This window comes from Pseudorca crassidens, chromosome 1 (genome assembly GCF_039906515.1).
Source record: "Pseudorca crassidens isolate mPseCra1 chromosome 1, mPseCra1.hap1, whole genome shotgun sequence".
In the NCBI taxonomy this organism is placed as follows: Eukaryota; Metazoa; Chordata; class Mammalia; order Artiodactyla; family Delphinidae; genus Pseudorca; species Pseudorca crassidens.
In genome coordinates this window covers 90139687-91199240 of record NC_090296.1, presented here as the reverse complement: position 1 = coordinate 91199240, position 1059554 = coordinate 90139687, and the positions used below count along the sequence as shown (strand labels likewise).

General features: G+C 38.7%; 1 protein-coding gene, 2 long non-coding RNA genes, 1 other non-coding gene and 2 pseudogenes across 14 annotated transcripts; 4 read left to right on the top strand and 2 right to left on the bottom strand.

The window, feature by feature from the left end:
• The first annotated feature begins 24973 nt into the window (after nt 1–24973).
• LOC137228906 (uncharacterized) lies at nt 24974–35710 on the top strand. Its single transcript, XR_010945402.1, has 5 exons — nt 24974–24988; nt 26474–26494; nt 31557–31620; nt 32481–33342; nt 33431–35710. It is a non-coding gene; the product is annotated as an uncharacterized lncRNA (long non-coding RNA).
• Nucleotides 35711–111666: 75956 nt separating this feature from the next.
• On the top strand, nt 111667–136876 carry LOC137228901 (uncharacterized). The gene is made up of 3 exons (XR_010945399.1): nt 111667–111705; nt 134433–134498; nt 136832–136876. It is a non-coding gene; the product is annotated as an uncharacterized lncRNA (long non-coding RNA).
• Nucleotides 134611–719201, bottom strand: SEMA6D (semaphorin 6D). Of its 11 annotated transcripts, none has more exons than XM_067745918.1 (22): nt 718948–719201; nt 518716–518796; nt 463320–463391; nt 318612–318643; nt 148947–149105; nt 148436–148547; nt 147824–147884; nt 147652–147714; nt 147442–147543; nt 147117–147207; nt 146350–146469; nt 145586–145674; nt 144665–144882; nt 144458–144589; nt 143987–144142; nt 143722–143895; nt 142799–142939; nt 142626–142703; nt 142110–142210; nt 141694–141750; nt 140040–140207; nt 134611–138313 (listed from the first exon to the last, which is right to left on the bottom strand). In XM_067745918.1, exons 5-22 carry the CDS (start codon nt 149053–149055, stop codon nt 137025–137027), a joined length of 3261 nt encoding a protein of 1086 aa, XP_067602019.1. In that variant the 5' UTR covers nt 149056–149105; nt 318612–318643; nt 463320–463391; nt 518716–518796; nt 718948–719201; the 3' UTR covers nt 134611–137024. The 11 variants fall into 11 exon arrangements, with proteins under 11 accessions (XP_067602019.1, XP_067602048.1, XP_067602057.1 ...); XM_067745947.1 differs by having other exon boundaries at nt 140052–140207; XM_067745956.1 differs by having other exon boundaries at nt 142110–142171; nt 718948–719199.
• Nucleotides 572502–572607, top strand: LOC137208210 (U6 spliceosomal RNA). The gene has a single exon (XR_010935539.1). It is a non-coding gene; the product is annotated as a U6 spliceosomal RNA (small nuclear RNA).
• LOC137218983 (rRNA 2'-O-methyltransferase fibrillarin pseudogene) lies at nt 693665–694263 on the bottom strand (annotated as a pseudogene).
• Nucleotides 719202–848531: 129330 nt separating the features above from the next.
• On the top strand, nt 848532–849498 carry LOC137230699 (voltage-dependent anion-selective channel protein 3 pseudogene; annotated as a pseudogene).
• Nucleotides 849499–1059554: the final 210056 nt, after the last annotated feature.

Genomic DNA, 1059554 nt, shown 5'->3' with positions numbered 1-1059554 from the left:
ACCTGTAACACTCTGCAATTCCCGCAACTCCCCGCATTCACGGGAGCCTTGAAGTTTCAGCTTTCTTAACCCCGTACTAAACCTACCACTAATTACAGTATGCAAATCCCAGACGACTGTGCAATAATGTTATGATAACACTCTGTGCCCTTGTTCTGGGTCTTCTGGAAACATTCTGTGGGAATGAAAAAAATCCCCCGGTGAACCACAGCGCGGCTGAGCTCCAGTGGCCTCTAACATACCACTGGTGCACATGAAAACACTCCAGCGACGGACAGGTGAACAGGTTTTACTTGGCTCCTGTTTGCTCTCCACATTTGTATTGTTTCCTCTGCCAGAGATACGCACTTATCTTATTTTCCCATCCTGAAGATTTATGACTCTCCCACCAAGAGGCCTCTCTCCCTCTTGCAGCATTCTTTTAAATAATAATAGTAATAATCCCCTACATTTATAATACTTTATATTTCCAATGCAGTTTCACATATATTAACCCACTTGCGGTATTGTTTTTGCCTCAGAAATGGCTATCAGCCTTCTATAGAATTTCTAATTTCATTCTGAAACCCTGCGATCCTTTCATTTTGCTCTTTTAGCAACGTTATATGTTGTTCAGTTCGCAAGGTTGAATCTTAATTAAACCAAGTTCAGGATCCAAGCGGAAGTGACTAGCAGTGAGGGGCAGATTACTAACACCCTACGGCACATTCACTCTAAATGTAGACGCTACCCTTAGAGTCTTCCAAATGGAATCACAACCTTATAATTAATATTTCCTGTCCTCCCTCCCTGTGTGAGATTGTCTGTCCCCGTGGCATTTCACAGTATTTGCAAGTATTTATTCTTTACAGAGTGTATGTTACCAAATGTGAACCGAGAATAGCAAGGCCACGCTTTTCATTTTTCCTGAAGAGACAATTAAAAACTAAAAGCCAAACTCTTACTGTATAATTGTATGTAAATATATGGATCCTCCCCCGCAAAGTCCCTAGTTTAAAGAACCGTATTTTTAAAGTTAAAATATGTTGATGTGTGTGAACCCGAATTCTAGTATAGCAATACCTGTGCATGGGAACACACTAGTGGGTGTAGAATGGAGTTTTAAAGCACCAGGAAATTTTGCAGATCAGTGTGCAAGGTAATGTCCATTTTGTTTGACAGCAGTATATCAATATGCGTGAAGACCTAATACGAGGATAAAATTTACTAACAATTTGTAGCTTTTCCAAGTTTTCTCCGACCAGATTTAAAGGCACAGAAGAAAAAAACCTCAGTTTCCAAACATTTAAGGTTCAATGTCAGGTGCCAGGAATTCCATATTCTGCTATGTAACAAATGTCTAATGTCTGAGAGGGAAGTGAGAGGAAGTAAAGGAGGGGGAGAGAAAAAGACAGCAACCACCTAGGCTGAAAGTGAGCAATGCTGCTTAAGGCTGGTGTACATGTTCTCATGTGTGACCCTAATAAAAGTGTGTTTTATAGCTGACTTCAGTGGGATAATTAAGTGCTCAGATGTGCCCATCCATATTTGCCAGTTGAAGGTATATTTGATAATTGGCTTTAATAATAAGTTTGCATAATAGTAACCGAGAGAAGAATTTGGCTAGCTGTGGATTTTTTCCTGTGAAAACCACGTTTTGGATGAACTAACAACAGCTGAAATTGTGATGAATCTAGAGCTCTAGCAGAAGCCCAAAGCTACTCAATCCATCTGTAGTTAAATTATCTAGTTCCTGGTCAATAGCAGGCGACATGAAGCCATCGTTAAATGAACCACGTACCCTAATATCATACTTGGAGAGGTTTATGGTCATTTGAGATGAGATAGCCATCTCTGTGACTGGCATGTCTCCAACTATCTATGCATCAAAGACTTATGCATATCTATCCCAGTCATTTGCTATCCTAGTGTGGCTATGCCTTACAGAATTATGAACACCTGTAGCCCTCTCATATTAGGTCAGTACACATCACCTGCTGGTTAATAGCTTCCCAAAGAGGTTCTTGATGTCCCAGGAGACTAGCAGTTCTCTCATCATTGGGAGGCTTGTTGGAAATGCAGTCTTGAACCCCATCTCAGACCTCCTGCATCAGAATGTGCATTTTAATGAGATTCCCAGGTGATTCAAATGCACTTTAACATTTGAAAACCATTGCTTTACACAGTGTTTCGCACCTCCCTTTGGTCATTATCTTTTAAATCTGTATCAGGGCAAAGGACGCTAAACAGATCCTCCTGTCACCGCTCTTACCCCACTTCATTAGTGCCTTCATGCAGCTGCCAAGGCACAACTCCAACGATACAGGAAGTGCACATCCAACCTCCCCAAGCCTTCCTGTGGCTTTCAGAATTAAGCCCGGACTACTCAGCCCTTTCTGGTCTATTCCCCATCTACATTTCCAGCTGCATTTCTTAACATTTCCAAGGGATGTGAGAGTGACTTGGGCAATCATAGAGGTGGCTACTCTAAATTAGAAGGTCCAAGAGGTCTTCTGGAGGAGGAGATGGTTGAACTGAGACCCAGATGACAAGAGCTCACTATGCCCAGAACCTGCCTCCTTCTTTTTGCACAATCCATTGCCTGCACCTGGAGGAAATGTGCTTACCTTACTCTGCTTCCTGCCTCAATTTTATATGCATTCTCCCAGATTCAACTGAAATGTCATTCCTTTCCGGAGAGTCTTTTCTGAGCAGCCCTGGTTCACATTTGGGTTAGTTCCCTTGCTTTGGACTTACATATATGTCAGGCTAAAATGGCACAGTGAGGGTTTGAGTCGCTGGAGGCAGAGTTTGGGTTACAAGATATTTATTCAGGGTCAACATTTGTGAATAGAGGATGAAGGAAGCAGGACTGGTCTATGGGCACAATCTGAGGAGTTATGTAATGAGTTATGTAATGGAAGAAATATGGACTGAAGTCATGCAGATTTGGGGCCAATCAAAATCTCATGCAAGCCGAAAGTCTGGGGAAGCAGAGAAACTTCTCAGTCTGCAAAGAGAAGAGTAGAGAAGTCAAAGTCCATGGGGTCCACTTAGAGACAAACAAGCAGCCTCAGTTCTTAACCTACACCTTTTCATCCCTGAGAGCGGCTACTGTAAATGAAATTGCCTACTTGGTTTAGCCTATCCTGAGTGGAGTTCTGTTTGGTGCAATGAAAGGGTCCCTGGCTAAGGTATTAGATGACATGAATGTACACCCACAGGAAAGTAGTTCTAGAGTGAATTTCTAAGCCTCTTCCATCCACAGCTGGCCACCCAGGTCCAGCTACAAGTGATCCAGATGTGGAATACCTCCAGAAGAGAAGGGTCAAAGTACTGTTAGCCTAGAAAATTCACTTGGGTCTGCTTCTTTTTTATAAAACTACCAGGGGATTGTGAAACTCTAAGCCTTAGTGTACACTTGCATATGGGAACATCCTGATTCATTTTGAACGTCTGGAGAGAGAATCAAGGTTGTAAGGTTGAAGCGTAACAAGAGAGTAGTAGACCAGTTGTCTTCTTCAAATTATGTTACAAGGCTTGTGAGTGCTTGCTGTGTATTGTATAAAAGAGGGATTTCCATGCCAGCAGATCTGGCCAAGGCTGATGTCATTGACTAGCAAGCATGACCAGTGCTGCTGCAAAAAAAGATGATGGGGCTTCCCTGGTGGTGCAGTGGTTGGGAGTCAGCCTGCCGATGCAGGGGACACGGGTTCGTGCCCCGGTCCGGGAAGATCCCACGTGCCGCGGAGTGGCTGGGCCCGTGAGCCATGGCTGCTGAGCCTGCACGTCCGGAGCCTGTGCTCCGCAACGGGAGAGGCCACAACAGTGAGAGGCCTGCGTATCGCCCCCCTGCAAAAAAAAAAGATGATGAAAATGTGACTGCTGGTATTAGCTGGGATTTTCCCAGCAAAAGTCGAGGTGAATCCACCTGGAATTGCCTTGATCAGGGAAACTGGGCTATTCTTTGGCATATCTACTCTACTTCTACAGTTTTTATAGACTTTTTGTTCACTGATAGAGCTCTGTTCACCTTGCCTTCACACATGTGGGTGTTCGGTGTTTGCTGGTGAGCATTTAAGATGATGTTTATATATTCTGGTTTTGCACAGATGTGTCTAGGGATTTAAAACTTGGGGATTTCATTATGCCTCTCTTAATGACTAGATATTTATTGACTAGATTAATTAACACATTGTATATTCTTAGGCAAAAACATCTCCATTGTCAATGATATAATAGTTTCATGGGAGACATTGGAGTCATTCATTAAGTTACACCTTTACCCTTCTGGAACACAAAAATGATTCTTAACTATTATCCCTGGAAAATCACACTAAATTACATACATCAAAAGACTTAGGGGGAGGGCTTCCCTGGTGGCGCAGTGGTTGAGAGTCTGCCTGCCGATGCAGGGGACACGGGTTCGTGCCCCGGTCCGGGAGGATCCCACGTGCCACAGAGCGGCTGGGCCCGTGAGCCATGGCCTCTGGGCCTGCGCGTCCGGAGCCTGTGCTCCGCAACAGGAGAGGCCACGGCAGTGAGAGGCCCGCGTACCGCAAAAAAAAAAAAAAAAAAAGACTTAGGGGGAAATCGTGAATAGTTCATTTCTGTGTAATTCCTAATATCTTAGCAGCATGCATGGAGGGTGATGATATTGGCTAACTCAAAGCCCTCACCTCTGACAGTAATGGAACACGTCAACAAAACTGTACTTTAGGAGATGGAAAGAAAACAGAAACCATTAGGACCATAATTATGGGCGTCAGCAAAAGAGAGATCCAGCTGGACTTTAACAGTAGATTTCAACTCATACCTGTTTAATTTCCATCTGGGTTCATTATACATCAAATAGCGTCTTCTCCGCATCTCATAAAATTCTCAAATCTTTCCCTTGGAGAGAGGGAGCCAATATCATTTCTGACCTATTGACTGACGGATATCCACCCCAGGCTGACCATAGTTCATTAAAAACAATACGTGTGTTTTTCTTTATGTCATCAATTTATTGAACCCCACATGTTCATTGCTAATTCTGAGGCTAAAAGGTTAAATTGCTGGTATTGCAGAAGTTATCTAACTTTTCTGAAAGTTATTCTTCATGACTTCAAGTTTGGCTCTTTGAGGTAAACCTCAGGCCTGGGCGTTTTTAGCACATTCCACTTCTGAGAAGCAGGCTGCTAAAACTGTTGCTCGCAAAACATCACACTCGGAGTGCTTATCGCCACTCCACCACTTCAGCTGTTGCCAGTAGGCAGGTTTTAATGTGTCAGCTCTCAGAGCTCTCAGGAAGCTGCTGTCGCTTTTCATTTTTGTCCCTGTGAAGTTAGTGGATGTGCTCAGCATTGTCTGCCCCCTGTGGTGTGGGCCGTGAACTTTAAGCTAGCATGATACATGTGGGCAAACTGTCTAAGCAATTTGGGGAATTAAAACTATACATTTATATACCGCGGATGGGCCTTTCCCAAGGGCTCCCATTCCCCTGATTCCATCCTAGATCAGGGACTTCAATCTTCTCCCCTCTGCCTCCTCCTTTAGGCTGAGATTGGTGCATGGGCACAATGAAACAGCATCCAAGAAAAAGGTGATGATTTCTGCTCAAAGATGTACTAAACATTTTTTAAACCTCATTATGTAAATGTATTACCCTAATACACTGATTCTTCTCTTGTTCAACAGAGCCCTTAGACACTAGACAGCCCACAACAAACTCAGAATATTAACAAGAATTCTTTTTCCTACTCTGTGACTGATGTACAAAGATCTAGCTAAGGCCATTTCAGAGATTCAGGTCCAAGGCAAATTATATTGTGTTTTCTTCCAAACACAATATAATTTGTGTTTTTCTTCCAAAAATTTTATTTAAGCAATATTAGGCTAAAATTAATTTCAAGCTTGAAATGTAAAAAGAGTTGCATAGAGACAACCTACAGACTCAAAGCAAGTGTGACAATGGGGCAGGACAGACTCAGGTCACTCAACATGTTGCTTTAGGTTTTATGGGGAGCAATGGAAGGGAGGTTCCAGGAGGACCGATAAAACTCAAGAGTATTTGGCATCAGCTCCACCTCTTCCCTCACCTGCACCCTCTCTAAGTCACTGCCAGGTACTCAGCAGTACTCCCCCAAAGAAGGGGCAGAGCAAGGAAGGTCAGAACATAATGTGTGTGGAGTCTCAGGTTGGCCTTGAAAGCAAGTGAAGTTCATCTTAGTGGAGAGGAATGGAGAGGCCATTCTTGTCCAGAGGGATCACAACACACGGGACTCACAGGGTCACAAGTGTGTGAGTGGAGACTAGAGGTCAGGTGGGCGCAGGTGACAAAGGAAGCTGGGCTAGTGGGGCTGCCACCATCTTGTTTTCTCTGCCTCTGGGTCCCTATTTTCTCACAGCTGAACCACTGATTCCCCCACTTGTAGTCTCCATCTTGGTCCTGTTCTCTGCCAGTCCTCATGGAGACTGAAAGGGTGTCCACAGCCATACCCTGTTTCTCTACCAGGAGTTGCACACTCCGACTTACGTCACCATTTACAGACCTGGCCCAGCCACACCTGCAGGACTGCCAGCATTGCTCTTCATCCACTAATCAGATGCAGACAAATTGGTGCCCCTGGAGTGATGCCTGGAATCAGATTTCCCCAGATGACAGGTTACTTCCTGCCAGCTCCCAGCCCTCCTAGGTCTAGAGTCCTGCTATTTCCAGGCCCCAGGGCTTGGGGCTTTCTGGCTCTGCCTTATTCTTGATGACCTTTTCTCCTATGTGGGATGGGAAGTTTTACCTCTGACCCCAGCCCAGTTGTTGGGATTTTGCTCCCCCAGGAAGAGCTTTTCAAGATGATTATCTGTCTCCCTCATGCTCTGCTTTCTGGAGTTTGGGCCAATGTCCCTTGCTGGCCTGATTGGGAGCCCCAGTTGGCAGCCAACTGTCATCTGAATCATGACTAAGATTGATGTTGATTTAAACACTGTTTCAAAGAGCTTAGCACTGTTCTTTACCTGTTCTTCCTGGTCCAGGAGTCAGCCTCTGCATCCCCATTATTTTCCCACCACTTATTATGACCTGGTAGCTTGTTATCCTGCTTCTTGGAAAAACACCGTGCATTGTACTTAAATACAGTTTAATCTATTATCAAGACATGCTGGGGACTTCCCTGGTGGCGCAGTGGTTAAGAATCCGCCTGCCAATACAGGGAACATGGGTTCGAGCCCTGGTCCAGGAAGATCCCGCATGCCACGGAGCAACTAAGCCCGTGCGCCACAACTACTGAGCCTGTGCTCAAGAGCCCGTGAGCCACAATTACTGAGCTCACGTGCCACAGCTACTGAAGCCTGTGCGCCTAGAGCCCCTTCTCCGTAACAAGAGAAGCCACTGCAGTGAGAAGCCCGCGCACCACAACAGAGTATCCCCTGCTAGCTGCAACTAGAGAAACCCCGTGAGCAGCAATGAAGACCCGATGCAGCCAAAAATAAATAAATAAACAAATAAATAAATAAATAAAACTGCCCCTGCCCAAGCTCCAGTCCAGTCTCATTAAATCCGAGTTTCTAGGGGTCGGGCTTGAGCATCAGTGTTAAAAAAAAAAAAAAGACATGCTGTGTACATAGGAACGACACTAGTGGACAACCTCAACTGATGGCCTGTGATGTTAAGATCTGATTTTTTATGTAATAATAATAACAGTAACAACAGTTAACACTAGTATAATACAATACTTTAGATATACACTCATTTGGTCCTCACAATAATCCCATGGCGAGTACTCCTGTAATCTCCATTTTATAAGAAGGGAAGCCAAGTCACAAAGAGGGTAATTGACTTGCTCAAGTTTACACAGCTGGTGAGCAGTATGACTGAGATTGAATCCCAGACATCCTGACCCCTGTGCCTGAATGCTTCACCATCATGCCATGCTACCTCTCTGAAGCAGGAGGCCACTTTAGGTTCACAATATAATCAGTGGTCAACTTTTGGGATACTTTTGGAACTGCTTACATAAAATATTTCTGCTAAAAGAGAATTACTGCTAACTAAAGCTAATTTAGGCTTGCACTCTGCCAACACAAATACATACACACAATCTGACACAGACAAGTACTTACCTCTCAGTGTGCAAATTGTCAACTTGGGCAAGAGTTTTAGAGTAAAAATGAAACATAAGATATATGAAGGGATTATCACAGTGCCTGGTATATTGTAAACATTTGATAATGTTATTTTGTAATTATTACATTAATAATGCATATGTCAATATTATGAATTAATATGCAGTCTCTATACTACTGTCATAGACACCGTAGCTTACTATGAAAAGAAACAGGAGAAATGTATGTAAAATGGTGCTTCTCCCACTGTGCTCCCTTGTCTTTGGATGTTCCTTTAAAATGCATTACTTGACAATTTCTCTATATGTAAAATGGATGCTAAAATTTTGTCTCTTTCAGCATCACAATAATGTTGGGAGGTAAGATAAAATAATTTGCAAAGTAAAGCCCTTGAAATAGACTATTTGAATGAAACACTCAGAGAGTTCCTTGAAAATCAGATTATATTTTATACTATTACCCCTATACACTCCCTAGAAATATACCATTTTGAAGTAGCTTTTATTAACAAGAAATAGCATGTCCAATAAAGGACATGAAATTATTTTCAAGTACATAAGAATGGGAACTTCTCCCTCTCTCTCTCTCTGGTCTATATATCTACCCAGCTTCATGATGGACTTGTACAACCACACAGGGTCTCACACTTGGAAAATCTCCGTGCTCGCTCTGCAGTCACTGTTTTGAAATTCTTAATAATTTATGAACCAGGGTGTGTGCATTTTTCACTATGCACTAGAAATTTGCCCTACAAATTACGCAGCACCAATCATCAGTCTGTAATGGCACCTCCTTACAAGGTAGAGTTGATTCACTTGGGGAGCAACTTCTCAGGGACTAGTAACTCCCCACAGGGGGTTAAGCTAAACTTAGAACAGAGGAGAATTAAGAGCATATTTCCAGTAAAGATTATTTCCTTTACTATTACCACATCAGACACATATCCTGGCAAAGTGACTTGGTGAAAAACTAAGTGAGGTTAGTGGGGGAAAAAAACAACTGATGAGTGTCGGAAATACCTGCCCCAACCAGGGAGGAGGGAGTTAATACTGAGATCACCCCCATTTCTAGGATCTTGGATACTAAGAAGCGTCTCCCATGCTCAGCTGCCCATGCTGTAAGATGAAAGCTGATCACCCTGGGGGCTGAGCTTCTCTGTGTCTCTTGTCCTGAGCGGGGGCTGCACACCCTCCTTCAGCCAACTTTCACCTCAAACGTGGAGCTGCTCTTGTTTCGGAGTCAGTCATTTCCTAAAACAACTTTATTACGATATAATTCATATACTGTAACATCTAATGTCGACAATGCAGTGCTTTTTTTTTCCGGTATATTCACAGAGTTGGGCGATCATCACCATAGTCACCTTTTCAACACGCCTGCGGGAAATCCCATACCCATCAGCAGTCATTCTCCGCTCCTCCCCCACCCCTCACTCAGCCCCTGGCAACTACTGATATACCTTCTGTCTCTATGAGTTTGTCTATTACGGGTATTTCACATAGATGGAACCATACAATATTTGTCCTTTAGTGTCTGGCTTATTTTACTTAGCATAATGTTTTTAAGGGTCATCCACTTCATAGTATGCATCAGGACTTCGTTCCTTTTTATGGCTAAATAACATTCCATTGTACGGACGTACCTCATTTATGTATCCATTCACCAGTTGATGGACATTTGGGTTGTGTTCGTTTGGGGGCTATTATGAATAACGCCACTATGAACGTTCGAGCGCGAGGTTTTGTGTGGCTCTGTGTTTTCATTTGTCTTGGATGTATACCTAGGAGTGGGATTGAGGGCTCGTGTGGTAAAGCCAGTCATTTTTCTACACACCTACAAAAAAGAAGACCCTGCTCTCAGCATCACTAAAACCAAACTAGGCATTGAATGTGAAAATCCCTAAGGCTCCAGATTAGATAGTAGTGACATCTTTTATATGTGGGTTCAAAACTTGGGGTCAGGTTTGCTGAAACAGCCATGGCATCAATGGCTCTCTAATTAAGTAAACAAGACCCAGAAAAGGTTAACATCCCTCTGCCCTCCAGCACAGAGTAGATAATCCAGGATTTTTGCTCTACTTCTGCCAAAAATTGCATTTGGCATCTGTTGAGCATCACACTCTCTCCGGAGGCACTTTGGGAGGTCTGGCCTGGGACATATTTGTAGAAAAACGGGCCAAAAATTAGCCGCCTCTCTGTGTGTGTACCTAGGACAGATTTGGGAGGGAGAGTTTTGGGAGATGCTGTGGTCTAAGTGTATCTCTACCCCCTATTCATGTGTTGAAATGCACTCAGGTGGCGGTATTAGTAGGTGGGGCCCTTGGGAGGTGACTAGATTGTGAAGACAGAGCCCTCATGAATGGAATTAGTGTTCTCATAAAAGATGCTCTAGAAAGCTGTCTGGCCCCTCTTTCACCACGTGGGGATACAAGGAGGTCTGTGACCTAGACCAGGACCCTCAGCCAACCCTGCAGCACCTGACTTAGATTTCCAGCCTCCAGAATTGTGAGAAATAAATGTCTGTTTTTTTATGAGCCACCCAGTCTATGGTATTTTGTGATAGTATCCTGCCTGAGCAGACTCAGACAGGAGGGGGTGTCAATTTGAGGGAAGAAGTTATAAAAAATAATGTGAATACTGCCACGGGAGTGTTGTCAGACTCTGAAGTGCACGTGAATTGCTCGAGTGTCTGATTCTGATTTAGTAGGTCTAAGAAAGAGGCTTTGAGGCTGCGCTTCTAACAGGTTCCTCGGTGCTGCCAGTACTGCCTGTCAGTTGACTCACACATTGAGTAACAAGGCTCTCCCGGACTCTGTGGCGGCAACAGGACGTGCTCGGTGACGTGGCTCCCTATAGAGTCTGAGCATCTCATGGACCCCAATTCGCTGCCCCAAATTTGACTCCTAGGTGAAAGCAAGCTTGTTAGGACCAAATATCCCACCCCTAATAACCTGAGGGGAGAGAGGGGAAGACAGGAGCACCACAAGCCCGGTTCTCCTCCTGGAGAATCAGGGAACCACATCTGATTTTTCAATTCAGTGAAGCTCAACAAGCTTGATTAAGAACCAACTTATTTGAAAGCCCAGCAGCTTCATGGTGCAGAGAAAGGCCAGGGTCAGACCAGAAATGAAGAATAATTGAACATGAAATTCGAAGTTGTACTGTATTCTCCTGAAAAACGTTAAAGGGGGAAATAATTTAAAAGCCACGTATAAAAGGAAACGTTAAAATGCTTCTTCCCCGACTGCCCTCTAGGTCTCCCTAGACACAACCCAAGGTCTTAAACATCTTTGTTCTCACATTTCTCACAACCCCGTCTTTCAGTCTTACCCATAGAGACTTTCTTTTTCCTCTCTCTTCCCTTCCTTCTGGGTCAGCTTTTAACTGGGTAGACACTGCCTCTCAGACTTTAAAGTACACCTGGGCTCTTGTTTAACAGATTCTGACACGTAGCTCAGGAGTGGTCCAAGAATCTGCATTTCTAACAAGGGTCTATGTGATATCCGTGTGTGCCACGCTCTGAGGAGCAAGGATGCAAACTCACTTAGCCTCTCTGCTTCTTTAATTTCTCCTCCTCCTTAAAGTTAATAGGTAATAAATGCTGCTTGGATAGACTGAATGATCCTTTCTGATTCTTAGTTTTATCATCTGTAATAGAGATGACAATGAAGGCTACTTTTCCAAGGTCAGGTTGAAAATTAAATTTAATAGTAATATATGGAAGACCTAGCACAGTGCCTGACACACAGTAGATGCCAAATAAATATTTGTTTAGTTCATTCCATCTTCCTAGATTCTCTATGGAGCTCTAGGCAGGCAACTTTTGTAAGTGCAAGGGGTAAACAAGCATTAATAATTGATATCACCAGGTATCCACAAACCAGACATTTCCCCATTAATAAATGTACTAGTTATTGAAATAGAAGTGAACTATACAATTAATTGCTGTGAAAAAGTGCAATCATACCGACTTAGAAACTATACGAATTGCAGGGTGACATCCTTTTGAGTCCAAGCCACCTAAAGTAAGATCAAGATTTCAGAGAAACCCAAAGGCAAAGGCCTCGCCAGTCTTTATTCCCCATCAAAGATTATGCTATCAAAGACTAAAGTAAGAAAAGTCAGATATCACCACACAGCTCCTAGCCTCTGCCTGAAGGTGGGTTCTTCATCAGAATGAGTCTGAGTCCCGGCTGACTTGGCTGTCTCTGTGGTGGGTGGAAAGGTGACAGGTGGGTGCCTGGCTCTCTAGTGGGGGGGAGGGGGGAGGGTCCTGCAGGCCTGAAGAACTTCCTTTCCAAAGGAAGAGACATTCTGACCCCTGTTTTATGCTTCCTCAAGACAGAAAACCTCGAGACCCTGGCGACCCCCGATCATGAGTTTAATTTCATCAGAGACACTGAGGATCAAGATTCTTATATTATCTAGTAGAACACAGAAAGTCAAGCTAGCATGACTTCCAAACAAAGAGGGACTTTTAACAAGAGAGTCACAGACATTACACATTCTCATTCCTTATTGCGCTCTGCTGTCCATCTTCTGGGAAAGAGGCGTACAGATCATGGAGCGACTTGCTTAGAACAATAGACAATTGTCACAGTTTATTAATTCCATCTGCTTCTGACGGGAAGGAAAAATGGTTACATGGTGAAGTCAGAGGCTCTCAGGCACAGATGGGGATTTTCCTGAGAGTCTCCCTACAAGAACTGATGTATAACTGGAAGCATGATGTAAGGAAGAGACCTCGAGACATTCTTGGCCTCTGGGTTATCAAGGTCTTGGTCCCACCACTGTTTCTGTGATCTGAGCCCACTCTTTTATTTAAAAAGATATTTTTTCCAGTGGAGAGCCGGGCTTGGAGCTGCAGTATTAATATGGATAGCGAGAAAGTGAAGAAAAGCAGGGAGGGGCTTTGGAGTGAGATTATATTACCTGTTGTAGAGTGGAGGATCTCTACCTGATTTGTCCTACCCGTATCCAGCTACTTCTAAACCAGAGAGAAGAGCAGTGCCTAAAGGTTTCTTGATAATTCCTAAATTACTCCATTTTTTATTATTTTAAGAATTCTTATAATTTGAGAGTATCATTTAGACCACCTTACCCTTAATTGGATCATCCCAGGAAGTAGGCCTGGTAGGGAGCCAGGATTCGTGACTCTTTAACTAAGTGCTTGTGTGATCCTGGGTAAATAGTTTAAACTTTCTAGGTCATTATTCATAAGAGATTAGTGTCTGTCAGTGTTTTCCCATGTGCATCGTGTAGAATAAGTGTTGGGCAAAAATAGGATTTATTGATCAAATGAATAGGGATAATGCTGAGTTAGGGTTAGTTTTCTTTGTCGTCGGACTTCTCAGTGTCCTTAATATGCTAATATACACTGGGACTCTCCAAAAACAGGCTAGAATATACTGTTTCCAGAAAAACTTTGATCACAGGACCCCTCTCCTTCAACCCTACCCCCACTTTAGTAACGTTTCCCGGGACTTGTATGAGATTGAACACATTTTAAGAAACAATGGTCCAAATAATATCTAAATTTTAACTAATAGTTATTTTGAAACCCTTTTGAAAGGATATTGGATTCCACTTATCAAGTTGCCAACCTGGAGCACATTGCCAGAAACTTCCTGTAGGCATTAAAAATTCCATTTCTCTCAGGATTTTTATGGACATAATATGAATTTGATGTCGATCATAAAAGCACGAATGAGTCCAATACCTTCATGTACTGCATCTGAAACGAATTATTCAGGCCTTTGGGACTGCTCTATTAATTCACTGAGCAGGGGAATGTTTATGTCATTTAAACATTAGCTCCAAATCTACTCAATCCGATGTTTTAGGCTGTTTTAAGAACACATCAGATTGATTTAATGGCCAAACAGATTGCTCAAAACTCCTTTTGAAAATGGTCCAGGAAACAAGAATCGACTTCATACTGTTTGATTCAAGGGACATATACAGAATATGCTAAAGTTCATTATAAACCACCACTTTGGTGGGTTACAGAGGTGTACAAGCGTCCACCAAGGGTAAATTCTGGTGAAAGAAATAATGAGTTATCAATGATCTTTAGAACTTGGGTATTCGTTCTCCAAGGGGATGTCATTGTACAGAAAGAAGTCCTAATCACAACCAGGTTATTGCAGTAGTCTAAGCAGTGATGACGAACCATTTATTCGTTTTATTTCTTGGGTAATTGGTTCCATCTATTAGCAGTCAGCCACATATTTAAAAGACTTTTCTCCATGAAAATCTTTCCTCTTGGGTGTGATGGTCAGCTAAGCCAGTAAGCATAGTGGATTTTGCCAGCATCTTAGATCTGTGATGTCAGACACACCAGGGATTGGCCATAAATACCTCCCCAAACAAGATCTACCCAGTGACTCCTACTATTTTCTGACAAAAATAATCCCAGGATGGTGTACATTTTGCAATTAGTTTTCTTTTATTGTACAGCACAGATTTATGTCATTTACTTTGCTGTGCTCGTGATATCCTTAGAACATTGTAGGTATCAGTTTAATATGCCATTTCAGAAGGACTAGAGTAGCTGAATCTATTTTACAATTTGCAATAAAAGAGGTCCTTTCTGAGATGAGAGCACAATACTGATTTTTATGTGCCTTTCATATTTCGAACTTGGATTTAGTTGAACTACAAAATATTTACATTTTTCACAACCAGCAAGTTCCCATTTTGACAGTCTGACTGTAAAGAGACCCCCAGCTCTTTTTCTGTTCTCAAAAATGTCCAAATTCCTGACTTTTCTCTTACCACCACCATTGCCATCTAATCTTCATTTTGGAAAAACGATGTGATCCATTTAGAAACTGAGGCTAAAATATGCTAACATGTTATCATGGCGGAAGAGTGATTTAATTCATATCCTTCCTGAAGGGATAACAAAAATCTGTTCTAGTTTGAATCTTGGACCAGAGGGGCTGAATGTGCTGTACCTAGAATAGTGAATCATATTACTGTTATATCTCCTGATTTTGATAATTATACTGAAAATAAATTAGTGAATATCTTTGTTCTTAGAAAAAATTGTTTTAAAAATCCGTCCTAAACTGACAAAGAGCACCACTTTGTAGTTCTCTGTTGCTGGAATTATACCACATTCATTTGAAAGGTGTGTGATTCATGCAAAACACACTTTATGGACTCAAATACCTATCACCTGAGACCATCCTCAGTAATTGTAAAACACAGTCAAAGGGAGAAAGAGAGGATGGCTTTATTGTCTACAAGATCGGAGCAAGGGAAAAAATTTTTATTTCCTCCCTTGAAGGTTAAATTTTCATTTCAATGAATTTAACAGACTATAAGAATTTTTTGTTTAAAATTAAAAAAATAATTTTGGAAGATTTCAAACCCAGGAAATAATACAACAGTATCTGTGCATGAATTATGAAGAGTAAACTTATGTTAACATTTTTCTATATTTCTTCGGATATGCCTTTTTAAAAGAGATACTATGTTATAGTACACTCAAGTGTTCTCCCATTTGTCCCCCTTCTTCCCTCTACAACAGCAATCTCTTTCTTGAATTCAGTGTGCATCACTGCAATGCCTATTTTGACACTTGACACATGTATGTATACATGTCCCCAAACAAAATCTACTTTTGTTTTCTTACTTACCTAAATGTTGTATTAGTCTACATTTTTTTTCAAACAAATTTATTGAGATACAGTTCACATAACATGCAATTCATCCATTTAAAGCAAGGGTCTGCCACCCTCGGGCCACGGACTGGTACGAGTTCATGGCCTGTTAGGTAATGGGGCTGTGCAGCAGGAGGTGAGCAGTGGGTGAGTGAGTGAAGCTTCATCTGTATTTACAGACGCTCCCCATCACTCGCATTACCGCCTGATCTCCGCCTTCTGTCAGATCAGCGGCGGCACTAGATTCTCACAGGACCGCGAACCCTACTGTGAACCATGTGTGTGAAGGATCTAGGTTGCATGCTCCTTATGAGAATCTAATGCCTGATGATCTGAGGTGGAACTGAGGTGGTGATGCTAGTGCTGGGGAGCGGCTGCAAATACAGATTATCATTAGCAGAGAGGTCTGACTGCACAGAGACCATAATAAATCAATTGCTTGCAGACTCATGTGGTCATTTTCTGTCGGTATATGCACGGACACAGTGGCTGCCCTGACTGGACAGCTTTCTGGTTTCACTACTCAGGTCAAAGAGGTCACTTCTGAATGTGAGTCTATGCCCTGTGTCATCAATAGAGAAATGCTGGCTAGCTGAAAAATGTCACCTGAACTTAACAGCGTTTTGCAGGATGTGATTAAAATTATCAATCACATTAAAGTACATGCCCTTAACTCACGTATGTTTGCGCAGCTCTGTGAGGTGATGGACACAGAGCACACGTCTTCTCTTATACACAGAAGTGAGATGGCTTTCTAAAGGTAGATCACTGGCCAGGGTTTTTGAGTTGTGAGAGCCACTCCAGAGATTTCTTTTAGAAAAACAGTCACCACTGGCAGCATATTTCAGTGACACAGAATGGGTCTCAAAACTTGCTTACTTGTGTGACATATTCAACCTGCTCAATGAACTCGATCTGTCACTTCAGGGGAGAACAACAACTGTGTTCAAGTCAGCAGATAAAGTGGTCGCATTCAAAGCCAAACTGGAATTATGGGGGCGACGAGTGAACATTGGGATTTCTGACACGTTTCAAACATTAGCAGAGATTTTGAAAGAGACTGAGCCAGGGCCTTCTTTCTCCCAGCTGGGGCATGATCACCTATCTCAGCTTTCAAAAGAGTTTGAGCATTACTTCCCAACCACAAAAGGCCCCTGAACCGGGAAGGAATGGATCTGTGACCCATTTGTGAATAAGCCAGGTGAATTGATTTTGTCCTTGCTAGAAGAGGATCAACTGCTTGAGATCGCAAATGACGGTGGCCTTAAAAGTATGTTTGAGACAACTTCAAACCTCCATATGTCTGGATGAAAGTCAAGGCGGAGTATCCTGAGATTGCCACAAAAGCACTGAAAGCCTGCTTCCGTTTCCAACATCCTATCTTTGTGAAGCAGGGTTTTCTGTAGGGACAGTGACCAAAACGAGATTATAGAATAGAAGTTTGCACCAGGGACATAAGCAACACACTTCGGGTGTCACTGTTTCCCATCACCCCCAGATGGGACCATCCAGTTGCAGGAAAACAAACTCAGGACTCCCACTGATTCTGCATTATGGTGAGCTGTACAATTATCTCATTATATATTACAATGTAAAAATATAGAACTAAAGGGCACAATAAATATATTTCTCTTGAATCATCCCGAAACCATTCCCCCCCAACCCCGTCCATGGAAAAATTGTCTTCCATGAAGCTGGTCCCTGGTGCCAAGGAGGTTGGTCACTGCTGATTTAAAGTGTACAATTTAATGGTTTTTATTATATTCATAGATATTGGCAACCATCATCACAGTGAGTTTTATAACATTTTAATCACCTCAAAAAGAAATCCTGTATCTTTAGCTATCATCCCCCATTCTTCTGTCAATCCTCCCCCAACCCCTGTTGTAAGCAGCCACTAATCTACTTTCTGTCTCTGTAGATTGCCTATCCTAGACATTTTATATTAATGGAAGCATATCATATGTGGTCTTTTGTGAATGGCTACTTTCACTTAGCGTAATGTTTTCAAGGTTTGTCCATGTTCTAATATTCCATTATATGGACATACAACAATTTGTTTATCTATTCATCAGTTGACAGACATATGGGTTGTTTCCACCTTTCGGCTATTGTGAACAATGCTGCTATAAACATTCGTGTACATGTTGTTGTGTGGACAGATGTTTTCATTTCTCTTGAGTAAATTCCCAGGACACAGCGTTGGTTTTTGATACACATAGATTTAATTCATTGTAACTGCCGTATGATACTGCATTGTGTTAATAAGCCTCGTTTTATTTCTCTCTCCTGCTAACGGACAAGTTGGTTTGTTTTTTTTGTCTTCTGCTCACAGTGCTGCAGTGATGTCCTTATATGTACCTCCTTATGTGTAAACAGGGACTTTCCAAAAGATGACCTTCACAAATGGAGGGTGAGCACATCTGGAACTTTCTACTTTTTGCCAAACTTCTTGCCAACATTGCTGCAAACATGTTCACATTTAGCATCAAGGTATAAACATTCTTATTTCTCTACATTTTCCCAAAACTCAGTGTTATCTGACAACTATTTTTTTTGCCAGTGTGATGGCTCTGACTTGGTGTTTCATTAGTTCACTTTTATATTCATTTCTCTGTTTAATAGTGAAGTTGAGCAAATTCTCATCTTTATTGATCATTTTCATTTCCTCTGCAGTTAATTTCTTTCTTAATTTTTGTCTGTTTTCCATTGAGTTATATAGTTTTTCTCTTATTAATTTGTAAGATGCCTTTTAGATATTCATTTTATGTCTATTAAAAAGAGATTGCAAAGATGCAAGGTCATCTTCTGGTCTAAAGTGTTTTCCCCAAATTCAAAAAAATTAAAAATTTTTTCCAGCTTTATTGAGATATAATTGACATATAAGGTTGTGTAAGTTTAAGGTGTACAATATGCTGATCTGATACACTAATACATCACAAAATAATTACCACAACAGGGTTAGTTAGTTAATACATCAATCACCTCACATAATTTTCTTTCTCTTTTTTTGTGGTGAGAACATTTAAGATCTACTCTCTTGGCAACTTTCAAGTATATTATACAATTTAACTCTAATCACCATGCTGTACATTAGATCCCCAGAACTTATTCATCTTATAACTGGAAGTTTGTATCCTCTGACTGACGTCTCTCCACTTCCTGCAACCCCCAACCCCTGATAACCACCATTCATCTCTGTTTCTATGAGTTAAGCTTTTTAGGTTCTCACATACAAGGGATAGAATACAATATTTGCCTTTTTCTGTCTGACTTATTTTATTTACCATAATGCCCTCAAGGTCCATCACTTTGTTGCAAGTGTTTCCCAAGTTTTAGAATGCTTTTTAATCATACGTTGGTTTTAGTTTTTAATATCAAATTTATCAGTGTTTTCCTTTATAACCTATGAATTTTGTGTTCTAGTTTTAAAATTCTCTCTTATCATAATCTTATGTTCTCTCTACTTTTTTCTGAAATGCTAGGTTTTGCTTTTTTCAAATTTAAGTCTGTAATTCATTCGGAATTCTGTGTGTGTGTTTTCATGGAATGAATGGAAAATCTAATTTCTCCTTTCTCTCTAAAATTCTCTAATAGTCTCCTTTAGATATCTAATTGTCTTAAGATCTTTTATTAAACAGACTATCCTTTCTTCATTGTCTTGAGATGCCACTTTTGTTATACACCCATATTATGTGTGTGTGTGTGTATGTGTGTGTGTGTGTGTGTGTGTGTGTGTGAGAGAGAGAGAGAAAGAGAGAGAGAACATGAAAGAATGAGCAAGTAGGGGAAAGGAGAGGGAGGGAGAGAAAAAGAAAGGAAGGAGGGAAGGGAGAGGTTATTTCTGGGCTCTCCATTCTGCTGTGTTTGTCTATCATGGTGCTAATTCCCCTTAATTTACTTTAGCTCTATAGAAAGTCTTGTTATCTGAGAAGGTGAATCCTTCCTCTTCCCCCTCCTCTTTCTTCTTCATCTTCAAAATTATCTAGGCTATTCATGATCTTTTGCTGTTCCATATATATTTTAGAATCATATCACAATTGTTAATGCACACTTGCTAAGTTCCAAAAAAAAAAACCTGCTGGTGTTTTTCTTGTAACTGTGTTGAATTTAAATTAATTTGGAAAAAGTTGATTAAGTTTAGACTCCGCTGAGATAAGTATACAATCTAAAATTCAAAGAGTAACCATTAAAAAATAGAAATGGAATATATAACTTCCAAATCAGTACAAAGAAAAAAGGAAATAAAAAATGGTCTAGTAAATTGACATCTTTGTCATATACTGTCTTTTTACGTGTCATTGTGTTTACTGTTTTACTAGCACCTTCATTTTACAGACCCTACAAATCATCATTAGAATGCAGTTAATGAGAAAAAAAGAGGCAAAGAAAAATATGGTAAATTAGAAGAACAAATGTTATAAGAGAAACAAAGTCAATTATATCAGTAACCGTAATTATTATCAATGAACTAAACTCACCAGTTACAAAATGTATACCCTCAGGCTGGACGTTTGAAAGTCCAGCTACAAACTGTTTACAACTGATACATTCCAAATTATATGAAAAAATAAAAGTAAAGGGATGATATAAAAAATACTAGTCTGATACTAACTGTGGCAGTCATGAGAACACACCTCTCAGATCTCTGATGAAGGGAGCATAGATGACCAAGAAAGCAAGCCACTGTGCCCTGGATCCAAGCTTCCCCAGGGCTATTCCCAGCCACTGGCTCCATGTGGCAGGTGTGCAGGTTCCTGGGAGACTTAGGACTCCTCTGACAGATGACTCTGGCTTGAGGACTCTCTAATGACCTCGTTGAACTTCTTTTAGGCTGGACTGCAATCTAAGATGCTTCCACCCAACCTTCTTTCCCTCCCTCCCTCCCTCCCTCCCTCTCTCCCTCCCTCCCTCCCTTCCTTCCTTCCTTCCTTCCTTCCTTCCTTCCTTCCTTCCTTCCTTCCTTCCTTCCATCCTTCCTTCCTCTCTCCTTCACTCAGGGCCAGGCTTGCAGTGCAGTCTGATGGCTCTCTCAGCCTCTCCCAGCTCCTTCAACATTTTCTCTGACAAAAATGAATTTCTTGCATGTTTAATGCCGTCTTGGAGGCACTGGGGGGCCTAGATTTGTACATTACCCACCCCCCAAAGCAAAAATTAAAAAATTGAATGAAAAAACCCCGACCTGTTATAGCTATATTAATATTAGCAAAAGACTGCAAGGTATAATGCCTTACTAAGAATAAGGAAAATCATAATTTAATGACAAAAGGAAATATTTACCAGGACACATTTACCAGGAGTAATATATATGTTACGTGTAACCAACTTGTAACCTCAAGGTGGCATCCAAATATACAAAAGAAATTGACAGAATTACAAGGAGAAAATGACAGACAACCGTATTTTTCCTTTTCAAATCTGCCTGTGCTTTTACTTAGTGCCTAGTGATTTTCTTAGGGTATGCACGCACAGGTCCATATATATATGTAGTATTTTTTTTTAACATTCTCACTGTATCATCCATGTCCCTGTCCTGTTTTTCCAGGTTCTGGAGCTTTAATCCCTCTTTCTCTGCTGACCCTTGCACCTGGTGGATTGACTCCTCTTGTATTTATGATCATTTTCATTGTAGGCTCATTTTAAATAAACACTTCTCCCCGGCTCTTAACCCATCCCAGGGCTGTGAGAACTGAGAGGATTTGCATTTGCTTCTGCCAATTACCTCACCAGTTTTTGTTTGTTTGTTTGTTTTCGTTTTTGTTTTTGTTTTTGTTTTGCGGTACGTGGGCCTCTCACTGTTGTGGCCTCTCCCGTTGCGGAGCACAGGTTCCGGATGCGCAGGCTCAGCGGCCATGGCTCACGGGTCCAGCTGCTCCGCGGCATGTGGGATCTTCCCGGACCGGCGAACGAACCTGTGTCCCCTGCATCGGCAGGCGGACTCTCAACCACTGCACCACCAGGGGAGCCCTCCTCACCAGTTTTGAGGCCATAATTGGTTCACTCGTTGGTGTGGGAGTTCCTAAAGGTAGGCTAGTGTGAATTTGGATGCCTGCACTACACAAGGTGCAGATAGGGTGACCAGCTGTCCTCATTTGCCTAAGCCTGAGGGGGTTCCCAGGATCCAGGACTCTCAGATTTAAAACCAGGACAGTCTTGGGCAAACTCTGACCACTGATCGCCTTAAGTACAGGCCTACTTTCAATTACTTTCACTCAGGGAAGAATTGTTTTCCCACGCAAATCTCAGGCAGAGATGGACAAGCTTCTATATCATGTCCCCGACAAGGATAATACTTTCAGCCAATGAGGCTGCCACCCTTGGGAGCTCCTCGCTTTATTCCAGAATCTTGGTTCCTACTCCCCTCTCACTCGGTTCAAAGGTCCTGTCTCCGGTACCCGCACAGAGTATTAGGATGCCCCTATGCCAGCCCCACTCTGAGACTCCTTATCCATTAGCTCATGTGCTTTCAACTTGTTTTAATTCCACCTTTGTCTCAGGCAACTGGGTGTTCCTCTTCTTGCTTGTGAGTTCATTGTGCATTTAAACATTTTATTTTATTTTTGCAGCATTTTCTAAGTCTTCATAGCTAGAGGATTGTCATGTTATCTCATCTGCCATCTTGCCAAGAGCAGAGCTCTTCCCATAACAAATTTTTACCAGCCTGCCTGGCCCCGCAGCAACATAGCCTATAAAATCCATAAAATACAGCAAGTTTTAAATGATTCCAGTTGATAGAACGCATGGGTTTGCCAAACAACAGACACTGGATAATTTTTGTGTATTAGTGAGGGTTCACCAGAGAAGCAGAACCAATAGGACATACAGAGATATATTCAAGAGGAGATTTATTATAGGAATTGGCTCACACAATTATGGAGGCCAATAAGTCCCATGATCTGATGTCTGTGAGCTGGAGATCCAGGAAAGCCCATGGTGTAATTCAGTCCAAGTCCAAAGGCCTGAGAATCAGGGACCAATGGTGTAAGTGCTGGTTAGAGTCCAAAGACCCAAGAACCTGTCTGAGCAGGAGAAGATAGATGGCCCAGCTCAAGCAAAGAGAGCAAACGTACCCTTTCTCTGCCTTTTTGTTCTATGCAGGCCCTCAAGAGATTGGATGCTGCCTAGCCACATTGGTGAGGGCAATCTTTTAAACTCAGTCTACCAAGTCAAAAGCTAATCTCTTCTGGAAACACCCCCACAGACACACCCAGAAATAATGTTTTACCAGTTATCTGGGCAACCCTTAGCCCAGTCAAGTTGACACAAAAAATTAACCATCATAATGTGATTCACTCTTTCTATAAATTATTTCTAAAACTGTGCTGTGCAGTAGAAAATATAATTATGGTTTAGTGAAACAGACACAAGAAATTCTTCTTCATGGCGTCTGTAGAAAAAAAAATTCCCAACAGTTTGACATGGGGTAGATAAACAAATGGGGATTTGTTTTTTAAAAACCCTGATATCGATCAGCTCTCCAGTACCGAATCTATTTCGTCTCCATCTCTGTGAGAACTGGCTGTGGCAGTGCCAATGCTGTGCCCCTTCCTGAATTGTTGGTTCAGGAGAAGGTGACCCCCTAGAAGAAAAGGTGGATGTGAAATCTGTGAACCGTAATGGTGTAGAAAAGCCCCTCTGCTGGGCCAGATCCACACATCCTAGGGGAGATTAAGTTGGAGGCTCCCATCCACACAGTAACTAGAGTTATTCAGTGAAAAAAGAGCATATTACTTTTCTAGAAATTTTGTAGAAAGGACAAACAAAATCTTGAAAATAAGATAAGCTCACTAAAATAATGTCTCTGAAACCCCAAGCTTTCAACATAAAAAAAATTAACCTAGAGAAGTAAATACTATGTATATATTTTTGTTCTAGTCTTAATGATCCTACATATTCTTATATCTTGAACTTCTGAGCACTATAGCACCAGAAAATGTGAATAAGTAAGCGTTTCTTACTTTTATCCCTACTGCTGGCAGAGGGGGCTTTACTCCTGAAAGATTTCATTGAATACTGGATAAATGGCATTCAGGAGGTTATTTGGCTTTTGAAACTGGGCCAGGTATGTTGGTTTCGTACCCAACAACCATTTATTCTTCTTTGCTCACAAATCCTGATTTCACTGGGGTTTCCCCCTTTGGCTCTGGTGTAACTCCTGATTCATCTTAGTCAATCACCGGAGTTCCAATTTTCTAGCCTATAATTGGGTATGGGGGTGGGCATGAGAACCAATGAGAATTAAGAGGAGATCTGGTGGGCATTTTCTAGCAAAGAAATTCTTCTTTAAAAAAGACAAATGATAAGCAATTTGTCTCTTATTTGACTGCACATCTACATTTGCCAATGATGTTTGCAGTTTGGGAAATCATCTCACGAATTTGAGGGGAGCTTGATAAGAACAAGGCCAACATGCTGAGGTTGGCATAGTGGAATGAAGAATAAACCAAGGTCCTGATGCCCTTGAGCTGTGTCATTGAGCCACGCTAGAGCCAACCTATGCCAGGAAATATTGTTACGTAAGTTGTAATTGCCCTTACTGTTTATGCAAGGTGAGGTAGCCTTTTCTGTTATTTACAGCCCAAGTCATCCTACTTGATACAATAGCAATCTTTAAGGGTCTTGGCTTAAAACCACTCAACTGGCCCTTGTAAGATTTGGAGGCCGGGGGCAGAAAGGATTTGAGAAATTCAACTTCCCAAACAGCCTAGTGGGAGGAGGGATGATAAATGTGAAACGAGGAGGCCGTGAGGTGTGACATCAAGGCTATTTCTAGAAATCTATCTGAGGTGCAAAATCGCCATTACCCATTTCAAGAGAACCTTCTAACACTGCTGGAGGTGCCTACTGGCTGATGATTCCAGGTTCCGGCTACTGTGGTTTAATTAGCAATGGGGCTCTTGCCTGCATCAAAAGTACAAAATTCACTGTTTTTTCTTTTCTCCTGAGGTACAAACACTGTCCAAGATGCGTGACACAGCACCACCCACCCTGCAGCAATATTGGACTCTCAGAGGTTGAGCTGCTTGTTTTGCAATTTAAAAAGGGTGGGAGACTTTCTACAGCTTTTCCTGAGTGAATACAACAGTCCCAAGCAGCTGATAACTGCCAAAGAACAAAAGAACCTGATCTTTTGTTTTGTTTTGTTTGCTTATTTGTTAGTTTCTCTTAACATTGGAAACAGCTGGTGGCTAAGGAAGGCTCTGAGGCTTCCAACTGCGAGGCTGTGCTGGACACACTGAGGTAGGTCTCGGGGCTGCCATGAATTCCAGTGCAGGAGGGGAGATGTCTACCCAAGACAGACAGAAGGACTTGCTCCAGAATTTCATTCCTAGGAAGGCCATGCTCTGCAAGGTCCTGCCAAACTAGGAAAATACCCAGAGCAACAGATACCCATCCCTGCACCCTGCTCCCCACTCCATCCAACCACGGAAGGCTGATGGCAAGTTGGATCCTGATGTGCACTGTTATCACCACTCTACTGCAGCTAGCTTTACAGAGACATGAAGACATGTCTTAATTTTGGGGGGAGGGGAAGGGTAGTGGGGAAGAAATATTCTAGCTCCTAGCAATATGTTTCAGACTGTGCCCAGGAATTATTAAAGGAGATTCAGAAAATGCAGTGCTCCCTTCCTAGCCCTGCTGTCTCTCACTTTCCTCTGGTGTTCACGTCTGCAGCTAGGCTTCCGAGTCTCCAAGACTCCCTGGGTCCCTGGACTAGAGCAAGGCAGGTGAGAGGGAGGCTAGCTTCTCACCTGTTATGATTTTCCTCTGTCGATAATTGAGATGGACTCTGATGGGGAGGAAAGTGTAAAAAAGGGTCTTGGACTCTTCCTGTTTCCAGCTTTCCTTTGTGTCTGCGTTAATCAACTGCCCGATGCTTTAGTCACAGCTTGCTGCAGTCCAGAGAAATACTTGAGATTTAGAAATCAAACAAAAGGAGAATCACCCAGAAATCAGATTTAAATCTGCAGTGACTAAAGTTGCTTTGTTAAGGAAATAAAAGTGGTAAGAAGCTTTTTCTTCTAAGGCTACTGAACAGTTGTAGCTGGCACAAACAGGTTTGGGGCTGTTTGCATTGAGTGATGTGAAACCCACCTTGCATGTGGAAACAGGCTGTATTTACTTTGATTTTAAAGTTCTTGCAATCGCTCAGAAAATGGGGCAACAACTCCTTGCTCTGATTTAGAAGAACTGATGCTTTCCCTGTTAACTGTCAAGGCTCAAAATAATACAAACTTGCTTTTGGTTGGATCCCAAATGCCACCCTCACATCAGGAAAATGAGAAGACAGATATGCCATGGGAGCCCAGTGTAGGCAAAAATTACAATGCGTGTCACACTGTCATTTTCCAAAGTGACTTTTTAAAATAGCAAATAAATAAATAAAGCCAGAAAAACCCCACAGAGACATGTTAATGCCTCAACCTGGAACAATAAAGCTCTGTTAAAAACACTTGCCATTAGCCACCATCTGCTGTCAGCAGTTGGGGGTAGTCTTTATGTCCTCTTGACAGCTTTGCCTCATTCCCCCTTGATGAAGCAAAAACACTACGGTGGACAAAGCATTCAGGGGTAAGGATCCCTCAGTACTGCAGCTTTTCAGAGCTCCGAGCTTGGTGGCCAAGAGTCAATAGTCTGTTCAGGGTGCTCAGGGGTGCATATTGAATTGGAAAAAAATTGCTAACTGTATTTCCTTCCCCACACATACTGCTCCGTTCCTGTCAGCATTTTCTGCGCAGATCAGAGGTAAGGTGGGTTCCCTGTCCTTGACATATTTGGGGATTTAGGAAAATAAGAAAATGGCTTTCTCGCTCGGCTCTGATAAATGAGGGAAGCTGTGTGCCGCAGCAAGATTCTCTTGATCGGAATTCCCCCAGTGCACCTGCATTTTTTTCCCCATTTGAACTTGTACTTTTAGACAATTTAGTAAATATAATTCTTGTTCACACCAAAAATAAAGTTATTTTCTCCTTGTAGGGCTGTAGGTTAAGAAATCTTAAAAAACATTAGCAAGATAGATGACAGAGTCCCGTGCTCCCTGACAATTTGGTGAAGAACGCTTGTGCAGAAAGAGGCCCAAAGATGCTATTAATATTCTGAGTGCATTGAGACCACTGTTTTCCATTTTTCAGATATAATCTTACTGCATATGAAGAATATGACTAGAGAAGGGAACGCAATGCAGGTAGAATGTCTGAATGACACTCACGTGTTGTCTTTTTTCCCCTGTCTGGCTCTCTGTGATGGCACAGAGCCATGAAATGCACTGGATGTTCTAGAATGGTCCTTCTTCAGTTTTTGGACTACGTGAACTTCTTTGGGACAAAGCTCCTGCATTCTTTTGTGAACCTGCTTGTCACAGTAGGGGAAATGGACTGAAGCCATAGACACAGTCACCAGGCAGGCGGTTTCTTCAGTCATCTTCAATCCCAAGGGTAGTGCCCTCTGATCCACTCCAATCATGGTTATTGAGGTCATGCCCTGTGACTTTGTTTTTGTGCCCTCAGGAAGTACACTGAGAGAGAAAGTGGGATGCAGGGGAGGAGCCCAGGCCGGCCGATCAGATATACTTTCTTTCACCGACAATTTCTCATTCTCCTTACAGCTATCCAAGGACAGTATTCCTTTGCATTAATCTCTAAAGATGGTGTACTTTCCATTTAAACGAGTAATAATAGGGACAACATCACTTTGAATCCATCCTGAGCACTCATGCTCTATTGGGAAAAGTTGCTCTAAGCACAAAACGTTCTCTCTTCTTTTCTTTTCCTCTTTTTTGGGTCACAGTTTTAAAATTTATTCTTTGCTCTTCTTTTTCCAACCTTAAACTGGCCATGGATTCACCCAGACCAAAAGTGCCACACTGTATACTGGTCTGCAGTCGTCTGGAAAACTCTAGGGAACCAGCAGACATTCTTCTTAAGGGCAAGAACCACCGCTCTAGGAATTGATGTTCTCTTGAAAGATTCCAATAATGAATATTTTGCATACATATATGATTCATGGGTCAAAAGTTTCCTTCATCTAGTTGTACCATGATGGTCTCTCAGGCAACATGAAGGACCTAAGCCTAGAATAACTTTAATAACGGGAGTTTATTGCAATCCCTGTGGTATATCACTTGCCCTCATGGAGAATAAGAATGCCCACTGTTTGGAATATTGCTCAGACTCAAAGAAGGAATTGTCTCAGTGCAAATCAGTAATCATAATTCCCAGGAGAGAGGATATGATCAGGTTAGTTTTCACCATTATGTACCAAACACCCGACATAATCAGAGGTTCACCTCATGGTCAGTTGGTCTTCCTCGTATCTAGACCAGTCATCATTTTCATCAACTTTATCACCATTATCATCCCCAACACTTACACAGGCCCTGTTCTAAGCATCTGACATACATAAACTCAATTTAATTGTGTCAACAACCCCACGAAGTAAACACTACCATTATCCTCATTTTACAGATAAGGAAGTTAGGCACAGCAAGGTTAAGCTACTTGCCCAAGGTCACCCAGTAACCTTGGAGGAGCCAGAATGCTGGCGTAGGCCCATGCTATTAATTGACAGCTCATTCAAACATGCATGCTGGCCAAGGCTTATTGGGGATCCCCGATTCAGTCAGGGAGGCTGATGAAGGTGAATAATGCTCCACTGGGTCCTAGAGGCCCCTTGCTCTGCTGGTTACATTTCTTTTATTGCTGGATCCTGGGGAAGTTCCAGGATCCTCAGGGAAGTGCTGGTGTAGCCGTTTTAGGGCTGGAGGGAGAGGCTGTTTTCCAATTGGTAAGGAGGAAGTATTTTGGTATTTTAATTATGGGCCGTCCCCAGCGGCACGTACAGCCCTCTGAACACGTATGCACACTTACAGGACTCAAATGCAGCTTAGTTCTCCTTGATTGAAAGTCCCTTTTCCTTTAGGCAAAAATAAAGGCACCGGTTATACCACCTTCCCTCCAACACATGCATTCTCCCATTTCAGTAACCAGTAATGAACAATTGGTAATGAACAATTTATTTCAGAATCAAACAATATCTACATGTGTAATTTTGGACTCTGTATCCAAAAGTAGTTCATATGTTAGTTCATATGAGATTAGTTCAGATAGCAAAGTTCACATGTATAACTCATTTCCTAAGATGATTATTATAAGGGAAAACTATGTTCTGAGGACCAGACGGCATCTCCTTTTGCATTTAAAAGGTACAGGTCTGGTTAACAATGCAGTAGTTCTAGCTAAGTTGAGCCCAAGTGAAATTAGGAAAGAGTCAAATATATTTAGAACTCATTTATAAAAAGACTTCATTTAATGAGATTAGCAAGCCTTGAAAGAATGAAGAAGGCATATACTGGTGTAAAGCTAAAATTACCACCCAGTACTTTAAACACGTGTGCTGACTTAAATATGTTACTGAATGCAAATAACACATTCTAAGAGAAAAACTGTTTTAGGAGTAACACCCATTGAAAACAAATTGTGATTTCAAGTCCAATGTTGTAATCATCTTTCACACACAAGGTCCGTATTATACTAGTGGAGGAATTGACTGACTTCATCAAATATAAGCCAAAAACAGCCTTTCCCCTCCCCCACCAAATTCTGAGTTTGCTATTGTAACCTGGACAAGGTAAAACACCTCCTTTTTATGCCTTGTAAGTTTCACTAGTAGGCAGTTCAAGAGTTAAAAAAAACAACCGTCACAACCATCCAGGGCAGTCAAAGTGGTTTTCAGTTGCTTCCCCTTCACCTATCAGAAAAGATGCATTAAGGAGATTCTGCAAGGTCCTGAAGCAGGCAGGATTCTGGGTTAGTTCCCAGGGTCTCAGAGGCAATTCTTCTGGAATTATTTCTAATTCAGAGAAGACAGCTTTAAGGAAGGAAGGAGGCAAATCTCTTGGATGTGCTATCACCTGGAGAAGCTTCAGAGCCTCACCCTCTCTTTTTTTAAAAAAAAACTGTAATAAACAGGCCTAATGGCATACCTTGAAATTGCCTTGGAGGATCAAACTCCAGCGTGATGAAAGTGTGAAAACTCCATTTTTCTCTTATTAAAATGGTCCCAAGCTTGGGGCATTTAATCTGGAAAGTCTGGTTTTGGTTGTCTCCAGTTCTCCATGAATAGGAGACCAGCATCTGCCAATTGTCAAAGTTGCGGGGCGGTGGGGGGGTGGGGGTGGGGGTGGGGGGGGGCGGGGGGGAGACAGGATTGAACACATCTGATGTGGCAGCTCTTCTCACATCCCAAGTCTTTACATTTTCCATGTTGTGCCTGAATTATATGCCCAGGAGAATTTAAGTCCTCTTCTCTGATAGCCTTGTAGCTTATATCAACTCTGAGTTTTAGAAGAAATAAGGAAAACTTACAGTGTTGAAAATGGTCCCTTTGTGACAACAGTATCCCTCAGTTTGATACCTACTCAGGTTGAGAGCATTCCCTTAACCTCAAACGTGCCAGTCCTTCATAAACCACTTCTCCTCTAGAGGATGGAAGTACGGCCCAGCTCAATACTCTAATCCCAGTTACAAGCCAATGGGGTGGATTCCTGAGCTTCAGGTTAAGACTTACTTCCTTGACTGTAAAGGACAAAGGGGGCTTCCCTGGTGGCGCAGTGGTTGAGAATCTGCCTGCCAATGCAGGGGACACGGGTTCGAGCCCTGGTCTGGGAATGATCCCACATGCCGCGGAGCAACTGGGCCCATGAGCAACAACTACTGAGCCTGCGCGTCTGGAGCCTGTGCTCCGCAGCAAGAGAGACCGCGACAGTGAGAGACCCGAGTAACGCGATGAAGAGTGGCCCCCGCTCGCCGCCCTCGCACAGAAATGAAGACCCAACACAGCCCTAAATAAATAAATTTAAAGGACAAAGGTCACTCTGGTTTGACATATTCCATTCGGGGGGGGGGGGGGCATTTTCTTCTCTATTAGAACTGCAGTGTTTTACGGTACACGGGCCTCTCACTGTTGTGGCCTCTCCCGTTGCGGAGCACAGGCTCCGCACGCACAGGCTCAGCGGCCACGGCTCACGGGCCCAGCCGCTCGGCAGTATGTGGGATCCTCTTGGACCCGGGCGCGAACCCGTGTCCCCTGCATCGGCAGGCGGACTGTCAACCACTGCGCCACCAGGGAAGCCAGAACTGTAGTGTTTTAAATGAGGACAACAATGAGTAAGGACCAAGGATAAAGGTAGAACTGAGGTCAAAGAAAAACCTAATCATAACTTCTGAACCTTCTACCACCATCTTAATGCAATCTGAAATATAATTTCTATTCTAGGACAGGTGAGAAAACTCTGCCGTAATCCAGTCAATCTTAGGGGTTTTTCTTCCCCTCACCTGCTAAAAATCACCCAGTGCAAGAAGCTGAGAAGCACTTCTGGTGGGATATTCATACTGTGGTATATCTAACATTGTCAGACTTTTGTCTATATATTTGTGTTGCTTCTCGACTCTTTCAGAGGTGGCCCAAGTCAACTGGTTCATTCTACAGAAGAAGAAACTGAGCTCTCTGAGAGAGGAAGTGACTTAGCTAAGATTCCAGTGTGAGAGAGAGGAAAACCTGAGATTAGATGTCAACATTCTCAATACTTATTTGAGTTCATTACCACCCCATGCCCAGTGATACAATTCACCACTTAAATAAAAATCAAGTTATAGTAGCAACTTCCAATCCACTGAATGGGAAAAAGGTTTGGTAGATGAATATCCATGCAAGAGGAAGGAGAAGAATCTAGGGGGAAAAAAGTTCAGTCTAACTTTGTTCCCCAAGCTCACAATATACTTTTCTCAAATAATTTATTTTTATATACCAGGTACAATTTTACATTCAGCATGAGACGGAAGTAGGGTGCGTTTCCAATTGAAGGTTAATCCAAGGTAGGTCATGGGTAGAATTTTATTGGGAAGGGAATGGAAAACATGTGTTTGAAGTAACCTAGAAGACACTCACTGCTTATTTCAGACGCCTCATGTCTCAAGTCCATTCATGATCCAGCTCTCTAAACCATAGACATAGCCATCACTCATCAAGAATAAAATCTGAAGCCTAATTTATTTTTCTACAGCAGTTCAGTAGATTGTCTTCCCAGTTTAAAAAATGTATAAATCAGGCCTTCTTTTAAGAACATCTATGTGCTAGGGGAATTTAATGTTTTCATTTTGAATTAAGGTAAAATCTACATGCAGAACAGTGCATATAAGTGTTTCTTTTGCTGAATCATCACAGACTGAACACATTCACATAAGCAACACCTAGATCAGGAAACAGCACATTACTAGTATGCCCTCTGGCCCTCTGTCAGTCACTAACAAACCCCCCCCAGTAATCACGCTGCTGCTTTCTAACCACACGCTAGTATCTCCTGTTTTGTACTTATAAATGGAATGATGTAGTATGTACTTTTTGGGGTGTGATTTCTTTTGCTTAGTCTTGTGTTTGTGGGAATCATCCGTATTGTTGCATGTATTTCTAATTGTTCATCCACGGTGCAACTATATTACAGCTTACTTAACCAATCGACTCTTGTTGGGTGTTTAGGTATTTATCGTAAAGATTTTTTATTGTGTTGAATTGTTTGTAGAAAACATTGTCTCAAAGGCAATACATTCACCTTTAAAAGAGTGGTATATTCCACTAAAGGAAAATACTAGCTCACACTACGGAATTATTTTCCAAAATCTAGTTTGTTTTTCTCTGCATGTGTGTGTACATTTTAACTTACTGTCTTCCCAACCAGCAGTTTCCATTGAGCCTTTCAGAGGCTAGAACCTCAGGCTGCGCTAAGGAGCCTGCTGCAGTCAAAATGAATGGCTAGATGACTGTGACATTAGTAAACAGGTAATTCATTTCCCATGTCATTGTTCCTCACCTCAAGCTGGTTAGCCAACTCTTTTCGAAAACCCCAACTTGTTTGACCTACTACAAGTTACAGTCCATTTCGAGTCATTCGGTGTAAAATACAATCTTGTCAAAGTGAAGACACCTGCTCCCGGCAGGAGGGTTACGCACCAACTGCCAAGTCCTTTGTTACGGTGTCTAGAAACAAAATGATCTTTCCATCTGGAATGTGTCTACAACTGTGACTGCTGGCCTTGGGTTGACTGCCAACCTCTGGTAGCAGGATGAGGCAGAGAAACATGGGAGGAGGGCACTGGGAAATGGATTCTGATGAGTTCTTGATATTGTGATTTTCAAGTTAATTTTCTCCAAGGGAAGAGTATTTACTTCCTGGGTGACCTCAGCAAAATGCACTATTTCTAAGTCTGGTTTCTTCTTCTGTGACTCCAGTCCTAGTGTATTTGCTTCTTCTGGGCTATTTTGAATTTTTGAAAAGTCTTTCATTAATTTTCATTTTTCTCTGAAATAATCTCCTTTATGGAAGACAAACTCTTGATTGGGTTCCTAGGCTTTCTTCAAGGCAGGAGAAGCCAGTGGGCCTCTGAGCTACTTCACTCCCTGACGTGACAGCATGGGACGCTGGAATCCTCCAATGGCCTCCATCAGGAAGACAGCTCTGTCACCATGACACACATGGATTAGCCCTTTGGCAGTCTGGGGCCATTGCAGGAGGTTCCTCTTTCTAGCTGTTATTTAACACTGTGAGTGGAGTCCATTTGATGTTTAACGGATGCATTTTCTAGTACCAATCCGCTTATTTCTGACTGAAAATTATCCATGTCCCCACAGTTTCCAACTGCCTGCGATTGGAAGTAGAGGACTTCTGAAAAGGCTGGCTTTATTTCTATCCCCACTGGGTTGTGCCCGGAACATAGCCAGATATAGTTTTCAGGTGGCAGATTTTTTTAAAAATCGCATAACGGAAAGTGTACACTAAAATAAAGAAAGCATTTTAAAAATTTTTAATATTTTTCAAGATTACCATTCTCTGTTGAAACTCATTTCAAAGAACTTTAAAGTTTCAACTAGGGACTATTATTTGATGTAATTGCTATGGATGGGAAAAAGGCCACCCAGTTTGATGCTTTAAGACAGAGTAAAGAGAAAGAAAAATTTAACTATCTCAAGGCGTCCTATAAATTGGAAAACCCAGCAAAAATGTATTGTTATTTTAATTGGCCCTGAGGAATTGTATGTTTAACAATTGTCTAAATGTCCTTGGTCTTCAGATTGAGTGAAATCTTGAAAAACAGCGATCACCAAACTGCAAAACAAAACGTGCTCCCATTGTAGAATTTAGAATTTAGAATCCCTAAATTTATCTCCACCAAAGGTAAATAACCTCCCATGGGCTCCATCTTTGTTTCCTATTTAATTAAAACAACACTAATCACCAACTAATCTAGCTCGCTCTTAACAAACTATTATATTCTAACAAGTCTGGTTTTGTTTATTTCTTTTTCCTTCTCCAGGGAGAAAAAAGGATGAAAAAATGTAGGTATTGTTTTGAGGTCACAAAGGAGATTCATGTAAGAAACTTAAACTACCAGGGGAATCAACTCCATTTAGCCATAAAGCATTTCTCCCTGCAAGCTCAGGAAGGATTTACAATTATTTACAAACAGATAACATTGTGTAGCTCCCTCAGTATTATAGATAAGTCACCAGAAAACAACTAGTTTGACAAAATTGCCCAGCAGCCCATTAAGTATACAGCTCTGCTAAAAATCCACCAGGAGCATCCCTCTGTGGAATTTGCTAAGGAAACAGAGAATGGAGTGAGTTTCCTACCAGACATCTGGAAATCATGAAAGAAGTAGCAGGAAATGGCTTATACCACTGATGTACTGTCATCAGTTGAAGTACTGGTTGTCATGTTTGGGTGTGTGGGGTGTGTGTGTGTGTGTGTGTGTGTGCGCGCGCGCGTGCGTGTGTGTGTTTGCACGCTTGTGATTGAGGGGGAGAGAGAGAGAAAGAGAGGGCATAAATAGATGGTAAACATGCAGTAAATGTTCTGGATCTTCTAACTGTGAATGAATGTTTTATTACAATCTGTCCAGGGATAGCTCAGCTTAGTAATGGCTAGAGAAAGGTTTTTTTTCTGGTTCAGTTTTTGGAAGTGAAAAGTTATTTTCTTCATCTGAAAGGCCTTTCTTCTGGTTCAGTTTTTGGGAGTGAAAAGTCATTTTCTTCATCTTAATGTAGATAACTTCCTATTGTACTATGGTACAATTGGAAAGGAATTCAGCCATGCAAAGCCTGAGACCCTAGTTTAGTGGTGCATATTTAAAATCCTAGCAAGCAACACTTTTTTTTTTTTTTTTGCGGTTCGCAGGCCTCTCACTGCTGTGGCCTCTCCCGTTGCGGAGCACAGGCTCCGGATGCGCGGGCTCAGCGGCCATGGCTCACGGGCCCAGCCGCTCCGCGACATGTGGGATCTAACCGGACGGGGCCACAAAGCCGTGTCCCCTGCATCGGCAGGCGGACTCTCAACCACTGCGCCACCAGGGAAGCCCACAAGCAACATTTCTGAAAGTTTATCTTTTATTTTCTGCTCTCCTAAGGTGCCTTCTCTACAGACATTGAGAGAGGTCCAGGTCACTTCTGTATTTGGGAGTAGGGTTGGAGTGAGATGGGGTGGGGCCCTTTGTACACTATAAAATAAAAACAAGTGCCAAAATAAAAATTACAGAAGCTTATACAAGTTCAATATTTGCATTTAAGATACTCTTACTTGGGACTTTCCTGTTGGTACAGTGGTTAAGAATCGCCTGCCAGTGCAGCGAACATGGGTTCGATCCCTGGTCCGGGAAGATCCCACATGCCGCAGAGCAACTAAGCCCGTGCGCCACAACTACTGAGCCTGCGCTCTAGAGCCCGCGAGCCACAACTACTGAGTCCCCACGCTGCAACTACTGAAGCCTGAGGGCCTGGAACCTGTGCTCCACAGCAAGGGAAACCACCACAATAAGAAGCACGCACACCACAACGAAGAATAACCCCTGCTCGCTGCAACTAGAGAAAATGCCCACGCGCAGCAATGAAGACCCAACGCAGCCAAAAAAAAAAAAAAAAGATATTTTTACCTTCAATTCAGAAAGTACAATTTAATAAAATTTTGCCATTCAAAATGTAATTGGAGGATTTATTTTAAAATTTAAATTATATCACCTATAAGTATCACCTATAGTATCACCTATAATCTGGTAATGGGACAAAGTTTAAAATTATTTGATGAACATCATCTTCTTCCAATCCTGTTGGTTCACTTCTGTAATTAAATATATTAATAACATTATTTGGATATAATGTCAGAAATCTAAAATTTAGGCAGTAATTGAATGGGAGACCCTGACCACAGGACCTTTGCGCCTTTCACACTCTTGATAGGCCATCACTTACTTCATTCTCCTCGTTCATGATGGTAAGTAAGTTATGGGAGTGGGAAGTGATTTGAGGAAATAAGTGATTCTTACCATTGGTTTTCAAAGGCAAGTCCATGGACTGTCACCTGCTTCAGAATCATCTGGGCTTTCCATTAGAAATTTACATTCTTGGTCCCCACTCTGAAACTTTTGAGTCAGTATTTTGGGGTGAATCTTAGGAATTTGCATTTATTACAATGCTTAGGTGGTCTGGGAGGGCAGAAATGTTTGAGAACCACTAAGCTATGGGGATTGAAGGTAATAAAGCCTGATTTTAGATGAGACTAAAGTTGCAACCCAGAAACACTACTCTGCTCACATTCTGGATGGAAGTGACACCTTATGGCAGCCCTATTTTTTTTGCTTACCTCCTATCATTGGGGCCACCTAAATCACTCCAGTGGATTGGGAACCACTGGGAATAGTTTGAGCTGGCCAGTCTTAAAATCCATTTTTTTTTTTTTACCAACCTAGTTCTGTTCTTGTGATGAAACACAAGCACCCTGGGCTCAAGGAGCTCCTGCAGTATTCTTACTAGTGTGGTCTTGCAGACAGCACCATGGAGGTTCTAGAGAACCATGAAAAATTCCTATGTACTACCATGCCTCACCCATTACCCTGGGGCAAGAGTCCACCAGGGAGGTGAAGGAGGGTTGGCCAGGTAGTACTTTACCATCCCATAGTGGCCCTACCCTGCACACTCTACCTCCTGCTCAAGTCAGAGAATCCATAGACTAAAATCCTTCCCCAGGAGTGACATGGAAGCTCAGAGATTCGTGGCCAATAAGAATACGTTTTTTCTAAGAACCTGAATGTGGGTCAGCCCTCCCCACTCCATCCCTACTTTCACACTATATTTTACTTGAACAGAGAATGATTATGTTCAATAGGTAAAAAAAAAATGCCTGAGCCCTCCCATGGAAAAGGACCTGGAGAGCGCCCAAAGAACAGAACCGAACTAGCACCGGGGACTGTTTACAAGGAGATGAGCCCTTGTCTGGCACTGCAACCTGCACCCTTCCCTGGAGCATAACCAGAGGACCAAGTACTCTGGCCACAGACAACTCTGGTAAGTTCTGAGGTAGCCGTCCTGGCTTGGGACAGTCTTGGCTAGATGGCAGCCTTCACTGAGAAAAAGTGAGTGAAAGCTATAGGAAAACTATAAAGCAGTACATGTGTTAGTTGTTACTCTTATCATTAACAGAAATCAGCAAATTACAAGGTGATGTCATTTGCTAATTAATCATCTCTTTCGTTGGAGGAACTCTTAGCATGTCAAAACAAAGCTTTTTTAACCCAGAAAAGTTATACGTTGTACTTGTTTGTTTGCATTTGTTTTGATTCTGAAAGTTACATTTCATATTCTAAAGGAAGATTTTAGGTACTGCTGAGAAGTATTGAATTCCTCCCATTTACTTCTTCCCCATTGCCATCCTTCAAATCCAGTGCAAATGTCACCTTTATAAAGTCTTCTGATGGCCCTCTCTCCAACCAAAATTAACAGCTCCTTCCTCTGCATTTTGGAACTTCGTAATTGTACCTCTTTTTAGCATTTCGTCCCTCTGCCTTACATGATAGCTGTTTCACGTCTCCTCACTAGTTAATGGCCTTTCAGGGAGCAGGGGCCATGTCATCTGTGCTTACCCATAAGCTTCTATCACAGTTTACAGATAGCAAGTGCTCATGAAACATCCCCTAAATTAAAGTTTGTAGTCCTACAACAGAAGTCACAAACTGGCAGGTCATAGGCTAGAAACATCTTTAAATTTTGACGTAATGGCCTATTGGCAGATTTCACATAAAACTTTGGATGTCTGGCATTTCCCACGGCTATAATCAGCTTGAACGAAGTGGCAGCTGCCCCTTTAAAGGGGGTATACTTCCTCTAGTTTTCTGCAGTTGCATTTCAATCACTTGATCATTTATATTATCTGCCTGTCCTCTGTGGACACCCTTCTCACAGAGACACCATTCCCTTATCTCCTTTGACATTAGTCAGAACTAGCTGCCTCCGTTGATGGATGCATGACTGTGCTTATGGTGGAGGCTGTTCAGAACCAAAGACGCTATGTTTGCCTGGATCGATCATTTATAGGCCAACTGCCAAGTAATCAATTGGTTTGCTGTGCTCTATGATCTAACTTAAGGTGGAAAAATGTGATCTGATCATATATCGGTTAATTGTTTAAGGCTTAATGGCCTTAATACTAAGTAAACTTCAACCTGAAGCCAGTACAAATAAAACTAATATATACATTAATGCCTAGTTTTCATTGGTCTGAGGCTCTACCAGCGTGACGCTTGTACAGTCTCCCTCCTTAATGATTTCTAGGAATCCACCCAGGGGCTACAAGTTGACAAGGCTTTTTCTACCCGAGATCTCTATTTCCCCATGTCCCACTTTCTCCTTGACCTGCTCCAGGCTGGTATCTGCTCCCATTGTGCTAGAGAACAGTTCAGATAATCCTTCCAGGTCACCAAATGCAATGGATATTTTTTCAGTGCTCTTTGTATCCAGTCTCTTGGCAATCCTTGCACTATTTACCATGCTCCCTTTTGCCTGAAGTTCTCTTATTCTTTAGTCAATGTGATACCACACTCTTCATATATTCCTACTGCCTACCTGGCTTCTCTCTGTCCAAAGCTTTCCCTTGCATATTTCTCTCCACCCGATCATTAATATTTGAGTTCTTCAAGGCTGAGTCCTGGTCTTCTTTTCTTCTTCTTCTATATGTTCTTCCTAAGAAACATATTCTTGTCCTCAACTTTAACTGCTACTCATAGGCCAGTGATATCAAAATATATATTTATAGTCCATATTTTTTCTTTGTGTTCTAGACCATGTAAGTCATTGTCTACATGACATCTTTACTTGGATGTCTCAAGGGTATCTCAAGTTTAATTTTTACAAATGCATATCTCCCACCAAGATTGGTCCTCTTCCAGGGTTATCTACCTAGTAAATATTACAGCCATTCAGTTGAGCAAGTGAAAAAACTGGAAATCATCTGCCTCACTCACCTCCTCACAAAATAAATAACCGTCACCAAACTTGGACATTCTGCCTCCCAAATGCCTTGAATCTGACTACTTGTTTCCATCTATGTCATCCCCTACTGGTCTCAGTTACCATTATTTATCACCTGGACAACTTAAGACAGTTTGTTAACTGGCTTCCTCCAGTTCATTCCTATGTTGAACCAGAAAAGTCCAGATGCAAATGTGAGCATGCTTAAAGGACCCTTTTAGTGCCTCCCCATTGCTCTTAAGGACCAGCATCCTTGAAAAGGCTGTGCCTGCGCTGGCTTCTCCTCACTTCTTTTACCCCAGTCATAAATACCCTCCCAGGACTCTGCAAGCCAACCAACTTCTTTAGATGTCAACACAAACATCACTACCCAGAAAGTCTTTCTTGACCCCCTTTAGTGTGTTCTCTCTGTAATGGCATTAATTATAGTTCGTAATAAATTCATTTTTGTGACTTTGATTAATGTGTTTCCACACTGTGTTTTTGCTCATCATTCCCCTAGGAGTCTCCCTAGCCCCTGTATAATTCAGGAAGTAAATATAATATGTACATTTTAGGGGGTAAAATTGTTATTTACCAAGTTATTGATCAGAAATATCTGAGTCCTAAGTCCAGCCTAGCTAAACACCCTGGTATACTTCATCAAGTCACTTCCCATTTCAAAGCAATACTGTCTATAAATTGTCTATAGAACAAAGTCAATAGAAATGCTTTAATTGAAAATAAGAACAGATTTCTATGTGTGTGGCTCCATACATCTCTACCCACACCCTAAATTTAGAATTCTTTCATAGTTTCAAAAAGGAAAGTGTCAAAGATGGATGGTAAGGACAGAATATTTAAATTGCTTCAGTAAAACCATTAAAGGGAAACTGGGAACAATATTTTGATTGACTCAGCACAACAAACAAATTGCACTGATATGCTTCTAAATTGCTACTATCATGATCTTTAGCAAGTGTATAGTGTAAGTGATTAGTCAATCGAGCACTCAGTATACTGTGTGAGCTCTAACAAAAATAGGCTAGATGTGATAATTAGGTGAGAGTGTGATCATTACATGAAAATGAACATAGGCTTCTATCAGTTTTGTGGTTTTGTGTGACCCTCTGCATCCTCGTGTACTGTACTAATAATTATTCCATTGCTTTAAGATTCCCTCTAAAGCATTAATACATGCTTGAATTCACATTGAATTCTACATCTGAGCCATCAAAAATACTCTGAGTTGGGTTTAGATTTAAAAAAAAAAAACATAGTCTTACTGGTTTCAATTTCCAATCACAACTTTTCTGCTGAAAATTTCCTGACGTGGTTGCAGAGAATCCTTTGCAGGATTCCTCTTAGGGTATTGGGAGGCAGACTGCAGGGAAAGATATACTATATAATTGAGAAGCAAGGAATTATAGCAAATATTTAAAAGTTGAAGAGTTGTATTCTCTTGACTCTGAAAAAATTTTTAAGGCAAACATATTAACAAAGACAAGTGTCTTTCAAGCACTGTTAACTGCAAGTTCCTCTAGGCCTTTCCATTTCGTTTCTGAAACACTGGTTTTCAGTGACACCAGCTCATCTGAATGTAAAGTGGAAAATGCCACATGTTCTGTACACTTGGCATTCCTCATCTGGCTAGTTCCCAAATCAGAACAGACTTCAGTGAACACAAAATAAGAGCTAGTGTTTGGTTAAAGGAGGACGTAATTTGAGTCACCTTTTCTGCAAATATTCTGATTAGACTCTAGAGTTTGTTTTTGCTCGAAAGCTGATCGATGGCTGATCCGAACTGTGACGCTGAATGGAGTTAGTGCTGTGCTGCACTTCTGAGTAGTGGGGATTATTTGGAAATCGAATCTCCTAACACAATCAATGACTGCCATTTATCTTCCCGAAGGAATTTGACTAATCAGCTTCTCTCATTTTCCTGTATTCTGACTTTCAACCATGCTTCCTATTAGAGGAGAAACATAGAACTCTTCTTTCAACTGCTTTCCATACAATTAACATCAAAGAGAAATAAGAGACTCACAGTCACAGATAAAAAATTAGCCAATTATATACTGAAACTGGGACAAACAATTTTGTCAATAAAATCAACTGGCACAAGACGCAAACCAGTAAAACCAGGACACTGAGCAGAACGTAAGGCTTCCAGTCCCTGAAAAACCTCACTCTCCTTCCAGTCTGTCACCCACTAGCACAACTGGACAAATGGACAATGGATAATGGAGACTTGGGGAAAAAAAAGGTCATGGCTCTGGAGGGGGTCATTTAGGGCCAGTTTCTTCAGCAGGGCTGTATGAGTCTGTGGAATGGACCCAAAGCACTTCCCTTTCTCTACCCTAAGCAAACCTTCACATAAAGGCATTAACTTAGCAGCGCTTGGGACAGATGAACATTATTTTTCAGACATAATTCTTTTTTTCTTGGGATATAATATAGAGGGGAAAAGAGCCATCGGTTTAAAAACTCAAATACTTAAATCTTGGAACACTGTTTGCCAGACATGAAGAATGAATGACTTGATTCAGGTCGTGCCTCTACGCAATAAAATGACCAGCCTGACGCATCACTGAGCCAGCTGCCATGCCATCTTAATAGGGCAGCACTCTCCGAGGGGTCAGGGCACACGTGGCACATCCATCCGGACTTAGGAGACAGGCCGTGGTGATCCACAGTGACGCGTTCTACTGCTCCATGGTCTTTTCGTTCCATCTGATTAGACACAGCTTCAGTTTTGACTAGTTTACAGATGGAGATGCTCGATGCATTCCAATTTGCAGTGAGGTTATTATGGGGCTAAAAAGCGAGCTCTCTTTGGTTATCTGAAGCTTGTGTGGTACAGCTAATAAGCAAAACCCCCATTATTCCATGTGTCTGAATCCCTCCTCAGTAGAAAGTTAGGTGCTTAGAGAGCTCTAGTATCTATTTAAGGTCAATTAGAATACCATTTACTGCATTATTGCTACAGCAATGCACTCTTACCTTTGCAAGGGAGCAAAATGGCCATTTCTGTAAGAGATGGAGAAATGCCACTTTGGCTTGACCTCTGACCTCCTCCTAACCACCATCAGTCATGCTATTTCTGAGGAGAGTGGACCCGTATATTTTTATCAGTTATAGGGCAGGGGAGGGGGACTTGAACTTAGCTAAGACATAAAGTTGGTCTCTTATAGTATTTATTTTTCTTTTCCTTTTTTTGACCGCGTTGGGTTTTCTTTGCTGTGTGCCGGCTTTCTCTAGTTGTGACGAGCGGGGACTACTCTTCGTTGCAGTGCACAGGCTTCTCATTGCGGTGGCTTCTCTTGTTGCGGAGCATGGGCTCTAGGCACGTGGGCTTCAGTAGTTGTGGCTGGTGGGCTCTAGAGCACAAGCTCAGTAGTTGTGGTGCACGGGCTTAGTTGCTCTGTGGTAATGTGGGATCTTCCCATACCAGGGATCAAACCCGTGTTCCCTGTGTTGGCAGGCGGATTCTTAACCACTGCGCCACCAGGGAAGTCCCTTTTATAGTATTTTTTAAAGGCCCAAATACTGACAGTAAATTTCTAATACCCCCAAAACAGTTTGGACATAGTATCTGAAAGCATCACTTGTTATGTTTGCTTGTCAATGGGTCTCTTTCTTTCCCTTTAAGACCAGAATTGCATTGGCAATCAAATACCCTTAATCTGTCTGAGGAAGAGAGATGTAGAAGTGGGACTCTGTCCCTTGTCCTGTGTCTTTTCAGATCAGACTAATAGTTTCCTTGCACAGTGTCTAGAGGACCATCCATAGAGCATGGGAGATGGGGTAGGTAACAGCCAGGGTCAGCCCAGTGCCCACTGCTGCCAACTGGACGTGAAGAATGAATCATGCATTGAAGTATCCATGGGAAGGTCTGGTGACCAGGCAGAGAGGCTGACGTTGGAAATGAATAGAAGATTCTTTGAAATTTTAATTTGTATTATGTAACAGATTCCTGACCCCATTCATAGAGCATCAAAGTTAAGACTCAGATTTCACTATTCTTAAAGACAACAGGCCTCTATAACATGAGTTGCACAAGAAAACCCCAAGATCAGCTAACCTGAAATCCTCAACAATTTCCTTTTCAATTTTTTTCCCCTTTTTACCACTAACCTCCAAGCTTAAGTCCACTGTGACTTGACAGAACTCTCCTGCCTGTAAGTGATTTCAAGAATAATCAAAAGATAACAGTAGGGAGGTGGGTCATCTTTTTCAAAGGTGTTTCCTGGGCTAACAGGGGTCTCATGGAGTCTTTTTATCAGTCCCGTACTGAACTTTGATAGCAGTAAACCTGGTAGCTGTGGCTGAAACTGTCCCACGTGTTTGACAAGTGTTATCATGGCAAGCACGCTGAGTCTAAGCAGTGCTGGACAGAATAGAAGGAAGAATAATCCCAGAGGGGCAGCTTGGGACAGGGTCCCAAATATTACATTAATCAGATTGTCAGCTTCTCAGCAGCCCTTTCAGTGAACACTGACTGAGGGTGTATGTGTGTAGGGAGGGGAGGGGAGGGAGTGGAGAAGAATGCTTTCTGCCTTTCTATTTTTTCCCTGTTTAAAAAATACATGAATAGAGTTTAGTTTCTTAGATGTGTTTTAGATTTACAGAAAAATAATGGAAAGAATGAAGAGTTCCCATATATGCCCTCACTTTCTCCCCCCATTTTTCTCTATTATTAACATCTCGCATTAGTGTAGTGTATTTGTTACAATTAATGAGCCAATACTGATGCATAATTATGCATGAAAGTCCATAGTTGACTTTAGGGTTTACTCTTGGAGATATGCATTCTTTGGGTTTGGACAAAGGTACAACAACTTGTATCCATCACCGTAGTATCACACAGGATAGTTCCACTGCCCTAAAAATTTCCTACACTATGTCTATTCACCCCTTCCAACCCCCAAGTCCTGGCAACCACTGATCTTTTCACTGTCTCCATAGTTTTGCCTTTCCAGAATGTGTTATACTTGAAATCATAGAATGTAGCCTATTCAGATCAGTTCTTTCATTTAATAACATGCATTTAAGGTTCCTCCATGTCTTTTCATAGTTTGATAGCTCATTTCTTTCTATTGCTAAATAATATTCCACTGCATGAATTTTCCAGTTTGTTTATCCATTCACCTAGTAAAGGACCTCTGGGTTGCTTCCAATTTTGGACCATTATGAACAAATTGCTATAAACATTTGTGTGCAGGTTTTTGTGTCGACACAATTTTCTGCCTTCCTATTTTTTAGTATGAGACTTTGAGAATTTGGGTTAGATACCACCTTAGCCCAAATTCATGTACTCCATAAGTCAAGGAAGAAAAGCAAGCATAATAACCACACATCCCAGATGCAGCACACTGATGGGCAATTGTAGTTGTTTGGTAAATATCGGTTAAATGAACAACCAGATGACCCAATAAACTGGTTCACTTGGGGGTGTCATAGACTGAATTTTGTCCTCCCCAAATTCATACATTGAAGCCTTAACCCCCAACATGATTGGGTCTTCAAGGGTGTAAAGTTAAGCGAGGTCATAAAGGTGGGTTCCTAATCTGATACGACTAGTGTCCTTCTAAGAAGAGGAAAGCTAGAGATCTCTCTCCTCTCTCTTTGCACTCACACACAGAGGAAATTTCATGGGAGGACATGGTAAGAAGGTTGCCCGCTGCAATCTAGGAAGAAAACTTTCACCAGAGACCAACTCTGGCACCTTGATCTTGGACTTCCAGCCTCTAGAACTATGAGAATATAAATTTTTGTTGTTTAAGTCATTCGGTCTATAGTATTTTGTCATGGCAGCCCGAGCAGACTCATACAGGGGGTCTCTCTTCAATGATATTCTTAGGGAGGTTACAGTAAGGAGATGAAGAAAAAAAATGCTTGTTTTTCTTGCCTATCCTGGGGACCCCTGTGGTTTTGCATAGGCGAGAACCCATTTATCCCCGCTCAGACGTGACTTCCCCCTGCAGTAGGTGCCAAAAGGGGCTCTAATAATGCATCCATATATTATATGTATACATGTGTATATACATATATATATACACACACACATATATAGTTGAGGTTTAGTTCTAAAACTCTAAATGCCAATATCATTAAGGACTCTTGGGAAATGTATGGTTTTTTTTTTATAAATTAATTAATTTAGTTTTGTCTGTGTTGGGTCTTCGTTACTGTGCACGGGTCTAGTTGTGGCGAGTGCGGGCTTCTCATTGCAGTGGCTTCTCTTGTTGGGAGCACGGGCTCTAGGCATGTGGGCTTCAGTCGTTGTGGCACGTGGGCTCAGTCGTTGTGGCTCGTGGGCTCTAGAGCACAGAAGAGCATATTCAGTTTTAAAGATTGTTATGTGTTGTCCGATTACCAGCTATACATTTACACTTCTACTAAGAGTTTTTAAAAATATTCATTTACCAATGCTGGCTGTTGTTACTATAAAAAACAAAAGTAAAGCAAAGTTTTTTAACTTCATAAGCAAAGCACATCTGATAGATTTTACAATTTGTATTTATTTGGAAATAATTATTGAGGTAAGGTTTTTTTTTTGCAGTACGCGGGCCTCTCACTGTTGTGGCCTCTCCCGTTGCGGAGCAGAGGCCCCGGACACGCAGGCCCAGCGGTCATGGCTCACGGGCCCAGCCGCTCCACGGCATGTGGGATCTTCCCGGACCGGGGCACGAACCCGTGTCCCCTGCATCGGCAGGCAGACTCTCAACCACTGCGCCACCAGGGAAGCCCGAGGTAGGGTATTTTTATATGTTTTAATGAGCATTCATATTTCTGGGACTTGCAATTCACACCTTTTTTCCCTTTTACTATCTGCTCATATTTTTCTTTTTAAATTGAAAGAAACCTTTATATATTGAGAAGACTAACTCTATGAGCCACATGAATTGCCCATTTCTTCCAGGACCTTCTTTTGACATTCAATTGTGTGTAGGTATTTTGGGTGTGCAATTCTTTTAGTTTTTATGCCACTACAATATATTGATCTATTCATTTTTGGTTTCCGCCTTTAGGATCACGTTCAGAAATTCTCACACATAGCAAGGTCAAATATATATATTTTTCTGTATTTTTATCTAGTACTTTGTTGTTTGGATTTTTGCAATTAAATCTTTAATCATTCCATAATTATTTGTGTATACAGTGTGCAATAGGAGTCTGGTTCTTTTTAAAGAAGTATGAACCAATTTCCTTCTCTCTCTGACTCTGTTCTATTTCTCACTGACTTCTTGAGAAAATCTGAACTGCATTAGAAGATCTTCCATCAACAGAGATCAGGAAAAGAGAGCTAGAAAGAGAGGGAAGAAAAAAAAAGGGAGATCGAGGGGGAAATTGTGGTTGAAAAAGCCAAGTAGAAAAGCCACTTTAGTTTCTCCATCTTCTAAATGAGCAGGTTGGACAGGATAATCTGTGGAGCTCTGTTCCAGCTCAACTTTATAGAATTTGAGGATCGAGGGCAAAACACCACTCTCATCCAGTTTTTCTAAAATGAGACTAGTGCACACTAAACTACTCTAAGCTGAAATGACTTTTAAGCTCAGGAAATACTGGAACCCACCTGAAAGGATCTTCGAGAACTTTTAACCTCAATCAAATCATTTTGCTGATAAGGACACTGAGTCCCAGGGAGGTTAATGGATCTACACAAGATCACACGACCGACGGGTCAGTAGCAGAGCCGGCCCAGGGCTCAGGCCCACAAATCCATATGCAGCTTCCCTCCCACCTAGGTCTCTACCGATCTCTTCATTTCCTCTTGTCTTCCTTTTCTTGTCACCTCTTCAGTACAGAATTCATTTCACTCTAATCGCGATTGCTCTGCTGGAGGTGACATTGTTGGCAATGAAAGCTGAGAAAGAAGGTAGCTTGCACCAGGAAAAATGTAACAGAGAGAGTCTCTCTCTTAGGAAATGAACCACTTAAGGCAGTGTGTATGTGCTTTAGGCCCTCTCAGGCACTTTAAAATATTTTCCTCTGGGAGCCCAGAGATCTTTTCGCTTCTCTTCCGAGAATCTGATTGCAGCCAAAGCAACAGACTCTCCCATTTTTGCCTAAAAGCAATGAAATGATTACCTATATCCTTAATTTAAATTCCCACTGACAGCTCAGACACTGTTGCAGCTGGAGGGGGCGAGCTGACCTTCACATCTATTGTCAGTGTGGAGACAGAGGGGAGTTTTATTGACCAGAGAGGAAAATATGCATTAGGCAAACCAAGCAAGGATGCTCTGACCTATTGGAATATAGTGCGGGGCAAAGGGCACAGGATTAGAGCTGCACATCATCTTAGCGTAAATGCCAATTGCGTCCCTTTGTGAGCTCTGCTGCAGCCCCTGCCTGTCTGTACCTTGGGGACTGCAAGAGAGTCTCTTTCAGTTGCTCTTTGCTTATCTATGGCATTGAGAAGAACTTTGCTGCTAGCTCCCTCGGGGCTGCCTCTTGAAAAAAAGGGAAAACAACTGATTGCAACATTGCGAATCCCAGAAATTCCATCTGCATATTTTCGGAGCCTCTGGTACACTGGGTCACTCCTTAGGGGGACAGTTTACTGTATTTGCCTTTAGAAATGAACCTTCAGAAATCACTTAAGGGAATGCCCAATGAGCAATTCGGCTTTCTTCTCCCCATTCCCCACCCCCATCCCCGCTAAGTGTCATTGGAAAAGCTCCTCTCTAGGGACACTTGTTTCTGGTAATGTTAAGCCCCAGTAATGCATGAGACTCCTGGATATTTTTGTTGTTTACTTCTTTCCTCACTTCCCATGTATAGGAGGAGAAGGGCAGGCTCCGAGGCCTGTTATGAGTTCACCAGAGTCCTGGGAACCAGCTGTCTTAGGGTCTGCCTTTCCCTACTGCAGGGATACAGCGCTGTTCTAAGTGGCAAGCACTGGCCTATGTGCTTGATATATATTTTCTCATTAGGCAGGTATTACTAGCATCCTCTTTTGACAAATGAAGAAACTGTGGCACAAAAAAGTTCAGTAACTCCCCAAGGTGATACAGCAAGTAAGTACGGGAGCTGTGATGTGAACCCAGGCATTTTGATTCTAAAGTCCATGCCCTTAATTACATTCCCTCTTCTCTCTTTCTCCTTCTCTCTCTGAAGCAGAGGCTTTTGGTGCCCCACCCAGATTCCCTTTAGCAGGCAGTGCCCTATCCCCTAATTGCTATTGCTGTTGACCCATACCAGTTCATGGCCTTCTCATCTGCCCAGCTGTTATAACCCCCTCTGGAACTCTTCGTTCCAGGAGTAGCTTCTTAGTTCTTATGCAGATGATAAGAGAGCACCCAGGACAGGGCAGCATTCATCTGATGAGCGAGCAGCGGCGGCAGGAACCCTGGAGGAGGTGGGGTACTTATCAGGCCCTGTGAATGCCCAGTGGACAAGATTGGTCATCAGCAGAGGCCGGGGGGTTGGGGGAGAGCTCAGCGAAAGGCACCTGAGACTCTTCTGGAGCCTCCAAGACAATTTGACAGGTGTTAGAGCGGCTGTGTGAACAGGTGGGTGTAAGGGGAACACAACTGGTTTATTAAAGTTAATTCGATTTCTTTCGAATCTGTAGCCGTTGAGGCCTGGGGTCACACTAGTTACTTTTGCTGGGTAACACATTATCCTAAAACTTAGGGACATAAAACGAGCGATTTATTTTTCTTATATATTCCGTGGGTCAGGAATTCAGGGAGGGTGCAGCAGAGACAGCTTGCCCCTGTTCCATTATGTCTGGGGCCTCAGCTGGGAAGAGTCAAAGGTTGATGGTGACTCTATGCTGGGGGCTGAAATCATCCGGAAGTGCCTTCACTCACAGATCTGGCTGTCCTAAAAGAGGACAAAAGAGACCCAGATGATCATCCATCTGTAGGACACGTAGACTGATGGCAGAGTGGACCAAGAGGGAGCTAAGGACCTCGTTCATGGAAAGCACCAAAGAGAGGGCAGGCTAGGAGGATGGATGATTGAATCCAGACTCCAAATGGCTTTGACATGCTGCATCCTTGTACCAAAACCTGACAGATGAACTTTCTTGTTTCCCTTCTGGGGTTCCCATCTTTTCTCAGGTCTACTTGGTAGCAGCCTCCGATTCAAGCAGGAAATGGTCTGAATGCTTTAGAAATAGTTATGAGAATGGATATGAAATTAGAGCCACTAGATCAAAGTATGTTATTGCTGGAAGGAATTTTGGAAACTATCTAAATCAGTAATTTTTAATAATTAAAAACAAAACATTTTTTCAAACACAACATAAGGTTCAAGCCCCATGTTCAGAGCAGATAAAAGCATAGCTGGGGCTTCCCTGGTGGCGCAGTGGTTGAGAGTCCGCCTGCCGATGCAGGGGACACGGGTTCATGCCCCGGTCTGGGAAGATCCCACATGCCGTGGAGCGGCTGGGCCCGTGGGCCATGGCCGCTGAGGCTGCGCGTCCGGAGCCTGTGCTCTGCAACGGGAGAGGCCACAACAGTGAGAGGCCCGTGTACCGCAAAAAAAAAAAAAAAAAAAAGCATAGCTGATTTGACTGAAGCAGGGGTAGGGGGTTCATGTGTCTACTCATTCATTGGGCACCTGTGTGCAGCCCTGGGGATCTTTTTGATGAGGAGGACATTGAGTCCCAGAGATTTGAAATGATTTACCCAAAGCCACCCAACCGGTTTTTGATGGAGGTGAGAATGGGACCCTGGATTCTGACTCTCAGATTAGGGCTATCCTACTTTTAAAATTAACATTTTTCATTTATATCACATGAATAGCACACTCACTGTAGAAAATCTAAAAAATACAGACATGTACAAGAAAATAAAGATCATCTTTAATTCCATGACCAAGGAATAACCATTGTTAACATTTTGATGTAGCTCTTTTCAATCTTTTATCTTTGTGTATATACGCATGGTAACCTAAAATAAACATTGTTTTATAGCCTGTTTTTTCTTCTACATAATTTCATGAGATTTCCCATGTCATTAATTTTTTATAACACCACTTAATGGTTGCATATCATGCAATCATAAAGAGGTACCATGATTTATTTAATGGATCTCCTGTTATCCTTTGTCTATTTCTTTTCATTTTTCCCTTTTACAGCTATAAACTAAATTGTGATAAACATCCTTGCAGATATATCTTCATGCACATCTGGGTTAATTTGATTATAAATTTTAAATTTATAGGCGTACAGTCCTAGGAGTACATTTTTGGGTGAAAATGTATATGTGTTTATTAAAGTCTTTTGATACCTTCTGCTAAATTGGCTAGGATTCCTCCTCTCTAGCACCACAGTGCCTCCTCCTAGAAGACCACTCTGCATTGCATGGTAGTGATATTCATGGTGTTCATCCTTGGGAAGAGTTATATTCACTGTTTTGAGTTCTCTTTACAAGATAAAACCATAGCAACATTGACCTGGAAAGAACTTCAGAAGCTGGATAGATCATCTCTCTCCCTATTATAACTAATACAATTTAACCTGGGAGTGAATGAAGTGAAGAGAAAAGTAGTGACAGGAAAATTTCAAGATTTAAAATAAATCAATTCCCTGCCATTCCAGGGTCATTTACAAAAGTGAATGACTAGGTTATGAAGAAATAAGTATCAGGATTTCTTGCTTTAGCCTAAGCTTGGATTTAGGCATATTTGGTTATGTTCAGAGGACTGGTAGGGTATGTGTGCCAAGGGTATCTTAATAAGAGGTACCTAAGGAAATGTAGGTGACTCAAGAACTTCAGAAGGAATGGAAGATTCTGAAGATAAGGATGATCATCTCTAGGCTTGTATTGGTTTTTGTTTGGTTTTTATTGTTTGTTTGTTTTTGTTTGCTTGTTTCTGTTCTTTTTTTGCTGTGGTAGCAAATTGCCACAAACTGTTCTGGAGGCCAGAAATCTGAAATTAGTCTTATGTGGCTAAAATCAAGATGTAGATAGGGCTGTTTCCTTCCAGAGATTCCAGGGAAAATTCATTTTTTGCCTCTTCCAGCTTCTGGTGGCTGCCAGCATTCCTTGGTTTGTGGCTACATCCCTCCAATGTCTGCTTCCATGGTCACATCACCTTATGCTCTCTTGACGTCAAATCTCCCTCTGCCCCACGCCATCTCCCCCTCCAACCCAATCTTACAAGGACACTTGTGATTACATTTAGGGTCTGCGAAAATAATCCAGAATAATTTCCCCATCTCAAATCCTTAACTTAATCATACCTGAAAGTCTCTTTTGCCACACATGGTAACTTCACAGGATCCAGGAATTAGGGTCTGGGGTTATCTTGGATGGGGGGGGAGGTCATTATTTGACCTACAATGAGGCCCCTCTGAAAGAGTGCATGCCTAAACCTGAGGTTAAGGAAGCTGTGATAAGACTGTCAAGGGGAAAGTACACTGAAAAAATCTACTTCATCCAAGTCTAGATGGCCACAGACTACCATAAGTGACCAGGAGCAAAGGCAGAACAGAAGCACTAGTGGGCCCTCAGGGTCATTCATTGGAGCCACTGACGCCCACAATATAAGCACTATTGGCTCAAATATCAGTGCCCTTGGCCTTGGACTCATTACCTGAGCTGAGAGGACAGTAGTAGAATCATGTGCCTTTGTGGTGGTCCTTTGGCTTGCTCTAGCTCTTGCCTTTGTTATTACCAAAGAAATCTGGAGCAGAAAAGACAAGAACTTTTGGAAATGTAGCACGAGGACAATATTCAGAGCTGACAAAGATTATAGCTATAAGAACCATTTGAGGATTTGAAGGGGGACAGATTTCCCACAGAGTAAGTGTGATATGAGGTCGAGCCAGAAGAATCCTGGGTTGAGTTCCTGTCAGCCATTCACATCTGGTGACTGGTGGGCCTGGGAAGGTGGGTTATACAAACATGCCAGAGCTCATGTGTCTATGGAGACGGCTCAAAGTAGACATCTGCAAGACTGCTGATGACCCAGATGCAGCCACAGCTTAACACTTTGGTCACTCCTTCTTGGGAGCGTCTTCAAGATCTTTGGCTCATCCTTTATAATATCTCCATTGATCACAAATGTTTATCACTCCTTAAGAGAGGAATTGATTTATTTTAAAACATCCAAAACTGTTTCAAAACAAGTTTACTGAATAAAGCATTTGATCAGATTCTTTTTCTTTTTTGTCAAAAGGAAGTGTGGCTTTAAAGCAGGGGTAGGAAAACTGTGGCCCATGGGCCAAATATGACCAGCTGCTTGCTTTTACAAATAAAGTTTTATTGGTACACAGCCAAGCTCATTCATTTACATATTATCTATGGCTGCTTTCAGCTAGTACAGCAGAGGTGAGTAGTTGCAACAGTAACTGTATGGCCTTTAGAGCCTAGGATATTTACTATCTGGTTGTTTGCAGAAAAGTCTTACAAATCCCTTCTTTGGAGCCACATACTATCCGCATGGCCGTTGTTCCTTTTCTTTCTTCCTTCTTTCTTTCTTTTCCTTCTTTCCATTCATCCTTCCTTTTACAATTCGTTAAAAAGGTAAACACCATTTTTTGCTGCAGAGCCATACAAAAACAGATTTCTGACTATAGTTTGCCAACCCCTGCTCTAACCTAAAGCATTGATTCTAACTGCATTACTTAAGACTATTTTAATTACAAGTAATAGAAAACCTAGACAAAAGTGCTTTAAGCAAAGGAAAAAAGGACTTTACTGGATCATATCATTGGAAACTCCAGGAAAATCTCTAATGTCAGAAAATCTCTAATGTCTCTAATCTCTAAACCTCTGTTGATGCAGAGGTTTGCAACTTCATCCGCAGGGACTCTATATCTCTGTGCTTCTCTCAGCTCTGACTTTTCAGTGGGTGGGCTTCGTTCCCAAGTGGCTCCACTCGTTGCAGCAGAAATGCACGATTCCAATCATCATATCCTTGTACCACACCATCCAAAGAAAACTGTTCCAGTAGCTTTCTTGGAGAGTGAGAAAGCTTCTTTATGAACAGCTCCCAGCAAATATCTCACATCTCATTGGCTCATATTGGGTGACATGCCCATCAATGAACCAATAACTGTAGTCCAGGAATAGACTTCTCTTGCTATCTCAAGCTAATTTCACCTAAACATTATAGCAAATGGGAGAGCATTTGGTTATGCCAATGGAAATATAGACCCTTGCTAAGTAAGGAGTGGTCCATGGAACAGCAAGCTCTGTACCACCAAGGAGAAATACAGGTCAGACAGAGTGTCAGGTCCCACCCTACACCTACAGAATCGAAATCTGTGTTTGCACAAGGCCCCCCAGATGGTTCATCTGCACATTCGAGTCTGAGGAGCACTGACTGCTCTACTAAGAAAGGAGAACGGATGCTGGGCAGTAGCAACAGTTGACTGCTACACAGATTTCCTTGTGATGGTGTTAAATTGATTCTGACAGCATTTTCCATCAAGGAGATTACAAAATGAGTCGAGCAGTTATCATTTATCAGTTTGAATGTTTTCAGTGACAAGTAAGAAATCTTCAACTCCACAGGCTTAAAGAATAAGGGAAAAAAATATTACCTTACATAACAAAATGTTACAAAGTAGCATAGCTCTTGGGCTTGTTGGTTCTTTTTAAAACCATTCCGTGAAAACTCCCAGTGGGCCTTCCCTCACATTTCATTGACAAGGACTAGTGTCCATGCCCACCTCTAAACCGGGAAAAATGGTATCTCCGTCACTGGCCTGGGCAATTCAGGATGTATCTGTGACTCATAACGGGAAGGAGTGAATGCTAAAACCCAATCAGGGCCTTGGCAGCAAGGAAGAAAGGTCACTGACACCCAGGGATTAGCTATAGCATCTTTGATGTATTTGTGGGACTTCCTAAGATTGCTAATCTTTATGCCAGTATTTATGTCTGTGTGCTCCATTTCTTTTGAATTAGTTGTTATTTTAAAGCTCTACCTTAAAATAATTAACTGTATTTGTTTATACGTACTTGTTTTTACAAATGAAGTGAAGAAAATTTTTAGTAAGATGAGGACCGAGAACAGCAAGAAAGAATTTTCATATACAGACTTCTGACTGAGTGTGACAAAAGGCAAAATAAATAAAAAAGACACTGGACAGAATCCTTTATATAAAAAACGGTCTTATTTGTTTTGTGTTTGGGCAGCACAGCTTGCTTTTCCAAGGACTGCAGCTGGAGGTCAGATGGTCTGTATCAACCAGGATCACTAGAATTTCTGGCACTGTGGGACTTAAGCCCTGGGGTACACATTTAAATTGTCATATTCGGCCTGTCTCACAATGACAGTCTTCAGCAAGGAAAGAAAAATAGAGTGTGTGGCTGGTGTGAAAGAGAAAAGCCAGATACCCTTGCCAGTCGCACAAGAAAGCTGGAGGTTTCTTTACACATAGGCTTGTTTTCCTTCATTAAGGCAAAATGCCAAGTTCATTCTCAGTCTCCTAAGAACAAGGACCAGCAGGGGAATGAATTAGAAGGCAGTTAATTACGCCCAGGGCTGTGTCAATCCTCTATTGACGACACCAGTGTTTGTTAGGAAAGGGCGGACAATCCTTAGCGTCCAGGGGGCTGCAGCCAGCGAATAGCGACCCTCTCTTCCGAGCTCCATGTACTAAGGGGGCTCTCCAGCCGCCCTGGGTCCCCTGCCTTGTGGCCAGCCAGTCTGTTGCGCTAAGGGGGCAGTGGCTGGTTTTGCACTGGCATTATTTGATTACCGAATGGATGGTTCCTGCATGATTTCTTTTGTTCCCATTTTATTAGCAATCTTCCCAGGCAGAGGAGTTTTGGACACGTGTGGGTGCTGGAAGGAGGTTATATTACAGATTTCACAGGCTTCAGAATGGCCGTGGTGGCACTTCACCAGTCTCCAGTAGATTTTACTCCTCAAGCCTGGCTGTTTTGGAGCATTCTTCTTGGATTTTACGACAGAAAGAGCGTTTACCACAATTCAGGGTCATATAGCCGCCAAGCCCTATAGCGGGCCCTTTAAATGCAATAGCTCATTTCATACTCTCAACCGCCCTTCACAATGTGTAGTGTTAGCTCCATTTAAAATATGAGCAAATGGGCTTCCCTGGTGGCGCGGTGGTTGAGAGTCCACCTGCCAATGCAGGGGACACGGGTTCGTGCCCCGGTCCGGGAAGATCCTACATGCCGCGGAGCGGCTGGGCCCGTGAGCCATGGCCGCTGAGCTTGCGCGTCCGGAGCCTGTGCTCCACAGCGGGGAGAGGCCACAACAGTGAGAGGCCCGCGTACCGCAAAAATAAATAAATAAATAAATAAAATATGAGCAACTGAGGCTCTGAAGGAGAGGTTGTGACTTGTTCCTGGTCACGCAGCAAGTAGGTGGGAAATCCAGAAATAAAACCCAGCTTTAATTTACACTGAAGTCTGTGCTCTTTACTGCCCAAGGCTCCACCCTGTTTTGGTTTTATTTATGACATGTTTGCGCCCTCCTAAGGAGAGAGAGGGAACCCAGGCACAGAGGCTAAAGGCATGGAAACCACAGGCTCACAGCCTGCCCATCGGGTGATTGTCCCAGCAGCAAACAAGGAAATAGACCTCACTCCTCTGCTGGAGTCCCCACATTACCACTTGGAGTGTGTTTCTGCTCTTCCAGGATGGAAACATTTATTTATCCATCACTGTATTCCCAGAACCTAACAGTGTCTAACTCAGACACAAAAAACACCAAATGCGTTGGAATGGATGGAGAGGAGGTGACGGGGGAGATGGGGGATCACAGCCAAGGAGCAGGCCCCACTTGTTTTTAAGTAGCCACAGCGTATTATTTTCAGCTGGAACCTCAAATTTTCAATTGTTGCTGTGTGACATTGGGCAAAATGCTAAATATCCCTGAGTTTTAAAAATAATAGTATCAACAGCTAGGTTTGTTTAGAGGATCAAATAAAACGAGACAAGGAATATGAAGACTTTAGCTTGGTCTCTGGATGGGACAGGCTTTTGAGAAACGGTGGTTCTCATCGTCATCAACATCATCATCATCATGGTATTTTGCCAGTGTTGGGTATGGTATTATCAGTATGGTCTGTTTCTAATCAAGGGAGGCTCTTGGCTGCCTGACTGCAGGAACCTTGGTCTGTTTCCTTTTTTGTTTGTTTGTATGTTTGTTTGTTTGTTTATTTAACAGTAGGTCCTTGTTGGTTATCTATTTTAAATATAGCAGTGTGTACATGTCAATCCCAAACTCCCAATTTATCCATCGTCCCCGCCCCCCCCCCCCCCCCCCCCCGCCCGCCCCAGTATTGGTCTGTTTTCTTAAGGCAAGAATACTTGTGTTTCATGACTCCCAAGAAAGGAGTTTCTTGTCCTTCAGCCACATTGCTCTTCAGGGAGCAGGTCCAGAATTCTGAACATGGCAGGCAGGGCTTCCATGGATTTCCATTTTGCATACCAATTGCCTCTTTCACAGCTCTGTCACCTGAAGATTGCTCTCCCATTCTTGACCTACCAAAGCACCATCATTTCAAGAAACAAACATCGGAATATTCACCTTCTAAGTAATATGGAGACCAACTAGTGTCTTCCTCAATGAGTGTTTTAAAACTAGAGATGTGTGGCTCGCTCAGAACCATTTCACCAGAGGAGGCAGCCGCAGGGAAGATGACTTAAAAGGACACGAGAAAGACGGACTCAGCCTGTCTTCATGGTAACAGAAATATTGCTGTTATTAATCTCATGCACTTAGAGAGTTCTGCTTTCCCAAGGAGCTCAAAACATTGCACATATATTATCTTATTTCTCCTTGCCACGTGCGAAGGAGGTAAAAGACAGGAGTAGGCAACCTTCAGGGAAAAAAACACTGTTTGTTGAAGTGCATTTGGGTAGAACAAGAACCAGACCAAATCATCCCCGTCTGGTGGGAAGAGAGCTAATGAGTCATATTCCCGGAAGCACCTGACTTCCTGTTATACCTTGCAGAATGTGGGGTGGGGAGATAAGAGTTCCCTCTGAGTGAGACATCTGAACCCACACCTCAGAAGAAAGACAGTGTGCTGAGTCTCTGGGCCACTCAGCAGCCTTCAGCACCCCCAGCTGACCTGGGGGTGCCACTTCCCTTGGAGCTATGCAGGCTCCTGGGTGAGCAGCTGGGTCCAGTACTCACTCCTTGGCGTCTTGATGATCCTAGCTGCTGACCTTCTCCAAGGGTGTTTGTGGAATTCTGTAGGTAGGGTCAGGAGTGTTCGCCATTACCCAGGACCTCTCCCTCTGAAGAATATCGGATACATTTAGGATTGGGCCATGGAAAATGCACTAGACTGAGGTCTCCCACTGTCCCCTGGCCATGGGAGATTCTGCGCAGAGTCATATACCGAAGAAGCTGTCCAGGAGTTCAGGCATTTATTTCATACTCTACACCCTCAGCCTTAGTGCTAATCAGAGCATGTCAGACTTCAGTTCATCCTAACTGAAATTTGACTCAATATAAAAAGTGGGAAGTTGCTGCATAGCACAGGGAGATCAGCTCAGTGCTTTGTGACCACCTGGAAGGGTGGGATAGGGAGGGTGGGAGGGAGGGAGATGCAAGAGGGAGGGGATATGGGGATATACGTGTATGTATAGCTGATTCACTTTGTTGTACAGCAGAAACTCACACAACATTGTAAAGCAATTATACTCCAATAAAAAATATATATTAAAAAAAAGGAAAAGCTAGCAGTAAAGGGCTACAGGCCCACATTTCAATCAGTGTCGTGCTGCATCTGAACTGGAGCTTAAGGGAGGCCTTATTCTCCTCTTTGTAGGTGATGCGAGCTTCAGATAAAGTTAGAGGCATTTGGTGACCAGAAGAACCACTCAAAGCTACCTCAGTGCTGTGGGATGGAGATATCTTTAGATATCAGGTTCTGACAGACTGGAATTTCAATCCCAGATCCCCATGTACTTATCCAGACGATCTTGGAAAGTTCTCTCATCTTTCTAAATCTCAGTTTCCCCTTCCGTAAAATAAAAATCACGACATGGATTTCAGAGGGGTGGTTATGAGACACAAAGATCATACCACACACTCGCCCACTTAGAGGGGAGCTCGGCGTAAGACCATGGGAATCTTTCTCTCTCTGTTTTGCTCGAGTACATGTAACTTGGAGCCCTTGGTGTTTCTAGGATACGGTAAAATTGGGTGTATCCCTTTAGGAAACTCCAGGAAAATGCTAGCATTTAGTAAACTTTGGGCACGGGGCTAAATACTACAGACACCATGATGGAAAAGGACAAAATCCCTGCCCTCGGGGAGTGGTGATGGTTGTGTTTGCTTGATTTCTTCCCCCCAGTTGGTGACATAAAAACCCCATCTGGGGCTTCCCTGGTGGCGCAGTGGTTGGGAGTCCGCCTGCCGATGCAGGGAACACGGGTTCGTACCCCGGTCTGGGAAGATCCCACATGCCACAGAGCAGCTGGGCCCGTGAACCATGGCCGCTGAGCCTGCACGTCCCGAGCCTGTGCTCCGCAGCGGGAGAGGCCACAACAGTGAGAGGCCCGCGTACCGCAAAAAAAACCAAAACAAAAACCAAAAAAACGTCCATGTGGCCTGAGTTGGGCTGCTGTCTGGAGAGCAGTGAAAGGAAACAGCAGACACTCCGCTGAGTTGTCATAGCCCAGGGATTCAGCAATTCCAGCTGCACCAATCACAGCGTTTTCTGTCGGGGTTGACCTTTGAGGAGATTGCTTCAATTATAAAAGGTCAGCATCTCCTGGTTCTGGCACAAGCAAGTTCTGAGCTAGGTGGTAAAACAGTCAAATAACCCCATGGAGGCTCTTTGTCTCCGACATGCAGCCGTGACTTGAGACTGTCAGACACCTTTGGAACATAGTGGTTAAGTAGCTCTGATATGCAAGGCGTGGGCTGGAAAATTAACACTTACGTCTTAATATAAGTAAGTTGTGTGGGCTTTTTCATTAACAATTCAAAATGGGTTTCCATAGCTAGTTAGTGGTTACTCTTAAATGAATCAATTCTGAGGGTCATGTATTTCTCCATGCAAAAGTTAAGGTATAGTAGGGCAATGTTAGGTAGCTGTTAGAGAACTCATTCCTCCAGTAGAAGGGAAAGTGGGTAAAGACGTTCTGTATCAAGTTCCTATTTTTCATCTTGCTGCCTTGACACAAACTCCAATAAGAGAAATTATATCTCCTGACATTACTGTAAGGATAATAATGACTCTGGACCTAGATGCAATTCCCTGTCATGAAGCTCCATCTTTGTGGACTGTAGGATTCCATCTCCCTGCACCCAAGGAGTAGAAGACAGACCAGGCTAAACATTCTCCTCGGACGGACAAGACAAGGGAGAAGAGTTCAGAGAGAACAGTAAGCAGGGTCAGGCCCACAGCGATTCTGTGGAATAGGCTTCCCACTGCATGGCTTCTTCTATGAGCCAGATCCAGCCCTGTATTCACCCAATTCCAGAGAGATGTCCTTTGTGTCACTGGACGGGATAACCGGTTTATTCTCAAGCCAGAAGCACAAGTTTCCAGAGGCTGGAAACTAATTTTTTTTTTTTTTTTTTTGCGGTATGCAGGCCTCTCACTGTTGTGGCCTCTCCCGTTGCGGAGCACAGGCTCCGCACGCGCAGGCTCAGCGGCCACGGCTCACGGGCCCAGCCGCTCCGCGGCACGTGGGATCTTCCCGGACCGGGACACGAACCCGTGTCCCCTGCATCGGCAGGCGGACTCTCAACCACTGCGCCACCAGGGAAGCCCTGGAAACTAATTTTGAAGCACATTTTCACGTAGCTTAGATTTACTTGTCAGGGAGGGGTCTGGAATTCCTAACTCTTGTGCCCTAGGCCTTTGGTTTGTTTTTAAAGTCAAGTTGTCAGCAGAAGATCTTTTGACAGAGTGCTATTATCAGAATTCTTTACACACTTTTCTCAGAGTAATGCTGGTAACAGTACCCTTTCTGACATAGTTAAATATTTGTATTGCTTGTTGCTTAGTCTTCCAGTTTATAAAACTTGGACTTTACAGGACCATAGAAAAGGGTGTTTAATTCTGGGTCACAAGGTCTATGAATGGGTTGAAATCCTTATAATTATACGCAAGCAATTTTGAATATGTACCTTTCTTCTCAGGGAAAGAGCTGTTATTCTTTACCAGATTCCCAAAGCAGCCAGTAACCTAGAGCATGTTAAAAACCGCCGATCTAGACAAAGTTTCCTTAACTCTGGTAGCTGATAGGTGACCGATAGACGTTAAAGGTCAATTGTAACTAGAGAGAGAAGCTAAGGGAAGATCTGTCAAGAGTAAGAGAAGGTGATTCTCAACCTTTCGGAAGTATGAACATTATAACCATGGGCCTGGTGCCTGGCCCAGATGGAATGTATTCTGGTTTTGTGCCTGTGTTCTGACTTTACAATAGGCTTCATATCACCATTCGGTGTTGAGTTTCTTATGAAAAAGATTTGTCCAGAGAGCATCTCACTTCGATCACACATAAATGGTCGTTTTAGAGGCTTCTCATAGCCAGCAAGTAGGAAAGCCTTGCAAATTTAAATTTGCAAAAAGAATACAACTGACATCAATCTTCTCAAAAGCAACTTACGATGCTAGAAGACAACGGAGCAAGCAATTTTAAAGTTGTGAGGAAAATAAAGTTCAACCTAGAATTTTTGCTCACTCAAGTGGGAGGTCAGAATAGAAACCTTTTTAGATATCAGAGACTCAGAAAATGTACATCTCATGACTGGCAAGGTTGAAGCATCAGTTTGAGAACATGGGAGAGAAGGCATGGCTGAACAGCAACCAGAGAGTTGCCAAAATTAGGTCACAACTGAGTTAACCATTCCCACTTCCATAGAATACTGACTGCATACCCTGTTTCACTGCTGAAGCTGGCCCTGGACGCTGGACCCTCACACCACTGTCTTGGGGTCACAGAAACTCAACACCCTGGCTGATGCCACCAACACCACCATCCCAACCAGAGCAAATACTCTATGGTCCTTGTTTCTTTGAGTCACTAGTTCTCAACTCAAAGTCCTGAGTAGGGAAATCTGATGGGCAAACCCTACGTAACTTGTTCATGGCCATGGATGCAAAAGAGATTAGGAAAGAGGATTGTAGATTCCAGTAGAGGAACTTGGGCTTTGACCCAAAATTCCCCACACAGAAAAAGAGAGTTTAGATTCTGAGGAGAAAAATTTTCAAATGTCTTCATAAGATAACTTGGGCATACTTGGCGATATCATAAAGGCCAAAATGCAAACTAAAATGAAAAATAAAATTAGAAACTCCAAGAAAAATAAACAAAAGAAAAGGAGCAGAATGGCCCCACTAAGAAGCAGAGTAAGATATTGTTTGATTTTATGTAATTGATTGAGTATAATGGTATAAAGGGTTTTTAAACTCTGATGCTAGAAATTTTCCTACCAATGACTGAGGGATCATGAGGCTAGACCTGCAAAGAAAGAAACACAGTCCTGGCATGCTGTTCAATAGAGCAATGAACACAATTTACACAGTCCTAATAATGTAAACAGGTTTTGTTGTTTTATTAGATGTTTACTATCAATCTGTGAACTAAGTGCATTTGCTTGTGGTTGCTGGAATGAATGTAAATGTAAAACACACTGGCAATGCCAACGTGGAGGAGACGGAAGGGGGGATGTAGGGAAGAGGAGAAAAAGCAGAGGAAAAAGTAGGACACTAATATCTTTATTTTACAAATAGGGTATCAAGAAATATATTGAAAGTCAATGGGACTTTCTATACAGCTGCAAAGAGAAACATTAGACATTTAAGTATCAAATGCTGGGAGCAGAAGAGGAGAAGGGGGGTAGTGTAAGTGACCCAGATCTTCATCTTTCATTTTTGAAAGTCAGTAGAAAATCTTCTAAATTAAAAAAATCAAGACATGGTGTTACAAGCATCTCTGAAGAGGCATAGCGATAACTTCAGAACAACTGAAAACTGACTAGCGTTGAGATTGCTTTTGAGGAGTGGGAATAGAGTAAAGGGATGAAAGATTTCCATGCTTATCTCTTGAGTTGTTATTATGCATATATATAACTTCGATAAACATTAAATTAAAGTAAACAAGCATCTTTGATTGAAAAATAACCAAAATGTACTTATTTATTTCCTTTCTTGTATGAATAGAAGAAAAAGTGGACTTGTGAAATTAAAAACAGATTAGGAGCCAGGATTATTTAAAAATTAGTTTGTGGGCTTCCCTGGTGGCGCAGTGGTTGAGAGTCTGCCTGCTGATGCAGGGGACGCGGGTTCGTGCCCCGGTCTGGGGGGATCCCACATGCCATGGAGCGGCTGGGCCCGTGAGCCATGGCCGCTGGGCCTGCGCGTCCGGAGCCTGTGCTCCGTGGCGGGAGAGGCCGCAGCGGTGAGAGGCCTGCGTACCGCAAAAAAAAAAAAAAAAAAAAAAAATTAGTTTGTTACAGATGAAAGGATGTTCAACAACATTAATCATTAGAGAAATGCAAATCAAAACTACAATGAGATATCATCTCACACCGGTCAGAATGGCCATCATCAAAAAATCTACAAACAATAAATGCTGGAGAGGGTGTGGAGAAAAGGGAACCCTCTTGCACTGTTGGTGGAAATGTAAATTGATACAACCACTATGGAGAACAGTATGGAGGTTCCTTACAAAACTAAAAATGGAACTACCATACGACCCAGCAATACCACTACTGGACATATACCCTGAGAAAACCATAATTCAAAAAGAGTCATGTACCACAATGTTCATTGCAGCTCTATTTACAATAGCCAGGACATGGAAGCCACCTAAGTGTCCATCAACAGTTGAATGGATAAAAAAGGTGTGACACATATATACAATGGAATATTACTCAGCCACAAAAATGAATGAAATTGAGTTATTTGTGTGAGGTGGATGGACCTAGAGTCTGTCATACAGAGTGAAGTAAGTCAGAAAGAGAAAAACAAATACCGTATGCTAACACATATATATGAAATCTAAGGAAAAAAAAAAAGCTCATGAAGAAACTAGGGGCAAGATGGGAACAAAGACACAGACCTACTAGAGAATGGACCTGAGGATACGGGGAGGGGGAAGGGTAAGCTGGGACACAGTGAGAGAGTGGCATGGCCATATATACACTACCAAATGTAAAATAGATAGCTAGTGGGAAGCAGCCACATAGCACAGGGAGATCAGCTCAGTGCTTTGTGACCACCTAGAGAGGTGGGATAGGGAGGGTGGGAGGGAGGGAGATGCAAGAGGGAAGAGATATGGGAACATACGTATATGTATAACTGATTCACTTTGTTATAAAGCAGAAACTAACACACCGTTGTAAAGCAGTTATACTCCAATAAAGATGTTAAAAAAAAAATTAGTGTGTTACATTTCCCGTCTTTATTTTTGTCATGTATACAACTATAAAGCAATGATTTATTTTAATTTTCCTGGAAATTATTCCAATAAAGATGTTTAAGAAACGTTTGAAATGTGTATTATATGTGAGCTCAATGTAGAATATACAACAGGTTTTCAAATTCCTTTTGGCAAGTCTCGATTCCATAGAGCTATTTTCTTTTTCTTTTTTTGGTGTTGTTACCTCCTGAATTTCAATTTTAGAAATAATCAACAGCAAAGATCTGCAACAGAAAACTATATTTTCAAACTAAGTCCCTTACTTTGACAGAAGTTGTTGAGTTCTGCAATTAATTCTCGTCTGTAACTCAATGGGTTGCATAAATGGCAGATCAACCTAGACAAGAGGGAACAAATACAATCATTAGTGAAATCCTAAAGATACAGAACAATTGACTGTGAATTTAGGTCAGTTTGTCTGCTTTGAAACACTTTTCCTCGGTACTATTTCGTACTTGACTAGTCCTTATTGTGTCTTGACACGTTTTGTAAATTGTTCATAGGCAATTTAGAATCTTAATGTATAAAAAAATATTTACTTAAGAGATGTGAATGTGCAGAGCATGGATAGCATCATTAACCTGAAGTGTTAAGACAGTGCAGGAAACACAACACCTTAAATATTCTGAGATTTTGGAATAATACCTACCGCCAGAATATGAGGTAGTTGGCAGGAGGAGGGTGTGGAAAGGAGGGCAGGTCTGCTGAAAGTATGGGGTGGAGCAGCGTTCTGTCTCCAGAAGACATGAAAATCAGGGTTTGGGGTTAGTATCTCACTTAAGAATTTGATGAAGGACAAAAGCAGAGAGGAACCAAAGTGATGTGTTGGGGCACCTTTGCAATAAGAACTTCCGACGTGGCAGGCAATGTAATAGGCTCACAAAGGGGGCCTCCTTATGCATGCTGGGTGAACTTGCCTTTTTAATCATCAAAGGTCCTCTGTGGAACACCATCTGATTGGGTTCTTGCGCTGCTTCCTTCTTCCCGCGGAACATTCTTTGTGGCTCTGAGAAAGACACAGCAGGCTTAGGTATTTTATTTCCTGGCAAGTCAGCAGGCGAGTTCTATTTACATGGAACCTCCTTTATGTACCACAGTGTGAGAGATTTAGGAAGGACTCTAAGTCTGTCTGGGGAGGGATTTACTCTTCTTACCAGCTAGAAAGCACGAAATAACCCAGTTTTTAGAAGCTTCCCAGGAGGTTCACACTTACGAGTAAGATGCATTCTAGTATTCTCACTTTTACCTAATGTTTCCTCTTCAATATTACGTTCAAAATTCTTAACCTTTTTTATAAACAGTCGAGAAGAAGCTCTGCAGGCAAATTCAAAGCTTGCTGGATGGTCTCAGAGCCTCCAGATTGAATCCTGTTGCACACAGGTGAGCACACATTCCCTTGGTCATAAAGGTAGGCAGACCTCCTCGGAATTGCAGGATTGGTGCAGAAGACTGTTCATTCTCATCTGTGCAGAGGGTCATGATGGTTACTAGCTACTCCTCACATTCCCTTGACCTCTACCCCATCCTCAACACTTTTTCATCATAGTGGGTGCAACTTGCCAAACACTTGCTGAATGTAGTTCTTGACTTTCTCCCCACTGCTCTTTCATCTGCCTTCTTCCACTCGGTGAGCAAATGTTCCTCCTTCCAAGCCCGAAACCATGAGCAATCCTCAATCCCTAGTTTCTTCACCATGCACTCTATCTAATCTAGTCCAAGTTCTACAGATTATTTTGAGTTCGTCTACTGTCTCCATTCCCATTCCCTCAAGTTTAAACATTCATATCTCTTTCCTGGACAACAACAGTCTCACTAGTCTTCCTGCTTCCTTTCTTGGTCCTTGGCAGTCCCTTTTTACACATGGCTGTTAGAATGATCTTAAAAAAACCAAAACCAATAGATTTCATCATGTCACTGGTGGTGGTCAGTATACTTAAAGTCCAGATTTCTTAAGACGAGTGACCCCTGACTCCTTCTCCAACCTCATCTTGGCCCATTCTCTTCCTGCTTCCCACAATTCGATTACATTGGCCTTTTTTCATTTAGTTGAATGTGGCCAAGCTCTTTCTCACCTTGAGGCTTTCACACAGCTGAAAAGTTCTTTCTTCCAGTCTTCACCTGGATGACTGTCTTCTACCTTCCGGATCTTTCCTTCAATATCACTTCCTTAAAGACGCTGTCTACAACTCTCTATAAACACATATGTGGCTAACACTGTATTTTTATAGGACAGCATTGCTCTAAGGGTAAGTAGGTACTTACAGATGTGACAAATGCAAGGCTAGCCTAGCCCATGCTTTATCTTTGCCTATTTCTGCCTTTCCCCAAATCTACCGGCCCATGTCCCTTGCCTTCTGCATTTTGTAGAATGTCTTGGCCCTGTCCTCACTAATGTCCGGCCAAATTGCCAACTTTTATATGACTCCTCATTTGAATATGCAGCGCTCAGAACCTCATGTTTGAGGACTCTCTCATGATGCAGAAATTGGTCCTTGATATAGTAAGCTCCATTCATTCAAACATTCAACAAAAATTTGTAGAGCTACTACATGCTAGATACTGTGCTAAGTACTGGGAATAGAAAGTGAGTGAGGTGAAATGTCCTCCTGCCTGGAGCTCATACTTGACTAGAGAGACAGGTATTAGGCAAATACACACACACACGCACACACACACACACACACACACACACACACCTCCTCCCCTGACACACATGTGCACATAAAATAACATTGGTACAAGTTGTGATCAATTCTATGGTGAAAATAGTATGACTGGAGGATCTATGATTTTAGAATTTCTAGTAACTATATTTAAAAAGGTTCAAATGGTGAAATTAATTTTAATAAAAATGTTTTTATTTATCCAGTATATCTAAAATATTACTTTTCAACCTGCGATCAGTATAGAAAATTAGTGAGATTTCTTTACATTCTTACAAGTCTTCAAACTCTGCTGTGTACTTTACACACAGAACATATCTCAGTTCAGACCAGCCGTATTTCTAGCACTCAGTAATCACATATGGCTAATGGTTACCATACTGGACGAGCGAGCCTTATAGGTTCCTAAAGGCTTATCGGTGCTGGCCATGAACTCGTCCTAACTTTCTCACCATGGGATATGATCACTCAAGTAGGATGCGACTCTTTGAGTGACACACTCCTGACAACTGTAATTCCACTCAAGGCTGAAGTTGGTGGGTAAAGCTGACATGTCAAAGAGGAAGCTTTTGTGTAGCTCCAGTATACAGAACTGGAACTGAATTTCAAGGAGGCAGATTGTATTCAGAACTTTAAACAATGAGAACTTTCAGGAAACAAATGAGATGCCCTGTCTTGTACTTCTTGTGATTAGAAGAGACAAGTAGAGGCTGATGCCCACTTGGGCTAGGATTCAATAATTCAGTGAAGGCGCCTATCAGATGATCTCTCAAGTTCCTTTGAATCATGAGATTCTGTAATTGAATTAAACTTGAAACATTCTTCCAACAAAATATAGTATTATTTTTGTCTTTCTTTTGGCTTTCATTTAGCCATTAGAAAATGCTTTTGAAAGCATTTTATTTTTAGAGAAAACAAGTTATCATCTATAGCTACACATACAAAGAGAATATGAGAATTTAGGCAACTACTTGAATAACTTTAGGGAAAAAATTATGAAAACCTTTTTGGAGGGGTAAAGAAGAGATAATCACTTTAACCCTTATTTATTGACCAGTTTTGTTAGTATAAATTAGGCCTAAATGAAGTTTTACCCTACACAGCATGTTGGACTCATCCACAATCTAATCTGACTGAATGTTGTATGTTAGTGATGGCAGCCCGTTTTATAAATGAAATTCTAAATACATATTTGTATGTGAAATTAAATAATATTTACAAATAGACAGATTTTCTAAACTATGGAACTCAGTAGGCCTGGGAAATGCTGACTGATTATAGTCACTTCTCTCAAAATTTAGATCAATACATCATGCTTCCTGAGGGTTGCCAGGAATAGCCTTAGTGACGCCTGGGTCAGGTCAGTGTCGAGCACCGGCCTCCCTAATGCTGGGAAGACAGAACTCAGCCCAGACTGGTAGGGATTCTCCCTGCTTTTAACCTGGAAGACAAAATAAAAAGTTAACTTTTTTCAATGGAAGAATATAAAGAAATAAAATTGATAATATAGAGAAAAATGATACAGTGTATTTTGCAATAACAAATGTTCATTTTTATTTGTTTTTTTAAATGACTACGGTTTGGATTGTTTCTGGAAATCTGCAATTTTTCTTTAATTTCGGTATTTTCATCATGGTTATTTCCAACGTGAAAGTGCTTTCTGTGTTTGTGGATGGTTTGTTATTAACTCTACTCAAATCCAGTGTCCGTGTGGTCCACACCCCCATCCCTGCCTCCCCCTCCTCCCCCAGACACTCACAGTGCCCTCACACATGCAAGTGTGGCCTTATGCGCGCACACACACACACACACACACACACACACACACACACACAGAGCAGCAGAGGAGTTCACTCTGTTAAGGCAGCCCGTTTGCCCTCTATGCTCCCAGGAGAGATAACTGTGCCTTTGGTTCTCTTAATTTCCTCCCAGCCTCTTTGTGTCCTGTCAGTTACCAGATTCCCTAAGACAAAGTTCAAAGCCTTTAGTTCTATGCTCCAAGAGTAGTTTAGGCTGCAGAAAAATCTACAGAGTGCTAGATGGTATCCTTGTCCTGTTTAGAAAGGACTTCACTCAGGTAAAAATGGAGAGCTCTTTCCTCCTTTAAGTTTACTGTTTAACTCACTTATCTATTCATTCACTCAGTCGTTCACTTAGTAAACATTATTTCTGAACACCTACTTCATGCCAACTACTGCATGAGGAGAGCAAACCCATTCCATACCCTTACTTAGATTGCAAGTAAGCAGGGGACACTTTCATCAACATACTACATTTACTACAACATCACAGATCACATAACGGGCAAGTGTGCAAAGTTTCATGTCATGGGGCTGCTGGGGAGGGAGTGACACGCTCCGCCCGCCTCTCTGAAGAGATGGGATTTGAACCAGGCTTGCAAGAATGCTGTGCACTTCTGGCACTTGGCAGAGGGTGGGAGCCTGCAGCCTGGGCAGCGTGACAAATCGAGAAAACACAGGGCATATGCAGGGAGCGACGGGTGGCGTGAAGTGACTGGGTCATTGGAGTCAAGGCTGCAAAAGCCAAGAGTGGGCAGGTTCTGAAGAGCATAGGCGCTGGATCTGCCCTGGGAACTTTCATTCTTCTCCCTTGACCTCCAGAATATTTTAAAATTCGAAGTCTGACAATGGAGACTAGAGAGTCTTCTAGAATGCTGGATTGGAAAATATGAGAAATAATCAGGTCACATTTTGGTGGCAGTGGCCTTGGGGGAGATTCTTCTCCTTCCTCCTTCTGCCCCTCTCCCTCCTCTTCCTTCTCTTTTCCCTACAAAATAGCAAGAAAGCATCTTTTTGTAATAATTTTGCCAACAAGAGTGCATAGAAGGCCTAGACATGGGGAAATTCGGGTGCCACTCTGTACTAGTTTTCTATTCAAAAACAAAATGCCGTTATCTCATAGGCATAAAATGTTAATGAGCTGAGCCTCTGTGCCCACTGGGAACCATCCATGGTCCAGCTCTGCCATAGAGAGCTCTGGAGATTGCTGAGTAGAATGTCAGAATTCAAGTGACCTCAAAGCCCTATTGTGACAAAGTGTCCCTTGGCATGAATGGGGAGGTTCACACTCAGGCCTGTGACCACAGGAAAAGGAGCTGACCCACCAACCTTAGATGATTATGGAGTCTTTGCAAACTAGCATGGTCTTGGGCCTGTTTTCTCCTGAACTGAGGCTATGATCCCATGGGAAAGTAGGAAAATCTAATGTGATGTCTGTGCCCTGCACCGGTTGCGATATCTGAAAAGCCACCGCAATGGAAAATGACCGATGAATCCTGTTGACCCTGAGGAGCTGGCACTCAGGTCTTAAGTGCCAAGACCACATTAGTACGCCAGTCAGGCTAGACTAATCAGAGTGGCCAAGCTATTTCGCGCATCCCGACACAGTCTGGATCCCCACAATAAGTAGACTCTGGGCCTGACTTTTGGTGAATCACTGCCTTGTACATAGGGTTTATTCTGAAACTTTGTTGCCAACCTAAGCACCTTACTCCTCCAGCTTTTTTTTTTTTTTTTTTTTTGCGGTATGTGGGCCTCTCACTGTTGTGGCCTCTCCCGTTACGGAGCACAGGCTCCGGACGCACAGGCTCAGCGGCCATGGCTCACGGGCCCAGCCGCTCCGTGGCATGTGGGATCTTCCCGGACCGGGGCACGAACCCGTGTCCCCTGCATCGGCAGGCGGACTCTCAACAACTGCGCCACCAGGGAAGCCCACTCCTCCAGCTTTTAAAAGACCAGGGTAGCAGGCATCCGGACTTTTGCAAGCTCACAGCCATAAACATTTTTCTGAGCTCACATAGGCCCATCCAGGACTCACCTTCATGCATTTCAGAAAGGGATGTAAGAGGTCAATGAATTGAGTTTTGGCAAACTTAAGCTTCTTACACTTAAAACTAATTTCTTCAAAATCTCCCAATCTGTCTCAGCTTTTCTCCACCTATGATCTATATCAGATCTCCTATTTTTGATCCCTACCCTGCCCCCACCAGTCACCCACAAAGTTTGTTACTTTCTATTTGCCCAGTCTGCTCTCCCTTTCTTAAAATGTCAAACTCTTCTTCTCTTACCTAAATCCTTATCCCTCTAGCTCTTGTGGCTTTGGCTTCTTTTTCATATTATCTAGAACTCTTTCCCTAACAATTTCTAGAAAATACAAATAACTCCTCTTCTCTTTCATTTTCATTTTTTCAAATATTTATCAAGAGCCTACTTTATGTCAGCATTATGCGTTGTGAAGAATATAAAGGTAGGTTGGGACCCCTGTCCTAAAGAATGTATAATTTAAAGAAGTTAGTGAAATAGACAAGTATACCAATAAGGCACGGTGAAATAAGTGCTGAATCAAAGTTGAAACCCTGTTTTTTGGGACCCTAAGGAAAATGGGGCTGACAGTGACTAAAGAGATGAGAGAGACTGAAGAGTTTGCCTTTGAATTAAGCCTTGGTGAATGTGAATGATATTTCATTTCTGATGGTTTTCAGCACTTGTTATTCTTGCACGGCAGCATTTAATTAAATACAATGTGACAGTCTTTCAAAATGTATGATTTGTTTCATGGCCAATTTTGCCAGCCATGGTAGAGTGGGGGGCGGGGGGGAAGTCTGGTCTCCCTGGCAGAGAATAAACTCCTTTAGTGCAAGCCCTGTCATCTTTTTCTCTTGTATTCCTCAGGTACACAGCATGTGCTCAATTAACCCTGGTTGGGTCATGGGTACATTATCATCATCATCATCATCATGAGTATCAACAGATTTGGTTCCTTCAAACAATCTCAAGTGGAAGAACCCAAGACTTCCTTTAAAATAGGGAGTGTTGTTGAGAATCATAATAGATAATGTGGTGCATTTCAAGATACTACCGGTTCTCTTTAAAGCTATTGAACCACTAGAGTCTGCCTAATGCCCCCAGAGGACTCTCTGCAGAAGCCTCTTTAGAGACATTGAGATCTTGGAACCTAAATCTAGAACCAGAGTAACCTGATGTTGGTGGCCTTAAATCAACCTCTTTCAGAGCCCAGCTAACTCTGCCCTGTGGTCTCGTGTAATCAAAGGGGAGGATCTTTTATAGCAAATGGGCAGAGCCCACGTGGGATCTACGAGCAGTCCCTGTTACCTCTAATTCCAGACTGAGGCTGTACATGATCACAGAAGCATTTTTCTCTATTCTATGTACTTGGTATTCAGTCGATGCTTGTTCTGTTACGTGGTAAGCTGTTTGTGGCCTCAGGAAACTCTGGCCTCTTGACTGATGATTTTTCCTAGGAGTTGTTATAGCCAATCTTCTAGCTTGATGAAATTGTTGGAAAGGATGGATGAACCATTCACGGGCAATCTCAGGCAGGAGGATGTCAGTACTGTAGTCACCTCACACTGGAGTGCCAAGGCCGTATTAATCTCCAGCTACATGAAGTTTTCTTCTCAGGAGGCTCCTTGCCTCTCTCAGTCTTTAGAAGTCAGCAGAGCCAGATCTTGGTTTATTAGATATCAGTAAATGATGATTCTTTCTGCTACTCGCCTTGCACAATGGGCCAGAATTGAGGGCTGGCCACTGCAACGTCTCCTCATTGGCTCCAAGATTCAGCTGTTATGTCATGCAGCAATGCCCTTTGGATCAGGAAAGCCTCACTGTCTAAGGACTTGATTTTCTGGACTGCTAGCTTGTATTCAAGGATATTCATTTCCTGAGAATGGCACTGAGCAGTTTTAGGAAATGCTGATACAACTGTAGCAATTTTTCCCAATTTGTTCTTGACAAAGAACTCTCTTCAAAATTGAGTTGGCTTCTTCTCTCCTTTTTTTTTTTTTGAAAATGCTGGTAAACACAATTAGCCTCATTAACCTCAGTTTCTGTTTCATAACTGAAAATTAGCCTACAATCACTGGTTTGCTGGAAAGCACAGTTATAATTAGTCTTTGACTGATACGAAAATTCTTCCTCTTCTTTAATTTCTCTGACATCTCAGTGCATGTGAAAACATGTCTGAACTCTCCCACACCGACCCTGGGAGGTGAGTAAAAAACAAATCCAGTATTTAAATCCAGGATCTCAAGCTGAAACATGAAAACCAATATTCTTGCACATGGGAACTGGAGATGAAGAGGCATTTGTTGAAGAGGCAATGATGAGAAGGTAGACTCTATGAAGTGTATTCCCAATGCTGCTTCTAGGTGTCTAAAGATGGTGCTAGTATGCTGATGAATCTGTCATTCATAGGCAAAGTAATATGATTACTTACAGAAAAAGGATCTGGGGCAAAGTAGTTGCTCCCTTGGCACAGGTGAAGAATCGCTATCTCAGCCCTTTAAATCCATTTGTTTACCAGCTTTTCCATACCTTTCTGTGGGCAAGAGAAGAAGTCACATTTCACAGTCAGTCTTGGCAGTCGTTCCTTTTCAGGCTAGCTCCTGAGGACTAGACCTTCAGGTCTTGTGATCGGACAGCTGGGATGATTAGTCTCCTGGAGAAACTCCATTGCCATCATTCCTGCAGTAGCTGGTAGCCTAAAAAGGGGTCCAGTTCAGGAAGGATGGGGATGTTCATTCCCTTTTTATCAACAGACAATCTGCTGAGATAAAGGGAAGGTAATCTGAAGTAGGTCAACATGGTCTTTGGGTCTGAGTTTAACAGAGTGTTGTCTGGGAAGCCAGACCATGACGGGCATCCGTTTGGTGGGGCCCATCCATCTGGATTCATCCCTGAGACACATCAAGCCCACATACTGATGTGTGCCCTTCTGGGTTGCTGTTGTCTGTGGGGACAGCATGATAGAGATGACTATCTCAGTGCTCAGAAGTCCTTCTGTGTGTATATGGGGGTGGGTGTGAAGGGCAGCAGGTCCTTAGGCTGCAGCACGTATGACTCCAGATAAGCTCATGGTGTAGTAGTACCCAGAATGGGGAGGTGGGGATCTATGTGTGGCAAACATCTTTTTTTTTTTTTATTGATCTCAGTTTCCTCTTGATGGAATGAGTAGTTTGGAGGTTATGATCCCTGACACCCATCTAGCTCTGGCGCTCATTGAGTAGATACTGAGCAAAGCCATAGTCTCCAGCCTGAACAAACAAGCACTGGACTTCTTAACACGGACATGATTCCTTCCTTTGTCCCCTTTACCTCCTCCCCGCACTACCTTGTTCTCTTAACTCTCACTAAAGATACTTAACTTCCAAGTTGTCTCTCTATAGACCTAAAAAATACCCCCCGACAAGCACGTGCTCAGGGACTCTGAGTTGCTTCCCTGCCAGTGTGGACTCTGGCTGGAGGCTGTGAAATGGAGTTGAGCCGTTCTGTCTCAGTGCCCAAACTGCAAATTAGAAATCTTACAATTCAAATTGAAGTTCTCCTGTGTTACTCCCTGCACCTCTTATTAAGCCCCATAATAGTGAAATAAAAGAGTCACTAAGTCAGGAAATAATCCAGGGCAGTAAAGTAGCTTTTATTAGGCACCTAAGGCATCAGATGCAAATACAGTGATGAGAGAGGAAATTAATATTATTTTCTCTGTGCTCGTTGGAGAAAGTGGCGTGTGACCCTTGACTGAGTAGCAATATCTCTGAAACATCTTCCTTATTCTCTTCAGCACTGTTTACGTGAGAGGCTCTGTCTATTCAATAGCCAGGTTGGAAATGACCAGGTCGGGCAAGATAACTGGATCTAATGACGGAAAGCTCCACGATAGAAGTGTCTGAGTTGACAACTCTGTTTGAAGAGTTCCCAAGAATGGGAAATTTAGGAGCCACTGATTCCCAAGAATGACACTGAGACGCTTCCTTGCAGAGACATGTTTTTATTTAGCTATTCCCCACCCGATGCTACCTTCTCTGGCCTCACAGCCATATGCTTCATCCATTTAATTTTCTGTTCATTTCGAAGAAGCATCGCATACCCCGCAGAAAGAGAAAAGAGCTTGAAGGTGGTTATTTTGACAAGACACTCAGGAATAGGGACCTCCCTCTTCCTCTGGCATTCATTTCTTGCATGCTTCTTTTGGGTAATTAAACACACAAAGGTCACCTAGCATCCTGGCAATTTCAGGAAGTGGGAGGGGGGAAAGTAAAGTAAAAGCAAACCATCAATATGAGGAAGTCAACACTGCGTTTCTGTTTTTCTTCCAGTTTCTCTAGAAAGGGATTAGTTATTTATTGATTATTCATATGCCACCTACTTCCCCAAAGATTTTTGAGGCAGTCCAATGTGATAGCATCTCAGTAACACCCGCGTGCTCCTAAATTGAGTTTCTCGGCAAAATAACAACAACAAGCCAATACAAATGTCTAACCTGAGTGCTTCTGAGTTCCAGTGAAATAAAAAATGTGTCTCAGCAACAATGTCTGTATTCACTTGTTCCAGCTCCCCGTTCCACCATCCAGTCATGCTGTCTTTATTTCAAGAAAGTATTTGCTTCCTTGCCCTGCTCAGATGCATGTGTTAAAACAGGTGAAACTACAAGGTTTGACTCTTTCCATGTCTTGCACCTCTTTGTCTCAGCCCAGTGAGGAGTGCAAACTGTATTCCACAGCCCCAATGTCTAAGGAGGCTTGTATCAGAATGAACCCTCTTTCAAGAGGGCTGCTTGTCTAGAGAACAACCACCCTTCCAAATCCATTCTTGTTGCTGATATCATGATAGGGGTCATTTTGAAACTCTGAGCCTTTTTTTATTGAACTGAGTTATTGCCATCCTGTGAACGTATCTTGGGCTTTCTGACTCCATGGTTTTATTCATGCTATTCCTTTGGCCTGAAATCCTCCATGTTTATACTGCCTGTCACAATTCTCCTCGTTCTTCATGGCTTTGTTGAAAGATGACTACCTCGTGAAGCCTTTGGTATCAGTTATGAATTGTCACAATGAAGCTGAGTAACAAATATCCAAACTGTGATAGCAAAGTGCAGTAAACATTTATTTGTCCTCACAAGTCTACAGGTCTCAGCTGGGTTCACCCACGTATCCGCAGACCGCTCTGTGATGGCAGAAAGTTCTGCTCTTCTTGGCTGGGCTCTCACGTGTAAGGGGGGTGGCTGGCTGTGAGGTAGTCTAGGATGGCCTTAGGCGAGACAACTGTGCTTTCCTCCACATGGTCTCTCATCCTCCAGCAGGTTAGCTTGGGCTTGGTCTCATGGTGGTGACAGGGTTCTGAGAGAAAGAGGCAGTGTGCAAGGCCGTTTGAGGCCTGGGCTTAGAACTGGCGTGCTATCCCTTCTGCTCCTTTCTACTGGCCAAAGAACATCACAAGGACAACTTGGTTTCAAGAGTGGGGAACTAGACTCAACCCCTTACTGAAGGAACTGCAAAATCACATTTTATCGGGCGTGCTTAGGAGGAATGAAGGGTTTGGGAAATTTTTGCAGTCCGTCGACCACAACCTTTTTGATTGCCTGGTTTGAAGTGGTTTTGCTTGTGGTTTAATTTTACTGTTTTGATAGAAATTTAAAAACAGAATATAATTTGGGCACCTGCTTTATCACCTTTTATGAGTCCCTTAAAGTCAGAGGCCATGTCTCCTTTATTCTTTAGGTCTCAAGTTGCTTAATTCAGTGACTTGCCCCTTTAAAGCATTAGGCATGTTTAAGAATAGAAACAGTGTACAAATAAGGCGAGATAGAAAGCATAAGCACCCAGAATTTAAAATGTGGACTGACCTCAAAAGTTAACTCCGTCATCCTGTCCTGTAGTAGTGTGTAAGCTGCTCTAAATGGAAAGCCAATTAACACAATTGTCTCAAAATGCAGAGAAGTTCCTCCCGCAATGAATGCCTGTTGCAAATAATGCACTGTCCATGCACCCTGACACTCCAGCTTTAATCTTCCAATTTCTTAGCAGACAGAGAACAGCCACTTCCCATTTTCACCTTAGCCTCCACTGTCTACCTTCCTCTTCTCACTGTGATTCAACCACACCTTTCCATTGGTGACAATGACTTTTGCTTAGCATCCCCAGTAGGGAACAGCGCCCGAGTGCCAAGAACAGTGCTCCGCACATAGTAGGTGCTCAGTTCTGCTTGTTGAACACATAGATGTAGGAGATTCCTTCCACCTGAGTGTCTCCTGGTCCTAGCGAATTGAGCGTTTTCTGGTTTCTCTGATGTCTTTCTTGTCTTCCTTCCTGAAACATTGCTCCCGAGGAAGTCAGACCACCTCAGATGGTCAGTGGAAATTGAGTTCCCATCCACTCAGCATCTTCCACTCAAGTTTTTGTCCAGAGTTGTATTTTAGGAAGATAAAGCCAATCTAGTGGGAGAAGAGGGGAGAGGAGTGAGTTCTGCTCTGAAGAGAAGGAGAAGATTGATTCTCTATTGATTCATCCTTTTCTTTTAACATATTTATTGGAGTATAATTGTTTTACAATGGTGCGTTTTTTCTACTTTATAACAAAGTGAATCAGCTATATGTATACATATATCCCCATATCTCCTCCCTCTTGCGTCTCCCCCCACCCTCCCTATCCTGCCCCTCTAGGTGGTCACAAAGCCCCAAACTGATCTCCCTGTGCTATGTGGCTGCTTCCCACTAGCTAGCTATTTTACATTCGGTAGTGTACATATGTCCATGCCACTCTCTCACTTCGTCCCAGCTTACCCTTCCCCCTCCACATGTCCTCAAGTCCATTCTCTACGTCTGTGTCTTTATTCCTGTCCTGCCCCTAGTTTCTTCAGAACTTTTTTTTTTAGATTCCACATATATGTGTTAGCATATGATATTGATTTTTCGTCCTTCTCCAAAGCTCTTCACTCTCCAGAATGGAATTCAATTAATATTTCAGGTTTTTAATGAAACTTCTTCTCATATGACTCTTCCTGTTGCCATTTATTTGAGCTCTAGGTTTGTGGAACTCAGTAGTAAAGAAGGTCTTTTATAATCAGTATATGTCCTCGTGGTTCTCCTGGTTTGGTTTAATTCCCCAGTCATATCACTGAGAAAGGGGAGACTGTTTTTCCTTTCGCCCAAAGAACAGTTTTAGAGAAGGCTTTTATATATATATATATATATATATATATATATATATATATATATATATATATATATTTTTTTTTTTTTTTTTTCTGTACGCAGGCCTCTCACTGTTGTGGCCTCTCCCGTTGCGGGGCACAGGCTCCGGACACGCAGGCTCAGCGGCCCAGCCACTCTGTGGCATGTGGGATCTTCCTGGACCGGGGCACGAACCCGTGTCCCCTGCATCGGCAGGCGGACTCTCAACCACTGCGCCACCAGGGAAGCCCCAGAGAGAAGGCTTTTTTAATCTATAATTCTGTGCCCTTTACTGTTAGTCATAGGTTAATACGTTTTTAGTCTCAGTGTACAACACAGATTCTCCCGGAATTATTTTTTTAAATTAGCCCCTGCAATGGTTAATTTTATGTGTCAATTTGGCTGGACCATTGGATGCCCAGATATTTGGCTAAGAATTATTTCTAGGTGTGTCTGTGAGAGTGTTTCCAGATGAGATTAGCATTGGATCTGTAGACTGAGTAAACTAGATTATCACGGTCAGTGTAGACCTCACCCAACCCTTGGAGGGCCTGAACAGAACAAAAAAGTGAAAGAAGGGAGAATTCTCTCCTCTCTTTCACTCTCTCTTGCTGTCTGACTGCTTGAGCTGCGCACTGGTCTTCTGTCATCAGATTAGGTCTTGCACCATTGCTGCTGTCTGGTCCCTTCTGGCTACTTATTCTCAACTGTCAGCACTTCTGCATCAGCAGCGGTCAACACAAATAATTAAATCCATAGCCCTGCCTGCCTTCTTACTTTTCAGGATGGTCTACTATTCTCTATGACTTTCAAGATTCTATCTTTCCTGAATTTGAGTTTTCCCTGAAATTTAGTCTTTCCTATCAGAAGAGGACAGTTTTCCACGTTGCCTTTTAAAATAGGAAAACATTTCTCCCTCTCCAAATCATTTCTTTGCTTTGCTTTTCCGTAGTCAGAGTCTATGTGAAATTTTATATAGTACTTTTAAGACCGGCGGACATGGTTACTAAACCCACTATTTAGAGTGATACATTACCGGCTAACATCTTTACAAGGGTTTGTTTCAGAATGTTTGGAAATGAAATGAAAGGTAGACTTAATGTAAAATTTTATCTATAATTATTTATTCCTAATAATTTCCCAGAGATTTTACCAAATTACACAGACCTCTCTGTTCTTCTCTACTTGTCCTTATCATTTGAGAGAAAGCTTTATTCTTCAGACAGTTAAAACAACATTCATTGAGCAACTGCTAGGCGACTGGTACTGAGGATCCAAAGATGAATGCCCTCAGGTTGTGCAAGGAACATTTGTGTGTCTTCCTGTCGCTCCCATCAGAAGCCTGGGGGTCCTGACTAGGAATGCTGGGTGAGCCTTTCCCACTTTTCTTCTGCCCCCTCTGATGGCACAATGGTGTTTTGAGCACTAGACGTTCATCTAGTTACTGAATAAGATATTGAACAGGTTCCTTTCTTGCTACGAGGAGATGATTTTAAAGAGAAGTATCACTGTTTTTTCCCCTGCCACTTTTGAATACTAGGCTGTGGTCATTCCCAACTTTATGCTTTAACACGATCCAGGTAGCATAATCTTTATACCATCACCTATGTATGCTCCCTTACTTTTTCTGACTGTGCTTTCTCCCCTCTTGAAATTTAGATTTTCTGTTCCCCGTCTGCCAGCCTTTCCCATGAACTCTCAGAATTTATTTCAATTTTCTGTAATCTCGCCTTCTAACACCAATAAAAAATCCACCTATCTCTGTGAGGCCCTGCTGACCTTTGCTACTTATCAACTTGACGTATTTTTATTTTTTGTCTTTAGTTTTTAACATATCTTTGCTTCATTTCTCTGGCCTGGCTTCCTTTTGACCAGCGTTGTACCCTGGCCACCTACTTTTGACTTCTCAGACCCACACCTTCCCCTTCTGTTCCTTTGCAGAGGCTCTTCCACCCCCAGGCTCATGTTCATGGCTCACGGCTCCTGACTTTGTCACCAGGGTCTGCTATCTGCCTAACTGCCTGGGTCCCATCTCCTCCGGGGCTTGTTCTACCTCTGGGCCCTCCCCCTCCTCCCCCTCTTGCCTGTGCTCCCCAAAGTACTCTTCCCCGACCTGACTGTGCAAAGCAGAATTTCCAGAAGCTGGAAAGCCTCTTTACCTGCCCCACCCCATCATCTGTCCCTGTGACCCCCTCATTGCAGTGAAGCACTGGAAGGGCTGATTTGCTGGACAGGACTGAGAAATATTTGTGATGCCTCTGGCCTCTGCCAGGCTCAGTGTTTCCTCTCCATTCCCTGCTCCCCACTTTCTCTTTTTTAGCTCCTGGGAAACTATTGTGCCATGCAAAGAGATTCGTGTAATATTTTATTTTGATACTTCCAACCTTACAGAAAAGTCATAAGAATAGTAGAAAAACCTCCTATAGAATCTTGACCCAGAACCCCATTCAAATTTTGCTCAATGTCTCTGCAACATCCCTTATAGCAGAAGGTCTACACAGGATCAACCATTAAGCCTGTTGTCAGCCTCTCTGTTCTTTCAACCAGCTAGTTCCTTAGTCTTCTCTAACCTCCGTGACCTTGACATTTTTGAAGATTGTCAACCAGTCATTTTGTGGAATGTTCCTCAGTCTGGGGTTTCCAGTGTTTCCTCATGATTAGGCCCCAGTTATGTATTTTGTGGAGGGAATATCACAGATGCTGGAGTTCTTTCCAATACTTCCTATCCAGTGGCACATGATGTCTATTTGTCTTGTAACTGGTGTGAATTTTGATAATGTGATTGAGATGGTGTCTGCCAGGTTTCTCTATTGCAAGGTAACTTTTTTTTTCTTTCTAATTAATCAATATACTGTGGGTGACATTTTGAGGCTATGTAAAATCTTATTCCTCATCCAGTTTTTACCCACAAGTTTTAGCACACTTCAGCACATTTCTTGCCTGAATTACTCACTACTATGATGGAAATGGTGTTTTTTCCAATATCTTGGTTCCTTCTACATTTATTAGTTGGTTTCCTATCCTCGGAAAGAAATTTCTCTTTCCATTCATTAATTTATTCATTTATTTATATCAGTGTGGTCTCATGGCTTCCTATGTTATTCAACGTGTTGTAATTCATTCTCAGATTATTATTTATTTTGATGCTCACATTGTCCAAGTTCAGCCAATGGGAGCCCCTATGTATATGAACTTTTGGCATGTCCCCATCATTCTTTGACCATTTCTTTACTTACTGTCACAAAAAGGTGTTCTAGACTCATCTTGTTTTTTGTTTGACCCAGTCCTGGGGAATCAATAATTTATATATATATTTATTTGTTTATTCTCTATCTTTCTAACTAGATAGAAAACCATGAGTGCTCACTGATACTTCCAATTCCACTCCAGCATTACAGGTTCATTCCACCTTCTCCCGTCCTATATGTGTACTTCCTGTCTCTGAATGTGAGAAACCTGGATCCCAGCATCTCCATTCTCCTCACCTGGCACTACCCCCCTGGTTACCCTTGCTTGGGCCTGCCTCCTTCAGATCACCTGCATATTTGGGTCCACCTTAATGGCTTTTTTTTTTTTTAAGATGTTGGGGGTAGGAGTTTATTAATTAATTTATTTATTTTTGCTGCGTTGGGTCTTCGTTTCTGTGTGAGGGCTTTCCCTAGTTGTGGCAAGCGGGGGCCACTCTTCATCGCGGTGCGCGGGCCTCTCACTATCGCGGCCTCTCTCTTTGTGGAGCACAGGCTCCGGACGCGCAGGCTCAGCGGCCATGGCTCACGGGCTCAGCCGCTCCGCGGCATGTGGGATCTTCCTGGACTGGGGCACGAACCCGTGTCCCCTGCATCGGCAGGCGGACTCTCAACCACTGCGCCATCAGGGAAGCCCGAGGCTTCATTTTTAAATGGATTCCCAGGATTTCGGTAGATTTCCCATTCTCTGGAAAAGACAATGACTAACTGCACCCTGCTTTGAAAGTTTCTACCGGGAAGTTAAACACATCATTTCTGCTCATTTTTCTTTAGCCATAGAAAATCACATGACCATGCTTCCAGGAGCTGGAGAAGGCATCGCTACCACGTGTCTTGAAAGAGGAACATATGAAGCAGTTGGATTGTCCCCCACAGTGTCGTTTGACAAGGGACATCAAGGCCAGTGCTCCGACTTTGGCTTTGCCTTTTGCTACCAGCCTGATCTTGTGTTGTTTCCATTTCTTTATCTGCAGGGCAGAAAAACCTAGCTCATGTGGTTATTATAAAAAAAATAATAAAAGCCCTTTACAAAATACAATACTATAAGAATGCATGAGAGCATCAAAACTACCATTTCTAATAGTAATGTCCACAAATGGCAGATAATCTCCCTGGGAGCTGTGTAACTCAGTGGATTCTATATTTCAGGGGATGATGAGAACATTCTTTTTTTTTTTATTATAAAAGTAACAGATGCTCAATATTTTCCTATATGTTTACTTAACCTTAACCTTTAAATATTTTCATATAGTTATAAATTCTTTTTAATATGTTTTTTCAAAGCCCACTTACTGTTTTCTAATTAATTAAACATTTATCTATGCCTGGGCATTTAGGTGGTTTTCACATTCACAATATTCGTGGTTATTTAACTCTGCTGAAGAGGAGAGAATTCCTTGCTTTCACTATACCAGTCCTGGGCCTCAAATTCACTCCTCATTCTTCCTCTGTTTTGCTCCGTATTACAGGTCTCAGGGTCAGTTGGCTGCTGGCTGAATTCACCTAGTGAAGGCGCTACTAACAGGAGATTGCAGGACCGGGGAAGGAAAAAGCCCAGCTGTTTCTCTCTTTCCACTCTCCCTTGGGTGCTTTCTCAGCAGCAGCCACGCCTTTTCCTCAGCTCCCCTCTCACCAGACAGGCTCCCTCTACATGATGCAAGCCCTTGGCTCCAGTAACACCCTCCTCCTCCTGTCTCTCTTGCCCAGGTATGACAGTGGCTTCCTGCTGTTGCTAATCTCTGGGTTACCACAGCATCTCCAGATTGGAGCTTGCATTACGGATTCCAGCATTAAATTCTCTGTATTGGAAATACTTGAAGAGGTTGGTGTTATCCTGTCTAGACTTTCATTTATTCCCACACTGGGACATTACAGTTACCGTCACATTTTCTTTCTGCCCAATCCCAGCTTGTGATTATGGACTATTTAAACTCAAGAAACAAACCTATTAAAACTAGTTCAAACAAACGCACATAAAAGAGGCAGCCATTGGAAGAACAAACGAGAAGCACACATTACCCATAAGCAAGAATTACAGCCGGGAATCACAAGGAAGTACAATTCAAAACTGCCCTCCTTCATCTTTTCTCTCTGCAGAACAGAGTAAACAGACACCACAGAACAGAATAAACAGAGTACCTCAGAGGAAGTGGTACCCACAGCCCCAGTTCTACCCATCTTCCCCAACCCAGTGGTCAACATGAGCTAAGTAGATCTCTGTTTCTCCATTTCTTATTATCAAGCCTTGCTTGTTTCAGGTGCCGAAACCTCATGCAATCATCTGTTAGCAGGAGTGGGGTGTGGACAAGGTCACACCCTCTGCTGCTTACTCAGCTGGGGTTAGGGGAGCACCGATTCTCTGAGAAAGGCCATGAGAGGGGCTGGCCCCTTGACTAGCATGTCCTCAAGCCTATTACTTAGTGATCCTAAAAGCCACATGGACTTTCTGTTTCTGGTGATGTGGCGTATCAGTGCTACAGAGAAACGTCTCCTAACACAGGACACCTAAAACTGCAGGATAAATTATAAAACAACAACAACATCTTTTTAGTTCATGGCTGAGCCGGCAGTAAAGTTAGGAAAACCACTGGGATATGAAATGAAGAAAAAAATTCCTCTATGAATGGGAGGAGTGAGGGAAATGGCTCAAGAGATGTATAGATATGGGCATTGGTGATCTTTTATTACATAAGCTTGGTGGTGAGTATAAGTGCATTCATTTTATTACTATTAATTAAACTAAATTAAATAGGTATGTTTATTTGCATGTATGATATGTTTAATGAAGTAAATAAAATTATATAGGTATAAACTGGAAATACTTCTAAATCTCAGTTCATAACTGGCCAAAGCTTAGTTTTGAAAGAATACGATTTTAAAATGTATTTCCCTTGTTCTATTTCTGTTATTGCTGCTACAGAAAACCATACACAGTTGCAAATCTCCAGGTTTTTTCTACTCTAATATGCAAATTCTTTGTAGAATGATTGCTATGAAATGCCTCCTTCTGCTTACTGCTGTGGTAGGAGGTTACTATAAATTTTCTTACCTTTTGATGAAAAGAAAGTCAAAGAAAGTCAACCTCCTTCCCTGGAGGTCCAGTGGTTAGGACTCTGCGCCTTCACTGTCAAGGGCGCAGGTTCAATCCCCAGCTGGGGACTACATCCCACAAGCCGCGCAGCGCGGCCAAAAAAAGGAAAAAAAAATAGAGAGTCGTCTGTGAGACTCTTTCTTATGCCTTGAAGGTCTTGGTTCCATGATCATTTGCTGGACCAAATCGTCACGCACACCACTTGGTCATAGCAGCTGTGGATGAAATATGTTCATTTACCATATCACTAGGCTTTTGCTGTTTAATAATTCCTATTCCAAGTGAACTCACTAGGCAAGATGTGTCCTGGGTCTCTCCATGAATCACTTCATCTTGGTTTCTATTCTGCTCCCTTTGTTTATAATCTAAATGTCCACCTCCCAGCCCTACAAGGTCATCCAGCCTCCCATCCAGTCCCCTTTTGTATTTTCAGGAGGCAGTTGCCTCTTGATCTCACCAATAACTGGAATATCACAGAACCTCTGCTTTTACACTAATTTGTCAGAACAGTGGGTTTCCCATTTTAAGTGTTTATTTTTTAACTCTCTCATCACTCATCTCTGCACTTCTGTTAATGTTAGCCACAGTAGGAAGTCAGGTCAGGCTCTGTTCTCAGTCATGGTCCCTGACTCTTCAATTTGGGTCTCCAAGTGTCCCTCAAAACATGGCATCTTGGGCTTCCCTGGTGGCGCAGTGGTTGAGAGTCCGCCTGCCAACGCAGGAGACGCGGGTTCGTGCCCCGGTCCGGGAGGATCCCACATGCCGCGGAGTGGCTGGGCCCGCGAGCCATGGCTGCTGGGCCTGCGCGTCCGGAGCCTGTGCTCCGCAACGGGAGAGGCCACAGCAGTGAGAGGCCCACGTACCGCAAAAAAAAAAAAACATGGCATCTTTATAATGTCCCTGGGATCAGCCTTCCCCAAGGGTTTACCTCTTGCCACTTGCTTTCATATGGCATTTGCAATCGTGTACTAGACAGAATCATAATAGCTAGTGAGAGTTGATTGTTAAATATTCAGGAATTTTGTCATCTAGTTGTTAAACTAGTTGCAGCTTGAAATTAGTCATGGTGGGAGCATTTATACCATGGAGATTGGCAAATACTATAAACCAGGGCTTCCCTCGCCTCCCAGAAAGCCAGTTTACCAGCACAACACTGCATTTGGGTAATTAAAATGAAAATAATGAAAATAAAGAAGTATTTTTGTGAACATGGATAATCAGGAAATTTTTATTCTTGAGAACACTTAGAAAATGTTCTTTAAAAGTTTCAGTCAAAAAGTCACCCAAACACGTAAAGATTTTCTAGAGGAAACAAAAAATGCTAAACGTAAAGGGAAAGAGTTGATAAACTAAACTACCAAAATTTAAAACTTCTTATTAAAAAATACTGTTAAGAAAATGAAAAGATATGCCACAGACTACAGAACATATTATCTAGAATATATAAAAGCTTCTACAAATAAATGAATTTAAAAAGACAAGCAATTCAATAATGAAATGGGGAAAATATTGGAATAGACATTTCTCAATAAAAGATCTGCAAATGGCCAATAATCACATGAAGAAAGGCTCGACATCATTATCATCAGGGAAATGAAAATTAAAACCACAATGAAATGCCATTTCACATTTACTAGAATAGCTGAAATCAAAGAATGTGTCCAGGATGTGGAACAACCAGAGCTCTCATACTCTGTTGGTGGAAATGAAAAATGTTGTAACCACTTTGGAAAACTAGTTGGCAGTTCTATATAATGTTAAACATACATCTACCTTTTGATCATGCCATTCTACTGCTATGCAAGAGAAATGATAACATACCCTCAAAAAGGCCTACACAAGAACTTTTATAGCAGCTTTATTCGCAATAGCCCCAACTGGAAACTACTCAAATGTCCATCAACAGGAGAAAGGGTACACAAATACGTTTATATAATGGAATACGACTCAGCAATAAAAATGAACAAGTCATTTGTGCACACAGTGACTTGTTGAGCAAAAGAATCAGACACCAAAAGGCTATGTACAGTATGCTTCTATTTATATGAAGTTCAAGAACAGACAAAGCTACCCTTTGAAAGAAGAACAGCGGTTACCTTTCAGGGGATAGAGGTAGTTGGGAGTCACTGGAAGAGGACAGAAGGCAACTTTCTGGAATAATGGAGGTGGTCTATGTCTTGTTTAGGGAAGTGATTACACAGGTGTATACATTTATAAAAACTCATTATCTGTGTGTAAATCAACTCAATAACAAGATATAAAAAGAACAGAAAAAAACCCTCTCCCCAAATAGTAACTCAAAGAAGGCAACCAAAATGAAGCAATCTCATCAAGTCTCAGGACAATGAAGAAGTAACATTTTACCTGGTTTAGTGATGGAAAATACATATCATCAGATGATATCACACAGAGCGTCAGACCTTAAGACAAAAAGAACAGAGAACAGAAAGCAATTTAACCTTATACCATTACACGTTTAGCATGATGGTACACTAAAGCTTTCCACCAATCATTTTATTTCAGCTTAATGGTAACTCAGGAGTAGTAGTTTAATTCCTGGCCTTAAAAAAAGAAAAGAAAAGAAAAGCAGTTTGGCCTGTTTACTCCTATTGGTGGAAATAATAAATCTAATCAATCATCGCAGCCTCCCACGCTCCTTGGCTGCCATTAGGCTGTTGACCGACGGTGTAGCCACCAGGCTTGGCAAGCCCTACACCACCAGGCCTGCTAATTGCTGCACAACCCAAGTAGCTTTGAAGAGAAGAGAGGAGAGGAGCCAGGGAGTTGAGGAAGTCTGCCTAGGAATCACAGGGATGGCAGAGGCAGCTAAATCAGCATTGCTTAAACTAGATGTGGTTAGTCCTCCCTGCCGTGCCCCCATCAGCAGAAGCAGGATTTAGTGGTCATGGGACGTGGTATCCTCCAGCCCTAGACTTCTGGGTTAGCTTTGATTTTACTATTCAAGTAAGATAGCTCCGGGCTCTTGGCTGCAGTCTGCCTGGTTCTGGACTCTCGCTTCAGAAACCACCTATAGCCGCTGCCTCGTTCTGATCCCACCCACATCCCAGCATCATGCAGGCTTCTGACCCACTCAAAGCTGAGGCTTGTCTCTCCCTTCAAACCCAGTCTCGTTTTTTAGGCTCAGACCTCCTACTTGAACAGGTGCACACAAGGGGATAGTTGCCTGCTCCGAAATGGAGTTGCCTGAAATAAGTATTACTCAACCTTTTCCTTGAGGATGTAGTTGAATAAACTCTGTTCAGTGAAAATAAAAAAAAAAAAGAAGTAAGAAAGCTCCAGCCCATCCCTCATTTTGACTGTCACACCCCTAGTACCTTCCTGGACATGTCTGAAAATGCCTGGATGGTCCCCATGTGTCCTTGAGTTACCTGTGAGCACCCTCTCCAAACCTGGCTCACCTTCTCAGTGCCCTCTGGCATCTGGGGTCCTGGGACCTGCAATGTGGGCACAGCCCACCCAAAGCAGGGTTGTCACCAGGTGCACCCTAAACTAAATGGTTCATCAAGCTGTCTTGAAGGTGGGGAAGCACGGAGAGGGATTGTAGCACATCCTGGACACAGAACCACACTGGCTGTGGAACAGCAGAGTCGCTGAACACCTGGCGTTGGCCTCCCCATCATCATGGAGCCCTTTCCTCAGACCTGGCTTCCTCATCTTATCCCTGGGACCTATGTTTACCTTATTGAATCCCTGCCCCGCCTCTGCTCTCCTCTCTCTGTGACAGAGGCTGCCACAGAGGAAATGAAAACCTCATTTCACATGAGAACAAGCTCTCAGTCTCAGAATTGCCTTACTGTGTACAGTACGTTAAGTCCCTTTGTCTTGACAACCCCATTCCAGACCACGTTCTTGCCTCCCTAACCGATACCCCTTTAAACAAAAGAGCGGCACCGGCCTGTCCTCACTCATGACTTCTGCACAAATAATCGCCCCTACCCGTTAGAGTGAAAAGCAGCCTTCAGTTTCATAAAATAGCATTATTTTCTTCTCTTTAATTCATTTATTATACACTTTGAGTTGATTTTCCTGGTGCCATTTGGGCTAGATATTTATGGAAGCCCAGCCTTCTCTGGGCCTGGGTTACACTGGAACACAGTGTAACCCGGGTTAAATGAACAGGTAGGAGAGGATACAGCTAATTCGTGCTCTGCCTGCGTGTCCTCTTGCCTGGCTCTGGAGCCATTCTTTGCCTTCTTATTTTTCAGGCCTGACTTTAATTTCTCTATTTTATGGACGCTGACAGTAGATGAGCTAGTGTCTGCTTCTGGCACTCAGGGCCTTTCCTCCAGGCCAGCGGGGCCCATGCATACGAACCAAGCAGAGGGGCATCAGCTCTGGGCCGCTGAGATGCCACCACTCAGCAGCCCACGAGCGGCCCACCCATTTGTATTAAATGCTTTTGAGCTGGTCTATCGTTTTCACACCAGCTCTCCTGTCCCATCCAAGGTGAGGGTCCCGGCGGAGGAATCAAGATTTTCCTTAACTCATCAAACGCTTCCTGTCCACTGTTTTCTGAACCCTGGTTTCCCAAAGCAGGTTTGGAATAAGCTTTGCCAATTTTTTTCATGTAAAATAGGAAAACGTCGAGGCCGGTTTCTCTTCGCTCCAGCTTCAACCGCCCTTGTTGACACTGCGGCATATTCATCCTCCACGAGGCTTGTGACGCGTAGGTGAAGCTGGGACAGGAAATGGGAATGGGCTTCCTCGTGGCTGTCTGGCTTGGCCAGCCTGCAAGCTTACAGGCTGAGGCCAACCATAAGCAAACCTGGATTAGCGGTTTCAAACAGGCTTAGCGAAAAGAATAAATGTTTGTGATAGAAGAAAATAGTACTGATTGGAGCATTTTGCCTTTAGCCATTCTCCCATGTCTTTGTCTTTCATTCCTGAGCCTTAGTACAATGGTTACAAAAATGCCAGGCATGAGCACGGGCCTGTGAATTTCCAAGTTTACTAGCCTACTGTCTTTCTTTCTTCCACTGTAAGGAATTAAGAAACTGGAGCTGAAAATAAAAATGTTCGCTAACATTTTCTACACCAGCGCATCAGCGATGACTTTTCCCCCACTTTTTTTCCCCCCAAGTAAATAGGGCTGAGAATTGCAGACATCCAGCTCAGCTTAAGGCAACTTTTAAAGCCTACCACCAGATCCCCACCAAGATAAGCAGGCCCCGTGCTGAGACGCTCCACAGTCAGATGCAAGATATGACTGGAACAGATGATAGGAATAGAGGAGAGATGCTTTCACAAAAATAACATAATTTGGCTCCCTGAGAAAAGGAAAGGTAAAATGCAGGCGCTGTTCCCTCTTCTCTCCCTTGCTTGGGGCCCTGGGTGGGAGCGTTAATAGGCTCAGTGCTTATTAAGGTGAAATCAAAAAGAGAGAAAGACAGAGGAACTGCCTGAACAAGATTACTAGAGACTCAAAGTTTGAGAGTTTCCAGCTGGCTCATTTATTTCAAGAAGGAAATTTAAGGAGTGCTGGAGCCCCTTTCTACCTTCATTCAGCTTTAAAAGGAAGAAGAAAAGCAAGAAATGTAGAAGGTGTGATCCAAAATGATGGAAACTGTTCCATTTTTCACTTCAACAAGCATTTATTTTACTTATTTTTTTGAATTTTATTTTATTTATTTTTTTAGACAGCACATTCTTATTAGTTATCCATTTTATACATCTTAGTGTATACATGTCAATTCCAATCTCCCAGTTCATCACACCACCACCACCACCCCCCTGCCACTTTCCCCCCTTGGTGTCCATACGTTTGTTCTCTACATCTGTGTCTCTATTTCTGCCCTGCAAACCGGTTCATCTGTACCATTTTTCTAGGTTCCACATATATGTGTTAATATATGATATGTGTTTTTCTCTTTCTGACTTACTTCTCTCTGTGTGACAGATGGATCTCTAGATCCATCCACATCTCTACAAATGACCCAATTTCATTCCTTTTTATGGCTGAGTAATATTCCATTGTATATATGTACCACATCTTCTTTATCCATTCGTCTGTCGATGGGCATTTAGGTTGCTTCCATGACCTGGCTATTGTAAATAGCGCTGCAATGAACATTGGGGTGCATGTGTCTTTTTGAATTATGGTTTTCTCTGGGTATATGCCCAGTAGTGGGATTCAACAAGCATTTATTGAATGCTTATTACATACCCAGCACCATGCTTGAAATGGGAACCATTAAAGACTTAATCAATGGAATATTACTCAGCCATAAAAAAGAATGAAATAATGCCATTCGCAGCAACATGGATAGATATAGAGATTATTATACGAAGTGAAGTAAGTCAGACAGAGAAGGAAACTATCATATGGTATCATTTATATGTGGAATCTAAAGAAATAATGATACAAATGGACTTATTTACAAAACAGAAATAGACTTACAGACATAGAAGACAAACTTATGGTTACCAAAGGGGAAAGGAGGGGTGAGGGATAAAGTAGGAGTTTGGGATTGAAATGTATACACTACTATATATACAATAGATAATCAACAAGGACCTACTGTATAGCCTGGGGAACTATACTCAATATCTTGTAATAACCTATAATGGAAAAGAATCTAAAAAAAGAACATATATATATATATATATATATAAAACTGAATCACTTTGCTGTACACCTGAAGCTAACAGACCGTTTGTAAATCAACTATATTTCACTAAAAATTTAAAAAAATAGACAATCATAGATTCTGCACTTAACGTCTTTATAACTTAATCTCTGTAAAGATGAACCAGAGCTCCTTGTCAAAGAAGGCTTTCCACTTTCTGGACTGCTGAGACAGTCTGGGACGATTCACATGCATCGGACCCTACCAACAGTTAAAAGGTCCTGTTGTGGGTCATTTCTGAGTCTCTGCAATGGGGTAGCAATGATTTTAGAATCCAGTTGACCCTGTCTAATTTTGGAGTTGTTTATCTTTGCCTTTTCTTCCCCGACATCCTACATCTGAATTGTTTACACCACACTGGCATCACTTACGTAGAACGCTAAGCAAATTTGTTTCCCACATTCGAGCTCCGTGTCTCCGTATGTGTTGTTATAGAATCATCTGGTTCTAAGTCACTCAGACTCTCTTGGCAGAGGCCCAGGGCAGTTGAAAGCTAGTACGTGCTTGTTTCAAGTCCTTCTGGTTCAGGACTCCCTGTCTGTCAGTCCAGGGTATCTGCTTAGTATCTCTATATGTTATATCTCTAAAGATGCCATGTTGAAAAAAAAAATCCCTGGGTATACTCACCAGCATAGTAGTCAGTCTCTTCCAGTTATTTGGCTTTGTTTTACGTTGAATGAATGCAAAGCTTTAAGAAATAGTGTGCATTTTAATTCAAGTTCAGAGCAGACTGACGTCAGAAAGATCTGCTAGAATTCTTCCCTTTGAAAAGGAATCTGGCTATGTGATACTACAAGCAGCTGTAGATGGCCATGGTATTCATGTTGTCTCTTTTAAGTGTGTGTGTGGGGGGGGTGGGTTGGAAAGTTGGAATGGAAATGAAACTAGACATTTCTGCAGAAATTAAGCAATTACTATTCACTGATATAATGTCAATTTATAAGTGACCCCTTAATAGCATCAAAGCACATCACTTGGAAATTAAAACATCAGCACCTCACTGAGCAAGCAGATGTATTTACTTAGGTGAAGTATCCGAGAGTCCTGTGACCCTTCCAGCTGACCCAGACCGCCAAAGACAGGGCTCCATGCGCCCATCAGCCCGAGGAAGGACTCAGGAACCTCCATCCCCTACAACCCATGGGTTCTGACAGCAAAGTGAATCACTCACTTCTGGGGGAGACAATGACTTGTTTACTTTTCACTGAATTGAAAATTGAAGATATTTCATAATAGGATCTGGGAAAATTTGACAGATGTTTCATTCTACTGTGTTCTTCTGGCAGGTCTACAAGATATAATGCTGAGAAAGGCTAATAAATCAAGATAGGTATGAAAAGCTTAGGGATAAAATTCATAAAAACTCGAACTGCAGGAGTTTCTCTAGCTGCTCAGATATGAAATGTCCTTATTTTTGATGCTTCCAGACGAGCTAATATAAACTGTCGATCTCACTTTTACTCATTTCTCCTCTCCTTTTCTTTTCCTCCTTCTCGCCTTCATTTCTGCTCTAATTTTTCCAGTCTAAGGATGTCTAAACCTAGAATAGGAAAATGTATTCTCTAAATGACTCCAAAAGGATGATCACATGAATACATAACCACAACTTTGAACGTAGCTTCCGCTTGAGGTCTTGTTCACTTGGCCCAAGGAAAGGTTCACAGGAACAAAGCTTGGGATGCTTTAAAATAACGAATTCATTTTGCCGGGACAAGCACTGAATGGAAAGCTTTTAGCTTATTTTCTTTTTCTTCCTCCCCAGATTTTTGAGGTGCTAATGAACGGTGGCACTGAGTAGAGGAACAGCGGTGCAGACTTTGTGTTAGTGATCTGTTACTTTGGACCACTGTCATTATCACGGTGACTATAATCCCAGTTGTCATAGTTATCTACCACTGCATAACATCACCCCAAAATGCAGTGGCTTAAAACAACAAACCCGTTATCTCACAATTTCTGCTGGTCAGGAATTTGGGAGTGGCTTAGCTGGGTGGTCTGGCTCAGGATCTCTTGTGAGGTGGCAGTCAGGATGTTGACTGTAGCTGCAGGGAGTGAAGGTTTGACTTGGGCTGGAGATTTTCTTCCAAGATGGCGCAGTCACGTGGTTGCTGGCAGGAGGCCTCGGTTCCTTACCCTGTGGAATTCTCCACAGGCTGCCTGAGAGTCCTCATGCCATGGCAGCTGGCTCTCCCCGGAATGAAAGCTTCAAGTGAGAGAGGGAAAGAGAACAAGCATGAAGCCACAGACTCTCTACAGTCTAGTCTCCAAAGTCACAGACTATGTGCTTTATTTTATTTGTTGGAAACAAATAGCAGAGTCCAGGCCACACCTAAGGGGAATTAGTCTCCATTTCTAAAAGGGTGGAGTAGCAAAGAATTTGTGGACTTCTCTTAAAATCACTTCACTGGTTGAGTAGAATTTCTAATTTGTGCAGTTGTTAGGGAGATATCAACAAACACCATGCATTAAAATGAAGAAGAAAAGGAAGAAAAAAAAAGAAAAGCATAACTCTATTCCTGTCACTCTTTATCCTGCCATTCACTTCCATCTGAAACCCCATCCCCATCCCTTAAGCCATTCTGACATTGCTCACGGCTTTAACTAACTTCTCCCTAACTCCAATTGTTGATCTTACAGTCGTTGAGATATTACAACATTCTTAACTTCTTAGGAAAAAGGGCCCAGCATAGGCAGAGCACCAGGTACCCTTGATGCCTAGAGTCATTGGAGAGCTGAAAATCTATGAATTCAGAGGACAAGGTAATGTGATACGTAAGGAGAGAAATTCTCCAGTTCTCCCACGTTTGTGATCTTCTCTTACCTGATGTCTCCTAGTGTTCTGCGAGGCTTCGCTAAGGCCTCCCAGAGGATTCCCTTCGTTCCTTCTAATGACAAGAGCAGGCAACCTCTGTGGGGTCAGCGTATCTGCTTTCTCACTCATCTCTCCTTCTGCAGCTCCTCTGAGCTTCCTGGGGGCAATGCTTCCAGCCTCTGTTGAGGAATAATCATGGTACCACATCACTCTTTGCCCATTATTATCCAGACTCTGCCCATGGACATCTTCACATCCCACCAGGAAATCTGTCCTGATCAGCCATTCACTGACTTCCTTTCATACTTACAACAGGCAAGCAAAGTGACTCCAGGGACCAGCAGCTCACACAGTGCAGTCAGTCGTAATGGCCTTATCACTCGGCTACCTGCTCTTCCTTCCCAACGGGAATACCAGTTAGTGTATGTGAGCCAGAGAGTCTGGCTGAACCATCCTATTACTGTTTTATGTAAAGCACTTACCGAATTCCTAGAGGGAAGAGGAGTCTCCAAGGGGGACTTGTCTCATTAAACTGCTGCTTGCTTGCCAAGCAGCCAGAGAGGATCTGAGAGGTGGTGAGCAGAGAGGCGAGACCTTTGTGGGGCTTGGTGATGCTAATGTGCTAAGCTTTGGGCACATGGGCCGCGTAAAGGGGAATAATCTCAGAGGGGAAAACGAGAAATGTGCTTTTCTCCTTTGTCCCCTTTAATGAGGTAGAAGAAGAAACAAAGACATTTTTATCGAGTGATAAAAATACACCCAGTATCAAAGTTTCTAGGTCCGTGTACCTAAAAACTCTTTATGATTTGTTCTTTCCTTTCTTTCTTTCTTTTTTTTTTAAATAAAGAAAATTCTTCTTCTGTCTCTGATCTATAGAATTCTCTACTTAGCCCCGGATAGATAAAGAAAATGGCTTCTGAAAATGTGGTCTTTTAAAAGGCTGGAGAAGAAAGAACAGAAATTTCTTTAAAAGGCTTCTGGCCGTGATGTCTTTCAACTCTGGTTTATAGGAACCATTCAAAGGAACCCTCTGGAAAATGGCTTTATGCTAAGACAGCACCACAGAAAACAAGCTAGCTCCCAGGTTGACAGGATGCCGTCTGCAGAGAACTTGGGGATTGCATTTGCAAAGCTCTCCAGAGCAGACTGTTGCATCTGGATGCAATGTACACCGGGTGTCAGATCATTAGGGACTCCACTCAATTGCCAAGGCTAAGTCTGCAGAAAGAGGAGAAGGAAGCCCTCGGCACTGTGGAGGACAGTTGGGGTAGGGTGATTTCTGAATCTCATTCTGCTCCAGAATGGGGCTGGCAAAATTCTACTCCCCCTACCCCCTACCCAGCTGCTTGACACAGGGGGAGTCCAATTCTCCCTTCTCTAATGTGGGAGGTTTAAGTAAACATTTACACTAGGCAGTCTGGGGAGGGGTGTGTGTGTGTGTGTGTGTGTGTGTGTGTGTGGTAGTATGTTGTGCCCGTATAGTAACACCACTTTCAAATATCTGAGAACTCCTGGATATCTACGACCTCAGAAAAATCAGGCTGTACTTGGAACAAAATGCTTTGTTGACTTTCCTTTCCCAGGATGTAATTTCTTCTTTTGGTGATGGTGCGTAGAAGCACAGTAATTAGGGCTGAAGAGCCATAGTCCTTAGGGCTGAAAGCAGATATTCACTTGCTTCTTTAGGGCATTTAGTAGAACTCTTTTGCCCCACCCACTTGGAAGCAAGCTGTGGCCCTCTGACTTGGAAATGGAAATGGAAATAATTGTACCATCTCCTGTTGAAGCTTTAAGAGTTACTACCTAATTCAGCACCTCTTATTTACCTGACAAGGTGACTGGCAATGGTCAGGTGATGGTGGCTTCGAAAATGGAGATGACTTGGAGCAGAGCCCCTGTCGGCCGTTGATGGACATATAAGGGGAGTGAGAAGCAAGTGTTTACTGTCATAAGCTACTAAGATAATTGCCTTGCTTGTTAATGCAGCACAGCCTGCGCTGTTCTGCTGGACTCTCACGATCCCTTCTGGGAAGAGGGGAGCTTCTAGCTGGAAAGAATCTGTGTTCATAGCTTATAGAAACACCTCTCTAGATGAGGGTTTGAAAAAGTCCTTCTCACTTCCAGTCCAGGGAAATATATATTATCGAGGATGTAGGAAAGAACCAAGTTTCCATAAAACTTTAGCTATATGTGATTTTATTGTGGGAGAATAGAGAATTAACCAATGTTTTCCAGTGCTTTATTAAAGTTTATGATGAAACTGATCTGCCTTTCTTCCTAGGCCTGTGGGCAACCTATAACCCCTATAATATATATACATATGCTATTCCCACTTTTTATCTGAATGTATTTTATCCCTTGAACAGGATTGGGTTGGAAGATCATTGCTTCAACAATGATGAAACCTGGCAGCACTCTTGTCTAGAGCATAATTATGTTCTTAATGAACTCTTACATCTGTCCTCTGCAGGAAATACTTTGGAAAAGATCTACTTTAGGACCCTTAAGACTAAACAAAGTGTTGCAGGAAGTGGCCTATCACAATTTTATTCTCATCCAATGAGAGGTAGGAAGTACAGTGTGTGTGGAGTCTGTATAATGAGGTTCCGTATACAAGATATGATTGCTTTAAAAATAGGCAAAACCCTTGGATATTCACGGAATTGTCAGCCTGAGTTTCCTAGAGCAGAGCTTAAGGCAGGGTTTAAATGCTAAGGCTTCACTGGGGGTATACAATTCTAGGGCACAGAGAGTAAGGCAAGGGGAGCAGACAAAGCCAGTCAAAGACAAAGACAGTGGTTTCTGAGGCAGCCACAGCTTCATGAGAAAGCACAGTTGGTTGTTCCAAGGGCTCTGGAGGTGCTGTGAGGAGCCCCTGGACCTCAGAACGTTCTGTTGAGGGGAGAACAGGAGTAGTGTTTTCCTGGTGGTTTCTTTCTGCCTCCTCTGCCACTTACTGGTCAGGTGTGGTCTCTCTGGGTATCACCCCATCCCTCACCCCCCAAACACACACTGCCAGGCTGTGTCACTCAGCCCTTCTGGGAGAGGGCCAATTCCTAGCCTCGTGCCCTGGAGTTTCGTTAGTGCCCCAGAATGGGGAGGACCTGAGCCTTTATGCCTCTAACAAGGTCTGTATAGGGCCTGAGCTGCTGCCAGTGGTGATAGGAAAGAGGGCGGCAGCAGCCAGGGCTCTCCACTGAGCAAAATCCAAGACCTGGGGACATTTATTCGAACTGGGGAGATGAATAAACTGAGTCCATCAGTGGTACTTCGTATCTAAGTAAAAGAAGTATATGTCTATGTGGAGACCATGATTAGAGTCCTTGAAATTTTCTTATATGTGGGCCGTTGAATCCTTGTAATTATAGGTGATTGTCAACTTGTTTTGGAGGGCTGTGGACCTTCTCAGCAGAAAGCAGCTTGGATAAGGTTTAAGATTAAGGTATTACAAGCTGTGTCAGAACTAGTATACCTCGAATGTCCGGATTGCTGGAAATCATGAGGCCCAGTTAGGCTACTGGAAACTTTGAGAAGGTGAGATCCGAGTCAGTTCTGCAAGAGTGGTCACTAAGTCCCCGGTGGCAAACTTTTCAAAGACAGAGGGCCAGAGAGGGCACTCATCATACTACAACCAAGTGGGGCTTGCTAGCACACACGCATGCACACACTCAAATTAACACACAAAACCAAGGCATTAGGTTACTGGGCACTGAAATAACTTGAGTAGTAGGTTATGCCTACTTGATACCAGAAATCTTCCAAATATCCAAACTGTGGGTATCATATACAGCAATGAGTATGACTTCTTAGAGTGCTTTCCAAGATGCAAGATGATCTGGGAGTAAAGGTCTGTACGGTCAAGTACGTTTGGAACTGCTACGTGCATTGCCTTGTCTTGGAACACTTAAGTAGCGTGAAGGCTCCAGGATGTCTTACGGTAAAGCAGCCTGTGTAACCTAGCCTTTCCCATACTTATTTCATCACACGCCACTCCTTTTTGCATTAACAATTATCCACCTTCCAAGAAACTTGAAATCCTTGGAGAACACTTTTTAAAACTCTTTTAAGAAAGGCAGTGTGGTTTGGTAGCAATTCAGGTGGCTGAGAGCCTGAGAACTGTGCCCTAGGACTGCTTTTGACATTAATGCACTGTGACAAGAAAATCGAGTCACATAACCACACCCTTCCTCAGTTTCCTTGCTTTTCAAATAGAGGTATGTTACAAGGTAATATGTAGTAACAAGGCAGGATGTTACAAGGTCAGCAGGGAGACCAGATGAAGGAATGGTTGTGTTTTGGAAAATCGAAAGGAAAGAGAAAACAAGGGAACGCTCTACTCCTGAACGTTGTTCTCCACGATGGATTCAGTAAGAACCCTCCTTTTTTTACAAATGACTCCTGTGCTGATCTGAGCAGATTTGGCCTTTGCCAACAGGCTCTCACAGAGCTGAGTGCAGAGCCAAGAAGAGCAGATGTTGAGTGGTTGCCAGAGTGAAATGAGGAAGGCCCGCTGCCAGCTTCCCCCCAAAAATGTAGGTGCTTAGACCATATTATCCAAAACCAGTTCTTTGAAGGCACTAAGTGCTGAATAAATATCACCAAAATACGTGTGTGGATTCCCTGCTTTGGAGCTAGGAAATGAATAATTGAGTTCAGGGTCCACCCCATCACATATCTCTTCCTGCATATGCATATCTTCCTGTATGTTCCTTCTGGGTAGAAATGGAAAGAAGAGAGTGTGAATCATAAACCCTAGAATGGCAGAACAGGAAGGAAATCTGGGGCTCATCTTTTCCTCTCTCCGCTTGACAGAACAGTAAATTGAGACCCAAGAACTACACCAGCCAATCCCGGTCAAGATGACGGTTGCGGGGCGGAGCTGGACAGTTCCCCTCATCCCAAGCCAGTCCTCTGCCACGACACCATGACACCACAATCCTCATTTCTTCCTCCCCAGTGATCTGAAAACATCACTACTGGAGACCCACTAGCGTTTAAATATAAATGAACCACAGGGCACATTTGTTAGGATTGCATAAAACCTCCAAAGAGTGGCCATGCAGCAAAGCAGTCTACCTACCATTTAAACTGGCTTTTCTAGAAGAGACTTATGTGGAAAGTCCTAGGAGAGATGGGCTGAATCATGCTGGGTTCCTGAGAAGCGGAGCCTGACACAGGGTAGGGCAGGCAGAGAAGCTTAGTGAGGGTGTGGTTTGGTAAGGCCCTGCCTTGGTCTGATCTATGGGAGAAAGGTTCTGGAGCACATGCCGCACAGAACAATTGTCCCCTTTTAGGCAAGGAGGTCGGCTTTCTCTATGCCCGTGTATATCAGGCACCGGCAGTGGGCCTCTAGGGAGGGTGCGTATCTTCCTGGGCAATGCAGCTCCTGTCCTCTGAGGGTGGTTTTCTGGAGATGAGGACAGCTATGGGTCATTAGCACAGTAAGTGGGATCGGGGCACCAGCTGGTTAAGGGGATCTCGGCCCAGGCCCCTGCCCCCCACTCCCACCCCATAGCATCTACTGCAGGAGCAGAGTGTGGATGCGGGAGAGAGAAGAAGGTTTAACAGGGCAGAGAGAAAAAGTCTGGTCTATTGTCATTCCCTTGGACATGGGCGTTTGCTCAGACCCTTCAAGGCTGGACAGAAGAGGCAATCAAGTGAAACTATCAGAGGAATGTGTTTTTCTTTGTTTCTTTCTGTGGTCATGGTCAGAGAGCTAGGTCCCTCTCAGCTTCACGTTTCCTTTAGGGTTTCTCCTGCGTTTCAATTGTAATGATCTAAGCAAAGTCAACAAGAAGAAGGACAGGTGTGATGATATCTCTTGATGGCTTGGCAGCCATCCTTGACCCTCATGCTCCTCAGAGAAGCCATCCAGAACTTTCCCATTCTGCAGAGTGACAGGACAACAATGGCTAGTACTCATGGAATAAACATGGGGAGTGGTACACTCCTACTTTGATAAATTGGAGGTGTTTTTCTCGTGCCCCATCTCCATTCTCTTTGGTATGTGAACTTGTGGTTCCAGGACAAATGATATGGCAGTGTTCATTTATTTGCACAAAGGTCTCTAAAATTTATTTGTCAGAAGGTCTCTAAAAAACAAACACATTCTTATCATACTGTGAAGAAAATATTAATTCTTTGTTTTGGAGAGCTTGAGCCATGATGCGGTGGTATAATGTTTTATTGATGGGAAAAGCTTTAGGGTAATTCTTGCCCAGCTTCTTCATTTTAAAGTGGAGGAAACTGAGGCCCAGAGAAATGGAAATGATTTAACCAAAAGCACAGGGTTAGTTCATGGCAGAAACTGTAAGCAGCATTTAAAAAAACAAACAGACAACAACGACGACAAACCAGTGAGGCTTCTATTGGGCACCAAAATGCCAAAGCTTGTGCTGGGAGCCAAACATACCAAGTTGACTAGGACTCAGTTGTTCCCTCCAGGAAGGCACAATGCACTAAGCACTTTACAGCATGTGCTCCATTTGAAGTACACAGAGGTTCCAGGGGGATCCTGGGAATCAGATACCGTAAGATCGACCTGGGGAATTTAGGGGAAGTCTTTTCAGAGGAGGGGATATTTATGTTGGAACTTAGAGGCTGAGTCAGATTTTGAAATTCATGAAAGGGACAACAAAGAAGGGTAAAGAAGACATCCCCCACCATATGCACAGCCTGAATGAAGGCAGAGAGAGGGGAAGGAATGGCACTTTTCAGCTGAAGGCACAAGTGAATCTGAGTAGCTGCATGGGAGCGCTGGAAGGGACTCCAGGCAAGAAATGGTGTGGGGGCCCCAGGTGTAGAAATTAAGCCCAGAAGGTGAGGTAGGAGAGAAGGGAATGAAGACTAAACTCCCAAAGCACACTTGCCCTATGAGCAGTGATTTGAAGAGCCAATATTAGGACCTCTTAACCACAAAATCTCTCTCTGATCCTATCCAGCACCCTTTTTAGTCACCGTGCTTAAAAGTCACTGTTAGGATGTATTCCTTTGGGTATTGAAGATGTCTTTGCCTTAAGTAAGCCCTATTAAAATGTCATGCCCCCGAACGAGATAAGAATAATCTGTCAGGTAATACCTCCAGAAATTTGTTGACAACTAAATGACAGCTAGCTGAAAACAAGACCTGGAGGAAAGAAAACAGAAGAGGCACATGCTGGGAGGGAGTTGGGTGATGAGAGAGGAGAAGGTGCTGAGAAAGGAGGATTCAAAATTGTGCCTGTGGCTGACCCTTCCTGAGAATGGTATATGCAGGCCAGATATGGGGACAAAGTGAACTTTATCTGAACTTGAGACTGACGGGTGGTGCCCAAAACCCCAGTTCTGAAGGGGAAGTAACCCGTGTAGACAGGAATGTGTCCCTTCAGCCAGTGGCTTAGGGAATGAGAGTGCAGCTTCTCAATACGCCCACCTGATTTGGTTTGCAGGAGGAAAGAGGGAATGCTGGCTCACGTAAGACTCTAGTTTCCCTTCTGCTTACAGGGAAACGTGATGAATGTAACTCCAAATTTGGATATTCTTAGACTCTGTTGGGAATCTGCAAACTGGTACAGCATTGACATTAAACTTGCTTCAGTCATCTCCATGATATGCAATTGCACTTATCTCCAAATTTGGATGATATTGTCTGCCCATTCGATAGTAACGAGAATGTCACATGACTATTAAGTGGCAGAGCAAAGCCCTGAAGCCATTTCTGTTATTAAACCATGAGTAATATCTACCAGTAGTAGCCAACCCCAAGATGGCACCAGTATTCATGTCTGTGTTAGGGACCCCTCCCACAAAGAATAGGGCTGACCTATGTCACCATTAGGATACTGCAGAAAGGATGGAGTGTGATTTCTGAGGCTGGGTCATAAAAGACAGTGTGGTTTCCAGCGTGTGTTCTTGGATCACTGGCACTGTGGGAAGCCAGCTGTTGTATCACAAGGATTCAGGCAGCCTAGGCTAGACCAGTGTGGTTAAGACCTAACATCTCCTGCCAACGCCCATGTGAGTAAATCATCTTGGTAGTGTATCCTCTGGCTCCATCAGGCCTTCAAATGACTGCACTCCCAGCAGATATCTTGACTGCCACCTCATGAGACACCCTCAGCCACTCTCAAATTCCTGACCCCAAAATACTATGGATGATAAATGTTTATTGTTTTAAGCCTCAAAGTTTGGGGGTAATTTGTTACACAGCAGCAGACATCTAATGTATTGCCTAATACAATGAAAGTTGGGATAAAACGTAGGAGGACCCTGAGAACCAATACATATTACTTTAGACTATAGGAAGGATATGGATTTCTTTAAGTTTGTCCCATTCCTAAAAGGTCTATCCAATGATCTAGTGGCCTGGATGGGCCAGCAAAATAACAGGGGAATGTCCTGTAGATTTATTCCTCATCAAAATGACAGGTAGATATAAAGGCAAACCTGTTCAGACAGGCACTGTAGGTCTGATATGCAAGGAAAACTATTGGAGTTACACTCAGATGAAAAATGAAGGGAAGCAATAGTCCCGTGGAGAGTCTAGAGACTTAAGTGGTATTGCTGTGAACCTGACTGACTTCTTGCTTTCCCAGAAAATGGGAAATGAAATGAAAGCTGGGGGGTGAATTACTCCTAGGGAGATGTAGCAGATTTAGTGAGAGCATGATTAAGAGAGCACACCCTTGGGGCTTCCCTGGTGGCGCAGTGGTTGAGGGTCCGCCTGCCGACGCGGGGGATACAAGTTCGTGCCCCGGTCCGGGAGGATCCCACATGCCGCGGAGCGGCTGGGCCCGTGAGCCTTGGCCGCTGAGCCTGCGCGTCCGGAGCCTGTGCTCCGCGGCGGGAGGGGCCACGACAGTGAGAGGCCTGCGTACCGAGGGGGGAAAAAAAAAAAAAAAGATAGCACACTCTCACCCTAACTAAAACCATGAATTTGGCTAATTCACTCCTCCTGCCCCTCTAGGTAATATTCCAGCTGACCGCAATAGAGACAGCTCCATTTAGAGTATCCTTAGAAGAGAAAGAGCATAGATCTCATGCGTTGATTCTCATGGTGCGAAAGGGAGGGAGGAACACAAACAAAGGCAGATGGTCAACATTCCTTCTAAATTTAATCAGAATACCCTTTTCATGTGCTCTGGTGTGATTACCAATCATTCTCTCTCACTTTTCCTGCCAGAGATATGTGATCCAAACCTGGCCAGTCAGAATAAATATTTATGAGACAGGACTGATAGCTTCAAGGATGGGCATGTGGTTGAATCTGGGCCAATCAGTCTTTCCTGGAACTTCTTTGCCAGTGCTCGGAAAAAAAAAAAGCTCTTTTCTTAGCTGTGTTGCTAAACAGTAGAATATGTCTTGAGTTGACAGCAGCTGTCAGGGCAATCACTTGTAGAGAGCTTAACCAATAGATGGAGACTTGAAGACACCAGGTGAGATCCTAGATGATCCTAAAACTGCATTGCCTTTGGACTTTTCAGTGATATGAACAAATAAATCCATTTTTACACTAAGCTAGTTTGAGTTGAGTGTCTATCATTTGCAACCAGTAAGTACAAATCAATTCATTACTACAGGAAACAGAGGAGTTCACAAGATAGTCTCTTAGAGTCTTAGAGAAATATAAGATGGCATATTTCTTCTGGAAGAAAAAGAAAACCTGCAAAAAAAAAGGAAGATCAAAGAAAAGATGGTAAGACAGCTGAAAAGTTGAAAAGTGACCTGGCCGAGCGCAGAAAAGAAATGGAAGAGAAAGTCAAACTATTGCAAAGAAGAAAGTCACATAAAGAAAATACAAACAGCGAAAGGAAATTGAATGCAAACATTGTTAGAGGCATGGATAACAAGCCTGAGGGAATTATCACTTTAGAATCACAATATAGTTTAAAAAGACAAAGTGTTATTAATAAAATGAAAAATACGAAATGCAAACAAAAGGTAATCATATATATATGTATATAGATATACATGCATATGTATAAGATAGCTGTTTATTATATATATTAATATATATGGCTGGTGTTCCTGAATAATAATAATAGCTAATATTTATATAGTACTTACTAAATGTCAGGCATTTTCTAAGGCTTTTATTACCTCATTTAATCTTTATAAAAGCTGTATAAAGTAGGTCTCCAGTTCATGGGTGTTATGGACTGAACACCTGTGCCCCCCTCACCAAATTTACATGTTGAAAGCCTACCCCCACCTGCACCTAGTGTGGCTGTATTTGGAGATGAAGCCTGTAAGGGATTAATTCAGGTTAAATGAGGTCATGAGGCTGAGGCCCTTAATGGATTACTATCCATTAAGGAGAGACCCCAGAGAGCTCTCTCTCTCTCTCCACCATGTGAGCACACAGTGAGAAGACAGCCATCTGAAAGCCAGAAAGAAGATGCTGATGAGAACCCAACCTCGCTGGCACTCTGATCTCAGACTTGCAGTCTCCAGAACTGTGAATTTCTGTTGTCCAAGCCGCCTAGTCTATGGTTTTTGTTATGGCAGCCCAAACAGACTAACACAATAGGTGAGGACGACAAGGCCCAAAGAGGTTCAGTAACTTATCCAAGGTCACTTAGAAGGTAGGCAGCAGAGCTGAGATTTGACACCTGAAGTCTCAAATGTTCTCAACTGCTATGCTATACAGCCTCTCATATGTGATACAAAACAAATGGAGTCTTAAAATATTCAGAGATATAATTTAAAAAATTTTATTGAAATGTTAGCAGTAATAGTAAAAGACGGCATTTACTGTGTGTCAGGCTGTACAAAATAGCACACTGTGTCAGCAGAAAAACTGATAGAAAGTGATCTACATCAAAGTAACTAGTGACAAACTTTAAAAAAAGAATCTTGTGGCATCCAAGCAAATCATAATCACAAGAAAAAAAAAATCTAAGTGACCTTAAACTTCTCCATAACAACATTTAATGATAAACTACAGTTGAGCACTCATGTGAAAAATCCACATGAAAAATAATTTTGATTATTTTATGTTTATGTTTACCTTAATTTACACTTTTGGTCCAAACATATTCACACATTATATGAAACTATATTTTATGTTTAATTCTTTGTCTCACTACAGTCAATATAATACAACTTATATGAAAATCTCAACTATATAAATATAATGTGATTTGGCTTAAGTACAAAAAATAAATACATAATACTTTGTAAGTTACGTATGTCTCTTATTACTCATTTATACATCAAAACACATCAGTAGGAGCAAAAATAATTATATTCACTTGTCTGTGATAGTTCCCAACTTTTAGCCATATAAAAAAACTATAGTTTTACATATTTTTCAGTTTGGTATTATGAAGGTATATTTATCAGGGTAGGAAGATAAAGAGAATTTCATTTAACAGTTAGCATTTATAACAAATATTTAGGCACAGGGTAAGTGAGTTTTTGTTTTACTGTCGCCACAGACCTCACCAGACTGAATAACATAATAATAATAATCATGAGATGAAGAGAAAGAGTAGGATGCTAATTTCCTTATAATTTATAATAAAACATCAATAAACACTGTTTAAAGTTAAGGGAGTTTTTTTTCCCTTTTAAATGATTTTGTCTCTTCATGTTATCCATAATCTTCACTTTCAAATTTTAGGCATCTTTTAGATGTTAAAATGTTAACAAATTTTTTTGTTAAATGTTAACAAAAATGTTAAAAAATTAAAAAAAATTTTAAATGTTAAAATTTTATCTTATGTTAAATGTTAAAAAAATTTAACATTTTTTAAATGTTAAAAAATTTTATCTAAAGATCAATGTTTTGTTGTATTATATTTGGTTCTATTCTGCTAACATTTATAAAAATTAAACTTAAAACATTTAATACATATATATTATAGTATAGTAATTTCATTTTTGTGAAACTTGTCTCCCAACCTCCTTCTATCTATATGTGAATCTCTGGAGTTATGGTCCCTAAAATTCCCTGCTGCCTCTGTTAGAGGCTATTTCTTACTTAGCTCTTTGTACACTGTATGCTTGCTTTTTCTTTTCCCCACCAGCAGCTATCATTCTCCCCCAAAATAAATAAATAAAACGGCATGTGTATATACGTGTTTAGAGAAAACAAAGACAATCAGATTAGCTTTGCCTACCATGGCACGGTAATTACTTGGTGATTTGTTGAATTGGGGTCCGCTGGCTTGATGAGATCAGCCTATGTCACCTCATTTAGATTCTGCTTGAGGTGATGTGCAACATCCTTGCTGATTTGCATAGCACCATATGCTGCTCAGACTGAATCTTTGCACGGTATGAAATAATTCCTTTTGACAGGAAAACCACTATTACAGCAGGTAGGCCAAACTGGGGGAAAACTGTAATCAAATTAAGGAAGCAGTAATTATACAATTAGGTTTACCCCACCACCAAATGCCGGCACTTATCTGTTCAGGATATCTAGAGAGCACTTGGTTGGGAATGGCTTGAGGGCCACTTAGAACATTACTGCAGTGTGAATGTGAGACCTCCTGAAGGTTCTTACTCATAATCTGTTTAGTCCTTATTGGTGGCATTAAGTCCTGAGTTTTGCCGTATTTTGAAAAATGAACATTTCGGTCCATGCCTCAAAACCCGAAAGTATAGCCCCAGGATGAAGGATGCAACTACGAATTGGCTTTTCTGTTTAGCCTGTTGGCCTCATGCATTAGTTTATTAGTCACATGTTTAAATTTTAGTGACACAGGTTAATGTTTAATTATCTGGCAGAAAGATACAGTTGCACACTCTGGAATATAATGTTCAGATGATTCTTCCTACCTTCCGACCCTGCCCCCTCCTCCATCTCCCTTCTGTGCTGTCAACCAGCAAGCCAGTTCAGTCAGCTGCACAGCAAGGATGTGATTAGTTATCTCATAGACATCCTGCTCAAGTGGGCTGGCCCCAAGACACTAGTAATCCCTTTACATTCAGAAACCTCACCTTTTCCTTGATCAGCAGGAAGCACTTGACTCCTACATTCCCTAGAAAATTGCTGCTTTTCCCCCTTCCCCGATGTGTGCTCCTGAACAGACCTGAGACCCCCAAGCCAAGCTGAATGCCTGAGATGAAGATTCACTCTGTAGATGACAGGATTCCAGAGGTCAGAGTTCCATGGGACAGCTCCTCTGAGAGTAAGGGAAACTTCTGTTCTTTTTTTCTTTTTAATTTATTTTATTGAAGTATAGTTGGTTTACAGTATTGTGTAAATTTCTGCTGTACAGTTTTTTATATATATATATATATATATATTCTTTGTCATATTCTTTTCCAGTATGGTTTATCATGGGATATTGAATATAGTTCCCTGTGCTATACAGTAGGACCTTGTTGTTTATCCATCTTATATACAAAAGTTTGCACCTGCTTCTGTTCTTCAGGATTCTGAACAATTCTGAAGGAGGCCATGTTGGCAGGAATGCTTTTTAATGTCTCCTGAAGTTAGAAGGAAAAAAAATCAGAGTGTAATTGTGGAGTCTGATGGCTTTTTTATAACCTGCGTCTTTAGGAACAGTCAATTAAGGTTTACCTGCTAGAGTATTTTGCAAAACAAATCAATATCTCATTTATTCAAAATTAAGAACCCATAAGCTTCTAATACAAGGGTCAAAAAGCAGGGGAGATAGGGGCTTCCCTGGTGGCGCAGTGGTTGAGAGTCCGCCTGCCAAGGCAGGGGACACAGGTTCATGCCCTGGTCCGGGAAGATCCCACATGCCGCGAAGCGGCTAGGCCTGTGAGCTATGGCCGCTGAGCCTGCACGTCTGGAGCCTGTGCTCCGCAATGGGAGAGGCCACAACAGTGAGAGGCCTGCGTACCGCAAAAAAAAAAAAAAAAAAAAGCAGGGAAACAGTGTAGCCATGAATGCTTGGGGGACTAGGAAAAAAAAACCCATACATTTATGATTCTAAATATACCACAAGGTTCAGGGTGTTGTCACACTGCACTGCGTGGCATCAGCATAATCAGATTAGCTTACTTTTATTTTAAGAGTTGTAGCCCGTAGTTAGGTTTGATTTGCATTCTGTTTCTTCTAAATCACAGGCTCTAGTCCTGAAAGCAGGAGAGCAAAGAAGGAACTCACAGAGGCTGGAGAGAATAAGCAGGCTACTGGTCTTCTCTGACATGGAATAGAAAACAGAAAACATGACAAGAGTGGAAACTTTCCTTATTGACCTTCCCATTTGTGGATGTTCAGTGGGTTTCTCCACCAAGGAGTTCCCCACCAATGCTGGGAAAAAACAAAACAGAACAAAAAACCAACAATCCAGTTCCTCTTCCCCTCCCTATCCTGTAACTGTAAGAACAGCAACCCACTGGCATTCCACAAATGCTCAGGGCTGCCCATGCCACAGCCACATCCCTGACTGGCTCATCATATCAGTACCTTTAGATACAAGCTCTCAAACTTGCCTGGGCATTTGAATCACCTGGAGGGTTTTTTTAAAAACACTGATGCCTTGGTCCCAACCCCCCATGCCCGAAATTCTGATGTAGTTGGTATGGGGTGCAGGTTGGGCACTGGGATTCTTAAACCCCCTAGGTGATTTTGACGTGCAGCTAAGTTTGAGAACCACTGCCGTAAGTCAGCAGTTCTCAAAGCGTGGTCCTCAGACCAGCAGCATCGGGATCCCTTGGGAGCTTGTTAGAAAGGCAAACTCTCTGGCCTCACCTCCGTCAGACTGATGCAGAAACTGGGTGTGAGCCCAGCAACTTGTGTTTTAATAAGATCTGTAGGAGATTCTGATGCCTGCTAAAGTTTGAGAACAATTGTCTTAAGTAAAGAAATCCTTTAGACAAACTGTGTTGACACCATTTGTGCAGTAACATTAACATCTCCCAAATTGTCTTTTTCAAGAAGTAGCGAGATCGGATGGAAAAACTATGGGCTTTGGAGTCTGGCCAGACCTGGGTTTGTGTCTCAACTCCATCCTTTGTGAGCTGTGTGAGCTTAGACAAACATGCAGTTTAACCTCTCTGAGCTTTAGTCTACTCAACTCTGAAACAGTGGAAATTTTATCTAACCCATAATGTTGTGAAAATTAAACAGGCTAACAACATCTAGAACTGACTCATAGAATACTTTTATTCAGATCTGAGTTCCCTGCCCTTCCTCCCTTCCATTCCAAAGTTTAATGAGCAATAGGAAAAAGTGATGAAATCTCTCTGAGCTGGGAGTCTTCACTTTCTCACCAGTTCCTAAATATTCTTTCCTATCCTCTTCTGACTGCATCATTTATTTTCACCTGAACCAGCAACACAGCATGGGACTTCACCATCAGGCAAGTTTCATGAACTGGGCTCCAGCTATTAGGCCAATGAAGGAGAGTCTGCCTGTGGCCTCATTGGTTGATGAGGGACAAAAAGCATGGCCATCACTCAAACCCAGGCAGACCCTTCCACAGAGCCCCAAGGGCATAGATATTTATTCTCAGAAGCACTCTGAGTCCTTAGAAGTAGTTCCCTCTTTGACTCAGGCAAATTGCTTAGTTTATTCCAATAATTCCCCTGTTCTGACTGGTTTGTAGCATTCATATTTTAACAGAAGGGATTTAATTTCCCATTGTTGCCCAAGGAAAAGGCACCTAAGCACACTCCAGGACAACTGGGTCCATGCAGTGTAATCGCTGATAAGAGCAGTATCGACAATTAACATCTGAATAGGTCATTATTCTTTAACTCATAATGTCTTTAACTCCAGTTCATTCTCACAAGTCAGTGAGAGAGGCATAATTATTATTGCCATTTTACAGATGAAAAAACTGAAGCTCAGAGAGGGTAAGAGACTTGTCCAAGGTCATGCAAATAGCAAACAGGGGAGTCATCTTTCTAAACTACCCTCCACATTCTCTTAATTACTGTGCTGCTATAATAATGATAATAAATAATAAGAACAATATAAACACAAAGAGCACCTGAGAGATGCATAGACTTGGCGACTAGAAACAGGTGCCCAAATATTTATGTACAAACTGCTGGATCTAGAGTAACTGTTTCTAAGTCTCTCCTCTCCACCTACCGCTCGCTCGACTATCAGCCCCCTCCCCTCATTGATTCCAATATTTTTAGTCCCTAGAATAACAAGATCGATTTCATGGGAATACCTAATCATATTTTCCAATTTTTAAAATTTATTTATTTATTTATTTTTGCGGTAAGCAGGCCTCTCACTGTTGTGGCCTCTCCCGTTGCGGAGCACAGGCTCCGGACGCGCAGGTTCCGCGTCCATGGCTCACGGGCCCAGCTACTCCGCGGCACGTGGGATCTTCCCGGACCGGGGCACGAACCCGTGTCCCCTGCATCAGCAGGCGGACTCTCAACCACTGTGTCACCAGGGAAGCCCATATATTTTCCAATTTTAAAAGCACTTGCTTGAAAACAGAGAGGAACTGCACTGAAATTACCAGGTGCCCCAGAACCACTCTTGTTGAAGGAGCAGCAGTATTAGTAGTGTCCCCGGGAGAAGTGCAGTATCTCAGGGCTCACCCCACACCTACCCAATCAGAGCTCATTTGAACCAGACCCCCAGGTGATTTGTCCTCAGTCTGCAGCTCTGAACCAACTCCCAGGTGATGCCAAACCCTCTGGTCTGTGGACTCTGCTTCCGTGGCTGGGTCCTAACACACGTGTCTTTCCCACTTCTCATTCCAGCACTCTCCCAGCCTCCAGTCTCAGTGCTGTGGCCGGGTAGATGACACTGATTTCTATCCTATGACCTTACACCCACTCCCCACTTCTCCTGCCAACGCCTTGCACTTGAGCCCAGGGGGAGCGCAGGGGAGGTTCATTAAGTCCCTCCAGGCAGCAGCCCTGCAGAGAGTTACCTGGGGTTTACAGCTGCAAAAGGGGTGCACTGTTTCACAGTGGGAGTCCCTCAGCCCACCTGCACGTGGCGGTGGAAGAACTTACCTATGAAGCTGATCTCGGTGTCTCGCTGTACCCGTGGCTGGGATAAGCTCCAGCTCCGGTGGATCTCATGTCATTCAGGAGGATGGATGGTTCTAAAGCCACATCAGGTGGATATGGCATATTTTATGGAAGGTTTTGTAGAATGTTCTCACCACACACACACAAAAATGGTAATTATGTGAGGTGATGGATGTGTTAACTAACCTTAATGTGGTAATCATTTCACAATATATACGTGTATCAAATCATCACATTGTAAACCTTAAACTTACACAATGTTGTATGTCAATTATATCTGGTAAAGGTGGTAAATTTATTTACTGATTTAGGGATGGTCTGTATGTTCAACTTCTATCTACACAATGACTCATGGTCTTTTATTTTCCTTAGTTTTTACTTTCTTTCCAAAAGATGGTTTAACTTTTCATCATGTTATCTGAGAGATTTAGTCTCATAAAAGAAGTGGTTAAATTGATTATTAATATTTTTCTTTCACATATAAAATATAGATACATATATTTACACACACATTGTATACAGATACACACAGCAACACATACTTGCAGTTTCTCAACGTGTCCTTTCTTACCGTGGAACATTTAATCAATAAGATCATTTTTTTAAGATCACTTTTAATTTAAACAATTTATTCTCTTCTCAGTGCTATAGTTGTTGTCCTTAAATAGTAGATCTAAATATTACAGATTATTTTTACATGTATGAAAAAAATCATTTTGAAAAGTAGAAATGAAAGAAAAGAAAAAATTAAACATAGCATTGCTTTAAACACACTGGAATCTATGACTGTTATTAAAAGTTTTCACCTCATTAAGGGATGCTGAGTTACACTACAATTCAAACTGGAGTTTAAGTAAGATCATCGAATAGCTTCTTTTGCTTTAATAATTTCTTCCCTTCTTAATAGTACCATTTATGGTGAAATGCGGTATTCACATTGCTGAGAAATAAGTTGAAGGAAGGAACTTGTACAAGATGATTACAAATGATGCTTCCACTAAGGATGTCCATGCCTCTCAAGATTCCGGTTTACAGTTTAAGCACTTATAACCCAAAGGGAAAAAAGATGGGGATGCTCAGTCTCAGCTTCCAGACTGAAACAGGACTATTTTGTGGATGCCTTGAGGACCTCTACAAAAGCCTGTAACTGGAGCTCGAGAGTACGTACTACTCACCTCTTCCCACTGGGACTGAAATACAAACTCTGTAAGTGCAGAAGTAAGGTAGATGGAGCAGAATAAAGAAGATTATTCTGCATCACTCTTCCATTGTTTTCACCTTTCCTTTTGCTAAGTCGGCTGTCAGTAGCTAACTGATGTTTTATTTTAACTGTTTCTTCATTAAAAAAGAAAAATCCTAGCTATATAATGTGCCCATCTCAGGCTTCACCAGCCAATAAGCACGAATTGAGTTTTAATACACGAATCGTAATGGCTCCAAGCCCCTTTCATATTTAACGGCACACCCCAAGCCACTCTACCCCCAAGGTAATTGGTCTTGTTATGGCTCATCACTGCTGCTTTCTAAACTTCTACTCTGTTGCATGGACACTCTGCAACCCTGCCTTGTTTCTGGGGAGGGACCATTCTGATTCTAGAATACAGCTGCTGTCTCTGTTGCTATTGCCTGAATCCTGCAGGAATTGAAAATCAACTGTTCTCCATGTCAGGGAAGGTGGAACTCCTGACCGGGTGCCAGAGATCCTTATCACTGCTCCTGCAAAGTCAGAAGCTGAGGGTGGGGCTGGGAAAGTTGAGGGTGGAAGACAGGATTTCCTGCAGAACTTCAGCTGGAGCCTCAAAATATCACAGCAATTAGTGATCCAGCTCTTTCCTCCTCCCAGCCTGGTGGGTGTGAGCCTAGATCAGGAGCCCCCCAGGCTAGCCATTCCTCAGAGACACGGCTCTGAAGGTGGAAATCTGCCTGCATCCCTACAGCAGTGAGTATTGCCTTCACCTGTCTGAGGTTGAAGTGGGTGCCAGACGTGCTTACTTTTGAAGTCAAAGGTAGAAAATGACTTCATTTTCCGTTTGAAAGGGAGTAAGGTTCCCAGAGGAGATTACACGAGCAGCCCTCAAGGACTTAGGGATATACTCTTTCAAAGTATAAACACACACACACACACACACACACACACACACACACACACTGCTAGTGTAACTGGATATGACTAAATTGAGATGGGGGCAAATTCTTTGACAGGCTTCCCAAGGAGAAGTGGGACCTATCTGTTCTCTCCCCATCCGTCCCCGTGACTCTGGCTGGCCCATGTGTGACTAGCAGAATGAGTACCATGGAAGTGAATCTACGCTGGATCTGCCCCTGGCTTTTACGAGGGCTGGCAGCCTCTGCCTTGACCTCTTGGAACCTGGCCCCAGCGTATAAGAAATCTGACTACCTTGCTTGAGAAACTATGTGCAGAGGCCCTAAGACTCCACGGAAAGGGAAAGGGTCCAGCCGAGTCCAGCCTTCCAGCCATGCCGGCCAAGGCCCCAGGCATGCAGCCGAAGCCTCTGGCCCCTCCAGGGGAAGCCAGTCACCAGCTGAATGCCATGAAGTGACCCCAGTCAACTCGACACATGGCAGAGGAACTGACCAGTTCCTGACCTATATAAAAATGGTCATTGTTTATTTTTAGAAATTTATTTATTTATGGCTGCCTTGGGTCTTCCTTCCTGCGCGTGGGCTTTCTCTAGTTGCGGCGAGCGGGGGCTACTCTTCGTTGTGATGTACGGGCTTCTCACTGCGGTGGCTTCTCTTGTTGCAGAGCTCGGGCTCTAGGAGCGCAGGCTTCAGTAGTTGTGGCACACGGGCTCAGTAGTTGTGGCGCACGGGCTTAGCTGCTCCGCGGCATGTGGGATCTTCCTGGACCAGATCAAACCCGTGTCCCCTGCATTGGCAGACAGATTCTTAACCACTGTGCCACCAGGGAAGCCCCTGGTGATTGTTTTTAAGATGGGGAATGTTCTGTTATGCAGCAATAGATTCCTGGATCCCTGGATAAGGACAAATTCTATAGGAGCATCTGAGCTGTGTTCAGAACTCCATTACCTTTCAAGACCTTGGCCCTGTCCCTTGTCTGTCCCTCCTCACTAGACTCCTTTCCACTGGCTGCAGACCCTCTGGGACCCTCAGATACATAGACATAATGGGACCAACCAGGGTCATTAGAAGAGTTTCGCCTTTTCTTCTACTAGTTACAACTACTATATGCAAAGAGAGATCCTCAAAGAATTGGAGACCCATCCTCTGTCCGAGGTGGACATGAAACGAGAAAAAAAGTAAATATTTTCAAAATTTTTCTTCTTAGTATTTGAGAGGAAAGAAAATGTTCAAGGGTGTCAAGTGCATGAATAATTAGGGTGCTTGAATCCTTCCTTATTTTTACTTTGTAATCATTATGTTTTCTCTTCACCAAACCTCAGGTCCTGAGGCCTGCACTGCATTTCATGATATAAATCCAAATGTTCCCAATTATTATTCTCCGTTAGAGCGATTTTCTCCTCATTTTCTCTTTCACTAAAGAGAAAATGCTAAAATTAGCATTCGTAGCTGGAATCCGTAGCTCACTCAGTATGTTGCTCTAGCTCTGAGTCACGTGCCAAGAACACCTTTGCAATCTGGTTCCCAGGGTGTCGGCATTGATGTGCTATGCCAGGGCATCAGTGTGATGCTCAGAGATGCATAGTTCTTTCTATTCTAAGAGGCTACGTTTGACTGTTTATAGAGCAGCAAGACACAGCCTAATCTTTACCTGCTGACAAATGAATGGGGGGGAGGTGCTTCTAGATTCATGTCACTGACCTCAGGATCAGTGATCAGCTGGGTTTGGGTGCAGCTTAGAGCAGCAGTAACTTACTGGATCCCCAAATGGCCTTTTCATTAGATTTGGGCCTGAAGAGGCCTTTTCTTAGCTGGCTAGAAGCAAGGAGGGTTCAGGAATTTAACGTGTCAAAATTACCATGTCCCATTTATCAGGGGATCTTTATTTTCTGATCCTCTCACATCAAGTTTTGGAGTATTTGTGAAACGTGTAGAAAGAAATCCAGTCTGAGGGAGAACCGAATGGGCTAGTTAGGACTTGTTGTTTCAAGTTATAGAAAAACTAGGGTGACCATATGATTTATTATCCAAATGAGGACACTTTGAGAGCGAAAGGAGGCACTGCCAATAATTAGTCCAGGGCAACGGGTATAAACCTGGACTGTCCTGGGCAAACGGGTCACCTTCCCACCCTTAAAATACCCCAATCGAAGTTGTCTTGAGCAATCTGGCCCGCAAAACAAGAACTCCAGAGGTCAGGTGGGCTTTGAAGCTGTCCATCCAGTTTCTTCTAATGTGTCCACTCTGCCTTCTAGATGATAGCTTTATCCTAAGGCTGGTTCTTCTGTGGTCATAGGGCGGGCGCCAGGAGGAAATGGAGCTCCACGCTGCTGCTTTCACATCTGGCAACGGGGAGAGCACTTCTATCCCGGCCTTACAAGCAAGGATTTTGAGGTTCAGACACTTAGGTCACGTGCCCACTGCTGACAAATGACATGGCTCAGGAAATGGAATGCCTTGATTGGTTTTCATCAACAAGGGTCCACCATTTGGAACTGTGAGTGGGTCAGTTTCTCACAAATACTGGGGTCCTTTGGGGATGAGTGGCTTTTTTGTTTTTCATTAAAATCTGGGGGGTATGAAGAAAGGAGAGGGGAGGCATACTGGAATATAGCAGTAAATGTCAGCCCTATTGGAAACAAACCTAAAATTTAATAATTTTAGGCTGTGGGTAGTTAAGAGGGAGATTTCCCAGGTGTAAACCCAGGTTTTACCACTTACTACCTGTGTGATCTTGGACAAGTTGTTTTACTTAAATCTCATTTTCCCAACTTGGAAAATAAGCTAATAATAGTATCTGACTTCTATGGTTGTTATGGGGTTAAATAAGATAATATAACCAAAGTGCTTACGACCTTGTCTGGCACACAGTAAGTGCTTAATAAAGGTTAGCGTCTATTGTAAAGGTCATTTAAGTGACTTCAGAGGAATGTTCATGGGAATTTGTAAAGAAATCCTAAGGCATCAGCAATAGAGAAATCCGTTCAGTTGGCCGAGGAAGAAATAATAAAGGCAGCAATAGGAGCCAGAGGAAGTAGCAGAGTGAGGGCTGCATATGGGAGAGGGAAGCAGGACCACAAATAAGCAGAGGAATAAAGTCGGGTTTCAGAAAATTTTAACTGGTTCCCATCCAAGGTGAGTCTGTCATCCTTAAACATTACAATAGACTCTTATAAAAGCCTTTTACAATGATTCATGGTCAAGAAATTCTCCCTTATATTCAAGATAAATCCTTCCGGTTGTCACATAAGCCCGTTTTACGTCTTTACACAGGATAAAACTTGGGTAAAGATTTAACAGACATGGAGAGCTAAGATGAAGTTAAGAGATGTTGTAGAGAAAAGTGACAAGGCTTAGTGACATCCATTTTTTAGTGACAGGGAGAAAAGGATAGTGTCAGAAGCAGGCCTGTAATGGTGAGCATGAAAGATGAGGGAGACAATGGTATCTGTGACAAAGAGGGAACAGGGAGACGTTGGTCTGCTAGATAAGGAGTTGGATTTATAAATAAAAGATTGTGGTATTACCAAGGCTTTGATAGTAAAAACAAAATGGTGCCAGAATAGTAAAGAAGACATTTTTTTTTCCTTTCTGTCCCTTGCTAGATAAATAGGTAGTTAAAACAGAGAGGAGAAGGGAAAATGTTGTCAACAGTGAGAACTTTTAGCAATCTGTACACATCCTGGCAAGGTTTATAAATTAGGAATCATCAAAAATGGATATTGTCAAATCCTACTTTTTGGCATAGGGGGAGTGGAGGGGGGATTGGTGGCTTTTCATTTTTTTAATTTATTTTTTAAAAATTTTATTGAAGTACAGTTGATTTAAAATGGTATGTTAATTTCTGCTGGACAGCAAAATGACTCAGTTATACATATATATATACTTTTCCATATTATTTTCCATTATGGTTTATCACAGTATATATATTTTTAACATCTTTATTGGAGTAAAATTGCTTTAAAATTGTGTGTTAGTTTCTGCTATATAACAAAGTGAATCAGCTATAAGTATACATATACCACATATCTCCTCCCTCTTGTGTCTCCCTCCCACCCTCCCTATCCCACCCACCTAGGGGGTCACAAAGCACTGAGCTGATCTTCCTGTGCTATGTGGCTGCTTCCCCCTAGCTATCTATTTTACATTTGGTAGTGTATATATGTCCATGCCACTCTCTCACTTCATCCCAGCTTACCCTTCCCCCTCCCCGTGTCCTCAAGTCCATTCTCTATATCTGCGTATTTATTACTGTCCTGCCCCTAGGTACTTCACAACCATTTTTTTAAAATTCATATATATGTGTTAATATATGGTATTATTTTTCTCTTTCTGACTTTCTTCACTCTGTATGACAGACTCTAGGTCCATCCACCTCACTACAAATAACTCAATTTCATTTCTTTTTATGGCTAATATTCCATTGTATATATGTGCCACATCTTCTTTATACATTCTTCTGTCGATGGACACATAGGTTGCTTCCATGTCCTGGCTATTGTAAATAGTGCTGCAGTGAACATTGTGGCACATGACTCTTTTTGAATTATGGTTTTCTCCGGGTATATGACTAGTAGTGGCATTGTTGGGCGATACTGTAGTTTTTTAAGGAACCTCCATACTGTTCTCAATAGTGGCTCTATCAATTTACATTCCCAGCAACAGTGCAAGAGCATTCCCTTTTCTCCACACCCTCTCCAGCATTTATTGTTTGTAGACTTTTTGATGATGGCCATTCTGACCAGTATGTGGTGATATTTCATTGTAGTTTTGATTTGCATTTCTCTCATGATTTGTAATATTGAGCATTCTTTCATGTGTTTGTTGGCAATCTGTATATCTTCTTTGGAGAAATGTCTATTTAGGTCTTCTGCCCATTTTTGGATTGGATTGTTTGTTTTTTTGATGTTGAGCTGCATGAGCGGCTTGTATACTTTGGAGATAAATCCTTTGTCAGTTGCTTCGTTTGCAAATATTTTCTCTCATTCTGAGGGTTGTCTTTTCGTCTTCTTTATGGTTTCCTTTGTTGTGCAAAAGCTTTTAAGTTTCATTAGGTCCCATTTGTTTTTGTTTTTATTTCCCTTTCTCTAGGAGGTGGGTCAAAAAGGACCTTGCTGTGATTTATGTCATACAGTGTTCTGCCTATGTTTTCCTCTAAGAGTTTTACAGTTTCTGGCCTTACATTTAGGTCTTTAATCCATTTTGAGTTTATTTTTGTGTATGGTGTTAAGGAGTTTTCCATGTAGTTTTACATGTAGCTATCCTGTTTTCCCAGCACTACTTATTGAAGAGGTTGTCTTTTCCCCATTGTATATTCTTGCCTCCTTTATCAAAGATAAGGTGACCGTATGTGTGTGGGTTTATCTCTGAGATTTCTGTCCTGTTCCATTGATCTATATTTCTGTTTTTGTGCCAGTACCATACTGTCTTGACTACTGTAGCTTTGTAGTATAGTCTGAAGTCCAGGAGCCTGATTCCTCCAGTTCCATTTTTCTCTCTCAAGCTTGCTTTGGCTATTCGGGGTCTTTGGTATTTCCATACATATTGTGAAATTTTTTGTTCTAGTTCCGTGAAAAATGCCATTGGTGGTTTGATAGGGATTGCATTGAATCTGTACATTGCTTGGGGTAATATAGTCATTTTGACAATGTTGATTCTTCCAGTCCAAGAACGTGGTATTTCTCTCCATCTGTCTGTATCATCTTTAATATATTTCATCAGTGTCTTACAGTTTTCTGCATGCAGGTCTTTTGTCACCTTAGATAGGTTTATTCCTAGGTATTTTATCTTTTTGTTGTAGTGGTAAATGGGAGTGTTTCCTTCATTTCTCTTTCAGATTTTTCATCATTACTGTATAGGAATGCAAGAGATTTCTGTGCATTAATTTTGTATCCTGCTACTTTATCCAAATCATTGATTGGCTCTAGTAGTTTCCTGGAAGCATCTTTAGGATTCTCTATGCAGCATGTCATCTGCAAACACTGACAGTTTTACTTCTTCTTTTCCAATCTGGATTCCTTTTATTTTGTTTTCTTCTCTGATTGCTGTGGCTAAAACTCTCCAAAACTATGTTGAATAATAGTGGCAAGAGTAAGCAACCTTGTCTTGTTCCTGATCTTAGTGGAAATGGTTTCAATTTTTCACCATTGAGAATGATGTTGGCTGTGGGTTTGTCATCTATGACCTTTTTTATGTTGAGGTAAGTTCCCTCTATGCCTACTTTCTGGAGGGTATTTATCATAAATGGGTGTTGAAAGCTTTTTCTGCATCTATTGAGATTATCATATGGTTTTTATTGTTCATTTGGTTAATATGGTGTATCACATTGATTGATTTGCATATATTGAAGAATACTTGCATTCCTGGGATAAACCCCACTCGATCATGGTGTATGATCCTTTTAATGTGCTGTTGGATTCTGTTTGCTAGTATTCTCTTGAGGATTTTTGCATCTATGTTCATCAGTGATATTGGTCTGTAGTTTTCTTTCTCTGTGACATCTTTGTCTGGTTTTGGTATCAGGGTGATGGTGGCCTCGTAGAATGAGTTTGGGAGTTTTCCTCCCTCTGCTAGTGAAGGGGCTTCCTGGTGTGTGGAAACTTTTCCTCCTTCATGGCTCCCTCCCAGAGGTGCAGGTCCCATTCCTATTCGTTTGTCTCTTTTCTTTTGCTCTACCCAGGTACGTGGGGAGTTTCTTGCCTTTTGGGAGATCTGAGGTCTTCTGCCAGCGTTCAGTATGTGTTCTGTAGGAGTTGTTCCACATGCAGATGTATTTTTGACATATTTGTGGGGAGGAAGGTGATCTCCACGTCTTACTCCTCCGCCATATTGAAGGTCCTCTGGGGTTGGTGGCTTTTCTTTGCTTCTCAGTGACTTTGGTAAAAAAAGTGATACATTTTTGCACCAGTCAACAGTCAAGCGAGCCTCCTGCCTTATAAATACGGTCTGAATTGTTCACGCATGTGCAGTCATTTTAGATTTTGTTTCCCTATAGATTTTCTGGGATATGAGTCTTTCTTATGAATGGTTTCAGTGAAAGATAAACTAGGTTATCCGAATTTTGGTTATTAATATAATTGCATTAAATGTAATTTCTCAAAAAATTAAATACATTTTCATTACAAGAAATTATCTGAGGTTTTTTTAAGTACTTAATTTAACTTGCTATACACATAGCATCTGGTCATGATTTTACATCAAAAATAATAAAGAATAAGGACTTGCCTCTGAAGTGTGTACTTTGATTTGTAAATAGAACTATCTAGTCATGTAATTGGTAGAAAATTGAAATCCCAAAGAGGATTGTGTTCCACGAAAAGGAGAGACTATGAAAAGAATTTTTTTTCTTCCTTTTTGGTTCTCCCAACATGCTTTGCTTGTGTCACAAACTATGGATTTTTCATATATAGTACTTACCTTATCTCCATTATCAAACTCTCCATTATCAAAAAAACATACTTTTTTACAAACAGTAGTTGCTCAAAAAATGATTGCAAATGAATGAATCTGTCATACTTCAGAAAATCAATTCATAGTCCTGAATATTTTAATGAGAAGCATTGCAATATTATGTGTATTGATGCAAACTTATGGACACAGTAAAGTTGCATTTTATATTTTAAAATAGATCTGGTCCTAATTTATACATTTAAGAATTTAATTCTTACTTAACCACTTGACCTACTACTGTCCACTATTCTCAATTATTTAACAACTTAAACTAACACTTAATAAGTATGTATATAGAAGCACCCTAACATAATGCAGGTGTCTTCCTAAGTGCCAATTATATGCCTCAACATTCCCTTCAATTTGAATGTGTTAGTAAGAATCTAATTACACTGGTTAATAGCTGATGGAATTATGGAAGGTTTCTCTCCTACATACTTATTAGACCTCAATAAGTGTTCCTTTACAATCTGTCGCTATTCAATTACCAAGTAATAACTGTCTTAATGAATCTAATTGAAATGCTTATTTCAGACTCCTGTCACACACAAAGAAGGAGGCTTCACTTGGAGTGCTTCCCCTGGATGGAACCTGACTTGTTTATCCAGAAAGAAGTGACTTCACTGGGAAGAGGGTCAAGGGGCAAAAGCTTTTGCAGTTTCAAGGGCATTCATTTCTCCATCATTCAAGTATCATAAAACTTAAGCCCCTCCCCCAAACCTTGCTACTCAAGCCCATGCCTACATGAATCTTCACTCAGTCTTCAGCTTGCATTTTCCCCTTACAGTGAGAAATGTTGGTTTAGCTTTCCTCAACGAAGACTGAATAATAATAAAAATGTAAATACCAATAGCTAATATGCATAGAGTACTTCCTAGTGCCAGAGCTGCCTAAACACTTTACATATAGAAACTCATTTAATCTCCACAAACTCCCTAAGAGGGATATATACTGTTATTGTACCCATTTGACAAATGAGGAGACAGAGGATAATTTATTTTTTGGAGAAGGACAAATTTGCACAGCTTACAGGCTAATAAATGGCAGAGATTGTGAAGCAACCCCAGGTCAACTGGTTCCACTGCATAAACTCACAAAAGCAAGACGTGAAATGAATGTTAGAGCTTAGTTGATGCAACCTCTTGTTACTCAGGAAATTGAGGGTTCAGCCTTACACAGCAGAGAAGGGTCTAGTTCCTGACCTCCAATCTTGTGCACTCTGACCTAAACTATGCTGCATTGTTTAAAAACAACAAAATAGTTACGAAACCAAAACAACAACAAAACCCCTTGAGTTAGATGTTCTATTTAACACTCCTTCCTGCCTCCCTTTCTGTAATTGTTGTTTGGATCAGCAACTGGGTTTTCAAACTCATTTATCTCAAGGTGATGATAGAATTTGTTTGGAAGAATGTATAAGAGGACAGCCCAAAACATACCACAGTGTTTATTTTTCTTAAGGAAGAAATTTAAATTGTATTAGTCCAAACAGGGATGTGAGGTTGATTCAGGGAATTGCAGATCACTGATAGTTTACAATTTCTATGCAGATTATGTGAGACTGTGCCATTGAAAACCACCCTTGGAGAACTGGCTTGGCCACAGAGCTGCAGACACACGTGTGCTAAGCCCAGAGACTCACTGAAAGTCAAGTTAACCTCAGCAGGATGTGGTCCTTCTCAGTTTGTGTCCTCATAGTCATGGTGATGGGCAGTTATCACATCAGCGTTCAGCTCTGGGACATACGCTGCATGGATTTTCTTCTCCAAAAATGATAGTGTGTTCAGGAGACACCACAGTGATTGCAAGGATTTCTGCTAGGAAAATGTCTCTATGGAATTTACAAGGATTTTAGACACACACACACACACACATACACACACACACACAAGAAAACCTATCTGACAAGAATAACAACACTTTATATAAATTAGCTAGGTTTGCTGAAGCAGCGCCTTATATATAGGTGCAGGTTTTCTTCTTTTCCCGTGGTCCATCTCAGTGGTGATTTGTGTCATTGCTCCAGTTATAAATGGCCAGAAATGGGAGTGCTCAGGCCTGTTCCTGACCCACGTTGTCATCTGTGCAGCATTCTTCTCATTTTAGTCTCTGATATTTTCCTCCAGTCATCTATGCTTGTCCATGCTGATTCTAGGGGCTTGCTTTAAGACTCCTTTTGCATTCACTCAGGAACAGTTTGTAAGGAGCAAAGCGTCCTCATATCTACCCAGTGAACATGGCAGCAAAATTACGGAGACTTTGGGCTTCCCTGGTGGCACAGTGGTTGGGAGTCCGCCTGCCGATGCAGGGGACACGGGTTCGTGCCCCGGTCCGGGAAGATCCCACATGCCGCGGAGCGGCTGGGCCCGTGAGCCATGGCCGCTGAGCCTGCGCGTCCGGAGCCTGTGCTCCGCAACAGGAGAGGCTGCAACAGTGAGAGGCCCGCGTACCAAAAAAAAAAAAAAATTACAGAGACTTCTAACAGAACAATAACTTCTTTTCTGTGGAAAGAAAGCAACACTACAGGAACACTGTGGAACCCCACTTAAATTGGGAAATTTAAGCTCAGTGCATTCCCACCAGTTTCTCTAGGTGTTTCCATACTGCTCAGCAGTAGACACTCACTAAATGTCCATTGAATGAATGAATGCATGTTTGCAAAAGGGTACCTGGGTTAGAGAACTATCATAATTATTACAATGTGTGCACTCTAATTGCCATTATTTGTTTATTTATTTATTTATTTTTGCCTGCATTGGTTCTTTGTTGCTGCATGCGGGCTTTCTCTGGTTGTGGTGTGTGGGCTTCTCATTGCAGTGGCTTCTCTTGTTGCAGAGCACAGGCTCTAGGCACGTGGGCCTCAGTAGTTGTGGCATGCGGGCTCAGTAGTTGTGGCACACGGGCTTAGCTGCTCCGCAGCATGTGAGATCTTCCTGGAGCAGGGATTGAACCCACGTCCCCTGCATTGGCAAGTGGATTCTTAATCACTGCGCCACCAGGGAAGTCCTCTAATTGCCATTTTAATTTTTATTCCTGGCCCTAAGTAAGCCTTGAATCCAATGGTGGGAAGTGGGGGAGGGGGGAAAATACTTCGTTCCTATTTGAATCTCCAACAGCTGGAAGACTGTATATGGTCCGTAATAGGCCCTCAATGAATTCTTATTTGAATGAATGAATAACTAGATTACTGAATGAACAGTATTGGCTTCTAAGTATGACTTAGGGAAATGATAGGAGATAATGAGGACCCATCACTGAAGCCATGTTGGGAAGGGCCTGGTATACAAATAAGGAAGTTGGGATTTATTACTTATTCTTTTTGTTATAGGAAATGACTGAAGCTTTTTAAGCAATCAGGGAGTAATTTAGTAACCAAAAGCTGTTTTAGAAAATCACGCTGATGGTCACATAGAAGATCAGTTGGGGGGTGAAAAGACAGACATGCACCTAAGCTTTTGTTGCTTTCAAAAAGTGATAATGAAAACTTTAATGACCAAAGGGCTTTTCAGACCAGACATAGATGTGGCTGCCTTAACTCTTTTTTGTATTAACTTTACCGACCTTACACAGTCTAAGAGTGCTGTATAGTTTTAGAAGACAAGTCCCTATGAAATTAGTGTAAACACATTTAATGTATTCAATTATCTATCATTTCAGTAAATATAAAGTAACAAGGAACTTCTAGATCCTTAATGGCCACCAAGAGTATCCTGAGACTAAGAGTAAGAAATGTGGGCTTCCTGGGTGGCGCAGTGGTTGAGAGTCTGCCTGCTGATGCAGGGGACACGGGTTCGTGCCCCGGTCCGGGAAGATCCCATATGCTGCGGAGCGGCTGGGTCCGTGAGCCATGGCCGCTGAGCCTGCGCGTCCGGAGCCTGTGCTCCGCAACGGGAGAGGCCACAACAGTGAGAGGCCCGCGTACCGCAAAAAAAAAAACAAAAACAAAAACAAACAAACAAAAAAAGAATAAGAAATGCTCCCCTTCTGAGTTTTTAACATCACTTTGGGAAAGAGAGTTCTTTGATTCCTACGGTCCTTTAAAGTGTTGGACATCCAATTGCTTGATTTTGTAGCCACTCTAAGATTCGAAGGGTTGGACTTACAGAAGCAGATTGTTTTGTTTCTTTCTGCCGTCTGTGTTGTGGGCCCCTGATGGTCACAACTTAACATACAGTTTCAGTCAACCACTTGGGATTTTCTCCATCAGAGTTAGCTGAAATGTGTTGGCCTATAGCTGAGGCTACTTCAGGTCCATCAACCTGTGCTTTTTGCACCTCTAAAACCTACAAACACCTCTTTGTTACATAGCATCATAAATATTGATTGCTCACTATGACAATATATGGCTGTGAAATTTTTACAGCTCCTTCCATCAAGCAGTGGAGGTCTTTTCTCCCCTCCCTGCTGGATCTGGGCTGGCCCTTTGACTTGCTCTGACCAAAGGATGTGACAGACATGATTCTGTGTGATTTCCACGCCTCTGCTTGAAGCGGCCTTGGAGCTTCCACTCTCACATTCTTGGGACTCTACACCTTGAAGCTAGCCTAAGATAGCCTCTTTGAGGGAGAGACAGGGAGAAAGACAGACAGAGATTCTGTTACAGTAGAGGTCCAGTCATCCCAGACGTCCCAGCTGAGGCCCAAGGTATGTGAGGCCATCAAAGACCAGCCAGCCTCACGGACAGCTCTACCAGCTGATGGATTGCAGGTGCATGAGAAACCCCAGCCAACACCATGTGGAGCAGAGGTGAGCTGTCCCAACTGAGCCCTCCCCAAATTGCCAACCTATAGAATTGTGGAAAATAATCGTTGTTGTCAGCCATTAAATTTGGGATGTTGTGGTAGACAGAATTTTAAAGAGGGCCCCCCTGCCCCGCCAAGATTCTCATTCCCTTCTTATTTAATCAAATACTAATATAGGTACTGCTGTGAAGGGATTTTTCAAATATAATTAAAGTCCCAAGTAGTTGACCTTGTGATAGGGTCCTGATGCAATCATTTAAAGTGCTGAAGCGAGCACTTTAAAAGCAGCGAGTTTTCTTTAGTTTTTCTTAAAGGTTTTCTTTCTTTCCTGACAAGGAATTACTGACAGCATTTCGAAGAGTGGCTCCAGCCAGCAAGGGAGCTGGGGCCTCAGTTGTATAATCAAAACTGAATTCTGCCAACGGTCTGAAAGAGTTGGAAGCAGATTCTTTCTTAGAGCCTCCAGGTAAGAGCCCAACTCAGCCGAGAACTTCTTACAGCCTTGTGAGACCCTGAGCAGAGAACCCAGTCCAGCATACCCACAACACTGACCTATAGAATCATGTGCTAATAAGCATCTAGTTTGTGCTAATTTGTTCTGCAGCAATAGAAAATTAATACAAGTAATTTATTTCAGATGATGAATACGCATACTAACATTTTCATGACACACAAGAAAGACATAACATAGAGCAGTGAATTTTAATTCTGGCTGAACATCAAAATCTTGTGGAGAGCACTTTGAACATACCAATGCCTGGGCCCACCCCAGAGATGCTGACTTAATTGATTTAATTGTTCTGGAATGTGGCCCAAGCATTGGTAAATTTGAAAAGCTCCCCAGGTGATTCTAATATGCAGCCAAAATTGAAAACCACTGATAGAAAACAAATTCTGTATGGGCAAATAGATAGATGAGAGAGATTTCCAGCTCATCACCCCTCCACTGTGAGATAACTACCTTCAGCCTGTTGGTGACTCTATCAGTTAGGGTGCTTTCAACTGGAAGAAACAATATCCCATCAGCCATGGGACAACAAGAATATTAATCTCTCCCTTCATAGGAAATTCAGGTATGAGGGGCTTCAAAGTTGGTGAGTTCAGAAGCTCTATATAACCATCTTTCCTCTGCCTCCTTCAGCATGTGGGCTTTTCTCCCAGTTTACTTCACGGTACCAAGAAGGTACCTGCTGATTCATGCACCATATATCACTTGCCACCATCCAAAGGAGGGGAGCTTCTCGTCATGTATTCCCTTCTATTAGGGAAGGAAAACTTTCTCAAAGCCTTCCCAGACTTCTGCTGGCCAGAAATGGGTTACATTTCCATGTCCTCACTGTCAAAGAGACTGGAAAAGAAGTACTTGGCATGTTAAGCCTCTGTAGTGGGAGGTGGGCTCTCCTAGCAAGTTCGCAGCAGGAGAAGAAGGGTGGAAGGTTACTGGGTAGACTACCAACCACCTTGATTCTTTCATGCACACCCTTATGCTCATATAAAGATACATGTTTATGTATCTCTATATACATGTACACACATGAATAGAATTACATCATAGATCGTCTTTACTGTGGTCATTCTCCCTCTCACATTCTAGTATTGTTATTATAATAGTTTTAACTTATTCTGTTTTAATCCAATAACAAATGTTCACACCTGGTGTTTATCCTTTAGTAATGTTCTCAATGCATACATAAATCATCAAAAATGCATATACTAGGACTTCCCTGGTGGCGCAGTGGTTAATAGTCCACCTGCCAGTGCAGAGGACACAGGTTCGATCCCTGGTCCCGGAAGATTCCACATGCTGCGGAGCAACTAAGCCCACGTGCCACAGCTACCAAACGTGCACTCTAGAGCCTATGCACCACAACTACTGAGCCTGTGCTCTAGAGCCCACGAGCCGCAACTACTGAAGCCTGCGTGCCACAACTACTGAAGCCTGTGAGCCTAGAGCCCGTGCTCCACAACAAGAGAAGCCACCGCAATGGGAAGCCCGCGCACCGCAACGAAGAGTAGCCCCTGCTCACTGCAACTAGAGAAGGCCTGCGCACAGCAACGAAGACCCAACACAGCCAAAAATAAATAAATAAAAAATAAAGTAAATTTTAAGAAAATGCATATACTTATGTGGTGGAGAGGGGGTGTCATGGTTTATTTACCAAAAGAGGATCATATTGTATATTACAGCAGTTCTTTCAAGCCAAATACATGCAAAACACAGGTATTTTTCTTACTAATCTCTAAATATTATCTATTACTGCCCAACTTTTCTCAGTTTTCCCTCTCATTCATCTCTCCTTTCCACTCCTTCAACTTTTATCAGAGTCCAATTAAAACAGTACAAAGTAGCTTACCTCATACTTTGTTGTTTGGGATGTGAGGGCAACATAGTTATGAAGCAAAATATTTTCTAACTACTCCTCTATCTTTCAACTAGTCGCTTGCACTTAGAAAAGTTTTCTGGATATTTGCAAACGAATCAATGGACAAAGGATTAATCTCCAAAATATATAAACAGTTCATGCAGCTCAATATCAAAAAAACCAAAAAACCCAATCAAAAAATGGGCAGAAGACCTAAATAGGCATTTCTCCAAAGAACACATACAGATGGCCAAGAAGCACATGAAAAGCTGCTCAACATCACTAATTATTAGAGAAATGCAAATCAAAATTACAATGAGGTATCACCTCACACTGGTTAGAACAGGCATCATCAGAAAATGCTGGAGAGGGTGTGGAGAAAAGGGAACCCTCTTGCACTGTTGGTGGGAATGTAAACTGATACAGCCACTATAGAGAACAGTATGGAGGTTCCTTAAAAAACTAAAAATAGAATTATCATATTTGGTAATTGACCCAGCAATCCCACTACTGGCCATATATCCAGAGAAAACCATAATTCAAAAAGACACATGCACCCCAATGTTCATTGCAGCACTATTTACAATAGCCAGGTCATGGAAGCAACCTAAATGCCCATCAACAGATGAATGGATAAAGAAGTTGTGTATATATGTGGTACATATATACAATGGAATATTACTCAGCCATAAAAAGGAATGAAATTGGGTCATTTGCAGAGACGTGGATGGACCTAGAGACTGTCATACAGAGTGAAGTAAGTCAGAAAGAGAAAAACAAATAATGTGTATTAATACATATATGTGGAGTCTAGAAAAATGGTACAGATGAACCAGTTTGCAAGGCAGAAATAGAGACACAGATGTAGAGAACAAATGTATGGACACCAAGGGGGGAAAATGGCAGGGTGTTGGTGGGATGAATTGGGAGATTGGGATTGACATGTATACACTGATGTGTATAAAATGGATAAGAACTAATAAGAACCTGCTGTATAGCACAGGGAACTCCACTGTACAGTAGAAATTAACACAGCATTGTAAAACAACTATACCCCAATTAAAAGTATATATATTTAAAAAAAGAAAGAAAAGTTTTCTGGGTCTCCCGATATTCCCATGTAGCTTTTAAGATCCTTTATTCTCTTTCTACTTTCCCAATGAAAGCCAGTAATTAATTTTGTCCCTCCTAAGCTGCTGGAAGATGCATTCTCTCCTAGGGGAATGTAAGACCTTGGGATGATGTTTTGCATTTCCAAAGATGCCATATTTCCCCATGACTTTTGCTACCCAAATGGTAGAAGTTCCCTAATGCAGGACAGAGAGGAATTCATTCTTTCCAGACTCTCTTCTTTTCCCATGTCTATTGCAACATGGAAAGGAGTTTCTTCACAAAGCTCTAAAATACAACCATTCTGCCAAAGAGTTTTGTTTTGCTTTGTTATGTTGTTGGTTGTTTTTAGTAGGTATGGCCTTTTCTGTTATCTTTTTTAAATTATTATTAATTAATTTATTTATTTTTGCTGTGTTGGGTCTTCGTTTCTGTGCGAGGGCTTTCTCTAGTTGCGGCGAGCGGGGGTCACTCTTCATCGTGGTGCACGGGCCTCTCACTGTCGCGGCCTCTCTTGTTGTGGAGCACAGGCTCCAGACGCGCAGGCTCAGTAGTTGTGGCTCACGGGCCTAGTTGCTCTGTAGCATGTGGGATCCTCCCAGACCAGGGCTCAAACCCGTGTCCCCTGCATTAGCAGGCAGATTCTCAACCACAGCGCCACCAGGGAAAGTTATCTTTTAATTAGATGTGAACAAAACCAAAGCGTTGTTAAACAAATTTATATACATAGTAAACCTGAGTCCTTTCTGTCTAAACAACTCCCTAAATATACTGATATCTGAGTAAAGGAGAGAAGAAAAGAAGCAAAAGATCTGATCATCGGAAAAGACACAAAACCATTCAAAAAAGATTACAACAGAATTGTGACTCCTGGTCACCTTCAATTCAGGCACAGGGCAACAACTTTGTCAGACCAGGGCCTGATCAGAGTCTAATAAAATGTGAATAACGCCTAGAGCAGCCAGGGTTTCAAAACGTTGTAACCAATGTGTTTTCAGTGTGCCCAGGCCACCCATTTTAGATTTAGAAATTAAAATGATTCAATTGAGGTGATTTCATATGTAAAGATGAGGAAAGTACTCTTCCTTTACAAATAGCTCTTCATCCCCTGGCATTAGGTGACCAATCTAAAACCAAAAGACGCAAGTCCAGTTATATGATTAATTTACATTTTTTCAACAATGGGGGTAATTTTCTCTTTAGTGGTTTCATTCTCCCTTTTGCATTGTAAGCTTATTATCAGAGAAAAAGAACTTCCCACTGAATTGTCTTGGCTATCAATACTCTATATAAGTTAGAACAGCAGAAATGCCAATAAAAAATATGACATACAGCTAAGACCTTAAATGCCATGTTAGAGATTGAATTCCATTTTAGTCTGGCTACACTGGTTAAGATTAACCAAAAAACTTCTTTAATCCCTTTAAGGTGGTCCATGCTACAATAGAGAGGAGGGGACAAAGTCACTTCTTCAAAGGGAGAACTTGTTCAATTCAGAAAATTCACTTTAAAAAAAGGGAGGGGGTCAGTGGGAGGGGCGAGGGGAGGAACAACAGGGAATTTTGGAAAGGGGTGTGGCTTTTCTGACAGCCTTAATTGGCATGCTGTCACAGAGGAGAGGATTTTGCTCTACTAATTATTTTGTGTTTTCACGAGTTGTCATTGCTGTAACAATCTCATTGTCCCCAGAGCTACCTGTTCTCTATTCACGCGCTTCCTAGCTTTCTGTTATTCTGGAATCCAGGGAAGAGAAGACAAAGGAGAAAATGGGACTTTACAGGTTTCTGTGTCTGTGCCCTTTGAGAATAAGACCAAGGCTGACGCAGCTTCTCCATTCTGAGGTCCTGCTCTGGACTTAGCATCTACTCATGCCCTGCTCAGCTGCTGCCCAGGCCGCTCTGCCTGAGTCTTAGTTCTTTCCTCGGAAACCTCTTTTCTGCCTTTTGGGATTTTCACAATTTTCATATTTCACCACGTCAGTCCTAGGATCTCCAGCTGAAAATGAAATACACTGTTTAAACACCTTGGAAACCAAAGGACACCAAGGTCAATAACCACTGGGACATCTCTCTCCCAGCTAAATCAAACCTTCCCGGAGTTTGTTTCCAGTGGTGGACCGATGTCACCTTTTCTTGAGACTAGAAAACTAATCAAAGTCAGGGGCTGTCTCCAGGAGGTTTTTTTTCTCCTTTTTTAAAACAAATTTAGAAGAATCTAAATTAAAGACATTTCTCCAAAATATATGTTTGAATGGGGCACATTTCAAAATGTTAGTTTTAATGGTTACAGCCAGTTTTTAGGATTTTGTGTGTTTCTTTCCAGACTCCCTTCTACATGTATACTTACATTTAAAATAATTTGAATTCCATTGTTTTCTTCAGTTAAATTTTTTACCATTTTCATTAAATAAATTTATGGTAAATATTTATGTAAATTATGCCAGCTTCAAGAGTTCAACTGTTTCTACCTCTCTGGAGATGGGTTGCATAGGTGATTGGAAATAATAGCTTAATAAGTCCCAGAATTCAGATGGGCTTATTCAGGGGGCAGCCTTCACTTGGTCAGTCTGAGAGGCTGTCATCAAGTCAGGTTGAATCTTAAGGTTTGACTTCAATTTTATGAGTTGCTGTAGGTATGTAACTGACCAACAAACAATCCAGATTGCTTAGATCAGCTAATGGTCCTGTCTCTCAACCTGAGATGTCCTTGAATTTTGAAGCCTAACTCAAATTCCAAATGCACACTAACGCCTGAGGCTTTCAAGTTTGCAAAAGTACCCCGTTTCCATTTCCTTCTTACACTTTCTAAAGCTCTCCCAAACCTACGGCATGCTCCATTCAGAATGTTAAAGAATTCTCTAATCCTCTTATTTGGGAACCTGATTTGCAAATGCTAAGTGGTATATGCTTCTGCTATGTTTAGCAGCATTAACGTTTGCAATTGTCTGGTCAGTCTCTGCCACTTGACTTAGAATAAAACCCTGAGGCAGTGATCACATTTGCTCCTTCAACAGACATTTTCTATGTTCTTATTCCAAACCTCACAGAAGGCTAGGCAGCTCAGATCATCAGAAAACATCTTCCGTGAAGATAAAGTGTGATTCCTATAGGTCTCCCAACCATAGGGAAAAGTGGAAAAATTATAACCGTGTTTAACTCCCCATATACAACCCCAGCTCAACATGAAGAAATTCCAAAATAAGAAATAAAGTGAATTCGCCCCCAAAGACTCTGACAGGCCACAGATGTAGATCTGGCAGAATGCCCAGAAACTTAGATGGGTACAATTTGGACACATCAGGTTAGTTTCTTTTAACATCTCTAAATTCATCCTCTCTGGTTGCTTTCAGCCTACAGTACTGCATCAGCTCCATCCAGGGATTTTTTGTTTTTCCGAATAATTGATTTGGCATGTTCTTTATGATAGCCAAGCATGTGACGGATTCACTAAATGTTTCATTTTTCACTTGGTATTTGGCACATACCCCTGGATACTGTAATTATTCTACCCTTTTTGTCTCTCCTCGTTATACGTGAAACACTGGAGAGAGGCCATCCTTTCTGATTGAACACTGATATTCTCTTTCAGCCCTTTCATGGAGAGGGTTGGTTTCTGCACAGGGCCTGAGTGTGAGAATATGTGAATTAGCCCTGATTTGTGAATTGGCTGTCATCTATATTTCCATAGCTGTCACAGCCCCGCTGATCTCAATTTCTGCACCTGGAAAATGGGAATGACAAATGTTATTCCTTTCCAACAAAAAGCATGTTGAGAATTAACTCACAGAGCTCAAAAGCACCAGGAAAATGTAAGAGGAAACCGTTCACCAAAGCCAAGTGCTGACCCTCTCTCAGGTCCCAATGGATGTGCCCATCATTGTTTCTAAACAAGAAAGAAAAAAACCCAAAGACCCTCAGACTAGAACTGTGATTGATCGGTTGATCAACTGTGAGCTCAGTGTTTATGAGACACAAGGGTAGATATACAAAATGTACAAGGCAGATCAAGTGTCCCTTGGAGTTGTTACATTCAGAGCAGCAGTTTGACCTCTGACGGTTGTGGCAGCAGCAGTGGTGGCTTTCCAGATCAGTGCTGTCCAATATAGTACTTCAGTGGCATTGGCTACTGAAGTACATTGGCTACATTCTAACTGCTCAGAAGCCATATATGCTAGTGGCTACCATATTGGACAGCACAGAGTCTCCACCAGCATAGAAACTTCCACTGGACAGGGCTGTCTGACACTGACAAATCTTCCCTCTCACAACTTCTCCAACTGGCCCTAAGTCAATCTTTACAGTAGCTTCAGGTGAGTCCATCTCACACAAATGAACAACAGTCTGAATTAACAGTGCATATGAAACAAATGCCATATTTTCATGCTTTCCTTCACCCGAACCCAGCACAAGAGGCTAAGATAAGCCAAAGTGTATGCTACACAGAGATTTATCAACCAATAATCAATACCTAATTCTAAAAAGAATTATATCACGGGACAGGGTCTAGAAATAGTCTATTTTCCTTAATATGTGAGTCCCAGTTGATTCATGGTCTGAATATCCAGGGTTTGACTGCCCTCCCCCAACCTCTCACCCCCCGATTCCTCTGTGAATTAAAGATTGATTTTATTATCCGTCCATTTCCTCCTTGTTTATGGTATCACATCTATTTGATAAAGAAGGCAACGTTAGCAGAGATTTAAGTGTTTTGCATGCTATATATGCAAAAAGGGTAAACATCAAATATAGACACAAGCTAAATGGCTTAAAATGCATTGTTTTCATGCCTTATCTTATTGCCAATCTCATATATACCTCACATCTAACAGGGAACAGGGCTCACACATCCATAAAAAGCTTACAGACCAAGCTATTGAAAGAGTAACATTTAAGCATAGCATTCATAAAATAGCTAATGGTGCTATAGAGTTGACAGATACCATAGAAGTGTCAGAGAAATGGATGTTGAACCATCTCCTTTCAAAAATGAGAAAACTGAAATCAAGAGAGGGAACCCTCTTACACTGTTGGTGGGAATGTAAATTGATACAGCCACTGTGGAGAACAGTATGGAGGTTCCTTAAAAAACTAAAAATAAAGGTACCATATGATCCTGCAATCCCACTACTGGACATATATCTAGAGAAAAACATGGTCCAAAAGGATACATGCACCCCAATGTTCATAAAAGCCAAGACATGGAAGCAACCTAAATGTTCATCAACAGAGGAATTAGTAAAGAAGATGTGGTACATATATACAATGGAATATTACTCAGCCGTTAAAAAGAATGAAATAATGCCATTTGTGGCAACATGGATGGACCTAGAGATCATCATACTGAATGAAGTAAGTCAGAAAGAGAAAGAGAAATATCACATGATATTCTAAAAAGAAATGATACAAATGAACTTATTTACAAAACAGAAACAGATTCACAGACTTAGAGAATGAACTTTTGGTTACAGTGGGGAGAGAAGGGTTGGGGGGGAGGAATAGTTAAGCAGTTTGGGATTGATGTACCCAATTGATGTACACATTGCTATATTTTAAATGGATAAACAACAAGGACCTACTGTATAGTACAGGGAACTCTGCTCAGTATTATGTAACAACTTAAATGGGACAAGAATTTGAAAAAGAATACATGTATATGTGTAACTGAATCCCTTTGCTGTACATCTGAAACTAATGCAACATTGTTAATCAACTATACTCCAATATGAAATAAAAGTTAAAAAAAAAAGAGAGGTATAGTGCTGCAGTTACTTGATGGGTAGTGGAGTCGGAATGTGAACCCAGGTCCCAGACCTGGACGCAGGGCTATTTTGGACCCCTTGTTCTTTGCCCTCCTCTGATAAGGAGGATGAAGGAGATGAGCTGGGAGGGGAGGAGAAGGGAGAAAGTTGGCTTCTCTCAGATGGCAGAAAGGCGAGTCCTCCTGGTACCTGGCCAGCACCTAGGCCACACAAGGCCCACTGCTTTGCATGTGAGACACCCTTTCTTCTTAGCCTGAACCAGCATCTCTTGTGTTGCCATTTCCCAGAGTAACCTAAATGCCAACCAATGGGATCTCTGGAACCAGAGTATGGGTGGTGTGTCTTGGTTAATTCATTTTCTTTACAATGCTTTCCTTATGAAAAGCTCCAAGTTCTCTAACTCCATTTCTCTCAAATGGCATCTAAGCATTTATCTCGAGGATTTGCAGATGTGGTTTTAGGGGTCTGTAAATCCCCTGAAAATGGAAAATGAAATTCAGCTCTCAGTCCGTACCATTCATTAAATTATCAAAGATGTCCATGATTGAAAAAGGCTAAAATTTGCTATAAAGGAAGAAGAGAAAGATGCGCTTTTTAGAAGAAAAAGAAAATCACTGAACCCAGGAAAATTTGTAAAATGGCCAGAAGGTATAATAAACAGCAACTTAATAGAAAGAGACCATAGAAATGAAAGAGAATACAATGCTCAAGAAGCCCAGGGAGAAGCAAGGCTGAAGATACATTTCCCTTAATTGTCTCTTCCTTCATTCATCTGTCTAAGCCCAATGCCAGCAGCCACTAACTCATGCCATGCTAAGGAAAGAACTAAGTGGAATCATTACTTTACCTCCCATTTCCATATTTGAGGAACGTTATCTCTTACTACGTTCTGATTCAATTGAAACAATGGAATTGAGAAATGCCCTATACCAAATAGCAAGAAATGTTCACAGGAACCTGATTTACCAGCTATAATTTTAAACTATTAAAAATTTCACACGAGAACACATATCATGAATTTTAAAAATGCCTGTTGAACTAGCGATACGTGGACAAGGTGAGCCACTGGGATGTTGGCCTGAAGCATTTGACTGTTGCTGTAGTACAGTTCATCTGGTTTTCTGAATTATACGTTTTTCAGGGGCTCTGCCCAGCCTTCCAAGATGAGAATGGTGGTGTAACCACGACCTGACGGCAAGTATTCCAGGTAAGAATATTTTGGTATATTTTAAAAGAAGCTCTCAAGGATGTTGACTGACTTAAAAATAGTTTAAAAACACGATACCTTCCAGACCTCTTCAACATCAAGAGGCAGGATATAATGATTTGTATATTTTATTTTGACTTTACATGCGGTGTTAAAAACCCAAAGTACATATTATTTACACATCCACAATACAAGTTTACAAGATATCTATACATGTTAAAGTACTCTATAAAACAGTATAGAGCCACTTCACTTTAGGGTTACTTTTTATGCCGTACCATTAAAAAAGATACAATCTGTGTTTACCTTTGCACAAATGGATAAAGCATTTTAAAATTAAATTAACAGGATACAGACTAGATTTTATGTTAGGAATTTCAACATAAATACTGATAGAACTCACATTACAAACTACAAGGCAGCACAATGTTACAAAATGTTATCCGGGTTCACATAGAGTTACTGTTCCACTTTCCGCACGCTGGGATTAATATTGGTAAGGTGAATTCAAACAGGTTTGTCAGCGATGGACTGAGTAGTGTTTATCGTTGGTTGGTTTAATTTATTATCAATCTGTAATACTTTAGTTTCAAAGCTGAAGTGTTTCAAGAACAGAAGTTTTAGCTTTTGAGCTTCCAGAGACCTCAGGGAATTGTGTTCTTTATTAAACAATATTCTCAAAGGAAAAGAATGACTGCATCCGTATTCTACATTCTGCATCAAAATGCTCTGGTCTTCTGCAACCCATCTCCCCCAAGTAATAGATAGCATCACAGGAAAACAGTTGAACTTATTTGTCTGACTAAGTCAGGAGCATTCCTCTGCCTTGATACTTTCTAGATGAGGTTCAATAAACCGTGGTGTGCAGCATACGAACCGAACTCGTCATCAGGGTTGCACATAATCAACTCTAAGTGGCTTCTGCAAAACTACAAATAAATGACTGTACGGTTTCCGCAGGTGTCACATTACCCAGGAAACCTCATTTGACTTCACATTATCACTGTTTCATCCTTAAGAAAGTAGGAGTGGAATGTTTATCGTGGCAAAGGATGTAATGCAGCTATTTGGATAGATTGTTTTACAATTAACTGTTCTAGATTGTTAGGATTTTTTAAAAGTCTTTTCAGGTGCTGGTTGAAAAACATTTACAACTGGCACTCAGTAAATGATGTGCTATACTGAAAACACTTGACATATTTGAGTACTTCTATCATTCTCATGAATAAGGCACAAAATGCACAGATTTAGGTAAACTCACATGTAATATGTACAGTATACTGTCATTACCTGCATGACTTAGGAGAAAATTCTCACATCACACAACATAGACAACGTGATTGCACCACTGTTAGGTTTTCACAGACTGTTTCTGCTAAGCCAATTACAACCCTCTCACATCCCCTTCTTTTGTCTTCTGTTTTGTGTGTGTGTGTGTGTTTGTTTTACCTTGGGGTTAGGGGGAATTAAAAGAAGAGGAATTTTACTACATGGGAGAAACCAAACACCATCAAAATAAAACCTCGTTAGTGTGTCCAAGGTTGAGGAGAGTGATTCCGGCTCGGATTCTCAGTGGACAGGTGAATTTTACTACTGAATACTGGTGGATGAATCAAGGATACCTCTTATCATCTCCATCTCCTTAAGCTGGCAAGACTGTTATAGAAGTTTTAGTGAATAGCAGCACAAAATTACTTAGAACTCTTACATTCTGGCACTGGGTAACACGTCAGTCAAGTTAATCATTTTGACCGTCAAAATCAGCCTCGGTTTTCTTTCTTTCTCAAAGCTGAACCCAATGGACTGCTGTGGGAAGAAGTTACTGTCTCTTGTTCAGTAATGTGCGATGTAAATAACTCCATAGCACTAAAAGATGCAATGGGCACCTAAACAAATCCTAGTGGGGACAGAACACACACACACACACACACACACACACACGCACACACACATGCACACGCAACACAGTTCCTTGGTGGCATGAAAAAAAATGCCACACGTAAAAAAATGCTACAGTTTGGGTCAAAGACTGAATTTTTAGCAAATTGTTTGGTAATCTACAACTTCTTTTCTTTGAGACATTACCATTGTTTTTTGACATTTGTGCAAGAGGCAAGGTGAATGCATACATATTAAAATGTTCACATTTAATGGGAAGACCACACAGAATGGCAGTCTAAGTTGAACCCATTTTCAAGTATTTGCTCACAGACAGATTCTTCTGAGCACTGTATCAGCTCCTTATACTGGTTACAGGTAGCCCCTCGGAGCCACATCTCTCTTTAGTTTCAAACAAAAGAAATGGAATGACCAGCACCTTCCTTTGTTTTCAGGCAAGTACACAGAAGCCTTGCTGCAGTAGCTACGTATGGCAAGTTCTGATGTTGCCAAAGTTAGGAAGCGTTTCTTTGGCCACTTGGTTCTCTTAAAATACAAGCGAGTCTCTTGTCTTAATGTACCCTTACAACATCATCCTCTCAACAACATGGACAGGATAAAGCCACATGGGAAGAGCACACTTGAGGCCTAGTAAGTATATTTGTTCAGTGGTCTGACAGATGGGGTTTGGGGAACAAATGAAGGCTTTGGTGGTACATCAGGTTTTAATGACGGTGTCCTCTTTAGTCCCGTCCTGGGAAGGGTGCCATTACTGGTGTAGCTGCTCTGTCTGGAGAGGGAAGGCTGCAGATGAACACTCACCGGCGTTCCCTGAATATAGTCCACCTTCGCCCCTGCGGGGGTGGGCATGTAGCCTCCACGGTTCATACTAGGCTGTCTAGATAACAAAACACCATTTGGTGAACTTAAGTTTTTAGGCATAGCAGATATAGAGTGCCTCTGGGAGGAATTTTTATGATAACCCCTTTGTCTTTCCAGAGAAGTCATTGGGACGCCAGGAGTGGTGGGGACGTCCACTCGCTTGGTTGGGCTATTTCTGGGGAGAGTCGAGGGAGGAGAGTAGAGTGATGCCTCGCGGTTAGGGACCTTGGGCGGGACCTCAGACATAGGTCCCACGGGATCCAGCATTAGGGTCTGGTGGGCCATTTGGATGTCTCCCATGATGGCTTTGGGGTTACTATTTGGGTCATTTAGATGCTTCAGGAGATCGTTGAGGGTGTTTCTGGAATCCACAGAACGCCGGTGATCCCTTTTACTGGATGACTTTGTAAGAGGGTGGTCAATGTTCTGAAGTTTCTTTTCAGCTTTGTGAGCGTTGGAGTTTGAGAAAGATGTGTTGTAGTCATGGGTAGCATTAGGAAGGACAATGGCACTGGGGATATGTCCATGACTTAGTGGGGAATGCGGTGGAGGACTAGAAGGAAAAAACTGGGGGGTTTCCTTCCTTGAAGCCCCATGGCCGTGGGCCTTGTCTGAGTGGCTCTTCATGGCCTGCAGGGTCTTCTGGTGAAGCACAGGTGTAGACTCAGGTGTCGGGAGAGCAGCCAGCTCGGGAGGTTGGCCTCGCTGGTCCATGACCATGGATTTCGTATCTCCACTGGGTGGCAGCTCTTTCCGACTGGTCAGCAGGTTACTATACAATTTGGGAGAATCTATATTCTGTTGATATTCCTTGACTGGGCTGTCAAAGAGACCATTCAGCTTGGCAAAACTTCCACTGGAGTCCGTGCACGACTGGGCAGATTCTGCATCTTTATGGATCTTTCTGTTTCTCCGAACAAACATGTCACGATAGCAGTACACTGCCACACCTGCAATGAATGCACCCAAGACAAAAGCCGCAAAGACACAGGTGATGAGGACATTCATGTGGACCATCTGGTTGGACTCTCCAGACTGGACTTCCCATCGTACACCTGCAACAGACACACAGGAGAAGAGTCTGAGTGAGGAGCTTCTTTAAAACAATATTAGCCAGCAAGTGGCTTCCACTGAACCAACACTACCTTCACATGGTCCGTATGCTTAGCTTGGAGGGTGAGGTGGACTCCAAAATTCCATATTTTTTCCTTTAATCCCAATAGGATCCCCAGAGACATTTATGATCGCTACAAATACCAGGACAACGCTAATCTTCCACTGATCTGTATTTGTCTTTTCCCCTCCAATCCCTCTTAAATAGTTGTTACATAACATTCAAAATTTTAAGGGTTTCTACCTAAAAATTAGAGCTAGAAGGTATATATTTTCTAAGTGGCCCATTTTAAACTCATAAAATGTTTTTTTCTCATGATTTTCTCTTAATTCATAAATCAGGATTAAAGGGCAGCTACTGGGATTAGGGAAATGTGTGATGGGTATAAATATATATTTTGCTAAAATAATTATGCTAATGCAATTATGTCATCTTAATTAGAATGAAAGTATATAGTTCGTTCACCAACTAAAAGCATCTGCTTGGTCACTGTTAGCTGCAAATATAGCCTCTCGTGTTTACTTTGATTTTTTTTTTTTTCATTCCATCTTGGAGTGAAGCACTCTTGAATTGCCTGCTATGAAAGAAATCCAGACAGTCTAAGGAAATATACTATGTTAAGTAATATTATCCAATTATCTTAAGATATTTAAGAAATATCTAAATTAGACTAGAAATAGAAGAGTGAATTAGTTTATAATTATTGGGATTTTTAATGCAACCACAGACATCTAGACATGTTAGTTTAAGAGGTATCCAAGTCTGTTACATGCTACAAGCACAGCTATCCCAGAGTAAGGTAAGTCAGAGTGATTTGAAGATGCTGTTGCTTTAGGTTAGTACTAAGGCCTTTGAACATTAGTTGTTTTTCACCAATGTCGAGGGCTATGGAATTCAGTGGCATTGTGAAAGACAAAGAAAGAAACGTAGAGAGAAATGGAATTACTAAAGAAAATAAAAGAGGAAGAATGATTATAAAATTGTTTACAATGAAAACAAATAAAACCAAAATCAATAGATGTAAATCATAAATGACAATGCACTGCTATAAAAACTGATTGGAAACCTGATACCACAGTTTGGGAAGCACTAAAGAATAGATTTTTTCCCAGAGTGATCTGTCTAACAAGGTAACTCAGCAGACAGCTCTCTGATAAATGCTTCTATTATGGGCTGAAAATGATAGTTACGGACGAGCACTCTGTTAGGTTTCAGTGCTTGTGGCATTCAAACAACTTCGCGCCTCCCGTACTTTTCAGATTGCATTGTAAATTGCAGCTAAACAAAAGTCTGAGAAAGGCTCCTCCACAAAACATCCGATATCAGGATATTTGCAATTAATGAGTTTTGCTTTTGGATATCGCTGGGGTGACCCTCGGAATTCTCTGATACCCAGCAGAGTGTAGCTTTTTCAGACAGAAGCCGACACGGATTCGATTGTCTGAGTGGCTGTTTAACCAACTCCTTCTTCAACAGCTTTCCACCTCTTTCATCGGCTAAGGAATGCACACTCCACGTAACCACAGAAAACCGGTGTGAGTGTGGCCAGCGGCGGCGATGGTAACAACAGAGGCAGCTCCGTCCGGCTTCACCTCCACACGTTCCTCAGAGATATTAGGAATCAGGTTTCCACTCAGTGAGAGATGAGTTCCCTGGTGAGGCCTTACCCTTTGGGATACCTGATAAAGGATCAGTAAAATCAGAAGTGTTTGGGTCATCTTGAACTACAAATTTCCGGGAGCTGGTCAGTTTAGGTCTCCAGGTATCAATCACTTTAGGTGTAATTTCTGGGATACTTGCCATTGTGGTAACAGAAGATGAAGATACCTCCATGTCTGTGGTGGCAAACAGATTTTTATTAACATGGGTAGTGACAGCGGATGGCTTCTGACTGGTCTGTTGTATTTTCAAGTAAAGTTTAAGCAAATTTTATGAGAAAGCCTGTTCTAGGATTTCATAAAAACACATCCAAGGAGATTATACCAAATCCTTTTCTTGCAAGGGAAAAATATAAGCTAAAAATGAACAATAAAGACATATTAAGCAGATTTCGAACTTGAAGACACTGAAAATACTCCTCTACGAAGCCTCTGCGGTGATTAATGACACTCATGGAAAAGGTACGATGAATCCCAAAGACTAATTGCTAGTTTCTCATCCTTTTGTGAGACAACATCACTTCTTTTGTGTATATTTATTTAAAGCATTTTCATAGATGGTTGGAAACTGTATTGCCTTCACTGGGGAACCTACAGTGTAACGTCATCAGAAAACACCTGATTAGGTCTGCATAAACACTTGATTTTAGACCTGACAAAGAGGCTGTCCTGCTTTACCACAGACATCTTGTCTATCTGTAGATTACTGACTGCACTGAGGGCTCGCCATCCACGGTAAAGCACTGAAGCAGGGATGAACCTTGTCCGTGCCTTCCGAAATGCCCGGGGAGTTTCTTCCAAAGAGTTAGCAGCAACTCATGCAAAAGAAATGGCATTCACAAGCTGAATAAGGATGTTCTGATACACAAGATCTTCCATCCTTTTCTCCCCTCTGAGGAATGAAACTGCTGGTAAGGTTTAGAACCAGCAACAGGATCGGGAGTAACTTAACCTCTTTGTGTGTCTATTACTGATTTCTGCCAAGCAGATTTTCCCTCAAAATGTAAGCATATGATCTTGGGTTAAACCCCTGGAGACCCCAATTCAGACTGGTGCAACGGTCACAGATGAAGACTCCAAAACGGATGCAGACAAGAGGGGCACAGGGAGCCCAGCGACCATCTTAACACATCAGAAACCAGCTTCATTCGATGGGAACCTTTTTCACACCACTGAGACCACAACATTCAAAGGTTTCTAGGATCACCACAAACCATTCAGAAAAGATCTCTCAAATTTATAAATACACATTTTGGGGAAATGTGTATTTGTTTACTAGGTCTTAGGACAGGTGAGGAGAGAAGGGGTAAATAATGAAATTCTGCCATCCATTGAATATAGATGACCAGAGGGAACATTCACAATGCACAGGGGTGAGAGAGAAGGAAGCTTGGGTGGACGGGCGTGCAGCTGGAATGCAGCCTATGTTAATCCATTGGATTTTTCTTAAAGGATGTGCCTTGGTCAATGATGGGCTGTTAACATGCTACACAGGGTGAAGTGCTGAATAAGAAAAAGTCTTTCGGACCATCAGGGGGGTTATGAGTCAAAGCAGAAAAATGAAGGGCTGCCAAACTGTGCAAAAGGAAGGGAGAAGGGGCTGAAAATGCTGAACTGAAGGAAAGAAAAGGTTGTTAATTCAAAAAAATGAAAAAAAACTAACCAGATGTTGGACCGCCAAATATTTTGTAATCTGGTGTAGTTGAAGTAGGCAAAATTTCTAAAAGAATTAAAGGAACAAGTAATCAGTAAAAAGTAACCAAAAGAAAGCAAAAATTTACGAATTCCAATTAACTCAAAAAGTCAAAAGAAAGGACTATAAATTAAAAGAGTAACCTACTGCTTAGACTACCTTTCTCTAGATTTCCTACAAGACTGTAAATGGTGAAGGAAAAAAAAAAAGTAAGATTCTTCTCTAATGTATCCCCATGACCAAACAGCTCAGCTTTTGTGACGTTTAAGTTAAATGCTAGGTGGCATGTGTCCTGAGTCATTATAAAAGGCTGATTGTAAAATAATGTTCACGTGCAAATGTGGTCAAAAAGAAGCACCAGGAGGGAAAGGAAGATTCGGTCTTACCATGGCAGTCCCCTAGATGGGCTGTGTTGCCATATTCCGTGTCCTGTTCAAATCCTCCAGCGCTGTGGTTATGGAAAGCAAAGAAGTCTTCAGTTAACAGCCTTCATAGGAACACAAGTGACAACCAGAGCAGAACCAAGAACACAGATGGATTAGTAAGAATGAGCAGACAGGACATTTCAACATAGCTTGCTAAAATGAGTATTTCTAGTAAACATTTGGCAACTAGAATGTTTAAGAGAGCAGAAGAGAATTGGTTCTTTCTCTCCATCCATTTCCCGTAGGTATTTCACTGTCTACAATCTCCTTTCCCTCTCACAGCTCCAGATTTTCTTTTTTTCCTTCTCCCATACAAAACAAACAAACAAAAAACAAAAAACAGAAAAAAGGAAAGAAAGAAAGAAAAGTAAAGCAAAAAAGAAAAGTAGTGCTATTGGAAGTTTTCTAAAATTTCTAGCTTTAGAGATAGAAGCACATCTGGAGAATATCTCAGCTAATGTGACAAAGTATACTTACAGCATCCCTGGGGTCACTTGACCACAGGCCCCTGGGCTTAACCAGCCACAGTACGGGTCTCGAGATGCAATACAAGACCTGTATAAAACCAAACAGAACGTAACTTGAATTTTCTCATCATCAAAGGTAATGATGCTGTAAGACCCGGGATAAGGAAAGAAACATCAGCCTACTTTTTACATGATGCGTAACGCTCACAGCGACTGAGGGGGATGCGGATAACACAGCTTGAGAACGCCACGTATAAAGCATGATGAACTTTATCCAACTGGAGTGAGATGACCCTTCTGTCCTCCTCATTCTCAGCATTGCACCTATATTGTGGGAGACATTTTGAAGATAGACGTTTAGTAAGTCAAAAGCTACAGGAACTACATGAGGCAAGTGAGCTTTGGTTTTTGCAATTATTGAGAGCCGGGGAGGCGTTAAGGAATATTCTCAGTAGCAAACCAGGCAAGCACGTAGTTTAGGAAGTAATAATGATGTGATTCATCTTCTACTGCTCTGCATGGCTGGTTTAATTTCAAGCTGGACAAAGGGTTTTTTAAAGATTGGCTTCCCGTTCTGATGATCGAAGGGAATTGCATTTGTGAACAGCATGTTAGACTATAGGGAAGAAAAAGGATAATGTTTTAATGCATTTAAATCTTCCTGTGCTAGATATTTCTGGATCTCTCCTTAGTCTTCTTTGCTCCATTTCTCTCATCTATTTCTTGTTTGTTTTAATGGTCCACATAATTTTTTATATCAGTGGTTAGAAGAATTATGGTGTACTGTGTGTGTGTGTTTGCAATCAGCTGTCTGCTCCACGTAGCGTCCTGAAATATATCTTCAAGGTAAGAGGGTGGTGATAAAATATTCTCATTTTCCATAGGTGACAAACAAGGGCTGAATTATTTTTAAACTCATCACTGTCTACCCTCCAAGCCCTAGCGGACTCAGGAAAACAACAAACCTGGGTTTTATTTCAGTGAGGAAAAAAACAAAACAAAACACTGATATGCCAAACCACTGCTAATTTAGAGGGCTGGAAGGAAATGACTAGATGAAACACACACTGGAAGTACTAGAAAGTGTTCTCGTATAATATACCTACTTTGCATGGTTGTACGCTTCAATCTCTTCCAGTAACACGCTGTCATTCAAAGAGAAAGGACTGGTTTTTGCCAAAACTTTAAGTACCATGCCAGCTTCCGAGCCAACAAAGATGACTGTGTAGTTTTGGTGGGGTCCCGCAGAATGGTCGACGGCGATGGCCGTCAGTCTGTACCTGCCGGAGGAGGGGAGCCAGGTCAGGGGGGCGGCCAACAGGAAGGGAAGCCACTGGATGGGAGAGGGCCCGTGTTTCTGCACAGTCTTACCTGATCCGAGTCTTTGTGAACCAGGGCTCGTCGGCAATGGGTGGGACGGCAGAGTCCATCAGGGGGTGGGATTTAATGAACGACAGGGTTTCATCCGGGAAATCGATGGAGGTTTTATAAGCTTCGGCAAGCCCGTGCTTTGCACAACAGCCGGGCCTGAAAGGAACATAGTGTGTTTGGTCCCCCCTCACAATCTGTATCTAGGGATTAAGTGTCCGTCGTGGAAGACGAGGTCAAGAGAGAAAGGAGAGTGAACCAAACCAGAGGAGCGATGCTATTTCCCTGAACTCTGGGCGCTCTCCATATTCATGCTCTCAGAGTCATATTCACTGATTTTCTGTCTGTAGCGCTGCACAGGGACCCTTCCTGGAGTGGGAGGTTGGCCCAGCTGCTCTCTGAGGACGGATGCTTCCCACGACCGGAGGGTTTTGTCAAAGACAAAAATCCTCTCCGTTTTTTTTTTTTTCTTACCTTGGCTTCGGTACTTTGTCTTCAGGGACTGCTGTCCAAACAGAATCTGGAGTTTTCTGTTCTTTAAACCGTCCTCTGAATACTTTTTCAATGTCATCCATGCTAAATGCACAGACAGCAGAACCAGGAATGCTGAAAAAGAGGAAGGGTGTCAGGAGACAATGGGCCTGTTCTCGGCCTTTTGAAGCGCCGGGGATCTGTTCTCACCTGTTGAGCTGTGTGGTAAACACCCCGACCACAGTGGGGACGCCATTGATTTGTATTATGTCTGTGACAGACTGCAGAACATCAAAGTAGAAAAAGGAATCTCCGGGGACAGAACAGTTAAGACGAGCCTTCAGAAATGAAGTCCAGTGTTTCTCCAGGACCCGCTGGGAGCCACCCATGTCGTTTTTACATATGCGGGCCACACGGGAATATACAGCCTGCCCACGGGACAAAAGCAAAGCAACAGGGTTATGAGCACGTTGGAAGAATGGGAAGAAAAAGCTGCCAGATGAGGGAGGGATGAAACATGCTAAAGATACATGTGGTTCAAAAGACTCCGGCAGCCTCCTCCCTAGGGATCTGTATAGTAAGAATGTCAACTAGATTTATCTGTGAGAAAAAAGGGCCATTTGCCTGCTCTGCCAAACAAGCTCCATAAGAAGTGAGCTATCAAACGGCCCGGCTGAATGGAAACCATTCCCATGCTCTGTTCTCATATTGTTAACAAAATGCACCATTCTTAAACCTGGCATAGAAGGGGCCGCAATATTTTAGAATCATATGGGCTTGTCCTGATGTATTCAACAGTGAACAGGGGCCCTTACTTTCCATCCTGCCTTCTGACGCTGAGAAAGAATAGCTATCGATAGATTCTAAAGAGTTAAAGAAGCATCTGTAGCTCAAGGGAGCCTGCAGAACATTCTCTGTAGTAACAGAAAAAGAAAAAAAAGAAATCTCAAGGCCCAAGGCTGCTGTTCCCACTCTGGCCATTGTGCAGGCATTCCACAGCAATTATTCTCAGGATAAGCAACTCACCTCTCTGCACTTGGCCCTAAATGCTTTGAGTGCTGGAAAATATGCAAAGACTTTACCAAAGCGGGCTCAATTCCATGCAGTATGAGTGCACAATCATATACTTGCCTTGCCTAAATTATTATGTTCGACAGCAATTTCTCGGAAGAAGAAATAGACATAGTTTCCATATTCTATGGCATGAAGAAAGTGTGGCTCTGAAAGAGAAATTGAAAACCAACTGGTTCCTAAAGGATAATTCAATTAGTATCAGACCCTGACTGCCAGGCATGACTGACAGATGTCACATTGCTACATTCAAGCCAAGGAGAACTCTGATATGCCAGCGAGTCTGTGGATCCCAGTGTGGGTGTGCTGAAGCTTCAGGGAACCCGGAGTCTTTAATGTTAGCTAATGGACTAGAAAAAGCCTACAGGGAAATGAACTACAACAAAGGTCTTTGTTTCAACAGATTTATTCATTAACTTGGAGTTAACTAGGGAAGGAAACTTCTTACGCTGAAAATAAAACATCTTGATTTCTAGACTCCAAAGATCAAAATAACTCTGCAGATACGAACTACTGATTCACTTTCCAGGGTAGGTAGATGGAAGCGGGCAAGGATTATTACATGCATTTAGAGTTAGGCAAATGGCACACAGAATTGAGATCTTTTTTCTGAGGTCACTTAGGATAAAAATCTACTTTCCTGACGTGGCTACTGGTCTCCTCATCCCCCATTAATGCTCCGTTCACAACCAAGGCAGCTTGTACTTGGCTCTAACTAAACAATATAAAGTCATGCACTGAATTTCCTGATGCCCAGGTCTCCTGTTCCCACTCGGCCATGGTACTTCCCTTGGTGATCTCCCAAAGCCGTTCTTCAAAGATACCTTTGATCCACTTGGAATCATATTTTATAGTACGAAGGGCAGATCCATCGCCCATGCTTCGGTAAATAACGGCATCACTGGCCAGGAAGTCAGCCACTGTGGCAGAATACAGCTTCCCATCTGAAACCAAAGTTATAAATTAGATAAAACAGCCATAATTATCCTAAGTGTGTTATCTTATATAGTGTATTATATCCTCTGGAGTGATTTCACCTACATCATTGCTACATATACAAATAAATCTAAACCTGATGCTCAGAATCAACCTGTGACAGGTTGACCCACAGTATTATCTAAGTTTACGGATGAGGGATTGAAGCACCAGAAAGTTAAGTGACTTATTCAGGGTCACTGGCCTAGTTAACAACAGAGCCAAGTGTCAGAATACTTATGCTCACTTTTAATTCCTCTTTTTTGAAAACTTGTTCATAGCTTTTAGTCTTTTTTTTTTTTTTTTGGCGGTACGCGGGCCTCTCACTGTTGTGGCCTCTCCCATTGCGGAGCACAGGCTCCGGACGTGCAGGTTCAGCGGCCATGGCTCACGGGCCCAGCCGCTCCACGGCATGTGGACCGGGGCACGAACCCGTGTCCCCTGCATCAGCAGGCGGACTCCCAACCACTGCGCCACCAGGGAAGCCCAGCTTTTAGTCTTTGAAACACCTGTGTCGAGGTAGCTATCCTAGTTATGAGTTTTTTTCTTCCTTTAAATTCCTTTTGCCCCTTCAATGTCATTAATCATTTATATTCATTACACTAAAGAATCTTACCGGCAAAAAGGGCAACATTGGTTTGTCTGGCATCAAATGGGCACCTTGCCAAGCCACTAATTTCTTCCCCATCATACTCTAAGGTATTCAACTACAAAAGAAAAATAAATAGCTAGTGTCACATCTGTTCAATGTACATGTTTGAAGGCAATACTGCTTTATTTGCACTGAAATTCTACGGGAAGAATTCTGTCTTTATTCCTCCATAGCATTAGAGATAAAACAAATTACTGGGTCTATAGGAGAAAGGATTTGACGCTAACGACATTCCCGTAAAGGAAGAAAAGTTGATTTAAAAAAAGCACATTGTATAAAATATACTTACCCTATAGTATCTACACATGGGATTAAAAGCATTGGTGCCACAAACAAAAACCATCTCGTCGTTTCTCGGAACAAACACTTTAATAAAGTTGTGGCATTCATCCTAAAGAAAGTAACAATTACATTAACATTAGACATTCCATATGCTTACACTGTGGGCTCAAGCCCCCACAGAGACTCAGTCTAGTAGGCACTTGTTTGTTTCACTTACTTTATGCTTGCCTTTCATAGCACAGTTTTCTCGATCCTGTTGTCTTGACCGCCATGTCAGTTTCTGTATCAATCAAGCAAACCAAAGTTCAATATTTTAAATATCGAGGGGAGAGGGACATTAACCAAGTTCTGAGAGAGTGCAAATAAATTTTCCAACTCCACTTGCTCACCTTGTTTGGTATTACTTCTGTTTTGGGGATTTCATTTAAGTTTACCGTATAAACTTGATCCCTGTTGGAAACAAGGCAGTAAGTCATATCATGTGAATACATAAAAACGTTAAGCTGATTCTTATTTTATTTTTACAGATCTGCTTTTATGGTGTTTTGGAGATCATTTGGATTTTCTCTGTCTCCAACAAAGTCAACAAAGAGTGCTTTTTCATTAGTGAGTCGCTTTTATATATCACTGTGGTTAGGGAGCAAAGAAAGCTCTTCAGGCATGGGTCAAACTGCTACTTGGTATTAGCACAGACATACTTCTAATATTTGCTTGAATAATTCCAAGTTAAAAAAAGAATAAAGAATGATTTTTTTCTCCTGCTGCTTTAGGAATAAAGAATGGTGCATGATTTCTTGATGGCAGTAATAAAATAAGACTGCGAAAGGTTTTTGCTATATTTTGTTCCTGGTACACAACACTGACTCTTCCGGGTGAATATTTTTGGCTACTTGCAATTTTTGATCACAATACATATTAGTTTTTCATGAACTAGACACATTAATGCAAGCACCACAAGAGAAAAGAATTTTAATCTAATAAACCAACGAGAGGAAAATTACCTGCCAGCAATATAAAGTGTGTCTCGAATTTTCAACATCAGCTGAAAGTCCAGCCTATGCTGTGATTCATTGCCTGAAGGGCGTCCTCTAAAAACCGGATATTGCCTTGAATCTGCAAGTAAAAATGGGCTAAACCATCAGTCAGGATTACGGAGCTGAAGAATTGATATACAGCATTGATTAGCTGTATATACTAGTTGTAAAAGGGTTTTAACTAAATTCCCCTCTTAAGGTCTTGAATATGAATGAATAAAGGACAGTGAATGTCAGCAAATGGTCTTTTTCTTTTAACTGAAAACATATAACCTATATATGGGCTGCTTTAGAAAAGCACCTAACTAAACTGTCCCATTTTCTCCAGACGCTAGGAAATGATTATGGATAAATTAGTATGTAAAACATTATAAAGACATAAAACTCTCTCTCTCTTTCTAAAGATGAATATGCTTAGAAAATCAAAACCAAAAAAGCTTCCTTCTTAGAAAAGGAGAATGTTCCTTAGATTACTTACAGTGGTAGTCAACAGTATTAAGGGGTTCATCGTCTTCAGGAAAGCTGACTGCTCTCAGCTGGGAAATCATCAGAAGCAGCATGTAGGCACAAAGCAGGAAGAACCTCATGGTGGGCCAAGATGAAATCAGAGCAGCCCCTCCTCAGAAATCCCACTTAGCTACGGGAAAACAGAAATAGTTTGGAAAGATCTCTCTGCTGCGATGAAACTGTTTTGTCATTTGCAATCAGCTCAATTTTCACCACCAGCTCTCCAATGCCCCCCCTCCCATCAGAAAGATGGCAGTGGTGGAGGAGGTATCTCTGAAAGCACAGGCCAAAGATGGAACCATGCCAAGTCTGATGAAAGCATCTGGTGAGCATATTGAAATTTGAGGCCAATTTGCAAGAGTTTTTGAGGTAACTACATATGTTATCACAGCAAAATCACCAGAACCACAAACAGAAATGTTGGTGGCTGATAAGAAGATGGGCAAAGTTGGGATTAGAATTTTAATTAAACTCCAATCTGCTTCCCTTCCCCCATCCCTGAAATAAATCCAGTACAGCTCGTCTCTGCCCCCTCCCCGCTAAGATGCCCAAGCTGCCTCGAGAGTATCCAAGGAGCTATCAGTCCTGTTGCCCCTCACAGCCCCTTGAGGCCTGCCAAATTCCCAGCATTATTTAAGCCCTACCCCTAAATTCTTAAGTAGAACAGTTCCCTAAGCTTAGAAAGAACAACATGAAAGTAATGACATGAATGACCTTGAATCAGGGTGAAAGAGAATTAAAAGAAATGAAATGAGTTCATGATCAATCAATCAGAGAGGGGCCGGGAAGCAGCAGCACAGCTGACCCCAGATTACTGGGGAAGCCTATATTTTTACATAAAACCATTTGGACACAAACCAATACCCTAAGTATGCCTGTCCTCTTAGCTTTATTAAGCTTTAGAGCCATACAGGGCCTTAGGGACCATCTAGTTCAACCCCCTCATTTTTTAGATAAGAAAACTAAGACCTGGAAAAATTAAGGGACTGGCTGAATTTCATGGAGCTATTTAGGGCAAGATCAGAGTCCAGACTCACATCACCTGAGTCCCCATCCAGGCCTTTTTCATCAAATTAGATAATGAAATTAAATGGCTGGGTTTTTTTTTTTCTTAGAAAATATAGCACTCCAAAAAAATCTTTGGGGGGGGGTAATGAATACACTCATTATCTTTACTGAAGGGATGTTTCATAGGTGTAGGCATATGTTAAATTTTAACAAGTTGTACAATTACATATGTGCAGATATATTGTATGTCAGTATCTCAACAAAGCTTATAGTGTTAATTGTACAATATTAGCTGCAAAAATCTTTAAGTGTTATTAATTTATTAGAAAAATAAATTAAGGCCCTACTGGGCCGATGGGTATTTTTGTGAAACTGTAAAATTTCTGCTTCGCAACAGTATCACTCCTTCTTCAACAGAAACTGTCACTTAGAGCTACTATACTGAACAGTAAAACATTTAGCTTTAGCCTCAATCTCATATATCTAAGAACTTTAGGTGTGATCATGAGAATCACTTCAAATTCTGGGGGAGTACAACCACTCAGCTAAGTACTTCCCATGCCTCTTTCATCTTAATGTCAAAAACACAGATGCACACACATGCATTCTATACAACACTCTCAGTATTTGTCTTTCTAACTAGAGTAGAAGCCAAGTATGTATACGTGGAATTTAGAATCCTAGTTTTTCAAGAAGAGAGAAAAATATGGCAATACGATTTTTCTCAATGGACAACTAAGCCAGCGGTAAGTTAACACACTTAAAATACTATATCGCTTATATGTGGAATCTAAAAAAATGGTACAAATGAACCTATTTACAAAACAGAAATAGAGTCACAGATATAGAAAACAAACTTATGGTTACCAAGGGGGAAGGGGGACTAAACTGGGAGATTGGGATTGACATATTCACACTACTATATATAAAATAGGTAACTAATAAGAACCTACTGTAGGGAAGACATATGGGAACATATGTATATGTATAACTGATTCACTTTGTTATAAAGCAGAAACTAACACACCATTGTAAAGCAATTATACTCCAATAAAGATGTTAAAAAAAAAAAAAAAGAACCTACTGTATAGGACAGGGAACTCTACTCAGTACTCTAATGACTTACATGGGAATAGAATCTAAAAAAGAGTGGCTATATGTTTGTATATGTATAACTGATTCACCTTGCTGTACAGCAGAAACTAACACAACATTGTAAATCAACTATACTCCAATAAAAATTAATTAAAAAATAAAAATAAAAATGCCCTGCAGAAAAGCCTGGAGGACTGGGCCCTGCGGCAGCATCATTCTATACTCTAGTTGAAAGAGTGTGGACTTTGGTGGCAATGGGACTGGGGCTTGAATGGAAATCCACCATTTACCAGCTAATCGACCTGGGAAAGGTTCTTCGATCTCTCTTAGCATTAATTTCTAAAAGAACTAAAGGCTTGGCACCTACAGCTTCTGAGCAAAGTTAATCTTCCTTGCCCACTTCCTACAGGACACCATGGATATGACCAAGTTGACCTTAACAATAGGAGCAAAGTCTGGAAAAAGATATCCTAAAATATTAAAGCTATTTGGCCAGTTTTTTTTCCCACAAGTGGATAGTTAGTTTAAAATACGAAACAACTGTTCTTAGAATAAATTTTACAACGTGAGCCTATTTATCAAACCTAGAAAAAAAGTAAAAAGCAATCACCAACAATCCTACCATCTCAACCCAACAACCGTAATGATTTCGTTCTAATCTTCTTGCCACACACACATATTTTCAATCATGACAAAATGACCTCTTTCAATCTACCATTTTTCCTGAAGCAGCACCTTCCTGTCTTGCTTTTCCACAGTGTTTTCCCATTTATAAAGACCCTAAAGAAGATGTGGTATATATACATATACCACATATATATGTATACAATGGAATATTACTCAGCCATAAAAAAGAATGAAATAATGCCATTTGCAGCAACATGGATGGACCTAGAGATTATCATTCAGACAGAGAAAAACAAATATCATATGATATTGCTTATATGCGAAAGCTATAAAAAAAAGATACAAATGAACTTATTTACAAAACAGAAATAGACCCACAGACATAGAAAACAAATTTATGGTTACCAAACGGGAAGGGGGGGGTAAATTAGGAGTTTGGGATTAACATATACACGCTACTATATATAAATAAACAACAAGGACCTACCATATAGCAGAGGGAAGTATACTCAATATTTTGTAATAATCTATAAAGGAAAAGAATCTGAAAAGGAATATATATGTATGTATAAGTGAATCACTTTGCTGTTCACCCGAAACTAACACAATATTTGTAAATCAACTATACTTCAATAATAATAATAAAAAAAGACCCTAGACATTGAAGCAGTGTAAAAATATGACATGTTGCCCTAGGAATTAAATTCTGCTATTACATCAATCCCAAACTGGATGTTTCTGCTGGGTATCAGAGGAAAAAACCAGAAACACCAATGAATCCTAAAGAAACACAGAAATATCTGCATGAACCCAAGAAGGTAGTTCTGTGAATCTTTCTCCACTAGGACAGGTAACTGAATGGCTCACATTATGTGGGCAGAGCTTCCATGCCCCCGACAGCAAGGCAGGGAGGGGCCCTCACCAGGAAGAGTGTCTTTCACAGCTGTGATTCCAGCATTGAGACTGAGGATGGAATCACTGCTGACTCACTGGCAAGCACCAAGCTGCTGGCTGAGCCATCATTTCCTGTAACTCATTCATCTGACACTGCAGAAAGCAATTTCTCCCTATACCCCACCCCTCACCAATCTCATCCTCCAAAAATAAAACCCCACCACTAATTACTTCCTGTCCCTGCATAAAGCTTTATTTAAAAAATTACTTTCAGATTTGCCACAGAACTTATAAATGGAAGCATTTAATGTGAAAACATATATCAAAGCGAAGCTGAGTAGGGGAGGTAAGAATCTGGAAATACCCAAGAAGAATGTACCAGGAAGGAGATTTATTTGCATGTAAACCCCTCAGACTACTTCGTTCTCACCTTATTTAAGGAAGTATCCCAGGATTCCAGGGCTCGGTGAAATCATCAAACCAGTTATGTGGAATGAAGGCAAGACATGAGGCAGGACAAAATGTTGGAAAAGAACCTAGACCTTGAGGTTAGAAAGATCTGAGTACAGACTTGCTTGTGCCATTTACTTCCTGGCTCTGGAACCTTGTTTAAGGTGAATTAACCCTTTAAACCTCAGTTTTCTCATGTGTAAAATAGGAATAATTACCTTTACTGCCTCATAGGTTCTTCTGGGGATTAAATGAGATAATCTATACAAAACGTCTAACACAGAACCTGGCCTATAATAAATCTCTAGTAAATCTTACTGAATATTATCATGACTATTATTGTTAGATCTTATTGTGCAAAAGGGCCAAAAAAAAAAAAAGAAATATGTTTACTCTTTTATTTTGTATAGCTATTTATTTACAACTGTTTATGTACATCATCATAACAATAATAGAGGTATTCTTAGAGGATAAGGTACAGCTTCATAGACATTGATGCCTCCAAGAAGGAGGAGGGAACCACCTTCCTTACGTGTAAGCTTATAGTAAAGAACATACCTATATGAGGTTATTCCTTTCAGTGAGAGAGCAGGGAATCTGAGTAAGTATATTTTGGATTTTTTTTTTGTATGGGCTTCCCCCTTACATTCTTGATTTTCAACCTAAATATAATGAAGATAGCTCTTAAAAGGAGTTCAGAGCTGCCGAGACAGCCAGGGCTTGAGTGACAGAGACTAAAATTTTTTACACAAAATGCTCAACATTCAAGCGGCAATTACTAGACATTCCAAGAACTAAGATTAAGAGAGAAAAAAGACAATAGAAAATAGGACCACAGGTAACCCAGGTATTAGAATTCTCAGATATAGTTTAAAAAAGTAACTGTGTTTATTTTGTCCAAGAAAAAAGGATGACAAGATGGAGAATTTCACCAGATACCTAGAATCTATTAAAAAAGAATTAAATATAAATTCTACATCTAAAAAGCACGGAACTAAAGCTTCTTAATAGATGTGTTTAGCAACGTATTTCTTACAGCTGAAGAAAAGATTAGTGAACTGAAAGATAGGTTAATAGAAAATACCACACAGAAACATGGACAGCAAAGAGGTTGGAAAAAACAGACCAGAGAGTAAGAGACACACAGGATCTTGTGAAAAGATGTCACATATGGGAGTTCCTGAGAGTGAGGAGAGAGAAAAATGGACAGAAACAATAACTGACAAGATAATGGCTGCAAAACTGATGAAGGACCATAAGGCACTCATTAAAGGAGCTCTAAGAACTTCTAAATACAAAGAGAAAACACACTTAAATATATCATAGTAAAGATGCTAAAAATAAAAATTTTTTAAATGTTAAAAGCTAAGATAGGTTACCTTCAAAGAAGCAAGAATACTGATGGACGACTTATCAATAGAAATGATGGAATTCAGTAGACCACAGAATGACATTTTTAAAGTGCTGAAAGAAATTACATTTCAAGCCTAGAATTCTATAATCAGTGAAAATATTCTTCAAAAATGAAGCAAGATAAGATGTTTAAGATAAGAAAAAATTGAGAGATTTATTGTTAGCAGGCCCAAACTAAAAGAAATACTGAAAGGAAGTTCTTTAAGCAAGAGAATTTATAGGGTTGGTTAATACAAGTTCTTTTTATGGTTACAGAATAGTGGCCAAATTTGAAATTAATGAATCCCAGATAGAGAAATTGATCTATAGTCTGTCTCTCTTAAAGCTATATTAGTTCAAAGGAAATGAGAATTCAGAAATGCAGTATGCCTACTTAATTTTCTCCCCAGTCCAAAGAACCCAGAAAGAACCATGCTGATTTTAAACCCCTGGCTCTCTTCTGGAAATGCTACTTCTCAAAGAGGAGCTGTTTAGACTCTCATACTCTCCCTACACCTCAGGATCTGACAGTGGAGCTGCTTCTGCCCAGTTTCCCAGTATTTCTTCTAGACTTTGGGCTTCCATCCTTTTACAATAAAATCCTGTGCTTACTTGAGGTTCTGCCCCTCCTCCTTCCTTTTAGCTGATAACTTCCCAGTCACTTTCTCTAAGAAAAACATTTCAAAGACTTTAGCTGTCCTGGTCCATGTGTCAGACTTTCTTGCAAAGTTTCTAGCTAGGATGAACACAGCCTTCTGCACCTTCCTTCCCCAGAGCAGCTGAGCTGCTGTAGGGAAGACAACCACAGTCTGCGGCAATTTGGTATGTACTAATGTCACAGAATTCTTGACCACCAACTACAACTCACACTATAAAACTGTGGGGATCCTATGTTTCTCTACTAGATTTGCCCACATCCCAAATCAGTAAGTTTAAACTTTCCCCATTCACCTCAAGGCCCTCATCTCTTCTCCCTCCTCACAGCTACTTCACATAGAAAATAAAGCCATAAGTTAGGAACTGCCTCAATCCTTCCCCCTTCCCATTACCAAGAACATCAACCTATATGCTTCGTCATGAAGTTTTTCCTCCCTCTCTCCTGTTTTAAGAGGATTTCACTCCCCAACTCCCCTCCATGTGCTTTAAACCCAACCCCTTCTGTTTTTCCTGGAACAGAAAAAAACATGGATTATATTCTGCTCTTCCGGCACGTTCTATAAATTTTTATTGCTTAAATATTATCCACCAGCACTTAAATTTGCCCACATCCCTCTCATCTCAAAAACAAAAAAGGTGAAAAAGCCCCTGTCACCCCAGATCCTCCTCTAGTCACCGCCTATCTCTTTCTTTCCGTTCGCAGACACTGACAAAAAGTTTTTCATTCTCACTGTTGTCATCTCCTCACCTCCCACTCAGTCTTCTACTGCCTCTGTTGTAGCTCCTCTCTCAATAACATCTTTTAGTAAAAACACTGATGACCTCCAGGTAGCTCAATGCAATGGATACTTTCCAGTCCCATCTCATGTAATCCCTCAGTAGCTTTAGACGCAGTTGACTGTCCACAGCTTTTTAAAGCCTTGCTTGCCTTTTACCACATTCTTCTGACCTTTTCCCTACTTTTCTGTCTGCCCCTTGTTTGTCTCCCGTTCATTCTGTAGATGCAACAAGAATGAGCTTTTCAGAATATAAACCCCATCATAGAACCTCATAATCCTCCAGGAACTTCCTATTACTCTTAGGAGAAAGTCCAGATCTTTGCAATGAGGCTTTAAGGCAGTTCCTGTTCTGAGTCCTGGCTCCCTCTCCAGCCTTATCTTGAGTCTCTCTCCCTCTTTATTCATGCTTCTACCACCCTGGCTATGGTTCTGGCCTTGGAATGTGTCATATGCTATCTACTTCCACCAAGCCTTTGCTCCTCCTTTCCCTCTGGATGACCCTTCTTGCCTCCCATCCTTGGCCTAGTTAAGTCCTCCTGTAGTTCTTCAGAGCCCCAAGAAGAGTCAGTCCCTTGGGACAAGCAGGTCTCAGAGCTGTCAATACTTGATACAACTGTGAATAAACTGTAAATGAAGGAAGAAACAAAAGAACTAGTCATGTGTCCTGAAAACTACCAGCTCTGCTAAATCTCTCAGGGCAAGATTAGCATTTTGGATTCCTGTCTGATTCAGCTTTACTTACTACTGTTAAACAAAACAACAACAATAACAACAGAGAGCAGCAGACCCAGGGAGGATGAGCACCCTAGGTTCTGCTCCCAAATAGCATTCATTCTTTTATTTGAGTGTGCTATGAACTACAGGAGAGAAGCGGGGTGGGCCTGGAGCTGCAGCAAAGGGCACCATTCACTCCACAGTCTATGAAATTCCACGGGGCACTGTTTACACTGCAGTGCATGAGAAGGACGGCCCATGGAGTTACAGGAGTTATAGGTCTACGGCCTGACAGCCCCACATGACAAAACGGAAATGGAGCAATGGGTTTAAGTGGATTGAAAAAGAACAAAGAGAAGGAAGTTAATTGCTATTCCTGGGAACCTTACCAACACACGGAGGGTTGTCATTGAAGGTCAACTACAAAAGAGAAGTTTATGTTTATAGAGCATTCACGTTTCTAGATACTAGGCAGTGCGTTCTGTGTAGGGCTATGGATTTCAATCTGTGCTCAACATCAGTGTTTAATGAGAATGGTGTGACAACCAGGCTGACAGCATAACCTCCGGAGCATAAGAATGTGAGAAGAAGAGATGATGATACAGGTTCCAGAAGACCTCTTAGCAGAGTTGGGGCAGGGTACTCTGGGCCCTTCTCAGCAGTGTGGGTAGCTACTTACATCCAGGCTCACCGAGTGATTCTTGACTGATGGAGTCTCTTGGGAGAGCATCAGCTCTCTCATTTAAGGAAGCTCTACCGTCACCCCCACTGCCACCGTCCCCCCCTTGGCCCGATCCTCTCCTGCACAAGGGCTTGGGGCACCATGTATGAACAAATATATCCTCCCTGACCCTGGGCCAGGAAGAGGTTTCTGAAAGGCCCTCGACTTTGAGACCCCTCCTCCCTCTGGGAACTTGGGTGCCCAGGTGAGAGGAAGAGGCTTCCTGCACTGTTCTGTTAATGACACTTTAACAACTTAAAACATTGCCCTCTGGCATGTTGAGGAAATGACAAAGCAGCTCTCTGACTCACCCCCCCCCCAACACAGCTGAAGCCCTGCTGACACAGCAGAATCTGTAAGGATGTACATTCTGATGGAGCAGGGAACAGTCAGTCTGGAGGATTGGGAACTTGGAAGCATAAGGAATGTCAGGGCTGCTTCTCCCACTGACACCGGCAGCAGGAGAGGAAGGGACCAGGCACCAGTAGATCTGGGGTCATGGACTTTCTATGTGACCATGGACAGGAAACCTCACATTTTGGGCTTGAGTTTCTTCATGTAATAAAAGGGAGATAAAAGGAAGATGTGGTACATATATACAATGGAATATTACTCAGCCATAATAAGAAACGAAATTGAGCTATTTGTAATGAGGTGGATGGACCTAGAGTCTGTCATACACAGTGAAGTAAGTCAGAAAGAGAAAGACAAATACCGTATGCTAACACATATATATGGAATTTAAGGAAAAAAAAAATGTCATGAAGAACCTAGGGGTAAAACAGGAATAAAGACACAGACCTACTAGAGAATGGACTTGAGGATATGGGGAGGGGGAAGGGTAAGCTGTGACAAAGCGAGAGAGAGGCATGGACATATATACACTACCAAACGTAAAATAGATAGCTAGTGGGAAGCAGCCGCATAGCACAGGGAGATCAGCTTGGTGCTTTGTGACCACCTAGAGGGGTGGGATAGGGAGGGTGGGAGGGAGGGAGACGCAAGAGGGAAGAGATATGGGAACATATATATATGTATAACTGATTCACTTTGTTATAAAGCAGAAACTAACACACCATTGTAAAGCAACTATACTCCAATAAAGATGTAAAAAAAAAAGAAATAAAGTCTATTAAAAAAATAAAATAAAAGGGAGATAAATTGAAAGTGTAGGAGCACTTTTTCTCAGAGTCCATGAGCTCCTTCTGAGGGCTGGAGGGCAGAATCCAACTTCCCTGCCTGCTCAGATAAACATCCTGGTGTAATACCCACCACTCCCACGTTCTTTCCCCTCCACATTACCAGCATCTCAAGTGGCTCTCATCACAAACAGTATCTCCCTGATTCTGAGGCTGCCTCCTTTATCTCCCTGTCTCTCACCCCTTCCCCAGCCAAACTGCTTTGAAGAGAAGTCTCAGCCTACTGTCTCCATTTTCTCACATTTTATTCAATTTTTAACTCACTTCAGTCTAACTTCAACTCTTGCCCGTCAATCACCTTACGGTCAAATCCAACTCAATCCTCTTTTTTTTTTTTTGGCCGCGCCTCGCAGCAGCACGCGGGATCTTAATTCCCCGACCAGGGATCGAACCCATGCCCCCGTGCAGTGGAAGTGTGGCGTCCTAACCACTGGACGGCCAGGGAATTCCCTCAATCCTCATTTTAAGTCTTCTTTCATCTCCCTGAAGTATTCAGTCATGGTGGTCCCTCCTTCAGATCTTGAAGCTCTACTTTTGGCTTTCATAGTTATCTCCTCACCTCTCCAGCTACTCCTTGTCAGCAACCTTCCCAAACTTGTCCGAACATGCCCACCCTTAGATGTGGTCCTTCATGGTTCTGTTCAGGCTCTTTGAAGATTCACCCACATTACACACACTTTCTTCACTACCACTGATTAATTGATGAATCCTCACTCCACATGCCCAGCAGAGATCATACGTCTCTGCTCCAGATCCAGCTTGCAACTCTCTTGCTAGCTATTTCGGCTCATAAAATACAGGCAACTTAAATTTGGAAGGTGCAAATCTGAACTTCAGATACTCTGTCTTGACTTGTACTCCTGCTAAATTCCCTACAGAGGGCAGGCTCTGAGCTCCAAGTGCTTGGGTTCCAATTCATGCACTATCACTTACCAGCCATGTGACCCTGAGCCTGTCACTTCACCTCTCAAAGTCTCAAGTTTTCATGCAAAAAATGAAGATAATTTAAGCACTAATATTACAATGATTTAATGAAATAATCTGTGTAAAGCACGTAGCCAAACCCTTTGCACCTGGTAAGGATCCAACAGTTACAATTATTATTATTATTGTTGTTAGTAATATTTTTAAGATCCTACTCAGTCACTGAAGACTTAAACCTGGGAGTCACCCTAGATCTCTTCCCGTCCATCATCCTGTTTCCAACCTGTCAGTACATCCTGTTGATTTCTCTTTTAATTGTTCTAGAATCTACGCTGAACTGGTTTCTGCCGTCCTAGACTTTTAGTTTATTCTCCACAAAGCCACCAGAATAATCTTTTCAAAGCACAAATAGCATCATGTTACTTCCTTGTCTAAAAACAATTTTATGGTTCCCGAAGGCCTCTATGATAAGGTCCAAATTTATTTCCAGGATTTACAAGGTCCTCCACAATTTGATTCTTGCCAGCTTCTCTGTTTCAGCTACTAATGCGTCCCAATCTTCATCCCAAAGCAGTGTCTTCTACACATACTATTCTCTCTCAAAAGCCCTTCCTGGAAATTGTCTATTTATCAGATCAAAATGTCCCTGGCCTTTGCCCCTTTCCCATTCTTCCAACTACCCCAAATCCTGCTCCCCTGGGCGCTCTGTTCCCCTCAGGATGACTAATCGTACTATGACACTGTGTAAAACTTCTATTACAGAACTCACCACCTCATCATAATGTTACTTATTTTCACATTTTCCCTACTAAACTGGGCTCTGCTCCAGATAGAGAGTACGTTGTATTTGTCCTCTTTATCCTTTGCGTGAGGCACGGGGCCTGGAATGTAGGAGGTCCTCAGTCATTATGTAAAGGACAGAGAAAAAAAGAAGTAGATGGAGGCTGTACACGTGGCTGACGCAGCTGTGGTGGCACAGGTGCCACGGCTTGAACACCTCGTCACCGTCGCCCCAAACACCTGGAGTCTTGGGTCTACCAGTTCCCTGCAATAGCAGTAGCACACAACCCTCATCAGCCCCAGGCGTTTCCAGGGGCTCCAAATCTAAGAGGTTCTTGCAAATGGCAACAGATGCCTCCTTTCACACCCTCCCATCATTAACAAACTGCTCTTTGATCGGAGGCATGGGCAACACAGGCCAAAAGAGTAAGTGATTTCCGTCACCCCCCACTGAAATTCCGCCTCATTCTGCAGCTTTCCCAGAACAAGGAAAACTGAGCTGTTCCTGAAATTAAAGAGTGGGGTATATGGAACTGACAGAGAAGGAAGTCTGTTGACTCCCCACTACCCAACAAGGAAAAATAAAATAAAAACCAACCTGCCTAATGGCTGACTGCTGCTGGAGATTCTGCAATGGGAAATTCTTTTCTTTGGCTGACGGACTTTTTTTCCAGTTATAAAAGTATGTAGTGCTGGAGCGTAACATAAGCCAGAACTCAGTATGAATACATTTGTAAGATCTTTCCTTGGGGCTAGATTCTGATAGAAGAGAAAAGAAAGAAAGGTGGCAGTAGACACCATGGAAGGCAGAAAAGGGCACACTGCAGGGTATGGAAGCCTGTTGTGTTCTTTATTAATGCCTTGCTTTTATAATCAATGTCTTCCTAAAGGTTGGGTCAGTTTTGTTTATTTTAATTATATTTTACGTGCATAAGGAAAGCTGGCTATTTAAAGAAGTTTTCTGAAAATTAAAGCAGCTCTCATGTCAGGTTTTCATTTTAAGTCTAGGTGTTCTTAAAGCAAAGCATACCAATATGTCCATCAGTAATGCTTCTGGTCAAATATTAATAATTCAGAAAGGAGCTGCACTGAAAAGGAACTGAGCAGGAAGGGACAGAAAACAGGATCTAACCTGTCTCTGCGAAATTCTAAGCAAATCTGAACAGGAACCCCAGAATTCCACCTCTGATCAGAACCATGGCTCTAGGGAGCATAATTCTAGTGACACCTTGCCTACCAGATTTTGCCTGTCCATCCTGACTCATGTCGGGTAACATTTTAAAGCTAAACTGACCTAGAAACAATCTTCATTTAAAGTGAAAATAACAAACGAAACTAATGAGAGGATGAGCCCCATATCTAAGCAGAGAGAATCTGCTACCCAGGCAGATGACAAAACACATCAACTTCTGAAGAGATCAAGATGAGCACTAGCTTTGCGAAAACATAAAATATATTTTATATTTTGCAATTGAAAAAAAAAAAGAGAGAGAGAGAGAAAGCAGAAGGTTGCTGTGGCAGAAATGAATACAATGGTGTCCTTTTTCCAGGGAGGACTGCAGGGCTTTCAAGGCTAACTAGTGACAAGAGACATTAAAAGCTTCTCCTGTGTTATCTCCTCCGCACGCGTGCTCCCCGCCAGGCTTGGCTGCTCTCCTTTGGCCTCCAGGAAAGGAACCGTTCTAGACAAAGGAAGGGCTCCTGGTTCCAAGGGATGATTGAGATGCCAAAGGACTCAGCCTGTCTTTGGAACATTGGCTTATTCTACTAGATCACCTGCTGGAGCTGCCATATGGCCTGCGCAGACATTCTGTTCAGGCTAATAGGGCCTGGGCCCATGCCTGGTTCTGCCCTCTGGGCTGGGATGACAGAAGTAGAGCAAGCTTATTCTGTTTCTACTGACTTGTCTGATGCCACCACTGTGGAGCCATAGCTTTCAATATCCCGTATGGTGCCCGTTTTAGGTTTTCAAAGAACATGAACAATACTCAGGCAAGGGAGGACTGAGGATGGGCTGTTGCTAGGAGAGAATGAGGAGATAAATTAAGGGACTCGAGGTCCAAGAGTGGTAAAGCTGGTGCAGAAGCCAGACGTCATGAGAGTCTGTTGATGTATGTTTCTCATCCCTGCCCATGACAGGAATTTGCTCTACATGAAGAAGCTAATGTTTTCCTGTTTCATCTTCTGCACATCACCTCACCAGAGGTTCCCAGGTGATGTCATGATTTCAAATAACTGCTGAAGGGTTTACAGAAGGGTTAAATTTAACAACCCAGAGAAAGCAAAGTAGGCTTTAAAAAAATGTGTAAAGCCAAAAACTCCTCGGCCAAGCACTATGGTTTCCAGGGCCTTTGTATTTGCCCTCTGTATTTGAAAACACAGTAACAGCTGCTCGTCTATGGCAAATGTGGAGAATGATTAGTAACTGTTCAGAAGGATCTCCGATAAAGCCCCACCATTATCCGCATTCCATTAGAGAATTCAGTTCTGACTTGTTTTTAAAAATCCACTTCCTGGGTGAAGAGTACATGGGACCCTACTATTGTTGCAACTTCCTGTTAGTTTATAACCATTTCGAAACAACTTCTAAATAGGTCATGTTGTTCTACTGATGGAAATGAGGTCCCCTGGTGAGGGTTCAGCCAGCAGACCTGGACTAATAAATAGGCCCAAGTGAATTTTTATGGCCAGAAAAAGCTCTGTGAGGGCCCAGCCTGGGCCTGAGTCAGCTCACCTGTGACTCACCTGTTGCCCTTTGTCTGGGCTCCGTTATGTATCATATCTATGAGCTTTTGAAACCTCTGGGTCCACAGAGGCAAAATGGGAGTCTAGGTAAATCGATGCCAACTGCTGAGTTTTACTGAATCTATTCAACACCGAGCGGGGATGAGAAAAGTTGGGCCCTTCCTCCTCTGGGGTGGAGCCCAAGTGAGTGCTGAGCAGTGCTGTACCATGATTGCGAACATGAACTCTTCAGCCAGAAGGCCTAGGGAGGAGACCAAGCTTGGTCCCTGAAGCAGCTTCAGGCAAGCTGCTTAACCGCTCTGCTCTGTACTTCAGTTCCCCGTGAAGTGGGGATAACTATCAGCTCCTCTCAGAGAGGTGCCGTGAGGCCTGAGTCAGTTACCTAAAGAGCAATCCCTGAGCTCCTGTGATCATGTTCTGTGATCAGGTGAGTGCCAGGAAGCCAGTGCAAGGCTGACGGCGGCACCACCTTGAGGAAGGGCTGCGTGCTCCATGCTACTGCTGGAGATAATTATGCCTCAAAGGTTATACTACCCTTATCTACGTTTATTCTCGCCTCTCCTTATGGGGATGCTAATTTCACCCCAGACGTCAAACATACCAAACACACCTAGCGATAACAGGGGACTGAGCAATCTAGATTCTACTCTAGCAGCCAAGAGGCCGCACCTGCTCTGGCTTCAGCTTCCTCATCTATAAATGAAGGGATGGGCTACAACATCGACCATTTCTAAGGCCCGTCTAAGTCATTAGCTTTTATTGATTCTGAGTTTGGTGCCTGGGTCGAAAAAGGCTCTTTACCGAAAGTAACAGAATTCCCAATTCACACTTCTAAATTTTTCCTATAGCTCTGGCGTTGCCTAGGATACAAAATGCATGTGCCCCCTCTGAACCCCGAGACAGGAGAGCTGTCATCGCTGCCGCTGATCTATAACACCAAACCACAAATGGGCTCTGTAGTACAAACCGACTGATGTGCTGAACATGGAATGTGTCTCCACTGGCGCTTATGAAAGTATTGTGGCATTCTGACTCTGTGCCAGATAGAATGGCAGAAGGTGCATTTTTTTCCCCTTCTCCCAATCACGTGGTCTTGGAAATACCGCCTTTAGGTGCTGCCCTCTAGCTTCCCTGGACCAGGGGTGAGGTGGTGCAGCCCCTCCCACTGGTCAACAGATCATTTCCAATTTCTTCTTTAAATTGTGTGATATGAACTTCCCTGGTGGTGCAGTGGTTGAGAGTCCGCCTGCCGATGCAGGGGACACTGGTTCGTGCCCCGGTCCAGGAAGATCCCACATGCCATGGAGCAGCTGGGCCCGTGAGCCATGGCTGCTGAGCCTGCGCGTCCGGAGCCTGTGCTCTGCAATGGGAGAGGCCACAACAGTGAGAGGCCCACGTACCAAAAAAAAAAAAAAAAAATCGTGTGATATGCTTGTGGGAAGCTCAGGTCACATACACCAGGAAGCTCTAGGTTTCTTAGCCTCTCTCTGTGTCCCCAAATGTACTTTGTAGCTGATCTGATGGAGGTATTTCACTAACTTCTGTGTGTGAGGGTGGGATCAGGAACTCCCAGCTCTCAGTGATAGTCATCCCAGACCAGAGAGTTGGGCAACGAGCTTTCACTTTTATAGCATCTTGCACTTTTTAAAGCAAATATACCTTATCTTTTTTTTTTTTTTTTTTTGCGGTACGCGGGCCCCTCACTGTTGTGGCCTCTCCCGGTGCGGAGCACAGGCTCCGGACGCGCAGGCTCAGCGGCCATGGCTCACGGGCCCAGCAGCTCCGCGGCTCGCGGAAACTTCCCAGACCGGGGCACGAACCCGTGTCTCCTGCATCGGCAGGCGGACTCTCAACCACTGCGCCACCAAGGAAGCCCTACCTTATCTATTTTGGTCCTTAAATGTTTAGGACAGAAATTATTATCTCCATTGAACTCCATGTCAGCTTCAAGAGAACAGAAATTAGGTCTGTTTCGTTCTCTGCTTTATCTTTATAACCCACCATGGTGTCTGGTACCCGGTCTCTACTTAGTGTTGGTTGAGTTAGTAAATGAATCTCCACTGTACAGATGAGGAGGTAAAGAACTGCTTGAGGCCAGGCTGTTAATAAAAGGCTTCTGGGTCATCTGTCTCGAGGTCCACTGCTCTTTCTATCACCTTAGTGGCTAATCTCAAGAGAGGCTCAAAGTGGATTTGGATAGAAAAAGAAAAACCAGGCTCCACAGTGACATTCAGCGGTGAGCTTACAAAGATGAGGCCCAAGAGGGACCAGAGGTCAGCATTTGGATGTCAGTTCTCCTAGATGACACCTCTTTTGGCACCCCAAACTGTGGGTATATGAATTCACTGAGTTCTAATAACAAACCTGCTTCTCCTATCTCTTGGCCTTTGCATGTGCTGTGCCCACCCCCTCGAGTGCCTCTCTTGTCCCTTCCTCCTCCTTTATGTGGCCAATTCCTAATCAGAAATCACTTCCCACTAGGCTTTTCCCTCTTTTCCTCCTCCTGTCGCCAAAATCTGGGCTCACCTTTATCGAAGCGCATAGCACACAATATTACATTTCCTTAGTTTCTCAACAGGTTCTCCCCTCCCCCAGCCCCACACTGTGAGTTCCTTCAGTGTAAGGACTGTGTCCTTTACGTCCGTAAATACATTCCTTAGAAAGTGGTTGGCATATAGGTTTTTAATAGTTGTTGATTCAATGAACTGATACATGCAACTCCGTTATCTTTTTTTTCATATAAATATATTTTTTTCTTTGCGGTACGCGGGCCTCTCACTGCCGCGGCCCCTCCCACCGCGGAGCACAGGTTCCGGAAGCGCAGGCCCAGCGGCCACGGCTCACGGGCCCAGCCGCTCCGCGGCAGGTGGGATCCTCCCGGACTGGGGCACGAACCTGCGGCCCCTGCATCGGCAGGCGGACTCTCAACCACCGCGCCACCAGGGAAGCCCTCCGTTACCTTTTGAAGAAAAAAGAAAACTTAAAAAATCTCCAAAGAGCACTTCTCCCACTCATTGTAGTCTGCTAGCAACAGGTCATCCCCCAGGCCACCAGTAACAAACAGACACACACCAGCATGGAATGATGCTGCGGTATGCAGGGAAGGTGTTCTCTCTTACAGCTGCTGATCTGACCACAGTAAGACTTGGGCCTCCACTGATTTTGCTATCGTTGGGATGAATATATAGGACTTAATGCACCAATGATATTCTCTGTCCCATTTCCTACAATGACCAGTGCCTTGGACCTGGGGCCCCAAATTCTAACCCTGTCACAGGCAGCATCCTGGGGATGTGCAGAAAAGAGTGTTGCTTTACACATGCAAACAGGCTGAACATGGTTGAAATGAGCCTGGTTACCTTTGGAGGGAAAAGTGTGGCTGCCTTTCTTTTTCACCTCCTACCCTTACTACAGACTCACAGCTCCTTGATAAAAAGGAAAGATGATAAAGCCAGGGGAGATGGAGGGGTTGAGGTCTTTTGTATAAAGGATACATGGACAAAAGTGAGGTTACAACCGGATTCAGTAGAGAACCCTAACCAGTACTTGGAGAAGAAAGATAGGAGGGACCTCTGGGTTTCCTCCAAAGTGGTTGTGTCTGTAGCAAGCTGGGGAGAGAGGGAGAGCTGCCTCTTTCACGTTGGATTATACATGCTGAGGTCCCAGAGAGCCCTCAGGGTGGTGGGAACTCGAGTAGCGGCAGCCACTAACAGGCACGATCTTCAACCCAATGGAGGTGGGGCTACTCCTTTTGAGGTGCTCTAATCAAAAGTTCCCAGGCCCTATGCTCTGTCTCGAGTGATCGTTTATACCTTCTCTGCTTCCTGTGTCTTTGGCAGCGTCCATCCTGCCAAAGTGAGAAGAAACGGAAGCCACTGTGAAGGAGCAGAGGGATCCCGCGGCAAGGGTACCACCCGCACGTGTGGGATGCAGCGGCCTCCCACGCTCCCAGGCCAGCCCTGTTGCCTCTTCAGAGGTGAGATAAGGGGGCATCGCTGCTGACGAACTCACCATGGTTTTTCAAAGAGACAAGTGAGAAAATGTGAGTAAAAATACTCTGTAAATTGCAAAGGTGCTATCCAAGTGTGAAGAAGTAGTAGTATTATCAGTGCTTTATTTAGTCGCAGGTTGCCACAGCACGGTACACTGACATCGCTTCTGCCTCTGCTCAGATAAATATTAACATGCCTGTTTCCCTGGATGCAGCTACTCTGCAAGGCGAGGGCCTTGCTGGGCCTCCTGCTGTGGGCTCCTGCTGTTCTCTGGACCAAGAACACCTTCCACGGCTTCTCCTCCGACTGGCAAGTTCCTATTCGTCCCTTAGGACCCTTCACCAGTTTGAGCCCTTTTCCATTTCTTCCCTTTCACAACACTCCATCCATTTTGACTCTGGTTTGACCGTGGTGGGGAGCACTGGCCGTCTACATGCTTCTTTCTGATTAGACTGAGTTCCTGGAAGGCGGGATCTATGACTTCTTAGTGCAAATAAGTTCACAGGCCACTACATGAAATATTTACCATGCCTGCTCCGCTAAGAGAGCAGGGTTTGCTGGGTAGCATACTCCTCTTGTGTTCATGGGACACACCTGGAGTTATGTGTAATATGCACATGCCAGAGACTGGAAAAGTAGAGATGATACTGGTCACAACAAGCCGTGGCTGAATGCTAAGGAAGCACTAGGCATTGTGCTAAGCACTCCCTAGGAGGCTGGTGCCATTTTCCCAAATTTTCAGATAAGGAAATAAAGAGATAATCTGTCTCCAGTCACAAAACTAAACATTGGGGCTTAAGTCAATTTGACTCCAATGTCTGCCGTCTTAATCACCACACCAGAAAAAGATAATGCAAAAGAGACAAAAAGGAGAGGAGAAAGAGGCCTTTGTAATTTATTAAGAAAAGAACACTGTCATGTTTTTAGCTTGATTTATTACTGTTATTTTAAGATATGAACAGCACTCATCTCTTCTTCTAGTCTAATGACCTAGCAGGTAACTGCAGCAGACAAAGAAAGAAAGATTCCATGAAACAAAAAACTAATAAGAGAGGAGTTTCATGCCGGAAGCAAGCGAAGACCCTGTCTCCCTAAGTCTTGGGAGTTGGTTTCCACCTCTTCTTCCTACCTCCACCTTTGAAGCGGTCAGGGGCCTTTTCCTTACTATCCCTGACCCAACAGCAGAGCCTTCAAGTTGTTTCTGGGGGTGACAGGGCAGGGATGCAATGGGGACCCACTCCCGAAGTCAGGGAACCTCCTCGTTCACGTGTTCCTGTGTGGACACACATTGAGGGTGGAAAGCCCACCAGGCCCCTCTCTGCTCCTCGGTCCCTCAGAGTTAAAGAAAGGCTCCCGTGGGAATCTCTTCCTTTAAATGTCCTGCAGGCCACGCAGAGTGGATGGGGGTGGGGGTGGGCACGTAAGAAGGCAAGTCTCCACCTCTGAAGGCTTGTCTACTTCTTTTAGTAGACAAGTGGAAACTCTTATCCGCAGCCCACCTCAACCCTGAGAAATGGCTGAAAAAGAGGGTCACTGTGGAAACCCGCAGAAGGAGCCATGAGAGGATGGCCCATTTTCTCACCACGCCTGAGAATAAACACCCTCATACAATCCAGTGAGGAAATGGACTTTAAGAATACTCTGGTTCCACCACCCATTAGTGGTGTGACCTTGGAAAAACTACTTCACCTTGCATCTGTAAAAAATAGAAAATAATTGGACTATCTTAAAGGATTGTTTTAAAGGTTACAGGCTTAATATTCAGAAAACCTTTAAAACTGTACCAGTCAAATAAGTGCAGTAAGTATTAGCTATTATTATGGTTATTGCTGCTAGTATCATTATTAGCATAACTCTGTTTCTGTGTCCCCTGCCCTGTGATAATTTAATCTTTTCTGAAGACCACCTCTGGTGATTTCAGTGTCTTCTTCTATGTTCCAAATTCTCTCTTGGAATGTTCTCTGGAAGACTAGACAAAGAAACTGCCTTTCCCTTTGCCTGGCACTAGGAATAGAAACACCTACATAAACCACTCAGCAATCAGGTGAGATCCTCATAAGTGCAACTGTCAGCACATTAGATGATAAACATTTTGCCACTATAAATGCAGCAAATATACTTAATGCCATTATTTTTTTTGAGATGCAGCACATACCCAGGCCCACCTCTAATATCTATCTTAAAAGAAAAGAGCCATGACACAGATGATTGAAAGCCCTGAGACCTGGCTTCCTGGGGAAGGCTGGGGAGTGGAAGGAATGCTGCTAGATTTCCACAGTGGAAAAGTCAGTCAAGAGACACCAAACTGAATGACTGAATTCCTTGTTGTGGGAAAGGTGAGTTAGGTAAATGGAGAACTCACTCCTGGAGTATTCTAGAAAGCAAGGGTAGAGGCCAGTGCTATAATATTATACCTCCCAGTCCATGGTGTTTCAAGTATCTAGATTCTTAGCCTTTCAAAGAGCTAGAATACTGTATGGCAATTGAAAAACATGGTCCCCAAATATTTTTATACTGTTCCCATTTAGAAGTGGGTGCATAGATCCTTCTTTTGAATCTGGGATATGACTGCCTGAATAACAGAATATGGTAGAAGTGATGTTATATCACCTTCTGGGCTGAGAACATAATGAATGGGCAGCTTCCACTTTCTGTTTCTTCAGACACTTTTTGAATCCAGCCACCATAGTATGAGGAAGCCCAAGCTGCCTACGAAGCATTCATGAAGAGGCCCGGGTAGAGAGGGACTAAGGCTGTGGCTCTCGGCCCTATAGTTGATCTCCCAGATGATAGGCAACACCCATGGGCTTCCCACATGAGTGGGCCAACTTGGAAATGGATCCTCCAGCCCCACAGCTGAGCCACCCAAGTTGATACAATGTGGAGCAGAAATGAGTCTCTCTGCTGAGCTCTGCCCAGATTGTAGATTCATGAGTCAAATGAATGATTGCTCTTATTTTAAACACTCGGTTTTGGGATGGATACTGCATGTTTTGGGGAGAATCCTTTCCTGGATCCTTTAAGGTACTCTCTGTGGCCTGAAATATTGCTGTTTTTTGCTTTCTCCTCTTAGTCGAGCTGAAGACTGAAATTAGCTGTCAGAGCTGGATATATTGCAGAGACACAGGAAGCTGTTGGTCAGAATGCAGATGCTATGACAACTCCCAGTCTTCAGATTGTCTTTCTGTGTGTCAAGCAGGACTAAACTTGTCCCTAAAATGTCTTATCTCAGTTTCTTAAAAAATCAGGCTTCTTGTTATTAATCAGAAATGCAAATTACATCAACAAGGTACAATTTTACAAACTGCAAATAACTTTTGTTTTTTTCTTAAGGATAAAATTTAATACTAGTAAATTGGGATGAAATCAATATATTGCACATGGCAGGGTAAATACAACCATTTAGAAAACAATTTGGCAATGTGTACACACACGCTGCCATCCATGCATGCTAACAATACTAACCCTAACTCAGTAATTTTTACTTCTATTACTTTATCCTAAGCAAATGATCTAAAGTAAGAAGAACAAAAAAAGAACCTGTTAGAGGAAGATGCTTATTTATGATGGTGAAAAAACTGGAAACAGGTGAATTTTCTAAACATGGAGTAGTTAAAATAAAAGTATATTACACCAGTCTCATGGAATATTATGCAACCATTCAGATGATAATAATGAAGACCAGTAATCCTCAGTTTATGATGTAATACCAAATGGGAAAAATCAGAATATAAAATTGTATATCCACTGATTACAACTCTATAAAAACAGAGATACATATAGACAAATATCAAAAGAGACTAAAGACAAAATAAGTGATTTTAGGACTTTTCCCCTTTAAAACAATACATTGTATTTTTTTTTTAACATTATAAGAGGAGAGATGGAGAGATGATCAATTAAAAATATAAAGTCGGGACTTCCCTGTGGTGCAGTGGTTAAGAATCCGCCTGCCAATGCAGGCGACATGGGTTCGAGCCCCGGTCTGGGAAGGTCCCACATGCTGCGGAGCAGCTAAGCCCATGCGCCACAACTACTGAGGCTGTGTGTCACAACTATTGAGCCTGCTCTCTGGAGCCCGCAGGCCACAACTACTGAGTCCACGAGCCACAACTACCGAAGCCCACGTGCCTAGAGCCCGTGCTCTGCAACAAGAGAAGCCACTGCAATGAGAAGCCCGCACACTGCAACGAAGAGTAGCCCCCCGTTCCCCTCAACTAGAGAAAGCCTGAGTGCAGCAACGAAGACCCAACGCAGCCAAAGATAAAATAAATTAATTAATTACTTAAAAAAAGCACAACACTTAAAAATATATATATAATATATATAAAGCCACCCTCCAACCCAAGTAAGCTGAGCATTTTCATGATGAAGGCACTTAATGCCCTTCTGTTGACCAAAGCCAAGAACTAATAGTTGGATCCTACGGAATATATCTCTTGGAATATTATTTTAGATGGTAACTTCCTAGGGAATAAGTCCTCTGTAATTCTAAATATCATATTTATACTCTGGGTGTTCAGTAAATGAACATGGAAGTAATTCAGAGATTTCAGTTAAATTGGCATGTCATCATTCTGGCTTTGCTCTTCTCCCCTTCTAACCTCCTACTTTTTCCTTCCTAGGGCTCCAAAATATAAAGTGCTAAAATAAAAGCAGCAACACCAGTTTCTATTTTTAAAGTGAACTTTAATCTGATTTTCACAAAGATCCACGCCAATTCAAAATCGCTGCTGTACTCTTGGTGCTGGTAATATGGTGATCGCCTTTTGCATTGAGAATTAAGAATTCTAGTCACACAGGAGAAAGAAAACCTGGCTTAGACTTCTCAGTGGTCAAGTGCAAAAGCAAAAGGAAAACTGATTGCAATTGTGTCCTTGGATATTTAAAGTCAAAACCATTTTTACCCCAGTTGTTTAAATATTGGCATCAAGGTCTCCTTTCTCTAGTCTAAAAACATGCACAGGAAAATGGAGAAGAAAGACCTGGCTCGCTCAAATTCCAGACTTCCTCTTAAAGCCCGGTGAGCGGAGTGGCAAGAAGTAAGGACGCTTTCATTGCCAGCCTTCCTGCTGGAGTCATCACCCTACTTCACTACCCGCCGTGTAAGTGACATTCTAAGCATTAAGTATACTTTTATTTGTATGTGTAGCACAACATTAAATACATGTTTTCCTAAACTAATTTCTAAGCAGAACTGTTTACAGTTTACCTTAAAGATAAATGGCTGCTGGAACACTGAATCCATTTCGGAATTTGGTCACTTTGAGCCATTTTTATTAGTCATAAAATAAATACCAGAGCAGATAAAGATAATGCTGTCATTCTGCCTCTAGGTGTTAAGAGTAACAAGAAGTCACACTTCAGCTCTTTCTGTGGCCCTTTTTGAATCAGCCCGCTCAATGCTAATACGAATGTAAACACATCAGTCAGCCAACCATTAGGGGCTGAAGAAATATCTCCTGAGCTAAAATATAAACTCCCATTTGGTTTCCAGGCTCCTAAGCTAATCATCTTATTGCACACAATAAAACAGGCAGAAATCAAGATGTTCTCTACCAAGATAAACTAGAAATAAATGAAGTTAAATTAAATGAAAATAAGTGAATAAATAAACAACCCCTAAACTGAGTAACTTTTAGGAGGCCCAAAGACATGATACTTCCAGCTCTTGAAAGTAGAAAAAATTACCATTCTCTCTCTCTCACACACACCCCCTAAACTGAGTTGTTTAAAAGAATCTACATTAACACCTCTTGATCAATGTCAAAGTAATTGCTTAATATTTAAGGGATGAAATTTGTAGCACCAAGGCTTTGATTTTAATTGGCTCCTGGTACTGTGACTTACACTGGAGTTGTCTGTGGGCTTTTAACATTACAGAACGGCTTCCCATCTCTGCTCAAACAGGCCAACAACATGCGTGCGAAGTGGAAAAACGTCCACTTAATGATGCAGGTTTAGGTGGGTGATTAGAGACACTTTGAGCATCAAGTTGTCTTGTGATCTAAAATTTGCTCAAGTGGAAGGCAGCTCCAGGCAGAACTGAAGGTCTGTCTAAAACTGATGACTGCTACATCTCAATTAACTTAAAGTTGTTTTTCTTTGATACGTCTTTATTTCAGTTTGCTGGCGACCTCAACTTGATAAAAAGCATGAGTATACCTGAAGTCTGTGCTTGCCATTAAACAGCTACGAGTTTTAATACAGAATTTGCAACAGTGCTCACGCAGGGTGACTGCAGATTCATTGGTGGTACCTCTTTCTTGCACCTTGGAGAGACTGGGTCTCCAGAGAACTAGATATTTGGACCACCATGAGTACAGTGGTATCTTCTCTACAAGTTAAAACTGAAGTTTAAGCCCATACAGTATAGGCCCAGAGCCAGCATTCCCCCTGCACCACACTGTGGGGTCTGTTTAAATTGGCCGGTTGCCCATGCCAGTGGGCTGCCTAAATAGTTTGATTATCACCTTGTAATATACAAAATGAGGACTGTAAATTAGAGAACTCTTAAGGATGCCAATATTTGTATATGAGAGTTTTAAAGTCTTGGATATAGATTTTTTTTAAGTGTGGCAAAAGTACAGGAGTGAGTTACGTCTCCTCTGGGATATTAGCATAAAATCTATAGAGAGGAATGGACAATACAAATGAAATGAGCAGAACAATGCCAGGGTTCAGTCAATTCGATTTTATGTTGTAAAATCACTAAACAGCATGTAGGCCTAGTCTAGAGGTCACAAGTTTCAGCTACACAGCTCAACTTCTCCAAAAGAGTCCTGACTGCAACTTCTTTTTCTTTTGGTCCCATCATCCCCATATCCTAATTTTGAATTTTGAGAGTGTGGTCACCCCCGTTACAATCCAAACCCAGGGCGGACATCATTTGACACTCGTGTCTTACTCTCCTGAAGTGTGCAGATTACCGGCAGTGACCCTGGAGACCATGTCTTTTCTGCCTCAGTTTACAACGGAGAGAACCAAGGCCCAGGGAGATCAGGCAGCTTGCCTGAGAGTGCGAGGCAATGGGAACTCAGGCCCTGTCAACTCAGATCCTACAGAATAAACAGCTTTGGTGAAAAGGAGCAATCAGGCCAGGCTACCTGATTCACAGGGGCCAGTGCAAAATGAAAATAGGGGGCTCCTTATTCAAAAATTATTAAGAATTTCACGATGGCAGCACATTCTAGGCATGGGGCCCAATGGGACTGCACAGGTAACACACCCACGAAACAGATCCTGGATGCAGTTATTTCATTATTTACTGAACTTTGACTCTTTGAAGGCCAAGGGGAAGAAAAGCTCTTTGAACACTGAATGTGTTCAAAAATGATCTATTGTGTGGATAAGTGAACGAATGTGTATATGAATGAGTGAGGGAATGCGCCTAGAAAATTACAACTCAGACCCAGGGTTACTTGGTCCCTTATTTAAGTGATGCAATTCATAATCTGAAAATACTTCACAACATAATAAAATTTCCCAGCCCCAACATAAATAAGTTGCCAGAACCACGTGCAAAATGTGAGCAGCAAGGTGTACAGGTGGTAGCATTACCATGCTTTTATGTGCTCAAGAAAGGCCACTTCTTAGCAGAATTGGTCTTGCTTTTTTTTTTTTTCTCTTTGTGTGTTTAGAAGTAGCCATCCAGATATATTTTATGGAACCTCTCCATGTGCAAAATCTACAAAATACTTCGGATATGAGTATTTCCTATTGCCAAGCATCCTTGATTTGAAAACAGTAGTAATAACAAAACTATAATTTATAGAGTTTTTTATTATGTCAGATACCATGCTCAGTGCTTTGCATATATTTCCTCCTGAAGAAAGACCTCACCACAACATCTCCATGAAGTAGATATATTATCCTGATTTTCCAGTGAGGAAAGCAAGGCTCCAAGAGGTTGAATGGCAGAATCAGAATCAGAATTTGACCTTAGGACCATTTGGACTCCTGGCGACTAACAGTTCTTCGCAAGGTTAGGTATACACAGAACAGCAGAGCAAGGGCTACTGCTTCCTTTAAGGAATGAGACTTTTATCTGATAAGGACTGAGTGAAGTTTCACTTTGGGGAACAAAATTGCAGCCATAAAACACTGAAAGCAGAACCTTCTGATACTGAAAATCTAGGTGGTTAGTTTTATAGCTTATTGCAAAGTCGTACAAAGGCAGGTAAAGGAGGAACCTCCTCGTCCAGATTTTAGGGGGCCTCAGGGTCTGATTTACTGCATTACTGTATCAGGAAAAGAGGTTGAACAGGACAGAGGGAAGGAAGACTTAGCCAGGCTAAGATTTCCACTCAGGTAGTCTGCAGTGTATTTCATTAAGGGACAAGAAAGACAAAAAATGTGGGTAACTTTCAGGATTATAAATTCACATTTATCTCAGAGTTGAAGAGAAGAGAGTTAGTGTTTCTGTCTCTACCTCTCAAGAGATAAACGTGGCTTCATAATTATGGCTTGTATTTATTATGATGTTTCAAAGTGTTAATCTATTAAGTATCTTACTTCTCATTTAAAACAAGTCACAGGTGGGGAAAAAGAAAAAAATATGGGAGCAAATTCATTTGATATATTCTGTCCACTTGTTCGTAGCACTGTCCTCCAATGTCATATCTTTTATATTTTTTAACTGCCTAATTAAATGAAAATGCTGTTCTAGGGACATAAAATTTTCAAATAATGGCAGAAAAATATTTCTGGCCAAACACTAAAGTTTTATAGCTTGAAAGCACTCATGAATACAAAGAGTTTGTATTTTGTTCATCTATCCACTGGTAAGCCAGTCTGATTTTGTTCATGCATCCACGGGTAAGCCAGTCTCCTCCATGTAAGTCGATTGTGGTGGTCCCGTTCTCCTGCCCAAGGCTGCTTTAGGTTACAGGTGTGAGCAGGTGCCATGATTCTATCAATGGGAGAGTCTGTACTAGTAAAGGTTTCTTAGGGACTCTTGGTCTCTTGATCTGCTGGATTCTCACCTGGAATGTGCCAGTTTTACTGGGAACATGAAAAGAGCTAGCCAAGGGGAGGTTGACAGGATGAGAATGGCAGAGAATATAGACAGCGCCTGAGTCTTTGATGATATTAAGCCAAAGAATTAATCAACACTGGAGCCACCTCATCTCAGGACTTATTATTATTGACTTAATGTTATATTTCCTCATTGTTCAGCAATTTTGAGTTGGGTTTTCTGTTATTTGTAGCCAAAACCAACATGACCGAGCACCTATTGTGTTCTAGGACCTAGCTGGCCAATTTCCATGCATTAGCTTTAATTTATTTCCCATCTCTTAAGGGACGTTTTCTCCATTTAACAGAAAAGTAAACTAAGACTTGGAGAAGCTAGTGATATGCCCAATTTCTCACATCTAGTCAGCAGATAGGGGGCAGGATTCCAACCTATGTCTGTCTGACTTTGAAAAGTTATTTAAAACCTCTGTATGTGTTTGTGTATATGTGTGGTGGTGTTCTATTTTTATATATGTCCACATTTATACATCTACGGTGAAGGTGTTATCTGTAGTAGCACAACCATTCATCGCATTTTTGAGTCTCTGATAAAACAGTTAAAAATGTTAAAAATATTCCCTCATAATTGAGGGAATAGCAACAAAATAAAGCAAATGGTAAGAACTGGCAAAAGTAATCATTATCAAGTTTCCTTCTCCATTAGGAGTTACTTATTTTCAAGCTCGGTTCTGAGACATCGTGCCAGATGACATCTGCATTAAATTACTCAGCAATCTGTATAGAGATCATTAATGAGTGTGAGTGCTTTAAGAGGGATATGTGTCTCCAAAGAAAATACTGAATCAAAGATGGCGAATTTGTTGTATAGAAGCTACCATGCCCTCTCCCTTTTTCACAGAAGACTTTGCAAATCAGTCAAGGCATCCTTTTTCTCCCTGACCTTAGATGTAGCCCCATAAGTTTCTACAACACAAGGTGCAACAGCTACTACCAATCAGGTTTGGCTCTCCACTTTGAAACTCATTTGCCCTGTCTGTCCTACACATTCCATGGGGAGTGGCTCTTCAGGGAAGTAACTGAAAATTACAGGGAAATTGTGCAATGGTAGCGTATCAACCCCTGAGAGCTGAATGAGGTGCAATTACTGCTAACTGAAAATATTATCTATGTATTTCTGAAAATTGAGTCTAAAAACTCAATATTAGCAGCAGTGAAGTTTAAGTGATCTTGAAAGAAAAGGGCAAAGTGTTGTCAAATGTAAATGGCAATAATAAATTTGAGAAGTTGGACTACTTGTGTGTCTGTCTCTTTGTACAGATAGCTCTATGCACATTCATGAAGTGGATTCGTATTTTTTTAAATCACTGTTAGATGTGCTACTATGAGGCAATTAAAATATGGAGATAAATATAACATTATGGAATCCTACTACTAGAAAGAAACTTGGAAATCGTTTAGACTGTCTCTGATGCCCATCCCGACCTCACTTTGTTCTAATGAGAGCACTAGGGCCAGCGAGGGCAGGGCCTTCTCCAGAGCTATCTGGTGGGCTAACAGAGGAGCCAGGCCAGATTTCCAGACTCCAGCTCTGTCCTCTCACAGCCTTTTCAGTGATGGGCGCACGTTTTGAATTTTAAAACGACATTAAGCCTCAGAAACCAGCAAAGTGTGCGGCAAAGAGAAGAAAGAGAGAGAGAAGAAAAGTAAGAGAGTGGGAAAGAGATCTCTGATAACTTTCTACAATTCTTAGCAAAACACATGCTCCCGATTTTCTGATTGACCTCTGAGGACATCAAGCCTCATAAGTTGGAGATGGTCTTGGCTATCTATCAGTGGATGGGCTGGGGTACGTGCTGCCTGAGGAACCACGTCCAATTGGCCAAGAGACACTGCCAGAGACAGCAAAGGATGGTCTGGTTATAGCCATCACCTTTTGTCAATCATCCTTTGCTGGACCAGGAGCTCCATTAAAATACCTTTGTATGGTCCTCCAGAATGGTCCCCTGGTCCCCCAAATGCTCTTTATTTAGTCAACCCCATGAAAGACAACCGGATTCAGGGACCCTGCCAATTCAGTTACCAGGTAAATAGTATTCAGCCTCACAAGAGAAAAGTGAATGACTATATATATAGAATGCTTAGTACAAAGTTGGACATGGAGATCAGTAAGGTTAACTTCTGTGTTGTTACTGCTAAAATGATATTTAAAAGCCCCCAATTGATTATTCTAAAAGTAACATGGCCCTCCTCACTACTTATGTTCTGCGATCTTATTGTTTCTTTCACTGACTGAATTGAGGAGATTTTATAGTGAGTGGTTGAGATCATGGGCTTTGAAGTCAGACAGGCTTGGCCTTGGATTCTGACACTGCCATTGTGTGCTCCTAGCAGGTACTTAACTGTGGTAGACAGAAGAATGTCCCCCTCCATCCCCAAAGATGTCCACACCCTATCCCTAGGACCTGTGAATATGCTATTATACACAGAAAGAGGGACTCTACGTATGTGATTAAATAAGAGATCTTAAAATAGGGGGGTTTTCCTGGATTACCTGGGTGGACTCCATGTAATCACAAGCGTCCTTAAAAGATGGAAGAGGAAGGCAGAAGAATCCAAGAAGGAGATGTGTCTATGCAAGCAGAAGACGGAGTTCTATGATGGCTGGCTTGGAATTTGGAGAAAGAGGCCACAAGCAAAGAAATGCAGGTGGCCTCTAGAATCTGGAAGAGGGAAGGAAACGAATTCTCCCATCAAGCCTCCAGAAGGAATACAACCCTGCTGACACATTGACTTTGGCCCAGCGAAACACATTTGGGACTTGCAACCTCTGGAATTGTCAGGTAATAAATGTGTGCTGTTTAGACATCTAAGTTTGTAGTAATTTATTACAATAGCAAAAGGAAACTCACTTACGCTCCTTGACTGTCTGTGCCCGCCGGAATTGTCAGGTAATAAATCTGTGCTGTTTAGACATCTAAGTTTGTAGTAATTTGTTACAACAGCAAAAGGAAACTCACTTATGCTCCTTGAGTATCTGTGCCCTCATCTATAAAATGGGAATAAAAAAAGGATGTGCCCCAAAGGGCTGACATGAGGATTAAATAAGAGAATGCAAATAAAACTCTTTAGTGCTTAGCAGAGATGAAGAACTCAATAAACGTTCACTGTCATTATGCATGATATCATTATCTAGAGAGGAGATTTATATATTGTGATTGTAATAAATGGTGATTCCATAAAGTATAATTCATTGTATCATAATAATCCCTTACATTTGAGCCGCACTTATCTGGTTTTTACGAAGCCCTTTTATCAACATCGTCTTACTTGATGCTCGGTATAATTGTGAGTCCACAGATGAGGAGACAGAGCCTCCGAGGAGACAGTGCTTTCCTTAGGTCACTCAGAGAGCCCACTATTGGCCAAAGTTGGAGTCTAGGTCATCTGATTCCAGATACAGTAGGCTGCCAATTTCATCATGTGGTTTATAGAAATATACACACAGGGTATGTAGAATCTTAACAAAAGACAAAAATGATTAAGGCCAAATGATGGGGTTGTTCATCCCACACAAGACCATTTCCCATGTGATCTCATCCAGCGGCGTTTTTTGCCAGGGCCTCCTGCCCCAGCTCCTGCAAGTGTAGCCGGAGGCCTCTCTGTAATGCATCTAGTCAGTTGTGCAAAGGACAAGGGAAAAGATTCCATCCTGACCGCAGCAGGCAATCACCTGATGCCCTGAAGCATGAAGTTTGATTACCCTTATCTCAGTTTATCATTAAATCAAAAACTGTTGCTATGAATACTGGCCCAGGACTCCATTTAGGAAATGATATAGACCAGTCAGCAGAAGTGAGTGAGTGTCCTTTTTCTTTCTTAATTTCTGCTCACCGTGAAGATCTTTTGCAAACTAGAAAAAAAAAAAACGGCAGCTTTGAGCAGATTTTATTACTTTCTTACTCTTTCATGAGCTGGCCAGGATGCCTTTGGCTCATAACCATTCACCCTGTGCTGTAGGCAAGAGGTTTGAGATCTACGACCTAGTGGCCTGCCAACACTAGCCTTGAAGTCTACCACTTTGATGGGAATCTGAATTTTAGCAAAATGCCAGGCAATTTGCAGGGGCACTGATGTTTGAGAAACTCTGGCTACACCAGAGCATTGTTTCTCAAATTGTGGCCAAGGGACCATAGCCTATGAATCACTTTAGGAGTTTGTTGAAAATGCTGACTCCAGGGCCCCATCCCAGACCCAGCAACACAGATCCATTGGTGCTGGGGCCCTGGGAATCTGCAGTTTAGCCCTATGTGATTCTGATAAATTTTAAAGTTTGAGGACCACCGGTAGAGATCAAAGATGTGGGTGATGACAGGAATTGTTAGGAGAGGGCCTGAATTTCCATGGTGTTATTCAGGTTTTAATCAGACTAGGGAGCAACCAGCATAGAACACATACCAGTCACCTATATTTTTGTCCTTCGGCCCAACCAACAGAGGAAGCCAGATTTCTGACATCATGAATCTGAAACGGCTGATATGTGGGTCAGAGCTAGGCAGCTAGGCGTCAAGGTCTGAGGTGACTCTCTAGGCCCCTGGAGCTCTCCTGCCAAATTCCCCTTTGCAGTCTGGCTGAATCTGTGGCACGTGTAGTGGGTGGTGGTAGAGAAGAGCTGGTTGTAAAACTGGCTTCAAGGTCTATATATCAGTCAAAGAGATACGATAAAAATCACATGTGAAGAGACTGCATAGTATAAGGGCTAAAAGCATGGGCCTTGGAGCCAGACTGCATTTACTTTTACTTAACAGACATTGAGATAAATACAGCACTCACTGCTAGCCAAGCACCATTCTAAGTGCTGTTCAAATCTTAATTCATTTATGTCTCACAGCGCCTACCAGGTGGGTACTACCCTCATCATCCACCTTTTAGGTCATGAAACTGAGGCTCAGAGAGGTTAAGTAATTTGCTCAAGATCACACAGCCAATCGATCACACAGCCAGGACGCACGCCCCAACAGGCTGGCTCGAGTTCATGTTCTTAACCACCCTACTAAGTTGCTTCCCATGGACCCGAGTCCCCTGGTTCCACTACTCATTAGCTGTTTGACCCTGGGAAAATTACTCCATCTCCCATCCCTTAGTTTTTCCCCTGTGTAAAATGAGGATATTATTAATAATAGTACCCACCTCAAAGAATTCTGATCAGACGATTTCATATATCCACTTAAAAGAGTATAAGGCACACGGTCAGCACTTAACAAATGCTAACTCTGAGGGAGCTATCAGTCCCACACTCTCAGGGGTAGCATGAGGATTAAATTAGGTAACATATTTAAAGTACTAGGCGCTGTGCCACGGCACCTGGTAAGCACACGGTGAGGGCTAGCTGTTATTATTAGTCGAGCTGAGCCACGCCAGTTTATTTTAGGTTTTGTCTGGAAAGCAACTGTGCTCTATGCAGGGAGGCAGCACGCCCTTCACTTCAGAAAGTAACTGGGTAGGAGCCAGACTAATTCCTAGATCCAGCAGGTTCTCTGCTTTACGTCACTGGAATATTCCTGAAAAGTCCCTAATATTGAATTTGTATATGCTTAACCCTTTTTCCCCATTGACCTATTTTATAATTTCTGATTGATCTTTCATTGGCAGTGTTTCCTCAGACTTAAGAGTCTTCTCTCAGACTGTCATGTAACCATTAACTTGTAAAAGACTTAAACATACCATACCAGGGAAAATTGAACCACTGGAGCGATTCTTGGCAAAGCAATTGTAATGTAATTGTTTTCATTTTATTTTTCCTTTGTTATGTATTCACGTGCTTACACTACAGAGAACTTCCGGTCTTTCCTCCCAGAAAGCTTATCACCTCCACTATTAAATTTAATCGTGGATTGATTACAATTTACGTTAACTCAAGGGGTTAATGATGGCTTGGAAACCCACATACCCAAACATCCTCGCTTGGAGTATGGCTGGGCACCGGGGTAGGGGAGAAAGGTGAATGAAGGTGTGGGAGTTGGGAAGGTAGGGTCGTGGAGAGGCATTGACGGGGGTGAGTTTATCCTGAAAGCTCAGACCCAAAAAGGGATGCTGGATCCCCAGGGCCTCTCAAGGATGGGGTTTTCTAAAAGGAAGTATTAGTAACTCCAAGTTGTTTCCTGCCACTTTTTCGCTCCTTCTATGAGGAAAAGGCTGCCATAGCTCTAACCCCATTGCTTGCGAACTTTCCCAGGCATGATAGGTTATAACCACAATCGAATGAATAGTTCAACTCAATTAACATGTTTACTAAAATATCTGCACCACGTCTACTATGTGTCACGCTCTCTGCTAAGTTACAGCCGTGAACAGGCAGTCTAACCTCATGGGGCCTGCGGGCTCCTCTCCCAAGCACCTAGAGTCCAACTCATGCCTCTCTCACGGTTTCAACAAGTTTCTGCTCTCTCTTCGGCTTCCTATCTCCACGTCCTCCCCAAATCCACATCTATGTATGCAGCTTATTCTTTGTTATAGAGTCTCTGTCCAGAACCTCTTGAAGTTAAAGCAAAAAATAAAGTCCATGAAGCATCAACCTTCTAGTGTGATTCTGCTAAACCCCTCTGCGGGGGGAGCCAGCTTGCTGGGTAATTCGAGGCAAGTCACGCGATCCCTTGCGATATTCCTGTGGAACACTGAACCCGTTGGCAGTTGATGTGGGGTTTTAGCTCTGATCACGGAGCAAACTCCGGAATCATCGCAAGATCGATCCCATTCATTCTGACGGCTTAAGCCTCAGGGCCATCTACTGATCGGCCAAGTACAGTAGGCCAGAGACACTCAAAACCTATTTGTAGGTTGCATGGCAAACTGCTTCTTCACACCTGAAACGCGAGTCTAGGTCAGGACCCAAACGTGGACAAGTGACCTAGACCCCTACCCGCACCCCAGGGCCTTTGCCTAAGCTGTTCTCTATGCTTGGAATGCCCTCCCTCTCATCACCTCCCCTCCTGGCCCTTGCTGTCCACCTGTCCAAATCCTACCTAGGTCAAGGGCCAGCTCGAATATCAGTGGCTCCACAAAGCCTCCCCTGCCCACCCTGGCCAGAAATAACTTCTCCCTCCTCTCAATCACCATAGGTCCGTGTGTGTTTTCTGGCACTTAAGACACTCACCATTTTACTTTGGCTCTGTGGTTACGTCGTTTTTTTCTACACCACTTAGTAAGAGCCTTGAGCTCTGGACCCATGTCAGTTCCTCTTTGAACCGTTTCCCCACCCTGGCACCTCCTTGTACAGAGCCAACACTTGGTAAAAGTTGGCTGAAGGAACAAATGGTTACCCTAGCAAGGACAAAAACAGAAGCAACTGCAACATGCTGTATCCCCCCTTTGGCTGCCTGTTCTCCTCCTTCTTCTATAGCTTTTAAAAATGTATTTACTTGATCCACCAATTACCCACGGGAGGTTTGGGGACTTACTGATAAATGGAGACAACTCTGCAGACCAAAAAGTTTCCAGAGACCCTTCTAATGACAAGAGAGGCCTAGGCCAATGTAGGCGCTGGGGGAGTCTGAGTCCCTGGTCTGCTGACAGCCGGCTCCTGGGAATGGAAGTGCTATTTTCTCAAAGAGCTTCATCTGCTCTCGTTCATATGTGCCAGTTCCTCAGCTGAGTAGAAACTCCTGACTTTATTTTTAAATACAGACTCCAATAATAGGCTAAGTAATTGCAGATCTTCCTGAGGCCTTATTATACATGTACCAACATATTGGACTTTTTAAAACCCATCCTTCTTTTCCAAAAATGTATGTTGAAAACCTTACATTTCAGCATTCTATGTAGTGGTAATGTGTATTTGTTTTTTTCCCTCCCATAGGAATCCTGAGTAAAAAAGAACAACAAAAAATGCGGATGCGTGGGTGACGATTTCTCAACAACGTATCTGATGACTCACAGAGGTAAAAGGATTCTCTCTCAACCATAAGTAAGAAAAATGTATATTACAGTACAATACATAGTCAGATTTCAGTAAGACAATTTCCATCCTCGCGCCACTAATGCGTGAACAGCTGCAGCTCTCACTGTCTCTGCTGATGGGGCCCATGAATACTCCTGGGAAATGGGACCGAGACACATAACGGATCTTCACCTGCCAAGATCAGGGAAGTGAGTGTCAATCGCACCCTGACGCAGAAGCACTTTTCTGGTGGCGAGTGATGAATACTGCCATTTGTCCTATGCCACGCAACCTTGGACAGGAGAGTCTAACATGGGGAAAAATGGTGGGCGAAGATGCTGTTCTAGGACACTTGAAAAGAAGACAGTGTCATTAATTATTCGGCCAACAGGAATAAAAAAGAAAGAAGAGTACGCCCATATGACTTAGTTTAGAGAAATGTTAAAACTTAAGAGCATAGCGATTCTGTACATACCATTTCATTCAATACAAAGATTTCCCTCAAAGTATGACTCTTTTTTTGAAAAAACAACGTCAGAAATATCAGGGAGTCAAAAGATTGCAGGGTGATCTGTGTTCCTGGAAACAATTCAGTGCAGTGATGACGTGGTGGGCTGAGATGTCAGGGAGATCTGAATTCAAATCCTGACTCCACCACTTCCCTGCTCTAAGACCTCAGGAAAGTGACTTGACTTCTCAGGTGCTTGAGTTCTTTTCTTGATAAAGCAGTGATAATGACAGAATCTGCCTCACCCACCCCAGTTGTCTGTTACATGACATAGTTAAGATAAAGGTCTTAGTGTGTGCCTAGAAATTAGTAAGCGGACTAACAATAAGTATAGTTGTTGTGGGTGCCGCTTTCTCTTCTTCCTCTCCCATTATCATCAGCAGTAGGAGCATCCCATCATCTCAGCTGTTTTGTGGCTGATTTCATTAGTAAACATTAGGAAAAGAGGTGAGAAGACTATCTCCCACCAAAATATGAGGCAGTCTCCCCTTCCCACATCAAACTCCAAAAGCAGTACTTCTAATTATAAAAGTCTTTTTTGTTTTTAAAGCTTGGCAACATAACCTAATAAACATGTCCACCTAATTTATGCCATTCTTGCTTTAACAAGCAATGACTACTGTAACAGATATCTTAGTGAGTAAAAAGAAGAAAACAAACCAAAAAATGTGATAGAAAGCATTGGGTTCCGTTACTCACGGGTCCCAGATTTAGGTACATCACAGGTTCTTTGTGAAAAGAGATGAAGCAATGATACCTTCAGCTCTCCAAAGGACGAGACAGGGTCTTTTTCTGTTTTCAGTCATTTGGGATCACAGGCTAAAAGCTACTTCATTCTTTTCTTCCCCCTTTCAATAGACTGAGTTCTGAAGGTCTAGGATGAGTGGTGTGAATGACTCCTTCTAATTCTGTAATTCTGGTGGTTTAATCGTATCAAGTCTAAAGAGGCTTTTCTGTGGGTCACGTAAGGTGGAGGCAAGTCCGCTCTGAAGTGGAACATGCCACTGCAAGCCAGCAGGGCCTTTCTGCAGGTGTGCCCCCAGAAGTGGGTGAGGGGCCCAGCACAGGTTGGCAGACAATGGAAACGTCCTGTTCTGGGTGTTAACTTTAGCTACCACAGCCAGACAATGTTGCCAGTGGTGTGGAAGAAAAAAATTGCTGTAGCCAGCTGTGTTGTTCACAGTCGGATGGATTCTGTGTAGCTCTAAACGGTGACGGAGCCAGCAGCCTGTTGTAGCCAAGGACAGAATGATGGATGATCTACATACTGTGTCCAAGTAGAGAGAATGGCAGAAGTTCACTTCAGGGTTGTTAAAATGCTAATCTGGGTGAGTTAACAAAAGCTTGATAGAAGAGAAAAGTTTGAGAAAAGTATACCTTGTGAGGTATCTAGTGGACCACTGATTTGATCACTCTTGGTTACATAAATGGTTGCTTTTCAAAGTAAGCCTGTTTCCCTAGTTATCCTACTGGGAAGAGTGGAAGCAGCTTCCCTTATCAGCTGCACTGACACTTGTCAGGGTCTGAGGAGGAAAAGTTAGCCCAACAATCGCCACCTTCACTGAAAAGGGTTATGATATGCTTAAAATAGTTACATGATTTTCATTCTCTCTACAATGTCATGGGAATAGATCAAAACACATTTTTCCCCCCACAACTGGAAGCTGGCAGCTGTTCACAAAATAAGCTGCAACCTAAGACACTGGCTTTGGTAGATTTTAACTCTAAGTCTCCATTCACATGAGCCACTGAAAGCGAGATCCCCTGCTCCAATGAGTTTCAACATGTGAATTACACTAATAGTACATTGCATCATTAGTGTTAAAGGCAGGAAGATTGGCCCCCTGTAAATATGTGGTATGGATAATCTTCCCTTAAAATCTTTAGGATGAAATAACATCCTTCAAAAAAAGGTGCAGATTTACATTTCTTGCCAAATGATCCAGTTTTGCCACTCTCTGTTTCTTTGGATTCTTCTTTCTTACTTAAGTTGAACATAGAGAAACGTGTCTGCCTCACCTGATGTTGGAACATTGGCTAGCATAGCTCCTTGCAAACGACAGGGACTCAATAAATACTGACTGGCTGGCATACCTCAAGCACTTCTTGCTTCCTCTAGAAATGAATCTAGAATGGGCAGGCTTAAAGTCTATTAACTGAAATAAAAGGTAATATTTTATCTTGTAATATGCTAAGAAAGGAGTCCACCTCCTACGGTTACACCAATAACGGTTAGACATTCAGCCAGGCTCTTAACTCTGCATAAAATGCATCAGAAGGGTGAAAAATGACCCTATTTCAGATGCATTTTTCACTCTTTGTCTCTTAGTGGAACTCAAATGCAAGAACAATGACTAAGCTAATTACCAAGGCTTATTTTGATGGAGCAGCAAGAAGTGAAGAACTTCTCCAGTTTCAATAAGTCCTTAACAATTATGGGCATTTTTGTGAAACAAAGCTCCAATTCCTGCTTACTTTGTCTGTGTGCCTTTCATGCAATAGAAACCACCACACAGGATTCAGGGGCCTACGTACGCAGAGCACAAGTTACTGGACAGATCCTTCCTGTTTAGCAAGCAGCCAGTGAACTTAAGTCCACTGGATTTCTAAGGAAGTTACCCTCACTCTAAGGACTAATAGGTTTGCATCACAACCATCTTTCAAATCCATCCAAACGAGGGGAGACAAGAGCAGATGGTGCTATTAGAGGGCACCTAAATAAATAAATACGTAAATAAATAAATAAAGAGAAAGAGGGCGGACTGCCCACAGATCTAAATCAAATTCAGGTCAACTAGCTGTTTGGTGAAGGAGAAGCCACGACATTCCAGGCACACTGTCCTGCATCACAGAGATGTTCCTCAAAAAAGGTTACCTGTGTAGCATCCCTAACAGAAACAAGGACAGGTAACAACTAGAATCCAGTAAGAAACAGTAACTGGCTGTTAATTTCAGCAAATGTACCACTGGAAGAAAATGGTTTGCTAAACAACACCATTTGGAAATCTCAGGGTTATTTATTTGTCTTTCTGAGAGCACAGTCTAGGGACCTAAGTCAAAGCATGGACACTAACTTTAAAAACAAAACTCAGCTATGTTTATTTACCTCAAGATGTTCAACTTCACGGTAATATAGGCCCAAATCTCAGAGCTTACTTGGCAATTTCTATTCATCTAAGCCAGCGTAAATGTTTGTGTCATATTGGCCAGCCTGACAGAACATGCCTGTCACTCACTACATTGAATGTGACGACACACAACTTAATTTCCTGAGTTAGATATCAAAGAGAGCGAGGGGATTTTTTTTTAACAACATGGATAAACCAGCATCAAAACCTACTGTTAAACCACCAAAAGAATAGTAAAATCCTCACCTTGAGCTGTCTGGGATAAGCTTTCTCAATTCTACAAGGAAGAAACCTTGAAACATTTCTCCAAACAATTATTTCTCCAATTCTGAGGAACGGAGACCAAACCAGATTTAAAAATGTTAAACCTTTCCCCAGGACTTCAGCCTTGAAATAAAAGCACCCACTTTACGGCCCCAAATATCAAGTAGAGGGAAGGACAATCCTTAAAAAGCAACTAAACATTTTACTGCAGACTTAAATTCTTAGGCGCCAGAAGTTCTTGGGAAAATTGCCTTACACATTTCCTCTCCCAAGTAACTGGAAACACTACCGTTATTTTTAAGGGAAAGCCGTGGCCCATAGCGATGGACATAAGGTTCGATTATTGTTTGCAAAGTCTGTATATCTATAATAATGATCTACTGTTCCTTCTGTGTGAATATCCCAGCTGAACATAGTGAGGAGTGGGGATGCCGGAACCTGGGTTACTGACTGGTCACCTCGGAATGAGGAATACTACTCTGGGTTCCTGCAACTCCGCTACTTCACTCCTCTCTAGCTCCATGACCATTAGCTCTTTACAAGATCGGGATTTAGAGAATCACCTGACAGCAGTGGTCCCGAGAGCTGATTTAACAAAAAATTTTCAAACCCAGTTCTCATCCGCACCTTGAAGTCCCTTATGACCTTTAGTTTCAATCCAAGAGTTATACACGACAGAGGAAGCTTTAAGCCCTTCCAAATTACCCAAGGCGGCCGCTGTATCAGTTTCTGCAGACCAGGAACAAACATCATTGCTGTCAAGACGGGAGATAAAAGTTTCCCTACCTTTCGCCTCACCATCCCCCTGCCAGCGGCTGCCGACGCGAGCGGCGGCTCCCTCCCGGCTGCAGAATGCCTCTCGCCGCCGGAGAAGAGGCTCATGCAAAATTGACTCTTCCTTATTTGTTTCCATCCATAATTGATGGGTAGATGAGAACGTAACACATCTCAGCGCTGGGCTCTTGCCGCCTGGCGGAGACCCTGTCCAAGACGCTTCCGTAAATCATTTCCAGCCGGAGAACAAAGCACGGAAAGTTGCGGGGGAGAGCGGCCGGGAGGAGAAACGGGGCGCCGGGTGAGAGGCGGGCAGCTCTGGGCCCCGGAGTCCGCCCGCGGCGCGCTCGGCCAGCAGGGGGAGAGGGAGGGTTGGGAAGTGGCCGCCCTCCGGGCAGAAGCCGGTGCCGGAGCCTGGAGGGCTGGGGGAGGGCCGAGTCCCCCGAGCCCCCGCCCCTAGCCAACAGGCGCTACCGGTGGGCCGTCCGACCCGGGGGCGCACTGACAGGTAGCCGGCGTCCGCCGTGAGCCGCTCGTCCGTCGGCTGCTGAGCTGCGCCCCTTCTCCTGGCGCGGGCGGGTGCTCGCCCATCCACGGCTAGCCTGGCCCGGCGGTCCCAGAGTCGGCTCCCGTGCGGGCGGGCGGAAGGGGGCGGCGGAGCCAGCAGCCGGCTCCTTCAGCCTTGGCTCGGCGGTCGCGCGGGCTGGGGACGTGGTGCCCGGCACCGAAGCAGCTGGGTTCCCCCTGGTAAGGTGCGGGGGAGCGCGGAGCTGGCGCTGCCTGGCGAGAAACTTTTGCTGGCTCCCTCCTTCCGCTTTTTATTTTCCCCGAGGGGGGTGCACAGTGTTGGGGGGCCCACTCCCCTCAAGCCTCCAGCAATGCGAGTTTTGACGCGACCGCCAAACCTCTCCAGCCCTTTGCGCGTCCCTGGTACGGCAGGCGGAGAGAACAGCTTGGAAAAGAAATCAACTCTCCAGTGCCAACACACACACGCATACGCACACGTACACATACACCAGAAGCAATTCAGGCTCTAAGGATCAGGGTCCGATCCCCACCAGGCGCCTAGAGCATTAGCAAATTTTTATAGGGCTGTCTTACCTCATGGGGGGAGGAGGGGAGGCTGGTTTAAAAAAAAAAAAAGCTTGTCACGCTCAGAGAGAAGAGAAGATAAAAAATAAAGAAAAAATTAGAAAAAAAGAGATATATCCCTGTGTCTCTAGGTTTTGGCTTCTTCGATATAATCCTGAAACTCGCCACCACCAGTCCTTGCAGCAGCGGCAGCGACAACGACAGCAGCAGCGGGACGGAGCGTGAGCCAAACAAATCGAGGCACGGCAAATGGTGTAATTCGATCCATCTTCAAGTCAATCCATCAGGCGAGCCGGAGCCTCGTTCCCTCCCCGCACTCGGCAGCTCGCGGCGTGGGGCCCACCCCCGGGCGCGGAGGGCAAGAGGCGCGGGCGGCCCGGCGCACTCGCCCTCTCCCGAGCGCCGCGGCCAGCGCCGCCTGGAGGCCCCCAGCCCGGCGCCGCGGCCCGGCTGACCCCTCGGTGGCCTCCGCGTCCCTCCTCCCCGGAGCTCTGCTGCGCGCCCTCCCTCTCGCCACCTCTGAAGAGCTGCTCCTTCCAGCAACTCGCAGCGCCTCAGTCATCCAGCTCGCGGTGGCTGCTGCAGCCTGAGAAGCAGCCTTTTCGCTTTCCTACCTCTTTCCCTCTTTTTTTCGCTCCCTCACTTTTTTTGAGCTTTCCTCCAGACATTTAGAGGACAAGGCGTTGCAGCCCAGAGGAGCTGCAGGCGCAGTTGCTCCGTAAAGTTATGCCTTAGTTTCCTCATCTAAGATTTATTTTTTAAGCACATCCTTACAAGCCCGCCCCCGTATTACATTTGTCGTCCCCTCGCCCCAATTTCTCTTTACAACCACTAAGCAAAACAGCTAGGAAGAAGCAATCAAACATTGTTTTATCTTTATAAAATACAGAAATTGCCTACTAAAAATCCCATTTCTACTTTGAATGAAAGCCATTCAGTCCAGTATAATTTTGCAGGCTAATGAGCCGGTTTTACAGGCAAGTGTGTCGTGTAATATGTTCTGGGAGAAATGAAAATGTCCTTGAAGTGACATCATTTCAAATTGACTGTCACAAAGGAAAGGAAAAAAGTCACATACTTAAAAACAAGAGGATTTTAATCCAAACTTCATATCCAAGAACAGGCTGTGTTTTATTAAAATTTCCAGTTGAATTATGAATCACTGAGGGGTCTAAATGGCTGGAATGAACCGTGATGCCCTCATTTAAAGAAAAAGAAAGAAGGGAGCATTTCCGCCAAACTTTTAATTTTCATTTGAGTATGGTTAATTACCGTGAATGAGAGGAGAAGGGGGCAGAGAAAGGATTTTCCTTTCCTCAATGGTTCCTGCTTTCTCCTCAGCACAGTTACATGTTTACATTTAGGAAAAATACCCTGTACTGAGTTATTTCTAAAACTTCCACCGACAGCCTTGAAAAGGAACTCAAAAAAGACACCCCAAGGAACTGCTGCAGGACTCACCCAGAGAACTGTTTCCTCGCTAGTCAACACTTTGTTACCAAAAGGAAGAAGGAGGGAGGAAGAAGGGGAGTCTTTTAAAATATAACTCTCTTCCTGCTGTTCCTCCCATTCGAAGTAAGGGGTAGGGGGCGGAAAGAACAGCTTTGGCAACACAGCTTTGTGATTTTTCTGTTGTTGTTAAGGCTTTTGTTGGCTGGCTGGCTGGTGTTTTCAGGTTGTGCTGGGCTCTGACATCATTGCAAGTTACTTGGCAGTCCGGGCCCTTTCCCAGCCAACTTCTGACCCAGAAAGCTGTGCCTGTTTTACTGGTGTCCAGTCATTCCGTATTTTCTCCATCAAGGGAGCAAGCCCCGCTGCAGGCAAAGGGCTCTGTGCACTGAATGAAGATGCAAGGGGGTGACCAGTGGTTTGAGGAATCCTATCGCCACCCACCTGGAGGCAGAAAGCTTATGAACTGTCTTCTGTCTGCAGTAGCAGACAAGTAGCAGAGAAGAAAAAAAGTTCAGTTCTCCAGATTCTTGAATTCTTTGCTGAAATTCTGCGATGGCCAGCTTTACAGAGCGCCACCCCAGAGAGTACAGTTTACCTGAGATTAAGCTCTTAAATTCAGGAATAAAAAAACCTTTAGGTTGCAGAAGAATATGCTGATAGGTTATTTCGAGCCAAGGATTAGATATGTCACTTATCACAGGGAAGGGAAAATAACTGTTTAGGATGACTTCCTTACTAGGTGCTTCTTAACTGCTGGGATCTTGTCTTATTTACCTGGACAGCCCCAGTGCCTAGCACAGTGCCTGGCATTTAATAGACACTCAATAAATATTTGTTAAACAGATCTGGCAGGGAAACCCACAACTTTCTCACACTCTTTTATGTGCTGAATCAGGGAGTATAGTCATCTCTAGATTGTATGCTCCTCCAGAGCAGGGATTTATTCATTTGTGTCCCCAGGGCAAGCATAGTATCCGTGTAAGGATGTTCACTGAATGAGTGAAGAATGAATAAATGAAGAAAGGAAGAAGGACGGAAGGAAATAAAGAAGATTTTGGCTCTTTTCACACCTAGAAAGAATACTTAAAAGTGGTCAGTGCTTTAGATAATTAGTGGTTATGCTTTTGCCGTTATCGCATATCTCCCAGGAGTGATAAGTAGTAACTTTATTCACAGTCTATTTTTTGTTTCTCTGTTTACTTTAGGAAAAGCTCAAAATTTTATTTCTATGTTTCATTTCCAATCTAGTTTTAAGAATAAAATGTATCTGAAAATGATAGAAAATCTGTGTGTAATAGTCAATAAAATGTTATCAATCATTGGAGAGTACCACTCCTTAACTATTACAGTTATTAAAGAAAGCAATAGTGCTTACTATCTGCCAGCCTCTTTTAAACATTTTATAAGTATTACTGCTTACAACAATTCTTTCATTTAAGTACTATTATTATCTTCATTTTGTAGAAGAGGAAACTGAAGCTTAGAGGGTTTAAGGTACTTGCCTAAGGCCACACAGGTAGTAACTGCATAGGAGGTGAACCCTAACCTCTTACTTAGTTGTAGTAATGGTTAGTAGTGAGGTCACAGTTAGTAGCAGTGGTAAATAGTGAAGGCTTTGGAAACATTTGACAACCTGGATTCAAATCCAGACTCCCCCCCTCTCTTGGGATAATTTATTTAACTACACTGCGCATCAGTGTTCTCATCTGTGAAACAGGAGTCATAACAATACTTCAAATGGATTTTATGAAGACTGAATGTGATAATGCATGTAAAGTGTTTAGCATCTTCCTTGGAACATGGCAAGCACTGAATAAATATTAGCCAATGTTATTATATGTGCCCTGTAGGCAGAGCAATCTTGGAATCCTGCAGAACTGGATTAGAAATTTAATCCAACCTCACACTAAACGTGAGACTTCAGGGGAAAGCACATGGTACACAATAGGTTTACAAAACATTTTTGTTCCATTCCATCTCCTTCTTTCCCTCATCTATGTATATATGTCTATGAATTCAGCTACATACACTACTTAGTATCCGGTTGATATGAAATAACATTTTGTATGAATTTTAATGAATCATACAGTTTAGAATGTAGAATTTCATGTTTCAAAAAAAAAAAAAGATATCGGTATTGAAATTTCAAAGGTAGCTACAGCTTCTGTGATTAATTTGGAATGCACATACAGTATTCCTTGTGTTTGCACATTATAGAAAGTGCTTTCAAAACTCTCCACGACATGATAAATCATTAATAATGTAGACCCAAACCTGGGCATCTGCATGGGCACGGCTGGTCTCCTTATTTCAGCATTCTGCATAGGAAAGTGACTCTGTCAAGACACTTCACTTCAATGAAACATATTTATCATGGTAAAGCTTAAACCTCAGATTTTACTGACAAAATTCATTTCTATTATCATGCACCATGATAGTACACCACCACAGCTATGCTTATGTTTGGAATGGTAAAATGTGCTTTTGTAGTCATTGTGATTGCTCTATCTTAACATGAATAATTTTGCTGTGCACTCTGAGTAAGGGGAATGCACCGTGCATGTATGGAAATAATACATCAGTTACTTATCTAGTTTTGCTAATGACTCCTCAGGTGTCACTGTGTGGAAGGACACTGAGTGCTCAAGCCAAATAAAAAGAATCAGGCTTTTTTTTTTTTTTTCCCCATCCAAAAGATGAACAGCAAACAACCTTTAATAATACTAGCTCTTTTGAAAACAGACAAGAGGCAGGAATGCTATCAACGTTTTATCAAAGATCTTTTGAACAAACAGAAGCACAATAAACTTTTTGGATGAAGGGTGAGTTGCTTAATTTTACTTATATATACTTTGGGAAGGAATACTTAGGACACAGGGAGGTCAGCTTATATCCTGGCAGATGTAAGGAATCTGGGACTCTGTGTAAGTTCCTGACAGCCTTCTCTCCACAAATTTACAGTAACCAAGCCTCTGACCTTGAAGAATTGGGACCAAATAATATCTTTTAAATGTTAGAATGTCCAAGGAGAAAGATAATGAAAATGAAAATAATCAAAAGGGGCAGAGAATTAGAACATTTTATCTGTTTTAAAAAATATATAACTTTTTACTTTGTTTTTAAAAACAGATCTCCTTGCCTAACATTATTTTCTTTGCTTGAGCCAATGTTAAAATTCAAATCAACAAAGGGAGAAGAAACTGTGGCTAGCCAATATTTGGCTAGCCACAATAGTATCACTTAATTCTTACCACAGCTCTTGGAGACAGGCATCATTTAGGAACAAAGAAACCCATCCTTGCTTAAGTTAACCATCTTGTCAGGATTTTTAGCCCTTGTAGATGATAGAGTCTAGAGTCTAATACAGGTCTGTTTGGCTCTTGAGCCTAATTTTCTTTCTAGGACACAATGCTCTGAAAAATGGAAAGAGCATAAGTCTAAAAAAATATGTCTTGAATAATAAAGGAAACAAAAACATTAAAAAACCTTGTCACATATAAATGAGTGTCAGGAACTCTTCGATGGGGTTTATAGCATGGTTTAAACCTCTATACATTATATGCATACTATTACCCATGTAACTCCCTTGGATCGCTTGTAAATAAAGAGATAAGAGACCTGTTTAGCAGCATGTGAATTTATGTTAAAATCAACCTCACTGGTTAAGCCACAAGTATTTCAATGAATGGTTAGGGCTATATGATCATACCTTTGGCAAAATAATAATAATAGTAATAATAAGGGCCAAATATTATTATTGTTGAATGCTCTAAGTACGGGAACTTCTATATGTTAGAGCCAATTCTTTGCCAGAAACCACTAGGGCCATCTATTGGTTAAAAAAAAAAAAAAAAGACTAGGATTCTGGGTAATTCCTGTCTTTCCAAATAAAGGCACACAAAGGATACATTTTTTCTTTCCTTTTGCTTTCTCAGATAGGATGCTTACTATTATGGACATTTTATTAATATTGAATATATTAGAGTCGTTTAAAAAATTACACTGCTAGTATGAAAGGGAGTCAGGAAATTATGTGTACAGGTGACAGGAAGAAGCTGACATTCTGGGATAAAAATCAATAGCAAACACTGTTAGTGTTCCACTGTAATTATAGGAGTTGTCTAAAATCCCCAATGCCCTATTAAACTGTGATAAGTGACAAGGCCCAGTAGCACATGGGAGATACATCTGGCTAACAAGTGTTTAAATCTGGGTCTGGGATATGGTGTCACTGAGTCAGCAATGGCACAAACTAGGTGACAGGAGGTAATGCTTGCTCCACCAGCCCCAGTTACAGGGGTTTTATTTGTGTCCTAGAAGGAGGCTTGGGAGAAACCTACAACTTATCTAACCTTTGGCTGATTCCACAGAGTGGTCTGCACCCATGTTCTCCTCATCCCCAGATCTCTCTGGCCTTTGAACCTAGAACATATCACTTGTTGACAGTCTGTAAAGAAAAACAATAAGGCCTATTACATTTTTATAACAGACTTTCGTACCAGGGTGGCCCTAGTAACCCAGTTACATTTAAACATCATCTGATCCACTTGACTATGGGCCAGGATGGGCTCCTCCATGGCTGTCTTCTACAAGCTTGAATTGTGATGGCTGCTGAAAAATCACTTCAAACTTATATTATCAAGGAAAGCTTTAAAAAGGAGGCTCACAGAGTTTGCCATTGTCTGAATTTGTATTTCAATTACTAAGCTAAAAGAAGAAACTGTTGGCTAAGAGCCTTTCTGGAAAATCCAGAAACGTCCAGAAGGACTGTTTAGAAATTTTTAACAGTATCACACAGCCATTAAGTTAGAATATTTCCAGGTTATAGTATATTCAACAGTTGACTTTTCAAATATTACTGCATCTGGATACACACACACACACACACACACACACACACACACACACACACACACACAGACTGTGTAATTTTTCTCCAAGAGTCCCTATTGAAAGGCTTTGTGAGTTCTTTTACTATTTTAAAATTTGGGGAATTGTGCTCATATCCCAATATGTTCTGAATTTCTGGGTCATAATTACAGAATAAACAGATTCACTTCTCATCACAAATTTTAATTAAGAATTCCAGTTATGCAATTATTTGCTAATGAAAAATAGCTGCTCAGTACCAAAGCATACCATTAAGTATGTTTACTCAAAATTATGTTTTCTAAAGATAGTTTCCATAGGTCAGTTTCTCATTTTTATGTCATCAACCTAATGTTAAAATAAGAGGAAAAGTTATCTCTTATTTTATCGAGCTACATGGGGATTCAGGAGAAAAAGATAGTCTGTAATTGCTGGAAATAAATTAATTTAATGTTAAAGTCTAATTAGTCATGATCTCAGCTCTTCATAAATGTCAAGATACTGAATTCTGTGATTTACCTTTGTTTAGATCCCTTCGTGAAGATACCCAATTGTCCAGTCACTGGCTGGGCTTTTGCCTAGAAAAGGGGTCAGTCGAGGCAATTATTTGCCCCATATTTATTTATTGTGCTTTAGAAAAAACTACCCCAATCTGGGTTGCTGATTCCTTAAATATGCTCTTGGTTCCCATGTGATAGGAGAACACTCAATTTGTTTGCTTTTGACTTATTTGCCAGCTTTTATGTTGATGAACAAAAAGTATACATAAATGAACAAATAATCCATTTTGATATCAGGCAAGTGTGCAGCCTACTGAAGGGAGATATTTCTAGAAATTTCAAACAAAGTTAACCCTTCCAAGTTAAACTGCTAGAAACATACAAAGCCTGAGATAGACTATGTGCAGAAAGGTTTCCCCTAAGAGACAGTGAGTTTAAAGGGAACAGAAATCAAACCAGGGCATTACAAAATCCAGTCAAGGTGACGAGAAGATATCACCCAGAGAACATAAGTGAAGTGGAAAAGGGCAGGATCATTCACTCATTTATCCTTGCATGTATTCATTTTACCATTATGAATAGCTGCAATCTGCTTTGTGTAAAGCAACGTGCAGAGATAAATGAGAAATATCTCGCATTTAGACAGCAACTTCAAGTTTGAAAAGCAGTTTTATCAGAGTCCTGGCAGGAAACAGACGGCACATTCGACTTGGGTAATTTGAGGAGCCTTTAATAAAGAGATTATTTGTAAAGGTGTGGGTAGAGTGCAGGGAACCCACAAGGGAGAGTTATCCTGGGGCCTAACTTCCCCTAGGACCTAAGCAGCCAGAGGAGGGAGCAATTAGCAGAACCTGGAGACATAGTGGCGATGTGGAGAGGACCTCCTTGCTTAGAGGTCAACTTCTAGAGGCAGAGAGTAGAGAAAAAGGACAGAGAGTGAATCTGGTGGAGCAAGTGGAAATTCACTATTTAATTTTATTTTGAGTCTTAGAGAACACTAAGTGGTAGGGATCTTAATTTTGCGAATGAGAAAACTGAAACAAGGAGATTTGTTCATCATAACTTAGTTACATTAGCAGAGCCAGACCCTGAACCTGAGTCTTCTGAATCTCAGGCCGGCGCTTATCACACTGTCTCCCTATTTCCTGCCCTTGGGACTTCCTTATTATACTTATCTCACCATATCACATTATTTACATGTTTTATCACATACTAGACTGACCTATTGAGAGAGAGAAGTAGGACTTTGTATTATTATTGTCTAGAATAGTGGCTGGGACTGGAATCCTGCAGACATTTGATGGATGCAATAATGAGTGAGAGGGTGCGCATCCTAACTGGAGAGACAGAACGTGCAGAAGCTAACATCATATGTGGCAGTAGATGCTGAATCCAGAAGTAGAGAAAGAGTGCTGTAGACAGATGGGAAAAGGGAGTGGGAATAATAGTGAGGTTGTAAAAGACTTCATGATGCGGGGTCATATGAGCTGAGCCAAGCACTCTGAAAGACGAGTGTCAAAGGTAGAGGACTATAGCCAATGTGGACTGTGGAACAGCGAAGGTGGGAGGGGGTGGCAGGGGTGTGGTGGACTTGGGGCGTGCCTGCCGTTCCTGGAGGCAAAGAGTAAGAGATGTGACCGGAAGGACGGGCTAGGGTTCTGTATGGGATTTCTGAATTGGCACTTCCTGGAGTTCAAAAGTTTTTCTCAGGGTGTTTAGAAGCCATCTTTTTTTTCTTTTTTAACATCTTTATTGAAGTATAATTGCTTTACAATGCTGTGTTAGTTTCTGCTTTATAACAAAATGAATCAGCTATATGTATACCTATATCCCCATATCCCTTCCCTCTTGTATCTCCCTCCCACCCTCCCTATTCCAACCCTCTAGGTGGACACAAAGCACCAAGCTGATCTCCCTGTGCTATGCGGCTGCTTCCCACTAGCTACCCATTTTACATTTGGTAGTGTATATATGTCCATGCCACTCTCTCACTTCATCCCAGCTTACCCTTCCCCCTCCCTGTGTCCTCAAGTCCATTCTCTACGTCTGCGTCTTTATTCCTGTCCTGCCCCTAGGTTCTTCAGAACCGTTAGAAGCCATAGATTTTTGAGGAAAATATCATGCTAATCTAGGTTGTTCTTTTGAGAGACAGCACTTAACCAGAGAGAAGCACAGCTTAGAGAAACAGGAGGCTTCTGAAGAAAGGATGCTAATATAGGGGTCATGACAGAAGATGACTTTAGTGGTGGAATCAATGGAAAAGTAGGGTTATATACCAGTGACGCACCAGAGTGGGCTGATCTTTGAATGTCAGAGGTAGAGGTGTGGGAGATTTTTCCAAGTTTCTCTGTCTGGCTGAATTTAAGAAAAGTTGAATTATTGTAAGAGATGGAGACACAGGAAGTGGAGCAGGTTTGCAGGGGGGATAACTGAGTTTGGTTTTGGCTAAGTGGAGCTTAAAGTGCTGGTATGGTGTCCCTGTGGGGATACCCAGCAACAAATTGGAAATTCTTATTAAAATTACAGCTAGTGGACAGAAGAACTTTCTATCTTCCAGAGAAACACCAAAATCTAAATAAGCCAAATGCTTACAAGAAAGTAAGAGGAAATCATCGAACGACTAGTTTAGCCCAGATATCCTCTGAAGTTGCACGTGCTCGGAAACATTGAGGTGAGAAACTTTTACCCTTCCCGTTTTCTGGACTGTTTCTTCCAACATGGAAACCATACAGTGTACAATGATGGAGTAATTCCCATTCCTCAATCATGTCTTACAAACACAGAAAAAGTAGACCCAGCAATTCATCATATTTTATCTAATACTTTTCTGAGCTGACTGTTCACTGCTATCTTTTCAGCCTGACACTTTTACTGAAAATGCTGATAGATACTTTTAAAATTTTTTGTGAAGTTATCCAAAATCATCATGTTAGATTTGCTAAGGGAAATTTTGTCTTTCTTAGTGTGGTGTAGATGAGAAAAATGTCCAAAAATTAGGTTACTTAAACCATTATCACTCCAGGTAAAATTAAGCACCCTTAGGCTCTGATTATCAATACTTGCTGCTTAAGTCTAAATGAACTTAGAGAAATACAATGCAGACAAATCTCTATGACTATAACCTGGGGAGCATCACGGAAAACTTGCTTTGGAGTCGTGTGGCTGACAGGGTCTTGGTGCTCTGGCCGGGTGTCAGGCCTGAGCCTCTAAGGTGGGGGAGCCGAGTTCAGGACATTGGACCACCAGAGACCTCCCAGCCCCATGTAATATCAAATGGCAAGAGCTCTCCCAGAGATCCTCATCTCAACACTAAGACCCAGCTCCACCCAACAGCTAGCAAGCTCCAGTGCTGGATGCCCCATGCCAAACAACTAGCAAGACGGGAACACCACCCATTAGCAGAGAGGCTGCCTAAAATCATACTAAGTTCACAGACATCCCAAAACACACCACAAGATGCAGCCCTGCCCACCAGAAAGACAACATCCAGCCCCACCCACCAGAACACAGGCATCAGTTCCTTCTACCAGGAAGCCTACACAACTGAATGACCCAACCTCACCCACTGGGGGCAGAAACCAAAAACATTGGGAACTACAAACCTGCAGCCTGCAAAAAGGAGACCTCAAACACAGTAAGATAAGCAAAATGAGAAGTCAGAGAAATATGCAGCAGATGAAGCAGCAAGGTAAAAACCAACCAGACCAAACACCTGAAGAGGAAATAGGCAGTCTACTTGAAAAAGAATTCAGAGTAATGATAGTAAACATGATCCAAAATCTTGGAAATAGAATGGACAAAATACAAGAAATGTTTAACAAGGAACTAGAAAAACTGAAGAGCAAACAAACAATGATGAACAACACAATAAATGAAATTAAAAATTCTCTAGAAGGAATCAATAGCAGAATAACTGAGGCAGAAGAATGGATAAGTGACCTGGAAGATAAAATAGGGGAAATAACCACTGCAGAGCAGACTAAAGAAAAAAGAACGAAAAGAAAGGAGGACAGTCTCAGAGACCTCTGGGACAACATTAAATGCACCAGCATTTGAATTATAGGGGTCCCAGAATAAAAAGAGAAAAAGAAAGGGACTGAGAAAATATTTGAAGAGATTATAGTTGAAAACTTCCCTAATATAGGAAAGGAAATAGTCAGTCAAGTCCTGGAAGCACAGAATCCCATACAGGATAAATCCAAGGAGAAACACATCAAAACACATATTAATCAAACTGTCAAAAATTAAATACAAAGAAAAAATATTAAAAGCAGCAAGGGAAAAGCAACAAATAACATACAAAGGAATCCCCATAACGTTAACAGTTGATCTTTCAGCAGAAACTCTGCAAGCCGGAAGGGAGTGGCAGGACGTATTTAAAGTGATGAAAGGGAAAAACCTACAACCAAGATTACTCTACCCAGCAAGGATCTCATTCAGATTTGACGGACAAATTAAAACCTTCACAGACAAGCAAAAGCCGAAAGAATTCAGCACCACCAAACCAGCTTTACAACAAATGCTAAAGGAACTTCTCTAGGCAGGAAATACAAGAGAAGGAAAAAACCTACAAAACGACTCCAAACAATTAATAAAATGGTAATAGGAACACACATATTGACAATTACCTTAAATTTAAATGGATTAAATGCTCCAAGCAAAAGACACAGATGGGCTGAATGGATACAAAAACAAGACCTATATGTACGCTGTCTACAAGAGACCCACTTCAGATCTAGGGACACATACAGACTGAAAGTGAGGGGATGGAAAAAGATATTTCATGCATATGGAAATCAAAAGAAAGCTGGAGTAGCAATTCTCATATCAGACAAAGTAGACTTCAAAACAAAGACTATTACAAGAGACAAAGGAGGACACTACATAATGATCAAGGGATCGAACCAAGAAGAAGATACAATTGCAAATATTTATCCACCCAACATAGGATCACCTCAATACATAAGGCAAATGCTAACAGCCATAAAGGGGAAATCGACAGTAACACAATCATAGTAGGGGACTTTAATACCCCACTTTCACCAATGGACAGATTATCTAAAATGAAAATAAATAAGGAAACACAAGCTTTAAATGACAAATTAGACAAGATGGACTTAATTGATATTTATAGGACATTCCATCCAAAAACAACAGAAAACGCTTTCTTCTCTACTGCACTTGGAACATTCTCCAGGATAGATCATATCTTGGGTCACAAATCAAGCCGTGGTAAATTTAAGAAAATTGAAATTGTACCAAGTATATTTTCCAACCACAATGCTATAAGACCAGATATCAATTACAGGCAAAAATCTGTAAAAAATACAAACACATGGAGGCTAAACAATATGCTACTAAAAAACCAAGAGATCACTAAAGAAATCAAAGAGGAAATCAAAAAATACCTAGAAACAAATGACAATGAAAACATGATGACCCAAAACCGATGGGATACAGCAAAAGCAGTTCTAACAGGGAAGTTTATAGCAATACAATCCTACTTTAAGAAACAAGCAACATCTCAAATAACCTAACCTTACACCTAAAGCAACTAGAGAAAGAACAAAAACCCCACAAAGTTAGCAGAAGGAAAGAAATCATAAAGATCAGATCAGAAATAAATGACAAAGAAATGAAGGAAACAATAGCAAAATCAGTAAACCTAAAAGCTGGTTCTTTGAGCAGGTAAACAAAGTTGATAAACCATTAGCCAGACTCAGCAAGAAAAAAAGGAGAAGACTCAAATCAACAGAATTAGAAATGAAAAAGGAGATGTAACAACTGACACTGCAGAAATACAAAGGATCATCAGAGATTACTACAAGCGACTGTATGTCAATCAAATGGACAACCTGGAAGAAATGGCAAAATTCGGAGAAAAGTACAACCTTCCGAGACTGAACCAGGAAGAAATAGAAAATATAAACAGACCAATCACAAGTACTGACATTGAAACTGTGATTAGAAATCTTCCAACAAACAAAAGCCCAACACCAGATGGCTTCACAGGACAATTCTATCAAACATTTAGAGAAGAACTAACACCTATCCTTCTCAAACTCTTCCAAAATATAGCAGAGGGAGGAAAACTCCCAAACTCATTCTACGAGGCCACCATTACCCTGATACCAAAACCAGACAAAGATGTCACAGAGAAAGAAAACTACAGACCAATATCACTGATGAACATAGATGCAAAAATCCTCAACAAAATACTAGCAAACAGAATCCAACAGCATATTAAAAGGATCATACACCATGATCAAGTGGGGTTTATCCCAGGAACGCAAGGATTCTTCAAGATACAGAATCAATCTATGTGATACACCGTATTAACCAATTGAAGGAGAAAAACCATATGATGATCTCAGTAGATGCAGAAAAAGCTTTCAACAAAATTCAACACCCATTTCTGATAAAAACTCTCCAGAAGGTAGGAATAGAGGGAAACTACCTCAACATAATAAAGGCCATATATGACAAACCCACAGCCAACATCATTCTCAATGGTGAAATACTGAAACCATTTCTTCTAAGATCAGCAACAAGACAAAGTTGCCCACTCTCACTGCTATTATTCAACATAGTTCTGGAAGTTCTAGCCACAGCAATCAGAGAAGAAAAAGAAATAAAAGGAATCCAAATTGGAAAAGAAGTAAAACTGTCACTGTTTGCAGATGACATGATATTCTACATAGAGAATCCTAAAGATGCTACCAGAAAACTACTAGAGCTAATCAATGAATTTGGTAAAGCAGCCAGATAAAAAATTAATGCACAGAAATCTCTGCCATTCCTAAACACTAATGATGAAAAATCTCAAAGAGAAATGAAGGAAACGCTCCCATTTACCACTGCAACAAAAAGAATAAAATGCCTAGGAATAAACCTACCTAAGGAGATAAAAGACCTCTATGCAGAAAACTATAAGACACTGATGAAAGAAATTAAAGACGATACAAACAGATGGAGAGATATATCATGTTCTTGGATTGGAAGAATCAACATTGTGAAATGACTATACTACCCAAAGCAATCTACAGATTCAATGAAATCCCTATAAAACTACCAATGGCATTTTTCACAGAACTAGAACAAAAAATTTCACAGTTTGTATGGAAACACAAAATATCTTGAATAGCCAAAGCAATCTTGAGAAAGAAAAATGGAGCTGGAGGAATCAGGCTCCCTGACATCAGACTATACTACAAAGCTACAGTAATCAAGACAGTATGGTACTGGCACAAAAACAGAAAGATAGATCAATGGAACAGGATAGAAAGCCCAGAGATAAACCCATGCACATATGGTCAACTTATCTTTGATAATGGAGGCAAGAATATACAACGGAGCAAAGACAGCCTCTTCAATAAGTGGTGCTGGGAAAACTGCACAGGTACATGTAAAATAATGAAATTAGAATGCTCCCTTACACCACACACAAAAATAAACTCAAAATGGATTAAAGGCCAAAATGTAAGGCCAGACACTATAAAACTCTTAGAGGAAGACATAGAACACTATGACATACATCACAGCAAGATCCTTTTTGACCCACCTCCTAGACAAAGGGAAATAAAACCAAAATTAAACAAATGGTACATAATGAAACTTAAAAGCTTTTGCACAGCAAAGAAAACCATAAGAAAACCAAGGTGAAAAGACAACCCTCAGAATGGGAGAAGATATTTGCAAATGAAGCAACTGACAAAGGATTAATCTCCAAAATATACAAGCAGCTCATGTAGCTCAATATCAAAAAATCAAACAACCCAATCCAAAAATGGGCAGAAGACCTAAATAGACATTTCTCCAAAGAAGATATACAGATTGCCAACAAACACATGAAAGGATGCTCAACATCACTAATCATGAGAGGAATGCAAATCAAAAGTACAATGAGGTATCACCTCACACTGGTCAGAATGACCATCATGAAAAACTCTACAAACAATAAGTGCTGGTGAGGGTGTGGAGAAAAGGGAACCCTCTTGCACTGTTTGTGGGAATGTAAATTGAGATAGCCACTATGGAGAACAGTATGGATGTTCCTTAAAAAACTAAAAATAGAACTACCATATGACCCAGCAATCCCACTACTGGCATATACCTTGAGAAAATGATAATTCAAAGAGAGACATGTACCACAGTGTTCATTGTTGCACTATTTACAATAGCCAGGACGTGGAAGCAACCTAAGTGTCTATCAACAAATGAATGGATAAAGAAGATGTGGCACATATATACAATGGAATATTACTCAGCCATAAAAAGAAACAAAATTGAGTTATTTGTAGTGATGTGGATGGACCTAGAGTCTGTCATACAGAGTGAAGTAAGTCAGAAAGAGAAAAACACATACCATATGTTAACACATATATTTGAAATCTAAAAAAAAAAAGGTTCTGATGAACATAGGGGCAGGACCTGATAAAGACGCAGACTTAGGAATGGACTTGAGGACATGGGGAGGGGGTAGCTTAAGCTGGGGCAAAGTGAGAGAGTAGCATTGACATATACACAGTAGCAAATGTAAAATATATAGCTAGTGTAAAGCAGCCGCATAGCACAGGGAGATCAGCTCTGTGCTTTGTGACCACCTAGAGGGGTGGGATAGGGAGCGTGGGAGCAAGAAGCAAGTGGGGAGGGGATATGGGGATATATGTATAAAAATGGCTGATTCACTTCATTATACAGCAGAAACTAACACAACATTGTAAAGTAATTATACCCCAGTAAAGATGTTAAAAAAAATAAAAGAAATACAGTTCAGTGGCTTCTCCTCTCAGTTATCTTGGACAACATGAACATCACCATTTTACTTGATTTGAAATGTTAACATGAAATATAATAGAGAGTGGATCATTTCAGAGTAAGAAATCACATCTTGACAGCCAGCTGATGAAATTCTATAACAATAAAGATTAGATCACTTCCAATTCTCTTTACGAAAAGTTCTAGAAAAAATTGAATATGACTTTAATACTTCAAGGACAGTTTTCCTTTTTCTTTAGAAAAAGAAAGGTTATGAAAAGTGAGTGTGGGGGGCCACGATCATTATGATATTATGTAATGGTCAGGGTGAGCTTTGAAGTAACAGTATTTTCAAGAAAATTTATAATGTCATAGAGGAGTAGAAAAATGGCCACTTTATTTTCTCTTATAGTGATTAGTTTTCATTTATATTATGTGTGTCATTTGAAAATGTATAGTGTTTTCATAGTGTTTAGCGGGGAGAGAGAGGAGGGCAAATGGGGAGGGGGGCAGAAAAGAAAAAGTAGAGCAAAAAAGTGAAAGAAAAGGAAGACAAATAAGAAATCTAATTAAATTTAATGACACATTTCCAAGAAAAAGATACAGCCTTTAGCAACATCTGCAGTTTCAATTTCTAAACTGCAGGTGCTTACATACGTAGGTACTTACTTTTTTTTCTTTTTATTATTTGCCATTAATAGAAGAAGAAATAAAACAGATATAAGTATTTGTTAATTTCATGCAAACCATTTCAAATTACACAGAATGTTATAGAATGTATGCTTAATTACATAAGCAACCTTTCTATTAAAAACATCACTTTATTGCCCTCTATGAACATTTTATGAATCCATTTAGTTTATGGTTAAATTAAGAGGAAATGAAAGGCAGGGATAAACTACAAAGGATTCTTTCCTTATCTTTTAATCCGACTTCATTAAAACTGTAATTTAGTGCGATGTATATCTGAGCAATCCAAGAGTAGAGATGGGACAAAGCTACACTTGTATTAGTCAATCAAATGTTGACAAAGTAGTGTTTGGCTTTTGATGAATATTTAATATGCCAGAGAGCTCTCAAGATTCCACTTTAGCAGTGAGATCTGGAGCAGTTTTCAGCAGGGACTGAATTGCTGATCTGGCCTCCTGAGCTCCCTCTACCACTTTTCTCCCTCTGATACTCCTTAAGTTGCAGAGAGGTAAAGAAATACAACATCCTGTTGCCCAAACAGTCTCTTATGTGTGCTCAGTAAATGGAGACAATTAAGAAAAGGACTTGGGTACTGAGGCAATCCCCACTCTGGGGAAGGAGCAGGTTCCCCTTGGTTTGAGGAGTATGGCTACCCAGCAAAGGTTTCTGACTCCCTGGTAATGGCCTGAAGCCTTGAGGGCTTGATGGAAAGCCAGCATTTTTTCATGCTGCAGCAGAGAATTTGGCCCTGATTGGAACATCCCCTCCCTTGCCTCTTGATCAGCCCAAGTCAAGACAGTACTTGTGGGACAAGAACACAGGACTTTCACAGAGGTCTGGCCTTAGGGATTCCTACAATTCAGAGGGATTGGGAAAAGCAATGATTGGGAAGGCCTGGTGTGATTAACAAGTGACTGTCTGGTTAAAGTGGGAAATGGGGTAAAAAATCTTGGGGGTAAAAAATCAGGGAAGAATGAATTCTAAAACCCTCTGCCAAAGATGATGGAAATTATTAAACCATATATTGTTTTATTCAATTATTTTCTTAGGGTGAGTGCAAAGAGCACAGGTTTTGGTGTTTTGCTTACCTTTGGTATCCCAACAATGCCAAGTTTCAGTTTCCTCTTCTGTAATGTTGATAATATGTGTAACATGAGGTTATCATTAGGAGTAAAGTAATTAATTTTGTGAGAACATATGTAAGTTTTATAGAGTAAAACTGTAAAAGACTACATTAAGGTTAGATATTACTAAAGTTCAGAGACCAACATGGTGGCCATACAGCACCATGGGGTGCTTTGTTAAATGTTACGCACCACACCTGCCTCTCTTCCTTCTCCAGTGCTGATCTGTCCCTCTAGTGTCCTTCTCTCCTCTCTCATGAGCACCACTGCTCTAGTGACCCACTGTTATACTGTGTCTCATAAGTTTCTCAGAGTAGTAAAGAGGGTAAAAGAAATTACCTCCGGCAGTGAGAGCTAGAAAGCAGGGGCCGTATTTGTATCCCTAGTGCTTAGGTCGGTGTTTGGCTAAATACATATTTATTGAAAGGACGATTTGAGTGATAACACAGAAATTATTACCAGAAAGGTGAATTACTTCTACCACTACCGTACATCTGTTAAAAACTTGAAATACATCTTGAGTACAGCTCTGAAACAAAACTACAATAGGATAATGCTTTAACATGATCAAATGTCAACTGCTCAAATCGAAATCCAACTCAGTTCTTAGTGGTAAAATCCAAGAATTCCTCTTAAAGGAAAAAAAAAAGGCCATGGACATCAGTCATCAATTGCTACTATTATCTACTATGATTTTGAATGTGCTGCCCAAAGCAATAAATCAAGAAAGTGAAATATAATCATCAATATATTAGAAAGAAGGAGGAGAACATGGAAATTTTAGAAGAACAAGAGAGTTTAGCAAGATTAATAGTTCATAAAATAATGAAAAAATCACGAGCTTTCCTATAAGCCAAATACCACACAGATATTGCAATGTTTATTGGGAAAATATTCCATTCACAAAGGCTAGTTACACATAGGTTACCTGAGGATAAACTTGGAAAGAAATGTGCTGAATGTATATGAAGAAAACTGTAATGTTTTTCTGAGGAACATGAAAGGAGATGGGTAAGTGAAGAAGATTTAATTCCTACATAAGAAGTCTCAGTGTGATAACTATGTCTATGATCTCTAAATTAATCTCTAAATACAGTGTAATTGGAATTAAATTCCCAATGCTGTTTTTTTGGTGTTGGGTTACTGAAGACGACTTTAAAAAACACTTAGAATTATAGTATATGGCTAGTTTGGATGGTTCTGGACAAAGAAAATAACCCTTGCCTACTCATGTAATAACATGTATTTTAAAGCTACAACGATTTTACATTTGGTAGTGTATATATGTCCATGCTAAGATAGGGAAGATGGGAGGGAGAGGCAAGAGGGAGGAGATATGGGGATATATGTATATGTATAGCTGATTCACATTGTTATAAAGCAGAAACTAACACACCATTGTAAAGTAATTATACTCCAATAAAGATGTTAAAAAAAAAAAAAAGCTACAAGTAAAACAGTGCTACAGTGATGCAGGAAGAAGCACCCAAGTCAGTGGACCAGAGCAGAGGATATGGATAGACACACATTTTAATGTACAAATTAAATTCATTCTAATATGCCAATTAAACATAAATATGGTAGCATTTCAAGCAACAGCAAAAGGATAAATTATTAAATACCCAACCCAAAACAACTGGCTATCCATTTTGGAAAAAAAAGCTGGAATTCTCTTTCACATTTGATTGCCTACCCAAAAAATAAATTTCTAATGGATCAAATATCTAAATTTTAAAAAGAGATTATAACGAAGTGTGATTATTTCCACAAACCTAAAGTAGGGATAGAGTTTCTAAATATGACACAAAACCAAAAATCATAGAGAAAAAGACTGATATTTTTACTATAAAAATACGGAAGATTATATATAGTGAAAAATACAATAAAACTTGAAAATACTAACTAGAAATTGTTTGCAAGAACAAAAGTATTATTATTTTTTAAAATAACAGCTGTATTGGGCTTCCCTGGTGGCGCAGTGGTTGAGAGTCCGCCTGCTGATGCAGGGGACACGGGTTCGTGCCCCGGTCCGGGAAGATCCCACATGCCGTGGAGCGGCTGGGCCCGTGAGCCATGGCCGCTGAGCCTGCGCGTCCGGAGCCTGTGCTCCGCAACGGGAGAGGCCACAACAGTGAGAGGCCCGCATACCGCAAAAAAAAACCAAACCAAACCGAACCAAACAAAAAGCTGTATTGAGATATAATTCACATGCTAAAAAATTTATTCTTTTAAATTATATAATTCAGTGGTTTTTAGCATATTGATAGAGTCATGTACCCATCACTACAATCTAATTCCATCTCATCACCCCTAAAATAAACCCTGTACCCCTAAGCAGTCACTCCACATCCCTCCTTCCCCTGTCCCTGGTAATCATGAATCTACTTTCTGTCTCTAGATTTGCCTATTCTAGACATTTCTTACAAATGGAATCATACAGTATGTGGCCTTTTATGTCTGGCTCCTTTCACTTAGCACAAAATTTTCAAGGTTCATGGTTCATCCATGTCGTATCACATATCAGTACTTTATTACTTTTATGGCTGAATCATATTCTTTTGTATGGATAGACCATATTTTGTTTATCCATTCATCAGTTGATGGATGTTTGGGTTATTTCTACTTTTTGGCTATTATGAATAATAGTGCTGTGAACATTTATGTACAAGATTTTGCATGGATATATGCTTTCATTTCTCTTGGGTATATACCTAAGAGTCGAATTGCTAAGATAACCCTACATTTCATTTTTTGAGGAACTGCCAAACTGTTTTCCACATTGGCTTCATAATATTCTATTCCTACCAGCAATGTATGAGGGTTCTAATTTCTCTTTGTGCTCACCAACATGTGTTATTGTCTGTCTTTTTGATCATAGCATCTTAGTGGGTGTGAAATAGAATCTCACTGTGGTATTGCTTTGCATTTTTTAATGACTAAAGATGTGGAATATCTTTTCATGTGTTCATTGGCCATTTGTATATTTTCTTTGGAGAAATTATTCAAGTTCTTTTGCCCATTAATAAATTGGGTTATTAGGCTTTTTAATTAATGAGTCATAAAAGGTTTTTATATATTATGGATGAAAGCCCCTTATAAGGTATATGATTTGCAGATGTTTTCTCTCATTCCATGGGTTGTCTTTTCACTTTCTTGATGGTGTCCTTTGAAGCACAAATGTTCAAAATTTCAGTGAAGTCCGACTTACCTATTTTGTATTTTGTTGTTTGTGCTTTAGTGTCGTGTCTAAGAAACCATTGCCTAATCCAAGGCGACAAGGCATTATGTCTTCTTCTAAGAGTTATAATAGTTTTAGCTTTTACATGTAGGGCTATGATTCATTTTTGAGTTAATTTTATACGGTGTGATGTAGGGGGTCCACGTTCATTCTTTTACAAATGAAAGGACTAATATTCTTAATATATTAAGTGCACTTCAATAATAAAAAATGCAAATATGCCAATAATAAAAAGGCAAATGGGGCTTCCTGGTGGCGCAGAGGTTGAGAGTCCGCCTGCCAATGCAGGGGATGCGCGTTCGTGCCCCGGTCCGGGAAGATCCCACATGCCGCGGAGCGGCTGGGCCCGTGAGCCATGGCCACTGAGCCTGCGCGTCCAGAGCCTGTGCTCCACAACGGGAGAGGCCACAACAGTGAGAGGCTCGCGTACTGGAGGGAAAAAAAAAAAAAAAAAAAAAGGCAAATGATATTGAGCAGGTAATTTCGGCCAATTGACCTATAAAAAGGTAACAGTTTCATTAGTAATCAAAATGCAAATTAAAACAATGAGTTATTTATATTCAATAATGTTGGCATTAATTATAAAGAATGATAAAATCAAAAGTTGAATATGTATGGGCACATGAGCGTTCTTGTGTATATTGGTGGGAACAATTTGACACTATGTATTTGAATGTAAGATGTGCTTATCCTTTCAACCAGAAGGCCCACCTCTGTGAATTACTTCTTTTAAAAAGAATTAGGCAACTGCCCATAAATGTATGTATACTTAAGTCTATTTATGATAGCAATAAATTTCAAACAGCCTAAAATATCTATTAACAGGAGAATATTTAAATTATGGTGCATTCAGTCACTGGAATACCATACAACTATTTAAAGTGATGAGATGTTAACATTTTGTACATAGAAATACATCTACTATATACTAATATAAAAAGATAAGCTGTAGAACCTCTTATTTCATACGTTTTCATTTTTGAAAAACAAAACCAAAACGAGGAGGGTGTGCGTCTGTGTATAAATCAAAATGTTAAAATCCCTAAGTTTTTAAAACAGGTAATTGTCTTTCTTCTACACACTTCCATGTACTATCAGAAGTATTCTTCTTTCATTGAGTAGGGATTAATTTTATTTGCAGCCAAAACTTAATCTTAAGAAAATCTAAAACCTTGTAAAACTTTTCAATATGTTCCCACATAATGATGCACACATAAACCTACCCCATCTTCCCTCCTCTCCAAAAAAGAGAGAAAGAAAACTGGGCCATTACTTTTGTTTGTTTGTTTTTTGCGGTACGCGGGCCTCTCACTGTTGTGGCCTCTCCCGTTGCGGAGCACAGGCTCCGGACGCGCAGGCTCAGCGGCCATGGCTCACGGGCCCAGCCGCTCCGCGACATGTGGGATCTTCCCGGACCGGGGCACGAACCCGTGTGCCCTGCATCGGCAGGCAGACTCTCAACCACTGCGCCACCAGGGAAGCCCAAACTGGGCCATTATTTAGCGTTGGACTGAAATGTTATTCTTATCTCTACTAATTGATTTGGCTATTTCAGGGAGGGTTTTTTATTTTGCCAGATTTATCTAGATTATTGTATTAATTTTCTACTTTCCTTTATGAAAATATAAGTTCAAAGAGTAAGAGCCATCTTACAGGCATCATTTTTCCCTCCATGAAGTTTCTGGAAGTTGTCAGAAAGTGAGTTGTTTAATGGTGGGTTCTTTTCTCTTTTTCCATAAAAATAGTGACATATATGAACCTTTACATAGAGGACCAAAAATGTGTTATGTTATTGATTATGACATAAATAACAGCTCTAGCCAATGTCATAAATTAAAATATGTAAATATGCATCTTTATATTTACTTTAAATAGCAAAATTATATTTCAGCTCCTATAAAAATAGCATGCAAATATTTTTATTGATTACACAAAAGGCCCTGAAGTGCTATAAAATGAATGTATAGCTTATAAAAATACAATCCATCAGGACATAAATTACAGTTAGCTAAAGCTAATGGGCTAGCTACAGTAAACATTAAACTCTTGATTAACAATTGTACACCTGCTTTAGAATTCAGAAGTTCTTCTGGAGGATTATTTCAACAGACTGTGTCTTCTTTTAAAAAGGTGTACATGAAAAAAAAAAAAAAGGTGTACATGGAAATATGAAATAAGAACTTTTTACTCTTAATAATAAATTCATGGAGCTATATTCAAAAATGTTCCATCCGTCCTTTTCTTTAAACATACACACACATTGCATCACAGTCATTTTGGGGAAGCACTGACAAACACTGTGCTGTAAGTGGGGGATTAGAAAGTAGGAATATCTCGCATTAGGTTTTCTGGCTTTTCCTCTGTTTTCTTTTCTCCCCTAGATGTTTCCTTTCCTTTCCTACTGGACTGATGTTAAATGTAAGAGGGCAACTTAAGCTACATGTGTAGGTATGGCTTGGACAGACAGCCACTGCTCTCTGTTTCTGGTAACTTATGTTTCCAGGATTCAGTTTTCTGATATGTTAATAAAAAGAGTGCCAAATAGCTAAGGTCTTTTTAGAGGTAATTTGGTATAGTGGAAAGAGCACTGTATAGAGACAAATGAAGCTGGGTTTATATCCCAATTTCTTGGAAACATTACCTCGATGAGTTTTAATGTTCTTATGTATAAAATAAGAACAATGCCAATCCTAATAGGGTTGTTAAAGACTTAATGATATATCACTGGCCAAGCACTACCATAGTGCTTGGCACATAGCAGGCTTGCAATAATTATTAGGTCTCATGTTCTTTTACCTAAATCCTATTGAGGTAGGAGATAGATAGGCTCCAGGACTGGACAGCTGGTATCTGTCAAGTGGAGTAAAATTGAAGCTCTGCTTCCCCCAGACACTCCAAAGACAAAGCTAGTGGCAGAAGCTGAGCTCTGCTGAAGTAAAGAGATAAGATGACCACTCCTGAGGTCAAGGAAAACGTCCCTGTCTGCACATGCACAGGAAGGTTCCTTGAAGGTCAAAAAGGGAGGGGGTGCCACCCCATAATAAGTGTGTAATACCCCCAAAGGTCTCTGCAGTGGGATCCATCTTAGCAAAAAGTTGCGCACACATGTTTGGGAGGGTCCTAGAATAGGTCAGGTGTGGGAAAAGAAACGAGATAATTGGTCAAAGGTAAACGAAGACCCAGAAGGACTGTCCTATATAAGGCATTTAAATCACCTCTTTACTGGCTCCCCCTCGTTAGGAAGGATGCCCACACCCTTTCTCTCTGGGTGTGTATTTCTGCCTTGCTTCAGTCTTAAATAACTGTTTCTCTGTGTGCTCTCCCATATGTTGTGCGGGGTCTCTAATAAATAATAAACTTTGTACCTGTGTTTACAGTTTTTGCCTCCTTGAAACATTTTTGCTTTCAAACAAGGTAAGAACCAGGGAACTTTGCTTCTAGCCTCTAGCCCCTGGTGGACTAGCCGCTAGGTACAATTCCTGGACAGGGAACTAAGATCTTTCTTCAGGACCACTCACTTCTGTCTCTCTGAGATCATTATGATTACATAGGGATTAGTTTCAGAGATGAACTATAAGTGCTCATTGAATAGTAGTGAATAAAAGGAGAAGTGAAATAAAGGCCTTTCAAAGGCTGGCATAGGCTTACCCTACTCATCATCTCTGGTCTGGGTACAGAGTAGATGTTCAATAAATTATATAGATAATTAGCAAAAAAAGCAATTTAGTAATTACTCTTTTTTCAGATTCTCCCTCTTTCATAATCATAGTCACTTCCCTTGTGCCTGCCTTTGCTCTCACAGCCATTTTTAAACTTCATTGAATGATACAGTGGACAATGTCACAGCTACTACTCTGGGGGTAGTGGTAGGCCTGGAAAACCATATATTAGGGACCCAGTTAGTCTCTAGTTCATGGGAGGCAAGTAAGTATTATGTATTATGCCAACTCTGATAGTGACTACGTGGGATGCTGCACTGGCAAAGATGCTATGGCTACAGAAAGAAGCATGGGGAAAGAGTACTATGATTGATTAGTTATGCCTGCCATGGGTGCAGCAAGAAGGACTAGATGCTTGTGTTCCATGTATTTCTATTTCACATGTGTGAAACAGCTAAACCAGAGGGAAAAATGGAGGAAGGGAAAAAGTAACAGGTGATTTACAGACAGGAAGGGAATAATCAAGTTTATAAATGTTTCTCATTTAGTAGATTCACATTTTTAGGTCCCATCCACATCAAAAAAAAATTCATTTCCCTCTTGAGAAGTTTTCCTTGGTAGGAAGATTTTAATAGCCATGCCTTAAAGAAGTCTTAAGAAAGTTTTATTTTTTATTGCTAGAGGTTTTATAGTAGAAGCAAAAAGCATTTATAAAATTTTGTTCTTGCCATTGGAGAGTTCGATTATTTTGTCTGTTAAAAAATACCTTAGTTTACACTGGCCCTCTTTTTCTCATTTTCTCATCTCTTCCATTGGTTACATAAAGATAGAGGCAGAACATCTTAAATAGTTTGCATTTAAATGTTTATTGATCATCCCCTCGACTTCATCATGAGCACTGTCCAAATATTAAATTTCGTGGATTATGCAAAAAATGTGTAATCCCAAAGGGATCTCACCAAACCCATAGTTTAATAATAAAAAGTAGTTATTTTGAGGGGAAATGAAAAAGTGCACATAGTTTCTACATGCATATGTTAAAGGTCAAGTGATTTTTGATAGAACAGATTGAAACCTGAATGGATTCTAAAGATCATCTATGACCAAGTCTTCTAATTTACTAATGGGAAAACTGAGGCTCAGGGAAGTGAATGATCCTTTGGCCTTAGTGAGTGAGGTAAGCATCATATTGAAATGGAATCCAAGTTTCTTGGCACTAAGTCATAACATTTGCTACCAAATGTTACTGCCCCTGAAAAGAGCTGTGTCAGAAATAAGATGGTAAGTATATGCAGTAAGATGCTAGGAGGCTTATCTAAGGGAAAGGGGTAGGTAGGTTAAGGTGGAAAAATGAAGAAGGTTTAATCACTGTTACACATAAAATTAGATTAATTAGAATTAATCTCAAGTCAGCAGAGCTTCTCAATATAGGAAGAAAGATTTTGAAAGAGACTGAGGGACATTTGAAAAACAATGGGCTAAAGGGATTTTGGAGTCTGAATTCTAACAAATGTAGTTTATTGGATTATTATCTGAAAATAAGTAAAACTAGGATCAACCTTGGAATCCAATGAGTGTTAGCCAATAATCAGCCAATGGGAAAACCTCTCCCACTAGCAAATGCCACAACCTTTGCTAGTGGGAGACGAGAAAAGGCAAGAGGTTAACTAGGGCAGCAACCCATCACTGTGGGCACTCTGGGTGTCCTGAGAAGTTCACAGAGGAAGGCAAGGCAGGATTTGCTCTTTTTAGGAGAGTAGGGTAACTGCTAACCCTCAGAGTACATATCAGGATACCTCTGCGAACAGTCATGGCCTTCCTGTGCTTCTCTGCTATGGCAGCGAGGAGAGATACTCAGGTCCCTACACCCTGTTCTCTCGTCTCCAGCAAATTCACAGACTTGCATTGCCCTTGCCTTTCCTGCACAAGGGGAGTGCTGCTGACACACCGTAGCATGTTCTTTAAAACCTGGGCCTGGTGTGAGAGTGAAGAGAAGCAGTAAATACATCCTCTTCCTATTTGGTAACTGGATAATTTTATAAAATTTATTAGACACTTATGAAGTGACAAGCACATTATCACATAGTAATAGGGGCCTGGGTAGGACTAACAAGGTGATAATGATTGATTATTATGATAATGATAATAATAGCAGTTTCCATGTATTGAGTCCCTATTGTGTCAAGTACTTAAACAGATACTTCACAAATGTTAGTCTTTATAACAAATCCATGAGAGAGGCATTATTATCACCAGCATTGTATATACATCCATGAGATGTGTAGGCTGTCCCTAGAGCAGTGGTTCTAATGCCATGTCTGTCACTACCTGTGTGACTTAGAGAAAATAACTGAACCCTTGGAGTCTCAGATCCTTATGTGCAAAATGGGAGTATCAATTCCCACGTGGTAAGGTTGTGGGTGAAGTGCCTTTCACAGCACTTGGCCTCCAATAAGCTGCAGAGCAGATGTCAGATCTTTACCATGGCTCCATCCTTTCTCTTCATCTTGGCAGCAAGAGAAGTCACTAGGAGCTTCTGCCAAGTTTTCTCACCACAGAGAACCCCTCTTGCTTCCCCCTCCCTCCCCTACTTCTAAAAATAGCTGCTGAGAGTTGCAGTCCCTGAAAGCAAGGTCTACAGTGTGTTGTTGAGGCTGAGAGAAACCCCTGAAAGTCCCGCCTCCATCCTGAACTTAGCAAGTGGTCTCGTCGCTCAGGAGACGTTCAGAATTTCAGTGTCAGGTCACGTAACTTTGACTCTGGGGATGGGTGGAGACTGCAGAACGTCCAACCAACACCTGGAGGAGATAATATAACCTGGTGGATTTGAAGGCTGAGTTATCTGAAGAGAGTTTGGCTTGAAAGCACGTTTTTAAGTCCCTAGTAAAAGCCTGGGAAAAGTGGAGTTCAGATCACCCTCTTAATCCAGCATCAGCTGATATCAAGGAAGCACACTGGAGGTGAGTGAAGAGAAGGCTTCTCTTGTGCTAAGGAAAAATATATTTCCTAGTGGGTAAAGGACAGAATTAAACATTGTAGATATGCACGCACACTTGTAAATATATTTATGTTCTCTTTTGCAACAAATGTTTGCAAATGTTTACTAAAACTACCAGTGACGTGATCCTAACAATATATTTCTGAAACTTATGCTTACTGGATATACTGATCGCATACTGGTTGCAAAAATGTCAGCTTAGTTTATCACAGATCAATAACTCATTACATGTTCCAGAATATACAAAAATCCAGTATGAATCAACTTACTGTCACATCCAGGCATTCAAATCCCACACCGATATGAACCTTCACTCATGTGACTTCATTTTATCTTCCTGTACTAGCTTTGGGGATTAAAATACATTTTATCTTTTGTTAGATAGAAAAATAATAAATGTTATGTTTAGATTTCATGTGGAAATTTTGACAGTTGAAGGGAAGGCATCAGATGATGATAAGAATTAAGAACTTCATTTAACAAGACCTATAAATGTGTGTGTGTGTGTGTGTGTGTGCGTGCGTGCATATGTGTGCACACAACTCCTCTCTTCCTAGTTAGAAGTTATCAGGGCTTCATAATTCATATTAGCAAATCTCTTCCAGCTGATTTTAGCTGAGACCATTCATGGCACCTTGCAAGGGAATGAAGGTTCCCAAACTGTCCCTACATTGTTAAACCACATAACCTGTTAGGGCCTGAAAGAGAACTTCACTGAAGGGAATATAATTTACATGGCTATGCTAGCAAGATTCTTAAAGGCAAACAGGAAGAGGAATACGTACTTCTTTTTCCTTTTCTTGATTTGAAAAAGTAGGTTTGGCATTGGTATTACAAATCAGCTTGAGTCCACAGAAGTTTGATTTACATTTGGACTCAGATGAGGGACTTCACTGAGAAGAGGCACCAAACATGTATGGACCACCAGTGGCTAGGCAATTTGCTTGTCTGCTAGGCAATTTACTCGTCTGCGTAACTTAGGTTTTAAGCCCTGGGGGCATGTGTCAGGCACAGTGTTGCCATTTAATGAATAAATCATCTCCATCAACATTAACAATTTTTGCCTAAGGCAATGCCCGACTCAAAAGCCTATCCTGTTGGGGGCTTTGGATCCTCTTCCTGTAACTGGCATACATCACTATCTCAGTAACTGCAACACAGACTCTAATTGGACACAGATGTATTTTAATTTCCAACCTTCTCTGCCATGACCTTTCATCTTTGTCACTTTCTTATAAAAATGATTCTGATTGGAGAAAAGCCGTCATACTCTTCCTATGCCCTGCTGCAAACAATAACTTGCAGCTGACTGGCCACAACAGACACATGCGTTGATCTTTTCACAGCTGGGTTATTTGTACTCATGTGAGCCTAGGAAAAATATTGCCATTGGTATCAGGTGAGTGAATGCACAGCTCAACCACAGGCCTGGAAACCTCAGTATGGATGGCCAGAAGAAGGAGGCTTGGGTTTCTTCTAAGCAGCCCTTGAGTTAGCTGGAGACGGGCATGTGAGGGGGGGCAGGGGAGAAGACTTTTTCTTGGAAGTTTGCTTATTTTGCAATTAAGAAAGGGGCTAAAAACTCTCTTCTAAATTTATGGTTTGGTGAGTTGGAGGTAGAGAGGAGAAGTCTCAAGTTTTTAAACTGGGATCTTTTGACCCGGAGATGTCCATGGAACAGAAAGGTAGACCATGCACTCTCTGATATTAAACACAAAATTTTGTGCACATATACATTTTTGTTGGTGGAAAAGGTCCGTAATTTTTCAGATTCTCATGAGCTGTCATCATGTAAAACAGCAGTCGCTAACCTTTTTGGCACCAGGGACTGGTTTCGTGGAAGACAATTTTTCCATGGACAGTGGAGGGTGGGGGAATGGTTTCGGGATGATTCCAGTGCGTTACATTTCCTGTGCACTTTATTTCTATTATTATTACATTGTAATATACAATGAAATAATTATACAACTCACCATAATGCTGACAGGAGGCAGAGCTCAATTCTATTGCAATTGGTCTGGAGTGCCCGGGCAGTCAGATTTTCTTACAAAACTCTCCAGGTGATTGTAGTAATGTGCAGGCATAGCTGAGTAACTGTGGTGGAGCAACAGGAGGGTCACGGTGATAGTGGGGGTAGGGAATGTATTGAGATAGAAGACCCCTTTCACTTTCAATGATTTATCCATCTCATTTTTTCTTCTATCCCAGGTGATGAACAACTGCATTAGTTTGCTAGGTCTGCTATAACAAAGTACTACAGAGTGGGAGGCTTAAACAACAGCAATTTGTTGTCTCACAGTTCTGGAGGCCAGAAGTCCAAAATCAAGGTGTCAGCCGGGTTGGTTCCTTCCAAGGGCTGTGAGAGAAGGATCTGTTCCGGATCTCTCTCCTTGGCTTGTAGGTGGTGGTATTCTCCTCATGTCTAATCACATTGTCTTCCCTCTGTGCACACCTCTGTGTTCAAATTCCCCTTTTTATAAGGATGCCAGTCATATTGGATTAGGGCCCACCCGAAATGGGCCCTCATTTTAACTTGATTACCTCTGTAAAGGTTCTACCTCTTTATAGGTCACATTCTGAGGTACTGGGGGTTAGGACTTCAACATATTAATTTGGCAGGAGTTGGGGTTTGAACACAATTCAATCCATAACACTAATACTGTTCTTTATAAGGCAGCAAATATCCTTGGGAGGAAGACTCTTTCAGCAGATTTTCCATTCAAACCAAAGCCTTTTATAATTGTAGAAAACCAATCTTTTGTAAATATTGTCTTCTTTGCCTATGATTGCAGATTGCACTTTTCATAAGATGCTTTTGAGGCAGAGCAGTGAGATACAGAATGAGGTCCCAGGGTCACTGCTACACGACTAGAAAATAGATGGTCATTGTTATGCATTGTGATGGTCACATCTGAAACTGGACCCCAAGAAAACTTGAACACCCTTTCCAGTTCAGCCAGCCAAGAATCTTTCTGACAGGTTTACATGACTCTACTTTCCTCTGAGCATTGGAGAGTCAGGTATAATGTGTTTTTAATGTAACGTGACAATATTTAAGGTGCTAGACAACCTTGTTTTCACAGCTTAACTCTCTGTGCTCAAGGAATGCTGTGTTTGCAGCATGCCTAGGGATTTTTCTAAGCAGAGAAATTTGTGTAATCACAAGTGGACCTTAGCAAGATCATTACCAGGGCAGCAGAGTGGTGGCTGGCATGGAAGATGTGGGAAAGCAAAGGTGGTAAGTGAGTGTACATCCAATATTCTGATATGTTCACGGTGGAGGAGGGAAAACTCCGTGGAAATAACACTTTCAACTATGAGCAGAATTAAGTTAAGGGCTGGGGTGGGGTGCATTTCTAACACCACCCGTGACTTAGATGAATGGCTAAAGCTGAGCAGAAATCTAGATGGTCATTAATTAAGAGGAAAAAAAATCTGTGAATAAGCTTTCTGAAGAGTTTTGGCTATTCAGTACAGGTAGCTCTTAAATTCTTCACTGTGTTCCAGTCACTCTGGCCATCTTTTTTTTTTCTCAAACATCTCAAGCATCTTAAGGTTTTTGCCATTTCTGTTCCTTCTGCTAGAAATGCTTTTCCTCTGGCTCTTTGCACAAAACAATCCTTGTCATCCTTTGTGTTTCATGGTAAATGTCAACTCTTGAATGAAGTTTTCTTTTACCATTCCATCAACATATGCTCCCTCTCCCACTTTTCTTTTATAAGAGTTTCACATTTTATATGTTTCCATTTGTTTACTGGTTTTTCTTTCACTAGAGAGTAAGTTCCACGAAGGCAAGGACTATATGCCCAGCACCTGGCCTCTGGTTGGCACTCAATATAGACGTTTTGAATGAATAAATGAGTGAATGAATGAACCAACCAGTCTAATAAAGGTTTCATGAATATGGACAGCTGACCAATGTTGGACTGGAACAGAGACATCTACTCAGTCTCCCATCAGACATGGTTAATACTTTTTATTAAGTACCTATTATGGGCCCAGCCCTACATGGGAACCCTATATTTATAATGTCTAATATTCAACTCAATCTGCAAGATATATACTACTATCACTATGTTGTCGAAGAGAAGGTTAATAACTTCTCCAAGACCACATACCTATGATTCAAACCAAGGATGATCTGACACATCATTCTCATTTTATCATGAGAGTAACTATTGTTCCTTAATTCAATGTATTCCCCTGCGACTGCAGACTAAAGCACCAAGTGACAATGACAAAGGTGCAAGAAGTGTTTACACTTCCTATCACCTTCAGTAAATATAGATACAAATGAGAAAGAGCATGGTTCAGCTTCTCTGCCTTCCCTTTGTTTCAAACACCCTGAGGTGCACAGTGGTTACTATGATGGGTTACATAGGCTTTTGAGTATCATCCTGGAACTCTAGCTTTTAAAAAATAATGGTTCAAAGGGAGAAACAGTAACTTTTACAGTGGAGAAACCTGGGAGACACCACTTTAACCAAGGGATCAAGGTTAACATCATCAGTAATAAGACTTTTTTTTTTTTTTTTTTTTTTTTTTTTGCGGTACACGGGTCTCTCACCGTTGTGGCCTCTCCCGTTGCAGAGCACAGGCTCCGGACGCGCAGGCTCAGCGGCCATGGCTCACGGGCCCAGCCGCTCCGCGGCATGTGGGATCTTCCCGGACCGGGGTACGAACCCGTGTCCCCTGCATCGGCAGGCAGACTCTCAACCACTGCACCACCAGGGAAGCCCAGGAATAAGACATATTGACATCAAGTACTGTATCTTCTGATATGATGCTCTGAGATGGACTCAATATTGCTTCTTTGGTATTTTTGAAAAAAATGCATAACCTCATTTTAATCATGAGACAACATAGATAACTCCAAACAGGTGCATTCTAACAAATAATTAGCCAGTACTCTTCAAAAGTGTCATGTGGTCAGTAGGAACCGTCTGAGATTACAGGAGTCTAAGGAGGATCAAGGCAGACCCTGGATTGCCTCCTGAACCAGAAGAAGGTTAGTGGGACAGCTGGTGAAATTCCAATAACAGAGCAGTTACTAGTACTATTGTATCAATGTTGATTTCGGGGTTTGGATTATTGTTCTATGGTTATGTAACATGAGGAGGGAAGTTGGGTGAAAGGTATAATAGAAGTCTGAGTATTTTTGTAACTTTTTAAAGTTCAAAATTATTACAGATGTAATGTTAAGAAACAGCATAGTTTCTACAAAAAACAAAAACAAAAAAAGATCTTCCAATTTCTAAAAACTAACACTGAAAGAAAAACCTACAGAGGGAATTTAGAATGAAATTTGCTTGTAATTTGGGAACTCTAAGTTTGGTGCCACTGGGACCCAAAGTCTGTTTAGTGGATTCTGAAGGTACAGTTTGGTAGTGCTTTGTTATTATTGTGTTTCTTAGACGAGGAATGAAGAAAAATAACTTGTGGAGTCTACAGGATATCTCTACACATATGAATGGAAATGGAGAGTCTTCGATCCCTCACCCTCACCCCTGCTATTCTTGGGAAAATGAATTCCTTGTGGAGAATGTGGATAAAGTCTGGAATCAAGCTAGGAAGTGGATACTAATTGTCTATGTGACAACTATAACATCTCTAAGATTTGTGGTTCCTCTTTTCTCCATCTATCCTGAAAGACTAATTCAAATGCTACCCCTTCCCTATCTTTACCATACACAGCACACTTGAAATACCCCAGGAAAAGGTTCACAATCATTTAACTATGAGCCAGACTCTGGAAACAGTGACTTCTCAAAGCCACGAGGGAGAATCACCTAGGTTCTGAGGCTTCTGAGCTTTACCATAGACACAAGTTGTTCCATATTGTAGCCAGCCTATACCTCATAAATGGGCAAAGCGCCATGCATGCAGATGGGTAGCACAGAGTGTAACTGATGGAGGGAGCCAGCACCTCTGTATGACAGTAACACTCCACTTAATAAGGAATGGAGGCATATGGCCATGGAGGAGCTTTTAACAGCAGAACCAGCCCCCCCAGGCAGTATGTTTCAGGGAAACACTTTGCTCTAAAGCCCTGCTTTCCCTGCCCCCTAGCAAATCTCCTGCTGCCCAGGAAACCCCTGAGGACTGTGAATAGAAAAGAGATGATGATGAACAGGATTTATGCATATAGAAAAGCTGTGTGCTCCAGGAAGCTCATTTCATCAGACTATTGTGGAGGCTGAGACTTTGAGTAGAGGCATGCCAACGAGAAGGGGCAGGAATGGAGTCAGGACCTTGCTCTGAAATATGCAGTCAGCTCATTTCCCGAATAAGTTGGCAGTGCGGCGGCAGGTTGGTGGCGGGGCCAGAGAAAATTAGGCATCTTAGAGGCCAAATCTCCCCTTTTGCTAGAGCTTTTAGGTTGATGGGGGTTCTTCGTTGAAGGCTCTTCATTTTATCCAATGCCCAGGGCAAGCCCTTACACTGTGATATTAGGAAAAAGATACTGCGGAAAGCAATCCAGGCGTCTGCTTATCTTCTAATGTTCTTCCCAATCACCTCAATGAACTGGAAGCTGACCTTACAAGGCCAGGACCCCTACTCTAAGATATAACCAGTTGGCTAAGCCTGACAAAATTCTCTGGGAGTTGCCATCTGATTGGTATAATTTTATATGTGCTCATTTGGGAAGGAACCAAACCAATTTTTACTATGGAATTCAGTTACATGCTGTCTGAGACTGTCTTCCTAGAGCAACGTTCAGGATTTCAGCCTTTTTTGAACACGTCAGCAGGGCCTAGAGATGTTCCAACTATCCACATAAAAATGAAATTCAAAGGGGTGACTAAAATTAGAAGCATACATTTGAAAAATCTGAATATAAGTGTAACTGTTGAGCATGATGAATGTGAACAAATATCACCGATACACTTTGCAATGTAAAGTCTAAGCTGATATCACCCACCAATTTGGAGCCCCTCCTCTTCCTGGGTGGGTCTTCGAGCAATATTAAATCCATTAAAATATTTGAATCATTGTCATGATTCAAAATGGCTTATCTATGACTCAACTGGTGTACACCTTTTTTGCCATCGTGCACAATTAGTCAAGACTCATTTCCTTTGCCTCCCCAGAAGTCCTCTTTGTTTTTTAAAGTCCTTTCATCCAACCAAAACATGTGTGTGATAAATCTGCATAACTGAAGTGTATTCGTTATATATGAATAGAAAGTGTAGCCAGGAATATTAGCAAAACCTTCACAGAATTTAAGGACCTTAGCAAACATTTTGTCAACCTCTCATATTTCAGTGAGGAAACTGAAGCACAGTCTGGTGAGGTTACACTATTAAATGGTGATTTATAAAATAAGTCTTCTTCTGGTTGCCCACTAAAATTATGTTGCCTCATATATGTCTCTCTGTCATCCCCAGTCAGTGTAAATCATCTCAAGGTTGGAAATACATTAAAGGTTTGTTAACCTACCCATCCATCTGATCCATCTAACCTACCACAAAATTCTTACCAGGTCTTCACCGAGCCGATGCTTAAATGCCCCCAGTGACAAGGAATGTACTACCTCCATGACTTTAACGAATAATTGTGAAATAAATGAATACTTTTATTATTTTTCATCATAATCATTAAAATAATTTTAATCCAGCTTCTATCTGATTATATTTTTAATATTTGAAGAAGAGTCATCTTTTATTTACACTGGACATTCATGCTTGCTTCAGTAACTCTTAGGTTTTATCTTGGTTTTCAGTCTCTTCATCACCACCCTCTCTTCTGAATCTGCTTCTAGTGTGGTACCCAACAGTTAGCATGATGCTCAGCATGGTCTGATCAGCCTCAAGAAGAACAGAACTCTCCACTGTCTTAATTTGGAAGCAAATACTGTATTCATGCATCCTATCATTACTTCATGTTTGGTAGCCACATTGTGTTGTTGACTCTGTGAACTTAGTGTGTGTATATTCAAGCTCTATTTCCTATATATTCTACCTCTAATACTCTGGCCTCCTTTAATCCCATGGCTTTAGTCATCATGTACATGTTGACTCTCAAATACATAGCTCAGTCAATGAGCTTAGATCTCCCTCATGAGTTCCTGATTCTTATGTCCAACTGTACTTTCGTCATCTGTACTTCGATGGCCCATAAGAACATCAAATTCCATATGACTCAAATTTCAGTCATTATTTTCTCTCCTTAAACTGTTGTCCCCCAATATTTTCATCTCACTGAATGACATAATCATATATACTCAAGCTGGAAATGTCGGAATCATCAATGAGTTTCCCCATCTCCTTACATCTCATATTCAGTAACTCAGCAAGCACATCCAATTGCTTCAACCTCATGCATGTCTTCTCTCCATTCTTACTGGTTATCAGACTCTTCAGCCTGGATTTCTCCTACACATGCCTACTTTCCACAAGCTTCCAGGTTGATACTTTTAAGACTCATATCTGACCATATTACTTTCTTGCTTAAAACTGTTCAGTGTGCTCCCATTGCTTTTATAGTAAAACCGAATCACTTAATGTGGCTTAAGAGGACTTTCATGGTCTGACTTTTGCTACACTTTCCAGTTCTTTGAATAATCATGCCACAAGCTATTCTGAAACACTCTACAGCTCTGCCTTACCTACTAATTCCCAATCTTTCTTTAGATTCCAGCTTAAATGTCCCTTCTGGGGGTTTGGAAGATATCCACCAGATAAGTTAGGTATCCCAACACTGTTTCTACTATTTTAGCACTTAGCCACATATTTTAATTCTGCTAGCTAAATGAATCTTCCTTCCCTGCTTAGAATCCCTGCTGGACTGTAAGAGCTTTGAGGCAGGATAGCATTCAGTGCTGCCCGTCACTGTATCTACAGGCCCAGACAGTGGCAGACATATAGCAGATAGTCAAAATTATTTGTAGAAGTTTCCATTCTATCTCTGTAAAAACTTCATATTTCTAGATCTGTTCCATTGCTTAAGTCTTTCAAATTATTTTTGGGTATTTTGTCTGTCATAATTAACATTACTTTAGTTTTAAGTCATCTACGGTTAAGACTATCTTCTGTGTGTTCATTCAAGAAATTTGACACACATATTGAAGTAATGATGAGATCATATGCTGAAAAACAGCTGTTTTTGGAGAGTTGGAGGGCCTGGGAGGGTGGCTGACCAAGAGGATGAAAAGAATAACCGTGGAGCTACCCTGAGGCCTCACCACATTTGGCAACAGTGAATTTGTGTGACGCTTTTTCACTGTTTTATATGTCCATAATGTTAGCAACCTAGGTAAATGCATTATTATTGAGAATGTCCTAAACCTCTTTGAGATAGCTTTTCTTGCAGAATCTCATACCATGTAATCATGTGTATCTTTCCTCTAAACATTTTTTGCACTTGGTCTAACTATGCTTAGATACCTAACCCTTCATGTCTAGGTATGAAACTGTCATTGAAGCACTTTTAGAAAGTTTCAGAAGGTTGGAACTTAGTTAAAAGACTCTTCTAAAACCTGTAAACACTGAAAGTATTTTTCTATTTGCCCCCAATTCATTACTTAATTTTTACTGTGAACCATTGCAAAGGATTTTATAATATGACTTCTCCTGGGAACAAGGTAGATTATAAATGACTGAAGTCTTCTTAATAATATACCTGTACAGGAATGCATCATCCACTTGTTACATCTGGACAATAGCTGAGAGTGAATATCCACATTTTCATTTAAATATACAATATCCAATATTTTCATTTCTATTCCTCTCTGCAAATCCAGACCCTTCTGCTCTCCACTGGGCTCTGTGGCAGTAATTATATACTTCTCCACTGGCCCATTCTCAGATATGCTTCTCTTAATCAGGTTGTGTTTTCTCTCTGGTTACTAGTTCTCCCAAAGGTGTTGAATGGAGTTTAAAGGATATGCAAAGCCATAGAGGAATGTGGCACATCTCCCTGAGGTCATTACTCACGAGTTGTATTAGATTCCTCATATGACAACCTCAGATCCTCTGGGCTTCACCTGTCTCCAGGATCCTAAGTCACATGCCCTACCTTAGCTGTTTTGGTTTGGGGCTCCCACTAGGGATCTCAGGTCTCTCCCCCTACTTCTGGACTCAGATAAAGAACTACCTCACCTATGGGAGATATGGGTTGCTCCATGGCTTCTTGAAGGGGCTATGTGGTCCAATCCTGAATGCAGGGGAGTTAACTCCTGTGGGACAAATTTTCATAATATGGAAAGGAACCACTAGACAAATTCCTCCCTGTCCCCTCCCCCACCCCCTCCAGTGAACTTTCTCCAGCACAATTGTCCCCATATTGCCTTTATCAAGACTTCTGGTCAGACCAGGAAATCAGTTCTGTTTGCTACAAGTGATGGCTAACTTGGTAATGTCCCCTCATCTTTACTCTCTCTTCTTCTCCGCTTCATCCCCTTTCTCCTTCCCTCCTGCCTCCCTGGGATTGCACTCACCAATGAAGTGTTAGCATGAGAGAATCTGCCTCAGGCTCTGTTTTCTAGGAATTCTGAGAAAACTCACTGGATGATATTTCACAAAAATGTCATAAATTTTATGATTAAACGTGAGTCGCCAAAAATAGTTAATGCTTTCAATGGGCCCTTCATGATGTACAACTAGACCCCTTGGAGAGACAGTTTCCTTCTCTCTGCTCCTAGGGATTCTTCAGTAGAAACATTTGAGACAGACTGGAATAAGGTTGTGAGTCTTTCAAAACATTATTTGATCTTAATTAATATCATGGGAATTAATAATTATAGGAATTGATAATTGAAACTGATTATAATTGTGATAAATCTGCCAATATAAATTTTTAAAAATAGAATTCTCATATTAGTCTTACAAGTTGCTAAACATTCAACTTTTAATTGTAACTGGTAAATTATTGGCATACTAACCTTTAGACAAGCTATATTAATCCATTCATTTATTCAACAAATAACTACTGAAGACAGACCTTCAGGATGGCGGAGGAGTAAGACATGGAGATCACCTTCCTCCCCACAAATACACCAGAAATACAACTACATGTGGAACAACTACAGAACACCTACTGATCACTGGCAGAAGACCTTAGACTTCCCGAAAGGCAAGAAACTCCCCACATACCTGGGTAGGGTAAAAGAAAAAAGAAAAAAAAAGACAAAAGAATAGGGACAGGACCTGCACCTCTGGGAGGGAGCTGTGAAGGAGGAAAAGTTTCCACACACCAGGAAGTCCCTTCACTGGCGGAGATGGGGGGTGGTGGGGTGGAAGCTTCAGAGCCATGGAGGAGAGTGCAGCAACAGGGGTGCAAAGGGCAAAGCGGAGAGATTCCTGCACAGAGGATCAGCGTCGACCAGCACTCACCAGCCCGAGAGGCTTGTCTGCTCACTGCCGGGACGGATGTGGGCTGGGAGCTGAGTCTCGGGTTTCGGAGGTCAGATCCCAGGGAGAGGACTGGGGTTGGCTGTGTGAACACAGCCTGAAGGGGGCTGTGCGCTACAGCGAGCCAGGAGGGAGTCCGGGGAAAAGTCTGGAACTGCCTAAGAAGCAAGAGACCATTGTTTCAGGTTGCGCGAGGAGAGGGGATTCACAGCACCGCCTAAACGAGCTCCAGAGACGGGCGCGAGCCGCGGCTATCAGCAGGGACACCAGAGATGTGCATGAGACGCTAAGGCTGCTGCTGCAGCCACCAAGAAGCCTGTGTGCGAGCACAGGTCACTGTCCCCACCTCCCCTCCTGGGAGCCTGTGCAGCCTGCCACTGCCAGGGTCCCGTGATCCAGGGACAACTTCCCCGGGGAGAACACACGGTATGCCTCAGGCTGTTGCAACATCATGCTGGCCTCTGCCGCCGCAGGCTCGCCCCACATTCTGTACCCCTCCCTCGCCCGGCCTGAGTGAGCCAGGGCCCCCGAATCAGCTGCTACTTTAACCCCGTCCTGTCTGAGTGAAGAACAGATGACAGAGGGTGACCTACACGCAGAGGCAGGGCCAAATTCAAAGCTGAACCCCAGGAGCTGTGCGAACAAAGAAGAGAAAGGGAAATCTCTCCCAGCAGCCTCAGGAGCAGCGGATTAAATCTCCACAATCAACCTGATGTACCCTGCATCTGTGGAATACCTGAATAGACAAGGAATCATCCCAAAATTGAGGTGGTGGAATTTGGGAGCAACTGTAGACTTGGGGTTGGCTTTCTGAATCTAATTTGTGTCTGGTTTATGTTTATCTTAGTTTAGTATTTAGAGTTTATTATCATTGGTAGATTTGTTTATTGATTTGGTTGCTCTCTTCCTTTTTTGTCATTTTAGATATATATATTTTTTCCTTTTTTTCTTTTTGTGAGTGTGTACGTGTATGCTTCTTTGTGTGATGTTGTTTGCATAGCTAAACATTTGTCCTAGGGTCCTGTCTGGCCATTTTCTTTGGTTTTTTTTTAGTATAGTTTTAGTGCTTGTTATCATTGGTGGATATGTTTTTTGGTTTGGTTGCTTCTTCTTTCCTTCTTTCTTTTGTTTTTCTTTTTAATTTTTTAAAATTTTTAATAATTTTTATTTTAGTAACTATATTTTATTTTATTTTTTTCTTTCTTTCTTTATTTTTTCTCCCTTTTCTTCTGAGCCATGTGGCTGACAGGGTCTTGGTGCTCTGTCCGGGTGTCAGGTCCGTGCCTCTGAGGTGGGAGAGCCGAGTTCAGGACAGTGGTCCACCAGAGACCTCCGGGCTCCCTGTGATAGCAAACGGTGAAAGTTCTCCCAGAGATCTCTATCTCAATGCTAAGACCCAGCTAGAGTCAACAACCAGCAAGCTACAGTGCTGGACACCCTAAGCCAAACAACTAGCAAGACAGGAACAAAACCCCACCCATTAGCAGAGAGGCTGCCTAAAATCATAATAAGGTCACAGACACCCCAAAACACACTACTGGATGCACTCCTGCCCACCAGAAATACAAGATCCAGGCTCATCCACCAGAGCACAGGCACCAGTCCCCTCCACCAGGAAGCCTACACAAGCCACTGAACCAACCTTAGCCACTGGGGGCAGACACCAAAATCAACAGAAAGTATCAACAAGCAGCCTGCAAAAAGGAGACCCAAACACAGTAAGTTAAGCAAAATAAGAAGACAGAGAAACACACAGCAGATGAAAGAGGAAGGTAAAAACCCACCAGACCAAACATATGAAGAGGAAATAGGCAGTCTACCTGAAAAAGAATTCAGAGTAATGATAGTAAACATGATCCAAAATCTGGGAAGTAGAATGGAGAAAATACAAGAAACGTTTAACAAGGACCTAGAAGAACTAAAGAGCAAACAAACAATGATGAACAACACAATAAAAGAAATTAAACTTCTCTAGAAGGAATCAATAGCAGAATAACTGAGGAGGAAGAACAGATAAGTGACCTGGAAGATAAAATAGTGGAAATAATTACCACAGAGCAGAATAAAGAAAAAAGAATGAAAAGGATTGAGGACAGTCTCAGAGACCTCTGAGACAACATTAAACACACCAACATTCGAATTACAGAGGTCCCAGAAGAAGAAGAGAAAAAAAAAGGACTGAGAAAATATTTGAAGAGATTATAGTTGAAAATTTCCCTAATATGGGAAAGGAAATAGTTAATGAAGTCCAGGAAGCACAGAGAGTCCTATACAGGACAAATCCAAGGAGAAACATGCCAAGACACATATTAATCAAACTATCAAAAATTAAATACAAAGAGAAAATATTAAAAGTAGCAGGGAAAAACAACAAATAACATACAAGGAATACCCATAAGGTTAACAGCTGATCTTTCAGCAGAAACTCTGCAAGCCAGAAGGGAGTGACAGGACATATTTAAAGTGATGAAAGGGAAAAACCTACAACCAAGATTACTCTCTCCAGCAAGGATCTCATTCAGATTCAACAGAGAAACTAAAACATTTACAGACAAGCAAAAGTTAAGAGAATTCAGCACCACCAAACCAGCTTTACAACAAATGCTAAAGGAACTTCTCTAGGCCAGAAACACAAGAGAGAAGGAAAAGACCTACAAAAGCAAACCTCAAACAATTAAGAAAATGGTAATAGGAACACACATATAAATAATTACCTTAAATATAAATGGATTAAATGCTCCATCCAAAAGACATAGACTGGCTGAATGGATACAAAAACAAGACCCGTATTATGCTGTCTACAAGAGACCCACTTCAGACCTAGGGACACATACAAACTGAAAGTGAGGGGATGGAAAATGATATTCCATTCAAATGGAAATCAAAACAAAGCTGGAGTAGCAATTCTCATATCAGACAAAACAGACTTTAAAATAAAGACTATTACAAGAGACAAAGCAGGACACTACATAATGATCAAGGGATCAATCCAAGAAGAAGATACAACAATTGTAAATATTTATGCACCCAAAATAGGAGCACCTTAATATATAAGGCAAATGCTAACAGCCATAAAAGGGGAAATCGACAGTAACACAATCATGGTAGGGGACTTTAACAGCCCACTTCCACCAATGGACAGATCATCCAAAATGAAAATAAAAAAGGACACAAGCTTTAAATGATACATTAAACAAAATGGACTTAATTGATATTTATAGGACATTCCCTCCAAAAACAAAAAAATACACTTTCTTCTCAGTGCTCATGGAACATTCTCCAGGATAGATCATATCTTGGGTCACCAATCAAGACTTGGTAAGATTAAGAATATTGAAATCATATCAAGTATCTTTTCTAACCACAATGCTACGAGACTAGATATCAATTACAGGAGAAAATTTGTAAAAAATACAAACACATGGAGGCTAAACAATACACTACTTAATAACCAAGAGCACTGAAGAAATCAAAGAGGAAATAAAAAAATACCTAGTAACAACTGACAATGAAAACACAACAACCCCAAACCTATGGGATGCAGCAAAAGCAATTCTAAGAGGGAAGTTTACAGCAATACAATCCTACCTCAAGAAACAATACCCCAAGTAAACAACCTAACCTTACACCTAAAGCAATTAGAGAAAGAAGAACAAAAAACCCCTAAAGTCACCAGAAGGAAAGAAATCATAAAGATAAGATCAGAAAGAAATGAAAAAGAAAGAAGGAAATAATAACAAACATCAATAAATCAAAAAGCTGGTTCTTTAAAAAACAAACAAAACAAAACAAAAAAAGCTGGTTCTTTGAGAAGATAAACAAAATTGATAAATCATTAGCCAGACTCAGCAAGAAAAAAAGGGAGAAGACTCAAATCAAAAGAATTAGAAATGAAAAAGAAGTAACAACTGACCCTGCAGAAATACAAAGGATCATGAGAGATTACCACAAGAAAATGTATGCCAATAAAATGGAGAACCTGGAAGAAATGGACAAATTCTTAGAAAAGCACAACCTTCCGAGACTGAACCAGAAAGAAATAGAAAATATAAATAGACCAAGCACAAGCACTGAAATTGAGACTGTGACTAAATATGTTCCAATAAACAAAAGCCCAGGACCAGATGGCTTCACAGGTGAATTCTATCAAACATTTTGAGAAGAGCTAACACGTATCCTTCTCAAACTCTTCCAAAATATAGCAGAGGGAGGAACACTCCCAAACGCATTCTATGAGGCCACCATCACCCTCATACCAAAACCAGACAAATATGTCACAAAGAAAGAAAACTACAGGCCAATATCACTGATGAACATAGATGCAAAAATCCTCAACAAAATACTAGCAAATAGAATCCAACAGCACATCAAAAGGATCATACACCATGATCAAGTGGGGTTTATCCCAGGAATGAAAGGACTCTTCAATATATGCAAATCAATCAATGGGATAAACCATATTAACTAATTGAAGGAGAAGAACCATATGATCATCTCAATAGATGCAGGGATAGCTTTTGACAAAATTCAGCACATATTTATGATAAAAACCCAACAGAAAGTAGGCATAGAGGAATATTACCTCAACATAAAAAAGGCTATATATGACAAACCAGAGTCAACATCGTTCTCAATGATGAAAAACTGAAACCATTTCCTCCAAGATCAGGAACAAGACAAGGTTGTCAACTCTCACCACTATTATTCAACATACATTTTGGAAGTTTTAGCCACAGCAATCAGAAAATAAAAAGAAATAAAAGGAATCCAAATCAGAAAAGAAGAAGTAAAGCTGTTTGCAAATGACATGATACTATACATAGAGTATCCTAAAGATGCTACCAGAAAACTACTAGAGCTAATCAATGAATTTGGTAAAGTAGCATTATACAAAATTAATGCACAGAAATCTCTGCCATTCCTATACACTAATGATGAAAAATCTGAAAGAGAAATGAAGGAAACACTCCCATTTACCACTGCAACAAAAAAAATAAAATACCCAGGAATAAACCTACCTAAGGAGACAAAAGACCTGTATGCAGAAAAGTATAAGACACTGATGAACGAAATTAAAGATGATACAATCAGATGGAGAGATATACCATGTTCTAGGATTGGAAGAATCAACATTGTGAAAATGACTATACTACCCAAAGCAATCTACAGATTCAATGCAATCCCTATCAAACTACCAATGGCATTTTTCACAGAACTAGAACAAAAAATTTCACAATTTGTATGGAAACACAAAAGACCCCAAATAGCCAAAGCAATCTTGAGAAAGAAAAACGGAGGTATCAGGCTCCCAGACTTCAGACTATACTACAAAGCTACAAAGCTATAGTAATCAAGACAGTATGGTACTGGCACAAAAACAGAAATAGATCAATGGAACAGGATAGAAAGCCCACAGATAAACCCACACACATATGGTCACCTTATGTTTGATAAAGGAGGTGAGAATATACAATGGAGAATAGACAGCCTCTTCAATAAGTGGTGCCAGGAAAACTGGACAGCTTCATGTAAAAGAATGAAATTAGAACACTCCCTAACACCATACACAAAAATAAATTCAAAATGGATTAAAGACCTAAATGGAAGTCCAGACACTATAAAACTCTTAGAGGAAAACATAGGCAGAACACTCTGAGATAAATCACAGCAAGATCCTTTTTGACCCACCTCCTAGAGAAATGGAAATAAAAAATTAACAAATGGGACCTAATGAAACTTAAATGCTTTTGCACAGCAAAGGAAACCATAAACAAGAGGAGGAGACAACCCGCACAGTGGGAGAAAATATTTGCAGATGAAGAAACTGACAAAGGATTAATCTCCAAAATCTCCAAAATTTACAAGCAGCTCGTGCAGCTCAGTATCAAAAAAAAAACAAACAACCCAATCCTAAAATGGGCAGAAGACCTAAATAGACATTTCTCCAAAGAAGATATACAGATTGTCAACAAACACACGAGAGGATGCTCAACATCACTAATCATTAGAGAAATGCAAATCAAAACTACAATGAGGTATCACCTCACACCAGTCAGAATGGCCATCATCAAATAATCTACAAACAGTAAATTCTGGAGAGGGTGTGGAGAAAAGGGAACCCTCCTGCTCTGTTTATGAGAATGTAAATTGATACAGCCACTGTGGAGAACAGTATGGAGGTTCCTTAGAAAACTGAAAATAGAACTACCATACGACCCAGCAATGCCACTACTGGGCATATACCCTGAGAAAACCATAATTCAAAAAGACTCATGTGCCACAATGTTCACTGCAGCTTTATTTGCAATAGCCAGGACATGGAAGCAACCTAAGTGTCCATTGTCAGGTGAATGGATAAAGAAGATGTGGCACGTATATACAATGGAATATTACTCAGCCATAAAAAGAAACGAAATTGAGTTATTTTTGTAGTGAGGTGGATGGATCTAGAGTCTGTCATACAGAGTGAAGCAACTCAGAAAGAGACAAACAAATAACATATGCTAACACAAATATTTGGAATCTTAAAAAAAAAAAAAGTGGTTCTGAAGAACCTAGGGGCAGAAGAGGAATAAAGATACAGACGTAGAGAATGGACTTGAGGACATGGGTAGGGGGAAGGGTAAGCTGGGACGAAGTGAGAGAGTGGCATGGACTTATATATACTACCATATGTAAAATAGATAGCTAGTGGGAAGCATCCACGTAGCACAGGGAGATCAGCTCAGTGTTTTGTGTCCACCTAGAGGGGTGGGATAGGGAGGGTGGGAGGGAGGGAGACGCAAGAGGGAAGAGATATGGGGATATATGTATATGTACAGCTGATTCACTTTGTTATAAAGCAGAAACTAACACACCATTGTAAAGCAATTATACTGCAATAAAGATGTTAAAAAAAATTACTGAAACCTTGGTATGTGGCAGACATCAGACTCTAGGAAACAGCAAACTAGTCAAAAACACCTGCATTCATGGAGCTTACATTCTATTTCATGTCTATGTGCTTCAATACTGGTTGTTAAATGGGTATAGTCCTTAGCTCACATTTTTTAAATGAAAAAAATGGGAATATATGGTCATAAATATATATATATATATGGTCTCTCTCTCTCTCTCTCTCTATATATATATATATGTACACATACACACACACACATACCCATAATTTTAAAGAAAGTTACAAACATATAGTCAACACTGAATAAATGCTAGTAGCTGTTATTATTGCTGTTGTTTTTATTATTAGTCTGGGAATACTCCATAAAATTGCATAGCCCACATGAAGCTAATGCAAGCATGACTATCCCCTTAGTGCAGGCAGTATTTGATGTGGCAGTAGGAAGGTATCAGCATCTTTTAGGGAGAGCGGAATGGGGCCTATAATGCATTTCTTTCTGCTAAAACTGCTTTGGTGTGAAGAACATGGAGTCTCTCTTCCTGAAGTTGACTCCATATGAATTAATACAAAACATATCCATTCCTTTAAGGAATTCTGCCTCTTTGTCATCTGTCCTCAGCATCTCTTGGGTTTTGCTATCATTAGGTATTAATAGGAGGGTCACTAAAGGCATGTTGCTAGAAAAAAGCGAGATTAGTTACACATTATCAGAACTGAACTCAGTGAAGACACAATGCCTTTCTTCTGTGCCGTCAATATTTCACTCAGCCATGGCCCCAGTGCCTCTACTCACAGAGAAGAATGAATCGTTCATGTGCTAGTACAGCCATACTAATACTGGTGTGTGATGCTAACACTAGTATACTTCAGATGTACGATGTCTGTTTATAAAAACAAAGCAAATATCAATACAAACCAAATAAAATGTTCAAAGTTGGTTTTTTCTGAAAAGAATGAAGAGAAGATATACAACTAATATCGCCTTCCAGTAGGTACTAAACACCAAAGCGCTGTGCTTTCCAAATGTAGAGTTTATAATACAATGCAAATTTGAGAATTTTGAAATTTTTGTAAACTACTAGCTTTCTACTTTCAGAAGTTAGACATCACCGCTTTTAGGTGGAGATCTTCTCATAAAAGTATGTGCACAGACTAATCATTTCTCTTTGTGGTCTGCTGTTTGGAGTCTCAATGCAGCCGTGGGAATTAAACCTGAGTGTGTTCACGGTGCTCAGGAAAACAATCAACAGCATTTATATGCTTAGCATTAGTGTTGAGCATGATCTTTTGCTGGGGAAATCTCCCCTCCTCCTCTCAAATAGTATTTGTGTCGTGTCTGGGGTTTTCATCTTCATTTCTCTCAGTGGACATTCATGAGGAGAGTTTTATGTACCGCTCAGGCCATGTGAACTCATATCAAAAATGATTTAATTTTCAGTTTAACTAGGATATTATTACTGGTAGCACTGCATTATTCTTAGAGTACAATACCAATTGATCTGCAATAGTTTTATTGGTCTTTTGTTTGCACAGGATGATACGGCTAAGCCATGCGGGATAAGTAAACCAAGTCCTGGAAATGGGGGAATGAAGAGGGAATCAAGTCACTGAGGTCACCAGTTCTTCACATATTTTCTTTTCTGATTCAAAGATATGATTGAAAGTGATGTGAGCGCTACAGACATAACTGACACAAAAATGGCACCTTTGGGGATGGGCTGTGGCACCTTTGCCTCCTGACATATTAACTGGTTGAGAAGAAACCTAAGAGCTAACTTTACCTTTTCAGGGTTTATATATGTCCCCTAAATCACACCTTACTTAGTGACATTTAGTAAGACTAATGTTATGGAGCTGAAATTTGGCTTCTATAAAAACGGAATATTATTTGAAACAAGTAGGCCATTAGACCTAAAAGCTTTTTCTTATAGAGTATTTTTTATGATAAATACTTTTATGACCCAATTACGTTTGAAAACCTTTGCTAACATCAACCACACCCCCATGACAATCTCTTCTTCAGGTGGAGAAATACTAATATAATTTATGATAACCGACCTTTCATTTTATAATCCTTTACAATTAATAATCATTTCATTTGAATCTCACATCACTTTTTAAAATTTACTTTTATTTTTTAATTGAAGTATAGTTGATTTACAATTTGTGCTAATTTCTGCTGTACAGCAAAGTGACTCAGTTTTACACATATAGACATTCGTTTTTTAATACTCTTTTCCATTACGGTTTATCCCAGGAGACTGGATGCAGTTCCCTGTGCTATATACAGTAGGACCCTGTTGTTTATCCATTCTAAATGTAATAGCTTGCATCTACCAACCCCAAATTCCCAGTCCATCCCTCTCCCTCCCCACTCCCCCTTGGCAACCACAAGTCTGATCTCTATCTATCACCACTTTTTAAAAGATATTACTATCTAAGGATTGGAGGGGTGAAATATCATGTCCAATGACAGACAGTGATCGAGTGACAAAGGCTGGTCTGAAGCAGGCATTCATTTATCCATTCATTCATTCATTGAAATGTTTTTCTTCTTTATCGTGATAAATAACATAGCATGAGATCTACCCTCTCAACAAATCTTTAAGTACAGTACTGTTAAGTATAAGCACAACGTTGTATGGTAGATCTTTAGAACTTTTTCATCTTGCATGACTGAAACTCTACCCATTGATCAACAGCTGCCTGTTTTCATCTCCCCCCAGCCCCTGACAACCACCATTCTACTTTCTGTTTCTATGAGTTTGGTTGCTTTAGATACTTCATATAAGTGGAATCATGCAGTATTTATCCTTCTGTGACTGGCTTATGTCACTTAGTTTAATGTCCTCAAGGTTCATCAATGTTGTAGCATGTGTCAGATTGTCCTTCCTTTTTTAAAAAATAGATATTTATTGGAGTATAATTGCTTCACAATACTGTGTTTGTTTCTGTTGTAAAACAAAGTGAATACATATATCCCCATATCCCCTCCCTCTTGTGTGTCCCTCCCACCCTCCCTATCCCACCCCTCTAGGTGGTCACAAAGCACCGAGCTGATCTCCCTGTGCTATGCGGCTGCTTCCCACTAGCTATTTTACATTTGGTAGTGTATATATGTCCATGCCACTCTCACTTTGCCCCAGCTTCCCCCTCCCCACCCCGTGTCCTCAAGTCCATTCTCTATGTCTACGTCTTTATTCCTGCCCCTCCACTAGGTTCATCAGTACCATTTTTTTTTTTAGATTCCATATATATGCATTAGCATACGGTATTTGTTTTTCTCTTTCTGACTTACTTCACTCTGTATGACAGACTCTAGGTCCATCCACCTCACTACAAATAACTCAATTTCCTTTCTTTTTATGGCTGAGTAATATAAGGTTGAATAATATTTCATTGTATGTATATACCACATTTTTTTAGCCATTCATCTCTCAATGGGCACTTAGGTTGTTTTCACCTCTTAGCTAGGTAAATAATGCTGCAATAGAGATGGGAATGCAAAAATCTCTATTACCTGACTTCAATTCTTTTAGATAAATACCCAGAAGTGGGATTGCTGGATCGTATGATTGCTCTATTTTAAATTTTTTCGGCAACTTCCATACTATTTTCCATAGATAACATGCCATTTAACATTCCCACCAACAGTATACAAGGGCTCTAGTTTTCCATATTCTTGCCCCCACTTGTTTTCTGTTTTTGCTTTGTTTTCTTTTTGTTTTGATAATGGCCATCCTAACAGATGTGAGGTAATATCTCCTTGTGGTTTTGATTTGCATTTCCCTGATGATCAGTGATGCTGAGAAATTTTTTTTCATGTATCTGTTGGCCATTTGTATATCTTCTTTGGAGAAATGTCTATTCAAGTTCTTTGCCCATTTTAAAATCAGGTTATTTGCTTTTTGCTACTGAGTCCTAGGAGTTCCTTATATACTTTAGATATTAAACCTTTGTCAGATGTAGGTTTTGCATATATTTTCTCTTTCTATTATACCATCTAGCAACTGTCTATACTGATTCGTTTGAGCAGTGGGCAAGGCTCCACCTTGCCAATAACCATGTAACTTTTTTTTTTTTTTTTTGCGGTACGCGGGCCTCTCACTGTTGTGGCCTCTCCCGTTGCGGAGCACAGGCTCCGGACGCGCAGGCTCAGCGGCCGTGGCTCACGGGCCCAGCCGCTCCGTGGCATGTGGGATCCTCCTGGACTGGGGCACGAACCCGTGTCCCCTGCATCGGCAGGCGGACTCTCAACCACTGCGCCACCAGGGAAGCCCACCACGTAACTTTTGATGTGTCCAGGTAACTATATTTATGCCATTGACCTCATTTCTTTGAGGGTAAGGACAGAAAGTCCTATACAAGATATACAATTAGGTGTAGGATTAAATAAAATATTAAAAATAAAGTATCTAATACAGTGCCCAATACATAGAAAAGACTTAGTAAACCTTAGCCATTAAAACAATAATTATGACTAAAGGGAAAGAGAAAGTGGGCTGGGATAGAAATCAGTACTTCACCACTCCCATCCTCAACGCTTCTAGGTTACTAGCTATGTGGTTTTGGCAAGTCTCTTCACTTAACAAAGGCTCCATTTTCCTCGGATGTAAAATGTGGACAATAGTATTTAGCAGTATTATAGCTCGTGTAAGGATCAAATGAAATAATTTAGATAGCACTTTCTGATATATAACATATCCCTAAGAAAGGATTGAGAAAGACAGGAAGGATGGGAAGGAGGAAGGAAGGAAGGAAGAAAGAAGGGAGGGAGGGACAGAATGAAAACATCTGAAAACCATAAAGCACTTTTTGAATGTCAGGGGTTAAGAAAGGGAACTGTGCTCATCTGTGGCTGGAAAGCTGGGAACTTTACCTTCTTGCCGCAGCTCAGCCACTGACTCTGTTTGATGCTGAGAAAATCATTTAATCTCTAGATTACGATCTCAGTGGGTGTATATAATTTGTACTCTTCTGCCCTTTATCACTGCACTGGATAAGATGACCTTGAGGTCCCCTTCAGCTCTAATTTTCTATGATAAAACTACATTCTTTGTGCCAGTGGTGCCTCTCCAATAAAAAGAAAATAGTAAAACCTTAGGCTGGTGAATGTGTCAAATGCTTTGAGATTTGCAGGAGAAAATTAATGTTCACAGGGCGGTCCTCGCTGAGAAAGGATCCTCCCCATTTTCACACTCCTTTTTTCTACTGAAGCTTTTAATTTAGAATTGTAATGCTTCTTCGCTGCTCTACAGCTTTCAAACATGGTGTGCTTTTGTGAAAAGTCTTTAATCATCTAATTTCTTACATTCTCTGTCTAAAAGCTACATTATGAGAATTGCTGGCAATTTAAGCTTCTCCTTTTATACTATTTCTTGGTTTTCAGAGAGATACAGATGTCGTTTTTCACAAGGAGCCAAACGCTGGATGTCTTTAGTGTGAATAAACTGTAAAAAGTATCTTGTTCAGTTCTCTCGTTTAAGAATTGAAGCTCCTGGGGCTCAGAGAGGGAAGGCATCTAAACCAAAGTCACAGAGTAATGGACCCCAAACTCCTGGTTCTTAGTAACTACGACAAATTGCATTTTCTAAAGGTGGTCATAACATTATTACCCATTCCCACGTGTCTGTCTCTAGTGTGATTTTTGTCACTTTCCCATTAAGATATGGAGGTTAATTCTTCTCCCCTTGAATCTGCTTGACCAACTGAATGTAGCAGTGATGTGGGAAAATGGCAAGGCTAGGTTATGAGGGACCTTAGCACCTTCTGCCTGGGCCTCTAGGGATGCTTTAGTGGGCCTCTAGGACCCAGCTTTAGTGTTGTGAGAAGCCCAAGCCACACGGAGAGGCTATGCCTAGACAATATAGTCAACAGCTCCAGCTCAGCTCCCAGCCTATAACCAGCACCTACTCCTACCCGAGAGTGTGAGTTGGATGTCCAGCTGAGCAAAACCTCACACGTCTGAAGCCCCAGCCACCATCTGTGACTCAGTGAGTCACACCCTAAGAGAGAAACTCCCCATCTGGGTCCAGCCTACCTGCAAATGAATATTTGTTTCAAGATAAAAGTTTGGGGGTGGTTTGTAATAGAGCAATTGAAAGTGTAATGCTGCAAAATGTGATTCAGTAATCTGAATAGTACTCTACCCTTCATTGGTTCTCAGATTCCACACTAATAGCTTGTTTGAGAACGGCTATTTGGGATTAGCAGGGTAATAGAATTAGCCCTCCACTGTTGCACAGAATTGAAAGTGAGAGCCAATCTGAGTTTGACTGGAGGAACAACCTAATGTCAGAATTTCTGAAGTTGCACAAATTGTAACTTCCCACCTTTTGCTTGTATGGAAAACTTGCCAATATTGGGCTATCTGTCCCTAAAAGTATCAGACCTCATAGAATTTAATAAGAAAGGAATCAAGTACGGAGATGCAGAAGTACTTTTTAAAGATGCAGTGGCAGAAACAGCTATTTGCCCCCCAATATCCACTTTCCCCATTTTCTTTGGTGACAGAACCCTAATTTACTCAGAGTGTAAGTAAAATCAGCTAATAGTACATTTCTCAGCTTCTTCGGCTGCTAGAAGTAGTCATGTGACTAAATTTTGGCCAAAATTTAGGTGTAATGGAAGTACTGCATTACTTCTCCCACAGAGACCTTTATATGCTATGCCTGCCAGTTTTCCTACGTGGGTAGAAGGGCATTTCTGTAATTTTCAGAAAGGTTGCTTAAAAGAGCTGCCTTGGACGAGAGGTAAGATGTTTTCATTCTTCCTCAATTTCCCTCTTCTTCTGTCCTAGAACTAGACAGGATGGGTGGAGCTCCAGCAACTAGCTTGGACAATGAGGTGATATGATGGACAAAAGTTGCTTTAGGCAGGGTCTAACCAGGAAAACAAAACCACACTCTGCATTTAACACTGATTGAATTCAAAGCACGGAATCGCTTGAACAGGTATTGCAAAAGCTCAGAAGCTAAACTGAATGGTGAGAAGACCTAGAGATTAGCAAGAGCAGGTAGTCACTACCAGTGCCACAATAGAAGGCAAAGGAAGGAGGCAGTGTTGCTGGAGCACAGAGTGCAGAGTCACCCCACACAAACTGTAACACAGTGGACCTCTCCTGCTGGAGCTGGAGCCCCAGAGAGACACAGCTGCTCCAGAGGGGCAGACAAAGGCAGAAAAGTTTCTTCCTTCCTCCCGTGCCCCAAACTCTAGCCAATGCCTTCCATTGGTTAAATGCAGTCAGAAGCCAATGATTCCAGGAACCAAGCAATAGAAGCTGCAGGGGCCAGCTTCCCTACAGCACAGGGAAGATTAGGGAAAGGGGTAGGTATGGCTCTAACAGCAAATGAGCCCGGAACCACCATAGAAGCCAGTGCTGGGATCAGGCAAAGAAAGATAGAAGGAGGCTGAGCCCCTGATGACCATGGAACTGCCACACAAGATACATATTGATTGCCTGTAAGTTGTTACTTTGGAATTTTTCTTATATACAGCAAAACACAATGCTAATTGATGTTAATTCCTCTTAGGGAGGGGAGTGTATTAGTTTTCTATGGCTACCATAATAAAATACCACAAACTGGGGGGCTTAAACGACAGAAATTTATTTTTCCACAGTTCTGGAGGCTGGAGTCCAAGATCAAGGTGTTGGCAGGTTTGGTTTCTTCTGAGGCCTCTCTCCTTGGCTTGCAAATGGCCACCTACCTACCATGTTCTCATGTGGTCTTTTCTCTGTGTCTGCATGCCCTGGTGTCTATATGCCCAAATTTTCTCTTCTTCTAAGAACACCAATTAGATTGGATTAGGGCCCACACGAATGACCTCATTTTAACTTAATTACCCCTTTAAAGGCCCTGTCTCCAAATACAGTCACATTGTGAGGTACTGGAGGTTAGGGCTTCAATGAATGAATTTTCAGGGGGACACAATTCAGCCAGTAACAGGGGGTAAGGAGATTAAGTCAATTAAATTATATATGCTAGCTAGGAAATAATAGTGTTGATAACACCAAAAAGCAAATAATCTAAGAAACATTTTTACATGGCTTTATAACACTGTGGTCACTCCTTGATTAGACATCTCTTAATCCTGCTCTGTATTTTGCATTGTTGATATGCTGTTATGTGCTCAGCCTGTTTTATTTGCTTACATGCAGGCCCACCATTAGTTTTTCACTTAGATCTCTGAGCCCAGAGATCTTCCAAGAGACCTAAAATTTGGCAGGTACTAATTATTCGTTAACCCCTCAACTAATAGGAATTCCCGCTTCTCCTGGGGAAGGGATACAGAGGCCCAGTGAATCCTTAATAAAGGGGCAGCTGCAAAACAGTGTTGCCTCCATAGTTTGCTCCTATAATTAGCTCCACCTTAATCCTTAACATACACAGTTCCTTCTGAGACTACGAAAGCCCCAGCCTTGTCCAGCTGCCATCCCTCCCGTTTAAGCTTGCTTTTGGCTGGACTGTGCTACTTCTGAAGATGTAATTTAGTGTTCTGGTTTAAAAGGCAAAGTCTAGTAAGTGATCTTGAGTGGTGATAAACAGAATGCTCATCCTTCCAACCACCATGGCTACAAACAGGGTGAGAGAAAGCTGAGGCAATCAGAGCATCAGTGAAGGGGGCAAAAGCGACCCACTGGGTGGGAATTTCAAGTTATGCTCTTAATCAAACAATAGTTAATTGATGATGTTTTCATCATGAATCAAGCTTTCTCAAAACCGTGCTGTATGCAAGTAGGATCACAAGGGTTTAACGTGGTCCCAGGGATTTCTGGTGACATGATGATGATGGCCGAGGAATCAGATGTGCTTTCTACAACCTACTTCTTTCCTACCAACCCTTCCTTGTCACTCTCCCTTCTACCAGGAGAAAAGGCCCGGCTTGAGGATATTTCAGAGATTTGAACATTACCCTAAAACTGATTTTTGAAATAGACACTGAGTTCTTATTTGGAAATGATTCTGCTAGCAACAGCATATTTCACTTTATAGGGGTTCAAGCCAATGGGTCTCGGGGACATTCTGCCCAGGATGGGGACCCGGGAGCCAGAGCTGGTTTGGTGTGGAGGGGGGGTATGTCCCATAGGCTGCACAGGATGATGGGAGAGCTACAGAGTGTCCGGGGACAAAGGTAGGTGACACTGCCAAAAGGAGAGTATGCAAAGACTGAACCAGGTGAAAGACAGAGGTGTTGCAGAAAAACTAGCTTGAGAAAGCACCTCACACAGGGCACCGCCTGAAGACGTATCCAAAGGGATGGGATCACTGCCTTACTTCTCCCACAGAGACCTTTATATGCTATGCCTGCCAGTTTTCCTACGTGGGCAGAAGGGCATTTCTGCAGGCATCAGGCTAGTTGGGAAATTAGAAATTAACTCCTTGGTTTCCTTTCATTATCTTTCTTCTCCCAATTTTCCTGGTGCTAATCCCCCCTGCCCCCAACATGCCCACGTGATAGCTTTCCTTCTTCCTTTTCCTATCTCACTGCAAGTTCCTGAGCAGAGTTGCCTTTGCCCCACAGACTGGGCTGGTTTTCAGCTGATGGTGAAGCTTACAGTGTTGCCACTGCATCAAAACAACAAACTTTCCTGCAAACCTTATCCCTGGATTGAATGTGACAACTCCTGCTGAATGCTTTCTGGACCGGCCCAGTCGTCCTGTGACAGGAGTGTAGGCAGCATTTGCAGATGTGGATTCTGGTAGACAGCCGTTTGAAAGCAGGGGTTAAGTGGCAGAGGGAAAAGGGGAGGGGGAGTGTTCTCAGCTCATGTTGATTTCTGTCAGATTTCAGTTAAGGTCTGTGAAGAGATAATTGTGTTATATTTTCTCATCCTTCCTAGCCTAGTGGTTCCTGTATAATTATATATGCCCAAGCTTAATATTATTTCAGAAAGAAGAAAAGTATACAGCAGATTTTTAGCTTCGGGCTTCTTATGATTGGGTACAGATTTTACTCTTGTAAATAATTTAGTTCTTTTTTCCCTTCGCAAAGAGTAATTGTGGGGATGTGGCTCAGACGGATATCTGGCCACTGGGGGATTTTCTAGGGGTAGGGAAGATTGCCAGGTTAGGGGCATATGCTGTTCAGGACCCAGTGAAACATGCAGAAGTGGCCCTCCCCTGTTCTCAACAGCAACCAGGGAGAGAGCGGATCTTTCTGTCTCTGGCATCAGAAGCTAAAGGAGTTGGCTTGCAATACAAATCCCATTTGAAAAAGTTCCCTGTCTTTCTGATAACCCAACTGATTTGTTAAAATTGTAGGCACATTTCTGAATGTCATTTAATTTTTGCCACTTACATTATTAATGTGATTAAATATTATTAGGTCATATTTATTATGTTGCACTGAATTATTCTGATAATTATTCATACATTGCCTAGAGTGGAAAAATAAAAAGAAGCAACTCAGGTTGAGTGAAATTTTCATACTGATGTTATATAATTATCATTATTTAGCCAGAAAGAGAAGCTGATGCAATTAGGAAAATAAAATCTAGTCCAAACGTTTTTATTGATATCATTAATACATGTACTCAGGATTGCCAATAAACATTTTAATAAAACTTGGTGATAGAATAAATTACATCAGTAATTTAACTACTTCAAGTTAACTAAAATATTATTGGCATATATTTTTCTTAAAGCTCAGGATTCAACCCTATTCCTCACTATTTCCACTACTTTCAGGGTTTCAATTTCCATGCAGTTGACTTTTACATATATCTTAGGGTTTGCCTTCTCTCATAATTGTTTGCGGTCTATACACAATAGAGTAGTGGCATTCCCCCCCCAATACTTCACTTTGTAAGAGCTTTTGATGTATAAAATGGGAATGATCAGGAAAGCCATTTCTCACTGTTGTTGGGCTCTGTCCAGTGTGATTAGTTAAGGCATGTGAATTGCTTAGCAGCATAGCAGAGAGGTTAAGAGTTCAGGCTCTGGAGCCAGGCTACCTGGTTTTGAGTCCTGGTTTTGTGTGTGACCTTTAGCGAGTCACTTAACCTCCCTGTGCTTCAGTTCCTTTCTTCGTAAAAGGGAGATAAAAATATCATGTAGAAATAGTATAAGGATTACATGTGATAATAATATCACACAGGGATTTGAAGGTCTTCTATGAATCCATACAGGTCGTGTTTTTAGAACAGTGTCTGGCACATAGGACTCCAGTGTAAATGTTTGCTATTATTAGTAGCAGACTACCTGGCATGCAGTAAATGCTCAAATAATAGTAGTATTTTTACAAACATAATCACATATGCTCGTCCTCAAATCAGGATGTTTCAACTCCCTATTCCACTGTAAGCACTGGTACCATATTCCTCTCTGCCACTCAAGTTCTTTCTCTCTTGCTTGCCCTTATATCGACCCAGTTATCAAGCTGTATAGCTTCTTCCTTCACATCTCTTTGATCCCATTTTATTGCTACCACCACCAGGTTTTCAAACTTAAAATACTGTAATAGCCTGTGAACTGCTACTCCTGCTTGCAATGTTCTCCCTTTCCAATCCATCCTTTATGGTAGTAAAAGACACGTTTTTCCTGCTCACTTACCACTTGGATCCTTACTTTGTCAACCCAAGCTTTCCATCTCTGAGCCTCAAATATGTTATTCCTTCCATTACCCAGTACTCCAGCAGGCCTGATTTATTCCTTGTGCTCCCCAAAGCTATGATCTTTTCTTTTGTCCGAAGTCTCCCTACCTACCTATTCAAACCCTACCTGCTTTTCTGTTTAAGTTTCTCTTTCTAGTTCTCAAATGTTTTTCATTATGCCATTTCCTGTGGATTTCATCTATATCTTTTATACACTTGCCATAGTTACAGATACTGTACTGCATTATTTTATAATTTGACCTATGTCCACATTTGTATATACCCTTGAGAGCATGGGTCACTACTGACGGTTCTCTTGTATAACCTACATCACCTAGTATACTGACAAGCCAAATGATAGGTATTTTTAAAATTCTTGGAACAGCTATCATATCTAGCCAAAACTACTCAGTTTCATTTTTCAACTCAATTCAGCAGCACTTTCTAGTTCTTATGCACTGCATATAATGAGATTTGCTTTGAGTTATCAACACTGCAGGGAAATGTTTAAATTAGTAGAGAAAAACCCACCACCAATTTCTTTGAAAATGGAATAAAAACACAAAGATATTTTTCCATATTCTGTTATCAAAATATAATCTAAATCCAAAGCTATCATTTGACAATACCATTGTTTTCTCAGGAATGCTAACTTGGTTTACAAAATGTACTTATTGTAAGTAATTAAATGGAAAGCAAAATCCTTATAAAATACTACTGTGTAATATTTCTCACTACAAAAATTAGGTTGGCTAATGCTGGGTAACTAACACAACAGGAGGAAAAAGCAGATACCCACAAGAAAAGCACTGGACATGGGAATTTAATAGCAGCCCTTTAAAAGTGAGGGAGAAAAGGAGGAGGTGAGTGGTTTCCTAAGTGCTGAAGTGTGTGTGTACATACAGGAAGGACGCACTGGAGATTCCTTTTGTTCTTCAAACCTCAATTCCTTAACTATTTTCATCCCTTAGAAATTTTTCTTGTGCTCATTATGGGAATAGGAAACTTCCTAAGCATTATTTCAAGGGAGTCTACAGTGGTAGGAAGATATTATTGAAGAATGGCTTCCCCATTTCTCACCAGCTTTCTGCTGTGCACTGGCCAAGACTCCCCGGGAGTTTTCACCTTGGGTCTCCAGTCAAGTACACCGCTAACCAAGCAAGGACAGACACCCAGGAACCATACCCTTCTCACTCAAGACACTTAGCAAAATATAATTGTTTCTCAGGTAACATATCATGTTCCTGGTGGTGGCGTTAGCACGTGTGTGTGTAAGACAAACGAAGACACTACAGCTCACAGAGCAGTGAGTATGACAGACCCTCCACAGGTGTTCACAATGCAACATGAGAATATTTTGTAAAGGTGTCTATGGAAGGTTAAGAGAGCATAGAGAAGGGATTGACTCATTCTGGTTTTTGTTCCTGAGTGTTCAAGGGGAGGGCGTCATAATCCAGGAATGCTTCATGGCAAGCGTGCCACTTGCACGAGATCTTGAAAGATGGCAGAATTTCTCCAGGTGGAGAAGTGCTAAGGACATTTCAGGCAGGGGTGACATGCTCAAAGGTGCAGAATGAGGGAAGTAACTCCATGTGCTTTGGGGAAGGACGGGGACTAGTGCAAACTGACTGGCAAGCGAGTGAATGCCAGGTCGTTGTTTCACAAAAGTTACTGAAACTTACAGTTACCTACGGTAACAACATAATTCCCATATTCTAGAAGAAGAGAGGCTGGAAACAGCTGCAACGCGTTAGAGCTGGGATTCAAGTCCAGGTCAGACCCTGAGGCGGTTTGTTCTACACACATAGAACAGGATGTGATGAAGCACAGATGCAAGTGTTGTACAGCAAAGGAAGAAAGATGTTTCTTTCTCTGAAATAACTTAGAAGGAAAGGACAGATACAGGCATGGAGGAGAAGGAACTGACAGAGGAATTGACAGATATGTGTGAAGTGACGTGCTGGGTCATCTTTTGATAGTAAAAGAAATGAGGCTGGGGTGAGAGGGTGATAAGAGTTCTGAATAGTAGCCCTGGAGAATCAGAAAGCAGCCTTCAGATTGTCAAGGCAGGCATGGCTGATATCCAAGGGGATGAATGGCTTTGGAATTCTGGGACAGGAAACCAAGAGAGGACTGTCCTCCTTCAGCCATTCATTTATTTGGCTGACAGTTAATAAGCATGTCCCATATGCCAGGCATTGGGCCGGGCACTGACGATACTGAGAATAATAAGAAAAGGAGCCCTGCTCTTACGAGTTTACAGCTGATTAAGAAGATACAGTCTTATAAACAACTCTATCAGGTACGAGTTACAGATGCTGAAATCAAGGTGTATGTGTGAGAATGGGGAGGGGGAGGCTCAAAAGCTGAGGTAAGGGTTCCATTTGTGAGGAGGTGTCAGGAAGGACTTCAAAAGGTGGTGCTTTAAGAATGACCTTGTTCTGAGGAGCTCTGTGCCCAAATAGTCAGGGATAAAATGGCCTGACTGCTCTGCCCAACTTGCTTTTAAACCATTCAGAAAAGGAAAACAAAAGTCAGATAGAAAGAGGCAGATGAAATCAACACAACATTATAAATCAACAATTCTTGGGCTTTCCTTGGTGACACAGTGGTTGAGAGTCCGCCTGCCGATGCAAGGGACACAGGTTCGTGCCCCGGTCCGGGAAGATCCCACATGCCGCGGAGCGGCTGGGCCCGTGAGCCATGGCCGCTGAGCCTGTGCTCCGCAACGGGAGAGGCCACAACAGTGAGAGGCCCGCGTACCAAAATAAATAAATAAATAAATAAATCAACAGTTCTTTAATGAAATTAAAAAAAAAAAGAAAGATGAAGATGAGGCCAAAGGCAGTAAAATAACGGTTGGTGAGTCTACATGGATGTCCACTGTAATATATTCTAACTTCTCTGTATGTTTGAATTTTTTAAAAACTCAAAAGGAGTTACCTTACAATGAGAACAGAACTGTAATACATTTACTGCGGAGCAGGCAAGGGCTGAGGGTGGAGGGACGGCTGGAAGACGGGAGGGTACTCCAGCAGAGGAAGAGCACGGCGGCAAGACTCAGCCTGGGTGGGAACTGAAGGAACAGCATTCAGAAAGGATAGCACCTCAATGCAACATGGGGAAGAGGGGAGAGATGAAGCTGCAGTGGCAGAAAGAGGCCAGCTGTGGTAAGGACAAAGAAACTATTCATTAGGTCAAGGAACAATGACATTAAGGTATTGGAAGAGACTGTTGCTTCCCAATCTGCAGAGGGTCTCACTCTACAGGTTCAAATAAGCTTTTGGTTTCTGGAAGTGGAGCATGCAGAGAGAGGTAGATGGAAGGCAGGGAGGCATTCATCTCATTGATTTTGTAATTTCTGAGATGTACGAAACCAGAGCAAGCAGCTGGGAGCAGAATAGAGCCCATATATTACCCAGCTCTTTATACATAAGCTGTTGGAATAGTGTACATGTTATAAACAGCAGAGTGGGAATAAGTTAGCCAAGACCAGGCTGGGATAGGTCTGACTTCATTTGAGTCTAACACTTTCCAGTGTTAGATCAACAAGATGTTTATAGTATGACACAGAACAAACTGACCCAAGTTATTTCAGAGCCATTAATACTGTGCATCTGTTTTTACAGAGTATATTCCAGGCTACAAGGTATATCAAAGAGGAAACAAAGTCAGTGGAATTAATTATCAATGACGCTCTGGAGTAAGCTTGGAGATGAAGAAATATTCCACAGTAGTAATACTAAGGCTTTAGTTTTTCCAAAACAAATTTCATGAACATTTTAATTAATTGTATTTGTTTAAGAAGATTTTTAAGCAGAGAGAGAATTAAAATTTTTTTAAATGTCAGAACAGAAACAGAGAATACGTATATGGGAATAAAAAGAGAAGGAAAAACTTTCCTATCTTGGAGCCTGCCCAACTGGGTCCCCAGAACCCCGGACACCTCCCTCAGTGTCACAGTTTATGGAACTATCTGGATTCTCATGGGGATCACCCAATCCAATCTTCATGTAGCTTTCTATGAAGCATGATGTTCTAGAGAATGCTTGTAGCTCCACACAAAATTTGATTATGTCGTGCTTGAAACGTGTTTTTAAATACCCCCAGCGTTCTGTACGACCATTTAGGGCTTCAGAAAATTAAAACTTCAGAATGACAAGTTCATTAATGATGATGGCAGTGATTGTTCCAGTTATTCTTGGTTTTAACAAGCCACCCCAAGATGTAGTGGCACAATACGACTCTTTGGTTATGCTCACAGATTCTGGGGTTCAGGATTTCGGAGAGGGTGCAGTGGGGGTGGCTTGGCTCCGCTCCATGATTTTTTGGGCTTCAGTTGGAAAGACCTGAAGGCTGGGGGTGACTGAACAGCTGGTGCTGAAATCATCTGAAGGCTTCTTCACTCCCATGTTGGACAATCAGGCTGCAATGACTCCAGGGTTGAACTCAGTTGGAACTGCTGATTGGAGTGCCTAGGAGTGGCCTCTCCACGTGGCTTGGGCTCTCTCCCAGCCTCGGGGTAGCTGAACATCCTACATGGCAGCTTATTTAGGGCCATTTAAGATCATGTAAGGGCCATGATGATGATGGTAATCATGTAGAAAGTACTTTTCAAACACTTAAAATACATTCACATTGTAAAGCTTCATTTGCTGTTCATGTGATGAACACACATTCCCGAATTACAGAGACTAGGGAGCAAGAACAAAAAGATCAGGGGATTCTTACAAGTGGGTCATAGTGGGAGGAATTTACCTGCATTTTGATAACTGTAAGAAAAGAAAATTCTATTAGAGCAGAAAAAATTCACCCCTGTACTCTGCACACTGAGGGGTGTAAATACCTATGATCCTTGTCTCTGTCTTGCTCCCCCTACACAGTTCTGGTTTTGGAAAGATGCCACAAATCCATAGTATTTGCCTTTTTGAAAACATTCTCTCAGGTGCAGCCTCCCCAGTTCTCCTAAATGAAAATAAAGGAGTTGGTGACTAAGCAAGGGATTATCCGTTAAATGTCATAAATTTACCCAAGCCAGGCTGGTGTTAAATATAATTGCTAGTACAATTACTCAACAGGGGTAAAATAGGGAATTTTCGTAGGGCACTGGCCTTGCCTTTATATATAGAGACATGTCTGGGCTCAACTTCTTGAAACAGGATGACAGTTCTATTTCTTGTTTTCCTTCACAGAACTCTCATGGCACAGTGAAGATGTAAATAAACACTGTTAGAGCAGAACATTCGGGTAGGAACTGGTAAACAAAAGCATTTTTGTAAGTTCAGAAAAAGGTGTCATGTAAAATTTCTTTCAACTGCTGGCTGAAAATTTGACTATAAATGTTTTGGAAATCTGAATTCTCATGCTACTGGGACCATCCAAGTATTAGTGACAACCACCTAATTTTAGGACAGCAATATTTTACACTCTAAGAATTGGGACACATGATCCAACAATAGGAAGAGCCCCGGAACTCTGAATTTATTCTGGATACTCTTGGCTATATTGTTGCCAAACTTAATTCCCTAAGGCTGTTTCTTCATCTGTAAAAATGTGAGTGCTAAAACTGATCTAATGCTGACTAGTTCTTCTAGCCTAGTCACTAAGGGTAAACGTTTCTTAAAAAAGGGACTGAACATATTTACCCAAGGCAAAGTCTGCCTACACCCTGTCTCTGACATGATCGTACTCTTTGCCCACCTGCTGTTCTGTCTTCCTAAAAAGTTGAGAGGATGGGAGAAAGACTGGGCAGGAAATGCAGAAAATAAAAGACAAAACATGAATAAGATAGGAATGGGAAGAAAAGGCAGAAAGGATGGAAAGGGAAGATGGAAAACAGCAGCTTATAACACAAGAGTAGAGGAGATGGTCTAAAGCCGCATAGAGAGTGGAGAACAGTTTTCCTTTGACCCTCCCTTCTTCCTACCCAAGGGCTAAGAATACCAAGAATCATTCATAAACACAAGTTAAATTAAAAAGTTAAATGACAAACCCTACCAAGTCAATGTACATTTGCTATGGCTAGGGGGGTATTTGACAGAGAAAGACATTAACTTACGAAGCATAAAGTGCTTCTTAGAGGAGATAGGATCTTTTGGTGACAGCTCAGCCTGGGAAGTTTTACCTACTTCTCCGACTCCCCATTAAAGCTAGGGAGGTGCGTACAATCCTTCCGTGGCAATAGCAGTTCTGTAGCAGCCATGGTTGCTGAAGCTGTTCACAGAGCCTGCCCAGAATTTGCATCTATCTGTCCAATTCGTACAAATGCTGTGAATAGCATAAGGAGTTGATTGGTAAAACCCAACTCTAGAGATGAGCTTTGAACAACCTCAAAGAAAATGCTTGGAAAATTTGCAATTAGATGTTCAGTTCTGATCCTAGGAAGTGGCTAATCGCTACAGATGGGTGAGGTTCAAGTGAAGAGGACAGGAGAGGTGTACACTGGACACAGGAAACGGAAAATGAAAAGCAGGACCAAGAAAGGGAACTCATTCCTCCTGAGGAAGTGACTTCACAGAGATGTTAACAGATCTGCCTAGGTTCACCTCCTGTTGAGGAGGGATTGCTAGACACCTGGTACCAATTATAGTTACACTGGTCTTTTATTTGTTTTTGAATATTTTATGGCTGTAACACATAATAAATGGTTCAGTTCATGTCATAGTACAGATATGGGTCTAAATAACTATTTTACTGCCTTTTTTAAGAAGACTTAAGAAGATTTCTTAATTGGAATCACCGCTCCCTAGAATTTTGCCTGGCACATGTAGTAGGAGCTCACTAGATATTCTATAAACAGAACTCAGCTATATATATAGGAATCTTCAAAAAGAACCCAATCGGAGCAAATTCCTCTGTAGTTGTGCCTGCATTTGTAAAGCATAAGGTAGGCACTTTATAAATGTAAAACGAGTGTCACCATTTTATGTGTATATGTGGGTATAAATGTATGTAAGTTGAGCAGGACTAACTATAAATATTGGGTTGGCCAAAAAGTGCCTTCATGTTTTAAGTAAAAATAAAAGACACATTTTTCATTTTCACCAAAAACTTTATTGAACAACGTATTCACCATTTTGTTCCACTACCTTCTGCCATTTTTCAGGCAACTTCATAATTCCATCTTCCCAAAACTTTTTATCTTTTTGAGCAAAGAACTGGTCCAGGTGCCTTTTACAGTCTAACAAGGACTTGGCAATTTTTCCATTAAGAGAACTTTGTAAAGACCTAAATAAATGGAAATTCGAGGTGCAATATCTGGTGAATACGGCAGATGAATCAGAACTTCCCAGCCAAGCTGTAACAGTGTTTGCCTGGTCATCAAAGAAACGTGTGGTCTTGCATTATCCTGATGGAAGATTATGCGTTTTCTGTTGACTAATTCTGGACACTTTTCGTCGGGTGCTGCTTTCAGTTGGTCTAATTGGGAATTAATCGTTTGGTTTTCTGGGAAGAGCTCATAATAGAGAACTCCCTTCCAATCCCACCATATACACAACATCACCTTCTTTGGATGAAGACTGGCCTTTGGTGTGGCTGGTGGTTTATTTCACTTGCCCCACGGTCTCTTCCATTCCACATTATTGTACAGTATCCACTTTTCACCACCCCTCACAATTTGTTTTAGAAACGGAACGTTTTTGGTACCTTTCAGTAGAGAATTGCATGAGGAAATACAGCCAGGAAGGTTTTTTTCGCTTAACTTATGTAGAACCCAAACATCAAAGCGATTAACATAACCAAGCTGGTGCAAATGATTTTCAACGCTTGATTTGGACATTTTGAGTATGTCGGCTATCTCCCGCATGGTATAACGTTTATTGTTCTCAGTTAGTGTCTCGATTTGATCGCTATCAACTTCAACTGGTCTACCACAGCCGTGGCGCATCGTCTAGTGAGAAATCGCCAGCACGAAACTTTGCCAGCCACTTTTGACATGTTTGATCAGTCACAGCACCTTCTCCATACGCTGCACAAATCGTTTTTTTTGCGTTTCAGATGTGTTTTTACCTTTCTTGAAACAATAAAGCATAATATGCCGAAAATGTTGCTTTTTCAAATGAAGTTAAAGACAACTAAGTGCTATTAAAGCCATCTTATGGAAAAAAAAAAAAACGAATGAAAGTTTTGGCCAACCCAATAAGTAATATCTGCTGTAGACATAATACCTTGGGTTGAAAACTGTTTTGCTCTGAGGCTCTATTAATGTATCCGGTGTCATTTGTCTTCAGATTTGTTTTAACACTGATTTCTAGATTTTTTTATTCATAAGAAAAATACCTACTCAGCCAAGATGAAGAAATCTGACACAGTAAAATATGAACAGACCGGGCTTCCCTGGTGGTGCAGTGGTTGGGAGTCCGCCTGCTGATGCAGGGGACACGGGTTCGTGCCCCGGTCTGGCAGGATCCCACATGCCGCGGAGCGGCTGGGCCCGTGAGCCATGGACGCTGAGCCTGCGCGTCCGGAGCCTGTGCTCTGCAATGGGAGAGGCCACAACAGTGAGAGGCCTGTGTACCACAAAAAAAAAAAAAAGAACAGACCCAGAAGTCTAAAGACTCAGGTTCTGATCCCATGAGTGCTCCTTATGGTCTGGGAGCCCATGGACAAACACTATGCATTTGTGGAGCTGCATTTCTGCATCTCCAAACAAGAGAGCTGGGTTAGATGAGTTTCAGTATCATGTCCATATGCCTAGATTTTTTGAAGGACAGCTGCATTTTCAAACTTCTTTTCTCTTCTCCCATCTACCGCTAGAATATCTGGGAAAATCCAGCAGTTCAGTTTTCAAATTACAGTTCACAGGCTGCCTTCAATTCAAAGAAGCACTGAGATCTTTTGATGAATTTTGTTTCAGAATTTTGGTGAAGAACTATAATCACTGTATTCCAGGTGCTTCCTTCCTGTGACACTAAATTTCACTGATTTTTATTTCTGGACACCGGAAGCTCCAGCACCAGTTTACATTTAAAGGTTTCTTTTCAAAGCTCCCAACCCAATTACTACCGTGGAAACAAAACAGAGCAAAATCCTGACTCAGGTGTTTCAGACATCAATCCCGGATTAATTCAGGATCAGGAAATAAGGTAACTCAGTTTTAGTGACACTGCATTGAGTCAGAATAAACAGTTTAGTGGCCAGAGGAGTGAAAGATTTCAAGTACCTTACTAGTTGGAATGAAGTACTTTCCCCTTGTTGAACACGCTTGGCCTTTTTCACAATGAACAATGTTCTTGCAGCATTCCTTCTGAAAATTATTAGTGTCTGTGTAATCTGTAAGGGCTCCAACTACTCACAAAATTAAAGGAGTTGATGTTTGTTCGGCACCCATGTTGTATCAGGCACTATTAAATGCCTTATGTATGTTACTTCATTTGATTATCAGAATTGCTTTAAAATATATTATGAGTACTTTATGCTGATCTTTGAGGACTTCTGGAGTATGGTCTTAACTTACTTTTTGAGCCTACTTCTCCCCAACATGTAGCATAGGGCTGTTTCATCCCAACTGAACTATTTGCCATTCCCAAAATACACACTCTTGACTTACCATATCTATAACTGTCATCATTCTACATGAGGCAATGTATCTCTTTGTGTGAACAATAACCACTTACTTTGATCTCCTTCTTGTCTCCTGCAATCTAACCTCTCAATCTAGGTGAAATGCCATCTGCTTAAAAGAAACTTTTTTGTGTTCTACTAGACTCAAGGTTGTGTTCTATTCAACTCAAAATACATGTATTGAGTTGAACTGAATTCATATATTGTTCGTTTAAAATACAAGTTTAAAAGAAATTAACTCCTAAGAAGTTATGTAAATATATAAACAAAGAGAATGCCTATTGGGGCAGGCTATCGCTGAATCTTTTGGTATTTGTCCAATTAAATGTATTTGGACACGTTTAGGGTTCATATAGAGACCGAGGAAGGTAAATTCTAAGAAGAATCCACAAAGAGTGATGAGCTAATAACAGAATTTTCTGGCTTTTATCATTTTACAACACTGTCATTAGCAGTTAAAACAGAGATGAATGCTATTTCATCAAGACTTGGCTAATTTTAGGTTTCAGTGGTTCATTCAAAGAGAATGGCAGAATCACAGAGATGATTTGAACTGTCGTTCTGCTGATAGTAGTTTTGCTGCTCTCGTAGATGGTACGTAAGGACTGCGAGGACACAACACAATCAAACTATATTACTCTGATTGCCTGTTTGTGGGGGAGACAGTGGGAGGGGCTGATACTGCTGCTCCAACACTGCATCTCTTTTGAATGCACAGCATTGGAAACACCGCAACCTGTCACCTTCCCAAACACCTAGACACACACTGGTACACTCTAACATACAACCCCACCAGCTCTTCTTGTGCTTCCAAGGTGAGGCAAATCAGGTACATATCTGGGATTTGCATACCACAATTAAAGTCTGTAGTGACCAGCTAGGAAGGGGCCTCAGGTCAATTCATTGCTAGTGTTAGGAATATCAAATAATGAAATGAAGAAGCAACTGAGCACTTTTAACCATGATTTGTGCAAGACTCCTGGGATGATTGTCCAGCTGGGACAAGAAATGTGTCTGAATAACAAAGTTTTGTATTAACATCATTAAAAATTTTTTTTTTGCTTTGTTTTAGGGATGTGGGTTCTAATTCTACTCCTGCCTAAACTTCTGACACTTAGAGCAAAATCTCTCTGTAATTAGGCAACGTGGTTTTGCTTTGAACAAAAGGACTCCAGCATCACCTTCTCAGGACACAAGCTGGTCATTATTCTTCTTGGACGCACAAGCATTACCTTCAAAGTCTCCATTTTCCCACAGAGCCAGAGCTTCAGTTCTTCTGTTCACTTCCTGGAATGAGCTTTTCACTAATACTGCTTTTCTCTCTGAGTTCCTCCCTTCAGGAGAGAGTGTAAGAAGCCAGCTTTTCATGCAGTTTCCATAGCTTCACCCCTCACCCAGAAAATCTTAAGGATTGTAGATTTAGCAGGGCAGTGCCAAGGTGTTGACGCCAAAATGGATTTAGAAAATCTTAAATTTAGTCTGGTAGACCGAGATTACATCATCAGTATTTTCATTATCATCAATTTTGATTTCATTTTTGTTTAAGTAGAAAAAAAAAGATGTATAAGAATCTAAAAAGAAGGCATTTAAAATAGGCCACCTCAAAAACAAATAGAGTCAAGTTCAGTCTTCATATGCATCTCTTATGAAACAGTTTCCCAGGGGAAGAGCATATTGGAAATTTCACGGAGGAGGGAGGAGGGAAGGGGGCCTGTCAGGTAAATGTTCCTTCAAGAAATGTGCAAGGATGAAAGTGGTACTCTAAGTTGATTAAGAAAGAAAATCTACTTTTCTTTTACTTGGCTTCCTAAGAAAATTAAGTAAATACGAAAAAGAACTGATATCGATCACTAAGAGTCCAAAACTGACTGGCTCTCTTTTGCTCTAAGAAGACATCTGGCAAATGTTATTGTGTTTCTTTATCCAAAACCTAACTTTATTAACAGATGAAAGCAGCAGATTATGATTGCTTTTCAAATTATTTAAATTTGTGTTTGAAAACATGAGTTCCTGTAAACTGTCCAAACAAGTGTAAAGAAATATAGCAAAAAATCAACTCTTTAAGATCTTCAGGAAACTTGTGAGATGCTGGATACAGAAAAATGTCACTTGTAACATCAAAATTAGTTTTTAAATAAACTAAATATTTTAATTGAAAAAGCAATACATGTATATGGCAAAAATTCAAATATTACAAAAAACTATCCCCCAAAAGTAATTTTTCTTCATTCCCTGATCACTGGGTCCACTTTCTCAGAGCAAGTCCTGTTATTAGTTACTTGTATATCTGTCCAGAACCAGGCAAACAGATCCTATGCAAGCATGTAAGGCTACATACCTCTACATGTTATTTTGGCCCACATTTCATACACAGTTTTCTGTATCTTGATACTCTTATTTTTTAAGCTTAGAACATATAATAAGTCTCTTTATACATTTACATATAGATCTATCCCATGTAAAAAAACTGTTACACATTATCATAGTGCGCCAATCTCCATAATTTATTTAATTTGGCCTCCTATTCATACAATTTAGATCATTTCCAGGCATTTACTACAACTTTTCAAGAAATATCTTATGTCCCTCACAAGTTGCGTGACCTCAGGCAAGTCATTTACTCTATGTCTCAGTTTCCTTATTTGTTTACTGGGGACAACAGTAGCACTTATCTATCACAGATACTTTCATTTGCCTACCCAACAGCTATTTCCTCCTTCTTTTTTAAGATTTAGAACACTGACTTTGTCTTGGTGGCCACACAATATACTTGGGTAAGTTGAGTCCCTCCCCTAGTTCTAGAGGATAAACAATGATTGGTTTTAGCAAGATTGGCAATCACAAAGCCCTTTGTCAGTGATCTGTTTAAGCAGAGGCACACGATCTGGCAGTATGGTTTGGTTCATTGTTTAAAGTGTGACTGTGGCTTCCCTGGTGGCACAGTGGTTGGGAGTCCGCCTGCTGATGCAGGGGACACGGGTTCGTGCCCCGGTCCGGGAAGATCCCACATGCCGCGGAGCGGCTGGGCCCGTGAGCCATGGCCGCTGAGCCTGCGCATCCGGAGCCTGTGCTCCGCAACAGGAGAGGCCACAACAGTGAGAGGCCTGCGTACCGCAAAAAAAAAAAAAAAAAAAAAAAAAAAAAAACCAATTTTGTATATATAAAGGAAATCATCCCTTTGTTATGGCATACAAATATAAATTTGTCATCTAAAAATATTTTAGTCATGTGAGGACTTTTAATTTTGTAATCAAATTTATCAGTCATCTTTTTGTGCTTACAAAAACCTTTCTCACTCCCAAGTTTTTAAACAACAACAACAAAACAACAACACAAAAATTATGATTCCGTATGTTCTTCTAACGCTTTCATTTTTTAAAAACATTTGACTAGTGGATCCATTTGTATTTGGTAACAATGTAGCTTTATTCTTTTGCAGATGGCTGGCCACTTTCCCATTACCATTTTATTGAACAACTCCTGTTTCTCCACTGATTTTAACATTATATTTATCATATACCAAGTTTTCTAAATATATTTGGAACTGGACTCTATCCTATTTTATTGTTCTGTTTGTACATAATGTGCTAGTACCAAATTATTTAATGTGGAAATACATTTATACAGCAATTGAGTTACAGCTCACTTATTATTTTTCTGAACTTTTCTAACTGTTCCCATGTGTTCGTTTTGCCATGAGGACTTTAGAATCTGTTTTTCTAATTTAAAATATTCCATCGGTATTTTAATTTAGATTCTAGAAAATTCACTAATTTGAAAATTGACATCTTAATAATACTAAGACCTCCTGTTTAAGGATAAGGTATGCTCCTTTTGTTCCTCAATAGTTTTCTTTGACAAATCATGCTGATTTCTTGTTAAGCTTATTCCTAATAATTTTTGTTGTTATTTAAAATGATATCATTTCTTCTTTTTATATTCTAAACAGTTTTATATTCTAAACTGCTGTGTGTCTGTGTGCTCTTGTGTGTGTGTATATGTGTATCTATGGAAGTTGAATGATAGTCTCCTATGCTTTCTTAAACAGAATGTGCCTAATATAATTTAACTTTTTCTTTTAACAAAAATTGCTACTATTGTATAACTATTGTGACTAATGTGATAACCTATGATTACATAAGATATCATAATAGATTCTAGAAGATGACGGACCAAATCTTTAGAAGTGTTGCGGGGGCAAAGACTGCATAATCCAATACCAAAATTGGACAAAGATAGCTTTGTTCATTGCCATTTATGAATTTTGTTGCTAAAATAAAAATTAATCTTTGAAATTTAAATTCAGAAGTCTCCTATTTTATTTCTTTAATTCTAAGTTATACAGTTTTTCACATTTTAATGTTTTTGAAATTGAGAAGCACCTTATAAACCATATACATATCTTACATAGTAATGTTTCTTTTTCTCTTTGAAAGGTTCTTTAACATAATTATTGATGGCATTTAAGAATTGAGAAAATATTGATACTATAATACATTACAACTGTGAAGGCTCTCCCCTTTCCCTCCAGGAAAGCAAGGATGGGTTAGTATATTTATTAATATGATTAACTACATTTGTTGTTCAAATGATAAAATGTATGAATTTATTGAAAGATGTTGAAAATTTGGGGTAAAATTTAATGTCTTCTAATTTTTTAAAGAGGTCAATAACGTATTAGGTAAAGAATAATACTTCATTAGCATCATAAAGATATCTATCTCAAACCAACCACCACCATATTTCTTAGAAAAGACAAATGTTACATCCACGTCAGAATGAAGAAATTAAACACTTCTGTCACTGTATGGAATAAATTTTTCTGTAAATTCTAGCTTAAGTTTTGTTGGATCAAGAAAAAAAAGGTATAAATGTTGCAAAGGAGGAGAACATGCATTGTTTTTAGATATATTCTTTCTCTTTCTCAATTAAATTTTAAAGTAAATTTAATAAAAAATAGGAAATGCAAAAATCATTAACTTCCTTGTATACTTTTAACCTCTAGTTCAAAATTAAAGTGGAAAAAGTACTGTTCATGACAATAGTAACAATGTTAAAAACCTAGGAAAAAACTAAGAATGAGTAGGATTGCATTGAAGAAAACCGTAAAACTCTGCTAAAGGACATAAAAGCAACTTCAACACATAGGGAATCATATCGCTTCTTTATATAGAAATCCTAAATGTGTCACTACGTACAGTTTTAAGGCACTCAGAACCTACAAATATTTAATAGCTTTTCATTCTTAATTCTGATACTAGGGCTTAAAAGCTTACTACTCAGTTGACTTGCTATCATTCATTTATGCTCACCCATTTTTGTCTATAAATGTTATCAGCATTACTGTTTTGCTTCCATCTTTTCACTAGAGGAAGACAAATCAAACTGCCCATTTTTTTCCAATGTTCTGATCTACTGCAGAGATTGCACACATTCTATTTTTCAGAGTATTTAGAGTAGTTCTGTCATTCGGTATAATGGGCGAACAAGAGAGTACTTTGTTGGATGACGTGTTTTCAACATGGCAGCTTGATATTCTCTAGGGTTATAGGCATTACATAGGGCATTCTTTGCGCCCTAATAGTTGTAGCTGTTCTCTTTTTTTCTCTTTTGTCACTCATTGTTTTCCACTGTCAGAGTGTCTACTGGTTTGCATGCCTGTCTGTGCTTCTAATTGATGTCACCATCCACTGATCATCATCCTTCTCTGCATGTTTTATAGCTGTTTGCAGGCTTAATATTTCAGCAAGGGGCTCTTCCCATCCATATGGCAGCTTTTATCAGCTGCATTTGGTGCTGGGATGCTTCTTCGCTGCTAAAAAGGTTCTTTTATTTTTCTAGCTATTTTTGAGTTTGAAGACTTTCTTGAAGTCTCACTATTATAGAAGGCTCAATTCTAGACAGCAGAAGCTCACATGGAATTGTCGTTAACAGATAAGGATTCTATTACAAATAGAATTAATGTGTCCATTGATATCTGGGCTTAATTCTAAAATAATTTAAAGATGACAACTCCTAGTAATGCATGAGAAGAGCACAGAAACTAATATTTTCTAGCAAGAATTATGTTCCAGACACTTTATACAGTCAATTCCTGTTATTCATAGTAGTTATACTCTATAAAGTCACCACAAACATTGAAGTAGAGAATATTGAACAATTGCTCCTTGGGGAGACACAGGGTTAAGTTCCTGTGAGCCTGTCACAACATTTATGTCAACGGATCAATATATAACCTTGTTTCATATGTGTGTTTTTGTTTAAAGGCTCCTATTTACTATATATCGTTCATCGTTCATGGATTCATTAACATTGAACTCATGGCCAACAGCATAACTCATGCCTGAGTGAAGCTTATCTAACACACGCATTTTCTCCATAATGCACATCACAGACTTCTTGCACTTGGGAACGCTAAACAGTACTTCAGCACTGTACTTGGGGACCATTTTGTGAGACAGTGAAATTACCTAAAAAAAGCAAAAAAATGTAAAAAAAAAAAAAAAGGCAATAAATAGGCCATGAAAGGACAACTGTTTCCAGTATGAAGGCTGAAACAAAAAGGCAAAGCGTAGCCTTGTCTGACTTCAGCTGGGAGTGTTAAGCAACTCAAAATTTTCATCACTCCACATGTCCATAAATAACCAGGAAAGTGCCACAACTTTGATTCTGGAGTTACAAATAAATTTTGGCAAGTAGGCTAATTCACAATTACTGAATCTGTGAACAGTAAGGATCAATTGTATTTGAGTATTCATCTAACATTTAAAGTAGCTCTCAAAGATAAACTTTGGTATCCCTAACATATAGATGAGAAAGCTGAGGTATAGAGAAGCTCTGAAATAGAGAATTTGAAGAACACATTAATAATTTGTAGGGCTTTGTTTGTTTAATCCTATGACCTCTGTTCCCCCTACGATGGTTTTCCAAATATTTGCAATATTTAAAATAATGTGCATGGTCATTTAAAAACAATATGATATTGATCCATGTAAATTTCCTGTACTTCTTATAATCTTATTTAAGATACTTGTATTTATAGAAACAATACATGTGCACATACTATTCCCTGTTAGGTTCCTGACTTTCTATTCAGAAAGATATAAGAATATCATTATGAACAGACAGGAATTATGACAGTAGTTCTCAACCCTGGCTTCACGTCAGAATCACCTAGGAAGTTAAATAAGAAAATATGAATGCCCAAATCCCAACCTGGGGCAATTAATTCGAATCTCTGTGGGTGAGGACAAGGCATCTGTAATTTATTTAAAAGCATCCCAAGTTATTTGAATGTGGAGCCAGGTTGAGACCCATTGAATTCCAAGGGTTGTGTAACCATTGAAGCCCATTTACTCCACCCTTCTTGATAAGGGGTCATGCAAGTTATGGAGAGAAGGGTAAAGACCCATCATATAATTAAAAACTGGCTGAACAGTGGCGTAAGTGGTAATCTACCACCACTGACTTAAACTGAAAGAGGACGAGTCTCCCAGTTTGGAGTGGAATGGAAAGGTTATCATCATCCCTTCTTTCTTCCTCATCTTAGCTTATGACTTTGGTAGAAGATTTATAGTCACATCAATATGGGAGATAAGATTCCAAGTCATTATGAATGCCCAAGGGCAGGTACCCTACTTTGTTCACCCCTGACTTTCCAGAACCTGGTTACTGTGCCTGGAACAATGTAAGTAAGTCTCATGTGTTGAATGTATCAATGATGCCTTACAGTGATTTAGGAACGGATGAGGCATTATTTAATCCTTGATTAATTCTTCATTTATTCATGGATAAGCATACCTTCAGCACACATGCATGCCTTCTGTGTGGCTGTTTCCTATGCAGCATACAAAAGAATTTTTCTTTCTTTTTTTTTTTACCACCAAGGAACTTTCAATATTGTTGCGTAGACAAGGCATACCAATTACTAGTAATCCACATTAAATGATTATTTTAAGTGCACCTCACTGAATCACAAAGATAATAATTACTGCTGTTGGGGGTGTTTAGGCAAAGCTTTGCAGAGGCACTGGGTCTCTAAGTGGCTGCTGGAGAACCTTCAGGCTCTGTATAGAAAAGAGCAAGTCAGTCAAAGGAACATTCAGCAGATGAAGGAGACACTGGTGGTATCAGCTCTATTCTAGTCAGGCTTTGCTGTGAAGGAGCTGGCATTTTCTCCGAATTAGGGAAGAGCGCACGGGTTCTAGGGAATAAGCGCTAGCAGTCGATTTTCTCTGCTTTGTGTGATTTTTTATTTTCATCACATATTTGAAGAGTCTCTATTATTTCCTGCAGAGTCAAGTTTCTTTTTATGTGAAGATTCCATCGCACATTAAGAATGCTTACATGTGAATAGCTTCAGGTTACAGTTCTATTTAAAGTTTTTCTATGTAAAGCCTTGGTTTAAGAAAATTTCTCATTATCTTGCATTTTCCTTGTAAACTGATCTTCCCTCAATTATACCTTGCCAGGTGTATGGGCATGTTTATCTGTTAAGAAGACAAATATTTTTATCATGCCCTTTCCTAGCAAAGGAGAATTGGGAGTATTAAGTATACGCAGAGGTTAAGTCTATCGGGGTTCTTGAGTTCTGGGCACCACAAACTCTGTGTACAAGGAGTAATAGGCTCCTGTATGTTTCAATACTTAGATAATTTTGGTTGCTGTCACTGACCGATGATTTGATTTAAAAATCAGCTTTATTATAGCTGGACCGAAGGCCCCTTAAAAATACTTCCACTCACAGATGGTGAACAGCATTATGGTGAATATCTAAGTCTGAGGCAAATCAGAGACTAAAATGATCACTTTCTTTAATAAATGAGACACCAATGAGCCAATTATAGCACCGAGCCAGTCTTTGAATCTTTGTTTGGACCTTGCTTTGAATCTTTGTTTGGACCTTGCTTTTTTTTGAGATGTGTGGGACACAAGCAACATGTAAAATTGTTTATCATCATCATCATCATCATCACGATTATTTTAATAGTTCATGCCACAGGAGCACAGCCTACACTTGGGGTGGACCAAAGAATGCCCAGCAAGGACTTCTTGCTGTAAATATGACCCCAAAAGTACTCAGCATTATCTAGCTACATAATTCCACAGGTGCGTTTTGAATACTCCCTGGGAATTGGAGAGGGGTGGGGATTTTGAAGAAGAGAAGCGGGTAGCTGGGGGTGGAGAGGGGGACTGGGGAATTCCAGCGACTAGCACAGACTTCAAAGTCTTATTCCTGCTAATCTCATAATGTCCTTGAGCTCCCCCACAAACAGCTGCCGTTGTTAGTAAAACTCTTCTTAACTCTTCACATACTAGTCCCCTGCAAGCTCAAAAAACCACACAAAGAAAGATCTGGTGGCATAGCTTCTGAAAACAATAGATTTTGGTTTTTGTTTTTCTCTCTCATCTTTTTTGTATCTTAGAAGCATTCATTCACTCAACATTAACTGAGTGGACCTCCTATATGCAAAGTACTGTTTAAAAAGAGTAGGGAATTCCAAATAAAAGAATTATTTCCTGACCACCAGGAGTTACAGTTTCCTGGTGAAGGTAGAGCAGAATATGATGTGCGGGGGGCCTAAAAAGGATTCAGAAGACAAAGTTATGAATAGTAAGAGTAGGAGGGGATCACCACCAACTTGGGAAATTAGGGAAGTGCTCCAGTATTTAAGCAGGCCATTCCTGAATGGCACACAGACTTCTCATCATCCAAGGTGTGCTCAGGCAGAGGCAAGATGCAGTGGCTGCAAAGCACAAGGGAGTGATTGGTACCGCTGGGCTGAAGGAAGATTCACACAGGGTGGCAGTGGTTGATAAAGCTGGGCAGGGAGGTGAGGTTGGGGCCTAACTGTATAGCCTGATGAAGTCTTTCTCATTAAGAAGTGCATAATCGGGCTTCCCTGGTGGCGCAGTGGTTGAGAGTCCGCCTGCCGATGCAGGGGACACGAGTTCGTGCCCCGGTCTGGGAAGATCTCACATGCCGCGGAGCGGCTGGGCCCGTGAGCCACGGCCGCTGAGCCTGCGCGTCCGGAGCCTGTGCTCCGCAACGGGAGAGGCCACAACAGTGAGAGGCCCGCGTAAGAAGTGCATAATCAAGGGGACGCTTGAGGAAAATGATTGCCTTGCTGGTGTGAGGTATTGTCTGGAGACAGGAAAATAGGGGCACACAGGGCAGACTAAGGGTTAAGAACAATAAACCTATACGTTTCTATAGAAATTGACCTTTTACGAAGTGCTTCCATGTTTATCTCATTTAATACAAGTGGGGGAAACTGGGACCCAGAGAATTTCACACCTCTCTTGGCAAAACCAGAACTCAAATACTACTCTGTGATACCAAGTCAGGGTCCAGGGATTTCTCCCAAGTCACCACAGTCCCAATGGTTCCATTAGGGCTCAAATCCTTGAACTGAGATGGTGGCAGTGGGAAAAAGAAGGAGGGGATGGATAGAAAAGAGACTGTAAGGAACAGACCCCCAGGTCTTGGTGACTAATCTGCAGAGCCTGGCGCCTGGGGCAAGAGAACAATCTAGACTCAATTCAACTCCTGACTTCCATTAAATTTTTATTGATGATCTGTCACTTTTCTGAATTCCTAGAACACATTGTCCAAAGCATGTAACCAGTCAGTTTATTCCTTACCAATATGTTCTCTAATTGTTTCTTGAGTGTTTGTTAGTTTTTAGTTCCAAGTCTTTAAGTGCCTAAACAGGAGACGTTAATTTGTTTATTTTCATTGTATTCCTCATATCGACTAGACCAGTAGTAGGAAAGTACAAATAGATTTGTTAGAGAATCCTCTACTATGTACTTGAAATGTAACTTCTTTAGCTAACAGTTTAGCAAAACGTGTATATCTTGGAAGAGAGGAGGAGAATACAAAATAATAACACTGATTAATAGATTAGTAAAATGTTGACATATGATTTTTTCAGATCTAAAAGGAACTAATGTTTGGATGTCACAGTTTCCTTTCCTGGAGGTATTCATGGTGAAGATTAGCTTTTCTTTTTATTATACAAAACTTGTGTTGTAATGTATTTTGGATTATGGTCATTTATTCATTTAACAAACATGAATGGGTGTCTCCTACGATATAGGTATTGTCCTATGGAAATGAACCAGCACTTTGAAACCCTAGCCCTTCTTGGGGGTAGATGGGTGGGTTTCCTTGGGACCAGATAGCAAGGCAAGGAGTCAACAGCATATCAGAGGCACTGCCAATTACATATCAGAAACTGTGTAGTTGTTTTTCTGTTTGTTTGTTTTTTTGGTCAGATCTTTCCAAGTAACTATTTTTCTGCACTCAATACATTTGGGGAAGGCTGCTACATAGCTAAGGTCACTGTGACCACAGAACAACAGATGAAAAGGATAAAGCACTGAACAACAAGAAAAATGCATCTCACCCTCATAAGAATGTAAATGAAAAACTGAAGATAAATAGATACAGCCTTCATCTTTTACAAATATGATTCTTCCTCAATATCTCCCCAGTATAAACTCTTTGGAGTGTTCATATATTCAGGAAGGCACAGTATCATCAGTAAATATATAACACCTCTGAAGAAAGAATAAAGCTAAAAACAACCTCCGATTATGAATACACTTCAGTGTGGTGTAATAATGATATTACATTATAGTGATGGTAGAGAGGCTCTGATAGCACCCATCGGCATACTGCGTGAGAAAACAAACCCAAGTTCACTTTTAAAAATATCTACAAGCCACGTACTAAAGAAGTTTTTCTTTTTAACAGGACTACTTTATAGTACAATTTAACACAACTGTTATACGAACTGCAAATGAAGATTTCAAAGACTTAGCTGCTACTAAACACTCAGTACTGTTAATAGTATATCAGAAAATGTGTAGGACACAGAAGTTGCAAAACTGCTGAGATGAACATCAGAAAGGGTGCAAAATCCAGTAGGTAACATGGGAAGAATATATAGTAGAATCAGGAGGTCAGACCTAGAAGATCTACTGAGAATAAATTAGGATTGAAAATAGGGGCAGGGCACGGGAAGATCCTGGGTGACCGCCTTACTCTAGAATATTCCTGACCTGTCAAGATTTATAATGTGAGGGTGGATTAACTCTGGTTTAAAGACCTCAGCCAGATCAGTCATGCGTTGATTGGGAATCAGACAGACTGAATTCCACTGGTAGAAGCTCTTTGATGGCAGGATTTGTGTATTTCGTGTTTGTGTTTGTGCCCCATTCATTGAAGCTTACTAACTTTTTGATGGCTTATAGGTGACAGACACTAAAGGAAAAGGAAAATGGACCTTGACCCCTTCATGTCATTAAGGTAAAGCTTTTTCTGAAAGTTATTAATAAGATGAGAAATAAGAAAACAGCATATAGGTGATTACAAACACTCACTCGCAAGCAATAAACAAAGAACAGATACAAACATTGACTGTTCTAATGACACAGAATGATCGGCGTTAACTTCCAGATACTTAAATTTCCTTCTTAGAACATGTCAGCAAATGTGAATGCCATTTTCCTGTTTCCCAGGAAATCTGAACAGACTTGAGATGCAGCAGAGTAGAGAAATACCACTCTGGACTCAGGCCCCAGGGTAGGTGTGGTACCAGCCTTGTGGTTTTTGGTGAATTACCTAACCCTTTTGAGCCTCATTTTCCTGATCTGTAGAGTGGAAACAAAAATGATTGATTTGCCTATATTTCAGTGTTATTGTAAAGATAAAATGAGTTAATAAATGTGAGTTTTGAAATGAAAGCTACCTGTGATACAAACTACTATACAAATGCATGATACCTTGATCTATTGAGAGGGAAATCAGCAATCAATAGCAATTAATTACTGAGTTGGGTCAGCTGTATGTCTATATATATATATATATATATACACACACACACACACATATGTGCACATACATATCACAATATATATTAGTATTTATATTATTTCTTATGTGCTAGGCAGCATATCTTCAAATTTGAATTAAGCAAAAATCACTCGGCTGTGAGTTCCCAAGCAGCCAGAGTGGTTTCTTGGATGAGATGTTGCCATGCTTTTTGTATCATGAACCCCCCTTCAGGTGACTTTGGCATCGTCTATGGTACATGGACACATTGGATGAGGTTGTGTAGCACAGCAGTTCTGGGCTAGGTCTCTCAAGTAAGGCAAACCTGGGTCTACTCCTGACCCTGCACTTAACTAGCAATGTAACTTTGTGCAAGTCAGTTAATTTGATGCTAGAATCTCCTTCCCAAGATTGCTGGGAGGACGTGCCTCCACGGGCTTAGCACGTTACTGGCACATCACTGGTGCTCAGTATATGTTATCTGTGTTGGCGATAGTGGTTGAGAAGGAACACCAGGGACCAGTAATCTGGCTCCAGCCTCTGTTTTATTCCCTGGGGATGGTAAGCAGCTTTATTAACAAGAAATACTTTCAGCGTAGCCTATACTTTTGCCTGTAATGTTTCTTTAGCCGAGACTCTGAGCTGGTGGAGAAGGAAGTTTTTCTTTTTTTCTTAAAGAGAGGTTGCAATTTTAATTAATTTATTATTTATTATGGCTGTGTTGGGTCTTCGTTTCTGTGTGAGGGCTTTCTCTAGTTGTGGCAAGTGGGGGCCACTCTTCATTGCAGTGCGCGGGCCTCTCACTATCGCGGCCTCTCTTGTTGTGGAGCACAGGCTCCAGACGCGCAGGCTCAGTAGCTGTGGTACGCGGGCTCAGCAGATGTGGCTCGTGGGCTCTAGAGCGCAGACTCAGTAGTTGTGGTGCATGGGTTTAGTTGCTCCACGGCACGTGGGATCTTCCCAGACCAGGGCTCGAACCCATGTCCCCTGCATTGGCAGGCAGATTCTCAACCACTGTGCCACCAGGGAAGCCCAAGAAGGAAGTTTTAAGAGTACACTATCAGCCCTCACTCTTTCATTATGGACACTGCCTACAGGAGCTATTTTGTGGCAATATCTTTGAAAAGTTGTAGGGATTTGGCTTCTATGAAAGTGAACTGCCATCTGTTGGTCCTGCAGGCATTTACACAAGGAAGAGTAGTAGCCCTTTCTTTTGATGACTTGTGGCTGGTGCCGTTTTTCCCCTCTATTTTTGTGAAAGTCTCTGAGGGAAGCCCCTTCCTGTGCAGGCCGTTTTGATTGGTGTTGGATAGTTGTTCTCCCGTCAGCTGATAATGGTCTGATAGCTCAGTGCAGTTCAGCTTTGAATGAGTCAGTGTCATCTGTGTCAGGCATTTATTTTTAGTACATTTTGCCCCACAGACACATCTCTGAGATGTGTCTCTTCCATCTGTCTGACTCTATGCTTCTGTTTAAGTGACACATAAAGCCTTGTATCCAATTCTTTATACCTAAAGCCTTTCTCTTCCTTATACCATTGAGACAGCCACACAGAGCTACAGGGATGCCCGTTTATTCCCACTGTTAAATGGGTTTCTCATGGTAATGATGTCAGTATTATAAATATATGTTAAAATAGGCCTATTCGAAGTACATACACATGTATACACATTTATATGCAGATATACATACATGGTCATACATACCCATGTGGATGTATTTTATATATATATATTTTGTATCATTGATACTATATTGACATGTTAAAACAGGCTGCTAGAAAGACATATATATATTTACACATAAATATACAGGTGGATGTATATTACTCATAGCTATATCATATGTTTTGTATCATCAAGTAGGTTTACAGTCTTCTTTTGTTATCTGTTGGGTTTTATATCCCCCAATTGTCCAGAATATGAGCATGTGAGTGTATGGAGAGGAATATTTCAGCTACCATCCCTCTGTTCCGCTTTGGGATGGAATGTGAAGTCTCCATTCCAGTATTAGGGAGTGTCCCACTGCTTCTGAGCTGTGGGAGGTTATAAACTATCACCACCTTACAATCTACAGAATACATTCAGGCTATTTAGATTCGCTGCATAATTTGCCTTCATGAAGGCTGTCGGTGCCGACTTCCTTTGTCCACTGTTGGATTGGGTGTGCTCAGGGTGAATTCTGATCTAGGAAAGCTCCAGTAGAACTTTAAAGATTCACAATGTGTGAAATTAATCTCATCTGCGCTTGAGCAGACTGATTTAAGAATGAATGTGTTCCGATTTTCTCCTCTTTTTTTTATGTATATGTGTCTTGTCATGAAAACATCCGTATGTTTGTGTTAATGTGGAAAAATATATGCACATGCACATCTGCACTAGCAAAAAATACTCAATATTTCTTAAGTGTACCCCCCCATAACTTATCAGGTATTGCATTTGTCAGCCTGAAAAATAAAGGTTTTCAATTAATACAATTCCAATAATGTAATCTTGTTAGCTCAAAGTGAGCTTCAATAGCCCTTGACAGACGCCAGCAGCACTAGCTCTCTGCATGAAAACAAACCACACAATTCCATTTTTATGTACATGTTGGTACTTGTTGACATACTATTAACTTGTTTTAATACGGCCTACTTAGAAAGGTGTATATCTTGGTAGTTAAAGCCCACTACATTGTAAAGTACACTTTATATCCAAAATATTGCTCTCATAGGAAAACTGCAATTACAACGTTTAGACTATGTAGCCAAACTATGTTGCTTTGTCTTGTCTTTGGAAAACCCACAGTGAGCTAAAATTGTACCTGTCATTGAATCAGCAGTGACGAGAGAAAACAAAGTGACCACCCGCCGGGGACTTAGCGGAATCCGGAGGGTGTAGGTAGCTGCACCATTAACCACGGTTCTGCCTGATTATTATTGGTCACAGCTTCAGTCTGGACGGAACCTAAATGCCGAAATTTCAGTCTCCTCTCCGAAAATCCTGTTCTTTCATGAAATTTGTTTACCACGGTTTTCTCTCAGAGAAGACGATGGATAGTGACACATTTTTCACCTAGTGACATATTTTGCCAAAGGGGACATGTTTGCCTGGCGAATAAGTAAATCCAGTCCTCCTCACACAAGCAGTCATTTCCTTTCCCTCTTATCCTGAAGTTGAACAACTTCCTGCTGCTTTTGTCACCACACCTGAGAGAGGGAGTGCAGAGTCCTAAGCGTGAATATGGGTCAGTATATACTTAGCCCTGCAGGCTTCGAGAGAATACAGTGGTTCACAATCACTCTGCTCACAGAACATTGTCAGCTTAGCTACAGCAATTTCATTTTCTGCTTTCTACTCTAAAAATCTTGAAAATACCATTAGGAGATTTTTTTTCTTCCCCTCAAATGATTCCACTAATGTAACCTTCTTTAGAAGTGTCTGTTTCTTGTTTTAAAACGGAGAGACCTCCAAACGTTTTCAGTCAGTTCTCATGTCTACATAGGCTTCATGATCTCAAATATCCTGCTTCAGTCTGCCTGGCACGCACCTCACACCCATTCTGTGACCACCTACAAGTAAGTTAGTCTATGTAAAGAGAAGACTGGGAAAGAAGGCCAGGGAGTGGGCTGGACGAGAAGCAAATGTGGAAGGATTCACTGTTTCCTGGATGTTTTGGGAAACACATGTGACGGCACACGCTGGTGCCTTCAGAGAGGGAGAAGTGGCGCCTTCAGTTGGAAATTGTTACAGTGATGACGACAGCAATAACACAACAGATGAGAAGAGGAGGAAGGAGATGAAAGGAAGATGCTCATTATGTACAACTTGACTGTTTTCTTAAAGATGTTTCCAATAAGGGGCTAAAGCATCCCAATTTGGCCAAGCTTCCTTTTCCCTTCTTCTCTGGATTATCAAAGCTGCCAGCAACGAAACAGGTTTGGAACCCAACCAGATCTCAGATAGAGTCCCAGCACCCACACGCCTAGTTCATGTGAGAGGCTGATCTCAACGTCTTCACCAGAGTGGATATTCTTTTGTCATCTTGGAAACAGATGTGTTTGCCCTTTTAGAGACACACAGATCAGCACGTTGTGTCCCTGAAAAATCTCCAGTAAGCTAATTTTAGTCCTTCTCCTAATGTTGGTAAGCTTCACTTAGTCCTTTGAGACTAAATCAGGCCTCCAAAAGGAAACACCTACAGTTGGTAAGAACAGGACAGGCCCAAGGAAACACTTCAGTTGTTTCCGTGACCCACCTGTACCAACTATTTGACACAGAAAAGCCCTCCTTATTATAAGTGAGAGGAGAGCTAGAATTAATTCCATCCAAGTGTATAGTTGATGTAATCCAATTTTATCATAATTAGTTTTACTTAAATGATATGACATTATCCATGACACAATGATTTTAATGCTGTGTAACTGCATATGCACTTAACATCTGTATGTCATTTTCACTCATTTATCAACCATGCATGCATTCAGAAACCAAACATGCCAAAAACTGATTGTTTAAAAGTATAAGATATTTGAAGGAGTTAAATATTAACTAGGAGAACAAAGAATGGTACAAGTATTTTCATCTTTGAATGATTTTCAATACTTCACATCAAATAAAACAGAAAGGCTGGGATGAGACCTGGCATAGGTATTTTTTAAAAGTCCCCCAAGTGGACCCGGGGATGGGGGTCACTAATCTAGACCACGGGGGATCAACTGACTGTCCTAAAAGACATGCTTTACAATCTTGCCTATGACCAGTGTCAGCATCCCTTGGAGGTTTGTTATGAAGGCAGAATCCCCAGCCCTAGGAGAGATCCACTCAATCATAATCTGCATTTTAATAACGTCCCCGGGTGAGCAGCACGTACATATATATATATATATAAGTTTGAGAAGACCTGCTCTACCGTGACAGACACGGCAGCAGGGTTATATATTTGAAACCGGTTGCTAAGCCTTGCCCCTGTCTCCTTCAAACCTGCATACGAAGCCTTGCTGGAGGCGCTGAGAGGTTGCACTGTGCAAGCAGTTTGTCAGATCTTCCAAAGCAATGAGCATGCAGGCCCTGGAAGCTCTAGGTGGCACAGAGAGCCAAGTCCATTCATGGTAATTAGTCCCAAATACGTTCTTCATCAGAGAAGCAGAGGTCGTGTGGGCAAAGTACTAGATTTAAGCCTCTGGACTCACTGTGTGTGGTGTATCCATCACGAATTGTCTTCCTGTCAATACAAGTTGTGGCGACCACAGAAAAAGACATCTGACATATATGACTGAGTAGAGATTTGCACACCTGTAACCTCTTTTTTCTTGTGTACTTGGGGAATCCTTCCTAGGAGTGGGACTTTGGAATAATCCCTATCTCTAGCACTATTTCTGCCTCTTTTGCTCTATTTCTATCTCCATCTCGACCTCTGTCTCACTCTCCATCTCTATTCCTATCCCTGAATCCATCGCCATCTCCACCGCTCATTATCCCTAGTCACTCTGCCATTTTCTAAAACAGTATCCAAAGTGGTTCACAGGAAAAGCACAGGATAAAGTCATACATCACCCCAACCCCTCCTGCCTTATTTGCTCTGTCCTTGCTTCTCCACCATCATTGCATATTCAGCCTCATCGCCCTGGAGGTCACGGTCCACTCTCTTTCTGCTCACTACATTGTCTCCTTCGCTCTCTTTCACAGATTCTGGTTGGACCACTCCAGGTCTTCTGACTCCTTGTGGCTCCCCTTGGATTGCTGTATTGCTTGTATCTAGATGTGTGCATGCCCTGCCTGTCCAGCTAGATGGAGAAGCCTTCGAGGGTAAGGCCTGTGGCTTTGGGTGCCCTAAAAGCCATGTTCCCTGCTGTCCTCATAGTGGGTGCTCAGCAGGTATTTAATGAGTGTGTGTGTGCTTATCTGTTTCTATCACAGGGTGAAGAAGAGTAGAAAGAACACGGATCTGAGTCCAAAAAATCACACCATTCTCTGAATGACTTTTGCAAGACATTTAAGCTCTGTACCTCAGTTTACCCATCTGTAAAAAGAGAGGGTTGAACTAGTTATCTCTGTTTCTTCCAGCTCAGACTTACTCTATTTCTGTTGGTCCTCACAGCTAAAGCCTCTACTGGCACTGGCTGCTTTAGAATCTACCTTAATAGGCATATGACATATCTTTGTACAGAACTATAATGTTCATCAATTGAGTTCTAAAATACAGAAAGATCTGATCCTGTTATCATCACCAAGTTAGGTAGGCCGCCTCCATTAAGAAGGCTGGGAAACAGATCATGATTCACTCAGCAAACACTTGCTGAGTAGCTATCATGTGTCAGACACTGTGCTGAGCTCTGGCGATACAGCCCTCAAGGCTAGAAGGGAGGCAGACAAAGAAACCAACTGTAGTACTGCAGGCTCTGTCCTACCTTAGCGGTACACACTGAGTGCTATCCGACAGTCTGAGTGCTAGGGATTATCAGACAGGTGCTCGTTCAGGTGCATTTCCTAGAGTGAGCAGTACCAGTGGGCAGGGTTGGGGAGCATAGTGTTTCATGGTAGGGGAGCGGTGGGTACAGACATGAGATTTATGGGAACTGAGAACAGTTCAGTGTGCCTGAAGAGCTCAAAGGTGTGAAGGCAGGTAGGACTTGAGAGGAGCAGGGAGCAATGGTCCTGTCAAACCGGATGCCTGGCTAAGGAACGGGAGTTTAGATGCCACAAGCCAGGGGACTTGTGGCACAAGAAGGAGCCATATTTCCCACCAACTCCTGGCCAAAGAGCCCAGCCAGCCTGGATCCAAACCTCACCAAGATGCAGATTCTCTAAACTTCACTGAGCTCCAGGCACTACCCCAGGTACTTTCAGCAGCATGAGGCAGGAAGGAATTAGGAATCAGAAATTTTGGAAATGGCAGGGAGAGACAGACAGACAAAGAGACAGAGAAACAAAGAGACAGAGAGACAAAGAGAGGCAGAAATAGAGAAACGGAGAGACAGACATTCCTAAGGCTACACACACACAACAAATAATAGACCCAGGATTCACAGCTAGACCCTCTGCCAACAAACCCAATTCTCACTCTCTCTTAGTCCTACATCTTGAAGAGTTCCCACGTGTTTTGAAAACCTGCTTAAGGCCATGATATTTCTGTAAACGATTTTTGTTTCCTGCTGTCCTTGCCCCTCACCACGGCCACTCATTATTCCACCCTGGTCCCCAAGCTGCATAAACATGTGGGAAGGGATAAAGGAGGGACCCGCAGGGCCAGAAGAAGCTGCGGGGATCCGGAGCAATGCCTCCCTCCTCCCACTCTGCTCCATTTAACTTGGCTTTGAAAAGGCAGGCCATTGGAGGCTGGGTTTTTATCACTAGTGACTTCCTTTCCCAAGAAATGTGAGCCCTGTGGATTTGAAGAATAATTGGTGAAGTGCTTTGAGGTTTCTTGAATACAAAGGACTGTGTAGGTGTGTAATATTATTATTACCACTTTCTGTTCAAGAAATGATCTTTAAAAAAAAAAGAAAAAGAAAAAGGTAGGTAATTTTCAGCTTTTCTCCCAGACTCGCTACGGTCATATTAATATCATATTATCATTAATATTATATTCCTTTGGGTGCACATAATTAGATGTTTTTTTGTGACTAGTTAACTCTTGACTTGAGAAGTGTATTATGTAACATCATCTTTGCTCCATTCCTAAGTAGTGAGGAGTCAGGCAGCCAACCCTGACGGCACTCAGTTCATAAAAGAGAAAAGGAAATAGCTCCACTGTATCATCTGAGGCTGTTAAGACAGAATATTTTAAAAGATCTCATAGATGTATAAAATTCATTGTAATTAATTAATAAGCAACTTCCTTTATGGTGATCCCTTAAGTGCACCGGAAGCTTGATTTTCAGGGGTGCTGATCTCCTACTTGTGAGAGAACCACCAATTTCACTAGAGTATGAGACATTACCTTGAGCTCCCTCCAGGCTCAGATGACTTCACAAGTTCTCTCTAAGGTGAAGTTAGGCAGGATTTCAAGGGTGGCTCTAGAACCACAGCAAGCTTCTTAAGATAACAGACACATATTTGTATCTTAAAAGGCGGGTCCAATTCTTTATAATTCCCTTCCTGAGACACCTTGATTCATCCATCTGCAGGGAAAGCCCTGCAGATGGTGAGATGACTCATACATGGGAATCTCGCCTCGGTTCCAGCCTGTTTTTTCCTCACACTATGAATTATCCCTGGTGTCCAATATTTCTTGAAAAAGAATTACACATGCTTTTTAAAAAGTAGACTTTATTTTTAGAACAGTTTTAGATATGCAGAAAAATGTAAAAGACAGCTACAGAGACGTCCCACACATCCTCACACCCAGTTTTCCCTATTATTAACAGCTCACCTTAGTATGATGCGTTTGTTATATTAATGAACCAATTTTGATACATTATATTAACTAAGGTCCATAGTTTATTTAGAGGTCCTTGGTTTTTACCGAATGTCCCTTTTCTGTTTCAAGACCCCATCCAGGACAACACATTACATTTAGTTAGGGCTCCGAAGGCTTCTCTTCGCTGTGGCAGTTTCTCAGAGTGTTTTTGATGATGTTGACAGTTTTGGGGAGTGCTCATCGGGTATTTTGAAGAATGTCTCACTACTTGGGATTTATATGATGTTTTTCTCATAATAAAGATTGGAGCTATGGGTTTTACTGGGAAGAAGACCACACAGGTAAAGTGTCATTTTCATCACATCATATCAAAGGTACAAACTGTCAACATGATTTATAACCGCTGATGTTCGTGTGGATCACCTAGCTGAGGTAGGATTTCTCAGGTTTCTCCACTGTAAATTTACTTACTCTTTTCCCCCCCTTTCCATTCTGTCCTCTTTGGAAGGAAGTCACTACGTGCAGCCTACACCTTAAGGAATGGGGAGTTACGTTCTCCTCCCTGAGGGTGGGGTACCTCCATAAATTACTTGGAATCTTCTGCATGGGAGGTTTGACTCTTACTCTCCGTTTGTTAGCACAGTTAATCATTTATTTATAATGGCATATATTCATGGATATTTCTTTTATACTTTGAATTATAAGTCAACACTATTTTACTTCTTTGTTCCTCCAGTTGTTCCAGCTTTGGCCATTGGGAGCTTTCTGTTGGCTTCTGTGCCCCTTTCCCATATCCCTATCAATATATTGGCTTAATTTTTTTTTTTATTGTTTTAAAAGCAGGTCCTTACTTTCTGGCACTACAAGATGCTCCAGGCTCATCTTACACACATGCTTTTCCTTGGTGAAAAACATCTGGTCAACAGTGATTGTCCCTTTAAAGAGATTTGTCCCCAGCCTTTGAATGAGCCTGAGAATGGATGTAGTTTAAAGCCCCACACTGATTGGTACCTGGTGGGAGCAGAGTCGTATCCTCCTGACAGAGAAAGTGGCCAGGCTCCAGTGGCCTCTGTGCGTGGATGTGAGGGAGGACGCCACAGACATGCAGGTGACAGGACAGAAAAAGGCCAGAAGGTTGTAGCTGAGGGCCAGCCCTCTTCTTGAGACCAAGTCCTACTTTCTTAGGCTGGGAGAACTGATCCTTTGCTGCTGAGAACAACCAGCCAGCCAACTTGATCCATCTGCTGACAGAATGTTTGAGTTGAGGCAACCCGTTTTTAAAGACACTGGGGGGAATCTTTGGTTCGGACAGGAGAGAGAAGTAGGGAGGGATGGCAGAGAGAGAAGCATCTCCTTGGTGTCATGTGCCAACCCAAATTAACAACTAATGAAAGCAGATTGTATTTAGCAGATTTTAATTTAAATTAGGTTAATGGTGACACATCTGAAATAGTACACTGAAAAATCAGTCTGTAATAACAAGCTAACAGATGTTGGCATTTTTATTATTAATTATACATTTCATTATCATCTGATTATTGTCAAACATCGTTTGACAGAAAATAATCGTATAAATGATTCATACACACTTCTTACATTGTTATGGGGTGCTAATGTCTGTTTTGTTAACGCAGTGACTTGAGTAGCCTGATATCGTTCTAAAAATTTCAAGTTTAATCGAGACTATTGAGCTACACACAATGTCTAACAATAATCCTTAATTTAACTGTGCTTATCATTGCAGGATCTCAAAGAATCTCACATCCTGACTTGTCTTACTCCCCTTTTATCCTCTTTAGTGCAAGGCCTCAGAGAGGAGGTTCACTTTCTCAGGGAATATTACTTAAATATAGTGGCATCATCACACATCATGTCATCATTTCTCAAAAGGATTCCCAGAGAGAAACTGTTACGAATGTGTTGCTTTAGAGTCTGGGGAACTGAGAAATTAGGGTTTTCTCTTATATAAGCAAAATGAAATTAAGAAACGAGCAGCACAGATAGCCAGTCACCAGACCAATGCAGGGGTTTTTTGTTAATCTTTTATTGGAGTATAGTTGATTTACAATGTTGGGTTAGTTTCAGGTGTACAGCAAAGTGAATCAGTTATGCATATATGTATGTCCATGCTTTTTTAGATTCTTTTCCCATATATGTTATTACAGAATATTGAGTAGAGTTCCCTGTGCTATACAGTAGGTCCTTATTAGTTATCTATTTTATATATAGTAGTGTGTGTATGTTAATCCCAACCTAATTTATCCCTTCCCCCTTTTACCAATGGTAATCATAAGTTTGTCTTCTACGTCTGTGACCCTTTCTGTTTTGTAAATAAGTTCGTTTGTACCTCCAGACACTTTATTTATTTATTTTCAGAGCTGTAGTGGCTTTTTTTTTTGATGAGAATTTTTTCTTTTTCGCGGTACGCGGGCTTCTCACTGCTGCGGCCCCTCCCTCTGCGGAGCACAGGCTCCGGACGCGCAGGATCAGCGGCCATGGCTCATGGGCCCAGCCGCTCCACGGTATGTGGGATCTTCCCGGACCAGGGCACGAACCCGTGTCCCCTGCATTGGCAGGCGGACCCTCAACCACCGCGCCACCAGGAAGGCCAACGGCTTTTTTTTTAATTGGAGAAAAATTGCTTTACAATGTTGTGTTAGTTTCTGCTGTACAATGAAGTGGGGCAGCTATATGTATACATATATCCCCTCGCTCTTGGACCTCCCCCTGCCCCCCATCTAGGTCATCACAGAGCCCTGAGCTGAGCTCCCTGTGCTATACAGCACGTTCCCACTAGCTATCTATTTTACACATGGTAGTGTATTTATGTCAAACCTAATCTCCCAATTCATCCCACCCTCCCCTTCCCCCCACTGTGTCCACATGTCCGTTCTCTATGTCTACATCTCTATTCCTGCCCTACAAATAGGTTCATCTGTACCATTCTTCTAGATTCCACATATATGCGTTAATATACAATATTTGTATATTAGGTCCATCCACCTCTCTACAAATGACCCAATTTTGTTCCTTTTTATGGCTGAGTAATATTCCATTTTATATATGTACCATATCTTCTATATCCATTCATCTGTCATTGGACATTTAGGCTGTTTCCATGTCCTGGCTATTGTAAATAGTGCTGCAGTGAACACTGGGGTACATGTGTCCTTTTGAATTATAGTCTTATCAGGGTATATGCCCAGTAGTGGGATTGCTGGGTCATATGGTAGTTCTATTTTTAGTTTTTTAAGGAACCTCCATACTGTCCTCCACAGTGGCTGTATCAATTTACATTCCCACCAACAGTGCAAGAGGGTTCCCTTTTCTCCACACCCTCTCCAGCATACAGTTTTGAATGAGTTTTTTCCCCTCATATTCTTGGTCAAATCTGCTAATACAATACATACCCTACAGATAATCTGTTTGTGCCAGCAGCATAACCTTTCTAGTCAGATATTCTCCTGGTTATGGTCTGTTGAATACTCCAGGTCTTTCATCAAGTTGAACCTGCCCTCTTTGGCTGGAGTACACTCTCAGGGGTCCGCCATTACCCAGATCCCACATGATGCCTTCTGGCCAGTCCTCTTCTACTATTTCCTTATATGATTCCATGACTCCTAATAGCAAGAACATCTCATGGCCAAGACAAGATGCTCTTTTTGACCCCAGTGTAGTTTTACTGGTTCTCCTAGACAGCACTGTACCAGGGTCAAAGGGAATAAGCCAGTATACTGGATTCTGTCCTGCTGAAAAGGAGCGAGAGGGAGAGGGAGAAGAGGGAGAGAGAGAATCTTGTAAACAGCCTGCACTTCTCTCACAACTCTGCCCATGCTTGGTTTTAACAAGAGCTGTACCAGGGACAAAGAGGTGCGTTCTTGGTTCTTGTTCCCTTTGGGTGTTATGCTGGTTCATCCATGATCAACATTAATTTTTAAGAATATAATTCAAGTTTGAAAAACTGCTCTTAATTCAGGAAAGAGTAAATTCTATCTGTAGTGCTTTTAAAATTCATCTTATGACTCTTTTATTTTTTATAATTGAATGATTTTTAATAAATGTATAAAGGTGCGTATCCATCACCACAATCCAGTTTTAGCACATTTCCATCATCCCTGAAAGGTTTCTTGTGCCTGTGTCTGCAGTCAGTCCTGCTCCCCATCTGCATCAGTTTTTTTTGGTTTTGTTTTTTTGCGGTACACGGGCCTCTCACCATAGTGGCCTCTCCCACCGCAGAGCACAGGCTCCGGATGCGCAGGCTCAGCGGCCATGGCTCACGGGCCCGGCCGCTCCGCGGCATGTGGGATCTTCCCGGACTGAGGCACGAACCCGTCCCCTGCATCGGCAGGCGGACTCTCAACCACTACGCGCCACCAGGGAAGCCCCATCTGCATCAGTTTTGAGAGCAAAAGCAATATACACGTGTTGAATATTCAAGATTACTGCTGTGAAGACAATGTGTGCTTGAGGCCCCTGAATAAAATGATCCTCTTTAGTCATGAGATCTGTTTAGTATTTAAGTTTTGTAAATTGTAATTGTTTGGTCAAGGGCAGTCTTTATTGATACTGACAACCAGGACAGAATTTCTGACTGTCACTCTGTATTTAGTTAAAACAGGCATAACATCTGTTATGTGTACCTGCTGACATGGCTGTCTGCCTGCCAAAAAGAAGAGCCTCAGTTTTGGCTGCACGTTTTGATGCCCTGGTGTGGGGTGTTTTCTTACACCAACAACAAATTCTCTGATTTCCTGGACACCAACTGTGTGTTCAACAATTCAATTCAATTTTGACATCAACTACCCAGAGTTCAAAGCTTAAGGACTCAGTCCCACAAGGCTGCTCCCCTACCCCCGCCCCTTCAGATGCTAGTCACAAGTCCTGGAACTCCTGTATTTTTGACTGACTGGCTATAAATCAAGTGTTCCCACAAGCCTCTCCTCAGGTTTGATAATTTGCCAGAACAGCTCAGAGGACTCAGGAACACACTTCAGTTACTTTTACTAGTTCATTATAAAGGATATTGTAAAGGATACAAATCAACAACCAGATGTAGAGGTACATAGGATGAGGTCCAAAAGGGTCCCAAGTGCAGGAGCTTCTGTCCCATGGAGTTGGGATACACCACCCTCCCAGCACATGGATACATTTACCAACCTGGAAGCTCTCTGAACCTCATCATTTAGGGTTTTTTTATGAAGATCTCATTACATAGACAAGGTTAATTAAATCACTTGCCACTGGTGATTAATCCAGTCTCCAGCCCCTCCTCTCTCTCTGGAGGTTGGGGGTGAGGCTGAAAGGTCCAAGCTTCTAACGATGGCTTGATTTTTCTGGTGACCAGCTTCCATCCTGAAGCTGTATAGGGACTACTAAGAGCTGCCTCATTAGAACAAAAGATGCGCCTATCAACTTTATCGCTCAGGGAATTCCAAGAGTTTTAGAAGCTCTGTGCCAGGAACTGGGGACAAAGATCATACCTGGGGACCATTTTAAAAAGTCCCAGTTCCTGGGCTCTATCTCTAGTTTTTTTTTTTTTTTTTTTTTGCAGTATGCAAGCCTCTCACTGTTGTGGCCTCTCCCGTTGCGGGGCACAGGATCCGGATGCGCAGGCTCAGTGGCCATGGCTCACGGGCCCAGCCACTCCGCGGCACATGGGATCTTCCCGGACCGGGGCACGAACCCGTGTCCCCTGCATTGGCAGGCGGACTCTCAACCACTGCGCCACCAGGGAAGCCCTATATCTAGTTTTTGATCTAGTTGATCTTGGTAGGGTCTTGGTATGGATAATTTACAAAGTGCTCTAAGCAAGTCTAAAGTGCAGCTGAAGTTGATAATCACTGTAAAATATCTGTTGATCACCTTTTATACACTTAGCAGGGGCTATACTGGACTTTATGGCAATTACAAAGGAAAAAAAAAACTTACTCCAATTCCTCAAGGGATTTATAATAGGGTCTAGGATCAGACAAATGGGTGCATACATTATAAAACTAAGAAATATGATAAGAAGATTTATTATTCTACTAAGATATAATAAAGAATCAATTGCTTTTGGCTGGAGGGATTGAAGAAGGCTCTACAAACGTGGGGGCCTGTGGGCTAGGTTTTGAAAAATGAGTCAAACTGTTGTAGGTAGAGACTGTGAAATAGGCATTGCAGTGCCAGTATATTACTTATCCTCAAATTTCACAGACAAATCTGCTCTCTTGTAATGTTAACCTGGAAAGAAAAATAACTGTTTCATTGAAAAATCCAGTTATACATGTATGTTTAGCAAAGATTCTTTATTCCTCACTTATTCTACAAAGAATTTGAGGTAGGCAAGTAATTCAAGGAATTTATTCAAAAATCACTGAGGACCAAAATAAATATATCTCATGATCTGGTATTCACCACTCTGGTTTATGACATGTGTACTTAGTATACATTTGTACAACAAAGCTTGACCCGTTTCATATGAACTTCCAACCCAAGGTCTGGGAAAGAGAGTGTGATAAGATAGATTTGTGGAATAACACCTATCCTGATCTCAGTGGAGAGTGTTTGGATCTCAAGCCAAGTCTGTGCCTTCTAAATCTGCCATGAAATGGTATAATTATATCCTAAAGGAGAGTTAAAGTTTTATAACATCTGGTCTCCATTAGAGAGTCATAGAGAAAACACAGTCCATGTGGTGCTTGTCATGGAGGTGTGAATTTCCACGCTCAAGGGTCATGGCACTGAGATGACCAGTGAGGCAGCTCAAGGTAGCTCCATGCTATCAACAGTTCTGGTGTTCATCGTCCCATTTAAAGAGTCAGTGTGGTTCCGTCCATTCATTTGTTGTTTATTTCTGTGATTCTAATGACTAGTATATGTCATCCTCACTGATAAGAACTTATGTAAAGTGAGAAGTGACAATTACATATGAAAATACATCCCTCTAATGGAATCTTCCAGTTGAAGATTGGAAGATTGGACCACTTAAAATATGTTTCGCTTAATATATGTATGTCTTTGAAGTCCTACCTTCTTGTGAGAATTGCACTCTAAATTTGGCAATTACTTTAGAGATTTTTGTTCTAAAAAAGTCACATAGAGAATATTAAAATCAAATGGGAATTTCTGGTTCAGCCAAGATGGAGTAGCCCTGTTATTCCAAGATCCTCCTTACAACTAAAATCCTTGGGCATCACACAACAAAAAGCATAGGAAGGCTCTGAAAGATGAAGAAAGCAGACTGCATATGGATGTTGGGTCTTGAGGAATGACAAAGTGGTGAGTTCCCTGAAGTTCTTTATTGTCTCCCATATATCCTTTACAGGGGGCTTCAGAAGCCAATAGAGATTGACTAAAAAAGCTCCAAAAAAGGCATCCTGTCCTAGCCAAAAAAACAGGAAATGAGTGGCCAAAAACAGAAAAGCTTTTTGGCAATACATGCCATACTCCTATCAAACACCAAGGGAAAAATCTGCACCATCACCCCCTATGAGGTTTCAGTAGACCTTCCACCCTATACCCCAGCTCTGGAGAAGCAGGCAGTGCTCTGATTCCTCTGCCTGGTGGTGTTGATGGGTAGGAAGTTGCACTTCTATTCCCCACCTGGAAAATACAGGCAGTGCTCCAATTTCCCCTACCAGTAGTGTCAGCAGTGAGCTAGGCCTCCATACCTGCCCAGTAACAATGGGATTGAACAAGGCTAGTTGATACTCCTGTTTCCCCTACCTGTGGTGTCTCATGGAGTGCAGTAGGTAACCGAGCCCCCACCTCTACCCAGATTTCATGAGGGTTTGAGGAAGGACTAGTGGCACTCTGTGTCCTCCCCTCCTCTCCCATGGTGGCAGTGGGCCCATGGGGGTGGTAATCTTCCATCCAACTCAAGACAATGAGGCAGTGCAGGTTGGTGCCCAACCTTTGCCAGCACCTAGGGGAGAGCTGAATACACACCCCACCCATCTGCAACTAGGCATTATGAGTAAATGCCCCGCTTTTGCTGGTATTGTGTTGGTGGGGCCCAGCAGGAAGCTTAACATACACACCTACCTGGCCTTCACTATATACTACAATGGGGGCACTCATGAAAACGAAGATTAAATAGGATCCAGAATCTGGATAATATAATGTCTCAAATATTTCAGAGACTATAGAAAATCACTAATCATATCAAGAACCATGAAGATCATAACATGAATGAGAAAAGACACTCTAAATACACCAAAACCAAGAAGAATGAGATATTGGAATTATCTGACAAGGACTTTAAAGGAGCCATCATAAACATGTTTTGACAAGTAATTATGAGTTATCTTGGAACAAATGAAAACAAGAAAATAACCAAAGAAACAGAAATTGTAAAAAAAGAACCAAATGATAACTACAAAACTGAAAAGTGTTAAGAACTAAAATAAAAGCTTGCTGGTTGGGTTCAGTAGTAGGGTGGAGATGACAGAGGACAGAAGCAATGAGCCTGAGAACAGGTTAATAGAATTTATCTATTCTGAACAACAGAAAGAAAATAAAATGAAAAAATTAACTGAATCTTGGGGGACCTGTGGGACAATAACAAAGGAGGTAACATTTTATCTTCAGATCTCAGAAAGAAAGGAGAAAGAGCATGCTACTGAAAAAGTATTCAATTAAATAGTAACTGAAAATTCCATAGATTTGACAAATGACATAAACTACAGATTTAAGAAGTTGAGTGAACCCTGAATAGGATAAATCTAATGAAATCCATGCCAAGAAACATAATTCAAGTTTCAAAAACTAAAGACAAGGAAAAAATTGTGAAAGCAGCCACAGAAGAAGTGGTACAACATTTTCAAGTACTAAAAGGACTGTCAACTATGATTTCTATATCCAGTGAAACTATCCTTTAACTTGAAGGGGAAATAAAGCATTCTCAGACAAAAGAAAACTAGGAGAATCTGTTGCTAGGAAACCTACCCTTAAAGAATGGCTAAGGAGGAAATATGGATAAAGAAAGGAAATAAGAACAGAAGGTTTTGCAAATTCAGAAAGAAGAGAACACTGAAATGGATAAAAATACGGGTAAATATAATTGAATATCTTCTCACGAGTTTCTTAACTCATATTTCATTGCAGAAAGAAAAGGTATAACACCATATGGTGTGGTGCTCAATATAGATAAAGGATATACATAAAACAATTATGCTTTAAAAGTGAGGAGGGTAAAGGAACCTAAATTGAAGTAGGGTTCCTATTCTTCACTTGAAGTTGTAAAACAATGATACTAACAGATTGTGATAACTATGTCTCTATACTGTAATAATTAAAGCAACCATTAAGAAAACTATAGAAAGTGATGTTACTTACAAGCACTATAAATAAATCAATATGGAATCCTAAAAATATTCAAATAACCCACAATAAGATACAAAAAAACAAAAAAGAGACAGAGAAATGAGAAACACAGGAAGCAGGAAACAAATAATAAAATGATAGACTTAAACCCTAATATACCAATAATTATCTTAAATGTAAATGGTCTAAATATACCTGCCAGGAGGTAAAGATTGGCAGAGTGGGTAAAGGAAAAAAAACATGACAACTATATGCTGTCTACAAGAAATTCACTTCAAATTCAACGATATAGAAAGGTTAAAAATAAAGTGATAGAAAAGATATACCATGTAAACAGTTACCAAAAAAATCCCCCCAAAACCCAAAAGTGGCTATATAAATATTAAATAAAATATAATTCACAGTAAAGAAAAACTAGTAGAGACAAAGAGGGATCAATCCACTGCGAAGACATAATGATCCTAAATGTGTACATATCAAACAAAAGATCTTCAAACTATATGAACCCCAAACTGGTAGAGCTGAAAGGAGAAACAGACAAATGCACAATTATAGCTGGAGACTTCAACACCCCTTTCTCTGCAACTGATAGGACTACTAGACAGAATATCAGCAAAGCTATACAAAATCTGAACAACAGTATCAGTCAACAGGATCTAATCAAAACATGTGTAGAACATTCTACCACAAAATAACAGAACACACTTTTAAAAACAGAGCCAATGGTACTCTCCCCAAGATAGACCATATCCTGTGCCATAAAACAAGGCTCAACAAATTTAAAAAAATTGAAATCACATAGAGCATGCTCTTTGACCACAATGGAATCAAACTAGAAATCAAAAACAAAGAGAATAACAACAAAAAAACTTCAAACATTTGAAAATTAAACATTGCACTTCTAAAGAACTCATGGTCAAAGAACAAGTCTTATTCTTATTATTCTGATGCCAAAACCAGATAAAGACAGTACAAAAAAAGAAAATTACAGACCAATATTTCTTATGAATTTATATGCAAAATCTTCAAAAAATTTAGCAAATCAAATCCAACAATATATAAAGTGTATTATATGTGCTATGACCAAGTGGGATTTAATCCAAGTACGGAAGTCTGGTTAAAAATTCAAAAATCAATCAATGTAAATAATATACTACACCAAGAGGCTAAAGAAGGAAAAAAATCACATGATCATATCCATTAATATAGAAAAAGCACTTGCCAAAGTCTAACACCCATTTATGATTAAAAAATCTTAGCAGAGTAGGAATAGAGGGAAACTTGCTCAAGAACATCTACAAAAAATACAATACCTAATATCATACACAATGGTGAAAGATGGAATGTTGTCCTAAGATTGGGAACAAAGCAAGCATGTCCACTCTTACTACTCTTATTTAACATAGTACTGAGAGTCCTACTCACTGCAATAGTCAAGGAAAATAAGTAAAGGGCAAATCAACTGTAAAGGAAGAAATAAAACTGTTCCTATTTGCAGATGATACAATTATGAAAATAGAAAATTTCAAAACGTCTGCCTTAAAAACTCATAGTACTAATGAGTTCAGCAAGGTCACAGTATACAAAATCAATATCTCATTTCTACATAACTAACAATGAACATGTGGAAACTGAAATTAAGAACACAGTATCATTAAAATCATTCCTAAGAAAATAAAATACTTAGATAAACTTAACAAAATATGTAGAGGATCTGTTCAATGAAAATTTTAAATGCTGATAAAAGAAATTAAAGTAACCTAAATAAATCAAGAGATACACCATGTTCATGAATTGGAAGATTCAACATAGTTAGAATATAAATTGTCTCCAAACTCATCTACTGGTTTATTGCAATTCGTATCCGGTTCCCATCAATGTTTTTATAATAAGACAAGCTTATTATAAAATTTGTATGGAATAGTGAAGGTTTAAGACTAGCTAAAACAATCTTGAAAAAAAATAATAAAGTGGGAGGAACCATTCTTTCCAAAATTAGAGCCTAGTATATAGTGGGAAAAATAGCCAATACAATTGTATGATATATTATATAGCTACAATAACCAAGAGTGTGTGGTATTAGTGGAGGAATAAACATATAGGTCAGTGGCACAGAAGAGAGAACCTAGAAACAGAACTAAACAAATATGGCCAATAGATTTTTTTCCCCAGTTTATTTTTGACAAATGTGCAAAAACAATTCAATAGAGGAAGGACAGCCTTTTCAACAAATGGTGCTGGAGCAAAAAAAAATCTTGATCTAAATCTCAAAACCTATTAAAAATTGGCTCAAAAAATGAATCACAGACTTAAATATAAAATGTAAAACTATAAACTTTTTAGAAAAAAATGGAGAATGTCTTCAGGATCTAGGACTATGCAAAGAATTCACAGACTTGACACTAAAAGTACAATCCATAAAAGAAAAAAAAAATCAGTCCTCTTCAAAATTAAAAATGTTTGCTCTGGGGCTTCCCTGGTGGCGCAGTGGTTGAGAGTCCGCCTGCCGATGCAGGGGACACGGGTTCATGCCCCGGTCTGGGAAGATCCCACATGCCGCGGAGCGATTGGGCCCGTGAGCCATGGCCGCTGAGCCTGCGCTCCGCAACGGGAGAGGCCACAACAGTGAGAGGCCCGCGTACCGCAAAAAAAAAAAAAAAAAGTTTGCTCTGCAAAAGACCACATTAAGAAGATGAAAAGACAAGATATGGACTGGAAGAAAATATTTACAAACCACATATTTGATGAAAAATAGGATCTAGAATATATTAAAACCTGTCAAAACTAAATATTAAAAATCAAATAACCCAATTAGAAAATGAGAATTCACTGAAGAGGATACGTAAATGACAAATAAGCACACACAAAAATACTCAACATCATTAATCTTTATGGAAATGCAAGTTAAAATCACAAGGAGATACCACTACACATTTATCAAAATGGCTAAAATAAAAAATAGTGACAACACCAAATGCTGATGAGGATGCAAAGAAACTGGATCACACACTTTGTTGGTGGAAATGTAAAATGTTACAGCTACTCTGGAAAATAGTTTGGTAGTTTCTTAAAAAACGAAATGTGCAACTACCATATAACCTGGCAACTGCAATCTTGGGGATTTAACTCTGAGAGATGAAAGCTTATGTTCACACTAAACACCTGTGTACAAATATTCATAATAGTTTTATTTGTAATAGCGCCAAACTGGAAACAACCCAGATGTCTTTCAGTTGGTGAGTGGTTAAACAAACTGGTACATCCATTGCATGTAGTTAATAGTGTGTGGTATTAGTGGAGGGGTAGATTAATAGGACAGGATAGCATGTGATACTATGCAGTAAAAAAAAGGGGGAACAAATTATTGATACAAGCAACAATGTAGATGAACCTTTAGGTAGTTATTCTGGATGAAAAAAAAGCCAATCCCTATAGGTTCCATACTGTATAATTCCATTTATATAACATTCTTGAAATGACAAAATTATGGAAATGGAGAACAGGTGAGTGATTGCTGGGCATCAGGGGCCAAGGGAGATGGAGAGGGTTGGGTGTGGCTATAAAAGGGCAAGAAGAGGGATCCTTGTGGTGATAGAGCTGTACTCTATCCTGGCTGTACCAATGTTGATATCCTGGTTGTGACAATGTATCATAGTTTTGTAAGATAATACCGTCGGACGAAACTGCTAATAGAGAATTACTGGTATAGAAAATCTGGTATAGAGAATTTCTCTGTATTATTTCTTACAACTGTGAATCTACAATTATCTCAAATTAAAATATTTAATTAAAAATAATCAAATGGAAGTGAGAGAAGGATTAGCATTTATTGAGCACCTACTATGTGGCAGCCATTTAACTGAATGCTTTTCACATATTATAGCATAGATCCCCACAATATCTCTTTGAGCTATGTATGATTATCCTAATTTATAGATGGGAAATACCAACGGTTTAGAGATGAGAATCAAATTGAATGAGGAAACATAATTGATAGAGGCAGAGCTAGAATTTCAACTCTGATAAACTGAAAAAAGCTGGAAGACAGATGAATGTGATCAATTATTTCATTTACTTGATTCCACATCGCCCTGATTTTTGCTTATTGGGTATTTTAAATACTCTCAGTGGTGTTCCTTTAAGATCTAGACTTATCTCAAAGCAGAATTTGCTATAAATGGATCTGAGAATAACCATGTCAAAGACAAAGATGAATTTATTTTTGTTTCTTTATACCTTCTCTCCCTCTCCCCAACTCCAACCGACATCACCAGGGTGGGAGGAGGTTGGCAGTAATCGCTAAGCAAGTCAGTGCCACCACCTGAGAAAGCTGTTCACTCATCTTTCTAAACAAGGAGAGCTTGCTGTGGTGAGAAGTTGAGTTCTCTTTCTGCTACCAGCGTGCTTTTGTAGAATTAAACGTTTTTGGTAAGAAATTCTTCCTCTTTTCTTGTTTCATATGATGTCCCGACTGTTAGAGTTCCTTTGTGGCACCTGTTCTGTCAAATGATTTTAAATATCAGGAAATTAAATTCTGAACATCCCTTAAACAGAAAACTGCATGCATTTTGGAACATCTCCATCAGCCAAAGCATTGAATTGTTTTGGTAGATAATTCAAGGCTGACTCCCATTTACTTGTTTAACACTCAGCCCTCTTGAAGAAGAGGACTTGTTATGCATTTCCAAAATTAACAGAGTACAAAAGGGACAAGGAAAAGCCCAGGAAAGGTGTGTGTAGAAGGGCAATTCAGGAAAACATAACAACGATAGCAGCAGCCACAGCAACAACAAACCTATTGTTTCAGGGCCCTTCTTTAATTCAACTTTCTTGGTTTCTCGGTCAAGTAAAAATATTGAGATTCTCACTTTTTTTTTTTTTTTTTAAAGATGACAAATGTAGGGTTTTATTGAATCACCTCAGTTTCTCCAAGGCTTTGGGAAGCTGATGACAATAGTCATGCAGAAAGTCCACACAGTTTACTGGCCACTTTTATTAAGAAGAGCACTTCGTAGTTGGAGTATCAGTGACATGCGCCTTGGAGGGCGGCCACACACTCAGAGAGCTCACACTGTTTTATGTCATAGACCACAGCATCAGTACACCCAGGGAACTCCATGCCTACTCTTCTGTCCCTGAGTTTGTTAGGGAAGTAGCCTTCCACAGAACCCTGATTTCAGATAGAGCCAGTACTTTCTGCTGTCCCCTCACAACTCCTCAGGTGAGCAATGCATATGCATTCCCAGGGGCCAATTCTTATCAGACAGCTTGACTGGAGAAGTCTTCTGGCTTAGGAACTCTATGTCTGGAAAGTTGATGATCTAGGCACAAGTTATATCTTTAAAAAGTCTGCTAATGCTCAATCTCTCTCCTCTCTGTCTCTGTCTCTCTCTCCCTTCCCTCCTTCTCTTTCTTTCCCCTCTCACCCACCTCCTGGCTTTTCATAACTCCTTGCCTTTTCAAGCCCTGAAAAATCTTCAGCTAGTGGACACTTAAATTAGTGGTCTCCAAGGTGAGACGTGGTTACTTCAGGGCTATGAAAGTCATTATATTGGGGGATAGGAAGAAAATACATGAAGGTATATTTGTCTGTAGTACATCACATCCTTTTATGTTCCTTTTTTGTAAATGTTGTATAAAGTTTAGTAGTTCATAATCAGGCATATAATTTATAAATAAATGTTCATATTTTTGTATGTATTCTCAATAGATATTTTATTAATCAAGAAGCAAACACGAAAAATGTGGAGCCCACCCACCTAAACCATGCTTGGCATATGACTGCCTATCTTTTTAAGGAAAAAGATTTTTACAACTTTTAGCATTGACTCATCTAAACATTTTATCACTGTCGGTGACAATGCATTCATTCACTTCAATCACTTAAAAATTATTGTAGCACATAACCATTAGGCTAGAAGCTAGGTAAATGGCTTTGGCTTGGAATTATTTTTCTTCCCCATGAGAAAGCTTTTTCCCTGAAAGAATCTTTGGGAGCAAAATGATTTGTCTACCAGAACCTTGAGCTCATTTGTCCTTTCCTGAACACAAAAGAACAATTCAACCTTCTCATGAAAAAAAAAAATCTGTGAAATGGTGACCATAATATTTAACCTGCAAGGCTGCATAAGATAATGCTCGTTAATGTAGCATGTTGTTAACTGGAACAGTTTTTAAAACTCCAGACATTGTTTGATTCTCAGGAGCAGTAATTCCCTTCTCCAGTCTATGCTAACTATTTTCATGTCCTTCAATATTTCCTCAAAATACATTTGATTCGTTTATGATTCGGTGACTGAAAATGGATGCCCCACTTTGCTGAAGCCACGGTGGAGGTAAAATCCCTTCCCAGCCAAATACCTCAAACCTCAGTTAATGCATCTGGGAAATCTGAATGTGTCCTGCATTTTCTTTCTGTAGCAGCATTTCATTGCTGACTCACATTTATCTCATGGTCAGTTATGCATCCTAAGTGTTTCCCCACTATATTTGTGCTTAGCCATCCTATATTTGTGCTACTGGATTTGTGTTCTTTGGAAGATGACCTGGCGTTTGCCATATTGCATTTCAGCTTTGTTGATGAAATCATTTTCTAATCTTTCAAGAACACTTTCTATTTTCCTCACCCTAGAATTCTGGTAACCCCATCTTATTTAATATTATGTACAAATTTGATGAATATATTTGTCAGTTTTTCATAGAGGTGATAAAAAATGACATGTTCCCTACCAGAAAGTGTTTGCTAGAGCTTCCAAGGTCAATATCACTAATAACTCCTTTTATCTTCTTTTCTTAGGCTAAAAGAAATGTGCAAAGCAGTGAATAAGTGCAATAATATTGGTAAATACCTGGAACTATGGAAGCATGCAGGTATGGTTCCTAACACAGTCTTGGGAGATCAAGGAAGTCTTCCAAGAACATGTAACGTCTACACTGAGACAGGTAAAAAGGGACAAGACAATAGGTAGAAAGATCTGAAGATGAGAGACAGATCATATTTCTTCCAGGTACTGAAAGCAGTTCTGTATGACACAGGGGATTCAGGGTACTGGTGAGAGTTGAGGTTGGAGAGATTGGCAGGTCTATTTCATGAGAGGCCTTGTCAGCCAGAGTAAGGAGTCTGGACTTTGAGGTCACTGGAGAGACACTAAAAGACTTTTTTTTTTTTTTTTTTTTTTGCAGTACGCGGGCCTCTCACTGCTGTGGCCTCTCCCGCTTCGGAGCACAGGCTCGGGACGTGCAGGCTCAGCGGCCATGGCTCACGGGCCCAGCCGCTCCGCGGCATGTGGGATCTTCCCGGACTGGGGCACGAACCCATGTCCCCTGCATCGGCAGGCGGACTCTCAACCACTGCACCACCAGGGAAGCCCTGAAGGACTATTAAAGCAGGATCCTGACACCCACAGATTGTTTTATAGAAAAATTAAAAATGAATCTCCTTTCAGTGTGAAGAATGGGTTATAGAGATGGCAAGATGTGAAGCAGGGGAATATTACAGCTATCTATATGGATGTCTTCTCTTCCCTTCTGGGCTACAAGTACTCTGAAACGGGACATAGTTCTGTTTCCCTTTCATCACCTGGCATAAGCCCTTGAAAATATTTTATTGAGCACATGAAAGAAGATACATCACATCTGTACCTTCTCCCTTGTTGATCATGGCTACCAGTCTATTATAAGAGAAAATTAAACTACATGCTCTTCACAAGATACTGCTGGTATCAAAGCAGCTTTCATTTTCTAAGCCATTGCTAATTATTCACTTGATGATACACCCTAGTATATTCCTAAGAATGACTGTTCTATTGGCTGGAATATCAGTTAGGGTATGCTGGTTATCAGAAAACATTATTTTGCTTTGGGTGCTTTATCTGTAAAATAAGGATGATAATTTTACCTATATAATGGAATAATTGTGAGGATTAAATTAGTTAATGTGAGGAAAGTGCATAAACTAGTGCCTAGCAGAAAGAAGCACTCAGTAAATGCTGAGTATTGTGTTGTGATTATTATAATTATTTTAGCTACAGAAAACAGAAGATTCAACCAATACATAAGACTGAGCCTGGGCAGGGCAACAGATGAGCCTTGAGAGGTTGACCCGGCCATGTCAGGGAGCGCTCATATACTATGATATGGAGCTTGGATGAGACCCTACAAGTAAACCTACTGATGCCATTCAAGCAGACAGAAACATGACGTGACATAACTCTCCTTTTGACTTAAAAACATCTGTCAGAAAGGGGAGAACGCAAGAGAAGGGTAGTTTTGGAGCAAAGAGCTGACACTAGAGTGGGTAGAGGACTTTAACTGAGCCCTGTCCAGATCCCCTTGTGTCCCTTTCTACTGTTTCCATGTACCCTTTCCCCAGCTTCTATGTTCTTTAACTTCTAAAAGTCTGCAGCTCTCTTCGAAGGGCTGTCCAAGGGCTACTGGAGGCCCTGGGTCTGCAGTTGCAGAGCACCAGAAGCGCCTGAGAGTTCACGACCTCCATGGGACTTTCCCAATGGCCGACTGTAGACTGTACAGGCCTAAGGAAGCTTAGCTTCAGAGCCTTCCGTGGAACAAACCCTAAGGTGTCATTTATGCTCAGAGCTCCCCATGGGGTCAGGCTGGGGCTGGGACTTTGCCTGAACTCATACACTTGATTGACTTCTCCTTCCCTTTCCTGCTTTCCTTCTCCCTACTGGTTTCTCCTGGAACTCTTCCATAGTAAATCACCCACACTCAAGTTCTTGTTTCAGGGTCCACTTCTGCAGAACCTCCTAGATGGGTGCTGGGAGCAAGGAGATGGAGAGTTGGAGAGAGATGTTCAAAGGCCAAGGGCACTAAAGACAACCTCAGTTCCTCTAGTCCTGGACTGAGTCTCTAGCAGTTTCTGGGATGGTTGCTTTGGATAGGTTGAGTTTCCCAGCTCTAGTATGTTCCTCTTTCATGTTGAGGACAGAAGCAACATAGAATGAACCTCATGGAAAGCAAGCAGAAATTCAGCCTTGTTTGGAGACAAGGAAGTTGAACTTCAGTTACTCTTATTCTCAAGTTTTGAGATTCCTCGTGAATGAGGGTAGCTGAATCAGCAATCCCTCCCATATTTTCAGTGGCTGGGTTTGACCTGCACAGATCCAAGAGGCTCACTGGTTAAACCACAAAAGGTTTTGATCAGGAAGTCATTTATAAGCTCAACCACCAGTAATCTACTCTGATGACTCCTGGGTGAGTTTTTGGTCCTGTTGAATCATCACTCTCAGTGGTGCCACTAGGAACTTCTACCTCATTAACAGAACCTTCCATGTTACTACCCCACCTGTCAAGGAGCAGCAGCTCCAGCTTTCCTAGTCTGGAAATCAGAGGTGGGGTTAAAGTGTCATGCTTGAAGACTAATAATTTCTTAGTTTTCATAAGCTTTTCATGATGCAGTGTGCTTCCATATGGCGAATAGATTGAATTGTGTCCATTTAACAAGTGAGAAAACTGAGGCAAAGAAAGGTCAAGTGAGGTCCTGAGAGCCACAGAAAGGGAAGATGTGGAGCTCAGAGTTGAATCGAACCAGGGTCTCCATATTGTATGCTCTGTGCAGAGGGGGTGGGGCTGGAGAGTGTGGAAGAGACCTTAACCACTTCTCCATTCTCCAGGACCCTGAGCATCCAGGAGCAGCATGTGGAAGTGAGATAAATTATGGCTGTGAGCTCAGACACTCCTGGGTTTCCAGAAATTGCCCAAAGCCCCAAACTGGCTCTATCCGACCCAAATGCTCTCTTTGCATACGTCTAGACTTCCTTGTCAAGGAAGATTTAAAGTGAGTCATGACTGTTGATTCATGGGCTTAGGTATTTATCTAATTCAGCTAAAATAAAGATTCTGTTCTGGGAGAAGAGTTTGGACATGTAGAGCTTATAATTCCCACCTTTCTATTTCTGGGTGTGGCTGTGCTTTATGACATTTGGCCATCGTCTGTGATGACCTAGATGGGTGGGATGGGGTGGGGGGGGGTGGGAGGAAGGTCCAAGAGGGAGGGGACATATGTGTACATAGAGCTGATTCACTTCATCGTACAGCAGAAACTAACACAACATTGTAAAGCAATTTTACTCCAATAAAAAAAAGTTAGGGGCAAGTGTCCATGATGCCAGTGAGCAGTGCAGATTTTAGCTGGTGGGGTCCTCACCTGTTGGTGTAGTGGTTGCACCCAGGGGAGGTTTGAGAAAGTGCTGACAATCTAGACTGGAACAGGCTAGGTTAGTTCCAGGATATTTTCTCACCACTGACTGTAAACTAACAAGGGTATAAGATCCCATCTATGTGAGTTTATACCCCATCGTGTGTACCACACAAGTGTCTTTTCATACAACCCTGTGTTGCCTAGTGTCCTTCTGCGCCTTCCATTAGGTCTCTCCTATTATACACACTCGGGATCTATGCTGTCAAGAGCTGGCACACAGGATGGCATAGAGCAGGACACTCAGGCTGGGTAGCTCTTTCCAGCAATGGTCACTAGTCAGACAGCCGGGGGTCAGGTTAGAGTTTGGTCTGCCCTAGCTTCCCCTTGCCACGTTGGAGAGTGGGTAGCTAAGATATATTCCCCTGAACCCCTCCACTCCCAAGGTTAAAAACACACCCACAATGAAACAGTATTTGCACAAACATAAGATAATTTTAAAAAAGAGGTAAGCACAGCCACTCAACCACAACCCCCCCCCCCCCCGAATTTATTGCTTTTAGTTTCCACTAGATCATGGCGTGCTGACAGTATGATCAAGTAGGGAAGATGAACACACTGAGTGTCAGCACAGCTGGCTGATTTGCTTTTTAAAAATAACCCAGGGGGCTTCCCTGGTGGTGCAGTGGTTGAGAGTCCGCCTGCCGATGCAGGGGACACGGGTTCGTGCCCCGGTCCGGGAAGATCCCACATGCCGCGGAGCAGCTGGGCCCGCGAGCCGTGGCCGCTGAGCCTGCGGGTCCGGAGCCTGTGCTCCGCAACGGGAGAGGCCACAGCAGTGAGAGGCCCGCATACCACAAAACAACAACAACAACAACAAAAAACCCCCAGGAGTGGATCAATAAGTGACCAGAGGCTGCATGTTCACCTTAGTTTCTAAACTTTAAATATTGGTTATTCTTTCCCCTGTGTCCTGAAATTATAAGGGGTCTCCATTACCTCGATATGGAGAACAAAATGAGCTCAGTGCTGACACGCTGAAGTGGATGCTGTCTCTCCCCAGCCTGCCCCCGCCCATCACGGACCCTCCCTCCCCGGCACACCACACAAGGTGGTCAGAAGCCTTGCAAAAGAACATGCCCATTTAAAGAGTTCAAAAACACCCGCTGCACGGGCCCAGGGTGGGTGCACACTAGGCACCAACCTTGTGAGACTGCTCACTGGGAAGTGAGTGCAGTCTTAGGTTGCATTCATAGATGCTTAGGGTCCAGGTGAAGGAGATGAGAGTGTCATTCAGCTGTGACCTGCTAGAACTATGTCTCAAGAGCTGAGTTCAGATCTGGGTGCCGTATTTTAACCCCGTAGTTTCACTGTCACCCCTTTTCTAAGACATGTTGTTCCCTCACATCCTGTATCGATCGACAGTTGTAGCATGAACTGGGAGGCAAAATAAATTAAAATAATAAAATCTGAGCACTGGAAGTTCTTTGACCTTTAGATTTCCCAGGCCAACAAAAGTGATGTAGGGTTGCTAATCTTATATATTTCCTAGTAAGGATGCTATAATAAACACAGACAAAACTCCACTTACTTCTATCATCATTTCATTTTAAAGAAAGGCCTTTGAATGCCCTGAATTCAGCCTAAAGAGCAGTCCTTCAACCCAGAGTTTCTCAGATTTTAGAGAGCATCTGAATCACCAGGACAAGAGATGCTGATTTATAGCTTTGGGGGCCTGAATTCTACATTTCTAACAAGTTCCCAGGTCATGCTGATTCTGCTGGTCTGTGGGAACATTGCTGTAAAGAAAGTAGAATTAGCTTGGTTGGAACTCACCACCTTGTACTTATACTTATTTTGTCCAGAGCCAAGAAACACTTTCTCAAACATGGGTTCAGGTCTGCAGACCCACTGACCAAGTGTAACTTTTCACCAGATGCCACATCCTTTCTACTTGCACATCAAAGCATATGCCATCCATGGGTTTGAACAATCCCATCCTCTGTTGCATGGCTTTAATTAAAGGTTTGAAGGTGGATATAATGGTCTCCTTCACTACCCACCTGACATACTCGTTGTTAGTAGCTTAATTCCCTCCAAAGAGGAGAAGTGAATATAAGGAGGGAAGGCTCTAGAGAGAGGGTAGCAGTGTTTGTCTAGACTAAATGGTGACTAATATAGGTCTTCCTTTAGTGGTTTGCCTGTTTCTGCCGGAGTTTTATTGCCTTGGAAACCACCTAGTCTGCAGAACTGCCTGTGGCTGAGTCCTGCAGCAAGTGCAGTTATCAGCTGAGTTCTCCCTTGATCCACCTTTATTCAGAAGGACACCAGCTCACAGCTCTTCTGGCCCAGGTCCAACTCTAGAAACGCCACCTTTACTTCCATCCAGGAAGTGACCCAGATGAACAGAGAGAGTTATTTATATTCTATCAGACTACCTTATTTGTGAAGCATGCTTACACACATCTTCAAACCTATCCTAGGAAAAAGTTCTTATTAGCTCCATTTTTCAGATGAAGAAACAAATATTTGCACCCAGCAAACTTCTTCAATGTTATCCAGAAAGTTTTCTGTGTCACAGCAGTCATTCTACCGTGGCTGCACCATACACTTATTTTTGAGATTATTCTCATTCAGTTATGTTTCTCTTTCTACCCTTTCCAACACAGAGAGGTGGCAAAGGTCAAACGTGAAGCTAAATAAAGAGAGGAGATTATCTCCACTATTTCTATAATAGGAAAAACACCCTAAATCCCTATAGCGACATCACAGAAAAGCGACCAAATTAATTCAGTGAGGAGATCAGCCACATTGATCGGCTGAAGAGTCAAGTGGACAATACAACTCATTGATTGAATGTTTTACTTTTCAGAGGGTTGTGTAGACATAGCCACAGGCAAGTCTCATCTGAAAGGGTTACCATGGCAACAGCCAATTGGTTTGCTAGTCCAGAGTCCTCTGGTTCCCCAGGCAGTCCTTTTAGAGACTCGGTCAGAGGTCTGCTTGCCTAGGTCAGGATCTGAGCACCTCTCCTTGGAATGGATCACTTTTCTAACAAGTGGGCTTGTCTTTCAGGACAGTCATTTCAAATATTACGTACCTATTGATTCTTTACGTTTACAAATCACTATGCTCCTTTTTTTGGTTAGCAATCCAAGCACTGAAAGAGGACCAATAGAGTTATCACTACCTTACAGGATGTTAAATCCCAGAGAGGGTTAGGTCAGCAAGCTAGACTGGGGCCAAATTGTTTCTCCCAGTTTGAATATTCTCTGAACTGTCTTCCGCATTTACAGGGATAAATCAATGAAGATGCATTAACCTTGAGAATCAACTCAATTAAGAAAGAACAGAGAGGAATTGGAAGAGACATCTTATCAGGACCACACCAAATGGATACCTAGTGAAATCTCAACTGGAGGAAATGAACTCAAAGGAGAGGGAGATGTTAAGAGTACCTAATAGTTACATTGCACCTAGCCTTTACTTTGTTCCAGGCACCATTCTAAGTGTTCACACAGACTAACTCAGTTAATCCCTAGTTCAGCCCTAAGAGTCAGGTACCATCCCATTTCACTCAGGTGAAAAACTGAGTCTTGCCCAGGCTAATTTTACCCTAGGGCAACAGGTCTGGGCTCTAAACCAAGTAATTTAACCCTGCAGGATATGTTTAGGTGCTGTGCTAAATGCTTCTCAAAGAAAGAATGTTCTAAAATATTTCTTTATGTTTTAAAGTGGAATAAAAAATACAGAAAAACCAAACCAAAACAAATGTATAAACCTGGCTATTTTCTCTTTTCCCTGAAGCTTTTTTCTGTTACAGCGTCACAGTCAAAGCAAATAAAAACTTGTCTACAGCAGCTCTGAAAAATAATATAAAAATTAACTGACTCCTAAAGAGATAACAAAGAGGGTGACTTTCATCATACAATACACAGCAAAACTTGTTCCATTAGTGACTGTTTTTCATGGTCCCATTAGAGCCTTTAGTTTTCATTGTCCCATAATCAACTACTAACAACAGTGATTTTCTCAGTCAGTTTCTTATAAGCTTTCAAGCAACAGACTGGAGTCTGAAAGATGATGAATTCTTCTTATCCTCTGCCACAGACTCTAGGTAACCTTGGAGGAGACACTGGAGAAACAGTAATGAGGCTCCAGCTTCTGAGAGAAACCCTGAACTCAACTAACAAAGAGATCAAGGTGGAGTGATGGCTTTGGCAGGCAACTCACTGCTGAGCTCATTGAAGGCAATAGTTCACGCTTACCAATGTTCACACCTGGGAGCTAAGTTTGCTGCTGCAAGTCTTCGCCCTGGGCTAATGTGACTAGAAATTAAGGTGTAAAAAAGCACGCGTGCCAAAATCAGCTGTTTCTTAGCTGTTGAGCTGAAGCAGCTGAGGGAATCTAAAATACTTCTCAACAGATGTGTAGCGCTGTCTAAAAGTCATAGAATGGTTGAGAGAAGATGGGAAGGCTGGGGCTTGAATTCCGTAAAGGGGGGAAGGGAGCTAAGGAAGGAGTTAAGGAAGAAAAGTGTACAGTCTTTCATTTTTGACATCTATTTTTCCATCTCGGATACCAGGAGTTCCAGCACAAAGAAAGCATACATCCAAGCCATCTTACCCAAACCTCTCATGCATGCATCATTTAACCACATACCTATGTATACAATTAAATAACTCACTGTCCAGGCTCATCTACAGTTTTGTCTTCAGGCTTAGCTCTTTGGAGAGCAATGGCATGCAGTCCACAGTTCACATACTCTCTCTTTTTTTTTTTAAAGCATCCACATTGTGCCACAGCCAGGTGGAGCGTTGGAAATAGATGTTTTTGTCAAAAAGGAGATCACACTTGAAAGAGAGGGAGAGATCAGTAATTGACTAATTCAAATATGAAATACTCATATTTGAGTGTGCGCAGAGGAATAAAGGTGCCTGCAAATGGATACTGCTAATCTATGGGAAGGCTTCAGGAAGGAGGTGATATACGTGAATATCTGAATTGGGCCTTCAAACGTGTTAGGACATTACTAGACAATCAGAAGAGAAATGCACTCGTTAGTAATTGGCTATTGCATGACATTGTATATATTTTGATTTAAAATGCAAAACTTGTGTATATCTCAGATTTTTAACATCCCATCTGAAATGGTTTTCATCTTTTTGCTTTATTAATGCAAATGCTTTCACAAGAGAAATTTTCTGTCCAGGCCTTGCTGAGTGTTAAATAAAAATAGGATTCCCTTCTTTTGTATGTATGACACACTTCCCTTTCCTTTTATTATCATCGTTTGGATTGATGTGGTCATAAAAGATTTTGAAACCAAGTACTCAAATATATTAGAATTCATACCCCTTCGATCTTCCTTATTTGTTTTCTTTGATAAGGATATTTTTCTGAATAGGTGGAAAAAAGCTAAAATGTCCCCATTTTGCAAGCTAAACACATGAGAACTTTTTTTTTAGACACTCAGTTTGTGTGTGTGTAAATGAAGTTTAATTTTTACAGTTATAACTATGAGGAAGCTGTCCTATGGTAGAGTCATGAAAGTTGGCATGTTTTGGATTCAAGGGAACGTCCTCAGAATGATCCTGAGATTCACCCGGAGTTCAAATCGTTTCAGGTTTATTCTTTAATAAGTTGTGGTTGGCATATACCAGGGCCTTGAATAAAGTATCTCTTGAATGGATTGAGAAAATACTAATTAAAAACAGTGGCCAAATACTGGCAAACATGGTGATAGTACCTCATTTTATCATTAACTCAAACCCATAAGCAAGATACTATTATTAATCCCATTTGATACATGAGAAGACCAAGGCTCTAAGGATTCAGTAAAGTGTTAAGGTCACACATCCTAAACAGCAGAGTCTGAATTCAAACCCAGGTGGTCTGATTCCTAAACCTTGTATTTCAGTTACCGTATGTCCTGCCCTGTTCTAGATTCTGGATCCACACAGACTGTAGGGTGGGAACTCTTGGGAGCTCGCATCGTACTGGGGAGTTGATATGCGTACAAAGGTACTTAGCACCATCAGGACGGCTATGAAGACAGGTGTGTAGGAGACAGTGGGGCAGGGTGGAGCGACTTGTTGGTGGGCTACTTAGGTCTTCTGGCTCATGCAGTATCCAAGTAACTCGACATAGGAAGCTCTGCTCTCTCAGAGGAAACCCAGAGGCTGGAGGGGAAAAGGGATTTGAGCTGCAAAGAATTAAACCAGGTTGTCCACTTAAGGAATGGGTTTGGCACTTGGTAGGACAAACCATAGCAATGCTGACCCACTTGACCCATCTGAATTGTTACCTATTGCCTGCCATGACTGGAACGTGGTGAAAACTTACAACTCTGCTGCATGAGGTGCTCACAAAGAAAGATGCACCGCTTCTTGATCATCCAGAAGGGTACCAATGAAGTGGTTTGGAACACACTCTGTAGTCATGTCATGATGCAGGATTTTTTGTTTGTTTCTTTCCCCAATTCAATCTTCGTGTGTTTGTTTACACTTCTACAAAGGGGTCTTTCAGGTCTCTACCTGCAAACTAGCTGAAGTTTTTAAAGGAATTAAAACTAGATATAAAAAGCCTTAATTGCTGTAGAGTACTAACTGTACTAAGTTGTACTAATTTCAGATATTCCCCCAAATAATAACATTCATTTAAAAAAAGAGGGGACTCTTAATGGTCCAGATATATTGCATTCATAGCATCTTCTTTCATACAACATATCCTGTAAGCACCACAATGGTAAAGGCCAGGTGTTACCCATCCAAACTGAGCACTACCTAGCATTTTTGTATTATGAATGTATTTTTGTTTTGCTGTCTTCCCCCAATAGATTTAAGCTCCTGAGAGAAAATACCTTGTCTGTCTTGTTCACTGCTGTATGCCCAGCACCTGGAGAGGTGCCTGACACATAGAAGAGCTCAATAAATATTTGATGATGAATGAATGACATATTAATTAAAACAGTGATAAAATATAGTAGAAACTTAAAACATTTCCTAATGAATGAATAAATGAGGCTCAAAGACCTCCTTCCACCCCCAACAACGGAAGGAGTAGGCCAGAGCTAGATGGGATGCAATCTGCTTATTATGCCAAGTGTGTGTGCTGGTGGTGGTGTGAGGTGGGGTGAGGGTGAGGGGTGGAGTGGTGGGGTAGAGCTTCCTCAGTGCTATGCTTATAGCCAGTTATCTAGCTCTGTTTTACATAGATGTACATTTTCTATGTTCCTTAGATTTTAGAATAGTCGGTGGCATTCTTTCTCCCTAAAATAATGGAAAAAGAAATAATCTGTAGTTTTAGACTCCATATAGCTTACAATTCACTGCCATGAAACAACATTATCTATGTGTCTCATAAACACACTTGCATCAGCTCTACAATGTGTTTTGCATTGTACACTCTCTGTTAGCATTTTGAGGTTTTTATAACTCCAAGTTCCAGAAAAGAAGTTGTAGAAGTTCCAGATTTGTAGCAAGTTGCTGAGAGAACAATGGTTTGAGCATCCCTTCACTTACAAGAAGCCACATATTTGTCAATCTCAATTCTGCACAACAAAAGAGAAAAGTAAAAAATAAGCAAAAAGGAGGGCTTCCCTGGTGGCGCAGTGGTTGAGAGTCCGCCTGCCGATGCAGGGGACGCAGGTTCATGCCCCGGTCTGGGAAGATGCCACATGCCGCGGAGCGGCTGGGCCCGTGAGCCATGGCCGCTGAGCCTGCGCGTCCGGAGCCTGTGCTCCGCAACGGGAGAGGCCACAACAGTGAGAGGCCCGCATACCGCAAAAAAAAAAAAAAAAAAAAGCAAAAAGCCTCTGTGTTGTCAAAACAGTCTTTATAAAAGTCTGAGTGCTAAAGCCCATGCCTTTTACCCGCAACAGCTCCAGGGCCCATGTTCTGTGACACAGTGCTGACCAGCAGTTTCCAAACCAGGCACAATGCAAAGGGCAAATGAGGAGGGCTTGGGGGCTTGGAGACAGTGAGAAAGGGCAGCAGAGAGCCAGGAAATTAAAGAAAAGAAGTAATAGCCATGGAAAGGAATACAAGGTGTCCACAAGCGTAGCCCTCCTGGAATCATTCTGGACAAGAGCTTTTCATACCGCACCAATGTTTAAGGGCATTACTCTCCAACGTGAACGTTTATTGTGTTAACTTTGCCCCAAAGGAAGAAATACATTGAATTTCTTCTGTTTAGGTAGGCAAGACCTGATGATCGCATTGTTTATGTATTTTATTTTCAAAAATGCTTATTTTCTCAGTAGAAAGGTCTGTCTTAGTCACTGTGAGCCTTGAGGTTTGGTCACCATAATTCAATTCGCTTTCAGTTCTTTAGAGGAGTCTATTACCAATCCAAACATGCAAAGGGACAATGATACGGCCACAAGGACAGCATAAAGGGAAGTGTTTTGTTATAAAATTGGTACTCGGTGTAACATTCTCTCAAGAACATTGCATTCCAATGCTTAACAATCAGCTTCAACTCTCAGCCAGCTAATTCCAGGTCCACAGACAAGATTACCTAAACCGAGGACAAGGCTAAGGGCAGAAACTCCCATCCCTGCTTCCAATTCCCCCTCGTTTCCTCTTTGCTCGCTCACGCTCTGCTTTCATCCTACGTCTTTATTCTTGCCCCCTTTCCTCACGCCACTAGCAAGCAGCTCTTACATATATGCCCCTTCTTGCTCTGGCTCCCCTGAAAGGTGGTTACTTTACCTGAGCTTAATCCACACCACAGCCTCTTCTGAAAACATAACATTTTGACTATTGATTTCTGAACTTTCACCTTAGTGGCTCTTATTGGATGAACTTTCCTTCCTCAGAAACTATTTAATGCGTTTCGTAGCACTCCAGGACTGTGGCTTTTGCAATAACCTATGCATCTTAACTATCTGTAAACACTGTTCTATTATAAGAGTTAGTTTCCTATATAGCGTCCCATTTTTCTTTTATCTAATATATGCTCACTACAGAAAATACAGACCATACAGGAAAAATACACTTTAAAAATCTCCTGTAATGACATCAGCCTAATGATAAGCATGTCATGTATTTCATATGTATAAACATGCATGCACACACACACGTTCATTGTATTGTATATAAAGTTTTGTAATTTGGTTTTTCAATGTTTGAGCTTGAATATTTTCCCATGTCATTAAAAACTTATTGAAATAATTTAACACATATAATTTTGCCATAAAAACATACCATTGTCATTGCGGAATCATTTTTTTACTGTTAGATATTTAGGATGTAAAAAAGGGAAGTTATCTTGCAGCTGAAATGTAGAGTAGTGCAAAGACTGTGGTATCTTAAATTCTGAAGCAAAGTTCTGTACTCTTCTCTGTGTGTATGTGTGTGCGTGCATTTGTGTGTGTGTGTGTGTAGGAAGGCTGTGGTGGGTAGGTGAATCAATCATATGCAACCTTGACACAGGTGCCTTTGCTGTTGCTTCCATTATGATGGGGTTTATATGCTTTCACTCAGGTACCGCATACATAAGGAATGACGACAGAACCTCAGTCATCTGTGTGCCATTTGCCATATAAAGACATATGTTCTGAACACATCTAGCTGTTTTAAGATCTTTGTAGCTGCCATATAACATAAAGTCATTCCTTAAATAACTTAATCCACTTTGAAGTGAGCTATATGTGTATCTGTTTCCTTTCCCCATCCTGCTTTCTTTCATTCTGCGCCCTACATTGGAAACAATCATATCAGGCATTTCTGTAGTTTATTAACTATATTCTTTAGCCGTAGAAAAATAAGTAAATGCTGAAAAACTTTCCTTTTTAATATTTCAGCACAGGGAATTGCTATTAAGATTCAAAGAAAAATTGTACCAAGAATAAATTATTGTACTATGAATAAGATAATAAATCTAGGAAGGAAGCAGATTATGGAAATTTTTCAAAACAGTAAAAACTGTAAGTGTACATTGTGGAGGGGATGTAGCTTGAGCCCCAGCCTGTTACTCCCCACTGCTAAGGTTCAGACATGTCTGCAAATCTTTATCACGCTGTAAGTGAAGATACAAGAAACATTAGTTCATGTGGAACCCAAAGTTTTTCTTGGGATGGGGGATGTGGTTAAAGGTGAACCCACTGTCGGAATGGGTGCTGAACTTACATGGTGACCCGGTATAAGTCTAGTAGGGGTAGGCTGGCAGTGACACTAAATTTTTTCCTGGAAAGAACCCATCCTAATGGAGGAGGGACTCAGTTGAGATGCTCTTACTCATGTAAAAGTCTTGGGTATTGGTGAGAAGCAGGGAGTCTGCCCACGGTGTGGGGTCTCTGACTCCAATCAGTCTCTGACCCAGAATCCTGGAAACATAGCCAGGTCCTGGGGAAAGTGGGGACTGGAAGCTAAAATGGAAAGAATCTAAACTAAGTCACTGGGGTTCAAGCCGCACTTCTTTAGGACCTCTCTTAACTACAGAGGAAATCCATTCTTCTTACTGAACGGTGAGCTATGGGACAGTCTGGATATTTTCAAAGTAGCCACCAGGACACAATGATCAGGTCAGACAGGGCAGCAAGAAAGACAAGGCCATTAGGCAGAACACAACATATGTACAATGTCTATTGTAAAAGGCAGTTGGGACCATGAGAACAGTAGGGGCAGCAGCAGGTAGTGGGAGGTGGGGTCATCCCTGGTGGAGCTTCAAGTAAATACATGTGCTGTGAAAGGTGTTCCTGAGCACACGTGAGGTACTGCCTGGGAACTCCCAGCAGGACTGGGGAAGGCGGAAATTTACAGCATACCAGAGTTCCTGTAGGGGGCTGAGCCAGGTTAATGGGGCTATGGGTGTTAAGATTTAGTTAAGTCCTATGATTTACATATCACATACCTATGCCATTTTAGTGCAGAAAGACTTCAATTTTAAATACATTTTAGAAGCAGTGAACTTCAAAGACCTCCTTTGGGGTCAATTAAGACCTGCATATTTACCTTCAAGTATTTAAGAGAGTCATTAGTCAACAGAGGGGCAGCTATGCTAATGCATACTCAAATAGGAAGAGACTGATAAAATGGGCTCTGAAAAGGGCTTCTGCGTTTTGTTTTTAAGCTGGTATTTGTACTTTAGATCAAGCTCTGTATACACAGGAATATGATGGTAACAATAAACTAGTGAATTATGCCCCAAATATGTATCTCAACATGGTTTTTCCTGCTGCAGTATGGTATACGCTCACCCTCCCTCCCTCTATGCCTTTTTATTTTGTTTATTTAAAGTTTTACTTTTTAAGCTCTATGTGATGGATTGTGCAGATAACATAGATGCATAAGGGACAGTCACTAATCTTATGGCTACTCTGTTCTTCTCTGTGTTACACAATCCAAATCAGCAGAACAACTAGTGCAGGCACTTAAACACTTCAAGTCTAACGTCAGTGAAAATTCACAATACAATTTTAAACTGTTGCATTTAGTGTTTATGGGCCTTTACTGACGATAGGAAGAACACATCAAATCCTTCACTATTTGCCTAATTTTCTTTTGAAAGCGTGAACCACAATAAACTATATGAATACAGGCTAAACAAAAGCAGAGTGTTTGTAATAATTCTAGGAGTAAATGTGTTTATCATTATTTTCATCAATTTATAGTTTTTCCTTTAGGAAATTATTAGAGATTACCATGGATTTCAAAGGGAAAACAATTCAACATATGAATGTTCATTTAATTGTACCAGAAACACACAAGGTGCTGAAAGTATGGTTTAAATATACATACGTCAGGTAAGTGAAATATTGATTTTTGCAGGATATATTTTGTTGAGTGTGGATCCAAAGAAAATCTGACATAAGAGTTATACATCTCTACTTTGTAAATAATATACATTTATAGGTAATAATAATATGGATGTTCATACCAAAATATAGGAAGTTATTTGATGCTTATAAGTTCTTGACACACTGTTATTTAACTATGGGAAAATACATTATTAAGAGAATAATGGAGAGAAAACAAAAAAGTGGCCTCCTTCCTTCTAGACAATAGTTGGTAACTCTGCAATTTTAATAGAAATCTAGCAAATCAGGTATTGTAGAACTGTTTTCTCTTTCCAAAAGCGGTAAGGGGGAAGTTCGTATTCTATTGCTAAAATTTACAGCTGAAAATTCCTCTACAAGTAAAACCAGCCCTAATATATATAGTTAGTCTAGTTCTTGGTCATTATCAGGTAATTAGATTAATCTAGGAAAGATAATGGCTAGTGACAGAGCATCAGGAAGAGAAGTTTATGAATCAATAATCTATGGAATGAAGAGTTTGACATCCTTTAAATCATCTAAGTAAATTGCCATAATGCCCGTTTAAGGAAATGGCCGAGAATCCAAGTCTACGCCCATCTGGCACCCAAATGAGCCATTCCAGAATAATATTATCTTGACTGCAAAAAGAGAAGAATTTTTGTTTATATGTAAGCTGGAAACTTTTTTTTTTCTTTTGCGGTACGGGGGCCTCTCACTGTTGGGGCCTCTCCCGTTGCGGAGCACAGGCTCTGGACGCGCAGGCTCAGCGGCCATGGCTCACGGGCCCAGCCGCTCCGCGGCATGTGGGATCTTCCCGGACCGGGGCACGAACCCGCGTCCCCCGCGTCGGCAGGCGTACTCTCAACCACTGCACCACCAGGGAAGCCCAGCTGGAAACTTTTAAATAATAATCTTGAGAACTGAGAGTATACTACACTCTGAGGCCAAATTATGACCTCAGTTATAACAAAGACAGTACAGAGTCCTGAAAAGGGATAAGAAAGGAACAAAGAGAAGAGACAGGAAAACAAAGTGACCAGAGGAATGCTTCGTAGAAGCCCAGCATAAGCCTGGCCTCTCCCCCAGGCCTTCTGCCTGACTGCGTTCACTCCTCATCCAGCACCAGCTCCTCTCTCCTCTAAGAAATGCCAGAGAACCCCTGCCAGTGCTTCATCAACACCAAACACAACAAGATAAATAGACTATAAGGCCATATTGCATGATTCTCCAAAGAAACTGCTTCTCATAAGAACAAGAGTTCTCATTTGCAAGATTTACAAAATCCGGAACTACTTCTTAATTAAGTCTGTACTGTTCAATGAAAATATGTTTTTAAACACATTGGCACTTTCCCTTTGAAACCAATAATGCTCTACTTCTTGACATGTGTGTTTGTTTTAAATAAAAGATAAACAGATATTTACTTCTGGTAATAGAGGAAAAATACGCCAACTGCTCAGTATAGTTAATATGTAGAAAGAGACAAGGATTTAGGTGTTCTCTAACGCAATCTGCTGCGGTCAATATCTTGCTTTGCAGCCCCACGGCAGTGTCTTAACCTTTCTGGGCCTCAGTTCCTAGAGCTTTAAGTTGAGAGTGTAGGAAAGGTTGTGACAAATGTATAAGGTTGTTTGATGATCTGTGATCCATCCACACCAGCCAATTCCAAAATGTCATGCTAGAGATACCATTTGGAGGGTCAGTTAGAGGATGTGATTGACTGACAGGGGGAGTCATATATGATTTTAATATACTTTTAGAAAAAGAAATGTAAGATCTTATTCCCCTCAAATCAACAAAACATATTCCAATGCCCTTGACCTCATCTGATGCAATCCTTATCACTTGATTTAAGCAATTTTCTTCGAGCCTTCTTAGAAATGCACACATTTTAGCACTAGGTGGTGCAATGTAGGCCATCCCTTGACTCTTAGATTTTAGAGATGGAAAAACTGAGGTCAAGGCACAACCAGAGCCCAGATCCCAAGTTTTGTGCCTAGTGACCTTTCCATTGCCAGATGCGACCCTCAGAAGCTTGAGCTGGACACACGGACCATTGTTAGGCCTTGAGAATTCTAGTGAGGATCACAAGAAGACTTATTTCAACAGCTCGCATGTTCAAGGGCCACCAAGAGGTTAGTAAAATGAATGGATACTATATCATCTCTAGGTAAGAAATCACATTATCGATCGAATTCAAACCACAGTCAAGGGGACACCATATTTCCTTGACACATCTGTAGCTAAAGGAAGAAAAATCGCAGCAGATGTGATGTTAGACTCCAGCAAGTTTTCCGAATCCCTGCCTCTTGGTACCCAGGCCCCTGTGTCGTTCCCCGCATGCTCTGTCAGTGGGTGTGTGTGACCAACAGAAAACAGCACACGTGATGGTATGTTACTTCTGAAACTAGATCATAAAAGGTATTTGGTTTTTGTCCCTGGTTCCTGGCACAAAGCTTCTAAAACCCTTAGAATTTCCTGAGTGATATGGGTGACTGAAGTGTCTTTTGTTCCAGGGAGATGACTCTTTGGCAGACCCTAGATAGCTTCAGGATGGGGGCTGGTCATGAGAAGGAACAAGGCTTCATTAGAAGCTTAGAACTTTCAGCCCCAAGCCCCAACCTCCAGGAGAGAGGGAATGGAGATTAAGTTAATTGCTGATGATTAAGTTAAGTTAACCAATCATGCCGACTAAATGAAATCTCCCTAAAAACCCATAAACAATGGGGTTTGTGAGTATACTGGTGTGCTTCAAGGGTGGTGTGCCTGGAAAGGGTGTGGAAGTTCCATACCCTGCCACTCCCTCCCAGGGTATTTTCTCCTAATGCGTCTCTTCCACTAGGCTATTCCTGAGTTGTATCCTTTCTAATAAATGAGTAATAGTAAGTAAAGCACCTTCTTGAGTTCTGTGAGTCATTCTAGCAAATGACTGAACCTGAGGGGGGGATCATGGGAACCGCTGAATTTACAGCTGGATGGGCAGAAATATGGATAGCCAGACATCTGAAGTGGAGACAGTCTTGTGGGACTGAGTCCTATAACTATGAAGCTTTCACTAACTCCAGGAGTTGCTGTCGGAATTGAATTGAATTGCTGGATACCCAATTGGATGGTACGAGAAAAAATACCTCTCGGGCTTCTTTCGTTCTTTTTCTCTCACTTTCTCTTTATCTCAGATCACTCACTCTGGGGGAAGTCAGCTGCAAAGTCTCGAGGATACTCAAGTAATCTATGGACCGTCCTAGTAATGAGGGATTGAGGCCCCGGGGCCAGCAGCCATGTTAATGAGCCACTGTGGAAGTGACTGCAGGACTCACACCTTGACTGCAGCCTTGTGAGACCTTGATCCAAGCTGCTTCTAGACTCCCAGCCCTCAGAAACTATGTGAGATAATATGTGCATGTTGCTGTAAGCTGCTAAGTGTCTGGGTAATTTGTTACACAGCAATAGATGATTATTACAGTCCATGTTTCCTTATATCTACTCCATTTTAAGGTCCCTGTCATAAAATCCACCAAGGGTGGATCCTAGAGTCTGAAAAAAAGAAAGAATCCAACAAATTACCCTCAGATTTTCAAATAAAACAAACATACATTCTAAGTTTAATGTATATTATTTGTCAGCAGAAATCACAAATACTCATAACAGCTAATTCACTACCACCAAATTTCAAGTTTCAGTAGCTCTCCAAGACTATTTTCTTCTATTGTTTTCATTGAAATTATTAGCGTTCTTGTTTAGTTATCTTTAAACAAACAGTGGAAAGGGTATCCACCTCTATGCCTAAGAAATTAAGTAGATCAAGAGTTTCTAGGCTCTATTTTTTTCTCAATGCTTTACTTTTTTCCCCAACCAGATGGGTTCTAGAATCTTTTTAGAAATTATGTTCTTTTTTTTTTTTTTTTTTTTTTTTGCGGTACGCGGGCCTCTCACTGTTGTGGCCTCTCCCATTGCGGGGCTCACAGGCCCAGCCGCTCCGCAGCATGTGGGATCTTCCCAGATCGGGGCATGAACCCGTGTCCCCTGCATCGGCAGGCGGACTCTCAACCACTGCACCACCAGGGAAGCCCCAGAAATTATGTTCTTTAATAATAATTATATGTTGAGCAGTTCTTTATGTAAAGCTTTAGTCCACAAGCTCAGATGGGCAAGAAATATCCTATTTCTTCATTTAAAAAGAATCAAGTTAATTTGGTTCCTGATTTCCATTTTACCAGACAGATAAGAAATCCAATCTCAGTTGGTATTGAGGCTTCCTCCTCCCTCATCTCCCAGCATCTGGCCATGGTCTTAATCATTGCCAAAGCATCAGGGAGGGCCTCTGGCCCTCCGTTCCGACACTGGTCCTTTATGTGCTTATTTTGTTACTGCAGCATGTTTTCTTCCAGACCAAGCTGGGTGATATGCTTGCAGTGGTGGGAGAAAAACTAAGGAGAGAACAAACACTACACAATCCCTCAACAGATCATCCTGTGGCAGGGAGTCAGAGAACAAATTAAACGAAAGAAAAGAAGCAAGCAACAAGGTGGCAGCCTTCAGGCTTCTTAAACACTCAATAGGAAACAGAAATGCAGAAACAACATACTAAGGGATAAAAGCAGGTTACTGTAAGAAGTACCATTTAAATTGCAAGAGCTGGGGGAATCCACAGAAGGGAATGGACTGGGTTTAATAACAGCAAATCTATGCATATACAATCCCTCATATATGTGTGGAATTTTATATATTATGAAGAGCTTTTTCCACATTTATAATTTTGTTTGAGATACTCTTTACAGTGAGGTCAGTAGGATACAAGTTAACAACTTCATTTTACAGATGAGGAAACTGGGCCTCAGCTAGCTTTGGTGACTTGTTCAGTATCACAGGGCTGGTTGGGAGTGGAATATAAAACTAGGCCCAGCTCCCCTTCTACCAAGTCCTTTCTCTGCCCCCTCTTCCTCTTCTAGGTGAATTGGTTCTCTGAAAAAGGTTAAGTTCTAAAGTAGGATTGGAAGCACCTACATGGACAAAGAGAAGAGGCATCCAAGTGTGATAAGGAGTGTGGGTAGCTGAGGGAGAACATGAAAAACACATGAGAAGGAAATAATCAAGGCAGGTGGAAGGTTCCACATATAGAAGAGAAAAGCCAGGGTGTGGAAAAGAATGCTGAGTGGTGACTAAGCGGGCCACTGATATTAGACAGCAAATGTTCCCCTTCCACCCCTGACTCAGAAGTTTATCTCCTACGTCCTCTTCATACATAAATAACCACCAAGAAAGCACCAGTATCTTGACCTAGTAGTACATCATCCAATTCAGGCATATACAATCCCTCTTTGGGCCCTTTCTCAATCTTAGACACAGTGAGTGACATCATTCTCATTTCCGGTTCTCTAAATCCTATACCCAAGGCTCACACAGGCATACCATGGAGATGTTGCCAGTTCAGATCGAGACCACTGCAATCAAGTAGATACTGCAACAGAGTGAGTCACATGAATTTTTGGGTTTCTCAGTGATGTAAAAGTTGTGTTTATATTATACTGTAGTCTCTTAAGTGTGCAATAGTATTATGTATAAAAAAACAATGTACGTACCTTCATTTAAAAATACTTTATTGATAAAAAATTCTATCACCTGAGCCTTTAGCAAGCCATATCTTTTTGCTGGTGAGGGTCTTGCCTTGGTGTTGATGGCTACTGGCCTATCAGGGAGGTGGTGGCTGAAGGCTGGGGGGGGGGGACGCTGCAGCAATTTCTTGAAATAAGACAATGAAGTTTGTAGTATCAATTGATTCTTCTTTTCATGAGCAATTTCTCTGTTGCATGCAATGTTGTCTGATAGCATTTTATCCACCACAGAACTTTTTCCAACATTGGAGTCAATCCTCTCAAACCCTGTCATTGCTTTATCAACTAAGTTTATGTAATATTCTAAATCCTTTGTTGTCATTTCAACAGTCTTCACAGAATCTTCTCTAGGGGTAGATTCCATCTCAAGAAGCCACTTTATTTCTTCATCCATAGGAAGCAAATCCTCATCTGTTGAAGTTTTATCACGAGATTGCAACAATTCATTTACAGCTTCAGGCTCCACTTCTAATGCTTGTTCTCTTGATATTTCCACCACATTTGTAGTTACTTCCTCCACTGAAGTCTTGAACCCTTCAAAGTCATCCATGTGGGTTGGAATCAATTTCTTCCAAACTCCTGTTAATGTGCGTATTTTGACCTCTTCCCATGAATCATGAATGTTCTTAATGGAATTTAGAATAGTGAATCCTTTCCAGGAGGTTTTCAATTTACTTTGCCCAGATTCATCAGAGGAATCACTATCTCTTGCAGTTATAGCCTTACAAAATGTTTTTATTAAAGAATAAGACTTGAAAGTCAGAATTACTCCTTGATCCATGGGCTGCAGAATGAATGTTGTGTTAGCAGGCATAAGAACAACATGAATCTCGTGGTACATCTCCGTTAGAGCTCTGGGTGACTGGATGCGTTGTCAATGAGCAGTAATATTTTGAAAGGAATCTTTTCTGCTGAGCAGTAGCCTCAACAGTGGGCCTAAAATATTCAGTAAACCATGTTGTAAACAAATGTGTTTTTACCTAGGCTTTGTTCCATTTACACAGCACAGGCAGAGCAGATTTAGCATAATTCTTAAGGGCCCTAGGATTTTCAGAATGGTAAACGAGCACCGACTTCAACTAAAGTCACCAGCCACATATTAGCCCTAACAAGAGAGTCAGCCTGTCTTTTGAAGCTTTGAAGCCAAGCGCTGACTTCTCCTCTCTAGCCATGAAAGTCCCAGATCGCACCTTCTTCCGATATAAGGATGTTTATCTACATTGAAAGTTGGTTGCTTAGTGTACCACCTTCATTAATGATCTCAATTAGATCTTCTGGATTAACTTGCTGCAGCTTTTACATCAGCACTTGCTGCGTCACCTTGTTTGAATGTTATGAAGATGGCCTCTTACCTTAAGCCTCATGAACCAACCTCTGCTAGCTTCAAACTTTCCTGCTGCACCTTCTTCACCTCTCAGTCTTCATAGAATTGAAGAGAGTTAGGGCCTTGCTCTAGATTAGGCTTCGGCTTAAGGGAATGTTGTGGCTGGTTTGATCTTCTACCGAGACCACTAAAACTTTCTCCATATCAGCAGTGAGGCTGTTTTACTTTCTTATCATTCACTGGAGTAGCACTTTTAATTTCCTTCAAGAACTTTTCCTTTGCATTAATAACTTGGCTAACTGTTAGGCATCAGAGGCCTCGCTTTTGGCCTAGCTCTGCTTTTGACACGCTTTCTTCACTAAGCTTAATCATTTCTAGCTTTTGATTTAAAGGGAAAGATGTGCAACTCTTCCTTTCACTTGAACACTTAGAGGCCATTGTAGGGTTATCAACTGGCCTAATTTCAACAATGTGTGTCTCAGGGAATAGGGAGGCTGGAGGAAAGGGAGAGAGACTGGGGTAAGCCAGTCAGTGGGGCAGTCAGAACACACACAACATTTATCGATTAAGTTTGCTCTCTTATATGGGCGCAGTTCTTGGTGCCCTGAAACAATTTCAATAATAACATCCAAGATCACTGATCACAGATCTCTATAACAAATATAATAAGAATGAAAAAGTTTGAAATATTGTGAGAGTTACCAAAACGTGACACAGAGATATGAAGTGAGCAAATGCTGTTGGAAAAATGACAGTGATAGACTTGCTGGACATGGGGTTGCCATAAATCTTCAATCTGTAAAAAATGCAATATCTGTGAAGTGCAATAAAGCAAAGTACGATAAAATGAGGTATGCCTGTATTCTGGTCTGGACCATACAGACAGGTGAAGTCTTTTAGATGTGCATCATCTTCACGTGCCATTATGCCTCTGTAATTCTTACTGATACACCATATTGGCACTCACACTGACCCCACATAAACCAGTGCAAGAGCTTCCAGGGAGGTGCTACTCAAGCTCACTTCCTTCCATGGAGTGCAAAGACAGGAAATAGTGCACTGTATCTTTAAGGGGAACAACACAGAAGGTCTCTGAAGAAATAATGGGATGGAGGGCCAATTTAGAAGGAGATGCCAGATGGGTACAGTGGACCATTATGATGCTGTAATGCTTTGTTAACCTTTCCATAAAGATTTTATGTGGCCTAAAGCTCTGAAGTTGAGAATCTACACTGATTTATGTGTTTAGAAATAAGAAGTTTATTAGCAAACGGAAAAAAATTCTACCAATATTCAACCTCTCCTGACTATACCCCTCTCTCAACATTGTTAGCTATTTTCATAAGCAACAGTTTTTCACAAATAAAAATTTTCAAAATCCTCAATCACACCCATATCCCAGAGCCTGGCCTTAGTTAGAAAGCTTTGTGGCTCTGACTCAGTAGAGCTGGTTATCCTCTTTAATTGGATTGATGGCGACAACTGCAATGACCTTAGATGAGATTGCCTGTAATGTAATTATGCTTCCTTCATCAGTGTGTGAGCTGGACTTGTGGAATACATACAGAAGATGCCTCCAGTTACTGAGAGGTTAAGGAGTGTAACGTATTGCCTCACAAATCATGTTTGTTACTGTATAGGATTTTAAAAATTATGTATGAAGCTGAAGGCATTATACCTCTAAAGCAGCTTTTCTGGTCCAAAAACATTCCTATATAGAGCTATACTCTATTAGTGAGATGGCTACAGTCCAGAGCTCTAGTTTTTATTTAAATAAAAAAAATATTTTAAGGACTCAACAGAGAGTACCAATAGCAAATCTGTATTTTCTTGTCTAGTTACTGCTTATTGTTTATTAACAGTGATTACATACAAAAAACCATTTTTTAAAAGCATTCAATACACAGTACAGTTTAACTTGATTTTTCGCTATGATTTGAAAACTTACCGTTTCTGAAAGTAACATAATAAATAATGGAGATACATTTAAAATAGACTTTAGGATAGAACCATAATTAATACCTAAGAAGCCAGCTGCTTTGCTACAATGTTGCCTCTTTCTATTTTTCAATTAACACATGGAGAACTTAAAATGTTTCAATTGGAAGCCCATCCTCTAAACAGGACAAGTCTGCCAAACATACTACAAACACATGTAGTAGTTTAGGAGAAATGGCACATACTGGAAATCCACCTCAATCTTATTAGCTTTAGCATTGCTCTCATTAAAAATAGAGCTGCTTATGAGTTTTTCCTTCCCAAGCATATGAAACATAGAACTTGGAAATGTGCCTTTTTGAAAAACTTATTCCTGTATTCATAAACCAGATGGTGCACATCAAATGCATCCTGATTTTCTAATGAAATAAAAAAGGGTTCCTATGGCGTTCTTTCACAAGATGAATGCATCTTCAATTGCTGGTTTTGATAGATACTCCTGGAAAGTTGAACAACTTGGCAAATGCTGTCCTGCTGGACCTGCTCCCCTGAGCGTGGTCCCAGCTCTTTACTTGGGTGAGGCCAAGTAAAGAGCTGGGACCATGCTCAGGGGAGCTCTGCTTTTGAATTCTTCCAAAGTAGGTTCTAGGAGCAGTGCAGGCTCTTCCACAGTCACTCACAAAGAAACCTTCTGTCTTTGAACATCAGAGACAGATATGAAGAATCTGCTGTCTCATAAAAGGTCTGACCAAGCAAGAAAAAGACTCTCTCTCTCTCTCTCTCTCTCTCTCTCTCTCTCTGTGTGTGGTTCACTGCTTAGTCAAGCCATCAAGCCATTTTCGTAGGATGCTTTCATTACTAACACCACCAATAAAAACCTAATTCTGGGCACCATTTGAATGTCACACTCATGACTTTGAGACACCAAACAGTAAAAATGTATTCAAAGCCAATAAAATTATGCTGGATTTTCCCAACAAATTACAGAAAAATATAATGTCGTTTACCTTGGGGAAGGTTGGTTTGTATGGCCAAAAACCTGAAAAAAGAAAAAAGGATTAATTTCTTGTTACTTCTGACCTTGCCACCATGATACTGCATTAAACACAGCTGTGGTATGCTTATTACTTTAGTAAATCCACATGTCATTTTTCTCTTGCTGGAAGTAACAGAATGGTTTAAGCCAAGCTGGATTTTAACCTGAATCCAGTTTCTCTATTTAATTCCACTCTTAAGTCTGGAATACGTTCAGCTGAGGAAAAACATCCATCGGCATACTTGAAGAAAACTGTGGCAGGATACACATTGTAGTTTGAAACTCTTTTTAAACTTCTGACAACTTGAAGACCTCTGGTCTGCTATGTCTTATTTTATCTCACTCCACAGATGCGAAAAAATTTTCTTTGTGCTGAGACATCCTATTTCATGAAATTCAACATCGTATGTCATTTTTCTTCATGAACTGCTCTAATTTAACGGTTACGCTAGAAAAGAACACACTACCAACAGGTTCAGCCATATAACACCCCAAACCTGGAAATAACAAGTTGGATGCTTCACAGCCTACACAATAAATCAGTTACTCCATCAATTCTACAAGCCTAAGAGTCTGAAAATGGAAGGAAGGTATTTTGAACAGCATCGTACAAAAGCTGTCACTGGGTTAGGTGTTCAGTTAAGCTGAACAACACGTCTTTTTCTCAGTTTGCTTTGCAGAAACATTTATTTTACATTTTAAATACGTGTATCTTCCAACTTGGGCTAGAAAGACCTAATTAAAAATAACACCCCTACCACCAAGTTACGTTAAGGTTAATCAATACTCCAGGATCTGAAAAATTTTCCCCAAATGTCACACAGTTCCCTGGGGCCTGGGAGTTTTCCTCTCCTTAAGGTAGGAGACTGCTTCTCCTCTTGGTGTTGTACCACTAAAAAAAAAAGTATTTAGCAAACAGGTACCAAATCAATCAAAAGGTTAGCATTCTTTTTATTTTAGTGCTCTTTCTTAATGGGCAAAAATTGATTAGTTCACCTAGAACATTCTTAGCCTTAGGGCAGAAACAGCACTTTGTACACAGTAGTGGACTGGATTTAAACAAGAAAAGAAAATCAACATTCAAGAATACAGTGAACTTCAAAAATGGAAGAAAAGAGAAAAAGCAAGGTCTGAAAGCATATTGAAATTCCTATCTATTTAAAATCTTATGTATATGTTTTAAGTTGTACTGGATTGTCAAGTGTGTACTGGTGCTTTATCTTCATTGGAAATGTACTTACATGATGACATCTAAATTCATCTGTATAGTTTATACTATCACCTTAGTTTCCCTAAGTTTCCCTTAGTTTCCTTCAATTTTTTTTTGAGAAAAAAAAAAATCAAGGTACTTCCCCAATAAATCCACAACCTCTGCTGCTTCCCTCCACCCTCACTTCCATACTGACTTCAAAGCTACTTTCAGGAAGAGGCTTCTTCCAGTGGAAAATCTGTTGACCTTTCAGATAAGACAGGGGGTGAAACAGAGCAGCAGCTAATTCCTTGCCACTGGCTAGAATAAAGTAAGAAGAACTCTCAGGACTTAGTCACATGAATCCCCTTTTACTCTGACCCTGTTCTACTATTTATTGTTTGGGCATCTGGAAGTATCATGTCCCTGGCACAATAAGTTATATTGTAGGGAAAGTGGTTTTTAAATTTAAGTGTGCATGAGCGTCCCTTAGCGGAGCTTATTAAAAATGCAGATTCCTGAGCTCTAACCCAGCTCTACTAAATCTGAATCTCTAAAGGGTTAGTGCCCAGGAATGTTTATTTTCAGTAACTTTCCAGGTGACTTTGATCAGATGGTCATTTGGAGAAACACAGACTTAGGAAGATAGGAAAAGTCATCTCAGTCTGTGCCAAGTGCCAAGCTTTGGGTGGGTAAGTCTATTATATGGATACCCCATCTCAGAATACATAATAAATGTTTTAAGTTTGAAAACTAGTATACAATATATAAGTACAATGTGTTCTTTACTTGCAAACGTTTTTCCTTCTCCTTTATGATTTCAAAATAGATAACTGACCTGCCTTAAGCATTATTTTCCTGTGGTAACCTATAAATCACTGAAAAAGGAGGAAGTTTAGGTAATATAGACTCTAATTAACATGGCCCTTATTTATTGTTTAACTCCAGTTAAATCATAGAATCCTTGAAATTTATAGCTGGAAGGATTTCAGAAGAAAAATTAGTCCAATCCTTTCATTTTTCTAGGTAAAGAAGCTTTCATGCAGAGATTAACTTTAGGATTATTTTATAAATGGGGGTGATCTGAAAGATTAATGGAAAATTTTAGCTATGATCTTGAATAATCGCCAGGTATCTGCTTAATTTTTACCCCTTCTCAGTGCAGATGGAAATATACACAAAAAGAACTATGTAAGTAAATACAATTAATCATAATCAATCATGTGTCTCGGATTTGCCTAGAACTAAAATACTGCAATGGACACATGGCATCCTGCTGGTTCTAATTTTCCAACAATTCATTAAACATTTCATGCTTTGCTTGTGACAGCACAAACCTTTCAACTTCCTATTATAATTAATGTTATGAAAGGTATCAAAATGCCCAAATACGTGCCATGAAGTCCTTGAGGGTGGGATGGCCATTTCCAATACACACAGCGTTTGCATAAATTATAATAAACATATTATCATTTTCTTTGTATCAGCCTCAGGACTTCACTTTCTTCATCTGTAAATGTTGGGCTTGGATTAGATGATATCTAAGAATCGAACAGTATGATACAATCAAGCTAAAACAAAAGGTCTGGTATAAAGATGCCAATTTTAATTTCAAACATATAAAAATATTTTAGAAGAGATCATCTCTCCCACCACCATCATTTCACTGAACAGGAAAATTTTAACCCCCAAAGCATAGGAAGCACATAGTTTCAAAATAAAGATAACTTTTAATTTGAAAAAAACATTAACTTTGTAAAGTGCGACATTGTCCTTATGTTTTCCATATTGCTACAGATTCACAAATAACTCTGTCACGGACCCAGTGCCAATCAATGACCTACTCTTTGGGAGCCACTGCTGTAAAGTTCTTCTACAAAGAACTCAGAGGCAGCATTTCCCTACGTTTATCTGACACAACACTCATCCCCTGAGATGCTTCTAAATAAAGGGTTTCCTGGTTTTAGAACCAAAGGGCGAGGCGGTGGTGGGTGCTTCACAGCACAATCCCCTTTTAGAGATTCTTGGAGAATAATATATACAGAGTTCTCTTGAAATAAATGAAATGTTAACTTTATTTCATCTATGATTTTAAAACTATTATTTACCCCAGGAAACATTTTTTGCACATCGTACCTATTCACATTCTGCAAAACTAGTATTCTGCATAGCACACTGTCAGAGAGCGTCTGTAATCTTCCCTAATCGGCTCCACACCCTGACCTGCCAATTATAGTTAACAGGCCCACCCTTCCCCCACTTCCCAATGGTAACTCTAGGGGAAGCTTTGACATACACTCAAGAAATATTAGTTAAGTGGACTGAAAGTGAGCTCAAGACTTGCAGGCCAGTTCAGAATAAAGCCCTGGGGAGAGGAAGGCTTGGTCTTCATGAGGGAGATGGTGTCCTCCCATGACCGTCAGAGAAACTCATGTCTCCTAGGCCCTCTCTCTTCCGGGTCACTTTGGCAGGTTCGGCTGGTATAACAGCCGAATAACAATGGCATAAACAAGATAACTTTGATTTTTCTCTCATATACATAATGACTAACATAATACATAATAGTCCTGAGCAGTGGTTCTCAAAGTGCACCTCCAGGGCAGCAGTATCCGCACCACCTGGGACCTTGTCAGGAATGCAAATTCTTTTTTGTTGTAGTTTTTTTTTTTCATTTTTTAAATTAATTTTTATTGGAGTATAGATTTACAATGTTGCATTAGTTTCTGCTGAACAGCAAAGAGGGTCAGTTATACATATACCTATATCCACTCTTTTTTAGATTCTTTGCCCATATAAGTCATTACAGAGTATTGAGTAGAGTTCCCTGTGCTGTACAGTAGGTCCTTCTTAGTTATCTATTTTATATATAGTGGTGTGTATATGTCAATCCAACCTCCCAATTTATCCCTCCCATCCCCTTTCCCCCTGGTAACCATGTTTGTTTTCTGCATCTATTGACTCTATTTCTGTTTTGTAAATAAGTTCATTTGTACCATTTTTTAGATTCCACATATAAGCGATATCATATATTTGTCTTTCTCTAACTTACTTCACACAGTATTACAATCTCTAGATCCATCCATGTCACTGCAAATGGCATTATTTTGTTTTTTTTTTTTTTTAAAGAAATGCAAATTCTTGAGAATATCCTCACATCTACTGAGTCAGAGGCTCACCCAGCCCTCCAGGTGCTGTCAGAACTTCCAGTTTCTAAACTTTCAGAAACACTGCTCAGAGGGAGCTGGTCGAAGGCTGGAATGGGGACTCTGCTCCAAGGGGTCTTTTAGGAACCCAGGCTCCTTCTCTCTTGATGCTTCACTCACTACACCTTAGGATGTTTCTCTTACACTCGTGATCCCAAATGACTTGCTACCACATGTGTTCAGTCCCAACTCCTGTGCTCTGTTCCTCAGGAAACGTTTTCTAAACCAGGTTCCTGCTCTGAGCTCTTCAGCCATCATCAACTCCACCCAGACGGCGGTAACTGTCTTCTAAAGAACTCTGTCATGCCCACTGATTCTCTTCAACTTAGTCCATCCCATCTAACTAGCAGAGCTATCTTTTGAAAAATGTGATTTGTTGTCTCTTTCTTACTAGACCATCATCTGATTCCCCTGCAAAGCCAAAATGAAGGTCACAGAGTCTTTCAATATCTTGCACCTATCTTTCTTCTTAATTATCCCTCAACCCCTCACCTGGACATCTTCGGGATCCCAGCTGCAGTAAACACCATTTCCAGAATTTACCACACCACTTCCACCCGCACGTTTTTACACATGCTGTTCCCCTTGCTTGAAATGTCTGTGTTCACCCTCCTCTACACACACACACTCACACTCACACACATGCCCTCAGACACAACCTTCTTTTTCACCTGATAAACACCTGCTCATCTTTCAAAATCTAATCTACACATCACTTCTGCGGGGCCTTTCTCCACTTCCCCATGCTTGGTTACTCGCTCCCTTCTGCTCCCATTGTAGCTATTCCTACTTATTCTAGAATACTCATCATATTGTATTTTAATTTTCTGTGTACAAATCTGCCTCCCAGATTAGATGGGGAGTTTCTTGGAAGCAGGCACTGCTACTTATTCAGTAAACATTAAATGCCCACTTTGTGCCCAGAAGTTCATATCCTGAGGCCTAGGGCCTAGCACAGTGTCCGTGTTCGATTGGTACCCAATAATGGCTAATTTAAAGCATGAATGCATTAATGTTTTCTGTGAATTCTCTCAAGGACGTTATGATTGTAATATACCTGTGGGTGTCCCTGAGAAACACACATGGAAGCATCTTAGTTGTTAGTGATATATTGAATCTGCTAAATTCAGAAATGGGATAGTGTTTTCAGAATAAGTATTGGCCTTTAAAGAGCAAAAGAAGAGGGAGGAGGGAAATGAGAAAAACCCTGAGATCAGGGCAAAAGATGTGAAATTTCTACACTCAAAGCAAGGAATGTGTTTGCATGTGGGGAAATTGGGCAGAACAAGTCCTGTAACAGTGATTGCAGCTCTACAGAGAAACAAATATTATTCTTCCAAGTTTGTAAGACTTAATGGCACCTGTCCCTCTTGCTGAGCTTGAGATGGTGAATTATGTTGTCTGTACACTGACAAATTTAAATTCCCGCAGGCATAGTTGACTATGACGCCACTGCACCCTGAAATCTTTCCCTTCGATTTTTAAAAGAAGGGAGAATGTCCTGATGTGTGAAGCTTTTCCTCTGATTATTTAAAAAATAAAATCTTTCCAGGCAATTGCCTACACACAAGAGCTTAAATTAAAATGCTCATTTTGAGAATTTCTCATGGAATTCCCTGTTTGGATTAAAGGCAGAGATCTTTTCTTGCCTAATGATGGGACAAAGAGTAATGAATGCTTCTGAAATTCCAAACCAAGTTAGAATCAAGGACATTCAGCAGAGAGAAGTGGTATGGTTATGGCTCTCAGGAAGAGGCAGAAGGGCAAGCCAATCGTTTCATGGTCTGTCCTGTGCCAAGACCTAGCTTTGTTTATTCGATCAGTGAATCCATTCTGGAAGGTTATGCTCATTATGGTACTTTGTCACTAATAAGATAAGGGAAACAATGTGATTGCCAAGATTGTTACTTTTCAGAATGAATCAAGCGATATAGATGCAGTTATGATGAATAATTGTTGGATGTAAAATATTATGGACTATAGTTACAATTTGTCAGTGATGGAGCCACTATACAATGCAAATAAAAAATTCCACAATCTTTTCATAATTTTTATGAAGAGCCCTATTCTAGATGCAAATTTTTATTTATGTCGTTTTCATAGGTTGTAATTTGACATAGTCTCTGTCTCCTAAGCAAGAGGTTTGTTGTAAACACTCTATTTAGCTTGCAATTATCATACAGTTAAATGACTAATCACAGAAACTCACTCCATGGTCATTGACAAAAATGGTCACACTTACAGCTGAAATTAACACAAAGAAAAATGGATCTGCCTCTCTCCCACACCCAGGAAGTCAATCACAGAAAAATGTCCCAAACGTGACCACAATTTTGAGATGAGATACAGTTAACCTGTGCTGTCTGAGCCAGAAAATTTCATACCGTAGGTCTTGATTTCCCACTCCAAGTACAGCTGAGTAAAATGAAGAAAGATGGGGAGAATTCATCCACAGCAACAGGGTAAGACATTCTGGAAGTATGTCTGGATGAGATGCTTGAACTCTATTTCAAAACATTTTTCTTCCCCACTAACCCTTCTCTTATGGCCTACCAAATAAAAAGATACTGATTTTTTTTTGGAGGAGGGAAGTGACTTTTTATTTTATTTTATTATTTTATTATTTTTTCTTGTGGTACGCAGGCCTCTCACTGTTGTGGCCTCTCCCGTTGCGGAGCACAGGCTCCGGACACGCAGACTCAGTGGCCATGGCTCACGGGCCCAGCTGCTCCGCGGCATGTGAGATCTTCCTGGACCGGGGCGCGAACCTGTGTCCCCTGCATCGGTAGGCGGACTCTCAACCACTGCACCACCAGGGAAGCCCAAGATACTGATTTTTAATGAAATGTACTTATGAAACAATGACCATATCTTTCTAGCTCCCATTACCTTGATTTCAGAAATAATATCTAGTTCATGTTAGAGACTTCTGTTAGGGCTGGAAAACTCAGAAAATGTCGCCAAGAATGCCATGGACAGCAGGAGACAACTGCTCCCCCCTGGATTTCACTCCTACCGCTGCAGAGTTTATCTGAAAAGGTGTTGGGGTCTTTTGGAGTGTGTTGATCGTATGCAGCTTTCTTTCCTGTTCTCCACTGTGGCTCTTTCAAAATGTCATTCTCCCAAAGTTCTCTCTCCTATCATATTTCTTATCAGTGTCAGCAGATAATCTTGCTTCTCCAGACTGAGAGACACTAGAAGCCAATACATGGGAACTCTCCCAACAGGCTGAAACTTCTATACTGACCTCCTCCTCCCTTTCTTCACCTAGGCATTTGCTGTGTCTTCACCCATCCTCACCTGCTTCTCTCCTGATATAATGAAAGAGGTGTTTCTCCCACAGTCTAAAGCTGAACCCTCTAACTAAATCTTGAATCCTATCCTCTCATAGCTCTTCTCTCCTATATTTTCAACTTTTAGAATAGCTTTCCCATCGATATCTCAAATCACAAAGCAAATGAAAACTTTCCATAAACCTTTCTACTCCTTAGAAATCAAACGTCCTTAAAGAACTTTTTCCAACTCGTGTGCTGTGTTGGTCAGTTCTCAAAAATGACCCTACAACGAACCATTCCTCCTGGTCTTCAGGTCCTTGCTGGGCTGGACTTGTGACTCACTTTTTGGGCAAAGGGACGCAGCAAAGGGACACTGTGTAACTTCTGAGGTTAGGTCAAAAGAAGTCTTGCCCTTTCTACCCGGGTCTCCTGGAACACTCGCTTGCAGGGAAGCTAGTAGCCACGTAAAAAGTCCAACTAGCCTGAGATTGCTGTGCTGGTAGGAAACCCAAACTGGCTATATGGAGAGGTGGTGTGGAGAGAGAGAGAACAATGCCCGTCCAGCCCCCAGAAGTTCCCATCAACCCAGGTGAGTACCTGCCATGTGGGTGAGGAGCCCTCTTGGACATTCAGCCCAAGAGAACCTTCAGTTGGTTCCAGCCCCAGTCAAGACGTGACTTCAACCATATGAGAGATACTGTATTAGTTTCTGAGGGCTGCTGTAACAAAGTACCACAAACTGAGTAGCTTAAAACACCAGAAGTTTACTGTCTCATAGTTCTGGAGGCTGGAAGTCTGAAATGAAGGTGTTGGCAGGTCCATGCTCCCTCTGAGACTCTGGGAAGAATCCTTGTTTGCCTTGTCCTAGCTTCTGGTGGGGGCTGCATGGGCCTTGATCAATCCTTGTCACTCCTTGAATTGCAGCTGCACCACTCCAGTCCCTGCCTCTGTCATCACATGGTGTTCTCCCTGTGTGTTTTCTAAGGACACCAGTCATTTTGAATGAGCAGCTCACTCTACCCCAGGATGACCTCATCTTAACTAGTTATATCTATAAAGTTCCTATCTCTAAGTAAGGTCACATTCTAGGTACTGGGGGTTAGGACTTCAACGTATGTTTTTAAGGGACAAAATTCAGCTCATAACAGACCCCAGTCTAGAACCACTCAGCTGAACATAGTCAACCTGCAAAATGTGAGAATAGTAACACCCTTAAAAAATGCAGGATCTGGGCTTCCCTGGTGGCGCAGTGGTTGAGAGTCCGCCTGCCAATGCAGGGGACACGGGTTCGTTCCCAGGTCCGGGAAGATCCCACATGCCGCGGAGTGGCTGGGCCTGTGAGCCACGGCCGCTGAGACTGCGCGTCCAGAGCCTGTGCTCCTCAACGGGAGAGGCCACAGCAGTGAGAGGCTCGCGTACCGCAAAAAGGAAGGAAAAAAGAAAAAAAAAAAGCAGGATCTGCAAAGTGCAATAAAACAAGGTATACCTGTACATCTACCTCCCTTCCTCAGTGAAGTCTATCAAAATGACCAAAGAAATTTGTATGCAAGAATAAATTCATCAAACCCCCGAAAAACAAAGGGTGACCTCGGCAGACCAGAATCTTGAAGCATTTCTTAAAGATGCAAAGCAGGTGGAATTAGATTGAAAGAGGAAGCAAAAACACCAGCAGAGAACCCGGGAGGAGGCTGAGGAGAGAACCACTGAAATAGTGACACCTGCTGCCTCTACAGAGCCCAGGGAAGAGTCCACGCTCGGAGTTGGTAGGATCAGGAGACTCTGACAGGGCCAGAGCCAGCCTCTCCTCCCTGCAGCTCCCTCTTCACGCAGAATAGCCGGGCAAGGTATGCTCCCTCACCTACGGGTGTTACAGAAATAAAGTGGGGCCCTTGCACGGGGGCTCCTACCTTGGGTATTGAGGCCAGAGGGTCAAAGCGTAAAGCCTTGATAAAGGCAAGGCTCCGCAGATAGAAGGAAACAAAGCAGGGAGGGACACCCAGCTCAGCGTGGGGGCAGGAGCCATGAAACTGCCTCCCGCCCATCTGCCCGCTTCTACTGCACAACCCAGGTGGGCGCGGGGTCCTCGTCTGTCTGGCCACCCTCACACCCTGCGGGAAGCCTGCCCACAGGGACCCTCATATGACTATCCAGCCCATCCACTCACGAGGTCATTTCACCACGGACAGTGCAGAGCTGTTCTGAACAAGAGACACCTCTAATTCAGCACTTCTCAACATTGGCATTACTGACATTTGGGGCCAGGCAGATCTTTGCTATGGGAGTCTGTCCTGTGCACTGGAGGATGTAGGACAAGTCACCCTGTCCTCTACCCACAAGATGCTATAAGTACGGCCCCCTGCCCAGGGTTGTGACAGCCAAAACAATGTCTCCAGACATTGCCAAATCACCCCCTATTGAGAACCATCATTTTTCTTTTTAACATCTTTATTGGAGTATAATTGCTTTAAAATGGTGTGTTAGTTTCTGCTGCATAACAAAGTGAATCAGCTATACATACACATATATCCCCATATCCCCTCCCTCTTGCGTCTCCCTCCCACCCTCCCTATCCCACCCCTCTAGGTGGTCACAGAACACTGAGCTGATCTCCCTGTGCTATGCGGCTGCTTCCCACTAGCTATCGATTTAACTCACCGCTAACAAGTCCCTTCTTCTGCTCTTTGCTTGCTATTAGGAGGCTATAAGTCTCTGCTGTCTGGGAAATACTGGTCGTGTCTAATTGTACCGGCCTGCTTAGCCCCTACCCCACTCTCTAAATTCCTCCAGGGACCCGACTCTCCTTCCCAGGCAGAGCTACCTCGGAGGCGCAGGCTCTCAGACAGCATCCAGATGTGGGTCTTCACACCACGCTGGCAGATGCCGGCAGGGGAGGCTCTCTGCCATCTCTAATGTGTGATCTGGGACTGCAGAAACGTGCAGTTCCTGTGCTAACTCAAAACTGCTCGCCAGAGATGACTGTTTGTGTACCAAGCCAGAGGAGAGTGGCTTACAAGAGAGGAAAAGCAGGGGTGGAGCAGGCGGTGGACAGGTGGATTCGACTCCCCTGAAGTTAGTGGAGGGAGCAAACTCTTCCGTGAAGGACTGGGGTAGAAAAGAGAACAGGCAGAAATTCTGCCCCCTCGACAGCTGGCTCTGCTGGAGTTTCACTGGAGTTCATTGCTCCTCTCGGAAAAGGAAATATCCCCAGGAAAGACAAGCCTCGCCTGCTTCTGGGAGGAAGCCTCATCTCCTCAGATGCCCTGGAGATGAAAGGTCGGGTGGAAGGAAACCTTGGAGAGTGAAAAGAGACACTTAATTGGGGTTACGGCTGGGGTCCTTTGGGGGATCCTTCCAGCAGGCTGACCCCCACCCAAAGGACTGGGAGTGTGTGTTAGAGGAGGGGAGGAAGAGGGGAGAAGGGGCCTCTTTAGCTCAGTCTTTCCATAGGCGGCGGGAGAATGTCTTCATCAGCCAGGCGTCCAGTTAGCCTTCTTCAGGGCTTTCCTATGGAAGCAGATGCACATGTGCAACTTCCCAACCACTGTTTTCAGAGGGAACATATCTGCCTGAGTAAATCAACCTTGCCAACTCAGCTCTCACTGAGCTACTAACAGCAAGCTCACTCCAGTGGCAATGGAGAAGGGTGGGGAGCTCCAGGCATTCTATAATTCACCAAGATGCCAAAGTGCCACCTCATTTAAAAAAAGAAGTTGTCAGAGCAGTGGGCAGCAAACTCGGAGCCCACCAACTATTGTAAACAAAGTGTTATCAGAACACAGCCTCACTCACATTGTCTATGACTGCTTACAGTGACAGAATAGATTAGCTGTGACAGAGACCATATGACCTGCAAAGTCTAAAATATTTACTACCTTGCATTTTGCATGAAAAGTTTGCCAACCCAGCTCCAGGGCACTGAAGGCAGAATTTTTTTTTATATGCCATTCAGTAGCCTGCTTTCTTCTCTGTGCTTAAACAAAGTGTGAGGCTCACAATATTGAAGACTGACATTTTTTGTAGAAGATATATTTAGGTCTCTTCATTTTCCAACAAATGGTGCTTTTCAGAGAGGTCTGGAATGCTGCCAGCAGGGTCTAGTGTGTGGATCCTCAAGTCTGCAAGGGTGTAAGGTGGAGAGAGGAAAGAGAAGACCAGAAATGTTTGGATGGAAGGAGTGAAGACCAGGTGATGAGTCTACTTTAAAAACACAGGACAGGGTTTCCCTGGTGGTCCAGTGGTTAGGACTCTGCGTTTCCACTGCAGTGGATACAGGGGCCCAGGTTCAATCCCTGGTCGGGGAACTAAGATCCCAAAAGCCAAGTGGTGAGGCAAAAACAAAACAAAACAAAACAAAAAATAACCCAGGATGGAGCCAGGTGAGTGGTGGGGTGAGGCAGGACAGACAGAGTCCTGTATCCAGGGCCCTTCCCCACTCCCAGCCATCCTGCCTTCTCGTCTCTGCTCCTCCACCTGTAGTGAGGAGCTTCCTCCCATGGTCGCCCATCCAGAAGTGCCAAAGCCCCTTCTCCCTGTCTGTTGCCCCTGTATTGCCATCGCCTTCTTTTTTTTTCTTTTTTTGCGGTACGTGGGCCTCTCACTGTTGTGGCCTCTCCCGTTGTGGAGCACAGGCTCCCGGCGCGCAGGCTCAGCGGTCATGGCTCACGGGCCCAGCCGCTCCGCGGCATGTGGGATCTTCCTGGACCAGGGCACGAACCCGCGTCCCCTGCATCGGCAGGTGGACTCTCAACCACTGCGCCACCAGGGAAGCCCCTGCCATCGTCTTCTGCTCTTCCTCACCCTCAAACCCAGATCACCCAGAGATTTCCATCTCCAGCCCATCCCTCCTGCAGCTTTTCCAACCCCCTGGAAGCACCCTGGGGAGAAGAGAGTAAACACACACACACGGGCAGCGCTTGTAAAAAACCTGTCAAGTATCATTTTGAGAATCTTAACCTCTGAAATACAGTCCTAGCACAAAACAAGTAGCAGAACAGAGTTTTCTTTACCAATTGATGGCTGCAGAGTTGGGGGGCTTGTGAATGCATCTGTTCTGTAGGATTTTTCATTGAAGAAAATACATTTCATTTGGCAAAGGACTGTTACTGTGAGCCAGCTGCTGGGGCATACAGGAAGCTTTGCTCACAGAACTCCAACTTAAGATGGTGTTGGTTTAAAAGTGGTTTTATCTTCCCAAAGTAAAACTTGTTTATACAATGACTGGACATCAGAACATTTGGATAATGCAACCCCCTTGTATTTACTGCATTTGTGTAATACTTTACAACGAATAAAAGCACTTTCACAGAGATGGCTATAATTGGTTTTCCCGGCCAATCTGGGAGGTAGGTAAAATGCTATTCTTTTGGAAAAATAAGTAAATTAGGCTCATTGAGGTTAACTGCCTTGTTAACCTTGGCTGCACTGGGTTAGTACACTAACCAAGTCTTTGATTTCTGTGTTCTTGGAATTTTCCCTAGCATTCTTATTGTATTTTCTAAATTAGAGTGCTAGTTTTATCTTGTAATGAACCCCTATCATTTCTTGCAAGAGGCACCTGAATTCTTAAATTATTTTTTTTAATTAATTAATTTATTTATTTTTGTGGTACGTGGGCCTCTCACTGTTGTGGCCTCTCCCGTTGCAGAGCACAGGCTCCCGGCACGCAGGCTCAGCGGCCATGGCTCACGGGCCCAGCCGCTCCACGGCATGTGGGATCTTCCCTGACCGGGGCTCAAACCCGCGTCCCCTGCATCGGCAGGCGGACTCTCAACCACTGCGCCACCAGGGAAGCCCCAAGGCACCTGAATTCTTATGCTCACTAAGCATTGTCTATATACTAAATAAAGGCTATATCGCAAATACATCCGAAGAAGCCATGATGAATAGAATATAATTAACTCATTTACAAGATGCCTTTTGTTATTTTTATAATCAACAAATGTTAAGAGTAAGGTCCTTTTAAAAAGCCTGAGAAATGTAAAATAATAGGCTAACTAAGTAGGCATTACAAGATTTGGGGAACCATAGGAATATAATCCTGAACAAAGGGTCCCCTCTTGGCCCCATCTTTCCTTCAAAAGTCAATCAATCGGGCTTCCCTGGCAAAACAACAACAACAACAACAACAACAACAACAACAAAAGTCAATCAATCATAATAACTCCACATAGAGAGGTTGTGTGCCTAGTGGTTAGGGCTGCAGGCTGGAGCCAGTTAGGTCCTGAGCAAGTTTCTCAACTTAAGCTTCTGCAAGTATAAAACAATACTTACTTTACTTGGTTGCTGTAGGGATTGAATAGGATAATTCATTTTTATAAACTACTTAGAACAGTGCATAGCACATGGCAACTGATGGATAATTTTTTGTTACTGTTATCAATAGGATTATTGGTATAAACAATACATTTTTGGTCTCTCCCCTACCTCAGTCAGAAGTCTCTCAATTTCTGTGAAAAGATGCTGCATGGCTGAGGTGTTGGATGCTTGCAGAAACCTGTTATAGGAAAGGCGGTCTGTCTTTCTCTGATTTCTTGCTACACAATGTTCTTGCCTCTATTAAGCTAGCAAAAAGCCCCGGGCAATATTACCTTTTCAAGATGAGGACAGGCTCCCACATTGGGGCTGTCAGAGAGAATTTGGGGTGTGTGAGCCATTTAAATGAATCAGACCTGACAAATCCAATTTACAGATTAAAACAATGTTGTGATATTTACCAAAAGTATATACAGCAAGTTAAGACACCTCCGACAGGCAGCATTGATTGCCTATTTTAATCAGCTGGTATAATTTAGCTACCACCAGAAGCAAAATGCTTAGGAAAGGGAAATCTGATCATAAATAATTCCCATTTTGATGCCTTTAAAAATCAAGTAAGACCTTTGTTCAGGGTTTGCTACAAGGTGACACATCGACTACATTATGCGAGGTCACATCAGGTTTCATTTGGGTGTTAGGAGAAGATCTGATCTGACATAAACAGACGCCAAACAAAGCGTTTAAAGCAATTTTACCAGATGCTGGTATATTAAGACAGACAGAGAAATGACAGAAACCCACTGCCTGCATATATTCACTAAATCTCCGGTGCTTGTGGGACTTTATCAATATTACTTAATATCCCCACCGATTCTGAGCAGAATCAAGGATCATAGCCTTGAAAGAGACCTCAAGGAGTTCCTCTGTCTAGAAACACTGGAGCAAGGTTACTGCTTAGGAGAAGCATGGTATGGCTTTCAAAACTCATTTGTTGAATGAACAGAAATAATTCTCTTCACCTCCCATCCCCAGAAGGCTGCTTTGTTCTGGAGGTATGAGAGGGACTGAAAAGTATGGGGCAGCCTCAGGGGTTTAAAGCCCTATCCACTTACTTATTTATTATTTATACCCTGCCTTTTTCTATAAAAGATTTGAGGCAGCTTACAACAAAAGACACAAACAGGGACTTCCTGGTGGCGCAGTGGTTAAGAATCCACCTGCCAGTGCAGGGGACATGGGTTTGAGCCCTGGTCCAGGAAGATCCCACATGCCACGGAGCAACTAAGTCCGTGCACCACAACTACTGAGCCTGCGCTCTAAAGCCCGTGAGCCACAACTACTGAGCCCGCGTGCCACAACTACTGAAGCCCCTGTGCCTAGAGTCCTGCTCTGCAACAAGAGAAGCCACCAGAATGAGAAGCCCGCGCACCACAACGAAGAGTAGGCCCCGCTCACCGCAACTCGAGAAAGCCTGCGCACAGCAACAAAGACCCAATGCAGCCAAAAATAAATAAATTTACTAATTAAAAGAAAAGACACAAACAATAATGAGCCTTATCCTCAGTCATCCCTTGAAGGGTTTCATTATCACTTTCATGATCATCAAAAACGAGTACGAAGTGGCTATTTGCATGGCGTGCTATGCCGGGGCTGAATAAATCAGGCAGAGCCAGCGCTGGCCTCTGTAAATTTCCACCCCTTCAGTTTGCGTTCATTCATTCCTTTGACAAATATTTACTCAGCACATCCCACATGCAAGTGCTGTTAGGTGGTGTGGGGGGTGGTAAAGTGAGTAACGTGTGGACACTGCCCTGCCTGCAAGAGGTTTACAGACAAGGGTAGGGGGTCTAGGACAAGTGTACGTGATACTCATGCGTGTGGGTGCAGATAAGACACAAACCTAAATTCCCCCAAGCCAGGCAGAAGGGATCAGTGCTATGGGTGAGTCGCAGAGAACCACAGCGGAAGAATGTCGAGGGGGAGTGCATCTGCTTGTTGTGTGTCCTAAAGAAAAACGGAGCTGAAGCAGATCAGGCTGCAGGCAAAGCTGTGAAGGAGAACTCAGCCTTCCCGGGCACCTCTCTGCCCTCCTGACACTTTCTGCCTCCTCGTTCCCCTCCTCCCCTTCTCATCTGGACACCCTAAGCCCTCATGCTGTCACAGCTGCCTCGTTTCACCTTTCCCAGAAGACTGGCATGCCACTTGCTGACATGTCCTGGGACAAATGCCCGTTTGGACATGCTCCCTGCTGGCTATCATCAACAACAGGGATATGGAACGTTTATCTACACCAAGGTAGAAATAACTAGCCATTATCTGTCACCATGCCATGCCTAGGAGTATCTGATTTTATAGGAGGACCATGCCTGGGCACAAAGGAAGCAATCTTGACCAAATCCATGATTCTTGGAGGCCTATGGTTGGTATGAGAGCTTCCTGGGCACCCTCCAATCCAGGACCCAAATAACTTCTAGCCCTATGTACCTAGAAGGCAAGGAGTCACCAGAGAGAACATTCTTGAAGGGTCTCAATAGAAGATCTGCTCTCCAGCCAGACTGTAAGGATGAGAAAGAACCTCTTCCAGCTACAGTCCTTCATTCGTTGGAGCAGTAGTTCTTAAATTTGAGTTTATAGAAGAATCTCAGGGGAAGCCTGAAAAAGTACAGATTCCAAGGCTCCATTCCTGGAAACTCCGTCTTCCTGAAGGAAGTCTGGAGGGGGTCTTGGAATTCACATTTTAACAAGTATCAAGGCAGCCTCTGAGGAGGTGGTCTTAGGCTCACCCTTGAGATATATTGCCAAAGGGACTCACATTCTAGCAGAAGGTCCAGAAGCGCAGGACAGATGTCTGCTCTTCACAGGTGAACTTCTAGCACCTAGAACAGTGCATAGCTCAGATTAAGCACTCAGTAAATATGTTGATTTAATTAGTGCCTGGGGACTTGCCCTGCCTCCTGGCACCCTGGGAGTGGGGGCCTTGGTAATATTTTTTGGTGAATGAAACCTTGGGGAAAGTATAAAGGTATAGCAGTGTCTGCAGAAAGGACTCTGGATTATGTCGATGTGGAATGAGGTGGTGGAGAACTAGTCTAGTTGAGAGCAGGTATCCCAGGTGTATCCTGCCCTGCCCTCAAGAAGCTGACAGGCTGAGGGTCAGGGTGGGAAGAAATGCTTTGAAGTTTAGCCCGAGGGTCACAGATCTGCTTAGCATCTCATCATTCACCACCCTCCCCTCCCTAGACTTCTAGAGGAAAGAAGATCTGAAAGAGCAGCGGAGACTGGAGAGGGAAGGCGGGACTGCAGGAAGCAGGCAGGGCAGGGAGCTCAAGGCCCCGGGCGACACACACCGGGGCTACCTGCTCTGACCCGCAAGGGAGACTGAGCAGCTCTTGCCAGAGCTCTTGCTCTTCTGCTTGGCAGAGAGCAAAACCCCAAATGGGCTGCTTTGGGCGAAGGCATTTACCCTGTGGCATTTAGCCTATTGTCAGGTTAAATTTATTCTTCGGTCTTCTGACTGGCTTTGATAACAAACGTGTCCCTCCATCTAGGAAGAGAAATCCTACAGCTTCTTCCAGTGACTCGTTGCTGTGCCTTGTAATCTGCTGTCAGGAAATTCTCATGCCTCACGTCTGATGTCAGTTAGCAGGAGAACAGAGCAGTCCCGACGTGCACTAACTGCGTCGTTAGGTTTCGTAAGAGTGTGGGTAGATCTGGGCTCTGGCAGTTGCGCTGAGCGAGACTGGCTGCCTTACAAATCTTGCTGTCATCTAGGATGGCTTAGTTGACATTTTGTCTGATCTATTTTCCTTTCACCAGTGGCGTGAAACAGGACACTGGATATAACCTGGTTAAACTGGACTTCTTCCCAATATCATCGTGCTTGAGAAAGCAGTCAATGGATCCAGAATCTGTTTGGGGGCGCTCTGGGAAAATTTCCCAACCAATATCTTCTTCCGCAGAGTTCAAATGAAGGACTCATCTAGGGATAGCTCCATATGTACGTCTATTCCCATGCCAAAAGATGTGAGACCTAGGTTTTAGCTGTTATGGTAACTTTGCATAAGAAGTGTAAACTCTCCAGACCTCATCTTCATCTGTAAATGGAGTGGGTTCTTCCATCAGTAGTGAAAAATCCCCTAATGAAAATTCCAATGATTTACAATATCCTATTATGTCTAGGTGATTTGGGGTCCAGCTACTTTCCCCACCTCTCCATTTCTTGCTCTGGTTCTCTTTGTTCCTCTAACACACGAAACTTATTCCTGCTTTGCACAAACCCCCTCCCCAAAACTCTCTGCCCTCCATGACCCCCATCCTCACACCTCTTCACAAGGAATGCTGTTACCCCAGGTTTTCTTTTTTGTGCATGAACTGACTTCTTCATGTTATTCAAGTGTCAGTTCGAATGTGACCTTCCCAGAGAGGTTTCCATGGTCATCAATCTAACGAAGTGCCTCCCCATTTCATCCCAACACTCTCAACCACATTCCTTGACTGAATTTTTTCAAAGCACTTACCATTACCTGGAATTATCTTCTTTGACAGTTTGCTTGTTTACAAATAGTTCTGCTACAGTGTGACATATGCATTCCTAAGAATCACCGTGTTGTATGAAATTACATACTATAAACCATGGAGCTACGGAGGAAATGGGATTGGGAGCCCAACACTCGAAAACTTCATCAGTGACATATTTTAAAAACATGGAAACAATAAACATGGCAGCACAGTTTTATATATGTTTACTTGTCGAGATATACATAAATACTACAATAAATGCCTCTTTATCTTGAAAAAGACCTGCAGTTTGCTTGTAGAAGTGGGGATGGAGTGGACTGCAGATTGTGAGTTATTGTGAAGTGGTGGTAGGAGGGTTATGGACAGCTGTTAACACCAGATGTAGCTCATAGCGCACTCAGAGAGTTGAGGTAGCTGGTAGATGTTTGAGTTGCATGCACATGTCCATTTTACGTATTCCTATGTGACTTGGTTCACCTTGGTGCCCCTTTCTGCATTCTAGTGTTTCTCCCAGGTGAAATCAGGCGTAAGCAAACATGAAATTCGAATTGTGCTTAAGTTATTCCCTAACATATCAATCAGGTTGGAACATATTCTCGTTTTCAAAATAAGCATTATAGGAGATCTGATAGTATTTGTTTGCTCCACTCACTAGAATTTAAGCTCCGTAAGATCAGGGAACTTGTCTGTTTGATTCATTGTTATATTTCCATCATCTAAACAGCGTGGAATATAGCAGGCTTTCAATTAATATTTGTTGAATGAATCTTTCTTCAATTTTCTTCTCTCCCCACATACTAGTGATACCCTTTCAAGGGTTACAGCGGTCCACATTGGTATGGTGGTGAGGAGGTAACAGTACGACCAGAGGGGTTTCAAAATTGCTGTGTTGCGGGTAGGGGGCCTGTGTTCTCTGAAGACAAACACAAACATGGAAACAAAAAAACCCCTAAAGCCTAAATTACTACAAATGGTTATGATATCCACATAGGTCCCTCCACCTTTGTAGTCATGAAAGATCTCTAAGGCTCCTTCTATCCATTACAAATACACGATTCTAATGATGAATTATTTTGAAGAGTCAGTGCAGAACTATGGACCTAGAAACACTACACAGAGCCCTATGTTATGTGGAAAGGTTCCTGGAATTCACTCCATTAGGAATGAAAGAAGCTTCAAGTCTAGCAGGCAAATTTGCTGGGAAACACTAACTTCTGTCCCTCCTCTCCATATGTGTGTCTCAGACCTAAAATTTAATCACTCTTCTACTAAGTCAGAGAACAGAATTAGAAGTGGCTTTGAAAGGTCATCCTAGACAGGTAGGTTATGTCATATTCCTAAAGGGTTTGAAAATTGTTCGAATTTCAGGGAAACTGTCTAGCGCTACCAAGTAAAAGGTCAAATCAGAAAGCCCCCAAAGAGCTAAGGAATGATCTTTCTTCTGAATTTTTCTGATTTAAATTCTGAACCTAAGAAAATGTGCCTGCAAATGCAAATGCTGTGGTTGAGCTACTGTAGTTTATCAGGCAAAACAGGGAATATTCTGTTATGATTCTTTACTTCCTCAGTAACTGCTCAATCTTATGGAGAGTTGAGTGGAGTGGCAAAGTAATTACATGGTGAGTACCATATATTTACGATTATTTACGTTTTCTAGATTGGAGTACAGGGTAATTATTTTTGGTCTTATTAAGTGCAAATTACCAAGTAGTCTTCAGGAACATGTAATTACTATGTACTGTAGTCACATGCCACTTACCAAGCAAAATGAATGCAGTGAAAATTTTATTTAATACCAGCAGAATGACACATGTGGTTTTATGAAGCAAAGTACAGGGACTTGCCTTCCTGTCTTGGGAGAGGAAACAGAGCAGCCCTTCTTAACTTAGGGCATTTCCTCAGTGAACAAGATCCATATTTCTCAAGGGTTGGTGCTCATTAAGAATGCAGATGTCTGGAGCCCCATGCCAGACCTAGAGAGTCCCACTCTCGGAGGTGAGGCCGTGGAGTCTGTGTCTTCAGCAAGTCCCTGAGGAGCTTCATGTGTGCACTACAGTGAGCAAACATCTTCCCAAGAGTCACAAAATACTCTGACCAGCAGGGTTACCTCTAAACACAGAGGTGGGAAAAAAATGGGGCCTAGGTGGCATACATTTTTCTGTTTTTCACTGACTAGTTTCTGTTCTTTTTAGATTTTACATTGACAAGTATCCTTGAACCCATGGTTGCAAAGATATAGAAGTCTTATTATATGTTGAGTATTCCCTGTGAGTTGATTTTCTATTATACATAGATCATGTACATGTAATTTAGTTTAGATCTTTTAGATTTTACTGAATACACACACACACACACACACACACACACACACACACACACACACACAATCTGAGGGACAGAAGTATGAGGAAGAGCCAGAGGCCAAGAAGTGATTTGCCTCATGGTCGGAACAAGGGCAGATTTTACTCAACAGATATTTCCTGTGCAGTTACTCCATGCAATGTAAGCTCACTTTCTATACCCATTCCTTCAATAGGTCTCATTTCCTTAATTGAGATAGATCACTAGAGTGGTTAAAGGGCATAGGATCTGGAGTAAGGAGACTCCAGTCCCACCATTTACTAGTTAGGAAACCATGGATGCTATATCAATATTTGTGTCCCCCCACAATTCTTAAGTTGAAATCCTACACCCCAAAGGTGATGGTGTTAGTAGGTGGAGCCTTTGGGAGGTGACACGGTCATGAGGGCGGTATCTTCATGAATGAGATTAATGCTCTTACAAAAGAGACCCCAGAGAGCTCCCTCACTCTTTCCACTATGTGAGGATACAACTAGAAGTCTGTGACCCACCAGAGGACCCTCACCTGACCATGCTGGTACCCTGGTCTCAGACATCCAGCCTCTAGAACAGTGCCAAATAACTTTCTACTGTATGCAAGACACCTAGTCTGTGGAGTTTCGTTACAGCAGCCCAAACTGACTAAGACAATGGGCAAGTCACCCCCGTGCTCACTTTCTTCATTATAAATTAGGGATATAATGCTCCTCTCAGAGGGTTACGTTCAGGAAAAAAATTACATAAATGCTTGCAAAGTGCTTAAAACACTGCTATCATCTATAAAAGTCTCAAGAAATTTGGCTATTATCGACGTATTAAACATGAAAATACCATATTCATATATTTGGCAGTTGGATTTTCTTCCTCACACCCATTCTGAAAGGAAAAATCAATAAGACAGTTTTTACACATATCTTTCCTCTCACATTTTAAAAACTCAAACCGCATTGACAGGCAAGAGTAGAACATGCTTTGTCCTTGCCAAGGCAGATAAAAGGTTAACTTTTTGACTTCAAGAGAAGCCAGCTGGAGAAGCAGACAGTCTGCTAACGGTGAGGGAGGGGAAGCAAGAACTAATTTTAGCCATCATTCTTCAATCACTGTCCAGTTCCCTCTCACACTCCTCCCTGCCTACCCCCATCCTCTCTGAACTGTGAGGCATAAGACTGCTTCCCCAGGGCACCTTCAATCCCGGAAGGGAGGGACATAATTCTACGACAACCCACTGCCTCTTCCAGTGAATTAGAGATGCTTATGCCCCAGCTTCAAAAATATCCTGAACACCATAAATACCAGCTTTCTATCACTTGCAAATTATCTTTGTCTTTTTCTCAGAAACACTCATGCAACCATGTTCCTTTCCTACCATTTTTGCTGAAAGTGACTTTTTCAGAAATGTGAAGCATTGCTGTAGAAAAATTTGAGAAAGTCCAGATACACTTTAACTCCGTCTTATAGTAAACAAAGATGAGGAAAGCAAAGATTAATGATGATTGCTAGGGTGAACCCATATGCTTGTATAACTTTCTTCACCCTGGCTGTTGAAGTGAAAATATCTGGGGAAAGGAGAAAAAAAAATATTCAGGGAAATATATTTCATGAGCCTGATGTTCTGCTATAAAGATTGTGAAACAGAATATATATTTGTGAAATGCAAACATTTTTCACCTACTAATGTTTATAATTAAGGCACAAATTCTTACTCAAACAAAAACCCTAGCTTGGGGAAGAGAAGCATAAACAGAAACACAATTAATGCTTTTGCTGACAGCGGGTTTCTTCTGTGGAGAACAGCAAGCATTCCACGTGTGGAGAAATACCGAGATGTACTTCTGTAAGTACACAAATGTACGTGCACATAAAATACGATCACAGGCAATGAGAGCTCAGAAACCAAAGGGGACATCTAACCTCAGATCTGAGAACCACATGAGCTCGTTTTGCTCTGGATTGATAAGCAATGCAGAAAAGGCTTGGATGACTTAGTCTGAACGCAGAGAGAATTAAAGAGTATTAGTTCTTTCTACCAAGCCAGAGAAAGCCCTGCCTGAAAGTATTCTGCTGGTGCTAGCCCAGGCCCAGGGAGTAAGAATTTGAAAAGAGAAGTCTTAGAATCACAGGACTGTAAGAGGCCTTAAGGGTCCTCTAATTCAATCCTAGATGTGCCAGCAGAAAGAACGCCCCAGTGACCGCTGGCCCAGGAACAGGGTGATTCAATGCAGTCACATAGCCTCTCAGCCTAGTAACGAGTGAGACTCAGACAAAGGGAGTCTCTACCTGGGGCCATCTATGGATGTCAGCAGGCCCAAGATCTGAGAGAAATTCATCAAAAGTGGGGAGATGATTAGACCGTCTTGCCCTACCTCTTAACTGCACTCATCATCATCATCTTCACTTTTTGTCTGAAGCTACACTTGGGGGCTTGCCTTGGAGCCTGGGCCTGCATTAGTCCCCGTTCGCAGGTATTTATCCCTTGGCCTCCTATACCTGTGATGGGAAGATGAGCTGAATTCAGCAGCATTTGGACCATGGTCTTAACAACTCATTTTAGTTTCTCTTTATTTCAGATCTATATCTCCATTACTCTGCCTTTTAAAGGGTAAATTCTAAACTAGACTCTAAACATTACAAAGGGTGGGTTTCAGTCAAAATTAAAATAAATACAGACAATCCATTGGTTACTGATAGGTTTTTTTCTTTTTTAATAAATCATGGTCAATTAGTAATGCTGGTAGAAACTTGTAGTTTAAAGGAATAGCATTGTGTACCATTTTGTCATTTAAAAAATTTGTCTCCTTTGGGTAAATCCAGAATTTCCTCTATCATGGCTCCTTACGAAGCCAGACTGGAAAAACTGGAAGACAGAAAAGACAGTATGCATTTATTTAAATAATATATAGAAAGTATCTACAACATGTTTCCTTCTGTTAATCTTTGAATCTGCATATCCCTCGTCCAGCTTCTACACCTACAAAGGTGAGATACCACAATGTTTACTGATGTCTTTATGACACCTCCTGGATGTCACCTCAAATCCCTTAGTGCAAGAGTGCCCACATCTTATACTAGCCAGCCTCCATCTTCCTGCACCTTCCCATGCCCTCTAGCCTGGGTTCCTTTAGCCCACTCCACATCTGGGCTTTGCTGAAACTTCAGCTAAGACGGTCTTGAATCTCTTAATGACCTTATTTCCACCCCCTGCCTGCCCAGCAGCTTTATAATCTTCTCTATTTAAGAAAGGCTGCGTGTTGGAAGAAAGCTATGCATACTCTGATCCTCTTTCAGCACCCTCAAAAGAATTACAGAATTAAGAGATAGAGTGAAGTACATTACTACATAATTGATATGATTAATTTCTTTCAATGAATATAATGACAATTGTTTCTGCAGCGCCCTTGTTTCCATCAGCTCAGTGATCTGATCATCAGATCTGGTTTCACTTCATAGATACAGCTTAGCAAACACCATTTGAAAGTCCTTTCATTCAAGAAGCAACCTGGCATCATATTTTTAATGTCATGTTTGCTTGTCAAGAAGCTAAGAATTCTTTGGATTTTACAATTTGAACCAGGATTTAGCCAAACTAAATTATGATCTGTCATTTCCTGGGTAGATTAAAGTATTCAGATCCAAAATAACACCAAACCAAAGCTACTTTTTGAATATCGATCATTCTTAACATTGTGGGGCAACCGGGAGACATCAGGGCCCTGAGGATGAGATTAGTCTCTATCCAAAAGAACTTAGATGTTGTTCAATAATTGTTTTATTGTACATCAACCTGCAAGGTCCATCGATTCTTGCTTAATAATTCAGATAATTAGCAGCTACAGAGCTCTAATGCACCACACTACAGGCCTCAGGCTCATCATTTCACCAATTCACAGCAGCCCCACTGGGATACACACTATCACTCTTCCCAGCTTTACAGATGATAAAAGTCAAGTGACCTCCCTAGAGTCAAACAATGTCATTGGTGGAACCAGAATTTAAGCCCAGTTTGCTTGACACCAGAGCCGAGTTCTTGAGCGCTGGGTGTAGAAATCTAAGATGACAATGCCTCTTGAGAATGGTATAGTTTATGTGAAACAAAACTCTAGTGAAAAGGAGAGCCCAGTGCATACAGGCTTTGTCACAGAAGACTGGCTGGATTTGTGCTGGGTCACAGTAGAGTACAGATGGCATCATTGATGAGGGATACTGTGAAATCAAAAGCATGGGGTAGGAAATGGATAAAGTGGTTTGGGTGTCACTTAGATGTCAACGTTAAAAGATTGAGGGTTTATAGTTGGAAGGGGTGGAAAATAAAGTTGGATATGTAGGGCTCATACCCAAGGAAATGTAAAGCCAGGCTGCATTCAGACTTGGTTTGTCAGGTGTAAAGAGTACAGCTAATGGTGAGCCAGGAACATATTTTAATAGTTGTGTTTTAGGAAGATTCAGTGCCATGTTAGCTACGAGAGATGGCAGAAGAGAAAACCAGCAATGATATACACAGTAATCTCAATGAGAATCAAGATGAGAGATTGAGCAAGGGTGGGGGCAGAGGTAATGGACAACTTGGGGTGTTTTCATGATACCTCAAAAGGAAAAATTATAGAACTTGACTGATTGATGTAAGGGTCCCATTTAGGAATTACAAGAATAGTATGTATTTAATTCAAAGAAAGTCTGTCATGTTAAAATAATTTCTATGTACTGGAAGTTTCCAATAATTTCTTTAACATGCATTTTGTGACTAAAGCTTGCCAGTTTTATAAAGTATATTTTTCGTATTTTAGCTTATTTTCCTAACTTTGTAGAATAAAAACTTTGTGAGTTGTCAGTTGTTTAAAAAGAATCCTCTTCTTAATGTGTAATATTTTCTTTTGAATTAAGTGGTTTGTACAGTTCAGCTATTGATTTTTTGTTACATTAAAATATTTTAATGGGGGAGACCTTAAAGATGGCAGAGGAGTAAGATGTGGAGATCACCTTCCTCCCCAAAAATACATCAGAAATACATCTACATGTGGAATAACTCTGACAGAACATCTACTGAACACTGGAAGAAGACCTCAGACTTTCCAAAAGGCGTGTGGCTGACAGGGTCTTGGTGCTCTGGCCGGGTGTCAGGCCTGTGCCTCTGAGGAGGGAGAGCTGAGTTCAGGACATTGGTCCACCAGACACCCCCCAGCTCCATGTAATATCAAACAGGGAAGGATCTCCCAGAGATCTCCATCTTAACGCTAAGACCCAGCTCCACTCAACGACCAGCAAGCTACAGTGCAGGACACCCTACGCCAAACAACTAGCAAGAGAGGAACACAACCCCACCCATTAGCAGAGAGGTTGCTTAAAATCATAATAAGGTCACAGATACCCCAAAACACACCACCGGATGTGGTCCTGCCCACCAGAAAGACAAGATCCAACCTCATCCACCAGAACACAGGCACTAGTCCCCTCCACCAGGAAGCCTACACAACCCACTGAACCAACCTTAGCCACTGGGGGCGAAGACCAAAAACAATGGGAATTACGAATGTGCAGGCTGCGAATAGGAGACCCCAAACACGGTAAGTTAAGCAAAATGAGAAGACAGAGAAACACACAGCAGATGAAGGAGGAAGGTAAAAATCCACCAGACCAAACAAATGAAGAGGAAATAGGCAGTGTACCGGAAAAAGAATTCAGAGTAATGACAGTAAAGATGATACAAAATCTTGGAAATAGAATGGAGAAAATGCAAGAAACGTTTAACAAGGACCTAGAAGAACTAAAGAGCAAACAAACAGTGATGAACAACACAATAAATGAAATTTAAAATTCTCTAGAAGGGAGCAATAGCAGAATAACTGAGGCAGAAGAATGGGTAAGTGACCTGGAATACAAAAGAGTGGAAATAACTACTGCAGAGCAGAATAAAGAAAAAAGAATGAGAAGAATTGAGGACAGGCTCAGAGATCTCTGGGACAACATTAAAGGCACCAACATTCGAATTATAGGGGTCCCAGAAAAAAAAGAGAAAAAGAAAGGGACTGAGAAAATATTTGAAGAGATTATAGTTGAACACTTCCCTAATATGGGAAAAGAAATAGTCAATCAAATCCAGGAAGGGCAGAGAGTCCCATACAGGATAAATACAAGGAGAAACACTCCAAGACACATATTAATCAAACTATCAAAAATTAAATACAAAAAACAAATATTAAAAGCAGCAAGGGAAAAACAACAAACAACATACAAGGGAATCCCCATAAGGTTAACAGCTGATCTTTCAGCAGAAACTCTGCAAGCCAGAAGGGAGTGGCAAGACATATATAAGTGATGAAAGAGAAAAACCAAGATTACTCTACCCAGCAAGCATCTCATTCAGACCTGATGGAGAAATTAAAACCTTCATAGACAAGAAAAAGGTGAGAGAGTTCAGCACCACCAAACCAGTTTTACAACAAATGCTAAAGGAACTTCTCTAGGCAGGAAACACAAGAGAAAGAAAAGACCAATAATAACAAACCCAAAACAATTAAGACAATGGTAATAGGAACATACATATCTACAATTACCTTAAATGTAAATGGATTAAATACTCCCACCAGAAGACATAGACTGGCTGAATGGATACAAAAACAAGACCCATATATATGCTGTCTACAAGAGACCCACTTCAGACCTAGGGACACATACAAACTGAAAGTGAGGGGATGGAAAAAGATATTTTATTCAAATGGAAATCAAAAGAAAGCTGGAGTAGCAATTCTCATATCAGACAAAATAGACTTTAAAATAAAGACTATTACAAGAGACAAAGAAGGACACTACATAATGATTAACGGATCAATCCAAGAAGAAGATATAACAATTGTAAATGTTTATGCACCCAACATAGGAGCACCTTAATACATAAGGCAAGTGATAACAGCCATAAAAGGGGAACTCGACAGTAACACAATCATAGTAGAGGACGTTAACACCCCACTTTCACCATTGGACAGATCATCCAAAGTGAAAATAAAAAAGGACACAAGCTTTAAATGATACATTAAACAAGATGGACTTAATTGATATTTATAGGACATTCCCTCCAAAAACAACAGAATACACTTTCTTCTCAAGTGCTCATGGAACATTCTCCAGGATAGATCATATCTTGGATCACAAATCAAGCCTTATTAAATTTAAGAAAATTGAAATCGTATCAAGTATCTTTTCTGACCACAATGCTATGAGACTAGATATCAATTACAGGAAAAATTCTGTAGAAAATACAAACACATGGAGGCTAAACAATACACTACTTAATAACCAAGAGATCACTGAAGAAATCAAAGAGGAAATCAAAAAATACCTGGAAAGAAATAAGAATGAAAGCCCGATGACCCAAAACCTATGGGATGCAGCAAAAGCAATTCTAAGAGGGAAGTTTATAGCAATACAATCCCACCTCAGGGAACAAGAAACATCTCAAATAAATAACCTAACCTCACACATAAAGCAATTAGAGAAAGAAGAACAAACCCCCCCCTAAAGTTAGCAGAGGAAAGAAATCATAAAGATCAGATCAGAAATAAATAAAAAAGAAATGAAGGAAACAAGAGCAAAGATCAATAAAACTAAAAGCTGATGCTTTGAGAAGATAAACAAAACTGATAAATCATTAGCCAGACTCATCAAGAAAAAAAGGGAGAAGACTCAAATCAATAGAATTAGAAATGAAAAAGGAGAGGTAAAAACTAACACTGCAGAAATACAAAGGATCATGAGAGATTACTACAATCAACTCTATGCCAATAAAATGGACAACCTGGAGGAAACAGACAAATTCTTAGAAAAGCACAACCTTCTGAGACTAAAGCAGGAAGAAATAGAACATATAAACAGACCAATCACAAGCACTGAAATTGAGACTGTGATAAAAATCTTCCAACAAACAAAAGCCCAGGACCAGATGGCTTCAGAGGCGAATTCTATCAAACATTTAGAGAAGAGCTAACACCTATCCTTTCGAAATCTTCCAAAATATAGCAGAGGGAGGAACACTCCCAAACTCATTTTACAAGGCCACCATCACTCTGATACCAAAACCAGACAAAGATGTCACAAAGAGGGCTTCCCTGGTGGCGCAGTGGTTGAGAGTCTGCCTGCCGATGCAGGGGACATGGGTTCGTGCCCCGGTCCGGGAAGATCCTGCATGCTGCGGAGCAGATGGGCCCGTGAGCCGTGGCCACTGAGCCTGTGCGTCCGGAGCCTGTGCTCCACAGCAGGAGAGGCCACAGTAGTGAGAGGCTCGCGTACCGCAAAAAAAAAGATGTCACAAAGAAAGAAAACTACAGGCCAATATCACTGATGAACATAAATGCAAAAATCCTCAACAAAATACCAGCATATAGAATCCAACAGCACATTAAAAGGATCATACACCATGAGCAAGTGGGGTTTATCCTAGGAATGCAAGCATTCATCAATATACGCAAATCAATCAATGTGATAAACCATATTAAAAAACTGAAGGATAAAAACCATATGATGATCTCAATAGATGGAGAAAAAGCTTTTGACAAAATTCAACACCATTTATGATAACAACCTTCCAAAAAGTAGGCATAGAGGGAACTTACCTCAACATAATAAAAGCCATATATGACAAACCCACAGCCAACATCATTCTCAATGGTGAAAAACTGAAACCATTTCCTCTAAGATCAGGAACAAGATAAGGTTGTCCACTCTCACCACCATTATTCAACATAGTTTTGGAAATTTTATCCAGAGCAATCAGAGAAGGAAAGAAATAAAAAGAATCCAAATCAGAGAAGAAGTAAAGCTGTCACTGTTTGCAGATGATATGATACTATAAATAGAGAATCCTAAAGATGCTACCAGAAAACTACTAGAGCAAACCAATGAAGTTGCTAAACTAGCAGGATACAAAATTAATGCACAGAAATCTCTGGCATTCCTATACACCAACGATGAAAAATCTGAAAGAGAAATGAAGGAAACACTCCCATTTACCATTGCAACACAAAGAATAAAATACCCAGGAATAAACCTAGTTAAGGAGACCAAAGACCTGTATGCAGAAAACTGTAAGACTCGATGAAAGAAAATAAAGATGATACATACAGATGGAGGGATATATCATGTTCTTGGATTGGAAGACTCAACACTGTGAAAATGATTATACTACCCAAAGCAATCTACAGATTCAATGCAATCCCTATCAAACTACCACTGGTGTTTTTCACAGAACTAGAACAAAAAATTTTACAATTTGTATGGAAATACAAAGACCACGAATAGCCAAAGCAATCTTGAGAAAGAAAAACGGAGCTGGAGGAATCAGTCTCCCAGACTTCAGACTATACTACAAAACTACAGTAATCAAGACAGTATGGTACTGGCACAAAAACAAAAATGTAGATCAATGGAACAAGATAGAAAGCCCAGAGATAAACCCACGCACATATGGTCACCTTATCTTTGATAAAGGAGGCAAGAATATAAAATGGAGAAAAGACAGCCTCTTCAATAAGTGGTGCTGGGAAAACTGGACAGCTACATGTAAAAGAATGAAATTAGAACACTCCCTAACACCATACACAAAAATAAACTCAAAATGGATTAAAGACCTAAATATAAGGCCAGACACTATCAAACTCTTAGAGGAAAACATAGGCAGAACACTCTATGACATCAATCACAGCAAGATCCTTTTTGACCCACCTCCTAGAGAAATGGAAATAAAAACAAAATTAAACAAATGGGACCTAATGAAACTTAAAGACTTTTGGACAGCGAGGAAACCATAAACAAGATGAAGAGACAACCCTCAGAATGGGAGAAAATATTTGCAAATGAAGCAACTGACAAAGGATTAATCTCCAAAATTTACAAGCAGCTCATGCAGCTCAATATCAAAAAAACAAACAACCCAATCCAAATATGGGCAGAAGATCTAAATAGATAATTTCCAAATAAAATATACAGATTGACCACAAACACATGAAAGAATGCTCAACATCACTAATTAGAGATATGCAAATCAAAACTACAATGAGGTATCACCTCACACCAGTCAGAATGGCCATCATCAAAAAAGCTACAAACAATAAGTGCTGGAGCGGGTGTGGAGAAAAGGGAACCCTCCTGCACCATTGGTGGGAATGTAAATTAATACAGCCACTATGAGGAACAGTATGGAGGTTCCTGAAAAAATTAAAAATAGAACTACAATACAAACCAGCAATCCCACTACTGGGCACTTACCCTGAGAAAACCATAATTCAAAAAGAGTCATATACCACAATGTTCACTGCAGCTCTGTTTACAATAGCCAGGACATGGAAGCAACCTAAGTGTCTATTGACAGATGAGTGGATAAAGAAGATGTGGCACATATATACAATGGAATATTACTCTGCCATAAAAAGAAACAAAATTGAGTTATTTTTGTAGTGAGGTGGATGGACCTAGAGACTGTCATACAGAGTGAAGTAAGTCAGAAACAGAAAAACAAATAACGTACGCTAACATATATATATGGAATCTCAAAAAAAAAAAAAAAAAAAACTCGTTCTGAAGAGCCTAGGGGCAGGGCAGGAGTAAAGACGCAGACATAGAGAATGGACTTGAGGACACGGGGAGGGGGAAGGGTAAGCTGGGACAAAGTGACAGAGTGGCATGGACTTATATATACTACCAAATATCAAATAGATAGCTAGTGGGAAGCAGCTTCATAGCACAGGGAGATCAGCTTGGTGCTTTGTGACCACCTAGAGGGGTGGGATAGGGAGGGTGGGAGGGAGATGCAAGAGGGAAGAGATAAGCGGATATATGTATATGTATATCTGATTCACTTTGTTTTAAACCAGAGACTAGCACAGTATTGTTTGATTCACTTTGTTTTAAACCAGAGACTAACACACCATTGTAAAGCAATTATACCCCAATAAAGATGTTAAAAAAATATTTTAATGTTTCCTTGTTCCTTTAACTTACAAATTCACTTGTCCCCACTATTTTGTGATGGTTGTTTCTTCCTGAGTTTAAGAGACTTTACATCTTATACTTTTTTATTTCTTTTTATCACATACCATGCTTATCATACTGTTGGGCACATAGAACATTTATTGATTCAGTGATTAACTTCATTTAAAAAACAAGGCTTTTTTCCCGTGTCAAGAATTTAAAAATATTAAATATTGCTTTTCTAATGTCCTGTTTCAACTTACTTTTAGAATGTAATTCCATAAGGACAGAGTCTGCTATACGTGACTTTGCTTCTCTCTTAAAACCTAGCACAGTGCCTGGCCAAGGTTGAGGAAACATTCATTGAACAAATGAATGGTTTATTTACTTGAGTAACTATATTCTATTCAAAATAATGAGTCCAGGTCTCTGACTATGTTAATACTTCCTGGAAAAGCAATATATAGAACATATTCTGTGTTTGTGTTTTTCTTGTATTGGAAGAAACTGCTACAGCTATGTGTGCTTCTGGGTTTGCATGCCAGTGTGCGTGAATGCATATGATTTGATTCTTAATGTGTCACTAGAGAAGTGCCTGTTTCTAAAAGTTGGTCCTAGTGCTCTAGGAAAGCAGGAGAGAGGGTGGTAGACATCTTCCACACAGATCGTGGCAGAGGCGGGCCCATAAAGGAAGAGCCAGGGTCTAGCAGAACCTCTGCTCAATACAGAAATTGCCATCTAAAATGAAATCTTTTGTTTCAAAACACTAACAATTTAAGTAAAACGATTTTAAAAGTAAAAAGTATTTGTGCACTTTACTGTATGTATATCACAATAATATATTTAAAAAGTGACAGATAGTGGTACACAAATAATTTATTGCTAAAAATAACTGAAGCTTAAAAAGTCTTTTAAAAATTAAAAATGACCTATAAAGTCCATTTGATACACCTTTGGTCAGAGGAAACTAGCCACTATCACAGACACATTTTAGGAAATATTTTGGATCTAGCTGTTCCCTGGAGATAGCATCTAATCCTGAGATGACTGTACTAACCCGATGGCCTTTACTTTTGGAAACATGTACTGCCACGTGATCAAGGAGGTGTTTCTTAAGCTGAAATTTTCAAGTTCATCTAGAATGAAGGTGATGCTGTTCTAAATCTATGATGATGTGTAATCTGCCTTCTGTTTCTGTAATACTTTGAACTTAATATTGGCTAGGAAGCTCAGCTCCAAGCAAAAAATAATAGGTTTTGGTTTTCAAGGACTTTTTGCTAGAAGAACAAATCATCTTTTCCAGGTAAGGATGAACTAAAGGGGACACACACACACACACACACACACACACACACAGACACACACACAGACATACACATTTGTATAATCTCAGATATCCAATTTTCAAAACCCATATTTTTATAATTTAACCAACATTTGAGCAATTTCCTATTACTTACCCAAAAATGATCTTACAAAACTTTAATATTTTTGGTTCCTGTGAACATTACCCACTGAGGTCTATGAAACTCTAAATATGCCTAAACCACAGCTGTTAAGTAAAACTATTTAACAGAATATTTTCTGAAGTGCTTTTTCAGGAAACCATCCCAGCCACAAAGTAGTTCTCAGCACCAGATATTCAGCTTCCTTAAACCCAGATTAAAGACCAGTGATGATGCTGGGATGTTTTTAAATCACTCTGTAATTGCAAATGGTTAATCAAATTCATTAATTAGAATTTAAAGACTTTCACTTTGACTTAATGTACAGCTCTGAACTCAGGAGTTCTCTGGTCAGAGAGCAGAGCATCTGTAATTGGCACTCTCAAGGTCAGTGGCAGTGGTGACCACTTGTATAAATTCCAGGGGCCTTAGCCTCTGAAAATATCCTTTGTTTTATTTTCAAATGCTTTCTTCCAAGTTGGGCTTTGAAATTTTAAGAGCTCTATTCCAGCTGGGCTCTTAATATTCGCCTCAAATATATTTTAAATAAGTGGGCTGAAGAATGATTCTCCATGAGAAATGAACTCATGACCCTGTAAAGAAAAAGTCATGGTTAATGTGCAGATAAAGATTGAAGCAAAGCTTGCAGACAAGCAAGAGGGGAGCAGGGATGGGAGGGAATTCAGATGAAGTTTGTTTTTTTGTACCATTTTGGATTGTTTGTGGTCTAAAATTTACGTCAGCTTTTGGATCTGTTCATAGAGTCTGAAACTCCCCAGTCCTAGATGTATATTTAGCCGAGCACAAAAGAGTCTACACCTCAGTGACTTTTCAGAGTAGCTGAAACATATGGAGCCTTTCTCACAGCATCAGGCCACTACATCACTGTGACTCCCTGGCTTCTTCCCACTGTCTAAAGCATTAGGTTGGACCTTGCTGTGTCTTTTGGCCACACCTTAATCATGTGGGAGGGAATAGTTTGGGAAGAGCTATAAAGTACCCCAATTTGTCCTGCATCAAGGGACAGCATCCTGGACTCAGAACTGAATAGAATGAGCCTTTGATAGTGGAGGGAGGATGTCACTGACCAGATGAGGCCAGGGCTACGGCCACAGTGGGGGTGAGGCGCTGGGGCTGACTAGCAAGGGAGGAGATGATTGAATTACAGGTCCAATCCTTTATGATGCAGGGAGCCTTAGGGAAATCTCAGGAGTCAAGTGGTAACCTTCTTATTTTTTTCAGCCTAAGATATATTAAAAATAGAAAAAAGGCAAAAGTGAGATTTCACCAATTATGGTGTATTTATTTATTTATTTATTAACAACTTTATTGGAGTATAATTGTTTTACAATGGTGTGTTAGTTTCTGCTTTATAACAAAGTGAATCAGTTATACATATACATATGTTCCCATATCTCTTCCCTCTTACGTCTCCCTCCCTCCCACCCTCCCTATCCCACCCCTCTAGGTGGTCACAAAGCAGCGAGCTGATCTCCCTGTGCTATGCGGCTGCTTCCCACTAGCTATCTATTTTATGTTTGGTAGTGTATATATGTCCATGCCACTCTCTCACTTTGTCCCAGCTTACCCTTCTCCCTCCCCGTGTCCTCAAGTCCATTCTCTAGTAGGTCTGCATCTTCATTTCCGTCTTGCCCCTAGGTTCTTCATGACCATATATATATATATATATATATATATATATATATATATATATATATATTTTTTTTTTTTTAGATTCCATATATATATGTTAGCATATGGTATTTGTTTTTCTCTTTCTGACTTACTTCACTCTGTATGACAGACTCTAGGTCCATCCACCTCACTACAAATAACTCAATTTCATTTCTTTTAATGGCTGAGTAATATTCCATTGTATATGTGTGCCACAATTCTTTATCCATTCATCTGGCGATGCACACTTAGGTTGCTTCCATGTCCTGGCTATTGTAAATACAGCTGCAATGAACATTTTGGTACATGACTCTTTTTGAATTATGGTTTTCTCCGGGTATATGCCCAGTAGTGGGATTGCTGGGTCGTATAGTAGTTCTATTTTCAGTTTTTTAAGGAACCTCCATACTGTTCTCCATAGTGGCTGTATCAATCCATTAAATTGTACTGTTCAGAAGGTAATTATAAGGTTTATGACAAATATATCATTGTAGAGTTCACTATAAGCAGTGTGATTGGTAATGGGTCACAATTTAAGTTGAAGTCTGGACTACTTATTTTAACCTGGCAGTACAACCCCTAACTGTATGCATCACCTCAGTTGAAGATGACATCAAAAGTCTTATCCAGATGGGCAATGGCCCTGTGGGCCAGCTGCATGGGGCAGGGCATGCAGCCTGGAGCCAGCAGAAAGGGCTTTATGAGTACACAGGTCTCTGTGTTTCTGAAGTTGAGAGACGCAAGTGACTGCTGGGGCAGTGGGGGAAGGTGGGTTGAGCAGCAAAGGGCTCTGAACTTTCTGATGTTAAAAAGAGATCTTGCACTAAACACAAGGAAACATTGCTCTGGGTTGGCAACTTTCAAGTCTTGTAAAAACATGTGCTTCAAGATAAATAATTAGATATTAATTTGTGTGTGTGTGTGTGTGTGTGTGTGTGTGTGTGTGTATTTTGCTCACTGCATTTCCTTCCTCCATTCCAAGAAGATGCTTCTGTGTTCCCACAGAAGTGGGAGCAGTTGCTTCTGGGGGAGTGAAGCTCCAAGGTTAGAAGGGGAACGTGCTTGGGGGTCCTTGAGTATCAAGGGCCTCTGCTTGGCATCTACAAGGCACCATACAGTGGTGTCTGGTCCTCTGAGGGGAATTGCTGTGTGCTCCCCTCAGGTGGCTAGACCAAAGCACATGGTCTCCAGCTGCTATAAATGTCCTGTGCTCCAGATCATTCAGGATCCCCTGAACCTCTTCAGGGCTCATATCAGCTTGTATGAAAAGTTTATCAGCAATGACCATGTGCACTGTAGGCCAAAGAGTCCTCTCAAAATGTTCTGCTTTGCATAAGACCTCTGGAACTTTGCATGATTCCAGGCAGTAGAGGGCAGGGCAGAAAGGGAGAGCCACTAATAACAGTTACTGAATTTCTTTTCAGCCAGGTAGAATGGAGTTGCAGCATCAGGATCAGAATCAGTTTTAATATATTTAAAAAAATAATGTGACACTTCTTGCGCCTTCATGTGATGCTTGAAAACGTATAGTTACTACAAAGCTATATATTGTTTCTTTAAAGGAAACCTTATTTGGAAGCCCAAAGTGAAAACAGGTAAAAATGGAAGCTTTTTAGATTGAAACAGGTCACAAGGCCTAAAATCCTGTCTCCTTGTTTCCCCCAAACAGTGCCTAAGACACCTTATAGATGCTTTGGGATTCCATAAAAATTTCTTGAGTTCCACTGAGCACAGCTTTAAAGCTGCTGTTCTACATCGTGACCGTTAGTGAAGAGTTTATAATGGTGATAATGATAATACTAACAATGAGAATAACATGTTGCTCTATAGTCTAAAAAGTGCTTTTATGTATGTTATGTCACTTATTCCCTATGATTACTTGAAGTAGATAAAGTAGATATCCTAATTCTTAGGATGACGCAACTTGTTCTGGACACAGTGCTAGTAAGTTTGGTGCCTAATTTTGTCGACATTTTTTAATTTGAGAAGACAAAATAGTAAAAGAGACACATAACGATCATTTATGTTCTTATCACCTGAAGAATAAATGTTAACATTTTGTCATATTTACTTGAGATTAAAAAATATAAAATTACAAATAAAAAATTCCCCTATGTTTTCTTCCCCAATCTCATTCCTTTTTTTTCATTCACAGGAACCAGTATAATTAATGTAATGTGGGCCAGGTTCTAGTTTTATTTATAAATGATGTAGAGAATTGTTTTGTAAATTTTAATTTATAAAGATATACTCCATGTCAAACTTTCATTGTCACTCAACTTTACATCACTTTTACTGCTATTTGATAGTACTGCATAATTTGATTATACTACAATTTATTTATCCTTTCTCCTACCCATGGGCATTTTGGTGGTTTCCTACTGTATGCTGTTACAAATATCACCTCAAAGATGAACATGACCATAACAGTTTTTCTAGAGGAAACAATGTTAGTTTACAGGGTCTGAGTCTAGTAAGTTTTATTAGATATGGCCACCTTTGGTCTCCAAGTTACATTCCTACCAGCAATGTATGAAAGTTTTGATACACCTATGTTCTTCTCAAAATTGGAATTGGCCCGTTTTTAAATTTTAAAAATCTAATGGGGTTTAAATAATATGTTATTATTTCAGTTAGCATTTTCTCTCACTGTTAGTGAAGTTGAGCATTTTTTCATATGATTATTGGCCATGTGAGTTTCCTCATCTAGAGGCAAGTTGATATTTTCACATCTTGCCCAAAAGAGGAAAAGATGAGGCCTGTTCCTTTTCCTTTCCCTGATGCACCATCTTGCTTTCTTCCCAAACAAACCAAAAACATCTTCTATCTTCCTTCAGAATGCCGATTTTTGTCAGGACTAAACAGCTAACCTTTACTGAACACTATCATGCGGCAGACACCATACGAAGCACCTTCCATGCATTAGCTCATTGAATTCTCCTAACAGTCTGGGAGAGGTATTACCACCAGTTGCCAGATGTGGAAGCTCGGGTTCAGGGAGCTTAAATGACTTGCTCACGCAGTTGTAAGTAGTACAGTCCAGATCTGAGCCAGGTGCTTCTGATCTCAGACAGGCACCCACTTAGTATGAAAGCAAAATGACCTGCCTGTGTAACCCTTGAGAATGCCTCTGTGTTTTCCCTTCAACTCAGAAAACCCTAGAGACACATTTCTTGTCCCTGCCCATGTGGGAGGTGTCTTGGGCTCTGAATCCTTGATGCACATACATTTTGTGATTAATTAACATGTAGATAGTACAAAGCACACTCAGTTCAAGTGAACACACTCCAGCTTCATCTTGTCTCTTCCTTTTCCCCATCATCTGCCTCATACTCTTTCCATTCATTACTGCTGGCAAGAAGGCCTCAATACCACCCTCTCTTTTTATTTCTGCCTCCAGTGAGGCCTGAGTTGGGCCCATTATGCGGTTGGTAGAGCAGGTGGAAGCCCAAACGCTAGGATCTAAAGACTTTGGGAAAGTCCTCTGTCCCTTGTGAACCCAGAAACTCACAGATTTTCGAGTTGGAAGTGACCTCAAGAGACCTCCCCATCCAGCCATCTGCCTTTGTCAGGTGTCAGACATTATCTCAATTTCGATGATGAGATAACTGGGACTCTTCGAGATCACATGACCCACCCAAGGTCATGAGCTAAGGGAGTGACTGTGAGGGGCTGAAGCCCTGGTATAATAAGCTTCTTTTATCACACTATTAGAGTACTTCTTTGGGGTTGTGAGATATTTTTCAAATATATAAACTTTTATAATTCAGTTGAAAACTAAGAAAAAAATATGTGTAGTGACAAAGTTGATAGCCAAGAGAGAAACACCAAAAGCGGAGAGAGAGTCTCAAAGGGAAATGGAGGGGTAATGAAGACAAATTTTGCTGACTTCCTGCTTTGCACTGCATAAAATACATTTTACATTTCCAATAGTACTTTTCTGGAATCTTAGAATGACAGAGGTAGGAAAAAGAGGAAGGAAGAGATCCGTACAAAATACACTACATATTTGTTATCTTATTTAATTTCCACCCACACCCCCAAAACCTAAGAAGTGGGAACAGGTCCCCAATTCTTTATCTGAAACCCTTATGGTTAGATGTCTCCCAGATTCAGAATTGTTCAGATTTTAGAAAAGCAATACAGTATATGTATCATAAATTACAAATCATTCTGAACAGCATCTGGGACAGCATCCTGTAATCAAACACATTTGTATTTACTCAGCCAAAAATATGAATATTCTCATTAAGTGGGATTAAATGAAGACTATAAATAGCCTCATATCAGTTCAAGTAAGGTTTTGCAGCCAACCAAGTTCAGATCAGGTCAAGTTTTGACATCAAATGAGTTATTTTAAAAAAGCTCTGTCTTGAGAGATTTCCGGAATTTGAAATTGCAGATAAAGGATTGGGGAATCTACATTAATATCCTGTATTATTATCATATAACAAATGAAGAAATAGAGGCTTAGAGCTTAAGTAATTTTTTAAGTTCCCACAGTTCCAAGCCAGAAATGGGAGTAGAAACTGAAGACCTAAACACCACCCTCTTTCCTCATTTCCGCCTCCAGTGAGGGGGTTACTTCTCTCAAGGAGATGGAGGGCAAACTTATATGGACAGGCTGACATTTGTGCTTTATGTTTTTAATATATTCCAGGAGGGCTTGCACAGCATACGTACATGGTACACAGACTAAAGGCCTATGAATGAGAGAATGCCAAGGCTTACCAAGAAGCACAAAGGAGATGGTTTGGAGATGCGGCAGAGGTAGGGCTGGGTTTCTCTGAGCTCATAATTAAGATGGTGGGCAGAACCTCTCAAAGAAAGTATTGCGAAGGAGAAGCTGATTGTGGATCTACACTTGCTCTTGTCTTTGTCGGGACGGTGAAGGCTAGTTGGCATTCTGCTTTTTAGGATCCCTGATTAGAAGAGGAGCTAAATGCCTATATTTGTAATCATCATGCAATCCCTATTTATTTCCCTAATTCTTCAATTTTTTTTCTTAAATTTTTAACAGATTTCAAGACTTTGTAAGTGATTCAGTGATTTTTAGTAAATTTATGAAGTTGTGCAACCATCATAATTCAGTTTTAGAATATTTCCATCACCCAATCATATTTCCCTGATTTTAGGGGGAAAGCATTCAGTCTTTCAGCATTAAGGATGCTAGCCATATGCTTCTGCAGAAGCCATTTATCATACTGAGGAAGTTTTCTTCTATTCCTAGTTTATTTAGCATTTTTATTATCAATGAATGTTGGATTTTGCCAACGCTATTTCTGTGTCTGTTGAAATCATCATGTGTTTTTTACCCTCTGGTTTCCTAATAACGCAGTATATTAATTTATTTTTGGATGTTAACTAAATGTACCTTCCTGGGATAAATTTAACCTGGTCATAATTTTTTAAATATTTTACAGAATTCAATTAATTTTGTTATGGAATTTTGCATCTATGTATGCCCCTCTTTGTCTCTAGTAACATTTCTGATCTTAGAGTCTATTTTATCTGCTATTAATATAGCCACTCCAGCTCTGCTATGGTTATTGTTTGCATGTTGTATATTCTCCCATCCTTCACTTTCAACCCATTTGTCTTTGAATCTAAAGTGTGTCCCTTATAGACAGCATAAACGTTCTTTTTTTTAAATCAAGTCTTACCATTTCTGACTTTTAAGTGTGGTGTCTAACCTATTCAGAATTATTGTGATTATGATTGTATTTACATTTATCATTTTGCTATCTGTTTTTATTTGTCTTATAGTTTTGTTCTTCTATTCTCCATTTACCTTCTTTTATGTTAACTAAATATATTTTCATTTACTATTTTAATTGCTCTGTTGCTCTTTCTTTCTTTCCTTCCTTCCTTCCTTTCTCTTTCTTTCTTTCTTTCTCTCTCTCTCTTTCTTTCTTTCTTTCTTTCCTTTCTCTCTCTCTCTCTTCCTTCCTTCCTATCATCTATCATGATTTTCTTACTTTCTTCCTATCGTCTATCATGATTTTCTTAGTGGTTGCTCCAGGGATTATACTATGCTTCTTAATTCATCACAGTATACTTCAGAAAAATACTAATCTAGTTCTGGTAAAATACAGGAACTTTGCTCCAATGTATCTCCCCCTCTTTTGTGCTATTTTGTCATATATATCACATCTACATATGTTATAAAACCAACAACACAATGTTTTAATTATTGCTTTTACAATCTTACCTATTTTAAAGAAATTAGAAAAGAGAAAAATACATTTATAGAATCTTTTATATATGCCCACATTTAACATTTCTTGTACAGTAACGTTCTTGTTACTGTCTAGTATCATTTCCTTTCAGCCTGTATGACTTCCTTTAGTTTTATTATAAGGCATGTCTTCTAGCAACAAATTCTTTTAGTCTTTGTTTATCTATAAATGTCTTTATTTCACCTTCACTTTTGAAGAATATTTTTTTGGAGACAGAATATACAGTTGAGAAGATTTATTTCTTTCAGTTGAAGGTGTCATTCCACTGACTTCTTAACTCAATTGTTTCTGTTGATAAATCAGTTGTTAATCATGTGCTGTATGTGATGAGGCATTTTTCTCTTGCTGCTTTCAAAATTTTTTCTTTTCCTTTAACTATAAACAGTTAGCCTATAATATGTCTAGATGTGGATCTCCTTGGGTTTTTCTAAATGAGATTCACTGAACTTCTTGGACCTGTAGATTAATATTTTTATTAAATTTGAGAAATGTTCAATCATTTCTTCAACTATTATTTTCTGCTCTGAATTAGTTTCCTGGGCTGCTGTAACAAAATGCCACTCTAACTAGGTGGCTTAAAAAACAGAAATTTATTGTCTCTCAGTTCTGGAGGCTAGAAGTCTGAAATCAAGGTGTTAGCAGGGTTGGTTCCTACTTAGGGATGTGAAGGAGAACTTCATATGCCTTTTTCCTAGCCTCTGGTAGCCTCAGGCATTCCTTGCCTTCTCTGCCTCATCAAATTTTCTTCCTTCTATGCAGGTCTTTCTCTGTGTCCAAATTTCCCCTTTGTATAAAGATATCAGTCTTATTGCACTAGAGCCCACCCTAATGACCTCATCTTAACTTGATCATCTTCAAATTCCCTAGTTCCAAATAAGATCACATTCATGGGTACTGAGAGTTAGAATTTCACCATCTTTTTGGAAGACAAAATTCAATGCATAACATGCTCCTTTGGCTCTCTCCTTTCCTCTGGAACACCAATTATACATATGATGGTATGCTTGATCTTGTTCAACAGGTTCCTGAGGCTTGTTCATTTTAATTCAATCTTTTTCAATCTGTTCTTCAGACTGGGTAATCTCTATTGCTTTATCTTCATGTTCACACTTTTTTTCCCCCTTCTTCCACTCAAATCTGCTCTTAAGCTCTCTAGTGAAATTTTTATATTTCAGTTATTGTAACTTCCAACTCTATAATCCCCTTTTGGTCTCATTTTATAATTTCTATATTTTTATTGAGATTATTTGTTCAATGTTTGTCATCATGCTTTCCTTTTGTTGTTTAAACATAGATTCCTTCAGTTTGTTGAACTTATTAATAAAAGCTGTTCTGAAGTCTTTGTCTGGTAAATCCAACATCTGGAGCTAATTAGGAACAGTTTTTATTGACTGCTTTTTATTCCCTATAAATGTTGGCCAAACTTCCTTGTTTCTCTATATGTTTTAGAAATTTCATCAAATATATTTTATGTAATATATTATAGTAATTCTGGATTTTAACTTTTGGGGATACTGTTTTTGCTGCTTTTTTATTCTTTTGTTTAGTAATTTGCATGGACTAAATCTGTGAACTCTGTCTTCTCTGCAAGTTACAAGTCCTGGTGACCTTACTCAGTGTTTTCATTTACTTTGGTTTTATTTTTAAGCCAGCTTCCTAGGTATCATCCCTGCGTCTGCTTAACTTGGTGTTCAGGCAAAGATTGGTCAGAAGCTATGCCCAAACACTTTGAGCCAGTAAGTCTTCCACTCATGCTAATGGATCTGGGTGTAGGCTAGGAAAGCATTCAAATTTCAGGTCATTCCCAAATTTTTCCTGAATTTTGCTTCCTTCCAGGTGCTCTTCCCCCCCCCCCCCCGAGAATGTCTATATGCTCCATCAACCAGGGATGTCTGAAAGGCTTGAGCCTGTCCCAGTCTTTCCTGAACATCTGCACAGTCCAGTCAATTTGGGACATGTGGAACACTTATCAATTCTCCTGTACCTATCTCAACTTGCAAACCTTCTTGTTAAATCTGTGGCTTTTATGACAGTCTAGTCCATTGCTTGTCTCACCTGGGACTGTAACCTTGGGCTAATGAAGTCCCTGGACCTCCCAACTCGCTTGCTACTAAGCTGACCACTTTCACTGCCAATGCTCCAATACAGGTGAGCATTCTCCAGCACGGGTAGCAGGGCTGCTCCTTTTCATGAGCTAATAGAGCTAGGAGAGGGGTGGGAGAAGTCACTGACAAGAACACCAGAGACTTACATTGTTTTTAGCTGAAATTCAGTATTTTTCAAGAATAAATGCTTCTTAATTTGTTGTATGCCTTTAGTTGATTTCCAGAGCACTGAATGGTTGTTTCTCAGGTTTTCATCTAGTTGTATAGTTGCTTTTGGGAGAGAGAGTTTGTTTACCTCCCCATTCTGTCAGGCTTGAAGAGAATGAGCTCTCATTTTAGTAGCTTTTTATCAGTCTTTTCTTTGATTTCTTTAGCATTGTGCATTGACTCTGCTGTGTCCTTCCAATGACTTTTTCTTTGATGCCTTTGGTTCTAGCAGCTTGGAGATAGACTAGACAAGTTCTGGGGGTGGCTGAGCCAAACAAAATGCATAGGACCTTCATTTCCAATCCCTTACTTTATCTCTAGAAAATAACAAGTTTAGTTAAGCACCCATGAGTTTTCTCATCCACTAGCATGCTCTGGAATGTATTAACTCCCCCTTTTCAAACCAGTTGCTGCTCTAAGACTCTGTTCAAGATCACCCTCTTTTATAAAGTCATTTCTAATTTCTTCAACCCACTCCAACTTCCCTTCTCTTTGAACTCTTTCGTTCTTATTTTTGCCATTATTTTTGGAGATTATACAGATTCTATAATATATTCTTCTCCCAACTATTCTTTTTATGCACTATTCTTTCTTATCTCCCCAGGGAGATCACATTTCTTGAAGGTAGAAGCAAAGCTATTATTATTTTGCATGTCTCATAGATTTCACTGAAATCCTAGATATAACTAGTGCACAATTTAGAGACGGTAGGTTGAATTGAATATGATCAAGTGAATGGTTACCTGATTGGTGATCATGTCCTATACTTTTAGAAAAGTTGGAATCATAAAAGATGTTTTATACTCCTCTTCACATGGTGCAAGTCCCTGCATGCTTAAACCACTCTACTTTTCAAAGTCTAGACAAAGGACCTCCTTCACGAAGCTTTCCTGGTCCCCTCCTTTCTGAATTTTCAGTGCATTCTGTACTTTGCCTATGGTGTTTATAACTTTCTGCTCTGCATCACAGCTTTATGTAAATGCCTTTTTCTGTTACATATGAGCATCAGCTTCAGGCAAGGACTTATCTCTGTAGCTTCATTGATAGAATGTTCTGGTATACAATGAACTTGGTACTTGTATACTAAATGAATGAATAAATGAGGCTCAGTCTTGGCTTTATAAGTTACGCTCAGTTTGTAGAATACAGTAGTTGAAAATAGTATGTCCTGTAAAGTCAAAGGAGGTCAGCATTGAAGAGGAACTTACAGGTGATCTAGAAGAGTTCCTTTTCAGATGGGATCACTGAGGTCTTACTAGGTAAAATGACTTGATCCAGTGAATGAGTAACAGAGTTCTTTGGATGGCTGATGAAGTTGCCTAGCATGTTTTTGCTCATTCTTCCCTCAGGGATGCAGACTAAAACTATGGCTTTGTATCTGTTACAAGCAACTATTGACTTCCTCAGGATTCCAAGTTTCATTTAGTGCTTCTCTTCATGTCCATGAATTTATATTCAAATCCTTTCACCACCAACAGTAAAGCTGACCTTGCATTCACTGTAGAGTAACAAATTAATGGGCCCACTGTAATAGCAGAGCTAGCAGGTCTAACAACCAAGGCTTTTTCTTTGATGAGAAGATGTTAATAGACTCCAATGTATTGACTGGCCCTTAACAAGGAAGTAAATTCAAACCAATAAGAAAATGTAAACCTGATGTGATTTCCCTAGCCAAAACAGAGAGCAAATAGACCCCACTGTCTGTGAAGTGTATAGCTACTAAACTTTAATGACAATATCAGTTCTGCTTGATGATGGCAATAGCAACTCCTTGGTTCATCTATTATAAAGATTGGAATTCAGGCTGATTTCACTTCGCTTGGCAGGTGGCCGAGCATTAGCGAGCTAATGCAGGCCATATTCTAGCTATACTTAATGAAGGCAGTGCCCAAGACAGCAAATTCAAGCAAAAAGCTTATCTACATATCTGGTTCAGACTTAAAGGCAGAACACTGTGTTTGCCACATTGTTGATGTTTAAGAAAATATTAACCTCAAATTAAAGAAACAGTAAAGTCACAATTGTAGGTTCTTCACATGGTTAGGTAGCTGACTGTCAAATCTGTACTTTCATTTTAATGAGGTGGGGTACTTTGGGAAAGGGCACTGATAAAGTGTGACAGGCACCCCCAGAGACAAACACTTCCCTCCTGTTCCTTTAAAACAACCCATGTTTACATCTTATAATAATAAGCTACTGTAAAATTTGTCCTAGGCCCCCTTTATCTTTACCCATTCTGCTCCTCTGCACCATCCCGACTCCTCCTGTATCTCTCTGCAACTAGAGATAACTGCTTTCACTAACTGAGAAGGTATTATACGCCAGGCTCTCTACTAGATGCCTTACATCATCTCATTTAATCATGACAAGTCGTTTAAGTTAGGCATTGCTACATGCATTTTAAAGATTAGGCACATAAGACTGAGAGAAATTAACTGACATGGTCAGGGTCCCAAAGTCAGAAAGGGGTAAGTAAAGACAGGTTTTGAACACCTGATGGCCTTTGCACTGACACCTTGGTTTTATATTTTCATATAAATATAAATTTATATGATTCTTGACTCTGGGCATCCCAAAGACATCACGCCCAGCTTTTATTCTCCGGATTCTGTGTCCTAAAGTCAGGGAGAAGAATTGCACAGCCTGAGCCCTGTTATAGTCATGAAGGTCTCTCCTTTTGGGGAAAGGGGTTCCACAATAGGGAAAAGCAATCTGGGAAAGGGGACTTTGCATAATTTTTCTCCCTTAGTTCTGTATGCCCAAATAACTTTGGAAAGCCACCCATGGCTTTACACTTCTATAGCATGGTCTATAGACAATAGCAATAAAAATACAGGGAAAACCAAGAAAACTTTTACTATTGTGTTATATACACAATGCTGGGTGTAGTGCCTCACACATTACAGGTGGGTAATGCATACGAATTTGACATTTTCAGTAAGGAAGTGTTCTCACAAAAATTCACTTCTTGGTTATTTCATATAATACTATTTTGTCTATTCATTACACACTGTTATAATGTTGAATGAAATAAACAGAGAATAAAATCTTATCCATGCTATGATAACAAGGAAAAATTATGAGTGCATATGGGAAATAGTTGGAAGGGAGTGTAAAAATGGACGTGTGGTAGGATTTGTGTGGTAGGATTGTGGGATGATTTACTTCTTTCATGTTGATTCCTATTTAACCTATTATGGTGTTGTTTTGCGCAATAAATAATTTTTAAAAGTGGAACAATGAATACCAATTAAAAATAAAACACGTAAGGTGTGTGCCAACACCATCAGGAAGCATAAATGTGGCATTTCTATTTCTGCTGGAATTCTGGCTTCTAGTAAAGTCTTTATTCTTACTATCACAAAGTACATTCTGTCCTCAACTGTGTTAACTGAGGGAAGCGCTGATGAGGGTAATTTCAACATGTGGATGCTGAGGGGCCCAGGGCATCCTACCAGCTACTCCACTGGAAACCTTTCTGTTGTCTGTGGGCCTGAGAGCCTAACAGGCATGGTTCTGTAGATCATTTCTAAATAATTTACATGGACTACCATGAAAGCATCTATACTTTGGCTTCCTTAACAGATTTTGACCCAAATTGCAGTCATCACCTATTATACCATGTGATTTGATAATAACCAAAGGGACTGCAAGGACTGAACTAGTGGCTTCCAAAGCGTGGTTCCCGAGTAGCAACTTTGGGGACTTGCTAGAAATGCAAATACTCCAGCCCTCCAGTTTTTCTGAATCAGAATTCTGGATGGGGGGGCCCACAAACCTAGGTTTCAACAGGCTCCTCCCAGGTGATTTTGATGATGAGTAAATTTTGAGAACCTCTGGACTGAACATAACCCCACCTTGTCCCCACTGTCCACTAGCCAAAGGGTCTAGTATTTTTCAGGATTAATCACTAAGTTCATATTACTCACTTTACTATTTCAGGTTAAAACAATGAAAGTTATGTAAACGTGAATGTGTTGCGTAGACAAGGTGGTGTTTTAGGACGTTATGTGCCATTAACATTTTAGATTGAATTAATTTATCAGTTTGCTTTGAAAGAACAGGTTCTTTAGGGTTTGAGAGTTGAGAGTTTTAATGACGGAGAGCAGTTATGAGAAGATGAAGCCTAACTATGGTGTGGGAGAGGCTATCGCAGACATAGTTGGGGGTAAGCAGCATTAGGGCACTCTTGAAAGGGGCAATCTGGGTCCTGCAAACAAAACTTACCTACCTCTTAAGACTTCCCAAACCAGCATGCTATGCATTCAAACCAGTTCAGTGTCCACCTTGGGAAATGGCTCCAGTCTACCTGCCCTTGTTGTAAATAAAAGGTGGCTGTATCCATTCTCTGAACATACATTAGGAATTTAGTACCTAAAAATGGATCTTCTTGGAAGTCTCAATTCTTGTCCAGAAAACACTGCCTTCTTATGAGATACAAAGCTATTTTCAGATCAAAAATAATGTGCAGCTCAAACCTTGTCTTCACGTATAATTATGAATCCTGGATTGAGCCCTACTGAGCATGGTTTCCTCCTAGGATCACCATAATCCCCCTGAGAACACAGACTTCCTTGTTTTAGCACTTCCCCACTGAGTGCTTATTAGAGAAAACACACAGAAGCTACATGACCAAAGCAAAACCTTTACCTGAGGCTATCAAAGATGTTACCTACAGTAGCGACATGCAGCAGAAGACCTCAGGGGCTGCACACCTCTCATGTAAGGCCACCATTCACTATCTAGGTGTCACTTTGGGTTTGGCTTTGCAGCCACACCTCTTGCTAAAAATGAGCAGGAGGATGATAAAAGAGTGAAAACATAAAGCTGCTTTCTTGGGCACTAAAAGAAAACTGAATGCTGAAATTTATTAACATTATTTCCTGTCTAGTAGGACCATGATCAACCCTAAGCAGATTTATCCTGCAACAAAGTTTGTTTTCTTCCATTGCTACACCCTTTTCTCCCCAAAGTGCATCTCCTTTTCCAAAGTGCCAACCATCTGTTCTGTAAAACTACACGGACTGACTGTACTCATTTCCTCATATAACTTGCATTCACACCTGTTCTTGTTTTTCTCTAGGCTAAATATCTGTAGTCTTCTGACTCTTTTCTCATGACTAAGTAGGCAAACTGGAGAGAATAATGATTATGAATATGGGCTCCTGAGTTGGAGTGTCTGAGTTCAAGTCCTGTCTCCACCACCCAGTAGCTGTGTGACCTTTGGCAAGTAATTCAGCCCTCAGGTTTGTCAGCTTTCTTGTCAATACTGCGGATACATGGATAGCTACCTCATGGTGTGGTCAGACACAGTTAAATGAAATAACAGGTAGAGACCCCCTGGCGCACAGTAGGTGCTTATACAGAAGTTTGGTTTCTTTCCCATGCTGCTCTATAGCCTGTCTCATCCTCGTCTTTCTCCTCTGATCACACTCATTTGTCACCCTTCCTCCAAAAATGGGTTGCTAAGAGCACAGTGTACCTGGAATGCATTGTCCCGGGATGGTTTTCTCCTGGACCTCATATTTCTCTAATAAGAAATATATCTTTATATTTAATCTACTTTTTATAAAAGAGTTTGGGAAAGCCCCTCAGATGCTATTTATTCGTTTACAAATATTTTACAATTCTTTTGTCTTGTCAAACAATACTGAAATGCCCTTCTTAAGATGGGAATAATATAGAAAAAAATGCTTTGGCCTTACACACAGCTGAATGAAGACTGGTTTGTACCCCAAATACAATTTCAACTTCATTTCTTTCTTTCTTTTTTTTTTTTTTTCGGTATGCGGGCCTCTCACTGTTGTGGCCTCTCCTGTTGCGGAGCACAGGATCCGGACGCGCAGGCTCAGCGGCCATGGCTCACGGGCCCAGCCGCTCCGTGGCATGTGGGATGCTCCCGGACCGGGGCACGAACCCGTGTCCCCTGCATCGGCAGGCGGACTCTCAACCACTGCGCCACCAGGGAAGCCCTCAACTTCATTTCTAATCATGATTTAAAGTCTTTTTAGCCCCCTGGTGCTCTCTCTTTCAAGTCCAATATTTGCGGGTACAATACATCAGTAGCTTTAAAATGTCTCTTTCAGGCAGGAAATGTGAGCTACTAGCAGGGCTATAATAGCGCCAGCTAAAAGAAAAGGGTGATAGGCGTGGGTGTGGGCGAAAGGTGTTTTATGCAACCCCAGCGGGATCTCATCACTTTAGAAAACAATTTTACAGCCACATAGTTAAATTCACTGGTACTTAGAGGCAATTATGTGATAAAGTAAAAATATTTATGTTCTTTAGAGCTCCAAAACTGTCATTTGAAGTGTGACAGTTTTTTAAGTAATTTCACCTGCAACTTTTGAAAGATTAGTTCTATGACTAAGGGCATAAAATTGAAACAGGTTGCCACTGTGAAATAAAATCAAATCTATCTCCTCGTAATTTCACTTGAATTTAGTGCTCATAAATGTCTCACTGTCATAGTTCTCATGCTCAAAATTTTTATTTTCTAAACAACCACAAGTTGGGATTTAAAATTTTAAAATGCCATCTTCCCCTGAGGAACTTGAAATAAGTGCATGTGCACATGAATTCATGTATACGTTCACTTCGTAGTGCCTTGCCCTATAATTTTTTTTTGCGATTTTTCTTGATGGTAAGCATAAGCTCATATTTTCCCCCTCATTCTTGTTAAAAAGTACATTAGAAGCCATAAGCCATAGAAAAGAAAGAAATCACCTACTATCATATGTTTTACGGAGCTATTTTATGGTTGTTCATTACCATTTTTGGCTCTGCTCATGTACATTTACATTTTTACATAATTGCAACTAGAGTGTATACAATTTTGTATTTTTCTTCCGTATTTTATGTAACGCGTTTTTAGTGTTGTTACATAGACTTCCCAACCATCATGTTAACAAGCTGCAGAATAGTCTTCTGAATGACTGCACCATCATTTTCTATACTATTCTTCTACTGTTGGGCACTTAGATGGCTTCCAGTATTTCACTATTGTACATAGTGCTGTGACGGACATTTCTACGCCTATGGCTTTCTCTTTCTTTTGCTCTATTTCCTTGGGCTAGAATCCCACAGGTGGGGTTACCAGGTTAAAACATATGCACCGCTTGCTTTGACAGCTCTTGATACCTAAGGTCAAATTGCTTTTCCAAGTGTTTTATCAATTTAAATGACCTCTAGCAATATATAATTTCATCTATACCTCTGTGTATTTCAATTTCAGAGCAACCTGTTTATTTATATGGTTTCAACAATATTATACCTAATTCTAAGGCATTTACTATGTCTCTGAATCTTGGGCCTGGGTTAAGGTATTTATTCCTGCAGTTTTAACAGGTATTAATATAACAGCATTCAAATGCAAGTGCGTGCATGGACACACATGCATACACACACACAGCCGCAGATGTTAGACTTTGCCTGGGGTGGGAGGTGGGGCAATCAGTCAAATATGTGTCCTTGTTTATTGGAAGCACTAAGATGCAAAGAAGAATGAAATATAGTATGTGGAGTTCAGACGCCACACTTTCTCACTTCATCCTTACCTCTTCTTTCCATCAACCCACTGCTTCAATCCTAAACTTCAGCTCCTGCAGAGGTTGTGTTCTCTTTTATCTGAGGCAGGACACCAGCCTTCGTGCATTACTGTTGACACACCTGGCCTTTTGCCATAGTCTAACTGCCTCTGAAAGTCACAGTGAAAATACGTGTATATTCAGTCCATCCATTTCCCCAGCCCTACAAACTGCTCCCAACCAAATAAACAAAGGATGGCCCATGGAGCTGTGCATGGAGCAGGCTGTGGACTGCTAGGGCAGCACAGGGGCTAAGTGTGCTCCTGGCTGGCCAAGCGATGGGTAACCTCACTGAGTTCCCACCAATATGGCTCATGAGTTGTGGTCATGTAATCATGAGAGACTGGGTCAGAGCTTGCAGCTCACTGCACATGGGTCACTCAGGAGCCTAGGACAGAAATAAGTTTGAATCAACACAATCAAAAGGTGAAAACCTCCTTACACCTTATAACTAGAGGTGTAAGGAGCAAAGCTTACTGATGTCTAGAGTTGTTCTAGCTCTCATAAAAAATCATAGCTTTAGGGCTTCCCTGGTGGCACAGTGGTTGAGAGTCTGCCTGCCAATGCTGGGGACACGGGTTCGTGCCCCGGTCCGGGAAGATCCCACATGCCGTGGGGCGGCTGGGCCCGTGAGCCGTGGCCGCTGAGCCTGCGCGTCTGGAGCCTGTGCTCCACAATGGGAGAGGCCACAACAGTGAGAGGCCCGCGTACCGCAAAAAAAAAAAAAAAAAAAACATAGCTTTAACCTTTCATATATGATGGTCCTAGTCTAATTTTTATTATAATATGAATAATGTATGTCTATTTTATAGCATATGTGCACTTTCAAAAATGCTAATGCTGTATTTACTTTTACATTTTCTTCCACATAGAATTTTGCTCCCATTTTGGGAAATATCTGCTTGGACAGCATCATAAGGGTCAGCTCCTTGGGGTTTATAGGACCTCAGTGTCTCAGCCACAAGTGTGGCTCAGCTCTGGAAGAATTCTTGCAAATGAGCTTTAGGGTTACTTGAGCTTGAAAAAGGAACTGCTCTATACGTTTGATGAATATAATGCTCACTTGTCTATTGCAGCTTGGAATGGGCCCTGCATGGGCCCATGGATGGGTGGTTTCCACTAAGCAGCTGGATCAGCCCATCAGTGGAGAATTCAGTCCCAGAGATTCTCATGAGCGCGCTACCAGATTCTTCTGCTAAGTAGTTTGGTTCTCACATTGGAGAACATATTTTGTATCCTATAAAAAAGAGGTTGTTTCTATCAAAGATCTACACACAAAATTAACTAAAAGCAGGAGAAATTATCATGCAGTTATTTGTCTTTTAATTGAAAGAAGTGAGGGAGAAAATATATCTGGTATGGTTTTCTTTTGCCCCTCTTCTGCAATAATTCTGCCTCTCCTACCTCCCCTGTGGTGTTAGAAGAGTATTTGAGGGTTTTTTTGTTTTGTTTTGTTTTACTTTACATCACAAATATTCAAAAGCAAACCCAGAAAAGTTGACTGGCCATTCTTCCCCTTGATCAAAACTTCAAAACTTGGAAGGGAGGGAAACTGTAGCTCAAAAATTTATTTTTTCAATCACTTGCTCACCCTCTTTCAATTTTAGCTTCCCATGATACAGTAAAACTAAAAGTCTCTTGAAAGGTTATAAAGTACTATAACAACATGCTCTATATTCTCTTAAACAGGACAGCATGTGGGCAGCAACACCTCTCTTCTCTCTCCTTAATGAGAACTTAGATTGCCCAGGGAGCACTTTTAGGAAGAAAGAAGGGAACACAAGTGGGAGATCCAGAATTCAATGACCTTTGTCATATCACCTGTGCAACTTTAGGCTAATATTGGCAACTTCAGGCAAGTTTAATAAAAAGAGTGAGACTCTCAAGGGTGAATGACACTTGCCTAGATCTACAGTGAAGAAGGGCCCACTTTCACACTTCTGGAATCCATTTCATTTTCTTAAAGTTAAGAAAGGCTAGGGTTAGGGTTAGGTTAAGATCTGGGGTGGAGGGGGAGGGTTATACAAATCAGTACTATAAATGTTTATAATCTTCATCTTCAACTCAACTCTAAAACTGACTTTGGTTATGGTTATGCTATTTGGTAGACACAAACTAATTTATTTCCTGTGCATTAAACCCACAGTGAAAAATCTGTTGATACTCTAGATTTTTAAAAAGTCATACTTAAAACATTTCTTCCATTTCCAATAAGATGGCATTGAGTTTTCCCTCAATAATAGCTCCATGACATAGAATAGCACTGTAGTCACGGAGAATCTGATACCACCACAGGCTCATCATAGAGTGCCTTCATGCCCTGACGGGAGCCTCACAGGAAATCAGCAGACTGTGTTGGGGAAAGAAGAGGACCCTCGAGGGTGCCAAGACTTTGTTGTCAGAATTTGAGAAGCTTCTCTTCACACACACAGTTGGTACAAAGTTCCCTAGGATTCCTCTAGCAAGGAAGCCTGGGTAGGGCCCCCATCCCCACTCCCAGAGCTGACTGTAGGCCCTCCTGCCACAAGCATTTCTTTGCCAGTTGTTGTGGGAAAGAAGCCCATGGTTGGCTCCATAGGGCTGGGGAATAATACCCTGTGATACACATAGTTAAGTGAATATGTATTTTTTCAGCCCCAAGGGTTGAATGAGTTGATTCAGATCAAAGTTTAATGATCTGTAGTAGTTATGTCCTTATAACTCATGAGGTAACTTGGAAAGCACGGATGCCACGCTTCATGCTCCATGGTTGGTGCTGTTAATAATATTAATGATAATAATAACATTCTCATTAATAACAATAATGATAGTAATAGATAGGAAGTTCTCCCAGGAAAGTCCATTATAATTTTATGGGATCACACTTTCCTGTATTTTTCTAAATGTTTACAATAGACACATGTTATTTTAGATTCAGAAAAAAATTATACATGTATGTGTGTATGTGATAATCTTCACATATATGTGTATATATATATATATGTATGTGTATGTGTGACATGTGTATCAATCATCATACTGAAGGGGATTCTCTTATTCTGTCAACCGTTTTTTGAGAGCACAATGGGCTGTCCTCAGAGTGTTGATGCTGCTTTGAAGAACGTCCAAATGGCAACTGGGATGCCTCAGAAGAGTTCTATGAAAACTACATTGAAAGGGCAATGGCTCTTTCCACATTTTTGAACACGTGCAAATTCCCTTACCTATACTTCGTATACTTCCTCATTTCTGTGTTTGCTTCCAGAAGGGAGAGGGCCAAGAAAGAGCTGAACTTGTTCCAAAGGGAGGTGTTTCTGGCAGGTGTGAGGATTTTAAGATAATAAAAACATGTAGCAACCAGCAGTCCCTTCAGCTGAGCGGCAGCTGCCTCCCCATGCTGTCTACTAAAGCCTGCTTTGGAAGCGTTCTTGGCTTCAGAAACTAAGCGACCCACTTCTGTGTTTCCAACCATTTGATCTTCTTACCACTTAGCCCATCGCTGGGGATTTCCAACTACAAAATTAAGAAAGTCTGAAAAGCTCTTCATTTCAACACTAGTTCCCATCAACTTTGGTAGGCAGAAAACATTGTTTTATGGTAAGCACATCATTTTCCTCAAATGGCCTGTGGCAAATCAAAGGACATAGGGATAAAATTGAATCGGAGGAAGAATGTGTCAGCAGTTACATATTTTGGGGGAAAACAAGTTTTCACTTCAGAGGCGGGAAATTCCAGAACCTTCTGTGTTTCTGGACTGAGCTTAGCACAAATGTAGGTGAGAAAAAATGGACTCTTTTCTTTTTTATCTGTTTAATGTGGGTGAGAGCCACGGCGAGCTGACTGTGAAAGTCACGGTGAAACTGACTTCATTTTGATTGCTTTCCTGAAGGTAAGAGATGGATGTTAATAATGTTTTGGACATTTATTTTTATAAGGGTTTTAGAAGCCTTAGGCAAACGTGGCTGCTTTTCTAAGATTTCCTTCATGCTGCTTGCACATTTTTGAGCTTCAAACGAAGATTCTATGAGTCTGTTATTTTCAAGTGCAGATAAGAACATGATTGAAACAAATCTCTATTAAAGAACAAAGATGGATGAACACACTTCTTCCATTTTACTGGGACTTACCAAATCTTGAAAGTAAAAAAAAAAAAAGTTGAAAAGCAATAAAGCAGAGAAACAGAAGCAGTGGCTAGAATATTTGATGTTTAAAACAAGAACAAAAGCAAAAATCCTAGTCAAGATATTCTACAAACACTAGTAGTAAAGTTTCAAAACAAGGCATTTGGGTCTGCTGTAAGGTCTTTCTCAAGTTTTGGACCTCATAAAACTAAGCAGTGAATATGAATTTAGCCCCCAAACAATTGTCCTGTGATTAGTGGTAATGGTGTTGTTGTTAATATTTCTGGAAGGAGTTCAGGGGCTTGTGTGGTATGAGGGTTTATAAACTGGTGGATTTTGATACAGGCAGTGTATTTTCCTCATTTCCCCTGTCACGTACATCAGGATCCCCCAGAAATAATAATCATCTCCCCAGATAGGTATAATTTGATTTACTTGTAAAAATAGTGTCATTTCACAAGTGCACATAAAGTCAGAGTTATTTGTGTGTGTGTATTTTTATAAGCAGTGATCCCACCATTGACTCTCCCCAGAGCAGGCTCAGCTGAGAACAGGCTATTTCTGTCAGCTAGAATGTCTGGCTCTTGATGCACAAATACTAGACAGAACTGGGTTGGAACACGGAGTGATGGGGCCAAGGTCACAGGCTGGATACCAGTTAGCTGTGCACAGAGTACACAACTGTGTCCTAGGGGCACAGATGCCCCCTGGTCATCTGACTGTGAGCTGCATGTGGTAGATCTCAAGGGAAATCCCAGTGTGAGTGGGCCAGCATGATCAGTCAAGTCCACTGGGACACACACCAAATGCTCAGGCCCCACCACAATGGGTTTCTCCTTCACGGCCACAAGGTGCTGGTCATGAGTTCTAAACGTAAAGGATTGGCTGGGGTTGGGAAGGAAGCTCTTCTGGGTTCCATGGCATTACTTTCTAGGTCATTCACAACGGAACTTTTGAGCCAAGGTCTGAGCCAAGGTCTGATTATAATCGGAAACCATGTTCTGCACTGAGGGAGAATCCTATTTCAAAATGCTTACAGATATACACCTACATATTATCCAATATGGGTTTATTAGCTAGATTTCATTTAGTTAGGAAGGCAAGATACTGCAGGAAAAAGAAACGCAACTCTGCAGTCAGCTTTAAAGTACAATCCCAACTCCACACTACTTTCTACTTGAATAAACTTGGGAAAGTTAAATAATTTACTGAGCCTCAGTTCCCCAAACCATAACATGGAAAATGGTTGATCCCTGTCTTTTTCCCATTTGGTGATACTCCAAACTCCTCTTTGTCCTCCCTCACACTATTTTCCAGCTCTTCTCACTTACATAGTTTTGGAGTTTTAAGTTTCCTTAAAGGAAAACTCCCTATGCCCATTAATAAGAACTTTGAAAACTCCCAGTAGGGTCAGTTCCAATCTCCCGACTCCTAACCTCTACACAAATGTAGTGAGTGTGTGTGCATGTGTGATGTGTTGGGAACGAGAGCTTCAGGCAGTACTTATTCCCATGCCCTTACACTTTTCCACCTTGAGTCACATGCAGCTTTCTGCCTTCCATCTGGAAGGGGCCTTTCACATGGCCCAGCACGGCTGCCACATTAGAAGGGAAGAAGAAAATGAGGGGAGAAGTGTTAGGAAAAGGTGGTGTCACAACTAAGGACAGAAGACCATATCTGAACTGGAACAGGATAGGATGTCCTCAGATGTTCATTCCAGGGCTCTTTAATTTGTTCTGTCCTCTGAATAGCAGAAGATATATATTTTTTCATCTCCTAGCTTGTTCATAAAATATGAGGGATAGTACGAATATATATTAAAAATTGATCACGTTTATTTAAATCTTAGAAGCTGGATTTAGAGTAACCTATTCATGGACATGCAAAGTAAAAGAAGACTCTATAATTCAATTCAGAAACTAACACATTGGGAATATATGTTGATACTCTGAGCTCATAGCTCTTAATATGAAGAAAATGTGACATCTTGCTACTGCCCTGTGGTAAGGCTAATGTAGCATGAGGCGAATTCTAATCTAATGACATATTATAGCCTAAGGAATGTGTCTTTCACAACAGACCACCCACAGCCTTAGTTATTGATCATGCAATCCAGTACAGGTATTGGCAGACAGAGTGCAAATCGATAAGTGTCCACTGTATTCACCCAGTGATGAATAACTTCACAGCCTATTTTAATTTACCTTAATTTGCAATTCAATTGGTTACACGCTTTCCTCCAAAGTGTTAATCAATTTTCAATCAAAGCAGATTGAAGTGTCACCCTGCACCCCTTACGAATCCCAAAGCATTATTTATTTTAGAAATAAAGTCAACTCTATGGTATATGTCTACATTTTCCTGGCAAGCTCTGAACTATAGATTTGTTGGTTTACTGACCCACTTGTACGAATAAAGGTCACCTCCTCTTCCCCATCCCATGCCATCTTGCAAAGAAACGAATTCACGTACAATAATTTCCTATTATGGCAGGTTTAGATAAATCTTCAGTTTTAATGACAACTTGCCCTCCTCCAGGTTTAGATTTTTCCATATAGTTATCTTTAAAAAGTGCCTGTCCACTTATTGATTGGCACAAACATTCAGGTCACTTAATGGATTGCTGCTCTAAGTTCTTAAAACAAAACATACTTCAGACTGTAGCTGTCCTGAAGGCTGTGCAAAAGAAATACAAATCCCCCTGGCCATTGTTTTTCTCTCTGTTGGTTCTTCTGGAGCCCTTAAAGCTGTTGTCTATGGAACCATCTATAGGAGCATCCTACACTGCTCTGGATTTCCAGGGTCCTTCACACTCTAGACAACTTCCTGGTTCCTTTTTTCATCAGACTTTAATCACCACGACTTCCATTTTCCCAGGACTTCTTGGATGAGAAGAACTAATGTGAATTATTTCATAGAAATAATGGGCTATGGTGACCTAAGGTACTAATACTTCAATATTTTAAAATATAACAATGAACCATAGTATTATTTTCACTTACTTTTGAGTCCTAAGTTCCCAGCACAGTGCCTGGCAATAGTTAAGTATTCAATTTTGGGCCCATAATAAGTATTCCACAGCTGTTGGTTGAATTAATAACTAAGGATACTTATTTGCATTCTAACAAGGATCTTCAAAGTTTTAACCCAAAGGGGTTTATGATGATGGTGTTATCAAAACTCAGAGCACACTTCTAAAGGGTATTGTGGGATTAGGCTACTCCAGAAGTTATGCTGAATTCTACAAGTTATTGGGTGCTTGATTTACCACAGGTAAGGTTAATAAAAGTAATTTCACAAAAACAGATTTTTATAAAATACCTTGATACATCCATTTACCAGGCATTAAAATGTTCCAATTGCTTTAAACCTAAACCCTTGAGCCCACATTCTTTTTTTTTTTCTTAACATCTTTATTGGAGTATAATTGCTTTACAATGGTGTGTTAGTTTCTGCTGTATAACAAAGTGAATCAGCTATACATATACATATATCCCCATATCTCCTCCCTCTTGTGTCTCCCTCCCACCCTCCCTATCCCACCCCTCTAGGTGGTCACAAAGCACCGAGCTGATCTCTCTGTGCTATGCAGCTGCTTCCCACTAGCTAACTATTTTACATTTGATAGTGTATATATGTCAATGTTACTCTCTCATTTCGTTCCAGCTTACCCTTCCCCCTCCCTGTGTCCTCAAGTCCATTCTCTATGTCTGCATCTTTATTCCTGTCTGCCACCCCCAGGTTCATCAGAACCTTTTTTATTTTTTAGATTCCACATATTATGTGTTAGCATACGGTATTTGTTTTTCTCCTTCTGACTTACTTCACTCTGTATGACAGTCTCTAGGTCCATCCACCTCACTACAAAAATAACTCAATTTCGTTTCTTTTTATGGCTGAGTAATACTCCATTGTATATACGTGCCACATCTTCTTTATCCTTTCATCTGTCGATGGACACTTAGGTTGTTTCCATCTCTGGGCTATTGTAAATAGAGCTGCAATGAACATTGTGGTACATGACTCTTTTTGAATTATGGTTTTCTCAGGGTATATGCCCAGTAGTGGGATTGCTGGGTCATATGGTAGTTCTACTGTTAGTTTTTTAAGGGACCTCCATACTGTTTTCCATAATGGTTGTATTAATTTACATTTCCACCAACATTATAGGAGGGTTGCCTTTTCACCACACCCTTTCCAGCATTTATTGTTTCTAGCTTTTTTGATAATGGCCATTCTGCCTGGTGTGAGGTGATACTCATTATAGTTTTGATTTGCATTTCTCTAATAATTAGTGATGTTGAGCATCTTTTCATGTGCCTCTTGGGCATCTGTATGTCTTCCCTGGTGAAATGTCTATTTAGGTCTTCTGCCCATTTTTTAACTGGGTAATTTGTTTTTATGATATTGAGCTCCATTAGCCGTTTGTATATTTTGGATATTAATCCTTTGTCTGTTGTTTCATTTGCAAATATTTTCTCCCATTCTGAGGGTTGTCTTTTCATGTTTATGGTTTCCTTTGCTGTGCAAAAGCTTTTAAGTTTAATTAGGTCCCATTTGTTTATTTTGTTTTTATCTTCATTACTTGAGGACATGGGTCAAAAAGGATCTTGCTGTGGTTTATGTCAAAGAGTGTTTTTCCTATGTTTTCTTCTAAGAGTTTTATAGTGTCTGGTCTTACATTTAGGTTTTTAATCCACTTGGAGTTTATTTCTGTGTATGGTGTTATGAAGTGTTTTAATTTCATTCTTTTACATGTAGCTGTCCCATTTTCCCAGCACCACTTACTGAAGAGTCTGTCTTTTCTCCATTGTATGTTCTTGCCTCCTTTGTCATAAATTAGGTGACCATATGTGCGTGGTTTATCTCGGGGCTTTCTATCCTGTACCATTGATCTATATTTCTGTTTTTGTGCCAGTACTATACTGTCTTGATTACTGTAGCTTTGCAGTATAGTTTGAAATCGGGGCAATTGATTCCTCCAGTTCTGGTTTTCATTCTCAAGATTGCTTTGGCTATTCAGGGTCTTTTGTATTTCCATACAAATTGTGAAATTTTTGTTCTAGTTTTGTGAAAAATGCCATTGGCAGTTTGATAGGGATTGCATTGAATGTGTAGATTGCTTTGGGTAGTATAGTCATTTTCATAATGATTCTTCCATTCCAAGAACATGGTATATCTCTCCATCTGTTTGTATCATCTTTAACTTCTTTCTTCAGTGTCTCATAGTTTTCTGCATACAGGTCTTTGGTCTCCTTAAGTAGGTTTCTTCCTAGGTATTTTATTCTATTTGTTGCAATGGTAAATGGGAGTGTTTCCTTCATTTCTATTTCAGATTTTTCATCATTAGTGTAGAGGAATGCCAGAGATTTCTGTGCATTAATATTGTATCCTGCTACTTTACCAAATTCATTGATTAGCTCTAGTAGTTTTCTGGTAGCCTCATTAGGCTTCTCTATGTATAGTATCATGTCATCTGCAAACAGTGACAGTTTTACTTCTTTTCTGATTTGGATTCCTTTGATTTCTCTTTCTTCTCTGATTTCTGTGAATAAAACTTCTAAAACTATGTTGAATAATACTGGTAAGAGTGGGCAACCTTGTCTTGTTCCTGATCTTAGTGGAAATGGTTTCAGTTTTTCACCATTGAGAACGACGTTGGCTGTGGGTTTGTCATATATGTCCTTTATTATGTTGAGGTAATGTCCCTCTATGCCTACTTTCTGTTGGGTTTTTATCATAAATCGGTGTTGAATTTTATCAAAAGCTTTTTCTGCATCTACTGAGATGATCATATATTTCTTATCTTTCAGTTTGTTAATATGGTGTATCACATTCTTTGATTTGTGTATATTGAAGAATACTTGCATTCCTGGGATAAACCCCACTTGCTCACGGTGTATGATCCTTTTAATGTGCTCTTGGTTTCTGTTTGCTAGTATTTTGTTGAGGATATGTGCATCTATGTTCATCAGTGATATTGGACTGTAGTTTTCTTTTTTTGTGACATCATTGTCTGCTTTTGCTATCAGGATGATAGTGGCCTCCTAGAATGAGTTTGGGAGTGTTCCTCCCTCTGCTATATTTTGGAAGAGTTGAAGAAGGATAGGTGTTAGCTCTTCTCTAAATGTTTGATAGAATTCACCTATGAAGACATCTGGTCCTGGGCTTTTGTTTGTTGGAAGATATTTAATCATAGATTCAATTTCAGTGCTTGTGATTGGTCTGTTTATATTTTCTATTTCTTCCTGGTTCAGTCTCGGAAGGTTGTGCATTTCTAAGAATTTGTCCATTTCTTCCAGGTAGTCCATTTTATTGGCATATAGTTGCTTGTAGTAATCTCTCATGATCCTTTGTATTTCTGCAGTGTCAGTTGTTACTTCTCCTTTTTCATTTTTAATTCTGTTGAGCTGAGTTTTCTCCTTTATTTTCTGGATGAGTCTGGCTAATGGTTTATCCATTTTGTTTATCTTCTCAAAGAACCAGCTTTTAGTTTCATTGATGTTTGCTATTGTTTCCTTCATTTCTTTTTCATTTATTTCAGATCTGATCTTTATGATTTCTTTCCTTCTGCTAAATTTGGGGTTTTTTTGTTCTTCTCTCTCTAATTGCTTTAGGTGTAAGGTTATGTTGTTTATTTGAGATGTTGCTTGTTTCTTAAGGTAGGATTGTATTGCTATAAACTTCCCTCTTTGAACTGCTTTTGCTGGAACCCATAGGTTTTGGGTCATCATGTTTTCATTGTCATTTGTTTCTAGGTGTTTTTTTTTTTTTTTTGTCGTACACGGGTCTCTCACTGTTGTGGCCTCTCCCATTGCGGAGCACAGGCTCCGGACGTGTGCGCTCAGCGGCCATGGCTCACTGGGCCTAGCCGCTCCGTGGCATATGGGATCTTCCTGGACTGGGGCATGAACCCGTGTCCCCTGCATTGGCAGGCGGACTCTCAACCACTGCGCCACCAGGGAAGCCCTCTAGGTATTTTTTGATTTCTTCAATGATCTCTTAATTATTCAGTAATGTATAGTTTAGCCTTCATGTGTTTGTATATTTTACAGTTTTTTTCCTGTAATTGATATCTCGTCTCATAGTGATGTGGTCAGAAAAGATACCTGATTCAATTTCAGTTTTCTTAAATTTAGCAAGGCTAGATTGGTGACCCAAGATATGATCTATCCTGGAGAATGTTCCATGAGCACTTGAGAAGAAAGTGTAATGTGTTATTTTGAATGGAATGTCCAGTAAATACTCATTAAGGCTATCTTGTTTAATGTGTCATTTAAAGCTTGTGTTTCCTTATTTATTTTCATTTTAGGTGATCTGTCCATTGGTGAAAGTGGGGTGTTTAAAGTCCCCTACTTCTATTGTGTTACTGTCGATTTCTCCTTTTAAGACTGTTAGAATTTGCCTTATGTATTGAGGTGCTCCTATGTTGCGTGCATAAATATAAGTGCTTAGATTAGCCAAGACCTTCTGTTGGGAATGAAAAAGGCCAAATCAAATTAAGGAATTTATTGGTTACATAACTGGGAGATCCAGAGATGGGCTGACCTTAAGGTATAAGCAGTCAGTAAACAACTAGATGCAAAGACTCAAATGATCAGCCTCTTTCCCTTTTCGTCTTTCCTGTCTTCTCTCATTTCCTCCTGGCTCAGGAAGGCAGAGATTGGGAACATGTCTTTAGCTAGCTGGAGGTTAATCGTGCTTATACTGGTAGTGGCCCTAGAAAAAAGAGAATGCTTTCCACTCGCACTGTCCACTTATAAAATTTCAGGGAAGGACGCTGATCGGGTCCTCTTAAGTCCTAAGACCATCTTTACCAATCCCTGTGCAAGAGAATCTGTACTGCAATTGGCATCCCCATAAGAACCTTAGAAGAGAGGGAGAAGAATAGTTCCCTAAAGGAAAGTTGAGGAAATGATTACTGATCAGGTAAAAGCTATAGATGCTCCTCCCTCCAAACCCCACTCCTCTAAAGAGGTCACTGCTGTAAAAATTAGTTTTTGTTTTTCTAGGCCTATGTCCACGCATTTCTAATACATGTAAATATATACATTTATAAACACATCTGTGCATAGACATGTGCATATTTGCATACGTGTATATATATATGTGTACATATGCACACATCTAGATATGTCTATACATGTATGTGTATGTTTACGACTTTCTTAAAAACATAAATTGGATTATAATATATGTATTGTTTTATAATATTCTTTACTTGGCATTATATATTGGAGACTTTTCCATTTCACAAAAAAAATCTTGTATATTTTTCTAATATTTCTCATAATTTTACTTTTTGTATTTAGCTTTTTCCTTCATCTGAGTTTTGGTGACTGGTTAGAGGCAGGAATCTCTTATCTGTCTCCCCCGAAAGCCACCACCACAAAATTACCAGTCACTTGCCTCAGTACCATTTATTGAAGAGCTCATCCTTTCATGGCTGATTTGAGAGCCTACGTATACTAAATGCTAAATCTCTGATATGTGTGCAACGGTTTCTAGACTTTCTATTCTGTTCTACTGATCTATTTGTACATTCCTCAATCAATCATACTACTTTTTTTTTACTTTTTTTGTTTCTGTCATTCCTATTCTTGTTATATAAGTAATACATAGTATTCTGTTTGCACATGGTTGAAGGAGTATAGAAGTATCTAGAGGAAACATGGAAGACCTTTTTTTCCCTCTCATTACTCCCCCTGCCTTCCTCCCAACTGTCAAAAACTGGGAGATATTATTCTGGTTTCCTTATGTGTTTCCATATAAACAAGAAGCTATATAGACATATCCAATTTTGTCCTTTTTATTAATATAAATGTGATCATGCTAGACATATGATTTCAACTTGCTTTTGTCATTTAACACTCTTGGAGATCTTTTCATATTAGTGTATAATCAGACCTTATTTTTTTTAAACAACTGCATTGGACTGTATAGTACTATGAGATATTTATCTACTCTTCTTTTGCTGAAGACACTGGTTTAATTAATGCAACTTTGCAGAACTTAATTGTATAGGGCAATAGTAGGATACTTTTTATTTGAGGATCAGAGAAGAAGGCCTGAGATCTGAGGAAGAGACAGAGTTAGATAAAGAGTAGAAGGAAGAGCAGCCACAGCAGAAGCACCAATGTGCAAAGAGCCTGAGCTTGAAAAGCAAGGCCTGGATGAAATTCTAGAAGGCCTCTGTGCGGAGCATAGTAAGTGAAGCCGGGGAGCGAATGGGGTAAAGACAGATATATAGACAGGGGTCCTATACGGTATCTAAAAGAAATAACATTTTACTCTAAAGCAGTAGTCACTGAAAGATTTTCAGAATGGAAGTGATATTCTGTAGTGGGTTAAACTGTGGACCCAAAAAAGATATGTCCGTGTGCTAAGCCCAGATACCTGTGAATATGACTTTATTTGAAAGAAAGGTCTGTACAGATGTAATTACATGAAGAATCTCAAGACGGGATCATCCTGGATTACTTGGGTGGGCCCTAAGTCCAATGACAAATGTTCTTCTAAGAAGAAGAGAACAGGGGAGAAAGGCCATATGAAGATGGAAGCAGAGGTTGAGGTTATGCTGCCACAAGTCAAGGAAGACCTGCAGCCACCAGGAGCTGGAAGAGATGAGAAATGATTCTCCCCTGGAGTCTAGTCTTTGGAGGGTGCACAGTCCTGCCAACATCTTGATTTTAGACTTCTAGTCTCGAGCAGTGAGAGAAAATACTCTTTTTTTAAGCCACCAAGTTTGTGTGGCAGCCCCAGACACTGACATGCGTTGCTTCCTTTATCTTTTCATTTATCTTTATCTTATCTTGAATATTACTCAGATATTCAACAAATGTCTATTGAAAGTTTTCATTATATATCAAGATTGTTCCAAGTCCCAGGGATACAACAGGGAGTAGGAAACACATAAAAATGTTCCTGCATTTGTAAGCTTATATTCCTTTATAACATTGTCTGTTAGTGTGGGACTTCGGGGAATTGCAGTCTTTAATGACTGTCTTTTCTTCACTCTTACCAACTGCCATATTGGGTTTGATCTTACTTGCAGTTTCTCATGATGGGTTCTTATGTCAGTGGGCCTTTGCATATGTCAATAAAAAATTTCTTTCCTACATCTGTTAAGTAGTAGCTTAAATATTTCCTCAGCTTCTATGAAACTTCCCTAATTGTCCTCAGTAAGTTTTTAATGTCTCTATTACAGCAGGTATCAACACTGTTTTGTAATCATTTACCTCTTTGTCTTTCTCACTAGACTTTGAGATACTTGAGGGAAAGGATTATTTTTGTTTTTATTTTTTTATCCCCAGGGCCTTTCATAACCCATGTTCACAGTGCGTGCTCAGTATGCATTTAATTTATAAAATTTATTCATAAGAGAAATGATTGATAAATACAACTTTGTTAAATTAAGAAGTTCTATTCTCTGAAAGACACTTAAAAAGTTGCAAAGCCACAGACTTGTGAGGTGATATTTGTAAAACATACAATTGACAAAGTATTAGTGTTCAGAGTTTATAAAATACTTCAAGAGGCAAATAAGGAAAGCAAATGAAACAATTAAAAAATGGATTTAAGAGAGGACCTTCAAGATGGCAGAGGAGTAAGATGTGAAAATCACTTTTCTCCCCACAAATACATCTACATGTGGAACAACTCCTACAGAACACCTACTGAATGCTGGTAGAAGACTTCACACTTCCAAAACGCAAGAAACTCCCCACGTACCTGGGTAGGGCGAAAGAAAAAAGAAAAAACAGAGACAAAAGAATAGGGACAGGACCTGCACCTCTGGGAGGGAGCTGTGAAGGAGGAAAAGTTTCCAGACACTAGGAAGCCCCTTCCCTGGTGGAAATGGTGGGTGGGCGGTGGGGAGGCTTCAGGGCCATGGGGGATAGTGCAATGGCAGGAGTGCAAAGGGCAGGCGGGGAGATTCCCACTTGGAGAATTGGTGTTGACCACCACTCACCAGCCTGAGAGATTGTCTGCTCACCTGACGGGGCGAGTGGAGGCTGGGAGAGGGGCTCTGGCTTCGGGGTTCAGATCATGGGGTGAGGACTGGGGTTGGCTGCGTGAGCGCAGCCTGAGGGGGGCTCGTGTGCCGTGGCTGACTGGGAGGGAGCCTGGGGGTGAGGTCTGGGACTGCCTGGGAGTTGGCAGTCTGTTGTTATGGGGTGTGCAAGGTCAGGAGATTCGGAGTGCCGCCTGAACGAGCTTCAGAGATGGGCACAGACACCAGAGACAGGCATGAAATGCTGGGGCTGCTGCTGCGGCCACCAGGAATCCTGTGTGCAAGCACGGGTCACAATCCACACCACCCCTGCCAGGAGCCTGTGCAGCCCGCCACTGCCAGAGTCCCGTGATCCAGGGACAACTTTCCTGGGAGAACACATGGAGCGCCTCAGGCTGTTGCAATGTCACACCAGCCTCTGCCACTGGAGACTCACCCCACATTCTGTACCCCTCCCTCCCCTCGGCCTCAGTGAGCCACAGCCCCCTAATCAGCTGCTCCTATAACCCGCTCCTGTCTGGGTGAAGAACAGATGCCCCCTGGCATCCTACATGTAGAGGCGGTGCCAAATCCAAAGCTGAACCCCGGGAGCTGTGCGAACAAAGAAGAGAAAGGGAAATCTCGCCCAGCAGCCTCAGGAGCAGCGGATTAAATCTCCACGATCAATCTGATGTACCCTGCATCTCTGGAATACCTGAATAGACAACGAATCATCACACAATTGAGGTGGTGGGCTTTGGGAACAACTGTAGACTTTGGGTTTGCTACATGCGACTGACTAGTTTCTGATTTTTATGTTTATCTTAGTATAGTTTTTAGTGCTTGTTATCATTGGTGGATTTGTTTATTGGTTTGGTTGCTCTCTTCTTTTTTTAAATTACTTTTTTCATTTTTTTATTTTAATAACTTAAAAAAAATTTTTAGTTTAATAATTTTGTTTTATTTTACTTTTTCTTTCTTATTTTTTTCTCCCTTTTCTCCTGAGCCATGTGGCTGACAGAGTCTTGGTGCTCTGGCAGGGTGTCAGGCCTGAGCCTCTGAGCGGGGAGAGCCAAGCAGGACATTAGAACACCAGAGACCTCCTGGCCCCACATAATATCAATCAGCGAGAGCTCTCCCAGAGACTTCCGTCTCAAGGCTAAGACCCAGACCACTCAACGACCAGCAAGCTCCAGTGCTGGACACCCCATGCCAAACAACCAGCAAGACAGGAACACAACCCCACCCATTAGCAGAGAGGCTGCCTAAAATCATAATAAGGTCACAGACACCCCAAAACACACCACCAGACACGGTCCTGCCCACCAGAAAGACAAGATCCAGCCTCATCCAACAGAATACAGGAACCAGTCCCCTCCACCAGGAAGCCTACACAACGCACTGAACCAACCTTACCCACTGCGGGCAGACACCAAAAACAATGGGAACTATGAACCTGTGGCCTGCGCACAGGAGACCCCAGACAGAGGAAGTTAAGCAAAATGAAAAGACAGAGAAATATGCAGGATATATATAAGCAAAGTTAAAACCCACCGGACCAAGCAAATGAAGAGGAAATAGGCAGCTATCTGAAAAAGATTTCAGAGTAATGATAGTAAAAGTGGTCAAAAATCTTAGTAATACAATGGAGAAAATACAAGAAACGTTTAAAAAGGACCTAGAAGAACTAAGAGCAAACGAACAATGATGAACAACACAATAAATTAAATTAAAAATTCTCTAGAAGGAATCAATAGACTACGGTTTCTTTATTTGAATAACTTACTTCATCTTCTTCCCTGGCAAATTCTACATTGTCTGATCTCTCATATCCATCATCATTTTTGTTTTATTTTTACTTGTATAGAAGAGAGCCCCACCCCCAATTTGACATGGCGAAAGTACCCAGAATCAATTTTATTAGGTTAACATCTTATAATAGACTAACAGGACTGAAATAACCCTCCAACAATCATAGAATTCCAGAGCTGGGAGGAAACACTAGAGATAATTTAGTCGAAACCCTTTAGTAGAAACAACAGATTTGACTTAATAATTTGCCCAGAGTGACACAGCAAGTTTAGACTACAATTTAGGCTCATTAATTCCTATTTCAGAATTTTTCTGTAGCACAATAGGTCATCTGTAGTCACACCGTCTTTAATTCATTCAAAACCCTTTTTTATTGTACATCTATAATGTGCCTTGGTGATGCAGGGACACGAGACAGTGCTAGGTTGATGCTGCCCTATTGCACTGCCCCTACCCTCAAGGTGCTCAGTCTAATATGTGTGAAAGATGTCTAAACAGATAACTCCCAGCAATATAAAAATACAAAGCATTGTGGAAACACCTAGCAGGGCACCTAACTCAACCTGAGGTCAGAGAAGACACCTGAGCTGGGGCTTCCCTTCAAAGCCCCAGGGCTAACCTAACAGACACATGGAATCATTGCTGACTTACTGGTCATGCTTCCCCCAAAGTCACACTAGTTCTCTTGTGACATTCTCGTGATCTACTCCATGTGGTATTGACTATAACCAGCAGAAAAGACTGACTTAAAGAAAACCCCAAACATCTCAGAAAAAAGGAGAATAGCACTGCTTTAAGCCAAATAGCATTCTACATTTTAGAACGGATAAGAAGGAAACATAGGAATGCCAGTGCCTCTAGCTTGGTAAGATGTGAAGTCAAAATAGGTCACATGTTCAATGTGTTGCTACTAGTGAATTTCACACAGGCTTGACCAATCGTTGTAAGTCACCAGGCAAAACAAGCAGTTTCACAAGGGCTAGAGTCCAAGAATTGCATGTGTAGGATCAGGTAAAAGATGCATTTCTGTGCTCAGCTGAAAAGAAGCACGGCTACAGCAGAAAGGAGATCCAAAGGGTGGTGACTTGTTGCCAAGTTCAGGAAGCCATATTAGCTCTCCCGGGTTTATATATTCCAGATGCCACAGGATTGCCTTTTGGTCTAATTAGTTCCTCAACAAAAATACTCTTGTCAGACCACTGGGCTATTTCACTTTGGAGAGGAATATTTCTTGAATGTTATGGTGGAAGTCAGAAGAAGACAGAAGATAATATTATTGGAATTTATGATTGGCTGATTATTATAGTATATCCATAAACTGAGGTGCACCTGCTGTTCAGTTGTGTGATTGGTCTTCATGAGGATTTGACTGACTGTCAACGTCTCCATTTTTCCTGTTATAACAGCAACCTCACTCTTATATATGCATATATAACAGTTTTTTAAGGGAATGTGAAACCGTTTCAAGGGGTCTTTTTAAAAATCAAATAAGCAGCTGCAAATGGGGAAATAACCATTCCGACTCTGTTTGGGAAACAGCTCTGATCACTCAGGGTATTCAGCAACTGCACAGGGAACTTATTTATAACAGCTCTGAATATACCATGAAAACCAGCCCTAAGCTAATTCATCTGATTGTACTCTTGGCAGCTCTTTTTGGATTGCTAACACTTTGCAGCTGTAAAAATAAAACAAAAACACCCTTGAGATAAGTTAGGTGCATATATGAAAAGCACAGCTGGGCTACTCCCACAGATCATCTGTAGATACAGGATTCTGTTTTTAAATGTTATTTTGTGAAAGGGAAAGACCATGGCCATCTCTGAAGAAAAGCCAAAATTGCAGAGAGAATTCATTTACTGTTCTTTTTTCCCTCTTTACCTTTTCTCTCCTATATCTCTGCCACCATTTTACTGAGCTCCATAGAAACTGCTGTTAGAAACATCAAATTTTGGCTAAGTCTACACAAAACCAAGTAGAGATCAAGCAATTTTTGGAGGCTCAGGATAACAGAGAATCTGGATAATTCTGTGCATGAAAGTTCTTTATTTGCTATAAGGATTCTTTCATCTCAAATTCTTTGGATAATTGTTTATGTTCACATGGTCTTCATAGGAACACTTTTAGAAGTTATGGGGGTCAAATTCCCTTGTTGACTTTTTAGTGTACTGGAGTTAACATATCTTTCTAGAAAACTTTCAGTCTATCTTTAGTCCACCTAATAACACTTAGAGAACCATACACCTGAATATTTCTTATTTGCAATCTTCTTTAGTACGTTGCACATGAATGCTTTATCATGTCCAAACTTCAGAAAGCTCCATGAGGGAAGGGTCTGCATCTCTTACACACAGTATCCTTGCCCATGGCTCATCACACATGTGATCGTGTCATTACAATTCTTTCGACGTTCCCCTTTATCTTTGTCATAAATCTTGTAATTTACATTTGATTTTTCTTCCTTTTCAGTCTTATCTCCTGCACTCTACTCCAGCAGTTTTCTTCTCGGCCAATAATGAACACTTGTTTTTTGCGACACTCCACATTTAGCTCACACTTCTCTGCTCTAAAAGCTTTTCCCTCTGTCTGGAATATGCTCTCCATTTCTGTCTGGGATCCTCCATTTGTCCTTCCCATTCACTGTGACCTTCGTTTTGAAGCCTTCTTTAACTTCCCCAGGGCAGCCCTACATGTCTTTTTCTCTGTTCTTCCTGAGGATAGTGTGAATTACTTCATTATAGGATTGATCATCTTGCCTTTCAATGAGATGGAACACTCCCTGGGGCCAGAGCCTTGCCTTTTTATGCTTGTATTCAGAAGTGATATAGGGGCATTGACCAGTTAGGACACCAGCCACACATGCCTAGTTCATCTGTGCTGGGGCATGATGGCTGAGGGCAGCCTGCTTCCATCACCAGCACCAGCAGCTACCGAACACTCACTTACCAGTTACTGAACAAATTGAGAGATTCAATGGATGAGAGAATAGATGGATGGACGGATGAATGAATGATTGTTTCTTTAATTCAAGTTCATCGAATAACTAACTTGTCTGTTAGTGGCAAAGGATGCTTTTCTAATTTTGAAATATTATCTCACATTTATCAGTCACTCACCACAGAAACCTGGAAATCAAGTTTCCAGATGTTTTATTCAGATCCTATTTAAAGTGGACCTTTCTAAGCTACAGGCAAATCTCACTTACATGTGTGTAGACTCTTCGAATTATGGTTTATTCACAAGAAACTATGTTTTAAAGTTCTTATTAAGAATTAGCACCTAGGGCTTCCCTGGTGGCGCAGTGGTTGAGAGTCTGCCTGCTGATGCAGGGGACACGGGTGCATGCCACGGACCGGGAGGATCCCACATGCCGCGGAGCGACTGGGCCCATAAGCCATGGCCGCTAAGCCTGCGCGTCCGGAGCCTGTGCTCCGCAACAGGAGAGGCCACAACAGTGAGAGGCCCGCGTACAAAAAAAAAAAAAAGAATTAGCACCTACTATAAATTAAGTAGGTATTCACAGTGTGGCTTCATTATATGGCTTGAAGTGTTGTGAATTCCCAGAGCACCAGACACATCCAGATAAAAAAAAAATTAAAAAAACACATTATACAGCTAATGTAAAAGCTTTTGGGATCATGCTCCTACTCATCTCTTACATCAGTAGAGCCCTTCAGACTCTCCAAAGTGCCTTCTCATGCATTTTATAAAACTAGGGAAGCTGGCATCACTCCTTCTTACAAATGAGAAAACAGGTACTAATAGGATCAGTGCATTGCCCGTGAAATGCAACTTGGTAACAACCCAGGTTGAAGGGCCCAGATCCACTGTCTCCTGGATCAGACCTGGACCCATGTTTTCTGTCCGTTACCTTTTTGGCTACACTTCTCTGTAGTTGTACCTGTGTTTTCAACAGTGCTAAGCACACATAATGAACAGATGTATTTCTTGTCTTGGCTCCTGTTTATGTATTTAATTCCTTGGTGTAAAACTGAGCCCAGCATTACATGGTGAATGGCCTTTGTCTCAGAGGTATTAAAAATTATATTATTATAATATTATTAATCTCTTGATTATGTGAGCCCATTTCTTTTGAGAATAAATTTACAATGTTTTAATTGTCACCATGGTATGTGGTAGCTAGTGACATAGTTGTAAGCAGATGTTAGTAGAAATTTCAGTGGCAGTACCAGGTGATGACAAGCATATCATAATATAGGAAACACTGAAATAAAACTTTTACATTCTAAATTATCTGGCTAGATCATAACATATAGCAAAGCAGGATATTTCTTGCAATATGCTTTCTAACGTCTTGTCCAAGAAAGACATGGTTATCAATTTCCCTGAAGCTTTAAGTCACAGCTTGAACATTTGCAGTAAGAAGAGGGTTTTTCAGGATTGTTAGCTCAATGTCCCTCTTCTTAATTTTATCCCATGAGCTCTAAGTAGATCTTCTTGATACCAGGGAAATTAGTTCTTTTCTTCCTTTGGGTTTACATTGTCTGCATGGTTGTTAAAGGTGTGCCTGTGGCTTTCTTTCTCTTTAAATGATTAAGTTTTCTAAATTTCTTTTTTTGCTAATATTTTGCCGTACATCAGTTCACTGACATCAAATAATAATTTTAGTAGATTTTATGACAATTAGAAAATCCTAAAAAGGTTATTTGTTATTAAGCTGAATAAAAAAGGACTTCTTTATTAGAATATTAAAGTTTGCCTGACTTAAGCTATTCATTGCTGTGTTTTTTTTGTTGTTTCTTTTTTCCCGTTGCGGAGCACAGGCTCCGGACGCACAGGCTCCGGACGCGCAGGCTCAGCATCCATGGCTCACGGGCCCAGCCGCTCCGCGGCATGTGGGATCTTCCCGGACCGGGGCACGAACCCGTGTGTCCCCTGCATCGGCAGGCAGACTCTCAACCACTGCGCCACCAGGGAAGCCCCATTGCTGTTTTAAACAATCAACCTCTTATATATTATGATGTGTCAATAGCTATTGTGCTTATTCCACACGCCAATCAACAGACCAGTGGATTCTGGCACAGATAATTAGTTTGACTCTAACAAGACATCTTTGCTAAGCTGTTGGCTTTCCTTTCTAAAGTTGATATAATTCAAGTTTACTACTAGGTCCTGGTTTGAATTTTTATCTTAAAGTGGTACAGAGTACCTGAGCTCTGCTAGCCCTCAACTTGCCTGATCTGCTTCTGGGTCTTATGGGAATTACAGTGGAAGGTGAGACACATGGCTAAAGCCTCCATCCCCATTGTGACAACTCCCAAGTTCCTCACACTTTTTTTCTGGTAAATATTTATAGGTCAGTCACTGTATTAGACGTGGGAGACACATTACGAGCCTACACATTCTCTGCCCCCAGGTAACTCAGGAACAGATGGAAGAAATCATGGTATTCAGATAATCATACTAAAAAATGTCATCTGTAGCAGGTGCTTCCAAGGAGAGAAATATGGTTGGATGAAAGTATACAACAGATTTGATCTAAACAGGAAGTAACTGATAACAAATTTCAGTTAATGTACTGTAGAAAGCCGAGGAGGGTTAAGAAGACTGGCATAAAGGGCTAAGGGCTCAGGACAAGTGGGAAAATAATAGGCAATAGAGAGAGAAACATGGAAGAACAGAAGAGGAAACAAAAGGAGAGGAAGAGGAAAGATGGGGTTAAGACACATAAAGTACGGTTGATAGAACTTCTCACAATGGACTTCAACATCTAGATCTCCAGACCATATGGGTTTTGTGGTGGTGAGGAGACAGGAGATGGTGATAGTAATAGGCTAGGATTCATAAAAGAGAAGGGACCGTAAAAGAGATGGATGTGTAGCAAAAAGAGAATCAGGAGGGGTCTGGATGGAAAGAGAAATCAGGAAGTAGAAGTTTAAACTACTGACTACATTCAGAATGTTCTAGGTCTTGAGTAATCAGAAAATATAAGGTTCTATCAAATTACTAGAATTTTTGAGAAAATATCTCATTATGCTTGTCTTTTTACCTCTCTGACCACATCTCCTCAGTCTCCCTACGTGGGCCCCAATTTTGTATGTGCTCTCAAGTTTTGGTCATTCATCCTGGCTTCTTCCTGAATCACCCCCACGAAGAGTACATTTCATGATCACATGAAATGTTGACTTTCAAACCTACTCCTCCAGCCCCGACTGCTTTCCTGCACTACTTACAGCCTCATGTTTTAAATCTGGGTAATCTGTTGTCAACTCTAACTCCCCACATCTAAATATAAACTACACATTCTCCCCTCTGTACAGAATCTCCAGCCCAGCAGCCTCACTTCTGTTAACAGCCATGCACTGTCCCAGACACAAAGGTAGAAACCCTTAAGGCACATTTAGGTCATCCTTGACTGCTTCCATCTTTGCACCTCCATAGCCAGTCTATCACCAAGTCCCATGACTTTGAGATGACTCTCAAGTTCACCCCATCTTCTCATTCTGACTGCCAACATCCTGGCCCAGGCCCACAAGGCTTCAAGAATGACACATGGTAGAGCCTTTAGTCTGTTCTCCCAGACTCCGGGGCTTTCTTCTCCTCAATACATTCTAAAAACATCTGTTTAATATTCCATAAATTAAATTTTGAACATGACTTTCTCCTTTTTAAGAACTTATAATGGCTCCCAATACCTTAAAGCATCTAGTCTAAATGCTTTGCCTAGCCTAGTTAATCTCCCCACTGCCTCCCTCTCATGCTAGACTAATTTCTACCTTCTACCTTGTACTTTGATTTGCCATGTTTCCCGACCCAAGAACATCCTTCCCTATCTTCTTAACCCATACAAACTGTATTTTTTCTTTAGGTATACTTTCTTGTTTTATAATCTGTTTAAACCCATCCCTACTAGCCAGCTATGATATATTTGTCAAGCTTTATTCTCTATTATTTGTGTTATGAAAACAAGAATGTTTGTTTTTGTCTCTTTCAAAATATATAATTAGTTCAACTTTATTGTGATTTTCTAAATTATATACCACCTCCATGCGATTGTGGTAACCAGCATTCCCTGTCACATGTTCTACTCTTATAAGATGCTTCTTATACAAATTGATCCTTTCTGACTTTTGTATCTAAATGCTTATAGATGCATCACTCTGATGTTTTCTTAATTAAATGCTTTCATGCGCTGTTATATAAATGTGTCATGAAGACTCCTTACCTCAGACAATTTGAATTACTTTTACTCTTTATAAGCAACGAAGATATTTGATAATGAAATCAAAATGGTTCCACAGAATTTCCTGTTTAGATCTGGGGCATACAAAATAGATATATAATTATTAGAAAAAGTAAATATTTTATAAAATAAAGCAACAGGAAGTATTTTTTTTAAGATTTTTTTTTGATGTGGACCATTTTTAAAGTCTATTGAATTTGTTACAATATTGCTTCTGTTTTATGGTTTGTTTTTTCTTTTGGCCACAAGGCATGTGGAATCTTAGCTCCCTGACCAGGGATTGAACGTGCACCCCCTGTATTGGAAGGCAAAGTCTTAACCACTGGACCGCTAGGGAAGTCCCCAATAGGAAGTTTTAAAAAGCATTCAGTGCTTGTAAATGGGGAGATTATTCCCTAAGTATTCAGAGATGGCTCATCTGAGTTGGGTAACTTTATTGGTTTTTCCATCTTGCCAGGTTTCTCCATGACTTGTGCTTTGTAGAATAATATAGTCATTGGAAATTGTGGATTTTATTGTTAGTGACCTAAATACATTCTGATTGGCCTAATTATAATGGATGTGGAATAGCTGTTTTGTTTTTGACTGCATTTTTCCTCAATATTCATAATCAATATTTATCTTGGAAAATACATCTTGGAACCAATAATGAGATGCACCCTCTGTGTGAAGGCATGGACATCATTACTGATTTGTTCACCCTTAGTAATTCTTCCAAATTGTCCCTCAGCGTTAGCATGTGATTTGATCTGAGCTGGGAGCCAACTGTACAATTTGACAATGGTGACTGAGCTTGCATTGGCTAAGAGAGACAGAACAGACTCCTCACAAGTTAATCCTGCACAAGCTTTCACTGTGCCCCCATCAGAATTAATATCTCTTTCCCCTTGGACTTTGCACAACCTGTAAGTAGCTCCTCAAAGTCAGGGATAATATCTTCTTTATTTCTGTTTTCCACAAACCCACCACAAACCCATGTTCCTAGGAGGTTCTAGATAAATGATTGTTCCATGGAACTGAACACAAATGAGCAGCTTTATCCACCCTAAACATCAACATTTTAAGTAACCATGCCATTCTGAATAATGGATTAATCTTCAATAATGGATTAATCTTCCTGAAGCATAGTTGAAATTTTTTTCATAGTCCCCAACCAAATAAAATCTAAATACTCTAGTAAGACATTCAAGGTTCCTCAAGGCCTGAACCTAATCTACCTTTCCTGCCTCACTGCCCACTTCTCCTCATGAAGACAACACAGGTTAACAAACTACCTTACAGGATTTTTTCTAGTATTACAGGATTCCCTGTATCCAACCCAATTTTTCTAACTGTGTTTTTCCATTACCTGAATATTCATTCAAACTTCACATTATCTAAATCTAATTTACCTTCTAAATGTCCTCTTCATGAGGTTTATCTTCACACCCTCTCCTCTCTGCCCACATCCCTTAACCCCTACTAACTAATTGCTCTCCTTTGAGAACTCCCATACCATTCATCAGTGTCTTCTTTTTTAAAATTTATGTCACATTCTACCTAGTATTCTAGGGGTGGCTATAGTTGTCTTAACTCCCTTTAGGGTAGCGGCCTCATTTATTGTTTACTCCCCCAAGGTACCTAGCATTTATGCATAGTAGGTACTTAAAAAGCATTTGTTGAATTTTAATAGAATGGTTTCCTAGAATCACTAGATCCTCTGCTCATTTTAGGAACAAGGATTAGGGGTTATAGAGTATAGTTGTTAATAGCATGAACTTGGAGGCAAACTGACTCAGTCCATATCCCATCTCTGCTTCTTCCTAGCCAGTGACCTTGAGCAAGTTCCTTGACCTCTGTCTGCCCCCATGTTCTTATCTGTGGAATGGGCTAACACTCATAACTACTGCATGGGGCTTAGAATTTAATAAGTAATATATATAAAAGAACCTAAAATAGTACCTGATACTATGTACATATCACATACACATTAGTTTAACCCCTCAGAGAAGTTATCTCAGGTTCTATTACTAATTTTCTGAAAGGTTGTTCCCTTTCATCTAGCTGGTTTCCCGTCACATTTTTTTTCTCTCATCCCTCTCAATTGCCTGACTCAATTATGTGGTGTTGAATGATTTTCTCCCTTAGCTGTTCTTTTCCTTAACAAGTTTATTTCTAGTTTTCCTTGAGTTTAATACTACATATAGCTACATTTACATTTATTATGCATAAGTCCACATACAGAACAAAGTGGTAGATCTGTAATATGCAAATGAAAAATGGGTTTTTTATTGGTACAGCCAGGGGAGATATGGAAGAAACAGTATTAGAAATAATATAAAAGGAATTGTGTATGTGTTTGCAGGTAAGTAGGAGTGTGATAGGGCAAAAATTCATGCTGGGTGAAAAACTAACCTTTCCACATGGGAATCTTCTTTAAGAATCAGAAATATTCAGAAACATTACATGGTTTCTTCAACAGTGGATATTGTCAGCCCAAACAACTTGTTTATGACAGTCAACACATTAATATATACTTAATATAATTATATTAGCTTAATAACTTTCTTTTTAATGAAAATTATATTATTAGGCTGCTTTAGTATTTAGCTCTAAGGAATAAATAGTTGTTGGCTTAGATGCATTTTTGCTAGTGATATCCTATAGGTGGGCACATGTTTAGCATATTTCCCCATTCTTCTCCCTGTCCTCCTCCCTTTCCAAGCAATAAGCACCCTGACAATCTCTGCCACAAATAACTATATAACTTTGGACTGATTTCATGTGTGATGATTTAATATCAAATTCATACCTCTATGTCTTTGCATTGCAGTAAAAGTTAACACCTCAGTAACATTTTCCAGTAAAACTTTTAAAAGCACTGACATTGCTTGCAAATCTGACACAGGTCTACCATTTTGAATTTTGAGTCTTTTATCAAATTAGAGCAGTCAAAGAACATTCAGTCTGAGTTCACAGGCCTATGTGACATACCAGTTTTGGCTTCTATGTTAAACCCAGTAAACAAGTTCCATCCATCCCCCATCTATTTAAAAAGCCAAAAAGTTTTTCTCTGCATATTCTTTTTCCAGTTGACTCCCTGTCCTCCCACAAATAGAATATAATGGTTGGGTGTGGGCAAAGTCAAGGGGTGCAGCTTTGGCAGAAGTAATAGTCCTCACCCCCTCAGGAAGCCATCCACCCCTTATAGCCCATCTCAGCTCAGTGAACTGTCAAATCTCTGTGTCGTTACTTCCTGTACTTCCTACACACTCTACAGAGAGCAAATTTACAGATTTTATTTTGAGCCTTAACGAAAACGACCGATTGAAAACTTTCCGCTGACTATTATACTCTCTATATTTCCAAAGATGAAATAGCCATAAATAGTAATTTAATAATGTCCATGACATGTTTTACAAATAAATCCTGTGTTCAATTTACTGTCACCCATGTTTTCAGGGTTTTTTAAAAAAAATATTTTAAAGGTCATTTTAACAATTTCTAGAAGAGAGTACAGGCTCTCTGCTGCCTTGCAATACTTTTTTGTTGGGTTTATTGGTTTATATTTATACCTCCTGAGGTAGACTCACATTTTCTTTTTGCAAATTTTCAACCAAGTGATCATTATAATCTCTTATCATCTACAGATGTATTAGGCAAATAGGGAAAGAAAATACATTATCTCAGGAATAAAAATTTTAGATACAAAGCGCTTCTCAATTTTATTACAGTCATTCTGTGGGTTACCAGTGGTAGCACATAAAATATTAGTGACATCTGAGGACATTTTTTTTCTATTTTACTAGTGAATGTGACATATAAGATGGGCCACTTCTTCCTCAGGCTTAGCAATCTCATCATTATCATCATCATCATCATCATCATCATCATCAGTATCGATTGTTATTAAATGATCAAATTGGAATGTCATTGTGCTGAATGATATACACTTCACTTTACACCCATGCCAACTGAAATGAGCAATGAGAACACTGAAACATATAGAGAGTAAATTTTCTGCTATCCAGTAGTGTTGAGATTTGAAATATTCGGCTTAATAGAAGATTAGAGTGAAATCAAGATACTGAGTCAATTTGTCAGGCATATTCAACGTCCCCTTCTTGATTAACCTGCCCTAGATAATAGCCTTGAAGGGCACTTCTCCACAGGATCTCTACCAACTCCTGCTGATTAGGCCAGGAGTACACAAGAGACCCAGGAAGACTCAATCCACTCACTGACCAGCCACCAATTAAACATTCCCTCTTAAGAATTTGAACTGAGAGATCCAGAATAACAAGGGAGGGTTAAACTGTGACATTTGATAAAGGTTTGGGGCTAGAATCAGTGCCATAACAATTCAGAGCTTCATGAAAGCCAAAGTGATGAAGAGCTGGAACTAAGAGCCTTAGTAAAAAGTCAGTGCGCAGTGAGAAGAACAGAGCAAATGTACAACACAGGTGAATGACAGTGCAGAGCCAGAGAGAGAGGGAGCAAGACAGTCAGACTTCATGAAGTTGGATTTTATGAGACTTTGCCTCTCACTGTTGTGGCCTCTCCCGTTGCGGAGCACAGGCTCCGGACGCGCAAGCTCAGCGGCCATGGCTCACGGGCCCAGCCGCTCTGCGGCATGTGGGATCTTCCCGGACCGGGGCACGAACCCGCGTCCCCTGCATCGGCAGGTGGACTCTCAACCACTGCACCACCAGGGAAGCCCTACCGTAGCCTCTTAATTAATGCCTTTATTCATTGACATTTTTTTTCCAGGGGTAGGTTTTCTAAAATGTTTTGCTTGAGAAAAACACTACTCAACTACGGCGGGTTAATTTTCAGAGGATTAAAATATATTAATGCCCAGTACAAGAAAACCTTTCTGGACCGTGATTTGATTTCACATTGATGCCTGAGAAAGTTCTCCAGGATCTTGCCGGAGGTGGTGGGGATGAAGCACTGGGAGTGAGGCTGGGGTGTACAGGGTGGAGAGGAGAGTATGGGTATCATTCTACCACAAGGAAGATTCTATTAGTCCACTGGGTGTTTCCAAGAACTGCCCTCCCCACCACCCCACGTGAACACACACACACACACACACACACACACACACACACAACAGTGCACAGCAACATGGCATCCAACTGGTAGCTCGTTTGGAATGTGAAAAAGTAATGACGGCTGGGGAGGCAGGCTGTAACCAGCCAGAGCCTTCCCTTCCATCGATTTCCAACACTCCGTTTTGTCCTGACACTGACCCCCTAGAGGGGATGAGTCTGGGTAAAGGCTAGTCCTGTTCCCATCTACCCTCATCAATTCTTATTCTAAAGAACATCCGGGGAGGAAGCACTGGCTCAACTGTTAGATTCATTTGGCAAAAAGGAGATCATCACAAATACATATGCACATATCCATAGTCCTTTTGCCTGAGAATATATGCAATGATATAAAATGCTAGTTAAAATAGCATCTTCCCAACGTGCAGCTCCTTTCTAATACGTGATAATTTTGGTCAAAACTATGTTACAGAGTTCAGTGTGTGCGGTCATGTAATGAAAGCCCAAATATAATGTATCTATGCATATGGAGGCAAGGAGCAGAAATGAGGTTATCATGAGGATTTCCTGCTGGAATCCTAGTTTTCTGTATGCTTCAAATCACAGTCAATGCCAAGTGTATATTTTGCACATATAATTTTAAAGTGTCTATTTGCTATATGGGTATTTATAGCAAATTGACCATACATAGATTTCTTCACCAGAGTCTAATTTGGTAGGAAACTTTTCATATACATATAAACAGTACACATCTTTGACCTATTTTTATTTTCACTTAGATTTTGTTTCAGTTGTATAAAGGCAAATTGGAGAGACTGTCATGATTCACTTTTGCTTATTTTTAATTTTTTGTATGTTTGTTGTTATATGTAAAATATATGAAGTAAAATAATTATACCAATTGTAATGTACAATTATTGAATACTTACCTTGGCCAGATAGTGTGCTAAGTTCCTAACTTGAATTATTTAACTCTGTTAATGATCGTATGGAGAAAGCATCATTCATTAACCCTATCTTATAGGTAAGGAAACCAAGGTTATGAGAGGTTTCATAACAGCCTCCAAAATCATCCAGCTAATGAGTAGCAGTGGCGGGACTCAACTCAAGCTGCCCTGTCTTCCAGCTTTACCATCATCACCACTGAGCCACACGACTTTCTCTTGATAGCTCCTGTAAACGCAGGTGATTTAAGCTCAAATTTATATTTTGGGAAAATGGGTCTTAAAAATATCACTTCTAACTTGTGACATTTAGAAATGCCCTTAAGTACACACAGTGGATTCAAAATCCAACTGAGGACTCTTTAAATGTCTTGTGATCTTAATTATATAAACTAACAATCTAACTGCATCAAAAATAATCCTAGGGCTTCCCTGGTGGCGCAGTGGTTGGGGGTCCGCCTGCCGATGCAGGGGATATGGGTTCGTGCCCCGGTCCGGGAGGATCCCACATGCCGCGGAGCAGCTGGGCCTGCGCGTCCGGAGCCTGTGCTCCGCAACGGGAGAGGCCACAACAGTGAGAGGCCCGCATAGTGGGGGGAAAAAAAAAAAAAAAAAAAAAATCCTAGACGCAGGCTCAGCGGCCATGGCTCACGGGCCCAGCCGCTCTGCGGCATGTGGGATCCTCCCGGTCCGGGGCACGAACCCGTGTCCCCTGCATCGGCAGGCGGACTCTCAACCACTGCACCACCAGGGAAGCCCCGAGAATCTTTTTAAAGGAGAAGAGTCTGAGTTTAGGTGTACACTGTATCTGACAACAGACTTTCATACAAATGGCCCAATTTAGGGGATCACTGGCTAATGATGAAGTGTCTAATTTTGTTGTTTTAAATTAGGGCATTTGGCATTCAGAATGAAACATGTTAATGCATTTGTTCAAGTCCCTTCGGATCACTCACAAGTTAGATGTTCTGTCTAAAGGAATTTGTCATGAAAGGGAAGAATGCAGGGAAGATTTTAAAAATATGAAGTCCACCTTTCCTAAAGGAGATTCTATTGAACTGGAATTGCCCTTCTTCTGCTCCTGGGGTGTGTGCTGTCTCGGCAGACAGCTTCTCCTATTTTGCCACGTGATTCAGGGCCTGAGAGGATCAACCAAGGGGCATCTTCTTGGTCCAAACGCATGGGAAAAAAATCAAGATATGTGCTCCCTTTGCTTCTGTGCTGACAGGCTAGCAGGGCTGTGGAAGCTCTCTTCTCCTCCCTACGGAGCTTTGTAAGCTTGCAATCAATTCACCACTTGTAGTGGAAGCTGCATTTCAGACTATCACCCAAAGAATGAAGACAAAATATGTGAAGCTTTAAAATATCTTCCCGGAACATGGTCTTCCAAACTCACAGCAAATCGATGGAGCAATCACCCCTTCACATAAAGTAAAATAAAGATTAAAAAAACATAGGCTTTGAAAAATAAATATGATATTCTTCCCCAAACCCTACCATTTCCAAAAGACTTATACCAATAAGTCTCACTTGCGGAACAAAAACCTCTTGCCAAATAAGGCTACTGAAGACATCATTAGTTAAAGATTGAGAAAATACGTTACGAAAAGGAAAAACTATGCCTCAAAGTAAGGCTGACCTTTTTTTTTTTTTTTTTTTTTTTAGTGCTAGAGAGACTTAGGGCTAAAATAGGGAAAGACCCAGGAGAATAGGAACCTCTTTTCTGAATGCAAATGAGTTAGTCTTAGGTAAGTAGATGACAGCCTATTTTGAAGCCTACCTTCTCCTACCCTCCCACCTCCAAGTCTCCCCTGCCAATTCAAGTCTTGTTGACCAACATCTCCTTTTCCTTATTGCATAAAATAGAATTATTAGCTAGGCACATAGACACCCAGTATATAGACTACATTTCCCAGCCTCCCTTGCAGCTAGATGTTGCCTAGGTCCAGCCAATGGGATAAGAGAGGAAATGGTACCTCAAATTCCTGCAGTACAACCTTAGAGGAGGAGTTTTTCCCGTCCTCCATCCTGCTACATGGTGGCTGGTCTTCTTAGATCATGCATGTAAGAGCTACACCCTAGAGAGCAAAATATTCCTTCATCCCACAGTTACAGATGAGGTTTAAAATCAAATGTCTCCTAAAATGCTGTCCAACTGAGAGGGATGGAGGGGAATTAAATGATAAAGGTAAGACACAGTTAAATGGTTCCACAGACAACCTTTTCGATTTTCCAGCATTCTCCAAGTTGCACTCCTTTTACTCAAGTTTGAGGACTGTACTCTAAGTTACCTTAAGAGAAGGAATGGACAACCTAAACTTATAAGGCATGGAGTGATGAGAAAGATCTAGATATGGGGGACTTTCTTCTTGGGAATTCTCTCCTTAGTTATTACCTAAGTAAAAACAAAACTAAAAATACATGGACATTGGTTACACGTCTAATCTTTAATATAGTGAAAGAGTGTGGGGAGAGCTGAAGATGTGTTGCCCTTACTCAGTTGAAAATGAATGCAGTGTCCACATTAAAGTTTAAAACAGAGACTCAGGATTACATCAACCAGATGCCTTCCACTTTTCTCGGCTTGGTTTTAGGGGCAGTCAAGCATGAGAGCTGAAGGGCTGATCCTCCCACCCAGAGTCTGGCTGGCAACAAAATGATGCTACCTTTGTCTACTAGGAAACAGTTACACAGCACAGGAACTTTTCCTGTTGAAGGGATACTGGAAATCTGGTCTTAAAGAAATCATAATAAAGAATTGTGCTTTACTACATTGACCTGCAATCTCCTGAAATCTTCAGGGGATTTTCCTACCTGCTGGGAGTTACAGGGTGTGAAAAAACAGCTGTTACCAGTTTCAACAGTGGATTATTTTACAGAAATTTTCATGAAATAAATCCACATGCACTTTCCAGTTTATTTTTTCCGTTTCTTTAGGAAGCATCTAAAGAGGAATATACATTTAGTTTCTTTCTTTTTTTTCTCTCACCGTTCAGAATGCCGTCGTGGGGAAGTAAAGTAAGGCTATGAATTTTATAAGATTGGCATACAAAACTGCCTCCCTCATTTTGTGCTGTGAACTCAATAAAACATTTTATTTTCTCTAGGAAAAGAAACCCAACACAAAACACACCTATACAAGAACACCTTTCATCAGTTACTTTCACAGAAAACCTTTGAGAGGTTGGTTTTCTTGTTCTCCTTTGGAACTAGATCTATAACAAACTCCAGAACAATCTACATGTGGTATCACAATTTTTTTTGGCATTTCCATACAATTATTGGTCAAAATACCCTTTTGCCAAAATATGTATCCAAGATACTCATACATTTTTTTTTTTTCCACACTGAGTGGCTTGTGGGATCTTAGTTCCTTGACCAGGGATTGAACCTGGGGCCACACCAGTGAAAGGGCCGAGTCCTAAGCACTGGACCACCAAGGAAATCCCATTCATACATCTTAAAAACACTTGTATAATATAAACAAAACATTTATTCTTCTCAAAATTTCTTCTCAGCAAATGCATATATTCAGTGTGTCACTTGCCAGTTTGAAAATTAGAGCATTATTTTTGGGGAGCAGACCATTTCGTCTGTTTCTGGTTTTTTATTGGAAAAGCCCAATCATCACAGTTCAGGCCCCGTTTGCACCCACTCAATCTGACAGGACTTTAAAGTACTTGGCAAATATTCCTCTCTTGGGGATAATTCCTGTCAGAAGCCAGCCTTAAGCAAAGTCCTGAGCGACACTGAGTAAATGAAGGACAGTCCACTTAAGAATCGCTAGCTCCATTTTGGTGCCAAACATCATGACCACCACCAAACCCAAACCCCAAACAAACAAACAAGAAACAATTGTAGCAGGCCAGGACAGCTGGTTGCCCACTACCATAATCATAATACTAGGTACTGATTATGGGTTCGAAATTAAAATGTTCATCACATTCTAATTCTATTCAGCAATATTCATTGCTGAATACTGGCCATGTCTCCAAAGGATTGGCTAGACACTTTCACGTGAATAAGGACGGTCCTTGAGGAGGATTATTAATAACAGTCAGGTCCCCAGCAGTGCTCCTCTAGCCACAGCCTACCTCAAAGCCAGTCTTTTATTAATAGATATTCGCTTACATGGAACATTTTTAGAGATGTTGCTCTGGACTTCTGGCCCTCAAAAAGTTCCCCCCTTCAGCATCCTTTCTCTCAATTATATTACATGATTGAAAGTTTTGAGGTCTTTTTCAAGTTCCCTAATAAAAGGCAAACAGTTTTAAGAAGGATGGTCATAGGCCCTCAGTAGTTCAGAATGAGGAAAATGTATGTGGCAGCTGGTTGAGGGCAAAGTCCTGTAGGAATGGGCTGCCAGCTGGTAGAAGAGAGGGAAGCAACAAGAATGGAAATAAAGAATTAAGGTACAAGATATTGGAGGTAAAAAGATGCCAAAGACTGACTTTGGTGAAGAGCCCAAACTGTAGTTTGAAAGCACAAAATTTCTCTTTCTTACTGCATTGCTTGCTGAAATTCTACAGCACAACAAAGAAAAGGTGGGTGTTTTATCTGAGAGGCTTTTCCCCCCATAAATGCAGAGAACTTCTATAGTAGGTGGTCTGCTTCCTCCCCTCTTCCACCTCACTGGACTGTTTTGTTGTTATTGATGTTTGTCTTTTAAAGACGTTTAAATGACTGTAAGAGTAAATGACAGAGGAAGCTGCCTATCTGATTTCAGAGACCCCTGTGAGGCTCTTTTGCTTCTACTACCCTGTTGGAAGCTGAAATTGTACAGGCAGAATTACAGGATTTTTCAGTGGGGTCAGAGGTCTGACAGTGTATTAAATCAGGCTCCAGCTAAGTCAAGGCCCTTTCTTAACCTCCTGTAGCAGAGGAGTAGTAGAAAGCAATTATTTTGGAAGTGAGCCTCCCTGTTAAAATGATAATACTTATTTTCAACTTCTGACCCCTCTTTTTGGATGAGTTTTTAAAATCCACTCTGAAAAGCAAGAATTGATAAAAGAGAAAGGGGAGAGCATGAAGACACTGATAAAGCAAGGAAATGGAAGGGTTACTTACTCAGGTGCCAGAAGAATTTGCAAAGTCCAAACAGCTCTGAAGACTTTCTTCAGGTAACCAGCTATGTAGCTGAGGTCCCTCCCTGGTTTGACCTGAAAGCTTTGTAGCACCTTTAAAAATCTCATTTATGAAGCAGTTGTTTGCAAAAACATGAGGACCACAGCTATGTTTGCATAAAAGACCCATGGTGACTTGAGGCTATGCTCAGACAAGTATAAATCTCTTATTTCTGCTATCTTAGAGGCAATCATTTTTTATCTTCTCTATCTCCTTAAATCAACCATTCTCACTAATCCTATCATCTAAGTGGGGAAGGGCAGAGAGAGAACTAGTGGCTGGAGGTAAAGCCACATGGAAAGATGACAGGTGAAGACACTGTAGTGAGCAGAGGGAGGGACGCTCTGTGACCATGAAAAGAGAGGAGCAAAAGGGAGCTCATTTCTTACACAGCCAGCCCCACTCTACAAAGAGCACAGCCTGGAGAGATGCTCAGGTTACCATGACTGTTACTAAATTTGGTCCATTAACATTGCCATGAGCAAATAACTGTCATCTCATTATCATGCTCATGTTCTACCTGGTTCTTGGTAGACATACTTGCCTTCTGTGATAGACTGCATGTTTATCTTCCCCAAAGGTCATCTTAGCAACCCTAACACCAATGGGATATAAGGAGGTGGGGCCTTAGGGAGGTAATTGGATTTGGATGAGATCATAAAGGGGGAGCCTCCATGATGGAATTAGAAGAGAAAGAGACTTGAGCTCGCTTTCTCTCCACTAGGTGAGGACACAAGAAGAAGACAGCCTCGAGCAAACCAGGAAGAGAGCTTTTACTGATAATCTGACCATGCTGGCATCCTGATCTTGGATTTCCAGCCTCCAGAACTGTGAAAAATACATGTCTGTTGTTTAAGCCACCCAGGCTATGGTATTCTCTTACAGTAGCCTGAAATGACTAAGACAGCTTCTGGTATCACTGGTCCCAGGAAAGGCCCTAACATTTGCCGCCTTGGCCTACTCCAAGAAAGCAATTATTAAGCAATACCTTTCAGTAGACTGAGCCCAATTCATCTACTCAGGAAGATAAATTTCCTTATTTGCCACGGGGGTAATGCTAGATATGAGTGGAGAAGAGACTTCCTTGCATTAATGAAAATCTTCATACTGTAGTACTGTCTCCCTCTAACTAATTAGGTTTCAGAATGATCACACCCCTGAATCTTTTGGGTCTGACTTGATATTAGTCATTTATAATTAGGCATAAACTACAGCCAGCTTTCTATTTGTCTATGATTTATCCATGGTTATCAGGCATCTTTAGGAAAGTCAGCCCTTTATATTTCTTTTATTGGCAGAAGCCTCATTCATTTGTTGTGTTTTTTTCCCCGATAAGGCTCAAATTATTACCAAGGTAATCTTCGAGTAAGTTTCCATCAGCAGCCTCACAAGGGGGAATGGTAGGTGGAAACACAGGCCCCAGCCACCTGCATGAAAACTCTGCCCGTCCTCCTGCACAATTTGCAGTCTCCCGGGGAGATGAAGGTTAGGCTGAGCATGTTAATTCAGGATGGAAGAAAATGGCTTAAATCTTTAGGCAGTTCCATCCATACCTCGATACGACAACATTTCACCGTGCAGCAGTCTTGTCAGCGAGGAGACATAATGCACAAAACTGTCACTAAATTATACGCTGAAGCCAGTTTGTATCAGTGGCAATAGATTTTATGATAGATCCTGCGCTGTGCAAAGCACATAATTTATATCTATCCCACATCTCTCGCCTCTCCTTGATAAAAGTCAGGAGGAAGGCATATTTGTATTCTGCTGTCCTCTGCTGAGGGTGTTTAACATGCTTATAGGCCAAACGAAGACGCTGTTTGTTATCTCCTGGCTTCCAGAAATAGTCGGCTCTGATGATGTGCCACTCGAGTTCTGAGTTACCACATCGTGATGTAATGGCTTGGGGAGTACAGTGAAACCACAAACGTCCAAATAAATTGACACAATTTCCTGCAGAGGAAGCAATCTGAAAATAACAGGCAGAAATCCTGGCTCCTTTTATACATAGAGGAGATGACAGTCATCACCAAAGGGGTCTCTGGGACCGTTCTGGTTGATCCACAAAAGGGAATGCTCACACAAATCAGGCTTTTCTAAACGTGTGGTGAACCCATCAAGTCTTCTTTACCTCCCTCCTAAGAGCAAATTGGGAGCAGGCTGTGGAGGAAATATCCAACACTGAGAATCATCAAGCCGTCCTGTTTAGGTCTGGGCATCACTTCAAGAGTTCCACAAAGGATCATGTTCTCTTTTACTTCCTGACTTTGCACCTTCCATTTCCTCCACCTGGAAAGCTGCCTTCCTTCCCAGCCACTCCTCCTGTCTTCTCCTGCTCCATCCTGACCCCTTCCCAGCCTTGAGTCACAGCTTCATGTTGGCCCCCACTGGGAAGTGCTCACTGAAGAAGCCTGGACTTGGGAGAGTCCTTTTTCAGCAAACTGATCACCTGGGTCCTCTTAAAGCACAGTTCTGTCCACTAGACTGGGAGCCCCCTGAAGGTAGGCACTGTGCTTTATCCATTCATTCCTCTGTCCACAGCTGCTCCCACACTCCTAGTATAGAGAAGATGCTCAATCAGTGTTTGCTGAAAGAGTACTGAAAGACAGAATCCAAACTATGGGGCTTTGCTTTGTTGTTGAAGTTCATTATTTTGAGTTTTCCTCTTTAAGCCCAGAAAGATAGTTACAAGTTCTCTCCAGAAGACCTGTGGTCTTTGCCATGGCCCTCTATGGGATATTCCATTTGCCCTTCAAGATCTACTCTCTACTTTTCTGCACCTTGTTCCATGTCCTAGGAAACTGACCTCTCTGGCTCCCAGGCACCTGTGCCCTCTGGCTTTCAGTTGGATTCAGCCAATGAAGGGCACCATTAGAAGATGGAAGATGGGAGTGAGATGGGGATACTCACCCCCCCCATACCAAATCCCCACTCCCTTTTGGTGGGTTTGCTCTTTCCCTCTATTGGAAGGCCATATCCTTTTTACAGCCTTTTCCTACAGCACTGTGGCTCCATGACTCCTCTCTTTGCTAGGCATAGATGGCCTCATCATCTCTTAGAGGTTTCTCTTAACTTGTGCATACCTTAATAAGGGTTCGTTACATTCTCCCTAATTCCCTGGTTTGAGAGCTGTCATCCGTCTCCTGCCGGGACCCTGATGGATGTGCTCTCCTTCCCTAATTCTGCCCGTGGTGAACAAAGGAGACCACACAAAGTCACTGGTGGGGGAGCTTCACCACCACTTGCTGGAGTCACTACTCATACCATATAAAGACCCCTTTTGCTTCCTCTCCAAGAGTGGATCCCTCCAGGCGCTGATCCACTTAACTTTTCATTTATTCATCATTTAACAAACACGCATTGAAGTTCCATGCTTGACCCTTGAGACAGAGTGTGAACAAGACAGGCAAGGCCCCTGACCACATGGAGCTTATAGACCGATAGGGGAAATCAGATAATGACAAGACATATAATTTACAATTGTGGAAAATGGTGCAAGGGAAAAATGCACAGTGTCAGGAGATTTCTGAGCATATCATAAAGTTCATAGATGAAACTATTTCCTGTATGGGCTTCTGTATTTTAAAAAATCTAATACCTTGATTTTGAAATATAATTATAAACATTTTGCATTGTTCTTCAAAAGCACACAATATTCTGAAACTCCCTCTAAATTCCAAGTGCACGGCTTTACCTGGTTTCACATCAGCTACATAGGACATGCTGTGTACAGTCTACCAGGTGCCCACAGAACTGTGCCAGCCACCTGTGGTTTGGAGCTGAGTTGGACAAATGTAGTCAGATTACTGGTAGATAAAGGGATATAGCCCCACTAAAGCACATTCCCGATAATGAATCTTTGTGATACATTTGTTTTCTAGGCCTGAGGAAGGATTTTTTTTCAAATCAAAATAATTTATTATTGCCCAGTGTTTTAAAGAGATTGTAATCTGGAGTGATGGTATATGCAAAGAAAAGGAGACTCTTCCTAAACTGGTATCAGGACTTCCCTGGTGGTGCAGTGGTTAAGAAACCGCCTGCCAACGCAGGGGACATGGGTTTGAGCCCTGGTCCAGGAAGATCCCACATGCCGTGGAGCAACTAAGCCCATGCGCCACAACTACTGAGCCCATTCGCCACAACTACTGAGCTTGTGCTCTAGAGCCCGCGAGCCACAACTACGGAAGCCTGTGTGCCTAGAGCCCATGATCTGCAACAACAAAAGCCACCGCAATGAGAAGCCCGTGCACCGCAACGAAGAGTAGCCCCCGCTCGCCACAACTAGAGAAAGCCCATGAGCAGCAATGAAGAGCCAACACAGACAAAGATAAATAAATAAACAAACTGGTATCAAGCAATGATTGTGGAAGGAGTCATCCACTGACTCAACCAACATTTGTTGGATGCTTGCTATGTGCCAGCTCTGCCACAGGCACTGGCGAGGTAAAGGTAGATACAAGGCAAGCAGGTCCTTGAAAATTTTACATTTTAGTTGAGGAGACTTCCTAGAATGTCAGGGCAGGAGAAGAATGAACCCTCAGAAAGGCAACTGCCCTGGGCCCTGAGCAATAGCAGGTGGGGGCAAAGGTCTCCTCTACAAGGATCTGGGGAAGCCTGAAGCTTCTGTAGAGCCCAGAGTAACCCCACCACAACTGCCCCCCAGCACCTCACTCCTGACATCTCTTCCTCTTCCAAGTGCCCTCAAAGCACTGCAACCTCTGTCCAGCCAGGCTACGTGCATTAATGCAAAACTGAATGAGCCCACGTTGACCCATGTACTCACAAGGTGGCCCTATGAATAGCACAAAGTTGCTCTTGTCGGTGGGGCACCTATGAGCCAAAACCTGCCAGAGGAGGTGGTTCTCTGCTGGTACGGTAACAGAAAAAAGGCAGCTTTTCCACTGTCCCAGCCCTGATTCTGACCTCACTCACCCCGCCTGAAGCAGGATAATTAAAGCTCAAGAAACACAAAATCCAAGTTTTCTCTTCAGTCCTTGGAGACGCTTTTCTGCCTCAAAACCACAGCCAGCATAGACAGCAAGCACATCTGCCTTTGCCAGATGCTGGCTTCTTTCTGGTACCTTCCATCTCCCTTTGTTTTAGTCCCCAAAGCAAAAAAAAAAAAAAAAAAAAAAAAAAAAAGCCTGGTACATGATACTAGATTCTCCACTGTAATATCCCATTATTTTACCTTTGAACCCCTCAACCTCAACTCCTCTATTTCACACCATCCCCTCAAGGCCCTGCCGTTTATGGTTGAGATCACAGGTGTTCATGGGATACGTCTCAGAAATAACTATCTTCAAGAATTGTCTGAAACCAACACAAAATGCATATCTCTTCTCCTGGCTATTTTTTGTACTGTATTCTGACAGGTGGAATTGGAGGGAAAATTTTTAGAGTCAGCCTTCTGGTAACTCAAATTCTATTGTATAGGTCTTGCCGAAGATGTGAGTAAAAAGGTGTTAAAGCACGTTATGTCCATCTTATGTCCTCTCAGGTTGAGAACATGTGATATAATGAGAAAGAAAGGAGCACTAGTTTGTGTCCCAGGAGACCTGGTTTCCAATCCTTACTCTACCCCTGGCCGAGGCCCCAGGGCTTTAGCTTCTTTGGGTCTCAATTTCCTTACAGCACTCTTTAACTATTAGGATTTGTTATGTGTGAAATAAATTCCCAGAGCATTATTCTCTAAAGTAAAATTTAAACTCTATTTTAAAACCCAAGGAAAACTGATTTTGTATCATCCACTCATTTCTCTATTGCCCTACCTAGTAAGAACTGCCCAGGTTTCATGGAGACACAGAATCACACATGAACAGGCACAGGAAGATGTGGCAATTCTGTTTACATTTTCCTAAAGCTCTTGTTTAATGAGGAAACTCTTCTCCCTCTTTTCTAAGCTCCTTTACGGAAGATCTTGGAAGGTAGGTAGCATGAAGAAGGATTAACACAGGCTGAGAATCCAGTACTGAAAACAGGGTCTGCCCTAGCATGAAGCACAGTGTGAAAACATTTGTGATGATGATAATAATGACAACTCTTGTATTTCTCCAAAGAAGCTCAAAGAATTTCACAGGCTTCGCATCGATCATCCTTGCCACTTCCCCATAAGGAAGGAAAAGAGCAGGCACTAATATGATATAAATGGCAGTAGCAGCCTGAGCCATCACAGTGAGCTAGAGCCTTATAAATTGTTGCCCCTTGTAACAAAACAGCAGCTACAGTGAAAGGCAGGGAGGGGGCTGGGTCCAGTCTCAGGACAGAAGCTACATCCCCTTGGAGGTCTCCAGACAAGTCAGTGCACCTGACTTTTAGAAATGGCACTTTGGACAACCATTTATCACTGATTAAGGCCTGTCTGGTCTCATATTTTGAAAGTCATTTTTGCCATCCTGATTTTTTGTTTGTTTGTTTGGTTGGTTGGTTTTTTGTTTTTTTTACTGCATAAAACCTGGTTTCCACAAACTAGTGATTATTGGATTTTCCCTTAACCCTCTGATTGTCATCTGTGTAAACAACTACTTATCATTCACTTCCTGATTGTCATCTGAGTTCTTGTTCTTGGGTTCTTTTTATCTAAAAAGATTGAGTGAAAGAGCTTCTTATGCTTAGTCATTACCTTTTCAAAAATAAGAAAACAAAGCCTTCTCCCAGGGCTGTTCTAGCCTAAATATCTCCTTCTCTATTTTGTCCTGTCACTCCCTCTGTCCCTCTAAGTCTTCATTATTTTCCCCTTATTATTAAACATTAAACTCCTCTTCTGTGCTCTAAATCATACCTTTCAAATGCACATGTAATTCCAGTTTAAAAGATAAATAAATAGCCATACCCCTGACCGTTGTAATTTTCTCCATCTCACTACCGTTATCAACATTTAATGGGCCCTCTGAAGTGCAGGAGAGAGCTGAAGCAAGCCAAAGTCCTTTCCTCAGGCAATTGCTTCTGGAAATGAGTTGGTATTGCCCAGCTTGGAAAACAAGCAGAAGGTCAGGGTGGGCTCAATGAGGAAAATAAGCAGGAAGCCTAAGGAAGAGAAGGCTTCAAGACATTTCTGGAAGATTGAGAAAAGACAGCTCCCCAACTTGTTGACGCTGAAAAAAGAAGTTTTATTAGTTGTTAGGGTAGAGGTCAGTCGATGAGGGGTTAAAGAAGGTTTGGGTGAGGCCCCAGAGGCATTGGATGTAGGTCACTCTTCTTTTAAAAAAAAAAAAGAAGTGACATGAAATACAAGGGCTAAGGGTCATTCCAAGGTCAGGAGAAGAATCTCCTCCCAGATAAAAATTTCCTGGTGAGAGTTTGTTGGGGACGGGGGAGAGAGAAGGAAACAAATACACAACAACAAGAGTAGCAGACACGTAAAACCTCTCCATCTTATGTTATTTTAGGCTATATTTTGCTCCTACTCTCAGTGTCCTGCGGTCCCTCTGAAAAAGAAAAAGGAAAGCTCGAAATAGAATTCACTGCATTCCTTGGACCACAATATAGGTGTGTAATGAAAGCATGGAAGGGAGCAAATAGGTTTTTCCTATAAAAAAAACAACTCAGCTGTCATGCCCAAGTCCTTCAAGTAGGTGGATTTCAGAGTGAGACTGTCTGACCTGGAAGACATCTGCCTTCCAATCTGAGAGTCTATAATCTAATTTCCAAAACACCCACTTTGAAAGCTCCTGGTAAGCAATAACAGACAATGTGATCACAATGGAAAAATCAGGCAGCCAGGGAATCAGGGGCAGCCATACAACTACCTAGGACAGTGTCTTTCCTCTGAATATGTATGGATAATAGACGATAGTTCACTCCTCATTCATTGTAAAGCTAAAGACCTGAAAACTCTATGGACCAAGATATTACTTTTCCCAGAAATGCAGCTGAAAGCTACAAAATTAGAGAGTAGCACTGGCTTTTGAGAAGACTGGTTTTCTAGAAAGCATTGCTGTACACCCAAGGAGACTGCTTCAGTCCAGCACGTCTCTCGACAAACCTTCATTCTTCTTGGGCACTTAAAGTTTATTTTAAAAAATTGTTTCTTCTTTAAAGAAATTAAACAAAATGCATTATTCAGAACAGCTACCTCTGCGTGTGGACTCCTTGCCTCACTGAAGACCCAATACTGGGGATCAGCTGCTAGCAGAATATTTTGGCACTTGGCAATTATTTTGCATGAGCAAGTATTATGACTCAACAATACTTACCACTTTAATGATATCTTCTTCTAATTTCTTTAAAGAAGTGAGGCGAGGCACCTCACTTGTTAGCTTGGTAGAGCTGTAGCCCAGGGCACACTTCTAGGACACATACTAATTCACAGCATCCCTATCAGGCAGATGGGACCTTCCTGTCCCTGATCTGTCTGTCCTTAAAAGAGCAGTGGGGAGGAGCTCTGAACAGTTAGTATTCTAGTCTTCCTCCTATTCCCTGGGAAGGTACAACAAATGGATGAGACAGTAAATTAGGTTTTTTGTTAAATCGACTCAGTTTGACAGTAATGGTTAAATTCAAAACGAGAACATCAATAGCATTTGAAAAGTAAGTTGACGGTCACTTTGATATGCCCGTGGCTGCTGTGATCATCTGAGAGCAAACAGACAATGCACACCATTTCATTCCAGAAGATCCTTTTGTAATTTCATTTCAGTTTGTTGTGAGGCCTGACTACTCATATTGTGGCATTGAACTGAAGTACCAGGTGGCTCAGCGTGATAATAAGCTAAGTTTACATGAAGGTAACTGGGTGCCAATACCACTTACAGCATTATGAAATGAATCTGGCACTCCCGAAATCGGGGTCTGTGAAGTCACTCTAAATGATGGTGCTGTTCCTGTACAAAAACCAACCATTCCACGTGGCTCAATGGAGGTCACTGTGCAAGTTGAATCCAATACTGTAGCTCACAAGTCTAAGGTTCCCTTCTGCAGCCAACCTGTTGCCCACAATTTGAGGTGTGGTTTTCTGCTTTCCAGAAGTAAATTTCTACCTCCCTTTTCCTTCTCAGAGCCACCCAAATTACAGCTCTGGCTGTGAAGAAGGGTTGGAAGAATGACTGCATAGTGAAAAAGGTATTTTTGATAGGTAATTGCACTGTTTGCTAGTTCTGCTCCAAGTCTAGTCCACAGAGTCAAAATACATCAAAATGACACAAGACAGCCTCATTGAAAACTTGTCCTATGCATGGCTCATGCCTTTCACTAACTGAAGACATATGCTCCCAATAGCCTATTGCAGACCATGTTCTAGGAAGATGATAGCCTTGCTCCAACTCCTCAGGGATTCTCCAGGAGGAAAGGAAAACTCTCTGGGCAAACTCTACTTCTGCTGGGGCTGCCTCTAGGAGGGATCCTATCTACTTCTTTCCACACTCAGACCTTTGTACTCTATCTGGGCATGAATCCCTACCATTACAGGAGGATTGTTGCAGAAATTTATATCCATCTCCAAATTGGCAAGCAGCAGAATATCTCTAGTACATCCATTAATTTATTAAGCAAGTATTTATTGAGAGCCTGCTACGAGTCAGGGATAATTTTAGGTCCTTGATATATCAGTGAAGCTGACATTCAGAGCAGAGGGCAGTGGGAAGACAGATAATAAAAACAGACATAATAAGTAAACTATGGCATATGTTAGTAGGTGATAAGGGTTAAGGAAATAGAAGACAGAAGCCAGATAAGGTGACTAAGAATTTTGGGAGAGGGGCAGTTATTGATTTTAGAATAGGTAGTCTGTAGGCCTCTTTGAGAAGGTAATGTTTGGGCAAAGGCTTGAAGGAGGTGAGGGAGTTAGTGATATTGATGTCTGGAGGAAGATCATTTCAGGCAGAGGGAATGCTCAGTGAGAAAGCCATTAAGTCAGGAGCACACTGCTATGTTTGAGAAAGTCTAAGAGAACGTGTGGACCCTTCTAGTATGATTGCAGAGGGATGAATGAGGGATAGGAGATGAGGCCAAAGAGTAATAGGAGTCCAGACCATGTGGGATCTCATAAAGCAGTGCTTATCAAACTTGCAAGTGCATATTAATCACCTAGGATCTTGTGAAAATGAAAAGCCATATCTACTTGATGTAGGGTAGGGCCTGAGATGCTGCATCTCACACAAGTTCCCAGTTGCCTCTGGTGCTGCTGCTGAATGGCCCACACTTCAAGTAGCAGAACTTTTTACCGTTGTCAAATGACTTTGAGTAAAATGGGGATCCACTGAAAGATTCTGAAACTATTGAGAAGAGACTGTGGTGGAAGAAAAGGAGAGAAGGGAGAACAGTTAGGAGGATATAACAGTAACACAGGCAAGAGATAATGATGATTGGATCAAGGAGGTCTCAGTGGAAGCAGTTAGATTCTGGACATGTTTTGAAGGTAGAGCTATAATAATTTTCTCATGGATTAGAAGTTGTGTGTGTATGTGAGAGAGGAACCAAGTTGATACTGAAGGGTTTGACCTGAGCAACTGGGAAATGGAGTGACCATCCACTTGAAATGGGGAATGCTGCAAATGGAACATGTTTTAGGAGTTGGGTTAGGAGTTCAGTTTGCACATAATTCATTTTGGCGATGTTCAAAATACAGAGTCTGGAACTTGGAAGAGAGGACTGGATTGCAGATGAATGTGGGAGTGGCTGACAGAAGCTATATAAAGCCATAACGCTAGATGAGATCACCCAGAGAGCGAGTGTAGATAGAAAAGAATAGACCAGTAACAGCTCTGTAGCACTCATCTCCTGGAGTTCTGTCAGGGATCTCCTGCCCCACAGGAGACAACACAGAGAAAGCCTGGAAAGACAATTCTCTCTCAGGGTTCCCAGGAAGTAGCCCCTGTGACCTGAGTGTCTGGAGTCTCCTCCCAAGGCTCCCACAGCTCAGTCATGCAGGTGATGAGGCCTTTAGGAATGACTCATGAACAAATGCAGAGAGGGTGAAAAAGTGTACTTTCCCACCCTCTACAATCTCAGTTTCTACGATGAAGCCACATCCATCAGCATGAACTACCGTTCGGACGGTCAACATCTTGGAGTCCCTAACACAGTGTGTCGAAACAGGTGAAGAACAAACAGCCATTTGAGGTAGCAGCACAAATATTTATTTATCCATTCAACAACAAAGAGTAAGCAACACAATGCGTGAGTACTGACCTAAACAAAATCAAAGCTACAGAGAACATCACCTATGGATTCCCTATCTAATTGTTTCAGTATCCTTAACAGCTGAGCTTGGCTTGAGATGCTTCAAGAACAAACTACACAAACTACACACACACACACACACACACACACACACACACACACACACACACGTGCGCGCGCGTCGCCCCTGGGAATCTATCTTGGATCTGCTTCTCAAACCTGCTCATTCCATCTGGCCAAGCTTCTGTTGCAGATTTATCCCTTCACTACGCTACTTTCCTTGACCTGCCACCTTGCTAATGGAATTTTAGGTTCATCTGTTTTCCTGGATTATGTATTTGGCTCAGTTCTACCCAGGCCTAAGGTCAGATGCAGTTCCCAAGACCCAGGGAAGGTGAAGCTGTAGGCCCTCTGCTCATTCAAGACTGGAGACAATTAGGTACTCTTAAGAAAATTATGGTGTACTAGTAATAGAGATTAGCACTATGACTGCTTGATAAAGGAGCCAGAGGTGTATATGTGCTTATATATTTTGATGTATACACAGAAGTGAACTATTCGTAGCAGACACTGTCATGTAACTTATGGCCATTTGGTACATTCTGCCTTGTGTTCCATCTCAGACTATGGTACCATTGTTTTTTCTTTTTCAGAGGGAGGAGATTGTCATTCCCTGATATCCACCCAAAGTTTAAGTGTATGCCTTAAAACTTCTTGGTTTCTATTGATAACCCACACTCTGGGTCTCTCATCCGTGAATTTATCTATACCTTTCCTGAAGCTATTGACATTTTAGAATGTACCACCTCCTGGGGGTAATGACATAGCATTTTATGCATCACTGGAAAATGACAATGGAGAAGAAATCTGTCAAGGCCTGCTTTGGTTCCTGCTCCCACAGCCTGCCTCCTCCTACTGCAGGGGACACATTCCTCCCACCTATAGACTTAGCCCTGTCTCAGGCCCTAGGACTAATCCTATCTTTAATCACAATGATTTAAAGAGTTCTCCTTCCACATTCAGGTGACTCAGAACCAAATCACCATAGCTGCTAGTTCTGTTAGGCCACATGACCCAGTTCTATAAATGAGCTTCTGTCTTGTTCCTGAGATCAGCTTCCCACATTTACCCCAGTTCTGGCAGCATTATCTTTGTGTTGCTCCTTTGTATCAAAGTCCCCAACTTGGTAACTTTCCCAGTACTCTCAGCCTTCTAGGAATATTTCCTGCCTTTTTATCCCAGTGCCTCTGCCTGAGTGATGGGAATCCTTCCACCTGAACCCTGGAATTGCCAGTGTCTCCCGATGCTGCCTGTTCACGTGTCTGCCTGACTCATGATCCCACATTTCTGTTCTCTGCTCACCTGTCAGGACTGCACAGTGTTTGGCATCTGACCTTCCACTCTCACTGCCTGCTGGATCCAACTGTCGTTGATGGTTTAACTGTGTGGACGTTGGGAGTGATGCACGGATGGTACTTGCTCTACCACGTGCACACGTGCAAGAGAAGCAAAGAATACTAACCTGAGCCACTGCTGACTGCTGTGCAGATTACACACTGCTCAACCGCAGAGGGCACCACGTGCAATGTCTGAAAGGTACAGCACATCACAGCGTCAATGGCGCCCCCTGGAGATGTGCTGTGCAGCGACCCCGATGCTAACCACTGCCTGACACCCAGGGGATACAACTAAGTGATTGCGCTTATAGCAGGTTAAGTGGTTATCAGCATATGCATCAGTATTTAACATATCATCAGCATTTAAGTTTGGGAATGCTGACTCAAAGCCACATAAATGTTAGTTATAGCCTAATAACAGGGTCAGATTCAAAGGAAAAAAGTGAGGCAGTATGCTTAGTCTCAAACATTTGGTAATGTTAAACAATTTAACAGAAGATAAGAATCAAAAATTTCAGGATTGAGGCTGCTTGCCCAGGAGAGGTGGCTTAATCCTAAATGATACAATACATATTTCAGATGCAATGGTCCTCAGAGCCCACGTGTGGCCTGAGGTGTGGCCTGAGGTGTGCCAAAGGCATTCTCGCTTTCAATCATCTCCTCCTCCCACCTGCCATAGAGCATACCTCCTCAACATCAACATCAGGTTTTTGGATTAGTTGAATTGCAGCCCTACTCAACTCTCTCATTGTCCCCTCTAACCTCCTCCAAAAAACTTTATCTTGGAAACCTAATTAGGTATTTATCTTAACACAAGTCAGCATTATTGACTTAATGGCTCATATGTAAGTCTCTGAAGCGAGATGTCACAGGCCAGGTGGGTGGAAGGAATGTCAAGATATAGGGGCAACCTAATGTATTTGGCGGGGGAGTGGAAATTGATCTGAGAGGCAGGAGATGTGGGATCCAGGAGAGGTTAGACTACTCACCAACTGTGCAGCTTTGGTGAAATCATGCTATATCTCTGGGCATCTGCCTTTTCAACTGTAAAGATGAAGGAGGTTGGTGTGATGACTTCTAAGGTATTTTCCGTCACTGAAATTGCAGACTATAAATCTGGAAGTTGAAGCGTTTTGGGCGTGTAGTCCCACAGTGGTGATCTTTGGACAGCACAGGACTAAACTGATGCTAAAGAAATTCCCAACAAGGGTGGAGAAATGCCCCAAACCAACGCCACCTCCCCCACCATTTGCCCCAGGACAGCTCTGAAGGAAGATGAATGCTTCATAACAAAACAGGCACTCACACAACAGCCACATACAATTGAAGAGGTGGTCTCATAGGCACCCTTTAAAACCTAAGGAAATTGGAAGCGGTACACGTTGGCATTCATTCAGAAGGTGGTATTGGGAATACTTATTATACACCCCGATTTTCCTCTCATAAATTAGATTGCAATGTACTTGGTTAAGTCTAGCAAGGTAATAATATCACATTAATCTGAGTCATAAAAATAAAGTATTTTTGGATCTGATTCCACCCTCTAAGAACCAAGTGCCATATGGAAAGTGGTGTCGGAGGACGGTGTGAGGTTAGTACACAATTCTCGCTGCTCCCATTCAAGGAAACGCATCCTTATTCATCTCGGTCCACTGACACCCTTTAGGCTGAGCTTGAGCTCCACTGCTCCGTGAACAGCCCCCATCAAGCCCGCACGCAGTCTCTCCTCTTCCTGGTTTTCTGCGGCTCTTCGCGCCTGCACCTCATGATGCAGCTCTGCATTCTGACCACCTTATGTTTCTCTCTAATCATTGCATATATGCAAGTCTTGACATTCCAATCAGATTATAAACTCCTTCAGACCAAGATCCCATGACGAATTGTTCTGTTATCTCTTCAAGGACCCGACACTGGAGGCTGACATATGTTTAATGCTCAAGAACATGATTTGAAAGGAATTAACTTCATAGACTTGTGAGAGTCTACTATGGGCCAGGTTGGGAGATACAACAATGGCTTAGAGAATCTCTGTCTTAAATATTTATCAAGGGAAAGAAAAGAGAGTTATGTCCACAAGTAATCACTAAGACATGAAGGTCACGAAAAGAAAAAAAGAACAAAATGTTTTGCAATCAAAGGAGAGCAATTCATTTCAAACGATAGGCCAAGTTGTGGATCTCAAACTTTAGCATGCACTGGCATCACCTGGAGGGCACATCTTGCTGGGCCCCACTTTACAGAGTTTCTTATTCAGTTTGGAAATGGCCTGAACATTTGCATTTCTCACTAGTCCCTGGGTGATGAACTAATCCCTAAGTCAGGGGCAACATTGAGAACCACTGGGCTAAAGGACAAATAGGCCCAAAATAATGAAAAGCATCTCAGCAGCATCTCAGCAGTGGGGGAGGACATTGCCAAGTAAACAGTATGACTAAAGGGGTAGAGATATGGAAGCACCTACAAAGTTTAGGGATGCCAAATAGCTGTATGAGGAGCTAAGGCAACCAAAATTCAGGGGCACTATTTTGGAGGCTGTCAATGCCATGCCAGGGAACTTGGATTACCTATTGGGCAATAGAGAATTCAAATTCCCCCCCAAAATTTCTTAAATGTAAATAAAACAAAGAAAGAGAATACAGATTCCTAGAAGAGGCTGACAACAGAGGCAACAGAAGAACGGACAAGAGGGCTTGATAATTAAGCCACTAAGCCCATCTGTCTTTATTAAGGGGGATAGAAATGAGACAGGTGTTCTTCCAAAAGCCACTCCATATGTTTCTGGAGCTCATCTGAGTAAGTGGGACAAAGGTGTCCATTTGGCCATTGCCCAGGGTTTGGCGATTCTGCTTTTTTTTTTATCTTCACACACACAGAAACACACGGGTACACCAGAATTTAGAACACTCTTCCTCACACGCCCACAAAAGGCTGTAGCTCTGAAGCTAGGATTTAGCCCGAATGCTAAATGCATGGGTGTCTAAGCATGACCAAATGCACAGGGTGAGACAGATCTATTACTCAAGTCAGGAGCTGTCCAGGATGAAAACGGGGTCTACCAAGTAAAGCTAAAAAGGAGGAAAATGGTATTGAACCCTCTAATCAGGTCTCTTTGAAAGAGAAAAAAAATAGGTTTGAGCTGTCTCCCAAAATAAAAATAACAGCCAACACATAATACCAAACAGCGTTCGAAACATAATACATATACTATGTTATTTAATCCTCACAAAAGAGATAACTATTATCTCTGTTTTACAGATGAGTAAACCAAGAGTCCAAAACGTCTAGAAATGTGACAACTAGTAAGAGGGGGAGTCAGGATGTGAGCTCAGAAAGGCCAAGTATCAGCATCTGTGTGTTTAACCACTGCATTAAGTTTGCACTCTCAGTTGGGTAAGATTCCTAAGATTACACCATATTTGAAACATAAAGTCTTGATTTGTCTCTCCTTTCCTCTTCCCTCCCTTCTGTCCTCCCTCCCTCCCTTTTTTCTTTCTTTTCAAATTATTGAACACCTATGGTTTGTCAAGCACTATGCAGGTAGATTGATGCTGCTTTTTAAAAGTTGAGCAAAGAAGTTACTCTAAGCAGAGAAATAATTCTAGCAGTGAATTACATACATGGCCAGTACACAGGGTCTTCCAAAAGATGAAACCACTCCATGGGGCAACTCTCTCAGAGTGCAGCTTTGGCGACACTTGCAACTTAATAAAATTCCAGGACGTCATCCCCAGCCTCATTTAGCTTCCTATCACAAACCATACTGAACTTTTTTGCAATGCCAAATAGGATTCAAAACCCCCTGGAAGAAGAGAGTGTAAAGAGGGCTTTTATACAGTTATGAGGAAGAAAAATCTTGAAACACATTCATCTGAAGGCTTCTTTCAATTCTCTCATGGAATGCTAACCTTTATTTGCAGTTTGTGAGATTCATGTAAAAAGCCTGCTATAGCCCGAGGTTTAAACCAGAGAGATTTTGACTTGGTCCTGAGGCAGGTACCTTTGTAGCTTTCTAATCTCTCTCTCTGAAGTTCAGGGCTTTTAAAAGAGGTTGGTGATGTTCCCTGCAGAGGATTTTCTGTCATTTCATGGCAGGAATGCATGGTTGCGATACTAAGAACTGAACTTTAAATCTCTTTACATTCTGCTTAATTGCCATTATTGGCCTAATAGCAGGTACAGGGCTCAAAGAGAACGCATGTCACTTGCCATCTGTGGTTGGAAGGTGCTTGAATCAGACCGAATCTCTTCAGGATGCAAAAGACACTTTAATATGTGCAGATGCTTGAAACGGCTTTACAGACCCAAATCCTTTTAATAAGCTTAAGACAGGCCTGAATTTATTTAAATGTCTAATTCTAAATGTACGTATGCCTGGTAGTAATGTTTACCATCTGTCTGACACTGCCTGTTGAGGTAACTGTCAAGCTACAGTATGACATATGGTGCACATGTTTGGACCTTAACTATAACAGCCTTGGCATGAAACAACTGGAAACCAAGATTTAATCTTTGGTATCGTTCAAGTTGGAGTTGAACAAACAGACAGGGTTATTACTGTTTTCTTCCTTTATGATAAATACTCCTCTATTAGATATACTTGAGAACAACATTGGAGGGTCAGGCCTGGCTTCAACGCACTGTCTTTTTCTTGCTCTGGCTCTGGCACTTAGAAACCCAGTTGGAATGGCAATTCTGCAGACCAGAAGCCAGTCTTGGGCCCAGGCAGCATCTGGTCGCAGCCAACAAATATAAGGAGGGTCCCACTTGAGCGCCCAGAAGAGCTAGTTGCCTGGGCCAAAGAGAAGAAGAATACAAGACAATGGCAATAACTGCAATTACTCTTTCTACTCTTTATTCTATTGCCTAACTTCTCTTTTCATCTCCATTCTATTTCCCTATTTAGTTTTCCCATCATCATTCTAATATGGTGGGGTCGGAGGAAAGAGGAAGAAAGGGTAGAGGCTGACAGCTCCAAGATCCCCCCTGACGCCCTGGGGAAATGCACATGGCTCCAGGAGATGAGAACAATACCCTTTTCAAGTTATTTTGGTTAAACGATAGAGACCCTAGAGTGACAAATATCTCAGGCACTGCTCCCTTTTTTCCTTAAATACTAGCAGCACTGTAGCATTATATACAGCTGTGTAGATGCCTAAAGCCTGAATTGAAAGACCTACTTTATGCCTGGATTAGAGGATGAGTGTAGCTATTGTGGTTGCAGTCGCTGTCTGGGTCTAAAGTGATGTAAATATGGCAACAAGAATAATGTAACTCTTGCAGTGATATAACTGAGAATGTGGTCAGTGCCTCTTCTCAATGGGAATGGCATGTCATTATACATGGCACTCCATACAATAATAGCTTCCAGTATAAAGTCAACATAGACACTCTTTCTCTAACCCTGCTCTCTCCCTGGGCTCCACTGCCTTTTCATTTAGAAACGGAGGCATGGGGAATTCTGGTTAGCAAGATAGTCAACAATGATCTGTGTGTGCGAGTATGTGTGTGTGTGCGGATGCCTGAACAGTTTAGGAGGCCTGGAAGATGAAAATGACAATATATGAGGTTAGCCACCACAGCCATTCAGCCTTGGATTTTCCCCCAGCCTGAAATCATGATTTGATTCCACATTCTGGTATCTTGCCAAGTTCTGTATTTAAGCCTGAAGCTTAACATGTCCTCTGTTCCTAATTAGCAACAAGGCTAAATTTAGCAAAGGTTTCTCGGGTGCCACCACAGTCACAAAACGATTCTAAAATCTAACATGAAGGCATGTTACTTGACGTATTTAGGAAAAGACAAAACAAATTCGAAAGTATGTCTCTGGGATCTGTTGGCCTGGGATGCTAAGAAATTCTGAGGCAAAGGGATAAAATTGGCCATTGTGTACATATTTAAACTTTGATACAGGAAACCCCCCGCCCCGAGGCTCAGAGTACACTGCATGGCTGCCCAGGATTGCACCCTCAGAGAGGCCTGTCCCCAGGAAACAGTGAGAAAAGGGAAACATTCATCTCTCATGCCTCCCAGTTCCCCACTGGAATCCTACTGACCCCCTATCTGACTCCTTTTCTCTGATGGTCCCCAACAGATCAAAGTCTCCCGTCCGTTGCCATCCCCACCCCCGACTTCTCTGCACCTTGAGACTTTGATCACCTGGCAATAATATCCCCACATCACCTTTCCTCCTGATTAGCCCCTCAGACTTCCTAGGGCTCCTTCCCCACTCTCCACAACTCTAAAAAAATTCAAATCCACAGAAAAGCTGCAAGAATAAGATGATGAACAATGAACAGGTGTAAAACCTATACCTCGAGTTACCAATTATTTGCATCTTGCCACATTTACTTTCTTTTTCCTTTTCTCCTTCCTTATATGTGTGTGTGTGTGTGTGTGTGTGTGTGTGCGTGTACATATAACATATGGAATATTTTTGCTTTTGTTGCTGAACTATTTGCAAGTTAGACATCCTGACTTTTTACTCCCAAGTGTTTCCACATGTATCTCCTGAGAACAAGGATACTACCTAGATAACCACAATTACGGTCATCACACTTGAGAAATGTAACCTTGATACTCTATGACTAGCTAATATACAGCCCACCTTCATATATCCCCAATAGTCCCACAGTGTCTGCTGTAGGTCTTTCATGTACGATATCGATGTTCATGGAAGGTCTGGGCCAGTGGTTTTGCAGAATGTGCCTACTGCCGTTAAGTCTCACCATTTTTTTTTTTTTTTTTTGCGGTACGCGGGCCTCTCACTCTTGTGGCCTCTCCCGTTGCGGAGCACAGGCTCCGGATGCGCAGGCCCAGCGGCCATGGCTCACGGGCCCAGCCGCTCCGCGGCACGTGGGATCTTCCCGGAACGGGGCACGAACCCGCGTCCCCTGCATCGGCAGGCAGAAGAGCACGCATATGGCCCTTTCTCTTCCCTTCATCTTAGCTCTCCCACAACCGTACCTCTAGCTTCTGCAAGCCCTGGTTTCTTTTCTCACTCCTGGCCGACACCCACTTCTCATGTAAACAGCCACTGTAATCCTGCACTCCATCCACATGCCTGCCTGGTTGCTGTGTCTTCCCAGGCTCAGATGACAGGAATGAGACAATTTCTCCTGATAGGAGTGAGCCCTTACTCCCCACTCCTCTTTTTTCCCATAGAGCACAGGGAATTTCCACTCCTCTCCGCAAAGAGAAAAGCTATGGGGAGACTCTCGCTGACCCCCTCCTCTGTGAAGTAACTAGTCAAACTGGAGGACAAAGCTGAGCACGCCCAGGCAGCCCCTTCCTCTTCTGTTCTAAGCTGCCTGTTTGAGGGATGCTCAGAGCAGAAGAGGAATGCTCCTAGGGAGATACGTTCAATTGAGAGGGCAGAGTAAGGTGCCTGTTGGGTGGCACATCAAAGCCCCATTACATTCTCTAAGTAGCTTCATCAAACATACCGCTGCTATTTTGATGTTTATCTGTCTGATGCCTGCAATTCCGTGTTGTTTTCCATCTCAGGAGGGCAAAAGGGTCTCATTTACTGGCTCTCTGAATCCCCAACTTTTCTATCAGAGCATTAACAAGAGAGCAACTCAGGTTTCCCACCACCCCCGCCATGGGGGGGAACAAACACAGTGCTTGCCCTCAGCTCTTCCCTCTTGGAGGAGACAGAGGGTGGCCTGGGCTGTGGGACACTGGGGACAACTCAGGGCCACTCCAACAGGGTTGGGGTAGTGGGGACAAAGCCTCAGGTTAGCCCCAGTCTGCTGGTCTGCTGGGAGACTCCAAGGAAGAATTCAGAAGGTGGGAGAAGAGGCCCATGATTCTGATAAGCAGGTGTGGAGAAGATGAAAGTGGACAGCAAAGTCTCCATTTTTAAGTCTCTGATGAAAGGGCAAATCTGGCTGATACTGCCAGCAAAGCACTCTCTCTGGTGCTGGGGCGGGAGAGGCTGCTGGACTCTGCAGCAGAAGAGGCAGTGGGCTTTGTGTCCAGCTGCCAAGGGCTAATGCGTTTGCTATGGGAACTGAGCCCTGCGGTTCCTACCAGGCTCTGTGGAGACACTCAGGCTTCTTCACCAGGAGGTGACTGGACCTGTCCTTTCTAGAACAAAGGCTGCCCCTCAGATACAAAGAAAAATGGCCTATTGTGAGTTGGGGCATGGGGGTGGGATGAAGGTGAAGTGGCAGTAAATATAAGGATTGGGGCCTTCTGCTTACATCACTAAGACTTTAAATGATGCTGAATGATATCTGGTTTGTCTCTGAGTCTAAGAAAAATGAAAGGGAAAGATGCCATATTCAAAACACAGGTGGAGCTGTGTAAACCTTGAGCTGTTACTCATAGGGGTCTGATGTATGAGTGTGTGTGTGTGCATGTGTGTGTGTGCGCCCACAGACACAAGCAAAGAAGTTGATGTTCCCCCCAAGGGATAGTGAAATCAATGTTCATGTCATCTCTACATGGCTGCCAATAGTTGAATAATTCAGTAGTTCCCAGCACCTCCACCTCCACCACCACACACACATATGCTTGTTTTCCTTCCCAGTGAGTATGAGCAAAATGGCCCAAGTCCCCTGGTCTGATCCCCCAGTCCTGCCTAGAGTCATTGCCAGCCTGGGTGTGCTGGACACGTCTGGATACATGGGTTGGTTTCTCAAGTTAAACTTTCGAGACCCTGTGATCTCAGGACTTAGCATAGTGCATGGCACAAGGCAAGCATCTAGTAAAAGGGTAGACACGCTATGGCCTTTCCTGTGAGTGTGAAACAGTAGGGTGTGGAGGTTAGTGGCATGAGGTTTCAGACCCGGTTCTGTCACCTATTAACTTCGTGACGTTGGATCAGTTCTTTGACTCCCTTAAGACTCATTTTCCTCACTTATAAAAGAACAGTAAGGATTACCTTGTGCTATTGTTTGAGGATGTCATAATTTGGACTGAAGTATGGAGCTGAATTCCTGGCAATAATAAAAGCTCAATACAGTGAGGGTTGGAGCTGAGGGTGGTGCTTTATCAAGAAACTGTTATATTCAAAAAGCTTTACTGGGCTTCTGCTCCTCATCTGCATAATTAACATGACTGGATTAGATTTTCAAATTAACCAGAAAGGATCTGCCATTGTTTGGTGTGTGAATGTTTGTGGGTTAGTGATGCCAGGGACATGGGTTGTCTTAGGAAGTCTTCATAGGAGGCTTCTGAGGCTCTAATAACTTGGGAAATTTTCCAACAGAAACTCTCAACTTTACATAATATCTGCATTAATCCAGAGTTAGAAAATTGCCTTTCTGGACATTTAAAACTATTAAGGTATGTTGAAAAATAATGAATCTGATACACGAACCCCTGACAGACATAATTCAACTTTGAGACATTATGCTCTTCCTCTGCTCATCAAATTTTCTGAATTATACAGAAAGGACCGAAATCTTGCATTTCTATCTTACTTGCGTACATGATAAACTACAAAGGAAGCACAGCAATTTTGTGGCAATTGACAGGATTGGAAACCTCAAATGTGTAGTCTGTGACTAAATTAATGCATTTTGCTGCCCAGTGGCATTACTTCAGTCGTGGTATTTCTCCTAAGGTTGGTTTCATAAGGAGAAGGGGGATTTCAGTTTGCCTTTATTTTTTTCTTTTCTTTTTGAATTGGAGTAAAATTGCTTTACAGTGTTGTGTTAGTTTCTCAGTTTGTCTTTAGAAGAAGCAAAACCCATACACAGGCTCCACAGACGTAGACTGTACATATGCTCAAGTGTGTAAACGTGTGTGTGTGTGTGTATGTGGACATGATGGAAATGCACAGACGCAGTTAAATGCTGAACAATTTCAATTTCTTTTGCGACTGCCATTTTGTGTATTTTTTTCCCTGTGATGCTCCCATCTCATTCTTTATTTTATGGTCCCTGAAGACCCAGGGTTCCTCTCTTCCACAGGCAGTTAGCAGGGGATGCAAGGAAACAAAATGAACCTATGCTTAAAGCCCAGACTTTCTAGCTAGGATGAGAGGGATCTGATTTCTGCAAGATCACGTGAAAGAAAGCAGAGCACAGCATCATGTCCCACAGCAACACTCACACTCCTCTGATCTGATGCTAGGAGTCAGAGCTAGAGTTATTTGGCTACAGCATATTCAAGAGCAGAATCAGGGCTACCACTTCCCTCAATATGTACAGCCATGCAGAGGAATGAGAGGACTCTTGGAGGTGACTCTCTCGTCCTGCCTGATCGTCTACTTCTCACTGGCCAACAGACTTCTCTAGGAGTCTGCCTGTTTCTTGGGAGGCTATTCTCTCAGGATCTCCCCAGACCAAAGCTCTCCTGAGGTGCTCCTTAAAGTACATAGTCGTGAGCCCATGGCTTTGAATATAGGCAAGTGATATGATATATGAAAAAAAATGTGTCTGAAATCTGTGGCTCCTCCTCTTGAACTTGGGCAAGTTACTTAAACTCTTTAGAACTTATTTTCCTCATCTGTAAAGTGCAACTACTGGTGTATATCCCTCAGCTTGCTATTAAGGTGAAGTGAAATACATTTTGCATAATACCTACTACTCAACTGATGCTCGAATGTGTAAGCCTCTTTCTCCTCGGTGACCATAATACTTACAAGAGGGAAGGACAATAACTCTATCTTTCAAAGCATGTCTGTCCACCAGTCAAGCTTTGCCACATGACAGCAGCAGCAACAACCATAGTTTGGAGAACGGCAGGGCCATGTATTGGAGAAACCAAAATACTCAGTGTCAGGAGACTTGGGTTCTCATCCTAGCTCCCTCCTTTACTAGCCCCATGACTGTGAACCAGTCTCCTGGCCTCTCTGGGTCTGTTTTTGTCCCTCTCTAAATGCTTTTTCTACCAAACTCACAAGGTGTTGTAAAGAGTAACAGAGATGCTAGTGTAACTGTGCCCCTTCAATGGCAATGCTCAGTATAAACACATTAGATCAACAAAATCAAACGCCGGTGGTCAGGTTTCATCTCCAGAGGCTCTTCGTTCAGGACTGCTACTCTGCAGGAGGCCTGTCCTTCTTATCCTATCCTGCGGACACTTGTAAAAAGATAGCACAGGGCTTCCCTGGTGGCGCAGTGGTTGAGAGTCCGCCTGCCGATGCAGGGGACACGGGTTCGTGCCCCGGTCTGGGAAGATCCCACGTGCCGCGGAGCAGCTAGGCCCGTGAGCCATGGCCACTGAGCCTGCGCGTCCGGAGCCTGTGCTCCGCAACGGGAGAGGCCACAACAGTGAGAGGCCCGCGTACCACAAAAAAAAAAAAAAAAAGTTAAAAGATAGCACACACGCCTCTGAAATAAAAAGCAGAACCAGGAGAGGTTCAAACTTACCATATATGGCCCAATGTCATCAGCTCCCAATGCAAAGGATATTCATATATCAGAACTTAGCTTGAGTCTGAAACACATCTGTAACACTGTTAGGATAGTTCTCGGTGTCCTGGCTTGGCCAGGGGCCCCTAAATAATGAACAGCTGGCTCTTTAGTAAGCAAGTCTTACATCCTAACATTAACTTATCAAACATTTACTACATTTATTAAGCATTTAGCAAGTGGCAGGAATCGAGCAAAGATGATTTATTTTATCTTAATAAAAAGTCTACAAATATTATTATCCCCACTTTAAAGAAATGGGAGCTCCAACTTGCCCAAGGCCATCTAGCTGGTGAGAGACAGATCAGCTGGAATAATCCAAAGCCCATCCTCTTTTGACTCACCAGACTGACAACCTCACAATCTCTATAAGCAACAGATTTATAGGATCTGGTGTGGTTCCACTTACTTTGTTTTTCATTCTTGCAAAAGAAGAGTTTACATTTGGAATGAAGATGCAGTATGATCAGGTATATATCATTTCAAAGGAAATCAACATACAAAAAAAGTTTTTCCCCTAAACAGATGTGTCAGCAGAAGGATATTAGAGTTTTATCTCAGAATTCATCACAAGATACCACTAAACATCAATTTCCCTAAGACATCTAACGTATAATTTGAATTCCAAATATATGGTTAGTGTAGATTTTTGTATTATATTACGTGAACAAAGCAAGTATAAGAAAGCGTATAGTCAATAAAATAGACACCATTCAAGGCAGAAAAAATTGTATCGGCTCTAAAGGCATATGAATACAGCCATAAATATAATTACTGATTTTACTGATATTTTGTATCATGTGTCAAGGCAAAAAACACAAAATAAGACCTGGTTTTAAACAAAAATGAGGTTAGGTGGAGGGGTAGGAGGAGATCACAGTGAAACCATCTTTTTCACTCTATTTAGCTCAGTTTTTATGGGGAAATCATGGTGAGAATACAGTTCGATGAAAATATTCCTCAAAATCAATGGACACATGTAGTGTCTTTGACCTAACAGTTGGGGTCACAGGACTCAGGAATGGCAGAAGGCGGGGACAGCATTTATACATGGAGGTAGTGTCAAGAGACATTTCATGAACCAGTGAACATTTTCATGGTCTGAATGAATTTGAAAACTTGCTGCAAAAGATATTCCATTCATTTGGGTAGAAGGGGACCATCTTTCAAAGATGATATGACATGGCCTTGTCATCTTCAAGTGGTATGGGTCACAGATTTTCACTAATTACTGCATAGCCTTTAGATTTTTTATCTCATATCAATTTTCTTCCAGTCACACCTCAGGCCAGAGGTGGGAGGGTAGCATTTTTCTTTCTTTCCACGTGGTCTTATCCCAGGAAGCCCTCTCAGCTGGGGGCAGGACAAAACAAAGGAGCAGAGGCCGTGCAGCTGAATGTGCCAGATTCCCAGAGAGGCCCACTTTCTGTAGCGTACTTTTAAATCAAAGAGTTTATTTATGTTGTCTCTCTCCTTTCTGTGGTCAATGACATGGGTCAAAGGCATTTAATCAAACCCTTCTAGAGAGATCGGTCCCATCACCATGCAGTGCGACGATCTAATTTGTCTTCTGTCAAAAAATGTATTTTGGGAACAGCGCTGAATATGATAAGTGTGATGTCTTTTTACAGTCACTGCTGAAATATGTGTTTGGCACAGATTTGCTAGGCTCATTATTTCATCTGTCTCTTGGTAAATATTGAAATTGTTGTTAGTGTGGATACTAAATACTGAGGAAAGAGGGGGACATGTTTTCCTTATTCCACTCTGAGTTCAGCTAGCTACAGCCAAAATTACCTTCTGATCTCTGAACCAGAGTAACTGATGGCCAAGAAGGTAATGCAATGACAGAAGCGTCTACTGCCAGATTGCTGTTGGAGAAATAATAATATAAACGAAGCTTATAGTAAGAAAAACAAAAACAAACACAGAAAAACAACTCCAGCCAGCAGGCGGTGCCATAACTTATAATGTTTGGCTATTTTGGGTTTTATGCACAGCTTGCTAATTGCTTTGTGAATTCATTTAAGTGATGTAATTTAATTTCTTCTGCTGCATACTGGCTTTTTAAGGAACTCATACCCAGCTCCTCGGCCCTGGGTAACCAGCTCATTTGTTAACGCTGTTAACAATTTCCAGGCACCCTCTGCTGACTACTCCAACTTCCTAACTCCCAGAGGAAGGGAAAAGCTTAATCCCATATATTAATCTAGTGCAGATACAGACCTAGTCTCTGAACCAGACCCTAATCTCAAACTTAAATCTGAACTTGTAAAGTAAGAAGACAGAATGATGTCCCATTCTCAAGATGTTGCAGAAAAATCTATATTTGGTCCCATGTAGGATCTTTTCCCCTAAGTCCATTCTAAGTTATTCCCCTGGTCAGTCCTCGTGTATTCTCCTACATATAATTTCTTACATTTTCTTTGCAAAAGAAGTGGAGGACAAAGTAACACATGAGCCAAGGAAGGGAAGTGAAAAACTAGCAAGAAACTTGACGGGAAGGGAAAATTCCACCTCTGAAAAGAACTCTAGCCAGTGATATATCTCCTAACACTTAGAGAGGTCCCTATTTAATTTCAAGCCTGCAATACTGAAAGCTAGATTTCTAATGCAAATTAAAGAAACGAGGAACTTGTCTGAACAGATAAGGAGGAAAAAAATTTTGTTGCTGTTGGGATTCCCATTTGCCCAGGTGCCAGAAGTTATTTCAATTTTCTGCATTGCCCTTTTCTGGAAATACCCAGGCCAATACTTCCCTCTACTGCTTGGAAGCAATTCTATAACATAAGCCAACCCGAATTATTTATACAAAATAGCATACCTGTTTCACAGGTGTAGAAACTGAGGCATAAGTGTTAAGCTGACTTTTGCAAAAGAAAGTTTAGTAATAGTTCAAGACTGTCTCACCTCTGTAGAACACCTATATGTAAATATAGGCAAATTTACCTTTTTGAATGTAAATCTTAACCAACTCTCTCTATTATGTGAAGATGTAGAGCTTGGCAAAAGGAAACCTTTGAATAGATTTAGAAGAAGAGAAGTGACAAGTTACTAAAATATGTATATACCTACGCCTGGGTTCTACTTCAGATTGATTACATCAGAACCTTTGTGGGTAGAACCTAGGCAATAAAATTCTCCAAGGAATTCTAATAACTACTAAAGTGTAATCCTAGCTAGTGGGATATTTGAAAGCAGTGAAGAAGGGAATTAGAATAATATCTGTTTTATTAAATTCATATAAAATTCTTTCAATTGCTTATTTGATATAAACATGGAATAAATTCATATGCACTGATTATACCATGGTCTTAATTATTTTAAATTATACAAATATATGGAATAATCATAATTATTAGGCATAGAAACACACAATTTAGGGATTTTTGGCAGATATTGGTGTTTTTATATTTTTACCACTTATAATTTAGCTGTCCGATTACATTTGGTTGCATTTGTTGAATAGCTACAGACAGAAGTTCAGCATGTGAGTATCATCAGGTTCTGCGTGACCCCCAAGTACTTATTAAGAGACCTTTCTCAAGGGCAGAGTGGTTTTTAACCACTCAAAATCTCGTCTTTCCATTAGAGGGGCCATTCTACTAGTGTTCCTTCTGACCAGTTATGAAAATGACTTCCCTGGTGGCGCAGTGGTTGAGAGTCCGCCTGCCGATGCAGGGGACACGGGTTCGTGACCCGGTCTGGGAAGATCCCACATGCTGCGGAGCAGCTGGGCCCGTGAGCCATGGCCGCTGAGCCTGCGCGTCCCAAGCCTGTGCTCCGTAACGGGAGAGGCCACAACAGTGAGAGGCCCGCGTACCGCAAACAAACAAAAAAAGAAACCAGAGACGGTGATAGTATTGCAGCACCCAAAGGAATTCTGGCTGGGGAGAAGGGTTTGGATTTATCATTGATGGGTTAAGAGCAGACCGTGAGCAACTGCCCTTCAAGTAGCCATGGTAATGTCAAAAACTTCTGTGGGTAGGATAGGTACTGCCTTTATTCACTGGAGAAAAAAGAAAGCTTGAACCATTGGGACAATCACTCATATCGCCACCTGTGAGCCTGCTGCTGTATGCAGGAAAAATAACAGGCTATAAACACATGATTTACCTGCAAAAGCTTTAGAACTGCAATTTAAAGCCTTACAGACATAGCTCTATCTTCTATTTAAACAGCCTTTTGTTTCCCTCCAATAAACTATAAGCAATTTATAGACACAGTTGAACCCCAAGTTTCATAAGGGATATAATCTTGAGAAATATGTGACTTAAAATCATGTAATTAAAAGCTTTGACATTATCTTAAATTAGTCTTGAAAGATAATCTATTCATCATATTTTATGAAGCAGAATATTTAAATACAAAATATCACAATAACATTAATAATCCTATTCAAATGTTTGCTATGAGTTATAATTTGGTAAAGCTACACATTAATAAACTGCTAATTAATTTTTTAATTTTACAAATGACACAAATGTTTTATCTTGTGGCTGGTCTTATCTGGCTTTGCAGGTAAGCAGTGGAAGATATGCAGAACCTGGAAGAGGGAGGAAGGGGAAGTCTGGAGTGAATGAGCCTGAGAAGGGTGCAAAGCTGGGATAGAAAGACCATTTCTGGGGACAGATGAGAGGCTTAGAGAGAGAAGAGATCTTTAGGCTTAGACCTTGGTCTTGGTGCCATCATCTCCTAACTGTGCAACCTTGAAGAAGTTTCTTAATCTTTATGACTGCTATGGTCTGAATGTTTGTGACCCCCCCACACCCCAAATTCAAATGTTGAAATTCTAATGTCCAATGTGCTGGCCATTCATGGGTGGGGCCTTTGGGAGATGCTTAAATTGTGAAGGTAAAGCCCTCATGAATGAGATTAGTGTTCTTATAAAAGAGGCTCCAGAGAGATCCCTCACCCCTCCCACCACGTGAGGACAAAGTAAGTTGGTAGGTGGCTATGAACCAGGAGGAGGGCCTCCACTAGAACCCGACCATGCTGGCACCTAGATCTTGGACTTGCCAGTCTCCAGAACTGAGAGCAAATTTCTGTTGTTTGTAAACCACCGAGTCTGAGGGTTTTGTTATAGCTGCCTGCACGGACTGAGACGATGATGACCTTCAGTCTCCTCATCTGAAAGTAGTAAAAGATGATAATCACATGAAATGGTTTTAAGGGCTAAATTGAAGTGCTGCATAGAAAGTGATGAGCAAAGTTCATAGCAAGTACATAGAAAATGGTAACTACAATAATTTATATAATTATATATACCTGGTCTTCACTGAGTTGATTGAGAGAATAATTAACCATCATTCAAGAAATAGTTTTCTGCTACAAACTATATTGCCTAGTACAAACAGGTGACAGTGTAAAGAGCAGTGCAACTACAAATCTACCTAGAATATCGACCCTACAACTTTTAATTGTCAGCTTATATCTGAGGTCACTGTATTCTCTGTCCATATCACGACTCTCCCAGTCTGCAGTCATGGGGGACTATTGTACATCAGGTTGCTTTTTAGAAATTTAACATAAACATTATTGAGGTGTTCCTCAGGTCCCCCCAAAGTAAATCTTTTACACAGTTTATAATACATACTTGATTCGGTCTTTGATAACAATATCTTCCAAATTTGGTGAAAATACATCTATCCATTTTCATAATTTGTGGTATTATGGAGGCAAAAATGTATTTTTATTGGCCTTAATTGACAGTATTTTTATCTTCTAAATAACTCTGGACACCTATAACCCAGAGGGACTCAAGCTCCTGGGATTCCTCATTCTAAAATAAGATCCCAGAAAGGGCCTCCTTTTCTTATTCAAAGATTTCCTATCTAGTAGCCTTTTTTAAGAGCTAGGGATTTGATACTTTGATGTAGTTATCAAGATTGGTGAGAGAAACAGGAAGGGGGGTAAGAGGTGCCAAATCAAATTTCCCTATTTTTCAATTTTTCTTCTGGTTGGTATGTAACTCTCAGTACTTATGATAGAGGGGGTTTTTCTTTGGTAAGCATAGGGTATATGTCTATGCCTCTCCACTGCTAAGTTTGGGAATCTGGAATGATAACCTCATGACAGAAATCCATGTAATGATTAGATCATTCTCTTGCTGTCAAAACACATGGTCTTAAAGTGCTATTGTGGGAGGTAAGGTTGTTAAAATAGGATGGACCAAAGTACGAAGACAATGATTGCCACATTGGAATATGGTCTTAGTTTGATAGGCAGTGGGGAATCGAGATGAAGGTTTTAGTGGTATTGGAGTCATGTTTTAATAAAATAATCTGACAGCACCACACAAAGAGATAGAAAATCAGAGAAGAGATTTATTGTACAATGGTTCCTATGGGAAGCCTTGAAGTTCTGATGCAGTACTTGCATCAGAAGGAGAGAGTTAACTTCTGCAGAAGTAAAACCTACTGGAAACTGACTAGAGGCCAAAGAGGGCCAAAGAAGGAAGCATGAGAAAGAGAGCAGGAAGATTAGGATGATTGCAAGGGTTCAACAGAAGTTGACCAGGAGTAAGGTGCTGCAGTAAATAGAATTAAAAGATAGTAGTAAAAAAAAAAAAAAAGATAGTAGTTATAGTGGAAAGTGGGCTTGATTTTACACATTTTACACAGTTGGTTGAGGTGCTGAAGGCTGTTACAGGATTGATCGAGAAGCACTGGGAATGGAGCTTTGGAGCTGTGTAAGGAGGTCGAGACTATACAAATATACTTAAGGGTCATCTATTAGGGAGATACCTGCTACCAGGAAAACAGATTAATTTGCTGAGGGAAAGAGTGTATATTTAAGGGAGAAAAGGAGTCAAAGAAGAGAATCAGAAAACAATAATGTCAGGAAAGTAGAAATTTCAGAAAGGAACCAAATAGCAGTGTCAAGGATGTGAGGTCAAAGAAAATGATCACTGAAATAAAAGAGGACCAGAGAAGAGGAGCCAAGGGTATAGATTTTATTTGACACTGAAGGGAAGGAGGAAAAAAATGAGGCATCAGCTTGGGGAAGTCATCAGTTTGAGAAAAGATTTTTTTCCTTTAAATGTTTTCTTTTTTTTAGTGTGGAGAAGACAGTATAAAATTATGTTGAAAATGCAAGAACAAGGGATGGTTTACGGAGCAAGAGATTAACAGAGGTAGAAAGAAACAGAATCAGACACAGAGAAGAAAGGATGAATTCTGGCAATGAAAGGGACCCTCTGTTTCACAGACAGACAGAAAAGATCACAAATGAGTGATTACTTGTGAAGCAGAGGACAGAAAATTAAGGGAATTGTATCAGATCTGAGTTTATCTATTGAAAGTGTAGAGAAAGAACTAAGACTGGGATTGTGAGACAATGGAGAGTGTTTAAACCATTGCCTAGACTTTGGTTGACGCCAACTAGTGGTGAATAAAGGGACTGCAATATAGACATAATGGTCCAAGTGAGGAGAGACAGCAAAAAGGCTTTCTCAGTAGTTTTCAGTGGCCCAGAAGTCAAAACAGCCAAAGATCTTCTGGATTGGAGACCAGCAAGGTGGGAGGGTAGAAGGTCAAGTAGGCTAGACACCCTTGAATCATTCTGACTAGGATGCTGAATTTTCTGAGAGGGAATTCACGCTAAGAAGAAAGTAGGAAAACATGGGAGAAACAACCAAACAAAAAACAGGAAAGTGAGGATTCAAGTACCAGAAAGGATGTGGAAGATAAACATCAGGTTTAGGTAAAGGGTAGGGACTTCTTATCAGAGGTAAACTAGGACCATTTCAAATATGATGAGATCTAAGGTGTTGACTGAGTCACTCTGGTGTCTGAGGTAGAATGAAAACATGAGTTTCTGGAGCTGAAAAACAGAGGAGTAAATACTAAATTTAGGGAGGATGATGGGCTCCAAGTAGAGAGAGTCACGAAGAGTTAGGTTCTGAAGTCACTGAGGACATTGGGAAAGTGCTGATGAATCTTCAATGAAATAATGGAGAAGATGTTATAAATACACAAAGAGCAAACATTTAAAAAAATGTTCCTACCTTCATTGAGTGAATCAGTGGTTGGATGGCCCCTAACAAGATAATACCAGCACTTTCAAATACTACAAAATATAGCTCAGGTCCAATCATGGAAATCATACACTTAAGTCTTTGACCACCTAGAGAAAATATTGAATATGAAAGTATAATAAATTAGCTCCAGTGTTCCATTAGGATACATTAGCATCTGTAATCAGAAATCTAAAAAAGAAATTTAATGGAAAAACGGAGGTGAGTCCCTAGTGTTTTCATAATACTCCATTTCCTAGTGAACATTGTTTCTCTCTCCTTTGGAGAATTTCCTTTTGGAGACCAAGTGAAAAATGTCTCTATAAAAGAATTATTGATTAGTTTAACAATCTCATTAAATTTGATTAACCTTTTAAGAGCATTAGGTAGATCTTTAAACTATACCAAGCTGAGTAATACTTTTATATTCAATGAAGGGCACCTTTTAAATACTTCAGAAATTTATGAGAATTGGGTACTTATAAGATTAAAGTTAACATTTAGAATTTTAAATATGCCATTCTTTCTGTACCTTATTTATTTTTTTAAAGATTACTCAGAATTTAAAATAACTTGATAACTGTTTAATTTTTTAAATTATTCATGAAGAGAATGACACACCACACTAGGCTAAAGGAGAGACCAATAGAAACAGAAAAGTTAAAAAGAGTCCTAGGACCTTCCTTCTCTTTGTTTTTTACCTTTTCCAAATTCTACATCCTCTCATTTATGATTCACAGATTCATAAACAAGACCTAGTAAGAAGGGTTCTAACATAAATAGTAATGGATCTAGTAGGGAAAGGACTAAAATCAACCCTTTAGATGCAATAGCTAACCCCTCCATCTCTATATCCTCAGTTAGGAAAATAAGTTCTTAGGCTTCAGTACAGAGTTTACTCAACTCTGTGAAGTCTCAATTTACAACCAAGGCGTTAACGTAGGCTTTGAGGGAGAACAGAACTCATCAGTAAATAGAAAATCAGGGACTTTTTCTTCCTTTTACTTTTCTTTCCTTTTCTAAAAAAATCATTTATAGTAAGGAACACTACCATCTCTCTGAATGGACAGTTGCAAGAATGGTTATTACTTGTACAATTCCTTTAATCATGCAGTCATAAGAATCACTTCCAGTTTTTCTATTTCCCATTTAGAGCATATTTTTAAAATAAAAATGGTAAAGCAGCGGAAACTTAGTCCCTTATGTAGCTGACCTTTTAAAAATTCAGTATTTTTGTTGACTGTCCATTGTATTTTCTTCCCCTGAGATTCTGGTATGATAATCAAAGCGTGGGAATAGTCAAACATTATTACAAAACCCCAAAGCCAAATGCTTTTTCCATAAGGAACTGTATTACTCTTCCAACAACTAACTGTGTTTATGGTCAAATGCAAATATAAATGCTAGCAATTAAACAATGGCCTGCTATCATGTGCAGAATGATTCATCGTTCAGTATAAAAATATAAAATCAGTCTATTATATATAACAGATTATATTTACATAATCTCCAGATTTCTTTATTGCACTTTGGGGATAAGAATAAAAATAAGGGAACAGAATCCAAGTATTTTTTTTTAATTATAGTAGAAGATATTGCCAAATCCTTCAGCAGCTATTTATCATGTAAAGTTAGTTAGAGTAACTATTCACTGGTCATATACATTGAAACTTCCTCTAATTATATATTAATAAATTATGTCCAAGATGCATAAAAACTCTTGAAAGCTGATTTTCAGGACACAAAGACTTCTGACATGTTCCCTATATGTGACTTTAACACTGCCTAGAAATTTCTTCAGGGCATTTAAAACTCCTTTTGTGACTCTTCATCAGCTGTTTTACAGACGGCAGTGATGTCTATAATACACATTTTCACTTTTTGCATGGTTGAAGGAGTTCATGTGCTATATCCAATTTTAAGGTAGAGTGTAAGATTACATTTCTAGAATACAGAAAGCCATAGCCAACGAAACTGCACCATTGCTATTTATAGTAATTCCTACTATTAGCTGTTTGATGGACATTTGTGAATTGTAGAGAAGATGGTGCCAAGGTGATTATCAGGCCACTGTAATAACTGGTGGTGCGTGTTGTCAGCTGTAGATAGGCCTGAACAAGCAGGCACTCAGGTACTCAATATACTTTGAAGTGAGCAGATTCTCTGCTTTTTGAAACGGAACTGACTTTGAAGAATATGTTACAGAAATAGATGAAATACCATTCTGGCTGACTTTGTTTGTCTTATTGAAGCCTTCACGTTGCATACGTTTGAGACTTGAATTTTCCATTGCAGATTTTATTCAAGTTGAAGTTTTGCAAACTACTCTCCATTTCCAACACCTTACCATGAATTTTACAAAGAACGCCAATGCACTTTCAAACAAAAAGTCTAGGACAAGCAGAATAGTGGGATGACTGAGGATGACCTTTAGAGGAGGGTGGTCTGAGATCGAATCTTAACTGCTCTAAGATAAATTACTTGGTTTCTCTGAGCACCATTTCCTGAGCTTCAGTTTCCTCACCTCTAAAGTGGGATCATTGTGTTTTCTACCTCCCACGGATACATTGAGGAATAAATGAAACAATACACACAAAGCAGGTAATAGAGTCTCTGGCAAATAGAAAACACTCAGAACTGTTATGTAGTATACTTATGAACTCACATACATATGCAGGCCATTTCTGTAAACTACTGTTTAGCTTGTTGACTGATTCCCTATCAAGGGTCTCTGTGAATGTTGGGGTATGTTTGGCTCCAATGCCCAGCATTGGTAACTGCTTGAGATATATTATAATGTAATTTTCTAGCTAAGATATTGTGCTAGTATGACTTTTCAATTCTAAAGAGAACCCTCCACATTTGACCCTGGTGATGCTTTCACTTGCCAGCAAAAAGACCACAAGATGAAAAGACCAAGAGGTTAGTGTTGCTAACAAGGTGTCACATAGCATGTTTCTCTGTGTTGCTAACAAAGTGTCACATAGCATGTTTCTCTGGCAGAGGAAGGTTTTCAGGAAGCATAGTTTTCCCCACATAAGAACCAAACTCTGAGAATGGGCCATTGTTCACCTGTGCCTTCTGTTGATGTGTCCACCACTCCCATTACAGAATGGCAAACATGAGGGATGGGAAACTCTTATGGAGAATTTGGCTTCCGTGGATGTTTCGAGAGTCTGATTGAGGTGGTTGATTCTTATATTAATTCAATTCCTGTTCTGCAGCCAGTTGTTTTTGATTTGAAATCCAAGTGTGTTTCTTTCCAAGCTCAGCCTTTATGGATGCAGGAGTAAGTTCTTAGCTTCTTTTCTTTTCTTTTTTTTTTTTTTTTTTTTGCGGTACGCGGGCCTCTCACTGTTGTGGCCTCTCCCGTTGTGGAGCACAGGCTCCGGACGCACAGGCTCAGCGGCCATGGCTCACAGGCCTAGCTGCTCCACGGCATGTGGGATCTTCCTGGACCGGGGCACGAAACCATGTCCCCTGCATCGGCAGGTGGACTCTCAACCACTGCGCCACCAGGGAAGCCCTTAGCTTCTTTTCTTGTTCCCCCTTCTCAAAGGACCTTGGTAATGGATATGGAAGAATTTAATACCCTGAGGACTCTTCAAAGAGCCTTACTTGGCAAATATCTAAACCAAAGTTGGGAACAGGACAACCATAAAAAATATATGTAAAACATTGATTCTTTTTTTCTTTTTAAATGTTCATTGTAAACTTTTTGTAACATTGTGTTTTCCCACTCAAGGGACACCAGTTAAAGTTATGCCAGTGTTTTCATCATAAAACCCCTAGTATCCAAGCATTGAACGCCACCTACAAAAATATACGTGGACATGGAGTATGATATTCCAAACTTAAGATCTGAGTATATTTTTAAAATGCAAGTAAGTATTTCCAGAGTTTTTTTAAAGCTTAAAAGAAACAAACACACATTCAGGTTCTCAAGTAGTTTTTCAAAGCATCTTTATATACTGCTTGGAAAGGTATAAAAATATAGGGAAAACAGTGTAATAAACACACACATTTTAAAGTCCTGGCTAAAGATCAAATGTTCAGAGAGTTGCAACAAGCGAGCACTTTGTACATTTGCCTCAGAAATGTATACTTCCTTCCCTCGTGGACTGGAAGTGGGAGAGAACTTTTTAAGTATTAATCACAGTTTTATTTTTGCTCCCTTTGCCAGGAATTATAGAGACAATCCTATATTTCGATACTGTGGCTCCCTGGGATCTTATAGAAAACACTTCTTTTTTTTTTTTTTTTTTCTTTTTTAACCTCTATCCTAATTTCAGTCAAATTTACTTTACCTAGTTTTCCGTCTAATTTGGATTTTTCTCTTTCGTTCTGGGTAACGTCATGTAACAGTATTTGAATTGGACATTTCTAATTAGGATCCTCTTATGCTTCTGTAGCCAAAGTTACTCATGTGTTTTCTTACATTAAGACGACCTGACTTGACTGCAATCATAGACACTAATTGGAAAGTTATCGTGTTCTTGAATTTCCACATCTTGCATATCATGACAGAATCTAAAACTCTGAAGCCTGATACTCAGTACTTATGATCAAGATCCATCCTTTTATAAAGGTAATAACTAACTCTAATAGAAAGCATTAGAACCCAAATGCATGAATTTATGAATTAATTCAACCAGTGGGTTTACTTTTTTATAACTGCTTTCTGCTCCAGGGAGGGACAAACCACTGCCACGTAAATGAGGAACAACTAGAGCACTGACCAAAGAGAAGATGAATTATACAGAATGAGATTCTTTGCCAGAAATTAGTAACTAAGGTCGTTTTGAAATGGAATCACACATACGCATGTATTTAGGTACGTATACACCCACACATATGAGTGTATATATACATACATATACATGTATATAAACCTCAAATGGACAGACTTAATTAGATTATTATAGTGTTTATTTATAAGATTATTGGTTTCTGCATGGCCCTCTTTTATCTTACTTCGGTTAAAAATATAATAAACTCACCACCAATTCAAGAACTAAAAACATTATCATTCACTTAGATCTATTAATGAGCACCTCTTTATTCCTTTCCTCTCCTAAGAAGTAAACAATATCTTGAATTTCGTGTTTATAGTTTCCTTACTTTTTAAAGAATATAGTTTTAAAATCACATATATGTCATAAATAATGTATTGCTTAGTCGTATTGTATTGTAGTTTTGCCTAATTTTGAGTTTTGTGATAAGGGTATCATATCATATAGACTTCTGGGACTTGCTTTTTTCATTCCATGTCATGTTACTAAGAGTCAGCTGTGTAATCTGCAACTCTAGTTTATATTTTGTTATTTCCATATAATATTCAATGGTGAGAATATATCACAAGTTATTTATCTAGTCTCTTGTCAGAGTCTCGTGTCCAAAGACATCTTGGATGTTTCTAATAGTGGGGTTATTTGAGAAAGGGGGGATGGTGGGAAGATTAAGGAAATTTTTATTATTTTACCGCTGAAAAATTATTGTATATGCCTCCTGAGGGTGCACATGTGTTACTCCTTCTATGTATGTATGTATGTATGCATGTATATATAATTGCTAGGTCATAGGGTATGTGAATGTTCAACTTTATGAGATAATGCCCAATTATTTCCAAAGTGGTTGCTTTGGTTTCCATTTCCACTAGCAATTTTAAAGAGACTTCACTGAACCATATCTTCTCCACCACTTGATTTTGTCAGATTTCTCAGATTTTTTTCAAGTTTGAAGGGTGTAAAATGGTATTGCAAGTTTGCATTTCTGATTACTAATTAGATTGAGCATATCTTCATATGTTTATTGACCAAATATATTTATTCTTCTCTAAAATGCCTATTGAGGTTCTTTTAAATCCATTTTTGGTTTCATTTGTTTTCCTTATTTGCCTCTTGAAGTATTTTATAAACTGAATACTAATACTTTGTCAATTGTATGTTTTACAAATATCACCTCACAAGTCTGTGGCTTTGCAATTTTTTAAGTGTCTTTTAGAGAACAGAAGTTTTTAATTTAACAAAGTTGTATTTATCGACATTTCTCTTATGAATAAATTTTATAAATTAAATGCATACTGAGCACGCACTGTGAACATGGGTTATGACAGGCCCTGGGGATAAAAAAATAAAAACAAAAATAATCCTTTCCCTCAAGCATCTCAAAGTCTAGTGAGAAAGACAAACAGGTAAATGATTACAAAACAGTGTTATACCTGCTGTAATAGAGACGTTAAAAACTTACTGAGGACAATTAAGGAAGTTTCATAGAAGCTGAGGAAATATCTAAGCTACTACTTAACAAATGTAGGAAAGAAATTTTTTATCAACATATGCAAAGGCCCACTGACATAAGAACCCATCATAAGAAACTGCAAGTAAGATCAAACCCAACATGGCAGTTGGTAAGAGTGAAGAAAAGACAGGCATTAAAGACTGCAATCCCCCGAGGTCCCACGCTAACAGCCAATGTGTTATAAAGGAATATAAGCTTACAAATGCAGGAAGATTTTTGTGTGTTTCCTATTCCCTGTTGTATGCCTGGGACTTCGAACAATTTTGATATACAATGAAGACTTTCAATAGACATTTGTTGAATATCTGAGGGAATAAATAAAAAGATAAAGGAAGCAATGCATGTCAGTGTCTGGGGCTGCCATAACAAAGCACCACAAATTTGGTGGCTTAAAAAAAGAGTTTTTTCTCTCACTGCTCGAGACTAGAAGTCTAAAATCAAGATGTTGGCAGGACTGTGCACCCTCCAAAGACTAGACTCCAGGGGAGAATCATTTCTCATCTCTTCCAGCTCCTGGTGGCTGCAGGTCTTCCTTGACTTGTGGCAGCATAACCTCAACCTCTGCTTCCATCTTCATATGGCCTTTCTCCCCTGTTCTCTTCTTCTTAGAAGAACATTTGTCATTGGACTTAGGGCCCACCCAAGTAATCCAGGATGATCCCGTCTTGAGATTCTTCATGTAATTACATCTGTACAGACCTTTCTTTCAAATAAAGTCATATTCACAGGTATCTGGGCTTAGCACACGGACATATCTTTTTTGGGTCCACAGTTTAACCCACTACAGAATATCACTTCCATGCTGAAAATCTTTCAGTGACTACTGCTTTAGAGTAAAATGTTATTTCTTTTAGATACCGTATAGGACCCCTGTCTATATATCTGTCTTTACCCCATTCGCTCCCCGGCTTCACTTACTATGCTCCGCACAGAGGCCTTCTAGAATTTCATCCAGGCTGTGCTTTTCAAGCTCAGGCTCTTTGCACATTGGTGCTTCTGCTGTGGCTGCTCTTCCTTCTACTCTTTCTCTGGTTACCTCCGTCTCTTCCTCAGATCTCAGGCCTTCTTCTCTGATCCTCAAATAAAAAGTATCCTACTATTGCCCTATACAATTAAGTTCTGCAAAGTTGCATTAATTAAAACAGTGTCTTCAGAAAAAGAAGAGTAGATAAATATCTCATAGTACTATACAGTCCGATGCAGTTGTTTAAAAAAATAATGTCTGATTATGCACTAATATGAAAAGATCTCCAAGAGTGTTAAGTGACAAAAGCAAGTTGAAATCATATGTATAGCATGATCACATTTATACTAATAAAAAGAACAAAATTGTCTATATAGCTTCTTGTTTATATGGAAACACATAAGGAAATGAGAATAATATCTCCCAGTTTTTGACAGTTGGGAGGAAGGCAGGGGGAGTAATGAGAGGGGAAAAAAAAGGTCTTCCATGTTTCCTCTAGATATTTCTATACTCCTTCAACCATGTGCAAACAGAATACTATGTATTACTTATATAACAAGAATAGTAATGACAGAAACAAAAAAAGTAAAAAAAAAAATAGTATGATTGATTGACGAATGTACAAATATATCAGCAGAACAGAATAGAAAGGCTAGAAACAGTTGCACACATATCAGAGATTTAGCATTTAGTATACATAGGCTCTCAAATCAGCCATGAAAGGATGAGCTCTTCAATAAATGGTACTGAGGCAAGTGACTGGTAATTTTGTGGTGGTGGCTTTCGGGGGAGGCAGATAGATTGCCTCTAACCAGTCACCAAAACTCAGATGAAGGAAAAAGCTAAATACAAAAAGTAAAATTATGAGAAATACTAGAAAAATATACAAGATTTTTTTGTGACATGGAAAGTCTCCAATATATAATGCCAAGTGAAGAAAATTATAAAACAATACATATATTATAATCCAATTTATGTTTTTAAGAAAGTCGTAAACATACACATACATGTATAGACATATCTATGTATGTGCATATGTACACATATATATATACACATAAGCAAATATGCACATGTCTATGCACAGATGTGTGTATAAATGTATATATTTACATGTATTAGAAATGCATGGACATAGGCCTAGTAAAACAAAAACTAATTTTTTTTTTTTTTTTTTTTTTGCGGTAAGCAGGTCTCTCTCACTGTTGTGGCCTCTCCCGTTGCGGAGCACAGGCTCCAGACGCGCAGGCCCAGCGGCCATGGCTCACGGGCCCAGCCGCTCCGCGGCATGTGGGATCTTCCCGGACCGGGGCACGAACCCATGTCCCCTGCATCGGCAGGCGGACGCTCAACCACTGCGCCATCAGGGAAACCCCAAAAACTAATTTTTACAGCAGTGACCTCTTTAGAGGAGTGGGGTTTGGAGGGAGGAGCATCTATAGCTTTTACCTGATCAGTAATCATTTCCTCAACTTTCCTTTAGGGAACTATTCTTCTCCGTCTCTTCTAAGGTTCTTATGGGGATGCCAATTGCAGTACAGATTCTCTTGCACAGGGATTGGTAAAGATGGTCTTAGGACTTAAGAGGACCCGATCAGGGTCCTTCCCTGAAATTTTATAAGTGGACAGTGCGAGTGGAAAGCATTCTCTTTTTTTCTAGGGCCACTACCAATATAAGCACGATTAACCTCCAGCTAGCTAAAGACATGTTCCCAATCTCTGCCTTCCTGAGCCAGGAGGAAATGAGAGAAGACAGGAAAGACGAAAAGGGAAAGAGGCTGATCATTTGAGTCTTTGTATCTAGTTTACTGACTGCTTATACCTTAAGGTCAGCCCATCTCTGGATCTCCCAGTTATGTAACCAATAAATTCCTTAATTTGATTTGGCATTTTTCACTCCCAACAGGTCTTGGCTAATCTAGGCACTTATCTTTTCACTCTATATATTTGTGTAGTTCGATTGTCTTTAAAAAGAGAAGGTATTAATGTGTTACTTGTATAAAAATGTCACACTTTGATTTAAATATCTATTTGTATATTTGTTTAATATTCTTTTGCCTATTAGATTTTAGGGCAAGGACCACTGTAAAAACAGGGTCCATGACTGCTATTTAGTAGTTGCTCAAAGAATATTTAATTGAAAATAATGGTGTGTTATGGGAATGTCAAATTGCATATATGAGTCGACTGCAGGATGCTTGCGAAATGGCAGGGCTAACAAAGGAGATAAACATATAGGGACAAATCATGAAGGGTGTTTTAAGCCGTTCATAGTCAACAGTAGTATAGGTTTAGCATTGGTGTCATCAATTAAATTCCTGGTCTAAATTCTTCTCCCTATAAAATATACAAACTCAGTTATAGTTTTGCAATGCCAAGAATTCATTATAATATAATTATACTCTCCCATGTCTTTGACCAGGTGGAGAAGCTGGTTTCAGCAGGGTGCATATGAGGCCAAGATAACAGATGTGAGTCTTTGGTAAGCCTGTTTTCTTCATTGTAATGCATTTCCTGCTGGCTGGCAAACTTGCACTGGAGCTCATGATGGGAATGTGTGAAGGGTGTTTCAGAGTGGATGCAGATCCACTATAAAGAGCTCAAAACGTTTTGGGTTGTTGGGACATATCAACACCTTCATCTTCCTTAATAGAACACAACTTTACATATAGGAGACCTTTTCCAACACTATTGTCTCGCCAGCAGAATCAACATCAAAAGTGCAATCTTCATAAAATCTACGCAAGTTCTTTCATTGTTGTTCTTGCCTGTGGTGCACATCTGTTTATTTTCTTGACTTCAGTTGCACATTACAAAATCACTCAGTACACGGATGGAAAATATTAGTGGGAACGTTGACTGCAGCTGTCCTTTGCATAGCCTGATATTGTTTGCAACTCTGCCTTGTATACTGCTTTTAATGCTTTAACTAAAAATGAGTTCTTAGCCCTGGTCATTAAGTATCAACAATCCCATTTTCTCACTAGCCGTAACGATGAACTTTAGCAGACTTTGGCTTTTATTAGATTCTTTGGATATTTAACCATTACTCTCTTACCTGGCCCTACTGCCCTATTTTAGTTCACTACAAAGCAGAGTTTTGGCTATCCTGTTCTTTCATTAGCTAAACAAACACAGTCCAATAATGTGGACTTGGAATAAACAGTGTTGTTGGCCCTGTGGACTGAATCTTTCTGGCTCCTTTTGGAAAACAATATTGCCTTCTCCTATTTTGTTAACTGTGGCTGATGAAAGAGCTCATCATTGGGTGCACAGCAGAGAGCAGTGCTACGTGTCTGGGCTGTATGAAATATGGACCTGACTGCGATGCTACTATGGCTCAGTGCTGTGCTCATCTGCCACTCTCAGGACAGATTTACAGGCTAGCCCACTTGGGTTTTCTGCTTTGCTTTTCTCCATGTGACACCAGTTCTGGACACTGGTCAAGCTAACCCAACTTAATGACATCGTTCTAGAAAGCTGGATAGATAATACAATTGAGCCTGACAAAACTCTCTTAGGGTTAAATATTGTATGACCCTCTTTGGTATAGGTTTAATTGTAATTAAGCCAGAGTATTTTACTCTCTGTACAAAATGTTTTACTATGTATTTGTTCCTGGTGACCTTCATTTTTTTTTTTTTTCTTGAGGGGTATGGTTATGTCTTTATCTAATTGTGTTCATTTTGTGTTTATTCCTTCTTCCAACGTATTAGTCACTTCTCCAAAATTAGACCATGCTGGATACCATAAGAAACATGGATGTGACCCAAAAAAATGCTGGTTGGTTTCACTCAACGTGACTCATTACCTTAACATGGATCTAGAAATATTGATCTCTCTTGTGCTTGTTTTGCAGGTCTGAGTGACTCAGATTTTGACCACATAGTTAATCTCATTCAGTTTAGTCATGGTGATAAGATATGGCATTCATCTAAGAGCACGATGAATTTCTATCTCCCATAACATAAAAGCCATATCCGTACAAATTCCAAGTTGGTGTGTTCTCTAGGCTGAATGTTCATAAGTATTCATAGATAATTACATTATCCTAAGATTTGTGTATCCAGTGTGATATACTACAACCATCCCTGTAGTCTTTGGGGAATAAATAGAAAAGGCTTAATAAATAAGTTTTCTAATCAGAGTCAGGATTTATCCCACAGGAAATCACATGACATTCTCTTCTCCCTTCCCCACAACTGTACAACTTGAAACTGCTCTTTGAATTGACTACTCTCTTGACAATGATAGGATTTAGATTGTATTTTTATTTATTGTTGACTGTCAGGAATGAGGAATAGAATGAAAAAATATAAATAGTATAAGATAGATATAAATGGTATAGGTTTTGCTTCCTTCTTGAATGCTATTATGAATTCATATGTTACATGGGGTCTTAAACCTGATTGGATTCCATCATTTCCATGCCTGAATATCCATGGCTTGAATGACTCTGACAAGGGAATAAAATATTAGATTCATCAACTAACTGGTAGTAGTATTTCATATGCTTCTGAAGAACTCTAATGATATCAGAAATGAAATAAACAATAAGGATCCTGAGTTGCTGTGTAGCCACTGCAACAAAATATTTAATTAAAACCAAAAGTATCCATGCATCACCCCTCTCGATGGAAGGGATGTAATGATGTGTCCCAAAAGTACCACAGAAGCATCCCTGCATTACTACTAATGGGGCAGGAATTTCAATAGTGTTACACACAGGAAATGTCCCTGAAGGGCGGTTGATGGGGAAGGGATATTTAATAGTGCTACACAGGAAGTACCTCTGCACTGCAACTGCTGAGACAATGTCAAAGCACTGCACGATGGGGAATGTTTTCAGCTTGGTGCCAGGCAAAAGAAGACTCTTACTGCCAAAAAGAGACTGAAAATACCCTTCCTGCTGCCAGAGTGCGCTTAGAGTGCTCCAAAATGCAGAGAAAATGCTGACTGTGGCAAAAAGAATGTAAAGAGGAGGGAGCCCTCCTACACGAGAAGAGTTGCAGGGCCAGGCAAATAAACCAAAGTCATTTATGAGGCTAACATGTAAAGCAGGCAGCCAGCATTTGGTGACCTAAACAAAAATCTCTGCAAAGGTTCAGTGTGAAGTGAACTTTAAGCTTCTGCGGATTAGAAGCCTAGAACTATCAATAAGGACCCTGAAATAGGAAACCCACATCTATGTATACGGAAACAAGGCAGGGCATTTGTAGCAAACCAAAGAAGCTCCAAAAATCAGGAACAACAAAAGAGGAGAAGAGTTCAAAGTAAGCCAGCATAGATATCATCCCTCTTTTATGAGAGTTGAGAGATTTTAACAAATCCTTACTGAGAAGGGCATGAAGATGGAAATCTCAACACCACTGTTCTTGATGGTCATTCCATAGTAAAGGTAGTCTCATGGTAACTGAATAGTAAAATACATTTAGTTCCCTTCCAAAGAGTAGATTTAATCCCTCAACAAATCCTTCCATGGTCCTCAAAAACTCCTGGGTTTAAAATCTCCTCCAGGTATTGCAATTGATAGAAATGTAAATAGACTCTATCTGACTATTACAGTTAAGACTCTGGTGGGCAAAATCAGGCAATCTGCCCTCACCATCCTTTGCAACATAAATTTATCCATGAAAGCAACACAGAAAATGCAACAGGCCAAATGTTCCACTCTATTCAGTCACTGGAGGTTACCTGGACTTTCTTTTCGTGGAAGGCAACAAGATTAGTATGAGTCAAGATATTGAATCTCTTGTCTCCTAAAAAGCCCTAGCACACGTTTCCATAGCCTGAAGGGTCTATGGCCAGTGAGTCTCTATGATCAGAGGTTAGAAAGTAATTGTTAACATTTCTTAAGTCGTATGGAGTTGACCTAACAAATATTCTGACAGTAGGACAAATGGTGAGGCTAAATGAATGACTCCTCATTCCCTCGGTACCCTCTGAATTCCTGATCATTCTTATGCTGCTACACATTTTTCTTTCTTTTACTAAATTTATCACCTTCTTATAAACTACATGATTATTTATTGTATCTATTATGTTTGTTTGTTCCCCCTTATTGTTGGAATTGATGCCCCAGGCTTGTTCACTGATGCATCTCTACACCCAAAAATGTACCTGGTACAGAGTAATTACTCAAAATATATTAAAAGTGTTGAATGAATAAATGTTATCAACCTCAATATTATATCTCATCCTCTTTGTAAGCCATTTTTATCTAGTTAATTACATTCACATAGACCTAAACCTAATGGATTAATGAATATCTCCTTTTCTTATCAAAATAAGAACTCTTCCCATATTTCTCTATTACATTCTTAGAACAACTCTTTGTAGTCCCTTAGGTTACTACACTTTCATTCATTTCCTGTTCCTCATTTTTCCTCATCCTCTATGTTCATGTCATCCTGTTAGCATATCCTACATATTCCTGTTAGCATTCCTACATAATGGCCCCAGTTATGTCATTTCCACATATTATACCATAGTCTAAAACAGGAATAGCATTTAGGCGTCATCTAGCTTGCCAACTTAAATTGCTTGGTAGAGGCTTCCCAGAGAGCTGTGTTGAGAAGGATTCTGATGCCATTCTGAAAGTGTTCTGCTTTGGAATATGGATGCCTGTCATGGAGCAGGTCATGATGGCATATAATCCCTGGTCTAAGCTCTCATCAGCTCATACACTTAATGCAGCAAACTCCTTCACAGTGCCCAAGTTTTAGGTCTTTCCTCTGTAATATATTTACTATAAAAGTTTTAAACCAATCTTCCTCAAAAATATTTTACCATGTTTCTTTCCCCTCACTCAATAATTTATAATGGTCCCCTGTTGTCATCAAGTCATATCTTTAAATTAAATTCTAGACTTATCATTTACTGAAACCCCCATTCTCAGAGATTTAATAATTTTCGATTTACCTACCCAGAATCCTTGCTCTAGCCATAGGATCTGCCTGTTTCCTTGCATGTCTTTCTTGGCACTGTCAAAGTCTACTTACACCATACTGCATGCTGCACCTAAAACGGCTGTTCCCCCTCATCTCTCAGAAAAATGACTTCTTCTAGGCAGTTTTCTATAATTAAACATACCTGACAGGTCACACCTCTACCCCTCCTTGGGACTCCTACATTGAGTTTTACTTTTTTTTTTTTGACATGATTTTGTACATAAACACATACCTATATCTTAAACAGGCAGGGCTGACCTATACATAGCATGTACCTGTGGTTCCTTCCTAGCACTAGGGTCAGGGTTTAGCGTTGAGGGAAATAGTCCACAGTGATTACAGACTAAGCCATACCACTTTCCCCTCTTGCTCGGAGCACTGCAGACATACTCAGCAATGGAGCTCAATGGATTTGCAAGTTGGAAGTAACTGGCGTTGCCAGTGGCCCAACTTCAGGGCCAGGTGTCTGGAAACTACAGTGGTTGTGGGTTAAAGGAGACTTGTACCCATCATTCTCAGATTCTTGGAAATAGTCATAGCCAGGCTGAGAAAAAGAACCATGGGAAATGTCCCAGTACAAATAGTTGGAGCTCAGGTGTCTAAAAAAGCTTGAGTTTAAAACACTTGCTCCTTTTTAGAATCCAACCAAACTCTTTTCAAATCTGCCAAAGGTACTTACCCTCTTCATGCACTTGAGCACAGAGTTACTCTGTAGCTGTAAGTGAGCCCGGCTGTGGAGTTCAAGATGACAAATCCCAAGCTGAACATAATTTTAGGACCTGAAAACTGGCAGTGTTTTGTGGCTGTTCACCTCAAAAAGGGCTCTCTACTCTTATCTAAAGTACCCTCATCTACTGTCTCCAGCCTTATCATGAAAGCTTCATGGATTTGAGCCCTGAAAGAGTCATTTGGAAAGTACTGAGCACCTACAATATAGTAGCTACGATGCTCAAGGCTCAGGTAATTTAATACTAGATAATTCCTTGGGGGGATTTCGAGTCTAATAGTGAAGACAGGCCTATAATTAGATAATTTCATTTTGATGATCTAGATCTAAGATGAAAATATGAATAAAAGACAAAGAAAAAACACAAAAGAGCACTTGAACAAGCCTTGAAGGTTTAAGAAGGTCTTTCTTCAAGAGGTGTATTCAAACTGGGTCTTCCTAATTAAGCAGAAATTCTCTAGGTAGAGGAAGGTAGCAGGGTTGGGGGAAGTGTGTTTATTTAGGTTATTAGGTTTTCATTATGAAGACAGAATCAGAAGTAGGACAAAGGTCTACTTTGTCCTCCACAAGAATGTTAGTGTTATTATGGAGATGGCTGTATCTAGAAATAAATAAATACAAGCTAAAATGCTACAAATAAGAACCTTGGGAGGTAGAAGGGGGTGGGAGATTATTAGGTAAGGGTGTGTCATTAGTGTGACATATGAGGTAGGTCTTGAAATAAAGACAGAATTGCAGGGTGGAAAAATATTTGGGGTAGCATAAGCCAGGGAATGGAGGTAAGAAAGCTCAAGGAATGTATAGGACACATGAAGAGTGCTATTTAAATTGAAATTTAGGATGTCTGAAGGAGAGTAATAGGGGATCAGTTACAAAAGGCAAGTTGGGCCCAGCTTGTGGGTAATTGTGACTGTCAGGATAAGGTGATTGGATTTTGTCATGTAGACCTCGGAGGACCACTGAAGGTGTTTGAGTGGGAGAACAACATGATCAGAATTACCCATTAGATAGGAGAAACCCATTACACAGGAGAAGTACATCAAATACATTGGAGATAGGAAGAGATAGAATTAAGGAATAGGCTTTGAAAGCACTGCTTTCCTCTAGGTGAGAAATAACAAAGAACATGGTCAGTGCAGTAACAATGATAAGAAAATAATGAATTTAAGAAATGTTGCAGTATTGCATTGGTCTCTAGATGGGTGTGTTAATTTAGGGAGGCAGGAGCCGTCTTCTTATCCCTGCACTCCTCTGACTGCGAATGGCCCCTAGATCTACTATATAGCAATTATTCAGTTAATAATAAAAGAGCTTCTGATTTACTCATCCCAAAGGTCGGTTTCCAAGTTGCTACTCTACAATTTCAACTTATTTTACACAGACATAATAGAAATCAGACTCCCCCCACCTCCTGTGAGACAACCTCACAGAGTTGTTCTGATGAGATAAGAATAAAGTGTGTAGTACATAAAAGATACCTGATACGTACGCACTTATTAGTATTGTTAGCGGAGTTCTTGTGTCAGTGGCTACATATAGGATTCATAAGCGGCCAGTCTCAATAACTGAGATAGGGTTCTCAGCATCATGCCTGCCCCTCACTTAACTTGGCATACAGAAAAAGGCCAGGGATGGAGATGATGGATGGGCAATTCAGGACCCTCCGACTCATCAAATGACACTCAGCTCTGTGCTCAGCATGGCAGAACACGAGGAAGCTTCCTAAAATAAGTTTGGTCCCCCAAGAGCTTATAACCCACTTGGCAATATAAAATTAATATATGCATGAAGTGACTTTTGACCAAGACCAATCAGGGCTGAAGGATGTGTTTCAGATTTTGAAGCACAAAGACTGATGGAGAAGGAAGTTCATCATTCTTTGTTTGCCATCTGCTGTAGTTAATCTTTGCCAAAGCTCTGATAAAGCCACGCTCATTCACAAAGCCTGTTTTGGTTCTACTTCCCTTCCTTCCATCCCACACTACCCCAGTATATTGCCCTTGGCCCTTGGCTTTTCCGTTACAGGCTCCATGGTGGCTTCACAGAGGTCTGGTATTAGTCCAATCCTCCTGGTTAGCATCACTCTTTCTTTATGATATTTGTGGGACTTAAAGATGAACCAGACAGACAAGAACTTTAAACTCTGTTATTGCCCTTCCTTGACACTTCCAACAAGTTAATTGTCTGTTTGCCTTCCTGTAATTACTTTAATTACATGCCATTACTGACCATTAATAAATGCAAGTGTGTTTGAGTTTTCACAAATCTCACTTTTCTTACTCTCTGCAGAACTGCATCAAAGCTTTCACATGTGGTCAAAATAGAAAGTGAGGCAACTAAGCACATTCACATTTAACCTTTGGGGCTAAAGTGAAAAATAAAGAATAATTCATGAATGGGCTAATTGTTTTTACCCCGCTTCTGACACTGGCCAGCTTTCTTTCTATAGCGGGTACGTATATATGCAGTGTGCTCATTTATAAGACAGCAAAAGTTAAAAGGGGTTGAGAAATAAAAGCTGCCTAATTGCTGCTATTATCTCAACTCAAGGAGAGAACTGCTGGGTGATATAATGAGGATCGAAAAACCACTGAAGATTTTATTGATGGAACACTTTTGCTCTAACTTCAAGCCACAGAAAATGAAGGTCATAATTTCAGTTTTATGAGCACCTGATTGGGCATTTACATCGAAAGAGCTGAACTAAGAGGAGACTAAGACAATGTTCTCTCTCCCACAGTTTACTAGATTACAACACGGTATCTAGTACAAAAACAGTTTCTCTGGTTTTATCTTTTGGTCAGCTTCATCAATGAAGCCAACGGCAAGCTTGAGAAAAATGAAATGTATAGAGAACAGTTAGTTAGATGCTCCTCGCTGCATCATTCCATCCACACACAAAAATCATTAGTAAAAATACTGAATTCTGTGACTGTTTACATCCTTCCAGCAGAATTCGCTTGCTTATTAAAGCATTAAATAGACTAAATTTTTTCATAATGATAGCAATATGCTCTTCTCCAAATATAAAATGATGATGTTAATCCCTAATTACTATAATTTGTGATTTGAGTGTTTTTCTCGTGGTGAAAATGGGTTATGCTAGGTCATTCGTGATCTTTCTCTGCTGTAGACTAATGGCAACACTTGAGACAGGCTGGCCAGGGCTGAGACTGTGGTCTCTCTGTAGCTATGGAAAAGCAATTTAAATGAGTTACCCATCCAGGTGAACTCAAAAAGGTGGTGTCATTAGCGCCCAGGTGTTCCTTATTGGATACTCTACCCAGGTTATTAGGACTGATAACATAATTTACCTGCTGCTTCCTGCAGGAGTTCATGTAGTATTTGAAAACATGCATCTTTTTGCAGAAATAAAAACCCAAACACTATAATTAATTCCAAAAAATGATATATTTTCCTGAAATTTGGGGCATATATAGTTTGTGAATCTAGTCAGTAAATTTTGGTTAAATGAATTAGGGAAAATAAAATATATTCCACTTTATGAAACGTCAGTTTTCTGATTCATCTACATTGTTCCCACACCATGAGCCTTTAATCATACAATATGATCTTTCTACAAGACTGCTTAGTAGTACTGTCTCCTCCTTCTTTGAGTGCCAACATCTTTTTGGATGAAAGATAGATTTGTACCTAAAGAAATCATCTGCCCAAGGCCTCTTGGTAAAGGAGGGAAGTGAGAGTGTGCTAGGAAAATAAATCGACTGGAGTTAGGGAAAAAATCTGAGAAATGGAGCAGGAGTTGTCTTAGGATGGGGTAAATGGGATGAGTTCATGGACAAAAAATTAAACAACTGACTGAATTAGGTCAGACAGTTTGCTTGAGCACGTTAGCTCTAGTCTATGTCCACACTTCCTCCATCCCTGTTCCCAGAGTTTGTTTCTAAAATGACTTCAGGTTTGGGGGATTTTTTGTTTTGTTTTGTTTTGTTTGTTTAGTTTTTGGGGGAGACAGGAGCATGGGAAAGGTTGTAGATAGGGTAATAGATAGGTGGAAGAAATAGTACCTAACTCAAACAGTTTCTAAGCTCCACCATTGATTTACGTTTAATTGAACTTGAAAATAATGTGTATTGGACTTCCCTGGTGGCAAAGTGGTTAAGACTCTGCCTGCCAATGCAGGGAACACAGGTTCGAGACCTGGTCTGGTAAGATCCCACATGCCGCGGAACAGCTAAGCCTGTGAGCCACAACTACTGAAGCCTGCGTGCCTAGAGCCGCCCTCTGCAACAAGAGAAGTCACTGCAACGAGAAGCCCACACACGGTAACGAAGAGTAGCCCCTGCTTGCAACTAGAGAAAGCCCACGCGCAGCAACAAAGACCCAATGGAGTCCCCCCAAAAATAAAATAAAAAATTAAAATTAAAAAAAAGAAAATAATGTGTATCAAATTCTCAGATTCTTCACATACATAAAATGAGTATAATAATTAAGTCCATCTCCTTTCATCAAATAAAAGCTTACATTTAAAGGTTGTAAACATCATTTAGAATTCTCCATAAATGGAATGAGATAAAGCCTCTCCCAACCTGATTTTAATAACTTTTATAGTTCATTTCTCTACCAATTCCTCTGTGAAATCTATGTTTAAACTAATCACCAGTCTTGAGAGTAGAGCCAAATGAATGAATGAATAAAGTGTCAAGATCTCAAATCTAGAACCTTTTTCTATCTGCCTTTGCTTAGAATGCCCTACCTATCTCCTCTGCTTGGAACATGCCCAGGTCTCCCTTCACGACCTAGGATAAATGTCACCGCTTCTGTGGTACAGGTCTTCCCCCCAACAATTCTCTTTGTTCTACCATACTCTGCACAAACTCTCACTAGACCACTAGAGCCCCATCATTTAGTAGCATCACTGTGAACAACTTGAGGGAAGTGCTCACTACTGGCTTGGTACTTGTATTAGTCAGGACAAGCTCCATTATGCAAGTCACAAACTGACCCCCAAATCTCAGTGACTTAAAATGACAAAATCCTATTTCTTGCTCATATTTTATGTCCAGTGTGGGGTCAGTAGAGACTCTATCACTCAGGGATCCTAGCTGATGGACACTCCATCATCCTGTAGCTATATCATCTAGAACACGTGTCTCCTTGATTGCCATAAAATCATACCATAAAATCATGAAAAACTGTATATGTGCTTTCATTTCCTCAGTCTGGAAGTGACACACTCATCACTTCCACTCATGGTCACAGCACCCTGACTAATTGCAAAAGGATCAAGAAATATAGGGGAACAAAGGGAATATTTGCTGAGCATTACTGTCTTTCCCTCAATACTCTATTAAAGTATTGTTAAAATGTCCACACTCCCCAAAGCAATCTACAGATTAAATGCTATTCCTATCAAAATCCCAATGGCACTTTTTACATAAATAAGAAAAAACAATCCTAAAATTCATATAGAACCACAAAAGACCCAGAATAGCCAAAGCAATTTTAATAGAAAGAATAAAGCTGGAGGTATCACGTCCTGATTTCAAAATATATTGCAAAGCTTTAGTAATTAAAACAGTATGGTACTTGTATAAATACAGATATAAAGATTCAACGGAACAGAACAGAGTTCAGAAAGAAACCACAAATATGTGGTCAACTGATTTTTGACAAGGGAAACAAGAAAACACAATGGGGAAAGAAAAGTCTCATCAATAAATTGTGTTGGAAAAACTGGATATCTGCATACAAAAGAATGAAATTGGACCCTTATATTACACCATACTTAAAAATAAACTCAAAATGGATTAAAGACTTAAATGTATGACCCGAAACTATAAAACTCTTAGAACAAACATAGGAAAAAAGCTTCATGGCACTGGTCTTGGCATTGATTTTTTGGATATGACCAGAAGCATAGGCAACAAAAGCAAAAATAAACAAACATAAACTACATCAAACTGAGAAACTTCTATGCAGCAAATGTAACAATCAACAGAGTGAAAAGTCACCTTATAGAACAGGAAAAAAATAATTGCAAGCCATATATCTGACAAAGATTAATTTCCAAAATACATAAGGAACTCCTACAACTCAATAGCAAACAAAAAAACAAAACAAACAAACAAGCAAAAAATCACCCAATTAGAAAATGGGCAAAGGATTTGCATAGACATTTCTCCAAAGAAGACATACAAATGGCCAACCGATATATGGAAAGGTGCTCAAGATTACTAATCATCAGGGAAATGCACATCAAAAACACAATGAGATATCGCTTCACACCTGTTAGAATGGGTGTCATCAAAAATAAATAAACAAACAAATAAATAAATAACAGGTGTTGGTGAGGTTTTGGAGAAATTGGAACCCTTGTTCACTTTTGGTGGGAATGTAAAATGGAGCAGCTGCTGTGAAAAACATTATGGAGTTTCCTCAAAAAATTAAAAATAGAACTATGATATGACCCAGCAATCCCACATCTAGGTATACAACCAAAAGAACTGAACTCAAGATCGCAAAAAGATTATTTCACTCCCTTGTTCACTGAAGCATTATTTACAATAGCCAAGATATGGGAGCAACCTAAATGTTCATCAACAGATGAATGGGTATAGAGAATGTGGTATATTCACACACTGGAATATTATTCAGCCCTTAAAAAGAAAGAAATCTTACCATTTGTAATACTGTGGATGGACCTGGAAGAGATTATGCTAAGTGGAATAAGCCAGTAACAGAATGACAGATACTGCATGATTCCACTTACATGAGGTAGTTATCATAGTCAAATTTATAGAAGAAGAAAATAGAATGGTGGCTGCCAGGGGATGGGGGGAGGAAATAGGCAATTGTTCAATGGGTATAAATTTATAGTCATACAAGGTGAATAAGTTCTACAGAGCTGCTGTACGACATAGTGGCTATTGCTAACAATACAGTATTGCACACTTAAAAATTTAAGAGGGTAGATTTCTTGTTAAGTGTTCTTACCACAAAACAAAAACAGAAAATAAAAAACAAAGTGACACAAGATAACTTTTGGACGTGACAGATATTTTTATTACTTTGGTTGTGGTGATAGTGTCACAGGTGCTTGAATATGTCCCAAATTATCAAACTGTATACATTAAAAATGTGCAGTTTTTGCCTATCAGTTATATTTCAATAAAGCTGTAAATACTCTATTAAGCACTAGGGAAACAAAAATTATTAAGACTTAGTGCCTTCTTGCTTGTAGCCCTTTGGCATAGATACTGAATGGTTTTAATAAAGCCAGTACCTACTAGAGTAATGTTGCATAAATGAGCATTTCATTGAGGTCACACAGTCCCTTTGAGAAGAATCATATTTTAAGATGACTCTTTGGAGTCATGTAACAGTTGCTGCAAAAATATACTCAAAAGTTTAAGACTTAATGCCATGTACCCTTTGATACATGCAATTAAGTTAGGGATGTTAGAAGTGAAAGTGTTTGTAATTTATGTTTATGGTAATTTCATGGGAAAATAGAAAAGATCCCCAATGTATTGAGCAAACATTCCACAACTAATTAGGCCATTTACTCCTCAATCTACTTCTCTAAACTGAAAGGAGAGAGGCTTCTGGCTAAGAGATTCTGACCCCGGTGGCGACAGGGAGGGTCTGCCTTCCTCTAGGCTCAGTTGTAAGCCTGTCTCAGGCAGCTCTCAGGCTTCTTCCAGACTCAGTTCACTCCACAAGCCCACAAACAAGGCAACAAGCTGACAGGAACTAAGCCAGGATTCTTGGCCTTCTATTCCCCCTCATGTGCCAAAGGGAAAGGAGGCCACCTTCCAATATCCAGCCAGCTAGGAATTAAGCCTCCTCCTCCCCTCTTCCTTTACCCTCGCCAGACAGCCTGTGGACAGCCTTCTCAGGCTTCCGGCTCTCCTAGCCAACTGGGAAAGGAACGGCCTTTCCAGACCCTGTGAGCTCGCCAATAAACCCTTTTTTTCTACTCAAGAGTCAGAACTGGGAGATTACAAAGCCACTGTCACAGAATGGTCACTAATAGGGGTTTTAAGAGACCAAGGGAAGGAAAGAATTTCTGGGTCAAAGAAAAAGAAAGACAGTCGTGAGTTTCTAGCAGTGCAGTCATGGTTTTCTATAGTTTGCTGATAAGCAGAGGAAACCTTTTCCTTCCAAGGGACCCCAGGCAGGCTGGAAGATGTATTTCTGAAATCTGTTCAAAGCCACATTTCATTAGTTTTATTTTATGAGAAGCTTTCTTTTTGCGCATTAACCCCAATTCTCTAACGCGTGAGAATTTTTGATACTTTATGAAGAGACATAAATGTTGGTACCAGATCTCTGTTTCAGAGGTAGACTTCCTGGGGGCTTGGTGAGAAAGCAGCTAGAGACACCCGTTCTTGCAGATTGCATTCCTGTGTGCCAACAGACTCAAGCATGACTACTGAACTGAACCTGTGGTGCAGATCTCCTCCAAGGTTAGCCTTAGTGTTTCCTGGCCCAGGAACTTCCCCAGCCCAGCCATAGACCTCTCTCAAGTGGTGCTGATTCTCTAACTTGGCCTGATATTATCAGGGATCCACTGGGCTCTACAAATCACAAATCTTCTCCAGAGCCGGTTTTAGATTGGCACCAAAGCTACCTTTGAGGCAGCCAAGGAGGAAGGCCTAGTGAGTAGCAGGTACTGCAGGGCTGTGTGGCCGGTGTGAGACCACCATACCTTTCTATGGAGGACTGACTGTCTGGCTCCTCTTCTAACCATTTTCCAGGCCACCAACAGTATTAGCAAAATATTTTTTTCTCAAGCTGACCCTAAAGAAGAGGTACTGCCTGAATCTGTACTTCCTAGGAAGTTCCCATGATTCTTATGGGAACAGAGCACTGTCTAACTCCATTTACTTACAGTTTCTAATGTAGGTCCTAGACAAGGCAAAAATGTACTCTTAAGCTCTTCCTCCAGAAAAATGGCTTTCTCAGCCCTCTATGTCTACATAACTATTAGCCACCAGGCAAGTAGCTCTTGACAGAACAAAAGCACATTCAACCCTAGAAGTGAATGACCTTCTAACTTAGACTGCAGAAACCAGTTCCAATCATCAAATCAACATTTTCCAGCATCAACAATTTAAAATCCATTCTTCGCCCAGCACTCCTTTGTATATATATGTCTCATTTAATCTTCAATACAACTTTATTATATTGATGTTACTCATACTTTTCAGATGAGGAAGATGAAGCTCAGGGGGAAATCAAGTAACAAGATCAGTGTCACACAGATTATAAAAGATGCAGGCAAGATTTGACTGCAAGTGTCTTTGGCCACAAAGCTCCTTTTCTTCTACTACATCTAGGCATTCATATTCCTCCAATACCGTCCTGGAGCCATTTTGGATGGAGTGGGATTGCATGATTGGGAAGCAGGTAACACTCTCTTCAAGCAGTCTCATTACCTCTTCCAAACTTACTTTATCTGCTTTGCATATTGGGTTTTTATAAAAGATTTTCTTTGAAGATAAGAAAAGTTGGACCACAGAAAAATACACCATCTGTCCTCCTATTTCAGGCTTTCTGCTTAGAAAAAAATAACAGCTAGAAGAGCAATATATGATTACTGAGGTAACTTCTAAGGATAAGATTTCTGAGAGATCCTGTGGCACATTTATCAATTACCATGTTAACTTACTAGACAATCAGATGATACCGCATACGCCCTTGTGGCCCAAATTTTGTCCCATAGACAAAAACTGTAATTAAGGAAAATGAAAATGACCGAATTTCAGACTCATTTAATGTGTTTTAAGTTTGGGAGAAAATATCAAATTTCCCCAGCTCTTCTGATTTGGAAAGGATAGGCTATTGACAATTAGGACAAATGAATTTCTAAACCTAATACTGCCACTAGTTAACTAAGTGACCTTGGTCAAGGCATGACACCTCCTGGGCTGCAGTTTTTGAAAATGCCAACCATCTTTAACATTTTCTGGTTTCTCTGTACAATAGGGGGTAAGAGAATGCACAGGATGTTAGAACCCACCCTAGTGTCTAGTATAGTGGCACTTTGGCCTCTTTAAAGAAGGAAGAGGCAATGCCAAGACATGTGGCCTCAGAGCTGAGCTGTCATAAGTGGCTCCCATCAGTCATAATTGCCTTCTGGCTTCTTGCTGATCTCAGTTAGCCTTGCTTTCCAATGATGAAACATGTTTATCTTCTTCTCTTTTCTTGTCTCTTCTCTACTCTTCTCTCCCCTTCTCTTTCTTCACGTGTGTGTGTGTGTGTGTGTGTGCGTGTGCATGTGTGTGTGTGTGTGTGTGGCAGTCCAGCAGAACTCTGATCACCTGAGGTTGGTATATTTCAGGAACTATCTCCCTTTCTCCTGATTTCTCAACCTCAGATGTTACTATCAGGACTTTACTTAACAGCTGTGCTGAGCACCTACTTCAGAGAGGCACTCCCAGATAGAAACAAAGAACAAAGTCAAAAGCCGATTACTTTGGTAGTCTAGCTCCTCCCACTAGGCCCAGCCCCCAACCTGGCCCCCAAACCAAGTAATCTGGGCCTGTGTGTCAGGCTGCTCTCTACTGCCATCTCATGGTAAGCCAGCCTTTTTCTGAGAATTAACCTTTCCATTGGAACAGGGCCTCATGGACAAAGCAGACATAAAAATTAGGAAAGGTCCTGTCCACAAGAGCAGCAGTCTTTATTACAGATTGCATAGGACATGAAGGTTGGAAATAACTAGAGAATGACTGAATGGGTTGTAGTTTAAGCAAGGAGTATATCAGCACTGATTCAAGAAATAAGAAAAAGTTACTTAGAAGAAAAGGGAATCCTGAATATTCTGAGTCCCATCTTTTTTTCATGGGAGTGGGAACTTCAAAAATACTAGAATCTTGGAGACCCATTTATAGGGATTAACAGACTTAAAACTGTACCAGGAGTCAACAATGGTTTCAACACCATCACTATTAACAGTCTATCAGTGTCTCCCAGGGTCTGTACAGATGTTCACAGTTACCGTGATACTCACTTAGTCACCCTATAACACTGTCACTGTTTGAATAGAATGGCTTACTGCCCTAATCCTGCTCCCTCAAATATTCAGGAGGCAAAATGGTCTCATTTCCCAGTCAATTAACAGTCTTTCTTTGGTACTTGATTGCTTCTTCTTGTGTCACTTGGTCATAATCAGGAGTATTTCCCTCTGTATACACCACACAACGTGCCCTGCTCCGTCAACTGCCTGTCCGACATGGCTGTTACAGTATATACATTTGGTTGTGAAAAGAAAATACCTGACATTGATTTAAATTTGGAAACACCCCTGTAAGGCATGTTTGGTGTATGGCATGCAGCAAACTGACCTAGATTATTATTCAAATGGTATGCTCTGAAGCAGTGCCTCTATTATTTATCTTTATTCTCCTCCTTTTGTGTCTTTCTAAATTGGCAATGCAGGTTTAAAAAATCATGGTAAAACTTGAATTTTGATCTATACTAAATCAAGAATCCAATCTGAAGAGCTAACCCAACCTGACAACTTAGCACTAGTCCAGTGCTAGTACTGAAGCACAAATCCATATTAGATGATAGATATTTCCTTAAGAAGAATAAATCTTCCAAGTTCAAACTTAAATCAAATAGCAGTATACACATGTGCAAGAGACATAATTGCAAAAGACCCATGTCTTACCGTTAGGAGTCTTGGTCTTCCTCAGGATTCCAGGTTGTCAATATGTGGCCAAGAGATCCAAGGCTCTGCATTCTATAGGAAATAGGAAAAAAAAAGAAAAGAAAAACAGACATTAAAATAGCTAAAAATGCAGTGAAAATGCATTGCCTGAAGTTTACTAAACGAAGAGAAAATAAATTGGAGTTAGGTTTATAATCCCAGTTTATCTAAGCAATTCAAGGCCTTCAACCAAAAAGATTTCTCCATACAGAACTAATATGTGAGCCAACAGCCTTGTACAGGGCCTTAGAAAGCATGTCATGTGGTTACTATAGGTAATAATACCGTGTTAAGTAGAATAAGGACACGGATGAAATAACACCAAGGCACATGTGACAATGTTCATTCCTTTTCAATTAATTCTGCTGAGTTCAAGGAAAGAGTCTTATTTTGATTAAAGTATGTCTCTCATTTTGCTAATCTCTCTTTTAACTAACATAGGTCTTGGCAGACCACAAGATTCAGCTAGTATTTATTAATCATGCTTGTTTGTATTGTGTTTATATTTTTCACAAGCCATAGGAGTTTTCATTTACCTACTTGTGGTAGAGATAAAGTGTTTCCTTTTAAGGTGGTTATAAGTTTAAGTGTGAGTCAACTTAAAAAAAAAACTTAAGAAAATAATAGTACTTCTGATATACCGATATGGCAAAAATCACGAAGGTAATAAGTAGGCGACTACATTTGTGTACTATTTGTATAAATAAGAGAGGTAAGCATACATGGGAGATCGGAAGCTACATTAAGACAGAGTCAAGTATTTCTTTGTTAACCTTATCTCCAATATATAGCACAGTACAAAGCATATAGTAGATACTTGATAAATGTTTTTAAAATAAATGAACAAATAGACAAATAGCTTTTGGAGAATCTGGAATATGTTTAGATATCTGAGCTGCTGATGGACATGGAACAGGGCTTGTCTATTAGTATCGTATTTCTAATATCTAGTACGGGTACTTGATCTAACAATACTCCGTGAACCCTTGTTGAATGCATAATTGAACAGGTTTAAGTGTCTTAAGAAAATTCTTCAGAAAGAAAAAAACAGTGAACACCATTTTGATGTCCCACTCCCCTCCCCCGCAAAAACAAACAAACAAAAACAACCTTAGAGCAATAGTTCCAAAAGTTCCTGGGTTTAGATGATGGCATTCCAAAGTTCAGGCAATAAGGGGTGCACGGCTATAAAGAATTTAAAAGCAGTAATACATCCACCTAAAAGCATATCTGGCTTTTATCATCACCGTCCACCGATAATCCTCAACCACATCAGTGATAAGATACCCCTCCTCACCAGGCAGATCGCTCCCATCGTCCCCCACTTGGTATACCACTGGCTTCAGAAAAGATAGGCTATTTACCTAAACTAAGTAAGAAATTATGCTAAGGAATCTGGCAGTGACAGATTTTCTGTATCCAGAGACCTCAGGAATTCAAGGGTCAATGGTAAGAGAAATCTAGGGAAAGTTTTCTATAGAGAAAATTCCAAGGGATCCTGGACAGGGTGGAGTAGAAGGACTTTGTCTTAGGAATCATCCTGAATGGTTTCCCAGTGTGTTGTGAAGGTAAGTGAATATAGCCCAGAGGCAGGACTACTTCTGGTTTGAGTATTACCGGTTGGGGACAATTTCATCTGTGCCATTCAAACCTGGATATCGGATATTGGCAATTGATCTGTGCTTTCTTGACTGCTGTAGAAGATAACCAAAGAAGAGTATTGCTTTAATATCTGGACAGCCTATCAACAGTGATAATATAAACTAAGGGGCTGTGATCAGCAGATGGTCTTATGGAAGGTCTTGAAACAGATGCTCTTGATACCTCTCTCTTTGCTCTGAAATGGCTTTCCATAATGCAGCTCACTTCATATCTAGTGTTACCTCTTTCAGGATTATCACCTTAGCTGACTGTGGGCCTTGCTGACTTGTCCTCCTTCTCAGATCCCAGCATTCATTCCCTTAAACTAAGGGTATGAGTCAGATGATTCTTGCTTGCTTCTCGTTGCCTGCCTCCTAGCTGAGCTAGTGCTCAGGGTTTAAGCCATTTGTCTCTAGACCATTTTATTCCCTGTTCAGTCACAATGGATGAAGCAGTCTCAATTTCTGCTAATGCTGTTAATTCAAGCCAAATCTGCTATCATGAGAGAACTCCAATGATAGAAATCACTGTCAGCTGCACCTGATTTTCAACAACGAAGAAACACAGATATTAATATATATATGTATATATATATATACACACACACACATACAAATACGTACGTGTGTCGGTATACATATATAACTGTATATAGTATCACATATTATTTAAATTAAAGGATGTTGAAATTGCTGATTGCCTTGATTGTATTCTATTTCCAACAAGAAGGCAGTGAGATATAATGCAGCAAGTGACAAACAGTGGCACAAGCCTGTTATTTATATAACATGTATACAGGTCTATGCTTCACCAAGCACTGTTACGTAAACTGCCTCATCTGAACCTCAAAACAACCCTGTTGATTTATTATTTCCCATACGGCAGATGAGAGAAAACGAAGGCACACAGAAACAGAGAAACTTTTTGCAGATCACGTCGCTAATAGAGGATGGGGTTCAAATTTGTCTTCTTTCTACTTGCTGCTCTAGCAGGCACATCTACTAAATGGCATCAATTCTGCTGGGTTAGGTCCTACAGAAACCCATGATGGTAAAGAACTATATCAATTTTCCCTTAGCACCCTGTTAGAGAAAGCATAGAGACAATACCCTCAGACCAAGCAAAATGCCATGATATGTAAAAGGAATGTGATAACGTACAGCAACAATCCCACCCATTTCCTACAAATCTAGATTGACTCTTACAAGTTTATCCCTAATTAAACAGCCTTCTACATTCCTCCACCCCTTCCTTTACTTCTAAATCTACCATTTAGCTAACTTTTTCAAGTTATTTTTTCCTACAAATTTGCTGGCCTTCTGGCATTGCCAGCTTCAAACGTTTAATGAGAACACACTGGTCATAAGGCCTTGAGTCAACTCACCTTCTCGAGGTTGTATTTTCTAGCAAGCATTAGCATAAATACCAGCATGTTTACATCATAATTACTTTAATTCCCTTGGCCCCAACAGACCTGGAGTACTGTCAATCCACGATGATTTCAGGGGTAAGGGATGATTACTGGTCCATGAAACATAAATTACAATAAATGCTTGGAAACTTGGCACACCACTTCTAAAAGGATCTCAGCATTGCATCAGGAGGACACAGGGCTTTCTCACTGACGTGAGCAAATCACGATTTTCTAGGTCTTCAGGTTTTCATTTATAAAACAAGGATCAAAATTCTCATCTTTACATTTTCTCCATGAAAATTAAAAATATGAACATTTTGGTATCTGAAAAGTATGTCAAAAGAAAGCATGTCAGAAAAGTATGTGTCTCCCTGGAGAAAACCACTAAGTAAATATTACTATAAAATTGGCAAGACCCTTTCCTTTCTCTTTTCATAAAAGAGTTTAGCACCACTAGCAATGGTGCAAAGCAAGTATCTAAGAATTTTAAATGGCATGTGGACAATTATTTACACACACATGAATGTACAGAGATCTATATTTAGGGGCTTATTATTAATAACCAGGCAATTAACAGTGGTAGAGGCTAAAGTTAAAAGCCCAGTTTAAGTGATTACAGCTTTATGAGGGATATTTCCATTTTTTTATACAATAAAGATCTATATATCATTAGTCAAAGCATATTTATTGATTATTTAACATGTGCAAAGCACTGGGGATACAGGACTGAAGAAGTTCTTGTGTTTATTGAGCACATATTCTACGTGCTGTGCAGGAGCATTTGCTTGTGTATTTGTGAGTAGTGAGGGTTGGGGGGTAGGGACGAAAAAGAAGTATGGGAGAGAGGAACGGAGAATTCTAGCTCGAGTCTCAGTTCTGTTCATCACTGGGATTCATACATATCTTGTGGAATTATTTTTCTATTTGCACAAGGGACTTAGGAACTTCTTAAGTGAGTGCAAATTCTGACAAAACCACTTGGTCCATGACAAGACCTCATTTATCAGTGAGATAAGGCAATCCATGGGACTGTCACTTTGTGTTCTGACCTAACTGTGCATATGGACCCATGTCTATGGCACTTGTCTATTAAAGAGGCATTTAAATTAAATGTGGGAGAGACAGAAGAGAGAGTTTCCATTTTGGCAAGGGTGCAGGTGGTTTGTACATATGGAGGACTGCAAAGTATCCATCACTGGATACCCTTAAAAAGATACGTCCGTGTCTTAACCCCTGGAGTCTCTGAATATTGCCTTATATAGCAACAGATGTGATAAAGTTTAGGATCTTGAGAGGAGGAGTTTATTCTGGATTATCTAGGTGGCTCTTAAATGCAATCACATGTACCCTTATAAGAGAGAGGCGGAGGGAGTTTTGGAACGGACACACAGAGAAGAAGACACACAGGAGAGAAGGAGGCAATGTGACCACAGAGGTGAAGACTGGAGTGATGCAGTCACAAGCCTGGAGCCACCAGAAGCCGGAAGAAGCAAGGAACAGATTGTCCCTAAAACCTCCAGAGGAGTCAGGCTTTGCTGACACCTTGATTTCAGACTTCCAGCTTCCACAACTGTGTGTGAGAGAATACATTTCTGTTTTAAGCCACCCAGTCTGTGAGAATTTGTTAACAACCGCTACAGGACTAAATACATAGTCACACAATTAACTAGCAAGAGGAAGCGAGATGTTTCGGATCTAAGTTTGTCTGACTTTAAAATCTGTCTTTAAAATCTGTCTCTTTGGGCCCCACTGGGATGCCTCCCTTATGCCATCAACATATGCTGTGGCCATACGGTTCTTGGGCCTTTCAAGATACTTACTTACCATCTACTTTAGTCAAAACCACTCTCTATCTGGAAATCACTAAAAACTGCTGTATATGTTACGAGTTAAACAAAATGTATAGGCAGTAAAGGCTGCAGCAGTTGAGACGAGAGAACTTGTCATGGGCAGAGATTATCAGGAAAAACTGTATGAAGGAGAAGGTTTTGAATTATAAGGAAAAGGACGCACATAATTGCATAATTGTGAAGGACCAGGTATAACATTGTGGGGTCTCTGAAGAACAGCCTGAGCAGTATTTCAAGGGGAAAATTACAAGCCCCATTCACAGTACACTGTGTAAGCCAGCTCGCAATTGAAAGTCTTGTGCTTAAATGAAAAACTAATTAGATATACATCCTGGTTGTTTCTGTTATTTCTATAGTGGATTGTTACTATCCTTTCTGGAATCTGAGGTATTCTTATTTACTTACTGAAGATCCTTCTCTTAAAAAATAATCCTTCCCACATCCAAGGTCATTATTGAATTGGTTTTATATCTACATCTCTTTATGGTCAGGCATTTTCTTTCTGTCCATGTGCCTCTTTCAATGCCATCTGTTTTGCTAAGGGATTTAGTGAATTACAAGACAGACCAGCAAAATACAGATCATAACTGCTGGGTTCTTGAAAAACAAGTTTTAGCTTTACTTCAGTCCTTCACCCCCTCCACCAATGGTGAATTAAGTCATCTTCATGGGAGATAAAATTACTTATATTCCTGCCTAACCTTAATAACCAAAAAAGGCCTTTTATCTATTAATTGTAAATGAGCAATTACAATTTGCTATGGCTCACAGAAACAGGAAAAAACAGTAACCACAAGCCACCACAACTAATGTGTTTTTCATTTTCTCTGTGAACCTAAACAACTTGGTAGTCTTAACTCTAGTTCATTACTGCCAATGATTTAATCTCTATGGCAGAGAAGCAAGAAATATGTTTATGTCCAGGGTAGTAACAGCGTCACTAAGATCAATACTCACAGGTACTGCAGGAAACAGGTTCAGTTTTTGCAAAAACACCTATATGCTTCCCACCTGAGAAGAACAAGGCTGAGATGGGGCGTTTGGGGTGTGGCTTTCACCCTCTAGAGCTATTGGTCAGGCAACATACAGTAGCACTTTCTTGCTACATAAGGCACAGAGCTAGGGAATGTGGGGAATAAAAAAGGTTTAAAGTGTCATCTCTGCCCTAAAATTCTAGTTGGGGAGATGAGAAACAATGTCTTATTATTTTAACAGTCCCAAACAATCAAAACCAAAAGAACCTCAAATAAGAGTTCAAGACAACAAAAATAGCACAAGATGGGACACATTTAATTATCAATAATTGCTACAGGATGTCAGAGAAATAGAGAGAACATATCATACTGGAGTGGTCTGGAAAAACTCCATGGCAGTACCAAGATTCAAAATGAATTATGCTAGATGGATATAAAAGGCCACAATCAATATCTAGAATCACCAAATGGTACCTTTATGAATATTCAATATACTCTGGTAATGCACGAGGAATGTGTTTCTCATGCGGCAGGATCAAATCTGCTGTGAACTCACTTGAACCGGTGCACATCTGTAGCCTTTTTCTTCTAACACAGTATAAATATGAGTATGCAAATAGACACATACATTTCCTTTACCTATTATACAAATGTGTCCTGCAAGTGGAAGTTCTAATCTTATGGATTTTATCCCTTTGGAGCTATTTGTGTGTTTGTATTGACCTTAGTTCATCCTTCTTAAATTAACATAGGAGGACCAGATTTTCCATTCCAAATAGAATGACTCATCTAAGTAGAGAAAGCAATAAAATTTCCAAGAAGGAGCCTCTTCCTAACATCCTGTACACCTCACTTTATCAATAAGAATTTACTTGGAGATATTAGGAGTGGTAGTTGTAGCACTATTACTACTAATTTTAATGATGGAAAGATTCTGGTCCCGTGTCATCTATTATATTTTCATACAATTATCAAGTCTGACAGACAAGCCTCAGATTCCTGTTCTACCAGATTCAACTTAACTATTTCTCTGACAAATATTACAGAATGCCTTCTTTATACTAAGTAATGTTTCAGGCACTGCAATTACAATGGTAGTGGCGGGGAAGGTAAAAGGTCTGCATGTTCATGGAGTTTACATTCAAGTGTGTGTGTGGGGGGGGTGTGGGTGTGTGTGGGTGTGTGTGTTGGGGGGTAGACAGACAATAAACAAGTGGTACAGTGACTAAAGGTAATTCAGATTGTGAGGTATCTGCTATGTGGAAATAACGGTGATGTGATGAGATGGTGAGTGACTGTTGGGGGTGGTGGAAGTGGGAGTGCAGTTACTTTAGATGGTGTGGTCACCAAAGGCCTCTCTGAGAAGGTCACATTCAAATTAATAACTGAATGAAGGGAAGAGTGGTCCAGGTAGGGAAAAGAGCAAGTACGAAGGCCCTAGGGTGGAAGTGAGCTTGTTCAAGGATAAGCAAGAGGATCAGCAGGGCTGAAGCAGGGTGAGAGAGGGGGAGTGCTGGGAAGAAGCAGGAAGAGGAAGTAGGCAGGAGTTAGACCAGGTGGGGCCTTGTGGACCATGGAAAGGATTCAATATGCCTTCTTAGGGCAAATACTAATAGCAATTTCATAAGATCAAGGCAAATTTAGTTGAATTCATTTCTAAGTTATTAAATCTGCTGTTGTATATTAAGATACTCCTTGGTAACAAACATTTTAGATACTTATTTGAACATTTACTAAAAATATAACATTTACCAAAACTGAGATTTGTTGTTTACATAGTTTGATGACCCTATTTCAGCTTAAATAAAAATAATGGGATTTTTACAATACATTTCAGTGCTCCCCATCCGCATCTCACAAAATTATCTCCATAAAAGGATCACGTAACATTAACAAATCACCTATTTTCAGTTGTCTTTGTTCCTTCTTATACTCTGTCTTCAAGCATACACCATCATGATGTAGTTTTTTTTGTTTGTTTGTATTTGCGGTACGCGGGTCTCTCACTGTTGCGGCCTCTCCCGTTGCGGAGCACAGGCTCCGGACGCGCAGGCTCAGTGGCCATGGCTCACGGGGCCAGCCGCTCCGCGGCATGTCGGATCTTCCCGGACCGGGGCACGAACCCGTGTCCCCTGCATCGGCAGGCGGACTCTCAACCACTGTGCCACCAGGGAAGTCCGTCATCATGATGTAGTTTTAATCACAACAGATATATGATTTTCCTCCAGTGCTTTCAAAGCACATTTAGATTAGGGTACTTATTATTTTGTAAGATTTGGTCATTGGCAAGAAGATTTCTCAGCAACTCTAAATAAGCTTGGTTAACTGGACTTCACTGATCACTCCTTGCAATGATTTTTCCCCTCTTTGATGCAAATCTTCACTTCTTATCAAAATTGCTATTTCAGGGTAAAAAAGGACTTCAGAGGAAAAGTAATTTCTGATAAGCAGTAATGAGTCTGACTTCCTCTTACTAGGCTTCCTGGGTATAAAAATTAGATTCTAAGTAATTTCTAAATAATTTCTGAGAATTCACAGGAGGAGAATTCCTCCTTTTAGCTGAGTGCCATTTGTTTGCAAATGAGAGAAGACACAGCTGTGGGATGGTTAATTAGAAGACTTTAACCTCACCTAACTATGTCTTAACAAAACCTAGAAAATAGAATTTTTTCTTAGTCTCTGTGTAAGATTTTTAAACTCTCTGACTTGGGGATTTGAATGTAGGGATCTAGAGAGCTTGAAAAGTCAACGGAGGAATTAGTGGAATTAATTTTTAGGAATGGATTTTATTTCGTAAATTCATGTGTTACCTAGAAAATTGAAGTAAAAGGACCAAATACAGTATATTCTATACTACTCCACATTTTCCCTCAGATAGTTATCTCTGGTATTGCCACAAAGGTGAAATCCTTTTCAATAGAATTTAAGAGTTTTCTCTATTGCTAATAAAATCTAGTATTGGTTTAAGTAAAAGGCTATAGGGAAAAATAAGAAAATTTCTCATTTGTTTTGTGGTTATTTTACAAGGTTTAATTTCCCTTTCAGGTATCACAGGTATCTCAAACTTAATACAGTCAATACAGAAATCTTGATTCCCACACTCACTATCCCATCTATTAGTCCATGGTATTTCCTACTAGTCACCATGCGCCCAGTGCCAAATCATTCTCTTCTTTCTCAGACCTTCCTTCAACTCCCTCCATGTCCAGTTCATCTGCAAGTTCTATTAACATAGTCCACAAAATATATCACAAGGCTGCAATCAAGGAATTGCTGGGCTGTGTTCTTATCTGGGGGCTCAACTGAAAAGAATCTGGTTTCAAGCTTATTCAGATTATTGGCAGGATTCATTTTCTTACAACTGTTTGACTGAGGGTACTGGCTTTTTGCTGGAGGTTGGCTAAGACTGCTTTCAGGTCACTGTGGTTCCTAAAGGCTGTCTATATGTCCTTTCCACATGGGTTTCTCCAACATAGCCACTTACTCCATCAAGCCTATGAGAAGAGTCTCTGGTTTGGGTAGGCTAAGACAGAGTTTTATATAATGTAACATTATGATGAGAGTTGTTCCCTATCATCTTTGCCATATAATATAACCTTATTACAGGAGTGATATACCATCACCTTTACCGTATTTAATGGGTTAGAAAGAAGTCACAGGTTCTACCTCTACTCAAGGGGAGGAGGGTACACAAAGGCTTGAACACAAGAAGGTGGGAATCACTGGGGCTTACCTTAAGATCTTCCTGCCAGATTATAACTGATATTATTTATTACAGTTTTAAAATTTTATTGTTCTTGGCTCATGTTCTTACTATTTCCTTTCTTTTGCTTACTTTGGTTTAAATTGCTTTTCAGTTCAAAATACACCCTGATTTCCTTTTTGATCTTTTCTTTGATACACAGGTTAATTAGCAGTGTGTTAGTTTCCAAATACTTGGGCATTTTCAAGATATCTTTCTGTTATTGATTTCTAACTTAACTCCCTTGTGGTCAGGGAATATACTTTAAATATCTAGAATCCTTTTTAAATTCACGAGACTTGTTTTATGGTCAGAATATTTTCTATCTTGGTAAATGTTCCATGGGCGCTTGAAAAACAATACATATCCTTTTATTATTGGGTAGAGTCTTCCATAAATTTCAATTAGGGCAAATTGGTTGATAGTGTTAAGTCTTTTATAGCTTTATTTAATGTACATTTTCTACTGCTATTGAAAGAAGGTTGTTGAAATCTCCAACTATGATTGTCAATTTATCTAATTCTCCTTTTACTATCAGTTTTTGCTTCATGCATTTGGAAGCTTTAAGTGCATAAATATTAAGAATTGTTATGTTCTCTTGATGAATTGACTTCTTTATCATTATGAAATGATGCTCTTTATCTCTGGTCATATTCTTTTTCTGTTAACAATATAGCTACTCAACTTTATTTTAAATAGTGTTATGGTATAATTTCTTGTATCATTTTACTTTTAACTAATTTTTATATTTCAAGTTAGTTTCTTGTGAGCAACATATCTTGGTTCTTAGTTTTTTATTGAGTCTGACAATCTCTCATTTTTAATTTGGTGTTTAAACCATTTACATTTAAAGTAATTATTGGCATCAGTCCCCAACCTTTTTGGCACCAGGGACCAGTTTCGTGGAAGACAATTTTTCCATGGATGGGGTGGGTGGGGGGAGGGATGGTTCAGGCAGTAATGTGAGTGATGGGGAGAGATGGGGAGGCAACAGATGAAGCTTTCCTTGGTAGCCCACAACTCACTTCTGGCTGTGCAGCCCGGTTCCTAACAGGCCACGGACTGCTAGCAGTCCGCGGCCTGGGGGGTTAGGAACCCCTGATTATTGGTATCATTGTATTTAAATCTACCAGGCTGTTCATTGTTTTATACGTGTCTCATCTCTTCTTTATTCCCTTTCTCCCTTTATTACAGATTGAATGTGCCCCCGCCCACCCCCAGTTCAGATGTTGAAGCCTTAACCTACAATGTGATGTATTTGTAGATGGGGCCTTCGAAAAGTAATTAGAGTTAGATTACATCATGAGGGTGGGGCTCTCATGATGGGATTGGTGGCCTTTTAAGATGAAGAAGAGTGACCTCCCTCCCTCTCTCCACATGTACACACCAAGGAAAGGATATTTGAAGATATAACATTAATGTGGCCATCTTCAAGTCAGGAAGAGAGCTCTCAACAGGAACTGAATCAATCAGCTGGCACTTTGGTTTTGAGTTTCCCAGCTTCCAGAACTGTGAGAAGTAAGTTTCTGTTGTTTAAGGCACCCAGTCTATGGTATTTTATTATGGCACCCTGAGCAGACCAAGACATCCTTTTATTCCTGTTTTCTTTTGAATTAGTGGAATGTGTTTTTAAATTATTCTACTTTATATCCTTTGTTAGCCTATTAGCTACGTCTCTTATATAGTGTTGCTTTAGAGTTTATAGTGCATACATCTTTAAAACAGATCAGTTACTTCAAGTAGTATTATGTCACTTCATGTAGAGTATGAGACCATTACAACATCCATTTCTCCTTTCCCATTTTTTTGCTATTCTTAATCATCATGCATTTTACTACTACATATATAATAAATCCCCTCAATATTATGTTTTAAATAATCAATTGTATTTTAAAAATAAGAAAAAGTATTTTAATATACACCACATGTTTATCATTTCCAGTGTTTTTGGTTCCTTTGTGTAAATTTAGATTTCAGATTTGTCTGTTTGAAAATATTTTTATTTTGGTTTTCATTTTTGAGAGATATTTCTGCTGAGTATAGATTCTAGGTTGACAATTTTGTTCTTTCAGTACTTTAAAGATGTTGCTTCTCTATCTTCTGGCTTGCATTGTTTTTAATGAGAAGTCTGCAATCGTTCTTATATTTCTTCCCCTGTATGTACTTTGTCTTTTCTTCTTTGGCTACTTTAAAAGTTTTCTTTTTATTACTGGTTTTGGCAATTTATGTTTATGATATGCCTTGATGAAGTTTTCTTCATGTTCTTAGCCTGGTATTCATTGATATAGTTTCTTGGATCTCTGGGTTTATATTTTTCATCAAATTTATAAAATTTTTACCCTTTATTTCCTCAAATTTTTTTTTCTATAACTCCCTCCCTTTTGAGGACTCCAATAACAAATATATTAGGCTGCTTGTAATTTTCCTATACCTCACTGATGCTCTCTTCATTTTTTAATTTTTCAGTCTTTTTTTCCTCTGTGTGTTTCATTATGATTATTTTTCTATTGCCGTGTCTTCAAATTCACTAATCTTTTCTTCTGTAGTGTCCAATCTCATTCTACGTATTTTTAAATCTCAGTTCTTTTTTCATCTCTGTGCTTTATTTGGATATTTTAAAATATCTTCCATGTCTCTCCTTAACATGCTCATGCTTTCTTTTACTTTTCTGAACATATGGAATATACTTATAATATTATTTTAATATCCTTGTGTGCTAATTCTTTCATTGGTGTCATTTCTGAGTCTTTTGTGTTGATTGATCTTTTCTCCTAATAATAGGTGTATTTTACTTTTTTGCAGTAAATTTTTATTGGATGCTTGACACACGAATTTTACTTTTTTGGATGGTGGATATTTTCATATTCTTTTAAATATGTTTGAGCTTTGTTCTGTGACTCAAATAAATTACCTAGTAAGCTTTTCCAGGCTTGCCTCCAAGCTTTTTTTTATGGGGGACTAGAGCAGCCTTTTTTTTTTTTTTTTTTTTTTTTTGGCGGTATGCGGGCCTCTCACTGTTGCGGCCTCTCCCGTTGCGGAGCACAGGCTCCGGACGCGCACAGAGCAGCCTTTTTTTAAGGCTAATTTTTCAGTGCTACTAAAGCAATACAATTCTGAGTACTCTACCCAAAGCCCTGTGTATTACAAGGGTTTTCCACTCAGGTTGTTAGGAACAAAAATTATTACAAGTGTTGTGTGATCTCTTGGGACTGTTTCACCTGTTCTTTATAAGTCCTTTCTCCACATATGGTGGTTTCATCACATCCTTGTGCTGAGCAGAATCAAGGAGAACACTTAAGGAGAAAGCTTCAGAGATCTCAGAAGTCCTCTCTGTTTACAGCTCTGTCCTCTCCAGTACTCTGTCCTACAAATTCTAACCTTTTTGGCTTCCCTGAATTCTCAACTCCATCTCTTCAGTTCAGGGAGATTACTGGGATCTGTTTGAGGTCCCCTTTCCTGGAAATTCTTGGGACAGTAAGCTGAAACAATCACAGGGCTTGCCTCTTTTTTTTCTTTACATAAGGTATCATTGTATTATACTGCCTATTATCCAACATCTGAAAACTGTTGTTTTGTATATGTTGCCCATTTCTTGTTGTTGAAGGGAGGTGAATAAATGTGGTCTCTGATCCTCATTCTTACCAGAAGTGGAAGTGATCAGGTATCCTCAATCTTGCCATTTTGTGCCATGACCTCTACTAGCAGTCCTGTGGAGTCGACTCACTCTTCTCAGAATATTGTTATTACATACATATATACAACTAAAGCATAGGATAAAAAAATAAATGAATTATGCTGAAACACATTTATAAAAATATTTTAAAAAATAATTGCATTAAACTAACACACCATTGTAAAGCAGTTATACTCCAATAAAGATGTTAAAAAAATAATTGCATTACTATAATATATGTGCTTCTACATTAAGACATTTAAAAATTCTAGCAGCTGGTCTAATAATTACCAAAATTTGAAGCAGTGTTGAGCATAAATAATATTTCCAGATATCTGCAACAGCTGTATGTCTTATGAAAATATCTTTAATTTCTATTGGTGACAAAATCACAAGAACTGCTAATACTACTGAGATTTGGATACTGCACCCATAATTGAAGGAATGTTAAATTTCACTTACAGGTTAGCAAAAATAAAGATGTATTTTTTTCTTAGCTAAGTTCATGGACTCCTATATTGTCCATGAATATCATGGAAATCTATGGACCCCGTGTTAAGAAATACTGTTGTAGAGAAACCTTCCTGAATCTTTGATCTTGGGGATTAAGTAATGGTTCATAGAATTTGCTCAAACTTGCTGCTACTTCTATACCCTCATTGTTAGTGAGAGCCTGAAGAACAGTAGGATTAAATTGGATAGTAGGGGAAGCATTTACCATTGTGTTTGGCACCCAGTAAGCCTACATAACATAGCTAGTAATCATCATCACCATCATTATCATGGGGGGACCATTTTTGTTGGGGGGCAGGCTGAAACATATAATATGAGGGCTCTCTTTTAAGGAAACTTAATTAAATATCTTCCTTTTGCCAATTTTATGAAACCTTATGACTATAAGAACCTATTATTAAGGTCTCTCCGAGGGCCTCAAACTCTCCTGGGCAAGTGAGGAATCTTGAAACTTAAATTTCATTAATTTCATGGTAAGTCTACTTCCAATTGACATTCTCCTTTTCCTCATCTTCATAATTCTTCAGTTATTCATGATGACAGAGTAATCTCTTTGTCCTTGTTAATGAAGAGGTAATGGTATGCGGAAATGTGGAGGGGTGGGGAAGATAGGAGAGAACCACTACCGGGCCTACCCTCAATCTTTGGAGCCCTAGCCTGAGTGTTTGACTCCGGGAAGAATTTATTTTCCATGTTCCCAACAACAGGTGTAGAGTGGACCAGTGACAGAGAACATACGGAAGGGAGGGCCCCAACTAATTTACTTCTTACTCCATTGCCATCACCTACCAAAGTAATAGCACGTAGTGGATGCTCCATGCAAATGTATCAAAACAATGAATGAACGCTGTTTTCTTTTCTAAGAATCTTTTGAAAATAAAAATGAAGTAAAAAGGAAGAAGGAAAGAAAATACTAAATCCAGATATTGCTACAAATTTTTAAATTTTAACCATTGAATCAAATATTTCTCATGCTGGGATGTAGGTAAGTGAAGTGTATTGGGGTGAAGAGGGAAAGTGATCTGTTTAGTTTTTCTTTAGTGCCTTTCCAACTGCCCTACCAACTGCTGTCACCCTTTCTCTAAGCATGCCTTCCTAACCCTCTCTACTTCTAGTGTGTTATTTCTACTAATCTCTGGTTCCAACTGAGATGCATATGGATAATTAATGATGATGATAATGATGATGATGATGATGATAATAATAATAATAACTAACAATAATGATAACATGTATTGAGTAGTACTATGTGTCAGGTTCTGGGCTGTTTTTTAACAGTATCATCTCAGTCAACCCTTACACAATCACAATACAAGTATTATCATCACCCCCATTTCACAAATTGGGAAATTGATGTTCACAGGTAATGTGTTCAGTGTCACACAATTAGTGAGTAGTGAAGCCAAGACTCAAACTTGGGCATTCTGACTTCAGAGCTTGGGCTTAAAACCATTTAGTCACCATACCACCCTCCTGTAGCAGGAATAAAATTCAGGGGTGATTCATTCAGCGATCATCTGCATTTTAGAAAGCGTCACTGTATAGTGAAAAGCCTTCAACAATCAAAGAAATATAAATAAAAGGGCATATTAAGTGGTTGAGGTAAACAAAAATCATATCATACAAACATTAGCATGTCCTGTATGTAAATAATAGAATAAAAAGCTGTGTGTGTGTGTGTGTGTGTGTGTGTGTGTGAAAGAGAGAGAGAGAGAGAGAGAGTATGCAGGCATGGTGAACTCTCTTAAGGCATAGCCCTCAAAGTCCCACCATTGTTTTCTTGCTGGTTAGTCTTCACAGCACAACAGGCAGTCTTCTGGGGCAGGGATCTATCTACTGCCCCCAAATTACTGGAATGAAGAAATTGTATTCTGGTACCAGAGAAATTGAACCAGAGAACATCAAATGACAAGTGCGAAATTACCTTAGAAATTAAGCTACATTCAGGGAAAAAAAGCTGCTTTACTCTAGGATCATTAATGGGCAAGAATTCAGTTACCAAAACTAGACCCTAAGTTCTTGAAGTATATTATAAAACTCTAAGAAGGCAGGGATTCATAGCCTGTGATTTATGTTTGAATCTTCCTAGCACAGCCTAGTATATAACCACCAGCCTCTCTATTTATGCTCACTAAGTGCATGAAAAAACTGCACTGTTTATATGTTCTCCACTTGACTGCAGCACAGGCCTTGTATTACTCAGAACAGTAGTTGGGTAGCAGCATGCTTTTGTCCACTTGTTGTTTAGTCTGATGAAGTCCTGGTTGTCACAGTTACTGGGATGTCAGATACTCATGGCCAAAGAGATTATCAATAGGTAATAAGCTTTATAAAGAGCATGGCTCTCTGGGCCTCATTCAGGAGGGCTCCTATTTCCAACAGGTGTTTGTTTGGGATCACTCTACCTTGCAGCTTCATCTGCAATAGCTTTCAAACTTGTGTGTGGCGTGTCAGGAATTCTGGCCACAGGATGGGACTTCCAGGAGTTCTTGATTCCCTTTCCTATGTCATCTTTTTGAAAAGAATTGTTAGAAGCAAGATGTTTTGAAATAGATCAAACCAGTGACATTTGATTCTGCCTCTTTGTGGAGCAGGGCTATTTGTTTTAGTTCACGGAATAAAACTGAAAACTTACAGATGTGCTGTTACTACTTAAAACTGAACTCTTCTCTGAACATGAAATACAGACAGACCCTAAGTACCATTCCCAGCTCTTTCCTCTCAGTAGGATACAAAGCTTTTGTATACATAATGAACTCAGACATTTTAATAGCCGATTTGTATCCTTCAGGCTGCTGTTGTCATAACCTCTACTGACTCACTGAGGATTATTATGTGGGGCTTATCATTGTTGATTTACTTTTTTTCGTATCTGTTCCTAAAGCAATAGATATTGTCACTTCCGTTTAAAACACATTTGTTGAAATGGTGCTTTTTTCTAAAGGGTGCTGAAGTCATTTTTATTTAAAATAAATTAATTAAATTTATCTTCCTCATTTGCCTCTACACAACCTTTTGGGAACTTGGAAATTAAATTTTCTCCTAATATTTTACTTTCCAACTTGGCAAACACTGGCGTTGTTTTAGTTTCTGAACAAAGTTGAAAAAACACAGATTTCTTTTCAAAAAACACTTCAACTTTGAAACAAGAAATGATAATGATTCTGGAAATTTATCAGCTATGGTATGAGTTTTACTTTTCCTTTTTAAATGAATTACAAAGGAGAGGGTAATGTTTAAGAAATAATGAGATCATTAAAAAATCAACTAAAACAAACAAAAAGCACCCAGGGGGGTGATTTCAACTGTAAATATTTTCATTTAAAAATATAAAAGAGTTCATGTTGCCATTTAATAAGTATTATTATTTGATGTTGATAAACATAGTAAGTCACTGACCAGAAACTGAAATACACATTTTTTGAGTAGGCCAAATTAAAACTGTACTAATGGTAATAACACTAAGATCTCCCAAATATGCCAAAATGAAGAAACAGATCAAACAGAAATTGCTATTTATAACTTAAAATACTTTTTCATGCTTAATTACATAACCATGTAATAAAAGTATTCCTGTAGCTTCAGGAAATATTAAAAAAAAAACTGCCCCGTTAAAGTTCAATAACAGATTCCTTTTCCTTAAATATATCAGTATTTTTAAATGAAAAAATAAAAGATTATTATTATTAGCTAATTACACACTAGAAAAACACGAATTGCTGGGCTTCCCTGGTGGCACAGTGGTTGAGAGTCCGCCTGTCGATGCAGGGGACACGGGTTCGTGCCCCGGTCCGGGAAGGTCCCACGTGCCACGGAGCGGCTGGGCCCGTGAGCCATGGCCGCTGAGCCTGCGCGTCCGAAGCCTGTGCTCCGCAACGGGAGACGCCACAGCGGTGAGAGGCCCGCGTACCGCCAAAAAAAATAAATAAATAAACACGAATTGCATACAGCCTTATAATTTGTGGAGGTATCTCCACATATATATCTTGAAGAGGTAGATAAGACAAGTATTTCTTATTCCTACATTTAAAGATAGATATGAAATAGAGCTCAGAGAAATTAAGTAATTTTCCCCAAAACACAGATTAAGTGTCAAAGCTGGGGCTTGACCACAAGTCATTTGCCTTTGAATCCACTTTTTGGTTAATCAAGAAACACACCCTTCTTTAATTTCTGCAAAAACAATGAAGACAGTTTTCTATGTGATTTAGTGACACTGAAGGACTCGCGTCTTTCATTTGCCTCATCATTATTATCAGATATGGGTATTTCTTTAGTGTAGTGCTTACAGCTAAGGAGAACCCAGAGAAGAAAGAGTGAGAAGGGCAAGCTGTAGGCCAGGCCCTAAGGAATTGAGAGGCTCATAGCGGAGCAAGCCAGGAAAGCAAGTAGTGACAGAAGATCTATGTGTGAACAAGACAAAGTACCAATTCTAAGCACCAGTGGCCTTCACAGAAAGAAGTGATCAGCTGGGGACTCAGGTGAACAAGAAACAGTTCAATTTTGGGTTTTTGTTGTAAGTCAACTACATTGAGGTATAATCTGCATATAATAAAATGTATCCATTTTCAGTGTGCTGTTCAGTGAACACCACAATCAAGTCCAAGAACATTTTAATCATCCTTAAAGTTCCCTCCAACCTTTCTGCAATCCCTCCTCCACCCTTGGCCTCATACAACCACTGATCTAGTAAGTTTTTTTAAAATTTGGAAAGAGAAGTAAGGGAAACAGTAAGGATAAAGGGAAGACTGAAATCCGATGAATTTCCCAATTGTTAGAATTCCCAGTTATACGTCTAAGTACAATTTCCAGGCAAGGAAAGAAAAATGAGTCAGGTTTGTCAGGGAGGGACAGCCACCTGCTCTCCTATGTAACCTTCCTCCTTTCCAACAGTCATTTCCTGGTTTCTCACTTCCTGTCCCATAACCAACCCCAGGCTCATCCATTGCTTATATTTATAGGATGAAAATGACACCTGCAGAACCCTGCTGTATTGGGAAGCTGCAAACTCCAATCACCATCCCAAATGTCCAAGAATCCTAACCAAGATTCTACTCATTAGTTCTTAAACTTCTGGGGGATCACAGATCTCTTTGAAGAAGGTTTTTTGTTTTTTTTTTTTTTGTTTTTTTTTGCGTTACGCGGGCCTCTCACTGTTGTGCCCTCTCCCATTTCGGAGCACAGGCTCTGGACGCGCAGGCTCAGCGGCCATGGCTCACGGGCCCAGCCGCTCTGCGGCATGTGGGATCCTCCCGGACCGGGGCACGAACCCGTGTCCCCTGCATCGGCAGGTGGACTTTCAACCACTGCGTCATCAGGGAAGCCCTGAAGAAGGTTTTGATCCTCTCCTCAATAACATGCACCTCAACAAACAATTTTGCATTCAATTTCAGGTGTTCCACAGGGCCCCCAGAATCCATCCCTGGTATCCAAAGAGTGTCCCTGGTGTTCAGGGTAAAAGCTTCCCATTATCTGGCGTTTTTCTGCATCTTCATGCACTGGGCATACCAGGGAGAGATATCTCCCACTGTGCAAAAGGAACCAGGAAAGCCTCTGCATCACCAAGTTTAAGTCCTACATTAGCACTTTCTCTGCAAAACATTTTAGGAACTTTTGTAATACCTTATGGTTCCTTGTGCTGGACTTGGAGATTTTCCACCACGTTACACATGGAAATAAGGTTCAGAAGAAAGACATGTGGGGAAGGGAGTGATGTGTGGTCTGTTGAGAAGCAATGCAGCAAACGGTGGAGAGAACACAAGACATTCTAGGGTTCCCCTTAGACCTGTTTCTGCCCCAGTAGCTATGGGTATAATGTTGAGAAAGTCACAAACCTCTCTGGGTAGTCCCAATATACCCATCTTTCAAATGAGAAGGGACTGGATTGGATAGTGCTTTAAGCTCTAGGATTTCATATCCCATACCTTCTTCCCTTAAGTCAAACTACCCTTTCCCTTTTATAACTGAAATTAAAAGATGCTGGACACTGAGGTCACCATATAAGATATCCAGCATACACGCGCCAAACATCCAGACATTTGAAAAGCCCATAAAACTGAGAAGTTATCTGGAATGGCCAGGAGGACCCAATTTCTGAGAAGAGAATCCACTACATTTAAGTCATTCCCTCACAGATGACCCCTTCCTCAGGGGCTCACAGAAAAGCAGTGCTCTGCTTTAGACCGTAAACACACTAACAAGGTGACAGTCACAAGCACAGTGACATCCATGACCATCATACTTAGGTGGGTGGTGGGGGCTATGCTGAGGAGCATCATAGCCAATATCATCTAGCGCATCCTAGGGAATCAGTAAATAGACACGGCTTGAATGAATACATGAAGAGAGGGAAATTCTGTTACATGAACTGGAAACAGAAGGCAGAACAGGGAGTGAATGAGTTAGATATTTTGGTTCATTTTAACTGGGATTATCTGATTTGCTAAACGTGTTTTTAAGGTAAGCTTGCCTTGGGAGGTTCTTACCCTGTGCAATGGGCACCAAATTTGTTTTATTTGCTTCATTTCTAATCCTATTTTTTAAAAGACAATTAAAATGGTGCCAAATAGTCCCTTAGGCACAAGAGGTCAGCCATTCTCAGAACAGCTTTCTCTGGCTTCATCGTTGTGGAGCCTGTGATATGTCTCTGGGAGTTTCCCTAATTCTTTGTAACATTTTAAAGTAAGTACTCTGGGACAGCTAAACATAGAACTTGTCATCTAAATATGCATTTAGAGACTTCTAATACATATTATAAATATGTATTTAGGGATTTTCTTACAAGGAATAAAGAGCTTTATAATAACTCCTTTGGAAGGACTGTGCTCAATTGCATTATATGTGTTCAGTCTCTTAAAAAATTCATGATATTTTCCTGATAGACCAGGATGTCTGATAAGAAATGGTAATGAGACACTGTCAGTGAGGCATGGAGAATCTCAAATTCCACATATGATGAGAAGCCTCATTCTTCATAAAGACAAGGTATGTGGTGAGGAGCTCAGGATACTTTGTTTTTTCTAATAAATAATGCAATACACTTCCTCACATGTCAGCCCATAAATGGGCAAACACAATCTACATGAACTGGGTCATCCAGGTTCAAGGCAATTTGTGAGAGAAAGGCTTCCCACAATTCTAAGTGGGAGATGGAACCTGCTTTTAGATGTAGACGGATGAATGCACCAAATTCCTACATAAGATCCTGCAGCCCCTTCCCCAGTCAGATCCTTTTGGCTCTGCACACATACACCTCACTATTGTCTAGAACAATGGACATTTTTGTTCTGTTTTTGATCATACACTCCATTAATAAAATATTTTTGTATTTTACTCCAGTATATGTATATTCATCAACTCATAAACTATATATCTTAAATATAAGTAAAGCTTAATTTATGTTTTATTTTTAAGTAAAACGTGAATATACGTGCTAATATTTTTCCCCACACCTCAATAAATCACCAGGTTCCTGGTTTTGGAGAAGCCAGCCCAGATTGGGAAGCATGCTCACTTACTATGTCCTGTCTAGGACCTTTCTTGCTTCACAACAGTCTCTTCAAAACATGCATAGGGCTTCCCTGGTGGTGCAGTGGTTGAGAGTACGCCTGCCGATGCAGGGGACACGGGCTCGTGCCCCGGTCTGGGAAGATCCCACATGCCGCGGAGCAGCTGGGCCCGTGAGCCATGGCCGCTGAGCCTGCGCGTCCGGAGCCTGTGCTCCGCAACGGGAGAGGCCACAACAGTGAGAGCCTGCATACCGCAGGAAAAAAAAAAAAAAAACATGCATAGAAGGGAGTCAAAGCCTGTAGCCATAGCAGCACACAGCAGCAATTGTCTTTGACTACAAGTGAAGGTATGAATGGGGCAGAGGGTGAGTTTTCGTCTGTTTGTTTGCTAGAATGAGATTCTGGATGGACAAAGCACCATGACTCCCAGAAAGATTTGGACAGAGTGGAAGGATGAAGAGGATTTGTCACGCCCTCCCTGCTTGAGTCACTGGCAGGGGCTGTTTCAGAACAAAGGTGAAGACTCCAGTCCTCTCACTGGAGGAAGGTGTCAACCTCGGTTGCTTCTGCAGGCAGAACAGGTCCTTTTACCGCAAGCAGCCTCTTGTGAACAGAACATAACGCTAAAGCAGGGCTCTTCCTTCAGCCCTATTTGCTTCTTTCTCTTCCCCTCTCTGTTCACCAAATTGAGTCCCCCTGGCCCTCTTTCTCCAGTGAGGCCCTGCTACCAGGAAAATACAGTGATAAATAGATTCATCCATCCTTTCACGTGACAAATGTTATTGAGCTCCATCAATGTGCCAGGTTGAGAAACAAGTGACTGATCAGGCATTACTCCTTGGAGGGCTATCTGCTTAAACAGTGTGCCCTGCTGCTAACGGTTCAGGTGCCAGTAACCAGACCTCCAAGCACTGCCAAGGCCATGCCACAGGCCACTGAGGCCTCCCAGCACAGCCTCCATCCACAGCCTGGCCCATCAGCTGAGTCCAGATCATACTCAGGTTATTTTCCTGGAAAATAGCCAGCCCTTCTCCATTCAGTTGTCACAAGGACATGAACAAAGATCCTGGCCCAAGGTTCATGATACACTGGGATTTCTTCCTGGGTTGAGGATATGTAGAAAGGAGTGCAGAGTCACAGGAGGGGGCAGGTGCGTGCAGAGCAGCACAGCAAGACCATATCAGCAAGGCAGGCTTCATGAAGCTAATGTTAATACCTCTACAACAAGGATAGCTTCTGTGCCCCTCAAAAGCACAGTGTAGTTGGGCTGATTTCTTGGTTTCTCTGAAAGTGTCTTATAGTTTTACCCCCACCTCGAGAGGACATTGGTCACATTCTTTTGGAGAAGGAAGTGTTCCATGTAGCTTGGAAAGGGTGGGTGTGGGGGTCATTCTACCTAAGTGGCCATTGGCTTTAAGATCCAGCTAAGTTGCCAGGTCATTCATTCATTCATCAAACATTCATTAGGGGATTCTATGAACCATGAACAGCACCGGAGGCCTGCAGCAAATAAGGTACAGGTTCTGCCTACAAGAAGTTTGCAAGAATTGAAGGATGATAGAAGTTTAAATTCATAATAATAGAGAAGTGCAAAAGCAGATGTATGCCATGTTCAGTAGAGGTACATGTGAAAAAGGGGTCAATCCTGCTGGATGAGAAGGCTTCAAAAAGGAAATGCTGACAGAGCTGAGAGGGCCTTGAAGGATGAACGGCAGTGCCAGCACACGAAAGGAGGTGTGATACTCCAGTAGAGGAAACAACATGTCAAATCTCATGGCAGAAATGGAGACCTGGGTGTTGTTCAGTATGGTTGTAGCAAGGGGTGTCTGTGGGGATACAGCTGGAGAAAGAGGTCGGGCACGTAGGCAAGGAAAAGACCATGGAAGGCCTTGTGCGTCACGCTGAGATTTCTGGGCTTTATCCTGTATGCGAGTGGAAATTTCTGAAAGTTTTCAAGAAGTGAAATGTATTTTAGAAGGGACTAGGCCTGTTGAACTCCTTATCACTTTGCTTAGTATTTCAAAACAGGAGTTCTCAAAATCTCTACAACACACGTGACATATGATATTCCCACTTGCAGCACGCTTCCATGGAACATGGTTATAAGTAAGGTAGGGATGTTATGTTTAATTCGGCACACCGGCTGCAACTCCATTGCTTTCTCTCTCTTTCAGGAGGAAGCTTGTTGGATTTCAAGCAAAGGAGAGTGGATTTATTTATAAAGATAATATTGAAAAGAAAAATGAACCGTGTGTGAAGTTCATTACTAACTTACTTATGAGTAGCTAAACACCCGTTCTACAACAGATTGGGGCTTGTCAGTGAGTTACGACAATGAGTGACCACCACTGTTTCAAACAGATATGTGCATTAGTAATTCCTATCTTAAAAAAGCCTAAACACCCATTTTGTTAACTGAAGAATTGAAGTGTATGCGTAATGTATCTATATAGCGTATACATACAACTTAGCAATGCAATTACAGACCATAAGAATATGTATCCTAACACAAATACACTCATGTTCATCCCTGGGACCCACAAAGAACATATCACCCCATGGACACCCCCAGTGGTACAGGCTGGCATCCCCTGAGGCCAGTGAGCTCTTTGTCTCAGATCACCCTCACAGGGGCCAAGGAGGAGTCCTTCCTCTCCTGGAAATGATCAGCGCCTCCCTGTTCCACTTAGCAGGGATTAGGGAGGACAGGCTGTCAGGGAGAAGGAGACCATTAAGGCTGATCACCCAGGGGCACGTGGAGAGTATGGGTAGCAGAGGATGGGTGAGGAATGGAGAAAATTTTCATGTAGGAAAGAAAACATTTGTGCACAGATATTTATTTTCTCTTGCACAAGGATTACCTATTTTCCTTTAGGGGGAGGGAAGAGGGAGGTGATCGCTGTGCATTCTTTGTGAATCTAAACTACTTTTATGTTTAATGCTCATCTCCCAAGTCTGTATCGTGTTGCCAGATATTCTTGATGTAACGTGTGTCAGAGGTGAGCCGCCTCCCCTTTGAACATAACCTTTTGAAACTGATATTTGTCAAGTATACGGAGCTTGAATGGGGGACATGAACATATGCCAAAGGGGAGGAGGACATTCCTTGGCTTCTGAAATGCCATCTGTTTTTTTTTTTTTTAAGTTGTAAATTTGAATCAGAATAGTAAAAATTAAAAAGTGAAAAAAATAATAACCCTCTGACTAAACTGGAAACAATGTAAACATCCTACAAAAGAGAAATGGCTCAATAATAGGTAACACAGAGAAAGAAGGAATATTATGCAGCTACTAAATTAGTACTAAAGAAATTAGTACTAAGAGACTAAGTACTATGCTAAATTAACGAGTATGGAAGACAAATGGGTATATACCATAATTACCAACATGTAAAACAGAGCCAAGAATGGGTATGCCCTGAGCAGAGAGGGACATGAAAGAGTTGACATATAACTGTGGTGGAAGATGAGTGAGTTTTACTTACTTTCTCTTTTTCCTATTTTCCACAAGTTTTCTTTGATGACAGTATTGAAACATAATGATAATATGACCATAGCACAACATAAAAATTTAAATATTTTAAAAATCTGAGATACAAATAAGAATTTTGTCTTACTCTGGTAATTTTGTACTTCTCCCAACAAATAAACTAGTCCAGCTCATTCTGGAGGCAACTGAGCATCTACCCCATTGTCTCTGTGATGACATGTACTTCTGACACTTAAAGGACAGAGATTGGAGAAGCAGCCTTCCAAACTTGACAGCTTATCCTGGAGTCATGGGAATTAGTTTAGTTAAAGGAAATCAGCTAACCCTACACTCTCAGCTGTTCTTCACTCGCCAGCACTTTATTGAAGGCTTATATATTCCACCTCCACTGACAAGCCATCCTTACTCATTCTAACTAACATGAACCTTCTCCTTTTTGAGCATCCACAGCCTAACTATCAAGACTACTTATTTGGGGGTCATACTGTGTATTGCTGGTAACTCTGTGTGTGTGTGTGTGTGTGTGTGTGTGTGTGTGTGCGTGTGTGTGTGTGTGTTGATTATAAATTCCATGAGAGTTTGTTATTCTCCTGCACGTAGTAAGTAGGCATGGGGGAAAGTTCCAAGATACAGTCACTGGTGAGCAAGACAACAGCATACTCAGTCACATCTCAGCCAGGTGCAGAGCACATGCAGAATGGGGGTTGTAGATGACTCTAAAAGGTAAGTGAGCCTCTACTCTGTTCTCTGTATCTATGTGTTAGTTTGCATTTGGTTTGAGGCGGTGGGGAGGGTGTAATGGGTAAAGGGGATCAAAGGTATGGTGGCAGATGGAAACAAAATTTTTGGTGGTGAGTACACTGTAGGGTATACAGAAGTAGAAATATAATATTGTATACATAAAACCTATATACTTTATAAACCAATGCCACCTCAATAAAAAAATAAATTAAAATAAAGGTAAGTGAGACTTCAAAACTGGGATTCCGCCACATCCCAAAGACACTGTGATTTTCTAGATCATCCTTTTGTTTGTCATCCTTATTTACTGTTTGTACTAACTGTGGTCTAGAAACAGTGGGCTATTAATAAAGATAACGTTCTTAGATATCCTGAGAAGACAAATTTCCATGGTAGGTAGCCATACTAATTAATTTCCTAAAACCACCAGATGTGTGAATGTACCCCTTTACCTTAAAAAAACTGCAGGACTTCCAAAGTTACTAATGAAGTTTCCTTTAAGGTTATAACCAAAAAATTAGCATAAATGTTAATATTTTCCCAGTGTCTTCTAGTTATTTATTACTGCAAAAAATCACCCCAAAATTTAGAGGTTTAAAACAATATTATGATCTCCCATGGATTTGGAAAGGGCTCAGCTGGTTGGTTTGTCTGGGTCTCTTGTGAGGTTGCAGTCAGATGGTGACTGGAGCTGGGACAGCTGGTGGGGCATCTTTCTGTTCATGGAGTCTCAGGACCTCTCCATGTGGTCACTCCACGTGGGCTAGTTTGGGCTTCCTCGCAGCATGGCAGCTTTAGAGCCAGACTGTTCGAATGGTAGCCAAAGGCTCTAAAAGAATTACTTCCACGGAGCTAAGTGGAAGCTACATTGCCTTTTACAACTTGGCTTCAAAGGTCATTTTAACTGTTCTCTCTTGGCCAACACAGTCATGACAGCTTGCCAAGTTTCAAGGGGAGGGGGTACAACGTAGACCCCACCTCTCAATGGGAGGACGGTTGGGATGGGAGATATGGTTGTGACCATTTCTGGAAATGCCATCTGCCACAAGGTGACATATCTGTCATTGCATTCCATGCAATTAGAAATCACTTTAATTTGCTGAATTGGAATGCAGTTTTCTACCATCACTGGCAGAAGAAAGCTAATTTTCTAGTCATTGAACTCTTGTAAAAATCAGAAACTACACTTAGTTAGAGTAGGATTAGCCTATCTGTTTCAGTTTTGGAGAATGCTATTCTATCTGGTACACTCACAAAAGGCTTAGAGGAAAGGGACGATAAATAATAACTCTAGTCCATTTGGAATTCTTAAGAGATTTATAGGTTTCAGGGTTCTGCTGTATAAAAGCAGTGTTTTCCCTATTTCACAGCAAAGCTTTTTCTATACAAAGAATCAACATCCAGAAAACGTGGCTCTGTCACGTTGCAGCAGAGGACCAAGGCAAATGCACCGCTAGTCCTGGCATTTCTGATCTAGCTGATAACAGTAATGTAGACTTATATAGCACTTTCCTCCCTGGAAGGTGGCTAAAACAATGTCAACTTTTAACATTTAAAACTTTAAACTTTTTGTAGCACTTTCACAGATTTTTTTTATAATCTGTGGGCAGATTTACTCTCATTTGAATGATGAGAAAACAGAGAGGCACACGGAGATCAAGCGGCATAGGTCACACGGCTAACTGGTGGCAGACAGCAGAAATATGAATTCAGGACCACCAAATACAGGTTAGGGTTTCTTCCTGCTCAGGGTTGTGGGTAGGACAGGTATAAAATTTTCTGTGGCTAAAGAGACATAGAGGAAGTCACTGAGTCTCCCTTTTCTGTACATCATAAAGGGTATCCTTTGAAAGTGTAGCTATAGCCCACTCCTCTGATAGGAAGAGGAAGGGAAGGGGAAATCTTGGGGTTCTAAGTGTTTCAAAGAATGTCAGGAAGGTCACAAACCTTGGAAACATTGTTGATTCTCAGAATTTGATGTGTACTATATACAAAATGCTATTAATTGGTTATAACCAAACTTCAGTGGAAATATTGTCAATGAATTGTGAATACAAGGTTTGCTAGTCATTCAGGATCTCTTTCCAAGCTATTTACTCTAATTATAATATACTGTATGAAATTAGGAAGAATTTTAGCTGCTTTCATAATGCTAGAAATTGTACATGAGAGAGGTGTGTAAACTTGCTAGAAAGTGCTCATAATGTATGAGTTAAAAACTTGGTTAGTTATCTTATTTAGTTATACTAATACCAATAATAAACTAAGGAATTTGTGGTCGTAAGTGATCTCTCAGTGTAGAGATGTAGCAGTCCCACTCCTGTATTCCATCCCTCCCAACCAAAAGAACCATACAGAAATCAGCCTTACACAGGCTGCAAATGCTTTCTCTGCTCCATTCTTTGAATTGAAAAGTTTTGTATTAACAGATATTCATAATATGTCATGGTTTGGAATACATTCAAGTCAATTTAATAAAATATAGCGTGTATTGGCTGTGCTTCCATAAAACATTTCAGCATATGTACTCTTCTAAGGCCAGTTTTGTTCAGTCAACTGGAATCTGCTGTTGCCAAAAACCATGCAACATCTAAGGTTGAAAAGGCAGCTGTGTATTTTGAAACTCCTGCCCCTAAACATTTAAAAGACAAATGGTATATCAAGCTATTAAGCAAATGACATTGTGTCTACATTCTTTTACAGTAATAAACATATCATTTATCTTGCTTGTTGCAACAAGAACATTCCATTTTATCTTTGCATTGGTCATTTCTCACTATACCTTGCTCCCATCCTCCCCATCTGCATATTACATTTTTTTTTTTTTTTTTTTACTTCTGACTTTTGTCCACTCTAGTTTATTTCCAGCATTATTTGCTCGGTATTTCCCTTCTCTGTTTAACTTGTCTTTCACTTTCCAGATTATTATTGTTTCATTACATGTTAATTACAAGGTAAAAAACGTATTTGGGGGATTAGGAATGATTGCCCAGAAAATAGAGACATTTGTCTTGAAGAGCATGTGATCTACTTAGGCGACATCACTCATTTATATATAAGAAGGACCAAAAGAGACTTGTAAAAAAATACAAAATAGTGTTACGTAAAGTGAATGTCTAAAAGCTAACAGGAGATTATTTATGATTAACCGCACAAGGCTGTCATGAAAAGGTAAGTGTCAAGCAGAGTGTCAGAGGATGGTGGCATTTCAACGGCAAAAGGAAGAAGGAACAAGTAACATACAAGATGATGACAAATAGATAGCCTGGTTGTCATGTCTGGTCTCCTAAAGGTCAACAAAAGAATTATAAATGGGAGTGCCAACAATAGGTTCTCCTGAAGTTTCCATAAAAATTTGTCACAGTTCTCACTTTCTTTTTCTTTTTATATGTTAAGCTATCCGAATGCATATATTCTAAATTGGCTTCATGTCCTCACCACTAATGTCTTTCATCCCAGACAATCTGGCTGCATTTCAGTTTGATTAACAAAAAGTTCACAGAGGTCCCTGATGACCTGACCTGTTTGCCTGTTCTGTTTTTGAGCTAAGCCCCTCTTATCTTAGACATCATTCAACACCATCTCCTTGACTTTATCATTGTACAATTGCTTTCCTTTCCAATTTGATGCCTGCCAAAGTCATTCTTACAAAGTGGTCCTTCCATCTCCCTCATGCACGAATGGCTGTTCTCTTCTGAAGTTTAGTTTCGGTCTTGTACTTTTTCCTCAGTGCTCTGTTCCTTTCCAGCCAACAATTCCCACAATCCCACCCAATATATGTTTGCATCTGACTCTCCCAATGAAATCCTCAGCCCAGTATTTCTTATTGGCTATAGTCTGTCGTCACACAGATTTCTTGCCAATAACAAGTGAGATGTAACCACAGCCAAGTTCGTTATAAAATCCCTATTCCCTACAGCAAAAACCCACTTTCACGTCTTTGGCTTTATTGATGATGAGGATAATCTCTTGCCTTTCTGTGTCCTTACTCATGGGAGGCCATCTTTAAGTTCCCATTTTCATTTCTCCATTCTGCCAAGTCTCTATATTTTTATCTCCCTCTTAGGTCTTAGACATGTTCCTTTCTCTATTTCTGAAACCACTGTCTTCATCCAATCTCTAACAAACTCACAACTATTCTACCATATCGACCACCGCCCTGGTTTCCACCCCTCCTTTTGTTCTCCCAAGTTCAGCTTACTCACATCTCAGCAACTTGCTTTTATGTAACTCTCCAAACTGGTCATAAAGTGTGTGCTCAATAAAGGTTGGAGGCTGACATTTCCTGTCACTTGAGACTACATCTTGGATGCACCGTATCTTTTCCCTCTTTTTCATTAGTGCCTGGAATGCTTTTTTTCAAATGAAACTACCATCCTCTTTGTATTGAAATTCCTCTTGGCAACTGTGATCTTTTGGGAAAAAAAAATTTTAGTAGTGTCTTGGTAAAGAAATTTTAGAGATTTAAGTGAGTCTGGTTTTTTTGAGACCTCACAGTTACTTTTTATCTGATTTTTATTGTCTGTTTAACTTGGCCTCTAAACCCACAGGGCAGAAATTAGGTATAAAGTGTTCAGTTGTGTGAACAGCACTGGCGCTTAGTCAATAATGCACTGTCTACTTTTAGCTCTGCCTTTGCAAAGTGAATGAGAAAAGCCTGTAATGAAAAGATACACCATGGCCAAGAGGATATTGTGCAGATTGTATCATCACTTAGGTCACATGATAAATTCTCTCTGCAAAGGAGAGTTCACACATTCAGAGAAGAAAGTACGGCCAAAATTGTAGTGTTGGCACAGCTCAGGCCCAATTCTATTGGTTGTTTCTAGTAACTATATAAACAGAAGCACAGAATCTTGAGCAGCTTATAATTAAAGACTTCTAAAGAACTGATCTGTATAAATACAGAGACTGTAAGTGTTCAGTTTATATAGATTTTTAAAATAGAAGTGAGCTGACTCACAAACATCATTAAATGTGTACACAAACTACTCACTTCTTGATACGTAGCTATTATTTGATTACAAAAATAAAACACTGCTAATGCAATACTTTCCAGAGTATATGCTCAAATTAATTGGCACAGTGCTTTAACTATACCATGCAAAGAATACAAGGTGATTCCCCTCTTTCACTGCAAAAAAATCAGAAATTAAAAATTTGCAAAAGCTCTAGCTTTCAGGTGACTTTTCAGCTTCTCTCTTCAAATTGGTAGACTAAAATGTTTTTATTCTCTCCCCTTCCACTCTTCCCTAAAATGTCACCCTACTGCTCTAACTGCTTACCTACTGCAAGGTACTGCTGGGCAACAGTCCCATATCAAATGCATTCACTAAATATTACTGCACATCTACTGTGTAACAGGTAATGTACTAGGCATTTGAGATACAGCAGTGAGACAAATCAACAAAAATCCTCTCCCACGTGGAGTTTACACTCTAGAGGAGGAAAGCTAACAAAAAATGAAAAGAAGGAGAAAATTAAGTGGATAAGCAGAATTAGGGACTCTCAGGGTGAGGACAATGGCAAATGATCACGGTAGGCCTCATGAAGGCGATATTTGAGCAGACTTGAAGAAGGTGAGGGACTTAGCCCTCTGTAGAAAGAACATACCTGGTAGAAGAACAGCAAGTACAAAGGACTGGGGGCAGGAGCATGTAAAGAGGGTTTCAGGAACAGGAAGGAGCCCAGTGTGGCTGGAGCACCATGAGCAAGGACATAGGAGATTTTATGAGAGGAGAGGAGAGACGTAAGGAAGAGTCAAATTCCATAGGCACTCACAGGCTATTATAAGGATTTTGGCTTTGACTGTGTGTGAGACGAAAATCTATTATGGCATTTTGAGCAGAGGAGTGACAGGATCTTAACTACATTTTAAAAGATCACTCTCGCTGCTGTGTTGACATAGGATCTAAGAAATCAAGAGAGGAAGCAGAGAGACCAGTCAGGAGGCTACTGCAGTCAACAGATGATGATGGACGCTTGTACCACAGTGGTAGCAATGAAGGTAGTGAGAAGGGTAGGGTTAAGGATATATTCTGAATATAGAGTCAACAGGATTTTCTGAAAGATTATATGTAGAAGAGAGAAGGACAGGATAACCCCAAGATGCTTTGGTCTGAGCAAATGACATGGGGAAGACTGCAAGTTGAATGCATTTGGGGGTAAAGATTGGAAATTCACTTTAGGATATGTGATGTCAGACAATTCATTCACACTATCCAAATCTGGTAGCAGTCATACATTAGAAGTCCCAAGAGTGAGACAGCTTTTACAAGTCACCCCCTAACTCATCCCAGATTTCGGCAGGAGCTTAAGTCACAACAAGGGCACAGAGAGAGAAAGAGAACTACAGTAGGCTCGTGAGTCAAAGAGATTTTTAGGGTGTTATTTTTGGTGCCTTCAAGGCAAACAGCAGAAAGGTGGAAATGTTGGGGAAAAAAAAAAAACAGGCCCAAGGTTTTTATTTTGTCTCACCTCTAAGAACAAAGAAAATTTGTAATTATAGCAAAGTGGCGGGATCATTTGCATTGGACTCTGACTCAGACAGATCAGTGCTGTGCAGGCCTCTTGAAGATAGCTCTCCTTTAGTCAGAGGCAATGAAAGTGATTGAGAGGCAGCCTGTCAGCGAGGTTGGTATCCAACGTGGGAGATCACTTCTTTTTCCACTTAAACTACTAGACACGGCTTAGTTCCTTTGTTAATTTCAGACTGTGTGGGTGGGGAATAATTTAGAATGAAGGAATAGAATTTATATTATGTAGGCAAATGTGCAAAGGGAAGCTTGTACAATTTATTTTCAGTTAGGCTGGAAGTGATTATTCAACAACTTTTCTGACATGCTTGTAGATAACTAATAATTTGGACACGTTGATTCATTCAACAGTAAACATTTAATATTGCTCCCTAGGATCATGGATTGTATTAGTGGTGGGGGTAAAAGCATAGTAAGGCATGACCTTGCCCGCAAGATCACTGTAGGCCTTCCAAGCCTATAAGAAGGCTAGATGTTCCTTACAATAATCTGAATGAGCACAGGACACAATTTGGAATGGCCACGAGGCAGCAGTTGGCTAACTAGGTGTTTGACTAAAGGAACCACTGAAAATCCCTCTTTTAGGGTGAGGAAAGGAATACCCTTTTAAGTGTTAGTGAGGGACAGACAACCAAACCAACCATTTTTAATGCTGGTTCCAAGCAATCATTTTTCCACAGCATTTTTCTACATCATAGGATTAAATTTCCACTTTAGATAAATGTTTAAAAAATATATTAATCATTTAGAGTCTATTAAAGCATCACAAATGGTTATTATCTGTATTAGTCAGGTCAGGCTAACAATGATATGGTAACAAACAGCCCCCAAACTCAGTGCCTTAACATAGGAAATGAAGTTTTTATTTGCACCACTACTATCTAACATGGTGGAGGCTGTACTCTCTAGAGTTAATCAGAGACCAAAGTGCTGGAATACTCAGCCTAGGCCCTCAGGGGATGAAAGACTTTTTAATTGAGCATGGGTTTCTCAATGACTCATGCCATTCCCTTCACAGCCCTTAGGCCAAAGCTAATCATATCATTCCTACTAAATTGCAAGGATACATACTGGGAAATATAAAGAATATTTGGTGAGTTCTTTTCTTTTTCATCCCTCCTTTTTTTTTAAGTTGTTTGTTATTATTATTATTATTATTATCATTGGCCATGCCACATGGCTTGTGGGATCTTAGTTTCCCGACCACGGATTGAACCTGGGCCTTTGGCAGTGAGAGCGCAGAGTTCTAATCAGTAGACCACCAGGGAATTCCCCCATGCCATCTTTCTGTTTATTTGAAAAACCCAGAGCATGATCCTTCTCTAAGATGTACATAGAAGTTGGTTGAAAACTATTTTTAAAAACCTTTCAAACTTCTTAACAAAAATCAGATGAAAGGATCAGTTTATTCCAGTCAGTAGTGCTTCTATCCAGAAAGAGCTCAGTATGAATCTTGCCTCTCTCAAGCGGCAGATCAGAACAAGGCAAACCGAGCCAGAGCATTCTGAGGGTCCAGCAGGCACCAGCCTCAGCACCTCCCTCAGCTAAAGCGCCCAGAAGGAATGAATCTGGCCCAACTAAAGAGGGAGCCCCACATCTTCATATTTGCCATAGGCAGTTCATTGTTTCTCATCAGGGCCTTTGAGTGTGTATATTACAGGACTCAGGTACGTGTGGAAAACAGAGCTTCTACCATGCAGACAAATTTTATGAAAGATGGAGACAGAGTAGAGGGAGAAAATCTATGTTACTAATGGTTTGAAGGGTTATGGAATCAAAGACAGGGACTGATTCTTTTATAAACCAGGCTGCCTCTACTGTAGGAACCTCACAGAAATTTCAGACTGCTGTTTGGAATATCTTCTTCCTCATTCAGGAAAACAGTCTTTTCAAGTATATCCTTCTAAGAAGCCCCGCTTCCTTACCACCTACAGCTAACCACAAAATCTGCAAAGAATAAGGCGAAGTATAAAAAGGGGCTGAAACTTGAACGTGGTGTTTCCAAAATAGTTAAGTTTAAAATCTGGCCATTCTCCACTAACTTGCAAGCCGGTGGTTTATTTTTAACATTTATTATCTTTCTTTGGAATCAAGATAAAGCTGTCGAAGAACTGTAGTCTATGTGTGTATCTGGGTGTGTGTGTTGTTTCTGATGACCAGCTGTGTTTAGTCCCTCTTAAAGGTCAAAGGAAGGCTCCTTTTTCTTCCCATCTGGCATATTTCTTACAAAGAACACACTGATATAAACACACATACTCCTCTTGCGCGCTAGGTCCTGCCCTTGGATTGATTCCGGGTTAGTCAATGGGCCCTCACATATGATTCAGAGGGAGTCATGCCATGTGGGACCACACTATCCATTTTGTAGAATGAATTCTATAGGCCAGGCACTATTTATGTGCTGTGTAGGACACAAAGTTGGATCAAACAGAGATTTGACTCATGAATTAGCTTCAATCCAACAGTCTGTCACCTGCCTTTAGTTAATCTTTCTGAAGACTGAGGAAAACGAAGTTGTATTTCTATATCACTTGCTCATGGAGGCAGTCAAAATAAGAAAAACAGCAGAAAATTATCAGGATGGCATGTAGCAAGAAGAGACAGAGGGACAGAAGACAGAAAAAGAAAAACTATCTGCTTTCATTCAGATAGTTTACCTTTAGAGCCCAAACCGTTCTCCTTCGGCTTCAGTGCCTCGTCACATCAGCCTGTGGGGCACGTCAACCTGGGCGATCCAGAACACACGCATTTCAACAGGATTAAACCCCTATTCTCAAACTGCTTCCTCCAAACTTTCTTATTTTTGTCAGTCCTTTCAATATTCATTACCAGACTTGAAATAACAGAGTTATCTTGTTTCTCCTCTTCTCTTTCAGCCCCCAAACCTAATTACTCTGCCCAAGATTATCGCACAACATTTCTCCCTTTCCCTTAACAATGCAGCATCTTAACTGAGGCCTCATCCTTGCAAACCTAGATGGCTGTCATTGTTTCATACTTGGTTATCTCACATTTAGTCTGCCGCCTCCACACCATCATTTATGATTTTAGGTGACATTTTGGCAATGTTGGAATTTATTGAGATGATAATAACTTATATCCTTGCTAAAAATCTTAACGTTCAGAATTTTGATGTAATTACTGAATGCCCATCTCATAGTTTACATTTTCAAAAGCATAAGGGAGCTCTGGACAGAATGTGACTATCACAGTACCAATGATTTCTTTCTCTTAATCTTTTCCACATCTTATAACTGAATTAATTTTGACATCTAAGCCATATTTTATACTTATTCCATTATGCTTTGGAGAGAGACTAAGAGTTATCCATGGATTCCAAGGTTATGAAGGTGTACCTCTATCTCTGTAAATCAGGCTCTACCATGCTCCAAAACTTCAGTGAGTTCTTTTTCTAATTAATCATTAATCTCAACTAAAACTGAGTCCCAGAATGTGTAATCCACGAAATATTGAATTGCAGTGTTTGACAGAAAACAATTCTGGCAAAATTAAGCAAAAGATTCATTAAGTTCAGTAATCACACAAATATCTATACAATGGGTCCATTTTTATTAAAATCTAAACCCTGATATCATGAGGCAAAAAACATCATTTTAGCTGGAGAAACTGACTGGTTAATAAAAAGCCGCTAAAGTCTCCATTTTGCTTTTATTGCTGTTATTCTGTATGACAAGCTGTTGTTTAGAAGGCACACTTTACGATGGTTAAGATACTTGGACATATATCTAAAAATCAAGAAATGTACTACCTTTCATTAGTAGTCCAGCCATGTATATAACTCAAGGGCCTGACTCAAACTTATATTTGCACTGTCCTTGAAAAGAGCTTAGCAAAAGAAATTAAGAGTATATTTAAGACGGAAGTGATAATATCTAAAATAGTAAAGAACAGACAGCGTTTATCACAACTGATAATTATAGATTCGAGTTTGTTTATAGCTTATAAATAGTGCTTTGCCACTATATCTCAGCACGCAGCCCACTGTCTGGTACAAAGACTCAGAAAATTTTTGTGGAATGAATGAATTTTTTTGAGTACCCTACAAACACTGGAAGGATCCATTCACAAGGAATAAATTAATCATTTTACCCACTCTTTAAAAATAGCTCATTAAGTTTTTGACAAATCACTGATGGCCTAGTTTACTTCATGGTTTTAAAAATAATTTTTCACATCTTAAAAATTCACACTTCTCACCAAAGCAAAATGGTGAGATTTTACATTTGATCATTCAGATTTTTAGTTTTTCTAAGCTGAACTGTTTCAATTTGGAAAACACCAGTAGTTCTCACAAGGGATGCACAGACCAACTCATAATTTGGAGTGGTTAGTTTTAGAGCTGCTTTTTCATCTCAAGTGTGGTCACATGATCTCTTCAGCACAGTTGCCTATTATGTTTCCTCTTGGACAAAGCCAAGTCACTTGGCCTCTTTTATTCTTTTTTTTTTTGGCTGATTACTTACTAATTCTGTGTGTGGATATGTACACATATTTGCACATATGTATATGTACAGATATATGTATACATGTACATTACATATATATGTGTGTATATGTTTGTGTGTGGGTGTGTGTGTATAAAAAGAGGGGGAATGAGAGAATGAATCAGAAAACTGTCAGCTTTTAATAAGAAAAGATTCTTCCCCCCTTCCGAAATTCACCACCCTAAACATAAATTGCTCTTTATTAGTTTCTATTGATCTATATTTATAAGCCATATTTATTCAAGGATATATGTCCCTACCCTCTCTTTCTTTTTTTTTTTTTGGCCGTGCTACGCGGCTCCCAACCAAGTATCGAACTCGTGCCCCCCTATGGTGGAAGCACGGAGTCCTAACCACTGGACTGCCCGGGAATTCCCCTTTCTTTTCTTATCTCTATGCTATAAAGATAGAGGATGTAAGAATCAAACCTATATAGTTTCATAGAGTAGACACTGGCTCTTCCGCCAGTTGTTTTCAGTTAAGGCATTACTCTTGGCTCTTCTGGATTCATTAATGATTTTGTGAACACACAGCTCTCCTCTGAAAGGAGAAAACATCTTTTAGAGCTCAACAGTCTCAGGCATTGCTCAACACACTGGAAACTCACCCCAGTAGAGCCATGTCTCATTGATGATGGTTGGGGTGAATATTTAAAAGAATAAAAAGGAGCCATGGATACTCTTAACAGATTTCAAGGGTGTCTCAATGAATACAAAGTCTTGTGCATACACGGATTTATGCAATAAATAAGAGGCTTATCTATAATTATTATCCTTGTTTCAACAGGAACACTAAGATATCTTTTAGTCACGTAAGACATGTCTTGATGTCAGACACATTTTCAACTGCACTGTATCTGAAGTCTAAACTGTTCAGTTCTTTTGTGCATGTGAGTCAACAGGCGGTATTGAAAACATCACACAAGAAGCATTTTTGTGGGTGCCCTTGGAATTGAGGTCAGCATGATTCATTTACATGCTGGACCTTGAGGCACAATGACAAAACTATCCCTGCTGTCCATAGTGGTAATGCTGCCAGCCAGCCCTATGTCCAGCCCACGGCTCCATCCAGCCAACCAAGGAGCTGTGCCTAGTGGGCAATCTGGGATCACCATGGGAGGATACAGGTTTGCTGAACAGTGGGAAGAGGAGCAGAGAGAGAATTGTGCTCATACTGAGGATAAAGAACAAGGAGTGGAGATGTGGACTTGGAACCATTTAGGTGGTAAGCAATGTTAGAAGGGGAGGAGGATCGTGTTTCAACTGGTGTTATGCTCAAATTGTGCTTTTAAATGTTAGTTTGAAGGGTATGCTTCTAAATAAAATTTTAGTTTATTATTTATTTTATTAAGTTAATATAATAAAGTAAATACTTATTTTATTTATTAAATATAATAAAGTAAATAAAATAATATAATAAAGTAAATATAATAAATAAAATTTTAGTTTATTTTTTATTAATTTAACACAATAAAATAAAGTATCATCATCATAATAATGATGATGATAATAATACCCAACTATATGGTAAAACCCTCAGAAATCAAAGATTTTAAAGAGAAGGCTTAAGACTCACATCACAAAATGTCTTACACATTAAGTAATAGCCATCCATCCTCACAAGAGAGGCCTAGAATGAGGCAGTGGAAAAAGTGATGCCCAAACCTCACAGCCATGGGTACCTCTTCAGACGAGAAAGTTACTACTGCCAGGTGTTCACATCATGAACCTAGTATGTTTCATCTGTGTTCTTCAAGGAAAAAAAAAAAAAAGGTAAAAACTTATTTCAACCAAGATGAAGAAAAATCACATCTTGAGCCCTAAACAGAATCTAATCTCTCTAGAGGTCACTGGTTCTTTAATAGCTACAGAAATGACCATCATCTATGATCTGCAGGACTTGCCCGTGTAACTTGCTTCGCAAGAAGACTCATTGGCTGGGGCTCCCAACCAGGAGAGCTTTGCCTGGCCTGACTTAGGCTTCCCAGGCAAGAGCGCTCAGTCCTGCAATTCAGCACCCCTGCCTCCACCCCACCCATGAGGCCACAGTGCTGAAATGGCAGAGGGATGGTGAAGACTGAGGAAGGGTGGTAGCATTTGACAAGGTCTTGGTAGTCTTCTCAAGAGACTGGCATTTACTACTTTTCTATGCTTTTCTTTCTTTCTTAAAAAAACAAAAAACAAAAAAACTTGCATGTTTATAGACAGCAAACAAACAGAATGTGTATGTAGCTGTCTTCATATCTTATCAATGTTCATCTGGACTCTGAGACATTATCTTGGGCTGTGGGAGGCTGGGGTGGGAACAGAGGCAGAAGAAGCAAATTATGACCTTGAAAGGACACGTAGGTTCTTTCTTTTCCAGCATTTTACATGTTTTCTCCTTGTCTCTCTGCTCTGCTTTAGCATTTCCATGCACAGACACTGAACTCTGACCTGCCAAATGGGAGACCCAGCTCCCATTAGTCCGTCTCTGTCCCAAGCTTTCTACCCTTCCGTCTGCCTCATTAAAATTATACATATTTTATACTGAAGTAGGCACAATTAACTTGCTTTTCCCAGACCAGCCCCTGCCAAAGACAGAAAAGCGCTTCCTGGATGATCACAGACAACAAGCAAACACATACGAAGGAAGTGAAAGTTGGCAGTAATCGTGCAAGTAAAAACGGGCCTCCAGGCAAAGTGTTCCCCTCCTCCTTAGCCGTAGGCTTCTAAGCTAGCAAAACGAATTCTCTTTCTCTCTGTAGCAGGGGAAATGGTTTGGCATACCAAGGAGGAGATTCTTTGGAGAATGGGGTAAAGCGGGAACGAAGGAGGAGGAAGAATTTAATGCTAAAATCAGAGTAGCTGGTACAGGCACATTGTACCTTCGTTACTTTCCCTCCCTGATTAAAGTCTGGTCCCTCCAGGTACCCAGGAGAGTGGTTGTTGAATCAGGTCAGAAAGCATATGAGCTCACCATAGAAGCCTCTCACTGTCAGATTCAGCTGTATGAGTCCCTTATGGCGACTGGCTCCAAACCAACATACAAAACGCTTTGGCTGTTATATCATTTAAAGGTGCAAAAAAGTAAGCAAAACTTTCATGGATGTCTGCTCAGTTACCACTAGGTCCCCATACTGTAATTTTCTAATCACTGGGAAGGTCAAAGAGTTGGTCACAAAAATCTGAGAGCTTTAAAACCCCCAAGGACAAGAACAGACATCTGAAAGAAAAAAAAAATCCTCTTAAAGCCATTTTAGTTATTGATGGACTTTGACAAGACCAAGCATAGTGGTCTTGACCATAAAATACTCAGAAGAGTACCATCTGCCCTACTGTAGTCCTTCCCAGGCAGGTGTTTCTTGTAGAGCCAAGTATACAATTTTGTTAGTGTTCTATTGACTTACCAAGAAATATGAAGTAGAGTAACAGCACAACACTCCCATAGATATTGCAAATCTATGTCAAATAAAATCCCTCAGAAATTCACACCAGATTTTTGAAGGATTGGCTAGATTGGATATTTCATGACCTCTTGCAGTTTCATCTCACTTCCATACATAACAGCAATACTATCTCGCAGCTGTCTAACATTTTACTAATGAACTCCCCATACCTTTATTTAATTCTTACAAGAACCCTGACAAGAAAGCACATTATTGTGTAAGACAATGCAGAAGATTCAAGAGGCTTACCTGAGGTCACACAGGTAGGGAGTGGCAGAGGCAGGAACTGACCAGCTCACAGTTTCTAATGATAACTTGGGTACTGTCTACACTGTATCACAGCTACTTCCAGCTTGCCTGCTCCTAGGAGTTGGGCAGGCCTTGGGCTTACACAACCTCTACAGGAGGCCTCACATACACCAGTATGTGCTCTACATCTTAGAGAGCAGGAATGCCCTATTTTACTGGAACTGTTCTCCATCTGTCCCTCCCTCTTCCCTCCTTCCCTCCCTCTCTCCTTCCTTCTTCCCATCCTCTTGTCTATTCACCCAATTATGTAACACATCTGTATTGAGTATCTGAGTACCTACAATACACAATGTACACAGATACCAAAGTGATGGGGAGAGAAGAATCATGACACCCACCTTATCCATTTTAAGGGCCAACATAAGCTTAAATCTGTACCTGAAGACTTTTCTGCCTCTCTGTTCTTAAAACTCCTTTTGCTCTTGTAACCGCAGCATGCAGTTGTAACTGGAAATATTTTGGTTTTCTGCGAAGTTGGGATTGACTGATCTCTATTTACACCGTGTGTTCATAATAGCTCCACAGTGCAGTTGTAAGGTTTTTGATTAACATGCACACATCACACTATTCTTTTTACTCCCACAGTGCTGAGCATTTTATATGACATAATATGTGCTAAATAAATTCTCAGTGGTTAACTTATTGTTGTTCTCTTTAAGTCTGTTGCAATATGGGCAGGTAGATGAACCATTTTACATCTAAATTCACCTACATACTGTGGTTATTAATAACGCTCAACTGCTTCTCTCTTTTTCTGTATTTTTTTAGCTTAAGTCTCTTGTGCAACCTGATAAAAACAACTGAATCTTGTACTTCTGGGGAGCTAACGACTTCAAAGTAATTTATCTGAAAGCAATTTATTTGATTATCCTATTTCATATACCCCATTCCATTTCTCTTTTTCCCTAAGAAGAATATACAATTTCCCTTAGCCTCCTCAGAGAGGGCTGAAAGTTTAGGGAATCAGAAAGGGCTCTGGTAGGAAAGGTAATAATTTCTTGACTAGTTCTGAGGCATAGCTCTTATAGATAGTAACAGTAGCAGTAGTAGTGGTAGTAGTAGTGAGATGTAAGTAAGAGCACTAGTTCTTTCAGAATTTGGATCCAGTAGCCCCCTGTGAGTTAGAGATGAGAACATTATCCCCATTTCATAGCAAGCTTAAATAATATCCCTAAGGTCATATATTTAGCAAAGAGCAGGCAGGAATCTAACACAGATTTTCTAATATCACATCCAGTGTCCTTTCTCATGTGTATATTTCTTCTCTTTCTAAAATAAATTCATTTATAATACGAAAAAGATAGTATTACTGAGACCAATGTTTTCCATGGAACCAAAATTCCATGGGATATTTTAAGATGTGACAGAAACAAAAGAAGTCCAATAAGTTTGGGAAACAACAGGCTAAAAATGTTAAACTGCAATATTTCTTAGGGCATTTAACCGACCATTGTGCATTGTTGTGTGTTGTGATTCTCCATGAGTGTGCAGCATTTCCCAGACCTTTTGGACTGTGGAACACATAGTACATGGCAGGTGTGTGTACAGTGTTTCTCAAACTTATATAACCAAGGGATCATTATATTGCCCGACATCTCCTGAGATTTGTGTCCCAGAACATATGCTTTGGGCAATTCTGATCTCCATCAATGCCTCTTTTCTCCCTACCAAAGTGTTTCATATTGTGGATTCTTGCTATGTCATGTCTTTAAATTAAAGGAAATGATGCTATCACCAAAAAATGGATCTTACTTCAATAAGATCACAAAAGAAAATGCAAATATGTCTTATTACACCCTACTGCCATTTGAAATTGCATTTGGTCCCTCAGTTATTAATTTCTTTTTACAATAGTTTAACCTGTATAAAGAAGCACGTGATTTCTACCATTTAAACCCTATCAGTAAAATGATCGTTATGTCTTTTTAACAGAAAATATTCTCTTCAGATTTATGAGGTGCATCTGGCAGAGAAAAACTGTGTAATTTACACGGTTCATTACCACAGTGGTAACAAGAATAAGAATCACAGCAGCCCTTAGGATATTATAAAGCAAATCTGAAACTAGTCCTTGCTAGTGTTGGGCTCCTTTTGGGGAAAAATACTTGGTATTTTATAGGTGTGTGGAAGAGAGAATTTGAGTTTCTATACCCTGTAGGAAGCACACATCAGAGATGTGCTTTTATATGTTAAAGAAAATGTTAACAGAAGACCAAAATCTATCTTCAAATACTTCCTTCTGTATCTCCATGCCTTTTAACTTGGGAAAAAAGATTTTACAAGCAATGGCCCTACGGCCTTATCTTTCTCTATATACAGACCACATCCTCATGTGTCTCACATGACAGGGTCAGAATGGAGCTGGTTCAATTAATCCAAATACTTCCATGCAGGGTACTGATTATCAAAACTGAATCCACTGTGTTTTCCTCTGCATCAGAAGCTCTGTAAGTTCTTGTGAAAAATGGGGAATTGCTAGACAGCAAGATCAAATAAAACAGAAAAAAAAACCAATTAAAACTCTTGTACTAAGCTTAGGTCTTAGGTAATAGAAAATCAGTGTGTATATGTTTCTGGAATTTGGGAACATAGCAAAAAATTGCAGAAGGGCTTTCAAGAGATGAGACAAGTAGACAAAGTAGCATTTATTAGTACATAATAGCATAAACACAGAGTCTCTTATAGGTTTTTTTCCCCCAATTATTATGGAACACCTATCAATAGCCAATATACACACAAAAATCTCCAGCAGAGAATAAGAGTAATTAGAACAGGTGTTTATTGGGCTGGGAAATTAGAAGGGAGACTTCAGATTACACACTGAAGAGAAGCCCCAAAAGTGCCCTTGGGTTCTGTGAAAACTTGGAAGTGGAAGAAAAGGCCCCCTTACTATTTAAGTCCAGTGAAACAAATTCCTGTAGCATTCAAGAGGAAGGTGAGGGATACCAAACCACACCTGTACTATTACAAGGGGTAAAAGGGCTAAAGCACAGTACAAGGAATTAGCATTCCTTATTGGGAGGGGGACTCCATTAGCCCATTAGCCTTTTAGGCCAACATAGAAGTTAAAGATAGAATTCATCCATCTTATTCAGATTTACTCTGCCTATGTCATAGAGCAACAGTACCAATCTTACAAGGGATGAGAAAGTTTAACATTAGCTAATATTGTTGAAGGGCATCTCTCATATGCAAACACTTTTTTAAAACTGATGCCTGTGTTTAAGAAGTCAGGTTACAGCTTACAGTAATCTTTCTACTTAGAAATTGGTCCCAGTAAGAATAAAGGACTAACACTTCATCTTGACCTCTTCTTACAAGATTTATTCATTCATTGTTTAATGGTTTATAGTCTCCTCTCTCTCCCATTCAGATGAGAGCTGTGGGATCCATCTCTGATTTTTATTTCAGGTTTCTCAAGCTCTACCACTTGCCTTGTTCCAAAAAGTATACAGTACACAGTCAGTGGTCAGTGAATAAATGGATGAATATATAAATTTAAAAATAAATAAACTGAGGATATAGTATCTCAGACATTTATTCTGAACAAATGTTCTAAGTAATTATAAACTGATAGGCTCTGATTTAACCAAGATTTATGGTAGGCAAAAATTTTATTCCATTAAAAGTTGTTTCATTTCATCATGAATGAACTCTAGAAGCAACTGAAAGCACAGTGCATTTTTAAATTTTCAGAATGAGTTACTTTTTTTTATTACTTAGAATGTATGCAGTATTTTAAAGCTCCATATATATTCTAAATCCTTCTCTTTATATTTCCACGGGAGACATCTATTTTTAATTCCCAGCAGGAATTAGAGGTATCGGCAAATAGTCACTACACACTCTTCTATGTACACACGGGATGTATTAAGTGCACTTTCCTAGTTAGTAGAGTTACTCTCTAAACAAATACATTGTGTAACATAGCAGTTGAATAACACTCTATGTGCCATGTGCCATTTGCTGTTTCAGATGTTGGTTGTTCTCTAGGTCTTCATTGACCTTCTATTTAAAATTTAGTAAAGTTGCAAAAGTCTGTGAATAAGAATCGTTCTATGAGCTTGTTTTATTATATTAGAAACTAGTGGAGACTGTGAGTTTCTTGTTTGTCAATTATGGACAAACATGTTTTTCCTGCTCCCAATGATTGGTATTATTTTAAAATGGTTTTAGTCTTATTTAATACTGAAAGCAACAAGAGAAATTGGAAACGGTAAAGAGTAATGTCAAACACCGGTTAATTTTAGACAACTCCTACCCTCAATGCACAGACAAATACTTGTCCTGGCAAAGCAAGACTGTGAAAGAATAGAATTAGAGTTTGCTTGCTGAACCCCTTAAGTCTGGGGAAAAATCCATACTTAATTTGTTTATTGCAGTGGTGAGTATTTCATATACATCAAGACACACTATAGTATATCCAAAAAAATGGAGTATAATTTCTCTCTTGAGGAAAAAAATTGATTCCTTTATTCTGTGGATTTGTAGTTGTTGTTTTTCTTTAGTTGTCATCTAAGGGTTTGATTGTAGTCATATATGTTTCTTTGATGAGCACTAGAAATTTCATTAGAAAAGGTCCCAGGTGAGCTGTCAAGTATGTTATTAGATGTGTTTTGACTAAGAAAGCAAGAAGGGGCTTCCCTGGTGGCGCAGTGGTTGAGAGTCCGCCTGCCGATGCAGGGGACACGGGTTCGTGCCCTGGTCCGGGAAGATCCCACACGCTGCAGAGCAGCTGGGCCCGTACCTCAAAAAAAAAAAAAAAAGAAAGCAAGAAGGCAGATTCAGAATGAGCATAAGCATTCAAATAATTCTTGTAACAAGACAAGAAAGGTTAATTATGATTGATCTTTTTTGTTGTTTTAAGAATGCCTGAGAGGAGCTGGTGGTAAAGACCTTTTATCAATGGAGTAAGTCTGAGTTCTAGGCCCCACGGCAACTATATGTTCCTTAAATATATAAGCATATTTCTGAGAACTTCCATCTTTGGTCTCCTTCAAAGCAGATGCTGCTTGGGTGGTTCTCTTTTGTCTGAGTGTGTTCTATCACTGAAAGCCAGAGTTAAATGTTCCCCAAGGATAGAGGTGTGACCCATCATTCTATAATATATGCAGTACAACATACACATTACAGTGACTCAGAGTCAAACGGAAGGAACAGGAACTCAGCTTATAGCTCTTATTTCAGCAAAAGGCCAATCCTCACCTTTCATTTATATATCTCTGCTAAAGGCTCTTTTAGCCCAAGGGTTTTTCCTTCTCTCTCCTACCAGTTTCCTTTGAGAGTTGGCCTTCCATTTCAACCGACTTATTTTGTTGATAATGTTTCCTTTAAGATGATTATTTGCTTAAAGTTCAAGCTAATAAAAGTAACTTATCCTATTAAAAATATCCTAACATTTTAGGATGTTAATTGCTCATGTTACCAGTCATCCATGAAACATATGCCAAAAATGCTCTAAAAGGTTCCAAAATGTCTCCTGCAGCTATGTATCTTTTGCAGGTACAATTATGTGGGAACATAAATAAGAAAAAGTGCATCCAACACCTGGAGTCAGATGGTTTACTGAAGTAAAATTACACAATTAAATTTAAATGAACTTAATTAAAAAGGGGAGAGGGATCCAATTCAATACGGCCATTCATCACGTCCTCATTGAAGTTTCTTCTAGCACCAGAAAAATACAATAAAGTTGGAATACAAAAGTTGGATAAAGCCCCTAATGGAGTGTGAAAAGATGACCAAAGAGACACAGTCAGGCAGAATATATTCTCTTTTTCTCCCTGCTATTTTAACGACATGGAATACCCAATTGTTTTGAAAAGACAATATCAATCAAGAAAACTGAGCTTGGAAACTTATCTGTTCCAACTACCTCTTCTGTTTAGAGTTTCACTGTACATACTTCGTCACGTAAGGATGGTGATTACTAGGTTTGGTTTTTAATTCAATGATACATGGTGGAAGACTCTAACAATATGCAGCCAGAATTTTTTTAAAAAGGTCCAGATAGGAAAGCATTCATTTCAAATGACCTGCCCTTCCATTTTAATTCTCTAAAAAAAAGGAAGAATCAAAATACTGATCCCTTTAACACTGTAGTACTGAGTTCTGGCTGCTGTTTGATCAGTTTCTGTCTTCTTAGTTCTTAAACATTCTTAAAGCATCTTCTTAATTCTATGCTATGTCTATGTGCTGAGAAAGACATATTAAGACATGAAATTGCATGTCTTAAGTGACCTATCCATAATTATATGAAAACAACAGAATTTTATTTTATTAAATTAATTGACTGACAGATTCTAGAAAATATAGTCAATGTTATTCAGCAAATTTTCACTCCTAACTAGTTCCTACATACTATGGACATTGCTAGATGTTTGGTGTATGAAAACTTTATACCATCAGCTGACACTCAGATTCCCATTATGTCATCTTTCCTTCTTCCCCATAAATATTTAATTTTGTCATACATGTCATTAGTACCTCACCTTCACATCCTCCTTATCTAAAAGAGAGACTTTTAACCTCTCCCTTTGCAACCATAAAGCTAATCTAATACGGTACAAACTCACCAGTTAAGCAGAAAGCAAAAACAAAAAAATCCTTAAGCAGGGTTTCCCTGGTGGCGCAGTGGTTGAGAGTCCACCTGCCGATGCAGGGGACACGGGTTCGTGCCCCTGTCTGGGAAGATCCCACATGCCGTGGAGCGGCTGGGCCCATGAGCCATGGCCACTGAGCCTGCGCGTCCGGAGCCTGTGCTCCGCAATGGGAGAGGCCACAACAGTGAGAGGCCCACGTACCGCAAAAAAAAGAAAAAAAAGACCCTTAAGCAGAAAAAAGGAGTAAACAGTTGAGCAGGCCGGAAAAACATAAAACAGGAAAACTAATCAAGCATCTGAGACTGAAACCAAGGAGCAGATGATAAACGAAGCATTATCAATGCATATTTGTTGAGCACCTACTGTTTATCAGTAATGTACTGAGCACTTTCAAGTACGTTGCAGCCGTTAACATGGTAACCATGTGATAAGAAAGCAGAGGATAACAGCACTTATGTAACTTCCTCAACATTGGACAGCTGGTAAGTAACAAAGCCAGAATTCAAATACCACCCCTTTGATGCCACATCCCATGCTCCTACCTCTATCACACTGCCTCAGAAACTGCAGGTGGTAGGAACCATATTAAGGGCAATTGAGGAGTATAACAAGATTGAATTTTGGAGTGAGGATTGAGAAATAACCAGTGGTACAGGTGAGAATGAATAATGAATAATTTTAACTGTTAAGAAAAGTTCATTCATCTAAATCACGTGTTCTGTACTGACTCATAGCATTTGCTTCCCATAAAAAGTACAGAAATGTTACACTTTAAAATCCTTGCAATATCTATACATTGTAGGAAAAGAAGAGAAACAGCAATTTTATAATTCATAACAACCCCAATGGTACTGATCGTCTGTGTCACTAATTGTGATCCCATTCTATTTATATCTATTTCATATGTATATACTTTATTTTTTCAGAGAACTGAATAGCTGATCATAAGCAGAAAACAGCTTTGCTTTCAAAGTTATTAAGCCTAGGCTTTAGATTCCATTACAACTTGTATTTTAGTCCCATAGATTGGCTGAACATCTATAGTGCCTCCAAAAACTATTGCACTATTACCATCCTTCCCAAAACAATGTTGGTTTTAGAACAGTCTTAGATGGAAAGAGAAAATTTTGAGTCATTTATGATTCAGATGCAGTTCTCAAGTCACTTTTGCAAAGACAGAAGGTCAGGACGAAGGGGAGGGTCACTAGAATTTGCAAAGCACATACCTTCACTCAGTTCAGAATGCACGGCATCAAGGATGAGCAGAGGGTGAGGTGACCAGTATTTTAGAAAATGTACAGAATGAGAGAATGCTGTACTTCTAAGGAAGAGTGGAAGACAGACATGTGGGCAGTTTTTCATTCATTCACTGCATCAAGGAATGGAACAGGTTGGGGGAGAAAAATTGGGAGGTCAGGAAGGGTTTAAATAAGCTGGTGGGAAAAAGCTGGAGCAAAGATGACAAGAGGCCACTAAAGTGCAATAATGAGTTCCACAGCTGAGCCTGAATCTGATGGGCCAAACAGTAAAATATTCTTCTGATAAAAGGAATTAACAGGGTATTCTGATTAAAGATGATGAACGAACCACTGGGTTTGAGTTTCTGTGTGTTTGTTCTGAGTCATCCCACTCTTCTCAAGGACAACTGTCTCCTTAGCAACAGTAAAGTGGGAACCTCAGAACTCTTCATGTTCTTGGAAAGGTCTGTCTCACCATTCTTGAATTTTGTACTCAACACTCCCCTTAGTGAGATCTTAGTGCCCACACACGATCACTCTCTCTATTACTACTCCTATTCAATTTTTAGTCATTTCTGTATCCAATGGGATGATCCTTCTACTATCCTGTCCCCTCAGTTCCTGGACTTCCTCTCTTCCAAAGATTTCATCAGCCATCATTCCTAAGCCACTCACTTCCATAGTCACACCCTTCACTTTGCTGTTACCAATAACTGCAGCCCTTGCAAAACCTCAATTTCAAATATTCCTTTCCCTGATCATAACTTCTTATCTTTCCTGCTCACTCCCTCTAACACCCCAAATCCTACAATTCTACAACCCCACCAGGACCTAAAATCCACACTCTCAGTGTCCCCAAGATATCTCCCCCATGATATCCTCTCTTGCCTCCTCCTTTCCAGCTTAAGTTCCATAGATAATCATTAAAATTACATCTTAGCTCCTTCTCTGCTTTAGTGAACTTTTCTGATGAAATTTTAGGAAATCATTTTCTCGTTGAAGTCACTCTGGCAACCACTCAATGCCTTACACTCATGAAGTCTGCTGGGCCTGTTACCTGGTAGATAATCAAGAGAGAACTTGTTCTCTTGTCTCAGAGCCTTTGCACTTACTGTTCTCACTGCCTAGAAAACTCTTCCCCCAGATATCAGCGTGGTTTGCTACCTCATTTCCTTTGCCTTATTTCAAAAAGTCTACATAGAAAAGCTTTACTAGGTCTGTCTACCTACAATTCAAACCCTCACCACCACCTTGTGACATTTCATACCTCCTTCTCTACTTTACGTTCCCTCTTTAGCACTCATCTATATATAAAATACACATCAGAGAATAAAATACATAAACACCATATCTTTTAGATTTCTATCTTGCTTACTGCTCATCTCCTCTACTAGAAGGATATCCATGAAGACAAGGATTTTTATCTGTTGGGTTCACTTCAGTATCCCCAGTACACAAAACAATGCCTATTAAATATCTACTTGGTGATCAATAAATATCTGTTCAATGAATGAGTCCACAAATAAATGGATATATGAATGACTAGGGAAAGAGAAAACATAAAGTTATAAATGCTTTTCACATGGAAATTAATATTTAGAGGTGTCTATTTTGACTATGATATTTCCTGTTCATGAAATCAGGATTTGAGTAGGATCCTAGGATACAGTAGTTGTCATAGTGGTGCCATGACAATATAACAATATAGCTTATTGAACAATAGAAAAACACCAAGAATTAAAGCAAATCCTTGAACAATTCTAAAATTACCGTGTTCAACTTTAGCAGTAATTGTCAGTCCTTGAGGAAAGAGATATTTGGTAGATCTTGCCTTTTCAGGTAACCTATGGAAGTGTCACTTTTCTTTTTTGGAAGTTTCTCTTTTTGTTGTTTTTTTTGTTCTTTTGTGGTACGCGGGCCTCTCACCGTTGTGGCCCCTCCCGTTGCGGAGCACAGGCTCCGGACGCGCAGTCTCTGCGGCCATGGCTCACGGGCCCAGCTGCTCCGCGGCATGTGGGATCTTCCCGGACCGGGCACAAACCCGCGTCCCCTGCATCGGCAGGCGGACTCTCAACCACTGCGCCACTAGGGAAGCCCGAAGTTTCACTTTTGATGACATCTACTTTCTACTTGCTAAGACATTTCTCCCTCTTCCTCTCCCTCTTCCTTTCCCCCCAACCCTCACAGCACATAAGTAGATAGAGTCTAAAAGCTGATGTGCATGACCAAAGGACGGGATGTCAAAGCATGTCTTCTTGCCTGATATGAGGATGCAATCATAGTATGCTTATACACTTATGTTCTCAGCTCTCCTTGCCCTCTACATTCCCAAAGAAAATTTATAACGTTTTAAAACGTTTTCCAGGATCATATTTGTGCCTTTACAATGTATTTTTATAATGTATATTTAGATAATTAATTAGAATTTTTTACAGATGTTTGATAGGACATCAGAGAACATATTATTAAAAACGATTTCTCTCCTTCTCCCTCAATTCAGTGATACAAAGATTGCCTTTTATCAGAGGCTCTCAATCTATCCCAATTTTCCATAAGTCACTGTGCTGTAATGACACTCTGTCAGATGCAAAAGTTGAAAATAAAAGGAGAAAATTCACTTTCGACTTTATTACACCAAAAATGTCTGAATGATAGATGGGACCACTGCAGATATGGTGGTTGTCTGGTTCCTATTGTTAGTCATGGGTTATTTTGATCAGCTGCAAAGTTTTAGTGGGTGACTAGAATAGAAAATATTTGCTGTTTTCTGGAGCTTCAGTGAAATGCTAATGAAAGTAGCTGAGATTTTAGAAACTCTACTTGAATTTCTATCAGTTTCCATTGTTTCATGATCCCATTACTGAGAAGGGACCTTAGGATCCCTTTTTGCTGATTATATCTCACCTCCATTTTGACTTTGAGGAGAAGCAGAGGTCAATGATTGAAAAGAGAAATTACCTTTTAGTTGGAAACACTGGAAATAACAGTATCCAGATCAGCCAGGTCGCAAGGAAGTTAGTTCACTGAGTTGTCAGTAGTATGGTTTACTGTGATGAATAAAAACTATAATTTTCAGGCTAATTGGGTTAGCTATAAACACATGGAAATCTGGATAGAGTCTCTTGAGATAACTTTTCCCATACTTAACTTTATTCCTATCTTAATTCTCTTTGGTTACTTTCCCAGATTAGTCACAGAACTTTGTGACCCAAAGAAAGTTGAAACTAAGTTCTAACATGAGGACGGAATGGACCATACCCAGGCTTAATGTTTTGTTTTCTTTGGAGAATAAACTGGTATGAATGAGGGTGGATTTAATAGTCAGAGAAGGTAAAAATGATGCTTCCATGTAGTTGGGGGGTCTTGAGATGAGGGAAGAAAATGGTACCACACATAGGTGAACATCTCCATCTTGGTTAACTTTGGATGGTGTTCAAATTTTATCCATAAAAAAACTAAATGGGGGCTTCCCTGGTGGTGCAGTGGTTGAGAGTCCACCTGCCGATGCAGGGGACACGGGTTCGTGCCCCGGTCCGGGAGGATCCCACATGCCGCGGAGCGGCTGGGCCCGTGAGCCATGGCCGCTGAGCCTGCGCATCTGGAACCTGTGCTCCGCAACGGGAGAGGCCACAACGGTAAGAGGCCCGCATACCGCAAAAAAACCCAAAAAACAAAAAACTAAATGGATGATACTCTTGGTTGGTATTTCATATGTCAGCCAATTTCTCTGACCCACATTCATTACGTTAATGTTCTTTTCTAGCACTCTGGATAAAAAATTTGGACCACTATGTTTTTGGGGTTTTTTTTAACATCCTTATTGGAGTATAATTGCTTTACACTGGTGTGTTAGTTTCTGCTTTATAACAAAGTGAATCAGCTATACATATACATACATCCCCATATCTCCTCCCTCTTGCGTCTCCCTCCCATCCTCCCTATCCCACCCCACTAGGTGGTCACAAAGCACCGAGCTGATCTCCCTGTGCTATGCAGCTGCTTCCTACTAGCTATCTATTTTACATTTTGGACCACTATGTTTAACTTCATCCATTATTCATAGTCCTTGATTGCTTTTAACATTAGTACATGAACTGGGAGCTCTGGAAGATTTTCTATAACATGTGTAATTGTTGAAATTTCCTGTTTATTATCTAGGTGACATTTTCCAATAATTATGGTTTTATTCTTAAAGGACATGTGATCAACAGTTCTTTTCAGGGGCAAAGACTATGGTATGTTCAAGCAAATTGTGTTTTTTTTTTGACCCAAGACATTCCCACCCCCCACACCCAGTTCATATTGATTGTCTACAATGCTTGTAATGAAACAGAGTCAGAGAGTAAACTCAGGGCTATGGGGGTATATTTGTCTTAGAGATCAAACACTTAAAGCAGGATTTATGGAAGCAGAGGGCTGTGGGTCAATAGCTAAAAAAAACCCTGGACTGTAAACAAGTAAAGGACTTTCTGAGGTGTGAAGGAGAGGAGAAAGGAGACTGGAGGGGGTGGAAAGGAAGATAAGGGGAGGAAGATAAGCAGAGAATCTGGCTCAGTAAAAAGTATACATCTGAAAAGAATTAGAGGGAGGGAGGTCTAAGAAAGGCTGATTCACTTCATGGATCAACCCCAGAGACCCATTTCCCCCCATCTTGCTGACGGGGATCGTATTCTAAACATTTCTTCCATTCTCTCCCATGCTCTCTATCTGGAGGGATTCTAGGACACTGAAATTTAAGATCAGTGCAGCAAAATCACCAGAGAAAGGTTCAGACACAAGTCAGACACAATTTACACAGCTGACTCTTGTTGCTATCATAATTTAATACAAAAAAACCAAGTAGATTAGAACTCAGAACAACTGTTAGCCTTTGTTCAATGTGAAGACACTTATGAAAATCTATGCAGATGCTTTTTTAATATAACTTTCAAATCAGACAAGTGCTATAAATAAGGAATCAACTTTCTAGCAATATAAAATTCTGTGTAGTGATTTTAAGTTCCTCAAAATGTTTCCTATTTATTATTTTATCTTTGGATAAATCTACAGAGGAGTAAGTACAGTGAATATTAACCTCATTTTATAGATTAAAAATTAAAACCCAACAGTTAAGTGACTATTTAAGATCTCAGAGGCAAAAAAAGAAAAACACTTCTCTAGCTAAATCAGCTATGGTGTTAGGATTAGGATTTAGGTGCACCGATTGCTAAATCATGGCTCTTTTTACCGTACCACTTTGTGTCAATGTATCTTTTCTCAAACAAGCCTATCTGGTCAACAGAGTGTTCTCGTATTGCAGAAGTGGCACAGGATTCAGTATCACCTGGTTCCCTACGGAGATTAGGAGCTTCAAGGCTAGCTTCAAGAAAACCTTCCCACAACCCAAATGACACAAGTCATTTTAGCATGATCTATTGGGTTTCTTTGTTAGCCTTTCACTCTTGATAACAAGAAGCAGAATTTGATATACAGAACTCAGATGAAACGATGACTTCTGTGGTCCAGAAGTGAGTTATTAGAGGGACCACTTCCACAGAGGTTTATGGTTTCATTAAGGCCAATCACATGCATGTCTCTCTTACTTTTTTTCTTTCCTCAAATTGCTCAGCTTTGAGGATTTTAAAAAGCCCTGTCTGTTTAACTCTGGCCTTTCTGATATCTGAGATTTAATGACTCTCCAATTAAGATGCTATCTTGAATTCCATGTATATATGAGAAACCATGACTTATGTATGGGAATTTGGGTTTGGTGGCAGTTCCTCGAAAGCACATCTAAATCATGAAATAAAGCATTAAACTCAAGTGCAAAGTAATTTAACTTTTAAGAGGAATGTGCTATTCAGATAAAAGAAACCATAATGGTACGATCATTTACTTTTATATGTATAAACGTGTGAGGCTGTGCTGTCAGTTCCAGGTATCAGTTTAAGTAATGCATCTTCCAGACTGTTTCACAATCATTCTTCCATTGTTCCATAAATAGATTATGCAAATACAAGCTGTTAAACTAAAAGTTGTTGCAATAATATAACTGAATAAATCAGCAGGGCAATGTGAGAGGAATATACTTAGAAGACTAAGTATGAATGCTGACTTACCAAAATACATCCTTTGAAAATTCACAGATTTAAGATATCTAGTACTAAATAATGGACAAATAAGTTGGCTAAAAGTCAAATTTTGTTCAATGTACCATGGACCTGCTAAAAGGCCACATGAAAATGGAGACCTGAACATTTGTAGAAAATATACGAGAATGGAAGCCCTCAGAGAATTAAAGGTGCTGAATATAGTCTCACCTTATGATGATCTGACTCAACTTGAAGATGGTAATGAAATGAGTATTATTACTGAATTTAATCCATTAAATTCAACAAGTCAGGGTCCAAAGAATCTACCTGGGGCCTACATGATCTCGTTTAACTCCAGTAAACCACATCGTGGTACATTTTTTACTCTACTTTGGAAATGTGTCCAGAGACTGTTCTCTCCCATTAAAGATGGAATGCTTAATTACTACTTAAATCAATATTATATTTTGGCCTCAGATCTAAGACTCCTCTTTTCAAAACAATCTTCTAATAACACAATTTGCTATCCATCTGCCAATATCTTCACCATTATGCCTCTCTTTTTAAGAAACATCATATAGTTGTGCCTTTGATGCCAACAAGTGTCCAGTGCATACCACACCATCAGCACCAGGCAGTCTTCATTTTCAAGCAATCTCTTAATTGACTACAGATTTGGTTCCTTTAGAAATCCAATCTCTGGAACCATATTAAGGGTACGACTGCCCCCTGAGGTATTGAAAACTGAATTATTTACCTTTCTTTCTCCACATTGATCTTAAATGTTGTATCCCTTTGTGCTCTGAGAATCATATCTCTTCGGAATAGACATAGTTTCATTGTTCAAAACGGAGACCATTTACCTCACTTGGTCCAAGTGTACAGAAATAAAGAAATCTGATATTGCTTAGTTTCCCTATTTTTCACCAATACCAATAATACTAAGTTCAACGTTTATGGACTATAGATTTCCCCTGTTTTTACTGTGGTTTTGCAAGGTAATTGAATAGAGACCTGTATGGGTCAAAAAATTACACCTAAACAACTTTAGTTTCATATCTAGTGCAAACAGCCAGGTTCCAGTAATATTTAATATCCTTCATTGTTATATCTTTAAATCTTACCACGGCAAGGAAATGTGAAAATCCTTAAACTGCCGGCCTCAGTGTTCCCATGTCAACTGGCATATGCTCAGGTTGGAGATCCTGCCAAAAGTCAAAGGAAACATTTATGAGACAGAGCCTGATAGACGATTATTTTAATCCTGCATGTCCAGCACTGCCCGCAAGCTTGGTTTATGAATGCCTGCTGCTGCTTTAATGATAAGACCTCTTCAACACAGCTGAATGCAGTGAGTGCACGAATGGATTTTCTTTTTCTTTTTTTTTTTTCCCCTACCGTAACTAAGAGACTGATTATTGATCTCCACCTGGATGTTCCTATTGAGAACAGGCCATTCATGAATACAAGCAGGAAGAATAATGGTGCACTGCATGGGCAGTTTTAATAAACTGCAATAGGGACACAGTCTCTGTGGGAAAAAAAAGAACCAATCCAATCTTAATGTAGCATGTGCTTACATGACTAGAAATTCTGTGGGCATTCTATAGGCCAAGCATCAGAGAGTCCAGAGCTCCTGGGCTTTGACTCAGTGCCACGTCAGAGTGAGTATAAGACCCCAAGGACACCCTATATGCCTACTCGAGGGAAACTCCTAAGTCCTCTCTATTGCCCTTCGAACAGAAGCTCTGAAGGCTGGAATGGACGGATCTGACCACACAACTGGAACAGAGGGATCCGAACCCAGATGTGGCTATACAGAAACGCAAGGGATGTGAGCCCATTGGGAGACTCGAAAATCCAAAACCTGAAGTCAAGAGGGTGAAAAGTAGATGAAAAAAAGAACTAATTAGTACAGGCCACCTTCAGACCCAGCTAATGAGAAAACCTTTTCTGTTTTAGCCAGCCCCTTCTTGTGTTATCTGGCTACAGCTGACATAAGTCAAGCACTGAATTTAGCAGAAGTATATGCAAGAGGAACAACAGCTGTGATATTTAAAAGGGGAACTGGCTTTTTCAAGATCAGACACTGCCATCAACAAAGCAAGTGAGTAAGGCTTGTCTGGAGGGCAGATATAAACCCAAACTTGTTCCAGTCGTGTTGAGATGCTTTCTGCACAAATGAAGTTATTAAGCCAAAAAAGCCACAGGCGCGCTTTCCAACACATATAATTATGTTTCTTTTTAACATCTGATTCCAGCACCTACTTTGAGTACTAAAGTGTAGCATAAAGGCTTTAAACCTGAAATCCAAGGACCTCTCCCCTTAAAACAGTTTGCAAATTTTATGTGTTCTGTTTGTGAAGTATGTGCGCTCATCCCATCTCCCGCTCCCAGAAGGTCCACAGCTTTCATCGGATTTTTAAGGTGGACTCTGACGCATAAAAGGTGAAGAACTTTTGGATTGGCAGTCTGAGGATGGTGGTTCTAATCTTAGCTCAGCTTCTAACTGGTTTTGTGGCTTTCAGCAAATGGCTTCCCCTCGCTACACCTCAGTTTTCTTATCTGTGAAGTGAGAAAGCTGAACTAGAGAAATCCAAATACACTTCCAGGTCAACAAATCTAGGAAATGCCCCTAAAACTGGGAGGATTGAATTGGAAGATATCTTGCCCTGTCTGTTGGCCTAATCTCCTTATTTATGGGGGAGAAAATGAAGCCCAGAGAGGTTTTCATACAATACCTATGGTGAAGAGCAAGGATTGAACCCAGAATTTCCAACTCATACACCAATTCACTCTTCATTCTAACACACACGATGTTTGTAAAGCTCTATTCCCAGCTCACAGTTTTACTTATTGGCCGAGGGAGCGTTTCAGCCAGGCTTTCCCTGTCTTGGCTGGGATAGGGGTACAGTGTGTCCTTTGGGGTTCTCTCCCAGATTTTCTCAGGGAGAGCACATATGCTCGGGCCCCAGATAATTGTGCTTTCACACTCACAGCTGTAAGACAGACAAGAGAAAGCTGTCCACAAAAAAATAATCAGCATTTGCGAAAGTGCTCTGGGGTAGCTTCAGGAAGTGTTCCAGGAAAATTGCTATTATCAAAAGATCACTAGGTTCTCTCCTCCTGGATCCTATTCCACACTCAGACATTAATATTTTAGGTACATCGGTGATACTCATTTACACATCCAAAGTTCAATAATCAGCAAGTACGCCTGGCAACAACAGACTGAGTCCTTGCTTTCATGCAGATTACTGTCCAGCAAGGAACGATGGCCTCCTGGAATGTCTGCTGCAATCCTGCCTGTGTGCACCGAGAGCCAGGGGCAAGCACCGCCTCCCCAAGAGAGGGCACATGCTTCCTTTGAGTTGCCCTTTCTCGTTTATAAACACAGCTCAAGAGAATCTCTATTACTTTACTGTGAACCAGTTTATCCAAATACCTTTTGTTAAACCCAATAAAGCATGAGGCCCTGTATAGTCTTTCCTCATTCTGTCAATTCCTATTTGCTTATCAAAATCCTACATATTCAAAAACACCTAGATCAAATTCTTCCTTCTCAATCTACCAATATGACTTTATTACAGCTGCCTAAGAATGTACAGAGCAACTTCATTTATTCTCCTCTTACAGCACTTGAAGTACAGAAATGCTAAACCTTCACAAGTACACAGGAATTTTAAATCACTGAGTTCATTTTATCCATAAAGAAAGAGTGGTCTGGAAACACAAAGTCGCCAAGTTAATTGTTCATGAATTATTACAAATCAAAGGGAAATAACAGGAGAGTACATTTTTGTTTAGCATTTGCTCTGTGCTATGTTCTTTGTAAGATGTTTCAAATACATGATTTCATCTAATTCTCAGAAATGTCTTGCTCAGTGGATATATTATCATCCCCATCTACAGATGCAGTAAGCAAGTCTCAGAGGGAATAAATAACTTAAACCAGGTCAGACAGCTGCCAAGTGGTAGCTGGCAGGAGGTGGGTTCAAACTCAGCTCTGTCTGAGGATGCCAGACCACGCCAAAGGCAGTTCTTGTCCCCCCCACCCCCTCCGCCCTCTCCACTTCCACATGAGGGGATGAGAAGAGGAAGTGGTGGCATTTACTAAGAAAGGGGATTCGGGCAGCAGCCCCAGTGATAAACAGCAAGTCCCTGACAGCTTGGTCAAGGGCCCAATCTACTGACTACTTCTGAGATCCACCCTCCCTCCCCTACGAAGTGGCAGTGAGGATGGAGAAAGGCACGAGAGCACCATCTCTGTGGGAAGGAAAGCAATGAAGACTAGCAAAATCTGAAAGTACCCGAGCTTCTGGCTGCTTATCAATCAAATGGGCTCTGGCAATCCTGTTCAGTCTTTAAGCTCCAGGGATGATAGTAGCTCAGTAGTTGTAAAATATAAAAAACTGTAGGATTCCGCCTTGTACACATCACTTTCAAAGGGAAGAGAGAATCTCCCAGTCCTTATTTCCAAATACTATCTACCTTCTACGCACACGAGGTATTGTGCAGTTTTTCACACCAAATGGTGGACAAGAACGGGGCTCCATGGGTGAATGCAGCTATTCCTCTGTGGATCAGTACCTTGAAGTATATCTACTTCAGGCGGACTTTCCCCAAAGGTTCTTGTAACTGTGACAGCCTAAGTACCTCTAAAATAATGATAATAACCACACTTTCTGGATATTTGGAATTTTTCACTTTACAAAGTACTTTACATGCACTATCATTTAATTTCCACAGAAACTATATAAAGTGAATAGGACAGTCATTATTAGTCCAACTTTAGAAATAAGGAAGTTGAAGTTAAGTGAAGTAATGTATAATTACAGAATCAAGATAATGTGTTAACAATGTAAAAACAATACAATTTGTACTTATTGAGGGCCTGCTAGGTGTCACACACCACTGCAAAGATTGTATAAATCTGCTCACTTCATCTTCATAACCACTCCATGACATAGATATTACCATCTTCAGACAAAGGATAAAAGAGGGTAAAATGGTTTTCCTAAGGTCATACAGCAAGTTAATACCAGAGCTAGGATTCAAATCCATGTTTAAGTCAAAGCCCAGCGTCTCAACCCAAATCTGACTGAGTCTAAATAAGGCAATCTAATTTCCAGAAATGTCCTTATTGCCTGAGTATACAGATTGACTAGCCTGCCATGCCTTGCCTTTCTTGGACATTCTGTGTCCTCTTTGTCACACTTTAAGACACAGAAAAATTCAAGTCATTAGTAACTTGCAGTCAAAATTCTTTAGTATTACTCTCCATAATCCAGGTAGTTGGGACAAAATGATCTATTTCAGAGTAGTCTAGCGACCTCATTTTGTTTCCCTTGCTGTGTTCTTGAAGACTGAGCTCTGTTGCTCTTCTCACTTTCCCCTTTAGCTACTGATGGTTACCTGCCTACATATGTGCAAAGCTGTATATAGCACATAATGAGAACGCTCAGAAAACCTTTTCCTTACCCCTTTCAACGGTTCAGGAAAAAAAAAAAATTAAACTGACGAACTGTAGCAAGAAGATAGAAAAGAAAAGATATGTGAAAGCACTTTCCTTTCAAAGAGCGACCGGTTCTCAGGTCCCCTTGCATATGGCACCAGTGTGAGTGAAAATGTGGCAATACTTCAGGAATGCTGTAGGGCAGGTGTCTCTGCATACATATGCATAATGTCCTTTTCACACTGTGGAGCTACCAGATGCCTAGTTCTGCTTGGAAGGGGCCTGGTAACCCACTTGAAATCGTGAGGATTCATAATTCATTTACGCAAGCTGCAAAACCCCTCTAGATGACATCTCCTGCCCTGAAGAATGATTGAGAGAAAGATGTAATAGAGCCGAAAATGACAATGAAATATTAGCAGCGCCGGCAGAGTTTATATGAGGCCCCCAGCTAGATGAGAGAATTATGCAAGTCAAAAGAAGAGCCTTCAGGCAATGACAGGCAAAAACAAAGGAAGAACGTCTAGGTGTCAAAGACTAATTTTGTTGCTATGGGGAAGGCCCTGAGGCATTGATTCATTTTATAGGCAGGTATGCAGCCCTCTACCTTGAATTCTCCAAGGGCTGGGCAAAACCACTCCTCCATTTACATTTGACCTCTAAAATTACTTGGTGCTCTGAAGAAGTGTTTCAGGGTGAAGATGGGTAGTTAGGATGGACCCAGGCTCTGCCTGAGGTGGAACTTTAGGCTCTGATCCTGTTTTCTCCTGGCACCATCCACCTCCAATCAAATCCTTCCCCATTCGCTCTCAAAATTTTTTTCTGAAACACCAAGCTCTTTCCATCTCCCTCTACTCCCTTACCTGCCTCCCACTCAGGGGGGAGATCCCTGCTCCATAGAAGAGAATACAAAGCTCTTTAAAATCCTGCCCTGCTTTTTCACCTCTTGCCGCATGGAGCTTCTTGCATCTCCTAAAATGCTTTCAGTTTACTGTGCTTTTGCCCTGCTGTCCCCTCAACGCCTTCCTCACTTCTCCACTGGGCATACTGCCGACTCATTCTCTAAGGAACAGCTGCCACATAACTAGCTGGGTGAAGACTTTCTCAGCCTCTAGGAAGGAGCTAGTCATTCCCTCTGCTGTATTCTCATGATACCTGGCACTCATCTCTACTTGACCACTTTGCACCCTCCACTAGAATTATAGTTTACAAGGTTTAGGCTGCACAAAACTAGGGATTTCTGGAGGGCAAGAGCAATGCCTATAAATATACCTTTTTATCCTTTATACAGAGCAAAGTGCCTGAAATATATTTGCTTAAGAAATATGTGTTGATTGGAAAAAAAAAAAATGAATGAATGCCTCCCTCATTTCCCTCCCATGTGCTTTTAGTGATTCAGCATGTGATTCTTTTTTTTAAATAAAAAAATTATTTATTTATTTATTAACATCTTTATTGGAGTATAATTGCTTTACAATGGTGTGTTAGTTTCTGCTGTATAACAAAGTGAATAAGCTATACATATACATATATCCCCATATCTCCTCCCTCTTGCGTCTCCCTCCCACCCTCCTTATCCCACCCATCTAGGTGGTCACAAGGCACAGAGCTGATCTCCCTGTGCTATGTGGCTGCTTCCCACTAGCTATCTATTTTACATTTGGTAGTATATATATGTCCATGCCACTCACTTTTGAAACACTCCAGTGGTGATACTGGAGAATAAAGGCAACTACAGAAGGCAACAGATCAGAGTACTGCCTTGGCATCTTTGTTCTGAAATCTCTCTCTTTGGCCAATTTCTTCTTTCCTACAAGTGACACCCCTCTATTATGATGCTAGGGTTTTCTCAGGTCACAGTATTAAAGCTCCCAGACAGAGTTAGTACTGTATGCTGCAAAGAGCTGGAGCTTTGCGATCAGACAGTCCTTGGCTCAAATCCAGGTGTGGTCTTCAGTAGTAATGCGAGCTGGAGCAAGGTTCAGAATCTAGCTGAATTTCAGGTCCCCCCTTGGTAAACTGAGGATGAATTCCTACCCTATAAGGCTGTTGTGAAGATCAAATTAAACTGTAGCTGCCAAAAACATGGCTCACTGTACACTCTTAATAAATAGGAACATTTATTTTTACATCTTCGGCCTCTAGAATAGAGATTATCCTTTATGGGGCGGTTAGAAGGTGGTTTATATACTGGAATCATCTGGGATGACTTTCCAAACTACATCCCCACTTTCCTTTCTAGAAACACTCGTGTGGTATACTATCACAACTACAGATTGAAGTATGTTTTCTTTCTCAGGAGTTATCAGACAGGAAGGAGATTGAGAATCACTTCTCTAGAACACACCCTGGAAAGTTTTGCTCTTTACTTCACAGCTATAACTCTAACTGGGACCCTAAACCTCTCACCCTGAAACTGTTATAGTATCTTCCTAGCTGACCTTTTTATTTAGACATTTTCCTCTTGTCAATTCATCCTATATATAATAGCAAACATAATCTCTCAAACTCCAGAAAGGCAGAGCAATCTTTTGATGAAATGGACACCTCAGGAGTCCCCACTGGGAGAGGCAGGCACCTTTCCCCCAAACACCCCCTGCATGCTCTTTCATACCTTTGTGCCTTTGCCTATGCTCTTGCTTCCAGCTGAAGGGTCCTTCCCTGCCCTTCCTAGTCTCTGCTCCCCCAAGTTGTAGAGCTAAATAATTTCTACACGTTGTGTAAGACAAACTCAAGCAGAGCTAACAGTCCCCTCCTTTGTGCCACCACAGGACCTAGCACACCTCTCTTATTGCATTCATCACACTGTTACTAGTTATTAGTTCACAATTTTTTTTGCTGTACAAAATTGTGAATTCTTTAAAGGGAGAAACTGTGTCTTAATTATTCATGTATCTCCCCATAAAGTAGATACTCACTAAATTTTTACTGAACTGAATTAAATTGAACTGAGATGAATCCCTGTTCATGCTCCATTTAAGCATTTAACTTGCTACTGCCAACTGCTAAGCTCTACATATGTGTGCATGTATATCTGCATTTCTGGTGTTTTCTCATCACTTTCATGTTTTTCCCCAGGGGATTCTCAGACAAAGATTATGTAAAAAAGAAGAGTTGCACATTTACTGGTCAAGTTCATTTCAGAACCCAGGGAGGCTGGGCAAACTCTCCAGCCAACACGGGGATTGTGAAAAAAGGCTTTGTTAAAACATCCTGTTGCTTCCTCTTCACTAAATCCAAACTCCCTCAGGTAGACGGCAAGATGGCACTGCCAACTTGACTGAAACTCCACCCAATCTAACTGCCTGGACTGGCCTAGAATGCATAATTGTTTCTCTCTGTGACTGTCCTGCAAACAGGACAGGATTCTGTTCTCACATGTCTCCCTCTCTAGTGGGTGACACTGCTGCAGGCTGGTTTTCCTGTGTATTCACACTTCTGTGATGGATGTGTTAGGGCTCTTGGAGTCCGAGAATCAAGCTTATTCCTTGATTCAATGTTCATTCATTCATTCATCAAACATTTACTGACCCTCTTCCTTTTGTCACATGCAGTGGTAAGTCCTAGGGAAATAAAGACGCATAAGAAAAAGAGTTACCTAGGATGGGGAGAAGACAGAACATGAACAAATAATGACAGTAAAATAAGACAAATGGAAAATAGATACTTGTGCATAATGTCAAAGGGGCCCAGTGAAAGTAGATAAAGAGAGGCTGATGTCTTTTCCCACTTGTAAACTCTGCAAAGAACCTGAGTGCACTCAACACAGACATCTTACTCAGTCCCTGAATATTCCCCATGAACCCAAAGACTGTGGAGAAGAGTGCTAACCCTTTGACAGAAATTCCTGGGTGGCTCTAAGAGCCCAAATTTCCCCTCTGAAGAGCTATCATCCCATCCTCAGAGAGACCTGTATTGTGCTAACAGAAGAGTGGTGCTGTCACATTGCAGCATCTTAAAATCTCTGTTCTCCAATATATGTAACTTCATGACTTTGACCAAGTATAAGATGCAGAACGTAACTAAGAAGGAAATACGGTTAAGTCATATTCCAGAAGAACCTTCAATAAAATCCTACTCCAGGTCTAAATCTACAACTGTACTGTCCAGTACATTAGCCACTAGCCACATGTAGCTCTTTAAATTTAGATTATCTAAAACTAAATAAAGTTAAACTTACAGTTCTGCAATTGCATCAGTCACGTGCCATGATTTCAACAAGCACATGTGACTAGTGGCTACCATACCGGACAGGTATTGAACACTTTCATCATCACAATTATTTTCTAAAGGACAGTGCAGCTCTAGAAAATGATTTGAATTTTTTATTCATGGATTCATTTATTTTATAATTTTATGACTTGCTTACTTTCTAAAAGACTCAATTCTGAGTTCTGGAGCAGGCAAAGATAAAAAGCTAAAAGTTTTCTGTTGTTGAAGGGCTAACCATTTGGTGGTAAAGACAAATATTTAGTAGAAAGAAAAAAACTGGATATTGTGCAATGGGGGATATGAGGGCACGGAGACAAAACAGCCTAATCTTGCCTAAAGTAACAGGAGACCTCAAAGAGAGGGGACAGGATGTGATTCTCAGGGGATGAGTAGTTACCTTCCTAATTTAAAAAATGGAAAGGGCACTGGAGATGATGAGAACAGTATATGCAGTCACAAGGCATGGAAGAGCTTAGCATGCTGCAGGTGTTTAGTATTACTGAAGTAGAGTGTAAACTTTTGGAAAGTTGGGTGAGAACAGGCTGGCAAGGTAGATGCCACAGTGTGCTAAGAGGTTTTGGGTGAGCAGGTGGTGGGAGGATGGGAGGTCACAGACCATATACACGGTAACTAAGAACACTGAAGTTATATAAAGCCGGATTAGACTCAAAATTTGCCACTTGTAGCTTTATTTGGAAAGTTTTAAAGTCTCATTGAATCCCATCTTTCTGTAAAACGGTGTTACTAACACTGCCAACCTTTTATGATTATTGTGTGGATTAAATGAGACCACGTGCTTATCAGTGTGTGTGGCACATGTTAAATAATCAAAAATGAAAATAACTAATTTATTCTATAAGGAACATGGAATCAACAAAGCATCTGAGCAGAAGTATAAAATGATGATACTGTATAGAGAAATGACACAAGACAATCAGTGATATCAATAATAATTTTAAAATGGCTAAAATTTACAGAGTATCTTACTACATGTAAAAGTGTGATTCCAAGTGCTTTAAGTAAGTTAATTTATTTAAATCCTCTCAACAACCCTATGAGGTAGGCTACCATTACTTGCTCCCTTTTATAGATGAAAAAACAAAGGCACAAGGTTGTTAATTTGCCACACAACTACTAAGTGACAGGCCAGGATTCAAACCCAGATGTCAGGCTCTTGAATCTACACATTCAGCTTCTGGGTTCTGCTTCTGTTAGAAATTCTTTGACAAAAGTCTGCCTGATTTTATATCGAATTATTTCCCACCACAGCATGGCCTCAAAATAATTTTATTTAAGTACAGATCTTTAAAAAATTTCTCGGGCTTCCCTGGTGGTTGGGGGTTCGCCTGCCGATGCAGGGGACACGGGTTCGTGCCCCGGTCTGGGAGGATCCCACATGCCACGGAGCGGCTGGGCCCGTGAGCCATGGCTGCTGAGCCTGCGTGTCCGGAGCCCGTGCTCCTCAACGGGAGAGGCCACAACAGTGAGAGGCCCGCGTACCGCAAAAAACAACAACAACAAAAAAATTTCTTATACCATGAAAACCAGAAGACAGTATATGTGTTCTAGAAATATTCCTTAGATGATCATCTGGATAGAAATGGGCAAATGCTTGATAAAGTGTGTATCATTAGAAGGTAGGTTCAAAATCTCCTTGGATAATCGAGACTTGACTGTAATTCACAGCATCCTCATCAACAGTGAGCCTGTAACAACTTTTCATAAAAGTCAGCTTCCGTTTTAGAAAATGGGGCTAATGCGTGCCTCAGAGGTTTGTAAGAAATATTAAGTAAGATAATGTGTAGAAAGCATTTTGTACTGTGTGTGGCACACAGAAATAGTTCATTCAGAAGTAGCTTCTGCTGCTACAATTTTTGTTCTTTTAATTAAAGTGTCATCTTCTAATACAAGGTCTGCTGAGTCTTGAAAAGCCTTTCCTAAGATTCACTTGAACGCTCTTAAACATCTTAAGGATGGACAGAAGGGTATCATAGATATGAAATTCTTCAAAACAAACACATCCCAGTCTATGACCTAAATTCCAACTCTCCTTATATAAAACTTTCTCTGATTCAGTTTCAGCAACACTTTTCAAAACGTCCCTGTTTATACCCAAACTGAGCCCAGACGAGCCCAAAACAACATTTTCATTGACTGACCTCAGCAAAGGCCTCATCTCTCAGGGAAGTTCTTCCAAATGTCTTTTCTTCTGATATTCTGTCCTTTAGTTTGACGTTCATCCTCATATAATTCCACTTTAATGGGGGAGATGATATAATTATGCTTCAAATTTGTTTCACTCCTTTAGAGCCCAGCCTCTCCCCATGGGGCCTTGTCTAGCATGACCATGTTTCTCCCAGTGTAAGGCACTGGCCTGGGTCTCAGCATCGGTCAAGACGGCATGTTCTTCCCTGTTGGTGTTGGCAAGCAATAATTGTTGGAAGCACATATCCTCAAACCACCGAAAGCAAATTGTTCTTTTTTTGGTCTTACAAATTTGGTAGAATCAGAAAGCAGATGTAGGGCATCATCCAGGAAGCCAGAGGAGTTGAAATCCAGGAGGTCAGGATTTGGGAAGAGAAGAGGTTCAGGTGGTTGACTGATATATAGTTACCAAACCCTGAGTTGAGAGAAATTCTTGGAGAGATTCAGCAGAAGGGCTGGTAAGAGAACCAGGAAGTTGAATGTTGCTTTGGCACTTGATTAAAAGCAGATTGTTGGGAGCTGAGTTGTCATGGGAATCTCACTGGACTAGAAAGCTCACTGTGGGTTTGCAGCCTAGAATTATCAGCTATGTGACCTTGAGCAAATCACTCAACCTCTTTTATTCTCTGTTGTTTTTTCACCACTAAAATGCAGATAATAATTGAAAATAGAAACTGCAAAGAGATTTTCTTTTTTTAACTGAGAAAATGTATAACAGTTCATATTTTTTTAAGTGTCTATAAATGTATACACTATTCTCACATAAAGAATTTATGTGATTATTTTTGGCAAGACTAGTGGCTCAAAAATGTTGACTAAAACATTTTCACACCAATCTTTCAGTGGTATATAGCAATGGCCACTTTATTTATTTTTGCAGTACGTGGGCCTCTCACTGTTGTGGCCTCTCCCGTTGAGGAGCACAGGCTCCGGACGCGCAGGCTCAGCGGCTATGGCTCACAGGCCCAGCCGCTCCGCGGCATGTGGGATCTTCCCAGATTGGGGCACGAACCCGTGTCCCCTGCATTGGCAGGCGGACTCTCAACCACTGCGCCACCAGGGAAGCCCACACTGGCCATTTTTAAAGCACAAAGAGGTTCAGTATCTTTGTCAAGGTTATACAACTGGTAAGTTTAGCCATGGAGTGTGGCTCCTGAGCCAGTGCCCCTAATCATTAGAGTGTAGTTCCTCCCTAGATGAGGGCCCTTACAGTCACTGTGGTTTACCTGAGTTCCAAGGGCAAAGGTATCAGGTTGGCTCCTGAAAGGTTGATGATAACTACTCAGAGCCATCACCTGATGCCAGAACCCCTACAGCAGTGGCCACAGCATCACCCAACACCACTTCCTTGTTCTCACTTCTGAGTCTTCACACATGCCCTTCCCTGTGTCTAAAATTATGAAGTCTTCCCTCTTCTGTGCCAAGCTATATCTCTCCAATCCTTTAAAATTTAAAACCATAATTTGAAAAGATACATGTACCCCAATGTTCATTGCAGCACTATTTACAATAGCCAGGACACGGAAGCAACCTAAATGTCCATCAACAGAAGAATGGATAAAGAAGATGTGGTACATATATACATAATGGAATATTACTCAGCCATAAAAAAGAACAAAATAATGCCATCTGCAGCAACATGGATGTCCTAGAGATTGTCATACTGAGTGAAGTCAGACACAGAAAGAAAAATACCATATGGTACTGCTTACATGTGGAATCTAAAAAAGGGTACAAATGAACTTATTTACAAAACAGAAGTAGAGTCACAGATGTAGAAAACTAACTTATGGTTACCAGGGTATAAGGGGTGGGGATAAACTGGAGATTGGGACTGACATATACACACTACTATCTATAAAATAGATAACTAATAAGAACCTGCTGTATAGCACAGGGAACTCTACTCAATACTCTGTAATGGCCTATATGGGAAAAGAATCTAAAAAAGAGTGGATGTATATATATGTGAAACTGATTCTCTTTGCTGTACACCTGAAACTAATGTAACATTGTAAATCAACTATATTCTAATAATTTTTTTAAAAAAATGTTAAGATTTTATGAAGTCAAATCTGTCAATATCTTCTTTTTGTTTCTGCATTTCTGTGTCTTAATAAAGGCTTTCTCGTTTAGGGACAAAATAACATTTTTATTTTCTTTCAATGATTTTAGTATTTTGCTTGTTTACCTTGAGGACTTTGATCCATCTAGAATGTATTTTGAGTAAGTTAAGTGGACAGAATCTTTGTCTCTTTGGATAGTAATTTGATCCAACACCATTTCCTGAATTATTCAGCCTTTCCTCCCCAGATTTATACTCCCTTTACAATACACCAAAGAATGTTCCATTTTTGTAAAGGTTTTATATATATATATATATATATATATATATATATATATATATATATATGTTTTAAAATAAGGCACATTCTGTAAAATTTTAATTATAAATTTAAAAATTTGAGTATAGTATTTAAATAGTCCTTGTTCAAACAGTTGAGTGGATATTCAATAAATATGGCTATTGATCATAAAAAATAAAATAAAATGAAATAAAATTCTCAGCTGAAGCCTCATGGGAATGGGGAGTAGGAATTATAATGTTTTTCATCAGCATTTCATGATATTGAAAAGAAAACAACAATAACAAAAACCCTTGTTCATTTTATTGGCATAGACACAGACTCTAGGACTCTTGGTCCTACTCTGAAGATGTACAAAACACAAGCAGAAGTTCAGGGATTTATAGCATCAAAAGTGAGGCATCTGTGACTTTAGATGGTTTGAAAGTATATCTTATCTGATAGTAGCCAATAAAGCAGGTGACAGTGCCAGATCAGATAAGAATAAAGAACATCTCCAGCCAGAATTAAAAAGGCTATTTTGGGATATGTCAAAAGGAGTAAAGCTAGATTGGAAATGACTGCAAAGGTGATTAAATACGTGAGAACAAAGAGAACACTTCCTGAGTTCTAGCTAAGAAGGGGAAAATTCTTAATCATCTTTTAATGGTACCTCATAATTAGCCAAGTCACAAATGCCATGGTTGGGATTAAAAGATTTTTCATAAGGCAGAAACTGTTATGGATTTTTTGCTAGGGAAAGAGCTCATCGTTGGGGGATGGAGTGAGTGCTGAAGCCTTTCAATCTACGTAACGATTTGAGAAAGCAGGCCTTACAAGCATATTTGTCCATAACGCACATTTTGAAAGATACTGTTCTTCTATTTTTGCTTTTTCCCTTTTCCAAAGGAAATGAAAAACAGTGATGGAAATTTTTCCAGGGGAACAAAATCTCAACAAACAGTGAAGCAAATAGCCACTGGAAATTGCTTATGAAGCTCTTAGAGATAATGGCTATATGATATCATAGTTATGTTATAATATCTTCAATGACAAGCAGTAAAGAGTAAGAAAATGCTGAAGTTATATTTGAGTGAGTTACTCCAGACTCAATATTCTTAATTCGTATTACAGAAGGCATGGGAAACAGGTTAATTACTTACAGAAATGAAACAATAAAATCACCTCTAACAAGCATGCATATATCAATGTATAATTGGTACAGCCACTATGGAGAGTAGTATGGAGGTTCTGTAAAGAACTAAAAAATAGAGCTACCACATGATCCTGCAATCCCACGCCTGGACATATATTTGGAGAAAAACATGGGGCTTTCCCAAGTACGCTGAGTTTGTCACTGACATGTCCTTTGTGGAGACCGTAGAAATTATGCCTATATTGTTGTTATTACGAGAGATATTGGCTCTTGGGGGCACAAGACTTTGAAGCATCTGCCCAGTATAGACCTTGTCTCCTTACAGCTGACCTGTGCTGCACAGAATTCTGTGACGGCTCCCAATAGAAGATAAACGTCAGGGGCTGCCCCTGCTGGCATGCTAGGTTTCCCATCCAGATCCTTCTAAATGAATATGATGTTGAATATCTTCTATGGCAATCTTGTGGGTCTGAATGTTTAGCTGAGCCCAAGAAAACACTCTGAAGACACTGCTGGATATTTCAACTTAGTCTTTTGACCACCAAAGCATATGCTTGAAGGCTAAGAGTATGATAACATTAGAGTAACAAAGGTTCTGGATCAACTGTGACTGCTTATGGAATACCAGAATTCTCCCCTGCTTATATGTGTTTTCCCATTTCCTTGAGGGAGACATTTCTGCTGCTGCTGATTCTTCGGAACTGGTAAAGTCATTTGTGGAGGCCAGCCAAAGATTTCTTGATTAGAATCAATTCGTAAGTGTAGTCTTCTCAATCTGCCATATGCAGATGGCCAAACAGAACAGAAACACAGATCTGCCAGACAGGAGTTTCTCCCCAGAGACACACTTAGTGGTCGGCTGAATGGCAAAGGCAATCAGAGATGTTCCTCATTTTCATTAGAAACCTTTGCTTACCCTGGTGGCAACCTGTCTCAACTGGGGTTCTTGGAGAGAATTAAGCTCTAATGCACTTGAAGCATCTATGTTAGTTCCCTATTGTTGCTGTAACAAATTACCATGAAATTAGTAGCTTAAAACAACATAAAGTCAGAAATCTGAGATAGGAATCACTGAACTAAAATCAAGGTGTCTGTCGGCAGGGCTGTGTTCCTTCCAGTTGCTCCAGGGGGCATCCATTTCCTCGACTGTTCCAAATTCTAGAGGCTGCCTGCATTCCCTGGTTCATGTCCCCTCCTCCATCTTCAAAGACAGCAGCATAACATCTTCACATACATTTCTAACTCTGACCCTCCTACCTCCTGCTTTGACTTGAGGGGACCCTCGTGATTATATCAGCTCACCCAGGCAATGTGGGATAATCTCCCCATCTCAGGATCCTTAACATAATAACCTCTGCAAAGTTTCTTTTGCCATGTGTAATAACAGACTCACAGGTTCCAGAGATTAGGGAGTGGACATCTTTGTGTTGGGGTCATTACTCTGCAACCTTTGTTTATAATAAATTAATTTCTCTCTTATGCAACTAAAATGGCACTAGTTATGTATCATCCTCAGAAGAACTGAGAAAACTGTCACCCAAATCATTTTAGTGATTTAGATGAGGAACTTCCATTGTGAAAGAGTGCTTGGTAAGAATAATGCCTTAAATGAAGAGGCAGTGAGACATTTTTAGTGATAGTAGTTTTATAAATTCTTTGAAAATTTGGATAGAGAAGCAGGCAAAGGAGCTAGGCATTGAAAATTAAATGTGCGCCCAGAAAGCATATGGTAGTGATTTTAAGATGCATTGTTGGGTAAATACATCTACAAAAGAGAGGGATATTGGGGCAACAAGAGTGGAAGAAAACGTGAATATGAATGGTTGATGCCCCTAAATTCCATCTTTTCTAAAAATGTGCAAGTTATCAAAGTTGTCCTTAATTTTTAAAAATCTAGCCTTTATTCTAATGACCTCTGCATACTTCAGTGGATACTCCCACAAGAAACATTCAGCAAAACATGCATGTGTATAGAAACCACACAATAGCTGGTTTCACTCCTCCCCCCAAAAAAAAAAAAAAAAAAAAAATCAGTAGCTGTTTCTGTCCCCAGATTTCATCTTGGGTCTCTTTGTGAAATGTGCAGTTCAATTTAATGTTGACAGATCAATCCAGTGAGTGTGAGTTTATATACAATTCAGTATTAACTTCCAGCCAACTGTAAACCAAAGCACTCTAGTTAGACAAAGTCACCTCTTCCTAGTCGGCTCGACATTATCTTTTAACCAGTAATAGGAGCCAGTGTCTGTGGGATTGACCCTTATGATCATCACATAAGGTCCAGTAGGAAGACTGGAAGACTCATTACTGTAAGTTCTTATTTAGAGCTGAGTGAAGTTTTTGGTATAAACTTTAGGCTACCTAATCTAGCTGCTAGAATGTTTTCCATCATAAGAAAGAGTTCTGTAGTGGTAGACAGGAGGCCTGGCTGTAGTCGTGGCTCTGCCAGTACCCAGTGTGTATGTGCCTGGAGAGCAGTTCAGATAGCAGGGGAGAAGCCAGTTGGCTGAGTGGGGTTACTGATGCTTATTTGGGGGAAACTTTTATGAGTAGAAGCAGGAGCTGCTGTCCAGTAGAGGACTTAACAGTACCTCACAATTTAAGAGGAAATACTTTCAGAAGAGAAAGGAGAGCAAAAGGGGTTAACCTGTCAGACTGGTAAACTGAGAAAGCAAGGACCAAATTCAGGAAGAAAAGCTCATGACAGACCCAAGAGTCCTCCTGAGAAGGAGGAGAATAAGAAAAAGAATTGGTCCATAGTAAAATCTGAGCTGTGAATGCACTCTTTGAAACCCTAGACTGCTTCTGACTCATGTCCCCACCCCTACCTCTTGATTATTAATTACAAGGGGAAGCTAACACATCAGACAATATAGAAAATGGAGGAAAAATATCAGTTTAGTAGGGGAGACAGATCCCAAAACCAGTAAAAAGAAAACAAAAATAACAAATTTATATAAATGCTATCAAAGGAGAAGGATACTTAGAGAATCACAGGAGGTTACTTTCTACTACTGTCTCCAGAATAGACCTTTCTGAGGAATTGATATTTAAGCTAAAATTAGAAAGAACAGCCCTGTGAAGACTCACAGAGCTTGAGGGAACTGTATTTGCAAAGGTCCTGAGGCAGGAAAGAGCCTGTCCTGTTTGAAGAACTGGGGAAAAAACAGTGAGGCTAGTTCAAGATGAATAATTGAGGTGAAGTTAGAAAGGCATATGTGGTAGATCACTCTTAGGCAAATATTCACTTCCTCCCTCGTAACCACTTCCATGGATGAAGATAGTTGTCTACTTCACTGTTGTTGGACTTGGCCATGTGATTTGCTTTGGCTGCACAGTGGATGGGTGAACTCTGCTAACTTAACTTTGGCCTCAGCCACCATCACTTCTTTGGTCAAGGGATACTGCACATAGGATGCAAGAAGAGGTTTAAAATAAATGTGCCTGCTCAGTTGGGCTCACTCTGTTGCACTCTTGTCACTGTGATGCAAGAACATATCCTAGACAGTCCATTGATAGCAGGTGGATGAGAGACACGAGTGACTGACATGGATCTAACATGCAGCTTGGAGTCAAGAGCAGCTGAGCCAGCCCTACCTAGTTCAGCCAACCTCCAGCTGATCTGCAGATGCTTGAGTGAGATTAAAGCATAGTTGTTTTAAGGGTGCTTTGTTATTCAGCATTTTTTGGGAATAACTGACAGAGTATAGAAGGGTCATCTTACAGAGCTTATGGGAAAAAAACTGAAGAGTTTTAAATCGAGAATGATATAATATGAATTATATTTACTGCAGCTCACCTTGGCTTCTGTGAGAGGCCAGTGAGGAGGAAGCAGTTAGAATAGTCCATTTGGAAAGAATGGTAGCAATGCAGTAAAAGAGAAATGAATTATTTTAAATAAGTCTTGGGTGCAGAATCAACAGTACCGGCTAGTTATATTCCGAGAGAAAGGAAAGTGAAGAACTAAAGAGTGACTTCCAGGTTTCCAGCCTGGACAACTGGATAAAGAGTAAAACACTTTTGGTTTTCCATATTACTATTTTTTTCACAATAATAATGTAAATGGCTATACAGTCAGTTAGCATATCATAAATTACTTAATCATTATTTTGAACGTTGGTTTGTATCCAGTTTTATTCTTTCACCAAAAACTCAACACTTAACCTCTAAGTACAGGTAATTCTCATATATTTTAGATGTGGGAGGGGGTGTAGATTCCTAGAAATGGGATAACTGGGTCAAAGCATTCCAGTGGCGTCTTTTCTTTTTTCTCCAAAGAGTTCATTCCTTCCCATAGACAGGAAGTGAATGGGGAATGTGGAAGAAGCACATCCACAAACAGCAATGAATTTTGCTTTGGTGAAATGTCACAGCCTCCTTGAGGCTTCTAAGAATAGCAATAGCAAACCTTTATAAAATGTTCTGTATGCGCCAGACACTGTTCTAGGCACTTTATATATACATTAATGGATCTAACCCTCACAACAAGTCTATGATGTAGGTACTAATGTTATTCCCATTTTGCAAATAGGAAACCTGAGGCAGAGATGCTAAATAACTTGCCTCTAAGAGCATAAGCAACAATTCTGCAGAAATCACTGTCTCTGTGGTAAGGATGATGCTGAAACATGTGTTACTTAACCACAGGTACCTTATTTGGACTTGTAGAAGAAATTGCTTCTCACTTTTGTACCAAATAATCCTTGTACTTATTCTAAAGAAATGCTAAATTTTTTTAAATTAATTTTTATTGGAGTATAGTTGATTTACAATGTTGTGTTAGCTTCTGCTGTAAAGCAAAGTAAATCAGTTATACATATACATATATCCATGCTTTCTTGTGGAATCTAAAAACATGGTACAGGACTTCCCTGGTGGCACAGTGGTTAAGAATTCACCTGTCAATGCAGGGGACATGGGTTCCAGCCCTGGTCCAGGAAGATCCCATATGCCGTGAAGCAGCTAAGCCTGTGCACCACAACTACTGAGACTGTGCTCTAGAGCCCGCAAGCCACAACTACTGAGCCCGTGTGCACAACTACTGAAGCCTGTGCACCTAGAGCCCGTGCTCTGCAACAAGAGAAGCCACTGCAATGAGAAGCCCGCACACTGCAATGAAGAGTAGCCCCCGCTCACCCAACTAGAGAAAGCCTGCACGCAGCAACAAAGACCCAACGCAGCCAAAAATAAATAAATAAATTTAAAAAATGGTACAAATGAACCTATTTACAAAACAGAAACAGAGTCACAGATGTAGAAAACAATCTTATGGTTACCAAGGGGAAGGGGGGGAGGGATAAATTGGGAGATTGGGATTGACATATACACACTACTATATATAAAATAAATAACTAATAAGAACCTACTGTATAATCAATAAAGTAGTGACCTATATGGGCATAGAATCTAAAAAAGGAAATGACAAATTTTTAACTCATGAGTTTTGTACCAAGTAATCATGTGTTTCTCTAAAGCAAATGGTAGGATTTTACTGGACAGACTTTGATTAGATTTTACCTGGAAAATCTGGAGCCAAATGTCTAGCCCAGTTGTGGCAACTGTCTAGAGCTTTATGCATGTTTATCCCCATTCCTATATCCCTGCTATGCCTCTGTCTATCATCTTTTCTCATTTACTTCTAATTTTAATTTATCCCATGATGGCTTTTATATATCTTGTAAGTTTCCTTAAATCCTTTTTGAAACAAAAAGAAATAGAAATAATAAGAGACAGATTCAGACAAGCTTTAAAAAAAGAATGCCAGTATAAAATCAGCTCAAACTACGTCTATAAATTCCACAGGGTCAATTTCACTGATATATGTTGTTTGTTTGTTTGTTTGCTTGCTTTTGACGTTCTTTGGCACTTCCAATTGTTTTAAGTGGTATCTTCAGTGAACTTGATCAGGAAACAAACGCTACCTGAAAGAGTCTTCCCTTTCCAACCCCTCTTCTGTTTGTTCCCTGAGAAACCTGGTGCAACCAAATAATAATAACAATCCTTAAAATACTAATGCAAATTTTTAAATAATCATAATGATATTTATTAAGTGTTTACTACTGTTCTAAGCAGTAAAACTTAGGCAGGCACTGTTCTAAGCACTTTACAACAAATTATGTTATTTACTCCTTACAACAATCCCATGAGAACCTCACTGCCATTATACACATACTACAGATGAAGACAAAGGTTTCAGGAGGTGAAGTAACTTGCCCAATGACACAGAGCTAGCAAATGGCAGATTTTCAGATTGAACCGAGGTTTGTTCAGCAACCAAGCCTGTATTATTAATTATGCAATATTTACATATATGCCTGGGATAATGAGCTCCCAATTTTCTTTAAAATTATTTCTATTTTTCTTTGTAACATTGTCGACCCTGATGTAACATTTATCTGAATCAATCTGTCAGAGGAAATAAATGAGCATTTTTTGAATCCCTCCTATATGCCAGGTACGGGACCAGGCACTTTAAACATTGTTCATTAATCCTCACAACAATTTCATGAGGTGGATATTATTGGTCATGTTTAAACTTGAACATACTGGGACTCAAAAAGGTTTAAGTTACTCATCCAAGATCACAAAATTAGTAAGGGTCAAAGCTAGGATAGAATCTGAATACCTTGAAATCCACGTTTTGTTTTGTTCTTTCCATGACTTTGGGAAAACTACAACTTTAATGCATCTCAACCTTCTCATCAGTAAAATGGAATAATAAGATTTGCCTTAAATTTCCTGGACAGTGTGCTCCAGGTTGACCATGTATAACAATTAGGTAGTAAAACGCTTTGAAAATTACTTCCCACTGCACTTTCTGGGTTACTATTAATGAAGGATTTCTGGTGTCCTAGGAGACTGCTTACCCCTGGGGATGTGGCCACAAGTCTAAGTGGCCTTGAATTAGTCTGATAAAGGGAAGCAATTGGGAGCAGGATGAACCACCCAAACAGCAGGGCCTGTGATCAGGCGCAGTAATGGATGGCCTCAAAGTGCACGTGTGCTCATAATGACCGCCTGCAGGGGCAGTGCCACTGCTACTGCTTCCTTACTTCCTTATTCCCACCTCTACTGCATTTGTAAGTAGGTAAAAGACAGAGATAAATGTTCCTGTCTCAATACCCAAGCCCAGCTGGCCTGTAAGATAGTTTGATTCCATGAATTTAATTTGACTCATGATTTCTAGCTTTTGTGCCATTGCTTATGAGGTGGCCATAAGAACAGACCTTACAGATCTCCAACTACCGGAAGAGTGATTGACCAGGGTCCCCAGCTGCTGTCCACTGACACCCAGCACAGGCCTGCAAAAGGTCATGCTTCCCACAGGCTACTGCAGGGCTACCGAGACAGGTCCCAGCCTGAGAGACACAGACTCCTCTAACGGTCAACTTTGGCTGTAGAACTCCCCGTCTGAAGGCCTTGTTGCACATTCATTAGACTACAAGACAATCTGGGACCTTCCTTCCCTCTCTCCTTCACTGGGGTCAGTCTTGGAAACTTCAAGGTCTGAAATTTCACCCAGACTCCCCTATATCTCTTCATTTTCACTCACAGGCATTTCCCCGAAAAAGAGCCTCATATGTTTAAATGCCCCGTGGGCGAATGTTTCTTGAAGGACTTGGACTAGCACGGTTTACAATGTTTCCCGCTGCTTAGTGTTCTCTTAATTCTACCCTTCCCACCATTCCCATGAGCATTCATTGATTTCCCCCAAGCCCCTATTCCCAGTTGGAAGCTTTTCCTGCTACCACTTATCTTTACCTCTTTTAGGGTGCATAAGTTATTTTACCATAAATTATGGTTATCTATGTAGATATTTTATCTCCTCCACCAGATGTTGAACCCCTGAAAGTAATAGCAGCAAAACTTACTGACATATTATATCACTCTATGCCAGGCATTGTAGTATGGGCTTTACATACGTATCTACTTAATCCTCATCAACACATGTCGAGGTATACATTATCAATTTCATTTTACAGAGAAGAAAATTGAAGCCCAGAGAAATTAAATGACTTGTTCAGTGCTGCACAACTAGTTGGTAGTAGACCTTATTTTAAATTTTGGCTTTTAAACTAAATCTTGTGCTCAAATTATTATTCAATCCCTGTCAAAAGCCCTTGCTGATATAAAAAGTGCTAGATAACTAATCCTATTTCTTATCTTAACTCCTAGGAAGCAGAGGGCTAAATTTTATGCCCTGTTGGAGCAGATGTACTTTGCTTTGGGGTTCAGGTATAGTTGTTGTTCCCTAGCCTCAATATTTATTTATTTATTTATTTACTCGTTTACTTATTTACTTATTTATTTAGCAGTACGCAGGCCTCTCACTGTTGTGGCCTCTATCGTTATAGAGCACAGGCTCCAGACGCGCAGGCTCAGCGGCCATGGCTCACGGACCCAGCCGCTCCGTGGCATGTGGGATCTTCCTGGACCGGGGCACGAACCCGTGTCCCCTGCATCGGCAGGCGGACTCTCAACCACTGCGCCACCAGGGAAGCCCTCAACCTTTATTGTTAGTCCTTTTTTTGTTGTTGTTAATTGCTGTATTTCTAACGTACATGAATCTTTTTCTTTGGAGGAGTGGCAGGTATAAAAAGCAAGCAAGAACCTCTGGATCTGTACGCTTTGGGTTCAGGTACATAGGAATATAGAGATACAATTCTCTGACAAAACCAAAACAGGCTATGAAAAGTGATCTCAGAGAAAGCAGAGGCCAGGTGATGCTTTTCTCTGTTAAAACAAAAAGGAATTAATTTTTATAAATTCACACAGCAATTTGCTTATGGAAATTAGAATGGAATTCAGTACTCCCAGTTCCCAGGGCAAAGACCATGTTCATTGCCTTCATAGCAGAAAGGAACAGCGTAATGTCTACTGTGACTATATTCATGTGTATTGAGACAAGGTATTGTAAATGGAAATCAGGTCTATGAAGCACCTTACTTGACTTAACGGCACTTATTAGCTCTTGAATTCTTTATTGCAATGTTCTGTTTGTAGTGCAAATTGCATTATTAAGTACTGATGAAAATTCCTAAAAATACTCCTCTATCTATCTAAAAGATAGATGCAATATTTATATGAGTTATGAAAACTGTTGTATATAATGACTCGGAGCACTGCCTCGTGAATTCTGTGGTAAAAAATTACAGTCCAGTTCGATGAATGTAATTATTCAGGCACCCAGTCTGATTTATCATCTTGATGAGAAACTGAGCCATGAAATATCCTCTGCTAGAAATCAGCCTTCACTCATTTTGCAAATACACCCAAGAGAAGCAGGAGGGGTGAGAAAAACAACAAATGATCTGCCAGGACTAGAAGAAACATATTTCTTTTTCTTTACTTAAACAAACAAAACAAAACAAAACAAAACAAAACTGTAGCAATCAAACGTTAATTTTGAAATAGATAAATGGGAAAAAACTACACACTCCTGTATATGATTTTGGCAGTGTGAGCCTGACTCAAGGCTAGAGATGTCTGCTTTCACACCACTTATTCAAGATCAAAACCCAGGGATGGTGAGACCCAGAGGGAGGAGCTTCTGAACAGGAGGCGTGGAGGCGTGTGAAGCTCTCCACACAGACATCCTCATGCCACAGTTGGTAGCTAATTAGTCCTTTGCAGGCAGCAGTGTCTCTGCTGGCCTCTGCTCACTGCTCAGTACACAAATTAGTGAAAATGAGTCACAGTGTGTGCAGGCGAATGGGTATGATGAAATCTGCAGAGGTCAGCTTGCTGAGAAATCACTGCAAAGGAAAACACGACCTCCTGACAGATGGAAGAGTGGGAAGCTGATAAGGATGTTTCAGAAAAAGGAAAAGGTGAAGTGGGAAAAGAACCACGCTTCCCAGCTGTGAACAAGAGAACTAAAATGCAAACTAAAAATGCAGCAAATATTTTAAATTTGCCCTTTATTCCAGATCTGTTAAAAAGCACCTCTTACACATTGCCAAACATGCATACAATGTTTTGGCTTTTCTCTTTTGACACAACTGCTGTCACTTGGAGGAGGTGGGGCGGGCATGTGGAAGCTGGTAGTTGCCTATTCTGATTTGTGGGAACACAGATCCTGCCATTTTGTCCTTAAACCAAAGGTCCCTGGAATTTCTAACATTTAAAAAGCATTTAAAGGCCCAGCCAAAAATGAAATGGGGTATAAGCAATAACTGAGCCTATTACAAATGAGACAGTGGAAACAGACTTTGTGTGTGTGAGTGTGTATATGTGTGAGAATGTGTGTGTTTCAGGGAGTAGGAGCTTGAACTTGGGTCATGAGATACACAGAGTTGCTTTTGAGAATAAAGGTAATATATTATGAGAAACTGAATGTGTGCTAAAATTCTGTGGCCTGCCAGAGACCATTCAGTATAGCTTGATGGTTAAGAGTTCTGCCTCTGGAATCAGAAAGAGCAGGGTTCAAGTACCAATTTTTCCCCTACATCTGTAAACCTGGTCAATTGGCTAATCTCTCTGAGCCTCAATTTTCATTATCTTATATATTTATAATATAAATACATAATATTTAACTCATAGGGTTCTTGTGAAGTAAAGCATTTAGCTCATTGTCTGACACAAGTACTCAACAAAATATTATTATAGTCTTGTGAGTTCCGAGCCTCTGCCAGTGCCAGATAATAATGGAAGCTTGAATTCTAAAAGGAAGAGTATGCTCCCTTGAGGAATATCAGTGCTGGCAGCTTTAAAAATCAGCTAGTAGCCAGGGGATAGGAGGAGTTAGAGACCCACTACAGTGCTGTTGTCCGTTCCACTCTGCATGGGAGGCACTGTTATCTGACATGCTCATACATTTTCCATGTGTGCTATCTGAGCTAATAAGTCACCAAGATGAATCAGTCCACAACTCTTCCCAAATGAGCTGAGGCATAAATGAAGACACTAGGATCTTGCCTATGTGACCCTAGCGAATAATGATCCTCCACAACCCTGGACGTAGGGGATTGGCTTAAGACCATTTAGTTGCATCAGAGCTGTGGAATACCAGAGGGCTGAGAAAAAATATTGTCCTCCTGAGGACAGGCACAGAGGGAAGTCCCTTGGATCTTTTTTTTTTTTTTTTTTTTTGCATTACGCAGGCCTCTCACTGTTTTGGCCTCTCCCGTTGCGGAGCACAGGCTCCGGACGCGCAGGCTCAGCGGCCATGGCTCACGGGCCCAGCCGCTCTGCGGCATGTGGGATCTTCCCGGACCAGGGCACGAACCCGTGTCCCCTGCATTGGCAGGCGGACTCCCAACCACTGCGCCACCAGGGAAGCCCCCTTGGATCATTCTGAGAGATAAAAATTAGAACCATGCAAATGTCACCTGTCTTCACCAAATAGTGCTATAAGATTAACAAGCAAGAATTAAGTACAGAGGGCTGTCCTTCTGATTTCATGTTTTTCTATAGTCCTACCTACTAGATGATGGGCTCTCTGAGAACAGAAACCATGTCTTAGCCATGTGTGTATTCAACCTGGGTACTTGAGCAGCTCTATAAACCTTTGTTGACTTGGCTCCATTAGCATAAAAATGCCTCAGTATCCCATTTTAAAAGGCTTGATTCATCATGTAATTGTTTATTTGTAAGAGAGCTTATATAATAATACCATTCCTGTGTTTCTTTTGCTGTGTTAATCTACTAATGTTCTACTGAAAACAAGTAGCAGTGATTCGCAACTCTTCTCTATTTCATCAAATATTTCCTTCTCAAGGAGAAAAGTAATGAAAAATATTCTCAGGGCATTTACAAGGTCTTATTCACCACTGTTGCCTCTAAACCCAAACACAGTCTCTGGCTCAGAGTAAATATTCAACACATCCTCATTGAATGAATGAATGAAAAAAGGGGGCCAGGTAGGACAAAGATCATTTGTAACCATGCGTAAGAGGAGTTAGCTCATATGTTCCCCACTGTTTCATTAGTCACCACTTAGAAAGTTTGTTCACGGTGCCTATAAATTCATTGTAAGATGATAAGGTTTACTACTCATTTTCCCCCTAATTTTACATTAATATCACATTACTTTGCCTTTGTATACAATTGTATACTTTTTCTTTTTAAGTGTGGTCACAACTATTATTTTGTCTTACCTCTGCTAAAAAACATTTTTATTTATGTATAATAAACTCCATGACACCCTCTTTGATAGGTTACTTTGAAATCTTCAAGAAAGCCCCCAAGTCAACTCTAGTAGACAAGGATCACCTTCCCAATGCCTTTTACTGGAGTATCCCCAAGGTCATAAGTGTGGCTAGTGTGCCCCTGAGTCTGGGGCATGGATCAGATTGGTTTCGGGAACTATCCTGTAGGTGTCACTCCAGAGAGTGATTTGGGTAAGAAAGACCCCCTACAGAATGAGGCCTTTTGGTCAGTCTACAAGGGTGATCAGTGGATGGGCTCTTGCTCAAAAATAGAATTTGCACCTATTGGCTATTTCCAGTAATAAGCTAAAGCCACGAACAGGATACTACCTGTTGGATTGTCCAAGTTTGTGGCGGAACCTATGGATTTGCTCTGAAATAGCATATTTTGGAGATTATAAATCCCCCATAATCCACTGTCATTTTCACCATGTTTTCTACTACAGTAATGTTGAACCAGATGTTCAAAGGGTAAAATCTACTAAAAGAATGTTTGGCGCTAAGCCCAGGAGGCCGGTAGCTTCAGCCTGTTATGTCTCCGAGCCACAGAGATGTTTAACTTGTTTTTTTATTGCAGCTGTTTTAATTTTCTCCTTCTAGCATTTTATTTATCATCACTAGGCGTTAAAGTCATGGGTGATGTATGATGACCTCTAGCTATTTTGACTTCATGTTCTAGAGTCACTTTTAATTGACTCCCAAATCTAGGCTCATCTTTGAGATTACTCTCATTATTGTATTACAATAGCTATTTCAACAGAATATCTCTTTGACTGACTTAACGTATCATTCATTTCTAAAATATAATGAGACCCTCTATATACTGAATTCTCTTGTTCAGCAGGTTATCATTACTAAGCCCACATACATGCTCATACTTCTACTCCCATAAAATGAGTTGACTACTTTTTTTTTTTCTTAATATGAAGAAAAGCCATTTTATTCTAAAATACAGCCTGGAGTCCTGTAAAAAGATTCTTGTTTTCTTATAGTATCTAAAACATGTCTTTCTGTAAATTGTTTTCTGGGTTTTTAAAAATTTTATTTATTTATTTTTCAAATTTTACTGAGGTATAGTTGATCTACTTTCTGAAAGTCACTTATACGTTCCTAAACCCACTAATATAGTTGTTCTTATTACAGCATTTATATAATTGAATTAAAATAAATTAACCAATTAAATATGATATTAAAATAAAAAGAATTGTTCTTATTACAGAAATTACATTGATGCTTTCAAAAGAATTTTGAAGGTGTGTCCCCAAAGAATCAGCTTTCAAAGTCTGTATAGATGGGATAACTATAAATGTTTTTTTGCGGGGGGAGCTGCAGCAGGAGACTGTATACTCATATTGGTTAGCAAATGTCTCAGATTTCCAATCTTGCTTCCAACTGAACTTGGAAATTGAGAATTATACATGTGGGTGTGGTTAATGCAAGAGAGTCATTAGAAAAAAGAAAGAATCAACAGAATCCAACTCAAAAGAAAATATCCTGGCATTACGCTGAAAAAAACTGTGGTTGAGTGTACATTTCTAGGCTCTACTTTAAAATAAAATGTTTAGAGTGTATGTGTTCCATATTTTGATTCCCTTTTTAATGTTCTTTTTTGATTAACCAACCAATATATGTCAGATGAAAGGGCTTCTACTACATTTCTATACATTTCTGGTATTTACTCAGGCTGAGGAGATTTCTTATTCTCTGCTCAGAACTTTCTATATCAAGTCTCTAGTTGTGAAGACTACTTATCTCACTTAAAATTTCTCTCCACTAATCTCTCATCAAAATCCTATTCAAAATTCACCTCTTCCACAAAAGCTTCTCTGATTAATTCCACCTGTGTTTTAATTACCTTTACTTTATATCTCCTTGTCACATATCTCAATCTACCCATCTCAATTGCTGCTTCTTTTTATACTGCCAAGTATTAAACACTTTTCTTATCTGTTAGGCTACTTTTCCTAAATAGATTATAAGTTTTTCCAAAACAAAGACTGCTTCTTCTCTGTTTTGAAATTTCCTTCAGTGTCTTTGACAGTACTCTCTATAGAGTGGGGTTACTCAATATGGCTTAATTGACCTATCATTTAGACATTTAATTGAATGGATTAAATAAATGATTTCATATACACAAATATTTTCTTCCTTACAAATCCCAGTTTTGAGGAAGGCATAAGCAGTTCCCCAAGAACATTATTTCTACCCCCAAAGCTGTAGAAATTTGGTGGGAGAAATGTAGAAATTTGGGGTTAATTTATCAGTGAGATAATATGAAAGACAGCTGACTACGTCAATGAAGGATTTACAAATTCAAATGTTCATAGCTGGGCTGAAAATTATATTTCAGGCTACAGCAGTTACAGAGCCAGAAGGAAGTTTCCAACATAATCCTACCCTTTCTACCTCTGTTTTAAGATAGTCTCTGGTTGTAGAAGGGAACAAATTACACGAGAAAATGCAGTATGTGTCTTCTGGTATACCCTTTGCCAAATGACTACAAACTGCTCACCTCGACTGTCAGAGTTAATGTTCTTTCCACAATGTCCAGAGTATGTCTGGAAGTAAGATATCTATATTCTGGAAATGGCCTAGTGAGTAGCTCATTAAATTTTGTGTTGTCAGAGCTGAGTATAATACTAATAGAGCTGTCTGCCACTTCTAGTAATCCCATTTTACAGATTATACAATTGATTCAGATAAGTCCGGATTCATTTAGCAGAATCTTATCTTTCCAAGCCACAGGAAGTACTTAATGGAGTAGATGGCAGCATCTAGTAGAAAATAATGTACTTAGGCCAGCTTTGTGCCTTTTGCAATACATTGCACTAACTAAAATAAGCAAGGCATTAAGAATTCTGTCTTGGAAGTAGGCACCAAGTTTGAGGCACAAAGACTATTCACTGATTTTTTTGATTATCATGAAAATTCTTAGATTGGGAGGAAAGACTGGATTCACCTAAACTTTAAAAGATGTGCAAAGCACATGTCCCAGTGATAATATACCAAATAATTGGCCTAACATTTCCTCATGAACATCCTTTGACCTTTAACATTGAGAACAGGAGTCTAATTTTAAAACAGGGAAGCAGAGGAAAAACAGCATTTCTTTCAGACACAGTATTTTTGGTAGTCACACTTGCTGGGGATATTCTGCTTCCAGAGAGGTGAGAATTGTGCTTCTATTATCAGCCTATCAAGATGCAGACCAAGTACGTGTTTTTAAGCATATCTCCCACTAAGGACATTTCCAGTTAATACATTTAATTGAAAGTGACCAGGCAGCATAAACTTTCATCTAAACACTTTAATATAAACATGTAGGAATCTCACTAAGCAGGTAGGTTTTCCAAATCTCAGTCTGAAAGGACAACACCCTCCCACCAAAAAGAAATTAAGAAGCAGTAGCATTGTAATTTGTCTCAACCCCTCTCACCAGCCATAAATACCTTAATAGTCCCCTTAGACTCTTGGGGAAGGGGTTATTAGAGGTCGCCTATAAGATTTCACTTAGTTCCTGTATTTCAGATAACTTTTTCAGTTCTATTCTCACTTTACCACTTCAGACTCAGTCACTCCTTCCCTGGCTTATTTTGGGATTGACTCCATACTACATACTGACAACTTCCAACCCTTCCACTATAGAGGAATGCTTTTTCATTTTATGAGAGCTTAATTTCCACATACCCTTTACTACTTCCCTGCAAGGACTCATAGGCTCTGATTCTTAGGTCTCCATAAAACAGCTTTTTTCCCCCTAAGCATTGCCCTCTACTTCTCAGCCCTGTAGCCCAGGAGGCACTCAGCAGCAGTGACAGACGTAAGTTACTATTTCCATCTGATTGCATTGCTAGAAATTACTGAATTCCCCCATGAGGCCCCTTGTACCTATTTCCTGATGGCTCCAAAGATGACAGCCAATCCCTGAAATCATTTCATGTTATTACGACACAAATTTATTATCACTGAATAAATTATATATTTGATTCAAAATTCAAGCTAAATGGAAGACTTAGATTATTACTATCATCACACACAGATTTTATTATTAATTTGTTCATTTGAAATTTAATAATTCTAGGCAGGTCAAATAAATTATTTAAAATTGTATTCTGCCCTCAGACACAAATCCAACATATCTTCAGGCATTCATATATAGCTCCTTTAGAAGTCAAGATGATGTCTGGCAAATACCTACGGGGGAAAATAGGGTCATTGATCATCAACTATCAGACGCCAATTATTGGTTATTTTAAGCCAAATTAGCTGTTTAAGTTATAATTATAGTATAAAAACAATAGATAACAATATCCAAATTAAGCTTCTGATGTTATCGTGGGAAAAATAAGGGGCTGATCAATTTCTCAGTAACAGATTCATACAAGGTCAACTCAGGGATCTGTGGAGACTGCTGATAGTTAACATATTTTACCCCACAAGAAGGCAATCGGCTTTAAAGCACACATCTCTGCCCATCTCCACAGTAATATGTAACCTAATAAAGAGCCACTGCTCCCCAGCTACCCATTGTCTGGGGAGAGTTGTTTATCTTTCTTTAGCAAGCTCTGCAGAAAGAAGAGCAGTTTTCCAAAACTTAGATGAACAGTCTGGGCTTACAAAATAGCATTTTGGTTTTCTCACAGTAGCAATTTTAGGCGACACTAGTGCTTGGCTAGAAAGCTGAACACGAGTTATAAACAACCATTCACATAACAACCGGGTGGACATTATGATGGAGCCAACTTTTATGTTCAACATCTCCATTGTAAAACCAGTTTGGCACTTGGTTTTGTAAAAGTAGAAGGCAGTTTGTGCAGGGGGTGCTGATGCGGATTTCTTGCTGTGCTCAGCATCAAGCAGCAGGCTGAATTCGTTATATTCAAATGCCGGTTGTGATAAAGAAAAGAAGTTAAAAGGAGTACCCCCAAAAGACAGATTTGTCAAAGGAAAAGCAGATGGAGATCCGAATAGGAGAACTGCAGCAAAGGGAGTGCAAATCAGCTAGGGCGGCACGACTCATCCCTTCCACTGTCTCCTGGAAGTTCTCTCCCTGGAAACAACCAGTCAGGTGTTCAAGAAATGTTTGCTTCTCAAAAGGATTTATAAAACGTTTAAGTTCATTTCAGTGATGTGCACTGTTTGAGGACACAGCGCTAGACCCATTTTAAATAATTTGCTTTCTCTACATGGGTTAAGCCCTGCAGTTATTAATATAAATAACATAGAACTGCAGGCTAAGAACAAGCAATATGAGTGGATTCAAACATGTAGAAATGCACTCAGTTTTAAAATTTTTTCTATATATAAAACACCAGCATTTGACTCATTCATATTTTTCCTATTAATAAAATAGAGCATAAATATAAATATATATGTAATGTCCATTATCCTTTAAATTGTCTTCAATGCATTATAAATCCTAATCCACACAATTTATTAGAAGAATAAAATTATATTTACTATGCACCCCTGGTCATTTAATTTTGAACAGACTTCTATAAGTAAATCCACACACTTTTCTTTGCCTTATAAGAATTAGAATTATAACTAGGTCAACAGACCAATTCTTTGCTGAAATGTTGGAAAACTGAATTTGACTTTTTTTTTTTTTTTTTTTGCGGTACGCAGGCCTCTCACTGTTATGGCCTCTCCCGTTGCGGAGCAACGCAGGCTCCGGACGCGCAGGCTCAGCGGCCATGGCTCACGGGCCCAGCCACTCCGTGGCATATGGGATCTTCCTGGACCGGGGCATGAACCCGTGTCCCCTGCATCGGCAGGCGGACCCTCAACCACTGCGCCACCAGGGAAGCCCCCCTGAATTTGACTTTTTATCTTCCCTAGCTTGGTGTGAAGTCATGCTCTCTGCTCTCCAGCCAGTTAAAAAGTCACTAAGATATGCATCAATATTATAATTCAATGGGTATGTGGAATAAAAAATTAAAACAAGTAATTTGCTTTGAAGAAAATAAGAATAAAAGGGGATGAGATGGAGACTTTGAGAAAACAGAGAGATGGAGGTGGAGGGGGAAGGTGAGGGAAGCGACAGGAGCAGAGGGAGGGAAAGGGGAAAGTCAACATGAGGCTCCGTGGTTGACAAACAGGCACCTGAAAAGCTCTCTACTCAAGGTTTTAGATGATTCCACACCAACACCATTCCTTCTTTTCTTCTACCCTCTGATTCATACTCCTGCTTCTCCTAGTGTCCTCCTGACCCAGCTTTTTGGAGCCAGGTAGTTTTTGCTTTTACAGCATCTACAACACCTGGAGACTTCTAGTCTATCAAATGTTAGACTGCTAGTATGGTTAGTCAGCTTTTTCAGACATCTCATAAGTAGCAATACTGACAAAATACGGTTAAGAAATGAGCAGAATGGCACAGACTGCAAATGGTATTTGAGTTCAGAGATGAAAAGTTATGAAGTGCCCTCTGGGGAACAGGAAAGAGGGTAGCAGTAAGCAGCTGCTGCTGCTTGGCCTCTGTGACAGGTCTACAGCAGAGCTGGAGAAACCAGACTTGAATCTGATCAGCAAGAGGGAAGACACTGCAGCATTTTTCTGTCTTTCCACTCAGCTTCAGGGGCTCAGATCTGGTCCCATATTCAGGTTCCTGAAGCACTGAGATGGCAGGATAAATAAGGCATCTAGCCCAAAGATGGAGACATTTGTACTTTGCTGCTCCTGCCCCTGATTTCTGCACAATAATCCTAAGCCTAGGACAGGTGCTAAGAGGTCTCGCTAATCAGTTGAGACAGGTGCTAAGAGGTCTCACTTGATAAAGTGTCCCTCATACGTAGTGAAAGCAGCCAAATCGAGGTTTAACCTCTACTGACAACCAGCCTTTGCAGGTGACTCCCAGACAGAGAAGAAAAGGAGAGCTCTGCCTCAGAAAGCCAAGGACAGGGGACGCGAAGGGTAGGAGACCAGTAGCGTTAAGGAGGCACTGATTCACCAGCTTGCATCTGGCTTGTCCACGGAAGATAGGCCCATTGCTATTCTTGCTTACTAAAAGGTTCCCCCAACAGAAGGGAGGAAATTCAGCCCTCACCCCAAGAATGAGCTCTGTCACCATTTTCTGCTTGGTTCTTTTCCCTCTCACAGCTGTGAGGAAGGGTAAGCTGAGACTAGAGGACTTCTTTCTAACACCTCTCCCTGACTCCTTCAGTGGGATTTCTTCCACGAGCCAATTTCCTAATTCTGATCCCATTTCCTCCCTCTCAAATGAATGTTCCAGCCCCTTACATTAATACCCTTCTCATTTATTCTAGAATACAGGGAAGTGGTTATCTATCCTTAACACTGGAAAACAGTGAATGTTTGGAGCTACAATGAATGTTTTCCTTTTTATTTGCTAGCATTCAGCATTTGTTGTCTTAGCACATTTCCAAAATAAGGTTGGTTTCTACCAGCTAATCTTCACATCTGCTGTGGTTCAGCCTGTAGCCATTACACGAACAAAAAGTTATTTACTGCTGAATGGATTCGTGCCACGACCCTGCTCATGGTTGTGCCTAAGAACCTCAATGAAATAAGAGAAACCAATTATTTGCCTTTATCCAATAAAAGATTAGCACTTCCATTTAGAGCTTTCGTTCAAAAGTCAGGGAAACTTTTACAGTATGGAAAACACAGATTTTGGTAAAAACATTTTTTAAAAACCACACCTGTATGAAACAGAACCTGGAACTTATTAGAAGGCATCAAGAATCATAGTAGTTCAATAACCAAGTGTTAAATTAAATAGTAATATTTAGTCACAAGGTTGGGAAATACCCAGTTTATGTATTATCATATATAGAAACCTCATAGTGTTCTTAGCAACTGTACCAAATACAGTTCAGTTTGCACATGGACGGCTCTGTCAGAGGAGTGAGGTAGGAGAATACTGTTTTACCCCTTCTTTCCCTTCTCATCCTCTGTGAGGGACATTTCTTTTTACTCCAGGACTCCAGTATCCAAAGCCATTGGGTTCTCTCTTCCCTCTTAAACAAGGAACTCTTTGAAAACATGGTGATCGTAGTCATGTGTGAGAGTTAATGTATGTCATTGTGTTATTTCAAATACGGAGCATATTTACATTTTAGGATATCTATAATTTCCAACCACGTTTCTTTTAAAAAACACACAAGCACTGGAAAACAAGTGAAGGAGGAGTGGGAGAGGAGGCTTCCTGGCCTATGAAAATCCCACTGTCCATGTGACAACCTGCTACAAACACAATAGCACCTAAAATGACATCTCAGAGACACTTGGATCTGATGGGCACCATGAAGTCAGTACAGCTGGTTGATTCAACCCTTCATTCTTGTCAGTGTCCTGGACAGTGAAATGCACAAATCTAGTTTTTAACACTGAGGTTGGAGGTGGCGATGAAGCGCTTTGAGGACTAGGCAGGGAAATAGAAACTGAGATAGATTTCATAGCTTATGTGCTTTTGGTAGAAGTACTGTTCCATGATCTAAGTTTGGCATTCCGTGACCTTGTCATCAAGGAACTGGAAGTTAGGAATTAAGTTATATTTCTTGTGACACACAATCTGGATTCTATTTCTTTCCTCAAGCCTGAAAATGACCCTGGCCAGTCCTATGATTATCGACTAGAATTAGCAGTGGAGGATGTTCTAGTGAAAACATAGCTCGGGTGGCAGGAGGATAACATTTATAAGTATCCTGGAGGGAGTTGCTAAAGTTTTAGGGGCAAAGTTTAATGTGCCTATTTCTTTCCCTTTTGAAACCTGAGGCCACAAAATAAACAATAATGTAGTTTTATTAAAACACTAAATACATGGTGATTTTCCACTGACATTTACCTAAACATGGGAAAGCGTATACCAAAGGGGCTCAGAGGCCCCTGCAGATTTGTGCTTTGTAAGCTGTAGCATCCGCAAACATTTGCAGCAGAAGTAAGGAGGTGAGCTAAATAGGGAGCTCTCAGGTCGTGTGTATTTTGAGGCTAGCTAAATATGGAGTGGGTTTCTGCTTTGCATCTATTTCTTCAAATCCAGCTCTACCTTTGCAAATAAAAAGGAAGAAGCAATTTCAATGTTTTTCCATCCATCTGTCCAAGCATGCAACATTTTAGAATTTCCTATTAGAGGGTATCCCAAGGCAGGTATGTCAGGTTTTCTGCTTGCCTGAGGATCAGGGGAGGCCTGGGAGTGGTGCCAACCCAATGACTTGGGGTCCTAGGCCTGACTTTGATCATAGAGTACAGTTATGAAGCCAGAGGCTGGATGCCAACTGAGCAAGAGTTCCAAAGTCAAAATCACTGAAGCCAGTGCTTTAAACAAGTCAAATCAATGAGTTAAGAGCTGAGGAATAGAGATATGGAATTGCTACAGGCAGATAAAGTATACTACAGTGGGTGCCAGCTTAGGGATCAGGACAATGTGGACTTGAATACTGACTCCAGCACTGAACAGCTGTGTGGCCTTGAGCACATTACAGGATCTCGCTAAGCTTCCATGTGTAACTGGGGGAAAGTATTACTGCCTACCTCACAGGACTGTTGTCACTATTGATAAAATGTTTGTAAAGCACTCAACACAGTTCCCGATAAGCAATTAAGTACTTAATAAATATTATCTACGATGATCATCATCCAACACAAAATAGAGGAAGAGGCAGCAAAGGACCTTGAAATGAGAGGGCTCGAGCATCAGCCTCCAAATGCTTAGGATGTCCAAATGTGTTTCTAACGGCTCACCAGTTATATGGTAATTAGTTTACCATGGTTGACAAGAATCACAGGTACAGAGAAACCGTGCCTCTGGGGTAGCATCACGGGTACCTAAGGCTCCCATACACGGAGAGTGTCTTCCTCCTACTCTTCCTGAAGGTCCTGGCATTCACATCACTTTCAGCAGGATTTTCTTCAAAAGGTATATGATTTCATTGATTTGGGGTAGGATCCTAATTAAAGGAAGAGAGTAGCAAATACATGCAAGAGATACATGGTGGGTAGCAGATATACTGGCTTGATTCATTTGTTTGGTTAATTTACAGTAGTTCATTTATTTTATTCAACAAACTTCTCTGCCTACGTGCAAAACATGGAGATAGGAGTTAAGCGTCTATCATCATCACTTGGCAGAAAGCTGCCCTTTGAGGGCATGTTTGCGACACATCAGCATTATGGTGAAAAGCAAAAGGTCTCCAGAATGTCATCCTAGGTTAAGAACTTGGTTTAAGGAAACATACAGATACTGGCTTTTCTTGAACTGTAGCCCTACAGGTGAAGTAAATGGGAGTCCATATTGATTAGGAGGATCCTGGGGCCACTGTGATATTTGGCCATCCATTTTTTCATTTGGTGCTGGACCCAGTGATCAGATCCTGCACAGCGGTGGGCACTAACCGGCATCAAGTTGTATCCAAAGTCTCACCTTCTGCATCAAAGCCCTTTACAAAGCTGCTCTAAGTTACATCATTCCCTTTGCTTCCTCCTGCACTATCCCCCATTCTTTCCTCTCCATGAACTCAACACTCTCTTTGTATAATCATCGCTACCCTTTAATTTATGAGATTGTCTCCCCATTTTTCTTAACTCAAGGCTGCCAAGCCCTCACCATTTTCCATTTCAACTATTTACGAAATACCAACAGACTTTTTCTAAGCATTAGAGGGTGAAGGAGTGAAACGTTGAGAATGAATTGCTTGCCCTTCACCAGAAGAAGACAGAGACAAACTGAGTAGGTTTATGTCCTAGCTCTGTCTCGAACTGGCTGTATAATAATCTGAGGATCTGAGGCAAGTTACATAACATATGTGTGCCTTATTTTCCTCATCTGTAAAATGGAGATAATAAGAGACCTCTCTCATAGGCTGATAAGTGAGTCATCCCAATGCAATATGCTGAAAACAGTGTCTGATATACAACAAGCATTCAATTAATGCAGGCTATTTTCATACTTATTTTGGAATAGGTGGCTCCTGAAATGATGTGAACATTTATTACACTGTATGTTGATTTTCTGGTCAGAATCATAGTGTCTCACTATTTCAAAATTTTCCTTTCGGTAGAAACTTCCTCTATTCTTAGGGCAATAACATATGCTTTAGCAGGGGCTGGTAATCCAACACAATTCTAATGTACTAACCTTTTATGTATATGGTAAAAGACATCAATGATTACTATAATGGTCAGTAAGGTTAAAGCATGAATCACATTTCATCATAATGGGTATCTTATAGCAGAAGGAAAAAAGCAGAACAGTTACTTTTGAATTTCAATGGGAGGCTTTAAACCATGATAACATATTGGGATTCAAATTTTCACACTAAGCCCAATGCAGTAGATGAAACATCAGCAATTTTGGAAAGATATGGAGGGCAATTTTCTAAGATGTTTTTTCTTTTATAAACTATTATTGTGTTTTTTCCCGAAAATTTCAACACATTGTAAAGGTGTCAGATAATTCAAAGAAGTTGCTTCAAAACTCTCTGAGCTCTATAAGCCTGACGCAATTTTTAGAAATGTTTTTACTGAATTAGAACATACATACAGAAAGGTGCACAAATCATAGGTAAATGATTTGATTCATTTTCACAAACTGAACACTCCCCTGTCCTCAGCTCCAGCTTATGAAACAGAACATGACTAGTACCTTAAAAGTCCCTGGGGCCCCTTTCATTTCCTGTACTCTGAAAATAATCACTACCTTGATTTCTGACACTGTCCATTAGTGTTGCCTACTTTTGAACTTTTATAAATGGAACCAGAGGGTATTTATCTGGCTTCTCTTGCTCCACATGGTTTATGATATTCACCCATATCGCTTAGCACCCAAGTTACTCACAGATTAAAGCAGTGATGTAGCTCTCCTGCCAAGAACACACAGATCATTTGGGATGTTTAGTGTGATCCCAGAGGGTCCACAGGGACCAAGAAGCATCTCTAAGGGAGACTGCATCTTTCTCCAGGGGCGATATAAAGAAATATTAAATGCTGAAAAGTTGCAGAAAGTAGAAGACTTTTTTTTTTTTTTTTTTTTTTGCATTACGCGGGCCTCTCACTGTTGTGGCCTCTCCCGTTGAGGAGCACAGGCTCCGGACTCACAGGCTCAGCGGCCATGGCTCACGGGTCCAGCCACTCCGTGGCATGTGGGATCTTCCCGGACCGGGGCACGAACCCGTGTCCCCTGCATCGGCAGGCGGACTCTCAACCACTGCGCCACCAGGGAAGCCCAGTGGAAGACTTTTGATCAGATGAATCTGGGCTCCAATTCTTACTCTGTTACTCTGGTATGAACTCTGAGCTTCAAGCTATGTAACTGTTAAAATGAAAATGGAAAGGTCTATCAATTAATGCAAGGATCAGGGCAGCATTTATGAAACTCCTACTAGTTGCCTAAAATATAGTGCAGAAAAGGCCAGTTTCCCCGTCTCCCCTGTTAAAAGGGAAAAGACACCCAAAACGGTAGCCTATGGGTGTGAAGTAGGTATGTGAGGGGTCAGACAAACCTACTTTTTTGCCTTAATGATGGTGTTGGAGAGTCAGACTTATGAATGATTTCATGGCTAGGAGACTCAAGGCTTTCTGATCACCAGCTAGTGGAGCTGCCTCCGTCACCTCCCCCAAGGGGCTTGCTGAGTCACTGTACGGTCAGCTGCTCAGGGCTTGCCAAGGTTGGGGAGCCTGGCACAATGCTGTTGGCTTGCCATATCTTAGAGGTCACTCTTGCAATGGTTTTAGGGTTATGAACACTGGTATCTAAAAAAGAAAGATGAAATTGTAAGTGCACCCTTGGAAAGAGATCTGAAAGGCTGGTAAAAGGCTTGTCCCTCTACCATTTTTTGTTGGGCGCAAACATTATGTTCTAGTCACACACCAAATGTTGTTATGAAAAGAAATAGGGAGCATTAAGCTACAGGGGGCCCTTGGTCTCTCAGAAGTGTCCTCATCTTGTCAAAGCTAAACTGAGAGCTTTTGACTATGAGCCAAGGTTTGTCATCAGCAAAACAGAAAGGCTTGCTCCAACATTATTTAATTAAAATGTTAAAGAGATGCCTGTGTTGTCAGCTTAAATACAGGGGTTGTAGTATTACTTAATAAAGAAGCCAATGGTATTAATCAATCCATCTCTCCTTCTCTCTCTCCCTTCCTCCCTCCCTCTCTTTCTCTGTAAGTGTGTGTAGAAGGGGAAAGGGAAAGTAGTCATAATGGCAAAATCCCAGACTAAGGATTCTCCTTTCCAGAAATTTCTTTTAAAATAATTTAAACTGATTTTTGCTATAGTTTAGGGGAAAAAAACTAAGGTAAAGCAATGAACTGTAAACAGTTCGTATGTCCCATAGTTGAGTATGCTAGAAGACAGTAGAGCTTTAAAATGTGTTATTTGATGTGAGAAGAAAAAAATACTGAAAATTTACCTGATTTTCTTCCATTTTTAGTGCTGTTAATAGTAAGCAGATATTCAGATGACCTGAGCTTTGCCGTCCACCCAAACTAAACTAGTTATTTATAATCTAGTCAGAGCAGGATTAAGGAGACAATCTGGACTGTAGGCTCTATGAAATTAGCAGTAATAATAATAGTTAATCATATAATTAGAAGAAGAGAAGGAGGGGGAGGGCAAGAGCAGGAAGAAAAGTAGCAGCAGTATAAGAAGATCCACCAACAGTTACTGTGAATTAGTAAATACCAGACATTCTGGCAAGTGAATTACATCATAGATTATCTCATGTAAAACCCACACCAACTCTATGAGGCAGATACTATTACGAATCCCCTTTAACAGCTAATGAAACTGATGTGTACAGACGTTAAAGAACTATGAGGGATGGCCCATGCATTCCCATTCCAGAGCCCATGCTCTTACTACTTTGCTGCCTCTACAGGCAAGACAGAGTTTTATTGGCTGTCATTTTTTTTCTGATTGGAGCTTAACTGGCCAAGCAGTCAGTACTGAATTCATTTATTGATAAAAGTTTATCTTAGATGACCAAACAGTTGAACAAGGGGCCTTTGTGATCTGGGCCTTTGTGAAAGGCCCAGCTTTCTAACTGTATCTTCCATTATACCCCTTCTTGCCTGTACCCACTGTCCCCATTGTTTCCTAGTACTAAAGAATTTCTTGCCTCTAAAAGCTGCACACTTTGGTATCTTATGTCTTTTCACACAAGGATTCCTCTGCCTGAAATTCTTTATTCACTCTATATCTACTCATCCCTCAAGACCACAGTCTAATGTCATCTCCTCTGTGAAGTCCCCCTTGATTCCTTCAAGTAGAGTTAATAACTCTCTTCTACGTTTCCCAACAGTACTCTGTACATACCAGAAATATAGTCTTAGGGCATTTTTTATTTCAGTATAATTTTTCTGTCTTTACATATTTGCCTTTGTCACAGTTCTTTTTGATAGGCAGGGACTGAACCATCATTTCTGTATTCTTACTCTATGTTATTGAATAGATTAATGCTTTTGTCCCCATAGAACAGATGTACACAGAGCTGTCACATATGACCATGCAGATTTTTAACTGCACAACGCCAGAGGGCACCATCCACAAAAATTACAAATATGAATGGCTCGTGAAATCATACAGTACATCCCCTGAACAACTGAACACAACTGCCTATTATTGATCATAAAATATTTATAAATATGAATGCATATGGTACAAATGCACTAAAAGCTGTAGCATATGGCTATATATGAATAACCGAGATCAGAGTGACAGGATTTTGACCTTAAGTCCAAACCTTCTTTACCATTTGTAATCAGTTATATCCCAGTTTGAATAAAACACTGATACTATAAAGAGGGTAGTCAGCTCCTAACTGATCCAGGTCATACTCTAAATATCTAAATGAAATATGCTCCAGAAAAATCTTGGTGGATTCTGTTTCTAATACTATGTCTGAATTTGTTCAAGCATGGGCAGGCTAGTTTTATCATAAATAAATGGACACCTGACCCAGTCAAGAGATTAGATGCTGATGTTGGACACAAATTCCTAGTAGAGGAAGAGATATTCACAGATGTTATATTGCCATGGTGTAGTTCTTTGGGCTTCAGTGGGGTTAGCTACCTGCAGGAGTCCCTGGGCACAGTTGCAGGTGCAGGAGGTGAAGATTAGCCATACTTCAACAGCAAAACATCAAACCCCAAGAAGAGGTAAGACTGAATATCCTAAGCAAGGGAGAAATCAGTTCTAACAGTGTGCAATGCATAAATGAAATTGGCTTTCCTGTTTTAACTTTGCTTAGCCAGGCTGTCATCTTGAGGCCTGATGATTAGCAGGTGGTCTATTTTGCTGGAGTCTGTTCCTAATAGAGGTTCTGTCTGTGGGATGCCCACTTGGAGCCTTTTAGGCCCTACCAGGCCAGCTGAAAGGCAAATGATTAGTGGCTGCTTTTAATTTCCCCTGGCTTCCCATTTGTTATCCTACTGCTTGCCATCTCTTAGATGCTTGTACTTGACGGATTCTGTGGAGATAAAGATAAGGATAATTTCTTGCCTATGATGCTTTTCTTTTGATCTTTTGTGGTTTCGTTTTTGCACTTTGGAGTGTGGCACTCCTACTGTGCAGCCAGATGTGCCCAGAGCCTATTTGAGATGCAGCCCCGAGCACACAGACCGAAGCAAGACTGTTCTGAGATGGCCAGGATCATAAATGTGTCCTGGACCCAGGTACAAGATGGGGAGGGCAGGAGGGGATGGAGGGGGACAGGAAGTAGGTGTGACGCTTCAGGTAGGGAAGGTACTGGAAGAGGAGCTATAAGGGAGGCCCTGGAGTGGAGAGGTGGCCTGCTGCCTGCTATATTTTGTGTTGGTTACATAGAAAACAAATTAAAGCCACTGTATAAAATTCCACATTTGCCATGTAGGGCTATAAATAATGATAATTATGCTGCTACTTCCCCAGCAACTTGCATGTTGACCCTGAGCATACCCCTGGAGCTAGCTTATTTGAACTAAAAGTCCCCTTTAGACCTTTTCTTCTCTGGTCTCTCGCATCTTTAGAATGACTGATTATGAGACAAGTTATGTAGGCTGTGGTCATTTTGAAGCTGAGATAATATAATACAGCTGGGCTCCTGTCACACACAGATTCAGCCACAGCTGGTTTTGACTTGCAGCTCCAAAGGTATGAAAATATTCCACACCTACCTGGCTAGGACTTAGGAACATTTTGGTTCAGAACAAGTGTAACTGAATGACACAGCTAAGGGGCGGGGGATTCAACGCGATGAGCCATCATGCTCACCCGAACCTGGCTCCTGACTCCTTACTGGGAAGTAATGTCTTAATTTTGTAGGTGTGCCCTCCACTTTTTGACCGCATGCTATCTTTCTCACAGATTTCACCTTAAGCACATTCACTCCATTTTCTTTTTACAAATACTCTGTTATTTGCTTTGTACTCTAGGTCTTGTTTTTTGTTTTTTTTTTTTTCTGGGAGGTGGGGACAGGGCCAGCTTCATAGGATGCCACTCGTTCCTCTTTCAGAAGGATCCCATGTTTGGTTTCATGCTCCATGACTTAACGTCAACATCTGGAACTTCTTCACAATTTTTTAAAAAGGGACCCAGCAAGTTATTTACCTGGTGCTGCATGGGGGCATGTATTCCTCCACCCTATCCTACCTCAGAAGTGAACTCAAGTTCATAGACCCCCATAAGGCATACTTTATGCTAGGCCCATAATAGGTATTTAACGGATGTTCAATTTTAGGGGCATGTTCTTAGTAGTGGCTGAGAATCCACACGCTGAAGCCAAACGCTTAGGTTCAAATTTCAGATACCACCATTACTGATATTTACTAGCTCTATGGTCTTGGACAGGTTACCTTCTTATGCCTTCGATTTTTCATCTGTAAAACAGAACAATAACAGTACCTATCTTATAAAGTTTTTGTGAGGATAAACGGAGTAAACACATATAAAAGTTCATACAACAGTTTTTGATGATGTAAGTGTTATGTATCAGCTGCTATTATGACTATTGTTGCTATTGCTTTGTTTGGAGATCTTTTTCTATTGCATTTGATCCAGGTTATTGAAGGGCAGCAATGTTCAGAAGGTTTCCTAAAGAAGTCACCCCGTGTCAGTAGGCTCCCAAGGATTTGGTCATTGACCTAAGAGAGCCTGCATATTTCCCCCAGAGCAAATGAGCAGCATGAGGTCATCACCTCTGGAAGTTCCCACTGGCCCTAATTCAAGAAACTTGGCCACTCTCTTGGCCAGCTCTCCAGTATGGAGGGGGCTCCTCTCCGAGTGGTGAAAATGTCTGTGTACTAGGAACAGCAACTCAGAGGCCTGCAGCTGCCTCCTCCCTCGCCCTTCCTCTGACCAGCCCCTGTGGGGAATTCATTATGGTTGGCCACAGCCACTGCTCTCCTCTCCAAACTGGTGGTTAGGAGGCTCCAGAGAGGGCCACTCTGCTTTCTCCACACTGATTACTATGATCTCCAAGAAGCTCAGAGCCTAAAGCAGATTTTTTGGGGGGCTGGTAAACCCACACAAGAGCCCAGCGAGGAGTGGGGTCAGCAAGCATCAGTGACTGTGTCAGATGGGGACATCCAGAGGTTAAAATCATGCTGGTAAGGGGGAGAAGTGAGACCCCAGGGCAGTTCTGCTGGTCAGTCTTTGTTAGGCCAAGGCCAGATTCCAATATCAAGAAGGAAGATTTTCCTGCCTGGGAAACAAGAATTCCTATTCTTGCTATGGAATCATGAGGCTCCACATTTATACGGACCCTTCAGCATACTATTTATCCACTCCTTTCCCAGACTAGTATTAATATTCCAACAGCTTCACCAAGGCAGGCGTGTATCTGTTTCCTCATGATGATTTCCACTTGACTATGTAGCCAGCTTTGTCCCCCATTCCTCTTTGTTTCTTCTTCATCCTGTGTATTTCCTCTTTGGTTTCCATGGTAGTTGCCTGCTGACATTTCTCCTTGCCAATTAAGACAGTCCACTCAGCTTTCAATGATTCAGAGAAGGTGACCACAGAAATCAATGTTTTGTAATAAAAGGGGAACACATTTATGAAGCCAAGTTTACTCTAACAAGCTCATTTTTGTTTTAACGTTTTTAAATCTTGGTAATTCTATTAAATTGGAAGTCTTCGAGGAGAGTGTTGCAAGGATAATTACACAGCACAGTTTGTTTTCTAGCCACAGCTATATGGAGAAATCAGAAATGATGGTGTAATGCAAGAGAGCTCCTGAGACTTTCTAAAAAGAAAAGGTACAGCAGTGATGATACCAGAAATAGAAGGGTGCAAGAGGCTGAGCAGAGTGAAGGTAGTGGATGATAGAGACACTGGATCCAGCAGAAAAGCACATACAAGGGAGGCAGGTTACCTCTGCCATCCACTCATCCCACAGATATGCCCTGGGCAGCTACTAAGTGACCGGCACTGTGCTGGACCCTGAGAGATACAGCCGGGAACAGGCAGCCCAAGTCCCTGCCCTCACAAAGTTGCCAGTCTAGCTGGGAGGCAGTTAGTGGTTCTTACTGAAGTTTGAATGGAAAGGAGCAACAAGAGACTTTCTAGTCCAATCTTTCCATTTTATAAATGAGGAATTTTACCATGAGATATAGGATTTGCAGAAATCATTGTCAGCACTGAGACTTACACCCAGATCTTCTGCTTTCTACTTTCATGCTCTTTACTCCTTTTGATCCAACTCAAGGAACTCAAGGAATAAAGCTGCCCCAAGTTTCTCCATCAGTGCCCTGCCAGGGGTTGTGAGCTTCTCACTGCTGCTGCTCCTTTCCAAGGGGAGATGCAGATTTTGACTGAATGAAAGCATGGTATTATCTGAAAGGGTGACTGGTCAGGGGGATGTCACAGAAAGAAAGAGGAGTTTATCTGGCCAGCACAGCTAGATCCTGAAACACAGAGTGGCTGGCGTGAAAGTACCAGGCTCCAGGCTCCAGGATGCAATGGAGAAAGAAGGCAAAAGAAGACCCTGAGGACGAGGTGAGGAAGAAGAGAGGAACTGGGAAAGGGCCTAGTAGTTACCAAGCTCCTATGTGGGGTGAGTTTTGCCTGTTTTTGCCCAAGGAGGCCACCATTTGGCAAGAGGCAAAGTTAAGACCCAAATCCAGGTTGGCTGGTTTCAAATATATATGTGGATATATATTTCAAATATCCACTCCACAAGCCTGATAAAATTTTCCAGCTTCATAGTTTCTTATGACTTTGTGCTTCATTAAAGCCTTACATTTTACTTTATTTTATATTAATTTATTTTTTAACTGCTGTCTAAATGTAATTAAGGATTCATAAACACTTCAAAATCAGTGACGGTAGCTGAATAGAACCTATTAGGAACTGCCATTTGAGGAGAATGAAATGTTCCTAAATTATTCTTTTTGTAAGCCTACACTTTCACAGGTTGGATTTTCTTCAAACAGGATATACGTGCTCTTTATTGGAAACTGGTAAATTTTCTTGCATTATACCTGTAGTCTTGTGCAGCACCATCCAATAGAACTTTCTGTAATAACAGATATGTTTCAAATTTGTGTTGTCCCAACATGGTAGCTGCTAGACACATATGACTATTGAGGACTTGAAATGTGGCTAGTATGACAAAGAAACAGCTTTAAATTTTCCTTAATTTTAATTTAAAATAGGCACATGATGGCTAATGGCTAACATATTGAACAGTGCAGGTCTAAAAAGTTCTGTAAATGTAAGTTGCGCACAGAGACTTATACTTATCTGCTAAGCAAGCTCAGAGTGTACTAGGGGAAACTGAAGAATGCTGGTACTCTGATATGAAGACGCAAATGTCAGAAGCAATCTAGGATTAACAGCTTCAGTAACATCCAGACATCATTAGTGGACTTAAGGATTCATTAAGTTTTAGAATCCCTTCACTGATGAGCAGGATGCACTTGCCTGATATGGGTAGTTGTGTCACATTATTTTACTGGCAGAATGAACATTCTGGAAAATTTATATCCTTGTTTAGGAGGCTAGGAAGGAAAAAAAGGAACCTCTCAGTCTGAAGGACCATGACCATGCCAAACACAGCACTTCTGAAATCCTCTTTGGGCCCAGGTCATACCAAGCATTGTCGGTGGGTGTGAGTGCAATCCAGCACTGCTCTGTGTCTTTTAGTCCAACCACATTAGAATCTGCTTAGAGCTTTTATTTTTTTCCTTCCCCAGCTCTATTTGATCGCCTCCAAACTGTGCTAAGTCTCACAATATACCTTGCAAATTTGTCATAAGACTGAAACAAATTGTAAAAAAGAATCTCTGAATGAAAAGCTATTATAACCTAACTAGAAATGTGATTATCATTTTTTTTCTTTTACTCTTTTTATATTTTCATTCTGTAAAGTAGGTACTAATCCCTAGGAAGATATTTCTTTTCAGTTGGCATAAACTAAGTATTTGAATTTTTATCATAATTTTCAGCTACATATATAATAAATATGTCTTCTAACTGCATAGCTTCTTCCTCTCAGAAGCTTAAGTTTTCACACTCATTTTGCTTCATTCCCAGAGAGGCGAGGAAAGAGGGAACCCCCCCCCCCCACCAACACACACTTTCCATATTCCAGGTAAATATCAATTGCCCACTATGTGCCAGGCATTATTCTAAGAAATACACGTGTATTAGGTCATTTGATTCTCACGACAACCCTTATGAAATCACTATTATAGATGAGGAAACTGAGGTATGGAGAGGTTAAGGAGCTTGATGATTCAATAAATATCAATCAGATGTCAGATATACACACATCTAGCACTGTGCTAGGTGCCATAGGAAATATAGCTCTTACTCTCAAGAATGTCCAGTCCAGGGAGGAGAGAAGATATGCATCTGAGTTTCTAAGATCCAAAGAGATGACATGATAAATTCTATAAAATGTATTATGGCAATCGGTATGTGTATGGCTGATTCATTTTGTTGTGCAGTGGAGGCTAACACAACATTGTAAAGCAATCATACTCCAATAAAAATTAATAAAAAAATTTTAAAAAGTTATTATGGCAGACCAAGTATAATCAGAACTAAAACTGTTCTTAAATACAAGAGTGAAGTCTTTCTTGTCTTCTGTCTTCCCAGAGCGGTACAGGTCAGAAGAGTTAACTCTCTACTCCCAGGCAATGGGCACCCGAAATTTATATTTAAAACATTAAAATAATCTCATAAAATACTTTACTGCTCCTATGCATAAAGCAGCGATAGCCGTGATTCCCATTGAGGGCCCTGACTCATGCAGTACACAGCTGTCCTGTGAGACTGATGAAATCCAGACCTCCACCCATGTGGGTGTTGAAAGAGCCTCATTCACACATTACCACTTCTGCCCAGGAAATCAGTTACAGCCAGGTGGTCTCCTACCCATTTCAGAAACCAGGAAAGTGGAATATATAAAGATGATCCTTTCACCAGATGACTCGGAAAGTTTCTGGAGGATAAAGGAATAGGAGGCATATGTCCTATCATTCCAGTCCATTCCTTTCCCTCCTCCCCAACAGACCCTAGTAAGTTCCCCTGTTTATATGGGGATCATCACGAGGAAGCAATTATAGTAAAAAGCTAAACCTGTATGCTGTCACTTTATTACTTTCAAAAATATTTCTCTATAAATAAACTGGGGGTGGGGAGACCAAAGTTACTGTGCAGAAAAGGACAGATTATGAACCAAAAAAGGCCAAGAAATAAATGGTGATTATATAATAGCATCCATAACTGCTTTTCCATGGGTCATGGTGATCATTCTCCACAGAAAAAGTAACTACTAACCAACCAAGGCCACTGACATTATTTTGTTCAAGGATATGGCTGGGAAGGCTCCCTTTCACATGTAGTGGCCACACAATCTTTCAAGAGTCAAATGAAGAGTTTGGAGAATAGCATCATTTGCCTACAGGGAAAACTCAGAGCCCTGGCATAGAGTACATTGTGGGACTCTGGGGAAATGGTTTTCTACAAATTCCCGACGTCTACAGAAATATGGAGCTTCTTGTAAACTGAGTTTAAATATGTTTAGTTAGTTTGTAATATATTAGTAAACTTTGTAATGATGTGCCTTCCTACTACAGATAATTGCGGAGAGGATTCCCCACCAAAATCATCTTTTGTGTTGAATCAGCTGATGGCATTGCTAATAGCTTTGGAGGGTGGAAAGGTATCAGTCTCTGATATAACTATGTAAATACAGCAAATGGCTATGTACATATTCAAGTATTTCTCAGTTTCCTCTGGTCTTCTCACTGGGTGGCTGTCTTGGTGTTCTGGGGTTTTTATTTGTTTTTGTTTTGGAGTGTTTTATCAAAATGTCATGCACAGTCCCCATTTTATCTAAGCATTAAAATCTTTTCACATTCTAATAGAAGGGATTTGAAGATTATCTGCCCTTTTGGCATAATCAACGTCTCTATTCCCCTCCATGCCTATAAACAATTGAGGTTTGACCCTATTCTCATTCACAAATAAAATGAAATAAAATGGTTTGGGGCATTATTATAAACCAGCAGTGGACTGAGAAGGGAGTTGGCTCTCCTAACAAACTCTGGGTCCTTCAGGAGGGATGGAAGACTGGGACCGATGAAGGGGGAGAGGAAGAGATAAATGGATGTGTGGATAGGCCTGACAGATGGATGAATTTCCTGATTAATGGATGCCTTACCTATACATCTGCACTTGAATTTTAATAGAAACTTTGTTCAGTTTCTCTTTATCCTTCTGTGAAATGAGAGATGAAGGCATGGTGCAGCTCTCACATCTTATGATCACACCTTGGTAAGGATTTTTTTTGTCCCCTTCTCCCCTCTTTACCTTTCCACAGCATGTACCTTGGTGAACTGATCCTTCAAATCTAGGCTCCAATTTTTCTGATTTTCCCAGCATCTCAAATATGCTCCTACATGTCTTCTGAGGCAGTTATTATATTTTAAAATGTTTATTAGGTAATCATATAGTCTTCTAGACTGTTGAGTTCTTCTGTTCTTCTCTATGGGGAGAGAAGGGACCCTTGCCTACTTTATCTGGAACTGGATGGAAACCTAGGAGGTACTTAATGACATTTGTTGGCATCAATTTTCCTTTTACTTTTAGGATGATCCTCCCTAAAGGATTTAGGTTCATATTCTTTTTTCCCACCTTCTTCCTCTTCTCTGCCTGTCTCTCTCAAACAAACAGTAAGAAGGGTGGGGAGGGGAGAAAAGAAAAGGAACATAGACAGAGAGACCAAAAGAAGAGAACTTGGTACAATAGGAAAAACCAACAAGGACTGAGCAGGCTGCCAACTCCCACTGTTTCTCAGAATTTCCCTCTGGGTTAGGTTGTCCCCATTTGGAGCTCTGATATTCTACAGTTTTCCTTCCTCCTCAATGGTATCCAGAGTAGAATGTCACTTTTAACTAAGAAATACTGTAAACAGAGACTTGGAAGAGCAATTGAAAACAGCAAAATCTTGCCCCAGAAATTGTTTTTGTAATTATAATTTCTGCACTGGGAAAACATGGCCTTCTAATTCACATGCCCTCCTAGAGCGAAGGTCTGATGCACACTGATCTGCAATGAAAATCACAAGGAAGCCCTGCTGGATTTAAGAGAGCAGTTCTCCAACCACACTGTCAAGTGCATTGAGTCCTTTTTTTTTCCTTCTCAGAGCTGGTTTAAAAGCTATTTAAGCAGGTAAGCATAGTCCTGACAGGTAAAGCAAATGGAAGGGAAGGTTACAGGATATACCAAAACTAAGGAGCTAGAGCAGATGTCTGTCTCCAAAAAGACTACAATGGTAGATGCATTCCTGAAGCTTTTCTCTTTCACACATGCACATACACACAGTCTTTATTCTGACAATTATCTAATCTGAATCATTTTCCACCTCTGCTCTTTGATTCCTGAATATCTTTCTTAGGCAATATCAGTTGCAATCAAGACATAAAGCTTTTCACTTTTATCGAGAAACAAAAGGAAAACAACAGCTATAATAGACATTTTTGAGGTGGTAATGTTATGATCAGCATCTACTATTTTCTTTTTAATTTAATTTTTGTTTCAACATTTCAGAATCTCAGTCCTCTTATCTACATTTAATTGATTGGCAGTTTGGTTTTTGGAATCACTGCTTCATTACTTGCGATCCACAACTACTTCCCCCTCATTTCTGCCCCATTTCCTTCTCCAGCCCCTCAGCCTCTTACTCTTCCTCCCCTAACTTGAACACCGAGAAAGACAGAGAGAACAGAGTTTTAAAACATGGAAATTTGGTATACAAAGTTACAGTTTGATGCCCAAGAAGGAAAATCCTAAACCCTTGCCATCTTTAATCACATGAATTCAAAAATTCCTTCCTGGCCTCTTAAATCTTCTCCTAAGTTGGTTTCAAATAATATGCAAAAAAATTTGATGAATTCGTTGGAACAATTTTACAAATTCTTGAAAGACTGTGTCCCCTAGGGCTGGAAACACACATTTTAGGCAGCTTAAAGCTGTTAAATAAGCCCACTCTTCACTTTTTTTTTCTTCCTGTACTTATGCTGCCAGCAATAGAGACATGATGTGAACTGCAAGGCCTTCTGCTGACCACACAAGTCTCCTCTGTGCAGAGTGGCAAGCAGCCACTTCTAAGCATAACTATTATGTGCCTGTATCACTTCTGGCATCATCCCACTGATTCACCCCTACCCGTTCTTCAGTGGAGAGGAGACAGGCTAACTGAAAACTCACAGGGAAAAGGAAATCTTCTCATTCAATGGTAAATCCCAAGTTGCCTTTCCTCTGCCAAATAACAGTGGACTCCTAATCTTAAATTTCAACCTCAAAAAAGATCAGAAGGGACTAGGGCGAGGGAGAGGTTGGAAAACTGAGCCATGAGAATTGTTCATCGTGATTTGTAAAAATTAAACACAAAATATAAAATTAAAAATAAGGAGGGAAATGTCGACCAATTACGCTGTGGGGTAAAAAAAACCTTTTCTCTATTTTCTCCATGTGAAGGACTAATAGAACTGAGAATGTTTATCATGGAAAAGAAAATTATAGGAAGGCTTGGGATGTGGGGACAAGGAACTTCAGTTGTCTTTGAATAGCTGAACTACTGCAACTGGAAAGAAGAAACAGGTTCCATGTGTGTGGCCCTAAGGAGAAGAACCAGGTCCAATGGGTGGAAGTTACAGGAAACTAGATTTTGAGAATGATAAGAATATTAGACAGTAAGACCTACCCAGTGATGGAATGGGGCATCTCAGTGGAAGATGGGATAGAGCTTAAAGCTTCTAAGCTTGTTCAAGAAACATCTGAATAAGCACCAGATAATCCATTTGCAGCTAGTTCTTCCTTATATGAACGCAATGGTATGATGGAGGGGAGCACTGGACCAGGAGTCAGGAGTCCTTGCTTTGTCACTTAATGGCTAAATGATACTGAGAAAATCAATTAACCCATTTGGACTTTAGTTTTCTGATCTTCAGAATGAGAGACTGAGATATGCTTTTCTCTACAGTTCTTCCGGTTCTCATAGTATCCTATTATTATTTCTTTACATTTTTTCCTACTAGTTGTTCACAAGTTGATGAGGTACTTATATACCATATAGACACAATTCGTGCATACTATTTGGATATACACTTCTCAAATTTCACTCTCACCATACAGAATGCTTGCAAGTATTACGTGTATGCATTGCAGTGAAAATCCCTCTTAACCAGAGTTGCTTGAGGATTTTGGTCAACCTCTGTTTCCTGAAATGGTACAGCTAAATTTGTTCAAGGAGAAGTTGTAAGTAATACAGAGAGGAAAAACGTGGTATACCCAGCTAGGATCAGAGCTTACTGGCTTTACTGACGATACATTCTGCTGTGTGTTGTTCAATGTAGAATAGAGAACCATGAAAAAGATTCAGGCTATACTCAGCTCTTGCAGGAAGCAAGATAATGGTTCGGTGAAGCACAGTAGTGTTTTGTTTCCCTAAGACTGAGGAACCGCAGATTGGATATTGGTAAAGGCTCTGCCACAACAGTCAAATGTCAATTATTGCTTTGTGCCCATCCCTGAACTCTCACATTCATCTCATTCTTTGTAACCCCCAGCCCCCACCCGCCCCACAACCAGCACAGACACCTGCGTCAAACCATTCAGAAAATATTTCATTAGAAGACATTATGATAAATAAATTTAAAGGAAGGGTATTTGTGGCTCTATATTCTTTCTACCCTAGGAAAAGTAGGATTTTGAATCACTAGAATCATGAGCAATACACCTCTGTGTTGAAAACTATTATGACATTCAATGGGGAAGGTGCACTGTTTATATCTCTTTCTATTCTGAAATCACCAAAAGGTATAGTCTCAAAACGGGCCTTATAAGAAAAGTACCAGCACACCAAAGACCACGGAATGATGCCAAGATATTAAAAGTTACCTTAGAAACTGAAGGGTTAAAAAAGAAAGAGAGCAAGAGCAAGTGCTTATCAGTGGCGAATCCACTGTGGGATTTAAGAATCCCATAGAAAAAGAACTAAATAATATTTTAAATTCTGGTTCCTTGTGAAACGTATTTTTCAAAACCTTGAAAACCTTTCTAACTACTTATCTTAAGATATATCCTTCATAATTGTCTGCATAGTCCTTTTCTCCATGTTAATGGCCTCAATAAAAAAGGAAAAGATTCTGTGTGTAACAATCTCGACAACCTTATCCAATATTTTACACAAACAGTACAAAATTGGCTTCATTATTGTCTTTAGGAAAATGACAATTCACTTGTTCTTTCCTGACAAATATTCACTCCCTACCTTTTTTGGACATTGCCTTATGAGCTGTGGTGGACTCAAAGATGAGATTCGCATGTTCCCTAGTCTCAAGTAATTTATCCTTAAGCTGGGAAGATCAGATGTGTAATAAAATTTAAAATAATATGATAAGGGCTACAAGAGAGTTATAAGTTTAGAGAATGAAGAGATCAATTCTGCTGGACAAAAAGAGAACTCTTTCTGGAGAAGGTAACATATAACTGGGGTGTGACACATTCTCAGTGGAAACAACAAGGTATCAAGGTAGAAAACACTGGAGATGTGCCTCCTTGTTAGAAGCATAAGGTACAGGGAAAAGAGGGAGAAAAATCCTGATCTACCATTTATTATAGAAAAAGAAATTTTATTTCTATTTGGTTGACTCTAGGAAAGAGTCATTGAACTTGCTTAGTATGCTCAGGGACTTCTAAGTGGGATACAGGTCTAAAGAAATCTAAAGACTCCATTACAAAGACAGAACTCTTTAGGAAGTATCAGTGTAATTTGCACCACAAAATTCGGTATCTTTTGTGAGGCTCTTGGCGTAACCTGAAAACGCTGATCATAAAGATTTCCTTATGAACAGAATTTGACAGAAATTAGTATATATATATATATATATTTATATATGTATTTAAATGAATAAACTAGCAGAAGAAAATAAAGCAGCAGTGCTCACTTCGGCAGCACATATACTAAAACTGAACAATACAGAGAAGATTAGCACGGCCCCTGCGCAAGGATGACACGCAAATTCGTGAAGCATTCCATATTTTTCATATATGTTGAACCTAAAAAAATGGTACAGAGTAACCGGTTTGCAAGGCAGAAATAGAGACACAGATGTAGAGAACAAACGTATGGACACCAGGGGGGAAAGTTGAGGGGGGGGGGGGTTGGTGGTGGTGGGATGAATTGGGAGATTGGGATTGACATATATACACTAATATCTATAACACAGATAACTAATAAGAACCTGCTGTATAATAAATAAATAAATTAAATTTAAAATAAAAAAAAAAGAAAAGAAAGCAGCAAATCAAGACCTTAAGAGTACCTCTCGTGATACTGTTTAGCTGTGTTATTATTTGGCTGTGAAGAGCTCTGTATGGAGGATTACTAGATAGAGACGTTGATATCCCAGTATCCAAACAGTATACATCCAACAACTATTTCATGAAAATTCTATCAGCCTCATTATGTCTACATGATGTTAACTATGTATAGGTGGGAAGTAATCAGAATAAATCCTCCTAGGTGACTGGATTTTTGTAGCACAATATAACCAATATTGGGAATATACTTGATGTTCAGGAAGTTTTATAGGACACACTATTCAATTAGACCCTTAAGAATATAATCAAAAACTGTCAATCAACTAGGCTTTCATCCTCATCTCTCTTTTTACCTCATGAATGAACAGGATGGTTGAAGGAAGTCTAAACTCTTTTTAGCATTCATTGCACAATTGGGGGTGTAGTTAGGATGACTAAGATAAATGATCCATAAAAGAAGGTTCTTCAGTCTTAGAAGGTGACCTCCTCACAGGTCTATCTGCTACTTCATAAGCCTGGACTGTATTCCATCCTTTTGATGAGATATTTCCTCTCTGAATAAGTCTCAGGACATGATGATGGAAATAGCAGTGTTTATTCAAGGTCGCCACTCTCTTGAGCTTCTAAAACAGAGTAGTAAAGATAAGATAGCTTGTTAAAAACAAAAAGGTTATTAGTCTCCAGATAAGATATCTTATTTTCAACACCTTCTCCTACTTCTCCTACTTCAGTATTGAGGCTCTGTAAATTTAGTGACAATCATCTTGATGAAAAGCAGTCAGTTATCTATCTGCATGATATAAATAAAGGGGGAGTTTGGGGGAGAATGGATGCATGTATATGTATGGTTGAGTCTCTTTGCTGTGCACCTGAAACTATCACAACAGTGTTAACTGACTATACTCCAATATAAAATAAAAAGTTAAAAATATAAATAAAAAAATACATGTTATTATTCCTTTCTCTATTAATTATTAAACTATCATGAATATTAGCTATTGTTTCATTAATATTTCTTTTAGTCAAGTATAATCTCTTTCATTTCAGTGGGAAATAGAGTTCCAGATTCCACATTTATGAATATTACACAGTGACTGTGAAAGTTTAAAGACATTTACTCCTTCAATTAGGTGACTGTCCTTGTTTATTTTCAGATAGACTAGATAATGGATTTAAAATCCCATTTTAATTTTATTCTTTCAGAACATGTCATTTCTTTTGAGCAAAGCTATATTTTCCACTTTATTTTGATGACAGTTAAACACAGTACTTTCCTCTCTCAATAAATCTTCCATGTCAGAGCTATAAAAGAATATATGAAAGGTGCCAAATTTTTCAGCTGTTCTCCAAATAGTTTTGGACCACCCTTAACTTTAGTGTGAAACCCTGAGTTCAGTCATGTTTAAAATACCAAGAAGAATCAAACATAATTTTAGCCCTCAAGGAACAACAACTATAGTAATTCAGGTCATAGGTAATTACACAACAAAGTAGAAAGTGGTAAGTTACAAGCAAAAGGAGGTATAGCTATGAAGCACAGTCTTGCCTATTGGCTAAGAATAAGGTCTATGAATTAGAATTCCAGATGTAAAACCAGCCACCAGACCTTGGATTAATCATTGTGCCCTCTCTAAGAATTTGTTCCTAAGTGAATTAGGAATAATAATAGCATCATCTCCACTATGGGGCTGTTTTGTGGATTGCATAAGACAATGTACATAACGAACTTTTCATATTATAGAATAAGGTTTAATATTTATCATTATCCTTGTGATTTTGTTCTTATTGGTAGAGTAGAAAAGAAAGCATCACAAAATGAGATCAAAATGATACTTAATATATGAGAGATTTTATAAATAAGAGAGAGAGAGTAATCATGTCCAATGTAAGAATCAGGGAATTCTTCAAAAAATTTTGACATTTGAGGTAAAATATTAAAGGTAAGTAAGATATAAACACATGGAAATGGGTGGAAAATTTTTTTCTTTAGAAGGAAGAGGATGCACTTAGAGGTAGAACCAAGAAAGCATCAGGTACCAATAAGGAATAAGAGGCTGCTCAGCTCGACGTTTGGGCAGGGTACGTGAAGAGAGAGGTCAAGGTGTACCACTACACCCATGCAACATAGGAACCTGACCCTGATTCTGTAGGAAATGTACAGCACTTCAGGAGTTCTGATGATGAATGTTATCATATAACCAAAATAGCGTTAAGTCATAGATGTGATAAGGTTCTACCTCCTGCTTGGGACAGAAAACATTATAAACAGAATGGCTTGATGGGCTAAAGTAAAGAAGCCAGTCATGACCCCATTTTCTTTAAAATTTATATTTACACTAAAGTTCAAACTGTTTAGATCTGCAACAGCTGTCCTAAGCTCAGCAGCAATAACTAAAACAGCTACAGTTCTTTTTTAAAATATTAGTTCCCCAATCATTTTAGGTATTTTAATAAAAATGCAAACACTTGAACACAAGTTTCTACATTGGAAACATGAATTTTCATCTCCTGTCCCCTCCCCAAAATTTTTATGAAAGTGATATAACAAAACAAACACAAGTTATGTTTAAGTAGAAGGTCTGGGTCTACCTATGGAGACTAATGGTAATGACTCAGAATGGTCTGTTGTTCGCTGCTATTACTAGAAACATATAGGCCATGTGAAAATAAGCCCTTGCTAACAGAATACCTTGAGTATCAAACCCCTTATATTTGACCTTATATTCTGGGCTACTATTTGAAATTCAGTTTTCCAACATTTATTTAGTAGCTGCTATATGTAAAGTACAGGGTTGGTGTATTTAAGCCCCTATTATTGGCTTAGTTTCTGCCCTAGTGATTGCCCCAGTTTAGGAGTCCAGAGCAGGTGTTACAAGAATAAAGGACTAATTTATTAAAAGCCTACTAATCTCCAGTTGTTGTTTTTGATATCCATCCTATGAAATTCTAGATTTTTTAAAACAAGATCAGTGAAATTAAAAACTTGATTTGTGATAAAAGGGCATGACTGGGTTATCATGAAAACATACTTATGTGACCAAATACAGACACACACACACACACACACATTTCCTCAGGGATGTTGGAAAAATAAAATGCTCTTTTATTACACTGACTTCTGAAATGAGTAAACTGCTCTGAAGCTGACGTGAAATCATCCTCCAATAATAGACCCTACTTTGTTAATTTGTTGTTGTATTGTTACTGTGCACTGCATAGTAATGGTATGAAACCTTCAAGGGTTATTCCATCTTCCATGGATGAGGAGTTTATCTCCATGGAGCAATAACCGAGATCAAGCCAGTATTTTATTCTTGAGTATTAGACAATATTAACATTGAGACCAAATTTCAATTTACTCCAGGCAGTTACCAAAATCTGTTTTTATATTAGGCCTTATCTCTAAATCCATATTTTTTATAATGATCTCAATTCCACTTGCCTGCATCTTTTGGTAGTAGCAATGCCTGCTTAAATGCAATTAAAATTCATTGTAACACCTTATTTATACTAGAGCCCCACACAATATTTTCCATGAAAATAGTATTCACATTTTAAAACAATCAGAAAAAGGCCCTTCAAGCACAGAACCACTGGACAATATTCCCTGTCTTTACATTCAAAACATCTTGGCACATTGATAAGACGGTGAGGCTTGATCCTGCAAATGTCTCTTCTCTGGGCTTAACCAGATGCACCAACATGCCCGGTGAAGTCATGGACGTTGAGCAAATAAACAGAGTGCCTCTGCCTCATAAAGATGTTAGCCTGCACCTGCAAATCTCAAATAACATCCTCTGATGAGGAAATCAAATCAAATCCACAAAAAGTGCCTTCTGCTTTTCAAAAGAAAGTTATCAATATGCCTAGCAATATTGCTCCCAAGGAGTATGATTCTCTTCTGTGTAGAAGAAGCAGGCTTAGATAAATGACTGTGGGCTGAACCACTCTGTGTTTATAGAGTGGAGAGAATAATAAAGAGAAATGGAGGTCCTTCACCCACAGTCTGCTCTGGTATTACTGTGGAGAATGGAGCTAAGTAGATTCTGCCATCAGATGCCCTGGTCCTTTCCCCAGTCCTCCTATCCCATATCCTTGAAGAACAAATCCACAGGGTTGGTACAGCACCTGCTTGGCAAAGAACAAGGCCAGCCACCAATTTCTCATTTATGTAATCCTGTTGTTTCCTCCATCACAAATGCCTCTTGCATTCTCTACTGAATAACTCTCCTTCTCCCTTCAATACACTGCCTAAACATCACCTCTTCTGAAAGGTTTTCCCTGAGTCCTCCCACAGAATTAGTTACTGGTGGTATGATACAGCAGGAGAAAATAGTGTGTGTATGTGTGTGGGGGGCATGTGCTCTTGAATCAAGGAGGCCTGGGTTTGAATACTGGCTTAGGCAATTACCAGCTCCATGATCTTGGGCACATTATTTAAAACTCAAAACTTCTGTTCCCTTATCTTTTCGAGTCACTTTGGAATTTTAAGTCATTTGCATTTCCATTATGTATTTTAGAATAAGTTTTCAATTTCTACAAAAATGCCTGCTACAATCTGATTTGGAATTGTGTTTTATCTATAGATAAATATGGGGAGAATTGACATCCTAACATATCAAGTCTTCCAACCCATAAACACAGTATGTCAATCTATTTATTTAGGTCTTCTTTAATCTCCTTTAATGATGTTTTATAGTTTTCAGTGTATTAGATCATCATATCTTTTTTGAATATTTATCCGTAAGTACCTCATATTGCTGACGTTATTCTAAATGCCTCTAATTTTTTATTTCAATTAACAAATATTCATTACTAATACATAAAAACACTATTGATTTTTGGCTATCGATCTTACATGTTGTAACCTTGCTAAACTCACTTCTTAGTCTAAGTAGTTTTTCTGTAGATTTCACTAGATTTTCTACTTAGATATTCACATTGTCTGCAATTAAAAGAGCTTTTACTTCTTTTTTCCGATTTAGATGACATTTTTTTTCTTGCCATACTTTGCTGCCTAGAATTTCCAGTACGATATTGCATTGATCAGTACTGAACTAAATCCTCAAGGTGGACACTGCAGATCTCCAGAGTTCTCTGTTCATTTCTCTCTTCTCAGGATCTCTGTCCTGAGAACTCTAGCCATCTTGACCTCCTCATGCTCTCAGCTTCATATCCTCAATGCAGGGAGTATATCAGACTGCTCCTTGATTTCCTCTCCTGTACTGTGGCCTGGAAACTCTCCAAAGACAGTAAGTTGGGGCAATCATAGGCCCAACTTGTTTTTTTCCTCATCTCTCAGGAATCAGTGTCCTTCCTTGCCTGACATACGGTATCTTGAAAACTGTTATTATATACATTTTGTCCATTTTACTGGTTGTTTAGACAGGAGTATAAATCTGTTCTTTTTTACTTCATCTTGGCTGGAAGTAGAAGTCCTTATATATTTATTTTAATGTATGCTAAAACATAACTGACAATTATACTGGTAATGGAAGAGTGATATAATTATCTTTTAAAATATTTTAAGTAAAAAAAAGCCTATTGTTTTTAAAAGGCATTACATGTATAATAATGCTGATACAATTGATGATGTGGCAGAAAACCTGAAGGTAGTACTAAAATTGTTAGTTTATGAAGCAGTATAGCAGGGAGTAAATTAAAAGTAGAGGTGGGTGAGGGCTTACACTTAAAGGAGATCAGCCAGGAAGATACAGGTGACACTAAACAAGGAAGCAAAAAATCTGGATGCCTTGCAAGTAATTTGGGTTTATTTAGTGGAGGGGAAAGGGCCTGCACCCAGCAAGAGTTATTTTACTAATCACTGTACTAAAGAACACTATAACTTTAGCTCCTAAACTATGTTCAGAATACTATGATACAGTAAGTAATCATAATACATTTTAGGAACAATTCAATAAACATCTGTTAATATTTCTTGCTTGAGGAGACAAGACTTAGCGATTTGCAGAACTTATTAACTAAGAACATCTTAATGGTGTTTCCTGAAAACTGAAGAACATAGTGATTTTTCATTACTTTTTAGATGATTAAGAGTAAAGTACTTTGGTGTTCTAGGGTCAACAAGGAACAATTTCACTGAATTTCAAAGGCTTAGAGTTGGAGCACCCCAAATGTGTTAGGCATGCAGTGATCTTTCAGATTTGTAGGTGGAAGGAGGGTGGGGAGGGAACAAACATGAACTTAACACTAGCGACACTTTGCTTCCCAGATGTCACAAAAAATATCATGAGCTGAAAAGCAGGGCCCCTGAAGCCCCAGAACAATAGATTTGGATTTGTATAACTATTTCTGGAATAGGAAGTGCCTCATTCAAATTGTGCATAAAATCACTGCAGAGTGATTCTTTAAACGCTACAAAGCTGTTTAATAATATGTATTTATAATTTTACAGTTAAGAAAGTATCAATACTTGGTCACATCTTATCTCAACTTTCATACTCAGATAAAACTAGAGAGACAGAGAGAGTTACAGATATCCCTATATTATATATTACAGACGAGAAGGTTCTGGGAGAATGTGACCTGTCCAAAATTATACAGCTGTTAAGTGGCAAAACTTGAAAATGAACACATACCTTTCTCTCCCAAGCTCATGCTATTTACAACACACAGAAATAAGTTTGGGTCTCATTTCTAATTCCATTTTTAATCTCTAGTAGCATTAAAAACTTATCCTGAATCCACTGGCCAGCTTGAGAGATCACTAAATCTCCTAAAATGATTTCATATATAAGGACTTTTTTAATGAGTGAAAGACTCAAAGACTCAAAATGGGTTAAAAAGTTCTACTTGCTCTAGATAGTTCTGGAATGATCATTTAAGCTGGAGTTATAAATCTCTCAGCTCTCAACACTCCCAACAGTTCCTCCCATTCCAATGGCATGACAGGATTTTTGAAAATAAATCAGTAAACACCAGAAACCTAAGGGAGGACAGAGTGGTGTTTCAACTTCTATTTGAATCAGTGCTTTCCTACTGCCCACTTCTCTTTTGCTAAGGACAGTTTATTTTAAGCCTGGGGCTACGGCCCTAACAACATGATTTAACTCTGTAGTCTTACATCCACACAACGTTTCCATCAGCTGACTGAAACCAACTCTAGGGATTCAGCTGAAGGCTTCCAAATCTGAGACCTGAAAAAAAGTAAATATTTTCTAAAAGAATGATTTTTACTAGAAATGTAAAGCCATAGATATGTATTATTTTCTCCTGACAGCAGTTCACTAACTTCCTAAACGGGGAAACAGCGAGTCGGTAACAATACAGGACTAAGTAGAAGGGTAGAGAGTTCTCTGTTCTCCCTAGAGAAAGTTGCAGCAGAATTATCATGCCAGCTATGTATTCTCACAAGCAAATCTTTGACTTTCTTTTTTTTTCTTTTTTATTAGCACCTAGGTAGGCTGTTTTGCCTAGTTCACAGACATAGCTGATTCTGAGGAATGATTTACTTGGGTCACTGCCATCTCCTCCAATGTTCTCCCTCTTCTTAATTTCTGGGCAATTTCTTCTCCAACAATGTCCTGTCACCCATCAGTGGGCCCCCACCCACCTCTGGAACCTCATCTCCTACAACTGTTTCCTCTGCCCCTCTGCTCCATCCACATATCCTAGCTCTTCTTCAAAACTACCAACCATGCTTCCACCACAGGGCCTTTGTACCCTGAGGTGCAAAGAATGTCCTTCCCCCAGAGAGCCACATGACTTGCTTCTTTACTTTACTTAGGTCTTTGCTCGAATGACACCTTATTAAAGACCACCCTATAAAAAATAGTGACCTTCCTGCTTCCAATACTATCCCCCTTATCCTGCTTCATTTTTCTTTATAGCCCCTGGTGACATCTGGAATATTATACATTTATTTACTTGTTTGTTTTCTGCCTTTCCCTACTTAGAATGTAACTTCCATGAGAGCAGGGATTTTGTCTGTCTTGTTTTCTTGATGATTTCCAGCAACTAGAGTAATATCCAGAAAAAGGAAGTGCTCAGCAAATCCCTGCTGACTGACTGAGTGAATGAATGATGCATGCCATCAAATTAACTTCCTAATTTTCCATTACAAGTTTATGACACTTGCCATCAAATTTTAGGTAGTATTTCTGGGCCCAATACTAATGAGACTACTGCCATCCAGACACCTGGATAAGCAGTCACAAAGGGGACAGTGAGGTCTTCTCTACAGCCTTTTGATCTCAAGTATTAAGCCCAAACTACGAAAATATATTAGCATGCCTCAGCTCTCACTTATGACTCATAAATATTCTAAGTTTTTCACCAATTTTTCTCAGATTTTGATCAATTATTTTTTAAATTTTATTTATTTATTTTTACACAGCAGGTTCTTATTAGTTATCTATTTTATACATATTAGTGTATATATGCCAATCTCAATCTCCCAATTCATCACACCACCCCCCCACACTTTCCCACCTTTGTGTCCATATGTTTGTTCTCTACATCTGCGTCTCTATTTCTGCCTTGCAAACGGGTTCATCTGTACCATTTTTCTAGATTCCACATATATGCGTTAATATACGATATTTGTGTTTCTCTTTCTGACTTACTTCACTTTGTATGACAGTCTCTAAGTCCATCCACGTCTCTACAAATGACCCAATTTCATTCCTTTTTATGGCTGAGTAGGATTCCATTGTATATATGTACCATATTTCTTTATCCATTCATCTGTCGATGGGCACTTAGGTTGCTTCCATGACCTGGCTATTGTAAACAGTGCTGCAATGAATATTGGGGTACATGTGTCTTTTTGAATTATGGTGTTCTCTGGGTATATGCCCAGTAGTGGGATTTCTGGGTTGTATGGCAATTCTATTTTAGTTTTTTAAGGAACCTCCATACTGTTTTCCATAGTGGCTGTATCAATTTACATTCCCACCAACAGTGGAAGAGCCTTCCCATTTCTCCACACTCTCTCCAGCATTTTTTTTAACATCTTTATTGGAGTATAATTGCTTTATAATGTTGTGTTAGTTTCTGCTGTATAAAAGTGAACGAGCTATACGTACACATATATCCCCATATCCGCTCCCTCTTGCGTCTCCCTCCCACCCTCCCTATCCCACCCCTCTAGGGGGTCACAAAGCACCGAGCTGATCTCTCTGTGCTATGCAGCTGCTTCCCACTAGCTATCTATTTTACACTTGGTAGTGTATATATGTCCATGCCACTCTCTCACTTTATCCCAGCTTACCCTTCCCCCTCCCCGTGTCCTCAGGTCCATTATCTACATCTGCATCTTTGTCGCAGGTTCCTCTTTGTCAAAGCTTTTTCTGCATCTATTGAGATGACCATGTGGTTTTGCTCCTTCAGTTTGGTAATATGGTTTATCACATTGATTGATTTGCATATATTGAAGAATCCCTGCATTCCTGGGATAAACCCCACTTGATCATAGTGTATGATCCTTTTAATGTGCTGTGGAATTCTCTTTGCTAGTATTTTTTTGAGGATTTCTGCATCTATGTTCATCAGTGATATTGATTGGCCTGTAGTATTCTTTCTTTCTGACATCTTTGTCTGGTTTTGGTATCAGAGCGATGGTGGCCTCGCGGAATGAGTTGGGCAGTGTTCCTCCCTCTGCTATATTTTGGAAGAGTTGGAGAAGGATAGGTGTTAGCTCTTCTCTAAATATTTGATGGAATTCACCTGTGAAGCTATCTGGTCCTGAGCTTTTGTTTGTTGAAAGACTTTTATCACAGCCTCAATTTCAGTGCTTGTGATTGGTCTGTTTATATTTTCTGTATCTTCCTGGTTGGTCTCGGAAGCTTGTGCTTTTCTCAGTATTTGTCCATTTCTTCCAGGTTGTCCATTTTATTGGCATACAGTTGCTTGTAGTAATCTCTCATGATCCTTTGTATTTCTGCAGTGTCAGTTGTTGCTTCTCCTTTTTCATTTCTAATTCTATTCATTTGAGTCTTCACCCTTTTTTCCTTGACAAGTCTGGCTGAGGGTTTATCAATTTTGTTTCTCTTCTCAAAGAGCCAGCTTTTAGTTTTATCGATGTTTGCTATTGTTTCCTTAATTTCTTTTTCATTTATTTCTGATCTGATCTTTATGATTTCCTTCCTTCTACTAACTTTGGGGTTTCTTTTTTTGCTCCTCTTTCTCTAATTGCTTTAGGTGTAAGGTAAGGTTGTTTATTTGAGATGTTCCTTGTTTCTTGAGGTAGGATTGTATTGCTATAAACTTCTCTCTTAGAACTGCTTTTGCTGCATCCCATAGGTTTTGGGTCATCAGGCGTTCATTGTCATTTATTTCTAGGTATTTTTTGATTTCCTCTTTGATTTCTTCCAAGTAATCTCTTGGTTATTTAGTAGTGTATTGTTTACCCTCCATGTGTTTGTATTTTTTACAGATTTTTTCCTGTAACTGATATCTAGTCTTATAGTGTTGTGGTCAGAAAAGATAGTTGATATGATTTCAGTTTTCTTAAATTTACCTAGGCTTGATTTGTGACCCAAGATATGATCTATTCTGGACAATGTTCCCTGAGCACTTGAGAAGAAAGTGTATCCTGTTGTTTTGGATGGAATGTCTTATGAATATCAATTAAGTCCATGTTGCTTAATGTATCATTTAAAGCTTGGATTTCCTTACTTATTTTCATTTTCGTTCATCTGTCCATTGGTGAAAGTGGGGGGTTAAAGTGTCCTACTATGATTGTGTTACTGTGGACTTCCCATTTTATGGCTGTTAGCATTTGCCGCATGTATTGAGGTGCTCCTATGTTGGGTGCATAAATATTTACAATTGTTATATCTTCTTCTTGGATCAATCCCTTGATCATTATGTACTGTCCTTCTTTGTCTCTACTAATATTCGTTATTTTAAAGTCTATTTTGCCTGATATGAGAATTGCTACTCCAGCCTTGTTCTGATTTCCAGTTGCATGGAATATCTTTTTCCATCCCCTCACTTTCAGTCTGTATGTGTCTCTAGGTCTGAAGTGGGTCTCTTGTAGACAGCATATATACGGGTCTTGTTTTTGTATCCATTCAGCCAGTCTATGTCTTTTGGTTGGAGCATTTAATCCATTTGCATTTTTTTTTTTTTTTAATAAAAAACAGAAATTTATTTCTCACAGTTCTGGAGGCTGGAAAGTCCAAGATCAAGATGCTGGCAGATTTGGTGTCTGATGAGGGGCTGTTTCTTGGTTTATAGATGGCTGTCTTTTTGCTATAACCTCACATGGAAGAAGAGGCAAGGGAGCTCTCTGTGGTTTCTTTTACAAGGGCACGAATCCCATTCATGTAGTCTCTGTCCTCATGACCTAATCACCTTCAAAGGCCCCACCTCCAAATACCATCACTTTGGGGATTAGATTTCAACATATGAATTTTGGAGGGACAAAACCTTCAGTCTGCAGTAGCAGCTGTATTCACAATAGCCAAAAGTGGAAACAAACCAAGTGTCCATCAATACATCTAACAAAATATGGCAAATACATACAATGGAATATTATTCAGCCTTAGTAAAGGGAGGGAATTCTGATACATGCTTCAACATGGATGAAGCTTGAAGACACTGTGCTAAGTGAAATAAGCCAGACACAAAAGGACAAATACTGCACTCTGCTTATGTGAGGTACTTCAAGTAGTCAAATTCATAGAGACAGAATGTAGAATGGTGGTTGCCAGGGGCTGAGGGGAGGGGGAAATGAGGAGTTATCCTTTAATAGGTACAGAGTTTCAGTTCGGGAAGATGAAAGAGGAGATGGATGGTGGTGATGGTTGCACAACAATACGAATGCACTTAATGCTACTGAACTGTACACTTAAAAATGATTTAAATGGTAAATTTTATGTTATGTATATTTTACTCCTAAAAAAAAATCTAGTCTAGATGTTTTCTCAGTTGACCTGGACTCTTCTTGAGGTTTCCTATTGCTCAGATCTCTCAGTGTAGCGACAGAGCCCGCAGAGCCCCAATCCTAGGGTTCTCTCCACCCTGATCCCTGGACCTTCTTCAGCTGGGGGTCCTTGGCTCCTCACCCTCTGGTGAATGCCTCTTCATCTTGAGACTCAATTCATGGTCACCTCTGTGTGGCCCTCCTAGCTTCCTCACCTACCCAGAGATCAGTATCTGCCCTCCTGTATGCCTCGGTTTTACCTACGGTTCTCTCTGTTGATGAGAGCATGTGTACTAGGCCCAGAGGTTTCCGTGGTGAGCCACATCGGCTTCCTCCTGTGCCCTAGGAGCCCTGGGTGGGGGATAGGGGACTAGTCTAGGAGTCCTGTGAGAATAAACATTCTGGGCTTGAACACCAGGCAATCAGGGTAGCAAGCAGGTGGAAGCACCACGTGAAGATGGCTCTAGTGGCTGGAAACCTATTGCTTATGGCAGGATCTGGCACAGCCCCAGGCTGTATACTTTTTTTTTTTTTTTTTTTTTATTCTGCAACATTTTTTATTCTAGTAAAAAATCAATATTGCTTGATAATAAATAACAACATTAGTAGCTTACAATAATCAAGGCCATTCCTTTCTGAATAAATTAAGGAATATATTGCCAATAAATAATTAAAGGAGTTGGCAATTATGTTGAATATTTCTTAATATTTTGAAACCTAATCTAGTGGTAATCAAGGGAAAATTAATGAATTATGTTAGTATTTGTTTTATGTCATTACTTTAAAATGTATTATATTGCTGTATAAGCAAAATGATTTTATGGGAAATAATACAGATTATACACACAAATAGTAAAATTAATTATTAGCAAATCACTCTATAACTTGTGCCAAGAATGAAAAGATGGTACAGCTGGGAGGATGGCCAGTAAGAGGAAAAAGCAACAAGGGCTTTCAAGAAGTGATACTCCGGATTGCAAGTTGAACATTCTGCACCAATCACTGTCCAGTTCTAGAGAGGGATGGATTTACTCCCACATTTCCTTGAGTGTGACACTGCACCATGATTATGCAAGGTAAAGCCTTTAGTTATTTCTGTATTAAACGTAAGGATATTTTTAAATCAGGAAAAATCTGATCTCCATTTGAAAAAAAATCTATAAAACTTGCATTATCCTCAATAATAATTTTATAATGGATTAATTGTTTAAAATCTGGAATAAAAAATACCAGTATTATAGGAAATAGAAAATATTTAAAAAATCTTTAGATGGGGAAATAATTTTTTATCAGTACACCAAAAATTGATATTCTAAAGGTAAAGGAAGATGTATCTACATGAAATAATATCATTAATATTAATTATATTAAAACTTATATATGGCAAAGAAAATACATACCAGTGCCTCCCCTACCACACACGCAAAAGCACAGTCAATACAGACACGAATGCAAATTGAGACATTTGATATAATATGACAAAAAAGGGTTAATGCCTTTACTTTTTTTTTTTTTTTTTTTTTTGGCGATAGGTATACCTGGATTTAATTCTCACTTCTACCGCTTGGTAGCTGGATAGCCTTAGGCAAGTTTCATACCTCCCTGAAATTCACTTAATTCAGTCTGTAAAATGGCATAATAACTTATTATAGCATCCTTTTAGGAATTTTAAATCAGTTCTTGAAATAAAAGTACACAATATATAGACAAGTATGGATTCCTCAATAGGTGTTTGACCTTTCATTTCTCCAGTATCCCACCCGCATCAAATAAAGAAAAATACTTTTTAAAATTTACGAATATTTCATTGTTGTAAAGTTAAAGCCATAAAAATAATCAAATGGCCTACTATCATACCGTTAGAAGAAAGAAAAAAAAAAAAAAAAGGTGTTCATGAGAGTTCCATATTAGAATACAAGTTTTCCTTAGGCACCTGTTTATGTATGCTATTCTGCTCTTTACAATAAATAATTAAATTTAAAAGACTTAATTCCTCACTTTTAAGACCTTATTAGTTTACAAATTACATATTGACCTATGCTAAATTTTATACCGACCCATGCTAATGAATTCAGTACAGAAAACAAAAAACACTGCACTCAAGCAAACTACATATATATATATATATATATATATATATATATATATAACTTATATGAGAATTGCTACTCCAGCTTTCTTTTGGTTTCCATTTGCATGAAATACCTTTTTCCATCCCCTTACTTTCAGTTTGTATGTGTCTCTAGGTCTGAAGTGGGTCTCTTGTAGACAGCAAATATATGGGTCTTGTTTTTGTATCCATTCAGCCAATCTGTGTCTTTTGGTGGGAGCATTTAGTCCATTTACATTTAAGGTAATTATCGATATGTGTGTTCCCATTCCCATTTTCTTAATTGTTTTGGGTTTGTTATTGTAGGTCTTTTCCTTCTTTTGTGTTTCTTGCCTAGAGAAGTTCCTTTAGCAGTTGTTGTAGAGCTGGTTTGGTGGTGCTGAACTCTCTCAGCTTTTGCTTGTCTGTAAAGGTTTTAATTTCTCCATCAAATCTGAATGAGATCCTTGCTGGGTAGAGTAATCTTGGTTGCAGGTTTTTCTCCTTCAACACTTTCAATATGTCCTGCCACTCCCTTCTGGCTTGCAGAGTTTCTGCTGAAAGATCAGCTGTTAACCTTATGGGGATTCCCTTGTGTGTTATTTGTTGTTTTTCCCTTGCTGCTTTTAATATGTTTTCTTTGTATTTAATTTTTGACAGTTTGATTAATATGTGTCTTGGCGTATTTCTCCTTGGATTTATCCTGTATGGGACTCTCTGTGCTTCCTGGACTTGATTAACTATTTCCTTTCTCATATTAGGGAAGTTTTCAACTATAATCTCTTCAAATATTTTCTCAGTCCCTTTCTTTTTCTCTTCTTCTTCTGGAACCCCTATAATTCGAATGTTGGTGCGTTTAATGTTGTCCCAGAGGTCTCTGAGACTGTCCTCAGTTCTTTTCATTCTTTTTTCTTTATTCTGCTCTGCAGTAGTTATTTCCACTATTTTATCTTCCAGGTCACTTATCCGTTCTTCTGCCTCAGTTATTCTGCTATTGATCCCATCTAGAGTACTTTTAATTTCATTTATTGTGTTGTTCATCATTGCTTGTTTCATCTTTAGTTCTTCTAGGTCCTTGTTAACTGACTCTTGCATTTTGTCCATTCTATTGTCCATTCTATCTCCAAGATTTCGGATCAACCTTACTATCATTATTCTGAATTCTTTTTCAGGTAGACTGCCTATTTCCTCTTCATTTGTTAGGTCTGGTGGGTTTTTATCTTGCTCCTTCATCTGCTGTGTGTTTTTCTGTCTTTTCATTTTGCTTATCTTACTGTGTTTGTGGTCTCCTTTTTTGCAGGCTGAAGGTTCGTAGTTCCTGTTGTTTTTTGTGTCTGTCCCCAGTGGCTAAGGTTGGTTCAGTGGGTTGTGTAGGCTTCCTGGTGGAGGGTACTAGTGCCTGTGTTCTGGTGGATGAGGCTGGATCTTGTCTTTCTGGTGGGCAGGTCCACGTCTGGTGGTGTGTTTTGGGGTGTCTGTAGACTTATTATGATTTTGGGCAGCCTCTCTGCTAATGGGTGGGGTTGTGTTCCTGTCTTGCTAGTTGTTTGGCATAGGATGTCCAGCACTGTAGCTTGCTGGTCATTGAGTGAAGCTGGGTGCTGGCGTTGAGATGGAGATCTCTGGGAGATTTTTGCTGTTTGATATTATGTGCAGCTGGGAGGCCTCTTGTGGACCAGTGTCCTGAAGTTGGCTCTCCCACCTCAGAGGCACAGCACTGACTCCTGGCTGCAGCACCAAGAGCCTTTCATCCACAGGGCTCCTTAATTTGGGATGATTGGTTGTCTATTCAGGTATTCCACAGATGCAGGGTACATCAAGTTGATTGTGGAGCTTTAATCCGCTGCTTCTGAGGCTGCTGGGAGAGATTTCCCTTTCTCTTCTTTGTTCTCACAGCTCCCAGGGGCTCAGCTTTGGATTTGGCCCCGCCTGTGCGTGTAGGTCGCCGGAGGGCGTCTGTTCTTTGCTCAGACAGGACGGGGTTAAAGGAGCCGCTGATTCGGAAGCTCTGGCTCACTCAGGCCGGGGGGTAGGGAGGGTCACGGAGTGTGGGGCGGGCCTGCAGCGGCAGAGGCCGGGGTGACGTTGCAGCCTGAGGCGCGCCGTGCGTTCTCCCGGGGGAGTTGTCCCTGGATCCCGGGACCCTGGCAGTGGCGGGCTGCACAGGCTCCCCGGAAGGGCGTGTGGCTAGTGACCTGTGTTCGCACACAGGCCTCCTGGTGGCGGCAGCAGCGGCCTTAGCGTCTCATGTCTGTCTCTGGGCTCCGCACTTTTAGCCGCGGCTCGCGTCAAGCAGCGTTCTTAATCCCCTCTCCTCGTGCACCAGGAAACAAAGAGGGACGTAAAAGTCTCTTGCCTCTTCGGCAGGTCCAGACTTTTCCCCGGACTCTCTCCCGGCTAGCCGCGGTGCACTAACGCCCTGCAGGCTGTGTTCACGCCGCCAACCTCAGTCCTCTCCCGGCGCTCCGACAAAAGCCGGAGCCTCAGCTCCCAGTCCCGCCCGCCCCGGCGGGCGAGCAGACAAGCCTCTCGGCTGGTGAGTTCCGGTCGGCCCGATCCTCTGCGCTGGAATCTGTCCCCTTTGCCCTCCGCACCCCTGTTGCTGTGCTCTCCTCCGCGGCTCCCAAGCTCCCCCACTCCGCCTCCCGAAGTCTCCACCTGCGAAGGGGCTTCCTAGTGTGTGGACACTTTTCCTCCTTCACAGCTCTCTCCCGCTGGTGCAGGACCCGTCCCTATCCTTTTGTCTCTGTTTAGTTTTTTCTTTTGCCCTAACCAGGTACATGGGAGGTTCCTTGCCTTTTGGGAGGTCTGAGGTCTTCTGCCAGCGTTCAGTAGGTGCTCCGTAGGAGTTGTTCCACGCGTAGATGTATTTCTGGTGTATCTGTGGGGAGGAAGGTGATCTCCGCGTCTTACTCTTCCGCCATCTTCCCGGAAGTCCTCAATCCATTTGCATTTAAGGTAATTATCGATATGTATGTTCTATTACCATTTTCTTAATTGTTTTGGGTTTGTTATTGTAGGTCCTTTACTCCTCTTGTGTTTCCTGCCTAGAGAAGTTCCTTTAGCATTTGTTGTAAAGCTGGTTTCGTGGTGCTGAATTCTCTTAGCTTTTGCTTGCCTGTAAAGTTTTAATTTCTCCGTCGAATCTGGATGAGATCCTTGCTGGGTAGAGTAATCTTGGTTGTAAGTTTTTCTCTTTCATCACTTTAAATATGTCCTGCCACTCCCTTCTGGCTTGCAGAGTTTCTGCTGAAAGATCAGCTGTTAACTTTATGGGGATTCCCTTGTGTGTTATTTGTTGTTTTTCTTTTGCTGCTTTTAATATTTTTTCTTTGTATTTAATTTTTGATAGTTTGATTAATATGTGTCTTGGCATGTTTCTCCTTGGATTTATCCTGTATGGGACTCTCTGCACTTCCTGGACTTGACTATTTCCTTTCCCATATTAGGGAGGTTTTCAACTATAATCTCTTCAAATATTTTCTCAGTCCCTTTCTTTTTCTCTTCTTCTTCGGGACCCCTATAATTCAAATGTTCGTGCATTTAATTTTGTCCCAGAGGTCTCTGAGACTGCCCTCAACTCTTTTCATTCTTTTTTCTTTATTCTGCTCTATGGTGATTATTTCCACTATTTTATCTTCCAGGTCACTTATCTGTTCTTCTGCCTCAGTTATTCTGCTATTGATTCCTTCTAGAGAATTTTTAATTTCATTTATTGTGGTGTTCATCATTGTTTGTTTGCTCTTTAGTTCTTCTAGGTCCTGTTAAATGTTTCTTGCATTTTCTCCATTCTATTTCCAAGATTTTGTATCATCTTTACTATCATTACTCTGAATTTTTTTTCAGGTAGACTGCCTATTTCCTCCACATTTGTTTGGTCTGGTGGGTTTTTACCTTGCTCCTTCATCTGCTGTGTGTTTTCGCTGTCTTCTCATTTTGCTTAACTTACTCTGTTTGGGGTCTCCTTTTTGCAGCCTGCAGGTTCGTACTTCCTGTTGTTTTTGGTGTCTGCCCCCAGTGTCTAAGGTTGGTTTAGTGGGTTGTGTAGGCTTCCTGGTGGAGGGGACTACTGCCTGTGTTCTGGTGGATGAGGTTGGATCTTGTCTTTCTGGTGGGCAGGACCACATCTGGTGGTGTGTTTTGGGGTGTCTGTGACCTTATTATGATTTTAGGCAGCCTCTCTGCTTACGGATGGGGTTGAGTTACTGTCTTGCTATTTGTTTGGCATATGCTGTCCAGCACTGTAGCTTGCTGGCTGTTGAGTGGAGCTGGTCTGAGCATTGAGATGGAGATCTCTGGGAGAACTTTCGCCATTTGATATTATGTGGAGCTGGGAGGTCTCTGGTGAACCAGTGTCCTGAACTCAGCTCTCCTACCTCAGAGGCACAGGCCTGACACCCGGCCGGAGCACCAAGAACCTGTCAGTCATACACCATGTGTTCCTTTAAGAGAACTCCTAAGTAACATCCTGATTGTATGTGGTACAACTTTATTTTTGAACTGAGAGTTGCAGAAAAGGGCATTTTTGCCCTCCCCTGATGGTTGGAGGTTACGATTTTTGTTTTTGGAAACCCCATCACCTCGTTACTTCTCTTATTGTTTTTGCAAGAAAAGTATAAAGAAAGTTTGAGTGGAGGTGAGATTTGTGATCGGGAAGGCCCTCCAGCATTTGTTGTTTGTAAATTTTCTGATAATGCCCATTCTAAAAGGCGTGAGGTGATACCTCATTGTAGTTCTGATGTGCATTTCTCCAATAATTAGTGATGTTGAGCAGCTTTTCATGTGCCTCTGGGCCATCTGTATGTCTTCTTTGGAGAAATGTCTATTTAGGTCTTCTGCCCATTTTGGGATTAGGTTTTTTTTTTTAACTATTGAGCTGCATGAGCTGTTTATATATTTTGGAGATTAATTCTTTGTCCGTAAATTTGTTTGCAAATATTTTCTCCCATTCTGAGAGTTGTCTTTTCGTCTTGTTTATAGTTTCCTTTGCTGTGCAAAAGCTTTCAAGTTTCATTAGGTCCCATTTGTTTATTTTTATTTTTATTTCCATTAATATAGGAGATGGGTCAAAAAGGATCTTGCTGTGATTTATGTCAAAGAGTGTTCTTCCTATGTTTTCCTGTAAGAGTTTCATAGTGTCTAGTCTTACACTTAGATCTTTAATCCATTTTGAGTTTAGTTTTGTGTATGGTGTTAGGGAGTGTTCTAATTTCATTCTTTTACATGTAGCTGTCCAGTTCTCCAAGGACCACTTATTGAAGAGACTGTCTTTTCCCTGTTGTATATCCTTGCCTCCTTTGTCATAGATTAGTTGACCATAGGTGTGTTGGTTTATCTCTGGGCTTTCTATCCTGTTCCATTGATCTGTATTTCTGTTTTTGTGCCAGTCCCATATTGTCTTGATTACTGTAGCATTGTAGTATAGTCTGAAGTCAGGGTGTCTGATTCCTCCACCTCCATTTTTTTCCCTCAAGATTTCTTTGGCTATTTGGGGTCTTGTGCGTCTCCATAAAAATTTTAAGATTTTTTGCTCTAGTTTTGTAAAAAATGCCATTGGTAATTTGATAGGGATTGCAGTGACTCTGTAGATCCCTATGGGTAGTGTAGTCATTTTCCCAATATTGATACTTCCAATCCATGAACATGGTATATCTCTCCATCTGTTAGTGTCACCTTTAATTTCTTTCATCTGTGTTTTATAGTTTTCTGAGTACAGGTCTTTTACATCCTTAGGTAGGTTTATTCCTAGGTATTTTATTCTTTTTGTTGCAGTGGTGAATGGGATTGTTTCCTTAATTTCTCTTTCTGAGCTTTCATTGTTAGTGTATAGGAATGCAAGAGATTTCTGTGCATTAATTTTGTATCCTGACACTTTACCAAGTACATTGATTAGCTCTAGTACTTTTCTGGTGGCATCTTTAGGATTATCTACCTATAGTTTCACGTCACATGCAAACAGTGACAGTTTTACTTCTTCTTTTCCAATTTGTGTTTTTTTATTTCTTTTTCTTCTTTGATTGCCATGGCTAGGACTTCCAAAACTATGTTGAATAATAATGGTGAGAGTGGACATCCTTGTCTTGTTCCTGATCTTAAAGGACATGCTTTCATTTTTTTACCATTGAGAATGATGTTGGCTGTGGGTTTGTCATATATAGCCCTTATCATTTTGAGGTAGGTTCCCTCTATGCCCACTTTCTGGAGAGTTTTTATCATAAATGGGTGCTGAATTTTGTCAAAAGCTTTTTCTGCTTCTATTGAGATGATCATATGGTTTTTATTCTTCGATTTGTTAACATGGTGTATCACATTGATTGATTTGTGTATACTGAAGAATCCTTGCATCTCTGGGATAAATCCCACTTGTTCGTGGTGTATGATCCTTTTAATATGTTGTTGGATTCTGTTTGCTAGTGTTTTGTTGAGGATTTTTGCATCTATATTCATCAGTGATATTGGTCTGTAATTTTCTTTTTTTGTAGTACCTTTGTCTGGTTTTGGTATCAGGTTGATGGTGGCCTTGTAGAATGAGTTTGGGAGTGTTCCTTCCTCTGCAATTTTTTGGAAGACTTTAGAAGCATGAGTGTTAGCTCTTCTCTAAATGTTTGATAGAATTCACCTGTGAAGCCATCTTGTCCTGGACTTTTGTTTGTTGGAAGATTTTTTTTTTTTTTTCCTGGTACGCGGGCCTCTCACTGTTGTGGCCTCTCCCGTTGCGGAGCACAGGCTCCGGACGCGCAGGCTCAGCGGCCATGGCTCACGGGCCCAGCCGCTCCGCGGCATGCGGGATCCTCCTGGACCGGGGCATGAATCCATGTCCCCTGCATTGGCAGGCGGACTCTCAACCACTGCGCCACCAGGGAAGCCCTGTTGGAAGATTTTTAATCACTGTTTCAATTTCATTACTTATGATTGGTCTGTTCATATTTTCTATTTCTTCCTGGTTCTGTCTTGGAAGCTCATACCTTTCTAGCAATTTGTCCATTTCTTCCAGGTTGTCCATTTTATTGTCATAGAGTTGCTTGTAGTAGTCTCTTAGGATGCTTTATTATTTCTGTGGTGTCTGTTGTAACTTCTCCTTTTTCATTTCTAATTTTATTTATTTGAGTCCTCTCCCCCTTTGTCTTGATGAGTCTGGTTTATCAATTTTGTTTATCTTCTCAAAGAACCAGCTTTTAGTTTTATTGATCTTTGTTATTGTTTACTTTGTTTCTATTTCATTTATTTCTGCTCTGTTCTTTATGATTTCTTTCCTCCTACTAACTTTGGGTTTTGTTTGTTCCTCTTTCTCTAGTTCCTTTAGGTATAAGGTTAGATTGTTTGAGATTTTTCTTGTTTCTTGAGGTAGGATTGTTTTGCTATAAAGTTCCCTCTTAGAACTGCTTTTGCTGCATCCCACAGGTTTTGGATTATCATGTTTTCACTGTCATTTGTCTCTAGGTATTTATTGATTTCCTCTTTGATTTCTTCAGTGATCTCTTGGTTAGTTAGTAATGTATTGTTTAGCCTTCATATGTTTGTGCTTTTTACGTTTTTTTCCCCTGTAATTGATTACTAATCTCATAGCGTTGTGGTTGGAAAAGATGCTTGATATAATTTCAATTTTCTATAATTTACCGAGGCTTGTTTTGTGACCCAAGAAGTGATCTATCCTGGAGAATGTTCTGTGTGCATTTGAGAAGAAAGTGTAATCTGCTGGAATGTCCTATAAATATCAATTAAATCTATCTAGTGTATTCTGTCATTTAAAGCTTGTGTTTCCTTATTAATTGTCTCTCTGGATGATCTTTCCACTGGTGTGAGGTGTTAATGTCCCCCACTATTATTGTGTTACTATTGGTTTCCTCTTTTATAGCTGTTAGCATTTGTCTTATGTATTGAGGTGCTCCTATGCTGGGTGCATATATATTTATAATTGTTATATCTTCTTCTTGGATTGATCCCTTGATCATTATGTAGTGTCCTTCCTTGTCTCTTGTAACATTCTTTATTTTAAAGTTTATTTTATCTGATATGAGTATTGCTACTCCAGCTTTTTTTTGATTCCCATTTGCATGGAATATCTTTTTCCATCCCCTCACTTTCAGTCTGTATACGTCCCTAGGTCTGAAGTGGGTCTCTTGTAGACAGCATATAAATTGCTCTTGATTTTGTATCCATTCAGCAAGACTGTATCTTTTGGTTGGAGCATTTAGTCCATTCACATTTAGGTAGCTATCAATATCTATGTTCCTATTACCATTTTCTTAATTGTTTTGCGTTTGTTTTTGTAGGTCCTTTTCTTCTCTTGTGTTTCCCACTCAGAGAAGATCCTTTAGCATTTGTTGTAGAGGTGGTTTCGTGGTGCTGAATTCTCTTAGCTTTTGCTTGTCTGTAAAGCTTTTGATTTATCCATCAAATCTGAATGAGATCCTTGCCAGGTAGAGTAATCTTAGTTGTAGGTTCTTCCCTTTCATCACTTTAACTATATCGTGTCACTCACTTCTGGCTTGTAGAGTTTCTGCTGAGAAATCAGCTGTCAACATTATGGGAGTTCCCTTGTATGTTATTTGTTGTTTTTCCCTTGTTGTTTGTAATAATTTTTCTTTGTCTTTAATTTGTGTCAATTTGATTACTATGTGTCTTGGCATGTTTCTCCTTGGGTTTATCCTGCCTGAGACTCTCTACACTTCCTGGACTTGGGTGGCTATTTCGTTTCCCATGTTAGGGAAGTTTTCAACTATAATCTCTTCAAATACTTTCTTGGGTCCTTCCTCTTTCTCTTCTCCTTCTGGACCCCCTATAATGTGAATGTTGTTGTGTTGCAGAGGTCTCTTAGGCTGTCTTCATTTCTTTTCATTCTTTTTTCTTGATTCTGTTTCACAGCAGTGAATTCACCATTCTGTCTTCCAGGTCACTTATCCGTTCTTCTGCCTCAGTTATTCTGCTATTGATTCCTTCTAGTGTATTTTTCATTTCAGTTATTGTATTGTTCATCTCTGTTTCTTTGTTCTTTAATTCTTCTAGCTGTTTGTTCTTTAATTCTTCTAGATCTTTGTTAAACATTTCCTGCCTCGTATTGATCTTTGCCTCCACTCTTTTTCCAACATCCTGAATCATCTTCACTAACATTATTCTGAATTATTTTTCTGGAAGGTTGCCTATCTCCACTTCATTTAGTTTTTTTTTTTTTGGAGTTTTATGTTGTTCCTTCATCTGGTACATAGTTCTCTGCCTTTTCATTTTGTCTATCTTTCTGTGACAGTGTTTTTTGTTCCACAGGCTGCAGGATTGTAGTTCTTCTTGCTTCTATTGTCTGCTCTCTGGTGGATGAGACTATTTAAGAGGCTTCTGCAAGCTTCCTGATGGGAGGGACTGGTGATGGGTAGAGTTGGGTGTTGCTCTGGTGGGCAGAGCTCAGTAAAATTTTGGTTGTCTGCTGGTGGGTGGGGCTGAGTTCCCTCCCTATTGGTTGTCTGGCCTGAGGCAAGCCAACACTGGAGACTACTGGGCTCTTCGGTGGGGCTAATGACAGACTCTGGGAGGGCTCACTCCAAGGAGTACTTTCCAGAACTTCTGCTGCCAGTGTCCTTGTCCCCATGGTGAGCCACAGCCACCCTCCGCCTCTGCAAGAGACCGTCCAACACTAGCAGGTAGGTCTGGTTCAGTCTCCTATGGGGTCACTACTCCTTCTCTCTGGGTCCTGATGTGCACACTATTTTGTGTGTGCCCTCCAAGAGTGGAGTCTCTGTTTCCCCATTCCTGTCAAAGTCCTGCAATCAAATCCCACTAGCCTTCAAAGTATGATTCTCTGGGAATTCTTCCTCCCGTTGCCAGACCCCCAGGTTGGGAAGCCTGATGTGGGGCTCAGAACCTTCACTCCAGTGGGTGGACTTCTGTGGTATAAGTGTTCTCCAGTTTGTGAGTCACCCACCCAGCTGTTATGGGATTTCATTATATTGTGATTGTGTCCCTCCTACCGTCTCACTGCGGCTTCTTCTTTGTCTTTGGATGTGGGGTATTTTTTCTGGTGAGTTCCAGCGTCTTCCTGTTGATGACTGTTCAGCAGTTAGTTGCAATTCTGGTGCTCTTGCAAGAGGGAGTGAGTGCACGTCCTTCTACTCTCAATTATTTTTCATTATGACATGCATGTCACAATAATGTGGACTATTATCAACAATAAATACGTACTCATTAAATCTTACTCTATTAACCACAACTTAATGTAACTGTAGTAAGCCCTGTAAATTTGAATAGAGCATACTTTAAACTCATGAACTTTTAAAGTCTTAAGGAACAATCAAAGGTCGCTAAACCCAATCTCCCACCTCACTTAGGAAGTCCTCCCAATAAAAATAATATAAACCACAAAAGTGACAACTTTCCTGTATAGAGTTCTTATCTTATTGTTATCGAATTATCTTAGGTTACAGTAAGTGTTTGTTTGAATTTGTTGAGTTGTGACTTCCACCATCTCCTTCCAGTAACAAAGCTTAATAGACAGAAAACAGTCACTGGAGTGGCAACACTGTGTAAGTGACTGCATACTTGTGCATACAGCTGAATGGTGCCTATGTTTGGGGTATTATATTGTGCATATGTGCAGGTCTGCTCTGTGATTCAGGACCCATCTCAAATAAAGCCTTAATCTACTCCACATTCCTTTATCCAAGAAGCTTGATTATTTTGTGGGAACCCTGGGACCTAACCTGGCAGACGAAGGCTTTTAAGCCTGTGGACAAGCATGTCTTTCTCACGCATATCACTCTTTAAGAATAAATGACCCCATAGCCACAGCTAGATTCCAGAGGGAGAGTTCTGTTCTTGATTTAAAGCTTAAGTGGACTTAGAAAACCATCTTGAGTTTCATTCTAAAGGGGGAAAAAAACACAGCTTGAGTGGTAAAAGAAAAGCTGCCATCTCCCCTTTTTGTGCCACCCAGGGCACATTCCCAAGTTCCTTCTGGTTACTTTTAACCAGAGCAGCAACTACAGCAGACAATTAGGTGAAAGCCTTGAGCTTAAAAATATGCAGTCAGGGCCAGGACCAATTTCCTACACAGACTCAATGCTCAGACTCAGTGTTTTAGCTGCCTGCTTTTCCAGTGGTGCCCTTCCCTGCCTGACATGTCCAAAGCTGGGGTAGGAACCTGAGAGGTTCTTCAATCTCACAAGCATTTTTTGATCTCCACTCAAGGTTACATTAATATGCACAAACCAATTAAAACTCACTTATCATGTAAACAAGGGGGCAGTGTTTGTTGGCACTGCAGCACGCTGTAGTGCTATTAGCTAAGGAAAAGTAGAATTACCAAAGATGTCTTGTTAGGTGCATTAATTCCATTTACACTCATTCTTCACATAAGTAAGCTAATTAGAAACAGACTTTAGCCTCAGCACTTCTCATTCAAAACCTAACACATTGGAAGAATGATAATAAAGAGGAAGAGAGGTGAGCTTCCTGCCAAAGTTGTGCACAGATTTAGGGCAAAGTCAGGGATGTTTTACCGAGCTCCTCGTTCCAAGACTGTAACTGATTCAGTCATCACTGCATCAGGCTGTTACTTGTACAATATGAGAACCAGAAATGTATTAAGTGTCTGAAAACATAAATTATGGCTGTTAGTATGTTTTCCTATGTTATCTCTCCACATAATGGCTAGGCACAGAAACATGTACCACAGATCTATTCTCGACTTCTGTTTTTATTTACCCTTCAGTCTTTTCATTTTAAAATAATATTTTCATTATGGAAAAATTTGACAATGTAGAAAAAAATAGGGGATAATAAAAATCACCTATAATTACACCATCCAAAGATATTAGTGTTATTTTGCTTTGTTGCATTTCCTTATACAATCCTGTCTCCACACTCACAATTATACATATGTCCATGCACTATTTTTTCCCCAAAATTAGGTATATTATATATTTAGTTTCATATCCCCTTTTGTCCAAGGAATACAATAAACATTTTCCCATATAATTAAGATGAAAATACAATTTAAAGATTGTGTTACATTCTGTTGTATGAATGTGCATTATTTGCTTAAGTAAATTGCTCGAAATTTAACTTTTCACTATTATACATAATGCTACATTGAATATCTTTCTGTATATATCTTGGCACACATACAAGATTATGTCCTTATAGCCTATGCTTTTAAAGCACAGAAAAATATATGCTCATATATCAGGTTAATGCTCATGAGTGTTAGCTCAAGGAAAGTAAAAAAACAAGAATAATGTGGTCAAGGGTTGGACTGTTCCAAAAGACATCCAGATTTTCCTATGGTGACCCTTTCTCCCTGTGGCCTCAGACTTGGGTAGAGTGCATTATGAAACTGAGGGCAAGAAGAATTTGCCAGTGTGGACTGGGGTAGGATCAGAAATTAAACTCATGACCTAGCCTATTCAGATCTGATGCTCTTGCAACAGCTGAAGACTGAAATCGGGCAACATAAAAAAATGCTGTGCAACATGGAGGAGGAGCCAGGGTTCTGAGCATGGCATTCACATCCATAACTAAATATGCATTCTCAATACACTTTGCCCTTGCATGTGTCTACATTCCACATCCTCTAATCAGAACCTCTCTCTCTCGTCTACCTAGAATTTTACAGTGCACCCATTGAAGCCCACCTTGAAAGTCATTTCCTCTGAGAAGCCTTCCCCCACCTTTCCAGAAAATTGTGGCTACCTCTGAGATCCCATGACATTTTGTATTGAGAAGGCATTATTTGATTGTGTGTGTGGATTACTCTCAAATAATACTCCAGAGACTACATCTCATTTATCTTTGTAGGTCCACAGATTCTGGTATATAGGTGGGGCTTGATAAATGTTGGCAGAATTAAGGAGTAGTGACCAGGACTGATATTAATACCATAGACTGTGACCCATTCATCCCATTCAACCCAACAGGCTTCCCAGCCAGGTTTAACACATGGAAAATGTGGAGTTAGAGACTGCCATGTTAATACCTGGTTTCTCAGTCATGTCAGCTTCACCCATCCATCACTGATCACCATCTGGTCACCATCACCATTGCTAGTCAACTACTTAAGGTCTCTAACCTACACAATGATCCTTTACATGAGATAGTATCTTTCCCTGAATGCCTTATCCCAGGCATAAAATCAAGAGTGCCTGGCTACCAATACACTGTGGGTCACCTACATCATGCACATACAAACATGCAAACACACATACACATGCATGCATGCGTACACACACAGATACACAGAGACATCACTCATTTCTATATCACATGCAAACATACACATACACTGTCCCAGGTCAGGCTAAAAGGAAGACAAAATAATAAAATGGGAAAAGCAGATTATAAAATGAAAAGCATAACAAGCAATTGTCACTTGTTGAACACTTACTAAATGCCAGAAGTTGGCCAGGTGGGTCACATCTACAGGTAGGACCTGAGCTGGAGGCCTGATCAGAGGAGCTGCCGGCCACGCTTTGGTCACCTCCCTAGGAGGAGTACTGGGAGATGCTCTGATGATAGTCTAAAGTAAATGCTGCCCTTTAACCCGTAGCACTTCAGGTATTCTCCATCATTTCTGCCTTTAAATGGATGCTTTATGCCTTCAAAGCCCGATCAAGACCTTGATCCGCACTGAAGACTTCATCCTCTCAGGAATCTCTGGTTTATTGACCAACAGTATAGTTATATCTTTTGGATGGAAATTTCAGAATTTTCAGGGACAAAGCCCAAGCACTACTGCTTTGGAAAAGCTTCCCTAAGTGTTCTGATATACTCTCTTGGTTAGGAGTTTAGAATTCATTCAGCTTGGCATCAAAGAAGAGCCCACATACTCTTGCTAGCTACATAGTTATCCTGAGAAACATTACGTTTCCAGCCTTCTTTGCTCCATCTAAGGTATGTAGAATCAAAATTCAAGATTAGTTTTGTCTTTGTGTCTGAATTATTGGGTTTTAACAGTTTGTTCTGCAGCTTCCCTCGGATCGGTGAACCCATACTCTAGAGGAGCTTACACTTGAAAGCTGGCACACGTGGATTCAAGTCCTGGTTCTGCCATTTACTTGCAATATATCCACGAAGCCTCACAGGTGTAAGATGGAGATAAAGGTAACAAATATCAAAGGTATAATTCTGTGAACAATAAATGGGGAAAGGATTAAAAGTACCTTGATTCTGACATTTAGTAAGCGTTCAACAAGTATTATTTCCTTCCCCTATCCTACCTCTCAGAAAGAGTCTAAGTTTGTCGACAAAGCCCTCTTCAGCATCTAAACATTGAAAATTATGCAAAAGTACTCTCCCAGGATTTCCCAGTCCAAAATACCATGCTTTCTCTTTCCTGAATGAGAAAAGCATTTCTCAACTAAGCAATAATGTCCTTTATTGTTGCTTGCATCCTAATATTTACCTTGTATTTATATTTCCTACTTCTAAGTCACAGGTTAAGGGACAAAAAGTACTATCTGAATAGGCTTGTATGTAAATACAAAGATAGGTTTTCTACACACATACCTTTTTTAAAAAAACTTTAAAATATCTAAACAGAAACATAAAGTAATTTTATCACAACCTTCAATTCAAACACGTGTGTCTATTCATAACTTAATGTAGTTCTCGGAGCAGAGTGGTCCCTCACTAGTGAATTTTAACAAAAAAGTTAGAAAATATGGGGGCAAGGCTATTAATGTAATAAAAATAAATACCGTTTATATTGTGCTTATTATGTGCCTGACACTAGGCTGAATGGTTTACATTTATTATCTGATTTGATCCTTACAATAAATGCTAAGCATTAGATGTGGTTATCAGGATTTTACAGCTGGAGAAACTTTAGAAAAAGAGGCTAAGTAACTTACCCGAGGTCACCTAGTTAGTAAATGGGACACGAAGCCAGTGCCGATGGGCACGAGGTGCATATATAGTATCTGTGTAGCATCTGCCTCCCAAAGGCCTAAGCACCACTGATATAACCAACACCTGATCACCCAAGGGACATGGTCTCACCACAGGAGAGTGACAACCTGATTCTGGGCTGACTCTTACTGTCGTGGAATTAACTGGCATAGAACTCTGGCTGTGGGAGCCTGTCTCTTAGAAATGGCACTTCCAGATGTCCAGGGCATAGGCCCAGAATCTGGGATATGTATTTAGAATTTTCCAGAGAGGTGTTGGTGGCCTACTCACTGTAACCACATGAATAACCAGTCTTGCGTGGCTTTGGTAAGGCTGAGGGGAGGGGGATAAAGAGATTAATCTGGCATGAGGAAAATCTTTCCCTCCCCTGACAAATGACAAACCCCAATTACTAAAACACACACATCTAAGGAAGCCACTGACTTTTCTTCAACCATCAGTGTTTAACAACCAACATGTTGCAAACCTGATTCCCACATTCTGAGCTTCAGCTTGGCGCTTTCAAAATTCCCTGTCAGATCTATTTTCAAGGTTCACATGACAACACTGCTTGTAAACAACTCAGCCCTTACTCACAAAAATGTAAATCAGGCTGCAACCTAACTGAAGATAGTAAGCAAATTTTGAGAGAGGGGAAGAAGAAGATGTACTTCCCCTTTGACCTCTTGGCAATTTTGATCTTCACTCACCAAGTGAATGCATTAAAAAGCAAAACCTTTTGAACAAGAATGTGCAGAGCGAATGCTTTTAACAGGCCAGGCCAGATAAGATGAAATGATCTCTTTTTCTTTCTGATTGAGAATAGTAGGATGACTGCTGCACTGGTTAATAGCAGAGCCATTATTGTCATAAGTAGGATGAAATAACGTTTATTATAACATTTCTGTAACTTCTTTACAATTGCTCTGACTGGAGATCTTAAGCATGATTGTGACAGAATTTAATTCCTGATATTTTCATGCCCAGCAGTAAATAAATTATTGAAAACTGCATTAGAGAATCTATTTCCTTAATGCTTTCTCATATGGATCCTCTCTGATGCGGTACAGCTTAGGGAGGTTTTCACAAGGAACCGTGGACAGCCGCTTTAGTTTGGACCCCTAATGTTCAAAATAATTTAACAGCAGCCATTTTTCTGGAAAATCTTCTAAATTTCCTACAAATCCAAATCCAATTACCTGTGCAAGCTCTAATAACTAGTTACATGAGATGTTGGGTTTTATTATTTTTTTCTTTTTTTTCCTGGTACCTCAGCAACTGCTTGAGGCAGCAAATTCATGTCTCTTACAAGCAATTTTTAGATTTTTATTTTTTTTTACTATAGAAGAAGCCCTAAAGAAAAGATAACAACGTCAAATGAAATAACAAGATGTAAATTAGTCCTTTCATTAGTGACTTGGCAACTCCAGGCACAGACGAGGTTCAGGGAGGGAAACGGCAAGGTGAATAGGGACACTGAGCATTTTGACCCAACCACCTTTAATGCAGCAGGGACAATAAGAAATGGATTGGTGGCCAGGGAGCCACATAAAGGCGATTTAAATGGTAAAGACAGTTTAAGGTTGTTTTCAACTTTGGAGAAGAGGCCTTGATAGGTAATGCATTTTAAAGGGTAGGTGTTCTGTCACAGGTCATTAGAATATGGGAAAGGAAATAATACTGACAGATCTTGGGTCTGAAAACCTCCACCCTATGCTCTTATTTCCAAAGAGTAAGTAATAGTTACGGACAATAGATAATTGAGTGTTGCCTATTCCGGAGAAAAACAGTGAATCAAGTAAGTTGGAGAAGTGTTACTAGGTTGAGTTTAAGGTTTCTGCAACGAGTGAGGGAGGATTACGACAGAGATGAATTTAGGGAATATATTTTTTTTCCTGCAGAATTAAGCTGAGCAAAGCAATTCAGAGAAGTATATAAAAAATGGCCAAGAAACACAAGGAAAAATATTCAAACTGACTAGAAAACAGAGAAATAAAATTTTTAAATGAGGTATTTTTTTTTCCCTAGCGAAATGATTAAAGAGAGCAGTGATACCAGTATTTGGAGAAGGTGTGGCATATCTGGCATGTGCATATGCTACTGGCAGGACAGTAAATTAGAACCACCTTTCTAGAGTGTGATTTTAGAAATTTGTATAAAAATGGACATAGTCTTTGAGTCAAAAGCTCCATAAACCTATGTTCATCATAAGATTGTCTGTAATAGCAAGCACTAGAGCCAAAAATCAAATGCCAATGCACAGAGGGTTTTAAATAAATTAATGAACCTCACTGCAATGGAATAACAGACTTTAAAATAAGTCAAACTATATTCATTGGTATGGAAGGATTTAAAATGCATTTCTAAGTGAAAAGAGCAGATTATAAACTTTCCTGATTGGAGGGCACCATGAAAACAGTGGGAGACACTATTAATTTAACACTATGTCTTGTGAAATCTCTTTTTGGCCTCAATTGGCCAAAACTCCAATTGGTCTTTAAAGTACAAATATAGGCCACACTTTATCCAGACAATATGGAAAGGTGAGAAACATATATTTACCAGCTATAATATTTGGCTAGGTAAATGACACATGGTCTGAATAATCTGACCTTTTTAATCATGAGTTGAATGTATAAATAGATAGATGGATAGTCATGTGGATGGATGGATGGCTAAGTAGGTAGGTAGGTAGGTAGGTAGATAGATAGGTAGATAGATAGGTAGATAGACAGGCAAAGACTAAGACAGACTAGACTAATATGAGCAGGTCTAAAAAATTCAGTACATTAACCAATTCTGCAAATACATCCAACTTTTGAATTACACTCTTCCCTTGAAATCTAGGTAAATGTAGAAATATGTTCTCACAGGGAAAAGAGAAAAATAATTGTCATCTGAGGGAAATACAAAGCCACCATTAGGCAAACACTACAGTTGGGGGCAACATTCACCAGTGGATGCTAAAATCAATGTACAAATGTTTGAGGAGAAATAGAATGTTAGAATTAACTCAAAATATCTTCTCTAAGATATTTATCAATTAGAAAGAGAAAAGTAGTCATTGGACAATGGCGAAATACAGCAGATATTATCTTCACCAAATGATCAAAGTTCCCATCACCGGTAATAATACATATATACAGCACGTTCCTCTGATATAATGCCCTGAAAAGGGTGTGACACTGTCCCTGTGGTATTCTTCCCCCAAGTGTATAACCTCAATGAAATCATGAAGAAACATCCGAAAAACCTAAGTTGAGAGACATTGTACAAAATAACTGGCCAGATCTTAGTAAAATTGTCAAGGTCATGAAAGACAAGGAAAGAATGAGGCACTGTCACAAACTGGAGTAGACTAAAGAGACACAGCAACTACATGCAACATGAGATCCTGGTTTGAATCCTAGAACAGAAAAATAACATTAGGGGAAGGAAAAAACTGGTGAATTCTAATAAGGTCTGAAGTTTACTTAGCAGTACTTTACCAATGTTAATTTCCTAGATTTAGGGAAAGCTAGGTTAAAGGTATAATTCGTGAACTTTCTGTATGATTCTTTCAACTTTTCAGTAAGTATTAAATAATTTGAAAATTTTAAAATTCTTTTAAAATGGGGGAAAATGGCTATGCCTTCCTTCTGGGTTTGATTCTTGTTCCATAGATAAAAAAGAAACTCTGAAATCCTCACATGCAGTTTCCTATTTTATATAAGCACAGACTAACCCTGAATCTTAACAGTATAGCTAAAAAGAGATTTTACAAGACATAGTGTTAAATTAATAGTGTCTCCTACTGTTTTCATGCCCTCCAATCAGGAAAGGGATTTCCTGCTCTCTGCAGAACATCAGAGGGGGGAGGGAGATTGTTTTATTAAGCATTTAAAAAATAAGCCCATGGAATAGTGTTAAAAGGGTTTATCTATTCATATTCTGTGACCATCAATCACAGTATAAATGGCCAGTACCTAAAGAAGTGTTGGACACATAAATTTGTGTTGACTGGTGAATAAGGAGCATGAAACAACTAGGTGCTCTATCTCCTTATATTGAAAATGTAAAAATGACTTTTCTCATAAATAACTAACACTTCTTCAAATGCATGTTCATTATACTATGGTATCATTTCTTATGAGGAACACATACATTCTTCTAATAAGGATGGTCAAAGTAATATATGGCTTATATAATGGGGTCTTTTTTTTTTTTTTGCGGTACGTGGGCTCACTGTTGTGGCCTCTCCCGTTGCGGAGCAGAGGCTCCGGATGTGCAGGCTCTGCGGCCATGGCTCACGGGCCCAGCCGCTCCGCGGCATGTGGGATCTTCCCGGACTGGGGCACGAACCCGTGTCCCCTGCATCGGCAGGCGGACTCTCAACCACTGCGCCACCAGGGAAGCCCAAATGGGGTCTTTGTAGATAGTAAAAACATTGAAACAGACATAAACCACTCACTTTTGACTCTAAGATTGTGGTTAATGACCACATCTTTTTCACTCAATAAATATTGTTGAATGATGGTTGATGAAACAAATGTATTCCATTATCTATCCTTAAAGTGTGCAGGCAAAACCCACAGCCATTATTCTCTGCATCCCCTTGTAGGGCAGCTCCAAGGTCTGCAATTTGAATGATACTCAGTTCTATCTTATTTTACCTAGCAAGAGATAGAGTTCATAAATGATGGAAGTGAATCCCTGAGACTATACCAGATACTCTGCACCAGGAAGAAGGGCTTCCCCTGGTTGAATTAATTAGACCTGGAATATACATATATATTTTTCAAATTAACTTTCACTTGGCTAATGCTGTGTAATAAAAGATAGGACCTTGTTATCAAGTAGCTAATAATTCAGCATGGAGGACAAAAATAATATTTCTAAAGTAATTACAGAGTATGTAAGCATCAAGCCATATAGAGAGGTCAGTATGTCAGCGAAGATCAACCTACTTAATTATTGTTATCTATGTACTGCTTGATGTTAGGGATATAAAGATGAAACACACACTTTTTCTACTCTCAGGGAATTCATGAGTCTAAGGGATGAGTTAGGAAATTTAAAAAAAAAAAAAAAAAAGCAATACAGGTGTTGAAGTGTTAAAACAAAGTGGCACTTCAAGACTCCAAAGAGGAGGTGATGTTTGAGCTGAGACTTAATGGATGAAAGGGAATTTTTAAAGAAAGAACACAGGTTGGGAGAAAGGGCAGCCTAGGCATAGAGAACGGCAAGTATTAAGTCAGAAAAGCATGAAGAGAGGAAAGGTGTGAGGGGTCATAAAATGTGTGAATAACTGTAACATATGGTACAGAAGGAAAAGGGGGCAGAGGTTATGGCTGGAAAGGCAGATCAGGGCCTGGGCAGGAAGCACCTTTATGACACACTGAGGAACTCAAGTCTTATTAGATAGATAATGAGGAATCACTGCACATGAAGTGAAATGGAGTGATACAATTTTGGCTGCTGCAAAGATAAAATATGGAACAAGGGCAGTAGAGGAAAAGAAGTCAGAAAATTCTTATATATTACTAACAGCAGAACCCTTAGAATAAAGAAAGAGGACTTCAACAATGACTGGAAGGTTTCTGGCCAGGGCTGTTGAGTGAATGATGCTGGGATAAGGAATGCAGAGAGGAAGCTCATGAAGTCTCCTTGGATGTGATGAGCTGGAGGAACCTGAGAAGCATCCCTGCAGACATATCCATTGGGTGGTCAGAGAAATACAAGCAACAGAAAGACAGAAGTAATGAGAAAAGCATGGTCTGAAATGGTCTAAAGCTGTGCTGTCCAACATAGTAGCCACTAAGCCCATGTGGCAGTTGAGCCGTGAAATGTGGCTAGTCTGAATGAAATGTGCTGTAAGTGTAAAAACGCACCTGATTCCAAAGATTTTGTTGAAAAAAGTTAAATATCTTAATAATAATTTGGATATTGATTATATGTTGAAATAATAATATTTTGAATATACTGGATTAAATTAAAATATTATTAAAATTCTTTTCACCTTTTTATATTTACCTTTTTCAATATAGCTGTTAGAAAGTTAAAATTACATAGGTAATTACATATGTAGCTTGCATTACATTTCTGCTGGACAGTGCTGGTCTAACGGCTCCCAGGCTCCCACCTTAACACTGTGATAGAGTTTAAAGATGTAAAGAGGGAAGCAAGGGCAGTCGGGCATGTGTTTGGGGATAGAGGCTGTCAGAGATTGAGATAGGGAGCAGAAAAAACAGAAGCACTAAAGACATGATCGATTATTATTTTGACAGCTCATGATGAGGAAAACAGCTGGACTGGGGCCGATATGCAAAAAGGTGAACATGTATAAAAAAGTGAATTTGATTATGGAGAATAATGAATGATTGTGGCCAAACATACATGTAGTATAAAATAGAGAGCACCTGGAAAGGGTAGTACCATGATGAGAACATTGTTTTAGGAAGAACATAAGTCATTGATACACAAAGAACATAAGTCATTGGTACACATGATGAGGTGGGGACAGGAAGAGACAAGACAAGAAGGTAGAGGGAGCTATGGCTGTTGTCTAGCGTGAAATGATGTGTTTTTAGATGAGGGTGAAGGTAAGGGGAAGAGGAAGAGGAAAACTTAAGAAAGATGCCTAAGCAAGAATGAATGCTGTCAATTGGAACTGCAATTTAAACCTTAGCCCATCTTTGGGGTGGACAGGTCAACATCACACTCAAAGCTGAGACACCAGAGATGGGAGGCCATACCCTTTTCTTGCCTTAGCAAGCACCTGTGAGGTGCTTTATTGGATCAAAACTGCTGAAGATGGCAAACTGGAATGTCCTCATGAGAGCTTCAAGAAATGGCAAGGTCGCTGAAGACAGCTCCATAATTAAGACCCATTGCCAGGAACTGTCTCCTGCGGCTTTCAGCTGCTGCAGACATTTGGTTTGCCTCATGTAGACACAGAATAAAACCCACCGAGAGAGATTTCCCATGGGCAGGGAAGAAATGTGAACAGCCTAGGGTACTTCTTGACTTTTGTTGCTGACTGCTGTTTAAGAGAAAAAGCTATATAAAGATTTTTTTTCATTCCTGTTTCTGTTATTTTAATGTGACCCAAAGTTAAAGTTAAAAGATTTAAATGCTCAAATCCAAATGATAACTTTTAATTTGTAGAAGAAATGGATATACATCTTCTACTTCAGGGTGAATATCACTGTGCTGATCTGCAAGATGACCTGATTCTGGAACTGAATACATCAAAATATATGTTAAAAAAAAATCCACACAACACCTCCTGCAAGCATTATATTCAATGTCCTTCCATGATCCCCTGTTGGCTCCAAAGTAGATTATATTCAGGAATCAAGAGGGGAAAACACTTGACTAAAAAGGGCATTAAAATGATTGCTGTGTCTCTGAGATAGCAATTACATTAATAACTTCCCTGGATCCTTAAAAAGAATCAAGTTAGCTATCACAAAGGGTGTCAGATTGAGCTCATAGGCAACTAAATCCTACTTTACCTATATAAACTCTTTGAATGGAAGAGAGCACATTATGCATTCTTCTCACTGCCTGAACCAACCGATCCAGTCACTGTGTAAAGAAAAAAGTATGTGGATGATGCAACAAAAGTCAAGCTCTTTGGGTCAGCTGTTCCCAGGTTGTGCTGATAGGAAATCTAGAACAGGTAGGAGGAAGACAATGGAGTCTTTAATGGTTGGTCCCTGATTGAAATTCCAAATCAAAGCACTATGACACTGTTTGGAATTTTACCTCCCAAGTACGCACTGTGTTGTACAGAGTTTCAGCCAAGAAATTAGGTGGTACGTGATATGACTAATCTTAAGAAATCCTGTGCTCAACTATGGCCATAAACCCACGGTAGGGACACTTCATGATTTTTTTTAAGAAAAGGGACAATGGAGGAGCTAGAATTTATTTGTCTATCTTCAACTTCTGCAGATTACAGTTGTCCCTTGGTATCCCTGGGGGCTTGGTTTCAGGAACTACCCTTGGATACCAAAACCCCCAGATGCTCAAGTCCCTTATGGAAACTGGGGTAGTATTTGCATATAACCTACTCACATCCTCCCTTATAATTTAAATCATCTCTAGATTACTTCTGATACCTAATACAATGTAAATGCTATGTAAATAGTTGTAAATACAATGTAAATGCTATGTAAATAGTTGCCAGGCACAGGGCAAATAAAAACTTTGCCTTTTGGAACTCTCTGGAATTTTCTTTCTGAATATTTTCTATCTGAGGTTGGTTGAATCCAGGGATGTGAAATCCACAGATATGGAGGGCCGACTGTATATTCAGATATTTCTTTCCTTCTGATTTTACCTTAGTCCTCCCACTGATTATGAGGCAGTATAACATTTGCAAAGTAGCTGTGTGATCTTAGGCTTCGGTTTCCTCATGCATAATATATGGAAAATACCATCTCTCCTCATAGGACTGTTGTGAGGATTAAGTGAGATGAAAGTGTGTAGGATATACTAGCTTCTCCATAACAATTAATAATAACTACTATTACTATTCAAAGGGTCCATAAGTTTACGTTAAAAAAATGTGAACTAGAAAAAAAATCATGAACTATATTTGTATATATTTAGAGCATTATTTTTGCCCCTAGGCAATTCCTTCAGGAATTTACCACCTCCTTCAAAGTAGTCCACAAGTTGGGCAGACTGTGGGAACAAATGAGAAAAGATCAACTGGCCCACTTTAAATAAGTAATATACTACATTTGAAAATAGAGACACACCTACTCTACCAAACGCAGACACTGGCTCACACACAACCTAGACCAGGAATTTGACACCCTTCTCAACATCAGCCCCCATTGCCTCTGCCCCACCCCACAGCCCACTGTGACTGGCAGTTTTTATCTATCTTCCAGTTCATAGTTATGATGGAATGTATGGTTTCTAAATGTAAGCTGAGCTTGCAGACCTTCCACATCTAAGTCAGTGTTGGGCATATGGTTTTGTCAGTACAGAGTAAACACCTGTCACATGAAAAAGACCCATTTCATCTATCTTTTCCACTTGCCACAAACCTAAAAGGACATGTTTTAAGGATCTCTCTCATCCCAGGCACTTACCAGAATTTCAGAGGTTTGTAGTGAGGAAGCTGAAAATGAGTGTAAAAATGAACCATGTACCCTTTGCCTGTATAGTCAGTCAAGGGTTCTTCTGAGAAGCATGACTCCATATTGCCCTTAAAAATGATGTACTTTATAATTTTTTAAATGTGTACCATAAAGTAAATGTCAATGCTGTAGTACTGCTGGAGGGGCCACCTGAGTGCTATGCTTGAAAGATACTAGGGGATTAGGCAGTCAGATGTGTGTTTTAATTTTGGTCACATCCATATGATGCTGATAGAAAAGAAAATAAAAATTTTCCAATGGGTTAGGTGTATAATTTTTAAACAACTAGAGCAGACTCAATGGTTTGATTTCAGCTTCTGTCCAAAATAGTTCCAATCTAATGGAAAGAAGTTAGCACTTATATCATTTTCCCCATGAAACCTCTTTCTACAGTTATAAGAGAAAAAACATAAAATTTGACTTCAGTTTTCTGTCAGTGATCACTATGGTCTTTTTCCAGAGTGCCTGAAGAGCCCAACCCAATACTTTGATGCCGCTGCCAACACTGTGACGTAGGCACACTTGGGTCATTCGTCTAAAGATTCCTCTGAGAAATGATTATGAAACTGTGTCTCAGAAGATTGGTTCTAAAGATTTCAAGGGGATTTTCTTGGCTTATTTAATCAAGAAGATGAGCCTACTCAAATCTTCATTTATTTTAGAGATTATAGGTAAAGAACAATGATTTAAGGCAACAGATAAGGATGGGTAAAGCTTTAATATTTATTGTCTACTATGTGCCAGAAATTATGCCAAATGCAGTAAACATTGTTTTCTTTTAACCCCAAGATGGCCATTCCCATTTGGCACATGAGGAAACCGCGGCCTGGAAAGAATGGTAATTTATCCAACAGCATACAATGACTATGTGGCAGGGCTGGGATTTGAACAAATGGTCATTTCAACTATGTACAAAACATACACCAAGGAGAAAAGACTACAGTTAGGCCAGTATTTAAATATTGGAAAACTTATTTTTCATTTCTCACCTTTTTATAAAATATGCCCTGAAATGTATGAGCTTAATGTCAAGCTATTAAAAAAAAAAATGGCCTCAACTATTAAAAAAAAAAAAATGGCCAGATCAAATTTTCATACATTATTGCAGGTAGCAAATATGCAAAACCCATCAGAACTTCTCTCCTCACCTAATATTCCTGATTAAACTGGTAAACAAGATATGCTTCTGTGCAACAAGTGTGTCATCATACATAGACCCCTTTTATGTAATTCTTGTAAATCATCTTAGAGAAGATGGTTTAAAATGATGAAGCTTAATTAGTATAACTGCCATTTTGCAAGTAACACTCAGTCATTGTCTTTTACTTGGAAGGAAATGAAAGACATTTTGGAGATAAAGAGGAGATACTGACAAAAACCATTAGAATTGCTTTCTTTTCCTTATTGTACCTCCTTCACCTAACTGTTCATCTTCTATCAAACAGCTAGGCTTGAACAAATATTCTATTCATAGTAACAGTCACTATCTTTCCTGCTTTATGTTCTGAAGTTTGGACATTTACCTTGTTCAGTTTTACACATCTGTGAATTTCCTGGAGAACTCAGGGGGAAAAAAAAAAAACCTTCTAGTAACTGAATTGAGAAAATTCATAATACTTTTCCCTAGGCCTAGGATTAAGCAGGAGTTGGCAAAGAAAATTATGAAGAAAAATTCTGCGAGTTCCCACCAATTTCACCACCATCCATCTCTCAAATGTGTATCCCATCTTTAATTTTTTTTAGGTTCTCTGACTTGATGGTCTTCAGTTTCTAGCAAAAGCATAACAATATAAGGGACTAATTAATTATAAGAGATTCAATTTACCCAGATGACATCATACATTTGCAGTTAACAAACTCCTTTAATCTAAATGTGCAATAACAAGGAATTAATAATAACAGCTAACATTTATTCACTATTCCCTATGTGTAGGGCACTATTTTAAGTGCTTAACATATAATTAGTTATCTCACTAATCCTCACACTAATCCAATGAGATAGATGCTATAATTGTCCCCATTATACAGATGAGGAAATGGAAGCGTAGGGAATTTAAGTTACTACCTTGGGTCATACATCTATTTAGAGGTGAAATCACGATTCAAATGCAAGAAATTTGGTTCAAGTGTTGTGTTCTTAAATACCTCAATATACTGCCACCAGTAAAGTACAATACGCTCATGCATAAGTTGTTATGTCAAAAAATATCTACCTGTTGTTGAAATTGCAGATATATCTACCTACATTGAGTTTAAGAGCCACATAATTTCTATAAATTATATTATAGAAGGGTATGTATATAATTTGTTAGAAAGGAAAATGTCAGCAATTGTCTCTAATTGGTGGGATTATGATTGATCTCTATTTTTATTTGTATATACATATGTTTATTGGTTTTTTAATTGTATTCTCTATTTCTTTTCACGAGGAATATGTACTGCTTGAATAATTATAACAGTTTTAAAAAGGAAAAAAAATAGTAGAAGTTGAATTCTTAGGAGAACCCTCTAACACCAGAGCCAGCTAGAAGATGAGTTACCACTAAACCTTGACCCTCTCCCCACTGGAAATCTCACCTACCTGTTTCAATAAAACCTTTCATTTTGCACAGCACCTCAGAGTTTACAGAAAGTTTGCAAGTGTTATTTAAGTATTATCCATCAGAGCTTTCAGTTCAATTTATTATTCTTTGTGACAGAGAGGAGAGGATGGCAAAGAGCAGGTGCTACACAAAGAACACTGAAGAGTGTGCAATGGCTTGGACAGGAGCAGGCTGTGATCTATATGGGAAGGACTTTTGGGTGAGCAGCTCAGCTTGGCTGCCTTGGTGGCAACTCAACTCTTACAGAGGTATCCTGGCCTCTGGTCCAAAACCCAGAGCTTCCATGTGGTCAGGAAAGTCAGAGCATGCAGTACTTCCTCAAAGCAGTACTGTTATGATGGTGGCAACAAAATTAGCAAGTTAGGAAAATTCTTTAATAAAATGTCTTCATAAGAGAAAAAAATACTACCTTAACGTAATTCTACTTAGTTCCCTGTAGTATAAAATTGCAAAAACTAAGATGGAACAAAACAACCAGGACAAATTAGAGCATTCTACAATACAACAACTTTACCATTAATTAACAGAATCTAGAAACCAAGGAAAGCAGTGCTCTTTCTTTTCTCTTTTACCAGATGATGCTGCTACTTCTGGGGCAACGACCCGTGGGATATCATGTCTTCTTTCACAATGTAGCTTTGGTATGTTCCAAGGAAGTATAACTCAGCAATAAGTGCCATGTTTCCCTACAGATATTTCCAATAACTTTGCTATCATCAGATCATCCCACGGGCCACACCCATGGAAATCTACATGGCAGCGCCACACCAATCCATTTACTCACTGGTCACCCACCCAACTGAGGGTGTTTACAGTAGAAGGGCTGCAGTATATTCTAACACAGTGGACCAAACTTTAAAATACATAGTAATCACCTGTGAAACTTGTTTAAAAATGCAGATTCTCCAAGCCCTACTCCTGTAAAATCTGATTCAGTTGGTATGGGGAGAGACCCATGAATTTACATTTTTAGTAAGTAACCCAGGTGATTCTTTCTAGCCTTTATGGTAGATATAAAAAAAAAAAAAAAAAGGTGCTAGTATAACAACACTCCGCATATATTCTTGTTTGCCGTATAAATTCTCATCTAAGTATGAATAGAGATGGTAAGGGTAAATCCTCCCGCTTTGCTTCATTAATAATTCAGCAAGACTGAATACTGTTGCTGAATATATTTGATTGTAAACTTGGCAGGCCTTGCGGGCAAATTTCCTCCCATATTTCACATCATCAGAACAGCCTCAGTCATCAGCCCTAAAGCAGACTGTACCTTTACTCAACAGTGATGAGGTGTGAGGTGATAGTTCAGATAGTTCAGCCTAGCATACATTTTCCACTCAAATGCAACTGAGGAAAGAAAAAAATAGGCATCCATCTACAAAACAAGAGAATATCTAGTAATTTGAGATTTATAAATAATAGGTAAGTAAGAAATATAAAGCTATATAGATGTTTCAGATGAATTTTGGAGCATTTTGGACTATTTTGAGAAAGCGGCTAATATGGACAAGACCTAGAGTGATTCTGTCAAAATCAACAGATTATTGGCCATGTTTTTATTTGTGTGTTTCTGGGTTTTAGTCCTTTGAGCAGAATAGTCCAGTTGTGGGGAACTCTCAGTTCAAATCAAGATGAGAATAAATACTAGGCCACCCTATAGACTCTAACAGAAGCTTTTGTACAGAGAATTCCCAGAGGTGCTACTTATAGTATTACTAAGACAACATGACAAGTTCTTTCTGGAGGAAAAATGTGATTTACACATAATGGTGGAAAACCTGTGCTGAAACACCATAACTAGTATGTTTAAATACACCCTTAGGCGGTGTATTTAAACATACTATCCTTCATAGTCAATAACCCTTACATCCTACTTAGTTTTCCACGTGCTCTGACTAGCCAGACAGGTGGGGGTGGGTGGGAAAGCTATTCCAAAATCAAAGGAGGTGGTAAAAAACATTCTGAGCTCTCAGGCATAACAGTTCAGGGTCCCATCATTTGACAGATCTTTCCTGAAACTGAGAAAACAGCGCCATCACCAGCAGTGGGTTTGAACTTGTATAATTCAGAAGGGAGGGCTTACACTTCATTAACACTCCCCCAAAGTCTAACAACTCTTTATTCACTCAATAAATATTGAATGAGTATCTATTAAGTGCCAAACAATGCTGGGAATGCATAAGTGAACCAAACAGATAAAAACCCTGCCCTTATGAAGCATGTATCTTAATGGGAGGAGAAAAAAGTCGAGAAAATAAATGCCAGACATATACTACATCCAATGATGGTAAGGGCCACGGAGAAAGACAAAGCAAGAAAGGGGTGGAGAGTTCAAGGGTGGAGGGGTCAGGACATAATTTTAAATAAATTGTTTAGGAAGAGTCTCATTAAGAAGGTGCCATTCAGAAGACTTGAAGAAGTGAGGAGGTAAACCACGTGGAAGTCGTTTGGGAGAGCCCTGTAGGAAACAGGAACAGCAAGTACAAAGGGACATGGAGACCCCAAGAGACCTCAAGACCTCAGCATCTCAATCAGGGGGTGTGGCTTCATAACACAGGCACCAACACCTATCCCAAAATATCAGACTGTTGAGAAGTGTACTTTCAGTAATACCACAACTTCATCAGCTGCCTTAGGCTTCCGGAGAGCAAGGCTGCGGTAAAGTTTGGTTTGCGTCTATCTTTGGGAATTTTGTTAGGTGTACTTGTGCTCCTGGTCTTTCCTTTTTCTCCAAGAAAGGACAATTTCTCCTATGAATCTGGAGAAGCAAGATGAATTAAATCAGAATCTTTAGTCTGCCCAGAAACAACCAGTGTGAGCACACGACCAGCTCAATTTCCAGAGTAGGAGCCATAAATCCTGCCACGAATAGTTCTGATGATTTTACACAACTTACTACTGGTTAGTGTATTCATTTTCTGTGGCTGCTGTAACAAATTACCACTTACTCAGTGGCTTAAAACAACACAAATTTATTATCTTACAAGTCACAGGTCTGACATGGGACTCTCCAGGCTAAAATCAAGGTGTTGGTAGAGCTGTGCTCCTTTCTGCAGACTCTAGGTAGGATCTATTTCCTCTCCACTTCCCTCTTCCGGAGGTGCCCACAACCCTTCCTCTCTTCCTCCGCCTTCACAGCTTAGCAAAGATGAGTTGAGTCATTCTCATTTTACATCACCCCCACCTTGCTTCTGAAGTCACATCTCCTTCTCTGATTCGGGCTCTCTTCTGTCTCCCTCTTTTATTTTTAAGGATCCTTGGGATTACATTGGACCCACCCAGCAATCCAGGGTATCCTCTAAGTCCTAACTTAATTACACCTGCAAAGTCCCTTTTGCCATGTAAAATAATGTACTTATAGATTCTGAGCACTAAGACGTGGACATATGTTTGGGGGCTGTTATTCTGCCTACCATGGTTATGCTTTTCTCGTTTTAGTGTCTTTTTTCTTCATGTTTCAGGAGCTGATCAAATTTTATACGAAAAGTTTGTATTAGTCACTGCAAAACTGGCAAGGGACAGAAAGGTCTCTAACATACAGCAGTTAGTTGAACAAAATTATTTTCTGGGATTATACTTCCTAAAAGGGTAGCAGATGACTGTAGGATCTTAAAAGGAAAAAGAAAAGAAGGAAGGAATTTAGGCAATCATCGCCTCCTTGGATATTTTAAAAATGTGTAACTTGGAGCAAATTAATTTACCACTGTGAATCTCAATTTCCTTAAAGTAGCCTTTCAGGGTTGTTAAGAGGATAAACTATACACCATATGAATTAACATGGCACTGGCTCAGATTGGCCACTTACGTTGTTATTGTTTTTTGTTCTTATCACCATCATCAACATTTTTCTTTCACTTGCTTCCTAATTCCTCTAATCTACTCTCTGAATAAAATCCTAGATATTTGAAACTATTTTCTATGTAAACTAGTCCCAGATATTGCATTTGACCTAAATAAATATTTCTGCTTTTCTCTCCTTCAGAGTTTGGGGGACTCTTGAGCTCATTATTGCAAATTAAACCCACCCAAAGGCCAAATCAGTATGCTGTGGCATGAACGCTGAAGCTATTTTTGAAGAGAACTGCCCTGTGGTCGCTGCCCCTCTCTCTTCTTCCCTCTCACAGCTGTTGCTGAGAGGGACGGTCACCTGGTGGAGACTGGCAGCAGCAGCTGTCTGTGCAGAGAAAGGCTGCAGCCCAGCAGCCACACTCCTGCCTACTGCTAAAGGCAGCCAGTGAGCTCAGACCAGGTGAGCAGCGACACTCAAGATCAGACTGCCCCTGGGACAGCTGGACATATGCCTGGTGACCTTCAGGGCCACCTGCCTCTTCAGAGAACTCCTGGGTGGAAGGAAAAGCAACAGCTACCTGTTGTCGCTTCTGCTCTATTTCTGATGAGTCTCAAGCTCATCTCTTATGTTGGTGTGACTCCCCAGATGCCTCAACAGTAGATGTCTAGTATCTGCCATATTACACGGCTTAGAATGGCATGGATCCTGGAGCCTCTGCTCCCTCTGGAGCAGACCCACATCTAGAGACATTCTAGCACTCGGATTGATGGAAGTCTAGCTGTCACTGTTTATACCGATTGACCTCTCTCTGACCTTTGCTGGCTGGCATGAATCACAGAGCCATTAGATTTGTGTTCAATTTGTGCCAGTCCCTTGGGAGTGGTTTGCCTACAGACAAGGCCAGAACCCTGTTTGATCTGGCTCCCAAGTCACTTCTGCTTCCATGGCACCTCTCTCACCCACACTTGGAGTCCATGATGCTTCTCCTTAGAACCTTGAGATCAGCTTGCTGCATGGAGGGAGCACGCGAGTAGCTGTGTTGTTTTCAGAGTTTAATATTAAACATTCCTTTCTTGCAGATGAAAAGACTGGATGCAATAAAATGCAGTAGCTCTCTGTGGGTGGTTCAGAGCCATGGCAAAGATGGCCAGGGACAACACTGCATTGAACATGCAGTGCCGTGGACTGGGCTTGGTGACATTACACCCAACAGCTGTGTTGGCCTAACTAGCCTTTGGGAACTGAACAGAAGGCAGATGGGTGACAGAAGGAAAAGTTGGTGTGTGATCAGGTGAAAGGCAAGTAAACATATTCCTCAAACCTCTCTGAAAAATGAATCCACAATTACCATGTTCCCAAACACTCACCTATCACTGATTAATAAAGTGAAACCTACAGGTTTCACTTTATTATGACAGCCTCAAAGGAAATGACAGAATGACAGCCTCAAAGGAAATCATCTCAAATGTCAAATCTGTCTGTTCTATTAAAAGACACCTAGCTATACAAATAGAAAAGTAAGGATTGAAGGACATAAGCTTGTATATGATTCACTGGCAGGGACCATGTTGAAGTCAGGTGTTTTGTTTCTGTTTTTGTTTCTCCTTCTGGTCGTCACTATGCCTCTCCATAGCCACCACCCCCCCTTTCCCAGCACTCAACACTGAATTACACATAACAGACACTCAGTAAGTGTTTTAACTTGACAGAATTCTTTCACACCTACCTAAAACAGGCAAAACTCTCCATTTCCCTTTTTCATGATTTTTCAAGTGGACCAGGTTCACTTGGCACTGCAGACAATACAAAAGCAATCAGCCAAGAATGAAATGCCCTAAAGACTGGAAAAGCAGACATTTCAAACGCTTGCTGGAGAAAGTCCTCAGCATGAGGAGCAGGCTAGCACTGCAACCAAGCCACAGAAAGCACAGACCAGGCGGAATACATCTGCTCCCAGAGATTTGATGAGCCCATTGTTCTCCAAGTTTGCTTAGATTAATCAGAATCTCCAAATTTTCTGAGGCTCCCTAACACCCAACTAATAGCTATATCAAGGATAAATTTATGCTAATCTGTTAATGTGTACGCCCCACAGTAATGACAAGCTCCTCTATCCAATTGCTAAGGGTTTCTTCAATAGAGAACTAATGGAGATGTCTTTAATAATTCTCCACGCTAACTCTGTATTGTTTTTGGTGCTCACACATATGTGCCTGCAGTTCTTCATCAAGTATCTACAGAATCTTATTATGTTATCAGTTGCTTCTGGTAGACTGTAACTTCCAAGGGAGAAAGAGCTTTTTGTAGGATGCAGGTTACTCAAGTGCATTTAATAGACTCCATCGAGGGTGGTTTGTAGTCAAGAATAACAACGCAAATATTTTGATTGACGTTGGACTCGTTAATTATTTCCTTACAGTCTATATTTTGGAGTAGCTCCACATAAGCCAAATTTACTTGTTATTTTCATCTTCATTGAACTGAAAGCCCTCCTGCCGTTCTCACTGAAACAACTGTTGCTTATGGGCCATGCAGATCGGCTTTACTTTCCCTGCCAAAGGTAAATACCCCAAAGGAATCCAAAATTACACTGAATGAAAATTTGGTTGAGCACCATTTGTGCTTTAATTTGGGTAAAAACAGTCTTCGAAGGTTATGTGCTATGAGGGAGATTTGGCTCATTAAGTAGGCCTGAGGTTGAAGTTATTCCAAGCAGACTGGGTTTTGTCCCAAACAGGCTATTTTGTACGGACCTACACTGGGAAATAAAACAATTCGTTGGAAAGAAATGGTGTGTCTGGTTTAGTCTCTCAAGACTGCATGATTCATTTATGTGCTAAGTGTCAGTATGGCTAGACTAGCCCACGTGTTCACCTGGTACCCACCCAGCAAGCAACGTCCTCAACATCTTCCACCCCAACTTTCCCTCTGTACTTTCCATGCAGAGCCCTCTGTCTCTTCTCCAGACTTCTTTGCTTCCTTGCCCACTATGGCCTTGGGCAAGTCATAGTCTCGCTGATACTCAGTTTTAATGTTAAAACGGGAATAATTTATACCTTTCAAATTTAAGAATACCTTCACGGATAAATGAGTTAATATAGGTAAAGCAGCACAATGTCTGAAACACAGTAAATATTCAATTAGTGCAAGTTAGTACTATTATGACTAATATTAGAATCATCATTATCATCATTCCTCTTCACCAACTGGCAGGGGCAGGGTAATAGAAGGGTGATGGAGAACTTGGGCAGAGACCTGGGTCAGGAGGGTCTTTGCAGTGAGAAAAGGGATCTAGGGTTGAGGCCTAAAACATTACCATAAACCCAAACTCTCACCAATCCTTCAGCCTGCTGGAGGGTAGACATGAAAAGAGAGTTGATAGAACATTATGCCGACATAATGGGCCATTTCACCACTGGGCAAATAAGAACAAAATGATTTCTACAAAAGGTTTGGGGTGAATGTTCCATCCAGTGGATACAATTCAGTCATTAAGTCACACTGCTGAGAACTCTACATCCCACCTTATTCTATACCAAACAGTTGTTTCCTATAGGTAGCTCATGCTGCAAGCTGTCTTGTTATTGCGTTTGTTATTTTTTACTTCCCCTTTACTGATGTTTAGAATAAAGGTATGTGTGTCCAGTGAGAAAACAAAACATTTTGTCTGTATTAAGCTAAGCTTTGAAATTTCCAAGCCTAACTGCTCCAGGAAGGTATGATGTCAGTCACTGCAGTCTTCTTCCCAGTGCAAGCTCCGCCCCTTACCCTGTGGGTCCTAGACCAGTCTCCTGTGAACACTTCTCATCACCTATTCCCATTACCTACTGATATTGCCTTACTCATTAACTTCACCCTTTGAAAGTGTCACTTCACCTACAGGAAACCGTTACACTTCAGAATAAAATCCAAAGTTCCTGCCACAGGCTGTAAGAAATAGCATGTTCTGGCCCTTCTTTACATCTCTGAACTCATCTAGGACCCCTTTATCCCTTATTCCAGTACCTCCACTGGTTTACCTTCTGTTAATCCAGTATACCAACTGTTGGGCTGCACCCCACAGGCCTACAAGGCTTGTGCTTGCCTAACTTCAAGACTAAAGAAGCTGGAGAGCCTGGAGTCAGCAACAGAGACGTCAGTGGTTTAATGGATGGGGGAGCTTACATGTCTGAAGTAAGGTCCTGGAGCGACACCCACTGTGTGCAGCAGAGAGCGGGCAGGATGCGGCAGCAGTTTTCGCTACCAGGGGGAAGGGGAGACTACCAGTTACAGGGGAATTGACATCAGGTGGGCTCACAATTACCAGGGAAACCAGTAGAAGGGCACGTCCCTCACCACCCCTCTGATAAGAACAATCACCAGCTGGGGCATGGGGCAAGTACGTAGGAAGGTCAGTCACGTGCATAGGGTATAGGTGAAGCGGGCCCTGGTCAGGCAGGGGATGTACAGGAAACAAGAGCCATCTTGAGTGGCCTGACCATACAACACCACTTTCCTACCTCATCTGTGTTTGCTTTCCTCTCTGTGTGCAACTGTCTTCCCCAGTGCCCCCTCCTGGCTACCTGCACTCATCTCAAGTGTCACTTCCTCAGAAAGGCTTCCCTGATCACCCTGTATAAAGAGACCCTTAGCTAGTAATAACTCTCTACCTCATCAATATTTTTAATTACCTTTAGTGCTTTTATCACAGTACGTACTCATTTTGTATATGTGTTTGTTTACTTGCTTAGTAATAAATGTAGTTCCCTGTGAGGAGGAACCTCTAAACCACTTATCCATAGCATCTAGGCCAGTGCCTGGAACAGAGCAAACAAGATTAAGTATTTAACGAATGAATAAACAAACGCTTCGTTCAAGACTTTCCCATTTTATGCAAAACAGCATGATATTTTATAATTATGCTCACTATCTCTTTATAAACATTTTTTGGTGATAGGAATGGGATCACACAGAACAGAGTGGGAAGAAAGAAAATAATAGGTTGCATAAACAAGCCAGAAAATCACTAATTAGAGCTAAATCACCTGATGACAGTTGTTTAAAAGAGTTTCTGGAATCTTGTGCAAGAAACAAGACTGAGAACTAATATATGTAGGTGAAATTCTGCTTCATAAAGCAGTTGAAAAATCATAAAAATGTTTTGTACTTTTAGGGCCTAAATATTTCCAAGACAAACACATATATGTATTTTTCACACTAGCAAACTACAAATGATTTATAAACACATCTGTTATGTAACACAATGACCCAGATAATGTAAAATATGAGAACAACTGTCATTCCCCTTTTATACATTTGGAAATTAAAAAAAAAAAACTCCCTAATAATTCAAGGACAAAACAAAAATCATGACGGCTTACAAAATATTTACAACTAAACAACAATGAAAACACAAGATTTCAAGATTTGGTGAATGTATTAATTCTGTATTTAAGAGAAAAAAATTATAACTTCATATGCATGTGTTAAAACATTCAAAAATTAATGCAAACAAATTGTATAAAGAACAAAGAAAACCCAAAGAAACTAGAAGCCAAATAAAAATCAACACAGGAATTAATGCACTAGAAAACAAGGAAACAATAAAAGATCAACAAAACCAAAAATTGCTTTATTTTTAACATCTTTATTGGAGTATAATTGCTTTACAATGTTGTGTTAGTTTCTGCTGTATAACAAAGTGAATCAGCTATATGTATATGTATACCCCCATATCCCCTTCCTCTTGCATCTCCCTCCCACCCGCCCTATCTTACCACTCTAGGTGGTCACAAAGCACCGAGCTGATCTCCCCGCAAACACATTTTTTTTTTTTTTTGATAAACACATATTTTTAAATGTTATTTATTCCTTCTAAAAAACACCTGATTCTGCATTCTACTGTGCATCACTAATGATAACCTATTCACATAACGCTCGCAATGGGGATTCTGGCTGAGGTTTGTGTGCCCTTGAACAAGGGAAAATACCTCCTTCCTGATGATTCATTTTGAAAAGTGGAAAGACATTCTCAAAATGGGCTTGAGAACTATTTTGGGGGGAGGGGAGGGCTGTGTTATAATTACAGTAATTTTATTTTCCTTTTTACAGACAAAGATGCAAAGACGACTTTTAGAATTCCATTTGCTTCTCTTCTTTTCTGCCCAGCCATGTGCTTATCAATTCCCCTTACTAAACAGTGAGCTTTAAGGGCATGCAGGTGTTAAAGCATATACATATGGAAAATGTTCCTCAGACCCGGTCCTAAATTACACTTGGTGACCAATTGTGTGAATATTTATGGTGGAGTTTAAAGAAAAGAAAGAGTATTTTTCCATTATAACTTTCATATCTTGATAAAACACTCACCATGTTATATTCTGCCTTTCTAAAGGAATCCTCTGTTAAAACAGTATCTAGTTCTTTACTTTTACATTGTTATAAAATATGTTCAGGGACATAAACTGTCTTTCAGTTAACATTCCCTCTTGCTTTATTTTCTGTTTCACCTACACAGACTTCAATGAATGTATAAGTGTCGGCTGGTTATACGGACAGGCTTGGGTGCATACACAGCCATGGGTTTTGTGACTTTAATTTTCAGCATGCTACACTCAAGTCATATCTACTTTTCATAATGTCATAAAGCAAATATTTATTGAAAAGGGGGCAATATGGGAGCAACTGCTATTTCTAAAGGCAGCCATACCTTGACGAAGTTAGGCTAATTGTTGTATATAAACAAATACATACACACACTCATACACCACTTCTCCATCTCTCCAAAAACCATCATTAGATTGCTCTGGTCTGTAACTGTTGTGACCTCCTACAATGGATAGCAAGTCTGCTACACATTATAAAAAAAAAAAAAAAAAAAAAAAAAAAAAAAACTAGGCAAGAAAAATAGGCAGGGGTGGGAAGGTACAGGAATGGATTGAATTTGAAATGCAAGTCCTTAATTAAAATAGAAACTTGATACATAGATATCCACCTCTAACATATTAGCATATACACTTGATTAAATCAGCAAACTGACACCTGGGCCCTTCGGGGTCAAGAGCCCTCTAGTGATACCAGCCCAAGAGAAAAACACCACCAAATTCCAGCTCTGCGAGCCAGCAGAAGGGCAACAGGATAGTCATGGAGGCAATAAGGCAACATTGTGGATATACATATATATATATATATATATATATATAGAGAGAGAGAGAGAGAGAGAGAGAGAGAGGGAGAGAGAGAGAGAGAATCTTCCAGGGGTGGAGCTAAAAATGAAACAGTTTTGTAACAGGTGTCTGAAAGGCTGAGAACAATCTCTTAACAAATATCAGGAGAAACAATATCTTATGGCATTTGGTTTGTCCCCCAACTAAAATGGCTTTTAACTGTGGGGTCAAATACATATCCAGCCAACTTTTAACTCTGTGCTTACTTCTAGCATTTGACCTTTCACGTTATAATTGTATGGTCCATAACAGGAATTCTGTACGTGCTTTTGAATACAATCCCTAAGTTATTACTGAAAGATTTCCACCTCTCTGCCATAGCAGCTCTCCTCATTCGTGCAACACAGGTTATTTCAATGGATAGGTCTTTCTTACTCTCCCAAAGGTCTACCAATAATTCTCTCAGGAGTTTAGGTCTGTAAATTCGCAGCAAAATTAGGCCTTGAAAAAGTTCAAACTGTTTGTGCCAACCCATATGCCAATTTAGAGAGAGGCAAAGCAGAGTAGAGGAAGAAGCAAGACTTCCTTCTTCAAACTGTGGAATTCTGGCTCCCCCTGAAGTTAGGAAAATAAGGTAAATATTTTATATTTATCTAGCCTGTGATTTTAAAAAAATGATTTCTCATACTTGATACTCTTACACATGCAAAAATATAACAAAGAATTTTTAAGAACCTCCTTATAAAATAAATAAGTACATTTATCTGCCTGCCTTGTACAGTTGGCACAACTTCTGCAGAGAATACAGGACTTTCAGCCAGTGCCTGAGTGACAGCTGCTCCAAGCCCGATGTCCCCTCTTTCCAGCCCTGCTGCCTTTCTGCTTCTCTTGCCCCCCTCTTCTATTAACAGCCTAGGGCTAGGCTAAGGCTAAAAGTGTCTTAATGATTCCTTTCAAAACAGAGGCAGCAAAGAAAACGGAAATATTGCCCAAGAGAATTAAATGTTTCAAATTTTGTTCCCCTCTGGGCAGAGACTGAGACACACATATTCTCAAATATTGAGATTGCTGCTTCCAGTCTCTGTCTTTGTCAATTGTTGGCAAGAGCTGAGAAGAAAAGAAAATAAATTTAAGCAATACACACATTCCACCTTATACCTAGGCTTTCAGTTAGAGGAAGGGAAAAAAACAAAGTCTCTGCAAAGTACAGAGGTAAAATCCCACAGGAAGAGACCCAGAGGCATTTTGCCAAAATAGTACATTGGATTGTTTCGTTTTGTGGGTATTTTTTTTTTCCTGTGCAAGACAGAACCATCTCTTTATTTACAACAAGAGATGTTCTCTTCCTACCTCAAGAAGAAAATGAGAAACAACATAGCAACTCTTTTTGTAACATTTTAAATTTTACTTTTTAGTTTTGAGAAAGATTTAAATGGAATTAGCAGCACTGTCACAAAGTAGGGGGAGAGAGAGAAATTCCCACAGTTTTTTCCCCCTCAGAACTATAAGGTTCTTAACTTCTCCAGTACTACAGAACTCTCAATAGCACTTTCTGAACACAGTTCCAACATTTCTTTTCAGGCAGTTCTTAAGAATGTTGGAATGTGAACAACAAAAAAATGTTGCTTCAACTGCCATCCTCACTCTACATTTGTCCCCCAAGCACTGCTGACGTTGCAGAATAAATACCAACGACACCATAAGCAACTTGAAAAAAATTTTTTTGGACTGACAAAGTACACATTATGCAAGACTTAACTGAATACACTTCTTTACATAAGAGAGAAACATCACAATGGTCACAGGGCAAAATCCAATGAATTGAATAACACTGGGTATTTTAATTACAGAAAATTGGGCATTCTTACCATAATTGTTTATAATAACCATATCCATGTGCTGCATTCAACCAGTTCTGACTTTGGACTTAAGCAAACTAGGCTCAGACACACAGAATGATTTCCAATTCCCTATTGCCACTGTAGACTAAACAACTATTGGTCATTAATAAAACATCAAGGTAAGATATAAATATACAAAGCGCCCCCTCTCAAAGGTATCATGGCAAAGGCCCTACACATATAAAACTGCTTAGTGCATCTCTTTTGGAAAGATACAAAGTGCAACCAGCTGTGCCTGTCTTGGACCCAGAAGTCCAGCTTTTATTAATCCAGAGCTCAGGCCACTAAACCACCTCTTATCAAGGGGGAAGAGTGGTGAACTTAGGCCATTCTGACCAAAAGGGTAAAAATGCACCATTGTAAGGGCAGACAGCCCAGTAAGGAATTGCCAGGACATATAAGAAATAAGACAGAAAATTCAGCTAAGATTTATAACTAGTGAAAGAGAGTGAAAAGCTACACTGGAGCAGATTGCTTCCAGGGTTGAAAGAGGGTGCTCGGAGCCCAGTGTGAGGAAGAACAGTGCTAAAGGAGGCTGGTTGGTTGAGAAGGGGGAGGACCCGGTGGGCCAGGAAACACCTGCTCCACCTCTGTTACTGGCACGCTCATACTGCTCTGATGCTGCGGCCAGGGGGAAAAAAAATCAACCACCAGGCTCCCAAATTAGACATTTTTTTTCCAAGAATTGAGTTATTCTCCTCTAAGATTGGATTCAGTAATCTCAGAAAGAGATGCAAGAAAATCAATTTCCTGATAAAAAAAAAAAAAATATCTCATCAAGAGCACTCTTGGGAGACAGACTTCGAGGCCAGGCAAATGAGTTCCAGTGCAAAGGAAAAAAAGATGGCCAAGCAACATGAAATGAATAGCAAATATTTAAATTGGTATACTCATGCCCTCAGGAAATGGGGTTTCAATGAAAAAGCTATCAAAACTAATGATAAATATTTTTTCCATCTAAGCCTGGAAGGCTTTGTCGCTCGCCCTGTACACAGGACCCAGATCCCGGTTTAACACACCAGTTTCACAGAGCTGCAAAGTAAACGCTGTTGCTCACGACTTAGAAGGTACATGGCTGATGTGGACCTTACTGTGTGTGTTTGTCTGTGTGCATGGAAATATCAGACCTCTAGGTCCTACAGTGTATGTGCCAAGCTGGCTCACAGTTCAGATCTCAGAACCCAGCTCATCAAATCCATGGTTTACAAGCTTTCTTGAAGCTCCTAAATACAATCATTGTTTTAAAAACTCATCTGCTTAAAATAAAAAAGAAGGCATTGCCAGGAACTGCTTAAAGGAAAACAAAAAGCTTATTTGATTTTTTTTTAACTTTGCCCATCAGCTGCCAAGTAGACTTATTAAGTCTTTGTTTTATGAGGAATCATGAAACATGTCCAAAAGCAATTTTACATAGCCAGGAGGTATTAACCAAATATGCTGCCATTCACTTTTACAGGCTTTTTTTCCTGCATCCCACTGTAAACCTTTCAAAAGGAAGGTATCAAATCTTTTGCACACTCCCTTCTTTTCTTTTTTTTTTTTAACATCTTTATTGGGGTATAATTGCTTTACAATAGTGTGTTAATTTCTGCTTTATAACAAAGTGAATCAGTTATACGTATATATATGTTCCCATATCTCTTCCCTCTTGCGTCTCCCTCCCTCCCACCCTCCCTATCCCACCCCTCCGGTCGGTCACAAAGCACCAAGCCGATATCCCTGTGCCATGCGGCTGCTTCCCACTAGCTATCTACCTTACGTTTGTTAGTGTATAAATGTCCGTGACTCTCTCTCGCCCTGTCACAGCTCACCCTTCCCCCTCCCCATATCCTCAAGTCCGTTCTCCAGTAGGTCTGGCACACTCCCTTATTTTCTGTCACAGTTCCCTGAACAAAGTAGCCTTTCAGTCAATGTCCATAGTGGGCTTTCAATCAATTTTCAATGTTCAATCAATGTTTCAAGGAGTGAAACAATGCATCTTCCAATCACACATTTATTTGGTTTTCTGTTTCCTAAAAATAACATGAATTATTTATCTATTTTAATGTGTTCTTCCTACATTGGGGAAAAGAAATTTCCTGAGAAATAAAGAGTAGAAATTCTGTATGATGTTTGCACACACACAAGATGTCTTTTATTATGATATCAACAGGTAGAGCATGGTAACTGGATTTCGCAGAAGACCAGAGGCCAAAATTTCGCTTACTGCAGCATACTTTGTTTTGACTTGAAAGAGAAAGAGTCAGAGTATAAAGCTAAAGACAGATCTAGCTTAGACAGACACAGTCAAACACAGCAAGAAGCCCATCACCATGTTAAGATATTATCAGAAATGATGATGGTAAAAATAACTTTCCAAAATTATGTCAAATGTGTGACTTATAGGAGGGGTAGAGAGAAAACTATTTAAAGAGTTATAGATATTGGTGGAACAACAGAATGGCATATAGAGCAGAGTGAAATATTTGGGAGTAAAGGTGATATCAGTTTAAAAAGAAGTGATTCCTATTCCCTAAAACTCTCATAGAAAGAAAACTGGGACAAAGGCTTCAAAAAAAGGCAGTTGGTTAGGAAGGGAGGTGAGGGAAAGGTGGACAACAATGTGGTCTTAATAAAGTCTCCAATCAGGTTTTCGGAACTATCCTAGGTGCCTCTGTGGGTGAGAGTCCTGTGCTAGAGTTCTCCATGTTCAGTCTGCATTTTACAGGGATAGTCTTTGGAACTATGTGAGTGAAGGGGGTAGAGAAGATAATGAGGCTTCTGATAATAGACTTAAGACCATGGGCATTGGCCCAGGTTCCTCCTCTGGCTGCAATATATGATCACAAAGGCCATATGTGATCTGTTAACTTATCCACAAAAAGGAGCTCCTTCTGTCCTTGTGGCACTCAGAACTCCAAACAGGATCACTGAAATGTTCAAGGCCCTTCAAACAGTTTCCATCTTAGACTTGAGGCTTCTTCCCCCCATTAATTTGCCTGCCATTAAATGTCTAAGTTGGAAAGATTCATCCAGAAAATGTCTCACCTCATCCATTATTCATGCACACCTTTTGTTTAAGAAGGGTGGAAACTACAGCTAATCCAGACTCTCCATAGACTATCATACTGGGTTTTGGTGTTTGTTTTTTAGCTGCTAACTCTTGTTCTTCACTATCAGCCTTTTGGCCAAAAAAAAAAAAAAAAAAAAACAACAAAGTGCAGAAAATCTGGTGAATATTCTTTAGTATGTATTTAAAAGTCTAGCCTCCACAGTGCAGACTTTGTTGGTCAGGGAAGTCTACAGTAAAGAGGTGACATTGAGCAGAGACCTGAAGGAAGAGAGGGAGCAGGTCATGCAGATATAGCGGGAAAAGCATGCTGGGAAGAAGGAAGAGAATTGAGAAGTCCTTGAGGCAAGAGACTGCCTGGTATATGCCAGAGCAGCAAAGAGACAAGCCTGGATGAAGTAGGTGGGGCAAGGGAAAGTGTGGTAGAAGCTTTCAGAGAAGGGGCAGGAGACATGGGGGGCTGATAAGCAGTTGAAAGGACTTTGGTTTTCTTTAGATTGAAATGGGGAGCTGATGAAAGGTTCTGAACATAGGAGTAGCATGATCTAACTCATGTTTGAAAATCTTCCACTAGTCACTCTGTGGAAATTAGCTGGTGGGAGGTGGGGAAGGACAGGTAAGACCAGAAGCAGAGAGATCATTTAGGAGGCTCTTATGATAGTTTAAGACAGGGGTCTTAAACTATTAAGAATTACCACATTGCATTATTATCTTCACTGGCCCTCTTTTCCATGAGGACAGACATCGTGTCTCATCTGTTTTGTATGTATAGTACTTGACTTGAAGAAAGTATTTAATCATTTATTTCGACTCATTTATTTACTTACATTATTGTGATTAGAAGGCTCCAGGATCACAAGAAATATTTTAAAATGGTTGACACAGTTGGAGGAATAAAGGCAATAGCTTATGAGCAAAAAATGCTATAAGGTGGTAGTATCAGGGCTGTATGTGCTCTCTAGCTATTTTAGGAAAGAGTTAAAGGGCAAATACTTTAAGGTAAACATCTTATTAGTCAGCTTTGTTTTGCTAACAAACAATCCTCACATCTCAGTGGATGACCAAAACACGGGTTTATTTCTCACTCGTGCTACAAGTTGGACATAGGTTGGCTCTGGCTTTACTTTACCTACCTTCTCATTCCAGAACTGAAGAAGCAGCCCAAATCTAAAACATGTAGAGGGAAAGAGTAAAACTGGTGGCAGAAACTTAAAATGCTTCTGAAAGTTTTCGCACAGAAATGTTGTGAGCTGTATCCATGCACATCCCATTGGCTAAAGCAAGTAATTTGTACAACCTAAGTCAATAAAGGTAGGAATATATAATTCTCTTATAGGAAACATGAGACTAAATAATTGCAGACAGTATCTACTATGAGTCACTTCCATAAGATATAAGCTCCTCTGGCCTCTTGGGTCCCAAATGAGACCATGGCCAAAGATTGGTATATCTACTACCATAGCCATCCATGTTCATAAAGTTTGGATCTGAGTTTCAAAGAGACCAGTGGACGACCAATACTAGTCATTGGGAACCATACCACCTTTCTGTTTCTTTTGAGTCAACAAAGAATCATCATTTAATAAATTTAAGGATCTTTGGTTTCAGAAGATGCTGCAGGTCACTACCCACAGTGTATATGCTGGTAAAATTTCTTTTGTTTAGCTTCTCAAGAATATATTCCTATGGTGGTTTTGTTCTGAACTGTGAAAATCGGGAAAGCATTGGGTACAATAAATGTCTCAGTTCCAGGAGACAGTTCCTTCCAATTTTCTCCTCCCAACCTTAAGTATAAATACTAGCTGGATGAGGAAACTACTTAAGTTTGTAACTAACCAAAGACAATTGACCAGTGTTGTGCTTAAGGCCCTAAGCTATATATTAAAAATCACTCATAACGTCATGACATCTAAGCATAGCATGTTTATAAGGATACAGGGAGATAATAAATCAATGCTCCAACATGCAATAATTCTATGACTTGTGATGTGTTTTTGTCCAAAGTTTTAGGGAGCACCTTTTTTTAAAGTGGCACCAAAGAAATATTTTGAGGCTGAATGATTGTGTAGTTATACCTACTTTTTAATGTGAAGAATATTATGCTGTGGTCCTTTCTCCCAAGGCTCTGAATGAAGACCTAGAGCCCAGTGGGACACCTGGGCTAGTTGGGGTGTTCATTAAAACAGAGAAATTCATTACAAGAGATGCCATCATATAATGGCTCTATATAAGAGGACTATTTCCACATCTTTACTGATGGTTCTGAACAGTACAATTCTGTTAATTTGGCTAAAAATTCCTCACAACAAATTATCTCATGCAACAAATGTTTTAATTACTCTGTGTACATGTGTGAGTGTGTGTGTTTTTGGTATTTCTGGTCCCACCTATTGGCTACAGCCAACGTATGTATTGCAGAGAAGAGGACTAATGGAAAGTATTAATTCATGAAGCTGTGGTCATTGATGTCTCCAGTTACTTGTTCAAATAAATGAATTGACACTAGCATGGTAGAAAGGGTATTCACTCAAAATTTAAATATATGTGCTTATATAATTAAATCTATATTACGTTATATAGTTAATTTATATTTACTAAACATAAATCACTTCCAGTGACATAGACACACATAATTTATACTTACTTAACTTTAGACTTTAAAATGTTTTAATTATTATTCCTTAAAAGACATATAGTTGTTTACATTTCAACCATGTTATTCTTCTGTTTACATAGAACTGAACAATTCTCAATCTCCCAGTTTCTCAGTAGCTTTCTCCCTTTTTCATTTCAGTTAAATTCCCATGGAACTGGTGGAAGTAATTGCCCTTTGAGAGTATGGGACTGCAAGATAAGTGAAACATTCTCATTTTATTTTCAGAAAAGAGAATGTTGCCTTGTTTTCAAATCTGGGATAATGCTTGACATGCCAAAGGTGACATAATGACCCCAGTGGGCTTTGGAATTTTAGTTTTAGTTAAAATTTTGCAGTGATTCCTGCAATTTCTGTTATGTATAGGCCTTAACTAGAGATGTGAATGTACTCCTGTATTTCTTAGATGAAAAATACCTCTGTCAAATAGGCAGCATGTTGCAGACATATCACAGAGGCTCTAAGGAGAAAGACATTTCTTACCCAAGATCATCGAGAGATTTTTCTTCACTTTTAGAGTATTGTACTGCCCTTCCCTTTTACCCTCAGTCAGTGCATCTGAGAGGAGTCTGTCTATCCTAGGCAATTATTTCCTTCTTCCCAGGATGAAGCTATAGTGGTACAGCCCACCTTCTAAGGATCAGCCTGCCACCATCAATACTCCCAAGATTAATATGGGGAGGGATGAGTATCTAGAATGTATGGGGCTGGGGCATAAATGCCCATATTATATTTCCTTTAGTATCTATACATAATGTCTTGATTCTCCACCCCCCGCCCTGCCCACACTAACCCTGAGATTTTACTTATTTATTTACATCTCCACAATATTAGTACTTCCTGTAAGATTCGGCTTCCTGCTTTGTGCTTCTGAAGTTTCTGTAGGATTGAACACACTTAGCTGCTTAAACCACTTCTATAGAAACAACACAGTCGTCCCAGAGGACAGCTGCCATTTCACAACCACTCTTGCCTTCCTCGAAGCCACACTTCTTTCCTTTCACTCAAAATCCAATCCCCTTGGTTCTTTGTTGCCACACTGCTTCACAAGACAAATTAGATTACGCTAAGAATATAAATACTGAAAAACAAATGTTCTGAACAAGTTAGCTCTCCCTTTAAATGTTCACTTTGAAACAATCTGTTTGTGCCGTAAAATAAATCCTCTCTGACATTTGATTCTCATTTAACATTCACCTTGGTTGAAGCTTCTGGGTCTCCATCTCTCCCCCAACCTCCCTCCCTTCAACTCTTGGTTGCTCAGCAACCTCAAACAGCTGGTTGCCCAAACAGGAAAAGTAAATGGGATTAACTCTGGAGGAAACTAATTGAAGGAAGCATTAGTATGCTCCCAATCAGAATTCTTTCAATACTAGCTGATTAAGTTGCACTTTGCTGTCCTAAGTAAGAATGCGGACTGTGGAGTGTACAGGTGGAAGAACTGTCACAGATCTAAAGACTGAATATGCACAGCAGTGGTGACAGCAGCTACTACATAATCGCACTTAACAGGCCACAGTCCTCTGTTTGTAAAAGGGCATAAAATTATATTACAAGTCTTTTGCCCACTACTCCCCTCATTCATGTATTCATGCATGAATTCATACATTCATTCACTCACTCCCTTACTGATCCACTCACTTAAGTAGTTACTGAAAGACAGCAGGCTAGTATAGAAATTCTATGGACTCTGGGGTGAACCAGACATTGGTTTCAATCCTAGCTCCAACACTTCCTAGCTCTATGATACTGAACCAATTTTCTTAAACTTTCTAGGTCTTCATATAAACATTGGTAAAATCACGTTATCAATACCTACTTTAAAGAAACGTTGTGAGTATTAAGTAAGATAGAATATGCAAAACCACCACTATGGTGATTGTCCAGGTTAGACCTTCCATTAATTTACTTTTCCTTCTACCACGTGGCACTGGAATGTGGAAGAAAAACTGGAGGTATGTTAGCTAGTTTGAGACTTGTGTCTGTATTTCAAGCATGAAGCCAAGACAAGAATGGAATTTTAGCTGTAATAATTAAGAGGAATAGACAGATATGAGACTTTTTTCATGACTAGAATGGGGTGAATGATAAATCAGTGGAAACTGACAAAGACACCTCAATGTTTTGAGACTGGATAATCTCAGAGAACGGTGGTGTCACTGAGGAACTAGCAACTAAGGAAGGGAAGTTAGTTTGTGCAACAATTTAGGCTTAAGCACGAGGGTGGGGGCAGAGCTGACCCTGGGGTATAACAATGAAAGCCATACCTTGATTTCTACTGGCCCTGTTTCCACTCTCAGCTCTCAGACCCAGCTGGCTAGAACAATGAAGACAGCAGAGGCAGGTAAAGAAACAGGTGTAGTCAGCTGGAGTTAAAAGAACCTAGCCTGCTTATATGGGCCTGACATCCAAAGATTTAGCATCAGCCTTTTAAACTATTTTCAAGATTCTTTTCTTCTGAGCAAAAATTTGACAACTACTTTCTAGACCAATTCATGTTAGTCATATACAGCCCTCAGAACTTCTGTGTACTGGGAAAGTCCCCTCAGGATGGGGCTCCAGAATGTCTCTAGACTGGAAGAGCCCACTCAGACACTAGGTTCTCATACTCTCTGCAGGTCAGACAAGTGGAACTGAGGAGATAAGGAACCATGAAGCCTAGACTGGTCCAATCCAGAGTTCTAAAGTTCAGACAAGTCCTTTTAGGGATATGCATTTTGAAAGAAGCACAGAGCCACTATGTGGAATGGAATGATTTAGCTGTGAATAAGCCTAGCTTGGTTGTTGTCTGTTCATTATCACTCATGAAAGTGATCATAAAGACTGTACTCTTTTTTGAAAATGGTCATCCAATGTGGTACAAAATGGTAGTAAAAGCTAAAGAGGTAGTTCACAGTAAAAGGATCACTTTAAGTATAAAGACAGGACAGACATGAGACTGGAAAGAAAGGCAGGAACCTGTGCAATGAGTTTCCCACTTGCAAATTTGGAGGTGCTCGAAGGACTTCTAAAAGAGTGACACGGCATGCAGGAGCAGCTGCCTGGCAATTTCATTCCTCAGGATGAATGATGCTTTTTGAAATTCTTCTCTTATTTACCCTTCAAGAATGCCCTTGTTCAGTTTATCCACCTTTCATCTGAATGATAATAATATAATAATTATTATAATATAAAGAATTCCATCAGGGAGGGGATGGAGATAATACACAACATAGGTTTCAGGAGACCTGCACAGTTTTGAGGTCTGCCCTTGTGCTAGTATATCCTGCTACCTTTTTCCTTTCTTTTTCTCTTTTGCAAACATCTATATCCTTTCAACTGTTTTCTTGTAGAAAGAAAAAAAATGTGAAGTCCCCTCCAATAAAGTAAGGAACAAGATTTGTAACTCATGTCCTTTTTTCTTCCATCAAAGACAGAGGCCATCTTTTTAATCTGTCCTCGCTAGAGATTATATATTTCCTCCACTCTGAATCAGTCACCAGAAAGGTTAAAAAAAAGGCAGAAAATAGGGATGTTTAAACTATATAGAATAAATAAATAATTCAGTGATATTAACCTCTCAACTACCTGCAAAGCATTCTTTGTAGCTCAGATGGTGAGCCGGCCTTATGAGAGAAATGGTGTTTATCATTTATTTAATACACATGGTTGCAGCCTAAGGAAGAAAAGTTTAAAAGTAATGTCAACAGGCAAAGGATCACACTAGGAGTCATCCAGCTCACCTTGCGTTTCTCCCCGAGGCAGAGCTGATGCGAATTCATTCAGGGCCATTCTATTATTCATGCAAAGAACTGTCTATCACAAACACAATATGAAAAGAAGGTGCGCCCCATGTGAGGCATGAAATATCATCTCTAATAACTGGCAGTTTCATTTCGAGATTTCGGGACTGCTCATTTAAAAGTACCTGAAGCAAAGTTCTAAAGCACAGAATGATAAAGGAAATCGTTGTTGTTACACTTTAAGAAACCGGGTCCTATTTCTGCTAGAAAATACAAGAAATTGGGTTAAAAAGACGATAGGGAAAATAATGCAAAAACTTACAATAGAATGTCATGGCAGCCAGTGCCTCAGAGTAAGAACTTTTCATAACTCTGGAACACACTTACTAGGACAGAGTCTTTGTAACTATCTTGGAAAAATGGTCTTATTCCTTTCTAATGCTATGGCAACTGAGAAAAAAAAATTTACGGTAGAATCTAGAATTTATAGGAGAACCTAGAACCTAAAATAATCATTTTTTGTCTGCTGATAGACTCATTGCATTTATGACATATACCTAGAAAAAAACCTAAAGAATCACTCATTATAATAAACTTCTGTGAGTGGTTAAGAAACTGAGACCCAGGGGTAGACATAGACCAGTACTGTAGACTCCGCCTAGACAACCAGGACTGTAGACTCAGTATCCTTCCTATGATACTCTATCACTTTTAAAAATTATCTTTTAAAATAATATCATGTTAATGATAAATACTTCACTGTACAAACAATAGGTTCAAGTACATCTTCCGGCACATGCTCAAGCCCCTCCACATCTATGACGCTCTATGCCCTGTTTAATGCATGCCTCTTGTTTTTGCATTAAAGAAGAAGGACTATTGCCTAAAACCCCTGAATCAGATGCATTGTGGGGATGAGTGGGAGTTTTTGTGGCAAAAGTTAGAACTGGGGGATTTCTAAGGTCAAGGGTCTATTGTGGAACCAAAATTAGAGCAATGGGTAGAGGTGATAATAGGAAAAGAAGCCAAAGCCCACTCAGCCAAGAAAGGGAGTTAAAAATAAGAGGTCAAACAGAAACGGGGGCTAGGGACCCAGGAGTTCCCGTCCCAGGGAGGCAAGTGCAAGAACAGCGGCAGACGTAAGCAGGACCCTGTCTAGGGCAATGGCCTGGGGCAGATGCTGTCTGTGAATAGTCTGTATGTGCCAGCTGTGTCAGGATGGTGGGGTGGGCTGGCTGTGACTAAATACTACAAGGCTGAGACAGGCTCACACATACGGGAAGTGTTAAGTTGGTTTGCTTGATATATTTCTGGGCTAGCCCGAAATTTTCTCCAGCTGGACATTTCTCCTAGCACAGTAGGAAAGCTTAAGCAGCAACAGGAGCCTCAGCCCACCCACTACTGATGAAGCTTGGCTCTCCTCTTGGGGTCAACTAGACCCAAGTGTGCCTCTGACCATTTGCAGCAGAACGTGAAAGTCATCAAAGTAAGCGATTTTTTTAGGCGAAGATGAGAATATGGGAAGAATAGTAGTGGAGACTGAGTAAGAGAGGACAGATGTTAGCTATAAGTAAACTCCAAAGCCTCCAACTGAAAGTCAAAGAATGATTCAACCAATTAAGCAGTCCCTGCCTAGCGTCCACAATGCCACACAGCTGACTCCTGTGGTGTCACAGCCTCCGTGGATATTTAAATTTAGTGATTCAGGATAGGGCATGTGCTTGAGTGAACACACACACACACACACACACACACACACACACACACTTCCTCCTACTGATTTTTTGTCTGTGTGTCTGTCAAAAGACCACACTCCAGGCCCTGCTACTTTGAAGTTTAGGGTGCGTAGGAATTTAGGAAAAAGGAAGACAGGGATGAGGTAGAATATGGGGCACTGCTACACCTCAAATGAGAGAAGAGAAACTGCTGTGGACGAGTTTCCTGCAGTTTGGCCTCTGAGAAACTGGGACTAAAGACATTCTGGAGTCTAGAAATTTTAGATCCTATTATGCTGAATATTCCAGAATCACAGTGAATAAACAGAACAAGTAAGACAGTAAGGATGTGAAAGGAGCCAAGGACAGCGGGAAAGAGGGAGCAGAGTGGCCAGAGAAATAGCTTGAGGAGAGGGTCTGGGGTAGTGAACACGTAAGGCATAGTTTCTGCCCAACAGTGCTGCTAGTAAGAATCCACTGGAAACAAGAAAAAACATGGTTTGAACCTTGGAACTGATTTAAGGAACAATGGCATAGGAAAGACAAAGACAAGGGACCAAAACGTGATCTACCTTGAAAGCTGCCGGGAAAGCACCCAGCGGAGCGTCTGACACATAATCGACTCTCAAAGTATGTTAGCATCTTTCCTTTATGTAAACTTTCCCCAAGTAACATAGAAATAAGATACTCTCCACAGTTCACAAAACATTTAAAAATACTACAAAACTGAATACATACATATTCTACAACCATCCCACTCCTAGGAATATATCCAACAGAAATATGTCCATACATTTACCAAAACATGCTTACAAGAGTGTACCAGCAGTACTCATAATAGCCGGAAACAAAAACTACCAAAATGTTAATCGACAGTACAATGGACAAGTAAGTTGTAGTAAAAACCTAATAGAATACTGTGACTATTTGCTCTCATTGCTGTAGAGTAGTCTATTGTAAAAACAGAGGTAAATTTCACAAGCATAATGTTAAGCAAAAGAAGCCAGACACAAAAGAGTACATACTGTGTAACTCCACTTATAAGTTCAATAAACAGGTGAAAAGCATCCACACTACTAGAAGTCAATATAGCTGAAACTCTTGGTGGGGGGTAGGTACTGACAAGGTTTCTGGGGAGTTGATAATGTTCCTAACAATAACTGTTATGTCAAAATTAGCCAACGTCCTATTTTCAGGGAGAACAAATACATGCATATGCACACATTCATTCTTTGTGTTTAAAGAGTAGGATACTAAGCACATTGTTATCATATTATTCATAGTAATAAGGATAAATGTAACTCTTCTCTGTCAGGAAGTATAGTATTCTGGTGGAGAAAGGATAGCTTCTAGTGTTAAACAAGGCTGAGTTAAACCATGTTTTAACTGCTCACTAGTCCTATAATTGGGGCAAATCTCTATGTGCTTTAATTTCGTTGTTTGGAATATGAGGAGTAAAATATCTACGTCATAGGGGTGTTGTGAAATTTAAACAAATGACAAATGATATGAACTAACAGTGACTGTAAATAATAATGTTAATTTCATTCTTCTCACTTTCTCAGGCAGCATAGCATATACATTTTTTTTTCTATCTTTGTGATATGGTTGCAAGTGTACTTTTCAAAGCTATTGCATCTCTTGGTCACAGAAAATGCAGGCAACCTTAAAGCCAAATGTGACAACTTGTCTCTGTAATGCATGATTTGTTAGTGTTATTTCTTCTTACTGGACAACCACTACCATAGTTTCTGAGGTTGGACGTCAATGGATCCTGTTAATGTTTTCTTTGCCTATTTTGTTTAGAGTTAGTTGTATTTCACATATGTAGCCTGCTTTATTCTCATCTGCACTGCAAACCACAGCCCCCTTCTCCAAAGCTCTAAACTGTAGCTTCAGTGCTGGTGGATAGAAGCCTGCTGGAAAACCTGCTCTTCTGTTAGAAGTTAGGTGCAGGTTAGGTAATGAGTGATTCCCCATCTTCAAAGACAAATCTACCTGTTGGAAAATGGAACATCTCTGAACTTCCTCACTGATGTGAATGGTCCGAAGGACAGAGGTGAGAAACCTCTGAAGTGATGGAACATCAGGCTGTGCAGAGCTGGGGAGACAGAGGTGGAAGAGACGAGGCAGGCATTGAAGGTCACTTCTCTACTTCCCCTCCCCTCATGCTTTACATACATCTTCTAAAATCTTCACAGCAGTGCCAGTTCCTCATTTTTCATCCCGTCTTCTTTTCACACATCCTACTCTCCATTCCTAATTCTCGGATTCTTTTTAAAATTTTTCTTAGCTTTATGTTTCTATTTCCTTTTAATCCAGATTCGGTATTATGTACTTATTGAGCTCATAAATAGAACTTATGCCCTGGAGGAACACACTGAGAAATTAAATACATTGTATTCAACTTATTTGGAAACTAATATGTCAGCAAGTGAACCAAAATTTCATTTCCTTAAATACTGGTTAATGAACCTACATTTGGGCAGGCATGAAAGCTTCTTTCAGAGCTTCCCCCTCCTCTTTTTTTAAAGGCTTTTTAAAAAGTAGCTTTACAGGCTAGTTCAGGAGGGGGGTGAGCATGGAAGTTTGATACTACAAACCTTCCCTTTTCTTTCAAATCTCAAGCTTCCCTTCTTTTGCTGAGCATCTTAAACAAGCAGGCGGATGTTTTTCCTCTTTTATTTTTTAATTGCTTATGTTGATGTGCAAGACAACATTTTCAATGAGATGCAAACAGAGCTGCCCACACAGCAATAATGGGGGCTTTGTGGGCTGCTCAGCATGTGCTATGTTTCTCTGAAGGCTTTAGGTCCATATCCCCAGCTCTACAATGGGGTCAGTACATTTCAGCTTCCCTCCCTCCCATACCAAAGAGATGCTCTGACTGTGAGAAAAACAGCAGGTAGAATAGCCACTGACAGAAATCCCCCCTCCCCACCACTATGCATAACACTTCTTTTCCACTGACAGTCAATTATTACATTTTAAATAATCAGTTGTACTCTATGAGAATTTAATGAAATGCCGCCATGATATGGTAAACCAGAGTTGACTGAAAAAGCTCTTTCACTCAAAGATTTTTGCTTCTCAATTAGCTTTCCCTGTTAATACATCATGATAGCAACTGTGATTAGAAAAAAGAAACATTCACTAATTTACACCTGAATGACATAGGAAATGTTGCTAAGTGCTTTGGAAGTATAACAGGATTATTTTTTTATGTGGGGAATAATATACTTTCTGGGTAAGGACAGAATGCTGGGTAAAGTCTACAGAATAAACAAACACAAATTATCTATCCTGATTTAGCATTATTCTCAAGGCTAACTATTCATTTAAGTTAAGGATTTTTTTGCCCTCTATATAACTATTAGCACTTTCAAAGGCTTTTATTCAACATGGGCATCACAGACTATTGATACTTTCTCAGCTTTTTTTTTTTTTTTTTTTAGTTTAAACAACAGACATTTATTTTTCCACAGTTCTATAGGGTGGGAAGTCTAAAATCAAGATGTCAGCTGATTTAGTTCCTGGTGAGGACTCTCTTCCTAGCTTGCTCTCAGCTCCTCTTTATATAAGTTATAAGTGCCCAAACCCACGAAATCTCTATTAAAATTAAGGTTGTAAGAGAAATGTGAAGTTGCTGTTGTCTGGGTAATAGGCTTGGGCACTGTAAGTACTGGAGACTTCTGCAGGCCTATTTTTTTTAAGGCAGAACAAAAGAGGGTTCCTACTTCAGAAGGGTTAGCTCACTCCTGAGGCATTAAAATTGTAAATGAAAGGTGAAACTAAGGACACATATTCCCTTAGAATTATGTTGAAGATCACAGTAAATGGTGCTTCCATAAACTAGTGAACAAACAATAGTATAAACAGGAATAAACTGGCTACCAGAAAACTACTATAGCTAATCAATGAATTTGGTAAAGTGGCAGGATACAACATTAATGTACAGAAATCTCTTGCATTCCTAAACACCAATGATGAAAAATCTGAAAGAGAAATGAAGGAAACACTCCCATTTACCACTGCAACAAAAAGAATAAAATACCTAGGAATAAACCTACCTAAGGAGACAAAAGAACTGTATGCCGAAAACTATAAGACACTGATGAAAGAAATTAAAGATGATACAAACAGATGGAGAGATATACCATGTTCTTGGATTGGAAGAATCAACATTGTGAAAATGACTATACTACCCAAAACAATCTACAGATTCAATGCAATCCTTATCAAACTACCAATGGCATTTTTCACAGAACTAGAACAAAAAATTTCTCAATTTGTATGGAAACACAAAAGATCCCAAATAGCCAAAGAAATCTTGAGAAAGAAAAACAGAGCTGGAGGAATCAGGCTCCTTGACTTCAGACTATTCTACAAAGCTACAGTAATCAAGACAGTAGGGTACTGGCACAAAAACAGAAATGTAGATCAATAGAACAGGATAGAAAGCCCAGAGAGGAACCCACGCACATATGGTCACCTTATCTTTGATAAAGGAGGCAAGAATATACAATGGAGAAAAGACAGCCTCGTCAATAAGTGGTGCTGGGAAAACTGGACCACTACATGGAAAAGAATGAAATTGGAACACTCCCTAACACCATACACAAAAATAAACTCAAAATGGATTAAAGACCTAAATGTAAGGCCAGACACTATCAACCTCTAAGAGGAAAACACAGGCAGAACACTATGACATACATCACAGCAAGATCCTTTTTGACCCACTTCCTACAGAAAGGGAAATAAAAACAAAAATACACAAATGAGATCTAATGAAACTTAAAAGCTGTTGCACAGCAAAGGAAACCATAAATAAGACCAAAAGACAACTCTCAGAATGGGAGAAAATATTTGCAAATGAAGCAACTGACAAAGGATTAACCTCCAAAATATACAAGTAGCTCATGCACCTCAATACCAAAAAAACATACAACTTAATCCAAAAATGGGCAGAAGACCTAAAGAGACAATTCTCCAAAGAATATATACAGATTGCCAACACACACATGAAAGAATGCTCAACATCACTAATCATTAGAGAAATGCAAATCAAAACTACAATGAGGTATCACCTCACACTGCTCAAAATGGCCATCATCAAAAAATCTACAAAGAATAAATGCTGGAGACGGTGTGGAGAAAAGGAAACCCTCGCGCCCTGTTGGTGGGAATGTAAATTGATACAGTTACTATGTAGAACAGTACGGAGGTTCCTTAAATAACTAAAAATAGAACTACCATATGACCCAGCAATCCCACTGCTGGGCATATACCCTGAGAAAAGCATAATTCAAAATGATCATGTACCACAATGTTCATTGCAGCTCTATTTACAATAGCCAGGACATGGAAGCAACCTAAGTGTCCATCGACAGATGAATGGATAAAGAAGATGTGGCACATATATACAATGGAATATTACTCAGCCATAAAAAGAAATGAAACTGAATTATTTGTAGTGAGGTGAATGGGCCTAGAGTCTGTCATACAGAGTGAAGTAAGTCAAAAAGAGAAAAAGAAATACCATATGCTTACACATATATATGGAACCTAAAGAAAAAATGGTTCTGAAGAACCTAGGGGCAGGACAAGAATAAAGATGCAGACATAGAGAATGGACTTGAGGACACACAGAGGGGGAAGGGTAAGCTGGGATGAAGTGAGAGAGTGGCACTGATATATATACACTACCAAATGTAAAACAGATAGCTAGTGAGAAGCAGTTGCATAGCACAGGGAGATCAGCTTGGTGCTTTGTGATCACCTAGAGGGGTGGGATAGGGAGTGTGGGAGGGAGACGCATGAGGGAGATGATGTGGGTATATATTTATATGTATAGCTAATTTACTTTGTTATACAGCGGAAACTAACACAACAATGTAAACCAATTATACTCCAATAAAGACGTTAAAAAAAAAAACAAGGAAAAAACAAATACTAAAGGAAATTCTTCAGACTGAAAGCAAGTGATCCCTGATAAGGGTGATTATATAATTATAAAAGACTGTATAAATGCATTTTTTTCTCATTTCTTAACTGATTTTAAAAGCAACCATATAAAGCAATATGGGTATAATTTATCATATAAAAATTAAATGTAATATATTTGCAAATAACAGCACAAAAAGGTGGGTGGGAACAAAACTGTACTTGGCTAAGAAAGTGACTGCAGATGGTAACTTAATCCCCCACGAATAAATGATGAGAACCAGGTATGTTTAATAAGAAAGTTAATACAACAAAAGCTATAAATATATGCTTGCTCTCTATTCCTCTCTCAGCTTCTTTAAAAAACATTAAATTTTATAAAGCAATAATTACAGCAATGACATGTTGTGTTTATAACTTTAGAGATATTTTTGATTACATATAATGCAAAAAAGGGTGGAAAGGAATACATATATATAGGAACAGCATTTCTATAGCTCAATGGAATTAAGTTAGTATACATCTACAGCCGAATCTGAAAAGTTAAGATGTATATGGTAAGTACAAGAACAACCACTAAGGAAATAACCCTCCAAAAATACCGAAAAAAATCTCTAAAGAAATTAAAATGCTACATTATAAAATACTCACTTAATGCTAAAGAAAGCAATAAAGGAATAGAGGTATAAAAAAGATATGAAATATATAGAACACAAAAGGAAAATGGCAGCTGCAAATCCAACTATATCAATAATAATATTAAATGTGAATGGATTAAACAATCCAATCAAAGATGGAGACTGTCAGAATGGAGATAAACGAGAGTTACTACATGCTGTCTAGAGAAGGCACACTTTAGATTCAAAGATACAGGCAGAGGGCTTCCCTGGTGACGCAGTGGTTGAGAGTCCGCCTGCCGATGCAGGGGACATGGGATCGTGCCCCGGTCTGGGAAGATCCCACATGCCACGGAGCGGCTGGGCCCGTGAGCCATGGCCGCTGAGCCTGCGCATCCGGAGCCTGTGCTCCGCAACGGGAGAGGCCACAACAGTGAGAGGCCCGCGTACCACAACACACACACACACACACAAAGATACAAGCAGATTAAAAGTAGAAAGATAAAGAAAGATATGTCATGCAAATCACAACTATAAGAAAGAGGGAGTGACTATAATGATATCAGGGAGAGCACACTTTAAAACAAAAAATGCTAAGAGAGATAAAGAAGGATACTTTATACTAGTAACATGATTAATAAATCAGAAAGATGTAACAATTATAAATATCTATGCACCTAATAGCAGAGTACCAACTTTTATCAAGGAAAACTCACAGAAATAAAGGGAAAAATAGGGAATTCAATAATAATAGTTGGGGATTCAACACCCTACTCTCAATAATAGATAAAACAATTTAGGCAAAGATGAATAAAGCAACAAAAATTCTGAATACCACAATAAACCAACTAGACCTCACAGACATGTAGAACACTCCATTCATGAACAGCAGTGTATCTTTCTTAAGTATACATGGAACATTCTCCAGGTAGAGTATATGCTAGGCCATAAAACAAACCTGAATACGTTTAAAAGTATGGACAGAATACAAGTGTGTTCTCCAACAGCAATGGAATTAAATTAGAAATCAGTAAGAAAAAGAAACTTGGGAAGCTATAAATATGTGGAAATTAACACGCTCCTAAATTATCGGATGGGTCAAAGAAGAAATTAAAATGGAAATTAGAAAATACTTTGAGACAAATGAAAACAAAGACACAACATACCAAAACTTATGGGATGCAAATTTATAGCTGTAAATGCCTATGTTAAAAAGAAGAAAGACCTCAAATCAATAACATAAGCTTCCACCTTAAGACAATGGGAAAAAACAGAGAAAACTAAACTTAAAGCAAACAAAAGTAAGGGAATAATAAAGATTAGGTCAGAAATTAATCAAATACAGATTAGAAAATTAATAGAGAAAAATCAATGAAACCAAAAGCTGCTTCTTTGAAAAGATCAAGAAAATTGACAACTTTTGTTGAGGGCTGAAAAGTTACTCTCCACCCCACCTTCCAACTGACATTCATTACAATCTCTGGAACTTGTAAATGATACTTTACATGGGAAAAGGTGTGGTTACATTACAGATCTAGAGAAGAAGAGCTTAAGCTGAATAATCCAAGATGTGGCCAAAAGGCTATTACAAGTGTCCTTATAAGACAGAGGCAGATGAAGATTTGACAGATAAACAGGAGAACAGAGGGAGAAGGAGGTGAAATGACTACAGAGGTAACAAAGATGCCAAGGATAGCTGCAGCCACCAGAATCTAGGAGAGTGGCATAAAAGGGGTTCTTCCCTAAAGACTCCAGAGGGAGCATGGCCCTACAGCACCTTGATTTCAGACAATGAGAGAACGAATTTCAGCTGTTTAGGCCACCCATTTTGTGGTAATACTGTGGCAGCCAGAGGAAACTAATACATCTTTAGCTATATTGACCAAGAGAAGAAGAAAGAAGACTCCAATTACTGGATTTATAAATGTAAGAGAAGTCATTACTAATGACACTGCAAATATAAAAAAGGATTATAAAGCAATACTATGAAGAATGTGTATCAACAAATTAGACAACTTAAATGAAATGGATAAATTCCTAGAAGACCACACAACTATTAAAAGGTTTCTGTACCACTTAAAGTGGTAGAATGTTGATATCCATAGGGTGGGATGAGACACACTTGTACAGTAATACACAGAACCAGCACTACAAAAACTATACAAAGATATACACTCAAAAACACTAATAAATAAAGAAGAAATCCTAAAACAATGTCCCAGTAATCCACAGACAAGCAGGAAAAGAGAAACAGAAGAAAGAGAATGAGAGGAAAGAAGCAGAAAACAAATAAGAAAATGACTCTAAACATATAAATATATTAGGTACTAACATGTCAATGATTACCTTAAATGTAAATGGTCTAAATATACACCAATCAAAAGAAAGCAACTGGCATTTTGGATTTAATTAAATTGACCCAACTATATGCTACTAACAAGAAAGCAAAATTCAAAATTTACCACTCTGAATGAATCGTAGAAAACTTATTTCAAATGGAAAGTAAAAAGATTTTAAAAGGTAAGCAGGGGCTTCCCTGGTGGCGCAGTGGTTGAGAGTCCGCCTTCCAATGCAGGGGACGCGGGTTCGTGTCCCGGTCCGGGAGGATCCCACGTGCCGCGGAGCGGCTGGGCCTGTGAGCCATGGCCGCTGAGCCTGTGCGTCCGGAGCCTGTGCTCCGCAATGGGAGAGGCCATAGCAGTGAGAGGCCCGCGTACCCCAAAAAAAAAAAAAAAAAAAAAGGTAAGCAAACATTAATAAAAAAATGCACAAGTGGCTATATTAACATTTGATAACGTAGACTTCAGAGCACAGAGGGTTATTAGAGACAAATAACAGTAATAAAATAACCATCCAAGAAGATAAAATGGTCCTAAATGTGTATGTACTAATTGACAAAGCCTGAAAATACATGAAGCACAAACCAATAGAGCTGAAAGGAGGAATACACAAATCTACAATTGTAGTTGTCAGCTTCAGCACTCCCCCAATTCCAGCAAATAAGAAAATTAGTAGGAGATCTGAACAATACAATCAATAGATCCAAGTGATGTATACAGAAAAATCCACCTCAAAACAGCAAAGTACATTTTTTTTTTCAAGTGCTCATGTTATATTCAGGAAGATTGACCATATCTTGGCCCATACAACATACTTCACAAATTTAAAGAATTGAAATCATACAGAATATATTCTCTGACCTTAATGGAATCAAATTAGAAACCAATAATGAAAAGACAATAGAAAAATTTGTAAGCAACATACATATAAATAACCCTGGTTCAAAAAAAGAAGTCTATTTAAAACACATATAATTGGGTAAAAATGAAAATACAATATATTGAAATATGTGAGATGCAGCATAAGCAGTTCTGAGAAGGAAATTTATAATACTAAATGCTTACATTAGAAATGAAGAATGGTCTTAAATCAATAATCTAAGTTCCTACAGAAAGAAACTAGAAAAAGAAGAGCAAAAAAACCCCAAAGCAAGTAAAAAAGGGAAGTAATAAATAATAGAAATAATGATATTAAAAATAAAAAAGCAATAGAGAAAAATCAATGAAACCAAAAGCAGTTTTTTGTTGTTTGTTTTTTTGTTTTGTTTTTTTTTTTTGCCACGCCATGCAGCATGCGGGGTAGCTCCCCAACCAGGGATCGAAACCCTGCCCCACTGGAATGGAAGCATGGAGTCTTAACCACTGGACTGCCAGGGAAGTCCCCAAAAGCAGGTTTTTGTTTTTTTTTTTTTAATTAATAAACCTCTAGCAAGCTTGACAAAAATTAAAAGAAAGAATATACATATCAATATCAGGAATGACAAATGGGGTATTACAACAGACCCTGCAGCCATTAAAAGGATAATAAAGGAAAAATACAAATAATTTTACACAAATAAATTTGACAACTTTTCTCAAAACCCACAAACCACCAAAACTCAACCAAGATAAAGCAGAGATTCTGAAAAGTACTATAACCATTTAAAAAATAGAATTCATAATTTAAATCTCTAGGAAAAGAAATCTCTACACTCAGATGGTTTCACTGGAGACTTTTACAAAACATTTAATGGAAAATTAACACCAGTTCTACACAATCACTTCCAGAAAACAGAAGAAGAGGGAACACTTCCCAACTCATTTTATGAGGCCAGTATTACCCTGACATTAAAACCACACCAAGAAAATACAAAGAAATAAAATTACAGATCAGTATCTCTCAAAAACTTAGACACAGAAATTCTCAACAAAATACTAGCAAACCAAATCCAATAATATATAAAAAGAATTATATACCATTATCAAATGGAATTTATCCCAGATATGCATGGCTAGTTCAATTAGAAAACCTATTAATGTAATCCACTACATCAACAGGCTAAGGAATAAAAATTGAATGATTATATCAATTAACACTGAAAAAACACTTGACAAAATCCAACATCCATTCATGATAAAAGTTTGGAATACAGGAAATTACTTCAACTTGATAAAGAATATGTAAAAATAACCTACGGCTAACAGTATACTTAATGATGAAAAACAGAATGCTTTCCCCTAAGATCAGTGACAGGGCAAAAATTTCTGTTCTCATCACTACTATTCAACATAATACTGGAAGTTCTAGCCAGCATAATAAGACAAATAAATGAATATATATATAAAATATATAAATGAATATATATACAAAAATCATACAGATTGGAAAGAAAGAAAGCTGCTCTCATTTGCAGAAGACATGACTGTGTACATAGAAAATCCAAAGAAATCTACAAAAAAATCTAAATTTATAAGTGCTTCTAGCAATGTCACAGGATACAAAATCAACATACAAATATCAATCACATTTCTATATGCTAATGCTGTCCATGTGGAAACAAATTATTTAAATTATAATTACTCCAAAGAAAGTGCAACACTTAGATACTACTTAATGCAATCCTTAAAAATGCAATACTTAACAAAACTGTTGTGGGATCTCTGTGCTGAAAAATTATAAAATGGTGATCAAAGACATCAAAGACAACCTAAATAAATGGAAAGACATACCATATTCATGGAATGGAACACTCATCATAATAAGGATATCCATTCTCCCCAAGTTGATCTATAGGTTTAATGCAATTCCTATCAAAATCTCAGTAAGTTTTTTAAGAAATAATGTTATTTTAAAATTTATATGGAAAGACACAGGGGTTAATATAGCTAAAACGATCTTGACAAAGAAAAATAAAGTGAGAAGAATTACTCTACGCGATATTAAGGTTTACTATATAGCCACATTAATCAAGCTCTGCAGTATTAGTGGAGGAATTGACACACAGACTAATGCAGCAGAATATAGAATTCAGAAATGGACCTACCCAAAATGCTCAACTGTTTTTTGAAAAAAGTGAAAGAGCAATTTAATGAAGGATAGCCTTTTCAACAAATGGTTGTTGGAGCAACTGGATACCATAGGCAAAAAATAAATAAAAATAAAATAAAATAATCTCAATCTAAAACCTTACATCTGGGCTTCCCTGGTGGCGCAGTGGTTGAGGGTCCGCCTGCCGATGCCAGGGACGCGGGTTCGTGTCCCGGTCCGGGAAGATCCCACATGCCGCGGAGCGGCTGGGCCCGTGAGCCATGGCCGCTGAGCCTGCACATCCGGAGCCTGTGCTCCGCTACGGGAGAGGCCGCAACAGTGAGAGGCCTGCGTACCGCAAAAAAAATAAAAATAAAAAAATAAAACCTTACATCTTATACAAAAATTAACTCAATACAGACCACAGATGTAAATGTAAAACACAAAACTATAAAACTTTTAGAAATAACCATAGGAGAAAATCTTCTAGGTTTAGGGCTAGGCAAAGAGTTCTTAGACTTGACATCTAAAGAGTGATCCATTAAAAAAAAAAGTTGGTAAAATTAAAAACTTAAAATTCATAAATTTTAAAACTCTTGCTCCGTGAAAGACCATGTGAAGAGGATGAAAAGATTAGCTACAGACTAGGAGAAAATATTTACAAACCCCTAAAACAAAATAGGACTAATATCCAGAATACAAAGAAATCCCAAAATTCAATAGTAAATTTTTAAAATAAAAAATAGTAAGTCCAAATAGAAAATATACAAAGTACATTAACAGAGATTTCTGAAGAGGATATACTGAAGAGGATATACAGATGGTAAATAAACACAAGAAAAGAGATTCATTATCCTTAACCATCAAGGAAATGCAAATTTAAACCAAATGAGGTATAACTACACACTACACACATAGCTATAATTAAAAATAGAGAAGAAAAGCAGTAGACTTATTTAAAATACAATTTATAGGTAGAGTCAAGTGTATATACGCATGGAGAGACGTCTAAAGTGATCACCAAGTGTGAAAACTAGTTATTTCTGGGTGGAGGGAATCTGGCTGAGTTATGGCTATCTCTTCATATTTATTTGTAGTAATTGAACTTTTATAATGTATTGTTTCAGAGATCATAAAGTCATTAATTTGGAAATATCAATAAAGAATAAAATAAGCAATAATTCTACTCAACTAACCTAGTCAGATTTGGCATGTGACAGAAGAGAGCCACACATGTTGACCTTCATCCCTTCTGGTCCTCAGATCTTGATCTGGGGCAGTGCATACAACTTTCTTTGGTAGACCCTTAGGGCACGGTGGAAATTGTTTACTCCTTTTGTTCCTTAAAGATAACATTCAGTCAAACTGAGGGCTAGTGACAGCAATTGCTATTTAAGGTAACTGTCACTCATTTTATACAATTTCCAAAGTATTTGGAAAATTGTGCGAAAAAAGTTTTTAAACAAACATAATGGAGTCATTCCTCCACAGCAGCATTTAAGTGTTTTCTTTCATCATTTGCTTTTGTTGTTGTTATTCTATTTACAGACATCCCAGGGAGGAGTTGGACAATCCATGGTTGCCCACAGTATGGCACAACCTATATACACTTTCATTAATATATAAATCATTCTGTATGTTCCTTCAGTTGTAAAATACAGACAGCAATTCCCACCTTGCAGGTTTTACTGTGAACATCAGATAATCTGCCAGTAAAAAGTTGGACAGAGTGATTAGTTTTATTTATAGGAATTATCCTTCTAGACTGGGAGCTCCTCTAAGGCAGGACCTGTGACCTACCCATTTCTAATGGATACGAATTTGCGTCACAACTCAGAGGTATGTGAATATGACTTTTTTAATGTTTTAAATTCAAAATAAATATTGTTCCAAATCCTCACTAGAAGTCTGCCCTGCTCACCACTGTCCAGTACTTTTCAGTAGTCCCACGATGTTTAGACTATACAGAAGTGTAGAGAGTGATCTCTGGTTTTAGTTCTTTGAGCTAGTTGTTGAGAAGCTTACTATAACCAAATTCAAGTGGTCCTATTAAAGACAAGAACATCTCTGCTCACAGAAACCTCTTCCCTATGCCTCATTTGGCCAAGGCCCTTTAACTACCATGTTTCTCAAGACTAGTGGCTCTTCTATGCCACATCTTTCCATGCCCTTTCCCTGGTCCTTCCACCTCTTGGGACATAGTTTCAGCCACCTCTTGGTTCCTGGTCCACAGTCCAACTCTTTACCTCCCTGAATCTGGACTTTCTAAATCACAAGTCTTTAAGCTCTTTCTCAGAACATAAGAAGGCCTAGAACCCAGAATGGTACCATCTCACTTCTTGAAGTATGTGTGTGTGTGGCAGGGTGGGAGTTTATAATGAACCCACAGAAAAACAAAACCACCACTTTTTTCAGGTTATCTCGCCATTCACTTTTCTATCCCCAATGCCTAACATAGGCCTAATACTCTATGCCTGGTTTAGAGTAGGCATCCATCAATATTTAATAAGTGTGCAAATGGACCACAGGCAACACAGGTGAGCTCTCATTAGGCATGCCAACTATAAGATCCTAGAACACAGCTAGCACACTGTTCACTTAATTTTTTATTAAGCATGCATGTCATAAACCTGCTCGCCTCCTTGGCTATGCCACTGAAAGTCCCACGTCTTAAAGATAAGGTTAGCCAAACTTCTTCAAGCAAGCTGACAGGACACCCAGCACTTGGAGGACTCTGTTACTTTACACTCATCTCTGTAAATACACACGTCTTAGGAAGCCAGACAAATGACTGATTGTCATGTCTGACATTCTATATTGTAAATCAGAACAGTATAATAAAACTTCAGCTATTGAGAGCTATGTTTTCAAAATAATTCTTAAAGTTTCACAATATCATTAAACTTTTAACCATTTTGAATGAATATCTTTCTAGAATATATTATGTATATCCCTGCTGTCTTGAGCAAATTACAGCAAACATAATTTAACCTTTCTGTGACAATTTAATGTAATCATTACAAACATTCATTATTCCAGCCCATAGAAACAGTGGTGCCTTCTGGGCACTTTGGAGTAAATTGTGCTCTTTACACAGCAGGAAATGACCCTGACTGCTGGATATTCCTAAACCCACAAGATCTGTCTTTCATAATTTTTGGGTACTTTTTTTTATAAGCATTTTTCTCACTCCTTGCTTGATAATGGGAAATGATGCTTTTTTGGATGTCTTTCCTTCATAATTCTTAATTATTTTGTAGCTAAACTGCTAAAGCTTAGAATATGGGAAACTAGCCTCTTTTTTTTCTTTTTTTGATTTAGGAATACAAAGAACAAATAGTTTCTGATTTTCATGGGGCTTGTATTTTGTCAGCTATTCTTGCTAAAAAGGATGCTCGATTTAGGTTCCTTTGGGTTCATAGCTATGTAGAGGCCATAATGTTGCAGATAGCTAACTGACATGTGTTTACATGGTACTTGTACTTTTCAGAATAATGTCATGGCTTTGAACCATTTGCTTCTCATACTGGTCCTGTATTATTTTATATATTTTATAGATGAGAAGTTGCAGTTTAGAAGGTCCACATCCCCTTAGTCAATGTAGGGGCTTCAAACTTTATCCCTTGCCTATTGACACCAAAGCCTGACACAGTTCACAGCAAACTACAGATGTTCTGGTCTATTAAAAACTAATTGAGGGCTTCCCTGGTGGCGCAGTGGTTGGGAGTCCACCTGCCGATGCAGGGGACGCGGGTTCGTGCCCCGGTCCATGGGGATCCGGCGTGCCGCAAAGCAGCTGGGCCCGTGAGCCATGGCTGCTGAGCCTGCGTGTCCGGAGCCTGTGCTCCGCGGTGGGAGAGGCCGCAGCAGTGAGAGGCCTGCGTACCGCAGGAGAAAAAAAAAAAAAACAACTAATTGACCTGACAGGGTCTGATAATCTCACAAATGATGAAATGGCTGATGGAATTTTTAGATCCAGACTATTTCTTCTCATATATTTTGAATCAAATCTCAACTATTAATCCAGCTACACACATGCACACTAACTAGAAGTTTGGGAACTAGAAGAAATTAAGCAATGGCAAATAAGACCAAGAAATAAGCAAATATTAGATGGATAGATTGGTAGAGACATAAATGGATAAGAAACTTCGTTTATGGTGATTACTTTACTACATTTCCTCCATCAATGGTTATGATAAATGACAGCATTGGTTCCCCACTGGTTGTTAGTTTCTGGGAGTGTCTCTAACCCTTGTTTATTCACTTAACCCTGCTCACATCTCTGCTAGTGCTCCCCCATTATTCATTTTTTATTTGCACAGTCTGGGGTTAACTTGTTTCCTGCTAGGACCCAGGTTGAGGCAGCCCTGTTTCCTTAAAGCATCATGAAAGGTTGCTGAAAGTTCATGTAGACTTAGAAGAGGAACATTTAGCAAAGAGATGGGGGGGAGGGTCATGAGAAACCATCAGATCCCTGAAGAAGTTTCAATTTCTTATGACTTTTCCATTCCAGGAGGCATGTCTATGATTTTCCACCTTATTCTGTGATGTCCCTGTATCCTTGCAATCCCCATTCTCACCCCTCCACTACTGTCATGTACATGCAAATATTTTTTCCTGATGGATATTTACTCTCTGTGTTTGCAATTTCTTAGGTTTAGAATCTTCTTTCATCTTTCTGTATTTAATGTTCAGAACACAAACACATCTCTGAAAACAAGAGGATCAAGTTCTTGGAATAAGCATCCCAAAGATCATCAATTTGTCTATGCCAAGCTACATTCCATATTCAGCATGTGCAAAACTGACACATTCATGAGAGGAAAGACTGTAATAAGATGGGCGTATAACAGCAGAGCACCTTCCTTATCAGTACAGATATCCAAGTATTTCAGATCATTCTGAACTGTGGCCAGAAGCTAACATTTCTGAACAACCATATTCTGGCTCTGTCTAGCTGTCCTGGCCTTACTTCTCAGATAAGATCTACTTTCTCACTGTGCTCATAGATCACAGAATGCAAGAATGGATTATGCTGAGGACCTATCTACTCTAGTTCCTTCATTTAATAAATTAGGGTTTTACTTAAAGCCCTGAAATGCTGTGGTGGGTAGGCAGGTGCAGTGCTTAAGGGCTGGATAATGGAGTCAGGTTTCCTGGGAGTTTGAAACATGGCTCATCACTCAACTGTGTAAACTTAGGCAAGTTTACTTAGCTTGTCTGTGCTTAAGTTTTCACATCTGTATAATGAGGATAATGTATCTACAACAGGGGAGTTGTGAGAATTAAATGAGATAATATCTAAAAAGGGCTTTACAACATACATTTATCATCAGTAAATGGGATTAGGATATTAGAAGGAAAATTAAGTCATATATTTGGATGAAGAATTAATCCTTAATAACTCTACAGGAAACATATTCTTCTTTGCAGATGATGAACCTGAGGCTCACAGAGTTTAAGTAACTTGGGCAGTCACAAAGTTCTTGCTCAGTGGAAAAGATACAAACCCAGATCTCCCTGAGCCTAAAACCCATGCTGTGACCTCTTTATTCTGAGTTTTTCAGCTCCTCCCATGGCCCTTCCCAATATTCAGTCAATATCCCTGCGGTTCATTTTCCTTAGGTTATTTTTGGCTCTTCTCTCCCCTCTATTTCAGATATTTAAACTACCACAACCACACATCAGAGAACCCTTGCTTTGCCTTATTTTTCTTCATACTACTTATCATTACCTGACATCACATAATATATTTATTTTCCATATTCCAGCTGAGACAGTAAACTCCACATAAATAAGGATTTTGGTCAGTTTTGTCCACTGCTGTATCCAACTTTCCATAGCCTGTAAAATTATGCAGCCTAGAAGTTTATAGGTGTTCAAAAATATTTTTGATGATATATGAATGAATGAATAAATTAATGAACGGATGAATGAAATGCTGTCTCTCAACAAATACTGTAAATAAATGCATTCAACAAGAATGCTCCACATACCTATTTTCACTTTTCAGGCTCATAGGTACAACCATTTACCAGCACATAAAACCCACCACCAGGGAGATCCCCTTTACTATGCTCTTCCATTTATTTTCCATATCAAACAATTGTACACAGAGAAGTAAAAACACTTTCTCCCATTTTGATTATGTTCTAGTCCTACTTAAAAATGTACTATGTTTGACATTTGCTATCACACCTCAACTCTAACCTGCTAATCATGGCATTCCTGGCTCTTTGCAAGCTTTCCCATTTTGTTTTAAAACTAACTCTTCTCATTTCTTGGTATGTTTCAAATTCTAATTATTGTTGCCTACTTTATATTGAACAAAAGTATACAGACTTGAATTTGCCTAATGAAAACTTTCATTTCTTCCTATCACATAGCCATTCAAATCAATTCTTCCTAAAGACCTGGGTCCCCTAAGATCATTACAAACCAGTTGTTTTTTATTTCTGCATGGCACTATAAAAAAGAAAATTAAATTGCCCCAGTTCTTGCCTTCCAGGTTCTCACAATTTTAACACAAATAGTGATGGGGTAAGAAGTTAGTTGTACTGGAACACAAAAAACACACAAATAACAAGTTCATGAGTTGATATCATGAAAGGTAAGATGATTTTGAGAGTGTAGTCAAACTGCCCTGTCAACCAGCCAAGATATGCAACAATGAGATGTCCTAGTCTGCGTTTCACTCTTTGCTATTTCTTTTACTTTAAATCCTCTTCCACTTTTTAAATTAAAATTGTATTTCTCCCCAGATGGCTTCTCAAATTCCAAGCTCCACTTCTTTTCCAATTCGGATTCCTTCTACTGCTTTTTCTTATCTGATTGCTGTGGCTAAAACTTCCAAAACTATGTTGAATAATAGTGGGGACAATGGACAACCTTGTTTTGTTCCTCATCTTAGTGGAAATGGTTTCAGATTTTCACCATTGAGAACAATGTTGGTTGTGGGTTTGCCATATATGGCCTTTATTATGTTGAGGTAAGTTCCCTCTATGCGTACGTTCTGGAGGGTTTTTATCATAAACGGGTGTTGAATTTTGTCAAAAACTTTCTCTGCATCTATTGAGATGATCATATGGTTTTTCTCCTTCAATTTGTTAATATGGTGTATCACGTTGACTGATTTGTGTATATTGAAGAATCCTAGCATTCCTGGGATAAACCCCACTTGATCATAATGTATGATCCTTTTAATGTGCTGCTGGATTCTGTTTGCTAGTATTTTGTTGAGAATTTTTGCATCTATGTTCATCAGTGATATTGGCCTGTAGTTTTCTTTCTTTGTGACATCTTTGTCTGGTTTTGGTATCAGAGTGATGGTGGCCTCGCAGAATGAGTTGGGCAGTGTTCCTCCCTCTGCTATATTTTGGAAGAGTTTGAGAAGGACAGGTGTTGGCTCTTCTCTAAATGTTTGATAGAAGTCAACTGTGAAGCCATCTGGTCCTGGGCTTTTGTTTGTTGGAAGATTTTTAATCACAGTTTCAATTTCAGTGCTTGTGACTGATCTGTTCATATTTTCTATTTCTTCCTGGTTCAGTCTCAGAAGGTTGTGCATTTCTAGGAATTTGTCCATTTCTTCCAGGTTGTCCATTTTATTGGCATATAGTTGCTTGTAGTAGTCTCTCATGATCCTTTGTATTTCTGCACTGTCAGTTGTTACTTCTCCTTTTTCATTTCTAATTCTATTGATTTGGGTCTTCTCGCTTTTTTTCTGGGTGGGTCTGGCTAATTGTTTATCAGTTTTGTTTATTCTGAAAGAACCAGCTTTCAGTTTTATTGATCTTTCCTATGGTCTCCTTCACTTCTTTTTCATATATTTCTGATCTGATCTCCATGATTTATTTCCTTCTGCTAACTTTGGGTTTTTTTTGTTCTTCTTTCTCTAATTGCTTTAGGTGTAAGGTTAGGTTGTTTATTTGATATGTTTCTTGTTTCTGAGGTAGAACTGTATTGCTATAAACTTCCCTCTTAGAACTGCTTTTGTTGCATCCCATACGTTTTGGGTCATCGTGTTTTCATTGTCATTTGTTTCTAGGTATCTTTTTATTTCCTCTTTGATTTCTTCAGTGATCTCTTGGTTATTAAGTAGTGTATTGTTTAGCCTCCATGTGTTTGTATTTTTTACAGATGTTTTCCTATAATTGATTTCTAGTCTCATAGCTTTGTGGTCAGAAAAGATACTTGAAATGATTTCAATTTTCTTAAATTTACCAAGGCTTGATTTGTGACCCAAGATATAATCTATCCTGGAGAATGTTCCATGGGCACTTGAGAAGAAAGTGTATTCTGTTGTGTTTGGATGTAATGTCGTATAAATATCAAGTCTTACGTCTTACTCCTCCGCTGTCTTGAAGGTCTCCCTAGACCACAGCTATTAAATGATAGTTTAACTTTAGTTTTCTAAAAGTTGTGTACATAGTAGGTATACACATGTACTATGCATAATATATTTGCATAGATAAGGCACTAAAAGTTAATGGACCCTCTTGTTAACAATGGTTACTTCTACTTGTCTAATTTTTCTAAATTTTCTATAATAAGCAAAGACTGGTTTTATAATTAGAAATAATATTACCTAAAAACAAATACATTTCCAATACAGTGCATATTTGATCATAAGGATACAGATAATCTTTTCTCTGAGGATTTTTTTTTTCCTTCAGATCTCTAAGCAAATTACCATTAGTTTGTAATTTAGTTTAATATCTTTTTTTGCAGATTTAACAAAACTTGAAACCTGACCCCCAAATTGTGCATATAATTGTGGCTCCTTTTTCATCACATACGAACCATAAGTCATGAGCAAGAAGCCTTAGTTGATTGAGCCTAACTAAATCTATAAGCATCGTGCAGAACACGAAGGAACAAGAGGGAGGAAAATTCTGATTATACCACTCAGCTTCGAGACCCTTGAAAACTTCATAAGGTAACTACAGAAAGGAAACCCAGATAACCAGGCAACAATAGGTCGATACCTCAAAATATCTAAATCCATGTTCTTCATAGTAATAATACCTTGTAATTAAGTATTCAATCTATGCTACCTCCTGAGTCAGGTCATTGTTATAACAACATATGGCAACAACACTGTGAAATAGGAACTATTTTTAATGTACATTTTAAGAGTGGGTTTAGGATTCCAGAGTGATTAAGTGACTTGCCCAAGGTCACACAGGTAGTAAACAGCAAAACTGGAATTCATACCTTTTTCCCAGCCTCCAGCCTCTAGTTGTTTTCTTTACAGCTAGCTGTCCACACTGGGTAATCCTGCCCCTGCCAGGAAGCTCAGAGGGTTAAAGCCAGAAATGCAAGGAAGTAGCCAGTGTGTTATAGAATTTTCTATCCAATGATGGGGTTCGGGAATATAGCACCCCAAAATATGGCACCTTGGCATATTGAATATCTTAAGCTGAAGGAGTCTGAGAAAATAGAAGAAGCAGCAAGGTCACTTTGACCTCCTCCACTTGCCCTTCAGAGCAGGAGCTACACCTCCCATGTGAAAGGTACCCTCCTGTAGCGGGAAGAAAGGAGACATCCTTGACACCACAGACAGGGAATGGAGGGCTGAGAAATCTGTACCAAAAAACCTCATTAGACTAACCCTTATCTTCTTAGTTACTTCTTCATCACTTACTATCCCTAGCCCAAACTCCTTTGCCTTGTCAATTCTTCGTAAATTTATTGTTTCTTTGTCTAAAGGTATAAGAGCTTCCTGCTCTGGTCACTTCTTAGGAACTTCATTCTATTGTCAAGATGCCTATGTACATGTAAAAATTCAATAACCTGCATTTGCTTCTATCCTGCCAATCTGTCTTTGAAGATTTTTAACTTTCAGACCCAGTCAGGGACTCTAAGAGGGTCAAGGAAAACGTGTTCCTCCCCCTAGGCCAACTAGCCCCTATATCCACCCTGGTAAATTCTTCTGAATAAAGAAACCTAATGAGAAAAATGCATTATTAAGCAGAACCAGAGGGTCCTCATGAACCAGAGGCACATTTGGTAAGCAGTGCTCTGGGTCATAGATTGATTTTAAGAGTTCTTTTTTCAGGATTCTTCTTTCCTCCTTTTTTCCCTCCCTCCCTTCTATCATCCTCCTTCCCTCACTCCTCCCCCTGCTGGCTCTACAATCTAAATCAAGCTCAACTGTGGGTCATGTTTGCAGTATTACCTTTCAGTATGCTTAGGTTCACAATATATTTTAAACCAGAATGCACTAAAATCAACTAGGAGAGAGAGAGAGCACAGGAACCCTACTGCAGTTTTGTGCAAACAAAATAAAGCTTCCAGGATTAAAAAAAACAAACAAAAATAAAAAGAAAACAACAACAAAACAAATAAACATGTAGGACATGTAGAGACACTTTTTATCCTGTAGTTCGTGACCACTTATGTATAGTCTGGCCATGTGGACAGTTGTCCCTTTCCTTCTCTTGCTTTCAGTCATTTCCTTTGAGAATCCAAGGAATGGACTGTGATTTTCAAGGCTCCCTACATGTTTGACATTCTGTGGTTTTTAATAGAGCCTACTAGAGCCAAATAAGAATGGATTATTGACTAGTTAGAGCGAAAATACCCTCCAACAGAACCATTTAACACTAGGAATGTTTTTTAAATATACATTTTGGGCTGCATATTGTTTTATATAAGTCAGGATAACAGTGCCATTTGCATTCTAATCCTGGCTCTGTCCCTGCCGTGCTACGAGACAGATGAATCTCTCATTCTTTTGGTGTCTTAATTTCCTCAGTGGTTAAGCAAGAACGATACATACAGTCTACTCTTCAGAATTTCTGAATGGATTATAGCAAAAACCTTTCATAATGGTTTGGCTTAAAAGATTTCCCTCTGAACTATATTTATGTTTTCATATTCTATTTTCCCCAGTCATCAATAAGATTCACAAAGGAAATATATCCATATAATTGGATTAATTTTCATAAATCCTTGGATGGTCCCAAAATATCTGTCTATGACTAATCAATGAATTTGAATTTTTGGCAAATGGCAATCATTATGTAGACATTTCAAATATCTGCCTTCTTCTCCATAGTCAGGGCAATCTGGTTTAACTGTGAGAACATACGTGTTCATATTCAACAGCATTAAAATACTGCTCTGTTGGACTAAAATTCCCCTGATGACATAAGAAATCAAGATGCAAAAATTTCCATGTTGATGCCAAAGCAGTAAGTATAGCAAATCTATATTATCGTATTGAGACTGAATGCTGAAGTCAGAAATGATCTTAAAAAGAAAAAAAACTGGTAGGTAGGCTTGAATTTATAGATGAGGAAAGGAGGAAAGTATGGTACAGAAGCATGGTGTGGTTATGATCAAACCACAGATTCTCTGTCAGAGGTCCTGATTTAGAGGTCCAGCCAAAAACCCTTGGGGATGACAAATCACTCCATATGTCAGAGAACATCAGGCTTATTCCAACTATACATCATATAACTGAGATCAGAATTTATAATAATTATGCTATAAAAATAATTTATTGAATGCTTACAATATGTCAGGGACTCCAAAAATGTTATTTCAAAGCCTTGTGTAACCTTTAAAGGTAATTGTTTTTAAATAAATTTATTTATTTATTTTATTTTTGGCTGCGTTGGGTCTTTGTGGCTGCACGTGGGCTTTTCTCTAGTTGCAGTGAGCGGGGGCTACCCTTCAATGCGGTGTGCAGGCTTCTCATTGCGGTGGTTTCTCTTGCTGCGGAACATGGGATCTAGGCACACGGGCTTTAGCAATTGTGGCATGTGGGCTCAGAAGCTGTGGCTCACAGGCTTAGTTGCTCCGTGACATGTGGGATCTTCCTAGACCAGGGCTTGAACCCATGTCCCCTGCATTGGCAGGCAGATTCTTAACCACTGCGCCACCAGGGAAGCCCTAAAGGTAAATATTAAACCTCATTTTACAAATGAAGTAACTGAAGCCTGGAGAGATGGATAACAGCAACAACAACGATGATAGAAAACATTTGTTTAGGATTTACAATGGGCCAAGTACTAAGTACTATCTTATACGTTGTTCATATCTTACATACGTAATATTTAATCTTCATAATAACTCTAGAGGCAGGCATTAGTATCATACCCATTTACCATATGGGAAACCGATACATAGAGAGGCTAAATAGCTTCCCCCACCCAGGAAATCTGGCTCCAACAGCCAGGCCTTAAGCACTGCTCCATACTCAGTATCATACAGAGAGTAAGTGGCCATGGAAGAATTTGAACATGGGATTTCAACTCCAACTGAGCATTCTTTCTCAGTCTTCATGTTTTTCAACCCTGGCTGCTCATTAAAATAATCTGGAGAGCATTTGGTAGGTAGGACTTCCACTGAAGGTATGTGATCATTTTATCGTGCATGTAAAATGAAGGCGTTTTCTTCAGTTGTGTTGCCTACTTTTTCCTAAGTGTTAGTGAATCCTAAAAGAGTGGGTGAGCACATTCCCTTTTGCTTGGAGTGAAAGCTCTCATCAGATCTCAACTGATTTATCAGTTGACTCGTGGGTAAGTGCTAAGGCAGGGCCTGGACCCATTGCCACTGGCTCTAGCCTAAGCATGGCTGCCAGTAAACCAGAGCAGGCAAACCTGCATGGGTTCTACAGAAATGCTTTTATTCCCTAAGACAAAGTTTTGATTTATACCTCTTTTAACTTTTCACTGTGACAAACATGAATTGATTTCCAACTATGGGCAAAATACTATGAAATACTATGGTGGGTACTTTTGGGAACTCAGATTCCTTCCCCTCAAGAAAAGCACAATCTAGTGGGGGAAATATAAATATTGACAGCTAAGTATAATTCATGTTATAGTACTAAGAAGCCCTTTTGGCTCTGTACCCAACTTCAAGTTGCTGCTATGTGAGAAAATTCAGGTACACTCTGGGGGTGAAATCAGGCATCCAGAGGTGAGATATGGGGCCTTACAATGTGCTTCACTTTCATAAATGAGTTTAGACAATGCTGTGCGCTTTTAATGTACCCTGGAGAATTAGGTAGATCATTATTACCATTGTTGCTATTTTATTCTCCAACTATGAGTTTACAGCATCTTCTCAGTGGTTTGTGTCCCTGAGAGCAAAATAAACTCAACATTTTCATCCTGCAACCTCTCATGAATATTAATGTTGTCTTTATTTATTGTTTGGCAAAATATGACAAAAATAAACATGCACTACAGCAAAAAAGAACACGCATACGCCAAAAATATCTAGCTACTGTCAGAATACTTGTGTCATTATCATTATCAATAAATGCACATTTGACAAGCATGCTCTGTACACCACATCATCCCACAATTCCTTTAACAACTGACCTTTCTTAAAGGGTGCTGCTGGTTCTTTGATTGCTACACAGCACCCCCATTACTTTTAAAGTTGTACAGTTTTGTCATGCTTAAACTAGAAACATGGAGTTCAGCAACAACTGGCCATAAGATTTAAAAGAGCAGTCATCCAGAAACAGACTTTCAGAGCCTTAGAATCTTCCCTCAAGGGCATTATACCAAGAATCTCAAATATATAAAACAAAAGTAGAACTGCTCTGGTTGAAAGAGGGGTAAAGATGGAGTCCCTCCTGTTCAGACCTATCCTCACATCCTAGAAGAGCCTGAAGCAAATGCATGGACCTCTTTGTGTTCTGCAGAACACAACTGGACATCCATTGATCAGTCCATTCTATAGATGCAGGGCCAAAATACCAAGATAATTAAAGTAGATAAGGCCACACAATTAGTAGCAGCGGAGCTGGGACTAATATTCCTATCCTTTCTGTCCTAATCCAGTGATCTTTTTACACTACTTTTTTGCCTCCCTAAATAGGTCCATTTGAAAGAAGGACAAATGGGATAATTATTAGAAACATTATCATGCCAGTTTGTTTTCCAATTTTGGCAAGTTAGAACCCCTCTGAGGTTTGTCAGATACTCCTGGGATACCTATTGCATGTTGGACCAATAAGTAAAGCAGACAGCTTCAAGGTGTCTACTTCGTGTTCATATCCTTGGAATAGCACATATGAAACTCCTAGTAACCTTGAGCTCTGGCAACCAAAAGGGAGTTTGGCCACACTGAGAACTTTACCAGGATTCTAGACAGTATAGGTAGGCCCTTCTCTAGTTCAACTGCACTTCTAAGAGTGGTATTGAATTATATAACTTTGCTGATGCCATTGAACCACTCTGATAAAACTCTGCTCAAAGGCACAAAAAAGTCCAAAGGCTCGTGGTATTTTGTTGCATATACATTTGATTTAACAAAAGACAAACATTATCCAGCAGAATGTATCCAATGTCACTGTCACCTGTTGCAGCTTGGGTCTTAATAAATCCCTTTAGTAGCCATATGATAAACTGAGCTTTAGAGAGTATTAGGGGGTATACAGTAAATTAGAGACACAGTCATGATTTGAACTCTATCTTGATTCCCAGTCCAGTGATATTCACCCAAGTTGCTTCATAACCTATGTTCTTCTCCTTCCTATAGAAGATTACAGCTGATGTGCAAGATAGGCAAAGATTTCCTAAGCATTTTCTAAATTTTTTTTTTTATAAAGGAATACTTAGCCTAACCACACCTATAGCAGAATTTTCCACACAAAGCGTTCTTGAGCAATTACTCTTCCTGATAACCTTCAGTGACAGCAGAATTTATCTGAAGGCAGTCAGAATTATTTTCTCATAAATATTTTTTGTCCTTTATGCTGGAAGGTTAAAAAAACATAACTCCCTTACACGGTATGGTAGAGAGATAAAAAATAAACTGATAAAATACATGACCATTGTCAGAATACTAAAAGGTTGTATAAATTTATGATTTGTTTATTAACTGCATTATTACTGATACTGATCACATAGAATGTTGTGAATTATAATATTAAATTCTTAGAATTATATTCAACACTGGAAAAATATAGAGACAGGGGACTTGAGATAACCCCAAGTGAATCCTCCCTCTCCTGGCAGGACTAAACATACCCAGTGGGTGTGATCCATTTCTCTAGCTATCCAGGAAAAGGGGGATCTCACCTTCCTTCAAGAAAATTCTCAGTTGTTATAGAAAATGGCAGATTAAGGAACTCTAAAAGTTTGCCCCTCTAGAAAAGCAATGAAAAATATGGTAAAAACTACTGGAATCAATGTTTTCAGAACTCTGGAATGTAACTAAAATTTTGCAGCTTTTACTCCTGGGGACTTTGTAAAAAAAAATTTACATTTGAATGTTCTATTCTCTGCTTTAGCCTTTATCTCCTGGCTGCACAGAGCCTAGAGGTCATCCATAGGTGAGAGCTTTGGGCCTTCTCAGGTCTTTTCTGAGCTTATGCATAGCTCTGGGCCTGCACAGGACCTTCAAGACCCCCAGAACAATGTTAGAGTTTTTCAAAGTCCTCATATTTCCCAAAGCATGTCATTCCCCAGCTTTTATTCCCAAAGGGGTTTGGGTTGTAAATACCATTTACATTAGGAAAAAAAAAGAAAGAAAGAAAGAAAGAAATGCTTAGGTATAAAGCTAAGAAAATATGTATAAGATTTATATGAGGAAAAGTAAAAAAAAATGCTGATGAAAGGAATTAAATGAGATCTAAATAAATCAAGAGATATTTTATGTTCTTGCTTAGGAAAATTCAATATTGTTAAGATGTCAGTTCTTCCCAACTTGTTCTATAGGTTCAAGGCAACCTCAATCAAAATCCTTGCAAGTTATATGTGGATACTGAAAAACTGATTCTATAGTTTATATAGAAAGGCAAAAGACTCAGAATAACACACAATATTGAAGAAGAAAAAAGTCCTAAGACTGACACTATCTGACTTCAAGACTTATTATAAAGTTATAGAACAGAATAGTGAGCCCAGAAATAGACCCACAGAAATATAGCCAATTAATATTTGACAAAGGAACTAAGGCAACATTTGGAGAAAGTACAGTCTTTTCAACAAATGGTGCTAGAACACCTTGATATACGTAAGATAAATGAATTTAGACATAGATCTTGCACCCTTCACAAAGATTAACTCAAAATGGATAATAGATCTTAATTGTAAAACATGGAAGTATAAAACTTTGAGAAGACAACATAGAAGAAAATCTAGGTGCTCTTGTGTCTAAAACTCATTGTCAAATCCAACACCAAAAATACATGTTTCATGAAAGAAAAAACTGGTAAGCTGGACTTCATTAACATCAAAAACTTCTACTCTACAAAAGATACTGTTAAAAGAATGAAAACACAAGTCACAGAATGGAAGATAATATTTGCAGAACACATATCTGATAAAAAGACTTGCATCCAAATATACAAAGAACTCTTAAAATTCAACAATAAGAAAAGAGACAACCCAATTAAAATACGGGCAAGAGAACAGAACAAACATTTTACCAAAGAAGATATACAAATCAGATAGCAAATAACCATATGAAAAGATGCTCAGCATCATATGCCAATAGAGGTTTGCACATTAAAACAACAGTGAGATTCCACTACACACCTGTAAGACTGGATAGAACCCAAAACACTGATAAAACCAAATGCTGATGAGAATGTGAAGAAATGGGAACTCTCACTCATTGCTGACAGAAATGCAAAATGGTACAGCCCCTTTGGAAGACAGTCTGGTAGTATCATACAGAATAGTTTCACTGACATTATCAAAACACATTTGTCAAAACACATAGACCTGGACAACAAAGAGTGAAACGTAACACAAACTATTATGAACTTTAGTTAATAATAATGGGTTAATATTGGTTTATTAATTCTAATAAAGGTGCTATACGAATTGGGAGCACTTCCCTGCTTCCTGGCACAAAATGGTTCAGGCTTATCTCGTCCCAGCTCTGGAATTGGTAACTTCTCTAAGATCCAACTAAATGCTGTTGAGTAGAGTCTCACTTTAGAGTCATAACATAAATTAACTGGAAAAGGTAATCCATGCAAACAGTAACCAAAAAAAGAGCTGAGGTAGTTATACAAAAGAGACTTTAAGACAAAAATTGTATGTAAGACAAAAAGGGTCAGTATCTAATGATACAAGGGTCAATTCTTCAAGAAGATACAAAAATTATGAACTTATATATGTAGCTAATCCTGGGTCCCAAAATACACAAGTTGAAAACTGACAGAAATAAGGGCTGAAAAGACAATTCAATAATAATAGTAAGAGACTATATTACCTCGCTTTAAGTTATAGATAAAACAACTAGACAGATGATCAGATAGAAAAAAGATTTGGACAACACTGTAAACCACCTAGACTTACATACATCTACAGAAAACTCCACCCAACAACAGAAGAATATACATTCTTCCCAAGCACATATGGAACATTCTCTGGGATAGACCATATTTTAGGCCACAAAACAAGTCTCAGTGAACTAAAAAATAATGAGGGCTTCCCTGGTGGTGCAGTGGTTGAAAGTCCGCCTGCCGATGCAGGGGACACGGGTTCGTGCCCCGGTCCGGGAAGATCCCACATGCCGCGGAGCAGCTAGGCCCGTGAGCCATGGCCACTGAGCCTGCGCTCCGCAACGGGAAAGGCCACAACAGTGAGAGGCCTGCATACCACAAAAAAAAAAAAAAAAAAAGATATTTTATTGGGCTTCCCTGGTGGCGCAGTGGTTGAGAGTCAGCCTGCCAATGCAGGGGACGTGGGTTCATGCCCCAGTCCGAGAAGATCCCGCATGCCGCGGAGCGGCTGGGCCTGTGAGCCATGGCCGCTGAGCCTGCGTGTCCGGAGCCTGTGCTCCACAACGGGAGAGGCCACAACAGTGAAAGGTCTGTGTACCACAAAAAAAGAAAAAAAAAAAATGAAATCATATAAAGTATATTCTCTGGCCACAATGGAATAAAATTAGAAATCAAAAAGAGAAGGAAATATGAAAAATTCACAAATTTATAGAAAATAAACACCTCAACAACTGATAGTCAAAGAAGAAATCACAAGGGAAATTAGAAAATACTTTGAGATAATAAAATCAAAACAACTTTAAAAAATTATGGGATGTAGTGCTCAGAGGGAAATTTATGGCTTCAAATGTCTACTTTAAAATATAAGAAAGATCTCAAATCAACAACTTAACCTTCTATCTTAAGAAACTAGAAGAACAAGAGCAAACTAAACCCAAAGGTAGCAGAGGGCAGGAAATAATAAAGATCAGAACACAGAAATAGAGAATAGAAAAACAATAGAGAAAATCAATGAAACCAAAAGTTGGTTCTTTGAACAGATCAACAAAATTGGCAAACCTTAACTAGATGGACCTAGAAAAAATGAGAGAAGACCCACATTATTAAAACCAGAAATTAAAATGGGGATGTTACTAGTGGTTATATAGAAAATAAAATGTATATGTAAGAGACTACTATAAGCAACTGTATACCAACAAACTAGATAACCCAGATGACGTAGAAAAAGTTCTAAAAAGACACAAACTACAAAAACTGACTCAAGAAGAAATAGAAAACCTGAACAGACCTAGAACAAATAAAGAGATGACTTAGTAATTTAAACACTTCAAGGAAAATCCAAGGATTTTCTTTTCAGGTGGCTTCACTGGTGAATTTAACCAAATATTTTTAAAGAATTAACACCAATCCTTCTGAAACTCTTCCATTAAATAAAAGGGAAGGGAATACTGCCCAACTCTTTCTATGAGGCCAGTGTTACCCTGACACCAATGTCAAAGATATCACAGGAAACAAAAACCTACATATTAATATCCTTTGTGAATGTAAATGCAAAAACATTAACAAACTGAATCAAGCAACATTAAAGGGATTACACACCATGACTAATTGCGATTTATACCAGGAATGAAATTTTGGTTCAACATATGAAGATCAATCAATATAATAAATCATATTAATAGAATTTAAAACCAAAATAATATAAGCATCTCAATAGTCGCAGCAAAGCACTTACCAGTATACAACACCCTTTCACAATAAAAATACTCGGAAAACTAGAAACGGAAGGGAAATATCTCAATCTGATCAAAGGCATCTACAGGAAACATATAGCTAACATCATGCTTACTTGTGAAACACTGGTTACTTCCCTCTAAGATCAAGAACAAGACAAGGACATATACTCTAGCCACTTCTACTCAATATTTTACTGGAATTTCTAGCCATGGCAAATAAAAGGCATCCAAACTGGAAAGGACAAATAAAAACACCTCTATTTGCAGATGACATGATACTTTATGTAGAAAATCCTAAGGAATACATACACACACACAACACTGTGAGAGCTCAAAAAAGAATTCAGCAAAGTTGCAGGATATATATCAATAAATAAAAATCCATTTTATTTCTTTATACTTGCAATGGACAATCTGAAAATGAAATTAAGACAATTTCCATTTACAGTAGCATTTAAAACTATAAAATAATTAGGAAGGAATTTAACCAAGAAAGTGCAAGAACTGTACAGTAGAAACTATAAAACATACAGTAGAAAGAAATTAAAGAAGACTTAAACAAATGGAAAGACACCGCATGTCCGCAGATTAGAAAATTCATTATCATTAACATGGCATTACTCTCCAAAGTGATTTACAAAGTGATCACTATCAAAATTTTAACTGTTACTTTTGAAAAACTGGGCAAGATGATCCTAAAATTCATATAGAAATTCAAAAGACCCCAAAAGTCTTGCAAGTGAAAATAACCTTGAAAATGAAAATAATCTTGAAAATGAAAAACAAAGTTGGGAGACTCACACACCCTGATTTCAAAACTCACCACAAAGGTACAGTAATCAAAGCAGAGTGGTACTGGCATAAGAGTAAATAAAGACATCAACAGAATAAAATTGAGAGTCCAGAAATAAAAGTTCACTCTATGGACAACTGATTTTTAATAAAGTGCGCCAGACCATTCTATTGGGGAAAAATAGCCTTTTCAACAAATGGTGTTGGGATAACTGAACATCTACATGCAAAAATATGAATTTGAACCACTACCTCATACCATATACAAAAATTAACTTGAAATGGATTAAAGTCCTAAATCTAACAGCTAACAGTATAAAAAGTCTTAGAAAGAAACATAGGTATAAATATTTGTGAGTTCGGATCAGACAATGGTTTCTTAAATATGACACCAAAAGCACATGCAATGAAAGAAAAGAATTAATAAATTGGACTTCATCATAATTAATTATTTTCTGTGTCAAAGAACACAATGAAGAAAGTAAAAAGACAACACACAGAATGGGAGAAAGTATTTGCATGTATATGTATGTATATATATACATCATACATATATATGTATGGTGTATATATATCAGCTTTGTATATGTGATAAATAGCTAGATTATATCAAGAACACTTAAAACTCAACAATAAAAATAACCCAATTTAAAAAGTTGGCAAAGGATCTGAATAGTCATTTCTCCAAACAATATATATAAATGGCAAATAAATACATGAAAAAAAAATGTTCAACATAATTATTCATTGCAGAAATGCAAATTAAAGCCATAATGAGACACCAATTCACAACCACTATATTGGCTATAAAAAAAACAAAACAAAAAATAAAACAAGTGTTAGAGAGGATGTGGATAAATTGCAACTCTCAGACATTTCTGATGGTAATGTAAAATCTGAAAGCCACTGTGGAAAATGGTTTGACAGTTCCTCAGAAATTCAGCAATTCCATTCCTAGATATATACTCAAGAGAACTGTCCACACAAAATCTTCACCATAAATGTTTATAACAGCACTATTCATTACAGCTGAAAAGTAGAAACAACCTACATGTTCATCAACTGAGAGTGGATAAGCAATATGTGGCATATCCTTACAGTGAAACATTACATAGCTATAAAAAAGACTGAGGTACTGATAAATGCTAAAACATGGATAAACTTTCAAAACACTCTACTAAATAAAAATATCCAGACAGAAAAGGCCACACATTGTATGTTTTATATAAATGAAATATGTCCAGAAAAGGCAAACAAAAGAGACATGAAGTAGACCAGTGATTTCCAGAGGCTAGAAGGAGGAGAAAATTGGGATCTGCCTGCTAACAGTCAAGAGGTTTCTTTTTGGGGTGATGGAAATGTTCTGAAATTAGATAGTGGTGATGTTTACACAATACTGTGAATATACTAAAAATCACTGAAATGTATATTTTTAAATGGTTAAAATGGTGAATTTTACATTATTTGTATTTTATGTTAAAAAAAAAAGAATTAGTTGCCAAAGAAAGATTCTAATTTCTGTCTATCCTATGTGTTACCCTCAGATAGCTTTTTCAAAACAATGGATGCAAGATAAGAATTAGGCAATATTTCTTGTTGTAATTGACATCTCCTGAAGGGATAAACTGCTGGGGCACAGCTTCATGCAATAAGAAACAGAAGAACTGTTCTACATAAGAAACAAAAGTAATTATGAATTAGATATACAGAAGCTTAGTGAATTGCCAATTCTGGAAAGTATAAGCAACAAATTTCACTTCTTCAAATAGCTGTGTAAATTTAAAAGTACCCCTGCCTGGAAAAAGTGGGAGTAATGGTGATGAAAAGTGGATTTTAGTGATAGTAATACATAAAACAAATGGGGATTGTTTCCTGCGTGATGACTTGCTAGAATAGCAAGTATACTAGCAGAGATCTGAAAGATTAAGACAGAGCAATATGATAAAGAGAGAAGTGGTTAGAAGATAGAGAACTAGAAAGAAAGACAAGAAAGTCTGGTAAAGACCAGCCAGTTTAGGTGAATGAGAAGGAGATTTTAGCATTAGTAAAGAAGATGTTAGTCCAGGGTCATTTATGTGAGTGAAAGACAAGGATGGTAGAATTCTCTGCTAGAAGGATTTCAATGGCTACAGCATGAATTTCAACCAAATAAGATAGGGAGAAAAGGAGACGGAGGAGAAGAGGGAATGAGGAGGGGGAAGGGAATGAGAAAGAGAAGGCAGAGGGGGAGGAAGGGAGGAAAGGAAAGATGACCAGACCTTTACTTTTCAACGTACCTACTTAGGAAAACTGAAGAAACATGACTTACATTGTAAGGAAGAAGACAGTAGGGGAGGAGAAAGTAAAACAGAGGAAAAACCTATTAAAAACTGACTACTGACCTTGACTTATTTGTTTCAAGTACATGAAGCAGTGTGATAATTACCCACACATCAGTTATCTGTATTTTATACATAAACACATAGGAAACCATTGGTTGTCCTAGCAGTTCTTTAAGAATGCATCAGTAAGTCAGAAAGAGAAAAACAAATATCGTATATTAACGCATATATGTGGAATCTAAAAAATGGTATACATGAACTTATTTGCAAAGCAGGAACAGAGACATAGAGAACAAACACATGGATACCAAGGGGGGAAGGGCGGGGTGGGATGGATTGGGAGATTGGGATTGACATATATACACTACTATGTATAAAATAGACGACTAATCAGAACAGACTGTATAGCACAGGGAACTCTCTCTACTCTATGCTCTGTGGTGACCTAAATGGGAAGGAAATCCAAGGAAGAGGCGATATATGTATATGTGTGGTTGATTCACTTTGCTGTACAGCAGAAACGAATAAAATATTGTAAAGCAACTATACTCCAAAAAAAAAAAAAAAAAAAAGAATGCCCAGAATCACCTTGGAGGGCTTGTTAGAACTCAGATTGCTGGCCCCACCCTGGAGTTTGTCAGGCAGAAGGGCAGGAATGGGGTCTAAGAGTGTACATTTCTATCAAGTACCCAGGTATAGCTAAAAGTTGCTGGACCGGGGACCACATTTTGAGAACCACCGACTTAGAAAAGCAGGGTACAAAGAAAAAAGTCCTGATGAGTGCAGAAGGATGGATGAGAGTAGAGAAGGCAGACTGAGCCCGTTATTTATAGAGTACCAACCACCTGTGCTAGGTACTGGAGATCACAGACAGAATTGGGCACCACAGGCAAATCCTTACCCTAATCAAGATGACAGAACACCGATGTTTATGCATTTATATGTCAATTGTTGGCAGTGGGTTTTTTTGTTTGAATTTTACATGCTAATTGTTCTTAAATGTAACCATGGAAATCCAAGATTAGTAAAACTTATTGTGAATTTCAGCCCAAGATATATAACTTTGAATATATCAGATTCTGTATAAGAAGAAAACATGTATTATAATAAATTTGATTAAATAAGAGTATGAGGATTAAACAGTGAAAGGTGGAGCAGATAAATCAAGAGATCTTGGTAGCCCTGTGCTCCAAGGATTAAAAGATAAAAGTTTAGTTGGTTATTTAATCCCCAAGTATTCTTCACTCCAAAGGAGAATTTCTTTAAGACCAGAGGTAAAAATACCTCCAAGTTAGAATTGCCAGAATTAGCAAATAAAAACATAGGGCACCCAGTAAAATTTGAATTTCAGATAAACAATGCATATTTTTAATATAAGTACGTTTCATGCACTATTTGGAACAAACTTATACTAAAACGTTTCTCATTGTTTATCTGAAATTCAAATTTCTGGGTGTTCTATATCTTATCTGGCAGCTCTATTTAAGTGGACTCTGACCAAACATTCATTCAATGAACATTCAATATGTCCTCAGTCTTATAAAGGTAAAAGTGTAGAGCATATTCTGTGCCACACGAGACAATGAAGAATAAAAGGATGGTCAAACAGCAAAGGCATTAAGGATGCAGTGGTGAGGGAGATCAATATGACAGGAAGAGTCTAGGAAGGGGAGCTTCATCAGCAAGTATGACCACAGCTGGTCCTGAAGGTGAGTAGGATTTGATTAGCCAAAAGCTGGTGTCAAGGCTATGCAGAAGAAATGAACTTCATGTATATGAAGTGTAGAGTCTGGACCAAGCACAGCAGGCAAATGGGAGAGGAACAAGAACACTTATGACTGATTGAGCCAATTCCCTCACCAGCTATATAGCACAAGGCCTCTTGGAGAATAATTACTGACACTCATCAATACCTCAATATATCCATGATCATCTCCATTTCTTTTCAGCTTCACGAGGACCACATGGAGAGAATGCAAAGCATGCCACAGGGTATCCAGACATTCTGAGCCCTTAAGACAAAGAAATAGAATCTGATGGTCGGGGTGTTTTTAAATAGAGAAGAAGTAGATCTCTGGTCTCAATGCATTTTCTGATCCTAGTTAGAAATAAAGATCTGTGCCACAGCATTGGGCCTTGGTCTCAAAGTCAGTAGATCTGGGTCCTAGTATCTTGAGGATGCTCACAAGTGAGACAGTCTCTGGGCTTCAGTTTCCCAGCTGTAACGTGACAGTTTGGGATTGTAGGATTTCTCAGGCCCCTTCTAATTTAACATTCAGTAATTAATTGAATAAATCATCTATTCATTAAACACTTACTGAGAGCCTGCCATATGTAAGGCAATTTGTTAGGAGCTGTGATGGATACAAAGAGAGTTAATCATTCACAGTTATTTATTCATCACTAGGCAAAACTCTGAAGCAAATATTTGCCCCCTTTCCCCATCCTTACACTGAGAGACTCACTTGGACACTCCACAGAGGGCTGGCTTCTGGCCCACTGAACTCAGGCTGTCAGGATTTGTTCTAGCCAATCTGCTGCCTCTTCTTTATCTTTATTTCACTCCTTCCCCTAAGTTTCCTCAAGGAAACTCCACCTCTCTTCATTTCATTCCCTAGGGGGTCCTGTACTCAGCCTTCCAGGGTGAGAATCAATTCATCTGACAACTCAAAAATGTCAAAGCCCAAAACAAAGAAAGGAGGGGGCTACATTTGAAGAATCTGAAGGTAAATGTGGGCTTCAATCTTTTTTTCTTTCTATGTATTAGTGACTACAATCAGAAGTTGATGTGGATAAAACAAAGCAAAAAGAAAGAAAATATTTACCAAGGCTTATTGGTGCTGTCAAGTTAAGTGCTGTCATAGATCATCTTAGTTGATCTGCAAAACCATCTGTGACAACAGTTTGTTATCCTCACAGATGAACCTGAGGTAAGGAGTAGGCAGTGAACTTGCCCAGGTCCAAAGTGCCAGGGCCAGGAGTAATCTCGATTTGGCTTAATACTAAACCAATGCTCTTTCCAGTAAACCAGCTAATCCACAGGTATGTTACCAGGCTGCCAGTATGTTTCAACCATTTATGCGGTATACCAACTAATAGTTGAAGTAACAAAGAATTTTATAAGAAATAAAGTAGATTCAATTTATTTATAATAACGTCAACTTCAGTGACTTCATTCCAACATGGCTTTTTCAGTTTTGTTCAAAGTAGGAGACTTACAGCCCAAGTTGGGGGCTTACACATAATTCCTGCCACAGGAATATCTGCTCACACAGTGCCATAGGTCATGCATATTGTAGCTGAAAAACAAAGTTGGATAGTACTATCAATAAATGGTAATCAGGTGAATGTGGGGATTCTCTGAGGGCAGGTGAGCCTTACTCCAGTCCTGTATATATGTTCTGCTGACCCTGCATCTTTAAAGGAGGGGTATGTGTGTGTGTGTCAGAGAGGGGGGAGAGGAAGTGGGTGAGAGGGAAGGAGTGGGGGAAGGAGTGGGAGAAGGAGGGGGAGAGGAAGAGAACACAAAACAGAGAGGCAGAAACAGCTCTCCAATACCCACAAGGAGTTAATTTGGACCACCATGACTCTACGGCAACTGAGCTTTTAACGATTTATACAACAAAAGTAGAAGCTTTTCTAAGCTTTATTATTATATATGTAGCTGTCTTTTTAATTTTTTTTTTTTTTTTTTTTTGCTGTACGCGGGCCTCCCACTGTTGTGGCTTCTCCCGTTGCGGAGCACAGGCTCTGGACTCTCAACCACTGCGCCACCAGGGAAGCCCCTTTTTAATATTTGCACGGCCCAGAGTCATTGTGATAATCATATACTATTTTGTAAAATACAGTGATGCCCTTAAAGATAATCATGTACTCAAGGATGTATACCTCTCCCCTAAGGAGCTCCTCATTACTTTGCTTTTAGTGCTTAAGGGCACTTTAACAAATGAGTCCTATTTCCCTTGTCTGGAAGGAGGGTGTTTGGAAGAAAAACTTGTCTGGGTATAGGACACATATTGAACCAATGGGCATACCAGGTTAAAAATGCAGAATGGAGAGTATAGTTGAGCCAGAAAGGACAATCAGAAAAATGAAACCAGAAAATAAGCCAGCACAATACTGGATGCAACCCAAAGCAAAGATATGGAATGGGATGAAGGAATGGGTTCTGGAGAGTTAGAGACAGCAGCAAAGTCAACAGATGATAAGCCAGACCCTGCTCATCTTGTTCATGGTGTGGTTTCTTTACAAGCAGTAATGTGCCTTCAAAATATAATAATGCACTGCTTGCTATTTCTGGGTTTCCTGACTCCTCCCTTGCTATCTTATCAGTATCAATGTCTACATGGAAACTCCCGTGGCCCTCTAATCACCTGTTGCAGCTACAGACTTGAGAAACAGAAAGACAGCTGAAAGCACTGTTAAGTTAGAAAGGAATGAACTGGCTCTGAGTGAGAGCCTACACGTAACAAAGTATTTGGGTCTGTCTATGACATCTATTATGGTTACCCAGATACTGTCTTCATTTATTTCTGAATTTCATCTATGCTTTAGATAGGGAGATGGTAAAATCTGGATAGATAATTGCATTCCTTCCCTGGGACTGCCATAACGAAGTCCACACACTGCGTGGCTTAAACAACAGAAATCATTGTTTCAATAGTCTGGAGGCTAGAAGTCTGAGATCAGGGTGTCGGCAGGGTTGGTTCCTTCGGGGCTGTGAGGGAAAAGCTGTTCTATGCCTCTCCCTTAGCTTTTGGTGGTTTGCTGGCAATTTTGGGAGATTCATCACCTAAATCTCTGCCTTCATCTTCACATGGCATTCTCCATATGTGTGTCTTGTCCAAAATTCCACTTTTTATAAGGACACAGTCATATTGGATTAGGGCCCACATTTTAATGACCTCATCTTAACTTGATCATCTGCAAAGATCCTCTTTCCAAATTAAGGTCATGTTCACAGGTACTGGGAGTCAGGACTTCAGCATTTTGGGGGGGAGTGCATAGCTCAACCCATAACAATAATTTTACTCTGTGTAAGTGTGTGCAGGTGTGGGTGTTCTGTAAAGGAAAAGGAACTCTATTTAGGCTCCTATGTAAAGGGGGCCCCTGTGCGGTAGGCCTTTTCCTACTCAGGTGTCCAGAGATGATGGAATTCTTCCCTGTTAGAAAAGGCAAACCCATCAAATCTGAGTAGACCATAAGGCTCAGGGGCTTGGTGCTCTATTCTCTCAAGAGTGGGAGATGCCAGGGACTCCCTAGCCAGAGTGCAATGGGGAGGAGAAGAAGGGCACTCAGAACCTCAGAAATCAGAATAAGGATCTTCTGTCACTACACAACCAAGCAGGGTCCCCTCTGTCACTCCCATATCTTCACAGAGCAGTAAGGAGGAAAGAGAGTGCCTAGAAGAAGTTAGGAAAGATAAAACTATTGGTTTAGAGTAACAGGAAATAGGAAATCAAAATGGGATTAAGTATGGATAAAAGTAATTTTTTATGAGTTGTGTTTGTTAGTAGGTCCCAGACTTGTAAGTTCAATCGAGTAATTCTCATTGATGTAAAGAATTTCCTTTCATAGTCATTTATTCAACAAATATTCATTGAGCATCTACCACATGACATGAATTTTGGTGACTGGGAATAAAATGGTAAGTCACAATCTTTCTTTTGAGATAACAGTCCTGAGTAGCTACTAGGGTTTTGAAGTTAAAAAGACCTGAGATCAAATTTCATTTGCACAGTCTATCTGTGCTTCAGCTTCCTTAGGTGTAAAATGGAGACAATAATAATACTTAATCACAGTATTTTTGTTAAAAGAAAGTTAGCTATTATATGGAAAGTACTTAGCATAGTGCCTGGAAAACATTAAGTGTCATGAGTGCAATTATCTATGTTATGATATATTAATAATTAATATTATTATGATTACATATGTAGCACAGAAGAGGAAAGAATTAATTCTGATGGGGAAAGTGTAAGAATGGATTCACCAATGAGATGACACTCAACCTGGTCCTTAAAGTGAGGTTTAGGATGAGAGATGAAGCAAAAGAAATTAAATAACAAATAATATTCCATCTTTTCTACCATAGACACTGAAATTGCCCTGCTCTGGCATTTTAATCACAGCCTTATAGCAAACACACACATAAAAAGAATTTTCAGCAATATTATTATAGATGTTACTTCAAAAGGTAAAGAGAGAACAGAGTAGTGAAATATAACTGGAGATATAAAAAGAGTAGTTCAAATAAATATATGTACCGTTTATAAATACAAGAATTACATTTTGCAGGACAATATCATCTCCCTATCTGTCTAGAGTTTTACTTCCCAGACGGAATTTTGGACTTCACAGTAAGGTTAGTGACCACCAAAAAAGCAAGACAGAACCACATGATCACTTTATTTATCAATGGTTAGAGTGAACATACAGGGTGGCAATTTTTAAACCTCTCACTTCAAACCTGAAGGGTAACTTGGAACCATCTGACAGGAGATGATGTCGGAAAACTGGTCATGTGAAGCTCTGTTCAAAATACTGACTTCAGTGTAAAAATCCTTAAAGAGTGCTGCCACAGGTGACCAAAAAAAAAAAAAAGAAAAAGAAAAGAAAATCAAAGGGAGAAAACCTGGAGAGAACTCAAACTTCAATAAGACCCTTAAAAAGCCCTGGGGAAAAAGACACTGTAAACACCTTTCGTAGAAAAAGTTACAGACAGAAAACAGAAAGAACAGATAAAAAGTAGAAAACATCCCTCAAAGGGTAAGTGTAGTAGGAAAATTAACTGTAAAAGATACAGATAATTCATAAATTAAAACATTATGATTCCTAGTACTTTAATAAGATAATTTCTAAAACACAATTTTTCATATTTCAAACAAGAAGTCCGGTTAAAAGGGGGGGGTGGGGAAAATGAAGGTGGATGATTAACCAAGAAGGAAAACATTGGAATGTTTACATATAACATAATATTATATATATATATATACACACATGATATACTACATATAATGCAATTAAAATAATAAATACAGAAGTTTGTTCTCTATTTCTTAAAGAAGATAAGAAAGAATTATTATTTGGAAGCTTAGTCTTAGCAAAGAAAGGTTTCAGCATTGATCTATACGGGTCCAAAAATATCAAAGAAGATCACAACCCTTGTAAAGATTTTATAAATACTGCAAAGAAACAAAACATTCAGGGAGAATGGTCAGCATTGTAGTTAACCTTTCTAAAGGGTAAACATTATTAACTGTGGCTCTAGAAATATGGATGGAACCTGGGATCATGCCCCAGTCAGTAAGAATCCAACACTATGCACGTGATCCTCAGTGGGTCTAATGATGAACAAAATATGAATGCTGTCCTTAAAGTTCCTTTAGTATGGTCTTTCAGTCACTAAATCTGTTGACAAAGCAAACCCTCCTTGCTCCAGCTTAAATTTGCATTTCATTTATTTATCCAATAGGCATAACTGAACTCCTGGTATTAGGACCTGAGAATACTAAAATAAATAGAAGGGAAATGTTGCTCTCAAAGAACAGAGTTAATGGAGGAGATCATGCATTTGTAATATCACAGTAGTGGTCATATCTAGCTGTTCGTGGTTAATTAGTAGGGAACCAGAGATAAAGAAAAAATATGTGAGACTGTCTGACTATCCTAACAGGACTAAATTATGTTTTCAGTGACAAAGGCAGAGTCACTAATAGATTTGTTCCAGGTTGAAATGAATATTGAGACTTCTTGGTGCTATTGGGTCACTGTTTTTATTTTGGGTGTGTTTGGCTATAGCCAATATTGTAATTCACAAGTGTGTTCTCACCATGGGAATGAAAATGGAGGGCTTGTGAAAACAGGGTTCAGGACACTGGAGAGGTGTCCAAGCACAGACTATATAGGGAAAGAGGATAATTGGCAAGAACATGGAACGTAAGAGGAAAATATGTGGCAAGGAAACAAGCTGGCAAAGTATAAGTGGCAGAGAAAGTCTAAGAAGCCTGTGTCCTGTACCCAGTGGGACCTGAGGGGCAATAGCCTCTTTCTGACCAGACATCTTCATGACTGATTGCTCCTATTTCTGGAAATATCATATGATGGGTCATTCCCGTAGGATATCTTTTACTAAGTGCGTTTTGTGAAAGACTAGTTCCATGAACATGAAAAATGGGTTCTCTGGTCAAATAAATTGGGAAGCTCATCTTCTGTTATATCAGTTATGGCCCTGCAGGAAATATAATTCACTCAGATTGTTCAGGAGTTCTTAATCTCTTTGTGTGTGTGTGTGTGTGTGTGTGTGTGTGTGTGTGTGTGTGTGTGTTAAAACTCTTGGGAGTTTGGTGACGTCTATGAAACCAATTTCAGAAAACACATAAAATAAAATACACAAAGATTACAAAAGGATTCCAATTAAATTGAAATTCAGTTAACAAAATATTTTAAAAACAAATTTTTAGTATAGGAATAAATGTGCTTCTTTACTAACCTATTTAAATAACATGCTCTAGCATCAGATCTCATAACTAATGTAGTTTCAAAGTAGTAATAACAATAAATTCTATTTCAAGATATCAACAAAACCTACAACGTGATATGAAAATATCTGTGTTATCTGTTGATGACAAAGCCAGAGGTGCTGCTAACGTCTTTTGCCTACATTCATAGCTGAAAGAAAAGATCAATTTCTTTTAGGGGTTAGGGAAAATAAAGGGGTAGTTTTTTACTGAGCAAGTTCAAAGCTTTTTCTCCCAAGTTCTCCAATCCCCTGTTTTCTATCTATAGATGTCATTGGGGTCCTTAGACTCCCAAGCTAAGAACCCCTAGGAACAGACTTTAATGAAGAGACTGCTTAAGGAAGTGCAGGCAGGGTTAATGAAATAAGGGATGCAGAAGCGCCCAGGGAGTAGTAACAACCGGGAAGCCCAGCGCAGAAATGGGGGAGGAGAAATAGTGTTTCTAGAGCCCATGGTAAGCTGGAGTCATGGCGAGGACCTGCCCAAAAAGCTGTAGTCATGAAGGAAGCCAGCTACTGCCAGAGAATTGGCACCAAAGCAAAAAAAGCTGTGAAGAAAAAATCATTCTCCTTCTGCCCTTTTTAACTTCTGCAGGTGTCTTCTATTGGCTAAACCCAATAAAAGGTCAGCAGACACAAAGCCTGGATGAGTCTTTTCACAGGGGTCAGCCTCCAGGGGACCCAGAGCAGGGCACACAAGGGTGGAAAATGGAGTGGTACAGGAAGACACACCAGGAAAACTAGCCCATTAGGTAGCTACGATTCTTTAGGGAAGATTTTTCCAGATACTTCAGTATACTAACATGTACTGTGATTAGTCATCACATGTATTAATTATTAATTGAATGATCAATTTGATCAAAGTTATCTTATCTCAGGATCCATTTTTCAAGGAACATCACAGAGGATCAATATTCTGTAGAACAAAAGTTTCCTGATACTGCTTTAGGATTTCCTGTAAACATGTATTTTACCTGCATTAAGTTATTTAGCTGTCTAGCCAGGTTAGCATATTAGCTAGCAAACACCTGTGAGAGACCAGAAAGACCTGATTTCAGCTTTAATTATTTGGCAGCAGTGAGAGTTGAGAATAAGTGTTGCGGAAAGAAAATGATAACCTGCCCTGCTTTTTATCAGAGACAGTTGAGAAAGTGTCCATCCTATTATAGCACTCTGGGGAGCCCATCCCCTGATACCTAGCTCAGGACGCCAAACTCCTCTGGCAGGGATTTCATAAATCCCAAATAGTCAGCTTGGGTCCTGCACAGATGAGAGTGCTTACAGCCTTTCCACTGAGGACATCAGCTGTGGTAACCACTCTAATCACAGGCTCTTTCATTATGCATCTTTTAAACATCACAAATAAACCATTGTGTATCTGTCACTGCAGTCAGCTAGCTCACCAGGACAGTACCTGGGCATAGATTAGCCAAGAGCTAAAAATTACTTTGTTGACAGATAAGAGCAAAAACAAGGAACTTTTGGATGTTTGCTTACAGAAAGGACCCAAAGTCTCTACCCCTTCCTGTATCCACATGATTTGCAATGTGGCTTTGCAGCTCCTCCCTTTAAGTGGTGCAATATATTTCCCCCACTTCCTGTATCTGGGGTGGCCCTGCAACTTGTTTTGGACAATAAAATATTGCAGAGATACCAGAGTGCCAGTTCTGAGCCCAGACCTTAAGATACCTTGCCAGCATCTGTTAGTTCTCTTGGAACTCTGCCCAGCTGCCATGTGAATGAGCCTGAGCTAGGCTGCTGGAGGATGAGAGACCATGTGGATCAGAGTCAAGTTAGACCATGTGTCCCAGGCAAGGCCTCAGACATTGTGAGAGCCCAGCCAATATCAATAAAGCTGACCTAAGCTGACCATCAAACCATAAAGAAGTCTAGCCAAGACAAGTGAAAGTATAGAGTGGATCCCAGCTTATATTGCTGACCTGCACAATCATGAGCAAAATAAATGGATATTGTTTTCAGCCACTGCTTTTGGGGGTGATTTGTTATGCAGCAATAGCTAATTGATATAATAAAGCACAGGATATAATTCTATCTCGCCCCAGTGGACACAATGATGAACGGAATGTGGGTAACCCAAAAACATTTGGTTTTTTTGCGCTTAAAAATGAGTGGAAGATTTTGACAGGCAATACAAAATGGAAGTAGCACAAAAATTCAACTGCACACCTCATATTTGTGCACAGGACTAATGCTGAACAAACAGTTATAGTCCTAGGCACACTGCAGGATGAGGGAGGTAACCATAGTCCATAAGGAGAAAAGTGCAATAAAAAACAGATTCTTAAAGCATCCTATATCATGTTTCTGAAGATCTTGAATTTAGCCATGCTAAAGCAACAGTGTTTATGACCTGGCAACCTCTAGCCTCCTCATCATATCTTACTGAATATGCTTCTGTGAATGGCGGGAGTCTCCATGTAACGGTCCACCTCTGACAGCTGTGGAGAGGAGTAGTGAGCATCTTGACACAGTATACTTATAGACAATCCACTACTAACTCCAGATCTTTAATGAGAGGATGGGCAACCATCCAAACAATAATGGCTCCTGCTAACCAAAAAAGTATTCTTCTATAAAACAGTGATTGAAAAATTACTCTACCAAGGTCAAAAAAATTTACTTCCTTAAAAAGCAAGTTTAAAGCTGTATAGGAGGACTATCTATGGGTTAAATGTTGTAATGTCAATGCTGACACACAAAAAATAATAATAAAGAACATTTTTGGAAATAAGACACAAAAATCTTTGGAGTGGCAAATTTCAATCAGTTAGCAACCACTAGAAAAGGCATGGGCTTTGGCACCAGATGGATCTGTTAATGCACTTTGATTCTGCCACTTGCACACTACTATATATAAAATAGATAACTAATAAAGACCTACTGTATAGCACAGGGAACTTTACTCAATGCTCTGTAATGACCTATATGGGAAAAGAAGCTAAAAACCAGGGCATATATGTGTATGTATAGCTGATTCACTTTGCTGTACACCTGAAACTAACACATTGTAAATTAACTATACGCCAATAAAAATTTTTAAAAAAGGAAAAAAATGCTACATGGCCTTGTCCATGTTGCTTAACCTCTCTGAACCTATTTCCTGTTTTAGAGGATGGTAAGAGTAATAATTACAATAGACTCACTGGGCTATTGTGAAGATTAAATGAGATAACACAAATCAAACAACTGACACAGTGTCTGGCTCATAGCAAGTGCTCAATAAATCTACACTGCCAGTTCCCTATGTTGAATGCAAAGCATAATCTCCATAAACACTTTGCTTTGGCTCTCATAGTGTTTAAATTGAAAGAGCTTTATCAAAAGCTCAATCACATTCTTTGGAAGCAGTGAAAAGCATGACTGAGTTGTAGATAAAAAGCAAAATGGAGAAAGAATGCATCTTTGATACTGTTAGTCACAGTCCAGGCACCCTCCAATTTTCAAAGGACTGTGTTCCAAAACTTAATTTGTGAGCCACTTCCTGGAAACAATTTTAGAGATGGTGGTTAGATTCTCAAGCCACCTCAGAAGAGTATATTTGGCCCATAAAATGGTTGACTAAAGTACTTTAACTCTGGTTCTCAGAGCAGAGCCACGTGTGGTAGAAGACAAGGATGTAGTGAAAAAGGGGAGAAGGGGCATTGTGAAGAAAAAAAACCAAAAAAGCGTTGGATGAGTAAAAAATACTAATAGTTATGGTGCGTCCTTTAGATTCCAGACATTGAACTATGTGCATAGTAGTTTTATTATTTAATGCTTATAGCATCTCTTTGATAAAGGCATTTCTCTCATACTACCTAGAATAAACAATAAAACAACCTAGAAGTTCAGAAATATTCATTAATTTGTCCAAAGTCACATAACAAGAAAATAATGAAAGAAGGGAATTTTGAATGTGGTAAAGTCAGTGACCAATCAAGGAGTGACCAGAAAACATTTTCAGCTAACAGACTTCATTCAGGTTGTGCCACTTTTATAGGGGGAAGATCCTTTCAAGTTATTTGGTTAAATATTACTTTTCAAAAGTGTGTCTGTATGTGTATCCATATATATACATACATGTATACATATGCACATATAATGTATTTAAATAAATATTTGACTGTAATTAAATTAAATCTAGGCAAATGATATGAAAATTTTCAAACAGCACAGGAAGGTATAAAATGAAAGCTAAACATCTCCCGCCACCTATAGTTTTTTATCTGTATTTTTCTAGTAAAATACATATAACTATTACTTACACAAAGGAGAACATGTAATGCATACCTTCTATATCACTTAATAATACATCTTAAAGCTTTTTCTACATCACCATCAATAGGTCTAACTTATTCTTTTCACCAACGCAGGGTATTCCGTTCAATACAATTAATTTATTGGCAATCCCCTGTTGAAGGGGAATATTGTTTTCCTGTATTTTGCTATTACAAGGTACATCCCATTCAGATATCTTAGTATCCTTTTGCAAGTGTATTACTAGGTTAAATCCTGAGCTGTGAAGTTGCTGGCTCAAAGGTCCTGTGAATTAGAATTCCTGACTGCGATGGTTGCTTTCCTCACATCCTCACCAATGCTAAATATCATTGCATTTTTAAATTTTTGCTCAACTTACAAGATAAAAATTGCATCTTATATTAATTTTCATTTCTTTAATTATGTATGACATTTATCATTATTTATATGTTTCCTGGTCATTTGTATTTATTTTTCTTTAAATTTTTTTCACTTATTAGGTATTTATATTTTTGCCTATTTTTTAAATTCACATTAGCTTTTTCTTAATTATTTGTACAAACTCTTTGAAAATTAAGGAACTGGCTCTTTGTTTTTCATGGGTCTTGCATATTTTTTTCTTAAGGAACACTTTTTAACCATCAGCCACTTCATCTTCTTTAGCAAATTTCTGATTATGATTTGACTTTCTCTTAAATTGGCTTTCAAGAGAATATGTCCTGGTTATGCTATTAAGAATATTCTGGGGCTTCCCTGGTGGCGCAGTGGTTGAGAGTCCGCCTGCCGATTCAGGGGACACAGGTTCGTGCCCCGGTCCGGGAGGATCCCACATGACGCGGAGCGTCTGGGCCCGTGAACCATGGCCGCTGAGCCTGCGTGTCCGGAGCCTGTGCTCCGCAAGGGGAGAGGCCACAACAGTGAGAGGCTCGCGTACCGCAAAAAAAAAAAAAAAAAAAAGAATATTCTGGCATGTGTAAAAGTTATATTTTCTTTTATGAATTAATAAATTGGCAATCTGGTTTTAAACATACTACTCAGGATTATGTGTCTTTGTGTATATATGTTTTTGAATTTTTGTTAATTTGAGTCCTTCTTGAGAGACAGATGCATTTTTGATGAGCTAAGAAATCATTTTCTGATCCTGCAAGACTAAGAGCAATACATGGGGTTATTGCTCATGCCCTGTTCATGCTACTTTGCAAAGTGGCTCAGTGCGTCCCGTATGCCAGCCAGTCAGTCAGCTTCTTCTGGCAATTCCCCAACCTTGCCTTCACCCCCTTCATTTCCAACTTTCATGGAGCATTCTGGGCATCAGTAGGAGAAAAATGTGAAGGTAGGTGTTGGGTCTTTGTAAACCAGGAAGAATTCTGGGTATATGAATTGTTAGGGAGCATGAGATAGCTTTTAATATTTAAGGAGAAGATTAGACGCTGCATAGGGAAGATTCAAGGGATTTGGAACACTGAACCTCTGAACTCTGTGCCCATTGTAGGATCTTCTTAAAGGCTCACATTTATTCATTTCAGTTCATGACTGTTAATGATTAACATTTGTTTACATATTTTGAAGCTTTAAAACCACAGTCTGTCAAACAAATAATTAGTAAATAGTTACATAATTCAAAGGCCTTGAAGTCTTATTCAAGCTCATGCGAAACGTTGTATTTTTAAATAATTTTATGCTTATTTCACATTAAAATCTTCTCAAATAATAAGGAAGACCATCCTAGTACTATTTTTAAAAGATAAAAGTGACCATTCAACAGGATCAGTTACCTCTTCAATGTTTTAAATTAGATGTCAGGACTGATTTTAGACAGAGAATCATGCCATAAGAACTTCTTGTCATTTTATAAATTGTCTAATTACTTTTGGGGGAAATGCCAATTCTACAGCTCTATAATAAAAAGTAACAGTAATAAGTGGATTGTATGTCTTTGCCCGTAACTTTATAGTGACCCTTGAGCATTGATTCTCTACTCCGGTGTCATTGTGCTTTACATGCTTTTCCGGTGAAAAGCGCATTCTTCAGGCATTTAGCAACATTTGATATTATAATATTATAATATCTATAATATTATCATGTGGTCTGTAAGTGAATGAGAATTTACAAAAAAGCAAAATACCCAAAACCATGAGAAGCTGTAGCTAATTATTTCCAGTTTTGCAATTCTGAGATGCTGATTTATTATATATATACATGCATATCTGTATATATCCATCCAACAATATATACTACCATTTATGAGTATGTGGTTCATATATATGAAGTATAGCTATAAATGAATTCATGTATGAATAGAATTAATATATCTATGGAGTGAAATGTACTTATAAACGTATATTAACTAAATTCTTAAGACAGTATCTGAAAAATATATGAATACCATAATGTGTGTTATTCATTCAAAGCACATATTATTTGAAAAATGCCAAATACTTTTAACATCCCCTTTGTAGCAAAATGTATTTGTGCATATTTGCACAACCCGCTTTAATACACTGTGGACAAAGGGAAGCATCCTGGATTCAAGGGCAACTACGGTCTGGCTCCAATAACGAGGGTTTAGAAAATGCTCTTTTTTTCCTTTAAACTCTTCAGAGAACAAAGATTCTCTAGCCACAGATCTTTAACAGCTTCTGTCTAGATTCAGGTAGATTGTACAATATAAAGTATAAACAGCAGATGTTAATTTGAATTTAAATGCAATTGAATTGTCCATCAAAAGGAATGTCGATCCAATTTATAATTAGCCTCCAAATAAATGAAAACCTATTCTTATCTAAAATGAAGCTTAGGTCTATTTATAGAACAGTCATCAGATCATGTGCTTCCACTGCTTACAGACAGAACAGCTCTTCCCTAATAGGCTTTTAAATCCATGTAACTGTCAGCAAAGAAAAAACAAACTAAATGGGCAGATGATACTACATTAGCCAAGCTTCCCTTTTCCTCCAGCAGTTAGAAGGTCTAATATGGTCCTTGTGCCCATCTGCCATTTTCTAGAATGAACTCAGACTCTATCCTGAGAAAACTGGGAAATATAAATCTTCTGATGCAGTTTACCCTAATAACAAGATGAATTAGAAGTGATTACAGTTTTCCTCAGGAGGAAACTTCTTGGTAGATGATCATTTATTTGTATCTGGGCTCACTGGATTACAGAAACCAATGAGAATTTCTAACATGTCATCTTTTCTATAACAATTTTGTTCTGCCCATAAGTAAATAAAGGAACTAGACAAGAACAGATGCCAAATTTCCTCATTATGTGTATTCTAAACACAAGTGTCTTCAGAGTCTACAAACAAAAACCTGAACACATTTCAGGGAACTCAGTTAAATAATCATTCTGCATGCTGTTAGCAATATTATATTGTTTTCTGACCTTCAGACATGTCTTCCTATGACCTTTTCCTCCTTTCACATTAAATGTTTAACCTCTCTTTGCTTGTGAAGCCTTCCAGACTCTGCGCTTTTCGACTTAGTCCTAATCCCCCCTAATACTTCTTCCACTGCATCACCTTTCCCTTCTCTCTGTTGACAGATGAATCCTTGACCCTATTTCATCTCAAAAAAACATTCATTTAAGACAGACTTTTTACAGTTAAAACAGTCTAATTATTAAATAGCTGTCATCTAATTTTTTTAAAACAAGATTCAGGCAGTGAGGGAGAAACGTTTGGTTCCCATGACCAAGCATCAGTATAATGTATTGCTTGACATCGCAATGCTTATAATGTTTTCAACAGTTTTCACCACAGTGACATGCATGGATAACATTCTGATCAATGACCCAATCTCATAAGTGAACCCAGGTATGGGAGCTACGACCAATGTGCCAGACATAACTCCACACGACACTTCTTTCCCATTCAAGAGAGAATGACAGGATGTAAATAAGTCAGACCAACATCATTATACCAGTGATCAAGACTACTTTAATTTCTTAAAATAAAAAGGGGAATAATTTGCAAATGTTGACACTTTATTAACAGCAACAAATTACTCACCACACACCTCAGAAGTGATCACAGCTCATCAGTGTGTTGTATCTCTGTAGTTAAGACCCCCTGCTACATACAGACTGTCATTTTCTCATATACTTTCTCTAAACCTTGTCATTCACCAAACAACGTTAGGTATACTACAAAAAGTCCTTTATCGATTTTGTAGCTAGATTTAAAAATAAGTGAGCTCAGTAAAATCCAATGAGATATATATAAAGGTTTTTGAATTAAAAAACTGGGGGCAGCTAAGCATGGAAGAACATCAGATGTGGGCAGAGTTAAGCCTAGTCAGACTAGAGAAGAGGAAACCAAAAACACATTACAAACACTTGGAGTTGATAGGTTAATCTACCCACTTTTCAGAATCTCTGGCATCAGATAAAATCTAAAAATGCCTAAAATCTGCAAAGCTGTTGACTAGTGCTTGTGATACTATAGAACTGTGCTGTTCAATGTGGTAGCCAGTAGCCACCCGTGGCTATTTAAATTTAAATGGAAATGAATTAAAATGTATTAAAATTAAAAACTCAGTTCTGCAATCACACTAGTCACACTTAACAACCTATAGTTTGAAAGCAATGCTGCCCAATGGAACTTTAAGGGAAATGTTCTATATCTGTGCCGTCCAATATGTGTAGCCACTAGCATTGTGGCTACTGAGCATTTGAAATGCAGTTAGTGCAAATAAGGAACTGAAATTTTAATTTAATTTTAATTAAGTTAAATTTAAATTTAAATAGCTATATGTGGCTATTGGCTACCATATAGGACATTTCCACCACTGCTGAAAATTCTATTAGACAGTGCTCCTCTAGAACCATAGGATCCCTCATGCTGGAATGCCAAAAGGAGGGAAGGGAAGAATGTAAGAAGTAGGGTGGTGCTGGAGCAGAAAAATAATATTTTCTCTCCACCTACTATCTGTCAAGCACTTTGTTATAGGCTTTCCATGTGTCATTTTACTTAATCTTCACAGCCCCCAAATTGCTATTGACCTAACAGTAGAGACTCAGATAAGATTTGAATCCACATCTACACGACATCTCATGCCATACTCTTTCACTACTCCTTGACATCAATACGATCATGAATGGTGTTCATACAGTCAATATAGACTTATCAAAAAAAAAAGAACAGATTAAAGAATGAGGTGTCATGTCATTAAGGCATGTAAAAACAAAAGAAATGCTACTTTATATATCGGGCAACAAACATATGAAATGTGTTACTTTGAGAGATGGTATAGACTTAAAAGGAAACAGAATTATAGAAAATGAATGACTGATAGTTTCATTATTAAGGGAAGCCAGAAATGAGTGAACTGCCAAAAGTAAAACTGTAGTAACAGTGATCATCATAACAATAGCTATCATGTATTGAATCCTTACTGGGCTCAATAATTCATGCTCATAATCACCCACCCTCTGAAGTACAGGTGAAAGTGTCACTGTCAGAGATAAAATTGCAGTATGGAAAGCAGAAAGGTCTGACTGATTAACTTCTTTCTTATCTTCTTAAAGTGAAATTTCCCAATGCCTTTTCACAGGTACACACAACAAAGTGATGAAAGAATAGATAATGCCCAATATCAGTCAGTGAAGAAATGCACTGCAATAATGCCATTATTGAAAGTCCTCGTTTAAATTTTAATTTGCCAGTTTCTTAATTACCCTTGCATATGTCCTAATTTTTTTCCTAAGCTTTATATCTGGTGATCATAATCATCTGCAAGGCTGACATTAAAATTTGCTAGGTTGGTAGGTTTGAAAGAATAACTTAATTTTCATGTACCTTTTACAGCCCTGTCAGGTTATTGTTGATATTAGAAAGAATCTCAGTCCATCTTGGCCTTCTTAATATTTTCTCCTTTCTAGTTTTTATCATCAGTCACAGAGGCAGAACTGTTATGGATGAGAGTACATTTAAGGAAATAATAAAGACTCTTGACTGTCTGCAATATCCATCTCATAGTGGCTGGAAATAACTTCAGGAAAGCTAATTATTAAATAATTAATAACAATAATCCCTTAACTAAAATAATGTGTTAACACCTAACCCAGTCCTTGGTACATAAAGCTCATGCAACAATTGTTTCCTTTTCTCCCTTTCCTACTCTTAACTCCTTGGTCTGTCAGATTATAATATAAATTGTGATCACAAGTAAATTTGGCTCAGTGTTTTCCTCTTTGATTCAAGATCGCCACAGAAAACAACATTTCTATTCCAGATCCTCTCTATATATGGCTTTAGGAGAATAACTGCCAATTTTGACTTTCAAACCTCCTATAGTTACTATTTATGCTAATGGATACTTAGGCTACATATATTTCAAAACATTATCAAATTAGGATCACATATCTAAAGAATATTTGTGTATCTTAATAAGAAAATATATTCTTGGAAATATACTACTTTAACTTATCAGTGGGCTAAAACAAGGTGAGGAAAATATATTCTTATTTTATGTGCAAGATAACTTTAGAAATTGTCCCCATTGATTGAATAATTTATGATAGATCTTGTGGGAGAGTATTATGTAGCCATTATAGAGAATGAAGTAAATCCATTATTATTAGAATGGAAAGAGTTCCAAGACATAAAGTTATGTGAAAACCACCAGATGTACAAGTATGTGCATGATATGATTTTTTTTAAGCAACCTGAAAAGTTGAATGGTTTTCAAATTGATACATGAGACAGACAGTGATGGATGGACGCTGATATGTTATTGTTATTATTATCATTAGGCATCACACAAATGCAAAAATCAATAGTAGTTTTCTCTATGGAGGGTGGGGTTGTGAGACATTTATATTTTATCTTGTACTTACATACAATTTAAATTTTCTAATCACGTACATGTATTACTTTTAAAAAATATCATCAGAAATTATACGGGCATTAACATTTTGAGCCACTTCTGTTAGCCTACTTCTATTTAAAAAAAAATAGTATGCTATTTTTAAACAATCTTTGGTATTATTGATAAGAGGCTTAACTTAGCCATCATTTTCTCTGTCAAATTCACATTGCCAAATGGCTGGATTTTTAAAGGACTGCCTTCTAAAATAACAGAGCAATCCTGGTTTGGTCACATAACTACTTGGCCAAAGAAATATCAACTGGTCATGAATGCCCATCCTGAAAAAAAAATCAAGGCTTGCATCTTCAAAGAAAAAGAAGTCATATAATATCCTCTATTTACTTATGACTACCTTCAGTAACTCCACCTTCTTTTGTACGTTGCTGGATTCAAATCTGGCTTGGATGAATTATTATTTGAAACCTATTCAAGGCTCCACTAATGTCTGGATACAGTAAAAGCCAGTGAAATCTCCCATTATTTTGACAAAATACTATAGAATTTAAGAAGCTAACTACATTGAAACAAAGGGTAGGCCATGCGGGAATAGACCTAGCACCTTTCCAGAAACATAACACCTATTACCAGTAAAGACTTGTGATCTAATGTTCTTTACTCCATTCCCCTTTTTTAAAGAAAGGGAATGCAGTAAGTTTTCTTTCATTCAGGAAAAACATCTAATATTCATACTGGAACAAGAACTGCCAGCCATTACACTTTAAGGGTTTGATGAGATCTTGGCAATTGCTCCTTTGGTCCAATGAATCAGGCATGAGTAACAATTTCAATCTTTTCTTTTTATACAAAAAGACCAAGTCAGGATTGACAGCCTTTTAGAAACTGGGTGGCAGGGAGTTAAGCCCTGTTTTTGTTTCGCACGTGAGCACTGGTGAGGACCAGTACAACAGACTTAGCCAGGCAACAGGGACCAAGAAATGATTTGGGCTTCAGATTTCTTCCTCACATCCCACATTTGTATACATTCCTAAATAAAATATTCAGGAGTTACAGACGTAGAAAACAATCTTACGGTTACCAGGGGGGGAAAGGGAGGAGGGATAAATTGGGAGATTGGGATTGATGTATACAAACTACTATATATAAAATATATAACTAATAAGGACCTACTGTGTAGCACAGGGAACTCTACTCAATATTCTGTAATGACCTATATGGGAAAAGAATCTAAAAAAGAGTGGATATATGTATACATATAACTGATTCACTTTGCTATATAGCAGAAAGTTAACACAACATTGTAAATCAACTATACTCCAATAAAAATTTTTAAAAATTAGAAAATAAATAAAATATTCAGAAATTTTACAGTGTTCTCAAGATCTTTGAATTGAAAGAATAGAATGTGTTATACTGTAGTGGTGGATAAATATACAAAGTTTTCAAAATTCCCATTTTGAATGATTGTGTCTTAGGGTAAGCTACTTTTTCTTATAGAACCTCTAATAGAAAACTTGCTTATTACATGGTTGACACTTGTTTAGAAACCAAAACTGGTAAATATTCTTCCAACATTTGCAAAAGTGTATTCCATGGAACACTGATCCCTTGGGATATTTCTTGAAGGTGAGGATTCCATGATCAAAATATTTTGGAAGCAATTTGTACTATATTCTCATATTGGTAATTCACAGTGTACATCTGCATAGTCCAGATTCTGAGTAGTCAAAAAAAATAACCAGTTTAAATGTGTTTAACATCTTAATTCTGAATCTTTTTCTTTATCATGGAAATACTTTCCTGATGTATTTATTAATATTTTATTGAATTAATATTCTATATAGAGGATACTTTGGGAAACACAAGATAATTCTACCTGTCAGTAATAATAGAATGGTCATGGGCCAGGCTACCACAGAAGACAGTGAGTGTCTCAAAGAGAAAGCAGATGAAAAGAAGAGATCCACCTGCTAGGTCTGTGGCCCAGTCAGCATCCTGAAATTAGAGTAATTAGACTCCTTACTGGTAAATATTCTTGCCTTATTGCCACTCAAATTTGGAGCAGAGGCAGAGTGAAATAAACCACTAGAAGGGGATGCGCTTTAGTTATCCCTAGAGTTCAACACAATCTCAATTATAAATGAAAATAGTAAGCCCAGAGATATTACATGACATGCCCAAGACCACTCTGGTGGTCAGAAGCAGGCCTGGATTGAGAACCCAGTATTCTGAATCTGATGCCAGAGTACTTCTTAGCAGCCCACGCCAACTTCTGCCCAGGGATGAGCAGGAAGCCTATTGATTGAACCAAATATAATTGAATATTAATATTACTTTTGGGTCCGTTACAGCCATGATGAGAAATGAACAATTAAAGACATTTAAAAATTGTTTAATGTTTCTTTTTTGCTTTATAATTTCTATTGTTCCTAATACGTTGAATGTATAAGTGGAAAACAATAGAATGTATAGCAGTATAGTGTAGTGGATAGTACAGTGGCTAGACGTTACCCATCTACTAAGCACAGAAAACAACAGCCTACAAGCTTCTAAAGAATCACAAATTAAAAATCACCTAGTCTAACATCAGCAACAGTAGCATTAACAGTAGCAATGCAATCTAGCCCAGTCCAGACGGTGCTGGGCTTCAGCTCACATTGGGGTGTGGCTTGTACACACCTATGACCACAGGGTGGTCTTTTTCATATTGCTCTAAAGTCAACTGCTCCTGGGGCTTCATTGTCTCCTGTTGCAACTTTTCACTTCAGAGACAAATATGGCCTCGGAAGAGGCTGTGAAGTCAATGCAACTGTACTTAATGGGAATCACAAAGTGTCCTCCATTACATATGAAGGTGTGGGCATTCAGGGCTACAATCTGGGTCTGGTCTGGCTGGGCCATGTCGGCAAAGATCACATCCACCATTGCAATGAGCTTGTGGTACTTGTGTGAGTGCTGAGCATCTTCAATGACAGGAATAATGTTGGTTCTCTTCTTGGCCAAATTAATGAGGTCACAGCCGGGGCAGTGGGAAAACTCAACTGCACAGACCAGACCCTGTTGGCCTATGATGTCAGAGACATGGGAGAGCGTGGTACCCAAGGCAGCCCTGAGGTAGAGCGCCTTGGCCCCTGGCTTGATGCGGATCTGGTCCACAGAGCCCAAGACTGCTGCAGACAGTTTGGAATGGAAGGGGGTTTTGCTTTTTTTAGTCTGGGGGGTTAAGCAGAGGTGAACTCCTATCATCCCTCATCTGTATTCTTGTAAGACTCTAAGCATAAACTTCCTTATGATAATAATAATAATAGGAAGAAGAACAACAACTAGTAGTAGTAGTAGTAGAAGTAGTAGTAGCAGTGACACTTACTGTTTTCTTTAACTCTAATATGGTTCTAACTGCTTTAAATAGGTTAACTCATTTACCCCCTATAATAACTCCGAGGTAGGTAATACTACGTTTCTCACTTTACAAAATGTGGGAACTGTAGACCAGTTAGTTTTTAAAACTTGCCCCCAAATCTCACAGCTCTATGTGGCAGAGACAGAATTTAAACTCAAGCAGTCTGACCCCACAGGGTATAGTCTTTAACCATTATGTATATTGCCTTGTAGGTGTCTACTGATGGTTATTTTCCTTATCCATTTCTACACTCACTTCCTCTTGTCCATTATGGATTCATCCATTGTTGATTTCCAAACCTGATGAAGTATCAAAATCACCTACAGAGCATCGTTAAAACAGACACTGTAGTCCTCTCTCCAAGATACTCTGATCCATACTAGACTAGGTAGTTTCAAAAAGCACAAGAGGGGGCTTCCCTGGTGGCGCAGTGGTTGAGAGTCCACCTGCCGATGCAGGGGACATGGGTTCATGCCCCGGTCCGGGAAGATCCCACGTGCCGCAGAGCGGCTGGGCCCGTGAGCCATGGCCGCTGAGCCTGCGAGTCCGGAGCCTGTGCTCTGCAACAGGAGAGGCCACAACAGTGAGAGGCCCGCGTACCGCAAAAAAAGGAAAAAAAAAGCACAAGAGGTTCATCTGGAGGTTCAGATCCAAGGACCCATGTTTGGGAGCCATTGATTTAGAGCCTTTCTCTCTTGGCTGGTTGCCTTATTCATCAAAGATACTGCCTAGGTTCACAGAAGCCATGAGAGGAGGGAGGACACAAAGGGTAGCTAGACTGGCTAAACCAGCACCTGTCCCAGGAAGTCTTCACATCCCCTTCTCACACTATGAAATCCTTGAGGACAAGGACAAAACATTAGTCAGATTTGGACCTTCCATGATGGTTAGACTAGAGCCTGATTCATAGTAGATGCTCAGTTAATACTTACTGTCTAGGTTTCTGGGTGAATATTACTGATAAAAGGCAATAAAATAATGATTTTTCCAAAGAGACTAAGAAGGGTCTTCTAACTAATAATTGCCTATTGCTCTGATAATAAAAGAGTCATATATTTCTCTACAACATAGTTAATAGGAGATATAGCAAGAGAGCTTCATCACCATATTAACACAAAGGAAGGAATGAGAAGGCCAAGAACAAATGGGTGCAAAGGAGGAAGTTGTGTTTAACTGATGTCTGGTTTGACAAACTACATATAAATTTAGAGATTAAATATAATCATCTAGGTTCATTTGACTACATTCATTAAATAAAACGGGTGTATTTTTTTTTAAATTCCTTCAAGGCTGGCTTCATAGGACCCTCAGATGAATTTACCCACTCATCCTCCCTTCCACTACTGCCTAATTGCTCTACCACAGGCTAATGGGCAAACGGTCCTCAGCAACCATTTATCTTTCTTGAAGTCTTCTCCTTAGAGCTCCCTTTAAGAATAGCAGTGGGTTTTCCCTTGAGCTTATTTTCTCTCTTAGTTGTTTGTTTTCTTTCAAGCATGTTGTAGAGGCTTCTTTGCTGTGTGTTTCTGAAGCACATCAGGGACACTAATTTGTTCTTTGTGGATTTTTGAAAGCTACCCCAGTGGGAGCCACTTGCTTTGACCAGGATTTCTGCCTGTGGATGATGGGGAGGGAGAACTCAGAAAGGCTATTAAGACAGATAGGAATGCTATAGCTAGATGAACACATTAATGATGTAGAGCTGAGAAGCAGAACTCCTGATTTTGAGGAGATGCAACCAATGAGCACATGGAGACAAGACTACCCAAGCACCAGCATTTACCTCTGTGCAGGTGTGTACTAAGTAGCAATTTCTGGCTGAGATAGAAAATCCTGTTCTCTTTAGACATGGGGATGCAGCACAGATGTGACACTGCAGGTAGAGAAAAATCTTCATGGGCTCTGAAGCTAGAAGGAAGTTGACAGTTCATTTTAGGGTGATGGGAAAAGCATTCTGGCTGAGGGGTGGGTGGAAAAGTTCTCAACTCGCTCAAAACCTGTGCATTTTGACCCTGGGCTCTGCCATTAATTGGCATTGTATCCCTGTCCAAATCACTTCATCTCCCTGCCTCCCAGGGTTCCCCCATCTGTAAAACCAACAGATCCAAACTGTTGGCCAAGCGCTCCTTTCCATTTTAACGTGCTGCCTTCAGATTAACAAAGATACACGCATATTTATATCTATAAGATAAAAGCCTTTGATTTTTTACCTTAAGTTGACTTTCAGGAAAAACAAACTATATAAGAAAATGAATACTGGGAATTTATTTTTTAAAACAACCTTCAAAGTATATAGCCAGAGATCAATTTTATATACCTTTTACCCAGTCATCTACATATTCCTAAATTTCTGTATAGAGCAAATGATAATAAATCTCAAGCTCTATAAAGACACTGAATTATCAGAAGAAAAGGTCCTACAGTTTCTGTTTATGACAAAAGAAAATAAAAGTTTTAGAAGTGTATTGAAAGATAATGTAAGATGAATAAATGTTTTGAAAATGCAAAACCAATTATCTTATTATCCTGACAGAACTACTAGTTTTATTTATGCATATTATCGATACACACATGCTGTATTTACATTGTTATAATAATGGTATACATAGAATTTCACATTCACTATTTTTACATATATTATCTCATAAACATACCTTATTTTGCTACGTAATTATTATTTTAATGGCTTCATAGCATTAAACTGTGTTGATGTACCATAATCCATAAAATCATTATTTTGCTGGACTTTTAGTTTGTCTCCAACTTTTTGCTACTAATGTTGATTGCAATAAAATTTTTTTATGGTCAGCTTTTGTTTCTGTTCAAATGTTTCCATAAGAGAAGAATTTTGAAGGCAATGGATATGAGTAAATTTGTGGCTTTTGTTGCAAATGGTCATGCAACTTTCTAAAGGGATTATCAATTAATCATGTCACCAGCAAGGAATGTACACATCATTTTTACCAAAATTTCACCATCTTTAACGGCGATCATTTTTGTGATGTAATATTTTATGCATTTCAGAACTGGCAGAGTGACAATGATGTGTATGACAAAGGGTCCTCAATAAATATGTTTCGACCCTCCTCATTAAAACTCTGGACTTAAAAAAAACAAAAAACAAAACTCTGGACTTAACTTGGAGATTCATTTATTCATTCATTCACTCTAATGCACTTGTTCATTAATTCATGCATTCAAAAACCTTTCATTGGGCACAATTATGTAATCAAAATATGTTAGGCCCCGGCTATACAAAGTTATACTTTCCCTTAATGGCTCACTTTCTCAAAGAGAGAAATCTATGTGAGCACATATGTGGTCTCTGCCTTCATTCCAGTGTGTTTCAGGATGCATAAGGACTCAGGGGAGAAGACCAAAAAAAGCTCATTATTTTTCCTTCATAGCATACTTTCAACAAAACATACTAGGTATCTCCAATTATCAGAACTAGTTTCTTAATCCATGCCATGAATGAGCGAACTACTTCTAAAGGTGTGACACAGCTTATTTTCAGAGGCACAAAGTTTTGCAAAGAAATTGGTAAGAACTGTAATCAGCTACATACTTATTCTGAAGTTCTCCTACTTCCTCTTATATTGGCTTTCTTTTCTTATGTGTGCCCACTATGGTGTTCAAAACATATTAGGTACCTAATAAATTGTGATTTTTATGACTCTTTCTCCTTCATCTCTAAGCCTGTATACAATATCCTTTAGATTCAAATCCCTTTACCTGAAAAATTCCGCCAGACCCATACTGCAACATATTTAACTGTTCTCGACGTTAATCCTCCCTCAAAACAACAAGCATCAAGTGCTTAAAATATGCCATTCACTGCAGTATATTATTTTTTGTAATTCTTATGAAATCTGCTTTATACACTATTTATTAGAGAAATTACATAATTGGCCAAGGTCACAAAGCTGATAGGTGAGAGAGTTGGGATTTCCATTACGATTATCTCTAAATTCCTTTTTTTTTTCTTCTGGCCATGCCAAGCAGCTTGTGCGATCCCAGTTCCCCGACCAGGGACTGAACCCGTGCCCTCGGCAGTGAAAGCACAGAATCTTAATCACTAGACCGTCAGGAAATACTCTCTAAACTCTTCTTTGATTCTATCTTGTATTATTATAGTGTTCCAGCTCTGGAGAAAGGCTCAGTACGTATGCCCAGTCTCCCTACAGTATTACCTATCGACTGGACTGGTATTCAGGGGAACCAAAATGGGGGAAAAAACATGCAAATGTGCTAGGCAAATTTTTCTATGATAAAATAAGTGGTCAAATCTATCAATTCTATCCACACCTTAAAGACTAGATGACTTAGAATGGTTATTATTAAATAGTCACCATTTCCACAGTGATTAACTGAATTGGATATTATTGTTAAGATATGACCTCGATTTTTATTGTAAACAATCTCTGGCCCCATATTTTACTGTGGCTCATTAATGGTCCTGGACACATACAAAATGGGCCCTCACACATATGAACTGTATTCTGAAAGAGAGTATATTTCTACACCTCACATGGAGAAGTTTCAAGTCACTATTGATACTGTATTTGGAAGCCATAGTGCCACCGTGGGTTAAATTTTGCTCTGAATTAGGTTTTATTGCTCATGAATATCTTAAGATGATCATGTCTGAACCATAGCCAAAATTAAACAGTGCTAACAACTGAAGTAGAGTCCCTCACAAATCACCTTTAAATGCCACCTACAAGGATAAAAGCTGAATTTTTATTACCATTTGATGTTTCCTTAGCTAAGGTCTCATCAGGTTCCAATGGTCCAGAGTGCCATGCCACTCTCTTCTCTAACAAAAGAGGTTTGCTACTAATGCCTAAGGTTACTGAGGATTCTGTACTACCAAATTCTTTTGTATTATCTACTCCATAATTTTTTTCTTTCTACAATAATTACGTTCTGTGCAAAAATACTGATACAAACAAGACACTAACTTATTATACAATGTTTGCAGTCTCTGACATTAAATAAACAAATAGGAAAATGTGGATTCTCATAGTATGCACAAAACAATGAGATTCATTCAATAACTCTTAAAACATACATGGTGTTTCACTTTTAGTAGTGAAAGGGGTCATCAATTGAGTCTGTTCAAATAAACAGACCCAGAACATGATGTTGAAGATACAAGCGTACACATTTTTTGAAAATGACATTTAAAAAAAATACTTAGGTAGTCTAATTACATAAGCCTTTCTCATTCTTTGTTTTTACTGAAATGAGATGGTCAATCTCATTGGGGGAAATGTCTCTGAGATGTGTTTTATATACCATGGTAGACTCTACCTCTTAGAAATTCTTTGATTACAGAATTTGCTACAGTTTGGTCAAATTTCCCTCTCTTACAAATGCCATGATACTAGTAGTTCATCCTCCAAACTACCTACTCCAGGAATTGATACTGCCAACCTTCTGTTGAGCCCAAATAATTTCTATATAATTAAACAAATCCTTCTGATATGACTCAATAAACAATCCAAAAGGAAAGATCAAAATCAGGCTCACAGAAAAGATTATTAATGTGTCTTTTATATTTACTATGTTTTTATTTTTTTTCTTTGGCTTGAAAGCTTTATCATTCTATTTCTTAAATTAGTGCCTATGAATTTTGTAAATAAGCTTGATACAAAGACCCATTCAGACATATGGTAGAGATTTCTGTAATGCACGCCATTCATCCTTAATGGTTTTTATTTTGAAATTCTCTTTGGAGAGTGCCATGTTCATTTTACTTCATGAAACACTTGTGTAAGTATTTTTCTCTACAAACAAAGCAGCATAATGTAGAAACAAATTATTTAGAAGTAAATTAAAAGGACTGAACATTCTAAAATGCAAATTGCACAAGCCTTCTGCTAAACAGATAAATGAAACAAGGCAAAAGATGGTTTATCTCCGTTCTATAAAGACGGAGACTACCTTGACTACAGATTCCATATTGACTCCTCATATCCTCCCTCCCTTCTCTCTCTCCCTTTCAGCCCACTCAAAGAAACCATGCAGCTCTGGTGGAAGAAAAGAATCATTGCCATCATATTGTTCTGATAATTTTTTTCAAAATAATCAGCAATTATTTTGTGGAGCAAAGAAACCAGGAAACTTGGGGGCAGCATTCTAAGTTAACTTTGGGAAATATCTTTTTATACTTATAAATGCATAAAATGTGTTTACATGATATTTATCGGGCAGTTTGAAAAAAAAAAACTGCCATGCATTTTTACCTCAGCCTCAAAATGTCAGCTGGTGAAATTAAATGTGCAATTTTATTCTAAATCCAGGCTGAAACTTTTAATGGCTTTATTCCAGAGATTTTGAGCTTGTTGGAATAGTATATAATTAATTTTTCTGTATTTCAGCCACTCACTAGAATAAAAGTTAAAAATACTTAACAATGACTGAGATGCTAAGAATTATAAATTTAAAGTAGTACTCTGAATTTACTCCAGGCATATTTTATGATTTTGAGTAAACCTTTTATTTCCAATAGATATCTGAATTTTATAAAATATAATATCAGACAGAAAAGGACTGCCAAGTTCCCCGCAACAAGTACCATTTAAATTTGCTTGTTTAGTTGGTTGTGCTTTGTATCCTGGCACTTCATAGTCTTAAAACACCTTTCACAAATGTATTTGTCTTCCCAACAACCCAACAAAGGAAGTACAACAGATATTCACATACCTCTGATTCACTCCATTGTCATTTCCCTTATCCCATGGCAACTTAAGTACATAGATAATCTTCTCTGTGCTCCTTCCTTGAGAAAACTTGCTTTCAGGTTTACCAAACATTTTGTTTTACTGCAGGAAGCAGCAGAAAATGATGATGAAGAGTGTGGTCTCTGAGGTTGGCCTTAATTCCACCCCCAACCACCTAAAGGTTGGACATGCTACTTGACCTTTCAAAGACTCAGTTTTATCTTCTGCCAAACAGTGTTAACAATATGAACTTTCATAATCAGGACTAAATGAAATAAGGCATGCAACTAGCTAACCTAGCAGAGTGCAAGGTGCATGGTATGAATTCCATAAATTCAACTAGTTTTATTATTGGGCATCTCAGCTCACATCCACACAAAAGCACTCTAGAATAAACCTTACACTTTGTTTCTGAGAAGACATGAAAGAAGAGGGATCTACTAGTAAGTTTTCATGGAAAATAAATATGTGAGTAGTGGTTACCAGGGTGAAGGTGATCATGGGTCAGGATGGGGAAAATACATTTTTAGCTCTTTCACGGTTAGATGTTCACTAGGACTACATAATTTTCTTGAAAGAACTGCTAAAATATCACACACATAGAGACACTTGAACATACCCACCTGGATATTACATGTTCATTCTAAAACATATTCCAAGTAAAACAAGAATGCTGGAATTCTCTGCCATTTGGGGTGAGGCACATGTACATGCACTCTTCCTCATGTGTACAGAGTTGTGAGTTGTGTTAAGCTTTGCCTTGTATACCACAAAACCTCCTTTGCCCACCAAGGTTGCTCAGCAAACACCTTGCTGAAAAGGTATTATTAATTCACAGGAATAGTAGAGTTCTCCAGGTGGTGTGATTCATGGTCAGTAGTGAAAGCAGCTGAAACAATCCTTTCATAAATTTCTTTCCCAACTTAGTACAAACCTCTTTATTAGTCAATAGGCCTAATGAATTATCCTAATAGATTTGCTACCTCAAATATTTTTATGGAAAGGTTAGAAGAGACAGAAACAAACAAGTGGACTTGTAGCTGGAAACTTTCAATGGCCTTAGGGGTTAATTATTTACTGCAGACAAATGCAATAAGAGAAAGATGTATAAGGGGATAACATTCTTCTCTTCCACATCTCCCTTTTTCTTGTTTCAAGTCCTCAGAGTGAAGCTTCTACAGAAAGTTCCTTCCCAACAAGGAACTCCACACTGTACCCAGTGAAATTTCATCACTTAGGGGTTTCAGAGAAGTACAGAAACATACTGACATGTAACTGCTCTTTCTCCTGACCATATATTTTTGTTTTTATTTGTTACCAACAGTTTATAAAAATATTGGTGCCAATCAAGTGGAATTACAATTGAGGAGTCTGGATTAAGAAAGAATCTAAATTTGAATACTGGCTCTTTTGCTTAATAATTTATTAAGTATTCTCACCCTTCCCCAGACAAAAGGAAAAAAGAAAAAAACTCATCAAATTGTGAGTGAGAAATCCAGGTCCTTGTTTTGTATACCCATAGTGTTAAAGGTTCACCTTGGAGTTATACAATGCAGTAGTCTTTCTAAGCAGAGGGAGTTTCAAAGATGAAAAACATAGGATCCAAGGTGTTGTTATTCCCACTTATTTCACTATCTTAGATCACTATCTTTAGGGAACCACATGATCTTAGCCACAATGGGAACCACATTCTTTAAAGGGAGAAGAATATCATAAAGGTTCAGAGACAAATCCAAAGAAATGGGTTAATTACTAGGTTTGAAGTGGATCCACTCAGCTTGATGTAAGAAAGGGGCTGATGGCCCTAACTCTGGATTAGATCTGGGAATATTGGGTGTAAGTAAGACACCTAAAGGACACTAACTGGACAGTGTATGAATTCCTGTACATTTATGTACATGTGAGAAGCAAGAGGTACAAACAGAAGGTATCAGAAGTCAGCTTGGGCCACAGATCCAAAGCAACTGTTACTGTACAGGACTCAGCAAGAATGTATAGGAGGTGGGTGGAAATTTACCGTCCTATTCTGAGATGCGAAAAGAACATATAGTTCCTTTATTTCTCTCATATAATTCTTCTTAAAGTTGTCCTACTCCACATACACTTACTAATTCACAATATTTTAATTATTTTCAAGTTTAAGCAGTCTCCTTAAATTTAAATATTGGGTCCATTCAAAATTAACTCCATAGTAGGGCTGTTTATATAGTCACTTTCTGGAGGACATAGTCTTTTTTAAAATTGTTTAATTTTAATTGGAGTATAGTTGCTTTACAATGTTGTGTTAGTTTCTGCTGTACAGCAAAGTGAATCAGTTATATGTATACATATATCTCCTGTTTTTTAGATTTCCTTCCCATTTAGGTCACCACAGAGCACTGAGTAGAGTTCCCTGTGCTATACAGTAGATTCTCATTAGTTATCTATTTTATATATCGTAGTGCATATATGTCAATCCCAATCTCCCAGTTCATCCCACCCCCCCACCACCACCTTTCTCCCCTTGGTGTCCATACATTTGTTCTCTACATCTGTGTCTCTATTTCTGTTTTGCAAATAAGTTCATCTGTACCATTTTTCTAGATTCCACATATAAGTGATATTATATGATATTTGTTTTTCTCTTTCTGACTTACTTCACTTTGTATGACAGTCTCTAGGTCTATCCCCATCTTTGCAAATGGCTCTATTTCGTTCCTTTTTATGGCTGTATACTGTATATATGTACCACAACTTCTTTATCCATTCCTCTGCTGATGGACATTTAGGTTGCTTCCATGTCTTGTCTATTGTAAATAGTGCTGCAATGAACATTGGGGTGCATGTATCTTTTTGAATTATGGTTTTCTCTGGGTATATGCCCAGAAGTGAGATTGCTGGGTCATATGGTAGTACTATCTTTAGTTTTTGAGGAACCTCCATACTGTTCTCCATAGTGGCTGTACCAACTTACATTCCCACCAACAGTGTAGGAGGGTTCCCTTTTCTCCACACCCTCTCCAGCATTTACTGTTTGTAGATTTTTTAATGATGGCCACTCTGACAGATGTGAGGTGATACCTCATTGCAGTTTTGATTTGCATTTCTCTTCTTCCTTTATTCCCTAAGGTAATTCCTAGATTGACCATGGGTTTATGACAGTGAATGGAAGGGGGCCCCAATCCACACCAGAATTTCAGATGCTCTCATATAGATATATGATATAGAGTGGTAAGACCAGTTTACTCCCTATGTGGATAACCTGGAGTAAATTCAAAATAGTTAACAATGGGTACAGCATGGCACTAACCAATCAAAATGGATGCCAGTCCAATAAAAACTATCATTATAGACACTGACTGTAAACAAGTGATGTAAGCATGTCATTGTGGACCTGCTAAATACAAGCCCTGTGGGTAACTACTGAAATTTGATTGTCCCATCTAGTCTTTTGGAAGAACCTGCTGGTGCCCCTTGTTGGTGCCCATAGGTACAAGCCATTTCTCCTAATCTTTAAGATTCCACCCATGGCAGGCACCTTCTTCCTTCAAATCTCAGATCGCCACTGATCTGCTCGCTTCCCTATGCACTCACTGGGACATGGCTTCTAGATCCCTTTTTGAAGGTTCACGAACCAAGCCAACTGTCACCACCACTGCTCTACTGTTGCCCAGGTCATACTGGGGCTCCTCCTAAAACCTTGCTGTTTCCTCCTAAAACCTAATACCTGGGAAGCACACCACTGGCATTCCTTCCTAATCCTGCTCTTTTTCTGATCTCAAAGTCAAAGAAGGAAGGTCAGGATCTTAAATAACCCATCCTGGTTCCCCAATTCCATAATTTTCCCCTGCCACAATTCCTTAGGGCCCAAAGAGTGGGCTTTCCATTTCTTCTGTCTCATCTTGAGTTTGCCCTATTTCCTGGAATGCACTAAAACTCTGATCTATTCTACCAGTCTTGGTTCTTGATTTGCTGAAAGCTAAAGGATTTAGAAAATCCTTTTTCCTCAACAATACCTGATTTTCAAGAACATTATTGTGCTACAGTAAAGAAGTCAAGAAGTTAAGCTTTGAAATCAAAGTTGATCAGTGGACACTCTGTTTAAGAAAGTACCAACTGTGTCCTTTCCTAAAGCAATAAGTCTCCTAACTCCGCAAGGAAATGACTTCAATATATTCAAAAATTGTTCCTTTACAAATATGAATTTGATATTGATAACAAAATAGTTATAATTTATTTAGAAATATTAGAAAAAATATACATAATAATACTTAGAGCAAGACATCGGCAGGTGGACTCCCAACCACTGCGCCACCAGGGAAGCCCCCAAAGATAATATTTACATATTCAGCAGTATATTAATTAAAGGCAGCATGGAAATAGAGATCTTTATATCAAGAGATAAAATCAAGAAATTTTTTTTTTTTTTTTTTGTGGTACATGGGCCTCTCACTGTGGTGGCCACCAGGAAGAAATTTTTGATAAGTTGCCCAAAGCAGTCAAAGAAATAGAGACTAGTAGGCTGGGAAAAGCCCTTCTACGAGTCGTGGATCATCAAGCAGGATTTTAGGGTATGCTGGGATTTTCTTGCTTACTTATTTTGTTGTTAAAGTTGGAGTTAAATCAGAGGCTGTGAATAAACTGTTGTGGACCTATCTCAATTAATTCTCCATCCCCACCCCTCACTTTTAATCCCTAGCCTAGGTTTTCATCACAAAAAGACACTATTGTAAGTTCAACCCTTGAGATAAATCTAACAAAGCAAAGGCACACAGAATAGCAGTCCGTACAACACCTGCAATCTAATCTAAAAACAGACTTTGAGGGGTCATTCTAATCATCCTTCTGATTTTCTTCTCTATTCCAAGAAATTAAAGAGACCAAATTTATTGCCTATTAAAGCGTGAAAGTGTCAGTACATGGAGAACCAGCTAAGTTTGGCTCTCTAAACATCTGTAAGGTAACCTCCCATACAGAACACAGCTTTAAATCGTCATGGTCTACCACGAAAGAACCTTCTGTGATGGAAAGTAAAATCTCACAGATTTGAGGGAAGAACAGCTGTTCTCAAAATTACCAAAGTGATATACATATATATATTTTTTGCGGTACGTGGGCCTCTCACTGTTGTGGCCTCTCCCCTTGCGGAGCACAGGCTCCGGACGCGCAGGCTCAGCGGCCATGGCTCACAGGCCCAGCCGCTCCGCGGCATGTGGGATCCTCCCGGACCAGGGCACGAACCCGTGTCCCCTGCATCGGCAGGCGGACTCCCAACCACTGCGCCACCAGGGAAGCCCCGAAAGTGATATTTTTAAAAATCACTGAAGAAGCTACAAACCACTGCTTTTTACCAACCACCAGGGCTATTTAAAACCAAAGTACAGAAAGGTGGAGATTCAGATTCCCCATTTGGTTGCATAGATGAGGAAACATTTTCTGAATCTTTGATTTTTCTCTCAACACTGAGAAGATCTACCACTATAACCTATTCAAGATACCTTTTCCCAGTGTTTAGAACCTGGCATTTTTCCCAGCTACTAAAATTTCTAATGAAAAGAAGCAATCACACAAACCCAACCTGACAAGCTTAATATCTTTTGTTGGTTGTCTTACATAATTGATATTACATGTATATTTAGAATAAATGGACACTGTACCCTTGTCAGTTGCTCCTTCTAAAATGTTTCACGTTCTTTTGAATTGTGTGCGACTTTAGAAATTTCCAATCATCTTACTTTTAAATACCTCACCCTACAATATAAAAGGGCTTAGAGCTTATTTAAATAAAGACATTATACATAGCTCTGCCTGCACTCTTTCAAAATACTCAGTCAATTAACATAAGCTACCTTCCAGAGGATTTGCTTTAAGTCAGGTGGAAAGGAATAATATTTCAGAACCAAAGAAGGAAAAAAGAATATGGAATGCATAGCAAACCAGACATCTGAAAAAACATTAAGACTATTCAATTTCCTCATATTTTAGGGATGGTGGTGGTGGGCTTTTTTTTCTCCCTTTCAAATCGTTCTGCCAATGATTGCATTCTAGACTCAACAAAAGGTTTCTGGGATGTCTCCAAACGGATATAATGTCCAAACTCTTCTATTAGAAAGAGGCTCAGGAAGTCTCTCTGCAACCTCCAAAATATTGCAGGCTCAATTATCCTCAGGGTACAGTGAACGGGCAGCACCATTAATCATTCCCAGGGCACTTAATGCCCTGAGAACAGTTCTGAGTCCCACAGCAGCAATAGGGGTGTCTAAGAACTGAGCTGGTCTCTGACAGCTGGGCCATGCTGCCACCTGCAGGTCAGCAAGAAAACACGACTCTTTGGATGCCACTCTTTTCCCTCCAGTTCTAGAGGAGCTACAAGGTATGGGATGTGCTGAATATCCCCTCCTTCTTGGGCAAATAACCCTGTTCTTCCTCCTCTCCAGATGCTTGGACTTTCCTCTTCATTGTTTAGTTGCTTGTGGAACAAGTGAGGCCAACAGAAATGGGTGAAGGCTGGCAGCACCATGGTCTTTACCTTCCATGTTTTCCTCACACACACCCTCATCCACATTGGAGCCCCATCTTTGGGTGCACCTGTTCTCGTTTGCACATCCAGTTGATCAATATTAGGAGTTTCATGTTCTGTTCTAGAGACAAGATATTGTACCTACCTTAAAATACTCTGACTCTGGGTGAAGCAAGAGACAAGAAAATAAGAAAGTCATGGCCCAGTCATGATGAGTGTTCACACCAGGTAAGCACCAGATGTTGTGAGACCCAGAGGAGGTATATCTACATTGGTCAGGGGTGAAAGGATGTTAGGCAAGTCTCCAGTGGGAGGGACTCTGTAGTGGCATTATACAAAGAATAAGGATGTGTTTTTGAAATCTGATGAGCCCATGATAAAATCACAGCTACCATTACAAATCATGCAACTTTTCCAATTTTCATTTTCTTCACCGGAAAAATTTTTAGTAATAATTTAGTAAAAATTTTAGTAAATTTTTAGTAGTAATATTATTATTTAGTAATAATATTTTACGTTATCAGACAAGATAGAAATTACATGTGTCAAATAACTGGGATAGTGTATTAGCTCAATACCAGATAGACATTTTTATTTTAATTATAACAGTTTTGGCAGAGCAAGCTGGTTTTATCTGGGCAGAGAAGAGGGGCAGGGAAAGGACAAAACATGCAAGTCAGATAGGTGAGAGAACTGTGTGTTCAGGGATCTGCAAGCAGTGTGTTATCACTGGAAACACTTCAGTTTCACTCTTCATGTTTCTTGATGTCTATCTCTCCCCTTTATCCCACTCTTTTTTTTTTTTTCCTCTTCACCATCTCCTGCCCCACTCAACATTCAGAGAAAGTAGGAATGCTGTTTGTTTCCAGAATATTAAACAAGTGTTTCAGGTTTTCAGTTAGTTCATGACAGGAATATTTGTTTGGAGGAGAAGCAGGCACCTGAAAAGAATTCTATTTTCATCAGATTTCCTTCAAGCAACTCAGTAAAGAAGTTGGTGGGTGGGTACTGACACTCTGATAAAATGCTAGCACTAGTTTGTCCATACAGAATGCACTAGCAAGTTTGAATGAGCTGTAGTGACACCTCCTGGTAAGAAAAAAGGAACATCACTGGATACAAAACTTTCCATGCCTTCACAGTTTTATAATCAAAAACAACACATGAAAACATCTTTTCCACATGAAGTGTTTTTCTGTCTGAAGAAAACAAAAAAGTTTCAAAGACAGACACACACATATACAATACTCAGGTTTGACTGATTTCCATTTTAAAAAGGAGCTGAATCAGAGAAAGAAAACAGTTTTGTTCTTATTTCATGACATCAAATAACTAACTTGACTTTTAAAAAATCTTTCATCCACTTATTTTGGCTTTATGTATATACAGAGCCTTATTCAACATTTTCTAAAGTTAAGAAGTAAAATGTTATGGAAGTTACTTTATATAGTATTTTTAACCTGTTTCTTTGTGAAATGCTGGTCTGACACTTCCTCTTGAATGCCTGAACTATCGACATTCTAATACCTCACCCTAAGCCCACCCCGTACCCCCATCACTGCAGCTTCCATTTAGCCTGAAGTATCTTTACATCTCAAGTCCCCCAATTCACCTACTGTTCCCCTCTCCACTCTCAAACTCTCTACTTCTTTCAAAATGTACTTGTGTACTGACAAGTATTGTTAAGGCCCTGTGAACCAGAGCTAAAATAACAAGTGTTAACAACTTAACCTTCTATATCTCCTTAGTGACTTACAGACCTTACAAATATGAAGTTAGTCATTCTAGAAATGCAAATTCCAAGATGACAATAGTGAGAATCTCATCCAGCCAGCCAGCCAGCCAGCCGTCCAATATTTATTCAGGACGACGTGCCACACTCTCTTCTAGGTATTGGGGGAAACAAATATAACCATGGCAGACGTCATATTTGTTTCACGGAATTTAAATTCAAGCAGTGAAAAAAGAGGGGGAAAAGGTTAACAAACAAACAAAAAGCTCAAATTGTGATAAGGTCTATTAATAAAATGTGGAGAGTGGAAAAAAGAATAGTACGAAGTGTCCCTTAGATGACTAGAAATCAGGAAAGGGCTCTTAGAGGATGTGGCAGAAGCTGAGACTGGTGGGACAAGCAGCAGCTCTGGGGAGAATCAGATGAGAGTATACCAGGCAAAGGTAACAGCAAGTACAAAGGCCCAGTAACAGAACAGGACTTGGTGTTTTCAGAAAAATAGCAAGAAAACAGAAAACAGCCAAGAGTAATAAAGTTGATGCAGGTGATCATAAAGATTTAATTCAAAGTGCAATCAGAAGTCCTTGGATGATATTAAACAAGGAAGGTTATAATCTAATTTAAGCCTTGACAAATAGCTAACACATAAAACTACTTGCTTTAAGCTAGTTGTTCATTTAATTCTCATAATAACCTCAAAAGGTAGGTATTAATATCTTTAATTTTATTGATGGGAAAATGAAAGTAAAAAGATGTCAAGTAACTTGCCCCCAGTCTCATAGCTAGTAAGTGGCAGTGCTGGGATTCACACTCAGGCAGCCCACCAATGGGGTCCATGCTTTGAACACTCTGCAATACGGCCTCTCAGATCATTATTTCTGCAACAGCAAGAGTGGGAAGAACCTGCTGAAAGCTGAAGCAGTGATCCAGTCTAGAAACTGTGGTGTCTCACAACAGAAGGACAGGGGTGGAGATGGTGAAAACTGAATAAACTTGTGATGTATTTTAGCAGTAAATTCCATGGGTCTTGGCAGATTGAATGTTGCAGGCAAGGGGAATGCCTGGTGGGGACTGATATTTCAATGACACTTGAATCACACTATAGAGATGGCTTTCACTATTGTGTTTATTCAGTGTACGTTTTCTATGTCACCAGGATCTTCCTGTCAAAAACCTTTCTCCTCCAAGCTGAGTGGATTTTCCAAGAATCTGCTATATAGAACGATTTTCATCTCAATGTCCAGAGACACAGCCTTTTAACATGGTTCATTTATTTTTCTGGTCTTTCTACATACATATAACAAAACTGTATCATGTATTATGTACAGTTTTAGGGGTTTTTTTTACATAATATCATTAATTTTAAAAATAATTTTAAATGATGTTTAACATTCTGTCATAAGAATGTACTGTACTTTATTGCGGTTTTTTCCTCTCCTTGGGCTGGTCTACTGTTTCTAATTTTTTATATTGTTTATAAACAATATAAAATTGTTTTTATATTGTTTATATTTTATATTATATTATATTTTATATTGTTTAAATATAAAATTGTTTTTATATTGTTTATATATTATATTTTATATTGTTTAAATTCTAAAAATTTATATTGTTTCTAATTTTTTCTAATTATACCAACATACTTTACAAAAATCTTTGACTCCAACCCTGATTATTTCCCAATGCTAAACAACTAAAAATGAAAGTTCAAGGTCTAAAATAATAGTTTTACTCACTAATAAATTACATTTACATATTTCTACATTTACTAAAATGTAACAGTTTAAATTCTACCAGTGCTATGTGAGAGAACCTGCAAGAAGGCAGATTACATGGGAGCAAATACTTGTAGTTCGATAAGTGTGGTAGTGGGCAACTGTGCAGTTTTTTTCAGATGGCTCAATATCAGCGAATAGGAAGCAAGGCCTTCATCTGAGGGTGAGGATGTAGACAGAGGTACTGAGAGTTTAGAAGAGGAAGCATGGTATATAGACTTCTAGGAAAGTAAATGGAGCAGCCTAGTTCAGTAAGATTATCTGATGATTTTAAGAATCCATTTAAGATGAATGAATAGGAAATGACACCATGGTTGTGTACTTAGATATGTCCAGCTGCATGGGTGCAGACATACATTATAAGAGTGTTGGATTTAATCAGGATTAAACCTCCAAATCTTGATTTCTAGTCCAGACTACTAAACTGGTTTTCAGTCTAACATATGATACTTCTGCTGGACGTTCTGGATTTTCCACATATGCTTCACTGTTCTTTTCTCCAGCAGCTCTATGCCAGAGACCCCCATCTACTGCTTCTTCACCTGCTAGACTTCTGCTTGTCCTTTCTGTTTCAAATCCCCCATTAAACTTTCCCAGACCACCCTCCACCCACCCAAATTGAGAAACACACCTTTCCTCATAGCTCCCCAAATATTCCCTGATGATGTGTGTAATTTATTTTACCACATTAATTCAGTATTTTTATTCTCCATTTGATTCTAAATTCCTTCAGGGCAAGACCTTTTTATTTATTTGTTGTTTTTTATGCTCATTTCCTATGTCAATACCTGATGCATAGTAAGTCCTCATTCAATGTTTATTAATGAGAGTTTTTGTAATTAAGGGATAAATTTTCTGATAAACCTTCATCATCAAGAAAACAAGTTGCCTTGATCATACCCACACCACACCATACAGGACTAGTGAAGATTTTCGTCTATAAAAAGCAACAGGCCTGGGTTTCCCTGGTGGCGCAGTGGTTGAGAGTCCACCTGCCGATGCAGGGGACATGGGTTCGTGCCCCGGTCCAGGAAGATTCCACATGCCGCGGAGCGGCTGGGCCCATGAGCCATGGCCGCTGAGCCTGCGCGTCCGGAGCCTGTGCTCCGCAACGGGAGAGGCCACAACAGTGAGAGGCCCGCGTACCGCAAAAAAAAAAAAAAAAAAGCAACAGGCCTAAGGACAAATTATTCAACTACTAGTCAAAACTGTTAAAAATAAATAAATAAGTATTCACTCCCACATGTAGCTTAGATCCAACGTCTAGTTTGTCTCTTTGGCATTATAATGATAGTAATAATCATAATAAATACTATATTTGTAGAAAATTATTTAAATTTTCTAAACATTTTCAGGTTTACAATATGACTGTAAAACACACACACACACACACACATACACACACATTTTTCCAAAAACATGCCAAATTCAAAGCCAATGGTGGGGATTCCTTCAAAGAGAAAATGTCTTTTAAGTAAATCTTTACGAAAAGATAGGCATTTCACAAATCTGGTAGGGAAAGTAGAACATTCCAGGTTGAGTATAGCATGAAGAAAATGTCTAAAAGTTAATAAATTGTAAACTTATCTTTGTAGGCACAAATGTATAGCTTACATAACTGCCTCATGGGATCACGTACAAAATCCATAGTGAACAAAAATATGCAGAATAAATAAAGAACTTACTTTTTCACTTTTTATTTGGTCATTCTACCTTTAGGCAGACACAGACATGGAATAAAGAAAAGAAAAGCTAAATTTTGATCTAATAACGTAGCATGGGAATTGCAGATACATTATAATTCTCTTACCACATTCCCTAAACACAAAATGTAATGAAAAATAGAGACAAAAGAAACCTTAATTGTCATTAGAGAATAAAATAGTATTTCCACTTAGATCTTTAAAGGCAGCTATTCTTAAAAATTAATTCCTTTGATAAATGTTCAAGTTTCTTCCTCACTTTTTCTATGTGAACATTCATCCTATGTGCTCTGGATGGAAATGAATGTTACCAGATCTTTGAGTTCAAATTCACAGCCCCAAGAGTTATTCATAACTGAACAAACTGGTGAAGGATACTTAACTGGTCTCCAAATCTCTTAAGGATAATTTGAAGACAAATTCTCTGCCCAAATGTTATTAATTATATATTTAGCACCTTAGGTAGCTTATTTCTGAGAGGCTTTAGAGATCAAAAAGGATGTGAAAAAAGTGAAGAGAATCAAAGCTAAAACATCAATTTGAACTGAACTGCACAATGAGAATTTACTCCAGCACTTTGTTGCAATGTAATCTATAAATAACCCTCTAAGGTTCACTTGCCAATTAGGAATCATCACATGGCATGCACCTTAGATGTCAGTAGTTAATTTTCATGTCAGTGAAACATTAATTTGATGAAAATTTTAAAGCTTTATGCACTATTTATATCATAAGTGGAAGCACAGTAAATGTACTACACGGATTTTCATTGTATCCAATGTGCTTTTTAAAAGGCCAAGTTTAAATGATCATTATTTATCAAAGTCTGATAGTTTGCTTCAGTTCAGGACAACAGATCTGTGTTTCAGACTTTATTTTTAACATTAACTATAATTGAGATGTCTGAAAAAAATGGTGTGTATATGGGAGATAGAGAAGATGAGAATCAGATTTATACCCAGAGGTAGCTGTTTAGATTTGAAAGTTTAATTCAGAGTTTGTGGCCTTAGCCGTAAACATGTCGCCCTGGGTCAATAATTTAGTTCTTTTATTTTTCATGTTTTTACTTTTTTATCTTTCCCTGAGAACAGTTTTGTGGATGGTCCCTTCTAAAAGCTGAAAATGGTTGTTGATTCAAGTACAAAGGGAAACAACCAGTGGGCACTTAACTACTGTATTTAAGTACATTACTTAGAACTATTGTATTTACATATCCAGAAATTTCATAAGCTGACAAGCCTGGTGGGATTTAGCTTGACATTGGAATTGTCACACTTGTCAATCAGGTCCAGCCACTGGCTGACTGGGGAGCAAGTAGAAAAGCCAATGAGAGACAGAGGAAGAGAGAAAGAGAAAGAAGAAAAAGAGAAGAGAAAGGTCTGGAAGTCTCCACTCCACTACCACAGAATCACAGTGACTTTCCAACATTTATTTTCATCCTCACATCCTCAGACTATTTAGAGTTTAGTATACCCAGAGGGGAATTCTAATGAAAAGATTTGGTTACTTTGCTCTACCAGTTAGTACTATTAATAGTGTTTTTCTAGAAAGTAGAAGCTGAGCATCATTAAAGATAAAGTCTAGGTTTTCAATTTAATGCAAGAGATGTGTGTATATACACTGATTCATTGTTAGCTAATCTGTTATGTGTTTATGGCTTCTATATTGAGCTAGATTATAAGTATCTTTAGATCAGAAATTATGCCTTAGTTTGCCTGATATTCCCTCACTCAGCATTTGCAATATTAGACCTTAATAATAATTGCAGACTTAATTGTATTTCTAAACACTTATTCAAATTAACTTTGATGGTCTGTCTCCTTCCACAGTGGGAAAAAAAAAGAAAAAAAACATACATTTTGACAGTAGAATAAGATAAGGTCATTGAGAAAGAAAATACACAAATGCATTCTATAGAGCCTTATCTGATCAATAAATTAGATCTCAGATTGGCTCTGAGCTTTCTAGTGGTCAAAGGAAAAGAGAAAATGTGATCAGTTAAGAAATTCACATCACCCCTGAGATTAAAAATACTCATTTATCAGGGAAAAAAAGCTATACATCAAAAGTATACACAATCATTAATTTGCATCCCCTTATATCCTCATTTCACAAATGTTTACATTTTTTGTTAATCATGTTAATCTTCATTTTCAAGAGAATATAAATGAATATTGGTTATTAACAATAAAACCTAATTCAATATTTTTCTTCATATTAGTTTATGGGAAGGAAAACTAAATTTAAGGTTTAAATGCACTAATTTGAATCACTTAATCAATTTGTTTCTGGTTGCATCTGGTTATGAAAATTGAGTGTCAAACTTCATCTTCCTCCGTAAACATTTAATAAGCACTAAACTTACAGAAGAAACTGAACTTTTTAAATAAAACTTTTCCAAAATAAACATTGACAATTTTCATTTTTACATAAATAGAACAGTGCTCCCTCCCCTCCTAGCCCCTCATCTATACCCACTCCTGGCCCAAAAAACAAACAAACAAAAAAATAAGAAAACTGTGGGTAGTTTTCATTACTTAGTATGAAGAAAAGTGAATGGAGTTAAAGTCACCATTCAAATGTAACAAAGTGAAGGCACTATGATACTCTTATTATTTCTATTGTTTGTTTTATGATATGTGAGGTTAGTACCTGAATTACCCAAATGTATATTATGTGCTACATAGCTTGGACTTCTAAAGGTCAAAGAAATAGTCCTCAGTGAATTGTATTCAGGTGAAACCTGCCCTCTCTTCCCTTGTTAAGCTCTGACTCTTTCCAGGTTTAATAAAAGTGGTTCTCTCATCCCTCCCCCAATTCCCACGTCTTATCAACAGCAAATTCCCTAACAGACAATGTTGAAGATATTTTCACATAAATTTATGACATAGGAGAAAAAAAATTCACAGCCAACAGAGTATTAATTTAAAAGACAATTAATTCTGAAGAAGAAAAGGGGATCAACATAAAGTCAGCAAGGATCTGAATGATAGTAAGTATATAGTACAAATAATTCTCTATTTGGGGGTCCTGAGAAATTTCAGCAAGTGGTTGTGGGGTAATGAATGTTTGTAATTCATTAGCTACTATTTTAAAATGCAAAGCACACCATGACATCAATGATGTTCTTTTTAATCTCAACAAATAGGCTATTACAATTAAAGCACTTGCAAAAAGACAGTATATTAAATATAGATTTTGATGAGATTTCAATGTTTTAATAACAATGATTTAATAACATTTCAAAATTCTATGGAAAGAAGAAAATGTGTTATGAGATTGGTTCAAAAATGCATGTGTTTGTATGCACCAATCTTTTATGAGTATTTAGTAACAGCCAGCATTTCTATACTGAAAATTTCTTTTCCTCAGGATCCTTTAATAAGGTTTTAGTGTATCTTTAAGAAAATAATTACTATTTACTTAAAAAAATATTTTTCCCAAGTAGGGAAAATAATAGCATTCTAAAGTGCTTGATTTTCTTTTCTCACTTTCCATCTTCCTTCAGCTCCTAGATAACAAAACAATGGTTCTTTCTTCATGTGAAAGAGTAAACTCAATAAACACAAATGGCTAGGGGTCCTCACAGCAGTGAAATTATGGTTTCACAAGGACTTTTTTTTTTTCTTTATGAAGAAACAAGTTTAAAAGAACCTTTTTCAACATACTTCAGAGTCATGCATATTTCAATGATATAATTAAACTGTTGGCAACACTAAACACTGCTGACTGATAAATAAGACCAAAATAATTAAGTTCTGTTCTTTGTACAGTCAAGATTTAGGGCAGCAGTCAATCTGGGTAAGAATTTGGGAGTCTGGAGACTTCAGAAGATGAACAAGCAAGTAGCTAAAATTGGTCATGTGGGAAGGTAGTTAAATGAGTATACAGTTTATACAAAGCTGTGGATACCTTCCATAACTTAATCTTCATTAGAACCTGGTTGATTCATTGCTCACATGGTCCCATACTAAGTTGGACATGGCGTGCAAGGAGACAAACAAAAGAAGAGTATAAAAGTCCCTGTATTCAATGAGCACTGCTGATACTGAAAATCTAAAATAATAATAGACTGAAAATATAAAAGCTTTTTTTTCAAAGCCAACCCCCTCCCTCCAAACAAGAGGCACAAAAACTGTGATGAAAAGCATTAAGGATATAAACAAATACTAAGAGTGATAAAGGAGAAAGAGAGAACACAATATACTTTCCACATACATATTTGTGGAACTATGAGTATGGTTTGGATGCCTACTCAGGCCTTCCATTTCTATTTTCTTCTACCTAACTCTTGCTTCCCTCCTTAGAATAAATCACACAGCTTTCAATAACCTAAATAACACTCCTGGTGCATGTTTTTTCCCCTGTGGAATCAGACTGTGGTCAGAGAGAGGTGTTCATATTATTTCTCCTGGGGGCTGGAACTTCAGGTTTCAGCAGACCGATGCCCTTTAGCAAGTCCATCACGCAAGTCAAAGCAAATGTAACCAGGGCAGTTAGGTGTGTTAGTAACTACTGGGATTTACAGAAATATATATTTATATATATTACACCCACACTCACACGTATATATATACATATATATAATTTTTAAAATTCCCTCTTGTTGGATCAACTTACTCTGATTACTACCCATGCACTTTAGAAAAAGAAGAAATATCCTTCTCAGGAAAATGCACCTTCCTTCGTAGTGCTAAGGAAGAGACACCATGAACAGGTGATATCACTGTAATTCAGGGAAATGGGAAAACGAAGTGTCCTAACCTCCAACACAATGAGCATGCGCTAGTTGTGTTTTGGCATCTCCAGCTGGGGATAACTGGCTCCCTTCGACTCCGGGTGCACCGTCTGCCTTCATGATGCGGCTAGGGTGGAGGAGCAATAAATGTCTACACCAGCGCTTGGCCCTTTGTAGAGTGGAAATTGCACTTTGTTTTTAAAAACGGAATCTTCTCCCGAAACCATACACTTTGACTAGCTAAAGGCACAAATAGAATGATAAATACACATTCCCCCAAAGAGGCGAGGGTAGGGGGAAGGGGTGAAAAAGAGAAACCGGTGCTAGTAAGAGAAAGCAGCCAGTTGCCAAAAACAAACTCCATCTTCGTTACTCTGAAAACAATTTCAGTGGGAAAATATCGCGCCCTGTTTCCGAGGGTTTCATTCACTAAGCTGCCTCCGTGAATGAGAGTCAGACCTAAGTTTCACACTCAGCAGCGGTTTTCGCTGACGACTACTGTTGCCCTCCGAGCTCGAAGAAGTCCGTTTCCAAACTGGAAAGCCCTTTCCTCCCGGTAGCCTTGACCTCACTCCGGCAAGTCGTCACTTTTATTTACGGCCCCGTTTTAAGTGTCTGTCGCTCAGCCCGGCCCCAAGAACAGTCACCGCGAACAATGAGCCAGACAAGGGATCCACCCAGCGAACGCCTCCTCGCCGGCCGCGCGCAAGCCCGCTAGCTCGGGACGCTCGGGCTTCGGGGCTCTCTTCACCCCTGTCCTTTCCCCTCCAGAACCCGAGAAAAGCAAGAAGGTAGGTCGTTTCCACACCCTGACTCCCGTGAACACCCAGTCAGCCTCCCTCTCAGCACCCGCTGTTAAAGACGCTGTATCTAAAAAGAAAACCAGCAGAGGGGGCGGCGTGGTGGTCCGGCCGCTGCCTACCCGAATCCAGCTAGCCCAGCAGGGGCGCTTAGGCACTCATTTGCGCCCGAGTCCGCCGCATGTTGAAATCCCGAAGGATTGGGGGCAAGAAGTGGGGCCAGGAACCAAAAAGTGGCTTCCGCTCCTTCCCCCCGGCCTGGCCCGACTCTGGGATCCGGCCAGACACAAAAGATGGGTCGTATCTGTGCCGACAACTCTGCCGCCGCCTCCATCTGCTCTGCGCAGGGCAACCGGCCGGCGGGGCCTCGCGGCCGGGTCCCCGCGCTGACCGGGGCGCGCTCGGAGCTTGGAGCACCCGTGGACGCCGCGGGAGCTCTCTGGTGCGCTTTTCGCGCAGCCCTCCCCTCCCCCCAACAGAAGCTCCGAGCACCGCGCTCCTCAGATAAAGAGGCTGAGGCGGCGGAGGAGAATTGAGAGAAAAAGAGAGACTTACTTGGAGGCGGAACGCTCCGCCGGACTCCCGCTTCGGACCCGGCAGGTGTCAGGCACCGCGGACCCAGGCTGAAGGCGCTGGCGCAGCTCTGAGCTGAGCTCCACTTAGCGAGCACGGGAAACTCCCCTCGCCACTCGGCCCCGCGCCGTGCTCCTCGCTGTCACCGCACCGAGCGACGCAGGCACGCTTCCCACTGCCTCCTCAGTCCCGGTGGGTCTCTCTGCCCTCCTCTCCCAGTCCGCCTGCTCCCCCACAGGCCACACCCTGTCACCTCAGCGGCCCTCCACTCCCTCCTCTTTGACACTTCCACCGGTTACTCCTCTGTCTGCGTCCTCCCGCCCCCGCCCCCCTCAGCCCACGTGCTTCTGCCGCTCCCGCTGCTCCGAACTTCCCCTGACCGAGCCCCCACCTCGGCTGGGAAACACCAAGGTCTCCAAGCCGAGGCCGGGTCCCGCTCAGGGTAGCATAGCGGCTGACTGACCTTTAGGTCCTCGCCCACATTCCGTACCCCCGCTGAGTACGCAGGTTCCATCATTTTGATTTTGTTAATGCGATGGGTTAGGCATTGAGTGTACAAGGACGTAATTTTTAATGTGCCATATATCACTTTTAATATTGTAGAAATTTATTCCTGCGTGTCACTTGGTAATCATACAGCAGCTATTCACTGGCCTTTGGGGCTGGACTGTCAGCCCAGCCTTGTCCATAGGCAGAAAGCCCAGAAAATTACTGAACACCCTCGTTTTGCCCAATCCAAACCAAAAAGCAATTTTCGACTGTTGTTTGCTGTTGTTATAGAAAGGTCTTGATAGTCCCTTTTCCCTGTTCTGCAGACAAAGTTAGAGGTTTCTTTCCAAGGGCTCTTCTCAGCAGTCTTCCAGTTCCATGATAGTTCTTACCACGCATTTGGTATTCCCTCTTCATTTGACTGCCTCTACTCCTGGTCTATAACTTTCTCCAGGCAGAACTTTGTCACACTCATAACTCGCTCAGCAGCTTCTAGTATAGTTCCCAGTACATACTATATGCTCAAAAAATTGTTCAAGGAACCATGCCCTTTAGATATGATGCAAGCATGGGTGGTTTTGTATTTAAAGGAATGAAGCCTTCAGTTGCCTGCTTGCCCACATCCCAACTAATAGGTCAGGTAGAAAACAGAACTCTTTGCATTCAGCTGGGTGATTTCTCATGCATTCCTTAATATAATACTTAAAACAACTCTTCTTTGTAGGTATTACTTTTTCTAACTTTGTGAAGGTTACTAAGCTTGAACTCCTAAGTGTCTGAGCTGAGGCTCCATGTTTCTTCAGACTAGCGCAAGCTGGTGTTCTTATCACATTACCACCTTGCCCTGACTGTCCACCCTGCCCTGACTGTCCAATGCTACATGCTAAGGCTACCTACCAGCTCCCCTCCAAAGAGAGCATTTTACCCTTTCCTTGTCCTCTTCTGTAACTCTTGACCCCCTAAGTTAGGGTTCAAAAACAAAGCAAAACAAACACAAAAACAAAAAGCCTCTAAGCTCAGACTTCTCTTAGTACTTACTGTCTTAACTCTGACACTTAAAAAAATTTTTTTTTGGCATATATCTTGCCTCAGCTATCCTTGTTTCCTACACAGGGATTCTTATTTCTTTGGTTTCTCCATTGGAATAAATAGCAACTAACATTTATTCAATTAGAGATATCTAACAGCCAGGCATTGTTGTGAGCGCTTTACACATGTGTTAGCTCATTCAATCCTCAAGAACCATATGAAGTGGAGACTATTTTATAGATGGGAAACAGAAGCACAGAGGTGGGGTCACAAAGCCAGTAATTAGTGGAGCAGGGATTGGATTCCTGACAATCTGCTTTAGAGGCTGCTCTCTAACCACCCTGCTATGCGACTTTCCACAAACCCTTGCTCCGAAGAGGTGTTAACAAATATTTTTAAATAATGAATATTCATCTACACCTAGCTTCAGAGCAGGAAAAAGAGACAGTAATGAAATGGGCAGAAATCTAGGTTATCGAGGACATATGATTGTCCCCAGCACCACCAGAACTACTTTCTTTGGGGGATCATGGACTCCACCTGTAACCTATATTTGAAACACGTGAGGGACACAATCCAGACTTATGACTTCAGGTGTGTAAGATAGCAAAGGCTTCAAGGTTGGATTTCAGGTCTTTCTAGACAATCTAAAAAGACATCTCCACCTAAATTGCCTCCTGGCTAAGGCCACCAACAAGCCAATTTATGTTCTTCAGGGACCCTGTTCTGTGCAAGGCATCCCCTCAGTCCCTGTGATAGGCTGAAAAATGACCCCCAAAAGACATCCATGTCCTAATCCCTGGAACCTGTGAGTGTTACCTTATGTGGCAAAAAATGGAATTTGTAGATGTGACTAATTCAGGATCTTGAGGGAAGATTATCCTGGATTATCAAGGTGGGTCCTAAATGCAATCACATGTCCTTATTAGAGGGAGACAGAGAGACATTCAACACAGAAGAGGAGAAGGCAGTATGACCACAGAGGCAAAGATTGGAGTGATATAGCCACAAGCCCAGGAGGGCCACCAGAAGCTAGGGGAGGCAAGAGAGGGGTTCTCCCCAGGAGCTTCTTGAGGGAGCATGGCCCTGCATACATGGTGATTTCAGTCTGGAGAAAGTGATTTTGGACTTAACCTCCAGAATTGTGTGAAAATAAATGTTTGTTAAGCCACCAAGTTTGTGGTAATTTGTTATAGCAGCCAAAGGAAACGAACACAGTCCCCAGCTCTGGAAGATGACTTTCTATACCTGGGGATGAAATAGAAGGTAGATCATCCAAACAATTGGTCAGTCCCCTCTTCTGTGGCTGGTGGAGCCAATCATTTGGGAGAGGAAGAGGGGAATTTGACCCCCAGCATAAAATTATAGAAAAGCCTTCCATTTTAGACTTTGTCATTACACCCATACAATAAACACATATAATAACTGAGATACACTTACACAGTTTCAAGTAAACGTGAAATTTTAAATTTGTTTCCCACTATGCAGCCATACTGCTTAAAATGTGTGATGGCTTAATTTTTAAATATACATTCTATACTTATCTAGTGAATAGCAAAAATATATTTTCATTGAGTTAGAAGTGTTAATTTGTAAAATGAAAAAATATATATAAACTCTCCATAAACTTTGTAACCTTTTTCTCACATTTTGCTATATTTGGGACCTCAGAACAAACAAAACATGTGGTCCAGACTCCCTTAAACTCTGAGAGGCTGAAATTAAAACCTAGATTTTTCTTTCTGTCTTCTTCTTCTTCTTTTTTTTTTGACTAGGGCTACCAGATAAAATACAGGACAAGCAACTAAACTTGAATTTCAGATTAAAAAAATAATAATTTTTAGGTATGAGTCACTGTGCCATGCAATATTTGAGACAATAAATTGTCTCTATTTTGCAACCTGTTTTTAACCGTGAAATATTTGGGATGTGGGGACATACTTATTCTAAAAAGTTATTCATTGTTTATCTAAAATTCAAATTTAACTGTGTACCCTGTATTTTTATTTTCTCAATCTGACAAACCTATTTTTGACTTTTCTGTTGCATGTGCATTTCCCCATTCTCCCTTTCCCTGACCTACCACCTCTCCCCCTCAGTTTTTATTGTAACTAACTAATTTGTGTTCACTTAAAGCAAGGCTAAAATCAGATTTGATCCCTCACTGCTGGCCTAGGGCTGATGTGTTGCTCCACATAGAAGAAAAGAGAATGATGTGACTCTTCTAAGATTTGATCACAGAGCATAAATCCACTCCACCAGTGAGGGATTTCCCATTGTCACCCACAGTGTTTAGCATCCTACTATTTATCATACAAATAGTAGATTGGATTAAACTGAAGATTTGTTTCCTTTTGAACTAGTATTCCCCCATCATTCACAGTCCTTTGGCCAGCAGTGGGTGAATATTCTTTGCCCCTTTCATATCCTTTCCGGTTTCTGGCAGCTAGATATATGGGGGTGATACAAAAGGGCAGCGGTAGAAGGGATGATAATTTGTATGGCTTGTATTGGAAATGTGAGGGACGAATAAAGCAAGTCAGGTAAATCACTAAATTATCTGAGATTTAGTTTCTTCTTCTGTAGAAATAGAACATAAACCCTGATTCTACATACTTTATATCTCTAAGCTCTTACTTGTACCATTTGTTACATCTTTTTCAGACATGTAACGTTTTCCAATTTGAATTACAATTATTCAGAGACTTGAGAGAGTCAGACACTTCTTGATTTGGATCTCAATGCCCCTGCTTATTAGCTGAGTAAACTTGTTAAGTTTTTAATTTCTCTAAACTAATTCACATCCCAAAACAGAGGTATAACAATAATCACCCCATAAAGTTGTTATGAAATTAGATAAGAAAATATCTGTAAAATGTTTCACATAGTGCCTCATAGAGAATAATCAATCAATAAGTGGTAACTATTTTTTTGCCTTACTTGATACAATGATTCCACGCAGTGCTTCATCCCCCACTCATGTCTACTACAATGATTTGAACATATTAAGAGCTCAAAAATGATAAATGAAGGAAAGGATATAAGGTAATTTAGCTGGAAGGGCTGTGAAATTGACAAGGTATTGTACAGTTTTAGGAGGTTAGTATTAATAGTAATAATTAATAAGTAATAATAGGTAACACCTTGAGTCTTTGATTCTGGCTCAGCTTTGGAGAACTGCTCTGCAAGAAATGTTTGACACGTAACCTTTTTCATCTAAAACTTCAGTTGGCAGAGACACTGTCTAAACAACAGCAACATCTACTGATCAATGGAAAATGGTTTATTCATTTTGCTTTGCTCAATAAGAATTCTCATTCTTCCTTCAAAGACTTTTACTATATTTCTTTCACTATACCTGTATAGTCTTGGCTAAATTGGACAGAGACCACGCTTCCCCCTCAAAAATGGTATTCATTTGTCTCTCCTGTATCAGAATGCAGAATTCAGCAGGCCACAGCCAATGTGTTGTCCCCACAGTCAATGAGGGATGCAAGTTCCAACATCCCTGCACTGCCTCTTAGTTGATGATGTCTGTTAGGACTCCAGTAATCCCTTCTTTATGTACTGGAGGTAGAGGGAAAATAATAAAGGGCAAAAAGGTAAAAAGTGAGCCCCTCCAGGTGAATCAGTCTTCTTTAAAGAACCTTTCCAAAGTTCTACCAGATGCATTTCACCTACTCTGTGTGACAGGAGTAGCTGGGAAACGCCACTTCTAGCAGGACACATTGCTGCCTGAATACGATTAAGTTCTGTTACTCAAGAGAAAGATGGATATTAGGCAAATAACAAGCAGTGTTTGCCATTGACTTCTTCACTTTTCCCTTTCATCTTCATCTTCTAAGCCTTGATTTGCTATCAGATTGGCACATTGAAAATTCTGTAACCTGAATAATTTTCTCCTCTCATTCTGTATGTCTTTTTCATTAACTCACATATCTACTGCCTTCTTTTTTATCCATGCAGTTACTTAATCATCCCAAAGTTCTTCATATATTTCATTTTTATTCAATTCTAAACTACTCATGCTATCCCCTGTTCTCTCTCAATGCTGCCCAACTCTGCTCTTTGACTCTACAATCATTGACTTTTACGGTTTTCCACCTTTAATCCAGATGCTTTCAGGGTCTTTGGTCCTTTGTGATCTAGAAAACATTAGCCTCTGATATGATATTGGTATTTGGTTCAAAATAATCCAGTGTTGGGAGGGAGGAAAAGTCAGTGGTGTACCAATGAAACAAGATTAGCCATGTGTTGAAATTATTGAAATCCAGTGATGGGTTTGTAGGGGGTTCATTATATCATTACTTCTAATCTTGTGAATGTTTTAAAAATTATATAATAAAAAGGAAAGAAAGAAATGATTGTTTGAATCTCTATTTGCAGACTATTGAGGTATGATGTCCTCCCCAAAATTTATTCAGAAAACTCTGGGGGGCTTATATTGTGTTGGTCATCTACACTTCTGGGATCTTCTCTTATATTTGTGTCACTCTGCCATCCACATCTTCCCATGTATGGCTGTCAGTCTTTTCACCAAATACACACACATACACATACATACAAAGTAATCTGAATAAGGTAGTCTTTAAGAAGAGCTATTGGCAGGTATGCGGTCTTCACATAACATATTGCATAGCAATATAAAACACTACATTTCTCTTCATTCCTTGGGGCTATGTGTGGCCTTTGTCTTTTTCTTCCTCTGTCCCCGCCCCCCGCCCCCCAACTGAAATACAGACCTGAATTTTGGGAGCTGACCAGCCATCATGGACCATGAGTCAGGGCAGAGCATAAGAATACAGGAGTCTGAGTCCCAGAAAACCAGAGGCTACCATATTGGCTCTGTACTGTCTTCCTTTGGCTTTGTTTATGAACGCAAGAGAAATAAACATCTATCTTATTTAAGCCACCGTTATTATGTTGTATGTGTTTTTCTATTACATGCTGCCAAACCTAATCCTACCTGATATACTTACCTAAGGATTTTCTTTTTTCTAAACAAGTGCAATTCTGAGGCTAAGAGAAATTCTATTGCCAGAAATCAATAACTTAATGTTTTCTCTACCTCATTACACCGAATTCCTGTATCCATTCCCAGGTCCAGTTATACACCCTCTCTTGTGTCCTTGACTTGCTATTGTCTGAACCAGTATAATAAATCTATTGCAAAGATCAAATCTAAACAACTTAAATATCACATTAAAAGAATAAATGAATTATTTCAATTATCTACTGTTGCTAACAAATCACTCCAAAATTTAGTAGCTGAAAATAGCAGTGTTTTATTATTTCTCACAGTTCTGTGGATTTACTGGGATCAATTGGATGGTTCTTCTGTTCCATATGGTGTGGCTGAGGTCGTTCAAATGGGTATACTCAGCTGGAAGATATGCTGTGACTGGAACATCTACCATGGCCTCTCACCCTCTAGGGCCTCCCTTCTTCTGGCCTTTTATTATTTTGTTGTCTAGCCTGGGCGTCTTTGCAGCAAGATGGCTGGCTCCTAAGAAAGGCTGTTCCAAGAGGACAAGCCCTAATATGCAAAAACTTATTAAGCCTCTCCTTGCATTAGGCTTGCTAGTTTCCAGTTAGTCCAAACCTACAGATGAGGAGACTGTCCACAAGGAGTTTTAGTAAATTATCCAGAGTCATAGATTTAGAAAGTAGTAGAACCAAGATTTAAAACTACTTAGGCCGACTCCACATCATAAGAATGTGATTATAGCTGGACCTACAGAGTTTGGAACTTGATTATTATCTATTTAACATATGTAAGCTTTGGCTTTCCAATTATTTCCAATTAAAAAAACAAAAGGCAGCATATCGTATAGCTTTTCTGGGTAAAACGATGAGTATGCTGTGCAATTTATAAGACATAATACAAATGCTAAAATTGTGAAAGCTGCCTTATTTTAGTGTATCCTCCACAGTGCTGGGCAGAAACGCACTGTGCCACACAATAGCTGCACACGCTATGACTGGATGCTGTGTGCCCTGGAGCTAGGCTGAAGCATGGCTGTTACTGGAAGGATGGGGGATTGGGAGGAAGTCTGTGTCCTCATGTTGAATTTCCAGGCATAACTGCCTCCCTGAGAGTTGAAACTCACTCTTCTTGCAACGAATGCAGGAGATGGATAGAGACATTCAGGTTGCTGGTTGAGTTTGCATGAAATCATTACCTCATTTCAGCACCACCAGAGAAGCCTGAAGGGTGTGCATGAGGCACGTTAGCATTTTTAATCCATTTCAGTTCACATCATTATGCCAAGGACACAGTGGACTCAAATCAATTGTTTTAGGTAGTAAATGGAGCCCAGAATGCACTGTAATATAATTTATTTTGCAGAAATATCAAAAAATACTTCACAAGTAATTATGTTTGATGTCAAAAAACACAAACCCTGAATGTGAAAATTTGTTACGTAGGTTGCATTTAGAAAAGTGTTGCATAGCGTTAAGGCAGTTTGCAAAGACTAGGGAAATAAAAATTTCACAAATAGGACTCTTGTTTAATTAAAAGAGTGATGAGGAAAAAGTTTTAAGGACTTAAGAGTGAGAGAGGATTCCTGTAGGAAATTGGTTCCTATTGTCCTTTGGTCTAAAACCTACTAAATACACTTAATTAAATTACATATACTAACTACACTAACATTTAATATCTATCTTTTTTGTGTGTATACCATTTTGGTTGTCTGTACAAAATGACACGCCCTAAATTATCTGCCCCTCCCCTCCTCTGCTGTCTCCTCCATCTCCTACTATTGCTCTCTTTCTTGTTCCCTCTGCTCAGCCACACTGGCATCCTTGCTGTTGCTCAGACACAACTATTCCTTATGCCTGGAAAATCTTTCTCTCAGCTGTATGTATGGATACCTCTCTTACCTCTTTCAAATATTTGATTACATTTCACCTTTTCCATAAGGCCCTATCTAAAATTGTAGACCACCACCATCCTCAGCATTCCCAATCTCCTTCCTCTGCTATTTTTAGAGCAAAACCCACTTTATAATATACAACATAACTTACTGTCCTCTTTATTATTTGTCTCTGCCTCAGCTGTGTCCAACTGGAAAGCTCAACAGCGGCCTGAATCCTTTTCACTTTTTGTTTAATGATGTATCTCAAGAGCCTAGCACATTGCATAGCACATGGAAGATAATTAATATTTGCTGAATAAATAATAAAGCTCTCAATTGTGCAATGTCTATTCTTAAAGAAGCCTTCCATGGCTACACTGATGTTTAGCTTTTGCATTGCCATGTGGGTATAATAGAGCATAATACTTGATAGTATGAGAAGTGAAGGCTGAATTGTATGGGAAAAAAAACGGAGAAAGGATGTGCACTCCCCCAAAAAAGGAATGTGTTGTTCTGAGATAATGTATGTAGAGTAAAATGTTCTTATGCCACAGTTCTAGTTCAAGATCTCCAAATAACGGTTGTAAAAATTGTCTGAGCTGGAAGAGGCATAGGGCTAAGAATGAGCATCATGACAATACATTTTAACTTGCCTCACTTTCAAATTAATCCCTATTTAAAAATTCCAGCATACAAAATTGTTATTCAAGGGGATTCTTACAAATATGGATCTACTAAGTTTTAAATTTTAGTTGGCAATAAGTTTACTCACTTTGAAACAAGAATTTTTCAAGTAGGTCTCACATTAAAAAGCTTCAGGTGGCTAGTACAAAGTAGAATGCTATGATGAAAGCGACTCCTGGCCTATATCCAGTATTAAAATAAGTGGGCGTTAAGATTGATTGCCAGTGTCTGCCATGGGCGTGGGAGGTATGAGTGTGACATTGGTACCTGTATTTACCATCCTGGGCCTAAAAGATCTCTAAGGTCCCTGTCAGTTTTATCATTCTCTGTGAAAGACAGAGTATTAAGTGTCAGCAGAAATTATGAGAGGGGAAATATCGAGTGAATATAAAGGATCATAACTGGTTGAAAGGCAAGCAATGGAAATAAAGCATCACTGAAGATAAAATTTAAGTTAGAACTTCCATGGTAACATATGGGCTTACTCATATATATTACTTAATACAATATGTGAGGTCTCTTCCCACCTCATTAAAATACACCTGAAAAACAACCAAAAGACAGGAGGGGTGTTTGTGTTTGTGTGTGTGTTCCTTTTTCACTTGCTTATTATTTGTTTCCCTAACTAGGCTGTATGTTTCATAATGGCAGGACCCATATCTGATTTGTTCATGAGTCCCTACACATAATAGGAAATCATTAAATATATTTTAAATGTGTGAGTTGAAAGAAGACTGGTGCTTTTGCAACATGTTCTAAAGGAGGATGTCATAACATTTTGTTGAGAAAATAGCAAGAAAATCATCACTTTGCTTCACCTTTTTTTCCTAAGAATTCTATCATAGTTGCAATTATAATAAATATTTCTATTAATATGGCATAGACCTATTTTCATAGTAAATAATTACATTTTTCAATTTTTGACTAATACATACTAGCCATTCATTATGCTGTGCCCTACTCCAATTGTGTACAGCATCACTTGGGTCTCAGTTTAAATACATTTATTTTAAATGCATATTTCTAAGCAATTAGCTTCAAAAAATAAAAAAGTCATTAAAACATTTGAAAAACTTAAGGACAACTTCCAGGAAACTAAAAATAAGAATTCTACCTAGCCGAAAAAAAAAAAAAAATCAAATTAAATGAAGTCTACAAAATGAAATGCAGAAATAAAAGGTAGCTAGTAAGCAAAAAAATAGAGAAGGTATAAAATTAGAAAATAAAACGATTAAATATATTGATTATGACATTTATATGTGAGTTAAATTCCTCTATTAGCAGCAGATGCAAAAAAGAAAGAGATGGAAGTAGAAGTCACAATAATAATATCAAACTGGAACTCGAGGGGAAGAATATATGGAATAGAACAGTGGGAAATTCTATTGATAAAATCTATTATGAAAGGATAACAGTAATAAATCTCCATGAACACAAAATATAGCAAAAAATATTAGGAATAATTTGACATAAAAAACAATTATAGTGAAATGCCTTAACTTAGTACTATCACACTGTGACTAATCAAGACACAAAGTGATTAAGCACAGATATTTATGAACAATATAAATATATACTCACAAATAGAAAAAATATATTTTGTCAAATGCCTGAGGAATGGTTATAAAATTTAATCAGATCTAAAGCCATGCAAAAAAACTTCTGCTTTTTAAAAAATGGAAACTGGATGGGCAAGATTACATCTTTTGTCCAAGAATAAACAAAGCTAAAAATTAATTAAGATTCAATTAAATATCAATTTAGTTAAAGAGGGAATAAAAATGCCATTAAAAAGTGTTTAGAACATAATTGAACTGAGAATAGTATGTATGAAAATTTCTGGGATAGTTTAAAATACATACTCAAAGGTAAACATATATCCTTACGGGCTGTCATTTAAGAAAGACAAAATAAATGACATAAGCATTTTATTTAAGAGGTTAGAAAGTTTTAAAGAAAGCAGCCCCAAGGAAAGCAGAAAAAAGGAAAATTATGAATTAGTAAATAGAAAAAGATGTGGATAGAAATATGCAGAGATTTTTCTTAAATGGAAATCTCTGGGAAATATAGTTATTAAAAAGAAAATTATTTAAAAAATAAAGTAAGTATAAAAACACATAAGGGAGAGATTTTAACTTTACACAACAATTCAATGCATAGTTGCATACATATATACTGGGAAGTCCTAATTTTGTGTAAAAAAAAATTAATTAGAGTAGAAAAAATTGAAATGCTTATTATATATAGCTATAAAGAGTCCTTGGTTAAGAAAGTTTTACAAGCACGTTCTTTTGAGTTTGCAAAGAACAGGTAACGAAGGTGTTACGTGAAAAGTTCCAGAGCCTTAAAAGTACATAGAAAACAAATCAAATAATTTTAGTTATCTTCAGATTGAAAGAAAAAGAAAGTATGCCCTTTTGTACACCCCGTTTTTTCTTATGAGTATATATTACTTTTATAATCAGAAAAAAATAAGGCCACATTTAAAACATCAATGGGCATAAAGTTGATTCAATTATAATAATTTGGTTTATAAATTTGAGGGTGGTATTTTGCATAATATAAGATGTGCTTATTTATAGCTCTTTTTTTCTGTTAAGAAAACTAACAAGAACTTCTTAAGATTGAGTAATCATGAATGGCCCTTGAAGCTTGATTTAATAGACATCACTCACTTGTATAACAAAACATTAATTAAATAATTATATTCTGATTAGATTTACTGTGTATGCTAATACACTAATACAATAACATTCCTATGTGCGTCTTTATTTCTTTATCAAATAAAGAGATTGTACTTTTGTCAATCTGTTCAGTTAAGTCAGCATAAAATTCCCATCACAGTTCTGTTGGGTTTGATATGCAATCAGACTGCTTTTTAGTGGATAGCCCTAGGAAAATTCCAGGATACACGAAAGGGTATGAAGCCTGCAGTTAACATTTATATGATTGTGATGACATAAAGCTAAATGACAAATCTATAATGGGTTGGGTATGTGCAAGAGTAGTAAAGCCCATTAAAACCTTATTACCTTTATTCATGGGGCTTCTCTGCCTCCACTCCAGTGGATTCTGCTTGGGTATTATCACTGGGTTGTTATCACCAAAAATAATTATTATAAAAAACCTAGGGCTCAGATTTTGATGAAAATAGTTAAAAGAAATGAAGTTTTTTGTTGGGAATATTTTCTTATGTAGGTATCCAAGTGAGTACCCATTTTTTATTGGGTTGGTTGGCTTTTTATTGGTGCATAATAGTGATTCTTTATATGATTTGGATATAAGTCTTTTGTCAGATAAATGCCTCACAAATATTTTTTCTCAATGGATTGCCTTTTCATTTTCTTGATAATGTCATTTGAAGATAAGACCATATTAATGTTGGTAAAGGCTGTTATCTGTCTTTTTTATTTTATGGTCAGTGCTTTTTATGTCTTATCTCATGAATCTTTGCTTACGCCAGGGATATGAAGTTTTACTTTGTGTTCTCTTTTGGAAAGTTTAGAGTTTTAGCATTTATATCTAGGCCTATTGTTCATTTCAAATTAAATTTTGTATGTATTGTGATATTAGGTTGAAGTTCATTAATTTCCATAGGATATCCAGTTGTTTTAGCACATATGTTGGAAAGACTTTTTCCTTCATGTAATTGAATTGATGTCTCTGTCAAAAATTATTTGACCATGTATGTATGGTCTATTTATGGAATCTCTATTCTGTTTCCATTGGTCTGTAGGCTTACCTTTTTATCAGTACAATGCTATCATGATTACTGTGGCTATATTCTAAGTCTTGAAATCAGGTAGTGTACATCCTCCAACTTTGTTCTTTTTCAAGATTGTTTTGACTATTCTAAATCCTTTGCTTCTCCATACGAAATTTAGAATCAGCTCATCAACAACAACAAAAAAATATGCTGTAAATTTAATTGAGATTTCATTGAATACATTTATCAATTTGTGTAAAATTAGTATTTTAACAGTTTTGAGTCTTCCAGTTCTGGAAAATGGTTTATTTCTGTTTATTTAAATAGTCTGTCAATGTCTCTCAATCTCTTCAGTTTTAAATATAGAGTTCTTACACCTTTTTTGTTAATTTTCTTCCTCATTTATATTTTTGATTCTGTTATAAATAACCTTTGTTTTAATTTAATTTCCAATTTGTTGTTAACATATAGAAATACAAAAATACAATTAATTTTACCATATTGATCTTGTATCCTGCAACTTTGCTAAATTCACTTATTTCTCTAGCAGAGTTCTTTTTAATACTCTAGTATTTTCATCGTAGATAATAATGGGGATCAGAATTTGCCTCCCCAAAATATGCATTTTTAGGCATAAGAATTATTTTAGCCTGATTATTTTTAAAAAGCTGCAGACATAGGAGAATCTCTGAAAATAGAGTAGAAGTTGCCCTTTTTTTAAGAGATGTTTACATTTATAAGGGAAATCTCCACTTACAAGGGTACCCCCCTTTCTCCACCAGGAAGAGATGGATGACTAAATCTATAGGAACTCAAATCAGTGGAGAAGGCAACAACTTAGATCTGCATAACAGCCGTACCATTGTTACTTGTTCCAGTGTTTTTCCTTGTAACCTCCCACAAACATGCCTTCCCCCACCCCCTCAACATCTTTATTTTGTGGTTGACTGAAGATGGTATTTAAGGTTATGGCTAGGACCATTTTGGGAAGTTACTCAGTTTTCCTGGGTATCTCCCATGTATACAGAAGATATACATGTTATTAAACTTCTAGTTGTCTTTTTGATGTTAATCTGTATTTTATTATAGGGGGTCTTAGCCAAGAACCTAGAAAGATAAAGGGGAAATTATTTTTCCTCTCCCACAACAATCATATAATTTATGGATAAGGAAAATTCTACCTTTTGTCTTTTAAAAAAATCATTTGCAGGACTTCCCTGGTGGCTCAGTGGTTGCGAGTCCACCTGCCGATGCAGGGGACACGGGTTCGTGCCCCGGTCCGGGAGGATCCCACATGCTGTGGAGCGGCTGGGCCCGTGAGCCATGGCCGCTGAGACTGCGTGTCCGGAGCCTGTGCTCTGCAACGGGAGAGGCCACAGCAGTGAGAGGCCCGCCTACCACAAAAAAAAAAAAAAAAAAAAAAATCATTTGCATTTTTTCTTGCTTCATTGTACTGGCTAAGAGCTGTGGTACAGTGTTGATTAGGAGTTTTGAGAAAGACATCTTTGCCTATTTTCCTGGTCTTAAGGGAAAAAAACTTCATCTTTTACTGTTAAGTATGTTAGCTCTAGATTTTGAAGACACACACACATACATGCACACACGTATTTTAACATATGAAAAAACATAATTTGGTCAGTGAGATAAATGGGTTACATATTTGAACCCTTATTAATATTTTTTTTTGTTGTTTTTTGGTTTTTTTTTTTTGAGGTACGCGGGCCTCTCACTGTTGTGGCCTCTCCCGTTGCGGAGCACAGGCTCCGGACGTGCAGGCTCAGCGGCCATGGCTAACGGGCCCAGCCGCTCCGCGGCATGTGGGATGCTCCCGGACCGGGGCACAAACCCGTGTCCCCTGCATCGTCAGGCGGACTCTCAACCACTGTGCTAGCAGGGAAGCCCAATATGTTTAAATATTACTTTTAAAGTATTAGTATCTATCAACTCAAACATTAAATTTTGAGCCTTTAACAAATTAAGACATTTAATACTAGTATTTTGAAGAGGTGTGGCAGTATGGGTACCTGGAGGAGGTCATTCCCAAAATGTTTGTGTTATTTTTACATTAAAAAAAAAAAACTACTATAGTTCTCTAAAAGTTCAAACCGGAAAGAATAACAATTGAAAAAGACACTGACTAACAAGACTATGTTTCCATGAAACATCACTGTATTAAGGAACTTGGTAAGCTTATCTTCTAGATACACATGCCCATTATGAGATTTTGACTATCTCATTTGTTCCAACCAGGAAAATCAAGACAATCATTATTATCCTCATGCTTCCTGTACCCCAGATCCCCATCATTACCAGTAGCCAGTGGCCCCATTAGTGTCCCCTATAAACTTGTGGGCCCTCATCTCTACTATGAGCTTTGTTTCGCAGGTCTCCAACCCCATCTCTTGGATGCTCTGATCTGATCTCATGAGGGCTACTTGAGTGATTGCTTTCCCTTTTTGCCCTTCAGTTTGTTTATGGATAAGGGAGGGGAAAATTAGAAGCTAAACTCACACTATTTACTAAAATTATATTGGAAATACAAATTTGTCTTATATAGAATTGGTCTTAAGTTCTATAGATGCAGAACCTTAGAAACAAAGCAGGGAAAAATTAGTACTGAAGAGTCAGAAGCATGTAAGGAATAACTCCATTATGGGGGACTCCTGACATCAAGGGAGTTGACAAGCTCAGGCACTGCTTTTGTATTTGAGAACAAAGAACGTAAATCCTTTTATAAAGTTAGCAATTCCTTTATTCGCAAAATAATCACATCCTATTTTATCTGTTTGTAGGTTTGGATTTTTGTATTCTGAGTCTAGTTAAAGCCAAGCACACCCATGGTAAAAACAAAACTATACTGCTTTGTTCCACAGTACTTTTAAGCCTGCTGTTTCCTATGATCAAACTACAGGGCGGCATACAAATGCATTCAGTGTATGTAGAAACTCTTAACGTGTGTTGGGAAGATAGATTCCTTTCCAGGCTCATCTCCTGCAAAGCCACTCCCTCGCCCCAACCAGACCCCACCACACACCCCCTAGTTTTCTTTCTGTTGTAATTATAAACAACAAACATTTTACCTCTCTGAATTGCTGTCCTCTTTCATACCTCCATGCTGTTGCATTAGCTATTTCTGCCATTTGGATTGTCCTTTCTCTCCTCTCCACTGTTTAAATCTCACCCACTTCTTAAGATCTCATGTCTGAAGTCTTCCCTGACTTCAGGGAAGTCTTCCCTGAATTGCTAGTCATTATTGGAATCCCCGTAGCAGTCTGTACCCATTTATATTAGGGCATTTACAAGACAAGAGCTTGGCTCTTCCTGTTGTTCATGTATGTTAACTAGACTAAGCAGGGCCATGTCTAATTAGATTTTATATTCCGAATGCTAAGGACAAAACTGATGCTTGGGAACTGCTGGCTAAGTGACTGAGTGAATGAATGAATAAATGAATGACTGAATCAATTTTTAACTTTCCTTTGTTCTGCTTTCTTGAACTCTCTTTTTTGCTCTAAATATCTTTCCATGGCACTTAACACATTCTAAAAATATTACGTACTTTTCTTATTTATTTGTTGTCAGTGTCCTCCCATTAAGGAAGAGTATCTCTCTTTAGTATGTGTTAAAATTTATTTAAGGAATGGATAAAATAAATTCTACCATATGTTTTCCCTTCTAATTTCATGGCCTTGATTTTTGTGATATAAGAAGTAGGCTGAATTTAAGTATTATCCTTATTCCTAGTTGCCCTTTAGGCCTGGTACCTTTGTCTAAATGTCCTCATAATATGAAAAGGGTACTTTGTAAAAAGGCTTTGAGTCTCTGTTAAATATTTAACTATTAGCTAAACATTATCACCTTTTATCAGCCTGAACAAGTTAACCCAAATAAGTTTATCAGACTGGCCCTAGTAGAAAACAAAGCAAGGGAAAGCATTCATTCATTCACCTGATATTTCTCTGGCACTGTTTACGTGCTTTTGTTCAGTAAGTTGGGCATGGTATACTCTAATAGGGCTTACATCTGCTGAGATCCTCAAATATATGGTGTTTGCAACATAATTCCAAAATGCTAGAATTTTTTGTAGATTAAAAAACTTTAAAATGTTCATAATACAATCACTACCATAGTGCAAGACTGCATCTTTATAGAAGTGTCCATAATTATCACAAACTTCATTTGTCACCCCTTTAGCACCATGCCTCTGTTTTCTGAAATGTTTACTATCTAGACTAAGCTTTATTCTATTCTTTTTTTTTTAATTTATTTTTTTATTTTTGGCAGTTTGGGGTCTTCGTTGCTGTGCGTGGGCTTTCTCTAGTTGCGGTAAGCGGGGGCTACTCTTCGTTGCGGTGCGCGGGCTTCTCATTGTTGTGGCTTCTCGTTGCAGAGCATGGGCTCTAGGCACCCGGGCTTCAGTAGTTGTGGCACGCAGGCTCAGTAGTTGTGGCTCGTGGGCTCTAGAGCTCAGGCTCAGTAGTTGTGGCGCACGGGCTTAGTTGTCCGCGGCGTGTGGGATCTTCCCGGGCCAGGGTTCGAACCCGTGTCCCTTGCATGGGCAGGCAGATTCTTAACCACTGTGCCACCAGGGAAGCCCAGCTTTATTCTGTTCTAAGGAGACAAAGTTCTCACATGACACATTAAACATTCTGCCTTTTTGTGATGTCAGCTTGGCTTCATAGTGCAGTGCTATCTCTTGCTCCCTTGCTTGCTACACCTTTCACAAACCATTCAACAAATTGTTCTATCTTTCATAAGTCAATGTGAGAGAACTTTAGCTATAACGATACATTTATACTTTGATCAAAATTTGGGGATACACTGACTGAGAATTTCTGGTTTTGGGCAATGTGCAAGTTGGCCATGGGAATGAGAAAATGAAAATGTCTGCTTGGTGGAAGGACGTGCAGCTGATGGCAGGGATGTAAGGGTTCTGTGAATTAGGTGGGCAGCATGAAGGCCCTAAGAATGGGTACCCACCAAAGGAAGAAGAATGGTGGCGTAGGGGAACAAAATTTGTCTCCCCAAAATGTGTGTCTTTGGCTTACGGATTATTGGGGGCCGATTTTTTTTTTTTTAAGAAACAAAAGGCTCAGAAAGAGCTTTTACCTTAACTGCCTAAAAGAATTTAGGTAAAGGGCCTGCTCTAGGAAGAAGAACTATCATAATAGATAACTAAAGTATAATATGAACTAGGTGTGGTAGGGTTAGGGAAACTTTGCAAGGCCTACTTGATCAAAATCCTCTCTGTGTCCCATTGTCTCTGCATAGCCCAGCAAACATTTGTTTACCAAACATATGTTCTTTTTCATCTTCCTGCAAATTGCTTTTCTTCTCTTTGAAGTCCCAAAACCCTACCCCCTTTTCCTTCTCTTAGATGGTATATAAGCTTCAGTTGCCTAACTTGTCCTTGGGCCCCATGTTCTTAAATTTGATTTTTTCCTTTTAATTTGTCTCACATCAATTTAATTCTTAGACCGACCAGAAGAATCTAGAAGGGAGGAAAGTTCCCCCCTATCCCCAACAGTGGCGCTATCAGAGAAAGACACTTATATTTTACAAATGAGTCCAGGCTAGTCCAAGTTCAGGACCTTCTGGAATCTTCGCAGGTACTATTGACTCACGGATATGGTAATTTTCACTCAACCTTAGGATCTAATACATTGTTATTCTGGTGTCCAACTATATGTCCATTGTTTCATTCTGTTCCCCTGTATATGTCCATTTTCCAGAACTAGAATATTCTTCACTATCAAGCCTTCAAGACCATTTTATGTCACCTCTTTTTCTTCTTCCTCTAGATTAGACTCTAATTCCTCCCAGTAACCATTGCTTTTTAAGTCACATGCTATAATTTTCTTATGAACTACCTCTGTCCTTCCTTGTAGCCCTTATACAGAGAATAAATATTATTTTAATCAAGTTCTGTTTTCTCCTCCTAAATGTAGCATCATTTTATTCCTTCTCATAAGACTAGCTTTCCAATTCTAGCTGAAAGCAGTTTTTATCTTTATCTTTCTACAAGTTAACTAAACTTGTCAGTTAATGGACTATATATATGTGTATATATCTCTATATATATCTATATATCTATATATATATATACACACACACAAATATATTAATATATATATATTTGGGGATACATAGACTGAGAATCATTATATATGTATAATTAACAAGAGGCCTCTAAAATATAGGGAATCACAAATATTTGAAAGTAAAAGGATAGAAAAAGATATAAAAGGGATTTCTAAGCAAAAGACAGCTGATTAACTATTTTCATGTACCATAGGCAAAAGAAGACATGCTCAAGAATGTTCAAAGCAGGAATGTTCATAATAAACTGGTCTTCAGGTGAATGGATAAACAAATTAGTTTATGTTCATAATGAATACCCTACATCAGAGTCAAAGAATGAGCACAGCTATATACATCAACATGGATGAATCTCAGGAATATGTTTTTTGGCAAAAGATAAAAACCACTAAGAATAAATAAGTAGCATTTAATTTATATGTAAAATGAACACTAGTGAGTAAGAATAAGAGAATATTGATTATACTGGGAAAAAAGTTGAGATAATTAACTCCAAATAATCAAATTTGTAGTTACTTATGAGTTGGGTGTGTGGAGGAAAGTTTGTGCAATAAGTGAGGGGGACACAGGGTCTTCAAAGTTTTGGCCATATTCTATTTCTAGGCCTGGGTAGGGGAATATATGGATCTTCACTTGTTATTACTCTTTATACTTCAATATATTATAAATACAATGTCATATATATTTAATAATTAATAAAACCTTTAAAAATAAAAACAGAATAACACCACAATGAAAAGAAGTGGGAAAATATTAAGTTGCACTCCTACTTACCATAATGGGTAGACTAAATTTCATATATAAACAGGCTCTTCTCAAGAAATTAATAGACCTTGGCAATTTTCTTGGAGGGTATAAAATCTGTAACTAATCACAGATTTTCTGAAAATTGCCATACGGCTTTCTTGCCTCATATTCTCTTAATAATATATTAATTAAATATTAATAACAGATTCATAAATGGTTAAACACAGTTAATGGTGAAATTTGCTTAGGAACTTTTACTACAATGTATACTCACAACATTTTAAGAGGCATATTATCTTTGGTGTGTTGTGTATGTATTTGCATGTGTATGTGTGTCCAGTTTCTCTATAAGACTCAAAAAGAGATGTAGAAATTCAGGAATCAACCATGACTTCCCTGTCTCCAAATTATTTTCACTCTGCTTCCCAGATAACATTTAAATTCATCCTCTCCTCTGCATTCTCACTGTCCTTACCTTGGCTCACTAGTCATCTCTTGTTTTCACTATTTTCATTACCTTATAACTGTTTTCCCTGCCCTATCTCTTTCTCTGTCAATTCAGCTTTCACAGAACTTGTAGCCAGATTGATCTTTCTAAAACATAAATCCTGCCTTAAATTCCTAATTTCCTACAGAATAAAACCTAAACTCCTCAGAATGACATAGTCTTTTAAAAATCCAAGTACAGCCTCTTTTTCTAGTCCTAGAAAAGGTACAGCATACCTTATGCGTCAGCTTTACCGAACTATTTCTGCTTTGCCTGATGTGCCCTGAAGTTTCATGCAAGATCTTCCTTCTTGGCAGTTAATTGTCATTTGTGCACTCTTAATGAAAACGTATCTAACTTTCTAAAACTTGGCTGCATTATTACCACCTCTTCTGACCTTATCCCATTTCCCTGGCACATTTAAGCATTTTCTTCTCTACGTCCTTAATACATAGGACGTATTTCTGTGATAGAGTTTTTAATAAACTAGTGGAATCATTACTCCTTTGTTTGTCTAGGTTTTGTGCACCTTGAGAGAAGAGACTGGAGCTTATTTTTACTTGTATTTCTGGGTCTAAAACATTATCTGGAAAATAGTTTTGCTAAATAAATAAGTGAATCAAGATGATGAAACCAATGAAGAGGGCAAATATGGATGCAGGATTTGGGCTGAACATGGGAAGAAAGAGACAGATCATGAATTTCAAGCTAGGAAGTAAGGAAATTAAACAGAGAACATAGTAAAAGGTTTTGTTCCCTCAGGGTGAAGTATTCCTCATCGCGTACTATCAGCTTTAATTGAATAAAACACTAAGAAAAAATAATTAAACAATGACAGTGAGTCTGGACAATTGATGGTTAAAAAAAGGAAACAGAAAAGAAAGAAAAAGATTTTATTTTTGGTGCTCTCAACCTGTGTCTAGAAAATGCCAAGCAAATATTTTGGGAAGGAGAAAACCAGTGCACATAGGTGCAGAAGCTTCTTTTTGGGCAAACACAATCTATGTGATGAAATGTTTGATCAAAATGTTTACTTGAAATGGTGGTATTCTACTAGAGTGAGGAAAGGTTTCTGTCCCAAACATTTGCTTTTTGTATTGTAAAAGAGAGTTCAGTGAATCCAATTAACCGAGCAGAAAAGACTACTTAAGACCAGATGCACTCCTTTATTCCTTCCCAGAGGGTTGCTATGTTGTTTAAGCTTATTTGGGTACTCCAGCATTTGTCTGGGCTTCTGGGAAGTCAGCTAGACTGTATGTACTTTTCTGGGAGGAAAAAAAATAAAGGGAGCAGCTATGGCCTGCTGTGGTCTGTGTAAACTATACAGAAGCCTAAGTCTGTGGCTGCTCTCTGACATCATCAGTAGCTACCATTTAACTTGAGCCCACCCATGCCAGGCACTGCACAAAGCACGTTACATATATTTATGATCTCATTTAACTGTCACAACAGTACTGTAAGGAACAATGTTTACCCCCATTTTGCAGAAGAGAAAACAGAGTCTCAAGTTAAATTAGTTGCTTAAGGTCACATTACACGACCAGTTAAGCAGTTGAGGCAAGAATTGAGCGCAGGGCTTTCTGTGTTAGTTGCAAGGTTTAGCAAATAAAAATACAGGACACTCAAACATTTCATGGGGCATGCTTCACTACAAAATTTGTCATTTTTTACTTTAAATTCAAGTTCAATTGGGTGTCCTGTATTTTGCCTAGCAACTTTGTTTTGAGTGAGTCTTCAACACCTCCTTCATGTGGTCACTCTGCTGACTGCTTCGGCAGATGATTCCAGGAGTGGCTCTGGGTGAGCAACCTGACAAAAGCACAGGCAAAAAGCACATGGATCTAGAATTGACAAAGAGTTGCATGTCTTCCATGTGCCAGATGCAGTCACACAGATCTCTACATGAGATAGCTCATTAATTATCATCATATGTATGCCTATATTGTTCATTGCAATCCTCTGTTTAAACTCAGGTCTCTAATGGTTTATCATCCAATGATACCTATCAATAAAAGAAAATATTCATACGTTTCACAAGTATGTCTGAATTCAGTGACTTTAATTTTATTAAATTAACCTAAATTCAAAGTATTTTTCCCTCGTAAAGTTGGGTTCAGAGAATGAGGCCTTACCCAATCTATAAACAACTCGTTCACATTAGAGGTACAAACTAGAACCATAATAAATGTGATAATTGTTGTTGCTTTTCAGTTAAGAATATTAGTACTCATTCAGAAATCTGTTAATACACTAAAAAATATATAACGAGTTACTCAATTTAAAATGACCCCAAAGCCTGTTAGTTAACACTTGTGTCTGGTGAATGAATTTTTAATCTGAGATATCCAGCCACCTTTTTAAAATTTTTTCAATTGATCACAACCTAGATCCTGAAATTTGAGAATTCTTTGATTAGGTTCCCACAATGGGCTCAAGACTCTACCTTGGTCTTCTTAGTTTCCTAATTCACATAATTTTTTTTTTTTAACATCTTTATTGGGATATAATTGCTTTACAATGGTGTGTTAGTTTCTGCTTTATAACAAAGTGAATCAGTTATACATATGCATATGTTCCCATATCTCTTCCCTCTTGAGTCTCCCTCCCTCCCATCCTCCCTATCCCACCCCTCCAGGCAGTCACAAAGCACCGAGCTGATATCCCTGTGCTGTGCGGCTGCTTCCCACTAGCTATCTACCTTATGTTTGGTAGTGTATATATGTCCATGCCTCTCCCTCGCTTTGTCACAGCTCACCCTTTCCCCTCCCCGTATCCTCAAGTCCGTTCTCCAGTAGGTCTGTGTCTTTATTCCTGTCTTACCCCTAGGTTCTTCATGACATTTTTTTTTTCTTAAATTCCATATATATGTGTTAGCATACGGTATTTGTCTTTCTCTTTCTGACTTACTTCACTCTGTATGACAGACTCTAGGTCTATCCACCTCATTACAAATAGCTCAATTTCATTTCTTTTTATGGCTGAGTAATATCCCATTGTTTAAAGCAATAAATTATGGAGGTAATGCCAAAAACTTTTTCTTCACATTTTGATACACATATAAATTAGGCAAAGTTTCCAGAATATTTTTCTTTCAAAATTGACGGAAAGTAGAAGCAAGGCAATGGGGTCTCTTTACCATTGCTGTTTCCAGCGATGGTTACTTTTGTTGTCATGAGTCCTGTCAGAAGTTCTGGTAGCTGCCCCAATCAGAGACCAATAGAAACCTATGCATGTTTGCTACCATGCATAGTATGCTATCAGGTTACAGAACAACATCAACTCTATAAATAATTATGTTATAGTAATCTCCTGCTTGTCTGAAAAGCACTTGAAAATATACAATATTTATACCAGTTTCCTAACAGATAGTAATTGTCATAAAAACAAATTTTAGCATCCCCAGCTACATAGCTAGATTGTGGATATTTTAATTATTTATATTTTAATTCCTCCATCCTCTTATACCTTAAATCTTCAAAAAAGAGACTTATGGCTTAAATAAGTGGCATATATATAATAAGATTATTAAAAACGATATAAATATAAAATCATAAGGAAAAGGAGGGAAGCATATTTTATAGTTAAGAAATGTCGACAGTGATTTAACTTTAAATTTGGGTCTAAGTATCCTAGCAGTCAAGACAAAAGTAGAAGCACAAAATGTTCTATAGTCTTTTTTCTATAATAGAATAAAATATATTAATTATTCGAGATTGACAAACATTTCCTAGTACAAATTAGTGGTAAGAATTTATTGCAAGAGACTTTAATGAAAGGAGTATAATTGAATTATTTTCAATAAGCATTTTGTAGGAAATGCCAAGTTTATCTCTAAATACTTTTATTTCCTCAATTGGCCCTCAGGTGCAGTCTTGAGTTAATCATATTCTGAGTAATGGCATATGATTTTTTCACTTTTTAGCCTTCAAAATCAGGAACATATTATATCTCAATGAGGATGGTTCTAGGGAAGCATGTAGCTTTCAGATTAATAGAGGTCAAATTAATAGAGGTCTAAAGAGCAACATAGAAAAAAATCTTTCACAGATAAAATTAGTTTTACATTTGTTACTCCAGTGGTCTTCATGCTGGAATATGCTTTCCCCTGGGCGTCCATTGAGGCTGTCCACCAGGCACTCAGGCAGGAATAGTTTTAAGGAAATCCATTTCCAAATATTCAACTGCCATATGTGTAGTTTCCTAGAATTGATGTGCCTGACAGTTTGCTGGTGGCCAGTGCATTGTGCTGGACATTTCCTGTCTATTATTCTTTTTGTTTCTTTTTTCTGTTTTTCTCCCACTTTACCATAGAAAGTCATAGATTTCACACAAAGGGAATCTTCATATGGTACCTTACCTCTGTGTGACGGCCCAATCAAAGGGATAATTTAAATAATACTAATGACTGGGAAATGATTTCTTTTGCCAGTCAGGTGGCTTCTAATTCTTTGCTTTCAATAAAATTGAATGAAGAATCTAATCTAGTAATTAGATCATTACATATATATTTTTAATGAGAGATCAATATGTGATTTTTGTCTTATAACTTGAAAGGAGTTCAATGAATTGAGTTTCATTGCCATAATGAAAGTCTTTGAATTCTCATCTCTTTAGAGAACAAGTTATCTCAATGAATATGTCTATTTAAAAAATAGAAACAATTGATCCTGAACCCCATTTCATTTTAAAAGAGGGTGTATAAACTAATTGAAACAAAGCAAGAGCATCCATCATGTATTTCATTAAGAAATGCATTCTAAATTACAGTTTACTTACTGTCCTTAATGATTATTTATTAAAATTGGTAGTAAATTTATCTTGCCTCCGTCAACATAGATGACTATAAAAATTATAAACAAATATATTTTTTGTATGTACTTGCTGCAATTAAGTATTATAAGATTTCTAGAAAAGATTTTCATACATTAAATTTATTTTATAAGGAATAGATTGTACGTGGAAGTGGATATAAGAACCAGATCCAAAAGGAATGATGGTAGATTTTTGAAGAATACCTTATTCATTTTTTTTTCTTTTATGGACGATGGTGGGCATCAAATCACAATGATAATTAGATTTCCTTGAAAACATTTGAAATAATGATGTAACATTTTTTTAAATGTTAATATTTAAAAAACACCAGCTCTTATACATTTTAAGTACTATTTAAAACTTAAAATGACAGAAAAATTTGGATGTCAACTTAAAATATACAATATGATTCATAGTTTTTCAAAATTATTTTAGGGGATATAAATAAAATGTTAGAAAGTCACTATTTTTATCTATGGTGTGTAGATATCATCTCTTTCACCCAGACTTCTGATGAAGGATAGAAGTGTAAGGCCCTTTTATCTCAAGAGAACCAGCAGTGTGGAATTCTGTGATCCTGACTGACCTAGTCTATAATGCTTAAAAAGCCCAATCAGGATACAAAGTCACCATACCTTGGTGTGAGATAAGCCAATGTTTCTCCCAACAAGGCAAAGAAGCATCAAATCCTCCTAAAAACAACAGAGTTTGATCAAAAACTCATATGATTTTTGTTTTGTGTCTATGGCCTAGAGTCTTTCTTGTTTTCCAATACAATGTTCTTTTTCTTTTGCACACCCACCTTATTCCCAAAAATCATAGTTTGTTTAATGTACAAATTATTTTCCTTTAAATACGTTGCCCTTGGCAAACACTACTGAAATTTCTGAACTTCAGCAATAAAGGAAGTTTTGCTGGTGCTTCCAGACTAAAACAGCAAGTAACCTCTCCAGTGTTTGCATTCCAAATGAGGGCAAATATCAGTTGTTCACTGGTTCTGTGTCCGTTGGTCCTGGTCCTGTGTGTTGCTGCATTTTTGTGGATAGCTTTGCAGGGTGCTGAGCCTTCCCTAGAACCTCGTGGTTCCCTGAAGCCGGTGTGGTAAAGCAGAAGGGAACCAAGTCCAGAGGAAAGGGATGTGAGATATTTAACAGATTTAACACTCCTGAGGTAAGTGAGCATGAATAATTTTCTGTACCACACAGAGCCTTGGTTTCCTCATCTATAACATAAATTGGACTAGATGCCATAAAATTTTCTTCAAGTCTTAAACGTTTGTGACTATGTGGGAACATTTTACGATGATGAAATGTTCTACTTCATGATGATTGTCACGGTTACGCTTTTGTATACATTGTAAAAACTCACTGGTGAATTTTGTTGTAAAGCTGACAAAAATTTGTGACTTTCAGAGATAACAGTAATAGTAACACTTATTGTTTGTTGTGTGTCAGCTACTAATTTCTTTCCATATGTTGTTTCATCAACGTTAACATATGTACTCTAAGAATTTGGTACAATTTTTATCCCCATTCTAGTGAGGGATAACACTGAGATCTAAAGATGTTAGTGACTTTCCAAAGTCACACACTTAGTGAGTGGCAAAGCCAGAGCTCAAATATATTTCTGACAATTCCAAAGTCTGTGTTTAAATAATTTCTTTGCTATTAGATGAAAAGCTGGAGAATGAGGCATATTTACTGAGTTACTCTCTCCCAGATCTACACATCAGGAAAAAGGTTTTGTTTTGTTTTGTTTTGTTTTGTTAATCCCTACCTAGGATTAGTGAGCATTTCTAGGATCATCCCAATTTTCACAACAGGCCAGGGGATTCCATATCTTTGTGTACTCAAAAGCACCACTACTTACATGGAAAATGCAGAAAAAGGTGCATGCAAACTGAAAAAACATCATGACAGGAATTTATGCTTTTGTTGTTGATGCATATACATGTTTTAATTTAAAATGCATTCGATTGATTGTAAATCATCATGTACACATAGAGTCTTAAGGTAATGCTAAACTTTGCCATCTACCTAACCTGAATATTGTCATATTCCCCTATAAATCAACTCGGCAATGTGTGCTTTTGTCAGAATATGTGCTGTATCAGGTGATTTTAGAAGAAGAGAACCTCTATAAACAGCAAGGTTATTTGTAACCTTATTTTAAATAGCAGCAAACAAACATGTCTAAAATACCTATAGATGAAGACTTGGTTAACAAAACGAAGTTTAAAATAAAAAAAGTGGCCATTGATTTTTTTTTTTTTCACTAGAATTCCTTAAAGCAGGCCATATTATTTTGGGTATAGTTAAATGCGTTTTTGAAGAAAGATGTAATTATAACATGTGTATTTTAATGATATATGGCATGAAGTAATGACTGAAATGCTCTCTTTACAAATCAACATGAAACCTGCCTACACTGGGAGAACTGATTGGTAGTATCCAGGGGGAACCGAAATGTGTCTACACATTAAAGATTGATACCGGGAGCCTTTAGTCTTTCCCAAGAGAACATTAACTGCATTTGAGGTCTACAAGTCATACCTTCAGTAATTTTTCCTGAGAAATTGTCGTTGGATTTCTTTGGGTCACTGATTTTTCTAATGTACAAGTAGTAGATGCTGCCTGCTTCAATCTTGGAGATCTAGTTATACTCATTCTTATGCATTAAAAGTAAGTATGAATTAAAAGTAAATATTATGTCCAGAAATTCCTTAAGTATGGTTTCATATTGGGGTTTTCTGGAAGATTTAAATTGTAACATTAAAATACATTTAGAATTATTACAGGTTATCTTTTCTTGGGGTGGGGGAGAGGAAGCTATCAAGATTAAATTAAGATTAATTTACAAAATGCGCTGTAAGGAAAAAAAAAAACTGCCTCTCATTAAATTTCTCAAAATTCGGTGTCATCTGTATTAAAGCCACCCAGCAAGATTTGCAAAGCACATGTCCTACCCTAGGCTTGCTTTTCAGTTGAGCCTTATTTTTGTGTGCAGAAGCAGAATGAATTATAAATGATTATAACATTTAAATTCTAGGTTTATTTTCAAGTATAGTTGATTTGACTTAAATGGGAATTCTGTAGCTATTTAGTAATTAGGAATGACAGTTCTCTGCAATTCATAATTGGACCCAAAACAGGTGTTTTCTTTCTTTTTTTAAAATTAGAAGTATTTTCAGCTTTGGCAGAATACATTTGCAAATGGCTATGAGGTAATGAAAATTTGACCGAATGTGAAAGACAGGAAGTTTGTACTTTTGTTATATTTTTAGAAAGTATTTTTATAGAACAAATCAAAGGAATCTGCATTCCTAATTAATGCATGCATCATTTGAGGTTTTGATACCATTAATCAGTTAGAGGTGATGGTTTAAATGGGCATTAAAGAATACTGATAAGAGAATTTAAAGGAAATAAACTGATACAACTATGTATAACTTGTTATTCCAGAACATGCAAACACATACACTCATGAGGGCAAAATCGGACTATTCATGTTATGAACTAAACATTAATCTAGAAAAGTTACATCTTATTTCGCCATCAGAGTCAAAATAATGACGGATCATAATTTATTTGGGACCATTAATGACCAAATGAGTCTAACAATTATGTAATCCTAATAAGATAATAAGTTATTAATAAATGGCCCACAGCAATTTCCCAACGTAAATTGTCAATTTAAAAACAGTTTGGATGGAGTATTTCCAATTACATTCCCCAAGTAGGGTATACTTAAATGGGTTACAGAACACAAAATAGAATTGAGAGGAAGGTTATCAAAAACTAGACCTATGAAGAGGATTCTGCATCTCATTAGGGTGCAGTACCTTATAATATGAGGCTGTTCCCAAGAATGACCACAGAAGCAAAACAGATAGTGTGCAACAAACAATGTTACCAACTGAGATAAAGATTTCCTTCTTCTTTAAAAGGAATGTAAAGTAAAATGTTTCTGATTTACATGAAATAATGAATTAGTAATCAATGACCTAAACTGAAGACATTTACTGGAAGATTGCGGCAATTTGTCAGATGGTAGGTCATTTCTCTTCCTATTTTGCTTCGGTATGTATCCAAATTGTCTTATGTCTAACGTCCATTTAAAATTTCCCTTTAATTAGCTACTTTGCCAGGTTTAGAATTCACCCTATTTTAAAGTTTGCTTTAGCTTTTCCTCTTTGAAAAATGAGTGCAGACTCACTTGAAATATTCTAAATATGGAGTAAAACAAAAAAAAGAAAAGAAAACCCACATAGGGTCTTTTTTCTCAGTGATGAACATTTTGATGAACTGTGTGATTTAAATGACTCAGAAATCCCCTGATGTTATTACTACACTGTATAAATACAGACTTCAGTGTTATCAACTCTATGTCCACATATACAACACAAATGACCACAGGATTAGAGAAAGGTACAGGGGCTGTAGGCACTAGGTGTACAGTAAACTGAGGGGTATCACTCTGTTAAGTCGTCCTATCTACTGCCAGCATCCTTAATTGAGGGGGAGATGTGGGGGCAAGAGGGAATAGCTTTGAACCATTCTTAGGCTTTCTTAAATCCAACAATATTGCTCTTCTAGGCAAGAATACTTTCTTAGCACACTCCTCTGTGGTTTTATTTTAATTCCTTCTTCACATGTTTTGCATTCAGATTCTAGCTAAGTGAGGACCCTTGGGCTCTACATAGAATTGTGCCTTCAACCTGGTTAGTAATGCTAATCATAGAAGAGATCTGAATGAATTTTCAAGTAGGCGATAGGATGATCCAAGAATTAACCACATTGTAACACAGCCCTGCCATGCATTATTAAAATTCTATTATGATAACCCATTGGGCAAAACTTTCTTCTCCTTTCATTTGCCCTCTTATAAAATATCTATTCTTTTTTGAGCATAAGAAATGTATTGATAGTAGCCTCAGAGAAACCCATAATAATTCTGCTAATATTGAACATAATGACTAAGACAAGGTTCATTCCAGATCTCCAAAAAGCCTGTCTTTCCAGACAGACTCCAGGTGTATATAGTTTTGTATCAAAGAGAAGTCTTCCTGTTAGCATACTTATTATTCAAAATTAAAATGCACTGTGCACTAATCTGTTTATATTGGGTCTTTACCAGAGTACACACCTTAGTCAATGTCAGAATATGGAAAGAAAAACCTAATATTGTGTTTGAGGCCTACCACTCAAACCACTTGAGACTAAGAGTTTATACAACTTTCTAGTGATATTTTCCATGTAAAGGTTTAAGAAAGAAGAGAACAAAGGTCACTTTGACAACTTACTTGATTGAATGACTTGGCTGAACCTAGAGTATATGAACACATTGATGAATATTTTTCCATGATAGATAAAAAAGATAATCCTCAGGTTTATTTTGAAAAACAGGTCTCCATTTTTATTTCAGCTCCTAGCCAAAGAATCAGCCTATTTCTCAAGGAAATATTTTTCTTGACCTTTCTGCCTTCAATGCATCAAGCTTCCATTGATATATATTTGTGTCTGTCCTTTTAACAGCTATGTCACCTTTCAAGTATCTGATTTGATTTTCTTCAAATATCTGATCTCAGATATCCTCACAGCAGGCAATTTTTATGTAAAATACTGGTATCAAAACTAATGGATCTGATGACAGTTTTAAAACCTTTCTACATTAATAACCTTTCCATTGTATTTGTGTCATGTCTCCTATATGCTGTGATGAATGTAACACTGCCGTTATAATGTCCTAAGTAACCACTCTGAATGGCACACGATCTGTTCTTCAAAATTGTAATTGCCTAATGCAATATATCGTTACAATTTATGACTTCCGGGGGGGGAAATATTCCTTTAACTTAGATGAGTGTCTAGTTATAAATGTGTCATTATGTGGTTACTTTGCTATCAGAATATATTTAGAAAATATAGACCTTAGAGTAGGAACTGGCCCTGCTTGAATTATTAGAGTTCCATGTATTGATACTGACATGAAGTCTCCAAGTTCCTCTTTTGGGACAAAATGTGGGACAGGTGATATAGTGGTTATTAGTATATTGTCAAATATCCAGAACCAAATTTAGCTATAGAAAATAAAACAAGCAAATTTCATTGAGTCATAACTGCCATACAATAAACTGTAAGCATTTAAATTATATAATTTGTATGTGTACACCCATGAAACCATCACCACAAAAGAGAGGAACATAGCCATCATCCCCCAAAGTTTACCCGTGTCCCTTTGTAAATCCTCCGTTCCACTACCCTCTTCTACCCCCACCCCATACCCTGGCAACTACTGATCTTTATGTCAGTATTGATTAACTTAAAATTTATAGAGTTTTAAATAAATAAATCATACAGAATGTACTATTTTTTGACTGGCTTCTTTCAGGCAGCATAATTATTTCTAAAATCCAGATATGTTGTTGTATGTATCAATAGTTTGTTCTTTTTATTGCTGAGTAGTATTCCATGGTATAGATACTAAAATTTGTTTTCCTAGTCAACTGTTGATGGACATTTGTTTGGATTGTCTCCATGTTTGGTTAGTACAAATAAAGCCTGCTAATACTACAAAACACCGATAAAAGAAATACAGTATCTACTACATATGCTGTGATATGAGAGATATACTGTGTTCTTGGATTGGAAGATGAGAATTAAGATGTCACTTCTCTCCAATTTGATCTGTATATTTATCTTAGTGAAAATTTCAGCAAACATTTTTATAGATATTGATAAGAAGGTTCTGAAATTTATATGGAAAGCCAAAGGAACTAGAATAAATAAAATGAATTTTGCAAACAAGTATGAGGTTGGAGCACTCAAACTACCTAATTTCAAGATTACTCATAAGCTGTGGTAACTAAAAGGGTGTGGGGGTTGGTGAAAGGATGCAATGCACAGAAAATGGAACAGGTTACAGAGGCCAGAAATAGGCCCACACAAATATGTTCAATTTATTTTTGATAAAATTGCATAGGCCATTTAATGGAGAAATGGTCGTCTTTTGAACAAATGGTGCTAGAAGAACTGGCCTTACAAAAAAAAAAAAAAAAAAAAAGAGGAACTTCAACACATATTTCACACTTTAAATGAAAACTGACCCAAAATGAATTGTAGCCCTATGCTACTAGCTGTAGATTTTTTGCAGATGCCCTTTATTAGTTGAAGGAAGTTCTATTTGTAGTTTACTGGGAGCTTTTATTACAAATGGATGTTGAATTTTGCAATATTTGGTCAGTATTTTTGCAGCTATCAATATGATCGTGTGTTTTTTCTTAGTCTGATATGGCAAATTATATGTATTGATTTTTAAATGTTGAACAAGACTTGTGTTCTTGGAATGAATCTCAAATGATCCTAATGTAGGTGATAGTAATCACTTATCCATGATGTAGTATTCTTTCTACATACTGCTATATTTGATGTTTTTCTTTTTTATAGTGTCTTTATGTGTGGTTTGGTATTGGAGTATTCCTGGCCTCATAAAAAGAGTTCTGAACTATTTCACTTTCTTCTATTTTCTGGAGGAGATTGTGAAGAATTGGAATTATTTTTTTCTGTAAATGTTTGGTAGAATTTACCAGTGAAACTGTCTGGGAATTTAGTTTTCTATTTTGGTAGATTTTAACTAGAAATTTAATTTCTTTAGATATAGAACTATTTATGTTATCTATTTCTTCTAAAGTGAGTCTTGGTAGTTTTTGTTTTTCAAGGAATTATTCCATTTTATGTAAGTTGTCAAATTTATTGGCATAGTGTTATTTAATAGTATTTCCTTACTTTCCATTTGATGTCCATGGCAGAAGTAGACCATCCCTGCTTTTATTCCTGATATTAGTCATGTGTTTTCTCTCTCTCTCTCTCTCTCTCATCAGCTGGATAGAGGTTTTCAATTTCATTCATCTTATCAAAGATCCACATTTTGATTTCATTGAATTTCTCTGTTGTTTTCTGTTTCAATTCCTGCTCTGAATATTGTTCTTTCTTTTTACTTTTGATTTTATTTACCTTCTTTCTTAAGTTTCTTAAGATGGAAGCTTAGTTACTGATTTTCAATCTTTCTTCTCTTTTAATATAAGCATTTAATGTTATATATTTCCCTTTCAACACTGCTTTAGCAGAATCCCCAAAATTCTAATATGTTGTATTTTCATCTTTATTTAGTTTAAAATATTTTAAAATTTCGCTTGAGACTTCCTCTTTGACCCATGGATTATTTGGAAGTGTGTTTTCAAATTTCTAAATATTTAGGGATTTTTCTGGATATTATTCTGTTCACAGTGTTAGTTTAATATCTTTATGGTCAGAGAACATATTTTGTATGACTTAAATCTTTTAAAATTTCTTGAGACTTGTTTTATTTCCCGGAATACGGTCTAACTTGATAAGCATTTTATATATATGTATATATATATATCTTGAAATAAATATATCTCTGTCCTCATTTTTAAAATAACTTTTGTGAAAGTGTCACTTACCCTGAAGTGCAAAAGTTATTGTTTAAAATAAGTATTATTTAAAATAAATACATAAAAAGAGATGAAAGAAAGAAAAGAAAAAGAGGAAGTAAAATGTTAATAGATCATTCAAGCAGGAAATGGAGCTTGACTTAGAATATGAAAATTGTTTACGTTACAGTATTTTGGAGGGACCAAGGATAACTGAAATATTGCCTCTAAGAAGAATGCTTTGCCATTCCACTTCCTAAACTCAATGGAGGTAGCTTTGGCCTTTCATTTTCACCATCTAATCATATAGGCCTAAAACTCTGAGGTCAGGTTAACAAAAGTGGCATTTACTTAATGATTGTTATTTTACTTCTTACTGTTAGTCAATAAACTCAAAAAACATGCTACATACCAGAATACGTGTAGATTTGTGAATAAATTGGGTCAAAAATTAACAACTTTTGTCAAAGACCATAATATGTCTTTCCCCCTTATTATGTATATAATTTGCTCATGCATCTATTTCATTTCCTTAGTGAGGACATACTTTGAAATTATTGTTGGAATTCTCAGTGGTTTATTCCCTCTCATGTCATTAGAAAGGCTTCTTAGCAGTGTACCAAAAGGCATTTTAACTGAGATATAGAAGTATCTTACCCAGTTTTTGAATATGAGTTATCTTAGAAGAAAATGGTGGTGAGGTATTTCTAATTAAGTAGGCCTGACCCATGTGACTTTTTTGTTACTTTCAAAAGAAAATTGTTGCTTTCCTTCATAATACATTACATTAGAATTCTGCAAAAAATGGTTTTAAAGAATCTCTTTGAAGAGCAATTTGGAATACCTCCTAAAGTTAAAGATGAGCATGCTCTATGATATATTAACTTCTCTTAGTTTCTATTCTAGAAAAAATTTGCACATGTATGCATGTACTAGGATTTCTTTTTACAGCAATATTTTAATAGGAAAAAATGCAAACAACTTAACTTTTCAATAAGATGAGGTATATTTAATCAACTAAATATTACACTGAAATCAAAGTGATTTAACTAGCTGTACTCGGTTTTTCTCTGGGTGAGGCCTGACTGCAGAGCGGCTCTTGGGGCGGGGCTGGTGGAGGGCGTGTTCTGGGTGGAGTTCAGGGACACACCACGCCTGCCCAGGACGTCGCCCCTCCCCTCCGTCGGCCATGTTTTTCCTCAAGCGGATGATATCTCCTGCAGGTACGACCTGAATCTCTGGAGCTCCTTGGATGCAACTGCGGCCGCTTCTCCATGGATGCCGGATGAGTGCCCTGCCGACCACGACGACGTGGTCTTCGCACCCGACGTCTCCTTACGTGTGGGCCTTGGCCCGGCGCCCTCACTGTGCGGCTTTTTAGAGTCTGAGCTCCGGGTCAGGTGAGTGGGGCGTGCAGGGACGGGAAAAGGAGGGGAGTAGGTTCTCAACCTCGCGCCTTTGCCCTGGCAGTGCCTCTCCTGTAACCTCCCCGCCATTCCTAGTCTGGACACGCAGGTCTGAGCTCTCAGGTGTCTTCTCCTCAGGTTGGCTCCCCAGGTTGTCTCCTCAGGCTGGCTTCTCTGGCTGTCTGCTCAGGTTGGCTCTGGTGACCTGGCCAGACTCAGACAACACTTTTTTTTTTTTTTTTTTTGGCGATACGTGGGCCTCTCACTGTTGTGGCCTCTCCCGTTGCGGAGTGCAGGCTCTGGACGCGCAGGCTCAGCGGCCATGGCTCACGGGCCCAGCCGCTTCGCGGCATGTGGGATCTTCCCGGACCAGGGCACGAAACCGTGTCCCCTGCATCGGCAGGCGGACTCTCAACCACTGCGCCACCAGGGAAGCCCTTTTTTTTTAATCTACACAGATGAAACTCAAAAACATAATACTGAGTGAAAAAAGTTTAAAAAAAGAGAAATGCTATTTATGTGAATAATTCCCCCCATGTATTGTTTCAAGATACCTACATATTTAATAGAACTACAGAAACATGAATTAAAATCATATTTCCTATCTTTAGGATAGTAGTTCCCTTTGAGAAGGAAAGAAGGGAAATGGATCCGGGGTGGGGTTTAGCTGTATCTGTACATTTTTATTCCTATAAATGAAGAGTATAATCTGAAACAAATATTGTAAACTATAAACATAGCTTAAATATGAATAGTACATTCAAGGATTTTTGTTACATAATTTGTTATATGATGAAGTATTCTATGTTTTAAAATGAAAAGTAAATTAAGTAACCTGTAACTTACATATCAATTTATTTGCATGTCCAATTGGAAGTTTCCAAATGCCTTGGTATTCCAGTTATTTTGAGAGCACAACCCTCAGAGGTCTTACAGTCCATTAATTCAATTTTTTATTGTAGTAAAATACATAAAAATGTATTTTAACCAGTTTTAAGTGTACAATTCAGTGGTATTAGGTACGTTCACATTGTTGTGCAACCTTTACCACCATCCCTTTCCAGAACTCTTTTCATCTTACAAAACTGAAACTCTGTACCATTAAACAATAACTCCCCATTCCCTCCTACCCACCTCCCCGAGCAACTACGATTCCATTTTCTGTCTGTATGATTTTGACCTTATGTAAATGGACTTACATAGTATTTGTCTTCTTGTGACTGGCATATTTTACTTAGCATAATGCCCTCAGAGTTTGTTCATGTTGTAGCATATTGCAGTATTTCCTTCCTTCTTATACCATATTTGCTTATCTGTTCATCCACCAATGGAGACTTTAGTTGCTTCCACTTTTTAGCTATTGTGAACAATGTTGCTATGACCATGGATGTACAAATATCTCTTTGAGACCCTACTTTGAATTCTCTTCAATATACATCCAGAAGTGAAATTGGTTGGATCATTTGTACAGAAATTTTTTTTTTTTTTTTGTGGTACACGGGCCTCTCACTGTTGTGGCCTCTCCCGTTGCAGAGCACAGGCTCTGGACGCGCAGGCTCAGCAGCCATGGCTCACGGGCGCAGCCGCTCCGCGGCATGTGGGATCTTCCCGGACCGGGGCACGAACCTGTGTCCCCTGCATCGGCAGGCGGACTCTCAACCACTGCGCCACCAGGGAAGCCCCATACAGCAATTTTTAACTTTTTGAGGAAGGACCATACTGTTTTCCACAATCCTTATATCATTTTACATTCCCATTAACCGTGCACAAGGGTTACAATTTCTCCACATCCTCACCAATGTTTGTTATTTTCTAGCTTTGTTTTTGTTTTGATAGTACCCATCCTACTGGTTGTGAGGTGGTATTGCATTGTAGTTTTGTTTTGAATTTTCCTAATGCTTAGTGATGTTGAGCATCTTTTCATGTGCTTTTTGGCAATTTGTATATCTTCTTTGGAGAAATGACTGTTCAAGTTCTTTGCCCATGTTTGAATTGGGTTGTTTTGTGTTTGGTTTTGAGTTTTAGGAGTTTTCTATATATTTTGTTAATTCCTTATCAGATATGTGATTTGCAAATATTTTCTCCCACTCTCTAGGTTGCCTTTTTACTCTGCGGATAGTGTCTTCTGATACACAATTAAAAAAAAATCCATAAATTTGTCTATTTTTACTCTTGTTATCTGTGCCTTTGGTGTCATATACAAGAAATTGTTGCTCATCTGACATTGTGAAGCTTGGATCATGAATCTGTTTTGAGATAGTTTTTGTATATGGTGTTAGGCAAAATTCCAGCTTTCTTTTACATGTGGATATACAGTTTTCCTGCCACCATTTGTTGAAAAGTTTATCTTTTTCTTAATCGTTTTGGCATCCTTGTTGAAAATCATTTGACTATATATGTGAGGGTTTATTTCTGGACTCTGTATTATAATCCATTTATCTATGTCTCCCTTTATAGAAGTACCATACTGTCTTGATTACTGTAGCTATGTAGTTAGTTTTGAAATCAGAAAATGTAAGTCCTCTAGCTTCATTGTTCTATGTTAGGATTTTTATGGCTGTTCAGGGTCCTTTGAGATTCCATATGAATTTTAGGATGCATTTTCTATTTCTGTAAGAAACTCATTGGGATTTTGATAGGGATTTCATTAAATCTGTAAATCATTTCAGGTAGTATTGGCATTTTAATAATATTAAGTAATATTGAGTCTTCTATTCCATAAACATGAGCTGTATTTACATTTTTAAAAATATTTTAAATTCCTTTCACCAGTATTTTATACTTTTCATTGTACAAGTTTTTCAATTCCTTGGTTAAATTATTTCCTAAGTATTTTAATCTTTTTTGATACTATTGTAAGTGGAATTGTTTCCCTAATTTCTTTTTAGGTTTGTTCATTGTTACTGTATAAAGATGCAGCTGGGTTTTGGGTGTTGACTTTGTATCCAGTTACTTTGTTGAATTCATTTATTAGTTCTAACAGGGTTTTTGTTTGTTTGTTTTTCTTTTTCTTCTTTTTTTTTTTTAATCTTTAAAGTTTTCTATATATAAGATCATATCATCTGTGAACAGGGATCATTGTACTTCTTCCTTCCTATTTGGATGCTTTTAATTTATTTTTCTTGCCTAATTTCTCTGGCCAGGAGTTTCAGTACTATGTTGAATAGAAGTGGCAAAAGCAGGTTTACTTGGTTTGTTCATGATTTTATAGGAAAAGCTTTCAGTCTTTTATAATTGAGTATGATATTTTCTGTGAGTTTTTCATATGTTGGTTTTGTTATGTTGAAGTAGTTTTTTTCTATTCCTAGGTTTTGAATGTTTTTATCATGGAAGTGTGTTGAGTTTTGTCAGATGCTTTTTTTTCTTTCAATTGAGTTGATCATGTGGTTTTAGCCCTTTATTCTGTTAATATGGTCTGTTTCATTGACTGATTTTTATATGATAAATCATACTTGCATTCCAGAAATAAATCGTACTTGGCCATAGCATATAATCTTTTAATATGTGGGCAAATTCCATTTGCTAGTATTTTGTGAGGATTTTTGCATCAGTGTTCCTAAGGGATATTGATCTGTAGTTTTCTTCTAGTATCTTTGTCTGGCTTTGGTATCAGGGTAATGCTGGCCTCACAGAACTAGTTAGGAAGTCTTCTCTTCAATTTCTGGATAAGTTTGAGAAGGGATTTTAGTTCTACTTTAAATGTTTGGTAGATATCTCCTTACTAATTATAGGTCTGTTCAGATATTCTATATCTTTCTGGTTTAGTCTTGATAGTTTTGTGTTTCTAGGAATTTGTGTATTTCATCTAGATATATAATTTATTCTTACATAATCGCTCATAATACTCTCTTATAATCCTTTTAATTTCTATAGAATTGTCAGTAATTCTTCTGGGTTCCTGGACCCAGTCCCAGTGTTTGTGTGGGGGGCATCCCACACAACACCAAGCAGTTCTCAGACATCAGCAGGGTATCTGAGAATTCAACTCAGTTCAGCTCAATTCCGACACTGTCTGCCTGGAGATAGCATCAGATTCCACAGGTTGAGGGCTCAGCCCCACAAGACTCTCCCCCCCACAGCCCCTCTCCAGACAACAGTCACAAGCCCAGGTTATCACCTGTGTTTCTGACCCATTGGCTATAGATTGGAGGTTCCAACAACACCCTTCTTGGACTTCAGATACCAGTCACAAGTCCAGGTTGTTACCTGTATTTCTGACTGTAATTTGGAGGTTCCCATGATTTCCTCCTTGCGTTTGACTAATTTGCTAGAGTGGCTTACAGAACTCAGAGAAACATTTTACTTACTAGATCACTGATTTATTATAAAAGGTTATAACTCAGGAACAGCCAGATAGAAGAGATGAAGGGGCAAGGTATGGGGGAAGGGGGTGGTGCTTCCATGCCTTCTCTAGCTGCATCACTCTCCCCAAGATTGTCATGTGTTCACCAACCTGGAATCTCTCCAAGCACCATTATTTTGGGTTTTTATGGAGGCTTCATTACATAGGCATGATTAATTAAGTCATTGGCCATTGGTGGTTGATTCAGCCTCCAGCCCCTCTCTTCTCCCTAGAGGTTGGGAGTGGGACTGAAAGTTTCAACTCTCTTATCACAAGATTGGCTCCACCAACAACCAGGCCCCATCCTGTTCCAAAAGTAACCTCATTAAAATAATAAAAGACACCTTTATCACAAGAAATTCCAGGGGTTTTAGGAGTTCTGTGCCAGAAACAGGGCCAAAGATCAACTATGTATTTCTTATTATATATCTCAATACCACAGTAATGTCCCCACTTTCATTTCTGATTTTAATATTTTGAGCCTTTTTCCCTCTTAGTTCATCTAGCTAAAGGTTTGTCAATTTTGTTGATCTTTTCTGAGAACCAGCTTTTGCTTTCACTGATTTTTTCTCTATTATTTTTCTATTTTCCATATTGTTTATTTCTATCCTAATATTTAATATTTATTATATCCTTTCTTCTGGTAGCTTTGGGTTTAGTTTGTTACTCTTTTTCTAGTTCCTTAAGTCGTAAAGTTAGGTTATTGATTTGAGATCTTGCATGTTTCTTTATGTAGCATTTATAGCTATAAATTTCCCCCTTAGCACTCCTTTCACTGTGTCCCATCAATTTTGGTATATTGTATTTTTGTTTCCATTGGTCTCTAAGTATTTTCTAATTTCCCTTTTGAGTTCTTTGATTAATTGATTGTTTTGTTTAATTTCTACCAATTTGTGGATTCTGCAGTTTTCTTTCTGTTATTGGTTTCTAACTTCACCTCATTGTGGTTGGAGAATTAATTTGTGGCCTAACATTTTCTTTTGTGGAAAATGCCCCACGTGCACTTGAGAAGAATATGTATTTTGTTGTTATTTGGGAGAGAGTTCTGTATATATCTGTTATATCTAGTTGGTTTCTTGTGCTGTTCAAGTCCTCTATTGTTTTACTTATCTTCTGTCTGGTTGTTTTATCTATTATTGCAAGAGAGGTATTGAAGTCTTCAACTATCCTTGTAGAACTATTTATTTCTCTGTTCAGTTCTGATAAAACTTCCTGCCTTCCAGATTTCACAACTGTGAAGAAATACTCAAAATTTGGGTAAAAAGTTGCCAATTTTTAATGCTTTTTTAAAGCCATGTTTTCATAGTTTGGTTAAATTTGATGGCTTCTATATTAAAATAATTATTTAGTGTTAAATTATATATAAAGCTTCCTTGTTTTTTGTTATATAGTATGTAGTAATAATTATTTTGGTAATTATCTAAAATTTTTAATCAATTACCCTAGAATTGCTTTAATTTTGTTTAAATATATATAACAATCATTTTTATTCTTAACAAATTGATTTGTTAAGAATAAAATTCTTAATGATTGATTCTTAACAGATCAATTTTCAAAGATTTTGAAAAATAAAGCTAAAGAAATAGAAAACGACCTCATTTTAAAGCTCATATTTTCAACATTTACTTTACAATTTGTTAGCTTGCAGACAATGGACATTTTTGTTGAGAAAAGAAAGTAATAACAATTTCATATATATATATAATCAATATTCCAAAATTTTGCTATCTTTCCACGACCCCTGACAACTTTGCCAATTACTCTGTAGAAGCTTAAAAACAGGAAATGCAGCATCTCTGGTGTCAATCATCAAAATTAGGATTCAACTCCATGAGCGGCCCATGTGAGAACCTATAGAACAGGAGACACAGTAGAGAGATGGAGACAGAAATGATTATTCTACTTTAATTATCCTCAGGAGACTAAATGCGGCAACAGAACAATCCACTTGACTAATGCAGAGATGGGAGAGGGAGAACCTAGTGTATCTTCCTAAAGCTGAGAAGAAATCTCCAATATGGTCTGGTAGGCCCTAGGATAGCTCTGTCTAAAAGTACAGACTGTTCATTCTACCAGCAAATATTAAAGTGGGATATAAGGAGTACCTCACTGAAGATCAAATTGTGGATTTGGAGACTTCATCCCCCTATATCTCCTGAATTAGTATCTGTGATGTTGAGTTTCAAAAATTTATATTTCTAACTAGATAGCCAGTAGATTATTTTTAAAAAATACTTCATGGAGATATAACTATATATAGTGAATTATGTGTGATGACCACCCAGACCAAGATATAGAACATTTTTATTATCCCAGAAAGTTCATCTTGCTCTTTTTCAGTCAGTTCTCCTCAATACTCCATGTTGAGCACAATTCTGACTTTTTTCAGCATACATTGGTTATGTCTGTCCTTGAGCCTCATCAAAATGGAACCCACAATAGATAATCTTTGCTTCTGTTTTCCTTCTCTTAGCATACTATTTTTGAAGCCAGGTAACTTTTAGGTACACTAGAATTTGAAAACCAAAGTTCTCTGAAGCAGAAATTGTCATAAGGAAGCCTGATGTTGGAACTCCTCTGTGATGGGATGGAATCTTTTCAAACTAACCCCTTTTAAGGCTGTCTTGCATCTGAGACAGATCTATTACATTAATTAGTCTGTTGTGCTCTTCTGCATTCATGATTTCACTCATGGAGGCCAAACTAGCTTAAGAAATCAACCACTGATTTTTGCCATCCTACTTTTCGCATTTCTAAAGTTATACTTATCTTCATTTTGAAACTCCTTAAGGAGAATTTTAATAATAGTACGACAGCTCATCAAAAGTTACTAATATCTGGCTTTAAATAAAATAATCACAAGTGGCTGAATAACTCAGCATTCATCATGTCTCCTCAGAGTCCTTTCAGCTTGATTCCCAGGGGATTTCACTCAAGTATTCTAAGTGGTTTCTCAGAATGGGGAGAATAACATAGCAGAAAAGCAAAGTTATAATTATCAGAGAAGCATGAAAATTATGATGGAAAACAGTTATTAGACCACCTAGGCTTCAGCCCTGCCAGGGAGATATTGGTCACTGTGGTAGGTTGCCGAGTTCAGTGCTTTAAATAATTTGGTTTCTGCTACTCTTTTGGCTGAGTCTTCTGCAATTGAATAATTGTCGCAGGATCAAAGTTTTACTGGGGATGTAACTTAACTTTTCCTTCTACGTTGGAGAAATACACTACTGTGTTTCTCCTCTCTTCTCACACTACTGCCACACTTCACTTCGGACATCAGATGTGTGGGTTTTCCACACATCAACCAATTCTCCAATACCAGATGGGTGTCCTATAATTCAATTCAGTTCTGACAGTCTACCTGGATATAGCATCATATCCTACAAGTTAAAGGCTCAATCCCACAAGACTTCCCCAACTTCAGATACCAAGCATAAGTTCAAGTTGTACTGTACTTCTGACAGGCTATATACACTAAGGTTCCTATAATCCCTTCCTTGAGTTTGATTATTTGTTAGAATGGCTCACAGAACTCAGGGGAACACTCACTTATGTTTACTGGTTTATTATAAAAGATATAATAAATGATACAGATAAACAGTGGGATGAAAAGATACATAGAGCAAGGTATGGAAGAGTCCTGAGCACAGCAGCTTCTGTCCCCCTGGAGTTGGAGTGTGTCACCCTTCCAGCATGTGGATGTATTCATCAACCCAGAAGCTCTCCCAACTCTGTATTTTTTGGGTTTTTATGGAGGCTTCATCACATAGGCATGATTGATCATTAACTCAGTCTCCAGCCCCTCTCCCCTTCCCAGAGGATGAAAGATGAGGCCACGAGTTCCAAGCTTCTAATCATGGCTTGGTCTCTAGTGATGAGCCCCCATGCTGAAGCTATTCATGATCCCACCAAGAGGTGTCTCGTTAGAACAAAAGACATTATTATCACCCAGTAAATTCCAAGGAATTTAGGAGCTCTGTGTCAGAAACCAAAGTCAAGGAGACCAAATATTAGAACAAAAGATGCTCCTATTCTCTTAGGACATTACAAGGGATTTAGGAGCAATGTGCCAGATATAAGCAGCAGAGACCATATTATTTATTTTCTATTATTTCACACCTTTTCTTTTCTTTCTTTTTTTTTTTTGCGGTACGCGGGTCTCTCACTGCCGTGGCCTCTCCCGTTGCGGAGCACAGGCTCCGGACACGCAGGCTTAGCGGCCATGGCTCACGGGCCCAGCCGCTCCGCGGCTCGTGGAATCTTCCCGGACCAGGGCACAAACCCGCGTCCCCTGCATCGGCAGGCGGACTCCCAACCACTGCGCCACCAGGGAAGCCCTCACACCTTCTCTTACGTCTCTTCCTACATACCCAAATTATGTCAGCTTGCTTTTCATTAAATAATCACCTCTTAGCCTCTGATGTCAGAAGATTTGATGATGAAAGTTGTAAGTGAACTGTCTCACTTCCCTACTGCTATTATACCAAAAGACCTCTTTGATGAGTGGGTGGGGGAAAGCATATGAGATTAAATTAGATGAGGGATAATCTAGACAGTGGGGGACATCTGCATAGCTGATGGGCAATATGGGAACACTCATTACAAGGACTAGTGAGAGAGGGCCACTAAAGACAGAATTAACTAAAATTGATCGCATCAGGGGAATATGCTGGGGTAATTTGGAACCTTAAATACTGCCTTTTTTCACTTGCATCATTAACACTAAGAACTTTCTTTTTATAAGCTTACCATCAATTTAGATTTTGTCTTGTTTAGTTTAGTTCCTTTCTTAAATTAGCTGTCAGTGTGCAGAAAAATGTATAAACTATAGTTCAATTCATAGGTTTGTAAATTGTTCTTTCCTGAAGCAAATATTTATCCACACTGGATCTTTAACCCTGTCATGTTCAAAACATATTAAATTTCACCAAGAGATGTATCAACTTGTGACTGTGGGACTATTAAAACGGTCAGTAAGAGGCTCACAGATTATGGTCACAGTTCTACAGGATGCTGTGGTTTCCACTCTCATTTATTGTGGGTGTAAAGGAATGAAAGCCACTATAATTATGGGTCACTCAAATGTCCTAGTAGCCCCATTACCTTCTGCTTCAAAGAAGAATAGCTCATTGAAAATGTTACTAATTCTGAGCTGAGGTCTTTTCCATCTCTTTGACCTTTGATGCTTTCCCATTGATTCAGCGTGAATTCTGTTTCATAGAGATGGAGATAAAATGCACATTTTCACTCTATGTTCCATTTTGTGCATCTCAGAGAAATGGACATTTTATAACTTTGAAGTTTCATGCTAAAAGATTAGGTATCAAAAAAAAGAAAAAAGGAGAAATATTTGATTCCCAGGAATCTTAAAATGGGTAAACTCTACAAAGTGATCTATAAAAACAGAACATTTGAATTGGGAACAAAAAAGATATGGGTCAGAATTGTGGCTTTGCTATCTGCACCTCATTTTCTTCGACTGTGAACTGGGGATAGTAATACTTGTTCTACCTGTTGCAGAGGTTTTGGCTTTTTTTGTGTGTTGGTGTGTGTGTGTGTGTATGTGTGTATGAGAAGGTCAAATGAGGTCATCTATGTGAATGCACCTTGTGTACTAAAAAGTACTACGGAAGTGTTACCTGTTGCTTTTACTGCTCCTCATGCTGGTGCTGATGATGATGGCAAGCAATCTGGCATACTGAGAGTCAGACAGACCGGAGTTCAAATCCAAGTTGCTCTTGTACTTATTGTGTGTCATATTCTTATGTCGTAGTTTCTTCATCTATAAAATAGCGTTAAAATTACTGTCTCTAACAAACTCACAAAAATGTAATTATTTAAATAATAGATAAAGTATATAGTTGTTAATAAATGCTAAACAGATAAGAGGTGACCAATAAATATTACTTTTCTTTCTAATTCCTCTCCTCACCCCATGCACGTATATACACACACACTCTAAACAACAAATTTGGGACTAGGGCAAGAGTTGGTAATTTATAGCCTGTGGCTAGATCTGGCCCACCATTTATTTTAGTAAATAAAGTGTTATTTGAATACAACCACGCTCATTTGCTTACATAGTATCTATAGATGCTTCAGCAGTATAATGGTAGGTTTGACATTGCAACAGAAACTATATGGCCCACAAAGTCTAAAATATTTACAGGCCCATACAACCTTTTACAGAAGAAATTTGCTTATCTCTGGTCTAGAGAAAGGTCTAGATCTAGTATTAAAAACATAAGAAGTGAATAGTCCTGTCACCTAGTGGTTACTTAAACTTGGGGGTGTCGATGGGATCACAAACTTTTTGGTGTCAGGACCACTTTACAATTAAAAAAACCTTTTGTTTGTGTTGGCTATATGTTTATCATTCAAAATTAAAAACAATTTTAAAATTATTTGTATATTTATTTAAAAATAGACAATACATTTATTACATATTAAAATAAATAACTTTTTTGAACAATAACTATTTTCCAAAGGAAAAAAATTGGGAAAAGATTAACATTGCTTTATGTTTTTGCAAATCTCTTCAATGCCTGGCTTAATTGAAGACTGGGGGAATCTTATATTGTGTCTGCATTCAATCTGTTCTAATATCACATGTATACAGCCCCTGCAAAATCCCATTGCACACTTATGGGAGAAAGAGAGTGCAAAAGGAAAAGAATGTCCTAGCATTATTATGAAAATAGTTTTGAGTTTGGGGACCCCCAATTGCTCCAGATTACACTTTGGGAACCATTTTTATATGGTGGTGTGTACATGAAGTTATAGTGGTGCAAAATCCAAACCAGGATAATGACCTATAACTCCTCAAAAAATAAAAATTAACTTATGCTTTTGATACCTGATCAACTTTACTCTGCTTCATAGCAAATAATTTGTTCTGAATACAGATATATTTTGTTAAGCAAAAGACTGCATAAAATGTAATCATTAGTCTGAAATCCCACATATAAAACCATATATTTTCTGTTGATTTGCAATTAAAAAAATAAAGATAGATTCACATTTGCTAGCCTTAAAATACTTTTGCAGCTCTAATCCTGTGTCTTCCTTACTGAGGAGGTATCCGTACTAGCCCAGAATCAGGGTTTTGGGAGGATCAATTTTTAAATATGGTTACCTCTACTATTTCAAAGTCCCTGCTGTAAAAAGAAAGAAATATATAAAGTTTGATGTAAATAAAATGATCTTTAAAAATTAAGCTATAATATGTGCTCATTGTAGATGACTTAGAAGTATGCATGAACAAAACCAGAAACAAAAATACATCCTAAACCACCAGAAACAACTACCTTTTGAATTTTTCTAGTGTTATTATTATTATTTTAATTAGATACCTGTGATTCTATGTATCCAAAACTTAAAAACTGGTATTGCATTATTTTATTTTATTTTTTCCTAAGATATTCACTTTATTGAAAAACCCGCCATACTCTCTTTACAAAATCTCATTACAATAAATGTTCATTTGAAAATATTAATAATATACTATCTTTTAAAATATTTTGCTTAAAATTATTTTGCTTAGAATCTAGAAAGATTACTTAGGAAAACATTCTTTTTGCATATAAGGACAAAGTACTCCTTTTTTATTAGAGGTTAGAAAAATAAATGAAGTTCTCCTTAAGATTTAAATAAGGTCAAATAAACTGGTATAAAATGCATAATTGCAATAAGTTGAATTTGACATTATTTCAGGCAGGAAAGACAGATAATGAAATGAACAATGTTGGGATTCTGATCAGCTGAACAGTGAAAATTTACTTTTTCGAAAGTAGGGTGACTAATGGTAAAGAAAAGAAATAGAAAAGAGGATTTGACTTATAGCTGTTAAAATCCCTCAGTCATCATACTTAGGATAATTAAGCTTAAAAATGACAGTAAACTCAGGAATTTTTACAAGATGCTATGACACATGATAGGTATTACTGTATTATATATTATATGTACAATTTCATTATATGAAATTGTATGTACAGTTTTGAAAGTCTGCAGTTTCATAGTATCTCTAATTTTATCAGTATAGTCAACACATAGCAAAGTAATTATAATTATAGCATATATTAATGAAAGCACATATTTACTGAATAAGTATGTTTCAGGAAAAACAGTCTTATTTCAAGAAAGCATATAGTTTATCTTATAAAATATTTTCTTTTCTGCCAGCCATGTATATCTTTTATAAAACGCATACAATAGCAGTAATGAATTAATAGTCCATCCTCATTAGTATCAACAAAAGTTAATTATCAAAGGAATATGAATTAATATAAATTTCTCAATGAAATTCCAAAGACTCTTTTTGCCTAAAAGACCATCCATTTTGTAACTGGACTAGATTTTGTGCTTCTACTGGGTATTGGAGCTATAAATATGAAAAAGAGAAGGAAGAACACATTTCAGAAGGAGGAACTCAAAAGAGTCAAATGTAAAGTGCAGGGAGCACTATTTCAACATAGATGGAATAGGATAGCCTAAACAAGTTGTGGTATGTGGAAGAGAATCTTTTCACACATGGATCTACTGATACAAGTAAGCTTCCATCAAAAAGTGGCTTCCTTCTAGGTATTTCACATGATGTAAATGTTATCATTTTTCCTTTCTTGTCCTACAAATCAGCTTTTCTTCCAGAGTTTTCTCTTTTCTGGAGAAGGAAAGTCCAGGAGAAGACATGTTTAATTGTTATAGTCATAAAAGTTATGTTCATTTGCTAAGACTGCACCACGGTAAGAGACAAAGCCCTACCTTTTAGCAGTACGTCCACCAACTTCTTTTTCTCTCTGAAGAAATCATAGAGGAATGAAAGTGAGTGGTGGTATTCTGGGGGAAAACTGGAATCCTCTTTAATTCATGAAAGACTCAATTATTTGTAATTATGAGACTTTATTATCAGTAATACATTACTTGTGACACTTTTATCAGTGTGCCTCAACTCTGAAGGTTGAGACTTTCTGTTAAAAATGATACCATGGGGCTTCCCTGGTGGCGCAGTGGTTGGGAGTCCGCCTGCCGATGCAGGGGACACAGGTTCGTGCCCCGGTCCGGGAGGATCCCACATGCCGCGGAGCGGCTGGGCCCGTGAGCCATGGCCGCTGAGCCTGCGCGTCCGGAGCCTGTGCTCCGCAACGGGAGAGGCCACAACAGCGAGAGGCCCGCGTACCACCAAAATAAAAAAAAAAAAAAAAAAAAAAAATGATACCATATTATTCCCATTCACTATGATTCATAATCCTCATAGACATTTATGGTTTCTCATTGTCCCATGCCTTGCACAACTAATTGTCAAGTCTAGCCAGTTCTTATTCCTTTGCAACGTATTTAGTATCTATCCTTTCATTATCATTTCCATTGCCACATCTTAATACAGATTTTTGCTATTTGTCATCTGGAAAAATCACAAAGTTTTCAAGCTGTGACACATTGGGAGCTGAGAATATCTGTATGGATATTTTCCATTTTTATTGCAGTTGAATATCAATGTATCTCACAATGAGATCACTCTTATTCTGTTACATAAAGGTTATATTTCAATCTGGACACTCTATTAAAGGAAAGTAATATAAAAATTGGAATAAATATTATAAAATTATTGAACAAAACTCGATTGATTTCTGATTAAAAACAAAACAAAAAAATTGCTTGAAAAGTAGAAATACCAGTATCCTTAATTAATATATCAAGCATTCCAATGAAATTTCTAAACAATGTCATATTTACTAAATTCATTACTATTAAATGAGCAGTAATCTAAGAATTAGTAATTAGCATTTGACACATTTCTGAGAATTCTGATCAGTGCAGTCAAATTTAAAACAGAAATAAGTAGTTACAAAGAAGTGATAGCTTTTATTACTTACAGATATTACAGATATAAGGAACCTTAAAATGATCATGACCTCTGACCATAAAGTCTACCTTAGGAAAATACTACTAAGGAAAAAGGTATCAACGATAATGTTTTTTGAGATTATTTATCTTAAAAATTTCGAAAAACCTAAATGTTCAGCTATAGGGAAATGGTTTGTGAATATGACACATTTATTTTGACCGTGCATTAAACTTAATTTTTGAGGCATTTGTATCATTCAAAGGCTGTGCCTTAAGACACTGCTGAAACAAAGAAGTTTATAATACTAAATATGTAATATTATGGGAGCTATGTAGAGAAAATCAGAGAACAAAATTGAAGGAAAAGGACAGAATCTGAATAGTGATTATCTTTGGACAGTAGATTCTTAGTTTCTTTTACTCTTTTTAGAAATTTGAAATTTGCAAATTTATTACCATGAAAATACATTATTTTTATAATTAGAAAACATAAAATGAGTGCTAAATAAATAAATCAGTTTAGAATTCACTTCCCCCAAGAAACCTTCCTTGATTAATCCCACTGGCATTGATCATTGCTTTATACTGTGCCCCAACACTTAATGTACCATATTAATTTGCATGTTTAAAAAATCAATTTATGAACATAATTATTTTATTTCCACTTGTATATAGTGTAGTCTCCACACAGAATTATAAACTTGAGAATACGAGGAGCCACAAGTGTATTTCCTACTATATTCTACAGTAATTCATGTGATACTTTTCACAGAGTGAATGTTAACTTACTGAAAACCTGATGAACTTTTGGAAATGTAGTAATGTCTGACAAGAGGAATAAACATGAAATCCAATCCAACATTCTCTACAGTCTTCATTGCCACTAAACCCTAGTTGTTGAATTTTTAAAAATACATACACAAGATTTGAATATTATACTTTGTTAGCTGTATATTATCATTTCAAATCAAAATTATAAAAAGCTTATCCAACAATACTGTCCTTGTAAAAATTTTTAAGCTCTCATTTTCTGCCATTGGTACATTTCCTTTGCATTCATATATTTCTTAGTTCTTTCTGAGTTTTCATCAGAATTCATCTAAAGCATTTTAATATAAAAATTAGATATTAAAGAGAAAATGGGTAACTGCTTCTAGTTTAGGTAGAAGTCATTACCACTGCATTGCCTATTAACATATATGCACCGTTTCTTTGTGTCCCAGATGTTCAGGCATATGGGAATGAGAAACATCAATGAATTGGAGCCTCTTGATTCAGTTATTCTGGTGACAAACAATCTGTATTGCTCATTGATGACTGTGTTACCCTTGACAAAGTGACTGCAATTGTTACTTGCAGGTGTAGCTACACTTAATTTCTTTTTTCCACTTCTCACCCCATTGTATTTGTTATTCTGGATTAGAGAAGAAGCTAAGAAATACGCCACTAACTGCATGCACTCCCTACACTGTTTAGCTAAGGAATACTATTAGTATTTCCTATTGAATACAGATGAAAAAACATGACACATTAACTGCAATAATTTAGTGAAGATCTGTACTCATTTCAGGGAACAGGGCTTTGATCAATAATTGTGAAGAACTCTTGAAAAAGGATAAGAAAACAGGCTCCAATGAAAGTAATATTTTCCCAGAAGCAAAGGAAAAAATGTAGATATATAATTTCAAATAGTATTTTAAGATTAGGCAATAGTAGATATGGAATTATTGTGAGTGATTGAAATCAGATTGATGTGAAAGTGAACAATGACCCAGAAATTCAGAAAATAAAAAGGAAAATAAGGTAGGTGAATAATGGTTGCAATGCTAATTAAATTACGTTATTATCAGCTAGCTCAATCCAAATTTGGAAGAAGTAGAGTGTTGATGACACTTCATTTAATGTACAGGTGACAATATAAAGGCAAATGTTTGGATATAGTTTAAAAAAAGAAACTAGTGAAAGCAGAGAATGAAAAAGAGAATTGAACTTGCCTGGCTTGTTATGAAAATTTTCTATATCTAGCACATATGCTCAAAAACAAAATATTAGGAATAGAGAGCAAATCTTGGTCATTGTAAATGTCAGTCAGCTATTAACTCTTTGGCTTTAGGCTATATTTCTACAAGCAGATTTTTGCTAAAATATGTGATTCACTACAAATACTATTTGTTTTTCAAAAATGTTTCTAGCCCAAAGGTTGAAAGTTTGAGGTACCTATCTCAAACACATCTGAAAAGAGCAGAAAGCTTAGAATGATAAATGGATTACATTAGCAGAGGCAAATTCTAACAACAAAATGGAAAAGAATGCAAACAGAAAATCACAAAGAGGAACATTTAATTTTAACATTGAGGAAAAACTTTGAACATGAGTTCGTTCAATTACACACTAGTTCAATAAACATAGCAACACACATTTTTTTCAACTGAGATAAAACGTCTCTCATTTGGATGTAATACCGGGAGAAGGATTAATATTTTGGAGGCATTGCAATAAATTAAAGCGTTTATTGGGTTCTGTTTGCAGTTGCTATGCATTGTTTTTGATATGTGTATGATATGTGTATTTTGGCAAGATTTAGATGTCTAGTGTGAGGCTTGGGTATGATTTTTCAGCAATTGTTGCCAATACATAACTGGGAGAAAAAATGGTCTGCTGTCCTAGGTGAGCATGGGCACGTGGTATTTATGCAAATTAAGGAATTTGGACCATTTATATGTTCAGTTCAATTTAATTAGCATTTATTAACAATGTGCTAATCTTGGGGAGGAGTGAAGATAAGGGTGGATGATAGAGATAGATTTAAGTTTGGAAAGCCATACTGCTAACTATAAGGGCTGACAACCCATACAAGTCAGAAAGACAAAGAATTTATTGAAATGCAAGGAAAATTTCTTGGAGAATTTGCATCAATCTTGAGTGGTACTTAGGGAGAGACAGGTTATTCTAGGAAGAAGAGGTAGCAAGGCATAGAGTAATTTCCTTCTTGCACAATATCAGGGAATCCTACAGTTTTATCAGCAGAAGCTACTTTTAATTTCCTTGCATCCTTGAGATCATCTGGGAGGATGTTCGTGGTAAGTAAGGCTGCTGCTGAGTGAAGACTTTGGCAGAGAAAGGAATTATCCATTCCAATAGCTTATAATTATGCCACCTTCCCATTTGAAATGGGAATGATATTAACTCCAGGTCAGGTTTTCCAAGGGTTGAATCCTGCTTCTCCTGGCCTCTTACAGCTCCAGGTAGACACCTGTACACTCAACTACCTTCAGCATTAAGCTAGTCCCTGCCAAAGGCTGGAAGTGTTTGGGAAAACTGAACCAGACTTCAGGCAGATCTGGAAATAGGATTGCTGCTTTAAGTCCAGTATCAAAGTTCACAATGAATCATAGATTTCTCATGAACCAATTCTAGTGGATTTTCCCATTAATTATAATTAATTTTGCCTTGATTACATATCAATACAATTCCCCTGCTTGATTTATATTACTGTCCCAAATGTTTTTGACTGATATGCTGATAAGTTGCCTAGTGCCTTTTGGTTACATATTCCAGTAGCTGGAGTCTGCCCTAAAATAAAATCACTTACATGGCCATGCTTATCTGATACTATCTCTACATATCAAATAAATGTTTCAGTATCAATACCAGCTCAGTTCAAGCTTGAATTTGTTTTGCTTTGGATGACAGATCTGTAACTAAGTTGAATTCACCTTTCCTCAGTCTGATTCAATGCTATCTTCTTTCTCTTACAGTTATCAAGATGCCAGTTTTCCTTGAGGCTAAGTCTGTTAGTATCACACTTGAAAACCTCATAAACTATGTCTTAGTTGCCCCTTTCATAATATTCTTCGTTATGAAAAAATACATTCTAAACATTATTCCCATTCTAAGAACCTCAGCTGTGTCTTTGCAACAAAAATGAAGTGGAAACTTGCCAAGTGCTGTGATAGAAAAAGAAGGGAAAATCATTGCTCTGAATTATTCATAAAATCACAAAATTTAGGGACAAACACTAAACTAGAAAGCATTACTCAGTGCCCTGAAACTGAGAGATTTTTTTCTAGTTTCTCATGTAATTTGATATGTACTGCAATTCACATTCTTACTATTATAAATGTATGGATGGTTCTCTTTTAGTGAAAAGCACCCAATAGAATTATTAGACAAATAAGATGAGTTTTTCTCCTCTTCCCATCTCTGAAAGCAATTTTCACACTGACATGTCTACAAATGTGTGTTTTAATAGACCTAATCTCTCCATGATGCCATTTTCCTCCTGAATACCAGAATATATATTTATTCCTCTAGAATTATTTAGCTCTTACGTGCTGAGTACTATTTCCCTGGAGTTGCATTGCCCAAAGTAATGTGGACATTTTTCTCATTTTAACTCTCACCTCATATGGTCCCTTGGTTTGCAACATTTTGCAGCTGTTTTTATTTCTTTTCCTCTCCTTGGAAATTCTTTGCAGTCAGGAGAAAAGGTGTTGATGTTTTTTCCTTATTCAGAAATTATGGTGGATGAAAAAATCTGATCAGGTGACTCCATTGCAGTCTGTCCCAACTTTTTACTAAGATAAACATGAGGGCACTGAAAAGGTGAGAGAACCCAGGCCATTGAAAATTTAGAATGTAAGACTACAACATGCCACAATTTGAGGAAAAGCATCAATAATTTAGTGAGAGACGTGGTTAATTTATGAAAAGCAGAAGTTAGAAGCAAAAATGCCTTGACTTCTTTTCATGACAATGAAAATACATCCTGAAAATAAATAGGAAAACTCTTTTATTTCACTTATAATTGTTTCTATGCCAGTAGGAAAACTGTATACATATATCTCTCTATTCTTTTGGTGCTGGTGTTGACATAGGAGAGGAACTTTCCCTCTTCACTAGTCCTCTAACCTCCATTTAACTGTACTCCACATTACTATATCAAGTAAAATCAAAACATTTTAACTGGAATAGACTGCTGACTCTCTAACCAGGATCTTGATCTAAGATGTAACAGAAGTAAAAGGATTATGTTTGCACCTGAGAAATGAATGTAAGAACTGTGAAGAAACCCTGGAGAGTCTGAAAGTCTTTGAGCCTAATGTCTAGAAGAAATGGCAGCTGGAGGCTGATGACCTCTCATCACCTTTACTATTTCTCACCTAACAATATTGCAATAAGCACCTAACTGGTCTCTCTGCTTCTAGCTTTGCACTACAGTTTCTACTCCTTAAAATAGGTAGAATAATCCTTTTAAAATATAAGGCAGATCATTTCACTCTTCTGCTTAAAAAACTTTTCTTCTTTCAATGGCTTCCCATTTTATCCAGAATAAAGTTCAAAGTTCTTGCCAAGCCTACAGATGCCTCTAGGGTCCTGTCCTTCAGCTATCTCTCTGACAAAATTACCAGTCTCCCCACTGATCATCCTGTCAGTCACACCAGTGTCCTTGGAGTTATTTTGACACAAGCCAAGCATGATTTCACTTCAGCGTCTTTATCCTTACTGTTTTCTCTGTATGTCTTACTGGATGCCTTGGGCATTCCACGTGGTTTACCTCCTTACTCCCCAGTTCTTTGCTGATATGCATTTTAATACAGAAATATTTACTAACTAAAATTGTACTCATTCTTAATTCCTCTTCTTTTTGGTATCCTTGCAGCATTTACCACTACTATTTACTAGTTTATTTGTCCTTTCCCACTAAAATGTAAGTTCAATACAATTTTTTTATAGTGGTAAGAAACACATAGCATGAAATCTATCCTCTTAACAATTTTTAAGTGTACAAAACAGTATTGTCAACTATATGCACATTATTTTACAGCAGATCTCTAAAACTTTTTCATCTTCTTAAGTAAAACTAATTGAAAAGCAACTCCCCATTTCTCCTGCCTTCCCCTGGCAAATTTCATTTACTTTCTGCTTCTATGAGTTTGACTAACTTATATACCTCATATAAGTTGAATCGTGTAGCGTATGAAAGGATTTCCTTTGTCTGAATAATACTCCATTGTACAAATATAGCACATTTTCTTTATCCACTTCTGTCAATGGACATTTACGTTGTTTCTTCCTCTTGGCTATTGTGAATAATGCTGCAATGAACATGGGAGTGTGAATATCTCTTTGAGATCCTATTTTCAATACTTGTGGTTACAATTTTCCATATTCTCATTAACATTTGTTATTTTCTGTTTTTCTGATAATGGCCATCCTCATAGGTGTGATGTAAAATCTCATTGTGGTTTTGATTTGCATTTCTTTGATGATTAGCGATGTTGAGCATCTTCATATATCTATGGTCATTTGCAAGTCTTCTTTGGGAAGGTGTCTATTCAAGTCCTTTGTCTATGTTTAATTGTGTTACTTTTTAAAATTTGATTTGTAGGAGTTCTTTATATATGTTGGATATTAACCCCTTATCATATATGTGGTTTGCAAATATTTTCTCACATTCTGCCTTTTCACTTTGTTGATTGTTTATTTTTTGTTATACAGTAGCTTTTTATTTTGATATGTTATAGGAACATTTGTCTATTTTTGTTTTGTTGCTTGTACTTTTGATGTCATATCCAGAAATCTTTGTCAAGATCAATATTATGGAGCTTTTCATCTGTTTTCATCTAGGTGTTTTATAGTTTCAGGTCCTATGTTTAGGTCATCAATCCATTTTGAATTGATTTTTAGGTATGGTGTAAAATAAGTGTCCAATTTTTTTGTTTTGCATGTGAATATACAGTTTTCACAAACACCATTTGTTGAAAAAACTATCCTTTCTCCATTGTGTAGTCTTGGCACCCTCATTGAAGATGAGTTGACCATATATGAATGGGTTTATGTCTGAGCTCTCTATTCAGTTCCTTTGGTCTATATGTCTGTTTTTATGCAGGTAACATACTTCTTTGGTTACTGTAGTTTTGTAATATGTTCTCAAGTCAGGAAGTATGAGGCCCCCAGATTTGTTCTTTCTCAGGAATATTTTGACTATTTAGGGTCCTTTGTGGTTCCATACGAATTTTATGATGAGTTTTCCTATTTCTGCAATAAATGCCTTTGGAGTTTTGATAGGGATTGCATTGAATCTATAGATTGATTTAAATAGTATAGACATTTTAATGATAGTAAGTCTTCCAATCCATGAAATGGGATGTCATTTCATTTATTTGTTTCTTCTTTAATTTCTTTCAGCAGTGTTTTATGGGTTTCATTGTAAAAATCTTTCACCTCCTTGGTTAAGTTTATTATTGTGTTTTTTTTGATGCTACTGTAAATGAAATCATTTTCTTAATTTTCTTTTCAGCTCATTCATTGTTAGTGTGTAGAAATGCAACTGGTTTTTGTATGTTGATTTTCTATTGTGTGACTTTGCTGAATTTATTTGTTAGTTTTAACTTTTTTTGTGGAATCTCAGAGTTTTCTACATATTAGATTATGTCATCTGCAAACAAAGATACTTTTACCTCTCCCTTTCTGATTTGGATGCCTTTTATTCCTTTTTCTTGCCCAATTGCTCTGGCTAGGACTTTCAGTACTATGAGGAAGAGAAGTGGTGAAAGTGGGCATCCTTGTTTTGTTCCAGATTGTAGAGAAAACATTTTTAGTTTTTCTTGTTAGTATGATGTTACCTATTTGCTTTTCATATATAGCAAATTAAATTTATTATTCTGAGGTAATTCCCTTCTATTCCTACATTTTTTTTAAGTTTTTTTTTTTTTTTTAAATCATGAAAGGGTCTTGAATTTTGTCAAATGCTTTTTCTGTGTCTTTTGAGATGGTCATCTGATTTTTATCCTTTATTCTGTTATTGTGGTGTATCACACTGATTTATTTTCATATGTTAGACCATTCTACAGCTTAAGGAAAAATGCTCCTTAGTTATGGTGTGTGATCCTTTTAATGTTCTGTCAAATTCAGTTTGCTAGTATTTTGTTGAGGATTTTACATCTATATCCATCAGGTATATTGGCTTTTAGTTTTATTTTCTTGTAGGATCTTTTACTTTGGTTTCAGGGTAATGCTTGCCTCATAAAATTAGCTTGGAACTGTTTTCTTCTCTTCAGTTTTTTTTGGAAAGAGATTGAGGAGAAATATCATTGATTCTTCTTTATTTCACAGATTTCTGCAGTGAAACCATCTGGTTCTAGGGTTTTCTTTGTTGGGAGGTTTTGGATTACTGATTCAATCTCCTTATTAGTTATAGATCTGTTAAGATGTTTTGTTTCTTCTTGGTTCTGTTTTGGTAGGTGATATGCTTCTAGGAATTAATCCATTTCTTCTATTCAATTTTTTGATGTATAATTGTTCATAGCAGTCTCATAACTTTTTATTTGTATTTTTATTCTTGTGGCATTAGTTGTAATGCCTTATCTTTCATTTCCAGTTTCATTTCTAGTTGAGTCTTCTCTCTTTTGTTCTTAGTCTACCTGAAAGTTTGTTAATTTTGTTGATCTTTTAGGAAAACATACTCTTTGTTTTCTTTGTTCTATTCTCTATTTCCTTTATTTCTTCTCTAATCTTTATTATATCCTTCTTTTTGCTAACATAGGCTTAGTTTGTTTTTGTTTCCTACTTACTTGAAGTGTAAACTTAGATTGTTTATTTGAGAGCTCTTTTATAATTTAGGTATTTATCACTATCAACTTAGCTCTTAGTACTGCTTTTGCTGCATCCCATAGACTTCGGAATACTGTTTTCATTTTCATTTTTCTCAGTATATTTTCTAATTTCCCTTTTGATTTCTTCTTTGATCCATTGAATGTTCAGGACTTTGTTGTTTATTTTCCATATATTAGTGAGTTTTCCAGTTTTTCTACTGCTGCTGAGTTTTAGTCTCATTCCATTGTGGTTGGAAAAGTTCTTGTTATATTTCGAATATTCTTAAATTTGTTAAGACTTGTTTTGTGACCTAAAATGTGATCTATCCTGGAGGATGTTCCCTGGACACTTGAAAGAATGTGTATTCTGCAGCTGTTAGGTGGAATGTTTGTATATGTCTATTAGGTTCTATATGTCTATTATAGTATTGTTCATGTCCTTTGCTTCCTTATTCTTCTGTCTAAATGCTCTATACATTTTGAAAGTGGGTTTTTGAAATCTCCTATTATTACTGTGCTGCTGTCTGTCTCCCTTCTGTTCTGCCAAGGTTTCTTTAATATATTTGAGTGTACTAATGTTGGGTACATATATATTTATAATCTTTATATCTTCCTGGTTAATTGACCCTTTTATATTATATAATGTTCTTCTTTGTGTCTTGTGACAGTTTTTAGCTTAAAGTCTATTTTGTCTGATAAATATGGTTATCCCTGCTGTCTTTTGGTTACCATTTGCATAGAATATCTTTTCCATCTCCTTTCAGCCTATGTGTGTCCTTAAACCTATAATGAGTCCCTTGTAGACAGCACATAGTTGGATTTTTTTTTCATTCATTATTCTTTGTCTTTTAATTGGGGAGTTCATTCTATTTACTTTTAATGTGTTTACTGATAGAAAATGACTTATTATTGTTATTTTGTTAATTGTTTTCTATCTTGTAGCCTTTTGTCCTCTTTTCCTTTCTTGCTGTCTTTCTTTGTGGCTCATTTATTTTTTTGTAGTGACATGCTTTGATTATTTCTTATTTTATTTTCTGTATTTTCTATAGGTATTTTCCTTATGCTTAATGTGCAGTTTACATAAAACATCTTCGAATTATAAAAGTCTATTTTAAGCTGATAACTTCGATTGCATACAAAAGGTCTGTTTTTCTACCTCTCCCCTCCCCACCCACTTTATGTTACTGATGTCATAAACTACATCTTATTATATGTATTTATTGATATATCTTTATAGCTATTTTTATACTTTTGTCTCTTAATTTTCATAACAGAATGAAAAGTTATTTATATACCACTGTTACTGTATTAAAATATTTTGTATTTATTTATATATTTACCTTTAACAGTGAGCTTTATACTTCCATAAGCTTTCTCATGTTGATGTTAAGTGTTCTTTTGTTTCAACATAAAGCTCTCCCTTTAACATTTTTTGTAAGATTGATCGAGTGGTGATTAACTCGTTCAACTTTTTTTTTTATGAAAGTCTTTATTTTTCTTTTCTTTTCAAAGAGCAGGTTTTGCCTGATATAGTATTCTTGGCAGTTTTTTCCCCTCATAACTTTGAATATATTATACAACTCCTTTCTGGCGAGCAAGCTTTTTGCTGAGAAATCCACTGTCTTATGGAGGATTCCTGGTATGTGGCAAGACACTTTTCTCCTGCTCCTTTAAAAATTCTTTTGTTTTTGACTTTGACAATTTGGTCATAATGTATCTCTGTTTGGATTTCTTTGTTTTTTTCTTAATTGGATGTGTAGGACTTCTTGAGTCTGGATATTCATTTCCTTCTCCAGATTTGAGACTTTCTCAGCTGTTATTTCTTTAAATAAACTTTTTGCACCTTTCTTTTTCTCTTATTTTATGTGACTACCTTAATATATTTATTAGTCTGCTTGTAGTATCCTGTACATCCGTTAGTCTTTCTTCACTCTTTTTCATTCTGTTTTCTTTTTGCTCCTCTGACTGGATAATTTCAAATGATCTATCTTTGAGTTTGCTGATTCTTTCTTCTGCTTGATTAAATCTGATGTCAAACCTTCTAATGAATTTTTTTCAATTCAGTTGCTATATTCTTCAGCTTCAAAATATATGTTTGGTTCTTTTTTATATTTTCTATCTCTGTTGATGTTCTCATTTTGTTTGTGCATCATTTTCCTGAGTTCATTGAGCACCTTTGTGACAGTTACTTTGAAATCTTTGTCAGATAATTCTTATACTCCATTTCTTTAGGGTTAGTTTCTGGAGATATGTTTTGTTCCTTTGGTTGGGTCCTATTTCCCTATTTCTTCAAGTGCCTTGTAACTTTGTGTTGAGATCAGACCATTTGAAACATCTGCCACTTCTTCAAGTCTTCATAGATTGTCTTTGTGTAAGACCTTCAACAGTCATCCTGGGTATAGATTTGGGGGAGCACGCAAACCTTTTCTGTGGATGCAATCTCTCTGTATTTGTGCATTTTAATTACAGATTAGAGAGATTTTCTGATTCATTTTGTCAGGGTCTTAACAATCCCTTGCTTTCTCTGGTGTCTTTCCTGTATTACTGCAAGTTCTCTGGAGCTACTCGAAACTTCCTGAATTTCTTTTGTTCTCAGTGGCCCTTAGGCTTGTACAGTAGGCTGCATTGCATCAGTGCTCCTAGTTGGGTGTGACAGAAAGCAGTCCCTGGAGCAGCTCCCTAAAAAGCCTGAACATTGATTAAATTCATGCTCCATTATTCTCTTTCTCCCTTGAGGAATAAGCTGCTGACCTGTATCATCCTCCGTTTGCTCTACTATGGCCCTCTGGAGCAGTATAAAGCCATCCAACTCTTTTTTGTTTCCAGTGGCTGACAGGTATCTAGAGTATATCAGGTCTCATCAGTGCTCTTAGGCAAGACAGAAACCAGTCCCTGGGGTAGCTACTGGAAAAGCTGGAACAGTGGACACACAACCAACTTCCACTCAGAGAGAACCCAGGAGTTGGGAGTTTGTTTCCACTCATTCCACACTGAGTTGGTGGGGAGGGACCATGGAGAGTGAATTTTCCAAACTATCACCTTTATTCTCAGCAGCCCTCAACCTGATGCCCTTTCCTGTCAGTGTTCAGATTCAGACAAGACAGGAGCCGATCCCTTGGGTAGTCCCTCCAAAAATTCAGAATGCTGATTTAAGATCCACATTTCTCTTTTTCTACCCGAGGAGAAGCTGAGGGTCGGGAGTTTCCTCCCAGTTGTATTGCATCTTGCTGGGGGAAGGGACTATGGAAAATGGGTACGATAATTTTTCCTACCAACTTTGACATAGCTGGTTTTGCACTTGCATGGGTTGCAGGATTGTCATAACTGGTTTCTGGATTTTTCACTAAGGGAATTGGTTAGTGTACTGTTGTCTCTGTGGAGGAAAGAAAGAAGGTCTTGGGTTTCCTGTTCCTATTCCTATTTCCATTTTGCTGATGACTGGGACAGAATTTTTAACCTAGCCCTCCTCCAACTGTGGTTGGAGAACAGACTCTGACAGATAACAGGTGCCATGAAATATTTGTTGGGTGAATTCTCATTTATCATTGATTTTCTGTCATTTAAAGTTTTCGTTATGGGAATTTTTTGATCACTATTGAATGCTCTTAAAACACCAATTCATTACTTTGTAAAGGAAGGAAATCAAGCATGTATTTTTGTTTTCCTGTTCAAACTGTATTTTGGGGTAACCAACAAACATTGGGAAGAAAATGTTCTTTTATGAATTATTTCCACTAATAAATGAAGAATAAATGAGAGAATTTACTCTCCTTTTGTAATATAAAATAGTAGCTTAGGCAAGTTTCACAAAAAAAAGCTTAAGTTGGAGAAATTTATTATGATGGAATATTGCTGACATTAATTTCTTACTGAATGCGATTTTTGAAACTTTAGGACACTTGAATTTAAAAGGGATTTTAGTGTAATTTTTTCTCTTTTACCAACATGTAAATAAAGATTCATGTAAAAACCAACTACTTACTGATTGGCTGTATGTTCTTTTGGTGAAAGACTATAAATTCTGCTTTTTGTATAAGATCTTCCCTACACTGTCAGAAGAAATCTTATTTCAGATAAGTTCCATCTTTCAGTTTTGACTTTGAACATCTTTCTTCATCATTTGTTTTATCAGGACCTTGTATATTTTTAATTTAAAATACATTGAATATCTACAGTCACTGAGTTAACTCAGGGACCTGGCTTATCCAGAAATACAACAGTTTCCTGGGTGAATGTAAGTTATACTTTCCTTTTTACCTCTAATATATAAATTCTAAAAATAAAGTTTGGGCAATTTGCTTGATTCCTGAATTTATGCAATAAATAATTTTACCAAAGTTAGCAGACATTCTTGGAACGTTTTAATATAATCAATAATTGGAGAAAGCTTTTAATATAATGTTAGCAATTCTATTTAAACAAAGAGAATTTACCAAAATTATTACATTCTTTTTATGACTATATTTCACATTAAAGGCACTTAGTACTCTTCATTTGCAGCATTTTAGAAAATCTCTGTTAGTTTCTGATTTTCTATGTATATGATGTATAGGACACTGTAGTGTTATATAGACATGATAATTCAATATCTATTATCATACTTTATAACAATGAGCTTTAAAAAAATCTTTTTAATTTTTATCAAACTATACATTGGAAAAGTTAAAACATCTCAATTTACATTTTCATGATGATATAAAAGTCTTTTCTTTCTTCCCCAGAATAACATGGGCAAAATCTGTACCTCATACATTGTGATTTTAATTGCTTAGGGCTCTTTCCATTCTGTGATGAATTTTAATTCTCTTTTGCTGAGCCTCATTTCAGTAACTTTTAAGCATTGTTTCCACCCAATTTTGTGCACTGTAGGACATACAATAACCTCCTGTCATAATAGTTTCTACTTTCTTTGAGGGACTAGGTCTGTTATGAAAATAAAATAGTCACATATTCTTTAAACTAAAGAAGAATTTTACAATCATTTTCAGTGTAGAGACTGAAAATGTAAGTTAATTCTAAGGGAAAGATTCCAGTTAGAAGGGAACCATTTGAAGATGGATATTTCAGGGTACAGCTATTATGTTGAAGTTGAATCTGGCCATGGCCCACATTAATTATGCCCCTTGAGTTTAAACAGACAGAGTAACAGATCATACCTTTCAGAAAGGAAATCAAATCTGAAACATGATGGTGAAGTGTAGTCCTTAACCAAGATAATTTTGTGGAAGATACAGATTAATCTATAACAAATATTACTTGAAGTAATAAAATCCCCTATTTTACTCTTCCAGAAAACATGCAATTAAGAAGTCTTCTGAATTTATACATACTTTTGTATAAATCATATACAGAAAGTATCTGATTAACTTAGATATGTAAATTCTTTAAGTTCTAAAGTAGAATTATATTCACTTAAGAGAGACGCTTGTGGTTAGTTTCTCTGACTTTTATTTCTTCCAGTTCATCATTAATTCTGTGGGTAGAATAATTTATAATGTGACTTCAATCATTGCATCCTTTGATCAGAAACCTACAAATATTCTCAATTTTCTTCTTTTTATATTTAAATTCTTCTTCATTGCTTTAATCTTTCTCCTTTCCTTGGTCCCACAGTACTTAACTAAGTTTGGGTTTTTTGTTTTTGTTTTTATTCTCACTTTTTCATCTCAGCTCCTAAGTGCATTGAATATTCTTTTCTTTCCTTCTTATTTGTTCTCCTTATGTCAAACCCGTGACTTCCCTGTTGTGTTCTCCTGGCCAAGAATGTTGTTTCTTCTCCATCCTGCCATATAACTATTAGCCATCCTTCATTGACTGGATGAATTTTTTTTCCCCATTCTCATCTATTTCCTCCCTGATCTCTATCCTTTCTAAATTTCTTCCATACTTATAAACTGTTCCCTAAAAGGCAGCACTTAATGGTATACTCTTGTGATGTTACTTTAATATTTGTTTTTGTTTAAATTTTAGAATAAAAGTGAATAAGTAGGAATAAGCAGGCCATCAGCAGCATTCTTTATTTGCCAGAAATTATTCTGAGTCACACTTAGCTTGTATTATTGCTGTAACTACATGATCTCAAAAGGCACTGAACATATCACTGAAGCACAGTTTTCCTTAGCATACCTAATGTACCTTTTTTCTTACCTAACATAATATTTTCACCACCAAAAAAATGTCCTTTGACAAAAGTCTGTTTCACTAGTATATATAGAAACTTGGCTTCCTCAGGAAGTGGGGAAACCAGGACACATAGATGGGTAATCCTCCTTTTGTTTATTCTTATATCCTCACTACACAAAGTGTAGAATCTGCCTCTTTCCCTAATAGGTACCCATTACCACAACATGAAGGCAGGAAATAGTCATATGAATAAAATAATGGCTGCAGTTTTTGCCTGGTATTCCCCTTTTTTTTCTTTTTTAAATTGAAATAACATTTTATAAGTGATCATTATAAAAACTCAAACAGTCCAGAAATGGATTAAGTGTATAATAAAATATTATTTTCTCCATAATTCCACATGCCACATTTGTTTCTCTATATCTTAGAAATCACTGGTAAAAATTTAGATTATATCATATATACGTGTGTGTGTGAGTATGTGTGTGTGTGTATATATATATATATGTATATATATACATATATATAAATACCATTTATGATTTGTAGTTCCTGATATTTCATTCAAAAATGCATTGAACATCTTACCATTATTTAAAAATGTCTGTAAAGTGTTATTTTTTACTTGTATTTAAATAAGTCATAATTGGTTAAAATTTAGGGCATTTCCATTTTTTCCATTTTATAAACATATTGGTTTTCATACTTGTTCAATTATTTAATAGGATCCAAAATGAGAAGGGGAGTTGAGAATTTTCAAATGTTTCTCAGGACCACTCCTTTAGCATGCTTTTGGAAATGTAGGTCATCTTAGGTTTAATCAATGACAGGGACATGACTAGCGTTTATCAAGTAGAGCTTAGAGATGCTCTGCATCCTGCATTGGGCCATACAGTCCTAGACAAGGAAGAATTATTTAGTCTGAAGATGCAGGTGTAACACTTGGAGAAACATGGCAGAGGAAGTATTTCACTATCTGCTTTAAGAAAATTTTCAATAAATATATATTACTCATAATCTGCAAAACAGTATATTCCCATTTAAAATATTTAATTATCTCCCACACCAACCAATAAAATTTTAATGCAAATCAAAGGAGGGTGTTTTTTTGAAAAGTAAATACATTAGACCCCCCTCTCCCTAAAAAAAGAGAAAGAATTTAAATATAGAGATCAAGAAGAAAGAGAAACTGGATGATTTAAACTGTTCCAAACAATACAGTATATAAATATTGGCCAACATATTGAAAGTGTATATGAAGAGGTTAAATTTTAGAAAAAATGTAAAAAAAGCTGGATCAAGAGGAATGAAAATATTTTGAATATACCAACAAAATAGGAGAAATGGAAAAGATGTAAAGTCATACCACCCAAAAAGCTTAAGGCCCACATGATTTCTCAAGCAGGCCCTATTAAAATTAATGGAAAAGTTAATTCCTGTGTTGTTTAAAATGTTCTTACTATTAAGTGAGAGCACAGGAAATATAGCTCTGCCTTTCATTGTGTGTGTGTGTGTGTGTGTATTCTAAAATTGATTTCTTTTTTATTTTGGTTTTCATAGAAATATGCATAGCTAATTGGAGAAAATGTTTCCCTTTAATTTGATTACAGGATCTCACAAATTCCCTTTATTTTCTTCTTTCTTTCTTTCTTTCTTTCTTTCTTTCTTTCTTTCTTTCTTTCTTTCTTTCTTTCTTTCTTTCTTTTTCTTTCTTTCTTTCTTTCTTTCTTTCTTTCTTTTCTTTCCTTTCTTTCCTTTCTTTCCTTTCTTTCTTATTTTTTTGTGGTACGTGGGCCTCTCACTGTTGTGGCCTCTCCTGTTGCGGAGCACAGGCTCCGGACGCACAGGCTCAGCGGCCATGGCTCACGGGCCTAGCTGCTCCGTGGCCTGTCGGATCTTCCCGGACCGGGGCATGAACCCGTGTCCCCTGCATTGGCAGGTGGACTCTCAACCACTGCGCCACCAGGGAAGCCCCATATTTTCTTTTTTATTTTTAATTAAAAAAAGTTTTTTTAAAACTTTAACACATTTCTGTCACCTTTCACCCCTTGCCTCTGATAACAAGCTATCTGTTACTTTTATCTGTATCTATAGGTTTGTCATTTTTGTTTGTGTTTTTTTTTTTTTAAGATTTCACATATAGGAGAGATCATACCGTATTTGTCTTTCTGTGTCTGACTTATTTCATTTAGCATAATGCCCTCAAAGTCCATCCATGTTGTCTATATTACAAGATTTCATTCTTTTTTATGGGTCAATAATACTCATATATATATAATACTCTTGAACAGTATTATATCCTGAATAATATTCCTGAATAGGCTGAAATGTATATATTTCAATTAGGTTATTTCCATATCTGGGCTATTGTAAATAATGCTACAGTGAACAAGGGGATGCGTATGTCTTTTTTTTTTTCAACATCTTTACTGGAGTATAATTGCTCTACAATGGTGCATTACCTTCTGCTGTATAACGAAGTGAATCAGATATACATATACATATATCCCCATATCACCTCCCTCTTACGTCTCCCTCCCACCCTCCCCATCCCACCCCTCTAGGTGGTCACAAAGCTCTAGGCTGATCTCCCGGTGCTATGCGGCTGCTACCCACCAGCCATCCATTCTACATTTGGTAGTGTACATATGTCCATGCCACTCTCTCACCTCATCCCAGCCCACACCTCCCCCTCCCCGTGTCCTCAAGTCCATTCTCCGTGTCTATGTATTTTTCCTGTCCTGCCCCTAGGTTCTTCAGAACTTTTTTTTGTTGTTTTTTAAATTCCATATATATGTGTAAGCATATGGTATTTGTTTTTCTCTTTCTGACTTACTTCACTCTGTATGACAGACTCTAGGTCCATCCACCTCACTACAAATAACTCAATTTCATTTCTTTTTATGACTGAGTAATATTCCATTGTGTATATGTGCCACATCTTTATCCAGTCATCTGTTGATAGACAGATGGACAGGTTGCTTCCATGTCCTGGCTATTGTAAATAGAGCTGCAGTGAATATTGTGGTACATGACTCTTTTTGAATTATGGTTTTCCCCGAGTATATCCCCAGTAGTGGGATTACAGGGTCGTACGGTAGTTCTATTTTTAGTTTTTTAAGGAACCTCCATACTGTTCTCCATAGTGGCTGTCTCAATTTACATGCCCACCAACAGTGTGAGAGGGTTCCCTTTCTCCACACCCACCCCAGCATTTACTGTTTGTAGACTTTTTGAGGAAGGCCATTCTGATCAGTGTGAGGTGATACCTAACTGTCGTTTTGATTTGCATTTCTCTAATGATTAGTGATGTTGAGTATACTTTCATGTGTTTTTTGGCAATCTGTATATCTTCCTTGGAGAAATGTCTATTTAGGTCTTCTGCCCATTTTTGGATTGGGTTGTTTGTGTTTTTTGATATTGAGCTGCTTGTGAAATTTGGAGACTAATCCTTTGTCAGTTGCTTCATTTGCAGATATTTTCTGTAGCTTTGTAGTATAGTCTGAAGTCAGGGAGCCTAATTCCTCCACCTCCATTTGTCTTTCTTAAGATTGCTTTGGCTATTCGGGGTCTTTTGTGTTTCCATACAAATTGTGAAATTTTTTGTTCTAGTTCTGTGAAAAATGCCATTGGTAGTTTGATAGGGATTGCATTGAATCTGTAGATTGCTTTGGGTACTATAGTCATTTTCACAGTGTTGATTCTTCCAATCCAAGAACATGGTATATCTCTCCATCTGTTTGTATCATCTTTAATTTCTTTTGTCAGTGTCTTATAGTTTTCTGCATACAGGTCTTTTGTCTCCTTAGGTAGGTTTATTCTTAGGTATTTCATTCTTTTTGTTGCAATGGTAAATGGGAGTGTTTCCTTAATTTCTCTTTCAGATTTTTCATCATTAGTGTATAGGAATGCAAGAGATATCCATGCCTTAATTTTGTATCCTGCCGCTTTGCCAAATTCATTGATTAGGTCTAGTAGTTTTCTGGTAGCATCTTTAGAATTCTCTATGTATAGTATCATCTCATCTGCAAACAGTGACAGCTTTACTTCTTTTCCGATTTGGATTCCTTCTACTTCTTTTTCATCTCTGATTGCTGTGGCTAAAACTTCCAAAACTATGCCGAATAATAGTGGTGAGACTGGGCAACCTTGTCTTTTTCCTGATCTTAGTGGAAATGGTTTCAGTTGTTCACATTGAGAATGATGTTCACTGTGGGTTTGTATATATGGCCTTTATTTATTGAGGTAAGTTCCCTCTGTGCCTACTTTCTGAGGGTTTTTATCATAAATGGGTGTTGAATTTTGTTGAAAGCTTTTTCTGCATCTATTGAGATGATCATATGGCTTTTATCCTTCAGTTTGTTAATATGGTTTATCACATTGATTGATTTGCGTATATTGAAGAATCCTTGCATTGTAGGGATAAAACTCACTTGATCATGGTTTATCATCCTTTTAAGGTGCTGTTGGATTCTGCTCGTATTTTGCTGAGGATTTTCACATCTATGTTCATCAGTGATATTGGCTTGTGTTTTTCTTTTATTGTGACATCTTTGTCTGGTTTTGGTATCAGGGTGATGGTGGCCTCGTAGAATGAGTTTGGAGTGTTCCTCCTTCTGCAATATTTTAGAAGAGTTTGAGAAGGATAGGTGTTAGCTCTTCTCTAAATGTTTCATAGAATTCACCTGTGAAGCCATCTGGTCGTGAGCTTTTGTTTGTTGGAAGATTTTTAGTCACAGTTTCAACTTCAGTGCTTGTGATTGATCTCTTTATATTTTCTACTTCTTCGTGGTTCAGGTTCCGGAGGTTGTGCTTTTCTAAGAATTTGTCCATTTCTTTCAGGTTGTCCATTTTATTGGCATATAGTTGCCAGCAGTAATCTCTCATGATCCTTTGTATATCTGCAGTGCCAGTTGTTACTTCTTTTTCATTTCTAATTCTATTGATTTGAGTCTTTACCTTTTTCTCTTGATGAGTCTGCCTAATGGTTTATCAATTTTGTTTATCTTCTCAAAGAACCGGCTTTTAGTTTTGATCTTTGCTATCGCTTCTTTCATTTCTTTTTCATTTATTTCTGATCTGATCTTTTATGATTTCTTTCCTTCTGCTAAACTTGGGGCTTTTTTGTTCTTCTTTCTCTAATAGCTTTAGGTGTAAGGTTGGATTGTTTATTTGAGGTGTTTCTTGTTTCTTGAGGTAGGATAGTATTGCTATAGACTTCCCCTCTTTCAACTATAATGTCTTCAACTATTTCTTAGTCCCTCTCTTTTTCTCTTCTTCTTCTGGGACCCCTATAATTTGAATGTTTGTGTGTTTAATGTTGTCCCAGAGGTCTCTGAGACTGTCCTCAATTCTTTTCATTCTTTTTTCTGTATTCTGCTCTGTGGTGGTCATTTCCACTATTTTATCTTCCAGGTCACTTATCCATTCTTCTGCCTCAGTTATTCTGCTTTAATTCCTTCTAGAGAGTTTTAAATTTCATTTATTGTGTTGTTCATCATTGTTTGCTCTTTAGTTCTTCTAGGTCCTTGTTAAACGTTTCTTGTATTTTCTCCATTCTGTTTCCAAGATTTTGCATAATGTTTACTATCATTACTCTGAATTCTTTTTCAGGTAGACTACCTGTTTCCTCTTCATTGTCATGGTCTGGTTGGTTTATACGTTGCTCCTTCATCTGCTGTGTATCTCTGTCTTCTCATTTTGCTTAACCTCCTGTGTTTTGGGGTCTCCTTTTCACAGCCTGCAGGTTCATAGTTGCCATTGTTTTTGGTGTCTGCCCCCAGTGGGTAAGGTTGGTTCAGTGGGTTATGTAGGCTTCCCAGTGGAGGGGACTGGTGCCTGTGTTCTGGTGGATGAGGCTGGATCTTGCCTTTCTGGAGGGCAGAACCATGTCCAGTGGTGTTTTGGGGTGTCTGTGAACTTATTATGATTTTAAGTAGCCTCTCTGCTAATGGGTGGGGCTGTGTTCCTGTCTTGCTAGGCGTTTGGCATGGCGTTTCCAGTGCTGTGGCTTGCTGGTTGTTGAGTGGAGCTGGGTCTTAGTGTTGAGACGGAGATCTCTGGGAGAGCTCTCGCTGATTGATATTACGTGGGGCCAGGAGGTCTCTGATGGACCAACATCCTGCACTTGGTTCTCCCACCTCAGAGGCTCAGGCCTGATACCTGCCCAGAGTACCAAGACCCTGTCAACTGCACGGCTCAGAAGAAAAGGGAGAAAAAAAAGAAAGGAAAAATAAAAATGAAATAAAATAAAGTTATTAAAATAAGAAAATGTAATAAAAAAGTTAAAAAGTACTAAGAAACAAAAGAAGAGAGAACCAAACCAATAAACAAATCCACCAATGATAACAAGCGCTATGAACTATACTAAAGAAAACAAACAAACGGAGAGACAGAGCCCTAGGACAAATGGTAAAAGCAAACCTATACAGACAAAATCACACAAAGAGCATACACATACACACTCACAAAAAGAGAAAAAGGAAAAAAAATATATATAGAAAGGAAGAGAGCAACAAAATCAGTAAACAAATCTACCAATGATAATAAGCTCTAAATACTAAACTAAGATAAACATAAAACCAGAAACAGATTAGGCACAGAAAGCAAACTTGAAGTCTACAATTGCTCCCAAAGTCCACCTCCTCAATTTTGGGATGATTTGTTGTCTATTCAGATATTCCACAGATGCAGCATACATCAAGTTGCTTGTGGGGATTTAATCTGCTGCATGGAAAAATTTCTGAGGCTGCATGGAAAAATTTCCTTTTCTCTTCTTTGGTCGCACAGCTCTTGGGGTTCAACTTTGGATTTACCCCCACCTCTGCATGCAGGTCACCTTCTGGCGTCTGTTCTTTGCCCAGAGAGGAGGGGGTTAAAGAAGCGGCTGATTAGGGGGCTCTGGCTTACTCAGGCTGTGGGAAGGAAGGGGTACGGAATGCGGGGTGAGCCTGAGGCAGCAGAGGCTGGCGTGACATTGCAACAGCCTGAGGCTTTCTGTGTGTTCTCCCAGGGAAGTTGTCCCTTGATCACAGGACCCTGGCAGTGTCGGGTTGCACAGTCTCCTGGGAGGGGAGGTATGGATAGTGACCTGTGCTTGCACACAGGCTTCTTGGTGGCTGCAGAGCAGCCTTAGCGTTTCATGCCTGTCTCTGGTGTTTGCGCTTAGAGCCGCAGCTCTCGCCTGTCTCTGGAGCTCGTTTAGGCGGTGCTCTGCCTTCTCTGGGCAGACAGGGAAGGATTCCTCTGCCCTCGCACACCTTGAAACAATGGTCTCTTGGCACTTAGGCAGTTCCAGACTTTTTCCGGGACTCCCTCCCTGTTAGCTGTGGCGCATGAGCCGCATTTAGGCTATGTTCACACAGCCAACCCCAGTCCTCTCCCTGGGATTTGACCTCTGAAGCCCGAGCCTCAGCTCCCAGCTCCCACATGCCCTGGTGGCTGAGCAGACAAAACTCTCAGGGTGGTTAGTGCTGGTTGGCACCGATCCTATGTGCGGGAATCTCTCTGCTTTGCCGTGTGCACCCCTGTTGCTGCGCTCTCCTCCATGGCTCCAAAGCTTCCCCCGCCCAGCCCCCGTCTCCACGAGTGAAGGGGCTTCCTAGTGTGTGGAAACTTTTCCTCCTTCACAGCTCCTGCCCAGAGGTGCAGGTCCCATCCTTATTCTTTTGTCTCTGTTTTTCCTTTTGCCCTACCCAGGTACGTAGGGAGTTTCTTGCTTTTTGGAAGTCTGAGGTCTTCCCCCAGCATTCAGTAGGTGTTCTGCAGGAGCTGTTCTACATGTAGATGTATTTTTGATGTATTTGTGGGGAGGAAAGTGATCTGCACGTCTTACTCCTCCACCATCTTGAACGTCCTCCGCATATGTCTTTTTGAGTTAGTGTTTTTGTGTTTTTGGATAAATACTCAGAAGTGGCATCACTGGAACATATGGTAGTTCTATTTTTAACTTTTTGAGGACCCTCCATACTGTTTCCCGTAGTGACTGCACCAATTTACATTCCCACCAGCAGTGCACAATGGTTCCCTTCTCTCCACATTCTTGCCAACACTTGATTTCTTGTCTTTGTGGTAGTAGCCATTCTAACAGGTATGAGGTGATATCACATGTGGTTTTAATTTGCATTTTCCTGATGATTAATGATGTTGAGCATGTTTTCATGTACCTGTTGGACATCTGTATGTCTTTTTTAGAAAAATGTGTATTCAGATCCTCTGCTCATTTTTTAAATTGGATTGTTTGATTTTTGTTATTGTGTTTTATGGGTTCATTATATATTTGTGTTATTATCCCCTTGTCAACTATATGATTTACAAATATTTTCTCCCATTCAGTATGTTGGCTTTTTATTTTGCTGAATTTTTTTTTTTTTTTGCTATGCAGAAGCTTTTTAGTTTGATATAGTCCCACTTGTTTATTTTTGCTTTTGTTGTTTTTGCTTTGGCGTCAGATTCAAAAAATCATCACCAAGACCTATGTTAAGGAGCTTACCACCTACTTTTTCTTCTGGGAGTTTTGTTATTTCAGAAGGTCTTACATTCATGCCTTTAATCCATTTGAATTAATTTTTGTGTATAGTATAAGATAGTGGTCTTGTTTCATTCTTTTGCTGTGGCTATTCCATTTTCCCAACACTATTTATTGAAAAGACTGTCCTTTTCCCATTGTATAGTCTTGGCTCCTTTGTTATAAATTAATTGACAATATATGCATGGGTTTATTTCCTCTCTGTGTATCTGTTCCACTGATCTATGTTTTTATGCCAATAGATACTTTTAATTAATATACCTTTGTAATATAGTTTGAAATCAGGGAGCATGAGGCCTCCAGTTTTGTTCTTTTGCTCAAGATTAATTAAGCTATTCTGAGTCACTTGTGGCCCATACCAATTTTAGGATTATTTGTTCTATTTGTATGAAAAATGACATTGGAATTTTTATAGAAATTTCTTTGAATCTGTAGATTGCTTTGAGTAGTATGTTTATTTTAACAACATTGATTCTTCCAATCCATGAGCATGGAATATCTTTTCATTTATTTGTGTTGTATTCAATTCCTTTTATTAACGTCTTGTAGTTGTCAATATACATATTTCATGTCCTTGGTTAAATTCATTTATAGATATTTTATTCTTTTTGATGCAGTTGTAAGTGGGATTGTTTTCTAAATTTCTCTTTATGGTAATTCATTATTAGTGTACAGACATGCGACACATTTTTGGGTGTTGATTTTGTATGCTACAACTTTACTGAATTTATTTGTTCTAACAGTTTTTTGATAGAGTCTTTAGGTTTTTCTATATATAATATTATATCATCTGTAAAAAGTGACAGTTTTAGTTCCTACTTTCCAATGTGAATGTCTGATTATAGGTTTTTCTTGCCTAATTGCTCTGACTAGGGCTCCCAACACTATTTTGTATAAAAGTGGTGAGAGTAGACATCCTTGTCTTGTTCCTGATCTTAGAGGAAAAGCTGTTAGCCTTTCACCATTGAGTGTGATATTAGCTGTGGGCTTGTCATATATGGTGTTTATTATGTTGTGGTATGTTCCCTCTACACCCACTTTGTTTAAAGTTTTCATTATACATGGGTGTTGAATTTTGTCAGATGTTTTGTGTGCATCTATTGAAAAGATCATATAATTTTTATCCTTCATTTTGTTCATGTGGTATATCACATTGACTGATTTGCAGATATTGAATCATCCTTGCATTCCTGGAATAAATCCCAGTTGGTCATGATGTATGATCCTTTTAATGTATTGTTGAATTTAGTTTGATAATGTTGTGTTGAGGGTGTTTTTCATTTATTTTCGTTAGGGACACTGGCCTGTAATTTTCTTTTCTTGTACCAACCTTGTCTTATTTTGGTATCAGGGTTATGGTGGCCTTATGAGTTTGGAAGAGTTCCCTCCTCTTTTCTTTTTTGGAACAGTTTGAGAATAGGTATTAATTATTCTTTGAACGTTTGGTAGAATTCACCAGTGAAGCCATCCAGTCCTGGATTTTTGTTTTCTGGGAGATTTTTGATTACTGATTCAGTCTTCTTGCTAGTAATCCATCTGTCCAGATTTTGTATTTCATCATGATTTAATCTTGGAAGCCTCCTATTTTTTCTAGGAATCTATCCATTTATCCTAAATTGTCCAATTTGTTGGTGTATAATTATTCATGATAGTCTCTTATGATCATCTGTATTTCTGTGGTACCTGTTGGAAGATCTGCTAATTCATTTCTGATTTATTTATTTGAGTCCTCTCTTTTATTTCATTTCTGATTTATTTATATAGAGTCCTTTGTTTTTCTTCTTGATGAGTCTTTTTAGAGGCTTTCCAATTTTGTTTATCTTTTCAAAGAACCAGCTTTTAGTTTCGTTGGTCTCTATTGTCTTTTTAGTCTCTATTTCATTTATTTTTGCTCTAATCTTTGTTATTTACTTCCTTCTGCTAATTTTGGGCTTCCTTATTTTTTTTCCTATTTCTTTGAGGTATAAAGGTAGGTTATTTGAGGCTTTTCTTGTTTTTGAGTTAGGAATTTGTCATTGTGAACTTTCCTCTTAGGACCTCCTTTGCTTCATCCCACCAATTTTGGTATATTTACATTTTCATTTGCCTCAAGGAATTTTTTGATTTCTTCTTTGACCCATTGGTTGTTCAGTAGCATGTAGTTTAATTTCCACATATTTGTGAATATTTCAGTTTTCTTCATGTAATTAATTTTTAGTTTCATGCTGTTGTGGTTGGAAAAGATGCTTGATATGATTTCAGTCTTCTTAAATGTATTAAAACTTGTTTTTTCTTAACCTAACATGTGATTTATCCTGAAAATGTTCCATGTGCACTTGAGAAGAATGTGTATTCTGTTGCTTTTGGATGGAATGTCATATATATATATATATATATATATATGTGTGTATATATATATATATATATATATATATATATACACACACACACACACACATACACATTTGTTAAGTCTTCTGGTCTAACATGTTGTTTAGGGCCAGTGTTTCCTCATTGATTTTCTATCTGGATGACCTATCCATTGATTAAATGGAGTATTAAAGTCCCATACTATTATTGTACTGCTGTCTGTTTCTTCCCTTTACATCTGGTAATATTTGCTTTATATATTTAAGTTCTCCTACTTTGGGTGCATAAATATTTACAGATGTTATATCCTCTTATTGGATCGATCCTTTATCATTATGTAACACCTATCTTTGTCTCTTATTATTTTTTTTAAACTTTATTTTGTCTGATATGAGTATATGTTACTGAAAGTGAGGTCTGGCTGCTTGCTGCTCAAAAGCCAATAAGGAGGCAAGTTTGGTGGAAAGGAAAGTTTGCTTTTATTTCAGATGCAGGCAACTGCTGGGGAGGGCGGACTCCTGGTCAAAGGCTGATCCCCCCAAGCTCCCAACAGTCAGTGGGCAAGAGCTTTTATAGACCAAGGAAGGGAGCTACATGCAGAAACAGCACAGTCAGCCCTGACAGTCATCTTGAAATTAGTCATGCAGGGGTCTGATAAGTGTGATCTTGATTGTTTTAAGAACAGTTAGTCCTTAGTTCCAGGGTCAGTTTGTTTCCATTTCTTTGAGGCCAGTTCTTGGAATTGTGGCAACTTATGTCATGGCTAAAGTCTGGTCATTGTGTAGTTAACTTCTTTTACCTGGTGGGGGTTTCAGTATCATAAGACAGCTCAAGGATATGGCTGAGAATGTTATCTATAACCCTTGAGGAGGAACTAAACGTCCTTGACTATGCTTAATGATTAAACTATTATTATTTAGTCTTGTTGGACTGATTTTCTTTGTTTCTGCATTTTCTCACTTCTCTGATTAAACTTATCCTTTGGCTAAAGTTTTTCTGCAGAAAAAAGACAGGCTGATGACATGGGGGGGCAAGGACTATAGGGTGCTGCTCCATTTCATATAGATACCTCAGCTTTTTTTTGCATGGAATATCTTTTTCCATCCCTTCACTTTCAGTTTATGTGTCCTTACATCTAAAGTGAATCTCTTGTAGGCAGCATATAGATGGGTCTCATTTTTTCATACATTCAGCCACTTCATCTTTTGATTGGAGAATTTAGTCCATTTACAATTAAAGTAATTATTGATAGGTATGTACTTATTGCCATTTTGTTAATTGTTTTCTGACTTTTTTAGTAGTTCCTCTCTTTTGCTCTCTTCCTCTGTAGTTTAATGACTTTCTTTAGTGGTATGTTTATATTCCTTTCTCTTTATCTTATGTTTATTTACTATAGGCTTTTGCTTTGTGGTTACTATGAATCTTATGTATAACAACTTCCCAGAGAACGAGTAGAGAGAGAAAGGGGTAGAAATCTTATTTGAAGAAATAATGGGTGAAAACTTCCCATATCTTGTGAAGGAAACAGACATCTGAATTCAGTAAACCCAGAGTTGCAAATCAAATGAACCTAGAGAAACTCACAGCAAGACATATTAAAATTAAAATATCAAAAGTTAAAAACAAAGGAAGAATATTAAAAGCAGTAAGACAAAAACAACTTGTTATGTACAAGGGAACCCCCATAAGACTAACAGCAGATTTTTCAGCAGAAACTTTGTAAACCAGTAAGCACTGGCACAATATATTTAAAGTGCTGAAAGGAAAAAAACCTTTTAACCAAGAATACCTGGCAAAACTATCATTCAGAGTTGACAGAGAGATAAAAGATTTTTCCAGACAAGCAAAAGCTAGAGTTCATAACCACTAAACCAGCCTTACAAGAAATGTTAAAGGGACTTCTTTAAAGCTGAAAAGAAAAGGTGCTAGTTAGTAACAAGAAAACATATGAAGGAATAAATCTCACTGGAAAGTAAATATATAGTAAAAGTTGTGTATTAATCACTTACAAAACTAGTAAAAATGACTATGATTACAATAATTAGTTAAGAGATAGACAAGATAAAAAGATGTAAAGAGACATATAGATATAACAGTTTTTCTTTATGAAAACACCTGAAAAAAAGGAATATAAAAGAAAAATTACAGAGTCTATCTGTTTTATTAAAAATAAACACTGTGAAAAACGCTTAAACAAACTCTGAGTAGTTACCCAATACCATGACAATTTATTCTGTTCTTCAAAATAAGGCAAGAGTAGGTACAGACTCTGAACAAATATGTCGTATCAAATACATATAGATTATTCTCTCCTGAAACTCTGTAAACTGATGGTAAATAGTTTAGTGAAATGATAAAAGCTTAAAGAATCAAAGAGAAAACAGCAATATTTTCGAAGATAGGACGTCTAAGGATCAAAGAGACCAAAGAGAACCAAATTCTACACTGACAGTGGGGAGATCTGATCTGTCTAAAGGCTATTAAATATACTTTTAATATACTTTAGGAAACAATATACAAAGATGAGCTTTCCCACCATTTCCAGGTAACAGCAGGAAGCTCCAATTGCACAAATTTAGCATTTTGGGATGGCTAAGAACAGCAGTCAGCACCAGACTTGAACAGTGAGCTACAACACAAACATCCTTCAAAATGAAATGTCATAATAGCAAGACAGGTAAACTAGGGTTTAACAAATGACAACCACTTGGGAAGTGACTTAATCATTCTTGTTGAATTTCATATTTCATTAAATATTCTTATACACAATTTCCTGTCAATTGCTTTAAACAAAACCTCCCTTAAGGAATTATTTCAATTAAGTATAAATGTTCAACAAGAATAGTTCTGACAAAGAATCCCCAGGTAATTCAAATTCTAATATGCATTGACCGAAGGTAAAGAAGAATAACAATTTTTGTTTAACATGTTTATTACAACAGATACAATTCACAACTGGCTAGCTGACTAGAATTGATGGCATAAGATACCATTGAAAGTATAGAGAAAAATAAAGATGAAACTCAGGAAAACTGGTTAGCAGTATGTTTTTAATGCTTAGTTTACCAAGTCTAGTGAATGCCTCTTCGCCCCTCTGGCAGAAAAGTAGAGATTTATCCTCTGAACAGGTAAACAGGGAATCTTGGGATGGGAGATATCAATTTTGTTGGTCATACATAAAATAGGGGCTAAAGCAAACTACTGAAAGCTGAGATATCTCCAATCTTCACTCCTCTCTTGGCTCACAGTATCAAGACCTATTAGTCTTACACCCTCAGAGAAGGAAACTGAAAGAATCTACTTTGAAGAAAATTGTCAGTCCAGTGAAATAGACTAAAGGATATATTATGAGGGGGTTTCACAAGGAAATAATCCACCTAGATTAACCTGTAGAGAAGCCACAGTTGAAAAGTACTACTCATGAACTTAGAGTTTACTATCAACATTCATTGTACAGCTCTTGAACATAAACAGCTAACCAACAACTATGAGAATCTGGGGATAATCAGTAAGATAAAACATGAGACAAAACTAAATAAAATAACTAGAAGTACACAGAGTTTATACAGGGAGGAAAGAGACTTACCATTAATATCTTCAGAGATAATACACCCACACAATAAGAACAAAATGTGACATAAAATGAATTACTAAAAACATAATAGAATTATTGAAAAATTTTAAAAATTATTGTAATAATGTAACTTAATAGTAGGTTTGGAAGATAAAATTGACTGAATTTTCTGAAAAAGAGTAAAAATGAAAGAGATGAACATTAGGAGAGAACTATTTAGTGAAGTAAAGGATCAGTCTGATAGGGCCAGCAACTAAAGTACAGAGTGAAATAATTCTATAATGAAAGAGCAAACAATACAGTGGAGTGTGTTATACATAAATTAAATAATTTTTAAAAATGGGTAAGAATTAAAGTTCAATTTGAAGTTTCCAAATTGAATTTATACAGTGGATGAAAATAGACCTACCAACACCAAGAAAAATAATGAAAAAAATCAGCTCACTGAGAAAAAACAGAAGATAATCCCAGCGTTTTGAAAGGAAAAACAAAAATAGGTCACTAGAAATCAATGAAGTAAAATCTTATAAATTGTAAGAGAAAATTATTTCCAATATAGAATAATATGCTTGGCCAAACTATTAATCAGATATGAGAAAATCATAAAAAGCATTTTCAACATTCAAATTTCCAAAATGATGCTTCCAATGCTTAGTATCTCAGAAAGTTACTGAAGAATGCTTTACTAAATTGAACAGTAAATGAGGAAAGAGAAGGGCACAGTGTGTAAGGAATCTCCAGGTTGTTAAAGACGTAGAGCATATTTAAATGATAGTCTGTGTGTATCAGAACTAAAGAAAAAAACTTCTTCAAAAAGATAAAACTGATAAAATGCCTAATGTTTATGAATGGATTGATAGACTCATTAGATAATTGGAATTGAGATTGAAGCTTTTTTTGATACATATATAGAAAACGAAACAAAACAAAAATAAGTAAATTGTCAACTCAAGGAAAGAAAATATTGGAAAGAAATGCAATCATTTATACTTAAATGGATCAGTTGTGAGTAGCATTAACCTAGTCATAATAATATGAACACTAACTATTGACCAAACAAGGTGAAGATATAATTATATTCGGAGGATGGGAAGAAGAGTTAAATCTTTAGCTGTCATAGTGGTAAATCAATAGAAAATACTTAATGATGAAAAATAATGAAGTTTCAGTATTAGACTGTTATTTAGAGATATAGAAGCAAAATCCAAAAGCAATGCTAAAGTAGTTGAACATAGTATCTTCTGAGGAGGGGGAAATGGGATGCAAGGGATGAGATATTGCCATAAGAATCTTTGAAGAACTGTTTGGCTCTTTAACCTGTATGATGTATGACATTTTAAAATTAAAAATAAAATAACAACAAGAAGAAAGAATTGATGCATGATCTTCAGATCATGGAGATCAAAATCCATACAGGACCTATAGCTAACAGAGTTTTATGGTAGCTATCAGTGAGCATGTTGGGGTGTTTTTCATTGTGAGTTTTGAATATATAAAGGAGTATTGATAGTAAGTACAATATTTTAAGTTAACATGCAGCATATTAAAAAATTTTAAACACTTAAAAGTTTTATATTTTAAACTGGAAGTCTTTATTCTATTTATAAATCTAATACATTTAAAAATAATTTTAAATGGGAACTTTGATTAATGTTTTGTTCCATTTACAACTTAGACTCCCTTAAAAATTTTAAAATGCATTATAAATTTGATATGTTCAGTTATCTTTGTGAACTTTTTAATTATCTGACCAACAAAACCTTCCAGAGTACTTAAGCAGTCCTTATAAAGCTAGTAAATCAAACTAATAAAATGGTGAATCTTCAGCTGTGTTAAGTATTAAAGCACTATTGCCAACATAGTAAAACTTCTTACAGTTTTCAACTCAAAAAGCAATACAATGGAGTATTACTCCGCCATAAAAGGAAAAAAATTGAGTGATTTGTAGTGATATGGATGGACCTAGAGTCTGTCATACAGAGTGAAATAAGTCAGAAAGAGAAAAACAAATACCGTATATTAACACATATATACGGAATCTAGAAAAATGGTACTGATGAACCTAGTGGCACAGCAGGAATAGAGATGCAGACGTAGAGAACGTTACTTGTGGACAAAGTGGGGGAAGGGGAGGCTGGGACGAATTGAGAGAGTAGCATTGACATGTATACACTATCATGTGTAAAATAGATAGCTCCTGGGAAGCTGCTGTATAGCACAGGGAGGTCAGCTTGGTGCTTTGTGATGACCTAGAGGGGTGGGATGGAGAGGGTGGGAAGGAGGCTCAAGAGGGAGGGGATATGTAGACATATGTATGCATATATCTGATTCACTTTGTTGTACAGCAGAAACTAACACAACATTGTAGAGCAATTATAATCCAATAAAGATGTAAAAAAGAAAAAAAAATAATGCTTAAAATAATCACTCAGTTACACAAAGTTTGAATTTAAAGTGCTAACCTGTAAATATTTAAATACCAACATCAATTATTAATATATATAACATCTTTAAAATATGAATAATACAGTTTTGACCTATTTCATCATTTCTCTACTTTTTATGATATTAATTTATTTTTATTTGTTTATTTTTCATTTGCAAATAGAGTTTTATTTCTCTGTTTTCTTTCTTTTTTTTTAATATATATATTTTTTTACATCTTTATTGGAGTATAATTGCTTTACAATGGTGTGTTCATTTCTGCTTTATAACAAAGTGAATCAGTTATACATATACATATGTTTCCACATCTCTTCCCTCTCACGTCTCCCTCCCTCCCACCCTCCCTATCCCACCCCTCCAGGTGGTCACAAAGCACCGAGCTGATCTCCCTGTGCTATGCAACTGCTTCCCACTAGCTATCTACCTTACGTTTGGTAGTGTATATTGTCCATGCCTCTCTCTCGCTTTGTCACAGCTTACCCTTCCCCCTCCCCATATCCGCAAGTCCATTCTCTAGTAGGTCTGTGTCTTTATTCCTGTCTTACCCCAAGGTTCTTCATGACATTTTTTTTTCTTAAATTCCATATATATGTGTTAGCATACGATATTTGTCTTTCTCTTTCTGACTTACTTCACTCTGTATGACAGACTGTAGGTCTATCCACCTCATTACAAATAGCTCAATTTCGTTTCTTTTTATGGCTGAGTAATATTCCATTGTATATATGTGCCACATCTTCTTTATCCATTCATCCGATGATGGACACTTAGGTTGTTTCCATCTCCGGGCTATTGTAAATAGAGCTGCAATGAACATTTTGGTACATGACTCTTTTTGAATTATGGTTTTCTCAGTGTATATACCCAGTAGTGGTATTGCTGGGTCATATGGTAGTTCTATTTGTAGTTTTTTAAGGAAACTCCAAACTGTTCTCCACAGTGGTTGTATCAATTTACATTCCCACCAGCAGTGCAAGAGGGTTCCCTTTTCTCCATACCCTCTCTAGCATTTATTGTTTCTAGATTTTTTGATGATAGCCATTCTCACTGTTGTGAGATGATATCTCACTGTAGTTTTGATTTGCATTTCTCTAATGATTAATGATGTTGAGCATTCTTTCACGTGTTTGTTGGCATTCTATATATCTTCTTCGGAGAAATGTCTATTTAGGTCTTCTACCTATTTTTGGATTGGGTTGTTTGTGTTTTTTGTTACTGGGCTGCATGAGCTGCTTATAAATTTTGGATATTAATCCGTTGTCAGTTGCTTCATTTGCAAATATTTTCTCCCATTCTGAGGGTTGTCTTTTGGTCTTGTTTATGGTTTCCTTTGCTGTGCAAAAGCTTTGAAGTTTCATTAGGTCCCATTTGTTTATTTTTGTTTTTATTTCCATTTCTCTAGGAGGTGGGTCAAAAAGGATCTTGCTGTGATTTATGTCATAGAGTGTTCTGCCTATGTTTTCCTCTAAGAGTTTGATAGTTTCTGGCCTTACATTTAGGTCTTTAATCCATTTTGAGCTTATTTGTGTGTATGGTGTTAGGGAGTGATCTAATCTCATACTTTTATATGTACCTGTCCAGTTTTCCCAGCACCACTTATTGAAGAGGCTGTCCTTTACTCCACTGTACATCGTTGCCTCCTTTATCAAAGATAATGTGACCATATGTGCGTGGGTTTATCTCTGGGCTTTCTATCCTGTTCTGTTGATCTATCTTTCTGTTTTTGTGCCAGTAGCATACTGTCTTCATTACTGTAGCTTTGTAGTATAGTCTGAAATCAGGGAGTCTGATTCCTCCAGCTCCGTTTTTCGTTCTCAAGATTGCTTTGGCTATTCGGGGTCTTTTGTGTTTCCATACAAATTGTGAAAGTTTTTGTTCTAGTTCTGTGAAAAATGCCAGTGGTAGTTTGATAGGGATTGCTTTTAATCTGTAGATTGCCCTGGGTAGTAGAGTCATTTTCACAATGTTGATTCTTCCAATCCAAGAACATGGTATATTTCTCCATGTATTTGTATCACCTTTAATTTCTTTCATCAGTGTCTTATAATTTTCTGCATACAGGTCTTTTGTCTCCTTAGGTAGGTTTATTCCTAGATATTTTACTCTTTTTGTTGCAATGGTAAATGGGAGTGTTTTCTTGATTTCACTTTCAGATTTTTCATCATTAGTGTATAGGAATGCCAGAGATTTCTGTGCATTAATTTTGTATCCTGCTACTTTACCAAATTCATTGATTAACTCTAGTAGTTTTCTGGTAGCATCTTTAGGATTCTCTATGTATAGTATCGTGTCATCTGCAAACAGTGACAGCTTACTTCTTCTTTTCCTAATTGGATTCCTCTTATTTCCTTTTCTTCTCTGATTGCTGTGGCTAAAACTTCCAAAACTATGTTGAATAAGAGTGATGAGAGTGGGCCACCTTGTTTTGTTCCTGATCTTAGTGGAAATGCTTTCAGTTTTTCACCATTGAGGATGATGTTGGCTGTGGGTTTGTCGTATATGGCCTTAATTATGTTGAGGAAAGTTCCCTGTATGCCTAATTTCTGCAGGGTTTTTATCATAAATGGATGTTGAATTTTGTCGAAAGCTTTCTCTGCACCTATTGAGATGATCATATGGTTTTTCTCCTTCAATTTGTTAATATGGTGTATCACGTTGATTGATTTGCGTATATTCAAGAATCCTTGCATTCCTGGAATAAACTCCACTTGATCATGGTGTATGATCCATTTAATGTGCTGTTGGATTCTGTTTGCTAGTATTTTGTTGAGTATTTTTGCATCTATGTTTATCAGTGACATTGGCCTGTAGTTTTCTTTCTTTATGACATCGTTGTCTGGTTTTGGTATCAGGGTGATGGTGGCCTCGTAGAAAGAGTTTGGGAGTGTTCCTCCCTCTGCTATATTTTGGAAGAGTTTGAGAAGGATAGGTGTTAGCTCTTCTCTAAATGTTTCATAGAATTCGCCTGTGAAGCCATCTGGTCCTGGGCTTTTGTTTGTTGGAAGATTTTTAATCACAGTTTTAATTTCAGTGCTTGTGATCAGTCTGTTCATATTTTCTGTTTCTTCCTGATTTAGTCTTGGCAGGTTGTGCATTTCTAAGAATTTGTCCATTTCTTCCAGGTTGTCCATCTTATTGGCATAGAGTTGCTTGCAGTAATCTCTCATAATCTTTTAGATTTCTGCAGTGTCAGTTGTTACTTCTGCTTTTTCATTTCTAATTCTATTGAGTCTTCTCCCTTTTTTTCTTGGTGAGTCTGCCTAATGGTTTATCAATTTTGTTTATCTTCTCAAACAACCAGCTTTTAGTTTTATTGATCTTTGCTATCGTTTCCTTCATTTCTTTTTCATTTATCTCTGATCTGATTTTTATGATTTCTTTCCTTCTACTAACTTGGGGGATTTTTTGTTCTTCTTTCTCTAATTGCTTTAGGTGAAAGGTTAGGTTGTTTATTCGAGATGTTTCCTGTTATTTAAGGTAGGATTGTATTGCTATAAACTTGCCTCTTAGAACTCCTTTTGCTGCACCCCATAGATTTTGGGTCATCGTGTCTCCATTGTCATTTGTTTCTAGGTAGTTTTTGATTTCTTCAGTGATCCATTGGTTATTTAGTATCATGTTGTTTAGCCACCATGTGTTTGTATTTTTTTACAATTTTTTTCCTTTAATTGATATCTAGTCTCATAGCGTTGTGATCAGAAAAGATACTTCAGTTTTCTTAAATTTACCAGTGCTTGATTGATGACCCAAGATATGATGAATCCTGGAGAATGTTCTATGAGCACTTGAGAAGAAAGTTTATTCTGTTGTTTTTCAATGAAGTGTCCTGTAAATATCAATTAAATCCATCTTGATTAATGTATCATTTAATGCTTGTGTTTCCTTATTTATTTTCATTTTGGATGATCTGTCTATTGGTGAAAGTGGGGTGTTAAAGTCCCCTACTATGATTGTGTTACTGTCGATTTCCCCTTTTATGGCTGTTAGTATTTGCCTTATGTATTGAGGTGCTGCTATGTTGGGTGTATAAATATTTACAATTGTTATATCTTCTTCTTGGATCAATCCCTTGATCATTATGTAGTGTCCTTTTTTGTCTCTTCTAATAGTCTTTATTTTAAAGTCTATTTTGTCTGATATGAGAATTGCTACTCCAGCTTTCTTTTGGTTTCCATTTGCATGAAATATCTTTTTCCATTCCCTCACTTTCAGTCTGTATGTCTCTCTAGGTCTGAAGTGGGTCTCTTGTAGACAGCAAATATATGGGTCTTGTTTTTGTATCCATTCAGCCAATCTGTGTCTTTAGGTGGGAGCATTTAGTCCATTTACATTTAAGGTAATTATCGATATGTATGTTCCTATTCCCATTTTCTTAATTGTTTTGGGTTTGTTATTGTAGGTCTTTTCCTTCTCTTGTGTTTCTTGCCTAGAGAAGTTCCTTTAGCATTTGTTGTAAAGCTGGTTTGGTGGGGCTGAACTCTCAGCTTTTGCTTGTCTATAAAGGTTTTAATTTCTCCATCAAATATGAATGAGATCCTTGCTGGGTAGAGTAATCTTGGTTGCAGGTTTTTCTCCTTCATCACTTTAAATATGTCCTACCAGTCCCTTCTGGCTTGCAGAGTTTCTGCTGAAAGATCAGCTGTTAACCTTATGGGGATTCCCTTGTGTGTTACTTGTTGTTTTTCCCTTGCTGCTTTTAATATGTTTTCTTTGTATTTAATTTTTGACAGTTTGATTAATATGTGTCTTGGCGTATTTTTCCTTGGGTTTATCCTGTATGGGACTCTCTGTGCTTCCTGGACTTGATTAACTATTTCCTTTCCCATATTAGGGAAGTTTTCAACTATAATCTCTTCAAATATTTTCTCAGTCCCTTTCTTTTTCTCTTCTTTTTCTGGAACCCCTATAATTCGAATGTTGGTGCGTTTGATGTTTTCCCCGAGGTCTCTGAGACTGTCCTCAGTTCTTTTCATTCTTTTTTCTTTATTCTGCTCTGCAGTAGTTATTTCCACTATTTTATCTTCCAGGTCATTTATCCGTTCTTCTGCCTCAGTTATTCTGCTATTGATCCCATCTAGAGTATTTTTAATTTCATTTATTGTGTTGTTCATCATTGTTTGCTTGCTCTTTAGTTCTTCTAGTTCCTTGTTAAATATTTCTTGCATTTTGTCTATTCTATTTCAAAGATTTTGGATCATCTTTACTGTCATTACTCTGAATTCTTTTTCCGGTACACTGCCTATTTCCTCTTCATTTGTTAGGTCTGGTGGGTTTTTATCTTGCTCCTTCATCTGCTGTGTGTTTTTCTGTCTTCTCATTTTGCTTATCTTACTGTGTTTGGTGTCTCCTTTTTGTAGGCTGCAGGTTCATAGTTCCCGTTGTTTTTGGTGTCTGTCCCCAGTGGCTGAGGTTGGTTCAGTGGGTTGTGTAGGCTTCCTGGTGGAGGGGACTAGTGCCTGTGTTCTGGTGGATGAGGCTGGATCTTGTCTTTCTGGTGGTCAGGTCCACGTCTGGTGGTCTGTTTTGGGGTGTCTGTGGACTTATTATGATTTTAGTCAGCCTTTCTGCTAATGGGTGGGATTGTGTTCCTGTCTTGCTAGTTGTTTGGCATAGGATGTCCAGCACTGTAGCTTGCTGGTCGTTGAGTGAAGCTTGGTGCTGGTGTTTAGGTGGAGATCTCTGGGAGATTTTCGCCGTTTGATATTATGTGGAGCTGGGAGGTCTCTTGTGGACCAGTGTCCTGAAGTTGGCTCTCCCTCCTCAGAGGCACAGCACTGACTCCTGGCTGCTGCACCAAGAGCCTTTCATCCACACGGCTCAGAATAAAAGGGAGAAAAAGTAGAAAGAAAGAATTAGTAGAAGTAAAAAGAGAGAAAGAAAGAAAGGAAAGAAAGAAAGAAAGGAGGGAGGTAGGAAGGAAGGAAGGAGGGAAGGAAGGAAAAAAAGAAAGGAGATAAAGTAAAATAAAATAAGATAAAATATAATAAAGTTATTAAAATAAAAAAATAATTATTAAGAGAAAAAAAATTTTTAAAAACAAAAATAAAACGGATGGATAGAACCCTAGGACAAATGGTGGAAGCAAAGCTATACAGACAAAATCTCACACAGAAGCATACACATACTCACAAAAAGAGGACAAGGGGAAAAAATCAAATCTTGCTCTCAAAGTCCACGTCCTTAGTTTGGGATGATTGGTTGTCTATTCATGTATTCCACAGATGCAGGGTACATCAAGTTGATTGGGGAGCTTTAATCTGCTGCTTCTGAGGCTGCTGGGAGAGATTTCCCTTTCTCGTCTTTGTTCTCACAGCTCTAGGGGCTCAGCTTTGAATTTGGCCCCGCCTCTGCGTGTAGGTAGCCGGCGGGCATCTCTCCTTCGCTCAGACAGGACGGGGTTAAAGGAGCTGCTGATTCAGGGGCTCTGGCTCACTCAGGCCGGGTGGAGGGAGGGGCACGGAGTGTGGGGCGAGCCTGCGGCAGCAGAGGCCGGCGTGAATTTGCACCAGCCTGGGGCGCGCCATGCGTGCTCCCGGAGGACTTGACCCTGGATCCCGGGACCCTGGCAGTGGCGGGCTGCACAGGCTTCCCGGAAGTGGGGTGTGGATAGTGACCTGTGCTCGCAAACAGGCTTCTTGGTGGTGGCAGCAGCAGCCTTAGCATCTCATGCCCATCTCTGGGGTCCGCGCTTTTAGCCACGGCTCACGCCCGTCTCTGAAGCTCCTTTAAGCAGCGCTCTTAATTCCCTCTCCTCGCGCACCAGGAAACAAAGAGGTAAGAAAAAGTCTCTTGCCTCTTCGGCAGGTCCAGACTTTTCCCCGGACTCCCTCCCGGCTAGCCGTGGCACACTAACCCCCTGCAGGCTGTGTTCACGCCACCAACCCCAGTCCTCTCCCGGTGCTCCGACCAAAGCCCAAGCCTCAACTCCCAGCCCCACCTGCCCTGGCGGGTGAGCAGACAAGCCTCTTGGGCTGGTGAGTGCCAGTCCACAGCGATCCTCTGTGCGGGAATGTCTCCGCTTTGCCCTCCGCACCCCTGTTGCTGCACTCTCCTCCGCGGCTCTGAATCTTTCCCCCTCTACCACCCGCAGTCTCTGCCCGCGAAGGGGCTTCCTAGTGTGTGGAAACCTTTCCTCCTTTACAGCTCCCTCCCCCTGGTGCTGGTCCCATCCCTATTCTTTTGTCTCTGTTTATTCACTTTTCTTTTGCCCTACCCAGGTACGTGGGGGGGTTTCTTGCCTTTTGGGAGGTCTGAGGTCTTCTGCCAGCGTTCAGTAGGTGTTCTGTAGGAGTTGTTCCATGTGTAGATGTATTTCTGGTGTATCTGTGGGAAGGAAGGTGATCTCCGCGTCTTACTCTTCTGCCATCTTCCCAGAAGCCTCCTCTACTTTTTAAAAAAAGTTTTCCCAGGGTAAAAAAAAAGGAAAAAGATACCATGAAAACCATTATACTCTCTTAAGCAAATGGGGTTTTCAGCTCAAGTGAATTGTAACTACAATCTCAGGCTGTTTCACTAATGGACATTTCAGTTGGATATTGATTTCTTGAACTATGGTGAGCAAATCTGAACTTTTTATAGAGTTATGGTAATAAGTAGAGATTCCAAGTCCAAGAACTTTGAATGAGGATGAAGTAGGTGTGCAGCTTATGTTCATTAGATTCACCTTACCAATGTCTCCACATTACCTTATATCCATTCTGATTTTAATTAATCTCTCTACCCAGATTGTTGAAGGACTAGGTTGTATTAAATATTTATTGTATGATTCTTGTCAGAGTACTTTTCATATTCTTAGTATCTGCTGAAGTCATAACTTTCCTAGATATTCAGAGAACAAACGTATGGACACCAAGGAGGGAAAGCGGGGTGGGTGGTGGTGGTGGTGGGATGAATTAGGAGATTGGGATTGACATGTATACACCAATATGTAAAAAAATAGCTAACTAATAAAATAATAAAGCTGGGAGGCCTTATGGAGGAATAAAATGACATACAAATGGATTTTTCATCTCATGTCTTTATCCAGCTCAGTGGTCATAATTTCCAAGGCTAGATTAATGATATAGCTAGACCGATTTACTGCTGGCCTGAAAAGAATTATTCCCACAGATTACTGAGTTGCTGAGAAAATGTTCAGGGAAAATAAACCTAAATTGATGCTACTTGTTGACATAATTTACTCTACTGATCTCCTCCTTCACCATAGATGTATCAATAAATGTGATCCTCTAAAATTTAACAAAGCAATTATATAGAAAGCAAAATCCAAACTACACAATATTCATCCTTTATAACAAAATACTCCCAAACTGGAAATTAGAATACAAAATTTACATTAAAAAAACCCTAAAACCATCTATCAAGATTAAGAACTAAAATAATAATGCTGAATATCAACAAATTCAGAGATAAAAATTTTAAAGTTATTGGTAATCTAGAGAATCACAAAAGTGAGAATACTAAATAAGGCTGTTGGTAAAATGAGACTTTCAAAGGGGAAGGTAAAAGAAAGAGCATAGCTAATTTAATTTAGGAAATTTCCAACACTGTGTATCAGGAATTGGGTGATGAGACCATAGCTCTACACACAGTTTTGTTTATAGCATTAAACACCTGCCACGAGTGAAGAAGAAAATCAAAACTGAACAAAATTATTCATACCAAGAAGTCCAAAGTAGAATGCGAATCTCTATGACTTTATGAAAAGTAAAATAAAGATGATATTATTTAAAAACACTTTGATATAATATAAAACTGAAAAACCTAATAATGAATAATTGATAAAACTAATCATAGAATTTTTTATAACAGTTACACAAAACCTGATATTTCCCTTCAAACACCTGAACAACTCCCAATAAAATTAAAGAATAAATTTCCCCAAAATGTAAACTTAAAACATAAAAAATTAGAAAGAATGATAAATGGAGATTCACAATATAGTTGGAGGAAATTAAAGAAATACATCCTAATGAAATTATTAGAGATATATTTAAAAATGTACGTTAAAGTTCTCATCATAGCACTATTCATAAATCTAAAAAGTTATATGTAATAATTGGATATGGTTATGTTTTTTATGGTGTTTGCATATCTTGGCACATAATGTGGTAATTTCTAAAAGTTTATGAAACATTTTTTAGTAAATTGGAAAAATATTTTTGATGTGTCAAATTGAAAATTCTGAAGAGTAACTTACCTATAATGTATAATTTCAACTCTTTTCTAAAAATTGTATAGAACAAGACTAAAAGTAAATGCAACAAACTACTAGTAGTTTTATAGTAATTAAATAGTGAAACAAGTCCTTTGACTTACTGATTATGTTCTTATACATTTTCTCCATACCAGTAAGTTCTATATTTATGTTTTAAACTATTGACTTTCCACTAGGCATTGTGGCTCTGTCACTCTGCCATTCAGTTGCTTATAGGTAGTGTGACTGTATGTCTCAGTTTATGACTATTGTCCTGACATGATTATTAATATTGCCCCTTTCACTTTCACAGTGCCCTAGTTTGGACAGTAAATTATATGGTTATCTGAGATATAGGAAACCTAATTCTCATCCTGATTTTTACATTGATAGCCTACAAAATTCTGGATAAGTAATGTATATATGCAAGATTTTGGTCCCTATTGTAAAATAGAATAATCTCTGTGCTGGTTAACTTCACAGGAATTTTGTGAGGATTAATGAAGATATATTTAGAAAATACTTTGAGCTCCTCAGAGAAAGTACTATGTTATTTTCGCTATTACCTTTCTCTACTAGCTGGCTGAGTGGAAAGTCTAGGGAAATCAAGATTTTGTGAGTATCAGCAATGAAACCAAATCAGTCACACATGTTCTGGCAGCACATTTTATACAAGTGCTTCAGAGTACAGAATCTAGTGAACCTAAAATTTCCCCAAACATATAAATTAATAGAGACATATAGACTGAAGTTTGACTCTAAATTGGCTGTTCAGTTAGGAGTTATGAGTAAATGTATTGAACTTCCCTTTCTGGGTGAAAATATTGTGCTCTATCAAGTATTAACCATAAGGTGTGTTTGGAAGCTGAACAAATACTATTTCATTAAGCTTGAAAGGGACAGATCTAAGCCAGCCAGCACTCTGTAACCTGGCATCAGGCCTCTAAATCAAACTTATTATTTTAGAGGCCAATTAAATGCTTTAGTGACTCAGTAGAAAGGCAGCATCTTCAAAATATTTCTAACACCTTATAAATTGGATACCTTGGTCTGGCACTAAAAGATCTTTCTTGAAATTCTTACAAATCAAAATCAAAATCAATAAATAAATCCAGTTCTGAGGCAGCAAAAAAGCAGAAGAAAGGCAACAACAAAGCAGATTAAAGTTCTAGCAATGATTCCCCAAGTATAGTGAATCCGTAGTTTGATTAAGACTCAGAGGAAGCATCAGGAATCAGTGCAGCCAAGTCTGGCTCTTTGTCCCTTTGTTCTCCCTAAAACTAACATCCTTGGGTTAACTATAGTACCATATTTGATATTTTGAAGTTGAAACTTAATACTTTATTTTTTCTGACATTGCAAATGCATTACGTATCACCAAGTTGTTTCTGTTTTCACAAGAGAAACTGTTCCCCTATCTAAAATTCATACCTTGACCTTACGTGTCTGTCTTTGAGAATAAATCATCTTTCTTCTCACTGTCTTGTCAATTTGGTCTCCTACTCTTTGCTGTATACTGGAGTCAAGGATGGCATATCTGTATCATTTGCCTATTTGTCAGAATGAAACGGTTGTTCTTGGAGAGTGTTGAGCAGTTATTTATGCAAAGATGAACTAGTTATTTAGTATTTTACTAGGTGCAGAAGAGAAAAAAGTGGTGAAAACTGACATTTCTTAAAATATTCATTTTCTTCCATTTTATTTTATTTAGTTGGAACACAAAAGGTACATTTTAATTCAATAAGGAATATAAGGATTTAGTTATGAATCTATAAGAATATTTATATCTTAGAATTATTTTCATATTTCTGGTTCTAAGGAATTTAATTGAGGAAAATATTTTTAGAGCTTAGTATTTTTAAATAAGAATTACATGAATATATATAGAAATTTAAAAAAATACAGCAAATGAGTGTTACCACACCTGGACTTGGGTCTGCTTGCCCACTGGCAGTAAAACCAATCTGCTGACACCAGGTGAAGGAAAGTACAGCATTTATTGCAGGGTGTGAAGCAAGGAGAATGGGTAGCTTATGTTTGAAAGACCCAACACCCTAATGGATTTCAGGGAAGGGTTTTTAAAGTCAGTGTGAGGGGGCGCTGCAGGGTGTGTGATCAGCTCATGCTCAGTTCAGCCAATAGTGTGTGCTTTGTTGGCATCAAGGTGAAGTTTCAAACGTCATCAACCTTCTGGTTTCAACTGGTCTTAGCTCTATGTGCTGGCAATCAGCAGTTTTCATCTGGTGGGGGTCTGTTTCATTTAAAAACAACTTAAGAATGTGTGTCAGTCCTTTATCTCTATCTTTCAGGGAACTGGGAGTTCAGTGACTCTGCTATGTGGCTGGTTTATAGTCTAAATTTTAAACTCTTAAGCCAGCTTTTGGAGACTCAGGGGAGGCCTGGGAGACTGAAGCAAAAGGCTTTTACTTCAAAGGACAGGGTCACAGGGTCTTTTATTGTTTGAATCCCTCCTTTTCTTTGATACTCCTCAATCTTGAGGGGAACAGGTTCTGGACAAGGAAGAGAAAAATTTTTGGATAGAGGGGTTAATCATAAACTCAGCAGAGGACCTCAGTATTAAGGGGACGTGATTTTATGAGAAGATGATCTGAAATTGAGATGTGAAAAGCAATCATTTGGTGCTATCATTTAATGATTTTTGTATTGCATTTTAGAAATTCTCGCCTTTACTGTGTGTTTTTTTTTTTCTTTTTTTTAAGGAAAGGACTGCATGCTCTTTTCACTGAGTGCTACTTACATTGGGACAATTAGGGATATTAAATTTGAGTTCACTGGGTTTATGTTCTTTGTCACACAGGTTGAACATTGTGGCTGTAGCTGCTTCAAATGCATATTGTGTTAATCCGTACTATTTGGAGTTTTGTGAATATACAAACTTAAGCACTTTCTCTGATAAGAGACAATTTTGACTCCTGATTGTTTTCTTTTGTGTACATTTATATAGCACTAATCTCATGAAGTCAAGCATTAGACCAGCATGTTATTGATTTGCACATTAAGCATATGATTACCTCTGAATTGCTTTCCTTTATGATATTCTCAGGTGCAAAATCTTGAAAGAGAGAATGTGGTCAGATTCATATTTGATTTATTTGATAATCTTTTTGCCTATCATCGGTTTCAGTTGACATCACTTATGGAAAACTATAGCAATGAGAGCTCTTATAGTGGCAATGTTGTGACCTCTGGATATGGCAGCTATAGACTGCATTGACTTTGTCTTTTTGTATGGGGAGCAGGGAAGAGATTACTTGCCTACCACCCGAGCTCTAGTTTTGGTTGCACTGCTTCTGCATAGGTGAAAATGGCACAGCTTCAGTAGGGTCCAGGTTGATGGTTATGGGTTTAAGATAGAATCTAATCACTAATTCATTCATAATATGCATCTTGGGAGTGACTGTGTAGTGTGAGATACTGTGTGTGCTACACTCTGGTGTTAAAATATATATTAACTATGACCTCAATTCTCAAAGTACTAATTGTGTTTGTGTGTATCGTGTGTGTTTTGATGGAGGATGAAGAAGGAGAGGAAGATTTACGGAGATCACACACATGTACGTAATTCATGATGAGTTCATTGGACAACTGTATACACACACACACACACACATATATATACACACCCACACCCCACATGGGGCCAAAACATAAAAGTGCAAAATCTACACTGTTAAAGGAATTATCACAAAACAAATACTTCAGTAACTACTAGAAACATCTTCTACAAGATAAATCACTACCTCTTCCATCATTTTTTTTTTTTTTTTTTTGCGGTACGTGGGCCTCTCACTGGTGTGGCCCCTCCCGTTGCGGAGCACAGGCTCCGGACACACAGGCTCAGCGGCCATGGCCCACGGGCCTAGCTGCTCCGCGGCATGTGGGATCCTCCTAGACCAGGGCACGAACCCGCGTCCCTCGCATCGGCAGGTGGACTCTCAACCACTGTGCCACCAGGGAAGCCCTTCCTTCATTTTCAAAGATACCCCCTATTTGGAGTATTTTCTTCTTGGTGTTGTGAAATTTATATATCTACTCTGTGGTAGGCTGACAATGGCCCCCAAAGATATGTCCACATCTTAATCCCTTTAAATTTTACCCTATTTGAAAAAAGGGTCTTTGCAGATGTAATTAGTTAAGGATTTTGAGATGAGGAGATTGTCCTGGGTTGTCTGGGAGGGTTCTAAATGTCATCACAAGCTTCTTTATAAAAGAGAATGCAGAAGGCAATGTGACAGTGGAAGCAAAGAGATTTGAAGATGTGATGCCGCTGGTTTTGAAAATGGAATATGGTGCCATGAGTCAAGGAATGTAACTTAATAGGCTGGAAGAGTCAATGGGCAGATTATCTTCTAGAGCCTCCAAAGGGACTGCAGCTCTGTGAAATTGGGCTAGGGAAACTGACATTGGACTTCCAGCCTCTTGAACTATGAGAGAATAAATTTCTGTATTTTAAGTCACTAAGTTTGTGGTAATGTTTTAGAACAACCACAGTAAACTAGCACACAGTCCTTTTTTTTTGGGAGGTCAATGTTGTTACATGCTGTGCTAATTTGTTGATTTTCATTTTTGTATAGTATTCAATATAAAGTTTTAAAATTTATTCTACCTTTTTTTTTTAAAGCAAATAATGCTGCTGTGAATATCTGAATATCCTTGCACATGTCTTATAGTATAAATGTGCAAGTGGGTAACTCACACATTTATTTTTTTCCCCAACAATGTTTGAGAATTATCATTGTTCTATATCTTCATTAACAGTTATTGTTGTTAGTATTGTTAATACTAGAGAATATGGTATGTGTACCGTGGTATCTCTTTATTGTTTAAATTGAATTTCCTTAATAAATAGTGAATAGCTTCTTATATTTATTGGATATATCAGGGCCAATACCAGGGTGAGTCAAGACAGACACCTAGGTACACAGTTTAAGGATGGGCTTATTTCTTCTCCTTTCTTATCCCATTTTGGTGCATTATTTCTACTTTGCAAGCAAAAAACACACAACTTTTAATACATAACATATTGTTCTTTCTCCTTTGTCCCCAAATTTGTTGTATCTTTGATCTACAGTTAAATCCATATCCATATCTATATCTGTGATAAGTGTATTGAATGTTGGAGGAATAGGCCTTTAAACATTACTCAGACTTCTAATCCTTGAGTATGGCCTATTCTTTTTGTGGAGCTGATTCATTTTTTCATTACTCTTTCATAGTTTTCACTGTAGAGGTCTTACACATCTTTTGTTGATGTCATATATAAGCATATAATTTTGTTGCTCTTTTAAATGACATTTTAAATTTTTCATTTTCCAATTGCTAGTGTATAGGTAAGCAGTTTTTACTTTTTGTGCATTTGTCATAATTTCAGCTACCTTATTAAATTTACTTTTTAATTCTAATTGTAGATAATTTTGGATCTTCTTTGTACTAAGAATACATGTCCTCTTAGAAACAATATTTACATTTTCTTTGCAATCTTTATAAATATCACTTCTTTTTATTGTGTTATTGCACTAACTGAGACCGTAGAATATCTTTTGTAAATTTTTTGCTTTCTATAGAACCTGTATAATGTTCTCTCTTTAATTTATTGGTAAATTGTGTTCTTTCTCTTTGTGTCCCTATCTTTCTATCTCTCTCTCTTTCTGAAATAATTTAAATACATTATTATTCAAGAATTACAAAGGATATTTACCTATTTTTCAAGGTGAAACTTTTTCTCTATTGATTTTTTTTCTCTTGTATGTCTTTTTTTTCCTCCTGGTGATTTCTTTTCTGTCATATCTCCACATGTGCCTATTTATTTGTATTTGTTTTGAGTACTAGGTGTTATATATCTGAAAATAATTTGAGGTCTAGAAAAATGTTAACTTTCCTTAGAGAGGAATTAAATTTACTCTTCAGGAAGCTAAGGGAAGTAGCATTTCAGTGTTATTTTAGTGCAACTACAAATGTACACATGATCTAGACACTAATCTTGTGTACCTGTGTAGGCTGGTCTTTCTGGAATGTAGTTCTTGGCCCCAACTCAAAACTTAGAGGGCCCTTTACTCAAATTTTTTACCCCATGCTACAAACACACAAAAATATACATATTTGGCTGTCAGAAATACTCATCAGTTTCACAATCTATCTTACGACTTCCTAGAATTAACAGAAATCTTAAGCAGAAAGGGAGTTCTCAATGCCAAACTCACATTCTCTTGGATCTTGCTTTTGTAATCCTTCACTGTTATATTAACACTTAATGTCTTGAGGAAAATTTTCTTCTGCTCTCCTGAGAGAGTTGATATCAACTGAGTCTGTTATTACTGGTGGTAGAAGTCCTGGTGGTTTCTCTTTTACCTTCAGATTTTACTTTTAGACAGTATCAATCTACATATCGTTATCAGGGATTATTTAGTTAGCACTCTTTGAACTTTTTTTCCTTTCTTTATGCAACCTATGGAGTTTTGTGGACTGCATTATTTTTATTTTGCCAGATTTTATAACTTATTCTGAATAAATGTTTTTAGTCATTTAATCTTGGTTCTGTATTTTGTAGAATTTACTGTTTATCTCATCATTTTATAAAGTGTCTCTACTTCCTAGTTCTTTATTTTGGTTCATTCTTTGGTTGGCTAGGTTTTGTTGGGCTGTGTTGTCTTGGGTCTTTTATGTATGTTTGTAGCTTGAATGACCATTAGGCATCATATAATTTTGGGGGTCATTCATAGGAAACTCCTAAGAATATTCTGATAACATAGCTTGTTGTCAGAAAATTAAGCAGGTTTTGTTTGTCTAGTCCAGTCAAGCTACCAAGAGTTACAACCACATTTACCTGGATAAGCAGTGATAACTATAGAAGGACTGCTGCCTTACCATCAGCAAATGTGATATAGGATCCTCTGGGAGACATTCTAATTTCAAATCTGTTAAAACGTAGAAAGGTACAGTTAGAGTCGTTAAACATGGTAATTATCTGAATTTATAATGCACATAATCTTTGACTTAACATTTTTACCTATTATCTATAGCAGATACTCTCAGTTGTCTGACAGGATTGCTAACAATACCTTGCCAAGCCATGTGGGAGCCTGAAGCAAAAGGAAAAATAAGTAATATTGATTGTCTTTATTTTCAAATGTTGCTATGTTGCTCATCATGGATTTTTTAAAATTAACTTTGATTTAATAAAATATTGCATTAGAATATTATTTACCTTGATTACTGAGTTTTTTTGGCGCCTGAGGCAGGGGCCTCGCTGCCCTACCCTAGGTAGGTCCTGCACAAGACCTAGAAGTTTTACACTTATATCCACTTAGGAGCATTTAATAAACAGATGAGACTTTGCCCTTCTATATTTCTCTGTAGCTTACTACAAAGAAATGGTAAGAGATATTGGCAGAGGACTATATTTTCATGGTGATAGTTCCAGAAAGATGCCTATATGACCCTGACTGCATTACGGAATTTAGAGATTCCTTGCTTCACTGCTTTATTCGCTCTTTGTCCTCTCCTGTTTGTTCCCCTTCCAGAAAGCCAGATAATGAGCATTGGTATTAGACAAATAAGGAGAGAAATTCCACTTAATGTGACCTTAGATGAGTTACTTTACTTGTCTGAGTCCCAATTTTCTTGTCTGTAAAATGAGGATGATTTTCAATTTATAAGGTTCTTGTGTGAATAAATATGTACAGAAAATCTATCACATGCTTAGTCCATAGCATGCACTTAATAAATATCATTTCTCTATTCTGCTCTTTTGCTTCCTATTCCTCAACTTGATACAATATGGTACCTACAGTGTATTATTCAGTTCTATCATACAGAACTGAAAAAAAATTTTGAAATGCTTCTGCATGTGTCTTTTATTGTTGTGATCATAATACGTAACATAGACCTCAATGATAGAGTTTCTCCATTTGGAGTTGTCCCAGTTATATATATATATATATATTTTGTGTGTGTGGTACGCGGGCCTCTCACTGTTGTGGCCTTTCCCGTTGCAGAGCACAGGCTCCGGACACACAGGCTCAGCGGCCATGGCTCACGGGCCTAGCCTCTCCGCGGCTTGTGGGATCTTCCTGGACGGGGGCACGAACCCATGTTCCCTGTGTTGGCAGGTGGACTCTCAACCACTGTGCCACCAGGGAAGCCCTGTCCCAGTTATATTTAAAAAACAGTTTAATACTTCAAACATGGCAAAAGGAAGGAGTTTGTTACTTATAGTAGGAGGAGGGAAATAGTCAATAGGATTATTAAACCCACTCTAACTCCTGATCTAAACCCCAATATTCAGTTAAATTATTATGATGATGCACAATTTTAGGAATTCATATTGCTATTTCTAAAATCTCAATGTAGTTTTTAGTTGTTGGAAAGAGAAACAAGGAAAAAAAAGAAAAATTTATTTTACTTCCTAAACTTATTCTCACTCATTAGGCTATAAAAAGTTATTTACATAAAATAACAAAAACATCAGGAACTTCATCTTAAATGAACTTGAGCAAACCATGTCCTAATATTTGTGGAACAAAATGTAAGCCTCAGTTATTAAATTATTTTGAAATCACATAAGAGTTTGAAATTTTAATGAACAAGACATATATCAAATAGCTAATTAATATCAAAAATATGAAAATTTGACACTGATTCTCAGATACCCAATGTAGAAACCCAGCCTCATAAATAGTAAGAAAAATTTACTGTCCATCATTATTTAAATTTGTTTAAAAAATAAAACAACAGTATCTGAAAAAGAATTACTAACAGAAAGTAATGAATAATATTTGAATTAAGAACTAAAGATTTGCAGGACAAATGTGTTAAAATGTTTGCTTTAAAATAAAAAAAATAACATTATCAGAAGTTTTATAGTGTTCTCTATGTTATTCAGGCTTACTTGCAATAGAATATGAATATTCTTATGTAGACAGGTAAGTCAGTACTAACTATGCATAAATCTTTTCTATGAATTGTATTTAAATTACATCAGTTTTGAACAAACACATTTAATTAAAGCCAATAAATTGAGGTGTCCTTCTACAATTGTTATTCTTTTTAAAAATACGATAAATAGCAAACTTGTTCACTGGGGCTTGTTGTAATCATGGAGTGAATAAACCATCATTTAATGTTTCAATAAGAAAATGTTTCTCCATTAAAGAACTTTAAGATTTCTTATTTCAGTTAGTGTTTCTTGCATAATGGCTCAAGGAAAAGTTTCTTTTTCAGTTAGTTTCATATTTCTCATTTATTGAGAGGTTTTGAGATCAGATTGCAGTTTTTAAAAACCCAAAACATTATGGTCTCAAGTAGTGGTAGAAAGTTACCACCTTGGTGACTGTAGGGAGCAAGATTGCATGTGGTTTGGTTTCTATCTTTCATTTCTGTCCAGCATGAAAAAATATCCTTCAGAGGTAAGAAAAATCATTGTACTTCAGGAGAAACTTTTGATGAAGAGCAGCAGCAATGGTTTGTAAAAGCTCTCCTGAAAGACGGGAAAGCTTTATTTTAACTAGACACAATAATTTTTTAGGAGGGGCGAGGGAGAGTATAAGTGAGGGAACAAGGAAGGGACCTGACAGTATCAGTCACTGATGCCAGTTCTTGAAACAGATTCTTCCAAATTGGTTGTAGGTTCACAAGTCCTGAGGCCCTCTCCAAAGATTTTGGTTTGATTTCCAAATAAAATATTTATATTTTCCATTATTTTTCTTATAACTAGAAAATTAAAATAAGAATTTGGGCTTAAAAAAATTCCTACAGGGCTTCTCTGGTGGCACAGTGGTTAAGAGTCCGCCTGCCGATGCAGGGGACATGGGTTTGTGTCCCGGTCTGGGAAGATCCCACATGCCACGGAGCGGCTGGGCCCGTGAGCCATGGCCGCTTAGCCTGCGCGTCCGGAGCCTGTGCTCCGCAACGGGAGAGGCCACAACAGTGAGAGGCCCACGTACCGCAAAAAAAAAAAAAAAAAAAAAAAAAAAAATTCCTACATATAAATGAAGTTAAAATGCCAAGTGTGCACACATATGCAAAGTTTTATTGAGAATAAAATTTATCCCTAGAGAGGATTTTAATGCAAGCAAGGAGAAGCTCTAGGAAAACAGAAAGGAGAGGGATGAGCTAACAGAACTGATGTAGCAGAATTTGATACAAATTAAATATAGATGTAAAAGATATTATCAGTTTTATTTTCTCTAGATCTTCCATGTTTTCACAAGATTTGTGAGATTTTTTTTTAACCTTTCTGAAAATCAAGATTCCTTCATATTCCAGTCTCATTCTGAAATACTTAGTTTTTTATTGCCACCATATTAAATTATATCAAGCTTAATTGCTTAAGCAACATAAATGATTACCTCACAGTTCTGTAGGTCAGAGGCTCACAAGGTCCAAATCAAGGTTTCAGCCAGTGGAGCTCCTACTGGGAAACTTTAGGAAAGAATCTGCTTCAAGTTCATTCAGCTTATTGGCAGTTTGTGGTTGTTGGTCACCATTTCCACTCTTCAGTGCAGTTGTAGATCGCTGTTTCCTTGTTAGTGTCAGCTTTAGCTCCTGGAGGCCTGATTCCTGTCTTTCCCTGTGAACCCCTACATCTCAAAACTAGCAAGGCACATAGAATCCTTCTCACTTGGAATCTTTTCAGTTTCTCCTTCTGCCATATCTCTCTTTTACCAGTTGGAGTAAGTTCTCTGCTTTTAAGAGTCTGTGTGATTAGATCGAGCCCACCTGGATGACGGAAGATAACCTCCTTATCATAAGGTTAATAAACTTAATTACAGCAATAAACTTCCTTTACCATATTCACAGCCTCCAGAAATTAGGGTGTAGATATCTTTGGGAGCTATTATGCAGACCACAAATGCTAATCTGGTGATAATTTGTTCATTGCCTGCTATTTGGCCAGTACCTCACTGAAATTTATACTCTTTGCATTTTGTTAAAAATTCACTCTCTGGGCTGAAGCACAATAATAAGAGAATATCTAGATCATTAAAAATGAAAATCATGTTAACAGACTAAGAAGAATATCAGAAATCATTGGTTTTTGACTAATGTGTAGAATTTTACTTTCCTAGGTTTTTAGATATTGTGTTTTTTTTTTTAATCTTCTCCTTTTTAACTATAGTATACTTTGGATACAGTGAAACACATACATCTTAAGTCATTGTTCAAAGAATCTTGACAAAAGCCTACACGTGAGTAACCCACATTCTGGTGAAGACAATATTTTCATCACCTCAGAAATGTCTCATGCCACATTTTAACCAGTTCCCATCATCTCAGCTGTTGTTCTGATTTCTATCACTGTAGATTGATTTTTCCCATTCTAAAATTTTATATGAATATTATCTTACAGTAGGCACTTTTTGTGTTTGATTTTTTTTACTCAGAGTATTTTGGAGATTCTTCCATGTCATTGTATGTATGTATGTCAATATATGTATGCAGCTTATTTCTTTTCATTACTGTATTATTTATGACTACTTTTCAATTCTTCAATTATATCACATTTTTTAAATTAATTTTCTTATTTTTGGGTATTCACATTCTTTTCAAATTTTGGTTGTGAGAACAAAGATACTGTTACCTTCATTACTGCTGAGCTTGATAATATTTCATAATCATTTTTCTTAGAATTATGTACAATTTATTTAAAAAGTCATATTGAATTTAGAGGTCAGTATTTTTTAGATTACCTTCCCAAAGACATGTACTACCAATTGAGGCCCTCCTTTTATTTTGGTGGATATAAGCACATATACACTTGCAGTTATCCAGAAAGATGGAAAACATAATAGGAAATGTGATTAGTTTGAGTCAGGAAACTACTGTCATTATCATAATTGCTAGATTCTCCAGTTTATAAACTTGCTGACATTGCTGTAGAAGATACAGGAAAACAATCTTCATTATATAATATTTACAGAGAAGAGTTTTTAAAGTTAATAAAACACTTTTCCAGGATTTTCTTACATATTTTTTAGGTATTCAATCAGTGGGTCCTATGTAGTTGATACATTATATATAATGTCAAAGGAGTGAGGTTTTATGCTATTTATTTATCTGGAAAAGTAAATTCCTTTAACACATAAGTTTTCATCTCTGTTAGGTAAGTGACCAGTCTGATAAGCTGGCACCAACTCCAAATATTTGAAACAATTCTCTTCGAAGTCTTACAATAGACCTTACATTCTCAAATGCTTTTCCTATTGTAATGAATAAACTGTAAAATAAGATTCCCAGAATGATATAAAAATCTAAATCAAAGCTAATATTATGGGCAGAAATTACCCTGATTTCTGTTGGTAATTTGCATGGTTTTTTTCCCCTAGAACATTGAGAAACAAGATAAAACCTAAACTTTTAATTAATGAATGGACTTCCAAAAATAAATTTCTGAAAATAAAATTTTTTTGAGAACTTGGAGAGAATAGGATGCCTCAATATATTAAGCTAACTAATCAAATGCAAAAAGCTAAAGACCTTTGTTAAACTGGCACCAATAATTCAAAGAACCAGAGCTAAGCAGTGTTTGATTTATACCCAAGTAATAAGAAACTTAAGAGGAAGACATTCCTAGAATAGATTTTAAGTTTCTCTTTGTTTTTGGCAACAAAACTGAAATCAACCTAAAGATCTTTTTGAAGAGTTCATATTCACACTCAGGAATAACTAAGCACATAACTTTCAAACCTACTTAGTATAATGGGAGCTTTCATGATCTGCTTTTTTCTAGATGAAATACAATTGTTTGGATAAAGACATCCCTATACTTACCTGGTTTCAAAACTTGTACAAGCAATTTATCATAATAAACCCATACTTTAACCTTTTTTCTTCTCCTTTGTCCTACCACGGGTGTTCTCAAGTACTTTTATTACACCTCTAAAGAGCAGGAAGTAAGACATGGAGAACAAAATAAACTAGATAAGTCTTAGGGCTCCAAAAACCTTTTCTCTAGCTGGTATGGAAGCTCATGTTTCAGTAAGAAGGTGTAATGACTCTGTTTTGAAAAAAAAAAAAAAAGCCTTGTATATATTAAGTTCCCTGACAAACATCATCAGATATGACAATTACAAAGTACAACAATAGCTTAAAGTTGTCAGATAAGGATAATAAAAATTATATCTTTTCCTGTTGAAACTTTTTATTCTTTGTTGTTGCCACTATTGCTTAAGGTAAACATGCCCCACTTCCCCACCCCGTGACTTCTAGCACCAACTAGTAATAGGCTATTAAAAACCAGCCCAAACTTCATTCTTTTTTGAAGTTCTATTCATTCGGCAGTTAACATGTAACTGATTATTTCATATGTTTTAACAAAAACCCATAATTTGCTTTATGTGCCAGAACTTGAGGAATTAATGATAATTCAAATGGGTATCTGTGAAAAAAAATCTTCTCATTTCCTATCCTGTTATTGCCAGAAGTTTTATAAAATCTTGGAGAAAGACTGGAATTTCTTATTATTCTGAGACTACATACACGTTTTTACAACATTAATTGAAAAAGAAATCCAAGACAACTTGCAGTGGACCTGTACAAAGTCATTGACCAAATTACCTCTGTCAGTTGTTTTAGGAGGCAAATGCTCTTTCATGGGAATGGGGTGGGGGTGGGGAGAGGAAAGAATTACTGAATTAATTACTGAAAAGAAAGGACAATAATCCTTAATAATATTCTGCAATTTTGTATTATTTCCATGCCTTAAAACCTGATAGGTATTTAAAATTTTTTTGTGGTGCTTGTGGTCTTGAAGCAATGCTTGAAACTTCCCAGTAGAGCAAGGATTGCTCTTCTGCAGTCCCTGCCAGTACTGCCACTGTCACCACATGTAGACATACAAACTTGGGAGTACTGACACACTTAAGGAGGCAAGGTACATGTTCACACACACCAATCTATGTGCCCATGTGATTGTTTCCAATTATTCCTTACTGTTCCCTTTGATACATCTAACATACATTTTACTTCTACATATGTTCTATACCACACATTATTTTTCATTAAACAGTCACGTTTTTTAAATAAATTATGAAACAAAAATATCTTTTTTTGTGTTATCCACATATCTCCCATTTCTGACACTCTATGTCTTTGGTAGATTTGAGTTTACATTTTGTATCACTACTCTTCTTATACAAAGGACTCCTTTAACGTTTCTCCTAGTACTGTTCCATTGGTAACAAATTCTCTTACCTTTTATTTTAATCCAAAAAAAATTGTTCATTTTGCCCTTGCTTTTGAAGGTTGTTTTTGCTGGGTTTATAGTTCTGGAATGATACTTCTTTTCAGTTCTTAGAATACTTTTTCAGTTGTTATCTGGCTTAAATTTGCTCTGATGAGAAGTTAGCAGTATTCATTATCATCTTTCCCTTTTGTATTATGTGTCTTTCCAACTGGCTACATTTAAGATTTTAAAATTTTCATTTCTCTCCTGGTATTACTTATATCTTCTCTCTCTTCCCTCTATTCCTTTAAATCTTTGCTATATTTTAATACTTGATATGTGCCTGTCTGCTATTGACAACATCCTGGTTATCTACAGGTTTGCTTCTATAGCTTGTTTGTTCTGATTGTGTCACAGTTTCCTGTTTTTTTTTTTTTTTCTTCATGTTTAATGTTTTTTTAAAATTTGATGCTTCATATTTTCCAGGCTATATTATTGAGAGTCTTGATTTTTATTTTCTATGAACTTGTGTTGAATTTTGTTCTGAGCAAGCAATTAATTTACTGTCAGATAAGCCTGATTCAGTTATACTTGATTTTAAGCTTTCTAAAACTTAGAGCATTTCTTTTGATGGGGCTAGACTATCCCTAATTATGCATTACTTTTCTGGGTTCTTAAACACCTGGGGATGCTTGGTGAGATCTTTTCACTTTGGCTAGTTGAAACTCTCATGCCTCCCAACATTGTATGACCGCTCAGCTAATTGCTACTCAGTAACTGTTCTCTCTCTGGCCTTGCGGAATCTTACCCTGTGTACACACAATTTAGTATTAAGTCAAAAACTGAAGAAGATCCATATGTATGGTTTTGGATCGCCTCCTTGTTGCAGCTCTTTCCTCCCTGGGACCTTGCTCATTCATAAATTCCAGTCACCTCAGCTTCATCCTATAATCTTTCTCTATCCGGAAAAATTCCTTCTATCTATTTGGGTTTCTCCTTCCTTACTGAAGTTTTAAAAGTAGCTGTATATAGAAACCCAGCTTTAAATATGGAGTTCACTGTAAGAATCACAACTCTATACTGTTTTCTGTACAATGCTTGGAAACTATTGCATCATGTATTTTATCTAGTTTTATAGTCATTTATTGCAGAAGAATAAGTCTGAAATCCATTGTTTTGTTATTACTAGAACCAGAAATCAAACACTCTGGCTTTAAAAGAGCATGTATTATGTACCTGCTGTCTGCTGTGTACCATACTAAATGTTTTCAAATACATAATCAAGTCAGCCTTTACTATTTGCTATTCACCAGGTAGGGCTTACATTTTATTATTTTGGGAGGGAAGGAGAACTAAGGCAGACTTTTATTCACCACTATGCATTTTCTCATGCTGAATATGTTTGGTATGTTATCTGTTTATCTTATGAGATTTATGGCATTTTTTTCTGCATTATTTTCCTAATTCATCTCCCAAACCAACCCTACTTTCCCAACCTTATATTTTCATAAAATGCTTTTTGATTCACCTCTATTATAGCATTTGCCATGTTGAAGTATAGCTATCTCTTTATGTACTGTAAACCCTAGCAGAATTTTAGGCTGCAGTTGCCTCTCTCTCATCTTTGAGTCTAAGTGTGTAACACTATCTTGCACACATTAGGTCACCTTTAAGGGCTGCTATATTGAATATGTTCTATCCAATTTAACTCACATAATAACATTGTGAGATAGATTGTATAATTATCATTATTTTTAGTAAAAGAACTAAGACCTAGATTTGTTATATTTTTTTATTCTAAGTTGCTAGAGTCAGTGATATAATTTCATACAATTACAGAACATCATAATTGGAAGAGTCAATAAAGCTTAATTAGTCTAACTCCCCATTCAATGCCCAAATTTCCTCTACAGCATCTATAACAACAAAACTCTATTATAACCTTTCTATTTGCATTTCTAACCCTTAATGCAATCAATATCTGATTGTTACCATTAATTTCTTATAGTAGTTCAAATTTGCTATTCTAAAACTTCTATATACCATTTCTTTCTCTACCAATTATTACAGTATAAAATTTCTCTCCAAGGTCATCTACTGTCAAGCCTTCAAATATTTGAAGACAGCTCTGATATCACCATAAAATCTTCATTTCAAGCTAAACATCTCTAGTTGTTTATCTGCTCTTGGTATAATTTGGTTTCTACTCCTTACATCAGATACTCCACAGTTGTAGCTCAATCTTTTAAGGAATCTCAAACTACAAAACACACTATCTTATGTGATCACATAGATTACTGTGAGACTGTTATCTTAGGTGTTATTACAAAGTTCTTATTTAATTTCCAAGTTAAACAACATAACAACATAAATAAAGGGCATTTTCCCTCTGGTAACTGGAAGAGTTAGAATAGTATGATATACAGATGGAAGCCTAGGAGCAGTCTTCCTATAGGACATTAGGCTACCTTTTCAAGAGGTGGATCATATATAAACTTTTCCAGTTATGTGCCCTCTTGCTCCAATCCTGTTTCTCCCTTATGCTCCTTTGACTAGTGAACAAAAGGAAATGAGAGGCAGTGATTGAGTTATATGTGAAATATACTCGATCTTTTTTCTGACCACTGGTCTAGATGAATAAGCAATAAAACATAGAGGTGAATATGGATTTGAGTCTGTAGAACTAGGGAATACATATTTCAAAAATTAATTCTACTATCTTAAAAAATAGCTTGCACTATAAATCAGCAACTGGTGGGTGGGAATTGCACATAATGGAGAAAATATAGACTAAAAGAGATTATTAACAGGTATTATAGAGAATTGACATTTTAACTGAGTGAAATAAGTAAACTCTTGGCTAGATTGAAAGTTTAGATTCTGGTTGACTGTAGTTTTCTCTTCAATTCCAGAAACATGACAACTCCCAATTTAGAACAAAGACCCAAATTCACAAAAATGAGGAAAGCACCCTCTCTTTTACCCAGTAGAGGAAGTTAACCTAGCCATCAAGTCATCCATAATGCCATTATTTTGAGATTTTCTTTCCACTGTACTAGGCAGTGAACTTTAAACAATACCTCATTTAATTCTTTGGTGTGTATTAGAAACCCATAATCTTTCTCTGCAAATTTGAAAGTTCCTTTCTCATACAAGCACGCACATGCACTCACATGTGTGCATGTGCGCACACACACACACATTAAGAATGCACCAACATTTGACTTTACACTCTGTATTGGCTCAAATCTCCATTCGCCTTCAGATTTATCCTCAGACTTCGGGAGACCAAAATATACAAACCTACTCTACCTTCATTTCTAGCATCCTTGAACTTGGGTGGGATCAATGATCTCACAATCCTTCAGATTTACTGTAAATATTTGAATATTTACTTTGAAAGGTTGATTTGTCTAAGTGGAATCTTAAAATCTTCAGTTAAAGAATACTGTGTGATATGCATACAACCTCGGAACTCCTTTGTCATGAATCTGTGCAATATGTATCAGCAACAATTATATGTTACAATGTCTGCTGGAACAAACCTTAATAGCAGTACTTTGCATAGCAGGACTTACTGGCATCCAGTGCCTGTTTGCAGAGAAATTAATTGTTTGCTGGAATTTGCTGAGGAAGTAGCCACTATAATATACCATTAGAATGTACATGTTTCTTATAGGATACCTGCTGTGAAGACCTTCTTGGCATCCTAACCTGGGTAAGTTGCTGAAATTAGTGTGCATGATGAAAGTTTAGATGCGACTGAAAATTCACAGACAAGTGTTTTTTCTTGAAAGCCAATTTAATTCTTCCATTGCTACATTTAAAAAACTAAGACATTGACAAATATTCTCAAGTGATTTCATGGAGCAATTAGTGCAGGCAAATACAGAATAAAAAGATGTAAGTCCGGGTGACAATCCTAATTCTGCTTCTGAAAATATTGTCAGTATGCAAAGCTTTGGTTGGTGGGATTGTTACCAAGAAGGGGGACCCCTTCCAGGACCCAAGAGTGGGCTCTTGTCTAACACTTGGAAATGAGTTGTCTGAGGAGACACACATGCTGACAAAGCAAAAGACTTTATTGTGAAGCAGCGCCTGGGTGGAGAACAGCAGGGTAATGGAACCCAGGAGAACTGCTCTGCCACATGGCTCGCAGTCTCAGGTTTTATGGTAACTGGATTAGCTTTCTGGGTCATCTCTGGCCAGTCATCTTGCTCATGCCCATATTTGGTCTGACTCAGGGTCCTTCCTGGTGGTGCATGCATCTCTCAGCCAAGATGGATTCTAGCATGAGAATTTCTCGGAGATTGGCAGGACATATTATGGCCTGGCATCTCCTCCTTCCTTGTGGCCCCTCCCGAATTCTCCTGGTTAGTTTTACGAGGCAACACTGTTCCTTATCCAGACTTCCTGTTGTGAGACAGTTCATGCAAGTGGTTATTATTGTGCCTCGCTAAGGTGGGCAGTTTCGGTCAACAGTTCCCTAACAGGATTGCACCAATGAAACTGTGTCTTCACCATCAACCCTATTTGCAGGATCCAGAATTTTCAAATCTGTACCGTAGTCCTTTAATATCATAGAGGGGGAGATCTAATAATTTGGTGGCAATGTCATCATAAGTACAATAATGGAAAAGGTAGTCAAGTTAGCATCTACCTGTGCTGTTGCTCACAGAAGCAATCTAGCAGCTGACAGTGCTAAGAAATTATTGTCTTGAACAATAACATCAAGCTTTACATTTTTGTTTCTAGAATTTCATTAACAAAATTGCAGTTACAGCTGAGTTTGATAAAATTTTGGATTCATTCTGTGATAGTAATGTTTAGCTTCTGGTGAACAATGACTTTGACACTCAGCCTTTCAGCATTTGACCAAAAATTTATTTGGTTCATCCCTACTTTATAGATATTTGCAAATTTAAAAGTCAGTTTTAATTTTTTTATTAGCAACCTTCGTAAGAGATACGTACATACACATAGATTCATAGTCTAATAGTCTGATGGGAAACAAACACAAATGTATACATACAGGGATATATTATAGGAAAATGTAAAAAAAATAGAACCATTCAAAGGAGAAATGATTACATAAGATGACAAAATTCAAACTAAGCATATCTTTACTAATATATGTAAATGAAATAAAATTAAAAATTAAAGAAAAAAACCTCATATTGGACAAGAAAAAAATGTGTTGGTTATCCTGTTTCTTCCAGCAGGTCCCTTCTCCAACTTTTGCTGGTCTGCTGTGTACTCTGGGAGGCAGACTGCAAACTCTGTCACTTGGTCCCCCTGCCAGCTGGCTTCTAGTCAAACCGGGTTGATTCAAGGTACTAGCAAGAGATCAGAGAGCACGAGGAGAGAGAAAAATCATAGCACTTCTTCCCTATGTCCCTGATGATTATACAGGAGTACAGTTTCTACCAAATAACCTTTCTCAGCAGGACCAGCTCCTGGACTTAAATAATGCTATCTACACCCCTTGTCTCGTCAGGTCTAAATATTGTATGTTAAGAGCTTTTCACTGTTTCTAGTCTCTGAGTATTGCAGCATCCTTTGTTGAGTCCCTGAATCCTGCTCACATTGAGGTAAATAGTCCCTTCACTAAAGTCTGTCAGGTGGACCATTGAAGCAGAAATCAGTTTCTTGCAAGGATGCTGACTGATATAGTGGCTATTACAAAGTGAGGTATATAAGAATATCCCCTTTACAGAGAATGCCAAGCAACTGCATTTTGTACTTCCCACCATGCAGAAAGAATCCTTTCAGCAGCTCCAATTGGTCCTATAAGCTCACCTGCCATGTAAGCATAATGACTCATTAGATCTAATGGTACTGGAAGTCTCTGTGACTGAGAGAGATGCTGTCTGAAGTTTCTAGCTAGGTCCTAGAAGAGAATTGCAGTTCATTTGCCTAATATTTTGAAGCAAAGCCACACCTGCTTCTGCCAAATATTCTCGGTTTGAAAAGCAGTTTCTGACTTGCTAATGGACCCAGGAAGAAATATCAGTAAAATACTTGAGAATGGGACACCAGGTAACTGTGTGCTTTGAAGTGTTCATGCCAACTGGGTGCTATTGCTCTCTGAGTTATCAAATCTTAAAGTGCATGTACATTAGCATTATAAGTTATGAAATGGAAATTATTTATATGAAACGGTCTGAACAGTTATGGGAGTCACAAGTACATTGTATGATCAGGTAACTCAGACTCCTACAGTCTATGCCTTATTTGCTGAATCTCCCTCAACCCATATTTGTATTCATCAGAAAATCTTCTGAAGAGAAGGTGCTCAGTAATCAAATGTGTCAGGTGTATGACTTCTCCCATAGATGGTTGTCTGTAAACCTCTTTTACCAGTGACTCTAGTGCTTACTTATTGGGACCATGTAGTAATCATGGTAGCATGGCTGGTGAATATGCATTAACTCAACAAAATGGACTACTCTTTAGCAAGCTTGATTTGGTAACTATCACTAGTGTCCAACCAACCAGTACCAGAGGCAATGCTGAGCTCCTGATATGCCACCATTCCATAGGGACACCAGCCTGGTGGCAGGGTGATTACATTGAACTCTTTACATTATGGAGTAAGCAATGATTTGTCCACGTAGAAACAGATACACATTCTGGAAATGGGTTCCTCTTTACCTGCCCTCTGTGCTTCTACCAGTATCACCATACATGGCCTTATAGAATGCCTTACTCATTGCCATAATGTCCAACGCTACATTGCCTTTGATCAGGAAACTCATTTTACAGTAAAAGAATTGTCACAGTAGATTCATAGCCATGAAACTCATGTTTCTCCATATGTCTCATTGCCAGTAAGCAGCTGGCCTAATAGAATGATGGAATGGCTTCCTGGAGGCTCAGTTACAGTGCCAGTTGGGAGACAGTATTGTCTGAAATTGTGGTACTGGCCTAATAGATTATACCGTCAGCCAATACATGGTTCCATATGCTTAAAAGCCAGAATATGAAGGTCCAGGAACTAAGAGGTAGAATCGGGAGGAATCTTTCTCATTATTCTACCTAATATCCTATTTACAAAATTTTGTTTATCTTCCCTGAAACCTTGTGCATACTGGGTGACTTTGAAGGTTTTGCTTTCCAAGGGAGGAAGACCTCTGCCAAGAAATACAGCTGTGTCTCTATTAAATTGAGATTTGAAACTGCACCCTTGTCATTTTTCACTTCTAATGCCATTGACCTAACTGGCAACAATGAAGTTTACTCTACTGGCTAGAGTGATTAATTCTGATTAGCAAGAGAAAATTGGGCTAGAAAAACTGGTCTGGAATCCAGGAGATTCACTATAGAGCCTTTTATCACTTACATGTCCCATAAAAATAGTCACTGAAACAGTGTGGCCACAAAATAAAGACAGGCTCACCAAAGACTGTTAGTTTTGTGTCCTATGAAATGAAGATTTGGGTCATCTCATGAGACACAAAATCCTGTCCTTCAGAAATTTAGCAAAGTGTAGTTTGAACATGGAATGGATGATAGAAAAAAATTATAGTGATCAAATTTGGCCTCATGATCAAAGGCAAGAACAATAGCAGCTAATTAACGTATTTATGTTAATTGAGCATTTCTTTCCTCGTACCACACTCCTTGCTGTCTTATATGAAGCCTACTGATGGTGGGTAACATTAAAATTTACGTTTCAGTTTGGATTATGGCTGAATTGCTGATACCCTGTCACAATTTAAGTCATAACAGAACTGCGGTTTTCTTAATAATTTTCTTAATCTTAGCAAAAGATGCAAAAGCATTCAAGAATGGATGCCGAGTGGGCATAGTGTTCTGGAACCTTTCCGTTTGCTTCCTATATCTATTTTCTTTCCTTCTCTAACTTTCTTTTTGGTCATGGATACAGAACTGGTCATCCAGGTTCCTTTGTGATCTGAATTCTAGCAGAATACACTCAATGGGAGGCTCTAGTAGGGTTCAAGTTAGGAGGAGGGAGAAGGGGTTGTTTCTACCCTGTTTCCTCCCTACTTTGGTCCTGTGCCTCTGGCAGCATTTCTCCATGTATGGCTCCTGCTGGGGACCTTTCCTTGTAGCTCCAGCACTCACTTGGCTCTGGTGACACTCTCCATCCTTTTGTCTCTTTATGGCTTCCTGTGGTTGCTATGTCTGTGTTCCTGAGCATCTCTTGCTTTCTCATATATTTTTTAACCCTAGCTATATCTCTGTAAATGGGCTCTTTATTTAGTTCTCTACAGTTGAACCTCGGAGAGGAATCATGATTCCTTTCAGAATTATCTCTAGTAACAATGCCACTAGTTTACTGTATATAAGAAACATATCTAATAAAAATTAACTCAAAAACCTTGAAAGGGAAGCTTTGGGTAAAGGTATGACAGGCAAATGAAAACTAAGAAGAAAAACAAGGATCACAATATTAATATCAAGTTAGTTTCATTCGTGGTTGTTAAAAAATATTAAAGGGACAAATACAGACATATTAATAAAAAGATAATATACATAAATAACTTATAAATATTAATTTACTAAATACCATGTCTACAAACTTCATAAAGTAAAAACTTCAGGAAGTAGAAACATTTTTAAAAGAAATTTATAGTACTCTTTTCTCAGCTGATGAAAGATCAAGTGGGCAAAACATAAGTGAGATTAAGGAGGACAGAAATAACTATTGAGGGAGAACTAGTAGGTGGATATTCATTCAAATGCTCATGGAAGAAGCTAAAGTCAACAAAGTACTGGGCTTCAAGGAAGACCTCAGGATATTCAGAAATGGAAAAGCAATGCAGAGCTTAATCCATGATGACCATGTAATAAGACTAGATATTAATAATAACAACTGTAAGCAGAATATCTATACCACCTGGTGTAAAGTTCTGTCAATCATTTCATTGGGTCAAAGAGCAAATCAAAATTAAGTTGAAATCTAAGAAATAATAATAGAGCATCATGCTTTAAAACATTGAACATAGTTATAGCAGCATTCAGAGGCTAGTTACTATAAATACTAAATTTAACATAAAAAAGAAAAAATTTAAGTTAATAAATTAAGCATTCAAGTAAAGAATTTAAAAATGGAACAGTGAAATGGATCAAAATAAAGGATAAATGAGGAATAAAAATAGAAATGAATGAATTAGAAAATAGAAAACAGTATAACTATTGAATAAATCCAAGAGCCATTATTTAATCCAAAATTAATCCAAAATTTAAAAATTAAAATAAAAAATATAGACAAATATTTAAGCTCATTAAAACAACATAAAGGAGAGAGTCCTAAAGTAAACACACAAAATTATAACATAGAAAGGGATGGTTACCATAGGCTATAGTTAGTTATAGCTCTATTTCTTTCTGTCTGTCCATCCACCTAAATAGATATTGAACTGATTCTGGCTTGAACAATTAAGATATCTGTCTCTCTATCTATCTATCTATCTCTGTATCTATCTTATTTGTTCAAATCAGTATTAGTTCAGTATCTATTTAGATAGAGAGACAGATAGGTAGATAGATAGATAGACATAGATTATTTAAAAGACAAACCCATAACTGAACTAGAAGTTATTTCTGGGTTGTGATGCTGCTTACAATTTTTAATTTCTATACTCTATAAATATTCTATATTTTATTGAATACGCATATATTTTTATCAAAATATCCAAATATATAAAAAAACAATATAATTTTAAAATACTGTACAAATATCAAACTTAGAACATAAGTAAACAGTGATACCATATAACTTTTCCAAGTTCAGTAAACATATCTACTGTGCTAATAGCTCCTAATAAGGTCAGGATTTCATAATTATATCTTAAAAGTAAGGTAATAGGTACATCTATATTGACTGGATGATGTACAGTCAGTAGTTGCCATAGAGCCCGATATTTTACCTATTTTAACGTGTACAAATATAATTTGCTGTTGAGAAATTTTAGCCCATTTAAAAATTACTTTTTATTATTACAAAAACAACATACATATATGCATTGTAGCAAAATTAGAAAATATAGAGGACCAAATGGGCCAAAATAGTCCCACCACTTACAGATCACCGTTGTTAGTACATTTTCCTCTAGCCTTACATGTTATATTTTATCAAATGTAAATTTCCTATATTATTGCTTTGTAACCTGCTTTACAGTCAACAATCATCATATTTATATTTTTGTACATTTTCATTGCATAAAATACCCAAACTGTAGATTCTCCCGTTAATTTAAAATGTTATTTAGAGCAAATTTCTTCAAACCAGTATCAATGCAGTATCACACATTATATCTGATTGCCATGCCCCTTAAATACCTTTTAGTCTAGAACTTTCCCCCTTTTTATGACACTGACTTGTTGAAGGAATGGGGCCAATTCGTCTACAAAATATCCTACCTTCTGGACTTGTCTGATTGCTTTCTTGTGGAATCACTTAGTTTGTATTGCTTTATCTACAGTTATATCTTAAGGCTTAATGGTTTTGAGTTAAACATGCTTGGCTAGAATAAATCATAAGTGATATTTTGTACCTCATTGTGCATCACATCACAAAATACACAATATTAGTTTGACTCACTCTTAGTGATGGTAAGATTGATCACTGGTTTATGTGATATCTGACCCTTCTATCATTTAATTAGATTGTTCCCCTTTGCAAGTATGGGACTCTATGAATGCTCCCCCATAAAATATTCATTTAATGGATTTAAAAAATTGCTTGAATCGATGATTTCATTGAGGGTTTGTGAAATTATTTTTTCCTAACTCAAATTATTCCTTCTCCATATTAGCTGGTGATGGAAATACCTTTAAAGTAGAGCTTTCCCTCATCAACTGGGGCTATTTTGTTGTCTTAAAATATAGTTCTTCACTGGAAGGGCAATGTGAGTACTTAAATGTTTATCTTTAGTTATCAGTTTTCAAAGTAAGGAGTTGTTTTAACAGCTGCCTCAAAGGATGAAGGGTGACAAATGAGTTTTTTCCAGCTTTTCTTTTTTTAAAATCATTATGGACTCTTGGATTTTTATTGATCCATTGTGTTCCAACCCACTGAAATCATGTTTCTTTTTGATGCTCAAGTTGTCACAAAATTGACTAGTGGGAAATCTTTCTAGCTGTGTGTTTGGTCCTTTTGACATAATCCTGTTTCTCCATTAAATAAAATGATGCCATTTTATTTCAATGTTTCTCGTTTTAAAATGTTTCATTGGAATATAGTATACATACATTAAATTGTACAAATCATAAGTATACAGCACAATAAATTAGAACTGAGTGAACACACGCTTGAAACTACCATACTAGGTTAAGAAATAGAAGATTAACAGGACCTCAAAGTCTCCTCATGCCCCATCTTAATCACTATGCTACCCCTTTTCCCAAAATGTAGCCACTATCCTGACTTCTAATGGAGTAGAATAATTTAAACCTAAAAAGTTTATGTAAGTGTATTAATACAGAATGTCCTTGTTTGTATTTATTCCTCTTGATCAAAATTATGATTGAAATTCACATAAGTGATTGTTCTTTATCATACTTATTTCGCTAGGTGTATAGTAGTCCAATTTATGTGTATAACACTTTTTTCTTTCCTGTCTTGCTATACAATTTTTTTCAGTCTGAGGCTATTATAAATAATTTTTTGTGAACATTTATAAAAATTTCTAGTAGTGAATATGTACACATATTTCTGTTGAATAGATACGTTGAATAGATACCTAGAAATGAAATTCCTGAGTTATACAGTTAAGTGTATGTTCAAATGTAGTAGATAATGTGAAACCCTTTTCCAAAGTGGTTGTTCAAGTTGCATCCCCAAAAGCACTGTAAGAGATTTCCAGTTCCTCCAGGACCTCATCAACACTTTAAAATTTTTTTAAAGATATTCTGGTGGATGTGTAATGGTTTCTCATGGTGGATTTAATTATCATTTAGTTGCAGATTAGTGAACTTGAGTACTTTTTCAAATGTTTACTGGATATTTGTATAGCCTCTTTTGTAAACTGCTTCTTCAAAACTCTTACCATTTTTCTTATGGGTTACCTCTTATTGTTGGAGATTCTGTGTATTCTGCATGCAAGCCATTTGTCAACTATATGAGTGGCAATAATATTCTTCTAGTCTCTTGGCTTGCTTTTGAACTCTTACTGATGCCTTTTTCAGGACTGCAGTACTTAATTTTAATGTAGTTCAAATTATTAATGTTTTTTTAATTACCTATTAAAAAAATCTTTGCCTGACAAGGCCCTGAAGATATTCATCTATGTTGTCTTCTAAAATTATTATTGCTTTTACCTTTCCCATTTATATCTACAATAAATGAAAATGATTCTGGGGATTGATGTGCGGTAAGAGTCTAGATTTGTTTTTTCTTATGGATATTCAGTTGCTAAGCACTGTTTATTGAAAAGATCATCCCTCCTACACTGCACTGCCCCCTTTGTCATAAAACCAGGTTGTTCTTTTTCAGGACTCCATTCTGTCATATTGGTCTATCCACCCTTGCAATACTCCTTTATTTTCTTCGTTACTATATTTATAAAATAGGCCTTGATATCTGGTACTATAAGTAATTTATTATTCTTTTTTTAAGATGTTAGCTACTCTTAGACTTTTGTATTTTCATCTAAATTTTAGAGTTAATGTGTCAATATTTGAAAATAAATAAGCCTGCTGGAAGTATGATTGCTGTTGTAGTCAATGGATTAATTTAGGAAGATGAACACATATATAAATTTGGGTTTTACATATAGGAACATATTTTATCTCTCCATTTATTTAGGTTTGATTCAGTTTTACTCAATAGTGCTATATAGGTCTTTTGGGATTTTTCATATATTCGATTAGATTTATTTCAAGGTATTTGATGTTTTGATCTATTCTAAGTAGTATCATTTTCGCATTTTAGTATTCTATTTGTTGTATAAAGAAATTTAAATATTGGCCTTATATAAGAAACCACACTAACTGTGTTATTTCTAATAATTTAGTAGAAAATTCTCTTGGATATCACATGAACACCAACATATAGACTGAAATCAAAAGTGACATTTTTCCCTTTCTAATCATTACTCTTTTACTCCATGTCTTTGCATTGATTTTGAATAAAAGAGGATGAAATGGAATGGAAGTGATGAGTGTAACTAATCTAGCCTCACTTTTTATCTTGGAGGGAAAATAATATTTCACACTAAGAAGGATTTTCACTTGTAGATTTTTTCTCATATTTCTGAAGATGACATTTATTAAATTAAAAAGCTACTATAGTTTGCTGAGCTTTTACATAAATTGGTTTTGATTTCTAATTGGTTTTGATTTCTAATCTATGCCATTCTTCATAGATTTTAGAAAACTCTTTGATTTGTCTTTTCATTCACTAGTGAATTATACAGATTGATTTTTAAATGTATTTTTGGCAAATTTGGGAGAAGGGGATAATATTTCAAACTAATAGGAAAGTTGCAAGAAAAGTTAAGAAACTACCATACATTCAGATTTTCCAAATGTTTACATTTTGCCCGTTTGTTTATGATTTTCCTTCTTTCTCTTTCTTTCTGAATCTTTTAAGAGTAATTTGCCATATTGTCCCCTTTATCCATAAACTAATTAGCTTGATTTTCTAAGAACAAAGACATCTCCCCATAACCACAGTACAATTATCAAACTCAAAGTTTATTTATTGATATTTGAATATTAAAACATCCTTGTATTTCTAGGATAAAAAAGAAATCTTTTAGGCTGTTTTTAATATTTATATGTTACTGGAGCTGTTTTGCAAAATACTTGTGTGGGATTTTTGCATTGCATCAATTTTTATGATAAGACTGGATTGTGCTTTTCTTTCATGTAGTACCTTGTCAGATTTTCTATCAAGATAATGTTAGCTTCATAAAAAGTGCTGGAAGGGGTTTCCACATCTTCTATTTTCTGTAAGTGTTAGACTACAATTAGTATTATTTTCTTAAATCTTTTAAAAAAAGTTTATAAGTGAATTCTGGCATGTAGTATTCCAAAATTGAATATAGTAAATATTTAATTTCATGAATATATATCAGAAAACACAGATTTTCTGTTTTTCCTGTGTCTATTTTAGTAAGTAGTATTCCTCTTCAAATTTATCTATTTATTCTAGATTTTCAAATTATTGCCATAAAATTAGTCATAATACCATCTTAATAAATTTTTAAAAAGCATATTTATTAGTGCATAATCTACACTTATTAAAATTCACCCTTTGTAGGTATATGGTTCTGTGATTATTGACAAATGTATACAATCATGTAACTACCATCAAAATCAAGATATAGAATATTTCCATCATCCCAGTAAGTTCCTTTATGTACTAAATCCCCAACTGTCTTGGCAACCACTGATCTGATTTCTGTTTCTATACTTTTGCCATTTCCAGACTATCATGTAAGTGGAATGAAATAGTTTGTCACTCTTTGTGTCTTTTGTAAGAGTAATCCATGTTCTTGCATGGATTTGAGGTCTGTCCTTTTATAATTGTTAACAATCTATTGTATCTGTGTATCATAATTTGTTTATCGCTAGCTGATTGGTGTACATTTGTGTTGTTTCCTGTTTTAGGGAATTGTAATGATGCTATAAATATTTGCATAGGGATATTTACATGGACTTCTCCAACCCCCACTTGTTGGGGAAAATTCTTAGGAGAGGAATTTCTAGGTTGCATGTAAATGTATGTTTAAAGTTATAAGAAACTGCCAGACAGTTTTCTAAGGGACTGTATCATTTTGCATCCCCACCAGCAAAGTAGGAGAATTCTCTTACTCATTATCACTTTCAATTTTGTTTAATTTTTAAAGTTTAGTCAATTTGGTATATGTATAGTGGCATCTCATTGTGGTTTTAATTTGCATTTCTCTAATGAATAATAATACTAGAATTACCATATGACCCAGCAATCCCACTACTGTGCATATACCCAGAGAAAATCATAATTCAAAGAGACACATGCACCCCAATGTTCATTGCAGCACTGTTTACAATAGCCAGGTCATGGAAGCAACCTAAATGTCCATTGACAGGCGAATGGTTAAAGAAGAAGTGGTATATACATACAATGGAATATTACTCAGCCATAAAAAGTAATGAAATTGGGTCATTTGTAGAGATGTGGATGGATGTAGAGACTGTCATACAGAGTGAAGTAAGTCAGAAAAAGAAAAACAAATATCGTATATTAACACATATATGTGGAACCTAGAAAAATGGTACAGATGAACCAGTTTGCAGGGCAGAAATAGAGACACAGATGTAGAGAACAAACGTATGGATACCAAGGGGGGAAAGTGGCAGGGGTGGTGGTGGTGATGTGATGAATTGGGAGATTGGGATTGACATATACACACTAATATGTATAAAATAGATAACTAATAAGAACCTGCTGCATAAAAAAATAAATAAAATAAAATTTAAAAAATAGTACTAATCATCTTTTCATGCGTTTATTGGCCATTTGTATATCTTCTTTGGTGAAGTGTTTGTTCAAATCTTTTTCTCCTTTTTAATTTTTAAATTAAAAAAATTATTTCATATTCTGCTAATGCTTTATATCTTTATAGGCAATTACTTTGTGATTCTTGAATTCATTTTCAAGTCAGGATCTTAAGCTCTTTTTTTCCTGGATTTCTTGAACTGATGGTTTCTGTGAGAATTATGCTGTGAAAAGCAAAACAGAAAGCTAACCAAAAGTGAAAAATTTGATGAGTAGTGAACACTATCATGACAAATGTTAGAACTCCATACTGTCAGTATGATTCTATAGTTTGCTTGCGGATCTTATGAAATCTAACATATGACTCTCAGAAAACAGAGAGTTAGAGATTGACTGCTTAAATATGTCTTAGACTTAAGATTTGGTCAGGTTCCAGGTGGGAGGCTGTATCCAATTGCTTTTTAGCTCTTTCTTCAATAAGATTTTTTCCTTATCAGGAGGAAAGATTTTTAAAAAATAAATGATAGTTAAAAACAGGTAAGAAATGAGCAGGCCTCTTGTACTGCACCAGTTACTTATAACTCCATTGTAGAGTCATAGCAGTGCTAATCATCTGGAAGGGACCAAGGGAGGGCCTTATCATTGTATAACAGTGCACTCTATAGTTATGTAATATGCACTTCTCTCTTTGGACCTAATCTGAATTAAAATGCTATTATTTCATTGATAAATATGATATTTAAATTAGCAAATTAAAAATCACCATTATGTGTTAAAATTCCCTCTGATGACACTTCACTATGCAGAACAAGGTAATTGCTTTGAGAAATCAGCTATTCCAAGGTAACTGGGCAGTTACAATATTTTATCAGGGAAATTACCCATCACCATCAACATTCATCAGGGACTCATTTGGATTTTATTACAGGTTGACATTTACTTATTTGCCCAATTTTTAAAATTACAGCTGTTGCACGATTGCCCCAGGGCACAGCTGTAGAAAATTAGCATACTAATCACATTAATTATCATAAATAAAAGGTTATAAAAGAGCAGCAAGTAACAGCATGGAATTTTTTAAAAGCAACTTAAGACATCCCTAATAATACCTTAAATTTATATAGCACATATAGAAATTGTCAAGTCTCTTTTATCCCTATAGTTTTTAAGTTTAGAAACTCTGTCGTAGGGATGCTATTATTGATACCACTTCAGAAATGAAGAAGCAGAAGCCTAAAACAGCTGTTTGGCTGAGCTAAGATGAAACAACTAGATAGGTTCAAAGTCAAGTCAAGAGCTAAGTCTACTGAACTCCCAACACTCCATTTCCCCCCCTATATTTCTCTCTTTCAGTGATGAAGAGTAGAATATCATTTACCTTCTATACTCCAGTCTATCCACACCTTCAGTGAACTGAAGATCCAAAATGTATCTTGATCTGCTTGCCTCTTTCCACCTCCAGTGCCACCAGTCTAGTCTAAGCAAACATCATGTCTCGTCCGGACTACTTATTGTGATAACTCCCTTCTTGCCCCCATAAAATCCATATTCTACAGAGTAACCAAAGTGATATTTTAAAAATGTAAATGAGATATAACATTTTTATACTTACAATGATCTATGGATCCATGTAATCTGACCCCCTCTCCAATGTCATCTCCTATCACTCCCTACCTCCTCACTCTGCTCCCTTTTCTCTGACTGTTGAGCATGCCAAGATTGATTCTACCTGGGAGTCTTTGTTCTTGTATTTTGCTTTGTTTGGAATGTTCTGTTTCCAGATTTTTGCAGAACATATTTCAAATTCCTCCTTCTCAGAGAAAGTTTCTTTGATACCTATACCTAATCTGGCTTCTCCTTGTTCCCTTTTCTTTCTCTCATTCTATCCTCCAGTCATTCTTTGTCATATGATTCCTTTTTATTTGTATAGCATATTTCTTTTGTTCTCAGGAATTACCTTATCCATGTATTTTTTTACTTGTTTATTGTACATCAGCTCTCATGCATTATAAGAACCATAAGAGCAGACATCTTGTATATCTTGGTCACTTCCTGTAACAGATGCTGTTCATCCTCCACTCATGCCTCTTAAGGCCATCCTGGAAATCACCTGCCCCTTCAGTTGACAGTTCCTATATATTCCAAAAAGCTTTCTACTTCAACACCTTCTGCCTGAGGGCATTTTCTGGGCATTCGTCCTGGCAAGCAAGAAATGCCAGAAAGTTGATGCTTCCAGGTACAACCCTCAATCAGTAAATAAAATCAGGAAATCATAAGTAAAGTACACAGTTTTCTCATTCCTCAGGGAGACAGTTATAAGGTCAAAATTATAGGCATGTTTTATATCTTTCAGAGTCTCTAGCATAACTGAGCCCTAGCTGCACACAATAGTAAAAGACTTATTCATGTACATTTCATTGGCTTTCATGTTTTTCTCTTTCCTTAATAAAAACAAAAAAGATACTTATAAAATCATACCCATTTCCATACTGCAGTGCTTGATTGCATTCGTTAATCATTGTGTTGTCCCCTCTCCCTACTCTTTATTTCTGTCTTCCTTTCTTTTTTCTATCCTAGCTTGTCTTGTCCACACTAATGATTTTCCTTTATAATTTCCTTCTCTGGTTCATAGTGTTTTATCTTGCACCCATATGATGTTTAACCTTAATTTGCGTGTTTATGTGTAAGTTGAGCACTGAATAATCTGGCACTTTGTCAACAATTCTTGTGGGGTATATTTAGGTAAACATGGGAATGAATCCCTTGTGACATTCCTTTCTAATACCAAGGAACCAATTTTCATGACAAATACCTGCTGAGTCACCCCAGGTGACTTTGGCTCCTTGTCCTCAGTATCCATGTTTTCCTCTTTTGTAGTTCAGTTTGTGGCCACCCCCCAAAAAGACTATATTTTCTTGCCTCCCTTGCAAAAAGGTGTGACCCTGTGAATAAGTTTTGGCCAGAAGGATGAGAGAGCGAAGGAGATATGGGAATTTCACATTTATGCCTTTGAAAGGAACAAGCGTGTCTTTTTCTTTCCATGTTCTCTTTCTTTCTGGCTATAATAAGGATGTGGTGGTGCAGCATTCTTGGGGAACACGGAAAAAAGGTTGGATCCTTGCAGCATGGCTAGAACTCCATCGCAGTATCTGGTTTCTTATTACTCTGTGAAGCAGGCTGCCATACCAGTGTGGGCTTAATGTGAAGGAGATATAAACTACCTTGTTTCAACTAATATTGTTTTACATTTTTGTTCCATGGAGCTGACCCATGGATGGTCCTAATGACTAGAGTTGTCCAGGAGATTTACATTCTCTCATCTCTCTCTTCATTCATTCTCTGTCTTTCTGTCTCTCTTTTCCCCTCTATATATGTTTTATGTATGTATAAAACATACATATATATTTTCATAATAAACTGGCACAGACCCATAAAAATCAAACACATATAATCAGAACATGTGATCTGTAAAAAGAACATGCTATATTTCTTAAAAAATGATAGAGTATTTGGAGTATTTTCTCCTCAAAATAATATATGTATTTATTCTCTTTGGTGTTATCTGTGAGGTCTGTGCACAGGTATAATAATAGTACATGGAAAAAATAACAATGACACATTCTATACTAGTGTTCTCCTCCCTCCCTTGTAGTCTAGGGGTCCCCAGCTTTATCCTTTTGACAGATGTTAATGTAGGATTTGAATTATGAGTGGTCCAACAATGGTTGAAAGATAGTAGTGTTTGACATAGTTGTATTAAAGTATCGCTGGAGAAATTATAACACATGAAAGTTAAAATTTATTTTGCTTCTTTGGTGGTTACCTCTAAGCTAGTTGTATAATTCAGCCAACTTCACTCTCAGGTATTCTGATTCTGTTTTTAAAATTATAATAGAGAAACTCTACATGTTTGTGTGAATTACATATAAGAAAGACAACACTGTGATACTAAGTAGACTACCTCACAATTTTCCAGCCCACTTCCACTTTCAGATCATGTCGTGAATGGATTAGAATGAAGCAAATGGAGTGTGTGGATGTGCTCCATTTTTCCTCGTGTATTCCTGTGGCTTAGGAATCTCTTGATATGGAGCATCTTGATGTGGTCACCTATCTTCTGGCTTCCAGTTGGGTTATCAGTTATCGTTATCAGTGGTGAGCAAGGAAGGAGATAAAAGATCTCTCTCCCTTCTGGGTGGTCACAGGATGAGTCTTCCTCAAAAGAAAATCAGTGTTCTTCAAGGTGGCTCTGTTCACACAGACATTTTGTCTCCAGGTTTTGATAAGTCTGTTACTCTCTGCCCCTTTAGGCCTAGAGACAGTACCAGCTACAGGGCACATACAGCATTATCCCTTTTGGTGTATCTACCCACAAGTTTTAAATAGCTTATTCATTCTACTCTATTCAAATATCCCCATTTAAGTGTATCATGTATTTTTTCCCCAGTACCCTGACTGGTACAGTTTGCAAATTCAGATTTTAGTGAGTATTTCAAGGGAGATTTCTTTTTCTTTCTTTCTTCCTTCCTTCCTTCTCCCTCCCTCCTTTCTTCCTTTCTTCCTCTCTCCCTCCTTTCTTTTTCTTCCTTTCTTTCTTTCTTTCTTCCTTCCTTTCTTTCTTTCTTTCTCTCTTTCTTTCTTTCTTTCTTTCTTCTTACGATTTTTTTTACTTATTCTTGCACTTGTTTAAATATTACAGTAGATCCAGTAGTTAGAGCAGAAGAGATTTAGGATTGAAAATCATTATGCCAGATTGGAAAACCACATCATGCTAAGTTCTGTAAATAGATTCATAAAAATACTTTGCTATACACTGAATTCACAAGAACCACAATCATTTTTATCTATTTCTGCTTTTTTGATCCCTAGAGAAACCTTTTTTTCCCCTGATATCTGTTCTTTCCTCACAAGCCTTATTTTTGTTCTAGCTTAAATCAAACCTCTCCCAGGCTTCTTTTTTGGAGGCAAACCTCCTCTTTAGATTAGCATGGAAAATTTTTTCTCTTATTTACCTCTCCTCAGTTTTATTTTATTTTTTGAGGTATTACATTCATAGACTGAAATATGTCTAAAATGTATATGCCTACTTAGCTAGGACCTTAATCAGGACATGAAATATTTCCACTATCTCATTAAATTCCCTCATGCCCCTTTCCAGTCACTATTCCCCCAACCTAAGGCAAGCAGTGATTGGATTTCTATAACCAAGGTTATAGAAGGTATAAGGTTAGTCTTGCCAGTTCTTGAACTTCATGTAATTGGAACCACAGCATATGTAGTCCTTTGTGTCTGACTTCTTTCGCTCTATATGTTTTTGAAATTCATCTATATTTCTGTGTTATAGGTACTTTGTTCTTTTTTATTGCCGCACAGTATTCCATTGTATGAATATACTACTATTTGCTTATTCTTCTCTTGATGTACATTTGGTTGTTTTCAGTGAGGCTTTTCTTCTTGTACCTCACATTTATTGTAATGGTGAATATCTATGACAGTTAGCTGGTAAATTGGATTCTCCCTATTAGTCTTCTCTCATCATCTGTCTCTAGTTGTGAACTCTGGGTTAATATCTAAATATGACTCAGAATTTGACTTTTAAAAAAGCTAATCATTTTGATTCCCAAACAACACAAGATTGAGTATTGATAAACCACTTAACAGAACAATTATAAATTGACATAATTAATAAATAGACTTCATTACAAGTAAGAGCCCAAAAGAGTAATCTCTGGCTTTGGGGAAATAAGAAGTTAAAGTGATCCCCAGTAACATAAATGATACCACAGTTACACCTCTGCTTTCCTGATTCAAAGCCACTGCATAAGATTTTGCAAGTTGTGTCTGCTCTAGGGATTCCCAACAGATAAGAGAAAGTGGAGCATGATCACACTAATGCTCTGTTCTCAAGCCCTTAGTGCTGGAGTAGGACTGCGTTCCCCAGTTTGCAGCAAGTAAAAGACCCTGTTTTCCACTTCTGTTAAGAATACTTAGTTTGGGGTAAGCCATGAGCTTGTGGAGTGCAGCTACCTGGAGGCTATGCCATTTCAAAGGTTCTACCCTTTGAAAAGCAAATGATTGTAATGAATATCATATTTTTATGAAGACTCTTAAAAGCATATTACTTTCTTTTTAAATTCCTGAAACCTTCATGGAAGACAGTAATTTCAAAGCTCTGGGCAGTTTTCTGTCTTAAAGAGGTTGTAACATGAATTTACCTTTGAGGATTTCCTTTTTAATGAAAAAATTGCAAAACTGTGGTCATTTAATTATGTAAATGTAAAGCAAGTATCCACCAATTATCCCTGAGAAAAGCATGAATTAACTTAAAAAAGAATTCCTTTATTTTTAACAAACTTTTTTGGTGTTAGTGAATGTCAAAAGTTTTAATGTAGATTATTAAGAAATGTTGACAGATTTTCCCTGGATTTCAAAAGAAATGGAAACTTTCCTCCTAAAAATCAGTGTTAAAAGTGAGAAACCCGTGAATAGAAATTTTAAGACCAGGAAGACAAGTATTCTGGTTAGTGCATATGAATGGGAGTCTGACTATGCATATATTCTGCTTTGTGGTCAGCTGATGGTTTCTTTTTTATGTAAGGTTTTAGATTTTACCGTCTCTGAACATTTTCACTTAATCTTGGCGGGAATGTTTGTATTTTATCTTGTACAGCAAGTCTTTTATTAGATTGGCAACAGGTGCCACAGAGATTGCAAAAAAAAAAAAAAAAAAGATACGCAAGCCTGATTTTCACCCCATAGCAGTGGAAAAATAGTAAAAAGGAGATTGGACTGGGTAACAGAAGCTCAACGTGGACCAGTCAGCTGGTGTCCTAGAATTGTCTGAGTACCCAGCTTTAGGATACAATATCCTGCAATTGTACGTGCTGGAATTATTCCATGGATACTCATCAAGTAGGTTCACCTCAGGACGTGGAGATGGGTGTCCTCTGAGAGCTTTGGAAATACTGAGCATAAATCTTTCTTTCAAGAGGAGACAAGAAATGAGGACTGGAAAGATGATCTGGGGCTCTGGCCATGAGGTGTTTTCCTCTCTGAATTTTGTGGTTATTGCCCTTGGAATAAGGGCAGTTAGAAAAGAATATGACATTTTGCAAAAAGTAATTCACTTTGTGCTTCAGGGCTGCACTCAGGAAACCAGGCAGGTGACAGCCTATTGGAAACTGTTAAGAATGGGCCTGGGTTTAAATTTGTGTGTTTGTGTCCTGGTCACATCTAGCAGCACTTCACTATCTGCACTGCACTAATATTTCTTCTTTTATTCTTGAACTTTTGTAAATCTTGTTTAAGTATTGCAGCATTGTCTCAGCTGTCACTGTTGAGAATTAAGGAAAGTGTTTGTCTCTCATACAGAACAAAGTCATCCCAGATGTTCTAGCACATACGTAAGTGCTTCAAGAACTGGGGAGGTGGTCAGCAGTGGAGCCAGCCAAATGGATGGTTGAGCTGTAAGGGGCATCATAACAGGTATGTAGAATGTATAAGCCTACTCTGAGGTATCTAGAAAGTATTTGGGGAAGTAAGACTAAAGAACAAACCGCTGCAGAGTAGTGGGATGGGATTCTGAGTTGTTGTAATTTCAGGACTACCAAATAATATGACCTTGCTTTGTAATTATAAACTGGTAAAACCTTGTCATGTATAACTGTTTTCATTTAATTCTGTAATTTTTTAGAAGATAACCAATGAGGTTTGGTTTCTCCATTCTTGACCAGGCTTGATTAGAATAAATGCGACGGCTTCTGCATCAGCTTCCTATCTTTTCATAATACCAACCAAAGTGGGGACTGGGGTAGGGGTGGGCATACAAAATTGTATAAATTCAAATTATATTATTTTCTACTTCCACTCATTTATACATAAGTGAGATCCAGTTAAAACAAACATAAAGGGCAGCCTCTCGACAGAAAAGAATCTTAAGGGCTCTCAAAAATGGGCAATTTGTAGGCAAGGGGTAGTCATCACCATCATCAATTTGTAAGAATAGCTACCATTTATGGAGTACTTAGTTTTTTGCTAATATGCTTCGCATATTTTATCTGAATACTTTTTACAACAATGCGGATGAAGTGTTGTTATTCTTATTTACTGATGACCAAAACAAGGCTCAGAGATGTTAAGCGACTTGCTAAACATAGCACAGCTAATAAGTGACTGTATAGAGGTTCAAGCTAAATTTGGGCTGGATCTAATGCCAATGAGTTTGGCCAGCCAGGGTGCTGCCAGAGAGTTTTGTCTAGATTATATATCTGTGAGTTCTTTGGTCTTTCTTTTCTTTTTCTTTTCATTTTTATTTCTTAAGTTAACCAAGCTATCTTCTTTCCATAATACTGTCTATGACTCACTCATCCATATGATAAGTCTGATTTGTCATTACCTATGGATATATCTCTTGAATACCACTTAAGTTAGCTCATGATTTCCAGTGAGTAGCCAATCTCTTTTCATTGAGCAGAGGCTAGAGGTTCTTTGACTGACATAACATCACTTGCCACATCAGTTCCTAAACTATTTGAATTGTTTGCCTTATGCATCTCCACTCACAGCTAATCAGAAGTTGACTAGAGTTAGGATCAGTGAGATACGAATTAAATCAAATTATCCCTTTATTTAAATCATTAGTCAGAAAGATTTGATTTATGTCTTTCTTTCCTCTACTCCACCAGAACTGTTTACTTGACACAATCTAAGCCATAATACATAATTTTCACAACTCAAACAAGAATACCAATTTAATTTTTAGAAGCCACACAGTGTACATTTGCAGTGATTTATAATGTTATTTTATCAGATTAATTCTATAGCTGCGTTAGAAAACTGCACATCTAGATTTGCACACCTAGACAGTTTTACATTCATCATCTTCAAAAGCAGTTTCGTCCAGAAAGGGGCATTTTTCACAAGGGTTGGTTTGAGCTATTTCTTAGAGGAGCTGCTTGAATTTTACATAAATGTAGTCTCACATATGGTGCAAAACTTTACTAAAATATCTGAAACAGAAAGGTCACTTTTGAGTTATACTGCCAGGGTAGGTTTTCTTTGTTCCATGCCATCTTATCATTAAGTCTCAAATAAATGGAGGCTAGTACATAAAAATACAAATAGTTATTTGCTAGGTACTGTGCTGATCGCTTCACCTCCATGATTTTATTTAATTCTTATACCCGCATTCAGAAGCAGGTTTTATTATTCCTATTTTATTTATCAAAACAAAACAAAACAAACCAGACACAAGGAGGTAAGAGGTAATGTGTCAAAAGCGACAATGTAGGGCTTCCCTGGTGGCACTGTGGTTAAGAATCCACCTGTCAATGCAGGGGACACGGGTTCAAGCCCTTGTCCGGGAAGATTCCACATGCTGCAGAGCAAATAAGCCCGTGTACCACAGCTGCGCTCTAGAGCCCGTGAGCCACAACTACTGAAGCCCACACACCTAGAGCCTGTGCTCCGCAACAAGAGAAGCCACCTCAATGAGAAGCCTGCGCACCACAACGAGCAGTAGCCCCCGCTTGCTGCAACTAGAGAAAGCCCACGTGCAGCAACATAGACCCAACTCAGCCAAAAATAAATAAGTAAATAAATAAATAAATTCATATTAAAAAAAGGCCACAATGTAAATTTGATTCAGATCTATGTTAGTATGACTCTAAAACCCATTCTTTAGCCACCATATTGTGTGCTTTCCTGGGCCAAACTTGACATCTAAGTCATTATTTCTGACTGTTTTACTTAAATGGTTGCACTGCCCCTTCTTTGCATCTTCCCTCCTTGATTTGATCCACAGCATTCCTGAAAGTTATTTTACTCTTTTGAAATTTAGCAATTTTTAAAACTGCTCCAATTTGACAAGAAAGAAAAGAGGGGAAAATAGGTCAATCTAGCCTACTTATTTACCAAAGTAAAACAAAAAGATATACCCATTTTATGTCTGAGACAAGTTAATGTTCAAAAATATTAAGTTACTTATTCAGGTATCAACAAGGACAACTAGGGCCGGCAAAGGAGGCTGATGTCTCTCATTTTAAAACTTTGGAAAATATATGTTGTCATTGTCCTTGTGAGAGTGAACAGTAAATTGCATTGATTTCAAAGATATATTCTTTAACAACAGTAGATATCACTTAAAACTTACTGTATAGGGAGTGGACAGGCCCTCCTGACGGAGTGGACAGGACCTCCGGTCAGAGATATGTATAACACACTGACTTACTGTGACCTAGGAAAGGCTGCCAAGGACATCTTCAACAAAGGGTATGGGTTTGGCATGGTCAAAATAGATCTGAGAATCAAGTCATGTAGTGGAGTGGAATTTTCTACATCTGGTCATGCTTACACTGATAAGGGAAAGGATCAGGCAACCTAGAGACCGAATACAAGATCTGTAACTATGGACTGACCTTCACTCAAAGGTAGAACATAGACAGTACTCTTGGGACAGAAATCTCTTTGGAGAATAAGTTGGCTGAAGGCTTGAAATTGACTCTTTTGATACCATATTTGTACTGAACACAGGAAAGAAGAGTGGGAAATTGAAGGCCTCCTATAAATGGGATTGTTTCAGTCTTGGCAGTAACTTTGACATAGATTTTTCGGAACCAACCATCTTTGGCTGGGCTGTGTTGGCCTTTGAAGGTTGGCTTGCTGGCCATCAGGTGAGTTTTGACACAGCCAAATCCAAACTGTCTCAGAATAATTTTTCCCTGGGTTACAAGGCCGCAGACTTCCAGCTGCACACTCAGGTGAACGATGACACTGAATTTGGAGGGTCAATCTACCAGAAAGTGAACGAGAAGATTGAAATATCGATAAACCTCGCGTGGATGGCCAGCAGTACCAACAGCCATTTTGGCATTGCTGCTAAGTACAAGCTGGGTTGTAGAACTTCTCTGTCTGCTAAAGTAAATAATGCCAGTCTGATTGGACTGGGTTATTCTCAGACCCTTTCCGACCAGGAGTGAAACCGACTGTGTCAGCAATAATCAATGGAAAGAACTTTAATGCAGGAGGGCACAAGGTCGGGCTGGGATTTGAGCTAGAAGCTTAATGTGGTTTTGAGTAAAGCATCAGCTTTGTCCCTGGAGGTGAAGAGAAATGAACCCACTATGTTTTGGCTTAAAATTCTGTGAAATTTCAAAAGTGTGAACTTTTATTCTTCCAAAGAAATATAATCCTCCCCACACTGAGGGCTAGATATTGAGCCCATCCTAAGGGAGGTGCTTGAAGGCATGCCCGGAAGTTGTCATGTTTGTGCCACATTTCAGTTCAGTTCTGTAGTGTTGTTTTAAATGTTTTCCTCAGAGACGGTGCAGTGTCATGTAACAAAGGAGGTGACCCAACCCTCCAGTTGTCCATCACGTCCTGCATGTCCCACACCACTTTTTCATGACCTTGTAATATATTGGCCTCTGTGTGGTAGTGGACTCTTTGGTTTTGCATCAGAGTAAAATAAAGTAAACCCATCACATTTAGAACATAACAAAACAAACAAAAAACAAAAGTACTGTATAAAAAGATAAAGTTTAGAGGTCACCATCTCTAAAAAGGAAGGATGGACTTTGATTTCCTAAGATTAGGATCCAAAATACAATGTGTATCATAGTATGTGAAGCTAGGGCAATAATGAAAAGGAAAGAAAATGGAAGCAATTATTCCTTTTATTCATGGTCAGAAGTTACACATAAAAGACTTTATAATGCATTAATGGAATAAATATTAAATACAATGGATGGGTATAGGGAGATTTTCCAAGAAAAAACATAATGTGTTAAATTCGAAGAATTCAACAAAGTGTTAAATCTATTTAAAAGTAGCTATGTAATAGTACCATCATAAAATTTTTAATTACCCCTAAGAGTTCATGGTAATTGAATCACTGAATGAAAATGCAAACTGTTTTCTGAAGATTTCTTACAGTTAGGTAATACATGAAAACAAATGTGCAGTTAGCATAAGTCAGAAAATTTTAAAAAATTGGTCAAGAAACACTGCAGTCATCTGAACAAGAAAGAAAAAATCCATCCAAATAAGAAGAATGAAAAAAATTTTAAGTAATGTTACTAAATAGACAAGTTTCTGGAAAATCTCAAATGACTAACGATGACATAGCACTCATTAAAGGGAATTGATACTATTCTAACACCTTGAAAAATGAGGAACAAATTTAATTAGATGATAATCTTAGTTTTAAAATGTGAAATAATATTATTGTATTTTCTAGTATCTTGGTTTCTTCTGACATCATAAATAAGCCACACAAGCAATATGACAACACTCAAAAATAACACATTATCATTCTCTTTACTTATTATATTATTGGCATTAGAAGTCTATTAGACACAGCTAATCTGTCCCTAACACTCTTACCTTCCTCAATTTGTATTCAGCTTCAGAATGCGAAACCCATTTATCCCCATCTGTGGCTAGCCTTGACTGCTTTCTCTGTCTGCTTCATTCTGGCAGTTTGGGCACCCCAACTAAGTAAAAATGTTCTGTATTGATACTTCAAATTCATAGAAAGATGATAAAAATGAATTTCTCAATTCTGTACAAAGATACAGACAACTCACTTTGTTTCATTCATTCTTCATGGTTTTTGTATTTTTAATTCCATATATATGGAAGTAGAAAATACATAATATATATAATATTATAATGTATTATTATATATTTTGTATTTATATAAATTTATATTTATAAATCATATATACATTTTTTAAAAAATTCACATACCCTCAACTGTCTTTTGATTAATCTCAATCCAAAGGTAAACTACAGAATTTAAAAATGTGTAGAAGTTTAAGGCTATTTGATTAAAGAATGGTTTTCACAAAGATAAATATTATTTTGGTTATGTGTCTGTAAGGTGTCTTTTGCAAGTATTTTAATTTAATGACCTTTTATAGTTCTATCTGAGCCAATGAATCTTGCATTGCTGAACTGGGTAAGAAACTTTGGAACATTTTAGAAATAGAGGTTGAAGAACTAAGTGTGTCTACAGATAAATATTCTTCAAAATAGTGATTGGTCTTGGTGGCAAAGCTTTGCTTTTGTGATAAAAAATCTTGCTAACGGTGTTTTAATTGAAACTTTTAATCTGAATGTTGTCTGAATCCTGTTAAATGTTGCTTTCCTGCCTCAATTCAAATTTTCTTAATCTTCATTTTCACATTGAATATTGTTATACTGTCTGCCTCATTATGCTAAAGAAAGATGAAGTAAGCTATTAACATTCTGAATGGCCTATGAGATGTTATGATATAAAATGTCATTCATTTTTATGAGTTGGCTGTCAGTGTGGGCTGCAATAAAGTTATAATTCATCCCTGGCATCATGTGATGCCTGATATTGCTGCAAAATCCTTATTAAAATTTCAATAATTGTGAATTAAAACAAAAGTAGATGGGGCTTTTATGAAATGGTTGTTTCTGAAAGTCGGGTGGTACAGAACAGGGCTCTACAAGATAGACATTATTTGTTGTAGCTTCAAATCATCATAATTCCACTGTTATTTTCTTTACTGAAAAAAAAATTGGACTCAGAATCACTCGAAACTTTCAGATGCAGAACCTGGTATGCTTATACTGAGAGAAAAGTGAGATGATAAAGCTGTATCGTTGCTTCACCAAGTCTACCCTTAAATTGCTGCATGATGTCATTTGCCAGAAAACCTGAGAGTTGTAATTTGAATAGATTTTTCTATTTAAATATTTGGAAGGGAAGGGGCAGTCAGTGTTTTACATGTCATCTCATTGTCACATTAAATGTATGTTAATGTAGCATTCAGCTTGCAAATTTCCTCACACAAAATAGAAAACAACTACAAGAAAGATTCTCCTAGGACAGATAAAGCTTTATTATTTGAGCATATGTTACCAAAAGAAGCAAACCATCATTCAAAACAAAGGAATTTATACTCAGAGTTCTCTTGTGTGTTATTTATGGAAAGTATGTAGTTGCAAAGATAAGAAATATTTTATTTATTATTTATTTTTAATTCTTTCATTGAAGTATAGGAAATATTTTGAATTAAGTAGATGATAAATGTCATTGTAATGAATGTGATTGGAAAAGAGTATATAAAGGAAGAATAGTAATTTGTGTCATATGTTTCATAGCATTTATTTTCATCTCTATCATCTTAAATTACTATAGCTTGAGGATAGAAATTTGGTGCTTTTAAAGATTTGTCTAACTTTAGTGCTAGTAAGATGCTATACTCAGAGTGAACTTGACAAATCTGAAATATGATTTGTGTGACAGTATAAAGGCAGCCTACCTAAAAATAGCTTCATCCACTGAGCTGTCATGGCACCTTAAATTCTACGAATTAATAAAGAATCTTTATTATCAATCTTTATCTTTATTATGAATCTTTACCCATGAGTCTTTCTTATTCACTAATATTGTAGTAGTGTGTTGTTTTTGTTGTTCTGTTTTGTTTTATTCTCCACTGGACACGTGGGTTGGTGAGATCTTCCACTACACTTCAGAATATTTGTATCTTCTGGCCACCAGTTGCCATTTCCATGGCTTCTATCAAGTGAACCTAGTTGCACCTGGTGATGGTATGGATAATTGAGAAAGTATAAAAAATATCATGGAATCAGCAAAAAATATGCCAATTCTATGAAGCTTCAATAGAGTAACAGCCTAGTTCCATCTATAGGTGTAATCCATGGATCATGTGCGTTGGAATCATCTGGAATGCCTATTGAAATGTTGATTTCAGGATCCTACCTCAGAGCTACTGAGGTAGAATTTGTATGCAGTTTGCTTGATGATTAGCCTGTTACAAACTCCGAGATGATTTCCATGGACATGGAAGCTTATTTTAGTGGTATAAATATTTGTCAGTGATGGCTCCTATGTTGCTTTGAATCCAACAGTAACCTTTGTTCAAAAAATACATCAGGGCATACTATAGAAACAATTTTCAAACCATTCAAGAATAGACCAGTAATTTTGTCATGAAAATCAACTTTTCATATACTTCTTTTTTTCCCATTTATTTTATTTAAAAAATGTGTTGCTTCTAGATTGAGCCTTTTAGCCTTGACCCTGTGGTCATCATCTTGAAGGACCATTTCATTTACTATTTCTGAGCATTTGAGGAGGCAATGGAGAGCAGTAGATCATAGTTAGAACATGTAGTTCTCTAGTTGCTTTAGGTGTAAGGTTTTCTTTCCAGCAGAAAACAGATGGTACACTAGATAGTTGGGTACCAGGGATGAGGCAAGGGACTGAGGGCATAAACTTTAAGAAGGCACTCACTCTGAAGTTTGTGAAAGCACCCTAGGTGCAATTGTCCTTTAAAGGGCTAGTGGAATACCTAGGATTTCCAGAGTAATGACGTCAGGAGAATAGTTACCAGAACTCAAAGAGGATATGGCACCTAACAGAAGTTGTAACCTTTGATAGAGGAAGGCCTGATGCCAGCAGCCACCTTACAAGGAGGAAACCAGAGTAATAAATATGCAGATATCCCTCTTCTGCCTTCTTTTATTTGCTGAACTTAACCAGAAGCTGGAGGGAAAGAGAAATCTTCACTGGAGTCCATACTCCAAGTCAGCTTTCCAGGGTCCCAGCAGGGTGGGGAAGACTGGGAAGTGGATCTGTGGTGAGAGAGACAAAAGGCACTGGAACAAGATAAAGAGTCAGAGTGCCTGGGCTTCCCAGTTCTCCACTGTCTATCTTAACGTCTTAGGGCCTTGCTCATCTCATCTATGCAGGAATAATAGCATCTGCCTCATAGAGTTATTTTTAGGATTAAATTAAATAATACCTATAAGGACTTGATTTATTTATTTACTTAAATTTTTATTGGAGTATAGTTAATTTACAGTGTTGTGTTAGTTTCAGGTGTACAGCAAAGTGAATCAGTGATACATATATATGTATGCACTCTTTTTTAGATTCTTTTCCCATAGAGGCCATTACAGAGTATTGAGTAGAGTTCCCTGTGCTATACAGTAGGTCCTTCTTAGTTATCTCTTTTATATATAGTAGTGTGTATATGTCAATACCAATCTCCCAATTTATCCCTCCCCCTCTTATCCGCGGTAACCATAAGTTTGTTTTCTATATCTGTAACTCTATTTCTGTTTTGTAGATAAGTTCATTTGTACCCTTTCGTTAGATTCCGCATGCATCATAAGTGATATCATACGATGTTTGTCTTCGTCTGATTTATTTCACTCAGTATGACAATCACTAGGTCCATCCATGTTACTGCAAATGGCATTATTTCATTCTTTCTAATGGCTGAGTAACATTCCATTGTATATATGTACCACATCTTCTTTATCCATTAATCTGTCGATGGATATTTAGGTTGCTTCCATGTCTTGGCTATTCTAAACAGTGCTGCAGTGAACATTGGGGGTCATGTATTATTTCAGACCATGTTTTTCTCCAAATATATGCCCAGGAGTGGGATTGCGGGATCATGTGGTAGCTCTGTGTTTTAGTTTTTTACGGAACCTCCATACTATTCTCCATAGTGGCTGTACCAATTTAGATTCCCACCAACAGTGTAGGAGGGTTCCCTTCTCTCCATACCCTCTTCAGCATTTACTCTTTGTGGGCTTTTTGATGATAGCCATTCTGACTGGTGTCTGGTGATATCTCATTGTAGTTTTGATTTGCATTTCTCTAATAATTAACGATGTTGAACATCTTTTCACATGCCTCTTGGCCATGTGTATGTCTTCTTTGGAGAAATGTTTATTTAGGTCTTCTGCCCATTTTTTAATCGGGTAGATTTTTTTTTTTTTTGATATTAAGCTGCATGAACTATTTGTAAATTTTGGAGACTAATCCCTTTTAGGTTGCATTGTTTGCAAATATTTTCTCCCACTCTCTGGGTTTGTTCATTTTGTTTATGGTTTCCTTTGCTGTGCAAAAGCTTTTGAGGTTAATTAGTTCCAATTTGTTTATTTTTATTTCATTATCCTGGGAGATGGATTAAAAATGATATTGCTGTAATTTATGTCAAAGAATGTTCTGCCTATGTTTTCCTCTAAGAGTTTTATTGTGTCTGGTCTTACATTTAGGTCTTTCATCCATTTTGAGTTTATTTTTGTGTATGGTTTCAAAGAGTGTTCTAATTTCATTTTTTTACATGTAACTGTCCAGTTTTCCCAGCACCATTTATTGAAGAGACTGTCTTTCCTCCATTATATAGTCTTGTCTCCTTTTTCGTAGATTAATTGACCATAGATGTGTGGGTTAATTTCTGGGCTTTCTATCCTGTTCCATAGACCTATATTTCTATTTTTGTGCCAGTACCAAACTGTTTTGATGACTATAGCTTTGTAGTATAGTCTGAAGTCAGGGAGCCTGATTCCCCCAGGTCCATTTTTATTTCTCAATATTGCTTTGGCTATTCGGGGTCTTTTGTGTCTCCATACAAATTTTAAGATTTCTTTGTTCTAGTTCTGTGAAAAATGCCATTGGTAATTTGATAGGGATTGCATTGAATCTGTAGATTGCTTTGGGTAGTGTAGTCATTTTGGCAATACTGATTCTTTCAATCCAAGAACATGGTATATTTTTTTATCTTTCGTGTTGTCTTCAATTTCTTTCGTCAGCATTTTATACTTTTCAGAATACAGGTCTTTTGTCTCCTTAGGTAGGTTTATTCCTAGGTATTTTATTCTTTTTTACATGATAGTAAATGGGATGGTTTCTTTAATTTCTCTTTCTAATCTTTTGTTGTTAGTGTATAGAAATGCAAGAGATTTATGTGTTTTAATTTCATAACCTGCAACTTTACCTAATTCATTGATGAGCTGTAGTAGTTTTCTGGTAGCATCTTTAGGATTTTCTACATATAGTATCATGTTGACTGCCAACAGTGACAGTTTTACTTCTTCTTTTCCAATCTGAATTCCTTTTATTCCTCCTTCTTCTCTGATTGTCGTAGCTAGGACTTCCAAAACGATGTTGAATAAAAGTGGCTAGAGTGGACATTCTTCTCTTTCTCCTTGCTCCTGATCTTAGAGGAAATGCTTTCAGCTTTTCTCTGTTGAGTGTGATGTTAGCTATAGGTTTGTCATATATAGCCTTTATATGTTGAGGTATATTTTCTCTGTGCCCACGTTCTGGAGAGTTTTTTTCATAAATCAGTGTTGAATTATGTCAAAAGCTTTCTCTGCATCTATTGAGATGATCATATGTTTTTTATTCTTCTAATTTGTTAATGTGGTGTATCACACTAATTGATTTGCAGATATTGAAAAATCCTTGCATTGCTGGGATAAATACCACTTGATCATGGTGTATGATCCTTTTAATGTATTGTTGGATTCTGATTGCTAGTATTTTGTTGAGGATTTTTGTGTCTATATTCCTCAGTGATATTGGCCTGTAATTTTCTTTTTTTGTGGTATCTTTATCTGGTTTTGGTATTAAGGTGATAGTGACCTCATACAATGAGTTTGGGAGTTTTCCTTCCTCTGCAATTTTTTGGAACAGTTTCAGAAGGATGGGTGTTAAGCTTTCTCTAAACGTTTGATAGAATTTGCCTGTGAAGCCATCTGGTCCTGGACTTTTGTTTGTTGGGAATTTTTTAATCACAATTTCAATTTTAGTACTTGTGATTGGTCTGTTCATATTTTCTGTTTCTCCCTGGTTCAGTCTTGGAAGGTTATATCTTTCTAGGAATTTGTCCATTTCTTCTAGGTTGTCCATTTTATTGATGTAGAGTTGCTGGTGGTAGTCTTTTATGATCCTTTGTATTTCTGTGGCATCCACTGTAACTTCTTTTTCATTTCTAATTTTATTGATTTGAGTCCTCTCCCTTTTTTTCTTGAAGAGTCTGGCTAAAGGTTTATCAATTTTTTTTTAACTTCTCAAAGAACCAGCTTTTAGGGTCATTGATTTATGCTATTGTTTTCTTTGTCTCTATTTCATTTATTCCTGTTCTGAGCTTTATGATTTCTTTCCTTCTACTAACTTTGGGTTTTGTTTGTTCTTCTTTCTCTAGTTGCTTTAGGTGTAAGGTTAGGTTGTTTATTTGAGATTTTTCTTGTTTCTTGAGGTAAAATTGTACTGCTATAAACTACCCTCTTAGAACTGCTTCTGCTGCATCCCATTGGTTTTGGGACATCGTGTTTTTGTTGTCATTTGTCTCTAGGTATTTTTTTGATTTCCTCTTTGATTTCTTCAGTGATTCATTGGTTATTTAGTAACATACCGTTTAGCCTCCATGTGATTGTGTTGTTTATGTTTTTTTTTTTCCTGTAATTGATTTCTAATCTCATAGTGTTGTGGTTGGAAAAGATGCTTGATATGGCTTCAAGTATCTGAGATTTACAGAGGCTTGCTTTGTGGCCCATCATGTGATCAATTCTGAACAATATTCCATGTGCATATAAGAAGAATGTGTATTCTGCTGCTTTTGTCAAACGTTCTATAAATATCGGTTAAGTCCATCTGCTCTAATGTGTCATATAAGGCCTGTGTTTCCTTATTGATTTTCTGTCTGGATGGTCCTCCATTGATGAAAGTGGGGTGTTAAAGTCCCCCACTATTATTGTGTTACTGTTGATTTCCCCTTTTACGGCTGTTAGCATTTGCTTTATATATTGAGTTGCTCCTATGTTGGGTGCATATATTTACAATTGTTGTATCTTCCTCTTGGATTGATCATTACGTAGTGTCCTTCCTTGTCTCTTGTAACAGTCTTTAGTTTAAAGTCTATTTTGTCGAATATGAGTATTGCTAGTCCTGCTTTCTTTTGATTTCCATTTGCATGGAATATCTTTTTCCATACCTGCACTTTCAGTCTGTATGTTTCCCTAGGTCTGAAGTGGGTTTCTTGTAAGCATATGTATGAGTCTTGTTTTCATATACATTCAGCCAGTCTCTATATTTTGGTTGGAGCCTTTACCACATTTACATTTATGGTAATTATCAATATGTGTGTTCCTATTGCCATTTTTAAAATTGTTTTGGGTTTGTTTTTGTAGGTCTTTTTCTTCCCTTCCTCTTTTGTTCTCTTCTCTTGTGGTTTGATGACCCTCTTTATTGTTGTGTTTGTGTTACTTTTTCTTTTTTGCGTGTGTATCTGTTGTAGTTTTTCAGTTTGCATTTCTCATGAGGTGATGATACAGCAGTCTATATATTTATAAGGCTGTTTTAAGTTGCTGGTCTCTTTCCCACACAGAGAAGTTCCTTTACTTTTGCTGTAAGCTTGTCTGGTGGTGCTGAATTCTCTTAGCTTTTGCTTTTCTATAAAGCTTTTGATTTTTCTGTCGAATCTGAATGAGAGCTTTGATGGGTAGAGTATTCTTGGTTGTAGATTTTTCCTTTTCATCACTTTAAATGTATCATGCCACTCCCTTCTGGCCTGCAGAGTTTGATAACCTTATCAAACTCTTGTATGTTATTTGTTGCTTTTCCCTTGTTGCTTTTAATATTTTTTCTTTCTATTTAATTTTTGTTAGTTTGATTAATATGTATCTCAGTGTGTTCCTCCTTGGGGTTATCCTGTATGGGACTCTCTGTGCTTCCTGGACTTTGGTGACTATTTCTTTTCCCATGTTAGGGAAGTTTTCAATTATAATCTCTTCAAATATTTTCTCAGGCCCTTCTATTTTTCTTCTTCTTCTGGGACCCCAATAATTTGAATGTTGGTGTGTTTAATGTTGTCCCTGAGGTCTCTGAGACTGTCCTCATTTCTTTTCATTCTTTTTTCTTTATTCTGTTCCATGGCAGTTATTTCCACCATTCTGTCTTCCAGCTCACTTATTCATTCATCTGCTTCAGTTATTCTGCTATTGATTCCCTCTAGTGTATTTTTCATTTCAGTTATTGTTCATCTCTGTTTGTTCTTCAGTTCTTCTAGGCCTTTGTTAAACATTTCTTTTATATTCTTGATCCATGCCTCCTTTCTCTTTCCGAGATCTTGGATCATCTTTACTATCATTACCTTGAATTTTTTTTTCAGGTAGATTGCATATCTCCTCTTCATTTAGTTGTTACTGTAGGTTTTTATCTTGATTCTTTATCTGCAACATATTTCTTTGTCACCTCATTTTGTCTAACTTACTGTGTTTGTGGTTTCCTTTCCACAGGCTATAGGACTATAGTTCCTCTTGCTTCTGGCTTGTGCCCCCTGGTGTGTGAGGTTGGTTCAGAGGCTTGTGCCACTATGCTCTTGATTGGGGATTTGACTGGTGTTGTGGCAACCAGAGCATGACCTGGATATTTAGTGGGGCCTCCCCTTTGCTCTGTGGCTGTCACTGCCCTTTCAGGGACAGGGTCTGCTCACTAGTTGTTTGAGTAGAGGCCCCCTGATCTGTTTCTTAGCAGTGTTTCTTATCTACGGTGTGAGGTAGGCAGGATTGGAGCACTCCCACTGGGAGAGAAGCCACTGAGTATTACTCCTCTGGATCTGTTCACCTGTGAATGTGCTCTGTTATGTCCCCTTTTGCTCATTGTGTAGGCTTACAAAATACACTGGTGTTGGCACTGCTCTCAGTCCCACCTTAATTGTGGATATGCCAGCAATTGGCCCTGGTGACTCCCAGGCATTGTTTTCACCGGGCCACCAGCACAGATCCGCTGAGGTCATGTCCCAGGACTGCAGTAATCATGCACCTGGAACCACTGTGGGAGCTAAGGAGGCAGCTTAGACTCTTGCCTGGCCCAACCCCCATGTGTACCTGCCCACAAAGCCTACAGCTTCTAAAGCCAGACCCATCACAGCTGCAGGAGCACTTGTTGTCCTTTCAGATTTTTTGCAGGCACTGAATTTAGGAAACCGTCAAGGATGGTATAACTCTGTGGTCTGTGCAGCCGTGAGGAGAGATTTCACCTCTTCTTCCTTAGTCACATGGCCATTGGGGCTCAGCTGTGGTTTCACCCTCACCTCTGCCTGTGTTCCTCCCACCAGAGTTGGATCCAGAGGTTGTTGGAGAACACAAGCCCATCAGGCAGGAAGAAGCCAAGGTGGTGATAGGGGGTGAGTGGGCCACCCAGGCGGGAGGGTGCGGTAGCGATTGGAAAACGCGAGCCCATCAGGTGGTGATCGGGGTAAGTGGGTCATCCAGGCATGGGGTGGGGGTGACGGAGGAGGAGACGACAGGGACGTGAGAGCCAACTCTGGCAGGAGCCCTTCTTAGTGCCTGTGGAGGCAGGGGCTGGTGTGTGAGGAGAGAGGCTGCAGTGGGCAGCCGCTCTTTGCATGTCACTCAGTAGTGGAGCTTTGCTTCTGTAGCAGTCCAGGCTTCCTCCACAAGAAGTTGGTTGCAGAACCCCTCACTCCCATCCCCTCGGGCCATCTCCTCACAGCCAACAGCAGTCCATCCCCAGGTCAGCTCTCCAAACCCCACAGTCCAGCTCCCGGCCCCTGTGCACACTGACAGACACCTGTCTCAGTCTGGGGCATACAGTGCTGCGGCACAGACCATCTGTGTAGGTCTCACTCTGTCATGCCTTCCACAGACCAGTTGCTGGGCTCTCCTCCAAGCCCCCAAAGCTCCCCTTCTGTCCCAGCTGATCTCCCCGCCAGTGAGGGGGCTTCCCCAGGTGTGGGAATTTTTTCTCACTTTAGCTCCCTGCCAGGTACACAGGTCCCATCCTGCTTCCTCTCCTCTTCCTTTTCCCTTCTTCTTTCTTTCAACCCACCTGTTTACAGGGGGATGTTTACAGGGGGATCTTTCTTGTCCTTTTTGGTGTCACAGGCCCTCTGCTAGTGTTCAGCAGGTGCTCTGTGAGACTTGTTCCATTTGTAGATGTATTCTTGATGTGTTTGTGGGGAGAGGTTAACTCTACATCATCTTACTCCTCCGGCATCTTGGAAAGTCAGCCCCATAAAGACTTTAAACAGGACCTGCCACATATAAATCATGACATAAATGTTACCCAGTATTATTTTTAACAGTGTTACAGTGGATTCATGAATTTCAGGTGAGATTCAAAGCATTTAGTCTAATTACGGTATATCAGAGAGCACGTAGTAATCACTTCCTACAGGCAAGAATTGCCATCCTAAAGGACTAAAGGGGAATGAAATGTTGTCTCCCAATGGAATGTGGTGTGTCTTCCCTTTCACAAAAATTCTTTGTGTCTCTCTGTTGTCACTTCAGTCACTTTTTTAAAAAATGCATTTTAAAATTGTTTATTAAGGTAAAAATTGTACATAATAAAATTTGCCCTTTTTAAGTGTATTGCTTGATGACTTTCGACAAATGTTTGTATGTATATAACCACTACCAACATCAAAGCATAGAATATATCCTTTACTCAGATTGTTCCTTCCTGCCAGTTTTCAGTCATTCTTCTCTCCTCAACTCTTGCCTCCAAGAAAAGAACTGATCTGAGTTGTGGTCTTGATAGTTTTGTCTTTCCTAGTTTGTCATATAAATAGGATCATAGTGTATATAGTCTTATTTTTTGTCTTCTTTCATTAGCCTAATGTTTTTTGAGATTTAATTCATGTTGTTGTAAGTATCAGAGCTATATAACTTTGTATAGACAAGTAATATTTTATTGTATGGATATACTAAAATTTACTTATTGTGTTAGTCAAGGTTCTCCAGAGAAACAGAATCAGTAGGATGGAGACGTGTGTGTGTACATATCTCCAATAGTGCGAGCTGATGGTGTAAATCCTGGTCTGAGTTGAAAGGCCCAAGAACCAGGAGTGCTGATGTCCTGTCTGAGGTCAGGAGAAGATGGATATCACAGCTAAGACAAAGAAAGTAAATTCACCCTTCCACTGCCTTTTTGTTCTTTTCAGGCCTTCAACAGATTGGATGATGCCCATCCACACTGGTGAGGGTGATCTTCTTTACTTAGTCTACCAATTCAAATGCAAATCTATTCCAGAAACATTCTCACAGACATACTCAGAATTAATGTTTTACCAGGATATTTGGATATCCCTCAGCCTAGTCAAGTTGACACATAAAATTAACTATCACATGTATCAATCAGTTGGACTGTTTCTAGTTCTTAAAAATTATGAATAAAGGTATTATTAATTTTTACATACAGATCTTTGTGTAGACCTAAGTTTTTTTCCTTCTTGTGTAATATCCAATAGTGAGATTTCTGAGTCATATGGTAAAATTATATTTTTCTTTAGAAGAAACAGACAAAATGCTTTCTAAACTACTGTGACATTTTGTCTTTCAAACACATTTTTTAAAAATTTTTTATTGTGTCTTTTCCCCCCTATTTTAGTGATTGCTCTAGGGCTTACAATATACAGTTTTAACTTATCTCAGTGAACCATCAAATAATATTATACCATTTTAGATGTAATGTAAGAATCTTACAACATTATATTTCTGTTTCTTTCTCTTTGGACTGTGTTGTTTTCCTATATATGTTATAAAAGCCACAATATATTAGTATTTTTTTTCTATATGCTGAAAATTATCTTCTAAAGAGATTAAATATAAAGATAATATTTTTTATTTACTAACTCATTGCTAACTCTTTAATCAGACCTAATACTCTTCATTCTTAGCGTACATCTAAATTTCCATCTGGTATTATTTTCCTTTTGCCAAAGAACTTTTTAACATTTGTTACAGTGCAGTCCTGTTGGCAACAAATTTTCTTAGCTATTGTTTAGCTAAAAAAAAAAAACCCTTTATTACACCCTTTTTTTAAGATACTTTTGCTGTGTATGGAATTTTAATTTGACAGTATTTTCTTTTAGTACTTTAAATACTTTTTATTGTTCCATGATTTGGAAAGTGTATGATGAGAGGTGTGCTATAATTTTAATTTTGTTTCTCTGATTGAAATGTTTCACCCTATGGAAGTCTTCAATATTTTCTATTTATCTTTGGATCTTAGCCTTTTAACTATTAAATGCCTAGGAGTTTTTTTCTTTGAATTTATACTCTCTAGGGTCCATTGTGTTTCTTGTATTTGTGTATTATTATCATATGTAAATATTGGAAAATTCTTGGTCATGATTTCTTTATCTCTTTAAATATTTCTCCTGCCCTTTTGTGTCTGTCTGTTTGTCTGTCTCTCCTTTCTCTGGGATTCCAATTACAGATATATTCTTATGTTTTATTTTGCCTCACAGATTTTGAATGTATTTTTTTTCTCTTTGTTGTTATTGTTAGCTAACTTGTTTGTTTTTTAGTCTTTTCTTTTTTCCTTTGTGTTTCTGTTGGGATCATTACTATCAAACTATCTTAAAGTACAATTTTTCTTTTCTTTGCTGTGTCCAATCTGCTAATAGAACCATCAAAGGAATTCTTTAGGTCAGATATCATATTTTAAAAAATTTCTAACATATCCATTTGATCTCTTTTTATACTTTCTAATTCTGTTCAAATTTGCTGATCATGTACATTGTCCAATTTTTCCACTAGATTATTTAACATATTAATCATGCTTATTTCAATATAGTTTCTATATCTGGGCATATCTAGATTTGGTTCTGTTAAGTGTCTTATCTCTTGACAATGGGTCCATTTTTCTTTTTCTGTGTATGCCTTATAACTTTTATGTCTAAAATGATGCACATTGTGATAAAAGAACAATAGAGACTGAAGTATGTATAATTTATGCCCAGAAATGGGCACACTGTAGTTAAGGCATTTGTGTGTAGCTAAAGTCAGTCTAGTCAGTAATTGTACTGAGTTTACGTTTTTTGTTTCTATAGTTACCTTCAGTGAACCATAGGTTTCAAATTTCTGTTGTAGTGGACTGCCTTACCTTGCCCTTGTCTGTGGCCTGGAGTTCCAGAAGATTTTCTCAGTTATCCCTTCTCTACCCTAAGCTTTCAGCAGGCCCTGTGTGCTGCCCTGTATGCTTGCATAACATAGTCATTCTCTCTGTGCTCTAGCTTCTTCTTTTGTCACAGACTGTTATTGCTTATGATTTGGTAAAAGATCATGGTGGGTGCAGGGAGATATCTCTGTTCTTCTGCTCCAACATCAGTCTGAGGCAGGCATTGTCTGTGTGAGTCTCAGGGGTAGATCTTTTTCAGTTTTTCTCATCCTTCTCTAATGGCAGACAACTCCTGACTTTAACATAGTGCAAGATGAGTTATCTCTCTCTTTGCCTCCCTTTCCATTGCAGTCTAACTTTGCCTTTTATTGGTGGTAGTGAGGGAAAAGTTGAGTACACGTGGCAGTAGCACTCTATATATCATATAGCAGCATCTGGTGCACAAAAGGATTTTCCCTCCTCCCCAAATGGCAGCCAACTTTTTTGTGGTGTTAGGGTAGTAACCAGACATGAAAGTGTTTCCTTTCTCTCTCTCATTGGCAGATGACTTTTGCCTTATGTTAGAGCTGGTCTGCAGTATGGATAAATCCCCTGCTCCTCGCTTAATGTCAGACAATATTTGCTTTGCAGCATAGAAAGGTCTGGTATGTGGGGGTAATATGTAACCTTTTCTCTAGGGACTGCTGATCCTCACCTTGTTCTTATGCAGGGTCCAGAGCTCAGGAAGACTTCTGCAGATTCTCCTGTTCCATCCTAAAACCAGGGCAGACTGGATGTCTGTCATTTTCAGGGGAATTCCTTTAGGTGTCCTTCCCAGACACCAATCTTTATGAGCACCTAGTACAGAGACCCTTGGAAAAAAATGTGGTGAATTGATGTAGTTTATATGATTAACACATCTAGAGATTTTAAACTGTCATACAAAGGCATAAACAGATTTAAGAGTTTGTTAAATTATTTAGTTATTTTCTTATCTGCTACTTCTTCTTATGCTCTGTCAAAAATAAGGGTTCAGTGTTCCATCTCCTAATGGAAGAAATGCTTATTCTTTGAAACCTACATCATCTGGTTGGCTTGTAATCTCAAATTTCTGAAGGACTCTATTTTTTAAAAAATTTTTTATGTCTACTGATTTTAGTTATTAAAAGAATCGATTACTTCTTGATATTATATTTCAAGACAAATAAAATGTTTGGCTCTTGCTTTCATTATTTGTTTATTGCATTTGTAAATATATATTTTTTAATTGGGGTGTAGTTGTTTTACAATGTTGTGTTAGTTTTTCCTGTACAGCGAAGTGGAGTTCCCTGTGCTATACAGCAGGTTCTCATTAGTTATCTATTTTATACATAGTAGTGTATATGTGTCAATCCCAATCTCCCAGTTCATCCCATTTCCCCTTCCCCCCTTGGTGTCCATACATTTGTTCTCTACAGCCATGTCTCTACTACTGCCTTGCAAATTGGTTCATCTGTACCATTTTTCTAGATTCCGCAAATCTGTGTTAATATACAATATTTGTTTGTCTCTTTCTCACTTACTTCACTCTGTATGACAGTCTCTAGGTCCATCCATGTCTCTACAAATGACCCAATTTCATTCCTTTTTATGGCTGAGTAATATTCCATTGTATATATGTACCACATCTTCTTTATCCATTCGTCTGTTGTTGGACATTTATGTTGCTTCCATGACATGGCTACTGTAAATAGTGCTGCAATGAACATTGGGGTGCATGTGTCTTTTTGAATATGGTTTTCTCTGGGTATATGCCCAGTAGTGGGATTGCTGGGTCATATGGTAATTCTATTTTTAGTTTCTTAAGGAACCTCCATACTGTTCTCCATAGTGGCTGTATCAATTTACGTTCCCACCAGCAGTACAGAGGGTTCCCTTTTCTCCACACCCTTTCCAACATTTATTGTTTTTAGATTTTCTTCTGATGATGCCTATTCTAACCAGTGTGAGGTGATACCTCATTGTAGTTTTGATTTGTATTTCTCTAATAATTAGTGATGTTGAGCAGCTTTTCATGTGCCTCTTGGCCATCTGTATGTCTTCTTTTGAGAAATGTCTATTTAGATCTTCTGCCCATTATTTGATTGAGTTGTTTGTTTTTATGATATTGACCTGCTAGAGCTGTCTGTATATTCTAGAGATTAATCCTTTGTCAGTTGCTTCATCTGCAAATATTTTCTTGCATTCTGAGGGTTGTCTTTTTGTCTTGTTTATAGTTTCCTTTGCTGTGCAAAAGATTTTAAGTTTCATTAGGTCCCATTTGTTTATTTTTATTTCCATTACTCTAGGAGGTGAGTCAAAAAAGATCTTGTTGTGATTTATGTCCAAGAGTGTTCTTCCTATGTTTTCCTCTAAGAGTTTAATAGTGTCAAGTCTTACATTTAGGTCTTTCATCCATTTTGAGTTTATTTTTGTGTATGGTGTTAGGCAGTGTTCTAATTTCATTATTTTACATGTAGCTGTCCAATTTTCCCAGCACCACTTATTGAAGAGACAGTTTTTCTTTATTGTATATTCTTGCCTCGTTTGTCATAGATTAGTTGAGTATAGGTGTATGGGTTTATCTCTCTGGGCTTTCTATCCTGTTCCATTGACCTATATTTCTGTTTTTGTGCCAGTACCATACTGTCTTGAGTACTGTAGCTTTGTGGTATAGTCTGAAGTCAGGAAGTCTCATTCCTCCAGCTCTGTTTTTTTTTTTTTTTTTCCAAGATTGTTTTGGCTATTTGGGTCTTTTGTGTCTCCATATAAATTTTAAGATTTTTTGTTCTAGTTCTGTGAAAAATGCCATTGGTAATTTGATAAGGATTGCATTGAATCTGTAGATTGCTTTGGGTAGTATAGTCATTTTCACAGTATTGATTCTTCCAACCCAAGAACATGGTATATCTCTCCATCTGCTTGTGTCTTCTTTGATTTCTTTCATCAGTGTCCTATAGTTTTCTGAGTACAGGTCTTTTGTCTTCTTAGGTAGGTTTATTCCTAGGTATTTTATTCTTTTTGTTGCAATGGTGAATGGGATTGTTTCCTTAATTTCTCTTTCTGATCTTTTGTTATTGGTGTATAGGAATGCAAGAGATTTCTGTGTATTAATTTTGTGTCCTGCAACTTTACCAAATTCTTTGATTATCTCTAGTTGTTTTCTGGTGGCATCTTTAGCATTTTCTATGTATAGTATCATATGATCTGCAGACAGTGACAGTTTTCTTCTTCTTTTACAGTTTGGATTCCTTTTATTTATTTTTCTTCTCTGGCTGCCATGGCTAGGACTTCCAAAACTATGTTGAATAATAATGGTGAGTGAACATCCTTATCTTGTTCCTGATCTTAGAGGAAATGCTTTCAGGCTTTCAGTATTGAGAATGATGTTTGCTGTGGGCTTGTCATATATGGCCTTTGTTATGTTGACGTAGGTTCCCTCTCTGCCCACCTTCTGGAGAGTTTTTATCATAAATGGGTGTTGATTTTTGTCAGAAGCTTTTTCTGCATCTATTGAGAGGCTCATATGGTTTTTATTCTTCAATTTGTTAATATGGTGTATTACATTGATTGATTTGCATGTATTGAAGAATCCTTGCATTCCTGGGATAAATCCCACCTGGTCATGGTGTATGATCCTTTTAATATGTTGTTGGATTCTGCTTGCTAGTATTTTGTTCAGAATTTTTGCAGCTATATTCTTCAGTGTTATTGGTCTGTAATATTCTTTTTTTGTAATATCTTTGTCTGGTTTTGGTGTCAGGGTGATGGTTGCCTTGTAGAATTAGTTTGCGAGTGTTCCTTCCTCTGTACTTTTTTGGAGGAGTTTGAGAAGGATGGGTGTTAGCTCTTCTCTAAATGTTTGATAGAATTCACCTGTGAAGGCATCTGGTGAAGGACTCAAATTATGATTTTATACATTACCTGGAGGTTTCTCATTGTTAGGAAGAGTGTGATGCTTTCTGTAAGAGTTTTGCATCCTATGTGGTAGCAGAACTTCTCTTAAGTTACTTTATTTTTCCTTCTAGTTACTTTTTTTTTTTATAGTCCAACCATTTTTTATTATGTTACAACTTTTAAAATTGATCCCTGAGAGAATACTAATAGCACACAAGTCTTGTTAGAGTAACGTCTAAAGGCATTTTATCTCCAACTTCATAGCGGCTCCGTCACCTACTTTCGTTGTATATTAGACACATAAGTTGAAGACAGATAACTCTGTACTGACCAAACTGCACGTGCTTTGCTTTAAAAGATATATTCAGAAAGAAATCTTTCAGTCTGTTTATAAAATTATAAAAATACTTATCAATTTCAACTTAAACATTTTAATTTTCTACATTAAAGGGAATGTTTAAGCAGTCACCTGTGTAATTAAAAATGAAAATCTAGGCACATATTAAAAATCTTCCTCCACATCCAGGCCAAAAAACATAGTTCATATATTTCGAATATATTTTATGACTCTATAATTCAAAATACATTGATAAATACGCTGAAATGACAACTTTTGCCATGATGGTTAGTGAATCTATTGATGTCCTATTGTGACTTAGCCAAATACCCTGTATTCTTTTTTTTTTTTTTTAACATCTTTATTGGGGTATAATTGCTTTACAATGGTGTGTTAGTTTCTGCTTTATAACAAAGTGAATCAGTTATACATATACATATGTTCCCATATGTCTTCCTTCTTGCATCTCCCTCCCTCCCACCCTCCCTATCCCACCCCTCCAGGCTGTCACAAAGCACCGAGCCAATATCCCTGTGCCATGCGGCTGCTTCCCACTAGCTATCTACCTTACTACGGTTGTTAGTGTGTATATGTCCATGACTCTCTCTCGCCCTGTCACAGCTCACCCTTCCCCCTCCCCATAACCTCAAGTCCGTTCTCTAGGAGGTCTGCGTCTTTATTCCTGCCTTACCCCTAGGTTCTTCATGACATTTTTTTTTCTTAAATTCCATATATATGTGTTAGCATACGGTATTTGTCTTTTTCTTTCTGACTTACTTCATTCTGTATGACAGACTCTAGGTCTATCCACCTCATTACAAATAGCTCAATTTCGTTTCTTTTTATGACTGAGTAATATTCCATTGTATATATGTGCCATATCTTCTTTATCCATTCATCCGATGATGGGCACTTAGGTTGTTTCCATCTCCGGGCTATTGTAAATAGAGCTGCAGTGAACATTTTGGTACATGATTCTTTTTGAATTTCGGTTTTCTCAGGGTATATGCCCAGTAGTGGGATTGCTGGGTCATATGGTAGTTCTAGTTGTAGCTTTTTAAGGAACCTCCATACTGTTCTCCATAGTGGCTGTACCAATTCACATTCCCACCAGCAGTGCAAGAGTGTTCCCTTTTCTCCACACCCTCTCCAGCATTTATTGTTTCTAGATTTTTTGATGATGGCCATTCTGACTGGTGTGAGATGATATCTCATTGTAGTTTTGATTTGCATTTCTCTAATGATTAATGATGTTGAGCATTCTTTCATTTGTTTGTTGGCAGTCTGTATATCTTCTTTGGAGAAATGTCTGTTTAGGTCTTCTGCCCATTTTTGGATTGGGTTGTTTGTTTTTTTGTTATTGAGCTGCATGAGCTGCTTGTAAATTTTGGAGATTAATCCTTTGTCAGTTGCTTCATTTGCAAATATTTTCTCCCATTCTGAGGGTTGTCTTTTGGTCTTGTTTATGGTTTCCTTTGCTGTGCAAAAGCTTTGAAGTTTCATTAGGTCCCATTTGTTTATTTTTGTTTTTATTTCCATTACTCTAGGAGGTGGGTCAGAAAGGATCTTGCTGTGATTTATGTCATAGAGTGTTCTGCCTATGTTTTCCTTTAAGAGTTTGATAGTTTCTGGCCTTATATTTAGGTCTTTAATCCATTTTGAGCTTATTTTTGTGTATGGTGTTAGGGAGTGATCTAGTCTCATACTTTTACTTGTACCTGTCCAGTTTTCCCAGCACCACTTATTGAAGAGGCTGTCCTTTCTCCACTGTACATTCCTGCCACCTTTATCAAAGATAAGGTGTCCATATGTGCATGGGTTTATCTCTGGGCTTTCTATCCTGTTCCATTGATCTATCTTTCTGTTTTTGTGCCAGTACCGTACCGTCTTGATAACTGTAGCTTTGTAGCATAGTCTGAAGTCAGGGAGCCTGATTCCTCCAGTTCCTTTTTTCGTTCTCAAGATTGCTTTGGCTATTCGGGGTCTTTTGTGTTTCCATACAAATTGCAAAATTTTTTGTTCTAGTTCTGTGAAAAATGCCAGTGGTAGTTTGATAGGGATTGCATTGAATCTATAGATTGCTTTGGGTAGTAGAGTCATTTTCACAATGTTGATTCTTCCAATCCAAGAACATGGTATATGTCTCCATCTATTTGTATCATCTTTAATTTCTTTCATCAGTGTCTTATAATTTTCTGCATACAGGTCTTTTGTCTCCTTAGGTAGGTTTATTCCTAGATTCTAGTTACTTTTAACTAGGGTTTGTACATGTAGCGAGGCAGAACAAAGAAATAAAACATATACAAAATAACAGCATGTGAAAGGAACTTTCAGTTTGTGTCACTAATTCTTGAGCACTTGTAAAGTTCTTTTGAATATTTTAAAATATATTCATTTGTTAATTCATTCAACAAATATTTAGCCAATATATCCACAAAACACATTTTTCAGCAATATTTTCTAAGTGCTTACTACTGTACCAGTTGTTAGACATACAAATATTAACATCATTTGCACATTACGCAATTATCTTTCTGGGAAAATGAAGAGAAAAAACTAAATATTAGAACTTGAGAGAATTCAGTTAGATGATCAGTTGCCTTATAAATAAGTAAAAATTATTATTTTTATATATTTGTAATAAATACTTTGATAACATACAGAAAAAAACTCATTCAGAATAGCAAAACAAATTATGGGCTACATAAGAGTATATGTAATTGCAAATGTGAGAAAACTACATGAAGAGAAAAACAAAACTTTTTTTTTTTTTTTTTTTTGCCGTACACGGGCCTCTCACTGTTGTGGCCTCTCCCGTTGCGGAGCACAGGCTCCAGACGCGCAGGCTCAGCAGCCATGGCTCACGGGCCCAGCTGCCTCGCGGCACGTGTGATCTTCCTGGACCGGGGCACGAACCCATGTCCTCTGCATCGGCAGGTGGACTCTCAACCACTGGGCCACCAGGGAAGCCCCAAAACTTTTTTTGACATACGTTAAGTGAGCCTAAGTTAATGAAAAGTGATATCCATGTTCCCAGGTGGGAAGATTCAAGATTGTAATGATCTCACTTCTTCCAAAAACACATTTATAAATTCATGGTGTTTCCAATTAAAATCACTTAGTTATTTTAAGGGAACTTAATTAAATAACCTCTCAGGGAAGCAAAGAACTAATCAAACACTAAAGTATAATCCATCCATTAATCAAAATAGTTGTGTATCCTTTGTAGTACAGGTATTATGTGAGGTACTAGGTACAGTGAAACAAGACAGACAAGGGTCCTGCACTCGAGGAAATGAAAATTTATAGAAAAAGTCTTACAGTGAATAATCACATGAAGAATTAGTTTTATCAAATTGTCTGGAAATTCTTCCCTGAGGAAATGGTATTTAAGTTGAGTAATTGATTGATAACTAACTTTCTGGTTTCAGAGGTTAGCTTTATGTCCTTAACTTGTGGGTAATTTCAAAGAAAATGAAGACATTCAAAGTTTGCGTAAAACACATATGTATTTTACTATTGCTTTTTACCCTACGGAAAGAGGGGGAGGATTCCTAGTTATAAATGGAAGTTAGTAGTTAGGTTGTTCTACCACTTTAGATACACATGATAGAAGAGACAGAGGGAAAGAAAAGAGACAGACTTACGTAATAACAGTCTTTTGGCACCCAAGTAAAATGGGTTCTTTCTGGTCCACTTGGGGTAAGAGAAGCACCTCTTTACCTCTGGTCTCAAAGGTCTTCAAGGACTAGGCTGTCCAGGCATTACCCATTATAAAACTGGAATCATTGAAATAGACTTATAAATTTAAATGATGCAAATATTAAGAATATAACTAAATGAACATCTTTAAGTAGTGGCAAAAGGGTGGATTATTTAAAATGTGACAAGTCGGTAACTATTTGTTAAATACAGCATTGTCTCTTTATCTCATATGATGAAATAAATTCAAGATGAATTAAAAGTGTAAAATAGAAAACAACATAGAGAAAAGAACATACAGATGAATATTTGTATAATCTGGGTATGGGGAAAGATTTTCAAGGAAGCACATCAAAGGTAGAAGCCATGCAGAAAAAGACTGGTTATTTGAATACTTGAGTGAAAATAATTCAAAGTTACAAAAAAATAAGTTTCATAAATAAAGTAGTAATAGATTAATTAGGAAAACAGGAATCAACCTAGTAGAAAACATACAAAGGACATGGAGGAGCAATTCATCAAGGGAGAAATACAACTGGCCAGGAAACATTTTAAAATCTTACTATTTCTGATAATGGAAATGCAAACTAAACTGTGTATTTATTTCTTTAATGTATTGCTAACAATTATTTCAAGAAAATATTTTGTATAGATTTGGGGAAAATACACTCTCATGTGCTGCTAAAAATTGATGTAATATGATAAAATGTATAAAATTGATATAAATGGAAGAAAACTTGATGTGAAGAATTAACATTATAAACTTGCCTATTCCTTTGCCTATGTCTTTATATATTTCCTCATAATACATTTCTGGAACAGAAGTGAAATTGTATGACTATAAGGATGTTCATAAAAATATTATTTACAGTAAAAGAATAGTGGAGAAATGGTAAGTCAAAACTAGATTATTACATAGATATTTAAAGTGATGCTTTAAAAGTGCATTTGTTGATATGATATATTGCCTTAAATATTGTTGACATATGTTTCAAAAACCTGCTTTTGAGTATAATTACATTTTCATTAAAAATGTATGTGTGTGTTAAAATGTCAGCACTATACATTAAGATGTTTAACATGATTACATTGTGTGCTTAGGAGTGGTTATTTAAATTTTTCTTATTATTTAGGTTCTATTTTTCTGTAGCATGTAATTTCTACTTGTGTATTTTTGAGATTATTTTTAAAATAATAAAACTGTGTTTGAATCCTTGTTAAGGCATTTATTAGCTATGCACATTGGATCATATCTTACTTTTCAGCCTTACTTTTCACAAATTTGAAATAAAATAAAAAATACTCATTGAATATTGTTTTGAGGATCACATAATATGAGTATAAACAAGTATTACTTTTCTTCTTCCCTTCCTAACACATTTTCCTTGGATAACATTTACATTTTTTCAGAATGTTATTTCAAAGATACATTTTTTGCCAACTTTGTATGGTTGCAGATTTGATTAAAGACATAAACTTCAAAGTTTAGCTAACACACAAGAGTCAGTGTAGTAGCATCAACTTCAAAAATTGTCCCTAATAATCTCTTTTCCAGTTTATTCACGAGTAAACACATTACCTCTCAAGTGAAAATATAGTTTTGGGATGTCATTGCTTAAATTATTGTGCTTTTACCTTACTTTTTAAATTCTGTATTTTTTAAGTGGCTAAAATCTCCCATAGATACATAAGTTGGTACATATGTATGTCTGTGTGTACTTTAATTTATTTACAATCAGGCATCTTCATAATAATTCCCCATCTTTCATTTTGAGTTATAAAACACTGAAAATATCAAACATAATTAAAATTTAATTTAATTTATTTATTCCCTGTATATATTATGTTTTTCCTTTTTTATTGACGTTTAGTTGATATACAATATTAGTTTCAGGTGTACAACTAGTGATTTAACATTTATATACATTATAAATTGATCACCATAATAAGTGTAAGAAACATCTGTAACCAAACAAAATTATTACAATATTATTGACTATATTCCCTATGCTGTACATTACATCCTTCTGACTTATTTATAACTGAACGTTTGTACTTCTTAATTCCTTCAACTGTTTCTCCCAACCTCGTATATTCCCCTCTGGTGATCGCCAGTTTGTTCTCTGTATCTACGAGTCTACTTGTTTTTCTGTTTTGTTTGGTTTGTTCATTTGTTTGCTTTCTAGGTTCCACATATGAGTGAAATCATATGATATTTGTCTTTCTCTGACTTATCTCACTTAGCATAATACTCCCTTGGTTCATCCATGTTAGCACAAATAGACAGATTTCATTCTTTTTTTATGACTAATATTCCATTATATATATATGCCACATCATCTTTATCCATTCATCTATCAAGCTTCTGTATGTTGACTATTGTAAATAATGCCACAGTGAATATAGAGGTGTATCTATCTTTTCAAATTAATGTTTTAATTTTCTTTGGATAAATATTCAGAAGTGAAATTGCTAGATTATTTAGTAGTTCTATTTTAATATTTTTGTGTAACCTCATACATTTTTACCATAGTGGCTATACCAATTTACATTCCCACCCACAGTTCATGAGAGTTCCCTTTTCTCTACAGCCTTACCAACACTTCTTACTTGTTGTCTTTCTAATGCTAGGCAAACTGAACAGGTGTGAGGTGATATCTCACTGTGGTTTTGATTTGCATTTCCCTAATGATTAGTGATTTTGAGCATGTTGGCCATCTGTATGTCTTTCTTAGAAAAATGTCTATTCAGATCCTCTGCTCATTTTTTTAATCAAAAATTTTTTTAGATATTGAATTGTGTGAGTTCTTTATATATTTTGAATATTAACTCCTTATCAGATACATTATTTGACAATATCTTCTCCCATTCAGTAGGTTGCCTTTTTGTTTTGTTGATAGTTTCCTTCACTGTGCAAAAGCTTTGTAGTTTGATGTAGTCCATTTATTTATTTTTGCTTTTGTTGCCCTAGCCTTAGGAGACAGACCCAGAAAAATATGGCTAAGAGCAATGGCAAAATGTGTACTGGTTATGTTTTCTTCTAGGAGTTTTAGTGTTTCAGGTCTTACATTTAAGTCTTTAGTCCATGTTGAGTATATTTTTATATATGGTATATGATAGTGGTATAATCTCATCCTTTTTCATTTATCTGTTCAGTTTTCCCAGCACCAGTTTTCCCCCACTGAATATTCTTGGCTCCTTTGCTGTAAATTATTGACCTTATAAGAATTGGTTTATTTTGGGCCCTTTATTTGGTTCCATTGACCTGTGTGTCTGTTTTTGTGCCAGTATCACATAATTTTGATTACTACCTCTTTGTAGTATAGTTTGAAATCAGGGAGCATGATACCTCCAGGTTTCTTTTTCTTTTTTACGATTTCTTTGGCTATTTGGGGGTCTTTTGTTATTTCATACAAATTTTAGGATTATTTGTTCCACTTCTGTAAAAAATGCCGTTGATGTTTTGAGAGGGATTGTATTGAATCTGTAGTTTGCTTTGGGTAGTATGAACATTTTAACTATTAATTCTTCCAATCCATGAGAATGGTGTATATATTTTTATTTATTTATGTCATCTTCCATTTCTTTCATCAATGTCTTATAGTTTTCAGGGTATAGGCTTTCACTTCCTTGGTTAAATTTATTCCTAATTAATTTATTCTTTTTGATGTATTTGTAAATGGGATTGTATTCTTAATTTCTCTTTCCAATAGTTATTATTAGTGTATAGAAATGCAACAGATATTCATATATTGATTTTATATCCTGCAACTTTACTGAATTAATTTTATTAGTTGTAATTTTTTTTTAGTGGAGTCTTGAGACTTTTCTTTATGTTTTCTGCAAATAGTGAAAATTTTAATGCTTCCTTTCAAATTTGAATGTGTTTTATCTCTTTTTCTTGCATAACTGCTGTGGCTAGGACTTCCAATACTATGTTGAATAAAAGTGGCAATAATGGGCATCCTTGTCTTGTTCCTGACTGTACCTGCTTTTTTTTGGTTTTGTATTTGTATATAGCCTATATTGGTACATACCCTTTATAGCCACTTTGTTGAGAGTATGTATCATAAATGAATGTCAGATTTTGTCAAATGCTTTTTCTGTGTCTATTGAGATGATATGACTTTTATTCTTCAATTTGGCAGTGTAGTGTATCATGTTGATTTATTTTCAGATATTGAACCTTCATTCATCCCTGGAATAAATTCCACTTGATCATGATGTATGATTTTTTTAAAGTATTATTGGATTCAGATTGCTAGTAGTTTGTTGGGGATTTTTGCATGTATGTTCATCAGGAATATTGGCCTGTAATTTTCTTTTCTTGTAGCATTTTTATCTGATCTTAGTATCAGGGTAATGCTGGTCTCGTAAAATGAGTTTGGAAGTGTTCGCCCATCTTCATTTTTTTGGAATAATTTGAGAAGGATAGGTGTTAAATTTTCTTTAAAATTATGGTATAATTCACCTGTGAAGCTGTCTGGTTCTGGAATTTTTTTCTTTTGGGAGTGTTTTCATTACTGATTCAGTTTTGTTACTAATGATCAGTATGTTCACATTTTCTGTTTCTTCCTGATTCAGTATTGGAAGATTCTATGTTTCTAGGATTCATTCATTTCTTCCAAGTTGTTCAATTTGTTGGTATACAATTGTTCATAGTCATCTCTTGTGATCCTTTGTGTTTGAGTGGTTTCAGTTGTATCTTCTCTTTTGTTTCTGATATTATTTATTGGGCCCACTTTCTTCTTTTTTCTTGGTGAGGCTGGTTTAATGGTTATCAATTTTATTTATCTTTTCAATAACCAGCTCTTAGTTTAATTGATCTTTTATATTGTTTCCTTTTAGCTTCTATCACATTTATTTCCACTCTGATCTTTATTATTTACCTCCTTCTAACTTCAGACTTCATTTGTTTTTTTTCTAGTTGTTTTAGGTGTAAGGTTAAATTCTTTATTTGAGATTTTGGGTTTTTTTTGTTTGTTTGTTTCCTGAAGTAGGTTTATATAGCCATGAACTACTTAAGATTTGTCCCACAGATTTTGTAGCAGTTGTGTTTCCATTTTCATTTGTGCCAAGGTAATTTTTAATTTCCTTTTTGATTTCTGTGTTGACTCATTCATTGTTTAGTAGCAAGTTGTTTAGCCTTGCTACTAAACAAGGCTAGTGTTTGAGTGTGTGTTTGAGTGTGTGTTTTTTCCATTTTTCTACTTGTAATTAATTTCTGTTTTCAAACTGTTGTGGTAAAATAAATGCTTGATATGATTTCAATCTTCTTAAATTTACTGATACTTGTCTTGTGGCCTAACATGTAAACTATCTTAGAGAATGTTCCATGTGCATTTCAAAAGAACGTATATTCAGCTGTTTTTGGATGAAATGTTTTTCATATATCTATTAAGTCATCTGATCAAAAGTGTTGTTTAATTTTGACCCACCTCCTAGAGAAATGGAAATAAAAACAAAAATAAACAAATGGGACCTAATGAAACTTAAAAGCTTTTGCACAGCAAAGGAAACCATAAACAAGATGAAAAGACAACCTTCAGAATGGGAGAAAATATTTGCAAATGAAGCAACTGACAAAGGATTAATATCCAAAATTTACAAGCAGTTCATGCAGCTCAGTATCAAAAAAACAAACAGCCCAATCCAAAAATGGGCAGAAGACCTAAATAGACATTTCTCCAAAGAAGATATACAGATTGCCAACAAACACATGAAAGAATGCTCAACATCATTAATCATTAGAGAAATGCAAATCAAAACTACAATGAGGTATCACCTCACACAGGTCAGAATGGCCATCATCAAAAAATCTAGAAACAATAAATGCTGGAGAGGGTGTGGAGAAAAGGGAACCCTCTTGCACTGTTGGTGGGAATGTAAATTGATACAGCCACTATGGAGAACAGTTTGGAGGTTCCTTAAAAAACTAAAAATAGAACTACCATACGACCCAGCCATCCCAGTCCTGGGCATATACCGTGAGAAAACCATAATTCAAAAAGATTCATGTACCACAATGTTCATTGCAGCTCTATTTACAATAGCCAGGACATGGAAGCAACCTAAGTGTCCATCAACAGATGAATGGATAAAGAAGTTGTGGCTCATATATACAATGGAATATTACTCAGCCATAAAAAGAAACAAAATTAAATTATTTGTAGTGAGGTGGATGGACCTAGAGTCTGTCATACAGAGTGAAGTAAGTCAGAAAGAGAAAAACAAATACTGTATGCTAACACATATACATGGAATCTAAAAAAAAAAAAAAAAAATGGTCATGAAGAACCTATGGGCAAGACAGGAATAAAGATGCAGACCTACTAGAGAATGGACTTGAGGACATGGGGAGGGGGAAGGGTAAGCTGGGACAAAGTGAGAGAGTGGCATGGACATATATACACTACCGAATGTAAAATAGATAGCTAGTGGGAAGCAGCTGCATAGCACAGGGAGATCAGATTGATGCTTTGTGACCACCTAGAGGGGTGGGATAGGGAGGGTGGAAGGGAAGGAGGTCCAAGAGGGAAGAGATACGGGGATATATGTATATGTATAACTGATTCACTTTGTTATAAAGCAGAAATGAACACACCATTGTAAAGCAATTATACTCCAATAAAGATGTTTAAAAAAAAAAAGTGTCATTTAAGGTTAATGTTTCCATTCCCAGAGAGAGTCCACCAAATCCCTGCCCTTCTAGCACATGCCTTAAACTTAGTCAATGAATCACCTTCTCATATGACCCAGTTGCTATTCAAGCTTTTGTTTCTGTGTTCAGACTTGGAGTGAGTAGGTTTGTATGCAAGTTCTTCAAGAGCTGAATCTTGGTTTCCCACAGCCCCTCAGCTCTGCCAGACGTAAGACCTGTCTGTCACTTTTCAAAGCCAGAATTTATGGGGGCCCGTATTCCCAGTGCAGGTCCCCCATGCTGGGAAGACTAAAGTGGAATTCAGACCCCTTGCTCCTCAGGGGGATCTCTTGCAGTTGTGATATTCCTCTTGCTTATGGGTGGCTGCAGCAGAGGTTTGCTTTCTGACTAGACTGCGTCTTGGACTCTCCTACCTATCTCAATGTGGCCTTTTCTTTATATCCTTATTTGTAAAAAAATCTGTTCTGTCAGTCTTCAGGTCATTCTCAGAGATAGTTGTTCTATATGTATTTGTAGTTTTGGTGTGTCTGTTGGAGAGGTCAGCTCAGAATGCTCTTACTCCACCATCTTGATCTTGAACCAAATTATTGTGCTTTGAAGGCCCAGAGATAGGATGTACCTGCAGGAATCCTAGAGATGTGAAATCAGTGCTGGACATACCTATTTATAAGAAATATATTCTATCTAGGTATTGTCAGCAGCACTGAGACACTTTCTGCTGTACCTCTTGGCATTGCTTATAGCACTGACTTAAGTATATGAAGAGTCAGAGGAAGCAGAGATGCAGAGATGCATCTGATAGAATAGCATTGCTATCTAGATCACACACTTAGTCTCCTATAATCTGTCCCTAATTAATAATAAATATTTACTGAATGCTCACTTTGTATTCAGTAACCTCTTAGCTCACACTATGATATTTACATTTAAAAATCTTATTCAGTTCTCATCACAGTCCGTTTTGTAGATGAGAAACAGACTCAGAAAGGTTAACTTATTTTCCCATAATGGAACAGCTAGTAAAGTGTCTTGAAGACTCACCAACCTGGATGCTGGGGGACCTCCATAGCAGTCTCCCTTGCAGTCTCCTTTTACCCTTTGAAGTTTCATCTTTCCCTTTCCAGTTTTTGGGAAGAATAGCAATGTTTAGTTCTTCATTGTACTACTTCTTTGAGTAGTACAATATCTGTCCCTACCTGAGATTCTTGCATCAGACTTGTTAGAAAAAAACTACATTTCCTCTTCTAGGTTCTGTCATCCCTTCTTCTAACTAGCAATTACTGACTGTAGTTTAGGCTGGCTTTTCTGATATATAATGACCTGTCAGTATCTCTCCATCAGTGACATCATCCCTTTCCACTCTGATACTCCAAAGATAGCAGAGATCAGTAAAATTTGTACTCCTCCTCTGAGGCAGTCAGATGAAACCCCCATCCAAGCTGCACTTGTTCCTTTGGAAGATCAAACTGAGCTTCTCTGATCACTCCTCTCTTAACCTCTCAGTCTCCATGGTTGTTCCTATCCTGGGACTTACATATATTTTTTTGCCTGATACTTGTCTTGTGGTCTAACATGTAAATTATCTTAGAGAATGTTCCATGTGCATAGTGTTGGTATATAATTGTTCATAGTAATCTCTTGTGATCCTTTGTATTTGAGTAGTGTCAGTTGTATCTTCTCTTTTGTTTCTGATATTATTTATTGGGCCCACATTATTTTTTTTTCTTGGTGAGGCTGGTTTAATGGTTATCAATTTTATTTATCTTTTCAATAACCAGCTCAGTTGAGAGAGTGTTCTTTGTTTTTCAGGTGCTTTTTAAGTTTAAGAATGTTGAGAACCAAGAAGTTTTCTCCAACTAAATAATCTTTTCTAAAAGTAGTCATTAAGATTTGCATTTTATAGATAAGTTTATCTTTTAAATTATGATGTTGGCTTTGAAATTTGATATAATTTTCATTGAGTTAGGAAATTATTTAAGGTTGCTAGCATATCTAATGATATTTGGAAATATCTCTGGTCAACAACAAAGTCACCATTAATTTAATAAATGAATTAAAAAGAGAATAATCATGGGTTTTGCAGAAGAGTTTCATTCATGTGTTGTGTTTCAAGTTTCATTTGAGAGTTTCATTCATGAGTTTCATTCATGAGTTGAGCCAGTTGGTTCACTTCCTTCATCTTCAATTACTCACCTCTAAAATGAAGGTAAGAAAATGGTGAAAAGTTATTAACTTTTTAAGGTGTCGAACATGATGCATAGCAGTTAGGAGACTTTCAGTAAACTCCAGTTCTGTCCATTTGTCTTACCCAACCCAACCTCCATGTCCTTTCTTTTCTTTTTTTTTTCCCTAACATCTTTATTGGAGTATAATTGCATTACAATGGTGTGTTAGTTTCTGCTGTATAACAAAGAGAATCAGCTATACATATACATATATCCCCATATCTCCTCCTCATGCGTCTCCCTCCCACCCTCCCTATCACACCCATCTACATGGACACAAAGCACCAAGCTGATCTCCCTGTGTTGTATGGCTGCTTCGCACTAGCTATCTATTTTACATTTGGTCATGTGTATATGTCAGTGCCACTCTCTCTTTGTCCCATCTTACCCTTGCCCCTCCCCATGTCCTCAAGTCTATTCTTTACCTCTGAGTCTTTATTCCTGTCCAGCTCCTAGGTTCCTCAGAACCTTTTTTTTTTTTTTAGATTCCATATGTATGTGTTAGCATACGGTATTTGTTTTTCTCTTCCTGACTTACTTCACTCTGTATGACAGTCTCTAGGTCCATCCACCTCATTACAAATAAGTCAATTTCGTTTCGTTTTAAGGCTGAATAATAGTCCATTGTATATATGAGCCACATCTTCTTTATCCATTCATCTGTTGATGGACACTTAGGTTGCTTCCGTGTCCTGGCTATTGTAAATAGAGCGGCAATGAACATTGTGGTACATGAATCTTTTTGAATTATGGTTTTCTCAGGGTATATGCCCAGGACTGGGATGGCTGGTTCATCTGGTACTTCTATTTTTAGTTTTTTAAAGAACCTCCATACTGTTCTCCATAGTGGCTGTATCAATTTACAGTCCCACCAACAGTGCAAGAGGGTTCCTTTTTCTCCACACCCTCTCCAGCATTTAATGTTTATAGACTTTTTGATGATGGCCATTCTGACCTGTGTGAGGTGATACCTCATTGTAGTTTTGTTTTGTATTTCTCTAATGATTAATGTTGAGCATTCTTTCATGTGTTTGTTGGCAATCTGTATATCTTCTTTGGAGAAATGTCTGTTTAGGTCTTCTGTCCATTTTTGGATTGGATTGTTGGTTTTTTTGATATTGAGCTGCATGAGCTACTTGTATATTTTAGAGATCAATCCTTTGTCTGTTTATTCGTTTGCAAATATTTTCTCCCATTCTGAAGGTTGTCTTTTCATGTTGTTTATGGTTTCCTTTGCTGTGCAAAAGCTTTTAAGTTTCATTAGGTCACATTTTTTTCTTTTTATTTTTATTTCCATTTCTCTAGGAGATGGGTCAAAAAGAATCTTGCTGTGATTTATGTCAGAGTGTTCTGCCTATGCTTTCCTCTAACAATTTTACAGTGTCTGGCCTTACATTTAGGTCTTTAATCCACTTTGAGTTTATTTTTGTGTATGGTGTTAGGGAGTGTTCTAATTTCATTCTTTTACATGTAGCTGTCCAGTTTTCCCAGCACCACTTATTGAAGAGGCTGTCTTTTCTCCATTGTATATTCTTGGCTTATCTTTATCAAAGATAAGGTGACTATATGTGTGTAGGTTTATCTCTGGGCTTTCTATCCTTTTCCTTTGATCTATATTTCTGTTTTTGTGACAGTACCATACTGTATTGATTACTGTAGCTTTGTAGTATAGTTTGAAGTCAGGGAGCCTGATTCCTCCAGCTCCATTTTTCTTTATCAAGATTGCTTTGGCTATTTGGGTTCTTTTGTATTTCCATACAGATTGTGAAATTTTTTGTTCTAGCTCTATAAAAAATGACATCGGTAGTTTGATAGGGATTACATTGAATCTGTAGAGTGCTTTGGGTGGCAGAGTCATTTTCACAGTGTTGATTCTTCCAATCCAAGAACATGGTATATGTCTCCATTTGGTTTTTTCACCTTTAATTTCTTTCATCAGTGTCTTATAGTTTTCTGCATACAGGTCTTTTGTCTCCTTAGGTAGGTTTATTCCTAGGTATTTTATTCTTTTTGTTGCAGTGATAAATGGGAGATTTTCCTTAATTTGTCTTTCAGATTTTTCATCATTAGTGTATAGGAATGCAAGAGATTTCTGTGCATTAATTTTGTATCCTCCTACATTACCAAATTCATTGATTAGCTCTAGTAGTTTTCTGGTAGCATCTTTAGGATTCTTTCTATATAGATCATGTCATCTGCAAACAGTGACAGGTTTACTTCTTTTCCTATTTGTATTTCTTTTATTTCTTTTTATTCTCTGATTGCTGTGACTAAAACGTCCAAAATTATGTTGAATAATAGTTGTTAGAGTGGCCAGCCTTGTCTTGTTCCTGATCTTAGAGGAAATGGTTTGAGTTTCTCACCATTGAAAACGATGTTGGCCTTGGGTTTCTCATATATGGCCTTTATTTTGTTGAGGTAAGGTCCCTCTCTTGAGTTGAATTTTGTGTTGAATTTTGTCAAAAACTTTTTCTGCATCTACTGAGATGATTATATGCTTTTTCTCCTTCAGTGTGTTAATATGGTTTATCACATTGATTGATTTGTATATATTGAAGAATTCTTGCATTCTTGGGATAAACCCCACCTGGTCATTGTGTATGATCCTTTTAATATGCTGTTGGGCTCTGTTTGCTAGTTATTTTATTGAGGATTTTTGCATCTATGTTTTATCAGTAATATTGCCCTGCACTTTTCTTTCTTTGTGACATCTTTGTCTGGTTTTGGTATCAGGGTGATGGTGGCCTCGGAAAAAGAGTTTGGGAGTGTTCCTCCCTCTGCTCTATTTTGGAAGAGTTTGAGAAGGTTAGGTGTTGGCTCTTCTATAATGTTTGGTAGAATTCTCTTGTGCAGCCATCTGGCCCTGGGCTTTTGTGTTTTGGAAGATTTTTAATCACAGTCTCAATTTCAGGCTTGTGATTGGTCTGTTTATATTTTCTATTTCTTCCTGGTTCAGTCTCAGAAGGTTGTGCTTTTCTAAGAATTTGTCCATTTATTCCAGGAGGTCCATTTTATTGGCATATAATTGGTGGTAGTAATCTTTCATAATCCTTTGTATTTCTGCACTGTCAGTTGTTACTTCTCCTTTTTCATTTCTAATTCTATTGATTCGACTCTTCTCCCTTTTTTTTTTTGATGAGTCTGGCTAGTGGTTTATCAATTTTGTTTATCTTCTCAATGAACCAGCTTTTAGTTTTATTGATCTTTGCTATTGTCTCCTTCATTTCTTTTTCATTTATTTCTCATCTGATCTTTATTATTTCTTTCCTTCTGCAATCTTTGGGGTTTTTCTGTTCTTCTTTCTCTCATTGCTTTAGGTGTAAGGTTAGGATTTTTCTTTTAGATGATTCTTGTTTCTTGAGGTAGGATTGTATTACTGTAAACTTCCGTCTTAGAACTGCTTTTGCTGCATCCCATAGGTTTTGGTTCATCATGTTTTCATTGTCATTTGTTTCTAGGTATTTTTTGATTTCTTCTTTGATTTCTTCAGTGATCCATTGATTATTTAGTATCATGTTGTTTAGCCACCATGTGTTTGTATTTTTTTACAGTTTTTTTCCTTTAATTGATATGTAGTCTCATAGCATTGTGATCAGAAAAGATAGCTTCAGTTTTCTTAAATTTACCAGTGCTTGATTGATGACCCAAGATATGATCAGTCCTGGAGAATGTTCTATGAGCACTTGAGAAGAAAGTTTATTCTGTTGTTTTTCAATGGAGTGTCCTGTAAATATCAATTAAATCCATATTGATTAATGTATCATTTAATGCTTGTGTTTCCTTATCTATTTTCATTTTGGATGATCTGTCCATTGGTGAAAGTGGGGTGTTAAAGTCCCCTATTATGATTGTGTTACTGTCGATTTCCCCTTTTATGGCTGTTAGCATTTGCCTTATGTATTGATGTGCTACTATGTTTGGTGCATAAATATTTTCAATTGTTATATCTTCTTTTTGGATTGACCCCTTGATCATTATGTAGTGTCCTTCTTTGTCTCTTGTAATAGTCTTTATTTTATGGTCTATTTTGTCTGATATGAGAATTGCTAGTCCAGCTTTTTTTTGATTTCCATCTGCATGGAATATCTTTTTCCATCCCCTCACTTTCACTCTGTATGTGTCCCTAGGTCTGAAGTCGGTCTCTTGTTGACAGCATATATAGGTCTTGTTTTTGTATCCATTCAGCCAGTGTATGTCTTTTGGTTGGAGCATTTAATCCATTTACATTTAAAGTAATTATCAATATGTATGTTCCTAATAACATTTTCTTAATTGTTTTGGGTTTTTTATTGTAAGTCTTTTCCTTCTCTTGTGTTTCCTGCCTAGAGAAGTTCCTTTAGCATTTGTTGTAAAGCTGTTTTTTAGTGCTAAATTCTCTTAGCTTTTGCTTGTCTGTAAAGGTTTTAATTTCTCTGTGGAATCTGAATGAGAGCCTTGCTGGGAAGAGAGTAATCTTAATTGTAACTTTTTCCCTTTCATCACTTTAAATATGACCTGCCACACCCTTCTGGCTTGCAGAGTTTCTGCTGAAATATCAGCTGTTAACCTTATGGGGATTCTGTTGTTTGTTATTTGTTGCTTTTACCTTGCTGCGTTTAATTTTCTTCATATTTAATTTTTGATTAATGTGTGTCATGGCATGTTTCTCTTTGGATTTATCCTGTATGGGACTCTCTGTGCTTCCTGGACTTGATTGACTATTTCCTTTCCCGTATTAGGGAAGTGTTCAACTATAATCTCTTCAAATATTTTCTCAGTGCCTTTTTTTTTTTTTTCTCTTCTTCTTCTGGGACCCTTTTTCAAATGTTGGTGCATTTAATGTTGTCCCAGAGGTCTCTGAAACCCTCCTCAGTTCTTTTCATTCTTTTGTCTTTATTCTGCTCTGTGGTAATTATTTCCACGCTTTTACCTTCCTTGGCTCTCACACTCAGAGGCTCAGGCCTTACACCCGTCCAGAGCACCAATACCCCCCTGTCAACCACATGGCTCAGAAGAAAAAGGAGAAGAAAAGAAAGAAAAGAAGAGAGAAAAAAAATTAAGTTATTAAAATAAAAAATAAACAAGTATTATTAAAAGTCTTTTTAGGGCTTCCCTGGTGGTGCAGTGCTTGAGAGTCCACCTGCCGATGCTGGGACACAGGTTTGTGCCCCGGTCTGGGAAGATCCCACATGCCGCGGAGTGGCTGGGACTGTGAGCTATGGCCGCTGAGCCTGCGTGTCCGGAGCCTGTGCTCCGCAATGGGAGAGGCCACAGCAGTGAGAGGCCCGCGTACTGCAAAAAAAAAAGAACAACAACAACAAAAAGTCTTTTTAAAGTAATAAAAAAAAGAATGAAAGAAGATTGCAACCAAACCTAAAAACAAATCCACCAATGATAAAAAGCACTAAAAACAAACAAACAAAAAACGGACAGACAGAACCTTAGGACAAATGGCAAAAGTAAAGTTATACAGACAAAATCACACAAAGAAACATACACACTCACAAAAAGAGAAAAAGGGGAAAAAAATACATATAAAAAGAAGGAAGTGAGTAACCAAATCAATAAACAAATCTACTAATGATAATAAGCTTTAAATACTAAACTGAGATAAACATAAAACCAGAAACAAATTAGGTGCAGAAAGCAAACCCAAAGTCTACAGTGGCTCCCAAAATCCACCGCCTCAATTTTGGTATGAATCGTTGTCTATTCAGGCATCCCACAGATGCGGGGTGCATCGTGCTGACTGTGGATGTTTAATCTGCTGTTCCTGAGGCTGCTGGGAGAAATTTCCCTTTCTCTTCTCTGTTCGCCTAGATCCTGGGGTTCAGCTTTGGATTTGGCCCCGCCTTTGCCTGTAGGTTGCCTGAGGGCATCTGTTCTTCACTGACAGGGCGGGGTTAAAGTAGCAGCTGATAAGGGGGCTCTGGCTCACTCAGGCCAGGGTAACGGAGGGGTACGGTTGTTATAATTGGAATGCGACATGAGCCTGCAGTGGTAGAGGCCAGTGTGACATTGCAACAGCCTGAGGCGCACCGTGTGCTCTCCCGGGGAAGTTGTCCCTGGATCACGGACCCTGGCAGTGGCAGGCTGCACAGGCTCCCAGGAGGGGAGGTGTGGATAGTGACCTGTGCTTGCACACAGGCTTCTTGGTGGCTGCAGCAGCAGCATTAGCATTTCATGCCCGTCTCTGGGGTCCCCACTGATAGCCGCAGCTCGTGCCTGTCTCTGGAGCTCGTTTAGGCAGTGCTCTGAATCTTCTTTCCTCGTGCACCCCGAAACAATGGTCTCTTGCCTCTTAGGCAGTTCCAGACTTTTCCCCATACTCCCTCCTCGCTAGCTGTGGTGCACTCTCCCCCTTCATGCTGTGTTCATGCAGCCAACCCCAGTCCTCTCCCTGGGATCTGACCTCTGAAGCCCGAACCTCAGCTCGCAGCCCCAACCTGCCCCTACAGGTGAGAAGAGAAGCCTCTCAGGCTGGTGAGTGCTGGTTGGCACTGATCCTCTGTGCAGGTATCTCTCCACTTTTCCCTCTGCTCCCCTGTTGCTGCGCTCTCCTCTGTGGCTCCGACGCTTCCCCCCCCCCACCCTCTGTCTCTGCCAGTGAAGGGGCTTCCTTGTGTGTGGAAAGTTTTCCTCCTTCACAACTCCCTCCCACAGGTGCAGGTCCTGTCCCTATTCTTGTCTCTGTTTTTCTTTTGCTCTACCCAGGTATGTGGGGCGTTTCTTGCCTTTTCGAAAGTCTGAGGTCTTCTGCCAGCATTCAGTAGGTGTTCTGTAGAGGTTGTTCCACATGTAGATGTATTTTTGATGTCTTGTGGGGAGGAAGGTGATCTCCATGTCTTACTCCTCCACCATCTTGAAGGTCCCCCCCTCCATGTCCTTTCCATCGTTAATGTTTTCCTCCCTTAAATACATGAATCAAAAAAAAAAAATCACATTTTTGTTAGATAGCCAACAGATGATTTTTTTTAGCAGATATCTTGGCAAGATCACAAACATTATTTTTTCTTCTTATCAGCCAAGATTATCACAACAAAATGGAAAGAAGTAAAAAACAAAAAAAACAAAAAACACAACAAAACAAATAAACAAAAAGGCCACTTATCCTTAGGAATTCAAGTTTTCAAAGCTTCCTATGAGGTTTGTGAATATTTTGTGTACACTCATCATGTGCTTATCATACTCAAAAATAATCCCTCAAATGACTCCCCCACCTCCAAGAAAAACAAGAGCTCATCTCTTTTGTATTTCTAGCTAGTATTCCTAATCTTCCCATAAGGAACACAGAGGAGAAATGGTGCGCAAACACACACACACACACACACACACGTGTATGGATGTGTAAGTATTATACAGAAAAATGAACTCCCTTCCAAAAGGGCAAGTTTTCACATTCAATTTCTGTAAAAGTATAGTGTTATTTTCTTATGTTTATTTTTATATTATTAATTACTTCATGAACGCAAAGCAGTGTGTAAGACATGCTTTCCCTTTTTCTTTTGCAACTTCTTATCTTTCATAATTCATCTTGCCTTGTGTTGTGGGATGGGTGGGAAAAGTACCCCCTTCCTCCTTTTAGGATATTTGTTTATTGCAATAGGCTTTTCTATTTTTAAAATGGATTTGAGGAGCTTGTAAATTAGTCAGGTATGTATTCTTGTATCAATTAAACCCAAGGACAAAGGATTCTGTATAATGTGCCATCACTATGGTCACTGACCCTATAAAAGGGAACTGAATTATCTAGAAGGATTAAGGAATTTTAATATTTTCACTTGGAGTCATTTAATTTTTTTGAAGTTCTGTCATGCATTCACTTCCTCTGCAGTAGCATTGACTATCCACTGAATGCATTTTTGTGACAGGGCACATGAGAGTTGACAATAATATAAGATCTCCACTCATGATATATTTGCAGTTTAATAGAAAAGTGAAAAATGGTTAATGTGCATGTAAAGGGAAAATACAGAAAGTGTAATCTTTAGCAGATAATGCTATTTTTAAACATACAAATTAGTATAGTCACCTTGGAAAGCTTTTATCATAATGTTTCCATTGAAAAAAATATTTTGGAAACCTCATAAGCTATGTGAGGACATCTGTTTAGTAACTTTAATAATGTATTTTATTGTGTTAAGAACACAACATGATATCTACCATCAGTGCTAACATCTACGTTGTTAGATATAGGTACAATACTGTACAACAGCTCTCTAGAGCTTATTCTTACTAAACTGAAACTTTATTTCCATTGATTAGTAACTTCCTATATTTCTTCCCCCTAGTCCCTGGCAACCATTATTCCACTCTTTGCTTCTACGAATTTGACTATTTTAGATACGTCATATAAGTAGAATCATGTGGTATTTGTCTTTCTGTGACTGGTTTATTTCACTTAGCATAATGTCTTCAGAGTTCATCCATGCTTTGGCATGTTGCAGAATTTCCTTCTTTTTTAAGGCTGAATAGTATCCCGTTGTATGTATATACTACATTTTCTTTTTACATTCATCTGTTGCTGATGGATATTTAGATAGCTTCCACATTTTGGCCTATGTGAATAATGCTGCAGTGACTGTGGACGTGCTAATATCTCTTCAAGATAGTGATTTCAGTTCTTTTGGATAAATACCCAGAAGTGGCATTGCTGGATAACATGGCAGTTTTATTTTTAATTTTTGAGCACACTCCATACTGTTTTTCATAGTGTTCGCACCATTTTACATTGCTACGAACAGTGTGAAAGTGTTCCAATTTCTCCATATCCACACTAACACCGATCATTTGTTTATTGATAATAGCTCTCCTAACAGGTGTGAGATGATATCTCAGTGGACTTACGAGTCCAAAACTGGTAAGTCAGATATCAGTTCTCTGCATAACCCCAAAGAATTTGGGGAATTAGACACATAGATCAACTCCTTCCCTCCCTAGGGGGAGACTGAGAATTGTGGGTTTTGTTTGTTTTATTCATTCAGCCTGTGATACAAGGGAAGTCTCCATCTCCATATTCACCTGGTTTGCTAGACTGTGCTAGGCCCATCGGAGCTCTAAGATTGGCAAGACAGAAGCCAGTCCTCTGGGGAACCCTTTCAGAAAAGTTGGGACTCTGGATGAATGAATCAACCTCTTCTCTCTCCTGGGAGAACTGGGAGCTAAGGGGTCTCCTCCTGATTTTATGGTGCTACACCTGAGGCAGAGACTACCGTGAAAAGATGTCCTGAACTCCCTACCAGCTTCAGTTAGTCTGGTTTTGCATTCACCTTTGGTGTGGGAGCCTTTCAATTAGTTTATGGGTTTTCAAAAAGGGAATTTGTGAACTGATTTTGTGTGTTTAATGGGGGAAGAATGGTGGAGGGCTTCCTTCTTGCCATCTTGCTGATGTCACTCCCTATTTACTTTTTATTTATAACTTATCCAATTATGCAGCTTGACCACCCATATTATTTAGCAGAATTATGTTCAAATGACTCTGGGTGCCTCCAAATCTCCAATATACTATCAAAAAATGTTTATGCCAACAATGTCTTCATAAAGTAAGATGCAGTATCGTTACGATGTCAGTTCTCACCATTTTCCTCTGTAGATTCAATGGACTCCCAATAAAAAACCTCACCTACTTAAAAAAAATAGGTATTGACAACTTGATTCCAAAATTAATATGGAAAGACAAAAGAACTATAAAAATCACAATAATTTTGTAAAAAGGACAAATTGGAATAGCCACACTTATTCAGTATCAAGGCTTACTCTAAACCTACAAAATCAAGATAGTATGGTGCGGGTTAAAGTGTAGACACTCGATCAACTCAGAATAGGGTGTTCATAAATAAAGCCTCACGATGTAGTAAAAAGATCTGTGATCAGTGCAAAGGCAACTTGAATGAAAAGAGTAATCTTTTTCAACATGTGATGCTGGAGCACTAGCTGGAATTTGAACATTCCTAGGCATAATAATGACCCTCGACCCATACCTCACACTTTAGACAAATATTAACTTAAAATGAATCATAGATATAAATGAAAACATAAAACTGTAACTTCTAAAAGAATACATGTGAAAAATATCTCCATCATCTTGAGTTAGTTAAGGACTTTGAGATGTAACACCAAAAGCATGATTCAAAAAAAAAAATGGTAGGGGGCTTCCCTGGTGGCGCAGTGGTTGAGAGTCTGCCTGCCGATGCAGGGGACACAGGTTCATGCCCTGGTCCGGGAGGATCCCACATGCCGCGGAGCGGCTGGGCCCGTGAGCCATGGCCGCTGAGCCTGCGCGTCCGGAGCCTGTGCTCCGCAACGGGAGAGGCCACGAGAGTGAGAGGCCCGTGTACCGCAAAAAAAAAAAAAAAAAAAAAGGTAAATTGAACTTTGTCAACATTAAAAACTTTTGTTCAATGAAGAACACTGAAAAAATATTTTAAAATGCCACAAACTAGAAGAAAATGTTCGCCTATAACATTTCTTAAAGAGTTTTTATTGAGAATATATTAAAAACAATAAAAAGGGGGAAAAGTTTAATCATACACTTCACCAATGATGATATATGGATGAGAAATAAATAAGAAAAGAGGCTCAATATCATTACCTATTAGGGAAATGTGAACTCAAACTGTAGTGAATGCCGCTACACAACTATTAGAGTGGCAAAACAAAAATAAAAACAAAAAAAGAAAGCTCATAATAATGATAAGTAAGATAAGGTCAAGGAAATTTGTAAGAATGCTGAGCAAAGAGATCAAGAGTCAGAAACTGTGAGATAAAAGTTGAGACATGGAAAATGTTTACAGTATTCCATATCTGTTTGATAAGATGTCCAATAAATGGAGTCAGAGGTAGATAAGGGAGAATAATCCAAAAGGTGATAGAAGGAAATTTCCTTTGGGTGAATGGAATATTCAAATTGAAAGGGCCTATCAAGGGATGAATATGGTTAAAGGAGAAAGACTCCACACCTAGGCATATCCTGCTAATGTTTCAGAATTCTGAAGGTGAAGAATAAATATCAAGAACTTACAGAAAAGGATAACATAATATCTACAAAGAAAATGAGCAGCAGTCTCAAGTTAGGAAAGGTCTGTTTACTTATGCCATGGTACATGAGCATGTAGCTGTCTTACATTGCTCTTGTCTCTTCTACCCCTCTTCCCCAAGTTGTTAAAACACTGTTTGTAATCCAAATGCAGTGTACATTAATATCACTATGCAAATGTTTCAGTGCCAAGCTTGCTTGTACATTCTGATCACACTTCCTTATGTGGGTAGACTTTTTTCATATTTAATTTCCATTTGCCTTTTTCTCTTTCAGTATCTTTCTTTATTTGTTCCTCAAATATTTAGGTTGCTCTATCATATCAATTATTTTTCTGGTTCCCTTTATATAGGGAGATGATCATATATAGGGAGACCTCTCTGCCATTGTGTTCCAATATGTGCTGCTTATTTCAATACTAGCTGCACTGTGTCAGACTAACAGTGATGGATTCATTCTTACGTGAAGCCCAAGTTTTCCAATTTCTATGTTTACATCCTTATCTTTTGTTGCATTCCCTCATGAAACTGCCTTAGAAAGTATCCGTAGAGGTAAAATTGCTATGCCATTATGTGCTTGGAAGTGCCTCTACTATACTTCCTTATTTTATTATACACCCAAGAACTCAGAGTAGATTTCTAGGTCGAAGATATTTTTTCCTCAAAATGCTAAGGCAATGTTCATTTTTAAAACGTAGCCAGTACTGCTTCTGAGTAGTCTTCTTATTATGTCTTTTTGTATCTCATCTCTTGCTTCCTTTTTGGGCTTTTGGATCATCTCTTAACTCTAATCTTCAGAAATTTTCTGTAATATGATGCATGTCTGTTTTCATTCATTTTGCTGGGCACTTGATATATCCATTCAATCTTTAGACCCATGTACATTTAAAAATGTTTGATTATTTGATTCTTGCTCTCTAGAATTTTTATCAGTCAAATAATGGACCCCAGTTTAATCCTCTGCATTTAAAAAATATTTTGTTTATTTTATAAAATTTGTCCTATTCCCTGCTTCTTGAGAAGATTCTTCAAATTTTTATTTAAATTGTGTATCTAAATTCTAAAATTCTTCTATTATTCTCTGATTATTGTTTTCCTTAGCATTTTATAGTTGTTCTATGATTAAAGAAGAGGTCAACACAACATTTTTAAGTGGAACTCAGTGGTTTTACACACATACATGTTAAGAAAATATATGTAAAGGGACAGAAATCACATGAATATGGAACAGATTAAATATGTAGTACTAGACATCAACACAGGAACACTATGTAGCCATTAGAAAAATTAATGTAGATCTTTATGTACTAACATGTACAATCATTATTCATTCTACAAATATTTATTGAACATATTTATTAGGCACTGTTCTAGGCTCTGAGAATATAGCTGTGAACAAAATAAACAAAATCCCTGACCTTTACTTCAAATAGTCATAAACTACGTAAAAATTAAACCTGGAAGAGGGTTTAGAATGATAGAAGAAGGATCATGGAAGTCCACTCTGATAAGATTTAAACATATATACAATTGAAATGAGGTTTTAAGCAATGTGTATATCTGGTCCAATTTATGGAAAATATTGATATATGTAAATTTCTGTTTATTTGCATTTATATTTATATTTGTGGTCAAATAAAAATAACTTGAATTATGCACACTAAATATTGGTGATTGGGAAGTGAAAAGAGGAAATGATTTTTACTAAGATTCTCTTAGTAATCAGTATTCATTTATTATATAATTTATAAAACACAATAGAAATAAATATGTAAATACTTTAAAGCAAAAAAAACAAAGTTTTAAACACATTTACTTTTCTGCTATCTTTAAAGGACACATTACATTTAAAGTATCGTTATATTTGATTGCTATTGTGGACTCAGAATTTATATCAATCTTTACCAAAAACCAGCCCAAATTTCATCCAAATTTTAATGTGTCAATTGTTGATATCTTTAATTTTTATTTTTGGCTCTAAAGTAGATATATTCTTATTTCATCCTGGCCTGAATGAGGGAACATCTCATTAACCACAGTATTCTAGTTATTATGTAATATACATATTATGAGTTACCCTAATTCCATCTTCATAAATGAGCACAGATAAAGAAAATTACAAAACCTCTTGATCTTGCCACCCCACACCAAGGACTGCCTGCCTTTTTCTTGAAAGTTACCTGAGCTGGAGGCTTTACAATATGTACTGCTAATAATTCATTCATGTTTTAAAAAATCTTTCCTAGAGTAAGTTCACATTAATATTGATTTAAGTTCTTTGTAAAAAATGTTTTATTGAGGTATAATTCATATATGTTACTATTCACCCATTTAAAATGTACAGTTAGTGGTTTTCAGTATATTCACAGGTATGTGCAACCATAGCCAAAGTCAATTTTAAAACATTTTCATCACCTCAGAAAAAAACTCTGTCTACTTTAGGTTATCAAGTTCCTAATCCCTATCCCTTTTTCAATCCTGAGCAAACACTAATTTATTTTATGACTCTGTATCTCTGTAAATTTGTCGATTCTAAACATTTCACGTAGTGGAATTATACAATGTGTGGTCTTTTGTGAATGGCTTTTTTACTTAGCTTATTTTCAAGGTTCATTCATGTTGCAGCATGTCTCTGTATTTCATTCATCTTTCTGGCTGAATAATATTCCATTCTATGAATATACCATATTTTGTTTATCCGTGAATTAGTCAATGAACATTTGGGCTGTTTCCACATTTTGACTGCTATTAATAATGCTGCTACAAACATCTGTGTGAAAGTTTTATGTGAAGTTATGTTTTCATTTCTCTTGGATATACACCTTAGAGTAGAAATGCTGGGTCATATTGCTGGGATATTATGTCTTCAAATATGTTCTCTGTCCCTTTCTCTCTTCTCTTTCTGAGACCCCTGTAATGAGAATGTTAGAATGCTTAATGTTGTTTCAGAGGTCTTTTAAACTGTCCTCATTGTTTTTGTTTTTTTTTTTCCTTTTTTCTGTTCAGCTTGAGTGATTTTCACTGCTCTGTCTTCCAGCTGGTTAATCCATTCCTCTGTATCATCTAATCTACTGTTGATTCCTTCTATTGTATTTTTTATTTCAGTTATTATATTCTTTAGCTCTGTTTGGTTCTTCTTTATATTTTCTTACTCTTTGTTAAACTTCTCACTGTGTTTATTCATTCTTCTCCTGAGTTCTTTGTGTATCATTATGATAAGTAACCTGAACTCTTTATTGGGTAGATTGCTTATCTCCACTTTACTCAGTTCTTCTGGGATTTTGTCTTATTCCTTCATTTGGAATGTATTCCTTTGTTGCTTCATTTTGCCTCATTTTCTGTGTTTATTTCTATGTATTATGTAGATGAGTTATGTTTCCTGATCTTGGAGAAGTAGCCTTATGTAGGAGACTTTCTTTGGGGCCCAGCAGTGCCCTCTGCTGTGGTTACCAGAGCTATATGCTCTAGAAATGCCCTATATATGGGTTGCCTAGGTCCTTCTGCTGTATTGGGATCCCCAACTATTTGGGCACATGGGTAGGCATGGCTGGCCCCTGGCCTGGTTGGTTGCCAGGCCTTGCCTAGTGCGGAGGATGCCAGCCACTGGTGGGCGAGGCTAAGTCCTGGCACAGATGGCTGCATCTCCCACTGAGTCCTGGTCCTCGTACCTGCTGGCTGGTGGATGAGGCCAGGTCCTGGGGCTAGTACTAGCCCACTGGTGAGTGGGGCCGAATCTGTGGCAGCTGGCTGAGGGGCTCATGGTGTCCCATAGCTGGTGTCACCTGGCGGGGCTCAGGCCTAAGGGGTTGCAGGACTGGTGCTCACTCACTGGTGTGTGAGGCTGGGTTCCAGGGCTAGTGCTGACTCATTAGTGGGCGGAGCTGGGTCCTAGTGTCTCCGGTTGCAAGACCCAGGGATCCTGCAGCTGATGTCTGCACCCTGGTGGGGCCTGGGGCCATCGGGAGAGCAGAGCTGTGCCCCGGGGTACTGTGAGGCTCAGGGGTGCGTATTGTAGCTATTCTGTTGATGGGTGGGTCTGTGTCCCTGCACAGTTAGCTGCTTGGCCAGAACTGGTTCCAACAGACTGGTGGGTAAGTCTGGGTCCTGGTACTGATAAACTAGAGGGAGGATTCCAGTATGGCACTTGCCAGCACCAGTGTCCTTGTTGTAGAATAAGCTCCCCAGAATGGCTGCCACCAGCATCTATGTCCGCAGGGTGAGTTGCAGTTGCCAACTGCCTCTTTGAGAGGCACTCCAAGATCAGCAAGTGGGTCTGATCCAGGCTCTTTCAAATTACTGCTTCTGCCCTGGATTTTAGAGCATGTGAGATTTTGTGTGTACACTTTAAGAGTGGAGTTTTTGTTTCCTATAGCTTTCTGGCTCTCCAAAAGCAAGCCCCAGTGGCCTTCAAAGCCAAACATTCTAAGAGCACTTTTTCCTTGTGCAATCCCTGAGCTGGGAGTTTGGTCTGGGGTTTGGACCCCTTGCTCCTTGGGCAGAATTTCTGCAATTATGATTATTCTCTCACTTGTGGATTGCCTACCTGGGGGTGTGGATCCTGACTATACACCATCTCTGCCCTTCCTACCCCACTCATTGTGGGTTTTTTTCTTTATGTTTTTAATTGTAGAAGATCTTTTCTATTAGTACTGATGTTTTTCTCATTGATGGTTGCTCTGTAAAGAGTTGTAATTTTGGTGTGCCCATGGGAGGAGATGAGCTCACGGTCTTTCTACTCTGCCCTACTGGCCATTCCCTATATACTTTCTCTTTCTTGATAGTGCCCTTTGGAGCACTTTTTAATTTTGATCAGTTTAATTAATTTATTTATTTATTTATTTTTGGTTGCTTGTGCTTTTGGTATCATATCTACGAATCCATTGCCAAATTCAAGTTTATAAAGATTTTCCCATAAGCTTTCTATTAAGAATTTTATAGTTTCATCTCTTACATTTTGGTCTTTGATCCATTTTGTGTAAATTTTTGTATATGGTGAGAGGTAGAGGTACAACTTCATTCCTCTGCATGTGACTTTCCTGTTCCAGCACCATTTATTGAAAAGACTGTTCATTTCCCATTGAATGATCTTGGCACCTTTGTCAAAAATCAATTGGCTATAGTTTTATTTCAATAACAGAATTGTCATGTGTTTCTTTTTTAGTTTCAGTCTTTTTATTGATATGCTCTATTTGATATGACATTGTCCTCATATCTTACTTTACTTTTTCATCATGATTTTCTTTGAACATATTTACAATGGATGCTTTGAAGCTTTTCTCTATTAAATCTGACAGCTGTATTCTTTCACAGGCAGTTTCTGCTTTTTTTTCCTGATGTATGAGTCATATGTTCCTGTTTCCATAGTGGTTTTGCCATTTTATATCCCCCCCAACAGTGCACAAGGGTTCCCTTTTCTCCATATTCTTGCCAACAATTGTTATTTTTTGCCTTTTTGAGAATCACCATTCTGACAGGTGTGAAGTGATATCTCATTGTGGCTTTGATTTGCATTTCTTTAATGATTAGTGATGTTGGGCATTTTTTCATGTGCCTATTGGCCATCTGTATGTCTTCTTTGGGGAAGTGTCTGTTCAGGTCCTCTGCCCATTTTTCAATCAGGGTTTTTTTTTTTTTTTTTTTGATACTCAAGTTGTATAAGTTCTTTATATATTTTGGATATTAACCACATACCAGATACATATTATTTGCAAACATCTTCTTTCATTCAGTGGGTTGCCTTTTTGTTTTGTTTCCTTTTCATGAAGAACCTTTTTAGTTTGATATAGTACCATTTGTTTATTTTTTCTTTTGTTTCCCTTGCCTAAGGAGACAGATCTGTACAATTATTAGTAAGAGCAATGTCAAAGAGCCTATATTTTCTTCTGGGAGTTTTATGATTTCAGGTCTACATTCAAGTCCTTAATCCAGTATGAATTTATTTTTGTGTTGGTTTAAGACAGTCATTCTTTTGCATGAAGAGACTATCTTTCCTCCATTGTATATTTTTGCCTCCTTTGTCATATATCAATTGACCATATATGCATGAGTTTATTTCTAGGTTCTCTATTCTGTTTTGCTGATCTAAGTGTCTGGTTTTTTTTTGCCAATATCATAGAATTTTGATTACTGTAGCTTTGTAGTTTGCTTTGAAATCAGAGGGCATGATACCTCCATCTTTGTTCTTCTTTCTCAAGATATTTTTGTCTATGTGAGGTTTTTGTTTTTTCACACAAATTTTAGGATTATTTGTTCCAATTCTATGAAAAATGCCATTAGTTTTTTGATAGGTATTGCACTGAATTTATAGATTGCTTTGGTTAGTATGGCCATTTTGACAATATTAATTCTTCCAATCTATGAATATGGTATGTTTTTTTACTTGTGTTGTCTTCAATTTCTTTCATCATTCTCTTATAGTTTTCAGAGCACAAGTCGTTTATCACCTTGGTTAAATTTATTCCTAGTTTTTTAAAATTTATTTTTGATGCAACTTATTTTTAAAAAAATTCTCTTTCTCATAGTTCATTGTTAATGTATAGAAACACAATACATTTTTGTATATTAATTTTGTATCCTGCAACTTTACTGAATTCATTTATTAGTTCTAATAGTTTTTTTTTGTGTGTGTGTGTGTGTGTCTGTATGTATGTGGAGTCTTTAGCTTTCTATATTTGGAGTCATGTCATCTGCAATTAGTGATGGTTTTCCTTCTTCCTTTCCAATTTGAATTCCAGTTATTTATTTATTTATTGCCTAATTGCTGTGGCCAGGACTTCCAATACTCTGTTGAATAAAAGTGGCTGTGGTGGGCATCCTTGCTTGTTCCTGATCTTAAAACACTTTTCGTCATTGAGTATGATGTTAACTGTGTTTTTCATATATAGCTTTGATTATGTTGAGGTACTTACTCTCTATACCACTTTGTTGAGAGTTTGTGTAATAAATGGATATTGGCTATTGTCAAATGCTTTTTATGCATGTTGAGATAATCATACGATTTTTATCTTTTGTTCTGTTAATGTTGTGTGTCATGTTCATTGATTTGCAGAAGTTGAATCTTTCTTGCATTCCTGGAATAAACTATACGTGATTGTGGTGTATGATCCTTTTAATGTGTTTTTGAATTCAGTTTGTTAATATTTTGTTGAGAATTTTTGCATCTATATTTATCAGGGATATTGGATTGTCATTTTGTGTGTGTGTGTTTTGTGGTGTGTTTATCTGGTTTTGGTATAGGAATAATGTTGGCTTTGCAAAATTTATTGGAAAGTGTTTCTTCCTTCCCAATTTTTGGGGAATTTTTATGAAGGATATGTATTAACTCCTCTTTAAAGTTTTAATTGAATTCACTTGTGAAGCCATCTGGTTCTGGACTTTTGTTTGTTGGAAGTTTTTGATTACTGATTCAATTTCATTACTAGTAATTAGCCTGTTCAGATGTTTTATTTTTTCCATGATTCAGTCTGGAAGTTTGTGTGAGTCTATAATTTATCCATTTCTTCTAGGCTGTCCAATTTGTTGGCATATAACTATTCACTGTAGTCTCTTATGTTCCTTTGTATTCTGCAGTTTCAGTTGTAAGTTCTCTTTCATTTCTGATTGTCTTTATTTGGGCCTTCTTTTTTTACTTGATGAGCTTGCTAAAGGTTTATCAAATTTGTTTATCTTCAGAGAAGTAGTTCTTAGTTTCATTGATTTTTTTCTATTGTTTCCTACTCTCTATTTCAATTATTTATGCTCTGAAATTCAATATGTCCTTTTTAAAGTGTTAACTTTGGGCTTTGTTTGTTCTTTATCTAGTTATTTAGGTATAAGTTTAGGTTGTTTATTTGAATTTTTTCTTGTTTCTTGAGGTAGGCCTGTATCATTATGATCTTTTCTCTCAGAACTGCTTTTGCTGCATTTTGGATTGTTGTGTTTCTAATTTTATTTCTCTCAAGGTATTTTTGATTCCTCTTTGATTTCTTTATTGACCCTTTGGTTATTTGTTAACTTGCCACTTAACTTTCATGTTTTTGTTGTTTTTTTTCTACTTTTCTTCTTGTAATCCATTTCTAGTTTCATATTTATTGCTGAGGTTGGAAAAGAAGCTTGATATGAATCCAGGATTTTTAGATTTATTGAGCCATGTTTTGTGGCCTAAAATATGCTCTATCCTGGAGAATTTTCACGTGCACTTGAAAAGAACGTGTATTCTACTGTTTGGGGGTGGAATGTTCTGTGTACATCTATTAAGTCCTTTTGATATAATGGGTTGTTTAAGGCCAATGTTTCCTGAATGACTTTCTGTATGGATGATATACCTATTGATATAAATGGGGGGTTAAAATCCCCCTACGTACTACTGTCAATTTCTTCCTTTCTCTCTGTCAATATTTGCTTTACCTATTTAGATCCTCCTATGTTGGTTGCATAAATGTTAACAAACATTCTACAGGCATATATCTGAGATATTGCAGCTTTGTTTCTAGACTACCACAATAAAGTATATATCATAATAAAGCAACAGAAGATTTTCTTGGTTTCCCAGTGCATCTAAATGTTTAACTATATTACAGTCTATTAAATGTGCAATAGCATTATATATTTAAACTATATTTAAACTATATTACAGTCTACTAAATGTGCAATAGCATTATATGTAAAGAAAACCAATGCACATATCTTTATTAAAAATACTTTATTGATAAAAACTGCTAACCATTATGGGAGTCTACAACAAGTTGTAATATTTCTGCTGGTGGAGAGTCTTCCCTCAATGTTAATGGCAGCTGACTGATCAAGGTGGAGGTTGCTGAAGGTTGGGATGACTGTGGTAGTTTCTTAAAAGAAGGCAGCAATGGGGTTTGCCACGTTGATTCTTTCTTTCATGAATGAGTTCTCTGTAGCATGCAATCTTTTTGATATCATTTTATCCACATGGAACTTCCTTCAAAATTGGAGTCAATAATCTCAATCGCTACCTCTACTTTTTCAACTAAGTTTATGTAATATTCTAAATCCTTTGTTGTCATGTCAAGTCTTCAGAGTATCTTCACCAGTATTAGATTCCAACCAAGAAACCACTTTTTTGTTCATAAATAAGAAGAAACTCCTTATCTATCAAAGTTTATTTACAGCAAATATAAATGAACAAATATAATGAACAAGTTTGAAATATTGTGAGAATTACCAGAATGTTATATAGAAACATTAAATGAGCAAATGCTATTGGAAAAATGGTGCCCATAGACTTGCTTAACGCAGAGGTACCAAAAGTCTTCAGTTTATAAAAAACATAATATTTGTTAGGTGCAACAAAATGAAGAACAGTAAGATGAGGATTTGCTTATATCTCTTGTTGGATTGACCCCTTTATCATTATGTAATGCGCTTCTTGTCTTTTATTACACTCTTTTTTCTCAAGTTTATTTTATCTGATTTAATTATTACTATCCCAGCTTTTTGTTTCCATTTCCATGGAAAATCTTTTTTCATTCCTTTCATTGAGTCTACGTGTGTCTCTAGATCTGAAATAAGTCTCTTGTAGGCATGATATAGAAGAGTCATTTAAAAAAACATCTATTCAGCCACCTATGTCTTTTGATTGGGGAATTTGGTCCATTTACATTTAAATTAAATATTGATATGTATGTACTTATTGCCATTTTGTTAATTTTTTTTTTCTGGTTACTTTTGTAGTTTTTCTCTTGTTTCTTTTTTTCCTCCTGTTCTCTTCCCTTATGGCTTGATGATTTTCTGTAGTGTTATATTTGGGTCTCTTTCTCTTTATATTTTGTGTATCTGTTATAGATTTTGGGATTGTGGTTACCAGAAGGTTCATATATAACAATCTATATTTAAAGCAGTCTATTTTAACTTGTAAGTTACTGAAATTCAAATGCAATCTAAAACTACTACATTTTTACTCCCCTTACCCAATGTTTTTTATGTCATATGTTGCATCTTTTTATGTTTTGTATCCATTAACTACTTATTGTAGTTATAGTTGCTTTCACTGCTTTTGTTTTTTAACATTCACACTAGTGTTATAATTGGTTGATCTGCTACCTTTACTATGTATTTGCTTTTACCAGTGAGATTTTTTCCTTGCATATATTTTCTTTTTCTTTTTTTTTTCTATTTATAATCTTCTCTTGTTTTAGTTAAAGAAGTCCATTCCTGTATGGCCAGTTAGTAGTGATGAGCTTTATTAGTTTTTTTTTTTTAATTAATTAATTTATTTATTTATTTTTGACTGTGTTGGGTCTTCGTTTCTGTGTGAGGGCTTTCTCTAGTTGTGGCAAGCAGGGCCACTCTTCATCACAGTGAACGGGCCTCTCACTATCGCGGCCTCTCTTGTTGCGGAGCACAGGCTCCAGACACGCAGGCTCAGTAGTTGTGGCTCACAGGCGTAGTTGCTCCGCGGCATGTGGGATCTTCCCAGACCAGGGCTCGAACCCACGTTCCCTCCATTGGCAGGTAGATTCTCAACCACCACGCCACCATGGAAGCCCAAGCTTTATTAGTTTTTGCTTGCCTGTTATCTCTCCTCCAATTCTGAATGAAAACCTTGCTGGATAGAGTATTCTTGGTTTCTAGTTGTTTCCTTTCAGCACTTTGAATGTATTATGCCACTCCCTTCTGTCCTGCCATATGTCTACTGACAAGTTTGCTGATAGCTTTGTGGGGTTCCCTTATATAACTTTTATTTTTACACCTCTGGTTGCTTTTAAGAGTCTCTCTTTATCTTTAACTTCTGACATTTTAATTGTAATGTGTCTTGGTGTGGATCTTTTTGGGTTCATCTTGTTTGGAACTCTCTTTGCTTTCTGGACCTGGCTCTCTGTTTCCTTTCCCAGTTTAGGGAAGTTTTCAGACATTATTTCTTCATATAAGTTTTATGCCCCCTTCTCTTCTTCTTTTTCTTTGATCTCTATACATTGAATGTTGTCCCATAGGTCCCTTAACCTACCCTCATTTTTAAAAATTCTGTTTTTCTTTTTGCTGTTCCAATTTTGTGATTTCCACTACCCTGTCTTCTGGATTTCTGATCTTTTATTTTGTATCATCTAATCTGTTGTTGATTTCCTCTAGTGAATTTTTCAATTCAGTTATTGTATTCTACAGCTCTCATTGGTTCTTTCTTATTTTTTCCTCCTTTTTGTTGATGTTCTCACTATGTTTATTGATTTATTCTCCAGAGTTCAGTGAGCTTCTTTATGACCATAACTTTTGATTCATCTGGTAGATTGTTTACCTCCATATCATTGAGGTCTTTTTCTGAAGTTATTTTCTTGTTCTTTCATTTTGAACATATTTCTCTCTTTCCTCATTTTGTTTGGCTCTGTGTGTTTGTTTCTATAATTTAGGCAAAGTGCTATTTCTTTCTTTATTGAAGGAATGGCTTTCTGTAGTGACTTTTTTTTTTTCTTGTTCAACCCTGTCCTAGCTCTTGGTTGTCTCTTGAATCTTTGTGATTTTCTGTACTGCTCATTTTATGCTTGACATGTCCCTGTTGTTGAGGGTGTGCTGAGACCTGTCAGTGTTTCAAGGGGAGAAACATCATTTAGCACCTGTTTTCAGGCTGATTGGATGACAGACCTTCAGGCAGCAGTTTTTAAATTATGCAGATATATACATTTCTGTGGGGCTGCAGTCAATCCCTGATGACTTCCAAACCTGGGAATCTGGAATTGTTCCCTTGGTGACAGTTGCAAAAATCTGTCTGTCTGAAGAGAGTATAAACTCCTTTCTTGGAAGTCTTGTGATCTGTTTCAAGGCCAAGGGGGTGCACAAGGGTGGTATCTTCCTGCTTATGTTCCCCAAGAGTGCCTCCTTAGCCTCTAGATATGTCAGGAACCTGAAGTTTATCCCCCAAGGTGAAACTCCGGGCTAAGTAGATAGACCTTTTTTTGCAGGAAGTCGGGAGTTGTGTTTGTCTTCTCTCTGTGAAGTTTCTGCACTGTGATGGCTTGCCAATAACTGTCTTTCTAATTGTTATAGTCCCATGGAGCTCAGGATCACCAGTCCTCTTGGCCACCAGGGCCAGGCAGTCAAGGAGTATCCCTTGTGTGGATTGTATGTACCCATTTTCTTTAGCTAGGCAGTTTGAGAGTGTAGGGACAAGGCTTGCTCTCTTGCTTCAGGAAATCACTGGGAAAATGACTTGGCTGTGTGTACCTGTGGACTTCAGCAGTACAGCCTGATAGTGCTTTGCCTACGCCTGCATGTCAGCTTTTCATTCAGAGCAGGAGAATGCCATCAACTTTCATTTGCCAGCCCCAACCAGAAGAGCAGAGAGTATTCAGTTGACTTTTGGCAGGGAGAGGGATAATGCCAAGGCTGCTCATACTTGCCAGTCCCAGCTAGAGGGTGGGAGAGTGTCACAGTGGCCCACACTTGCAGACTTCAGCTAGGGAGAAGGAGAATGCCTCAACCATTCATGCCAGGCCACCCCAATCAGGGAGGAAGGGAATGCTGCAACTGGCAGAACTCTCTGTCTTCAGCAACACAGCCTCAATTACTTGCCCCCGTGTCCAAGACTTTCTGCCTGTGCTAGCAGGTTAAGTGGGGAGCACAACAACGTTGTCTTTCATTGCTTCCATCCCCAGAGAATGTTTCCATGATCTCCTGCCACTCCAAACAATGCTTTTAGATTCACAAACAACTTTCCCTCCCATAGAGACTTGGAAGTTTTCAGACTGCTGGTTATTGGAGTGAATGTGAACACCCACGATCCCTTTAAGATGGAAGCTTAGTTTTTTATAGTTTTGGGGAACCTCAGAGCTCAGCCCCATTGGTTTTCTGAGCCAGATGTTTTCAGGGTTCATTTCTCTGTTTTAGATGCCAGGGATTGGAGTGCCTGGTGTGGGGAGCCAGTTCCTCACTCCTCCAATAGAAGAATCCATCTAGTGAGATCCCTCTCTATTATGTGGCAGTATGCTGGGGATGGGGCTTTTGGTGAGAGAGTTTCTTTGCCTCTCCTACTTGTTTCAGTGTGGCCCTTTTTATCCTTTGTTGCAGGGCAGGTGTTCAGGTAGTTCTCAGGTTCTTTTCAGAGGGAATTGACCCATATGTAGCTGTATTTTTGTTGTGTCTGTGGGAGGAAATAAGTTCCGGCTCTTCCTATGCCACCATCCAGAACCACTTCCAGTTGCCTTTTCATTTTGACTGCAACTAAAAGCCTCTTCTTTCCAAAGAATTCATAATCTCAATCAGAGCCTTAGGAAAAACTGTATTCATTATAGAGGGAATAAAATATGGGAAGGAGGGCTATATTTTGTATTGCAACATATGCTTTATATCTAAAAATCACTTTCAGGTATTTTTTTTTTTTTTGTGGTATGTGGGCCTCTCACTGTCGTGGCCTCTCGCGTTGCAGAGCACAGGCTCCGGACGCGCAGGCTCAGTGGCCATGGCTCACGGGCCCAGCCGCTCCGTGGCATGTGGGATCCTCCCGGACCAGGGCATGAACCCGTGTCCCCTGCATCGGCAGGCGGACTCTCAACCACTGCGCCACCAGGGAAGCCCTCAGGTATTTTTGTATATATTTATGGCCTCAAATTTTTATTAGGTTAAAAGTAAAATGGTAGGTATATTGGTAATGCACATATTTCCTTTTGACGTATCTAAAATATCTAGACTCATAGATTCATTGGAAATATGTACCCAAAATAATAAAACATAAATTACCCACAAATTAAGTATTATGTTAATATTTGGAACATCCAACAAAATTGTCTACAAGAGTAATACCAGTGGCATTAATACCTAATAAATGTTTTTACTCTCTTAGGTGTTTAAGTTGGTTAGCAATAACATTCAAACTAAATGTACAATATTTATTGGTGTTACTGGTTTCAAGTATGTGTGAATTGTCCATAATCCTATAGCATGTTTATTGAGAAAAAAAAGGAAGCAGGGCACCCCTCCATATCAGAAAAGAGTTGGAACTTTCACCATTTTCCACTGGTAATGAGACCACTCTTAACATGATGTCAGTGGAGACTGTGTGGATAGTCAGAAGTCAACCTTCTGCTCATTAGCAACAAGGAATCCCTGATCTTCAGGGTCAACAGTGGCCAAGTGGGGAACTTGGCCTTCCAACTTCACCTGGCAGTAAAGAACTGGTGTCCTCACTTTCCCTGCATGTACTGTGTCAGAAAACACTAGTTAAAACAGAAGATTTAAACAAGACCCAAAGTCTCATAACGTAATATGAAAATGAAAATGTCTAGATTTCAATTTAAAAAATAACTTATCATTCCAAGAACCAGACAGATTTCAAACTGAATGAGAAAAGGCAAGCAATAGTTGTTAACAGTGACAAGTTAGAGATTTTAGAAATAACTAATGAAGATTTTAATGCAGTCATTATGAAAAACTTCAATAAGCAAACACATTTGAAACAAAAAAGATCATAGAAAACTTCAGCAACGAAATAGAAAGTGTCAACAAAGAAGCTGATGCTGTGAAAAATCAAATGGGAATTTTAGAACTGCCAAGTCCAATAACTGAATGGTCTCAATTGTAAAATAAATGGGACAGAGAAAACAATCATGAACTGGAAGATAGAATAATGGAAATTACTAATTTAACAACAGAGAGAAAATGTACTGAATTTTTAAAAATGATTAAAAAATTAAGAATATTTGTGGGACTACAACACAAGATCTAACATTCATGTCTTTGAGTCCTGGAAAGAGGAGAGGTAGAGTGCAGGGCTAAAAAGATACTTGAGGAAATAATGGCTGAAAAATGTCCAAATTTGTCAAGAGATGTAAGAAGATTCTAGAGGCTGAGAAAATTCCAGAAAGTATTAACCCAAATAAATCCATGCAAAACATATTAAAATTAAATTCCTGAAAACTATGGACAAAAGAAAATACCTTGATAAATGCAGAGAAAATTGCCACTTTAGCTATAGGCAAGGCAATTCAAATGATAATAGGTTTCTCATGAGAAATCACAGAGTCCAGAAAGGTGTAGCACATTTTTCAGTTGCTGGAAAAAAAAAAACCAAGAACACTGCCAACATAGATCCTAAACCCAATGAAAGCATTTTTCAGGAATGAATGAGAAATCTGAACATTTTTTGATTAAAAAAAAAAAAAAGAAAAAGCTAAGATAATTTGTTGCCAACAGATCTAATGGCTAAAGGATTTTCTGTAAATATAAAGGAAATGATAAAAGAAAAAATTTTGGAAGGAAGAAAGAACTTGATCAGCAAAATGTCGGTAAATCCAATAGACTTTCCTTCTCTTGGGTTTTCTATATTATGTTTGAAGATTGAAGCAAAAATTATGAACCTCTGTTGTGTCACTATAAATGTATGTAGAGGAAATATTAATAGCAATTATATTACAAATGGGGGAAAGAAAGAGACAGAAAAAGTGATAAGGTTTCTATACTTCACTCAAACTGGTCAATGAAAACACCAGTAGGCTATGGTAAATCATGTATATATAATGTAATACCTAGCATGATCACTAAAAATTTTATATGAAGAGATACTCAGAAACACTGTGTATAATTAAAATGGAGTCCTAAAAAATGTTCATATAACCTAGAGGATAGTAGGAAAAAGTGAACATTAAATGAAAGCGGAGAGGGACTTCCCTGGTGGCACAGCGGTTAAGAATCCAGCTGCCAATGCAGCGGACATGGGTTCAATCCCTGGTCCAGGAAGATCCCACATGCCACAGAACAGCTAAGCCCATGTGCCACAACTACTGACCCTATGCTCTAGAGCCTGCTAGCCACAACTACTGAGCCCATGTGCCATAACTACTGAAGCCTGCGTGCCTAGAGCCTGTGATCCTCAACAAGAGAAGCCACCGCAATGAGAAGCCCATGAACCTCAACGAAGAGTAGCCCCCACTTGACGCAACTAGAGAAAGCCCACATGCAGCAACAAAGAACCAACGCAGCCAAAAATAAGTAAGTAAGTAAATAAATAAATGAAAACAGAGAAAACAAATAAAATGGCAGGCAACATTAACATATCAATAATTAGATTAGATTTGAATGGTCTTAATATACCAGTTGAAAGATGTTGGCAGGGTGGATTAAAAATGTGATTCAGGGCTTCCCTGGTGGCGCAGTGGTTGAGAGTCTGCCTGCTGATGCAGGGGACACGGGTTCGTGCCCCGGTCCGGGAAGATCACACATGCCGCGGAGCGGCTGGGCCCGTGAGCCATGGCCGCTGAGCCTGCGCGTCCGGAGCCTGTGCTCTGCAACGGGAGAGGGCACAACAGTGAGAGGCCCGCGTACCGCAAAAAAAAAAAAAAAAAATGTGATTCAACTATATGCCTTCTATAAGAAACCCACTTCAGATATAATGATATAGGTAGGTTGAAAGTAAAAACGTGGAAAAATTATATCATGTAAACATTAATCAGAGGAAAGCATCAGTAACTATATTAGTATAAAATAAAGCCTACTTCAGAGCAAAGTTATCAGAGACAGAGAGACATTATATAATGATAAAAGAGTCAATCTACAAAGAAGATGTAACAGTTCTAAATGTGTATGTATCAAACAACAGAGCCACAAATATGTGAAATAAAAGCAGACAGGATTAAAAGAAGAAAAAGGCAAATTCACAATTATCATTGGAAACTTCAACACCCCTTTCTTAGCATTTGATAGAACAACTTGACTCAAAGAATTATAAAGAACAACTGAAAAGTATCAACTAACAAGATCTAATTAATATTTATAGAACACTGCACCTAGCAACAGCAGAATACACATTTTTTCAAGTGCTCACAGAACACATACCGAGATAGAGCATGGACAGGACCATAAAACAAACTTCAGCTAATTTCAAAGAATTGATATCCTATTCTGGGTTCTCTGCCCACAGTAGAAAAAAAACTAGAAATCAATGTCAGAAAGATGAAATCACCAAACGTTTGGAAAGTAAACAATATACTTCTAAATAATCTGTGGGAAAAAGAGGAAATCTTAAAGGAAATTAAAAAGATAAAGAACTGAATGAAAATGAATATGCAATATATCAAAATTCGCAAGACCAAGCTAAAGCTGTGCTGAGAGGGAAATTTATAGCTCTAAATGCACATATTAGAAAAGAGGAAAAGGCTCAAATTAATAATCTAAGATGCTATCTCAAGAACATAGAAATTGAAGCGCAAACTAAAACTGAAAGCAGAAGGAAGGAAATAATGGACAAAAGAGTAGAAATCAATGTAATTAAAAACATAAAAAACAATAGATAAAAGCAATGAAATAACACTTGTTTTCTGAAAACAATAATACAATTGATGAATCTCTAACAAGACACAAAGAAAGAAGAGAGAAGACACAAATTACCTGGCACATGTCAGGAATAAAAGAGGGGATCACTACAGACTGTAGACATCAAAAGAATAAAAAGAAAATACTACAAACAACTCTATGTATATAAACTTGACAAATTAGATGGCCCAAATCCTCTAAAAGCACAAATTACCATAACTCACCATTATGAAATAGATCATTTAAATTGCCTTATAACTGTTAAGGAATTTAATTTGTAATTTGAAAACTACCAAAAAAGAAATCTTCAAGCCCAGATGGTTTCATTACAGAAATCTACCAAATGTTTAAAAAGAAGTGAAACAAATTCTACATAATAATGTCTTTCAGAAAATAGAAGAAAGACTTCCCAGCTAATTTTTAGACTCTACAGTATTACCTTGATATCAAAACCAGGCAAAGACAGTACAAAAAATGAAAACTACTGACTGATATTCCTCATACATATACTTGTAAAAATCTTTGACAAAATATTAGCAAATAGAATCTGAAGATTGTTTATCACATCTATGCTATGTTTATTCCAGGGATATAAAAGGCTGGTTTCACTCTGGAAAATAGCTTGTTAGATTTTTTTGTTAAACAAAATATGCAATTACCATATGACCTAGCATCTATATTTCCACTCATGTATCCCAGAGAAATAAAGACACATATTTACACAAAAATCTGTACATGAAACATTTTTAAAGCTTTATTCATAATTGCCAAAATTGGAAAAAAAAACATATCTTTCAATGGGTGAATGATTAATCAGACTATGATCATCTACATTATGAAATACTATTTTTTTAGAATAAAAAGGAGCAGACTACTGATACATGCAACAGCTTGGTTGATTCTTCCAAGAATTATGGTGAGCGAAAAAGCTAATCCCAAAGAGTTACATACTTCATGATTCTATTTATATAACATTTAAATGACACAATTATAGAAATGGAGAGCACATTAATGTTTGCCACAGGTTAAGGAGAAAGTGGCTGTGGGAAGAAGGTGGGGGGGCTATAAAAAGCAACAGGAGGGTTCCTTGTGGTGATGGAAATCTTCTGTGTCTTGACTGTATCACTGTCAATATGCTGGTTGTGATAGTGTATTATGGTTTTGCAAGATGCTTTTCGAGGTGGAGGGGAGCTGCGTAAAGTGTACGTTGGATCTCTGTATGATTTTTTACAATTGTATGTGCATCTACAATTATCTTAACATAAAATGCTATTTTGAAAAAAAGCATAAATCTTAGTTAAGTCTGATTGGATTTTGTAATTAAAAACCCCTTAAATTATGCCTACTGTCATCTTCTGAGTAGAGAAAAATATAGAACCAAAAGAATACAAAGGATATACTGTGCTTGACTACTGTGATTGGATGAGTGAGTGTCATAATTATTCACAACTACAAGAAATAAAGTTTGATTTGCATAGTTTCCAGTGTTTAAGGATGTGAAAAACATTCATATACTTATGCGTGTTAAACAGTATAAGAGAGCTTTTCATTTCTTTATACCTCTTAGGCATCTAGCATAGATATTAGCAGTAAAATAAAACAAGATTGTAAGCAATCACAATTAAGATATTTAAAAATAAGACTGGTTATTATAAGTTAGGACAAATTAAAATTGAGTCGTTTTTAACAGAGTATATTTATTGATCTTAGTTTTTTAGAGGGATAGCTCTTTTTCTTTTTAACATCTGACTGTGCTTTTAAATTAAAAATAGTACCCATCTGTGTTTTGGCCTTGCAAAATGCTAAGGGACTTGAGTGTGAAAGCCTAGAATGGATTTACTACCTCATTTGCTACTGGCAGTAGTGAGAGGAGGAGGTAATAAAAATATACCTGCATAACAGTTCTGGGGCATATGATTCTGAGGAAGAAACTGGCATGTGGCACCTTTTGCTACATGCGAAAGATATATAAATGGGAACATTTGTGCAATTAGACTGAGGGCTATGACAGAGTCACAGATGTGTGTGCATATGTCTGTGTGCAAACCAAGAATGCACCTTGTGATGTTCCAGATGCTTCAAATGAAAGTGCAGAACCAATTCTTACGTCTGTCCTCAGGCTCCCCATGCACTTGCTTACAGTGTTCATCCACACTAGCACAAGAGAGGAATAGTCAGAAACGTCACCAGAAGTAAATAAGAACCCTACCGATGTTTCTAGTATTCACTGCAGGGTAGGGGAAAGGCAGTGTTGGATTATTTTGTTGAAGGAAAATGTTCCCTCCACCACCAACCAGCACCACACATACAATATAATCACACATATACTTCTATGTATTAATGCACTAAAATATTGTGAAAAATTATAGAACAATGGCATGCAATAAATATTAATTATTTTTAAATATGCTTATCTTTAACTGCCCAGTATTATTTGACTTTCCAGTCTTTTCATGACCTCTAGCTTAATTTCACGAAGGCCTCGTGAATTACAGATGCAAATTAAGAATTACCCACGGGTCTACTGAATCTTTGAAAGCTGTATTCGTCAGGTTTCAGCTGAAATAGTGCTGCATTAAAACAATTCAAAACTCAGTGGTTCACCATGACAAGCATTTATTTCCTTCTCATGGGTGTGCAAGCAGGCTGTAGTTCTGCTAGTTTTGGTTGGGGTTAGCTGAATGAAGTCAGCTTCTGGCTGACATTTGTTTTTTAGTTTTATTAATTACTAAGAAATAAGCATTAAAATCTTTCCCTATGACTGTAGATCTTCCTATTTACTTTTTAACTTCTGACTTTAAATTATCAAGAGCTTACAGATTTAGAATACCTTTCTGAAAGATCCCTTATTATTTTGAAAATAATTTTTATATCTAATAATATATATGTCTCAGTGTCTCCTGTGTCTAATATTAGCACAGCCATACTAGCTTTTATTTGGTTAATGTTTTCATGCAATACGTTTTTGCATTATTGTAACTTTTTTGTGTTAAATTTATGCTGTGTCTCATATGCAATACAAAGTTGTATTTAATTTGAGAATTTAATTCATTCACATATAATTGGACATATATTTGGAGTTAAATCTGTTATCATACTGTTTCCTCTTTGCTACTTCTATACTGTGTTGCTGTATTTTTCTTTTCCCACTTTTAGGATTAATCAATTATTCTTTAAAATTCTGTATTTCTTCTCTATTGACATCGTAGTTATGCATTCTTTTATAATTCTTTCAATGCTTACGCATTAGATTACAACATACATCCTTGACTTATTTAAACTTAAAATAAATTGGAGCATTTACAACTTTACTGACAACACAAGAACCTTTACAAAACAGGTCTATTTATTTGCCTACAACTTTTGTGCTTTGGGGGCACATATTCTAATTCTACATAATTTTTTTTTTTTTTTTTTTTGCGGTACGTGGGCCTCTCACTGTTGTGGCCTCTCCCGTTGCGGAGCACAGGCTCCGGATGCGCAGGCTCAGCGGCCACGGCTCACGGGCCCAGCTGCCTTGCGGCATGTGTGATCTTCCCGGACTGGGGCACGAACCCGCATCCCCTGCATCGGCAGGCGGACTCTCAACCACTGCGCCACCAGGGAAGCCCCTACATAAATTTTTAATCCCACAAAATTAACGCTACTGTTTAATATAGTCAACATTTACTTATATTTAACCATATATATACCATTAAAAATCTGAATTCAATTTTTTTGTACTTCCATTGGGCATCATTTATCTCCTCCCAGAAAAATTCAGTTTGTGCCTTGAGTGAGTCTTTTAGTAAGATTCAGCAGGTGAGGAATTCTTTCAGTTTTCCTTTTTTCTCAATAGCATCTTCATGTGGCCTCATTTTTGAAGAACATTGCCACTGCATATAGAATTCTAATTTGGCAGTTGCTTTCATTCAGCACCTTAAAGACACTTTTTTTAATTTTTCTGGTTTCCATCATTTTTGTTGGAAAGTAAGCTGTGAGTTTCTTGTTACTCTATGAAGGCAATGCACCTGTTTTTACTTTCTGGTTGCTTGTAAAATTTTTTTGTGTCTTTAGTTTTAAGTAGTCTGACTCTGCTTTGTCTAGGCATGCTTTTCTTTGTACTTTTCTTTGTTATGATTCATTGAGCTACTCTAAGTGTCTTGTTTTTCTTCAATTTTGGAAGATTTTTGGCCAGTGTTGTTTCTACTATTGTTTTTACGCCATTCATTCTTTTCTCTTCTTTTGGAACTCCTTTTTATTTTAAATTTAATTTAATGTTTTTAATAGATCTTTATTGGAGTATAATTGCTTCAAAATACTGTGTTAGTTTCTGTTGCACAGCAAAGCGAATCAGCCATATACCTTCACATGTCCCCATATCCCCTCCCTCTTGAGCCTCCCTCCCATCTTCCCTATCTCAACCCTCTAGGTCATCACAAAGCACAGATGGCCAAGAGGCACATGAAAAGATACTCAACATCACTAATTATTGGAACTCCTTTTTTAGGTATTTTAGAGCTTCTCACATGGCTCCCAAGTCTATTACCTTCTTTTGGTTAATTGGTCATACTCTTCTATCTCTGTGCTTCAGTCTGGATATAATCTGTTGAATCAATCAATTAACTCTTTCATCTGCTACATTTCATTGTTTTAAAACCTGTATACTACATTCTCCAGTTATAGTAATTTAAGTTCTAAAATTCAGATTTGATAGTCTTGTTATGAGTCCTCTGGCACAATTTTCTACCATGTAATTTGTTTCAGTTGACATATTAATTATAAGTAAGCCCAAGTTGTAACTTTTAATATTTAGGCTACTTGAAGTTTATTTTTATGGTGTCCCAACCTCCCTTTGTTCCATGTTACTTGGTCACATGTTTCTAACAGCTGGTATGTGTGTGATATTTTATTAAGTGTCAGACTTTTAAAATTTTAGTGATAAAAGTTTATTTTTATGTTATTTGCTATGTTACTGAATGCTATTTATCAATTTAAGTGAGACATTCTGTTATTAGTTTATTACTAATTTTAAAAATTATTACTATATTAAATTTCATCAAATATTTATTTCTCATTCAGATAACTTGTAATTTTTATTTCATCTCTAGTGATTCACATTAATAAATTCTTATGTTTTAATGAGATAAATTACATACTATAAAATTCAACCTTTTAAAGTATACAGTTGAGTGGTTTTCAGTATATTCACAATAATTTACAACCATCATCACTATTGAGTTCAAGAACATTTTTATCAGCTCAGAAAGCACATACCCTTTCACTCCGTGCCAGCTCCCCTCCCAACCTTCACCATGACATCTACTTTCCATCTGTATGGATTTGCCTATTCTGGACATTTCAAGTAAATAGAATCATACAACTGTGGCCTTCTGTGACTGGCTTCCTTCATTTAACATAATGTTTTCAAGATTCACCCATGTTGTATCAATACTTTATTCCTTTTCTAAAAAAATTCTTTTTCATATTCTTTTCCAGTATGGTTTATTACAGGATATTGAATATAGTTTCCTGTGCTATACAGTAGGACCTTGTTGTTTATCCATTCTATATATAATAGTTGGCATCTGCTAATCCCAAACTCCCAATCCATCCCTCCCCTACCTCCCCTCCCCTTTGGAAACCACAAATCTGTTCTTTATGTCTGTGAGTCTGTTTCTGTTTTGTAGATAAGTTAATTCGTGTCATATTTTATATTCCATATATAAGTGATATCATATGGCATTTGTCTCTCTTTCTAACTTACTTCACTTAGTGTGTTATTTTATTTGCTGAATAATAGTTCATTTTGTGGATATACTATATTTTATTTGTCCATTAATTAGTTAAAGGACATTTGAGTTACTTCCACATTTTGGCTGTTATGAATAATATTGCCATAATATTCATGTATAAGTGTAATTTATTTTTTAAATTAAGACTTTACTTTTTTAATGCAGTTTGTTTCACAACAAAATTGAATTGAAGGTACAGATATTTCTCATATACTCGCTGCCCCCCATACATGCATGGCCTCCCCCATTATCAATATCACTCACTAGAATGGTACATTTTTTACCAAGGATGAACCCATATTGACACATCATAATCATCCAAAGTCCACAGTTTCACTTAGGGTTCACTCTTGGTGTTGTACATTCTATCGGTTTGGACAAATGTACAGTGACATCTCATGTATAAGTTTTTGTGTGGATATATATACATACATATATATATATATTTCTCTTGGTTATGTAGTGAGGAGTGAAATCGATGAGTCACATGTTAACTCTATGTTTAATTTTTTGAGGTACTGCCAAACATTTCAAAAGTGGCTGCATTATGTTACATTTTCAGCAGAAATGTGTGAGAGTTCTAATATTTTCACAATCTTATCAACACTTGTTATTGCTTGTCTTGATTATAGCCATTCTAGTGGGTGTGAGGTGGTATCATGTTGTGGTTTTGAATTATATTTCCTTGATGATTGATGATGCTGAGAACCATTTCATGTGTTTATTGCCATTTGTTTATCTTTTATTACTATTCAAATCCTTAGAACATTTTTATTGAATAATTGGGTTATTTGTGGTTTATTGTTGAATCATGAGAGTCTTTTGTATCTTTGTTCTAAACATAAGTCCCTTATCAGATTTAAGACTTAAAAATAATTTTTCTCATTCTGTGAGTTATGTTTTCAATTTCTTGATAGTGTCCTTTGGAGCACAAAAGATTTTAATTTCGATAACATCCAGCTTACTTTTTTTTTCCTTTGGTTGCTTGTGCTTTGGCATTACATCTAAGAAACAACTACTTACTCAAGGCCACAAATATTTACCATGACATTTTATTCTAAAAATTTTATAGTTATAACTTGTACATTTAGGTCTTTGATTCATTTTGATTTTAATTTTTATATATAGTTTGAGGTAGGGATCCAATTTAATTCCTTTGCTCGTGGCATTCCTATTGTTCTATCATCATTTATTCAAAAGACCGTTTTTCCGCATTGAATGATCTTGGCATGCTAGTAAAACATCAAGTGACCAAAATGTCTAGGATTATTTCTGAACTCTAAATTCTGCTCCACTGACCTATATGTAATTGTTTGGCCAGTGCCACACATCCTCATTGCCATAGCTTTTTGTAATGTTTGAAATCAGAAGTGAGAATCCTCCTACTGTTCTTTTTCAAGAATGTTCTGTCTATTCTGGTCCCTTGAAATTTCACATAAATGTTAAAATAAGCTGGTCAATTTCTATAAAGAAATAAGCTGGTATTCTGTGAGGGAGTGCATTGAAGTTGTAGACCAGCTTGGGAAGTATTGGTACATTAATAGTATTAAGTCATTCTCATCCAACACAGGATGTCTTTTGACTTATTTAGGTCCTCTTTTAATTTCTTTCAATGATGTTTTGTAGTTTTCAGAACACAAGTCTTACATTTCTTTTAAAAATTTATTCCTAAGTATTTTATTATTTTCAGTATATTTTAAATGGATTTTACATTAATTTCACTTTCAGACTAGTCGTTACAAGTTATTAAAATTCAATTAATTTTGGTATATTTATCTTGTATCCTATGATTTTATTGAACTCATTTATTAGCTCTATTAGTTTTTTACTAGATTCCTTAGGAGTTTCTATATTATAAGTCATATCATCTGCAAATAGAGACAGTTTTATTTTGTCCCTTTTAATCGGGATGCCTTTTAATTATTTTTCTTGCTAATTGTGTTGCCCAGGACCTACAGTATAATGCTGAATAAAAGTGGTGAGAGTGGACACCTTTATCTTTTCTTCATCATAGTGAAAATACTTGGGTCGTTTACCACTAAGCATGATGTTAGTTTTGTTTTGTTGTTGTTTGTTTGTTATGTTTTTGTAGAGGTGCATTATCTGATTGAGGAAGTTCCCTCAGTTCCTAGTTTTTGAGTGTTTGTTTTTCTTTTGTTTATAAAAGTATGTTTGATATTGTCAAATGTTTTTTCTGCATCTCTTCACTGATCTTACAGAATGAGTTGGGAAGTATTTTCTCCTTTTACTTTTTATGAGAGTTTGTAAAGGATTTGTGCTCCCTTGAAATACTTTTTTATTTTTAGTAATGTCCATTCTTTTGTTCCTGATTTTAGTAATTTGATTCTTTGCTCTTTTTCTCTTGGACAGTCTAGCTACAGCTTCACCATTTTTGTTGGCCTTTTCATAGAATCATCTTTTGGGTTTGTATATTTTCTCTAATGCTTTTTTTTCTATTCTCCATTCACTTGTTTCCACTCCAATCTTTATTATTTCTTTCCTTTTGCATACTATGGGCATAATTTGCTTCTCTACTTCTAATTTCTTAAGGTAGAAGATTATTTCTTATCTTTCTTTTTTCTTTTATTACTGTAGGTGTTTACAGCTATAAATTTCCCTCTATGCTCTCATTTATTGCATCCCATAAGTGTTGGTATGCTGTGTTTTTGTTTCATTAATCTCAAGGTATTTTATAATTTCCTGTGTGATTTCTTATTAGCTCATTGGTCATTTAGCACTGTGTATTTAATTTTAATGTATTTGTAACTCACAAATTTCCTTCTGTCATTTATTTCTAATATCATTTGTTGTGGTTGGAGACTATATTTTGTATGATTTCAGTCCTTTTAAATTTATTAAGACTTGTTTTGTGGGCTAATATGTAGTCTATCCTGGAGAATGTTCCATGTGCACTTAAGAAGGATTTGTTTTCTGCTCCTGTGTGGAGTGTTCTATACATACCTGCTTGATTTAGTTGGTTTATAGTGTTGGTGATGTGTTCGTTTTTCGTTTTGGAGCTTCTGTGTAGTTGTTCTATCCATTATTGAGAGTGAACCATTGAATTGTTCACCTATCCCAGTTGATTTTTCTATTTTTCCTTTAATTCTGTGAGTTAATGTTTTATGTATTCTTTGAGCTCTATTTTAGGTGCATATTTGTTTATAATTGTTCTGTCTTCTTGATGAATTTACCCTTATTATTATTATAAATTAACAATTTACCATAATAATATTTTAGTAAAAATTTTTGTCCTAAAGTCAATTTTATCTGATATTGGTTTAGCCACTCCAGCTCTCTCTTGCTTACTGTTTGCATGGTATATCTTTTTTCATCCTTTTAGTTTCAAACTTTTTCTTTCAATTTATGTTGAAAGTAAACTTGTATTTTTTCTTAATCCATTGTGCCATTGTTCATCTTTTATTGGGAGGATTAATCCATTTATATTTCATGTAATTACTGATAAGATAGGATTTATATCTGTCATTTTCCTATGTTTTAATGTCATACATATTTTTCTTCTATTCCTTCATTACTACTTTCTTTTGTGTTAAATAGACATTTCTGGTGTACCATTTTTATTCCCTTGTCATTTTGTTTCATTACTTTTTAGCTGTTTAACAAAACTGAAGAAAAACTACATTTTTTTTTGGAATTTGGAATTTACAAATAATATTTTGATGTATAGTAAGCTGTCAGATTGATAGCCACTCAAATTTAATAATATACAAAACCTTTTGTGAAATAACAGAAAATTTTTATATTGGTCTCTACCCCTAGTTCCTGACACAGAGCTTCTAAAACCCTTGTAATTTCCTAAGCAATAAGAACACTAGGAGCATCTTTTCTTCTAATATTTGCTCTTTGACCCTGGTTCCTGACACTAAGCTCCTAAATTCCTTGGAATTTCCGGACTGATAGGGATGTTTTTTGTTCTGATGGCAAAAGGCAGCTCTGGGTGGGCTCCTGGATGGCTCCTGTATAGGGCTCATCACCACAAACTCAAAGCCATGCTTAGAAGCTTGGGATTTTTAGTCCCTCACCCCATTCTCCAGAGAGAGGATAGGGGCTGGAAATGGAGTTAATGATTGATCATGCCTTCATGATGAACGCTCCATAAAAATCCCAAAATATATGGGGTTCAGAGAGCTTTCAGGGTGGTGAACATGGAGGTGGTGGGAAAATGGCATACCCACATAAGGCATAGAAACTCTGTCTCTTCCCACATATCTTGCTCTACACATGTCTTTCATCTGGAGGTTCATCTGTATCCTTTAATATCTCCCTTTATATTAAACTGATAAAACAGGAAGTACTTTTCCTGGTTCCGTGAGCCATTCTAGTAAATTAATGGAACCCGACAAGGGGGTCGTGGGATCCTTTGATTTATAGCTGATTTTCAGAAGCATAGGTGACAAACAGGCTTTGGAATTGGCATCTTAAGGGGGTAAGGTAGTCGTGTGGAACTGAGCCCTTACCCTATGGGATCTGTTGCTATCCCTAAGTAGGTAACGTCAGATTTGAGTTAAATTGTAGGACACACAACTGGTGTTGCAAAATTGCTTGGTGTGGATAAAACCCCCACATGCCTGGTGTTAGAAGTATTGTGAGTGTGATAGTGTGAGAATAAGAAGAAATAAACAGGAGGAGTTGTGTAGGTTTTCTTTACACCTTTGCTCTATGAGCTCCATTCCCTCCCAACTCCTTTGTGCTCTTATTGTCATATAAACTAAATTCTTATCCATTGTATGTTACCAACACCAATTTATAATTATTGCTTTATGCAGTAGTCTTTTAAATTAGGGAGGAGAAAAGAGTTACAAACATAAATACATTTATACTTTTTTAAAAAAAAATTTACCTATGTAGTTACCTTTACTGGTGCTCTTTATTTCTTCTTATTATCTAGTGACCTTTATTTCAGCCTGAAGGACACCCTTTAGTACTTATGGTAGAACAGGTATGCTACTAATGAACTCTCTCAGTTTTTGTTTTTCTGGGAATGTTTTGATTTCTCCTTTATCTTTAAAGGACAGTTTTGCCTGATGTAGAATTCTTGGTCAACAGTCTTTTGACTTTATTTTCCCATTGCCTTCTGACCTTCATGGGTTCTGATGAGAAATTAGCTTATAATCTTATTTAGGATCAGTTGCATATGATGAATTGCTTCTCTACCTATTTACAAGATTCTCACTAGTTGACTATAAACTGCTTAGTCATGATTTGTCTAGGTTTGGGTTTCTTTGAGTTTATCCTACTTTGAGTTCATTGAGACTTTTGTCTCAATGCAGATTAATGTTTACATCAAATTTTGGACATATTCATTAATTATTTCTTCAATATTCACTTGTCCTCTTCCTCTCTCTCCTTCTAGAGTTTGGTATGCTTGATGGTGTTCTATGAGTCTCTGAAGCTCTGTTGATTTTGTTTACTATTTTTTCTTTTGTTCCTTTGACTGGATAATAAATTACGCTATCTCCCAGTTAACTGATCCTTTCCTGTACCAGCTGAAGTCTGTTGTTGAGCTCCTCTAGTGAAATTTTCATTTCTTTCATTTCTGTTTCATCTATTTATTGATATCCTCTATTTGGTGACGTGTTATTCTCATATATTCCTGTTTCTTAAGATATGTTCTCCAGTTTTTTGAACATATTTGGAAAAGCTGATTTAAAGCCTTTGTGAAATAATTCCAACTTCTGGGCTTCCTCAGGGACAGTTTTTGGCTTTTTTTTTTTTCCTGCACATGGGCCATATTTTCTTGTTTCTTTCCATGCCACATAGTTTTATTTTTTTTCTTTTTATTGAAAACAGGAAACTGAAAATCACATTATTTTTCTTACCAGGTTTATTGTTTTTGCTTTTTGTTGTAGTTTGTCTGTTTAGTGACTTTTCTGAACTAATTCAGTAAAGTTTGTATTCTTTGTCATGTGTGGTTACTAAGGCTTCTGCTCAGTTAGCTTAGTGGTCAGATAATGATGGCATAGAGATTTCTTAGACACCTGGAACCAAGAATTCTGCCAATGTTTGTCAAGGGGCTCTATGTATGTATTAGTAAATGCCTTTAACACTCAGCCAGGGAGTTTAAAACTCTGCCTTAGCCTGCACTTCCTGCTTGTGCAGATCATCAAGGATAGCTTGTAGTGAGAGTGTGGCGTCTTTTCACATCTTTCCTGAACTAGTTCATAGCCCTGGGAATGCATAAAACCCTACATGCATGACATTCTAGATTATCAGAGATACATCAGAGCTTTTCCAAATCTCCTATTAACATCTTACGCTTCTTTCTTTTAAGCTTTTTGGTGAGCCTATTGTGTGCAATCTGTAGGTCATTTTAAGTAAAGAAAGCCTTGCAAGTGAGATATTCCAAGGAAATAACAGACCAGTCAAATAATAAAAATTCTCTGTGAATGGGGCTTTGAAAGAGCTCCAAACCTTTTCTGGCCCCCTCTAGTGATTGCTAAGCTATTAATTTTTACTGTGACTGCAGGCTGTTGGTTTTCAAAGATACTACAAAGCTTAAGGGGTAGGAAAGATGGGAATAGGGCAAATTAAATACTGTAAAATTGCTTACAGAGAGTCAGCTGTTTTTCTTGAATAAATGCTCCCTGTTTTTCTGCAAGTCTTTGTTTAATTTGCAGAATGCTGAAGTTTATTCTGATTTTTTTTTTGCCAATGCCTTTATTGTTTTTGTGAAGTAGAGAATTTTTTTGAGGTTCTTGCTCCACCATTTTCATTGCTGTCACTTAAAATAAATTCTTAATATTAAGCCATCACCAAATTCCTCGACTGATCTCAATGTATAGCCTATATATATTGCTGCATTTAGGTTCTAAAATATTTCATTTAGAATTTATGGATTCTCTCTTACACTGTCCTTATCTGATATTGGCATCACAGTTTCTAATGTTAAGTGGAGATAATAACCAAATAATACTTTAAATTTAGGCATTGTCTTGTGTCAATATGCATTTAGCCTAGTTGTCTGTCTACAAACATGTGCAATTAAACCAGTTGTTCTGAACAATGATCTTTCGTTCTGTAACAACTAAGTCTTTATGAATACCTTTATTAAGGGAAGTATGAAGAATGGACTGGTAGACTTCTGAATAATTTTTATTAGATGTTGACATAAATATTTTCCAGCTAATTTTACCACTCCGTGTTCAAACATTTCACTTGATCAACATTTTACTGGGTTCAGTTAAGATTACTGTTCCAGTATACGTAAAGCTCATCAGCACCCATGGCTAAGCCTCTAAGAATACTTAAAAGTACTGAGTAGTACTTCATATTAAATATGTTTTCTAGATCTGAACATTCCAAACTCCAGTCTCAACCCTTTGAATTACCACAAAACCATCTTTTTGAAAAAATATATACCTTTATAATATGTCTACAATAAAATTATATAGTTTGACCTAACAATTTTATATCACATCACTTGAAAATGCACTGGGGAAGCATATTAGTAAGATGGGGTGTCCCTGATATTTATCCATTGATTCACAAATTAATTCGTTCATTTTTTCCCTCTCTCAACAAAATACTCAATGTTGGCCATGTACCACACATTGCATGGGCCAATGATGATATAAAGATGAATAACACACACTCTCTTTCTCTTCAGGGAATCCACATACTCCTGTCTGAGGAGACAGGTACATAAACAAAATCTTGTAATGCTTTGGAATAAGTGCCATACTTTGGGTAACTAAATAAGTTGATTTTCCCAGAGCAGTCCTAGATTATACTTGTTATACTTATATAATTATTAATAGCAACATCTCTGAATTTAATAAAAGATATAATTTCAATGATAAAATATTCTACATATCTATAATATCCAAAATGTGATGAAAGCAAAATTGAGGGGAAGTTGGAAAAGTATAACCTTTATTTTCTAGTTTTTTCCCTCTGTCTGTTTCTCTGCGTACTTACTAAATGTTGCTCCTCTTGCTACAACATCTTAGGCCAGGCTGATTCAGTAATTTCTTATTAACCAACTGTCTTTGGACTTTATTTTCTCTTCCTTGAAGGTCTGGGATTCATCAAAGTCAGGATTTAATAACACAGGCTCAGGCCAGACATACTGTGAGAACATGTTTCGTTTGTTACTTGGCTCTGCCAATGCACATAAATCTATCCTGACTTAAGACTGCTTTGTATCAGAGGCATGCTTCCACAAAGGAGTCTCAGATCATTCTAATAGGACCTCAGCTGAGATCATCAGATACCTCTGCCAGTGGGTACTTGGTTCTCATCCAGACCTAGGTTCCTGAATTAAAACTCTCAACACCAAAATCTCTATGCTCATGAGATTTTAATTTTTAATATAACCCATGAAATGTATAAATTTTTGTCTGTGTTTGTTTTTTTTACTTTTAATTGCAGTAATTCAGAGAAAATAAAAGAACCACTTGTAAACTATTTTTAATCTTTCAATAAAATCAGAAGATATCCTTAAAAGTTAGGGACTGAATAGGGCATTATAAACCAGGACTCTTAGACTAAAATCTGTGAGAGGAAGCAGATAGGGACAATAATTTTAGGGGTTGGAACACCTCCCATAATATGCATGAAATATTTATGTTAAGGCTTTGAATTATTTCTTGGATTAAGAATTACTGTTACTCACTTTGTGCATTTTATTTTTTTATTATTCTAAATTGTGTATATTTGATTTTGAATAGGTAATACATACACATGGTGGAAAATCCAAACATTACGTAAAAGTATTGAGCAAACAGTCTTCCATTCATCTTTGATCCCAGCCAAGTAATTCTCCCTACCATAGGCAAACAATATTTCTATCTCGTAAATATTTTTCCAAAAATATGTTATGCATGTACAGTCAAATATATACATACATAGTTTTGTAATTTTCTTATGGTTTCTTCAAATACTACTATGGTTTTATTTATTTAATTCTTATTTATATGTTTACGTGTAAATGTTTGCTTTATTTGGAATTTAATCTGGATAAAATTATTGTTTCCATGTAGATTTTTAACATAGTATATTAAATAATCCAACTTTGTTCTTTTAATATAGATACCTAATTTATCATATACCTGTCTGTTTTTGTATCTGTTTCTACAGTTTTTCATTCCATTCCTTTGATGCATCTCTATTTAAGAATAAAACCAACATTATTACTTAATATTTGTATTATGTTTATATATCTGCTTAAGCTAATTATTTCTCAATAGTCTTCCTTTTCTTGTGTTCTCGACTATTCTTGTTTGTTTCCATATGACCTTGGCATCACCTTGCATATGCTTTTGGCATTTTAAATTGTGATTGTGTCAGATTTAAAGATTATCTTATGTAAAGCTTTTATTTTTATGGTGTTGAACCTTCCCATTGAAAAAACAATGTTGTGAGTTTCCATTAGTCTTACCTTCAGTCTCTCAGGAAAAATTTCAAGCTTAATCCACATAGGTCTCATATATTTCTTAATTCATTTATTCCTAATATACTTCAACAATTTTTATCTATTGAAAATGGACATTTATTTTATTATATCTTTTAAACTGTTGCAGTCTTAATACATGACTGTTATAGATTTCTGTGCATTAAGTTTATGCATATCATGGAATAATTTTTGTTATCGATTTTCAGTTATAGTTCCCCTTTTTCGATATAAAATTTTGGTGACTGAAAGTAAAGATACTTCCATACCATTCTCTTTTCCTGGCTTTGTAATTGCAATGATAGTACTCTAAGAACAATGCTAAGTAATAGCAGTGACAATGGGCATCTTACCTTGCTTCTGAATTTTTGGGGAATGTTTTCAGTGTTTCCCCATATGCATATGCTGTCTTTGGAGTTAACATAATCCATGTTGATAATCATGGATTCATGATTATTAATAATCATGTTAATAAAAATCATCCTGTTTTATTAAGATTTTTGAAATCAAGAATGGATGATTAATATTACTGATTTCTGTTAATGATCTATGGGAATTTTCCAGTTTGAACTATTAATACGTTTAATTATGTAAGTAGATTTCCTTTCTCTTTCTAACCATTTTTGTACTTCTAGAAAAAAAATCTCACTTGGTTTTGTATTTGTTTTTTTATTGTGCTGGTTTCTGTTTGTTAATAATATACTTAGAATTTATTACCAGTTGTCATGTGGTATTTGTCTACATTATTTTGTCTTGCAATATTTGTTGTTATTGCTGTTGTTTTTAAATTATCCTCACTTCACATGAACAGTCGGAAGCTTTCTCTTTCTGTGCATTGGAAATTTAAAGAGCTTTAACATGTCTGGTCTTGAAAGATGTTGTAGATCTCTTCTTTTTTTTTTTTTAAACATCTTTATTAGAGTATAATTGCTTTACAATGGTGTGTTAGTTTCTGCTTTATAACTAAGTGAATCAGTTATACATATACATATGTTCCCATATCTCTTCCCTCTTGCATCTCCCTCCCTCCCACCCTCCCTATCCCACCCCTCTAGGTGGTCACAAACTACCAAGCTGATCTTCCTCTGCTCTGCGGCTGCTTCCCACTAGCTATCTATTTTACGTTTGGTAGTGTTTATATGTCCATGCCACTCTCTCACTTTGTCCCAGCTTCCCCTTCCCCTTCCCCATATCCTCAAGTCCATTCTCTAGTAGGTCTGTGTCTTTATTCCTGTCTTACCCCTAGGTTCTTCATGACTTTTTCTTTCTCTTCTTTTTTCTTAGATTCCATATATATGTGTTAGCATACGGTATTTGTTTTTCTCTCTCTGACTTACTTCATTCTGTATGACAGACTCTGGGTCCATCCACCTCACTACAAATATCTCAATTCCGTTTCTTTTTATGGCTGAGTAATATTCCATTGTATATATTTGCCACATCTGCTTTATCCATTCATCCAATGATGGACACTTAGGTTGGTTCCATGTCCTGGCTATTGTAAATAGAGCTGCAATGAACATTTTGGTATGTGACTCTTTTTGAATTATGGTTTTCTCAGGGTATGTGCCCAGTAGTGGGATTGCTGGGTCATATGGTAGTTACATTTGTAGTTTTTTAAGGAACCTCCATACTGTTCTCCATAGTGGCTGTACCAATTCACATTCCCACCAGCAGTGCAAGAGTGTTCCCTTTTCTCCACACCCTCTCCAGCATTTGTTGTTTCTAGATTTTTTGATGATGGCCATTCTGACTGGTGTGAGATGATATCTCACTGTAGTTTTGATTTGCATTTCTCTAATGATTAATGATGTTGAGCATTCTTTCATTTGTTTGTTGGCAGTCTGTATATCTTCTTTGGAGAAATGTCTGTTTAGGTCTTCTGCCCATTTTTGGATTGGGTTGTTTGTTTTTTTGTTATTGAGCTGCATGAGCTGCTTGTAAATCTTGGAGATTAATCCTTTGTCAGTTGCTTCATTTGCAAATATTTTCTCCCATTCTGAGAGTTGTCTTTTGGTCTTGTTTATGGTTTCCTTTGCTGTGCAAAAGCTTTGAAGTGTCATTAGGTCCCATTTGTTTATTTTGTTTTTATTTCCATTTCTCTAGGCGGTGGGTCAAAAAGGATCTTGCTGTGATTTATGTCATAGAGTGTTCTGCCTATGTTTTCCTCTAAGAGTTTGATAGTGTCTGGCCTTACATTTAGGTCTTTAATCCATTTTGAGTTTATTTTTGTGTATGGTGCTAGGGAGTGTTCTAATTTCATACTTTTACATGTACCTGTCCAGTTTTCCCAGCACCACTTATTGAAGAGGCTGTCTTTGCTCCACTGTATATTCTTCCCTCCTTTATCAAAGATAAGGTGACCATATGTGTGTGTGTTTATCTCTGGGATTTCTATCCTGTTCCATTGATCTATATTTCTGTTTTTGTTCCAGTACCATACTGTCTTGATTACTGTAGCTTTGTAGTATAGTCTGAAGTCAGGGAGCCTGATTCCTCCAGCTCTGTTTTTCTTTCTCAATATTGCTTTGGCTATTCAGGGTCTTTTGTGTTTCCATACAAATTGTGAAATTTTTTGTTCTATTTCTGTGAAAAATGCCAGTGGTAGTTTGATAGGGATTGCTTTGAATCTGTAGATTGCCCTGGGTAGTAGAGTCATTTTCACAATGTTGATTCTTCCAATCCAAGAACATGGTATATGTCTCCATGTATTTGTATCACCTTTAATTTTTTTCATCAGTGTCTTATAATTTTCTGCATACAGGTCTTTTGTCTCCTTAGGTAGTTTTATTCCTAGATATTTTATTCTTTTTGTTGCAATGGTAAATGGCAGTGTTTTCTTAATTTCACTTTCATATAGATCTCTTCTTAAAACTTTCTTCGCCTCATGCTTTTTGGGGAGTAGCTGTTTGACACATTTTTCTTTTCTATGATTGTCTTTTCTGACTTTCTGTTTCTTTAGAGTAAGTTTGATAGATATAAATATTTCACTAAGGCCCCATAACTATGCTTATAAATTCTATCAAATATGTAAGGATGAAAAATACCAGTAATAGACCATCCCAGAAATTAGGAATGGTGTGAGCACTTCCCAACTCATTTTATATAGATATACAAAATATTGTGCATTTAGGTCATCTGTTTTCATAGTTTTTTTTTAATATCTGCTCTGTTATAGATTGACATTAGTGAATTAAAATATTTTGCTTATTTATTATTTGCTTATCACTTATTTTTAACACCTCTAATCTTATACTTTATGACTGTTGATGCTCTGTTATTTGGTAACCATGTCTGCTACTTCTTCATCATAAATTTTACCCTTAATTTGTTGCAAGTGCCTTTCTATGATTACTTAATGGCTTTCAAATGAATGTATCTTTATCTGATATGAAGGGCATACCCCCTGTCCTTTTTTGTTTGCATTTTACTAACATTTCTCTGCAAATCCTTTTATTTACTTTCCCAAATCACTTTGCTTTAGATTGTGTCTTTAAAAATGATATAAACAGTATTTTTTATTTGTAAGGTAATACAAGTGCCTTTTTCTTTTAATAAGTGAATATAAGCCATTTTCATTTATTCACGTAGCATATGTGTTTCAGTTGTGTTAAATTATTTTCAGATAGCTGTTGATAGTTTGTAAAAATCTGATTTGGCTCTTTCTCTGTTTTGTTTTTTAACATACATTTCCTTTGATATATTTATTTTTGCCATAGTGGTTTTTTTGGTAACTATAATGTCATATAATCCCCTACAGGGTCTATTTCTTCAGGAATACTTATTAATTATCTATGATACCACATACCTTGTTTGCCCCTCCAGATCCACTTTCCATATTTTTACTTGCTCTTTGGTCCAGAGTCTGACCCTATGGATTATATAAGTAAATTCCATGACCTCTGTCTTCTGGTTGAGCTCAGACAATGATGAACCCTGGCAAGAAATAGGATGGAGGAAGGAGAGAATGGCTGTGTCCCTTGACCTACCATCACTGTCCCTCTTATGGTGACTGATTTTAAATAATACTCTGTACTGCTTCCCTCATTCTTTCTGGGCTAGGGATAGGAACCCTGGTTCTTACTCTATTCCTTGTTATTTCATTAAACCCACACTTTGTAAATTATTCCTTTGCAGATAAACCTACCTCAAACTTTCCTATTTTCAGTATGCCATCTCTTTCCAGCTGGGCCCCTTGACTGATATGCCTATTGTAAGCAATGATAAAATTAGCATAATTCCTTTTCTCTTTTTTCCCTCACTCTACCCCAATGCCAGATTTTCACTAATTATGATTTTTTTTCTCAGTGTCTATCATTGTGCTATTAACTATGCTCACAGTTCTGTTACTTGAGTAGTCACCTGTAACTTATAAACTCTGATTCCTGGTATAGAAAATGAAGAACTCTGCACATTTATGCTACCACTCACTTTTCACACACCTTCCACCCCAAATGTTTGTTAGTTGTGTTTTCTGCATAGTCAGGGCATATAATTACCTACTGTTTTAATAAACTAATCACTATATTTTATTATCTTGCCATTCTATTAAATACATTTAATGCTTACTGCCAGATGTTTTACCCTAGTTTTATGATTATCTTTTGGTTGGCTGGAGTTCCACCTCCAGTACTTTTCTTAAATTACTGCTTAGAAAGGTTGCCAGATAAAATTTAAAATGTCTAGTTAAACTTTGAACTTCAGATAAACAACAGTTTTTTTTTTAGTCGAAGTATGTCCCAAGACATTTAGTGTATGTCCCAAGACATTTTTATTGCTAAATCTGGCAACCTTATGTCTGGCATATAGCTACTGAGTAACATTTTTAGTAAGTGTTAGCTATTTGTATAATTTGGAATCTGTGAAAATTATAAGCCTATATTTTGATGACAGTTATTCAGATTCAGATTTTCCTGGAACACAGGATATACTTTCAACATATTATATGACATTATTTTTTAATATTGTTTTCTTAAATTGTATCCTTGTAGAGTAGTAGATTAAAGATAGCTATAGATCCTTTGCCACACCTTACCAAAACTGAGTGATGGGAGTATCATCTTTCCCTTTAAATCTGGGCTGGCTCTATATCTGGTTTTGACTAACAGAATGTGTGGAACTGATGCTGTACAACTTCTGCTTTTACCCATCTTAGAAATGGTGAAAGTCATTTCTAAGCCAGCCACCAGAAATAGGTGAGACTACCTTGGGATGAAGCCTGAATTAGCCATGTAGAAAGATAGGCCAAGAATAAGAGTCAAATGTATTTGGAACTTCTAATTCAGCTAAGACACTAGCCAACTTCATTTGACAGGACAGAGAGCTAAAGAACTGTCCAGCACAGTCCCTCCTCTCTCATGAATCTAAGCAAATAAAATAGTTCCTGTTTTAAGCCACTATATTATGGGGTAGTTTGTTATATAACAATGAAATTATTATCTTGGATTCTTTTAAAAATTTGGGTACTTGGTTTTATAAATGTATCATCTTTTTTCTCTATTCTATATCCATTATTTTCCATTTAATTATTTTAAACCTTTATTTATGTTATCGTTCTATTTTGTTTATATTATTTTTCAAAATTTCTATAATTTATGATAATTAATATTTTTAGATTGTCTCTTTCTTCTTGCAGTCCTTTCACATTTACCTTAATTTCTATAATGGTTATATTTTGTATTTGTCTTATACTTCTATCCTGAACATTGAATTTTCATTGTTAAGCTCTGCTTGCTGTTGGCAGTCACTTCCCTGAACTTATGCACGTCGTGAGCTTGTGCTTTGTTTCAGAGAAGCATTGGTTTGGTTGATTTTTTTTTTTTTTTTTTAACTCAGGATGAAATATGGCCACAGTTTTCATCTTCTTCTAGACTTTCCTCCTTTTCTTGTAGTACAGTTGTGCAGATTTTCTGCTACTTCCTTTTTGATTAATCATTTAAATCACAGGTGATTTTTTCCCTTATATCAGGTATTTCCTAAACGTTTGTTCAAAGGAAGGGTAGCTTACTGGAATTTTCTTTATTTCCAAGGGTTTTGTGTGTGAGATTATTTGGTCTTTACTTCTTGCCACCTAAAGGTTATGGGTAGTTTGGGGATATTTCTCAATGCAATGGCTTCCTTCTCCCTTGAAGCCACTGAGGCAGACAACTTCATGAAAACATGGCTAGTCTATCTGACTTTTACTTAGCCCTATTTTCTGTGATTCTCACAGTTTAATCATCCAGGAAAGTTTCAGATTGCAGCATATGTGCCCTTTTTCTGCTCTTACAAAGAGAGATTTTTGTTTTTGCTATTTTTGTGTGGCCTCTCCCATTGCGGAGCACAGGCTCCGGACGCACAGGCTCAGCGGCCATGGCTCACGGGCCCAGCTGCTCCGTGGCATGTGTGATCTTCCCGGACCGGGGCACGAACTCGTGTCCCCTGCATCGGCAGGCGGACTCTCAACCACTGCGCCACGAGGGAAGCCCACAAAGAGATATTTTATGGTTTATGCCTTAGGATGTGCCTTTCAGCTGTGAGAAGTATAGGGTGCTGATTTCTCTGTTATCATTAGCTTCAGTGTGTGCTCTTCTTGTTCTCCCAAGAACACGTCTGCCTATTTCTATTGCATGTGGCAGAACTTTCTCCTCTATGAGGCTCTGAGTGTTTTATCTGTGTCCCTTACACATAGCTAATGGAGTATGTAATTGCAATTAAAAAAAATTCTTCTTATTACCTTTGGATAATTCCAAAAAGAGAACTAGAGACTGTCAAGTGTTTTATCATTATCTTCAAATGGGAACCTCCATAGAAACTTTAAAGGTTGTTGTTTCATATCTGTTTTTATTTAGTGATATATCCAAGATGTAAAGGTGGACGTAAAGTGTAAAGTAGATGAATAATTTAAAATATAATAAAGTTAACACTGTTTATCAAACATCAGCATGAGAAAGACAAGAAAGTGACTAGTACGGAAGTTCCATGCGGCTCCTCCATGAACAGATCCCTCTCCATCCTCCCACTGCTTTTCTTCATTGGTATACCATATACGTCATGTTTCAAGACAATATTTTTGAAATTTTCCCTGTTTCTTTCACTTTGTGTGAGTGAATATATAGGACCTACTCTTCTGTGGCTTGTATTTTTTATGCTTTGTTATACCTCTGAGAATCACCCATGATGACATGTGCATGTGGATCGTTCCTTTTTATTGCTGCATTGTATTTCTTTGTAGGAGTGCACAGCAATGTACCTATTATACTGTTGATAGGCATAGGATTATTTCCCCTTTTAGCTGTTAAGAATAGTGCAGGTATGAACGTATTTCCTGTACCACATAAACATATTTGTCCAAGGAATGTACATAGGTATGGAATTTTTAAATGAAGATTAAGCTTATCTTCATATTTATAAGGTAATTCCAAATAAATTTCTAAAGATATTACACCAATTTATATTATTATAGAGAGTGAATGAGAGTTCATATTGTCCTACAACTTGAGTAGTCTGTATCCTTATCCACATTTGTTTACTTATTGCCAATATATTGAGTATCATTGTGATTTTAATTCACATTTACCTGATAATGAGATAGATGATTGCTTTTATATATATATATATATATATAAACCATTTTTTTCTTTAAAATACATTTTGTGTGTGTCTGTTTTCTGTTTTGTTTTTTTGTTGTTGTTTTTATTTTTTTAACATCTTTATTAGAGTGTAATTGCTTTACAATTGTGTACCAGTTTCTGCTTCATAACAGAATGAATCAGTTATGCATATACATATGTCCCCATATCTCTTCCCTCTTACATCTCCCTCCCTCCCACCCTCCCTATCCCACCCCTCTAGGTGGTCACAAACCACTGAGCTGATCTCCCTGTGCTATGCGGCTGCTTCCCACTAGCTATCTATTTTACGTTTGGTAGTGTATATATGTCCATGCCACTCTCTCACTTTGTCCCATCTTACCCTTCCCCCTCCCCATGTCCTCAAGTCCATTCTCTAGTAGGTCTGCATCTTTATTCCTGTCTTGCCCCTAGGTTCTTCATGACCTTTTTTTTTTTTTTTTTTTTTTTTTTTAGATTCCATGTATATGTGTTAGCATACAGTATTTGTTTTTCTCTTTCTGACTTACTTCACTCTGTATGACAGACTCTAGGTCCATCCACCTCACTACAAATAACTCAATTTTGTTTCTTTATCCATTCATCTGTTGATGGACACTTAGGTTGCTTCCATGTCCTGGCTATTGTAAATAGAGCTGCAATGAACATTGTGGTACATGAATCTTTTTGAATTATGGTTTTCTCACGGTATATGCCCAGGATTGGGATGGCTGGGTCATATGGTAGTTCTATTTTTAGTTTTTTAAGGAACCTCCAAACTGTTCTCCATAGTGGCTGTATCAATTTACATTCCCACCAACAGTGCAAGAGGGTTCCCTTTTCTCCACACCCTCTCCAGCATTTATTGTTTGTAGATTTTTTGATGATGGCCATTCTGACCTGTGTGAGGTGATACCTCATTGGAGTTTTGATTTGCATTTCTCTAATGATTAATGATGTTGAGCATTCTTTCATGTGTTTGTTGGCAATCTGTATATCTTCTTTGGAGAAATGTCTATTTAGGTCTTCTGCCCATTTTTGGATTGGGTTCTTTGTTTTTTTGATATTGAGCTGGATGACTTGCTTGTATGTTTTGGAGATTAATCCTTTGTCAGTTGCTTCATTTGCAAATATTTTCTCCCATTCTGAGGGTTGTCTTTTGGTCCTGTTTATGGTTTCCTTTGCTGTGCAAAAGCTTTGAAGTTTCATTAGGTCCCATTTGTTTATTTTGTTTTTATTTCCATTTCTCTAGGAGGTGGGTCAAAAAGGATCTTGCTGTGATTTATGTCATAGAGTGTTCTGCCTGTTTTCCTCTAAGAGTTTGATAGTGTCTGGCTTTACTTTTAGGTCTTTAATCCATTTTGAGCTTATTTTTGTGTATGGTGTTAGGGAGTGATCTAATCTCATACTTTTACATGTACCTGTTCAGTGTTCCCAGCACCACTTATTGAAGAGGCTGTCCTTTCTCCACTGTACATTCCTGCCTCCTTTATCAAAGATAAGGTGACCATATGTGTGTGGGTTTATCTCTGGGCTTTCTATCCTGTTCCATTGATCTGAATTTCTGTTTTTGTGCCAGTACCATGCTGTCTTGATTACTGTAGCTTTGTAGTATAGTCTGAAGTCAGGGAGCCTGATTCCTCCACCTCCATTTGTCTTTCTCAAGATTGCTTTGGCTTTTCGGGGTCTTTTGTGTTTCCATATGAATTGAGAAATTTTTTTGTTCTAGTTCTGTGAAAAATGCCAGTGGTAGTTTGATAGGGATTGCATTGAATGTGTCGATTGCTTTGGGTAGTGGAGTCATTTTCACAATGTTGATTCTTCCAATCCAAGAACATGGTATATGTCTCCATCTATTTGTATCATCTTTAATTTCTTTCATCAGTGTCTTATAATTTTCTGCATACAGGTCTTTTGTCTCCTTAGGTAGGTTTATCACGGTTTCAATTTCAATGCTTGTGACTGGTCTGTTCATATTTTCTATTTCTTCCTGGTTTTGTCTTGGAAGGTTGTGCATTTCTAAGAATTTGCGCATTTCTTCCAGGTTGTCCATTTTATTGGCATATAGTTGCTTGTAGTAATCTCTCATGATCATTTGTATTTCTGCACTGACTGTCTTTACTTCTCCTTTTTCATTTCTAATTCTATTGATTTGTGTCTTCTCTCTTTTTTTCTTGATAAGTTTGGCTAATGGTTTATCAGTTTTGTTTATCTTCTCAAAGAACCAGCTTTTAATTTTATGGATCTTTGCTATCGTTTCCTTCATTTCTTTTTCATTTATTTCTGATCTGATCTTTATGATTTCTTTCCTTCCACTAACCTGGGGTTTTTTGGTTCTTCTTTCTCTAATTACTTTAGGTGTAAGGTTAGGTTGTTTTTTTGATATGTTTCTTGTTTCTGAGGTAGAACTGTATTGCTATAAACTTCCCTCTTGGAACTGCTTTTGTTGCATACCATAGGTTTTGGGTCTTCGTGTTTTCATTGTCATTTGTTTCTAGGTATTTTTGTTATTTCCTCTTTGATTTCTTCAGTGATCTCTTGGTTATTAAGTAGTATATTGTTTAGTCTCCATGTGTTTGTATTTTTTACAGATGTTTTCCTATAATTGATTTCTAGTCTCATAGCGTTGTGGTTAGAAAAGTTACTTGATACGATTTCAATTTTCTTAAATTTACCAAGGCTTGATTTGTGACCCAAGATATGATCTATCCTGGAGAATATTCCACGAGCAATTTAGAAGAAAGTGTATTCTGTTGTTTCTGGATGCAGTGTCCTATAAATGTCAAGTTTGTCCATCTTCTCTAATGTATCATTTAAAGCTTGTGCTTCCTTATTTATTTTCATTTTTGTTCATCTGTCCATTGGTGAAAGTGGCGTGTTAAAGTCCCCTACTATGATTGTGTTACTGTTGATTTCTCCTTTTATGGCTGTTAGTATTTGCCTTGTTTATTGAGGTGCTCCTATGTTGGGTGCATAGATATTTACACTTGTTATATCTTCTTCTTGGATTGATCCCTTGATCATTATGTAGTGTCCTTCTTTGTCTCCTGTAACATTCTTTATATTAAAGTCTATTTTGTCTGATATGAGAATTGCTATTCCAGCTTTCTTTTGATTTCCATTTGCATGGAATATCTTTTTCCATCCCCTCACTTTCAGTCTGTATGTGTCCCTATGTCTGAAGTGAGTCTCTTGTAGACAGTATATATACAGGTCTAGTTTTTGTATCCATTCAGCCAGTCTATGACTTTTGGTTTGGAGCATTTAATCCATTTACATTTAAGGTAATTATCGATATGTATGTTCCTATTACCATTTTCTTAATTGTTTTGGGTTTATTATTGTAGGTCTTTTCCTTCTCTTGGGTTTTCTGCCTAGAGAAGTTGCTTTAGCATTTGTTGTAAGGCTGGTTTGGTGTTGCTGAATTCTCTTAGCTTTTGATTGTCTGTAAGCTTTTAATTTCTCTGTCAAATCTTAATGAGATTCTTGCTGGGTAGAGTAATCTTGGCTGTAGGTTTTTCTCTTTCGTCACTTTAAATATGTCCTGCCCCTCCCTTCCGCCTTGCAGAGTTTCTGTTGAAAGTTCAGCTGTTAACTTTATGGGGATTCCCTTATGTGTTACTTGTTTTTTTCCCTTGCTGCTTTTAATATTCGTTCTTTGTATTTAATTTTTGATACTTTGGTTAGTATGTGTCTTGGCATGTTTCTCCTTGGATTTATGCTGTATGGGACACTCTGTGCTTCCTGGACTTGATTAACTATTTCCTTTTGCATATTAGGGAAGCATTCAACTGTAATCTCTTCAAATATTTTCTCAGTCCCTTTCTTTTTCTATTCTTGTGGGACCCCTACAATTCGAATGTTGGTGGGTTTAATGTTGTCCCAGAGGTCTCTGAGACTGTCCTGAATTCTTTTCATTCTTTTTTCTTTATTCTGCTCTGCAGTAGTTATTTCCACTCTTTTATCTTCCAGGTCACTTATCCGTTCTTCTTCGTCAGTTATTCTGCTATTGATCCTGTCTAGAGAATTTCGTATTTCATTTATTATGTTGTTCATCACTGTTTGTTACTCTTTACTGCTTCTAGGTCCTTGTTAAACGTTTCTTGTATTTTCTCCATTCTGTTTCCAAGATTTTGGATCATTTTTACTATCATTATTGTGAATTCTTTTTCAGGGAAATTGCCTATTTCCTCTTCATTTGTTAGGTCTGGTGGATTTTTGCTTTGCTCCTTCATTTGCTGTGTGTTTCTCTGTCTTCTCATTTTGCTTATCTTACTGTGTTTGGGGTCTCCTTTTCTCAGGCTGCAGGTTCGTAATTTCCGTCGTTTTTGGTGTCTGTCCCCAGTGGCTAAGCTTGGTTCAGTGGGTTGTATAGGCTTCCTGGTGGAGGGGACTAGTGCCTGTGTTCTGGCGGATGAGGCTGGATCTTGTCTTTCTGGTGGGCTGGTCCACGTATGGTGTTGTGTTTTGGGTTGTCTGTGGCGTTATTTTGATTTTAGGCAGCCTCTGTGCTAATGTATGGGGTTGTGTTCCTGTCTTGCTAGTTGTTTGGCATAGGGTGTCCTGCACTGTAGCTTGCTGGTCGTTGCGTGAAGCTGGGTCTTGGCATTCAGATGGAGATCTGTGGGCGATATTCGCCATTTGTTATTATGTGGAGCTGGGAGGTCTCTTGTAGACCAGTGTCCTGAACTTGCCTCTCCTGCCTCAGTGGCACAGCCGTGGCTCCTGGCTGGAGCACCAAGAGCCTGTCCTGCACATGGCTCAGAATAAAAGGGAGAAAAAAAAGAAAGAATGATAGAAGAAGATAGAATAAAATAAAGTAAAATAAAATAAAGTTATTAAAATAAAAAATAATTATTACAAAAAAATGTTTAAGTAATAAAAAAAAAAGTGGACAGCAGAACCCTAGGACAAATGGTAGAAGCAAAGCTGTACAGACAGAATCACACACAGAAGCATACACATACAAAGAGAAAATGGGGGAAAAAATATATATATATCGTTCCTTCTGAAGTCCACCTCCTCAGTTTGGGGATGACTTGTTGTCTATTCAGGTATTTCTCAGATGCAGGGTGCATCAAGTTGATTGTGGAGATTTAATCCGCTGCTACTGAGGCTTCTGGGAGAAATTTCCATTTCTCTTCTTTGTTCGCACAGCTCCCGGGGTTCAGCTTTGGATTTGGACCCGCCTCTGCGTGTAGGTCGCCTGAGGGCGTCTGTTCTTCACTCAGACAGGAGGGGGTTAAAGGAGCCGCTGGTTCGGGGGCTCTGGCACACTCAGGCTCGGGGGAGGGAGAGGTACGGATGCGGGGCGAGCCTGCGGCGGCAGAGGCCAGCGTGACGTTGCACCAGCCTGATGCGCGCCGTGCATCCTCCCAGGGAAATTGTCCCTGGATCACAGGACCCTGGTAGTGGCGCTGCACAGGCTTTTGGGAGCGGAGGTGTGGATAGTGACCTGTGCTTGCACACAGGCTTCTTGGTGGCTGCAGCAGCAGTCTTAGCGTGTCATGCCCGTCTCTGGGGTCCACGCTGATAGCCATGGCTCGTGCCTGTCTCTGGAGCTCCTTTAAACGGTGCTCTTAATCCCCTCTCCTCGTGCACCAGGAAGCAAAGAGGCAAGAAAAAGTCTCTTGTCTCTTCGGCAGCTCTAGACTTTTTCCCGGACTCCCTCTCGGCTAGCTGTGGCGCACTAGGCCCCTTCAGGCTGTGTTCACGCAGCCAACCCCAGTCCTCTCCCTGGGATCCAACCAAAGCCGAAATCCTGAGACTTAGCTCCCAGCCCCTGCCCACCCCGGCATGGGAGCGGACAAGCCTCTCGTGCTGGTGAGTGCTGGTCGGCACCGATCCTCTGTGCAGGAATCTCTCCGCTTTGCACTCCGCATCCCTGTTGTGCTGCGCTCTCCTCCATGGCTCCGAAGCTCCCCTCTCCGCCGCCAGCGTTCTCCACCGACGAAGGGGCTTCCTAGTGTGTGGAAACCTTTCCTCCTTCACAGCTCCCTCCCACTGGTGCAGGTCCCGTACGTATTCTTTGTCTCTGTTTTTTCTTTTTTCTTTTACCCTACCCAGATACGTGGGGAGTTTCTTGACTTTTGGGAGGTCTGATGTCTTCTGCCAGCGTTCAGTAGGTGTTCTGTAGGAGTTGTTCCACATATAGTTGTATTTCTGATGTATTTGTGGTGAGGAAGGTGAGCTCCGTGTCTCACTCTTCCGCCATCTTGAAGCTCCTCCTGTGTATCTTAAGTGTCTTTTTCATTCCCCCTCCTTTCAGCTTCCTAAAATGCATTTTTATATTTTCTCTTTTTAATCTCTTTGTTACTTCCATGTAAAAATTCCTGTGTATAGTCTGCCAACTAATATATTGTAGATTATATGATTTCTAAAAATGTTCTCCCAATTTGTGGTTTACCTCTTTATATTCATTATGATTTATTTTAGTGAAGAACTATTTTTAAATTTAATATGGTCAAATTTAGCAATATTTTTCATTTTTAATCTTTTAAAAGACATCTTTCTCTCCCCTAAAAGCTTAAAGATATCTTATAATGACATCCAAAGGCTTTATTGTTTCTCCTTCCATTATTATTTCAACCACTTGGAATTCATCTACTTTATGACTTGAGGTGAAGGTTTAGTTAGTTAATATTTTTCTACAAAGATAACTAATTTTTCCTCGCAACAAGTATTGAAGAATCAACATTTTCTGAGTTATCATCAATTATTTTTCTGTTTTTTTAATCAAATTTCCATATAAATTTGAGTCTATTTCTGAAATCTCTTTGATGCTTCTTTGGCCAATTTGTCTATTGTGTATTAGTAACACACTGTCTTAAAAACTGCTGTTAGAACATGCTTGACACCTTTTCATCTTTAGGTATATATTGCTAATAATTGGCCCTTATCAATGTAAATTTTAAAATTATGTTTTAAGTTTAATTTTTAAAGAGCTATTGGGATTGCATCTATTTTATAGGTCAATTTAGGAAAAACTGATAATTTTTTGATGAGTGTTGGATCACTAAACATGGCATTTAACTCTATTTGTTCATCTCTCCTTTAATATCCTTCTCAAAATTTTTATAATTCTAATGTATTTGCTGAATGCTTTTTTTTTTCAAATTCATTTTTTAATGTTTAACATTGTTACAAACTGAGTATATCTATATATATCTCAGATCAAGAAACAGAGCATTACCCCAGAAGATGCATTAATATTCCCTTCTGTTAATTAAGGTAACTGCCATTTTGGCTTCTAACAGCATATTTAATTTTGCCTATTTCTGTACTTTATATAAATGTAATCATGCATTATATACTCCTATGTGTCTGCATCCTTTGCTTAATATTATGTGTATACTAATGATTCATATTGCTGCAAATTGTTAAAATTAATTTATTTTCAGTACTGTAGGATATTTTATTTTGTGAATATACCACACTTATTTTATCCATCCTATGCTTTGTAGACATTTGTGCAGTTTAAAATTTGATGCTATTACCAAATGTACTGCTATGAACATTCTAGTCCATGGCTTTTGATTTAAAAAGCTACGGTTTTCTGTTTTCTATATATCTGCTATGATGTAAGAATGAATTTTAAAAGTCCTAAGGTTTGTATATTTCCAGATTTATTCTGTATTTTAAACTATCAAATGGTTGTATCAATTTGTACCCCACGTCATCAGTGTAAGAGAGTTCTGACTTCTTCACACCTTCATTGTATCTACGCCTGGGGGGGGTGTGTGTGTGTGTGTGTGTCTGTCTGTCTGTCTGTCTGTGTCTGTGTCTGTGTCTCATTTTGGCTAATTTGGTTCATACATATTTATATCCCAGTCTGATTTTAATTAGCATTTCCCTTACGATAAATGAAGGTGACCGGAGGTCAGAGGTTGTAAGGACCCTCGTTATATTTACATCAGATTTTCAGGGTAGAGACCAGAGTAGAGAGGGTTGAAAAGTGAATCTGGAGGGGCAAGTAGAAGATGTATGGCAAAAGATGTTTAGTAAGTGGTTGGGATATTATTCTGGAGCTTAGAGAAGTGGTCAGGACTAAAAATACAAATTTGGTAAGTATCAGTATATTGATTGTGTTTGAATCCATAGAACTCAACGCAGTGTTAGTTTGTGATTATAGACAGAGAAAAGTAAGAGACCAAGGAGATCATTCTCTGCTAATATTAATGTGCAGAGTTCTGGCACAAGTGACATTGAAAATCAAAAACAAAAACAAAAAATTGACAGTGAGGTATGGCTAAACCCAGAATGTTGAGTCCTGGAATCCAAGTAAAGAAATTGTTTCAAGAAAGGAGTGACTAAATATGTCAAATAATTTTGATGAAGTAAATAGATTGAAGCCTAAAAATTAACCATTGTATATGGTAAGATGGAGTCATTTTGAGTATGACAAGAATTGTTTCAGTGGAGTAGTAGCAAAGAAAGGCTAAATGGCATGTGAATTAAGTGAAGAGAGTAGGCATATATGGACAATTTGGGGACCTATTAAAATAAATGGGAACAAAAAATGTAGCCTCAATTGGACAAGGACCTAACATAAAGAGGATTATTTTTAGATAGAAATATTTTGGTATGTTTGTATTTTTTTAACATCTTTATTGGAGTATAATTGCTTTACAATAGTGTGTTAGTTTCTGCTGTATAACAAAGTGAATCAGCTATACGTATACATATATCCCCATATCTCCTCCCTCTTGCGTCTTCCTCCCACTCTCCCCATCCCACCCCTCTAGGTGGACACAAAGCACCGAGCTGATCTCCCTGTGCTATGTGGCTGCTTCCCACTAGCTAGCTATTTTACATTTGGAGAGTGGGAAGGGTAAGCTGGCTATGTTTGTATTTTGATTAAAAAAATTATTATGTGGGTAAACATTGGTTATGCAGAAGTTAGAGGGTAATTGAGGGAGCAAAGAACTTAAGCAGGCACTAGAGACTGAGAGAATGGTATACAGTCCATAGAGAGAGAGGTTGGCATTAGATAAAATCAAGAGTGGCTTATATATTAAAACAGGAAGGAAGATTATATGAGCAACAAGTACACGTAGGTGGGTGGGCTTGTTGGTGGGATGCTGAGGTTACTTAATTTTGGTTGGTTCTGTATTTTACATGATATAAGAAGTGAAGTTATCAACCTAGAACAAAGGATAGGGACAGAATATTGCATAGTTGAGAGAAGAAAAAGAGCAAGTATAGTGAAGGATCTAAGGGAATACATCATTGTAAAGCACACTTTGATGGAAAGAAAAGAATCACTGGTTTGAAAAATGGTTTGAGATATTACCCAGTGACCTGGGAGAAAAAAGGTAAGAGAACTTGGTTAGCCAGAAGTTGGGCTGGAGAAATGAAAATGGTGAAAATGGGAAAATGGAATATTAAAATTACCATGTAAACTATGTTAATCACTTCACCTACCTTGACTTTACAAACTGCAAATAGTTATACTAGAGAAAAAGTTAGTGTTTTGACAACTTTTGGAGAGTCTATACTATGTGATATACTATGTGATATTTACTAATAGTATTCTATCATTCTCTGAAGTATCTGGATGTAGTATAGAGATTTGTGACATTTTATTTGTATCAATAGTTCATTTATTTCCAAATATTTATTAGCTGTTCTCACTTTCTGTTATTGTTTTCTGAGAAAATGCCTACTTAGCTCAGACAGCTAAGTAAGATTAATATAAAGACCTGTTTATGATGTCTGTTTATGAAAAACAAGGGAGAGACAACTATAATTAAGAGTAACTTCAGTATTGGTGGAGATTGAGAGAAGTCAAGGTGCATCTCAGACATAGTGTTCAAAATGCAATGGATTAGTCAAGTTGGGGAAAACTAAGAAAGATAGGTTCAGCCACCTTGTCCCAAAAGGAAGGGAGAGAGTCAAGGTTTAAGAAAAGTCAAAAGATACCCATTTGGAAGTCAGTGTTACTAGTATTGGCATAATAATGTGGAGATAGGCTTGGAAGTTTCCTATGATGTCCTCTAACTGTGGCTGAAGATGGTTAGGGGTGGACTAACTGCAGAACAGAAGATAGCTCCAAGATTGGGAGAAGGGGTTGGTAGGAAGTTAAACTGTTATCTAAGCAGAAGACACAGATGGTGGCTTTTCAACTGAATATGACCCACTGATGGACTTGCTTGTCCTGAATAGTGTTTTAAATAAACAGAATTAGTTTCCAACGTCCAAGATCTTTGAGATTCTACATAAAAATCTGGACTTACAGTTTCTTTAAAAAATGGAAAACTGTAGGAAACCAGTACTTGAATTTCTGCAGGGGAAAAGATACTCTGTTTTAGATAAATATTTCTGAACTAGTAATTTGTCTGACCCTTATTAATATGGGTGGACTAAAATGGTGTTAGGCTTCAGTAATAGTGTAACTTCCTACCAAACCTTTCTCCCAATCTTGGAGCCATCCTCTGTTCTGCAGTTTTTGATCCCTTATGATTTTTATCCCCAATTAGAGGACATTGCATGGAACGTCCAAGCCTATCTTCACATTATTACTCCATTACTAATAAAGGTATAAAAAGAGATGAGTCACTGTTTCATATATTTCCCATAAAATTAACTATATATATACATATATATATATATATATATATTTGAAAGAAAGAAGCTAATTATGGCCTTGGGTCAGAGTCTGGACATGAAGTAACAATCTGCTTCATTATGGCCTGCTATCCTTGTGAGTAATAGAACAATACAGCGGGTAGAGGAGAAGGGTATAGAAATGTGAAAGGACGATACGCAAATAATGGATTTTCTTAGGTCCACATGACATAAAAATGGTAGCCATACAGTAACGTAGCTGATTCATAAAGATTATATCATGAAGAGCTGTTTGCATTGAAGATGAGTATCTGCTCTGAGCACAGCTTTATTACTGGAATGCTGTCATTCTCTGTGGTCTAGTAAATTCAATAATTTCTACCAATTCTTCCTCAGCCTTCTGAAATTTTCATGCGATGGAACCAACAGTGGGCATGCAAATGCAAAAGCTCTTCTGTTCTAGCACAACCCCGGTGAACAAGTAAGAGAGAATAAATGCAGTTAACTCCAAATACATTTAGGAAATCTTTAAAGGGCAATGTCTCCTACCATTGCATCTAGTTTGAAGTAGCAGTACATTAGGTCATAACTGGAAGCTCTTTTTTGAAATCTGTTCACTTGGGAAATGTTCTAAACATGATGCAGAAAGATTTCCATGAAAAAAGTTCCAAGAAATAGTGATTATTGTTGGCTCTACTGGACAAAGGACTCTGAGATCACCTAATATCTGTTGTTATGTAACTTGGTCAGGCCATTTACTCTCTGGGTGCCTCACTTTCCTTGTCTACAAGTGAGTGATAATATTTTCTCTAGCTAGCAAATAGAGTTGCAAGTAAAATTTGAGATTCTAATAATGTACATAAAAGGTTTTTAAATAACATAAGTTATTCTACGAATAAGGCTGATAATTTGTTATGCCTGAATTTTTGTATTATAAATAAACTTAATAGGAAGTAAAATAATGGGAAATACATTCCAAGTAGTTTTTTAAAGATACACAGTAAAATTTGTAGATCTTAAGTGTACAGTTGGATGAATGTTGACAAATGTATACACTCCTTTTTTACTGAAGTATAGTTGATGTACAATATTATGTTAGTTTCAAGTGGATAACATAGTGATCTGACAAGCGAATACATTACAAAAGGATCATCATGACAAGTTCAGTAACCATCTGTCACCATACAAAATAATTACAGTATTATTGACTGTATTTTTTACATTGTGTGTTACATCTCTATGACTTATTTATTTTACAACTGGAAGTTTGTATCTCTTAATCCTCTTCGTCTATTTTGCCCAACCTCCCCCACCATCCCCTGTGGTAATCACCAGCTTGTTCTCTGTATCTATGAGTCTGTTTCTATTTTGTTTTATTTGTTCATTTCTTTTGGTTTTTAGATTCCACATATAAGTGAAATCATACGGTATTTGCCTTTCCCTGTTTGACTTATTTCACTTAGCATAATACTGTCTATGTCCTTCCATGCTGTTACAAATGGCAAGAGTTCATTCTTTTTTATGGCTGTGTACTACTCCATTATATGTATATCTATCTCACATCTTCTTTATCCATTCATCTGTTGTGGGACACTTAAGTTGCTTCCATATCTTGACTACTGTAAATAATGCTTCTATGAACATTGGGGTGCATGTATCTTTTTGAATTAGTGTTTTCTTTTTCTTTGGATGTATTTCAGGAGTGGAGTTGCTGGATCACATGGAGGCTCTATTTTTAGTTTTTTGAGGAGCCTCCATACTGTTTCCCATAATGGCTGCACAAATTTACATTCCCAATGACAGTGCATATGGGTTCCCTTTCCTACACATCCTTGTCAACACTTGTTGTTTATTGTTTTTGATGATAGCCATTCTGATGAGTGTGAGGTGTGGTTTTAATTTGCATTTTACTGAATGGGAGAAAATATTCACAAATGATATATCAAATAAGGGGTTAATATTCAAATTACATAAAAAATCACACAACTCAATGTAAAACACACACACACACCTATAACTAATGTTTCTATCATGCTAGAAAATTCCCCAAGACCTGGGAAATCCATTACCAGTTTTGCATCCAAGAAAAATAAAGCATCTATCCACAAAAATATGTGTACAATAATTTTAAGTAAGCATTATTCATAATAGCCAAGAACTATAAATAATTAAATATCCAATAACAGGGGAATGTACAAACAAATCATGGTATATTCATGAAATAAAATGCCATTAAGTAATAAAGAGGAACTAAACATCAATACATGCAACAACGTGAATGACTCCCTTAAACATTGAAAGAAGCCAAACACAAAGAAATGATTCCATATGATTACGTCTTGAGATTCTAAAAATCAAATAATGATGTTCAACCCTCTACAGCAAAGAGATTAATACATAGAAATAAATGCTATGATCTCAGAAAGAAATGGAGGAGGTATCTGAGCATATGTAATTCTGCTTATTTTCTTCTCTAAACATAAGGACCTTCTTCCCTGCTTTAATGTGTTGAATATTATGACTTTGGATATATTTTTTGGATGAAAATTATTGACATGTTTGTGATTATAAGAGATAAGAAAATTGTGTTAAATAGTCAATACTTCTTGAAAGCAAAACACAAATAATCTCCAAATAAAATGAATAATTCAACTCAGATCTTCCTGTTTTTTTGAAGTGTAAACCATATGTAATACAAAATCTATTATTGAGTGGCTACTACATGAGTTTTGAATAAAAATAATTTATAGGGATTGTCATTATACAATATTCACCATAAATATACCAACAAGGGTCTCTTGGGATTGGCTTCCATATATACATCCTTTCATTATGACATGGTGCAGATTTTGTCAGAATTTATTTGGCACAGTGTCTGGGATTTCTTGGTAATTTTTATGGATTGTGACATGACAGTATATGTGGGTGAAATTAACCCAATTTACTGTTTACTTGATAGATTAATAACCCCTCTGTAACTTTTATGCTCCATTTTATGCTGAAAATTCATGAAGAATCTCTGACAAAGATGCTCATACTGCTAGGGCATTTATTAAAAATGTTACGACAGAAGTAAAAAATAATTGTGCCGCCTTCAGATTTAAAAAAGTTTGCAGTTGCATTTGCACAACTTTGTGGCTAGTTTAAGAAGTTGATGTTGTTACCTGACATACGAACATTTTGCTTCTTGGTCATAATTTGGTTAATTGACTGAGCTCTGTCTTGTTCACTGGAGATCACAGATACTTCATATGCGAAGAGATACGAAATGAAGATCACACATTTTAAGGTATGCAAAGTATCATCTAAGAATTATTTTCTTTGAGAACCTTACATACATTGTGCGCTGCTTCTTAAATCATAACCTGCTTCTCGCTCTGTTCCTCATGCGTTTTTGATTTTTATTACGATTATATTTTATTTTTCCTTGCTACACTTAGCAGAAGTGAAAATAAATATTGATGGTGTTAGCTGACAACATGGCTCTTAGTTTTCGCTGTGGAGACTTCAAAAATAGGAGAAATCTTATGCTGAAATGAAAGGAATATTTTGTTATAGTATTTGAATACTCTCAGAAGATTTTTATAAAAAGGACAAACATCTCTAATTATCTGTATCTATGCAGAATTGCTTTCTGAGGAATTATTTATATATAGATACATCTGAAAGAAATCTTTTATGGAATCTGTCCTTAAAAAACCTTCATTTATTTTAGACATGTTTGTCTGGCTCTCTTCCAGAGATAAGCTTTCTTTTAGAGTAAGTGTAAATCTGATTGTAAACCTATACCTTCAAAGAAACCAAAGTAGTCTGTTTCTGCCTTTGTCTTTGGTGCCCTTTCTGTAAATGCCCAGTATTTTGAGGTAAAAAACACATGAAGAAAATATCTTTAGGAACTTCTTTCATTATTTTCAAATCTCTTCCACTGATATTTCAGTGATCACTTAGAGGTTCATTATCTCATAGATTTTTTTAATCTTGCTATTGATATTTATATGTCAACTTTTTCTCATTCAAAAAGCTTTGTTATCGTCCCATGGTGCGTTATCATCAAATTGAATGCCTAGAGTAGCATTCATTTTTCAGTTATTCATTTGTGTATTAAACATGTGTTGTCACATTGTTTTGTGTATTGTATTTACTCATCTCCTATGTTTTTATAGGTTTTGCATGACTGTCATAAAAGTTTTAGCATAAGAGTTGAATTTGTATATCTTATTTATTTTATTCTCTGTAATCAAGCCCTTCTAGAATTTTGCATTATAACATCAGAATACACTTGATAATATTAGTACACTGGAGTAACCACGTATGGTTGTTTCCAGCAAACAGGCTGGGTTAGCCACCCAGAGGCTGAGGTATCAGGTATCAGAATCTTGGGGTAGGCACTGCTTTGCATGCTGGAAACATGGCAGTGAACAGCAGAGGTAAAGTTTCTGTCTTTGTTGTGTTTACATTTTAAAGGTGGATAATATACTATGAACAAATACATAATATGTTCATAGAATGCAAATAGGGAAAAGAAATAAGGAGTTGATGGGACAATGAGATAAGTGAGTACCATAGGGTAGGGTTATCTGAAAAGTTTCTCTGTGAAGATGGCTTTTGAAATGAGCAAGAATTAAACTAAGGGAGGGAATGAGCTTTGGGGAAATGTGAGAGAACATTCTAATCAGAAGGAATAGTAAGTACAAAAGTTAGAGTGTTAACAGAGAAATTTGAGAAGTGGAAAGATCAGGGTGGTTGAAGTGGAGTGGATGAAGTGAGAATGGGAAAAGTTGGGGTTAGAGAAGGAGGCAATGACATGAGCATGTGGCACCTTCTAAGCCGTGGCGAGAAGTTAGGATTTTATTCTGAGTGAGATGGGAAATGATTAGTACAGGTTTTTGAGCAGAGGAGTTACACCATTTGACTTATATTTTAAAAGAACCATTTTGCCTTCTATGGGATGAATAGAAGGCAGGGAGACAAAAGGACAAATCTGAGAGACTAGTTAAGAAGTTAAAGCAATAGTTCAAAGAAGAGATCATGGTGACCTGGTCTGGGAGTCTAGGGTTTCAATGGTAGAGGTAGCAAAATGTGACCAGATTCTAGAGGTATTTTGAAGACTGAACCAATGAGATTTGATGATAGGTAGGTTATTTCTTATATATATCTGAAAACAAATGTTTATAAAAGTTAACCAGAAACAAAGGAATGAAAAGTACAACATTAAGAATGTTTGCAATATTCTACTTTTTCCTTTGTATAGATGGCTCACATGTGCTCCTTTTAACCTTGTGCTGTAGTGATTAGGATTCTGCACTTTCACTGCTTTGGCCTGGGTTCAATCCCTGGTCGGGGAACTGAGATCCCATAAGCCATGTGGCACAACCAAAATTAAAAAATAAATAGATAAATAAATAAATAAAATTATTCTTTAAAGCTTATGTAAATATTATCTTTTTGTATGTCATAAACCTTATGTAAATATTATGTGTATTTTTATATGTATAAAATAGCACATTGAATTTGATATTTTAAAAGTTGAGTATCTTCCCCATGATTTTCAAGTTAGTATGTAGCCCTAGCAAGATTGAGAAAAGTAGAAAGTAGATGTGGAGGGCAAAAAGAAATTATCTAGCACATCTCACTCCGGTCCCTTTATTGTACACTCATCCTTAATTCATTCTGATAAAAATTTACATACCCAACACTGGGGGCATACAAAATCACAACAATTACTGTATCATCATGGAATGATATCAGTTTAGTCATAGTTCCATCTAAAACTGAAAATCTTAGCTGAAACATTTGTAGACTGGAAAAATCAAGGAACATAAAACATTAAACATAAACCATAACTGCTGCTACATAGACCATTGCTACCATTTCTGTAGCTGGTGAGAGGTACTCCTCCTCCACAACAATACCTATACTCTTCCAAAACTCATTCCATATTGCCCATCCCATCTGCCAGAATATCACCTGAACAGTGATACTTACCTGTTGGGTGACAGAGCACTTCACTCCTGCAGGACCTGTGTTCTTGATGGTCTTGTCTTTACTGGGTTGCTGCAGTTTCCCATTTATTTTGACTATTGAGAAAAGGAATACTATTAATTCCCTGGGATCCAAACAGTATTCCTTGTTTTCACTACATAGCATCAATACAGTTGGCTTAATAATCATGATCAATCACTCTGAACAGTAAATTCTCTGAATGTTGGTTTGCCATTATAAAGAAACTAAAATGGCCAGTAATGGCTTCAACATCCAAATCCCTTGAACCATGGTAGTGTTTGGTAATAACATTCTTCCCTTGGGCTTTAGGATCTCTAAATCCATTGAGCTCAAGGTTGTAGAGACAGGATTCAGATTCTTCAACTGGGTTAATAGGAGTAATAGGAAGAAAAGTCAGTCCTTCTTTTGGTACCTTGGCTTGTATGGAGAAAATAGAACCATATTTTGGCTCCTATCTTAAATGGTACATTGTAAAACAGCACCATGAACCCATGGAGTTATCTATATGCTGGTGCTATGGGTGAAGTTTCAGTCGTACACTCATTCCCCTCTTTCATCAAACCAAAGGCTCAAACAATGGGATATGCTTTAAAAAACGATGAATTCTACAGATATGAACCTGTTGCTTTTTTTTCCCTTAAAAATCCATCCTTCAGCTAATATATCATTAGTGAGAGAAGTCAAAGCATAACCAGTTTTCAATCAACCTTTGTATATCCAACTTCTAAAATTAAATGCGCTATGCTATTTGCCCCAAGATGTGTTTTTACCACTTTAATTAATAGTGCACATGGTCTGTGTAACTAGTAATAACATGTAACAACAGCAAATTTGTCCTAAGTCTATTGCTTTACAACTTAAATAATTTGTCCCAAGTACATTAACATGAAAGCCACTAAAGGAGGAAGCTTTAAGTCAATTCCTTTAAAATCCTTAGTTATTAAGTAACTAAGAGAGGTTTTTTTTTTTTTTTGAGAAAGATTAAGAAGGAAAATTGGATCATACATCTAATTCAGCACAGGAATTGAATCTGAATGTTCTAGACCACATCAATGATGCTTGCCCTCAGTTTCAAGGCATCTTAGAAGTTGAGTTCCTCTATCTTCTTTTGCTATTCTCTTTTCGAGTCTAAGTAGACCCTAGTATTATTAATGCAGGTTTTGACTGCAATGACAATAATGAGAGCCTTTCCTGTCCATGGGGGATTATCTGGATGGCATTCTTTATACTCTTCTATAAATGTCCTTTTGTTGATAACGAGCATTAAAAAATGACAGTATTTTCCTGGAGTGATTTGCAGAATCATATTGCAGGCATCAAACATATGAAGAAATGCCAGTGAAAAATTTAGGAAACTAACCCACACCAAGCTAGGGTGCTGTATAAATTGAAGTAGGCGTATCATAAATAATTAATATCACAACATACAGAGGTGAAGGAGGTGTTACTTGGATCTTCCTGTTTTATAGGTTTCACAAGGACAAAAATATAATGTAAACATATTTACAAATCCCCACTTGAAGGGTTGTAGATAAATTACAGACCCTCAGTTAAATTTTAATTCCAGATAAACAACAAATGTATTTTTTAATATAAATATTTTCAAACTATCTCTTTGGGACATACTTATACTAAAAAAAATATTTTTATTGGAAATTCACATTTAACTGTGTCACCTACATTTTTATTTGCAAAACCTGGCAAGTCTGTGTCCCTTCTACCAAGTTTTCCTAGGAAAATTCTCTTTATGATCTGCTGAACCCTTGGGATTTTATTGTTCTGATTGGGGTATTGGATAAGAAGAGACTAGATCATTAGTAAAAGAGGATACCTTCATTCTAGAGTAGAAAGAATGGGAGAATCCTTTCTGAAGGACAAAATAGTTGTGAGAATGGGTGGGGTGGAGTAAGAGGAGTGGGGTAGAGATAGAGAGTAATGGTGAGAAGAAGAGAGTTTGGGGAGTAGGTGCCATATTATGAGAGAGATTTAGACTAGAATTAGACAGATACAATTTTTGGAAAGTTTTGCTCTTTTTTTATATAATATAATTTCTCTTTTGGCATCTCACCAATAGGCTTCAAGAATACATTATGCTACTAGGTTGTTGTTTTTCTGTTGTTTTTTTGTTTTTCTGGTGTGAGGGTAAGTTGTTGGTTTTAGTTTCTTTAAGTTTTGATATCTGGCTGGCATTGGCCAACTGATGGCCCAGTTTAATTTAGGTTATATCAAAGTTCAGTGCACATCGATCATTCTCAAAGCATGGGGACTGTCTTGTCAAAAAGCAAAAATGCTTTCATGCAGCTTTCAATAAAATTGGAAAATAGTAATTTAATATTGACTGAAGGGCTTGGAGTGGTTTGTGAAGTAAGGAAAAATCTTTCTCTAAACCGTAGCCAAAAAGTAGACAAGTGTCAATTTCCAAATTTAGGAAGTCATTTCAGTGAAAGAGTCTTGCTGTGGTGTGTTTTGTCTAGTTCTTACAGACATACTTGGCAGTTCAGTAGTTCTGCTTCAGGGATTCCCATTAAGTTCTTGAGTTACAGACCCATGTCTGGCTGCCCTGAATTATAACTGCAAAATGAGCTGTAGTTAACAATGTCATTTAGTTCCCCATTAGCATTTATATCACTGCAATAGAGTTTTGAATTCCTGCCTTTGTGAGGACACTTGAAGTTTCAAATCAGATTGTAAACTAAGAAATGATCAATAGTAGGGCCATTTTTCAGGCTACCCGAATAAAGCAACATTCCTTTGTGGCTTGAAAAAAAGTAGAATTTGTGACGATGAAGAATATATGGATTTAACACTGAGGCCCAGTTTTAAAAGAGAGAGGAAAAAGTATCAAGAATAATATGATAAACATTCATATACCACATATCCACAGTTTTTTGAAAAGATTGACATTGCTGCTTTAGATCTAAGGTTTTTCAAAAAAGGTATAAAGTAGATACATGTATAATGTTGAACTAACTTTGGCTACCATTTCCCCAAGGGCCACTACCATAAAGGTTTTGGTGTGTATCCTTCCAACCTATGTTTTGCTCCTATATGTAATTAGTAAATTGGATAACCATGAATATGTGAGATTTAATCATGCAGCCACTTCATATGTCTCCCCTATTCCTTTATACTGACACTATGGGTGTTTACTCTTCCCAAGTAATAGGCAAAATTCAAGTAGTCTGTGACATTTCTAAGTGCCCTTAGCTAATAAAGAATCATATGGTTATTTAGAGGCACTAAATACTGTCTCAATTTGGTAATTAACTTTTCAGGTCTGGGATCATTAGAGTTTCATGTAATAGTCAAAACTCTAAACTTGATTTAATGCTGAAACTTCTTTCCACCTCTGTCTTGGGCCAAGTACATGAGTAAAGTCTAAGGTTGAGATGGGGCACATATGGTCTGCTTCTCTCCCTCTGCCTTGAATTCTACAGGGCTTTCCTTGGCTTTTTAATCTTGTGTCTGAGGCCTCCAGAGTTGATGGAGGTTGGGTAGCTAGGAGATGTAGGTAGGTGAAGAAAGTTCTGACTTACTATGTCATTCAAGGTCCTGGCAGGAAACAGGTGGCACATCCAAAAGAGATGATTACTAAGAGTTTAATGAAGAGAGTGTTTTAAAAGGAAAGGTGAAACACCCCATGGTTAGGAAGAGTGAAAAGCCACCACCATACCTGAGGTCACCCATCAACAGCTTAGGCCCGAGGTGGAGGAATACAGACACTGCCAAGCCACAGCCCAAGCAGGGAGGGAGCTAAGAGAATAAATAAACCAAGTTCTCTTTCATCCCACTTGCCCCAAACCCCCAGATATCCTGTGGGGTTTTTCCACTGGCTGAAATCAACCAGCAGCTAAAGACTTGACGTAACTCTTATGGGTAAGCCTTCAGGAATATAAAGAAGGAGCAGATCTGTAAGGCTAAATCTTCCTCTTTGAGTACTTTGATGGGTCTTCAAATATTTTCTCTGTTTTTCCTTCACCCCCACCTAATTTGTGGGGAACTCCCATCTATATTTCCTACATTAGGGAGAATGTATTCTGATTAAAGTTTGTTGCTGTTCCTTTCTTAAATGCCTGGCTCTCTAGCTATATGTCAGCTTTCCAATTCTAAATAAGTTTATTCCTCCAGGAATGTTCTCTCTTCCACATGACCGACATCTAGTCCAAAGGAATCACTCATGCATTCTTGGCCCTGAAGGACATTGAGAGTGCATATTAAAATGGAAAAGCACTTTACCTTCAATGCAACCTTCACATCAGGAGGTCCACTAATCTCCATTGCTTTATGATTTTTCAGACTAGATTCAGAAACTGATCCCAATCTTTAGTGACACGTTAGTCTTTTTGAGTGTTTAACTTAAAGACCTACTCTGTTATCTCATACTGTCGTGTTCTTGCCTTATGGTTTCCATTTCATTTTTTAAATTGTGTTTGAACGTTTAGAAGAGCCTTAGTCTAAATGTTACTTTTAAATAATCTAGTAGTTCTGGTTTAGAACTATCTAATATTTCACAAACGGTGGATTGTGATTTTTTTTATTATGAATTAAAATTCACTGATACTTTCCATGGAGTGCCCAAGTAATAAAAGTGACTTAAAGAGCTGACTTCATATTTGCCGCTATCAGGCCTAATATATTTTATTGATTACAGACTATTTCTATGTTAAATGTTTGTCTTGAGATTCCACAGCACAAGGATTGTGTGTTTTGGCTCACACATGGATGTGGCACAGGAAGTGCTGTTGCCGTGTACGTTATTGCCGTGTACTTTATTTCTACCTATGGCTCCAGAAAGATGGCAAACTTCCTTGCTTTCTTTATGGGTCAGTAGGTAGAGTTTTCCTACTCTTTATTTTTTGTATAGAGAAATGCTTTGGGATATCCTGGTTTTAATCATGTACAGCAGGTGTTTAGCTTGAACTCCTCTGTCATATGGAATTTAATTCTCTTCTAAATCATCGGTAAAACATTTTGGGTACCTAGATATTTTTCTTTTTGGTTTCAAGCTTAGCTCTATAATGTAAATATTTTTCTATATTTTATCTGACATTTCTATATGTTTGGTATATATGTGTGGTGGTGACATATCTGCTTAGTCTGACTTACTGACTGGACATAAATTTGTTTCAAAAAGGAATTTTTGTGAGAAATGGGCATTTTCATTTCTATGTAATTTTAGCACATGTAATTTCAGTAATGTAATACAGGCAACATAGCATAATTTCTAACTCAGTTTAATCCATTACATAATCACTCTAAAATTTATAAAGCTAGTACAGATGTAGATCAAGGAAGGAACTTTTTATTCACATGTAAGTTATGGAAGAAGTCAATCACAAAATGTCATATTTCTAGATGTATTATATTTTATAATTATATTCTACTGTAAAAACTGATTGAAAAAATCAATTATTTCCATTGCCCATAACAAAAATTAAAAATAAAGAAAGCCATGACAGTTCATATTTTGTTTTGTTGTAAGATAATTATTTAGTTCTTTCAGAAATTGAGAGATGTAGTGAAACTTTTATGTACAATATTTGTTTTTTCTCACCTATTTGGTTATGTAATTTCAAATGCATGAGGCATCAAGTCTCGCAAATGGATAAGCAGGGAAGTCTGCCAGGAATTTAAAAAGATTATGATACATTTGGAAACTACTTGTGGATCATCATCTAATATTTCAAAATTCAAATTAATCATTAGGCTTGGGAAAATAAATATAAAAGTAAGAACTCCATAATGACTATGGAAGTGTAATTGAATAGAGAATTTATTCATTAAGGTTATAAATCCCATTACTGGTTTAAATGCTTTTTATACCACTAAAATTAATGTCAAATAAAGACTGGGTTGCTATGCATTAGACCTGAAAATGCTTATTACACTAATTTTGGTCTAAAGCCTGTGGGTAAGATCATTTAAGTCATTACACAGGAATAAACCAGGTATTCATGGTGTTGAACATAAAGATTTACATCATTTTCCCATCCATGTCTTGATTAACATCTCAGTTTTGGAGAGAGCTTAGTAAAATATCAATGAGAATTAGGTTGTTATAGGGAAGTAATATAATGGTTCACTGTTTACAAGAAATGGAAACATGGCTTCAATTACCAAATGTGACTTTTTTCTCTGCCTGAAGGTCACATGAGGCTTTACTTGATAAAATATTAAGATATAAAAACAAACTTTTTTTTCTTCAGAGCTTTCTGCTTTATATTTATGGTAATAGTTTTTTGAAATTAAAGGCAATGTCTGATAATTAATATGCCATGTTAGGATGATAATCAAACAATTGTATTTGCATCCATTAATTCTTTAGTACAAATTATTTTTCTGAGACGTGAAGGGAAATTTTCCTTTTGGGGTGTGTGTGTGAGGAAATGGGTAGATGGTACTTAGGATGAAGAAGATAGAATTGTCATGGTGTAGATTTTCTTCTCTCTCATGAAACAGACCTCTAGATTAGAGGTAAATAAATGAGCATGATCAAGCTTAGTTCTTGTTTTGTCACTTTCTGCTATATCTTCAAACCATTTTATTTTTGATTACTCTACAAAATCTCAGCAAAATCAATCTTTCTAGATTTGCCTTCTGTGTTGCACAACTTTTTTAGTGATCTTTTAGTAATCTTATTAGTTGACTGTTCACTCTTTTTCAGTGAAATGGAAACAACCGCTAACCTTGGTTTCATTGACTGCCAACTATCTTGAAGTTTACTTTTCTTACTCCAAATTCTCATACTCTGTCTTTAACTTTCAATTTAACTGTTGATTAAAGACCCAATCTAAATCAACAATGAGATATTAACATTTTTTGTATGTAATTAACCACTCTTTTAGACTACAGGAGAAAAATATGATTATTTTAATAGATTCAGGGAAATAATTTGGTAAGTTTCAACAATATTTATGATGAAAACATTCAGAAAACTAGTAATACAGGCAATAATCTTTAACTTGATACAAGCAAAACACATATCTCTCTTAAAACTGATAAATCAGTCTAAAAATTAGTAAAAATATAGAACAGTATTATTTAATAAAAACATAATATAAAACTCGTATGTAGTGTGAATCAATAATTTAAATTACTCATGTATAAAATGTTCTGGTAGCCATATTTAAAAAGTAGAATGAAGCAGATGAAATTGAGTAATTCCCTTCTAAATAACTCGAGTCAAAAAATTCTCCGGAAAAAATATAAAATACTTCAGACTGAGTGATAATGAGAACATCACATATCAAAATCTGTTGGGTGCAGTTAGATCAGAGTCAAGAGCTATAACACCTAAATATAATCCTTATCCTTGGTTAGATTTCATTTTAAAAAGTGGGGGAAAATTGTGGAAGAAGTCCTTTTTTTTGCTGTGAGCTTGATTTTTCCATCAACTTCATATCCTGAAAATAGAAGAGATTCTCTTCAAATTTAATTCAACCTTTAAGTAAACCAACTGTTTGTACTTCCGGAATCACACCCAAAAAATCTTGAATTTTTTTCTTGCTCATCAAGATAAGTTTAGATTATTTCTCTTTTATTATAAGTTTAAGAATTGTTGACTACTTAAGAGACTACCCTTTTATTCAAATTAAAGATAGATGGAACTATATTTTCAGAAAAGTTTTTGGTAAATATCACTTATATGTTAATCTTACATGTGAGTTGTTTATATTTTAATTTTAATGATAATTACTACTCCATTATAATATCAACATTTATTGGAGCATTATATGTATGATTTATCAATAGAAAGTGCAAAGATAATTTTTGGTTTGATTAGCTATTTACTATAGATAAATGACAAATGTAAAAGCAACTTTATTTTTACTTTAAAAATGATAAGTTTTAAAAATACAATAATGAAAATACCACATATCATAACTACGGGATGCACTGAAACAGTATGCATTTATAGAACACAATTTATAACATAAAACATTTCTATTAAAAAGAATAAAGGATAAAATTTATTAATTACATGTCTTGCCTAAGAAAGTAAAAAATGGGTGCAAACCTAAAATAAATGATGAGAAAGAATATAAAAGTAAGAGGAGAAATCAATCAGGTATAAAGCAAAAGATTCAAGAGAAGATTGTTAAGAGACAAAAGTTGTTTTTTGGCAAAGACTAAAAGACAAAACTTAATTGAGATTTCTTTTTTTAACCAGAGGAGACACACACAATATTAGGAAAGATAAGGGGAACATAAGCAGATGAATTGCAGATTTAAAATATATAATAAAAACATCATTATAATTTTATTCACATAAATTTAAATACCTAAAAACAATAAATAATAAACAGAGATATGGATAGATCTTTGGAAAAGATTATTGAATGAAAAAAGTATTAAAAATGTGAGATTTATAGCACAACTTCATTTAGTTACATTAGAAACATACACCTGAAACACCATTTTATGTTTTATAAGATTATACACATTGTTTATTTTTCTAAATTACCTTTATTGAGTTATAATTCATAAACAATACAAATCACTGATTTTAAGTGTACAGTTTGTACTGTACTGTGACCTCTAGAAATTGTTCAACTTACAATTCTTTGCCTTTGCCTAGCTTCTTGAAGTCTCACCATATGTATACAATTTATGGCCTGGAACAGACTCAGGGGATTCAATTCACCAATTTCTGAAGCTATCGCTGCTGATCTCCCATCTCTCCTCTACTCCACCACACCCCATAAATTCCAGCTACCTTAGTCTCTCCACCCACTTCTAATCTCTGTCTTCTCAACCCTGTATGACTGACGTTTTCTGCTTGAGCTCCCTGTCTTTCTTTCACAGACTGGAATGGTCCTCCATGTAGAAAACAAGGATGATCTTAGAACTCACTTCATTTGTTTCTTTCTCTCAGGAATCTCTGCCCTGCATTAATTATAGTCAAATAATGTTATTTAGTATATTTTTATGTTATTTCTAATTGTTTATGGCATGAGGGCAAGGCAGTTATTCCTCACAGCAAAAGCAGAAGTTCTATATATGTACATTGTTAAGGATCTTTGTGAAATATAACCTGGTAAGTGACAGGTGGCATTGTGCTTTGGGGTTAAAGAGTTAAAAAGTAAGGGAGAGGCCTGCCTAAGTTAATGATAAATTTTCTATGAACTAAGAAGTATGTGTTAATAAACTCAATAAGTATATCCAAGGTACATAAAGAAAGTTAAATTTAAAACATAGATGTATTCTGACAGAACTCACAGTAAGTGCTCACTAAACTATATGGTTCCCTAATTGTTGGGAGTGTTTTACAAGGTGGATTAATAAGTATTCAAAGGTGTGGCAGAAGACTTCACTGGGGCTGGGGGGTAATTGGGGAATTGGCGATGGGTTAAAGGAAGGTAGAAAGGCACAGTTTTGTATGAGAGGAATGCTTGGATATACAAATACTGAACTCAAAGGCCAATTTTGATACAGAAACATTGTTCCTCCTTATGTGAGAAGCTACCCTGAGGAAATTCCTAGTTGAAGCCCCAGAGGTTCATTTGACAAGAGAATGGCATCTTGTCCTAGCACAATGAATGAAGGTGTCTCTACAGGAGATTTAAGGGGCAGAGGCAATTCCAGAAATAACCCCCAAAATATCCCTGCATGCAAGCCTAAGGAACTGGGCTGGCTTGAGTTGTGAATGCCATTCCTGTGTGGATGACATAGGCAATCTCAACAATAGGTCAAGAGGCTGAGTTGGTTATAGGTGGGTCCCAACCCAAGAGCCCAGAGCAGCTGGAGGTATATGGATTTTCTTGGAAGGCTGGTTGACTTGGTTACCTTTTCCTGGAGTGTTTGTTCCTAGGATGCAGTTGTGCCCATCATTGCTGAGACAAAGACCTGGTTACACAAGATGAGCTTTCTATCTTTATTCTACCTGGTGTGCTGATCCCATCCAATGCCCTAGGATGGCTTCTTGGTGTCTTATTTTCTTTGAATGTTCTTTAGTGTTGTCCTTCAAAGATCTGAATATTTAGAGAAATATGATGAAGTTGTCTCTGAAGGGAAGCCTGGTATCGCCATATAGTGCTGCAATTCCAGATCCACCTTGGCTATCTGGACCTGGATACACTATTTTGCTGGCTCCAGAGCAAGGCCATTTCCACCATTGATAGTGTGGTTTCCAGGTAACAGTAGCTAAAGCACTGCTTTTTGTTTATCAAATTAGCAAAGCTTTTTTGAAAGTGTAATATCAATTTTTGATAAGGATCAATTGACATAATCATTCTCATAAACTGCTTGCATAAAAATAAATGGGTTAAAGTTTTCTGGAAAGAAATTTGTCAGTTTGAATTAAGAGTACTTAAAATAGTCATATTATTTATCAGATATTTCATTATCAAGGAATCTACCCTAAAGAAGTAGAAACTTTGTCATAGATGATTTTTCAAACTGTTTATTGAAGCATAATTGTTAATAGTAAAATTACGAACAAATCAATTACCCAAAAATAATAGAATGATTAAATTATTTATGATAAATTCTTTTGAAGTGATACTGGTTGAGTATTACAGTGGCATTTTTCAAAGCTACCTAATATATTAGGAAAATGCTCATGCCATAATATGGATACTAACCACATATGATTTGATTTCATTCTTGTAGAAATGCTTACACATAGATAATTGTGGAAGGCAATGCACTAAAATACCAGCAATGGTTACTGCTTTCTGTTACTTCTGAGAAAATCATTATTTTGGTCTTTGTACTTCTTTTTAAATTCTTTTTGACGACCATATAATATATACTAAAAATAATTTCATGGGACTTTATGTACATTTTTTGCAGTTTCCTGGGAGTCTGTAATTGTATCAGAATAGTTATCTTATCTCCAAATGGTAGAGATAGCACTGACCTCAAAGGAATTTGGGAAAAATAAATACATGTAAGGCTCATTGTACAATGCTTGGCACATGATTTGAGTTCAATAAAAGTTGGCTATCATTAACTTTAACAGCTGATTGATATATAATGAAACTAAAAAATATACAAGTAAGAATAAAAAAGAGATTGAGATACTGTATCAAATTGTTGCTTTCAGCAATTACTACAGTAGTGTATGCTAAGGAAAACACAGAGATAATTAGTTCTGAGGCCAGTAAAAGCAAATACAGAATGATTAAGTAAAGACAAAGCAATAGAACAAGTAACCAAGTGTAAAAATATTTTATTCACCTAGTAAAGTAGAAAATAGTGTTAGCAAGGAAAAATAAAAACAAGACTGAGAGATAGTGAGATCTAATACTGTTGAAATATGTATAATGCTCAACTGGGATGTTTTATCAGATGGTTTTCAGTGTCTGTTTTTTATACCTTTACTCTCATTACAGAAAACATCCCCCTAAAAGTAGATTTATAACCAAAATTATGTCCTTTTCCAATCTATGCCCCATAGAACTCTTGTTCTGATTAAAAATAAAAAACAATGAAGAATATTGAGTAAATGTTTTTGCTGGTTATTATCCATGTAGCCTTCACTCTCTAAGATGTGAAGACATGTAATTATGTGTCATTGGCATTGCTAGTGAAGAAAGGAAGTCTGAACTCTTAGCCATTTGATAACTGAAGAAAAAAATGATGGAACATCTGGGGATCATAGAATCTTTGTGGGACTCAATGGAATAGTGACCCAGTAAGTAAACTTAAACAGTATTCACATGTCTGGTAAATTAGAGACCATCTTCTAGTGCTATGAGAAGAATAGGAAACATTTGTTGAGGGCTGATTTTGGGCCATGCTCTATTCTAAGCACTCATTCAACTCTCAACAACTTTAGGAATTAGTTGCTAGTATCCTTCCCCATTTCATAGATAAATAAATTGAATCAGAAAGAGATCAAATAACTTTTCTACATACAGGCCATACAGGAGAGAATTTAAAACCACATCACTATACTGCAGGCTCCAGGCTTGTTCATTTATACCTCTATTCTCCACTGCTAGAGATTTAAGGAAGACAAACTGAAGATAAACATAGCATTTGCCAATTTTAATAATCAGTTTTGAGTTAATTGTATAAGCAGGAAACTGCCCAACCATGGAATAACATGGATCAACTGGAATAAACTTTAAGAACTTCTTATAGAAAACACTCTACCAAAGTTTGAAGCAATCAAAAAACTTTCTGAGGAGAAACTGTGACCTGAAAAAAGAATTAGGTAATTTAAGAATTGTAAAAGTATGTGATGTGTTTCCTCACTCCTAAGTTTTTATATTCCATGTGTGAAGAAAACAAATAGACTTCAAGCTCTCACTATGACAGAAAAGCTTGTATCAGAGTAACTTTCCAACTGAGGGAACAGGAAGTGTAGGGGGGAATACAAAAACTGGAAAAAATAACTTTAGAAATTAAAAAAAAAAAAACTATTGAAAGACAATGGAGAGGCAACCAATGCAGGCAGTGCTTCAGGGTCTATGATCCTTTAGAGGAAAAAAAGCACAGTAGGAGAGTTCCATTTTTATCCCAGCTTTATCTTCTTAGGAGATTTTCCAAACTGTGCTGCTAGGGAAAGGAAAATGGTAGAATTAACTGACTGAGAAGACAGAGTTCAGGTCTGTTGGTACTTTACAGGCTAAATTCTGGACAGAAGGAGAGTCCAGTGAAGACACTCAAAAATCTGCCTATACACTCCCATGAGTCTTTGGCCAGTACTTAAACTATGTGCATATAGGGTAAGTCACCTTAGAATTCAGTAAAATATGACATCTAGAATGTTGAAAAACTTAGCAGAGATTTTAGCATCTGTGTTGTGCTGTGGAGACAGAGGTTGGAATTCAAGCATTTTAAAGGTGGAGAAGACTTCATAAACACCTTGGGCTTTCAAGTGAGTCTCCAGAAAGGCCACATCCTAAGAGTAAGGGACCCACCAAAGAAATAAGATTCATAGCTTGAGAGTAAGGGAAAATCTGAAGAAGAGCAGTCCTGAGGAAGCCTGACACCATGCTCCCATACGATCACAGTGCTCTGCCAAAAGTCTTTCTGCCTGTCAAAAAAAGCTTAACCCTCCTTGGAGGGAGAGAGTATCATTAAGAGCCTTTATGATTTTTTAAAACTTGTTTTATGGAGGTGTAACTTAGATACTATAGATTGATTGTATAAAAGACATTAAGTGTACAGCTTAGTAAATATCTTCATATATTTACACTTTTGTAATTATCACTCATTTCAACATACAGGACATTTCTAGAACCCTGGAAGGTTCTCTCATCTCTAGAACCCTGGAAGGTTCTCTCATCTCTCAGGGGTATTCAGTATTCTTATATCACCATCAGTTACTGTTGCTTGTTCTAAAATTAATATAAGTGGAGTCATTTGTATGTTTAATGCCCAACTCCTTTCACTCAACATAATGAGATTCATCTGTATTGTTCTATGTATCTATGGTTTCTTTTTATTGCTTTATAGTATGCCATTATATGAATATTCCACAATTTATTAATTTAATCTGTTGATAGAAATTAAGGTTGTTTCCAGTTTAGGGCTATTATGAAATATTCTTGTATACACTTTTGGGGGAACTTATACACTCATTTTTCTTGTGAATATGACTAGGAGTGGTATAACTTTAGCAGATATTGCCAAAGTATTTTTCAAAGTGCTGGTAAATATTTACACTCCTAACATTGATTGTTGAGAGTTGCAGTTACTCCACATTTTTTCTGCCATTAGTATTGTGACTCTTTGGAATCTGAGTGTTCAGGGGAAATATGTAGTGGTATCACACTGTGGTTTTAACTTGCATTCCCTTTGTAGGTAAAAATGTTGTGCACATTTTCCTATTCTTGCTGACCATTTGATTCCCTCTTATGAAGTCCCTGTTCAAGACTTGCCCTTTTTCATTGGGTGTTTTTTTAAAAAAATTATTTGCAGGAGCGATTTATATACTCCAGTCATATCTTTTGTTGGATATGTGAACTGCAATATCTTCTCCCTGTCTGTGAACTATCTTTTCACTTAGTTAATGGTGTCTTTTGATTGATAAACATCTTTAATTTTCATAAAATCAAAGGATTATTTATATTCTTTTTAATTAGTGGTTTTGGGTATTGTTTAAGAAATCTTTTGCCTACACCAAAGGTGTGAAAATATTGTCCTATTTCCTTCTAGAAGCTTTATTGTTTACCAATCACATGTAGGCCTGTGATCCATCTTGAATCAACTTGTACATATCCTATGAGCATGTAAGGTAGGAGTCTATGTTCTTCTTCTTTTTTTTTAAACTAATAAATCGGCAATTGTCCCAGTATAATTTATTGAAAAGACATCCTTTCCTCCAGTGAATTAGAGCTCAAACCATTGATGACTATACATTTGCAGGTCCATTACTAGATTGTCTATTCTGTTACACTGGTCTATTTTTCTATGTATATGCCAAACTAGACTCTCTTAATTACTCTAGTTTTAGAATAAGTCTTGAAATCTAATAATGTAGTTCCTCCAACTTTGTTATTCATCATCAAGATGTCTTGGCTATTCTAGGTTCTTTCTACTTAGGTATAAGTTTTAGAATCAGCTTTTCAATTTTCCCCCAAAATATTCTGTGTTTGCAGAGGCTTTGAAGATAAATTTGAAGGAGAATTTTGATACTAATCATAAGGGATTTTCTAATCCTTTAAAATTGGGCGATTAAATTCTTTTTGAGCAATGATTCATAGTTTCTGATGTATAATTCTTGCACATATTGTATTATATTTACTCCTAGACAAACTAGTGTAGGTGAAACATTTTTAAAAATTTCCTTTTATAATTGTTAGCTGCTGGTACAGAGAATTATTATTTTTTTGAATATTGACATATCCTGCAACTTTGCTAAATTAATTCCAACAGTTTAAATTCTTCTGGATAATTTTTCTTACATACCCGATCATGTCATCTGCAAATAAAGTTTATTAATTTACAATATTTACATTTTTATGCATTTTAAAACTTTCTTTTGTGTTAATTATAGATGCACATACAGTTGTAAGAAAAAATACAGTACAATTCTATATGCCCTTCACCCAGTTTGCCCCCACAGTTAAATCTTGCGTAGCTATAGTACAATATCATAGCCAGGAATTTGATATTGATACAACCCATCAATCTTAGTCAGATTTTAACAGTTTTATAGGTGCTTCTTTGTATATGTGTGTGTGTGTGTGTGTGTGTGTCTGTGTGTTTTGTTCTGTGATATTTTATCATACCGTGTGACCACATTCACATTCAAGATACAGAAGAGTTCCGTTACAAGGATACCTTGTGCTACTCTTTTACAGCCACAGTTGCCTCCCCCCTGACTGCAACCCCTTGCCTGCCCTCAGCTCTGGCAACCACTAATCTGGTTTTGATTTCTATAATTTTATCGTTTCAAGAATATTATGTAAATGGCATGACACCTTTGAGACTATTTTTTTTCCTCCCAGCATAATGACCTTGAGATTCATCCATCATACAATATTCAAGTTGTATCAAAGTTTATTCCTTCTTCTTTCTTATACTCCATGGTATGGATGTATCACATTTTGTTTAACCAGTTACCCATTGAAAGACAAACGTCTTACTTCCAGTTTGGGCCTAACATGAATAAAGCTGCTGTGAACATTCATGCACAAGTTCCTGTGTAAACATGTTTCTAGTTGTCAGGGATAAATGCCCAGCAATGCCATCACAGAGTCATATGGTAAGCTCGTGTTTAATTTTTTAAGAAACTGCCGAACTATTTTCCAGAGTATCAGTTGACATTTCCATCATTAGTATATGAGTGATCCAGTTTCTCCACATCCTTGACGGCATTTGGTGTTGAGGTTTATCCTACTTTGGGTTGCTCAACTTCTTGAATCTATAGATTTATATGTTTCACCAAATTTGGGAAGTTTTCAACCACTATTTCCTTGAACAACTTTTCAGTTCCACTCTCACTCTTCCCTTCTTACAAGGTTCTAATTATACCAGTGCTAATTCTTTTGTTATAGTCCTACAGGTTCCTGAGGTTCTGGGTTTGTTGTTGTTTTATTTTTCAGTCTATTTTCCATTTTTGTTCAGATTGGGTAAATTCTATTGATGTGTTAATTTTACTGATTCTATCCTCTGTCATCTGCACTCTACTATTGAGCCCATCAAGCAGGTTTTTTATTTCAGTTTTGTATTTTTCAGTTCTATAATTTCCAGTTGGTCCCTTTTCATAACTTCTATTTATTTGTTGATATTTTCTATGTTTTTATTTGTTTTAAGAAGATTCACAATTTCTTCTTCAAGCCTTTTTTATGGTGGATGCTTTAAAATCCTTTTCAGATAATTTCAACATATGATTTATCTTAGTGTTGACATCTGGTATATATTTTTATTCAGGGTGTGATTTTCCTTGTTCTTTCAAAGGTGAGTGATTTTTTTATTGTACCCTAGATATTTTGGATATTATATCATGAAACTTCAGATACTATGTAATCTTCTTATTGTAGTAGGTAGTCCTCCCATTTGAGGTGTACCTCTGGGGCAGGTAGATGTGTCCGTTCAGCTTCGGGCCAGGCCCTGCCAAAACCACCCTAGCAAAAGTGGAGTGCCAACTCACACTGCATTATTGCAGACAAATCCAGTTTCTCCTATGCCCTACTGATACCTTCTAGGGGAAACTGGGGCACCAATTTGTACCTCCTTGTTGCCTCCAAGAGGGGATTTAGGCTCAGCTTCCTGCTGGGCCCCACTGACACCAGTAGAGAGGAACAGAGGAAGCAGAGTGCCAACTAGCCCTTCCTGTCCCCAACAACCTCATCCTGCCTCCTTAATGCTAGGTGAGGTGGGGATTCAGCTGCCCCACTGGGCCCCACTGATACTGGGAGATGGCCAGCATTCATGTCAATTAACCTTACTTTTCATAGTCTCATTCAATCTCATTGCTGCTGGGTGTGTGTGAAGGTTCAGCTCCCCGTGGGGCACTGGTAAGAGCAGGGGTGAGGAAGACTTAGAATATTGACTAGTCCTGACTCACACTGCCTTGTACAGTCTCAATGCTGTGGAAGGGGTGGAGGCTTAGCTTATGGCTGGACTCCCCTGACACTACCATGGTGGAGTAATTTTAGCACCACCTACTTCCAGGTGGAAGATCAGGGAGTTGGAGCATTACCATCTGCTTAAGACATACAGAGGATAAAAGATCAGCTCCAGACTCAGAACGATGATACCACTTTATCAGGGAATTGGAGTGCTGCCAGCTTTGGCCAGTTTGGGGACGGAAGGTTAGCTCCCAGCTTGGCTACACCCATACCACTGGGGAGGAGAATTGGAGAGCTGCTGCCTGGTTTCTGCTGGGCAGGGGTAGGGCTGGTAGAAGATTAGTTTCCTGTTCAGCCTCTGAATTCTGACAGTGAGTGGTGCACTTTTTGCTGCTGGTGTTTGACCAGAGTAGGGTATTGCCAATAAGGATTTTTGTTGTAAGGCCATGGATTTCTGGTCCTTGGACTAAGTGGAACAGGCTTTTCTTGGAACTTTTTTGTCTTTTTTTTCTGTTTGTGCCTGTTGCAGGTCTTGGGTTTGAAGGCTTCTGCAGCACCCTGCTGGGATGTAATGTCAACCAGTAAGGAAGCCAGGGAACTCACTGTCCTGCCATTCCCCAGGTCCCAAGGTCCCTAGGCAGTTTGCCTTCTTTCCACCTTTCTGAGCCTTCTGGTGCTTATCTGCTGTGTTATGTCCAGAGTTTTCAGTTATGAGGCAATGCCTGGGAACAATGGGGCTATTTCATCTTAGCCAAAACCAGAAGTCTTTTTTAGGGCTTTTTTGTACTGGCCAAGACGTCAAGTACAATATGTGAAACAAATCAAGATAGTTGCATTCTTGTTTTGTTCCTGAATCAGGGTAAACTTTTCAGTATTATTAGTATGCTCTTTTAATAGGTATTTTTGTCTGATTAAGGAAATGTCCTTATATCCCTAGTTTGCCAAGAGTTTGTAGGATAAATTAAACTTTATCTAATGCTTTTTTTTTTTTGCTGTAATTGAAAGAACAATATGCTTTTTCTCCTTTGTTTTGCTGAAGAGGTGAATTATATTGATTGATTTTCAAAGGTTAAATCAAACTTGCATTTTTGAAAAAAAACACATTTTGTCATCATGTGTTATCCTTTTAATTTAGTGTTGGATTTAATATTCTAAAATTTCATTAATAAGGACTTTTTCTTTTATGGTGTAAGAGAGATTACCTTCTTGAATTTATTCATTGGATTCTTAATTTTATATCTGTTATTTTTTCAGTTATAAGAGTTTTATTTTCTTTCAAATCTAACTCCCTTCATATTGTTACTAATTCTCTTCCAAAATTTTCAATTTACTTCCTATATTAAACTATGTGAGTTTGTAATTCCAATATCCTGACCCCCTGTTGTTCTGTTTATTTTGTCTGTTTCTTCCTTTAGTTTTCATTTATATAGTCTCTCTTTTTTTTTAATTAGAGCTATGATGTCAGGGAGATATGGTTTCATATCCTCCTGGTTTTTGTCATTTACTGACTCTGTGATTATGAATAATCAACAAGACTTAGTTTTCCTAATGTAATATGGGAATAAAATCACTTTTCTTGTGGGATTGAAGTGAATAATAAGTGAGATAACTGTAAGAGTGGCCAATATTCTTTAGTCTTTCTTGACAGATTTGTTCCTTTTACAATTTTCTTTCACCTTTTGTAATTTTTTATTTCTGTAGAAGCAGGAGGAGAAATATTTTTCCTTGACTACCTCATTTTTTATTTATTTTAATAATATAAATCAGATATGGTGTCTCCCTTCTTACAAAACAAATTTTAAATACTATGGCCCCTGTTCGGGGCACATAATGATAAAAAATAATATCTATTTTTTGAGCACCTTACTACTTGCCAAACAAGAGTATACACAGTTTTCATGAATTCTTACAGAATTCACATGAGGTAGGTGCTAACAACATTCACATTTTATGGACAGAAAGAGACATGGAGTACCTTGCAGAAGGGCCTGGAGCCAGAATCCAAGCCCAAGGAATCTGACTCTAGTCCAGATAACACACTTACCTACTTCTCCTTTGTTTCTCACCTACACATTTTAATTAAGAGGCAGTGTGTTGTAGTGGTTAAAACACAGACTCTGCAGTCACTTTGCCTCAGTTTGACTCCTGATTCTGTTACTTATGGTGTGAGACAACAGGCAAGTTGCTGAAAACTGAGTTTTCTTATATATAGTAATTTGTATTATGATCTATATTAAGTGTTGGGCCATTCATGTAGTCTTATCTCCTGTAGGTTTGATCATTTTGATTGTTTAACTAACATTATATTTGGAAATTTATTTTTAGAAATGATTTGAGGATTAGATTTGTGTCATAATCCTACATGGAGGACTCATCTTTACTTCTTCTAAGTATCTGGGGACACCAGAAATCTGATATGATTTAATCAATTCCCAGGAATTGAGAATATTTCAGGCTTTTTTTCAAGGTCTCTATGAGAGCCAATCTAGTTCTATTTCCAGGTCACTCTTTTCCTAGGTTGCAGCTTTTTAGAGTCCCAATCCAAAGTATTAGAATTACCAAGACTTCCATGTTTTTTGAATCCTGAACTCCAAAGATTTATTCCCTGCCCCAAGATGTTTTCAGAAGTGCTTCTGACATTCTCAGCATGTCAGCCGCTACCAGCAGAAAAGCTGCTCCAAGTGTTGTTTTACCTCTTTGGATTTCTAACTTCAATTATATGTAGTATCAGTAAAATGTCTTCATTTTATTAGTGCTCAAGGATATTTATATACCTTTATATCTTTCTATCTATCAGATTGTTCTAGTTGTCCTTGGTGGGAAGATTGATCTAGTTGCTTTATCTACTATTAAAAAGCAAATATGATTTTCACATTTAGATTCAAATGATTAATAATTCTTTGAATGCCAAGTTTATGATTTTTATTTTTTTCATTTTACGTATCTTTATCTCCTACAATGAATAGGTATTACATGTGTAATATGAAATATTTATTTAAAAATATAAATTGTAAAAGATCAGGATGGGAGAGATCATGTTTGATAGTAGGTCATATGAAAGATGGAAGAAAATATAAAGTCACAGAATTCATGAATCATAGGCAATATAAAAAACTACAGCCAGATTTACCTGCTCTCCATATGCTGCAGTGTGGTGGTCTTAGGAGTACTCAATTTAACTCAACCAAAAAAACTTTTAGTGGATCATTGATCAATTGTGATGTATCCAGAGGAGAGCAGAAAAATCTTGAGTTTTCAGTTGCAGTGAGGAAGAGTTGGATAAACAGGGGAAGTTTAACTGAGACAATATATGATTAAGAAGAAATATAACTATCTTCAAATATTTGAAAATATAATGCTGGAGAAAGAGTTAATTTAGTGCATGTTGCTTTAAAAGGCAAAAATAAGGAGTTAAATAAAAATAGGAAGGGAAGTTTTCCAAATAATCAGAAAGTTTACCAATGCTATATATATATAGTATGGAGAGCTTTGCAAAACAACATTATCCGCCCCTGGAAGTGGCAGAAACTAATGGGTTGATGGCTACTTCTCAAGCTTCCCTTAAATGAGTGTATCCATTACAAATCAAATATATTGTAAAATTTTATGTTTCTAGTGTTGTTCTAGAAACAGCATGTAGGATGTACTATAGAGGTAACAGTTTAAGATCAAATAAACAAGGCAATCTAAACACTAAATGGTGTCTTACTTGGACATGACTTGACAGTGGGTTTGGCAAGGACATGGAAACCAGAAGGATTTCCTGAAAAATTATCAAATTATTTGGTGGTTTACTATATATAGAAGATAAAGTAGAATAATCAAATATTACTTTTTAATGTGCATTAATTCTAGGAAGAATGTAGGATTAAGTGGAATGAATAATGTGAAAAAATCACATTATAAATTGTAAAATATTTTAAAATATTTGTTATTACATAAGTTTTTGTATAGATTTTTGCTTCCTGACTTCTACAACTACTTCTTTTCTTGAGAAGCAGTCATTTGTTCTATAAAATTTTCTACCTCTATAATCTGTCCTGCTGAAAAATTGCAACAACCCATGTGTGAATAAGAGAAATGTTTCATTATTTCTGCCTAATTCAGTTTTTAGCTTTCCCAATTTAAGGGATGTTCAGGCTGATTATCCAACCTGGAAAGGCAGATTATTGCTGATATAATAGTATTACTTTAGTATAGAATTTTTTTTTAAATGGTGCAATACTTCTTATATCTGATAAAAATAGTTATTTTTCATTATTCTTCTACTATTTGCATAACTGTGTACAAAAAAATTGAGTTATACCAAGAAACAAGGTCATTTAACCTTATATAGTTTTCTTTATGTAGTTGTTGGTAGGCAGAATAATAGCTAACCCAAGATGTCTAGATCTTAATCCCCAGAGCCTGTGAATATTTACCTTACTTGGCAAAAGGAACTTTAGATGTGTGATTAAGTTAAGAACCCTGATATGGGGAGATTATCTTGGATTATACAGGCCCAGTCTAATCATGTGAGTCCTTAAAAGCAGAGAACTTTTCCAGGCTGGAGTCAGAGAGAAATGTAACTACCAAGGAGTGGTTTTGAAGATGGAGGAAGCGGGCATGAGCCAAGGAATATGTGTGGCCTCCAGAAGCTGGGAAAGGGAAAGGAAGCTCCCCAAGGGCTTCCAGAAAGGAGTACAGAACTGCCAACACCTTGATTTTAGCCTAGTGAGACCTGCATCAGATTTCTGACCTAAAGAAATGGAAAGTGACGTCTGCATTGTTTTAAACTACTAAGTTGGTAGCCACAGCAGGCATAGAAAACTAATACTTCCATGATCTCATGTTTGCTACAACCATGGATTTTCTTACTCATCTTATTAATTTGGATGTAAACAGAAAGAAACAAATGCTGAGTCCAATTACCACTGACTTGAACAGACAGAGTTTTTTTTCTCATGTAACAAGAAATCCAGAGTTAGGTAGCCCAAGGCAGGTGCTGCTGCTCATCCTGACCCAGACTCAGTTTAGCTTGTTGCTCTGTCATTCTTAGCAGATGTTTTTCATTCTTATTTTTGTAAGATGGCTGCCACTTCTCTAGGCATCTCATCCTCACCCCAAGAAGGAAGAAGATGAAGAGATGAGTGAGCAGGTAGCAAATGACATCTTTGCAGAGCTTTTCCAGAAGGCCCTCTCAGCCTTTGCAGATTTATGTCATGGCTCAGGTAAATTCATATGGATACCCTAGTTGCAAGGTAGTTTAGAACTTGGAATTCTTAGCCGGGTACATTTGGTACCCTGAACAAATTTGGGGTACTCTTAGTACGGAACAAGTAGAGTGGGTTAGAACTTATCATTGCCTTTTACTTCCATTACTACACATTTTAGGGAGTGCAGAGCCTACTACTGGAATCGAAAGAGTGTTCCTGTATCCTAAAAAAGTAACTATGAGCAAATTGTATAAAGGGTTGAAACACGCAATCCCTGATTTGGAGACATGGATGATAGGAATTAAGAGGTAGAGAAGAATTACTTGGGAAAGGGATCTGTGATTAAGAAGATTGCTTCATCAGCATATTTATCTACCCAACTTCTATTTTTTCCTTCCATTTGTTGGGACACTTATTTACATATTTCTTATGGTGGCGTTTGTGCTACAATGGAAGATTTCGATAGTTGCAACAGAGACATACGTCTCACAGAGCTGAAAATATGTACTATCTGGTGCTACAGGTAATATTTGCCAACACTTGCCCTCAATTAAGGATAATTATTTTATGATATGGGGTTGAAGTGGGTAAAGGAAGTATCAGTACAAATTGGATTCCAACCACTATAAAATGCTTTTCCCTGTCTTGGGAGTTTATCTCCTATCTTCTTGTAACACTTCAGTTAGGAGTATTACATCATTTAAGTTTTGTAAAAACACCGTGGTACTTTTGTTTCTCCCTCTTATCTAGCATTAATAGACCAGCAAATGAATACCCAGAATTTTTCATCTTGAATATCAACTGTACATGAAAGGGAAAACAATCTGAGACAAAGGAATAGAGTTTATTTGATTCTGTTTATTACAGAAAAAACCATGTAAATATCTTGCCTAATCCTGGAATTTCTGTAACTCCAGACCTCCAGAGTAAATTGTTAAGTCCAAATTATTCTTCCAATTAAAGTCATATTAACAAGATAATTAAAGCATAATGTGATATGTGCCATAAGGTGTATAAAGTACTTGTAGAGGACAAAGAGAGCATTTCTCAGGTGAAACCGAGTTGAGTAGTGAAGGATGAGTGGAATTTTACCAAGGAGACAACACAAGGAAAGGAATCTTAGGTTGGGGGAAGAGAACATTTAATAAATACCGTGTTGGAAACTTAAATGAATGTTATTTTGTATTAGTTTTCTAATGGCTGCCATATGAAAGTACAACAGACTGGGTGGCTTAGGCAACAGGAATTTATCCTTTCACAGTTCTTCAGATCAGGGTGTTGGCAGGATTAGTTTCTTCCGAAAACAGTCTTCTTGGCTTGTAGTCAGCCATCTTATCTATCTTCTGTATCTTTGCAAGGTCTCCACTCTATATGTGTCTGTGTCCTAATTGCCCTTTCTCATAAAGACACTAGTCATACTGGGTTAAGGCCTACCTTAATGATTTAATTTTAATTACCTTTTTAAAGTCCCCATTTCTGTGTGCAGTCACATGCTCAGGTGCTCAGGGTTAGAACATCAACATATGAATTTGGGGGTGATAAATTCAGTTCATAGCATATGTATTCATAGATTCAGAAGTATTTTGATTCAACCATAGGATAAAATGATACACCAGGAGGAATGGTAAAATAGGTGACTATAAAGGTAGTCAAAACCCAAATTTGGATAATGTCATAGTAAAGACTTTGGAATTATTTTGTAAATAATGATGAATCAAAGGCTGATGTTAAACAGAGAAATATCGTGATCAGAATTACATTTTAGAAAAAATAAGTCTTTATGGTAGTGGAGAAAGTTGTAAAGTGGGTGAGATTAGAAGCAAGAAGACCAGGAGGATAGTTTCTGTAATAGTCCATGCCATTGAAGATGGAGATCCAAATAAAGGCAGTGGAGTATTATACAGAAGGGAAAGGGGATATTTCTGGGCTAATTTATCTTTCCTAACCCCTTGAAATTAGGCTGGAGAGAGAAAGCAGAAGAAGCTTAGGCTGCTGGGTTGGCAGTGGCTCTATTTGTGGAGATAGGAATGGAAAAGGTGATTTCAGTTTGGAATGTTTTACTTTGAGGTACTTGTGATGATTAATTTTATGTATCAATTTGACGGGTCCACAGACCCAGATATTTGGTTAGAGATTATTCTGGGTGTGTCTGTGAGGGTGTTTCTGGATGATATTAACCTTTGAATCAGTAGACTAACTAAAGCAGATAGTCCTCCCCAGTGTAGGCAGGTCTCATCCAATCCACTGAAGGCCTGAACAGGACAAAATGCTGAGCAAAAGAGAATTCTCTACCTCTTCCTGATGGTCTTGATAGTGGCACACTGGTCTCCTGCTTTCAGGCTCAGACTAGAATTTACACTATTGGCTTTCCCATAATCAGGCCTGCAGATTACAGATCTTGGGGTTTCTCAGCCTCCATAACTGCATGAGCCAATTCTTTATTATCTCTCTCTCTGTCTGTCTCTCAATCTATCCATCTACCTATCTTCCTATTGATTCCTTGTCTCTGGAAGACTCAGTCTAATACAGTAAGTACTCATCATCCAGTAAGGCACTGGAAAAAACCCTTGAAGCAGCTGAAGATATAGGTAAATTAGAGAAGAGATTTGTGAATCATTAATGTTTAATGATTAATTAAACATTAATGATTTACTTAATTAGAGAAGAAGTTTGGGAATCATTAATGTTTATAAGAGTTAACTAAAGTAACAGTTGAGAAAATAAAAATCACCATTCAATAATAAATTTCAAATGCAACTTTGTATGTGGCCCTGTGCTTTTCTTCAGAACTCCTCAGGCTGTGCCTTGATCTTTGCTGTTTTCACAACTTCCCTTAAGCTGGGAGCTATCTTAGATCCCCTCAGAACTTAGTGCTATGAAAATGTAATAGTTTTATTTACTCTTTTCTAATTCATGAAATTATAAAACCTTTGATTAGCTGTCATCATCAGGGATAAACCTCTTATCTCCTGATTAAATTAAAACAAAACATTCAAATTGGTTTCTTTGCTTTACAACTACCCCTTCTCCAATCCTTCAAATACACAGCCACCCCGTATACTTCCTAAACTTTTAGTTTGTTTCATTGCTCCATCCAGATTCCTTAGCCTGGTATTGAAAATGCCATGGTCTGGATGGAGTCTAGTCCTGTGACTCCATCCTCCTCCATCCCTCTACACATGCTCAGCCCACCTCTCCATTCTTAGGTCCAATTTGTATTTATCCAACTCTTTGTTTTGCTCTTTGAAGCAGGAATGACCAAGACCTACCTCTTCCATAAAAGCCTCCCTGATTGCCCCAGCAATGGTTTTCTCTCTGAATTATCTATGACATTTATTTTGGTCAAAAATAATTTCCTTCTTTATATAATATATTAGTCAGCTTGAACTGCCATTACAAAATACCATAGTCTGAGTGGCTTAAACAACAGAAATTTGTTGCTTATAGTTCTGGAAGCTAGAAAGTCCAAGAACAAGGAGCTGACTGGTTTGATTCCTAGTTAGAGCTCTCTTCCTGGCTTGCATAAGGCCTCTTTCTTGCTGTGTACTCACATGACCTTTCCTTGGTGTGTGTGCATGGAGAGAGCTTTCTCTGTTTATCTTCTTATAAGCCACCAATCCTATCAGATTAGGATCTCACCCTCGTGACCTCATTTAACCTTATATACCTCCTAAAAGCCCTATCTGCAAATATAGTCCCATTGGAGGTTAGGACTTTAACATGATTTTTGAGTAGACACAATTTAGTTGATGGCATGTAGTTACTTAACTGAGTTATATCTATATATATCTTATCTCTTGAACTAGACTTGAATTCCTCTAAGGAAGAGTCCCTGATTTATATTTGCTTCTTCTATCTTTATTCAGTATATCCCACCTGGTTAGGCATCTAGTCACAAATACATATTTGATGAAACAGTGGCATTGGATGACTTCTCTTAATATATACAGTATCTTAATGTCCCTTCCTATGTTGCTGACTCTCATCTTCCTATGATGTTCCAGGTTTGGGTTTCCAGGTAGTGTATATTTATTCTTCATATAGTTTAGCTTGACAAATGACTAACATTAAGAATTAAGAATTAAATCCCATCCAGTCCTAAATTTTCTCCTTAGGATGGGCATAACTTTTCATACACTAATCTCTCTATCCTTTTTTGGCCAGTGACAAATAAATCCCAGCTATTATTTCCATCAGTTCTCCCATCTCCCTCTTTCTTCTCTCCTCTCCCTCTTTCTCTCTCCCTCCCCTGCTCTCTCTTTAGTTTTCATTTTTTAAAGGGGTGTGAGAAGATCATGAAGAGTCAACTTTTCCCTTAACTGTGAACAAGGTCTTAAATTTTAAAAAAGAGAAGTGTAAAGATGATCCTAGACAAATATTGAATTTTCTTTTTATGCATTAATGCACACTTTTTTGATCATTTGTATCTTGTAATCTATCAAATCAAAGCCTGTGGGTGGACTCGAATCCATGAATTATTGACAGCAGCACCAGTAGTGTGTCCTCTGAGGCTTTTACAGTCTATTTTGTAAAAGCCTAAGTGGGTTTTTTTAATGTGTGGTTCAATAGTGGTTTGCTATGCCAAATAAGTTTAGAGTCAGCCTCTACTTAGGAACAACATAAAAGTTCATTTCGCTTATAATTAGTGAGGGAATGATAGTCTAAGTTAGTGATATCTGAATTTATACTATTTCAAGAAAGTATTTTTTATAAATATATTTATATTCTCACCAAATCAGATTTTCTAATTTGATTTTGAAATACTAGCAAACTTTTAGGATCTTGATGTAACTTCTTTAGGAATATATTCACCAATGATTTCAGTACATAAAGTAAGGAATGGCCCCAAATGGTAATAGGATCTTTGGAGGCTAATGTTTGTAGACTTGAATTTTTGCTTTTTATTTTAACAACTGTAAGGTGACTCTTCACTCCTGAATTGCCCATTTTCACATTGTTACCCCCCATTTATTCCACTAATGTCCTTCCCAACTTTAGTGTTTTGTACCCTACCACACACCCGCATAAACAAGTCCCTGAGAATTAACAAAACATGGTTTTTAAAAGTCTGACCGATAGGCTGTATATGAGTTTATACATCATATAGTATTTCTTTGTGTATGACTTTATTAATGTCTTAATGCTGCTGTGAGAAGAGATTACGTATGGAAATGTTTTTCATAATCTTAAATACAGAAACAGTATTTCAGAAGAGTTAAAAGCACATGAGTCAGTATCAGACAGACCTGTCTCTAAGCCCTGTCTGTGCCCTTGGGCAAGTTGCTTTTAACTGTTTAAGCTATGGTGTGTTAGTCTGGAAAACATAACAAGGGTGTGCTCACCTGCTGTGTCTATTGTGATCATTAAATTTCATAATGCAAGTACAGTGGTGGCTCATATTAAACATTCAATAAAAGTCAGCCATTCTTAATATAGATTGACACCAGTACATTCTCTCCAGTCACCGATACAAATCTCTTCTCTGTAATCCTGTCTTTAAAATAATTGATACATATATGAATATTAGCAAAAATGAAAATATCAAGCTCTTATCAGGGAACATCCTGACATTTTAATGAATAAATGAACATTACTTGTTATTCTTTATTTACTTATACTTTATTAATTGTTCGCAAATGTTCTTGCTTAAGAACCTTGAAAAAGAACCTAAATTGATGGGAACTATGATAACATTTTGTTTCAGTGCATGTTTTTGATAGTAAACCCCTTCTAAAAGTAGACTTATGTCCAGTCTGGCTCCATATTATAATACCTTCCAAATTAGTGGCATCCAAGTAGAGATTTTTTACCTTATTTTATTTCATGAGATATTATTGCCACGACTGATTTGGAATGTCAGTTCTGCTTAGTAGCTCTGCCTTTGATAGCAAAAAATGCTTTTCAAAGATGAGACCTAGAAAGCCTTCTTGTCTTCATTTCCATTTTCCAGTACAACCCAAGCTTTTATGAGGCTAGGAAAAGCTTAAAAGATTCTCACTTGTCCACTGCGTCCTTTGTAATATAAACCAAATTAATCCTAAGGAAAAGAGCATCTCTCTTTAATAATATGAAGCTGTTGGAATGAAAACAGTCTAGTCTGTGAATACCCACATGTCTCCATTGGACATTTACTCCATACTCAGGCTGTGTAATATGCTTTCTACACCAAGGGCAGAAGTGAGCTCAGCAAGGGGTCAGGAGGAAACTCTTCGGTGTGGCAGTCAAGAAAGAGTCTCAGATACATGTGAGGACCTGTTATTTCCTGGAGTTAAGACATACATTGCTGTAAAGGGCTTTCCTATGTACCCCCTTTTCTTGAGTCTACTCAAAGAAATGAATGCTGTAATTATTAAAGAAATTAGAAGGCCCTAGAAAAGAAAGTTGTTTAGTAGACTCCAGTTCAGGGTCTATACTGCCACATTTCAAAGTTCCAACACACGTCTGGGATGGGAGATCTTGTGAATATCTGGTGGGAAAGACAATGGGAAACGTAACCCATGGGAAATGGATCTTGACTTCCCTCACCAGAGTTCCTCACTACAAGTGTGCCTCTAGCTCTATAAGCATGCTGCATGCTGACATCTGTTTCTGAGCTGGCAAATTTCAGGTCCTCCTGAGTTAGGGAAAATAGGACCACTGTATGCCCACTGAGTTACCCCAATATTGATTTGTACCAGAGCTAAGGATTTTAAGTGGCAAGATACCTCATGTGAGCCCAGAATATAGGACATATTTTTAAAACTATTTTATTGAGGTATGAGTGACATACAAAAAACATATTTAATGTATATGACAGTGATTTTGGAGGTAAGTATACGTCCATGAAACTGTTAACACAATTTATGCCATAAACATATCTGTCACCACCAAAGGTTTCTTCCTGTCTTATTTGTTTATTATTATTATTATTGTGATAAGAACACTTAAGATCTCCCCTCTTAGCAAAATTTTACATATACCATAAAGTATTATTAACTATAGGCACTAAACTATACAATAGATCCCTAGGACTTATTTATCTTTCATAACTGAAAGTTTACACCCTTTGAGTTTCTTTGATATCTGATTTACGTTATTTCAGAATCTCAACTTCTATTCAATTTAATAAATATTCACAGAAGATGTGTCAAGAGCAGGGACCTGTGCTGATGATTGTGAAGGATATAGAGTTGAAGAAGGCAGCTTTTGCTTTCCCTCCTATGAACTCAAAAATCGTGAGCAATCAAATAGAGAAGTACAAAATTCCATATATATACAGGCAACTTCTGGCCCCATATTCAAGCTTTAATAATATCTAATCATGAGTGCTTCCTAGTTGAGCCTCTGACATAAGATATAGTCACAAACACTTGGCCTAATAGTCTGTTTTACACTTAATATTGTCTACCCATTAAAGGACTAATGTAAAATATATATATTTTTTGTCTACAAGGCCTTCTAGTTAACTGAAGACTGCTTTAGTATCACTGTAGATTATGAGACACAGAGCTACTTCCTGTCTAGTAAACTCAAGTATAAACTATTGTTTGAGCATCAGGCTTTCCTTCAATTTGTATGTGACATGCTAGCCTTGACAGCATGATGCAATTAGATGCTTAAAATATCATTTCCTAAAAACGTATTTGATTTGCAATTAAACATTTGTTAAAATATAACATGATAGCTAAAATGTAAGCAGAGGGAATGGTCCTGATGAATCAGAAATGTTGCTAAAGTTACAAACTTCACTAGAATGACAATGTGTTCTTTGTTTAAATAAATAGACAGAGGGGAGATTCTCAAGAACACTGGTTAAAGTTCATCCCATGGATCAACTAAGTACAACCTAAAAACTGCTTTCCTTACTTAGACTTTGAAACGGGAAATTCACCAGGGAGTATTTAAATAAATATATTACTAATAGTTTCTGAGGAAATTCATGTGGAAAATAAGAACTTGCAAAGTTTATGGTAAAACGTCAGATGAATGTTGTCAGATTAAGTCTGCAGAAAGGTCAGTGTCACCTAGAATTTCGCCCATTGCTGTCCATTCTCCATTTCTCCCATTTCTCCACTGTGGTCCTTACCACACCCACCCCAGGAGTTAACTGAATCCTATTTATGGGAACCTCTGCTTAGAATTAAATAAGTGTTTGTGATTGAACAAATAAATTTGGAATTGTCTGGCAAAGGGTTCTAATGTGTAACTACTTCCAGAAATAATATGAAAGCGATTTCTTAAAAGTAAAAAATCATCCATGATGCATCATAGGACTATTATAACAGTGAAAAGACAAGCCCTTCCCTTCAATTATTGGACAAATATTCCTTCCCCTCCCATAAAGCCCAATAGCATCTCATACTCAAACTATGCAGTGGAGCCTCATGGTTAGAATCTCTGGAGTCAAGAAAGTCTGTGTTCAAATTCCTACTTTGGACACAGCCTATCTGCTTGACCCTAGTCATGTTATCCAATCACTGTATGCCTCAGTCTCCTGGTTTATGTAAAGAGAGAGTAATTATTATATCCACCTCATCTGAGCATTGAGAAAGATATAATGTGATCATGTATATGAAGCCCTTGGCATAGTTTCTGACATGGAAAACACTCAATAAGTGTATATAGACATATATAATATCTAGAGTTGACTTGTTCACTTTCTCTTTGTCCTGACATCCTCATTTTGGTGAATTAATATCAATATCCTTCTAAGTGCTAAGGCTCAAAACCGTAAGCATCATCATCTCCTTAATTTGCATTGAAACAGCCTATCCTTTTTCAGCCCATCAGTTGCTGAAATCTGGTATTTCTTTCATCCACCATGTTGTCTTTTGAATAGCTCCCTTTTGTTCCATCCATTCTTACTACAATTATGGATTACTTCTCATCTAGGTTAATGTGATGGCAGCCCCACAAAGGAGGCCCCTATCTCTTCTCATTCTAATTCTCCCTATGTAGAATTTCCAGATCAATCCTCTTAAAGTTTTATTTTGACAGGGATGAATATTTATAACAAACTGAATATGATTATTTTTCATTCATTCATCTAATGAATATTGATTGATCAAATGTTATAATCCAGGCAATGTTTTAATCACTAGGGATATAGTAATAAATAACATAAAAAAGTCCCTACCCTCAGGAAGCTTAAATTCTGGTGAACACACTAGTTGTACAAATAATAATAATTAAAAAATAACATATTTCTATAAAATAGTAAACTCCAGTGAATGCTTATTATTATTAATCACTTTGTTATATGCCTAAATATTGCCAACCATAATGATACATATTTCATATATATTGCCTGTAAACTTTAGACATCCCTGAAAATTAGGTGTGATTCTCATTCTACAAATGAAAGAACTGAGGCTCAGACAGATTAAGTAACTTGCTTAGCATCATACAATTAGTGGGAATCAGATCTGTTATGTGACTCTAAGTCTATATGATAGCAAAATCAAGCAATTTTCATTACAAGTGACCTTCTATGGCTTAATAAATGGCTAAATAATTCATTTAGTGTTAACTAAGACACCCATCAGCCCTCACTCAGCCCTTTTTTTCTAACTTTATTGATTACTTCTTCAGTTCTTATATCCTACCTTCAAGCCATATAGGGCCACAAACCACATTTCACTTTCTGCCCTCTGTACAATGTCACCTCGAGTTCCCTAGACCTAAGATGTTTTCTCTGTCTCTGTCTCCCTCCCTCTGCCCCTTACCTTTCACTCCTAGTTTCTAAGATCCAAGAAGCCAGTAAGCTTTCTAGATCTCCCCACCATGATTGAAGTGTCCCTAACATAGAACCCATTGAATTTTTGACACTTGTATATGACATTCACTTTAAGCTACCTTTTATTATAATAAAAATTCAAATTCTGTAGAACATGAATAAATCTTTTATTATCTTCAGTCAACTAGCTTCACTCATTGATGTCTGTCTCACTGTGTGTGATACAGTGTTTATAATAATGCTTTGCATATTATATGAATCCAGTATAGTGAATAGAAATTTGGGGGAGAAAACAAATGATCCTTTAATTTGCATGAGGAGGTGACTGCCAACCACTCCATATTTAGATGGGCCTAGTTGTTGAAAGCTTTAAAATCTATAAAGGATTAATAATTATGGCTGAATTATAGTAAGTAAATGCAAAAAGACACATTAGCTTAATTGAGTTAGAGGAAAAATGATGTAAAAAATGATAAGTGATTGTATGGATTGTTAAAATGATGTGTCAGATATTGGCCTGAATCCAACTTTTTCCTTTTTTCAGCAGCTTCTTGCCCAGGGTCTGATTATTATGGGATTTTCAGTGACTTCCTAAATAAAGACTACTAGTATTTTAGGACTTATCTTTGGATACACCCTTGGGATAATTCCAAAGGCACAGGGAATGTTTAAATTGAAGGGACAAAAAAAGAAATTGGCTTTTCATAACCTTACTCTACAGATTCATGTGTTTTAAGATAGTGGGAATTTTTAAGAATACTCTTTTCTGACACAGTGAGACAGGAAAGCCTTAGGTCAGAAACATCAGCTTTACAAAAAATGCCTTAAGGGAGGCCCAAATGTATTATCTAGAGGCCTTTCACCTCTTCTTCTAGCCCTGGTGCCTGTCACAGTACCATCAGTCCATTTCTAGCATTTTACTTAGCTATGAACTTCTTAGAGTGACAAGAGAGTGATTCATAATATATAGTAAGGCTTCCAGGAAGCTTTTTAACTTTAAGCTACAGGGCAAGTGAATCAGCCTTTTGCCTTATCACAGGAACTACTTATCTTTAATCTTTCAATTAAAGGTCAAAAAATGAAAGAAGACACTCTGGTCGTCTATTATGGAATTTTGTTCCCATTGTCAGAGAATCTGTTCTTTTGTAGTTGTCTCTCAACCTGTTCAAGATTTGTGCTTTTCTCCCCTTGTTTCTAATTTAAAATGTGAGAAATTTTCTCAGGAGGTCTGGAAATCTTTGTGAATTACAAAAAAAAAAAAGACATAGAGAATTATAATCACTTTCAAAAAGAGGCAAAAAAAATCATGCCTCCCATGGTAAGCATAATGTTTGTTTAAAGCCTTTGCCAAAAAAGATTAAAAGCAAAAATTTATGAGCTAAACTAAAATATCTTTTAGGAAGTTGAAATCCTGCTTCTAATGTCTTAGTCCGTGTCTGCCTAACTAAGTAAAGAGGAGGTTAAATAAGTTTATGCAATAAAAACAAAAACAGTTAATTATTACAATATGCCAGGCCTTTCATGAATTGATGTATTTAATCCCCAAAGCAACTCTATGAGATAGCTTTGCTATGTTCCTAACCGACAAGTGAGAACTCTGAAGTGCAGTAAATTGCCCAAGGTCAAAGAGATAGGAAGGGACAGAGCAGAGGCTTGCTTCCATGAAGTATGGTTTCAGAGCCCATGCTCTTAACCACTGTACATTATCATTCTGTAATGCAGGAAACTTATGTGGAAAGTTCAGACTCCTAGCGTTAAGAATGGGTTTGGAATCTGAAATATTTTAGTGATTCCTGTACTCTTCATTTGCTCTATATATGCTACAGTAAGATACTTCTATGAACATATTATTCTTAGTCTTTAAAAAATCATTCAGGAACTATCAAATATATCCCTTAATCCAAAATCAATTTATATTTATTACATATCTCATGACCTATTATGGATATTCAACAAATGTTCAACAAATTGTTGGGTGAATGTGTGAAACTACAGTTTATTTAACGAACTTATATTATCGCTCTTCATGTGTAAGTCACTGTGCTAGGTGCTTCTACACACACTATCTTATCTAAACCTCAAAATGCCCCTGAGAGGTATGTATACGCCAACCTGTTCTGAAGTTGAGGTCACAGATGTCTAAGAGACTGAATAACTCACTCTAGGTCAACAGAATGAAAGGAATAGAAGTCCCATCTTGAAATCTGTTAATCTCTGAGGCTCAAAAGTTTACCAGCAATCCAGTAGCATAAATCACCTTAAAATTAAAAAACAAAATCTGCTGTGCTAAAATACAATTCATTTATGCTTGATGTAGAGTGTTGGGAAAATTCTTTAAGGGCTAGCCTTCCAAATAACAAAGGACAAGTTCTAGCAAAGATTCATTAATGGATTATATTAACACACTTGTGTCGGGTGGATTTAAAACCATCCAGGTATCATAGTAATAACATGTTAATAGTATTCCAGATACTTCTATTTCTAGGGACTTCTAGCTTCCCAGAATCCTGAGCCTCAACTCTTAGCAACTGAGAGTCTTAAGAATGTGTTGTACAATTCCTCTACATCTCAATTCATTTGTATATAATTAAAAGTTATTATAATTGCCTTCTGTAAACCTTAAGGAATTATAGGATTCCTAATTAAAACAAGGATGTTAAAAGAAAGAAAAAAATCTAGAACTTACAGATGGGGGAAAGAGTGGAATGTAAAGTTTTATAGTTCTATGTTCAGGAAAGTTATGCTACATATCACTAGAAATCTAATAAAATGAAATGGACCAATGTCTCCCAACAAAATTCCCCCATGTGATTGAGTTCAAGAGGGATAAATATAATCCCTAAGGAAGCCCTATTGATGAATCTGACTGACATCATTACAGCTACTACATTAATATTGCAGGGTACTTAGATCAAATTTTTCTCCAACTAATATTTTATTCACAAACTGCAGTAATAACGAAACCAGCATATTTGCTGGCTTGTAAGGCAAGAGCCAGTTTTTGGTTGTGAAAACACTGAGAATCAAACTTAATGAACTTAGTCATCTGCAAATGTAACCCTATGATATGGCTGGTTCATGGATACCTATGTAGAAGGACATTTACCTGAATAAAGTTCTAATAGTTCTGTGGTCAAAATATCAATAGAAGAATGGTGACTTAGACAAAGGGAAACCTTTAGATTCTTCAGCTTCTGTTGAACAGTATCCAAATGATGGAATTAGCAACTTCTTTTGGCATATCTACTACTCTAGAGGCAGGGTATATATCAGGTGGTCAGAGTTTGATGCCACTATTCATTAGGGTTTTCTTTTTTCCCCTAATTTTATTTTCTGTTCTAAGAACGCTTAACATAAGATCTGCCCTCCAAATAATATTTTTAGCTTACAATATATGTTTGTTGACTATAAGGGCAATGTTGCACAGCAGATCTCTAGACCGTATTCATCTTACTTAACTGAAACTTTATGCCTCTTGACTAGAAACTACCTGTATACCCCTCCTCCTAGCCCCTGGCAACTACCATTCCACTCTGCTTCTATGATTTTGACTGTTTTAGATACTCATATATGTGGAATCATACAGTATTTGCCTTTCCGTGATTGATTTATTTCACTTAGCATAATGTCCTCAAGGTTCATCGATGTTGTGCTGTATCACAGAATTTCCTTCTTTTTGAAGGCTGAAAAGTATTCTATTGTGTGTGTGTATGTGTGTGTATGGTGTGTGTGTATATCGATAAAGAAATATGGAACTAATAACCACATTTTCTTTATCCATTCATCAGTTGATAAACATCACGTTGTTTCCACATCTTGGCTGTGCTTTTGGTGATATATTCATGAAATTGTTGCCAAGACCAATATCAAGGATATTTTCCCTTATGTTTTCTTCTAGAAGTTTTACAGTTTTGGACATTTGGTTCAGTTTGAGTTGATTTTTTGTACATGGTAATAAGATATGGTTCCAAACATTATTTTTCATGTGGATATCAAGTTTTCCTGACATAATTTGTTAAAGATACTGTCCTTTCCCTTTCGTGTATTCTTGGTACCCTTTTTGAAGATCAGGTGACTGTAAATACATGGATTTATTTCTGGATTCTCCATTCTGTTCAATTGGTCTATATGTCTGTATGCCAGTACCATACTGTTCTTCTTTTTTATTTTAATTGAAGTAGTTCTCATGTCTCCTAGTTTGTAATTCTTCATTTTCTTATTAAGTGATTCAAGGAAGACTCCTGGGATCCTTCTCAAATCTGATACAAGCATTAAGCAGTTTAAAGTTTACTCCAAGGTAGATTTTTTCTCCTGTCCAAGTTATTTAAAAGTTTTTAAAAAAATTTTTAATTCAAGTATAGTTGATTTACAATGTTGTGTAGTTTTAGGTATATAGTAAAGTGATTCATATATATATATATATATATATACACACATATATATATATACACACATACAAATACATATACATATATATATTATTTTTCAGATTCTTTCCCATATAGGTTATTACAGAATATTGAATATAGTTCCCTGTGCTGTACAATAGCTCCTTGTTGACTATCTATTTTATATATAGTAATCTGTATATGTTAATCCCACCTCCTAAGTTATCCCTCCCCCACCTCTCCCCTTTGGTAACCGTAAGTTTGTTTTCTATGTCTGTGGGTTTATTTCTGTTTTGTAAATAAGTTCATTTGTATCATTCTTTTTTTAGATTCCACATATAAGCAATGTCATATGGTATCTGTCTTTGTCTGACTTATTTCACTTAGTATGATAATCTCTAAGTCCCTCCATGTTGCTGCAAATGGCATTCTTTCTTTCTTTTTTTATGGCTGAATAATATTCCATTGTTTGTATGTACCATATCTTTATTCATTCATCTGTCAATAGACACTTAGGTTGCTTCTATGTCTTGGTTATTGTAAATAGTGCTGCATTGAACATTGGTGTGAATGTATCTTTTTGAATTATACTTTTCTTCAGATATGTGTCCAGGAGTGGGATGGATATGTGTCCATGGATCATATGGTAGCTCTATTTTCAGTATTTTAAGGAACCTCCATCCTGTTCTCCATAGTGACTGTACCAATTTACATTCCCACCAACTGTGTAGGAGAGTCCTTTTTCTCCACATCCTCTCCAGCATTTACTATTTAGAGACTTTCTGATGATGGCCATTCTGACCAGCGTGAAGTGATACCTCATTATAGTTTTGATTTGCATTTTTCTAATAATTAGTGACATGGAGCATCTTTACGTGTGCCTGTTGACTATATATGTCTTCTTTGGAGAAATGCCTATTTAGATCTTCTGCCCATTTTTTCATTGGGTTGTTTTTTTTTTTTTTTTTTTTGATATTGAGCTACAAGAGCCATTTGTATTTTGGAGACTGGAGATTAATCCCTTGTCAGTCACACTGTTGGCAAATATTTTCTCCCATTCTGTAGGTTGTCTGTACCATACTGGGTTTTTTTTGTTTGTTGTATGCAGGCCTCTGACTGTTGTGGCCTCTCCTGTTGTGGAGCACAGGCTCCGGACGCACAGGCTCAGCGGCCATGGCTCATGGGCCCAGCTGCTCCACGGCATGTGGGATCTTCCCGGACCAGGGCACGAACCTGTGTCCCCTGCATCGGCAGGTGGACTCTCAACCACTGCACCACCAGGGAAGCCCCCCATACTGTTTTGATTACTGCAGTTTAGTAATATATTTGAAATCAGGATGTATAATGCCTCTAACTTTGTTTTTCTCACTATTAATATGACTATTCATGGTCTTTTTTGTCTCCATATGTGTTGTAGAATTATTTTTTTCTATTTCTCTAAATATTGCCATTGGGATTTTACATTGAATCTGTAGATTGATTTGGGTAATATGGACATTTTAATATTATTAAGTCTTCTGATCTAGAACATAGAATGTTTTTACATTTGTTTGTGTCTTCCTTAATTTCTTTAGTCACTGTTTTGTAGTTTTTAGTATGCAAGTGTTTCACCTCTTTGTTTATTCCTATTCATTTTATTATTTTTGATGCCTTTGAAAGTGATATTGCTTTTCTAATTTCCTTTTGGGTATTTCATTGTTAGTGTGTAGAAACACAACTGATGTTTTATATGTTGATTTTGCGTCCTGCAACTTTACTATATTTGTTTATTAGTTCTAACAGTATTTTTTTTTTTGAGTCTTCAAGATTTTTCTATATACAAGATGATGTAGTCTGCAAACAGGGGCAGTTTTACTTCTTTCTTGATTATTTGTATGCCTTTCATTGCTTTTTATTGCCTAAGTGCTCTGGATAGGACTTCTAGTACTCTGTTGAATAAAAGTGACTAGAATGGACATCCTTGTCTTGTTCCTGATCTTAGAGGAAATGTTTTCAGTTTTGACCATTGAATACAATATAAGAAATTAGTTTTCCAAATATGGCCTTTATTATTTTGAAGTAATTTCCTTCTATTTCTAGTTCGTTGAGAAGTTTTATCATGAAAAGGTTTTGAATTTTGTAAAATGCTTTTCTGCATCTATTAGGATAATCATATGACTTTTGTTCTTTATTCTGTTAATGTGGTGTCACATTAATTGATTTTCAAATATTGAACCATCCTTGCATCACAGGGATAAATCCCACTTGGTTATGGTGTATGATCTTTTGAATGTGCTCTTGGATTCTGTTTGCTAGTATTTTGTAGAGGGTTTTTGCATCTATATTCATCAAGGATATTTGTGTGTAGTTTTCTTTTCTCCTAGTGTCTTTGTCTGGCTTTGATATCAGGGTAATGCTAGCCTCATGAAATGAATTTGGAAGTACTCCCTTCTCTTCAATATTTTGGAAGTGTTCGAGAAGGATTAGTGTTATTTCTTCTTTAAATGTTTGGTAGAATTCACTATTGAAACCATCTCATCTTGGGTTTTATTTTTTGGGAAGTTTTTGATTACTAATTCAATCTCCATACCTGTTATAAATTTTTTCAGACTTTTTATTTGTTTATCATCTAGTTTTCATAGTATTGGAATATCATTGTTCATATAGTCTCTTATGATCCTTTTTAATCTGGTGGCATCAGTTCTAATGCCTCTTCATTAATTTCTGATTTTATGTATTTGAATTATTTTTTTCTTTTTAAAATAAGCATTCATTAATTTTGTTTATCTTTTTAAAAAAAACTCTTGGTTTTGTTATGTTTTTCCTATTTTTTCTAATTTCTACATGATTTATTTCTGCTCTTTTTTTTCCTACATCTTTATTGGAGTATAATTGCTTTACAATGTTGTGTTAATTTCTGCTGTACAACAAAGTGAATCAGCTATAGGTATACATATAACACCATATCCCCTCCCTCTTGAGCCTCCCTCCCACCCTCCCTATCCCACCCCTCTAGGTCATCACAAAGCATCGAGCTGATCTCCCTGTGCTATGCAGCTCTGCTCTGTTAAGTATTTATTTATTTTTAACATCTTTATTGGGGTATAATTGCTTTACAATGGTGTGTTAGTTTCTGCTTTATAACAATATTTATTTATTTTTTGTTGCTAACTTTGGGTTTAATATGTTCTTTGTTATAAAGCTCTTTGAAGTGTAAAGTTAGGTTGTTTATTTGAGATCTTTCTTTTTAATGTGGGTGCTTATTGCTATGAGCTTCCCTCTTTTTTTTTTTTTAACATCTTTATTGGGGTATAATTGCTTTACAATGGTGTGTTAGTTTCTGCTTTATAACAAAGTGAATCAGTTAACATATACATATGTTCCCATATGTCTTCCCTCTTGCGTCTCCCTCCCTCCCACCCTCCCTATCCCACCCCTCCAGGCTGTCACAAAGCACCGAGCCAATATCCCTGTGCCATGCGGCTGCTTCCCACTAGCTATCTACCTTACTACGTTTGGTAGTGTATATATGTCCATGACTCTCTCTCGCCCTGTCACAGCTCACCCTTCCCCCTCCCCATATCCTCAAGTCCGTTCTCCAGTAGGTCTGCGTCTTTATTCCTGTCTTACCCCTAGGTCCTTCATGACATTTTTTCCCTTAAATTCCATATATATGTGTTAGCATACGGTATTTGTCTTTTTCTTTCTGACTTACTTCACTCTGTATGACAGACTCTAGGTCTATCCATCTCATTACAAATAGCTCAATTTCGTTTCTTTTTAAGGCTGAGTAATATTCCATTGTATATATGTGCCACATCTTCTTTATCCATTCATCCAATGATGGGCACTTAAGTTGTTTCCATCTTCGGGCTATTGTAAATAGAGCTGCAATGAACATTTTGGTACATGACTCTTTTTGAATTTTGGATTTCTCAGGGTATATGCCCAGTAGTGGGATTGCTGGTCATATGGTAATTCTATTTGTAGTTTTTTAAGGAACCTCCATACTGTTCTCCATAGTAGCTGCACCAATTCACATTCCCACCAGCAGTGCAAGAATGTTTCCTTTTCTCCACACCCTCTCCAGCATTTATTGTTTCTAGATTTTTTGATGATGGCCATTCTGACTGGTATGAGATGATATCTCATTGTAGTTTTGATTTGCATTTCTCTAATGATTAATGATGTTGAGCATTCTTTCATGTGTTTGTTGGCATTCTGTATATCTTCTTTGGAGAAATGTCTATTTAGGTCTTCTGCCCATTTTTGGATTGGGTTGTTTGTTTTTTTGTTATTGAGCTGCATGAGCTGCTTGTAAATTTTGGACATTAATCCTTTGTCAGTTGTTCATTTGCAAATATTTTCTCCCATTCTGAGGGTTGTCTTTTGGTCTTGTTTATGGTTTTCTTTGCTGTGCAAAAGCTTTGAAGTGTCATTAGGTCCCATTTGTTTATTTTTGTTTTTATTTCCATTACTCTAGGAGGTGGGTCAGAAAGGATCTTGCTGTGATTTATGTCATAGAGTGTTCTGCCTATGTTTTCCTCTAAGAGTTTGATAGTTTCTGGCCTTACATTTAGGTCTTTAATCCATTTTGAGCTTATTTTTGTGTATGGTGTTAGGGAGTGATCTAATCTCATACTTTTACATGTACCTGTCCAGTTTTCCCAGCACCATTTATTGAAGAGGCTGTCCTTTCTCCACTGTACATTCCTGCCACCTTTATCAAAGATAAGGTGTCCATATGTGCATGGGTTTATCTCTGGGCTTTCTATCCTGTTCCATTGATCTATCTGTTTTCGTGCCAGTACCATACTGTCTTGATTACTATAGCTTTGTAGTATAGTCTGAAGTCAGGGAGCCTGATTCCTCCAGCTCCTTTTTTCGTTCTCAAGATTGCTTTGGCTATTCGGGGTCTTTTGTGTTTCCATACAAATTGCAAAATTTTTTGTTCTAGTTCTGTGAGAAATGCCAGTGGTAGTCTGATAGGGATTCCATTGAATCTGTAGATTGCTTTGGGTAGTAGAGTCATTTTCACAAGGTTGATTCTTCCAATCCAAGAACATGGTATATCTCTCCATCTATTTGTATCGTCTTTAATTTCTTTCATCAGTGTCTTATAATTTTCTGCATACAGGTCTTTTGTCTCCTTAGGTAGGTTTATTCCTAGATATTTTATTCTTTTCGTTGCAGTGGTAAATGGGAGTGTTTTCTTGATTTCACTTTCAGATTTTTCATCATTAGTATATAGGAATGCCAGAGATTTCTGTGCATTAATTTTATATCCTGCTACTTTACCAAATTCATTGATTACCTCTAGTAGTTTTCTGGTAGCATCTTTAGGATTCTCTGTGTATAGTATCATGTCATCTGCAAACAGTGACAGCTTTACTTCTTCTTTTCCGATTTGGATTCCTTTTATTTCCTTTTTTTCTCTGATTGCTGTGGCTAAAACTTCCAAAACTATGTTGAATAAGAGTGGTGAGAGTGGGCAACCTTGTCTTGTTCCTGATCTTAGTGGAAATGCTTTCAGTTTTTCACCATTGAGGATGATGTTTGCTGTGGGCTTGTCATATATGGCCTTTATTATGTTGAGGAAAGTTCCTTCTATGCCTACTTTCTGCAGGGTTTTTATCATAAAAGGGTGTTGAATTTTGTTGAAAACTTTCTCTGCATCTATTGAGATGATCATATGGTTTTTCTCCTTCAATTTGTTAATATGGTTTATCACATTGATAGATTTGCGTATATTGAAGAATCCTTGCATTCCTGGAATAAACCCCACTTGATCATGGTCTATGATCCTTTTAATGTGCTGTTGGATTCTGTTTGCTAGTATTTTGTTGAGGATTTTTGCATCTATGTTCATCAGTGATATTGGCCTGTAGTTTTCTTTCTTTGTGACATCCTTGTCTGGTTTTGGTATCAAGGTGATGGTGGCCTCATAGAAGGAATTTGGGAGTGTTCCTCCCTCTGCTATATTTTGGAAGAGTTTGAGAAGGATGGGTGTTAGCTCCTCTCTAAATGTTTGATAGAGTTCACCTGTGAAGCCATCTGGTCCTGGGCTTTTGTTGGAAGATTTTTAATCACAGTTTCAATTTCAGTGCTTGTGATCGGTCTGTTCATATTTTCTATTTCTTCCTGATTCAGTCTTGGCAGGTTGTGCATTTCTAAGAATTTGTCCATTTCTTCCAGGTTGTCCATTTTATTGGCATAGAGTTGCTTGTAGTAATCTCTCATGATCTTTTTTATTTCTGCAGTGTCAGTTGTTACTTCTCCTTTTTCATTTCTAATTCTATTGATTTGAGCCTTCTCCCTTTTTTTCTTGATGTGTCTGGCTAGTGGTTTATCTATTTTGTTTATCTTCTCAAAGAACCAGCTTCTAGTTTTATTGATCTTTGCTATCGTTTCCTTCATTTCTTTTTCATTTATTTCTGATCTGATCTTTATGATTTCTTTCCTTCTGCTAGCTTTGGGGTTTTTTTGTTCTTCTTTCTCTAATTGCTTGAGGTGCAAGGTTAGGTTGTTTATTCGAGATGTTTCCTGCTTCTTAAGGTGGGCTTGTATTGCTATAAAGTTCCCCCTTAGAACTGCTTTTGCTGCATCCCACAGGTTTTGGGTCGTTGTGTCTCCATTGTCATTTGTTTCTAGGTATTTTTTGATTTCCTCTTTGATTTCTTCAGTGATCACTTCATTATTAAGTAGTGTATTGTTTAGCCTCCATGTGTTTGTATTTTTTACAGATCTTTTCCTGTAATTGATATCTAGTCTCATGGCGTTGTGGTCAGAAAAGATACTTGATACAATTTCAATTTTCTGAAATTTACCAAGGCTTGATTTGTGACCCAAGATATGATCTATCCTGGAGAATGTTCCATGAGCACTTGAGAAAAAGTGTATTCTGTTGTTTTTGGATGGAGTGTCCTATAAATATCAATTAAGTCCATCTTGTTTAATGTATCATTTAAAGCTTGTGTTTCCTTATTTATTTTCATTTTGGATGATCTGTCCATGGGTGAAAGTGGGGTGTTAAAGTCCCCTACTATGAATGTGTTACTGTCGATTTCTCCTTTTATGGCTGTTAGTATTTGCCTTATGTATTGAGGTGCTCCTATGTTGGTGCATAAATATTTACAATTGTTATATCTTCTTCTTGGATCGATCCCTTGATCATTATGTAGTGTCCTTCTTTGTCTCTTTTAATAGTCCTTATTTTAAAGTCTATTTTGTCTGATATGAGAATTGCTACTCCAGCTTTCTTTTGGTTTCCATTTGCATGGAATATCTTTTTCCATCCCCTTACTTTCAGTCTGTATGTGTCTCTAGGTCTGAAGTGGGTCTCTTGTAGACAGTATATATAAGCGTCTTGTTTTTGTATCCATTCAGCCAATCTGTGTCTTTTGGTTTGAGCATTTAGTCCATTTACATTTAAGGTAATTATCGATATGTATCTTCCTATTCCCATTTTCTAAATTGTTTTGGGTTTGTTATTATAGGTCTTTTCCTTCTCTTGTGTTTCTTGTCTAGAGAAGTTCCTTTAGCATTTGTTGTAAAGCTGGTTTGGTGGTGCTGAACTCTCTAAGCTTTTGCTTGTCTGTAAAGGTTTTAATTTCTCCATCAAATCTGAATGAGATCCTTGCTGGGTAGAGTAGTCTTGGTTGCAGGATTTTCTCCTTCATCACTTTCAGTATGTCCTGCCACTCCCTTCTGGCTTGTAGGGTTTCTGCTGAGAGATCAGCTATTAACCTTATGGGGATTCCCTTGTGTGTTATTTGTTGTTTTTCCCTTGCTGCTTTTAATATGCTTTCTTTGTATTTAATTTTTGACAGTTTGATTTGTATGTGTCTTGGCGTATTTTTCCTTGGGTTTATCCTGTATGGGACTCTCTGTGCTTCCTGGACTTGATTAACTATTTCCTTTCCCATATTAGGGAAGTTTTCAACTATAATCTCTTCAAATATTTTCTCGGTCCCTTTCTTTTTCTCTTCTTCTTCTGGAACCCCTATAATTCGAATGTTGGTGCATTTAATGTTGTCCCAGAGGTCTCTGAGACTGTCCTCAGTTCTTTTCATTTTTTTTCTTTATTCTGCTCTGCAGTAGTTATTTCCACTATTTTATCTTCCAGGTCACTTATCCGTTCTTCTGCCTCAGTTATTCTGCTATTGATCCCATCTAGAGTACTTTTAATTTCATTTATTGTGTTGTTCATCGTTGCTTGTTTCATCTTTATTTCTTCTAGGTCCTTGTTAACTGTTTCTTGCATTTTGTCCATTCTATTTTCAAGATTTCGGATCATCCTTACTATCATTATTCTGAATTCTTTTTCAGGTAGACTGCCTATTTCCTCTTCATTTGTTAGGTCTGGTGGGTTTTTATCTTGCTCCTTTATCTGCTGTATGTTTTTCTGTCTTCTCATTTTGCTTATCTTGACTGTGTTTGCGGTCTCCTTTTTGCAGGCTGCAGGTTCATAGTTTCCACTGTTTTTGATGTCTGTCCCCAGTGGCTAAGGTTGGTTCAGTGGGTTGTGTAGGCTTCCTGATGGAGGGGACTAGTGCCTGTGTTGTGGTGGATGAGGATGGATCTTGTCTCTCTAGTGGGCAGGTTCACGTCTGGTGGTGTGTTTTGGGGTGTCTGTGGCCTTATTATGATTTTAGGCAGCCTCTCTGCTAATGGGTGGGGTTGTGTTCCTGTTTTGCTAGTTGTTTGGCATAGGTTGTCCAGCACGGTGGCTTGCTGGTCGTTGAGTGAAGCTGGGTGCTGGAGTTAAGATGGAGGTCTCTGGGAGATTTTCGCCGTTTGATATTATGTGGAGCTGGGAGGTCTCTTGTTGACCAGTGTCCTGAAGTTGGCTCTCCTACCTCAGAGGCAGAGCCCTGACTTCTGGCTGGAGCACCAAGAGCCTTTCATCCACACGGCTCAGAATAAAAGGGAGAAAAAGTAGAGAGAATTAGTAGAAGTATGAGGAAAGAAAGAAGGAAAGGAGGGAAGGAAGGAAGGAAGAAAGAAGCAAAGAAGGAAAGAAGGCAAGAAGGAAAGAAAGGAGGGAGGGAGGGAGGGAGGAAGGAAGGAAGGAGGGAAAGAAGGAAAAAAGACAGAAAGAAAAGATACAGTAAAAATAAAGTATAATAAAGTTATTGAATTAAAAAATATTTAGAAAAAAAAAGGGACGGATAGAACCTTAGGACAAATGTTGGAAGCAAAGCTATACAGAGAAAATCTTACACAGAAGCATCCACATACACCCTCACAAAAAGAGGTAAAGGGGGAAAAATCATAAATCTTGCTCTCAGAGACCACCTCCTCAATTTGGGGTGATTCGTTGTCTAAAGGAGGGAAGGAAGGAAGGAAAGAAAGAAAGAAAGAAAGGAAGAAAGAAAGAAAGAAAGAATAATAAAGTTATTACAATTAAAATTAAGAAAAAAAATTTTAAAAAAACCATGGACAGATAGAACCCTAGGACAAATGGTGGAAGCAAGACTATACAGACAAGATCTCACACAGAAGCATACACATACACATTCACAAAAAGAGGAAAAGGGAAAAAAAATCATAGATCTCGCTCCTAAAGTCCACCTCCTCAATTTGGGATCATTCCTTGTCTATTCAGGTATTCCGCAGATGCAGGGTATATCAAGTTGATTGTGGAGCTTTAATCCGCTGGTTCTGAGGCTGCTGGGAGACATTTCCCTTTCTCTTCTTTGTTCTCACAGCTCACAGGAGCTCAGCTTTGGATTTGGCCCTGCCTCTGCGTATAGGTCGCTGGAGGGCGTCTGTTTTTTGCTCAGACAGGACGGGGTTAAAGGAGCTGCTGCTTCGGGGGCTCTGGCGCACTCAGGCCGGGGTGGGGGTGGGGGTGGCGGGAGGGGCACTGCGTGCGGGGCGGGCCTGCGGCGGCAGAGGCCAGCGTGACGTTGCTCCAGTCTGAGGCCCGCCGTGCGTTCTCCCGGGGAAGTTGTCCCTGGATCCCGGGAACCTGGCAGTGGCGGGCTGCACAGGCTCCGCGGAAGAGGGGTTTGGAGAGTAACCTGTGTTCGCACACAGGCCCCTTGGTGGCGGCAGCAGCAGCCTTAGCGTCTCCCGCCCGTCTCTGGGGTCCGCGCTTTTAGCCGCGGCTCGCGCCCGTCTCTGGAGTTGCTTTAAGCAGCGCTCTGAAACCCGTCTCCTCGCGCACCAGGAAACAAAGAGGGAAGAAAAAGTCTCTTGTCTCTTCGGCAGGTTCAGACTTTTCCCCGGACTCCCTCCGGGCTAGCCGTGGTGCACTCACCCCTTCAGGCTATGTTCAAGCCGCCTACCCCAGTCCTCCCCCTGCGCTCCGTCCGAAACCGAAACCCGAGCCTCAGCTCGCAGACCCGCCCACCCCGGCGGGTGAGCAGACAAGCCTCTCGTGCTGGTGAATGCTGGTCGGCACCGATCCTCTGTGCGGGAATCTCCCCGCTTTGCCCTCCGCACCCGTTGCTGTGCACTCCTCCGCGGCTTCGAAGCTCCCCCCTCCGCCTCCCGCAGTCTCCGTCCGCGAAGGGGCTTCCTAGTGTGTGGAAACTTTTCCTCCTTCACAGCTCCTTCCCACTGGTGCAGGTGCCGTCCTTATTCTTTTGTCTCTGTTTTTTCTTTTGCCCTACCCAGGTACGTGGGGAGTTTCTTGCCTTTTGGGAGGTCTGAGGTCTTCTGCCAGCCTTCAGTAGGTGTTCTGTAGGAGTTGTTACACGTGTAGATGTATTTCTGTTGTATCTGTGGGGAGGAAGGTGATCTCCGCGTTTTACTCTTCCGCCATCTTCAAGGTCCCCCGAGCTTCCCTCTTAATACTCGTTTTGCTGCATCCCATAAGTTTTGTTTATGTTTCATTTCATTTTCTTTTGTCTTGAAGTATTTTTTAATTTTCCTTTTGATTTCTTCTTTGACCCCATTGTTGTTCCAGAGTGTGCGGTTAATTCCCACATATTTGTGAACTTTTTAGTTTTGCTTTTGCTGCTGATTTCTAGTTTAATTACATTGTGGTTGGAAAATATACTTGATATGATTTAAATATTTTTAAATTTGTTAAGACTTGTTTTGTGACTTAAAATGTGATTGGTCTTTGATGAAGACCCACGTGTACTTGTGAAGTATGTGTATTCTGCTCTTATTTGGCCGAATCGTCAGTGTATGGCTGTTAGGTCTATTTGGTCTATAGTGATATTCAGGTCCTTTGTTTCCTTATTGATCTTTTGTCTGGATATTCTCTCCATTATTGAAAGTCAGATATTGAAGTCTCCTACAATTTTATATCACTATTTACTTTTCCCTTCAGTTTTGCCAGTGTTTGATCTATATGTAGGTGCTCTGATGTTGGAATCATATGTATTTATAATTGTTATATCTTCTTGATGAATTGTACTCTTTATCACTATAAAATATTCTTCTTCGTCTATTAAAGTTTTTGAAATAAGTCTATTTTGTCTGATATAAGTATAGCCACACCTGCTCTCTTTTGGTTGCCATTTGCAGGAAATATCTTTTTCCATCTCTTCATTCAGCCTATGTGTGCCGTTAAATCTAAAGTGAGTTTCTTGTAGACAACATATAGTTGAGTCCTTTTCTTTTTTCTTAATCCATTTAGTCACTCTATGTCTTTTGACTGGAGAATTAAAACCGTTTACATTTAAAATAATTATCATTAGGGAAGGATTTTCTATTGAATTTTGTTAGTTGTTTTCTGATGGTTTTGTGTTTCTTCTGTATGTATTTTCCTTTTTATGTTTCTTCCTTTGTGTTTTGTTGATGTTTTGTATTGATATGCTTTGATTCCTTTCTCCTTTTATTTTTCTTTTGTGGTGACCTTGAAGCTTACATAAAATATCTTATTAACAGTCTACTTAAGCTGATAACAACTTAAGCTCAGTCACCTACAAAAACTGTCTATGCATTAGACAAAGCAGGTGCCTCTCCCAGTCTTCGTAAACTGGCCTTTTATGGGTGAAGACCCCCTACCAATCAGCCTGACTCAAGATTCTGGGGGTCTCTACCAAATTTTCCTTTCCTAGGGATAAGCAGGCAGCTGTGGTTTTTTTCCATTCATTCTGTGCTGAGTTGAGGTGGAAAGCTGTGGCATGTAGTCCAAACCACCATTCATGTTCTTCCCCAGATGGCTAACTGTGCCATACCCATCAAAACTCCAAGACTGGCAAGTCACATACCAGTTCTTTGGGCAGACCCAGAGAAATTGGTGTGTTGTATGCATGGATCAACCCTTTCTCTCTCTGGGGAAAGCTAAGAGCTGGGAATTTTCATACACATACTCCATGCTAGCATGAAGGGAAGAATCTGGTGTCTACAAACCAAAGCCACTGTTTCTTTTCTTCTCTAGGTGGCTAGACTATGCTGGACCCATCAAAGCTTCAAGAATGGCAAAACTTCAAGAATGGCAAAACTTCTTTGAGCACCTCTGGAGAATTTGGAGTTCTAGATACAGGAATCAACTTTTTCCCTCCCTAACAGTAAGCTGAAAATTTGGATTTTTCGTTTGCTTATTCTGTGCTAAGAAGGGTGAGGATCTATGGTATCTAACAGCCTGAGCATTTCCCTCTCTGGGGGAAGACTGTGGCTAGACTGTGCTGGGCTTATCAAAGCTCCAAGATTGGCAAGACAGAAGCCAGTCCTCCGAGGTACCCCTCAGAAAAGTTGGGGCACTGGATGTGTGTACCTACCCCTTCCATCCCCTAAGTGAAGATGGGGGCTAGGAAGTATTTTGCTGATCGCATGGTTCTGTGTCTGGGGCAGGGACTCTGGTGATAGGTTTTTCCAGATCTCCCTACTGGCCTTGATGAGTTTCATATTCTCCTGGTGTGCAAAAGCCTTTCAATTAGTTTCTGGATTTTTCACAAATGGAATTTATCTGTGAATTGTTGCTGAATTGCTGTGTTTGTGGGTGAGAGGAGGTGCAGGGCTTCCTACTCTGCTATCTTGCTGATGTTACTACCATTAAGGTTTTCTCCAATTAATTGTTCCAATTCATACATATTGAGGCAATACTGACATATTGCACAAATCCAGGGGGCCATCATTACAATAGAATACAAGGTAAATGGTGCCCTCTGTAATTGTAAAATTCCGTTGACCTTCTGTTAGTATATTTTGTAGACTGAATGAAGGCTTGGATTAGGAGGGAGGAAAAGGTCATGAAAAGGGGGAGCTAGGCAGCTACTGAAGTTAAACCTGGTCTATATTAGAGGATTATCTCACCGTGGCTTGAATTGTATTTCCGTGATGACTAAAGATACTGAGCATCTTCTCTTGTGCTCATGAGCTATTTGTATATATTCTTTGAAGAAATGTTTATTCAAATCCTTGGCTAATTTTGAAAATTGGCTTATTTTTATTTTATTGTTGAGCTCTTTATATACTTGTTATTGTAAGGGTTCATTATGTATTCTGGAAGTATGTCTGTTATAATATATATGATTTGCAAATACTGTCTTGCTGGTGGCCTTTGCAGTACAAAAGTTTTTAATTTTGCTGAAGTCCAATTTATCTCTTTTTCTTTTGTTGCTTATGAGTTTGATATTACATCTAAGAAACCATCGTCTAAGCTAACATAACAAATATTTACATTTATGTTTTCTTCTATGAATAGTTTTAGCTTTTATATTTAGGTAAAGATCCATTTGAGTTAATTTTTTGTATATAGTTTGAGGCATTTTGATTTTGCATTTTGATATCCAGTTATACCAGCATAATTTATTGAAAAGATTTTCCTTTCCCCATTGAATTGACTGTGTCTTTGTCAAAACTCAATTGATTATAAATGTAAAAGTTTATTTTTGAACTCTCAATTCTATTCTGATAATCTATATATCTATCCTTATATGACACTATCTTGATTACTATAGCTTTCTAGTAAGTGTTAAAATTGAGATGTGTGAATCATCCAACTTTTTTTGTTTTTCAAGATTGTCTTGGCTATTCTGGGACCCTTGCATTTCCAGATAAATGTTAAGATCAGTTTGTCAATTTCCGCAAAAAAGCAGAATTTGAGGGTCTTGATAGAGATTGTTTTCAATATGATTTATTTGTGGAATATTACCATATTTAGAATATTAAGTCTTCTAATTCATGAACATGAGATTTCATTACATTTATTTAGATCTTTTAAAATCACTTTTATCAGTGTTTTGTAGTTTTCATTGTAAGAGTCTTTTACTTATTTTGTTAGACTTATTCCCAAGTATTTGATATTTTTTGATGCTATCGTAAATGAAACTGTATTCTTAAATTTCGGATTGTCTATTACAGTGTATAGAAGTCGATTTTTTTTTTTTTTTTTTTGTGGTACACGGGCCTCTCACTGTTGTGGCCTCTCCCGTTGGGGAGCACAGGCTCTGGACGCGCAGGCTCAGCGGCCATGGCTCATGGGCCCAGCCGTTCCGCGGCATGTGGGATCTTCCCGGACCGGGGCACGAACCCATGTCCCCTGCATCAGTAGGCGGACTCTCAACCACTGCGCCACCAGGGAAGCCCTAGAAGTCTACTTTTGTAGGTTGATCTTGTATCCTGTAACCTGCCAAACTTACTAGTTCTGATAATTTTTCTTTAATTTGTGATTCCTCAGGATTTTCTGTATATGAGATCTTGTCATCTGAGAATAGGCATGATTTTACTTCTCTTTCCTATCTGGATGCCTTTTTTTCATGTCTAATAGTCTTGGCTAGAACCTTCACCACAATGTTGGATAAAAGTTACTGGAGTAGACATATTTGTCATGTTCTTGATCTTAGCTAAAAAGCAATTGGTCTTTCACCATAGAGTATACTGTTAAATATTGTTTTTTTATAGATACCTTTTATCAGATTTAGGAGGTTCCCTTCTATTTCTAGTTTCTTAAGAGATTTTATTATAAAATGATGTTGTACTTTGTCAAGTGCTCTCTCTATGTTTATTGAGATGATCATGTGTTCTTTTGTCATTTATTCTATTGATATGGTTTATCACATGGTTTGATTTTTGGATATTAAACAATTCTACATTCCTGGGATAAATCCCACTTGGTCATGGAGCATAATGTTTTTGATGCTTTACAGGCTTTGGTTTGCTAAAGTTTTATTCATGATCTTTGTGTTTATACTCATAAGAGATATTGCTCTCTGGTTTCTTTTCTTATGTCTTTGTCTGGTTGTGGTACTAGCATGACACTGACCTCATAGACTAACTTGTGAACTATTCTCTTGTCTATTTTTTGTTTGCCAACAATATGTGTTAATTTTTTAAACATTTAGTATAATTTAACAAATAAGTCACCTGGCCGTGGACTTTTCTTTGTAGGAAGTTTTTTTTTAATTTTATTTTTATTAAAAATTTTTTTTTTTTTTTTCTGCGGTACGCAGGCCTCTCACGGCTGTGGCCTCTCCCGTTGCAGAGCACAGGCTCCGGACGCGCAGGCTCAGCGGCCATGGCTCACAGGCCCAGCCTCTCCACGGCATGTGGGATCTTCCCGGATCGGGGCACGAACCCGCGTTCCCTGCATTGGCAGGCGGACTCTCAACCACTGTGCTACCAGGGAAGCCCCTGTAGGAAGTTTTTAAATTAATTCAATTTGTTGTTATATGTCTATTCAGATCCTTTAGGAATTTATCCATTTCTTCTAGGAATTTATCCATTTCATCTAAGTTATCTAGTTGGTTGACATATAATTGCTCATAATACTCCCTTATTTTCTAGTGAGAGGATTCAAATAAATAGAATAATTTCAGATATGGATAATTGTTCTGAGATAATTGACTCCCAGTGCCTATAGAAAAATCTTAACCTTTTTTTTTTTTTTTTTGGTGTTTAGGGACCTTCGTTTCCCAATAAGAAATCTTGCTCTGTAGAGCAGGTCTATGCAATGCTCTTTGGATACCCCATACTGCTTCCTACTTCTCTGTTTATGTCCTTGCAATTCCTCATGCCTTGATTCCCTTTTCTTTTCTCCTTCTTAGTCACCTAAAGACTCCCTCAACTCTGCTCAGTTTAGCAGCCTCTGGGAGATTTTCCTGATTACTACAGCCCTAAGGACTCACTTCAGATCTGTACTTGTAATACTCATTATTGCACTCATTTGGCATTAACACAGGTGTTTCAAGTACTGTTTAGTGTTACCTATGCAAGTTATGGCACTTCAGATAGATTTGATGCATTTTGCAGGAAATAAAAAGTTGATTTTTAAACCACTTTGTAATCTTGGCACTTAATACAGGGATCTAAAAACTGTACACAGTGAATTTAGGGGTATTATGTAATGAATACAGGAGTAAGTCCTTCATTTTAGTGTAGATTTTATTTCCTAAAGGCAGGTTCTTAAAATTGCCCCTGACTGACTGAGATAAAATATCCCTCAATCTTGTCTGATTTGAACTTGTACTCTTGTGAGGTATTCCCCAAAATGTGTTACAAAACTTTTCACTGTCATTGAAAAGGTACACTTTACATCTCCGTCCACTGTTTCTTTATAATATGAGTATATTAATGTATATCTTCCAGGACAAGTATAAGGATTAAATGGAACTTTGCATGTAAAATTTTTTTTTTCTGTAAAGGAAAAAGGTGTGAAATAAGTGTGGTTACTTATTACCAATAATCTTCTTTTTTTTCCATTGTTTAAATTGAAGTATAGTTGATGTACAATATTATATGTTACAGGTATACAATATAGTGATTCACAATTTTTTTTTTTTTTTGAGGTACACGGGCCTCTCGCTGTTGTGGCCTCTCCCGTTGCAGAGCACAGGCTCTGGAAGCGCAAGCTCAGCGACCATGGCTCACGGGCCCAGCCGCTCCGCGGCATGTGGGATCTTCCCGGACTGGGTCATGAACCCGTGTCCCCTGCATTGGCAGGTGGACTCTCAACCACTGCGCCACCAGGGAAGCCCTCACAATTTTAAAGATTATACTGCTTTTATAGTTATTTTAAAATATGGGCTATATTCCCTGTGTTGTGCGATATATCCCTGTAGCTTATTTTATACTTAATAGTTTGTACATCTTATTCTCCTACCCGTATACTTCCCCTCCACCCTTCCCTTTCCCCACTGGTAACCACTAGTAAAAACCAAAGGCACTCCACAAACATTAGTGCTGTTGTTAAAGGAGTGAACTGAGGAAAATGTAGACAATATGAATACATTGTGCATTCAGAGAAAATTTTTCTTTAAATGCTTTTAAAAAAGCATTTTTGCTCCTCCCCCCAATGGGTTATGGCAGTTTCAGGCAAAGCATTTTTTAAAAAACATAGATAGTAGAGGACAAAGGGCTCAGATGATGAAGAGTAGTATACGGAAATTTGAAGAAGTGTTGGGTACATCATACTGTTCTATAAAAGAGATGTTGGGTATATCTATCTGTAGTCATATTCCATCTGTCACTGGGAAATCTATGAGATGTACAAACCAAAGAATGAAGTGATTTACTCTCATTTTAAAAAACGACATTGGCTAGATATCTATCATATCAATTACTTCTTTTCTTTTTTCATGTGACCAGTGTTGGCCTATATTTCCAGCTCTCCTTGCAGTTTAGTGTGATCATATGATGGAGCTCTGACCGCGGAAATGCACACACTCTCTTTTTCCTTATCTTCCAGGTAGATATAGTGACCCCCAATCATATGCTTGGGCTTTAAAGTTGATCACTGAAGTTGGCATCACTGGGTCTCTGAGTGACTGCAGGAGATCATGTAATATATATTTTGTGCAATAAAACAAAATTACAGCAACATGCTGAGGACTCCGAGAGGCTATGCAGTAATTAAAACTGTTTATTTCTTTTTTTATTTTAGCCTACTGTTATCCAAACTTATTGATCCATAAAATATTTTTGAGATTGTGGAGAGGGGTAATTACATCCATTAACATCTGGTGGAACACACTTTGTGAAATTTTGTCTTAGAGACTTGATTTCTATAAGGCCATAAACTACTCTTCAGCAAGACAAGCTGCAAAAAGAACGGAGTAAAGAATAAATGTAGGACAGAAACAGTAGACCTACCTGCTGCTATGAGTTCCAATAAAATCTTAGGACTTTCACGTATAAAATTTAAACTAGGTAAGCAAAAGGAAAGAAAAAGGCAAAAATAAGTGTTTTTTTTTGTTAACATTGCTAGAACTCAGGTTTTTCTGCTATTCAGAATTCTTAAATTTGAAAAGAACTGACACTAACACATGTATTATTTTTCCCTTTTACTTTTTAACATTTTACAGGTTTGGGTGTATATAAATTATATCCTATAAATTCACAGATAGTAAGAGTACACTTGAATTATTTTAAATAAATTTATAGAGTTGTACAACCATCAACACAACCCAGTTTTCGAACACATCCATTACCCCAAAGTGTTTCCTTATGCCCAGCTGAAGTCAATATCAGACAACCATGCATCAGCTTTGCCTTTCATGGAGCTTTGATATAAATGTAATCCTGCCGTATGTAGATTATTGCATCTGTCTTCTTTTACTTAGCATAATGGTTTTAAGGTCCATTCATATTGTAGCACATATCAATAGCTTGTTCCTTATATACATGAATAATATTCTATTAGATGAATACTCCACATTTTGTTTATCCTTTCACCAATTAATGGACACTGGAATTGTTTCCCAGTTTTACTATTATAAATAATTTTACTGTAAACATTTGTACACAAATCTTTGTGTAGACATACGTTTATTTCTTTTTTTTTTGAATTCTTTTTTTTATTAGTCATCAATTTTATACACATCGGTGTATACATGTCAATCCCAATTGCCCAATTCATGACACCGCCACCACCACCCCCCCACCACTTTCCCCCCTTGGTGTCCATACTTTTGTTCTCTACATCTGTGTCTCAATTTCTGCCCTGCAAACCGGTTCATCTGTACCATTTTTCTGGGTTCCACATATATGTGTTAATATATGATATTTGTTTTTCTCTTTCTGACTTACTTCACTCTGTATGACAGTCTCTAGATCCATCCACATCTCTACAAATGACCCAATTTCATTCCTTTTATGGCTGAGTAATATTCCATTGTATATATGTACCACATCTTCTTTATCCATTTGTATGTCGATGGGCATTTAGTTTGCTTCCATGACCTGGCTATTGTTAATAGTGCTGTAGTGAATATTGGGGTGCATGTATCTTTTTGAATTATGGTTTTCTCTGGGTATATGCCCAGTAGTGGGATTGCTGGATCATATGGTAATTCTACTTTTAGTTTTTTAAGGAACCTCCATACAGTTCTCCATAGTGGCTGTATCAATTTACATTCCCACCAACAGTGCAAGACGGTTCCCTTTTCTCCACACCCTCTCCAGCATTTGTTGTTTGTTTGTAGATTTTCTGATGATACCCATTCTAACCGGTTTGAGCTGATAGCTCATTGTAGTTTTGATTTGCATTTCTCTAATAATTAGTGATGTTGAGCAGCTTTTCATGTGCTTCTTGGCCATCTGTATGTCTTCTTTGGAGAAATGTCTATTTAGGTCTTCTGCCCATTTTTGGATTGAGTTGTTTGTTTTTTTTAATATTGAGCTGCATGAGCTATTTATATATTTTGGAGATTGATCCTTTGTCCGTTGATTTGTTTGCAAATATTTTCTCCCATTCTGAGGGTTGTCTTTTTGTCTTGTTTATGGTTTCCTTTGCTGTGCAAAAGCTTTGAAGTTTCATTAGGTCCCATTTGTTTATTTTTGTTTTTATTTCCATTACTTTAGGAGGTGGATCAAAAAAGATATTGCTGTGATTTATGTCAAAGAGTGTTCTTTCTATGGTTTCCTCTAAGAGTTTTATAGTGTCTGGTCTTACATTTAAGTCTGTAATCCATTTTGAGCTTATTTTTGTGTGTGGTGTTAGGGAGTGTTCTAATTTCATTCTTTTACATGTAGCTGTCCAGTTTTCCCAGCACCACTTACTGAAGAGACTGTCTTTTCTCCATTGTATATCCTTGCGTCCTTTGTCATAGATTAGTTGACCATAGGTGTGTGGGTTTATCTCTGGGCTTCCTATCTTGTTCCATTGATCTGTGTTTCTGTTTTTGTGCCAGTACCATATTGTCTTGATTACTGTAGCTTTGTAGTATAGTCTGAAGTCAGGAAGTCTGATTCCTCCAGCTCCGTTTTTTTCCCTCAAGACTGCTTTGGCTATTCAGGGTCTTTTGTGTCTCCATACAAATTTTAACATTTTTTGTTCTAGTTCCGTAAAAAATGCCATTAGTAATTTGAAAGGGATTGCATTGAATCTGTAGATTGCTTTGGGTAGTATAGTCTTTTTCACAATATTGATTCTTCCAATCCAAGAACATGGTATATCTCTCCATCCGTTGGTATCATCTTTAATTTCTTTCATCAATGTCTTATAGTTTTCTGCGTACAGGTCTTTTGTCTCCCTATGTAGGTTTATTTGTAGGCATTTTATTCTTTTTGTTGTAATCGTAATTGGGAGTGCTTCCTTAATTTCTCTTTCATATTTTTCATCATTAGTGTATAGGAATGCAAGAGATTTCTCTGCATTAATTTTGTATCCTGCAGTTTTACCAAATTCATTGGACATACGTTTTTATTTATGTTAGGTAGATACATGAGAGTAGGATCTCACGGTCATAAATTGACAGAGTGTTTTCCAAGGTAGCTTTATCATTTTACATTTCCGTCAGCAATGCAAAGCAAGATTATCCACATCTTCACCAACAACTGTTAGTTTCTGCCTTTTTGATTATAGTTATTCAAGTGGGAACATAGTGATAACTTGTTGGGGTTTTAATCTGTATTTACCTAAAAACTGATAACAATGAGCATCTTTTCGTATGCTTATTACCTCTTTATATATCTTATTTGGTAAAATACCAATGGATATGATTTGACCTTTTTAAAAATTGGTTTTTTGTCCTCTAATTATTGAGTTGTAAGAATTCTTTTTTTTTTTTTTTTTTGCGCTACGCGGGCCTCTCACTGTTGTGGCCCCTCCCGTTGCGGAGCACAGGCTCCAGACGCACAGGCTCAGCGGCCATGGCTCACAGGCCCAGCCGCTCCGTGGCATGTGGGATCCTCCTGGACCGGGACACGAACCCGCATCCCCTGCATCGGCAGGCGGACTCCCAACCACTGCGCCACCAGGGAAGCCCTGTAAGAATTCTTGATGTAGTTTGGATACAAGCCCATTATTGGATGTATGACTGAAAAAATATTTTCTGTAAGCCTGCACTTGCCTTTAATTTTGTTATTGGTGCATTTCAAAACTCTCAAGTTTTTAATTTTGATTAAGTCCAGTTTATCAATTATTTCCTTCTTTGTGTTATCACATTTCATAATTCTTTAACCCATTGTCATAAAAATTAACTCCTGTTTTATTCCAGAAGATTTATAATTTTAGCTCTTATCTTTGCTTCATTTTGAGTCAATATTTCTATGGTGGTGTGGGGTGTCTTCATTCATATTTTTGCATAAGGATATCCATTTGTCCTAGCATCATTGTTGAAAATACTATGTTTCTCCCATTGTATTGCTTCAGAGCATTCATAACAAAACAAAACAAAATGAAAAATTAATCATAAATATGAGGGTTTAGTTCTGGACTCTCAAGTCCATTCCATTATCTATAGGCCCATTATTACAAGGGTACCACAGTGCTTCAATTAATGGATAGCGGGTAGTGTAACTCCTTCAAATTTGCTCTTCTATTTCAAAGTTATTTAAGTTATTTGAGTTCCTTTGCGTATATGAACAAATTTCCAGATATACTTGTCTCTATCCAGAAAATAAAAGTCTGATGTTTTTTTGATAGGGATTACATTGAATATATAGATAAATTTGGGGAGAATTTCTATCATAATAATGTTGAAACTTCCAATTAATGAACATGAAATATTTCTCAATTTATTTAGATACTCCAGTTTCTCTTTGTGTTGTATAGTTTCCCATGTGTCTTCTGTTAAGTGTTTTCTAAGTATTTAAAACTTCTGTTTAAATGTAATTGCTTTCCTGATTTTATTTTCTAATTATTCATTGGTAGTACATAGAAATACAATTGATTTTCTATTTTGTAACCTTTCTGAACTCACCTATTAATTCTTTCTGTTTGTTTGGGTGCATGTATGAGTGTTGTTATGTCTGCATTTTCACAAATATGATCAGGTTTCCTGTGAATAGAGTTTTACTCCTTCCTTAAAATCTGAATAGTTTTATATTTTATTTTTGTTTGTTTTATTGCAATGACTGGAACTAAATTATTGAATAAAAGTGGTGAGAGTGGACATGCCCCTCATGTCCATATTATGAGGACAGCATTCAGTGTTTCAACATTAAGAAGGATGTTATTTGTATATTTTTCATAGGTGCCCTTGTCAGGTTGAGGAAATTCTCTTTTATTCCTAATTTATTGAGATATCTTATCATGAATAGTAATTGAATTTTGTTTAATGTATTTTCTGTTCAAAATATGGGGTTTGTCTTTTATACTATTAATATGATATATTAATTGATATTGAATGTTAAACCAACCTTTCATGCCTGGTATAAGTTTCATTTGGTCCTGTTTGATAATCCTTTTAGTCTTGCTGGATTTGTTTAGCTATAATCTCATTAAATTTTTTTGTTTATTCTATTCATGAGAGATATTGACCTGCAATTTTCTTTTCTTTCTTTTATTTTTTTTTTTTCAGTTAAAGTATAATTGACCTACAACACTGCGTTGTTAGTTCCAGGTGCAAAACATAGTGATTTGATATTCCTGTACATAACAAAATGATCACCATGATGTCTAATTACTGTCTGTCATCATAAAAAGTTATTACAATGTTATTGACTATATTCCTCACTCCATACATTTCATACCCATGACTCATTATTTTTTTGTAACTAAAATTTTTTTTAATTTATTTTTTTATACATCACGTTCTTATTAGTTATCTATTTTATATGTATTAGCATATATATGTCAATCCCAATCTCCCAATTCATCCCACCACTGGAGTGCAGTAGATTAATGATGACTGCTATTATAAGTAATGTGGATGCGGTGGCCTGTGTTAGGAAATATTTAGTGGAGGCTTCTATAGCTCACGGGCTAAAGTTTTTTATTATGATGGGGATGATAGCTATTATGTTTATTTCGAACGTAATTCAGACTAGTGATCAGTGAGAGCTAGTAATTACAATTGTAGTCCCTAAAATTATGGTTGTTAGGATAATAATAAAGATAACAGGGTTTATTAGTATGGGAAGGATATAAACTAAACAGCTTGTTTAGCTGATCTTACTGTAGATTGTAGTGTAATGTGGTAGCACGAAGAACTTTGAATTCTTAAGGGTAGGTTCAATTCCTATGATTCTAGAAATAAGAGAACTTAAACCTCTATTATTTACTCTATCAAAGTAACTCTTTCATCAGACATATTTCTTATGTTTGTGGAGGGATACTTGCTGTTATGATGGGTAGTGAGACATGTCATATACACAAGGCTAGTGGCAGAGGTAAGAAGTTTTTTCAGAGTTAGTGTATTAGTTGATCGTATCGGAATCAATGGTAGGATGCTCGAATCCATAGGAAAGATGTTGTTAGTAATAGTGTTTTAACAATGAGATTTGCTGTATATAGTTCTGGTGTGTAGGGGTTGTGGAATGCTCCCAGGAATAGAGTAGTTGTGAATATATTTATTATAATGATGTTGGCTTATTCTGCTAAGAAGAATATGGTGAAAGGGCATGCTGTGTATTCTACATTGAAGCTGGATACGAGTTCTGATTCTCCTTCTGTTAAATCAAATGGGGCTCGGTTGTTTTCTGCTAGAGTAGAGATGAATCATATTATAGCTAATGGTCATGATGGGAAGAATAGCCATAGTTGTTCTTGTGTTGTAGTTAGTGTTGATAGGGTAAAGGATCCATTTATTAAGAGTACTGATAGGAGGATGATTGCTAGTGTTACCTCACATGAAATTGTTTGTGCTACGGCTCATAGAGCTCCAATTAATGTGTATTTTGAGTTGGAGGCCCAGCCGGATCATAGAATGGAATGTACGGCTGGACTTGATATTGCTAGTATGAATAATACCCCTAGGTTTATGTTGATGAGGGGGTATGGTATGGGCAGAGGGATTCATATTGTAAGGGCTAGGGTCAGGGCTCGGACAGGTGCAGTGATGAATATAGTGTTGGGGGATGTGGCTGGTCGCAGGGGTTCCTTAGTGAACAGCTTGATTGCATCGGCAAAGGGTTGGAGCAGACCATGAGTGCCTACAATGTTTGGTCCTTTTCGGAGTTGTATGCAGCCTAGGATCTTACGTTCTACTAGTGTCAGGAATGCTACGGCTAGGAGCATAGGGATGATGAGCATTAAAATGTTAATTATAAACATTTTGTTGGGGAGGGGTTTGAACCTCTGAGTATAAAGGTTTAAGTTTTACGCAATTGCCGGGTTCTGCCACCCCAACAAAACCCTGGTCACTGGTAAATTAGTTTGTGCTTGCTTATTAAGTTGAGATTAGATCATTAATTGCTTTGAAGGCACTTATTTAAAGTGAGCCTTATTTCTCTTGTCCTTTTGTACTGGGAGAAGTGTGTAATAGATAGAAACCGACCAACCCCCCTGCTGCAACTAAAAATTTGAACATGTTAATGTCCTTCACCCATTTCTCTCCTTCCCCTTCCTTTCTTCCCACTGACAGCCACCTGTTCTGTGAATCTATGAGTCTGCTTCTGTTTTGTTATATTTGTTCATTTATCCTGTTTCTTAGATTCAACATATAAGTAAAATCTCACTTGTACTTGGCTTTCTCTGTCTGACTTATTTCACTTAGCATAGTACCCTCTTGGTCCATACATGTTGTCACAGATGGCGAGATATCATTCTTTTGTATGGCTGAGCAATATTCCATTATATAGATTTATATATACCAAATCTTCTTTATCCATTGGACTGTTAATGGACGCTTAGTTTGCTTCTATTGATGTATCTTGGCTATTGTAAATAATGCTACCATGAACATAGGGGTGCATATATCTTTTCGAATTAGTGTTTTTGTTTTCTTTGGGCAGATACTCAAAAGTGGAACTCATGGATTGTGTGATAGTTCTATTTTAGTTTTTTTGAGGAACCTCCATAGTGTTTTCCATAGTGGCTGTACTGATTTACATCCCCACCAACAGTGCATGAGGGTCCCTGTTTATCCAGCACCTTACCAACACTTATTTGTTGTCTTTTTGATGATAGCCATTCTGATAGGTATAAAGTGATATCTCATTGTGATTTTGATTTGCATTTCCCTGATGATTAGTGATGTTGAGCATCTTTTCATTTGCCTATTAGCCATCTGTATACCTTTTTAAGAAAAATGTCTATTCAGGCCCTCTACTTATTTTTAATCTTTTTGTTGTTGTAGTTGAGCTGTATGAGTTCTTTGTATATTTTAGATATTAATCTCTTATCAAATATATCATTTGTAAATATCTTCTCCTGTTTAGTAGGTTGTCTTTTTGTTTTGTTGTTAGTTTCCTTCACTGTGCAATAGCTTTGTAGTTTGACATACTTCCATTTGTTTATTTTTCTTTTGTTTCCCTTGCCTGAGGTGGCATATCCAAAAAATATTGCTAAGACCAATGTTAAAGAGCATACTTCCTATGTTTTCTTCTAGGAGATTTATAGTTTCAGGTCTTGCATTTAAGTCTTTAATCCAGTTTGAGTTTATTTTTGTATATTGTTTGAGAAAATAGTTTAATTTTTTTGCACGTAACTGTCCAGTTTTCCCATCACCATTTACTGAAGAAGCTGTGTTTTCCCCACTGTATAATTTTGTCTCCTTGTTGTAGATTAATTAGTCATATAACTGGAATTATTTCTGGGATCTCAGTTTTGTTCCATTGATCTATGTGTCTGTTTTTGTGCCAGTACCACACTCTTTTGATTACTGTAGCTTTCAGGTATAGTTTGAAACCAGGGAGCATGATACTTTCAGCTTGTTCTTCTTTCTCAAGATTGTTTTGGCTGTTTGGGGTTTTTTTATTTCCGTAGAAATTTTTAAATTATTTGTTCTAGTTCTGTGAAAAATACCATTGGTATTTTGATAGGGATTGCATTGAATCTGAAGATTGCCTTGGGGAGTATGGTTATTTTAACAACATTAATTCTTCGAGTCCATGTGCATGGTATATTTTTTCATTTGTTTGTGTTGTCTTCAATTTTTTTCACCAATGTCTTATAGTTCTCTGAGTACAGGTCTTTTATATCTTTGGTTAAATTTGTTCCTAGATATTTTATTATTTTTGAGGCAGTTGTAAATGGAACTGTATTCTTAATTTCTCTTTTTAATAGTTTGTTGTTAAGCATATAGAAATGTAACAGATCTTTGTATATTAATTTTGTCTTGCAACTTTACTGAATTCATTTATTAGTTGTAGTAGTTTCTTCAGTGGCATCTTTGGGATTTTCTACATATAGTATCATGCATCTATAAATAGTGACAATTTTACTTCTTTCTTTCCAGTTTGATTTCTTTTATGTCTTTTTGTTGTCTGATTGCTGTGGCTAGAACTTCTAATACTATGTTGAACAAAAGTGACAAGAGTGGGCATCCTTGTCTTGTTCCTGGTCTTAAAGGAAACGCTTTAAGCTTTTCACCATTCGGGAATATTTTAGATATGGGTTTGTCATATATGTCATTTATTATGTTGAGTTATGTTCCCTCTGTACCTACTTTGTTGACAGTTTTTATCATACATGGATTTTGAATTTTGACAAGGGCTTTTTCTGTAACTATTGAGATGATCAATTTGTTATGGGATTTGTTAATGGGATTTATCACATTGATTTTTAATGGGATTAAAAATTTGTTAAAATTTTGTTAAAATTAAAATTTGTTAAAATTTTGTTAAAATTAAAATTTGTTAAAATTAAAAAACAAATTAAAAATTTGTTAATGGGATTTATCACATTGATTTTTTTTTCAAATATCAAACCATCCTTGCATCCCTGGGGTAAATCCCACTTGATCATGGTGAATGATCTTTTTAATATATTGTTGAATTTAATTAGCTAATATTTTTTGAGATTTTTTTGCATCTATGTTTATCAGGGATATTGGCCTGTAATCTTTTTTTTGTGGTGTCTTTTTCGGGTTTTGGTATCAGGGAGATGCTGACCTCATAGAATGAGTTTGGAAAACGTTCCTTTCTCTTCAAATTTTTGAAATAGTTTGAAAAATATAGGTGCTAACTCTTCTTTAAATGTTTGGAAGTATTCACCTGTGAAGCCATCTGGTCCTTAACTCTAAATTGTTGGGAGTTTTTTATGATTGATTCAGTTTCATTAATGGTAAATGGTTTGTTGATATTTCCTAATTCTTCCTGATTCAAGCTTGGGAGACTGTACATTTCTAGGTATTTATATATTTCTTGTACGTCGTCCATTGTATTGAAGTATAACTGTTCATTATAATCTCTTATGATCCTTTGTATTTCTGTGGTGTCAGTTGTAACTTCTTCATTTCTGATTTTGATTTCAACCCTCTCTCTTTTTAAATTTTTTTTTATTTTTTGATGAATCTTGCTAAAGGTTTATCAATTTTTGTTTATCTTTTCAAGGAAACAGTTCTTAGTCATTAACCTTTTCTATTTTATTTTAGTCTCTATTTTATTTATTTTGCTCCAATCTTTATTATTTCTTCTTTCTGGTAAGTTTGGGTTTTGTTTGAGCTTCTTTTTCTAGTTCCTTTAGGTGTAAGGTTAGGTTGTTTATTTGAGATTTTTCTTTTTTCCTGAGGTACACTTGTACTGCTATAAATGTTTCTCTTAGAACTTCTTTTGCTGTTTCCCATAGATTTGGGGACACTGTATTTTCATTTTCACTTGTTCCAATTATATTGGAACAATATAACAATATTTTTTTCATTTCCTCTTTGATTGTTTAGAGTGACTCATCAGTTGTTACTAGCATGTTGTTTAGACTTTATGAGTTTGTGTTTTTGCAGTTTTTGTTCTTGTAGTTTCCTTTTACCCTCATATCATTGTGGTCAGAAAAGATGTTTGATATGATTTTAATCTTTTTAAATTTATTGAGACTTGTTTTGTGGCCTAGCATGTGACCTATCCTGGAGAATATTCCATGTGCACCTGAAAAGAGTGTTTATTCTGCTGCTTTTGTATGGAATGTTCTATATATATTTTTAATTATATACATCTAGTTTAATGTATCATTTAATGCCAGTGTTTTCTTATTGATTTTCTGTATGGATGATCTATCCATTGATGTAAGTGGAGTATTAAAGTCCCCTGCTATTATTGTGTTACTGTCAATTTCTCCCTTTATGTTTGTTAATATTTGGTATATGTATTTAGATTCTCCTATGTTGGGTACATATATTTATAACTGTTACATCTTCTTGTTGATTTGATCCTTCTATCAGTATGTAATGTCTTTCTTTGTCTCATGTTATAGTGTTTGTTTTAAAGTCTATTTTGTCTGATATACATGTTGCTACCCTTGATTTTTTTTTTCATTTCCAGTTTTATGGAATACCTTTTCACACCCTCGCACTTTCAGTCTGTACATTTCTTTACATCTGAAGTGAGTCTATTTTAGGCAGCATATATATGGGTTTTATTTTCGTAGCCATTCAGCTACTCTGTCTTTTGATTGAAGTGTTTAGTCTATTTATATTTAAAGTAATTTTAATAGGTATGTACTTATTGACATTTTGTTGTTTTCTGGTTGTTTTGGTAATTCTTTTTTTGTTCTTCTCATCTTCTTTTGTTACCTTCCCTTGAGATTTGATTACTATATTTAGAGCTATGTTTGGATTTCATTCTCTTTTTTTTGTGTGTATCTTTTATAGATATTTGGTTTGTGGTTAACATGAGGTTTATATATAGCAATATATATTATATATATGATTTGTTAAAGTTTCTGAACTCTTAAGTTCAAACACATTCTAACAATCCCCATTTTTACTCTCCCCCCACACATTTAATGCTTTGATTTCATATTTTCCATCTTTTTGTTTTGTGTTCCTTAACTTGTAGATACAGATGATCATACTTCTTTTGTCTTCTAAAATTCCTAGAAACTTTATAAGTGGTTAATTTATTATCTTTATGGCATATTTGCTCTTACCAATGAGATTTTTCCTTTTATAATTTTTATATTTCTAGTTGTGGTTATTTCCTTTTCACTTAAAGAAGTCCCTTTAGCATTTCTCATAAAGTTGGTTTAGTGGTGCTGATCTCTTAGCTTTTGCTTGTCTGGAAAACTTTCAATCTCTCCTTCAAATCTGAATGATAGCCTTGCTGGGTATAGTATTTTTAGTTGTAGGGGGTTTTTTTCCTTTCATCACTTTAAATATATTGGACCACTCTCCTTTTGCTCAAAAGTCAGCTGACAGTCTTAAGTTAGTTCCCTTGTACCTAACTAGTTGGTTTTTCCTTGCTGCTTTAAAGATTCTACCTTTATCTTTAATTTTTACCATTTTAATTCAGTGTGTCTTGGTGTGGATCTCTTTAGGTTGATTTTGTTTAGGACTATCTGTGATTCTTGGACCTTGATATCTGTTTCTTTTCCTAGGTTAGAGAGGTTTTCAGCTATTATCTCTTTAAATAAGTTCTCAGCCTTTTTCCCTCTGTCTTTTACTTCTGGGACCCCTGTAATGTGAATGTTAGTATGCTTCATGTTGTCCCAGAGGTCTCTTGAGCTGTCCTCAATTTTTTAAACCCTTTTTTTTCTTTTTTCTATTCAGCTTTTGTGATTTCCACCACTCTTGTTTTCCAGTTTGGTGTTTTGTTCCTCTGTTGTGTTGATTCCTTCTAGTGTATTTTTTATTTCAGTTATATTCTTCAATTCTGTTTGGATTTTCTTTATATTGTCTCTTTGTTAAACTTCTCACTGTGTTAATCTTTCCTTCTCCCAATTTCCTTGAACATATTTATGATCATTACCTTGAATTCTTTATTGGGTAGATTGCTTATCTCCACTTCTCTTAGTTCTTTTTCTGGGGTTTTGTTTGTTCCTTCATTCGAAACGTATTTCTCTGTGTCCTCACTTTGCCTAATTACCTGTGCCTGTTCCTATATATTAGATAGGTTGGTTATATATCCTGATTTTGGAGAAGTGGCCTTATGTAGGATACCTCTTATGGGGCCCAGGAGCACACTCCCCTCTGTTTACCAGAGTTTTATGCTGTAAGAGTTCCCCCTATGTGGGCATAATGGAAGTCGTCAGGGCTGGCCCCCAGCCCAGTTGGCTGCCAGGTCCTGCCTTGTTCAGAGACTGCAGGCCTGCTGGTGGTTGGGCCCATTTCCTGTGGTGTCTGGCTGTGCAAGCTGGGGGTCCTTGGGGTAGTGACACCACTTGGTGGCCTCTGCTGGGTCCTGGGGTGGCTGGATGCATTGCCAGGGGTATCCTGGTGCCCATCCCCAGGTGGCTAGCTGCAGGGTTTGGGGATTCCTAGGGCTGTTGCTCCTCCACTGGTGGGCAAGACTGGGTACCCATATGGCTGACTACTCAGCCTGGGGTGTCCCAGTGCTGGTGTCAACCCGTTGGTGGAAAGGTAAGCCCCTGGCAATAATAGCCTATATGGAGGAGTACAAAATTTTGCTTGCCAGCACCAGTGTCCCCAATGTGGAATGAACTCCCAGAAATGGCTGCTGCCAGAGTCTTGTTTCCAGGGTGATTCCAGTTAGCCTCCTGCCTCTCCTGGAGGCTATCCAAGATCAGCAAGTGTGTCTGTCCCAGGCTTCTTTCAAATTACTGCCTCTTGCGGGGTCTTGGAGCATGTGAGATTTTCTGTGAGTCCTTTAGGAGTGGAGTCTCTGTTTCTTCCAGTCCTCTGGCTCTCCCATTTATACACCCTACTAGCTTTCATAGCCAGAAATTCTGGGAATTTTTCTTCCCTGTGAAGGACGCTTGCCTGGGGAGCCTAATATGGGGCTCAGAACTCTCACTCCTTGGGGACATCTTTGCAATTGTGATTTTCCCATTTGTGGGTCCCCTAACCAGGCGTATGGATCTTGACTATACTGCATCTCTACTCCTCCTATCCGTAACATTGTGTTTCCTTTGTATATTTAGTTGTGAAAACTCTTTTCTGCTAGCCTTCAGGTTGTTCTCATTGACAGTTGCTCTGTAAATATTTGTAATTTTAGTGTGCCCATGGGAGGAAATAAGCTCAGTGTCTTCCTACTCTGCCATCTTGGTCAACTTTCTTTTCTTTTCATACATTTCATTTGGTGTCATAGTATTATTGGCCTCTTAGAATATGGCAGAAAGTGTTGCCTTCTCTATTTTCTTATAGTTTATGAAATGCTGGTAACATTTATTCTTTAAGTAAATTACAGATTTCATAAGATAAGTTCTCTGGGTCTGAACTTTTTATTGGTAGGGAAAATTTTTATCATGAATTCCATTTCTTTACTGGTTATAGATTTATTCAGTTTCCATTTTCTCTTGAGTCAGTTTCAGCAGTTGTTTCTAGAAATTTGTCCATTTCATCAGAGTTTCCTAATTGGTTGGCATAAATTTGTACACAGTATTCTCCTTTAATCCTTTTAGCTTCTGTAGCTCAGGAATAATGCCTTCCTCTTTCATTACTGTGTTTGGTAATTTGTGGTTTCTTTCTTTTATAAACTGATCAGTCTAGCTAAAGTTTGTCAATTTTTGTTTACTTTTAAGAATGAACTTTTGGATTAATTGACTTTCTCTGTTTTTTTCTTTTTTTAATTTCAATAATTTCTGCTTTAATCTTTATTATTTCCTTCTTTCTGCTTAATTTTAGTTTACTTTTCTTATATTAGTTTCTTAAGATGTAAACGTAAGTTTTTGTTTAAAGATCGTTCTTCTTTGTTAATATAAGCACTGAAAGAGATTTTTCCTTAAAAACTGCTTTAGCTGCATCCCAAAATTATACTGTTTTTGTTCAATTCAAATTATTTTCTGATTTTCAGTGGGATTTCATCTTTTATTAATGGATTATTTTTTAACTGAATTATTTGTATGAATTTGATTTAAAAATTAAAGTTACTTTTAAGGAAAAATATTCTGCATTCAGATAATACAATCTATTTTCTGAGCAACTGGTCCATAAAAAGTAAAAAAGCAGTTACTATGCTTTTGGTTGTGATGCACAAATCCAGAAATCAAAAGGGCATCCAGGTGGCTATGTTCAATGGTTAGTGTTTTATTTAAATTGCACTGTGTTTAAAATTTTCAGTGTCAACATTTTTAGAAGGTTGCATTCTGCAGACTGTCTTATTTTCCACGTTGCCTATTATATTACACCAAGTTGGCTTCATCTATTACTGTTGCTTAAATGACCTCTATACTTGTATGAGTTTGAGACTCCTGACATTGTACTACAGCATCCTAAAAGAGTGAATGCTCCTTTAATAATTGCCAGGGCCACTTCTCTTGAGAGAATTTTTGATTCCCAAATAACTACATACTACTACTTTAACAGCATAGTAGCCATATCCCTTTATTCTAAAATCTAAGTAAATATGGGCTGTTTAGCCTCTTTTTAAAATCCCAAAGGAATATAGTGATTACTTTATAAGAAGAGGAGCTGAATAAGAGATTTCTCGTGGCTCATAGATGAGCCTTAGAGGATCCTTCTTTTCTACATTTCAGTATCTCTATTTAGTTGCTTCAAAATACAAGTTCTCGGGCTTCCCTGGTGGCGCAGTGGTTGAGAATCCGCCTGCCGATGCAGGGGACATGGGTTTGTGCCCCAGTCCGGGAAGATCCCACATGCCGTGGAGCAGCTAGGCCCGTGAGCCATGGTCACAGAGCCTGCGCGTCCGGAGCCTGTGCTTCGCAACGGGAGAGGCCACAGCAGTGAGAGGCCTGCATACCGCAAAAAAAAAAAAAAAAAAAAAAATACAACTTCTCTGTTCTTCCAAAGAAAATTTTCACTTGTGTTCTTCATCTATAGGAGATGTATTAGAGAAGCAGCCAGTACTGTGAAGCCTGCTTTAGTCTCTTCCTCCAATCAAATTAATTTACAATACTGAGAAAAATGCACTTTTCCAGTATGAAATGCTACAATATTTTTAAAGTTTTTGAAATTATAGGACAGCAAAGAGAAGAAAACTCTATTACCAAGAAATAATAAGTATTATTAACACTTTTCTTGGTTGTCGAGGTAAATTTTTCACATAGCAAAATTCACCCATTTCAGATGCATTCTTCTATGAAATTTGACAAATTTATAAGTCATGAAACTACCACTGTGCTCAAGATATAGAATATTTTAATCACTCCAAAGTTTCCTTGCATCCTTTCATGGTCAGTTTCATCCCCCTCCCTGAGGCCCTGGCAACCACTGATCTGATTACTGTCACTATAGTTTTGCTTTTTCCAGAATGCCGTATAAACAGAACCATAAAGTGTGCAGCCTTTTAGGTCTGGCTTATTTTACTGTGCATAATGCTTTTGAAAGGAATCCATGTTTCTGTGAGAATCAGTAGCTGATTTTTTTTTATAGCTGAATAGACTTTCATAGTATGGATGTACTACAGTTTATTTACCTGTTTACTAGTCGAAGAACATTGCTTTGTTTCCCATTTTTTGCAATCAGGAACAAAGTCTCAGAACGTCCATATGTAAATTTTTGTGTGGATATATGTTTCTGTTCCAAAGTGGCTGTAGCATTTTGCATTCCCATCAGCAATATATGAGCTTTCTAGTTACTCTGCATCCTTGCCACTATTTTGTATAGAAATTTTTTTTTTCCTTTAACTTGGGCCCTTCTAATAGATAAGCAGTGATATGTTATTGTTTTAATTTTTATTTCTTTAATGATTAATGATTGTGACAGCATGCTAGCATGTGCTTCTTCGCTATCTCGTATGTATCTTCTTCAATGAAGGTTCTGTCAAAATCTTATGCCTACCTTTCATTCAGTTTTTTGTTTCCTTTATATTGATATTTGAGAGTTCTTTATTCTTGTTTTGCGATATTTGTTCTGTGACTTGTCTTTTTTTAAACAATGTCTTTCTAAGAACAAAGGTTTTAATTTTGATGAGGTCTAATTTAACAATCTTTTATATTTACGTTTGTGCTCTTTGCATCATGTCTAGGAAGTCTTTGACCAACACAAGGTCACAATGATTCTCTCCCATTTTCTCCCATAAGTTTTATAGTTTTAAGTTTTACAAAAGTTTGTGTTCCACTTTGAGTTAATTTTTTATGTGGTGTGAGGTCAAGGTTTTTTAAAATTTTATTAATTAATTTTTGGCATAAAGATGTCCAATTAATCTAACACCTTTTGTTGAGAAAACTGTCCTTGCTCCATTGAATTATTTTGGATCATTTGTGTAAAATAATCAACCATACATGTTTGGGTCTATTTCTGGACTCTTAACTAGGTTTCAGCTATGAACATATTGTAATGTTAGTAGAGGTACATATGGTTTTACAGAACTAAGGTCACATGACATTTTTGTTTTTAAACTAATATTTCTGTTATATTATGAATTATATAATTCATATATTATATATTCATATATTATGAATTATATAATATAATATTATATCATATTATGAATATAAAAATATTTTATTTCATATTTTTATTAAATTTTATTTGAAAACGTGATTTTTTAAATGATAAACGTATGTCCATGTAAGAGTTCCATGTTACAGATGAAATAAAATGTCAGACTGAGATATTAAGGAGGTAGACTAATTTTTAATTTAAATATACTTTCGTCATCTTAAGTAGGACCAAATGAGAGTTAAATGCTTCTAAGAAAGCATTTAGAAATAATGTTAAAGAGCTAAAGTCTAGCATCAGTAGTATATACATGCAAAATAAAGCCATTTACAATTGAAGATTGTTACAGACAAGTCTGACAGGATTATCAAGATCCACAACTGAAAAAACAAGGACATTCATTAAGTTGTTATAGGATGGCTAGAGTCTCACTTGTTGTTAACAAAAAAAGCACCTCATTAGCAACAGCTGCAACAGTGAGCATCAGAGCAAGCAATGCATTTTCAGCCTGTCTTCAGTAATAATACAAGCCACATTATGTAGGCCTCTTGTCAACTTCTAGGAACATTCCTGCCAGCTAGAAAGAGAGGCTGTAGATGTCCAGCAGTCACTTTGCTCACAGCAGAGAAAAAGATGTTTAGCAAAGTCTGGGCTTCAAAGGAAAACCTTTCAGGTTTATCAGAATATCAGAAGCACCTCAATTTTACTTGATTTCCTTGTTCAGAATTGTCACTTTCTCCCGCTCTGTGTGTACTTCTGCTGCAAGTGACATTTTTACTGAACAAAAGGATCAAGCAGTAACACCAATGTGGGGTGACTCCCTGTCCTAAAAGTGCACCTCCAGTACACTTTGATCACAGGCTGTCTACATTAGCATTCTGTGCAGAAGTAAAAGAAAAGCTATTCATACTGCCAAAGAGAAAACTTCCCCAAGATTTTAATGAATTGCTGTGTTTATTTAACAATTGTCAAGTGTTTCAAATCTCTCTAATAATAGTACGGTACTATGTGTGTTTTATGAGTGACAGTTAAACCTAAATACAGAAGTAAATGTGCCCTTACATAATATGCTACTATACATTTTGGAAATCTGAACACATCTGTAAATTATAGTTAAAATTAACTCAGTGCAACCTTATTTAGAATCACTTGCTTTGATTCTCCAAACATCTTAGAAATTCTTCCCTAAAGCTCCACATTAGTTAAGATGTTGAATGCGGCTTTAGAATGAATGGTAAAGACACTTACAAAGAAAATTAAGTTCACCATAGGGCAAAATAGAACTATATTCATTCAATTACTGTTTTCTTTATTTTAACTCAAAAATGCTTGGGTAATTACCAAGGCTGATGTAGGCACAACGATGTTTTGGGAATCATTGAAAGCCCAAAGGGCAATAAAGGCAGCAAAGAATGGCATTTGAAATGTGGCTTGAGTATCTCTTAAATCAAATTATGGAAACTTGCAAACCAAGGTCTCACTATAGGTAACCAAGGTCTCACTATAGGTAACCAAGGGCATCCATGCAGTATACTTAGAATTGTGTCTCTTCCTGAAAATTCAGTTTGATAATTGCATTAGACATGCTTAGAAATGTATTCATGAGTTGGAGATTGTTCGAGATTTAGTTATTTGTGTTTTCTTCATCTATAAAACTTCATTTGAAAAGTAATGCAGATCAGAACTTCTACTTTTCACTTGGGAAAGTAGAGATCTGGGAAAAGTGTCGCTCCCAAACATGCAAAAGAAAAAAGCTAGACAAACTGCAAGTTCACCATACTTCTTGAACCTAAAATGGGATACCAACCATAACAAATTAGTCTTACAGACCGCTAATATAATTACACTGAGAGGGGTAGGGATGAACAGAATTCCTATAATTAACTTTGGAAAACAGTATTTGACTGCACATTGTAAGGCTAAAGACAATAAGAACTGTATAAAAGTACTGTACTCTGGTTAGTAAATAGGTTTCTCTCTTTGAGGAGAAACAAGATATTTTTCTAGTATCGAAGTATTTTCCTCAAGATATTTATTAAATATAAAGGGGAATTTTATGGTGGAGAAACATGGCAAACAATTCAAATATTTCTTGTTACCTCATTCTTTATAAGATCTGCAGAGCACACCATCATATGAAAGTGCATTAATTTATTTAACAATACTTTATTAAAATGTACTTATTTTCAGTTTATATAATTACAAAAAGTGCAGTGATATCAGTCTACTTATACATCTTTCACAATCTTTGTGTGAGTATGTCACACATATTCAAAAATGGAACTGATGTGGGTCAAAAGTTATGCTCATTAAAAAGTGTATGTTCTCATATGTATTTATGTACCATTTCTGGATTCTCTATCCTCTATGTATATACAGATAGATGATAGGTAAATAGGAGGATAGATAATCAAAATGCCTTTCAAAATGATTTTACATATCACATTCTCATTGTGCATGAGAGTTTTGTATATTAATATTTCCTAACATTTTATTGATCTCATTGGTGAAAAGTGCTATCAAAAATGTTCAAATTTGTATTTCTTTAATTATATATCAATTGACTGGTTTTACTCATTTGTTAGGCAATGCTGTTTATTTCCTTTGACCATTTTTTGTATCTGAGTCTTGGTCATTTCAAAAAAGATTTAGAAAAATTAGTCTTTTGTCACATATTTACAATTTATGTATATATCTCAAATTCACATCTCATGCATATATGTAGTTTTTATCAGATTTTTAAAATTATATTTTACCCTCGTTAATGAAGCTTAAGTTTTGTTGTATACAAATTTAACATTTTCCTGTAATTAAACTTATCAATTGCTTCCCTTTTGGTTCTAGGATTTAAGTTTTTCTTAGAAAGACTTTATATAATTTAAGATCATAAAAATATTCACCTATGGGGCTTCCCTGATGGCACAGTGGTTGAGAGTCCGCCTGCCGATGCAGGGGACACGGGTTCGTGCCCCGGTCTGGGAAGATCCCACATGCCGTGGAGCGGCTGGGCCCGTGAGCCATGGCGCTGAGCTTGCGCGTCTGGAGCCTGTGCTCCGCAACGGGAGAGGCCACAACAGTGAGAGGCCCGCGTACCGCAAAAAAAAAAAAAAAAAAAAAAAAAAATTCACCTATGGTTTTTCTAGCAATATTATAGTTTTTATTTTTAAATTAAAATCTACTCTCTCCCTAGAATCTGAGTATGAGTGAGATATGGACCCAGATTTATTCATCTGTTTTTCAAACTATTAAAGGTATCCAAATTTTTTCTAGTGAAAAATCCTTATTAGCTAGTATGAATCCTATATCATATATTAATTTCCCATATATATTCTGTGCTATTTCCAGAGTTTATATCCTGTTCTGTTTATCTATCCATGTGCCAATACCAAACTTTTACAAAACCTGTATTATTGAATATAATATCTTTATGACTACTCCTCCTTACACTTCCGCTTATGAAATTCTCTGGTCATTTGTTCGTATTTATTTTTTCAGGTTAACATTAAAACCATTTTGTTAATGTCCAACTGATTCTTGTAAGAATTTTGATTTTTATTAATTTGATTATAGTCAGAAGTTTGTTTTAGTTTGCTTTTTAGTTTTGAAGTGAAAGTTTACCTTTATACATTTTAATTACCTGAGTATTAACTAAATGTATCTTTATCATAAAATTTTAAAAAATAAATAATTATTCAGAATTTTTTTCTTCATATCCTCCACTAATTCCTCTTTTCTCTCCAACGGAAACCACAGCAACAGTTTGGTGTCCAAATTTTCATTCTATATTTTTCTTGTTTGAGCTATCTTTGTCAAATTTTGTTAATGTGTTATACTACATTTGAAATAAATTAATATAGAAGATTTACTTTTTCTCCACATTCTCAGACAATTAAATATTATTTAATTTGTTCATCCGATAAATACTTGAATGCCTAATATATTCTAGGCACCCTTTTAGGTACTAGGAAAATACAGTAATGAATGAAGCAGTATAAAATCTTTTCCTTCGTAAAATTATATTTTAGGATTTTGTTTATCATGTGTTCACAAATGATAAACAAGTAAATTATATAAATAAATTATGATCAGTGCTTATGAGACAACTAAACAGTAAAGGGATTGGTAGTGTGGACATAGGCTGTTCTATTTTAAACAGAGTAGTCAAAGTGGGGTGGTAGGCAGAATGACCCCCAAAGATGTGCACACACTAATCCCTGGAACCTATGGATATACTATGTTATGTGGAAAAAGGATCTTTGCAGATATGATTAAGGTTATAGACTTCACAATAGGAAGATTATCCTGGGTTATCTGGGTGGTCTGAATTTGATCATATGAGGCCTTAAAGAAGAGAATTTCTCCAGCTGGAAGTAGAGGAGATGTGGCAGAAGAAGTCAGAGAGATTAGAAGTGTGAGAAGGGAAACATACTCTTGTTGGTTTGAAGATGGGGGAGCTAAGGTAATGAGGAATGCAGGTGACCTTATGGAGATGAGAAAGCTGTTTGCTGACAACCAGCAAGAAAGCATAAATCTCAGTCCCACAGTTGCAAGGAACTAAATTCTACCAACCTGAATCATCTTGGAAGCATATTTTTCCCCAGAGACTGGAGGTAATTACCCATATTGGCTGACACCTTGAGTTGGGTCTGGTGAAACCTAGAGGAGAGAAAGCAGCCAAGCCACCTCAGACTTCTGACCTACAGAACTGTGAAGTAAGAAATTCATGTTGTTTTGAGCTGCTAACTTGTGGTAATCTGCTATGCAGCAAAAGAAAACAAATGTAATCTCACTGAGACAGTGACATTTGAACTGAACAGGTGATGGAGTGAGCTATGCATTTATATAGGACAAGGACCTTCCAAGCAGAGGGAATAGCAAGTGACAAGACCCAGAAGCCAGAGGACTTACTTTGCATGTCACAGGAAAGACTAGTATAGTGGTATAGCTAGAGTAATATGAGCAAGAGGGAGAATGATGGGAGATTAAAATCAGAGAAGTAACAGGAAGTCTGAGAGTTTGGGCCTTCTAGATGATTTTGAGTATTTTTTATTCTGAGTGAGATAGGAAAACTTTGGAAGGAATAATATGTTCTAACTTTTTGAAGAAGAGCATTCTTACTGTTTCATTGAAAAAGGCTGTAGGTGAACAGGTGGATTAAAAGATTTTTCAAAAAAAAATAAATAAAAGAAGAAGAAGCAAGAACAGAGGTGAGAGGATCGGTGAGGAGGGTAGTGGATAATACGGACAAGAAATGATGGTGGTTTAAACCAGGATGGTATGACGAGAGGAATGATAAAAGGCTAGGTATCAGAGAAACTGGATATATTTTGAAGTAGAGCCAATAAGATTTACTGGTGGAATAGATGTGTGGTGTGAGAAAAAGAGAAGAAAATAAATGATGATGAAGCTTGTTGGCTTGAGCAAATGGAAAATATAGTTTCCATTAGTTGTGATGAAAGCCTGCTCTAATGGAACAGGCTGGGCTAGGGCTAGGGGAAAAATGGAAGGATCAAGCAGGGCCAACTCTGCCACATCTTGCTGACACATCAGGTAAAATGAGGGCTGAGGATTACATAGTCTTGTGATTATACTTGATGTTTAAAGTCATAGAACCTGGCTTAAGTTTGGGGCTTAATCCTTTAGAAACCTTCTCAATTTCTTTTATTCCCAAGTGTATATTCAGCTTTTATATATTTTCTTTTTGCTAATTTATATTTCCAAGAAAAATGACCTATTTCAACCTTGTGTTCAAATCTATTTGCATTTAATTGTACAAACTATTTTCTTTCATGGATGTGTGTGTGTGTGTGTGTGTGTATGTGTAAAAAACATTTACTCTCTCAGATAATGTTCCACATTTCATAAGCAATTTTATAAGGTTATATTTTCTCCCCACTTTTGTATTAATTAATATGGATGATTTTTCTATTTTATTATTTTTCTTGTATCAGAGGTCCTAATATTTGAACTATTATGTTTACTTCCTTTCTGTTTTATAACTCACTAATTTATATGTATATCTTTAATAATTTATATCTTTAATAATCCCTCCTAGTTCAATTCATTCTTTATTCTTTTCTGTTTATTAGTGGATTCATATGTTTAAGAGAGATTATTTTCACTGTAGCTGTTTTCTGGGTATTCCACACGTTTGGTTCTGATTTCTGTTTGATTTAAGAATTGGTTAAGAAGGGTATAAAAATAAACTGTAGAAGGATATTTATATAACATTTAGAATTTATTAAAATGCAGGGTCATTAAAATGTATTCCATTTGTCTTAGAAAAAATGATTAATATCAGGGTGAACATTTATATGGACTGTCTACCTTTCCATCTATTTGTATAGCTAATATTAGTAATCATTTTATTCAGGTCCTCTATTTATTTTATGTTCAATTGTCAATGGTATCAAAAATGAGTTAATTACCATTGTGTTGCAATCTATTTCTTCAAGTATTTCTTGCATGTATGGTTTGTGCAGTTTGATGAAATACCAGTTATAATGTTTTTTTTAGAGTGTATCTTTTTTGTGTGTGACCTGATTTATTTTGATTTTTGCTTACTTTTCCCTTCTATGTTTTGGCCCAATTTTTTAAACTTATAATCATTTTGAGTTCCTTGATTTTACATACTTGAATACAATACATAAATGAATTGTATTTTTATTTTGTTCTGTTTTATTTTGATAGAAAGTTCCCATCATGAAAGATTAAAAAATTAACATAATTAAATTTCCTCAAACATCCATTTTCCTTCCTGTCCCCTCATTTTTGTTTTTATAGTACCAAAGTTTATAACATTTATATTTTGTTTTTACTCATTTTTCCCATAGATCTAGACTTAAATTATTAAAAAAAACCTTGGCTATGTACTTAAATTGGGCTTCAGTGCTCACTGCAGTTCATTCATACCAACAATAGATTTTCTGTTTCTGAGATTTTTATTTTTATTCATCTGTTAGCTTTTCAGATTACCGTTTTTAAGTTTTGTTTTTAAAGCCTGGTTCATGGGTGGTAGGTTTACTGATAGCTTCTAATCACATTACATCTTAATGTTAACTTCAAGTGTAAAGAACAAATAATTGGAAATAATGTTCTTTGACATATTATTTTCTTTAAAATATTGTAAATATTCTTCTATTGTTTTCTGGTACCAAAATTTACTATGAAACAATAAGGAATTAGCCTAATGTTTCCCCTATGGAGATGATCTACTAATTGTCTTTATTTCCTTGGGACTCTTTCTTTAAACTTGAATTCAGTAAATTCATCACAATATTATTGGATTAATAGTCTTAATCATTTGTTTTCTATTCCTTTTGAAATTACTATTCAGTTTTTCATTTATTTTACTTATCATACAGGAACTTATTTCTTATTTTATTGTTCTGTTTTGTCGAGAATATGAGTAATGCCTATGCTGGACGTCCTTTGTCTTCCATCGTTTTATCATATGCTTTCTAAGCATTGTATATCATTGCTCCTTTTTATTTTAGATTTTGATAATTTTCCTCAAGAAAATCTTTTAAGTCATAGACTTTGTTTTCAGCAATACCTGTACATACTGTGTTTCACTGATTCAAATATGTTTAGTGAACACTGTCATGTACTGCCCTAATCTCCACCCATCAACTTCAGAAATAAAGCACTCATTCCTCCAGCTATTGGGAAATGCTCTCAGCTTAAGAGAGGTTTCCAACCTCTGTGGAAGCATTCAGTAACTAGAAATGTCAAATTATAAAAGGCTGATCCCTCCTGCCAATTTGGTACAACTCTGTAGGGCTATTCCAATCCCTGAGTCACCATGAGATCAGTGCATACCTTTATTGTGACTGCATAATAGCCAAACTTCTCACTCTACCCAATATTGCTTTTTTCACTTCCCAATAGATGTTGATTCCCAAAGCACTCCACAACAAATTTCAGTCTTCTGTGTCTTATATCTCGTGAACATGTTTATCTTCAAATTTTATCCTATGAAAATGATAGAAATCACCTGGCTAAAAGTTGAGGTGCCATCTCTGAAATTCACAGGTCTTTTGTTTAATTTTTTGTTCTTCTTTGATATGTTGAATGAAATAAGGAGATAATAGCTGATTGCTACTTCTCCTCCCATTTATTTTTTTCATGTTTATAAAATTTAAGAGGATACTGGTTTTTTTAAAATAAATACGATTAAGCTGTGCTTTTCTTTCTTTAACATTGTGTCTCCTGTTGATCTTCCCTCTAGAATCATGCACACTAGAAGCTGTCACATATTCTAATGGGTTTCCTACCCACCATCCCCCCAATTTTTCAAAGGAAAGGATTAAAAATTAGGTGCTCTAAGTCCCATACATATCTTTTAGGGAACTACACATGCTATTCAAACTATGAAACATTGCATTGAGTTTTAGAATCTACCTTTATTTAATCCAAATTGCATAATATTTGATAGGCATTTTTGACAAAATATGGTTTGAGGTTTGTAGTCATTTTTTTTTAACATCTTTATTGGGGTATAATTGCTTTACAATGGTGTGTTAGTTTCTGCTTTATAACAAAGTGAATCAATTATACATATACATATGATCCCATATCTCTTCCCTCTTGTGTCTCCCTCCCTCCCACCCTCCCTATCCCACCCCTGTAGTCATTTTTAATCTCACTGTAGCTAGAATTTTCAACTCACTTTTTTTTAAGCATTTATTTTACTTAGGGAGAATAATTAAATAAACATGACTTTACTCCATCAGGTATTATTGAACATTATTGTTTTTCTCTGTTTTAAACTATTGTCCATTATGTGATATTTTGCAGAAAATAATAAAGAATTCCTGTGACTTTTATCTTAGAAGATATTAGATTCTTCCTTCTCTATTCACATTTTAATACACCTTAAAATTAATTTTGTTGAAATATTTAAAATCTCTGTTATTGTTTGTACCATCAAATCATAATCTGAATTCGGGAATGTGTTTTTTTTTGTTTTTTAGTTTTTTGGGTTTTTTTTTTTTAATTTTATTTTATTTATTTTTTTATACAGCAGGTTATTAGTCATCAATTTTATACACACCAGTGTATACATGTCAATCCCAATCGCCCAATTCATCACACAACCAACCCCCACCACTTTCCCCCCTTGGTGTCCATACATTTGTTCTCTACATCTGTGTCTCAATTTCTGCCCTACAAACCGGTTCATCTGTACCATTTTTCTAGGTTCCACATATATTTGTTAATATACAATATTTCTTTTTCTATTTCTGACTTACTTCACTCTATATGACAGTCTCTAGATCCATCCACGTCTCAACAAATGACCCAATTTCGTTCCTTTTTATGGCTGAGTAATATTCCATTGTATATATGTACCACATCTTCTTTATCCATTCATCTGTCAATGGACATTTAGGTTGCATCCATGACCTGGCTATTGTAAATAGTGCTGCAATGAACATTAGGGTGCATGTGTCTTTATGAATTGTGGTTTTCTCTGGGTATATGCCCAGTAGTGGGATTGCTGGGTCATATGGTAATTCTATTTTTAGTTTTTTAAGGAACCTCCATACTGTTCTTCATAGTGGCTGTATCAATTTACATTCCCACCAACAGTGCAAGAGTGTTCCCTTTTCTGCACACCCTCTCCAGCATTTGTTGTTTGTAGATTTTCTGATGATGCCCATTCTAACTGGTGTGAGGTGATACCTCATTGTAGTTTTGATTTACATTTCTCTAATAATTAGTGATGTTGAGCAGCTTTTCATGTGCTTCTTGGCCATCTGTATGTCTTCGTGGAGAAATGTCTATTTAGGTCTTCTGCCCATTTTTGGATTGGGTTGTTCTTTTTTTACTATTGAGCTATTTATATATTTTGGAGATTGATCCTTTGTCCATTGATTTGTTTGCAAATATTTTCTCCCATTCTGAGGGTTGTCATTTTGTCTTGTTTATGGTTTCCTTTGCTGTGCAAAAGCTTTGAAGTTTCATTAGGTCCCATTTGTTTATTTTTGTTTTTATTTCCATTACTCTAGGAGGTGGATCAAAAAAGATATTGCTGTGATTTATGTCAAAGAGTGTTCTTCCTATGATTTCCTCTAATAGTTTTATAGTGTCCAGTCTTATATTTAGGTCTCTAATCCATGTTGAGTTTAATTTTGTGTGTGGTGTTAGGGAGTGTTCTAATTTCATTCTTTTAAATGTAGCTGTCCAGTTTTCCCAACACCACTTATTGAAGACACTGTGTTTTCTCCATTGTATATCCTTGCCTTCTTTGTCATAGATTAGTTGACCATAGGTGTGTGGGTTTATCTCTGGGCTTTCTATCTTGTTCCATTAATCTATGTTTTTGTTTTTGTGCCAGTACCATATTGTCCTGATTACTGTAGTTTTGTAGTATAGTCTGAAGTCAGGGAGTCTGATTCCTCCAGCTCTGTTATTTTTCCTCAAGACTGCTTTGGCTATTCGGGGTCTTTTGTGTCTCCATACAAATTTTAAGATTTTTTGTCCCAGTTCCATAAAAAATGCCATTAGTAATTTGAAAGGGATTGCATTGAATCTGTAGATTGCTTTGGGTAGTATAGACATTTTCACAATATTGATTTTTCCAATCCAAGAACATGGTATATCTCTCCAGCTGTTGGTATCATCTTTAATTTCTTTCATCAGTGTCTTATAGTTTGCTGCCTACGGGTCTTTTGTCTCCTTAGGTAGGTTTATTCCTAGATATTTTATTGTTTTTGTTGCAGTGGTGATTGGGATTGTTTCCTTGATTTCTCTTTCTGATCTTTCATTGTTAGTGTATAGGAATGCAAGAGATTTCCGTGCATTAATTTTGTATCCTGAAACTTTACCAAATTCATTGATTAGCTCAAGTAGTTTTCTGGTAGCATCTTTAGAGTTCTCTATGTATAGTTTCGTGTCATCTGCAAACAGTGACAGTTTTACTTCTTCCTTTCCAATTTGTATTCCTTTTATTTCTTTTTCTTCTCTGATTGCCGTGGCTAGGACTTCCAAAACTATGTTGAATAATAGTTGTGAGAGTGGACATCCTTGTCTTGTTCCTGGTCTTAGAGGAAATGCTTTCAGTTTTTCACCATTGAGAATGATATTTGCTGTGAGTTTGTCAGATATGACCTTTATTATGTTGAGGTAGTTTCCCTCTATGCCCACTTTCTGGAGAGTTTTTATCATAAATTGGTGTTGAATTTTGTCAGTAGTTTTTCTGCATCTATTGAGATGATCATATGGTTTTTTTTGTTTTTGTTTTTTGCTGTACTCGGGCCTCTCCCCACTGTGGCCCCTCCCGTTGCAGAGCACAGACTCTGGACACCTAGGCCCAGCAGCCATGGCTCACGGGGCCGCTCTGTGGCATGTGGGATCCCCCCAGACTGTGGCACGAACCCGTGTCCCCTGCATCGGCAGGTGGACTCTCAACCACTGCGCCACCAGGGAAGCTCGATCATATGCTTTTTATTCTTCAATTTGTTAATATGGTGTATCACATTGACTGATTTGTGTATATTGAAGAATCCTTGGCATCCCTGGGATAAATCCCACTTGATCATGGTGTATGATCCTTTTAATGTGTTGTTAGATTCTGTTGGCTATTATTTTGTTGAGGATTTTTGCATCTATATTCATCAGTGGTCTCTAATTTTCGTTTTTTGTAGTATCTTTTTCTGGTTTTGGTATCAGGGTTATGGTGGCCTCATAGAATGAGTTTGGGAGTGTTCCTTCTTCCGCAGTTTTTGGAAAAGTTTGAGAAGGATGGGTGTTAGCTCTTCTCTAAATGTTTGATGAAATTCACCTGTGAAGCCATCTGGTCCTGGACTTTTGTTTCTTGGAAGATTTTTAATCACAGTTTCAATTTCGTTAATTGTGATTGGTCTGTTCATATTTTCTATTTCTTCCTGGTTCAGTCTTGGAAGGTTATACCTTTCTAAGAATTTGTCCATTTCTTCCAGGTTGCCCATTTTATTGGCATGGAGTTGCTTGTAGTCGTCTCTTAGGATGCTTTGTATTTCTGCAGTGTCTGTTGTAACTTCTCCTCTTTCATTTCTAATTTTATTGATTTTGGTCCTCTCCTTCTTTTTCTTGATGAGTCTGGCTAATGGTTTATCAATTTTGTTTATCTTTTCAAAGAACCAGCTTTTACTTTTATTGATCTGAGCTATTGTTTTCTTTGTTTCTATTTCATTTATTTCTGCTCTGATCTTTATGATTTGTTTCCTTCTGCTAACTTTGGGGTTTTTTTGTTCTTCTTTCTCTAGTTCCTTTAGATGTAAGGTTAGGTTGTTTATTTGAGATTTTTCTTGTTTCTTGAGGTAGACTTGTATAGCTATAAACTTCTCTCTTAGAACTGCTTTTGCTGTACCCCATAGGTTTTGGATCGTCATATTTTCATTGTCATTTGTCTCTAGGTATTTTTTGATTTCCTCTTTGATTTCCTCAGTGATCTCTTTGTTATTTAGTAACGTGTTGTTTAGCCTCCATGTGTTTGTGCTTTTTACGTTTTTTCCTGTGTAGTTCATTTGTAATCTTATACCGTTGTGGTCAGAAAACATGCTTGATATGATTTCAGTTTTCTTAAGTTTACTGAGGCTTGATTTGTGACCCAAGATGTGATCTATCCTGGAGAATGTTCTGTGCTCACTTGAGAAGAAAGTGTAACCTCTTTTTCTTCATCCAAAAAACCTGCCATTTTTGGATGGAATGTCCTATAAATATCAATAAAATCTATCTGGTCTATTGTGTCATTTAAAACATCTGTTTCCTTATTTATTTTCTTTTTGGATGATCTGTCCATTGGTGTAAGTGAGGTGTTAAAAGTCCCCCACTATTATTGTGTTACTGTCGATTTTCTCTTTTACAGCTGTTAGCAGCTGCCTTATGTATTGAAGTGCTCCTGTGTTGGGTGCATAAATATTTACAATTGTTATATCTTCTTCTTGGATTGATCCCTTGATCATTATGTAGTGTCCTTCTTTGTCGCTTGTAATAGTCTTTATTTTAAAGTCTATTTTGTCTGATACAAGAATTGCTACTCCAGCTTTCTTTTGATTTCCATTTGCATGGAATATCTTTTTCCATCCCCTCACTTTCAGTCTGTATGTGTCCCTAGGTCTGAAGTGGGTCTCTCGTCAACAGCATATATATGGGTCTTGTTTTTGTATCCATTCAGCAAGCCTGTGTCTTTTGGTTGGAGCATTTAATCCATTCACATTTAAGGTAATTATCGATATGTATGTTCCTATGATCATTTTCTGAATTGTTTTGCATTTGGTTTTGTAGTCCTTTTCTTCTCTTGTGTTTCCCAGTTAGAGAAGTTCCTTTAGCATTTGTTGTAGAGCTGGTTTGGTGGTGCTGAATTCTCTTAGCTTTTGCTTGTCTGTAAAGCTTTTGATTTCTCCATTCAATCTGAATGAGATCCTTGCTGGGTAGAGTAATCTTGGTTGTAGTTTCTTCCCTTTCATCACTTTAAGTATATCATGCCACTCCCTTCTGGCTTGGAGAGTTTCTGCTGAGAAATTAGCTGTTAACCTTATGGGAGTTCTCTTGTATGTTATGTGTCCTTTTTCCTTGCTGTTTTCAATAATTTTTCTTTGTCTTTAATTTTTGCCAATTTGATTACTATGTGTCTCGGCGTGTTTCTCCTTGTGTTTATCCTGTATGGGACTCTCTGCACTTCCTGGACTTGGGTGGCTATTTCCTTTCCCATGATAGGGAAGTTTTCAACTATAATCTCTTCAACTATTTTCTCGGGTCCTTTCTCTCTGTATTCTCCTTCTGGGACCCCTATAATGCGAATGTTGTTGCATTTAATGTTGTCCCAGAGGTCTCTTAGGCTGTCTTCATTTCTTTTTATTCTTTTTTCTTGATTCTGTTCCACAGCAGTGAATTCCACCATTCTGTCTTCCAGGTCACTTATCCGTTCTTCTGCCTCAGTTATTCTGCTGTTGATTCCTCCTAGTGTAGTTTTCATTTCAGTCATTGTATTGTTCATCTCTGTTTCTTTGTTCTTTAATTCTTCTAGATCTTTGTTAAACATTTCTTGCATCTTCTCGATCTTTCTTTTTCCGAGGTCCTGGATCGCCTTCACTATCATTATTCTGAATCCTTTTTCTGGATGGTTGCCTATCTCCACTTCAGTTAGTTGTTTTTCTGGGGTTTTATCTTGTTCCTTCATCTGGTACATAGCCCTCTGCCTTTTCATCTTGTCTATCTTTCTGTGAATGTGGTTTTTGTTCCACAGGCTGCAGTTTTGTAGTTTTTCTTGCTTCAGCAGTCTGCCCTCTCAAGAATGTGGTTTTTTCTCTCCAAATTACTCAATTCTGATACTTTACAAGATAAGAACATACAAAAGTATTTTTATATTTTGGAGTCATTAATAGCAACATTTACTGAAAAATAAACTGAGACTTCACAGGTGTTGTTTGAGGACCTGAAAAAAAATGTAAGCATTTGTTGAAATTATTTTTGCTAAATATAATTTATATTTTGGGCTGTGCACTTACGCATGTCTTGATGGTTCCTTAGTTATAGAATAGTCTAATGTTCCATCGGATGCCTCATTGGAACTTGGCTTCTCATTCAATGCCTGCTTCACAATATTCTTTGATCCTGACATATTCACGGAATTCTCTGGAAACAGCTGGTCCATGCTGTGGCATAGGGCAGCCATTTGGAGTTTGATTTTACATTCAGTTCCCATGAGAAATGTCCCTTTGAATTGAACTTTAGGAAATCTTTGTATATTTAATGGGGGAAATTATCAAGCCCCTTCAAGTTCCCTCCAGGAAATCATTATATGCTCAAAGGATTAACTAATACCAACTTTTCATCTCATCCCTTACGTTTGGAAATCTGGAAAGACCCTAATCTAGTGAAGTGAGGGGTGTTCTGCTGAGACAATTACTTAATCTATTTTTTTCTCCCTCTCTTGATGCCGAGGCTGATTGTATATATGATCTCATGCAAATGAGTGTGAATCCAGTGAACTTCCTGCTGCATCTTCAATTATTTATACATCGATTAATTTGTTTCTTGAGCAAGTATTTACTGAGTGCTTTCTGTAAACACTTGGCTGGGTCCTCAGTATTAGTCCTTAATAATATTAGTCTCCAAGGATCTAATATTTCAACAGTCAAGTATCCCAACATTATAATTCAAAGAGATGCATTTTATAGGAAAATAATGGGCACCGTAGTTTCATGTTTGGTATCATCCACCTTCTGCAAATGCTTTGTCAATAAAGAAACAATCAGTATATTTTCAAGCAAATAATTACTTCCTCAAGGCTGACACTTCCTGAATTCTTCTACAGGCAGTGAAGACGACTTAGCGGAAGAATACATTCAAGTAGCAAAAGTCATCTCAGTTGTTAGTGGAATGAAATCATTAGCCAGGATATTGGTAGCAATTCCCAGGTGTCTCTGCTAGCTCTGCAGGAAGATATTTTCCTTTAGCATTGATAGATCAAAGAAAAGTACAGCTTTAGCAAATTATTTAACCACTGTCTCATGGCGTCCTGATTAGAAGCTACCAGGATAAAATCATCAGTATATAGATAGCCTGGAGTGATTAATATCAGCACTTTTCTTTTTCCTATCAAAGACCCGAACATGAAACTGAGTTAATGAATAAAAAGAATAAAAAATAGCAGTACAAAAAAAAATAGCAGTACTCATTTAGCACTTTATAATGTTTCATTTATATTTTCATTCACCTAATCATTTATTCATTCAGTGAGTATGGATGGGCATTTATTTATTTCATTAGATACACTGAATAGTAATAGAAACTGAAGCTCAGGACTTAAAATTTAATTATTCTAAGTTATACAGCTATAGGTAGTAAAGCTATTATTTAAATTAGGTCTGTCTAATCCAAAGCCTTGTGATCAAAATCTATATATTCTAGATCCTTGGAGTGAAACTCTATATTATATAGCTACAATTATAATTCTGAGATTTGCTGTTATTTCATAAAGAAGTCTTGATTTGAAAACCTAGATCTAAATTCACAAAGTCACATGCATACAGGGCCAGTGGTGATATAGGTTTGTAAAGAATGACAGATAGAATACCAGGCCCTCTTGAACTATCTTTTGGGTTCAAGAATGTTTCACTTTCCCTTCACCTGTACTGTAGGACAACAAGGCAGGTATAACATTGAAGGGTTCCCTGACAGGGAGGCAATAGAGAGGAATGGGCTGTGCAAAATGGATATGTTTGCTGGCACAGGGGAGCATCCATCATCCCTTCAGCCCTTTGGAATCATAACAAAATGAGGGGCTAATGTTGCCAGATCATCTGATTTGTCCACAGAGGACAGAAATAGGTGTTGTAATGTGAAATCTTCTGATTTCAGAGGCAGTATAGTCCAAGGCGGGCTTAGCGCCTGAGACTCCGCATTTGAATACTGGCTCTGCCACTTACTAGTCTGTGACTCTCCTGTTACTCAGCTGCTCCATGCCTCAGTGTTCTAAACTGAAACTGTAGTTCAATATAGTGCTGTCTTGAAGGCTATGAAGACCACACCGTGATTGTTATTCCGGGAGGTGTGCATTATTGTAGTACTGCGTACCTCATAGGATTTTGTGAGGACTAAATAAGTTAAATTCATGTAAGACTCTACATAATAAGCACTTAATAAATGTCAGAAACCATTATTTTTATTATTTAATTATTAACAATTAAGTATTTTTTAAGTTAAAAAACTGTGCAGGCTAAACAAAAATATTCAATTTGCAACTTTTGATTAAGTCTTACGGAAATTCTTTTATTCTTGCCACTGCATACATAGTTTATATAAGTACCCACCAGGCAGTTGGTAGTCTCTGGATTAAGCTTTTATAATTTAAATTTTTAAAAAAGCTTCTCATAAGTATGATACCTATATTTTTTACAATATAACATTTTTCCCCACTTGAGCATGTTTTCACTATAAAAGTAGAGCTCTTAATTTAACAAAACAAAACATAACTATTATTTAAGTAACAGTGGTCTTTATTGGACTATAAATGAAACTGGACACAGATAGTAATGGAGGATCAAGAGAAGCTCACTCACATGAGAAATGAGAAGCTCTTGGAGCAATGCACCCTGGGTGTATAAGTTTTTGAGAAGGCAGTGGGTATGTGTATAGTTCATATTAGCTTCTTGGTCCAGCCACCTTTGGGTTCATAACTAAGTTCCATGAAAATTAGAGTGTTTATAAGCAAAAAGCGTTTATTTATAAGCAGAAGGGTCTCTGTAAAATGTTGATCTTAAGCAAGAGCATTCACAGTGCATTCTCATGTAGTTAAGAACCAAAGGAGAGAGAAGCAGTCTTCTCCATTTTGCAAAAGAACACTATGGAGGTTTATCATCTTGGTGGTGCCAATGACTCGGCTGTGGAAGGAGATTATAGCATCTGGCGGACTACGAGGTACTCAGTGATGACTGACAAGAGATGATAGGAACTTGGCAAAATAGTGGTACCCAGATGATGCCAAGCAGTCAGCATCTGTGCATAATAAAAAAGGATCTATTTCTGAGTATACATGACACTTCTTGAATTCTTCTACAGGCAGTGAAGACGACTTTGCTAGGGATCTGGGGGTCCTTTGCAAGCGGGGCAAGTAGGAGCAAGATTAGAACCATTGCTATTAATGTGACTTTATCCTTACTTTCAGGCTGTTTAGACCTGAGGAAACTTGGGCTATGCTTGTGACCTACCTTATATTGTAAATATAAATTTTTAAAAAATAAATATTATATATTTAAAGAAACAAAATCAGGGCATAATTAAAAGACAAATCCCCATGTGCAATTGCATACCTCTTTTGTAAGCAGTTAATATTTATAAATTGATTGTTTCCTACATTTTTAACTTTTTCTGTCACTTATAATACTTTAGCTATGTTCAGCTCTAGATTGATATCACACAATTTAATGTTTATATTGACCGTTTCTAAGTTTCTTACATGGTATCTATGTGAAATTCCTGCCTCCCATTCGTAAAGCCAACAGAATCAGTTCGAGAAAGCTTATTTAAAATTTTGTTTCTAAAAAAGAATTCTACATGTCCATTTTTCCAGTTGTGTAGAACAATTGCCAGTATAATAATTTCCCTTCACTGTACCTTTTTAATCATGAGTGTTTTATTGTTTACAGCTAACCAATTCTGTACTTGGACTAGCTTTCTGTTCTGTGAATCCAGAACTACAGATAATTTAAATTACAGATAATTGTTTATTATACACATTGGCTACCGCCTGTCTTCTCTCTTTAGCAATTGTATGTTCTCTCTGGCATTGTTTCTTGAAATGTGGTGCTCAGACCACCTGCATGGAATCACTTGAGTTGCTTGTTAAAAATGCAACTTTCTGAACCTATCACAGGCCTCATAAATGAAGTTCCTTTTGGCTTTGTCCATTAAAATTTGCAAAGCACTGCTATTGGTTTCACTTTGAAGATTCTGCTTCTCCTTTTTAAAAAGGGATTTTTCCTCTTTTGAAAATATGCAACTTAAATTAGCCAATACATTTTGATTCCAAAAGATACAATGTTACAATCCAGCAGAAATTTGCAAGAGAGTCATGTTGGTAATACAATAGCAAAAGGAAGATTAAGAAGAATGCAAAAAAAAATCAATATTAATAAAGTGCCTTGAGGGTTCGGCAGAGAGAGACACCAGCACATTTTGGGGAAAAATAACCAAGGATTTGTGAAGGAGGCAGCTTTGACATGGGACTTGAGATGACTTGGAAATTTAGAGGTGGACATAAGGAGAGTCTACCAGGAAAGCAGCAGAGCAAAGGCACAGATACGGAAAGATGACAGTGATAATAACAACTCATAATTCATCTAGCTGAAGATAAAATACACTCATACATTTGTAGGTGACAGGTCTGAAGATGCAGTTGAAATGGTACTGTGGAGAGTCTTGAAGGCCATACTGAATAGATGGTATTTATTTGGCACCTCCTGAATGTCTGCAACATTTTAAGTAGGCTGTAGATTTAAGGTAGGAAGTCACACATTCATGCATTGTAAGATAACGTTTCTGATTTAATTTTTACAAAGTCTAATTAGAAGTAAGGTGGTCACACAGAGGAGAGAGTTACAGTAAATCTCAATGCAATTGCTTGGTCTCCAGAGAACCTAAGGGGGGTGGAAGCATGAGCACACAGCATATGGATGACACTCTGTTTATAAGATCGGGTCTTGCAAGTCCTGACAAGTTCAATTCTTACTATGTCACAGTCATTTTCTACTTTGGCATTGCAGCATGATTTGTAAAGAAATTATACAATCAGTGTGTTTCCATTGAATAGTATTGAGAAATAGCAGATTTTCTTTTGGACTAAAGTCAGTGCCAGTAAGACCATATTTTCATCCAGGGTATATGAGAGGATTGTTTCATAAAGAGAAAGCCCAGGTAGGGCACAGGATGTCTGACGAATATCTCTGCCTACCACCTTCCAACCTACTGGAAAATCAATTTCTTTGTAGTCTATTTCCTAACACATTTAGTATCTTCTTATCTTGGATTTCTGATCCTGACTTTGGTCAACATTCTATAATAGAGTCATTTCCCTTTAATGTATTATCTTATGAGATATCTGGAAACGGTGGAACCTACAGGGAACAGGTTAAGAGGAATAGAGAAACCAGTCAGGTCAGCCTTCCCTGGGAGACAATGATGCACTCCAGAGAGGCTGGGGTGAGGGCTTCAGAATGTATGTTAGACTCTAAAGAGACAAACGTTGACCAGCAGAGAGGGAAGCATTCAAGGAAACCTGAAAAAACTGGCCATCACTCAAGAGTATGGTCAGTCTTTGGGGGATAGCTACAGAATCCTATAAGAGTATCTGGGACACGAAAGTCACAAAGAGCTCAAATACAGGTGTCAGGATAAGAGCCTTGTTTTTAAGCTTAGCTGGAATTTGCACATATGAAGTTCTATTCTGGAATATAGCCAATATTTTATACTAACTATAAGTGGAATATAACCTTTAAAAATTTAGGTCACTATGTCATACACCTAAAACTTATATAATATTGTACATCAACCATACCCCAATTTAAAAAAAAAAGAAGTTCTATTCTGGGTTCCTGATTTGTGCTTTCAAAGATAAAAGGTAATATGGGCCTGAGTTAGAGTGGAAATTAAAAAATAATTGATAAAAATGAGTCTATAGAATTCATCCTCCAATTGGGTATATATATGTTCAGGGGACAGAAGGGAAAGTAGTGGAACTTGTATACGTTGATTTTGAATATTCTTTAGGGAAGTTGGGGACTGGGAAGGAGATTTGGACTAGAGATATATACTTGTAATAGAAATCTCTAAATTGTAAAATACACTAAAACCTGTCATCTTCTGTTTTTAAAAAAGTCAAAATGTAGTACTGACTGCAAGTCAATATACATAACCTAAATATAACCACATTTGCAGCATAATTATTCTATGAGTAGTCCATAACATAGGATATTTGTCCTTTTCTCTAAAACTAAAATCACATACAGTGATTCCCCCTTGCTGGAATACTATACTTGAAGGCAGTGTGAAATACTGCTGGAATGCACATCTTAATGGCTGAGAGATGTCATCTTGGCCTGTACACCTAGTCACAGTAAATGAATTTGCTGTCTCTCTCACAGCTACATCTTTTTTCATGATTCCCTCATAAAGTAAGAGAGCAATATGTGTAAACTTCCCTCGACAGCAGGTCTCTCATAGGATTCCTCACGAACTGATGTATTTGACAGAATCGACCACCTTAGTGAAGTCCACATACACAATTGACCGATGGCAACAATCTACCCTTCACTTCTCCCACTGCTGTCTAAGGGAAGTGACTACAATGCACGCAGTTCCCTGGCTGCCGTGAAGCTACCGCTGCCTGGCCAATGTAAGCCATTGACATGGATGATTTAATACTTTACTGAAAACTATGTGTGAATGTGTCAGGTAACACGCATTATATGGAGACAGGCTTTTCAGTCTACATGGATAACTCCTCAGTATACTTGGGATAGGCAGGAAGTTCTCCTGTAGGAACTGCCAAACATAAACTCACCTTTAAGTAAAAACATGTGAGTTTTGAGATGGAGATCAGAGTTTTCATCTGTAGTGAATGAAAGCAAGCTCTTACAGAGGGAAGTCTTGCTTTTCACACTAGAATTATCACCCAACTCTTTATGAGCAATTCTTTACTAGAATCACCAGTTTGTAGCAGTAGTTCTCCTTTGGTCTTCTTTCCTGTCATGTATTCATACATTTATTCATTTACTCATTTTACTGATTAATAAGTCAACAAATATCTTTTGAATATTTATGATAACCCCAGGCATTCTTTGAAGTATTTATATACGTGGATGTACAAGATCATATTTTCTGTCCTCAAAGAACTTAAAATATAGTGATAAAGTGAACAAGTAATCCAGAACTTTCCATCAGTAACTACCAAAAACTATAGCTATGGTAGTAACTACCATATGGAAGTGTTCATATTGGAAGTAAATCTTATTCAGACTGCCTACAAGGAGGTGTGAAGAAGGATTTCTAGAGGAGTTGAGATTTAACCTACTAAGTGGAGAATGAGTAGTAGCTGATCAGTCAAAGAAAACAAGGGCTTTCTAGATAAGAAACTGTACAAAGGCAATAAAGATTGAAAAAGCAGAAACTTGGGAGCAGAAACTTATTTGATATGTCTAGAACATAAGAGTATGCCCAGAGATGAGGCTAGGGAGGCAAACTGAGACAAGGTCGTAAAAACAGTTGTTCTGTATTAGCTGGGAGGTATGACACTTTCTCCCCTGAAGGTTATAGGTGCCAACTGAAAGGAACTGTGGTTTGTTATAGTGTCTGCTTAGCAAACTGGAGCTATATTTCAGAGAATTTGCTTCCCTGTATGCTTTGAGATTAGTGTTACCCACAAGAGAAATCTGTGTAAGATTTTAGGGCAGAAGTGAAGTAACAGTCACTGTACTGCAAGTTAGTATGGGAGCTAGACACTACCATAGCTTGTTCACACTGCTGCTTATATGTGGAGACTCATCTTGTTGGCAGAGTCATGGCTCCTTCACCTCCCACCATATCTCCTTCTTCAGTTTCGGTGAGTCCTAAGCCAGAACGTGTGCAGGTATGTGTGAAGGATAATGGCTTCTTCTGCAGGTCACATGTATTGTCACGGTTTAAATCAGTGAGAGACAGATGTGAGTTCCAGTTTGGCCTTGTGCAGTACATTCTAGCTGTCCTCATGGGCTTGTTTTTCTCACTCGCCCTCCAGTTTTTCTTCCTGACTGCCAATCCTTTGACCTACAGTGACTTCAGCTCACCACACATTGCATAAGCAACAACCTTCCACAGACCTCTTTACCCATTTCCACAATAGTGTAGGGTCTAACCTCTATAATAAATCTATTATTCCTTATCACTTATGGTTCTGGTTTCCTGAGCTGTAGGAAAAATCCCTAACTGATACCAAGGCTATTTATCAAGGAAATGATATAAGATTTTCACATTAGCATGATATCGATAATATGGAAAATGGATTAGATATAGAATAATTATTTACATATTCTAAATAGCAGAATCTTTACTTTTCAAAGGAAATATTATTTGAAACCTTTGATAGAGAGGGATATACTTGCTTGAAATAGGGATGAGGAACTTAGGACCTGATTGTTCTGCCTCCCTTCACCCCTCCCTCTTCAGTACAGGAAATAGCCAATGTTTGGAGAACATGGTTTAACAAATGTCTGCATTAGAAATACTCCTATAGTCATTCTGGTGAGAAATGAAGTAGTTCAGAATTAAAATTTGGAGTTGAGCATGGAGTATATGGGGCATAGTTAGATATGTAGGCGTTAAAGTTAAAACTGCTTTGTGTGAGTGGTATGGAAAAGGCAGAAATCTGGAATGTTTTAAGGCCAGTGGATTGATTGATGGTATAATTTCTTGAGAAGTTACCGCAAATGAACATGTTTATTTGAGACCATTGAAGAGTTTTTGGCTTGTTCAAGTCATGATGAGCTCCAGTCTTTGGGCTGGAGCTCAAGAGAGAGGTCTTCTGTAGAGACGTGGTTTTAAATTATTGCAAAGGTGAGTCCGTTCTAGATTAGGAAGAATAGGTTGAGAACAGCTACGGACCCAAAATATAGATTCTGAGAAATAGCAACATATGAGGAGTAAGAGGGAGGTAAGGGTTGCCTTAGGAATGAATAAGAGAAAAGCTCATGAGGCAGTGAATACTCTGTGAATGAAAAGTATAAGAGATAAGATAAAGAAAGGAATGTGGGGTCAAGGATGTGATATTTTTGAAGGTGGCAACTTGAGGGGAAAGAGTAATTTGAGAGTAATTTATTGCATACTAATCTCTGAGCCGTTCATTGTTTTCATTGAATTCTATCTCATTACTTTCATCTACAAATATCTTTCCTCCAAGATCTGTCCTGTCATCTTAAATAGCAGAAAACTCTCTCTTTATAACTACAAAGCATAATGTTATATTCAACCTTCTAAAAGCATTAAGTATTCAATCTTTTCTTCTTCTTTAGCTCACATATTAGCCCTGCCCTTAAGTTTTACCACTTACTAGAAGTGAAATCAGGCTCCTGAATGTTCACAGCTCTTGAAATTTCTGTACTTAACCATTGAAATTCAGGACTGTGGTTCCCCTCCCTTTCTAACCTTTGCTCCTAGTTTTGATATTTTCCTTCATTGAATTTGTATGAAGGCACATTTTTAAAGGAAACAGCCATAAGTAGCACATTAATTTTTCTTTGGATCACAATGATAGATGCCCTTTCTACCAGTACCAGTACTAAAATTGGGTTAGAGATTAGTTTCCAGTTATAGATGAGTATAAAATTGATAACTTCTCACCTTTGGTTGATGCATGGTGATGAATTTTGTGATAATGTATTTAAGAAAACACTGAGGAAGACATGGACTTTTGGAATTTCTCTAATAATCATTTCCTGAATGTCAGGGATCTGAATTCAATTGTTTTTTAAATCCTTTGTCCACAAGATTTCTTTTGGGTATTTTGTTTGCATTTGAAGGAATAACTACAAGAACAGAATAAATGAAAAAAGAGACAAAAGAAAGAAAAACAGGTGTGAAAACATGTTTCAGTATTACAGTGTTGATCAATTCTGATAGGATACATAATGCTATTAAAGGTCCTTACTAAAAAAAAAAAGGAAGAGGAAAAATTAATAGTTTTAAGATTTCACAATCAGTTAATAAAAATGTACAAGGCCCTATGCTTGGAACCCAGGTTTGTATGACTCTGATGATGGCTCTGAACCTATACGGTGCCCTGAAATTTTAGTCCTTCAGTAATCAGTTCTCAGAGACTCAGCCACAGACAGGAGCAGTATGCCATTTTGGTTTTCACAGCAGGCATGATTGCCTTGGTGCTTTCTAACCCAAGCAGATATTTATCCTGCTGCAGATTCCCTTCTTCCATCTGTAGCTGAGTGGTTTCAGAAATCCCCGTGAGAATTGTTGGCCACTGCATTTGTGGATGTCAGTAATTAAGCTATGTACTCCAGCGGCAAGCTGTTGGACAACGTGAGTAGTAGAAGGGCATAGCTCTGCTGCAAAGCCTGGTCATATGAGAACAGAAAGGTCAATGCCCCCTGGTTGGTTTTTCCATGCCCTGGGGACCTTGGCTTATTCTGGGTTCACCCCATGATTTTCTCATCAGTCTTGTATGATTTTTACAAGAAGGTGGTATTTGCTACAAGCCACCTGGCCTGTAAGTTGCTTTTAGGCATTTTATAGTGTCTATACACAAAGAACAACTGTTCTGTATATCTGCTATCAGTGTTTCATGCCATAGAATTATACTGGGCATAGTGCTGATTCTATTATGGGCCTGCACTTTGTTTTATAGCTTGTCCCTGACCTGGACTGGGATTGGTCTCATGTCACTCATAATTCATTTCCATGGTTTCTATCAAAATCATTTCTGTCTGTACTCTTTGGAATAGAGGACATTTGTTATACATTTAAAAAATTCTACTCTGTTTAATCATTGAAGTTTAACTATAGGAGTGAGAGCTTTCTGTAAAGTATCATCTGTGATTATTTCACAATGTATGAGCTTCCACATATCGTTTGCTGGCTGGTTTTAGGTATTTTTTGATAATGTACTTTTCAGTCATAATTGGAATATACTGATGATTGGATTCGCAATCAGTGCTGATTGTGTCTTATCATCATTGTATCTCCAACACCTAGCATGCATCTGCATGTTTGCATATAGTAGGTGTTAAACAATGTACGCTGAATGAATGAAGGAGTCTATTGATTGAATATTCCTGTTTTCATAACGACTTTACAAGTAGGGCCCAATTTCTCGTCCTTTCATTTTGATATGCAAACTCCTTCCTTCATTTATTCAACACAACATGTATTGTTCATTTACTATATGCCAGTCACTTTCCTCAAAGGGATCACAGCTGTGGTGCCTGTGTGTGTATATTTGTGTGTGTGACAGAGAGATAGAGAGATATTGAGAATACATATGAGCTTTGGGTGGATTGTAAACAGACATGTAAACAGGCAGTCACAACCAGTGTGTAAATTAAGGACAGGTGCAGAGCAGCACGGACAAAACGTCAAATCAAAACCCAGACCTATGGATGGCTTCCTGAAAGAGATGATTATTTTACTAGGCTTTTTTTTTTTAAAAAAAAGGGTAAGGTATCTAGAACAAGGCATGTGGAGAGGAGAAAGGAATTACTGGCAGAGCCAGCAACACACAGAGGTGTGAGCAAGCATGTAAGTAGTGAGGTATGGCTGCTGGAGGGAGGTGTTGAGTGAGGCCCGAGGCACTGCCAATTCTTAACACCTCTGATACCACTGTATTCTAAGCCAGTATCACTTCCTTGCTTATAGTAACTAGCTTCCTACATGTCTCCCTGATTCTACTTTTCTAATAGTCTTTTCATACCGCCTGAGAGACCTTTTTAAAATGCAAATCATGTCACTCCTTTGCTCAAAACTCTAAGCAGCTGACCATCTCATTGGAATGAAATCAAACATCTTCAAAATGGCGTACAAGTCTCTAGATGCTTTGGCTCCTGGCTTCTCCCTCTGCTATTGCTTCCTGTCAGTCTTCTCATACTCACTCATTTCCAGCCATACTCAGAATTCCTGTTGTCTCTTGAGGGGCACTGAACACTCTCCCAACTCAGGATTTTGGTATTTTTTGTTCCCTCTTCTTAAAACATTCTTTTCTCCAAATATCCTCAAGACCCTCTTTCATGCTCAGGTGTCAGAGAAGTGTTCCCTGACTACATTATCTAAAATTGTACCCACCCTCTCTTCTCTTACTCACCTTTGTTTTCTTTGAAAGCCTAATAGCATATCATTATCTGGCATTGTACTCAGTATATATTTGTGTATTGTCCATCCCTGCCCTACTAGAATACGTGCTACCTGAGGATGGGGACGTTGTCTGCTTTGCTTACCATCTTAGACCTGATTCCTAGAACAGTGTTTGACATATAATAGACCCTTAACACATATTAGTTGGATTAATACACACATGAATGAATGGGAATTTAACTTTTTAAAGAACCTCTCTTCCTACATGATTATTTTTATTATTATTATTTTTTTTGCGGTACGCGGGCCTCTCACTGTTGTGGCTTCTCCCGTTGCGGAGCACAGGCTCCGGACACGCAGGCTCAGCGGCCATGGCTCACAGGCCCAGCTGCTCCGCAGCATGTGGGATCTTCCCGGACCAGGGCACGAACCCATGTCCCCTGCATCGGCAGGCAGACTCTCAACCACTGCGCCACCAGGGAAGCCCTCTCCTACATGATTATTATACACTCTAAAGACATTGGATTTTATCCTAAAGGTAATGAGGAGTGATTGAAGAATTCTAAGCAGGGAGTGACATGACCAAACTTGTATTTTAGAAAGATCATCTATCATCCAGAAGGAGGATGGATAGAAGGCTTTTGGAGTAATTCAGGCAAGAAATTACAAAAATTGAGCAAAAAATGTGAAAATGATGAAAGAGAGGATGAAACACTGTAAAGAAATACTCAGCTGATGCAATCCACAGGTCGCCCTTAAATCACAAGTGTGCGTTGTGTAAGAGGAGGAAACGCAGAGTGACCAGTTTGCCCAGGATTCTCCTAGTTTTAATACTGAAAGTTCTGCATCCTGAGAAAACCCTCAGACCTGGTTAAAACAGACTGCTTGGTCACTCTGAAAAGTCAAAGATGCTTACAGAACACAATCTTTTCCTCCATCCCATCTACATTTAAGTAGTAGCAATGATTCCCACATGGGTTATTGTGTTCTCTTAAGAATCACTTCAAATCTCATGTTCCCCTAAATATTCTTCACCTTTACCTCCCTTTCCACCCCCATCCCCAACTGCCCCACAGCCTTATATCAACTCCCTCTTATGAAGGACCACAGTGTCTGTTAATCTCTTCTAGAACAAGTGACCTAATCAGCTTAGTGTAATATATTCATCGACCACATTGCACGTTTACCTTTTAGACTCAAAGCTTATGTAGTGTAATGACCATGCTTTATTCATCCTGTTATCCTTGCCAAACCATGTAGTACAGCTATGAATCCATGTCTGTTGAAGGAGCTGATGCAGGTATGTGTGTATGCTACAAATTTGGGTAAACAGAAGGTGAAGGCTGACAGTGTTGATCTTTGCTTGGAAAAATGGGTGTGATCACATACTAGTGGCAACCTAGAAACATTAATCAAAGACAAGCTGACCACCATCTTTGAAGGAGGGAGTAGAGAATACAACAGTTATTGCTCACAAGCATGATTCTCAGGACATCTAGTCACATGAAGACTGCTTTGTGTGCCATCTTGGGCCCATTTACTCTAAGTTTCCAAAAGAGGAGGAGGACAAATAATGTGAAATTGATGTCAGAGTCTTTAGATAAACAGGAATACATATTTTAAGGCTATGTATATATGGAGCAAAACACCACATGTAAATTTAGAGTTTTGACCATCACTATGTTGGCCAGAAATTTGAGCCAGAATTTATAAAAATAAAATCCCTGTAGAATTACTTTTTACATGATGCTGCATTCTTAGCAAACATCACATTAACACTAAATACTTCCTCATGATCTCTAGCATTCTGATGCAGTGTTACATGTGCACATCTCAATCTCGTATTTCTTCAGACCCTAGTTATGTTTAGGACTTAGTATTAGTCCCTTGTAGTTAGATACAAGCCTCTATATTTGTGCCTTTATGTAATACATGGAAATCAACTGAGAACTTGTGTTTTGTTTCCAAAACAAAGGCCAAAGTGGTGGAACCACCTCTTATGGCTTGAACAGTCATATAACAACAGTCCTCTTGTTAAAACACCTCACATAGAATAAGAATCATATTGGAACTTTAGATCCAACCTCTCAAAACTCACAGGCAAAGGATGTAAATAGCATATTTTTCTTGACTATTTTTTGGTGTGGGGACTTCTTATTTCCTTTGTTATTTGTTAAATGCTTTGACATCAGGTGACTAGATATAGTTTCCTTAAAGAAGCCAATAGAGTCCACTGCTTCAAGCAAGGCTAGTCTCCTCTTCTTTGATATCAGGTTCTCCCAAAACTAGTCTTCTAATATTTTCATTCTCTATCTTCTGAAATGAAAAAGAATTATCAGTTTTTCTAAATATTTATTTGCATTATAACAACAGTCTGAACAGAGGTTGTGAAATCCCAGTGTCCCTGAGGCTTTCTCCTGGGAGGATATAACCTCAAGAACTATGGGAAAAAATTCTCAAGAATATCCTTCAGAGTTATACTGAATTGCTTGATATAGCAGTAGGTTGGATTCGATCAACAGTAAAACAAGTTTTCCCATTTATGATAAAAACTCTCCAGAAAGTGGGCATAGAGGGAACCTACCTCAACATAATAAAGGCCATATACAACAAACTCACAGCAAACATCATTCTCAATGGTGAAAAACTGAAAACATTTCCTCTAAGATCAGGAACAAAACAAGGATGTCCACTCTCACCACTATTATTCAACATAGTTTTGGAAGTCCTAGCCATGGCAATCAGAGAAGAAAACGAAATAAAAGGAATACAAATTGGAAAAGAAGAAGTAAAACTGTCACTGTTTGCAGATGAAATGATACAATACATAGAGAATCCTAAACATGCCACCAGAAAACTACTAGAGCTAGTCAATGAATTTGGTAAAGTTGCAGTATACAAAATTAATGCACAGAAATCTCTTGCATTCCTATACACTAACAATGAAAGATCAGAAAGAGAAATCAAGGAAACAATCCCATTCACCACTGCAACAAAAAGAATAAAATACCTAGGAATAAACCTACCTTAGGAGGTAAAAGACCTGTACTCAGGAAACTATAAGACACTGATGAAAGAAATCAAAGATGACACAAACAGATGGAAAGATATACCATGTTCTTGGATTGTAAGAATGAATATTGTGAAAATGACTATACTACCCAAAGCAATCTACAGATTCAGTGCAATCCCTATCAAATTACCAATGGCATTTTTCACAGAACTAGAACAGAAAAATCTTAAAATTTGTATGCAGACACAGAAGACCCCGAATAGCCAAAGCAATCTTGAGGGAAGTAAACGGAGCTGGAGGAATCAGACTCCCTGACTTCAGACTATACTACAAAGCTACAGTAATCAAGACAGTATGGTACTGGCACAAAAACAGAAATATCGATCAATGGAACAGGATAGAAAGCCCAGAGATAAACTCACACACCTATGGTCAACTAATCTATGACAAAAGAGGCAAGGATATAAAATGGAGGAAAGACAGCCTCTTCAATAAGTGGTGCTGGAAAACTAGACAGCTACATGGAAAAGAATGAAATTAGAACACTCCCTAACACCATACACAAAAATAAACTCAAAATGGATTAAAGACCTAAATGTAAGACTGAACACTATAAAACTCTTAGAGGAAACCATAGGAGGAACACTCTTTGACATACATCACAGCAATATATTTTTTGACCCATTTCCTAGAGTAATGGAAATGAAAACAAAAATAAACAAATGGAACCTAATGAAAATTAAAACCTTTTGCACAGCAAAGGAAACTATAAACAAGACAAAAAGACAACCCTCACTCAGAATGGGAGAAAATATTTGCAAACGAATCAATGGACAAAGGATTAATCTCCAAGATATATAAACAGCTCATGCAGCTCAATATTAAAAAAAACAAACAACCCAATCCAAAAATGGGCAGAAGACCTAAATAGACATTTCTCTAAAGAAGACATACAGATGGCCAAGAAGTACATGGAAAGCTGCTCAACCTCATGAATTCTTAGAGCAGTGCAATCAAAACTACAACGAAGTATCACCTCACACCAGTTAGAATGGGCAGCATCAGAAAATCTACAAACAACAAATACTGGAGTGGGTGTGGAGAAAAGGGAACTCTCTTGCACTGTTGATGGGAGTGTAAATTGATACAGCCACTATGGAGAACAGTATGGAGGTTCCTTAAAAAATTAAAAATAGAATTACCATATAACCCAGCAATCCCACTGCTGGGCATATACCCAGAGAAAACCATAATTCGAAAAGACACATGCACCCCAATGTTCATTGCAGCACTATTTGTAATAGCCAGGTCATGGAAGCAACTTAAATGCCCATTGATAGACAAATGGATAAAGAAGATGTCATACATATATATAATGGAACATTACTCAGCCATAAAAAGGAACGAAATTGGGTCATTTGTAGAGACATGGATGGACCTAGAAACTGTTGTACAGAGTGAAGTCAGAAAAAGAAAAACAAATATCGTATATTAACACATATATGTGGAATCTAGAAAAATGGTACAGATGAACTGGTTTGCAGGAGAGAAATAGAGACACACATGTAGAGAACAAACATATGGACACCAAGGGGGGAAAGCAGTGGGGTTGGGGGATGAATGGGGAGATTGGGATTAACATGTATACACTAATATGTATAAAATAGATAACTTATAAGAACCTGCTGTATAAAAAAAATTAAATTAAAATTTTAAAAAACCTGAAAAACAGTAAACCAAGTTCCATGCATTAGAATATCACGTGATCAGGACACTAATATGTATGGGATGATTCTTCAGGGCTATACTTGTCCCAGTTTCAATTCTAAAAATCATCTAAATATTCAAATAAGCGTCTTTAAGGTTAAACCATGAAGACCAGTGTTACCTCTTAATCCAAATGGTTTCCTTCTTGAACATAGAAAACATTACTTTTCTTTTTATATATTTCAAGTTTTCTTATACTTTACGATAGTCTTTTCACTTGAGGCAGAATGATATAAGGATGTAATAATGTGTTTTAAAGATATGTAGATTTAAAAAAAAGAAAAGGAAATAGGAGAATTTCAGTACTGGACCAGAGTCCTAGTGACACTAAACACTCTTCATACTTATGCCAAATCTAGAATTTGTAATACAGATTTATAGTCATGTTTACCAACACCTTTCCAGTTTGGAAAAAGATGAATGTACTAAATGGTCTTTGAGCCCAAGGATTCAATGATTAAATGACAATGTTTTAGTGCAGTGCTTTTTGGAAAGATGATGTAGTGGCCTCAGCAGGAGTCTCTGCATGACCAGGCAGGCTGGCTTGGAGTTTGCATCACACTGAGAAAGGTAAGGAAAGGTCTGTCACTTTTGGCTTAAGCATCCCTTGTCTCCACTTTAAAGCTGGGCAGTTTTTAGCTGTTTTGAGAGCCTCAAACATGAAGCAGTGGCACACATAATACTGTAATCACTGAAGATCTTTCACAGTGATGACAATTGCTTGCCTGTGCAGACAGCTTTATAATCCACAAAGTTCTTTTAAGGTCATTATATCCTTTGCACTTTGCTGTAGGGCTAGATAAATATCTCCATTCCCATTTTGTTAATGGGAAACTGAATCTAAGAGCAATTATCTTGAAACACAATAAACATTCAGTTATTTAGCATGAGTATGGAATGTGTTATACTTGACGATATTCTGTTTAGTAATTATATAATAGGTCAGGTATTCCCAATTTTCAAAATATATTAACGTATATAGGAAAAGTATAATTTAAACCTCATTGGTAAAAATGGGAGGCTAAATGTACAAAATACCTCCCTGCCTCCAAAAAAAAAGAGTGTATTGAGTACCTTTAGGACACTGTGCTAGACACGATGTTGACATACAGGGTTCTAAAAGGTCTAGGTTGTGATAAAACAATGATAAAATCTTTGCTTTTATTTGTAATTTTATAAAATTGACATTTCTTTACAAATGTCAATAAGAGATTTTCCTAAAATAATAGAATAATGCTTAAGGAAACTGGTGACTTCATTAGAGCATTCAAGTAGCGAATGGTGTGGAAAGTTCAGTGGGAAATGCCTCTTCCAAAGAGAGCATTGGTTCTTCACACAGGGCAATTCGATTGGGCAGGAGTTTTACAGAATAGTGCTGACTCTCCAATTCTGTGCAGAGAAAAGCTATAATAAAATGGCTGATCTTTAAAACACTTAGCTGTGGGCAGAGTTCTCAGACTGTTTTGCCTACATTATCCCCAATCTGATCTCTTATAACCACACATAAATTTCTGTCAAGGTGATGTCTCAAATTTCTAATTCAGTCAATAGACACTTATTGAATCTTACTATGTGCAGAGCAGTACATAACTGTTAAAATAGTGTACCAAAGGAACTTGACTGTCACTTTTCTTTTCCATGGGTTCATTTTTCCCTCCTGGGAACAGAAACTTAGTTCTATGTGCAAAATCTACTTATATAGCTCTAAGGTATGTAATACATTCAATTACTAATTTTCAGTTTCCTCAGTGAAATGATCATGGGCCAATCTTAGGTATTAAAGGTAAATATTAATTACATAGTAGCTGAATTTTTGATTTTGGCCTACAGGATATGAAAAGAATCTAGAGAAATCCATATACCTTATACAAAAAATGTCAGTCCAATGTTTCGAGATATTTACAATCTGTCTAAGAAAATGTTTAGGGTGAAAATACCCGAGACACTTCAAGAAGTTTTAGAATTGGAGGGAAAGGTAGGATGCTAAAAACAATGCTGTCTTGAAGGCAATGTGAAAATGTAACTCTTCTATAATTACCTAATTACATTTTACAAATTTTTTTCCAGATTGATTCAAGGTTCCTTTGTTTTGCCAAGCATGGAGATGAATTATAGGATTTGCCAAGGGAAGCTCTTACATACAATTGTTTCAGAAACACAAGCTTCCAGCTTCCTTCCAGCTTGGGGAAGCTGGGTGTGGTAGAGAGAATCAAACCATTTAAAATACACTTTTACAGGAGTTTCTTTCTACTAGTTATCTCCCTCATTCTTCTGTTTACTTGAAGCTGGGCATTATTTTCAGGAGATGCAACAAAATATTGTTATTTTATTTCTGTGTGTGTGTTTGCTGATTCACTAACAGCTTTAAAGAAAACTGTGTATTCTCAGAGACTCCCTTTCTCCCCTGAGCACTTAGCAATATTTTCATCATTCAAAAACAGACCTCAGGGCTTCCCTCGTGGCACAGTGGTTGAGAGTCTGCCTGCCAATGCAGGGGACACGGGTTCGTGCCCCGGTCCGGGAAGATCCCACATCCCGCGGAGCGGCTGGACTCGTGGGCCATGGCCGCTGAGCCTGCGCGTCCGGAGCCTGTGCTCCGCAACGGGAGAGGCCACAACAGTGAGAGGCCCGCGTACCTCTAAAAAAAAAAAAAAAAAAAAAGACCTCAATATTACCTCCTCTGTGAAGATCTTCTGGAATGTTCTCCAATGTTCCAAGTCACTGTCTTACCAGGCTCCCATTGGTAGAGATGGATTTTGTATCTATCTCTACCAAGGCTAATTCACTATATTGTGCATACAAGACTGTCTCCTCTCATGAACTGGGAGGCCCTAGAGGAGGGAACCACTAGAGCAGTTACCTCCTACATACTGGCTAGACAAATAGAGGTGAACAGACTATCTACATATTAGTTCATTGCATATATGTTCTCATTTCTCCCTTAAATGTGGCTTTCTCTCCATAGGCCCTGTTTCCTATGTTGCACGTGGTTTATCACATGCATCAAGAGATTAGGAACATTAAGCAGGTGACAAATATCAACAATGAGCTGGGGATTTATTGTAATCAACCAATATGCTCAGCCTTGTAATTGCTCAGAGCTTTTTGCTCCATAATTATGTGGTTGCCTCAGTGTAGCCATTCAATGATGTTATAATTAGTGGGTAATTAACTAAAGCATTTGCTGAGATGCTGCAGAGCATGAAACATGTGTGCAGGTTGATAACACGAGGATTGATAAACTACTTAGTCAACAATTTTCTAAAACCACTTTAGCAGATCCTTTCAAACCTCAGCAATTGTAAACCCCTTTCCAGCTTGCAGACTCTATTCCACAGTTGTTTTGTGTGCCATCTCAAATGTGGAATGGGGCCATCTAAGCCCTGCCTTATTGCCTCTCCCACTGTACCCACACTTCCACACATGCCCTCTCCCACTTCCACAGCACCTTAATCTTCATAGCAATTGCCAGTTAGCAAAGAGATTGCATGTTGTCACTTTATTTGATGTGTGAGGTGGATCCTGCAGAGGATTGGCTTCAGCTTTGAGGTGGAAAAAGCTTGGAGGGCTTAAGCCACTTGCCTTAGTGTAAATCCCTTAGTTTAAAAATCTATTGGTAAAACATACCTGTTTCAAACCTGAGCCTCTTCCGACTCAATACTGAGTAGTCTACTGTGTACTTTGTATAAAAGCAGGAATATCAAAAGCCGAAGAGGAGGCAGTGCAGAGTGCATTTGGGAGGGAAAAAAAAAACGTAGAATAAAAGGTCAAAGTAACAGCAAATGTTGAAGGAAAGTGATACAGAATGCTGTTGATACCTTAAAAATGCACCCAAACTCTAAACACTAATCGATACATAAACGCAAGTTGGCTGCTGTCACACCCTCTTATGCACGAGCTTCCCCCTCTGTAAGAAGATAAAACTAGTATTACCTAAATCATAAGTCTGCTTGGAAAATTAACCAACTGAGATAATGCAGGTTAAGCTCTTAGTGTCAGATACACAGTAACCACCAATGATTGAGAGCTGGTGGATGGCGGGGAGGGGAGGAAGAGAGAGGAGAGAAAGGAGGGAGAGAGAGGGAGACAGGATATGAAACAGGAATCTAAGGTGTTTGAGAGGGGAAATGGGTTCTGCATACCCAGCATTGCCCAGGGGAAGAATGAGTGACTGGAGTCATGGTTGCTCCTGCTTGTCCAGACTGAGCTCATTGAATGCTGAATCCAATGGCTAAGCCCTCTTGTTCTGATTGCATCCTTTAAAAGCAATCGTCTGTTTATAATTTGGTTTCCCTCGGAGCCAGGGAGGTGCTGCTTTCCAAACACCAGCACATACATCTCAATCTGGAACCACTGTAAGTGTAAAAAAGTATCATTTTGGATTGTGCACTATCGTAGTAAGTGGTTTTGTAACTTACCCTTTATGAGCCTCCTTTTCTTCTTTGTCTCACTTCCACACTCCTCTGATGGTGTTTCTTTTACTTTCTAAGTAAACTAGTTACCCTGGAATACTTGTCTAAGGGTCTGCCCCTGGGACAACTCAAACTATTACAATCACCATGTTTCTCCCGTCTCTCTGCCTCTCATCTTGGCCTTTCTCTCTTTGGTTGCTTTTCATGGTGGGGGGCATGACCACCAGCAGGAGTAATGTCATGTACATATAGGTCATGATGCATGGGAAGAAGAGAGCCATCCGTTCAACTCTAGTTCTGAAAAATCTTGGGAAGAGCTGTTGTCTGTCATGAACAAGGGAGATGTAGTGCTTTGCTTTTCCTGACCTGAGTGACAAACCCAGACAGGAAGAGCAGGGTACTATGACTAGTGGCCTGTCAGAAATTCAGAGAGTGAATGAGGAGCAATCCCCAAAAGGAAGGCAAAGAGAATTGCTATTATTACCAAGAGAACTAAGCAGTGTGCTCAGCAGATGAAAACAATAGATGTCCAGTATAGACATATAAAAAATAGCACCACTCACCAAATATAAATTAGCAGTAATGATATCATGTCATTCCTCCAAAAATGAAGAGAAGTAACTGTCAAGATAGTATGCCCAGTTCCACTGTACCCCTTGCTAGATGCGTCCTCAAACCCTGGCTCCCAGTGTCAGTTCTCCTCAGCTCAACCTTAGAGCATCAGCGTGAAGTGCAGCCAAGCAGTCAGTCTTCATGTCTGCCTAATCCACCAGGTGCCACTAGTGAAGGGGCACTGGACCAGAGTTAGCAAAACTGGTTATTAGCCTCTGGTGATCCTGAAGCTTTGACTTTACCTCTTTAGGGCTCGACCTCCTGTTTGTGAAGGTGTTTCAACTAGAAATGCCTGTGTACCAGAATCAAAATTACGCTATTGCGGACCAGATAAGAGACAATCTTCTTTGCGTCCTCATTCTCATTAAGATTGAATAATGTTCATTAATACTAGTTTTAAAAGGTTGGCAATTGCTCATAATTGAACACAAAGTAAATCCTCTCAATAGTAGGTTTAATTATAGTTTCCAATAATAGTTTTAATCATAGTTTCTCAATAATAGTTTTATTGGATAATTGGTTTCACTGTTGCCTGTCTTCCTGACTCTGTCTTCCCTACTGTAGTCAGAGTGATCTGTGTAAAAAAACAAAAACTAAAACAAACAAAAACGTAAAAACAAATCAATCATCATGTCATTTTCCTACTGAAACACGCTATTGCTCTTTGGTTTCAGGATAGAAAATAATCTTGTTAGCTTGTAATTAAAAAATAGTAATAACAGATAAATAAAACCTCCACAATTTGACCCAAGCTACCTCTCCAGACTTCCACATGCTCTTCACACTGCTTCCCCTAATGTTAACATGTTTCATAACCACTATGCATTTATCACAACTAAGATATTAATATTTGTAGAATACTATTAACTAAACTACAGACTTTATTCAGATTTTGCCAGTTTCTTTTCATTAATGTCCTTTGTGTTCTAGGATCCAATCCAGAATACCACATAATGCATTTAGTTATCCTATCTCCTTAGTCTCCATTTGGACAGTTTCATGATCTTTCCTTGTCTGTCATGACCTTGACTCTTTTGAAGTGTACTGGGAAGGTATTTTATATACTTTTTTTTCTCTTTTGTCTTACAGTATTTTGGCAAAACATGGTTTTCCAAAGGTAATTAGGTCTTCTTTTTTTCTTCCCATCTCCTTCAGTGAGGTTATGTCACACATTTGAAGAATAGACACGTTTAAAAAGTCTGTATCCTATCCTGAGTTCTCCCAACATCTTAGGCAATACTTTAAAAAATTGCATATGGTAAAAGTAACTCAGTGATGTGCAGTTCTGTGTATTTTGATAATTACATGGAGTCATATATCCATCACCACAGTATCATACAGAACTATTCTATCGTTCTAAAAATTCCTGAGCGACCCCTTGGTACTCAAACTACCACTACCTTAAACCCATGGCAACAAACTGATCTGTTTGCCATCCCTATAATTCTGCCTTTTCCAGAATTTCTTACAAATGGAATCATACAATATCAACACCTTGAAGTCTGGCTTCTTTCTCTAAGCAAAATGCATTTAAGATCCACCCATGTTGGTGCATGAATCAATAGTCTGTTCTTTTTTATTTTAAAGCATTAGTCCGTTAGATGGATGCACCATGGTTTGCTTAACCATTCATCTGTTGAAGGACATGTGAGTTGTTTTCAGTTTTTGGCTCTTATGAATAAAGGTGCTAGAAACATTGGTGAAGTTTTTGTGCTAACATAAATCTTCAATTCATGTGGGTAAATTCCTAAGAATAGAGATGATCAATCATATGGTAAGCATATTACTAACTTTATAAGAAACTGGAAAACTGTTTTCCAAAGTGGTTGTGATATTCTGCATTTCAAATAGCAGTGGATGGGAATTTCTTTTGCTCTATATCCTCCCTACCACTTAAAAATTTCAGTTAATTTATTTTAGCCATTCTAATAGGTATAGAGGTATAGTTTAAAAAAAAAACTTGCAATTCCCTAATAACCAATGATCAACTTATTCTTTCATATGTTTATTTTATAGGTATAAATCTTCTTTGGTGATGAGACAATTCAGAATTACTATTTTTATTGGGTTGTTTTGTTGTTGTTAAGTTTTAAGTATTCTTTCCATTTTCTAGATATACATCCTTTAGAAGATGAGTAATTTAGAAATATTTTCCTGGTGTCTGTGCCTTATCATTTTGTTCTCTTAAAAATGTCTTTCACGGATCAAAATTTTGGCAAAGTCTAATTTACTAATATGTTCTTTTATGAATCATATTTTTTAGGTCATCTCTTAAAACTCCTAATCAAACTCAAGGTCATGTAGATTTTCTCTTATTTTCTTCTAGAAGAGTTTTTAGTATTACATTTTACACTTAAGGCTATAATCCATATTGAATTAATATTGGTACAAGGTGTGAGGCATATCTCAGGGTTTATTGTTTTGTAAATTGTGTCCAATTATTTTAGTATCATTATGTGAAAAGGTTATTCTGTCTTCACTGAACTGTCTATACTTTTGTAAAAAGTCAGTTCACTGTATTTGTTTAGATTTACTTTTGAGCTCTCTATTCTGTATTTTCTTTTTGACATTAATCACCTTTATTTCAATTTTAACAATGTTTATCACCACTGAAGAAATTTTAGATTCACTTTTTAACACTTTGATGTCTGCTAACCAAACTGGAAGTCTGCTGGCATTTTCAATACCAAGGGATAAATTTTTCTAAGACTCAGTTCCTTTTTTTTAAAAATTTAATTTTATTTATTTTTTTATACAGCAGGTTCTTATTAGTCATCCATTTTATACATCAGTGTATACATGTCAATCCCAATCTCCCAATTCTTCACACCCCCACCCCCTGCCGCTTTCCCCCCTTGGTGTCCACTCTGTATGACAGTCTCTAGATATATCCACGTCTCTACAACTGACCCAGTTTCGTTCCATTTTATGGCTGAGTAATGTTCCATTGTGTATATGTACCACATCTTCTTTATCCATTCGTCTGTCAATGGACATCTAGGTTGCTTCCATGACCTGGCTATTGTAAATAGTGCTGCAGTGAGCATATTGTAAATAGTGCTGCAGTGAACATTGGGGTGCATGTGTCTTTTTCAATTATGGTTTTCTCTGGGTATATGCCCAATAGTGGGATTGCTGGGTCATATAGTAATTCTATTTTTAGTTTTTTAAGGAACCTCCATACTGTTCTCCATAGTGGCTGTATCAATTTACATTCCCACCAACAGTGCAAGACGGTTCCCTTTTCTCCACACCCTCTCCATCATTTGTTGTTTGTTTGTAGATTTTCTGATGATACCCATTCTAACCGGTGTGAGGTGATAGCTCATTGTAGTTTTGATTTGCATTTCTCTAATAATTAGTGATGTTGAGCAGCTTTTCATGTGCTTCTTGGCCATCTGTATGTCTTCTTTAGAGAAATGTCTATTTAGATCTTCTGCCCATTTTTTGATTGGGTTGTTTGTTTTTTTTTAATATTGAGCTGCATGAGCTGTTTATATATTTTGCAGATTAATCCTTAGTCCATTGATTTGTTTGCAAATATTTTCTCCCATTCTGACGGTTGTCTTTTCATCTTGTTTATGGTTTCCTTTGCTGTGCAAAAGCTTTGAAGTTTCATTAGGTCCCATTTGTTTATTTTTATTTCCATTACTTTAGGAGATGGATCAAAAAATATCCTGCTGTGATTTATGTCAAAGAGTGTTCTTCCTATGTTTTCCTCTAAGAGTTTTATAGTGCTCGGTCTTACATTTAGGTCTCTAATCCATTTTGAGTTTATTTTTGTGTATGGTGTTAGGGAGTGTTCTAATTTCATTCTTTTACATGTAGTTGTCCAGTTTTCCCAACACCACTTATTGAAGAGATTTTGCCTCCTTTGTCATAGATTAGTTGACCATAGGTGCGTTGGTTTATCTCTGGGCTTTCTATCCTGTTCCATTGATCTATATTTCTGATTTTGTGCCAGTACCAAGATTGTCTTGATGACCATAGCCTTGTAATATAGTCTGAAGTCAAGGAGTCTGATTCCTTCAGCTCCATTTTTTTCCCTCAAGACTGCTTTGGCTATTCATGGTCTTTTGTTTCTCTGTACAAATTTTAAGATTTTTTGTTCTATTTCTGTAAAAAATGCCATTGGTAATTTGATAGGGATCGCATTGAATCTGTAGATTGCTTTGGGTAGTATAGTCATTTTCACAATATTGATTCTTCCAATCCA

Coding starts and splice junctions, on each gene's coding strand:
- SEMA6D (XM_067745918.1), bottom strand. CDS start 149,055: ATGAGGTTCTTCCTGCTTTGTGCCTACATGCTGCTTCTGATGATTTCC. Junction 143,896..143,986: donor TTCACAAAGACTCGGATCAG/GTAAGACTGTGC, acceptor CTCCTCCGGCAG/GTACAGACTGACGGCCATCG. Junction 142,940..143,721: donor GAAGCGTACAACCATGCAAA/GTAGGTATATTA, acceptor CCCACAATATAG/GTGCAATGCTGAGAATGAGG.